This window comes from Ambystoma mexicanum, chromosome 4p, assembly GCF_040938575.1.
Source record: "Ambystoma mexicanum isolate Mex_15411 chromosome 4p, UKY_AmexF1_1, whole genome shotgun sequence".
NCBI classification, from domain to species: Eukaryota; Metazoa; Chordata; class Amphibia; order Caudata; family Ambystomatidae; genus Ambystoma; species Ambystoma mexicanum.
Window position 1 is genome coordinate 53,925,558 of NC_090927.1, and position 996,536 is coordinate 54,922,093.

Below are 996,536 nucleotides of genomic sequence, written 5' to 3' on the forward strand. Positions count from 1 at the left end.
GGGCGTCTCGAGGAGCACTTAGATTATTTACAAGGTTCCAAAAGTCTCGGGTATTTTTATTTGCCAGTTTTGACATCATGGCTTCCGCATCAAGTTGGAGCAGATGGGCTTGATGCTGTTTTAACCAGTTTTTGTATGTTTGCTTTATTTCTTTCCTTTGCAAGGTGGACATACTGGTTGAATCTCTTGGACATCGTCTAATCTCCATTCTCATTCGGCGTTTACGTTTCAAAATATTCAAGTCAAAGACATGGGATCGTTGAAACGTTTGACTTCTTGGTCCCTTGTTAGTCTCTTTAAATTGTGTTAGTAAGTGCCGATATTCAATTTGATTCGGTTCTTTTAGGAATGCTTGATTTATGTTTTTAACCTCTTTATTTGCTAAATGCAGACGGATCCTGCTGGATTCGACAGAAATATCGTGTCCCCAATGAGCAACTGGCTTATCATATGCGGAAATTACCAATTTCAATAAGTTATGATCACTTTCTTTTTTTTCCACCACCTGAAGTGACTGCACTCTAGCATGAAGGTCATCAGAAACATAAAAATAGTCAAGATTAGATTTCTGAGCAGTCCTTTTCCAAGTAGGTTTCGCAGGGATGTCTCCAGTAGTACATCCATTAAGCATCGACATTCCTCGCGCAGACATCTCTGCAACCCACAACAAGACATCATTTTGGGTAGTGCTTGCCGCATCCATTGTCCTAGTCTGTGCTTTTAGGCAATCGATATTTAAATCCCCGCACAAAACAATTTTAGGAGACAGTTCATTTTCATAGATGGTATCAAGAAGGGTTGAAATTTGATCAATAAACATATTTGCACTAGACGCTTGATGTTGCCAATACACGTTAATGATTGATATTAAGTCCACGGGACATTTTGCTTTGTTCTCTAATCTAACCGATACAAATTGAAGATATGGTGTTATATTTCTACTCTCTTTGATTTGATACCCAGAGCTTTTCCTTATCATAGTGAGCAGACCGGCCATAGGTCTACCTCGTTTGTTCTGGATCGCAGGATTTAAGGCCACTTCGAACTCATCACATAGCGGAGACTCTGATAGCCATGTCTCCTGGATACACACAAAGTCCAATCCCATAAGCCAGGAGTGTGAAAACAAGTGGCTAAACCCATGAGAGTTCCATGATGCTAGTGTTACAAAAGTTCGTTTTCCAGGTTTTAGGCATTAGCTTCGTTGATTATTAGCCAAGGATTTGGCAATCCAATCCCAATCATTCGTCTGTGTAGGGCCGACTGCAATGACATCCGTAGCGCTGTTATTGTTTGAAGCAGATCCGACACAAGAAAAGGTTATTTGAATTTGTTCACTCATCCGGGGTGCATTTGTTGTCTTGGGGGGCAGACCATCATCAACATTGAGGCTCCTCGAAGGGTCGATTGCAATCCCCATGAGGTGGGTTGACCCAAGACCATCAAGGCACCCAACAGCGTCCTTTGATTGCAATTGGGAATCAGGTTGAATTGTCCTTGAAAGGATACAATCTTTCTGAACAGATGGATTGGTTTCTTGTTTAATTTGATCTTCTCGAATGTCAGAGCCCATTGATAAAAGAACAGCAGCAGAGTCCAAAAGGATGTTATGTATGATCCCAGAATCGATATGCAAACGGACAGTATCGTTTTGTGGTTCTTTATAGAATTCCACAGTTCTAATATCCCCCGTTTCAATTGTCCGAAGATTAGGTACATAATGGAGTAAATGGAGGACGTTGTTCCTATTTAGTGTAAGACCATCATTATTCGACGCTATACGTTCCAAAATCAGTTGGTATTTAGAAATCGGCTTTTTAAAGAATGGCAGTTTGGTTTGATTCTTCGAGGAAGATGCTTGTGTTAAGGCATGCTCATTTGTTAGAGCTCTTGGAAAAAGATCCTTCCTGTTGTCACTCTCTTGTTTGTTAGCAGACATAGTGTCAAAGGGAGTAATTATAGAACTCCCTACCTGACTGTACACATCATTGGCAGTTGAGTCCTTCAGTTTGCCATGTTCGTACATTGATAGGTTTTTTCATCTTTCTCCCAGAGTAAGAACCTTCGAGCTTTCAGGTTTCAAAATACCAACGAGTTGTGATTCTTTCGTGGGCACAATGACGCACAGTCTTGAATTCTGCAAGGGTTCAGATAAGATGATGTTAGGAAGAGTGGTTCCAGCCAAGTTAACCTGGTTTGTGTCATTTGAACCTTTTGATTGAATTTCTGTCACAATTTCAGAGTCATCATTATGATCATGTGTTGAAAGATCTAACAAATCCACATCAGATTCAGGTAAATTAGTCACAGGTTTATCAGAGATGACACAACCTGCAGACTTTTCAGGCTCAACTAAGTTATCATTTTGTTCTTTGTTGATTGTAACAGGATTGAGGGTAAAGCTTATAGCTTTTAAGTTACGCAAGAACTTGCGAGAACCATTCATAGCACGAGGCTTCCTCTTAGTTATATTCTTTGATTTTTTTTGCTGGTTTACTTTCACACTCTGATGTTTAGCATCCGATTTAAGCTTGGTGTTAAATATGTCAAACAAAGCCTCTTGTTCATCGGAAATAACAACGGGCTCCGTAGTAGTCTTATCTGCCAATGCTTCCCGGATAACAACCTTTTCGGCAACCTCGAGTGCTACATTAGATGTTGTAGGCTCTTGGATATCTTGGTTTGCACCATTATCAGGTTGCTTAAGACTTTGTAAAGCAGAAGAAAAGGAATAAACTTTACTTACTGGTACAACACTTCCCATAACACAGTCCTTAACACTAACGGGTAAATCAATGGGCTGTGTTTTATTTGCCGGATCTGAGTTTTCCACAGCACAGACTTTGCCAGCGTCTGGTAGAAGATGAGATCTGGGGGCAATAAGTCTCTGGGTGCTGATGGAGAAATAGTAATTACTTCAGACACATTTAGTCGGCCACTCGAAGAATTACAAGGCCTTGTAAATGGTGCTTCAACACTAGGAAATGAGGCAGGTTTCGAACTTTGTCGTTGTAGGATACTTAGAGCCTGTTTGGCCACTTCAGCAAGTAATTTCTTGTCATCAGCATCTTTTAACCGTTGGTCATTCGTGTTTGTTAAACTGCTGTCCATTTTATCTGACATTTTACCTAACAACTGAGTGGACGACATACTTGCATGTTCAATTGCACACATTTTTGTATTCAAAAGTGCAACTAGCATTGTCAAATCTTTCACACCATCTTGAACCTGCTCATATAATTTGACAAACGGTGAAAGTGTTATAGACATAGAAGACATCAGGATCGGTAAAAGTTCTTTAGACATTTTTTCCATCATCTGTGCATAATCAGGCTCACAAGGAATTCGATCTGCTGTTTTATAATAAGTTCTTTGAACTTTAGGAAATGCGCGTTCCATAATTGACGATTCAGAGGATTCATCATCAGAAGAGCAGTCTGTTGTCTGACTCTCAATATTCTCAGTATTTGTTGGAATGGTTAATGTATTGCCATTTCTGCTCACACCAATAGGCTGAAAAGACTGAACCTTAGAGAGAGAGGACTCAGGAGTATTTGCAGACTTGCTATTAGAAAGTCTAGGTCTCGATTGTGAACAATGTATTTCTGGAGATTTGCTGACTTCAATCCTACTTCGTTTGATGGAACCAGAAAAACAATTAGTATCAGCCTCAACCATGAGAGTGCCTTGACTATTACTTATATTTAAAGCTTGTGTTGACTCAACAGGTCGGGTCTTATTATGTTTAAGACTAGCACGAGCAATGTTGATTTGTTCTAGATCAACCAGAAGTTTGTTTACAATTTCGACAGAATTCCACCTGTTGGGAGGTTCAGGTAACGAAGAAGGAAGTGGAACAGGATCCATTACAAAACCACACTCACCAGAGCAGTGGTTAAATTCCTCACAATGCGCGTCTAAAACAGACACTGGTATCAAAATGCTCTCATACGACAGATGAGCTTGCAATTTCTCGGTCGCCATGCGAGCCAAAACATCCAACCTAGGTACAGCGAACACAGCAGAAAGTCTAACGGGAACAACATTAGGCCCATAGTCATTCACAGCCTTCATATGCATTTTTATCTCTTTTGCCAAGACGCTGTCATGTGATAGTAAATTCAAATCGTCAGCAAGAGCAATCGGGCAAGGGGTGGTCAAGTCCAAGACACCCGCTCCTACCCCTAACCTACTTGATGAAAAAGCATCTGCATTATATTGCGTATCAATGGGCTCTTCAAATGTCTCTTCCTCTACAGATCTTAATTGACTTACTTCAATCACTCGAGGCAACTGGGGAGTGAGCGGTAATAGGTGTTGAACGTTCCTCTCATTCTCCCGACGTTGTTGCAGACGTGTAGATGGGTAAGACAAGGTCCTTATTTTCCGACGGGTGCCTTCTGTAGGGGCAGGCACCAGAGGTTTGGAGAGCAAGTCATTAGCCAGAGACACTGGCTGCATTTTGACGCCCTACAGCCAAACAGCAAAACAGAATCTCCTCGCCCTTGCTCCTAAGGGCTTACACCGCAAGGGTGGTTCGCGGCTCAATTTGAGGTCGCTGTTTTCACACGTGATCAGTCACGTGACTTGCCTCAGGACCGCCTCCTCCAGGAAGCGGCAGCAGCGTCCAGCAAGAGCTCAATGCAGCTCGCAGTGCTGGCAATGTGAAACGAAGGAAAAGCGAAGCAGATTAGCAGTTCAAGCTTCCAAGGCAGAAGAAACACCCCGCACGGGCGGTTCGCGGCTCAATTTGAGGTCGCTGTTTTCACACGTGATCAGTCACGTGACTTGCCTCAGGACCGCCTCCTCCAGGAAGCGGCAGCAGCGTCCAGCAAGAGCTCAATGCAGCTCGCAGTGCTGGCAATGTGAAACGAAGGAAAAGCGAAGCAGATTAGCAGTTCAAGCTTCCAAGGCAGAAGAAACACCCCGCACGGGCGGTTCGCGGCTCAATTTGAGGTCGCTGTTTTCACACGTGATCAGTCACGTGACTTGCCTCAGGACCGCCTCCTCCAGGAAGCGGCAGCAGCATCCAGCAAGAGCTCAATGCAGCTCGCAGTGCTGGCAATGTGAAACGAAGGAAAAGCGAAGCAGATTAGCAGTTCAAGCTTCCAAGGCAGAAGAAACACCCCGCACGGGCGGTTCGCGGCTCAATTTGAGGTCGCTGTTTTCACACGTGATCAGTCACGTGACTTGCCTCAGGACCGCCTCCTCCAGGAAGCGGCAGCAGCGCCCAGCAAGAGCTCAATGCAGCTCACAGTGCTGGCAATGTGAAACGAAGGAAAAGCGAAGCAGATTAGCAGTTCAAGCTTCCAAGGCAGAAGAAACACCCCGCACGGGCGGTTCGCGGCTCAATTTGAGGTCGCTGTTTTCACACGTGATCAGTCACTTGACTTGCCTCAGGACCGCCTCCTCCAGGAAGCGGCAGCAGCGTCCAGCAAGAGCTCAATGCAGCTCACAGTGCTGGCAATGTGAAACGAAGGAAAAGCGAAGCAGATTAGCAGTTCAAGCTTCCAAGGCAGAAGAAACACATAACTTGACTAACACCTAGCCTATTCCCACCTTAGCCCTTACCTACCTTTGCTTAACCGTATTTCTCCACTCTTAAAATAGCCGAGCATGCATCCCTCCTACATACCTAGCCTATATATGACACCTGATTTATAGTCTGACCTATAAACTTGATCAAATAGCCCTCTGTTTAGATAGGTTTGCTAGAGCGCCTGGACATCCCAAGACATGCCCTGTTCCTGGACATATGTTTGTATATATTGTTGCATATATTTGCTTTTTTGCCCTTGTGTTTTATATACTCATGCCAAATACTGTAACAAGCTTAAGTTTCCCTGTACACTGTGGCGCCCGGCTACCCAAGGTTTTGGCGCGCATTACCAAATGAACAAACAAACAAACAAACAAACTTAAAGCAGCCCCACGCCATCTCCAGTCTCTTCAAACTACTGACCCTCTTTTACTAATCATTATTTCTTCACTGTGCTTGGCGACACTAAGATTTTAGAACTATATACATTCCATTACTATGTAAATAACAGAAACGGAAACAGATAAGAATTTATGTTAAACATATAAGCTAACACTGTAATATGTGTCACATCACACATAACACACCTCGTTCCCTTACGCAACCATACAATTCCTCCTTTCATCCTCCTCACGCCAACTCCATGTAACACAGCCACTCTGTCCTTACACCATTTCTCACCATTGTCCAACCTTACAGTGTTTCCCAAATCCTCCTCCACCCTCAAAGGCCTCGAATATTCCATGAGATCTTTCTCCACTCTCCTTCTACGCCTCACTTTTACCATGGGTCCTTTTGGCATAGCCCTTTCCCTGACGCAATTCTTGCTATCATACCTCTCCTTGGATTTTATTTGCCCATTCATAGCCCTCCTCCTTACTACATCTTCTGAAACAATACTTCTTTCACTCTTATATTTATTCATCCATCAGGATGTAACTTTGAGTTAGGAGGCCTCCTTCACAAAACCTCAAACGTAACCTGATGGGGTGTCAACGTGTATTCAGGGCGTTAAGTGGGCCGGGGCCTGCCGGGGCCCATCCCTGGCAGGCTCCGTAATCTCGTTTTCAGGCGGGGCCCTATCGGGGCCCACTAATCTGCCCTGGCAGCCCCGGCCACTACACGAAAAGGCTTTTTTTCTAAAGCCTGAATCTCTCGCTCGTGTGCAAAAGCTTCAGGCTTCAGAAAAAAATGCCATAATGGTGGCACTGCACCTGTGAGGCATCCCTTCAAGCAAGAGATGCCTGTGGGCCGGCACCACCATTATGGAGAAAACGTGAGGCCGCTGGAAGCAGGCAGAGGCCTTGTTTTTAAATCCTGAAGCTGCTGTGCATTTGCTGGAGTTTCAATTTTCAGGAAACGGCCTCAGCTTCCAGCGGCCTCATCCTTTCAATCTTAATGGTGATGCCGCCCTTCCCCAGCTGGTGGGAAGCAGCGCCACCATTAAGGCTGAATAGGCGAGGTGCTGTCCCCTGCCAGGGAAGCCTTTAGAAAATAAAGGCAGAGATCACAGGGTGCTGATCTCTACAAAAGGCTGCCTGGCAGGGGTGCCAGTAGCCAATTGGGCCGGGGCTCGTCAAGGGGGCGTGGCCTAACAGGGCAGCAGGCGACCCCGCCATTAGGCCACGCCCCGATGATGAGCCCCGGCTCATTTTGTAGTGCCACTTAAGGCACTGCAGAGTCCCATACTCAAATTAACTTCTCTGGGTGAGCTCCTCTACTTTTACTATTATGTTTTACTGTTCCAATACTGGTTTTGTTTTAAAATAAAAGTATAGGACGCAGTTAAACTTGCACTTCAATGCACTGCACTGAACGTTGCCTCAAACAGCAGGTGCATTTGTTTGCGGGTTTGTATTGTGTGTGGTGTTTGTGAGGAGCGGGGTTGGGGTAGCAGGGAACACAGTCCCACTACTTCTTTTCATACACTTCGACCACTAGGTAGACCTGAGTCCTCTGTGGCAGGCCCATGCTTACCCGCGTTTTCTGACCCCATTCCCCGCTGCTTGACCAATTGGCTAAGGAATGCGATGAAAGCTCGCAATTCCCGAGACCCAGTGGCACATAGAAGTAGGGAGTGCAAGAAGTCTTTGCTGCCAGAAAGAATTTGTGCCCACACAATAGCTCCTCCAAAAAGCCGGGGCTCGCGGGGGACACGGGAGGAGACAAGGGTGTGCCAGAGGAAGGCTGAGGAATCCCAGGTGCCCTCAATGGGATTCCACTCGCGTTTGATACGGATTCCAACATTATTATCTTAATTGTATATGCAAATTAACTCTGATATCAAAGAGAAGTTCCCGGATGGAGAATTCTCTGATCCGTGGTGTTCTCCGAACACGAGGGGATTAAACAAACTTCTGTCTGAAGAATTCTGGGTGTCTTTGATAATGTGCGGCCGGCTCTGAACTCGATTGAAACAGACCTTGGCCGGGGAGGGAGATTTCTAGCACCTATAGCAAAAGAAAGGCTATAAGAAACACACACAGGTGATGGGAAAAACGGAACCTCTGAAACTTCCCTCTGGCAGGTAAGCCTAGCCAAGGCCGGCAGCTCATGCCTTCCTTCCCCTCGGCAAGCTTTGCCCAGTGTGTGTACATGTTTAAATGCAACATCAGGCATGGTCTCTCGACTATCTCACCAACCTTGGTCTGGGCGGGCAGCGGGGCTCCGCGTTCCAGGAGGACCCATGGCTGGGTCACGGCCAGTCCGTGCGGCGCAGTGCAGAGGGGTCAGGCCATCCTGGTGGGAAGAGAAAGGAAAGATGGAGTCGCGCCATGGATCCTTGCTTCCTGAGCTTGTAGCACATTCAGCACCCACTAGAAGACCTGCAACCCAGGGGTGATGCCAGCGATGGAAGAAGAATCCCGCCCGCAATCTAGAAGTGGAAAGGGTGGTATTCGCCACCTGTGCAGCGGCCACGCAACACCATGGAGACACATTGTGTATAGGAGCATTATAAAAACCCAATGTGTCATCCCGCCACTATGCATAGTTAAAAAGCAGGCAGATGTTATGTACCGGTGCTCGGGAGGCCCCGCACGTGGGGCTGGCACCGGTCCAGGAGGCCGCGTGGCCTGGGGCGCGGCATCGGCAGCAGCGCGGACAAAAGGAGACACCCACACGCTGTGCTGGGTTCGCCCGGAACTGGCTCCCACTGTCGGGGGCGGGGCTTTTATTAAGAGGCCCTACATCACCGCGCTGCGGGACGTAGGGCGGATATAACAGCAGACAATCGGCATCCCAGCCGCAGGGCTTTTCAATTCTTACTCAAGTAGGACACCCCAAATGCAGGCAGTAACAAAGGCTAACAATTGCTGCATGCGCTAATCTCCCTCCATCGCTTCAGCCAACTCCAACTATATTCCATTCCAGAAATACAGGCGCCAGGTTTACGTTTGCTCTTTTATCCCCATGACCTTAGATTGCGACCAAGTGTGAACCTACACTTCCTACACCCCACTGTCTCGCCGCATTCCCACCCACATACTAATAACACACAGGAGTGTGTCCCGAAGACCCCCTGATGGGAGCCAACCAGTGCTGCTTTGAGGGGATCCTGGGTGTCGCAGTTGTGATGTCCCAGCGCCACTATCGCGCATGCGTGGGCCTCGTTCTCGGCCACGCATGCGCAGTTACAATAAACCACGCCCGTGCGGCAGTTCGCGCCGGGACGCGTACAGACCAACAGCGCGTCCCGTGTCTTCTTGTGCTGTGTGCGTATGAGTGGCCGCATGATTGCCTGGCAGTTCCCCGAGGCACGGGGGCGTCCATAACAACTGGCGATGAGGGGGACGATCGCCACGGCAACGTCATGCATGTACGCACTGCAGCCGCGAGAGAGAGCGACAGGCAGTGCTGCGTGTCGGAGCGAGACACGGACCCGACGCGGATGATCCCGTGATGCAGGTGCAGCGGTAGCGGCCTGAATAGGTGCTCGTGCGCCGCTGTACAGTTTGACACGCTCAATTTTTGGAACTTTGGTTGTCCCCCCAGCACCCGGGGACGATTTTCTTCTTTTCTCTGGAACGCTGACGCCTCCAGGAAAGAAACCCGAGACGAGACACAGTGGGCGACCGTCTGGCAACAGCCTCAAGAACCCCAAGTAAGGTTTGCGGCCTCTACACCACCAGGAGGTGCCTGTGCGACCTGAAATCATGGCGGAAAGCGATGGGGAGGAAGGAACTGCGGCAGGTACAGTCAGGCCGCAACAAGGGTCTCTGCTACCGATGCAAGAGTTTGATGTGTCTGCCCCCCCATCCAAACTGGGGCCTAGGTGGTTGCTATGGATTAAGAAACTCGAGATGTACTTTACAGCAACTGGCATCACTGATGATAATGCAAAGAGGGCCACACTGCTATACTCTGCGGGGCTGGACGTTTTACGTATTTTCGAATCATGCAACCTGCAGGTGGTGACATACAATACTGTCAAAACTGCGCTAGAGAACCACTTTATTCCTCTCTCAAATGTTGACTACGAGAGGTTTCTGTTTTGTGGTGAGAAGCAGAGGGAAGGAGAACCCCTTGATCAGTTCTGCGCCAGGTTGAGGTCGATGGCCACCACGTGTCGGTGGGACAATGATGAGCTAATGATACGGAACCAACTCATCCAAGGCTGTAACTCCGGAAAATTAAGAAGGCAAGTGCTAAGGGAACCGGGCTGGACTCTGCTGCAGATCCTAGATAGCGGCAGAATATATGAACTGGCGGAGGTGAGAGGAGCCAAGATGGATGCTGCAAGGCATCCAAGCACGTCCGAAGATGCATTTGCCATAAGCAAACGGCCCGGAATAAAGGACAAGTGGGGACAAAGAAGGCAAGAGACTCGTTCTCCCGAGTCGGGATCGATGTGTCCGGCTTGCGGGTACGACCTACCCCATGCAGAAGAATGCCCAGCCGTGTCGAGGTCGTGCGGCCGGTGCGGCAAGCCAGGGCACTACGCCCGGATGTGTCGTGCTCCGGCTCCCATTCCGGTGCCGAGAGGCCCAGCACGAAGTAGTAGCAGTGGGCTCAAGAGACAAAGGAGCATTGCGGCGCTTGAACAAGAAATACAGCGGCTGCAGCTGGCCGAAGAGGAGGAGGAGGACGAAGAGGAGGTATTCTTCATCTCAAACCTAGCCTCTGTGGCTAAGAAGAAGAGACAGCCCAAATGTACAGTGAACATTCAGGGTGTGCCGACATAGGTCCTGATTGATACTGGCGCATCAGTATGTGTGTTGGCCGAGGACCACTATCAGAGGTTACCAGGTCCTCCCCCACTGGACAGGTCGGCAGCAAAGATATTCACTTTTGGTGGAGATGCCCCACTACCTATCAAAGGGGTGTCAGGATCATCAGAGCGCGATTCTTTGTCACAGACGTGAGCCCCCATTCGTTGCTCAGCTGTGCCGCGTCTGAAGCCCTTGACTTGGTGCATTTTGCATGGGAGGTATATCAAGTGGACATTGTGAGTTTACTCGACAAGTATGCGGACATATTTGAAGGGGTCGGGAAGTTGAAAGCGCCCCCGATAAGGCTACACATCGACGACACCATCAGACCAGTTGCCCTCAAGCATAGGAGGATCCCGTTTCACCTCAGGGAGAAGGTTGAGGAAGAACTGAGGTCGCTCATAAGCATTGATATTATTGAAAGGGTGGAGGGACCCACACCCTGGGTATCGCCTATAGTGGTCGCTCCCAAACCTAAGCAGCCAGGAGTGGTGAGAATCTGTGTTGATATGCGCCTCCCCAACGCCGCGATTAAGAGGGAGAGACACTTAACACCGACACTTGATGACATTGTGGGGGAACTCCAAGGGGCACGGGTGTTCTCAAAGCTGGATCTACGGGCCGGCTATCACCAGTTGGAACTTCACCCGGACTCCCGATTTATTACAACCTTCACAACCCACGAAGGCCTCTACCAATTTAAGCGCCTGAGTTTTGGCATCTCGTCGGCGGCTGAAGTCTTTCAGAACACTATAAGGGGGGCACTGGCCGGCCTTCAAGGCGTTATAAACATGAGTGATGACATTTTAGTGTTCGCAGACTCTGAGACGGAGCACCTGAGAAGGTTGGAGTGTACACTAAGGAGGTTGAAAGAACTGGGTCTCAAGTTACATCCCCAAAAATGCAAATTTTTTAAAGACCGAATAGGGTTCTTCGGGTTCATCTTTCAGGCTGCAGGTGTGTCACCAGACCCGGCAAAGGTCAGAGACATAAAGGAGGCAGCAGCACCACAATCCCCCACGGAGGTAAGGAGCTTCCTAGGAATGGTGACTTATTGTGGGCGGTTCATCAGGGGACTAGCGTCGATGGCGGAGCCTCTCAGAGCTCTGACAAGAAATGACGCGGTATGGAAATGGGAATCCCGAGAACAAGAGGCGCTTCAGGCCCTCAAGAATGCCTTGTCAGACACAGACACCATGGCGTACTTCAACCCGGCCGTGGAGTCGGAAGTGGTGGTGGATGCCAGCCCCGTGGGTGTAGGGGCGGTGTTGCTGCAACCGGATGAGCGTGGCGAGATGAAACCCATTGCCTATGCCAGCAAAGCGCTTTCCAGTACAGAGATGAGATATTCACAGATCGAAAGGGAAGCACTGGCCATCCTGTGGGGCTGTCGGCATTTCCGCCTGTACATTTTGGGCAAGCCAGTTGTGGTAGTCACCGACCACAAGGCTTTGCTGCCAATACTGGCGGGCGCATCATCGAAGCCGCCGCCCCGAATAGAGAGGTGGATGCTGGCTCTAATGGAATATGGGGTAAAGCTTGTGTATAGGCCCGGGACCAACAACCCCGCAGACTATTTGTCGCGTCACCCTAACAGAGAGAACACAGAAGTGGGAAATGAAGAAGTGGACTGTAAGGGTCTGCTGTGTCAAGTGGTAGAAAGTGCACTTCCCATGGCGCTCTCGAGGCTCACCGTAGCGACGGAGTCCTCCAATGATGAAGTCTTCCGCATCATCAAGGCAGCAGTGAGGAGCGGGGACTGGAGAGAAGTGCTACGGAACAATTCAAGGCGCCAGGAGGAAGCACAGAAGGATTTGCAAGCGCTCTGGAGGGTGAGAGATGAGTTGTCGATTTCCGAGGATGGACTGCTTCTCAGGGGGCAGCAGATCGTCATTCCGAGGGAAATAAGGATGCGGGTGCTGGAGCTGGCGCACATTGGACACCAGGGCGTCGTCAAGACGAAAGCCAGGTTAAGGCCAAAAGTCTGGTTTCCCGATCTAGAGGGGAGGGTGGAAAGCTTTGTGAAGAGGTGTCTGGCCTGCCAGTCGGCAACACCAGGTGACAAAGCGCCACCCATTAGTTCGATGGAGCGCAGTGAGAAGCCGTGGGGTACGGTCCATGTGGACTTTGGGTCGACCGGTCGGGGATGGTACTTTTTGGTGGCCGTCGACCAATGGTCACGGTACCCGGAGGTAGAGGTGGTTGAGTTGACGGCGACTGAGTTCACCACGGCGGCATTGGACAAAATGTTCGCGGCACACGGATTCCCCAAGATCATCTGCTCAGACAATGGGCCACCATTCACCGGCAGCCAGTTTGCGCAGTATCTACGAGAAAGGGGGATAAAACACAGAAGAGTATCCCCGCTATGGCCGCGAGCCAATGGCGAAGCCGAAAGGATGATGAGAATGCTCAACAAGGTAACGCGGATCTCGGCCAGCAGGGGTGAGGATCTGGTCCAAAGAGTGGTGGAGTTCCTTCAAGTGTATCGATCAACCCCCCATCAATCCACAGGGGTTGCCCCAGCTGAGGCGCTCTTCGGGCGGTGCCCGAAGGGGATGTTGCCAGAAATGGAGGACCGAAGGCCGGGGGTCATAGACAACGATAAAGTTCGTGAGGACAGAGCGGTGCGCAACCAGAAGGAAAGTGAACGCAGAGGACTAAAAGACAAAGAAGTAAGAGTTGGAGATTCCGTACTAGTCAAGAATAGACATCCAGAAGGAAAGTTGTCCCTACCGTTTGAACCACGCCCATGGACAGTGACTCACGTTAAGGGCACGATGGTGACCGCAGCCAGTGAACGGGGTACTGTCACCCGAAATCGATCTTTTTTCAAGAAAGTGGATGTCCCGGAGGAACCTCCGGTAGCGAACAACCCTTCGAGCCAGGAAGGAACATCGGAGGCCCAGGGCGGCATCCCCTCATCGGATCCTGGACCCACAACGGAAGCGGACCGAGTTTTGCCCACGGTCACATCGAGATACCCTGTGCGCGGGAGTCGGAGGCTTCCGGCTCATCGGAAAGACTATGTCGTGGACACAGTGGACTGAGCGAGGGTTGAGTGACGCGTAAGGTCACCGGGTTATCATCGTTGTGTTACTGTTCTATTCTACTATGAGGGTTTATACACCACAGTTCTGTTTTTGTTCTGTTGTTGGGAAAAAGAAGGGATGTGATGTCCCAGCGCCACTATCGCGTATGCGTGGGCCTCGTTCTCGGCCACGCATGCGCAGTTACAATAAACCGCGCCCGTGCGGCAATTCGCGCCGGGACGCGTACAGACCAACAGCGCGTCCCGTGTCTTCTTGTGCTGTGTGCGTATGAGTGGCCGCATGATTGCCTGGCAGTTCCCTGAGGCACGGGGGCGTCCATAACAGCGGTGTATTTTGGCAGTGCACCACTAGATCAAAACACGCGGGGATTATTGCAAGACTTGTTTGAATTGGAACTGCACGTGCTGTTACCAGGCAGGTTGAGAAGCTCAGTTATCGTGGTGAACACTCGCGAGATCTGCAGTCATGGCGATTTCATGCTGATTAATCGGTCTGAACCGACATTCCATGGGGGTCTCAAGGCATGTGCTTGAAATCAGAGACCTGCATTTTTCTTGTTACTTTATAATTCTACGCGGTCAGTGGCCCATGGATTCAATTACACAGAAATAGAGCCAACACTGTTTGGATATCTGTCCAACATAAAAGGGCATTCAAATGGCAACAGACACGCAAAAGAGCCTTTCTGGGGTCGAATTGTCGCACAGGAAATAGTTCTGGGGGTGCAACAGAAAGCAGAAGCACACATGGAATGCGGGGGAAGGTGAAGCGGGAACTTCCTCTGGTTTAGAGCAAAGAAGTGGAAGAATTAGACTTGGTGTCACGTGCCACCAAGATGGTGACAACTTGCCCTGATGCAGACGGGGGGGCGATGGGCTGGCTGGGTGTGCCTTGCAGACAGCACTTTAAGGGGGGATATAGGAGAGGGGCCCCATTTGGTTGTGATGTGATAGTGGCAAGTGCTGTTAGAAGTGATTTAAGTGGGCCGTGGCCAGGCCCCAGCAGTCTCCTTTATTTGTTTACAAACCTTACTATGGTTTGTGCGCTTTTCAGGCCACGCCCACCTTGGAAGCCATGCCCCCAAATGAGGGTCCCTCTTCAATATTTTACCCCACTTAAAGCACTGCCTGTACTGTACCACTCTCTCCATCACTGAGCGCGCCCAATCACCCCCTGTCGCAATAGCAATCCTTATCAGGTCCATTAAAGTCCTAGTGAATCCTTGCACCAGTGCATTCCCCTTGGGATAGTATAACGCCAAAGCTGAATACTGCACATCATTCTCCCGCAAAACCTCTCCATTTCCTTGGCCACAAATTGCGGGCCATTATCAGACACAATTTTTCTGTTTTGTGTAACCCTGCAGGCACTGGTATCACCCTATATACCTCAGGCCACATTGAAAACATGGCCACCACCACAATAACATAGGTATTTTGCCATCCTCTTACATACAGGGTATTCCCGTTGGGGTTGACAGCCTGGTATGCCCCCTGCATCACTCCTGATAGCAGAGATGCCACGTATTGACCCCAGCGCTCCGCTGGCTATTGTGCGTTTAGTGCTAATCTTTCAAAACTGGTAAAAAAAAACACTGGGTCTTCTCCGTCTTTATATTTTTGTAGTATACCTGAGGTACAAATGGTTGATTTCTTGAGCTTGCAACTGCATCTTTAAGACGGAGTATTGTCTCGTGCTGTTTATCGGGCTGTAGTTTGTAGTTGGATTGCTTGTAGGAACGCTTGACGGTCGGCCACAGCTTGTTGGGATTGAATCTGTATGAGCTGCTGCAATTACTGCTGTCACTCCGACAGGATCTTTATCAAGTTCTCCATGGCGCTGTCGGTATCCCACCTTTGTCACCACTTGTAAGATTCAGGACAGGAGTCGGTAATTGTATGCCAAAATAATACTTTATTTTGTAAAGTGTCTTCAAATTAATGAAACTGAGGATGGTAGTTGGACTCATAGACAGTTACTTCACTGTCAAAGTCTTGTTCAAGCCCTGATAGGCCCACCAGTCGCTTCCACTCTCCTCCCGTGGTTCAGCTTTCTGTAATGATCAACAAACGTGTGTTTAGCATTTTGCTTTTTATCCCCTTCTTCCGGCTTGACTCTGAACCAATCAGGGTTGGTCCATACCATCCCCTTCCTGATTGAGTGATATCGTAATGGCCCTCCCCCTATATGAGCTGCCGTCTGGAGCCTTGCACTTGCCCCTCCCGAGCCTTGGAATGCACCTCTCCTCCGGCCCTTAACACCAGCGTGACCACTGAGCCCACGTCTGGCATGCCAACCTGAGTATGGGTGAGCCCCGCCTCCGACATAATGCGAGTAAGCCGACCATACTTTCCCCAAGTGAAAAGCACAAGTCCGGCTCTGCACCCTGCTCGAGCGGCTGTCCAGAGTCCTTTCAGCGGGGAGCACCGCATCAGCTATCAGCACAGGTGAGAGGCCGCCCTGAGAGGGCCCGTCACCCATGTGCGGATCCCATCCCTTCCCATTCTCCACAGTGTCAGCATCGTCCCGGGTGTCCACGGGGTGAAAAAGAGTTGTCTCCCTTGTGCTTCCCAGGTCTTAGAACCGAGTCTGCTTCAGTGCCCTTTTCTGTACGCTGTCCCTGCGGTGCATGCGCCACCCTGGTAGCCGGCGGCTGCAACGTCTCCTGTTCACTCACGCGCTCACACTTGTATACTTTGATCCAACAGGATTTCGCTCTGAAGACACTAGAATACACTTTCAAGGACAACTCTGCCTCGCATTACCAACACAGAAACATGCTCATGGAAATGTTGAAAGCATCATTGCAACATAACAAATTTATTTTTGATGAAACATACTACGAGCAACCGAAGGGAGTGGCCATGGGAACCAAGTATGCGCCAGCCTTGGCGAACCTCTTTATGGGCTTATTTGAAGATACAGTAGTCTACACAAATTACAACTACAGAGAATATGCATCGATGTGGACAAATTATATAGACGATATTCTACTACTTTGGAAGGGAAACCCGGACTAATTGGAGAAGTTTATAACGGAACATAATACTAACAGTTTTGGAATAACTTTTACTGGTATTCACGATGAGAAGGAGATACATTTCTTAGACTTGATGATTTTTGTATCGGGGAACAAACTACTGACTCTTACTTATAGAAAACTGACGGAAGTTACCTCAACCCTATATGCAATGAGCTGCCACCACGATTTAGTTATATGCAATATAGCTGTTGGTGAGTTTATAAGGGCAAGAAGAAACTGTGAGGACCAAACCGTTTTTGAACAAGAATGTGAACTGTTACAGAAAAGATTTCACCAAAGGGGGTACACCAAAGCCAATATACAGAAGGCTCGGACTAAAGTGAAGTTAATAGCCTAAATGGTAACGCTAAAACAGAAAGATAAGAACATAGATGTGGTAGCAGCTAAAATTAAGTTCATCACTAAATACTGTTGGGAGCACTACAGAATTTGGGATATTCTAAAGAAGCATTGCCATCTTCTACTATTGGACAAGGACCTAGGGAAATATCTAGATGAGAAACCTACGGTTGTCTTCAAACGAGCTGAAACGCTGAAAAACAGAGTCCTTCGTTCCTACCAAGTATTAACACTGAAAGGACAATGACTTGGCTGCAACCCTTCAGACCAGGCTTTCACAGATGCGGTACAGGCATGATGTGGAGATTTGCGCATGAGAATACAGATATGTCTGTAGATTTGAGTGGAACAACTGTACATATCAAGGAGTATATCAACTGTAAAACATCTTTTATTGTATATGCATTAGTATGTGTTTGCAAGAAGATATATATTGGCAGCACGATTAGGCCACTAAAAACTCGAATTAGGGAGTATATGTCCTCTATCAACAGCCAAGACACCAAACTACCTTGGCTCAACACTAGCAAAGGGAGCATCAGATGCATAATAAGCATGAAATGAGATTCATAGGTTTGAAGAGAACAACACTAAGTAAGAGGGGGGAAATAAGGAACGCCTCCTTAAGCAAACCGAGGCGAGAATTATATGTAGGTTTCGTACAACAGAGCTCGGTTTAAATGTGGATAATAAGGCAGAGATTTTGGACGACAAGGAATGTATGCCTTCATTAAGTTGTTACCCAGTAATTGATCGAATAAAGTGAGAGGGGTACACCAATAATATGAACTGAAGGTACTCAAGAACATAATAGATATACGAAATGATGCGTATGCTGAAGTGACGCACTTCGGAGGAGTGTCACTTGATTTTATATTTGTTACGGGAATTAGACATATTCTAAATTACCTTTGCATGAGGCCTTTTAGAATTAGATGGTCTTGGAATAATAAGAGATGAGAGGCTAGTAACAAGATTGAACAATATTTAAATATACAATTGAAAACATATGTTTTCCGAAGATTTTTCAAATAATTAAAATGAAAATGCAAGGATATGTAGTTTTCAGAGTTATGAATTATGCTGGGAGAGATCTGGGTATTTGGCTGTGATAGGGAGGAAGGTGAACAGGAATATACCATAAGAATTTACCACAGGTGATGCAGCATGCAATATGGTAGGCGTGGTGGTGCCCACGTGCATGTATATAAAGATGTTCCAAATGGTGACTGCGTTTTAGGCACGGCACTCAACTGCGAGAGGGGACTGAACTCCGATCCTCGAAGGCAAGTGAATAGAACTCTGCTAATGTATATCCTTTTAATGTCTGCACTTAAAGTCTGACCAATGAATCTATCCAGACTATCCAGACTATGCGAATGTGCAAAGAGAAACAACTTATATTACGAAAGTTTTTAAAATGGGTGGGGGTGGGGCTTAAGACCCTAGGACGTGATTTAATTTAGGAGAAAGAAATATAGAATTGATCTGGTATCTAATATTGGACAACTTGTGCACAATTCATTTGCCCAACTTCTTGGCATTACGGAGAACCAGATCATGTAATCTGTAAAAATAGGTGGGGGTGGGACTAATGAACGCCATGAGGTTTTTGGGCTAAGCTACCCAAACGGAAGAAACAATGTTGATTCAGTAAATAAACAAATATAGAGGGACGTGATTTAATTTAGGGGAGATGAATTAATCTAATCTCGGACAAATCTAATGAGAAGATGGGAAGTACCCATATTGAAATTATAGTGCAAACTGTTTCCATCGTAGAATCAGGGAACTAACCCGGGAACGCCCCAAAAATCCATGATACTTGCGTGATTCCTTAAGCAAAGTTAAATGGGTGTGTAAGACAGAAGATTAATAATGAAAGTGATAGATTGGTAAACCTGAAGAGTGAATATACAAGGAAGTGTGAGGCATGACTAATGAAATCTGTGTTTTGTCCTATTTTGTTCTCCATCGAATCCTACCTTCTGCCAACCCCTAATTTTCTGTCTACTATACACATATGATATATGTCACCAATATACATAGAATGATATAACTATTGTCCAGTTTTGAAAAAGGCTCAAGACCGAAACACGTGTTAACCTAAGAACATTCTACCTATTGTAGCAACATGTATGCAGAGCAGTATATGCATATATTAATAAACACGAAAGAAAAATTAAAAATGATATCTTGTTAATTTAACGGTGCTGTTTGACATGGCGAAATTTTGAGAGTATCAAGGACCTTAATAATTCTGTATGAAGGAGGGGGTAATACATCCTGGTATTCACCAAGTGTGACGGACAACAATCAATAATCTCAAGGGTTCAAGGCGCTGAGTGACATTCCCAATACCCCAACGCTTTAAGTTACTTTAAAAAAGTCTGCATGTTCAAGTGTTCAGCTACTAAGATTTCACCCTAGGTCGCCATGTTTTCAGTGCAGACGCTTACCCACAAGACCACATAAAAGTGTCATTAAAGCACATGTCTCCTGTTTGGATTTTGTTTTTCTTGGAATATTTCATTATAAATTGTTGGGTTTAAAAGGTGGGCACCTTTTATACTTTGCAAGCAAATTTATTGGAAATTTTCCTGTCTCTGATTATTTTTCCAGGTTGATTATTTTTTTTGAAAAGCGAACACTCATTTGTCTTGTGCACTTTCTTCTAAAGGGAAACGTCAATAGAACTAAATGTGTATATTTCACTTTAATATATGTTCACTTACTGTGCATATATTAACGGGTGTCAGCTTTTGTTTTCGTTACGGAGCAGAAATATCAACACTGATTGCCACAATGGAGCTGTACCCATTCCCCAGGTCGAAACACATTTTACAGCAGGAATGGGATAAAAGTCATATGATTTACAGAAAGGTCTAAACATATAACATCTCAGCAACCTAACATGCTGAGTTGTCTTTGCAGCATTCTGCTATAGGATACCCTGCTACTCCCACACACAAAAAAACAGATTTGGCCTGTCCACCCCCTCCAATGAAGCTCCCTTCTCACTTTGATGTGAGCAGCACTTGCTAATTATACAAGATGCATGCTAACACTTCACCAAACCTGACCTCCTGAGAAGGAGAAGGCCAGAAACCCTACCACAACCAGTGATTTAGATGAGCATGACAAGGAGAACGGGTGCAGCTACGCCCTCTGCACCCATGTACTTATCGCCGATGCATATATTATTGAAACCCCATCCTTTTTTGGGAGCTGAGGCCTATCAATTTTTTAAAGATTTGAATACCTGAAAAATTGCTTACTTCCATGCCTCAAGACCTCCCAGGTAAATAGGATACATCTAACTATAAGGAAATCCTGCAGTAGATGCAACCTGCCCTGACTCACCCAGGGCCAATCCCTGCCCTGACATAACATCCTTGGAACTTGCATCACGTTTTGATTCAGACAGCCAAAATAATCCTTTTCTGTAGCTTCTGAAATAAAAGCGTATTGCTAGTTTGAGCAATATGGCTAAATAAATACACAACGAAAAAGAACAATTCGGAAACGCATACATAAACAGCAGTTTACTTCAGTTATCAAAACTCAATCACCATATTTTTGCAATGCCTTCCAGTCAGATAGTGTTTTCAAACAAAAGTTTCAAAAATACCTTTTACAAACAATATTTATGCCAATTACATCTAGGAAGAGATGTGTTCAACTTCCTGAATTGCATACTCTTCTCAAATCCAGGCTTCTCCACTTAGCTCCCAGCAAAATCATTTCATCTCACTCAGGGACGTCATTTCACCAAAATGCCAGAGGTAGCGGAAGTGACATCACATGACCCTTTACCTCTGATGACATCACAGGAAGTGATGTCATTTGACCCCCACCCCAAAGTGACATCACAGGAACGGATGGAAAACAACTGTTTAGCCCTTGACAGAACAGGAAGTGGCATCACATAGCATTGTTTCTAAGTACACTATGAAAAATATGGTTACAATATTACTGTAATATGATATACATTTCATAAAAGAATGGATCACCATGTGTATCTGCAGAAAAAAACATGCTATAACTGCAACTTGCGAAAAGCAAAATACATAGTCCGAAATGGATGCATATTTTACTCTAAATGCTTTTTGGAGGATTTTGTCTGCATTGTGAATTTGAGGTGTTTAAGAACAGACTATATCAGTGACTCAAAGTGTGCCTGAAATAAACCTTTAATGAGTCTAGTAGTTATTGTATGGAATTCCAGAAAGACAAATAGCTCAAATAGCTACATGGCATTGGCCCCAGCCCAGGAGCTTCGATATGTAAAAAAAGAAGAAAAAAAAGAAAAGTGTTGATTTTGTGATTTTTTTAGGGGTAGCAAGTGAGACCACAGGGGTAGCAAGGGAGACTTCAGGGGTCGTCCCTGATCTCACTATGCCTTCTCTGCCAAAATAAATTTAAAGTATATTTAAGGTAATCAGCTCACACTGTCTGCTACTTCAAAAAAAGCCTCACTACTGTTCAGGGGCGCAATGAACCCTACATTTTGGAGGGCTATCCTTCAAATGTTGGGAGAAATGCCAACTTTAGATACGTGGGGGGGTGGCATATTTGTGTGGGTGGCCTCTAGCTTCTTTACACATTCTAATGAGACTATTCTAGTGCAGCTTCACTGTTACAAGCAGTTAACTCTCTCCTTCACGTCTGAAACCACAGTTGGGGGCTGCTGGGAGAATGCGTGTTCTCCTGTCTCCTCTCTATCCTTCCAATTGTTAGGCAGAATCCTATGCAGTTCCCTTAGGGAGAACTACAGAAGATTAAGACTACAGGTATATGCAATAAATCCCCTTTGGTATCAGTCTGTACCACAAAGATTTAGTTGGTAGCTGTGGCTGAGCAGTCAGACTTATCTCAAGAGGGAGATGAGCAGTATTCAGGGTTTACACATTAGGAATACAATACTATGGAACAAGGAAACACTGAGCAAAGCTTTGTATCAAAAAGAATATATATTTATTTTACACACTCTTAGTTCTTCACACAAATCACTATCATTAAAGCAAGTTAAAACAGTCAAGAAAAGTATACACAACTCCCTATTTAAATTGTAGACAAGTTTGAGCAAGAGTGAAAACGGAGCAAAAAAGCACAGTGAAAACCAAGCAGAAATGGCACTCTAACAATTTCTTCAGAGAGAGGGAAAGGACATGTCATACAGGGTTAGACTCCTAAACACACCAGCACCACTTCCCAATTGGATTGTGAACAAGCTAGGCAAGGCAATACTTTAGTATAAGCAATACTTTGGTGAAAACCGAGCAAAATGGCACTTCAACAATATAGAAAGGGGAAGGAAAGGTGGTTATAAGAGTTTAGGTGCACCAACAAATTTCTTAGTGAAAAGCAATCTAGAGAAGGCAGTTGTAACAGATTTAGCCAGAGTCAAGAGGCCTGTGCCAGAGTCAATGGTACAAGGCAAGTGCCCAGGATCAAACGGTTCTAGTAGCTGCAGTGAAGTCTTTGGTTAACGATTTGAAAAGGCGGTTGCAGAATGTAAAAAGATAATGTTAGACGAAAGGGGCGGCAGCCTAGAAGGTAAGTAAAGGATTTAAAACACCTTTAACAGTACTCAACAAAATGGGAGGCCTGGTGGAACAATGTACCTTGAAAGTGGAAGAGGCTTCTGCGGTGGGGGTAGTTCCTGGCAGTCCAGGAGATACAGCAGAGGAAGAGAGGCTCTCGTCGTGAAGGAAGGTTCGAGTTACTGCACTGCCCAGGGATGAAGTCAGCCGCGGTGATGCCAAAACAAAATAAAAGGTACGCTCCTTTAAATCGCGGTCATGGTGGACCAGTGCCTGGCTATCCGGTCTCCTAGTGCTGGGCACTGGCGATTCGACCAAGGCAGGTCCTGGAAGGCGATTGGCGAACTGGTTGGCCCCACCAGCTCAAGGGAAGAAGACTCTTGCAGGTGAAGATCTTCTCGAGTCGTCGGAGAAAAGTGGTGAGGATCTGCAGCAGGGCTTCACCGGTGGTTCAGTCGTTGCAGATGTCTTCAGCTTCTCTCCTGTTCGGGTTTCTTAGTTCCAGTGGCGACGTCTTGTCCTCCAGTCCTCAGAGCCCTGCTTTTATGCAGAAAAACCCACATTCATACAGCCTAGTTGTCACTCACACATTGGGGTGGCTACCTGGCGGCATAACACCCCAGCCTCTTAGGGCAGAGTGCGACTTGGGTTGCCTAGGTAACCCTGTCCAGGGTGCCTATTCCCCCTCCCACACATCCTGTCTACCCCAGACTCAGTGGCGCCGAAAGGAGAGCTTCTGTGCAGAAGCCTGCCAAAAGGACGAACGAAGGATTCCCGACCTGGGTTAGGATTTCAGAGAAAGACACGAGAAAGAAATATTATCAAAGATCTGGAAATAAAAACCTACTGGAGTAAAGTTAATATTAAAATAAACCGGCGGTATGTTAGAGGCTGTCAGTAAAAGTGGTAGCCTCGAACCATGGGAAAATCCCATAGGAAAATATTCACGGTCGAATATTTACGGTAGTAACCACTGCACCAGCCAGAAACTTTGGAGAGAGGGACTGGACTGTCCCCTCTCGAAAATGAACTCCAGGGAAAAACTATTAACCATATCCAGTACTTCCATAGTAAGATGGGTTGTACTGGTTTTGTTCATAACTATTGACTAGTAAAGTCAATGGTAACTTTACATGCCCTGGGAGACAGTAGTCAGTCCCAGGAGATGGAGTCTATGTTTGTGGGTCTCTATGACACCCCTGTGTTACTGCATTGAGGGTGCTGTGTAACACACCTGTAAAAAGATGATACCTATGAGGGTGAGAAAAACCCCATAGACCATAAGCACACAAATAGCCTAAAACACACATCAGCAACATGTCTAAGAGTGGGAAAAAGAGTCTCACTCTTAGCAGGAGAAAGAAATCATCCCTTCAAATCCATCAAAGCTGCTGGGGGACTCTATAGTTAAGGGAAATTAGCCTTAGAAGAGAATTCTCCCTAACACCAGTCACTCCCCTGGCATCCCACTTCACGATTTCAATTGCCTAAAAGAAGCATGCATTTACATGCAGGTGCTAATAATGCAGTGCTTTACGTTAGTAATTGCTGGGCCGGGCCTTTGATAACAGCAAAGCCTCGGCGCTGTTTAACATCTGTGTCCTGTTGTGTCAGGCCACAGCTCTGTAGTTCAGCCAGGACACGTAAGCATAGCCCAAAGTTTAAAGGGAGTGCAGGGACTGAAGCCCGGCCAGCTCAATGGTGTTGCGCCACTGCTCCTTATATTAACATATCGGTAAATATTGACCATGGCCATTTATATACTGGAAGTCAGTTGATTCCTCTCCTGCCTTACTCATGGCAATGGGCCTCATTACGAGTTTGGCGGTAACTTGCTACCGGCTTGACACCCGCGAATGGGCCATTACCGGCCCATTACGAGATGAATGGGCCGGTAATTGCCCATTCGCGGGTACCGGTATGGCAGGCCTCCCGATCCCCATTCTGCCCCATAGAGGAGAATGGGGGTAGGAGCATGGCTGCACCGTAACGGTGCCGGTGCAATCACGAGTTCAGCTCGCGGGCGCCGGTCTGCGCACCTGGTCAGACCACACGTGCAGTCCAGCACCGGCAAGCAGAACTCGTAATGTGGCAGAGAGGTAACAACGGTGCCGGTAGCACTACCGGCGCCGTTGTTGCCTTTCCGCCACATTCGTAATGAGGCCCAATGTGTTGTTAATTTAATATCCCATGATAGTGTTGTGTATTGAAGACTCATTCCATAATATTTTCTGTAATATCACTGATGTCACCATCTATGCAAATAAAATTGGGGCCCTCACACCATTTGCCATCCAGGGCCCAGCAAATCCTAGGCACCCCTGGCTGTGCCCTTGTAAAGATGAGCTAGATACTTGGTTGGCAGACCTGCCGCGGGATTGCCAACCAATACCGGAAGTGTGGGACCATGGCCGGAATATGCCGGGAGCTTCCTCCCAATGACTCACCCACCCGGAAGTGGAGTGCGCCAACTAAGGTGCGGCTGCAGGGGGACGACTGGACGAGCTAAAGCCAGCGGCAACAGCCACCTGACAGGTACACCGTGTCAGGAAAGGGTTTCACTTATTTTTAATTGGTTATCTGTGACATTATTTTTTTAAATGCTGTTGGAAGCAACTCACGTTTTATTTCCTGCGCCACTTTGCGTGTCGCTTAATGAGTAACGTGCGGGCATTTGCCTCACGCTGACATGTGTGAGTGCGGTCATGGGTGGGCTCATCCCGGGGAAACGCCGGCAGCGCCTTTAGTGGTTGAAAAAGGCGGGGGTCCCCAAAGTGGCAGGCTGGAGAGGGGCGTGGCCTCGGGAGCTAGTGGGCGTGGCCTAATGATAATAGCATTTTCTTCAGCTTCATTATGTGAGCGGCCATCAGGCCTCTTCAGATTCTAGAACTCTTCTTGCCCTTGCACGCCGCTTATTCACCAAACGTGTTACTAATCTGCAAGTAAATGAAGAACGCAATGGCCACGTTTCTGTAGCTTTAATACAGCACTTGTAGCAAGGTTTGTTTGCGTGCACATGCTGGCTAAATAAGTGGAGAGAGGTGCAGAGAGTTAACATGATGACACGCACAGGATCACACAATATCGGTGATGGGTGTTGTGCAGTGAACCCTCCCCTGTGTGTTGCCCCTTTAAGGGGTTATGTCCCTTTCCCCTTGTATTGCTCTTTTAAGATGGGCTTTGTCATAGCCCAAGCTAATAAAAGGGTGCCCTGCAGGCAGGTGCGGGAGAACGGCTGTAGACTCCATAAGAGGAACTCCTGAGTCCGTGTCTCATTTATTTAGGCCTGCAGGCCTACACGTGTGTGGTGTCGTCACCATAGAGCTGAAGAGAGGAACAGTCCTCTCTCTTTGTTGTTTGGTCGTGCGAGTGGGCTGTGCCCCACGCAGGGGGAAAGGGAGGGGTTACCGCGCAGAGCGGCAGTTTCATGTTGGAGGAAATAAAGTGTTAGACGTGTTGCACCCCAGCTCCTGTGTCCGCCTCAGTTCTTTGGGGACGAGGGCCACCGCAGAGCGTGAGGAGGTCCACGTAAGGACACCACATCTGGCGACGAGGCGGACACGCGCCCCGCCGTGCCCGCCACCTCAGGCCAACGAACGGCGCCTGCGGTCCCCCCCCCCCCCCCGGCTGCCGGAGATCAGGGGTCAGAGTGGGGACTTTTCCAGCCGTCGAAAGAGGCCACAAGTGCGCATCCCACGGGTGGAGCGAGAACTGCGGCTCCCCGTGTGTCGATCTTCCGGACCGAGGAAAGAGAAACCTCTTCTCCCGCCAACGGCACCAACGCCAGCGCTGCCCCAGGCGCGCATCCCACGGGTGGAGCAGGGATCGTAGCTCCCCGTGTGCCTGCATCCCGGGCGAAGAAAGCAGAAATTTCTCCCGCCAACGGCGCCAACACAGGCAGACATACTTCCAGCGCCGCGGGTGGAGCGGCGGCTCCCTGCACTGCGCATCCGGTGCGGTTGAGGAGCTCCGACCTCCCGCCAACGGCAGCGGACCTCCGGACACATCGGGCCCACCATGCACTGCGATAAGGGTAAGCAATAACCCCAGTGCTGGTAGTGAGCCCATCGGCAAGGCCTCATAGGCCCCACCATATCCCAGCCAACGTGAGGAGAGTAAATTCCCCCGAACACAGCGCCTCATAGTGGCAGGCTGACGCCACCGCACTGGCAGACACCAGACACACCAAGTCAAGCCCATGAGTGGCTCCGGAGAGGAATCACCCACCACCACAGTGACCCCAGCCCGCAGGGCATCACTCACAGTCCCAGTAACACCAGCACAAGAGGAGGAGTCCTCCGCCCCAACATCCCCGCACAGGAAAATGACAGACAGCCTTCTGGCCCAACTGCCAGCAAACTTTGATCTCACAGAGACAAGCACCTTGGGGTCTAGATGGAGAAGATGGCTAAGAGACTTTGAAGTATGCCTGAAGGCAGCTGGTTCATTAGAAGATGAACAAAAACTAAACCTTCTAAATCATGCGGTTGGTTCCAATGTGCGAGATATCCTTGAAGAAATGCCGGAAGACACCATAGATTCATACGCCAAACTAAAGACGTCACTCACGGAATACTTCACACCCCACACGAACGTAGATTACGAACGGCACGTATTCCACACTGCCAAGCAAAATAAAGGAGAGTCCATAGACGCATTCGTCATGAGACTGAGGACAAAAATGAAGCATTGTGACTTCAACAACTACTCGAATGAGGAGGCCCTCAGGTCGCAGATCATAGTAGGATGCGAAAGTGCAGAATTCCGGAAGAGACTACTACAGCAACCGAGAAGTCTAGAAGAGATCCTGCGTCTAGCGAGATCGGACGCTGCCCTTGCAGCGCAAGTGGAAGGCCTAGACGACATAAGGATCACGCACGGCAAACAAGAAAGCATCCACAAGCTGGAGGCCATGACAAGAACAAACCAAGACCCTTTCTGCTACAGATGTGGCCACGAATACCCACACGAAGGGACCTGCCCGGCCATGGGACAGACGTGCTCCGCATGTGGTGGCGATGATCACTACAAGTCGGTATGCCTGATTTTTCGCAGGAGAGTGAGAGGAGCCAACAGAAACGGAAAGACCGTGACGGAACCAGAACAACACCAAAGCTCCCGCTACAGCAGGTCAGCGCACCACTTCCAGGAACAAGGGCGACGTCGCTCTCACGACGACCAACCGGAAAGAAGACAGGAGAGGAGAGATTGGAGGGAGAGCAAAGCCATTCAGCCAAAGACAAGAAGACGACCCAGAAGATACGTGAGGTGCCTCATAGAACAATCACAGTCAGAGAGTATATCAAGCGCATCTTCAGAAGAGAGATCCCGCAGGCCGGAAATGCAACAAGAAGCACCGCGGAAGAAGGGGTATCTATATGCCCTTGGAAATGACAAGGCAAAAGAACACAGCCCGATGCTAAGAATAAGAGTAAACCAAACAACGGCGGAATTCCTCATAGACACGGGAGCAACCGTGAACGTGATAAGCGAAGAGGTATACCAAAACATACCGAACGCCCCTCGCCTACAGCCCGCAAGAGCTCTCATCTATCCCTACGGCTCAAAGACACCCCTAGCGTGCAAAGGGTTCTTCATGGCATCCTGCCAGTACAAAGAGCATAAGAAAAGCATCCCCATGCACGTGCTAGAAGCTGCCACCGAGAGTGGCTGCATCTTGAGTTATCGGTCAGCCATAGAGATGGGGCTCATTCACATACTATACCGCCTCATGGTGCACAAGTATCTAGACCCCACAGCAAGCATCGATCAAATATTCCCGGCGCTATTCAAAGGTCTAGGAAAATTAAAAGGAAAGCAAATTGAACTTCACATCGACCCCCACGTCACTCCAGTAGCCCAGCATTACAGAGGCATCCCCATCAACATCCAACAGCAAGTTGAAAAAAAACTAACTAAGCTATTAGAAGCCGACATCATTGAGCCCGCGGAAGGCCCCACCCCGTGGGTCTCTCCCATAGTACCAGTACCCAAGCGAGACTCTTCAGACATAAGGATATGCGTAGACATGAGGAGACCGAATGAAGCCATCCTAAGAGAACGACACCAAGCCCCCCGGATAACGGACATGGTACATCTCTTGAATGGGGCGACAATATTCTCGAAATTAGACCTAAACAAAGGATACCACCAGCTAGAGCTCAGCAAAACCTCACGATACATAACGACTTTCGCCACTCATCTAGGTCTATTCCGCTATAAGCGACTCAGTTTCGGAGTATCCTCAGCCGCCGAAATTTTCCAGGAGGAGATCCACAATGTCATCAAGCATGTGCCCAACTGCTTAAACTACAGCGATGACATTCTGGTCTTCGGCCAGACCCAAGAACAACATGACGACACATTGATGAGAGTCTGCATGGCCCTAGAGGAAGCCCAACTAACGCTCAATAAGGAAAAGTGTGAGTTTCGCAAGAAGACACTCAGATTCTTCGGACACATATTTTCGGAAAAGGGCATGACACCAGATCCCGAGAAAGTGAGTGCGCTTCGTGAGGCTGAACCGCCGACAACAACATCGGACCTCAGATCATTCCTGGGGCTCGCAAGCTACTGTACAAGATATATATGTGATTTTGCTTCCATCAGCGAACCCCTAAGAGCTCTAACCAAACTGAACACTGAGTTTGTGTGGTCAAACAAATGCCAAGAAGCGTTCCAGATCATCAAGGACCGCATCTCAGATGCCCGACACTTGGCGTACTTTGACCCCAAGAAGACAACAGAACTGGTTGTAGACGCCAGTCCCGTTGGACTGGGTGCTATTCTCACGCAGTTGGATGGAAAAGACGGAGGAGGGAAACACATAGTATCATACGCCAGTCGAAGCCTATCAAAAACTGAACAAGCCTATTCTCAGGCAGAAAAGGAAGGACTGGCGGTTGTATGGGCCTGCGAGCATTTCCACCTGTTCCTATATGGGAAACCTTTCACAGTAGTGACAGACCACCAGGCACTTACATTCATCTATGGCAACCCACAGGCCAAAATGCCGCCAAGGATAGCACGATGGGCACTCCGGCTGCAGGATTATCGATTCACCATAATACACCGACCAGGGAAAGAACAAAATCCCGCAGACTTTCTCTCCCGACACCCCAAAATAGAAAGCGAACCCGAACAATCCATAGCGGACCAATACATCAAATATGTCGTCCACAGCAGCACCCCGCAAGGACTCGACACAGAACAAATAACGAGAGAATCTAACGCAGACCAGGGTATACAAACCATCTTGAGGTGCCTTGAAACAGGAAGGTGGAAGCATGCAAAACAGATCCGAGAAACCATGAGCGAGGAAATCAAGCAAGACATCACGTGCTTCCTGGCCGTAAAGGAAGAACTCGCAAAATCAGAGGAAGGACTATTACTAAAAGGGACGAAGCTGGTAATACCACGAAGCTTACGCCAGAAAGTGCTCGAGCTAGCGCACGAAGGACAGCGGGGAATTGTGTCCACAAAAAGGATGCTGAGGCAAAAGTTATGGTTTCCCCAGCTAGATACCTTGGTAGAGGAATTACTAAGCAACTGTCCAACCTGCGTCATCGCAAAGCCACATACGGCCCCGGAACCATTAAGAATGACCACACTACCAGAAGGAACTTGGGAAGAGATCGCCATCGACCATTTTGGGCCTATGGAAGGGGGTGAATACATCCTGGTAGCCATAGACGAATACTCCAGGTATCCCGACCTACAGATCATCCCATCCACCGCTGCGCATCACACCATACTGGCTCTGGATCGAATGTTCACAACATATGGCATACCCAAGATCGTAAAATCCGACAACGGACCACCCTTCACAGGACAAGATTTTCAAAGATTCGCAGAGTACATGGGTTTCCGTCATCGCAAGATTACACCACTATGGCCTCAAGCGAATGGCACTGTGGAAAGGTTCATGAGCAACATCAAGCGCACCGCTCAGATCGCACGCCTTACAGGCGAGCCTGTGGAGAAAATGCTGTATCGACTAATGCGTGACTATAGGAACACCCCACATAGCACCACGGGGAAGTCACCATCAGAGGTAATGTTCGGGCGCATGATCAGAACGCGGCTACCGCAGGCACCTGATCACAACGGACAAAATGAAGAGGATGCAGAGATGAGAACAAGAGATTCCATCAGGAAGGAACACATGAAGGAAGCGGCCGACCGCAAGCGTGGAGCCAAAGAGAGCGACCTGGTGCCGGGGGACATGGTCGTAGTGCGACAGCAATAGCAGCGCAAGAATATGACTCCGTTCAATGAGGAGCCACTCATCATCACTAGGAAAAGAGGATCGCTCATTACGGCCGAAGGGGATCACCGGTCCATAACGCGAAACTCTTCACACTTCAGAAAGATGCCGGGTCCTCAACATGAAAATGAACCAAGTGCACATGACTCGTTCTCCCACTGGGACGCTCCCTACGAAGGAGACAGAGAAGATTCTGGAGATGACGTGACACCCGAAGAGTGGAGGGCACCCGCTACAAGCATGGATCGACGTCCATCGAGAATCAAGAAAAAGCCCACTCGTCTCATTGAAGAAATGGGCTGAGAACACAACTAACTGTTTAGTGATGGGAGGGTGTGGTGTCGTCACCATAGAGCTGAAGAGAGGAACAGTCCTCTCTCTTTGTTGTTTGGTCGTGCGAGTGGGCTGTGCCCCACGCAGGGGGAAAGGGAGGGGTTACCGCGCAGAGCGGCAGTTTCATGTTGGAGGAAATAAAGTGTTAGACGTGTTGCACCCCAGCTCCTGTGTCCGCCTCAGTTCTTTGGGGACGAGGGCCACCGCAGAGCGTGAGGAGGTCCACGTAAGGACACCACAACGTGGGAGCACCGGCCTGCATGCCCTGATGCCATGGGACCCTCGTGCCAGCACGGTGGCAGAGGCCTGCACGGTCAGGGGCGTGGCAGGCGCTGCTCCCACCCCCGATGGTGCTGGTGTCATATAGCACCCTGGGACCTGCCGGATGACCAGGGCAGGCCCCAGCGCCCACGGGCACTGGGCCAGTCGTGTGCTCAGGGTTGCAGCACTATGGGGGCCTGCCAGCTGTCCACGGCAGGCCACACATAACACTGGGGACGAGGAAGTCGGAGTCTCCATTTATAGCGGGTCACCCGCCCTGTAAAGGGCTGACTCACCCGCCAAGCCTCCTGCACGCCCATTCATTCTAATGGGCGTCTCACCCGCCAAGAACAAAATCGGGTGATTTCACCCGCCTTTGCAACACAAATGGTTGAGAGCTATGGCCACCGCATGCCTGGACTGGCCTGTGCCTCACCGCCTGCGTTGCAATGTGGGGCCGGGCCACCCTGCGGAGGGAGGCGCCCGCGGCAGTTTGCCGCAATGAAGAAATGATGTCTCGCGTCTGGCAGGAAAGCAGTGATGCCCTGCCCCCAGGGAAGAAGATATGGAGCGCCCGTGGCTGCAAGGTAGACAAACTCTCCCGTCTGGGGGGTGGTGGGGAGCGGTGCTGCTCTCCACCCCGCCGGGGAAACATGGTGGAGGAGCCCTACGGACAGAGAACTGCAGATGGGTCCTCCCTGGCCGCGGCCCTCTGGGAGGAGGGTGCTTGTGCGGCCAGCGAGGGAGCCAGCCTGCCCCCTGTGGCATCCGTTGTGCTGAGGGGGAGGGAGCCAGCCCAACCCCTGTGGCACCCGCCGCCAGGAAAAGGCTTGGGTCTCACCTGCAGCCCGGCCCATCCAAGGAGCAGAAAGAAGACCTGCTGCCCCCTGAGGTACGGCAGTGCTGGGCGCGCTGCCGTGAATCCACAAGAAGTCTGAAGCACCACATGACTCCATTTTCTTTGGGTCGGATACCCAGGCCCTACACACAGGGGAATCACTGTGCTCCGTGTCGGAGCACGAAAAAACAAACTGATGAAGCGCTCCATATCGGCGCTCCAAGAAGATAAGACAGCAAGAGGCATGCGAGCGGACCGCCCGCAGGAAAGACAACTTTGAGAGGGTTGACATTGGTGGTGCAAGAAGGTGCTCCGGTCGGGAGCATAGGAGAAAGTAAACACCCGTGGAGGATCCCGGGCTGCTGGGGTTGAGTCCGGCTGCACCCCAGCAGGGGAAGAGCTCATATTTATATATGCGCGTGCTCCCTGCTGGAGCAAATCATTGTACCACAGATGACCATTTGAAAGCATAGGCCTGGAGGTGAGCTACAGTGGGGAGCGAAGACCTGGAGGTGTGCCCAGGCAAGCAGTGACACAATCCTGTGGTGTGATGCCCAGAGCCCCGACACCAACCTCGGGCCCGGCGGGGGAAGAGAGGCAGTGCTCCAGTCAGGAACGGGTAAACCCCACGTTGCTCCGGTGGGTATAACAAATGTATGCTCCCTGCGGGAGCTGCAATAAGTAACAGCAGATGGCCCTATGAGAGCCCGGGCCGCTCAGGGAGGGGTGCGACAACAGAGTGCTCTACCCACAAGCATGGCCAAAGGGCCCTCAGCATGATCCTGGGCCTGGCAGTGAGGGCCAAGATGTGCTCCAGCCAAATCAAGATTGTGGGCACCTGCAGTAACTACCTTGGCGATCTGGTAAGAACATAAGGAGAATAACATGCTCCCTGCTGGAACCAAAGTCATGACAAACCTGACGAGAAGCCCAGGGTGCAGGGGTGATCAGTTAAAGGACTCTGGTGCAAAGGACAGCAACAGGGACAGATGGGTTCCGTGTTTCTGTGCCAGAGAGAGAGAAGACAGAGGTCTCTGCACACCAAAGACCGCCAGGTGCGACTGAAGCATGGCACCAACAGACCAGGCTGTGGCCAACGTGGGACTGTCACCCCCATGCCACTCAGTGGGTTCCGCTCTCAGGGCACCGCATGTCCCACCAGTACGAAAAAGCAGGGGATGCTGCCTGCTCAGAGCCCAACAAAGTGATGGCCTTCCAGCACCGGGGGAGAGGCGCTAGGCGCTGACAGGGGATCCGAGAGATTGGCTCTCACCACGCACTAGTAACGGCAATCCAGTCCCGCAAGGCCAACCAGCAGAGAAGCAATCGGTCCGGAGCAGTGCCATCCGGAAAACAGGACACCATGCCAGGGAAGTTCCCCTGTCACACAAGCCACCTGGCCTGCCTTACAAGGGGCCTCAACAACATGCCCCTGATGTCTCCGATGGGATCGTCCAGGAAACAGAGCTAGTGGCTTAAACTTCCGGCCAATAGTGTCAGGTACAACATGCCATTGGGGAAACCAGACCACGCAATGAGGAAGGTAACTTGCCTGCTCTGTATGCACCCCGTGACACAGTTCTCACCCTGCCTTTCCTGTGGGCGACACCACCACAGACCCAATGCCGTCACCCTGCTTACCTGCCACTGATTACACCCTGGCTGCCTGCCACCAACAACCCCTGGCATGCCATCCCGTCGAAGGACCAGGCCAACATGGGCTTGGAGGAGGTACTACCGGCCCCCTGAGTTCAACCAACAGCTGTAATCTGACCAACGAACATGGCTGGCCCTGACACCCGCTGCGAGGAAGAGGTACACTGGGCAAAGTAAGGGTTGCAGCTCCTCAGCTTGTGCGCCCTCACGTGCCACTGGAGAGCAACACGTCGCGGACTGGATGAACATTGCCAAGAAAGGGGGTGAGTGATGTCCCTTCGCCCCGTACCCTGTAAGCAGGACATCGAGCAACCTGAACGCCTGGCGAGCTGTGTCTGGGTGCACTGCCCTAAAGTCAAGGGACTATGCCGATGTGGCCCCTGGCACGTGCCATGTGCGGCTTTTCCGGTTTCTGAACTGCACCATCAATGGACCTGGATCCTGAGAAGGGATTCCTGTACGGACAGCCCACAACATCAAGGGTCAATGCCGAAGTGCCCCTGGCATCACCCGCCAGGTGCGGCTTTGCTGGCTTTGCTGGTTTTGGAACTGTAACATAAATGGACCTGTATATAAGAATGTGAGACAATACTTGTGTTAACAGCACCTCCTGTTTGTAGTTGGTTCCCCGACCCTGAAGAAATGTTGTTCTGTAACGGGAGGGGGGAAGATCAGTTATGTTGTATTACCGTGTGTTTTGTGCCTTATGAAAAAGGAGGGATGTTTGTTGTGTAGTGAACCCTCCCGTGTGTGTTGCTGTTGCCCCTTTAAGAGGATGTGGGGCTCTTCCCCCTTGTATTGCCCTTTTAAGATGGGCCATGACTTTGTCATGGCCCAAGCTATTAAAAGGGAGCCCTGCAGGCAAGTGCGGGAGAATGGCTGCAGACTCCATAAGAGGAACTCCCGAGTCCGTGTCTCATTTATGTAGGCCTGCAGGCCTACAAGTGGGGGCACCGGCCTGAATGCCCTGATGCTGTGGGACCCTCGTGCCAGCATGGTGGCAGAGGCCAGCACGGTCAGGGGCATGGCAAGCGCTGCTCCCACCCCGATGGTGCTGGTGTCATACAGCACCATGGGGCCTGCCGGATGACCAGGGCAGGCCCCAACCCCACAGGGACTGGGCCTGTCGTGTGCTCAGGGTTGTCGCACTATGGGGGCCTGCCAGATGTCCACGGCAGGCCACACATAACAATGGGGACAGCTGGGATTGGTGACCTAGTTCCTTCAATGTTTTCTGATTGAGAGCATGGGCGGGGGGTGTTGTAAGTTAAGCCCCTCCTGTGCTTGTGCTAATGTCACACGTAAGATGACAGTTCTCTCTCAGTAGTGTCGACCCTTTCTTCCAATTTCACCACATCAGACTTCAACTACTGCAATGGTTGTCTCATTTCAGCTTTCAATTGGGCTAAGTGGGATTGGACAGTTATCATGAATTGATCCTGACATTCTTTGAAGCACCGTTGCAGATCTTCTTTGCACATTGCCATGGCCACTACTCCTGGACTCGACTGCAATGGTATGTCCTGATCCTCCTCGCCTCTTGCCACCTGACGGGATGTCTCCGTCCCCCACAGTTTTTTGATGCTGCTATCCTTGTTTTTCGTTGGGGGTTTCTGCCCCGCGGCCCCTGCCTTCTCCTTACATTTGGACATTGGGCTATGTGTTTCCTGATGTTCACTGTATCCAAGAAGAAGAGGGAAATTGCACTCCTCTATGTTCCCTCTTACACTATTCCACAATGTTCCTCTGTGCACTAATGGGTAGAGATCCAGGGGTAACCATGCCCTCCTGGCATCTCTTTCCAATGCCGTGTCTATGAATGAAGGGGATTGTAATTTGTCTCTTCCTCCGCTACTCCTTTCCCCTTACTTTCATTTGATGTTAATTGTTTCCCACTTCATGAGGTGCCACCTCAGTCCCCCTTAGGGGGTCTCCCAAATCTATAGCTGCTCCACCGCCTCACGCCCAACTTTATCCAGTGTTCTCCCCAGATGGATGGGTACCCGAATCCAGGGAACAAATCAGACCTGCAGCGTGCACCCCCTCTTTCTTTTCCTTAAATCTGATGGCCCCCAGGGAGCATGAAGGGATGTGGGGTTTAAGCTTCCCTCACCTTTGTTTCCCGCATACAGGACCATCCGCGTCTCCAGCATCTAGGCATTGTTGCTTCGGCGGATTAACTTTCTACACCCCTGCTGCCAGTTCGCATTGGGTGCTGTGCTCCGCCAGTATCTGGGCTGCCATTTCTCCTGTCTTCCTCTAGGACACGCTCCAGGAGGGTGTGTCCTGCATGATGCGTGCACCTTTTGCTCCCTTGGCTCTTGTCTCCTCACGTCAGATCGCCCGATCCAGCCGCTCCGGGACCCATCTATGCGCATGGATCGGTTCCAGACTTCTCTCGATCCTCCGCACCAGCCCCTCCAGTCACGGTCTCCTCCTTTAGGTCACGATGCTCTAGGTGTATACCGCCACTATTCAAGTGTCCCCGCTGACATTCTGTTCACACGTAGCTTCTCAAGTCAAGCTTATGGAGTGGCCCAGTGGGGACGAGGCTACTCACACGCGTCCGTCTCCGCTGGCTGCTATCGTGGAATGTACTCTAATTAATGTAATGCTTTGCTATTAAAAATGCCATGCCACAATGAAAATATGTCCAACTCACTGCACAATGTAGACCAGTCTAGACACTGTGGTGAACCTAGAGGTATCCCTGTGCTTTGGCCAACTAACACTACTCTCATACTAGGCAAACCACAGGTCCTGGATGGTTTTCCTACTTGCCCCATTAAAAATACAAACAGGTGTAATACTGGTACGAGGAGGCCCGGTAAGGAGGTACCGGGGAGCTGCAGACAACATTTGAGTCCGTCTTCTGCGTTTCTCAACAGTGGCGGCAATAAGAGAGAAGAAGGACCAAAGATGAGGAGTTGTAGCAGTAGTAATAGTGGTGGCAGCAGGAGTTGTGATGAAGGAGGGAAGTGGCGAAAGAATCGTAGCAGCGGTCATGGCCATAGCGACTAGAGAAAGAGTTATTACAGAAGGACTGAGACGGGAAGACCGGGTGTATCAGGGGATGCGAAGGAGAAGCGAGAAGTCGTAGTACTGTATTTAAAAGTTCAATCAGTGCTTCATTTTCGAGGCCGGCGGGGAACCCTTTTTCAGGCTCCAGAGACGGCACAAACCAGGGCTTGGCAATTAGTGTTGCCTCTGTTTTTATAAAGGGCTTTGCTGGGTTCTATAGATACTGCTTGTGTGAGGGGCATAAAAACCCTGGAAAGGACTTCACTGAGTGCTGCAAACGCCACCTGCATGAGAACTCTGAGTCCTATGGTGAACAGACAGCTCACCTAGAGGAGATGAGCGTCCGCAATAAGGTCTGGCCTACAGATACTGGCAAAAGAAGCTCAGTGGAGTGGAGGTCTCACTTTTCCACAACACTGCAGCGTCTGGAGGCATCAGTCAGAAAGTCACCAGAGTGGTCCTCTGAAGAAGGCTTTCAAAAGCTGGTGCGGGAAGCGGAGAAGAGGGAATGCAGAAGTTGCCAGGGACTGTCCGCTTGAATGGTGAAATAGACGATGTGATTCGGAGCATCGAAATCCCCACCCTTAAACCCACTTAGGGGACTGGGACACCAGCATCTACAGGAAAAAGGACAAAAACAGCCGAGTAGGATACCGTGAAGAGGCTCTTGGCAACCGCCCACATTCTCTGTTGTGCGGCGGAGCCACTGGTAACCCAAGCAACCTCCCGGCAAGGGACAACACAGGTCCGGCTGGGAGCTTCGTGGCACATGAAACGGTGTCTTAGAGGTTTATCTGTGGTGTGGGGTGTGAAATAGTGCTACACCTTTTTTCACCGTCCAAGTGGTTATAGGAGTAACCATTGGGATTCAGACTCATAAAGTGATACCAACTAGCCCAGAGACAAGTAAAATAATATAAACAGTTGTTTATGTAAAACAAAGCTGTGGGGGAAATGCACAGAGTGAAGACCAGCACACGTGACAGGCTCATAGTGGACAGTGTAAAGCAACTAGGACAAAGATTGCTGAGAACCCACGAAGACCAGCAAAGGGTTTGTTCCCCCGGCACACGGAGACCAGGGAAGGCACTGTCCCCTGGCATTCCAAGACCAGTGAATGGTTTGTTCCCCTGAAACACGAAGACCAGGGAAGGTATTGTGCCCCTTTCATTCCAAGAACAGGGAAGGGTTTGTTCCCCTGGCATATAAAGACCAGGGGAGGCATTGTGCCCCCGGCACACCAAGACCAGAGAAGTGTTTGTGCCCCTGCCATTTGCAGGATAAAGAACAACACAGAGGGATCACTAAGCTTATTAGGCAAGTAGGCAACTTCAACAGAAGATAGGCTGCAGGAAGACAGCCAACCTAGTATTTATTTTCCCTTGTAGTAGGTTCAAATACTTGAGTGTGATGGTCAGAATAGGTTTTTTACACAGGATTGAGGGCATTTTGTTTGGACATCCTGACAACCATCTCATTAGTACGTTTTGTTGAGGCATGGGAGTTATTGAGGCGGTGAGGCAGGAAAACCGCTCATAGAGTTGGGGATAGTGAGGCGTTGAGGCAGGGAAACCCCTCATAGAGTTGGGGATAGTGAGGCCTTTCCCCGACCCTCTTATTATTTAAATAAAGTAATTGTGAACCGCTTAAGACTTTGTCCGTCTCCTTTCTGGGGTACCTCACATATGGTGTTAGAGTGGGATGCGTCCAAACTGATACAAATATGGGAACCCACCGTAGTGACAAGATGGATCACAAGGTCCAGAATCCTAAGAATAAGAACTCAGGACAAGAATGGACTAATGCCATTTCCTCCAGCAGTATGTCCTATGCCAAGGACACAGAAAGGGATTAATCCCATAGACATCAACATTGTAAGGGAGTGACCTTCCATCTATTAACTCCCCAGGCTATTCCTCAGTTAGATAAATGGTAGAGGTAAATAACTACAACTTGTAATGCCTTAGAAATTATTGGATTCCCGCACAGGATAAAAATCTCATCTCTTTAGAGCTCCAGGTAAAAATCCCCACCCACGTTGTCATGTACATGATGCCACCTGGCGAAAATGATTGGAAGAGAGGGAGTAAGTTGCTACCACTTTTCTCAAATGGAAATGAGGTTGTGTTTGTCCTCTTGGACTTTTTGGCAACCCCAATGACCATTAAGAGAGGTTAAGGGATGGGATACCTGATATATGAACAGAGAGATGTCACTATGTCTAATCCAAAGGGGGTGGGGAGAACTAAGTTCCATGAAAACCTTATACCCAAAAATGGAAATCTTCTCAGAACAAGAGGATTTACATAACTCCCTGACAAACCACCCTGAATGGGAAGAAACCTTGCGTACAATACAATCTCCCTGTTGCTCTCAAAAACCAAAGATACCACCTAGAACCTTTAAAGAAATGTGCAGGGAAAAGCACCAAGGTTATCTGAATCTCCAAACCTCTGCATAGATAATTAATTAAACGATTCTATTTCCTCCCAAATCAATTGCAAGCGATGCTTACCTCAATGCAGTCAAGTGAGCAGCCATCACATGGACAAGATACAGACCTGGATGCACTCATTGCTGAAGCCAAAATTAATACTCACATAGAGGTAGGATCAAGCACAAGTACTTAAAGGCTGTGACGATTGAAAATATGACAAATGATGCCAACAAGGGTGACGACGTAAGTGACTCATAAACAATATATTTAACTAGGATACAGAGACGTCAAATGAAAGGGCAACAAGAATGCCAGGCCAGGCAGGTAGAGGACCCTTCTGAAAGCATGTACTCTACAGATAGGCACTCAAAAAAGAACATGAAAGAGAGTAAATAAGAAACAGAGGAAAAATAAAATAGAAAGTGGCACACTTACTAGTTGGTTTATACAAGATAAGAACGCCCCAATACAACAAGCACAAATCATTCCAAAATTCGGCAGACATCTGCCTCCTTCTTGAAGACATTGATCTCAACATGCTCGCTCTTACAGAGGCGTGGTTCAATGCCAGCTCCGTCACTGCTTTCGACTGCCTTCTCCCTGATGGCTACGAGATAATTTCTAAGCCCTGCCCTAACTGTGCTGGTGGTGGGGTTGCCTTGATATTCCCCAAGTGGGTCCCTTCCTCCCTCATACCCACACAGCCTTGCTCTTCCTTTGAGAGCCTGGTGTGCAAGTTGGTCATCTCTCCCTCCTCCTCTCTGACCATTTCCACTATCTACAGGCCCCCTGGCTCTACTACCCTGTTCCTCTCTGAATGGGGCGATTTATGCTCCTCTCGCCTGTCAACCATCTCTAAACTCCTTCTCTTGGGCAATTTCAACATCCATTTGGACTTCTCTATCACGGCATCCACTCTCTTCCATGACCTCTGCACTTTGCTATCCATCTCTACTCTCCCTTCTGGCCCAACCCAATAGGCTGGTCACACTCTGGACGCCCTCATCCACTCTGAATTTTCAATCTCCTCCCCGCTTATCACCCCTCTCTCCTCGTCAGACCACTCTCTCCTTTCCTCTCACTTCGGTCCCCTCAGCACTCTGACTGCTCCTCCTCCAGCCCTGCCAACCTCGTTCACAAACATCCGTCCGATGAAACGGGTGATAGCTGCTGCCTTCGCATCCACCTACACCTCCCACTCTCCCCCGACCCCTGACTCTACTGCTGCCTCTGCCCTCAGCAACCACCATGTGGCCATAACTAACACTCTGGACATTCTTGCCCCAGCCACGAGGATCTGCCTGAAACCTGCCTCCAAGCATAACACCTGGTACGACTATGAACTTGCAGCTCTGAAACACAAGTGCAGAACTGCGGAACGGAAGTGGCAGACCTCAGGCTCGCCCTCTGTCAAACTGGCCTGTCGCCTGGTCCAAAGACAATATAGACTTTCCATACACGCCAGGAAAAGGACCCACACCCAAGCACGGTTCTCTGGTGCATCCAACAACACGGCTGAACTCTTTAAAATGTGCAGGGAACCAGCCAACCCTTCTGCAGTCTCCCCCTCACCGCTCCCCTCCCAGGCCCTCTGCAAAGCGTTGGCCACACACTTTACTACAAAAACTCAGGATATTCTGAGCACGCTTGCGTGCCTCTCTCCCACTTCTCCTCCACTCCCCTGTCTCCTATGGCCTCCCACCAACCTTCTTCCTATCTCTCCTCCTTCTCCCCTGTCACACCTAATGATTTGTCCGCTCCATGAAGGTCTCTTCCAAACAGGTATCCCTCCTGCTCCCCAGAATCATTAAGGACAACATTGGTTCTCTTGCCCCTGCACTTGCTGATTTCTGCAACCACTCTTTTTCCACTGGATCTTTCCCCTCCTCCCTCAAGTACTTCCTTGTGTGCCCCCTCCTGAATAAACCTTCAGCAGACCCCACTTGTCCAGTCAACTACCACACTATTTCTATCACCCCCTTCCTCTGGAAACACCTGGAGAAGTTGGCCTTCCCCCAACTTACTTCACACAAACAACTCGTTGGCGGTATCCACGCCCATCTATCTGGATTCCGAACATCCAGAGGCAGGGAAACTGCTCCTCTGAACACCCGTGAAGAACTGCTTGCATCTCTGGATTCTAACTCTCAAGCTGTCCTCATTCTACTTAATCTCTACTCTGCCTTTCACACAGTCAACCACTCCATCCTCATAAAATGGCTCCATGATACCCTGGGTATCTCGGAGCGGGCACTGGACTGGCTGACCTGTCATGAGCGCTACTCCCGAGGAGCCAAGACTGGCCCAGCGTCCCCGGAAGCAGGCTCATCATCCACACCCCCGGTTCCAGCAGACCCCTACAGGGGCCCTTTGGACCATGTCCTGGCGCCTCTGGCGCCAGGCTCATAAGGAACCACAGTCCCGGCGCCATGGGCGCCGGGCTCATATTCTTAAAGTGTGCAGTAGTGATTGGGTGGACTTACCTGTGGCAGACCAAGCTGCATACTCACCTAGAACAATCCAAGCTGGGTGAAGTCCCAGCCACTGGCTGGGAGGGACCAATCCTCTGTTACAGGAACTCTTTTCTTACCTGGGTGGGGCTGATGCTAATCCTCTGACACTGGAACTCTTTTCTTACCTGGGTGAGGCTGGAGGAAGAATACGCGCCAAAGCACTTCTCCACTATTTAAACCACGCCCGATAGAATTCACGTGCTTCGCGTTATTCTGCAACAGCAGCAGGACGCTCACCGAGTCGGCTCCTGCATTCCAGGTCCAGACACACCCTCAGCTTCTCGAGCAGCAACCTGTGGATGAAGAAAAGGCACAGGAACATCTACTCACCAGAATTCAGCCACAAGAGTCCAGTCTCCGCCAACCTGCAAATAAAGACATAAGGTTAGAAAACGGGCAACACGCTCGCAGCTGCGCTCGCTTACCTTATCCATCCGTGATCACACTGGAGTTCACCGCGGCCTTCGCTTCGGCAGCATCCCAGCACCTGGAAGACAAAAGACATTGTTAGTGGTGTCCAAGCCGAAGGGTTCGCAACTCATTTATACTTACGCGCTTCTTCACGCGCAGCAGCTGCAGCATCGCCCTCAGCATTTCGGCATCTGAAAGAAAGGAAAAGACATTATTAGAGGTGCCCATTTTGAAGTGGCCACAATTCAGTAATACTTACGCGCTTCTTCACGCGCAGCAGCGGCAGCATCGCCCTCAGCATTTCGGCACCTGAAAGGAAGGAAAAGACATTATCAGAGGCACCCATTTGGAAACGGCCACAATTCAGTTATACTTACGTGCCACCGCACGTGCAACAGCGGCGGCATCGCCCACAGCATCTCAGCACCTGCAAGACAGAAAAGGACATTATAAAAGGGTGCTCCTTCAGAAGCGGCCTCAGATCTTCTATACTCACGAGCCTCTTCTTGCACAGCAGTGGTGGTGTCGCCAACAGCTCCTCGGCACCTGAAGGACTATTACAAGCCACAAAAGGACACTGAGTCTAAACACTGAAATCATCCAGTGACGTAACTGGATTCCACGCGCCCCTGCACCAGAAGCAGGATGGAGAGCTCGGCTTTACTAAACCATAGGTGAGAGTTCGTGGAGACCAGTCGAGAACCAAGAAGTGGAAAAAGCAGAAGATTGGTGGGAGAACTTATCCAACCAGCTTGTAATTACCCCTTTTTCTTCCACCTGCTGAAAACTCACCTTACAAGCCAGACAGTCAATATTCGGAGGTCCTGCCCAGAGCGTCTTCCGAGTTCTACGCCTCATCATAGTCATAGAAGCAACTGTAGCAGTCCAGTTTGGGTCAGCGCCTCCGTGGGAATCAGGTGAGCGTTACATGACCTCCTTCCTAAGTGACCGTCTGTCCCAGGCTAGTCTGGTCACATTCTCCTCCCCTCCCTCTTTCTCCATCTGTGGTGTCCCCCAGGGCTCCAACCCCTTCCCCAGGCTCTTTAACACTTGCCTTGCTCTACTGGCACTCATCATTTCCACCTTCTCCCCTAACTTTCAGTGCTACACAGATGATACACAACTCTTATTCAAGCTTCCCGCTGACCCTCTTACTACTTCCTTCGGACTGCCTATCTGCCCCCCAGTCCTGGTGCATTTCCAACGATCTCTGCCTCATGTCAGCAAAAAAGGAAATCTTCCTTTTGTGTCCCTGGGTCCCTCATTCTTCCCCTCACTCTGGCAATCTTCTATGGGCTCTCCCCCTTCTCCTTAACCCTTTAAGTGCCATGGGTATTTCTCCCCAGTGCCAGGGCCTTTTTTGGTGATTTTGGTATGTGGCCATTCAATGGCTTGTAACTTTTTTGTTACATGAGATATCTCAGCCAAATTGGGCTCCTTTTTTTCCCACATGTAGGCAGTCGGAACGCCACCCAGGAATCCCAGGTTGCTGTAGGGGGATGAGAGAAAATAAGGAAAAAGTGCGAACATTTTGGGTTTTTTCAAAAAATGCCAATAGAATGATGTACAAAGAAGCCTGTGGTTTTTTCCTTGTAAGAGCTAGGAACAAATGGTTTGCTGTGCTGAGTTCCCCAATGTCGTGGCTTTCAGGAACAGGTTGAGTGGAAATGGAAAAAAAATATTTTGATGTGGTTATCAACCGTTTTGTGAGTGGTAGGCAATTTTTGCCATTTTTGCCAATTGGACATGCATGGACGGAATGGAAGAAAAGGGCAGGAAAGCCAAATTGGAGGACAGAAAGGCATATATTTCTGAAAAGTAGACAAAATTCCAAGTTTAGGAAGGGGTGATTTGCATAGGTCAGGCAACAACTAGGTAGGGGAAACTGCCATCGAATGGGGGAAAAGCGGGAAAATGACTGAAAAAAAAGGTATGTGTTGGACATGGTTGGCTTGGTACAGCAATGGCTTCTATGAATTTTGAGAAAAGCAATGCTCCGCTACATTCCCCCGACTCTTGCAGTTAGGAGAGCATACCATTTTTGTAGTGTTTTTCAAAACAAGCAATACCACAAGCCAAACACTGAGCCATGGTACACAGGAGTTTTACGCTCACGGCCTGACCAGACGCACTTAGCATGTGTAAATTGGGAAAACCAATGTGGTGAGGAACGGCAGCCATACATTTTTTGAAAGAGCACAGGCAGACCTTTTCAAGGGTAGGTGACTTGTGCAGGTTACAAAAGTGTATGGTGGATAAAGCAGCGACTAAATGTAGGTCACATTTGGGAAAAGAAAGGGTTGTGAGACAAAGGGCACCAGCAAATGGGTCAAAAAGTTATGAAAACCACACAAACACAACACATGGCCTACCGTCCCGCGTTCCCACAGGTGTCCCGATGAAAACGGTACCTCACATGTATGGGTGCACCTACCTGGCCGCCAAGGGGAAAGCCTAAAACACAAGTAACCCCAAGTCTGTTTTCAGAGCGAAATCTCAGACATTCTGGCGACCGGCACAACGTACAGATATGGGCCTCGGGTGTCCAAGCCACCGAGGAAAACAGGGAACCCCATGCATTTCCGAAAAGAGGACACCCGTGGAAATCCGCAGAGGTATGATTTGCGCACATCGCCCGAGATTTTATTACCCAGACCGCCCCGCAAAGTCCGAAATGTGGGGAAAAAAAACGCTTTTTCCGCACATTTCGCTCGACGCACCCATCGAAACACGCCCCCAACAACACATGGCCTACCGTCACACGTTCCCACAGGTGTCCCGATGAAAACGGTACCTCACATGTGTGGGTGCACCTACCTGGCCGCCAAGGGGAAAGCCTAAAACACAAGTAACCCCAAGTCTGTTTTCAGAGCGAAATCTCAGACATGCTGCCGACCGGCACAACGTACAGATATGGGCCTCGAGTGTCCAAGCCACCGAGGAAAACGGGGAACCCCATGCATTTCCGAAAAGAGGTCACCCGTGGGAATCCGCAGAGGTATGATTTGCGCACATCGCCCCAGATTTTATTACCCAGGCAGCCCCGCAAAGTCCGAAATGTCGGGAAAAAAACGCTTTTTCCGCACATTTCGCTCGACGCACCCATCGAAACACGCCCCCAACAACACATGGCCTACCGTCACGCGTCCCGACAGGTGTCCCGATGAAAACGGTACCTCACATGTGTGGGAGCACCTACCTGGCCGCCAAGGGGAAAGCCTAAAACACAAGTAACCCCAAGTCTGTTTTCAGAGCGAAATCTCAGACATTCTGCCGACCGGCACAACGTACAGATCTGGGCCTCGGGTGTCCAAGCCACCGAGGAAAACAGGGAACCCCATGCATTTCCGAAAAGAGGACAACCGTGGCAATCTGCATTTCCGAAAAGAGGACAGCCGTGGGAATCTGCAGAGGTATGATTTGCGCACATCGCCCCAGAATTTATTACCCAGACAGCCCTGCAAAGTCCGAAATGTGGGGAAAAAAACGCTTTTTCCGCACATTTCGCTCGACGCACCCATCGAAACACGCCCCCAATAACACATGGCCTACTGTCGCGCGTTCCCACAGGTGTCCCGATGAAAAAGATACCTCACATGTGTGGGTGCACCTACCTGGCCGCCAAGGGGAAAGCCTAAAACACAAGTAACCCCAAGTCTGTTTTCAGAGCGAAATCTCAGACATTCTGCCGACTGGCACAACGTACAGATATGGGCCTCGGGTGTCCAAGCCACCGAGGAAAACAGGGAACCCCATGCATTTCCGAAAAGAGGACACCCGTGGGAATCCGCAGAGGTATGATTTGTGCACATCGCCCCAGAATTTATTACCCAGACAGCCCTGCAAAGTCCGAAATGTGGGGAAAAAAACGCTTTCTCCGCACATTTCGCTCGACGCACCCATCGAAACACGCCCCCAACAACACATGGCCTACCGTCACGCGTTCCCACAGGTGTCCCGATGAAAACGGTACTTCACATGTGTGGGTGCACCTACCTGGCCGCCAAGGGGAAAGCCTAAAACACAAGTAACCCCAAGTCTGTTTTCAGAGCGAAATCTCAGACATTCTGACGACCGGCACAACGTACAGATATGGGCCTCGGGTGTCCAAGCCACCGAGGAAAACAGGGAACCCCATGCATTTCCGAAAAGAGGACACCCGTGGGAATCCGCAGAGGTATGATTTGCGCACATCGCCCCAGAATTATTTACCCAGGCAGCCCCGCAAAGTCCGAAATGTGGGGAAAAAAACACCCGCACATTCCGCTCGACGCACCCATCGAAACACGCCCCCAACAACACATGGCCTACCGTCACGCGTTCCCACAGGTGTCCTGATGAAAACGGTACCTCACATGCGTGGGTGCACTACCTGGCTGGCAAGGGGCAAGCCGAAAACGCAAGCAACCCCCAGTCTGTTTGCAGAGGGGAATCTCAGCCATTTTGCCGACCGGCACAACATACAGATATGGGCCTCGGGTGTCCAAGCCACCAAGGAAAACAGGGAACCCCAAGCATTTCCGAAAAGAGGACACCCGTGGGAATCCGCAGAGGTATGATTTGCGCACATCGCCCCAGAATTTATTACCCAGACAGCCCCGCAAAGTCCGAAATGTGGGGAAAAAAACACCTTTTCCGCACATTTCGCTCGACGCACCCATCGAAACACGCCCCCAACAACACATGGCCTACTGTCACGCGTTCCCACAGGTGTCCCGATGAAAACGGTACCTCACATGTGTGGGTGCACCTACCTGGCCGCCAAGGGGAAAGCCTAAAACACAAGTAACCCCAAGTCTGTTTTCAGAGCGAAATCTCAGACATTCTGCCGACCGGAACAATGTACAGATATGGGCCTCGGGTGTCCAAGCCACCGAGGAAAACAGGGAACCCCATGCATTTCCGAAAAGAGGACACCCGTGTGAATCCGCAGACGTATGATTTGCGCACATCGCCCCAGAATTTATTACCCAGACACCCCCGCAAAGTCTGAAATGTGGGGGAAAAAAAAGCATTTTCCAGACATTTCGCTCGGCGCACCCATCGAAACACGCCTCCAAAAACACATGGCCTACCGTCCCGCGTTCCCACAGGTGTCCCGATGAAAACGGTACCTCACATGCGTGGGTGCACCTACCTGGCTGGCAAGGGGCAAGCCGAAAACGCAAGCAACCCCCACTCTGTTTGCAGAGGGGAAACTCAGCCATTCTGCCGACCGGCACAACATACAGATATGGGCCTCGGGTGTCCAAGCCACCAAGGAAAACAGGGAACCCCATGCATTTCTGAAAACAGGACACCCGTGGGAATCCGCAGAGGTATGATTTGCGCACATCGCCCCAGAATTTATTACCCAGACACCCCCGCAAAGTCCGAAATGTGGGGAAAAAACGCATTTTCCAGACATTTCGCTCGGCGCACCCATCGAAACACGCCCCCAACAACACATGGCCTACCGTCACGCGTTCCCACAGGTGTCCCGATGAAAACAGTACCCCACATGTGTGGGTGCACCTACTTGGCCGCCAAGGGGAAAGCCTAAAACACAAGTAACCCCAAGTCTGTTTTCAGAGCGAAATCTCAGACATTCTGCCGACCGGCACAACGTACAGATATGGGCCTCGGGTGTCCAAGCCACCGAGGAAAACAGGGAACCCCATGCATTTCCGAAAAGAGGACACCCGTGGGAATCCGCAGAGGTATGATTTGCGCACATCGCCCCAGATTTTATTACCCAGACAGCCCCGCAAAGTCCGAAATGTGGGGAAAAAAACGCTTTTTCCGCACATTTCGCTTGACGCACCCATCGAAACACGCCCCCAACAACACATGGCCTACCGTCACACGTTCCCACAGGTGTCCCGATGAAAACGGTACCTCACATGTGTGGGTGCACCTACCTGGCCGCCAAGGGGAAAGCCTAAAACACAAGTAACCCCAAGTCTGTTTTCAGAGCGAAATCTCAGACATTCTGCCGACCGGCACAACGTACAGATATGGGACTCGGGTGTCCAAGCCACCAAGGAAAACAGGGAACCCCATGCATTTCCGAAAAGAGAACACCCGTGGGAATACGCAGAGGTATGATTTGCGCACATCGCCCCAGAATTTATTACCCAGGCAGCCCTGCAAAGTCCGAAATGTCAGGAAAAAAACGCTTTTTACGCACATTTCGCTCGGCGCACCCATCGAAACACGCCCCCAACAACACATGGCCTACCGTCCCGCGTTCCCACAGGTGTCCCGATGAAAACGGTACCTCACATGCATGGGTGCACCTACCTGGCTGGCAAGGGGCAAGCCAAAAACGCAAGCAACCCCCAGTCTGTTTGCAGAGGGGAATCTCAGCCATTCTGCCGACCGGCACAACATACAGATATGGGCCTCGGGTGTCCAAGCCACCGAGGAAAACAGGGAACCCCATGCATTTCCGAAAAGAGGACACCCGTGGGAATCCGCAGAGGTATGATTTGTGCACATCGCCCCAGAATTTATTACCCAGACACCCCTGCAAAGTCCAAAATGTGTGGGGAAAAAAATGCTTTTTCCGCACATTTCGCTCGACGCACCCATCGAAACACGCCCCCAACAACACATGGCCTACCGTCACGCGTTCCCACAGGTGTCCCGATGAAAACGGTACCTCACATGTGTGGGTGCACCTACCTGGCTGGCAAGGGGCAAGCCGAAAACGCAAGCAACCCCCAGTCTGTTTGCAGAGGGGAATCTCAGCCATTCTGCCGACCGGCACAACATACAGATATGGGCCTCGGGTGTCCAAGCCTCCAAGGAAAACAGGGAACCCCCTGCATTTCCGAAAAGAGGACACCCGTGGGAATCCGCAGAGGTATGATTTGCGCACATCGCCCCAGAATTTATTACCCAGACACCCCTGCAAAGTCCGAAATGTGCCCCCGACTTTGCGGGGGTGTCTGGGTAATAAATTCTGGGGCGATGTGCGCAAATCATACCTCTGCGGATTCCCACGGGTGTCCTCTTTTCGGAAATGCATGGGGCTCCCTGTTTTCCTTGGTGGCTTGGACACCCGAGGCCCATATCTGTATGTTGTGCCGGTCGGCAGAATGGTTGAGATTCCCCTCTGCAAACAGACTGGGGGTTGCTTGCGTTTTCGGCTTGCCCCTTGCCAGCCAGGTAGCTGCACCCACGCATGTGAGGTACCGTTTTCATCGGGACACCTGTGGGAACGCGGGACGGTAGGCCATGTGTTGTTGGGGCGTGTTTCGATGGGTGCGCCGAGCTAAATGTGCGGAAAATGCGTTTTTTTCCCCACATTTCGGACTTTGCGGGGGTGTCTGGGTAATAAATTCTGGGGCGATGTGCGCAAATCATACCTCTGCCGATTCCCACGGGTGTCCTCTTTTTGGAAATGTATGGGGTTCCCTGTTTTCCTTGGAGGCTTGGACACCCGAGGCCCATATCTGTATGTTGTGCCGGTCGGCAGAATGGCTGAGATTCCCCTCTGCAAACAGGCTGGGGGTTGCTTGCGTTTTCGGCTTGCCCCTTGCCAGACAGGTAGGTGCACCCACACATGTGAGGTACCGTTTTCATCGGGACACCTGTGGGAACGCGTGACGGTAGGCCATGTGTTGTTGGGGGCGTGTTTCGATGGGTGCGCCGAGCGAAATGTGCAGAAAATGCGTTTTTTTCCCCACATTTCGGACTTTGCGCGGGTGTCTGGGTAATAAATTCTGGGGCGATGTGCGCAAATCATACCTCTGCCGATTCCCACGGGTGTCCTCTTTTCGGAAATGCATGGGGCTCCCTGTTTTCCTTGGTGGCTTGGACACCCGAGGCCCATATCTGTATGTTGTGCCGGTCGGCAGAATGGCTGAGATTCCCCTCTGCAAACAGGCTGGGGGTTGCTTGCGTTTTCGGCTTGCCCCTTGCCAGCCAGGTAGGTGCACCCACACATGTGAGGTACCGTTTTCATCGGGACACCTGTGGGAACGCGGGACGGTAGGCCATGTGTTGTTGGGGCGTGTTTCGATGGGTGCGCCGAGCTAAATGTGCGGAAAATGCGTTTTTTTCCCCACATTTCGGACTTTGCGGGGGTGTCTGGGTAATAAATTCTGGGGCGATGTGCGCAAATCATACCTCTGCGGATTCCCACGGGTGTCCTCTTTTCGGAAATGCATGGGGCTCCCTGTTTTCCTTGGTGGCTTGGACACCCGAGGCCCATATCTGTATGTTGTGCCGGTCGGCAGAATGGCTGAGATTCCCCTCTGCAAACAGGCTGGGGGTTGCTTGCGTTTTCGGCTTGCCCCTTGCCAGACAGGTAGGTGCACCCACACATGTGAGGTACCGTTTTCATCGGGACACCTGTGGGAACGCGTGACGGTAGGCCATGTGTTGTTGGGGGCGTGTTTCGATGGGTGCGCCGAGCGAAATGTGCAGAAAATGCGTTTTTTTCCCCACATTTCGGACTTTGCGCGGGTGTCTGGGTAATAAATTCTGGGGCGATGTGCGCAAATCATACCTCTGCCGATTCCCACGGGTGTCCTCTTTTCGGAAATGCATGGGGCTCCCTGTTTTCCTTGGTGGCTTGGACACCCGAGGCCCATATCTGTATGTTGTGCCGGTCGGCAGAATGGCTGAGATTCCCCTCTGCAAACAGGCTGGGGGTTGCTTGCGTTTTCGGCTTGCCCCTTGCCAGCCAGGTAGGTGCACCCACACATGTGAGGTACCGTTTTCATCGGGACACCTGTGGGAACGCGGGACGGTAGGCCATGTGTTGTTGGGGCGTGTTTCGATGGGTGCGCCGAGCTAAATGTGCGGAAAATGCGTTTTTTTCCCCACATTTCGGACTTTGCGGGGGTGTCTGGGTAATAAATTCTGGGGCGATGTGCGCAAATCATACCTCTGCGGATTCCCACGGGTGTCCTCTTTTCGGAAATGCATGGGGCTCCCTGTTTTCCTTGGTGGCTTGGACACCCGAGGCCCATATCTGTATGTTGTGCCGGTCGGCAGAATGGCTGAGATTCCCCTCTGCAAACAGACTGGGGGTTGCTTGCGTTTTCGGCTTTCCCCTTGGCAGACAGGTAGGTGCACCCACACATGTGAGGTACCGTTTTCATCGGGACACCTGTGGGAACGCATGACGGTAGGCCATGTGTTGTTGGGGGCGTGTTTCGATGGGTGCGCCGAGCGAAATGTGCAGAAAATGCGTTTTTTTCCCCACATTTCGGACTTTGCGGGGGTGTCTGGGTAATAAATTCTGGGGCGATGTGCGCAAATCATACCTCTGCCGATTCCCACGGGTGTCCTCTTTTCGGAAATGCATGGGGTTCCCTGTTTTCCTTGGAGGCTTGGACACCCGAGGCCCATATCTGTATGTTGTGCCGGTCGGCAGAATGGCTGAGATTCCCCTCTGCAAACAGGCTGGGGGTTGCTTGCGTTTTCGGCTTGCCCCTTGCCAGCCAGGTAGGTGCACCCACACATGTGAGGTACCGTTTTCATCGGGACACCTGTGGGAACGCGTGACGGTAGGCCATGTGTTGTTGGGGCCGTGTTTCGATGGGTGCGCCGAGCGAAATGTGCGGAAAATGCATTTTTTCCCCACATTTCGGACTTTGCGGGGGTGTCTGGGTAATAAATTCTGGGGCGATGTGCGCAAATCATACCTCTGCGGATTCCCACGGGTGTCCTCTTTTCGGAAATGCATGGGGCTCCCTGTTTTCCTTGGTGGCTTGGACACCCGAGGCCCATATCTGTATGTTGTGCCGGTCGGCAGAATGGCTGAGATTCCCCTCTGCAAACAGACTGGGGGTTGCTTGCGTTTTCGGCTTTCCCCTTGGCAGCCAGGTAGGTGCACTCACACATGCGAGGTACCTTTTTTCGTCGGGACACCTGTGGGAACACGAGAAGGTATGACATCTGCTGTTGGCGACGTGTTTCGGTGAGTGGCCACAGGGAAATGTCTCTGAAATTGGCCGGAAATTAAGACAATTCTCAGACATTTCGCTCTGGCCACCCACCGAAACACACCGCCAACAACACGTGGCCTACCTTCCCGCGTCCCCACACGTGTCCCGATGAAAACGGTACCTCACATGTGTGGGTGCACCTACCGGGGGCGCAAAAGGAAAAGGGTAACCGACTGGGAACCCCAAGCCATTCGCCACTGCCCATTTTGTTCATGTGGGCAACCTACAGATTTGGGCCTAGGGTGTCGAAGCCAGCAAGGGAAACGGGGAACCCCATGCATTTCCCAAAAGAGGACACCCGTGGGAATCCACAGAGGTCTGCCTTGCGCAAATTGCCCCAGTTTTTATTAGCCACAATCCCCGACAAAGTGTGATATTTGGTGGGGAAAAAACACAATGTTCACTTTGTCTGGGGTTCTGGGTAATAAATTCTGGGCCGCTTCGCGCAAGTCAGACCTCTGTGCATTCCCACGGGTGTCCTCTTTTGGGAAATGCATGGGGCTCCCTGTTTTCCTTGGTGGCTTGGACACCCGAGGCCCATATCTGTATGTTGTGCCGGTCGGCAGAATGGCTGAGATTCCCCTCTGCAAACAGACTGTGGGTTGCTTGCGTTTTCGGCTTGCCCCTTGCCAGCCAGGTAGGTGCACCCACACATGCGAGGTACCTTTTACGTCGGGACGCCTGTGGGAACACGAGAAGGTATGACATCTGCTGTTGGCGACGTGTTTCGGTGAGTGGCCACATGGAAATGTCTCTGAAATTGGCTGGACTTTAAGACAATTCTCAGACATTTCGCTCTGGGCACCCACCGAAACACACCGCCAACAACACGTGGCCTACCTTCCCGCGTCCCCACACGTGTCCCAATGAAAACGGTACCTCACATGTGTGGGTGCACCTACCGGGGGCGCAAAAGGAAAAGGGTAACCGACTGGGAACCCCAAGCCATTCGCCACTGCCCATTTTGTTCATGTGGGCAACCTACAGATTTGGGCCTAGGGTGTCGAAGCCAGCAAGGAAAACGGGGAACCCCATGCATTTCCCAAAAGAGGACACCCGTGGGAATCCACAGAGGTCTGACTTACGCAAATCGGCCCAGAATGTAATACCCAGAACCACCAGCAAAGACCCACATGGGAGAAGGGTGCCCAAGGCCAGGGATATTACCGCCGACTTTGCTGGAGCCCTGGCTGCCCTGTGTTACAGCTTCTCCCCACCAAGGAGTCTCGGCAGTGTGCCAATACCTCCCCGAAGGGAAAAGCTGTAATGCAGCCCAGCCGCAACTCCAGGACAGTTGGAGGTGATCTGCCCAGACGGGCCATTCCCACCCACACCACCAACAATCCAGCCCCAGTCTCACCCACCCCACTGACAGTGGGCCCTAACCATAGAATAATAAAAAACAGTACTCACATAACGTTGCAGCTGCTCGGGTAGAAAAAGCTGTAAACAAAACAAAGAACATGTGTTACCTGCGGTCACACCAGCAAAATGTAGCCCTCCCCGTGGGCAGATAAGGAGGGGGGCTGTCCTGCACTCCTCCCTGGGCTCAGGCGTCCGTTCCTAGGAGCAGATATCTGGTCCCAGGGAGGGCTGCATGACTTGGCACCCACTCCATTGCGGGTGGGGGGGGAGGGGGTCAACGCCCCATCCCATTAGAAAATTCCCTGACCCTTTGGGGTGCCCCACCGCCCCCCCCCCTAAAAAGCCTTCCACCATTTTCATTTTTTTACTTTGGTAACCCAACTCCCCTTGGTGCAGAGGGTCACATTGGTGTGCCAATCTGGCGCCGGGGTGCCCAAACCTTACTGTCACATCTATTGGGGGTCCTGCCTCACCTTTTGTGGTGGCCCTCTCCCCCCCCCACCCCAAATGGGTGGCAGGGACACCTCATGCAGGCCTCCCTGGGCCTCCTACAAACGGCTGCGTGAGGTACACCCCACCTCCATTTGGGGTGGGGGGGAGAGGGCCACCCCAAAAGGTGGGGCAGGACCCCCAATAGATGGGGCAGTAGGGTTTGGGCACCCTGGGGGCAGATAGCCACACTAATGTGGCCATCTGCACCAAGCAAAGTTGGGTAAACAAAAAACAAAATACAAATTCATAGGCTGCTTTTTAGGGGGGGCTGAGGGCCACCCTAAATTGGCAGCGAATGATGTACCGCAACGGGGGGTGGCCCTCAACCCCCCACCCCAAATGAAGGGCCCCACCTCATGCAACCCTCCCTGGGGCAGATAGGGGGGGCCCCACCTCATGCATCCCTCCCTGGGGTCTGATGCCCCTTCCTAGGAGCAGATATCTGCCCCCAGGGAGGGTTGCATGAGGTGGGGCCCTCCATTTGGGGTGGGGGGGTTGAGGGCCACCCCCCGTTGCGGTACATCATTCGCTGCCAATTTAGGGTGGCCCTCAGCCCCCCCTAAAAAGCAGCCTGTGATTTTGTATATTTTTTTTGTTTACCCAACTTCGCTTGGTGCAGATGGGCACATTAGTGTGGCTATCTGCCCCCAGGGTGCCCAAACCCTACTGCCCCATCTATTGGGGGTCCTGCCTCACCTTTTGGGGTGCCCCCCCCACTCCCAATGGCTGGGGGACACACCTCATGCAGGCCTCCCTGGGCCTCCTCCAAACGGCTGCGTGAGGTACACCCCACCTCCATTTGGGGTGAGGGGGAGAGGGCCACCCCAAAAGGTGGGGCAGGACCCCCAATAGATGGGGCAGTAGGGTTTGGGCACCCTGGGGGCAGATAGCCACACTAATGTGGCCATCTGCACCAAGCAAAGTAGGGTAAACAAAAAACAAAATACAAATTCATAGGCTTCTTTTTAGGGGGGGCTGAGGGCCACCCTAAATTGGCAGCGAATGATGTACTGCAACAGGGGTGGTCCTCAACCCCCCCACCCCAAATGGAGGGCCCCACCTCATGCAACCCACCCTGGGGGCAGATAGGGGGGGCCCACCTCATGCATCCCTCCCTGGGGTCAGATGCCCCTTCCTAGGAGCAGATATCTGCCCCCAGGGAGGGTTACAAGGGGTGTCCCTTTCTACTTTGGTTGGGGGGGCATCCCTACCCCCCCTTTCATTCAATACAAAATCCATGGTGGCTAGTGGCCCATCACCCCCACCCCCACCCCCTTTCCACATCATTTCAATTTATTTATTTATTCCCCTGGGGCAGATGGTCAGCCATCTGCCCCAGGGTTCTCATGCATGTGCCCCCATGCTTTGGGGGCCGGGAGGGGGGAGAGGGCTGCTTACTTGAGGCAGCCCCCTCCCCCCCTCACAAACTGATCCATGGTGGTCTAGTGGGTTGCTGGTCACGGATCGAGCGCTCTCCGCCGATCCGTGACCAGCAATGCCTCATATATGTGGTGTCCTTGGAAAGGGGGGAACCCCCCCTTTCCAAGGACACCATTTTTTACAAAATCCCTTGTGGTCTAGTGGTCCCCAGGGCCCCAAACCCCCTCCCACCTCCCCCTTCCCTCTGATATTTTTTTCCCTCCCCACCCGTATTCACCCCTGGGGGCAGTGATCATCTGCCCCCAGGGGTCTCTGCCGCTGTGGCCCCATGCCTTGGGGCCACAGGGGAGGGGGGGCGCTTACCTAGTAAGCAGCCCCCTCCTCCCCCTGCGTCACAAACGGATCTGTATTGATCCGGTGGCATTGCTGCCCGCGGATCGCGCGCCCTGCGCCCGATCCGCGGAGAGCAATGCCACACAATGGGTATCGTTGGAAAGGGGAGAATCTCCCCTTTCCAACGATACCCACCTCGATCTCTGGCTTGAAATACAGCCGGAGATCGAGGCGGACAAAGAAGGTCTCTTACCTTCTCTCTTCCCCGCAGCAGCCGAAAATGGCTGCTGCGGGGAATTTACTTTAAGTTTCACGCCGACGCGCGTTGCGCACGCCGACGTGAAACTGAAGGTATTCCAGCCCCCTGGCAGTGAGGGGGGACCTCCCCCTCACATAGCCCGGGGGTTGGATTACAGTTTTGAGCGATCCCTGCTTTGCAAAAGCAGGGATCGCTCAAAACAAGGTGCCGAAAAGTACTAGCTATCTCGTCCTTGGTACTGCGTGTGCACTGTCAAGGACGAGATACCTCGTCCTTGGCACTTAAAGGGTTAATCTGAAGCCAGAAACCTTGAGTAATTTTCGACTCCTCTCTCTCGCCTTCCTCCCTCACATTCAGGACATTGCCAAGAAGTCCCACTTTCAACTCTTCCTTCTCAAAGGAATTCTCCCTTTTCTCACTGTCCCCCAGAAGCTCAATGTTATCAGAGCCCTGGTTCTCTCTAGGCTAGACTACTGCAATAGCCTTCTCCTGAATCTACCCTCTCCCTCCCTAACACCCCTCCAGCTAATCCAGAATAGGGCAGTCAGACTTATCTTTGGCCTCAAGACCAGAGACCTTGTCTCTCCTGCCCTAAACACTCTGCATTGGATCCCAGTTGCTGCAAGGATCAAATTCAAATCCCTCTGCTTCATCCATAAGGCTGTCTGGGGACAGGGACCACGCTATCTGAAACCTACTCTTACTAAATACTTTCTCTCTAGACCTCTACGTTCCTCTGGCACCAACCATCTGTGTGTCAAAAGTTTCACCAACAGGGCAGCTGGACGATCTCTTTCCTCAGCTGGCTCCCTTTTAGGAGCAGTCTCCCCCTTCCTCTTTGTCTTGAACTAGATCTCCTCAAGTTCCGGAAGCTCCTCAAGACTTTCCTTTTGACCTCCTCTTTCCCTTCCTCCCTCCTCTGCTAACCCCAAAGTTGCTGAGATTGGTGACCAGGGCCCGTATGTGTCTTTCGGGGGCCTGGCCTCCCACACCCAATCGCCTTCAGCCTCTGCCCGCCCACAGCACTTGCCTTGGCACCCACTGGTCTATGCCACTGTAGGCTTGCACTTACCCATTTATTTCAGCTGATCTTTCCCTAACACTTTCCACACTGGCACTTACATCTGCTGCTCACTCATGAGCACGGACACTCCAACAATTAGCCCCCACTCCCTCCTCCCCTCTCCTCTCCCTGCACTTGCATGTTCTGAATGCTCACAAGGCCTAGTAGGTCCGGCTTTATCCTCCAGTGTATTCATTGTTTTCAATCCCATGTTCCCTCCCTGATGCCCTGTGGGCGCTTTGAAGCACAATTCACTTGTATACGCGCCTAACAAATTGTGCAGGATGATTTTGAAGCAGTAAGTGTTTCACAGAAACACGAGGAATCGCTGGCTGTGAAGTAGAAAGAAGTTAAAACTAAGGTTAATACTGATAAAGAGGGCGTGGAAGCCACTAAAAAATCCACTACTTTTACTGTCAAATGGTTGACACCGAAGAATGCCAAATTACGTGTAAATCGTTTGAGTTTTTTTAAATGGATGCACACTATTTTACCTTTACGTATACTTGATTTTGTGGAACCTTTCAAATGTCCCAATCCAAATCTGTCCACATTGATACGGGAGTATCAGGATCGATTCTTAGAACTGGGATATGAGTTAGTTGCTGAAGAAGGTGGAGAAGTGAATGATGATAATCAAAAGGTGTCGGACTGCATGGGACGCATTAACTCTTTCAGGGGTCCCACAAATCTAAAAGGAAAAATGAACCTGCTCAAGGCTGTTCTGAAAGTGATGTTGGAAATTGGGACACCAAAAGGTCATGTTGAAAATTGATCCTGTGTGCTTACCCTCCTGCAATACTCGTGGTTTTACACATTTTTTGCAGAAGACAGGCGCTCTACAACTGCTACAAAGAAACAACATATTCGTATTGCAAGAATGCTGGTTGACTGATGACATTTTTATTGATGGCTATCTAATTCAACAAAAATTGGCAAAATAGTGGGAGAAGGGAGGCGCCTATTGAGGTCTGATGATGGGTATAAAGAGCTATATGAAAATAAGCCTTATTGAACCCATGAAAGACGATCCAAATGTTCTTGCCATAGTAGTGGATCCCAGGGGAAATAGGTATACAGAGGGCATAATGGAAACTGTGGCAGAACTTGTTTCAAAATAGTACTATGCAGCGATCTAAACGCGTGCTACTTTTGTCGATCAGAGTGCTGGGAAACTGATTACATTGTCAGTAAAAGTGTAATGCGTCAGACCAGATCAAATAGTCAGGGCGCCTTGTGTTGTGATTTTGTACAAGAATGGGGGTTCTATATGATGAATGGAAGAACTGTAGGAGATAGGCTGGGACAATACATATGGTGTAATGGGAAGAGCATGGCCACCCTCGATTATGTGTCTGCAAATGAAAACCTCCTAGTAAGTGTGAAAAGTGTAAGAATAAGAAAAAGTATTTTTAGTGACCATTCCCTCCTTATCTTCAGTATGGACAGGTGGAGGAGACAAGAAATATCTGAACCAATAGGCGGCCCTGATGTAAATTGAAGCGCTAATAAAATATGCTGGACAAATAAGAGCTTGGAAAAGGCGCACATATTTCTTGATAGTTTTGCCAGTGACAGTTTTGAGGACCTTTCTGGCCTAACGGCCGATGAAATAAAGACATGGATACAATCCAGTGTTGGTGAAATAGCGATTCAAAAGGGTAGATATATTATCACGGGAAAACTTGGAAATCAATATGGTTTTGATAGGGCGATTAAATATAAGAAGCAGGAAATGCTGAAGGCAATCCAGGATTTAGAGACAGCATCCCAAATGACCCCCAATAGGTTCAAGGAAATAAGGAAAATTAAGAATAGACATAGGCAATGAATCTAGTGGTGGCATCAATCGGGTAAAAATGCAAGGTGTCAGAGACTGGGGGCAGTTATTAATTTCAGGGATTATAAACATATATGGAACTATATCGGTTCACAAGAGTGGTCAGATTACATCTGTTTAAATTTTATTCATGAGAAAATAGAAAGTAGGAGGGACAGAAAAGTAAAGGAGGGTTTTAAGGTCAAAATATACAAGGAAGGGATTTTGGAAAAGATTGCTAAATTAAAGAAATCGTGGGCACCTGGATCAAAGTGGGCAACGCTGTTGGAGATTTTGTATCACAAAGTATCAAAGGAGGGAGAAATACTTGTTAGTACCTGTCTATAAAAGGGGAAAGCAAACTGAGCCCTCAAATTTCAGATTATCATCAATGCTTGAAGTTACGGGTAAAATCTTTGCATCATTCATATTAGACGAATTACGAAGATGGGTGAAAGCAATAAATGTGCGTAATATTTTTCAAACAGGGTTTAAGTCGGGATCAGGAGGGACTCATTATTTGCGACTTGTAGACAAACTAATATGTAATGTTAATAAGAAAGGAAATCGGGTCTCTACGCAGTATGGGTAGATTTCTAAGCTGTGCTTGATACGGTGGATAGAGGTTATTTATGGTAAAAGTTAGAACATCTTGGATGTCCAAATAGTCTGTATAGAGCAATACGTATGCTACATGAGAACACTAGCAAGCACGTTAGGTTGGATAGTAGAGGGGCCATCACTGAATCGATTACTAGTAGTAGGAGGGTTAAGCAGGGATGTGTGCTGGCCCCCCTGCTATTTAATATATTTTTGCCTGAGATGTTGGCTGGGACTAATAACTGTCCTCCGAGTATTAATGGAATGAAAGTTACCTGCCTATCCTATGCGGATGCTTTAGGTTTATTTGATCACACATTTTCGGGCATTAAAAGGACCCCTTCACATTGTTTTAGGTATGCTGACAAAAATGGGTTAGTTATCAAGCAAGAAAAGACAAAGATGATGCATTTCAACAGAAGGACAATAAATAAGCCTAATCTTGTTATTGCAGGGAATAGTGTAGACTATGTGCATGACTATAAATATTTGGGAGTGGAAATAACTTTGAAGGAATACTATCATGAGATTATTAAGACAAAGCAACGGAACGATTTACTCTTAACATCTTTGGTAGCTAAATATGCTGGGGAGACGTCTGGTTACAGTATTGCAGGCATAATTCTTTTGTCCAAACAGTGGAGGCCTTGGCCATGCAAGATTTGACATGGCTAAAAGTCATAGAAGGAAAGTTTTGGAGGTAGGTTTTGGGAGCTGACCCTCGGTGTCTATTGTGGTATTAAGATTGGAACTGGGGCTGATATCGTTAACCGCATTAGCGGTTAAGAGGAAATGTCTATTGTGTATTAAATGCAGATCTAGACCTTTATGTCCCTTGTTGGAATTATTAGGCTTATCCTCAAAAGAAGATACATGTATTACTCTGGTAGAGAATTTGTTTGAGGAAATACAATGAAAGCCCGATTGGGAACAAAACTATCAACTATCAAGTCCTTGAAAAGAGTTTTGTTAAAAAGCTTGAATGTTGTGATTGGACAAACATTATACGCATATATCTAAATTAAAGTGTTATAAAGAAATCGTGGGAGTTATACAAAAATCTAAAGTTCCCCAAACAGATCTTATGCAGTCACCTGCAAAGAGGTTGCATAGGTTTTTTGTTAAATTTAAGAATAAAACGACTCCCGGTACTGTCAGTAACAGGGCCAGAGATGAAGATTCCAGCAGTAGATGGATACGGCCGAATGTGCAAATTACAGGCATGTCTAACAGAATGTAAAGAAAACGTGACATTATACATGAGACTTTTAGGAATATTTGTCAGCCAATATGATGTATACATGAGGCAGTGCTGTCTAAATTCCCTAAATAAAAGCTTCCATATTGTACTATATCATGTATGGATGCAGATCGGATTACACTGATTGGGTCATAAAGCCGCTGAATAATCACTTGGACCATGTTAAGATATTATGATCATTTTAATAGGAATTGTAAAGATGTCAGATGTATTTTAATGAGTAATATTTTTTGTAATTTTAGGATGGGATATATTCTGATTTATATTGATTTCTTAAAAATTCTAATTTATGAGATAACAAATGTGAATTTTGTGATGGAATTGAAATAATTTGTCTTACTATGTGTAAAGTTCGGAATGAACTCACCACATTAATAATAAATACAAAATATGTAAAAGCACAGAAGCTAGTAAATCAAGATGTGAGTGGGATGCCTTTTCTACCCATTTTATAGAGTGTTCCATTTGCCTCTTAGCTTTGGAAGAGTATTCTATGCCTCTAGCCTCTAAATGCAAAAGCAGTTAATAATGCAATAAGGGAACGTGGTTACCATTACATCCCCTCAGCGTGGATTCCCTTTAATATCACTAGTATATATTCATATAACTGGATCATAAGCAGTATGCAAGCCTGAGCCCTCTCACTCTTTTCCAAAATACCACCAATATGTGTCACACTGCATTAAGGCATTACCTTACAGGTTAACTGAGAAGAACAGGGAGCACACGAACATCACTGTCCTTTGCATGTAGAGGGAACACACGAACATCACTGTCCTTTGCATGTAGAGGGCTGGGGATATCACCTTGTATTCATTCTGTCCATCGCACTCCCCTATCTTTTGTTACCAACAACTTTCACCTTCTTGCACGTCCTTATCGTGGTCTAGGCCACATTCGGCAGTTGGTTTGGGAGTCCTAGAATGACTATTAGGGAAGTTACTTGCAGGCAGTGTTCCCTCTAAGCTGTGCGCATGTGCGCTTGCCCAACTTCCTTCTGGGTGCCGCTCAGAAGATTTTTAGCAGCGCACACAGACCATTCTCACCTATTCATTTTTTTTTTTATAAGGCACAAGTCACAGCAATTACTTCAAATTTTCTTTCTCTTAAAATAAGCAACTAGTCTTGATATTCTGCTCATTTGCATTACGCTACTATGCAAGAGTGACCGTGAACACCCAAAAACCCTAGCAGCAAAATACACACATAAGAGGCTAAAAACTAAAATGAAAAACTAGCTCCATGAACAGAAGAATCTAACCAAGATATGCCTGCACAAATAAACAGAATAATGTTTCCTCCCCACCCATGACTCCTAAGCTTGTTACTACCACACTTTTACCTTATGACTCTAACTGCTGCCCCAGAACACATTAAGATGGTACCTGACAACCTTGACTCTTCCTCTCTTGGCTCTGCAAAAGATTAGCAAATGTATACCTACATCCACTTGTTTTATGTGTGTTTGTAATATGAATAATATGAATAACATTCACATGCCAGAGTTTCTGTTACTCATTGTGCCTTACCAAACGCATCACCCACACAATACACTCAAACTACCTGTTCAAATATCAGATACTGACTGTAAGCAGGCTACATGGAAGTGTAACCTTATCCCATACTTCCTCTTCTTTGTACATATTTCACGCAAGTGTTTTGAAGTGGCCCTCTTGCAAGTTAACACATTATGAAACTCAAATATTAATTTGCCCTGTAAGGATTTTGAGAAGACAAATGTGATGCTCTGTCTCTCCTACTGTTGCATTACTAACATTACCTTATACGTGGCGAGCAACAGTGCAATATAATTTACTTTGCCTACAAAGGATAATGGGTATGGACTATGCCTGGGATTTCTCGTCCACAGTATCAGGGCACCAGATATTCAGTCAAGAGAATGCTTTTCACGCAGTCTGCCTCGTTTCCAAGTGTACAGAGTTCCTTTGGGCATAGGCCTTCACACATTTTATGGTAACTCGCTGCTATAAAAAAAAGGTTTCACTGAGCACTGTCTAATCCTACACAATGATATAAGGGTGGAGTATGTTGCAAACAATCTTGTATGCGCTGCAAAAGAATTGCGTACATGCAGAGTCATGACATTCTTAAAATGCACATAATATGTTGAGTCATTAAATACGCTTTGCTTGCAAAGTATTGTGGGTCTGCAAATATCCCAGTGAGTGTTTACTACTAAGTCCCTCACTTTTTACAGTGCTCTATCAACTTGTATTGGAGGCTAACGCAGGGGCCGGGGAAGGGTATGGGTGGAAGAGCACATGTCATCACTCCTTGCGGCTGATGAACAAAGCAGCAGATTTCAAAAACAAAATCAGACGTTTCGGCAGTACACTGAAGGAAATGTGTTGCTTGTTTGCTAAAGGATAGGAAATTCTAGTACCCGTCTAAACAGCTCCTTCTTTTTCTTTCTATGCTCAACTGCTGAGGGCTTTTCAATATAACCATTTGCTCTGTATGTATCGTCTCTAGCATCCCCTCCATCTTATTTAACTGATAACAAAGAATTACAGAAGAGGGATCCATAGTTCTAGAAGAAGGCACTCAATCAGTTGTATCTCTGATAAATTGATGCTATTAACCGGAAAGGGATATATATGTGACTTTCTTCAGAAGGGCTCCATAATAAACCTCAGTAGGGCACTTATTTAATTGTTTCCAGGCTGTGGTGTGGAAGGGTGGGCAAAACTATAATGTGCCCTGTCATTTAACTTCCTATGTCAGGGTTATAAGCAGGGCTCCAATCAGATTTTGCTCCCTACTTGGAATCAAAGGATTTTTCAGGGAGTAAAAAAGTAATTAGCTCTGCTAATAGGTATATTTTCTGCTTATTAAAAGATGTTCTTCCCCATAAAATTCCTGTTGAGATCAGGCGTTAATATTATTAGAGTTCCTTCCTATGCCACTGCTCTACTGGTCACCAATTTGAAAAAAGATCATTGGAGCTTTGTGGGTTGAAGCAACAACATTTTCATTGTTTCTCGTTTTTGTTGGGCACATTTTCATTTTTTCAGGGAGTAAAAATGGATGGTCTATAGGTCTTTTAGCTGTAAGGCTGGTTTTAACACTACCCCCAGGACACAGAATGTGGATAGTAAGCAGAGGCACAGGATTTTTCTTTAAATCATATTCTGAGGTACAGTTATTCTGATGCAATAATCATCCTTACACACATTATTAGAAGAATGTAATTCTGGACCTTGAATTACTTAATCGTTAAATTGGCACTTGAACTCCTATCAGTATGTTTTTGAAACATTGCTTTTAATTGCCATTAATTAATTGGCACATGTATTCTGTCAGAATTTCTTGACAGCTACATCAGTTTATGACAAGAGATATTTGTGTTTTGTAGTACATATTAGTGATTTTCCAGTGGCATAAAACATTTGCAAGGAACCATGGCAGATGTGGAAGTCTTGCACTGGTTGATGAGTTTTCTGTTTAATCACATATGACATATTTTATTTTAGCCTATGTGTTTGGAAAAAGTGTTGTAAGATTTGTCAAGAATTGTAGTGACTGGGAAGAGGAAATTCCTTTCCAACTCTCTTCTGTAACAGTAGTTCACTAAATACGCATGCTCACAAAGTGGCTTACCTCATTAGTCAGTTGCGCACATGGAAAATAATGTGCGCACAACAGCAAAGCAGTTCCGCACATAGATAAAAATATTTAGAGGGAACATTGCTTGCAGGTATTGTAAACCCACTTGATCTCCAACCTATCGCTCTTCCAAAACTGCCTTACTACATATATCAACCCAACACATACTTTTCTGTGCCTCATCTTTGTATAGTGGACTGATGTGCTTCCACAATGCTATGCAGCAAATCCACCACACCTGAATGCTGCGCTTCACCACTACTATGCAGCAAATCCCCCACAGCTGACTGCTGCGCTTCCACAATGCTACGCAGCAAACGCCCCACACCTGAATGTCCCTATGTGTCTGCTACCTCTTCATCGCTTTCCCTCCCTAAGACTAAGGTCTGGCTCCCCAGGCATGGCCACAATAAGGCATGAGGCACAGACCAGGATAGGTGCTTTGAAAGGACTACCGTGCTAATTAGGCGCAATACAATACCATTGTAACTTAACATCATGAACTTCAAACTGGTTGAAGTGTCAAGCATCGTTCGTAGATAGTTAATTGAAGTTCTTAACTTGGAATTACCTAAACTGAAGGTGATGATGACTACCACACAATGGGCGCTTTGCCATTTCCAGCATGTCCTCTATACGCTCATAGTATGTGGTCTCCAGCTGTAATCCTGGCTTGCCATTGCTGTCTTCAATTGAAAGTAAGGGGGCGTTAACGCCATTTTGTTGTTGCAGTTCATCCCTCCCTGGGGCTGCGTGGCAGACGGAGGAGATGGCCGGAAGGTCCAAGCAGATCCTCTTCTCCCATCTGAAAGATCTGGAGGCGCCCGAGTTGCATCGGTTCCGGTCTCTGCTTAATGAGCGCTTGGGTAAAGATGGATGCCCAGCGGTCCCCAAACGGCGGGCCAAGAAGGCTGAATATATGGACATTGCCTGCTGTATGATTCAGAACTACGAGGACGCGCAAGCGTTGGCGGTAGCTGTGGAAATTCTCTGCCAGGCGGGCAGGCAGCACCTCTCAGAACAACTTCTACAAGAATCCCAGACATGTGAGTGGGCACACTGTACCATCCCGGGTCTCTCAATTGTCTCCTTGTTGAACATATAGATATTACAGTGGGCTGCACTTAGATGGGAATCTATTATATATGTGACTCAACGGTATGGCACGCTCACTTCCCTCTGGGGGGGAAGAGGGTGCATTGGTGCAGAGTTATTTTTATTTATTTATTTATTTGTTTGTAGGGTGCCGAAAGCCCACAGGCATTGGGGTCCCAACATAAAGACAGGAAGACAATGACAATACAAAGAAACGGGACACTTGGACAGTGGAGGAAGACCAACCAGTGGAGTGTTCAGTATATATTACTAACTGTCCTATAGTCCAATTTATTTAAACAGGGGTGCTTTCAGCTTTTTTCTGAACACAAGGTGATTTGTCTCTAATCTTAGGTTTAGGGGCAGGCCATTCCAGCGTCTGGCTGCGTGGACCGGAAAGGCTCTGCCTAGACCATTTGCTTTCTTGTGTGGTTTTACTACAATAAGTCCCAGTGCTTCTGACCTAAGCGAGCGTGCTGGCATGTATTGGGTAATCCTGGATTTCAGGTATGCTGGAGCTTTCCCATGCAGGCACTTGTGAACTAGTGTCATGGATTTAAACAGTACTCGGTCCTCAATCTTCAACCAATGTAGCTCTCTCCTGGCTTCACTGATATGTTCCGCTCTCCGCTTCTGTTTGATTATTATGCCAGCATAGTTTTGTACTAACTGGTATTTGTTAATGAGTAAAGCCCAAATAGTTTAAGACTGACCCTGACTATTGTCCCACCTACTATAATGCACTGCTTGTCTTATGACCATAACCTAGGATTCCTTAAGTGAAGTGACCTGTGCCTGAAGCGCCCCGTGTTTTACTTCCCTGGCAAATGCACCCTACATTTAATGCAGACTAAGCACTAGTGAGCGTATTAGTCTGTTTAGTTTCAGCTCCAGTAGTGTTTCAGTTCATATTCTCTCTAAGGATGAGCCCCAAAGCCTCCAATAGATTTGGGAAACAGGTCGTGCTTTAGAGGTACCATGACTTTTGTCCCCTGTGTGCTACTTTGACCCCACCACTAGTTGTGGGTTATGGGTGTTGCTTAAGTACCAGCTTTACTTTTGGAACAGGTGGCACTTCACCACCAACTATTGCTTGTGTCCCCTGGGTGGGTGCCTTACCACCAGAGAGCCTAGGATATAGTTTTAGATATAAGTAGAATGTGGCATGTGACAGACAGCGCATGCTTAAAGGCACCAGGGAGGCGCAGCCACAGAATGTGGACTTGGATGACAGTGTCACGTAATGACTGGAAAAAGGGACCAAGAAACCAGGAGAGCTATTATATGCCTTTCAAGAATCCAGACAATATGACCTCACTTCCGGCACCACCAAAGCCAGCAAATAAGGTTTTCTATCATGGGGTTCGGTTGTGGGTGATGCAGGGATTACTTCTTTGCCCCGGGTCTTATCGATGGGCTTCAGTCTCATCAGCATTGGTTTGGCATTGCCAGGGGTTCACGCCTGGTCTGTAGGGGGAACAGAACCCTACAGGTCTCTACTGTGATAATGATCCACCTGTTCTACCGCAGTGCAGATTATCTGCCATCCCACAGAGAGGTGCTATGTTTTTACGTAACTATACAAATCGTGGGTTCTAGCAATCAGTAGAATTTAAATGTCTGTACATGGCCTCAAAGGCCTTATAAGGCAAGCTGTCAGTATATATGTCTGGTTCAATCGGTGGAAATTGTAAAGGAGGGGGCTGCAGATGTGCTGTTGCAGTCAAGAGAGTGGCAGAGTGATAGTCTGCGTGAAAAGAAGCAACAGACAAAGATACAATAATAGGGGTTTATTTTGGGATTCTACCTCTAACCTGCATAATAGAAATATATAAACTTTCCAGCTGTGGAGGTGTCTCAGTGCTATATCTGGTCCGCTTTTTAGAACCTCTCATGCCCCCATTTACGGTATAGATCACCTGACCTGCCCCAGAAGTCTTCTGTTGTGCTTTTGTCCCAGCAGGCATAGGGCAATGTGTATCCCTGCTGGGCAGGCCTCCTTATCTTCTCGAAATCGGATGTCACTGCAGTGCTTTGTGGGTTCTTCCTTTGCTGTACTGTTTCCTCTTCTGTCCCTCATGGGATTGAAGATAGAAGGGCGAATGTGAGTCCGAGCTTGATGAGTATGTGGGACAGGCCTGGGTTTCCAGCTAGGTGGGGGGCCACAGAAGTGGCCACAGCTTGCACTGGACGAGGCATGCGTATTGAGATCTGAGGTCGATGGCACCGGAAGTATTGCGGTAGGCACTACAACCCCATGGGATGGGAAAAGTGACACATACTGGTATGTGTACACTGCCGATCCCTCAGAAATCCCTGAACGCACAGTGAGTAAAGGGGGTGGTGGACGAGGTGAAGCTTGCGCCCCTACATTTTATTGTTGTGGTTATGTCAGGATTGAGGGGTGACAGCACATGGTAATTTGTGGTGACACAACGCAGCAGACTGTGGTCCGTAGCTCCTAAGAGTCGGGTTGCGTTAGGCGGCGTCAAGCATGTCCATGCGTTTGGCGACCCACTTCAGATCCTTCCTGCTCTCTCAGCAAAGGGAATTTCAGCAAACTCATGAGGACCATGATGAAGCTCGATGGCATAACAATGCTGCCATAAAGATGCTGGTCGTGCTACAGGAATTTTGTGGGTAAACTGGTGCTTCCCCATAGACTGGGACATGATCAACTGGGTTCAAACAACTGGGGGTCTACCCATACACGATCATAGACCACAAATGATTTGGGCATCTCTTGGACTTCTTGAGGCGAATCCCACATTTACAAAGCGCAGCGTTGGTGTTTGCTGCATCAGCAATGCAACCACCTGATCTTTGAAAGGGCACCTGTACCTGGTTCTTCCTACTATGCCACTTGCCAATGAAAGGGGTCTGATGAGGGAGTGGGCGTCGCGTCTCCCTGCGGCGGTGGGCCTCAGAGGCTGCTCCTGAGACACTGGACCTCGCAATAAGCCCGAGAATTGGGCTGGTGTGCAGCGGGGCTTAGTCCATTCCAAGATTCTCTTCCACTCACTTTCTTGTTCCACGCCCCCAAATTGTCATTGTACTGCCAAGCCGCGGTAGGAGATGACACAGCCCTTCAGAGATACAAAGGGTCTTGATCTGGGCATCGCAGCCCTTCTAGCCTCAACTCTGCACCCTATTGCGTTGTTGGCAGCATGTTTTTGGATTCTGGTCATCCTTGCTGTCGCTTGATGATTGTCCTTTTATTAGGTTTTGGGGAAATAGGTGGGGCCATCCACCAATGTGGTGAATCTATTGGAATGGGTGAAGGGGCTAGAGGAGTGATCTGGCATTTGAGGAGGGACACAGCCTGGGGGTGTTATTCAGTTATGAACCCCCCGTCCCCCATTACACACCCATGGCCACACTAAGACCTCTGGGCGTTAACCCCTTTCCCTCCTATCTCCGCCCAAACCACTCCCCCTTCTTTTGCTTTAGCTTGTGCCCCGAAGTCTGTAAAGTATGACTTTATACAGCTTTGTTACATGTGAAAAACGCCACTAAAGTAAGATATGTTAAACTCTTTAATATCATAATAGAGGCAATTTCGAGCTATATAAAAAACATGTGAACGTTCACATGTTTAATTAAAATCGTTCTGTTTCACTGACTATCAAAGTATCATTTTTGTTTTCCCTTCTCTTAGTTAGGCAGAAATACAGATTTCCCATACTAACATTATTGAAAGTCATGATTCTGTTAGACACAGAGGCTAGGATTATGCTGAACTCTTTCCTTTCCTTCTCGAGTGACATATATAAAACATATGTAAATCAAGTGCAAACAGTAAGAAAAAAACTACAATTCCCGAGAAATTTCACGTGCCGTCTCTGTCCAATCACAATCCTTCACAATCCTTCACCACCTTTAACTTCCTCAGTGGCCTCGACTTCCTCCTCTTTCTGTTGCTGCTTCTGTTAAATTTGTACCATGAGCCCCAACCGGTAGACACCAAAACTTGAACTTCCATTACCTTCATCTCTTCAAGACCCTGAGGGCTTGTTCTACATGCCTGCAGACATTTTACAAAACCATACTGAGTCTAGCCATTTGTTGGGCGGGCAATTTCATACTTAACTAATAACACTGCACTTGTCTAGTTATTGTACAAACAACAAAAAACCTCGCCATTCAGTCACACACAATGTCATGTCTGGCAGAGAGTCTCCCTTGTTATTTGCATATTTCAAGTAGCTTTGGGTCTCACCCTAAGTTACTAGGGGAATCCAGACGTGGACCCTTTGCTCACTATTCTTAGAGAGGCACAGCTCCTCCCTACTCATGAGGTTCAACCAGACCGAAACAAGTGTCTGGGGTTGCTGTTGGTACTCTTGTTCAGAGGAAAATTGCCTAGCATTTCGGTGCTGGACTGCCCCACGGCAAGACAAAGACTGATATGTGTAGGATATTTATCCTCTGTGAAAGATAGTGAGCTAAAGACTCTGGGTAAGGCTCTTGTAACCAGGACTCATGTCTGGCAGAGAGTCTCCCAGGACCCCCCTTGTTATATTCCTCTCTCTGTCTTGAGCCAGAGCACCTTAAGTTCTGGAAACTCCTAAAGACTTTCCTCTTCTCTCCCTCCTTCTCTCTCCCTCTCCCCTGCTAACCTTCTTATTTTTCTTTCCACCCTCCTTCCTTCTTCTCCTCCTTAACTGTTAAATTTTGCTGACTGGTTACCTGGTTCACCTCAGAGCCTTACGGGTCCCAGCCCCACCCCCCCGCCAGTCTTTGCACTTGCCTCCGAACCACTGCACTATGTTCAGCATTACTGCACTGTCAGCTTACGCTCCACGAGTATGTACGCGTGCATGACCTAAATGTACTAGGACTAGTAATGTTCATCTGTCTTGGCTCCCCCTCCGCCCCCCCCCCCCAACTGTAATGCTTCATGCACTTGCACTAGGACAAATGCTGTCAGGCCTAGTATGCTAGTCTTTTCTGTATAGATTCATTTGGAAACTTCAAGACCTAAGAATGATTACTGTATTCCCTTGTTCCCCTCCCGCCTTGAAGCGCTTTGAAGCACTCCACCTGTGTATAAGCACTCTATAAATAAACAGTTACAATTACAATCATGACTTTCTATAACGTTAGTTTGGAAAATCTGTATTCAATGTCAAGACCGTAGCCTCGGATTATGCTTGTTTAAAGCTTACTCACCACCAGCTAGTATATATGGTCGATTGGCCGAAAATAAAAATTCTTAAAAACCGACTCATTTGACCAGTCCTCTGCTTTCAGAATATTTTCCAGCGGAGCCCCAAAGCTATAGGCGAGAGATGGGGCAAAGCAAAGTTATCACTTTGTCCGATAGGTCTTTCCGGAACAGCTCCTCATTATCTGGCCAATTTTGAAATAGTTTTAGAACTTTATTAACATCCCACAAGCGTGTATATGTAGGTGCTGGTGGGCTTCCAAGTTTTATTCCTCAGAGCAGTCTGCATACCTATCAGGAGACCCTTCACACATTTTTAAGTGACTTCAATTCAGCAATCCCACAAAGTCAGTGGCTCGTCTGGGACGCCCAAAGGAAGCCCTTATTTATATATTTTTATGACAAGTTATAATCTGGATGATAAACCCTTATATAACGCCCCTCTCTTTGAATCCCCCTGACCTCACTGAGCCAAGAAGTAGGTTTGTTTTGCAATTTAAAAGGTTTATTGAGAAAGTAAACAATATATATATATATCTCACTTTTATGAATAAATTAATATTTGATAGCACACTTAGGCATATGACAGTGATCAACAATGGATGATGTTACACTAGCACACTGATTTAATTACTTAGGAGTTAGTATAGGGAGGGTAAAGTAGCAGAGAATACTTTTATGGTTTCAAGGAAAAACAACGATGGAAAGAATGCAGCACAGAAATAAACTGATAGGGTTTCACAGGAGATAATATGTTCACTTTTCCCCTTGTGGCAATTCACTCCCCCCCTATGCAATATAAGGAGATGGAAGTAAAGCACACAGTTTTCAGGAATACAATCACAATACAATACGAATTTCAGTTCCCCCCTAGCAAGCTTAGAGAAACAGGGATGGTTTTAAACACAGGCAAAAGTACTTTTAAATGTGATATGCAAAGAAGGGAAAAATATGCTAAAACTGATTTTAATTCCCTGTAGGAGGTTCAGGGTAGGTGATAGCTATTAGGATTAGTTCAAGTCACACTGGCAATGATTCAGGAATGATTATCAGAGGGAAAACGGATTTCAACGGTTGCAAGCAAAAGACGGCTATTTTTGACAGGAGCTAATTTTTCAATTTGCGGCAATTTAGTCGCGTGCGTCGAGCGCGATTACGGAATAACTATAAGGAATAGAAGGTCTTAGGCTTGTTAGAAAGCTTAGAATCTTAGCTTTAAAATGAAAGTTATATCTTGTTCCTAGCACGTACGGATCAAATGATACGGACGATTTTGTGGAGGTAGTTTCTCGAAATTAAAGTAAACTTCAGAATGACAAAATGACACTTTTACAGCTTTGAAATGACAGAATGAACACATGATTCCTATGATGCAGTTCTGGACAGGTTAAAAGGGTTTGAATCAGAATATTTTACACTAAGAGATTGGTTCTGGCACAGGCCTCAGGATACTCACTCCTAATTTTGGAAGGAATGGGCCTCATCACGGATCTGGTCAACAAGTTGGACTGGACTTCTGGCGGTTTCTGGTACTGGTTTTGCTCACAGCGGTCTGGTCTGGGTCTACCAGCGGTTCTGCACAGCGGTCTGGTCTGGGTCTGGTCTCTCTGGATTCAGCACTGCTTTCTGGGTGTTTCTGGCAAAGTACTAGCTGAGTACTCACACTATAAATTTGAAATAGGCCAGAATCAAACAGCTCGCACGGCTGTTGAATAGTTTGGTTAGGTTTACTGGATACTGAGGCCTCTGAAAAGGATTCAGTTTGTGGACTAGGCCTCTCTGCTACAAGTACTGGAGTTTGGATTCTAAGTTCTGGAGATAGTCCTTCTGGATATTGTCTGGTCCGGCAAAATGCTTCGCAAGAAAATGGAAAGTGAGTCTCTACCTAGGTTTCAGTGTTCCTTTTATGTCTTTTGAAAATGGGTGTGTGCGTGGGCATAACTAAGCCTGCCCCTCACAACTTATCATTGGCCAAGCTCTCCTCTCTCCCTTGATTGGGGGAAGGAATGGAGTGTCATCAGGCATCAATTTTATGGTATGCAGAAAGAACACTCCCCTTGTCAATTTGCACACACATCTATTTTTGATCCAAATACATATTTATCTATGTACCATTTTTCTAATATTATATGTCCAGTTAACATATTTTCTGTAGCACCAAACCATCCGATCCCTGTCTTTGTAAGATGTAGTGTCCACTTATGACAGAATTCTGCCCTTTTCATCAAGAACACAACCTCTAAACTTTTCCAGAATTTACACAAACATGCACAAGGAATATGGGCATCAGATGATGAAGTGTCAGATTTTTAACATACAGACATTTCGGAGTAATACCTTATTTTCCGCTACTACCCCCAGAACATACCACAGAGTCCTAACACCTCTTAAAATGTGCACAGAAAAATCACAAGAATAATGATATTATTTATATAATTCTGACAAGTCCGTACTATGAATTATCCATCTTTTTAAAATTATGCTCTGGCCCAGAGGGGTGTGGTTTCCCAAAGCACATGGTGGAATTTCTGGTTTGTCCACTTCCTCCAACTCAGGTTGCTCACAGAGGCACTGCTCCTCCCAGTTTCTTCCAAGAGGAAGCCATTTACGACGCCCCTTAATTGAACATTTGCCCGAGCCAAGAAAAGCTCATTGTTCTGTTTCCCTGCTCCCAGGTGCCCCTCCCCTGATTCAATCAGAGAGGTGTAATCTCCTCTTGGTGGGAACAGCAAAAGGCAGCCAGGCCTGCAATTGCAGTGGTTGGGCAAGTTTCAACTCCTGTCGGGGGTAGTTGCCGGGCAGAATTCAATCTCTTCAAGCCAGGCTTCAGCTAAATGTCACTTTTGTTCCAGTTTTCTTCATTCAAATAAAACTTACAATTTTTACACATGCAGCTAGAACGCTGATTCTAAGTTCAAAACTATGACCTTTAAACAGTTGCAACCTATGTGACACTCAAAAGCAGGTCACTCATTTATTTTAGAACCAAAAAAGGCTAGATAAAATATCTAGTCAAACAGCCGCTCTCCGTACATACCCTGTACGGGTGATATAGTTTAAACTTAGATTGAAATGTAAGTACTTTTCTTCTTATGCATAAGTTCAAAGAAGAGACACTTGATTGAAAGTAGTAGTGAGAGTAATATGTTTATCAAAAACATATATTTCGAACACTGAAGAAAAGGAAAAAGTCACTAATTCTGTCTTAGTGAGGATACAGCTGCCACTTCTCATATTTTAAATAGACTTTGTGTACCAATGCATTTCGGAGCAAATAGCTCCTTCATCAGGGTGAGTCTAATCTAATAACATAGAATAAGAATGTATACCGCATAACATATGAAATAACGTAAAAAATAGCGCAATATGCAATCATAAATCACAATAGAAAAGGTAATAAATTAGAAATCACATACCAGAAAGTAGATGAGGGTTCAGGTCAAAGTAGAACATGTAATAAAATAAAGTAGACAAAACCGAGAGTTAATAAGTGCAAGTAGCGGGGGAATTAGACCATGTGAATGGAGAGAAAAACAATATAAATGGACTCACGAGAAGTGTTTGGCCTCGTAGAAACAAAAACTACAGTCACAGGCAGAAATGTGAACTGTTGACGGTAACAGCAGCGTACAGAATGCAGCCAATTCGAAAAAGCTGTAAAAAGCAAAAGTGTGTTTTAGGTGGAGTCAATGAAGCGCCGTGGCGCTGTGATTAGAAAGAGGCGTCTTCAATGGTTACCTAGAAGACATTCAGGGTCAATGCCGGCCAGAACGCCGTTCTGCATCGCTGTAAGCAAGCGTTGCTAATGGTAACGCTGCTATAAATACCCACGTGATCGCATCGCGTCAGGAGAGTAGCGCGATGCGGCACGTACTATTAGGAGATTGTGTATGAGATTTGTGGGCATATTTGGAGCTAAAAATACAATTATCAACCCTCGGGTGAGATAGAAAGGAAAAATGAATAAAAGAAAAACGAATATACAAAAATGATAAACATGGAAAAAATACTGTAGAAAAGTAAACAAAAGGGAAGGTAATAGAAACATGTAACTACACAGGCACCAAATTTGGTAGCCCATGTGAAAGTAAAGGATAGTGAACTAGCATCACAGCCGTAGTAGGTGGCACTAGAGGTGTCACCTTGGGTCCCAGACGGGTGTCCGGGAAAGGCTGCAAAGATGCATGGGCACAATGCGTGCAATCCATGTGTCAATTAAGGAAATTAGCAAGTGTTGACATAACAACTCTGAAGATCTGGAGCACTGCGTAAGTGTTATCAGTGCCTAAGGATACTGGCCTAGACCTCACAATATGTTGAGGACCGCATTAAATGTCTATTAACAGTCAAACCATTACGTATGACATGCAAAACCATCAATAACTAGTTCAAGGAACATTATGTAATGTCACATGAAATCAACATAGATACATCACATTCAAAGATAACAATGATAATTGATTTCTTCATTTAGGCCATTGGGATACAGGCTCCCCAATCTGTCAATCCAATATGTCTCTCTTTGGTTAAGCCGAAGGCTCAGATCTTCATGTGGATTGACTTTGCTTAGCACTTCAAGAATCAAAAATCTGATTTGAATCAGGTTGTGGCGTTTCTCGTTCCAATGGCGAGCCACTGCCGAGTTGGGATTAAAATTACGTATACAAGAGCGGTGTTCGTTCCAACGTACTTTAGCTGCTCTCATGGATTGGCCAACATAATATTTCCCACAGGGACACTTTATTCCATAAATGATATTCTCACTATCACAAGTGCCAAATGTCCTCAGCAGAATCTTGTTGCCTGTGCTGGGATGGTATATGGTATTACCTTTGATGACCAGGTTGCAATTAGTACAATGAAGACAAGGATATGTCCCTGTGCGTTGAGTACTGGGTTCTTTTAAGGGAGGTCGTGTGCGTACTAATTCATCGCGTAAATTCTTGCTTCTTTGATAGGCGAATACTGGTAATTGTTCAAACAGTTTCTGTACTCTAACATCATTCTTAAGGATATTCCAATGTTTCTTAATGGAATTCTTTATCTTGTTGCTCTGAATGGAGAATCTTGAAACATATACTGGTGTTTGTAGCTCCCTTTTGGGTTTAGTGGTACCGGTAAGAAGTGTATCACGCTCAACAGTTTGTACTCTTTGGGACGCTGAGTTCAGTTCTTCCTCTGTGTAGCCACGAGCTAGGAATTTGTCTTTCATAGCTTGCTGTTGAGTTAAGCATTCTGCAGGATCGCTCACTATTTTTTTCACTCGTAAAAGTTGGCTGTATGGTAAATTCCTCAGAAGGCTTGGTTGATGAAAACTTAGACGATGTAAAAGATTATTGCGATCGGTGGTTTTGCGATATAGAGTAGTGTTGTAACCAGTATCTTTCTTGGTAATGCTAACATCAAGAAATGTGATATGTTCTCTAGATATCTCACTCGTGAATTGAATGCGTGGATCGATACTGTTCAAATATTCAAAAAAGACCATGAACATGTCGTGAGTGCCCGTCCAAATTCCAAATATATCATCGATATATCGTAACCATAGGTAAATGTTCTGATTCCACTCTTGTTTTTTAAGTACATGCTCGGATTCAAATTTGTGCATGAAGCAGTTAGCATATGACGGTGCCATTGTGGCACCCATCGATGTCCCTGAAGTTTGTAAAAAGAACTTATTGCGATACTGAAAATATGAATTTTCCGCAATGAATTGAAGAAGAGTCAAAATAAATTCTTTCTGTGCACGGATTGGTGGCGATTCTAGTAAGAGCCATTCAACAGATTCGATGCCTAGATCATGCGGAATGGATGTGTACAAACTCTTAACATCGATTGTAAACATAAAGTGCTCTTGATTGAATATTATGTCATTGAGCTTCTGTAGAAAATGCGAAGTATCTCTGATGTAAGTGGAGGTTTTTTGTATCAGAGGTTGAAGAAAAAAATCGATATAAACTCCGAGTGGTTGGTTAATGCTGTCCATACCAGCGACAATGGGTCTTCCTGGAGGTCTGACTTGATCTTTGTGAATTTTAGGTAATGTGTAAAAGTTTGGAATCCTTGGGTGAGTAGTAATAAGAAATTTGCGGGTATGTTCATTTATCCAGTCAAGTTCGTACGCTTTATCCAGCAGAGTTTCCAAGTTTTGTTTAATGGATACAGTGGGGTCATGGTCCAAGGGTGCATAGACAGTGCGATCTTGTAGTTGTCTCATACACTCAGCATCATAATCTGTGGTATTCATGATTACCAACGCTCCCCCTTTGTCCGCTGGGCGGATAGTTATCTCTTTGTCGCAATATAGGTCCCGAATTGATTTCATTTCATGTGGTTTCATATTCTTGTATGGTGGGATTTTGTAACTAATACGTTCCAAATCCTTAGTAACCATTTTCTGAAAGATATCAATCGATGGAACTGAGATAGGTGGTATAAAGCTACTCTTAGTTCGAAACTCTTGAAAATCTGGAATATCGGTGGTACTCTCATATGGTTCAAGTTCCTCGAAGAATACCTTGAGTTTCAATTTTCTGATGAACTTATAGAGTTCGATCTTGGAGTTAAACAAGGTTGTACTATAAGTGGGCACAAAGCTTAACCCTTTCTGAAGTGTATTAACTTCAGTTTTGCTCAATGCTTTCTGAGATATGTTGATAACTAGGTTTTCCTCAGTTGTAGTCGTGTTTGTGGCTTGTTTCTGAGGTTTCCTCCTCCCCCTGCGGGTTCTTTTGGGCGCGCTCCTAAAAAAGCCGAGCTTGCGGGTGTTTGGATTGAAGAACTAGCTGGGCGATTGTCGTCACCCGATGGTCGTTCCGTGTGTGCGTCAGTATCCCTTTGTGTTTCTGAATCAGAACTGGATGTGGTGTCTGTTGGATATTTATATGGTTTCTTTGAGGCTACTGGTCCGTATTTTTCCATCCACGTATATACTTCTTCGTTAATATAGTCGTAGGTATCTCGTTTGAATTTTTTCACCTTTTTCTGTTCTAACTCAGTTTTATAATCTTCAAGTTTTGTATTAATTTCTGTTAAGATAATATCATATTCTTCTTTCCCCAGTGACGTCACAAGCTCTTTCTCTATTTCTTGAATCTCGGAGTTAAGAGAAATTAAATTTTTAGATAGTTCCTGGATAGTTAAAAGAATCAAGTCTAGGGAACACTTGTTCAGAATGGCCTCCCACTTGTGTACAAATTCTTTGCTTTCTTTGCAAAGGGTAGGACGAAGTTGGATGCGTAAGCCTCTTGGTATACGTTGATTTTTGAAGTAGCGACCTAGTGTGATCGCATGAAGTTTTCGGTTGATTTCCTTGCGAATTAGGTATTCTAGTTGTTTTATGCGTTTCGCCGGATCCTTAGTAGTAGTGGCATGTGTGCCTAAAGTCGTTTCGCTAATTAGTTCGAGAATGGCAGCTGCTTCCTCAGTCGAAAACCCTAAGGTTTCTGCACATTTCGATGATAGACCTTCGATGTCTTCAAAGGACATGTTGTTAAATGAAAAATATATAAATTGAAAATACTAAGATAGATGTGATCGCTGTGTGCCTCCACTTATGTGTGTCTCAAAAAAGGAGGAAAAAGAAGCTAATGAAAAAATAAAGTGGGCACCACACTTGTAGTAAATCTGTATATTAATATTAGACACTCAAAAAGAATTGAGTCAAAAATAGGACCAAAGCTCAAATAGATGCTTACAGGAGCTGGCTGCAATAAGTCTGGAGACACCCTGACTCGTAAATGCAAGAACCAAAAAAGGCTAGATAAAATATCTAGTCAAACAGCCGCTCTCCGTACATACCCTGTACGGGTGATATAGTTTAAACTTAGATTGAAATGTAAGTACTTTTCTTCTTATGCATAAGTTCAAAGAAGAGACACTTGATTGAAAGTAGTAGTGAGAGTAATATGTTTATCAAAAACATATATTTCGAACACTGAAGAAAAGGAAAAAGTCACTAATTCTGTCTTAGTGAGGATACAGCTGCCACTTCTCATATTTTAAATAGACTTTGTGTACCAATGCATTTTGGAGCAAATAGCTCCTTCATCAGGGTGAGTCTAATCTAATAACATAGAATAAGAATGTATACCGCATAACATATGAAATAACGTAAAAAATAGCGCAATATGCAATCATAAATCACAATAGAAAAGGTAATAAATTAGAAATCACATACCAGAAAGTAGATGAGGGTTCAGGTCAAAGTAGAACATGTAATAAAATAAAGTAGACGAAACCGAGAGTTAATAAGTGCAAGTAGCGGGGGAATTAGACCATGTGAATGGAGAGAAAAACAATATAAATGGACTCACGAGAAGTGTTTGGCCTCGTAGAAACAAAAACTACAGTCACAGGCAGAAATGTGAACTGTTGACGGTAACAGCAGCGTACAGAATGCAGCCAATTCGAAAAAGCTGTAAAAAGCAAAAGTGTGTTTTAGGTGGAGTCAATGAAGCGCCGTGGCGCTGTGATTAGAAAGAGGCGTCTTCAATGGTTACCTAGAAGACATTCAGGGTCAATGCCGGCCAGAACGCCGTTCTGCATCGCTGTAAGCAAGCGTTGCTAATGGTAACGCTGCTATAAATACCCACGTGATCGCATCGCGTCAGGAGAGTAGCGCGATGCGGCACGTACTATTAGGAGATTGTGTATGAGATTTGTGGGCATATTTGGAGCTAAAAATACAATTATCAACCCTCGGGTGAGATAGAAAGGAAAAATGAATAAAAGAAAAACGAATATACAAAAATGATAAACATGGAAAAAATACTGTAGAAAAGTAAACAAAAGGGAAGGTAATAGAAACATGTAACTACACAGGCACCAAATTTGGTAGCCCATGTGAAAGTAAAGGATAGTGAACTAGCATCACAGCCGTAGTAGGTGGCACTAGAGGTGTCACCTTGGGTCCCAGACGGGTGTCCGGGAAAGGCTGCAAAGATGCATGGGCACAATGCGTGCAATCCATGTGTCAATTAAGGAAATTAGCAAGTGTTGACATAACAACTCTGAAGATCTGGAGCACTGCGTAAGTGTTATCAGTGCCTAAGGATACTGGCCTAGACCTCACAATATGTTGAGGACCGCATTAAATGTCTATTAACAGTCAAACCATTACGTATGACATGCAAAACCATCAATAACTAGTTCAAGGAACATTATGTAATGTCACATGAAATCAACATAGATACATCACATTCAAAGATAACAATGATAATTGATTTCTTCATTTAGGCCATTGGGATACAGGCTCCCCAATCTGTCAATCCAATATGTCTCTCTTTGGTTAAGCCGAAGGCTCAGATCTTCATGTGGATTGACTTTGCTTAGCACTTCAAGAATCAAAAATCTGATTTGAATCAGGTTGTGGCGTTTCTCGTTCCAATGGCGAGCCACTGCCGAGTTGGGATTAAAATTACGTATACAAGAGCGGTGTTCGTTCCAACGTACTTTAGCTGCTCTCATGGATTGGCCAACATAATATTTCCCACAGGGACACTTTATTCCATAAATGATATTCTCACTATCACAAGTGCCAAATGTCCTCAGCAGAATCTTGTTGCCTGTGCTGGGATGGTATATGGTATTACCTTTGATGACCAGGTTGCAATTAGTACAATGAAGACAAGGATATGTCCCTGTGCGTTGAGTACTGGGTTCTTTTAAGGGAGGTCGTGTGCGTACTAATTCATCGCGTAAATTCTTGCTTCTTTGATAGGCGAATACTGGTAATTGTTCAAACAGTTTCTGTACTCTAACATCATTCTTAAGGATATTCCAATGTTTCTTAATGGAATTCTTTATCTTGTTGCTCTGAATGGAGAATCTTGAAACATATACTGGTGTTTGTAGCTCCCTTTTGGGTTTAGTGGTACCGGTAAGAAGTGTATCACGCTCAACAGTTTGTACTCTTTGGGACGCTGAGTTCAGTTCTTCCTCTGTGTAGCCACGAGCTAGGAATTTGTCTTTCATAGCTTGATGTTGAGTTAAGCATTCTGCAGGATCGCTCACTATTTTTTTCACTCGTAAAAGTTGGCTGTATGGTAAATTCCTCAGAAGGCTTGGTTGATGAAAACTTAGACGATGTAAAAGATTATTGCGATCGGTGGTTTTGCGATATAGAGTAGTGTTGTAACCAGTATCTTTCTTGGTAATGCTAACATCAAGAAATGTGATATGTTCTCTAGATATCTCACTCGTGAATTGAATGCGTGGATCGATACTGTTCAAATATTCAAAAAAGACCATGAACATGTCGTGAGTGCCCGTCCAAATTCCAAATATATCATCGATATATCGTAACCATAGGTAAATGTTCTGATTCCACTCTTGTTTTTTAAGTACATGCTCGGATTCAAATTTGTGCATGAAGCAGTTAGCATATGACGGTGCCATTGTGGCACCCATCGATGTCCCTGAAGTTTGTAAAAAGAACTTATTGCGATACTGAAAATATGAATTTTCCGCAATGAATTGAAGAAGAGTCAAAATAAATTCTTTCTGTGCACGGATTGGTGGCGATTCTAGTAAGAGCCATTCAACAGATTCGATGCCTAGATCATGCGGAATGGATGTGTACAAACTCTTAACATCGATTGTAAACATAAAGTGCTCTTGATTGAATATTATGTCATTGAGCTTCTGTAGAAAATGCGAAGTATCTCTGATGTAAGTGGAGGTTTTTTGTATCAGAGGTTGAAGAAAAAAATCGATATAAACTCCGAGTGGTTGGTTAATGCTGTCCATACCAGCGACAATGGGTCTTCCTGGAGGTCTGACTTGATCTTTGTGAATTTTAGGTAATGTGTAAAAGTTTGGAATCCTTGGGTGAGTAGTAATAAGAAATTTGCGGGTATGTTCATTTATCCAGTCAAGTTCGTACGCTTTATCCAGCAGAGTTTCCAAGTTTTGTTTAATGGATACAGTGGGGTCATGGTCCAAGGGTGCATAGACAGTGCGATCTTGTAGTTGTCTCATACACTCAGCATCATAATCTGTGGTATTCATGATTACCAACGCTCCCCCTTTGTCCGCTGGGCGGATAGTTATCTCTTTGTCGCAATATAGGTCCCGAATTGATTTCATTTCATGTGGTTTCATATTCTTGTATGGTGGGATTTTGTAACTAATACGTTCCAAATCCTTAGTAACCATTTTCTGAAAGATATCAATCGATGGAACTGAGATAGGTGGTATAAAGCTACTCTTAGTTCGAAACTCTTGAAAATCTGGAATATCGGTGGTACTCTCATATGGTTCAAGTTCCTCGAAGAATACCTTGAGTTTCAATTTTCTGATGAACTTATAGAGTTCGATCTTGGAGTTAAACAAGGTTGTACTATAAGTGGGCACAAAGCTTAACCCTTTCTGAAGTGTATTAACTTCAGTTTTGCTCAATGCTTTCTGAGATATGTTGATAACTAGGAATCGCCACCAATCCGTGCACAGAAAGAATTTATTTTGACTCTTCTTCGATTCATTGCGGAAAATTCATATTTTCAGTATCGCAATAAGTTCTTTTTACAAACTTCAGGGACATCGATGGGTGCCACAATGGCACCGTCATATGCTAACTGCTTCATGCACAAATTTGAATCCGAGCATGTACTTAAAAAACAAGAGTGGAATCAGAACATTTACCTATGGTTACGATATATCGATGATATATTTGGAATTTGGACGGGCACTCACGACATGTTCATGGTCTTTTTTGAATATTTGAACAGTATCGATCCACGCATTCAATTCACGAGTGAGATATCTAGAGAACATATCACATTTCTTGATGTTAGCATTACCAAGAAAGATACTGGTTACAACACTACTCTATATCGCAAAACCACCGATCGCAATAATCTTTTACATCGTCTAAGTTTTCATCAACCAAGCCTTCTGAGGAATTTACCATACAGCCAACTTTTACGAGTGAAAAAAATAGTGAGCGATCCTGCAGAATGCTTAACTCAACAGCAAGCTATGAAAGACAAATTCCTAGCTCGTGGCTACACAGAGGAAGAACTGAACTCAGCGTCCCAAAGAGTACAAACTGTTGAGCGTGATACACTTCTTACCGGTACCACTAAACCCAAAAGGGAGCTACAAACACCAGTATATGTTTCAAGATTCTCCATTCAGAGCAACAAGATAAAGAATTCCATTAAGAAACATTGGAATATCCTTAAGAATGATGTTAGAGTACAGAAACTGTTTGAACAATTACCAGTATTCGCCTATCAAAGAAGCAAGAATTTACGCGATGAATTAGTACGCACACGACCTCCCTTAAAAGAACCCAGTACTCAACGCACAGGGACATATCCTTGTCTTCATTGTACTAATTGCAACCTGGTCATCAAAGGTAATACCATATACCATCCCAGCACAGGCAACAAGATTCTGCTGAGGACATTTGGCACTTGTGATAGTGAGAATATCATTTATGGAATAAAGTGTCCCTGTGGGAAATATTATGTTGGCCAATCCATGAGAGCAGCTAAAGTACGTTGGAACGAACACCGCTCTTGTATACGTAATTTTAATCCCAACTCGGCAGTGGCTCGCCATTGGAACGAGAAACGCCACAACCTGATTCAAATCAGATTTTTGATTCTTGAAGTGCTAAGCAAAGTCAATCCACATGAAGATCTGAGCCTTCGGCTTAACCAAAGAGAGACATATTGGATTGACAGATTGGGGAGCCTGTATCCCAATGGCCTAAATGAAGAAATCAATTATCATTGTTATCTTTGAATGTGATGTATCTATGTTGATTTCATGTGACATTACATAATGTTCCTTGAACTAGTTATTGATGGTTTTGCATGTCATACGTAATGGTTTGACTGTTAATAGACATTTAATGCGGTCCTCAACATATTGTGAGGTCTAGGCCAGTATCCTTAGGCACTGATAACACTTACGCAGTGCTCCAGATCTTCAGAGTTGTTATGTCAACACTTGCTAATTTCCTTAATTGACACATGGATTGCACGCATTGTGCCCATGCATCTTTGCAGCCTTTCCCGGACACCCGTCTGGGACCCAAGGTGACACCTCTAGTGCCACCTACTACGGCTGTGATGCTAGTTCACTATCCTTTACTTTCACATGGGCTACCAAATTTGGTGCCTGTGTAGTTACATGTTTCTATTACCTTCCCTTTTGTTTACTTTTCTACAGTATTTTTTCCATGTTTATCATTTTTGTATATTCGTTTTTCTTTTATTCATTTTTCCTTTCTATCTCACCCGAGGGTTGATAATTGTATTTTTAGCTCCAAATATGCCCACAAATCTCATACACAATCTCCTAATAGTACGTGCCGCATCGCGCTACTCTCCTGACGCGATGCGATCACGTGGGTATTTATAGCAGCGTTACCATTAGCAACGCTTGCTTACAGCGATGCAGAACGGCGTTCTGGCCGGCATTGACCCTGAATGTCTTCTAGGTAACCATTGAAGACGCCTCTTTCTAATCACAGCGCCACGGCGCTTCATTGACTCCACCTAAAACACACTTTTGCTTTTTACAGCTTTTTCGAATTGGCTGCATTCTGTACGCTGCTGTTACCGTCAACAGTTCACATTTCTGCCTGTGACTGTAGTTTTTGTTTCTACGAGGCCAAACACTTCTCGTGAGTCCATTTATATTGTTTTTCTCTCCATTCACATGGTCTAATTCCCCCGCTACTTGCACTTATTAACTCTCGGTTTTGTCTACTTTATTTTATTACATGTTCTACTTTGACCTGAACCCTCATCTACTTTCTGGTATGTGATTTCTAATTTATTACCTTTTCTATTGTGATTTATGATTGCATATTGCGCTATTTTTTACGTTATTTCATATGTTATGCGGTATACATTCTTATTCTATGTTATTAGATTAGACTCACCCTGATGAAGGAGCTATTTGCTCCGAAATGCATTGGTACACAAAGTCTATTTAAAATATGAGAAGTGGCAGCTGTATCCTCACTAAGACAGAATTAGTGACTTTTTCCTTTTCTTCAGTGTTCGAAATATATGTTTTTGATAAACATATTACTCTCACTACTACTTTCAATCAAGTGTCTCTTCTTTGAACTTATGCATAAGAAGAAAAGTACTTACATTTCAATCTAAGTTTAAACTATATCACCCGTACAGGGTATGTACGGAGAGCGGCTGTTTGACTAGATATTTTATCTAGCCTTTTTTGGTTCTTGCATTTACGAGTCAGGGTGTCTCCAGACTTATTGCAGCCAGCTCCTGTAAGCATCTATTTGAGCTTTGGTCCTATTTTTGACTCAATTCTTTTTGAGTGTCTAATATTAATATACAGATTTACTACAAGTGTGGTGCCCACTTTATTTTTTCATTAGCTTCTTTTTCCTCCTTTTTTGAGACACACATAAGTGGAGGCACACAGCGATCACATCTATCTTAGTATTTTCAATTTATATATTTTTCATTTAACAACATGTCCTTTGAAGACATCGAAGGTCTATCATCGAAATGTGCAGAAACCTTAGGGTTTTCGACTGAGGAAGCAGCTGCCATTCTCGAACTAATTAGCGAAACGACTTTAGGCACACATGCCACTACTACTAAGGATCCGGCGAAACGCATAAAACAACTAGAATACCTAATTCGCAAGGAAATCAACCGAAAACTTCATGCGATCACACTAGGTCGCTACTTCAAAAATCAACGTATACCAAGAGGCTTACGCATCCAACTTCGTCCTACCCTTTGCAAAGAAAGCAAAGAATTTGTACACAAGTGGGAGGCCATTCTGAACAAGTGTTCCCTAGACTTGATTCTTTTAACTATCCAGGAACTATCTAAAAATTTAATTTCTCTTAACTCTGAGATTCAAGAAATAGAGAAAGAGCTTGTTACGTCACTGGGGAAAGAAGAATATGATATTATCTTAACAGAAATTAATACAAAACTTGAAGATTATAAAACTGAGTTAGAACAGAAAAAGGTGAAAAAATTCAAACGAGATACCTACGACTATATTAACGAAGAAGTATATACGTGGATGGAAAAATACGGACCAGTAGCCTCAAAGAAACCATATAAATATCCAACAGACACCACATCCAGTTCTGATTCAGAAACACAAAGGGATACTGACGCACACACGGAACGACCATCGGGTGACGACAATCGCCCAGCTAGTTCTTCAATCCAAACACCCGCAAGCTCGGCTTTTTTAGGAGCGCGCCCAAAAGAACCCGCAGGGGGAGGAGGAAACCTCAGAAACAAGCCACAAACACGACTACAACTGAGGAAAACCTAGTTATCAACATATCTCAGAAAGCATTGAGCAAAACTGAAGTTAATACACTTCAGAAAGGGTTAAGCTTTGTGCCCACTTATAGTACAACCTTGTTTAACTCCAAGATCGAACTCTATAAGTTCATCAGAAAATTGAAACTCAAGGTATTCTTCGAGGAACTTGAACCATATGAGAGTACCACCGATATTCCAGATTTTCAAGAGTTTCGAACTAAGAGTAGCTTTATACCACCTATCTCAGTTCCATCGATTGATATCTTTCAGAAAATGGTTACTAAGGATTTGGAACGTATTAGTTACAAAATCCCACCATACAAGAATATGAAACCACATGAAATGAAATCAATTCGGGACCTATATTGCGACAAAGAGATAACTATCCGCCCAGCGGACAAAGGGGGAGCGTTGGTAATCATGAATACCACAGATTATGATGCTGAGTGTATGAGACAACTACAAGATCGCACTGTCTATGCACCCTTGGACCATGACCCCACTGTATCCATTAAACAAAACTTGGAAACTCTGCTGGATAAAGCGTACGAACTTGACTGGATAAATGAACATACCCGCAAATTTCTTATTACTACTCACCCAAGGATTCCAAACTTTTACACATTACCTAAAATTCACAAAGATCAAGTCAGACCTCCAGGAAGACCCATTGTCGCTGGTATGGACAGCATTAACCAACCACTCGGAGTTTATATCGATTTTTTTCTTCAACCTCTGATACAAAAAACCTCCACTTACATCAGAGATACTTCGCATTTTCTACAGAAGCTCAATGACATAATATTCAATCAAGAGCACTTTATGTTTACAATCGATGTTAAGAGTTTGTACACATCCATTCCGCATGATCTAGGCATCGAATCTGTTGAATGGCTCTTACTAGAATCGCCACCAATCCGTGCACAGAAAGAATTTATTTTGACTCTTCTTCAATTCATTGCGGAAAATTCATATTTTCAGTATCGCAATAAGTTCTTTTTACAAACTTCAGGGACATCGATGGGTGCCACAATGGCACCGTCATATGCTAACTGCTTCATGCACAAATTTGAATCCGAGCATGTACTTAAAAAACAAGAGTGGAATCAGAACATTTACCTATGGTTACGATATATCGATGATATATTTGGAATTTGGACGGGCACTCACGACATGTTCATGGTCTTTTTTGAATATTTGAACAGTATCGATCCACGCATTCAATTCACGAGTGAGATATCTAGAGAACATATCACATTTCTTGATGTTAGCATTACCAAGAAAGATACTGGTTACAACACTACTCTATATCGCAAAACCACCGATCGCAATAATCTTTTACATCGTCTAAGTTTTCATCAACCAAGCCTTCTGAGGAATTTACCATACAGCCAACTTTTACGAGTGAAAAAAATAGTGAGCGATCCTGCAGAATGCTTAACTCAACAGCAAGCTATGAAAGACAAATTCCTAGCTCGTGGCTACACAGAGGAAGAACTGAACTCAGCGTCCCAAAGAGTACAAACTGTTGAGCGTGATACACTTCTTACCGGTACCACTAAACCCAAAAGGGAGCTACAAACACCAGTATATGTTTCAAGATTCTCCATTCAGAGCAACAAGATAAAGAATTCCATTAAGAAACATTGGAATATCCTTAAGAATGATGTTAGAGTACAGAAACTGTTTGAACAATTACCAGTATTCGCCTATCAAAGAAGCAAGAATTTACGCGATGAATTAGTACGCACACGACCTCCCTTAAAAGAACCCAGTACTCAACGCACAGGGACATATCCTTGTCTTCATTGTACTAATTGCAACCTGGTCATCAAAGGTAATACCATATACCATCCCAGCACAGGCAACAAGATTCTGCTGAGGACATTTGGCACTTGTGATAGTGAGAATATCATTTATGGAATAAAGTGTCCCTGTGGGAAATATTATGTTGGCCAATCCATGAGAGCAGCTAAAGTACGTTGGAACGAACACCGCTCTTGTATACGTAATTTTAATCCCAACTCGGCAGTGGCTCGCCATTGGAACGAGAAACGCCACAACCTGATTCAAATCAGATTTTTGATTCTTGAAGTGCTAAGCAAAGTCAATCCACATGAAGATCTGAGCCTTCGGCTTAACCAAAGAGAGACATATTGGATTGACAGATTGGGGAGCCTGTATCCCAATGGCCTAAATGAAGAAATCAATTATCATTGTTATCTTTGAATGTGATGTATCTATGTTGATTTCATGTGACATTACATAATGTTCCTTGAACTAGTTATTGATGGTTTTGCATGTCATACGTAATGGTTTGACTGTTAATAGACATTTAATGCGGTCCTCAACATATTGTGAGGTCTAGGCCAGTATCCTTAGGCACTGATAACACTTACGCAGTGCTCCAGATCTTCAGAGTTGTTATGTCAACACTTGCTAATTTCCTTAATTGACACATGGATTGCACGCATTGTGCCCATGCATCTTTGCAGCCTTTCCCGGACACCCGTCTGGGACCCAAGGTGACACCTCTAGTGCCACCTACTACGGCTGTGATGCTAGTTCACTATCCTTTACTTTCACATGGGCTACCAAATTTGGTGCCTGTGTAGTTACATGTTTCTATTACCTTCCCTTTTGTTTACTTTTCTACAGTATTTTTTCCATGTTTATCATTTTTGTATATTCGTTTTTCTTTTATTCATTTTTCCTTTCTATCTCACCCGAGGGTTGATAATTGTATTTTTAGCTCCAAATATGCCCACAAATCTCATACACAATCTCCTAATAGTACGTGCCGCATCGCGCTACTCTCCTGACGCGATGCGATCACGTGGGTATTTATAGCAGCGTTACCATTAGCAACGCTTGCTTACAGCGATGCAGAACGGCGTTCTGGCCGGCATTGACCCTGAATGTCTTCTAGGTAACCATTGAAGACGCCTCTTTCTAATCACAGCGCCACGGCGCTTCATTGACTCCACCTAAAACACACTTTTGCTTTTTACAGCTTTTTCGAATTGGCTGCATTCTGTACGCTGCTGTTACCGTCAACAGTTCACATTTCTGCCTGTGACTGTAGTTTTTGTTTCTACGAGGCCAAACACTTCTCGTGAGTCCATTTATATTGTTTTTCTCTCCATTCACATGGTCTAATTCCCCCGCTACTTGCACTTATTAACTCTCGGTTTTGTCTACTTTATTTTATTACATGTTCTACTTTGACCTGAACCCTCATCTACTTTCTGGTATGTGATTTCTAATTTATTACCTTTTCTATTGTGATTTATGATTGCATATTGCGCTATTTTTTACGTTATTTCATATGTTATGCGGTATACATTCTTATTCTATGTTATTAGATTAGACTCACCCTGATGAAGGAGCTATTTGCTCCGAAATGCATTGGTACACAAAGTCTATTTAAAATATGAGAAGTGGCAGCTGTATCCTCACTAAGACAGAATTAGTGACTTTTTCCTTTTCTTCAGTGTTCGAAATATATGTTTTTGATAAACATATTACTCTCACTACTACTTTCAATCAAGTGTCTCTTCTTTGAACTTATGCATAAGAAGAAAAGTACTTACATTTCAATCTAAGTTTAAACTATATCACCCGTACAGGGTATGTACGGAGAGCGGCTGTTTGACTAGATATTTTATCTAGCCTTTTTTGGTTCTTGCATTTACGAGTCAGGGTGTCTCCAGACTTATTGCAGCCAGCTCCTGTAAGCATCTATTTGAGCTTTGGTCCTATTTTTGACTCAATTCTTTTTGAGTGTCTAATATTAATATACAGATTTACTACAAGTGTGGTGCCCACTTTATTTTTTCACTCATTTATTTTAAACATTTCGATTTTAGTGGTTTTAAATCCAATTTCAGTTAAGCTGCTGACATCCACAGCTCAGCCACTTTTGTTATAAACGTTGTTTTGGGCTCTTCATCTTTCCAGATTTTGTATGCACACAAGACTACATTCTGCCAAATGTCTGCTGGTGTTCAGTGAGATTATTGAATATCATGCAATGTTTAAAATAGGCATTTTTAGCTTGCATTTCAGAGAAACAAAGGTGATTTCAAAGCGCTTTTTGAGCTAACAGGCACTGCTGTTTTTCCTTTGGCACCACGTTTCACTCATGGCGCTTTTGGCCCATCACGCTTGCACTGGTGGGTGGCAGGTTAGGCGACCATTTTGGTGTGCGCAAAAACTGCACGGTGTTCCTGGATTCTGGCGCAATGTGGGCTTTTCGGCCATCTTGGATTTTCTAAGCCCACAGCACCAAATGTTGTAGCCTAATAATTCAAACGTGGGTCAAGACACCCGAAAAGCCGCCCGGCCCGACTGCACTTTGATTTCGAGTCGAGGGGGAGTCGGGTGCAAAGGATGTTTTGATCCACGCGCTGGTATGTCCGCATCATCTTCTTCCGATTCCGCAGATGCCACAGTTCAGCATCTTTTCCTCCATCAGGGTGGATCGATCGGTTCTCCTCGCCGGTCCTGATGGGAGTATTGGGCGGTACCCCGGGCCCCTCGTATCTTTGCTGCCGGTCCCCGGGTCATCCTCCTTGGTCAGTCTCCATGGTTTATTTCTCCTAGGATGACAAAGCAAAGCGGCAATACCTATTCGTAGACATTTCTCCCCCACTATCGATATTGTGGGGCGGCATATACATTTTATAAATCAAGAGACATTTGCATTCTTATTTTAAAAAAACAAGATATAATCAGGAGACATTTGCATTCAAGAATCATAATATTTTAGAGACTATATGTGGGATATTTTAGGGTTGGAACTGAATTACTCTGGAGCGGCCCCCTCTGGTATTGCAGAGGACTCCTCCAGCTGCTGCCGAGTGTGCCTGGGATGGCAACACTTTAACTGATTTATATGGACCCACGTGTCTTCCCCTTCTGCCAAACTGCCTTTGGGGATGCGGATCTTGTAGGCAACTGGGGAGATCTTGTCTATAATTTCAAAAGGTCCCTTCCATGTAGGCAAACATTTTCGCTGTTTGGCCTGGTCCCTTTGGAAATTGTATAGATAGACCCGGTCTCCCACATTGCTGATCTTTCTAGATTCCGCTGAGCATAGGCAAAAGCATGTTGAAGGTGTTTCCTTAAATTCTCCACATACTCATGAGTTGTGGAGGCATTTATCAATGTCTGCTCTTGGGTCCTGTAGAGCAAATGTTGGGGAAGCACCATCTTACGTCCAGTCATCAGCTCAAATGGTGACATTTTAGTTGCAGATGAAGGGGTAGATCTGATGGCCATTAGGACCAGAGGTAATCGGATATCCCAACTTGGCCCAGAATCTGCCACAAATTTTTTTAATATGCTCACAATAGTTCTGTTGTATCTCTCCACTGCACCAGAAGAGGCTGGCCGGTAAGCAATATGTAGCTTCCTTTTAACCCCCAGTATCTCCCACATCTTAGTCATTACTTCGCTGGTGAAGTGGCTACCTCTGTCTGACCTCATCCTTTGAGGTAGACCAAAACGCGAAAAGATGTGTTTGATCATCAGGGCAGCTGCTGTTTCTGCCTTGCAGTTTGGGGCCGGGAGACATTCCACCCATTTGGTAAATAAGCATGTCACCGTCAACATGTACTTATTCCCCCTAGAGGAGCGAATCACGGGGCCTATGAAGTCGACTTGCAAATCTGACCATGGCAGTGTCATCCCCCTCTTTTGGAGAGGCGCACAGTGTGTGAGGGATGTTGGCTGAAATTGTGCACACACAAGACACCCCTTCAAGTATTGGTCGAGGTCCTGCCCCATGTGTGGCCAGTATGTATCCTCTCTTAAGATCTCAAGTGTTGTGTGAAACCCCCTATGACCGGCGGTGGCCGCATCATGGGCGTGACTTGACATCAGGCTTCGGAATGAGGTAGGGACCACCCGCTGATCATGGCCAGCTTGGGATTTCCTTACCAACAAACCGTCTTGGATTCAGAACATTTTCGGACATTTCATCAACACTCTAAGGTCCTCTTTCCCAATGTAATCGGTATCCGTCAGGGGAAAGTTCTCAGGGTCCTCAATGTGTTGGTAAAACTTACCAATTATTGGATCCCCCTTCTGAGCCGTAATCAAATCAGCATCTGGGGTCTCCTTACTCCATCGTGCAGTTGAAAGATCATTGTGAGCATTCGTCTGGGACCTAGTGATAGCAGTGACCTGGATCTCCCCCAACAGGGACTCAATCTCTATTAGATCCGCTTGGATGGCCCCGGTTTTGGCCAGCTGATCAGCTAAGTCATTTCCAGTTTTGTCTGGTCCCTCTACTTTGGAATGACCCTTGATCTTTTTCCAGTAGATGGTCATCCCATTCACGGTGACCAGATCATCAATGTTTTGAATTAACTTCCCATGTTTCAAGGGTTTGTTATTAGCACATAACATGCCTCTGGTTTTCCAATTAACCAGGTGCTCCACGAACCCGTTCCGTACATAATCTTAATCTGTGATTATGACCAGTTTGTGGAGTTGATGTTGGACAGCAGTGAGGACGACTATACACAGCCATCAATTCTGCCACCTGACTACTTCGGGGACCAATTTTGTATCCAGCGGAGGGTTCTGGGGACTCATTCACCCATGCATTCCCTACGCCGGCCACAAGTTCTTTTTCCCCGTTGTTGTCAACATGGTAAGAGCATCCATCCACATAGACAGTGGGCATTCCCTCACACTTGTCTTTTTCAAAGACTTTGTGTGGGGAATTAAGGTATGCCTCCATGTTGTCCTTGATTTTTAGACTTTCGTCCTCGAGACAGTTTTCTCTGGCACAATCATGCAAGTCAGCCAGACCTTGCGCTAGGGGACTCTTCTTGTTTTGGCCATATCTGATCTCCACAGGAAATCCTTGCATTGACAGAATCCAGGAAGCAATTCGGGAATTACTCACATTTGCAGCCCGGATTCTGTCACTTTGGAGATATTGCAGAGGCTGGTGTGGAGTCTCCACTATGATGTGATCCCCCTGGATAAACGTGCGGTAATTCTTCAATGCCCACACCGTTGCCAGGAGTGCCTTCTCACAATCGTTGTATTTTTCCTCCACAGAGGATAAAGTTTTACTCGCATAGGAGATTACTTTATTGACCTTGTCATGCTTTTGATATAATACTGCAGTCAAGCATGTATTAGAGAACCCTGTCTCCAAGAAGAACTCCTTGTTTCTAACAGGGTAAGCTAGGCAGGGCGCTTGTGAGAGGCTTCTTTTGAGCTGTCTTACTGCCTCGGATTGTTCTGGACCCTATTCCCACTTGACCCCCCCTTCAAGAGATGAGTCAGGGGTCTGGTGATCTCTGCGTAGCCCTCAACAAACTTTCTGCTGTAATTAGTCAGTCCAAGGAGGCTCCTTAGTTCCCGCAGAGTTGTGGGGTCTTTCATTTTCTGAAGTCTTTCCACTTTCTTTTCCTGGGGACAGAGACCCTGAGGAGTAATCTCATGTCCCAAGAAATTAACACAGGTTCTACACCACTGTGCTTTCTAAAAGGAAAGTTTTGCTCCGGCGGCCCTCAACTAGGTCAGAACATAACGGATCTCCGCTATGTGTTCCTCCACAGATGAACTTTTGATGAGGACATCATCTTCTTAAGCCAGGTTGCCCCTCGCACCCAGGTCGGGCATGGCCTTATGTAGAAAAATGTTGAATTAATTGCCGGAGTTGAGGTTTCCGAAGGTAGTCCGTGTCCATGTGTACTGCTGGCCCCCAAAGGTAAAAGCCAGTTTGTATTGGTCCTCCCTACTGACAGGCACAGTCCAGTATCCATTGGTTAGGTCTATTGCAGTGAATATCTGTGACCCCTGAATCTGGGCCAGCCCTTGGTCAATGTAGGGAAGAGGCCATCGGGAAGTATGGACCCGTTTGTTGAGCTCCCTAAGGTCGGCATAGAGTCTCACTGGACGTTTGGCTTCAATATTCCCAGCACCGGATTATTGAAGGTGCTGTGTACTGGACGGATTATTCCCCGGGACTCAAGGTTCTTAATTATTTCAGTAAGGGACTCCATGGATGCGAGAGGCAAACGATATTGCTTCACAAACACTGGAGTCATGCCAGGGTCCGTGGGAATTGTTGTTGTGTGGATGTCGGTGCGACCACAGTCATATGAGTCTACCGCAAAGAGATCTTGGAAATCCAAGAAAACTTGTTTCAACTTTTGCTTCTGTTCCAGAGTCACACAGGCATCAGCTAGGTTGACTCTCTCTTCCACCATCTGCCTGAAGCCTGGAAAGACTTCTGGTTTTGCTATCTCAGCGGGCCTCCTCCAGCTGGGTGGAGAAGTCCCTGGTCAGAGTGCTGATTTGGACTGGAGGCTTCAGGTGGGAAAGGCAGCCCTCATGGACCTGGAAAATCACCTCATCCCTCCTGAAGTCACAAGTCACATCTTCCTTACCATAAGGGCAGGAATTGTACACCAGGAAGTTCCCCCCATTCCAGGTAAAGATCCTGTCTGGTGTTGTATTGTCATCATTGTCACTGTCAAAGCAGTCCTTGGGGATTGGCCCTAACAGTTCATTTCCTAAATCAATGGAGAAATGTCGGTCATCAACCGCCATTCCAATAATGGTGCCTGCGGCTAGAGTAATACTCTTTAAGTCGCTGTTATCCACCTCTATTGGAATGGTGTCATGTTCTATGTTGACTAATGGTGTTGGGTTTACCCCCAACCCTTGCTGTTGGAGAGAAGCATTTAGATGAATATAAGCATCAGGGTTTTTCAATTTTTGTCCTCTTTTAACTTTCACTTCCAGGGAGAATTGTCGGGTCCTTTCTGGGATGGTGACTTCCTCTTTAATCTGAATTTCAACTGCATTAGGTAGCAATTGAGCCGACCTAAATGCTTTTTCGGATCATCAAAGCCCATGGGATTATCCGCTAATCGGGACCAAGCTTTGAAGTTTATTAGGTCCAAACTAATGGCAAAGCGATTGAGAATGTCACTGCCTAAGTAAATGGCGGCAGTGACGTCTCGCACGACCCAACAATTATGGACTATGCTCTTGTTGCCAATGGAGATTTTGAGCATACACCTGCTTGGCAGGAGATGTTTGGAATTGGGTGCTTCCAGGTCCATTTCCCATTTGTCTATCAGTTTGAATGTGGGAATGGCTGGATCTTTTGGGAGTTGGCGGAACATGGCTTCGCTGATGAAGCTCTTACCGTTGTTCACACACACTCGGGCGAGAACAGAGTCCTTCCCATCATTTAACTGAACAGGGATGAACAACTGCTCTCCAATTACCTGAATATCAGCCAGGCTCTGAGCTGATTTCACATCTTTCTGGACTATTGGAGTGGGAATGTCTGATTGTGGATTAGTAAAGAATTTCAGAGTGTTTCCTTCCAGTGTGGAATACCACTTTAAACTGGAAGGAAGGTTGATTTTCAGAAATAGAAAGCCCCCCCCATCACCAGTCTGTTGTCCTACTGCTATTACTGTCACGTCTGGAATATGGTTGTTCTGGAAGTGAAATTTTACTTGGTCAGATTTTTGTTCAACCACGTGGCACGTGGTGTTTAAACTAACATGGTTGACACTCTGCTTTAATTTTATTGGTCGGCTAGTCTGGGTCCAGAGGACCTTGTTTACGCAATCTATTAGGGGTGACAACCTTCTCAGGAGGTCATTCCCTAGTAATCAAGGGGTGCCCCCTGGAGTCACTACTATGACCGGGTGTTTCACCTTGTGTCGCCCAATTTTGATGTCCAAATCTGCAGTCCCCTCGACGGGAATTTCCTTCCCGTCAAAGTTCTGAAGTTGTCCAGGAAGAGAGGTGAGAGGAATGCGGTAATTCTCCCCCCTTTCTTTTTTTAATTTTTTTTTTTGATTTCATTTAGTTTTTACAAACTTTTTGAAAATTTTTACTTTTACAATTCTTAATTCCTAGTTTCCGCAGTGACAGTAAAACAAAAAAGATAGCAATCAAATAACCAAAAAGCAACTGATTGGAAGTGAACTTGCACTTGGCTCGTCTCATTTGGTTCCTGTCTTGTGGCCATTGATAAAGTTCATTGCACACTTTCCTTGATTGCACTTTTAGTTGTTTGCTGAGTGTGTCTTCTCTAACTTACTGAATGTGACATCTGTTGGGGTCACTCATTCTCCCCATACGGACTAGTCGCCTCTAGTCGTATTTGCATTTGGTCGAGGAATCTCATCGTTGCAATCAACAGTGCTCGGCTCTCACCAATGTGAAGGTGCTTCCACCATTCCTCTAGATCATATGTTTGAACTTTGCTTCTCTCCTTTCCGAGGCATTTTTCTCGTTGGACTTTAAATTCAGTGCACCGCAAGACCAGATGTTTTAGATCTTCTGTTTCAATTTCGCAGAACCTGCATTTCGATTTGTCCATAGGAATCTTCCTGCGATGAATTAAGACTTCCTTGGTTTCGTAGATATTCAAACGAAATTTCAGGTATAGCCTTCTTAGGCGTTTACAGGGTGACAATATTAGATAGGATGACAATATTAGATAGGACGGGAGCGTATTGCGTCTTTTCGCTTCTGGAGGCGTATTCTGCATAGCTTTTTGTGACGAACTTTTATCATTGATTTTGATCCAGTCCCAGTCAAGCAGTTTCCTCTTAACCAGATCTGGATTCCACCACAAAGTTTTTTCGTCTGTGCCCAGTTGTGCTAGTATCTCTCTGCACTGATTTTTCCAAAGATGCAAAGCCGATTTTTCATGTCCTTTTTCCTCCGACAAGCATTTTACAGATGGGAGGTTTGCCTCCACGAGTGTCTTCCTGAATAACGCCAACTTATTCCAGGTGATTCTTGAGTTAAGGGTAGAAACTCCAACCTCATACAATACACAGGCTGTAGGTGTGCTTAAGGGGATCTGGAGAATCTTTTTCCAAAAGAGACTTTCACATCGGGCCCAAACTTTGTAATCACAACCGAACATGTTCTCGGCGCCGTAGACGAGAATTGGAGTCACTTTACCTTGATAAAATCTCCTTATCGGCTCGTAGGAACATTTGCCGTATCTTTGCTGTAAGATGGTGCCTTGAGCTGTTAGTAATTTGCAGCTATTCAGGAGTTTTCTTTTACCATTGGGATGTCATTGATGCTAGAGTTGATCATGATCCCTAGATATCTTGTATGTGGTACCTGGTTTAGTTTATTTGAACCTATTGACCACGTTGTTTTTTTTTTACTTGTAGATCTATCTCTTTGGTTTCCTAATATTAAGATCTCCGATTTGGCCACATTGATGTCAAGGCCTAAATCCTCTGTGAAGATTTTGAGAGCTGAGAGTTTTCTTTGGAGACCAATCAGAGTTTGGTCTAGGATCACCATATCGTCTGCATACAAAATATGGTTTATTGGCACTCCATTTATCTGTGGTGGAAATGACACGACATCTGCCAGAGCTATTCCTACTTCGGATATGTAGAAGTTGAACAAGGTGGCCCCTAACGGGCAACCTTGCTTCACACCTCTCTCGGTTGGTATGGGGATGGTTAGGTTTCCCTCACGATCTAGTCTCACCTGAATATAGGTGTCGGAATACAGCTCGCGGATAGCGTGGATGAGACTCTCATTGCACCGCCTTTCTTTGAGTTTTTTCCAAAGGGTATCTCTATCCACGCCATCAAAGGCATTCGCCATGTCGATAAAGGCCAGATATATTTTTCGTCCCGTTCTAATGATTTTTAGCAGGTTCAGAATGAGCAGGTTTGCCCCACAACCTACACCTTTAACAAAGCCTGACTGGCGTTCATCGTATATTTTCTCTTCCTGGATCCACTTGGACAATTGGGCTAGCAACATCGAGGCAAACACTTTCCCCACTACATCCAGTAAGGCAATTGGACGATAGTTTGCCGGGTCTGAGCGAATACCTTTCTTGTAGATCGGGACAATAATCCCAGATTTCCAAGTCTTAGGTATTTTCCCTTCCTTTTTTATGGCAGTGAAGAGTGTATGACAAAAGTCTGACCATTCTTCGCTGTTTGCCTTAAGGTCTGCGTTCGACAAACCGTCTGGACCCGCAGCACGAGAGGCGTTACATTTCCTGATGGTAGTTAGTATATCGTCTCTCTCCATTTCGATTTCCCACTGCTGACTTGTCTCCACTTTTGTCGGGCTCAAGGTTTTTCTTCTTTTGAATAGTGCTGTGAAGTGGTTTTCCCAGTCCTTTTCCAGAACTGTACTTGATAGTAGCGCTTTGTCAGAGTTCTTTGTATCATTAATTATGTCCCAAAAGCCTCTTGTGTTCTTTCGGTTTAGAGCCTTCAACATTGCTTCTGTGTCCCGTTGTTCCATGGTTGCCTTGCGATTTTTGCACCAGTTGTTATACTTGTTTTTTTCCTTTTTTATCTGCACCATTAGGTCCTCTGGGTTTGCGGCGCGTATTTTCCTTATAATTTTTCTTACCTCTCTCTTTCTGGCAGCTACCTCAGGATCATATCTGTGTTTTTGTATCACAGGTCTCGTCTAGGACGTTTTTTTCTTGACTTTATAGATCTCAAAGAACTGTTGATATTCCGTTGATCTTGAGGGATTCTGGTCTTGCGCTTCCAGTAGCAGTTCGGTAATTGTCACAATATCGCACTGATTTATACGCAGTATGTTGCGACCTGGGACCAAGGATAGGTCTTGTCTCCATTGATTACGCTCCATTTTATTGGTGTTGTTCAGTTTCGCTACCACCATGTTGTGGTCATTGTATTTAGTCGTGATCACTTGAAATGAATCAATTTCCTGGAATATGTTGCCTGAGACAAACATATAATCCAGTATTGAATTTTGGGTTCCTCGTGTCCAGGTCGGTTTAGCTGGAGTATCACCCTTTGTTCCTCCATTTAGCATTACTAGATTTCTTATCGACATCTCATCAAGCCATCGCTCACAGTGTGTTTTTTTTCTGCTATTCACTTGTTGCTTTGATTGAGGGTTCTCGATCAGTTTCATATTAAAATCTCCACACATAATTATTAAGGCTTGTGGTTCTCTCACTAGTATGCTGTCAATTACATCTAAGATGTCATCTTCAAATTTTGAGTGCAATATCGTGGTTGTGTTCCAGTAGACATTTAGGATGTAAATGGTCTGATTATCTGATGTTACCATGTTCACTGTATCAATACAAGTCATTTGGAGATGGGGTGAAATGTTCCAAGCATTCTTAATTCTCAGACCGCTTTTTCTGTTTATCAGGGTTAACTGACCCGACATGGGCGGCCTTTCTCTTTGCAGATTGCAGGATTAAAAGCTACATCAAAGCCTTCTACACATGGTGTGCTTGTTAACCATGTTTCTTGTGTGCATATAATATCGGCATTCCTCAGGTATACGGGTGCAGAACTCAGCAGATGGGTGAACCCTCGTGTTCCAGGAGGTTATCGCCAACTTTTCCTTTAGGCATTAACTCGTTAATGTTCCATTTAAGGATTTTGCTATCCATCCCCATGCGTGGGACTCCTCCTCTATAACCAAGTTGTCCTTACACATCACTCTCTTTGTGTTCTCACTGTTCTCCACTGTTATTTTAAATTTCTTCAGTTTTATCTCTTCCAGTGAGAGCTGTGCATCAACGTCCTCGTCCACTGATTTTGTTTTGGTTAGGTCGTAATCTTCCATTTTTACACTGTTATCCAATCGAGTGGACAGCTGTGAATCTTTTTGATTTTTCTGCAGGCTATTACCTGCCGAGGTACCACAGTCTTCTCCTCCCAATGCACTGTTAACCTCGTATACTTGGTAGCCTGCATTCAACAATTATCTCTCGTTTGTCATAATCTGTTCCACAACCTTTTTTCCCACAATGTGTAGTAAAACAAATTTTTGATTCGAGTCTGCTATTATTTCGACTCTTTCAATTTGAGGACTCTTTACAGATCTCAGTGCCGGGATCTTTTGAAATATCTGTAGTACTGTGTATCTGTTTAGTGGCGGATCGCTTTTGTTATGGTTGATTTTTTCCACCAAAATTCTATATCCAATTGCTTTATCATTGTTGGTAGATTTTCTTGTGTGATCATAGGATTAGAGGTTTTTCTCCCACTTTCTGGAATTGAGGTTGCTGCCGTTTGGCCCCCTCCATCAGTTTGCCTGTCGGACCTTTCTTGATTGACTTGGTCACTGGTCCCGGTGTGTTACACCCAATTGGTTTTTGTTGACATTGCATGCTTCTTATACGTTTCTCTTCTAACGTAAAGAAGCATTTGGCAGATCCCTCATTAGGACGCTTATTCTTTAGCGGCGAATCTCCTTCTTTTGGAGTTTGAGGCCATGAGAAAGCTCTCTTGCCTGGTTGCCCCATTTCTCTCTCTGGCTCAATTTCCGACAGGATCTTTCCTGTCACGATCGATTCTCCTTTCTTTTTATCCTGTTGGTTTTTTGCATTACCTTCCACGTCGATCTCGCGGACGCCTTCTGCGCCCACGTCGTCGGGCACCGAAGAACTGTAAGTTGACATATTCAATAGTTCTTCGTCCTCCTCATCGTCATTTTCACTCTCCACTGGGGCTTTTTGTTTAACTTCTTTTTCCGTTGTCTCTGAGGGTTGAGTCTTCCTCGTGGAAGGTGATTCAACGACCGTTGTTCCAACGGCCTTACTGGGCTCTCTAGTGCATTTTTTGCTATTTGGGCCCGTAGGTTCACTGTTGTTTACTGTGATGGTTAGCGCTTTTATGTTCCGAAAGAAGTTCGCCGAGCTTCGTGGGTTTTTGTTCTCCTGTATTTGCTGGTTTTTAGATTTCTTTTTACATTTACTCTGTTTTGGAGCGGTAACTCGGCCTTGCGTGTTAAGGCCGGTGTTCTCTTTTAATTTTTTGGAATCGAAGATGTCAAACCACTCAGTTTCATTCTTTTTTTCAGTCGTGTCATCAGCTTTAGAGTTTACTGGAGTAGTCCTCTCCTCATTATCGTTACCACCTGCTCTCGGCTCCTCCACAACTTCATTCTCACTTCCTTTGTCTTCCTTTCCCTTATGTGTTGTCTCTGTAAGGTCAATTTCTTCCACCCTCCCTTCTTTTGCTGATAAGTCATAGGATGTGATCATCGAAACTCTATCACTCTCTTTGATCTCTTTTGTGGTGGCTTTATTGTTGTTTCTTTTCACCTCACTGATTTTCACTTTGTCTTCTGCAATTGGAACCTTTTTTTTATTTAAGTCCTTTGGACAGTCACTCAACACGATGGTTATCTCAGAGTCTATTTCAGAACAACAGTTCTGAATAATTTTTGATTTTGTGTGCAGAGAATTTGGATTTGACGTTCTGTCCTCTGGTACAGGCTCATTTTTGTTGCCTATTGAGTTCACCATGCGTCCTGTTTCTGCACTCGGCTGAATTTTTTGGGGGACGCTCGTCCCTACTACTGTTCTATGTTCTCGATCTTTTTGGAAAAGCATTAAAGCTTGTTTCGTCACTTATGCGAAGAGTCTTTTGTCTTCCGTTGTCGCTTTTAGAGATTCTCTTAGTGCCGTTAATGAAATGTCGTTGCCTCTTCTGGTTGTCACAACCTGAGCCGTCATGTCTCTTAGATCTAGCTCGAGTTTTACAATTTTTGAGTTTAACAGGTCGACCAAGGTTGTTTGGTCCCGGAGGCTTTCATTTAGATTTTCATAAAGTTTCAGCAATGGTGCTACTGCTATTGTTGTAGCTGACATCAGTGTCGGGCTCAGTTTTCCGACTATGGTCTCCACTAACTTCTTTTCGTCCATTGCTGTTTCCGGAGTCTTCGAATCCAAAAGTTGATCAGGCTGCGAACTCCTCTTTTTGGGAGACGGCATATTTTCTACGTCATTCAACTCGGCTGGTCCTGGTTTTATCACATGCTTGCTCGGAGACCCCAATTTAGGCGTCAAACTCTGCCTTGAGTTTCTTTTAAATCTTTTGTTTGCACCCTCGTGATCTGAATTCGAGCTTAACTTTCTCCGGCTCCTTTTTTGTGAGACCATGATCTCATCATTTCTGGCCTCAAAGGATGGTGTATTTTCTTCTAGAGTCATCATGTCAAGTAGACTCTTTTCCTTGATCATTTGACATTCAGTTTGTGGGGATAGCTTTCCACAGCAATTTGTTGATGAGTTTTTCTGTTGTTTTGACAAGTTGGAATTCATTTCCACTAGGTCTCTCAGGAGTTGATCTGCAAGTCCTACTGAGTCTCTTCTACGAGGGGGCTCGGCCGTTCCAACTTTAGATGTTCTTTCCTTCCATCGAGCAGCACACACCCACTCCTCACAGGGGGCCTCTTCTGTCACCACGATGTTCACTTTTCTAGTTGACACTTCATCAGGGGGTTTTGTCACTGAAGATCTTATCTTATTGGCCGCTAATTCATCTTTTTTCTTCCTTTGGGTCTGGTACTTTAAGTTTTTTCCGTTCCCCTTATGCATTGAGGTCACTCTTGTCCATGCTAGGGTCATTAGCGATAAACCCTTGTGGGGTGGTTTAAGAGACTCATCAACATGATCTACTGAGAGCCTATTTAGACTTCTCTCATGGCTAAGGGATGACTCAGCTGGGGTGACTGGCGTCGTTAGAGCGGACTCCTCCTTTGGCACACCGCATTTATTATTCGGTTGTTTCCTTGATTTTTTGTCGTTCCTTTCGTTAATGGGTGTGGCCTCCTCCTCTCGTGTGACATCAGGATAATTTCTGGGCTCACCCAGGGCTTCTGGCATGTCACAATTTGAATTCCCACTTGCCGACCTCCTCCTATCAGAGACATGTTCGCACTCTTCGTTCCTGACATGTGATGGTAGGTGGTTACCATTTGTTGTTGACTCGGCATGGGCATGGGCACAATGTACCATGGCGGTGCATACTTCCAGCCTCGACTCACAACCCACTTGACCCCCCCTTGTTGCATGCGGGTCATCTTTTTCTGCCCTTACCAAGTCTATAGTTTCCATGATTCTTGCCGAGGTGGGCGAGGGACTGTTGTTTCGTTTTGATCCATTCTCACCCACACTTCGCACTCTCAGCGACCCCCACTCCGCTGACTTTTTGTTTTCCCTTGCAGGCAATACATCTTCATCTTCGTCGTCCTCAAGGTCTGAATCACCTGCCCTCACATATTCACTGTCAGTGTCCAGCTCATCGCTGGCTACATCGCTGGCTACATTGTTGTTGTCTGCGCCTTGGTTTGGCGCCACACGGTCATTCCACACTTGTTTTAAGTTGTTGTGGGCCCCGCATTGGGGTGTCGTGGTCATCCCACATTGGGGCACAGTTCTAACATCATCCCCCCCACCCCCGCCGGTGACATTCCTCCTCGTACTGGGGGGGGGGTGTTTGAATTGAATGTTCGAGTGTTTGGAGCTGCTAGCCCCCGCTTGGCGTACGCTCACGTATTAGGCGGAGCGCTTGACCTCATCTTTGCGGCTTCCTCAGGAGCCTCAACCCCACCACAGGCTCTCCGCAGTTCAGCAGAGCGTAAGCCGCGTTTTTTTTCCTTCTTTCTCCCCACAGTGTCTATCGCACAACTCACGGCGGCTGGCCGGGTGGAACTGATAACTAATAAAGGGAGGGGGGAAGGGGAAGAGTACGCGGCAGCTCTTACCGGGACCTCTTGTGCTTTACTTTGCCAGCTTCAGTCAGCATCCGTTGGACAGCACTCCAGCCCTCACAGGTCCCCCACGGACCACCATGGAACACAGGAAACACTCGCCACACTCCGCTACCTTTGTATTTGTTTATTTATAAAGCGCCTTACGCCAAAGCGCTGAATTCCACCATGTGCTTTGGGAAACCACACCCCTCTGGGCCAGAGCATCATTTTAAAAAAAGATGGATAATTCATAGTACGGACGTGTCAAAATTATATAATTAATATCATTATTCTTGTGATTTTACTGTGCACATTTTAAGAGGTGTTAGAACTCTGTACCATGTTCTGAGGCAAAACCCCATGAATTATGGAGATTGCAGACACGGGGTTCACGCTAGAAAAATGAAAATTTACTGGAATATGTGTAGAAAGGCGGGGTACATCTGTGTCATGTTTGGTAAAAATCCAATATTGGTAAACCAACCAAAAAGCGCAAAATGTTGTCATTTCTTAATCCAAGCTCTTAGAAACATCAGAGTTGGAACAGAAACTACCTTATGTGATATATGAATGTACATCTAATGTCAACGACGTGTGTGAAGTGGTTTTCCCAGTCCTTTTCCAGAACTGTACTTGATAGTAGCGCTTTGTCAGAGTTCTTTGTATCATTAATTATGTCCCAAAAGCCTCTTGTGTTCTTTCGGTTTAGAGCCTTCAACATTGCTCCCCCCTTTCTGCATTTAGTTCATCAAAGGCCCTTTTGTACAGAAGGGTAGCTTGGGATCTCGTGTCCACCAGTGCCAAAATTGTACCCTGCCCCTGTACTTGTACCGGGGCATAGTATCTTCCCTCCTTCTCCTCGAGGGGGCACAGATAATGCACATTTTTGGACAACTGGTGGGCTAATTTTCTGGTTTTGGACATTGAGAGAGAAGAGATTTGGGCAGAGTTCGGCAGGGAGTTTTGGGAATCTGAAAGAAAAAGTTGGCAATTAGATATGGATGCGGTTTTGGGTTCCGCTGGTTCCGGTTCTAGGCCGCCCCCTCATTTTTGGAGCCAGTCACCAGGATGGGTTTGAACCAGGGGTTTTCGGTATTGTTGGTTCTGGGATAGAATGATGGGCGGCGACAGCTCAATCCCCACATCTACCGAGTCTATGGATGCGGTTTTGGGTTCCCCTGGTTCCGGTTCCGGGCCGCCCCCGCCCTTTTTGGAGGCAGTCACCAGGATGGGTTTGAACCAGGGGTTTTCGGTATAGTTGGTTCTGGGATAGAATGATGGGCGGTGACAGCTCAATCCCCACATCTACCCAGTCTGGATTGGAATCTCTTGGTACCCATTTTTCCTTGGGAGGAGTTCCCCCATCTCTGAAGGAGAAGATCCTTTTCCCAGGATCCTCTGAGGATCCCTCTCCCTCAAATTGGAAGACCTGTACCTCCTCCACAAAATGGGTCTGTTTGGGTCCTTTGTTTCTCCTACCTCCTCTCTGCTCCTTCGGTGGCAGACTTTCAGGGGTAGGAGATTTTGTTTCCGGTTCCTGGGTTTCCAGGGGCTGTTTACAAGTGGGGAAGGAAGCTTCCTCCAAGGCTTTACACCCCCCTTCCCCTTGTGCCTCCTCCCTGGTAACCGGTGGGTTATCGGGGTGCTGCCCCCGTCATTGTTCTGGAGCACCAGGCCCAGAGTTTGGTGCATTCTGTGCCGGCATGCCCATCTGAGGGTTCTGCTGAGCCCTTAGCACGCGACCCAGCTCCTGTGCCATATTTTGGACCTGGCGCTCAAGTTGGGAAACCCGCTCAGGCTGATACGGGGTTCTGTTTTCTCCCCTGGGCTGATCCCGGGAAGGGTAGCTATCCCTTCTCTGGTAGTACCGCGGGTTGGGAAGGTTTGGGTACCCCTCCACCCTTGGCCTCCCCTCTCCCGGATTAGGTGGTCTGGGCTCAGGGAGGTGGGGAAAGAAGGATGGATGATTTTGGGGCTGGAAGTTGGGTGGATACCTAGGGAACAAGTTCTGCCCAGGATTTGGGGAATTTCTGCCCTCCTGTGGGAAGTTAGGAGGGAAGTTCCCTGGGTCAGGTGCTTGGCTGGATCCCCCCCCTTGGGCTGGAGGAGTCCACACGTAACCCAGGATGGATCGGTTTTCCTTGTAACGGGCACTTACATAATCAGGGGAGAGAGGGATCCCATTTGTGGGACTACGTCCTTGGCTCCCTGTTTGTGACTGGCCCGAGGGCCTTCTGGGCTTAGAATTATTCAGTGCAGGCAGGTTTTTAGGTCCCCCCATCTCCAAATCTAAAACGGGGGCAACCTTTACCTCTGCCACCTTAGCCGCGGCGGGGGTGTTTGTGGTTTTGGGGTTTTTGGGCTGATTCTTATTTTCCACTGGTTTCTGCACCTCATAGATGCAGTTGGCTTGCTCAATGACCCAGTCTAAAGATCTTTTCTCGTGAAAATCTTTCACGAGCTTGGTCATTATGTATTTGGGTAAGGCATGGAAAAACGTATTAACAAATTCTTTACTGTCCGTGCGTACCCTTTTTGTAGTCTGCGCAAAAGCACGCTTTAACTCCTGCACAAATTCTTGTGGGGCCTGATCCTCCCCACATTGCAAATTGTAGGCTGCCTTGTGAGCCTCTTGGGGATTTCTGTGAACAGAAAAATGTTTCAAGATGGGCGCCCTGTAGGTGGACCATCTTGAATTATTTTGGTCCTCCAGCCCCGCAAAGAAACTGGAGTATTCTGGGGAGAATGTCCATTTTACATACTGAATGCAGCCACTGCTGTCTTTCAAATGGAAAGTCTCCATCATTCGCTTATAAAGCTCCAAGTGTTCCCAAACAGAATACTTGGCGTTCTTGTGATAAGGCGTGATGACACTCCTTATTGCCTTAATCTGTTTTAAGGGGTCCTTAAGCAAGGCCTTTTTTGCCTTATTGGCCTTTTTGGTTCGGGTAACCCTGGTCCATTCATCTTCTGACTCAGAGGCACTGCTCCCAGAGGTGCCCGTCTGATCTTCCAGGTTTTCCCGGATTCTGCGTGCCTGGGAATGGCTGGCAGAATGTGGGGACCTGGTCTCCTGTGTCCTGTACCGCTCAGAGTAGTCTTCAGATTCCTCTTTGCTGCCAGGATTTGATGGGTACCCCTCCCACTGACCTAACTGGGCAGAGGTTTTCAGGATGCCCTTAATGGGCCTACTCTCCTGGGGTTCCCCACTAAATTGCACTGTGCTTGGGTGCCCATACCCGGATGCCTGCCCATCCATTCCTGGGTGGTACTGGCCTATGAGCCCCATACTTTTGGCTGGATAGTAATCTGCCATCCCTGTGGCCCTGTGCTCATGTGCGCCAGGGGACATGGGGGTGGCAGAGTCCAAGGACTGGGAGAGATGAAGGCCTCTGGTACTAGGGCTCCTGAGGTTATGCTCATGTGTTTCCCTTTCCCAGCGAACTTCATCTCTGTCAGCCCCTGCTCCCTGTTGCAATGCAAGAGCCTGCGCTTTCAGTTCCTCAGTTAAGGCCTTACTAGACTCTATCAGTCTCTCCTGCATGGCTACCTGTTGCTGGAGCCTATCAGTGTTCTGACAGAGAGCCTCATTTTCTCTCTGCGCTTCCTGGTTGGTCCTGGAGTACTGGGCCAGTCTTTGCTGCAGGAGGGTTACTTCCTGAGTCCCATCCCTACTAGCCTGTTCCTTTCTTGCCAGAGCATCATCCACCCTCCTGGTGTGCTCTAACAAGTTCTGATGCTCTTTTGGGAGGTCACCCAGTCCCTGGAGGGCCAAGTGATTTTCTTCAATTTTTTCTTTTAATCGGCAGACTTCCTGGCCTAAGGTGTCCCTTTCCTGACTAAGAGCCTGCATCTGTGCCACCAGGTCGTCCCTCTGCCTTTGAAAGGCACCAGCTTTTTGGCGTTCTTGATCAAACTCTGCCTGGGTATCCAGGTCTTTCAAAATCAGTTTATTGCTCTCTGCCTTTTCCCTATCTAGATGACTTTGCAGGGTGGGTACCTGCTCTGTGCATGTCCTGTTAAAGTCTAGTTGTTGCTCCAGCTTTTTCTGGCTCTGCAGTAGGGAGTCCAAACCTTCTTGGTACTCCTTCTGCAAGGCCAGAAATCTGTTATCCTGGTCAGACTTTTCCTGTCCTGCTAACATATTTTCTGTAGCACCAAACCATCCGATCCATGTCTTTGTAAGATGTCGTGTCCACTTATGACACAATTCTGCCCTTTTCATCAAGAACACAACTTCTAAACTTTTCCAGAATTTACACAAACATGCACAAGGAATATGGGCATCAGATGATGAAGTGTCAGATTTTTAACATACAGACATTCGGAGTAATACCTTATTTTCCGCTACTACCCCCAGAACATACCACAGAGTTCTAACACCTCTTAAAATGTGCACAGAAAAATCACAAGAATAATGATATTAATTATATAATTTTGACAAGTCCGTACTATGAATTATCCATCTTTTTAGAATTATGCTCTGGCCCAGAGGGGTGTGGTTTCCCAAAGCACATGGTGGAATTTCTGGTTTGTCCACTTCCTCCAACTCAGGTTGCTCACAGAGGCACTGCTCCTCCCAGTTTCCTTCAAGAGGAAGCCATTTACGACCCCCCCCTAATTTAACATTTGCCTGAGCTAAGGAAAGCTCATTGTTCTGTTTCCCTGCTCCCAGGTGCTCCTCCCCTGATTCAATCAGAGAGGTGTAATCTCCTTTTGGTGGGAACAGCAGAAGGCAGCCAGGCCTGCAAATGCAGTTGCTGGGCAAGTTTCAACTCCTGTCGGGGGTAGTTGCTGGGCAGAATTCAATCTCTTCAAGCCAGGCTTCAGCTAAATGTCACTTTTGTTCCAGTTTTCTTCATTCAAATCAAACTTACAATTTTTACACATGCAGCTAGAACGCTGATTCTAAGTTCAAAACTATGACCTTTAAACAGTTGCAACCTATGTGACACTCAAAAGTAGGTCACTCATTTATTTTAAACATTTCGATTTTAGTGGTTTTAAATCCAATTTCAGTTAAGCTGCTGACATCCACAGCTCAGCCAGTTTTGTTATAAACGTTGTTTTGGGCTCTTCATCTTTCCAGATTTTGTATGCACACAAGACTACATTCTGCCAAATGTCTGCTGGTGTTCAGTGAGATTTTTGAATATCTTGGAATGTTTAAAATAGGCATTTTTAGCTTGCATTTCAGAGAAACAAAGGTGATTTCAAAGCGCTTTTTGATCTAACAGGCAGTGCTGTTTTTCCTTTGGCACCACGTTTCACTCATGGCGCTTTTGGCCCATCACGCTCGCACTGGTGGGTGGCAGGTTAGGCGACCATTTTGGTGTGCGCAAAAACTGCACGGTTTTCCTGGATTCTGGCGCAATGTGGGCTTTTCGACCATCCTGGATTTTCTAAGCCCACAGTACCAAATGTTGTAGCCTAATAATTCAAACGTGGGTCAAGACACCCGACAGCATGTGTGACCTGCCGAAACAAAAAGTATTCATTGTTCTGTATGTCTTGTCCTGCGCTGCTACTAGATTCACTACGTGTATTACATCTGTTCCAGCGGGATGCACGTCCCTCGCCAGAAATCAACTATGCCACTTTGCCACATGCAGCTTTCCCCCAAAATCCCTAGCATTCTCCAGGACCTACGGAAATCGCCCACGCCATTAGGTTTAGGTTCCTGTGAGGGGTCAAATATGCGAGGCAGACAACTTTTGGATGATTGGTCAAACTGCGCCGTTTTATTACATTATAAATGTTATCAAACACCTCACTGTCCTTATGTCATGATGCCTACCCCCGGGCATCCGGATCAAGCCCATCAGCCCCGGGAGCAGGCATCCAGACATTTACAAAAACCCCAGCAGCCCCAGCTAGGGGCAGTCTGGGTTCAGTCCTGGCGCCGTAGGCACCAGGCTCATAATAAAAATCAGTCCTGGCGCCATAGGCGCGAGGCTCATAGACATTACTTACCTCATGCTGACCATGCTGCAAATAAATCCAAGCCAACGTGAGGCCTGGATGGGACTATTTTACTACAGGGACTATTTTTTTACTCGGTTGTGGTCCTGGGGAACTTCTTTCCTGGGACTACTTTGGAGGCTATTTAAACCACGCCCGAAGAGCAGCACATGCTTTGTGTTATTCTGCATCCAGCAGCGTGACTCTCACCGTGCCTGCAGCCAGCATCCAGTCTTCTGCCACGCCCACCTCGAATCCGGAGATCCTAGAATAAAGAGGAAGAAAAGGACAAGATTAGAAAATGAACTTATTTCAAATTCCTCACCTCATTCCGGATCCATTTCATCTCCCGACCTGGAAGTACATCAGTCCTGCACGCGTCGCTTCGCCAGCTCCAGCACAGCGCCATACTCACCAGTTCTCACAGCATCTTTCGATCCGGCACTTTCTCCATCATTTCTTCGCCGTACTCCGTCACCTAGGGGCACAAGAATAACAAGGTGAGCCAAGGGAATCAACAAATACCTCTTACCACCATAGACTTACCTGATTTACCACCGGCGGTATTATTCTCCATATCTTCATATGCCGCATCTGTAAAGAGGGAGAAAAACAACACGATAACGCATGTATGGTTACCGGACAGCGTTGGGTAACACAGACTCTTACCTGAACGCCAGCAGCAGCTACGAGACCTTCTTCTCACGAACTCAGTTGCAACTTAAGGAAGGAAGGGGACAAGAGTGAACATCGGTCACATTTACTTAGCAATCCCGCCAGGGACTTCAGAGTCAATGCTTACCGGAACTCTCCCAACGCCTTCAAACCAGTGAAGTAACTGGTATCTACGCACCCCTGCAAGACACGCAGGATGGAGAGCTCATCTTTTACAAACATAAGGTGAGGTTACTAAGGGGATATCGGAGGTGATTAGTGGGGGAGAGCGAGAGCTGTTGGGAGGCCATCACTAAAACCCACAGGTGGCTAATCCCTGTCTCCACTTGCAGGAAAATAGTTCTTCGGGTCCAGCAGACAAGACTAGGCGGGCCAGTCCAGACAGTCATCTCTGCACTACGCATCACGTTGACGGAGACCGCAGCTGTCTGGGTCCGATCGACACCCCTGTGGGGTCCAGGTGAGCGTAACAGAACAGGAAGCCTTTCTAAAAATACCCACCCGGGTGTTATGGAAACCTCGGAAACCGACCAACTGGCCCAATCATTGGGGGAACTTAGGGTGGAAGTACATGCCGCTCGCCAAGAGACTAATGCCCTCAGGAGAGAACTGATTGTCTCAAAGGAGCGCATTGATGATCTGGCTAGGCAACTACTGCAAAACCAAGTTGAGCAAACGCCCCTACCTGGATATGGGGGAAACCCAACCCCCGTTTCATCAAGCAATCCTGTGCAAGTGGTTTTACCAGGAAATATTCTGTTAGCTCCACCCGAACGCTTTGCTGGGGACCCCAAAAGGTTCACCGTGTTTATGAACCAATGCCGCTTGCACTTTTTATGCAGACCGGGAGCCTTTCCAAATGACCAAGCCAAAGTAGCCTTTGTATTGTCATATCTTAGTGGCAGCGCAGCGGATTGGTCCATTCCGTTAGTCAACCAGGATGATCCTCTTCTCCGGGATTTTCAGGGTTTTCAAAGGAGCATGGAAAAACTATTCGCCAGACACTCACAGGTTCAAGCCCTGGACAACAAACTTTTATCCTTACGACAGGGTAACCAGGATCTGCTAACCTATATTGCAACCTTCAATAGGTTGGTGGTGGAAACCGGGTGGCCGGAGGAAAAACAAATTACATTGTTTCATCGTGGACCTCGGGGAGAACTCAAAGACTTCTTGGCTCAAGTTGTGAACCCACCTCAGGATTGCACAGAATTTATAGACTTAGTGGTCCAGCTAGACCACCGACTTCAGAACCGAAAGACTGATCGAGCTAAGTTTGAGAATCGGGTATTGGTTAAACCCAACGTTGCCCCCAAAGGAACAGATGCATCTGAACCTATGCAGATCGGGGGGGGTTAAAGGACCCTTAACTCAAAAGGAAAGAGAAAGAAGACGACAGATGCAGTTGTGTCTGTACTGTGGAACCTCAGGACATTTTCTCCAGGATTGCCCTATAAAACCACCCAAGAAGGTGGTAGGAGTTGCTGATAAAAGCCACATAGAGCCTTATTCGGGAAATGACCACACCCGACAAGCGTAGAGGTCCGCTTGCCGAGCTTAAAGAAGGACACTCAGACCTCGCATCTGATCATCCCAATGGTCCTACTTGATCCCAGGCAGCCATCATGTATGCACGCAGTAAGGGCATACATAGATAGCGGGCCGTAGGAAACTATATGGACCACGAATTGGTGTCAAGGATGAATCTACATCTTTGCAAAAAGACCACTTCGGATGTCATCACCACAGTTGATGGAACTGAGATTGCCTCGGGGCCTGTAACTCATTCCACTACAGAGATGACACTGTTGCGTCAAGATGGGCATCGAGAGACTATTGTGTTTGATCTAATCAAAGCCCCACGGTTCCAGATAATACTGGGGATGCCATGGTTGGAAACACATAATCCTTGTATAGAATGGCGAGAGAAGAGAATAACCTTCCCGGATTGTGCACACACCTGTTACCCGGAGAAAACTTTGAACAAAGGCCTGGCTACAGTCGTTAACCCAATCGTGCAGTTACCTCAGGAATACCGAGAATTTCAGGATGTTTTTCAAAAAGAACAGGCCAATACAATATCTCCTCACAGATCATATGATTGTCAAATTGACCTCCTACCCGGTGCACCCCCCCCATGCAGTAGAATCTACGCCCTCACGGAACCTGAAAATCTTCACCTACGGCAATACTTGGACCAATACCTTGCTAATGGCTTTATTCGTCCTTCCAAGTCTCCTGCATCCTCAGCTTTATTCTTCGTGCCAAAAAAGGAAGGTGACCTTAGAACGTGCATAGATTACCGTGCATTAAATCAGATTACGGTAAAAAAACGATACCCATTGCCTCTGATCCCCAAATTACTAGACCAAGTAAAGGATGCTTGTATCTACACTAAGTTAGATCTCCGAGGGGCATATCATCTGGTACGTGTCAAGAAAGGCGACGAATGGAAGACTGCCTTTCGCACCAAGTGCGGATTATTCGAATATCAGGTGATGCCCTTCGGGTTGTGCAATGCACCAGCAGCCTTCCAGTATTTTATGAACGATGTCCTTCGTGACCTCATTGACATCTGTGTCGTTGTATACATAGATGATATTCTAGTGTACTCCTCCTCAGAATCAGACCATGTTAAGCACGTGCGTGCAGTCCTTGAGAAACTACGCCAGCACAAGTTATATGCAAAATTGGAAAAATGTGTTTTTTATGCTACGGAAGTTTAATTTCTTGGATTTATCCTGACTCCAAAGGGAGTTCGAATGGACTCTCAAAAGGTGGACGCAATTCTCAAGTGGCCATCTCCCAGTTCAGTCAAAGGGGTACAAAGCATGCTCGGATTTGCTAATTTCTACCGCAGATTCATTCCGGACTTCTCCCATGTTGTACAACCCATCACAGCACTTTTGCGAAAAAACAAACGCTTCTTGTGGACCGAAGAGGCTGAAAAGGCCTTCCAAGAGCTGAAAGCGAAATTCACATCAGCAACTGTCTTAAAGCATCCACGCCCTGAGCTTCCATACATAGTAGAAACTGATGCATCCAGTTTAGCCATGGGAGCTGTCCTGTCCCAGAAGGATCCTGAAACCGGTCAACTTCACCCAGTAGCGTTTTGGTCCAGAAAGTTCTCAGCACCTGAGTTAAACTATGCGATTACCGATAAAGAGCTGCTAGCTATCAAATCCGCCTTTAAGGCTTGGCGGCACTACCTTCTTGGTGCCAGGCATACCATTACCGTAATCACTGATCACCGGAACCTGCAGTATTTAAAAACAGCCAAAGCCCAATCATCGCGACAACTTCGATGGGCATTGTTCTTTGCCGAATTCGATTTCGTGATCACTTATCGACCAGGCCGCAAAAATTGCAAAGCAGATGCCTTATCCCGAATAGGGATGGGAGAAGCACATGCAAACCCGGAACCGGTGTCAATAATTCCAGAGCTAAGAATTCTTGGCATAACTACTCTACAGACACTAGAAGATATTCATTCAAAAATCCAACAACTCTTCGATCCAGCAACCCTGCAGGACTGGGTAAAGAAAGGCCCGGACTACTCAGTCGTCAATGACCTACCTTACTATCAAGGACGATTATTTCTACCACACAAGAAAATACAAGAACTAGTCATCTCCAATTACCATGACACCCTGATGGAAGGGTACCCAGGTATCGCAAAAACTGAAGCGAAAATTAAGAGACAGTTCTGGTTGGCCCACTTGGCGAAAAGACGTAAAGTCATTTGTGATGTCTTGTGGCATTTGTGCCCAAAACAAAAGCCAGAAGAAAAAACCCGCTGGCCTTTTACAACCTTTGGATATTCCACCTACACCATGGCACACCTTGTCTTTAGACTTTATTACAGATCTACCTCCATGTAATGGATTTAACACCATCCTAGTTATTGTGGATCTTTTTTCCAAGATGGCCCACTTTATTCCTTTAAAAGAATTACCTTCCGCTTCAATTTTGGCCAAGGAGTTCCTCGAAAACATTGTTCGAATGCACGGATTTCCTTCCGTATTGGTCTCTGACCGAGGCAGTCAATTCATTTCACAATTTTGGAAGAAATGTTGTCAATTGGCGCAAATCGACGTGAGGTTATCAACCAGTCACCATCCCCAGAACGATGGTCAGACGGAGAGGACCAACCAGACCCTTGAACAGTACCTACGTTGCATGCTGCACCAGACCGAAAGCAATTGGAAGGATATTTTATGGATTTCCGAATATGCATACAATAACTCAGTACATTCTGGAACCGGACAAAGCCCCTTCTATACCATATACGGACATCACCCTCGAACCTCAGAACTCGATTCGCTTCAGCACTTAGAAATGCCTGCAGTTAGCCATTTACACTCTTCTATTACACAAGCCCTTAAGGAGGCAACATAACATTTGAAACAAGCGAAAGAGAAATATAAGAAAAATGCTGATCAACATAGAAGCGATGCTCCATGATATCAGATTGGGGATCAAGTTTGGCTGGCTACAAAACACATACCTCTAAAAGGAACTCGGACTTTTAATCCTAGGTATTTGGGACCTTACACTATTAAGGCCATTATAAACCCGGTGGCCGTCAAGTTGGAATTACCCTCTAATATGCGGATCCATCCTGTCTTTCATGTTTCACTTCTGAAACCAGTTCAACCCGGGACAAGACTTGCCAAATCACCTGACCCCATCCTAATAGATGGAGAACCTGAATTCAAGGTAAAGAATATCCTGGACTCTAAGTTGGTTAAATCAAGACTTTTTTATTTAATCGACTGGAAAGGTTACGGACCACAGGAAAGGTCATGGGAGCCTAGTGACCACGTTCATGCACCTCGGTTGGTGAAGAAATTCCATCGGAACTTCCCAGACAAACCAGGGCCAAGGAGAAGAACAACTTTAGGAGGGGCCTTGGGGGGGGGGAGTGCTGTCATGATGCCTACCCCCGGGCATCCGGATCAAGCCCATCAGCCCCGGGAGCAGGCATCCAGACATTTACAAAAACCCCAGCAGCCCCAGCTAGGGGCTGTCTGGGTTCAGTCCTGGCGCTGTAGGCACCAGGCTCATAATAAAAATCAGTCCTGTTGCCATAGGCGCCAGGCTCATAGACATTACTTACCTCATGCAGACCATGCTGCAAATAAATCCAAGCCAACGTGAGGCCTGGATGGGACTATTTTACTACAGGGACTATTTTTTTACTCGGTTGTGGTCCTGGGGAACTTCTTTCCTGGGACTACTTTGGAGGCTATTTAAACCACGCCCGAAGAGCAGCACATGCTTTGTGTTATTCTGCATCCAGCAGCGTGACTCTCACCGTGCCTGCAGCCAGCATCCAATCTTCTGCCACGCCCACCTCGAATCCGGAGATCCTAGAATAAAGAGGAAGAAAAGGACAAGGTTAGAAAATGAACTTATTTCAAATACCTCACCTCATTCCGGATCCATTTCATCTCCCGACCTGGAAGTACATCAGTCCTGCACGCGTCGCTTCGCCAGCTCCAGCACAGCGCCATACTCACCAGTTCTCACAGCATCTTTCGATCCGGCACTGTCTCCATCATTTCTTCGCCGTACTCCAGCTCCTAGGGGCACAAGAATAACAAGGTGAGCCAAGGGAATCAACAAATACCTCTTACCACCATAGACTTACCTGATTTACCACCAGCGGTATTATTCTCCATATCTTCATATGCCCCATCTGTAAAGAGGGAGAAAAACAACACGTTAACGCATGCAATAGTTACCGGACAGCGTTGGGTAACACAGACTCTTACCTGAACGCCAGCAGCAGCTACGAGACCTTCTTCTCACAAACTCAGTTGCAACTTAAGGAAGGAAGGGGACAAGAGTGAACATCGGGCACATTGAACTCTTTGAACTTGATACTTACCAATCCCGCCAGGGACTTCAGAGTCAATGCTTACCTGAACTCTCCCAACGCCTTCAAACCAGTGAAGTAACTGGTATCTACGCGCCCCTGCAAGACACGCAGGATGGAGAGCTCATCTTTTACAAACATAAGGTGAGGTTACTAAGGGGATATCGGAGGTGATTAGTGGGGGAGAGCGAGAACAGTTGGGAGGCCATCACTAAAACCCACAGGTGGTTAATCCTTGTCCCACTTGCAGGAAAATACTTCTTCGGGTCCAGCAGACAAGACTAGGCGGGCCAGTCCAGACAGTCATCTCTGCACTACGCATCACATTGAAGGAGACTGCAGCTGTCCGGGTCCGATCGACACCCCTGTGGGGTCCAGGTGAGCATAACACCTTACTCCCATGAGGATTTCCCTGCCTACCAAAACTAAAGGGAAACACTCGGTAACACAGGATATCTGGCCCTCACACTTAAACATAATATACATAAAGACATATATGGCAAGTCATAGTAATATCAACAATGCTATTCACAGTCTCTATTGGTAACCTGGATGAACTCCCCTTCCCCAGGTTTCAAGGTAACTCAATTAAATGTTCAAAGGAAGAAGAGGAAACAATGAAATCCGTATTTTGTAATACAGTCTTAGTTCAGTTCTTGGCTCTTTCAATGTTAAATTAAAGTTCTGTTAACCAAAGTTCAAACAACAGCAAGGCGTTTCTTCTTGGCTAAATAAAGATGTTCCACTTCCTCAAAATAGCATCAATGTTATTCCCAGCCACAGTGCTTCCAGTTGTCCAAGAACAAACACCACAGTTCAAAGTAAATACAACCTCTGTATATGTTAAAGAAGCACAGTTCTTGGTCAACAGTTAGTAGGTCTCTCTTTACAAGATTAAGGGTCACAGTAGGTATCTTTGTCATGATGACTTCACAGCACTTCTACTTCCACTTCAATAACTTCAACTTCTACAAGAGTTAACCATGAGGGCCTACTCCTTTGCCTCATAGTATTCCACCTTCATTTGTACTATTAAAGTCTCACGTCTACTGACAACCAAATACACCACCACAGCTTCAGTACTTTGTGACTCCACCACAGCTTCAGTTATGACAAGATACAGTTTCTTGTACTTCAACACCTTCAAATAAGCAAGGCACTCTTCCTCCTTATGGAGGGGCAGCCTCTTTGCCTCTCTTGTCTGTCTGCAAATGACAACAACCTAGAATTGCCTGTAGAACACACCTCTAACCTCCTCCTGTTATCTGTGGCAATGTAGGTTGTATACACTTCACAGAATGTTCATAGACAGCAAGTTTCCCTTCCACAACCTTGCCTGTATTCTTCTGCCTACTGTTCGCCAGAATCATTACCCAGAAGCTTTGTCGCCAGAATCATTACCCAGAAGCTTTGTCGCCAGAATCATTACCCAGAAGCTTTGTCACCACTCGCCTGGCTCCAGGTAATGCTTGCACACTTGAGCTCCTGTTTGGCTCACAACACTGTTTAAATTATTTTTGGCTATGAAAAAGGCTGGTTCCAGTTTAAATTGGGGAAATACCTTGTACACTCGTTGCTTCAGCAATGCTTGCTCTCTCCATCTGACAATAAAAATGGTTCAACACTTGCCTTCCCTTTGTTAGCAATTGTTAACTGTGTTAATAAAGATTCAGAGGTCACGCTTCCTCTCATAATCATAATTAGGCACACGCTACCACTTCTTCATGTGCTTCACAACTTTTTAAGTTCAATAATTGATTTTCATAGCATTTGCTCTTCATGCAAGTGAAAGAGAAAGAATACCTGATCACACGCGAGTACTACAATTTAAGTGTTCCTTTGTTTTTTTTCTTAAACCTTTATTTATTCGGCTTGACAACACACAGAAAAAAACAGAAACAGAGATGGGCACAGCATGACATCAGTTTGCAATTTACAGCATGGAAGCTTTACAGTACAATGCGAGATTATCATGCAGATCACAAGGGTCAGGTGGTATGGGATGTGTTGCGACCAAGGCTAGTAGAACACAAATCACAGAGGGGAGTCAATGAGGGGAATGGGAAGGGAGGGAAGACTCCGAATTTGAGTTGGAGGTCAAGGCAGCCATGTAGTTGCGGAACTGACGCCAAATGTCCCTTGGTCTCGAGCGGGGATGTTGCATTGCACCCCAGGCCTCCTCGGTGTCATGAGCCCAGGTGACTGCCCGGAGCCACTGCGCGTGCGTGGGCACCCTGGGACGAAGCCATCACATTAGTATGCAGCGTACCGCCAGCACCATGCAGAGACCTGCCAATTTCCTGGAGTCACGCCCCAACCTGGGGAAATCGTGGAAAAGGCAGCGCATAGGAGAAGGGTCAATGGTGTGATCTAGTATGTTGGATAGTGTGGAGCATATTTCGGTCCAGTATTGCGTCAGGTGTGAGCAGTGCCAGATCATATGGATATAAGAGGCTTGGTCGGTGCCACATCGGGGGCAATTAGGCGAGAGATCGTGGAACATATGATGCAGTTTAATTGGCGTGTGGTGATATCTGTGCAGCACCTTAAATTGTAGTAATTTAAACCTAGAATTGTAGGACATATCCTGGGTACGAGCACACATCCGGGACCAGCGCTCATCAGTAAACTCGACTCTGAGATCCTCCTCCCATCTAAGTCTAAGTTTAGTAAACGAGGGGGCAGCTCTAGTCTGTACTAGGTTATAAAGTCTTGATACCTTCCTTCTGAAGGAATCGGACGAGCAGAGTTCAGCAATTATGGGATCATCAGGTGGCAATGTGGGGAAACCGGGGTATCTGGCTTTAAGATTCTTCCGGAACGAGGAGTATTGTAGCCATGCTGACGGCTTACGCCTGAGGGAAAGGGGGAGGTCCGACCATTCGAGAAAATTGCCATGTTCATAGGCATTGCGGAGCGTCAAGAACCCTGCCTCTGACCAGCGGGACACAATGGATAGTGAAATGTATGGAACGTCGGGGAAGAAATTCCAGAGCGAGAGGTCCCCGTGAAATGGGTGAGGCGTAGCAACCATTGCCCATATTTTGGTGAGTGCCAAGGATGTGCTAACCACAGGGTCTGCTGAATCGAGGTCAGGTGGGACTGGTTTGAGAAGGAGGGACCCAATCGTTCGCTCGCTGACCCTCAGTCTCTCAAGTCGGACATGAGGAGGGGGATCTGTGGTGCTAAACCAATGGGAGGCAATTTGGGATTGGGCTTCCGCCCAGTACCTGAGAAAGTCTGGGTCGCTGAACCCGCTTAATTCCTTGAGGGTGGTAAGTGCAGTCAATTTGAGGCGGACTGCACCGGAATGCCAGAGGAAGGTGTTAGTTATGCTGCGTAGCGTCTTGAAGAATTCATCGCCTGGCCATATAGGAAGGTTGGTGAATCGGTAGAGGAGTTGAGGTAGCACTACCATTTTAAGTATTCTGAGTCTAGCCCAGCTAGCGGTTTTTGTGGTCAGGTTAGTGAGGTAATTCTGGTAGTTGTCGACGCGCAACTTATCTGTGTGCCGGGAAACCACCACACCCAGGTAAGTGATGTTGGATTGAGACCAAGTGAATCCCCTTAGAAAAGTAGGTGGTTGTGTGGCGTCTGTGAGCGGGAATAGGACCGACTTAGAACAGTTAACTTTAAGCCCAGATATGTGTCCAAATCGGGCAACATCGTTGAGAATTGGGGCAAGGTTGGTTTCTGGGGAGCGGATGTAAAGGAGGGCATTGTCAGCGGATAAGGAGACAATGGCGGCTTGGCCTGCAGAGCGCAAGCCTCTGTGGGTGTGTGACTGGCGCATAATGTCCGCGAAGGGCTCCATAGCTATGGCAAATAGTAGCAGAGAAAAGGGGCATCCCTGTCGTGTCCCTCTAACTATCTGGAAGGGAGTTGAACATCTGTCCTCAGGCCGGACCCTGGCCACTGGGCCGGTGTAGAGGAGCCTGACCCAGGTACGAAAGTTGGGGCCAAACTTGCATTTTTCAAGGACTCGCCACAAGTATTCCCAAGACATGAGTCAAATGCCTTCTGCATGTCTAAAGTGGCTGCCACCGCCTGTGTCTTTGGATTGATCCTACTGATCAATTTGAAGAGTCTTCTAAGGTTTAGGGATGTGGACCTCCCTGGGACGAAGCCTGCCTGGTCGGGGTGAATGATGTGGGGCATGAATGAAGCCAGTCGGTTGGCCAGTAGTTTAGCGTATATTTTGACGTCACAGTTAATCAACGAGAGGGGATGGTAGGAGCCGCATTGGGTGGCGGGTTTGCCGGGTTTGAGAAGAACTGTTATCATAGCCTCTCGGAGAGAAGGGGGGAGTATACCTTTTTCGAATGCCTCCTCCCAGAGAGCCATTAAATTCGGAACCAAAAGAGATTATACCGCTTGTAAAAGTCCATGGGGAGGCCATCTGGCCCAGGTGCCTTTCCTGACGCAAGTGATTCGATGGCTTCTGTAAGTTCTTCGGTAGTGAAGGGTCTTTCCAGGAAGACAATGGCGTCAGTAGACAGGACCGTGAGGGGTAGGCTTTCTAGATAGGAGTCGATTTCTGAGACATGGGGGCCATCGACCTTAGAGTATAGGGAGGTATAAAATGATAGAAACTCTGTGTTGATGTCCTGTGGTGAGGTTGCTAGTGTTATGTCAGGCCTTTCTATGGCCAGAATGTTGGGGGCTCCAAACTCGCAGCGAATCAGTCTAGCCAGCATTCGGCCTGGTCGCTCACCCTCACCATATCGTCTCACCGCCTGAGGGCATTTCAGGAACTTAACCTCTCGCTCCGCAAGGCTGCGGAATATTTCAAGCTCTGACCCCAGCGATGCTAGCGTGTCAGGGGAGTGGCTTTGGGCATATTGGGACTCCAGGTCAGCTAGGGAAGATTCGCTGTCGGCTATGTCTGCCCGGATATTTTTCAGGATACCGCACCCTTTTGATATGGCAATACCCCTAGTGTAGACTTTAAAGGATTCCCAGAGGGTGGCTTGTGAAGATACTGAGTCTGTGTTAATCTCAAAGAATTCTTCGATGGAAGATTCAAGTTCGGAGTCGAAGGCCTGGTCTAGGAGGGCATGGGGTCTCATTTTCCATTGTCTTGTTTTATCATAGTCATGGCCCCAGTTCAGTGAGATAATCACCAGTGAATGATCTGATAGCGTTCTGGGGAGGATAGCCAGATGGGACAGTCATCTGATCAGGATGTCCGATAAAAGCCATCTGTCTATCCTAGAATGTGAGTCATGGACCGAGGAATAGTAGGAATAGGTGCGGGAGTCGGGGTACATTAGGCGCCAAGCGTCTACCACTGCTAGCTAGGGAAGAATTGTGAGGATCGTGTGGGCTGCCCTTAAGAGCTGGCGAGGTCTGGAGCCTGATCTGTCTAGGTAACGTCTAGGATCGTGTTGAAATCTCTGCCCCATATGATCGGGATCTGGGGGAAACTCTCCAGGACTGAGGCCAGGTGAAGGTAGAATTTGGGATTGTCAATGTTAGGGCCATATATATTCAAAATGGCTACCTCTTGATTTTGCAATTTGCCTATAATGATTATGTACCTCCCAAGGGGGTCTATTTTTGAATGGGAGCAACAGAACCTAAGGCTCCTGTGAATTAAAGTGAGGGCACCTCGGCTCTGAGTGGAGTAATTGGTGTAGTACCTCTGGGGTCCCCACTGCTTAGCGAATCTCTCGCATTGTTCAGAGCGAGCGTGGGCTTCTTGTAGGCATAAGACTTGAACTCCTTGGCGCTCGGCATACAGTTGTATTTGTCGTATCTTTTTGTGGTTGCCCAGTCCCCTCACATTCCAGCTCATGAAGGTTAAGCTGTTATACGCCATTGACGCGGTGGAATTGTTGAAGTATTTTTCCATGAGTTTGTGTTGGCCTAAGCTCCCTCGTCCTGGGCAGGTGTGTCACCCTATCTATGAATCTTTAATGTACTAATGTGTAGTGTGTGGCCGCTGCACCATCGCCAGGCCAGCTAACAGGACCCCAGGCACTGATGCCGAGAGGTTTGCTGTTGTTATGGTTGAGTTGGGGTATCATTCCTCTGTTTGGGGGAGGGATGTGGGTGGGGGGGAGATGGTATGTTATGTTAAAAAAGTCTTGACAACCACCAAAGATGCCACACACTACACATTAGTAACAGAACGCGAAGCCTACCCACAAATTCCCACCCGGGCGTTATGGATACCTCAGAAACTGACCAATTGGCCCAATTACTAGGGGAACTGAGGGCTGAAGTGCATTCCATCCGTCAAGAAACCAATGCTCTTAGGAGAGAACTGATTTTGTCAAAGGAGCAAACTGATGACCTTGCTAGACAACAACTGCAAAGCCAGGCTGGACAAGCACCCCTACCAGGTTCCGGGGGAAATCCAGCTCCTGTGTTATCGAGTAACGCTGTGCAAATAAACCTACCAGGAAATATTCCATTAGCTCTGCCCGAACGCTTTGACGGAGATCCCAAAAGGTTTGCCGTGTTCATGAACCAATGCCGCTTGCACTTTTTATGCAGACCTGAAGCCTTCCCAAACAATCAAGCCAAGGTAGCCTTTGTATTGTCGTATCTCAGCGGCAGTGCAGCTGATTGGTCAATTCCACTAGTTACTCAGGATGACCCAATTCTTCAGGATTTTCAGGGCTTTCAAATGAGCATGGAAAGACTATTTGCCCGGCACTCCCAAGGACAGGCCCTGGATAATGAACTTTTGTCCCTACGGCAGGGTAACCAGGACCTTCTATCCTACATCGCGACCTTTAATAGGTTGATAGTGGAAACTGGATGGCCTGAGGTAAAACGAATCACGTTATTTCATCGAGGGCTTCAAGGAGAACTCAAGGATGTCTTGGCTCAAGTCGTGAACCCACCTCAAGACTGCGCTGAATATATAGACTTAGTGGTCCAGTTAGATCACAGACTTCAGAACAGAAAGGCTGATCGAGCCAAGTTTGAGAATCGGGTGTTGGTCAAAACCCACGCTAACCCCAAAGGAGCAGATGCTTCAGAACCCATGCAAATCGGAGTGGTTAAAGGACCTTTAACCCAGAAGGAAAGAGAAAGGAGACGGCAAATGCAATTGTGTCTATATTGTGGAACTTCTGGGCATTTTCTACGGGATTGCCCTGTAAAACCACCCAAGAAGGTGGTAGGAGCTGCTGATAAAAGCCATATGGAGTCAGACTCGGGAAACGACCACGCCCGACAAACGTAGAGGTCCTGCTTGCTGAGCTTGAAGAAGGATACTCAGACCTTGCATTTCATCATACCAATGGTCCTCGTAGAGCCAAGGCAGCCATCGCGCATACACGCAGTAAGGGCATACATTGATAGCGGGGCCATAGGAAACTATGTGGACTATGAATTGGCTTACAGGATGAATCTTCCTCTCTGCCGAAAAACCACCTGAGATGTCATTAGCACAGTCGATGGAACTGAAAATGCCTCTGGGCCTGTAACTCATTCCACCGCAGAGATGACACTATTGGGTCAGGATGGGCATCGAGAGACTATTGTGTTTGATCTAATCAAAGCCCCACAGTTCCAAATAATACTGGGGATACCTTGGTTGGAAACACATAATCCTTGTATTGATTGGCGAGAGAAGAGAATATCCTTCCTGGATTGTGCACAAACCTGTTACCCAAAGAAAAATCTGAACGCAGGCCTGGCCACAGTAACCACAGCAGTCATGCAACTACCTCCAGAATTCCAGGATGTCTTCCAAAAAGAACAGGGAAACACCTTACCACCTCACAGGTCGTACGATTGTCAAATCGATCTCATACCCGGTGCACAACCCCCTTGTAGCAGGATCTATGCCCTTACGAAACCTGAGAACCTTCATCTACGACAATACCTAGACCGGTACCTTGCCAATGGCTTCATTCGCCCATCCAAGTCCCCTGCATCTTTAGCTTTGTTCTTCGTGCCCAAAAAGGAAGGTGACCTCAGAACGTGCATAGACTACCGCGCATTGAACCAGATAACTTTTAAGAGCAAATACCCATTGCCTCTGATCCCTGAACTACTAGACCAAGTGAAGGACGCTTGCATATACACTAAGATAGATCTCTGTGGGGCATACCATCTGGTACGTGTAAAAGAGAGCGACGAATGGAAGACTGCTTTTCGCACTAAGTATGGGTTATTCGAATACCAGGTGATGCCTTTCGGGTTGTGCAATGCACCAGCAGCCTTCCAATACATCATAAACGATGTCCTTCGTGAACTCATTGACGTTTGTGTTGTCGTATATATCGAATGTATTCTAGTATACTCCTCTTCAGAATCTGACCATGTGAAGCACGTCCGAGCAGCCCTTAAGAAATTGCGCCAGCACAAACTATATGCAAAACTAGAAAAATGTGTTTTTCATGCCACAGAAGTTGAATTCCTTGGGTTTATCCTGACCCCAAGAGGAGTCCGAATGGATTCATGAAAGGTGGACGCAATCCTTAAGTGGCCATCACCAAGGTCAGTTAAAGGAGTACAATGCATGCTCACCTTTGCCAACTTCTACTGCAGATTCATCCCGGATTTTTCACATGTTGTACATCCCATCACAGCACTTTTGCGAAAAAATAAACGCTTTATGTGGACTGAAGAAGCTTAAAATGCCTTCCAAGAGCTGAAAGCGAAATTCACGTCTGCACCTGTATTAAAGCACCCGCGCCCTGAACTTCCATACATAGTGGAAACTGATGCATCCAGTCTAGCCATGGGAGCTTTCCTGTCTCAAAAGGACCCTGAAACTGGCCACTTCACCCAGTAGCATTTTGGTCCAGAAAGTTCTCGGCACCCGAGTTAAACTATGCGGTTACCAAAAAGGAGTTATTAGCCATTAAATCTGCCTTCAAGGCTTGGCGGCACTATCTTCTCGGTGCCAGGCATACCATTACTGTGATCACCGATCACCGGAATTTACAGTATTTAAAGACAGCCAAGGCCCAATCGTCACGCCAATTCCAATGGGCATTGTTCTTTGCCGAGTTCGATTTCATGATAACCTATCGATCAGGTTGTAAGAATGGTAAAGCAGACGCCTTATCCCGAATAGGGATGGGAGAGGCAGAAGTGAACCCAGAACCAGTACCTATAATTTCCGAACAAAGGATTCTTGGCATAACTACTCTACAGACACTAGAGGACATTCAGGTAAAGATCCAGCAACTCTTTGATCCTACAGCCCTGCAGGACTGGGTAAAGAAAGGCCCGGACTACTCTGTCACCAATGACCTGCCTTAATACCAAGGGCGGCTATTTCTGCCACACAAGGAACTACAAGAGCTAGTCATTTCCCGTTATCATGATACCCTAATGGAGGGGCACCCAGGTATTGCAAAAACTGAAGCTAAAATTAAAAGACAATTCTGGTGGCCCACCTGGCGAAAGGATATTAAATCATTTGTGATGTCTTGTGGCATTTGCGCCCAAAACAAAAGTCAAAAGAAAAAGCCAGCTGGACTCTTACGACCTTTAGACATTCCGCCTACACCATGGCACACCTTATCGTTAGACTTTATTACTGATCTACCCCCATGCAATGGATTTAACACCATTCTAGTTATTGTGGATCTTTTTTCCAAGATGGCTCACTTTATTTCTTTAAAGGGATTACCTTCAGCTTCAATCCTGGCCAAGGAGTTCTTCGAAAACATTGTTTGCATACACAGATTTCCGTCCGTATTGGTCTCTGACCGGGGCAGTCAATTCATTTCACATTTTTGGAAAAAATACTGTCAATTGGCGCAAATCGATGTGAGGTTATCGACCAGTCACCACCCCCAAACCGATGGTCAAATGGAGAGGACCAACCAGACTCTCGAACAATACCTGCGTTGTATGTTACATCAGACTGAGAGTAATTGGAAAGACATTCTTTGGATCGCTGACTATGCATACAATAATTCAGTACACTCTGGAACTGGACAAAGCCCCTTTTATACCTTATATGGGCACCATCCTCGAACCTCAGACCTTGACTCACCCCAACACTTATAAATGCCCGCAGTGGACCATCTGCACGCTACGATTACACAAGCCTTTAAGGAAGCAACTGCACATTTAAAACAGGCGAAAGAAAAATACAAGAAAGATGCTGACCGGCATAGAAGTGATACTCCACAATACCAGATAGGGGACCAAGTATGGTTAGCCACAAAACATATACCTCTAAAGGGAACACAGACCTTTAACCCCAGATATTTGGGACCTTACTCTATTAAGGCCATTATCAACCCGGTGGCTGTCAAGTTGGACTTACCTGCTAATATACGAATTCACCCCATCTTTCATGTGTCACCTTTGAAGTCAGTGCAACCAGGGACAAGACTAACCGAGCCACCAGATCCCATCCTTGTAGACGGGGAACCCGAATTTGAAGTTAAGAACATCCTGGACTCCAAGCTGGTAAAGTCGAAACTTTTTTATTTAATCGACTGGAAAGGTTACGGAGCACAGGAAAGGTCGTGGGAACCTAGTGACCATGTTCATGCACCCCGATTGGTGAAAAAATTCCACCGAAATTTCCCAGACAAACCGAAACCACAGGGAAGAACGACTTTAGGAGGGGCCTTGGGGGGGAGTGTTGTCATGATGCCTACCCCCGGGGACCCAGACCAAGTCCAGCAACCCCGGAAGCAGGCATCAAATTATCCCAAGCAAGCCCAACAACCCCTGCTAGGGGCTATTTGGGTGCAGTCCTGGCGTCTATAGCGCCAGACTCATAGGAGAGTCAGTCCTGGCGCCATAGGCGCCAGGCTCATAGATTAAAACTTACCTGATGCAGAACATGCTGTAAACTTAGCTTATGCAGACCATGCTGCAAGAGACCCAAGCCAAAGGAGGCTTGGAAGGGACTACTTTACCTAGAGACTATTTTTTTACTTGTTTGGGGCTGGGGAGGAATACTTACCTGGGACTACTTTGGAGGCTATTTAAACCACGCCCAAAGAGCAGAACACGCTTCGCGTTATTCTGCATCCAGCAGCGTAACGCTCACCGTGCCTGCAAGTCTGCATCCAGTCTTCTGCCACGCCCGCCTCGAGTCAGGAGCTCCTAGAAAAATGGAGAAAGAAGGAGAAAAGGTTAGAACAAGAGCAATACCTTTGGTCCTTACCTGAATTCCCGATCCATCGCGCCTTCGAGCTGGAAGAAAGAAGTTATTTTATGCGCATCGCCTCGCCTGCTTCAGCGCCGCGCTGAACTCACCGGCCTTCGCAGCATCTTCGCATTCCACCGCATCCTCCTGCATGTTCCCGCCGCACTCCAGCCCCTAAGGGAAACACAAGAACAGCAAGGTGAGCCAAGGGAATACACAAAGGCAATATTAGTTACCCCCCATAGACTTACCTAATTTTACCACCGGGGGTACTATTCCTCTTCACGGGTCGGCACAGCTTCCACTGCATCTTTGCCAAACCCCGGCCCCTAAGAGGAAACAAAAGGACAGCAACGTGAAACCAAGGGACAAACAAGGGGAAATCTCCTAACCACAATAGACTTAGCTGATTTTACCGCCGGAGGCATTATTCCCCGAGACTTCATACTTTCTCTCAGCGCCTGAATAAGGGAGAAAGCAACAGGTTACATATTGACATTATTTTATCGAACTGCGTTGGATAATACAAATCCTTACCTGAATATTACCGGTTGCCACGAGGAACTCTTCGCCAGGGTCAAGCTGCAACCTGCAAGGAATCGGACAAGAGTGAAAGTCAGACATTTGAACTCTTACGAACTGCATACTTACGGCGTCTTGCCGGGAATCTCAGAGTCAATATTGTTCTGGAACTCACCAATTCCTTCGAGCCAGTGAAGCAACTGGTTACCTACGCTCCCCTGCGCTCAATGCAGGATGGAGAGCTCATCTTTCCAAACCATCAGGTGAGACTATAAAAGGGGACATCAAAGGTGATCAGTGGGGAGAACAGCGGGAGTGGGGGGGTTAATGCTCAACTCCACGGGTGGTTAATTCCCTTTCTCCATTTGCAGAAGAATATTCCTACGGGCCAAGAAAACGAAGCTAGGTGGGCCAGTCCAGTCCGTCATCTCGGCACTACGCGTCACATTGGTAGAGACCGCAGCTGTCCAGTTCAGATCGACGCCACTGTGGGAGCCAGGTGAGCGTAACACAAGAAGCCAACGTGGATGTCAGGGCACAGCTACTTATACCACAGGAGACAAGGGCTCGCTGCTTCTCAACGTCTAGCGGTCATGTTTCCACCTGTTGAGTAGCAACTTTCTTCATGTATTTTACTGGTATTTCTGACCCCTTGGCTCTCCTTCTTTAAACTTCTCTTCATTTGCCCCTTTATCTTTGTTTTTGGATCTAGTGGATTTTTGTCCTTTTTGTCTTTTGGATTACCCTTTTTTGGCATTGGTACTCTGTGGATTGTTGACCTTTTGGCTGTTTGTGTTCTTGGATTTTAGAACTTTTCCCCTTCCTTGATTTGTCAACTGGTGTTTTAACTTGGATCGCGGGTTCTGGGTGTCCTTTTTTTGGATCATCTTGTGGATTTCTACTCCCTTAGTTTTATACTCTTTAAGTTCTTTGCTTCTCTTCATCTTACTGCAGGTAGGACCTAAGATCTGGGGGAACAAAAGAGGGGTGGTGGCATAGGTACGTTTTCTTTTCCCATCTCTGCTGCCTTGAGAGACCAGGTGGTATCTTCTCTGCCTTTCTGTCTGAGTCTCTTGCACTCGTGTCTACAATTAAAGTACTGGGTCAATTATCTCAGGAAGAAAGTCACCTTCTTGTGAGGAGACCATAGTCATCATCTCTCTCCTGCACACAATCCCCTATCTACGCCTTTGTGCCCTAACCTTACCAGACACTCTCTGCCTATCTCTTCCATCTACCGTCAACTGCCTCACACTCCCTCCACGTCCTCCTACCAAACACTCTCTCCATCACCCTCATTCTCTGTCTAATTCCCTCTACACTTCTCCCCTTCTCTCTATCTTCACTTTCCTTTCACACACATTCTTTTCACACTACACTTCATATAACTGGTACCACCCCCTATCACAACCAATACCTTCCATGCAATCTGCTCCAACTCCCCCATCAACTCTTCAGCCCTCCGCTCCACTGTCTAGCTTCTGCCTGGTCTCTCAGTCCACCTCACCCCTAAAACCCACACCCTGCGCTCCATTCATTCTCTCTTCCTAGCTCTGACTCTCACCCTCCTCTCCCTTGGCTCCAGTGCTCAGCCGACTCTGTTGGCCAATCTAAAGCTGTTCTTACCCCATAGGCCAGGGTTCTCCAGATAAGCTTTGGAGACCCCTCTAGCCCCCACCCTCTTCAGTCTCCATGTTCAGGGTAGCAGCCAGGTGCTCAGGCTGCTCGTTTCCCCTGAGGCTTTCTCCACGTGCTAGTGAGGTTGGCTTCCAATTCCTTTTGCAGGAGGATATCTGTGTCTTTCCTGCACCCCTGCAGTCTACTTTGACTCTCAGTTCATTTCATTTTCTGTTGCTACACCATTCATCTGACGTCACTCTGGGATTGGTAGGTAGGGTTTTGTGTGTCTCATCTCTGGATAGCAGGAAAAGTCCCAGTCCATTCTATCCCATCCCCCTAATCCATTCCCTTGGTTCCAGTTGGGGTTTTCTTAGTTGTGCCCAGCTGCATTCTGGCAGTTGATGTCCTGAAAAACCCCAAAAGGGAGTTCTGTCTAGATCAAGTACTGGGAGGCATTTTGTGAGAGAATGTGGTAGCTTTGTTAGAATGCGTGGCACGTGAGAGGGTGTCAAAGATTGAGCTCCCCTCGCCAGGTGGGACAGGGCTGGCTCTGTATTATGTCGTGTTAGCTCCCCAGTCTCAGATCGGTAGGGGTTCCTGGCACCCCTTCACAGAGTCAAGGCCCGGACTCAATCCCACTAATTTACCGATGCCATGCCCTTATTGTACCCATGCCATCACTTCAAATCTAACCGGGATGCCCCTTTGCTCTATGACAGTTTCTGCGTCAACTCTTCGATCAGCTTGAAGTGTCTGTGAGATAAGCTAGGAACTCTAGGACCGGTGCTTTAGGAATGAAGTCTACATGTCGCGCTATGGGATGGATTACACTGCCGGAACCCGTGTTCAACTCTGGTGCAACAGCATGTTTCACAGTGTGCTGTCGAGTGGGTCCTGAGGAAGCCATTGTTTATGTAAACCCTGTCCTGGTGATGCTTCAAAGCCCCTTTTAATATTTGTTTTTTTGGCATTGTTTCAAGCTTTTCCTACATCTTAATGTCTTGTACTTGTGTTTTCAGTTTCTTTTATATAATGGAAAGGGTATGTAATACCTGCAGCCCTGTCTTCGTCCATGCGTTTCATAGAAATGATTCCATCCTATCTGAACACAATAACGCTCCCGGAACTATCAATAGATGTTAATGTTGATAGTACCGCGCACTATCACCACCGAAGTGGTCCCCTGGCGCTCTGGCGGCTCTGAAAAAGTGGAGGAGAGGGGGTGGGTTAGTGGGAATAAGCTGGAAAAGTACAAGAGAGCAGTGATGTGCTGTTGACAGCCTCAGCCCGGTGGGTCCGTTGGCTGGGCTTGGGGTGTTTTATGGTCCGTAGTCGTCGTGTGCTGTTGTGCAAGTCTATGTGTGGTTTGTTTTGTTGTTGCATTGTTGTGAAGTTTGTGGGGATTGCTGCGTTTTAGACTTGTGGTTGTGTTTGGTTATAGTTTGAGAGGTGTATGCAGAGGGATGGAATTGTTAGTTGGTTGGTTAGTTGGCATTGCTGTCCTTGCAATTGTAGGATTCCATCTAGGTGCGGCACATGCTAACAGTCACATTCTATCTGGATGCTGCACAAGCTAAAGTTCAGAATTCCATACTAGTGTGGCACATACTAACAGTCACATTTCTGTCTAGATGCGACGCAAGCTAGGGTTCAGAATCCTGACTGTGGTGCATGCTAACAGTCACATTTCTATCTAGATGCGACGCAAGCTAGGTTCAGAATTCTAAGTGTGGTGCATGTTAGGTATAACGTTTCTATCTAGATGCGACGCAAGCTAATGTTAAGAATCCTGAGTGAGGCACATGCCAACAATCACATTTCTATCTAGATGCGACGCAAGCTAATGTTAAGAATCCTGAGTGAGGCACATGCTAATAATCACGTTTATATCTAGATGTGACGCAAGCTAAAGTTCAGAATTCCATACTAGTGTGGCACATGCTAACAGTCACATTTCTATCTAGATGCAACGCAAGCTAGGTTCAGAATTCTAAGTGTGGCACATGCTAACAATCACTTTTCTCTCTAGATGACACGCGAGCTAAAGTTCAGAATTCTAAGTGTGGCACATGCTAACAGTCACATTTCTATCTAGATGCAACGCAAGCCAAAGTTCCGAATTCCATACTAGTGTGGCACATGCTAACAGTCACATTTCTATCTAGATGCAACGCAAGCTAGGTTCAGAATTCTAAGTGTGGCACATGCTAACAATCACATTCTCTCTAGATGCCACGCGAGCTAAAGTTCAGAATTCTAAGTGTGGCACATGCTAACAGTCACATTTCTCTCTAGATGCCACGCGAGCTAAAGTTCAGAATTCTAAGTGTGGCACATGCTAACAGTCACATTTCTATCTAGATGCGACGCAAGCTAGGTTCAGAATTCTAAGTGTGGCACATGCTAACAATCACATTTCTCTCTAGATGCCACGCGAGCTAAAGTTCAGAATTCTAAGTGTGGCACATGCTAACAGTCACATTTCTATCTAGATGCAACGCAAGCCAAAGTTCCGAATTCCATACTAGTGTGGCACATGCTAACAGTCACATTTCTATCTAGATGCAACGCAAGCTAGGTTCAGAATTCTAAGTGTGGCACATGCTAACAATCACATTTCTCTCTAGATGCCACGCGAGCTAAAGTTCAGAATTCTAAGTGTGGCACATGCTAACAGTCACATTTCTCTCTAGATGCCACGCGAGCTAAAGTTCAGAATTCTAAGTGTGGCACATGCTAACAGTCACATTTCTATCTAGATGCAACGCAAGCTAGGTTCAGAATTCTAAGTGTGGCACATGCTAACAATCACATTTCTCTCTAGATGCCACGCGAGCTAAAGTTCAGAATTCTAAGTGTGGCACATGCTAACAGTCACATTTCTCTCTAGATGCCACGCGAGCTAAAGTTCAGAATTCTAAGTGTGGCACATGCTAACAGTCACATTTCTATCTAGATGCGACGCAAGCTAGGTTCAGAATTCTAAGTGTGGCACATGCTAACAATCACATTTCTATCTAGATGCGACGCAAGCTAGGTTCAGAATTCTGAGTGTGGCACATGCTAACAGTCACATTTCTATCTAGATGCGACGCAAGCTAGGTTCAGAATTCTAAGTGTGGCACATGCTAACAATCACATTTCTATCTAGATGCGACGCAAGCTAGGTTCAGAATTCTGAGTGTGGAGCATGCTAACAATCACATTTCTGAAATTCCATCTAAGTGTGACATATGCTAACAATCACATTTATGTCTAGATTTGGCGCAGGCTAATCTTTGCGGTTCTCTCGGGGTATGGTACTAGTTAACATACTGCAGGCAGTGTTTGCTGTCCAGCCATGAATAGGTTTAGGCTGGTGGTCACATATCTCTCTAATAATGTATGGTGTAGGTCTGTAGCAGTCTAGGCCATTGAAAGGTAAGTTAGAGTGGCAGGAGCTTTCTGGAGTAGAGTAATTGCTCTACCCCCCACCCATGGAGTAGAGTAATTGCTCTACCCCCCACCCATGCCAGCACTTACAGTGTTGTCGGTGTCTGGTGGATTCATTGGCTTCCCCTGCTGACACCTGCAGACACATCTTGGAGCCGCCGAAGTCGAAGCCGCCCTTGGCCTTGGGGCCCTTAGCCTTGGGGCTGCCGGGCAGAGGGCTGCCCTGGGGATTTCAGATTTGTCTGTCAGGTGGCCAATCACTGGGGTGGTGGGGGCGGGTTGGGAGGCGGGAAAATAACACAGGAAGCTGGTCGGGAGGGGGAGAGGGAACAAGGCTGCTCGCGGGCAGCTGGGGCCGAATAATTATGTAAGAAAGGGCCCAAAGCGGTCCCAAGAGCTTTCACTCACCTGGTCTTCATTATTACAAATGGCGAGGCGGCCGGTGGCTGGGCTGCACTCGCTCCAGAGGTAGTAGCCAATCACGGGGGGGACGGGTTGGGAGGCAGGAAAATAACACGGGAAGCTGGTCGAGAGGGGGAGAGAGAACAAGGCTTCTCGCGGGCAGCTGGGGCCAAATAATTATGTAAGAAAGGGCTCAAAGCGGTCCCAAGAGCTTCCACTCACCTGGCCTTCATTATTACAAATGGTGAGGCGGCGAGGCGGCCGGTGGCTGTGCTGCACTCGCTCCAGAGGTAGTAGCCAATCACGGGGGGGGGGGCGGGTTGGGAGGCGGGAGGAGGCGGGAAAATAACACGGGAAGCTGGTCGGGAGGAGGGAGAGTAAAAATAGAGAATAAACTAGCTCTTGATCAACCCCTGACATTAGAAGAAATCACTGAAGCTATAAAATCACTGGCTAATGGAAAGGCATCAGGGTCAGACGGACTGAGAGCGGAGCTGTATAAGGAGCTAAACAATGAACTTGCCCCAATACTACTATCGGTGTGGGAGGAAGCAATAGAACAAGGAACCCTGCCGGTGTCTATGAGAGAAGCCATAACTGTGCTTCTGAAGCCCAGACGGTTGTCCCATAATATGTCCTCATACAGGTCCCTTTCTTTAATAAACTGTGATGCCAAAATATTCGCTAAAGTCTTAGCCACAAGACTCTTACCCAACATGCCCATGCTGGTCCACCCAGACCAATGTGGATTCATCCCGATTAGGTCGACTGCACTGAATCTGTTGAGACTATTCGGGGTCATGGCCCAGATAAAACCAGAAGCCCAGGCAGTCGTCGTATCCCTAGATGCCGAAAAGGCATTTGACTCAGTGTCATGGACATACCTGTTTGCCGTGCTCGAGAAGTTTGGAATAGGCCCATGCTTTCTAAAATGTGTCAAGCTACTATACTCTAACCCAGGTGCCAGGGTACTGACTAACAGTACAATGTCTAATTGGTTCACGTTAGGCAGAGGCACTAGACAAGGATGCCCATTCTCCCCCATATTGTTTGCTCTCACAATAGAGCCAGTCGCAGCAACCATTAGGGAACATCAGGGACAAAGAGGTATCAGAATGGGTGGACTGACCCAGTCGATATCACTATATGCAGACGATGCAGTGCTGTACATCCGAGAGCCTGACTTACATCTGGGACCTGCAATGAAAACTATACACGAATTTGCAGAATACTCACGCTATAAAACTAACAACTCTCAAACCGAAATCTTTCCCCTAACCCCTGCTACTAGATGTCCAACTAACACACACAGTCTACAATGGTCACCCACGAAAATAAGGTACCTGGGGATTGTCGTGTCGAAAGCAAGAACCTCCCTATATCCGGACAATCACAAACTGCTACTAAAAACAATATCAACCAAACTCCACCTGTGGGCTAAGCTCCCCATCTCGCTGATGGGCCAGGTTGCAGTCCTACAAATGGTGGCTCTGCCAAAGTTACTATACATATTCACTAACATCCCGATATGGCCAGGCAGACAGTTCTTCAATACCCTCAGATCCATAGCCGTGGAGTTTGTCTGGAACGGGGGCGGCCAGAATGAAATGGGAGAAAATGGTTGAGCCATATATTAGGGGGGCATAGCAGCTCTGGACTTCGAGCTATACTACCTGGCTGCACAAGCTCAGTTTGCTAGATACTGCTATGACTCCCTAGATACCACACCACATATCCATATAGAGATACACACTGCACGTCCAACGGATCTACGATCCATTCTATTTAAAACAAAACATAAAGATGAATGCACGTTTGACCCAGTGAGTACAACGGTGCATGCCTGGTCCAAAATCTACAAAAGGCTTCAATTGGAGGCACCATATTACACGGATGCCCCCCTCTTGAACTTTCCCGGCATTGCACCATCATTTGATACAGATATGCAGAGAATATGGGACCCAGATGGGGAATTTAAGATGCGGGACATGTACCCCAATGGGAAATTTGTCACCTTAGAAGATTTTAAGTCTGCGGTGGGGAGGAGTCAGCTGAAGGTGTTACAGTACCCTCGCGTGCGGCTGGCCTTCAATGCTAGATGGCCATTGTTTCCTGATGAACCCCCATCACACAAATGCCTCACGTCATTATCCTGCCAATCAGACACTAGTGTCTCCAAACTTTATATAACAACGCAAGCACACACACCTACACTAAATACAATCAAAGCTTCAAGGGAGAAAGACCTGTGAACAACTATAGAGCATAAGACGTGGGCGAGATACTGTGAATTGACCAAGAAGGTGTCTATCAATTCAGGCCTCCGGCTGATCCAATTCAAAGTGTTGAACAAACTTCCCTATACCCCTACAAAATTTGCTAAATTTGCAGAAGACTACCCCAATAGCTGCCAGAAATGTGGGAGCGAATGCGCTGACTCATTTCACATGTACTGGAGGTGCCCACACAATTATGAGTTCTGGGTGAAAGTGGCCGAAATATTACAAAAGATAACACAGGTACCAATAGACCTTACACCCTAGAAATACCTGTTTAGGGACATAGGAAAGATGGCAGAGGTAACCAGGAGACTGTTTAATGTATCGTGTGCAGTGGCCAAGAAGTGTATACTTCAGAACTGGAAGAGCCCACACGCACCAGGCGTAAACCACTATCTCAAAGAACTAACATATGTTAATGAGTGTGAGGAACAGTACGTGGTGACACTCCCAAGGGCAAGCAGACCCAAAGACATCTGGGCCCCGTTCAGAGTATATCTATGTGAGTTGGAGTCGGCCGAAAACATTCCCACGAGGCCCGGAAATGCATCAGATTTGTAAAATTGTTTAATGTGATATAATGTTTAGTAACTCATCTCAGACATGACTGTTTGTATTGTAGTGTTTTGTTGCAATGACGTGTACCACAAGCTTTAAATAACGTTTTTTAAAAAAAGAAATGATTCCATCCTCCGATACATCATCAGTAATGTTTCCCTAGTCCTCTTCCTGTCAGCTTGCAATGCCAGCTCCACTCTTCCACCTCCTCTACTCTTGCCTCTTGACCGCCTCACGCCATCTCCCAGCATTCACAGTCTTGGGGCCCTGGTAGAGAGAGGCTGTAAACTCTCTCTTTTCATCATGCATGCTACCACTGTGGCCCGGATGAACCTTCTAAAGTTGAGGAAAGGCGGCCTGCATCTCACTCACCACCCGGTAAAAAAAAACGTCTCTGCAACCCACCTAGATCCTTTCCCACCTCAACGTACTGCCACCACGTTGAAGGGCTTTCTCTTTGAGGTTACTCCCTCTTACATTTCTGCTCCTCTTTAGATCAATGTTATGTTATGTTACTTTGCATTTATTTAGCGCCTTATGTACCATTGGTATGGTCTCAAGGCGCTGGTAGGTTGAACGCCCTCGGGAACCGAAGTTCAAGTCAGTAGAGAGAAATAGAGGGAGTCAAAAGGTGCGTGTGAGCACTGGATATGTGTGCAGCTGGTGTGGCATTCGTGTGATAGCTGCTTCTTAGCGGCAGGTGTGGTGGTTGGGATATCGTATGTGTTCGTTCTGGCAGGTTGTTATCCAGACCGATTCTGCTGCGTTAGGCCTGAGGAGAATGCCTAAGCTGGAGGGTGTGTAACCAGCTGTGTTTGGTTAGGATGATGGGGAGTAAGAGGTAAGTGATGGTATGAGAACAGCTATACCGAATGGTCTCATAGTATTGCTGTGTTCTAGTTGAGTGGTGGTGTAAAGAAGAGAGTAAGCGTGGAGATGTGATATGGTGGTTTAGCTTAGGTGCTTGCGATCGAGCACACTCCAATAGTTCCATGTACTCCATCCGTTCCATGTACTCTGACTGTTCTACGCATTACGACTATTTCAAGCACTCAAAACCGTTTGTTTCAATGCTCTTTCAAACGGTCATGCACTCCAAACCATTCCATGTAAGTCACGCCATTCTATGCAATCCAGTTTGTTACATGCACTCCAGTCCGTTCCACGCACTCCAATCCGTTCCACACACTCCAATCCATTCCATGCACTCCAATCCGCTCCATGCACTCCAATCTGTTCCATGTATTCCAAGCCATTTTATGCACTCCAACCATTTTATGCACTCCAACCATTTTATGCACTCCAACCATTTTATGCACTGCTCCTTTCATTCGTTCTACCCACGTTATCCTTTCTCCATGCATCGTCCATCCACATATGTCATACGTCCAATGAATGGCCTGGCCCCCCACTACCTTGCGGGCTGCATCCCTCTACTCTACCGTACATCATTTGGCTACCTCGCAGCTATTCAATCGTTGTAATTTGTGAAGCCACTGTGCGCAGGGTTTTCCTCTGCTAGGTTTAACCTATCCCCTCTAAGACATTTCTGTTCGAAATATCTTCCTTACTACTAAATATGTACAAAATAAAGAAATGCAAATACGTAATCTACCCCTTCTCCTAATGGTCCTGCTGACTTCTATCCGGTCCTGCACTGGCTGAGCTCTAATGAAGCCACTGGGCTTCCTCGAGTCAGGACAATATAACTCAAAGTACCACCTGTAGTGCGTGAGCAGCAACTGGTATAATTTAAAATGTGTAAGACTTTATTTAAGTATGTTTCTCGTGTGCCTTTTTTAGATTTGGAGCAGAGGCGGATTGAAAAGCAAGAAAAAGGTATGTGACATGCACATGGCAAGCACATTTACTGTAGTACATGGATAATAGAAGGCGTATTTCTCTTCCAGGCCACATCATGGGCTGTCCTATTAGCTGGCACACACCCCTACAGGTTACCAGCATACTTACAGAAGTAAGTGCAGGGGGTCCTCGCACCAGTTAAGTGACATGACTCCAATTTTGTATGAAAACATTTTAAATTAACCGATGGTAAGTTTAGGATTCTGAACCTTAGAAATGTGCCATTTAAGAATGGCAACGCAACCTTACTCCCCCACACACGCTCTAGTCTTGAGCACTTTTATAATATCCAAACCGCATCTTTGCTGACATCAAAATCGGTCTTGTAAATGATAACATCAAACATTCTAAGAACATTCCAAGAGCTGCATCGAGGCCCGTTGAGTCCTTCGCATTGTGTGCACCATGAAGACCAGCGGACGCCCGCGCTCAGGCAGCCCAGCATTCTCCTCCTGCCCGAGCAACGTCTGCCTCATGCGGCAAGCCTCGAGAGGCTCTCTCATCCAATTTGCAAAATCATTGTGGAAGACAGCAGCATTCCACGAGCATCTTGAAGGAAACTTTAGTTGTGCTGTGCCTGCACCTTCTGGCCCTCTTAAGATGGCCTCTGCATCGTTGGCCACAGCAAGCACCAGGTGGCCCGGAGCCTGCTCCCCTCCCATTGGCTGGATTGGCTCTCTTAAACCAATCAAAGCAACCGGGAGGCAGGAGCCGGCCCTTTTCATCCACGACCCGCAATCCCTGTCCATTCCTGGCTGTGTCCGGGGTCCGCTCTGCCCCCTTCATCAAACATGTACATATGGAGGCTGAGTAGCAAAAGCAGGTAACAACCTTCTATTTCCCTAAAAAATGTCAGCCTCCACAACCATAGGCGGACACCTTTGACTAGTCCACCCTGCACTCCGCCTCACCTGTGTAGATGTGCTCATAATACTTCTTGAAAAGTCAAACTTGGCTGTGTGCACACGCTGCATTGTGTTTATTCTGCTTTTAGCTAATAAAAAAGCGTTACTGTGAGTACATCTTGTATTACACATCCTGCACGTCCTACCTTGTATTCAGTGCTTGCACCCCTACCCTCTATCCCCCACCCCTTGTGTTTTTTCCCGCAACACCCCCTCCTTGTACCTCAGTACATCAGCTTGGTAAGTGTCCTCCTCACCACTGCAGCTAGCTATGCCACTATATATCTCTCCTATCTTTTCTAACTGCTTCTCTATTTCCTATCCCTCTCCTATCACTAAATCTGTCCGGAAGAAACTTAAGAAGGACATACTGGCCTCCAACCCAGGCCTTCCTATTGCAGACACCTATGTGATGACTTCCGCCAGGGAGACTCTTACAGACATCCTCTTTGTCGTGACTTCACCCGACCTATGAACTCGTTACATGGTTGCCTTTCTCCTATCACCTCTTCTCCCATTAATGGTGGCACCTGCTGGGAGGTTCTCCTTGACCTCTTTGCCATTTCTAGGGTCATCATTAATGTCTATCGGAATGGAACAATCATGGTTCAGGGTCCTCAACCCAACCTTCTTCTCTTTGACAGGCTCCTACCTCACCTCTCAAACCTTACCTCTCACCTTGAACAGGCTCCCTTGCCCACTGTGCCTTCCTCCTCCTCTGTACTGGCTCCCTTGCCGGCTGCGCCTACCTCCTCGCCTGCACTGGCTCCCTTGCCTGCTGCACCCTCCTCCTCCTCTGCACAGGCTCCCTTGCCTGCTGCACCCTCCTCCTCCTCTGAACAGGCTCCCTTACCCACTGTGCCTTCCTCCTCCTCTGTACTGGCTCCCTTGCCGGCTGCGCCTACCTCCTCCCCTGCACTGGCTCCCTTGCCCGCTGCACCCTCCTCCTCTGCACAGGCTCCCTTTCCCACTGTGCCATCCTCCTCCTCTGCACTGGCTCCCTTGCCGGGTGTGCCTACCTCCTCCTCTGCACTGGCTCCCTTGCCGGGTGCACCTACCTCCTCCTCTGCACTGGCTCCCTTGCCGGGTGTGCCTACCTCCTCCTCTGCACTGGCTCCCTTGCCTGCTGTGCCTTCCTCCTCCCCTGCACAGGCTCCTTTGCCCGCTGCACCCTCCTCCTCCTCTGCACAGGCTCCCTTTCCCACTGTGCCTTCCTCCTCCTCTGCGCTGGCTCCCTTGCCGGCTGCACCTACCTCCTCCCCTGCACAGGCTCCTTTGCCCGCTGCACCCTCCTCCTCCTCTGCACAGGCTCCCTTTCCCACTGCGCCTTCCTCCTCCTCTGCACTGGCTCCCTTCCTGGCTGTGCCCACCTCCTCCTCTGCACTGGCCCCCTTGCCTGCTGTGCCTTCCTCCTCCCCTGCATTGGCTCCTTTTCCCGCTGCACCCTCCTCCTCGTCTGCATGGGCTCCCTTGCCTGCTGTGCCTTCCTCCTCCTCTGCACTGGCTCCCTTGCCGCCTGCACCTACCTCCTCCTCTGCACAAGCTCCCTTGCCTGCTGTGCCTTCCTCCTCCCCTGCACAGGCTCCTTTGCCTGCTGCACCCTCCTCCTCGTCTGCATGGGCTCCCTTGCCTGCTGTGCCTTCCTCCTCCTCTGCACTGGCTCCCTTGCCTGCTGTGCCTTCCTCCTCCCCTGCACAGGCTCCTTTGCCCGCTGCACCCTCCTCCTCGTCTGCATGGGCTCCCTTGCCTGCTGTGCCTTCCTCCTCCTCTGCACTGGTTCCCTTGCCGGCTGCACCTACCTCCTCCTCTGCACAGGCTTACTTGCCTGCTGTGCCTTCCTCCTCCCCTGCACAGGCTCCTTTGCCCGCTGCACCCTCCTCCTTGTCTGCATGGGCTCCCTTGCCTGCTGTGCCTTCCTCCTCCTCTGCACTGGCTACCTTGCCTGCTGTGCCTTCCTCCTCCCCTGCACAGCCTCCTTTGCTCGCTGCACCCTCCTCCTCGTCTGCATGGGCTCCCTTCCCTGTTGTGCCTTCCTCCTCCTCTGCACTGGCTCCCTTGCCGGCTGCACCAACCTCCTCCACTGCACTGGCTCCCCTGCCTCCCCTCACTCGCCCGGCTCCCTTGTTGGCCTTCGCGCCTCTGCCTCCCACTACTATCCCTCTGGCTCTCTTGCCACCCACGGGTGGGACCACCGTCCCTTGCGCCCCCGTGGAAGACCTTCAAAGATGGCAGGCTGCTCCATATTGCCATGGAGTCAAACACTCGTCTGACGTTTGCAACCTCCTCAAACTCATGGATCTTGATGTGCTCACCATCACAGAGACATGGTTCAAGGACAGCTCTGTCACGAGCTTTGACACACTCCTCCCTGAAGAATAAAAGATCATCTCTGTGCCCAGGCCTAAGAGGACAGGAGGGGGTGTGGTGCTGATCTTCCCAGAATGGATACATGTGTCCATCATCCCTACTCAGGCCTACTCCTCCTTCAAATGTCTAGTCTGAAGGTTCTTATTCTCTCCTAAATCTTGTCTCCTTCTGGCCATCTTCTATTGGCCACCAGGACAGTCCCCTCTCTTCCTCTCGGAATGGGCTGACCTGGCCTCCTTCTACTTTCCTCCTCCTCCCAACTCCTCCTGCTGGGTGATCTCAACATCCTGGACACTCTTGACTCCTCAGGACCTTTCCACAACCTATGCGATTCTCTCTCCCTCTCCATCTTACCCTCTGGCTCCACGCACACAGCTTGCGACACCTTGGATGCTCTCATCTCTACCAACATCCCTCTCTCTATCCCTCTCACTACCACTCTCTCTTGGACGGACCACTCTCTTCTCTCTTCACACTTGAAGCTCTCCTCTCCTCTTGCATTGGCACACCCGGCGCGGCCACTTGGTTTCAAAGTCACCAGACCCATGAAAAAAGTGACAGCGGCTGCCTTTGCCTTCACCTAATCTCTGCCTCCTACGCCTGCGGCTGACCCTCACCTTGACACAGCACTCGCTAACCTCAATCTCTCAATCTCCACACTCTTGATACTCTTGCCCCTGTCATGAGGGTCTGACTGAAGCCTTCCAAAAAGTGCAACTCTTGGTACTACTCTGATCTGGCTGCTCTTAAGCACAAGTGTAGGGCAGCTGAGTGGAAATGGAACTCGTTGGGCGGGCCCTCTGACAAAGTTGTCTGCAGCCTCCTTCAAAAGCAATATCGACTCTGCATCCACTCCAAGAAAAGAATCTTTATTCAAGCCTGCATCTCTGTGGCATCAAACACACCCAAACTTTTCAAAGTCTGTAAGGAACTGGCCAATCCTGCAGCAGCCTTCTCTTCTGTCACACCCACCCAGGACCTTTGCTCAGCCCTGGCTGCAGACGTCGCCGCAAAATCCCAGACATCCTCTCATCTCTCTCTCTTCCACACCACATCATACACCAACACCTCTGGAGCCTCCCTTGGCCCCTCCACCACTTCTCTCCTCCCACTCCCGTCACACCTGATGAGGTCGCCAGACAAGGCCGGTCTATGAAGGCTTCATCCAAACAGGTGGGCTCCTGCCCCTCCAAAACCATCAAGGACAACATTGACTCTCTCGCTCCAGGCTTGGCTGACCCCTGCAATCTCTCTTTTGCCACTGCAGTGTCCCAACTTCTTTTAAGCACTTGCTTGTGCACCCTCTGCCGACCCTCCATTCCAGCAAACTACCACCCTATCTCTTTCACTCCTTTCCTGGGCAAACTCCTGGGGAAGTTGGCTATCTCTCAGCTCACCCTCAACACTGAATCTGCTGGTTGCTTCCACGACCATCAGTCTGGCTTTAGAGCATCCAGATGCACAGAAACTGCTCTTCTGAATACCCGTGAAGACCTTCTCTCAAATCTCAATACTAACACTCCCTCTGTCTTCATTCTTCTTGACCTCTCCTAAGCATTTGGCACGGTAAACCACAACATCCTGATCGCACGTCTGCATGACACCCTGAGAATCACAGGTGAGCCTCTGGTGTGGTTAACCTTCCTTTCCGACCGCCCATCCCAGATGAATCTTGGGTCCTTACTCTCTACTATCACTCTTTCAACATGTGGTGTTCCCCACGTTTCTAACCTGTTCCCCTGATTCTTCAATGTCTACATGGATACCCGTGCATGTGTGAATGCCACTTTCATCTCTAACTTCCAGTGTTAGGCGGATGACACGCAACTCTCCTTCAGGCTACCCTCAGCCACCTCCTCTACTTCGCTCATATCTGACTGTCTGTCTGCAATTCAGTCATGGTGTGCTGCAAATGACCTCTGCCTCAGTGCCAGTAAGACCGAAATCGTTCTCATCGGGACTCCTGCTCCCACTTTCCCACTCCCACTCTCACTCTGCCCGGCCTCCCCTGGCCCTGCGCCTGCACCGACCTGCGTGGCAAAAAACTTAAGGGTCATCTTCGACTCCACTCTCTCCTTCTCCACTCACATCTTGGATATCTCTAAAAAATCCAACTACCAGCTGCATCTCCTCAGAGGTACTCTTCCTTTTCTCACCTTCCCCTAGCGGCTAACTGTCTCAAGAGCCCTGGTTCTCTCAAGGCTGGACTACTGCAACATCCTCTTTCTCAACCTCCCTGCCTCTGTTCTGTGCCCTCTCCAACTCATCCAGAACAGAACCGCAAGACGTATCCTTGGCCTCAAGCCCAGGGGCCGCATTTCTACAGTGCTGAAATTCCCCATAGCCTCCCTGCCAACCTCCATCTTGAGCACTGATCTCCTTAAGTTCCGGAATCTACTTAAGACATTCCTCTTCTCCTCTTCCTTCTCTCTCCCTCGACCCTGCTAACTTTTCCCTCCGCTCCATCCCACTCTCCCTCCCTTTATGCACAGCCCGTTGACTGGCCGGCTGTTGTACCTCAGAGTCTCACAGATCCCTGGCATCCTCGCCAGTCCTCTCGCACTTGCCTCCGGGCCTTGCACTTGCCTCATCGTTACTGCACTTGGTCAATTGACCCATGAGAGTGGCATCTCTCAGCACTTACCCCTGCTCTTACTGACTGGGGTCCCTTGGACCCCCATGCACGTGTCCCCCCTCCCCTCTCCAGCACCTGTCTCTGCACTTGCACGATCTGAATGTACCATGCCTTGAAAATCGTCTACCTGTTTTTCCCTTGTCTCCCCTCCTTGAATGGTCGCACCTCAAGGCACTTGAATAAACTGCAGAATCGTCGTCAGACATATTTGCTGTTATCTACACTGTTAATTGTACTTATGCACTTGTGCCATGCACTTACTCTGCCTAGTGTAGACTTGTATCATTCTGAAATTCAAGGACTCTGAATGACTGTTTTTTTCTCCTTGTTGTCTCCCTCCTTGAACGCTTTGAAAGAATTGCATTGTGTATAGGCGCTTCACAAATAAACAATACCAATACCAATTGACTGGGCACTTACAAATGTTTCTGTTAGGTCAACAGTGAAAGGGCGCAGATTGGGAAAGGATAATGCACTGATGTGAGAGCTTCTGAAAAGTTTCAAGGCTTATTTTAATCAGAGTAATTTCTTTGGAGAGAGCAAATCCACTCCTTTGAGCATTTCCAAAGACATTGGCCCTAATCATTAAGAAGATGTAGCACATCATTTGCAGGCAGAGCGTGCTGTATGCAAATGCACAGAACACTTCCTGTAAACCCCACGCTATTGGTTGTGGATGATGCACCAGTGTATGTTATACAGTGCAAGTTCAAAACTTGTTTAGTTTGTACCACTCTCTTGCAGCACTACCAGGTCATTAGAGACCAACATTATCTATGGTTACTAATAATGTTGAGGTTGTCATTGTTCTCTCTTATTGACAGTGTGGAAAATGGCATCGTCCTCTGTTATTGACGATGTGGGAAATTGAATCATCCTCTGTTATTAATGATGTGGGAAATGGCATTGTCCTCTGTTATTGGCGATGAGGCAAATGGCATTGTCCTCTGTTATTGATGATGTGGGAAATGGAATCATCGTCTGTTATTAATGATGTGGGAAATGGCATTGTCCTCTGTTATTGATGATGTGGAAAATGGCATTGTCCTCTGTTATTGACGATGTGGAAAATGGCATTGTCCTCTGTTATTGATGATGTGGGAAATGGCATTGTCCTCTGTTATTGACGATGTGGATAATGGCATTGTCCTCTGTTATTGACGATGTAGAAAATGGCATTGTCCTCTGTTATTTTTTGACGATGTGGAAAATGCTGTTATCTTCCATTACGGACAATGCAGAGAAGGCTAATATCCTGCGTTGCTGATGATGTTGAGGACTGAACAATCCTCTTTAACTGACAATGCGATAAATTACATTACCTCCTGTTATTGTTGATATGGAGAATGGTAACATTCTTTGTTACTGACAATGTAGAGGATGGCATTAACTTCTGCTAATGACAATGTGGAGAGTAGTATTGTCTTCAGATACGGATAATGCAGACAAGGGCATTTCCCTCTTTGACTGATGATGTGAAGAATGGCATTATCCCCTGTTGCTGACAATGTGGAGAATGGCATTATCTACTGTTACTGAGGATGTGGAGAATGTATCCTCTGTTTCTTATGATTTGGAGAATGATACTATCCTATCTTAGATGTGGAGAAGCGTATTGGCCCTCCGATAATGTAGTGATGGCCATTCTCCTTTATTACTGGCAAAGTGAAGAGTGGCATTTTCCTCTGTTACTTAATATGTGGAGAATGGCATTGGAGATGATAATTAAAAATAAATGATTCTAGTTGTGGTTTAAAAAGCGAACATGGGAACATACAGATGGCAGATGTAGCCATAGACAGATGGAAATGGCAGAAAAATAAATACCACAGAGCCAGGAGTATTAATTATAATATGATCAGCCATTTTTAAGAACTGAAAAGTGGTGAAGAGATTGATAATCCAGAAATTTCAAAAATCTTTTGTTTGCATTGATATTATGGAAATATAAATCATGTTTATATATGTGTAATAACAGCGCACATATCTGGTTTGCATTACAGAAGGACATAGACGGAAATATATGCAAGACCTTATAGAGAAATGTACATTACAAGAAGCGGATAACAATGCTTTTGGCAAATGTTTCAATCTTAACGAAAGATACACAAAGGTGCTGGGGATAAAAAACTATTGCCATCTGGAGAGTCGAGCGCATGAGTTCTTGTCTTCGGGGAAGAAGCTTCAGGAGATCCGAGCTGGGAAACCTGGATGTTCTTACTCCTACGTGCCAAAATTATTTGACCGTGATAAAGATGGACACGCCCCCAGAATTGTTGTGCTCCAGGGAGCAGCAGGTATTGGAAAAACTACGCTCGCTCGAAAGATTGTGCTTGACTGGGCATCAGGGAACCTTTTCCAGGACCAGTTTGAGTATGTGTTTTATATTAATTGCCGAGACATGTATGAACTTCCTGGGCAGTCGGCCATACCAGATCTCCTTTTTCAGAGCTATTCAGAAATGACCAAATCAAAGCAGGGGCTAGTAGTAGATCCAGGAAGACTCCTCTTTGTAATTGATGGATTTGATGAATTACGGAATCCCGTTCTTGTGTCGGAAGCCGAATCCACGCCACAGAGCCGCTTACTAAGAAACGCCCTTATTTGCAAATCCAGCATTATCATTACCACACGTCCAACAGCTTTGGGGAAACTTCGAAAATGTGTGAAGGTCCAGCGATTGGAGGAGATACTTGGATTTTCTGAAGAAGACCGGGAGGAATACTTCAATGCTTTTTTTGGAAATGAAAAACTGGGGACACAGGCATTACAAGTTGTGCGAGAGTATACAGTACTTTTCAGTATGTGCTTTGTCCCGATTGTGTGTTGGATGGTCTGCAGTGTCTTCAAGAAATGGATGGAGGTGGGTGAGGATCTCACAGGTGCATCGGGAACGTTGACCTGGGCCTACGTAGACTTTCTCTCTCATTTCTTAAAGCAGCAGAGCAGCGAAACATCACAGCTCACACAAGTAACCATGAAGAGGCTTTGTGCCTTGGCCAAAGATGGAGTGGATGTAAAGAAAACACAGTTTGAGGAAGAAGACCTCATGAAACACGGCTTGGCCTTTTCTGAGATCCGGTCACTCTTTCAGGAAAAAGACCTTTTTTTCAAGACTGCGGATCATCACAACATCTACAGATTTGCCCACTTGAGCTTCCAAGAGTTTTTTGCTGCGCTGTTCTATGTACTGAGGGACAGCTACGAAACCACAGAACACACAGCGAACCCTCAGCTAGAGCTGATTGGTTTATTGGAAGACTTCAAGCAACAAAATCAGAATCACTTATCGCTCGTGGTGCGTTTTGTCTTTGGCCTCTCAAATACAGAGATAGCGCAACAGATGGAGAGGCGCTTCAAATGGAAGATCTCGTCAGGAATTAAAACAACATTGTTTCACTGGTGCAAAGAAGGACTCAAAGAAATCTCTGGCGGGGCGTGTCCTCTCCTGGTGGACTTCCTGCACTGCTTGTACGAGATCCGGGACGAGGAGTTTGTGAAGGGCGCCCTGGAGTTTTTCCAGAGCGCCAGCATTTCTGACTATCAACCGCAAATAGACCAGAGGGACTTTTTAAAAGTTCTTCTGTTTTCTTTTAAAAACTCTCCTGCGATTGAAAAACTCAGTTTTTTCAACTATAAAATGGAGTTGGAAGAAGTGAAGGCCTTGATGCCGTGGACAGTGAAGTGTTCGAGTCTAACGTACGTATATTGCTAATAACTAGTAGTGTCCGCTGCTTAAGCAACATATCTGCTGCCTTGGAACAGCTGTGGAAGGTTTTCATGTAGCATATTTAGGAAGGAAACCTCCTTTTACTAAGCACTGTAGAGGTAAGGCACTCTATAGTGGCATTAGGAGAACCATGCAATAAAAGGCTTTATCAACTGTAACAAATCCTAACGGTTTTCTTAATGTACAAGAAGGCTTTGAATATTTTCTTTGATTCTTTCCAATCTGGAGTCTGAGTGCCGTAAGAGGGAATTTGGCAAATTTGACGACGTACACCCCAATTATGTGGCGCACTGTTATGGCGTACACGAAGATTAATGGAATATCTAATATCAAGTATTAGCTCGATTGTTGTGCTATATTAATCCTTGAGCTAATATTATTTTGAATTGTACCTAATGTAAAACTCTGCAGCATATCCAATTACTAAGGCCTCCTACCTGCCCCTGCCTTCGAACATGGACTACAATAGAAAGGGAATTCAGGAATAATGCGCAAAAATTAAAGTTGTACATATATTTTTATATTTCTTATTGTAACGTATATGTACTTGTAACATCGACAAACGTAAAATCACAGAACTGAAAATGACAAGTAGCCTCTCCAAGGATAGTTACAACTTCCTTGGTTCTGCTACTTGCATCATTTGTTGTAAGTCAATAGCTCATTAGTGTTCATAGAAATCGGTTACTTAATGATACCACAAATTCATCTCAGCCTGCACGTGTTGCACGGATTGGACATGAAAGTCAGCTTTCCTATGGAGTGCTTCTTCAGGGCTGTTGCCTTATTTACAGGTTCACTCTGTACTACAGGATAATCCTAATGTTAGTCTGTTGTCTATTTCAGGGCTTTTGCAAAGGCACATGGGTGTCATTAGGAATCAGAAAAACACAGGTTTGGTAGAAAAAGTCACAAAACCACAGGGCTTGTATGAATAAATATAAAGAGTGCACATAGGCTGCAGGTGTGGGAGTACTGCCAAGTACAACCCACTGTTGTGGGAACAATTAGAGCACAGGCAATTCTCAGTCGCACTGCGCCCAAGAGTGCAATATAGGCATGTGTTGCAAGTAATTGAAGAGAGATGTGGTTATAAGTCCGATGGATTTATTTGCAAAGTAGCCTGACACGTGTTTCGAGTCTAAACCGACTCTTCATCCGAGGCTGTAAATGGGAGAGGGGACCTAAGCTAAATTCAATGAAGGACAGTGCCAGAAAACTCTCTCACGGCTTCGCAATTGCGGTAATTTCAGCACAGCAGGAAAAGCCAAAGTGATGTGAAAGGAGCTTCCTTTCACATCACTTTGGCTTTTCCTGCTGTGCTGAAATTACCGCAACTGTCCTTCATTCAATTTATCTTAGGTCCCATCTCCCATTTACAGCCTCGGATGAAGAGTCGGTTTAGACTCGAAACACGTGTCAGGCTACTTTGCAAATAAATCCATCGGACTTATAACCACATCTCTCTTCAATTACTTGCAACACATGCTTATATTGCACTCTTGGGCGCAGTGCGACTGAGAATTGCCCGTACTCTCATTAGGAATCAAGGCTGGAGAGTTATTTTGATCCAGTATTTTTGTTCTGTCTTCCTGGAGTTTGCCCTCTCCCACGTGGCCTCCCGCAGATAGCCACCCCAGGGCCAGTCAGGTAGCTTCTGCCATTCCCTGGCCAAGCAAGGGAAGCTTCCCTCCAGAGAAGGAATGTGGTGATGTTGCTAGATCCATCACACTATCCTTGGAGAAGCTGCGCCTACTTTCGTTTCTGTAATTGTTCTTTTGTTGATATTAAAAAGTACAAATAAGTTACAATAAGAAATATAAAAAATATATGGACAACTTTGATTTTCACACATTATTCCTGAATTACCTTTATGTTACAATAGACTAAGGTTAGTCCTGTCAAAAGCCAACACATGGATGTCTCTTGTAATGCAAGTGGCAGCCTTGCACCTTAGTAGCGCAAAGGGTAAGGCATTTGCTTTATCAATCACTCCAGTTTATATGTATAGGGAAATTGCAGGGTACACATTTAATGTTAATTTCTTTTTACTCTGCAATTTTTGCATTTTTGTTCAATCTGTAAACACCTTTTCGCATTTGGTTAATGCAATGAGAATTTGCATGCTGGCTTGCTTTTCAATAGTAGTAGTCTAACGCCACTGGAGGGGCAGCAGCGCAGACTTTGACTCCACAACCCCCTTGCATTACCCCCCCATTGCCTGCATACTGCTGATCTATTAGGCCACATCCGCTAAGGGGGGGGGGGGGGGGCGGAAGGGGAGATGCAGTGAATGGCCCAAGGAGCGAGTTCACTTTATCCATGTTCAGTAGTGGAGCACGTGAAGCGCAGATATTTATTTATTTATGTATTCCCCTTTGTAGGTTCTGGGAATGCTCGATCACGGTCCCATGCTGCGGAGAGCTGTCGGCCATGCTGAGCACGAACCAGACTCTCACTGAACTAGTGCTCAGCTACAATGACGTCACAGAGCTCGGAATGAGGGAGCTGTGTGAGGGACTGAAACAGCCCGGCTGCAAAATACAAAAACTAGAGTAAGGAGCTTCTGCTGTCTCCCTTGTTCCATGTGTATTTACCTGATTGCGCTTTCTTGCATTCTCCCTCCCTGCCCTTACTCCTTTCTTCCCCCAACATCAACAAACCTTTCCGTCTCCCTCCCTGGCATTACCTCTTTCTCCCCTTATCATCACCATGTCATTCGCCCTCCCCCCTCTTACTCCTTTCTCCCCGCAACTTCATCAAACCTTCTCTCCCTCGCATTACCCGTTTCTTCTCTTATCACCAAACCATGTCATTCTCCCTCCCTGACATTACTCCTTTCTTTACCCAGCATCACCAAACCCTGTCTAGCTCCCTCCCTTACCATACTTGTTTCTCCTCTCGGCATCACCAAACCTCGTCATTCTCCATTCTTGGTGTTACCTCTTTCTCCTAGTAGCATCACCAAACCTTGTCATTCTCCTCCTTGGTATTACCTCTTTCTCCTCCTAGCATCACCAAACCTTGTCATTCTCCCTCCTTGGTGTTACCTCTTTCTCCTCCTAGCATCACCAAACCTTGTCATTCTCCCTCCTTGGTGTTACTGCTTTCTCCTCCCAGCATCACCAAACCTTGTCCTTCTCCCTCCTTGGTGTTACTGCTTTCTCCTCCCAGCATCACCAAATCTTCTCTGTCTCCTTCCCTGTCGTTACTTGTTTCTCCTCTCATAATCACATTGTCTGTCCACCTCCCTGGCCTTACTCCTTTCTCCTCTCATCACTGCCAAACCTTGTCTGTCTCCCTGCAAGGCCTTCCTCCTTTCTCCTCTCACAATCACCAAACCTTTTCCATCTCCCCCCCTGTCGTTACCTGTTTCTCCTCTTATCACCAAACCATGTCATTCTCCCTCCCTGATATTAAACCTTTCTTTTCCCAGCATCACCAAACCCTGTCTAGCTCCCTCCCTTACCATACTTGTTTCTCCTCTCAGCATCACCAAGCCTCGTCATTCTCCCTCCTTGGTGTTACTACTTTCTCCTCCTAGCATCACCAAACCTTGTCATTCTCCCTCCTTGGTGTTACTACTTTCTCCTCCCAGCATCACCAAACCATGTCATTCTCCCTCCTTGGTGTTATTTCTTTCTCCTCTCAGCATCACCAAACCTTGTCCTTCTCCCTCCTTGGTGTTACTGCTTTCTCCTCCCAGCATCACCAAACCATGTCATTTTCCCTCCTTGGTGTTATTTCTTTCTCCTCCCAGCATCACCAAACCTTGTCCTTCTCCCTCCTTGGTGTTACCTCTTTCTCCTCCTAGCATCACTAAACCTTGTCATTCTCCCTCCTTGGTGTTACTACTTTCTCCTCCCAGCATCACCAAACCTTGTCATTCTCCCTCCTTGGTTACTTCTTTCTCCTCCCAGCATCACCAAACCTTGTCATTCTCCCTCCTAGGTATTACCTCTTTCACCTCCTAGCATCACCAACCTTGTCATTCTCCCTCCATGGTGTTATTTCTTTCTCCTCCCAGAATCACCAAACCTTGTCATTCTCCCTCCTTGGTGTTACTACTTTATCCTCCCAGCATCACCAAACCTTGTCATTCTCTCTCCTTGGTGTTACCTCTTTCTCCTCCCAGCATCACCAAACCATGTCATTCTCCCTCCTTGGTGTTATTTCTTTCTCCTCCCAGCATCACCAAACCTTGTCATTCTCCCTCTTTGGTGTTACTGCTTTCTCCTCCCAGCATCACCAAACCATGTCATTTTCCCTCCTTGGTGTTATTTCTTTCTCCTCCCAGCATCACCAAACCTTGTCCTTCTCCCTCCTTGGTGTTACCTCTTTCTCCTCCTAGCATCACTAAACCTTGTCCTTCTCCCTCCTTGGTGTTACTGCTTTCTCCTCCCAGCATCACCAAACCTTGTCATTCTCCCTCCTTGGTGTTAATGCTTTCTCCTCCCAGCATCACCAAACCATGTCATTTTCCCTCCTTGGTGTTATTTCTTTCTCCTCCCAGCATCACCAAACCTTGTCCTTCTACCTCCTTGGTGTTACCTCTTTCTCCTCCTAGCATCACTAAACCTTATCATTCTCCCTCCTTGGTGTTACTACTTTCTCCTCCCAGCATCACCAAACCTTGTCATTCTCCCTCCTTGGTGTTACTTCTTTCTCCTCCCAGCATCACCAAACCTTGTCATTCTACCTCCTAGGTATTACCTCTTTCTCCTCCCAGCATCACCAAACCTTGTCATTCTCCCTCCTTGGTGTTACTACTTTCTCCTCCCAGCATCACTAAACCTTGTAATTCTCTCTCCTTGGTGTTACCTCTTTCTCCTCCCAGCATCACCAAACCATGTCATTCTCCCTCCTTGGAGTTATTTCTTTCTCCTCCCAGCATCACCAAACCTTGTCATTCTCCCTCCTTGGTGTTACTGCTTTCTCCTCCCAGCATCACCAAACCTTTTCTGTCTTCCTCCTTGGCGTTACTCCTTTCACCTCCCAGCATCACCAAATCTTCTCTGTCTCCTTCCCTGTTGTTACTTGTTTCTCCTCTCATAATCACATTGTCTGTCCACCTCCCTGGCCTTACTCCTGTCTCCTCTCACAATCACCAAGCCTTTTCCATCTCCCCCCCTGGCGTTACCTGTTTCTCCTCTTATCACCAAACCATGTAATTCTCCCTCCCTGATATTACTCCTTTCTTTTCCCAGCATCACCAAACCCTGTCGAGCTCCCTCCCTTACCATACTTGTTTCTCCTCTCAGCATCACCAAGCCTCGTCATTCTCCATCCTTGGTGTTACCTCTTTCTCCTCCTAGCATCACCAAACCATGTCATTCTCCCTCCTTGGTATTACCTCTTTCTCCTCCTAGCATCACCAAACCATGTCATTCTCCCTCCTTAGTGTTACCTCTTTCTCCTCCTAGCATCATCAAACCTTGTCATTCTTCCTCCTTGGTGTTACTACTTTCTCCTCCCAGCATCACCAAACCTTGTCATTCTCCCTCCTTGGTGTTATTTCTTTCTCCTCCCAGCATCACCAAACCTTGTCATTCTCCCTCCTTGGTGTTACTACTTTCTCCTCCCAGCATCAGCAAACCTTGTCATTCTCACTCCTTCGTGTTACCTCTTTCTCCTCCCAGCATCACCAAATCTTCTCTGTCTCCTTCCCTGCCGTTACTTGTTTCTCCTCTCATAATCACATTGTCTGTCCACCTCCCTGGCCTTTCTACTCTCATCACTGCCAAACCTGGTCTGTCTACCTGCAAGGCCTTCCCCCTTTCTCCTCTTATCACCAAACCACGTTTAGCTCCCTCCCAGGCCTTACTCGTTTCTCCACTCATAATCGCCAGACATTGTCTTCTTCCTTCCCTGGATTTACTCATTTTACCTCTCATCATCACCAAACCATGTCATTCTCTCTCCCTGGCCTTACTCTCTTTTCCTATCATAATCACCAAACCTGCTTTTTCTCCCTCCCAGGCCTTATTCCCTTTTCCTCTCATCATCACCAAACCATGGCTAGCTCCCTCCATGGCCTTACTCCCTTTGCCTCTCATCGTCACCAAACCCCATCTGGCACCCTCCTTGGCCTTCCTCCTCTCATCACCAAACCTTGTCTGGCTCCCTCCCTGGTCTTACTCCTTTTTCCTCTCATCATCACCAAACCTCGTTTGGCTCCTTCCCTGCCTTCCTCCTCTCATCATCACCAAACCTTGTCTGGCTCCCTCCCTGGTCTTACTCCTTTCTCTTCTCATCATCACCAAACCGTGCCTGGCTCCCTCCTGGGCCTTCCTCCTCTCATCATCGCCAAACCTCGTCTGGCTCCCTCCCTGGCCTTACTCCTTTCTCTTCTCATCATCATCAATCCTCACCTGGCTCCCTCCCGGCCTTCCTCCTCTCATCATCACCAAACCTCGTCTGGCTCCCTCCCTGGTCTTACTCCTTTCTCTTCTCATCATCACCAAACCTCATCTGGCTCCCTCCCGGGTCTTACTCCTTTCTCTTCTCATCATCACCAAACCTCGCCTGGCTCCTTCCTGGGTCTTACTCCTTTCTCTTCTCATTATCACCAAACCTCGTCTGGCTCCCTCCCTGGTCTTACTCCTTTCTCTTCTCATCATCACCAAAACTCACTTGGCTCCCTCCCGAATCTTCCTCCTCTCATCATCACCAAACCCCGTCTGGCTCCCTCCCTGGTCTTACTCCTTTCTCTTCTCATCATCACCAAACCTCATCTGGCCCCCTCCCTGGTCTTACTCCTTTCTCTTGTCATCACCAAACCTCGCCTGGCTCCCTCCTGGGCCTTCCTCCTCTCATCATCACCAAACCTTGTCTGGCTCCCTCCCTTGTCTTACTCCTTTCTCTTCTCATCATCACCAAACCTCGCCTGGCTCCCTCCCTGGTCTTACTCCTTTCTCTCCTTATCATCACCAAACCTCGCCTGGCTCCCTCCCGGGCCTTCCTCCTCTCATCATCACCAAACCTCATCTGGCCCCCTCCCTGGTCTTACTCCTTTCTCTTGTCATCACCAAACCTCGCCTGGCTCCCTCCGGGCCTTCCTCCTCTCATCATCACCAAACCTTGTCTGGCTCACTCCCTGGTCTTACCCCTTTCTCTTCTCATCATCACCAAACCTCGTCTGGCTCCCTCCCGGGCCTTCCTCCTCTCATCATCACCAAACCTTGTCTGGCTCCCTCCCTGGTCTCGCTCCTTTCTCTTCTCATCATCACCAAACCTCGTCTGGCTCCCTCCCTCGTCTTACTCCTTTCTCTTCTCATCATCACCAAACCTTGCCTGGCTCCCTCCCGGGCCTTCCTCTTCTCATCATCACCAAACCTCGTCTGGCTCCCTCCCTGGTCTTACTCCTTTCTCTTCTCATCATCACCAAACCTCGTCTGGCTCCCTCCCTGGTCTTACTCCTTTCTCTTCTCATCATCACCAAACCTCGCCTGGCTCCCTCCCTGGTCTTACTCCTTTCTCTTCTCATCAGCACCAAACCTCGCCTGGCTCTCTCCCGGGCCTTCCTCCTCTCATCATCACCAAACCTCGTCTGGCTCCCTCCCTGGTCTTACTCCTTTCTCTTCTCATCATCACCAAACCTTGTCTGGCTCCCTCCCTGGTCTTACTCCTTTCTCTTCTCATCATCACCAAACTTCGCCTGGCTCCCTCCCGGGCCTTCCTCCTCTCATCATCACCAAACCTCGTCTGGCTGCCTCCCTGGTCTTACTCCTTTCTCTTCTCATCATCACCAAACCTAGCCTGGCTCCCTCCCGGGCCTTCCTCCTCTCATCATCACCAAACCTCGTCTGGCTCCCTCCCTGGTCTTACCCCTTTCTCTTCTGATCATCACCAAAACTCGTCTGGCTCCGTCCCCGGTCTTACTCCTTTCTCTTCTCATCATCACCAAACCTCGCCTGGCTCCCTCCCGGGCCTTCCTCCTCTCATCATCACCAAACCTCATCTGGCTCCCTCCCTGGTCTTACTCCTTTCTCTTCATATCATCACCAAACCTTGTCTGGCTCCCTCCCGGGCCTTCCTCCTCTCATCATCACCAAACCTCATCTGGCTCCCTCCCTGGTCTTACTCCTTTCTCTTCTCATCATCACCAAACCTCGTCTGGCTCCCTCCCTGGTCTTACTCCTTTCTCTTCTCATCCTCACCAAACCTCGCCTGGCTCTCTCCCGAGCCTTCCCCCTCTCATCATTATCAAACCTTGCCTGGCTGCCTCCCTGGTCTTACTCCTTTCTCTTCTCATCATCACCAAACCTCGCCTGGCTCCCTCCCTGGTCTTACTCCTTTCTCTTCTCATCATCACCAAACCTCGCCTGGCTCCCTCCCTGGCCTTCCTCCTCTCATGGTCACCAAACCTCGCCTGGCTCCCTCCCTGGCCTTCCTCCTCTCATCATCACCAAACCTCGTCTGGCTCCCTCCCTGGTTTACTCCTTTCTCTTCTCATCATCAACAAACCTCCTCTGGCTCCCTCCCCGGTCTTACTCCTTTCTCCCCTGGTGATCACCAAATGATATAAAACAACAGATGTCCACAACCTTGTTGAACTCTCCCGTCCCCTGCACACCCAAGTTGTATTGTATATACAATAGTAATTGGTTTAATTAATCGTGTATAGTTTGGTGAAAATAAGACCTTCCCATATTCAATGCGTGTAATTGTCTACTCAATTATGATTATTATTATGTATATATTTAGGTGAAGATTTGGTTTTGAATCAACCAGAAACAATAATTATGTATCAAAAAATGTACTAGATCAATACAAAATTGATGAAGTAAAAACAGTTGATCTATTTTACAAAAAACTGTAGTAAGAATGACATTATTTACATCCACCTTATTTGAATATTAATTAAACCAATTACTATTGATGGTATATGCATATAACTTGGGTGTGCAGGGGACGGGAGAGTTCCACAAGGTTGTGGACATCTGTTGTTTTATATTCATTTGTACAACCCAGTGTCAGGGTTGGGGTTCTCCTCCGCACCCCATCAACTTTTCTATTAATTATTTAACCTTTGGGAACAAAATAGGAGTGCACTAAGTCAACCATACCGTCACCAAACCTCCCTGGTCTTATTACTTACTCCTCTCATCATCACTAAACCTTGTCTGTCTCCCAACCTGGCCTCCCGGGCTTCTGCTCAGCATTCCAAAACCATGAGTGCACTTAATAAATGTCTGCACCATGCAGAGATGGCTCATTGAGGTCGCAAGGGCCCTTTTGTAATAACACATGTATACTTGCGTCACGTCTCTGTGTGTGGATATTATTAAGGGACCCTTCCCTCATTTGCAAAACATGCACATCGGCCACCAGGCTGTCTGCATGCACACATCCCTGGAGGTGGCACACAGTCAGAGCATGCCCCAAGGTGCACATTAAAAAAGGGAGGGGATGCTCTCTGGTACCCACATGTGTGCAGGTGCTGTGCCAGCTACAATCCCATTCTATGGGGGAACTGACTCCATTTGAAAGTTGGTGTACCTGCACTAACATGCACGCGCACCCTCTGCACACTTCTACAGCGCGCTGAAGCACTCACAGCTATGTGAAGGTCTGCTGCAACTTTTCCGACCTCTGTGGCTGCACTAACATGCATGCGCACTCTCTGCACTCTTCTATAGAGCGCTGAAGCAATCGCAGCTATGTGAAGGTCTGTTGCAGCTTTCCCAATCTCTGTGACTGCACTAACATGCACATGCACTCTCTGCACTCTTCTAGAGAGCACTGAAGCACTCACAGCTATGTGAAAGTTTGCTGCAACTTTCCCGATCTCTGTGACTGCACTAACATGCAGATGCACTCTCTGCACTCTTCTAGAGAGCACTGAAGCACTCACAGCTATGTGAAAGTTTGCTGCAACTTTCCTGACCTCTATGACTGCACTAACATGCACGCGCACTCTGCACTTTTCTACAGAGCACTGAAGCACTTGCAGCTATGTGATGGTCTACTGCAACTTTTCCGACCTCTGTGACTGCACTAACATGCATGTGCAAACTCTGTACTCTTCTACAGAGCGCTGAAGCACTCGCAGCTATGTGAAATTCTGCCGCAACTTTTCCGACCTCTGTGGCTGCACTAACATGCATGCGCACTCTCTCCACTCTTCTACAGAGCGCTGAACCACACGCAGCTATGTCTATGTCAAAGTCTGCTGCAACTTTTCCGACCTCTGTGGCTGCACTAACATGCATGCACACTCTCTGCACTCTTCTACAGAGCGCTGAAGCACTCACAGCTATGTGAAAGTCTGCTGCAACTTTTCCGACCTCTATGACTGCACTAACAGGCATGCGCACTCTGCACTTTTCTATAGAGCACTGAAGCACTCGCAGCTATATGAAGGTTTGCTGCAACTTTTCCGACCTCTGTGACTGCACTAACATGCATGCAGACTCTCTGCACTCTTCTACAGAGCGCTGGAGCACTCACAGCTATGTGAAAGTCTTCTGCAACTTATCCGACCTCTGTGTCTGCACTAACATGCACGCTCACTCTCTGCGCTCTTCTACATAGCGCTGAAGCATTCGCAGCTATGTGAATGTCGCCTGCAACCTTTCTGACCTCTGTGACTGCACTAACATGCACGCTCACTCTCTGCACTCTTCTACAGAGCGCTGAAGCACTCACAGCTATGTGAAGGTCGTCTGCAACCTTTCCGACCTCTGTGACTGCACTAACATGCACGCTCACTCTCTGCACTCTTCTACAGAGCGCTGAAGCACTCGCAGCTATGTGAAAGTCGCCTGCAACCTTTCCGACCTCTGTGACTGCACTAACATGCACGCTCACTCTCTGCACTCTTCTACAGAGCGCTGAAGCACTCGCAGCTATGTGAAGGTCTGTTGCAGCTTTCCCAATCTCTGTGACTGCACTAACATGCACGCGCACTCTCTGCACTCTTCTACAGAGCGCTGAAGCACTCGCAGCTATGTGATGGTCTGCTGCAACTTTTACGACCTCTGTGACTGCACTAACATGCATGCTCACTCTCTGCACTCTTCTACAGAGCGCTGAAGCACTCGCAGCTATGTGAAGGTCGCCTGCAACCTTTCCGACCTCTGTGACTGCACTAACATGCACGCTCACTCTCTGCACTCTGCTACAGAGCGCTGAAGCACTCGCAGCTATGTGAAGGTCGCCTGCAACCTTTCCGACCTCTGTGACTGCACTAACATGCACGCTCACTCTCTGCACTCTTCTACAGAGCGCTGAAGCACTCGCAGCTATGTGAAGGTCGCCTGCAACCTTTCCGACCTCTGTGACTGCACTAACATGCACGCTCACTCTCTGCACTCTTCTACAGAGCGCTGAAGCACTCGCAGCTATGTGAAGGTCGCCTGCAACCTTTCCGACCTCTGTGACTGCACTAACATGCACGCGCACTCTCTGCACTCTTCTACAGAGCGCTAAAGCACTCGCAGCTATGTGAAGGTCGCCTGCAACCTTTCCGACCTCTGTGACTGCGCTAACATGCACGCGCACTCTCTGCACTCTTCTACAGAGCGCTGAAGCACTCGCAGCTATGTGAAGGTCGCCTGCAACCTTTCCGACCTCTGTGACTGCGCTAACATGCACGCTCACTCTCTGCACTCTTCTACAGAGCGCTGAAGCACTCGCAGCTATGTGAAGGTCGCCTGCAACCTTTCCGACCTCTGTGACTGCACTAACATGCACGCTCACTCTCTGCACTCTTCTACAGAGCGCTGAAGCACTCGCAGCTAAGTGAAGGTCGCCTGCAACCTTTCCGACCTCTGTGACTGCACTAACATGCACGCTCACTCTCTGCACTCTTCTACAGAGCGCTGAAGCACTCGCAGCTATGTGAAGGTCGCCTGCAACCTTTCCGACCTCTGTGACTGCACTAACATGCACGCTCACTCTCTGCACTCTTCTACAGAGCGCTGAAGCACTCGCAGCTATGTGAAGGTCGCCTGCAACCTTTCCGACCTCTGTGACTGCACTAACATGCACGCTCACTCTCTGCACTCTTCTACAGAGCGCTGAAGCACTCGCAGCTATGTGAAGGTCGCCTGCAACCTTTCCGACCTCTGTGACTGCACTAACATGCACGCTCACTCTCTGCACTCTTCTACAGAGCGCTGAAGCACTCGCAGCTATGTGAAGGTCGCCTGCAACCTTTCCGACATCTGTGGCTGCACTAACATGCACGCTCACTCTCTGCACTCTTCTACAGAGCGCTGAAGCACTCGCAGCTATGTGAAGGTCGCCTGCAACCTTTCCGTCCTCTGTGGCTGCACTAACATGCACGCGCACTCTCTGCACTCTTCCACAGAGCGCTGAAGCACTCGCAGCTATGTGAAGGTCGCCTGCAACCTTTCCGACCTCTGTGACTGCACTAACATGCACGCTCACTCTCTGCACTCTTCCACAGAGCGCTGAAACACTCGCAGCTATGTGAAGGTCGCCTGCAACCTTTCCGACCTCTGTGACTGCACTAACATGCACGCTCACTCTCTGCACTCTTCTACAGAGCGCTGAAGCACTCGCAGCTATGTGAAGGTCGCCTGCAACCTTTCCGACCTCTGTGACTGCACTAACATGCACGCTCACTCTCTGCACTCTTCTACAGAGCGCTGAAGCACTCGCAGCTATGTGACGGTCGCCTGCAACCTTTCCGACCTCTGTGACTGCACTAACATGCACGCTCACTCTCTGCACTCTTCTACAGAGCGCTGAAGCACTCGCAGCTATGTGATGGTCTGCTGCAACTTTTCCGACCTCTGTGACTGCACTAACATGCACGCTCACTCTCTGCACTCTTCTACAGAGCGCTGAAGCACTCGCAGCTATGTGAAGGTCGCCTGCAACCTTTCCGACCTCTGTGACTGCACTAACATGCACGCTCACTCTCTGCACTCTTCTACAGAGCGCTGAAGCACTCGCAGCTATGTGAAGGTCGCCTGCAACCTTTCCGACCTCTGTGATTAGGGAAGATTATTTTCTTTTTTCACTGGGGTGTAGAAACACTGGAGGGTAGAATGTGCAACATGTTATGCTGCTTCCACCACACACTGGTGCTGGAGTCTCACTGTCGCATCTCTATCGGCCTCACTGGATCTGCGGTCTCCTTCCATGGCCTCACTCTTCTCTTCTTCTCCCACCATCATCAGACCATGCGTTATTCCCTTCCTGCCTTACTCTCTTCTCCTCCCAATATGAAGATGCCATATCTTGTTCGCTCCATGGTCCTTCCAGCATCCCAAACCATGTCTTGCTCCCTTCCATGCCCTCACTCTTATTTCTCACCATCACCAAACCATTTCTTAATCCCTTCCTAGCAAGATTGTTGATGGAGTATGTTGGAAGTAAACCTCCCTTTTTAAGCACTGTAGAAATAGGGGGTTTTATTTTGGCATTAGGAAGCACATGCAAATGCAAAAACATTCCCAAAGTGTATCATCATTTGCCAGGTATTGCCATGATATTTATTTATTTGTATTTTATTTTGCATTTGTAAAGTTCACTGCAGCCCACAGGCATAGAGGCGCTATCAAGGATACTTAAGAAGGCTTGCCTGAGGGTTACAATAAGCGGCCCAGAAAAACTTTGCTTTGGTTGGTACGATACAGAGAAACAGTCTTATGCATACAATGTAAGGTGTGATATTTAATATTCAGAGATGGAGCATGTGTCAGGAATCGTACATGGGTGAGCCCTCTAGACAAAGAGCCTAGTTTTTAATGCCTTGCGGAAGGCAGAATGGGATTCGGTTGATCTGATCTCGTTTGGGAGGTTGTTCCAGAGAGAGGCTGCCATTGATGGGCCCCCAGCACGCACTCTGCGCGTGTGAGTCAGGATGCAGTTGGCATAAGCGGCCCTGGAGGGTCTGGAAGCTGTTTGTTTGTGGATTCTTTGTACGAGATAGGGGGGTGCGAGTCCGTGAAGACATTTATGTGTTAGGGCAAGGGTTTTGAAGACCACCCTTTCTTTGATGGGTAGCCAGTGTGCCTCTCTCCTAGCCAATGAGATGTGTTCTCTGCGTAAAATGCCAGTTGCAGCTCTTAAGGCATAATGATATGATTTGGGAGTCACATCATAGACCAAGACACCCCTCTTTACCTCACGATCATGACGGAATGAGACATCACTCGCCTTGCTGATAGCCTAGGTGACAGACTGGATCTCCTGGCATCTCCTGCAACTAAACTCTCAGACAACGGAATTCCATCTGATTTCTTCATCGCATTCCAACCCCTAAAGCTAACGCTGGAAGGCATCCCTGTCAAGAGTTTGGGATTGCCCACCTCTGATTATGAAGGCGTGGTGGCGCGCGCCTGTAATCCCAGCATGAGTGCGGGAGGCTGAGGTTGTGGATGTTGGTTTGCGGCTGCTGTTCGCCTCCACTGGTGATCTGTGCTAGAGCTATTCTGAGTATATTCTGTGAAACCCCAAGTCATGAAGCCTGTGTTCTGTTCCTGTTGAACCCCTAGAGAAGGAGACTTGTTTCTGTGTCCGGTGGGATCTACGAAGTGCACGAACAGTGAGCTGAGCCTCACAGACATAACCTCCCCAAAAAAAAAAAAGAATGCCAAATCCCTTCGGTTTGTTCTAAACTCTAGACTTTTTGCCTCGATCTCCACATCAGAAAACATGGGGCTCAATTCCAGTTGGGATTGCTAAATTCATCCTAGTGTCGAACCTATGGCCATGGATACAGACAATGGAAGTGACCTTCATGATGGGCCTCCCTAGAAGCTGCTGTGAAAACCATCCGGCATGCCGCAGGCCGTCTGATATCAGGCATCTTCTCTTTTCAACCACATCACCTCAGTGCCAAGCTCTGCACTCCAAGGACCAAGGCTTTCTGGTAAATTACACTGTGGCCCATCTCTTATAATCTCCAGGAAATGACGACGATTAGCCAGCTCTGGATATAAACTGGTAGCTCCCAATGATTGTCAAATTATCTATAGACCATACACTAGGCCCTTTTGAGCATGCTGAAGCTGAGGTGTTACACTCCCTTTGGTCGCGATCAGTTTGGTTTTTAGCTTTTTCGTTAAAGCCCATATTGCTTATGTACGTTGGCTTCTATAGTGGCAGGCATTGCCTGATTATGCTGGCCTCTCTAATAGTTCTGGTGGTACTCTGAGGATGGTACAGTGCTGATCTTGTCCTGTTTTACTTGGACTGTCGCTGCATGCAGAACAGTGCAGGAGAAAAGGTCACGCAGTCTCTACTTCTCCTCCATCAGACTGTGCACACATTCTGTCCTCTCTGAGCTGCTTCTTTGAGCTGTGTCGGACAATCTCTATTTCCAGCTTGTGGCCGCTCAGTCTGTATTTGGCGTGTGTTTGCCTGTGCTTCCATTTCTCTTTCTTTTACCAACGGTAGATATTGTGCACGTTTAAAGTTTGGTCCCAGTGACATGTTGCATTCTAGCTTGTGATGCTGTCCTAGTTATGCTTGCCAATATATTGTGTATTGTTTCCTTAGGGCCTGTTCTAGGACCAGAGATCATTTCTGCTCCTGGGAAAACCTGGGGGCACTGCAGCAGCAGGTCTGCAGCTCTGGAATATCTTGTTCAATTATTGGTTTGAGGGTCTTTGAGTGTCTGGCAGTGGAGGGAGTTTGGGGTCACTGCTCTTGATATGCGCATGCATGTCAAGATGGGCTTTTAGATGTTGTGCAGCAGGGGGGTCTCCATAGTTCTGCTCTGCACCCATGATTTGGACATGTTCTGTGCACGTGATGCACCTGTTTACAGAGCTGGAAATGCAGGACTTCTGTGGGAGTTTTGGCCCACTCTGTATACTATTTTCTTTTTTTCGGACCCCACCCTTCACTCGCATAAATAAGTCTAGGGATGATGGTTCTGTCAAAAAAGTTATAGCATTCATTTTACTGGTGGATTGAAGTATGATAGTTGCTTATTGATTGAATAGAAACTACAGAGGGGTTTCTTGAAGAGCTGTTTTTGCTAGTTGAAAACATCTAGATGCACTTATTCTGAGACCTAAAATGCCATCTATAAGGTGCTCAATGTCTGTGCCATTAAGGAATATTTCATTATTGAGTTTTGAACTTGATGATAAAAAAATGGACTTCCTTTTATCCCCCCCGCCTCCTTCCCCAAGGTGTCCTTCCCCAAGGTGTCCTTCCTCAAGCTGTCCTTCCCCAAGGTGTCCTTCCCCAAGGTGTCCTTCCCCAAGGTGTCCTTCCTTGGTGTCCTTCCTCAAGGCCTCCTTCCCCAAGGTGCCCTTCCCCAAGGTGTCCTTCCCCAAGGTGTCCTTCCTTGGTGTCCTTCCTCAAGGCCTCCTTCCCCAAGGTGCCCTTCCCCAAGGTGTCCTTCCTTGGTGTCCTTCCTCAAGGCCTCCTTCCCCAAGGTGTCCTTCCCCAAGGTGTCCTTCCTCAAGCTGTCCTTCCCCAAGGTGTCCTTCCCCAAGGTGTCCTTCCCCAAGGTGCGCTTCCCCAAGGTGCCCTTCCTTGGTGTCCTTCCTCAAGGCCTCCTTCCCCAAGGTGTCCTTCCCCAAGGTGCCCTTCCCCAAGGTGCCCTTCCCTAAGGTGCCCTTCCTCAAGGCCTCCTTCCCCAAGGTGTCCTTCCCCAAGGTGCCCTTCCCCAAGGTGCCCTTCCCCAAGGTGCCCTTCCCTAAGGTGCCCTTACCCAAGGTGTCCTTCCCCAAGGTGCCCTTCCTCATAGTTTAAGGGAAACGCATATGATAGGTTAATGAAACATGATAAAAGTCATGGCACAGTATCATCTTAATCAAACCAATTGAGGCCATTCATTTGTAGGAACTATGCAAATGAATGATAGTGTTCTTGATGTAATTCAAAAACAGGGCCCAGTTTGAATGACATTTATTCAGTGACCCATGTGGCAGGTGCGCGAGGCTTTCCATAACTGATATCAACCAACATCTGTTCAGCCACATCAGTTTTAGCTGCGGCTCTCTTTTGCCCCAAAGCGCTGCTATTCACCATTTAAAGGCTACGATCAAAGCGTGACTCGGGAGCTCACCCTCGCTAACACATTGATCTATGCTAGCTCTATTCACCCACAGTATTAGACATTCTGCACTGTTGAGTATAGGGCAGTTGAACATATCCCGGATGGATGATCTGAGCCTTAGCTAGAAATCTCGTAACTGGGTGCAGTCCATCCATATACGTAGCATTGATCCTTGTTGTCCAAACCCCCCTGCAGAAACGAGAAACATTTGGATCAAATGTATGTAGCCCCCTAGGACTGTACCCACAGCAATGAAATATCTTGTACTGAATTTCTATGACTTGTACACTCCTGGAAGTCTTGTGGGCTATTCTCCGAATCTGATCCCAATGTGACGCATCTAGGGGGATCCGTAACTCTTTTTCCCTTCTCTTTAGTTGTCTGAGGATGCTTCCTTTAAATTCAATAGCATCCTGTAGAGGGCCGATATTAGTCATCTGTAGTACCCCAACACCCTCCGCCGTAGGAGATGGCTACTGTGCCCAGTGTCGGAGCTGCCAATATTGATGTTGATCAGTGTCCTGGAGAGTGAAATCTGTTTTGCATTCTTGGAAATGGTTAATTTGGCTTTTTCGCGAAAAGGTCTCCCATCTTCTTACACCCCCTTCCGGTCCAACTTTAAAACTCCCATATTATGAGGGTGGGTTTTGTTATAGGATTCTCATAAAGGGATCAGGGACACCATTTTGGTCTAAGCCACACCTCCTTATTGATGCGGTAACATTGGTGATGGCGTCGTGTAGGGCTGCAGGGTTCTCCCCCCCATTCTCTGGCAATAGATTCATGCACAAAACCTTTCAGCAGTTTTTTCAAGCAAAAGACATACATCCGCCGCCACTGTCTGGCCCGTGAAAACCTAGTCTTTCTGCCCTCATCCATTCAGCCAAAGTCCTCAATTGTTCTGCTTTGTAATAGTTCAGGATATCATGGCACCTCAAGTTTATATATGACATTCTTCCAGGTCTTCCACCCCCATATGTAGCTCCTTACTATATCTTGGCGGTGTCATAGGTCAGTTTCGGGGCTCTAGAAAGGTAAAGCCTAAAGCAAATACAAGAGTCATGGGGGTATGTTCAGGACGGCCGTCCTCCCCATGCAACGTATCGCTAGGCCCTTCGAAGTATTTAATCCTTGCTGGATGGCCTCCAGCAATCTGGAAAGGTTTAAAGTGACTTTTTCGAATGCCATATTTTCGAAATGCAATTTTGTCGACTCAAATTTGCCAAATTCTTTTTTTTAATTTTGTTTTTTAATTTTATTTTTGAAATGGGGGGTTGCCCCCGACCCACTGTTTTTAACGAACAACCACATTGCTAGCGTGGTAGGCAGAGAGTCTGGAAGGCCCGGATCACTAAAGCGAGAGAAAGACAAGCCGAACCAGGAAAAGCAGGCAGATGTGCAAACTAAAGCAATGTCCAGTTCCTGCGCTCTCCAAAGCGTAGAAGGTGCAGGGAGAACCTAGATTGCGCAGACTGATGCCAGGTCTTGAACGAAGAAGCACATTTTCCTGGACATAGAATCCCTGGACGGACCCTGGAAGAGAGGTATGAATGTGTGATGAAACTAAGAACAGTAAGGCCGAGCAAGCCACAAGACCATGCAGGGCTGCGAGACCAAATATTCCGCAATGGGGTGGAGAAACCAAGAAAAATAAGGCTGAGCAAGCTACAAGCCCACGCAGGGGTGCAAGACCAAATATCCCATGAAGGGGTGAAGAAGTAGAGTGAAGAAAGGGGGGGGAAGCTGTTAGCCCACGCTGGGCTAATTACCTGAATAACCCAGAATCGGGCAAGAGAAATAAGCTAACAAACAGGGCTGTACAGGCCCGTAGTCCATGGCGGACTGAGAATATGAGCACCGAGAAGAGGGGTGAGAAAAACAACCACCACAGTCGGGCTGAGCAGGCCCGCAGCCCACCCTGGGCTCCAAAACCAGTTAGCTCATGAGGGGCTAAGTGAAATTACAAAACTAACAGGGCTGGCCAAGCCCATAGCCTGTCTGAAGCTAAGAAGGTGAACAATTAGAGACAACAACAAAAATGTGAACCTTGTTGGCATCGTGACTATCGACCTATCCTGGTCCAGAAGAGATTTGCCAGGAGGCGGGATAAAGCAAGGACTATTTTGAATTATTTTACAAGGACCTTGTTTGCAACAAAAAAGGATAGACATTTTTGCTTTTGGAACTTTCACACTGGACCAAGAAAGAAAAGATACCAGAAGGACCCTTTGTGTGGGGTTTAGAAAGCAAGAAACTCCTAAATCATTGAAAAGGAGATTTTAACCAAGCCTACTAGGTCTTGGTCATGTTAAAGGCTGAGACAGTGGAGAAAGCCTCAGATTGCGATTGGACTACCAGGACCGTGGTCTCTGGACACATGAGTCATAAGCACGTCAGAAGCAAATAAACTGTTTTTATGTTGTTACTTCGCCCTAGAGAAGTTATCGCTTTGTTTTTTATAATATGTTCAGCAAAGGGCTCCACGACCAGCGCAGTGTAAGGGGTATCCTTGTTTGGTTCAGTGCCCCAGAGGAAATGCTTTGGATAGAGACCCATTATCTTTATCATTGCTTTAGGATTTGTATGGTTGTCTATTCGCATTTTAATTATTTTGGGTCTGATTACAAACCACAAGAGCACTTTGGTCAACCAGCCAACCCTATCAAATGTGTTCTCTGCACCAATTAAATTAAGTATTTTCCCCATGTAATCAACGTCACTTCCTCCAGGGATAAATCCTGATTGATCTGGGTCAATTAATGGCTGCAGGACCCTGCTGAATCCGTCTAATAGAATCCTAGTAAATAACTTGCCATCTTGATTTGCAAGTGCAATAGGCATGTGGTAGGTCAAGAGAAGGAAGCGGACCAAGTGGTTGCATTTCAGTAGTAAATCTTTATTTAAATAATATGAAAAAGGCCTACCTATCCCTATTCTAAGGATTTTCCCTCGCTAACACAAAACTAACTAGGGTGCTTGTCGCCAATAGTGTAGCCCAAAGCAATAGTCTGTCCCTTGCCCAAAACAAATCTATCCTGATCTTCCCACTCAACAAAACAACCAAAAAAGGGGTTGAGGAGAATGACTCCCTTTTGGTGATTTCTTGAACCAGTTCTTTTAGTTCTTCCAGGGGACTTTTCCTCCTCCGGGTTGTCCCCTTTTCTTCCTGTACAAAAGTCACTTGGTTTATCCAATGAGAGTTCTGACCCTTCCCCTTGTTGGTAACTTAGTGTCTATTTCTCACTCCCTGTATTCAGACTTGCTTGTTTTGATCCAAACCAACTTTTCTTCTGTGGACTTTTTATCCACTTGTTTCCTTTATTTGCTATTAGTATACTGCGACGAACAAACAGAGTCTCCAAGCCTTCTTCACTTATTTTTGTACTGGGACAAGTAGGCTGTATCCCCACGTATTCTTTAATTATTCTTGTTCTGAGACGAGTACGCTGTGTCCCCAAGTATTCTTCACTTATTCTTGTACTGGGATGAGTAGGCTGTGTCCCCAAGTATTCTTTACTTCCCCCAAATATTCTTCACTTATTCTTGTACTGGGACGAGTAGGCTGGGTACCCAAGTATTCATCACTTATTCTTCTAATAACTGCTTGATTGCCCCCACTTTCACTGGTACAGACATAATGATATTTGTTATTTTCCTCAATGATCTTTCGTAATTCCTTATAATTTTAATATCGGCCTTTGGGCTCACAGTGGTTTACTCTTGAATTCCAATCAGCATATTTACTGAGACAAGTATGATTCATGCGCTTTTTAGTTCTGACATCCCTCCCGGGTTTCTTGATGTCCCGGTTACCTTCTCTCAAGGGGTTTGGCATCACCAGTCCTGTTCTCAGGACGGGAATTCTTCTCCTTCTGGTCAGGTTGGCTTTGCAGTCTTTTTGAACCCTTTTGCTCTCTTGACACTCGTTCTGCGTTGTCCCGGTTGTGGCAGTCTCAGCAGTGTTAACAAACAGCACTGTCCACCCTTCTTGGGTCATGCCACCACTCGCGAAAGGTTGTCTGTGTTGGGGTTTTCTTCCCCGTCCTTTTCCTGGTTCCAGCTCCCTCAGTACTTCCACCGTACACCCGCTGGTTGCCTTCATTGAGCACAGGACTTCCTAGCTTCGTTCTGCTGTCCCTGCAATGCAGGTTTGAAAATCCCAGGCTTCTCCTTGCCGGCGTTGACTAACTGATTAGAGTCCTTCTTCTCTTTTTGAGCTGCTTAGTTGGGTCCTCCCAGAAGGGGATCATAGTCCTCTGTCACTGTCCATGAAGTATTATTCATCACTCTATTGTTCTTACTCTTCACAGTATTGTCCCTTTTTAATGGTGGAGTGATCAGCATTAGTCCTCTATTATTCGTCTTCTTCACAGTATGGTTGATTTTCCTTTGAGTTTTAGAAGTAGTGCCACAATAGCAAACAGTGATTTGTTCAAGTTGGATTTCCAGAGGCCATTATGGTGTAAGGGACTCATATGATATAGGGTAAGGGAGTTCCTTGATGGAACCAGAGTCCTTCTCCTCAAGAGGGTTGTCTCTCCGTGAGAGGTCCCGCTTACCGACACTCCTAGGGGAAATATTGCGTAGCAGGCTCCCCTCCTTATCCTCACAAGGAAGGGCTCCCATCTGGGGAGAAGTGATGAAATCCCTTGATTCTCCACAGGGCGATAAGAACATATAGAATCGTCATTGTCAGGTTTTTGGGATTCAAGTTATGTTAGATTAACCCATTGAATCTGTTAGTGAACCGTATAGCCTAAAATGATTGATAAGATCGAACAAATGGGGGATCAACTCTGGAGCCCAGTCTTATAGAACACTTTGAGAATCCATCTGTCTGGGGTTTTATGTGGTTTAATAGATGCTATGGCCCCTCCTCCAGAGTAATGGGCTAGTCTGCTAATTTATCTCATTGCATGAATGACAGGGCTCCTCGTCTGTCACAGATATCTGCAGTATCAGGTTTTTTAAGAAAAATGTAGAGAACTCCCAGGGACGTCGCTTACCAAAATGCCTGGGGTAGCAGAAGTGGCATCACCCACCTGATGACATCAAAGGAAGTGATGTCACATGACCTTCGACCCGGATGGCATCAGTTCCTCTTTAACCCTGGTGAACACACCGGAAGTGGCTTGCAGGCATTAAACAAAGTACATACATGTACAGTTTTTAAAATACCAAATAGGTACTAAGGCAGATAAGAATATTTTAGATACCAACCACATAAGGATGCTGCCTTCATATGCCATGGATGGGGCCATGATATTATAGGGTTTGACCCAATAGGACCAGTATAGGCCGAGGCACTGTCATAGAATTGTCACTTCAGCATTGTATGGCCAGTTATTTCCAAATTATTCCAGTTATAGCTGCATGTCAGATATTGTCATTATATAATAAGTGGAGCCCCTACATTGCCAGTTGCTGTGATATTAGAGTATCCAATAGATGCCGGTCACCAACAGTGCACAGGAGCATTAATGCTTTGATTCGTGAACATGATTTGTTATTTATATAGAACTTTTGCCAAAGGCTAAACATAGCACTTATTTAAATACAATTGTCATCCCAACAAAAGTTGCCACTCATTTATGAACCTTGGAAGAATGAAAGGGTGACTTGGCCATGCCAGGATTTGAACCTGCAGATCACACATGGGTTGAGTGCTTGCTGCTGTGATCTCGCTTTCCGCTTTGCTATTAGAAATGCAATGCCACAATAAGAAAACATGTCAAAATTGGCTGCACAATGTAGGCCAGACACATAATAACACTTATCTTGTTTGCTGTAGCCTTGATGATGCACAGAAAAAATGCCATGCCACTCTAAAACATACTTTGGTGGGCTGCACCAAAATGCCAATCTAACCACATAATAACACTTATCATGCTTTCTATAGCATAGCTGTCCAGAAAAATATACCATGCCACAGTAAGGAAGGCTAGACTGGCTGCACCCAAATGCCAGTCTAGCCAGGTATTACACTTATGATTGATTGATTTGGCATTTATAATGCTCCTATACACAAGTCTTTTAAGGCGCAACAAGACAGTGAGGGGGAAAACAGAGGACAGAAAGACAAGTAACATTACTAGGCCTTGTGAAATTAAGATCGCGCAAGTGCGTTAATCGAGGAGTGCAGGGGAAGGGAACGGGGGGGGAAGTGCAATCAAGGCAGCAGGCTCTGAGTTAAGTGCAGAGAAGGCAGGGGACTACAGGGATGCAGTCCCAGCCCGGCAGTGCGAGGAGGGCCAAGGTGCAAGTGCTGGAGGACTGGGCCGGAGGGGCTTGGTGCCACATACGACTCGGAGGGCAGCCAGTCCAGGCAGAGCAGGAATGTAAGTTAGCAGGGGAGCGGGAGCAAGAAAGAAGAGGAGAAGAGGAAGGTCTTGAGAAGCTTCCGGAATTTAAGGGGGTCCGGATCAAGTCTGAGAGGAGGAGGGAGGCCATTCCAGAGGGAGGCCCCTCCAGAGGAGAGAGATCTACCCCCCACTCTCTGCTTGGAGAAGCATCTGACCCGCATAGACTTACATGTAGACGAGCGCAGGGCTCTAGTCTAGATCGTAGGTCCATAGAATTGGATGTAATGATGCCCATGGCACCAGAAAGCCTTGTGGACGTTGCAGAGGGTTTTGAACTTGATCCTTGCAGATACTGGGAGCCAGTGGAGAGATTTCAGGGCTGTTGCAGTAGTCCACCCTGGAGCGAACCAGATCTCTGGAGAAAGAGAGCTCCTGGGGCAGGGGAGGAAAGGGAGAATACCTCTGTGGAGGTGCAGCTGGAAGTGGGCCTTCTTGGAAAGGTCCATGATGTGAGGAGAGAAGGAGAGAGTGGAGTCGAAGATGTTAGGCAGAATCCTATGCAGTTCCCTTAGGGAGCACTACAGAAGATTAAGAATACAGGTATGAGCAATAAATCCCCTTTGGTATCAGTCTGTACCACAAAGATTTAGTTGGTAGCTGTGGCTAAGCAGTCAGATTTATCTCAAGAGGGAGATGAGCAGTATTCAGGGTTTACACAATAGGGATACAGTACTATGGCACAAGGAAACACTGACCAAAGCTTTGTATTAAAAAGAATATATATATTTATTTTACACACGTCTAGTTTAACACAGTAATCACAGTTAATAAAGCAAGTAAAAATCAGTCAAGAAAAGTATACACAACTCCCTAGTTAAATTGTAGACAAGTTTGAGAAAAAGTGAAAACTGAGCAAAACGGCACAGTGAAAACCAAACACAAATGGCACTCTAGCAATTTCTCACAAGGGAGGGAAAGCACAAGTTATACAGGAATATCCTCTTACACACCCTAGCAACACTTCCCATAAGTTTGTGAACAAGTTTAGGCAAGGCAGTACTTTAGTATAGAGAATACTTAAATGAAAACCGAGCAAAATGGCACTTTACAAGTTTTAAAAGTGGGAAGAAAAAGGTGGTTATAAGAAGTAGGTGCACAAACACAGTTCTAGTTGAGAAGGCAGTTCTAACACATTTAGCCAGAGTCAATAGGTCTGTGTCAGAGTCAGTGGTACAGGGCAAAGGGTCCAGGAGAAAAATGTTCTTGTAGCTGCAGTCAAGTCTTTGGTTAACGATTTGAAAAGGTGGATGCAGAAGGTGAAAGACAATGTTTAGAAGATAGAGGCGGCCAACCCAACAGGGAGGTAAAGGATTTAAACCACCTTTAGCACTACCACGCGAAAAGGGCAGCCTGGCGGAACAATGTACCTTAGAATGAAGAAGTGGCTCCTGCGGTGGCGGTTGTTCCTGGTAGTTCCTGCAGTTTAGGGGATCTAACAAAGGAAGAGAGGCTCTCGCTGTGGAGGAAGGTTCGAGTTACTGCGCTACCTGGGGATGAAACCAGCTGCGGTGCTGCCCAACGAATAAAAGATACACTCCTTTAAATCGCGGTCCGGGTGGACGGGTGCCTGGCTATCCGGTTTCCGAGTACAGGGTACTGGCGATTCGACCAAGGCAGGTCCAGGAAGGCGATTGGCAAACTGGTTGGCCCCACCAGCTCAATGGAAGAAGGCTCTTGCAGATGAAGATCTTCTCTCGGCGTGTGGAGAAAAGTGGTGAGACGCTGCGGCAGGGCTTCACCGGTGGTTCAGTCGTTGCAGATGTCTTTGGCTTCTCTCCTCTTTGGCTTCTTAGTTCCAGTGGCGACGTCTTGCTCTTCCAGTCCTCAGGACCCTGCTTTTATGCAAAAAGACCCCCATTCATACAGCCTAGCTGTCACTCACACAGTGGAGTGGTCATCTTGGCGGGAGACCCTCCAGCCTATCAGGGCAGAGTGCGACATGGGTTGCTGAGGAAACCCTATCCAAGGGTCCTACTCCCCCTCCCACACAATGGATCCACCCCAGACTCAGTGGCGCCAAAAAGAGGGCTTCTTGGCAGAAGCCCGCCAAAAGGACGAACAAAGGATCCCCAACCTGGGTTAGGAGTTTAGAGAAAGACACAAGAAAGAATTTATATTAAAGTTCTGGCAAATAAAAACTACCGGAGTAAAGTTAATATTAAAATAAATCAGCGGTATGTTTGAGGCTGTCAGAAAATGTGGTAGCCTCGAACAATGGGAAAATCCCATAGGGAAATATTTGCGGTCAAATATTTACAGTAGTAACCACTGCCACCAGCCAGAAACTTTTGAGAGAGGGACTGTACAGTACCCTCTTGAAAATTAACACCAGGGAAAAACTATTAACCCTTCCCAGTACCTCCAGAGTAAGATGGGTTGTACTGGTTTAGTTCATAAAAATTGACTAGTAAAGTCAATGGGGACTTTACATGTCCTGGGAGAGAGTAGTCAGTCCCAGGGTATGGAGTCTACGTTTGGGGGTCACTTTGACACCCCTGTGTTACTGCACTGAGGGTGCTGTGTAACACATGTGTATAAAGATGGTTCCTATGAGGGTGAGAAAACCCCCATAGACATTAAACACAAAAAATAGCCTAGAACACACATAGCAAAGATGCCTAAGAGTGGGGAAAAGAGTCACACTCTTAGCAGGAGAAAAAAAAACCTTCAAATCCAGCAAAGCTGCTGGGGACTCTATGGGTAAGGGAAATTAGCCATAAAATGAGAATTCTCCCTAACAGAAGATGACACCCCGGTTTTTAGCCTCACAAGAGGGCGAGGGGAGGGGGCCCAAGGAGGGTGGCCAGAGTGAGAGTAGGAAAGCGGTAGCAGGGATCCTAGTGAGAAGCATCTCTGTCTTACTGGCATTAAGGCAGATATCGTTGGAGGCGCACCATGCCTGAAAAGCGGATAGACAGGAATGAGCGAGGAAGGGGAGGAGGCCGAGGGTAGCCTGAAAGAGAGTTGTGTGTCATCCGCATAACACTATAAGTTAGAGGAGAAGGTGGAGATCGGGTGGACCAAAGAGGCCAGGTAGTCTTTGAAGTGCTAGGGTGAGAGGACAGAGCCCTGAGGGACACCAAATGCGGAGAGAGAGGTGGTGGAGAGAAATGAGCCAAGTTGGACCTGGCAGGGTCGGGCCAAGAGGAAGGATGTCGACCAGGCCAGAGACTGATCCGTGATGCCAAGGTTCACATGGGGACGGTTAATCAGGGTGGCGTGATTGACTGTGTCAAAAACAGAGGAAAGGTCAAGGAGCATGAGGACGGAGGAAGAGCTAGAATCAAGGTTAGTGAGCAGATCTTCACAAGTGTTCAGGGGAGCAGTTTACGTGTCTCTGGCTGTTGATCATGGAGACAACCAACAGATTAAGTGTGGAGGGTTAGCTGGGAGATGGTCAGTTTCTGCAAGAGCCTGACCAGGAAAGGAGTCATAGAGAACAGGACGTAGTTAGCCAGGTAGTAGGAGTCAGCAGATGGCTTTTTTAAGAGAGAGAGCACAAGGGAGTGCTTGAGAGGAGAGGCGAAAGATCCAGTGCAAAGTAATGATTACAGAATTCGGCCAAGGCTGGAGCAAGGGAAACTATGTTGTTCTTAATGGTTATGGAGGAGCAGGAGAGCACCTGTTTGGATGAAACTTTCATAGATCAGGCTTTATAGGCGAGAGGGAGGAGAGAGACGGAGGGGGATAAGAGGGGGCCTGAGAGATGCGGATGGAGAGAGATGAGGAGCAGAGGCAAGTGAGGACAAGATGTCCTGGGTTTGGTAAGGAAATAAGAAGCCAGAGCTGTGCAGAGGGCCTGGGAGGGATTAGGAGAGATGGAGACTGCAGTAGGATTGGCCAGCTCCTTGTAGATTTTGAAGAGTTCAGCCATGGTAGTGGCCGCAGAGATGCACGTTTGAATATGGACCCTCTTCTTCGAGAAGATGGAGAGCCTGTATTACCTTTGGAGCAGGCGGCAGGCCAGTTTGTCTGAGGATGTGCCCGAGGCCGTCCACTTCTGCTGAATTCCTCTGCACTTGCGTGTTAGAGTGGCCAGGTAGGAGTTAATCCAAGAGTTGCACTTGGAGGCAGGCTTCAGACGGATCTTCATAACAGGGGCAAGTATATCCAGAGTGTTGGAGATGCCAGTGGGGGGGGGCCTTGCCATGGGGACAGGAAGTTTCAGGTGAGAGGAAAGAAGAAAGTGGTCAGTCCAAGAGAGTGGAGTGGTGAGTGGGTTGGAGAGGGGGATGTCTGAAGAGATGAGAACATCCAAGGTATGTCTGGCCGAGTGTGTCGGACCAGAGGGAAGAATGGAGAGGGAGAGAGAGTTGCATAGTTTGCAGAAAAACCCTGATGAGGGGTGAGGGAAGTGCAGCTGGATGTTGAAATCCCAGAGGAGGAGAAGCTTAGAGGTAGAGGTCAGGAGAGAAGAGGTGAGGTCAGCCCATTCAGAGAGGAAGAGGGTGACCTGGCCAGGTGGCCTGTAGATGGTGGTCATAGTCAGCGAGAGGCCAGGAGTGATAGAGAGCCTGCAGACAAGGCACTCTGAGTGGTAATGTTAGAAGCAGGGACCCACTCAGGAAAGCTCAGGGCCACACACCCCTCGTGCCGATTGGGCTTGGGCTCAGAGAGTATCATGTAGCCCTTAGGGAGGAGAGTGTCAAAACTCGTGACTGAGCTGGCCATGAACCATGTCTCGGTAATAGCTAGAACATTTAGTTCAAGGTCTTCAAGGAGGAGGCAGATGTCAGAGGAGTGTTTGACGGCAGAGCGAGAGTTGAGAGTAGCTATGTGGAGCAGGTTGCCACTTTTGAAAGACTTCCAGGGCGGGGTACAGGCGTTTTTTTTTATCAGAGATGCCCAGTACAAAATGTGAAGCCATAGTAAGAAATGGCTAGACTAGCTGCACCAAAATGTTAGTCTACCCACGTAATAACACTTGTGGTGCTTACTCCATTATATATGCCCAGAAAATATGTCAGGACACAGTAAGAAATGGTTATACTGGCTGCACCCAAATGCCAGTCTAGAGCGGTAATAACACATATCATGCTTACTTTATTTTAGTTGCCCAGTAAAAAAGCCATGCCACAGAAAGAAATGACTAGACTGGCTGTACCAAAATGCAGTCTAGCCACCAATACATATCATGCCTGCCTGTAATTGATGACCATTATGTAATAGCGCACCCCTCTCCTGCCTCACCCTTCCCACATGTCTCCTCTCCCTGCCACTAGGAGTAATGGAGAGAACAGGTAAGTAATTCAGGCATTTAACACAAGCACACATATTCACTTGCTCATTTACACGTGCACCGATTCACACACACATCCGCCCAGCCACCTATGCATCATGCATTCATTCACAAACATTACATAATACACGCGCGTGCGCTACCTTCCAGGTTGCTCCTCCTCTGTAGGCAAGCCTCTGGCTCCCAGGCTCCAGGAACCAGCTCTGGTTTCTGTTATGTCCTTGGGGGAAGAGGCTCACATTTCAAAACAAATAATTACAGTGTCAGTACAGTGTCCTCCAGGTATCTACTAACTCCATGCCCCTTAGTTTTGATTTAAATTTGCCTGCCTATATCTTATTGATTGAGGTAAAAGAGAATGTTTTGTCCCTATTACAAAAACATATTTGCCCTATGGATCAGAGAGGAGAGGAAAAGCCCTTTGCAAGCGAATGGTCACCCCCACCTTTTTAGATTTATAGTGGGTGAACATGCCATTAGTTATTGTTTTGAAGAGAGGCTATTTTGGTCAGCCTTGAACAAGTGCATCTCTTGGAGAAAAATAATTTGAGGTTGGTGTGCCGGGGCTCCTGAATCAATTAGCAACTTTTAACCAGGCTGTTTAATCCCCTTAAAATGTAGATACCAACTTCTTGTCTTGGCATTTATTTTGTGCTGTATATATTTCTAACCTCTTGACTTCCTGTGCTATAATGTTATAACAGATTCCCAATTATTTTGTCCTTATACTTCTTTGCTAATATCTCTTCTGTGCCCTGTACGTGAAATTAGTAACTTAATGCCCTCTCACTATAAACACCCCTCCTTACCCTCTAAAATTGCGGGCGGAAAATGTTCACAGTCTCTCGTACACCCCCTCCACCCCCAGGAGAGCCACTAAACCATAAACAAAGGGGCGTCCCCCAAGGGAGCATGGTGCTCCCCATCATCAGCATCGATTGAGTGTCCTCCCTAGAGATGTTCCTTCAGGGAGCCCAATGCTAGTATACACATGTATTCCTAAGGGAGGAGCAACTCCCCTATCCATCTCCACCACTACAGAGTACCATGACAGAATGTAATTATGCCATCACTACAAAGCATAACCCTAAGAGGAGAACGTCTAGCGGATGTCTTTACCGTTCGCTGGGGTTTATCCCTGGTCCATAGATTGTTTGACATGGCAGCTTTAGAAACCTGACGGCGGATCGATCAGACGGATCATGCACCCGGAATCCCCCCCTCCATTGCAGTCACCAGTGAGGAGGATGATATCCCCTTTGTGGCTTTCTATGTTTGGATTTGGGTGACTTTTCCTTCTCTACATCCTCTGTTCACGTCGACGGGTTCATAATATGGAGCCCCTGAGCCTTGAACCCAACCCATAGTTTTTGGTCCTTATGCCAGAACTTCAGAGCCATAGGATAGGACCACCTGTAACCAATCCTTTTTAGGTTTAGGATGTCAACTCTTGCCACTTTCCCAGTGTTGTTGAGCAGATATCATGGAATATCTGAAGGCTGGAACCAGTGTATTGGATTCTTTGCTACTGTCTTGCTGCTGCAATATTTTCTCCAGTCTTATAACTGTGCGGTTTAAGAATAATGTCTCGTGGCTCTGAGTTAGTATCTTTCCTAGTGCGGCCTGCGTTATGTGCTCTGCCGATTCTAATATTTGCTGCCACGTCTTACTTGACCAATTTATCCAAGTGATTCCTAGCACAATCCTCGCTGTTTCGACCCTCTGCCGCTTGCTTCCTGTGCTTGAGTATCTTTTAGGGAAGAGCTTCATGCCCACATACAGCAATAATTTGGCTCTTCGCTGGTTGTGCCACCGGAGAGCCAAAACTTAAAACAACTATTTAGACAACGTTTTTTTGACCAGATTTCATTGCATGTGGAATTCCTCCTTTTAATATCACCTGCATGTTGATGATACATGATAACATGTACACTGATAATGAAGGCACAGCCATTCCCGAGCTAAGATTGCTTTCTATATGTTCCCGTCTTTGGCAGGATGTGCAATTGCTCGCTCACCGGATCCTCCTGCGCAGATCTCGCCTCTGTTCTCAGCACCAACCCATCTCTCACAGAACTGATCCTGGCTGATAATCCACTGGAGGACTCTGGAGTGGCACAGCTGTGTCAAGGACTGCAACACCCACGCTGCCAACTGCAGAAGCTGGAGTAAGTTCCTGCTATTCTTTCACTTGAGTGTCCTTTCTATCCAACCCTACAGCCCCCCGCCCTCTCTATCTTAGCCAAGCCCTGGTGTAATCACATTCCCAACTCCACTCATTCTTGGGGAGCTTTCTACAGAAGCTGTTAAGGAAACCCCTTGTGCTTGCCTCCACAGTGCCCACTTTAGAGCATTCCCTTTGGTTTAACCACAGTGAATACGTGTATAGGGTCCCAGTATGGCTTTCCCCTCTAGGACAATAGTGAGGCATGGTTTACCTATAGCATGGATACTCAAACAGTCCTGGTCCACTATTGAGTTGGGGCTCTGGGCGGCATGGGCCTGATTTACAAATCAGGACCATAATCAGTGGGATGCTCCCAAAATGTGCATAAACTGAACATCATTCACAAAAGACGTTTTGATGCAAATGTGTACACGCAGGTGTGTGCTGTGTGGAGGCAGATGGGGCCTCTTCGGTGATATTTGCGCATGCACACATGTGTGCGTGAAGGGAATGGGAGCTTAATTACCCCCCATTTCAATATGCAAAATAAGAGTGGCTAAAGGAGTGGTCCAGTGAGGAAAATGGAGGGGCCCACACACATTTATAAGCAACACAGTACAGTGCACAGTGGTTTCTCTTGTCTAAACCGTACTGTGTTCCAACAGGGTGTGATTCAGATTTCCAACTTGAGGAGATGTGGAGGCAGTATTTCTTCCTTCAATACATCGACTTACTGGAAGTGTTACACTTCCTCTGCTATTTAACTTTTATATTTGTATATTCACACACCTCTTGCCCATGAATAGATTCTCAGCTTGTTACTCGTGCCAGTGAATGGAGACAACGTGTGGTATTAGATACGAATGAAATTGCATGCACTTTGGTCATGCAGTACGGTTGTATGATTTGTATGGTGCCCAACATGAACATGTGGTAAACATGTTAGGTTATAGCCTTTCCTCTCCAAATGTAGGATCTCTTATTTGTGGGGTACCCATTCTGTTTTTTGGCACTTATCTGGGAGATTTCATTCAATTTTTTCATATTTATTTTCAAACCCACTGTGGTCCAGCCGAGGAAGAGGACCTTGGGACAGTGTAGTGGATTACTTACCAGTGATCTTCATTGCACGAGTCCTACTCTTAATTGAAGGGTAGTTGAGAGATGGGGAGATTAGCGGACTGGGAATGCTTGGATTACTTACCAGTGATCTTCATTGCACGAGTCCTACTATTAATTGAAGGGTAGTTGAGAGATGGGGAGATTAGCGGACTGGGAATTCTTGCATTACTTACCAGTGATCTTCATTGCACGAGTCCTACTCTTAATTGAAGGGTAGTTGAGAGATGGGGAGATTAGCGGACTGGGAATGCTTGGATTACTTACCAGTGATCTTCATTGCACGAGTCCTACTCTTAATTGAAGGGTAGTTGAGAGATGGGGAGATTAGCGGACTGGGAATGCTTGGACTACTTACTTACCAGCGATCTTCATTGCACCAGTCCTACTCTTAATTGAAGGGTAGTTGAGAGATGGGGAGATTAGCGGACTGGGAATGCTTGGACTACTTACTTACCAGTGATCTTCATTGCACGAGTCCTATTCTTAATTGAAGGGTAGTTGAGAGATGGGGAGATTAGCGGACTGGGAATGCTTGGACTACTTACCAGTGATCTTCATTGCACGAGTCCTATTCTTAATTGAAGGGTAGTTGAGAGATGGGGAGATTAGCGGACTGGGAATGCTTGGACTACTTACCAGTGATCTTCATTGCACGAGTCCTACTCTTAATTGAAGGGTAGTTGAGAGATGGGGAGATTAGCGGACTGGGAATGCTTGGACTACTTACCAGTGATCTTCATTGCACGAGTCCTACTCTTAATTGAAGGGTAGTTGAGAGATGGGGAGATTAGCGGACTGGGAATGCTTGGACTACTTACCAGTGATCTTCATTGCACGAGTCCTACTCTTAATTGAAGGGTAGTTGAGAGTTGGGGAGATTAGAGGACTGGGAATGCTTGGACTACTTACCAGTGATCTTCATTGCACGAGTCCTACTCTTAATTGAAGGGTAGTTGAGAGTTGGGGAGATTAGCGGACTGGGAATGCTTGGACTACTTACCAGTGATCTTCATTGCACGAGTCCTACTCTTAATTGAAGGGTAGTTGAGAGATGGGGAGATTAGCGGACTGGGAATGCTTGGATTATTACCAGTGATCTTCATTGAACGAGTCCTACTCTTAGTTGAAGGGTAGTTGAGAGATGGGGAGATTAGCGGACTGGGAATGCTTGGATTACTTACCAGTGATCTTCATTGCACGAGTCCTACTCTTAGTTGAAGGGTAGTTGAGAGATGGGGAGATTAGCGGACTGGGAATGCTTGGATTACTTACCAGTGATCTTCATTGAACGAGTCCTACTCTTAGTTGAAGGGTAGTTGAGAGATGGGGAGATTAGCGGACTGGGAATGCTTGGATTACTTACCAGTGATCTTCATTGCACGAGTCCTACTCTTAATTGAAGAACAGGGATGCCCATTTCTATCAGAAATGACTAACAATAACTCTTACAGATGGCAAAGTCATTCCAAGAAGATGAGAACAAGTGGTATGCCAGTTTATGAGGGTGTGAACACAGTGGGACATAGACCACGGACAGACAAAGCAAAACAGAAAATAGATATATGCGAAAAAGGTGACTTTGAAATGTAACATTGGAAGAGGTGTGCTTTAGAAATATACACGATTTCATTATTAAATGGAATTTGAGGGAGTCATTGAGTCAGGTAGGGAGAATGTGGAGGAGGGCGGTGCAAATCACTCTTTGGCAAGTTAAGTGTAGTTTGAATTGAACTTTCAAGAGATCCACAGCTGAGCTGGCTTTCATTGTTATGGGCAGTGGATTCCAGTTGAGCGGGGCATAAGGAGCAGAAGCGAGAGGAGGTATAGGGCCGACATGGAACGAGGGAAGGACCATTGATAGCTTTGTAGACTCAGAAGCCAAACTAGAAAAGGGAGCAGTTGTGCATGAAGAGACAACGAGCATTAGTGTTGGTTGTTGGAGCTGAGAAAGGATCTGGGAAGGTTGTAGAGAGTACGGTAGCAAATTTGCAGACTTTATCTAGAAGGAGTAGAGAGTTAGGCCAAGAAATAGGGACAAGCACATGTATCATTTGCTGAGCATGAATGTGGAGATTAGAGACAGGAGAGGGGAGAGAGGGGTTTGGAAGCCAGGAGAAAGATACCTTCTGTTTTTGAAGCATTCAATATTAGGCAGTGAAGAGTAATCCAGTGAAGAGCCATCTAGTGAAGAGCCATCCAGTGAAGAGCCATCCAGTGGTCGCAATAAAACACTTGGTAATCCCGTCCGAAATGGTTAGAGTGAAGGAGGGAAAGAAAAAGATTTGAGTGTCACCAGCAAAGAGGTGATCATGGAAGCCGAAAGACAGAATACATCTTCCTGGGGCAGTGGTAAAGAGTATTTTTAGTTTTTAGTATTTAATCTAAGTAAACGGGTACTACGATCTTGGGTTTCTCTGCGCTCAACTGAAATCCCCTCAAGAAAGTGTGTTGAGGTGTTAACGTCCCGGGTCCCGCCGCCCGGCCGTTAACACCCATTCCAGCCCCACGAACGGGTGCTTAACGCCAGACTATTGTTGACAGCATGGTCCGTTTGATTGATAGCCCTGCCTATATTGACCATGCTATCCTTTTAGTATCTTTAGCTGCCTTCAGCCTTGCTGCAGGCTTGTGCCAATTGTGAGAGGAGGAGATTGTCTTCATGATATCTTTAATTTTTGAACTAAAGGCCAATTAAATCTGGTTACACCGACTGTCTGAACTAATCTCTTTTGGGCTATCTCTGGAATTCCTTTGGTCCTGTAATTAAATAGTGCCTCTGCAGAGTTAGCGGCTCTGGAAATCTGCTCTGTCAGAAAGGTTTTTTGGCCTCTATTATAGCTGCCTTATATCTTGTCCGAAGGCATTTTAATTTCAAGCCATTTACTGGTTTCGGGTTCATCTCCAAGAATGTTTTTAACATATGTTTATCATGATAACAAAAACGTCATCATACCATTTATTCCTATAATGTTTGCCCTAAAGAATTCTATTTATTTATTTTTTGCATTTATACAGTGCACACAAGCCCTTGGGCATCGGGGCGCTACAATCCAGTTACATGAGTCCCAATAGTTGGGGAAATTCTTAAAACAAGATTAGAAGGTGCTACAGAGAATTGGTAGGTACAAACATGATGGTTAAATTACAGCGACAGTACCGTTGTCGTGCCGGGAGTGCTGGGTTGGGTGGTGATGGCTATTGTCAATTAGTTCGGCTGAACAGCCACGTTTTCAAGGCTTTGCTAAAGGCCCAGTAAGAGTTCCATTGATTTACAGCAATGACAGGGAAGCTTGCTGCTCCTGCTCTGGTTCGTTTGAATTTGGGTTGGATCAGTCTGTGGGCATAGGGTGTTCTGGTGGGCCTACCCGTTTGGTGGGGAACATTGTGTTGCGTTAGGTATAGTGGAGCCGCTTTGGATATGCATCTGTGTGGAATGGTGATTGTGTTGAAGAGGATTCTTTGTCGTATCGGAAGCCAGTGTACTGCTTTCCTGGCCTCAGATCTGTGGTTATGTTTAGGCAGGTGTAATGCTGTTCGAAGGGCACTATTCTGAATCATCTGGAGCTTATGTATGTTGTGGGCGGATGTGCCCGCAAAGAGGACATTGCAATAGTCCAGTTTGGCGTCTATCACTGCTTGTGCTATGGTTAAGCAGTTGTCTTTTGGAAAGGTATGGTCTGGCAGCGATGAGGAGTTCAGTGGCATGAGTGCTATTTCTTCAGCAGTAGGACAGATGGTAGAGTTATCCAGTTGCACACGATCTGCTTCCCCAATGACCTCCGAGGGGCGTGAGAATGTTTCAGACTTTAAAAACCTGAGGTTAAGCCCATGCACTGACAATATATTTTTATCCCTGTACTGTCATTACTCAACGGGCTACTAGCATATTTCCTTGGCGTTGAATAAGGAAGTATGGCATGGGCGGTCCAACCTGCCCATGCTAGTGCCATTCACCACATTGATATTGTAAGCGAAAAAACAGCTGAGAGATCTCCCCCTGACATGAGAAGAAGATGTATCTAAATATGTAAAGCATAGGTTTACCAGAGCGTGTTTGAGCTGTATTGCGCTTAGAACTCTCCCACAGCTCTGCACTTTGGCTTCTAACAACCACACCACCCCTCTTCCCTTAAATAGGCCAGCAGGGCTCAGGCCGGTCGTGTGACTGTATTATTTGTGGCAGATGTGTTAGCAGAATAACTGTCTCTGATGGTTGGGTAATCTCTCGGCAAACTATCAATGACACATATGGCTTCTGTTGCACAGCGGTCTGCCATGCGGCGCAGCTCTCTAGGGTTCCAAAGCGGCTGCCTGCCATCTTGAAATTAGTTGATCAGTGATCAGGGATCCGGTAGTTCTTTCTGAGGGCCAGATCCTCGCTTTGGATACTTTCTACACTTTGGTTTCTCTCTCTTTCCTGACACCATTGGGCGTACAAACATGTTTGTACAGGGCCTTGGACATTTTCTGTGAGCTGCACCAGGGAACTCCTCTCCTCCTGACATACAGAATGGCATATGGCTTCATATCGGCTTGCTTATGGCTCCTCTTAAGGGTACTTTCAACTTGCACATTGGGTCACTCTAGGGATCCCACGAGAGTAGAGGAGTCGAGGGCTTCCTACAGATGAGGCTAGAGGTGGGATGGGTACCTCATGGATCCCTGGAGTGTAGGGGGCTTCCTACAGATGAGGCTAGGGATGGAATGGTTACCTCATGGATCCCTGGAGTGTAGAGGGCTTCCTACAGATGAGGCTAGGGATGGAAGGAGGACCTCATGGATCCCAGGAGTGTAGAGGGCTTCCTACAGATGAGGCTAGGGATGGAATGGGGACCTCATGGATCCAAGGAGTTTAGAGGGCTTCCTACAGATGAGCCAAGGGATGGAATGGGGACCTCATGGATCCCAGGAGTGTAGAGGGCTTCCTACAGATGAAGCTAGGGATGGAATGGGGGACATCTGTGATCCCAGGATAGTAGAAGGATTCCTACAGATGAGGCTAGGGATGGACTGTGGACCTCATGGATCCCTGGAGTGTAGAGGGCTTCCTACAGATGAGGCTAGGGATGGAACGGGTACCTCATGGATCCCTGGAGTGTAGAGGGCTTCCTACAGATGAGGCTAGGGATGGAAGGAGGACCTCATGAATCCCAGGAGTGTAGAGGGCTTCCTACAGATGAGGGTAGGGATGGAATGGGGACCTCATGGATCCAAGGAGTTTAGAGGGCTTCCTACAGATGAGCCAAGGGATGGAATGGGGACCTCATGGATCCCAGGAGTGTAGAGGGCTTCCTACAGATGAGCCTAGGGATGGAATGGGGGACTTCTGTGATCCCAGGATAGTAGAAGGATTCCTACAGATGAGGCTAGGGATGGAATGGGGACCTCATGGATCCCTGGAGTGTAGAGGGCTTCCTACAGATGAGGCTAGGGATGGAATGGGTACCTCATGGATCCCTGGAGTGTAGAGGGCTTCCTACAGATGAGGCTAGGGATGGAATGGGGACCTCATGGATCCCTGGAGTGTAGAGGGCTTCCTACAGATGAGGCTAGGGATGGAATGGGGACCTCATGGATCCAAGGAGTTTAGAGGGCTTCCTACAGATGAGCCAAGGGATGGAATGGGGACCTCATGGATCCCAGGAGTGTAGAGGGCTTCCTACAGATGAGGCTAGGGATGGAATGGTTACCTCATGGATCCCTGGAGTGTAGAGGGCTTCCTACAGATGAGGCTAGGGATGGAAGGAGGACCTCATGAATCCCAGGAGTGTAGAGGGCTTCCTACAGATGAGGCTAGGGATGGAATGGGGACCTCATGGATCCAAGGAGTTTAGAGGGCTTCCTACAGATGAGCCAAGGGATGGAATGGGGACCTCATGGATCCCAGGAGTGTAGAGGGCTTCCTACAGATGAAGCTAGGGATGGAATGGGGGACATCTGTGATCCCAGGATAGTAGAAGGATTCCTACAGATGAGGCTAGGGATGGAATGGGGACCTCATGGATCCCTGGAGTGTAGAGGGCTTCCTACAGATGAGGCTAGGGATGGAACGGGTACCTCATGGATCCCTGGAGTGTAGAGGGCTTCCTACAGATGAGGCTAGGGATGGAAGGAGGACCTCATGAATCCCAGGAGTGTAGAGGGCTTCCTACAGATGAGGCTAGGGATAGAATGGGGACCTCATGGATCCAAGGAGTTTAGAGGGCTTCCTACAGATGAGCCAAGGGATGGAATGGGGACCTCATGGATCCCAGGAGTGTAGAGGGCTTCCTACAGATGAAGCTAGGGATGGAATGGGGGACATCTGTGATCCCAGGATAGTAGAAGGAGTCCTACAGATGAGGCTAGGGATGGAATGGGGACCTCATGGATCCCTGGAGTGTAGAGGGCTTCCTACAGATGAGGCTAGGGATGGAACGGGTACCTCATGGATCCCTGGAGTGTAGAGGGCTTCCTACAGATGAGGCTAGGGATGGAAGGAGGACCTCATGAATCCCAGGAGTGTAGAGGGCTTCCTACAGATGAGGCTAGGGATGGAATGGGGACCTCATGGATCCAAGGAGTTTAGAGGGCTTCCTACAGATGAGCCAAGGGATGGAATGGGGACCTCATGGATCCCAGGAGTGTAGAGGGCTTCCTACAGATGAGCCTAGGGATGGAATGGGGGACTTCTGTGATCCCAGGATAGTAGAAGGATTCCTACAGATGAGGCTAGGGATGGAATGGGGACCTCATGGATCCCTGGAGTGTAGAGGGCTTCCTACAGATGAGGCTAGGGATGGAATGGGTACCTCATGGATCCCTGGAGTGTAGAGGGCTTCCTACAGATGAGGCTAGGGATGGAATGGGGACCTCATGGATCCCTGGAGTGTAGAGGGCTTCATACAGATGAGGCTAGGGATGGAATGGGTACCTCATGGATCCCTGGAGTGTAGAGGGCTTCCTACAGATGAGGCTAGGGATGGAAGGAGGACCTAATGGATCCCAGGAGTGTAGAGGGTGTCCTACAGATGAGGCTAGGGATGGAATGGGAGACCTCTGGGATCCAAGGAGAGTAGAAGGATTCCCACAGATGGGGCTAGGGATGGAATGGGGAACCTCAGTGCTCCAAGGAGAGTAGAGGGCTTCCTTCAGAGGAGTCTATAGGTGAAATGTGTGACCTCTGGGATCTCAGGTGGATAGAGGGCTTCCAACAGCTGAGGCTATAGGTGAAATGCGGGACCTCTGGGATCTCAGGTGGAAAGAGGGCTTCCTGCAGATGAGGCTAGGGATGGAATGGGGATCTCATGGATTCCAGGAGTGTAGAGGGCCTCCTACAGATGAGGCTGGGGATGGAATGGGGACCTCATGGATCCCAGGAGTGTAGAGGGCTTCCTACAAATGAGGCTGGGGATGGAATGAGGACCTCATGGATCCCTGGAGTGTAGAGGGCTTCCTACAGATGAGGCTAGAGGTTGAATGGTGGTCCTCTGTGATCCCAGGAGATTAGAATGTTTGTTACAGATGAGGCTAGAGATATAATGGGGGATCTCAGAGATATCAGGAGTGTAGAGGGCTTCTTACAGATGAGGCTAGGGATGGAAGGAGGACCTCATGGATCCCAGGAGTGTAGAGGGCTTCCTACAGACGAGGCTAGGGATGGAATGAGGACCTCATGGATCCCTGGAGTGTAGAGGGCTTCTTAAAGATGAGGCTAGGGATGGAATGAGGACCTCATGGATCCCTGGAGTGTAGAGGGCTTCCTACATATGAGGCTAGGGATGGAATGAGGACCGCATGGATCCCAGGAGTGTAGAGGGCTTCCTACAGATGAGGCTAGGGATGGAATGAGGACCTCGTGGATCCCTGGAGTGTAGAGGGCTTCTTACAAATGAGGCTAGGGATGGAACGATGACCTCATGGATCCCAGGAGTGTAGAGGGCTTCCTACAGATGAGGCTGGGGATGGAATGGGGACCTCATGGATCCCAGGAGTGTAGAGGGCCTCCTACAGATGAGGCTGGGGTTGGAATGGTGACCTCTGTGATCCAAGGAGAGTAGAGGGCTTCCTACAGATGAGGCTAGAGGTTTGAATGGTGGTCCTCTGTGATCCCAGGAGATTAGAATGTTTGCTACAGATGAGGCTAGAGATAGAATGGGGGATCTCAGGGATATCAGGAGTGTAGAGGGCTTCCTACAGACAAGGCTAGGGATGGAATGAGGACCTCATGGATCCCTGGAGTGTAGAGGGCTTCCTACAGATGAGGCTAGGGATGGAATGGGGACTTCATGGATCCCAGGAGTGTAGAGGGCTTCCTACATATGAGGCTAGGCATGGAACGAGGACCTCATGGATCCCAGGAGTGTAGAGGGCTTCTTACAGATGAGGCTAGGGATGGAATGAGGACCTCATGGATCCCAGGAGTGTAGAGGGATTCCTACAGATGAGGCTAGGGATGGAATGGGGACCTCGTGGATCCCAGGAGTGTAGAGGGCTTCCTACAGATGAGGCTAGGGATGGAATGAGGACCTCATGGATCCCAGGAGTGTAGAGGGCTTCTTACAGATGAGGCTAGGGATGGAATGAGGACCTCATGGATCCCAGGAGTGTAGAGGGCTTCCTACAGATGAGGCTAGGGTTGGAATGGGGACCTCATGGATCCCAGCAGTGTAGAGGGCTTCCTACAGATGAGGTTAGGGATGGAATGGGGGACCTCTGTATCCCAGGATAGTAGAAGGATTCCTACAGATGAGGCTAGGGATGGAATGAGGACCTCGTGGATCCCAGGAGTGTAGAGGGCTTCCTACAGATGAGGCTAGGGATGGAATGAGGGCCTCGTCGATCCCAGGAGTGTAGAGGGCTTCTTACAGATGAGGCTAGGGATGGAATGAGGACCTCATGGATCCCTGGAGTGTAGAGGGCTTCCTACAGATGAGGCTAGGGATGGAATGGGGACTTCATGGATCCCAGGAGTGTAGAGGGCTTCCTACATATGAGGCTAGGCATGGAACGAGGACCTCATGGATCCCAGGAGTGTAGAGGGCTTCTTACAGATGAGGCTAGGGATGGAACGAGGACCTCATGGATCCCAGGAGTGTAGAGGGATTCCTACAGATGAGGCTAGGGATGGAATGGGGACCTCGTGGATCCCAGCAGTGTAGAGGGCTTCCTACAGATGAGGTTAGGGATGGAATGGGGGACCTCTGTATCCCAGGATAGTAGAAGGATTCCTACAGATGAGGCTAGGGATGGAATGAGGACCTCGTGGATCCCAGGAGTGTAGAGGGCTTACTACAGATGAGGCTAGGGATGGAATGAGGGCCTCGTCGATCCCAGGAGTGTAGAGGGCTTCTTACAGATGAGGCTAGGGATGGAATGAGGACCTCATGGATCCCAGGAGTGTAGAGGGCGTCCTACAGATGAGGCTAGGGATGGAATGGGAGACCTCTGTGACCCAAGGAGAGTAGAGGGCCTCCTACAGCTGAGGCTGGCGATGGAATGGGGACCTCATGGAACCCAGGAGTGTAGAGGGCTTCCTACAGATGAGGCTAGAGGTGGAATGAGGACCTCATGGATCCCAGGAGTGTAGAGGGCTTCCTACAGATGAGGCTAGAGATGGAATGAGGACCTCATGGATCCCAGGAGTGTAGAGGGCTTCCTACAGATGAGGCTAGAGATGGAATGAGGACCTCATGGATCCCAGGAGTGTAGAGGGCTTCCTACAGATGAGGCTAGGGATGGAATGGGGACCTAATGGATCCCAGGAGTGTAGAGGGCTTCCTACATTTGAGGCTAGGGATGGAATGAGGACCTCATGGATCCCAGGAGTGTAGAGGGCTTCCTACAGATGAGGCTAGGGTTGGAATGAGGACCTCATGGATCCCAGGAGTGTAGAGGGCTTCCTACAGATGAGGCTAGGGATGGAATGGGGACCTCATGGATCCCAGGAGTGCAGAGGGTTTCTTACAGATGAGGCTAGGGATGGAATGGGGGACCTCTGTGATCCCAGGATAGTAGAAGGATTCCTACAGATGAGGCTAGGGATGAAATGAGGACCTCATGGATCCCAGGAGTGTAGTGGGCTTCCTACAGATGAGGCTAGGGATGGAATGGGGACCTAATGGATCCCAGGAGTGTAGAGGGCTTCCTACAGATGAGGCTAGGGATGGAATGGGGACCTAATGGATCCCAGGAGAGTAGAGGGCCTCCTACAGATGAGGCTGGGGATGGAATGAGGACCTCATGGATCCCAGGAGTGTAGAGGGCTTCCTACAGATGAGGCTAGGGATGGAATGGGGACCCAATGGATCCCAGAAGTGTAGAGGGCTTCCTACATATGAGGCTAGGGATGGAATGAGCACCTCATGGATCCCAGGAGTGTAGAGGGCTTCCTACAGATGAGGCTAGGGTTGGGATGAGGACCTCATGGATCCCAGGAGTGTAGAGGGCTTCCTACAGATGAGGCTAGGGATGGAATGGGGACCTCATGGATCCCAGGAATGTAAAGGGCTTCCTACAGATGAGGCTAGGGATGGAATGGGAGACCTCTGTGATCCCAGGATAGTAGAAGGATTCCTACAGATGAGGCAAGGGAAGAAATGAGGACCTCATGGATCCCAGGAGTGTAGAGGGCTTCCTACAGATGAGGCTAGGGATGGAATGGGGACCTAATGGATCCCAGGAGTGTAGAGGGCTTCCTACATATGAGGCTAGGCATGGAACGAGGACCTCATGGATCCCAGGAGTGTAGAGGGCTTCTTACAGATGAGGCTAGGGATGGAACGAGGACCTCATGGATCCCAGGAGTGTAGAGGGATTCCTACAGATGAGGCTAGGGATGGAATGGGGACCTTGTGGATCCCAGGAGTGTAGAGGGCTTCCTACAGATGAGGCTAGGGATGGAATGAGGACCTCATGGATCCCAGGAGTGTAGAGGGCTTCTTACAGATGAGGCTAGGGATGGAATGAGGACCTCATGGATCCCAGGAGTGTAGAGGGCTTCCTACAGATGAGGCTAGGGTTGGAATGGGGACCTCATGGATCCCAGCAGTGTAGAGGGCTTCCTACAGATGAGGTTAGGGATGGAATGGGGGACCTCTGTATCCCAGGATAGTAGAAGGATTCCTACAGATGAGGCTAGGGATGGAATGAGGACCTCGTGGATCCCAGGAGTGTAGAGGGCTTACTACAGATGAGGCTAGGGATGGAATGAGGGCCTCGTCGATCCCAGGAGTGTAGAGGGCTTCTTACAGATGAGGCTAGGGATGGAATGAGGACCTCATGGATCCCAGGAGTGTAGATGGCGTCCTACAGATGAGGCTAGGGATGGAATGGGAGACCTCTGTGATCCAAGGAGAGTAGAGGGCCTCCTACAGCTGAGGCTGGGGATGGAATGGGGACCTCATGGAACCCAGGAGTGTAGAGGGCTTCCTACAGATGAGGCTAGAGGTGGAATGAGGACCTCATGGATCCCAGGAGTGTAGAGGGCTTCCTATAGATGAGGCTAGAGATGGAATGAGGACCTCATGGATCCCAGGAGTGTAGAGGGCTTCCTACAGATGAGGTTAGAGATGGAATGAGGACCTCATGGATCCCAGGAGTGTAGAGGGCTTCCTACAGATGAGGCTAGGGATGGAATGGGGACCTAATGGATCCCAGGAGTGTAGAGGGCTTCCTACATTTGAGGCTAGGGATGGAATGAGGACCTCATGGATCCCAGGAGTGTAGAGGGCTTCCTACAGATGAGGCTAGGGTTGGAATGAGGACCTCATGGATCCCAGGAGTGTAGAGGGCTTCCTACAGATGAGGCTAGGGATGGAATGGGGACCTCATGGATGCCAGGAGTGTAGAGGGTTTCTTACAAATGAGGCTAGGGATGGAATGGGGGACCTCTGTGATCCCAGGATAGTAGAAGGATTCCTACAGATGAGGCTAGGGATGAAATGAGGACCTCATGGATCCCAGGAGTGTAGTGGGCTTCCTACAGATGAGGCTAGGGATGGAATGGGGACCTAATGGATCCCAGGAGTGTAGAGGGCTTCCTACAGATGAGGCTAGGGATGGAATGGGGACCTAATGGATCCCAGGAGAGTAGAGGGCCTCCTACAGATGAGGCTGGGGATGGAATGAGGACCTCATGGATCCCAGGAGTGTAGAGGGCTTCCTACAGATGAGGCTAGGGATGGAATGGGGACCCAATGGATCCCAGAAGTGTAGAGGGCTTCCTACATATGAGGCTAGGGATGGAATGAGCACCTCATGGATCCCAGGAGTGTAGAGGGCTTCCTACAGATGAGGCTAGGGTTGGGATGAGGACCTCATGGATCCCAGGAGTGTAGAGGGCTTCCTACAGATGAGGCTAGGGATGGAATGGGGACCTCATGGATCCCAGGAATGTAAAGGGCTTCCTACAGATGAGGCTAGGGATGGAATGAGGACCTCATGGATCCCAGGAGTGTAGAGGGCTTCCTACAGATGAGGCTAGGGATGGAATGGGGACCTAATGGATCCCAGGAGTGTAGAGGGCTTCCTACATATGAGGCTAGGGATGGAATGAGGACCTCATGGATCCCAGGAGTGTAGAGGGCTTCTTACAGATGAGGCTAGGGATGGAATGAGGACCTCATGGATCCCAGGAGTGTAGAGGGCTTCATACAGATGAGGCTAGGGATGGAATGGGGACCTAATGGATCCCAGGAATGTAGAGGGCTTCCTACAGATGAGGCTATGGATGGAATGAGGACCTCATGGATCCCAGGGGTGTATAGGGCTTCCTACAGATGAGGCTAGGGATGGAATGGGGACCTAATGGATCCCAGGAGTGTAGAGGGCTTCCTACAGATGAGGCTAGGGATGGAATGGGGACCTAATGGATCCCAGGAGTGTAGAGGGCTTCCTACATATGAGGCTAGGGATGGAATGAGGACCTCATGGATCCCAGGAGTGTAGAGGGCTTCTTACAGATGAGGCTAGGGATGGAATGAGGACCTCATGGATCCCGGGAGTGTAGAGGGCTTCATACAGATGAGGCTAGGGATGGAATGGGGACCTAATGGATCCCAGGAATGTAGAGGGCTTCCTACAGATGAGGCTATGGATGGAATGAGGACCTCATGGATCCCAGGGGTGTATAGGGCTTCTTACAGATGAGGCTAGGGATGGAATGGGGACCTCATGGATCCCAGCAGTGTAGAGGGCTTCCTACAGATGAGGCTAGGGATGGAATGGGGGACCTCGTGGATCCCAGGATAGTAGAGGGCTTCTTACAGATGAGGCTTGGGATGGAATGAGGACCTCGTGGATCCCAGGAGTATAGAGGGCTTCCTACAGATGAGGCTAGATATGGAATGGGGACCTAATGGATCCCAGGAGTGTAGAGGGCTTCCTACAGATGAGGCTAGGGATGGAATGAGGACCTCATGGATCCCAGGGGTGTATAGGGCTTCTTACAGATGAGGCTAGGGATGGAATGAGGACCTCATGGATCCCAGGAGTGTAGAGGGCTTCCTACAGATGAGGCTAGGGATGGAATGGGGACCTCATGGATCCCAGCAGTGTAGAGGGCTTCCTACAGATGAGGCTAGGGATGGTATGGGGGACCTCGTGGATCCGAGGATAGTAGAAGGATTGCTACAGATGAGGCTTGGGATGGAATGAGGACCTCGTGGATCCCAGGAGTGTAGAGGGCTTCTTACAGATGAGACTAGGGATGGAATGAGGACCTCATGGATCCCAGGAGTGTAGAGAGCTTCCTACAGATGAGGCTAGGGATGGAATGGGGACCTCATGGATCCCAGGAGTGTAGAGGGCTTCCTACAGATGAGGCTATGGATGGAATGGGGACCTCATGGATCCCAGGAGTGTAGAGGACTTCCTACAGATGCGGCTAGGGATGGAATGAAGACCTCATGGATCCCAGGAGTGTAGAGGGCTTCCTACAGATGAGGCTGGGGACGGAATGGGGACCTCATGGATCCCAGGAGTGTAGAGGGCCTCCTACAGATGAGGCTGGGGACGGAATGGGGACCTCATGGATCCCAGGAGTGTAGAGGGCTTCCTACAGATGAGGCTAGAGATGGAATGGGGGACCTCTGTGATCCCAGGAGTGTAGAGGGCTTCCTACAGATGAGGCTAGGGATGGAATGGGTACCTCATGGATCCCTGGAGTGTAGAGGGCTTCCTACAGATGAGGCTAGGGATGGAATGGGGACCTCATGGATCCCAGGAGTGTAGAGGGCTTTCTACAGATGAGGCTAGGGATGGAATGGGGACCTCATGGATCCCAGGAGTGTAGAGGGCTTCCTACAGATGAGGCTAGGGATGGAATGGGGGACCTCTGTGATCCCAGGATAGTAGAGGGCTTCCTACAGATGAGGCTAGGGATGGAATGGGGACCTCATGGATCCCAGGATAGTAGAAGGATTCCTACAGATGAGGCTAGGGATGGAATGGGGACCTCATGGATCCCAGGAGTGTAGAGGGCTTCCTACAGATGAGGCTGGGGATGGAATGGGGACCTCGTGGATCCCAGGATAGTAGAGAGCTTCCTACAGATGAAGCTAGAGGTGAGATTGGGGTCCTCCATATATCGTCTCAGTGTCGTGCATCATAGGGCAGGCATCGGTTCCCACCCCAATCCCATAGCCTACAGCCTGTGACTTTGTTGGGACACCTACTGTTGAGTATCACTAATTTCTGGAGGAAAAGAGAAGGCTGGACGGGAAGAGAACCAAAGCAGATGCAGCTGCATGTAACTTTTCTGTTGTTGCTACGCTGTTTAATGACTGCACCTCTTTGTTCTATGTAGGTTGGACGAGTGCTCCCTGAAGGGCTCATGTTGTGCAGATCTCGCCGCCGCTCTCACGAGAAATCCATCCCTCACTGATCTGGGTCTGAGAGATAACAAATTGGGGGACACAGGGATGAGCCAGTTATGTGAAGGCCTGAAACATCCCGACTGCAGAATACAAACCTTAGAGTAAGTACTCTGTGGGCAGCAGTGAGTGAGTGAGTGAATGAGTGGGTGCCAGCTAAGTATAGCATCACATGCCCTTCGACAAGCATTTGAAATAAAACATGGGGCGGCTCTCCATATGTTCAGTCAAGATTCGGGAGAGGGTTTGGCATAAATCATGAGAAATGAAGAAAATGTGAAGACAACCACAAGCTTGAATATCAGTAAATTCAAAACAAAACCTGTCTGTGAGAACATACCATGCTGCTAAAATAGCTCAGGGAGTTAAGTGCTTGACTCATGCATCTGTATATGGCCTGGAGCTACAGGTCCAAATGCCAGCAGGGTCAACTCAAATCTGGACTTGCATCCTTAATTAAGGGTACACATTGATGTTCTTGCTGAACTTTCAGCACTTGCATTTTTCAGTGCATAATGTTCATTACAATGGAGTTCACTGACAATGTGGCAATGAAAACAAATTTGGAGAGGAAAAAAAGGGGTCGTGTGGGGTTGGGGATTATTACTTTTTATTTTTATTTATTTATTTGTATACAGTGCTTAAACTTTTACAAATACATGCATCAGGGTGAAACAAAGCTAAATAAAACACACTAAGTACCTACTTTCAACATACATTTACACAGTGTACTGTATCAAATGCACATTTAAAATTAAAAGATGTTTTAAAATTTAACCAGAATACAATTCAAATAGTATCGTCTTTCTGGATTGCACAATAGACATTAACCTCAAACTCAGAAATTCCCTAAATCCATAAAATATGGTTCCAATTGTGACAATAATCAAACCAACCGAACATCAAATCCTATCCCAAAGAGGGGTAAAAGAGTGCTGTCACCCTACATCCATATCAGAAAGGGTGAGGGGTATGCACTTGTCATTCCCATTCAATACCAAATAAGTATTACCTATTCCAAAAAACATAACACAATAAATAATTAAATTTAATATAATAAATAGTTAAAACAATAGACAAGTCTGCATATGTCCTAAACTGCATCTATAGTGAGTGGGTCCTGAAATCGTCTGCACTGGGCAACTTAAAGGGGATGTTCTCTCAGGAATGTATTTTTGGGCATATATTGATTGATCTGAAAAGAAATTCCAATGAATCTTACCTTTGTTGTTTCTCACATTTACCCATGCAAAACCCACTCATCATAAACCGCCATCTTATGCTAATCTTATCTATTGATCCATCGCCCGAAGTTCAAGTGCCCTTGCAGTAGCAAATCAGATCCACCCGCCCCTCAAGTTGACACCAGCATGTCAAACCCATATGCTCCACCTCTTCTCAGGACGTTGGTGCACATTCCCTAATGCGAAGACAGACAGACATACACACACACACACACACACACACACACCCACACACACACACACACACACACACACACACACACACACACACACACACACACACACCCACCCACCCACAAACACATACACATATGCACACACACACACACACACACACAATACAAGTTTACTTTCTTTTCACAAAAACTTGCACTTTTAAGAAAATACTAATAGTCGTGATTTTACCAAGTTGTTATATTTTTAAATTCAAGTTAAACATCGAAAATTACATCCAAGGAACCATTGAAAACTTTTGAGAATATAATAATTGCAAGAAAACTTTGTTTACTACAAGGCACATTCATTCTGATGTTTAGGTTGACTGTCACACTCCATTCAAAAGTTTCAGATTGCCTTCATTGATCTGTACTTGAATTGTGAAGTCAAAGTTTCATGTGGTAAAATTTAATACACTTGTGTTCAAGTTTTGTTTTTGTATCAATGATCATGACATTTTGCCATGTGCACATATTCATACCATAAATGCTGGCATGTTGCTCTGCATCACTGGCAGCGCAAATGGGCAAACTGACTGGTGTTTCACGATCGTACCAGAATATGTTTATAATGTAAATTCAAGCACCCAACAACGGAACATAACTGTATCACGCCTGGGCACAGCTAACCCATCTTCGCACGTCTCAATAAACACTATTTGTATACACACCGTGAAAACACGCATCGCCACCTCAAAACCAATACAATTGGTTGAGAGCCGGCCACAACGAAGGCAACAACAAAGGCTTCCCGACTCAGCCTGACTCACCCGGACATGCCCCGTGCGCCAATAATGCTGCTCGTTACCGATCCTTCCACACAGTAAGCATGCCTTCCGCTGATGCCGCCATACAGCCTTCAGTACTATGCACACTTAATCAGTGATATATGATCTCCTGCAAAGTCTCCCACCAGTCGCCCTCTGCACTAGGTTACCCTTAAGCCAAGCCACCTAACTCCCACCTGTAAGTTACACTGTGCCCAAATGCACGTATTGCCAAACTCTATGTACTACTACTGCCTCTGATTGCTGTATTTAACCTCTATTTGCACTGTCTTTTGACTGCTGCATTTAATATCTATGCTGCATTTAGCCTCTAGCTGCCCTGCCAATTGATTGTTACATCTAGCATCTATGTCACATTTAGGGGGTAATTCATAGAATTCAGCGCACAAGTGGCCTTGGAGATTGACTGGAGTAAGATTGAAAGTAAGATATGGAAAAGATCTTTAGTGCTCCCCGACTGTGTTCCCATATCGTGTATAAGATTTGAATGAGGTCTTATCTCATTAACTGGTTGGATGGAGCGGAAATGGGTCTCGATCTATAGACTTATCCTGGTTCCGCCGAAATCCTGTCTGCATGAGGAAGTTGCAATCTCTATGCATAAATCAACAAACCCATTGCTCGATAAATTGAGATCTAGATGTGATGAGCTATTAGCTCTCTTGGATACTGATATTGAGACCCTTGTGTCTAATCAATTGAAAACCAAGGAAAAATGGCACCGTATGGATTGGATTAGGACGATTGCAAATTATGATCATCTCCTTTGTTGATTGAAATTATCATCATCTCCTTTGTTGATTGACAAGCCAAGATCCTATGTGCCCCATTACCTCAGGAAATTCCCGGGTCCGGCAATGAGGATGGGCTTCCTAAGGTTAAGATTAAACCTATTGCCAACTCTGGAAATCCTCCATGTTCACTATGGGGACACTTATCCAACCAATATCTGTGATAAATGCAATGTAAATGTAGTACAGACTACTCGACATCTGCTGATTGAGTGTTATGGAATTTGGGACCTTAGAGTACTAAGGGGGTAATTCATAGAATTCAGCGCACAAGTGGCGCACGCGGCTGGAGCACAGTGTGCGCGTGCGAATCCCTGCGCCAGCCGCGTGCGCTAAAATCCATTTCCGTGCACAGCGTATTCGTGGATTCCAGCCACCAAAACCAGCCGTGGCGCACAGTGGCGCAGCGACCCTGCAGCAGCGCCAGTTACGCCCCCAAGAACGCCTCTTGCGCAGGGAAAAGCCATCAATATACCCAATCAAGCGCAAAGGGCTGCGCTAACCCTGTACCAGCACAGCAAGCGGGCTACGTGTATCACTGGGGTGCGCGGGAAGTACCTCACGCGATTCCATCAGGGTACGTGTATTTCGGGGTGCGCGTGAAGTTCCACACGCGATATCAGCAGGGTACGTGTATTTCAGGGTGCAGGGGAAGTTACACACGCGATTTCCGCAGGGTACGTGTATGTCAGGGGTGCGCGTGAAGTCCTACACGCGATTGGGCTGCGTGCGTGTATTTCAGGGGTGCACGGGAAGTTCTACACGCGATTGGCCTGGGCGCGTGTATTTCAGGGGTGCGCGGGAAGTTCCACACGCGATTGGCCTGGGCGCGTGTATTTCAGGGGTGCGCGGGAAGTTCCACACGCGATTGGCCTGGGCGCGTGTATTTCAGGGGTGCGCGGGAAGTTCCACACGCGATTGGCCTGGGCGCGTGTATTTCGGGGTGCGCGGGAAGTTCCACACACGAATGGCCTGGGTGCGTGTATTTCAGGGGTGCGCGTGAAGTTCTACACGCGAATGGGCTGCGTGCATGTATTTCAGGGGTGCACGTGAAGTTCTACACGCGATTGGCCTGGGCGCGTGTATTTCAGGGATGCGCGGGAGGTTCCACACGTGAATGGCCTGGGCGCGTGTATTTCAGGGGTGCGCGGGAAGTTCCACACGCGAATGGCCTGGGTGTGTGTATTTCAGGGGTGCGCGTGAAGTTCTACACGCGATTGGGCTGCGTGCGTGTATTTCAGGGGTGCGCGTGAAGTTCTACACGCGATTGGCCTGGGCGCGTGTATTTCAGGGGTGCGCGGGAAGTTCCACACGCGAATGGCCTGGGTGCGTGTATTTCAGGGGTGCGCGGGAAGTTCCACACGCGATCTGGCCTGGGGGAGCGTGTGCGTGTATACCAGGGGTGCGCGGAAAGTTTTACACGCGATTTCAGCAGGGTACGTGTATTTCAGGGGTGCCGGGGAGTCCTACATGTGATTTGCCAGTATGGGTCCTCCCAGGTGTTCCCTGTACACCCTCCACGGCCCCTGCAGGCAGCCCACACCACAGGGGACTACCCTGCCTCCCTGGTCATGTCCCGCAGGCAGCCCACCCAACATGGGCATGCCCCCCAGCAAAGGCACATGTCTCCTTGCACTAATGATCACCAACTCATGTCCCCTTGCACCCCCACCCCCAGAATTGCGGGGCACCTGCCAGCAGGCCCCCACCCATGTCCAACTCATGTTCCCCCCCCCACCCCCCAGCACTGTGGGGCACCTGCCAGCAGGCCCCCACCCATGTCCAACTCATGTTCCCCACCCCCTCCACCCCCCAGCACTGTGGGGCACCTGCCAGCAGGCCCCCACCCATGTCCAACTCATGTTCCCCACCCCCCCCCCACCCCCCAGCACTGTGGGGCACCTGCCAGCAGGCCCCCACCCATGTCCAACTCATGTTCCCCACCCCCCCCACCCCCCAGCACTGTGGGGCACCTGCCAGCAGGCCCCCACCCATGTCCAACCCATGTTCCCCACCCCCCCACCCCTCAGAATTGCGGGGCACCTGCCAGCAGGCCCCCACCCATGTCCAACTCATGTCCCCTTGCACACCCACCCCCAGAATTGCGGGGCACCTGCCAGCAGGCCCCCACCCATGTCCAACTCATGTCCCCTTGCACCCCCACCCCCAGAATTGCGGGGCACCTGCCAGCAGGCCCCCACCCATGTCCAACTCATGTTCCCCAGCACCCCCACCCCCCAGCACTGTGGGGCACCTGCCAGCAGGCCCCCACCCATGTCCAACTCATGTTCCCCAGCCCCCCCCACCCCCCAGCAATGTGGGGCACCTGCCACCAGGCCCCCACCCATGTCGACCACCACCCCCACCCCCCAGTCACCAGGGGCAGCCTCCACCAGGCCCCCACTCATGTCCCCCTGCACCCAGGTCCTCACAATCCCCAATCATGTGCGTTATGGTCAGCCTCCACAGCCAAAAGGCCCTACCAAGTAACCCATTCACCCACATGGAAATGGAAATTACATGTTACACCCCCAATGTTCATAAAGCAAATGAACCCATGTCCGTCACACACAATGGTTGCAAATGAATGGGAAAACACCCAACATGACATGCATGAAACCAATGAGATGATACCACACAGTGAAGTATGAAAACAAAATTGTATTAAAAAAAATTGAATGCAAATGAAATGAAACAAACTACAATAATACGATAAGCTGCATGTCCGTCCATAAAAATCAAAACTACAAATCCAAATCCAAATCCAAAAAAAAAGTTGTTCAAAGTCACATTAAAAATAAAATCAATCCAATGAAGAACTATGTACAAAATATCCAAGGGTCCATGAGCCCAACTGAACAAAGGAAACCTACAAAAAACCCTAACTAAAATGCAACTATATACAAAAAGTGGAGCTGTGTCCGTCAAATCACAAGAAGAAAAAATGAAACCTAAAACTAAAGAACTATATACAAAGGCGGCGGGCAAGTCCAGCGGCTCACTCCGTGGTGTTCCGGGCCAGGGCATCATCAAACTCCTCGTCTATGTCCCGGAGGCGGTCCTGTTCCATGGCCCCGAGGGTCCGCAGGGACGACGCCATCTGCTCCTCCAACCCCCTGCGGATTGCCTCGAGGCACTCGGCCCGCCTCAGGGCCCTCCGCATGGAGTTCTCCGCCCTGACCATTGTGAGCCGCGCCTCTTCCGCCCGCCGCCGCTCCGCACCTATATGCCGGCCCAACCGCTGCCACACGGAAGACACTTCCCGTCCTGGGTCCTCCTGCCCTCCGGCCGATGCCTGCCCCTCCGATGTTGATGGCCCCGAGCCATGATGCCTCCCACGTTGACTCCGCTGCTGCCTGCGACGCCACTGCCTCTGCCAGCACGACGGCATCCAGGCTGATGGAATCCACCGACGCCGTCGTGCACATGCCCTGCCTGATGATGCCGGCACATCCTCCATCTGCTGGGGTACAGTTGCTGTGGTGTCCACCCCTGCTGGACCTCTGACTCCCGACTGTGGGAGGGATGGGATCCCCACCGAGCTGGCTGCATTGGTCAGGGCAGGTCCACAGGGGGCCCTGGTGGCATCTGGGCCGGAAGACGGCAAGGAGAACGACTGACGTATAGTCTCCACAGAGGAGGAGAGGGCCGCCAGATTGGCCGACACATGCAGGAAACCCCCGAACATGGACGATCCCAATTGGGCCACGTCGGCACGGTGCTCTTCGTGATGACGTGCGTGCTCCTCTTGGGAAGCACGCACGGCATCACGAATCACAGCCGTGCGCATCGCGACCCCAATCAGGACCTTCTCCATACGGCCAGGGGTCCCCTCGTCCACAGGTGGAGGGGAGTCAGATGACATGGACATCCCCTCTACCTGCGGACGGGCCTGGGACGGGGCATCCCTGCTGGTGCATGGTGGTGCACCCACAGGGTCAGGGACAGCGACATGCACAGGCCCCTCCACGGTGACCTGTGCTGCCTCCTGCCCCTGCCCCTGGACTGCACCACTTGCACCAGCAGGGATGCCCCCACCAGGCCCCATGTGCGCCTCAGTGGCGGCCTCCTCCTCCTCTGTGGAAACCACCAACCTGGATGGCTCCTCACCGTCTTCCGCCGTAGCAGGCCCCTGTGGGGGCTCACCCACCCCTTCCGCTGCAGCCGTGGGGGCATCCCCGCCGCCTTGCTCCACAGCGCCGTCTCCGCCCTCTTCTTCACTAGCCGCTGCGTAGAGGGAGACATAGAACACAAGCATCAGGGTACTGTACAATGGTCCCCTAGACAGGAAGCAATAGCAGATGAGTGCCACTGTCAAAGTACACTTCCATCATGTCCCTCCACAACACATGTGTCAGTCCAGGCAAAACACACACAGTGACAGTCATGGTGCATGCCATGGACATTTCCATACATGTCCAATGGACTCTCGAAACATACAATGTAATGGAACTCACATGCATCATGGGTCATGCCTATCACATGCACACACTTCACCTCAGTCACATCCATCTGGCCCCGTACACCCCAATCACAGTGGATACAAGGATGACTAGGCTGCATCAGTGAATCTGTACATTGTCACAGACATGTGTCATGCATCCATGGCATCCACAAGTCACAGACACGCAGGTCAGGCACACAGACATGGACACCATATATGTACCTGGCATCAGCACCCATCCCCCACCCCCACCCATGTCCAGGAACAGAGACTGCCATGCTCTCATGTGTACAATCTGCATAGGGCTCCCCATGTCGCATTTAAACACATGCAACAACCGTGCGGTTCACACATTACTGGTCGCACATGCATTACCATGATGTCCCTGCACACATACATGCGTACATGGCCTATGTCACACATACAGGCAAGTCTCAGACAACCAGCACACTGCAACATGCCCTGTCTCACACATTTAGCCTCTAGCTGCCCTGCCAATTGATTGTTACATCCAGCATCTATGTTGCATTTAGCCTCTAGCTGCCCTACCAGTTGATTGTTACATCTAGCATCTATGTCGCATTTAGCCTCTAGCTGCCCTGCCAGTTAACTGCTGCATCTCCCCCACACCGTTCAGAATGTAACTATACCAGGCATCTTCTCAGCACTGCTGAGAGTCATTCTCCACCTTATCCACTCATCCAGCTCTTCAAGCCTCACCTTTAGCTTTACCACCACAGGCACCACCCCTCCCTACCATCATGCCGACTACACTCACTATCACACGCACCCCGCCCTACCTTTCCACGCCATGTAGCCCATCCACCAGAATTGTCAGACTACGAGCCAGACTACCCAAACTATATGAACCGCGTGCCAGGGATGCCACCCAGTCTAAACTGACTAACCGGACCCCACCTATGCACATAGCCACCAACTGTCCCATGAACAGACCCAAGCATAACCTAACTAATATTACGTCCAAGCACAAGCCTCACAATACAGCCACCACACCCACCCACACTAAAACTATCACCCCGCCAATTAGAGGCGCCCTAATTAATGTACGCTCGGTAGTAGCCCATGCTTCAGATATAGCAGACCTCATTCTAGAAGAAAAATGTGACTTTCTAGCCATCACCGAGTCCTGGCTCCATGCAGCTGCTGGCCCAGCCCTCTCGCTAGCTATCCCTGGTGATTATACTATGACTAGACTAGACTCCAGAGGCGGAGGTCTCACCATAATTGCCAAAGCACATCTTAATATTAGATCCGACACCACTAATAACCTCCCATCCTGCGAATCGCTTACAGCCAAGCTGCCTACCCAAACCATCACCATTCATCTATTCTACAGACCTCCTGGGCCCTTTGGCTCCTTCGAGGAAGACCTCACTACCATCCTCATCAATAACCTAAAAAATACCTCCCAGGCGCTCGTTTTAGGAGATTTCAACTTGCTTAGGCCTTAAAGACCCCAAAGACTCCAAGGCTACACTCATTGACAACACCCTGTGAGAATTAGGCTTTACCCAAAGAGTGCCCACCCCCACCCACAACAAAGGGAGAACCCTTGACAGGGTTGCAGACCATAACTGTGTGACCCCCATCAGCGCCATCTCCCCACAACCATGGTCCGACCATTACCTCCTCACCTTCGCCAGCGAAGCCTCAAGTCCCATCTCCAATAATGCTCTAGCTACAGCCATCCCTACGAGAAACAAGAAAAACATCACAGCAGAGAAGCTAATCCCCCTTATTCTCCCTACCCTGAACCAAATCCCAGATACCTCTAACCCTCACCGCCTCTTAGAGGGCTACAACAAAATTATGCACTCAGCCTTAGATTCCATTGCATCGCTCAAACTGAGAAAAAGCAAACCAAAAAAACACCTGAACACTTGGTTCACTGCCCACTTAAAAGCTCTCAGATTAGAGAAACGCAAAAAGGAACAAGCCTGGAGACATTCACCCACCGACAACAACAAGCTGAGCCTCAATAAAATAGTTGCCACCTACAAAAAAGAAATCATAATCGCTAAACAAGAATCTTATAACCAGAGAATATCACAGGCCAAATCCAGTACTAAAGAATTGTTTACTATCATCAAAGAGCTGGAATCACCCGTCCCTGTCCCGGACACACGTGTGAAAGACAAACAATGGTGCACTAGCATCCAAAGCGCCCTCTCCAACAAAGTCGCAGGCCTATAAACCAAAATTAATAACAAGAAAGAATCCTTAACCAACCTTGCCAACACTACCAACTCCCCTCCCCGCCCTAAACCCCATAACCCTACACCTAACCCACTCTCTCGCTTCAGCTTCTCCCAAGTCTCCAAGTTAGAAGTGGAAAAAATTATCCTCAGCCTTAAACCCTCAAATTGCCTGGGCGACCCCTGCCCCTCACAAATCATTAAAGATCCTGCAAGGGACCTCTCACCATTTATTGCCAAACTCATTAATGCCTCCTTCGCCACAGGCATCATCCCTAACAATCTCAAAGAGTCTTGGGTCCTCCCTTTACTCAAAAAACCCTCCCTAGACCCATCTATACCCACTAACTACAAACCCATCACCACCGTCCCCTTCCTGCTCAAAATATTAGATAAGACAGCTTATTTACAAATACAACAATACCTTGAACTAAACCATCTTCTGGGAATCCGGCAATCGGGCTTTAGACCCCAGGACGGGACAGAGACTGCTCTCATAGATCTCAAGGCTCAAATCGACACCCTTAGAGATAATGGGAAAACTGCTCTACTACTTCTGCTTGACCTCTTGGCAGCATTTGATTTAGTGGATCACAAAATTCTCTGTAACCACCTAGACTCAGCAGCCCATTTCTCTCAAGAAGTCATCGGTTGGATTGAGTCCTTCCTGAACAATAGGTCCTTATGCGTTTTTTCTAACTCCGCATCCGCCGACACTATCCGTATCACTTGCGGGGTCCCTCAGGGGTCATGCATCTGCCCTACATTGTACAACATGTTCACAAAGACCCTGTTTGATGATCTAGACGGCCTGGGTATCACCCACACTAATTACGCTGATGATACCCAGATCCTCATCCCGTTGACGGGAGATTACAACAAGGATTTGGCCTTGGTGAACAAGGTGTACCGCATTATCCAGGCATGGATGGTCTCCCACAGTCTATGCCTGAATGATGACAAGACCAAACTCATTATCCTCGGCTCCACCCCCAACCCAAACAAACTGGATAACAACTACACCAGCTTCATCATAGATGGCAACCCTAGCAAGGTAGCCAAGGAAGTTAAAACTTTAGGAATTTACCTAGACTCTTCCCTGTCATTCCGCAAACAGGTCTGCTCCTTGGCCTCTTCCACAGCCCACACATGCAAACTGACAAGAGCAGCCAAACCCTTCCTGTCCACCGAGAGCTGCACCACATTAGCCAGAGCCCTTATACTATCAAAACTGGACCATTGGAACGCCCTTTACGTAGGAGCCAACAAATATGTTACAAATAAAATCCAGACCCTGCAAAACAATGCTCTCAGAGCTACGCTTAGCATTCCGAAGAGAGAACACATTTCCAACATTAGGAGAGCCCATAACTGGCTTACCACCACCGACAAAATCCTGCTCAAAGTAGCCTCCTTAACCCATAAATGCCTCAACAATGCAGCCCCTGCTACTTAGTCGATAGAATAAAAAGATACACGCCCAACCGTCTGACCAGAACCGCCAATTCCAACTTGCTCTCAGTTCCTAAGTTCAAACAAACCAAAACGGTTGGCAACAGCTTCCAGGTGAAAGCAGCCCAACACTGGAACTCCCTGCCACCTTCCTTAAGGTCACCACAAACTTATCCCCACTTTAGACGTAATTACATTCAGTGGTTAAAAGACAATGACCAATAACTCCCCGGCCTACCCATGTATACTTGTAAATATGTATATTTGTAAACTGTCTATCATTGTATTTGTCGCAACAAAAAACGTGAAACATTTAGACAAATGCAAAATTCTGTCCATCAGTTACATCATTTCACTCTTGTGACTCTCCGACTGTCAAGGTTATCAGCACAGGATCACACGCAGAGGTAGCATGCACTCCTGCCTCCCTTTAGAAGTCGTGGCGTCTGCTATTGTTGAGTACGCAGGTACACCATGACCCACACAGGGAAAGACGGTTAGAGCTCATAGACTGGATAGGGTTGGGGGAGTTAGGGTAACCAGATAGAGGGTTAGGGAAGATACATCGATAGGTAGAGGGAATCTGGTAAAGGTTACTCCTCTACTCCTTGGCGTACTCGAGATATGCTGTGCACTCAACTGCTGTGAACGGCCAACACATACACACATGCACAAACAAGGTTTTGGTGGTCAGGACACCCAGATATCTCTCTGGATACAACCACCATCTATGACCTCTACTGGTAGTGATCCCAGAGCCCTGTTATTACCACACATTAGCACAGAGCCCTGTTATTGTCTTCATAATAGCACAGTATAGCACAGTCTAAATACAAACAAATGGGGTCACTTAGCTTTGGAATCATGCTTCATTCGGCCTGCTTCCAGATCGGTGCTTTCCTCGCGTTGTGCGTGCTTTCTAGCACAGTGCTTCCAAGCACAATGTATAGCTTCTTTTCACAACGTCTAAAGATAAAGCACACAATCATTGCATGTCAGTATAGTACACACAACACACTCTGTCTGAGCGTCTTCTGTAGCACTTGCTCACACACGTCTGCAACTAATGCGCTGTTGCATGCGCATCAGATTTGTTTGGGCGCACTCTAATGCACTCAATAGGTTAATAGCCTTATCTTGGTGTTAGCGGGGCCTGATCAGTTCAGGTGAGGGCACGGCCCGGCTACGAATAGCAGAGTGCTAGGAGCTTCCCAGGATGAGCTCCCCAGCACAAACGACGTTTCGTTTCATTGTGCGCTCATGCGCTTTGCGGCAGGCATGTCCCTGGGTTTTTCCCACCGGCTCGTGTGTCAGTTGGTTGGCCTCTTGGAAGGTCTAGTTGCTTGTGGCTCCTGTCTTTGTGCCTGTTGCTGTCTCTGTGCCTGTTGCTGTCTCTGTGCTTGCCCTTCATGATGGAACACCTGCAATGAGGGCAAATGTGACATTTGCTGTGGCTACCCTGCCCCTGCTTGCTAATCTGCATAGGCTTATTGATGGTACTACCCACTATGCCCCCCTGCCCTCCAGGTCTCCTGACGCCCACCTCCTTCAAAATTAGTCACTGGACCTATTCCCTCACCCAATGAGTATGTGTTGCTGCTAGCTAACTAGCTACTCCTTATCGACCTTCTGTGCTGGATAAAAACGCACTAACTCATTCTTTATAAATCCTCTCTTCACGTCTCCCATGACTGACTATGGTCTTCAAAATGCTGTTCAAGTACACAGCGCTTCTTGGACACACCAATGGCATACATATTAGAGCATGCATCACATTACATACGGATGAAATACGAGAGTGATGGCTAGATAAAGTTGCAGACAGAGATAAACTTTGAGATCGATGTATACATACCGATCGATAGAGGAATATATAAAGAGGCATACATGCAGAAGAATAAATGTTGATCGATTGAAATCGATCAAAGTATACATTTATATATGTGAAACTCATAAATATAATTATGTTTGCGGGCGAGATGGATACAGCCATCGAGACACACCTATGGATGAAGGTACATAGACAGATACTGATGGATATGTATATTGATATATATAAAGAGATACATTACGTTAAAATGTATAGAGAGATATGGATAGACAAAGACAAACGCATAGATGCGTATAGGTAGAGACAAACACTTATCGCAAGGACAGGTATAGAGAGATGGATACAGCAAGATACACAGTTGCATGGATATTGATGGAGAACAAGAGGTGGGTGGATATATAAAGAAGGACACATATGAATTCAGATCATTATAAATAAAAACAATGGGCCTCATTACGAGTTTGGTGGTATCTGGCCAGTAAATCCGCCCAGATACCACCAAACTCAATTACCGTTACCACCCCTTTGTCCAGCGGAATTACCGTCGGATTACAAGTGACAGTGGTAATCCCAATTTGTTCCGAGTCCATAGACTCTCTGGGGCTTTTTTAGCTGAATTACCGTGGCAGTAATTCCACAGCGTAATTCCACGGATTTTGCTGATTTTTCGGCCGAGAGTTTGCAGGATTCACCTCCAGCATTTTGCTGTAGGTAAATCCTCAACCTCAGGACCATACCTGTGATATGGTGCAGCAGGAAAGTGGCAGTAATTCCGTTACTGCCAGTTTTTTACCACTCGCCGTGCTTGTAATGAGGCCCAATGACTTTTTTTTGTCATAGACGTATTGAAGAATTGTGGAACAGCAGTCTGTGCCAATATAATGCCCCCATGCCTTTGTAATTTCACCCAGAAGTAATCTGCTTCACGCTGTACAATAAAGTTTAAAAAACATGTGCAGTGCTTTGGTTTAAGGCTCTATATAAAATACAATAAAATACAAAATACAAAGTGCCTGTTTGTTGCATGATAAAAATCCATATATTTTCAGACTATTTGCTCTGCATTGTGCAAGGACAGACCATGATGCACAATTACTATCAACCACACAAATAATTCTTCTTTTCCTGTCAGTCGGTGTCCTGTCAGCAAGGTAAATCCTAATGTGATGATGGCGTATGCGATCATATTGAGTATAGTTGTTATGGAGGTTACAGAGGTAGGATTTTCCGTATGAATATAGAATTTTAATAATAGAAATACTTTTCAATGTTTTTGCAAAAAAGGTACAGACATAACATGTTGACATTTCTCATTTATTGGTAAATCAATTGATACTATTGAGGCGAATAAATAATAAAAAGTCATAAAAACACATTCAGTAATAAATATCAACTAATATTTAATAACAAACAGTAAATAGATCTGAAATAAAAAGAATTAAAAATATTTAATGTATACAGTTTCTCAACATAAAGTAAATGATAGAAACCTGCATTGGATGAAATCGTAAAGACCACCACACTTCATTTGAATCTTGAAGGTCCCAGGCTCTCCCGCCAGTCTTTTGCACTTGGTTCCGGCCCGCTGCACTTTTTTCAGCAGTACTGCACTTTCAGCTTACGCTCCATGAGCGGGGAAAACTCTTTGCACTTAACCTAGGGCCCTGCTGGATCGGACCCTGCCTAGGGCCTTTGCATGGCCAGCACCGTCAATGTCGGATCTTTCACAAACCAAATTCCGTTAGCTGTAATATTGGCTTTGCCACCCATTGTTTTGTTCTTTTTGTAAACGCAACGGTGTAACGAAGCATATCGAAAGTGCCTGCAGTTTTTCCTTGTTTCCTACCAATGTTCTCATTATATGCAAGTATAGCCAGCCTTGTTCTTGCCGCTATACCATGTATGCTGAAATGCAAACTTTTAGTCCTGTACTTTAGGCACATATTATGGAAAACCTCCAAATCACCAGTGTGTCAAAATTCTGTCAGGCTCCTCAAATCTCTGGTAAGTGTTTTGTGGCACACAATGTTTTCAAGGGCTGTGTGCAGAGGGGAGACTTTCACCAACCATCTTTTGTTACCTTTGTGCTCCTCACTCAAAGGACCATGTACACACTCGTGAAAATGCTGGTGTTCCTCCCATGAGTGCACGTTTGAACAATGGTGGAGCATTGAACGCCACCTTTTAACAAGAATATCTATGGATCCCTCCCATGTTTTTCTACTCCATCCAAAGATGGTTGCTGATAGTCTGTCGTCATTTTAAAATGTCTTCTCAACCCTTTTTTGTACCAGCCGCTGTTATTTTTTTGGATATTGATTTGGCGATGTGCCATACATCAAATGTATATTTTATGTGCGGGAACGTCTCTCGCATGGCCTTTGCAATTCCAACATGCCTGTCAGTTGCTATCAGTTCTATTTGCATTCCCCTTGATTGCAGAAGATCAGTGGATTTAATTAAACCATATTTCTCCATGGCAACAGAGGATGAAGATTCAGACAACAGAACTCTTTATTTTCTGGGTGTCCAAGTCCTGCAAGTGGTAAGTACCGTATTTGGCTGAAAATCCAGGACTGTCGCACTGTCCATCACCAGCAAGCCTGGCCCTTTTTCCTGTGAGAACATTGTGTATGGATATCAGAACCTTCTCTGATATTTGTGTTAAGCGGTTTTCACAAGAAACTCAAGTGCTACACCTTTTTTTTAATACACTTTTTTTATTAGTCAATGCTCCCGCATGATATAACAAATGAAATTGTTTTGCATAAAATGTTTACAGATACCACTCCACATAAGGCTTAGTTTCATCTCTCCGGAGCTTAACAGTTTTATATAACAATAAATTGCACCCAATAACAATTTAACGATGACTGTGACACTGTTTGGTTCTACACAAGCATATTAGGGCAGTTCTTCTCATGGTATCAAGAAATGATTCAGTACCGATGGTCCATAGTATTGATGCTCGCTATCTTTTACCCATTTGTAAAAAGGGAAACACACCTTGAAGAATTTCTAAGTACCATATGCCAATGCACACACCTTTTCCATTGCTAATACTCCCCACAGCCTCTTCCATTGCTAATACTCCCCACAGCCTCACCCACCATAAAGCCACCCCGGGACACTCTGTAGTTTTCCATTGGTGAGCCCGGAACATTCTGGATGCGGTTAGCATGCACATGATTAAGCTCGCTTGTGATCCACTCGACACATACACTCCCTCCTCTACCGTCCCCAGAAGTGTTATGATCGGGGAAAGGGGTAACTGCACCCCTAGGATATCTTTAATATGCCCCAAGATCTCCTTCCAGAAAACCTACGCTTTAGGGCAGGACCATCACATGTGCTGCAAGTCCCTGACCTCCCTGTAGTTCCTACAACATAAAGGTGAGTAGTGATGATGTATTTTATGGAGCCTCTGCGGCCAGAGGTACCATTGAAAGCATAGCTTATAAGCTGCTTCTTTAATCGTGGAACACTTCAACGTCTTTTGAGCCCACCACCAAATTTGGCCCCATACTTCTGCAGAGATCGTGACTCCCGGATCACTTTCCCATTTTTCCATATCCAGGAGCTTGTCCTCCGGAGTCGCTGTGTCCAACAGCAGGTAGAGCCATGAGACCCTCTTCTGAAGCACCCTGTCCTTCATCAAGTCCTACAAATTTACAGAAACTTGAAATCTTACTGAACGTTGATCCACTGAACAACAGAGCAGAAGAAGAAAGTACATTTCTAGCAGGCACTTTTCCAAGAATGGGTTGCGCGTACCACGAAAATGCATTGTGTTGGTGGACACAGCTACCCCTTATCTTCAGGTTGGTGCCTTTCACCACTCGAGTAAACTTCTCCAATGGTTCCCCACAAATCCTCCTACATACCCTATGGTCGCATTTGATCATTTGTATAATCTGTAGCAGGCAGCTGTCAAATACAAGGTACTTTGGCTCCCGTAATAGCCTTTCGTCCTGCAGTACAGTGGTTTGCAATTCTATGGTGGTGGATGTCAGGGTCATGAACATAGTCATCGATCAATGCCGAAGATGCTTCAGTTATTTCAATCTGTGATATTCTATGATGTTCAGAATGTATTGGGGAAACAGAAAACATGTCTTTCTTTGATTGAAATTGTTTCAAGGGTGTGGATTGTGTGAGAGGATCTAAAAGTAATGATGAAACATCTTCAGTGTTGTCTGTCACTTCTTGTGGACGTTGTGTGATGTAACAGTGATCCATTGTTACTTTCCATGGTTCGTTTTTGATATTCAATTCAGATTTCGGCCACTGGACATTGGCATCCTAGCTCTGAACCTTCGGATGAGCATCATTTTCAACCTCAAACATTAGTTGTATTTGTTTGTGGTGTGGTCTGAGTTTTCCTGCTCTTTTTCTTCATAGTCCTCTAATACATTAAAACAACAAGCATTATTTATTTTACATGTACTGAACATATGAATATCAATCTTACCATATAACACCAATTCAACAATTTCTAAACAACCACTTAAAAAAACTGAAAAGCAGGGATGGTTTTTACCCTGGTTTTCCGAGTGTGTTATAATACAGTCAATTTTGAGTCGCAGATTTCATCACCCAACTGTATATATAATTCACAAAAAGTTGTAAACAGCCGTAATACTATTCCATTTCATGAAACATACACACAATTATAACAAGAACACAACTTCAGTATGGACAACACTTCACACACAATCAAAGTTATATTAAAGGTAAAATAGATGATAGATTAGGACTATCCCTATTGTTTGTATACCTGTGGTCCATGTGTCTGTTCTATCTCGACCGCTTCAGTAGTAGACTCCTTGTACATAACAACACATTTCATAAAAATTGGATACTAGTTTAACCATTTAATGTCTACTTCACAAAGATTACATCTTCATAATTAAAGTTGTCTGTTGATTTTCCACCATTAGTTATCCATAGAACACAGAAACAGTAAATCACTTGAAGAGATTTTTAGTAAAAACCTGAAAAAATGTATTAACAATAATTGATTTCAAAATGTGCCTGTTGAACTTCACTGATGTCAGCCTGCAAAAATAAACAGATTCCATCATTGACACCAAAAACATGCTGCATTGTAATGTTTATTTTGTATTAATGTCCCTTTAGATGTCAAGCAACAGCATATTAATACATACATAGCCCATTTTTAGAATAAATTATTCCATGTAATTATTCTACTATCAGAGTTTTTGAGATGGATTACTGTCCATGTTGCATGTAGGAAGGTGAATGACACAATGAGATTAATGATTACATGCATTCCCATTTTTTGAAATTATTATTCATTCTAAAGAAAATATCATTTATGTTATTACTTGGAACAAAATATGATCAATCATAAATCATTAATATGATTCAATAAAGTAACACGGGTCGTACCTCATCTGCCTGACTGGTTGCAATGGAAGACGAGTATGTTGGCAAGTACCTGCATCCCCCGTATATACATTGTTTATTTTGCAATTATTATTCTTTTTTGTTTTTTTTTATTTGGAAAGCGCATAACAGCCCATGGGCATCGAGGCACTGTTGCAAGAGAGTGTCTTAGTTACAGGAAGAATACTTTGCTCATGGTTACAGTGAGCGTGTAGTATGACAGTGCGACTTTATAAGGTAACATACATAGATGGTTACAGGTTTAGTAAATCATACAGAGCAATGAAGATTATATCACATAGATGGGAGAAGCATGCAGCCTAGGTGGAAGCACTGGGCCCAATAGGACTAAAGCTTATAGGAACAACATAGTTTTTATTGCTTTAGGGAAGGCTAAATGTGACTCAATACTTCTAATGTGAGGTGGTAACGTGTTCCAGTGGGTGGCGGCCATGACAGGGAAGCTGGCACCTCCTGCATGAACCCTCCGGGTCTTAGGAGTGGAGATTCGATTGGTGTAAGCCGTTCTTGTGGGTCTGGTTGGGAAAGGTTTAGTTATTCTTTGAAAAAGGTAGAGGGGGGCCGTGTTATGGATGCATTTGTGCGTAAGGGCGAGAGTTGTAAAGATGATCTGTTCCTTGATGGGGAGCCAGTGAACTTGCTTCCTGGTCTCAGAGATATGGTCCCTCTTAGAAATGCCGATGGCGGCCCTGAGGGCATTTTTGGTCTGGACAGTTTGTAGTCTACTGATGTTTTTTGGCGGATGTCCCTGCTAAGAGGGTGTTGCAATAATCCAGTCGAGACCCAATTATTGCCCTCGCTATAGTGAGGCAGTTTTGTTCTGACAGAAAAGGTCTGGCTGCATTAAGCAGTTTAGAATGGTAGGCTGCTGTGGATGCAACGGCGTTGACCTGCCTGGTCATTGAGATGTTGGAATCCATGGTCTTGACAGCTTGAGATACAGAGATTGTCATGTTAGCAGTCTTCAAGGAGCTGTATTGGTTATCCAGTTTTTTAATGGTAGCAGGTGATCCAATTATCAGAAGTTTGGTTTTTTCACCGTTAAGGCACAGCCAGTTTTTTGTCATCCAGGTTTGAATGGTGGAGTAGATGGAGTTGAGGGTTTTCATTGTGGTCTCATAGTCGCCGGTGAGGGGGATGATGACCTGCGTGTCATCACATAATTGGTGTATGTGATGCCCAACCCGTCCAGAATGTTGAACAATGGCCTCATGAATAGGTTATAGAGGGTAGGTGAGATGCAGGAGCCCTGTGGGACTCTGCTTTGTATGTTGCTTGGGTGGGCACAGGCTGATTCTGAGAAGACTTTCATGACCCTTTTCGAGGTGATCCAAGCTATGGCCTTAGGGGAGAAATTGGCAGCGGAAGAGAGATGGTGGCAGAGGGTGTTAGGGTCCACCAATCAAAAGCTGCGGACAGGTCAAAGAGCAGAAGGAGAGCCGGTTTGCTGGCGTCTCTGAAGTCGTCCATTTGGTTTTTGAGGTCTAAAAGTGCTGTTTCGGTCCTGTGGCTGGAAAGGTTGTTAGCCTCAAGGAATTTTTGGATTGACAGATAAGCTGCCTTGTCGAGGATTTTTAATAGAAAGGGGACCGTGGTGATGGGTCTGTAGTTACCTGGGACAGTTGGGTGAAGTGTGGGTTTCTTAAGTAGAGGGCGTACCCATGCTTCGTTAAGGCCAGTTGGGACATGGCCTGTTGTGAAGGATGCATTGATTAAGGCTGTAAGGAATGGGGCAAGGGTTGGGGCACAATCTTTGATGAGTTGAGCCGGGCAAGCGTCCCCTTTGCAGTGGGTTGGTTTGATGGATTTGAGTTGGGCGATTACTTCTTGTTCGCTCATTTCCTTGAAGACAAAGGGGGGGAGTCACCTGAAGCGCTACTATGGAGGTTAGATATTTGATGGCTGAGTGCCTGTTGATGGGTGACGATTTTATTTTGAAGAGTGTCGAGTTTGTCAAACATAGCAGATTGGATACTATTACACCAGTCTTCATCTTTGACGAGTGTCTGCAGAGGTGGGGTGGGTGTTTCCAACTCTCTGAAGATGGCAAACATTTCTTTGGTCCCTGATTTAGCATTTGCTATCCTAGTGTTGAACGAGGTGGCTTTAGATTTGATTATGGCGGTTTTATATTCCTTGGAGATAATCTTGAAAGCTAGCTTGGATGAGTCATTCACATTAGTTTTCCAGTAAGAGAGCGCTGCCCTTTTCTTGGAACATAGCTCAAGATGCTCTTGGGAGAACCAAGCATTTGAGTGCTTGGTGCGCTTTAGATTGAATGGGGCGATGGCGTCAACCGCTTATGAGATGATGGTTTTGAAAGAACTAGCAAGAGTTTCTGGGTTTCTGGAGAAGGGGGGCTGAAGGGCAGGCACCAAAAGGTACGGTGTGAGTTTTTCCTTTGTGAGCTGACGAGAGCTTCTGGTGAGTGCCGGGGGGAAGGGAGTCTCTTGCTTGGGCCGACCTCTTGGTAGTGATGAGATCAAATCCGAATGGAGTGGTGATCACACCAGGGAATAAGGAGATGTCCGTGACAGTGAGAGGGCAGTTATGGTGGGCAACCCAGTCAAGGGGGCATCCTTTAATGTGCGAAGGCTCCTGTGATGGCTTGTATGAACCCTCGGGTGGATAGGGCTTTATTGAGGGAGGCTGCTTGGGAGTCATTAGGGTCATTAAGGCATAGGTTGAGAGAAGTATAGCAAAATAAAGTACATTAAAAAGAGAATAGATAATGTGATAAGATCCTACATTCTAATTATTATTAATAAGAAAGATAATCAATAACAATTATAATTTTTTTTACAAGTTAATCTTGACCATATATATCTATAGTCGTATATAAATGTAGAATAGGAAGAAATATCATTTGAAAGGGAAGAGAGCTTGATGTTGATTCCAGAACAGTTGTCGATGTTGAAGCTTGCTCTGTTATTCAATTTATATATTCAATTGTCAATATAAAAGATATATTAGTAATACAAAATAGACAATTTAACACACTATAAATCAGTTTGCGTGCATGTCAGCGAGTCTCCCCATTTGTATACATGAGGTGTCTGTCATTTCCTCAGAGGTAACAGTCTGGAATTCCAGCAGTGCGTCTACATAATGACAGACATCGTAATCATCACATTTTGTAAAATACCCAATTTTCATATACTGCTATTAAAGTTTTTAGAAATGCTCACATTGCTGTGAACATTTTGTACCCCAAAAGTAGGGATGTATTCGTGGACAAACTGTAACATTTAAATATATTTCTAAATTGTAACAAAATAGAAACATTTTCAATAAAATATCAATACCAATATTAAACAAAAACTAATTTCATCCCATTACCTATTGACACACAAGTTCAATGAATTGCGTGATAATATTTTCAAAATATATACACAACTGTGTATATATGCATATTCATTAATTCTTCAACATTCACTACTCATCCGACTTGGTGTGTGCTGAAATACAGTTGGAACAGCATTGGTAATTAATTTGCAAAGGAGTTTGGGATGACACTTTTTTGCGAACTTTGATGGTTCGTACATATCTTCCAAGAAGTGCACGCTGCAGACGTGGAATTGATTGCACCTCACATCCTACAAGACATCCTTGGCTCTGCTGTCAATCTCAGGTACTGGAAACTCACAATTGAACAACCATGATCTTGTCAACGACAGAACCTTTGGGAAAATATTCATAGCTGTACCCAGAATTTTGACATGGCTGATATTAGGGGCACGAGACCCTCTTCTGAAGCACCATGTCCTTCATCAAGTCCTACAAAGTTAAAGAAACTTGAAATCTCACTGAATATTAAGGCACCCCAAAACGACACATGAAGACATTGTTTGATAGTCCGGAAGATCTAGTACAAATTATTAGAAAATTAACTTAATGATGTATGACAGTGGTCAATTCAACAAAAATCTTAGCAAAACAAAGTGCTGTACAGTTTGGTAAATGCCCTGTAACATAGGCTGGCTAGACAGACAAACAAAGTGCTTTTAAATCAATGGTCTGTGTCACGAAGAAACAAATTACTGGTACATTAATCATCCTTGGAGCCACCAAAAGAAAAGAGGGATGACAAATCATTCATTTTTTTTTTTAAAACACTGTCGTGTGATGTGGTCATTCAAGAGATAATAATACTTTGAAAGGTTGATAATGGTGTAGTCATTGAGCTACCAAGATGGAAATTGAGTTAAAAGCACTATAAAAGTACCAAGTTAAAAACGAGGATACTGTGAAAACCAAGAACTCTATTACCTGTAATAGGAAAAATTGAAAGAGGCGATTCAGCAACTAGGATAACAAGCAGTGCGATGATGATATCAGTAGCAGACAGCAGAGATGTTTTCATGCTAAGTTGAACGAGTTTGTAAACGCCTATAAAAGTCGGTGTGTATGTGAATTTGTCATGTGAACGGACTGCCCCTAAATTGAGTTGGGTCTTGTTTTTTTTAGGGGCGTGATGTACTATCATTCCATAGCCTTATTTGGTATGTTTAAAGATGGCTGGCAGTGAGGGTTTGATGACATCAAATTTCAAAGAAGAATGTGGGTACCCACAACAAACTGTTGCGAGCGCGTGCTCTCACGTGATTAGTGCCATTGATAAGGGCCTGGTTGTATAAGGATTACACGAATTGAAGAGCACAGGGTCTCGTGAATGGTCACATACATATGTTGATCGCAGGGAGTGGTTTTTGAAAGGGCCATGTGGGCATTGCCCCCATGTGAAAGACCGCTTTGTGGTGTATATGGTATTTAGGAACTTGTGCCTTCCCATCCACCCAACCCCCTCGTAAGCGCACGGTCACAGGTGAGAACTGCCATTAATACTGGAGTGGGGATGGATGTGGATGAGGTCATCACAATAGGCCCGGAACCTTGTCAATGGACACAGAGATATGTTGATTGCAGGGATGGGGTCTTCAAAGGGTAGTATGGAGACACTGGGTCTGCGGTGGCCATGTGGTCAATGATCCCTACAGGCAAGACCCCTTTCACTTGTATATGATATTCAGCACCTTGTGCGTTCTCATCTGCTCATCCCCATTGAGGCTGGAGGGGGGATGGATCTGGATGAGGCAAGCGCAATAAGCCCAGAACCTAGTCAAAGGACACAGAGAAATGTTGATTTCAGGGACCGTGTTCTTCAAAATGGAGTATGCAGACACCAGGTTTGGGATGACCATATAGCCAATGATACCCCTGCTAAAGACACCTTTGAGGTGTACATGGTATTCAGCACCTTGTGCCTTCCCATCCACCCAGCCCCCTTGCGAGTGCACGGTTACAGGTGACAGCTGTCAATGATACTGGAGGGGGGATGCAAGTGGATGAGGTGAGTGAAAAAGGACCGGAACCTAGTCAAAGGACACAGAGATGCGTTGATTGAAGGGGCAGAGTCTTCAAAGGGCAGTATAGAGACACCATGTCAGCAGTGGCCATGTGGCTAATGGCCCCCATGCGAAAGGCCCCTTTGTGGTGTATATGGTATCTGGCACCTTGTACCTTCCCATCCACCCAGGCCCCTTGAAAGGCACATGGTCACAGGTGACAACTGTCATTGATAGCGGAGGGGGGATGGATGTGGATAAGGAGAGCGCAGTAGGCCCGGAACTTAGACGAAGGTCACAGAGATATGTTGATAGCAGGTACGGGGTCTTCAAAGGGGAGTCTGGAGACACCGGGTCTCGGGTAGCCATGTGGCCATTGGTCTCCATGCTAAAGACCCCTTTGAGGATTACATGGTATTTGGTACATTGTGTCTTCCCATCCACCCAGACCCCTTGCGAGTGCCCAGTACATGTGACAACTGCCATTGATACTGGACGGGGGATGGAAGTGGATGAAGCGAGCACAATAAGCCTGGAACCTTGACAAATGACACAGATATGTTCAAAGCAGGGACGTAGACTTTTAAGGGGAGTATGGAGACAACAGGTCCTAGGTGAACAATTGTCGATTGACGCTAGAACACGTTGAGTTGTACATTCACTTAAAATGTGTTGAACCAGCTAGCCCAAAGAAAACCAAAAAAAACATAAAGGCTTTGAATATATTAGTGCATTGATAAGGGATAACTCTTTAGTTACATTATGATATTGTCAGAATTATATTTACAAATTATTCATGACAGTAACAGTAGGTGTTCTTGGTGTAGATGGTGCGGCATACATTTTTGAAAATTATACTTGGAGGTGTTGGTGACTTAGACATTACTTTTATTCAATTGTCATATTACCACATGGATTTGATTTACTATGACAGTAAATGTGTTATCATTGTTTACTTTTATTGAAAGAGGTATTTATTGAGAAATAGAATGGATTCTAATATAGAGTAGATGAAGGCAAAAGTAACATGTGAATTGTATGTGCCTTGATGTATGTTGTTGAGATTTGAAAGGTAAACTGGAAACTTTAAAGGAAGCACATAATAAATTGAAATAATTAGAAAACATCCAATGCAAAATTATTTTATACATATATTTTGTATTGAAAGTTAAAATATTTTAAGTAAAATGCTTGTTTTTTAAGAAAATGTTGATGGAATATACCAACTACAAATTATACTGCTGTGGTTTAGTTCATGTCTATATAAATCCCATGTAGTGTCCGGAGTTGTTAGGACAAATTCTTGACGAATGGCTCAAACCATACAGGCAGGTATTACTCGTCGAACGCAGAATCCCAGTCTTCCATGAAACGACTTTAGGAGGGGCCTTGAGGGGGAGTGCTGTCATGATGCCTGCCCCTGGAAGACCAGACCAGGCCCAGCAGCCCCGGAAGCAGGCATCATGCCACTTGGAGCCCCAGTTAGGGGCTGTTTGGGTGCAGTCCTGGCGCCGATGGCGCCAGGCTCATAAAGATAAAGTCAGTCCTGGCGCCATGGGCGCCAGGCTCATTATTGATAACTTACCTGAAGCAGACCATGCTGCATACTCACCTGAGGCAGACCATGCTGCATGAAGACTCAAGCCAAATGAGGCTTAGGAGGGACTATTTTACTGAAGGGACTGTTTTGTTACTTGGGTGGGGCTGTGGAAGAATACTTACCTGGATCTTCTTCCAAGGCTATTTAAACCACGCCCGGACAGCCACACGTGCTTCGCGTTATTCTGCTTGCTGCAGCGTAACGCTCACCGTGTTTTCAGCAGCTCAGTCTTCAGCCACGCCCGCTTCAGTTCTGGGACTCCTGAAACAAGAAGACAAGAAGGATAAAGGTTAGAACAGGAGTTTTAACTTTAATCCTTACCTGAATCCTGATCCATCTCGCCACGGAACTGAAAGACAGAAGTCTTTGAAGCATCGCTTCGCATTCCTACGGCGCCGCGCTGAACTCACCTGCTTGGCGGTATTTCAGCATTCCATCACGCTCTCTCCATCTCGCGGCCGCCCTCCGACACCTAAGGAGACAAAGACAGCAAGGTGAGCAAGGGGACTCTCTAAGGCTATACAAGCTACCCCCCAAGGACTTACCTGATTTACCACGGGAGGTACTCACCTCATCTCGGGTCGGCGCAGTCAACTCTGCTTCATCGCCGTACCCCGGCCCCTAAGGGGAGAAAGCAAAGACAATACCAGTTACCCCCCACAAAACTTACCTGATTTACCACGGGGGTCTCACCTCATCTCGGGTCGGCACAGTCAACTCTGCTTCATCGCCGTACCCCGGCCCCTAAGGGGAAAACCACAATAGACTTACCTGAATCTTACCGAGTGCCATTTGGAAATCTTCGAGTGCATTAATCGGCAACCTGCAAGGAATCGGACAGAGTGAAGAGCAGACATTTGAACTCTTATGAACAATTGGACTTTAGAGCCAATACTGGAACTCACCAATTCCTCTACGCCAGTGAAGTAACTGGTCATCAACGCGCCCCTGCGGTTGACGCAGGATGGAGAGCTCATCCTTCCAAACCATCAGGTTAGACTAAGGAGGGGACATCAAGAGTGATCTGTGGGAAGACAACGGGAGTGGGGAAGGTGGGTTGACACTCAATTCCACGGGTGGTTAATTCCTCTTCTCCTTTGCAGAAGAATATTCTTGCGAGCCAGACAAACTAGGCTGAGCGGGCCAGTCCAGTCAGTCATCTCGGCGCTACACGTCACGCTGGTGGAAATAACAGCGGCCCAGTTCCGGTCGATGCCCCCGTGGGAACCAGGTGAGCGTAACAGACCATTGGTATGATGAAATGCAAGGTCTGAGTATCCTTCTTCAAGCTCGGCAAGCGGACCTCTTCGCTTGTTGGGCGTGGTCGTTTCCCGAGTCTGACTCCATATGGCTTTTATCAGCAGCTCCTACCACCTTCTTGGGTGGTTTTACAGGGCAATCCCGTAGAAAATGTCCCGAAGTCCCACAATACAGACACCATTGCATTTGCCGTCTCTTTTCTCTTTGCTTCTGGGTTAGGGGTCCTTTAACCCCTCCGATTTGCATGGGTTCTGAAGCATCTGCTCCTTTGGGGTTAGCGTGGGTTTTGACCAACACCCGATTCTCAATCTTGGCTCGATCAGCCTTTCTGTTCTGAAGTCTGTGATCTAACTGGACCACTAAGTCTATATATTCAGTGCAGTCTTGAGGTGGGTTCACTACTTGAGCCAAGACATCCTTGAGTTCTCCTCGAAGCCCTCGATGAAATAACGTGATTAGTTTTTCTTCAGGCCAACCGGTTTCCACCACCAATCTATTTAAGGTTGTGATATAGGTTAGCAGATCCTGGTTACCCTGTCGTAAGGATAAGAGTTCGTTATCCAGGGCTTGTCCCTGTGAATGTCTGGCGAATAGTATTTCCATGCTCATTTGAAAACCCTGAAAATCCCGGAGAAGAGGGTCATCCTGGTTGACTAGCGGAATGGACCAATCCGCTGCGCTGCCACTAAGGTATGATAATACAAAGGCTACTTTAGCTTGGTCGTTTGGAAAGGCTCCCGGTCTGCATAAAAAGTGCAAGCGGCATTGGTTCATGAACACGGCGAACCTCTTGGGGTCCCCAGCAAAGCGTTCGGGTGGAGCTAACGGAATATTTCCTGGTAAAATCACTTGCACAGGATTGCTTGATGAAACTGGGGCTGGATTCCCCCCAAACCCAGGTAGGGGTGTTTGTCCAGCTTGGTTTTGCACCAGTTCTCTGGCGAGATCATCTGTGCGCTCCTTCGATAGAATTAGTTCTCTTCTGAGGGCATTAGTCTCTTGGCGAGCGGCGTGCACTTCTGCCCTAAGTTCCCCCAATAGTTGGGCTTGTTGGTCGGTTTCTGAAGTTTCCATAACGCCCGGGTGGGGATTTGTAGATAGGTTTTGCATTCTGTTACGCTCACCTGGCTCCCACAGGGGCGTCGGTCAGACCCGGACTGCTGCGGCCTCCACCCACGTGATGCGTAGTGCAGCGATGACTGACTGGATCTGCCCTCCAATTCTTGTCTGCTTGACCCGTAGGAATATTCTCCTACAAGTGGAGAGATGGATTTAGCCACTTGTAGATTCAAGTGATAGCACCCCTACTGTCCTCCCCTCTAATCACCACTGAAGTGCCCTCTCAGCAATCTCACCTTATATTCTTGAAGGATGAGCACTCCATCCTGCGAAGTACACAGGGGCGCGTTGATGACCAGTTACTTCACTGGCCTGAAGATATTGGAAGAGTTGTAGACGAATCCTGACTCCAAAAGATCCTGGCGAAGAGCTGTAAGTATATAGTTCGTAAGAGTTCAAAAAGTCTGGAATTCACTCCTGTCCAATTCCTCTTTTATCTTGCAGCTTTGACCCAATAAGAAGATTGACAGCTGAAAGCGCTCCGGTAAAAGTCTGTGTTACCCAACACTGTCCGGTAAATAATGCCAAGGGTTAAACTTGCTGCTTTCTCCTTTTCTCACAGGTGCGGCATAAGAAGAAATGGCGTGCTGGTGAATAATATCTCCGGCGGTAAAATCAGGTAAGCATATGGCGGCTAAAGAGATTGGGCCTCATTCCGAGTACGGCGCTAACCAATGGCGCTATTAACGCCTTGGTTGACGCCGTACCCGGACCGGCAGCGCCTTGGTGGATGGCGGAATCACCGCCCCATTCCAAGGTTGGCGGGGCGGTAATCCCCCATTCACCAAGGCTCTTCCCCATTCCCGAATGAGCCCCCATAGGGCTCAATGGGAATGGGGAAGATGCAAATAACGGTGACCGTTCATTACGGTCACCGTTATTGGCTTAGAGGCCCCTTTGCGCCCTCGACTTTAACACCTGCTCAAAGCAGGCATTAAGGGCGAGGGCGCAGAGGGAACTCGGACTATGGCGGTAAGGGATTACCGCCACCGGTCTCGTTACCGGTGGCCGCTATCCCTTACCGCCATACTCGGAATGAGGCCCATTGTCTCTGTCTGTTCTCTCTGCTCACCTTGTTGTTTCTTGACTCCTTAGGTGCCAGAATTCGGCGATGTAAAGATGGAGACAGCGCCGGATCGAAGAGATGCTGCGTGGAACGGTGAGTATGGCACGGCGCTGCTGCAGGCGATGTGACGCGTTTAAAACAAAGTCTTTCCTCAGGTTTGAAGATGCGATGAATCCGGGATCAGGTAAGAAATCAGGTAATACTCTTGTTCTAACCTTTGCTTCTTTTCTTCTTTCTAGGTACTCCAGGTTCGAGGCGGGCGTGGCAGAAGGCTGGATGCTGCTGCTGGCACGGTGAACGTTACACTGCTGGATGCAGAATAACGCGAAGCGTGTGCTGCTCTTCGGGCGTGGTTTAAATAGCCTCCAAAGTAGCCCCAGCTAGGTATTCCTCCCCGACCACAACCGAGTAACTAATAGTCCCTAAGGTAAAGTAGTCCCTTCCAGGCCTCACATGGGCTTGGATCTTCTTGCAGCATGGTCTGCATCAGGTAAGTGTGCACCTATGAGCGTGGCGCCTATGGCGCCAGCACTGATGTCCCATATGAGCCTGGTGCCATTGGCGCCAGGACTGAACCCAGACAGCCCCTAGCAGGGGTTGCTGGGTTTTCTCAAGGCGACATGATGCCTGCTCCCAGGGCTGATGGACGTGGTCTGGATGCCCGGGGGTATGCATCATGACAGCATTCTCCATCGATGCAAACATCATTTGGGTAGCCAAGGAGGGGAAAACTCTTGGTTTTTACCTTGACTCCCCCATGTCCTTTGACAAACAGGTGAAATCACTGGCCTCTACTACTGCTTACACCTGCAAGCTTATCAGAGCAGGTAGACCATTCCTCTGCAATGACAATTGCATTATATTGGCCAGAGCATTTATACTCTCTAGGCTAGATTACTGCAATGCTCTGTACAGTGGTGCCAATAAGGCCATTATTCAGAGGTTACAAACACTCCAAAATAATGCTTTAAGAGCTGCATTAGGCGTGAATAAAAGAGAACATATCTCTGCAACCGGACGCCAACATAACTGGCTTTCTACCCACAACAAAAATCTTCTAAAAACCTTGTAGACAGACTACATAGAAGAACATCTCTTAGACCTACGAGAGCTAGCAATGCAAACTGCATCACAGTACCTAGATTCTGATTTTCCAAGATTGACGGCAATAGCTTTCCCGTGAAAGCATCCAAACTTTGGAATTCCTTGCCACGCCAGCTTAGAGTAGATCAACCGTACCTACAATTGAGAAATAGTTACATCAATATGCTCAACCTGACCGACCACTAGCCTTACCACTGATCCAGTCTCATAAAGGCTGTCCTAGACGATTCCTTCCTTTTAGACTGTAATTCTGCTCTGTGCCTATGTATTCTTCCTGTTTATAACATGTTTATATTGTAGATTTGTATATTTTTCCTGTGTACATACTTGTAACCCTTTGCAACTTATATGACCTTTCTGTAACTTCATTTGTAACCTGAAAACCTCGCATTTTCTTACTGCTGCGCCCTGTTACCTTTGGGTCTGGTGCGCATTATAAATAAATAATCAAACAAACAAACAAACCGTAATCGCATTTCTGGTGCTTGTATCTGCTTAGATTCACATGCGCCCTCCCTTCCTCCCCTTCTGGAGTAGAAGGCGCATAGATGTTTTTTCTGCGCAATCACTGTTTCTGCTTTATCATATCTGTACTCACGCTACACTTCATGCAGCCTCATGTCAGAAACAAACAATCTGAGGGACTTTGACCCGTGAAGTCGAGTTTTGAAGAGAGCCACCATTGGGCTGGCTTTGATTGATATGGGTAGTGGGATCCAGTGGAGCGGGACGAGAATGGAGAAAGAGCGGAAGCGAGTGGAGACACAGGGAAGCTATGGGACAGAGCAGAGGAGGATCAGAGCGTATGAGATGGTGAGTAAATTGAGCTACATTCAGACAGGTACTGAGGAACAAGACCATGTGGTGGCATGGAATGAGGAGTCTGACCAAACAGAGTATAGTGATTGCTATCAACTTTTATTAACAGCCAGAAAAACCTATCTACCTCTAACTAGAGGTGGTTTCCCTATCTCAAACAAACTGAAAATCGGGCAGTCAGGAAGTCTGTGCAGTCCAAATCAAAGGTTCACCATCCTAGTCCAAACTCCTATTCTATCCCTACCACTCAAACATGCATTCTAATCTAATGAAAGTTCTTTCTATAGCCCAGCAGAATGACTCCCTTCTCCTGGGTATGAGTCTCTCGGGTTCAAAATTCTCAACTTCTAGAAATGTTCCAAGGTTTCACACTCCAAGAAGACAAGGTTCCACAACACTCCAGTGGGGATAGGAAAACGACTCCCTTCTCCTCGCTTGCGCCCTGTTCTTTGTAATCCTCTTCTGGTCTATCTTAATTCTGACTTCTTCAACATTTCTTGTAGTTCCCTCCAAGGCTTCTTTCACTCTCTACTTGCTTTAGTTTCTCTGTTTTCTTTATCTTGCCCAACTGGGACGAGGAAGAGACTTGTTAATTGCTCTTTGGTCTTTCAAAGCCAGTCTTTCTTAGCACAGGGTTGAAACAAAGAATTCTCTTCTTCCTCAGTTTCAAAAGACGTGTGTCATGTTTGCTTCAGAGGGGACTGACTCTTGGCAGGATATGGTGTTGATGAAAACAAAAACATAGACAATCTCTTGCGTACAGTCGTGTGCCGCAAGAGGTATCCTCTCGCTCACGGGCACGTGCCCAGGAGACTGGCAGTTTCCGTGCTGTACAGCAGGAGGATACTGTTCTCGCCAATGATGCCCCTGAAGACCCCTGAGTCCTGAAGATGCTCTTCCCGAAGACAATTTCCAACGGATCCGCGTCTTCGATGGTAGGAGACAAATACTGGAGGACCAGCCGAGGTATTTTTACTTACTTCTTCACCTGGGGCTGTTCCGTAAGTTTTAAGATCTTCTTTCATTGGGGCCTGTTTGGTTTCCGCAGCCCTCGGCTATTGGCAAGTCAGGCTTTTGGTGCAGACCTGACTGCACAGTCTCTCGAGGTAGCAAACTGTAGTCGCCTACGCAGCTCCATGGTAGGCCAGTGCTGGATGTTTCGGTGCCATTCTCAGACCTCACGGTCCACCCGCCATAGGTCATGCCACCACAACATCTTTGCTTCAGTCCACAGATGTCAGCTTTCGATTGATTATCAAGATACTCGCTGGGCATTCCACGCTCTGTCTTTTTCGACTTCACTCAACTTCTTCTCAATAGGTTCACCTTCGTCTTGCCCAGTCTCCCTCTCCTGGGCTGGTAGGGCATTAGACCGGTTTCCACTCTCTTAGGTCTCCCACTCGCCCTCCGTTTTCCACTTTCTCATTCTGAAAAGAAGGCCCACTTCTAGCTGCACCTCCTCAGAGGCATTTTACCTTTTCTCACTTTCCCCCAGAAGCTCACTGTAACCAGAGCTCTGGTTCTCTCCAGGCTGTACTACTGCAACAGCCTCTTTCTCAATCTGAAAATTATTACACGCAGGAGAGGCAGTGGCACTGATGAATTATTGCAGTCTAAGGTCACTATCAATGATGATACCAAGATTGGGAGTCTTGGGGAATGGGGGTCAGGCGGGGAATGAGAGGGGAGTGGAAGGATGGTAACAAAAGCGAGTTGAAAGATGGCCTCCATTTTTGAAGAGTTCAGCAGGAAGCAGCGGAGAGCCATCCAGTGACGAACTGCAGTGAGACTGTTCGTAATCCATTCCAAAAGGGCTGGGATGAAGGAGGGAAAGGAGAAAAATATTTGAGTGTCATCAGCAAATAATTTAGTTAAACCAACGGATGAAATAACTCTACCCAGGGCAAAGGTATAGATGGTGAAGAGCAAAGTTCCATGGACTGATCACTGGGGAACACTGATAGGGAGAGAGGTGGGATCAGAGGTTTGTGAGTTCCAAGAAATGTTGAAGGATCAACTTTCCAGGTAGGAGTCAATCCAGGCCAGAGCAAATTTGAAAATCCCAAGGTCCTGTGGAGTGAGGAGGAGAGAGAAGTGGTTGACTGTGTTAAGTGTCTGAGAGGTCCAAAAGGATGAGTATAGAAGAGAGTTTGAAGTGGTAAGCATCATTATTTGTTTATTGCGTTTCAGTATAAAACTTTACAGAGGAAAATTCAAAATATATCAAAATAAATCACATATCATATGCATGTTCATACAATTTCATGAAAGTATCTACAGGGCATACATAAAATTGCTGCAAATCACAAGGGAAGAAATATCCTAGCAAGCATTAAAGATTTCTTATTTAATTAGTATTTTGCCATTTGTTACCCATCCCGGGAGCATAGATCTGTACTTAACATCACTAATATACTGCTTTCATACCTATATCTCCTATATCGTCACACCAATTCAGTTCAACAGCAAGGCTCAATGCATCTACTAACACCAGTACTCAACTTTCTCACCTAATAGGTCATACTAATTCGAATACATTAGAGAGCTACTGCCGACTCCACCAGCAATTCATTGTCCAATAGCTTGGAGGCAATCAACCACAGTCTGTAGAGATCAGTCTGCAGCTTTTTATTTTGCATATTGCAGCATCTTCTCCAGAAATCATCCATAGTAATGGTACGAACCTCAGAAACATACGCCCCCAGGTACTTTGTATAGTGAGGTCCCATTACCGGGCATTCTGTTAGCACATGTTTTTGTGTTTCTGTGGCTAAATGATATTTACAAAGTCGGCAGGTGCATAGGGCCCTTGGTATATTCATAGTTCTTCCCAAAATCTCTAAAACTTGTAACCTATTCAGGCGCCGTAAGAGTAAGAACCTACGAAGATGCCTTGAGGGACAGATAGTAAAGTACCTTTGGGTTTGCCTGTACGAGTACAGCCTTTCAGGAATAAAACCATAGGACCTCAGCATAGATAGATGGGTAACATTTCTCCCCCCAGTCCCAGAGTTCAATCTTCCTATAAACTTCTTTGACTAGCTCGTGCAAGCCCTTTCCCCAATCCGGAGACCAACCAAGTAACTCAAATAGTTCCAAGATATTTTGTTCAAAAACCTGGTCGGCCAGTCTTCATATCAGAAGGAGTGCATCAGACATCATATAGGAAATGCGACTCCCCACAGGTTTCAATAAAAAGGTACATCGCCACCCTTTTCTTAAGTACCTTACATTCCAAAGAGAGGAGGCCCATCTCCAGCCTAATTATCTCTATTGGGAGGGACTGAGGGAGCCCCAAAATTTTCCTCCAATATCTACCCTCAATCGTTTGCAACCAACCGAGGTTGCACAAGGAAAGGCTTTCCAGCCCATATATTATAGATGGAGCCAGGCTCTGGATGTAGAGATGTCTGGCTCCCTCTACCGTAAAACCCCCTGTACAAACCACAAACGTATGTATTAGGGGAGTAAGTTGAGCTGCTCTCCTAATGCATACCTCTTTACACAGTACGTAGCCTTTTTTATTGGAGAAGTGGTGCGCATCAGAGAGAAAGTTGGGGACATGAACAAATGTACTCTTGGTAGAGTGTCTTCTATGGAAGTCAGATTTCAATGGATCTCCAAGGCCATTATCCACAAATTATTTACTGATCCAGTTGAAGGTCACCCTCTCAAGGTACTTGCGTAGTAATGGGGAAGGAGAGAAACTGAGAGATAGTTCGGGATTAGATAGGTGACATGTCAGCCGTACAAGTTGTAGGCCTGAGAGCCTTGTTTTGCAGGCAGGTCTCTCAGATGGTCCTCTGTGTACCCAGTCCGTACCCCGGATTGTGAAATTTCCAGCTCCTGCTGCATCTCTGTGCTCTGTTTTGTGCTCTGCAACCAGAGGCTCTGTAGACCACGAAACCAGATACTGTGGTCAAATATGTCAAAGTCTTTTCCAGTAATTAATTGCTACTGTGATGGGAAGGACTGTTTACAAACTTTAACCAGGTTGGACCATCAATGGAAAACCCGACTGAGTTTCTGAAGTGTGCTGCCGCAGATCAGTCCAATACCCCATTTAATTTGACCAAACAATGTGGTGGGAGCTGCCAATTGGAGTTCAATGCATGGCTATAACACCACAGCAAAGTGTGTTTGACAAAAGGAGGCCACTTCGAACATCCCGGCACTTGGAGAGTCGCAGTGAGAGCTCCATTAGCCACTACTATGGGTGTGTGACGAATCCCAAGGTATCATCCCTGCTTCCATGAGGGAAGCCCCTTCCCGTGAGGCCAGGGTGGTGAGGCCGCTACCTGATAGTCCCCCTGGGGTTGGTACTCAGCAGGTGGATCTCTTGGGGGAGGGAACCCCTTCCTGGGACCAATGATGATCGCCTTGGGAGAACGCGGTATTCATCTCCTTTATCTGACTCCTCTCCTTCCTGTACCTTTGTAGAGAAGAGGGTCTCAGACAAACAGATAATACTAGGGCATGGAAGAGTGAGGCTTGCCCAGGTGGAGGTTTCACAGTAACTGACACAAAGAAGTTCACCCAAGGAGGCCAAAGCCCACTACGGAACCAATGTACACGGTACAGTCTATTCCAGGCTGGGAACACAATAAAAAGGAAGGAAGGACTGTGTACTTGGTCAGGTGAAATCAGGGCAAGTGATCCCTGGACGAGTGAGGAACGGGACACTGATACCCTGTTGAGACTCAGAAGCAAGGAACGAGACGCTGCCAACAAGGAACAAGTGTCTCAGAAGGACCCATTGAGTTGGAACCTAGCTGGTGATGCCCAAAGTAGAAACCTGTACGGTGTACCGAAAGCAAGTGGCGGATGTGCAGCTGGGTATGCAAAAGAGAGCTTACTGCTGCAGAGCCGCAGAGCCGCCGAGGACAGTAATCAGAAACTTGAACGAAGAAGCCAAAGTGAGCAGAGGACACGCAGATGGTGGGAAGTGGAGGGCACAAAACAAGTTGAACAGATATACACCACTATCCTGGGAGACGAAGAGGGATGCATACACAATGTGAAAGCTGGAGCAAAATTCACAAAACACCTTATGTGGAACAGTACCTGGCAGGAGAGTACATCAGGTCTGTTCAGTTGGGCTTTGAATAAGGCAGGGGCCGAGGACATGCCAAACCAGCGCACTAGGGTCTGGGACCCATATGACAACAGTACCTTGCAGGAGAGTACACCTGGTGTGTTCAGCGGAACACTGAGTAAAGCAGGAACAGGGAAGCCGCAGAAGCAGAAGCAGCACACGAGGGTCTGGGACCTATATGAAGTTGAGCCAGCCCTGCAGAAGCCAAGTACAGAGGTCAAGGACCCACCCGAGACCAGAGAAACAGACAGCCTCTTTCTGGATCAAGAAGATACCCATTTTTCCTTACTTAGTTTTAGTGTAAGGAACGGAAGGAGGTTTGGACACAGGACAGTGGACATTTCATTTGACAGGACATCCTTACAGAGTCCTTAGTGTTTTTGTTGCGGCAGGGCAACCCTTCATAGAAATAGGGCAAGCTAGGTTTTTCCTTTTCTCTACCTTGATCATAAAGGTCTTTGCTAACACGCATGCCACCACTGTGTCAGACTCGTACATATGCACCCTTACAGGCATTTTAGACTTGGTTAGGGTATTTTGCCACAATTTGATTAATTGTTTCAGTAAGTCAGAAGTAAGGTAGTGATTTTGATCAGGGTCACGCACAGTAGAGACGGTGGTGTGTTTCCTGCGCGTTCTGCGGTGCATCTTGCTCTCTGCTCTTGCCGCTGATAGCATTGCGTACGCCTGAGAGAGATAAAGCTTTCAATCATTGCAGTATATCTTATTAGGTCCGCAGATTTTCCCCAGGAATGGAGAGTTATAGCCATTTTGATGGAATTCGGATCTGTTCTGGTACCCCAGTGAATGAACTCCCAGAAGGATCTTGAATGCTTATAATGTGTGGCCTCTTTCAAGGCATCCCATGCTTCCAATGGTTTTTTAATGGTTTTTCTCCTTGATCATGATCTTCGAATCGTTTCTCTATTGCCCAATCCTCTCGTAATCGCTCTTTTTCTAGATTTCAGGCCGATCAGTAATTCAGCTTTTTTTATCCTTCAGTCATTATCAAGCCAGCCCCCGCGGCTGTCTGCAGGAGGATAACGGGCCTCATTGGTTTAGTAAAGAAGAGGGCCGAGTGAATTGCAACGTTGTTATGGGACTTCATTGTGAAGCTACGGTCGACATGGTTACAGCCCAGGAATGTCTAAAAAGAAAAGAGAGAAATTGCAAATAGTCCACCCCAAGGGTATCATTTCAATCGCAATCCTCCCATTTTAGTCTTTTGCTTTTGCCTGAGAGACACAGCGCTTGGGATCACTTGACTGACTTTTTAGCCCTCCAATTGACTTCCAGAACCAGTGACACTGTGCCGTGGTCACTTGGACGTCATGAAATAACTTACATGGACATAGCCCGTTTTACAGTTCAAAATATTAATGAAAATATAATCAATATGGCAGTATTCATTTCCACTATGGAAGGTTGGAAGCAGTGGAATGTCCGGGTAAGTCTTCCATTACAAGCTCTAGCGCCAATGTGCGGTTTCTCGTGCACGTTTGTTTTTTCTGCTTGGGTGGGAGTATATGGGGACATACCCCATAATGTATCTCACTCATCCTGTTGTAACATTGATTCACTCATTGGCTCAAATGGGAGATTTAAATCTCCCACAGTTAGAGCTATGGGTTTTTCTGCTTTCAAATTTGATCAGGTGTCAATTATATTGTCCAATGTATTCAACATATCCATGCCATTTTTCCTGTAAAGTCTGTTATAGATGTTGAATGATAGGATGGCATTTCCTCCCATCAATTCTATATAAAGACCTTGGCACTCGAAGAGAGAGAAAGCCAGGAAACCACCGGCCTTCTCTTGCTACGCTCCAACCGCCAGGAGCACTATCCCAGTCGCGGTCAGGAAGAGTCTCAAGACCTAGCGATCACTTAGATTCTGCCACTCCTAGGAACACACCTGTTGTCTGGGATATTCAAGCTACTGTAACCTGTTGCCTCTCCTTCCCCTGACCTATGATAACCCCAAATAACTTGTACACTTGTGTTGCTTGCTAGCCAGGTGCACTCTATACAAAGACAAATGCATCCGTGCTTCATGTTCTCCCGAAAGTCAAACACACCACAGCCGACGTAACCCAGTATTCAGGTGATAGAAAACATGTACGGCTCGACCGGGACTAATGAGAGTGGAAGTCTTGCAAGACTCTACAGTGCAGGTGACCTGTGTGGGGTCCTCCGGTTCATGAGTTGGCACTGGAATCATTTGAGTCTTGGATTGGAGGCAACAGTGGAAAGGTGGATTGCAGGCTGTTAATCACTACATAATGCCACTAGGTTTCAAACAATACAGTTAATTTCATTGGTCTATCGGTGAGGTAATACTCACTTCACATGGTGTGTACCACACATCTCCAGTGTTCTGATCATGGCTGCACAACACATTATGCCTTCCATCTTCCCTTTTGTACAGTGCACCTTCCAGATTTGAGGGCTTCCCATTCCTGCCCTATTAGGATTGGGTGAAGGAACATCGCACCACACCACGGGCTGCTTCCAAATAGCTCATACGATACACTGCAGCTCCCCCTAGTACACCATAGTTGGGGCGCCTTCCCCATATCACCCCGGGGCAGGATAAAGGAAACGATGCTCTGCCCCAGTTAGTATCGGCCCTTGTGTTGGCAAGGGTACTGGCCCAGATGGTGGCAGTACTTCTTGTTTTGGAAAACCAGTCCTCAGAAAGCCGAGACCCACAGGTGATTACCACCGTGGGAAGTGTTGGAAGCATGGTGCGGTCACACAAACAGAAGGTTTGTAGCTATGGGGAGAACTGGGGCACCAGTGTGATCCCTGACAGCTTATAAAAGATGCATGTGAGTCCGTCCCTGGCTTTTGTGCCTTCAGTTGCTCTCCGTCTGCATGGGGTGTGATGCCGGGTGGGTGTGTTGGGGGGCTGCATGCATGCTGCATTTCAGTCAATCTTCTCTTGCTTTGTCTCCCACAGTTTATGCTGCTGCTCCCTCACACATTCCTGCTGTGCCGACCTCGCCTCAGTGCTCAGGGCATCATCTGGTCTCTCTGAGCTGAACTTGACTGGTAATGACCTGGGGGACGCAGGAGTGACACAATTGTGTTATGGGCTGAAGCATCCCGGTTGCAAGATTCAGATATTACGGTGAGGAGCCACTAGTTTCTGTTTATTCCTCGTTCTCCTCCTGACTATGCTCCCCTCCCTGTCCCCTTACAGGTCAAATCCTCTGCCCCCCTCACTCCTCTGCTGTTCTTCCTCTATCCCACATCTCTTTATTTGACATCTGCTTACATAGCACCGACAACCTCACTTGAAGTACCAACATAACACAAACTGAAAGAGCATGGAAAACAAATCTGAATAACAAAACCATTATAAAGCAAAGACAACATGCAGAGCAGGACCAGCGGGTGTTCACATCTGGAAGAAGGAGATAACAGATGCAGAACCAGGCGACTTGATTTGATTTTGAAAATTTATGCCGCGCTCTGGACAGACTTCCCCGTATAAAGGCGCTGATGATAACAGACCACTGTGACACAGAAGCGGCCATCCCCCGTGAACTGAGCTAGCCCTATTACAACAGGAATGTTTTCAGCGCCTTCCGGAACGGAAGCAATGACTGGCAGCCCCTAATCTCCAAGGGTAGCCCGTTCCAGAGTCTAGGCCCGAAAACCCCGAATCTCCTCTCACCTCTGGAAACACACATGGTGCGAGGAACGCTCAGCAATGGTTGCTCCCCTGACACATTTTAGAGCTTAGGTACTCCGGGGCCAACCCGTTTAGACATTTGAAGATCAGGCACGCCACTTTAAATTTGATGTGGTCTTCCACCGCCAGCCAGTGCAGAGTTTTGCACAGGGGGGAAACGTGATCTCCTACCAGTGTCACCGCAGCATTTTGGGCCTTCTGCAGCCCATACAATTGTTTGGCCGGGTTGCCCATCCACAGACTGTTACAGTAATCCAAATGGCTGTTAGTCATGGCTCCCACTACAGCTGCAAGGTCGTCCACATGTATGAATGGTAGCACACCCCGGAGCGTCCGCAGGAAATAGTAAACTGCCTGCACCTTAGCCCCCACCTGGGCTTCACTTCCCCGGTGCTCTCCGGTGCAGTTGGGAGTGGCAGATTGTGTGACTATTACAGGAGTAAATAAAAGGCACAGGTGCAGATCTACCAATAAATTAAGAATGGCTCCACCTTCCCCTAGAAAACACATGGGTGGGCACTGCAAATGGAATTCACCTTAATATGAGTATGTTTGGACAATGTTACGGCTATTCTAATGGGGTGCAAACCCTCCAATAGTGACTCCACACTGGACACTAAGTAGGAACTAGAGAGGGGACCAAAGCTCTGAGCTGCACACCCCTTGACCAATTGGTCAACTTGAACAAAATTTCAAAAGTTAGCCATGATTCAAATGAAAATTACAGACATATAAAAAACAAAGGCCAATTTAATATCAAATAATGGCAGATGCCAATGCATTTCACACCAAAGGTCCTTCATCAGGGCATGATTTGCCGTAGCCAAATGCGCCAGAACCGGCCACACTCCAAAATCACAATCCCGGAAACAGTTGTAGGATCTGCTGCTGGAAAAAACGTGACAAATGCCCAAAGGTTAATAAGTGCCACAGCAACAGCCGGATTCATGTTCTGGTGCATTAGAGGTAAACTTCGCAAGTCAAAGAATATACTGGGAGTAAGTGCCGAGATGGCACTCGCTAAACTGTAACGCCTGCATCTCCTTGGATGCCCTCTATATGCTCTTCCAAGTGTACCCTTACTAGTAATCCTTCTGAATGTAACAGATGTAGCCCTCTGTGTACCCTCTGTATGTGCCCTTCCAAGTCCACCCTTACTACTCTAGCCTATACCCTCTCTCTCTGTGCCCTTCCAAGTACACCCTTACTACTCTAGCTTATACCCACTCTATGATGTGATATGATAAGTCATGATAAGTCTGTATTTTAGGCATGAAATGTGTCCTTCCAAGTGTACCCTTACTACTCTAGCCAATACACTCTCTGCCCTTCCAAATTTACCTTTACTACTCTAGCCTATACGTCTCTCTGTGCCCTTCGAAATGTACCCTTACTAGTCTATTCTATACCTCTCTCTGGTAGCAGCAGTCACTTTTTACCATTTGTTGGTGCTTTTCATTTTAGAATTAACGCGTTTACATCGTTTGGCTAGTAACTATGGCTAGTGACCAAACATGGCTATGCCACAAGGTTTTTCGCTTGTCCTTTGGCCATCTTGTTTTTTAGCCTTCTTCATGGCCTGTGAGGCCGGGAAAATCCTTATGTTGAGGGGGTCTCGAACGCCCCCCCCCACAGCATATCCGCAAGATGATGGATGCCACCCACTGAAGCAACCCCACAGACCATACCCCGATGATGTCACCAAAGTAATCATAAAAAGGCGACATGGCGGAAAACACCCGGAACCAGGTGCAAAAGAACACACATGAACTGCTTGCTGACACCGAAAAAGCAATTACCATGAACAGCCATGAAAGCAAAATGGAAACCACAGCTGCATTGAAAAGAATTGGGAAAGCTCAAAACACAGTGCTGAGGCCTGATACACTGATTGATACACTGATTGATACACTGACTGATACACTGATTGATACACTGACTGAAACACTGACTTTTCTGAGAGACGCAAAGCAGACCTGGCATCATGTTCAGCCCTACCAAGGACGCTGGGGGAGAGCGCTTGAGTCAGCTGAAAAAATAGAGCACATGCAATGACAAAAAGGCAGAAATCCCTCATAAATGCCAGCAGAGAAAATCAGTTTTACGGTCCCTGAACATGTGGTTGTTCCCATCAAATTGAAGACAGAAGATGAAATAAATGCAACACAACATGAAGATGGAGAATGGAGTGTCCTTGCTCAAGGTCTGGGAAGTCAGAGGGGTGAAACAGTAGTGGGAAGCAGGCAGTGCTCTGAGCTCAACTTCCCCACCCATCATTTTTCCTCACATGCTGGTAAACATCCCAAACTGACAAGGCTTGCACTGACCTGGGGGTGGTGCCCTGGGGGTGGTGCCAGCGGGAGCTACCAGATCTAGCCAGACCAATCAAATTATTTGTTCCCTATAGACTGTAATTATGCCTATACTGTTCACCCAATCCCATTTCGCCTACGAGAATGGAATGTATCTTTTGGTTGTGAGGTCACAGCAGCTTAAAAACTCGCTGCCACCTGTAATGAGCTGAGAGTGCATTTGGAGGTGTAGAATCTGTGTGCGTATCCCTGCTTGGACTAATACAAGCAGCAATTTGTCACATTTCTGCACTCCTCTGTTTTTTGGGCATGAGGGGATTTCCCTCGAGCCAAACTCTGTTTTTCTAACTACACTTCACTTATATGGAAATCCAGTGCACGGGAAGCAGAGGCATTTTGCGGGCTACTGGAGTTCCTTGTGTTTGCTGCAGGATGTGGTCTGGGACTGCCTGGTCTCAATCCACAAACTGGTTTCAGTGTGTCTGAGTGTTATGCATGAATGTTCCCGCCAGTGCTCCAGATTGGACCCCTGCCGGTGTGTGTGTGGGGCTAGTTCTGCTATTGGCTAGTGGGAGTTTCTGCTCTTAAATGGTTTTTGGAATAAGAAGAGGACTCGAGCACCCACTCTAGAGAGATCCTGGAGAAACCTGAAGGAGCCAAGACTCCTGTCCAGCTGTGAGACCTGTGAGGAGACTGGAGGCCCGTCTGAAGGAGACCTGGTGACCAACCTCTGGTGCTGTCCTGGAAGAGCCCTGTCTTGCTGTCGATCTTCAGCAGTCCTGTGAGGGAGCTGTGTCCCATGGAGTGGAAGGAACATCCATTCCTGATGTCTGCTCTGTACCCTGCAAAGAAGAGCCTTTGGAAGTGCCCTGGGACGGCCCTGTGGCTGACCAGCTCTGAGTTTGGGCTACCGTGCTGCCGATGTCGCCATTCTGTGTTGAGGTCTGGAACCTGGAATCCTCAGCTTGTTGTGCACGACTTACCTCAGTGAAATATCGGAGTCCTAGCATCAAGGGGACACAAGATAGGAAGGAAAGTCTGACTGAGACAAGTGAGTCCCATTAAGTCACCGTGCTGCGGTGACCGACGTCCGACACAGCCTACCCGAGTTTAGTCCAGTTCTAAGAAGGGTCCTGCATTGTGTTTTTCTGCATTCTTCATCCGAGAGTCCTTGCACCAGCTAACAACACCGACCAGAGAGCTGCTCGAACCTGCAACCCTTGCAAATCAAGGACTGAGGCTGATGGCGGGAAAAGAAACCTTGGACCTTTTTCCATTGACCTGCCAAGTCCTGTGAAGAATCGGAGTACGGGGGTGGAGTTACAGTGGTTCTTACCTGCCCATAAACTCCCTTTAAAGGTTGTTATAACGTTTCCTGAATGTTTGGGCATAAGGCCCTAGACAACTTAGGGAAGGACTTTTTGAAGTTAGGGTTAATTCTCTGTGGACCTGTAGTGCATAAACGAATCTACACTTTCCTTTTCAGTGGTTTGATCTGTATTATGCCCTACTCTACTGACTTTATATATATATTCTATTATTAGTGTTGTGTGATACTTTTACCTGTTAGTAGTCATTTTTCATAGTGTTTCTTGGCCATAAATAAATGACTGTATTTTTATTATTACTGTCTAAGTGTAATTTGTGACCCCCATTGTGTGTACTAATTGTGGACCCTTTACAAGTTCACCACATCTTGAGACATAGTCTGGACCTCTCGTCACTGCTACCTTGAACTGGTTTGGCTACAGCTCCCTGAGTTGTCCCTGACACAATATAGGTTGGCCTTCTATACATCTGTCCATCAGGCCATAGTATAGATAATCAGTCCTAAAATACCCTTACCAGTCTATCCTATACCCTTCTCTCTGTGCCCTTCCAAATGTACCCTTACAAGTCTGTCCTATACCCTCTCTCTGTGCCCTTCCAAGATTCTACTTACTAGTCTAATTTACCCTATACTCTCTCTCTCTGTGCCCTTCCAAGATTCTCCTTACTAGTCTAGTCTACCCTATACCCTCTCTCTGTGCCCTTCTAAATGTACCCATACTTGTCTATCCTATATCCTCTCGCTGTGCCCTTCCAAGTGCACCCTTACTACTCCATCCGATTCACTTTCTCTGTGACTTTCTAAGTGCATCCTTACAACAATATCCTATACCTTTCTCTATGCCCTTAAAAGTTCACCCTAAAAACTCCATCCTATAACCTCTCTCTGTGCCCTTCCAAGTTTCCTCGTACTAGTCTATCCAATACACTCTCTCTGTGCCCTTCCAAGTGTACCCTTACAACTCTATCCTATACCTTTCTCTGTTCCCTTACAGGTGCACGCTTACTACTCTATCCTAACTGTAGCACCTGTAGCCCTCTGTATAACCTTTCTCTGTGCCCTTCCAAGTCTATCCTATACCCTCTCTCTGAATGCACCTTTACTACTCTATCCTATACCCTCTCTCTGTACCCTTCCAAGTGTACCCTTACTTCTCCAGCATGGGGTCTGGCATGGATTCACATGCTCATAAATATTCCCCGTCGTCAGGCTGGGAATCCTCGGTAAAGAAAAAATCAGTATCAGTTTCGTTTCTGATCTGTCTTTCTTAGTAGTAACCAGTGCTTTAAGTGGGCCGGGGCCTGCCGGGGCCAGGCCCCGCCAGTCTCCAAAAAGTGGGGCTGAGCCGGGGCCCTGCCGGGGCCCCCCGTTCCACCACGCCATGGCAGGACGCATTATCCCGTCACGGCCGCAGCCGCGACGGGAGATGTGCCCGCCAGTGTAACGTTAGGCAAGTGGACAGAAGTGCCAGCCAGCCACAGCGTCGCTGAGGCTGGCTGGCACTTCTGTCAGTCACTGTAACTTCCCTGATGACCCCCCATCTGAGGGGTCATCAGGGAAGTTACAGTTCCTTTGTTTGCCCTCGCCAGGTCACTGACCCTCTGTGAACCTGCAGGCTCCATGATCTAATATGTAGATTATATCACGGAGCCCGCGGGTTCCCAGAGGGTGAAAGACGCCTCGGGCTATGTGATCTCTGCTCAGAGCAGCGATCACTGAGCCCGAGGTGCCTGTCTCCTTTGGCAAATCTTTATAAAAGATGCCTTGAAATGTGTACATTTCAAGCCATCTTTTATAAACGTAGAAATATTTCTACGTTTATAACAGACGGCTTGAAACGTACACAATTCAAGGCATTTTTTATAAAGCTTTGTGGACGGACAAAACCACCTTGGGTTTTGTCCGTCCTCAACGCTTTATAAAAGATGGCTTGTACGTTTCAAGCCGTCTTTTATGAACATAGAAATATGTTACAAATGTCTATGTTTATAAAAGGTGGCTTGAAAAGTACACAAACCATAGTAAGGTAAGCACACAAGTGTGCGTAACTTACTATGGTTTGTACCCTTTCAAGCCACCTTTTATAAACATAGAAATATGTAACATTGCTATGTTTATAAAAGAAGGCTTGAAAAATACACAAACCATACTAGTACGCATACAAATATATAAATGCTCTACTACATTTATATATTTGTTTGCGCACCCTACTATGATTTGTGCACTTTTAGGCCACGCCCACAGCGGATGCCACGCCCCCAAACGAGGGCCCCCCCTCAATTTCTTACCCCACTTAAAGCACTGGTAGTAACCAATCACTGATCTCTGGGTCATACTGCCCCCAGCCAATGACTGCCCTCTCCCTAAGCCCCTCCCCTGGTAGCCATCCTCAGATTCTTTACCTCACGTTCATGTGTTGGGAGTCCTCGTGCTTTAGCTCTCAAGCTTTTACTGCATTTTCGTGCTTTTTCTGGAGATTTTCTCATTTTATCGGTTTAATTGAGCCTCAAGCTCCACCGTTTCTACTTCCGATAACGGGGACCTGATTCGGAATTCTTCTACACCCCTCAAGGGTGACGTTTTCGTCGAGTTACGCTTCTTGGAGGATTCCGGAAGATCTGAGGCCTACCTCAACGGACATGGCCCAGGACAAGGGAAGCTCGAATCCCGGGAGCTGCCCGGGATGCGGATTGCAAAATGTTTTCAAGGAGGACGAGCATTCGAGATGTCTCTATTGCCTTCATGAGGATAAGACGCACGTGGAGAAGTACTGTGCGTTCTGCAAGAATCTGTCGGAACGGACCAAGCAAGATCGTCGTTCCCGCCTCGCCGCCTGGCTGGAGAAGGGCACAGCAGGTAAAAGTCTGAGTGGTCTTCTAAATCCTGTGAGGGCGCCCCTGCGACGGGGGCCCAACAGAAGGCCAAGCACCGCGAGTCTGCGGGCACCGGGAGCGCCAAAAGGTCGGGCTCTTCGGCTGCCAAGCAGGGCGCGACTTCCCCGGCACGATCAACCACGAGCCAGCGCTCTGGTTTGGGGAAGAGGAAGTAGGAGAACTCGGGTAAGCTTCTGGAGAGGCCCCGGTTGATCTCGAAGGGAGCCGAGGGGGAGCGAGGCGATGACCCTCCCCCCAAAGCAAAGGCCCAGGACGCACCTAAGGTGGTGAGGGCCTTGATCCAACCGGCAAAGGCCTCTATCAAGGTTGTCGCAGCGGCCCTGGTGAAGCCAGCAGAGACTACGCCACTGGAGGCGGCCTCGGGGCCCAGAGTTTCCCTGCCACCGCGGAGGGAATCCTCTTTCCAGCCCATCGTTAAGACCCCCGTGGAAAAAGAGGGGGGGGGGGGCGGTGGCCATTACGGACTCGGATTCAGACTCCGAGGAGGCTCTGGTGGAAACCGTGAAAGGCCTCAACGAGAGGTTCGAGAAGGTTCGATCCCAGGGGAAGGATCCTGCTGATGTAATCGAAGATAGCGACAATGGCAACGACGAGGGCCCAGTGGAGCAGCCATCCCGCCCGTCGCAGCCATTGCCCGAGCCCCAGGATAGCTCGGTGGCCATTTTGTTGGCGATCCAATCCTTATGTACTGAGATAAGGACGAGGTTACCACGGACCCCGATGGAGGATCCAGGACCAGGAACGTCAGGAAGCCCTCCGAACAAGCGGAGGAGAGTCCACCCTGCACTGCCCTTTGTGCCCACAAGGCCTGTGGACCCCTCATCCCCCCTCGCCGGACCCTCGGGATGATACGGCGACGGATACAGCGATGGGGACGGATGACGACGGTGGCGATGATACAACAGACATTCCTTCATCACCCCCCCTCGGGCCTCTCCGCCCGACGAAATTGGCTCTTTCCACGCCATGATAGCCAGGGCATCCGAGCTCTTCCAGTTCTGCCCCGAGGAATAGAAAAAGGAAGGCTTTCTTTACTAACGGCAGGATGCCAAGAGAAAGACAGTCCTCGCGGTACCGTTGCTCGACGACATCTGGGACGAAGGGCTGGCTATCCTGAAGAACCCTTCCACGACACCCGCCAAAAGAGACAGGTACGAGAAAAAGTACCCGGTCCACGACGCCGCCCCCTTGTGCCTCAGGGCCCAGCCTACGCCGGACTCGGTCGTCTCGGCAGCGGCCAAGAAGAAAGCGGCGGGTGCAGCGGCTTCAACTTCCACTTCCCCGCTAGACAGCGAGGGCAAGAAGTTGGACTCCATGGGACGACGAGTCATCCCGTCGGCGGCGACGACGATTAAGGCGGCCAATGCCTTAGCGATTGTGGCCCGTTACGACAGGGAGCTTTGGTTCAAGATAGTTCCCCTGCTAGACTTCCTACCGGACGACAAGAGGGCGGAGGCCCTATAGATTCTGTAGGAAGGTGAGGTGGCGTCGGATCACGCCATAACGGTGGCAACGGACATTGCCGATACCGGATTTCTCCAGCTGGGCAACAGGGTTTGCCTTCGACGACGAGGATGGCTCAAGGCGACAGACTTTCGCCAGGACATCCAGACCAGAGTGTTGGATATGCCGTTCGAAGGCAACAACCAGTTTGGGAAGATGATAGATGAGTCCCTCCAGGCCATCAAGGCCGACACAGAGACAGCCCGAGCCCTAGGAGTCTTTCAGCAACGGCGGCCCTTTCGGAGCTGCGGAGGCAGACAGGGAGCCTCCAAGGGATCCAGCGGTGGCTCTTCTACGTACCGCCAGGCGGCCCGCTCCTCGTCCCAGGAGGCCTACAGAGGTCGCGGCAAGCAAGGAGGGTCTCGCCACCGTCATCAAGGAGGCCAAGGCAGCAAGTTCTCTTCCAAGCAGGACTGAACCGGCCGTAGTGTCGGGCCCCCACCGAAGCACCCCGGTGGGAGGCCGGCTGACGAAGTTCGTCAGCGTGTGGGAGTCCATCTCCACCGACCGTTGGGTGCTGGACACCCTGGCCCGCGGACACTCGCTAGAATTTCAAAAGAAGTGCCCTCTCAGATGGTCACCCTCCAGCACGTGCTGGGACAGCTGGAGGAGGGGGACTTCCTATCGTCGTTGGACCTGGAGGATGCTTACTTCCACATCCCCATTCTAAAAGGACACAGAAAGTTCCTCAGATTCGTAGTCCAGGGGCGTCATTACCAATTCAGAGCCCTGCCGTTCGGATTAAAGTCAGCACCCAGGGTGTTCACCAAGTGCCTCGCACCAGTGGCGGTGCGGCTGCGCCTGCAAGGGATCCACGTCTACCCCTACCTGGACGACTGGCTAATCCGTGCAAGGTCAAGAGAACTAGCCGTCAAACACACAGCGAGGATCGTCCGCCTGCTCACGGAACTGGGATTCGCCATCAACTACCCCAAATCCCACCTGGTTCTGTCACAGGTGGCACTGTTTCTGGGAGCGAAGCTTGATACAGTGAAGCGATTGGCATCTCCGTCGGAGGAAAGGACGAAGGCTATTTTGGGCAAGGTGCAGCGCCTGTTAGCTACGGATGTGGCCAGGGTGAGGTCCATTAAGTCCCTCCTCGGGATGATGTCCTCATGCATCTACCTTGTGCCCCTTTGCAGACTTCGGATGCGTCCGCTACAAAAGTTCCTCGACGCCCGCTGGATTCAAGCGGCGGGCAGCTTCGAAGACAGGATCCCGCTCGACGAGGAGTTCTGTCGGGCGATTCTATGGTGGGGTACCCGTGCGCACCTCACGGCAGGCACGGACTTTCAGACCCCGGCATATCAGGAGACGGTGACGATGGACGCCTCCCTGGAGGGATGGGGAGCCCACACCGGAGATCTCCAGGCAAGAGGCCTCTGGCTCCTGGAGGAGAGATCTCTCCACATCAACATCCTGGAGCTACGAGCTGTGTTCTGGGTGCTCAAATCGTTCCTTCCGTCCCTCAAGGACAAAGTGGTGAGGATCTTCACCGACAACACCACCACGATGTTCTACATCCGGAAGCAGGGAGGCACCAGATCCCCAGCCCTGTCCAAGGAGGCCCAGGATCGGTGGCACTGGGCCGTCGCCCAGGGGATGGTTCTGGTTCCCTTCCACCTGGCAGGAATAAAAAACACCATCGCCGACTCACTCAGCAGGGAGCTGCGCTCGTGCCACGAGTGGGAACTACGCCAGGACCAGGTGGATCGGCTCTTTCAACGATGGGGCAAACCCCAGATCGACCTGTTTGCGACGGCGACGAACTCCAAGTGCCAGAGGTTCGCCAGCAGGTTCACACAGCCGAGGAGCATGGGCGATGCTTTCTCGTTCCCTTGGGACGGCCTGTTCCTGTACGCGTTCCCTCCGTTGCCGTTGCTGCTCCGTCTCATCAACCAGCTCAAGAGGTCCAGGTGCAGGATGATCCTCATTGCACTGGCGTGGCCGAGACAGATCTGGTACCCGGACCTTCTGGACTTGTCAGCGTCCCCACCAATCAAGCTGGCAACGGACGCGGATCTTCTCTCCATAGAAGGAGGCACCATTCTTCATCACGACCCGGAGTCGCTGAACTTGCAGGCTTGACTCGTGCAGCATTAGAGTTGAAGGATACAATATCCCGGCTGACTGCAGAGAGGTTCTTGCAAAAGCCAGGGCGTCCTCAACTCTCAAATGCTATGGACATAAGTGGAAGAGGTTCTCTGTCTGGTGCCGTGCACAGAAGATTAACCCGCTGCGGATTACGGCCCCTCAAGTATTGCCGTACCTACTGTCGCTGGCCAAAGCTGGACTGGCTCACGCCTCCATCAAGATACATCTGGCTGCCATCTCCCGATACACCCAAACTATAGGACAGGCGTCCTTGTGGTCTCGTCGACTGGTGAAGGAATTTATGAAGGGACTATTCCGATCGTTCCCGCCAGTGAAGGCCTCTGTCCCGGCGTGGGAGCTCAACGTGGTGCTGACCAGGCTCATGGGGGCCCCATTCGAGCCTATGCATTCAACGCCGTTGAAGTTCCTGTCGTGGAAGACAGCATTTCTCGTGGCCATCACCTTCACACGACGAGTGGGAGAGATCCAGGCCCTATCTTGCAAGCCTCCATACTTGACTTTTCACGACACAAGGGTGGTGCTGAGGACGCACCCCTCCTTTATGCCCAAGGTGCCGTCGGACTTCCACCTCAACGAGCCCTTGGTGTTGCCAGTTTTCTTCCCGTCGCCTTCGACGCAGGCCGAGAGGACTCTGCACTTGCTGAACGTAGCTAGAGCGCTGACGTTCTACGTGGACCGCACGAAGAGTTTTCGGAAGACATCACAGCTGTTTGTGAACTTTGGACCTGTGAATCAAGGGAAGGCTCTCTCGAAGGCTTCCATTTCCAGATGGCTCTCCGGCTGCATCATGCACTGTCACCGGTTGGCAAACCGACCGCTGCCCGGCTGTTAGAGAGCTCATTCAACCAGAGCGATCGCTGCTACCACGGTGTTCCTGTCTGGTGTGCCCCTGCTGGACATCTGCTGGGCTGCTACGTGGAGGTCGACGCACACCTTCACAAGATTCTACTGCGTCGATCGGGACTCCAGGGAGGAGTCCAGGGTCGGCCAAGCAGTGCTGCGCAACCTGTTCGCTTAAGGTGAGCCTGGTGAGGAGGTAAGAGATGCTTAATGTTGAGTTGTTGTATTGCTTAATGTTGAGCCTGTTGCCACCTCCCGTGGTTGTGCATTTGTATACTGCTATGTATTCGTATATTCATGAGCATGTGAATCCATCCCAGATCCCATGCTGGAGAAGGAACAAGTTACTTACCTGTAACTGTTGTTCTCCAGCATGGGTCTGGCATGGATTCACATGCAAACCCTCCCTCCTTCCCCTCTGCGGCTCTTCACTTGGTCATACTGCCACTTTACGTGCTACCAAATCTGAGGATGGCTGCCAGGGGAGGGGCTTAGGGAGAGGGCAGTAATTGGCTGGGGGCAGTATGACCCAGAGATCAGTGATTGGTTACTACTAAGAAAGACAGATCAGAAACGAAACTGATACTGATTTTTTCTTTACCGAGGATTCTCGGCCTGACGACGGGGAATATTCATGAGCATGTGAATCCATGCCAGACACATGCTGGAGAACAACAGTTACAGGTAAGTAACTTGTTCCTACTGGATCATATATGCTGTCTCTGTGCACTTCCAAGTGTAACCTGACTATTCAGCCTATACCCTCTTTGTGCCCTTCCATATGTACCCTTACTGCTCTATCCTATACCCTCTTTGTGCCTTTCTAAGTCCACCCTTACTACTCTATCATATACCCTCTGTGTGTGCTCGTCTAAGTCCACCCTTACTACTGTAGCCTATACCCGCTCTCTGTACCTTTCCAAGTGTACCCTTACTACTCTATCCTATACAATGTCTCTGTGCCCTTTCAAGTGTGCCCTTACTATGCTAGCGTATACCTTCTTTGTGCCCTTCCAAGTCCACCCTTACTACTCTATCCTATACCCTATCTCTGTGCCCTTCGAAGTGTACCTTTACTACTCCATCCTATACCCTCTCTCTGTGCCCTTCCAAGTGTGCCATTACTACTGTATCCTATATCATCTCTGTGCCTTTCCAAATGCACCCATACAACACTATCCTATACCCTGTCCCTGTGCCCTTCCAAGTGTACCCTTACGGTTCTAGTCCATACCCTCTCTTTGTGCCCTTCAAAGTGCACCCTTACTACTCTATTCTATACCCCCTCTGTGCCCTTCCAAGTCCACCCTTACTACTCTATCCTATACCCTATCTCTGTGCCCTTCGAAGTGTACCTTTACTACTCCATCCTATACCCTCTCTCTGTGCCCTTCCAAGTGTGCCATTACTACTGTATCCTATATCATTTCTGTGCCTTTCCAAATGCACCCATACAACACTATCCTATACCCTGTCCCTGTGCCCTTCCAAGTGTACCCTTACTATTCTAGCCCATACCCTCTCTGTGTGCCCTTCAAAGTTTACCCTTACTACTGTATCCTATACCCTCTCCCCGTGTCCTTCCAAATGTACCTTTACTACTCTATCCTATTGTTAGTCAGAATTACATGCAGTGCCCTTTGGGAACACTACACACAATTAGGACTACAGGTGTAAGCACAATCTCACCCTTTGGTATAAGTCTGTACCACACAGTTGTTGGTAGCAGGGCTGAGCAGCCATGCTTATCTCAAGAGGGATGTGAGCAGTACCAGTTATTACACAAAGGACTTTCAATCACAGTGATTCAAACAAACACTTACTCAATGGTTCTTGGTAAAACAATATTAATTTATTTACCCACTTAGTTAGAAAACATTACACTAGAATAAGCTGCTCAATATCACACAACAATACACTCCAGTACTAGACCCATACTTATCTGACCAAGTTAGGCTCCTCTGAGGTGAGAGCAAAAATACACTCCAGTACTAGACCCATAAATATCTGACCAAATTAGGCTCCTCTGAGGTGAGAGCAAAATGACACTTCAGTATTTTTAGAATGGGAGTAAAAAGACAAGAATCAAGCACAAATACTTTCTTTAAGTAAGGCAAAGAATTTGGTTCACTGTTAGAGGCAGTTCAATTCAATAGGCCTGGGCCAAAGTCAATGGTTCAGTGTCTTGGATAGGACAGCACAGTTCTGGTAGTAAACGGTTAAGTCTTTGCCAAAGTTTTTAGAAGCAGTTTGCAGGTAAAAGAGTTACATGTCGGTTTAGGAACGAACAAGACTCCAAAGTTGGGAAAGTTGTCCGAACTTTCACAGCGGCAAAGAGGAATTCTCTACCGCATTGCGCAGTACCTTGTTCAATGATGAAAAAGCAGCAGCATCAGTGGTTTTCCTGGCAGGACCTGCAGATCTCACTGTTCCTGGGCCTCAGTCATGGGGACAAGAGGGAGGACGTCGGGAGGCTTCTGCACTGCACGATTCCGGATCCACAAGCTTGGCAAATTCTTCGGTTTAAGGTGTGAGTGCCTTAAAGACCGTCTGGTTTCCTTCTCACTGGCTAGCCGGTTTTCATCAGCACTCTGATGAAAATTCCACTAGTATAGAGACGGTGTCCAGACAACTTACGAGAGGTTGTTCCCACCAACTCAAGGGAAGAAGTCGTCCTTTCAGGGGCTTCTCTGTCGAGGGAGTTTCAGGCGATTTGGACCTGCAGCAGGGCTTCACCGGGCAAACCAACGGTCCAGGAGTTGCAGCAGTCGTCTTCCTTCAGCTCAGCTTTGGTTCTTTCGTTCCAGTCAGGGGCGTTGCTAGGGGGGGGCTAAGGGGGCTATAGCCCCTGATCTTTTGGTTGTAGCCCCAGATAGAATCTCTGGAGCTACAGCCAAAAGACTAGCTAGCCCCCAGTCCCAAAAGTTCCGACATCAGCTTAGCCCCGGGTCTTTTCCAGAACTAGCAACTCCCCTGGTTCCAGTGGTCGACTCTCCTTCCAAGTCCCAGAGACCAGCTTTTAAACAGTTAGCTCCCATTCATTCTGGCCTAGCTGCCACTCACCCAGCAGGGTGGCTGTCCTTGCTGGACAGTCAGCAAACCAATCATGCCGGAGTGCATTCAGGTCTCCTAGGAGTCTAAGCAGAGGGAGTTTCGGGCACCTCCCTCACTTCCTGTCCACCCCAGACACTCAGACTCTAGAGGTGGTCTTCAGTACTGAAGCCCGCCAAAGGCACACGAACAAAGGGACCAAACCTGGTTTGGCGCGCAGAGACAAACACAAGAAGGACTTTTCCAAAAAGAAATGGCGAAAAAAGTAGATCGGAACCTGTTTTTACAGAGGGGGCTCAGGCGCCATCTTGAAAAACATGGTTTCCATTGATTTTAGCTACCGGAGCGTTTATACGGTTCCCGGTGGGGAAAATCCTGGTAATACCACTGCCACCAGCCATTCTAAGAGGAAAGGGTAGCTTCTGAGAGCTACATGAGTTTTCTAGACATAGGGAATACAGGTATTCCCTCCAGCACTCTGCTGTAAGGCAGTGTGTGCTGGGTCTAGTGTATTTTAAAAAGACTAGTAAAGTCAATTTAACCTTACATTCTCTGGGCGACAGTAGTCAGTAAGCTCTTCCCATAAAAGGTGCCCTGGTCAAAAGGAAATGCCTTCCTTGATCATTGAATAAGCAAGCACACCTTTTTTTTAGAAATCCTATATTAAGCATTTAATAACTCCTACACAGGCAAGTATAGGGCCACAAAATGTAAATTAGATGCCACTTATATGCTGATAAGAAAGTGTCAATCAATGCTTAAAGCTGCTTCCTGGTGCTCTGCGTGCTGTATGAGGCGGGCACACTGGGAGGGAAACACTAGACCACCACACGGTGCTTGTAATTGTTATTTTTGGAGAGTCTTACTCTGGCCTCGGAAGTGTTTCACTCCTGCTGCTTTTTAGTTCTATTGTAGCATCATGAAATCCACGGGAAAGGGGCACGCATGGAAGTGTCGTGTGAGCCATTGACCAGGGTTAAATCTTGCTGACGGTCAGCGGGTGAATGAAGAGCACTTGGCCTGGGGACTTAATGTACCGGAGATGGCCTTCCCATTCATGTACTCATGGACGAGGAAGATAAGCCCGATGCAACAATGGTCCAGAGAGCCCGATGCTTTTAGGTCGCCCGCTAACATAATGGACGCTGTTGAAGTCTATGTGGGCAATTCATGGCAGGGTGTCTGTGTCCTGTCTAGCGAATGCCGTGCTTCTGTCCAGATGCATGTGGATCAGCAGAGGGTAGCAAGTAACCTGCCAATGGGCGACCGAACAGTGGGGTTTCCTTCACTGAATCTGTTCTGTGGGTACAAGATAAGATGAAAGCAGGATGGCAGAAACCCTGTGTGTATCAACGCTGGATCCGTGACTGATGCTCACATATGGTTGATTCCAATAAATCAAGGGACAGGACACTTGAATGTGTATTTTAGTCTTGATTTAATCTGAGATCACATGACAAAAGCCAACACGTGTTTCGACCGTAGGTCTTTCTCAAGGCAGATTATAAGGGTAGATGAGGTCCTTAATAGGTGGAGGCCGATTAGAAACTTTTGAGCGTAGAGGGCTGCAGAAACAAGATGCGCTGTCGCAGTGATCTTTCGACCTATTAATGACCTCATCTACCCTTAAAAGCTGCCTCTGATTAAATCAAGACTAAAATATACATTCAAGTGTCCTGACCTTTGATTTATTGGAATCAACCATATGTGAGCATCAGCCACGGATCCAGCACCGATACACACAGGGTTTCTGTCATCCCTCTTTCCTCAACATATGGGAATCTGCGAGCTTTGCCCTTTGAAACCCTGTAAACAAGCAGCAGGAACAATTTGGCACACAAGAGAACCAACTGAGCGTAGGTGTCCGCCTTTCCTATAAGCTCGCAACCTCCTACTTTACAAGATCAGATGTTTAACCATCTAATGAAAAAGTACCCACAGGAACTGCTCCGGATTCCTGTCTTGGCCAACATGTCAATGAAATGCTGGCAATTTAGAGGAAAGGGAGAATTATCCACAAATATGAAGTCAAGAAAATAATGTGCTGGTCACTAAGAAAACTGCACCGTGCTAATTGGTCAGTGGTCTTTAGAAACACATCCCATTACGTAGATGGAGTCAACAAGTTGTTACTCGTCGGTCACAGAGTACTGACTCCAGACACAAACCTTAACACTGAAAGTGGGCAGCTCAGCCCATCTTTACAGGACTTCATCTTAAAAAGAGTTTGGTCCTGGTTCTGTTTAATGTTTTTGTCTATAATTTGTGTACAGTGATGAGACTCAATAGGTCCAACCAGGTAGCTGATTGGTTGTTTACTATCGTCCTGTTGACGGTTGTATTTAATTTATTAAGTGTTATGGTCAAAGTGTATATTTCATAAGGTTTAGGAATTAGGAATGGGTGTTCATTAAGATAGATTTCAGAAAAAGAATGTTATATGGAAGGTAGGTAACCTCATATGAAGTGGTTACGTGGATTGCAAGTTGACAACAAAGAATTGAAGAAAATACAATGTATATTTGATCAAGAAAAAATTAACAAATGATTATGTAAATAATTGCTGGTATAATCTATCAAAAATCAACTAAGGTGTAAGTAGCACCATTCCTCACACATTACCGATATATAAGGATTGGAAAATAATTAACTATTATAGAGAAAATAAACACATCAAGTCATGAACTGAGAATCTCAAACATAGTCATGAACTAGGAAACTCAAATTGACGATAATATTTGGCATATAAAGACTATTCTTTATATATGTTTGAAAGGTTTTAATAAAATGAAAAAATACACATAAAAATAAGTACATGCGTAGGATTGATTTCTAGGCAGCATTCAGCATAAGCTTCCAAATTTCTTAATGATTTTGTTTAAATTGGGAAATTATAGCAGGAATTTCCATTGGCACGGAATGCAGCATCTAAGTCTATAAACAGACATAAGAAGAAGCGGACTAGAGATATTATAAAACTCTACCTTAGAAGCAAGTTCTTATTGGTTGTTTATATCGCACTTAATACCGGTCTTCCCAGCATCTGAGCGCCGGACCGGGGACCAAACCCATGATATTGATATTGATATTTTATTTATATCGCGCACGTACACAAGTGTTTCAGAGCGCGACACTCTACTTTGCATGTCACTGTTCCCAAGTCAAGTGTGTTGCCCAAGAGCTATTAGAATTATGCAATAGAGGGGCACTGACTAGATGGGCCTGGCCATCGCAATCTCTGCAACAGCTTCTTATGCCACTGAGTACTATACTTAGTGACGGGGCAGCCCTGCGTCTGTACTGTTCTGTCCAAAGGACAGAAGAGAAGTCAGGTGGGGCAGCAAATGATCACCAACTGTGCGTGTGACTTTCTGCTTCCACATGTTTCCTTTTCCTCTTGTATCCTGTTCTATGTTTTCATGATGTGTTCTGTTAATTGGCACTTGTATAGTGCACACCAGCCATTGCCATGATATTATAGCCATGTAGGGTTGTGTGGGGATGCATAGATGCCTGGTTGTGTGATTCCAACACTTTGTGCATGAGTGAATTGCTGGAAAGGCACTGTGGTTGGTGTATGTTCTATATGGGTGGATAATATGCAGTGCCATACACTCTTGATTGTGGTGCTACATCCTTGACACAGTGGCCCATGTGGACACATTTACATAGTGGCACATTTTGTCAGGCGTTTAATGTAAGGCCAGCAGGAGGTCATGCAGAGTAGTTCATGCAAATGGATACAGGCTTTATGAAAATCTGTGTGGCCTGAGTATGTCCTGAGTAGGTGGATAATTTGAGGTGGCGTGAGTGGAGGCTATAGACCTCATTGGATCATGTTTCAGTACTCTTTGTTGCTGCGTCGTACATGTGCATGTTGTGTGATAGTCTTGCATGCTTAGTTTATGTAAAGACTCTTAGTTATTAGTCTGTCTGTTTCCTAACTTGTAAGGCTGCTCTCAGTTAAGTATCTGCCTTTCCTTGTCTCCTGAAGGCTGACTACGTGCTCTCTCGCTGGACCGTGCTGCACCGATCTCTCCTCTGTTCTCGCCATGAGCCCAGCTCTCACAGAGCTCTGCCTGGGGAATAATGAACTGGGGGACCCTGGAGTGATACAGCTGTGCCAAGGACTGAGACATCCAGACTGCAAGATTCAGAGATTGGAGTAAGAATGTGCAGCTTTCTATGGTTTAACATTCTTTGACCTGTATCTCCAGAGTCCGCTGCGGAAAATGTGTATCATAGCCTGTCTAAAAACCTTTCCTGTACTGCTGATAACAGCATAGAACAGAAAGCGGTGCTCAGAAGGATTCTAGTGACTATGTGCTTTGTCAACATTTTGCTATTACATCTATTTTATGGTGAATTTTGAATTATGTTATGTGATGAATCGAGGAATCCGGTCACTTCTCTCAGGAGGGAAGCCTCTTGTGAGACTAGGGAGGTGAGTCCACCACGCAATATTCCCCCGAGGGGTGGCGGAAAGCGGGACCTCACAGGTAAAGTCTTCCCTCTTGGGGCTAAGGATTCCCGTTCCAAGAAGGAACTCTTTCCTAATTCTTCAAGAGACTAGTAAAGAAATCTCACATGAACCAGAATCCTCCTACATTTGTTACATTAGAACCTCTGCTGAACATACAGGTCTATTTGGTACTGTGATGAGTGAATCCCAAAGAGGAATAGAGATCATAAAATTGCCTGGCATTGAGATGGGGAGACCCCATGGAGTTATACAGAGCATAGCTCAGACACAAGGGAAAGACCATTGTTTGAGCTTGGGGAAGCCTCTGTTTGTCAACATAAAAGGAGGGGGAGTCCAACAAAAATGGAGAGAGAACCGGGAGTTTCAAACGGGTTTGAGAGAGACAGAGGCGCTAATCTCTTAGCGGGGGCATCCCACTGCCGCGCCTCCCCCTCCTCCCACACCTTGCCCCTGTCCGGCCTGCCACCGTATGCCACCTACGAGAGATATACCCACTAGTGGATTGGCCCCCCAATGCCTTCGTGTACATCTGATGCCTTGGTGTATTAGTTACCCGGCCCCAAGTGTCCGTAGATCAGCTGGGTGCTGCCTTGCAATGATCTCCTATTGCCTGCAGCGTTCAACGTTTGAGTACCCCCATGCATTCCTGTGGCGGCGCGCTCCCGACTTGCGTCTCTCCTCCTGAAATGCCCAGCTGCCCGGCCACCAACAAGCCCCAACCCCTATTGTGAGTTTGCAGATCCTTCCCTCGGATAATTGTACGCCTCATGTTCCTCTTCCAGCAGAAACCTCGACGCTCCATCACTGGAACCAAAAACCACCCTTCGCTGGAACTCCGGACTTCTGGGAATGGAAGTAATTCCCTTGCCATTCGCTGACAGTAACCCTTAAGCCATAATAAAAGACAGTTCTTGTATATTGGTCCTGCCTGGTGGGCCTCATACCGTACTGTGTCAGCATGCATCTCGTACTGTGTTATTGATTTAAACGCGTCGTTTGGGTCATGATCCGTCCCGCAGCAACGGCCGTCATTGGCCACGAGGCAATGCCTAGGCCCCCAACTGAGGTAAACGAAACAATGTGTGTCTACCTCGCCCCCTCCTTTTTGCACCCCTCCAATAATCGACTCCTTAACCCCCCACAATCCTGCTTTCCGCTTGTTCCACTCCCCCGACCGACTACGAGCAGACCTACTGAAATGTTCAATCGGACGGAAACTTTATTGCCCCACATGCTCTACCCTTAAATACGTACAGCTTCAATAGACGTGTATTTAAGTCCCCTTAACCGGAACATAACAACAACCTTTAACGTGGCCAAGAGCACACCATTTAAATTGCCGCAAGATTCACCATGCGGCGCAGCGTCCCTGCGTTCCTGTGTATCGAACGACCCATGTTCCCCAAGCTGCCCATTAAAACTCTTAAAACTGCTCAACCCGGCGGCCACCTACCACCCCCCAGGCCCCTAACGAAAGTTCATGTGGCGCTGAGACCGCTACATGCTTGCAAGCGCACTCTGAAGGCATAGGTCTGAAATAATGCCCAGGCTCCCATAGATGCACGTACCTGGACCGCTTTGGCCTTTATTTTTTGCAGCGGGGTCAATTAAACAGTCTATATACCTTCTATCCCAAGCAAGACAATTATATGGTAACTACTAGCGCCCGGGTCACTCCCCCCCCCAATCTAATACCCTATTAAGATCTCTCCCTACCCCAGTACCTTCACTCACCGTCTCTTTTCCACGACCCGACAGGGAACGAAAACGCCTTCGCTGGAACATCCACGATCTAACACTGGAACTCCCACGCTCGAAAGCCTGCAGCTGCACGAATTCCAAGGAGAGGGCGAGAGAATTCCAAAACAGTTCTCCGTAGGGAAGCAGGATACAGAGAGAGAGAGAGTTGCCTGCTCGTGTGGCCCTTTATAGGCCCTCCCTCTCTCTCGGTTGCCTGCCCGCTCCTCCTTCCGTTGCTTGTCCCTCCTATTTCCGGTGGCGGGCCCTTCCCTCTTTCTGGCCCGCCCTACGCTTCTGAGATGGGGGAGGAGGTTGGCTGGACCCGCCATGCCCCCTGCGTCGGCGCATTCGCCCGCCAGTTCTGCCAATGAGGGCAGAATAACTGGAATGCTGGAAGCACCGGTATCCAAATGGGCAACTGGAAGGCTGGGAGGCAGAGGAGCATCCCTGGAGAGGTTTGCTCCTAGATGGTGGCAGGAGAGAGGTAGAAGGGAAGAAAGCTCTCTGTGTCCAGACTAACAAGGTGCCGGTATCCCAAGGGGTACCTGGCAATGCGAGACTTAAGAGAAGTGTCACATACACAATGGATGGTGATCAGGGGAAGAGGAGAGTGAGAAACCCTCAGGGAGATGACGCAGCCGTCCCTGCAGTACACCGAGACGTACCAGGAAAGCAGAAGCAACAAAGCCATCCTGAACTAAGAAAGAGAAGCAAAGAAATCAGACACCAACCCTGGTGATGCGCCCAGAGCCGGAGACCCGGGAAGAGAGGCAGCTGTTCACAGTGGTGTTGCTATAATTGGCCAAGCATTAAGAAGTTGAGGAACGGGTATGAAACACATCATACTTGTCCCAGTAGAGACGAACATTGTAAGACAATTGAGATTAGGTACGAGAAGCATCATAATCGTCCCAGTGGAGACAAACATTATAAGACAAGTGAGATTAGGTACGAGAAGCATCATACTCGTCCCAGTAGTGGCAAATATTGTAAGAAGAGTGAGATTAGGTACGAGAAACATCATTATTGTCCCAGCAGTGTTGAACATTGTAAGAAGAGTGAGATTAAATACAGGAGTCGTTCTGCTGGTCTCAGAAGGGCAGAAGAGCCCAAAGAGAGTAAGGAGAAACCCTGGGTACAGTCCACAGATCCTACCGAAGAGGCTGAAAGGCAAAGAGACATAAGTATTAGTCTCATAGAGGGAGGCACACTAACTACAGGGGAAAAGAGAGACTGTTATTTAAGTAAGCCAAGACCCAGAAAAAGAGATGGGTCAATTCCCCTGAAGGGAGACTTTTTCTGTGATCCAGAGAGAGAAACAAAGGGACCTGGCAGAGTCCTATAGGAGAGCTCAAGAAATTGATAAAGCGAATAGCAGAAAGTTATTTGAAGATTCCATATTTAGGAAGAACATTCTTCCATTCTGGGAGAAGAGGGTCATTCTCCTGGCCCTTAGTTGTTTAAGATTAGTGGTAAGGTCAGGACAGGTTAGCATCTGGACTGAGGATGGACATTTATTTGGACTTTGATACTGATGACGAGCACCCTACTTATACTTGTGTTAGGAAGGGCAACCCGTAGATTAGGAAAAGTGAGGCATGTAAAGGCGCATTACAAATGCCATATCATATCATATACTTTCAGGTCAACAAAAACACAGTAAAAACCTGGTGAACCTTGATCTGTCTCACCCATCCGGCCCACCACAGTTATTTTAACAAATACATTTTCCATTGACTTTTAAAGGTTTCTTTCCATGGCCCCTACCATTTCCTCCCTTTCTCACCCTCTTTTTAGCTTTTAATGGGGGATCCTCTCACCGTTCACCCTCCTGACTTCTCGGTAACCCACTAAACGTCCCCCAATCTAACCCTGAATCTGTTCCTTGCTTTTCCTTTTTTTGTCCAATTCTAATGGACAATCTCTTTTCTTCTTTCATTGGAAGTTCATAAAAATGATAACTTGTAACAATTACAATCCATTGTGAAAGAGTTCATTGCATTCAGGTGCATTAGCTAGTTATCATTGCATTCAGATGCCTTAGCTAGTTATCATTGCATTCAAGTGCATTAGATAGTTATCATTGCATTCAGATGCCTTAGCTAGTTATCATTGCATTCAAGTGCATTAGATAGTTATCATTGCATTCAGGTGCATGAGATAGTTATCATTGCATTCAGGTGCCTTATCTAGTTAACATTGCATTCAGGTGCATTAGCTAGTTATCATTGCATTCAGATGCCTTAGCTAGTTATCATTCCATTCAAGTGCATTAGATAGTTATCATTGCATTCAGGTGCCTTAGCTAGTTATCATTGCATTCAAGTGCATTAGATAGTTATCATTGCATTCAGATGCCTTAGCTAGTTATCATTGCATTCAAGTGCATTAGATAGTTATCATTGCATTCAGGTGCATGAGATAGTTATCATTGCATTCAGGTGCCTTATCTAGTTAACATTGCATTCAGGTGCATTAGCTAGTTATCATTGCATTCAGATGCCTTAGCTAGTTATCATTCCATTCAAGTGCATTAGATAGTTATCATTGCATTCAGGTGCCTTAGCTAGTTATCATTGCATTCAAGTGCATTAGATAGTTATCATTGCATTCAGGTGCATGAGATAGTTATCATTGCATTCAGGTGCCTTATCTAGTTAACATTGCATTCAGGTGCATTAGCTAGTTATCATTGCATTCAGATGCCTTAGCTAGTTATCATTCCATTCAAGTGCATTAGATAGTTATCATTGCATTCAGGTGCCTTAGCTAGTTATCATTGCATTCAAGTGCATTAGATAGTTATCATTGCATTCAGGTGCATGAGATAGTTATCATTGCATTCAGGTGCCTTATCTAGTTAACATTGCATTCAGGTGCATTAGCTAGTTATCATTGCATTCAGATGCCTTAGCTAGTTATCATTCCATTCAAGTGCATTAGATAGTTATCATTGCATTCAGGTGCCTTAGCTAGTTATCATTGCATTCAGGTGGATTAGCAGTTATCATTGCATTCAGGTGCATTAGCTAGTTATCTTTGCATTCAGGTGCATTAGATAGTTATCATTGCATTCAGGTGCATTAGATAGTTATCATTCCATTCAGGTGCATTAGATAGTTATCATTGCATTCAGGTGCATTAGCAGTTATCATTGCATTCAGGTGCCTTAGGTAGTTATCATTGCATTCATGTGCCTTAGCTAGTTATCATTGCCATCAGGTGCATTAGATAGTTATCATTGCATTCAGGTGCCTTAGCTAGTTATCATTGCATTCAGGTGCATTAGATAGTTATCATTGCATTCAGGTGCATTAGCTAGTTATCATTGCATTCAGGTGCCTTAGCTAGTTATCATTGCATTCAGGTGCCTTAGCTAGTTATCATTGCATTCAGGTGGATTAGCAGTTATCATTGCATTCAGGTGCATTAGCTAGTTATCTTTGCATTCAGGTGCATTAGATAGTTATCATTGCATTCAGGTGCATTAGATAGTTATCATTCCATTCAGGTGCATTAGATAGTTATCATTGCATTCAGGTGCATTAGCAGTTATCATTGCATTCAGGTGCCTTAGGTAGTTATCATTGCATTCATGTGCCTTAGCTAGTTATCATTGCCATCAGGTGCATTAGATAGTTATCATTGCATTCAGGTGCCTTAGCTAGTTATCATTGCATTCAGGTGCATTAGATAGTTATCATTGCATTCAGGTGCATTAGCTAGTTATCATTGCATTCAGGTGCCTTAGCTAGTTATCATTGCATTCAGGTGCATTAGATAGTTATCATTGCATTCAGGTGCATTAGCTAGTTATCATTGCATTCAGGTGCATTAGATTGTTATCATTCCATTCAGGTGCCTTAGCTAGTTATCATTGCATTCAGGTGCATTAGATAGTTATCATTGCATTCAGGTGCATTCGCTAGTTATCATTTCATTCAGGTGCATTAGCTAGTTATCATTCCACTCAGGTGCCTTAGCTAGTTATCATTGCATTCAGGTGCATTAGATAGTTATCATTGCATTCAGGTGCATTAGCTAGTTATCATTTCATTCAGGTGCCTTAGCTAGTTATCATTGCATTCAGGTGCATTTTGCATTCAGGTGCATTAGATAGTTATCATTGCATTCAGGTGCATTAGCTAGTTATCATTACATGCAGGTGCCTTAGCAGTTATCACTGCATTCAGGTGCATTAGCTAGTTATCATTGCATTCAGGTGCCTTAGCTAGTTATCATTGCATTCAGGTGCATTAGCTAGTTATCATTGCATTCAGGTGCATTAGATAGTTATCATTGCATTCAGGTGCATTCACTAGTTATCATTTCATTCAGGTGCCTTAGCTAGTTATCATTGCATTCAGGTGCCTTAGATAGTTAACATTCCATTCAGGTGCATTAGATAGTTATCATTGCATTCAAGTGCATTAGCTAGTTATCATTGCATTCGGGTGCATTAGATTGTTATCATTTCACTCGGATGCCTTAGGTAGTTATCATTGCATTCGGGTGCATTAGCTAGTTATCATTGCATTCAGGTGCATTAGATAGTTATCATTCCATTCAGGTGCATTAGATAGTTGTCATTGCATTCAGGTGCATTAGCTAGTTACCATTGCATTCAGGTGCATTAGCTAGTTATCATTGCATTCAGGTGCCTTAGCTAGTTATCATTGCATTCAGGTGCATTAGCAGTTATCACTGCATTCAGGTGCATTAGCTAGTTATCATTGCATTCAGAAGCATTAGATAGTTATCATTGCATTCAGGTGCATTAGATAGTTATCATTGCATTCAGATGCCTTAGCTAGTTATCAGTGCATTCAGGTGCATTAGATAGTTATCATTGCATTGAGGTGCCTTAGCTAGTTATCATTGCATTCAGGTTCATTAGCTAGTTACCATTGCATTCAGGTGCATTAGCTGGTTATCATTGCATTCAGGTGCCTTAGCTAGTTATCATTGCATTCAGGTGCATTAGCAGTTATCACTGCATTCAGGTGCATTAGCTACTTATCATTGCTTTCAGATGCCTTAGCTAGTTATCATTGCATTCAGGTGCATTAGATAGTTATCATTGCATTCAGGTCCATTAGATAGTTATCATCGCATTTAGGTGCCTTAGCTAGTTATAAGTGCATTCAGGTGCATTAGATAGTTATCAGTGCATTGAGGTGCCTTCAGCTAGTTATCATTGCATTCAGGTGCATTAGCTAGTTATCATTGCATTCAGGTGCCTTAGCTAGTTACCATTGCATCCAGGTGCATTCGCTAGTTATCATTGCATCCAGGTGCATTAGATAGTTAACATTGCATTCAGGTGCATTAGATAGTTATCATTGCATTCAGGTGCATTAGATAGTTATCATTGCATTCAGGTGCCTTAGATAGTTAACATTGCATTCAGGTGCATTAGATAGTTATAATTCCATTCAGGTGCCTTAGCTAGTTATCATTGCATTCAGGTGTATTAGATAGTTATCAATGCATTCAGGTGCCTTAACTAGTTATCATTGCATTCAGGTGCATTAGATAATTATCATTCCATTCAGGTGCCTTAGCTAGTTACCATTGCATTCAGGTGCCTTAGATAGTTATCATTGCATTCAGGTGCCTTAGCTAGTTATCATTGCATTCAGGTGCATTAGCTAGTTATCTTTGCATTCAGGTGCCTTATCTAGTTATCATTGCATTCATGTGCATTAGATAGTTATCATTGCATTCAGGTGCCTTAGATAGTTATCATTGTATTCAGGTGCCTTAGCTAGTTATCATTGCATTCAGGTGCATTAGCTAGTTATCTTTGCATTCAGGTGCCTTATCTAGTTATCATTGCATTCATGTGCATTAGATAGTTATCATTGCTTTCTGGTGCATTAGATAGTTATAATTGTATTCAGGTGCCTTAGCTAGTTATCTTTGCATTCAGGTGCCTTATCTAGTTATCATTGCATTCAGGTGCATTCGATAGTTATCATTGCATTCAGGTGCATTAGCTAGTTATCTTTGCATTCAGGTGCCTTATCTAGTTATCATTGCATTCAGGTGCATTAGATAGTTATCATTGCATTCAGGTGCATTAGCTAGTTATCATTACATTCAGGTGCATTAGCTAGTTATCTTTGCATTCAGGTGCCTTTTCTAGTTATCATTGCATTCAGGTGCATTAGCTAGTTATCTTTGCATTCAGGTGCCTTATCTAGTTATCATTGCATTCAGGTGCATTAGCTAGTTATCATTACATTCAGGTGCATTAGCTAGTTATCTTTGCATACAGGTGCCTTATCTAGTTATCATTGCATTCAGGTGCATTAGCTAGCTATCATTACATTCAGGTGCATTAGCTAGTTATCTTTGCATTCAGGCGCCTTATCTAGTTATCATTGCATTCAGGTGCATTAGATAGTTATCATTGCATTCAGGTGCCTTAGGTAGTTATAAGTGCATTCAGGTGCATTAGATAGTTATCAGTGCATTGAGGTGCCTTAGCTAGTTATCATTGCATTCAGGTGCATTAGCTAGTTATCATTGCATTCAGGTGCCTTAGCTAGTTACCATTGCATTCAGGTGCATTCGCTAGTTATCATTGCATCCAGGTGCATTAGATAGTTAACATTGCATTCAGGTGCATTAGATAGTTATCATTGCATTCAGGTGCCTTAGATAGTTAACATTGCATTCAGGTGCATTAGATAGTTATCATTGCATTCAGGTGCCTTAGCTAGTTATCATTGCATTCAGGTGCATTAGATAGTTATCAATGCATTCAGGTGCCTTAACTAGTTATCATTGCATTCAGGTGCATTAGATAGTTATCATTCCATTCAGGTGCCTTAGCTAGTTACCATTGCATTCAGGTGCCTTAGATAGTTATCATTGCATTCAGGTGCCTTAGCTAGTTATCATTGCATTCAGGTGCATTAGCTAGTTATCTTTGCATTCAGGTGCCTTATCTAGTTATCATTGCATTCAGGTGCATTAGATAGTTATCATTGCATTCAGGTGCATTAGCTAGTTATCATTACATTCAGGTGCATTAGCTAGTTATCTTTGCATTCAGGTGCCTTATCTTGTTATCATTGCATTCAGGTGCATTAGCTAGTTATCTTTGCATTCAGGTGCCTTTTCTAGTTATCATTGCATTCAGGTGCATTAGCTAGTTATCTTTGCATTCAGGTGCCTTATCTAGTTATCATTGCATTCAGGTGCATTAGCTAGTTATCATTACATTCAGGTGCATTAGCTAGTTATCTTTGCATACATGTGCCTTATCTAGTTATCATTGCATTCAGGTGCATTAGCTAGCTATCATTACATTCAGGTGCATTAGCTAGTTATCTTTGCATTCAGGTGCCTTATCTAGTTATCATTGCATTCAGGTGCATTAGATAGTTATCATTGCATTCAGGTGCATTAGCTAGTTATCTTTGCATTCAGGCGCCTTATCTAGTTATAATTGCATGCAGGTGCATTCGATAGTTATCATTGCATTCAGGTGCCTTAGGTAGTTATCATTCCATTCAGGTGCATTAGATAGTTATCATTGCATTCAGGTGCCTTAGCTGGTTATCATTGCATTCAGGTGGATTAGCAGTTATCATTGCATTCAGGTGCATTAGCTAGTTATCTTTGCATTCAGGTGCCTTATCTAGTTATCATTGCATTCCGGTGCATTAGATAGTTACCATTGCATTCAGGTGCATTAGATAGTTATCATTGCATTCAGGTGCCTTAGATAGTTAACATTCCATTCAGGTGCATTAGATAGTTATCATTGCATTCATCATTGCATTCAGGTGCCTTAGCTAGTTATCATTGCATTCAGGTGCATTAGATAGTTATCATTGCATTCAGGTGCCTTAGCTAGTTATCATTGCATTCAGGTGCATTAGATAGTTATCATTGCATTCAGGTGCCTTAGCTAGTTATCATTGCATTCAGGTGCATTAGATAGTTATCATTGCATTCAGGTGCCTTAGCTAGTTATCATTGCATTCAGGTGCATTAGATAGTTATCATTGCATTCAGGTGCCTTAGCTAGTTATCATTGCATTCAGGTGCATTAGATAGTTATCATTGCATTGAGGTGCCTTAGCTAGTTATCATTGCATTCAGGTGCATTAGATAGTTATCATTGCATTCAGGTGCCTTAGCTAGTTATCATTGCATTCAGGTGCATTAGATAGTTATCATTGCATTCAGGTGCATTAGCAGTTATCATTGTATTCAGGTGCCTTAGCTAGCTACCATTGCATTCAGGTGCATTAGATTTTTATCATTTCATTCAGGTGCCTTAGCTAGTTATCATTGCATTCAGGTGCATTAAATAGTTATCATTGCATTCCGGTGCATTACCTAGTTATCATTGCATTCAGGTGCATTAGCTAGTTATCATTGCATTCGGGTGCATTAGATTGTTATCATTTCATTCGGGTGCCTTAGCTAGTTATCATTGCATTCAGGTGCATTAGATAGTTATCATTCAATTCAGGTGCATTAGATAGTTGTCATTGCATTCAGGTGCATTAGCTAGTTACCATTGCATTCAGGTGCATTAGCTAGTTATCATTGCATTCAGGTGCCTTAGCTAGTTATCATTGCATTCAGGTGCATTAGCAGTTATCACTGCATTCAGGTGCATTAGCTAGTTATCATTGCATTCAGGTGCATTAGATAGTTATCATTGCATTCAGGTGCATTAGCTAGTTATCTTTGCATTCAGGTGCCTTATCTAGTTATCATTGCATTCGGGTGCATTAGCTAGTTATCATTACATTCAGGTGCATTAGCTAGTTATCTTTGCATTCAGGTGCCTTATCTAGTTATCATTGCATTCAGGTGCATTAGATAGTTATCATTGCATTCAGGTGCATTAGCTAGTTACCTTTGCATTCAGGCGCCTTATCTAGTTATTATTGCATTCAGGTGCATTAGATAGTTATCATTGCATTCAGGTGCCTTAGCTAGTTATCATTGCATTCAGGTGCATTAGATAGTTATCATTGCATTCAGGTGCCTTAGCTAGTTATCATTGCATTCAGGTGCATTAGATAGTTATCATTGCATTCAGGTGCCTTTGCTAGTTATCATTGCATTCAGGTGCATTAGATAGTTATCATTGCATTCAGGTGCCTTAGCTAGTTATCATTGCATTCAGGTGCATTAGATAGTTATCATTGCATTCAGGTGCCTTAGCTAGTTATCATTGCATTCAGGTGCATTAGATAGTTATCATTGCATTCAGGTGCCTTAGCTAGTTATCATTTCATTCAGGTGCATTAGATAGTTATCATTGCATTCAGGTGCCTTAGTTAGTTATCATTGCATTCAGGTGCATTAGATAGTTATCATTGCATTCAGGTGCATTAGCAGTTATCATTGCATTCAGGTGCCTTAGCTAGTTACCATTGCATTCAGGTGCATTAGATTTTTATCATTTCATTCAGGTGCCTTAGCTAGTTATCATTGCATTCAGGTGCATTAAATAGTTATCATTGCATTCCGGTGCATTACCTAGTTATCATTGCATTCAGGTGCATTAGCTAGTTATCATTGCATTCAGGTGCATTAGATTGTTATCATTTCATTCGGGTGCCTTAGCTAGTTATCATTGCATTCAGGTGCATTAGATAGTTATCATTCAATTCAGGTGCATTAGATAGTTGTCATTGCATTCAGGTGCATTATCTAGTTACCATTGCATTCAGGTGCATTAGCTAGTTATCATTGCATTCAGGTGCCTTAGCTAGTTATCATTGCATTCAGGTGCATTAGCAGTTATCACTGCATTCAGGTGCATTAGCTAGTTATCATTGCATTCAGGTGCATTAGATAGTTATCATTGCATTCAGGTGCATTAGATAGTTATCATTGCATTCAGGTGCATTAGCTAGTTATCTTTGCATTCAGGTGCCTTATCTAGTTATCATTGCATTCGGGTGCATTAGCTAGTTATCATTACATTCAGGTGCATTAGCTAGTTATCTTTGCATTCAGGTGCCTTATCTAGTTATCATTGCATTCAGGTGCATTAGATAGTTATCATTGCATTCAGGTGCATTAGCTAGTTATCTTTGCATTCAGGCGCCTTATCTAGTTATTATTGCATTCAGGTGCATTAGATAGTTACCATTGCATTCAGGTGCATTAGATAGTTATCATTGCATTCAGATGCCTTAGATAGTTAACATTCCATTCAGGTGCATTAGATAGTTATCATTGCATTCAGGTGCCTTAGCTAGTTATCATTGCATTCAGGTGCATTAGATAGTTATCATTGCATTCAGGTGCCTTAGCTAGTTATCATTGCATTCAGGTGCATTAGATAGTTATCATTCGATTCAGGTGCATTAGATAGTTATCATTGCATTCAGGTGCATTAGCAGTTATCATTGCATTCAGGTGCCTTAGCTAGTTACCATTGCATTCAGGTGCATTAGCAGTTATCACTGCATTCAGGTGCATTAGCTAGTTATCATTGCATTCAGAAGCATTAGATAGTTATCATTGCATTCAGGTGCATTAGATAGTTATCATTGCATTCAGATGCCTTAGCTAGTTATCAGTGCATTCAGGTGCATTAGATAGTTATCATTGCATTGAGGTGCCTTAGCTAGTTATCATTGCATTCAGGTTCATTAGCTAGTTACCATTGCATTCAGGTGCATTAGCTGGTTATCATTGCATTCAGGTGCCTTAGCTAGTTATCATTGCATTCAGGTGCATTAGCAGTTATCACTGCATTCAGGTGCATTAGCTACTTATCATTGCTTTCAGATGCCTTAGCTAGTTATCATTGCATTCAGGTGCATTAGATAGTTATCATTGCATTCAGGTCCATTAGATAGTTATCATCGCATTTAGGTGCCTTAGCTAGTTATAAGTGCATTCAGGTGCATTAAATAGTTATCAGTGCATTGAGGTGCCTTCAGCTAGTTATCATTGCATTCAGGTGCATTAGCTAGTTATCATTGCATTCAGGTGCCTTAGCTAGTTACCATTGCATCCAGGTGCATTCGCTAGTTATCATTGCATCCAGGTGCATTAGATAGTTAACATTGCATTCAGGTGCATTAGATAGTTATCATTGCATTCAGGTGCATTAGATAGTTATCATTCCATTCAGGTGCCTTAGCTAGTTATCATTGCATTCAGGTGTATTAGACAGTTATCAATGCATTCAGGTGCCTTAACTAGTTATCATTGCATTCAGGTGCATTAGATAGTTATCATTCCATTCAGGTGCCTTAGCTAGTTACCATTGCATTCAGGTGCCTTAGATAGTTATCATTGCATTCAGGTGCCTTAGCTAGTTATCATTGCATTCAGGTGTATTAGCTAGTTATCTTTGCATTCAGGTGCCTTATCTAGTTATCATTGCATTCATGTGCATTAGATAGTTATCATTGCATTCAGGTGCCTTAGATAGTTATCATTGTATTCAGGTGCCTTAGCTAGTTATCATTGCATTCAGGTGCATTAGCTAGTTATCTTTGCATTCAGGTGCCTTATCTAGTTATCATTGCATTCATGTGCATAAGATAGTTATCATTGCTTTCTGGTGCATTAGATAGTTATCATTGTATTCAGGTGCCTTAGCTAGTTATCTTTGCATTCAGGTGCCTTATCTTGTTATCATTGCATTCAGGTGCATTAGCTAGTTATCTTTGCATTCAGGTGCCTTTTCTAGTTATCATTGCATTCAGGTGCATTAGCTAGTTATCTTTGCATTCAGGTGCCTTATCTAGTTATCATTGCATTCATTTGCATTAGCTAGTTATCATTACATTCAGGTGCATTAGCTAGTTATCTTTGCATACAGGTGCCTTATCTAGTTATCATTGCATTCAGGTGCATTAGCTAGCTATCATTACATTCAGGTGCATTAGCTAGTTATCTTTGCATTCAGGCGCCTTATCTAGTTATCATTGCATTCAGGTGCATTAGATAGTTATCATTGCATTCAGGTGCCTTAGGTAGTTACCATTGCATTCAGGTGCATTCGCTAGTTATCATTGCATCCAGGTGCATTAGATAGTTAACATTGCATTCAGGTGCATTAGATAGTTATCATTGCATTCAGGTGCCTTAGATAGTTAACATTGCATTCAGGTGCATTAGATAGTTATCATTGCATTCAGGTGCCTTAGCTAGTTATCATTGCATTCAGGTGTATTAGATAGTTATCAATGCATTCAGGTGCCTTAACTAGTTATCATTGCATTCAGGTGCATTAGATAGTTATCATTCCATTCAGGTGCCTTAGCTAGTTACCATTGCATTCAGGTGCCTTAGATAGTTATCATTGCATTCAGGTGCATTAGCTAGTTATCTTTGCATTCAGGTGCCTTATCTAGTTATCATTGCATTCAGGTGCATTAGCTAGTTATCATCACATTCAGGTGCATTAGCTAGTTATCTTTGCATTCAGGTGCCTTATCTTGTTATCATTGCATTCAGGTGCATTAGCTAGTTATCTTTGCATTCAGGTGCCTTTTCTAGTTATCATTGCATTCAGGTGCATTAGCTAGTTATCTTTGCATTCAGGTGCCTTATCTAGTTATCATTGCATTCAGGTGCATTAGCTAGTTATCATTACATTCAGGTGCATTAGCTAGTTATCTTTGCATACAGGTGCCTTATCTAGTTATCATTGCATTCAGGTGCATTAGCTAGCTATCATTACATTCAGGTGCATTAGCTAGTTATCTTTGCATTCAGGTGCCTTATCTAGTTATCATTGCATTCAGGTGCATTAGATAGTTATCATTGCATTCAGGTGCATTAGCTAGTTATCTTTGCATTCAGGCGCCTTATCTAGTTATAATTGCATGCAGGTGCATTAGATAGTTATCATTGCATTCAGGTGCCTTAGGTAGTTATCATTCCATTCAGGTGCATTAGATAGTTATCATTGCATTCAGGTGCCTTAGCTAGTTATCATTGCATTCAGGTGCCTTAGCTAGTTATCATTGCATTCAGGTGCATTAGCAGTTATCACTGCATTCAGGTGCATTAGCTACTTATCATTGCTTTCAGATGCCTTAGCTAGTTATCATTGCATTCAGGTGCATTAGATAGTTATCATTGCATTCAGGTCCATTAGATAGTTATCATCGCATTTAGGTGCCTTAGCTAGTTATAAGTGCATTCAGGTGCATTAAATAGTTATCAGTGCATTGAGGTGCCTTCAGCTAGTTATCATTGCATTCAGGTGCATTAGCTAGTTATCATTGCATTCAGGTGCCTTAGCTAGTTACCATTGCATCCAGGTGCATTCGCTAGTTATCATTGCATCCAGGTGCATTAGATAGTTAACATTGCATTCAGGTGCATTAGATAGTTATCATTGCATTCAGGTGCATTAGATAGTTATCATTCCATTCAGGTGCCTTAGCTAGTTATCATTGCATTCAGGTGTATTAGACAGTTATCAATGCATTCAGGTGCCTTAACTAGTTATCATTGCATTCAGGTGCATTAGATAGTTATCATTCCATTCAGGTGCCTTAGCTAGTTACCATTGCATTCAGGTGCCTTAGATAGTTATCATTGCATTCAGGTGCCTTAGCTAGTTATCATTGCATTCAGGTGTATTAGCTAGTTATCTTTGCATTCAGGTGCCTTATCTAGTTATCATTGCATTCATGTGCATTAGATAGTTATCATTGCATTCAGGTGCCTTAGATAGTTATCATTGTATTCAGGTGCCTTAGCTAGTTATCATTGCATTCAGGTGCATTAGCTAGTTATCTTTGCATTCAGGTGCCTTATCTAGTTATCATTGCATTCATGTGCATAAGATAGTTATCATTGCTTTCTGGTGCATTAGATAGTTATCATTGTATTCAGGTGCCTTAGCTAGTTATCTTTGCATTCAGGTGCCTTATCTTGTTATCATTGCATTCAGGTGCATTAGCTAGTTATCTTTGCATTCAGGTGCCTTTTCTAGTTATCATTGCATTCAGGTGCATTAGCTAGTTATCTTTGCATTCAGGTGCCTTATCTAGTTATCATTGCATTCATTTGCATTAGCTAGTTATCATTACATTCAGGTGCATTAGCTAGTTATCTTTGCATACAGGTGCCTTATCTAGTTATCATTGCATTCAGGTGCATTAGCTAGCTATCATTACATTCAGGTGCATTAGCTAGTTATCTTTGCATTCAGGCGCCTTATCTAGTTATCATTGCATTCAGGTGCATTAGATAGTTATCATTGCATTCAGGTGCCTTAGGTAGTTACCATTGCATTCAGGTGCATTCGCTAGTTATCATTGCATCCAGGTGCATTAGATAGTTAACATTGCATTCAGGTGCATTAGATAGTTATCATTGCATTCAGGTGCCTTAGATAGTTAACATTGCATTCAGGTGCATTAGATAGTTATCATTGCATTCAGGTGCCTTAGCTAGTTATCATTGCATTCAGGTGTATTAGATAGTTATCAATGCATTCAGGTGCCTTAACTAGTTATCATTGCATTCAGGTGCATTAGATAGTTATCATTCCATTCAGGTGCCTTAGCTAGTTACCATTGCATTCAGGTGCCTTAGATAGTTATCATTGCATTCAGGTGCATTAGCTAGTTATCTTTGCATTCAGGTGCCTTATCTAGTTATCATTGCATTCAGGTGCATTAGCTAGTTATCATCACATTCAGGTGCATTAGCTAGTTATCTTTGCATTCAGGTGCCTTATCTTGTTATCATTGCATTCAGGTGCATTAGCTAGTTATCTTTGCATTCAGGTGCCTTTTCTAGTTATCATTGCATTCAGGTGCATTAGCTAGTTATCTTTGCATTCAGGTGCCTTATCTAGTTATCATTGCATTCAGGTGCATTAGCTAGTTATCATTACATTCAGGTGCATTAGCTAGTTATCTTTGCATACAGGTGCCTTATCTAGTTATCATTGCATTCAGGTGCATTAGCTAGCTATCATTACATTCAGGTGCATTAGCTAGTTATCTTTGCATTCAGGTGCCTTATCTAGTTATCATTGCATTCAGGTGCATTAGATAGTTATCATTGCATTCAGGTGCATTAGCTAGTTATCTTTGCATTCAGGCGCCTTATCTAGTTATAATTGCATGCAGGTGCATTAGATAGTTATCATTGCATTCAGGTGCCTTAGGTAGTTATCATTCCATTCAGGTGCATTAGATAGTTATCATTGCATTCAGGTGCCTTAGCTAGTTATCATTGCATTCAGGTGCATTAGATAGTTATCATTGCATTCAGGTGCCTTAGCTAGTTATCATTGCATTCAGGTGCATTAGATAGTTATCATTGCATTCAGGTGCATTAGCAGTTATCATTGCATTCAGGTGCCTTAGCTAGTTACCATTGCATTCAGGTGCATTAGATTTTTATCATTTCATTCAGGTGCCTTAGCTAGTTATCATTGCATTCAGGTGCATTAAATAGTTATCATTGCATTCCGGTGCATTACCTAGTTATCATTGCATTCAGGTGCATTAGCTAGTTATCATTGCATTCGGGTGCATTAGATTGTTATCATTTCATTCGGGTGCCTTAGCTAGTTATCATTGCATTCAGGTGGATTAGATAGTTATCATTCAATTCAGGTGCATTAGATAGTTGTCATTGCATTCAGGTGCATTAGCTAGTTACCATTGCATTCAGGTGCATTAGCTAGTTATCATTGCATTCAGCTGCCTTAGCTAGTTATCATTGCATTCAGGTGCATTAGCAGTTATCACTGCATTCAGGTGCATTAGCTAGTTATCATTGCATTCAGGTGCATTAGATAGTTATCATTGCATTCAGGTGCATTAGATAGTTATCATTGCATTCGGGTGCATTAGCTAGTTATCTTTGCATTCAGGTGCCTTATCTAGTTATCATTGCATTCGGGTGCATTAGCTAGTTATCATTACATTCAGGTGCATTAGCTAGTTATCTTTGCATTCAGGTGCCTTATCTAGTTATCATTGCATTCAGGTGCATTAGATAGTTATCATTGCATTCAGGTGCATTAGCTAGTTATCTTTGCATTCAGGCGCCTTATCTAGTTATTATTGCATTCAGGTGCATTAGATAGTTATCATTGCATTCAGGTGCCTTAGCTAGTTATCATTGCATTCAGGTGCATTAGATAGTTATCATTGCATTCAGGTGCCTTAGCTAGTTATCATTGCATTCAGGTGCATTAGATAGTTATCATTGCATTCAGGTGCCTTAGCTAGTTATCATTGCATTCAGGTGCATTAGATAGTTATCATTGCATTCAGGTGCCTTAGCTAGTTATCATTGCATTCAGGTGCATTAGATAGTTATCATTGCATTCAGGTGCCTTAGCTAGTTATCATTGCATTCAGGTGCCTTAGCTAGTTACCATTGCATTCAGGTGCATTAGATTTTTATCATTTCATTCAGGTGCCTTAGCTAGTTATCATTGCATTCAGGTGCATTAAATAGTTATCATTGCATTCCGGTGCATTACCTAGTTATCATTGCATTCAGGTGCATTAGCTAGTTATCATTGCATTCGGGTGCATTAGATTGTTATCAGTTCATTCGGGTGCCTTAGCTAGTTATCATTGCATTCAGGTGCATTAGATAGTTATCATTCAATTCAGGTGCATTAGATAGTTGTCATTGCATTCAGGTGCATTAGCTAGTTACCATTGCATTCAGGTGCATTAGCTAGTTATCATTGCATTCAGGTGCCTTAGTTAGTTATCATTGCATTCAGGTGCATTAGCAGTTATCACTGCATTCAGGTGCATTAGCTAGTTATCATTGCATTCAGGTGCATTAGATAGTTATCATTGCATTCAGGTGCATTAGATAGTTATCATTGCATTCAGGTGCATTAGCTAGTTATCTTTGCATTCAGGCGCCTTATCTAGTTATCATTGCATTCAGGTGCATTAGATAGTTATCATTGCATTCAGGTGCCTTAGGTAGTTACCATTGCATTCCGGTGCATTCGCTAGTTATCATTGCATCCAGGTGCATTAGATAGTTAACATTGCATTCAGGTGCATTAGATAGTTATCATTGCATTCAGGTGCATTAGATAGTTAACATTGCATTCAGGTGCATTAGATAGTTATCATTGCATTCAGGTGCCTTAGCTAGTTATCATTGCATTCAGGTGTATTAGATAGTTATCAATGCATTCAGGTGCCTTAACTAGTTATCATTGCATTCAGGTGCATTAGATAGTTATCATTCCATTCAGGTGCCTTAGCTAGTTACCATTGCATTCAGGTGCCTTAGATAGTTATCATTGCATTCAGGTGCCTTAGCTAGTTATCATTGCATTCAGGTGCATTAGCTAGTTATCTTTGCATTCAGGTGCCTTATCTAGTTATCATTGCATTCAGGTGCATTAGATAGTTATCATTGCATTCAGGTGCATTAGCTAGTTATCATCACATTCAGGTGCATTAGCTAGTTATCATCACATTCAGGTGCATTAGCTAGTTATCTTTGCATTCAGGTGCCTTATCTTGTTATCATTGCATTCAGGTGCATTAGCTAGTTATCTTTGCATTCAGGTGCCTTTTCTAGTTATCATTGCATTCAGGTGCATTAGCTAGTTATCTTTGCATTCAGGTGCCTTATCTAGTTATCATTGCATTCAGGTGCATTAGCTAGTTATCATTACATTCAGGTGCATTAGCTAGTTATCTTTGCATACAGGTGCCTTATCTAGTTATCATTGCATTCAGGTGCATTAGCTAGCTATCATTACATTCAGGTGCATTAGCTAGTTATCTTTGCATTCAGGTGCCTTATCTAGTTATCATTGCATTCAGGTGCATTAGATAGTTATCATTGCATTCAGGTGCATTAGCTAGTTATCTTTGCATTCAGGCGCCTTATCTAGTTATAATTGCATGCAGGTGCATTAGATAGTTATCATTGCATTCAGGTGCCTTAGGTAGTTATCATTCCATTCAGGTGCATTAGATAGTTATCATTGCATTCAGGTGCCTTAGCTGGTTATCATTGCATTCAGGTGGATTAGCAGTTATCATTGCATTCAGGTGCATTAGCTAGTTATCTTTGCATTCAGGTGCCTTATCTAGTTATCATTGCATTCCAGTGCATTAGATAGTTACCATTGCATTCAGGTGCATTAGATAGTTATCATTGCATTCAGGTGCCTTATCTAGTTATCATTGCATTCCAGTGCATTAGATAGTTACCATTGCATTCAGGTGCATTAGATAGTTATCATTGCATTCATCATTGCATTCAGGTGCCTTAGCTAGTTATCATTGCATTCAGGTGCATTAGATAGTTATCATTGCATTCAGGTGCCTTAGCTAGTTATCATTGCATTCAGGTGCATTAGATAGTTATCATTGCATTCAGGTGCCTTAGCTAGTTATCATTGCATTCAGGTGCATTAGATAGTTATCATTGCATTCAGGTGCCTTAGCTAGTTATCATTGCATTCAGGTGCCTTAGATAGTTATCATTGCATTCAGGTGCCTTAGCTAGTTATCATTGCATTCAGGTGCATTAGATAGTTATCATTGCATTCAGGTGCCTTAGCTAGTTATCATTGCATTCAGGTGCATTAGATAGTTATCATTGCATTCAGGTGCATTAGCAGTTATCATTGCATTCAGGTGCCTTAGCTAGTTACCATTGCATTCAGGTGCATTAGATTTTTATCATTTCATTCAGGTGCCTTAGCTAGTTATCATTGCATTCAGGTGCATTAAATAGTTATCATTGCATTCCGGTGCATTACCTAGTTATCATTGCATTCAGGTGCATTAGCTAGTTATCATTGCATTCGGGTGCATTAGATTGTTATCATTTCATTCGGGTGCCTTAGCTAGTTATCATTGCATTCAGGTGCATTAGATAGTTGTCATTGCATTCAGGTGCATTAGCTAGTTACCATTGCATTCAGGTGCATTAGCTAGTTATCATTGCATTCAGGTGCCTTAGCTAGTTATCATTGCATTCAGGTGTATTAGCAGTTATCACTGCATTCAGGTGCATTAGCTAGTTATCATTGCATTCAGGTGCATTAGATAGTTATCATTGCATTCAGGTGCATTAGATAGTTATCATTGCATTCGGGTGCATTAGCTAGTTATCTTTGCATTCAGGTGCCTTATCTAGTTATCATTGCATTTGGGTGCATTAGCTAGTTATCATTACATTCAGGTGCATTAGCTAGTTATCTTTGCATTCAGGTGCCTTATCTAGTTATCATTGCATTCAGGTGCATTAGATAGTTATCATTGCATTTGGGTGCATTAGCTAGTTATCATTACATTCAGGTGCATTAGCTAGTTATCTTTGCATTCAGGTGCCTTATCTAGTTATCATTGCATTCAGGTGCATTAGATAGTTATCATTGCATTCAGGTGCATTAGCTAGTTATCTTTGCATTCAGGCGCCTTATCTAGTTATTATTGCATTCAGGTGCATTAGATAGTTATCATTGCATTCAGGTGCCTTAGCTAGTTATCATTGCATTCAGGTGCATTAGATAGTTATCATTGCATTCAGGTGCCTTAGCTAGTTATCATTGCATTCAGGTGCATTAGATAGTTATCATTGCATTCAGGTGCCTTAGCTAGTTATCATTGCATTCAGGTGCATTAGATAGTTATCATTGCATTCAGGTGCCTTAGCTAGTTATCATTGCATTCAGGTGCATTAGATAGTTATCATTGCATTCAGGTGCCTTAGCTAGTTATCATTGCATTCAGGTGCATTAGATAGTTATCATTGCATTCAGGTGCCTTAGCTAGTTATCATTGCATTCAGGTGCATTAGATAGTTATCATTGCATTCAGGTGCCTTAGCTAGTTATCATTGCATTCAGGTGCATTAGATAGTTATCATTGCATTCAGGTGCATTAGCAGTTATCATTGCATTCAGGTGCCTTAGCTAGTTACCATTGCATTCAGGTGCATTAGATTTTTATCATTTCATTCAGGTGCCTTAGCTAGTTATCATTGCATTCAGGTGCATTAAATAGTTATCATTGCATTCCGGTGCATTACCTAGTTATCATTGCATTCAGGTGCATTAGCTAGTTATCACTGCATTCGGGTGCATTAGATTGTTATCATTTCATTCGGGTGCCTTAGCTAGTTATCATTGCATTCAGGTGCATTAGATAGTTATCATTCAATTCAGGTGCATTAGATAGTTGTCATTGCATTCAGGTGCATTAGCTAGTTACCATTGCATTCAGGTGCATTAGCTAGTTATCATTGCATTCAGGTGCCTTAGTTAGTTATCATTGCATTCAGGTGCATTAGCAGTTATCACTGCATTCAGGTGCATTAGCTAGTTATCATTGCATTCAGGTGCATTAGATAGTTATCATTGCATTCAGGTGCATTAGATAGTTATCATTGCATTCAGGTGCATTAGCTAGTTATCTTTGCATTCAGGTGCCTTATCTAGTTATCATTGCATTCGGGTGCATTAGCTAGTTATCATTACATTCAGGTGCATTAGCTAGTTATCTTTGCATTCAGGTGCCTTATCTAGTTATCATTGCATTCAGGTGCATTAGATAGTTATCATTGCATTCAGGTGCATTAGCTAGTTATCTTTGCATTCAGGCGCCTTATCTAGTTATTATTGCATTCAGGTGCATTAGATAGTTACCATTGCATTCAGGTGCATTAGATAGTTATCATTGCATTCAGATGCCTTAGATAGTTAACATTCCATTCAGGTGCATTAGATAGTTATCATTGCATTCAGGTGCCTTAGCTAGTTATCATTGCATTCAGGTGCATTAGATAGTTATCATTGCATTCAGGTGCCTTAGCTAGTTATCATTGCATTCAGGTGCATTAGATAGTTATCATTCGATTCAGGTGCATTAGATAGTTATCATTGCATTCAGGTGCATTAGCAGTTATCATTGCATTCAGGTGCCTTAGCTAGTTACCATTGCATTCAGGTGCCTTAGCTAGTTACCATTGCATTCAGGTGCCTTAGCTAGTTATCACTGCATTCAGGTGCATTAGCTAGTTATCATTGCATTCAGGTGCATTAGATTTTTATCATTTCATTCAGGTGCCTTAGCTAGTTATCATTGCATTCAGGTGCATTAAATAGTTATCATTGCATTCCGGTGCATTACCTAGTTATCATTGCATTCAGGTGCATTAGCTAGTTATCATTGCATTCGGGTGCATTAGATTGTTATCATTGCATTCGGGTGCATTAGCTAGTTATCATTGCATTCAGGTGCATTAGATAGTTATCATTCAACTCAGGTGCATTAGATAGTTGTCATTGCATTCAGGTGGATTAGCTAGTTACCATTGCATTCAGGTGCATTAGCTAGTTATCATTGCATTCAGGTGCCTTAGCTAGTTATCATTGCATTCAGGTGCATTAGAAGTTATCACTGCATTCAGGTGCATTAGCTAGTTATCATTGCATTCAAGTGCATTAGATAGTTATCATTGCATTCAGATGCCTTAGCTAGTTATCATTGCATTCAGGTTCATTAGCTAGTTACCATTGCATTCAGGTGCATTAGATAGTTATCATTGCATTCAGGTGCCTTAGCTAGTTATAAGTGCATTCAGGTGCATTAGATAGTGATCAGTGCAATGAGGTGCCTTAGCTAGTTATCATTGCATTCAGATGCATTAGCTAGTTATCATTGCATTCAGGTGCCTTAGCTAGTTACCATTGCATTCAGGTGTATTCGCTAGTTATCATTGCATCCAGGTGCATTAGATAGTTAACATTGCATTCAGGTGTATTAGATAGTTATCATTGCATTCAGGTGCATTAGATAGTTATCATTGCATTCAGGTGCCTTAGATAGTTAACATTGCATTCAGGTGCATTAGATAGTTATCATTGCATTCAGGTGCCTTAGCTAGTTATCATTGCATTCAGGTGCATTAGATAGTTATCAATGCATTCAGGTGCCTTAACTAGTTATCATTGCATTCAGGTGCATTAGCTAGTTATCATTGCATTCAGGTGCATTAGATAGTTATCATTCCATTCAGGTGCCTTAGCTAGTTACCATTGCATTCAGGTTTCTTAGATAGTTATCATTGCATTCAGGTGCCTTAGCTAGTTATCATTGCATTCAGGTGCCTTAGCTAGTTATCATTGCATTCAGGTGCCTTAGCTAGTTATCATTGCATTCAGGTGCATTAGCTAGTTATCATTGCTTTCAGGCGCCTTAGCTAGTTATCATTGCATTCAGGTGCATTAGATAGTTATCTTTGCATTCAGGTGCCTTATCTTGTTATCATTGCATTCGGGTGCATTAGCTAGTTATCTTTGAATTCAGGTGCCTTTTCTAGTTATCATTGCATTCAGGTGCATTAGCTAGTTATCTTTGCATTCAGGTGCCTTAGATAGTTATCATTCCATTCAGGTGCCTTAGCTAGTTACCATTGCATTCAGGTTTCTTAGATAGTTATCATTGCATTCAGGTGCCTTAGCTAGTTATCATTGCATTCAGGTGCCTTAGCTAGTTATCATTGCATTTAGGTGCCTTAGCTAGTTATCATTGCATTCAGGTGCATTAGATAGTTATCTTTGCATTCAGGTGCCTTATCTTGTTATCATTGCATTCGGGTGCATTAGCTAGTTATCTTTGCATTCAGGTGCCTTTTCTAGTTATCATTGCATTCAGGTGCATTAGCTAGTTATCTTTGCATTCAGGTGCCTTATCTAGTTATCATTGCATTCAGTAGCATTAGCTAGTTATCATTACATTCAGGTGCATTAGCTAGTTATCTTTGCATTCAGGTGCCTTATCTAGTTATCATTGCATTCAGGTGCATTAGATAGTTATCATTGCATTCAGGTGCATTAGATAGATATCATTGCATTCAGGTGCCTTATCTAGTTATCTTTGCATTCAGGTGCCTTATCTACTTATCATTGCATTCAGGTGCATTCAATAGTTATCATTGCATTCAGGTGCATTAGCTAGTTATCTTTGCATTCAGGTGCCTTATCTAGTTATCATTGCATTCAGGTGCATTAGATAGTTATCATTGCATTCAGGTGCATTAGCTAGTTATCTTTGCATTCAGGTGCCTTATCTTGTTATCATTACATTCAGGTGCATTAGCTAGTTATCGTTGCATTCAGGTGCCTTATCTAGTTATCATTGTATTCAGGTGCATTAGCTAGTTATCATTACATTCAGGTGCATTAGCTAGTTATCTTTGCATTCAGGTGCCTTATCTAGTTATCATTGCATTCAGGTGCATTAGATAGTTATCATTGCATTCAGGTGCATTAGCTAGTTATCTTTGCATTCAGGCGCCTTATCTAGTTATCATTGCATTCAGGTGCATTAGATAGTTATCATTGCATTCAGGTGCATTAGATAGTTATCATTGCATTCGGGTGCCTTAGCTAGTTATCATTGCATTCAGGTGCATTAGATAGTTATCATTCCATTCAGGTGCATTAGATAGTTATCATTGCATTCAGGTGCATTAGCAGTTATCATTGCATTCAGGTGCCTTAGCTAGTTACCATTGCATTCAGGTGCCTTAGCTAGTTATCATTGCATTCAGGTGCCTTAGCTAGTTACCATTGTATTCAGGTGCCTTAGCTAGTTATCATTGCATTCAGGTGCATTAGCTAGTTATCTTTGCATTCAGGCGCCTTATCTAGTTAACATTGCATTCAGGTGCATTAGCTAGTTATCATTACATTCAGGTGCATTAGCTAGTTATCTTTGCATTCAGGTGCCTTATCTAGTTATCATTGCATTCAGGTGCATTAGATAGTTATCATTGCATTCAGGTGCATTAGCTAGTTATCTTTGCATTCAGGCGCCTTATCTAGTTATCATTGCATTCAGGTGCATTAGATAGTTATCATTGCATTCAGGTGCCTTAGGTAGTTATCATTCCATTCAGGTGCATTAGATAGTTATCATTGCATTCAGGTGCCTTAGCTAGTTATCATTGCATTCAGGTGGATTAGCAGTTATCATTGCATTCAGGTGCATTAGCTAGTTATCTTTGCATTCAGGTGCATTAGATAGTTATCATTGCATTCAGGTGCATTAGCTAGTTATCTTTGCATTCAGGCGCCTTATCTAGTTATCATTGCATTCAGGTGCATTAGATAGTTATCATTGCATTCAGGTGCATTAGATAGTTATCATTGCATTCGGGTGCCTTAGCTAGTTATCATTGCATTCAGGTGCATTAGATAGTTATCATTCCATTCAGGTGCATTAGATAGTTATCATTGCATTCAGGTGCATTAGCAGTTATCATTGCATTCAGGTGCCTTAGCTAGTTACCATTGCATTCAGGTGCCTTAGCTAGTTATCATTGCATTCAGGTGCCTTAGCTAGTTACCATTGTATTCAGGTGCCTTAGCTAGTTATCATTGCATTCAGGTGCATTAGCTAGTTATCTTTGCATTCAGGCGCCTTATCTAGTTAACATTGCATTCAGGTGCATTAGCTAGTTATCATTACATTCAGGTGCATTAGCTAGTTATCTTTGCATTCAGGTGCCTTATCTAGTTATCATTGCATTCAGGTGCATTAGATAGTTATCATTGCATTCAGGTGCATTAGCTAGTTATCTTTGCATTCAGGCGCCTTATCTAGTTATCATTGCATTCAGGTGCATTAGATAGTTATCATTGCATTCAGGTGCCGTAGGTAGTTATCATTCCATTCAGGTGCATTAGATAGTTATCATTGCATTCAGGTGCCTTAGCTAGTTATCATTGCATTCAGGTGGATTAGCAGTTATCATTGCATTCAGGTGCATTAGCTAGTTATCTTTGCATTCAGGTGCATTAGATAGTTATCGTTGCATTCAGGTGCATTAGATAGTTATCATTGCATTCAGGTGCCTTAGATATTTAACATTCCATTCAGGTGCATTAGATAGTTATCATTGCATTCAGGTGCCTTAGCTAGTTATCATTGCATTCAGGTGCATTAGATAGTTATCATTGCATTCAGGTGCCTTAGCTAGTTATCATTCCATTCAGGTGCATTAGATAGTTATCATTCCATTCAGGTGCATTAGATAGTTATCATTGCATTCAGGTGCATTAGCAGTTATCATTGCATTCAGGTGCCTTAGCTAGTTACCATTGAATTCAGGTGCCTTAAATAGTTATCATTGCATTCAGGTGCCTTAGCTAGTTATCATTCCATTCAGGAGCCTTAGCTAGTGATCATTGCATTCAGGTGCCTTAGATAGTTATCATTGGATTCAGGTGCCTTAGATAGTTATCATTGCATTCAGGTGCCTTAGCTAGTTATCATTGCATTCAGGTGCATTAGCAGTTATCACTGCATTCAGGTACTTTAGCTAGTATCATTGCATTCAGGTGCATTAGATTGTTATCATTGCATTCAGGTGCATTAGATAGTTATCATTGCATTCAGGTGCATTAGCTAGTTATCATTGCATGCAGGTGCCTTAGCTAGTTATCATTGCATTCAGGTGCATTAGATAGTTATCATTGCATTCAGGTGCATTAGCTAGTTATCTTTGCTTACAGGTGCCTTATCTAGTTATCATTGCATTCAGGTGCATTAGATAGTTATCATTGCATTCAGGTGCATTAGCTAGTTATCATTACATTCAGGTGCATTAGCTAGTTATCTTTGCATTCAGGTGCCTTTTCTAGTTATCATTGCATTCAGGTGCATTAGCTAGTTATCTTTGCATTCAGGTGCCTTATCTAGTTATCATTGCATTCAGGTGCATTAGCTAGTTATCATTACATTCAGGTGCATTAGCTAGTTATCTTTGCATACAGGTGCCTTATCTAGTTATCATTGCATTCAGGTGCATTAGCTAGCTATCATTACATTCAGGTGCATTAGCTAGTTATCTTTGCATTCAGGCGCCTTATCTAGTTATCATTGCATTCAGGTGCATTAGATAGTTATCATTGCATTCAGGTGCCTTAGGTAGTTATAAGTGCATTCAGGTGCATTAGATAGTTATCAGTGCATTGAGGTGCCTTAGCTAGTTATCATTGCATTCAGGTGCATTAGCTAGTTATCATTGCATTCAGGTGCCTTAGCTAGTTACCATTGCATTCAGGTGCATTCGCTAGTTATCATTGCATCCAGGTGCATTAGATAGTTAACATTGCATTCAGGTGCATTAGATAGTTATCATTGCATTCAGGTGCCTTAGATAGTTAACATTGCATTCAGGTGCATTAGATAGTTATCATTGCATTCAGGTGCCTTAGCTAGTTATCATTGCATTCAGGTGCATTAGATAGTTATCAATGCATTCAGGTGCCTTAACTAGTTATCATTGCATTCAGGTGCATTAGATAGTTATCATTCCATTCAGGTGCCTTAGCTAGTTACCATTGCATTCAGGTGCCTTAGATAGTTATCATTGCATTCAGGTGCCTTAGCTAGTTATCATTGCATTCAGGTGCATTAGCTAGTTATCTTTGCATTCAGGTGCCTTATCTAGTTATCATTGCCATCAGGTGCATTAGATAGTTATCATTGCATTCAGGTGCCTTAGCTAGTTATCATTGCATTCAGGTGCATTAGATAGTTATCATTGCATTCAGGTGCATTAGCTAGTTATCATTGCATTCAGGTGCCTTAGCTAGTTATCATTGCATTCAGGTGCATTAGATAGTTATCATTGCATTCAGGTGCATTAGCTAGTTATCATTGCATTCAGGTGCATTAGATTGTTATCATTCCATTCAGGTGCCTTAGCTAGTTATCATTGCATTCAGGTGCATTAGATAGTTATCATTGCATTCAGGTGCATTCGCTAGTTATCATTTCATTCAGGTGCATTAGCTAGTTATCATTCCATTCAGGTGCCTTAGCTAGTTATCATTGCATTCAGGTGCATTAGATAGTTATCATTGCATTCAGGTGCATTAGCTAGTTATCATTTCATTCAGGTGCCTTAGCTAGTTATCATTGCATTCAGGTGCATTTTGCATTCAGGTGCATTAGATAGTTATCATTGCATTCAGGTGCATTAGCTAGTTATCATTACATGCAGGTGCCTTAGCAGTTATCACTGCATTCAGGTGCATTAGCTAGTTATCATTGCATTCAGGTGCCTTAGCTAGTTATCATTGCATTCAGGTGCATTAGCTAGTTATCATTGCATTCAGGTGCATTAGATAGTTATCATTGCATTCAGGTGCATTCACTAGTTATCATTTCATTCAGGTGCCTTAGCTAGTTATCATTGCATTCAGGTGCCTTAGATAGTTAACATTCCATTCAGGTGCATTAGATAGTTATCATTGCATTCAAGTGCATTAGCTAGTTATCATTGCATTCGGGTGCATTAGATTGTTATCATTTCACTCGGATGCCTTAGGTAGTTATCATTGCATTCGGGTGCATTAGCTAGTTATCATTGCATTCAGGTGCATTAGATAGTTATCATTCCATTCAGGTGCATTAGATAGTTGTCATTGCATTCAGGTGCATTAGCTAGTTACCATTGCATTCAGGTGCATTAGCTAGTTATCATTGCATTCAGGTGCATTAGCAGTTATCACTGCATTCAGGTGCATTAGCTAGTTATCATTGCATTCAGAAGCTTTAGATAGTTATCATTGCATTCAGGTGCATTAGATAGTTATCATTGCATTCAGATGCCTTAGCTAGTTATCAGTGCATTCAGGTGCATTAGATAGTTATCATTGCATTGAGGTGCCTTAGCTAGTTATCATTGCATTCAGGTTCATTAGCTAGTTACCATTGCATTCAGGTGCATTAGCTGGTTATCATTGCATTCAGGTGCCTTAGCTAGTTATCATTGCATTCAGGTGCATTAGCAGTTATCACTGCATTCAGGTGCATTAGCTACTTATCATTGCTTTCAGATGCCTTAGCTAGTTATCATTGCATTCAGGTGCATTAGATAGTTATCATTGCATTCAGGTCCATTAGATAGTTATCATCGCATTTAGGTGCCTTAGCTAGTTATAAGTGCATTCAGGTGCATTAGATAGTTATCAGTGCATTGAGGTGCCTTCAGCTAGTTATCATTGCATTCAGGTGCATTAGCTAGTTATCATTGCATTCAGGTGCCTTAGCTAGTTACCATTGCATCCAGTTGCATTCGCTAGTTATCATTGCATCCAGGTGCATTAGATAGTTAACATTGCATTCAGGTGCATTAGATAGTTATCATTGCATTCAGGTGCATTAGATAGTTATCATTGCATTCAGGTGCCTTAGATAGTTAACATTGCATTCAGGTGCATTAGATAGTTATAATTCCATTCAGGTGCCTTAGCTAGTTATCATTGCATTCAGGTGTATTAGATAGTTATCAATGCATTCAGGTGCCTTAACTAGTTATCATTGCATTCAGGTGCATTAGATAATTATCATTCCATTCAGGTGCCTTAGCTAGTTACCATTGCATTCAGGTGCCTTAGATAGTTATCATTGCATTCAGGTGCCTTAGCTAGTTATCATTGCATTCAGGTGCATTAGCTAGTTATCTTTGCATTCAGGTGCCTTATCTAGTTATCATTGCATTCATGTGCATTAGATAGTTATCATTGCATTCAGGTGCCTTAGATAGTTATCATTGTATTCAGGTGCCTTAGCTAGTTATCATTGCATTCAGGTGCATTAGCTAGTTATCTTTGCATTCAGGTGCCTTATCTAGTTATCATTGCATTCATGTGCATTAGATAGTTATCATTGCTTTCTGGTGCATTAGATAGTTATCATTGTATTCAGGTGCCTTAGCTAGTTATCTTTGCATTCAGGTGCCTTATCTAGTTATCATTGCATTCAGGTGCATTCGATAGTTATCATTGCATTCAGGTGCATTAGCTAGTTATCTTTGCATTCAGGTGCCTTATCTAGTTATCATTGCATTCAGGTGCATTAGATAGTTATCATTGCATTCAGGTGCATTAGCTAGTTATCATTACATTCAGGTGCATTAGCTAGTTATCTTTGCATTCAGGTGCCTTTTCTAGTTATCATTGCATTCAGGTGCATTAGCTAGTTATCTTTGCATTCAGGTGCCTTATCTAGTTATCATTGCATTCAGGTGCATTAGCTAGTTATCATTACATTCAGGTGCATTAGCTAGTTATCTTTGCATACAGGTGCCTTATCTAGTTATCATTGCATTCAGGTGCATTAGCTAGCTATCATTACATTCAGGTGCATTAGCTAGTTATCTTTGCATTCAGGCGCCTTATCTAGTTATCATTGCATTCAGGTGCATTAGATAGTTATCATTGCATTCAGGTGCCTTAGGTAGTTATAAGTGCATTCAGGTGCATTAGATAGTTATCAGTGCATTGAGGTGCCTTAGCTAGTTATCATTGCATTCAGGTGCATTAGCTAGTTATCATTGCATTCAGGTGCCTTAGCTAGTTACCATTGCATTCAGGTGCATTCGCTAGTTATCATTGCATCCAGGTGCATTAGATAGTTAACATTGCATTCAGGTGCATTAGATAGTTATCATTGCATTCAGGTGCCTTAGATAGTTAACATTGCATTCAGGTGCATTAGATAGTTATCATTGCATTCAGGTGCCTTAGCTAGTTATCATTGCATTCAGGTGCATTAGATAGTTATCAATGCATTCAGGTGCCTTAACTAGTTATCATTGCATTCAGGTGCATTAGATAGTTATCATTCCATTCAGGTGCCTTAGCTAGTTACCATTGCATTCAGGTGCCTTAGATAGTTATCATTGCATTCAGGTGCCTTAGCTAGTTATCATTGCATTCAGGTGCATTAGCTAGTTATCTTTGCATTCAGGTGCCTTATCTAGTTATCATTGCATTCAGGTGCATTAGATAGTTATCATTGCATTCAGGTGCATTAGCTAGTTATCATTACATTCAGGTGCATTAGCTAGTTATCTTTGCATTCAGGTGCCTTATCTTGTTATCATTGCATTCAGGTGCATTAGCTAGTTATCTTTGCATTCAGGTGCCTTTTCTAGTTATCATTGCATTCAGGTGCATTAGCTAGTTATCTTTGCATTCAGGTGCCTTATCTAGTTATCATTGCATTCAGGTGCATTAGCTAGTTATCATTACATTCAGGTGCATTAGCTAGTTATCTTTGCATACAGGTGCCTTATCTAGTTATCATTGCATTCAGGTGCATTAGCTAGCTATCATTACATTCAGGTGCATTAGCTAGTTATCTTTGCATTCAGGTGCCTTATCTAGTTATCATTGCATTCAGGTGCATTAGATAGTTATCATTGCATTCAGGTGCATTAGCTAGTTATCTTTGCATTCAGGCGCCTTATCTAGTTATAATTGCATGCAGGTGCATTCGATAGTTATCATTGCATTCAGGTGCCTTAGGTAGTTATCATTCCATTCAGGTGCATTAGATAGTTATCATTGCATTCAGGTGCCTTAGCTGGTTATCATTGCATTCAGGTGGATTAGCAGTTATCATTGCATTCAGGTGCATTAGCTAGTTATCTTTGCATTCAGGTGCCTTATCTAGTTATCATTGCATTCCGGTGCATTAGATAGTTACCATTGCATTCAGGTGCATTAGATAGTTATCATTGCATTCAGGTGCCTTAGATAGTTAACATTCCATTCAGGTGCATTAGATAGTTATCATTGCATTCATCATTGCATTCAGGTGCCTTAGCTAGTTATCATTGCATTCAGGTGCATTAGATAGTTATCATTGCATTCAGGTGCCTTAGCTAGTTATCATTGCATTCAGGTGCATTAGATAGTTATCATTGCATTCAGGTGCCTTAGCTAGTTATCATTGCATTCAGGTGCATTAGATAGTTATCATTGCATTCAGGTGCCTTAGCTAGTTATCATTGCATTCAGGTGCATTAGATAGTTATCATTGCATTCAGGTGCCTTAGCTAGTTATCATTGCATTCAGGTGCATTAGATAGTTATCATTGCATTCAGGTGCCTTAGCTAGTTATCATTGCATTCAGGTGCATTAGATAGTTATCATTGCATTCAGGTGCCTTAGCTAGTTATCATTGCATTCAGGTGCATTAGATAGTTATCATTGCATTCAGGTGCATTAGCAGTTATCATTGCATTCAGGTGCCTTAGCTAGTTACCATTGCATTCAGGTGCATTAGATTTTTATCATTTCATTCAGGTGCCTTAGCTAGTTATCATTGCATTCAGGTGCATTAAATAGTTATCATTGCATTCCGGTGCATTACCTAGTTATCATTGCATTCAGGTGCATTAGCTAGTTATCATTGCATTCGGGTGCATTAGATTGTTATCATTTCATTCGGGTGCCTTAGCTAGTTATCATTGCATTCAGGTGCATTAGATAGTTATCATTCAATTCAGGTGCATTAGATAGTTGTCATTGCATTCAGGTGCATTAGATAGTTACCATTGCATTCAGGTGCATTAGCTAGTTATCATTGCATTCAGGTGCCTTAGCTAGTTATCATTGCATTCAGGTGCATTAGCAGTTATCACTGCATTCAGGTGCATTAGCTAGTTATCATTGCATTCAGGTGCATTAGATAGTTATCATTGCATTCAGGTGCATTAGATAGTTATCATTGCATTCAGGTGCATTAGCTAGTTATCTTTGCATTCAGGTGCCTTATCTAGTTATCATTGCATTCGGGTGCATTAGCTAGTTATCATTACATTCAGGTGCATTAGCTAGTTATCTTTGCATTCAGGTGCCTTATCTAGTTATCATTGCATTCAGGTGCATTAGATAGTTATCATTGCATTCGGGTGCATTAGCTAGTTATCTTTGCATTCAGGCGCCTTATCTAGTTATTATTGCATTCAGGTGCATTAGATAGTTATCATTGCATTCAGGTGCCTTAGCTAGTTATCATTGCATTCAGGTGCATTAGATAGTTATCATTTCATTCAGGTGCCTTAGCTAGTTATCATTGCATTCAGGTGCATTAGATAGTTATCATTGCATTCAGGTGCCTTTGCTAGTTATCATTGCATTCAGGTGCATTAGATAGTTATCATTGCATTCAGGTGCCTTAGCTAGTTATCATTGCATTCAGGTGCATTAGATAGTTATCATTGCATTCAGGTGCATTAGCTAGTTATCATTGCATTCAGGTGCCTTAGCTAGTTATCATTGCATTCAGGTGCATTAGATAGTTATCATTGCATTCAGGTGCATTAGCTAGTTATCATTGCATTCAGGTGCATTAGCTAGTTATCATTGCATTCAGGTGCCTTAGCTAGTTACCATTGCATTCAGGTGCATTCGCTAGTTATCATTGCATCCAGGTGCATTAGATAGTTAACATTGCATTCAGGTGCATTAGATAGTTATCATTGCATTCAGGTGCCTTAGATAGTTAACATTGCATTCAGGTGCATTAGATAGTTATCATTGCATTCAGGTGCCTTAGCTAGTTATCATTGCATTCAGGTGCATTAGATAGTTATCAATGCATTCAGGTGCCTTAACTAGTTATCATTGCATTCAGGTGCATTAGATAGTTATCATTCCATTCAGGTGCCTTAGCTAGTTACCATTGCATTCAGGTGCCTTAGATAGTTATCATTGCATTCAGGTGCCTTAGCTAGTTATCATTGCATTCAGGTGCATTAGCTAGTTATCTTTGCATTCAGGTGCCTTATCTAGTTATCATTGCCATCAGGTGCATTAGATAGTTATCATTGCATTCAGGTGCCTTAGCTAGTTATCATTGCATTCAGGTGCATTAGATAGTTATCATTGCATTCAGGTGCATTAGCTAGTTATCATTGCATTCAGGTGCCTTAGCTAGTTATCATTGCATTCAGGTGCATTAGATAGTTATCATTGCATTCAGGTGCATTAGCTAGTTATCATTGCATTCAGGTGCATTAGATTGTTATCATTCCATTCAGGTGCCTTAGCTAGTTATCATTGCATTCAGGTGCATTAGATAGTTATCATTGCATTCAGGTGCATTCGCTAGTTATCATTTCATTCAGGTGCATTAGCTAGTTATCATTCCATTCAGGTGCCTTAGCTAGTTATCATTGCATTCAGGTGCATTAGATAGTTATCATTGCATTCAGGTGCATTAGCTAGTTATCATTTCATTCAGGTGCCTTAGCTAGTTATCATTGCATTCAGGTGCATTTTGCATTCAGGTGCATTAGATAGTTATCATTGCATTCAGGTGCATTAGCTAGTTATCATTACATGCAGGTGCCTTAGCAGTTATCACTGCATTCAGGTGCATTAGCTAGTTATCATTGCATTCAGGTGCCTTAGCTAGTTATCATTGCATTCAGGTGCATTAGCTAGTTATCATTGCATTCAGGTGCATTAGATAGTTATCATTGCATTCAGGTGCATTCACTAGTTATCATTTCATTCAGGTGCCTTAGCTAGTTATCATTGCATTCAGGTGCCTTAGATAGTTAACATTCCATTCAGGTGCATTAGATAGTTATCATTGCATTCAAGTGCATTAGCTAGTTATCATTGCATTCGGGTGCATTAGATTGTTATCATTTCACTCGGATGCCTTAGGTAGTTATCATTGCATTCGGGTGCATTAGCTAGTTATCATTGCATTCAGGTGCATTAGATAGTTATCATTCCATTCAGGTGCATTAGATAGTTGTCATTGCATTCAGGTGCATTAGCTAGTTACCATTGCATTCAGGTGCATTAGCTAGTTATCATTGCATTCAGGTGCATTAGCAGTTATCACTGCATTCAGGTGCATTAGCTAGTTATCATTGCATTCAGAAGCTTTAGATAGTTATCATTGCATTCAGGTGCATTAGATAGTTATCATTGCATTCAGATGCCTTAGCTAGTTATCAGTGCATTCAGGTGCATTAGATAGTTATCATTGCATTGAGGTGCCTTAGCTAGTTATCATTGCATTCAGGTTCATTAGCTAGTTACCATTGCATTCAGGTGCATTAGCTGGTTATCATTGCATTCAGGTGCCTTAGCTAGTTATCATTGCATTCAGGTGCATTAGCAGTTATCACTGCATTCAGGTGCATTAGCTACTTATCATTGCTTTCAGATGCCTTAGCTAGTTATCATTGCATTCAGGTGCATTAGATAGTTATCATTGCATTCAGGTCCATTAGATAGTTATCATCGCATTTAGGTGCCTTAGCTAGTTATAAGTGCATTCAGGTGCATTAGATAGTTATCAGTGCATTGAGGTGCCTTCAGCTAGTTATCATTGCATTCAGGTGCATTAGCTAGTTATCATTGCATTCAGGTGCCTTAGCTAGTTACCATTGCATCCAGTTGCATTCGCTAGTTATCATTGCATCCAGGTGCATTAGATAGTTAACATTGCATTCAGGTGCATTAGATAGTTATCATTGCATTCAGGTGCATTAGATAGTTATCATTGCATTCAGGTGCCTTAGATAGTTAACATTGCATTCAGGTGCATTAGATAGTTATAATTCCATTCAGGTGCCTTAGCTAGTTATCATTGCATTCAGGTGTATTAGATAGTTATCAATGCATTCAGGTGCCTTAACTAGTTATCATTGCATTCAGGTGCATTAGATAATTATCATTCCATTCAGGTGCCTTAGCTAGTTACCATTGCATTCAGGTGCCTTAGATAGTTATCATTGCATTCAGGTGCCTTAGCTAGTTATCATTGCATTCAGGTGCATTAGCTAGTTATCTTTGCATTCAGGTGCCTTATCTAGTTATCATTGCATTCATGTGCATTAGATAGTTATCATTGCATTCAGGTGCCTTAGATAGTTATCATTGTATTCAGGTGCCTTAGCTAGTTATCATTGCATTCAGGTGCATTAGCTAGTTATCTTTGCATTCAGGTGCCTTATCTAGTTATCATTGCATTCATGTGCATTAGATAGTTATCATTGCTTTCTGGTGCATTAGATAGTTATCATTGTATTCAGGTGCCTTAGCTAGTTATCTTTGCATTCAGGTGCCTTATCTAGTTATCATTGCATTCAGGTGCATTCGATAGTTATCATTGCATTCAGGTGCATTAGCTAGTTATCTTTGCATTCAGGTGCCTTATCTAGTTATCATTGCATTCAGGTGCATTAGATAGTTATCATTGCATTCAGGTGCATTAGCTAGTTATCATTACATTCAGGTGCATTAGCTAGTTATCTTTGCATTCAGGTGCCTTTTCTAGTTATCATTGCATTCAGGTGCATTAGCTAGTTATCTTTGCATTCAGGTGCCTTATCTAGTTATCATTGCATTCAGGTGCATTAGCTAGTTATCATTACATTCAGGTGCATTAGCTAGTTATCTTTGCATACAGGTGCCTTATCTAGTTATCATTGCATTCAGGTGCATTAGCTAGCTATCATTACATTCAGGTGCATTAGCTAGTTATCTTTGCATTCAGGCGCCTTATCTAGTTATCATTGCATTCAGGTGCATTAGATAGTTATCATTGCATTCAGGTGCCTTAGGTAGTTATAAGTGCATTCAGGTGCATTAGATAGTTATCAGTGCATTGAGGTGCCTTAGCTAGTTATCATTGCATTCAGGTGCATTAGCTAGTTATCATTGCATTCAGGTGCCTTAGCTAGTTACCATTGCATTCAGGTGCATTCGCTAGTTATCATTGCATCCAGGTGCATTAGATAGTTAACATTGCATTCAGGTGCATTAGATAGTTATCATTGCATTCAGGTGCCTTAGATAGTTAACATTGCATTCAGGTGCATTAGATAGTTATCATTGCATTCAGGTGCCTTAGCTAGTTATCATTGCATTCAGGTGCATTAGATAGTTATCAATGCATTCAGGTGCCTTAACTAGTTATCATTGCATTCAGGTGCATTAGATAGTTATCATTCCATTCAGGTGCCTTAGCTAGTTACCATTGCATTCAGGTGCCTTAGATAGTTATCATTGCATTCAGGTGCCTTAGCTAGTTATCATTGCATTCAGGTGCATTAGCTAGTTATCTTTGCATTCAGGTGCCTTATCTAGTTATCATTGCATTCAGGTGCATTAGATAGTTATCATTGCATTCAGGTGCATTAGCTAGTTATCATTACATTCAGGTGCATTAGCTAGTTATCTTTGCATTCAGGTGCCTTATCTTGTTATCATTGCATTCAGGTGCATTAGCTAGTTATCTTTGCATTCAGGTGCCTTTTCTAGTTATCATTGCATTCAGGTGCATTAGCTAGTTATCTTTGCATTCAGGTGCCTTATCTAGTTATCATTGCATTCAGGTGCATTAGCTAGTTATCATTACATTCAGGTGCATTAGCTAGTTATCTTTGCATACAGGTGCCTTATCTAGTTATCATTGCATTCAGGTGCATTAGCTAGCTATCATTACATTCAGGTGCATTAGCTAGTTATCTTTGCATTCAGGTGCCTTATCTAGTTATCATTGCATTCAGGTGCATTAGATAGTTATCATTGCATTCAGGTGCATTAGCTAGTTATCTTTGCATTCAGGCGCCTTATCTAGTTATAATTGCATGCAGGTGCATTCGATAGTTATCATTGCATTCAGGTGCCTTAGGTAGTTATCATTCCATTCAGGTGCATTAGATAGTTATCATTGCATTCAGGTGCCTTAGCTGGTTATCATTGCATTCAGGTGGATTAGCAGTTATCATTGCATTCAGGTGCATTAGCTAGTTATCTTTGCATTCAGGTGCCTTATCTAGTTATCATTGCATTCCGGTGCATTAGATAGTTACCATTGCATTCAGGTGCATTAGATAGTTATCATTGCATTCAGGTGCCTTAGATAGTTAACATTCCATTCAGGTGCATTAGATAGTTATCATTGCATTCAGGTGCCTTAGCTAGTTATCATTGCATTCAGGTGCATTAGATAGTTATCATTGCATTCAGGTGCCTTAGCTAGTTATCATTGCATTCAGGTGCATTAGATAGTTATCATTGCATTCAGGTGCCTTAGCTAGTTATCATTGCATTCAGGTGCATTAGATAGTTATCATTGCATTCAGGTGCCTTAGCTAGTTATCATTGCATTCAGGTGCATTAGATAGTTATCATTGCATTCAGGTGCCTTAGCTAGTTATCATTGCATTCAGGTGCATTAGATAGTTATCATTGCATTCAGGTGCATTAGCAGTTATCATTGCATTCAGGTGCCTTAGCTAGTTACCATTGCATTCAGGTGCATTAGATTTTTATCATTTCATTCAGGTGCCTTAGCTAGTTATCATTGCATTCAGGTGCATTAAATAGTTATCATTGCATTCCGGTGCATTACCTAGTTATCATTGCATTCAGGTGCATTAGCTAGTTATCATTGCATTCGGGTGCATTAGATTGTTATCATTTCATTCGGGTGCCTTAGCTAGTTATCATTGCATTCAGGTGCATTAGATAGTTATCATTCAATTCAGGTGCATTAGATAGTTGTCATTGCATTCAGGTGCATTAGATAGTTACCATTGCATTCAGGTGCATTAGCTAGTTATCATTGCATTCAGGTGCCTTAGCTAGTTATCATTGCATTCAGGTGCATTAGCAGTTATCACTGCATTCAGGTGCATTAGCTAGTTATCATTGCATTCAGGTGCATTAGATAGTTATCATTGCATTCAGGTGCATTAGATAGTTATCATTGCATTCAGGTGCATTAGCTAGTTATCTTTGCATTCAGGTGCCTTATCTAGTTATCATTGCATTCGGGTGCATTAGCTAGTTATCATTACATTCAGGTGCATTAGCTAGTTATCTTTGCATTCAGGTGCCTTATCTAGTTATCATTGCATTCAGGTGCATTAGATAGTTATCATTGCATTCGGGTGCATTAGCTAGTTATCTTTGCATTCAGGCGCCTTATCTAGTTATTATTGCATTCAGGTGCATTAGATAGTTATCATTGCATTCAGGTGCCTTAGCTAGTTATCATTGCATTCAGGTGCATTAGATAGTTATCATTTCATTCAGGTGCCTTAGCTAGTTATCATTGCATTCAGGTGCATTAGATAGTTATCATTGCATTCAGGTGCCTTTGCTAGTTATCATTGCATTCAGGTGCATTAGATAGTTATCATTGCATTCAGGTGCCTTAGCTAGTTATCATTGCATTCAGGTGCATTAGATAGTTATCATTGCATTCAGGTGCCTTAGCTAGTTATCATTGCATTCAGGTGCATTAGATAGTTATCATTGCATTCAGGTGCCTTAGCTAGTTATCATTTCATTCAGGTGCATTAGATAGTTATCATTGCATTCAGGTGCCTTAGTTAGTTATCATTGCATTCAGGTGCATTAGATAGTTATCATTGCATTCAGGTGCATTAGCAGTTATCATTGCATTCAGGTGCCTTAGCTAGTTACCATTGCATTCAGGTGCATTAGATTTTTATCATTTCATTCAGGTGCCTTAGCTAGTTATCATTGCATTCAGGTGCATTAAATAGTTATCATTGCATTCCGGTGCATTACCTAGTTATCATTGCATTCAGGTGCATTAGCTAGTTATCATTGCATTCAGGTGCATTAGATTGTTATCATTTCATTCGGGTGCCTTAGCTAGTTATCATTGCATTCAGGTGCATTAGATAGTTATCATTCAATTCAGGTGCATTAGATAGTTGTCATTGCATTCAGGTGCATTATCTAGTTACCATTGCATTCAGGTGCATTAGCTAGTTATCATTGCATTCAGGTGCCTTAGCTAGTTATCATTGCATTCAGGTGCATTAGCAGTTATCACTGCATTCAGGTGCATTAGCTAGTTATCATTGCATTCAGGTGCATTAGATAGTTATCATTGCATTCAGGTGCATTAGATAGTTATCATTGCATTCAGGTGCATTAGCTAGTTATCTTTGCATTCAGGTGCCTTATCTAGTTATCATTGCATTCGGGTGCATTAGCTAGTTATCATTACATTCAGGTGCATTAGCTAGTTATCTTTGCATTCAGGTGCCTTATCTAGTTATCATTGCATTCAGGTGCATTAGATAGTTATCATTGCATTCAGGTGCATTAGCTAGTTATCTTTGCATTCAGGCGCCTTATCTAGTTATTATTGCATTCAGGTGCATTAGATAGTTACCATTGCATTCAGGTGCATTAGATAGTTATCATTGCATTCAGATGCCTTAGATAGTTAACATTCCATTCAGGTGCATTAGATAGTTATCATTGCATTCAGGTGCCTTAGCTAGTTATCATTGCATTCAGGTGCATTAGATAGTTATCATTGCATTCAGGTGCCTTAGCTAGTTATCATTGCATTCAGGTGCATTAGATAGTTATCATTCGATTCAGGTGCATTAGATAGTTATCATTGCATTCAGGTGCATTAGCAGTTATCATTGCATTCAGGTGCCTTAGCTAGTTACCATTGCATTCAGGTGCATTAGCAGTTATCACTGCATTCAGGTGCATTAGCTAGTTATCATTGCATTCAGAAGCATTAGATAGTTATCATTGCATTCAGGTGCATTAGATAGTTATCATTGCATTCAGATGCCTTAGCTAGTTATCAGTGCATTCAGGTGCATTAGATAGATATCATTGCATTGAGGTGCCTTAGCTAGTTATCATTGCATTCAGGTTCATTAGCTAGTTACCATTGCATTCAGGTGCATTAGCTGGTTATCATTGCATTCAGGTGCCTTAGCTAGTTATCATTGCATTCAGGTGCATTAGCAGTTATCACTGCATTCAGGTGCATTAGCTACTTATCATTGCTTTCAGATGCCTTAGCTAGTTATCATTGCATTCAGGTGCATTAGATAGTTATCATTGCATTCAGGTCCATTAGATAGTTATCATCGCATTTAGGTGCCTTAGCTAGTTATAAGTGCATTCAGGTGCATTAAATAGTTATCAGTGCATTGAGGTGCCTTCAGCTAGTTATCATTGCATTCAGGTGCATTAGCTAGTTATCATTGCATTCAGGTGCCTTAGCTAGTTACCATTGCATCCAGGTGCATTCGCTAGTTATCATTGCATCCAGGTGCATTAGATAGTTAACATTGCATTCAGGTGCATTAGATAGTTATCATTGCATTCAGGTGCATTAGATAGTTATCATTCCATTCAGGTGCCTTAGCTAGTTATCATTGCATTCAGGTGTATTAGACAGTTATCAATGCATTCAGGTGCCTTAACTAGTTATCATTGCATTCAGGTGCATTAGATAGTTATCATTCCATTCAGGTGCCTTAGCTAGTTACCATTGCATTTAGGTGCCTTAGATAGTTATCATTGCATTCAGGTGCCTTAGCTAGTTATCATTGCATTCAGGTGTATTAGCTAGTTATCTTTGCATTCAGGTGCCTTATCTAGTTATCATTGCATTCATGTGCATTAGATAGTTATCATTGCATTCAGGTGCCTTAGATAGTTATCATTGTATTCAGGTGCCTTAGCTAGTTATCATTGCATTCAGGTGCATTAGCTAGTTATCTTTGCATTCAGGTGCCTTATCTAGTTATCATTGCATTCATGTGCATTAGATAGTTATCATTGCTTTCTGGTGCATTAGATAGTTATCATTGTATTCAGGTGCCTTAGCTAGTTATCTTTGCATTCAGGTGCCTTATCTTGTTATCATTGCATTCAGGTGCATTAGCTAGTTATCTTTGCATTCAGGTGCCTTTTCTAGTTATCATTGCATTCAGGTGCATTAGCTAGTTATCTTTGCATTCAGGTGCCTTATCTAGTTATCATTGCATTCATTTGCATTAGCTAGTTATCATTACATTCAGGTGCATTAGCTAGTTATCTTTGCATACAGGTGCCTTATCTAGTTATCATTGCATTCAGGTGCATTAGCTAGCTATCATTACATTCAGGTGCATTAGCTAGTTATCTTTGCATTCAGGCGCCTTATCTAGTTATCATTGCATTCAGGTGCATTAGATAGTTATCATTGCATTCAGGTGCCTTAGGTAGTTACCATTGCATTCAGGTGCATTCGCTAGTTATCATTGCATCCAGGTGCATTAGATAGTTAACATTGCATTCAGGTGCATTAGATAGTTATCATTGCATTCAGGTGCCTTAGATAGTTAACATTGCATTCAGGTGCATTAGATAGTTATCATTGCATTCAGGTGCCTTAGCTAGTTATCATTGCATTCAGGTGTATTAGATAGTTATCAATGCATTCAGGTGCCTTAACTAGTTATCATTGCATTCAGGTGCATTAGATAGTTATCATTCCATTCAGGTGCCTTAGCTAGTTACCATTGCATTCAGGTGCCTTAGATAGTTATCATTGCATTCAGGTGCCTTAGCTAGTTATCATTGCATTCAGGTGCATTAGCTAGTTATCTTTGCATTCAGGTGCCTTATCTAGTTATCATTGCATTCAGGTGCATTAGATAGTTATCATTGCATTCAGGTGCATTAGCTAGTTATCATCACATTCAGGTGCATTAGCTAGTTATCTTTGCATTCAGGTGCCTTATCTTGTTATCATTGCATTCAGGTGCATTAGCTAGTTATCTTTGCATTCAGGTGCCTTTTCTAGTTATCATTGCATTCAGGTGCATTAGCTAGTTATCTTTGCATTCAGGTGCCTTATCTAGTTATCATTGCATTCAGGTGCATTAGCTAGTTATCATTACATTCAGGTGCATTAGCTAGTTATCTTTGCATACAGGTGCCTTATCTAGTTATCATTGCATTCAGGTGCATTAGCTAGCTATCATTACATTCAGGTGCATTAGCTAGTTATCTTTGCATTCAGGTGCCTTATCTAGTTATCATTGCATTCAGGTGCATTAGATAGTTATCATTGCATTCAGGTGCATTAGCTAGTTATCTTTGCATTCAGGCGCCTTATCTAGTTATAATTGCATGCAGGTGCATTAGATAGTTATCATTGCATTCAGGTGCCTTAGGTAGTTATCATTCCATTCAGGTGCATTAGATAGTTATCATTGCATTCAGGTGCCTTAGCTAGTTATCATTGCATTCAGGTGCATTAGATAGTTATCATTGCATTCAGGTGCCTTAGCTAGTTATCATTGCATTCAGGTGCATTAGATAGTTATCATTGCATTCAGGTGCATTAGCAGTTATCATTGCATTCAGGTGCCTTAGCTAGTTACCATTGCATTCAGGTGCATTAGATTTTTATCATTTCATTCAGGTGCCTTAGCTAGTTATCATTGCATTCCGGTGCATTACCTAGTTATCATTGCATTCAGGTGCATTAGCTAGTTATCATTGCATTCGGGTGCATTAGATTGTTATCATTTCATTCGGGTGCCTTAGCTAGTTATCATTGCATTCAGGTGCATTAGATAGTTATCATTCAATTCAGGTGCATTAGATAGTTGTCATTGCATTCAGGTGCATTAGCTAGTTACCATTGCATTCAGGTGCATTAGCTAGTTATCATTGCATTCAGCTGCCTTAGCTAGTTATCATTGCATTCAGGTGCATTAGCAGTTATCACTGCATTCAGGTGCATTAGCTAGTTATCATTGCATTCAGGTGCATTAGATAGTTATCATTGCATTCAGGTGCATTAGATAGTTATCATTGCATTCAGGTGCATTAGCTAGTTATCTTTGCATTCAGGTGCCTTATCTAGTTATCATTGCATTCGGGTGCATTAGCTAGTTATCATTACATTCAGGTGCATTAGCTAGTTATCTTTGCATTCAGGTGCCTTATCTAGTTATCATTGCATTCAGGTGCATTAGATAGTTATCATTGCATTCAGGTGCATTAGCTAGTTATCTTTGCATTCAGGCGCCTTATCTAGTTATTATTGCATTCAGGTGCATTAGATAGTTATCATTGCATTCAGGTGCCTTAGCTAGTTATCATTGCATTCAGGTGCATTAGATAGTTATCATTGCATTCAGGTGCCTTAGCTAGTTATCATTGCATTCAGGTGCATTAGATAGTTATCATTGCATTCAGGTGCCTTAGCTAGTTATCATTGCATTCAGGTGCATTAGATAGTTATCATTCAATTCAGGTGCATTAGATAGTTGTCATTGCATTCAGGTGCATTAGCTAGTTACCATTGCATTCAGGTGCATTAGCTAGTTATCATTGCATTCAGGTGCCTTAGTTAGTTATCATTGCATTCAGGTGCATTAGCAGTTATCACTGCATTCAGGTGCATTAGCTAGTTATCATTGCATTCAGGTGCATTAGATAGTTATCATTGCATTCAGGTGCATTAGATAGTTATCATTGCATTCAGGTGCATTAGCTAGTTATCTTTGCATTCAGGTGCCTTATCTAGTTATCATTGCATTCGGGTGCATTAGCTAGTTATCATTACATTCAGGTGCATTAGCTAGTTATCTTTGCATTCAGGTGCCTTATCTAGTTATCATTGCATTCAGGTGCATTAGATAGTTATCATTGCATTCAGGTGCATTAGCTAGTTATCTTTGCATTCAGGCGCCTTATCTAGTTATTATTGCATTCAGGTGCATTAGATAGTTACCATTGCATTCAGGTGCATTAGATAGTTATCATTGCATTCAGATGCCTTAGATAGTTAACATTCCATTCAGGTGCATTAGATAGTTATCATTGCATTCAGGTGCCTTAGCTAGTTATCATTGCATTCAGGTGCATTAGATAGTTATCATTGCATTCAGGTGCCTTAGCTAGTTATCATTGCATTCAGGTGCATTAGATAGTTATCATTCGATTCAGGTGCATTAGATAGTTATCATTGCATTCAGGTGCATTAGCAGTTATCATTGCATTCAGGTGCCTTAGCTAGTTACCATTGCATTCAGGTGCCTTAGCTAGTTACCATTGCATTCAGGTGCCTTAGCTAGTTATCACTGCATTCAGGTGCATTAGCTAGTTATCATTGCATTCAGGTGCATTAGATTTTTATCATTTCATTCAGGTGCCTTAGCTAGTTATCATTGCATTCAGGTGCATTAAATAGTTATCATTGCATTCCGGTGCATTACCTAGTTATCATTGCATTCAGGTGCATTAGCTAGTTATCATTGCATTCGGGTGCATTAGATTGTTATCATTGCATTCGGGTGCATTAGCTAGTTATCATTGCATTCAGGTGCATTAGATAGTTATCATTCAACTCAGGTGCATTAGATAGTTGTCATTGCATTCAGGTGGATTAGCTAGTTACCATTGCATTCAGGTGCATTAGCTAGTTATCATTGCATTCAGGTGCCTTAGCTAGTTATCATTGCATTCAGGTGCATTAGAAGTTATCACTGCATTCAGGTGCATTAGCTAGTTATCATTGCATTCAAGTGCATTAGATAGTTATCATTGCATTCAGATGCCTTAGCTAGTTATCATTGCATTCAGGTTCATTAGCTAGTTACCATTGCATTCAGGTGCATTAGATAGTTATCATTGCATTCAGGTGCCTTAGCTAGTTATAAGTGCATTCAGGTGCATTAGATAGTGATCAGTGCAATGAGGTGCCTTAGCTAGTTATCATTGCATTCAGATGCATTAGCTAGTTATCATTGCATTCAGGTGCCTTAGCTAGTTACCATTGCATTCAGGTGTATTCGCTAGTTATCATTGCATCCAGGTGCATTAGATAGTTAACATTGCATTCAGGTGTATTAGATAGTTATCATTGCATTCAGGTGCATTAGATAGTTATCATTGCATTCAGGTGCCTTAGATAGTTAACATTGCATTCAGGTGCATTAGATAGTTATCATTGCATTCAGGTGCCTTAGCTAGTTATCATTGCATTCAGGTGCATTAGATAGTTATCAATGCATTCAGGTGCCTTAACTAGTTATCATTGCATTCAGGTGCATTAGCTAGTTATCATTGCATTCAGGTGCATTAGATAGTTATCATTCCATTCAGGTGCCTTAGCTAGTTACCATTGCATTCAGGTTTCTTAGATAGTTATCATTGCATTCAGGTGCCTTAGCTAGTTATCATTGCATTCAGGTGCCTTAGCTAGTTATCATTGCATTCAGGTGCCTTAGCTAGTTATCATTGCATTCAGGTGCATTAGCTAGTTATCATTGCTTTCAGGCGCCTTAGCTAGTTATCATTGCATTCAGGTGCATTAGATAGTTATCTTTGCATTCAGGTGCCTTATCTTGTTATCATTGCATTCGGGTGCATTAGCTAGTTATCTTTGAATTCAGGTGCCTTTTCTAGTTATCATTGCATTCAGGTGCATTAGCTAGTTATCTTTGCATTCAGGTGCCTTAGATAGTTATCATTCCATTCAGGTGCCTTAGCTAGTTACCATTGCATTCAGGTTTCTTAGATAGTTATCATTGCATTCAGGTGCCTTAGCTAGTTATCATTGCATTCAGGTGCCTTAGCTAGTTATCATTGCATTTAGGTGCCTTAGCTAGTTATCATTGCATTCAGGTGCATTAGATAGTTATCTTTGCATTCAGGTGCCTTATCTTGTTATCATTGCATTCGGGTGCATTAGCTAGTTATCTTTGCATTCAGGTGCCTTTTCTAGTTATCATTGCATTCAGGTGCATTAGCTAGTTATCTTTGCATTCAGGTGCCTTATCTAGTTATCATTGCATTCAGTAGCATTAGCTAGTTATCATTACATTCAGGTGCATTAGCTAGTTATCTTTGCATTCAGGTGCCTTATCTAGTTATCATTGCATTCAGGTGCATTAGATAGTTATCATTGCATTCAGGTGCATTAGATAGATATCATTGCATTCAGGTGCCTTATCTAGTTATCTTTGCATTCAGGTGCCTTATCTACTTATCATTGCATTCAGGTGCATTCAATAGTTATCATTGCATTCAGGTGCATTAGCTAGTTATCTTTGCATTCAGGTGCCTTATCTAGTTATCATTGCATTCAGGTGCATTAGATAGTTATCATTGCATTCAGGTGCATTAGCTAGTTATCTTTGCATTCAGGTGCATTATCTTGTTATCATTACATTCAGGTGCATTAGCTAGTTATCTTTGCATTCAGGTGCCTTATCTAGTTATCATTGCATTCAGGTGCATTAGATAGTTATCATTGCATTCAGGTGCATTAGCTAGTTATCTTTGCATTCAGGCGCCTTATCTAGTTATCATTGCATTCAGGTGCATTAGATAGTTATCATTGCATTCAGGTGCCTTAGGTAGTTATCATTCCATTCAGGTGCATTAGATAGTTATCATTGCATTCAGGTGCCTTAGCTAGTTATCATTGCATTCAGGTGGATTAGCAGTTATCATTGCATTCAGGTGCATTAGCTAGTTATCTTTGCATTCAGGTGCATTAGATAGTTATCATTGCATTCAGGTGCATTAGCTAGTTATCTTTGCATTCAGGCGCCTTATCTAGTTATCATTGCATTCAGGTGCATTAGATAGTTATCATTGCATTCAGGTGCATTAGATAGTTATCATTGCATTCGGGTGCCTTAGCTAGTTATCATTGCATTCAGGTGCATTAGATAGTTATCATTCCATTCAGGTGCATTAGATAGTTATCATTGCATTCAGGTGCATTAGCAGTTATCATTGCATTCAGGTGCCTTAGCTAGTTACCATTGCATTCAGGTGCCTTAGCTAGTTATCATTGCATTCAGGTGCCTTAGCTAGTTACCATTGTATTCAGGTGCCTTAGCTAGTTATCATTGCATTCAGGTGCATTAGCTAGTTATCTTTGCATTCAGGCGCCTTATCTAGTTAACATTGCATTCAGGTGCATTAGCTAGTTATCATTACATTCAGGTGCATTAGCTAGTTATCTTTGCATTCAGGTGCCTTATCTAGTTATCATTGCATTCAGGTGCATTAGATAGTTATCATTGCATTCAGGTGCATTAGCTAGTTATCTTTGCATTCAGGCGCCTTATCTAGTTATCATTGCATTCAGGTGCATTAGATAGTTATCATTGCATTCAGGTGCCGTAGGTAGTTATCATTCCATTCAGGTGCATTAGATAGTTATCATTGCATTCAGGTGCCTTAGCTAGTTATCATTGCATTCAGGTGGATTAGCAGTTATCATTGCATTCAGGTGCATTAGCTAGTTATCTTTGCATTCAGGTGCATTAGATAGTTATCGTTGCATTCAGGTGCATTAGATAGTTATCATTGCATTCAGGTGCCTTAGATATTTAACATTCCATTCAGGTGCATTAGATAGTTATCATTGCATTCAGGTGCCTTAGCTAGTTATCATTGCATTCAGGTGCATTAGATAGTTATCATTGCATTCAGGTGCCTTAGCTAGTTATCATTCCATTCAGGTGCATTAGATAGTTATCATTCCATTCAGGTGCATTAGATAGTTATCATTGCATTCAGGTGCATTAGCAGTTATCATTGCATTCAGGTGCCTTAGCTAGTTACCATTGAATTCAGGTGCCTTAAATAGTTATCATTGCATTCAGGTGCCTTAGCTAGTTATCATTCCATTCAGGAGCCTTAGCTAGTGATCATTGCATTCAGGTGCCTTAGATAGTTATCATTGGATTCAGGTGCCTTAGATAGTTATCATTGCATTCAGGTGCCTTAGCTAGTTATCATTGCATTCAGGTGCATTAGCAGTTATCACTGCATTCAGGTACTTTAGCTAGTATCATTGCATTCAGGTGCATTAGATTGTTATCATTGCATTCAGGTGCATTAGATAGTTATCATTGCATTCAGGTGCATTAGCTAGTTATCATTGCATGCAGGTGCCTTAGCTAGTTATCATTGCATTCAGGTGCATTAGATAGTTATCATTGCATTCAGGTGCATTAGCTAGTTATCTTTGCTTACAGGTGCCTTATCTAGTTATCATTGCATTCAGGTGCATTAGATAGTTATCATTGCATTCAGGTGCATTAGCTAGTTATCATTACATTCAGGTGCATTAGCTAGTTATCTTTGCATTCAGGTGCCTTTTCTAGTTATCATTGCATTCAGGTGCATTAGCTAGTTATCTTTGCATTCAGGTGCCTTATCTAGTTATCATTGCATTCAGGTGCATTAGCTAGTTATCATTACATTCAGGTGCATTAGCTAGTTATCTTTGCATACAGGTGCCTTATCTAGTTATCATTGCATTCAGGTGCATTAGCTAGCTATCATTACATTCAGGTGCATTAGCTAGTTATCTTTGCATTCAGGCGCCTTATCTAGTTATCATTGCATTCAGGTGCATTAGATAGTTATCATTGCATTCAGGTGCCTTAGGTAGTTATAAGTGCATTCAGGTGCATTAGATAGTTATCAGTGCATTGAGGTGCCTTAGCTAGTTATCATTGCATTCAGGTGCATTAGCTAGTTATCATTGCATTCAGGTGCCTTAGCTAGTTACCATTGCATTCAGGTGCATTCGCTAGTTATCATTGCATCCAGGTGCATTAGATAGTTAACATTGCATTCAGGTGCATTAGATAGTTATCATTGCATTCAGGTGCCTTAGATAGTTAACATTGCATTCAGGTGCATTAGATAGTTATCATTGCATTCAGGTGCCTTAGCTAGTTATCATTGCATTCAGGTGCATTAGATAGTTATCAATGCATTCAGGTGCCTTAACTAGTTATCATTGCATTCAGGTGCATTAGATAGTTATCATTCCATTCAGGTGCCTTAGCTAGTTACCATTGCATTCAGGTGCCTTAGATAGTTATCATTGCATTCAGGTGCCTTAGCTAGTTATCATTGCATTCAGGTGCATTAGCTAGTTATCTTTGCATTCAGGTGCCTTATCTAGTTATCATTGCCATCAGGTGCATTAGATAGTTATCATTGCATTCAGGTGCCTTAGCTAGTTATCATTGCATTCAGGTGCATTAGATAGTTATCATTGCATTCAGGTGCATTAGCTAGTTATCATTGCATTCAGGTGCCTTAGCTAGTTATCATTGCATTCAGGTGCATTAGATAGTTATCATTGCATTCAGGTGCATTAGCTAGTTATCATTGCATTCAGGTGCATTAGATTGTTATCATTCCATTCAGGTGCCTTAGCTAGTTATCATTGCATTCAGGTGCATTAGATAGTTATCATTGCATTCAGGTGCATTCGCTAGTTATCATTTCATTCAGGTGCATTAGCTAGTTATCATTCCATTCAGGTGCCTTAGCTAGTTATCATTGCATTCAGGTGCATTAGATAGTTATCATTGCATTCAGGTGCATTAGCTAGTTATCATTTCATTCAGGTGCCTTAGCTAGTTATCATTGCATTCAGGTGCATTTTGCATTCAGGTGCATTAGATAGTTATCATTGCATTCAGGTGCATTAGCTAGTTATCATTACATGCAGGTGCCTTAGCAGTTATCACTGCATTCAGGTGCATTAGCTAGTTATCATTGCATTCAGGTGCCTTAGCTAGTTATCATTGCATTCAGGTGCATTAGCTAGTTATCATTGCATTCAGGTGCATTAGATAGTTATCATTGCATTCAGGTGCATTCACTAGTTATCATTTCATTCAGGTGCCTTAGCTAGTTATCATTGCATTCAGGTGCCTTAGATAGTTAACATTCCATTCAGGTGCATTAGATAGTTATCATTGCATTCAAGTGCATTAGCTAGTTATCATTGCATTCGGGTGCATTAGATTGTTATCATTTCACTCGGATGCCTTAGGTAGTTATCATTGCATTCGGGTGCATTAGCTAGTTATCATTGCATTCAGGTGCATTAGATAGTTATCATTCCATTCAGGTGCATTAGATAGTTGTCATTGCATTCAGGTGCATTAGCTAGTTACCATTGCATTCAGGTGCATTAGCTAGTTATCATTGCATTCAGGTGCATTAGCAGTTATCACTGCATTCAGGTGCATTAGCTAGTTATCATTGCATTCAGAAGCTTTAGATAGTTATCATTGCATTCAGGTGCATTAGATAGTTATCATTGCATTCAGATGCCTTAGCTAGTTATCAGTGCATTCAGGTGCATTAGATAGTTATCATTGCATTGAGGTGCCTTAGCTAGTTATCATTGCATTCAGGTTCATTAGCTAGTTACCATTGCATTCAGGTGCATTAGCTGGTTATCATTGCATTCAGGTGCCTTAGCTAGTTATCATTGCATTCAGGTGCATTAGCAGTTATCACTGCATTCAGGTGCATTAGCTACTTATCATTGCTTTCAGATGCCTTAGCTAGTTATCATTGCATTCAGGTGCATTAGATAGTTATCATTGCATTCAGGTCCATTAGATAGTTATCATCGCATTTAGGTGCCTTAGCTAGTTATAAGTGCATTCAGGTGCATTAGATAGTTATCAGTGCATTGAGGTGCCTTCAGCTAGTTATCATTGCATTCAGGTGCATTAGCTAGTTATCATTGCATTCAGGTGCCTTAGCTAGTTACCATTGCATCCAGTTGCATTCGCTAGTTATCATTGCATCCAGGTGCATTAGATAGTTAACATTGCATTCAGGTGCATTAGATAGTTATCATTGCATTCAGGTGCATTAGATAGTTATCATTGCATTCAGGTGCCTTAGATAGTTAACATTGCATTCAGGTGCATTAGATAGTTATAATTCCATTCAGGTGCCTTAGCTAGTTATCATTGCATTCAGGTGTATTAGATAGTTATCAATGCATTCAGGTGCCTTAACTAGTTATCATTGCATTCAGGTGCATTAGATAATTATCATTCCATTCAGGTGCCTTAGCTAGTTACCATTGCATTCAGGTGCCTTAGATAGTTATCATTGCATTCAGGTGCCTTAGCTAGTTATCATTGCATTCAGGTGCATTAGCTAGTTATCTTTGCATTCAGGTGCCTTATCTAGTTATCATTGCATTCATGTGCATTAGATAGTTATCATTGCATTCAGGTGCCTTAGATAGTTATCATTGTATTCAGGTGCCTTAGCTAGTTATCATTGCATTCAGGTGCATTAGCTAGTTATCTTTGCATTCAGGTGCCTTATCTAGTTATCATTGCATTCATGTGCATTAGATAGTTATCATTGCTTTCTGGTGCATTAGATAGTTATCATTGTATTCAGGTGCCTTAGCTAGTTATCTTTGCATTCAGGTGCCTTATCTAGTTATCATTGCATTCAGGTGCATTCGATAGTTATCATTGCATTCAGGTGCATTAGCTAGTTATCTTTGCATTCAGGTGCCTTATCTAGTTATCATTGCATTCAGGTGCATTAGATAGTTATCATTGCATTCAGGTGCATTAGCTAGTTATCATTACATTCAGGTGCATTAGCTAGTTATCTTTGCATTCAGGTGCCTTTTCTAGTTATCATTGCATTCAGGTGCATTAGCTAGTTATCTTTGCATTCAGGTGCCTTATCTAGTTATCATTGCATTCAGGTGCATTAGCTAGTTATCATTACATTCAGGTGCATTAGCTAGTTATCTTTGCATACAGGTGCCTTATCTAGTTATCATTGCATTCAGGTGCATTAGCTAGCTATCATTACATTCAGGTGCATTAGCTAGTTATCTTTGCATTCAGGCGCCTTATCTAGTTATCATTGCATTCAGGTGCATTAGATAGTTATCATTGCATTCAGGTGCCTTAGGTAGTTATAAGTGCATTCAGGTGCATTAGATAGTTATCAGTGCATTGAGGTGCCTTAGCTAGTTATCATTGCATTCAGGTGCATTAGCTAGTTATCATTGCATTCAGGTGCCTTAGCTAGTTACCATTGCATTCAGGTGCATTCGCTAGTTATCATTGCATCCAGGTGCATTAGATAGTTAACATTGCATTCAGGTGCATTAGATAGTTATCATTGCATTCAGGTGCCTTAGATAGTTAACATTGCATTCAGGTGCATTAGATAGTTATCATTGCATTCAGGTGCCTTAGCTAGTTATCATTGCATTCAGGTGCATTAGATAGTTATCAATGCATTCAGGTGCCTTAACTAGTTATCATTGCATTCAGGTGCATTAGATAGTTATCATTCCATTCAGGTGCCTTAGCTAGTTACCATTGCATTCAGGTGCCTTAGATAGTTATCATTGCATTCAGGTGCCTTAGCTAGTTATCATTGCATTCAGGTGCATTAGCTAGTTATCTTTGCATTCAGGTGCCTTATCTAGTTATCATTGCATTCAGGTGCATTAGATAGTTATCATTGCATTCAGGTGCATTAGCTAGTTATCATTACATTCAGGTGCATTAGCTAGTTATCTTTGCATTCAGGTGCCTTATCTTGTTATCATTGCATTCAGGTGCATTAGCTAGTTATCTTTGCATTCAGGTGCCTTTTCTAGTTATCATTGCATTCAGGTGCATTAGCTAGTTATCTTTGCATTCAGGTGCCTTATCTAGTTATCATTGCATTCAGGTGCATTAGCTAGTTATCATTACATTCAGGTGCATTAGCTAGTTATCTTTGCATACAGGTGCCTTATCTAGTTATCATTGCATTCAGGTGCATTAGCTAGCTATCATTACATTCAGGTGCATTAGCTAGTTATCTTTGCATTCAGGTGCCTTATCTAGTTATCATTGCATTCAGGTGCATTAGATAGTTATCATTGCATTCAGGTGCATTAGCTAGTTATCTTTGCATTCAGGCGCCTTATCTAGTTATAATTGCATGCAGGTGCATTCGATAGTTATCATTGCATTCAGGTGCCTTAGGTAGTTATCATTCCATTCAGGTGCATTAGATAGTTATCATTGCATTCAGGTGCCTTAGCTGGTTATCATTGCATTCAGGTGGATTAGCAGTTATCATTGCATTCAGGTGCATTAGCTAGTTATCTTTGCATTCAGGTGCCTTATCTAGTTATCATTGCATTCCGGTGCATTAGATAGTTACCATTGCATTCAGGTGCATTAGATAGTTATCATTGCATTCAGGTGCCTTAGATAGTTAACATTCCATTCAGGTGCATTAGATAGTTATCATTGCATTCATCATTGCATTCAGGTGCCTTAGCTAGTTATCATTGCATTCAGGTGCATTAGATAGTTATCATTGCATTCAGGTGCCTTAGCTAGTTATCATTGCATTCAGGTGCATTAGATAGTTATCATTGCATTCAGGTGCCTTAGCTAGTTATCATTGCATTCAGGTGCATTAGATAGTTATCATTGCATTCAGGTGCCTTAGCTAGTTATCATTGCATTCAGGTGCATTAGATAGTTATCATTGCATTCAGGTGCCTTAGCTAGTTATCATTGCATTCAGGTGCATTAGATAGTTATCATTGCATTCAGGTGCCTTAGCTAGTTATCATTGCATTCAGGTGCATTAGATAGTTATCATTGCATTCAGGTGCCTTAGCTAGTTATCATTGCATTCAGGTGCATTAGATAGTTATCATTGCATTCAGGTGCATTAGCAGTTATCATTGCATTCAGGTGCCTTAGCTAGTTACCATTGCATTCAGGTGCATTAGATTTTTATCATTTCATTCAGGTGCCTTAGCTAGTTATCATTGCATTCAGGTGCATTAAATAGTTATCATTGCATTCCGGTGCATTACCTAGTTATCATTGCATTCAGGTGCATTAGCTAGTTATCATTGCATTCGGGTGCATTAGATTGTTATCATTTCATTCGGGTGCCTTAGCTAGTTATCATTGCATTCAGGTGCATTAGATAGTTATCATTCAATTCAGGTGCATTAGATAGTTGTCATTGCATTCAGGTGCATTAGATAGTTACCATTGCATTCAGGTGCATTAGCTAGTTATCATTGCATTCAGGTGCCTTAGCTAGTTATCATTGCATTCAGGTGCATTAGCAGTTATCACTGCATTCAGGTGCATTAGCTAGTTATCATTGCATTCAGGTGCATTAGATAGTTATCATTGCATTCAGGTGCATTAGATAGTTATCATTGCATTCAGGTGCATTAGCTAGTTATCTTTGCATTCAGGTGCCTTATCTAGTTATCATTGCATTCGGGTGCATTAGCTAGTTATCATTACATTCAGGTGCATTAGCTAGTTATCTTTGCATTCAGGTGCCTTATCTAGTTATCATTGCATTCAGGTGCATTAGATAGTTATCATTGCATTCGGGTGCATTAGCTAGTTATCTTTGCATTCAGGCGCCTTATCTAGTTATTATTGCATTCAGGTGCATTAGATAGTTATCATTGCATTCAGGTGCCTTAGCTAGTTATCATTGCATTCAGGTGCATTAGATAGTTATCATTTCATTCAGGTGCCTTAGCTAGTTATCATTGCATTCAGGTGCATTAGATAGTTATCATTGCATTCAGGTGCCTTTGCTAGTTATCATTGCATTCAGGTGCATTAGATAGTTATCATTGCATTCAGGTGCCTTAGCTAGTTATCATTGCATTCAGGTGCATTAGATAGTTATCATTGCATTCAGGTGCATTAGCTAGTTATCATTGCATTCAGGTGCCTTAGCTAGTTATCATTGCATTCAGGTGCATTAGATAGTTATCATTGCATTCAGGTGCATTAGCTAGTTATCATTGCATTCAGGTGCATTAGCTAGTTATCATTGCATTCAGGTGCCTTAGCTAGTTACCATTGCATTCAGGTGCATTCGCTAGTTATCATTGCATCCAGGTGCATTAGATAGTTAACATTGCATTCAGGTGCATTAGATAGTTATCATTGCATTCAGGTGCCTTAGATAGTTAACATTGCATTCAGGTGCATTAGATAGTTATCATTGCATTCAGGTGCCTTAGCTAGTTATCATTGCATTCAGGTGCATTAGATAGTTATCAATGCATTCAGGTGCCTTAACTAGTTATCATTGCATTCAGGTGCATTAGATAGTTATCATTCCATTCAGGTGCCTTAGCTAGTTACCATTGCATTCAGGTGCCTTAGATAGTTATCATTGCATTCAGGTGCCTTAGCTAGTTATCATTGCATTCAGGTGCATTAGCTAGTTATCTTTGCATTCAGGTGCCTTATCTAGTTATCATTGCCATCAGGTGCATTAGATAGTTATCATTGCATTCAGGTGCCTTAGCTAGTTATCATTGCATTCAGGTGCATTAGATAGTTATCATTGCATTCAGGTGCATTAGCTAGTTATCATTGCATTCAGGTGCCTTAGCTAGTTATCATTGCATTCAGGTGCATTAGATAGTTATCATTGCATTCAGGTGCATTAGCTAGTTATCATTGCATTCAGGTGCATTAGATTGTTATCATTCCATTCAGGTGCCTTAGCTAGTTATCATTGCATTCAGGTGCATTAGATAGTTATCATTGCATTCAGGTGCATTCGCTAGTTATCATTTCATTCAGGTGCATTAGCTAGTTATCATTCCATTCAGGTGCCTTAGCTAGTTATCATTGCATTCAGGTGCATTAGATAGTTATCATTGCATTCAGGTGCATTAGCTAGTTATCATTTCATTCAGGTGCCTTAGCTAGTTATCATTGCATTCAGGTGCATTTTGCATTCAGGTGCATTAGATAGTTATCATTGCATTCAGGTGCATTAGCTAGTTATCATTACATGCAGGTGCCTTAGCAGTTATCACTGCATTCAGGTGCATTAGCTAGTTATCATTGCATTCAGGTGCCTTAGCTAGTTATCATTGCATTCAGGTGCATTAGCTAGTTATCATTGCATTCAGGTGCATTAGATAGTTATCATTGCATTCAGGTGCATTCACTAGTTATCATTTCATTCAGGTGCCTTAGCTAGTTATCATTGCATTCAGGTGCCTTAGATAGTTAACATTCCATTCAGGTGCATTAGATAGTTATCATTGCATTCAAGTGCATTAGCTAGTTATCATTGCATTCGGGTGCATTAGATTGTTATCATTTCACTCGGATGCCTTAGGTAGTTATCATTGCATTCGGGTGCATTAGCTAGTTATCATTGCATTCAGGTGCATTAGATAGTTATCATTCCATTCAGGTGCATTAGATAGTTGTCATTGCATTCAGGTGCATTAGCTAGTTACCATTGCATTCAGGTGCATTAGCTAGTTATCATTGCATTCAGGTGCATTAGCAGTTATCACTGCATTCAGGTGCATTAGCTAGTTATCATTGCATTCAGAAGCTTTAGATAGTTATCATTGCATTCAGGTGCATTAGATAGTTATCATTGCATTCAGATGCCTTAGCTAGTTATCAGTGCATTCAGGTGCATTAGATAGTTATCATTGCATTGAGGTGCCTTAGCTAGTTATCATTGCATTCAGGTTCATTAGCTAGTTACCATTGCATTCAGGTGCATTAGCTGGTTATCATTGCATTCAGGTGCCTTAGCTAGTTATCATTGCATTCAGGTGCATTAGCAGTTATCACTGCATTCAGGTGCATTAGCTACTTATCATTGCTTTCAGATGCCTTAGCTAGTTATCATTGCATTCAGGTGCATTAGATAGTTATCATTGCATTCAGGTCCATTAGATAGTTATCATCGCATTTAGGTGCCTTAGCTAGTTATAAGTGCATTCAGGTGCATTAGATAGTTATCAGTGCATTGAGGTGCCTTCAGCTAGTTATCATTGCATTCAGGTGCATTAGCTAGTTATCATTGCATTCAGGTGCCTTAGCTAGTTACCATTGCATCCAGTTGCATTCGCTAGTTATCATTGCATCCAGGTGCATTAGATAGTTAACATTGCATTCAGGTGCATTAGATAGTTATCATTGCATTCAGGTGCATTAGATAGTTATCATTGCATTCAGGTGCCTTAGATAGTTAACATTGCATTCAGGTGCATTAGATAGTTATAATTCCATTCAGGTGCCTTAGCTAGTTATCATTGCATTCAGGTGTATTAGATAGTTATCAATGCATTCAGGTGCCTTAACTAGTTATCATTGCATTCAGGTGCATTAGATAATTATCATTCCATTCAGGTGCCTTAGCTAGTTACCATTGCATTCAGGTGCCTTAGATAGTTATCATTGCATTCAGGTGCCTTAGCTAGTTATCATTGCATTCAGGTGCATTAGCTAGTTATCTTTGCATTCAGGTGCCTTATCTAGTTATCATTGCATTCATGTGCATTAGATAGTTATCATTGCATTCAGGTGCCTTAGATAGTTATCATTGTATTCAGGTGCCTTAGCTAGTTATCATTGCATTCAGGTGCATTAGCTAGTTATCTTTGCATTCAGGTGCCTTATCTAGTTATCATTGCATTCATGTGCATTAGATAGTTATCATTGCTTTCTGGTGCATTAGATAGTTATCATTGTATTCAGGTGCCTTAGCTAGTTATCTTTGCATTCAGGTGCCTTATCTAGTTATCATTGCATTCAGGTGCATTCGATAGTTATCATTGCATTCAGGTGCATTAGCTAGTTATCTTTGCATTCAGGTGCCTTATCTAGTTATCATTGCATTCAGGTGCATTAGATAGTTATCATTGCATTCAGGTGCATTAGCTAGTTATCATTACATTCAGGTGCATTAGCTAGTTATCTTTGCATTCAGGTGCCTTTTCTAGTTATCATTGCATTCAGGTGCATTAGCTAGTTATCTTTGCATTCAGGTGCCTTATCTAGTTATCATTGCATTCAGGTGCATTAGCTAGTTATCATTACATTCAGGTGCATTAGCTAGTTATCTTTGCATACAGGTGCCTTATCTAGTTATCATTGCATTCAGGTGCATTAGCTAGCTATCATTACATTCAGGTGCATTAGCTAGTTATCTTTGCATTCAGGCGCCTTATCTAGTTATCATTGCATTCAGGTGCATTAGATAGTTATCATTGCATTCAGGTGCCTTAGGTAGTTATAAGTGCATTCAGGTGCATTAGATAGTTATCAGTGCATTGAGGTGCCTTAGCTAGTTATCATTGCATTCAGGTGCATTAGCTAGTTATCATTGCATTCAGGTGCCTTAGCTAGTTACCATTGCATTCAGGTGCATTCGCTAGTTATCATTGCATCCAGGTGCATTAGATAGTTAACATTGCATTCAGGTGCATTAGATAGTTATCATTGCATTCAGGTGCCTTAGATAGTTAACATTGCATTCAGGTGCATTAGATAGTTATCATTGCATTCAGGTGCCTTAGCTAGTTATCATTGCATTCAGGTGCATTAGATAGTTATCAATGCATTCAGGTGCCTTAACTAGTTATCATTGCATTCAGGTGCATTAGATAGTTATCATTCCATTCAGGTGCCTTAGCTAGTTACCATTGCATTCAGGTGCCTTAGATAGTTATCATTGCATTCAGGTGCCTTAGCTAGTTATCATTGCATTCAGGTGCATTAGCTAGTTATCTTTGCATTCAGGTGCCTTATCTAGTTATCATTGCATTCAGGTGCATTAGATAGTTATCATTGCATTCAGGTGCATTAGCTAGTTATCATTACATTCAGGTGCATTAGCTAGTTATCTTTGCATTCAGGTGCCTTATCTTGTTATCATTGCATTCAGGTGCATTAGCTAGTTATCTTTGCATTCAGGTGCCTTTTCTAGTTATCATTGCATTCAGGTGCATTAGCTAGTTATCTTTGCATTCAGGTGCCTTATCTAGTTATCATTGCATTCAGGTGCATTAGCTAGTTATCATTACATTCAGGTGCATTAGCTAGTTATCTTTGCATACAGGTGCCTTATCTAGTTATCATTGCATTCAGGTGCATTAGCTAGCTATCATTACATTCAGGTGCATTAGCTAGTTATCTTTGCATTCAGGTGCCTTATCTAGTTATCATTGCATTCAGGTGCATTAGATAGTTATCATTGCATTCAGGTGCATTAGCTAGTTATCTTTGCATTCAGGCGCCTTATCTAGTTATAATTGCATGCAGGTGCATTCGATAGTTATCATTGCATTCAGGTGCCTTAGGTAGTTATCATTCCATTCAGGTGCATTAGATAGTTATCATTGCATTCAGGTGCCTTAGCTGGTTATCATTGCATTCAGGTGGATTAGCAGTTATCATTGCATTCAGGTGCATTAGCTAGTTATCTTTGCATTCAGGTGCCTTATCTAGTTATCATTGCATTCCGGTGCATTAGATAGTTACCATTGCATTCAGGTGCATTAGATAGTTATCATTGCATTCAGGTGCCTTAGATAGTTAACATTCCATTCAGGTGCATTAGATAGTTATCATTGCATTCATCATTGCATTCAGGTGCCTTAGCTAGTTATCATTGCATTCAGGTGCATTAGATAGTTATCATTGCATTCAGGTGCCTTAGCTAGTTATCATTGCATTCAGGTGCATTAGATAGTTATCATTGCATTCAGGTGCCTTAGCTAGTTATCATTGCATTCAGGTGCATTAGATAGTTATCATTGCATTCAGGTGCCTTAGCTAGTTATCATTGCATTCAGGTGCATTAGATAGTTATCATTGCATTCAGGTGCCTTAGCTAGTTATCATTGCATTCAGGTGCATTAGATAGTTATCATTGCATTCAGGTGCCTTAGCTAGTTATCATTGCATTCAGGTGCATTAGATAGTTATCATTGCATTCAGGTGCCTTAGCTAGTTATCATTGCATTCAGGTGCATTAGATAGTTATCATTGCATTCAGGTGCATTAGCAGTTATCATTGCATTCAGGTGCCTTAGCTAGTTACCATTGCATTCAGGTGCATTAGATTTTTATCATTTCATTCAGGTGCCTTAGCTAGTTATCATTGCATTCAGGTGCATTAAATAGTTATCATTGCATTCCGGTGCATTACCTAGTTATCATTGCATTCAGGTGCATTAGCTAGTTATCATTGCATTCGGGTGCATTAGATTGTTATCATTTCATTCGGGTGCCTTAGCTAGTTATCATTGCATTCAGGTGCATTAGATAGTTATCATTCAATTCAGGTGCATTAGATAGTTGTCATTGCATTCAGGTGCATTAGATAGTTACCATTGCATTCAGGTGCATTAGCTAGTTATCATTGCATTCAGGTGCCTTAGCTAGTTATCATTGCATTCAGGTGCATTAGCAGTTATCACTGCATTCAGGTGCATTAGCTAGTTATCATTGCATTCAGGTGCATTAGATAGTTATCATTGCATTCAGGTGCATTAGATAGTTATCTTTGCATTCAGGTGCCTTATCTAGTTATCATTGCATTCGGGTGCATTAGCTAGTTATCATTACATTCAGGTGCATTAGCTAGTTATCTTTGCATTCAGGTGCCTTATCTAGTTATCATTGCATTCAGGTGCATTAGATAGTTATCATTGCATTCGGGTGCATTAGCTAGTTATCTTTGCATTCAGGCGCCTTATCTAGTTATTATTGCATTCAGGTGCATTAGATAGTTATCATTGCATTCAGGTGCCTTAGCTAGTTATCATTGCATTCAGGTGCATTAGATAGTTATCATTTCATTCAGGTGCCTTAGCTAGTTATCATTGCATTCAGGTGCATTAGATAGTTATCATTGCATTCAGGTGCCTTTGCTAGTTATCATTGCATTCAGGTGCATTAGATAGTTATCATTGCATTCAGGTGCCTTAGCTAGTTATCATTGCATTCAGGTGCATTAGATAGTTATCATTGCATTCAGGTGCCTTAGCTAGTTATCATTGCATTCAGGTGCATTAGATAGTTATCATTGCATTCAGGTGCCTTAGCTAGTTATCATTTCATTCAGGTGCATTAGATAGTTATCATTGCATTCAGGTGCCTTAGTTAGTTATCATTGCATTCAGGTGCATTAGATAGTTATCATTGCATTCAGGTGCATTAGCAGTTATCATTGCATTCAGGTGCCTTAGCTAGTTACCATTGCATTCAGGTGCATTAGATTTTTATCATTTCATTCAGGTGCCTTAGCTAGTTATCATTGCATTCAGGTGCATTAAATAGTTATCATTGCATTCCGGTGCATTACCTAGTTATCATTGCATTCAGGTGCATTAGCTAGTTATCATTGCATTCAGGTGCATTAGATTGTTATCATTTCATTCGGGTGCCTTAGCTAGTTATCATTGCATTCAGGTGCATTAGATAGTTATCATTCAATTCAGGTGCATTAGATAGTTGTCATTGCATTCAGGTGCATTATCTAGTTACCATTGCATTCAGGTGCATTAGCTAGTTATCATTGCATTCAGGTGCCTTAGCTAGTTATCATTGCATTCAGGTGCATTAGCAGTTATCACTGCATTCAGGTGCATTAGCTAGTTATCATTGCATTCAGGTGCATTAGATAGTTATCATTGCATTCAGGTGCATTAGATAGTTATCATTGCATTCAGGTGCATTAGCTAGTTATCTTTGCATTCAGGTGCCTTATCTAGTTATCATTGCATTCGGGTGCATTAGCTAGTTATCATTACATTCAGGTGCATTAGCTAGTTATCTTTGCATTCAGGTGCCTTATCTAGTTATCATTGCATTCAGGTGCATTAGATAGTTATCATTGCATTCAGGTGCATTAGCTAGTTATCTTTGCATTCAGGCGCCTTATCTAGTTATTATTGCATTCAGGTGCATTAGATAGTTACCATTGCATTCAGGTGCATTAGATAGTTATCATTGCATTCAGATGCCTTAGATAGTTAACATTCCATTCAGGTGCATTAGATAGTTATCATTGCATTCAGGTGCCTTAGCTAGTTATCATTGCATTCAGGTGCATTAGATAGTTATCATTGCATTCAGGTGCCTTAGCTAGTTATCATTGCATTCAGGTGCATTAGATAGTTATCATTCGATTCAGGTGCATTAGATAGTTATCATTGCATTCAGGTGCATTAGCAGTTATCATTGCATTCAGGTGCCTTAGCTAGTTACCATTGCATTCAGGTGCATTAGCAGTTATCACTGCATTCAGGTGCATTAGCTAGTTATCATTGCATTCAGAAGCATTAGATAGTTATCATTGCATTCAGGTGCATTAGATAGTTATCATTGCATTCAGATGCCTTAGCTAGTTATCAGTGCATTCAGGTGCATTAGATAGATATCATTGCATTGAGGTGCCTTAGCTAGTTATCATTGCATTCAGGTTCATTAGCTAGTTACCATTGCATTCAGGTGCATTAGCTGGTTATCATTGCATTCAGGTGCCTTAGCTAGTTATCATTGCATTCAGGTGCATTAGCAGTTATCACTGCATTCAGGTGCATTAGCTACTTATCATTGCTTTCAGATGCCTTAGCTAGTTATCATTGCATTCAGGTGCATTAGATAGTTATCATTGCATTCAGGTCCATTAGATAGTTATCATCGCATTTAGGTGCCTTAGCTAGTTATAAGTGCATTCAGGTGCATTAAATAGTTATCAGTGCATTGAGGTGCCTTCAGCTAGTTATCATTGCATTCAGGTGCATTAGCTAGTTATCATTGCATTCAGGTGCCTTAGCTAGTTACCATTGCATCCAGGTGCATTCGCTAGTTATCATTGCATCCAGGTGCATTAGATAGTTAACATTGCATTCAGGTGCATTAGATAGTTATCATTGCATTCAGGTGCATTAGATAGTTATCATTCCATTCAGGTGCCTTAGCTAGTTATCATTGCATTCAGGTGTATTAGACAGTTATCAATGCATTCAGGTGCCTTAACTAGTTATCATTGCATTCAGGTGCATTAGATAGTTATCATTCCATTCAGGTGCCTTAGCTAGTTACCATTGCATTTAGGTGCCTTAGATAGTTATCATTGCATTCAGGTGCCTTAGCTAGTTATCATTGCATTCAGGTGTATTAGCTAGTTATCTTTGCATTCAGGTGCCTTATCTAGTTATCATTGCATTCATGTGCATTAGATAGTTATCATTGCATTCAGGTGCCTTAGATAGTTATCATTGTATTCAGGTGCCTTAGCTAGTTATCATTGCATTCAGGTGCATTAGCTAGTTATCTTTGCATTCAGGTGCCTTATCTAGTTATCATTGCATTCATGTGCATTAGATAGTTATCATTGCTTTCTGGTGCATTAGATAGTTATCATTGTATTCAGGTGCCTTAGCTAGTTATCTTTGCATTCAGGTGCCTTATCTTGTTATCATTGCATTCAGGTGCATTAGCTAGTTATCTTTGCATTCAGGTGCCTTTTCTAGTTATCATTGCATTCAGGTGCATTAGCTAGTTATCTTTGCATTCAGGTGCCTTATCTAGTTATCATTGCATTCATTTGCATTAGCTAGTTATCATTACATTCAGGTGCATTAGCTAGTTATCTTTGCATACAGGTGCCTTATCTAGTTATCATTGCATTCAGGTGCATTAGCTAGCTATCATTACATTCAGGTGCATTAGCTAGTTATCTTTGCATTCAGGCGCCTTATCTAGTTATCATTGCATTCAGGTGCATTAGATAGTTATCATTGCATTCAGGTGCCTTAGGTAGTTACCATTGCATTCAGGTGCATTCGCTAGTTATCATTGCATCCAGGTGCATTAGATAGTTAACATTGCATTCAGGTGCATTAGATAGTTATCATTGCATTCAGGTGCCTTAGATAGTTAACATTGCATTCAGGTGCATTAGATAGTTATCATTGCATTCAGGTGCCTTAGCTAGTTATCATTGCATTCAGGTGTATTAGATAGTTATCAATGCATTCAGGTGCCTTAACTAGTTATCATTGCATTCAGGTGCATTAGATAGTTATCATTCCATTCAGGTGCCTTAGCTAGTTACCATTGCATTCAGGTGCCTTAGATAGTTATCATTGCATTCAGGTGCCTTAGCTAGTTATCATTGCATTCAGGTGCATTAGCTAGTTATCTTTGCATTCAGGTGCCTTATCTAGTTATCATTGCATTCAGGTGCATTAGATAGTTATCATTGCATTCAGGTGCATTAGCTAGTTATCATCACATTCAGGTGCATTAGCTAGTTATCTTTGCATTCAGGTGCCTTATCTTGTTATCATTGCATTCAGGTGCATTAGCTAGTTATCTTTGCATTCAGGTGCCTTTTCTAGTTATCATTGCATTCAGGTGCATTAGCTAGTTATCTTTGCATTCAGGTGCCTTATCTAGTTATCATTGCATTCAGGTGCATTAGCTAGTTATCATTACATTCAGGTGCATTAGCTAGTTATCTTTGCATACAGGTGCCTTATCTAGTTATCATTGCATTCAGGTGCATTAGCTAGCTATCATTACATTCAGGTGCATTAGCTAGTTATCTTTGCATTCAGGTGCCTTATCTAGTTATCATTGCATTCAGGTGCATTAGATAGTTATCATTGCATTCAGGTGCATTAGCTAGTTATCTTTGCATTCAGGCGCCTTATCTAGTTATAATTGCATGCAGGTGCATTAGATAGTTATCATTGCATTCAGGTGCCTTAGGTAGTTATCATTCCATTCAGGTGCATTAGATAGTTATCATTGCATTCAGGTGCCTTAGCTAGTTATCATTGCATTCAGGTGCATTAGATAGTTATCATTGCATTCAGGTGCCTTAGCTAGTTATCATTGCATTCAGGTGCATTAGATAGTTATCATTGCATTCAGGTGCATTAGCAGTTATCATTGCATTCAGGTGCCTTAGCTAGTTACCATTGCATTCAGGTGCATTAGATTTTTATCATTTCATTCAGGTGCCTTAGCTAGTTATCATTGCATTCCGGTGCATTACCTAGTTATCATTGCATTCAGGTGCATTAGCTAGTTATCATTGCATTCGGGTGCATTAGATTGTTATCATTTCATTCGGGTGCCTTAGCTAGTTATCATTGCATTCAGGTGCATTAGATAGTTATCATTCAATTCAGGTGCATTAGATAGTTGTCATTGCATTCAGGTGCATTAGCTAGTTACCATTGCATTCAGGTGCATTAGCTAGTTATCATTGCATTCAGCTGCCTTAGCTAGTTATCATTGCATTCAGGTGCATTAGCAGTTATCACTGCATTCAGGTGCATTAGCTAGTTATCATTGCATTCAGGTGCATTAGATAGTTATCATTGCATTCAGGTGCATTAGATAGTTATCATTGCATTCAGGTGCATTAGCTAGTTATCTTTGCATTCAGGTGCCTTATCTAGTTATCATTGCATTCGGGTGCATTAGCTAGTTATCATTACATTCAGGTGCATTAGCTAGTTATCTTTGCATTCAGGTGCCTTATCTAGTTATCATTGCATTCAGGTGCATTAGATAGTTATCATTGCATTCAGGTGCATTAGCTAGTTATCTTTGCATTCAGGCGCCTTATCTAGTTATTATTGCATTCAGGTGCATTAGATAGTTATCATTGCATTCAGGTGCCTTAGCTAGTTATCATTGCATTCAGGTGCATTAGATAGTTATCATTGCATTCAGGTGCCTTAGCTAGTTATCATTGCATTCAGGTGCATTAGATAGTTATCATTGCATTCAGGTGCCTTAGCTAGTTATCATTGCATTCAGGTGCATTAGATAGTTATCATTGCATTCAGGTGCCTTAGCTAGTTATCATTGCATTCAGGTGCATTAGATAGTTATCATTGCATTCAGGTGCCTTAGCTAGTTATCATTGCATTCAGGTGCATTAGATAGTTATCATTGCATTCAGGTGCCTTAGCTAGTTATCATTGCATTCAGGTGCATTAGATAGTTATCATTGCATTCAGGTGCCTTAGCTAGTTATCATTGCATTCAGGTGCATTAGATAGTTATCATTGCATTCAGGTGCATTAGCAGTTATCATTGCATTCAGGTGCCTTAGCTAGTTACCATTGCATTCAGGTGCATTAGATTTTTATCATTTCATTCAGGTGCCTTAGCTAGTTATCATTGCATTCAGGTGCATTAAATAGTTATCATTGCATTCCGGTGCATTACCTAGTTATCATTGCATTCAGGTGCATTAGCTAGTTATCATTGCATTCGGGTGCATTAGATTGTTATCAGTTCATTCGGGTGCCTTAGCTAGTTATCATTGCATTCAGGTGCATTAGATAGTTATCATTCAATTCAGGTGCATTAGATAGTTGTCATTGCATTCAGGTGCATTAGCTAGTTACCATTGCATTCAGGTGCATTAGCTAGTTATCATTGCATTCAGGTGCCTTAGTTAGTTATCATTGCATTCAGGTGCATTAGCAGTTATCACTGCATTCAGGTGCATTAGCTAGTTATCATTGCATTCAGGTGCATTAGATAGTTATCATTGCATTCAGGTGCATTAGATAGTTATCATTGCATTCAGGTGCATTAGCTAGTTATCTTTGCATTCAGGCGCCTTATCTAGTTATCATTGCATTCAGGTGCATTAGATAGTTATCATTGCATTCAGGTGCCTTAGGTAGTTACCATTGCATTCAGGTGCATTCGCTAGTTATCATTGCATCCAGGTGCATTAGATAGTTAACATTGCATTCAGGTGCATTAGATAGTTATCATTGCATTCAGGTGCATTAGATAGTTAACATTGCATTCAGGTGCATTAGATAGTTATCATTGCATTCAGGTGCCTTAGCTAGTTATCATTGCATTCAGGTGTATTAGATAGTTATCAATGCATTCAGGTGCCTTAACTAGTTATCATTGCATTCAGGTGCATTAGATAGTTATCATTCCATTCAGGTGCCTTAGCTAGTTACCATTGCATTCAGGTGCCTTAGATAGTTATCATTGCATTCAGGTGCCTTAGCTAGTTATCATTGCATTCAGGTGCATTAGCTAGTTATCTTTGCATTCAGGTGCCTTATCTAGTTATCATTGCATTCAGGTGCATTAGATAGTTATCATTGCATTCAGGTGCATTAGCTAGTTATCATCACATTCAGGTGCATTAGCTAGTTATCTTTGCATTCAGGTGCCTTATCTTGTTATCATTGCATTCAGGTGCATTAGCTAGTTATCTTTGCATTCAGGTGCCTTTTCTAGTTATCATTGCATTCAGGTGCATTAGCTAGTTATCTTTGCATTCAGGTGCCTTATCTAGTTATCATTGCATTCAGGTGCATTAGCTAGTTATCATTACATTCAGGTGCATTAGCTAGTTATCTTTGCATACAGGTGCCTTATCTAGTTATCATTGCATTCAGGTGCATTAGCTAGCTATCATTACATTCAGGTGCATTAGCTAGTTATCTTTGCATTCAGGTGCCTTATCTAGTTATCATTGCATTCAGGTGCATTAGATAGTTATCATTGCATTCAGGTGCATTAGCTAGTTATCTTTGCATTCAGGCGCCTTATCTAGTTATAATTGCATGCAGGTGCATTAGATAGTTATCATTGCATTCAGGTGCCTTAGGTAGTTATCATTCCATTCAGGTGCATTAGATAGTTATCATTGCATTCAGGTGCCTTAGCTGGTTATCATTGCATTCAGGTGGATTAGCAGTTATCATTGCATTCAGGTGCATTAGCTAGTTATCTTTGCATTCAGGTGCCTTATCTAGTTATCATTGCATTCCAGTGCATTAGATAGTTACCATTGCATTCAGGTGCATTATATAGTTATCATTGCATTCAGGTGCCTTATCTAGTTATCATTGCATTCCAGTGCATTAGATAGTTACCATTGCATTCAGGTGCATTAGATAGTTATCATTGCATTCATCATTGCATTCAGGTGCCTTAGCTAGTTATCATTGCATTCAGGTGCATTAGATAGTTATCATTGCATTCAGGTGCCTTAGCTAGTTATCATTGCATTCAGGTGCATTAGATAGTTATCATTGCATTCAGGTGCCTTAGCTAGTTATCATTGCATTCAGGTGCATTAGATAGTTATCATTGCATTCAGGTGCCTTAGCTAGTTATCATTGCATTCAGGTGCATTAGATAGTTATCATTGCATTCAGGTGCCTTAGCTAGTTATCATTGCATTCAGGTGCATTAGATAGTTATCATTGCATTCAGGTGCCTTAGCTAGTTATCATTGCATTCAGGTGCATTAGATAGTTATCATTGCATTCAGGTGCCTTAGCTAGTTATCATTGCATTCAGGTGCATTAGATAGTTATCATTGCATTCAGGTGCATTAGCAGTTATCATTGCATTCAGGTGCCTTAGCTAGTTACCATTGCATTCAGGTGCATTAGATTTTTATCATTTCATTCAGGTGCCTTAGCTAGTTATCATTGCATTCAGGTGCATTAAATAGTTATCATTGCATTCCGGTGCATTACCTAGTTATCATTGCATTCAGGTGCATTAGCTAGTTATCATTGCATTCGGGTGCATTAGATTGTTATCATTTCATTCGGGTGCCTTAGCTAGTTATCATTGCATTCAGGTGCATTAGATAGTTGTCATTGCATTCAGGTGCATTAGCTAGTTACCATTGCATTCAGGTGCATTAGCTAGTTATCATTGCATTCAGGTGCCTTAGCTAGTTATCATTGCATTCAGGTGTATTAGCAGTTATCACTGCATTCAGGTGCATTAGCTAGTTATCATTGCATTCAGGTGCATTAGATAGTTATCATTGCATTCAGGTGCATTAGATAGTTATCATTGCATTCGGGTGCATTAGCTAGTTATCTTTGCATTCAGGTGCCTTATCTAGTTATCATTGCATTCGGGTGCATTAGCTAGTTATCATTACATTCAGGTGCATTAGCTAGTTATCTTTGCATTCAGGTGCCTTATCTAGTTATCATTGCATTCAGGTGCATTAGATAGTTATCATTGCATTCGGGTGCATTAGCTAGTTATCATTACATTCAGGTGCATTAGCTAGTTATCTTTGCATTCAGGTGCCTTATCTAGTTATCATTGCATTCAGGTGCATTAGATAGTTATCATTGCATTCAGGTGCATTAGCTAGTTATCTTTGCATTCAGGCGCCTTATCTAGTTATTATTGCATTCAGGTGCATTAGATAGTTATCATTGCATTCAGGTGCCTTAGCTAGTTATCATTGCATTCAGGTGCATTAGATAGTTATCATTGCATTCAGGTGCCTTAGCTAGTTATCATTGCATTCAGGTGCATTAGATAGTTATCATTGCATTCAGGTGCCTTAGCTAGTTATCATTGCATTCAGGTGCATTAGATAGTTATCATTGCATTCAGGTGCCTTAGCTAGTTATCATTGCATTCAGGTGCATTAGATAGTTATCATTGCATTCAGGTGCCTTAGCTAGTTATCATTGCATTCAGGTGCATTAGATAGTTATCATTGCATTCAGGTGCCTTAGCTAGTTATCATTGCATTCAGGTGCATTAGATAGTTATCATTGCATTCAGGTGCCTTAGCTAGTTATCATTGCATTCAGGTGCATTAGATAGTTATCATTGCATTCAGGTGCATTAGCAGTTATCATTGCATTCAGGTGCCTTAGCTAGTTACCATTGCATTCAGGTGCATTAGATTTTTATCATTTCATTCAGGTGCCTTAGCTAGTTATCATTGCATTCAGGTGCATTAAATAGTTATCATTGCATTCCAGTGCATTACCTAGTTATCATTGCATTCAGGTGCATTAGCTAGTTATCACTGCATTCGGGTGCATTAGATTGTTATCATTTCATTCGGGTGCCTTAGCTAGTTATCATTGCATTCAGGTGCATTAGATAGTTATCATTCAATTCAGGTGCATTAGATAGTTGTCATTGCATTCAGGTGCATTAGCTAGTTACCATTGCATTCAGGTGCATTAGCTAGTTATCATTGCATTCAGGTGCCTTAGTTAGTTATCATTGCATTCAGGTGCATTAGCAGTTATCACTGCATTCAGGTGCATTAGCTAGTTATCATTGCATTCAGGTGCATTAGATAGTTATCATTGCATTCAGGTGCATTAGATAGTTATCATTGCATTCAGGTGCATTAGCTAGTTATCTTTGCATTCAGGTGCCTTATCTAGTTATCATTGCATTCGGGTGCATTAGCTAGTTATCATTACATTCAGGTGCATTAGCTAGTTATCTTTGCATTCAGGTGCCTTATCTAGTTATCATTGCATTCAGGTGCATTAGATAGTTATCATTGCATTCAGGTGCATTAGCTAGTTATCTTTGCATTCAGGCGCCTTATCTAGTTATTATTGCATTCAGGTGCATTAGATAGTTACCATTGCATTCAGGTGCATTAGATAGTTATCATTGCATTCAGATGCCTTAGATAGTTAACATTCCATTCAGGTGCATTAGATAGTTATCATTGCATTCAGGTGCCTTAGCTAGTTATCATTGCATTCAGGTGCATTAGATAGTTATCATTGCATGCAGGTGCCTTAGCTAGTTATCATTGCATTCAGGTGCATTAGATAGTTATCATTCGATTCAGGTGCATTAGATAGTTATCATTGCATTCAGGTGCATTAGCAGTTATCATTGCATTCAGGTGCCTTAGCTAGTTACCATTGCATTCAGGTGCCTTAGCTAGTTACCATTGCATTCAGGTGCCTTAGCTAGTTATCACTGCATTCAGGTGCATTAGCTAGTTATCATTGCATTCAGGTGCATTAGATTGTTATCATTCCATTCAGGTGCCTTAGCTAGTTATCATTGCATTCAGGTGCATTAGATAGTTATCATTGCATTCAGGTGCATTCGCTAGTTATCATTTCATTCAGGTGCATTAGCTAGTTATCATTCCATTCAGGTGCCTTAGCTAGTTATCATTGCATTCAGGTGCATTAGATAGTTATCATTGCATTCAGGTGCATTAGCTAGTTATCATTTCATTCAGGTGCCTTAGCTAGTTATCATTGCATTCAGGTGCATTTTGCATTCAGGTGCATTAGATAGTTATCATTGCATTCAGGTGCATTAGCTAGTTATCATTACATGCAGGTGCCTTAGCAGTTATCACTGCATTCAGGTGCATTAGCTAGTTATCATTGCATTCAGGTGCCTTAGCTAGTTATCATTGCATTCAGGTGCATTAGCTAGTTATCATTGCATTCAGGTGCATTAGATAGTTATCATTGCATTCAGGTGCATTCACTAGTTATCATTTCATTCAGGTGCCTTAGCTAGTTATCATTGCATTCAGGTGCCTTAGATAGTTAACATTCCATTCAGGTGCATTAGATAGTTATCATTGCATTCAAGTGCATTAGCTAGTTATCATTGCATTCGGGTGCATTAGATTGTTATCATTTCACTCGGATGCCTTAGGTAGTTATCATTGCATTCGGGTGCATTAGCTAGTTATCATTGCATTCAGGTGCATTAGATAGTTATCATTCCATTCAGGTGCATTAGATAGTTGTCATTGCATTCAGGTGCATTAGCTAGTTACCATTGCATTCAGGTGCATTAGCTAGTTATCATTGCATTCAGGTGCATTAGCAGTTATCACTGCATTCAGGTGCATTAGCTAGTTATCATTGCATTCAGAAGCTTTAGATAGTTATCATTGCATTCAGGTGCATTAGATAGTTATCATTGCATTCAGATGCCTTAGCTAGTTATCAGTGCATTCAGGTGCATTAGATAGTTATCATTGCATTGAGGTGCCTTAGCTAGTTATCATTGCATTCAGGTTCATTAGCTAGTTACCATTGCATTCAGGTGCATTAGCTGGTTATCATTGCATTCAGGTGCCTTAGCTAGTTATCATTGCATTCAGGTGCATTAGCAGTTATCACTGCATTCAGGTGCATTAGCTACTTATCATTGCTTTCAGATGCCTTAGCTAGTTATCATTGCATTCAGGTGCATTAGATAGTTATCATTGCATTCAGGTCCATTAGATAGTTATCATCGCATTTAGGTGCCTTAGCTAGTTATAAGTGCATTCAGGTGCATTAGATAGTTATCAGTGCATTGAGGTGCCTTCAGCTAGTTATCATTGCATTCAGGTGCATTAGCTAGTTATCATTGCATTCAGGTGCCTTAGCTAGTTACCATTGCATCCAGTTGCATTCGCTAGTTATCATTGCATCCAGGTGCATTAGATAGTTAACATTGCATTCAGGTGCATTAGATAGTTATCATTGCATTCAGGTGCATTAGATAGTTATCATTGCATTCAGGTGCCTTAGATAGTTAACATTGCATTCAGGTGCATTAGATAGTTATAATTCCATTCAGGTGCCTTAGCTAGTTATCATTGCATTCAGGTGTATTAGATAGTTATCAATGCATTCAGGTGCCTTAACTAGTTATCATTGCATTCAGGTGCATTAGATAATTATCATTCCATTCAGGTGCCTTAGCTAGTTACCATTGCATTCAGGTGCCTTAGATAGTTATCATTGCATTCAGGTGCCTTAGCTAGTTATCATTGCATTCAGGTGCATTAGCTAGTTATCTTTGCATTCAGGTGCCTTATCTAGTTATCATTGCATTCATGTGCATTAGATAGTTATCATTGCATTCAGGTGCCTTAGATAGTTATCATTGTATTCAGGTGCCTTAGCTAGTTATCATTGCATTCAGGTGCATTAGCTAGTTATCTTTGCATTCAGGTGCCTTATCTAGTTATCATTGCATTCATGTGCATTAGATAGTTATCATTGCTTTCTGGTGCATTAGATAGTTATCATTGTATTCAGGTGCCTTAGCTAGTTATCTTTGCATTCAGGTGCCTTATCTAGTTATCATTGCATTCAGGTGCATTCGATAGTTATCATTGCATTCAGGTGCATTAGCTAGTTATCTTTGCATTCAGGTGCCTTATCTAGTTATCATTGCATTCAGGTGCATTAGATAGTTATCATTGCATTCAGGTGCATTAGCTAGTTATCATTACATTCAGGTGCATTAGCTAGTTATCTTTGCATTCAGGTGCCTTTTCTAGTTATCATTGCATTCAGGTGCATTAGCTAGTTATCTTTGCATTCAGGTGCCTTATCTAGTTATCATTGCATTCAGGTGCATTAGCTAGTTATCATTACATTCAGGTGCATTAGCTAGTTATCTTTGCATACAGGTGCCTTATCTAGTTATCATTGCATTCAGGTGCATTAGCTAGCTATCATTACATTCAGGTGCATTAGCTAGTTATCTTTGCATTCAGGCGCCTTATCTAGTTATCATTGCATTCAGGTGCATTAGATAGTTATCATTGCATTCAGGTGCCTTAGGTAGTTATAAGTGCATTCAGGTGCATTAGATAGTTATCAGTGCATTGAGGTGCCTTAGCTAGTTATCATTGCATTCAGGTGCATTAGCTAGTTATCATTGCATTCAGGTGCCTTAGCTAGTTACCATTGCATTCAGGTGCATTCGCTAGTTATCATTGCATCCAGGTGCATTAGATAGTTAACATTGCATTCAGGTGCATTAGATAGTTATCATTGCATTCAGGTGCCTTAGATAGTTAACATTGCATTCAGGTGCATTAGATAGTTATCATTGCATTCAGGTGCCTTAGCTAGTTATCATTGCATTCAGGTGCATTAGATAGTTATCAATGCATTCAGGTGCCTTAACTAGTTATCATTGCATTCAGGTGCATTAGATAGTTATCATTCCATTCAGGTGCCTTAGCTAGTTACCATTGCATTCAGGTGCCTTAGATAGTTATCATTGCATTCAGGTGCCTTAGCTAGTTATCATTGCATTCAGGTGCATTAGCTAGTTATCTTTGCATTCAGGTGCCTTATCTAGTTATCATTGCATTCAGGTGCATTAGATAGTTATCATTGCATTCAGGTGCATTAGCTAGTTATCATTACATTCAGGTGCATTAGCTAGTTATCTTTGCATTCAGGTGCCTTATCTTGTTATCATTGCATTCAGGTGCATTAGCTAGTTATCTTTGCATTCAGGTGCCTTTTCTAGTTATCATTGCATTCAGGTGCATTAGCTAGTTATCTTTGCATTCAGGTGCCTTATCTAGTTATCATTGCATTCAGGTGCATTAGCTAGTTATCATTACATTCAGGTGCATTAGCTAGTTATCTTTGCATACAGGTGCCTTATCTAGTTATCATTGCATTCAGGTGCATTAGCTAGCTATCATTACATTCAGGTGCATTAGCTAGTTATCTTTGCATTCAGGTGCCTTATCTAGTTATCATTGCATTCAGGTGCATTAGATAGTTATCATTGCATTCAGGTGCATTAGCTAGTTATCTTTGCATTCAGGCGCCTTATCTAGTTATAATTGCATGCAGGTGCATTCGATAGTTATCATTGCATTCAGGTGCCTTAGGTAGTTATCATTCCATTCAGGTGCATTAGATAGTTATCATTGCATTCAGGTGCCTTAGCTGGTTATCATTGCATTCAGGTGGATTAGCAGTTATCATTGCATTCAGGTGCATTAGCTAGTTATCTTTGCATTCAGGTGCCTTATCTAGTTATCATTGCATTCCGGTGCATTAGATAGTTACCATTGCATTCAGGTGCATTAGATAGTTATCATTGCATTCAGGTGCCTTAGATAGTTAACATTCCATTCAGGTGCATTAGATAGTTATCATTGCATTCATCATTGCATTCAGGTGCCTTAGCTAGTTATCATTGCATTCAGGTGCATTAGATAGTTATCATTGCATTCAGGTGCCTTAGCTAGTTATCATTGCATTCAGGTGCATTAGATAGTTATCATTGCATTCAGGTGCCTTAGCTAGTTATCATTGCATTCAGGTGCATTAGATAGTTATCATTGCATTCAGGTGCCTTAGCTAGTTATCATTGCATTCAGGTGCATTAGATAGTTATCATTGCATTCAGGTGCCTTAGCTAGTTATCATTGCATTCAGGTGCATTAGATAGTTATCATTGCATTCAGGTGCCTTAGCTAGTTATCATTGCATTCAGGTGCATTAGATAGTTATCATTGCATTCAGGTGCCTTAGCTAGTTATCATTGCATTCAGGTGCATTAGATAGTTATCATTGCATTCAGGTGCATTAGCAGTTATCATTGCATTCAGGTGCCTTAGCTAGTTACCATTGCATTCAGGTGCATTAGATTTTTATCATTTCATTCAGGTGCCTTAGCTAGTTATCATTGCATTCAGGTGCATTAAATAGTTATCATTGCATTCCGGTGCATTACCTAGTTATCATTGCATTCAGGTGCATTAGCTAGTTATCATTGCATTCGGGTGCATTAGATTGTTATCATTTCATTCGGGTGCCTTAGCTAGTTATCATTGCATTCAGGTGCATTAGATAGTTATCATTCAATTCAGGTGCATTAGATAGTTGTCATTGCATTCAGGTGCATTAGCTAGTTACCATTGCATTCAGGTGCATTAGCTAGTTATCATTGCATTCAGGTGCCTTAGCTAGTTATCATTGCATTCAGGTGCATTAGCAGTTATCACTGCATTCAGGTGCATTAGCTAGTTATCATTGCATTCAGGTGCATTAGATAGTTATCATTGCATTCAGGTGCATTAGATAGTTATCATTGCATTCAGGTGCATTAGCTAGTTATCTTTGCATTCAGGTGCCTTATCTAGTTATCATTGCATTCGGGTGCATTAGCTAGTTATCATTACATTCAGGTGCATTAGCTAGTTATCTTTGCATTCAGGTGCCTTATCTAGTTATCATTGCATTCAGGTGCATTAGATAGTTATCATTGCATTCAGGTGCATTAGCTAGTTATCTTTGCATTCAGGCGCCTTATCTAGTTATTATTGCATTCAGGTGCATTAGATAGTTATCATTGCATTCAGGTGCCTTAGCTAGTTATCATTGCATTCAGGTGCATTAGATAGTTATCATTTCATTCAGGTGCCTTAGCTAGTTATCATTGCATTCAGGTGCATTAGATAGTTATCATTGCATTCAGGTGCCTTTGCTAGTTATCATTGCATTCAGGTGCATTAGATAGTTATCATTGCATTCAGGTGCCTTAGCTAGTTATCATTGCATTCAGGTGCATTAGATAGTTATCATTGCATTCAGGTGCCTTAGCTAGTTATCATTGCATTCAGGTGCATTAGATAGTTATCATTGCATTCAGGTGCCTTAGCTAGTTATCATTTCATTCAGGTGCATTAGATAGTTATCATTGCATTCAGGTGCCTTAGTTAGTTATCATTGCATTCAGGTGCATTAGATAGTTATCATTGCATTCAGGTGCATTAGCAGTTATCATTGCATTCAGGTGCCTTAGCTAGTTACCATTGCATTCAGGTGCATTAGATTTTTATCATTTCATTCAGGTGCCTTAGCTAGTTATCATTGCATTCAGGTGCATTAAATAGTTATCATTGCATTCCGGTGCATTACCTAGTTATCATTGCATTCAGGTGCATTAGCTAGTTATCATTGCATTCAGGTGCATTAGATTGTTATCATTTCATTCGGGTGCCTTAGCTAGTTATCATTGCATTCAGGTGCATTAGATAGTTATCATTCAATTCAGGTGCATTAGATAGTTGTCATTGCATTCAGGTGCATTATCTAGTTACCATTGCATTCAGGTGCATTAGCTAGTTATCATTGCATTCAGGTGCCTTAGCTAGTTATCATTGCATTCAGGTGCATTAGCAGTTATCACTGCATTCAGGTGCATTAGCTAGTTATCATTGCATTCAGGTGCATTAGATAGTTATCATTGCATTCAGGTGCATTAGATAGTTATCATTGCATTCAGGTGCATTAGCTAGTTATCTTTGCATTCAGGTGCCTTATCTAGTTATCATTGCATTCGGGTGCATTAGCTAGTTATCATTACATTCAGGTGCATTAGCTAGTTATCTTTGCATTCAGGTGCCTTATCTAGTTATCATTGCATTCAGGTGCATTAGATAGTTATCATTGCATTCAGGTGCATTAGCTAGTTATCTTTGCATTCAGGCGCCTTATCTAGTTATTATTGCATTCAGGTGCATTAGATAGTTACCATTGCATTCAGGTGCATTAGATAGTTATCATTGCATTCAGATGCCTTAGATAGTTAACATTCCATTCAGGTGCATTAGATAGTTATCATTGCATTCAGGTGCCTTAGCTAGTTATCATTGCATTCAGGTGCATTAGATAGTTATCATTGCATTCAGGTGCCTTAGCTAGTTATCATTGCATTCAGGTGCATTAGATAGTTATCATTCGATTCAGGTGCATTAGATAGTTATCATTGCATTCAGGTGCATTAGCAGTTATCATTGCATTCAGGTGCCTTAGCTAGTTACCATTGCATTCAGGTGCATTAGCAGTTATCACTGCATTCAGGTGCATTAGCTAGTTATCATTGCATTCAGAAGCATTAGATAGTTATCATTGCATTCAGGTGCATTAGATAGTTATCATTGCATTCAGATGCCTTAGCTAGTTATCAGTGCATTCAGGTGCATTAGATAGATATCATTGCATTGAGGTGCCTTAGCTAGTTATCATTGCATTCAGGTTCATTAGCTAGTTACCATTGCATTCAGGTGCATTAGCTGGTTATCATTGCATTCAGGTGCCTTAGCTAGTTATCATTGCATTCAGGTGCATTAGCAGTTATCACTGCATTCAGGTGCATTAGCTACTTATCATTGCTTTCAGATGCCTTAGCTAGTTATCATTGCATTCAGGTGCATTAGATAGTTATCATTGCATTCAGGTCCATTAGATAGTTATCATCGCATTTAGGTGCCTTAGCTAGTTATAAGTGCATTCAGGTGCATTAAATAGTTATCAGTGCATTGAGGTGCCTTCAGCTAGTTATCATTGCATTCAGGTGCATTAGCTAGTTATCATTGCATTCAGGTGCCTTAGCTAGTTACCATTGCATCCAGGTGCATTCGCTAGTTATCATTGCATCCAGGTGCATTAGATAGTTAACATTGCATTCAGGTGCATTAGATAGTTATCATTGCATTCAGGTGCATTAGATAGTTATCATTCCATTCAGGTGCCTTAGCTAGTTATCATTGCATTCAGGTGTATTAGACAGTTATCAATGCATTCAGGTGCCTTAACTAGTTATCATTGCATTCAGGTGCATTAGATAGTTATCATTCCATTCAGGTGCCTTAGCTAGTAACCATTGCATTCAGGTGCCTTAGATAGTTATCATTGCATTCAGGTGCCTTAGCTAGTTATCATTGCATTCAGGTGTATTAGCTAGTTATCTTTGCATTCAGGTGCCTTATCTAGTTATCATTGCATTCATGTGCATTAGATAGTTATCATTGCATTCAGGTGCCTTAGATAGTTATCATTGTATTCAGGTGCCTTAGCTAGTTATCATTGCATTCAGGTGCATTAGCTAGTTATCTTTGCATTCAGGTGCCTTATCTAGTTATCATTGCATTCATGTGCATTAGATAGTTATCATTGCTTTCTGGTGCATTAGATAGTTATCATTGTATTCAGGTGCCTTAGCTAGTTATCTTTGCATTCAGGTGCCTTATCTTGTTATCATTGCATTCAGGTGCATTAGCTAGTTATCTTTGCATTCAGGTGCCTTTTCTAGTTATCATTGCATTCAGGTGCATTAGCTAGTTATCTTTGCATTCAGGTGCCTTATCTAGTTATCATTGCATTCATTTGCATTAGCTAGTTATCATTACATTCAGGTGCATTAGCTAGTTATCTTTGCATACAGGTGCCTTATCTAGTTATCATTGCATTCAGGTGCATTAGCTAGCTATCATTACATTCAGGTGCATTAGCTAGTTATCTTTGCATTCAGGCGCCTTATCTAGTTATCATTGCATTCAGGTGCATTAGATAGTTATCATTGCATTCAGGTGCCTTAGGTAGTTACCATTGCATTCAGGTGCATTCGCTAGTTATCATTGCATCCAGGTGCATTAGATAGTTAACATTGCATTCAGGTGCATTAGATAGTTATCATTGCATTCAGGTGCCTTAGATAGTTAACATTGCATTCAGGTGCATTAGATAGTTATCATTGCATTCAGGTGCCTTAGCTAGTTATCATTGCATTCAGGTGTATTAGATAGTTATCAATGCATTCAGGTGCCTTAACTAGTTATCATTGCATTCAGGTGCATTAGATAGTTATCATTCCATTCAGGTGCCTTAGCTAGTTACCATTGCATTCAGGTGCCTTAGATAGTTATCATTGCATTCAGGTGCCTTAGCTAGTTATCATTGCATTCAGGTGCATTAGCTAGTTATCTTTGCATTCAGGTGCCTTATCTAGTTATCATTGCATTCAGGTGCATTAGATAGTTATCATTGCATTCAGGTGCATTAGCTAGTTATCATCACATTCAGGTGCATTAGCTAGTTATCTTTGCATTCAGGTGCCTTATCTTGTTATCATTGCATTCAGGTGCATTAGCTAGTTATCTTTGCATTCAGGTGCCTTTTCTAGTTATCATTGCATTCAGGTGCATTAGCTAGTTACCATTGCATTCAGGTGCCTTAGCTAGTTACCATTGCATTCAGGTGCCTTAGCTAGTTATCACTGCATTCAGGTGCATTAGCTAGTTATCATTGCATTCAGGTGCATTAGATTGTTATCATTCCATTCAGGTGCCTTAGCTAGTTATCATTGCATTCAGGTGCATTAGATAGTTATCATTGCATTCAGGTGCATTCGCTAGTTATCATTTCATTCAGGTGCATTAGCTAGTTATCATTCCATTCAGGTGCCTTAGCTAGTTATCATTGCATTCAGGTGCATTAGATAGTTATCATTGCATTCAGGTGCATTAGCTAGTTATCATTTCATTCAGGTGCCTTAGCTAGTTATCATTGCATTCAGGTGCATTTTGCATTCAGGTGCATTAGATAGTTATCATTGCATTCAGGTGCATTAGCTAGTTATCATTACATGCAGGTGCCTTAGCAGTTATCACTGCATTCAGGTGCATTAGCTAGTTATCATTGCATTCAGGTGCCTTAGCTAGTTATCATTGCATTCAGGTGCATTAGCTAGTTATCATTGCATTCAGGTGCATTAGATAGTTATCATTGCATTCAGGTGCATTCACTAGTTATCATTTCATTCAGGTGCCTTAGCTAGTTATCATTGCATTCAGGTGCCTTAGATAGTTAACATTCCATTCAGGTGCATTAGATAGTTATCATTGCATTCAAGTGCATTAGCTAGTTATCATTGCATTCGGGTGCATTAGATTGTTATCATTTCACTCGGATGCCTTAGGTAGTTATCATTGCATTCGGGTGCATTAGCTAGTTATCATTGCATTCAGGTGCATTAGATAGTTATCATTCCATTCAGGTGCATTAGATAGTTGTCATTGCATTCAGGTGCATTAGCTAGTTACCATTGCATTCAGGTGCATTAGCTAGTTATCATTGCATTCAGGTGCATTAGCAGTTATCACTGCATTCAGGTGCATTAGCTAGTTATCATTGCATTCAGAAGCTTTAGATAGTTATCATTGCATTCAGGTGCATTAGATAGTTATCATTGCATTCAGATGCCTTAGCTAGTTATCAGTGCATTCAGGTGCATTAGATAGTTATCATTGCATTGAGGTGCCTTAGCTAGTTATCATTGCATTCAGGTTCATTAGCTAGTTACCATTGCATTCAGGTGCATTAGCTGGTTATCATTGCATTCAGGTGCCTTAGCTAGTTATCATTGCATTCAGGTGCATTAGCAGTTATCACTGCATTCAGGTGCATTAGCTACTTATCATTGCTTTCAGATGCCTTAGCTAGTTATCATTGCATTCAGGTGCATTAGATAGTTATCATTGCATTCAGGTCCATTAGATAGTTATCATCGCATTTAGGTGCCTTAGCTAGTTATAAGTGCATTCAGGTGCATTAGATAGTTATCAGTGCATTGAGGTGCCTTCAGCTAGTTATCATTGCATTCAGGTGCATTAGCTAGTTATCATTGCATTCAGGTGCCTTAGCTAGTTACCATTGCATCCAGTTGCATTCGCTAGTTATCATTGCATCCAGGTGCATTAGATAGTTAACATTGCATTCAGGTGCATTAGATAGTTATCATTGCATTCAGGTGCATTAGATAGTTATCATTGCATTCAGGTGCCTTAGATAGTTAACATTGCATTCAGGTGCATTAGATAGTTATAATTCCATTCAGGTGCCTTAGCTAGTTATCATTGCATTCAGGTGTATTAGATAGTTATCAATGCATTCAGGTGCCTTAACTAGTTATCATTGCATTCAGGTGCATTAGATAATTATCATTCCATTCAGGTGCCTTAGCTAGTTACCATTGCATTCAGGTGCCTTAGATAGTTATCATTGCATTCAGGTGCCTTAGCTAGTTATCATTGCATTCAGGTGCATTAGCTAGTTATCTTTGCATTCAGGTGCCTTATCTAGTTATCATTGCATTCATGTGCATTAGATAGTTATCATTGCATTCAGGTGCCTTAGATAGTTATCATTGTATTCAGGTGCCTTAGCTAGTTATCATTGCATTCAGGTGCATTAGCTAGTTATCTTTGCATTCAGGTGCCTTATCTAGTTATCATTGCATTCATGTGCATTAGATAGTTATCATTGCTTTCTGGTGCATTAGATAGTTATCATTGTATTCAGGTGCCTTAGCTAGTTATCTTTGCATTCAGGTGCCTTATCTAGTTATCATTGCATTCAGGTGCATTCGATAGTTATCATTGCATTCAGGTGCATTAGCTAGTTATCTTTGCATTCAGGTGCCTTATCTAGTTATCATTGCATTCAGGTGCATTAGATAGTTATCATTGCATTCAGGTGCATTAGCTAGTTATCATTACATTCAGGTGCATTAGCTAGTTATCTTTGCATTCAGGTGCCTTTTCTAGTTATCATTGCATTCAGGTGCATTAGCTAGTTATCTTTGCATTCAGGTGCCTTATCTAGTTATCATTGCATTCAGGTGCATTAGCTAGTTATCATTACATTCAGGTGCATTAGCTAGTTATCTTTGCATACAGGTGCCTTATCTAGTTATCATTGCATTCAGGTGCATTAGCTAGCTATCATTACATTCAGGTGCATTAGCTAGTTATCTTTGCATTCAGGCGCCTTATCTAGTTATCATTGCATTCAGGTGCATTAGATAGTTATCATTGCATTCAGGTGCCTTAGGTAGTTATAAGTGCATTCAGGTGCATTAGATAGTTATCAGTGCATTGAGGTGCCTTAGCTAGTTATCATTGCATTCAGGTGCATTAGCTAGTTATCATTGCATTCAGGTGCCTTAGCTAGTTACCATTGCATTCAGGTGCATTCGCTAGTTATCATTGCATCCAGGTGCATTAGATAGTTAACATTGCATTCAGGTGCATTAGATAGTTATCATTGCATTCAGGTGCCTTAGATAGTTAACATTGCATTCAGGTGCATTAGATAGTTATCATTGCATTCAGGTGCCTTAGCTAGTTATCATTGCATTCAGGTGCATTAGATAGTTATCAATGCATTCAGGTGCCTTAACTAGTTATCATTGCATTCAGGTGCATTAGATAGTTATCATTCCATTCAGGTGCCTTAGCTAGTTACCATTGCATTCAGGTGCCTTAGATAGTTATCATTGCATTCAGGTGCCTTAGCTAGTTATCATTGCATTCAGGTGCATTAGCTAGTTATCTTTGCATTCAGGTGCCTTATCTAGTTATCATTGCATTCAGGTGCATTAGATAGTTATCATTGCATTCAGGTGCATTAGCTAGTTATCATTACATTCAGGTGCATTAGCTAGTTATCTTTGCATTCAGGTGCCTTATCTTGTTATCATTGCATTCAGGTGCATTAGCTAGTTATCTTTGCATTCAGGTGCCTTTTCTAGTTATCATTGCATTCAGGTGCATTAGCTAGTTATCTTTGCATTCAGGTGCCTTATCTAGTTATCATTGCATTCAGGTGCATTAGCTAGTTATCATTACATTCAGGTGCATTAGCTAGTTATCTTTGCATACAGGTGCCTTATCTAGTTATCATTGCATTCAGGTGCATTAGCTAGCTATCATTACATTCAGGTGCATTAGCTAGTTATCTTTGCATTCAGGTGCCTTATCTAGTTATCATTGCATTCAGGTGCATTAGATAGTTATCATTGCATTCAGGTGCATTAGCTAGTTATCTTTGCATTCAGGCGCCTTATCTAGTTATAATTGCATGCAGGTGCATTCGATAGTTATCATTGCATTCAGGTGCCTTAGGTAGTTATCATTCCATTCAGGTGCATTAGATAGTTATCATTGCATTCAGGTGCCTTAGCTGGTTATCATTGCATTCAGGTGGATTAGCAGTTATCATTGCATTCAGGTGCATTAGCTAGTTATCTTTGCATTCAGGTGCCTTATCTAGTTATCATTGCATTCCGGTGCATTAGATAGTTACCATTGCATTCAGGTGCATTAGATAGTTATCATTGCATTCAGGTGCCTTAGATAGTTAACATTCCATTCAGGTGCATTAGATAGTTATCATTGCATTCATCATTGCATTCAGGTGCCTTAGCTAGTTATCATTGCATTCAGGTGCATTAGATAGTTATCATTGCATTCAGGTGCCTTAGCTAGTTATCATTGCATTCAGGTGCATTAGATAGTTATCATTGCATTCAGGTGCCTTAGCTAGTTATCATTGCATTCAGGTGCATTAGATAGTTATCATTGCATTCAGGTGCCTTAGCTAGTTATCATTGCATTCAGGTGCATTAGATAGTTATCATTGCATTCAGGTGCCTTAGCTAGTTATCATTGCATTCAGGTGCATTAGATAGTTATCATTGCATTCAGGTGCCTTAGCTAGTTATCATTGCATTCAGGTGCATTAGATAGTTATCATTGCATTCAGGTGCCTTAGCTAGTTATCATTGCATTCAGGTGCATTAGATAGTTATCATTGCATTCAGGTGCATTAGCAGTTATCATTGCATTCAGGTGCCTTAGCTAGTTACCATTGCATTCAGGTGCATTAGATTTTTATCATTTCATTCAGGTGCCTTAGCTAGTTATCATTGCATTCAGGTGCATTAAATAGTTATCATTGCATTCCGGTGCATTACCTAGTTATCATTGCATTCAGGTGCATTAGCTAGTTATCATTGCATTCGGGTGCATTAGATTGTTATCATTTCATTCGGGTGCCTTAGCTAGTTATCATTGCATTCAGGTGCATTAGATAGTTATCATTCAATTCAGGTGCATTAGATAGTTGTCATTGCATTCAGGTGCATTAGCTAGTTACCATTGCATTCAGGTGCATTAGCTAGTTATCATTGCATTCAGGTGCCTTAGCTAGTTATCATTGCATTCAGGTGCATTAGCAGTTATCACTGCATTCAGGTGCATTAGCTAGTTATCATTGCATTCAGGTGCATTAGATAGTTATCATTGCATTCAGGTGCATTAGATAGTTATCATTGCATTCAGGTGCATTAGCTAGTTATCTTTGCATTCAGGTGCCTTATCTAGTTATCATTGCATTCGGGTGCATTAGCTAGTTATCATTACATTCAGGTGCATTAGCTAGTTATCTTTGCATTCAGGTGCCTTATCTAGTTATCATTGCATTCAGGTGCATTAGATAGTTATCATTGCATTCAGGTGCATTAGCTAGTTATCTTTGCATTCAGGCGCCTTATCTAGTTATTATTGCATTCAGGTGCATTAGATAGTTATCATTGCATTCAGGTGCCTTAGCTAGTTATCATTGCATTCAGGTGCATTAGATAGTTATCATTTCATTCAGGTGCCTTAGCTAGTTATCATTGCATTCAGGTGCATTAGATAGTTATCATTGCATTCAGGTGCCTTTGCTAGTTATCATTGCATTCAGGTGCATTAGATAGTTATCATTGCATTCAGGTGCCTTAGCTAGTTATCATTGCATTCAGGTGCATTAGATAGTTATCATTGCATTCAGGTGCCTTAGCTAGTTATCATTGCATTCAGGTGCATTAGATAGTTATCATTGCATTCAGGTGCCTTAGCTAGTTATCATTTCATTCAGGTGCATTAGATAGTTATCATTGCATTCAGGTGCCTTAGTTAGTTATCATTGCATTCAGGTGCATTAGATAGTTATCATTGCATTCAGGTGCATTAGCAGTTATCATTGCATTCAGGTGCCTTAGCTAGTTACCATTGCATTCAGGTGCATTAGATTTTTATCATTTCATTCAGGTGCCTTAGCTAGTTATCATTGCATTCAGGTGCATTAAATAGTTATCATTGCATTCCGGTGCATTACCTAGTTATCATTGCATTCAGGTGCATTACCTAGTTATCATTGCATTCAGGTGCATTAGCTAGTTATCATTGCATTCAGGTGCATTAGATTGTTATCATTTCATTCGGGTGCCTTAGCTAGTTATCATTGCATTCAGGTGCATTAGATAGTTATCATTCAATTCAGGTGCATTAGATAGTTGTCATTGCATTCAGGTGCATTATCTAGTTACCATTGCATTCAGGTGCATTAGCTAGTTATCATTGCATTCAGGTGCCTTAGCTAGTTATCATTGCATTCAGGTGCATTAGCAGTTATCACTGCATTCAGGTGCATTAGCTAGTTATCATTGCATTCAGGTGCATTAGATAGTTATCATTGCATTCAGGTGCATTAGATAGTTATCATTGCATTCAGGTGCATTAGCTAGTTATCTTTGCATTCAGGTGCCTTATCTAGTTATCATTGCATTCGGGTGCATTAGCTAGTTATCATTACATTCAGGTGCATTAGCTAGTTATCTTTGCATTCAGGTGCCTTATCTAGTTATCATTGCATTCAGGTGCATTAGATAGTTATCATTGCATTCAGGTGCATTAGCTAGTTATCTTTGCATTCAGGCGCCTTATCTAGTTATTATTGCATTCAGGTGCATTAGATAGTTACCATTGCATTCAGGTGCATTAGATAGTTATCATTGCATTCAGATGCCTTAGATAGTTAACATTCCATTCAGGTGCATTAGATAGTTATCATTGCATTCAGGTGCATTAGATAGTTATCATTGCATTCAGGTGCCTTAGCTAGTTATCATTGCATTCAGGTGCATTAGATAGTTATCATTCGATTCAGGTGCATTAGATAGTTATCATTGCATTCAGGTGCATTAGCAGTTATCATTGCATTCAGGTGCCTTAGCTAGTTACCATTGCATTCAGGTGCATTAGCAGTTATCACTGCATTCAGGTGCATTAGCTAGTTATCATTGCATTCAGAAGCATTAGATAGTTATCATTGCATTCAGGTGCATTAGATAGTTATCATTGCATTCAGATGCCTTAGCTAGTTATCAGTGCATTCAGGTGCATTAGATAGATATCATTGCATTGAGGTGCCTTAGCTAGTTATCATTGCATTCAGGTTCATTAGCTAGTTACCATTGCATTCAGGTGCATTAGCTGGTTATCATTGCATTCAGGTGCCTTAGCTAGTTATCATTGCATTCAGGTGCATTAGCAGTTATCACTGCATTCAGGTGCATTAGCTACTTATCATTGCTTTCAGATGCCTTAGCTAGTTATCATTGCATTCAGGTGCATTAGATAGTTATCATTGCATTCAGGTCCATTAGATAGTTATCATCGCATTTAGGTGCCTTAGCTAGTTATAAGTGCATTCAGGTGCATTAAATAGTTATCAGTGCATTGAGGTGCCTTCAGCTAGTTATCATTGCATTCAGGTGCATTAGCTAGTTATCATTGCATTCAGGTGCCTTAGCTAGTTACCATTGCATCCAGGTGCATTCGCTAGTTATCATTGCATCCAGGTGCATTAGATAGTTAACATTGCATTCAGGTGCATTAGATAGTTATCATTGCATTCAGGTGCATTAGATAGTTATCATTCCATTCAGGTGCCTTAGCTAGTTATCATTGCATTCAGGTGTATTAGACAGTTATCAATGCATTCAGGTGCCTTAACTAGTTATCATTGCATTCAGGTGCATTAGATAGTTATCATTCCATTCAGGTGCCTTAGCTAGTAACCATTGCATTCAGGTGCCTTAGATAGTTATCATTGCATTCAGGTGCCTTAGCTAGTTATCATTGCATTCAGGTGTATTAGCTAGTTATCTTTGCATTCAGGTGCCTTATCTAGTTATCATTGCATTCATGTGCATTAGATAGTTATCATTGCATTCAGGTGCCTTAGATAGTTATCATTGTATTCAGGTGCCTTAGCTAGTTATCATTGCATTCAGGTGCATTAGCTAGTTATCTTTGCATTCAGGTGCCTTATCTAGTTATCATTGCATTCATGTGCATTAGATAGTTATCATTGCTTTCTGGTGCATTAGATAGTTATCATTGTATTCAGGTGCCTTAGCTAGTTATCTTTGCATTCAGGTGCCTTATCTTGTTATCATTGCATTCAGGTGCATTAGCTAGTTATCTTTGCATTCAGGTGCCTTTTCTAGTTATCATTGCATTCAGGTGCATTAGCTAGTTATCTTTGCATTCAGGTGCCTTATCTAGTTATCATTGCATTCATTTGCATTAGCTAGTTATCATTACATTCAGGTGCATTAGCTAGTTATCTTTGCATACAGGTGCCTTATCTAGTTATCATTGCATTCAGGTGCATTAGCTAGCTATCATTACATTCAGGTGCATTAGCTAGTTATCTTTGCATTCAGGCGCCTTATCTAGTTATCATTGCATTCAGGTGCATTAGATAGTTATCATTGCATTCAGGTGCCTTAGGTAGTTACCATTGCATTCAGGTGCATTCGCTAGTTATCATTGCATCCAGGTGCATTAGATAGTTAACATTGCATTCAGGTGCATTAGATAGTTATCATTGCATTCAGGTGCCTTAGATAGTTAACATTGCATTCAGGTGCATTAGATAGTTATCATTGCATTCAGGTGCCTTAGCTAGTTATCATTGCATTCAGGTGTATTAGATAGTTATCAATGCATTCAGGTGCCTTAACTAGTTATCATTGCATTCAGGTGCATTAGATAGTTATCATTCCATTCAGGTGCCTTAGCTAGTTACCATTGCATTCAGGTGCCTTAGATAGTTATCATTGCATTCAGGTGCCTTAGCTAGTTATCATTGCATTCAGGTGCATTAGCTAGTTATCTTTGCATTCAGGTGCCTTATCTAGTTATCATTGCATTCAGGTGCATTAGATAGTTATCATTGCATTCAGGTGCATTAGCTAGTTATCATCACATTCAGGTGCATTAGCTAGTTATCTTTGCATTCAGGTGCCTTATCTTGTTATCATTGCATTCAGGTGCATTAGCTAGTTATCTTTGCATTCAGGTGCCTTTTCTAGTTATCATTGCATTCAGGTGCATTAGCTAGTTATCTTTGCATTCAGGTGCCTTATCTAGTTATCATTGCATTCAGGTGCATTAGCTAGTTATCATTACATTCAGGTGCATTAGCTAGTTATCTTTGCATACAGGTGCCTTATCTAGTTATCATTGCATTCAGGTGCATTAGCTAGCTATCATTACATTCAGGTGCATTAGCTAGTTATCTTTGCATTCAGGTGCCTTATCTAGTTATCATTGCATTCAGGTGCATTAGATAGTTATCATTGCATTCAGGTGCATTAGCTAGTTATCTTTGCATTCAGGCGCCTTATCTAGTTATAATTGCATGCAGGTGCATTAGATAGTTATCATTGCATTCAGGTGCCTTAGGTAGTTATCATTCCATTCAGGTGCATTAGATAGTTATCATTGCATTCAGGTGCCTTAGCTAGTTATCATTGCATTCAGGTGCATTAGATAGTTATCATTGCATTCAGGTGCCTTAGCTAGTTATCATTGCATTCAGGTGCATTAGATAGTTATCATTGCATTCAGGTGCATTAGCAGTTATCATTGCATTCAGGTGCCTTAGCTAGTTACCATTGCATTCAGGTGCATTAGATTTTTATCATTTCATTCAGGTGCCTTAGCTAGTTATCATTGCATTCCGGTGCATTACCTAGTTATCATTGCATTCAGGTGCATTAGCTAGTTATCATTGCATTCGGGTGCATTAGATTGTTATCATTTCATTCGGGTGCCTTAGCTAGTTATCATTGCATTCAGGTGCATTAGATAGTTATCATTCAATTCAGGTGCATTAGATAGTTGTCATTGCATTCAGGTGCATTAGCTAGTTACCATTGCATTCAGGTGCATTAGCTAGTTATCATTGCATTCAGCTGCCTTAGCTAGTTATCATTGCATTCAGGTGCATTAGCAGTTATCACTGCATTCAGGTGCATTAGCTAGTTATCATTGCATTCAGGTGCATTAGATAGTTATCATTGCATTCAGGTGCATTAGCTAGTTATCTTTGCATTCAGGTGCCTTATCTAGTTATCATTGCATTCGGGTGCATTAGCTAGTTATCATTACATTCAGGTGCATTAGCTAGTTATCTTTGCATTCAGGTGCCTTATCTAGTTATCATTGCATTCAGGTGCATTAGATAGTTATCATTGCATTCAGGTGCATTAGCTAGTTATCTTTGCATTCAGGCGCCTTATCTAGTTATTATTGCATTCAGGTGCATTAGATAGTTATCATTGCATTCAGGTGCCTTAGCTAGTTATCATTGCATTCAGGTGCATTAGATAGTTATCATTGCATTCAGGTGCCTTAGCTAGTTATCATTGCATTCAGGTGCATTAGATAGTTATCATTGCATTCAGGTGCCTTAGCTAGTTATCATTGCATTCAGGTGCATTAGATAGTTATCATTGCATTCAGGTGCCTTAGCTAGTTATCATTGCATTCAGGTGCATTAGATAGTTATCATTGCATTCAGGTGCCTTAGCTAGTTATCATTGCATTCAGGTGCATTAGATAGTTATCATTGCATTCAGGTGCCTTAGCTAGTTATCATTGCATTCAGGTGCATTAGATAGTTATCATTGCATTCAGGTGCCTTAGCTAGTTATCATTGCATTCAGGTGCATTAGATAGTTATCATTGCATTCAGGTGCATTAGCAGTTATCATTGCATTCAGGTGCCTTAGCTAGTTACCATTGCATTCAGGTGCATTAGATTTTTATCATTTCATTCAGGTGCCTTAGCTAGTTATCATTGCATTCAGGTGCATTAAATAGTTATCATTGCATTCCGGTGCATTACCTAGTTATCATTGCATTCAGGTGCATTAGCTAGTTATCATTGCATTCGGGTGCATTAGATTGTTATCAGTTCATTCGGGTGCCTTAGCTAGTTATCATTGCATTCAGGTGCATTAGATAGTTATCATTCAATTCAGGTGCATTAGATAGTTGTCATTGCATTCAGGTGCATTAGCTAGTTACCATTGCATTCAGGTGCATTAGCTAGTTATCATTGCATTCAGGTGCCTTAGTTAGTTATCATTACATTCAGGTGCATTAGCAGTTATCACTGCATTCAGGTGCATTAGCTAGTTATCATTGCATTCAGGTGCATTAGATAGTTATCATTGCATTCAGGTGCATTAGATAGTTATCATTGCATTCAGGTGCATTAGCTAGTTATCTTTGCATTCAGGCGCCTTATCTAGTTATCATTGCATTCAGGTGCATTAGATAGTTATCATTGCATTCAGGTGCCTTAGGTAGTTACCATTGCATTCAGGTGCATTCGCTAGTTATCATTGCATCCAGGTGCATTAGATAGTTAACATTGCATTCAGGTGCATTAGATAGTTATCATTGCATTCAGGTGCATTAGATAGTTAACATTGCATTCAGGTGCATTAGATAGTTATCATTGCATTCAGGTGCCTTAGCTAGTTATCATTGCATTCAGGTGTATTAGATAGTTATCAATGCATTCAGGTGCCTTAACTAGTTATCATTGCATTCAGGTGCATTAGATAGTTATCATTCCATTCAGGTGCCGTAGCTAGTTACCATTGCATTCAGGTGCCTTAGATAGTTATCATTGCATTCAGGTGCCTTAGCTAGTTATCATTGCATTCAGGTGCATTAGCTAGTTATCTTTGCATTCAGGTGCCTTATCTAGTTATCATTGCATTCAGGTGCATTAGATAGTTATCATTGCATTCAGGTGCATTAGCTAGTTATCATCACATTCAGGTGCATTAGCTAGTTATCTTTGCATTCAGGTGCCTTATCTTGTTATCATTGCATTCAGGTGCATTAGCTAGTTATCTTTGCATTCAGGTGCCTTTTCTAGTTATCATTGCATTCAGGTGCATTAGCTAGTTATCTTTGCATTCAGGTGCCTTATCTAGTTATCATTGCATTCAGGTGCATTAGCTAGTTATCATTACATTCAGGTGCATTAGCTAGTTATCTTTGCATACAGGTGCCTTATCTAGTTATCATTGCATTCAGGTGCATTAGCTAGCTATCATTACATTCAGGTGCATTAGCTAGTTATCTTTGCATTCAGGTGCCTTATCTAGTTATCATTGCATTCAGGTGCATTAGATAGTTATCATTGCATTCAGGTGCATTAGCTAGTTATCTTTGCATTCAGGCGCCTTATCTAGTTATAATTGCATGCAGGTGCATTAGATAGTTATCATTGCATTCAGGTGCCTTAGGTAGTTATCATTCCATTCAGGTGCATTAGATAGTTATCATTGCATTCAGGTGCCTTAGCTGGTTATCATTGCATTCAGGTGGATTAGCAGTTATCATTGCATTCAGGTGCATTAGCTAGTTATCTTTGCATTCAGGTGCCTTATCTAGTTATCATTGCATTCCAGTGCATTAGATAGTTACCATTGCATTCAGGTGCATTATATAGTTATCATTGCATTCAGGTGCCTTATCTAGTTATCATTGCATTCCAGTGCATTAGATAGTTACCATTGCATTCAGGTGCATTAGATAGTTATCATTGCATTCATCATTGCATTCAGGTGCCTTAGCTAGTTATCATTGCATTCAGGTGCATTAGATAGTTATCATTGCATTCAGGTGCCTTAGCTAGTTATCATTGCATTCAGGTGCATTAGATAGTTATCATTGCATTCAGGTGCCTTAGCTAGTTATCATTGCATTCAGGTGCATTAGATAGTTATCATTGCATTCAGGTGCCTTAGCTAGTTATCATTGCATTCAGGTGCATTAGATAGTTATCATTGCATTCAGGTGCCTTAGCTAGTTATCATTGCATTCAGGTGCATTAGATAGTTATCATTGCATTCAGGTGCCTTAGCTAGTTATCATTGCATTCAGGTGCATTAGATAGTTATCATTGCATTCAGGTGCCTTAGCTAGTTATCATTGCATTCAGGTGCATTAGATAGTTATCATTGCATTCAGGTGCATTAGCAGTTATCATTGCATTCAGGTGCCTTAGCTAGTTACCATTGCATTCAGGTGCATTAGATTTTTATCATTTCATTCAGGTGCCTTAGCTAGTTATCATTGCATTCAGGTGCATTAAATAGTTATCATTGCATTCCGGTGCATTACCTAGTTATCATTGCATTCAGGTGCATTAGCTAGTTATCATTGCATTCGGGTGCATTAGATTGTTATCATTTCATTCGGGTGCCTTAGCTAGTTATCATTGCATTCAGGTGCATTAGATAGTTGTCATTGCATTCAGGTGCATTAGCTAGTTACCATTGCATTCAGGTGCATTAGCTAGTTATCATTGCATTCAGGTGCCTTAGCTAGTTATCATTGCATTCAGGTGTATTAGCAGTTATCACTGCATTCAGGTGCATTAGCTAGTTATCATTGCATTCAGGTGCATTAGATAGTTATCATTGCATTCAGGTGCATTAGATAGTTATCATTGCATTCGGGTGCATTAGCTAGTTATCTTTGCATTCAGGTGCCTTATCTAGTTATCATTGCATTCGGGTGCATTAGCTAGTTATCATTACATTCAGGTGCATTAGCTAGTTATCTTTGCATTCAGGTGCCTTATCTAGTTATCATTGCATTCAGGTGCATTAGATAGTTATCATTGCATTCGGGTGCATTAGCTAGTTATCATTACATTCAGGTGCATTAGCTAGTTATCTTTGCATTCAGGTGCCTTATCTAGTTATCATTGCATTCAGGTGCATTAGATAGTTATCATTGCATTCAGGTGCATTAGCTAGTTATCTTTGCATTCAGGCGCCTTATCTAGTTATTATTGCATTCAGGTGCATTAGATAGTTATCATTGCATTCAGGTGCCTTAGCTAGTTATCATTGCATTCAGGTGCATTAGATAGTTATCATTGCATTCAGGTGCCTTAGCTAGTTATCATTGCATTCAGGTGCATTAGATAGTTATCATTGCATTCAGGTGCCTTAGCTAGTTATCATTGCATTCAGGTGCATTAGATAGTTATCATTGCATTCAGGTGCCTTAGCTAGTTATCATTGCATTCAGGTGCATTAGATAGTTATCATTGCATTCAGGTGCATTAGCAGTTATCATTGCATTCAGGTGCCTTAGCTAGTTACCATTGCATTCAGGTGCATTAGATTTTTATCATTTCATTCAGGTGCCTTAGCTAGTTATCATTGCATTCAGGTGCATTAAATAGTTATCATTGCATTCCAGTGCATTACCTAGTTATCATTGCATTCAGGTGCATTAGCTAGTTATCACTGCATTCGGGTGCATTAGATTGTTATCATTTCATTCGGGTGCCTTAGCTAGTTATCATTGCATTCAGGTGCATTAGATAGTTATCATTCAATTCAGGTGCATTAGATAGTTGTCATTGCATTCAGGTGCATTAGCTAGTTACCATTGCATTCAGGTGCATTAGCTAGTTATCATTGCATTCAGGTGCCTTAGTTAGTTATCATTGCATTCAGGTGCATTAGCAGTTATCACTGCATTCAGGTGCATTAGCTAGTTATCATTGCATTCAGGTGCATTAGATAGTTATCATTGCATTCAGGTGCATTAGATAGTTATCATTGCATTCAGGTGCATTAGCTAGTTATCTTTGCATTCAGGTGCCTTATCTAGTTATCATTGCATTCGGGTGCATTAGCTAGTTATCATTACATTCAGGTGCATTAGCTAGTTATCTTTGCATTCAGGTGCCTTATCTAGTTATCATTGCATTCAGGTGCATTAGATAGTTATCATTGCATTCAGGTGCATTAGCTAGTTATCTTTGCATTCAGGCGCCTTATCTAGTTATTATTGCATTCAGGTGCATTAGATAGTTACCATTGCATTCAGGTGCATTAGATAGTTATCATTGCATTCAGATGCCTTAGATAGTTAACATTCCATTCAGGTGCATTAGATAGTTATCATTGCATTCAGGTGCCTTAGCTAGTTATCATTGCATTCAGGTGCATTAGATAGTTATCATTGCATTCAGGTGCCTTAGCTAGTTATCATTGCATTCAGGTGCATTAGATAGTTATCATTCGATTCAGGTGCATTAGATAGTTATCATTGCATTCAGGTGCATTAGCAGTTATCATTGCATTCAGGTGCCTTAGCTAGTTACCATTGCATTCAGGTGCCTTAGCTAGTTACCATTGCATTCAGGTGCCTTAGCTAGTTATCACTGCATTCAGGTGCATTAGCTAGTTATCATTGCATTCAGGTGCATTAGATTTTTATCATTTCATTCAGGTGCCTTAGCTAGTTATCATTGCATTCAGGTGCATTAAATAGTTATCATTGCATTCCGGTGCATTACCTAGTTATCATTGCATTCAGGTGCATTAGCTAGTTATCATTGCATTCGGGTGCATTAGATTGTTATCATTGCATTCGGGTGCATTAGCTAGTTATCATTGCATTCAGGTGCATTAGATAGTTATCATTCAACTCAGGTGCATTAGATAGTTGTCATTGCATTCAGGTGGATTAGCTAGTTACCATTGCATTCAGGTGCATTAGCTAGTTATCATTGCATTCAGGTGCCTTAGCTAGTTATCATTGCATTCAGGTGCATTAGAAGTTATCACTGCATTCAGGTGCATTAGCTAGTTATCATTGCATTCAAGTGCATTAGATAGTTATCATTGCATTCAGATGCCTTAGCTAGTTATCATTGCATTCAGGTTCATTAGCTAGTTACCATTGCATTCAGGTGCATTAGATAGTTATCATTGCATTCAGGTGCCTTAGCTAGTTATAAGTGCATTCAGGTGCATTAGATAGTGATCAGTGCAATGAGGTGCCTTAGCTAGTTATCATTGCATTCAGATGCATTAGCTAGTTATCATTTCATTCAGGTGCCTTAGCTAGTTACCATTGCATTCAGGTGTATTCGCTAGTTATCATTGCATCCAGGTGCATTAGATAGTTAACATTGCATTCAGGTGTATTAGATAGTTATCATTGCATTCAGGTGCATTAGATAGTTATCATTGCATTCAGGTGCCTTAGATAGTTAACATTGCATTCAGGTGCATTAGATAGTTATCATTGCATTCAGGTGCCTTAGCTAGTTATCATTGCATTCAGGTGCATTAGATAGTTATCAATGCATTCAGGTGCCTTAACTAGTTATCATTGCATTCAGGTGCATTAGATAGTTATCATTGCATTCAGGTGCATTAGATAGTTCTCATTGCATTCAGGTGCATTAGCTAGTTATCATTGCATTCAGGTGCATTAGATAGTTATCATTCCATTCAGGTGCCTTAGCTAGTTACCATTGCATTCAGGTTTCTTAGATAGTTATCATTGCATTCAGGTGCCTTAGCTAGTTATCATTGCATTCAGGTGCCTTAGCTAGTTATCATTGCATTCAGGTGCCTTAGCTAGTTATCATTGCATTCAGGTGCATTAGCTAGTTATCATTGCTTTCATGCGCCTTAGCTAGTTATCATTGCATTCAGGTGCATTAGATAGTTATCTTTGCATTCAGGTGCCTTATCTTGTTATCATTGCATTCGGGTGCATTAGCTAGTTATCTTTGCATTCAGGTGCCTTTTCTAGTTATCATTGCATTCAGGTGCATTAGCTAGTTATCTTTGCATTCAGGTGCCTTAGATAGTTATCATTCCATTCAGGTGCCTTAGCTAGTTACCATTGCATTCAGGTTTCTTAGATAGTTATCATTGCATTCAGGTGCCTTAGCTAGTTATCATTGCATTCAGGTGCATTAGATAGTTATCATTGCATTCAGGTGCATTAGATAGATATCATTGCATTCAGGTGCCTTATCTAGTTATCTTTGCATTCAGGTGCCTTATCTACTTATCATTGCATTCAGGTGCATTCAATAGTTATCATTGCATTCAGGTGCATTAGCTAGTTATCTTTGCATTCAGGTGCCTTATCTAGTTATCATTGCATTCAGGTGCATTAGATAGTTATCATTGCATTCAGGTGCATTAGCTAGTTATCTTTGCATTCAGGTGCCTTATCTTGTTATCATTACATTCAGGTGCATTAGCTAGTTATCGTTGCATTCAGGTGCCTTATCTAGTTATCATTGTATTCAGGTGCATTAGCTAGTTATCATTACATTCAGGTGCATTAGCTAGTTATCTTTGCATTCAGGTGCCTTATCTAGTTATCATTGCATTCAGGTGCATTAGATAGTTATCATTGCATTCAGGTGCATTAGCTAGTTATCTTTGCATTCAGGCGCCTTATCTAGTTATCATTGCATTCAGGTGCATTAGATAGTTATCATTGCATTCAGGTGCATTAGATAGTTATCATTGCATTCGGGTGCCTTAGCTAGTTATCATTGCATTCAGGTGCATTAGATAGTTATCATTCCATTCAGGTGCATTAGATAGTTATCATTGCATTCAGGTGCATTAGCAGTTATCATTGCATTCAGGTGCCTTAGCTAGTTACCATTGCATTCAGGTGCCTTAGCTAGTTATCATTGCATTCAGGTGCCTTAGCTAGTTACCATTGTATTCAGGTGCCTTAGCTAGTTATCATTGCATTCAGGTGCATTAGCTAGTTATCTTTGCATTCAGGCGCCTTATCTAGTTAACATTGCATTCAGGTGCATTAGCTAGTTATCATTACATTCAGGTGCATTAGCTAGTTATCTTTGCATTCAGGTGCCTTATCTAGTTATCATTGCATTCAGGTGCATTAGATAGTTATCATTGCATTCAGGTGCATTAGCTAGTTATCTTTGCATTCAGGCGCCTTATCTAGTTATCATTGCATTCAGGTGCATTAGATAGTTATCATTGCATTCAGGTGCCTTAGGTAGTTATCATTCCATTCAGGTGCATTAGATAGTTATCATTGCATTCAGGTGCCTTAGCTAGTTATCATTGCATTCAGGTGGATTAGCAGTTATCATTGCATTCAGGTGCATTAGCTAGTTATCTTTGCATTCAGGTGCATTAGATAGTTATCGTTGCATTCAGGTGCATTAGATAGTTATCATTGCATTCAGGTGCCTTAGATATTTAACATTCCATTCAGGTGCATTAGATAGTTATCATTGCATTCAGGTGCCTTAGCTAGTTATCATTGCATTCAGGTGCATTAGATAGTTATCATTGCATTCAGGTGCCTTAGCTAGTTATCATTGCATTCAGGTGCATTAGATAGTTATCATTCCATTCAGGTGCATTAGATAGTTATCATTGCATTCAGGTGCATTAGCAGTTATCATTGCATTCAGGTGCCTTAGCTAGTTACCATTGAATTCAGGTGCCTTAAATAGTTATCATTGCATTCAGGTGCCTTAGCTAGTTATCATTCCATTCAGGAGCCTTAGCTAGTGATCATTGCATTCAGGTGCCTTAGATAGTTATCATTGGATTCAGGTGCCTTAGATAGTTATCATTGCATTCAGGTGCCTTAGCTAGTTATCATTGCATTCAGGTGCATTAGCAGTTATCACTGCATTCAGGTACTTTAGCTAGTATCATTGCATTCAGGTGCATTAGATTGTTATCATTGCATTCAGGTGCATTAGATAGTTATCATTGCATTCAGGTGCATTAGCTAGTTATCATTGCATGCAGGTGCCTTAGCTAGTTATCATTGCATTCAGGTGCATTAGATAGTTATCATTGCATTCAGGTGCATTATCTAGTTATCATTGCATTCAGGTGCATTAGATTGTTATCATTCCATTCAGGTGCCTTAGCTAGTTATCATTGCATTCAGGTGCATTAGATAGTTATCATTGCATTCAGGTGCATTCGCTAGTTATCATTTCATTCAGGTGCATTAGCTAGTTATCATTCCATTCAGGTGCCTTAGCTAGTTATCATTGCATTCAGGTGCATTAGATAGTTATCATTGCATTCAGGTGCATTATCTAGTTATCATTTTATTCAGGTGCCTTAGCTAGTTGTCATTGCATTCAGGTGCCTTAGCTAGTTATCATTGCATTCAGGTGCATTAGATTGTTATCATTCCATTTAGGTGCCTTAGCTAGTTATCATTGCATTCAGGTACATTAGCTAGTTATTCCATTCAGGTGCCTTAGCTAGTTATCATTGCATTCAGGTGCATTAGATAGTTATCATTGCATTCAGGTGCATTAGCTAGTTATCATTGCATGCAGGTGCCTTAGCTAGTTATCATTGCATTCAGGTGCATTAGATAGTTATCATTGCATTCAGGTGCATTAGCTAGTTATCATTGCATTCAGGTGCATTAGATTGTTATCATTCCATTCAGGTGCCTTAGCTAGTTATCATTGCATTCAGGTGCATTCGATAGTTATCATTGCATTCAGGTGCATTCGCTAGTTATCATTTCATTCAGGTGCATTAGCTAGTTATCATTCCATTCAGGTGCCTTAGCTAGTTATCATTGCATTCAGGTGCATTAGATAGTTATCATTGCATTCAGGTGCATTAGCTAGTTATCATTTCATTCAGGTGCCTTAGCTAGTTATAATTGCATTCAGGTGCCTTAGCTAGTTATCATTGCATTCAGGTGCATTAGATTGTTATCATTCAATTCAGGTGCCTTAGCTAGTTATCATTGCATTAAGGTGCATTAGCTAGTTATTCCATTCAGGTGCCTTAGCTAGTTATCATTGCATTCAGGTGCATTAGATAGTTATCATTGCATTCAGGTGCATTAGCTAGTTATCATTGCATTCAGGTGCATTTTGCATTCAGGTGCATTAGATAGTTATCATTGCATTCAGGTGCATTAGCTAGTTATCATTGCATTCAGGTGCCTTAGCAGTTATCACTGCATTCCGGTGCATTAGCTAGTTATCATTGCATTCAGGTGCATTAGATTTTTATCATTTCATTCAGGTGCCTTAGCTAGTTATCATTGCATTCAGGTGCATTAAATAGTTATCATTGCATTCCGGTGCATTACCTAGTTATCATTGCATTCAGGTGCATTAGCTAGTTATCATTGCATTCGGGTGCATTAGATTGTTATCATTTCATTCGGGTGCCTTAGCTAGTTATCATTGCATTAAGGTGCCTTAGCTAGTTATCATTGCATTCAGGTGCATTAGCAGTTATCACTGCATTCAGGTGCATTAGTTAGTCATCATTGCAGTCAGGTGCATTATATAGTTATCATTGCATTCAGGTGCATTAGATAGTTATCATTGCATTCAGATGCCTTAGCTAGTTATCAGTGCATTCAGGTGCATTAGATAGTTATCATTGCATTGAGGTGCCTTAGCTAGTTATCATTGCATTCAGGTTCATTAGCTAGTTACCATTGCATTCAGGTGCATTAGCTGGTTATCATTGCATTCAGGTGCCTTAGCTAGTTATCATTGCATTCAGGTGCATTAGCAGTTATCACTGCATTCAGGTGCATTAGCTAGTTATCATTGCATTCAGGTGCATTAGATAGTTATCATTGCATTCAGGTCCATTAGATAGTTATCATTGCATTCAGGTGCCTTAGCTAGTTATAAGTGCATTCAGGTGCATTAGATAGTTAGCAGTGCATTGAGGTGCCTTAGCTAGTTATCATTCAATTCAGGTGCATTAGATAGTTGTCATTGCATTCAGGTGCATTATCTAGTTACCATTGCATTCAGGTGCATTAGCTAGTTATCATTGCATTCAGGTGCCTTAGCTAGTTATCATTGCATTCAGGTGCATTAGCAGTTATCACTGCATTCAGGTGCATTAGCTAGTTATCATTGCATTCAGGTGCATTAGATAGTTATCATTGCATTCAGGTGCATTAGATAGTTATCATTGCATTCAGGTGCATTAGCTAGTTATCTTTGCATTCAGGTGCCTTATCTAGTTATCATTGCATTCGGGTGCATTAGCTAGTTATCATTACATTCAGGTGCATTAGCTAGTTATCTTTGCATTCAGGTGCCTTATCTAGTTATCATTGCATTCAGGTGCATTAGATAGTTATCATTGCATTCAGGTGCATTAGCTAGTTATCTTTGCATTCAGGCGCCTTATCTAGTTATTATTGCATTCAGGTGCATTAGATAGTTACCATTGCATTCAGGTGCATTAGATAGTTATCATTGCATTCAGATGCCTTAGATAGTTAACATTCCATTCAGGTGCATTAGATAGTTATCATTGCATTCAGGTGCCTTAGCTAGTTATCATTGCATTCAGGTGCATTAGATAGTTATCATTGCATTCAGGTGCCTTAGCTAGTTATCATTGCATTCAGGTGCATTAGATAGTTATCATTCGATTCAGGTGCATTAGATAGTTATCATTGCATTCAGGTGCATTAGCAGTTATCATTGCATTCAGGTGCCTTAGCTAGTTACCATTGCATTCAGGTGCATTAGCAGTTATCACTGCATTCAGGTGCATTAGCTAGTTATCATTGCATTCAGAAGCATTAGATAGTTATCATTGCATTCAGGTGCATTAGATAGTTATCATTGCATTCAGATGCCTTAGCTAGTTATCAGTGCATTCAGGTGCATTAGATAGTTATCATTGCATTGAGGTGCCTTAGCTAGTTATCATTGCATTCAGGTTCATTAGCTAGTTACCATTGCATTCAGGTGCATTAGCTGGTTATCATTGCATTCAGGTGCCTTAGCTAGTTATCATTGCATTCAGGTGCATTAGCAGTTATCACTGCATTCAGGTGCATTAGCTACTTATCATTGCTTTCAGATGCCTTAGCTAGTTATCATTGCATTCAGGTGCATTAGATAGTTATCATTGCATTCAGGTCCATTAGATAGTTATCATCGCATTTAGGTGCCTTAGCTAGTTATAAGTGCATTCAGGTGCATTAAATAGTTATCAGTGCATTGAGGTGCCTTCAGCTAGTTATCATTGCATTCAGGTGCATTAGCTAGTTATCATTGCATTCAGGTGCCTTAGCTAGTTACCATTGCATCCAGGTGCATTCGCTAGTTATCATTGCATCCAGGTGCATTAGATAGTTAACATTGCATTCAGGTGCATTAGATAGTTATCATTGCATTCAGGTGCATTAGATAGTTATCATTCCATTCAGGTGCCTTAGCTAGTTATCATTGCATTCAGGTGTATTAGACAGTTATCAATGCATTCAGGTGCCTTAACTAGTTATCATTGCATTCAGGTGCATTAGATAGTTATCATTCCATTCAGGTGCCTTAGCTAGTTACCATTGCATTCAGGTGCCTTAGATAGTTATCATTGCATTCAGGTGCCTTAGCTAGTTATCATTGCATTCAGGTGTATTAGCTAGTTATCTTTGCATTCAGGTGCCTTATCTAGTTATCAGTGCATTCATGTGCATTAGATAGTTATCATTGCATTCAGGTGCATTAGCTAGTTATCATCACATTCAGGTGCATTAGCTAGTTATCTTTGCATTCAGGTGCCTTATCTTGTTATCATTGCATTCAGGTGCATTAGCTAGTTATCTTTGCATTCAGGTGCCTTTTCTAGTTATCATTGCATTCAGGTGCATTAGCTAGTTATCTTTGCATTCAGGTGCCTTATCTAGTTATCATTGCATTCAGGTGCATTAGCTAGTTATCATTACATTCAGGTGCATTAGCTAGTTATCTTTGCATACAGGTGCCTTATCTAGTTATCATTGCATTCAGGTGCATTAGCTAGCTATCATTACATTCAGGTGCATTAGCTAGTTATCTTTGCATTCAGGTGCCTTATCTAGTTATCATTGCATTCAGGTGCATTAGATAGTTATCATTGCATTCAGGTGCATTAGCTAGTTATCTTTGCATTCAGGCGCCTTATCTAGTTATAATTGCATGCAGGTGCATTAGATAGTTATCATTGCATTCAGGTGCCTTAGGTAGTTATCATTCCATTCAGGTGCATTAGATAGTTATCATTGCATTCAGGTGCCTTAGCTAGTTATCATTGCATTCAGGTGCATTAGATAGTTATCATTGCATTCAGGTGCCTTAGCTAGTTATCATTGCATTCAGGTGCATTAGATAGTTATCATTGCATTCAGGTGCCTTAGATAGTTAACATTGCATTCAGGTGCATTAGATAGTTATCATTGCATTCAGGTGCCTTAGCTAGTTATCATTGCATTCAGGTGTATTAGATAGTTATCAATGCATTCAGGTGCCTTAACTAGTTATCATTGCATTCAGGTGCATTAGATAGTTATCATTCCATTCAGGTGCCTTAGCTAGTTACCATTGCATTCAGGTGCCTTAGATAGTTATCATTGCATTCAGGTGCCTTAGCTAGTTATCATTGCATTCAGGTGCATTAGCTAGTTATCTTTGCATTCAGGTGCCTTATCTAGTTATCATTGCATTCAGGTGCATTAGATAGTTATCATTGCATTCAGGTGCATTAGCTAGTTATCATCACATTCAGGTGCATTAGCTAGTTATCTTTGCATTCAGGTGCCTTATCTTGTTATCATTGCATTCAGGTGCATTAGCTAGTTATCTTTGCATTCAGGTGCCTTATCTAGTTATCATTGCATTCAGGTGCATTAGCTAGTTATCATTACATTCAGGTGCATTAGCTAGTTATCTTTGCATACAGGTGCCTTATCTAGTTATCATTGCATTCAGGTGCATTAGCTAGCTATCATTACATTCAGGTGCATTAGCTAGTTATCTTTGCATTCAGGTGCCTTATCTAGTTATCATTGCATTCAGGTGCATTAGATAGTTATCATTGCATTCAGGTGCATTAGCTAGTTATCTTTGCATTCAGGCGCCTTATCTAGTTATAATTGCATGCAGGTGCATTAGATAGTTATCATTGCATTCAGGTGCCTTAGGTAGTTATCATTCCATTCAGGTGCATTAGATAGTTATCATTGCATTCAGGTGCCTTAGCTAGTTATCATTGCATTCAGGTGCATTAGATAGTTATCATTGCATTCAGGTGCCTTAGCTAGTTATCATTGCATTCAGGTGCATTAGATAGTTATCATTGCATTCAGGTGCATTAGCAGTTATCATTGCATTCAGGTGCCTTAGCTAGTTACCATTGCATTCAGGTGCATTAGATTTTTATCATTTCATTCAGGTGCCTTAGCTAGTTATCATTGCATTCCGGTGCATTACCTAGTTATCATTGCATTCAGGTGCATTAGCTAGTTATCATTGCATTCGGGTGCATTAGATTGTTATCATTTCATTCGGGTGCCTTAGCTAGTTATCATTGCATTCAGGTGCATTAGATAGTTATCATTCAATTCAGGTGCATTAGATAGTTGTCATTGCATTCAGGTGCATTAGCTAGTTACCATTGCATTCAGGTGCATTAGCTAGTTATCATTGCATTCAGCTGCCTTAGCTAGTTATCATTGCATTCAGGTGCATTAGCAGTTATCACTGCATTCAGGTGCATTAGCTAGTTATCATTGCATTCAGGTGCATTAGATAGTTATCATTGCATTCAGGTGCATTAGATAGTTATCATTGCATTCGGGTGCATTAGCTAGTTATCTTTGCATTCAGGTGCCTTATCTAGTTATCATTGCATTCGGGTGCATTAGCTAGTTATCATTACATTCAGGTGCATTAGCTAGTTATCTTTGCATTCAGGTGCCTTATCTAGTTATCATTGCATTCAGGTGCATTAGATAGTTATCATTGCATTCAGGTGCATTAGCTAGTTATCTTTGCATTCAGGCGCCTTATCTAGTTATTATTGCATTCAGGTGCATTAGATAGTTATCATTGCATTCAGGTGCCTTAGCTAGTTATCATTGCATTCAGGTGCATTAGATAGTTATCATTGCATTCAGGTGCCTTAGCTAGTTATCATTGCATTCAGGTGCATTAGATAGTTATCATTGCATTCAGGTGCCTTAGCTAGTTATCATTGCATTCAGGTGCATTAGATAGTTATCATTGCATTCAGGTGCCTTAGCTAGTTATCATTGCATTCAGGTGCATTAGATAGTTATCATTGCATTCAGGTGCCTTAGCTAGTTATCATTGCATTCAGGTGCATTAGATAGTTATCATTGCATTCAGGTGCCTTAGCTAGTTATCATTGCATTCAGGTGCATTAGATAGTTATCATTGCATTCAGGTGCATTAGCAGTTATCATTGCATTCAGGTGCCTTAGCTAGTTACCATTGCATTCAGGTGCATTAGATTTTTATCATTTCATTCAGGTGCCTTAGCTAGTTATCATTGCATTCAGGTGCATTAAATAGTTATCATTGCATTCCGGTGCATTACCTAGTTATCATTGCATTCAGGTGCATTAGCTAGTTATCATTGCATTCGGGTGCATTAGATTGTTATCAGTTCATTCGGGTGCCTTAGCTAGTTATCATTGCATTCAGGTGCATTAGATAGTTATCATTCAATTCAGGTGCATTAGATAGTTGTCATTGCATTCAGGTGCATTAGCTAGTTACCATTGCATTCAGGTGCATTAGCTAGTTATCATTGCATTCAGGTGCCTTAGTTAGTTATCATTGCATTCAGGTGCATTAGCAGTTATCACTGCATTCAGGTGCATTAGCTAGTTATCATTGCATTCAGGTGCATTAGATAGTTATCATTGCATTCAGGTGCATTAGATAGTTATCATTGCATTCAGGTGCATTAGCTAGTTATCTTTGCATTCAGGCGCCTTATCTAGTTATCATTGCATTCAGGTGCATTAGATAGTTATCATTGCATTCAGGTGCCTTAGGTAGTTACCATTGCATTCAGGTGCATTCGCTAGTTATCATTGCATCCAGGTGCATTAGATAGTTAACATTGCATTCAGGTGCATTAGATAGTTATCATTGCATTCAGGTGCATTAGATAGTTAACATTGCATTCAGGTGCATTAGATAGTTATCATTGCATTCAGGTGCCTTAGCTAGTTATCATTGCATTCAGGTGTATTAGATAGTTATCAATGCATTCAGGTGCCTTAACTAGTTATCATTGCATTCAGGTGCATTAGATAGTTATCATTCCATTCAGGTGCCTTAGCTAGTTACCATTGCATTCAGGTGCCTTAGATAGTTATCATTGCATTCAGGTGCCTTAGCTAGTTATCATTGCATTCAGGTGCATTAGCTAGTTATCTTTGCATTCAGGTGCCTTATCTAGTTATCATTGCATTCAGGTGCATTAGATAGTTATCATTGCATTCAGGTGCATTAGCTAGTTATCATCACATTCAGGTGCATTAGCTAGTTATCTTTGCATTCAGGTGCCTTATCTTGTTATCATTGCATTCAGGTGCATTAGCTAGTTATCTTTGCATTCAGGTGCCTTTTCTAGTTATCATTGCATTCAGGTGCATTAGCTAGTTATCTTTGCATTCAGGTGCCTTATCTAGTTATCATTGCATTCAGGTGCATTAGCTAGTTATCATTACATTCAGGTGCATTAGCTAGTTATCTTTGCATACAGGTGCCTTATCTAGTTATCATTGCATTCAGGTGCATTAGCTAGCTATCATTACATTCAGGTGCATTAGCTAGTTATCTTTGCATTCAGGTGCCTTATCTAGTTATCATTGCATTCAGGTGCATTAGATAGTTATCATTGCATTCAGGTGCATTAGCTAGTTATCTTTGCATTCAGGCGCCTTATCTAGTTATAATTGCATGCAGGTGCATTAGATAGTTATCATTGCATTCAGGTGCCTTAGGTAGTTATCATTCCATTCAGGTGCATTAGATAGTTATCATTGCATTCAGGTGCCTTAGCTGGTTATCATTGCATTCAGGTGGATTAGCAGTTATCATTGCATTCAGGTGCATTAGCTAGTTATCTTTGCATTCAGGTGCCTTATCTAGTTATCATTGCATTCCAGTGCATTAGATAGTTACCATTGCATTCAGGTGCATTAGATAGTTATCATTGCATTCAGGTGCCTTATCTAGTTATCATTGCATTCCAGTGCATTAGATAGTTACCATTGCATTCAGGTGCATTAGATAGTTATCATTGCATTCATCATTGCATTCAGGTGCCTTAGCTAGTTATCATTGCATTCAGGTGCATTAGATAGTTATCATTGCATTCAGGTGCCTTAGCTAGTTATCATTGCATTCAGGTGCATTAGATAGTTATCATTGCATTCAGGTGCCTTAGCTAGTTATCATTGCATTCAGGTGCATTTGATAGTTATCATTGCATTCAGGTGCCTTAGCTAGTTATCATTGCATTCAGGTGCATTAGATAGTTATCATTGCATTCAGGTGCCTTAGCTAGTTATCATTGCATTCAGGTGCATTAGATAGTTATCATTGCATTCAGGTGCCTTAGCTAGTTATCATTGCATTCAGGTGCATTAGATAGTTATCATTGCATTCAGGTGCCTTAGCTAGTTATCATTGCATTCAGGTGCATTAGATAGCTATCATTGCATTCAGGTGCATTAGCAGTTATCATTGCATTCAGGTGCCTTCGCTAGTTACCATTGCATTCAGGTGCATTAGATTTTTATCATTTCATTCAGGTGCCTTAGCTAGTTATCATTGCATTCAGGTGCATTAAATAGTTATCATTGCATTCCGGTGCATTACCTAGTTATCATTGCATTCAGGTGCATTAGCTAGTTATCATTGCATTCGGGTGCATTAGATTGTTATCATTTCATTCGGGTGCCTTAGCTAGTTATCATTGCATTCAGGTGCATTAGATAGTTGTCATTGCATTCAGGTGCATTAGCTAGTTACCATTGCATTCAGGTGCATTAGCTAGTTATCATTGCATTCAGGTGCCTTAGCTAGTTATCATTGCATTCAGGTGTATTAGCAGTTATCACTGCATTCAGGTGCATTAGCTAGTTATCATTGCATTCAGGTGCATTAGATAGTTATCATTGCATTCAGGTGCATTAGATAGTTATCATTGCATTCGGGTGCATTAGCTAGTTATCTTTGCATTCAGGTGCCTTATCTAGTTATCATTGCATTCGGGTGCATTAGCTAGTTATCATTACATTCAGGTGCATTAGCTAGTTATCTTTGCATTCAGGTGCCTTATCTAGTTATCATTGCATTCAGGTGCATTAGATAGTTATCATTGCATTCGGGTGCATTAGCTAGTTATCATTACATTCAGGTGCATTAGCTAGTTATCTTTGCATTCAGGTGCCTTATCTAGTTATCATTGCATTCAGGTGCATTAGATAGTTATCATTGCATTCAGGTGCATTAGCTAGTTATCTTTGCATTCAGGCGCCTTATCTAGTTATTATTGCATTCAGGTGCATTAGATAGTTATCATTGCATTCAGGTGCCTTAGCTAGTTATCATTGCATTCAGGTGCATTAGATAGTTATCATTGCATTCAGGTGCCTTAGCTAGTTATCATTGCATTCAGGTGCATTAGATAGTTATCATTGCATTCAGGTGCCTTAGCTAGTTATCATTGCATTCAGGTGCATTAGATAGTTATCATTGCATTCAGGTGCCTTAGCTAGTTATCATTGCATTCAGGTGCATTAGATAGTTATCATTGCATTCAGGTGCCTTAGCTAGTTATCATTGCATTCAGGTGCATTAGATAGTTATCATTGCATTCAGGTGCCTTAGCTAGTTATCATTGCATTCAGGTGCATTAGATAGTTATCATTGCATTCAGGTGCCTTAGCTAGTTATCATTGCATTCAGGTGCATTAGATAGTTATCATTGCATTCAGGTGCATTAGCAGTTATCATTGCATTCAGGTGCCTTAGCTAGTTACCATTGCATTCAGGTGCATTAGATTTTTATCATTTCATTCAGGTGCCTTAGCTAGTTATCATTGCATTCAGGTGCATTAAATAGTTATCATTGCATTCCGGTGCATTACCTAGTTATCATTGCATTCAGGTGCATTAGCTAGTTATCACTGCATTCGGGTGCATTAGATTGTTATCATTTCATTCGGGTGCCTTAGCTAGTTATCATTGCATTTAGGTGCATTAGATAGTTATCATTCAATTCAGGTGCATTAGATAGTTGTCATTGCATTCAGGTGCATTAGCTAGTTACCATTGCATTCAGGTGCATTAGCTAGTTATCATTGCATTCAGGTGCCTTAGTTAGTTATCATTGCATTCAGGTGCATTAGCAGTTATCACTGCATTCAGGTGCATTAGCTAGTTATCATTGCATTCAGGTGAATTAGATAGTTATCATTGCATTCAGGTGCATTAGATAGTTATCATTGCATTCAGGTGCATTAGCTAGTTATCTTTGCATTCAGGTGCCTTATCTAGTTATCATTGCATTCGGGTGCATTAGCTAGTTATCATTACTTTCAGGTGCATTAGCTAGTTATCTTTGCATTCAGGTGCCTTATCTAGTTATCATTGCATTCAGGTGCATTAGATAGTTATCATTGCATTCAGGTGCATTAGCTAGTTATCTTTGCATTCAGGCGCCTTATCTAGTTATTATTGCATTCAGGTGCATTAGATAGTTACCATTGCATTCAGGTGCATTAGATAGTTATCATTGCATTCAGATGCCTTAGATAGTTAACATTCCATTCAGGTGCATTAGATAGTTATCATTGCATTCAGGTGCCTTAGCTAGTTATCATTGCATTCAGGTGCATTAGATAGTTATCATTGCATTCAGGTGCCTTAGCTAGTTATCATTGCATTCAGGTGCATTAGATAGTTATCATTCGATTCAGGTGCATTAGATAGTTATCATTGCATTCAGGTGCATTAGCAGTTATCATTGCATTCAGGTGCCTTAGCTAGTTACCATTGCATTCAGGTGCCTTAGCTAGTTACCATTGCATTCAGGTGCCTTAGCTAGTTATCACTGCATTCAGGTGCATTAGCTAGTTATCATTGCATTCAGGTGCATTAGATTTTTATCATTTCATTCAGGTGCCTTAGCTAGTTATCATTGCATTCAGGTGCATTAAATAGTTATCATTGCATTCCGGTGCATTACCTAGTTATCATTGCATTCAGGTGCATTAGCTAGTTATCATTGCATTCGGGTGCATTAGATTGTTATCATTGCATTCGGGTGCATTAGCTAGTTATCATTGCATTCAGGTGCATTAGATAGTTATCATTCAACTCAGGTGCATTAGATAGTTGTCATTGCATTCAGGTGGATTAGCTAGTTACCATTGCATTCAGGTGCATTAGCTAGTTATCATTGCATTCAGGTGCCTTAGCTAGTTATCATTGCATTCAGGTGCATTAGAAGTTATCACTGCATTCAGGTGCATTAGCTAGTTATCATTGCATTCAAGTGCATTAGATAGTTATCATTGCATTCAGATGCCTTAGCTAGTTATCATTGCATTCAGGTTCATTAGCTAGTTACCATTGCATTCAGGTGCATTAGATAGTTATCATTGCATTCAGGTGCCTTAGCTAGTTATAAGTGCATTCAGGTGCATTAGATAGTGATCAGTGCAATGAGGTGCCTTAGCTAGTTATCATTGCATTCAGATGCATTAGCTAGTTATCATTGCATTCAGGTGCCTTAGCTAGTTACCATTGCATTCAGGTGTATTCGCTAGTTATCATTGCATCCAGGTGCATTAGATAGTTAACATTGCATTCAGGTGTATTAGATAGTTATCATTGCATTCAGGTGCATTAGATAGTTATCATTGCATTCAGGTGCCTTAGATAGTTAACATTGCATTCAGGTGCATTAGATAGTTATCATTGCATTCAGGTGCCTTAGCTAGTTATCATTGCATTCAGGTGCATTAGATAGTTATCAATGCATTCAGGTGCCTTAACTAGTTATCATTGCATTCAGGTGCATTAGATAGTTATCATTGCATTCAGGTGCATTAGATAGTTCTCATTGCATTCAGGTGCATTAGCTAGTTATCATTGCATTCAGGTGCATTAGATAGTTATCATTCCATTCAGGTGCCTTAGCTAGTTACCATTGCATTCAGGTTTCTTAGATAGTTATCATTGCATTCAGGTGCCTTAGCTAGTTATCATTGCATTCAGGTGCCTTAGCTAGTTATCATTGCATTCAGGTGCCTTAGCTAGTTATCATTGCATTCAGGTGCATTAGCTAGTTATCATTGCTTTCAGGCGCCTTAGCTAGTTATCATTGCATTCAGGTGCATTAGATAGTTATCTTTGCATTCAGGTGCCTTATCTTGTTATCATTGCATTCGGGTGCATTAGCTAGTTATCTTTGCATTCAGGTGCCTTTTCTAGTTATCATTGCATTCAGGTGCATTAGCTAGTTATCTTTGCATTCAGGTGCCTTAGATAGTTATCATTCCATTCAGGTGCCTTAGCTAGTTACCATTGCATTCAGGTTTCTTAGATAGTTATCATTGCATTCAGGTGCCTTAGCTAGTTATCATTGCATTCAGGTGCCTTAGCTAGTTATCATTGCATTTAGGTGCCTTAGCTAGTTATCATTGCATTCAGGTGCATTAGATAGTTATCTTTGCATTCAGGTGCCTTATCTTGTTATCATTGCATTCGGGTGCATTAGCTAGTTATCTTTGCATTCAGGTGCCTTTTCTAGTTATCATTGCATTCAGGTGCATTAGCTAGTTATCTTTGCATTCAGGTGCCTTATCTAGTTATCATTGCATTCAGTAGCATTAGCTAGTTATCATTACATTCAGGTGCATTAGCTAGTTATCTTTGCATTCAGGTGCCTTATCTAGTTATCATTGCATTCAGGTGCATTAGATAGTTATCATTGCATTCAGGTGCATTAGATAGATATCATTGCATTCAGGTGCCTTATCTAGTTATCTTTGCATTCAGGTGCCTTATCTACTTATCATTGCATTCAGGTGCATTCAATAGTTATCATTGCATTCAGGTGCATTAGCTAGTTATCTTTGCATTCAGGTGCCTTATCTAGTTATCATTGCATTCAGGTGCATTAGATAGTTATCATTGCATTCAGGTGCATTAGCTAGTTATCTTTGCATTCAGGTGCCTTATCTTGTTATCATTACATTCAGGTGCATTAGCTAGTTATCGTTGCATTCAGGTGCCTTATCTAGTTATCATTGTATTCAGGTGCATTAGCTAGTTATCATTACATTCAGGTGCATTAGCTAGTTATCTTTGCATTCAGGTGCCTTATCTAGTTATCATTGCATTCAGGTGCATTAGATAGTTATCATTGCATTCAGGTGCATTAGCTAGTTATCTTTGCATTCAGGCGCCTTATCTAGTTATCATTGCATTCAGGTGCATTAGATAGTTATCATTGCATTCAGGTGCATTAGATAGTTATCATTGCATTCGGGTGCCTTAGCTAGTTATCATTGCATTCAGGTGCATTAGATAGTTATCATTCCATTCAGGTGCATTAGATAGTTATCATTGCATTCAGGTGCATTAGCAGTTATCATTGCATTCAGGTGCCTTAGCTAGTTACCATTGCATTCAGGTGCCTTAGCTAGTTATCATTGCATTCAGGTGCCTTAGCTAGTTACCATTGTATTCAGGTGCCTTAGCTAGTTATCATTGCATTCAGGTGCATTAGCTAGTTATCTTTGCATTCAGGCGCCTTATCTAGTTAACATTGCATTCAGGTGCATTAGCTAGTTATCATTACATTCAGGTGCATTAGCTAGTTATCTTTGCATTCAGGTGCCTTATCTAGTTATCATTGCATTCAGGTGCATTAGATAGTTATCATTGCATTCAGGTGCATTAGCTAGTTATCTTTGCATTCAGGCGCCTTATCTAGTTATCATTGCATTCAGGTGCATTAGATAGTTATCATTGCATTCAGGTGCCTTAGGTAGTTATCATTCCATTCAGGTGCATTAGATAGTTATCATTGCATTCAGGTGCCTTAGCTAGTTATCATTGCATTCAGGTGGATTAGCAGTTATCATTGCATTCAGGTGCATTAGCTAGTTATCTTTGCATTCAGGTGCATTAGATAGTTATCGTTGCATTCAGGTGCATTAGATAGTTATCATTGCATACAGGTGCCTTAGATATTTAACATTCCATTCAGGTGCATTAGATAGTTATCATTGCATTCAGGTGCCTTAGCTAGTTATCATTGCATTCAGGTGCATTAGATAGTTATCATTGCATTCAGGTGCCTTAGCTAGTTATCATTGCATTCAGGTGCATTAGATAGTTATCATTCCATTCAGGTGCATTAGATAGTTATCATTGCATTCAGGTGCATTAGCAGTTATCATTGCATTCAGGTGCCTTAGCTAGTTACCATTGAATTCAGGTGCCTTAAATAGTTATCATTGCATTCAGGTGCCTTAGCTAGTTATCATTCCATTCAGGAGCCTTAGCTAGTGATCATTGCATTCAGGTGCCTTAGATAGTTATCATTGGATTCAGGTGCCTTAGATAGTTATCATTGCATTCAGGTGCCTTAGCTAGTTATCATTGCATTCAGGTGCATTAGCAGTTATCACTGCATTCAGGTACTTTAGCTAGTATCATTGCATTCAGGTGCATTAGATTGTTATCATTGCATTCAGGTGCATTAGATAGTTATCATTGCATTCAGGTGCATTAGCTAGTTATCATTGCATGCAGGTGCCTTAGCTAGTTATCATTGCATTCAGGTGCATTAGATAGTTATCATTGCATTCAGGTGCATTAGCTAGTTATCATTGCATTCAGGTGCATTAGATTGTTATCATTCCATTCAGGTGCCTTAGCTAGTTATCATTGCATTCAGGTGCATTAGATAGTTATCATTGCATTCAGGTGCATTCGCTAGTTATCATTTCATTCAGGTGCATTAGCTAGTTATCATTCCATTCAGGTGCCTTAGCTAGTTATCATTGCATTCAGGTGCATTAGATAGTTATCATTGCATTCAGGTGCATTATCTAGTTATCATTTTATTCAGGTGCCTTAGCTAGTTATCATTGCATTCAGGTGCCTTAACTAGTTATCATTGCATTCAGGTGCATTAGATTGTTATCATTCCATTTAGGTGCCTTAGCTAGTTATCATTGCATTCAGGTACATTAGCTAGTTATTCCATTCAGGTGCCTTAGCTAGTTATCATTGCATTCAGGTGCATTAGATAGTTATCATTGCATTCAGGTGCATTAGCTAGTTATCATTGCATGCAGGTGCCTTAGCTAGTTATCATTGCATTCAGGTGCATTAGATAGTTATCATTGCATTCAGGTGCATTAGCTAGTTATCATTGCATTCAGGTGCATTAGATTGTTATCATTCCATTCAGGTGCCTTAGCTAGTTATCATTGCATTCAGGTGCATTCGATAGTTATCATTGCATTCAGGTGCATTCGCTAGTTATCATTTCATTCAGGTGCATTAGCTAGTTATCATTCCATTCAGGTGCCTTAGCTAGTTATCATTGCATTCAGGTGCATTAGATAGTTATCATTGCATTCAGGTGCATTAGCTAGTTATCATTTCATTCAGGTGCCTTAGCTAGTTATAATTGCATTCAGGTGCCTTAGCTAGTTATCATTGCATTCAGGTGCATTAGATTGTTATCATTCCATTCAGGTGCCTTAGCTAGTTATCATTGCATTCAGGTGCATTAGCTAGTTATTCCATTCAGGTGCCTTAGCTAGTTATCATTGCATTCAGGTGCATTAGATAGTTATCATTGCATTCAGGTGCATTAGCTAGTTATCATTGCATTCAGGTGCATTTTGCATTCAGGTGCATTAGATAGTTATCATTGCATTCAGGTGCATTAGCTAGTTATCATTGCATTCAGGTGCCTTAGCAGTTATCACTGCATTCCGGTGCATTAGCTAGTTATCATTGCATTCAGGTGCATTAGATTTTTATCATTTCATTCAGGTGCCTTAGCTAGTTATCATTGCATTCAGGTGCATTAAATAGTTATCATTGCATTCCGGTGCATTACCTAGTTATCATTGCATTCAGGTGCATTAGCTAGTTATCATTGCATTCGGGTGCATTAGATTGTTATCATTTCATTCGGGTGCCTTAGCTAGTTATCATTGCATTAAGGTGCCTTAGCTAGTTATCATTGCATTCAGGTGCATTAGCAGTTATCACTGCATTCAGGTGCATTAGTTAGTCATCATTGCAGTCAGGTGCATTAGATAGTTATCATTGCATTCAGGTGCATTAGATAGTTATCATTGCATTCAGATGCCTTAGCTAGTTATCAGTGCATTCAGGTGCATTAGATAGTTATCATTGCATTGAGGTGCCTTAGCTAGTTATCATTGCATTCAGGTTCATTAGCTAGTTACCATTGCATTCAGGTGCATTAGCTGGTTATCATTGCATTCAGGTGCCTTAGCTAGTTATCATTGCATTCAGGTGCATTAGCAGTTATCACTGCATTCAGGTGCATTAGCTAGTTATCATTGCATTCAGGTGCATTAGATAGTTATCATTGCATTCAGGTCCATTAGATAGTTATCATTGCATTCAGGTGCCTTAGCTAGTTATAAGTGCATTCAGGTGCATTAGATAGTTAGCAGTGCATTGAGGTGCCTTAGCTAGTTATCATTGCATTCAGGTGCATTAGCTAGTTATCATTGAATTCAGGTGCCTTAGCTAGTTACCATTGCATTCAGGTGCATTCGCTAGTTATCATTGCATCCAATTAGATAGTTAACATTGCATTCAGGTGCATTAGATAGTTATCATTGCATTCAGGTGCCTTAGCTAGTTATCATTGCATTCAGGGGCCTTAGCTAGTTATCATTGCATTCAGGTGCATTAGCTAGTTATCTTTGCATTCAGGTGCCTTAGCTAGTTATCATTGCACTCAGACGCATTAGCTAGTTATCATTGCTTTCAGGTGCCTTAGCTAGTTATCATTGCATTCAGGTGCCTTAGCTAGTTATCATTGCATTCAGGTGCATTAGCTAGTTATCTTTGCATTCAGGTGCCTTAGCTAGTTATCATTGCATTCAGGTGCATTAGATAGTTATCATTACATTCAGGTGCCTTAGCTAGTTATCATTGTATCAAGTCTGCATTGACGGTAGTATTGCACATTTGCTTTGGGGGACAGACTACTGCCTTCCCCCTATTCTGGTTCTGGCCCACCATCCCCCTGTCCGACATTGTCTACACTGCCTGTTAAACCTCCTGGGCAATGGCACCAGCTTGCTTTCCCTCTTTATCCTATTTTCTCATGTTCTTAGATACTGTATTTTGAGGGAAGGAGGGATTTGGGGGTATATGAAGATACACAATGCGTGGCGATATTGGAAGCCTCTTTACTCTGTATGTGGCCTTCCAAGTGCTTTGGATGACCACTCCTGTGCCCAGGCTGGCCAGGGTGAATGGGAGGTGGGGGGCAGAACACCTGGAGCGGCACATCGTGAGCACATGTGTATTGCCCATACACTTCTTCCATATTCCCTGAACACCATCAGTACAGATATCTACGCATGTCTTCTGTCACATTTCAAGTTCATGTCATCTTTGTGCCTTTTTGTGCTCCACAAAGTTTTATTCTATGTTATATTTATGTGTAAAGCGCTAAGAACCCACAGGTAGTGGAGCGCTATGCACAGGAAACCTTATGAGCCCAGATGAAAATGAGACAGAAAGATTTTGAATTGCTTCTTGAAGTACAGACATATCCCAAATGTTTGGGGAGGCTATTCCAAAGTTTGGCCCCTGGGATGACAGACTCTTTCCCCAGGTGAAGAAGATTAAACCTAGACATCCGTAGGAGGCTGAGTTGGTTCATATAGTATGAGTATGTATGAACGGTACTTGCGGGCTATGCCATAAATACATTTAGTACCAAGGCTAGTTGGTAATTCAGTGACAGACAAGGAGGCATTGTGTTCAACTTTACTCTTTATTAGAGATTTGAGAAACAGACCTATGCTGTCCCAAAATCTCAAAATTTGATACTTTTCTATAACAAAAAAGGTATAAATGGGGTTTTGTCACAACGTCCCCTATAATCCAAACGAAAAGGTCCTCTATCCAAAACCAGTGGTTGCCTAAACTGTGACCCTACCGCTATCGAAATAAACAAAACAAACTCAAGAAAAGTATACTTGGGTCTGCTCTCCGAGTTGAATGGTGCTTGGCTTCTGACCCCTTCGCTTTGGTCGGGCCTGTTTAGTAGGGCTTCCGTCCTGAAGCACAGTCCATGTTCAGATGTCCAATCCCCCTTGGACTTTACACTTTCTCTCAGTATAGTCAATGTCTGTTATGTGTGGACTTATGGTCTGGGCCTCCGGCTGACCACCTCACCTTGTGTTTTGATGTCTATTTCCCCATCTAGGGTTCAGTGTTCTGCCACCCTGTCTAGGGGTCTCTTGGTTCTGCTTAGCCCTCCTTTGGCTTCCAGCTTTCTCACCTCAGCTTTGGGTTTTGTTTCCTCAGCCTGCCTCATGTTTTCTACTTTGGTGTGGAGTTTCATTTCTCCAAGCCCTCCTTGGGCTTTTAGGTTCCCTCCCTCACCTTGGGGTTTGACTTCTTTCAGTACGACCTGGGCTTTTTCAATTTCTATCCCGCTTTGGGGTTCGGTCTCTTAGCCTGCGTTGGGCTTTTGGCATTCAAACCCTGCTCTGGGATTCGACTTCTTTCAGCCTGTCTTGGGCTTTAATCTCTGTTGGCGTCCCCTCTCCCTATTCGACGGAGCCACTGCGTATTTTTCTTCTGTGAGCAGTGTTCCTCGGTAGACTATAGGAATTCACTTCCGTTAGCTGCACTTCATCGGTTCCCCTTTGGCATCACAGCCCGTGGGCCATACTTGCCCTTTCATTTCTAAGACTCCCGTTGGTCCTTAGTTCTTGGCGTCTAGGTGCACCAGTGGTCCGCCTTTGCTGCGTCGGTGGCTCTGTGATGTTCATCAGGGCTGGTTTCTTCTGGCTGGCCTCTGAGAGCTCCTCGGGTTCTGCAGCGGACCTCCTTGCCAGACCTGGTGCAGCTCTCACTTTTCCTGCCACCCTTCCCAGGAGAACACATTCTCGTAAAAAGGTAAATATAGTAGCCGCCACTGATGACTAAAGAACCTACACGGACTCTCATCTCTAATGGTAGTCCAGTATCACTCCCAAGCTTCTTACATGGGTCAGAATAGAAAGCGTCACTGTATCTATTGTCGGTGTGGGAGGCCGATTTCTGATTTTCTTTACATTAATGAAAGTACTTGTTATAGCTAACTTTGTTTTGCTTCTGTTAATGCCCAGCCTCATTCGCTGCACCCCAATATTTCTGTTTTTAAAAATCATAATCCGGTCCACATTGACAGGCACAATGTCTCTCGTGATGACCCCTGGATCATCCACCTAACAGTGATAGCTGGTCTTTAAATCATGAAATGGCTTCCTGTATATATTAAAAAGACCGTGAAGAGGGAAGACTCCTGAGGGACTCCACAGTGCACCAGGTGGCTTTAGTTTCTAATCTTGACAGCCGTACACAATGTATTTGTTCTTATAGAAAATATCAGAACTATTTCAAGGTGATATTGGACAACCAACCACGATGCAGAGTCCCTTGAAAAGAATCCGATGGACAATGGTGCGGATAAATCCAGGATTATGAGCAGAGAAGTATGGTGATCATCCATGTACCGTCAAATGTGCGGATAAATCCAGGATTATGAGCAGAGAAGTATGGTGATCATCCATGTTCCGTCAAATGTGCGGATAAATCCAGGATTATGAGCAGAGAAGTATGGTGATCATCCATGTTCCGTCAAATGTGCGGATAAATCCAGGATTATGAGCAGAGAAGTATGGTGATCATCCATGTTCCGTCAAATGTGCGGATAAATCCAGGATTATGAGCAGAGAAGTATGGTGATCATCCATGTTCCGTCAAATGTGCGGATAAATCCAGGATTATGAGCAGAGAAGTATGGTGATCATCCATGTTCCGTCAAATGTGCGGATAAATCCAGGATTATGAGCAGAGAAGTATGGTGATCATCCATGTTCCGTCAAATGTGCGGATAAATCCAGGATTATGAGCAGAGAAGTATGGGGGGTCATCCATGTTCCGTCAAATGTGCGGATACATCCAGGATTATGAGCAGAGAAGTATGGTGATCATCCATGTACCGTCAAATGTGCGGATAAATCCAGGATTATGAGCAGAGAAGTATGGTGATCATCCATGTTCCATCAAATGTGCGGATAAATCCAGGATTATGAGCAGAGAAGTACGGTGATCATCCATGTTCCATCAAATGTGCGGATAAATCCAGGATTATGAGCAGAGAAGTATGGTGATCATCCATGTACCGTCAAATGTGCGGATAAATCCAGGATTATGAGCAGAGAAGTATGGGGGGTCATCCATGTTCCATCAAAGGTCCTCATGGACATCTGAAAGGACTGTTTCCGTACTCAGCCCCACTCTAAAACCAGACTGATTATCACCACTGCATTTACTGGCCTCTACACATGATTGTAACTAGAGTTTAACGAACAGTGTATGGACCATTGGTCTATCCCTGCCAGAGCAGTGACGGTCCAGTGAGGGTTTTCTGAGGAAGAGAAGGATCCATGTTTCCTTTAAGTTGGGGTACAAAGCCCCACATTAGCAAGTCATTAACACAAGAGTTACAGACATGAGTAAGTTGTCAAGGAAATCCATGGCTATAAAAGCAGGGCTGGGATTTCCAGGCAGGAAGTAATATTCATATGGCAATAATGGGTGTCATATCTTCACCAGATTTTCATTCATTTATTCATTCATTTTGCGGTTTGTTATAGCGCCTTTCACCATAATTATGTTAACAGTGTGCTTTTGGTTGAACGCCCTCGGAGGGACCGGAGTCCGAAAATTTGGGAAAAGCTATTATTCATGTGTGCATTTCAGCCATTCAAGTTATGTGAGGGTGGGCTCAACCCTGTTAGTCACCCATGTCTGAATAGAGGGTGTATGGGCGCAGCAGCAGAGGACTACTATGGACTGAAGGAGGGAGATAGAGGGTTATGTGGAAAGTGGATTTATTCTTATGGCAGAGGTGATGTGCAATAGAGTTTGTACTGATTTTGATTTTTGATTTTCAATATTCATAACGCGCTCGTGACGGATTAAACCGTATAGCGGTGCAGCTGGAAGTGAAGAGTTAGAAGTCTACAACTATACGTGAGTGCAGGGTGTGTGGAGTGAGCTTGTGCCTTCGGCTAAATTGCGAAGGTGCAGTGTGTGAGAGGAGAAATGGGTTCGCTCTACAAACACCAATGTCTTCATCCGAGGTCCATCTATGCACCTTGCACCATTGGGCTAAACAGAGCAAGAACTGGCGGACTCATGTTATGAAAATGAAAAGTGGTCACGTGGCTATTGGTGTTTGGTCTTGTATTGGCATACAAAAGCTTGACAGGCCGATTCATGGAATCAATGTGCGCTGAAAATCGCAGCGCAAGCGTGAAAATCGCAGTGCAAGCGTGCCAAAGCCGGGCACATTGATTCATGGAAGTCAGTGCGCGTGTAAATGCTGGGATTTGTGCTAAAATCGTGGGTGGCGCACGCGGGCGCACACATCATTAAACGGCGTGCGCTACGCGCACAGCGAAAGCGCCATTGCGCAGCGCAGACAACAAAAGTGGGCGTAACACGGGGCGTACACGCGGAATGGGGAGCAACGCATGAAAATGTGGGCGTTACGGGGGAAGTACAGGAGGTAAATGCTCGCAATGCCCACACGCACGCCAACAACACGTATTCATGGAATCGAACAGGAGAAAAAGGTGTGCGCCAAAAAAGACACACTAATCCGGAAACATGTACGCCAGCAGGAAGCAGGCGTAAGCGGCCCTGCGCAGTATAAAAGTGCACACAAACAACAAACAAGCTCAGACGCTACGATAAATATGTCGTTCCTCGCAGCAGTGGTCGTGGGACACCGCAGGAGGAGGAGGATAGCCAGGCCCTGCATTTTTTTACCCAGGGCCAGCCTTTTTGGGATGCCTGATGACCACGTGTATGGGAGGTACAGGTTTCCACCACACATAATACTCGACCTGGTGAGTGAGTGGGAGGATGACCTCACATCACCCACCCTGTGCTCCCAAGCACTGAGCCCCTTGAAAAAGGTGCTCAATGTACTGCACTTCTTGGCTACTGGTTCATTTCAGCGGACAAGTGCCATAGTGGGGGGGGTGTCACAGGCCATGCAGTCACGCTGCCTACACCAGGTGTTGGCCATCATGGCTGCATGCCCCTCAGTCCGCAGGCACATATACATGCCCAGAACACCTGCAGAAAGGCAAGCCGTGGTCCAGGATTTTTACGGGGTGGCACACTTCCCCAAAGTGCTCGGTGCCATTGATTGCACCCATGTGGCTCTACGTCCTCCCAGGGCAACTGAGCACATCTATAGAAACCGCAAGCACTGGCATTCCATCAACGTACAGGTTGTATGTGATGCCCATGGAATTATCACCTCAGTATATGCCAAATATCCAGGGTCCACCCATGACAGTTTCATATTCAGAATGTCATCCCTAAACCGGGACCTGGAAGTTGGGAGGCATGGCGACACATGGCTAATTGGTGAGTACAAATGCCACTGCACATGCATGCATGTCAGGCACTGAGAAATGATAAAACCCAACTAACGATAACCATTATCACCTCCCCAGGGGACAGTGCTTACCCTCTGAGCACCTACATGATGACGCCAATACGGAACCCTATCACACCACCCCAGGTAAGATACAACGCTGCCCATATTGCAACCAAGGCCATAGTAGAGCGCACATTCAGAGTGCTCAAGTCACGCTTTCGCTCCCTTGACCGCTCTGGTGGGCAGCTGCTATATGCGCCCCCAGTAGTGTGCAGGATCATAGTGGCAGCATGTGTCCTGCACAACGTTGCAACCCGCCGGGGCCTGCCTGTGGACATGGTGGTGCCCCACATCCCCAACCACATGCACGGCCGCTGTGCATGGGAGGTGAAAGGGCATGTGGTGAGGCAGCCCGTACCCAGCTGGCGGCTAATTACTTCACCTAAAATCCTACCCCTGTAGAGTGCACACAGCCCTGGCACATACCAGCTGACAATCAATGATGATGACATAAGGGACAGTCAACTATCACAACCATACCAGCCTGAGATTGGTCACCTGGAAGTGTTACATTGTGTGCATCCCTACCTACTTAAAGACAACCAATGCTGTGTGACAACCAATGACAAAAAGACACACATTCATGCAGCATGAATGACTACCCCCTTGCAAAATACCACATGAAAATAGTGCCATGTCAACTAACCCCTCCCCATCTCAGCTACCCAACACACCATGGCATGGCATGCAACGTGAAAGCAACCAAATGAATGCCCAACACATGACACAAGTGTCACAAAGTGCTCTGTCCCTAATGTAAACAGGCCACAGACAATATGCTCCCAGTAATCAATAAGAAACAGCACACATGAACAAATACTTACCAGCAACACAAAACAGCAACACAGGATGAAACTGTGGCAATATATGACAGTCTATTTATATATTAAAGTAGTGCAAGTCTCACAACCTGTCAAAGACAGCACATCGACCCCTTCCAACTGCAGAGTGTTGCTGTCCGGCAAATGTGTCAGTGTACTGCATACAACATGAACTGCATCTGCAAAGGAGACAGGCTTGTGAAGACATGAAGTAGGTACATGTGAATAAGGAGAAATACATGGATGCACAAGCACATATCAATACACCATGCAGTGTACAATCCCCACTAGGGATGTACACACAGTTTTGACTACAGACTGCCCACACAGCTCATGGGAGCCCAATGTCACTGTGTAAGTTACTGTCACTTGGTCACACCCTTTGCAAGCCCATGGAAAGGGGAAGCAGGAGGGGTGTGTGTGTCAGGAAACCAAGCATCTAACCCAAAGACAGGACAAGCCTGCATGTGCCCAGCTGGAATACACAGTGGATGCCCACGGGAGCCACACAAAGCAACACACTGTAATTAAATTTTAAAAAAAGACAAAAATAAAAAATGGCCATGTGTGGATCAGGTGTGGGTGGGAGGCCACCCTGGAGGCACGAGGTACAGGGTGCATCCCAACACACACATGCATGGATGTTGGAAAAAAAATACCTCCATGGGCTCATGGCCTGCACGGCTACGCTACAGTGGGAGAACTGCCGTCGCTCTCTTCACCCTCTGCTGCTACATCAGGTGGTGGCCGTGATATGGGAGGCAGCCCACGCAAAGCCCTGGTATGGTCCTCCATGGCAGCAAGCATGCAGATCTGGAAGGTTTGGTTCTGGAGGATGATGGTACGGAGATCCCATTGCAGCACCTCACGGGTTGCCTGCATTTCTGCATGCATGGCCTCGCGTGATGCCCGGATCTCCGCACGGGTTGCCTGGAGCTCAGCTGAGAGTGAATGTGTGAGCTGCTTCAGCTGCTGTTCTGACCTAAAATTCCGGGAAGCCTCAAGTTCACCCAGAGTATCTCTGAGGAACCTGTGTTCTAACCTCAGGGCATCCCTGTGGGCCTGTGACTCTGCAGATATGGCTGTGCGCAGAGTCTCCAGTCCAGCCCGTCAGTCCGTGTTGGACGCCAACATGTCCTCCCTGTGTGAGTGGCAAATTGACTCTGTTGCCTGCTGCTGGAGCTCCATCTGCCTTTCAGGGGGGGGAATGGAAGTTGCCACCCTATCCATTGCCTGAGCCATCATTTCACACAATGCCCCCTGCTGTGCTGCTATACTGTACATGGAGTTCTCCCACACAGTACTGCCTGGTGGCGCACGGCCACCGCGTTGGTGGACACCACACCTGTTTGGGGCAAGGTGATGTGCACCTTGCTGTGCTGGCACTGCCTGAGGCTGCAGGACTGCAATCCCCCTTTGGTCTGCTGGCCCAGGAACACGAGCAAATATAGTGGAGTGTGACCCTGCATCCGTAACCGCCACAGGCGGACTTTCCAACACTGAAATCCCCATAGAGGGTTCTACCCCTGGTGCAGGTGGGTTGGACAGAACAGCATCCCTGCCAGAAACACTCACCTGCGACGGCAAATATGTCTCACTGTCCGATTCAACACCTGATTCATAGAGTTCAGCGGAGGTGTACCCAGAGACACCCGTGGACAGTATGGACTGTAGGACAAATGGATTTTCACCCACCACCACCCCACGTCCTCCACTGGTGCCCGGTTGTGGCTGTGATTCCTCCTGGGTCTGCACCATCTCCTCTACCTCACCAGCATCAAGTGCCTCATCACCTGGAAAAAAATGAAAGATAACAAATGGAAACAGGCATGAGCACCATAGAACACACATAGACCTGACAAGCCAGAGATCCAGTACATGAATTACACATGTCCCACATGACTATAACCCTGGCATGCATGCACTGTCAATGAGCAGGAAGGGGAGGCAAAAAGCAGACACTGAGGACTCCAAGATGGAAAAGCAACACATTTGCTGCATGCTGGATAGCACTGGCATCACGCATTAGCCTGTGAGTGGCATGTCCAATACACATACGTGACACATGCCAGCACACAGATGGCACATAGCATAGCCATGGTACTTTTCAGAAGTACAGGCATATGGAAGGAAATAAGTACTGTCATCCATCATGAGATACAACATGCAAAATAGTGTTTAAAAACATGCATGTGCTACACGCTGCAACAGATCTAATGTTCAATTATACAGTGATGGCAGGCAGATGGATACATCCATGGTTGGTCACTTCAACATGACAGTAGACAACAGTCATGTTCTACATCCAAAGAGGGCCCAAAAATGATTGTGTGCAGGCCATCACTCAATCAGCCTGAATGGTAAAAACATATCCATAACAAGGTCATAAATGTGGGCCATTGTGGGGTGTAATCTATGACAGAAACATGTCACATATGTGGCAGTAGGGCAGAAAAATGTGTAGTAAAAATGGGAAGGATTGAAACAATCAGGCTGAATGAACACAGAATATCATGAACAAAGTTGTTGCAAGATGACAGTTCACTGTGGTCAGAATGGATACTGTCATACCCAAACCCAAGGCCGGTGAATGGTTTGGAGGAAGCACATGGGTGACCCATACCACTCATGAGTACACACCCTCACCTGGCACTCAATCAGTACACATCACCCAAGCAACATACACATGGATTACACACACATGCATGGGCACTCACCGGACAATGCTTCAAAATCTGGTAGGTCTCCCACGCCTTGGATCTGTTCCTCTGTGACGAAGGTTCCAGCAACAGACTCATGTTCAGTGAGTTGGTTGTCCTCTGGTGGAGACCCACCGCCAGTCACCAGAGTAGAGGCATGATTGGAAGCCAGCTTGTTCTTTGCTCTGCGTTTCAGTATATTCCACCGCTTGTAGCAATCATCAGCTGTGCGCCTCACAAATCCAAGGGCACTAATGTGGTCCGCGATGGTCTGCCAGTCGGCCCTACGTTGAGCAGGCGTAGTCTTGCAACCTGCAGTCACCACCATTTCGCGGCTATGTGCCAACACATAGGCCACAAGTGCATCAAGTTCGGCGTCATTGAAGCTAGGCTTCATTGACGTGCCGGAGTGTGTAGCCGTGTCTGGGGTCTCAGCCTGTAGTGCAAGAGCACCCTTCTTCTTCTTGGAATGTGGTGCGGATCCTGAGTGGCTTACGCCGCTCTGGTTAGTAGGGCAGAAGCGCAGGTGGACTGGATACTTGAAGTTTGCAAAGGCACAATGACCAAAGGCTGCAGGGTGATGTCGGCAGGGCCAACGTCGGTGTGATGGACTTGGACCGACACTGTCCCGGCTGGGAGACTCGGAGCTGGGGTGGATTGAGCTGCAGCTGCCCCTGCAGCCTCCTCACCCTGGCTACTTGGGGCAGCAGATGACATTGCTGCCCCAGATCCACGTGGCCTGGTGACAGCAACCTTCACTGCCACACGTGGCTTAGACTTGGTGACCTGGAAGTCAGCCTGGGAGTCATCCTGTGCCGGTTCAGTTGACAATATGGGTGTAACAAGGGCTGAGCTGGGATGGTGTCAGCTGCATTTGCCCCAACCATTGGGGGGGGGCGTAGGTGGCCCTGATTGGTCCTCCACACACTGGCCTCTTGGGCCAACCTGCACATCCTGGCCACGTCCCCTACCGCGCCCACCTCTTTCAGCTCGGCCGCCTTTGCCTCCGTTAATGCTTGGTCATCTCCCAACCATGGCGCTGATGTTGTTGTGCCTATGGGAGTTGCAGTTAACAATTGTCCTGGGTAATTGGGGTGAAAGGGGTAGGGTACTAGATGGAATTCGTACCCTAGTGCTCTAGCAAGGCTGTCTGTGACCCCTGGGGGAAGATGACGGGTCACACAACGCACAGGCACCCCTAAAACAAAAATAAACGTGCACGCAACCCCTGGTAGACCACGTGCGTGGAAAAATGAACCCGCACTACGCTGTGGCACCCAGAAACACAAAAATAAGCGTACGCATGATACACGCAGCCTACAATGACCTCTGAAAGAGTATGCAACACACAGGGGCAACCACAGTTGGAAAATACGTGCGTGACTCACCGTCTGCCTGGAAAAAGAAGGTGAAAAAGACATGCGTGTGCACGTTGGCTACACCCCCGCCAAAAGAAGAAATGAACGCTGTCTGAGGAAACAGGGAGTACGAACTGGAACCGTTGTGAAGTAATAGCGTGTGAACCGACAAAGTACAAGAATCACCCGCTCGCTCTCCACAAAAAGCACATACAAGAAAATGGCGTCATACGCGTACCTTTTAAGCCAGCCCTCACGTGCAACGTCACTTACGCGCGTACGTGCTAAGGCCCTTTCCTCCAATGGCACGCTGACATGCATTTTTCTCACGTGCCAAATCACTCCGTATCAAGCTGGCCACTCGAAAACACATGGAAGACCACGCTCCTGCCCAAAAGGCCATTTTCCTGCCCCCAAGAGCCCCGAGCACGCTCCCCCCTGCCATCTGCTGCTGCCTGCCTACTGCCCACGTGCCCTGCTATTTGGTGCCTGCACGTCAGCCATCTGCAGGGGTCCAGTTGCTGTGTCCACCCCTGCTGGAACAGAAGACTCCCGACTGGGATACCATCGCTCCACAGCCCAGCCCCAGGACCCAGTTGCCCAGCCACACCTGCCTCGGGGGTCGCCATGTCTGGGCAAACACCATCCGAGATCACTGGCGGCCCCCAGCCAGAGAGGCAGAGGGCCACCAGCTTCAGTGAAAAGGAAGTTGGTGTCCTGGTGGAGCATGTCCTGGGGCATTATGATGCCCTCTTCACACCATCGCGCGCCGACAAGGAAGGACGGGAGAGGATCTGGGAGGACGTCATGGTTGCCATCAACGCAGAGGGGGTGGCAACCCGCGACATCAATCACGTCCAGAAGCGCTGGGAGGACCTCAGGTCCAGGACCCTCATCAAGGCCTGGCGCCTTGTGAAGGCAGACGATGCAGAGGGGTGCCGGGTCCACCTGAGCAACATCCAGATGAGGGTCCTGGAACGCATAAGCCCAGCGCTCCACGCCCAGATCCTTCAGAGGAAGACTCGTCTGGAGTCGAGCGGTAAGTGGCCATGCATTGCTGTGTGAAACAGGGCATGTTGCAGTGTGCTGGTAGTCAGCTACTTGCCTGTATGTGTAACATAGGCCATTTAATGATGTGTTTGCGCCGGGACATAATGGTAATGCATGTGAGACCAGTAATGCGTGAACCACATGGATGGTGCATGTGTTCCAATGAGACATGGGGAGCTGCATGCGGAATGCACACATGAATGCATGCCAGTCCCTGTTCTTGGACATGGGTGGGGGTGAGAGATGGGTGCTGCTCTCATGTACATGTATGGTGTGCATGTCTGTGTTTCTGAGAAGCATGTGTGTGACTTTGAAACGCCATTGATGCATGACACATGTCCGTGACGATGTGTAGATTCACTCATGCAGTCTGGTCACCATTGTAACCACTGTGTCTGTGGTGTACGAGCCATGATGCATGACCCTCCGGTGATGTGTGTGCATGGGATCAGCATGAGCCATGATGCATGTGAGTTTTAAGGCAACATTTATGTTAATAGAGGCCCTTGTACATGGATGCTGATGTTGATTGCATGCGCCGTGCCTGTTTCTGCATGTGTGTTGCCTGCATTGACCCATGTGTTGTGGAGGGACAGGATGGAAGTGACATTTGACAGTGCCACTCATGTGTTATTGCTTCCTGTCTAGGGGTCTATTGTAAAGTACCCTGATGTGTGTGTTCTATGTCTCCCTCTACGCAGCGTCGAGTGAAGAAGAGGGCAGAGACGGCGCTGTGGAGCTAAGCGGCGGGGATGCCTCCACCGGGCATCGACGCAAGTCCCAGACACCCTCCCAGGAATTGCCATCATCCGGAGGGAGGGAACTGGTGCCGCTTCTGCCACTACGGCTGTAGCGGAAGGGCCGGGTGAGCCCCTATAGGGGCTTGCAATGGCGAAGACGGTGCGGAGACATCCAGGTTGGTGGTCTCCACAGAGGAGGAGGAGCCCGCTACTGAGCCGCACATGGGGCCTGGTGGGGGTAGTACCACTGGTGCAAGTGGTGCAGTCCAGGGCCAGGGTCAGGAGGCAGCACAGGTCGCTGCGGAAGGGCCTGTGCATGTCGCTGGCACTGACCCTGTGGCTGCACCACCATGCACCAGTAGGGATCCCCCATCCCAGGCCCGTCCGTAGGTAGGGGGGAGGCCCACGTCATCTAGCTCTCCACTACCTGCGGACGAGGAGTCCCATGACCGTATGGGCTCTGTCCTGATTGGTGTCGCGTTGCGCACGCGTGTCATTCGTGATGACGTGCCTGCTTCCTGGGGGGACCACGCACGCCATCACAAGAGCTGCGTGGCAACGTGGCACAGTTGGGAGGGGCCATGGTCGGTGGGTTCCTACATGTGTCTCTCTGGCGGACCTCTCCTCCTCTGTGGAGACTATGCGCCAGTCGTTCTCCCTGCTCTCTGCCGGCCCAGATTCCACCAGGTCGCCCTGTGGACCTGGCCTGACCAACACAGCCAGCTTGGTGGAGATCCCATCCCTGCCACAGTCGGGAGTCGGTGGTCCAGCAGGGGTGGACACCCCAACAACTGGAGACCAGCAGATGGAGGATGTGCAGGCACCATCGGACAGGGCACATGGACGGCAGCAGCAGCAGGAGCAGGCTCTAGGTGGGAGCAATGATGGCTCGGGGCCATCATCATCAGGGGGGGCAGGCATCGGCCAGAGGGCAGGAGGACCCTGGAATGGGAGTGTCTTCTGTGTGGCTGCGGTTGGGCCAGCGGATAGATGCGGAGCGGCAGCGGGCAGAAGAGGCGCGGCTCACCATGGTCAGGGCGGAGTTCTCCATGCGTCAGGCGTTGAGGCGGGCTGAGTGCCTCGAGGCAACTCGCAGGGAGTTGGAACAGGCAATGAGTGCATCCCTGTGAGACCTCGGGGCCAGGACAGAGTCCCGCCTCCAGGAGATAGACATGGAGTTTGATGATGCCCTGTCCCACAACATCACAGAGTGAGCCACAGGATTTGCCCGCTGCCATTGTATATAGTTAGTTAGTGATAGGTTTCCTTTCTTTTTTTTTTTATTTTGGGACGCTTGGACAATGCCCCACGTTTTTGTATATAGTTGTAAATTAGGTAGGGTTTTGTATATAGGTTTCAATTTATTTGTTGGGCTCATGGACCCTTGTTGCAATATCTGTACATAGTTGGACAGTGGATTTTTTTTCTTACATCATTTACCCTCACCATGGATCAATGGATTTTTGGATTTTGGTTTTCTTTAGATTTACTTTGGTGGACAAGGATTTTTGACAAACTTTATTTTGGATTCATTTGGATTGTGTCATCATTATTTTCTTTTTTTTTTTAATATGCTTTTTTTTCTTGTGTATGATTATTTACATGCTTTGAATCATTTTTATTATTTTTGTGCACAATACATTTTGATTTCTTACTTCCATATGTGGTATTTGCTCTTTGGTTTACTGCATGTCACAATGTGGGTTTACACAATCACTCGCACCCAGTGTGTGTGTGTGTGACGGACATGTGTTGATGTGCATATTTGACATTTGGTTAGTGACAAGTAATAGGCCTTTCAGTGGATGGCAAACTTGATTGTGTCTGAAGACTGGGGCGGCGTGCAGTGGGATTTTGGTGGACATGAGGCCCATGAATGTGCATCTTTATGACATGTTGGGTGGGGGCCTGCTGGCAGGTGCCCGTCAATGCTGGGGGGTGGGGGTGCTGGGGGACATGAGTCGGGGCCTGCTGGCAGGTGCCCGTCAATGCTGCGGGGGTGGGGGTGCTGGGGGACATGAGTCGGGGCCTGCTGTCAGGTGCCTGTCAATGCTGGGTGGATGGGGGTGCTGGGGGACATGAGTCGGGGCCTGCTGGCAGGTGCCTGTCAATGCTGGAGGGCTGGAGGTGCTGGGGGACATGAGTCGGGGCCTGCTGGCAGGTGCCCATCAATGCTGGGTGGATGGGGATGCTGGGGGGCATGTGTCAGTGCTCACTTGTGCGTGGTGACATGTGGGCTGGCTGGGGGGCTTCGCCAGCGTGGATGGGCTGCTTGTGGGGCATGGCCAGGGGTGCAGTGTGTTCCCCTGTGTTGTGGTCTGCCTGCAGGCCCCGGGAAGGGGGGAGAGGGCACACCTGGGAGGACACACACTGCCAATTCGTTGGGGTACCCCCGTAATACATGTACCCCACTCGCACAAGGCCAATCGCGTGTAAAACTTCCCCGCGCACCCCCGAAATACATGTAGCCCGCTCGCACAGGACCTATCGTGTGTAAAACTTCCCGTGCACCCCGAAATACACGTACCCCGCTCGCACAAGGCCAATCGCGTGTAAAACTTCCTGCGCACCCCCGAAATACATGTACCCCACTCGCACAAGGCCAATCGCGTGTGAAATTTCCCGCGCACCCCTGAAATACACGTACCCCACTCGCACAAGGCCAATCGTGTGTAAGACTTCCCTGCGCACCCCCGAAATACATGTACCCCGCTCGCACAGGACCTATTGTGTGTAAAACTTCCCGTGCACCCCGAAATACACTTACCCCGCTCGCACAAGGCCAATCGCGTGTAAAACTTCCTGCGCACCCCCGAAATACACGTACCCCGCTCGCACAAGGCCAAAAGCATGTAAAACTTCCCGCGCACCCCCGAAATACACGTACCCCGCTTGCACAAGGCCAATCGCGTGTGAAACTTCCCACGCACCCCTGAAATACACGTACACTGCTCGCACAAGGACAATCGCGTGTAAGACTTCCCGCGCACCCTCGAAATATACGTACCCCGCTCGCACAAGGCCAATCGCGTGTAAAACTTCCTGCGCACCCCCGAAATATATGTACCCCACTCGCACAAGGCCAATCGCGTGTGAAACTTCCCGCGCACCCCCGAAATACACGTACCCCACTCGCACAAGGCCAATCGTGTGTAAGACTACCCCGCGCACCCCCGAAATACATGTACCCCGCTCGCACAGGACCTATTGTGTGTAAAACTTCCCGTGCACCCCGAAATACACTTACCCCGCTCGCACAAGGCCAATCGCGTGTAAAACTTCCTGCGCACCCCCGAAATACACGTACCCCGCTCGCACAAGGCCAAAAGCATGTAAAACTTCCCGCGCACCCCCGGAATACACGTACCCCGCTTGCACAAGGCCAATCGCGTGTGAAACTTCCCACGCACCCCTGAAATACATGTACACTGCTCGCACAAGGACAATCGCGTGTAAAACATCCTGCGCACCCCCGAAATACGCATACCCCGCTCGCACAAGGCCAATCATGTGTGAATCTTCCCGTGCACCCCCGAAATACACGTACCCCGCTCGCACAAGGCCAATCGCGTGTGAGACTTCCCGCGCACCCCCGAAATGCACGTAACCTGCTCGCACAGGGCCTATTGCGTGTAAAACTTCCCGCGCACCCCCAAAATCCACATACCCCGCTCGCACAAAGCCAATCGCGTGTAAAACTTCCTGCGCACCCCAAAATACACGTACCCTTCTCGCACAAGGCCAATCGCGTGTGAAACTTCCCGCGCACCCCCGAAATACATGTACCCCGCTCGCACAAGGCCAATTGCGTGTTAAACTTCCCGCGCACCCCCGAAATACACGTACCCCGCTCGCACAGGGTCTACCGTGTGTGATTCTCCCCGCGCAGAGGGGTACGTGTATTTGGAGGGGTGCGTGGGAGTTTTACAGACGTTTCCGTGGTTGGGGGGGCTGTATGCTGGTCCACTGGCCTGTGCGCCATGTACAGGATTTGTGTGCTGTTCATGGCGCACGGGGAGGGTTTGGGGCTTAACTGGTGCTGCTGCAGGGTCGCTGCGCCACTCTGCGCCACGGCTGGTTATGGATGTTAAAATCCATGAATACGCTGTGCGCGGAAATGGATTTTGGCGCACGCGGCTGGCGCAGACTGCCGCACGCGCACACTGTGCGCCAGCCGCGTGCGCCACTTGTGCTCTGAATTCTATGAATTACCCCCTGAGTTTTTGGTCAGACCTTCTTTTAACAGATTTTAGTACATCAAGAGTATGTTTTTCCTGTAGGAATCAATTATAACAGGTTTTCCAGGGACAGGTTCTTTCTTGTCTGGCAACATCAGTGTTAAAAACAATTGTATGACCAGCGGTCTGCTTCTTTCATTACTTTAGTAAAGAATATTTTTAGCAGTAACTCTGCTTGTATCAATAACGTAGGTCATTTAAACACTGTCTGTTTTGAAGAATTAGACCAACGTTCTTGTACTTTCCTAGTAGCTGTCAAAGTTATTTCTATGGTATTATTATAATGGGTTATTTATAACGCACTTAATACCCAGAGGTTTCTAAGTGCAGACCCGGGGATGGAACCTCTGGTGCTCCCTGTCGTCTTGTTTCCAAGCGATCCAACCTGTGTTGCTCTGCGTCATCTTGCTTCCAAGGCGAGCATGTTGCCCCTGAGCTATCCTCCCGAGAGGTATGCCTCTTTACATGAGCGGATTTATGCTCTTGCCTTATTACTTTGAAAGGGGCAACTTTATTTCTTATATCATTGAAAATGGAGTCATAGAAAACAATTTGTTTAGTCAGGACTTGCTGCATGAGACTTTTTATGATTTTTAATGGGTATACATGTAGATACCAACTTCAAGATTTCTCAAAGTTCTTCGACCTATCTCTGCTGCTCCATCTCGGCGAGTCTGCTTAGGTTTTTAATCTAGTCCTTCACCTCCAGGTGCCTATTATTTTTCCAGTTCATGATAATCCATGATTTTCAAAATCCTGCCAGTGCTCTTTGAGATGCCGTTGAAAGGTATCGGGTCAGAGGTGGATTATAATGTTGTGTTACAGCATGGATATAGGTCTTTTCCCTTGGCTGGGATTGGATTGAGATGGGATTTCTCTGATGGCTGTTGAGAAATGTGTATGGTGCAGTCTTCTCCCATCACACATAAGCTTTCTGATATAACTTTGTTCGTATGTAGTCCTTTTTTATTTTTTTTATTTGTACATGGTTCAGTTACAAAATGTAGAACCTTTACAAAAATGTTACAAAATATAAAACACATATTTACATTTCACAATTACAACAACATTTCATCTTAATACATGTAAAACACACATCGGCTTCTTTTATAAGATCCCCCCTAGCCAAGGAGAGCGATTCTCTTGGTGTAAGTTCCAGTCCAAGAACAAAAAGAAATAATTTGTTTTAAATTGAACAATAGCAGATTTCAAAATTTACAAATTAAAAGTATATCACAAAATCTTTATCCTTCTAAAAAAATTCAACCTCTAAAATTTCGAGTTAACAGTGACTATTCAGTGATTATCAAAGGCAACAAGTTCTTTTTCTATATGTTTGCAGAGACTTACCAGTGCATATATTAATGGTTTATGAGAGCCTTGCATCATTCTTGTCCATAAAAATTGCAAACAGTCTTCATAATCGATATTTACAAATGTCATCAAGCGATTTGTTCTCATAGTCTTGAAATGAGGGCAATAATGGATGAGATGTTTCATAGTCTCGTAGGGTTTGTTGCATTGAGGAAAGCAACATTTCCTTTGATTTATTATCCCTTTCTCGTTCCACTTCATGGTCCTTTACCTTGTATGGTATAAATTTAATTTATACCATAAATATGCTTTTCTGATACAATTGCAAGGAAATAAGTTAATGTGATCATATCTTGGAATATGAGTTTTAACGTACGTACAGTATTCTTTACACAATTTATAATTTGCTATTTGCTCTATGTTTAAGCACCAATCCCTTTCAAAAAGCTTTTTTTTTAGTATATTCTGGGCGGTGATACATCTACATCTACAGTGATGTGAAGGTCATTCAATATTTGTTGCATTTTCAAATGATATTGAGTAATTGAAATAGAAATGGTTAGTTCAAGGGAGTCTTTCATGTCGACACATAGGGAGTTCTTAGGTGGGAAATGGATTTTTGCCTAGTTTGTCAGTTGTCTCCATTTCCAACAACCAGATAACGCCACCAACTCCAATTTGTGTCGTATCACGGCATTAGGTATAGACATTGGTAAATACATTGCAGATTTTAACAAGGAACCCTGTAAGCAATCGAGACTTAAGCTCATGTCACGTAAGCATATGTCAAGTGAATATAATATTACGCTTTCAATTTTAAGTATCATGAAGTCGATCAAAGGAGTTGGCGAGAATTTGCAATATTTCGCATGCATCCTTTTTAGTTGAGACAAAAGTGGTCTGCTCTTACATTTAATTAAATCAGTCCATTCTTTCATTGAATTTTGTTCTGAGAGATTGTATCCAAGATAGATCGTGTTTGTGATACGAGATATTCGGGTGTTCATAATCTGCCATTGGAAGCCTCCATGCTTTTTCTTAGGGCCAAAATTCATAATGGCAGTTTTCGTCGAGTTCGGTGTTAAGTTGTGAGCAATGGCAAATTCCTCAAAAAGTTGTAATTTTGATTGGAGCCCTGCCGGAGTTGGATCGAAGATAATAATGTCATCAGCGAATGCCACCCATTTTAGGCGGATAGCACCAACCTTAACAGAAAACACATTTCTTGCATCCCAGTTTTTATCTAGGTCGGACAGATATAAATTGAAGAATGTAGCAGCAAGGTTACATCCTTGTTTTAGACCTAAGTTTGTAGTAATTGGCATGGTGGTACTTCCTTCAGCTGATAATTTTATTTTATAAGATGTGTTGGTATGTTGCTTTATAAACCAGCAAAGTAAAACAATTGGGATTCCCATATTCATCATTTTCTTCCAGAGGATATTACGGACGACATTATCAAAAGCCGAGGTCATATCAATCAAGGCAATGTACACAGGATATGAGTTCTTTGCTTTGGTTTCCGCTATTACATGTGCCATGATTGTGGCATTTAATGAGTTGCTCATGCCCTTCCGGAAACTCGTTTGATATCTTGAGTATAGATCTTTGTTTTCAGTAAACCTTTCAAGGTCGTATAAAAGCAGAACCCAAGCAATTTTGCATCTGTGTCCATCAAAGAAATAGGCCGGTAGTTCTGTGGTAAAGTAGGATCTCCTTTTTTAAATATAGGGACAATATTCAAAGTTAACCATGAAGAGGGAATAAGTCCCGAATTAATGATGGATTGAAATTTAGCTTTTAAAATTGCTGCCCAGAACTCTGGATCTGCTTTGTAAAGGCATGGTGGGAATCCATCAGGCCCCGCTGATTTAGAATAGGTCAATCTTGAAATAGCTTGTTAAATGTCATCTAGTGACCAATTCAAACGGGTGATCGCACTATAGCACAGAAGTACTCCTGATTCGCTTTTGAATTTCGTCGGAAGCTGAAATTTGTCTGTAATGTAGTCTTACCATACATTTTCTGCAATACAGTGTGGCATAGCTAATGCGACACTCTTATTGTCATTTTTGATTGTGCGCCAGATAGTACGTGTGTCGTGTGACGTTATGGCTCTTATTAAGGTGCAATTCTCTTTATTGTACCACAGGATGCGGGTTTGCCTGAGACTCTGCTTATGTACACATATATGTAATCTTTTTGTGGTTTCTGATTATCCTAGTTTGCAACACAACACCTCCTGTCTGCAGTGTGGCCCTCACTGTCTACCTACTGCCTGTAGAGTTGTGAGTAGGCTGGAATGCCCTCATGGAGAATCGATGACTTAGCAGAGAATGTAATGTCCTTGGCTCTTCAGCCCCTCAAATGTTCTCCTCATCTTTTGGACTTTTAATGTGTAGTCAGGGAAGGCTGAGACCATCACTCTTCCGGTTCCATGTGTTAATACCACCGCAAAAATATTGCCATACAAAAATATCGCCATATTCTTGCAGCGATATTAAGGCATGGAACCTGCGGGGAACACCCCTGCAACTGGACATGTCAAGGCAGGGGCCGGTGCACTGACCTATAGGGAGGCCTACATTGCTGGACCCCACCCTTCTTCTTATGCTGCGGAGCATGACCACATGTACCCTAAAGGCATCGCACTACAAGACATGGACTCTCTTGATTCTGTGCCTCCACCCTGCCACAAACCAAAGGAAACTAGTTAGAATGGATTAGTGCCACCAGGGCAATCATGTCTTCAGAGACACAGCAGTGTCATAAAATGGAAGCCTTTGCCGTGGGGGGTTCAGAGCACACAAAGGAGGGGATGCTCCCTGCAAAAAATAATTGCAACATGTTTTCTGTCATTCGTGGAAGGATGCAGGACCCGTTTGGTCCTTCTGGTTCAATGAAGAGTTAGTATCGCTAAGGCGAACTAAACGTTCTCTGGAACATATCCGTAAAATATCTCCCACTACAGACTCTGCTAATGCTTTCAATGCTGCAAATAACATGTTTACAAAGCAGCAATTATTACTCAAAAAGCAAACGCATATAACACTCGTATTAGCAATGCCTCTTCGTACTCAAAATAACTGTTCTCCATTCTCAGAGAGCTGGAAAACCCTATCCCAGCCACCACCCTAGCTAACACCAGCAAAGAATGGTGCACTCTCATTCAAGATGCATCAGCCTCCAAACCTGATCTGCTGCAAAAGAAAATAGTCACTAAAAGAAAAATACTAGCTGAAAAGAATACCCCACCTAACACTCCCACAATCTCCAATGACCACAATACTCCACTATTCCACTTCACACCTGTGACCCAAGAACTAGTGAACAACACTATTGCCAAGCCGAAAGCCTCGAACTGCAAAGGAGATAACTTGGCAATGCTTCCTTCAACACAAATATGGTCCCAGCCAGCATCAAAGAAGCTTGGGTCACCCCTCTTCTGAAAAAACCTACCCTTGACCCTGCTGTGCCCACTAATTACTGACCAATAACTACGGTCCCATTTTTACTTAAAATCATAGATAAAATAGCATACTCACAAATTCAAACCCATTTCGAACAAAACCAGCTCCTGGGAGCTAGACAATCTGGATTCAGGCCGAACCATAGTACGGAAACGGCCCTCATTGATTTGAAAATCCAGATGGACACCCTTAGAGACTCAGGAAAACTCTGCATACTACTGTTGTTAGACCTGTCTGCAGCTTTTGACCTTGTAGATCATGACAAATTATGTACCATTCTAGCCAATGACTTTAGCTTCTCTGAAAATGCTACTCTTTGGGTCAAACATTCCGAGCCGAACGCACGTCCAGAGTCTCCATCGGCAAAGATGCTGCCGATCCTATAGCAGTCCCCATCGGGGTACCCCAAGGTTCATGCCTTTCACCTATGCTATATAATGCATTGACGAAGCTTCTCTTCTCAGCATTAGTTGATATGGGTGTCATCTACACCAACTTTGTAGATGACACCCAGATCCTCATACCAATCTCAGGGAACTACGACCAGGACACTTTGACCATCAACAAAGTCTATGCCATTATCCAAAACAGCCTTTGCCTTAACAATGAGAAGACAGAGATTCTCATTGTGGGCTCCCAAACCAAAATAGGTACCCTTCACTCTGATTACTCTGCAATCAACATTGATGGCACGTTGACTCCAGTACTTAGGAGTGCACTTAGATGGCAACCTCACTACGGCTAAACACATCTCGGCGGCACATTCGTCTTTCACATCGTACACATCAAAAGGAATGGCATCAAGCCGCCAGTTCCTCACACCTACAGACGGTATTACTCTGGCGAGGGCTCTGACTCTATCCAAGTTGGACTATTGTAATGCCCTATTACTAGGGACGTCCAACACTAACCTTAGCAAACTACAACTAATGCAGAACAAAGCATTACGGGCAGCACTCGGAATACAAAAATCTGATTACATCTCCAATATTAGGAAGGAGACCCACTGGCATCCCATTAAGGCCAGAATGATCTCCAAAACATTGTGTCACCCACAAATGCCTCGCTGAAAAAGCCCCCATTTACATGAACAATGCCATTAAATAAAGAAAACATCCAGTAGGACGCTCAGGTTCAACAGCAACTCGCTCCTCGTGGTCCCGCGGTACAAAAGCTCCAGAGCAGGAAACAGTAGCTTCCAAGTCCTGGCCCCCAAACCCTGGAGCTCCCTCCCACTAAATATTATAAATGAGGAATCCTTCCTGGGATTCAAAAAATCGTTAAAAACTTGGTTATTTAACCAATTCTGGCAAAACAAAAGTCAGTCAGCCGCCAAAGGTCTTATTAGTCTATCTGGGGCTCCAATGACACATCCCTTTTGGAGGTCTGAGCTTAACCGTGTAAATAAATAGGACTCCTCTATTGTTTCATCCAATGCATAACAATAATCTATGCCTTAATGTCTATTTTGTAATGTGTCTATCTGCAATTTTGTAAGTGAATATTTCCATTCTCAATGCCAACGATGTCTGTAACTACGCTGTGATACCCCAGTGTCTGGGCGTGCAACAAAGGTAATAAATAGATAAATAACTAGCTGATTGGGCAGTATTCTTTTCCAGCTCTGCAGTGCACCTTTCCAGAGTGTAATGTTTAGACTATGGCCTTCTGTCCTGTGGCAATGCCAGGCAGGTGCTATAGAAGGCTCTGTGCGCAACAGGATTATTCCGCTGGGCCTGTGAAAGGATCAGTGGTGCGCTGCTTCCGGCTAGCAATCCGCCTGCTCATGCATTTGATCAAAGTTTTTGATGACTTTGTCTTATGACTTGCAATAAGCGTATCTTGCCCCTCTCTATGTATTGCCATTAATGGGTATTTGCTTAATGCACATGTATATTGTGTTCATAACATGCTTCAGGCACACAGGTGTGTTTCAGACATAATGATAGGTGTGAACAGTGCACTTCTTACCCCACTGTACAGCCTATTCTGGGACTGGCATCATTAGAGAAACACCTTTCCCCTGAATGGGGTTCAGTAGGTGCAGTGTTTTCTCATCTTTCTCACAATGTGACTGTGGTAATTATATCCCTTAGCCAGCATTACATGGGGAAAAGTTATGTTTGATCATTGATTTCATTGGGGGGTGCTCTTGATGTTTCAGAATTCTTTAACATTCATATTGGCTTTCATATATGTAAATAGTACAAGGACTGAGAGTGTTTGAAGATTTGGTTTTATATCATCTAAGAAGCACAGTCTCCAATTACAGTAAAACGTGTATTTTGTCTGACTGGGCCGTGGGCTAATCTCTGCATGCTTCTTTGCTGTTGAAAGCCAGTGTGGATGCCTTTGACAGGTGCAGTGTTCACACTACTTGTGGTTTCTGGTCACTCTGCAGCTTCTGGAGCTGTTCCCTCACCTCTTCCTGCTGTGCAGCTCTGGCCACCGCTCTCTGCGGATCCCCATCACTCAGAGAGCTGACCCTGTCCGACAATAAACTGGAGGATTCTGGTCTGAGGGACTTGTGTGAAGGACTGCGACATCCTAACTGCAACCTACAGAGGCTGGAGTAAGTAGACGCATGTTCGTATGCCTCGCGCTAAGTCGCCCTCCATCCTCTACCTATTCCCACATCCCTGTTCTTGCTCTGCACGGCCTCAACACTCCCCCGCCTGAGCACTGAGTCTGAACGCCTCACTCCCATCTACCTGAAGACAATACATGTTCAGTGAAAGCCCTCTCACTGCGATATTATTTAATATAATGGTATTAGCAGTGCTTAATTTGTGGGGGTGCTTGCCAGGGCTCAGCCCTGGCACTTATTTTTGAGCCCCTGCACTTATTGTCTCAGACGCACTTTAATTATGAAGTGCTGATAGTCAGTGCCTCCATCAACCACAATGAGTAGCTGCCAGCTGTAGTGTAACCCCAAATATGCCAACACTGTGGGCAGGAGCTATGGCTGGTGGCAGCCAGGGCAGGGAACCACCCACCCGCAGTGTCACAGGCGTGCTAGAACATACCTGGGCCCTGACACTTATTTTTGTTATAAATGAAGCACTGGGTCTTAGGGGTGGTCTTTGCGATGCAGCAGTCCATGTGATCTTCATTGCAAAGCGATACTTTTGGGCTGCTGCCAGAGAGGAAACGCTGGTACCCTCTGCTGCCCAGATGACCTAAGCTACCCAGAAACTAATGCCTCGTGAAGCGGGCATCTTAGGTTAAACTACATGCAGGTTTGCAGATAGGAACACATTCTTGGCTTGAGTTTGCAGAGTGGTGATCTCAGTGGAGCACCCAGTAAATTTCCTTTACCCATGCTCCAGCTGAGGCGGGCTATCTTTCAAGCGATTGGGGTTGGGTAAAAACATTGGGCCGATTCAATTAAGCTGTGGATCTAAATAGCTTCCTAACGAGGTGTGGGCTGCTTTGCGTTCCAAGTATGAGAGATCATACACTTTGTGGTTGCTTGTGGTTACTTGTGGTTGCTTCTCATGAAAGAACTGCACCCCACAGTGTTGGGGCCTCTGTGAAAGACTAAAGAAGAACACCATTGCATCCAGCCAACTCTACAGATAAAGGGCCCATCAGCCACTTTTACTCTCTAAAAATAGGCAAATACTCCCAAAAAATAAAAATAGGGAGAAAAAATACTCCCAACAAAAATGGGAAATAGACAGATGGAGCCTGCCCCCGCCCCTCCCCTTCCTTCATCCACACAGTCCACGGATATGATTGGCCCAGCAGCACATGTAATGCAACATTATTGCTGCCCGATATGAAGAAGTAAACATTTATATTTTAATGTGCATTCATAACTTGTTACAAAGAAATATTTATAACAAAACATTTCTGTTTAACAGTTAAAAAATGTGTACTCGCTTCTTAAAAACTCCCATTGGGAATGAGAATTACTTTTTTACTCCCTCAAAAATAATTTCATTCCCAACTTTAAAAAATAGGGAGTAAAATACTCCCACTTCAAAAACATATCATCATAAGTTTTTCATTAAAACGTTAACCAAAACCCCACAACTGTGTCTATAACTACTCGGGTCTAATGAAAATCTCAGTCTAAGCCTGAATGGAGTAGGTCACCTGACTGCCCCCAATACACAAGGCAACGTTGGCCTTTCATTCTGTTCCCAGAGCATCACTTGCAGCCCGCAGGCGCATGGATGCAAAGTTCCTAAATATCTATGAACTGACCTGTTCAAGATGGCTGCCAGAAGTCAGGCACGCCTTCATAGGACGCTGCGCTTTTTGGAGTCACTGTGCACTACCATGGCTTGCCCCAAGCACTGCTGCTTGGTCCAGAAGCAGAAGTGCGCTGTGTTCTCCTCATGCCACGGAAACATGGCTGGAAGTTTGCAGCAGGACTATGTGCAGGTTTCTGCCCGGCTGAAGCAAAGAGTAGTGTCTCAGTTCCTAGGGTAACTGGTGCATCAGTAACGCAACAGGCCTTCGGGGGCCTTTCATGTACACTCCCCCAGCTGATATGAGACTGCGCCATGTATGGAGCTCACCCGGGGTGCACCAAGAGCAGAGCCCCGCATTAACTCACAAGTCATGCCCAGAGACTACCTGCTTAGAGACAGGCCTCAACATCTCCTCGACCATTCAACAACTGGGTCTCTAGTACAGGAACAATAAAAAAGGAGATGGGCTCTTCCATGGAGGAGACTCTCCACGGTTATAAGATATGAACAGAAATGGTTGTCTAAAAGCACATGAGCAACGACCAGAGTATTAGGGGGCTAAGTGGAATGGAAGTGATGGAACTCAGCATTGAAGAGAAAGTCTTTAGAGAATTGCCCTGCAGTGCAAAGCTGATGCCGCGATGACGCAAGACTGAACCGTAGACCCATCGATCACCCTATGTCTCCACCGAACCAGGAGGACTGAAAGCTGTCACACAGACGAAGTAGAACCCTACGCGTACCCTAGAGTCGAACCAAGAAAGCCAATGTAGAAGGAAGGAATGAGAAAGCCATGAAGATCCAGAATCGGGAAGCAGTGCCTTGATGCGTCTCCTTCTGGGAGGTGTAGGCCAAGTCTGCACATACTGTGCACAGGCCTTTTCTAGAGATGAGTAAACACGATGTTGTCGTGTTGAGCTGGTCAGAAATGGCTATCCCTCAGTCTTAGGAACAACGGGAGATATCTGACCCACACCGTTGCCCAGTGGACATTTCTAGCCATCATCTCCCTTCGTTGCACAGCATGGCACTGCAAGGCTTATTCATGTTAAATGCACCTTTCTGAAAGAAGAGCTCATTGTAAATGCCTATCGTCCCCTTGCGGCTTCTGAATCCAAGAGCGTGCACAGTTCCAACCACTAATGCGTCGCTTGTGACTTGATGAAACCACGCTTCACACTCCTATACTAATTGAGTTGCTTCTTGTGAGAACGTTATGGTACCCTTCATTTCAGCAGGAAATGTAGCTAAATGTATCTTTGGAAATGTATTGTGCGAAAACCTTAATTTATAAACTATGATCCACTAAATTAAAACATGTAAATAACTAACTGACTTTGCAAGGCTAGTCCTTTCTATGATGTAGATCAAGTCGGCAGACTCAGCATGGAACTTTGCACGCTCAACCTAACATGCTAGGCCTCAGTCTACCGTGTAGACTCCCTCTCCTCTCCTTAAAGTGGCCTGTTTCTGTGTATTTAAGTAGCCTTAAAATGGTGCCAGATCAGATCCATCAGAAACATGACATCACAGTGGACCATGCAACTCCGCAGCCTCACAGGAGGTACAGATCCATGAAAGACACGGGCGAGATCGCGGACCTGTGCTCTATGAAGCGCTGTTACCATGAGATGGGATCCAGCTCAAATATAGGTTGTCCTTCACTGCTTTATGTCAGTATTGTCCAGATATCAAAACAAAAGAGGTGATGGCTGGACGGTTTAGAAAGAACCTTAACCTCTGGCATTGCTCTGGGCACCTTCGCCTTTACAAAAGAGGAAAGACCATATGAAATCAAATCTGGTGCCGCCCCTAAAGGGGCAGCCCAGTTCAAATGGCTAGATCACATCCCTTTTGCAAGAGAACCACAAGCTTTCCCAGACATCTTGAGCCTGGTTGGGCTTCATCAGTGAGGACTAGCTTGGGTCTTTAGGCGCAGCAGGCACGGGATCCATGTCTGTTCAGGCTGGACTGCCCCTTTTGGGGTGGCACCAAGCCCGATTTGCATTTGGTCTTTCCCCTTTCTGTTATGGCTTGGCAGGTGAAGACGTTGGTCTGGAGGGTTGCCCAGAGCAATGCCAGAGGTTAGGATTCATTCTAAATCTTCCAGCCAACACCTCTTTTGTTTGAGTATTGTCCAGATAAACGGACACAAGCAGTGTGGAACGTATGCCTTGTGTTGGCAAATATTTCCACATAGAAATGAAGTATCGAGTCAATGCAGTGCGCAGCTATGAACAGTATTTCTAAATCACTAACACGTGAGAGGTTTAAGACTTTCCCTCAGCGTGTAAACGAGAAGAAGATTCTTGTTGGAGCAAACCATCGCTTCCAATGGAATTTGGCTCCACATCTGAACAGTGTGTGAATGCACACCTGGACCCTCTGCTGGCTCCATTGCAGGAGATGTGCATTGCACCTCTGTCTTCTTTGTACTAGGTACTGTCGCTCACTGTGCCATAATGTCCCTGTCTCATTGTTCCCTGATAGGGCAGCGCCACTCTTGCTGATAGTGGAACCCCAGATCCCTGCTCTGCTTTCACTGTCAGTGTCCCTGTGTGTGTCATTGTTCCTTAGGTTGGACAGTGTCAGTCTTATTTTGATGGAGCCCCAGATCCCGGCTCCGCTCTCACTGTCATACTGTCCCCGTCTGTGTCATTGCTCCCTAATAGGGCAGCGCCAGCCTTGCTGATAGTGTAGCCCCAGATCCCTGCTCTGCTCTCACTGTCGTACTGTCCCTGTCTGTGTCATTGTCCCTAGGTTGGACAGTGCCAGTCTTGCTGATAGTGGAGCCCCAGATCCCTGCTCTGCTCTCACTGTCGTACTGTCCCTGTCTGTGTCATTTTCCCTAGGTTGGACAGTGCCAGTCTTGCTGATAGTGGAGCCCCAGATCCCTGCTCTGCTCTCACTGTCGTACTCTCACTGTCTGTGTCATTGTTCCCTAGGTTGGACAGTGCCAGTCTTACTGATGATGGAGCCTCAGATCTCTGCTCTGCTCTCACTGTCATACTGTCCCTGTCTGTATCATTGTCCACTAGGTTGGACAGTGCCAGTCGTACCGATGATGGAGCCTCAGATCCCTGCTCTGCTCTCACTGTTATACTGTCCATGTCTGTGTCATTGTCCCCTAGGTTGGACAGTGCCAGTCTTAAAATGATGGAGCCTCAGATCCCTGCTCCGCTCTCACGGTTATACTGTCCCCATCTGTGTCATTGTTCCCTAGGTTGGATAGGGCCAGTCTTACTGATGATGATTGAGCCTCTGATCCCTGCTCTGCTCTCACTGTCATACTGTCCCTGTCTGTGTCACTGTTCCCTGGGTTGGACAGTGCCAGTCTTAATGATGGTGGAGCCCCAGATCCCTGCTCCGCTCTCACTGTCATATTGTCCCTGCCTGTGTCATTGTCCCTAGATTGGACAGTGCCAGTCTTACTGATGATGGAGCCTCAGATCCCTGCTCTGCTCTCACTGGCATACTGTTCCTGTCTGTGGCATTGTTTCCTAGGTTGGACAGTGCCAGTCCTACTGATGATAGGCCCCAGATCCCTGCTCTGCTCTCACTGTCATACTGTCCATGTCTATGTGATTGTTCCCTAGGTTGGACAGTGCCAGTCTTACTGATGATGGAGCCTCAGATCCCTGCTCCGCTTTCACGGTCATACTGTCCCCATCTGTGTCATTGTTCCCTAGGTTGTACGGGGCCAGTCTTTATGATGATGGAGCCCCAGATCCCTGCCCTGCTCTCATTGTCATAGTGTCTATGTGCGTGTCACTGTTCCCTAGGTTGGACGGTGCCAGTCTCAATGATGGTGGACCCCCATATCCCTGCTCCGCTCTCACTGTCATACTGTCCCCATCTGTGTCATTGTTCCCTAGGTTGTACGGGGCCAGTCTTTATGATGATGGAGCCCCAGATCCCTGCCCTGCTCTCATTGTCATAGTGTCCATGTGCGTGTCACTGTTCCCTAGGTTGGACGGTGCCAGTCTCAATGATGGTGGACCCCCATATCCCTGCTCCGCTCTCACTGTCATACTGTCCCTGTCTGTGTCATTGTTCCCTTGGTTGGACATTGCCAGTCTTACTGATGATGGAGCCTATGATCTCTGCTCTGCTCTTACTGTTATACTGTCCCTGTCTGTATCATTGTCCCCTAAGTTGGACAGTGCTAGTCCTACTGATGATGGAGCCCCTGATCCCTGCTCCGCTCTCACCGGCATAATGTCCCTGTCTGTGTCATTGTTCCCTAGGTTGGACAGTGCCAGTCTTACTGATGATCGAGCCCCAGATTCATTCTCTGCTCTCACTGTCGTACTGTCCCTGTCTGTGTCATTGTTCCCTAAGTTGGACAGTGCCAGTCTTATTGATGATGGAGCCTCAGATCCCTGCTCTGCTCTCACTGGCATACTGTCCCTGTCTGTGGCATTGTTCCCTAGGTTGGACAGTGCCAGTCCTACTGATGATAGGCCCCAGATCCCTGCTCCGCTCTCACTGTCATACTGTCCCTGTCTGTGTCATTGTTCCCTAGGTTAGACAGTGCCAGTCTTACTGATGATGGAGCCTCAGATCCCTGCTCTGCTCTCACTGGCATACTGTCCTTGTCTGTGTCATTGTTCCGTAGGTTGGACAGTGCCAGTCTTACTGATGATGGAGCCTCAGATCCCTGCTCTGCTTTCACGGTCATACTGTCCCCATCTGTGTCATTGTTCCCTAGGTTAGACAGTGCCAGTCTTACTGATGATGGAGCCTCAGATCCCTGCTCTGCTCCCACTGTCGTACTGTCCCTGTCTGTGTCATTGTTCCCAAGGTTGGACAGTGCCAGTCTTAATGATGGTGGAGCCCCAGATCCCTGCTCCGCTCTCACTGTCGTACTGTCCCTGTCTGTGTCATTGTTCCCTAGGTTAGACAGTGCCAGTCTTACTGATGATGGAGCCTCAGATCCCTGCTCCGCTCTCACGGTCATACTGTCCCCATCTGTGTCATTGTTCCCTAGGTTGGATAGGGCCAGTCTTACTGATGATGATTGAGCCTCTGATCCCTGCTCTGCTCTCACTGTCATACTGTCCCTGTCTGTGTCACTGTTCCCTGGGTTGTACAGTGCCAGTCTTAATGATGGTGGAGCCCCAGATCCCTGCTCCGCTCTCACTGTCATACTGTCGCTGCCTGTGTCATTGTTCCCTAGGTTGGACAGTGCCAGTCTTACTGATGATGGAGCCTCAGATCCCTGCTGTGCTCTCACTGGCATACTGTCCCTGTCTGTGGCATTGTTTCCTAGGTTGGACAGTGCCAGTCCTACTGATGATAGGCCCCAGATCCCTGCTCTGCTCTCACTGTCATACTGTCCATGTCTATGTGATTGTTCCCTAGGTTGGACAGTGCCAGTCTTACTGATGATGGAGCCTCAGATCCCTGCTCCGCTTTCACGGTCATACTGTCCCCATCTGTGTCATTGTTCCCTAGGTTGTACGGGGCCAGTCTTTATGATGATGGAGCCCCAGATCCCTGCCCTGTTCTCATTGTCATAGTGTCCATGTGCGTGTCACTGTTCCCTAGGTTGGACAGTGCCAGTCTCAATGATGGGGGACCCCCATATCCCTGCTCCACTCTCACTGTCATACTGTCCCTGTCTGTGTCATTGTTCCCTTGGTTGGACAGTGCCAGTCTTACTGATGATGGAGCCTATGATCCCTGCTCTGCTCTTACTGTTATACTGTCCCTGTCTGTATCATTGTCCCCTAAGTTGGACAGTGCTAGTCCTACTGATGATGGAGCCCCTGATCCGTGCTCCGCTCTCACCGGCATAATGTCCCTGTCTGTGTCATTGTTCCCTAGGTTGGACAGTGCCAGTCTTACTGATGATGGAGCCCCAGATCCATTCTCTGCTCTCACTGTCGTACTGTCCCTGTCTGTGGCATTGTTCCCTAGGTTGGACAGTGCCAGTCCTACTGATGATAGGCCCCAGATCCCTGCTCCGCTCTCACTGTCATACTGTCCCTGTCTGTGTCATTGTTCCTTAGGTTGGACAGTGCCAGTCTTACTGATGATGGAGCCCCAGATCCCTGCTCCGCTCTCACTGTCGTACTGTCCCTGTCTGTGTCACTGTTCCCTGGGTTGGACAGTGCCAGTCTTAATGATGGTGGAGTCCCAGATCCCTGCTCCGCTCTCACTGTCATACTGTCGCTGCCTGTGTCATTGTTCCCTAGGTTGGACAGTGCCAGTCTTACTGATGATGGAGCCTCCGATCCCTGCTGTGCTCTCACTGGCATACTGTCTCTGTCTGTGGCATTGTTTCCTAGGTTGGACAGTGCCAGTCCTACTGATTATAGGCCCCAGATCCCTGCTCTGCTCTCACTGTCATACTGTCCATGTCTATGTGATTGTTCCCTAGGTTGGACAGTGCCAGTCTTACTGATGATGGAGCCTCAGATCCCTGCTCCGCTTTCACGGTCATACTGTCCCCATCTGTGTCATTGTTCCCTAGGTTGTACGGGCCAGTCTTTATGATGATGGAGCCCCAGATCCCTGCCCTGCTCTCATTGTCATAGTGTCCATGTGCGTGTCACTGTTCCCTAGGTTGGACAGTGCCAGTCTCAATGATGGTGGACCCCCATATCCCTGCTCCGCTCTCACTGTCATACTGTCCCTCTCTGTGTCATTGGTCCCTAGGTTGGACATTGCCAGTCTTACTGATGATGGAGCCCCTGATCCCTGCTCCGCTCTCACCGGCATAATGTCCCTGTCTGTGTCATTGTTCCCTAGGTTGGACAGTGCCAGTCTTACTGATGATCGAGCCCCAGATTCATTCTCTGCTCTCACTGTCGTACTGTCCCTGTCTGTGTCATTGTTCCCTAAGTTGGACAGTGCCAGTCTTATTGATGATGGAGCCTCAGATCCCTGCTCTGCTCTCACTGGCATACTGTCCCTGTCTGTGGCATTGTTCCCTAGGTTGGACAGTGCCAGTCCTACTGATGATAGGCCCCAGATCCCTGCTCCGCTCTCACTGTCATACTGTCCCTGTCTGTGTCATTGTTCCCTAGGTTAGACAGTGCCAGTCTTACTGATGATGGAGCCTCAGATCCCTGCTCTGCTCTCACTGGCATACTGTCCTTGTCTGTGTCATTGTTCCGTAGGTTGGACAGTGCCAGTCTTACTGATGATGGAGCCTCAGATCCCTGCTCTGCTTTCACGGTCATACTGTCCCCATCTGTGTCATTGTTCCCTAGGTTAGACAGTGCCAGTCTTACTGATGATGGAGCCTCAGATCCCTGCTCTGCTCCCACTGTCGTACTGTCCCTGTCTGTGTCATTGTTCCCAAGGTTGGACAGTGCCAGTCTTAATGATGGTGGAGCCCCAGATCCCTGCTCCGCTCTCACTGTCGTACTGTCCCTGTCTGTGTCATTGTTCCCTAGGTTAGACAGTGCCAGTCTTACTGATGATGGAGCCTCAGATCCCTGCTCCGCTCTCACGGTCATACTGTCCCCATCTGTGTCATTGTTCCCTAGGTTGGATAGGGCCAGTCTTACTGATGATGATTGAGCCTCTGATCCCTGCTCTGCTCTCACTGTCATACTGTCCCTGTCTGTGTCACTGTTCCCTGGGTTGTACAGTGCCAGTCTTAATGATGGTGGAGCCCCAGATCCCTGCTCCGCTCTCACTGTCATACTGTCGCTGCCTGTGTCATTGTTCCCTAGGTTGGACAGTGCCAGTCTTACTGATGATGGAGCCTCAGATCCCTGCTGTGCTCTCACTGGCATACTGTCCCTGTCTGTGGCATTGTTTCCTAGGTTGGACAGTGCCAGTCCTACTGATGATAGGCCCCAGATCCCTGCTCTGCTCTCACTGTCATACTGTCCATGTCTATGTGATTGTTCCCTAGGTTGGACAGTGCCAGTCTTACTGATGATGGAGCCTCAGATCCCTGCTCCGCTTTCACGGTCATACTGTCCCCATCTGTGTCATTGTTCCCTAGGTTGTACGGGGCCAGTCTTTATGATGATGGAGCCCCAGATCCCTGCCCTGTTCTCATTGTCATAGTGTCCATGTGCGTGTCACTGTTCCCTAGGTTGGACAGTGCCAGTCTCAATGATGGGGGACCCCCATATCCCTGCTCCACTCTCACTGTCATACTGTCCCTGTCTGTGTCATTGTTCCCTTGGTTGGACAGTGCCAGTCTTACTGATGATGGAGCCTATGATCCCTGCTCTGCTCTTACTGTTATACTGTCCCTGTCTGTATCATTGTCCCCTAAGTTGGACAGTGCTAGTCCTACTGATGATGGAGCCCCTGATCCGTGCTCCGCTCTCACCGGCATAATGTCCCTGTCTGTGTCATTGTTCCCTAGGTTGGACAGTGCCAGTCTTACTGATGATGGAGCCCCAGATCCATTCTCTGCTCTCACTGTCGTACTGTCCCTGTCTGTGGCATTGTTCCCTAGGTTGGACAGTGCCAGTCCTACTGATGATAGGCCCCAGATCCCTGCTCCGCTCTCACTGTCATACTGTCCCTGTCTGTGTCATTGTTCCTTAGGTTGGACAGTGCCAGTCTTACTGATGATGGAGCCCCAGATCCCTGCTCCGCTCTCACTGTCGTACTGTCCCTGTCTGTGTCACTGTTCCCTGGGTTGGACAGTGCCAGTCTTAATGATGGTGGAGTCCCAGATCCCTGCTCCGCTCTCACTGTCATACTGTCGCTGCCTGTGTCATTGTTCCCTAGGTTGGACAGTGCCAGTCTTACTGATGATGGAGCCTCCGATCCCTGCTGTGCTCTCACTGGCATACTGTCTCTGTCTGTGGCATTGTTTCCTAGGTTGGACAGTGCCAGTCCTACTGATTATAGGCCCCAGATCCCTGCTCTGCTCTCACTGTCATACTGTCCATGTCTATGTGATTGTTCCCTAGGTTGGACAGTGCCAGTCTTACTGATGATGGAGCCTCAGATCCCTGCTCCGCTTTCACGGTCATACTGTCCCCATCTGTGTCATTGTTCCCTAGGTTGTACGGGCCAGTCTTTATGATGATGGAGCCCCAGATCCCTGCCCTGCTCTCATTGTCATAGTGTCCATGTGCGTGTCACTGTTCCCTAGGTTGGACAGTGCCAGTCTCAATGATGGTGGACCCCCATATCCCTGCTCCGCTCTCACTGTCATACTGTCCCTCTCTGTGTCATTGGTCCCTAGGTTGGACATTGCCAGTCTTACTGATGATGGAGGCTATGATCCCTGCTCTGCTCTTACTGTTATACTGTCCCTGTCTGTATCATTGTCCCCTAAGTTGGACAGTGCTAGTCCTACTGATGATGGAGCCCCTGATCCCTGCTCCGCTCTCACCGGCATAATGTCCCTGTCTGTGTCATTGTTCCCTAGGTTGGACAGTGCCAGTCTTACTGATGATCGAGCCCCAGATTCATTCTCTGCTCTCACTGTCGTACTGTCCCTGTCTGTGTCATTGTTCCCTAAGTTGGACAGTGCCAGTCTTATTGATGATGGAGCCTCAGATCCCTGCTCTGCTCTCACTGGCATACTGTCCCTGTCTGTGGCATTGTTCCCTAGGTTGGACAGTGCCAGTCCTACTGATGATAGGCCCCAGATCCCTGCTCCGCTCTCACTGTCATACTGTCCCTGTCTGTGTCATTGTTCCCTAGGTTAGACAGTGCCAGTCTTACTGATGATGGAGCCTCAGATCCCTGCTCTGCTCTCACTGGCATACTGTCCTTGTCTGTGTCATTGTTCCGTAGGTTGGACAGTGCCAGTCTTACTGATGATGGAGCCTCAGATCCCTGCTCTGCTTTCACGGTCATACTGTCCCCATCTGTGTCATTGTTCCCTAGGTTAGACAGTGCCAGTCTTACTGATGATGGAGCCTCAGATCCCTGCTCTGCTCCCACTGTCGTACTGTCCCTGTCTGTGTCATTGTTCCCAAGGTTGGACAGTGCCAGTCTTAATGATGGTGGAGCCCCAGATCCCTGCTCCGCTCTCACTGTCGTACTGTCCCTGTCTGTGTCATTGTTCCCTAGGTTAGACAGTGCCAGTCTTACTGATGATGGAGCCTCAGATCCCTGCTCCGCTCTCACGGTCATACTGTCCCCATCTGTGTCATTGTTCCCTAGGTTGGATAGGGCCAGTCTTACTGATGATGATTGAGCCTCTGATCCCTGCTCTGCTCTCACTGTCATACTGTCCCTGTCTGTGTCACTGTTCCCTGGGTTGTACAGTGCCAGTCTTAATGATGGTGGAGCCCCAGATCCCTGCTCCGCTCTCACTGTCATACTGTCGCTGCCTGTGTCATTGTTCCCTAGGTTGGACAGTGCCAGTCTTACTGATGATGGAGCCTCAGATCCCTGCTGTGCTCTCACTGGCATACTGTCCCTGTCTGTGGCATTGTTTCCTAGGTTGGACAGTGCCAGTCCTACTGATGATAGGCCCCAGATCCCTGCTCTGCTCTCACTGTCATACTGTCCATGTCTATGTGATTGTTCCCTAGGTTGGACAGTGCCAGTCTTACTGATGATGGAGCCTCAGATCCCTGCTCCGCTTTCACGGTCATACTGTCCCCATCTGTGTCATTGTTCCCTAGGTTGTACGGGGCCAGTCTTTATGATGATGGAGCCCCAGATCCCTGCCCTGTTCTCATTGTCATAGTGTCCATGTGCGTGTCACTGTTCCCTAGGTTGGACAGTGCCAGTCTCAATGATGGGGGACCCCCATATCCCTGCTCCACTCTCACTGTCATACTGTCCCTGTCTGTGTCATTGTTCCCTTGGTTGGACAGTGCCAGTCTTACTGATGATGGAGCCTATGATCCCTGCTCTGCTCTTACTGTTATACTGTCCCTGTCTGTATCATTGTCCCCTAAGTTGGACAGTGCTAGTCCTACTGATGATGGAGCCCCTGATCCGTGCTCCGCTCTCACTGGCATAATGTCCCTGTCTGTGTCATTGTTCCCTAGGTTGGACAGTGCCAGTCTTACTGATGATGGAGCCCCAGATCCATTCTCTGCTCTCACTGTCGTACTGTCCCTGTCTGTGGCATTGTTCCCTAGGTTGGACAGTGCCAGTCCTACTGATGATAGGCCCCAGATCCCTGCTCCGCTCTCACTGTCATACTGTCCCTGTCTGTGTCATTGTTCCTTAGGTTGGACAGTGCCAGTCTTACTGATGATGGAGCCCCAGATCCCTGCTCCGCTCTCACTGTCGTACTGTCCCTGTCTGTGTCACTGTTCCCTGGGTTGGACAGTGCCAGTCTTAATGATGGTGGAGTCCCAGATCCCTGCTCCGCTCTCACTGTCATACTGTCGCTGCCTGTGTCATTGTTCCCTAGGTTGGACAGTGCCAGTCTTACTGATGATGGAGCCTCCGATCCCTGCTGTGCTCTCACTGGCATACTGTCTCTGTCTGTGGCATTGTTTCCTAGGTTGGACAGTGCCAGTCCTACTGATTATAGGCCCCAGATCCCTGCTCTGCTCTCACTGTCATACTGTCCATGTCTATGTGATTGTTCCCTAGGTTGGACAGTGCCAGTCTTACTGATGATGGAGCCTCAGATCCCTGCTCCGCTTTCACGGTCATACTGTCCCCATCTGTGTCATTGTTCCCTAGGTTGTACGGGCCAGTCTTTATGATGATGGAGCCCCAGATCCCTGCCCTGCTCTCATTGTCATAGTGTCCATGTGCGTGTCACTGTTCCCTAGGTTGGACAGTGCCAGTCTCAATGATGGTGGACCCCCATATCCCTGCTCCGCTCTCACTGTCATACTGTCCCTCTCTGTGTCATTGGTCCCTAGGTTGGACATTGCCAGTCTTACTGATGATGGAGGCTATGATCCCTGCTCTGCTCTTACTGTTATACTGTCCCTGTCTGTATCATTGTCCCCTAAGTTGGACAGTGCTAGTCCTACTGATGATGGAGACCCTGATCCCTGCTCCGCTCTCACCGGCATAATGTCCCTGTCTGTGTCATTGTTCCTTAGGTTGGACAGTGCCAGTCTTACTGATGATGGAGCCCCAGATCCATTCTCTGCTCTCACTGTCGTACTGTCCCTGTCTGTGTCATTGTTCCCTAGGTTGGAGAGTGCCAGTATTACTGATGATGGAGCCTCAGATCCCTGCTCTGCTCTCACTGGCATACTGTCCCTGTCTGTGGCATTGTTCCCTAGGTTGGACAGTGCCAGTCCTACTGATAGGCCCCAGATCCCTGCTCCGCTCTCACTGTCATACTGTCCCTGTCTGTGTCATTGTTCCCTAGGTTGGACAGTGCCAGTCTTACTGATGATGGAGCCTATGATCCCTGCTCTACTCTCACTGTTATACTGTCCCTGTCTGTATCATTGTCCCCTAGGTTGGACAGTGCCAGTCCTACTGATGATGGAGCCCCTGATCCCTGCTCCGCTCTCACTGGCATAATGTCCCTGTCTGTGTCATTGTTCCCTAGGTTGGACAGTGCCAGTCTTACTAATGATGGAGCCTCAGATCCCTGCTCCGCTCTCACGGTTATACTGTCCCCATCTGTGTCATTGTTCCCTAGGTTGGATAGGGCCAGTCTTACTGATGATGATTGAGCCTCTGATCCCTGCTCTGCTCTCACTGTCATACTGTCCCTGTCTGTGTCACTGTTCCCTGGGTTGGACAGTGCCAGTCTTAATGATGGTGGAGCCCCAGATCCCTGCTCTGCTCTCACTGTCATACTGTCCCTGCCTGTGTCATTGTCCCTAGATTGGACAGTGCCAGTCTTACTGATGATGGAGCCTCAGATCCCTGCTGTGCTCTCACTGGCATACTGTCCCTGTCTGTGGCATTGTTTCCTAGGTTGGACTGTGCCAGTCCTACTGATGATAGGCCCCAGATCCCTGCTCTGCTCTCACTGTCATACTGTCCATGTCTATGTGATTGTTCCCTAGGTTGGACAGTGCCAGTCTTACTGATGATGGAGCCTCAGATCCCTGCTCCGCTTTCACGGTCATACTGTCCCCATCTGTGTCATTGTTCCCTAGGTTGTACGGGGCCAGTCTTTATGATGATGGAGCCCCAGATCCCTGCCCTGTTCTCATTGTCATAGTGTCCATGTGCGTGTCACTGTTCCCTAGGTTGGACAGTGCCAGTCTCAATGATGGGGGACCCCCATATCCCTGCTCCACTCTCACTGTCATACTGTCCCTGTCTGTGTCATTGTTCCCTTGGTTGGACAGTGCCAGTCTTACTGATGATGGAGCCTATGATCCCTGCTCTGCTCTTACTGTTATACTGTCCCTGTCTGTATCATTGTCCCCTAAGTTGGACAGTGCTAGTCCTACTGATGATGGAGCCCCTGATCCGTGCTCCGCTCTCACCGGCATAATGTCCCTTTCTGTGTCATTGTTCCCTAGGTTGGACAGTGCCAGTCTTACTGATGATGGAGCCCCAGATCCATTCTCTGCTCTCACTGTCGTACTGTCCCTGTCTGTGGCATTGTTCCCTAGGTTGGACAGTGCCAGTCCTACTGATGATAGGCCCCAGATCCCTGCTCCGCTCTCACTGTCATACTGTCCCTGTCTGTGTCATTGTTCCTTAGGTTGGACAGTGCCAGTCTTACTGATGATGGAGCCCCAGATCCATTCTCTGCTCTCACTGTCGTACTGTCCCTGTCTGTATCATTGTTCCCTAGGTTGGACAGTGCCAGTCTTAATGATGGTGGAGCCCCAGATCCCTGCTCCGCTCTCACTGTCGTACTGTCCCTGTCTGTGTCACTGTTCCCTGGGTTGGATAGTGCCAGTCTTAATGATGGTGGAGTCCCAGATCCCTGCTCCGCTCTCACTGTCATACTGTCGCTGCCTGTGTCATTGTTCCCTAGGTTGGACAGTGCCAGTCTTACTGATGATGGAGCCTCCGATCCCTGCTGTGCTCTCACTGGCATACTGTCCCTGTCTGTGGCATTGTTTCCTAGGTTGGACAGTGCCAGTCCTACTGATTATAGGCCCCAGATCCCTGCTCTGCTCTCACTGTCATACTGTCCATGTCTATGTGATTGTTCCCTAGGTTGGACAGTGCCAGTCTTACTGATGATGGAGCCTCAGATCCCTGCTCCGCTTTCACGGTCATACTGTCCCCATCTGTGTCATTGTTCCCTAGGTTGTACGGGGCCAGTCTTTATGGTGATGGAGCCCCAGATCCCTGCCCTGCTCTCATTGTCATAGTGTCCATGTGCGTGTCACTGTTCCCTAGGTTGGACAGTGCCAGTCTCAATGATGGTGGACCCCCATATCCCTGCTCCGCTCTCACTGTCATACTGTCCCTCTCTGTGTCATTGGTCCCTAGGTTGGACATTGCCAGTCTTACTGATGATGGAGGCTATGATCCCTGCTCCGCTCTCACTGTCGTACTGTCCCTGTCTGTGTCACTGTTCCCTGGGTTGGATAGTGCCAGTCTTAATGATGGTGGAGTCCCAGATCCCTGCTCCGCTCTCACTGTCATACTGTCGCTGCCTGTGTCATTGTTCCCTAGGTTGGACAGTGCCAGTCTTACTGATGATGGAGCCTCCGATCCCTGCTGTGCTCTCACTGGCATACTGTCCCTGTCTGTGGCATTGTTTCCTAGGTTGGACAGTGCCAGTCCTACTGATTATAGGCCCCAGATCCCTGCTCTGCTCTCACTGTCATACTGTCCATGTCTATGTGATTGTTCCCTAGGTTGGACAGTGCCAGTCTTACTGATGATGGAGCCTCAGATCCCTGCTCCGCTTTCACGGTCATACTGTCCCCATCTGTGTCATTGTTCCCTAGGTTGTACGGGGCCAGTCTTTATGATGATGGAGCCCCAGATCCCTGCCCTGCTCTCATTGTCATAGTGTCCATGTGCGTGTCACTGTTCCCTAGGTTGGACAGTGCCAGTCTCAATGATGGTGGACCCCCATATCCCTGCTCCGCTCTCACTGTCATACTGTCCCTCTCTGTGTCATTGGTCCCTAGGTTGGACATTGCCAGTCTTACTGATGATGGAGGCTATGATCCCTGCTCTGCTCTTACTGTTATACTGTCCCTGTCTGTATCATTGTCCCCTAAGTTGGACAGTGCTAGTCCTACTGATGATGGAGACCCTGATCCCTGCTCCGCTCTCACCGGCATAATGTCCCTGTCTGTATCATTGTTCCTTAGGTTGGACAGTGCCAGTCTTACTGATGATGGAGCCCCAGATCCATTCTCTGCTCTCACTGTCGTACTGTCCCTGTCTGTGTCATTGTTCCCTAGGTTGGAGAGTGCCAGTATTACTGATGATGGAGCCTCAGATCCCTGCTCTGCTCTCACTGGCATACTGTCCCTGTCTGTGGCATTGTTCCCTAGGTTGGACAGTGCCAGTCCTACTGATAGGCCCCAGATCCCTGCTCCGCTCTCACTGTCATACTGTCCCTGTCTGTGTCATTGTTCCCTAGGTTGGACAGTGCCAGTCTTACTGATGATGGAGCCTATGATCCCTGCTCTACTCTCACTGTTATACTGTCCCTGTCTGTATCATTGTCCCCTAGGTTGGACAGTGCCAGTCCTACTGATGATGGAGCCCCTGATCCCTGCTCCGCTCTCACTGGCATAATGTCCCTGTCTGTGTCATTGTTCCCTAGGTTGGACAGTGCCAGTCTTACTGATGATGGAGCCCCAGATCCATTCTCTGCTCTCACTCTCGTACTGTCCCTGTCTGTGTCATTGTTCCCTAGGTTGGACAGTGCCAGTCTTAATGATGTGGAGCCCCAGATCCCTGCTCCATTCTCACTGTCGTACTGTCCCTGTCTGTGTCATTGTTCCCTAGGTTAGACAGTGCCAGTCTTACTGATGATGGAGCCTCAGATCCCTGCTCTGCTCTCACTGGCATACTGTCCCTGTCTGTGGCATTGTTCCCTAGGTTGGACATTGCCAGTCCTACTGATGATAGGCCCCAGATCCCTGCTCCGCTCTCACTGTCATACTGTCCATGTCTGTGTCATTGTTCCCTAGGTTGGACAGTGCCAGTCTTTATGATGATGGAGCCCCAGATCCCTGCCCTGCTCTCATTGTCATAGTGTCCATGTGTGTGTCACTGTTCCCTAGGTTGGACAGTTCCAGTCCTACTGATGATGGAGCCCCAGATCCCTGCTCTGCTCTCACTGTCATACTGTCCCTGTCTGTATCATTGCGCCCTAGGTTGGACAGTGCCAGTCTTACTGATGATGGAGCCTCAGATCCCTGCTCCGCTTTCACGGTCATACTGTCCCCATCTGTGTCATTGTTCCCTAGGTTCGATAGGGCCAGTCTTACTGATGATGATTGAGCCTCTGATCCCTGGTCTGCTCTCACTGTCATACTGTCCCTGTCTGTGTCATTGTTCCCTAGGTTGGACAGTGCTAGTCTTAATGATGGTGGAGCCCCAGATCCCTGCTCCGCTCTCACTGTCATACTGTCCCTGTCTGTGTCATTGTTCCCTAGGTTGGACAGTGCCAGTCTTACTGATGATGGAGCCTCAGATCCCTGCTCCGCTCTCACGGTCATACTGTCCCCATCTGTGTCTTGTTCCCTTGGTTGTACGGGGCCAGGCTTACTGTTAGTGGAGCCCCAGATCCCTGCCCTGCTTTCACTGTCGTACTGTCCCTGTCTGTATCATTGTTCCCTAGGTTGGACAGTGCCAGTCTTACTGATGATGGAGCCTCAGATCCCTGCTCTGCTCTCACTGGCATACTGTCCCTGTCTGTATCATTGCGCCCTAGGTGGGACAGTGCCAGTCTTACTGATGATGGAGCCTCAGATCCCTGCTCCGCTTTCACGGTCATACTGTCCCCATCTGTGTCATTGTTCCCTAGGTTGGACATTGCCAGTCCTACTGATGATAGGCCCCAGATCCCTGCTCCGCTCTCACTGTCATACTGTCCATGTCTGTGTCATTGTTCCCTAGGTTGGACAGTGCCAGTCTTACTGATGATGGAGCCTCAGATCCCTGCTCTGCTTTCACGGTCATACTGTCCCCATCTGTGTCATTGTTCCCTAGGTTGTACGGGGCCAGTCTTTATGATGATGGAGTCCCAGATCCCTGCCCTGCTCTCATTGTCATAGTGTCCATGTGTGTGTCACTGTTCCCTAGGTTGGACAGTTCCAGTCCTACTGATGATGGAGCCCCAGATCCCGAATCTGCTCTCACTGTCATACTGTCCCTGTCTGTATCATTGCGCCCTAGGTGGGACAGTGCCAGTCTTACTGATGATGGAGCCTCAGATCCCTGGTCTGCTCTCACTGTCATACTGTCCCTGTCTGTGTCATTGTTCCCTAGGTTGGACAGTGCTAGTCTTAATGATGGTGGAGCCCCAGATCCCTGCTCCGCTCTCACGGTCATACTGTGCCCATCTGTGTCTTGTTCCCTTGGTTGTACGGGGCCAGGCTTACTGATAGTGGAGCCCCAGATCCCTGCCCTGCTTTCACTGTCATACTGTCCCTGTCTGTATCATTGTTCCCTAGGTTGGACAGTGCCAGTCTTACTGATGATAGAGCGCCAGATCCCTGCTCTGCTCTCACTGTCATACTGTTCATGTCTGTGTCATTGTTCCCTAGGTTGGACAGTACCAGTCTTACAGATGACAGAACTTTAGACCTCTGCTCAGCTCTAAGTGTAATCCAGACTTTACAGACCCTGTCTGATATATTCTCCCTGTCTGTGTCATTGTTCCCTAGATTGGACAGTGCCAGTCTTACTGATGATGGAGCCTCAGATCCCTGCTCTCACTGTCATACTGTCCACGTTGTGTCATTGTTCCCTAGGTTGGAGAGTGCCAGTCTTACTGATGACAGCACATTAGACCTCTGCTCAGCTCTAAGTGTAAACCAGACTTTGCAGACCCTGAGTTTGAACTGTAACGAGTTCACTGACAAGTCCATCACCAACTTCACCCAGCTGAAGAAGACCTGCAGACATCTGAGTGAACTATGGTGAGTACCTACATGCCGAGATACGATAGCAATGCTCTTACATACATTGTATGAGTTGTGCAGCAGGTTGTTGTTAAGTTGGCTTACGGCCAAGATTGAGCCTCTCTTACACCAAGAACAACAGTCTTGTCTCGGGAGGATAGCTCATAGGCAACGTGCTCGCCTTGGAAGCAAGACGACACAGATCACCACAGGTTCAATACCCGGGTCCGCGCTTAGAAACCTCTGGGTATTAAGCACTTTATATATAACATATCATACTGCATCTGTAGATCCTTTTATTATGACTTGCCATCCTAAAGGTCTCCCTCACATGTTGCATTGCGTGTTAGCGGGTGGTGGCAATCTTGTGCATGTCATGCTAAGGCTGCAATCCCATGCAAATAGAAAGAGATCAAGGAACTGTCCCCATTGCAGTAGTTAAAGGGATTATCACTACATAACGAGCCTGGTAGGTGCCAGTGGGTTATTTGTGACCAAAATACTGAAAACTACAGATTTTCATTTTCTTCATAAGGGAGTTCCCCACCCAAGCCACCCCGATTTCCTATCCTTACAACGCTACTCCAACCCCATCCCGACTCATTTCAACCGCTTAGCCCACATTCATTTAATTTTACAAAGGTAGCGGGCGCCCCTCTCTCGCAAGAACAGACATGATAACCTGTTCAGTGGTTATTAACCACTTGAGAGTTCGCAGCCACTGCTTTTACTCAATGTGCCTTTCACAGATGGGTAATATCCATTTGCATATCAGTCTTTGTCCTGCCCAGGGGCAGTCCAGCACCGAAATACAATGGCAATTCCAATCTGAACGAGAGTACCACCAGCAACCCCATACACGTGTTTCACCCTTGTTGGGGATCATCAGTGAGGTGAAGCTGATGCCTCTCTAAGCACAGTGAGAGGGAGACCACGTCTGGTTGCCCCCAGGAGACCTAGGGTTACCAATCCCAGGTTCCTTAAAAAATAGTTTTACAAAGGTAGCGGGCGCCCCTCTCTCGCAAGAACAGACATGATAACCTGTTCAGTGGTTATTAAAAACACATTCATTTAATATTTTCGGTATTTTTCGGTATTATGGTTTTCGATAAAATGTACCACTCTAAATTATTTTTGGTAAATTGACTGGGTACCATGGCAGTGTAGTGCTTTGAGGCCCTTGCAAGGAGATTCTAGCCATGACACCCCTACGGTCAATTCTTCTACTTTGTATGTTTTATGCACATGTTTTCTCTTTCAAAACTCCATGGGCCTGATTCATGGAACGTTTTCCTATGGGACTGCGCCATTATAAAACACTTCCATGACTCAGGCCCCATATCTTTGGGCTTTTAATGGATCTGGTTGTATTTGCTAATTTTATATTTATTGAATTTATTGTAAAGGCATTGACGAGATTTACTGCACAGCAAGGACCACCCCCATTTGTCTATTTGTACAAAAGGCCGCCCCCTCCACGCAGTGCTCCTCTTTCCACTGCATAGTAGAAAAGGGAGGAGTAAAACCCAGGTGAAGTCGCCTTTACCCTTTACTCTTCACGTTTCCACTATGTTGGTAGACAAGTTTAAAGGTCTCCCAAAACTAATGATTGCGGGAGGTATTTGCAGTGGATTCCTATGGAATCCTCCCACTTTTACCAGGTGGTCATTTCAGACGGATTCCAAGGCATTACCACAAGCATGAAGAGCCATGCAGGTGGTAAGGCTGCCGTGTTTCGCCGGAAGGGCGGGAAATGGAGACTCTCATGATATGTTCACCCCGTTCCCCAACTCCACCTGACAACGGCACAAAAATGAGGCGGATGGGGAAATAAGTGGCAGAAGCAGTGTTTTCCAACACTTTTACCAATCCACCTCACCCGGAAAATGACCCCCATGGTGTTTACACCAGAACCATGTACAAAGGCAAACATTGCAGATGTGGAGTTGTCCCATGTGGGGTTGCCTTACATGAGAGTATTATCAATATAAGAACACATCAGTTGAGGATGGGCGTCAGGTGGACCAGGCAACAGAAAGGTAACCAAATGGGAGGGGAAGAGCGGAGTATGTATACAAGGGCTGTGCTCTCTCTTTCTTTCTCTCTCTCTCTCACACTCTGTCTCTGTATCTCTCTCTCTGTCTCTTATAGAATACATACACAATGGTCGTCAACCTATTGTTAATGTGAAACCCAATCTCTATCGACTTTGCGTTCAGAAATACATTTGTATCTAAATTTGGTTTTGTGAAACAGGCGCCTAAACAGCTTGATGGATTGCCCGAGGTACCAACATCTTGTGTATACTTCCAAGAGATGAAATTACAACATTCTGAAAATGATACCAGGAGAGGGTGAAGGAGATGTTTGCCTTCAGAGTGGATGTGGGGAGGCTGAGAGAGTAGCATCTGGAAAGTTGGGGAGTTTGTTGCAGGCTAGGGACCGTATGATTTCTGTTTGTTTGAATGTTTGTTCAGGCTAGGGACCGTATGATTTCTGTTTGTTTGAATGTTTGTTGCAGGCTAGGGACCGTATGATTTCTGTTTGTTTGAATGTTTGTTGCAGGCTAGGGACCGTATGATTTCTGTTTTTTTGAGAGTTTGTTGCAGGCTAGGGACCATATGATTTCTGTTTTTTTGAGAGTTTGTTGCAGGCTAGGGACCGCATGATTTCTGTTTGTTTGAATGTTGCAGGCTACATACCGTATGATTTCTGTTTGTTTGAGAGTTTGTTGCAGGCAAGGGACCGCATGATTTCTGTTTGTTTGAGAGTTTGTTGCAGGCTAGGGACTGTATGATTTCTGTTTGTTTGAGAGTTTGTTGCAGGCTAGGGACCGCATGATTTCTGTTTGTTTTAGAGTTTGTTGCAGGTTAGGGACCGCATGATTTCTGTTTGTTTGAGAGTTTGTTGCAGGTTAGGGACCGTATGATTTCTGTTTGTTTGAGAGTTTGTTGCATGCTAGGGACCATACGATTTCTGTTTGTTTGAGAGTTTGTTGCTGGTTAGGGACCGTATGATTTCTGTTTGTTTGAGAGTTTGTTGCAGGCTAGGGACCGTATGATTTCTGTTTGTTTGAGAGTTTGTTGCAGGCTAGGGACAGTATGATTTCTGTTGTTTGAGAGTTTGTTGCAGGCTATGGACCATATGATTTCTGTTTGTTTGAGAGTTTGTTGCAGGCTAGGGACCGCATGATTTCTGTTTGTTTGAGAGTTTGTTGCAGGTTAGGGACCGTATGATTTCTGTTTGTTTGAGAGTTTGTTGCATGCTAGGGACCATACGATTTCTGTTTGTTTGAGAGTTTGTTGCTGGTTAGGGACCGTATGATTTCTGTTTGTTTGAGAGTTTGTTGCAGGCTAGGGACCGTATGATTTCTGTTTGTTTGAGAGTTTGTTGCAGGCTAGGGACAGTATGATTTCTGTTGTTTGAGAGTTTGTTGCAGGCTATGGACCATATGATTTCTGTTTGTTTGAGAGTTTGTTGCAGGCTAGGGACCGCATGATTTCTGTTTGTTTGAGAGTTTGTTGCAGGTTAGGGACCGTATGATTTCTGTTTGTTTGAGAGTTTGTTGCAGGCTAGGGACCATATGATTTCTGTTTGTTTGAGAGTTTGTTGCATGCTAGGGACCATATGATTTCTGTTTGTTTGAGAGTTTGTTGCAGGCTGGGGACCGTATGATTTCTGTTTGTTTTTACCTTTTGGCGAGAATGATGTTCTCACAAGAGTATGGTTTGCATAAATTCACGATGTCAATTTGTGGTAAATTCTAATGATAGATTTTTGCTGTAAATTCTCGCAAGAACAATGAGGTGGAGTCACAAAAACTATTTTCAAAATGAATGCTAAATACCAAGTATTGCACGTATTCTTTTCCTGGTACCTCATTTTCGCAAAGGGATTGGCCATGGCCTTTCGGCAACTGACTCAGCAAAGGAAAACAGTTCCTTGGTGCACAGTTTAGAAGCATACTGATAATACTGAATGACATTTGTGATGACATGTAGAGACTTTCCAACCTCCTCCAAAAACCTTCTGACCTTTTCCATGATTCTGCCAATCCCTAAACCCCTTCCTCCCTTTTGTAACCTCCTCCAACAGTTCTCCAACTTCCTGCTTAAGTTCAACTACCGCATCTGTAAACTTTCTGACCTCCTCCTTGACTCTCCCAACCATCAGGGACCATTCTCTGCTACCATCCTCAAATCCTCCTCTTCCCCATACCTCCACTTCTTCCCTATCCTCAACCTCCTCCAACACCTTAGCTGTTAACCCTTTACCTTCCCATGCTTCTGGGGTTGGAGCTGCTTTCATAGTGGCCAGGCCCCTGCCCTGATAACAGGCTGCAGCTATGGCTTTAAGGGTGACCTGGGTGGGGGAAGTGTTCCTTGTTATTCTTTTAGCCTTCTGGGACTCAGCTGGCACCCCACCCGTACCCCTGTATCCCCATCCCTGCTGCCCTTGACTTGAATTCAGTTCTGGGAGTGGCAGTGGAAATCCTCTTTTCTTTCCCCTACTGGCCTGGCCAACCCAGAATGTGGACCTCTTCTGAAGCGCTGGCGACCTTGTGGGCCATGCGACTGTCCCTTGTTATGAGGAGGGGGTGCTGCGGAGGATAACTGGACGGTTTTATGATCTCCCCGCTATGAGAGAGAGAGAGAGAGAGAGAGAGAGAGAGTGTGTATATGTGTTTTTGTTGCTGTGTGTGTGTGTGTGTGTATATGTGTGTGTGTGTGTGTGTGTGTGTGTGTGTGTGTTTAGTGAAGTAAATAAGAAAGGGTAGTCAATGGGTGAAAGCATTGAGAGTTGACAGGGGGTGGGTGTACTAGAAGAAGGCAAAAACCCCTTCCAGGCTGAGGAAATAAAGCTTGGTGGTGACCTTCCAGGCAGGGACGCTGGTGAACCTCTTTTTTTATATTTTATTATTGTTTTAGCTGAATTACTAAATTTTCACAATATCTTTTTATACAAAAATGTTTTAAACAATTAAAATTTAAATCAATTAATACAATATTTAGCACATAACCAATTTTCTACATTTTGATTTGGAATCACACTTCACTTATGCACCGAATCTCATGAACAGAAAAAAGTGCAACAACCAAATCACTTCACTTAAATTCAATCCATTCGTCTATGACTCAATTCACCACACATTTACATTTCGTGATTTGCCTTTGCTCTTGGTGCAAGTACGGCTTCAAGAAAATTCATAATTGCAATAGAAATTGATATGCGTTTTGTGGAAAAAAGCAGGTTCCATTTATCATTAAGCGTATAACATGGCATATAATGTTTCTGAAGATATATTTCTCTATTGCCCCTTAACGCTAAGCAGTCTAGGATAATATGACGTAAGGTTTCTTTTTGATTGATATTTCCACAAAACTGGCCGAAATCTAAGGATCGGCTAATAGTTTTCCGTTTCACCATGACTGCTCTTGTCAGGCATAGATTATATTTGAAACGTAAGAAGGCCGACCGAAGAATTGCAGATGGATGCCTAATCAAATATGGCTCACATATTCCAAGCTTTTTTACTGTATATGTATTGTCTCTAAAGTCTTTATATATGCAGCATTGATCCCGTGTATTGATCCAGTCATGCAAATACATCTTTCTTTTTGCTCTGTCGGGATTCTCTAAGACAACTTCTAGAGTAAGGTCAGCCGCTACCATTATGTCCAGAATTGCATTCCTCCACTTAACCACAAAATCATGACTTGATGTGAGCATGTAACCAGATAGGGACAGGAGTAAAGTGTTACGGCTCTTAGCTAAAATGCACTTCCTGAACAGAGCACACTGCCGCCATTGGAAGATGGCCTTCAAAGAAGTTAAGCCAAGCTCATACCGCTAAAACGCCATTGGCATGCTTTGGGGCAGATTTAATATTGTTCGCCAATATTTGCCTTCTAGTTTCTGGAAGATTGTTTTATCTAAGATGGGCCATGCTTCCAGTCCATATAAGAGTACTGTGGTCGTTTTTTGTTTGTAGTATCTAATAGCCGGCTTATTGAGAATTGACCATACTTACGCAGAAGTACTTTAGTCTGAGAGCTAGCTGTTGTCAATCTCACATCCAATAGTTGTAATTGTGCTTTGCTCAGTTGTTGACTATCAATTCGCATACCTAGGTATGTGTATTGCTCCACTACTTTCAACTCAAGATCTTGCAGTTTCCACCTTTAGTCTATTCCTTCTTGACTTCGGGGCATTGCAGATCATAATTTTAGATGTTTTGATGTTTACTGTGAGCTGGTTAGTGGTTATATACACTGATAAGGCTTGCAGGAAGTTATAAAGGCCTATAGGAGTTATTTTAGATTAACACCAAATCATCGGCATACAGAAGAGCAGACAGTTTCTCCTGGCCCAATTTTGGAGCATCTGCATTGACATTCTCAAATACATCACGCATAACAGACAGAAAAAAATGAAAGAGGGCTGAGGCAAGTATACACCCCTGCCTCAGCCCCCTTGTTGTTTGTATTGGGCTTGTAAGCATCCCCTCTATATTTAGTCTGATTTGCTTATAATATCTATAATGGTAGGTGGACATTCTGCTTTCTGTAGTTTGTTAACAAGTAGCTGCCGCGTGAAAATCAATACATGCAAGGTATAATGGTTGTTTCACTGCGAGGCACTGTTGCTTGATAGCATACAACGTCGTTAAGTTGACCAATGTTCCTGTCGCAAATCCAGTTTGATGCGGATCACGCTTGTGGCACTTAAGGGTCCATAAGTTAAAATCTTGTAACACAAACCGTGCAAAAATGTTCCCTTCTACATCAAGCAGTGATATGGGTCTGTAGTTTCCAGCTACAGACCGATGTCCGATTTTATAAATCGGAATTACCACTGCTTTGCTCCAAGAATTTGGTATGCATCTCCTTTTAATGATATCAGTGAAGATATTGTGCAACATTATAGCCCAACTATGTGGATAAGCCTTAAGCATATGATTGCTCAGGCCGTCAGGCCCAGGGGCCCAGGGGCCCAGGGGCCCGCAAACTACTTGATTTTTTAATAAAGTTCTCAATATCTTCTATTGAGATACACAGATGCCATGGATAATCTGATGTAGGATTGGACTCAATCGTGGGCCATAAAGAGTTATCATACAGAGCTCGAAAAAATGTTCTATCCACTGGTGTTCCATTACTCCATTAATCTGCATTGGAATCTGTGATATGCCTCTTGCTTGATTAAGCATGGACCAAATAAGTGCCGTGCTTTTAGCTGAGATGGCTCGTGGTATGCTTTCACCATCGCGTTGGTACTTCATTGCCTGCCGACTTCGGGTCCAGTTTCTATATTGGTCTTTTTAAGAGTGGTAAATGCTTGATTGCTTTTTTAACGTGTCGTAGTTCAGTTTTTTTGTCATGTTGAGCTAAGTCAAAGCAGTGAACTTTTTGCAATGTATGTCTTAAAGAAAATAAGTGCCATGGTGAATAAGGTGTCTCCATGCAGTGATTCATTCTTTACCAGTATGTCATGTAATTGTGACAATTTATACTCATTCCATTTAAACCGTCTGGCTGTATTATCGACGTACATTTGAGGAGTATAATAAACTCTTGCTTCAACTTTCTTCTCCAAATTCCAGTGCCAGCATAACGTAAGCATATTATAGTCACCGCTTGATTGTATAATTGCTTATCTAAACTTACGTAGTCAGTGATGCTTTTCGAGGAGCCTCTAGACCATGCTGCACGAGGTGGGAGGCCTCCTGGTAATGATCCATTTACCATTATAAGACCTCTTTCCTTCATCATAGATAGCCATCTACTTTGACTTTCACAGTTTTTCGTCGTGTTATCAAGGCATCACAAATTTAAGTCTTGATGTTCGCTAGCAATAATATCTAATACATTTCCCAAGTCGGGAAATCATTTCTTCTCTTGAATGCCTGCAGGATTTCAGTATAGGTGACCAAAACAATCAACACATTTTAACCAACTGCATGAAATTGTTCGGTGTGGTCCAATCTTGTACAGTAAATCCTGAACTCAACTTTACTGCCACCATGAGCCCAGAAGATGGCCGGCCGTTTAAAGCGGGAATGACCGTCATAAATGCAATGCTATTGTCATTGCAGCCAGGTTTTTGTAACATCCACGTTCCCTGGAATGCAATGATGTCGAATTCATTAATTCGGTTTTAATTAGAGCTTGTAAGGTGAACATGCCCGCGGGTGTTCCAACCTGCCAAATTGATCATTTGTTTATGTTCTATCTTTTTTTGATTCTTCAATTCGAGGAGAGACACATAGTTATGCTTTATGTGTCTTTGAGGTCTTTTCTGGCGCTAGGTTTCGGCACGCGCAAACACATTCTTCATCTAGGTGCCTTGGTGTGATGGAGTTATGAAATCCTGAAGTGTCCTGGGAGATTATAAATCCTAGCAAAAACAGCTCCGCCTTTGCCAACCAAATGATGTTTAACCCGATACCTGATGCGATCCACAATCTCACCGTTGTTGGATCGTATAGGGTGGGAAATTCAATTTGAGCTATGTCGATCGATATAATATCATCCAATCCTGGTGTAGCCTCAAAAATACTTCATATATTAGAACGACATAGTGTAAATTGTTTAAAGGGGGCCGGACAACACTTCATAATCAGGGTATGTTGCGATGCTCTGGCTTCATTGTTTTTGTTGGAGGTGCTTCTCATTAGCTTTTTGATGATAAAGCTACAAGCTCTTGCCCTTTAGTATGTTGATACTTTGTCTCCAGGTTTTGTATTGGGCGCTCAGCAATCTCCTTAAACTGGACTCGTGGATTGTAATGCTGGGAATGCTGAATACACACACATTCCTTGACCACCGGCACCAAATAATTCTTACTCGCAGTTTCTTCAATCTGCTTTGAGGTGTCTTGCGCATCTTGTGACACTTGTGATGTCATATATGCCTCAACAGCCTCTTTAATTTCTATACTGTGTATTTCCAACGCTTGCGAATCAGATTTTTTTTCATTTTCTAATTTCTTTTGTCTTTCATTTTAACATTTTTTGGATTTGCCCAATTCTTACCAGAGGGATGTTTCTCCTGGTTTGTAATCTCATTGATCAAGTCATCCAAGTGAGGATATGGTGCAGCTCTTATGAACTCACTATTCTCCTCAATTTTGTCCTTTTGCAGATTTTTATATTTTCTCACAACAGCCAAACTGATGCTTGTGATTTCCAGTTCTGGCGCATTCCATTGGTGGGGCGGGGTTGCGGAGTGAAAGTGTGAGGCTGCACTGGGTGGGTGAGCTACAGAAACTGCAGAGGACTCTGGAGGGGAGGGTGCAGTGGATAGAGATAGCCAGGTAAGGAGAGCAAGCTCTTGTATAGAATTAAAGATGAGTACAAGGCACTGAAGAGCGACTGGCGTTACATAGTGCTGGTGATTGCACCGAATGCCAGCTGCAGTGCAGGCACTGGGGAGTAGTCACATTCAATGTTTCTAGGCATTGTAAAGAGAGGTCGGGAGGATAGGTCAGGGCCAGTGTGCTTGTCTTGGAAGTAAAACAACGCAGAGCAGTCCTGGTTCGAAAGTCGAACCCGCACATAGAGGCTGTCCTCCGGCATGAAGCGTGTTCTCAGAACCCGATTTCATTTGTTTTTTTAAAGAGATGACTTGAGATGGAGCTCCCTACCCCCTTCACAATGCTCAACATCCAGATGGTTTGTAAACTACTGAGTTCCTGGAGTTTGGAGGCCTTGTCTGCAGCCACCCTCTACCTAATTGTATAATTGCTTCACGTCAGTCGGTCACTAAGTAACAAAATCTATTTTTCAATTTTTTTAAAAAGCCGATTTATAAACCGCTCTGAGATCACTCAGAGCGGTCCTTCTAAATCAGACAGTCATGCCCCTCGTCGCACACAAGCGTGCTCGGGGCTGATGGGCGCAGCCCGGCTGGAAGAGGGAAGCCGCAGGGGTGAGAGACAAGTGTGTGTCTGTTAAGGGTGAATGTTTGGGGCAGGGGGAGAAGGTAAGTGTGTTTGTGTCTGTGTGGGGGTTGAGGAGTGTATATAATGGGGCACGGAGGGAGTGGGTCGCATCTAAGTGTGCGTTTGTGTGTGTGTCTATCTGTGGGGGGTTGACGGGAATGTTTTTGGTGTGGAATGGAGGGGTCAGGGAGAAATGGAGAAACCCCCTGATTCAAATGAAATCCCCACAAGCGCAGGAGAGGGTGAGGGCGGGCGGAGGATCGGCTTTCAAGTGGGTCCAGGGGTTAGTCCCCCAAAATCGTGATAATCCTGATGTTGAAGGCCACACCAAATGGGCTAAAGGATATCGATATTTTTTGCTAGCAGCCTTTAATATATGGATTATGAGTTGTCCCCTCATGGCCCCTTAAGTAGGTATTCCAGCACTGGGCGCCCAATGGCAAAGGGTTCCAAGGCCAAGGGCTTGACATGTTTGGCCCTATTCGGTCCTGTCAGGGCCAAGGGGTCTCACCAATCGGCCTGAAATTACGTAAATTCCCATACAACAGCTGACGTTTTCTGTTTTTCCTCTCTCTCCCATTCTCTTTTCACTTCCTCTTATGCGTCTTTGACCCTGTGCACCCTCATTTCACGGTGATTCTTAATTGCATGGTACTGTGATTTCTGACTGCATTTCTTCTTCTCCGTACTCTGCTCAAAGTACTTACTCTCACCACTTTACCTATTCCCTGGGTAAAGCTGACTCATCGTACTCACTACTCACTTTCCTGCAAACATAACCACAATCCACATCTTGGCAGTGAGAAAAGCAGATATGTGCATATGAATGCTTAAAGAATGTTGATGCAAAATGGAATTATAAGGGAATTTAAATACAAGTGGAAAGAGAATGTTGATTTGAGAAAGATTGTTCCCCAACAGGCAGGCCTTAGACATCCGTGCACTAGACTCTATTTCGAAATGTGTGCCTGCAGAAGGAATGGGGAAACAAGCTCAGCAATGTGCAATGTATTTAGTCACATGTTTGCATTCTGCGCACAAGCAGAAATGATTTAGAAGTTTGCTTACACCGCCAAAACTATGTTCAGCTTCATTTTACTTTAAACGAATATTGTTAGAGGAGCCAGAGTCTTCAATATATTTATGTTGCCAATCCCTGTTGGTTATCTCCTGGAAGACTGGATAATGACCTTGGGGGTCTGAGGTTGCCTAGCTCCACAGAGCCAGCTATTGTATTAATTGAGGAGACTGAAACCCTTGTGAGGTCATTAAATCTTGCTCTCGTTGAATTGAAGGCAATGTACTGAAAAGATATATTTTTTTAAAGTTGATCATTGGGCAGTGTACCGCAGTCTTGGATTGCATGGGGGCTACATGTGTTTCATGTTTGTCTTCACCCTGCAGTGCTATTAAAGATTTGCCATGCCAATCTGAACTGAAGCTCGAGTCCTGTGTTTGTTTTCTTAGACAGGCTCAGTCTCCCAGATTGCCCCCACCTCCTACAACCCCATCCAGGCATGTCCCCCCCACCTTCTGTGCCTTCTTACCATGCACCTTGTGAGAAACATGAAGGTGTCTCACCCGGTAGTCCCCGGAGATCTATTGGATCCAGTTCGTGGAGGAGGATCACCGGGGCAAGGGGTATTCGGGGAGTGGAAGTGGGACACCGAGGGTTGAGACGCATTATTCCCTTCCTTGTAACACCTTTCCCCTTTACTACTCCGTAGGATATTTAGGAGCACCACCTCACCCCCCCTTTCCAACACCAACACTTTGTTACACTGTAACAGACAATGGACTAAAACCAGAGCCGTTTACCTGACATGTCCGAAAGCACAGGTCAGGCAGAGTCAGGCATTTGACAATAACCAGGCACACCTGATGGTCCTTTACCTTCCCCATAGGGATAAAAGGCAGAGCACGAAAGCACACTTGGAGCAAGGCCGAACGCACAAGGAGACAGCTACACCAACCCGGCAGTTCGAGCGGAGGAGAAATCGGTGAGACCTGGAAGGACGACAAAGGGGGAACTGCCCTTGCCCTTTTCAACTCAGACCCGCAAAGCCTTCCAAAGGGAAATCGTAAGACCAGGAGTTACAGCTGTCCTGCGGAGCAGCAGATTTCAACGGTGCACAGGGCCTCCTGCTTTGATAAAGCAGGCGGGGAGGCAAGCTCGCTACTGTGACTCTATCCTTGACTCTAGAGCTCAGAGAAGCCAAGGGGTTTAGCACAGCCGGTGAGTCTGAGGAAGCTGATAGGAAACCGAACTGTGTTGAGGCCACGGTTGCGAGTAGCAACATTTTGGAATGCAGGGAGAAAGTACTTGTGTGTGTGTTTAAACTGTTCAGAAAGCCCAGACGCGGGCCAGCTGCAGAGTGGTCAGGCGCTGTAGGAGTGCTCATTCGATGGACTCTCTTTGGCCCCTTTTGTTTTGTTCGCTGAAACTGCGAAGACCAAAAGGCCCCAGGAAAAGGGTGGCATGAAGCATCAGAGTGGTCCTACAAGGGTACCGTCAAACCCCTTGTACAATCGAAAGTCTCTGACACATTGCAAGGAGAAAGCTAGGGGAAGGGAACCTTGCTTTCTGATAAGGTTGTGAACAGTGACGAAAGGCAAGTGTCAAACTGACAGAGGGATACCGAAAGAAAGCTAGAAGGAAACCCTGCGATCTGATGAACTGAGCAATACATGAACTGTGTTAGAAATACATGAACTGTGTTAAACAAAGGCCGTAGTGAACCCGACAGAGGGAGGTCTATGTTGTAAGGAGGATCTGATCCCGGCGGAGGGAGATCCTAGGCACGAAGAGCAATCGCCCAAGTGCAAGGCTACGAAAGAATCTTTGTTCTCTTATTTGTTACTTTGAATCAGCAAAACTTCCAAGGCAAGAAACTTCTGCAGGAAAGAGACTTAGCCGCTGAAGGTTTTGATATCATTGAACTGAACTGTGAACCTCGTGCTGATGAGGCCCAGGAGTGTGCTGTGCTCAGAAGTCCCGCCTCGTCCCGTGATTAAAACGTGGGGATGGGAGACCCAGCCAAACCCTCCTGACTTATCTTTTTGTGAGCACTTCTTTCTTTTTTGATGAACATTATCCCACACTACATTTGTAACTAGTAGTAAGGATTGGCAATCATTTTTATTTAGTATAGGCCCTTTTTATTTGACAAGACGCCACTAGGACTGCCTTATTATTATTTGATGGTCGTAGCTTGCTCCCATATTAGATTTAGGTTTAGATTAGGCATTTATCTCATCCATTATAAAGTTCAATAAACACCCTTCAACTATGCTCACTTGTGTCTGTCTTTATTGTTGCCACCATGAGTTACTTACAACCTCCATAACCTTCCTTTTCTCATTGTCCTCTCTATACCTCTTTCTCAGTGTCTCCACTTAACTGCCTGCAGTGTCCCACCATTCTGTCCTCTTCGCACCATTCCTATCCCTCTAGTCCTCACACTGGCCTCGCCATCTATTTCAAGCTAACCTAATCTGCCCTGTCCGTGAGCCCTCAGCCACTCCACTGCCCTATTCTTTGTCCCATTCACTTTCCACCAGTCCAACCCTGTGCCTCGAATGCCCACTAGCTCTGCAATAAAACCTCTGTTATCATTAACCATTTCAACGTCCTTGACCACAAGCTCTCTGCAAGGGCCATCATTGAGACACAGCAACCCTTGCTGCGCTACACAGTGACTCTGCTACCTCTTCCCACTCCCCTTAACTCTCAAAAAAATAATTTTGTTGTGGGGGGTCATGATCAGCAAGACCACGCCAACTTCCCCCCTTTGACTTTACACTCCCCTCCTTTCGGTACATTGCGTTCAACTCCTTTCTCCAAGCCCTTTCATCATTGTCATCTATTGCCCACCTATCCCCCCTCAATCTCTTCCTCCCTGGCCTTGACCTGGCCAGCCCTTTCCAGCTAATACTGCCCTGGCCGTGACGTTTAACTTCAACCTCTCCTCCTTATCCAAGGACCATGAACTATAACATGACTCCCCTTTCTGACCACTCCCCTGTTAACCTCAATACCTGGTGGAAACTCTTGTGTCCCCCCTTTCCTATCCGCTACTCCTCAGCCCTCCCTATTCATCAGTCTAATTTGATGCTTTACCCTCTGGATACCCATCGCACTTGCGCCCACCTCTCCCTCCACTATCACTACGAAAACGTTAAAAACCTGACTCTCTGATTTGTCTCTACATGGACCAAGCCCCCCTCTCAGAGCCTTCTCTCTTCCTCTTGCCCACTCAATTGAACTGCCACCAGAGAGTTCAAGGACACTCTTGCTACATCTTGCCACCTCCTTTGGCTTTCACGTCCTCTCACCTTCAACTATAGACAACCCCAGCCATCCAACAGCTAAGGACATCCATACACCTGCATCTAAGCTGATGGCACACCCACGTTGCTGCCTTCAAAGAGACTCTCCTTACCCTCACCACTTCCCTAGACTCTGTCAAACCATCCTACTACACCAACCTCATTGCTTCCCTCCACTTCCACTCTCGAAAGGTCTCCATGACCGCCCAAGCCATGCACCCTCCTAAACGTCGCTCCCTATCCTGTCCTTCACTGCTCATGACTTTGCCACCTATTGTCATCAATAGTCATTAAAAGACTCGATGCCCTTAGAACTCTTCAATCCCTCTCTCCTCCATCTGTCGCATTCCCCCTCTACTCTCTATCTCATCTTTCCTCAGTGAACGCCTACCCATGCTCCGCTTAGCCAACCCGTTCTTCACAACACAGACCTCTTTCCTATTCAAATAATCACAGCACTGTCAGCCCCTCACACTTCTTTTCCCCCTTCTATCCCTCTCCCGTGGCATTTTCTCTGCCTGCATTAAAACCGCCACCGTTAGCCCCATTTTTATGAAACCTACTGCTGACCCCAACAGCACGAGTCCTTCTAATAACCTGTCTCTGTTCTTCCCATCATTCCATGAGCGATGTGTCTTACATTGAAGATTATAAGGAAATAATAAAAAATGATTTTTGTGGCTAATTAACAAGGAATGTAAGGAGTCGCCTGTAAGAGCAACTTGCAAATAAGCCCCATAAACCCTAGTTAAACTGCATTAAGATATGTCTGTTTCCCTGTCCATGTCCCAGGTTTCTGTATCCCATTACCCGGCCTGAGCCAACGGCCACTCATTCCCAAAAACCCTCAATCTCGGGACGGTCCCTGTCACCTGTACTCTTTCATGCATGCATCATTTCTGGTCAAAATCATGATCTAACGTTTTATAAATGCAAATCCAAATGTGGAGGCTCAAGAGCCATCGAGGCGACAGAGTACTATAGTAGAGATGGGAGCTTGTGCGGACTGGTAGCAGGGACGTCAATTCACCCTCATACCAGGGCTAGCGGAAATGACGTCCCATGAAGTGGCATCACGTGACATCTGACTTGATTTCACAGGACCTTTGGCTATCATGACATCACTTGTGAAGGCATTGCTGATATACATTTTTTTTTCTTTTAACATTTAGTTTTTTGATCGGTTGCACATATGGAGGCTTTAATACATACATGGAGAAGGTAGAAGTATACCATGCTTGCATCAGCCCTTTCCAATTCCCCTTCCCTTGATCCCCCGCCCACCCCTCCACCCAGTCCCCCGTCTCGTGTATCCACTTAGTCTGGCGGCCCAGAGTGGTTAGTCCCTGATTCTGTTCTGTCCTGTAGGGCCCGCTGTGCGGAACACGGTTTGTGCGTTTGTGCTGGAAAGTTCCGGGCATATTCCACAATTTGGGCCCAGATGTCTGTGAACCTATGCAGTAAACCTGCCTTGGCCGCTGTGATCGTTTCTGCAATTAGAATGTCCCAGATTTTTATCCACCACATGGTCACTGAGGGGCCTTCTGCGGTCTTCCATGTGCGGGCAACGGTGATCCTTCCTGCAAGTAGAAGTTATGTTATAAGCGCTGCTGATGTCCCAGTCCTTAGGCATGATTCCGGCACTGGTGTGCCCATGAGGACCACCTCCGGCTCGTTGGGAAGCGCCACCCGGGTGCTTGTTCTATAGTAGATATGCAATGGGCCCAGAAGGTCTGCACGGCGGGACAAGTCCACCACATGTGAAAACATGAGCCGAGCGGCCCACATTTGCGCCAGCATTTGGGGACTACTGATATACACATTTACAATAAGAGTGAATAAATAGAATACGACGTAGTTAATAAAGCAGACAAAAAGGTACATGTATGTATCAACAATATAGTAACTAAATGCTGCATTGAAATGCCAGGGGTCCAGAATGATTTGATGGCGAACATCCAACAGAAGCATCACAGGGCGGGGCTGTGCATTTGAAGGCCAGCTACTGTAGCCTGGCATGCTAGGGGTGGTCACCAGATGCAATGCACAGCCTCACATGTCCAGGGCAAGCGCAGCTTCTTCTGCCTAACCTCAACCTCCAGAGCATGTGCCTCAGTGCCATGGGGCTCTGGAGGGTGGCGCGTGCAGGCTTTCTCCGCTAGTCCTGGCACCGCAAGGTTAACAGGTGCCACCGACTTCAGCGCTCACTAAACATGATACAACCTTGGTGTCTAGTGCCTTATGGGGAGCCCATTGCATGCCCATTGGAATGATATTGATGCCCCAACCTTAGTAAGATGAAGGGATAGCGCTCACCCTGTGACTGCACGCCATGCCTCCAGCTCGCCGGTGTGAGATGCCTCAACCTTGGTAGGATGAAGGGATAGATCCCACCCTGTGACCGCACGCCATGCCTCCGGCTCGCCGGTGTGAGATGCCTCAACCTTGGTGGGATGAAGGAATAGATCTCACCCTGTGACCGCACGCCATGCCTCCAGCTCGCCGGTGTGAGATGCCTCAACCTTGGTGGGATGAAGGGATAGATCTCACCCTGTGACCGCACACCATGCCTCCAGCTCGCCGGTGTGAGATGCCTCTACCTTGGTGGGATGAAGGAATAGATCTCACCCTGTGAACGCACGCCATGCGTAGAGCTGGCCAGTGTGAGATGCCTCAACCTTGGTGGGATGAAGGGATAGATCTCACCCTGTGACCGCACGCCATGCCTCCAGCTCACCGGTGTGAGATGCCTCAACCTTGGTAGGATGAAGGAATAGATCTCACCCTGTGACCACACGCCATGGCTCCAGCTCACCGGTGTGGGATGCCTCAACCTTGGTGGGATGAAGGAGTAGATCTCACCCTGTGACTGCACGTCATGCCTCCAGCTCACCAGTGTGAGATGCCTCAACCTTGGTTGGATGAAGGGATAGATCTCACCCTCTGACCGCACGCATGCTTCCAGCTCACCGGTGTGAGATGCCTCAACCTTGGTGGGAGGAAGGGATAGATCTCACCCTGTGACATCACGCCATGCCTCCAACTCCCCAGTGTGAGATGCCTCAACCTTGGTGGGATGAAGGGATAGATCTTAACCTGTGACCGCACGCCATGCCTCCAGCTCGCCAGTGTGAGATGCCTCAACCTTGGTGGGATGAAGGAATAGATCTCACCCTGTGACCGCACGCCATGCCTAGAGCTGGCCAGTGTGAGATGCCTCAACCTTGGTAGGATGAAGGGATAGATCTCACCCTGCGACAGCACGCCATGCCTCCAGCTCGCCAGTGTGAGATGCCTCAACCTTGGTGGGATGAAGGGATAGATCTTAACCTGTGACCGCATGCCATGAATCCAGCTCGCCGGTGTGAGATGCCTCAACCTTGGTAGGCTGATGGGATGAGATCTCACCCTGTGACTGCACGCCATGCATCCATCTCGCCGGTGTGAGATGCCTCAACCTTGATAGGATGAAGGAATAGATCTCACCCTGTGACCGCACGCCATGCCTCCAGCTCACCGTTGTGAGATGCCTCAACCTTGGTGGGATGAAGGAATAGGTCTCACCCTGTGACTGCACGCCATGCCTCCAGCTCACCGGTGTGAGATGCCTCAACCTTGGTGGGATGAAGGGATAGATCTCACCCTGTGACCGCACGCCATGCCTCCAGTGTGAGATGCCTCAACCTTGGTGGGATGGAGGGATAGATCTCACCCTGTGACCGCACGCCATGCCTCCAGCTCACCGGTGTGAGATGCCTCAGCCTTGATGGGATGGAGGGATGGATCTCACCCTGTGACCGCATGCCATGCCTCCAGCTTGTCGGTGTGAGATGCCTCAACCTTGGTGGGGTGAAGTGATAGATCTCACCCTGTGACCGCACGCCGTGCCTCCAGCTCGCCGGTGTGAGATGCCTCAACCTTGGTGGGATGAAGGGATAGATCTCACCCTGTGACTGCACGCCATGCCTCCAGCTCGCCAGTGTGAGATTGTCAGGTTGACACATTCTTACTTACATTAGGTCAGGTGTTACATTGGGTCAGGTGTTACATACATTGACATGTTCTTAGTTCAGGGGTTACATACATTGACTTATTTTTACATACATTGGGTCAGGTGTGACACATATGTAGTTAGTAAGGGTTTTGGTGTGTTATGATTGGTTTTATTTGAGATACAGACAATTTAGCCTTAACCTTAATTGCAGCCTTTGGAAAAGGCCCCAAGCCAAGATGGAAGTGCTCAGCCTAAGTTTTGATTGGCGGCTGATTGTTTATTGGAAGGACAGTGAACATTCTAAACTGCCTTTCATCGTCGAAGCCCAGCTGAGAGGTCGTGTGAAAAGCTGCTCCTGCTTAACTTGATCAGGGGTTTCAAGTTTCAAGCGGTCGAGCGGCTTCTTAGAGTAATAATTGGAAAAGAGTTTGGATTTCGTTTTGTTTGTTTGTTTGTTTGTTTGTTTGTTTGTTTATTTATTTATTTGTAATGCGCGCCAGACCCAAGCGTAACCGGGTGCAGTGAGGAGAATATGCAAAGCTTACAGTGTTTCAAAAATTACAGTGTTACAAAGAATTACAATGTTACATAGGGTTACAGTGTTACATAATTTACAGTGATCAAGCGAGGCGGTCAGTTACATGCAATGTTACTATAAATATTTACAATTGTGATATATCTCTGATAGTACATATATACATTCAGATAAAGTAGCATAACAGCAGTGTCTATCAGTACCTCACATGTTTTTGTCATTAAGGTGTTTGATCAGATTCATTCTGAAGTGTGAGAAGGTTGGTCTGATCTCAGGTTGGGTGGCAGGGCATTCCACCATTTAGCAGCTGGCACAGGGAAACTGGTGCCGCCAATTTTAGCAAGTTTGAATCTAGGAATTACCAAGCAGTTGGAGTTAGGAGTTCTTGTAGGCCTACTGGAGATTTTTATTTTTATTTTGTCCATCAGGTAACTAGGAGCAGCGTTGTTGAGGGATTTGTGCGTCAAGGAGGACATTTATAGATGGATTTTATTGTCGGTGGAGAGCCATTTGTATTGGTGTCTGATAGAGGAGATATGTTCCCTTTTATTTATGCCTAGAGCAGCTCTGAGGGCGCTATTTTGTAAGATTTGTAGCCTTTTGGTGATAGTTTTATTAGCACCACTGTAAAGGGCATTGCAGTAATCAAGTCGGGATAATATTAAGGCTCTCGCTAGGATCAAGCAGCTATCATTAGATAAGAAGGGTTTACCTGCTCTTATTAATTTACAGGTATAAGCTGTAGTGGAAGCTAAGGAGTTAACTTGTTTGGTGAAAGACATGGTGGAATCGAGATAGAAACCTAGTGTTTTTACTTCTCTCGAAACCTTTATGCTATTGCCATCTATGTTAAACATGGAGTAGTCCTTGCCTAACATGTTGATATTGGCCTTCTTGCCCAGGATAATCAGCTCGGTCTTATCATCATTCAGGCAGAGGCCATGGGATGGCGTCCATGCCTGAATAATGAGGTACACCCTATTCACCAACTCCCTGTCCTTGCCATGATCCCCAGAAAGCGGGAGGAGAATCTGTGTAGCATCTGCATAATTAGTGTAGGTGATACCCAGAAGGTCCAGATCATCGAAGAGGGGTTTGGTGAATATGTTGTATAAGGTCGGTGAGACACAAGAGCCTTGAGGGACTCCACACCTGATTGGTGAAGGGTCGGCTGCTGCCGAAGGGGAGAAGACTCTTATTGTTCTCTCGCTCAAAAAGGATTCAATCCATTTAGTGGCATGGGTGGAGAAGTGTGCAGCAAGGTCCAAGTGTTTGCAAAGGACCTTGTGGTCCACCAAATCGAAAGCAGCTGAGAGATCAAGTAGAAGGAGGAGTGCTGTCTTACCTTGATCTCTCAGTTCGTCTATTTGGGTCTTTAAATCAACGAGGGCTGTTTCAGTTCCGTGGAGTGGATGGAAGCCAGATTGTCTAGCTCCCAATAGATTATGTAGTTCAAGGTGTCTTTGGATTTGTGTATAGGCAACCTTGTCTAGTATTTTCAGTAAGAAAGGTACCGTAGTAATGGGCCGATAGTTGGTGGGGATGAGGGGGTCTAGAGTCTGCTTCTTGAGAAGCGGGAGCACCCATGACTGTTTTAGGTTAGCTGGGATGTTGCCTGTGGCGAAGGAGGCGTGTATCAGTTTGGAAATGAACGCATACTTGCCAACATTCTGTGACCAAAAAGATGTAGGATTTTTCAAGTAAAACAAATAATTTGCATAACAATGAGATCCCAGGAAAATAGAAAACATACCTTGTTGGCACTACTGAAGCATTCTAAAATGCACAAACCATCAAACGGCACAACATGGAAAGATGTTCAAATGTTAAAAATGTATAATTCTGAATGGTAAGTTAACAACAAATTCAATTACACAGAAGGTAATCGCACAGAGCTGGTAGGCAACGTTTGCCACTGCTCTGTAGCAGCAGCACGGGCAGTACATATGTATTCCTGCAGTGCAAGTTAAACACTGGCCCTCATTACAAGTCAGGCATTGGACCATGGTGCTATTAGCCCCATGGTCCATGCCGGATTCCGCCATGGCGGATGGCGGAATTACCGCCCCATTCCAAGGTGAGTGGGGCGGTAATTCCCCATTCACCATTTGCCCTTCCCCATTCCCATTTTAGCACCATAGGGCATATTGGGGATGGGAAAGGTGCTAATTACGGCACCGTAAATTACGGTGCCGTAATTAGCACCAAGGTCACTTAGCGCATTGGACTTTAACGCCTGCAAAAAGCAGGTGTTAAAGTGTGAATCAGGCGTTAAGGGTTAACGGCGCCGACGGCGCCGTTAAACCCTTAACGCCTGACTTGTAATGAGGGCCACTGAATGACATGGATACTGATACCCCTCAGTCTGATAGGCAGATGCTGTGTGTTGGTGTAACGCTCTGCCACTTGCCTTCACTGGTGGTTCACTTAAAGGTTGTCCGGGCAAAAGTGCAGGACACAGTCCCGTAGCTTTCCGGTTAGTGGATTGGTTTGAGCCCAATCAAAGGTATCACCTAGTAGCCCACTGCACAGAAAAACTGTCCTGCACCCTGCCTTAGAGTCACATACATTACCTGCAACTGTAAAAAGCAGTAGGATCTGTCACACAAATCTGTAGGCGGTAGGACTGCTTAAAAAGCAGTAGCCTACTGCCTAAATCTGTAGGGTTGGCAAGTATGTGAACGGTGAGAGGTCTCTGGCAGCGTCTTTTATTAGTTGAGCTGGGCAGATGTCACCTTTGCAATTCAAAGGTTTAAGGGAGAGGATGGTTTTCTCTACCTCTAAGGTGGTGGTTTTAGTGAAGGAGAATTTGTTAGTTGGGTCGTTGGTGGTGTCGTTGAATGACGGCTTATTTGGGATGTTTAAGGATTCTTTTTTTAGTTGGATTTTATTTTGCAGCGTGGTAATTTTATTTGCTAGGGCAGTTTGGATATCTGTGCACCAGGTCTGGTCCTTAATACAGGTATCTGGTGTGGCAATGGGAGACTCAAGTTCTTTCAGGATGGAGAGGAGTTCCTTCATGCTTGAGTTAGAGTTGGCAATGCGAACATTGTAAGAGTTACGATTTGCTAGGTAGATTTCATTTTTGTAGTGCCGGGAGATGTTAGTTAAATTAACTTTGTTCTCCTCGGTTGGGCATAGTTTCCAATCTGATTCACATTTTCTTTTGGTTAGGTGCAGGGTCTTAAGTTCTGGCGTGAACCACTTGTTTAAGTGTGCCTTGGGTTTACTTGTTCTCATTTTGAGTGGGGCGACTTTCCATAGTGGTACGCATGATATGTTGTATTCGTTGACCAATGCACTAGGGTCGGGGTTGTCTGGCAGTGCATTTAAGGTTGGAAGGATCAGGGGAATAATATTGTCCACTGTAATATTCTTTTTATTTCTTGTGGGCCAGGGTGGAGCCACCTGTGGGACTGGAATGGGTGATTTAGTGGTTAGTAGATTAAAGGACACCAGGGAATGGTTGGTCCAAGATAGGGGCGTAATAGAGGAGACTATGGCTGAGCAGTTGGAGTCAGCGATTCAGTCAAGTGTTCTGCCCTTCACATGGGTAGGGGTGTTAACTTTTTGGGTTAGTCCTAAGGTGTTAAGGGTATTGGCAATAGTTGCTGCATGAGCATCTGCCTGATCATTGATGCCAAGGTTAAAGTCCCCTAGTACCAGCAGTTGTGAGGTGGTTTTGGTATTGTTGGACAGACGGCTATGCAAATCCTCCTCGAAGGTTCCAAGTGGACCCAGAGGTCTGTAAATTAGATGAATAGATAGAGTTTGGGTGTTGTTTATGGGGATTTTCGCAGTGAGAGTTTCACAGGAATGCATGATTGTGGCAGGGGCCAGCCGTAATGATAGGTTTATTTGGATATAATGGCGATTCCCCCTCCACGGGAGCCTTCTCGGTCCTGCCTGGATATGGTGTAACCGTCGGGAATGGCCAGCATGAGTGATGGACCTGCCGCGCTGTGTAACCAGGTCTCGGTTAAAGCAATAAAGTCTAGATTGTCTTCTATAATTAGGTCAGCTAGGTCGATGGCGTTGTCCACGAGGCATCTTACATTAAGGTGTGCTCCCTTGAGGGAATGTCCTTCATGGTCCATTTTAGTTAGGGCAGAATTTGATGTTAATATTTGTCTTGAGCTTGAGGGTTTGGGTATTTATGTTCACTGGTGAAGAATGGGAGGGATTGGGACCAATACATATCCTGCTATGTTGGCCTTTCATTGTACGCTTTATAGCAGGAATGGATCTTCTAAGTGGTTCATGAAGTTTATTGAGTCTGGCGCGTAATTTGAGGTTTCTCTCGTAAGTTGGGGTGGGCTGAGAGGTATAGGCTGGTATGGCCTGGTGCAAAGGGCGGGTATGGCCATAGTAGTTGAGTACCTTGGGAGTGATGGGTAGGAGAGGATGCGCGAGAATTGACTTGCATAGGGGAGCTTCAGTATGGCACTTCTGAGTACTAGGGCCATGAAGCGTGGCCATGACCATTATAGTATAGATGCTGAGTAAGCTTGACATAGTGCAAAGCTATCTCTAGTGACTATCGATGCCACTTAGTGTAAGCAGACTAAGATTTCAGGCGGTCTAAGTTATTGGGTGTCGGATAACTATATGAATAAGAACAGGCACGTTAAAATGCTAGGTGCATTTTACCAGGTGTGGCAGAATCTATACAGTCCAGATGCCATACACTAGTAGGGGCACAAATCTGCGAGGCATGAATAGGCAGTAATTAAAATGCATATCATAACATAGGGTTGGGTAGTTACTGGACAACGTTCGGATATCACAACCTAGGCATAAGTATGATGTGCATGCATGTGTGAGCAACTAGGCAATCTGCCTAGATTCGAGATTCACAGCCAGGGCAAAAACGCAATATACAGGCATGTGTGAGCAACTAGACAATCTGTCTGAATTCGAGATTCATAACCAGGGCAAGAATACAATATACAGGCATGTGTGAGCAACTAGACCTGTCTGAATTCGAGATTCATAACCAGGGCAAGAATACAATATACAGGCATGTGTGAGCAACTAGACAATCTGTCTGAATTCGAGATTCATAACCAGGGCAAGAATACAATATACAGGCATGTGTGAGCAACTAGACAATCTGTCTGGATTCAAGATTCCCAGCCTGGGCAAGGATACCAAAATGCAGAGATACAGTATACATGTGAGAGCAGCTATGGCAACAGGTTTGACTATACGGGCGGTCTGTACAGATAGGTAAGATCTACCGCATTAGTGCTTAAACTAGAGAGCAGTAATTATAGGACTAATTTCAATTTCCTGATATCTGCTAGGTAGAAATAAGCAGGTCACAAGTGAGTTGCACAATGAGTAGAACAAGGAGCCTATGAGCAGTGCTACAAGATTTTGGCAAACAGGTGAGAATCAGGGTGTTAGTCTAAGACCCCACAGGAGCAAGATATATGCATGGGGCAGGTCACATGCTATTTGAGGCATTAATTTATAGAGTCTTACATTGTTTTGACGTTGAGGTCCACCAGGTGTAGTTGGCAGTGAGGTGAGGCAAACAGGAAGAGTCTAGAGAGCTCAAGGTGTGGCAGCAGGTGCAGTCAGTCCCTGGGGAGGGGGTGCAGTGATCTTGCCCCTAGGCTCCTGCGGCTCCAGACAGGCTCACGACAAGAAGAGTAGCCTTGGGAGGTGTGCCTTTGGAAGGTGGGCCGGTTTGACCCTGCCGGCTCGCTATTGGCTATAAAAGTAGGTGGACAGCCAATCCGCGCTGCATTCACTGATCTTGGAGGGGGAGTACCAGGAAGAAATAGAAGGCATGGCGGGCGGCCATTTTGGAGTAGCTTTTTGGTCGTAGTTTCAAATGGTGGACAATTCACAAATGCAAACGTGCTGTAGATCGGGCGAAACGGAGCCTGTGGCACGGAAGCCTGTGAATTGTGCTAGCAATATTAGTGTTAGCAGGTAAAAGTGAACAGGTGGCAATATTATAATGCAGCCATCAGCGTTGCATCAGGGTATGGCAGGGGGCCTACCTTGATGTCGGCCGTGCCTCCTGGCATGTCGTTGGTCCTGTAGATGGGGAAGGGAGCTCCAGCTCCTTCTCCGGGTGTGTATCGTTTTGGACACAGGACAGGAGTGAGAAGATTCCATTATCAGTGAGAAGAACTTTTCTGAGACTCATTCATGAGATAAGTGCTTTCTAATAATTTTTAAGTGGAAGGAAACTTAAATACAGAACTATCTTAGTCTTATGTAATTTTTGTAAAAGGTTAATTTAATTGAAAAGGTTCATGAGCGCGAGCAAGTTCATCGTATCCACGCAAAACTGTAATGCGCGTGCATGCTTTCATAAGCTACGTGACTTTTCAGAGCTAGCGCATGTTTGAGCCGTTAAATAAAGCAACCGCGCATGCGCGAGAATCCTGCTACATGAATCAACTGCGTGTGTGCGCGTGTTTGCTACGGAAATTAATCGCGCGTGTGCGAGAACTTTGCTACTGGAAGTAAAGCGCGTGTGTGTGTTTTCTGCTACGTGGATCTATAGCGCGTGTACGTGTTTACTGCTACTGGAACTAAAGTGCGTGTACATGTTTTCTGCTACATGGAATCAAAGCGCATGTACGTGTTTTCTGCCACGTGGATCTATAGCGCGTGTACGTGTTTACTGCTACTGGAACTAAAGCACGTGTACGTGTTTTCTGCTACGTGAAACTAAAGCGCGTGTACGTGTTTTCTGCTACGAGAAACAATCGCGCGTGTGCGTGTTTTTTGCTACGTGGACGTAAAGCGCGTGTGCGTGTTTTTTGCTACGTGGAATTTTAGCGCCCAAGCATGAATTTTATTACATGAATTCCCTTCGCAAGTTTCAAGCTCTACATCTTTAAGAGACTAATATTAGCATACCAAAAAACTTTACCAGATTGGATTTCATTGGAACTTCCTTACTTCATCTTGAACTAAAAAAGCTTGTAAAAGTAAAAGAAGATTAAGAAGTTACTGGGAAAGACTGTTAATGCATTCAAAGACCTATCTAAGAAGGCTGAATGATCCTTACGTTTTCCTGGCAACTAGTAAGGAAGTCTTATCTACTAAATCACTTCTCAGGGCATTTTCAGGAGAAGTATCAGGTGAGGAACCAGCTAGTCAATAGCGTCCAGCCTGGTGTTTGTTATTTTATCCACTTTTCCCCCTTTCACCTAGAAGTGTGGTAAACTGAGCTGAAAAACAATTTGTGGCTCTGAGTGCTACATTTTAGGTGGATTGTCCGGGGGTTCAGCAGCTTCCGCAGACGCAAGATCAGAATCTCAGCCTGACAGAATGAAAGGCCAATAAAGGTAGTCAGCCCGAGCTGTTATGAACTCCGATGAGACAACCATGGAGGCGTTGGGAGTAATGGTTAGAGAAATGCACGAAGAGTTACGGGTTGTTCATCAGGAGTATTCAAATCTTTGTCAGAGGTTGGATGAGTTAAACTTAAAGGTAACTCAAATGCAAGAAGTGGAAGTTTTGGGGGGGCTGGGTCTCCCCCTGAGTTGGTGAGAGAAGGGGAAGAACAAGAACCTAGGCTTCCAAGAAGAGTGGAGGCGGTGGGGGGTTTAGGAACTTTAGTTATGCCTGTTCCTTTGGCTGCCCCGGAGCGCTTTTGGGGAGATTCTAAAACATTTAAAATATTTCAGACTCAGTGTGAATTACATTTCTTAAGTCGTCCAGAGTTATTCACCACGGATGTCTCAAAGGTGACATTTACTTTATCCTATTTATTTGGAGAAGCTTCTGCGTGGGGAAGTCTTTTGGTGAGTCAAAAGTGTTTGGCATTGAATAATTATTCACTTTTCCTGGCTGAATTTAAAAAAATGTTTGACAAGAGACAGGTATCTTTAGAGGTTGATGGTGAACTACTGGAGCTTCGTCAGGGAGGCAAGGAGTTGATTTCTTATATCACTCAATTTAGATCTCTAATTCTAGAGAGCAGGTGGCCAGAGGAGAAGAGGGCTTCTTTATTTTATAGAGGTTTCAAGGATGAGTTAAAAGATGCCTTGGCGGGAGTTTTGGAGCGTCCTACTACTTTGGATGCTCTAATTGATTTGGTTGTTCAGTTAGATTTTCGTCTAACTGAAAGACGTCTAGAGCGTAGACGTTCTCAGGGAGATGTAAGGTTTCAGGGAAGGATGTAGAGGTCGGGTGAGGGGTCCATTGTCCAAGGAAGAGAAGGCTAGAAGAAGGGAGAATAATTTGTGCCTATACTGCGGTAGGAGTGGCCATTTTCTTGTAAACTGTCCTTTTACCCCCAAGAAGATCTTCAGTTCTTCCGGCAGAATGCAACAAGGGCTAACACTATACAGACAGCTGTTCCTCACATAACTATAAACGTATCCTTGCTGTTTCAAAAGGTGATTTTAGGTTCTGGGCCAGTTATAATTGATTCTGGTAATTTTATGGACAAGGGATTGGCAAAGATGTTAGGGGTTCCCTTGGTGGCAAAGAAGGAGGTGGAGCAGGTCAGAGCAGTTGATGGAACATCTCTTTCTTCAGGTCCAATCACTCATACTACAGCGTTACTTGTGATGGAGTCGACTGGAGGTCATAAAGAAAATATCTCTTTTGAGTTAATCGATGCTCCAATCCTGAAACTTATTTTGGGTATGCTCTGGCTTTCCCTTCATAATCCTAGAATTGATTGGGGTGCAAGAACTGTAGCTTTAGAATCTACTTTTTGTCAGGAACATTGTTTCTCAGAAATTTGTCCAGAAGAGGGAGAAAGAGTTGTGAATTCAGTTTCATTTTTGCTTGCAGAAGGAGGGACAATAGGTTTTGACATCGGAGCAGTTTTGGGTGAACTTCCTGCTTGTTATCTGGATTTTTGGGATGTATTTGATGAAAAGGAAGCTGGAGAGTTGCCTCCACATCGGGCCTTTGTGTAACGCTCACCTGATTCCCACAGAGGCGCTGACCCGTTCTGGACTGCTACCAATTCTTCTACAGTAAAGCGCAGGGCCCGGAAGATGGACTGGACTGGCCCTCCCCCGAATCTCGTCTGTCTGGCTCGTAGGATAATTTTCTGTAGGTGGGAAAGAGGGAGTTAATATCTGCTGGAAAGAGTATCTGCTCCCCCCTATCTCCCCCTTCCAAATCCCCTTGTCGCTAGTTCGGTTTTTGTGGGCTCTCACCTTATTTTCTGTAAGGATGAGCCCTCCATCCTGCTTCTGGTGCAGGGGCGCGTTGATTCCAGTTACTTCACTGGGGTATTTAGTGGGCGCGATTCCTCTGGCTGTTCGATCCCACTTCGGGATCGCCGTAAGTATGTAGTCTTTAGATTATATTAAATGTCTTTTCCCCTTCGGGGCCTGGGTCTAGGAAAGGCAGAAAGGCCCTTCTGACCCGAATGGAGGATTGAGTTCAACCAAAATCTGGTAAGTCCTTAGGTGAGTATTCCCTCCTGTATCAAGTCCGATGCTCACCTTCTCCCCTTTTGCATGAGCCAATTCGCTGCCGGCGTCAAAACCGCTGTTGTTCGTGGTAAGGCCTTGTAAAGGTAAGTGGAATAGGTGTGGCACCGGGTGAAGCGGAGCGCTTCTAATCGTGTCTTTCCCCTTTTTGCAGGTGCCGAGGTGCTGCAAGCTTTGTAGCCGTTTCTGCACGTGGCGCGGCCACGATAAGGTAAGAGAAAGCGGCGCTGCGGCGAGCGTTGTGGTGTGCTGCTAACCTTGTGCTTTTCTTTTGCAGGATTGTCGGAAGAAGGTTTCCCGAGTGCAGGATTCCGGTGAGTAAAGCTTTGGATGCTTGTCTTTTCTCTCCTTTTGTCTTTCAGGTGTTCCAGGAGCTGCGGGCGTGTCAGGAGCCAGGATGCAGGAGCCGACTCGGTGAGCGTCCTGCTGCTGATGCCGAATAACGCAAAGCACGTGAATTCCTTCGGGCGTGGTTTAAATAGCAGAGGAGTGCTTCAGGTGAGTATCCTTCCTCCGGTCCCACCCAGGTAAGAAAAAGAGTTCCTGAAGAGGAAAAATAGTTCCTCCCAGCCTAAATGGCTGGAGACCTCAGCCAGACTGGATTGCTCTGGGTGAGTAAGCAGCATGGTCTGCCTCAGGTAAGTCCACCCAAGCATTATGACATGTTTTGACCAAATGAGCCTGGCGCCAAAGGCATCAGGACCTGGTCCAAAGGGCCCCAGTAGCGGTCTGCTGGATCCGGTGATGTGGGTGATAGGTCTGCTTCCGGGGACGCTGGGCCTGGCCTGGCTCCCCGGGAGCAGCCATCATGACAGCACCCCCCCTCAAGGCCCCTCCCAAGATTGTCTTCCCAGGGGGTTTTGGTTTATTTGGAAAGGTCTGATGAAATTTCTTAATCAGCCGAGGAGCATGGACGTGGTCACAGAGTTCCCATAATCTCTCCTGAGGACCATAACCTTTCCAGTCAATTAGGTAGAACAGCTTTGACCTAATGACCTTAGAGTCCAAAATGTTCTTTACTTTGAATTCAGGTTCTCCATCCACTTGAATGGGTCCCGGAGGTTTAGTTAGTCTGGTTCCAGGTTGCATAGGTTTTAAAAGTGATACATGAAACACTGGATGTATTCGCATATGAGTTGGTAATTCTAGTTTAACAGCCACCGGATTAATTATAGCAGTAATAGAATATGGCCCCAGATACTTCGGATTAAAAGTGCGAGGTCCTTTGAGTGATAAGTGTTTGGTGCACACCCAGACTTGGTCCCCAACCTGGTATTGAGGTGTCTCGCTCCGGTGTTGATCTGCACCTCTCTTGTATCTTTCCTTGGCTTGCTGTAAGTGTGCCGTTGCTTCCTTGAAGGCTTGGGTAATAGTAGTGTGCAGCTGATCCACGGCGGGTGTTCCGAGATCCTGAGGAGGATCGAGGTTGGAGGTTCGAGGGTGGATTCCATATACTGTGTAGAAGGGACTCTGCCCCGTTCCTGAGTGAACTGAATTGTTGTATGCATATTCAGCTATCCAGAGAATGTCTTTCCAGTTGCATTCTGACTGTTGTAGCATGCATCGTAAATATTGTTTGAGAGTCTGGTTCGTTCTCTCAGTTTGACCATCGGTTTGGGGGTGGTGGCTGGTTGAGAGTCTTACATCAATTTGGGCCAACTGACAGCAACTACGCCAGAAATGGGAAATAAATTGACTCCCTCTGTCGGAGATGAACACCAACGGGAATCCGTGTAACCGGACAATATTTTCAAGGAATTCTCTGGCTAGTACTGAAGCTGAAAGTAAACCTTTTAACGGAATGAAATGTGCCATTTTGGAAAATAGATCTACAATAACGAGGATGGTGTTGTACCCAGAGCAGGGGGGTAAGTCAGTGATAAAATCCATAGAAAGGGTGTGCCAGGGAAATGGTGGAATGCCTAACGGTTGAAGAAGACCAGCCAGTCTTTTCTTTTGACCCTTGTTTTGTTTTTATATCTTTTCTCCACGAAGGCCACCAGAATTGTCTTTTCACTTTTTCTTCTGTTTTGGCTATGCCAGGATGTCCTTCTATCAATGAGTCGTGATAGCAGGTAATAACTTGCTTTTGGAGTTCAGAGTGTGGAAGAAACAGTCGACCTCGGAAATAAGGTAGGCCATTGGTTAAGGTAAAATCAGTTCCTTTTTGTATCCAGTTCTGCAAATCAGTTGAATTTAAGATTTGTTTAACTCTGTCCTGAATGTCTTCAAGTGATTGCGAAGAAGCCATGCCTAAGATGCTTTGCTCAGGAATTATTTGTACCGGTTCAGTGTTACCGATAACATCCCCCATTCCAATTTGAGAAAGGGCATCTGCTTTACCATTCTTACAGCCAGGGCGGTAAGTGATTACAAAGTCGAATTCGGCAAAGAACAGGGCCCAACGGAGCTGTCGAGATGATTGTGCCCTGGCGTTTTTCAGGTACTATAAATTCCTATGATCAGTAATCACAGTGATGGTGTGTCTTGCTCCAAGGAGATAATGACGCCAGGCCTTAAAGGCGGATTTAATTGCCAGCAGTTCCTTGTCAGTGATGGCGTAGTTTATCTCGGGAGCCGAGAATTTCCGGGACCAGAACGCTACGGGATGTAATTGGTTGGTTTCTGGGTCTCTTTGAGAGAGAACGGCTCCCATAGCTAAGCTGGACGCGTCAGTTTCGACGATGTAAGGGAGGTCCGGACGTGGGTGTTTCAATATAGGTGCAGAAGTAAACTTCTCTTTTAGTTCTTGAAAGGCTTGCTCAGCTTCTTTGGACCATTCAAAACGTTTATTCTTTCTTAAGAGTGCCGTGATGGGTTGCACCACTCGTGAAAACTCCGGAATGAATCAGCGATAAAAATTGGCGAACCCTAACATGCTCTGAAAACCTTTTACGTAACTGGGTGATGGCCATTTGAGGCTAGCGTCCATTTTTCGTGAGTCCATTTGGACTCCTTTAGGTGTCAGGATAAAACCCAGAAATTCGACTTCGGTGGCATGGAAAACACATTTTTCAAGTTTTGCAAATAATTTGTGTTGACGTAATTTTTTAAGTACTGCTCTGACATGATTTTGATGATCAGCTTCCGAAGAGGAGTATACGAGAATGCCATCTATGTACACGACAACACAAACTTCAATGAGCTCCCTGAGGACATCATTCATAAAATATTGGAAGGCAGCCGGTGCATTGCACAGTCCTAAAGGCATCACTTGGTACTCAAACAACCCATATTTGGTGCGGAACGCCGTCTTCCATTCGTCGCCTTCCTTGACACACACCAAATGGTAAGCCCCTCGGAGATCTAACTTGGTGTATATGCAGGCGTCCTTCACCTGGTCAAGAAGCTCTGGGATCAGAGGTAGTGGATATCTGTTTTTGACTGTTATCCGATTCAAAGCACGGTAATCTATGCAGGTTCTGAGGTCACCTTCTTTTTTTGGTACGAAGAATAATGCCAAGGATGCAGGGGACTTTGACGGGCGAATAAAACCATTGGCCAGGTACTAGTCCAGATACTGACATAAATGAAGATTCTCGGGCTCGGTGAGGGCATAAATCCTGCTGCAGGGAGGAGTTGCTCCGGGTATTAAATCTATCTGATAATCATATGACCTGTGGGGCGGTAGGGTATTGGCTTGCTCCTTTTGAAAAACGTCCTGAAATTCTCGGTATTCCGGCGGTAATTGCAAGCAGTCAGCCGTTACTGTAGCTAGGCCAGTGCCCGAAGCTCGTAGGTAGCAGGTTTGTGCACATTCTGGAAAAGTTATCGTCTTTGCTCGCCAATCAATTTGAGGATTGTGTGTTTCCAGCCAAGGAATTCCCAGAATTACTTGAAATTGCGGGGCCTTGATCACGTCAAACACTATTGCCTCCCGATGCCCATCTTGACCTAACAATGTCACTTCGGTAGTTGAGTGGGTTACCGGCCCAGAGGCGATCTCGGTTCCATCCACTGTGGTTATGACATCCTTGATGGTTTTTGGGCAAAGAGGCAGATTCATCCTGGAAGCCAACTCTTGATCCACGTAGTTTCCTATAGCCCCATTGTGGATGTACGCCTGAATTGCATGCAATCGTTCTGGCTGCTTCGGATTTACAAGAACCATTGGCATAATGAAGTGCGAGGTCAAAGAATTGGTTTTCAAGATCGGCAAGCGGACCTCTACGCTTGTCGGGCAAGGTCGTTTCCCGGCTCAGAACTCTACAGGATTTTTATCAGAGGCGCCTACTGTCTTCTTGGGAGGTTTCACCGGACAATCTTGAAGAAAATGCCCCGGCGACCCACAGTAGAGACACAGTTGCATTTGCCGTCTTCTGTCACGCTCCTTTTGGGTCAAGGGGCCTTTTACCACCCCAATTTGCATAGGTTAAGTGGCGTCGAGGCCTTTGGAGTAACTCTGGATTTTCGCGAAAACCCGAGTTTCAAACCTGGATCGATCTGCTTTCCTATTTTGAAGCCTGTGATCCAATTGGACCACCAAGTCAATATATTCCGAACAGTCCTGGGGTGGATTTATAACCTGGGCAAGGACGTCTTTAAGTTCACCACGAAGACCTCGATGGAATAGCGTGATTCTTTTGTCCTCGGGCCATCTTGTTTCTACAACTAGCCTATTGAAGGTTGCAATGTGGGCCAAAAGGTCCAGATTACCTTGTTGTAGGGATAGGAGTTCATTGTCCAGGGCCTGCCCCTGGGAGTGTCTTGCAAACAGTCTTTCCATACTAGTCTGGAAGGCTTGAAAATTCCGAAGGATTGGATCATCTTGGGTAACCAATGGAATTGACCAGTCAGCTGCACTGCCACTGAGGTACGAAAGTACAAAAGCTACCTTGGTCTGGTCATTCGGGAAGGCCCCAGGCCTGCAGAGAAAGTGCAATCGACATTGATTCATAAATACTGCGAATCGTTTGGGATCTCCTGCAAAACGTTCAGGTGGTGCCAATGGCACATTTCCGGGTGGGTTGATTTGAACTGGATTAGTTGCAGGCACAGGGGTGAAATTCCCCCCTGAATTGGGTAAAGGTGTCTGCCCCGCTTGACTCTGTAATAGCTGTCTGGCAAGATCGTCAGTTCGTTCCTTGGACACTATCAATTCCCTCCTGAGGGCGTTTGTCTCCTGGCGGGCAGCATGAACTTCGGCCCGTAGCTCCCCTAATAGCTGAGCCAGTTGGTCTGTCTCAGAAGTTTCCATAGCGCCTGGGTAGGAGGTTATTGGTAGTCTTCGCGTTCTGTAACGCTCACCTGATTCCCACAGAGGCGCTGACCCGTTGTGGACTGCTACCAATTCTTCTACAGTAAAGCGCAGGGCCCGGAAGATGGACTGGACTGGCCCTCCCCCGAATCTCGTCTGTCTGGCTCGTAGGATAATTTTCTGTAGGTGGGAAAGAGGGAGTTAATATCTGCTGGAAAGAGTATCTGCTCCCCCCTATCTCCCCCTTCTAAATCCCCTTGTCGCTAGTTCGGTTTTTGTGGGCTCTCACCTTATTTTCTGTAAGGATGAGCCCTCCATCCTGCTTCTGATCCAGGGGCGCGTTGATTCCAGTTACTTCACTGGGGTATTTAGTGGGCGCGATTCCTCTGGCTGTTCGATCCCACTTCGGGATCGCCGTAAGTATGTAGTCTTTAGATTATATTAAATGTCTTTTCCCCTTCGGGGCCTGGGTCTAGGAAAGGCAGAAAGGCCCTTCTGACCCGAATGGAGAATTGAGTTCAACCAAAATCTGGTAAGTCCGTAGGTGAGTATTCCCTCCTGTATCAAGTCCGATGCTCACCTTCTCCCCTTTTGCAGGAGCCGATTCGCTGCCGGCGTCAAAACCGCTGTTGTTCGTGGTAAGGCCTCGTAAAGGTAAGTGGAATAGGTGTGGCACCGGGTGAAGCGGAGCGCTTCTAATCATGTCTTTCCCCTTTTTGCAGGTGCCGAGGTGCTGCAAGCTTTGTAGCCGCTTCTGCACGTGGCGCGGCCACGATAAGGTAAGAGAAAGCGGCGGTGCGGTGAGCGTTGTGGTGCGCTGCTAACCTTGTGCTTTTCTTTTGCAGGATTGTCGGAAGAAGGTTTCCCGAGTGCAGGATTCCGGTGAGTAAAGCTTTGGATGCTTGTCTTTTCTCTCCTTTTGTCTTTCAGGTGTTCCAGGAGCTGCGGGCGTGTCAGGAGCCAGGATGCAGGAGCCGACTCGGTGAGCGTCCTGCTGCTGATGCAGAATAACGCGAAGAACGTGAATTCCTTCGGGCGTGGTTTAAATAGCAGAGGAGTGCTTCAGGTGAGTATCCTTCCTCCGGCCCCACCCAGGTAAGAAAAAGAGTTCCTGAAGAGGAAAAATAGTTCCTCCCAGCCTAAATGGCTGGAGACCTCAGCCAGACTGGATTGCACTGGGTGAGTAAGCAGCATGGTCTGCCTCAGGTAAGTCCACCCAAGCATTATGACATGTTTTGACCAAATGAGCCTGGCGCCTATGGCGCCAGGACTGAAGCCTTTTATGAGCCTGGCGCCAAAGGCGCCAGGACGTGGTCCAAAGGGCCCCAGTAGTGGTCTGCTGGATCCGGTGATGTGGGTGATAGGTCTGCTTCTGGGGACGCTGGGCCTGGCCTGGCTCCCCGGGAGCAGCCATCATGACACTTTGATTGTAAGATTGATTTGGAGCCTGGGGCCATTTTACCTAGCAGTAGGGTTTATGCTTTAATAGAAAAAGAGAATTATTATTTGAAAGAATATTTAAAGGAAAATTTGGCTAAGGGATTTATTTGGCACTCTCAATCGCCGGCAGCTTCACCATTGTTCTTTGTGCCTAAATCTGATGGATCCCTTAGGACTTGTATTGATTATAGGGCAGTAAATAGAGTGACTGTGAAGAATCGGCATCCTCTCCCTCTCATCTCGGAAATGTTAAATCAGATCCAAGGTGCCACCATTTTTTCTAAGTTGGATTTATGTGGGGCTTACCATCTTGTACGAGTCCAAGAGGGAGATGAGTGGAAAACAGCATATAAGACCAGGTTTGGACTGTATGAGTACCAAGTGACGCCTTTTGGTCTCTGCAATGCCCCAGCGGCTTTCCAATTCTTTATCGATGAGGTTCTTAGGGAATATCTTGATATCTTTGTTATCATTTATATTGACGATATTTTGATTTTTTCTCAGGACTTAGAGGAACATAAGATTCATGTTCGACAGGTCTTAAGGAAATTAAGAGAGAATGATCTTTATGCTAAATTGGAGAAGAGTCAGTTTCATACTGATTCAGTTGAATTTTTAGGTTTTGTGATCACTCCAAGTGGTTTGGAAATGAATCCAAAGAAGGTGCAAGCGGTACAAGATTGGCCAACCCCAACTAAGGTAAAGGAGATCCAGAGTTTTTTGGGTTTTGCAAATTTCTACTGAAGATTTATGAAGGGATTCTCCAGTTTAGTAGATCCAATTACTCGGCTTTTAAAGAAAGGAGTTTATTTGGGAGACTAAAGCCGATGAAGCTTTCCAGATTTTGAAGGAGAAATTTGTTTCCAGTCCGATCTTGATTCATCCAGATACATTTAAACTATTTTTTGTAGAGACGGATGCTTCCAATGTGGCAATGGGAGCAGTGTTGTCACAGAGACATAATGTGACTGGGCAATTACATCCAGTGGCCTATTTTTCTAAGAGGTTTTCACCAGCTGAGGAAAATTACACCATTTCAGACCGTGAGCTTCTTGCTATTAAAGTTGCATTTGAAGAATGGCGACATTTCCTTAAAGGAACACGTCACACTGTGACGGTATTAACTGACCATCAAAATTAACTTTTTTTGAAAACAGCAAGAACTCTGACGCCTCGCCAACTTAGGTGGTCATTATTCTTTGCAGAATATGATTTTGTAGTAACATTCAAGCCAGGAAATCAAAATAAAAAGGCGGACACTTTGTCTCGGCAATTTCCAGAAAGTGAAGTTAAGTCGGTGAGTGAGCCGTTAATCACTCCTGATCGTTTTGTTCTTGCTGGAATTGAAAAGGAGAGTGACATTTTCAAGAAGGTATGGGAATGCATCTCTCGGACGCAACTTGAAGATTGGGCTCGTCTGGACCCAGCTTGCAAGATTAAAGATGGTTTGCCTTATCTCGATAACAGACTCTATTTACCTTCTGTAGAACTGAGAGAAAAGATTTTGAAAGAGTGTCACAAATCTGTTTTGGCAGGTCATCCAGGGTATCGAAAGACTTTAGAGTTGGTCAGAAGAAATTTTTGGTGGAATAAGATTCGACAAGATACACTTAATTTTGTTAAGACCTGTGAGGTTTGTGCAAGGTCAAAGAGCCTCGTCGGAAAGCCGTCTGGGTTATTGGAGCCTTTACCTGTTCCACTGCGGCCTTGGTATTCAGTGTCCTTGGATTTCATCACGGATCTTCCGTTGGATAAAGGGTGTACTTCGGTTTTGGTTGCAGTTGATTTACTCACTAAAGAGGCACATTTTATACCGATGGAGGAAGAGGTTACCGCTGATAGTTTAGCTCACAGTTTCCTGCAAGAAGTTGTTAGATTACATGGAATTCCCAGTCAGGTCATCTCGGATAGAGGGTCTCAATTTATTACGAAATTTTGGAAGGCTTTCTGTAAAAGGTTGGGAGTCGAGGTATGTCTTTCATCAGGTTACCATCCCGAAACTAATGGTCAGGTGGAAAGGATAAATCAAGAGTTGGAAAAGTATTTCAGGTGCTATCTGCTGGCAGCTGAAGAGTGGGTGGATTTGATGTGGGTTGCGGAATTTGCATATAACAACTGCAGTAAAGATGCCACGTCTATGTCCCCTTTTTATTTGGGACGGGATTTTCATCCTCGTTTTTTAAGTATTGAGGTAAATAGTGATTCAGGAAACCCTGAGGTGGAAGAAAGACTAGAAGTTATGAAAATAAATTTGGAGAAGGCTAAAGGTGTGTTGGTGGAAAGTAAACAAAGATACAAAGGTTAGCTGATCTTAAACGAAAGGCGAGTCCTCAGTATTGTAAAGGAGATTTGGTGTGGTTATCAACCAAGTTTTGGAGAATAAAAGGAAAAAATAAGTTTAGTCCTCATTTTGTTGGACCGTTTGTGGTAGAAAGAGTGATAAATCCTGTGGCAGTTCATTTTAAGTTACCTAGGCATATGAAAACTCACCCAACTTTTCATGGTAGTTTGTTAAAACCTGTGGTTAAAGGAACTAGATTAAAACCTCCTCCTTCGGCAGTTGTGGTTGAAGAAGATGCTTCAGAAGAATTTTTAGTTAAGAGAATTTTAGATTCGAGAAGAGTGAGAGGAAAGTTGCAGTATCTTATTGATTGGGAAGTCTTTGCACTGGAGGAGCGCACTTGGGAAGAAGCAAGAGATGTGCATGCTCCTCGTTTGGTAGAAAAATTTCATAAGAACTTTTAAAAGTGGCCCAGGGACTGGGCTTCAAGAGGGGGTACTGTCAGGTTGACACATTCTTATTTACATTGGGTCGGGTGTTACATACATTGACATGTTCTTAGGTCAGGGGTTACATACATTGACTTATTTTTACATACATTGGTTCAGGTGTGGCACATATGTAGTGAGGAAGGGTTTTGGTGTGTTATGATTGGTTTTATTTGTGGTACATACAATTTAGCCTTAACCTTAATTGCAGCCTTTGGAAAAGGCCCCAAGCCAAGATGGAAGTGCTCAGCCTAAGTTTTGATTGGCTGGTGATTGTTTATAGGAAGGACAGTGAACATTCTAAACTGCCTTTCATCGTCGAAGCCCAGCTGAGAGGTCGTGTGAAAAGCTGCTCCTGCTTAATTTGATCAGGGGTTTCAAGTTTCAAGCGGTCGAGCGGCTTCTTTGAATAATAAACTGGAAAAGAGTTTGGATTTCGTTTTGGACACAGGGCAGGAGTGAGAAGATTCTATTATCAGTGAGAAGAACTTTTCTAAGACTCATTCACGAGATAAGTGCTTTCTAATAATTTCTAATAATTTTTTTTTCTAACTATCTTAGTCTTATGTAATTTTTGTAAATGGTTAATTTAATTGAAAAGGTTCACGAGCGTGAGCAAGTTCATTTTATCCACGCCAAACTGTAATGCGCGCGCATGCTTTCATAAGCTACGTGACTTTTCAGAGCTAGCGCGTGTTTGAGCCGGTAAATAAAGCAACCACGCGTGCGCGAGAATCCTGCTACATGAATCAACGGCACGTGTGCGCGTGTTTGCTACGGGAATTAATCGCGCGTGTTCGAGAACTTTGCTACTAGAACTAAAACGCGTGTGCGTGTTTTCTGCTATGTGGATTTTAAGCGTGTGTACATGTTTTGTGCTACGTGGATCTATAGCACGTGTACTTGTTTACTGCTACTGGAACTAAAGCGTGTGTGCGTGTTTTCTGCTACGTGGAATTTAAGCACGTGTACGTGTTTTCTGCTACGTGGATCTATAGCGCGTTTACGTGTTTACTGCTACTGGAACTAAAGCGCGTGTACGTGTTTTCTGCTACGTGGAACTAAAGTGCGTGTACGTGTTTTCTACTATGTGAAACAATCGCATGTGTGCGTGTTTTCTGCTACGTGGACTTAAAGCACGTGTGCATGTTTTTTGCTACGTGGAACTAAAGCACGTGTACGTGTTTTCTGCTATGTGAAACAATCGCGCGTGTGCGTGTTTTCTGCTACGTGGACTTAAAGCGCGTGTGCATGTTTTTTGAAACGTGGAATTTTAGCGCCCAAGCGTGAATTATACTACATGAATTCCCTTCGCAAGTTTCAAGCTCTTCATCTTTAAGAGACTAATATTAGCATTTAAAAAACTTTATCATATTGAATTTCGTTGGAACTTCCTTACTTCATCTTGAACTTAAAAAGTTTGTAAAAGTTAAAAGAAGATTAAGAAGTTACAGGAAAAGACTGTTAATGCATTCAAGGACTTATCTAAGAAGGCTGAATGATCCTTAAGTTTTCCTGGCAACTAGTAAGGAAGTCTTATCTACTAAATCATTCTCAGGGCAGTTTCAAGAGAAGTATCAGGTGAGGAACCAGCTAGTCAATAGCATCCAGCCTGGTGTTTGTTATTTTATCCACTTTTCCCCCTTTCCCCTAGAAGTGTGGTAAACTGAGCTGAAAAACAATTTGTGGCTCTGAGTGCTACATTTTAGGTCGATTGTGTCCGGGGGTTCAGCAGCTTCCGCAGACGCAAGATCAGAATCTCAGCCTGACAGAGTGTGTCTATACTGTGGTAGGAGTGGCCATTTTCTTGGAAACTGTCCTTTTACCCCCAAGAAGATCTTCAGTTCTTCCGGCAGAATGCAACAAGTGGCTAACACTATATAGACAGCTGTTCCTCACATAACTATAAACGTATCCTTGCTGTTTGAAAAGGTGATTTTAGGTTCTGGGCCAGTTATAATTGATTCTGGGGCTACAGGTAATTTTATAGACAAGGGATTGGCAAAGACTTTAGGGGTTCCCTTGGTGGCAAAGAATGAGGTGGAGCAGGTCAGAGCAGTTGATGGAACATCTCTTTCTTCAGGGGCTTACTGTCATGATGCCTGCTCCCGGGAAACCAGACCAGGCCCAGCAGCCCCAGAAGCAGGCATCACGCCATTTGGAGCATGCCCAAAAGCCCCAGTTAGGGGCTGTTTGGGTGCAGTCCTGGCACCTTTGGCGCCAGGCTCATAAGGACAAAGTCAGTCCTGGCGCCATAGGCGCCAGGCTCATTGATGATAACTTACCTAAAGCAGACCGTGCTGCTTACTCACCTGATGCAGACCATGCTGCATGAAGACCTAAGCCAAATGAGGCTTAGGAGGGACTATTTTAATGCAGGGACTATTTTCTTACCTGGGTGGGGCAGTGGAAGAATACTTACCTGGGACTTCTTCCAAAGCTATTTAAGCCACGCCCGGACAGCCACACGTGCTTCGCGTTATTCTCCAGTAGCAGCGTAACGCTCACCGTGCCTGCAGCAGCTTCCAGTCTTCAGCCACGCCCGTCAACACTCTGGAACTCCTGAACCCTGCAAGGAAAGCAGAAGGAAAGGTTAGAGCAAGAGTTTTATTCATACTCACCTGAATCCTGCATCTTCCCGACTTGGACCTGGAAGAAAGAATCCATTAGACGCTCTTGCCGCGCCTGCTGCAACGCCGCGCTGAACTCACCTGTTGCCATTTTCAGCATTCCATCACGCGCATCTTCAGTTCGTGGCCGCTCTTTGTTAGGAAAGATTTCATAATTGTAGGTAATTTTCCTTCCATGTGGCAACCCCTAAACTTTTTGCTGTTGTTTTTCACCTTGTTCTCGACTTTGCCAAAGAAGTGCAGCCTTCTGCCACACTCCTCTGGGCTTTCGCTCCTTTCTTACGGGGAAACTGACATGCCCTTAAGACAGTCAGTACCGGGAAACGCTGTTTTCCGTAGTTTCTTTTATCATGTTGCGGCTTTCGTGCAACATGACACAAGAGGGCACTGTAAGCTAAGTTACAGCTCTCTTGGGTCTCTAGCCTTCTACAGGCCCTAGATACTCGTTTAGGATTGTATCTGATTGGTGCAAGTGATTCACGGACGGGAATGGTGGCAGCGATCGTTTCTTGTGTTTTGAGCTCCTTTTGGCGTTCTAAGCGCGTTTCTCGCGCTTAACCCAAAATGGTGGCCTGGCTCCCAAAATGGCCAGACCACGAGGCTCCTTTGTCCTGTCCGCTGACCGTCTTGCTCCCTTCACCTTCCCCAGGTCGAGCCGACCCGGGGCCTTCCTTATTTGGGCATGTACTTTCCCGCGAAACACAGATGCTTTCGCGGGCTTCTACATGTCTTGTGTGTGCCTCCAGGATGTGGGCTGGGATGTCTGGTCCCAATACACATCTTGGGTGCCAGAGAGTCTAGGGTGGTGTGAATGCCTGGGACCACCGTGGTCCGTGATTGGTCCACGAATGTTGTGAATGTTGATGAGCGGATCTCCCATTGGGTCCCCTCTGTTTTGGCGCGAAAGGGAACCGTGGATAAGAGGGGGCTGGAAACACCACTACCATGTCGACCTCCTGAGTTCTCACGAACAAAGGAATACAGGAGCCAAGTATCCTGCAACCAAGAGGCTGAACCGAGGAATCGCTGGTGACCAGCTGAAGGACTTCTCCTCTGCACTGCTGGCGCCTTGTGAAACCCTTTTTACCTTTGATCGAACCAGAAGGCCTGTACTGGTACTTTGATCCTTGGAATAGCGGGAACAGCTATTCTCGGCATCTTCACCATCTCCTGCTCGTAAGCCTTCGGAAGCGTCTCCGGGCCATCCAGTAGACTGACCAGCTTACATGGGAGTCTTGCTCTCTAACCGCCGCCAGGTTGTGTAGTATTTCGAGTCCTTGTCACTCTCACACGCTTCGTACACTTGGCGTTCCCAGGTCTGAAGTGAGTAGTGTACATTTGGCTCAGATACACACGGCCGCTCCGTTGCCCTGCTGTGGTAACAAACTGTGCGGGTTTCTTTGATTGGGACGTATTTTACTCAACTCTGCCGCTGCAGACTCAACACGACGACGAGACGTTCCCTGCTCTTCTGAACCTGCCAGCTACTGAAACTGACGCGGAGAAGCCTGGGTCTGCTTGCATCGGGGACCGGTGAGTAGCATAGCTAGGAACTGGTTGCCCTCCTGCAGGAGCCCATAGCTTTTCCCCGCTGTGTCAAAACAGCACCCTTTTCCGTACTCGCGCTCTGCTTCTGCCCACAGTGGAGGCTGCGCTTGAGTCGCGGAACTTGTTCTTCTTCTTTTGTGCACTAAACTGAACTGCCTGATTTGCCTCGAAGAGCTTCCCCTTTTGCCCGTTGGCACCAGCGTGTGCAGGTACTTTTGAGCACAAGGCTCCACTCTTCGTAGGGCTCGGACTTCCTTTTAGTTAGGTGCCTCTGAAGGCGGACTGGGTCTAAGCATTATTTCGCACTGCCTGTTTTCCTTCCCTTTTAGGTGGACTACACATTTTGTGCATCTGACGCTTGAGACTTGTTGTATTTGTATATATATTGTGTTGATATGGTATGTGTTGGTTTACTATTGTTATATTGTGATTTTCTCGCTACAGTCATTGTTTTAAAGGCCTTGGAATAAATGTGTATATATTTTTAATATAACACCTGTTTGGAGTAGTTTGTAAGTGTCCTTGCTTTGTGTGCTCATTGCGGGCTTTCAGTCACCCTCACCCCTCTTGAGACCTAGTCTTGACCGCTGCGATCGCTACCTTGATTGGTCTGGCTCGTCCAGAGGTTACCCTGTTCCAAGTAATTAGGTTGGCCTTCTGAACTTCTGCGCCACCAGGACAGAGTTCAGAAATCCGCCTTAACAAATTGGTGTACAGCGGTGGGATACGACTGAAGGTATCCAGTGTTGCGCACGAACTAAGGAATTTCAGGTTATTCCAACCAGGACACGTAGTGAATTGTTGTAGTATAACTTTAAAAAGGCCATAGTCCTATCTAACAGTATGGAAACAAATACCTTGTTAACTTTAAATGCTTCCAAATCAGAAACATTGAAAAAGATGTGTGCGGAGAGAGGTGTTTCCTCTCAAGGCACGAAATTGGAAATGATCCAAAGAATCGTGGCGTGGCAAGAAGCGCAGCTTGACGCTATAACTTCTGAGGACAGTGCGGAAGGAGGTGGGGCTGCTCTCACTGGTAGAACTGACGGTTCTGCCGCTGCACTGATCCACCGCGACCACGAGGACAGGGAGGATGAGATGTCTAATGTTTCCTCTGCCAGTGCTGATGGAGAGGCTATGCTTGAATTCAAGAAGCAAGAGCTGCGGTTTAGGCAGCAGGAGCTTGAATTCAGCATAGCCAAACTAAAAATCGAACAGGCAGAAAAACAAAAAGACAGGGATCACCAGTTGGAACTGGCCAAGCTTCAGGTTGCAAATGGGTCCAAGGGTCCTGGACATGGGTCTGAGGCCTCCTCTCATCCACGGTTTCCGAAAGATCTGCTCAGTGTGTATGAGGAAAGGAATGACATTATGGATTGGCTGAATGCGTTTGAGTATGCATGCGAAGTTCAACAAGTTGACAATGCTGATAAGATTGCCTGGTTACTCAGCAGACTGCCTCATTCTGGCTGTAGTGCCATTATGGAAATGTCGAAGGCTGAGCGAGCTGATTTTGCAATGTTAAAGCAAACTCTCATTTTAAAGTTTGGGAAGACTCCGGCCCAATATTTGAAACGTTTCAGAGAGTATAAGAAAAAGGAAGGTGGTACTTGGGTATCTTATGTCACTGAATCCTTGAAAAACTTAACTGGCTGGGTCGAAGGTTATAAGGTTTCTACCTTCGAAGGCATGATAAATCTTGTCATGCTGGAACACATTTTTGCATCTTCTTCCCCGCAGCTTAAGCAGCATTTGGCCGATTTGAAGGAGATAGATCCTAAGAAGCTGGCCATTGCAGCAGACTTATGGGTGTCACATCGAGTGTCGCATAAGGACAAAACTCATCCTGGTAAGCAGGAGGAAGGGAAAAAGTCCAAAGATAAGGAGGGTGGAGAATCTGATAAACCTTCTTCTTAAAAGGGCCACAAAAAATAAAAATAAGGGTAAGACACAAGAGAACTCACAGGGTAGTGGAGGTCAGCCTCCGAAGCAGAACTCTGGTTACAATAAGCCTCCCTATGTAAACAGACCCAATGGATCTTGTTTTGCTTGTGGAGCAACTGACCACGTGAAGGGGGATCCCCGGTGTAAGGTTAGACCTTTGGGGGTCCACTCCGCTAATCTGGCCTTCTCCTCCTACGAGGAAGAAGAGATTACAGGAGCATCCTTCTCCTCAGACTCATTTCCCAGCGGGATAGAGGCTGAGGTAGTTTTAGTTTCCCTGGGTTCCTTGGAGCCTAAAGTCGCAGAGGCTTATGCTAGGATTTCAGATAATACCAATCACTACTTTAAAGACAGTGTGCTGATCAATGGAGTAGATACTCCAGCTCTTAGGGATAGTGGGTGCAGTCGCACTGTAGTGGATTCTACCTTGGTAGACTCAGAGGAAGTTGCCAGAGCTACTCTGATGCCCACTAAGTTGGCTGACGGCCCACTCCGTATGTTCCCAGTAATACCTGTAAATCTTACTTTAAATGGTACAGCAGTCAGGATTCCAGTGAGCATTCAGAGAAACGTCCCAGGAAAGGTCTTGTTAGGTAATGATCTCAGAGCTTTAGGGCTCGTAGGAGACACTGCCGAAAGACCCTACACACGGTCTCAAGCACGGGCAGTATTGGCCAAGACCAATACGCCGCCCCAGCCGAAGGGGAAACCCAAGGTGAAAGGAGTCGACAAATCAAGACGAGGGAAAGAGAATATTCCCCCGAGCTCGCCTACCACTGCGGTGGAGGAAGTTGGTCAATCGCCGGGCCTGACGAGGAGGTGGCGATGCCTGAAGTATTTGACCCCAACGATCATCCTGAACTAAAAGACTTGTTAGTTGAAGGAGGTCCTGATAGGGACGAATTCAGTAAAGGCCAACGTGAGTGCCCATCTCTGGAAGGCCTAAGGAGACAGGCCTGCTCCCAGCTTGAGGGTGAACCTCCTGGGACGCATAGGATTTATTGGGAAGGTGGACTCCTGTATAGTGAGCCCACAGAGTCTACAGAAGGAGACCATAGGAGGTTGGTGGTTCCCCTTGCTATTAGGCCCTTCCTCCTGCAGTTGGCGCATGAAGTTCCCCTTGCTGGTCACCTTGGTATGAAGAGGACGAAGCAAAGGTTATCCATGCACTTCTACTGGCCCAAGATGGGGGTGCAAGTAGAAAGTCACTGCAGGAGTTGTGCCTCCTGCCAGTTGTCTGGTAAGGTTGGCGCGACAATCCAAGCTCCGTTGGTACCGCTCCCAGTTGTGGGGGTACCATTTGAAAGGGTAGGGATCGACATCGTTGGTCCCCTTGACCCGCAAACATCCTCGGGCAATAGGTTTATCCTGGTGCTGGTCAACCATGCAACCAGATATCCTGAGGCCATCCCATTGAAAACTGTAACTGCCAAGTCAGTTGCAAAAGCTTTACTTGGCATATTTACTAGGGTTGGCTTCCCTAAAGAAGTTGTGTCGGATCGTGGCAGCAACTTTATGTCGAAGTATATGCAGGCTATGTGGAAAGAATATGGGGTCATCTACAAGTTCTCTTCTGCATACCGCCCCCAGACCAATGGTCTGGTGGAACGTTTCAACAGAACGTTAAAGAGCATGATTGGGGCTCTGGAGGAACCTCAGAGAAGAAAATGGGATCTTATTTTACCATGCTTACTGTTTGCCTACCGAGAGGTACCACAGGAGGGTGTTGGCTTCAGCCCCTTCGAACTTCTGTTCGGTCATCCCGTACGGGGACCCTTAGCCATTGTCAAAGAGGGATGGGAGATGCCCACTCCCCCTGTTACTACCAACGTAGTTGATTATGTGCTAGGGCTCAGAAAACGGATGGTACTTCTGATGGGCTTGGCTAGTGATAAATTGAAGGCAGGACAAGCGCTGGTGAAACATTGGTACGACCAGAAAGCTTCCCTCATCAACTTTACACCTGGTCAGCAAGTCCTGATCATGAATTCCATAAGGCCTCGAGCTTTACAGGACAAATGGTCAGGCCCTTACACAGTGGTGGAGCCCCTAGGTGAGGTTAACTATTTAGTGGACCTTGGAAGGCCTGGACAGGCTCCACAAGTGTTTCACGTGAATAGGCTGAAGGCTTTCGTCCCAAGAGTCGAAATCGCAGCACTGCTACTGGCTTCAGATGTTGAGGAAGAGGAGTCTGAACCTCTCCCCGACCTGTTCCAAAGCGGTCCTTCAGATAGCTCCTTTGAGGGTGTCCGAGTGGCCCCTCACCTGACTTCTGATCAGCAGGCTGCGGTGAAAAGTTTGCTTAGGCAGTTTCCCCCCTGTTTTCACAGTCGCCTGGTTTGACACCTTGGTGCAAACATAACATTGACACAGGAGACAGTGTACCTACCAAAAGTAGGGGATACAGGATGTCAGACAAAGTACGGTCTTATATTAAGACCGAGGTCAACAAGATGTTAGACCTTGGGGTGATTGAACCCTCTAATAGTCCTTGGTCCAGCCCTGTGGTTTTGGTTCCAAAGGCAGGCACTTCTGAGTTGAGGTTCTGTGTGGATTACAGGGCTCTGAATGCTGTCACCAAGACAGATGCACACCCCTTGCCTCGAACAGATGAGCTCGTGGATACTTTGGGTGCCCCCAAGTACCTCAGCACGTTTGACCTCACTGCTGGCTATTGGCAAATAGCTTTAGCAGAACATGCCAAGGAGAAGACAGCATTTTCTACTCCAGATGGCCTTTACCAATTCCGGGTAATGCCTTTCGGGTTGAAGAATGCACCTGCCACTTTCCAGGGGCTTGTGAATCATGTTTTGAATGGGTTGGACGAATTCTGTCTTGCATATCTTGTCGATATAGCAGTTTTCAGTGCCACCTGGGAAGACCATGTGAAACACCTCGGGATTGTGCTCCAGGCTCTTCAGAAAGCACACCTGACCATAAAGGCTAGTAAATGCCAGATTGGACAAGGCTCAGTGGTTTACCTTGGACATGACGTAGGTGGAGGGAGGATACAGCTTCTACCCAGTAAAGTACAAGCAGTACAAGACTGGCCTACCCCCACTACACAAACCCAAGTGAGAGCCTTCTTAGGACTCACGGGGTATTACCGCAATTTTGTGGCAGACTATGGCACCATAGCTGCCCCTCTGACTGCCCTCACAACTCCGAAGAAACCCAAGAAGGTAACTTGGACCGACGAGTGTGAGAAGGCCTTCAATGGCTTAAAAGACTCCTTGTGCCAGGCCCCTGTCCTCAGGGCCCCTGATTATCAAAGAACTTTTATCGTGCAGACGGACGCCTCTGACACTGGGATAGGAGCTGTACTATCACAAGTAGATGAGAAGGGTAAGGAACACCCTATTGGTTTTATTAGCCGCCAGCTTAAGGACAGAGAGCTCAGATGGTCCACGGTAGAGAAAGAATGTTTCTCTGTTGTGTGGGCCCTAAGGAAGCTGAGGCCCTACCTCTATGGGACCCACTTCACTGTGCAAACTGACCAAAAGCCCTTAAAGTGCTAATGAACATGAAGGGGGAGAATCCAAAGTTGCTTAGGTGGTCCATAAGTCTACAAGGCTTCGACTTCACTATTGAGCATAGGCCAGGTGTCCAACATAGCAATGCTGATGGGTTGTCCAGAATGTTTAACCAACCTGAACAAGAGACTCATCCAGGGGTGGATTAGTTCCCCCTGTCCATAGTCTGGGAGGGGCGAGTGTTAGGAAAGATTTCGTAATTGTAGGTAATTTTCCTTCCATGTGGCAACCCCTAAACTTTTTGCTGTTGTTTTTCACCTTGTTCTCGACTTTGCCAGAGAAGTGCAGCCTTCTGCCGCACTCCTCTGGGCTTTCGCTCCTTTCTTACGGGGAAACTGACATGCCCTTAAGACAGTCAGTATCGGGAAACGCTGTTTTCCGTAGTTTCTTTTATCATGTTGCGGCTTTCATGCAACATGACACAAGAGGGCACTGTAAGCTAAGTTACAGCTCTCTTGGGTCTCTAGCCTTCTACAGGCCCTAGATACTCGTTTAGGATTGTATCTGATCGGTGCAAGTGATTCACGGACGGGAATGGTGGCAGCGATCGTTTCTTGTGTTTTGAGCTCCTTTTGGCGTTCTAAGCACGTTTCTCGCGCTTAACCCAAAATGGTGGCCTGGCTCCCAAAATGGCCAGACCACGAGGCTCCTTAGTCCTGTCCGCTGACCGTCTTGCTCCCTTCACCTTCCCCAGGTCGAGCCGACCCGGGGCCTTCCTTATTTGGGCATGTACTTTCCCGTGAAACACAGATGCTTTCGCTGGCTTCTACATGTCTTGTGTGTGCCTCCAGGATGTGGGCTGGGATGTCTGGTCCCAATACACATCCTGGGTGCCAGAGAGTCTAGGGTGGTGTGAATGCCTGGGACCACCGTGGTCCGTGATTGGTCCACGAATGGTGTGAGTGTTGATGAGCGGATCTCCCATTGGGTCCCCTCCGTTTTGGCGCGAAGGGAACCGTGGATAAGAGGGGGCTGGAAACACCACTACCATGTCGACCTCCTGAGTTCTCACGAACAAAGGAATACAGGAGCCAAGTATCCTGCAACCAAGAGGCTGAACCGAGGAATCGCTGGTGACCAGCTGAAGGACTTCTCCTCTGCACTGCTGTCGCCTTGTGAAACCCTTTTTACCTTTGATCGAACTAGAAGGCCTGTACTGGTACTTCGACCCTTGGAATAGCGGGAACAGCTATTCTCGGCATCTTCACCATCTCCTGCTCGTAAGCCTTCGGAAGCGTCTCTGGGCCATCCAGTAGACTGACCAGCTTACATGGGAGTCTTGCTCTGTAACCGCCGCCAGGTTGTGTAGTATTTCGAGTCCTTGTCACTCTCACACGCTTCGTACACTTGGCGTTCCCAGGTCTGAAGTGAGTAGTGTACATTTGGCTCAGATACACACGGCCGCTCCGTTGCCCTGCTGTGGTAACAAACTGTGCGGGTTTCTTTGATTGGGACGTCTTTTACTCAACTCTGCCGCTGCAGACTCAACACGACGACGAGACGTTCCCTGCTCTTCTGAACCTGCCAGCTACTGAAACTGACGCGGAGAAGCCTGGGTCTGCTTGCATCGGGGACCGGTGAGTAGCATAGCTAGGAACTGGTTGCCCTCCTGCAGGAGCCCATAGCTTTTCCCCGCTGTGTCAAAACAGCACCCTTTTCCGTACTCGCGCTCTGCTTCTGCCCACAGTGGAGGCTGCGCTTGAATCGCAGAACTTGTTCTTCTTCTTTTGTGCACTAAACTGAACTGCCTGATTTCCCTCGAAGAGCTTCCCCTTTTGCCCGTTGGCACCAGCGTGTGCAGGTACTTTTGAGCACAAGGCTCCACTCTTCGTAGGGCTCGGACTTCCTTTTAGTTAGGTGCCTCTGAAGGCGGACTGGGTCTAAGCATTATTTCGCACTGCCTGTTTTCCTTCCCTTTTAGGTGGACTACACATTTTTTGCATCTGACGCTTGAGACTTGTATTTGTATATATATTGTGTTGATATGGTATGTGTTGGTTTACTATTGTTATATTGTGATTTTCTCGCTACGGTCATTGTTTTAAAGGCCTTGGAATAAATGTGTATATATTTTTAATATAACACCTGTTTGGAGTAGTTTGTAAGTGTCCTTGCTTTGTGTGCTCATTGCGGGCTTTCAGTCACCCTCACCCCTCTTGAGACCTAGTCTTGACCGCCGCAATCGCTACCTTGATTGGTCTGGCTCGTCCAGAGGTTACCCTGTTCCAAGTAATTAGGTTGGCCTTCTGAACTTCTGCGCCACCAGGACAGAGTTCAGAAATCCGTCTTAACAAATTGGTGTACAGCGGTGGGATACGACTGAAGGTATCCAGTGTTGCGCACGAACTAAGGCATTTCAGGTTATTCCAACCAGGACACGTAGTGAATTGTTGTAGTATAACTTTAAAAAGGCCATAGTCCTATCTAACAGTATGGAAACAAAAACCTTGTTAACTTTAAATGCTTCCAAATCAGAAACATTGAAAAAGATGTGTGCGGAGAGAGGTGTTTCCTCTCAAGGCACGAAATTGGAAATGATCCAAAGAATCGTGGCGTGGCAAGAAGCGCAGCTTGACGCTATAACTTCTGAGGACAGTGCGGAAGGAGGTGGGGCTGCTCTCACTGGTAGAACTGACGGTTCTGCCGCTGCACTGATCCACCGCGACCACGAGGACAGGGAGGATGAGATGTCTAATGTTTCCTCTGCCAGTGCTGATGGGGAGGCTATGCTTGAATTCAAGAAGCAAGAGCTGCGGTTTAGGCAGCAGGAGCTTGAATTCAGCATAGCCAAACTAAAAATCGAACAGGCAGAAAAACAAAAAGACAGGGAGCACCAGTTGGAACTGGCCAAGCTTCAGGTTGCAAATGGGCCCAAGGGTCCTGGACATGGGTCTGAGGCCTCCTCTCATCCACGGTTTCCGAAAGATCTGCTCAGTGTGTATGAGGAAAGGAATGACATTATGGATTGGCTGAATGCGTTTGAGTATGCATGCGAAGTTCAACAAGTTGACAATGCTGATAAGATTGCCTGGTTACTCAGCAGACTGCCTCATTCTGGCTGTAGTGCCATTATGGAAATGTCGAAGGCTGAGCGAGCTGATTTCGCAATGTTAAAGCAAACTCTCATTTTAAAGTTTGGGAAGACTCCGGCCCAATATTTGAAATGTTTCAGAGAGTATAAGAAAAAGGAAGGTGGTACTTGGGTATCTTATGTCACTGAATCCTTGAAAAACTTAACTGGCTGGGTCGAAGGTTATAAGGTTTCTACCTTCGAAGGCATGATAAATCTTGTCATGCTGGAACACATTTTTGCATCTTCTTCCCCGGAGCTTAAGCAGCATTTGGCCGATTTGAAGGAGATAGATCCTAAGAAGCTGGCCATTGCAGCAGACTTATGGGTGTCACATCGAGCGTCCCATAAGGACAAAACTCATCCGGGTAAGCAGGAGGAAGGGAAAAAGTCCAAAGACATGGAGGGTGGGGAATCTGCTAAATCTTCTTCCCATAAGGGCCACAAAAAGAAAAACAAGGGTAAGACACAAGAGAACTCACAGGGTAGTGGAGGTCAGCCTCCGAAGCAGAACTCTGGTTACAATAAGCCTCCCTATGTAAACAGACCCAATGGATCTTGTTTTGCTTGTGGAGCAACTGACCACATGAAGGGGGATCCCCGGTGTAAGGTTAGACCTTTGGGGGTCCACTCCGCTAATCTGGCCTTCTCCTCCTACGAGGAAGAAGAGATTACAGGAGCATCCTTCTCCTCAGACTCATTTCCCAGCGGGATAGAGGCTGAGGTAGTTTTAGTTTCCCTGGGTTCCTGGGAGCCTAAAGTCGCAGAGGCTTATGCTAGGATTTCAGATAATACCAAGCACTACTTTAAAGACAGTGTACTGATCAATGGAGTAGATACTCCAGCTCTTAGGGATAGTGGGTGCAGTCGCACTGTAGTGGATTCTACCTTGGTAGACTCAGAGGAAGTTGCCAGAGCTACTCTGATGCCCACTAAGTTGGCTGACGGCCCACTCCGTATGTTCCCAGTAATACCTGTAAATCTTACTTTAAATGGTACAGCAGTCAGGATTCCAGTGAGCATTCAGAGAAACGTCCCAGGAAAGGTCTTGTTAGGTAATGATCTCAGAGCTTTAGGGCTCGTAGGAGACACTGCCGAAAGACCCTACACACGGTCTCAAGCACGGGCAGCATTGGCCAAGACCAATACGCCGCCCCAGCCGAAGGGGAAACCCAAGGTGAAAGGAGTCGACAAGTCAAGACGAGGGAAAGAGAATATTCCCCCGAGCTCGCCTACCACTGCGGTGGAGGAAGTTGGTCAATCGCCCGGGCCTGACGAGGAGGTGGCGATGCCTGAAGTATTTGACCCCAACGATCATCCTGAACTAAAAGACTTGTTAGTTGAAGGAGGTCCTGATAGGGACGAATTCAGTAAAGGCCAACGTGAGTGCCCATCTCTGGAAGGCCTAAGGAGACAGGCCTGCTCCCAGCTTGAGGGTGAACCTCCTGGGACGCATAGGATTTATTGGGAAGGTGGACTCCTGTATAGTGAGCCCACAGAGTCTACAGAAGGAGACCATAGGAGGTTGGTGGTTCCCCTTGCTATTAGGCCCTTCCTCCTGCAGTTGGCGCATGAAGTTCCCCTTGCTGGTCACCTTGGTATGAAGAGGACGAAGCAAAGGTTATCCATGCACTTCTACTGGCCCAAGATGGGGGTGCAAGTAGAAAGTCACTGCAGGAGTTGTGCCTCCTGCCAGTTGTCTGGTAAGGTTGGCGCGACAATCCAAGCTCCGTTGGTACCGCTCCCAGTTGTGGGGGTACCATTTGAAAGGGTAGGGATCGACATCGTTGGTCCCCTTGACCCGCAAACATCCTCGGGCAATAGGTTTATCCTGGTGCTGGTCAACCATGCAACCAGATATCCTGAGGCCATCCCATTGAAAACTGTAACTGCCAAGTCAGTTGCAAAAGCTTTACTTGGCATATTTACTAGGGTTGGCTTCCCTAAAGAAGTTGTGTCGGATCGTAGCAGCAACTTTATGTCGAAGTATATGCAGGCTATGTGGAAAGAATGTGGGGTCACCTACAAGTTCTCTTCTGCATACCGCCCCCAGACCAATGGTCTGGTGGAACGTTTCAATAGAACGTTAAAGAGCATGATTGGGGCTCTGGAGGAACCTCAGAGAAGAAAATGGGATCTTATTTTACCATGCTTACTGTTTGCCTACCGAGAGGTACCACAGGAGGGTGTTGGCTTCAGCCCCTTCGAACTTCTGTTCGGTCATCCCGTACGGGGACCCTTAGCCATTGTCAAAGAGGGATGGGAGATGCCCACTCCCCCTGTTACTACCAACGTAGTTGATTATGTGCTAGGGCTCAGAAAACGGATGGTACTTCTGATGGGCTTGGCTAGTGATAAATTGAAGGCAGGACAAGCGCTGGTGAAACATTGGTACAACCAGAAAGCTTCCCTCATCAACTTTACACCTGGTCAGCAAGTCCTGATCATGAATTCCATAAGGCCTTGAGCTTTACAGGACAAATGGTCAGGCCCTTACACAGTGGTGGAGCCCCTGGGTGAGGTTAACTATTTAGTGGACCTTGGAAGGCCTGGACAGGCTCCAAAAGTGTTTCACGTGAATAGGCTGAAGGCTTTCGTCCCAAGAGTCGAAATCGCAGCACTGCTACTGGCTTCAGATGTTGAGGAAGAGGAGTCTGAACCTCTCCCCGACCTGTTCCAAAGCGGTCCTTCAGATAGCTCCTTTGAGGGTGTCCGAGTGGCCCCTCACCTGACTTCTGATCAGCAGGCTGAGGTGAAAAGTTTGCTTAGGCAGTTTCCCCCCTGTTTTCACAGTCGCCTGGTTTGACACCTTGGTGCAAACATAACATTGACACAGGAGACAGTGTACCTACCAAAAGTAGGGGATACAGGATGTCAGACAAAGTACGGTCTTATATTAAGACCGAGGTCAACAAGATGTTAGACCTTGGGGTGATTGAACCCTCTAATAGTCCTTGGTCCAGCCCTGTGGTTTTGGTTCCAAAGGCAGGCACTTCTGAATTGAGGTTCTGTGTGGATTACAGGGCTCTGAATGCTGTCACCAAGACAGATGCACACCCCTTGCCTCGAACAGATGAGCTGGTGGATACTTTGGGTGCCTCCAAGTACCTCAGCACGTTTGACCTCACTGCTGGCTATTGGCAAATAGCTTTAGCAGAACATGCCAAGGAGAAGACAGCATTTTCTACTCCAGACGGCCTTTACCAATTCCGGGTAATGCCTTTCGGGTTGAAGAATGCACCTGCCACTTTCCAGGGGCTTGTGAATCATGTTTTGAATGGGTTGGACGAATTCTGTCTTGCATATCTTGTCGATATAGCAGTTTTCAGTGCCACCTGGGAAGACCATGTGAATCACCTCGGGATTGTGCTCCAGGCTCTTCAGAAAGCACACCTGACCATAAAGGCTAGTAAATGCCAGATTGGACAAGGCTCAGTGGTTTACCTTGGACATGACGTAGGTGGAGGGAGGATACAGCTTCTACCCAGTAAAGTACAAGCAGTACAAGACTGGCCTACCCCCACTACACAAACCCAAGTGAGAGCCTTCTTAGGACTCACGGGGTATTACCGCAATTTTGTGGCAGACTATGGCACCATAGCTGCCCCTCTGACTGCCCTCACAACTCCGAAGAAACCCAAGAAGGTAACTTGGACCGACGAGTGTGAGAAGGCCTTCAATGGCTTAAAAGACTCCTTGTGCCAGGCCCCTGTCCTCAGGGCCCCTGATTATCAAAGACCTTTTATCGTGCAGACGGACGCCTCTGACACTGGGATAGGAGCTGTACTATCACAAGTAGATGAGAAGGGTAAGGAACACCCTATTGGTTTTATTAGCCGCCAGCTTAAGGACAGAGAGCTCAGATGGTCCACGGTAGAGAAAGAATGTTTCTCTGTTGTGTGGGCCCTAAGGAAGCTGAGGCCCTACCTCTATGGGGCCCACTTCACTGTGCAAACTGACCAAAAGCCCTTAAAGTGCTAATGAACATGAAGGGGGAGAATCCAAAGTTGCTTAGGTGGTCCATAAGTCTAAAAGGCTTCGACTTCACTATTGAGCATAGGCCAGGTGTCCAACATAGCAATGCTGATGGGTTGTCCAGAATGTTTAACCAACCTGAACAAGAGACTCATCCAGGGGTGGATTAGTTCCCCCTGTCCATAGTCTGGGAGGGGCGAGTGTTAGGAAAGATTTCGTAATTGTAGGTAATTTTCCTTCCATGTGGTAACCCCTAAACTTTTTACTGTTGTTTTTCACCTTGTTCTCGACTTTGCCAGAGAAGTGCAGCCTTCTGCCGCACTCCTCTGGGCTTTCGCTCCTTTCTTACGGGGAAACTGACATGCCCTTAAGACAGTCAGTATCGGGAATCGCTGTTTTCCGTAGTTTCTTTTATCATGTTGCGGCTTTCATGCAACATGACACAAGAGGGCACTGTAAGCTAAGTTACAGCTCTCTTGGGTCTCTAGCCTTCTACAGGCCCTAGATACTCGTTTAGGATTGTATCTGATCGGTGCAAGTGATTCACGGACGGGAATGGTGGCAGCGATCGTTTCTTGTGTTTTGAGCTCCTTTTGGCGTTCTAAGCGCGTTTCTCGCGCTTAACCCAAAATGGTGGCCTGGCTCCCAAAATGGCCAGACCACGAGGCTCCTTAGTCCTGTCCGCTGACCGTCTTGCTCCCTTCACCTTCCCCAGGTCGAGCCGACCCGGGGCCTTCCTTATTTGGGCATGTACTTTCCCGTGAAACACAGATGCTTTCGCTGGCTTCTACATGTCTTGTGTGTGCCTCCAGGATGTGGGCTGGGATGTCTGGTCCCAATACACATCCTGGGTGCCAGAGAGTCTAGGGTGGTGTGAATGCCTGGGACCACCGTGGTCCGTGATTGGTCCACGAATGGTGTGAGTGTTGATGAGCGGATCTCCCATTGGGTCCCCTCCGTTTTGGCGCGAAGGGAACCGTGGATAAGAGGGGGCTGGAAACACCACTACCATGTCGACCTCCTGAGTTCTCACGAACAAAGGAATACAGGAGCCAAGTATCCTGCAACCAAGAGGCTGAACCGAGGAATCGCTGGTGACCAGCTGAAGGAGTTCTCCTCTGCACTGCTGTCGCCTTGTGAAACCCTTTTTACCTTTGATCGAACTAGAAGGCCTGTACTGGTACTTCGACCCTTGGAATAGCGGGAACAGCTATTCTCGGCATCTTCACCATCTCCTGCTCGTAAGCCTTCGGAAGCGTCTCTGGGCCATCCAGTAGACTGACCAGCTTACATGGGAGTCTTGCTCTGTAACCGCCGCCAGGTTGTGTAGTATTTCGAGTCCTTGTCACTCTCACACGCTTCGTACACTTGGCGTTCCCAGGTCTGAAGTGAGTAGTGTACATTTGGCTCAGATACACACGGCCGCTCCGTTGCCCTGCTGTGGTAACAAACTGTGCGGGTTTCTTTGATTGGGACGTCTTTTACTCAACTCTGCCGCTGCAGACTCAACACGACGACGAGACGTTCCCTGCTCTTCTGAACCTGCCAGCTACTGAAACTGACGCGGAGAAGCCTGGGTCTGCTTGCATCGGGGACCGGTGAGTAGCATAGCTAGGAACTGGTTGCCCTCCTGCAGGAGCCCATAGCTTTTCCCCGCTGTGTCAAAACAGCACCCTTTTCCGTACTCGCGCTCTGCTTCTGCCCACAGTGGAGGCTGCGCTTGAGTCGCAGAACTTGTTCTTCTTCTTTTGTGCACTAAACTGAACTGCCTGATTTCCCTCGAAGAGCTTCCCCTTTTGCCCGTTGGCACCAGCGTGTGCAGGTACTTTTGAGCACAAGGCTCCACTCTTCGTAGGGCTCGGACTTCCTTTTAGTTAGGTGCCTCTGAAGGCGGACTGGGTCTAAGCATTATTTCGCACTGCCTGTTTTCCTTCCCTTTTAGGTGGACTACACATTTCGTGCATCTGACGCTTGAGACTTGTATTTGTATATATATTGTGTTGATATGGTATGTGTTGGTTTACTATTGTTATATTGTGATTTTCTCGCTATGGTCATTGTTTTAAAGGCCTTGGAATAAATGTGTATATATTTTTAATATAACACCTGTTTGGAGTAGTTTGTAAGTGTCCTTGCTTTGTGTGCTCATTGCGGGCTTTCAGTCACCCTCACCCCTCTTGAGACCTAGTCTTGACCGCCGCGATCGCTACCTTGATTGGTCTGGCTCGTCCAGAGGTTACCCTGTTCCAAGTAATTAGGTTGGCCTTCTGAACTTCTGCGCCACCAGGACAGAGTTCAGAAATCCGTCTTAACAAATTGGTGTACAGCGGTGGGATACGACTGAAGGTATCCAGTGTTGCGCACGAACTAAGGCATTTCAGGTTATTCCAACCAGGACACGTAGTGAATTGTTGTAGTATAACTTTAAAAAGGCCATAGTCCTATCTAACAGTATGGAAACAAATACCTTGTTAACTTTAAATGCTTCCAAATCAGAAACATTGAAAAAGATGTGTGCGGAGAGAGGTGTTTCCTCTCAAGGCACGAAATTGGAAATGATCCAAAGAATCGTGGCGTGGCAAGAAGCGCAGCTTGACGCTATAACTTCTGAGGACAGTGCGGAAGGAGGTGGGGCTGCTCTCACTGGTAGAACTGACGGTTCTGCCGCTGCACTGATCCACCGCGACCACGAGGACAGGGAGGATGAGATGTCTAATGTTTCCTCTGCCAGTGCTGATGGGGAGGCTATGCTTGAATTCAAGAAGCAAGAGCTGCGGTTTAGGCAGCAGGAGCTTGAATTCAGCATAGCCAAACTAAAAATCGAACAGGCAGAAAAACAAAAAGACAGGGATCACCAGTTGGAACTGGCCAAGCTTCAGGTTGCAAATGGGCCCAAGGGTCCTGGACATGGGTCTGAGGCCTCCTCTCATCCACGGTTTCCGAAAGATCTGCTCAGTGTGTATGAGGAAAGGAATGACATTATGGATTGGCTGAATGCGTTTGAGTATGCATGCGAAGTTCAACAAGTTGACAATGCTGATAAGATTGCCTGGTTACTCAGCAGACTGCCTCATTCTGGCTGTAGTGCCATTATGGAAATGTCGAAGGCTGAGCGAGCTGATTTCGCAATGTTAAAGCAAACTCTCATTTTAAAGTTTGGGAAGACTCCGGCCCAATATTTGAAATGTTTCAGAGAGTATAAGAAAAAGGAAGGTGGTACTTGGGTATCTTATGTCACTGAATCCTTGAAAAACTTAACTGGCTGGGTCGAAGATTATAAGGTTTCTACCTTCGAAGGCATGATAAATCTTGTCATGCTGGAACACATTTTTGCATCTTCTTCCCCGGAGCTTAAGCAGCATTTGGCCGATTTGAAGGAGATAGATCCTAAGAAGCTGGCCATTGCAGCAGACTTATGGGTGTCACATCGAGCGTCCCATAAGGACAAAACTCATCCTGGTAAGCAGGAGGAAGGGAAAAAGTCCAAAGACATGGAGGGTGGGGAATCTGCTAAATCTTCTTCCCATAAGGGCCACAAAAAGAAAAACAAGGGTAAGACACAAGAGAACTCACAGGGTAGTGGAGGTCAGCCTCCGAAGCAGAACTCTGGTTACAATAAGCCTCCCTATGTAAACAGACCCAATGGATCTTGTTTTGCTTGTGGAGCAACTGACCACATGAAGGGGGATCCCCGGTGTAAGGTTAGACCTTTGGGGGTCCACTCCGCTAATCTGGCCTTCTCCTCCTACGAGGAAGAAGAGATTACAGGAGCATCCTTCTCCTCAGACTCATTTCCCAGCGGGATAGAGGCTGAGGTAGTTTTAGTTTCCCTGGGTTCCTGGGAGCCTAAAGTCGCAGAGGTTTATGCTAGGATTTCAGATAATACCAAGCACTACTTTAAAGACAGTGTGCTGATCAATGGAGTAGATACTCCAGCTCTTAGGGATAGTGGGTGCAGTCGCACTGTAGTGGATTCTACCTTGGTAGACTCAGAGGAAGTTGCCAGAGCTACTCTGATGCCCACTAAGTTGGCTGACGGCCCACTCCGTATGTTCCCAGTAATACCTGTAAATCTTACTTTAAATGGTACAGCAGTCAGGATTCCAGTGAGCATTCAGAGAAACGTCCCAGGAAAGGTCTTGTTAGGTAATGATCTCAGAGCTTTAGGGCTCGTAGGAGACACTGCCGAAAGACCCTACACACGGTCTCAAGCACGGGCAGCATTGGCCAAGACCAATACGCCGCCCCAGCCGAAGGGGAAACCCAAGGTGAAAGGAGTCGACAAGTCAAGACGAGGGAAAGAGAATATTCCCCCGAGCTCGCCTACCACTGCGGTGGAGGAAGTTGGTCAATCGCCCGGGCCTGACGAGGAGGTGGCGATGCCTGAAGTATTTGACCCCAACGATCATCCTGAACTAAAAGACTTGTTAGTTGAAGGAGGTCCTGATAGGGACGAATTCAGTAAAGGCCAACGTGAGTGCTCATCTCTGGAAGGCCTAAGGAGACAGGCCTGCTCCCAGCTTGAGGGTGAACCTCCTGGGACGCATAGGATTTATTGGGAAGGTGGACTCCTGTATAGTGAGCCCACAGAGTCTACAGAAGGAGACCATAGGAGGTTGGTGGTTCCCCTTGCTATTAGGCCCTTCCTCCTGCAGTTGGCGCATGAAGTTCCCCTTGCTGGTCACCTTGGTATGAAGAGGACGAAGCAAAGGTTATCCATGCACTTCTACTGGCCCAAGATGGGGGTGCAAGTAGAAAGTCACTGCAGGAGTTGTGCCTCCTGCCAGTTGTCTGGTAAGGTTGGCGCGACAATCCAAGCTCCGTTGGTACCGCTCCCAGTTGTGGGGGTACCATTTGAAAGGGTAGGGATCGACATCGTTGGTCCCCTTGACCCGCAAACATCCTCGGGCAATAGGTTTATCCTGGTGCTGGTCAACCATGCAACCAGATATCCTGAGGCCATCCCATTGAAAACTGTAACTGCCAAGTCAGTTGCAAAAGCTTTACTTGGCATATTTACTAGGGTTGGCTTCCCTAAAGAAGTTGTGTCGGATCGTAGCAGCAACTTTATGTCGAAGTATATGCAGGCTATGTGGAAAGAATGTGGGGTCACCTACAAGTTCTCTTCTGCATACCGCCCCCAGACCAATGGTCTGGTGGAACGTTTCAACAGAACGTTAAAGAGCATGATTGGGGCTCTGGAGGAACCTCAGAGAAGAAAATGGGATCTTATTTTACCATGCTTACTGTTTGCCTACCGAGAGGTACCACAGGAGGGTGTTGGCTTCAGCCCCTTCGAACTTCTGTTCGGTCATCCCGTACGGGGACCCTTAGCCATTGTCAAAGAGGGATGGGAGATGCCCACTCCCCCTGTTACTACCAACGTAGTTGATTATGTGCTAGGGCTCAGAAAACGGATGGTACTTCTGATGGGCTTGGCTAGTGATAAATTGAAGGCAGGACAAGCGCTGGTGAAACATTGGTACGACCAGAAAGCTTCCCTCATCAACTTTACACCTGGTCAGCAAGTCCTGATCATGAATTCCATAAGGCCTCGAGCTTTACAGGACAAATGGTCAGGCCCTTACACAGTGGTGGAGCCCCTGGGTGAGGTTAACTATTTAGTGGACCTTGGAAGGCCTGGACAGGCTCCAAAAGTGTTTCACGTGAATAGGCTGAAGGCTTTCGTCCCAAGAGTCGAAATCGCAGCACTGCTACTGGCTTCAGATGTTGAGGAAGAGGAGTCTGAACCTCTCCCCGACCTGTTCCAAAGCGGTCCTTCAGATAGCTCCTTTGAGGGTGTCCGAGTGGCCCCTCACCTGACTTCTGATCAGCAGGCTGAGGTGAAAAGTTTGCTTAGGCAGTTTCCCCCCTGTTTTCACAGTCGCCTGGTTTGACACCTTGGTGCAAACATAACATTGACACAGGAGACAGTGTACCTACCAAAAGTAGGGGATACAGGATGTCAGACAAAGTACGGTCTTATATTAAGACCGAGGTCAACAAGATGTTAGACCTTGGGGTGATTGAACCCTCTAATAGTCCTTGGTCCAGCCCTGTGGTTTTGGTTCCAAAGGCAGGCACTTCTGAATTGAGGTTCTGTGTGGATTACAGGGCTCTGAATGCTGTCACCAAGACAGATGCACACCCCTTGCCTCGAACAGATGAGCTGGTGGATACTTTGGGTGTCTCCAAGTACCTCAGCACGTTTGACCTCACTGCTGGCTATTGGCAAATAGCTTTAGCAGAACATGCCAAGGAGAGGACAGCATTTTCTACTCCAGACGGCCTTTACCAATTCCGGGTAATGCCTTTCGGGTTGAAGAATGCACCTGTCACTTTCCAGAGGCTTGTGAATCATGTTTTGAATGGGTTGGACGAATTCTGTCTTGCATATCTGGATGATATAGCAGTTTTCAGTGCCACCTGGGAAGACCATGTGAAACACCTCGGGATTGTGCTCCAGGCTCTTCAGAAAGCCCACCTGACCATAAAGGCTAGTAAATGCCAGATTGGACAAGGCTCAGTGGTTTACCTTGGACATGAAGTTGGTGGAGGGAGGATACAGCCTCTACCCAGTAAAGTACAAGCAGTACAAGACTGGCCTACCCCCACTACACAAACCCAAGTGAGAGCCTTCTTAGGACTCACGGGGTATTACCGCAATTTTGTGGCAGACTATGGCACCATAGCTGCCCCTCTGACTGCCCTCACAACTCCGAAGAAACCCAAGAAGGTAACTTGGACCGACGAGTGTGAGAAGGCCTTCAATGGCTTGAAAGACTCCTTGTGCCAGGCCCCTGTCCTCAGGGCCCCTGATTATCAAAGACCTTTTATCGTGCAGACGGACGCCTCTGACACTGGGATAGGAGCTGTACTATCACAAGTAGATGAGAAGGGTAAGGAACACCCTATTGGTTTTATTAGCCGCCAGCTTAAGGACAGAGAGCTCAGATGGTCCACGGTAGAGAAAGAATGTTTCTCTGTTGTGTGGGCCCTAAGGAAGCTGAGGCCCTACCTCTATGGGACCCACTTCACTGTGCAAACTGACCAAAAGCCCTTAAAGTGGCTAATGAACATGAAGGGGGAGAATCCAAAGTTGCTTAGGTGGTCCATAAGTCTACAAGGCTTCGACTTCACTATTGAGCATAGGCCAGGTGTCCAACATAGCAATGCTGATGGGTTGTCCAGAATGTTTAACCAACCTGAACAAGAGACTCATCCAGGGGTGGATTAGTTCCCCCTGTCCATAGTCTGGGAGGGGCGAGTGTTAGGAAAGATTTCGTAATTGTAGGTAATTTTCCTTCCATGTGGCAACCCCTAAACTTTTTGCTGTTGTTTTTCACCCTGTTCTCGACTTTGCCAGAGAAGTGCAGCCTTCTGCCGCACTCCTCTGGGCTTTCGCTCCTTTCTTACGGGGAAACTGACATGCCCTTAAGACAGTCAGTATCGGGAAACACTGTTTTCCGTAGTTTCTTTTATCATGTTGCGGCTTTCATGCAACATGACACAAGAGGGCACTGTAAGCTAAGTTACAGAGCTCTCTTGGGTCTCTAGCCTTCTACAGGCCCTAGATACTCGTTTAGGATTGTATCTGATCGGTGCAAGTGATTCACGGACAGGAATGGTGGCAGCGATCGTTTCTTGTGTTTTGAGCTCCTTTTGGCGTTCTAAGCGTGTTTCTCGCGCTTAACCCAAAATGGTGGCCTGGCTCCCAAAATGGCCAGACCACGAGGCTCCTTAGTCCTGTCCACTGACCGTCTTGCTCCCTTCACCTTCCCCAGGTCGAGCCGACCCGGGGCCTTCCTTATTTGGGCATGTACTTTCCCGTGAAACACAGATGCTTTCGCTGGCTTCTACATGTCTTGTGTGTGCCTCCAGGATGTGGGCTGGGATGTCTGGTCCCAATACACATCCTGGGTGCCAGAGAGTCTAGGGTGGTGTGAATGCCTGGGACCACCGTGGTCCGTGATTGGTCCACGAATGGTGTGAGTGTTGATGAGCGGATCTCCCATTGGGTCCCCTCCGTTTTGGCGCGAAGGGAACCGTGGATAAGAGGGGGCTGGAAACACCACTACCATGTCGACCTCCTGAGTTCTCACGAACAAAGGAATACAGGAGCCAAGTATCCTGCAACCAAGAGGCTGAACCGAGGAATCGCTGGTGACCAGCTGAAGGACTTCTCCTCTGCACTGCTGTCGCCTTGTGAAACCCTTTTTACCTTTGATCGAACTAGAAGGCCTGTACTGGTACTTCGACCCTTGGAATAGCGGGAACAGCTATTCTCGGCATCTTCACCATCTCCTGCTCGTAAGCCTTCGGAAGCGTCTCTGGGCCATCCAGTAGACTGACCAGCTTACATGGGAGTCTTGCTCTGTAACCGCCGCCAGGTTGTGTAGTATTTCGAGTCCTTGTCACTCTCACACGCTTCGTACACTTGGCGTTCCCAGGTCTGAAGTGAGTAGTGTACATTTGGCTCATATATACACGGCCGCTCCGTTGCCCTTCTGTGGTAACAAACTGTGCGGGTTTCTTTGATTGGGACGTCTTTTACTCAACTCTGCCGCTGCAGACTCAACACGACGACGAGACGTTCCCTGCTCTTCTGAACCTGCCAGCTACTGAAACTGACGCGGAGAAGCCTGGGTCTGCTTGCATCGGGGACCGGTGAGTAGCATAGCTAGGAACTGGTTGCCCTCCTGCAGGAGCCCATAGCTTTTCCCCGCTGTGTCAAAACAGCACCCTTTTCCGTACTCGCGCTCTGCTTCTGCCCACAGTGGAGGCTGCGCTTGAGTCGCGCGCGGAACTTGTGCTTCTTCTTTTGTGCACTAAACTAAACTGCCTGATTTCCCTCGAAGAGCTTCCCCTTTTGCCCGTTGGCACCAGCGTGTGCAGGTACTTTTGAGCACAAGGCTCCACTCTTCGTAGGGCTCGGACTTCCTTTTAGTTAGGTGCCTCTGAAGGCGGACTGGGTCTAAGCATTATTTCGCACTGCCTGTTTTCCTTCCCTTTTAGGTGGACTACACATTTCGTGCATCTGACGCTTGAGACTTGTTGTATTTGTATATATATTGTGTTGATATGGTATGTGTTGGTTTACTATTATTATATTGTGATTTTCTCGCTACGGTCATTGTTTTAAAGGCCTTGGAATAAATGTGTATATATTTTTAATATAACACCTGTTTGGAGTAGTTTGTAAGTGTCCTTGCTTTGTGTGCTCATTGCAGGCTTTCAGTCACCCTCACCCCTCTTGAGACCTAGTCTTGACCGCCGCGATCGCTACCTTGATTGGTCTGGCTCGTCCAGAGGTTACCCTGTTCCAAGTAATTAGGTTGGCCTTCTGAACTTCTGCGCCACCAGGACAGAGTTCAGAAATCCGTCTTAACAAATTGGTGTACAGCGGTGGGATACGACTGAAGGTATCCAGTGTTGCGCACGAACTAAGGCATTTCAGGTTATTCCAACCAGGACACGTAGTGAATTGTTGTAGTATAACTTTAAAAAGGCCATAGTCCTATCTAACAGTATGGAAACAAATACCTTGTTAACTTTAAATGCTTCCAAATCAGAAACATTGAAAAAGATGTGTGCGGAGAGAGGTGTTTCCTCTCAAGGCACGAAATTGGAAATGATCCAAAGAATCGTGGCGTGGCAAGAAGCGCAGCTTGACGCTATAACTTCTGAGGACAGTGCGGAAGGAGGTGGGGCTGCTCTCACTGGTAGAACTGACGGTTCTGCCGCTGCACTGATCCACCGCGACCACGAGGACAGGGAGGATGAGATGTCTAATGTTTCCTCTGCCAGTGCTGATGGGGAGGCTATGCTTGAATTCAAGAAGCAAGAGCTGCGGTTTAGGCAGCAGGAGCTTGAATTCAGCATAGCCAAACTAAAAATCGAACAGGCAGAAAAACAAAAAGACAGGGATCACCAGTTGGAACTGGCCAAGCTTCAGGTTGCAAATGGGTCCAAGGGTCCTGGACATGGGTCTGAGGCCTCCTCTCATCCACGGTTTCTGAAAGATCTGCTCAGTGTGTATGAGGAAAGGAATGACATTATGGATTGGCTGAATGCGTTTGAGTATGCATGCGAAGTTCAACAAGTTGACAATGCTGATAAGATTGCCTGGTTACTCAGCAGACTGCCTCATTCTGGCTGTAGTGCCATTATGGAAATGTCGAAGGCTGAGCGAGCTGATTTCGCAATGTTAAAGCAAACTCTCATTTTAAAGTTTGGGAAGACTCCGGCCCAATATTTGAAATGTTTCAGAGAGTATAAGAAAAAGGAAGGTGGTACTTGGGTATCTTATGTCACTGAATCCTTGAAAAACTTAACTGGCTGGGTCGAAGGTTATAAGGTTTCTACCTTCGAAGGCATGATAAATCTTGTCATGCTGGAACACATTTTTGCATCTTCTTCCCCTGAGCTTAAGCAGCATTTGGCCGATTTGAAGGAGATAGATCCTAAGAAGCTGGCCATTGCAGCAGACTTATGGGTGTCACATCGAGTGTCCCATAAGGACAAAACTCATACTGGTAAGCAGGAGGAAGGGAAAAAGTCCAAAGATAAGGAGGGTGGAGAATCTGATAAACCTTCTTCTCAAAAGGGCCACAAAAAATAAAAATAAGGGTAAGACACAAGAGAACTCACAGGGTAGTGGAGGTCAGCCTCCGAAGCAGAACTCTGGTTACAATAAGCCTCCCTATGTAAACAGACCCAATGGATCTTGTTTTGCTTGTGGAGCAACTTGTCATGATCTCTGCTTCCAAAAGGTCAGGGTTTTCCCAACTCCCTTGGAAGCAGATCCATAACCCAGGTTCCGAGTGCCAACCAGTCCCAATTGGGACCTTTTGGACCCAGTCCTGGCGCCAGTGGCACCAGGCTCATAAATATGCCCAGTCCCAGCGCTGGAAGCGCCGGGCTCATAATGCTTGGGTGGACTTACCTTCAGCAGACCATGCTGCTTACTTGCCTGTCAGTTGAGCCTCTGATCCTCTTCTGTTTGGAACTACTTTTCCTGTTGGGTGGGGCTGGAGCCACTCCCTAGATTCAGAACACTGGAACTCTTCTGGAAGGCAGGAACTCTTTTCTTACCAGGAACTCTTTTCTTACTTAGGCGTGGCTGTGGAAGGAGACACCTAAGCACTACAGGAGGCTATTTAAACCACACCCGGTGGATGAATCTTGCTTTGCGTTATTCTGCAACCTCTGCAGCAGAACGCTCATCGTGTCTTCTGCATCCGGTCCTGGGCCTAAGGAAAAAGGCTTACCATCCTGAATCCAGTCTTCAGCAACACCTATAAAGACAAGAAAGAACAGGTTAGCATTCCGGCATCTGAAAGGCAAAGGCTTACCATCCTGAATCCAGTCTTCAGCAACACCTATAAAGACAAGAAAGAACAGGTTAGCATTCCGGCATCTGAAAGACAAAAGTTTACCAACTCTTTGCACGCTCCGGAGGCCTTCGGCGCTGCATCCCGCATCTGAAAGACAAAACAAGGTGCGTTTAAAGACATTGGGGAACTTTAATACTCACGTGCCATTACTCCTTTCCACATCTAATCCAGTGGGTATTCCGGCACCCTGCAGCCGCTCCGAACTCGTACCTGCAAAATAAAAAGACAGTTAGAGCGCATAGTGAAGCAGGCAACAAGCGCTTACTTACGTGCTTCCAGGCGCTTCTATTCATCACACGGGCTCCATCTTCAACTCACTTCAGCCCGTCAACCGCCATCGCCGGAACCCTGCAAAACAAGAGACATCATTACTAAAGACTTTAAAGACATTTGAATGACTCGAAACTTACCGTTCGTGCAGTAAACGACGGACAGCAGTCCTCTGAAGTCAAGAGGCCTGCGCTACCTATCCAGTGAAGAAACTGGTTACAGCACCCTGCCCCGAGGCAGATGGAGAGGTGAGAGCGTTAACCTTTGGGGGTCTACAGGAGAGGAGAAGAGGAAAGAGATAGGGACACCCCAATAACCCCAGTTCATTAACCCCATATTTTCTATCTGCAGACATCTTACTCTAAACGTCAGGCATACAGTGCACAGAGGTCCAGCCCAAAGAGCCAACCGGGTGCTACACATCACCTTTGAAGATACGGTAGTCGCCCAGTCAAGACCGGCGCCTCTGCGAGAATCAGGTGAGCGTTACACAACTGACCACATGAAGGGGGATCCCCGGTGTAAGGTTAGACCTTTGGGGGTCCACTCCGCTAATCTGGCCTTCTCCTCCTATGAGGAAGAAGAGATTACAGGAGCATCCTTCTCCTCAGACTCATTTCCCAGCGGGATAGAGGCTGAGGTAGTTTTAGTTTCCCTGGGTTCCTGGGAGCCTAAAGTCGCAGAGGCTTATGCTAGGATTTCAGATAATACCAAGCACTACTTTAAAGACAGTGTGCTGATCAATGGAGTAGATACTCCAGCTCTTAGGGATAGTGGGTGCAGTCGCACTGTAGTGGATTCTACCTTGGTAGACTCAGAGGAAGTTGCCAGAGCTACTCTGATGCCCACTAAGTTGGCTGACGGCCCACTCCGTATGTTCCCAGTAATACCTGTAAATCTTACTTTAAATGGTACAGCAGTCAGGATTCCAGTGAGCATTCAGAGAAACGTCCCAGGAAAGGTCTTGTTGGGTAATGATCTCAGAGCTTTAGGGCTCGTAGGAGACACTGCCGAAAGACCCTACATACGGTCTCAAGCACGGGCAGCATTGGCCAAGACCAATACGCCGCCCCAGCCGAAGGGGAAACCCAAGGTGAAAGGAGTCGACAAGTCAAGACGAGGGAAAGAGAATATTCCCCCGAGCTCGCCTACCACTGCGGTGGAGGAAGTTGGTCAATCGCCCGGGCCTGACGAGGAGGTGGCGATGCCTGAAGTATTTGACCCCAACGATCATCCTGAACTAAAAGACTTGTTAGTTGAAGGAGGTCCTGATAGGGACGAATTCAGTAAAGGCCAACGTGAGTGCGCATCTCTGGAAGGCCTAAGGAGACAGGCCTGCTCCCAGCTTGAGGGTGAACCTCCTGGGACGCATAGGATTTATTGGGAAGGTGGACTCCTGTATAGTGAGCCCACAGAGTCTACAGAAGGAGACCATAGGAGGTTGGTGGTTCCCCTTGCTATTAGGCCCTTCCTCCTGCAGTTGGCGCATGAAGTTCCCCTTGCTGGTCACCTTGGTATGAAGAGGACGAAGCAAAGGTTATCCATGCACTTCTACTGGCCCAAGATGGGGGTGCAAGTAGAAAGTCACTGCAGGAGTTGTGCCTCCTGCCAGTTGTCTGGTAAGGTTGGCGCGACAATCCAAGCTCCGTTGGTACCGCTCCCAGTTGTGGGGGTACCATTTGAAAGGGTAGGGATCGACATCGTTGGTCCCCTTGACCCGCAAACATCCTCGGGCAATAGGTTTATCCTGGTGCTGGTCAACCATGCAACCAGATATCCTGAGGCCATCCCATTGAAAACTGTAACTGCCAAGTCAGTTGCAAAAGCTTTACTTGGCATATTTACTAGGGTTGGCTTCCCTAAAGAAGTTGTGTCGGATCGTGGCAGCAACTTTATGTCGAAGTATATGCAGGCTATGTGGAAAGAATGTGGGGTCACCTACAAGTTCTCTTCTGCATACCGCCCCCAGACCAATGGTCTGGTGGAACGTTTCAACAGAACGTTAAAGAGCATGATTGGGGCTCTGGAGGAACCTCAGAGAAGAAAATGGGATCTTATTTTACCATGCTTACTGTTTGCCTACCGAGAGGTACCACAGGAGGGTGTTGGCTTCAGCCCCTTCGAACTTCTGTTCGGTCATCCCGTACGGGGACCCTTAGCCATTGTCAAAGAGGGATGGGAGATGCCCACTCCCCCTGTTACTACCAACGTAGTTGATTATGTGCTAGGGCTCAGAAAACGGATGGTACTTCTGATGGGCTTGGCTAGTGATAAATTGAAGGCAGGACAAGCGCTGGTGAAACATTGGTACGACCAGAAAGCTTCCCTCATCAACTTTACACCTGGTCAGCAAGTCCTGATCATGAATTCCATAAGGCCTCGAGCTTTACAGGACAAATGGTCAGGCCCTTACACAGTGGTGGAGCCCCTGGGTGAGGTTAACTATTTAGTGGACCTTGGAAGGCCTGGACAGGCTCCAAAAGTGTTTCACGTGAATAGGCTGAAGGCTTTCGTCCCAAGAGTCGAAATCGCAGCACTGCTACTGGCTTCAGATGTTGAGGAAGAGGAGTCTGAACCTCTCCCCGACCTGTTCCAAAGCGGTCCTTCAGATAGCTCCTTTGAGGGTGTCCGAGTGGCCCCTCACCTGACTTCTGATCAGCAGGCTGAGGTGAAAAGTTTGCTTAGGCAGTTTCCCCCCTGTTTTCACAGTCGCCTGGTTTGACACCTTGGTGCAAACATAACATTGACACAGGAGACAGTGTACCTACCAAAAGTAGGGGATACAGGATGTCAGACAAAGTACGGTCTTATATTAAGACCGAGGTCAACAAGATGTTAGACCTTGGGGTGATTGAACCCTCTAATAGTCCTTGGTCCAGCCCTGTGGTTTTGGTTCCAAAGGCAGGCACTTCTGAATTGAGGTTCTGTGTGGATTACAGGGCTCTGAATGCTGTCACCAAGACAGATGCACACCCCTTGCCTCGAACAGATGAGCTGGTGGATACTTTGGGTGCCTCCAAGTACCTCAGCACGTTTGACCTCACTGCTGGCTATTGGCAAATAGCTTTAGCAGAACATGCCAAGGAGAAGACAGCATTTTCTACTCCAGACGGCCTTTACCAATTCCGGGTAATGCCTTTCGGGTTGAAGAATGCACCTGCCACTTTCCAGAGGCTTGTGAATCATGTTTTGAATGGGTTGGACGAATTCTGTCTTGCATATCTTGTCGATATAGCAGTTTTCAGTGCCACCTGGGAAGACCATGTGAATCACCTCGGGATTGTGCTCCAGGCTCTTCAGAAAGCCCACCTGACCATAAAGGCTAGTAAATGCCAGATTGGACAAGGCTCAGTGGTTTACCTTGGACATGAAGTAGGTGGAGGGAGGATACAGCCTCTACCCAGTAAAGTACAAGCAGTACAAGACTGGCCTACCCCCACTACACAAACCCAAGTGAGAGCCTTCTTAGGACTCACGGGGTATTACCGCAATTTTGTGGCAGACTATGGCACCATAGCTGCCCCTCTGACTGCCCTCACAACTCCGAAGAAACCCAAGAAGGTAACTTGGACCGACGAGTGTGAGAAGGCCTTCAATGGCTTAAAAGACTCCTTGTGCCAGGCCCCTGTCCTCAGGGCCCCTGATTATCAAAGACCTTTTATCGTGCAGACGGACGCCTCTGACACTGGGATAGGAGCTGTACTATCACAAGTAGATGAGAAGGGTAAGGAACACCCTATTGGTTTTATTAGCCGCCAGCTTAAGGACAGAGAGCTCAGATGGTCCACGGTAGAGAAAGAATGTTTCTCTGTTGTGTGGGCCCTAAGGAAGCTGAGGCCCTACCTCTATGGGACACACTTCACTGTGCAAACTGACCAAAAGCCCTTAAAGTGGCTAATGAACATGAAGGGGGAGAATCCAAAGTTGCTTAGGTGGTCCATAAGTCTACAAGGCTTCGACTTCACTATTGAGCATAGGCCAGGTGTCCAACATAGCAATGCTGATGGGTTGTCCAGAATGTTTAACCAACCTGAACAAGAGACTCATCCAGGGGTGGATTAGTTCCCCCTGTCCATAGTCTGGGAGGGGTGAGTGTTAGGAAAGATTTCGTAATTGTAGGTACTTTTCCTTCCATGTGGCAACCCCTAAACTTTTTGCTGTTGTTTTTCACCTTGTTCTCGACTTTGCCAGAGAAGTGCAGCCTTCTGCCGCACTCCTCTGGGCTTTCGCTCCTTTCTTACGGGGAAACTGACATGCCCTTAAGACAGTCAGTATCGGGAAACGCTGTTTTCCGTAGTTTCTTTTATCATGTTGCGGCTTTCATGCAACATGACACAAGAGGGCACTGTAAGCTAAGTTACAGCTCTCTTGGGTCTCTAGCCTTCTACAGGCCCTAGATACTCGTTTAGGATTGTATCTGATCGGTGCAAGTGATTCACGGACAGGAATGGTGGCAGCGATCGTTTCTTGTGTTTTGAGCTCCTTTTGGCGTTCTAAGCGCGTTTCTCGCGCTTAACCCAAAATGGTGGCCTGGCTCCCAAAATGGCCAGACCACGAGGCTCCTTAGTCCTGTCCGCTGACCGTCTTGCTCCCTTCACCTTCCCCAGGTCGAGCCGACCCGGGGCCTTCCTTATTTGGGCATGTACTTTCCCGTGAAACACAGATGCTTTCGCTGGCTTCTACATGTCTTGTGTGTGCCTCCAGGATGTGGGCTGGGATGTCTGGTCCCAATACACATCCTGGGTGCCAGAGAGTCTAGGGTGGTGTGAATGCCTGGGACCACCGTGGTCCGTGATTGGTCCACGAATGGTGTGAGTGTTGATGAGCGGATCTCCCATTGGGTCCCCTCCGTTTTGGCGCGAAGGGAACCGTGGATAAGAGGGGGCTGGAAACACCACTACCATGTCGACCTCCTGAGTTCTCACGAACAAAGGAATACAGGAGCCAAGTATCCTGCAACCAAGAGGCTGAACCGAGGAATCGCTGGTGACCAGATGAAGGACTTCTCCTCTGCACTGCTGTCGCCTTGTGAAACCCTTTTTACCTTTGATCGAACTAGAAGGCCTGTACTGGTACTTCGACCCTTGGAATAGCGGGAACAGCTATTCTCGGCATCTTCACCATCTCCTGCTCGTAAGCCTTTGGAAGCGTCTCTGAGCCATCCAGTAGACTGACCAGCTTACATGGGAGTCTTGCTCTGTAACCGCCGCCAGGTTGTGTAGTATTTCGAGTCCTTGTCACTCTCACACGCTTCGTACACTTGGCGTTCCCAGGTCTGAAGTGAGTAGTGTACATTTGGCTCAGATGCACACGGCCGCTCCGTTGCCCTGCTGTGGTAACAAACTGTGCGGGTTTCTTTGATTGGGACGTCTTTTACTCAACTCTGCCGCTGCAGACTCAACACGACGACGAGACGTTCCCTGCTCTTCTGAACCTGCCAGCTACTGAAACTGACGCGGAGAAGCCTGGGTCTGCTTGCATCGGGGACCGGTGAGTAGCATAGCTAGGAACTGGTTGCCCTCCTGCAGGAGCCCACAGCTTTTCCCTGCTGTGTCAAAACAGCACCCTTTTCCGTACTCGCGCTCTGCTTCTGCCCACAGTGGAGGCTGCGCTTGAGTCGCGGAACTTGTTCTTCTTCTTTTGTGCACTAAACTGAACTGCCTGATTTCCCTCGAAGAGCTTACCCTTTTGCCCGTTGGCACCAGCGTGTGCAGGTACTTTTGAGCACAAGGCTCCACTCTTCGTAGGGCTCGGACTTCCTTTGAGTTAGGTGCCTCTGAAGGCGGACTGGGTCTAAGCATTATTTCGCACTGCCTGTTTTCCTTCCCTTTTAGGTGGACTACACATTTCGTGCATCTGACGCTTGAGACTTGTTGTATTTGTATATATATTGTGTTGATATGGTATGTGTTGGTTTACTATTGTTATATTGTGATTTTCTCGCTACGGTCATTGTTTTAAAGGCCTTGGAATAAATGTGTATATATTTTTAATATAACACCTGTTTGGAGTAGTTTGTAAGTGTCCTTGCTTTGTGAGTGTCCTTGCTTTGTGCCCTCTTGAGACCTAGTCTTGACCGCCGCGATTGCTACCTTGATTGGTCTGGCTCGTCCAGAGGTTACCCTGTTCCAAGTAATTAGGTTGGCCTTCTGAACTTCTGCGCCACCAGGACAGAGTTCAGAAATCCGTTTTAACAAATTGGTGTACAGCGGTGGGATACGACTGAAGGTATCCAGTGTTGCGCACGAACTAAGGCATTTCAGGTTATTCCAACCAGGACACGTAGTGAATTGTTGTAGTATAACTTTAAAAAGGCCATAGTCCTATCTAACAGTATGGAAACAAATACCTTGTTAACTTTAAATGCTTCCAAATCAGAAACATTGAAAAAGATGTGTGCGGAGAGAGGTGTTTCCTCTCAAGGCACGAAATTGGAAATGATCCAAAGAATCGTGGCGTGGCAAGAAGCGCAGCTTGACGCTATAACTTCTGAGGACAGTGCGGAAGGAGGTGGGGCTGCTCTCACTGGTAGAACCGACGGTTCTGCCGCTGCACTGATCCATCGCGACCACGAGGACAGGGAGGGCGAGATGTCTAATGTTTCCTCTGCCAGTGCTGATGGGGAGGCTATGCTTGAATTCAAGAAGCAAGAGCTGCGGTTTAGGCAGCAGGAGCTTGAATTCAGCATAGCCAAACTAAAAATCGAACAGGCAGAAAAACAAAAAGACAGGGATCACCAGTTGGAACTGGCCAAGCTTCAGGTTGCAAATGGGTCCAAGGGTCCTGGACATGGGTCTGAGGCCTCCTCTCATCCACGGTTTCCGAAAGATCTGCTCAGTGTGTATGAGGAAAGGAATGACATTATGGATTGGCTGAATGCGTTTGAGTATGCATGCAAAGTTCAACAAGTTGACAATGCTGATAAGATTGCCTGGTTACTCAGCAGACTGCCTCATTCTGGCTGTAGTGCCATTATGGAAATGTCGAAGGCTGAGCGAGCTGATTTCGCAATGTTAAAGCAAACTCTCATTTTAAAGTTTGGGAAGACTCCGGCCCAATATTTGAAACGTTTCAGAGAGTATAAGAAAAAGGAAGGTGGTACTTGGGTATCTTATGTCACTGAATCCTTGAAAAACGTAACTGGCTGGGTCGAAGGTTATAAGGTTTCTACCTTCGAAGGCATGATAAATCTTGTCATGCTGGAACACATTTTTGCATCTTCTTCCCCGGAGCTTAAGCAGCATTTGGCCGATTCGAAGGAGATAGATCCTAAGAAGCTGGCCATTGCAGCAGACTTATGGGTGTCACATCGAGTGTCCCATAAGGACAAAACTCATCCTGGTAAGCAGGAGGAAGGGAAAAAGTCCAAAGATAAGGAGGGTGGAGAATCTGATAAACCTTCTTCTCAAAAGGGCCACAAAAAATAAAAATAAGGGTAAGACACAAGAGAACTCACAGGGTAGTGGAGGTCAGCCTCCGAAGCAGAACTCTGGTTACAATAAGCCTCCCTATGTAAACAGACCCAATGGATCTTGTTTTGCTTGTGGAGCAACTGACCACGTGAAGGGGGATCCCCGGTGTAAGGTTAGACCTTTGGGGGTCCACTCCGCTAATCTGGCCTTCTCCTCCTACGAGGAAGAAGAGATTACAGGAGCATCCTTCTCCTCAGACTTATTTCCCAGCGGGATAGAGGCTGAGGTAGTTTTAGTTTCCCTGGGTTCCTGGGAGCCTAAAGTCGCAGAGGCTTATGCTAGGATTTCAGATAATACCAAGCACTACTTTAAAGACAGTGTGCTGATCAATGGAGTAGATACTCCAGCTCTTAGGGATAGTGGGTGCAGTCGCACTGTAGTGGATTCTACCTTGGTAGACTCATAGGAAGTTGCCAGAGCTACTCTGATGCCCACTAAGTTGGCTGACGGCCCACTCCGTATGTTCCCAGTAATACCTGTAAATCTTACTTTAAATGGTACAGCAGTCAGGATTCCAGTGAGCATTCAGAGAAACGTCCCAGGAAAGGTCTTGTTAGGTAATGATCTCAGAGCTTTAGGGCTCGTAGGAGACACTGCCGAAAGACCCTACACACGGTCTCAAGCACGGGCAGCATTGGCCAAGACCAATACGCCGCCCCAGCCGAAGGGGAAACCCAATGCGAAAGGAGTCGACAAGTCAAGACGAGGGAAAGAGAATATTCCCCCGAGCTCGCCTACCACTGCGGTGGAGGAAGTTGGTCAATCGCCCGGGCCTGACGAGGAGGTGGCGATGCCTGAAGTATTTGACCCCTACGATCATCCTGAACTAAAAGACTTGTTAGTTGAAGGAGGTCCTGATAGGGACGAATTCAGTAAAGGCCAACGTGAGTGCCCATCTCTGGAAGGCCTAAGGAGACAGGCCTGCTCCCAGCTTGAGGGTGAACCTCCTGGGACGCATAGGATTTATTGGGAAGGTGGACTCCTGTATAGTGAGCCCACAGAGTCTACAGAAGGAGACCATAGGAGGTTGGTGGTTCCCCTTGCTGTTAGGCCCTTCCTCCTGCAGTTGGCGCATGAAGTTCCCCTTGCTGGTCACCTTGGTACGAAGAGGACGAAGCAAAGGTTATCCATGCACTTCTACTGGCCCAAGATGGGGGTGCAAGTAGAAAGTCACTGCAGGAGTTGTGCCTCCTGCCAGTTGTCTGGTAAGGTTGGCGCGACAATCCAAGCTCCGTTGGTACCGCTCCCAGTTGTGGGGGTACCATTTGAAAGGGTAGGGATCGACATTGTTGGTCCCCTTGACCCGCAAACATCCTCGGGCAATAGGTTTATCCTGGTGCTGGTCGACCATGCAACCAGATATCCTGAGGCCATCCCATTGAAAACTGTAACTGCCAAGTCAGTTGCAAAAGCTTTACTTGGCATATTTACTAGGGTTGGCTTCCCTAAAGAAGTTGTGTCGGATCGTGGTAGCAACTTTACGTCGAAGTATATGCAGGCTATGTGGAAAGAATGTGGGGTCACCTACAAGTTCTCTTCTGCATACCGCCCCCAGACCAATGGTCTGGTGGAACGTTTCAACAGAACGTTAAAGAGCATGATTGGGGCTCTGGAGGAACCTCAGAGAAGAAAATGGGATCTTATTTTACCATGCTTACTGTTTGCCTACCGAGAGGTACCACAGGAGGGTGTTGGCTTCAGCCCCTTCGAACTTCTGTTCGGTCATCCCGTACGGGGACCCTTAGCCATTGTCAAAGAGGGATGGGAGATGCCCACTCCCCCTGTTACTACCAACGTAGTTGATTATGTGCTAGGGCTCAGAAAACGGATGGTACTTCTGATGGGCTTGGCTAGTGATAAATTGAAGGCAGGACAAGCGCTGGTGAAACATTGGTACGACCAGAAAGCTTCCCTCATCAACTTTACACCTGGTCAGCAAGTCCTGATCATGAATTCCATAAGGCCTCGAGCTTTACAGGACAAATGGTCAGGCCCTTACACAGTGGTGGAGCCCCTGGGTGAGGTTAACTATTTAGTGGACCTTGGAAGGCCTGGACAGGCTCCAAAAGTGTTTCACGTGAATAGGCTGAAGGCTTTCGTCCCAAGAGTCGAAATCGCAGCACTGCTACTGGCTTCAGATGTTGAGGAAGAGGAGTCTGAACCTCTCCCCGACCTGTTCCAAAGCGGTCCTTCAGATAGCTCCTTTGAGGGTGTCCGAGTGGCCCCTCACCTGACTTCTGATCAGCAGGCTGAGGTGAAAAGTTTGCTTAGGCAGTTTCCCCCCTGTTTTCACAGTCGCCTGGTTTGACACCTTGGTGCAAACATAACATTGACACAGGAGACAGTGTACCTACCAAAAGTAGGGGATACAGGATGTCAGACAAAGTACGGTCTTATATTAAGACCGAGGTCAACAAGATGTTAGACCTTGGGGTGATTGAACCCTCTAATAGTCCTTGGTCCAGCCCTGTGGTTTTGGTTCCAAAGGCAGGCACTTCTGAATTTAGGTTCTGTGTGGATTACAGGGCACTGAATGCTGTCACCAAGACAGATGCACACCCCTTGCCTCGAACAGATGAGCTGGTGGATACTTTGGGTGCCTCCAAGTACCTCAGCATGTTTGACCTCACTGCTGGCTATTGGCAAATAGCTTTAGCAGAACATGCCAAGGAGAAGACAGCATTTTCTACTCCAGACGGCCTTTACCAATTCCGGGTAATGCCTTTCGGGTTGAAGAATGCACCTGCCACTTTCCAGAGGCTTGTGAATCATGTTTTGAATGGGTTAGACGAATTCTGTCTTGCATATCTGGACGATATAGCAGTTTTCAGTGCCACCTGGGAAGACCATGTGAATCACCTCGGGATTGTGCTCCAGGCTCTTCAGAAAGCACACCTGACCATAAAGGCTAGTAAATGCCAGATTGGACAAGGCTCAGTGGTTTACCTTGGACATGACGTAGGTGGAGGGAGGATACAGCTTCTACCCAGTAAAGTACAAGCAGTACAAGACTGGCCTACCCCCACTACACAAACCCAAGTGAGAGCCTTCTTAGGACTCACGGGGTATTACCGCAGTTTTTTGGCAGACTATGGCACCATAGCTGCCCCTCTGACTGCCCTCACAACTCCGATGAAACCCAAGAAGGTAACTTGGACCGACGAGTGTGAGAAGGCCTTCAATGGCTTAAAAGACTCCTTGTGCCAGGCCCCTGTCCTCAGGGTCCCTGATTATCAAAGACCTTTTATCGTGCAGGCGGACGCCTCTGACACTGGGATAGGAGCTGTACTATCACAAGTAGATGAGAAGGGTAAGGAACACCCTATTGGTTTTATTAGCCGCCAGCTTAAGGACAGAGAGCTCAGATGGTCCACGGTAGAGAAAGAATGTTTCTCTGTTGTGTGGGCCCTAAGGAAGCTGAGGCCCTACCTCTATGGGACCCACTTCACTGTGCAAACTGACCAAAAGCCCTTAAAGTGGCTAATGAACATGAAGGGGGAGAATCCAAAGTTGCTTAGGTGGTCCATAAGTCTACAAGTCTTCGACTTCACTATTGAGCATAGGCCAGGTGTCCAACATAGCAATGCTGATGGGTTGTCCAGAATGTTTAACCAACCTGAACAAGAGACTCATCCAGGGGTGGATTAGTTCCCCCTGTCCATAGTCTGGGAGGGGCGAGTGTTAGGAAGATTTCGTAATTGTAGGTAATTTTCCTTCCATGTGGCAACCCCTAAACTTTTTGCTGTTGTTTTTCACCTTGTTCTCGACTTTGCCAGAGAAGTGCAGCCTTCTGCCGCACTCCTCTGGGCTTTCGCTCCTTTCTTACGGGGAAACTGACATGCCCTTAAGACAGTCAGTATCGGGAAACGCTGTTTTCCGTAGTTTCTTTTATCATGTTGCGGCTTTCATGCAACATGACACAAGAGGGCACTGTAAGCTAAGTTACAGCTCTCTTGGGTCTCTAGCCTTCTACAGGCCCTAGATACTCGTTTAGGATTGTATCTGATCGGTGCAAGTGATTCACAGACAGGAATGGTGGCAGCGATCGTTTCTTGTGTTTTGAGCTCCTTTTGGCGTTCTAAGCGCGTTTCTCGCGCTTAACCCAAAATGGTGGCCTGGCTCCCAAAATGGCCAGACCACGAGGCTCCTTAGTCCTGTCCGCTGACCGTCTTGCTCCCTTCACCTTCCCCAGGTCGAGCCGACCCGGGGCCTTCCTTATTTGGGCATGTACTTTCCCGTGAAACACAGATGCTTTCGCTGGCTTCTACATGTCTTGTGTGTGCCTCCAGGATGTGGGCTGGGATGTCTGGTCCCAATACACATCCTGGGTGCCAGAGAGTCTAGGGTGGTGTGAATGCCTGGGACCACCGTGGTCCGTGATTGGTCCACGAATGGTGTGAGTGTTGATGAGCGGATCTCCCATTGGGTCCCCTCCGTTTTGGCGCGAAGGGAACCGTGGATAAGAGGGGGCTGGAAACACCACTACCATGTCGATCTCCTGAGTTCTCACGAACGAAGGAATACAGGAGCCAAGTATCCTGCAACCAAGAGGCTGAACCGAGGAATCGCTGGTGACCAGCTGAAGGACTTCTCCTCTGCACTGCTGTCGCCTTGTGAAACCCTTTTTACCTTTGATCGAACCAGAAGGCCTGTACTGGTACTTCGACCCTTGGAATAGCGGGAACAGCTATTCTCGGCATCTTCACCATCTCCTGCTCGTAAGCCTTCGGAAGCGTCTCTGGGCCATCCAGTAGACTGACCAGCTTACACGGGAGTCTTGCTCTGTAACCGCCGCCAGGTTGTGTAGTATTTCGAGTCCTTGTCACTCTCACACACTTCGTACACTTGGCGTTCCCAGGTCTGAAGTGAGTAGTGTACATTTGGCTCAGATACACACGGCCGCTCCGTTGCCCTGCTGTGGTAACAAACTGTGCGGGTTTCTTTTCGACCTAGTCGGCCCATAGCTTTTCGACCTAGTCTTGACCGCCGCGATCGCTTCCTTGATTGGTCTGGCTCGTCCAGAGGTTACCCTGTTCCAAGTAATTAGGTTGGCCTTCTGAACTTCTGCGCCACCAGGACAGTGTTCAGAAATCCGTCTTAACACTCTTCATCACCTATGGACATAAAAACAATAAGGTGAGCAACAGAGAGTTATCAAAGACAACAAAGGCAAATATTAAGACTTACTTGAGATCACCAGGGATACTCACCTAATCTCGGGTCGGCACGACCTCCTCCGCATCTCCGCCGCACCTCGGCCCCTAAGGGGAAACATTCCGCTACAGACTTACCCGGTTGCGGTAAACGCTTCAATCCACGGATCTTCCTCCGAATGGATGCCTGAAAAGGAAAAGACCACAGGTTAGAGCAAGCTTCCCTCTTTATTCCAAACAGCTTTTATAAACACTTACCTGTGCATCTCTGGTTGCCACGTGAACTCTTTCCAGATCCATAAGGGCAACCTAGGGGAATTGGACAGAGTGAATTCCAGATGTTTTGAATTCTTTATAACTATTACCTCTACGGAGTCAACACCGTCTGCAACTCGCCAATTTCCTACACTAGTGAGGCAACTGGTCATCTACGCGCCCCTACACTTGAAGCAGGATGGAGAGTTCATCTTTCCAGATTATCAGGTGAGAATCTAAAGGACTCCCAAAGAAATTCATGGGGAGAAGGTGGGGTTAAGCTTAAACCTCACAGGTGGTTAATTCCCCCCTTTCTGCATTACAGAAGAGTATTCATACGAGCCACACAGACCAAGATGGGTGGCCCGGTCCACTCCGTCATCTCGGCGCTCAGTGTATCACTGGAAGAAGTAACATCAGGCCGGTTCGGATCAACGCCCCCGTGGACACCAGGTGAGCGTAACACTTACCATCTTGTACGAGTCCAAGAGGGAGATGAGTGGAAAACGGCATTTAAGACCAGGTTTGGACTGTATGAGTACCAAGTGATGCCTTTTGGTCTCTGCAATGCCCCAGCGGCTTTCCAATTCTTTATCGATGAGGTTCTTAGGGATTATCTTGATATCTTTGTCTCAGGACTTAGAGGAACATAAGATTCATGTTCGACAGGTCTTAAGGAAATTAAGAGAGAATAATCTTCATGCTAAATTGGAGAAGAGTCAGTTTCATACTGATTCAGTTGAATTTTTAGGTTTTGTGATCACTCCAAGTGGTTTGGAAATCAATCCAAAGAAGGTGCAAGCGGTACAAGATTGGCCAACTCCAACTAAGGTAAAGGAGATCCAGAGTTTTTTGGGCTTTGCAAATTTCTACTGAAGATTTATGAAGAGGTTCTCCAGTTTAGTAGCTCCAATTACTCGGCTTTTGAAGAAAGGAGTTCCGTTTATTTGGGAGACTAAAGCCGATGAAGCTTTCCAGATTTTGAAGGAGAGATTTGTTTCCAGTCCGATCTTGATTCATCCAGATACATTTAAACCATTTTTTGTAGAGACGGATGCTTCCAATGTGGCAATGGGAGCAGTGTTGTCACAGAGACATAATGTGATTGGGCAATTACATCCAGTGGCCTATTTTTCTAAGAGGTTTTCACCAGCTGAGGAAAATTACACCATTTCAGACCGTGAGCTTCTTGCTATTAAAGTTGCATTTGAAGAATGGCGACATTTCCTTAAAGGAGCACGTCACACTGTGACGGTATTAACTGACCATCAAAATTTACTTTTTTTGAAAACAGAAAGAACTCTGACGCCTCGCCAACTTAGGTGGTCATTATTCTTTGCAGAATATGATTTTGTAGTAACTTTCAAGCCAGGAAATCAAAATAAAAAGGCGGACGCTTTGTCTCAGCAATTTCCAGAAAGTGAAGTAAAGTCGGTGAGTGAGCCGTTAATCACTCCTGAACGTTTTGTTCTTGCTGGAATTGAAAAGGAGAGTGACATTTTCAAGAAGGTATGGGAATGCATCTCTGGGACGCAACTTGAAGATTGGGCTTGTCTGGACCCAGCTCGCAAGATAAAAGATGGTTTGCCTTATCTCGATAACAGACTCTATTTACCTTCTGTAGAACTGAGAGAAAAGATTTTGAAAGAGTGTCACAAATCTGTTTTGGCAGGACATCCAGGGTATCGAAAGACTTTAGAGTTGGTCAGAAGAAACTTTTGGTGGAATAAGATTCGACAAGATACACTTAATTTTGTTAAGACCTGTGAGGTTTGTGCAAGATCAAAGAGCCGCGTCGGAAAGCCGTCTGGGTTATTGGAGCCTTTACCTTTTCCACCGTGGGATTCAGTGTCCTTGGATTTCATCACGGATCTTCCGTTGGATAAAGGGTGTACTTCGGTTTTGGTTGCAGTTGATTTACTCACTAAAGAGGCACATTTTATACCGATGGAGGAAGAGGTTACCGCCAATAGTTTAGCTCACAGTTTCCTGCAAGAAGTTGTTAGACTACATGGAATTCCCAGTCAGGTCATCTCGGATAGAGGGTCTCAATTTATTACGAAATTTTGGAAGGCTTTCTGTAAAAGGTTGGGAGTCAAGGTATGTTTTTCATCAGGTTACCATCCCGAAACTAATGGTCAGGTGGAAAGGATAAATCAAGAGTTGGAAAAGTATTTGAGGTGCTATCTGCAGGCAGCTGAAGAGTGGGTGGATTTGATGTGGGTTGCGGAATTTGCATATAACAACTGCATTAAAGATGCCACGTCTATGTCCCCTTTTTATTTGGGACGGGGTTTTCATCCTCGTTTTTTAAGTATTGAGGTAAATAGTGATTCAGGAAACCCTGAGGTGGAAGAAAGACTAGAAGTTATGAGAAGAAATTTGGAGAAGGCTAAAGGTGTGTTGGTGGAAAGTAAACAAAGATACAAAGGTTAGCTGATCTTAAACGAAAGGCGAGTCCTCAGTATTGTAAAGGAGATTTGGTGTGGTTATCAACCAAGTTTTTGAGAATAAAAGAAAAAAATAAGTTTAGTCCTTATTTTGTTGGACCGTTTGTGGTAGAAAGAGTGATAAATCCTGTGGCAGTTCGTCTTAAGTTACCTAGGCATATGAAAACTCACCCAACTTTTCGTGTTAGTTTGTTAAAACCTGTGGTTAAAGGAACTAGATTAAAACCTTCTCCTTCGGCAGTTGTGGTTGAAGAAGATGCTTCAGAAGAATTTTTAGTTAAGAGAATTTTAGATTCGAGAAGAGTGAGAGGAAAGTTGCAGTATCTTATTGATTGGGTAGGCTTTGCACTGGAGGAGCGCACTTGGGAAGAAACAAGAGATGTGCATGCTCCTCGTTTGGTAGAAAAATTTCATAAGAAATTTTAAAAATGGCCCAGGGACTGGGCTTCAAGAGGGGGTACTGTCAGGTTGACACATTCTTATTTACATTGGGTCGGGTGTTACATACATTGACATGTTCTTAGGTCAGGGGTTACATACATTGACTTATTTTTACATACATTGGTTCAGGTGTGGCACATATGTAGTGAGGAAGGGTTTTGGTGTGTTATGATTGCTTTTATTTGAGATACAGACAATTTAGCCTTAACCTTAATTGCAGCCTTTGGAAAAGGCCCCAAGCCAAGATGGAAGTGCTCAGCCTAAGTTTTGATTGGCTGATGATTGTTTATAGGAAGGACAGTGAACATTCTAAACTGCCTTTCATCGTCGAAGCCCAGCTGAGAGGTCGTGTGAAAAGCTGCTCCTGCTTAACTTGATCAGGGGTTTCAAGTTTTAAGCGGTTGAGCGGCTTCTTAGAGTAATAACTGGAAAAGAGTTTGGATTTCGTTTTGGACACAGGACAGGAGTGAGAAGATTCCATTATCAGTGAGAAGAACTTTTCTGAGACTCATTCATGAGATAAGTGCTTTCTAATAATTTTAAGTGGAAGGAAACTTAAATACAGAACTATCTTAGTCTTATGTAAATTTTGTAAAAGGTTAATTTAATTGAAAAGGTTCACGAGCGTGAGCAAGTTCATCGTATCCACGCAAAACTATAATGCGCGCGCATGCTTTCATAAGCTACGTGACTTTTCAGAGCTAGCGCGTGTTTGAGCCGTCAAATAAAGCAACCGCGCGTGTGCGAGAATCCTGCTACGTGAATCAACTGCGCGTGTGCGCGTGTTTGCTACAGGAATTAATCGCGTGTGTGCGAGAACTTTGCTACTGGAACTAAAGCGCGTGTGTGTGTTTTCAGCTACGTGGATCTATAGTGCGTGTACGTGTTTACTGCTACTGGAATTAAAGCGCGTGTACGTGTTTTTTGCTACGTGGACGTAAAGCACGTGTGCGTTTTTTTTGCTACGTGAATTTTAGCGTGCAAGCGTGAATTTTACTTCGTGAATTCCCTTCGCAAGTTTCAAGCTGTACATCTTTAAGAGACTGATATTAGCATACCAAAAAACTTTACCAGATTGGATTTCGTTGGAACTTCCTTACTTCATCTTGAACTAAAAAAGCTTGTAAAAGTAAAAGAAGATTAAGAAGTTACTGGGAAAGACTGTTAATGCATTCAAGGACCTATCTAAGAAGGCTGAATGATCCTTAAGTTTTCCTGTCAACTAGTAAGGAAGTCTTATCTACTAAATCACTTCTCAGGGCATTTTCAGGAGAAGTATCAGGTGAGGAACCAGCTAGTCAATAGCATCCAGCCTGGTGTTTGTTATTTTATCCACTTTTCCCCCTTTCCCCTAGAAGTGTGGTAAACTGAGCTGAAAAACAATTTGGAGCTCTGAGTGCTACATTTTAGGTCGATTGTCCGGGGGTTCAGCAGCTTCTGCAGACGCAAGATCAGAATCTCAGCCTGACAGAGATGCCTCAACCTTGGTGGGATGAAGGGATAGATCTCACCCTGTGACCGCACGCCATGCCTCCAGCTCGCCAGTGTGAGATGCCTCAACCTTGGTGGGATGAAGGGATAGATCTCACCCTTTGACCACACGCCGTGCCTCCAGCTCGCCAGTGTGAGATGCCGCAACCTCGGTTGGATGAAGGGATAGATCTCTTGAAGGAATAGATCTCACCCTGTGACTGCACACCATGCCTCCAGCTCGCCGATGTGAGATGCCTCAACCTTGGTGGGATGAAGGGATAGATCTCACCCTGTGACCGCACGCCGTGCCTCCAGCTCGCTGGTGTGAGATGCCTGAACCTTGGTGGGATGAAGGGATAGATCTCACCCTGTGACCGCACGCTGTGCCTCCATCTCGCCGGTGTGAGATGCCTCAACCTTGGTGAGATGAAGGGATAGATCTCACCCTGTGACCGCACGCCATGCCTCCAGCTCGCCGGTGTGAGATGCCTCAACCTTGGTAGGATGAAGGGATAGATCTCACCCTATGACGGCACGCCATGCCTCCAGCTCGCCGGTGTGAGATGCCTCAACCGTGGTAGGATGAAGGGATATATCTTACCCTGTGACCACACGCCATGCCTCCAGCTCGCCGGTGTGAGATGCCGCAACCTTGGTTGGATGAAGGGATCGATCTCTTTTAGGGATAGATCTCACCATGTGACCGCACGCCATGCCTCCAGCTCGCCGGTGTGAGATGCCTCAACCTTGGTGGGATGAAGGGATAGATCTCACCCTGTGACCGCACGCCATGCCTCCAGCTGGCCGGTGTGAGATGCCTCAAACTTGGTGGGATGAAGGGATAGATCTCACCCTGTGACCGCACACCATGCCTAGAGCTGGCCAGTGTGAGATGCCTCAACCTTGGTGGGGTGAAGTGATAGATCTCACCCTGTGACCGCACGCCGTGCCTCCAGCTCGTTGGTGTGAGATGCCTCAACCTTGGTGGGATGAAGGGATAGATCTCACCCTGTGACCACACGCCGTGCTTCCAGCTCACCGGTGTGAGATTCCGCAACCTTGGTAGGATGGTGAGATGAGATCTCACCATGTGACCGCACGCCGTGCTTCCAGCTCACCGGTGTGAGATTCCGCAACCTTGGTTGGATGAAAGGATAGATCTCTTAAGAGATAGATCTCACCATGTGACCGCACGCCATGCCTCCAGCTCGCTGGTGTGAGATGCCTCAACCTTGGTTGGATGAAAGGATAGATCTCTTAAGAGATAGATCTCACCATGTGACCGCACGCCATGCCTCCAGCTCTCCGGTGTCAGATGCTGAAAGATTCCATCTGGGCGCTGGTCTTTACTGCTGCCTAATTCCTTTTTATTTTTAAGCTTAAGAACGTGTGTTGACGATGTGCTATTTTACCTCCCGCCTCGCCCCCCAATCCATATCCTTCTTTTCCGGAGCAGAATTGATAGTCAAGGAGGGCAACTATCTTAAATCTTAAGTAACTTTCCACGTGTCAGAAGTGTGGGGGGGGGTTATCCAGTTATTATCTACTTCGTTGTATTCTGGTACACACACACGTGTGTTAGAACACAAAGAATAAATTAGGACTGGGACAAATGGTGATTTCTATGCTAACACGGTTCAAAGGCATTTTCCCAATTTCCAAACCTGGGCATTTGAGTAGTGGTACGCTGTAATAAGTGTACTGAATGTCACTAAGTGTAAATAACACCACGAAATCCAATGGCGCTCTTGGAGGGACTCACAATCTAAATAATTCACTCTGCTTTACCTCCAAAGGTTTGAGAATATTATTTATTTATTTACATTTTTAAAGCGCTCACACAGCCCGGGGGTATCGAGGCGCTTTTACAGGAATATGTCTCTTAGTTGCGTATTTACAACGCGTTTAATACCTGGAGGTTTCTAAGGGGGGACCCTGGAATCGAAGCTCTGTTGCTTCGTGTCGTCTTGTTTTCAAGGCGAGCGCATTGCCGTTGAGCTATCCTCCTGGGACAATTGTGACTTGCATTGTAAATTGCACAGATTCCTAACAAAGCGCGCGCTGAAGCATTGCAATATGTTATGCGATGCCTGCGCCATTCTACTGAATCAGGAGCGCTTGGTTGCCTAATGGACTCCATTATGGCGCCCCTTTCCAAGACTGTGACATTTCTAAAAGCCCCTGGCAGTGCTGCTGTTACCAGGGTTAGCAAAGGGGTACCAATTGTCTGGCGCTGGCATTGCCAGGGGTCGCGCTTGCTGCCCCTGGGGACTCCCAGTGGGCACCCGTGTGTGGCCGGTGAGAAGAGGGCGGGTTCGCTGCAAGTTAGGCAGCTTAGACTAGAGGGGATCATTTGATGTAGTTTGAGATCACTTTCATGAGGAGACCCCCAAGTTATCAGCCCTGGAGAAGGGGGAAAATAGGTGTGGGAGGCAGAATGGGTCAGGGAAGGCGTGGCGGTGGGGGGAACAGATCGTTTGGGAGTCCAGCATGAATCAGCACCTTGCAACCCGGTGCCTGTAAGAGGTCCTCTTTGAAGAGTGGGGCGGGTGCGCAAGATTGCCATGAAAAGGCCTGTGTGTGGGAAGACAGGATTGCAAGCCCAATAGTAAGGCTGCAAGGGAGTGCGGGGGCAAAAGAAATGTTAAATGATGGTAGGATCTAAATGGATCCATAAGGGACCTGTAGTGTGTGCTTGCTTTCCCTGAACTCCCTGCCAGATTCAGACATTTTCAAGCAGTGCCCAGAATGGAGCAGCACCCAAGCGAGAAGAAGCGGCCATCATTTGGGAGTGCAAAAGAGAGTTTGGCAGAGAAGGACAAAGAGTAGGATGGTTGACGGCAGCAATTGAGAGCAGTGTGTGAACACCCTGCCTAAAGTGTGCACAGAAATTGGATATGATGAGGGTTGGTTTGCTCCCAAAGATTGCGCACACAGCCAGAAATTAAAGTGCTCAATTAAGCGTAATTTAATGCAGTTAAAGAGCAGCCGACACGTGATTCGAGCATCAAGCTGTTCTTCCAAGGCTGACGGGGCTTGGCACTAGTTCTGATACTGTATGTGTGAGAAATATATATCCAATTTAATTATGATTACGGCTCCGCTATATGATTGCATGTGCGTGTTCAACAGCGTTTCCACCTGTACTGGTGGACTGGAGTATCCCTTAGAAGCTGAGACATACCCTTGAGAACCCGTACTCTGGAATAGCGGGGGCACGGAACAGGCTCAGCGAGGCAGGCTGGGTGGGACCACGCATGCGAGGCTGCACACTAGATATTGTGACTGTGTCTTGCAATGAGTCATTGACTGATCTGGACCAGTGTATTCATAGAAGCATCTCTCTTTCAGGCTTGTGTGCAACAAATTCAGCGACCAAGGTCAAGAAGAGGTACGCCTGCTGATGAATGGAGAAGATTGAACAGGCCGGTCCAGGTCTACCGCAACCAAACTGCATATCGGCAAGTATTATCATCACCCAGTCAACGTATGCAGCACTAAAGCAGGTGAGGCAGGACCTCTAAACTCCTGAAAAACAGAAATGAAGGCAGCAGTATTAGGTGCTCTTGGGCCCTCTTCCATGTTTCAGGAGTTGACTGCAGCTCCCAAAATGGAAAACGTCTACTGGAAAGTTATAGAGACGATAGGTGGACAATGCCATTCTGAGTGGCATCGCCAGGTATAGAGAGAGGAGCAGCGTCACCAAGGTCACTGTCTTTACTTTGCCCTCTTGCTTGCAGCTTAGTGCCTTTCCAGTGTTGGACTTTGGTAGTGGACCTTGTGGCATACGGCTTGGCCTGCTTGGCTGCCATTTTGTGTGAGATGGCACTGTTCAGCGGTTTGTTTACACGGCATTACTGCCCCAGGTCTGCTTGGCTGCCATTTTGTGTGCGATACCACTGTTCAGCGGTTTGTTTACACGGCATTGCTGTCCCAGGTCTGCTTGGCTGCCATTTTGTGTGCGATACCACTGTTCAGCGGTTTGTTTACACAGCATTACTGCCCCAGGTCTGCTTGGCTGCCATTTTGTGTGAGATAGCACTGTTCAGCGGTTTGTTTAGATGGCATTGCGGTCCCAGGTCTGCTTGGCGGCCATTTTGTGTTAGATAACACTGTTCAGCGGCTTGTTTACCTGGCATTGCGGTCCCAGGTCTGCTTGGTGGCCATTTTGTGTCAGATAGCACTGTTCAGTGGTTTGTTTAGATGGCAATGCTGTCCCAGGTCTGCTTGGCTGCTATTTTGTGTGCGATAGCACTGTTCAGCGGTTTGTTTAGATGGCATTGCTGTCCCAGGTCTGCTTGGCGGCCATTTTGTGTTAGATAGCACTGTTCAGCGGTTTGTTTAAATGGCACTGCTGTCCCAGGTCTGCTTGGCTGCCATTTTGTGTGCGATACCACTGTTCAGCGGTTTGTTTAGATGGCACTGCTTTCCCAGGTCTGCTAGGCTGCCATTTTGTGTTCTGCTTGGCTGCTATTTTGTGTGCGATAGCACTGTTCAGCGGTTTGTTTAGATGGCACTGCTTTCCCAGGTCTGCTTGGCTGCCATTTTGTGTTCTGCTTGCTGCTATTTTGTGTGTGATAGCACTGTTCAGTGGTTTGTTTAGATGGCATTGCTATCCCAGGTCTGCTTGGCGCCCATTTTGTGTCAGATAGCACTGTTCAGCGGTTTGTGTAGATGGCATTACTGTCCCAGGTTTGCTTGGCGGCCATTTTGTGTCAGATAGCACTGTTCAGCGGTTTGTTTAGAGTCCCAGGTCTACTTCTTTCGCCTTTTCATTCTCGTCCTTTCTTTCCCTGGAGAGAGGTCATTGAGTGGGGTACTGGGGTTTGTTATGTTCTTTCCCTGCCCCCGCCTCTCCCATTCGCTGCCGTCTCATCCATGCAGTGCCCTCTTGCCCGTTCTTGCTTTCAGATACAGGATAGTGTTCCCTTTCCTTCTCTTGTGTTGAGCACTGCTCCTGGTTTGCTCTTACTCGATTGCAGTCCTGTACTCAGTTCTCCACCTTTTATCACAGTCTTTGCAATTCCTGTGTGATGGACAGACTTATCAATACTGCTGCCATCCCAGACGGTGAATCTTGTCCTCTGTGAGTCCTGCCTTTAAGTTGCCTCTTATCAGTTCACCAAAGTTGTCCGCCTCAAAGAACCTGTCACTGATTATCCTATAAGCGGATTTAGCACATATAGTTCCTTTAACTGCAATTGTGGGCAAAGAACTTGCAGAGCTTCAGTGTGCTTATCCCCTCTGCTTTTTAATATTTATTTAACACTCGTATAATCTTGGACTACCCCTCTGTTAGCCAATATTCCTCATTGGTCAGTGAATGACTTGTTTTGAGATCGCGGAGTCCTTCAATGATCTTGACGGCTTCCCTTGGCTAATACTGTCTGCCTGGTGGTCTGCCCTGACACATTATGGTACTCCCTGAGGGCAACTTCTGGAAAAAGTGCCCAACAAATGCCTACACAACAAGCCCAGACTACAGGCCATGTTATCTACTGGGCCGGGTATGGTGTAGTGCTGTTACAGACCTTCCCGCCACGGTGGCGATGGAAGCTGCTCTTCAAGCCTGCGATACTTCCTAAAACATGGTTGCTTAGTCTAATGCCCAAATCATGTGGTCTGAGCCCGCTGAAATAAAGCAGTGTCTATGAGTTAAGGGGGCTGCGGTGAAGAGCACCCGTCTTGGCTACCTCACTCTGGTGACACCCTTAACATTGTGCCTCTTGGTTTGATCACATTCTGGAAACTGCCAAAGAATCCAAGACTGGAAAGTGACGGGATTAATGCAATGCTTTTCTTTTACAGGGGAGGAGAAGATGTTCAAAGATGAGGAGGGGAGGCCGAGCAATGGAGAAGGTTGCAGGTGTCCACCATCCACCTTCCCAACCAAGAAATGGCAATGGCTTGAAATCAGAACTTTCATGGTTTACATCCAAGAGCCTAAAGACGACTAATGCATCCGATGTACACATACAAAGCATTCGGGTGGCAGATAGTATTATTCGCTTTGCATTATCCTACCTGCTGCGCCCTTCTACCTATGGGTCTGGAGCGCATTAGAAATAAAACAAACAAACAAACAAACAAAGCGCCCTGGTAATAAGCTAAGATCTTATTTTGAAAGTGTCACTATATATATATAAAAACATCATATTACTATTGGGTATTTTGTAGTGTGGCAGCAGCCTGACATGAGGCTGCGGAAAATATTTCCTAAGTCTTTGATATTCATGACAAAAACTCATCTGTACCGAGGGCGCGCAGGAAAAAAGGGCAAATAACTGACCTGCAATTGCCTTCCTCTTTCCGAACAACAGAATTGAAAGCGAGGGTGATACAATGCAGCCTTCTGATGAATCAACAAAATGCTCGTATGAATTCATTTATAAGAACGTACATATACTGCATATATGAAAAACAATTTAGCACTTCTGGGTGCTTTGCTGACAAGGGGCCCGATCCATGGAAATATCTGTGCAACATTCAGTTTATCGATTCATGGAATCGACTGCGCAGTACTTTTTTTGGTACTTTAAGGGGATGTCGCGCACGCTCAGCATGTCACTGTGAGAGGACGAGCTCCTTGCACAAGACACCATGCAGAGAGTGGGCATGGCTTGCGCAAAGAGCAGGGTAGGGGGCGGAACGCATAAAATGAGGAAGACCCAGGGAAAATGTGGGCATTATGAGGGACGGCCCGCAGGCAGTCCATCGCACGCCCACTATTGCGTGGCACAATACGTATTTAGGGATTCGACCGTGCAACCTTCCTGCAGGGAAATGGCCACGCAAAGCCCTCGTACTATCTGCCACCCGAATGCAGGCGTACAGACACTTGCGCATAGGATTCACTGTGCAGAGGTAGGATCCGGTGTTGGCACGCAGCTGGGGTTTCTGATCTTACTTAGGGTTGTATGTATCCAGCGTAGTGGGGTGCAGGAACAATGTACGTGTGTTCGCAGATTTTCTAAGTATTACCAGAGTTACGATAAATCATACACATGTTTTCAGGGTACCGTAACCAGTTACGGGAGACCCTGCGCAGGGTCCCCGAGATGCAGGCCTGCCTGTGGGGGACCCCACGCACTGTTTTTCATGTATACGTGACCAGGGAGCATGCAAAGGTAGCTGTTTCTGGTTGTTTTTGATTGGTGTGGGGGCGTGTTGGGGGAATTCTGGCCGCAACTTGTGTATATGGTTACTTTGCACAAACAACTCCATGAATACACAGAGTGTGCAGAATAACTTTGTTCTCGGAGCGCGGGATTTGCGGGATCTGTGAGCAATGTTCCATGAGTCGTGCCCATGGAGTCTAGTCAAGGAAGAGGTTAAATTAGGGATCTGCAATCTTTGGCTTTCCAGATGTTTGGACTACAAATCCTGTCAACCCTCGCCAGCATAGTCAGCGGAGAGGAATCATGGGATTAATATTCCAAAACATCTGGCGAGCCACAGCTTGTGAACAAGCTGCTGAAGGTGGAAAGCTGGCCACATACTGGTAACATGATAAACAAATGCGCTATACATATGTAGTATTGCATGCAGCTTAGGACTGGCTAAAGGCCATGCAGGAGTGGGCGTGGGAGGGCCAGATGATGCCACTGTCTTCTTTCTGGTGTTCGGCAACGCCTGGGTATTGCTTTTTCAGGGCGATCTCCAGCCCAGACATTTTTTGTATCCTAGGGCAAGGGGTTCTACTGCTAAAGAGCCGGGAGAGGGGATGATTGTAAGTGGGGGCGGCACAAGGTGGGCAGTGGACGGTTAGAGGGTTGAAGAGCGCAGGCAGAGGAGCAGTGGGAAGGTCTGGGAGTGCAGGAGTGTTACGGGGGTTTGAGAGTAGGAGGGGATCGTTCCAAACACCAAGAGCTGCTCTCATGAATACCCACCTTGGGTGAGGAATTTGGGGGAAGGGTGTGGTGATGAGTGCCGCAGATCCTTCTGTCTGCCAATGCAATCAGCCAGCTGGAATGTGCCTGCAATGTCTCCTAGATGGAGGACGCAGGAGGTCAGCGCAGAAGGCAGATAATCGAAGTGACGTGCGTGATGTGAGTGGACTATCACTCATCAGTAGAGGTTCCTGTACCATTGAAAATGAAGCCTTGCTGCCCCTCCAGAACACTTTAGACCCGGTTGATCCTTCAGAAGGTACACAGGGGTGAGTTGGATGCAATCTCTCTTTCTTGAACTCAACTTTATTTGGGAGTAAGTCTATCAAAGTTATTAAATATAGGTTAGAGTACAATCCAACCCATAGCCAATAATGTTTTAGACACGCATTGTTCAGTCCCTACGCCAATCCGGAATATGCAACACATTAAAAACGATATAAAACCAGCAATAAGTACAAATGTTTATAAATAACCATCCTGTTTTCTTTTAATTTTACAAAACAGTCAAAGGAAACCTTAGGACTTTGCCTATCCCATGGCATGTTCTTAAACTAGGACTATATAGCTGCTCGGCTGAGTCCAGCGACAGGTTAGTGCAACATTGCTGGAGTTCCCAAATATGCACAGGAAAATGAACCTATAAAAGAAATTCATGGCACACAAGATTGCACTAGAAAACTATTTCTAAGACTTTTAAATTCATGACAAAAAACTCAGAAGAAAAACTTGAGGACCGCAGGACAAAAAGGGCAAATAACTGAAGCTACATTGCCTTCCTCTTTCTTAAGAACATAATTTAAAGCAAGGATATTATATTGCAACCTTCTGCTTAATCACCACAGCGTTCTATGTGATGAGTTCAGGTTGGGTTGAATGGCCAGATCACTGCTAAGGATTTCCTGCGATTTGTTGAAGTGTTTATCCAATTCACGGTGGATTTGCCAACAGTGCATTTTGCATAATGTTCTTAGCCGGCTTACTCGCTCCTCTGAAATAGCTGAAGTTCTGCAATTGCACCAGGACATCAACTCTTAGGAGTTACAGGAGGGTTGTCCCCTCCCATGGTAGAACACGGATTCTGTATAAGGTGTAAGGCCACTACAGACCACCCTTGGCCCAACACGTTTTAGCGTTTAGGCACCCACCTGACGACATTAAGTGCTGGGTCCTAGACCATGTTAAATGCCCCAATAAGGTGGGAAAAATATTGCTCCAAAGGGAATCCTGCTGGATCCTCAGGATGGACGCTCACAGCAACGGCCTGAATGAAGAGTGAGAGTATATACACCCGATGCTGTAGCCCCCTCTGGCTTTCTTCTTTGGTTTCATCACTGTGACAAGTGCCTAGTGGCAGGCAATGAGAATGTGATATCCATCATTGGCAAATGCCCTTGCACCCCATGATTTTGCTATGAACTTCTCTTAAAACAGGGGCATTGCTCTTTGACTTAGAAATGATGGAACAGTCCAAATAGACTGTGCACCTTGTGAGGTTCTGGAGAAAACCATTTCCTTTTTCTGCAGAACTAGCACCTATCTTTTCAAAAACCTTCCCTTATGAAAGACTACCCCAACCTTTGGAAGCCCCACTCCTCATTAGTGAAAAGTGAAATGACTCAGAAGCTCATTATAATGTGTTTAGGGACATCAGACTCACACTATGCTAACACCCTGCTATTATGTATTGAAGATGTGATCATGCCGAAACTACGGTCGGACATGGATAGATGGGGAGTCCTGAAACGGTCAACATGGGGGAAAATCAATTGTATTAAAATGAATCTCGCACCTCGTGTAAATTACCTTCTTTCCATGCTTCCAATCGAAGTGCCAAACCACTACTTCAAAGAGATCAATAGAATGATGCAGAAATGTATATGGGACGGGAAACCTCCAAGACTTGCGCTATGGAAAATGCAGCTGCCTCACAGGTACGGTGCAATGAATCTACCTCACTTCTCAGAATATCATTTGGCCTTCATGGTTAGGCATCGGTGTAAAATTATCGACACTGATGGGGGGGGCCAACGGTTGACATACTGAGAGAAAGTAATGCATCGTCTCATTTGACCCCCAAAGCCTTATTATCTACAGTGTCAAAACAGTCCAAAAGGCAAAATCCCCCCCCCCCCCGACTGCTTTTTTGAAGGAGTGCTGGCGTGACCTGCCTAACTGTATTGGAACCAATTCTCTCTTATTCCCGGAGGCTTTGATCTGACTCAATCCAGCTTTGAAGCTACGTGGAAAAGTGCTATTCTGGCCAGCAAGGTTCCTAGCAGGGATCCAATATATTGCAGACCTAATTAAAGATGAAGAATGGATTCCTTTTGCACAACTTTGCCGCACTTTTGATCTAAAGAAATGCACCTACGCAGAGCATGGAAAGCTGAAGAGCATCATCTCCGTAAACATGGACCCCGTACAATTGGCGGTCCATGGCAAAGCTTGGGCAGCTTTAGAGACATGCAAACGTGCTGCTCACCCAGCCGTAACTATGAACAATGTCCTCAGAACATGTCATAAGGGGAACTTAGAGACGGCGAATGCTTGGACCGAGGAGCTGGGTGAAGTGATTGACCAAAAATGCTGGCTGCGTTGCTGTGGTAATGTGAGGCGTGTGAGCATGGACTGGGGCTTCAGAGCGTCGCAAACCAAGCTTCTATTTAGGGCCTTTTGGACGCCAGTGCGTCTGTTTAAGAGACACTTGTTGGAAAATGATCTGTGCTAGAAATGCAAACAAGCAAGAGGTAAGTCATCAGATCTGGTTCTGTCCCAAGACTAACGTATTCTGGGAGGGAGTTTGGTGAATAGGTTTGGTGTTGAGCTGCACCATTCCAACGGTTGCGTCTCTCTTAGTACTGGGTGATGTGTCATTGTTAGAGGATGTTGGCTTTAGAAAGAAAATGTGGTTCCTCAGGGCCTGTATGATGGCGAAAAAGATGATTCTTAGGGCTTGGAAGTCGTCCAGCTCTTTTTGCATCGATGAGTGGGTGGACGAGTTGCTTACGATCTCCACCTATGAAAAGGCAATTTGCAAATTGAAAGGAGAGACTGAAAAGTTTATGGCCATATGGGGGATCTTTCTCAATGTGTATGGTTAACGTCTCATGGTGACTCAATATTTTGGTGTGTTTTGTCCAAATTCCATATTACCCTGAAATGTATTCTGATTTGCTCTTATGCTAGCCATGACCATGCCATGTTACGTGGGGATGTGTTTTGTGATTATTTATAAATTGTACTACCAAATAAATTGTACTACCAAATGATACAGTTAGATATTCTTCTGTCTCTTTCTTTTCTCCTTTTTTGGTCTCTTTACAATTTTCTTTCTTCTTCTAATTTTACCTCTTATTTATGTTGTGTTTTGCATTATTTCTTCTCTTTTGGACTCAATCTTGTGACCAGGTTTGTAATTTTATGAAGCTTGTTTATTTCTGATTGTATTTCAAACTTTATTGGTGAAAATAAAAAATGATAATATAGACAAGAGTTTCAGTGTGTGTATAATGAACATAGGATTCTTTGAACATAAGATTCTTTAATCAAACCATATGTGAAAAACTATCACCAGATTGTGAATGACAACTATGTAACCATCGAAATAGCCATACCCTGGAAAGTGGCCGTTTGTTGTATTTTCTGTATTTCCATCACTGTTAACAAGTCTGTTTCCCATCACTGTTAACAAGCCTGATTTCCATCACAGTTAACAAGTCCGTTTTCCATCATGGTTAACAAGTCCGTTTCAAAAAAGTTTTTTTTTTAAACTCTTTTTATAAATTTTATTTAAAAAATAACAACTCAAACCAAACTTAAAGTGGATGCATAATGTAAATCACAAATAAACATAAATTGCTGTATTCCAGCCCACTGTATCTCCTCTTCCCTCTCCCCTCCCCAGCCTACTCCCCCTCATTACCAGTCTCTACCTCTTGCGGTGGGGGTTCCTCTTCGACAGAATTTATTGGGTCTCCATCATTTGATCTCATACGAAGACCCAAATAAGTCAGCAATCAGTTGCCTCCAACCCGATAGGGTTCCGGCTTCTTCTTCTCTCTCCCCTGTACACGCTTCCTGCCATACCACAGTTTCTGCCTCCAGCCACCTCTGCAGATCCCTCCACCACGTTTCCATTTTGGGTCTATGACATGCCTTCCAACCCATTGCAATCTGTTTCAAACGGGTTTAATGCCTGAATCATTGTTTACATTGTTTATCACTGCAGCGGAATGCCTGGATGGGTGGGTGTGTCAGAGAGGGTCGGAGTAGGGTGGATGGGTGGGGTGGAGATTGGAGGTGCATGTTAGGGGGTAGAGATAGTGGGGGTAGTATGGATGAGGTAGAGAGAGTGGGGGTAGGGTGGGTGATTGGGGAAAGAGAGTGGGCGTAGGATAAGTGGGGCTAGAGAGCATGAGTAAGGTGGGTGAGGGTAGAGAGTGGGGGTGCAATGGATCGGGGTAGAGAGTGGGGGTAGGGTGGGTGTGGGGGATGAGTGAGGGTAGAGCTAGGGAGAGAGTGATGGTAGGGTGGGTGGGGCTAGAGAGAGTGGTGGTAGGGTGGGTGGATGGGGTAGAGAGAATAGCAGTAGGGTGTATGTCTGGGAGTAGAGAGAGGGGTGCTTGGATGGGTGTAGGTAGAGAAGGTGGGAGTAAGGTGGATGAGGGTAGAGAGTTGGGGTATGGTGGGTAGAGGTAGAGGTAGAGAGTGGAGGTATGGAGGGTGTGGGGAGTAGAGAGTGCGGGAGGGTGTGTGGGACTAGGAAGAGTGAGGGAGGGTGGGAGGGGGTAGAGAGTAGTGGTAGGGTGGATGTGTTTGGAGAGAGTGGCTGTCGGGTGGATGGATGGGGTAGAGAGGATGGGAAAGGGTGGATGTTTTGGGGGTAGAGAGAGTGGTGCTTGGATGGGTGGGGTAGAGATAGTGGGGGTACAGTGGGTGGGGTAGTGAGAGTGGACGTAGGGTAGGGGGGTTATAGAGAGCGGAGGCATGGTGTAGGTAGTGTAGGTAGGGGGTAGAGAGTGCAGGTAGGGTTGGTGTAGCACCTGGAGGTAGGGTGGGTGGGTGTAGAGACTGGAGTTAGGGTGGGTGGGTGGAGGTACAGAGTGGAGGCAATGTAGAGAGTGGAGGCAGGGAGGGAGGGTGGGATAGAGAGTGGGGGTGGGTGAGTGCAGAGAGTGAAGGTAGGGTGGTGTAGAGACTGGAGGTAGGGTAGGTGTGAGGGCGTAGAGAGTGGAGGTAGGTTGGGTGGGTGTAGAACATGGAGGTTGGTTGGGTGTAGAGAGTGGACGTAGGGTGGTTGGTTTCAGAATGGAGGGAGGTTGTGTTTGTGAAGAGAGTATAGGTAGGGTGGGGTCAGGGTGTAGAGAGTGGAGGTAGAATGGGTGCAGAGAGTGGAGGTTGGGTGGATGGGTGCAGAGAGTGGAGGTTGGGTGGGTGGCCGCAGAGATTGGAGGAAGGGTGGGTGGGTGTAGAGAGTGGAGGTAGTGTGTGTGGCCGCAGAGATTGGAGGAAGGGTGGGTGGGTGTAGAGAGTGGAGGAAGGGTGGGTGGGTGTAGAGTGTGGAGGAAGGGTGGGTGGGTCGTTGTAGAGAGTGGAGGAAGGGTGGGCGGGTGTTTGTAGAGAGTGGAGGAAGGGTGGGTGGGTATTTTGTAGAGGGTGGAGGAAGGGTGGATGTAGAGAGTGGAGGGTGGGTGGGTGTAGATTGTGGAGGAAGGGCGGGTGGGAGTAGAGAGTGGAGAAGGGTGGGTGGGTGTAGAGTGTGGAGGAAGGGTGGGTGGGTTGTTGTAGAGAGTGGAGGAAGGGTGGGCAGGTGTTTGTAGAGAGTGGAGGAAGGGGGGTGGGTATTTTGTAGAGAGTGGAGGAAGGGTGGATGTAGAGAGTGGAGGTAGAATGGGTGCAGAGAGTGGAGGTTGGGTGGGTGGTTGCAGAGAGTGGAGGTAGGGTGTGTGGCCGCAGAGATTTGAGGAAGGGTGGGTGGGTGCAGAGAGTGGAGGTAGGGTGTGTGGCCACAGAGATTTGAGGAAGGGTGGGTGGGTGTAGAGAGTGGAGGTAGGGTGGGTGGGTGTAGAGTGTGGAGGAAGGGTGGGTGGGTTGTTGTAGAGAGCGGAGGAAGGGTGGGTGGGTATTTGTAGAGAGTGGAGGAAGGGTGGGTGGGTATTTCGTAGAGAGTGGAGGAAGGGTGGATGTAGAGAGTGGAGGGTGGGTGGGTGTAGAGTGTGGAGGAAGGGTGGGTGGGAGTAGAGAGTGGAGGTAGGGTGTGTGGCCGCAGAGATTTGAGGAAGGGTGGGTGGGTGTAGAGAGTGGAGGTAGGGTGGGCGTGTGTTTGTAGAGAGTGGAGGAAGGGTGGGTGGGTATTTCGTAGAGAGTGGAGGAAGGGTGTTTGTAGAGAGTGGAGGAAGGGTGTTTGTAGAGAGTGGAGGAAGGGTGGGTGTAGAGTGTGGAGGAAGGGTGGGTGGGTGTAGAGATTGTAGGTAGAGTGGGTGTAGAGAGTGGAGGTTGTAGAGAGTGGAGGTAGGGTGGGTGGGTATAGAGAGAGGAGGTTGGGTGGGTGTAGAGAGAGGAGGTTGGGTGGGTGTAGAGAGTGAAGGCTGGGTGGGTGGGAGTCGAGGTAGGGTGGGTGGGGATGGAGAGTGGAGGTAGGGTGGGTGGGGGAGGAAAGGGTAGAGATGGTGGGGATTTGGTGGATGAAGGTAGAGGGTGAAGTAGAGAGAGTGTTGATAGAGTGAATTGGGTCTTGTGTCCGCGGGAAGAATTTCCATTGTTGTGTTTGGCGTTCCTATTGCAATGCACAGTTTCTTCTGGAGAATTCAAATTCTCCAGTGATATGGGTGCTGGAGCACATGGTTGACGCTTGCCCAGTGGCTTGTTTCTGATCAAGGAAGTCTACATTTTCTTGGGTCTATACATAGCGCCACGATGCCTCCAAACTGTTAATAAATAAATATATTCTGTGCCACAGACAGACCTGTTGCTTGGTAATGTAGTCTGGGCGCTGTAGTTCACAGGTGTTCGGCTGCCCAGAGTGGTCCCTGAGGACAGGTGCTGAGTCTCTTTACAGAAGGTGAGCCCTAGGCATTCCACGGTGCATCAGGTTGCAGCTGGATCAACCCAGTCTCTAGAGTCCCACCACACATCATTCACTGACTCATTTCAGTACCCCTTATAAGTATTCGAAACAGCACTCACGGGTTATATGCGCACACTCAGGAGCGCTAGAGTGAGCCTTTTTCCTCATCACTGCTATGCTTTGAATGAGTGGGGTATAAGTGCACAGAAAGGTCAAACTATTACAAACTCCAAGCCTTCCTTTAATCCCCTCTGGCCATTACAAATCCCTTACATTTTTCTTAAGTCAGCTCCCCTTTAACCACTTCTCTCCTCTTATTCCCTTCACCAGTCCTATGCAGACTAAGGTCTGTAGAGGCATGGTGTGGGTACAATATGACACGCTTCGGACAAGCCCTGCCACTCTTAGACTGGTATGGCGGACAGTATAAAATCTCCTAACAGTAAAGATTCAACTTTGCCGGATGATTCCTCTGACTGGACATCGAAGGGAATCCTTGCCTGGCCAAGGTTCATGTGAATTAACAAGGGGGGTCCTGGGAGTGCCTCTGCCAGATATTAGTCCTGGTTACAAGAGCCTTACCCAGAGTCTTTAGCTCACTATCTTTTACAGAGAAGAAATATCTCAAACATATCGGTCTTTGTCCTGCCCTGGGGCAGTCCAGCACCGAAATGCTAGGCAATTCTCCTATGAACAAGGCAATTCTCCTCTGAACAAGAGTACCAACAGCATCCCCAGACACATGTTTCAGTCTGGTTGGACCTCATCAGTAGGGTGGATCTGTGCCTCTCTAAGAATAGTGAGCAAGGGGTCCACGTCTGGATTCCCCTAGTAACTTAGGGTGAGACCCAAAGTTACTTAAATATGCAAATTAACAAGGGGGGTCGTGGGAGTCCCTCTGCCAGACATTAGTCCTGGTTACCAGAGACTTACCCTGAGTCTTTAGCTCACTATCTTTCGCAGAGAAGAAATATCCCCCTTGTTAATTTGCAAGGTTCATTTGAGCCAAGCCTGCAATGTGAGCGAACATCACGCACCAAATGCTGCTACGTTACTCTTCATCCCGATCTAGTCCAAACAACTCCCCACGTCTTGCCAGTGACATATCAACCAGGGAAGAGGGTTTATCTGCCTTGGACCCGATATCCTTCGGCTTCATACTGCCATACATATTCGGTCACACAGATGAGCACAACTCGGAGGTGAGAGGTCAACCTCTCTCTTTTCGAGTTCCTCTGGTTCAAGTGCGTGGCGCTACCAGAGATCGAGGAACAGCTACCTGATCAATCCCCTCTCCATAGAGCCTACAGTTCAGAAGGACACCTGTCTTTCTAGAGGTCTCTTTGACTCCAATGCACCTTTTGCCATCTTTATTCTTTGATTGATGAATCCTTCAGACATTCCGTGTGTTTTCCCGTGAGCGCGGACCCGCTCCAATTTCTCAAAGAAATCCAAAGACTCACCTCCAGGAAAATCTGAAAAGTCAAGGAACACGAGGCATGTTTAGTGCACAAATAATATCAAAATAGCCGAACAAAAACAAAATCAAATGTGCATGCCCCTTACACCTGGGGAGGGGATTCCAATGAGTTTTACATATATGCTCGGATAACAGCACCAACTCTGACCGGGAAGACTTTTGTATTATAAGGCGTGGTATCATGGTTCATAGTTGATTTAATACACTGAAGTAATCGGTGGTCGCACCTCGAAGAATAGCATTAGCGCCCCAAGTCAACACTGAATGGACTCTTGTGGGCGGCCATTTTAGGAAGATGAAACAGAAGATGGATGTCTGGATGCCTACCGCTGCTCACCTGAGGCTAGTGCCTTGCTGACAGTAAATGCAGACCAGATTGTATCTGTGGGTTATTTTCAGGTATGGTTTACTGTATAGGGCAGTGCGGTCCACTCCCACCTTCCCTAGACTGCATGTCGGCCTCTCCTCTTTACCCCCCCTTCATGATAATCAAGCGCAAATTCCATCACGACTCTGAGGGTCCCTTTCTCAACCTCAATGGGTCTCCCTTCCGTGCTTTTTCCACACCTCTTCCTGAGCCAATCAAAAAGACCTGGTTAGATTTACTCATAGCTACCCTATATAAACCTATCCGCTTCTTCACTCTCTCTCTCTCTCACCCATTGCCCCACCCTTGGATAGCTATGTCTGTCCAACCGTTGAGAACGAATATGCACCTAAATCTACACCGTTGTTGTGAAAGACTCTCCCTGGCTCTCCTTGCCACCTACACGTCTCCGTCCTCACGCTCTCCACGGCCATTGACTCTGCTAAGTCGTCTCACTACTAAACTAACCACATCTCACTTCTACCTCCACTCCCAGAACATATCCAAGACCGTCCAGCCCATACCTGTACCATCTCGACCTCTGTCTCAGCTGATGACTTTGCTTGCTATTTCGCAACTAAGATATTTCAACTTTGCATCCCATTAAACCCCTCCCGCACAACTCCATCCTCATCTCCATCCTTTCACAATGCGCAACCCCTCCATTTTCTCTGTTTTCTTCCAAACTTTATTTAAGGTTTCCATGTTAATTACACAGACAAACTGTTTATAGCAAGCAAACTAACCAAGACATTCCATTAGCAATAAGCCTGTTTACCATCATAATGATAGCATGCACAGACCCAGTCTCACCGCAATAGGTGATTGCTAAAAGCTTGGCTATCACTAACCTCCCCTATGTGGAGCACTGGTGGTGTTGTCGCCCCCTCTATCCTGTTGGCCACACTCCCTACACGACAAGACAACAGAGAGGACCCAACAACACACCACGAGATGAGTGGAGTGCCTTATTGCACAGTAAGAGGAGACGACGAGCCAGGTTTGGCCATTCATCATCTGTCAATGGTTCCTCATTCCCAGGGTTGCTCTGATCACTGGTACAGCTCATCAAATGCTGCCTGTATATCCAGTGGCAGAACCCCTTAGTTCCGTCTCGTAGACATCGCCTTCACATGCTTGGAAAAGAGCTGGAGCTCTGCAATACAGTCAGTGGCTTGCCCATTTCCCCATTGGTTCCTTGCCACTCTGGCAGAACGCTCCCCCTGGTCTGCCAATACTTCCTGCACTCCCACCGAGACCTCTGCGTCTCAGAATGTTCCCTCGCCCGATCCTCTGGGATCTTTGCATCTGGCTAAACGGTTGCCCTACCCTCTTGAAACAATACACGGCTAACTCCAACAACTCTGCTATCAGCCAGTCGCCCACTTCTCTACACAATCCTTGAGCGTGTGATGTTCAACCACATAAACACTTAACTTGAAATGCATGGGATTAGTGACCCCCTCCAGTCTGGGTTCTGAAACTGTCACTCCATGGACACAACACTCAATCCTGTCCCTAACTTCCCCACAACTGCTCATCTCTCGCACCTCCTCATCCTTCCTCAATTCTCTGCTGGGTTGGAAACCACCAACCACTAATTTCTCCTCCTTAATCTCTGCCACTGTGACTTTCCAGGCAACGCCTTTGCTTGCATCCCCTCCTACCCAGCAGGCTGCTCCCCCGCCACCTCCTGGCATACAGTATATCTTGGGCAAACCTCTACCAGGCGGGGTCCCAAAGGGTCACTGGGTGGCTCTCCCCTGCAAAATGCTGCACACCTCCAAAAGGGAGGCGATCTGCCTCCCACCTCTAACCCTCCTCCTTTAGTCTGTTACCCTTTCCCTGTCACACCCGCAACCTGGGAGTTCTCTTTGAGATCAAACTACAGCCGTTTATTACTACTAGTGCTATGGCTGCCAGGCTCACCCAACCCAACTTCAGTCGGATGCATCATTTCACTCCACAATGTGTCTCACTTCCTCTCTGGCCCCGAGCAAGCTGGATGACTGCTCCAGCCTCCTGTGGGGACTCTTGCTTTACACATATGTCCCATTGTACTGTGCTATTGGAACACTCCCTGTTCATTCTACATACCCTTCCAACAGACACCCTTGATGACTCCCGAGATCTCTAACCTTCACACTCGTCTTTCCTCTCCATCAAACCCTCTCCCTCTGACACTCACATATTTACTTCACTATCTCTGCCTTCAAAAATGAGACCCCCTCCACCCATTACCAAAGGGAAATTCATCCAGACTCCATGGCCTGCACCAAGTTGAGTCCTTCGCCCAAGCCCTCTCTCTTCCGCCTGCCCATTCCGTTGCACTTGCATTTGCGAAGTTCAATAATGCACTTGCAACTTCCTATGAAAAACACAACCCTGCTCATTCCTTCACCCTCTATTGCTGCGTCCTCAATCATGGATCTCTCCACCCATTGGACAACTGACGACATACATCTCCACCTTCATAGCTGGTGCAAGAATCATTCCCTTACGCCGTTTACCATCTACAACCCTTGTCGCCTTGCCCTCAACATTGCTCTTGACTTCACTAAATCATCATAAGGCACCGGCCTTGTATCCTCTCTAGGGTCTCACCCCTGCAACATCTCTGACGCTGCAGGCCATGCTGTCCCAAAAACACTCCGCATCATACTCTTCCCTCCGCTAACGACTTTACCTCCAACTTCTCCTCAAAGCTTGCTAAAATACTTAACACTCTATCCACCCTACCATCTCTCCCTCCCTTACCTTTGCTCCACTTTCTACCACCCCCTCTTTGAGGACAGGCAATCCCTAGAAATGAATATAAGTTATCCTCCCTTGTCGCAAGATACCAATATATTTATATTAATAGTTTTATGAATAGTTAAATTATATACAAATTCGAAACTGCTTGTACAAATGACTGGTAGGTTTCTGACACTTTGCATGCACCGTCCCCACTTCAGAAGGGAGAACAGTGGTTAGACCCACCCCTTAGAACAGTGGGGGATAAAGAGCAATTCAGAATGGTAAAGGTGGAGTAGAGAAACCTGTGGAGCTGGAGAAGCCCGAAAGCCTCCTCCTGTGGCAGAGCAGAGTGAGCATACGCTGAGCGTGGTGGACTCAGTCGCAGAGGAGCCTGTGGAATGCTCACAATCGCCGACAGTCCAGGAGCCTCATGTGCCTGGCACAGAAGAGTACTGAGGAGCAGACGATGACTGAGAAACAGGCAAAGCCGATGTCCTGCCGGAAGCCAGTGGGAAGAGAGGGCAAGCTATGCCCATGGCAGAACACTGTGGAGAAGCCAAGAAAGCAACACTGCGTCAGTTGAACTCACATACTCTCTCCAGGTGCACCGCCTGGAAACCAGAGGTGGATTTGGCTTCAGGGAATAGGCCCCATGAGACCTAAAGGCAGGGTGAGAGAAGTGAGATCCCTATGTCGGGATGAGAGAAACCAGATCCCAAGGCGGGTTGAGAAAAAGAGGGCCCCAAGGTGGGATGAGAGGAGCAAGACACCAAGTAGGGGTGAGAAGAGCAATACCCCAAAGCAGGGTGAGCGAGGCAAGAGCCTGAGGCAGGGAGAGAGAGAGAAAACAGACCCCAAGGCGGGGTGAGAGAAGCAAGACCCCAAAGCAGGTTGAGAGAAAGAGGGCCTCAAGGCGGGGTGAGACGAGTGAGATCTCTTGGTGTGCTGAGAGAAGTGAGATTCCATGGTGGGGTGAGAGAAGCAAGACACCAAGGCAGGGAGAGGGAAAACAACCCAAAGCAGGGTAAGAGAAGCAAAACCCCAAGCCGGGGTGAGAGAAACAAGACCCCAAGGTGGGCTGAGAGGAACAAGAACCCAAGCAGGTTGACAGAAAGAGGGCCCCTAGGCGGGGTAAGAGGAGTGAGATCCCATGGTGGGGTGAGAGATCAATACCCCAAGGCAGGGAGAGAGAAAAGAGACCCAAGGCAGGGTGAGAGCAATAAGACCAAAAGGCGGAGTGAATGAAACCAGACCCCAAGCTGGGATGAGAGGAAAAAGACCCCAAGGCGGGGTGACTGAAACAAGACCCCTAGGCGGGGAGAGAGATGCAAGATCCCATGGTGAAGTGAGAGAAGCGAAATCTCATGGTGGGGTGAGAGGAACAAGACCCCAACCTGGAGTGACTGAAACAAGACCCCTAGGTGGGGTGAGAGAAGCAAGACCCCAAGGCAAGGTGAGAGAAATAAGACCCAAAGGCGGAGTAAATGAAACCGGACCCCAAGCTGGGATGAGAGGAAAAAGACCCCAAGGCGGGGTGACTGAAACAAGACCCCTAGGCGGGGTGAGAGATGCAAGATCCCATGGTGAGGTGAGAGAAGCAAAATCTCATGGTGGGGTGAGAGGAACAAGACCCCAACCTGGGGTGACTGAAACAAGACCCCTAGGTGGGGTGAGAGAAGCAAGACCCCAAGGCAAGGTGAAAGGACTGATAACCCCCAGGGTGGGGGAAAGACCAGGATGCACCCAGCTAGAGAGTGCACCAGGAGATTCCTTGAGTGCCCATATTTTCTTTTTTCTTTTTCTTTTGTTTACTGTGTTATGGTGAAAAATATAAACCTTTCACTAACATTAGTTAATATTTACATCTTACATTCATTATACAAAACATATTTTCTTTAGGCCTGGGAGAGGTACGGAAAGTGTCCTTGTCTCGGTGCAGGATGACATGTCCAGACTTGTCGATGCTGGCGGATTTGGGGCCCTGATCCTGTTAGATCTCTCCGCCGCATTCGACACGGTGGACCACTCCATCCTTCTCTCTCGCCTCTCACAGATTGGGATATCCAGTGCTGTTCTTGCTTGGTTTACTTCGCTTCTTTCGGATCGCACACAGACCCTCGCCATGACACGTTTCTCTCCCATTCTTGCTTTCTCACTTGTGGTGTCCCTCAGGGATCCTCTCTATCGCCAATTCTGTTTAACATCTATATCTGGGCCCTGATTTGTCTCATCCGCTCTTATGGGCTAAATTGCTACTCATATGGGGATGATACCCAAATCCTGATCCGTCTGGACCAGGATCAGTCAGAGACCTCTGTCTGCCTCCACGACTGCCTTAAGGCAGTCGGGATCTGTATGGATCAGAATTGGCTAAAGTTAAAAGGTGATAAGTTGAGGTATTGTTGGTAGGCTGCGCCCCCAACCCCTCCTTGTGGACCCCTGCTTTATGGCCCTCTGCCTTGGGACCGCTACCCAATCCAGTTAGCAAAGTCAAGAATTTAGGAGTTATCCTCTCTGCTTCTTTGTCAATGTCTAACCAGGTTGCGGCCGTGTGCCAGTCCACTCACCACCAGATTAGAATCCTTAAGAGGGTCATGCCCTTGATCCCGGTAGCCCTTCGCCCCCCCGTGGTAGCCGCGTTAGTCCTCACACGACTGGACTGTTGCAATTCGCTCTACCTGTCTCAACCTATCGGCCTTATACACCGCCTTCAGCGTTTGCAGAACCTGGCTGCTAGGCTGGCCACTGGCTCCCCATATGGTGCCCATATCACGCCTGTGCTTCGCCAACTGCATTGGCTCCCGGTGAACCAACGAATTCAGTTTAAATCTCTGTGCATTGTTCACCGGGCAATTCATGGTCAGGGTGCCGAATTTTTGCAGCTTAAATTTACCCGATACCGTCTGGACCGGGACCTCCGCTCTGCTACTTCTAACCTGCTCACTGTCCCTAGGTTTAACCGGGCAAGGCTCAGCGTTAGAGCCTTCGCTGTTACCGCGGCCATACTTTGGAACAGCCTCCCTGAATCTCTTAGGGCCACTGTTAACCATCTTGGATTCAGAAGAGCGTTGAAAACCAACCTGTTCTAAGCCGGACCACTCCATTGGTCTTCTTCGACTGGGTAGCTTCCTTCCAGCGCCATGATGCCTTTGGGCGAACGCGCGCTTTACAAATGTTAATAACATAACATAACATAAAACATCAAGAAAGCAACAGGCTTGTTCATGTCGTCCTAGTGTGATGTAGAGACAAGAGAATCGTGAGTTCATAAAAGCACCTTTCATCCCTGTAAATCATCTGCAAACACCTTAACCTTCCATCTATGAATTCCAGAATTAAGAACTATTACTAAATTCATCAAAGCAGCATTTACTAATTACATTATTTAAGTTAAACCAAGCAAGAGTTCATAAATAAAATTTCATTTAGAGATATTGCACACAATTATAAAAATAGTATACATTTCCAAGATAATCTCACGTCACTCCTTTCAAAATTAAAATAATTCATGTGTTCCCTTTTAGTATTTATTTTTAATTCGTGGTTATCGCCAGAATCCATTTAGAGGCAGCCGGCTTATATATTTCGATCAAATTTGACTGATTCAGAAATCTTAGGGAGGCCAATATAATGCCGATGGATCATACGCCATAATAATTCCCCATCGAGTATTCGAAGGTCCCTCAGAGACTTTCCAAAAAACTGCTGCCTGATAGCCTTTAATTCGACAGAGCCACATAAGATGTTACTTCATGTTTCCACTGAACCAGGCAATTTGCAATATCTACACTCCGCGCTGGGATGCTCGTTCTAAAATCTAATCTGTAGACTTTCTCCAGCTTTCTCATGTTGGGACACATTACTTCAATCTTGCTCTTCAAGTGGGTCTACAGGGCCTTCTTGTTCGGCAAAGTAAAAACATGAATGCCCAAGTATAAAAAATGATCAACAGTGTCCAGCTTTAAATACTCAAGGTAGCACATACATTTTAAGGGTTTAAGAAAATGGCAAAATCTTTAAATGTTTTGTTTTCTTTTTTATTAATGACAAGGTTGTTTCGCGTGTCGTAATTGTCAAGGCTATTCAGAATTCTTTTAACACCCACTTGCGTGAAGTCCATCAGAAGGATGTCATCCGCATAAGCGAGCCACTTTACGTGTTGCTCACACAATTTAGGGGATTCTAGAGCGCAGTTCTCAATACTCTCCCCAATGTCTGATATATATATATAGAAATTAAACAGGCAAGGGAGCAATATGCATCCATGCCGAAGGCCCCTAGCAGTATGAATTTCTTTAGAAAGCACTCCATTAAGATCTAGGCAAACCCTCCGTTTTGTGATGGAATGCAGTTGCACCAAGATCCTCAGAAGAACCCGCAGGAGATTCCACTTCTCCAGCTTAGCCGAATGTTTGCCCCGATTAACAACATCAGAGAAATCACACTGGGGGGAAACCATATGCATGTTCTGAATGTGGAAAGGCTTTCAAAGGGGTCAGCTTGTCATACATCACCTACCCCACTGGTTGCCTGTGATGCTGAGTGTGCCCCTGAGGTCGCCTGTGATGCTGAGTGTGCCCCCCCAGTCGCCTGTGATGCTGAGTGTGCCCCCGAGGTCGCCTGTGATGCTGAGTGTGCCCCCCCCCAGTCACCTGTGATGCTGAGTGTGCCCCCCCGGTCATCTGTGATGCTGAGTGTGCCCCCCTGGTCACCTGTGATGCTGAGTGTGCCCCCTCCCCCCGGTCGCCTGTGATGCTGAGTGTGCCCCCCCAGTCACCTGTGATGCTGAGTGTGCCCCCCCGGTCACCTGCGATGCTGAGTGTGCCCCCCTGGTCACCTGTGATGCTGAGTGTGCCCCCTCCCCCCGGTCGCCTGTGATGCTGAGTGTGCCCCCGAGGTCGCCTGTGATGCTGAGTGTGCCCCCCCGGTCACCTGTGATGCTGAGTGTGCCCCCTCCCCCCGGTCGCCTGTGATGCTGAGTGTGCCCCCTCCCTCGGTCACCTGTGATGCTGAGTGTGCCCCCCCGGTCACCTGTGATGCTGAGTGTGCCCCCTCCCCCCGGTCACCTGAGATGCTGAGTGTGCCCTCTCCCCCCGGTCGCCTGTGATGCTGAGTGTGCCCCCCGGTCACCTGTGATGCTGAGTGTGCCCCCCATGTCACCTGTGATGCTGAGTGTGCCCCCTCCCCCTAGTCGCCTGTGATGCTGAGTGTGCCCCCTCGGTCACCTGTGATGCTGAGTGTGCCCCCTCCACCCGGTCGCCTGTGATGCTGAGTGTGCCCCCTCCCCCCGGTCACCTGTGATGCTGAGTGTGCCCCCCCGGTCACCTGTGATGCTGAGTGTGTCCCCTCCCCCGGTCGCTTGTGATGCTGAGTGTGCCCCCTCCCCCCGGTCGCCTGTGATGCTGAGTGTGCCCCCTCTCCCCGGTCGCCTGTGATGCTGAGTGTGCCCCCCCGGTCACCTGTGATGCTGAGTGAGCCCCCCAGTCACCTGTAATGCTGAGTATGCCCCCCCGCCCCGGTTGCTTGTTATGCTGACCTGTGATGCTGAGTGTGCCCCCTCCCCTGGTCGCCTGTGATGCTGAGTGTGCCCCACCGGTCACCTGTGATGCTGAGTGTGCCCCCTCCCCCCAGTCGCCTGTGATGCTGAGTGTGACCCCCCGGTCGCCTGTGATGCTGAGTGTGCCCCCCCGGTCACCTGTGATGCTGAGCTGAGTGTGCTCCCTCGGTCACCTGTGATGCTGAGTGTGCCCCTCCCGGTCACCTGTGATGCTGAGTATGCCCCCTCCCCCCGGTCACCTGTGATGCTGAGTGTGCCCCCTCCCCCGGTCACCTGTGATGCTGAGTGTGCCCCCCCGGTCACCTGTGATGCTGAGTGTGCCCCCCCGGTCACCTGTGATGCTGAGTGTGCCCCCCCGGTCGCTTGTGATGCTGAGTGTGCCCCCTCCCCCCGGTCGCCTGTGATGCCGAGTCTGCCCCCCCGGTCACCTGTGATGCAGAGTGTGCCCCCCCGGTCACCTGTGATGCTGAGTGTGCCCCCTCCCCCCGGTCGCCTGTGATGCTGAGTGTGCCCCCTGTACCCCCCCAGTCACCTGTGATGCTGAGTGTGCCCCCCGGTCACCTGTGAGGCTGAGTGTGCCCCCCCGGTCGCCTGTGATGCTGAGTGTGCCCCCCTGGTCACCTGTGATGCTGAGTGTGCCCCCTCCCCCTAGTCGCCTGTGATGCTGAGTGTGCCCCCTCGGTCACCTGTGATGTTGAGTGTGCCCCCTCCACCCGGTCGCCTGTGATGCTGAGTGTGCCCCCTCCCCCCGGTCACCTGTGATGCTGAGTGTGCCCCCCCGGTCACCTGTGATGCTGAGTGTGTCCCCTCCCCCGGTCGCTTGTGATGCTGAGTGTGCCCCCTCCCCCCGGTCGCCTGTGATGCTGAGTGTGCCCCCCCGGTCACCTGTGATGCTGAGTGTGCCCCCTCTCCCCGGTCGCCTGTGATGCTGAGTGTGCCCCCCGGTCACCTGTGATGCTGAGTGAGCCCCCCGGTCACCTGTGATGCTGAGTATGCCCCCCCGCCCCGGTCGCTTGTTATGCTGAGTGTGCCCCCCGGTCACCTGTGATGCTGAGTGTGCCCCCCCCTGGTCAACTGTGATGCTGAGTGTGCCCCCTCCCCTGGTCGCCTGTGATGCTGAGTGTGCCCCACCGGTCACCTGTGATGCTGAGTGTGCCCCCTCCCCCGGTCGCCTGTGATGCTGGTGTGACCCCCCGGTCGCCTGTGATGCTGAGTGTGCCCCCCGGTCACCTGTGATGCTGAGCTGAGTGTGCTCCCTCGGTCACCTGTGATGCTGAGTGTGCCCCCCTCGGTCACCTGTGATGCTGAGTATGCCCCCTCCCCCCGGTCACCTGTGATGCTGAGTGTGCCCCCTCCCCCCGGTCACCTGTGATGCTGAGTGTGCCCCCCCGGTCACCTGTGATGCTGAGTGTGCCCCCCAGTCACCTGTGATGCTGAGTGTGCCCCCTCCCCCCGGTCGCCTGTGCTGCTGAGTGTGCCCCCCCGGTCACCTGTGATGCTGAGTGTGCCCCCTCCCCCCGTTCGCCTGTGATGCTGAGTGTGCCCCCCCCGGTTGCCTGTGATGCTGAGTGTGGCCCCCGGTCACCTGTGATGCTGAGTGTGCCCCCCCGGTCACCTGTGATGCTGAGTGTGCCCCCTCCCCCCAGTCGCTTGTGATGCTGAGTGTGCCCCCACCCCCCGGTCGCCTGTGATGCTGAGTGTGCCCCCCCGGTCGCTTGTGATGCTGAGTGTGCCCCCTCCCCCCGGTCGCCTGTGATGCTGAGTGTGCCCCCCCGGTCACCTGTGATGCTGAGTGTGCCCCCTCCCCCCGGTCGCCTGTGATGCTGAGTGTGCCCCCCCAGTCACCTGTGATGCTGAGTGAGCCCCCCGGTCACCTGTAATGCTGAGTATGCCCCCTCGCCCCGGTCGCTTGTTATGCTGAGTGTGCCCCCCGGTCACCTGTGATGCTGAGTGTGCCCCCCCGTCAACTGTGATGCTGAGTGTGCCCCCTCCCCTGGTCGCCTGTGATGCTGAGTGTGCCCCACCGGTTACCTGTGATGCTGAGTGTGCCCCCTCCCCCTGGTCGCCTGTGATGCTGAGTGTGACCCCCCGGTCGCCTGTGATGCTGAGTGTGCCCCCCCGGTCACCTGTGATGCTGAGCTGAGTGTGCTCCCTCGGTCACCTGTGATGCTGAGCGTGCCCCCCCCGGTCACCTGTGATGCTGAGTATGCCCCCTCCCCCGGTCGCCTGTGATGCTGAGTGTGCCCCCTCCCCCCGGTCACCTGTGATGCTGAGTGTGCCCCCCGGTCACCTGTGATGCTGAGTGTGCCCCCCAGTCACCTGTGATGCTGAGTGTGCCCCCCCGGTCACGTGTGATGCTGAGTGTGCCCCCTCCCCCCGGTCGCCTGTGCTGCTGAGTGTGCCCCCCCGGTCACCTGTGATGCTGAGTGTGCCCCCTCCCCCCGGTCGCCTCTGATGCTGAGTGTGCCCCCCCGGTCACCTGTGATGCTGAGCTGAGTGTGCTCCCCCGGTCGCCTGTGATGCTGAGTGTGCCCCCCCGGTCACCTGTGATGCTGAGTGTGCTCCCTCCCCCGGTCGCTTGTGATGCTGAGTGTGCCCCCTCCCCCCGGTGGCCTGTGATGCTGAGTCTGCCCCCCCGGTCACCTGTGATGCTGAGTGTGCCCCCCCAGTCACCTGTGATGCTGAGTGTGCCCCCCGGTCACCTTTGATGCTGAGTGTGCCCCCTCTCCCCGGTCGCCTGTGATGCTGAGTGTGCCCCCTTCCCCCGGTCGCCTGTGATGCTGAGTCTGCCCCCCCCGGTCACCTGTAATGCTGAGTGTGCCCCCGCGGTCACCTGTGATGCTGAGTGTGCCCCCTCCCCCCGGCTGCCTGTGATGCTGAGTGTGCCCCCTCCACCCGGTCGCCTGTGATGCTGAGTGTGCCCCCTCCCCCCGGCTACCTGTGATGCTGAGTGTGCCCCCTCCACCCGGTCGCCTGTGATGCTGAGTGTGCCCCCTCCCCCCGGTCACCTGTGATGCTGAGTGTGCCCCCCCGGTTACCTGTGATGCTGAGTGTGTCCCCTCCCCCGGTCGCTTGTGATGCTGAGTGTGCCCCCTCCACCCGGTCGCCTGTGATGCTGAGTGTGCCCCCTCCCCCCGGTCACCTGTGATGCTGAGTGTGCCCCCCCGGTCACCTGTGATGCTGAGTGAGCCCCCCGGTCACCTGTAATGCTGAGTATGCCCCCTTGCCCCGGTCGCTTGTTATGCTGAGTGTGCCCCCCGGTCACCTGTGATGCTGAATGTGCCCCCCCGGTCAACTGTGATGCTGAGTGTGCCCCCTCCCCTGGTCGCCTGTGATGCTGAGTGTGCCCCACCGGTCACCTGTGATGCTCAGTGTGCCCCCTGCCCCCGGTCGCCTGTGATGCTGAGTGTGACCCCCCGGTCACCTGTGATGCTGAGTGTGCCCCCCCCAGTCACCTGTGATGCTGAGTGTGCCCCCCGGTCACCTTTGATGCTGAGTGTGCCCCCTCTCCCCGGTCGCCTGTGATGCTGAGTGTGCCCCCTTCCCCCGGTCGCCTGTGATGCTGAGTCTGCCCCCCCGGTCACCTGTGATGCTGAGTGTGCCCCCCCGGTCACCTGTGATGCTGAGTGTGCCCCCTCCCCCCGGCTGCCTGTGATGCTGAGTGTGCCCCCTCCACCCGGTCGCCTGTGATGCTGAGTGTGCCCCCTCCCCCCGGTCACCTGTGATGCTGAGTGTGCCCCCCCGGTTACCTGTGATGCTGAGTGTGTCCCCTCCCCCGGTCGCTTGTGATGCTGAGTGTGCCCCCTCCACCCGGTCGCCTGTGATGCTGAGTGTGCCCCCTCCCCCCGGTCACCTGTGATGCTGAGTGTGCCCCCTCCCCCCGTCGCCTGTGATGCTGAGTGTGCCCCCCCGGTCACCTGTGATGCTGAGTGAGCCCCCCGGTCACCTGTAATGCTGAGTATGCCCCCTCGCCCCGGTCGCTTGTTATGCTGAGTGTGCCCCCCGGTCACCTGTGATGCTGAATGTGTCCCCCCGGTCAACTGTGATGCTGAGTGTGCCCCCTCCCCTGGTCGCCTGTGATGCTGAGTGTGCCCCACCGGTCACCTGTGATGCTGAGTGTGCCCTCTGCCCCCGGTCGCCTGTGATGCTGAGTGTGACCCCCCGGTCGCTTGTGATGCTGAGTGTGCCCCCCCGGTCACCTGTGATGCTGAGCTGAGAGTGCTCCCTCGGTCACCTGTGATGCTGAGTGTGCCCCCTCCCCCCGGTCACCTGTGATGCTGAGTGTGCCCCCCAGTCACCTGTGATGCTGAGTGATCCCCCCCGGTCACCTGTGATGCTGAGTGTGCCCCCTCCCCCCGGTCGCCTGTGCTGCTGAGTCTGCCCCCCCGGTCACCTGTGATGCTGAGTGTGCCCCCTCCCCCCGGTCGCCTGTGATGCTGAGTGTGCCCCCCCGGTCACCTGTGATGCTGAGCTGAGTGTGCTCCCCCCGGTCGCCTGTGATGCTGAGTGTGCCCCCCCGGTCACCTGTGATGCTGAGTGTGCTCCCTCCCCCCGGTCGCTTGTGATGCTGAGTGTGCCCCCTCCCCCGGTCGCCTGTGATGCTGAGTCTGCCCCCCGGTCACCTGTGATGCTGAGTGTGCCCCCCCCGGTCACCTGTGATGCTGACTGTGCCCCCCCGGTCACCTGTGATGCTGAGTGCGCCCCTCGGTCACCTTTGATGCTGAGTGTGCCCCCTCCCCCCGGTCGCCTGTGATGCTGAGTGTGCCCCCTCCCCCCGGTCGCCTGTGATGCTGAGTCTGCCCCCCCGGTCACCTGTGATGCTGAGTGTGCCCCCCGGTCACCTGTGATGCTGAGTGTGCCCCCTCCCCCCGGTCGCCTGTGATGCTGAGTGTGCCCCCTCCCCCCGGTCGCCTGTGATGCTGAGTGTGCCCCCTCCACCCGGTCGCCTGTGATGCTGAGTGTGCCCCCTCCCCCCAGTCACCTGTGATGCTGAGTGTGCCCCCCCGGTCACCTGTGATGCTGAGTGTGCCCCCTCCCCCTGGTCGCCTGTGATGCTGAGTGTGCCCCCCCCGGTCACCTGTGATGCTGAGTGTGCCCCCCCGGTCACCTGTGATGCTGAGTGTGCCCCCTCCCCCCGGTCGCCTGTGATGCTGAGTGTGCCCCCCCGGTCACCTGTGATGCTGAGTGTGCCCCCCCCCCGGTCAACTGTGATGCTGAGTGTGCCCCCCCCGGTCACCTGTGATGCTGAGTGTGCCCCCCGGTCACCTTTGATGCTGAGTGTGCCCCCTCCCCCCGGTCGCCTGTGATGCTGAGTCTGCCCCCCCGGTCGCCTGTGATGCTGAGTCTGCCCCCCCCCGGTCACCTGTGATGCTGAGTGTGCCCCCCCCGGTCACCTGTGATGCTGAGTGTGCCCCCTCCCCCCGGTCACCTGTGATGCTGAGTGTGCCCCCTCCCCCCGGTCGCCTGTGATGCTGAGTGTGCCCCCCCCGGTCACCTGTAATGCTGAGTGTGCCCCCACACCCCTCTCCTTTGGTCACCCGTGATGTTACTCTTCCAAGCCCACTAGTGCCCTTTCTAATATTTGCACTTGCATGCTGCTGCCGCCCTGCAACATGGGGTAGGCACCATGTATTTGCCCACTAACTTGACTCTTGCATCTTTGTGCTGCTGCCGCCCTGCAACATGGGGTAGGCACCATGTATGTGCCCACTGACTTGACTCTTGCATCTGTGTGCTGCTGCCGCCCTGCAACATGGGGTAGGCACCATGTATGTGCCCACTGACTTGACTCTTGCATCTGTGTGCTGCTGCCGCCCTGCAACATGGGGTAGGCACCATGTATTTGCCCATTGCTGGACTTTCGCGTCTTTGTGCTGCTGCCGCCCTGCAACATGGAGTAGGCACCATGTATGTGCCCACTGACTTGACTCTTGCATCTGTGTGCTGCTGCCGCCCTGCAACATGGGGTAGGCACCATGTATTTGCCCATTGCTGGACTTTCACGTCTTTGTGCTGCTGCCGCCCTGCAACATGGAGTAGGCACCATGGATGTGCCCACTGACTTGACTCTTGCATCTGTGTGCTGCTGCCGCCCTGCAACATGGTGTAGGCACCATGTATGTGCCCACTGACTTGACTCTTGCATCTGTGTGCTGCTGCCGCCCTGCAACATGGTGTAGGCACCATGTATGTGCCCACTGACTTGACTCTTGCATCTGTGTGCTGCTGCCGCCCTGCAACATGGGGTAGGCACCATGTATTTGCCCACTGACTTGACTCTTGCATCTGTGTGCTGCTGCCGCCCTGCAGCATGGGGTAGGCACCATGTATGTGCCCACTGACTTGACTCTTGCATCTGTGTGCTGCTGCCGCCCTGCAGCATGGGGTAGGCACCATGTATGTGCCCACTGACTTGACTCTTGCATCTGTGTGCTGCTGCCGCCCTGCAGCATGGGGTAGGCACCACGTATGTGCCCACTGACTTGACTCTTGCATCTGTGTGCTGCTGCCGCCCTGCAGCGTGGGGTCAGGCTCAATGGATGTGCCCACTGACTTGACTCTTGCATCTGTGTGCTGCTGCCGCCCTGCAACCTGGGGTCAGGCTCAATGGATGTGCCCACTGACTTGACTCTTGCATCTGTGTGCTGCTGCCGCCCTGCAGCATGGGGTAGGCACCATGTATGTGCCCACTGCCTTGACTCTTGCGTCTGTGTGCTGCTGCCGCCCTGCAGCATGGGGTAGGCACCATGTATGTGCCCACTGCCTTGACTCTTGCGTCTGTGTGCTGCTGCCGCCCTGCAGCATGGGGTAGGCACCATGTATGTGCCCACTGCCTTGACTCTTGCGTCTGTGTGCTGCTGCCGCCCTGCAACATGGGGTAGGCACCATGTATGTGCCCACTGCCTTGACTCTTGCGTCTGTGTGCTGCTGCCGCCCTGCAGCATGGGGTAGGCACCATGTATGTGCCCACTGACTTGACTCTTGCGTCTGTGTGCTGCTGCCGCCCTGCAGCATGGGGTAGGCACCATGTATGTGCCCAGTGACTTGACTCTTGCGTCTGTGTGCTGCTGCCGCCCTGCAGCATGGGGTAGGCACCATGTATGTGCCCACTGACTTGACTCTTGCGTCTGTGTGCTGCTGCCGCCCTGCAGCATGGGGTAGGCACCATGCATTTGCCCATTGCTGGACTTTCGCGCATGTGTGCTGCTGCCGCCCTGCAGCATGGGGTAGGCACCATGTATGTGCCCACTGACTTGACTCTTGCATCTGTGTGCTGCTGCCGCCCTGCAGCATGGGGTAGGCACCATGTATGTGCCCACTGACTTGACTCTTGCATCTGTGTGCTGCTGCCGCCCTGCAGCATGGGGTCAGGCTCAATGGATGTGCCCACTGACTTGACTCTTGCATCTGTGTGCTGCTGCCGCCCTGCAGCATGGGGTAGCCACCATGTATGTGCCCACTGCCTTGACTCTTGCATCTGTGTGCTGCTGCCGCCCTGCAGCATGGGGTAGGCACCATGTATGTGCCCACTGCCTTGACTCTTGCATCTGTGTGCTGCTGCCGCCCTGCAAAATGGAGTAGGCACCATGTATGTGCCCACTGCCTTGACTCTTGCGTCTGTGTGCTGCTGCCGCCCTGCAGCATGGGGTAGGCACCATGTATGTGCCCACTGACTTGACTCTTGCGTCTGTGTGCTGCTGCCGCCCTGCAGCATGGGGTAGGCACCATGTATGTGCCCAGTGACTTGACTCTTGCGTCTGTGTGCTGCTGCCGCCCTGCAGCATGGGGTAGGCACCATGCATTTGCCCATTGCTGGACTTTCGCGTCTGTGTGCTGCTGCCGCCCTGCAGCATGGGGTAGGCACCATGTATGTGCCCACTGACTTGACTCTTGCATCTGTGTGCTGCTGCCGCCCTGCAGCATGGGGTAGGCACCATGTATGTGCCCACTGACTTGACTCTTGCATCTGTGTGCTGCTGCCGCCCTGCAGCATGGGGTCAGGCTCAATGGATGTGCCCACTGACTTGACTCTTGCATCTGTGTGCTGCTGCCACCCTGCAACCTGGGGTCAGGCTCAATGGATGTGCCCACTGACTTGACTCTTGCATCTGTGTGCTGCTGCCGCCCTGCAGCATGGGGTAGGCACCATGTATTTGCCCACTGCCTTGACTCTTGCATCTGTGTGCTGCTGCCGCCCTGCAGCATGGGGTAGGCACCATGTATGTGCCCACTGCCTTGACTCTTGCATCTGTGTGCTGCTGCCGCCCTGCAGCATGGGGTAGGCACCATGTATGTGCCCACTGCCTTGACTCTTGCATCTGTGTGCTGCTGCCGCCCTGCAACATGGAGTAGGCACCATGTATGTGCCCACTGCCTTGACAATTGCATCTGTGTGCTGCTGCCGCCCTGCAGCATGGGGTAGGCACCATGTATGTGCCCACTGACTTGACTCTTGCGTCTGTGTGCTGCTGCCGCCCTGCAGCATGGGGTAGGCACCATGTATGTGCCCACTGACTTGACTCTTGCGTCTGTGTGCTGCTGCCGCCCTGCAGCATGGGGTAGGCACCATGTATGTGCCCAGTGACTTGACTCTTGCGTCTGTGTGCTGCTGCCGCCCTGCAGCATGGGGTAGGCACCATGTATGTGCCCACTGCCTTGACTATTGCGTCTGTGGGCTGCTGCCGCCCTGCAGCATGGGGTAGGCACCATGTATGTGCCCACTGCCTTGACTCTTGCGTCTGTGTGCTGCTGCCGCCCTGCAGCATGGGGTAGGCACCATGTATGTGCCCACTGACTTGACTCTTGCGTCTGTGTGCTGCTGCCGCCCTGCAGCATGGGGTAGGCACCATGTATGTGCCCACTGACTTGACTCTTGCATCTGTGTGCTGCTGCCGCCCTGCAACATGGAGTAGGCACCATGTATGTGCCCACTGCCTTGACTCTTGCATCTGTGTGCTGCTGCCGCCCTGCAACATGGGGTAGGCACCATGTATTTGCCCATTGCTGGACTTTCGCGTCTTTGTGCTGCTGCCGCCCTGCAGCATGGGGTAGGCACCATGTATTTGCCCACTGACTTGACTCTTGCATCTGTGTGCTGCTGCCGCCCTGCAGCATGGGGTAGGCACCATGTATGTGCCCACTGACTTGACTCTTGCATCTGTGTGCCTCTGCCGCCCTGCAGCATGGGGTAGGCACCATGTATGTGCCCACTGACTTGACTCTTGCATCTGTGTGCCGCTGCCGCCCTGCAGCATGGGGTAGGCACCATGTATGTGCCCACTGCCTTGACTCTTGCATCTGTGTGCCGCTGCCGCCCTGCAGCATGGGGTAGGCACCATGTATGTGCCCACTGCCTTGACTCTTGCATCTGTGTGCTGCTGCCGCCCTGCAACATGGGGTAGGCACCATGTATGTGCCCACTGCCTTGACTCTTGCGTCTGTGTGCTGCTGCCGCCCTGCAACATGGAGTAGGCACCATGTATGTGCCCACTGCCTTGACTCTTGCGTCTGTGTGCTGCTGCCGCCCTGCAGCATGGGGTAGGCACCATGTATGTGCCCACTGACTTGACTCTTGCGTCTGTGTGCTGCTGCCGCCCTGCAGCATGGGGTAGGCACCATGTATGTGCCCAGTGACTTGACTCTTGCGTCTGTGTGCTGTTGCCGCCCTGCAGCATGGGGTAGGCACCATGTATGTGCCCACTGACTTGACTCTTGCGTCTGTGTGCTGCTGCCGCCCTGCAGCATGGGGTAGGCACCATGCATTTGCCCATTGCTGGACTTTCGCGCATGTGCGCTGCTGCCGCCCTGCAGCATGGGGTAGGCACCATGTATGTGCCCACTGACTTGACTCTTGCATCTGTGTTCTGCTGCCGCCCTGCAGCATGGGGTAGGCACCATGTATGTGCCCACTGACTTGACTCTTGCATCTGTGTGCTGCTGCCGCCCTGCAGCATGGGGTCAGGCTCAATGGATGTGCCCACTGACTTGACTCTTGCATCTGTGTGCTGCTGCCGCCCTGCAGCATGGGGTAGGCACCATGTATGTGCCCACTGCCTTGACTCTTGCATCTGTGTGCTGCTGCCGCCCTGCAGCATGGGGTAGGCACCATGTATGTGCCCACTGCCTTGACTCTTGCATATGTGTGCTGCTGCCGCCCTGCAGCATGGGGTAGGCACCATGTATGTGCCCACTGCCTTGACTCTTGCGTCTGTGTGCTGCTGCCGCCCTGCAACATGGAGTAGGCACCATGTATGTGCCCACTGCCTTGACTCTTGCGTCTGTGTGCTGCTGCCGCCCTGCAGCATGGGGTAGGCACCATGTATGTGCCCACTGACTTGATTCTTGCGTCTGTGTGCTGCTGCCGCCCTGCAGCATGGGGTAGGCACCATGTATGTGCCCAGTGACTTGACTCTTGCGTCTGTGTGCTGCTGCCGCCCTGCAGCATGGGGTAGGCACCATGCATTTGCCCATTGCTGGACTTTCGCGTCTGTGTGCTGCTGCCGCCCTGCAGCATGGGGTAGGCACCATGTATGTGCCCACTGACTTGACTCTTGCATCTGTGTGCTGCTGCCGCCCTGCAGCATGGGGTAGGCACCATGTATGTGCCCACTGACTTGACTCTTGCATCTGTGTGCTGCTGCCGCCCTGCAGCATGGGGTCAGGCTCAATGGATGTGCCCACTGACTTGACTCTTGCATCTGTGTGCTGCTGCCACCCTGCAACCTGGGGTCAGGCTCAATGGATGTGCCCACTGACTTGACTCTTGCATCTGTGTGCTGCTGCCGCCCTGCAGCATGGGGTAGGCACCATGTATGTGCCCACTGCCTTGACTCTTGCATCTGTGTGCTGCTGCCGCCCTGCAGCATGGGGTAGGCACCATGTATGTGCCCACTGCCTTGACTCTTGCATCTGTGTGCTGCTGCCGCCCTGCAACATGGAGTAGGAACCATGTATGTGCTCACTGCCTTGACAATTGCATCTGTGTGCTGCTGCCGCCCTGCAGCATGGGGTAGGCACCATGTATGTGCCCACTGACTTGACTCTTGCGTCTGTGTGCTGCTGCCGCCCTGCAGCATGGGGTAGGCACCATGTATGTGCCCACTGACTTGACTCTTGCGTCTGTGTGCTGCTGCCGCCCTGCAGCATGGGGTAGGCACCATGTATGTGCCCAGTGACTTGACTCTTGCGTCTGTGTGCTGCTGCCGCCCTGCAGCATGGGGTAGGCACCATGTATGTGCCCAGTGACTTGACTCTTGCGTCTGTGTGCTGCTGCCGCCCTGCAGCATGGGGTAGGCACCATGTATGTGCCCACTGCCTTGACTCTTGCGTCTGTGTGCTGCTGCCGCCCTGCAGCATGGGGTAGGCACCATGTATGTGCCCACTGACTTGACTCTTGCATCTGTGTGCTGCTGCCGCCCTGCAGCATGGGGTAGGCACCATGCATTTGCCCATTGCTGGACTTTCGCATCTGTGTGCTGCTGTCGCCCTGCAACCTGGGGTCAGGCTCAATGGATGTGATCGCCTGCACTTTGCTTCTGCACTTTGCGCATGATTTTTCACCTTTGCATATTCCACGTTGTTGTACCTCACCTATTACGCTTCCTTTTCTGTAACTCGAAGCACTGAAACCCATCTTTTAAGTTTAAGCGCCTAGATACCTCAGGGTTTTGCGTGCTATACAAATAAACAAACAAAGGCTTAAGAGGTCCACAAAGCACCATTTGACCGGCTGTCGCTAGCACCCAAATCCCCGCCCGCATTAGCATTGGGGCTGATCAACTCCCGTTCTTCTAAACATTTTAGCCATCGAGGGCCATCAACATTTGAGGTTGCCACCTGAAAAAAACGGTCCTCACACAAATGGTCTAAGCCTCCCTCAGACAGCAAGTTTGAATTTAGATCGCCAATCAATGCTAAGAGCCCCACTCCTCCAGAATCAGCGATATTTGGTCAGGAAATTGGTCCAAGGGGTTTCTCTTTGGATTCCAATGCACATTAAAAGGGAAGAGGTCAGTTGTCCTGGACCCATCCTTAATGGCGAACCCATTAGCCCATACATATTAGGGTACGGCTCCTTCCGATTCCAACGCAGGGAGTTCCTGACCGCGTTCAGGAGACGCCCGGAAGGACGAGTGGGCATACGAACCAAGGGTTTCCAAGAGGGGACCAGCGACTGAGATAACACCTTGGTAGACCTTGGAGAAATAGGTCAGCCATAGACTGATAACCCACCCGAGGAGAGGGAGCTTTAAGACACGTGAACTGGGCATCTGGGCGAGGGGGCCATTTGCAGTAAAGAGACACCAGGGTGGGGCTCAGAAACCAGCCACCATTCTTTTGTGTGGGCAGGGCCCTAGTTGTACCTTTGTCGCATTTAGCATTTTATTTTGCAGTGGTAGGGACAGAACTCCGGTTTTGCATAGGTTTATACACAGAACACTTTTTTGTTTTGGTAAGACATCCTAAAGAGCACCCTTTTAGGTGTTTTCTTTCCAGAGTAGGGCACAGAAACCTATGCGTAGGGGCAGCTTAGGCTTTACGCATTCCAATAAAGAACCATTCAGTCCCAATGCCACCCTGCCCGTCTCCTGATTCTGACTTACCACAGTTTGCAGAGAAGAAAGGAAAGCACTGCTTGTGACTTGGCATCTCTCTCCGGCAAAGCCCCAGAAGAACACCCTGGCTTGGGATTACCATCAGGCGTCATACCTGGACTCTGCTTGAGTCCCCTGCCGCTGGGGTCCCTGGAAGGGGCAGGACTGCTCCTCCAGAACCAGGCAAAAGACTTTTCTGATGTTGTACTTTTGGGATATGCTGGAGTTTTACAGTCTCAATCAAATGATAAATAAAAACAGGCTGTAGCAAAGCCAAGAGTTTGGGCTTTTGTGTAGCCATGGTGATAGGTGTTTGCCAGGCACTGTCATAATGGCATGACCTGGCCATATGATGGCAAAAGCTGGAAAACAGTCTGAGTATTGGGCACATGTTGTCAGTTCTTACAATCCAAATGGCTGGCTTTGCCAATGCTTGTTTTTAACAGAATTTCAGTGCAAATAACAGGTATAAGGAAACATATATTGCTTATAAATTAAGTGGCTGAAGTCACACTTGTTAAGACTTTTTATTACAGCAGAAGCTCATTTACAGCGGCAGGTAAGACAATAACTCTCAGACGACTGCTTAGAAATAACAGCGGCAGGCCCTATAAAGCATATATTTCGATGCCATTGGTTGTTAGAGCTAGCACTAATAGATCCCGGTAGGTGGTGCTTTTGGAGAGGAGTGATAAGTAGTGGGCAGGAAGGGGTCAAAAGGATTACCATGGCCATGGGTGATCAATGTTTGAGTAAATACCCAACAACCCCCACATGCTCTCTATTGAGGAATGCTATCACAGCCTCAGGGCACGTGTAGTGGGGGTGTGGATACTGTGCAACCCTGCATTGAGGGACGGCCACTTTTCCCTTATTCTAGTCAAACAATGGCCCTTGCCCCACCTGTGATTGTTCTATGTCACTGACAGTCATGTGTGAACGAATTGCATGTATGACGCTATACACAGATGGGCATGCAAGCAGCATCTGCACGTGCCTGGCTCCTGGGGTGGACTCTCTGAAGAGAGGGGTGCCGTGTAGGGGTGGGGTCTCTGGATCCTATTGGGAACGCACCCTTCCTTTTGCACTACTGACAGGAAATATTTAAGGAAGCAAATGCAAAATTCTACCTACCACTTCTGTTCAGAATTCCTTTGTCAGCTCTTGCGCTTCTGCTTCGCCAGAATCGCTGAACTTATTTCCCAGCAGTCTGTTGGTGAGAAAGGTAAAAGAGTGAAATAAAAAGTAACCCTATAGTGCCACCCTAGCGTGCACCCTGGGGCTCTGGCTCACTTTAACCAAGGGTAGACTTACAAAGGAGGCAGCCATCTGAGCACAATCTGTAATGACACCTGAACCTATGTTTAAAAGTTGCCACCAGACTATATACACTGTTCACTTCTCATCCATCAATCCATCATTTCATAACAGTTCCATCTTTTCTTTAGTACAGCTGCCCACCTCTCCGGCTACCTATAGGTGGCACTGTTGAGTTCGTGGCTTTGTTACACTCATTCACCCAAGCACAATCACTAATGTTGGCTTTACTTGACCATGCACTCCACTTGACCATCAAGCAGTCCACCATCATTCCCATAACCACTGTCATTTTCCAACCTCACACCAAGGTGGACCACTCAAATACTATTTCATGTCCCTTCTTGATGTTCATGGCGATATGATGACCAACTGCTGATGCCTCAGTGAGGGATTGGGAAGCGTATATTGCCTTAGCGTCCCTCACCCTGGTGGGTTGGAATCGTTCAACATCGTTCGATAATTAGGTCTCACCATCCTAGAGTTTCTACATTTCTTTGTTCGTGCATTTGTTATGAAGATTATCTCATAATATATGGACAGAGCTGTGGGCTAAGGGGCGCTCCTTTTAGTTTGTTTGCTCGAAAGCACGCCTCTCCCTCCGTAGTCCCACCGCCAACATGTGATGTCTGCCGTGTTGCATGTGTGCACCTTTGGTGTGACATCACTACATTAGTCCTCCCTTTCAATAAAACAAAGTCGGCTAGTCCAGTACATAGTCTTTGTACATCTCCAGAACTCTGCTCTCTCCCAGTACATAGTCTTTGTACATCTCCAGAACTCTGCTCTCTCCCAGTACATAGTCTTTGTACATCTCCAGAACTCTGCTCTCTCCCAGTACATAGTCTTTGTACATCTCCAGAACTCTGCTCTCTCCCAGTACATAGTCTTTGTACATCTCCAGAACTCTGCTCTCTCCCAGTACATAGTCTTTGTACATCTGTAGAACTCTGCTCTCTCCCAGTACATAGTCTTTGTACATCTGCAGAACTCTGCTCTCTCCCAGTACATAGTCTTTGTACATCTCCAGAACTCTGCTCTCTCCCAGTACATAGTCTTTGTACATCTCCAGAACTCTGCTCTCTCCCAGTACATAGTCTTTGTACATCTCCAGAACTCTGCTCTCTCCCACTACATAGTCTTTGTACATCTCCAGAACTCTGCTCTCTCGAGTAGGTCTCCTAGGACTTGGTCTACTTGCAGTTGTTTTCTTTTGGTTCAGCCTTGAGATGACTCTTGTCTACTGTCTTTCTTCTCCAGATACACTTAGGCTGATGATGTCTTCCATTTCTCTGATCTCAATTGGCTCTGGGTTCTCTACTCTCGTCCCTTAGACCGTCTCTGCCGTGCTCATTGTCTCTCTGGGCACCCTGCTCCTCTGGACTTTGCTGTTCCATTTCCTTCCATCAGAAATGTCCTCTTATCTTTCTCATTCAGATGGGAGTACTACAGCGGTAATAGTTCACTCTGTCTTTGTCTGAAAGTTTCACTTTGATCCTATCTCCTCTTTGCAATCTTTGTGCCCTCATGGAAATTAACTTGTTGTGAACTTATTTTCCTATCCACCGGAATCCATGTACTCTTTTTATGATTTTTACTTTGCTAGTTTCTCGATCCATGAGTCAAGGCATGTGACAGTTTGGTGTCGGCCTGTATTATCCTCATTGTGTAGAAGGCAGGCACTCCTGTCACACTCTTCGGACAGGTTCTGTGAGCAGGTATTCCCATGAAAACGTTTTCCTCACAGCCGATAACACTGCATTACGCTGCTTGTAGTATTCCTTTTATATAGCAGTTCATTCTTTCCACTTGCCCGTTCCTATAGGGGTGATAAAGCATGGTCTTTTTCTGCTTCCTCACTTCTTTCCAGGTAGCTTCTCATCTCTTTGGATGGAAATTGAACACCATTGTCTGCCAGTGGAACAGAAGGGCTGTAGAAGTCAGATTATTTCATTGTTAAAAGAGTGCGGGTGACGAGGATGAGCAAGCAGGGTTCCTCTTTGTCTAGGATACATTAGGGCATCATCAATAACTTAGATGGTGGCGATCCCTGTGCTGCATTGTGGTCATAGACCTGATTGGTAGTCATGTACGAGATTGTGCCGAATTATCCTTTTGCGCAACTGGGTGGGGACTGTCTTCTCAATCCCTCTGCAGAAGAAAGGTTGATGCTTGTTGGTGCGATATCTGACCAGGACATCAAGAGCTAATGTTGGTTTCTAGAGCAAGAGAAGGGATGCAACGATGATGTTGAGAAGGGGTGTGAGTGCTTCACCTTTGATGACCTTCACAATCAATAAGCTGAGAATGTCATCTTTATAGCTGGTCGGGTTGAGGGCTGCAGGAGTGTTGCTCAGGCCTATTAGGTCCTATAATTGCTGTGAATTCAGTGCATCGTTATATGTTACAGCATGGTAAGGGTGGGATGTCTGTGGTGTATTTGGGGCTGTCAGTGTGTTGACTTATCTTGTTTGTGAAGGAGTTGATGGTGTTGCATTTGTCAGTGGATTGTGGCACTGTGGGGATCTGGCAGTGGGTATATGCAATGCTGCAAAAGGTGGACGATTGCTCATCTTTTCTTGGATACTTCAATGATGGTTGTTGTGCAGTGGTTTATTTGGCTGTGTTCATGGGTATCCTGCATACATGCTTGCTGTCAATGAGGTCCTTTGGGCGCCAAAATGTGTAGGGGTTATGTTCGTCGAGTTGAAGTTTCAGTGGTGCGTGGGTGTTGATGGTCTCAGTTAGGGTGGCAGAGAGGTGGCGAATACCAGGTTGAGTGTGGTATATTTGTTGTTGGTTGGTTCTGTGACAAGTTGCTTGATGTCCATGGTGCTGAGCAGGGGTGGACGAAATGGCATAATTTCTTTCTGTGGGAAGATTGGGGGATTCCAGGTAAAATGTGCTCAATCTGCCAACTTCGCCTGTAGAGCGGAATTGACAGTTAGTGGCCTTTTCCCGGCCAACATTTTTTAAAAAAAATGTTTTTTTGGGAAAACAAAATGTTGGGAAGTTTGCACCCTTAAATTTAGTTTTTCCCCAGATTTCGTTTTTTATTTGTATATCGGACAAGAAAAAAAAAATTCAGGGAAAAATGCAATTTCCGCACCAAACAAAAACTCCAAAAGATGTGGCAGAAAAGGTAGAAAATTGCCCAGCTGGTGGAACGGAATTTCTGGCGAATTCCACCAATTCCGTTTTTCCGATGGTAATTTTGTCCACCCCTTGTGTTGAGCACTTCTAGTAAGGTCTCCTTGGTTTTCTCTGTGAGTTCTCAGTGGAAGATGTTAGTTGTGTTGTTCATGGATATCTGATTTTATCAAGGATGCCCTTGGGTGGTCGGTAGATCAGGTGTAAGGTGCTATCGAAAAGGGAAGCAGCAAGCTCCGTGTATGCAGGTGTGGTGTGCATGTCCATGTGGTCTTGAGGATAGTAGTGAGCCCTATGCCATTCTTCCCTTTGCGGCAGTTGTTTTGGATCCTGTGACCTATGAGGAAATCCAGGATGTGTGTGGTGGTAGGGATGAGCCATGTCTCTGAGTGAGTCTAGGTTGTGAGTGGTGATGAGGATATGACACATTTTTTATTTTTTATTACGAGTATATAATCACTGAAGTGATTTTTACAAGATGAACACAGAAAAGGAAAAAAAAATAAAAATAAAAAATAAAAAACTTCAATTGTTTCTGAAGAGAAAACTTCACAAAAGTATTTTTGTCCAAAGTCAAAGCATAAAGTCAATGCAGAAGTCAGAGCTTGAAGAAGGAGAAGTGTGAAGATTGAAAGTGAGGGCAAGGGTAGAGGCGCCAGATGAGATCGTTTCCTACCATCTTGGCAAAGTGGACCGACCCTCCCGCCACCAAGAGGTGTCACCCCTTGAGCCTGCCTTCACGTGGGACCACACTGCTGAGTCTCCGAAGCTGATTATATGAAGATTTGATCCAGAATTTTCGTGACTGCTATAGACCAAGATGGTCTTAAACCTCCTATCGGACGCTCCCACCAAAGTGCTTCATCCATCAGGTAAGCATTCTTTAAGTGATGCAGTATATACGACGTTCTGAATTTGTCTGTTCCTGGGCACATTAATAAAAGGTGCCGTACTGTTTCGCTTTGTTCGATGTCATTGCAAAAGCGGCAGGTATTAGATGGAGAGAGGCCTCTTATGTGCAGTATTTCGTTCGTCGGTAACAAATTCAGCCTCGCACGTAGAAGAGTGTTCCAGGTTTTTCTACTAGGATGTTTTAACAGAAAAGGTTGAACTTCATTCAATTTTCTGCATGTTGGAGGTAGATGGCTAGTCAGTTTGCACTCAGATGCTTTTTCCAATGTGTTGATCCAATCCGTTTCCTCCATACGGGTTTTGTTTTTTTTTTTTTGAAAATATGTTTTTATTGACATTTTGTAGGTTATTATTGCAGACATTGCACCAAAAAACAAAATTACATTTATAGAAAGCGTACCCACCAATAACCCTTTTATCCCCCCCACCCCCGTAGCCGTTTAATCAAAGTAGACTCTTGATTGAACACTTTGGAACACACTGCACAGTCCCAGAGCACAGGTGATGGGCACATTTTGCACACTTGTCCTTGGGCTCAACCTATTAGGACCCCCTTGTGGGGGGGAGAAAGCATGTACCAGTTAATGGGTGCCTTTGGAGTCCCCGACTTTACAGTTTCACAATGTCCAAAGGACAGAACCAGGTCCACCGTGAAGACTGGGCCCCTTATGCACTGCGCTCGTATCTTTCAAAAAATGGAAGCCAGAGTTCTCCGATGTTGGTTTTAGACTCATCAAGAACGTGCGTAAGGAACTCCATGTCATAAATCGCTCGGACCTTGGTGACCCATTCCTTTTCCTGTGGCATGTTTGGGTTTTTCCATTTTTGGGCCAGGCAACACCTGGCCGCCACGAGCATGACCTGGAGCATGTGGCCCTGAGTGTCCTCCTGGTCGTCCCCAACCTCAATCCCAAAGAGGAGTAACCAGGGGCAAAGGGGTCTGTCTATCCCATCAACTCCCCTGATCCAGGATAGGACCTTGCCCCAATACATCTGTACCCTGGGGCATGACCACCACATATGTATGTAGTCTCCAGTTGTGTTTCGACATTTCCAGCAGTGTGGGTCATAGCCTGGGAGCATTCTGGATATTCTCTGGGGGATAGTGCCACCTATGTAGGACCTTTAATGCCTGGTGTCTGTATTGGAGGGACGTAGTTGAGCGATGGGCTCGGATGCACATCTTGGTCCATCTCCTATCATCTATTGCCACAACAAGGTCTCTTTCCCATTGCGTTCGTGCTGGGGGGGGGGTCCCTTGGTTTTGAAAACAAGAGGAGTCTGTACAACCGAGCTATCACCCCTTTGGAGCCCCGGGTGGAGATAATCATTTTCTCAAAATCTGTAAGGTCCCTCCTAAGAGTGTCCCCCCCATGAGGGTTCCGAAAGGACTCCCTTAAGCTGAAGGTAGCGGAATGGCGACAGCCTACCCAGACCCAGAGCCTCCTCGAGATCAGGAAGGGGCATGAAGGATCCCCCCACCCATAGATGGCCGGCCCTAACTAGGCCCGCCTCGTACCAACTCTGGTATGCTGCTGGTTCTGCTATTTTGGCCAGGAATGGTGGCGCCCAGATGCAACTCAGCAGGGAGGGCCAGGTCGTGAGCCACCTGAGGTAGCTCCCCTCCTTCCAGATCGACCAGAGAACCCCCAACACTGGGTGTTCGTGTACCCTCCTGGGAATGCGTGTTCCTGGGACCCATAACTGCTCGTCGATCGTGACTGGGGCGAGAAGTCTATTGTCCAGGACCACCCACTGCTTCTCCGTCCCAGGATTAAAATGGTCAACCAGAATCCTTAGCTGGGATGCCCTGTAATATGCATCGAAATCGGGAAACCCCACCCCTCCATCCTCCTTCGGTCTTGTCAAGACATCGTAGGAGATTCTGTGTTTCTTTCCCGCCCAGAGGAATCGAAGCAATACCCGCTTCATTGAGTCGAAAAAGGGCTTCGGCACTTGGGTGGGGAGCATCTGGAAGAGAAATAGGAACTTAGGGAGTATTACCATCTTAATCAGGTTGAGCCGTGCCATCCATGAAAACCCAGCCGCCGCCCACCTCTCAATATCTCTCTTGACAGCTGTCCATAGTGGGGTAAAATTGCGCGCAAAGAGGTCGCCCGGAGTGGATGGGATTTGGATTCCCAGGTACCGGAACCCCTCCCTCTGCAGTTGAAAGGGGAGACTTTCTACATATTGTACCTCCGATTCTGGCAACTGACCCCCCACGAAAGCCACAGACTTGTCTAAGTTGACCTTGTACCCAGAGAGGTTACCATAGCGCGTCAGGGCCTGCAGTACATGAGGGATCGTCTGCGATGGCTTGGTAACGTACAGGAGGACGTCATCTGCGAACAGACTAATCTTGCAATGGGAGTCGCCCAACCGGACCCCTGTGATGGTTTCATTGTTGCGTACCGAAACTGCCCAGGGTTCCATAACTAAGGCGTATATCAGGGGGGATAGTGGGCATCCTTGTCTTGTACCTCGCCCCAGGGGGAAAGACTCTGACTTTGTCCCGTTGGCCATCACCCTTGCTGTTGGGGAGGAGTACAGTGCCGCCATCCAGCCCAACCACCTCCGGCCCATCCCCACCGCAGACAAGACCTCTCCCATGAATTCCCAGCTCACCCTATCGAAGGCCTTCTCCGCGTCTAGGGACAGGAGCAGAGCTCCCTCGTCCCGGATCTCCCTTGAGTACAGCACATGGAGAGTTTTACGCATGCTGTCCGAGGCTTGTCTATTAAGTATGAAACCCGCCTGGTCAGGGTGAACCAGTCGTGGAAGGCTCTTTTCTAGGCGAGATGCCAGAATTCTAGTGAATATCTTGGCGTCAAGATTTAAGAGGGAGATGGGTCTGTAGGAGCCAAATTCCCTCAGGTCCCTTCCCGGCTTCGGGATAACCGTGATGAGGGCCTGGAGGAAGGAGGGTGGGAGCGTCTCCTCGTTTCGAATTCGGTTAAAGAGATTGGCTAGGGGCTCCACCAGCGAAGGTGAGATTTGTTTGTAAAAATCGGCTGTGTAGCCGTCTCCCCCCGGTGCCTTGCCCACCCTCAGCCTCTTGATGGCGGCCTCAACCTCGTCAACCGTTATGTCCGACTCTAGTTCCTGTAGTTCCGCCTCCGTCAAGCGGGGTGGGGGGTATTCCTCCAAGTATGCCCGCATCTCCTCTGTTGATGTTCCCCCCTGTTTTGTATACAGTTCCTTATAATAATCTGCGAAGGAGCCCACAACCTCTGCCTTGTTATTAAGCATGGAGCCCTCCCGGCCTCTGATGGGGCCAACCCTTCTCTCCAGTCGACATCCCCTGGCTCTGCGAGCCAGCAGCGTTCCCACCCCGTCTCCCCTCTCGTAGTACCTCTGTCGTGTGTATCTCAGCTTCTTAACCACCTCTCCTATGAGAACCGTGTGTAGGGCCTGTCGTTTCTCGCTCATTTCCATTAAGATGGATTCCCTGTCCGTCCCCCCCTGGTTGAGCCTACCCCGCAAGATTCCAAGGTCCGCCCGTATCCTGGCTTCGATGAGCCCTCTTTCCCGTTTACGTCTGGCTCCCTCCGCTATGAGGAGGCCGCGAAAGGTGGCCTTTGCTGCCTCCCACACCGTCGGCATGTCTGTTTCCCCATTATCATTTGTTTCGAAGTATGCCGCCATTTCGCCTCTCAGGAATTCCCTAAAGACTGGGTCTCTGAGAAGCACATCATTGCACCTCCAGTGGGTTGATCGAGGGGAGACGGGGAGAAACCAGCTCGCCACTAGGAGCTCGTGATCGGACCAGGTTATTGCCTCGACTCGTGGATCCGTGGCCACCCCGCCTCCCTCCTTAGAGGTCAGGAGCAGGTCAATTCTGGTGTATGTATAGTGTGGAGGGGAGAAAAATGTATAGCCTCCCGGTTCTGGGTGTGTCGCCCGCCAAACATCTTCCCAATAGTGTTCCCTCAGGAGATTCTGGAATGAGATATTGGCCCTCATTACGACCCTGGCGGAGAACCATGGTGCAATTTGCACCATGGTCCATGGCGCTAAGCTGCCAACTCCGCCATGGTGGTTGGCGGACTTACCGCCCCATTCCGACCTTGGCGGGGCGGTAAGTCCCCAATCCCCATTTACCCTTCCCCATTCCTATTTTTGCCCCATAGGGTATAATGGGAGTGGGGAAGGCGTTAATTACGCCACCGTAAATTACGGTGGCGTAATTAACAACAAGTCCCGTAGCGCCATGGATTGTTCCGCCTGGAAAAAGCAGGCGAAAAAAGCACCATGGCGCTACGGGAACTCGTAGTCAGGCGGAAAGGTACGCCATGCTTTACGCCGGCGTAAACCCCTTTCCGCCAGGGTCGTAATGAGGGCCATTGTCTTTAGATGTCGCCTTGGGTTCAACCCCTCGGGCCGTCCACCAGTCCAGTTTGGGGTCCATTACCAGATTGAAGTCGCCCCCAAGGATCATGGCCCCTTCCGCCCATTCATCGATTACCCCCATAATTTGGGTTAGGAACCTAATCTGGCCAGAATTGGGTGCATAGAGGGTGGCCAGCGTGATGCGTTCACCCTCATGAGTGCCCTTGATTGCCAGGAACCGCCCCCCAAAGCCCCTCTTGGTTTCAATATTGGAGAAATGGAACGTTTTATTCAGGAGGCTCCCTACCCCCTCCTTCTTTGAGCTTCTGTGGGATGCCCAATAATTGGATCCAATGTCCCTTCCCCTTATGGGTGATTCCTTGCCCTGTCTATAGTGAGTTTCTTGGAGGAAGAGTACCATTAGTTGTTGTTTGCGAAACATGTTACTCGTCAGGGATCTCTTGTTCTGGGAGTTAAGGCCCTTGACATTAAGTGTGCCTATCTTGCCCTCAACCATTGTCGTATGGGGAGGCCCCCTCTGTTTGTCCTGTGTCGCAGTGTTGCCCTGTAGTCTGTTTCCGCATTGTGAGTCCTAGTTTGATTCGGCTATTCCCCCCTCCCTTCCCCTGTGTTCCACACCCACCCTCCCCCACCCAGTCCTCCCCTCTCACCCCCTCCCCCATTCCCTTTTCCCTTTCATTGTAAGGCGTCCGTCCACGCCCCCCAACTGGTGTCGGGGTTGGTCAACGAACCACCAAGGACTCTTACCCCAGCCCCGGGTATTTCTTATATTAGGGATCCCCATCTCTTGTTTTTCCGTCTATATCGACCCCAACCATTACCTCGGTGGGGGTAGTCAGCACAGGAGCCAAAGAGCCCCCCGGCCCCCACACCCACCTCAGGGTTCAAACTCAGCCCCGCACCGGGAAAACCACAACCAAACCATTAACATTGCATCAAACTGCTTCCCGCCCTTCAACCTGGCGGGATAAAACTCGCGCCAACGTGGCGCCCGGCCTTTGCCTCATGAGGCCCGGCCCCAATTTCCAGCTCTGCCAAAGCTTAGAATACAGGAGCATCAGTAGGGATCCTCAACCCCCGAGAGAGTGGTATAGTCATGAGTTCGGGTGGTCCTCGGAGGCCGTTGATGGGTGTCTTGTTTTCTGGAATTTGCGAGTACCCTTGACCTTAGACTTGCCGCTGAGCTTTCCCGGACCGACCGGGCCCCTAGGGAGATCTTGGGTGCCACCCACTCTACCTCCAGAGGGAGCGGGCATGTCGCCAAGTGGGTCGTCTGTGGCCCTCTGGATGTCCTCCTCCGAGATCAGATGGTACTTCTCTCCTTGCCATTCAAACGATAGATAAAAGGGGTGGCCCCAGCGGTATCTGACCCCCTTCCCCTGTAGCCATCTTGTGAGGGTGCCACATTTCTTCCTCATTAGTAGGGTGAGGGCTGAGAGGTCCTGAAATATGGACACCCTAGAGTCCCCGTATTGGATGTTGCCTAGGTTCTTCGCCTTCTCTAGGATCTTGGCTTTGTCTTTGTAGTGATGCAATCGAGCCAGCACCGAGCGCGGGCCCCAGCCCCCTCCGCCCGCCCGGTGGACCCTATCAAATTTGATCTCGCCTCCAGCACTCTCACCCAGGGCAATCCTTATGATGTCCAGTACTTTGCCCTCCAGACCTTGTGTGGTCTCGCCCTCGGATTCCACCAGCCCAAAAATGCATAGGTTGTTCCTCCTTTCTCTATTTTCCATGTCGTCCACTTTAAACCGAAGTTCCTCCTCCCGCCGTTGCATTTCCTGGAATCTGACCTCCATTTGGGTCACGAGAAGTGCCGTGGAGAGCTGGTCATTTTCGACCCCCTCCATCCGGTCCTCGAGGGTGGTGACTTTGGTGGTAAGGTCCGCCAATTTGGCCCCCATGTCTGTTCTCATCCCGCGTATCTCCTCTAGGATTATCTGGATATTGTTTTGTATAGCCCCCAGGTCGGGGGGAGGGGTAGAGGTGCCCCCTGGCGCCATTTCGCCCTCAGAAGCCACAAATTGGTATTTGGCGAGGTTCTCCCTCCAGCTCATGGGAAGAGCACTCCGGTGGGCTGTGGTTGGTGTGACCTATCCAACCCACAATTTTGATCGTGGGGCGATGCAGTGTGTAGTTGACAACCCCGGAGGCGGGACGGGCAGGCACCTGGTGGACGAATGCCCCCCCGATGACGATCCTGAGCGGTGGGGGCAGCCAAGCCGAAGCTTTCGTGTGTGGAACGTGGCCCAGTCGAGAAAGTGGGGGTCCGGTGTCGATGGGGTCCTCTGGTGTGCCTCCGGTGCCCTCTCTTCCCACAGTGTGCTCATGGCGTCGTGTTCTGGTGGGGTGGACGTGAGGGGAATGGTCTGATTGACCTCTCGCCAATAGTCCGTGGTCCCTTGTATTCCTCCGTGTATCGGCCTCTCTTTGTCGTAGGTCTCACCTCTCGGGGTCCCACCTTGACAGTCACTCTGGGTTCACTTCCCTTTTCTGCGCTCTCTTTGTCATCGGGATCCGTTGGTGTATTGGGGGCTGGGGCCGCTGCAGTCCCACCTCAAGCCCCGCTTGTCCCAGATGGGGAGAGTCAAGATTGGGGGGTGGGGGGGCGCGCTCCCGCGTCGGCCCCCCGGGATTCACTGGTGCAGTAGGGGCTAGGGCCATCACGGACCCGCTTCGGGCCCCGTTCGTCCCCCAAGAGGGGGGGACAAGGCTAGAAAAAGAGGGGGGGGGCGCGCACCCGCGTCGGCCTCCCGTGTTCGTGGGGGTGTCTGGGGTCGCTGTCCCACGTCGAGCCCTGTGCGTCCTCAGGTAAGGGGGTTGAAGCCGGGGAGGGGGGCGCGCTCCCGTGTCGCCCCTCTGGATCCGTGGGTGCGCCGGGGGCGATCTCACCTCTCGCGCCGGGCCGACGCGCTGCACTGCGGGTCCGGGCTTCAGGTTGTGTCCTCGCTCGCCCGCAGGTCCCGCGTCCAGTCTCCGCCTTGGCCTCCGCACTCTCCGCGTCTGGTCCCTCCTTCTCCAGGTTTGGCGTGGCCGGCGTGGCCTACGGCCGAGCTCCACTCCAGGGTGTGGGGGGAGGGGCCGGCGGATCCCTCGGGCGGCGGAACTCGGCGAAGCCTTAACGGACGAGGGTCAGAGTTGGACCCAGCTGGGGGCCGAGGGTTCCCACAATCTCGTGGGGGGGTCTCGAGAAGGATGGGGCCCCCACACTTCTTTGCTGCCAACAATTACCCGGGGCTGGGTACGGAGCTCTCAGCTCAGGCGGCCATGTTGCCTGCGCCCCCTGGTGGCCTCCGGGTTTTGGTTTTTGTTGGATTAAACAAAAGTTCTTCCATGGAGCTGCCGCAAATTTCAAGTTGCTGTAAACAGATTGATTCCCATTTGGATAGAAATGTGCTTTTACTTTTGTTCATTTCCACCTGTACCATCACGAAAATTGATGGAGAAAAAGGATCTTTGATCTTCCGGTATAGCATGACGGACGCCCTTTTAACTGTTGACTCTAAAGATGAAAGAGAGAGTTTGCGTCTTATCAAGGCTATCGGAGTAGAAGATGGTAAATTCAGAACGGAATGCTAGAAGAGACTCTCAAGTCTGACCCACAGAGAGTTGTGGAGAGATAGCATAGCGTCGGCTACATATGTAATAGCTGGGATAACTTTGCCTCGATAGAATTTGAGTAGGGGCATCAATGAAAAGCGCCCATATTTTTTGTCCAGTATTTTTGCTTGTGAGACAAAAGATTTCATTTTTTCAAAAAGATGGCATTGCATCGCTGAATCTTTCGGTGTTGAGTCAATGAGAACTCCAAGATATTTAAATTCCGCCACTTGTTCGATTTTATTTCCAGATAAGAACCATGAGTTGATCTTCTTTTTGTGATTTTTTTCAAACACCATGATCTTTGTTTTTTGTTTATTTACTTCTAAATCATTAGCAGCTGTGTATGTGGTCAATGCAGACAACTGGCGTTGTAAACCGATTGGGGTCTGGCCGAGTTGGATAAGGTCGTCCGCGTATGAGAGTCTTGGAATCTTCTCCTTGCCCAATTCCTGGGGGAAATGCTCGTGTTGTGGTTGAGATTTCTTTATAGTCCCCGAAGTAAGAAAGAAAAAGGGCTGGAGCTACGGGACAGCCTTGTTTGACCCCTCTATCGGTTATTATAGATGATGAGAGCAGACCACTGGTGTTCAATCGCACCTGCACTGATGTGGAAGCATGAAGTGCTTTAATAGGGTTCAAGATCTCCTGAGGAGAATCCCAATTGATGAGCTTTTCCCAGAGTTTCCTGCGATTGACTAGTTCAAAGGCCTGGGTGAGGTCTATGAATGCCAGGTATAAGTTCTGATTGGTTTCACAGGCTTTTGCCTTTAGTAGACTGAGAATAAAGATGTTGATACTCCTTCCTACTCCCTTTTTGAACCCAGATTGAAGAGGGTCACATAGATAGGACACATTTTCTTTGTTGGTGCTTAATACAATGAATGTGCACGTGGCATGTATGATTTGATTGCTAGCACCTCTGGAATGAAGTAGAGGTCTCAGTCGGGGTACTGAACAGAGGGTTATGGGGTGTGCAGCATGATACAATGTGCTCTTTGTGGATTATTGATCACAGGATTTGGTTTGAAGGTAATGTGTCGATTATTTAAGAGTAATCTTCCTTACTACTACACCTCCCACCTTTTTGTAGATGGAGAGGCCCACGCCCAACTAGTGGACTGAGGATACTGGAGGTTTATTTACCACCGGCAGTAAACGGGGTGTGCAGAAAAAGAGCGGCAAGCGATTCCTGTAATGGAAGTGGGCACGTTATAAGTAAGTACTGTGGCGATGAAGAGTGGCACTAGGAGTAATGAAGATGAGCAATTGATACATCACAGGACCCTCTGAATCAACAAGGTGCAGGAGAGAGGGGAGCATCTCTGCACACAGGCTCCCAGCTGCCATGGAGGCAGGGCATTAGGTGTGCCTCACCACAGGGCGAGGTTTCTTGCCACTGTATGGAAAGCATGGTATCAAGAATAGACGCAAGTGATCACAGTTCAAGGTTGTTGATGGGAGCAAGCTACGTCCATCAAATAATAATAGGGCAGTCCTAGTGGCGTTGTGTCAAATAAAAGAGCCTGTACTAAGAAAAGCCTATTGCCAATCCTTATGCTTAATATAAAAAGAGTGCGGGATAGGGTTCACAAGAAAGAAAGAAGTGCTCACAAATGATAAGCCAGGATAGTCAGGATGTGTTAGCGGGGGTCTCCCTTCCCCACGTTTTGAGCACGGGACAAGGCGGGAGTCCCGAGCACAGCACACGCTCGAGCTTTCCCAGCATGAGACAACAGTTCCGGTTCACGTATCAGGACCTTCAGTGGTTAAGTCTCTTTTCTACAAAAGTCTGTTGTGCCCCAAGGACCTGATGGGTTTAAAAAATAACAAACAAAAGAAGTCCTGTTCCAAATGTATGTTGGGTGATGGTTTCAACATTGGGTCCCCCTCTTCCCGGGGTGCAGACCCCTCAAACAGTTCTTATCAACATCAGGATTTACAGAGGTTGTCTCTCCTGCTTCCGAGGATCTGATAGGCTCAAATAGCAAACAAAAAGTTATTTCGGCTTGCACTTGAGGTGATCATTCTTCACCCCTGCGACCCCTCTTCCGGGCATAGACCCCTCTCAAATATCAGCCCCCCTCCCGTCGGGTTCAACTATGGCTTTTCACAAATCAAACAGTTCACCCTGGACATCCCTCTACTGGGTTCCCTTTTGTCAACGCACTGTTTCTTGGGACTTTAGACTTCACCCCTTTTTATTGGCATCCCTCTGCCGGGTTCATTCTTGCCATCTCACAATTCCTTTTACTTTCTTCCAATGCAGGATTTACTTCCTTTGTGTTGTCAATGGTTTGTTGGTCAAAGACGTTGGACTGTACAGGGATTTTGATAGACCCCTGTATGACCACTTTGACCTTAGCAGCTCCCCTCGGGCCTTCTGGTATCAGTAGTTTCATTCAACGTGGGATCAACCAGTGTCTCTCGAGTGAGCACCCACATGGTGCCGACACCTCTACAGCTGGTCTTCCCTAAACAATGTACAGTCCTTTGAACGTTCCTCAATGTGCCACTTTGTGACTTTCATTCAACATAGTTTGGTTTCTTTATCGGTTCCCCTTCGACTCACCGGCTGTGATGAACCGCTTGGATGTTCACTCTATCTGGAGTCAAGGCCCGTACTACCGTAGCAGGCATCTCCCTCTGTCCTGCTTATCAGCATAGGCACTCTCTGTGTGCTATTGACATCTGCAACAACATATTCGGGCTATTGTCTGCAGTCTTATGCTTCCTTCTGCTGAGGCTTTGCGGGTATGGTCCGGAAAGGGTAAGGTCGCTTCTCTCCTTGTCACCCCTTCGGTTCTCGCTGCATTTCTCCTCCTCTTGAACTGCCATGCTTGGATAGCTCTCTTGTCCAGCGGTCTGCCTTGCTTGTACTGTGCTCTTGTGCACCACCTTTTATCCCTGTGGGAGAGAGATCAATTGCCTGACTCTGCTTGACCCTTGTGTATGGACATGTCAGGTAAACAGCTCTATAGTTAGTCTGTTGTCTTTCGTGGTGTGTGAAAGTGTTAAAGTGTTTGTGTGGAAAAATGGAAAAAGGGGGGGGTTGTTTTGAATGTATTATGTGGTAGGATGCGGAAAAGGTGATGGAAGAAGCGGGTACCGCATCTCAACCTTCGGTGTCCCACTTCCACTCCCTGAAGACCCCCATCCAGGTGATCCTCCCTCACCAGTCCACCCCCAGGAACTGCATCCAATAGTGATGGCCGTGTCCTGGCCACCTGGATGACAGATCCCCGGGGACTAGCGGGTGAGACACCTTCAGGTTTCTCACATACCCTTCCTACATGCGATGTAGCCGCATCTGTTTCACAGGAGAACCTGGAAAGAAAATCTACATTTCCCTGGTCCTTTCCTTTTCTGTGTTCCACATTGAAACAATACGGTGTAGGTCTAGAAACCATTGCATGACCCGAGGGTTGGAGTCTTTGCATGGGTGTAAAGGGGACTGGTAGGGGGTGGTCTGTACTTCTGCTCTCTATATGGTAGAGGGGAGGCACAGAGGACCCCAGCCTAGATTCTCTATTCGGTAGCTATGGTTGAGCAATCAAGGCCTAGCTTCTCAGGATGTGATGCAGGCTGGTTCCTAAGTACAGTGTAGTCCCCAAGCCCCCACAAAGGAATGTCCACACACTGTATTGGTTAGAACACAGTCTTTATATAATCAATATTCAAGGTTATGTACACTTATCATAATAACTCACTTTGTACTTAGGAAAATCAACAATGGCAAATATATACAATTCTAAAGTGGTACCACCCTTTGTATTAGATCTCATTAAAGTGCATCAACAATACTGCAACAATGTCACACAGATCAATAGAGTGAAACCAGCAATAGAGAGAGGAGAGAAAATAAGATGGTTGAGCAATAGGCAGAATACTGGCCCCTACCACTAGACACAGTTCTGTGTGGAGATCCCCCCACCTGGGCAACCTGTAAAATAAAGATATAGCACTAGCCCAGTCCATATATTGTTCTGCAAGTCTTATTCCCTCCTATAATGTTTTTACCCCCCCAATGTACCTGGTGGAGTCGAGTTATTCGAAGAGGCGTCGACAGATCCTTCTTGAGCGACCCCCTTTCAAGCGGGAGTCACGGATCGTCGAGAGGCATCGAGGAGCGTCGAGGAACTCGGCGTTCGGCGTCGGGGAATCGACGGCCCTTCTTGAATGCCTTCCCTTTCAAGCGGGAGACACGGGGCGTCGAACGTCCGACAACAAACAGAGTAGAACGGCGTCGATGAGGCGGCAGCTTCGATCCAAGCGGTGCTCGTCGACGACGGAGCGTCGGCGTCCTGCAAGGCACCTCGATGACAATTGTTCTGGACCGCAAAGATTGTGGAGACGGGGCCCAGCAAGGGCGTCGAGTCGTTCGAGTCTTTGTGGTCTTCGGGTGGCGGGAAACCCACCGGTAGGTTTCTCCTCGGCGCGTTGGTCGTCCTCGACTTTCTCCGGCCGGATAAAGCGGTCGACGGTGCGGACGAGGGAGTCCTTCGATTCAAATGTTCTTAGACAAGGAGCGGACGGCTCCGGTCGTCGACGGCACGGCGTCAAGTGGTTCCCAGGGCTGGGCAACACAACTTCGACGGCCTCCAGCGGTTACACAGATCTGCGAACCCTGGTCGACAGCAATGGACTTCGACGGCGGCGATGTCCGGGTGCTTCACTTCGATCTCCTCGGCGGTCCCGTCTCGGGTCGGTAGCCTTTCGAGGGTCTGACTTCCAGGACGCTTCGGCAAAGATGGAGCGGTGCTCGATGGTCCCTCGGAGCACGGGAAGAGGGCGCCTTACCAGGTCCTCTCTCGGGTCAGTCTTCGACGATTTCGGCAGCCTTCGGATTGGTCGAAGCAAATGCAACAGCAAGTCTTCTTCTTCCAGCTGGACGTCGAGGATCAGCAGTTCCAGTTACTCTGAGAGTGGAGACTCAGCTTCTGAACGCGTCTGAACAATCACCAGTGGTGAGAGGTCCCCAGATATACTATTCTGTCTCTCATCCACACTGCTGGCACACACTCAGCAGCCAATCATACAGAAGGGCATTCATGCAGTCAGTCAGCCAATCAGGCACACAGTGCATTAAGGCCACACTCCTCCCTTTCAGACACTCACAACAAGGAATGTGGATTGGGACAAGTACCCAGCCATTCAACACTACACACTGCATTCAGGCCAGTTTCGGGCAGGGCTGTCTCAGTCTTTGTCTCTCATGCCAGAAACCAGACAACCACAACAAGGAGTGTATATTGGCCACACACTCCATTCACCCAGGTCCCACCCACAGGAGGTACCCACAACATACAGTCACTGGGAAGGCTCCAGTCAGTCTAGCTGGGCCTTCACAACAACACCATATATGGAACTTCCACCCAACAGCCAGTCAGGGGGAAGGGACAGAGTCAGGGCTTCCCAGGACTTTGGGAAACAAGGTAACAGGCAATAGAAAGCAAGAGGCCACAGGGGCCATCTTGTTTCCTATCAGGAATCAACTGATCCCAATGGCAGGGCCTGGGTATCCCAAAATGGAGGACACCCAGAGCACCTGTCAAATTCAGCATGGAGCTGCCACCAGCCCATACCCTGCTCTGTGGGCCACCCACAGGTGCCCAAAAACATACACTAGGGGCACAGGGTTGTACCCCTACCCATGGGTGCCATAAGGGTATCCCATGGGTCTGTTCACCAAACCAAAAGAGAGAGCTGCACTGCCAGGAGTCCCACATGGACTCCTGGGCAGAAAACATGACAGAACACACGATGAAAAGCAGTAAAGGACAAGGATTCAGAGGCCCTGTCCCTCTGATGCATTTCCAGCATCACAGTCGCCCCCCCCAGACTGAGGTGGAGGGTGTCTAATCTCCCACGGGATAGACACCCTCATCCAGACGGTCAACATACCTTCTGGAAAGGCCATCTGCATTATCGTGACTCTTCCCTGGTCTGTGCTCTATGGTGAAGTCTAGCCCTTGCAGGCTAATGGACCACCTGAGCAATTTCGGATTCTCACCCTTCATCTGCATAAGCCACTTCAGGGGCTTATGATCTGTTTGGACCTTGAAGGTAGACCCCGTAAGGTAGGGCCTAAAACGCCTAAGGCTCCAAACTATGCTAAAACACTCCTTTTCAACAGTAGCCCACCTAAGTTCTCTACCCTTGAGTTGTCTACTGATGAATATGATAGTATGTTCTCTCCCTTTGTCATCTAACTGGGACAAGACAGCTCCAATTCCGGTGTCGCAGGCATCCGTCTGGACGATAAAGGGTCGGTTGTAGTCAGGCGCACACAACACAGGTTCCCCTACACAGACTTTATTTCAAGCCATCAAAGGCCCTCTGACAGTCTTCGGTCCAATTAACCTTCCTAGGCTGTTTGGGTGAGGTTAGAGCTGTCAGGGGTGCAGCTATGGTTCCATAGTCTGCCATGAAATTGCGATAGTACCCAGTGAGGCCCAAAAAGGCTCTCACCTGGGTTTGAGTAGTGGGACTCTCCAAGTTCTGTACATCCTGTACTTTACTGGAGAGAGGTTGGATTTGACCCCCTCCTACCTCATGACCAAGATAGGTAACTTTCCCCTGAGCTATCTGGCACTTGGTGGCCTTGATAGTGAGGTTAGCCCTTTTCAAGGCCTGCAACACCTTATCAAGATGTGTCAAATGCTCTTCCCAGTTGGAACTGTAGACGGCAATGTCGTCTAAGTAAGCCACGCAAAAGGCTTCCAGCCCACAGAGTGCATGGTTGACCAATCTCTGGAAGGTGGCAGGGGCATTCTTCAACCCAAAAGGCATGACCCTAAACTGGTAGAGTCCCTCAGGTGTTGAGAAGGCCGTCTTTTCCTTGGCATGGTCCGTCAGAGCTATTTGCCAATAGCCTGAGGTAAGGTCAAAGGTGCTCAGAAATTTGGCAGCACCTATGGTGTCCACGAGCTCATCAGCCCTGGGCAATGGGTGCGCGTCAGTTTTGGTGACTGCATTGACTCCTCGGTAGTCCACACAGAACCTCCAATCCTTGGTACCCGCCTGGGAACTTGCCTTGGGGACAAGGACACTGGACTGGACCAGGGACTGGTTGAGGGTTCAATAACATCCAGATCCAACATCTTGGCGACCTCAGCCTGGATGTGGTTCTTGACGGTATCTGACATACGGTAGCACCTGCTTTTGACAGGCACACTGTCACCAGTGTCAATTTCATGCCTACACCACGGTGTAAGGCCTGGCGTCAGTGAAAACAGAGAGGCATACTGTTGGAGTAAAGCCCTGCAGGCCCTCTGTTGCTCTGTTGTCAAATCCGGAGAGAGATGTACTCCCTCTACTGAGCCATCCTGAGGGTTGCTATGCAGCAAATCAGGAAGGGGCTCACTCTCATCCTCTTCTTGCCCTGAAGCTAGCAAGAGACATGAGACTTCTGCTCGCCGGCGGAAAGGCTTGAGCCTGTTGACATGGAATATCTGAGGGGCTACCCCAGAGGCTCCCAGGTCAGCCAGATAATTGACTTCGCCCATCTTGGAGATGATCCTGAAGGGTCCAGTCCACTTGTCTGCCAAAGCTCTAGCCTTGGTAGGCTCCATCACAAGGATTTCCTGTCCCGGAATCCAATCCACTTGCGAGGCTTTAAGGTCATGCCAGTACTTATTCAATTCCTGGCTGGCCTTGAGATTTGCTGTTGCCTGACCCATGATCTGTGTCATCCTCCCTCTGAGGCCTAACACATAGTCCCCCACTTGCTTGGCGGGACCTGGAGGGGTGGCATCCAAGCCTTCTCTGATCAAGGCGAGGGGCCCCCTCACGGGATGTCCAAAGAGTAACTCAAAGGGGCTGAAACCAACACCCTCTTGAGGTACCTCTCTGTAAGCAAACAGCAGGCATGGCAGGAGGAGATCCCATTTCCTCCTTAGGGGTTCTTCCAAAGCCCCTAGCATGCCCTTGAGAGTTGTATTAAATCTCTCAGCCAGACCATTGGTCTGGGGGTGGTAAGAGGTGGAGAACTTGTAGGTTACCCCGCACTCTTTCCACATGGTTTTCATGTAACTAGACATGAAGTTGGATCCTCTGTCAGAGACAACCTCCTTGGGGAATCCAACACGGGTGAAAATGCCCAGGAGAGCCCTGGCAACCACCTTGGCAGTAACAGTCCGAAGCGGTATTGCCTCAGGGTACCTGGTGGCATGATCTACCAAGACCAGGATGAACCGATGTCCACATGAAGTGGGAGGGTCAAGGGGACCGACGATGTTGATGCCCACCCTCTCAAATGGTGTGCCAACCACTAGCAATGGCTGCAGTGGGGCAATGACACTGCTTCCAGTCTTGCCAGACAACTGACAAGTTGGGCAGGTCCTGCAGTGGGACTCCACCTCTACTCCCATCCGTGGCCAGTAGAAATGGGCAGAGAGCCTCTTCTTAGTCTTCTTGGTCCCAAGATGACCAGCCAAGGGCACCTCATGCGCCAACTGCAGTAGGAAGGGCCTGTAAACCTGGGGTACCACCAACCTCTTGAGGGCACCAGGTTCAGGCTTAGTGGGCTCACTAACAAGGAGCTCACCCACCCAATAAATCCGGAATGTCCTAGGCACTTCTTTCTCCTTGTGCCTGGGACAGGGCCTGTTTCCTCAGTCCCTCGAGAGAGTGGCACTCTCTCTGTCCCTTACAGAAGTCTGCCCGGGAGGGTCCCCCTTCAGCTAACAAGCATTGAAGGTCGGGATGATCCTCCGGGTTGAGAACCTCTCCCACAGGAGAGTCTTCTGTCTCATCTCCCACAGGAGTTGAGTTTGGGTTTTCCACTGGACCCAGCCCGTCCGGAGCATGGATCCCAATGGGTGCTGTCGGAACAGCAGGAAGAGAAGGTGTTCCCTCCACAGAGGTGGCCTTCTTGGTCTTCCTTCTTCTTGCCTTAGGCCTCGCCTTTGGCTCGGGTACCTGACTCACAGCCAGACCCGGTGTCACCTGTGACCTAGTGACTGCAGCAGCAGTCATGGGAACACCATCCGAGATCAACCCCAACTCTACTAGATCATTTCCTAACAGAATGTTGGCAGGGACATTGTCCTGAACCAGGACAGGAAGCTTTGCTGTCTTGTCTCCAATCATGAGTGTGACTAAGGCTACACGCGATACTTTGGGAGGCCCACCAGCTAACCTGGTGGTTCTCAGAGGAGCACCTACATAGTCCTCTGGCTTGAACAGGGTCCTGTCCACCACTGTCATGCTTGCCCCAGTGTCTCTCAAACCAGTAGAAGGCTGGCCATTCAAGAGGACACTTCTCAAAAACCTATGGGTGTTCTGTGGGATAGTCGCTAGTACTTCTGCATACTGGTCCCAGGCCCCAAGGGACAATAAGGAAATCTCTACCGGAGCACCAAATGTGATCCCGGTATAGGAGGGGAGGACAGTGGCCTCCACCTCAGACACGGGGTAAGGGTAGGTCAGGCTGACAGCCTGTACTCCAAGTGCCTTACCTTTACACTTGGAGTCACCCCTTGTGTGATCCAGAGCCCCACAGTCCCAACAAGCGCCAGGAGTGCGGGGTACGGTACTGGAACCACTGGGAGCCTGCTTTGCAGCAGGTGGACCACTACTCTTATTCCCACCCACAGATGACTTATCCCCACTAGATTTTTGGGTCTTGTGAGAGGAAGGTTTAGGTTTACCCGACGGTGACTGCTTGTGGGACTCCTAAGCTTTCTGAGAGGCCCCCTTTTCTTTGTCCTTGTCCTTCCCACTGGAGTCCTTAGGGGACACCCGGTGGGAGACCCACTTGTCAGCCAACCTAGCCAGCTTAAAGGGGTCCAAAATGTTCTGGTCAGCCACATACTGACGCAGCTCTGGTGAACAGGCTTCAGAAAAATGCTCAAAAAACAAGAGGTGGGACAATTCAACAAAAGTCTTAACCTTGTATCCATCGATCCACCCCATCATGTTCATGTGCGCAGCACTCACCCAGTCAACCCAAGACACATTCTCTCTTTTCTTAAAATCCCTGAACCTTCTAAGGTATTGGGTAGGTGTCTTGCCAAACTTGGCAATCAAAGCAGATTTCATACACTCGTACTGACCCCTTTCTTCCACACTCAGCTTCAGAATACAGTCATATCCAGTTTGAGGCACTCTGCTTAACAAACACTTAGCCCAATCTCTTTTATCAACATCATGAATCGCACAAGCCATTTCAAACGCTTCAATCCATTGGAGGATATCTGAACCCTCCACAAATACACCAACCAAATCTTTCATAAACTTGGTGGCTGGGGACCTGACACTCTCACTGGTTTTAGCTGAAGTCTCCACTCTAGCTTTCTCTAGCTGGATTCTCTGACATTCAGTGTCCTGGCTCTTGAGTTCAAGGTCCTTATTTCTGAGTTCAAGATCCCTATTCTTGAGTTCCACTTGTTGAGCCAACTCCTCTTTCTTAAGTTCAGCATCTATTTCCAACTTGCGGTATTCAAAGGCCAATTTCATCCTTAATAACTCAAGCTCCAAGGAATTGCTGGGGTTTGGAACAGAGGCAGCAGGAATGGCGGCATTCCCAGAAACAGATTCAGCAGAAACCCCAGGGGCAGAGTCCTCATTGGTTGCATTCCCCCCCTCATCAAGAGTTTCACCATCAGTCTTGTAGTCCACCAGGGCAGCTATCAGCTCAGCCCTAGACTTATCCACAAAGTCTAACTCCCTGGCTTCACAAGCACTCTGGAGAGCCTCCAAGCTCATCCGAGTCAATTTGCCATTTGCAATAGACTCCATTGTTTGTAATGCAGTTATCTTGTACACAACTAAACCTTAATTTAATAAAGTGCAGATATCTTTTGTAAGTGGCACGGTTATACACTGATTCTTAAAACCATAAGCATCCCACCGCTGCCACCAGTGTAAAGGGGACTGGTAGGGGGTGGTCTGTACTTCTGCTCTCTATATGGTAGAGGGGAGGCACAGAGGACCCCAGCCTAGATTCTCTATTCGGTAGCTATGGTCGAGCAATCAAGGCCTAGCTTCTCAGGAGGTGATGCAGGCTGGTTCTTAAGTACAGTGTAGTCCCCAAGCCCCCACAAAGGAATGTCCACACACTGTATTAGTTAGAACACACTCTTTATATAATCAATATTGAAGGTTATGTACACTTATCATAATAACTCACTTTGTACTTAGGAAAATCAACAATGGCAAATGTATACAATTCTAAAGTGGTACCACCCTTTGTATTAGATCTCATTAAAGTGCATCAACAATACTGTAACAATGTCACACAGATCAATAGAGTGAAACCAGCAATAGAGAGAGGAAAGAAAATAAGATGGTTGAGCAATAGGCAGAATACTGGCTCCTACCACTAGACACAGTTCTGTGTGGAGATCCCCCCACCTGGGCAACCTGTAAAATAAAGATATAGCACAAGCCCAGTCCATATATTGTTCTGCAAGTCTTATTCCCTCCTATAATGTTTTTACCCCCCCAATGTACCTGGTGGAGTCGAGTTCTTCGAAGAGGCGTCGACAGATCCTACTTGAGCGACCCCCTTTCAAGCGGGAGTCACGGATCGTCGAGAGGCGTCGAGGAGCATCGAGGAACTCGGCGTTCGGCGTCGGGGAATCGACGGCCCTTCTTGAATGCCTTCCCTTTCAAGCGGGAGACACGGTGGCGTCGAACGTCCGACAACAAACAGGGTAGAACGGCGTCGATGAGGCGGCAGCTTCGATCCAAGCGGTGCTCGTCGACGACGGAGCGTCGGCGTCCTGCAAGGCAGAGGCATGCGGGGACCTCGATGACAATTGTTCTGGACCGCAAAGATTGTGGAGACGGGGGCCCAGCAAGGGCGTCAAGTCGTTTGAGTCTTTGTGGTCTTCGGGTGGCGGGAAACCCACCGGTAGGTTTCTCCTTGGCGCGTTGGTCGTCCTCGACTTTCTCCGGCCGGATAAAGCGGTCGACGGTGCGGTCGAGGGAGTCCTTCAATTCAAATGTTCTTAGGCAAGGAGTGGACGGCTCCGGTCGTCGGCGGCACGGCGTCAAGTGGTTGCCACGGCTGGGCAACACAACTTCGACGGCCTCCAGCGGTTACACAGACCTGCGAACCCTGGTCGACGGCAATGGACTTCGACGGCGGCAATGTCCGGGTGCTTCACTTCGATCTCCTCGGCGGTCCCGTCTCGGGTCGGCAGCCTTTCGAGGGTCTGACTTCCAGGACGCTTCGGCGAAGATGGAGCGGTGCTCGATGGTCCCTCGGAGCACGGGAAGAGGGCGCCTTACCAGGTCCTCTCTCGGGTCAGTCTTCGACGATTTCGGCAGCCTTCGGATTGGTCGAAGCAAATGCAACAGCAAGTCTTCTTCTTCCAGCTGGACGTCGAGGATCAGCAGTTCCAGTTACTCTTAGAGTGGAGACTCAGCTTCTGAACGCTTCTGAACAATCACCAGTGGTGAGAGGTCCCCAGATATACTATTCTGTCTCTCATCCACAATGCTGGCACACACTCAGCAGCCAATCATACAGAAGGGCATTCATGCAGTCAGTCAGCCAATCAGGCACACAGTGCATTCAGGCCATACTCCTCCCTTTCAGACACTCACAACAAGGAATGTGGATTGGGACAAGTACCCAGCCATTCAACACTACACACTGCATTCAGGCCAGTTTCGGGCAGGGCTGTCTCAGTCTTTGTCTCTCATGCCAGAAACCAGACAACCACAACAAGGAGTGTATATTGGCCACACACTCCATTCACCCAGGTCCCACCCACAGGAGGTACCCACAACATACAGTCACTGGGAAGGCTCCAGTCAGTCTAGCTGGGCCTTCACAACAACACCATATATGGAACTTCCACCCAACAGCCAGTCAGGGGGAAGGGACAGAGTCAGGGCTTCCCAGGACTTTGGGAAACAAGGTAACAGGCAATAGAAAGCAAGAGGCCACAGGGGCCATCTTGTTTCCTATCAGGAATCAACTGATCCCAATGGCAGGGCCTGGGTATCCCAAAATGGAGGACACCCAGAGCACCTGTCAAATTCAGCATGGAGCTGCCACCAGCCTATACCCTGCTCTGTGGGCCACCCACAGGTGCCCAAAAACATACACTAGGGGCACAGGGTTGTACCCCTACCCATGGGAGCCATAAGGGTATCCCATGGGTCTGTTCACCAAACCAAAAGAGAGAGCTGCACTGCCAGGAGTCCCACATGGACTCCTGGGCAGAAAACATGACAGAACACACGATAAAAAGCAGTAAAGGACAAGGATTCAGAGGCCCTGTCCCTCTGATGCATTTCCAGCATCACAATGGGCTAATGCAAACTAGAGATGAGTGGTCAGGAACGAGCGTGAATCTTCGTCCCAATAGGTAGTATCTAAAATGGATAATGAGCCATTTGATGGCCAGGGCCTCTAGTTCCAACACAGAGTAGTTTTTTTCACATGGGAACAGCTTGTTACTGATATTGATATTTTATATCTATCGCACCCGTACACAAGTGTTTCAGAGCGCGACAAGGCAAGGGAGGGGAACAGGGGAGAACAAAACAGCGATCTTACTAGGCCCAGTGACATTGAGAATGCGCAAGTGCATGGGAGAGGGGGAGGGGAAAAGTGCATAGAAGGGGGGAGAAGTGGAAAGTGCGAAGCAGAGGAGAAACAGATAAATAACAATAAATAAATAATAAAGGCAACAAACAGTGGTCGTGCAGCCAGCAATTTGCAAGTGCTAGGTTTAAGGCAGCAGACAGCGTAGGTCTGATAAGTGCAGGAAGAAAAAGGGGGGGCTGTATGGGTACAGATACAGACCCCAGTGCAAGGGGTGGCCCGGAGGCAGTGCAGGAGGGTGGCGGGGGGAGCAGGTGCCTGGGCCCGGAGGACAGAGGGTGGCCAGGTGCACGGTGCCAAGAGAGAACAGATCAGCAGGGGAGAGGGGGAGCGAAGGCAGAAGAAAAGAGTAAGGTCTTGAGGTGCTTCCGGAACCGGAGATGGTTCTCCTCAAGTTTTATGGTGGCAGGGAGGCTGTTCCAGAGGGAGGCCCCAGCCGAAGACCGAGATCTACCCTCAGCTCATTTCTTTGAAAAATGACTGACCCTGAGAGAGTTAGAGGTAGAGGAGCGAAGAGTTCGAGAGGGGAGGTATTTGCAAAGGGATAGCTGAAGGTGTTTTGGACCCAGGCCCCAGAAAGCCTTGTGGACAATGCAGAGGGTTTTGAATTTAATCCTTGCATCAACTGGGAGCCAATGGAGAGATTTCAGAGCTGGAGAGATACGATCCCAGGGCTTGAGGCCAAGAACAAGTCTCGCAGTCCTGTTCTGGATTAGTTGCAGAGGGCGGAGAGTAGAGGCAGGTAGATTTAGAAAGAGGCTGTTACAATAGTCCAACAAAGAGAGAACCAGTGCTTGGGATACCATGAGCTTGTGCGGGAAGGTGAGGAAAGGCAGAGTACCTCTGAGGAGGTGCAGTAGGAAATTTGACTTTTTAGACACCTCAGAGATGTGGGCGGAGAAGGAAAGGGTGGAGTCAAAGATGAACCCGAGGTTCTTAGCCTCGCAGGTGGGGGTAGGAGGAGGGAGGCTGTTCCAGAGGGAGGCCGGCCAGAGAGTGAGGGGAAAGGATGGTGAAGGTGTGCCGATGAGGAGGATCTCCGTCTTGCTGGCATTCAGACAAAGATCATTGGCGGCACACCAATCTTGAATGGCAGTTAGGCCATCAGAGATGAGAGAGGGAGAGGAGGTGGCAGAGGGCAGCCTGAAAATGAGTTGAGTGTTGTCAGCGTAGCACTGGAAATTTGAGCAGAAAGTGGCAATGCAGTGGGCGACAGTTGCCAGGTATTGGTTGAAAAGCCAGGGCGAGAGGTTAGACCCCTGGGGAACACCACAGGTAGAGAGGAAGATAGATGAAAGGAAGGACCCAAGTTGGACCTGGGAGGGGTGATCTGAGAGGAAAGAGGTCAGCCAGGCCAGAGCCTGATCAGTGATACCCAGGTTTTCACAGAGCCGGTTGAGCAGGGTGGTATGGTTGACCGTGTCGAAGACAGAAGAGAGATCGAGGAGGATGAGGACAGAGGGAATGTTAGAGTCAAGGTTGGAGAGCAGATCTTCACGGATGTTGAGGAGAGCAGTTTCCGTGCTTCTGGAAGCTCTGAAGCCAGACTGGGGGTCATGGAGACAGCCATCAGAATTGGAATGAAGGTTAAGCTGAGAGATGGCCAACTTCTGGCAGCTCCGAAACCAGACTGGTGGTCATGGAGACAGCCATCAAAATTGGAATGAAGGTTAAGCTGAGAGATGGCCAACTCTTCCAGGAGTTTGCCCAGAAAGGGAGTAATGGAAATTAGGCGATAGTTAGCTGGACAAGAAGGATCAGCTGTGGGTTTCTTGAGAAGAGGATGCACAAGGGAGTGCTTCAGAGGAGAGGGAAAGGATCCTGAGGCAAAGGAGTGGTTGCAAAAATCAGCAAGGGCTGGAGCTAGGGTGTCAATGTGGTCATTGATGGTTTTTGAGGAACAGAGATGAACCTGTTTTGATGAGGCTTTCATAGATCGGACCTGTCTAGTGACCTCGTCAGGGGAGAAAAGAAGAAAGGACGAGAAGGTTGGTGGGGGGTGGCTAAAGGAGGGTTAGCAAGCACAGATGGAGAGGGGAGAGAAGGGGTGGGGGTGGAGAGGGTGGACAGGATGTCCTGGGTTTTTTAAATGAAGTGAGAGGCAAGGGCATTGCAAAGAGCATGGGAGGCAACAGGAGGGTTAGAGGCTGCAGCAGGGTTGGCCAGCTCCTTGCAGATTTTAAAGAGTTCGGCCGAGTTGTTAGATGCCGCAGAGACACGAGCTTGAATGTGGACTCTCTTCTTGGTGAGGACAGAGAGTCGGTATTGCCTTTGTAGCAGGCAACAGGCCAGTTTGTCAGAGGATGAACAGGAAGTCCTCCATTTCCTCTCAGCCGCCTTACACTTACGTTTAAGTGTAGCTAGGTCAGAGTCATACCAGGAAATGCACTTGTCTTTGGACCTCAAACGGATCCTCATGACAGGGGCAAGAGCATCAAGAGTATCAGGAATTGAAGAGTAGAGCAGAGACATGGCTGTGTCAGGATGTGAGACAGCCAAAGGTGGAGGGGGGAGAGAAAGTGGCGGCAAAAGCCACAACTGACACACACTTCATGGGCCGGATGTCCGAGAAGGTAGGTGGCAGTGTTGGGGTAGGCTTGGCTTGGGGGGAAGAGAGGGAGAGATGAGAGGAGAGGAGGGAGTGATCACTCCAGGAGAGAGGAGTGGTCAGAGGGATTGAGAAGGGGAGGTCAGAGGAGATCAAGACATTGAGTGTGTGCCCTGCAGAGTGAGTCAGGCCAGAGGGGAGGATAGACAGGGAGAGGGAGTCACAGACGTCACGGAAGAGTACAGAGGGTGAACAAGGAGAGTGTAAATGTATATTGAGGTCACCGAGGAGGAGGAGTTGAGTGGTAGAGGCCAGGAGGGAGTAGGAGAGGTCTGCCCACTCAGAGAGAAATGAGGTGATTTGGCCAGGAGGCCGGTAGATGGTAGCCACAGTACTGATGAATAGTATGGGGTGTTCTAATCCATTGCACACCTGGGACAGGATGGCTCCTAACCCTGTAAGGGAGGTATCTGTCTGTAAAACAAACTCTTCAGGATTGGGTTCTGGCATAGAGTCTGTTTCAGGGTGTTATAACATATCTCATCCTTGTCATTCCACCAAAGTTTCTGTGGTTCGGCATTCTTAAGTTTATCTGTCAGCCGGGCCGTTTTGTCCGAAAAGTTGGGGATAAACCTACGGTAATAACCTATTAACCTGATAAAGGCTCTAAGATCTCTTTTGGTCTTGGGAGTTGGTGCATACAAGATAGCGTTCACCTTTTCATGTTGGGGCTGTACGGTCCCATTTCCCACAAAGAAGCCAAGATATTTTACGGCTGATTGGGCCAATCTGCATTTAGCTGGATTACCAGTTAGGCCAGCGTTTCTGAGGGCTTTCATGATGGTATAAAGATGGAAGAGATGGTCTTCCCAAGTCTTACTATAAATTACAATATTGTCAATATAAGCTCCACAGAAATCAGAATAGGGTTGTAGGATTTGATCCATGGGGTGTTGGAAAGTGGCTGGCGCACTGTGTAGGTCAAAAGGAAAGACTTTAAATTGGAACAGTCCTAGAGACGTTGAGAACGCGGTCTTTTCTTTATCTGCTCATATACGGGAACTTGCCACTACCTTTTGGTTAAATCTAGGGTAGATAGAAAGGTGGCTGCTCCGAGTTTATCAATTAGGTCATCGATGCGTGGCATGGGATAAGCATCAAAGTCCAAGATGGCATTAACTTGACGGAAGTCTATGCAGAATCTCCAGGAACGGTCAGGTTTAGTGACCAACACGATAGGAGAGGACCATGGACTTGGGGATGGCTCATATTGGCTTTCAACATTTTGTTGAATTCCTCGATCACTATCTGTTTACAAGCTTCTGGTAGTCTGTACGATTTCAAATGAACCACTTTACCTTTAGGTGTTCTAATATAACGGTATGTACCTTTTACTCTTCCTGGTTTGTCTGAGAACACATATGGGAATCAGACTACTACATCTTTTAAATCTTCTTGTTGTTGGATAGATAGCTTGGGAGGAATTAAGTCAAAGTTATCTATGGCTTTGGAAACCAGACAGGCTGATACTTTAGCATGGGTGGCTCATGGGTTCTCCTTCCACTCTTTCAAGAGATTTAGGTGATATAAGTGGATTTTCTATTTTCTGTCTGGTTGGGCTACTTTATAAGCACAGGGTCCAGTTCGTTCTACTACCTCATAAGCTGTGTGCCACTTGGAGACAAGTTTGTTTTCTGAGGTGGGTAAGAAGACCAGTACTTTCTGTTCTATGGAAAATGTTCTTAAATGTACTTATTTGTATTTATTTGTCATAATTGGCCTTTTTTTGGCTCTGGGCCTTTTCCATATGAGTACAAACTAAATCTCAAACCAATTTCATAAGTTCTCGCATTCTGGTGGCGGTTTGCAAAATCGGAATAGGGGCCTCCTCTTGCTCTTCCCAGGTTTACCAGAGCATGTCCAGGTCATCTCTGGGCTCTCTTACATATAGCAAGTCAAAAGGAGAGAACCGTGGTCTATTAGCATTTCCATGGGAAAACCGACCCAGGAAAAATATGGTACAAGATGTTTAAGGATCTGCTGTGTGGTATTATTTTGCATTGGAAATGCCTCGGGATATCAGGTTGCATAAACCATGATCACAAGGACATATTTATTACCTAGATGTCTCTAGTGGTCCGATTATGCCCATACCAATTCTTGAAAAGGGGACATCTGTGATTAGCAACGGATTCAGAGGGGCAGGTTCTGGGATGTGCGTGCTGGTCTTTTGGCATATTTTGCACATCTGAATGAAAGTTTTTATATCGGCATGGATACCTGGCCAGTAAAGCTTCCCACTAATATGTGCCTGGGTTTTAGATTGTCCTAAATGCCCTCCGTTAAGATAGGAATGCGTGATCTCCAGTACAAACTTTCAGTGACTATTTGGTATTACCAGTTGGGTTTTTATTAACCCTTCTGTAGAGGTTTCTCTTCTGAAAAGCCATCCTTGCTTTAAGAAGAAAAAGGGACTCGGCTTCTCTAAGTCTTCTTCTTTCGGAATTGCTTGTAAAAAAGCTTCAGCCAGGGCTGGATCATTTCGCTGGGTGAAGGTTATGTCGGCATAGATGGTGGCTCTCTTTACAATGTTTACCAAAGCCAGGTTCAAGCCTTTACACAGTGTTTGAAACTCTTTTCATTGTACAAAAAAATGAATAGTATGTGACTCAAGATGTAATTGTTAAATAATTTGGTTTTAATTAATTACTGTTTGTGAAGTAATGTCAATAGATAGTCCTTAAAGCTTCTATTTTTTGTTGGTTTTTGCATTTATTATCATGAAAATAATTGATTTATATTAGAACAATAAATGTCAGTCTGATCATTTAAAGTATGTGACTCAAATGAAATTCAAAAGTAAAAAAACCTGGTGAGCTTAAAACCAATAGTTACCAGGAGCTACTTTTGGCTCCTCCGGCCAACTAATGCAACGCTGTAGACTAGCCGCTTATTCCGTAGCGGTAGCTCCTGGTGACCGGTTACTGCTGGATCCCAGGCGCTGCTTGAAACTCCTGCTTATCCAATCCATATGTCGAGCAGCCCAGTTTGTGATGAACTAACAATAATCTAAGCAGAAAATTGGAGCATCAGGCATAGAGAAATTCAATGTCTCCAGAGCTCTTGTCCTCTCCCAGATGGCCTCCTGCAACAGTCTCTTCTGCAATCTGCCTTTACCCTACCTTTGCCCCCTTCAACTAATCCAGAACAGGGCTGCAAGACTTATTCTTGGCCTCAAGCCCAGGCACTGCATCTCTCCAGCCCATAAATATCTACACTTTCACCCAGTGGCTTCGGGATCAAGTTCAACACCCTCCGCATCATCCACGAGGCTTTCTGGGGTCAGGGACCTCACTCCATCCGACTCTTTTCATAAATACCTCTCGCTTAGAGACCTTCGCTCATCTAGCTGGAATTCCATGCAGATCAGACGCAATTCCAAGCAGAAAGTGTGGGGTAGATCCAGTGCTCCAAATAACATTTTGAAGTGGGAGTATTTTACCGACTGTTTTTTAAAGTTGATAGTAAAATGATTTTTCAGGGAGTAAAAATCTAAGTCCAATTCCCAATGTGAGTATTTTATAAGCAAATAAAAATGTTTCAACTGGATAAAGTAACTGTTTTTGTAATCATTGTTTCTTTGCACCTAGTTATTCATACACATTAAAAGATACATGTTTATTTCCGATTAGGCAATTATAACAGTTTCTTGCTGCGGTGCTACGTGCACTTCTGGTCCAAGCATATTTATGTGTACATGGGAAAGGCACTTGCCAGGCCCAGCCGTAGTGGTATTAACGGGCAATTGATAGTAGCAGGTGCAAAATGGTGCGAATACCTGAGCATCGAATAGCAGTGCCTGGCAAAAGCTTAATACTTGGGCACAAGTCAATCCTGTTGGCTTTGCCAATTCTTGTTTTTAACAGTGCTCACAGAGTGCTTGGAAATCAAGTGGCTGAAGGCATGCCTGGTAAGACATTTTTATTACAGGAGTAGCACATTTACAACTCCAATTACAGCATGAACTCTCAGAAGACTGCTTTGAAAAAACACTGGCTGGCACAGGTGCATAGTTTGATGGTAAGGCTCCATAAAGCTAGCTCAGAGTTCCCACAAGGAGGCATTTTGGGAGGTGCACAAATGGCCATAGGGATTAGCATGGCCATGGGCAGTCAATGGCTGGGCACATAATCTACCAAACACCTCCAGATGTGTCCCTCCTCTTTTGCCATTCCTCCCTTTACTCTAATACAATAGTGTTGTCTTAATAGACCAACTAACAAGAGTATTTTTCTAGGAGGCTCGTAACCTTTACAACTAGTCACTCACAAGCGCTCATGGGACACTTTACATGCTGCTCTTTTCAGGTTTTCTTTTTGTCTCACATAAATTATCACATTTAAGTAATTGATGTTTGCCAAGGGTGAGTGGATGCATTTTATTTATTAGCTGTCCGAACAACCCATCTTTTAGTTCTGAGTAGTGACCCGTTCTGTCCGTGGTGTCAAGTCCTAAAGTTTCTCCACGCAGCCTGATTCACTGGCTGACCGCCTGACCACAAACTCATCGTCTGTGATTAGAGACACATTTATGACTATCACTTTGTGAGTTCCAAATGGATTTCCCAGGAGGTGTAGACTGGCCCTATAGGGGACTTTGGAGATTGCCTCTTTTGTGGTAACTTATTTTATTTCCAAATGTTCTCTTAGGAAAATGGTTGGGCTTGCTGAGCATGAAAATGTGTACTATGGGGCCACTATGAAAATTATTCCTGTGTCTTGTAATGCCCAAACTATGTGCCAGGAGGTCGGAGGTGTGGAAACTGTGAAGGACTTCGAACGACAAAACTCCTTGGCTGTCGCCGATTCTTTATTGAAAAATGTGTCTGAAATAAATGCGACCTTGGAAGCAAACCAATTACTTAAGGTAAAATCGAGAGAATCTAGATCGCTGAAGGTAGACCCAAATATTAAGTTAATATGGAACCAAAATCTAAAAATCCAGGAACACGCCTCTCAACCTGCTCAACGAGCAAGGAGTAGCTTGAGTCATCCATGCAATCCTCAGAAGAGAAGAAGATTGGACTGCAGCCCTAATTTGTCTCTTACATGCTCCCAAAAAAGAAACCGACAGGAAGCAAGGCTCCAAGAGGCTGAGTCTGACTCTTACCAGGAGGGGATTAAGCCTCAAATCATAAAACCTACCAGAACAGCCAGTGACAGTGAGTCATCTGTGACAGCTGACCAGACATCTTCCCATGACTCTTTCGTTATAAGAGATTACTCAAAAACTAGAAGACCAGGATGTACAGAAAATCGCTACAAAATAGCAGCCCCTCCAAAAGATAGAGAAGTTTGCTCTAAGCTGGTGGAACAAGTCATCAATGAACTAAGACCAAACATAATTTCGGCTCCAACTATCACTGTGGCGCCGTTCATAAAATTATATGAGCAACAAAGTGAAACATGTAAGGGCCAAAACAGGCTGATAGCGCTTGTAAACTCTAGGATTATCAATATGGAAGTGGCGTTACATAATATGGAGCAACAAGAAAGTACCAATGTGAAAAAAATGAGATGTTAACCATGTTGCTGAGGGATCAACTGAGAAATAACTCTGAGGACAAACATCTCTTGGCCGAGGTTGCTAGAGAAGCTTTGCTGATCCTAAAAAAACAGCAACCTAGTGGTGACAGACAAGATAAGGTAGCTGGAGCAAAGGCCCATAGAGATCAACTAGGTATTAAGATCCGCTAGATGAAACTAAAGTCGATCACACCGAGTGCAATACCAACAAAATACCTCCAAATGAACCAGTAATAGCGAGAGCTCAAGAGAAATCCGCTGCTGGGGGTCTGACAGCAAATGAGTTTGCCTTGAAGCAAAGCGCATTGCTTGTTCAGTATCAAGATCCTGTGAGTAACATTGATTCTATGGATCAATTGACTATGCAAAACGTGGTTAAACTGGAACCAGTTCCTTCAACCTCTGCTAATGCAGAGGGACTTCTTTCACTACCAGCTGACTTGGAGACCCTAAAAGAAAAGAGGCAGGAACCAGTCAGTGCAAACTTTGCAATTTTTAAAAAAACCAAAACAGAGTGGCATACTTGAAGAATCTAATAAAAAGCCTGGGAACCAGACAACAAAACAAAAGAAAAAAAAACAAAAACATAGGTAATCGTAAGAACACCTTAGCAAGAAGCTCGTGCAATATCAAAGTGTAAATTGTGACTATACAAACTGATTCCCAGAAAGCTGCAGCCATGACAAATACTGATGCCCAGAGCCAGGTTCAAAAACCAGCGAGTAAAAACGATACAGTGCAGGGGGAAAAATCTAAGACTCAAAACAAACAAGAATTAGAAGATGCCAAGATCTTGGAGCTTCTCGTGAACTTATCAACTCATGTGTCGAAAAGTGACAATGAAATGGTGGAGTCGATAACTGAAGAAGATGCTTGAAGTGGCAATGTTTTCGAATCTGAAACTGAAGCTCAGATCGAAGAGATTAAACAACCTAGTAAAAAAACAGAACCACGCCAGAAAAGAAAATGTGTCATTATAAATTCTCCAACTAATGAGAATCATGATAAACCACTGCAAACTCAAGATGAGGGTAGAGCTAAACGATTCCTGACTTTAGTCGAACGTAGAGATCTCGTGTTCAACAAAACAGCCAAAATGCCCTCTCAAAGAAGAGAAACATCAGAGAAAGTGAGCATGAAGGAAGACAATCTTCAAAAAACCTACTATTCAAAAGGAGTGCTGAATAGTGAAACCAGCAAGAAGCAAGCCAAAACTCAGTGGATGATTCCACCAGATTGGAGAAAGGACAAAAGATCTTCATTAAAAGTGGCAAGTAAAAACATGCCTAAAAAGGACAAGACATTTCCTAACTACCACCTTTTGGTAGAAAGAATTCTTCGGTCCCGGGACCCGCTAATCCTAAACAGATACAATGTGTTACAGCTATTCAGACACATACCTCAACTACGATCTGTTGCAACGGAGGACATTAAAACTGTCGAATTCTTAGATGAGGTGTCTACGGACAGAATCATACTACACATATACTCAGGAATCATCCGTGATCTGATTCTAAATTGTAGCATGGATCTGAACTCTCTGGGTTTTGACATAAAGGAAGTCCTTAATGAGGATGATCCATCCAAAGATCATGACCAAAAAAAATCACTCCATAGAAAGGAGAGCCCCAATAAACAATAAGGAGGTAAATTGTGATTTTCAACAGAAGAGTGAGAAAAGTGAGAGCTGTCTAGCAAGGGCTATACATACTACCAAACTAGTCGATAACAAGTATCACCCTCACGAGGACTTGGAAAGCCCAATGAAACGGATCAAAATCACGGGTGAGGGTAACATGAGATCAACAAAAGACTCAATAAAGAAGTAGTCTTCAGGAACGAGGAAGGACTCGGGAAAATGGAGTTGGCTGGCAAAAAGTTTAAATAGATCCTCGGAGAGCTAATGCCCAAAAGCTGACTCACTACGCGAGGGTTTACTCATCTTTTTGGAGGGTCGGATGTAGACCTGACTAACCTGGATATCACTCGCCTGCAAGAAACATTACCAAGTGCCGCAGGTTTTGAAACCGCCCTGAACCCTGCCATTAAACAGGATAAGGGCAGACAAATGGCAGGTTTAATAACAATGGTGACATCAATTAAAAACCTCCAGATAACGAAAACAACAAACCCTTCGATTTATCTACAAGTCTCCACCATTGAAATAGGAGCGGGAAGCACAGGTCAAAATAATTTGCTACACATCTTCAACATCAATTGGCAACATGCTGCCACAGACAAATAAGAATTCCTTGAATTGATCTGTGAGAATATAGACTACCTCAAAACAGCAGGAGAAGAACCGGCCATTATATTGTGTGGGGACCTTAACATGGAATGTTTGCAAGTAGATATGACTAGACCGAGAAAAAAAAACATAACAAAGACCTGTACCAAATTAAATCAGCATGGGCAGAAGAAATGAACACGAGAGATCTAACCTTGATGAATGGTAATGTTCGAGGTGACATTCCCCCAAATCCAAAGGCCAGAGCAAATCAATACTGGACTATTTCTACGCCTCCAATCTCATGGCCGAGAAGATCTCAAAGCTTAAGGTTATAGTGACGCCTCTGAGCGACTACAATCTGGTCATAATTAAGATAGATGGCTTGGCTTCTCAACTGAACGAGACTTGGAAGGTCCTGATAAGTGTAACATCAGGGAGAAACCGGCTCAGAATTGATGGTGAGAAAATATTATCTCTAATTAAACTACTCCTGGAGAGGGAAAACTCAGACCAGATGGACCCAATAGAATATCCGTCTCTCTTACAGCGTTATGTTGAACAACAAGTTGGAAGGCGCAGGTTCTGCTTTAGACACCAGCATGTTTATGATCCACAAATTGTTTCAAGAAAAAGAGAGCAAAGAAGAGCGATAAGAGCGATCCTGGCTAATCACCCAAGTGAACGTCCGACGGAAATCAGGAAAATAAAATCGGAATATAAAATGTGGTTACGGTCACATAAAAATCTAATGCTTCAAAAAGATGCAGAGGAGATGATGAAGACTTTGACCGATAGGAACACGAGAAATTTCTAGAACATCATTAATAATGCTGAGGCACCGCAAGGAGCCCTTCAAGTCTCACAAGTTATGGAGAGGCAATGGACAGATCATTACTCTGAGCTATTCAAGAAGCCGGGGCAATTTGGTCATCAGGACCCTGAGCCCCTTGGCTCCTGGGACTTAGAAATTACCCGAAGGGATATTATAGACAACATCAAACGAATAAGCACTTCAAGAGCCCCTGGCCCGGACGGCCTGACAAATGTGATGTTAAAACAGAACCCAGAAGAATGGGCAGACTTCTGCTATAACCTGTTTAGAAACATCATAAAAGAAGGGACGGTCCCAAGGTCCTGGAAAACCGCCATAATTGTTCCAATATTCAGAAAAGGCCTAAGATCAGAGCCAAAGAACTTCAGACCTATAGCCTTATTGGACGTTGTTGGAAAAATCTTTGCAACCCAGATATTGCACCAGCTAACAACATGGATCAAAGGAGCTGAAGCTTTTGATATTCGCCAAACAGGGTTTGTGAAAGGAGTTGGCTGCCCCTTGAATCTGTTTCTGATCAATCTGTTAAAAAAATGGAGGCAATTAAAAAAAGATCAAGAACATATGTAGCCTTTGTCGATCTGGCTCAAGCCTTCGACAGTATTGCTCGAGAACGACTTTGAACCAAAATGGATGGAAATAAATGCCCAAAGAACCTAATGAAGGTGATCCAAGCGTTGTATTCAGAGACAGATATTAAAATCAGGCTCGATCAAACCGGTGCCCTCTCGGCAGCGATAAGAACAACAAGAGGAGTGAAGCGTGGTTGCCCATTGGGAGCTACCCTATTCAACTTTTTCATCTCAGATGTAGGTAGAGCAATGGATGAAGTAAGGGCTTTCCCTGTAAAGATCAATGGAAACCCGCTGAATTATGGTCTATATGCAGATGACATTGTTCATCAAGATCAAACCCCTATTGGTTTACAACGCAAATTGTCAGCTTTCAAAGCATATCTAGACGCCAATAGATTGGTCATAAATGTTGCCAAAACAGAGATCCTAGTGCTTCAAAATCTATTAGGATCAACGTCCAACAAGAAGAAGAAGTTTAATTGGACAATTGGTGGTGAATCGATCAAGTGTGTTAAACAAAGCCAATATTTAGGAGTTCTAATCAGCTCACACATCAACGATGACCCAATGGTTAAAAAAATCAAAAGGAAATGTAAACTTTTATCTGCTCAAGGAGCGCTAATAAACAAAAAATATGGAACATTTTCCATGAAACCTGCGATAGAGTTTTACAAAACGAAAGTTATACCATCATTGATTTTTGGAGCTGAAATAATGCTGGGTTGTCCGCATGCTACGTGGCCATGGTGTGCAAACACCTATTGGAACAAAATCCTGCATCTCCCAAGAGGTACTCCAATCGCCTGCATACGTTATGAATTGGGATTAATACCAATAAATGCAAGGGTGATGCAAGGGTGATGTGGGATTCTCTGGTGCTGTATAGGAAATCTATAGGAGCAGATGACCTACCACAATTTAAGATCTTGATTACGCCAAAAAGAAAGATTCCGGATTCAATTCTTCAGCAATGGGAAAGAACTTGCGAAAGGCTTTTGTTACAACTAAGTCTAGACAAAGAAACTTTGATTCAGAACCAGACCAAGTAAAGACCAAATTATGGGAGCAAGATTGGTGTGAAACCATAGATGTAATATCTACTCATAGTTGCATGAAGCAAGCTGCCCCTGAGGCAAGAACAATGAGTAATCTACCTAAATATTTATACCTTTTTTCTTGTAGCAAAAAAAAGAGCATCTTCATGAAATTCCGCTTGATTTTGTTCAAAACAAAGGAGTTCTTGAATTTGTGGCACAGAAACGAGGATCTGGACGATCGGTGCCGTTTCCGTGACACATCAAGCGAGACCCTGAAACATCTCGTTCTGCATTGCAAAAGATTAAAGGATTTACGAACAACATATCTGGGGAAACCAATGACAGAAAGGTCTTGCCTAAGTGATGAAGAGTGGTGGAGAGTTATGCATGAAGGTACTGATAACAAGTTGATCTTTGCACTGACATTCTTCCTGGAAGAGATCGAAAAGAGACTTGTGCAAGTTAATAATAATAACGAAACTGGCCATAGATGATTGGCTGTGCCCAAAGTTAAAGATCAAGTCTGGTTTGTTTTTTCAAAATGTCTTTGAAGTTCAAAAGTAATTGTGAGTGATATGGACTAATGAATTCTTTTCCTTTTTAAAGTTTGTAATGAACTATAATACAATAAATAATAATTATTTCCAGGGCCTCTTTTGTTTCCCATTGAACTTCTTATGCTTCCTGGTGCTTTTTGGAACCTGTAGTCCGTTTTTGGTGAACAACCTTGGCAGTCATAAGGCTGGAAATGGTAAAACCTGCGCTGGATTTCTGTACAATGTCACGCGTAAACTGCATTAAACGTGAGCAATGAGCTCTGAACACTCTTTGCAGAGCTAATAAACGTGTTATGATTTTTAAAGCAAGGCTTGTGGCAATTTCCCTTTCACCCGTGCAAACATGTATTACCATCATTTTTGTCAAAAATAACTTGGGCGACTCTTGCAGGTGGCTTTCAAATGTTAAAATATTTGATTTTAAATGTCCAACGCATTACACATATGAGACCTAGAGAGTCTAATAGGGTTTTATTGTGCACAGAGCATCACATGACAACGTAGAATGCTCGCAAAAGGCTTTGTTGTGAGCAAAGTGGCAAAGACACTAATGGAGAATGTTGGAATGAAACAAGTAGACCCCCCCACCTCAAAACCATAAATAGGGATGTGTGGCCAGGTGGGTGCATGTTCACTTGCACACGTCACACCAACAGCTTTGTACTCCAGGGCCATTCTTTCACACCTCGCCGATATACAAGTAAATTACTCCTGTCAGTATGGTAACAGGTAACAGGCTGATTAAAGTGTATAGGTTTAATTAGATCATTAAAATAAATAACACACACAATTTACTCCTTCTCTCCTCGACGATCGTGGTCCACACTGTTCACGCCGCCTAGACCACGTACTGTACCTACCCTGGGGTGCTGTCACCTTTCAAGCAGCAGCACTAGGCAGTTATCATGCAGCACTGCAGTAAACTTGTATGTGTCAGGATCCGATTCGGGAAATGCAATATAACGCTCTGTGACAGACTGTGGACAGGGAGCAGTACACCGGCTGGGCTGGTGCACATGCTAATGGCATGCAGGGCAGCTCTGTGGCCTGAAATCCGCGTGATGCTGCCAGAGCCCGATGACGGCATGTGCCGTGACGACGGTGAGTGCAGCGAGCACACCACCAGCAGCTAGCTCTGCCTTGGCCCCAGTCTCTGTGTCCTATTCCGAATCGGAATTCAGCAGTGGCACTGTGGCACATGCATTGTAGATGTTTAGTATGTAATGCATTCACTGAGTGCACACACAGTCGAGTGTAGGGCCCCGACGGCCTTTGGTGGACTGGAAACACCTGCAACGAGGCTGGCACTCTGGCATCCGACTGTAGCTGCGAGGCACCCCTGAGGGTGAGGCCCGGGGCAGTTTGCGCCTCATCCCTCCTCATGACGTCCCTGGGAAGGCCATGCGCTCCCCTACCAAGCCAGCCAACTCGAAAGGCAACGTGGGTGTGGGGCTGTAGAGTGGAATGATGCAGACTGTAGCGCCATCTAGTGGAGGAAAGAGGAAGCTTCTTTATGAATAAATCCTGTGAAAGCTTTCCGTAACCGATACGCAGTGGAAAATGAAATGCTCAGTATTTGCAATAATTAAATGTGTAAAAAAGCGCTATACGCAACTTATCTGGAGGGCTGGGTAGATCTCTTTCCTTGGCAGGAGCCTCCATCTGTAATGGCCTCCCTGCCCCTCTCTGGCTTCTGCCTGATCTCCTTAAATTCCGGAAGCTTCTCAAGACACACGTTTTTTCTTCTTCGCCACCCCCTCTGCTAATGCCCCCCTCTGTTGCATTGACTGGCTGTCTGATCCCTTCTGAACTTCAAAGCGCACCAGGCACTCCTCGCCCAGTATACCCAAGCACCCTGTCTTCCTGTCCCATGCCCACAACCCGCACTTGCCCATCCGGGCCCCATCCCCTGACAAGCCTGCCGGGTTGTGCATGCCTACCGAGCCTGGTCCACCCCCTCCTCGCACTTTGCATGTGATCCTCACTCCTTGCTTCCCCTGGCACTTGCCCACCTGGCCTCCACTTAGCACTTGCATAGCCCCATTGGCCCACTTCTTCCCCTCCACCCCCCTGCACTTGTATACCTCCTCTTGCCATGCACCTCCCTCCCACCCTAGCATTTTCATTTCCGCCCGACCTACACCTCCGCTCCTCCCCACAACCTCTCCCCTGGACTTCTTGTTACTGCACTTATATGATCCAAGTGGCACAAGGCCTAGTAGGACCTTTATTATTGTTTTCTTCCCTGCCCCCCCCTTTGTCTTGTGGCGCCTTGAAACACCATTTGATGTATAGCCGCTTTACAAATATATAATAAAAAAATTAAATAAATGAAGTCCAAACTCGCTGGAAAGTAGGAATCATGATTAGTGGCTGCAGATTGCAATAGACCAAAAGGTTTATGTGCCACAGTGTTAGCAAACATTGAATTAACAGGCAAAGGAATATGTCTTGCCAATGTGCACTATGAATATTCGCCTGTGGCCTTTGCACATTTACATCTTACTGTGGAGGCCCACATGAGCAGGACAACCAGGTGCGCCTGCACCAATGCAGAAATCGATTGAATTGCTGGAATAGTTCTACACAGAAGCTAGTAAGCCTTTTAAAACTGCACTCATTCGAGGCGTGCTGGAATTTTTGCAATGTACGTTTTCTTTTGTTATTGTCGCTCATTGCACGTGTTGCCCTGGGTGCAATAGTCCACCAAGTCTGGTGCGAAATCACATCCCCCCCATCCCTTCCCGGCCCGACCGTGCCGTCGCTATATCTTACGCCACCGCTTTGCATTAATCCATATCAATGAATCTGTATTTCAAGCTGTAAGCATCTCTATATGTAAAGTGTGATTAATGAAATGAGTTTGTGCGTTTTTAATCTGCACTGATGGTGTGTAGCGAACAGCTACAGCAATACAAACTTATCAGGTGTTGGGAACTAGGTGCATAGGGTCCTGTTGAAATAGGTTCTAAAGTCTAAACGGTGAAATTATTTAACCAATTGACAGAACTTCCGAAGTTGTTGTATTGGGCTCAATATTCGAATTATGTTTATTTTGCAAAAAAGTGGCCCACTATTGCCCAAAAAACTGCCCCACACTATTCATTTGGCTTTTTTCGGGCGTTGCCCCATTGACATAGAGAGAAACCTGAGCCTGTATGCACCTTGCATAGGGTCATCTTTGAAAGAATACGTAAATATTGTGTGACCAGGTGCGTTGATATCATTAAAATGAAAGTAAATATTTGCGATACTTGAAATATTTTATTGTTTTACACTGCACAGTTTGCCATTAATATTGTTCATTTTGTGGCATGTCTTCCCAAAAACAAATTGTCCAATTGTTATTTGTCCTTGAATCCACGACACTAACAATTTGACGGACAAAATGTGTCGAATATCCACAAACAGTTGATAGGATTCACCATACTGAAAGCTTACTTTGGAAAGTTAAGTTTCTATCACTGAGATCTGGCTTTCAAAGCGGTTGGTCATCCGTCACATAGGGAGAGTGGAAACTCAAGACACAATGCAAGCAAGTTGTAAATAATATGTGAGGATGGAAAGTGTGCTGTATGCTACATGATTAACCTTCTGATGGATGAATGTCCTATTTGATGCAAAGAATAGACATTGTAGGTGTTAATTGTAACTTAAATTGATAGTTAACATAAAATATGCACTGTGTATATTCAATTATAAAGTGGGTACTGAAATATATTTTTGCATTCTCGGTTTTACACAGTTATATTATATCTTTGTGGGCTTGTCATGGGTACAGTCTACCGGTCGATGGCTTCTTGAACCGTGATTGGACGATAATCATCAACAACGCATCTGTCATAACCATTATCTGTGATGACACCAGACACCCTTCTGTCCTTTTGCGGTTTCAGCAATAAGGAGCAACATGGCAGCCTATAGTTTCTGAAAACGTGTGGATAAAAAAGTGTTGCAACGCCATGTCTGTCGATTGAAAATCTCCAATGGACGATAATAACTTTCTGTGAATAATTGCAAACAATGAACCATGCAATGTTCACAAGCTATAACATTTTTTGGAAAATGTGACCCATGTTTTCGTGGAATTCATTAACTCTATTCAGCATTTTGTCAAAATGAAAAGTACTTGCTATGCTCCCGATTATTGCTGTTTTCTTCAAAATAAACTGTTTTGATGATTTTTGTGAAAAGAAACAAAAGTTTTGTGTTTGTTGTGGATGTGTGTGTTTATGTTCCTGGTTCTGAGTTAGATAAACTTATGACGTTGGTGATGACAGGGTACGTTTGGCTACACTGTCCACTAACGTCATTATAACAGGTGGAGCTCATTGTGAGTGTCTAGTGATGTCAGCGTTGGGGGCGGGTGATCTGAATTAGTGCTGCAAGGGCACTTGAAATGAGGGCAATGGATCAACGGATAGAAGTAGCATGAGATGGCAGTACCAAACCGGTCGTTTTCGCATGTGTTAAAGTGAGGAAAACTCAGGTAAGTTGAATTGGATTTTTTTTTCAGAACGATAGATGTATGTTTGGAAATGCATGCCTGATCGATTAGGCCAATACCATTTCTGACTACCCCTTTAATGGGTGCCTAGCACCCAGCACAGAGCTCCTTTTCACCAGGAACTAGGTCACAGGGTTGTGCCACCTTCCTTTGACCAGCACAGGGTGAGTGTGCATCCTGGTAGGTGGGACTTGCGTACCAGTTCATATAGCTTTTACAGTAAAGGAGCCTCCTCTGTGTTCCCCCACCCAGTGTAACAGGCAGCTCTTTCCCACCAACTACCCAGGCAACACCATCCCCTGGGATTGTAGGACTAGATTGCAGTAAGGAACGGTTACATTTCCTTTCATGAGTGTCACAGGAATGGTCAGAAGAACTATGGATGTATGCTCGGAAATACATGCCCGCATGATTGGGCCAATAACATTTCTGATCAAACTACCCTTTTAAGTGTTTGCACTGCCCTTCTATGGACCCCTGATGGGCTTGGAGTCTGTGGTCATTCTATGTTGTCAGTAAGTGTTGGCACTGCCTTTCTACGAGTCCCAGAGGGGCTTGGGCTCTGCTGTCTTCTATGCTGTCAGTAAGTGTTGGCACTGCCCTTTTAGGGGCCCTAACGTCATTACATGCTGTCGGTAAGTGTTGGCTCTGCCCCTCTATGGGCCCCAGTGGGGGTGAGCTCTGCTGTCATTCTATGGGGATGTTTTGTTCTCTGCAGAACATATTGAGTACTGGTGTGTACCAATGCACTGGGATAGGAGAGCATTGCATGTTTTCAGTTACAGCTCTGCTTTGTTGGGCAGTTCCTGGTCGGGTCCAGTGTTGACGAGTTTGTCCGCCAGGTATTTAGGTGTGACTAGGTGGAGGGCCTTGTAGGTCAGGCAGTCCGCTTCCACCCATGGATACCACGAGTAAAGAGTAAGGACTGTCTTGATACCTTCCTGATCAAAGGTCCAGAACTGAAATCTGAACCGGTTGAGGGGACACTGGTAGCTGGAAAGTCCTGTGGAAAGGTTTGTCTTCACATAAGATTGTGTGGGACATGGCTGGTGCCACCTCCAAGCAGACGTGGTGGTGAAAAACCACTGGCAGCACCAACCGCTTGTGAAAAGGCAATGGCCTAGATTTGTAGTGTGATAGCATAAACAGAGCTGGAGGTGCTATGGGAGCAGTCAGGGGCCTTCAGTGTGTCACAGTTCCACTGGGCAGCTATTACACATGGAGTTACAGAGAGTTCTGTATATGGAGTAGGGGGGAACCTCAAATCAGCATCTTCCAGGAGAGCCCACTTAATGGAACGTTCCAGTACACACATACTCACTTTAGCTTGAGGCCCATCCTGGCCGCACGAGCATCCGTGAGCTGGATGAACGGGGCGATGGAGATGTCGGTCAGGAGGTTCCAGCGCAAGGACAGCTTCTGCAGGTTTCGGCTCTCAGAGACTGCTGTGCAGAGACTCGGGATGCAGCCGTCGCTCAGCTTTGCGTCATCTAAACTATCCGTTCACAACACAGAGAACACAGGTGTTTAGAGAAGACGTAAAACTATTTCAATCTAACATTGAGTTAACAAGCATTGGCAAAGGCAATCGTTTTGGCAATTTCTTTTTAGTACTGTGAAGAATATTAATGTTTGTTAATTAGTGTGTTAAAAAATATATTTCAATATCTATCCATGTTTTTAACAAGACTTCAGCAAAGGACATGCATTGGGCTTATAAATAAAATGGCTGAGGACAGACCTTGTCTACACATCACACCAGTAGACTACAAGTCTCAGAGTTGAACCAAGGCAAAAGTCCAGTTCTGTTGGGGAGGACTCTGGCCAAACCAGCCATTCTTTTAAGCTCATACATACGACTTTGGGAATTTTCTTGATTTTTTAAAAAGTTTGTTTGGTCAACAAGAGACTTTTCACAATTTATAATTGAAAATACATAAAATACATATATAAAAAAGACAATTGAAAGAAGAAGCATTGAGAAAAATAATAAAAAGCAGGAGAGGTTCTTTAAGCATCGATGTCATCAACAGATAAATCCACACACATATTGACAATAATAAACTTTCCCCAATAAGTATTTATTTATTCCATTTATGTATGTATTTATAATAGCATCGACAGCCCACAGGCATCAGGGCGCTGATCAACACAAACACAAGGACAGGGACAAACATAAAAATCCACAGGACAAAACATGAGCAGCGGGAGAGGCGCTTAGGGCCGAATTATGCAAATAACCAGGTTTTCAGATGTTTCTTGAACAGAGCGTGGCTTTCCTCGGTGCGAAGATTCAGACGGAGCGTGTTCCAAACTTGGGGCAAAAGTACATCAAAGGAACGTCCCCGCCTCCTTGTTTTTGTTGCCCTGGGAACCACCAGTTGCTGCTGCCTACTTGATCGTCGGTCTCTGGTAGGTGCATAAGGAGTTACCCGTTTCTTAAGGTAGCCGGGGGCCTTCCCCTGAAGGCACTGATACGCCACAGACAAAGCGCTAAAGCTTGGTCTGACGGCGACTGGAAGCCAGTGCAATCTTTTTCTATAGCCAATAGTGTGTCCCCTCCTTGATATGTCAAATACGATCCTGACTGCCTTATTCTGGATCCTCTGTAGCTTATTTAGGCACTGGGTATTTACTCCTGATAACAGTACATTGCAGTAGTCTAGCCGGGGCATAATGATAGCCCGGACTAGCACTTCTCTATTTTTATGAGATATAAATGGCTTCTCTCGTCTAAGTACCGTTAGATGGTAGTGGGAGTTGTTTGCGATTTCATCCACATGCGCCTTGGAGCTAAGGGAAGCCTCTATGTGTACACCCAAGGTCTTAACTTTCTCCAGACTATGTATAAAGTTGCCATCTACAAGCATGGATGTATACTTTGGACTAAGCTTAGCTCTTGCCTGTGCTGAGCCAAAGATCATGAGCTCGGTCTTGAAGGGGTTAAGGCACATCCAGTGCCTGCACAGCCAGTCCATTATAGTGTCGTATAGGTGATTTAGCCGAGCTGAGTATGTCGCATAGTCTCCACTGAGCTCAGCCACTAGCTGGGTGTCATCTGTGTAAATCGCACAGTACACACCCAGACCAGTGAACATATTGCATAAGGATCTCATATAGAGATTAAAAAGGTCCAGAGACCAACATGCACCCTGTGGTACTCCATAAAGTATTCCATCCACATCGGAGAGAGCTCCATCCCAGCTTATTCCGGACTCTCTGTTGCTCAGAAAGGAGTAAACCAATCTATGGCCTTCTTTGAGCACTTCCCCTTCTGGAGCAAGGCGTCCAATATCAGGTTGTGATCAAACAAGTCGAACGCCATCAACAAGTCGAATAGAATTAAGAGACCCACTTTAGCCCCTCCAGATATTCTAGCATATGTGACTGGAGATCCAATAGGACACTTTCTGTGCCCTGCTGGGGGCGAAAACCTGATTGCATCGAGTGGAGAATGTTCACTTGTTCCAGATGTTGCTGGAACTGAACTGATGCTCCTTTCTCACCTTCAGTAAGAATAACAAGTTGGTGATAGGGCAGAGATTATTTGGATGTCTGGGGTCACAATTAGTTTTTTTGGGAGAGGGGTAAGAAGCCTAGTTCTTGATAGTATCTGTAATGAACAATGGTGGAAGGAGGAGTTTACAAATATAACCAAGAATGGAATAAAGATTGAGGAGTTTTCCAAAATGACAGGATCTCTCCCTGACACTGGGTCGGTCTCATAGTTTTCAAGAGAGCCTCCATGCTGGTATCTGTTACAGACTGAAATTCGAAAACGTGTTCCATGTCTTCCGTTACAACAGAACGGGCAGAATGCTCTGATGAGATCCCCAGAGTCATGGAGGACCTTGGTGCAATCCTCCCTAGACGGTGTATGCTTATTTGGTTGTAGTATTGGTTTCTCTAAGTTGCAGTATATTTCAAATAGTTTTTTGAATCATTAGCCGCATTTTCTATTTCTTTGTTATGGAATGATTGTTTCTTCTCCAGGATCAACGTTCTGTAAGTTGTTTGTAATGCTTTCCATGACATCCAATTTGCCTCTGTCTGATTCTTCTCCCGGATGCGTTAGGCATGTGTTTTCTTCTGCCTGAGTGTTAATAAGTCATGTGGGAACCATGCTTTCTGGTATTGTTTCTCTCTAACAAGCTTGGTCTTCAATGGGGCCATTCTGTCCAAAAAGTCTGTTAGATAGTCGTTGTAGAGTGTTATTAGCATCTCTGTGGAATCTAGATCTCTAGAAGCGGTCATTAGCTGTGTTATACATTCTTGAAGGTCATTCCTGGCAATCCTTTTCATATTCCTATTGGTGACTGATTTGATATGCTATGTGTGTTCCTAGGTATGCTTGGTAAATCAATGAGTCCGCCTACAAAATAATGGCCAGACCAGACACATGCTTTGTGTTGGTAATGCTCATGTTTATGTTCCTGGAGGCTATCCAGTCCAGAATATTGCCCCCTATGTGTGTGGCTTCATTATTAAGGATATTGAAGTGTTGTTTTCTTAATAGTCTTGACAGTTCCCTACCTCTTTGTCTTCAGGATTAGCTAGCCATCTGTTTATGAGCCAAAGCAGTATAGTGGCACTGACAGTGGTTTATTTAGCAGAGCTAAAATGTGGACTAAGTCCTCATTAAATACAGACATTTTGGTTGGGGGACAGTACACAACAGTGAGGTTATTACAAAAATGATTGTTGGGAAGAAATTTAAGGTATGTAATTTCACATCCTGGACAAAGTATTAGGACCTCGAAGAGTTTAAAGTCTGACCTGACAAAGAGCGCCACTCCCCCTCCAGTGCCTGTTTCACAGTGTTTACCATAAAAACTGAAGATGGGGGGTATGGCCAGAGTCAGACTGGGACCGCTAGAGTCTTTAAGCCAGGGTTCAGTTAGGCACTAGATATCAAGTGTTTTTTCTTGTATGTAAACCTGGACGTTCGTAGCATGTTTATTTAATGAACGTGTGTTAAGTAAGCTGAGCTTAATGGAAACCTTATCGGAATTCAGTTCCTGTGGTTGAATTGGCATAATACCTTTTTCCTCTTCAGTCCTGGAGACCTGGGAGAATGGAAAAACCAGCTGAGGCTGTTGGATGTTGTGGAGCTAAGAAGAAATCTCGGCCACTACATGATTAGATAGAGAGTCGGGCAGGGATCCTTTTTTAACAGCCACGCTAAATGGCAAGTTGTCAAGCCCTAAGCCTAATTTTTGTGTGATGTTGTTGTAGAAGTCTAGAATGTAGCTTTGTACCACTTCTTTGCGCCAAAGTTTCTGGTGCTCAAGCAGTAGCAGCATGTCTTCGGGAAAACCCATTTTGGACGAGGAGGTATAGCCAATACCGTAGTGCTTCATGCCGCAGAAGAAGTTAAGTCTAATCGCCACTAGAAGCAACCTTTCTGTCGAGATAAATAGAAAAGGGCAGAAAAAGGCTGAAATAAGTCAGGATTCCGGAAGGTAGACTTATGAGGAGGACGACAGACGTACAACCTGTCCCTGCTTTCCCAGACGTAAAACGGCGTTAACCGGCCTCGCAACTCAATAATAGATTTCAATTCATTCAGCACTCTTACGACTTCCAGAGATAAGAACGTTTCCCTCCAGGCAGACATTCTTTTCCAAAATTCATCTGAGTCAAGCCAATCAACAGTATGAAGAAAACAAGAACATCTTTTCACCCTTTTCTCTTTAGTGGCCTCGCATGATATTAAAAGATGTTTCACACTCTGTTGTGTTCCAGAATTGCAGAGATTACATGAACCCTCCACAACATTTCTTTCATTCTTAATTCCCCACAATTCTTTGGTATTACAAAGATTCAAAAGAAACCTCAGATATTCCGCCCGCCCCTTAGCATCCGGAAATCGCCTAAGATAAGGTAGCACAACTTCTTTAGGTTTATCGATTATAAGGAAATTCTTAAACAATGTCATTTCCGTAAACCTGGCCTTAGTCAAAATCCAATCATTCTGCATTAGGGTTGTTTCACCTTTAGGGGGTTTTCAATTAGCCCCTTTTCTGTTAAATCACAATTAATCAACATATTACTAACTTCTTCTTTCAGTACTGATAGAAAACCATCACCAGCCGGGTTTAGGAGCAAACCAACATCTTCATACAGCAAATTATTATGATGGATCTGTATTTCATGACCCTTCTCCACACTGTATGGGACTGTGTAGAGTGTAGACCCAATTCAAAACGTAATTGTGCCATAGGAATTGGCATGAGGAGTTTTAGTACCCTTTTCCGAATTAGGCCTTCAATTCTGACCCAATTAATCTTCTCAGCCATATTCCCAATTTCCCTACCATAAATCAAAACTGGAATTACTTTACGCTTATAGAATATAATGAGGGGTAGCAATGTGAATCTACAATATGAATGTAGTATTTTTTTCATTTGACATGTTAATTGACTTAGCTTACCCTCGAATTCCACCTTCAAGGTTTTTAATGAGGGACTAGATCTTGTGATAAATCCTAAATATTTGATTTCATTTACTACTGGAAGGATCTGGCATCCAGTTCCCACCTACACCTGGCATTCCTATTCTTTTTTAAATGATTACAGGATATGACAAAGGTCCTCTTTAAGTTGATAATCAAGTCATTTGCCAGGGCATATTTATCAAATGCTGTGATCAGGTGTTGGCGGCCTACAGGCGTGTGGTCCAACAGGACTACATCGTCTGCGTATGCCCAATAAAGGCGCTACCAAAGCATAGGGTTTCAAGAAATCCTGGAGATCTGCCAGAAAGAGATCAAAAAGACAGGGAGCAACTATGCATCCCTGTCTGAGTCCTTTCTCAGTTAGTATCATGCGGGACAGATGGCCCCTAGAATACAATCTCACTTGGATAGATGTTTTATTGTGGAGACGAATTAAGATTGATAAAAGAGCCTCCGGGATTCCCCAATCTTTTAGCTTCCCCCAGAGTTTTCCTCTGTTTATTGTGTCGAATGCCCTTGATAGGTCAATCCACACTCCATACACAGGGGAGTCCGCTTGATATGATATGTTATGATAGGTTATTTATAATGTGCTTAATACCCAGAAGTTTCAAAGCACAGACGCGGGAATCGAACCTGTGATGCTCCGTGTCCTCTTGCTTCCAAGGAAAGCACGTTACCCCTGAGCTATCCTCCCGAGTCTTCCTACTCGATTTCAATATATTTAGTACAAGGCCATTCAACGTAGTTGACAGGATTTCGCGGAAACCGGTATGAAATTTGGAAATTATATTAGGCTGGTCCGCCCAATCTTCTAATTCTTTCAAGATTAGCCTCAAAAAGATTTTTCTCTCCACATCCATAAGGGCGATAATTTGATGGGTCCGACCGATCCCCCTTTTTGTGAATTGGAATTGCTATGGCCTTATTCCATGTAATTGGACACGTCCTCATCGCCATGATGTTCTTAAATAAATTAAACACGATTGAGGTCCATGCTCTCACTGATGTCTTCATGATTTCATTAGTAGGGCCATTTGAGCCTGCAGTTCTTGATCTAGATGAAGTACATATGAGGCCCTCTATCCTCTTCATCAAGGAGGATGTCCCATTTCACATTCAGCCTTACTTCGCAACTAATTGGGGACCTTTCTTCAAAATGCCCCAAACATATTTTCTCCACAGCATAAATCGAATTATGCTGTGTATTTTGAATGGTTAAATTGCCACCTGAAAGGGATGTCAACTAGGTACACCATGCAAGGATGATGAAACAATAGGGAAAAGGCGATCTCAGAAATTATCTATTAGGATGTCCCCCATGTTACGACAGCTCCACCACATTCGGCAGAGCAATTCCTGAAGGGTGAACTGCCTCAATATTCCGCTCTTCTGGATCTTTTTCACTCTCAGGCTCAGGCTCACTGTGATCCAGTCTGCTATCCCTCACAGTTTGTTTACTCTCTGAAAGAACCTCCCCAGGTTGTGCCAACTTAATGAATTATTCCAAGGTTGACTGAGAAAGGGGAGTATCATCCAGATAGAGTGCATCCGATTCCTGTAGGGTGGGTTTAGAGAACGATGAGTTTCCTCCGATTTTATAGACTCCTTTCACCCTTAGAGTCTTGAGTTCTGCTTTCATTAGTTGGAATCCTTGCTTGAATCCCACAAACTGTGTTTTCAGCTTCTTTCATATGGCAAGCTGTTTCCTGTAGTAAGAATATTCAAGTCCGGCAAGAGAGATGAATTAATTAAACTGCACAAACCCACCATAGATGACTCACAAGCTCCCACCTCCCGGGTTCAGTTCTAAAAGAGTACCCGCCTGAGAGTGAACTTCTGTTTTCAAGAGCTCAAAAACATTAACAAGGGAGTTGAGCACAATTGTTAGGGCAGTGAGAGCAGATTCAGAGGTGGTACCTTTTTTGGCAGGTTGTCTACTTTTGTTTGAGACTGGATTGGCTTGCAGATCGAGGCCAGAGGTTCCAAAGTAGGTACCATGTTAGCTGTATCTTCATCTAAATTATGTGGAAAACCTTGGCCCCTCTCCCGAGCCAAGCATGGGCTTCGTTCCTGCTCCCTTGCTCACATGAAGCATCTTCTGTCCATCAGAACACTTTCTTCTGCTTCACCCTCACTGAGAGACCTTCTTTTATGAAACAGTGCCTTTGTAATGGTCCTCTTCATTGGGGATGTTGAGAGGGTATAATCCAGGTTATTTCTTAACACGTCCCCCAATGGGCAGGTCGTTCTAGGGTTCATTGCACACGGACTTGAAGTCCAAGATCTCCTTTGTTCTGGAGGTGTTATGATTTCCACTTGCAGAGAAAGGTCACGCAGTGATGACCTAATAGCCTCTTTTGCCTCGTTTGCCTGCCTTGCCCTCTTTGACATCGCGCTGGGCATATCATCCATCTCAGGCGCCTTAAGGTCATCTCTCCAAATGTGGCGCCCACTTCTCAGGTTATACATATTTGGCATCTGCTTACTTGCTGATTAAGTCACTTGTCACATACAGTCTCTGGAGCCTGTGTAGAAAGTGCCAATTCTGAGAGGGCAGTACTGAATCTCAGAGGTTATGCCACACCACTTTTTTTTGCTTTGCCTAGACATAAAGAACGTTTGAGGTCGTCAGCACTAAACAGTATTAATATGTTAGTATTGATACGCCAAGGAGACAAGAGGGAAATGGAGCTGAATGGAGGGAGCCAAAGTACAGAGAAGCCGTTCCCTGACAGTGGATCTCATTTGCCTGGAACTTGGAAAGTCAAGAACATCCGGTATTTAGGGAAAACACGGGAACACACGGTAACACACTCACACAACACTCTGCTATGCTTCGACCAGTAGCGGGTGTTTGAGGAATTAGGTCCGCCTCCATGATAGACACAGAAAAAAGACTTCTAGCAAGGCTCAGCGATGAGGTATCCACACGGTAACACACTCGCACAACAGTACAGCAATAATACAGCATATTCTCAGAGGGCGAAGTCGGTGGGAGCTGTTGGGAGTGGTGCATCTCTACTTTTTAAAACAAATTTTACTGTTCCGATACTTTTGTTTTAAAAAGAAACCTTTCCGGATTGGTTTCATTTTAAAATAAAAGTGTAGGAAGAAGTTTAAAATTGCACTTCAGTGCACTGCACTGAACATTCCCTTAAATAGCAGGTGTGTTTGTCAGCAGGGAAAATAGTTCCACTACTGCTTTTCGTGCACTTCGACACCTGCGTATGATACCAGACACACAACTTCACTGCATGATAGTGAATATCAGTAGCTGTGTGGCATTGGAAATAACCAATGTTACCCACTTAGGGCCAGATTCACAGAACGTTTTCCTATGGGGTTGTGCCATTATAGAATGCTTCTGTGAATCAGGCCCTAAACGGTATTTCTTTTATTGACTGCATAAAGATAAAGGCAAAGGCACTTGTCAGGCACACCTGAGGTGGTATTAACTGCCCATTAATGGTAGCAGGAATAACTATTTAAACCATAGGGCCAGGGCGGTGAGTAACTTGTATCCACAGGGGGAGAATGACACTGATTTTGAAAATTAGGTATTGCAGTTCTGCGCATTGAGACTTCATAAACCATAGAAGGATGAAAGGCGAGGCCAGTCAGGATTCAAAACATGCTAAAATGTGTCCTGGTCTGCACGAAATAAATCACTCCCATAAAATAAACATATTTCACAAAAGGTAGCAGGCGCTCCTCTCCAGAGAGAACATGGCATGATGACCTGTTCTGAGATGAGAGTTTGCAGCACACGCTTTTTGCTCACTGTAACTTTCACAGATGGGAAATATCCATTTGCATATCAGTCTTTGTCCCGCCCACATGGGCAGTCCAGCACCGAAATGCTATGGCAATTCCTCTCTGAACAAGAGTACCGAGAGCAACCCCATACACGTGTTTCAGCTTTGTTGGGCCTCATCAGTGAGGTGAAGCTGAGCCTCTCTAAGCACAGTGAGCAGGGAGTCCACGTCTGGTTGCCCCCAGGTAACTTAGGGTGACCAACCCCAAGTTCCTTAAACGTATTTCACAAAAGGTAGCAGGCGCTCCTCTCCAGAGAGAACATGGCATGATAACCTGTTCTGAGGTGAGATTTTGCAGCACACGCTAAACATATCTCCCTTACTTCAATCAAATCCTTGCCCTCGGCCCACCCTGTCGTAACAACCTGGCTATGGCGTAGCCTGGTCAATATAAATCATACATATACAATTACATGTCATTATATAAAATTACATATAAAATTAAAATCATACAGCACAAATCAAAAAGAGCAGGGGCGGTAATATTTCATCCCCCCGCCCTACATTTATTTATTGTTTGCTTGTTTGATAAAACAGTGTGCTAATCAAGGGATAGTAGCGCATGCAGGCTACTATGTCATTGGAAGTGAGGAGGGACTCACAGCCATGAATCCTCATATAACATACCATCTAAACATTTAAATAGCAATACTTAAAAGGCTATTTCAATGTTTAGATACCATGTAATATGAAGATCCAGAGCCCGGTGGTGGCACTCTCAGCCCAAAGGTGTACCCAATCATCATTCAGGTCATGTTCAAGGCAAGTTGTATCCAGGAGAACCTACACAAGCCTAATACAGGCTCTACATTCAATCAGAACTGTGAATTACACACTCATCATCACAAATACAACTTGCCTTGAAAATGACCTTGTAGGTCGAAACACGTGTCGGCAGATTTAGATAAACACTTCTGATTGGTCACTGAACTTGACTAAGTTAAATTGCTTGTGGGATTATTTCCCTAATGATGGTGTAGTGCCCAGCGCGAATGTGAACAGGTCTCAACACACACACTTTAAACTCTAACACGGGACAACGGAGCACTACCCCTAGAGGACCCTGTCAGATGCAGCAGGACATGTTACAATTCTTGCTCGAAGCGCGGTGGTCACACGGTTCTAGTGTTGCCAAATATTACTACAAACTAAAGTTGTACCCATGCTCGTCCCCATTTTTTCAAAACTCCCCCTTTCCTTGTTTTCAAAATGTATTTTAAACAACCCTTATTCCCGAAATCAAGAAGTTCGTAAAACAAATACAACACCCTGATGCATAACATTTTCTAACCTGTACACAACAACCAGATATCTGTGTATTGCCCTACTTGTCTTCACATCACATAATCTTCACACAAGCATCTTCTAATTTAAAATGTGCAAGTGTGTATGCATTATTTCCTCACTGTCTTCATGTCAACACATGTCATGCATTCGCCATCTTTGAAGGACCTGGGATCTATGGAAGATGAGGCACCATTAGAATGTTCCATTGTTTATTTCTGCCTTTCTCTGTCTCCGGTCTAGTCTTTTTCCAACATGGCCACCGCCGGGAGCTTTTAGCCCTCCCACTCCCGACAGTAGCCGCGTTGCAACTGTGTGTGTTTTTCCTGTCCGCTGTGTTGTGTACGCTCCAAAGTTTTCCTCTTGGCATTTCGCTGCCTTTTCTGTTCTCTTTCTCTTCATGGCTCTCCGCCGCCGTTGCCCAGCTCATTTCTCCTCTGGCTCTGTTTTGCCTCGTTTCACCCTCTCGTGTCCTGATTTTGTCAGTGCTGTCTCAGTCCCTGTCAGCAGACTCCCGCTTGCTCTCCCCTGTACTATCCCCGTTCCTTTGGGTCCCACTCTTCGGATCCGCCTTTTCCTCTCACTTACCGCACTCTGGTGCTTGTTCCTCTTCGCTGCTTCCCTGCTAGCGGTCCTCCTCCATTCTGGACCCTTCTTTCACGGATCTCGGCTACCTCACTTCACGGTGTTCCGGGACCTTACCTGGTACCCTCTGTCGGATGCATTCCTTCCTACGGAACTAACTGGAACCACTTCACCTCCGCAACCCCCGCCTGGCAAACTTCCACTGACCCTATCTCTACAAAAAGAAATCAAACATCAAAGGCAAGGGAAGAAAGGAACCAAAGGTCCAACTCTCCACTAACTCAGGTGAGGAATCCGAGTTAACCCCTGAGTCGCAGTGTGAGTCTGACAACACATCACAGACTTGCTAGAAAACCATCAGGCTTATGTGGTGCAGGCATTTACTGTGGCATATACACAGAATGAGGGGGTTGGGGTGCTAATTGCACCTTCCCAGTGAGCTTTGATTTGTCAGGGAAAGGGGTCATTAACATTCTCCATTTCACACTTGTGTGTGCCCCAGCCCAGTCATACAAGACAAGACTTAAAAGCATTATATGCACACAAAAAAAACCTTTATCAGGATTTCATGGAGGCAAACCTCTGAGTTTTACGCTTAGAAAAGCGCCCTTTTCCTTGTTTTCGGGAACAAGGATGGTACCACAGAGCAGTTTATTTGCCACCACTGGGATTCACACTGTATTTCAAAGAAAAATATATAATTTTATTTTAATGGCGGCCCTCCCGAGGGATGTGAGCAAGAGTTTATAGAGGAGGGGCCGTACTGTTTATACTTCTGCTAACATATTTCAATTTGTTACTCACAGTGTGTCGAGTTTCTAATAACTAAAGATAAACTCTTCAGGTGCAAAGGATATAGTCCCCGGGCCTATGGAGACTCAAGAAAATGTTTGTTCAAACCAGCCGTTAACCCAACTGCACTCGCAGCGGACCAATGTCCCTTTAGAGTTTTCATACATTTAAGTTCAGAATGAATACATTTGACACAATACAAAGCTCAATCTTATTTGTTCAGAAGCACATTTCAATCCTGAAAATGCTTACAAGGAATCAATCTGTATATTTATTTTCTGAGTGTTGTGCCACCCAATCGCTTGGTGTTGAAATGAAATTACGATTACACCACTTTACAAATTTAGAAAAGTGTACATCACTTCTCCTTTACATAAATATTTTTACAACTACATTTTTTAGATACAGTTAACTCCAATTGAATTAATACAACTGCCGACGCGTTTCGGATATACAAAATCCATCCTCAGGATTTTGAGTTGTCTTCCATCACAAAAATATATCGACATTTACATGTTCATCTGTGTACCTATAATGGATAACAAATCATAGTATTGTACCTTTTGATTTCAACTTATAATCATCATTATTATAATGTGTTCAACAACATTCACCATAAAGTATAACCAAAGACTAACCTCAAAAGGTATGAGATGGCCTTGACACAAATTCAACCGATGAGACAAAGTAGATTCAGATTTTATTAACTAGATACCCCTAAACCCGGGACCCGCAGCCTAACCTTATGTCTGTTCAAGTCAGGTACTAGACATTTATATAACTCTCATATATAATTAGGCCCCCACTGGGAGATTTGTCACACTCAACGCTAACTCATCAGAGTCTTCTGCCTCTCTGTAAACAAATTGAAGATTTTGCTGTATCTGCAAAATACATGTCAGTCCATTGCATGTAACAGGGCACGCGTTTCAAGTGGCCTTATGTTTATAGTTGTCAGCTAGAAGCAGATACATTCAGCCCCGAGAGAGACCGTAGCTGCCTCATTTAAAAAAAAAATATATGTATTTTATTATTGTAACATATAGTGTATTACAAACTTTTATTACAACTTTTTCCTTCCATTACGTTCACAATCCATTACTCTAAGTTCGAAGGATTTTAGTATAATTTTTTCTTTTTCCATTTTCAGTTCAGAATTTTGTCCATAAAATTTATAACTGAACATGTTAAGTACACCGAACTCCCACTTAAAATATGAGTCCACCATTCGTCCATATTCATATTCGTCGGTGCAAATTTACCAAGATGGTGTGTTCTCTGATCTTTGAGCACCCGACATTCTGTTATTAGATGTTTTATGGATTCCGTTTCGACCATACAGAATCTACAGCACTCGTCCTTTGTGTCCTGGTCATGGCTCCTCATCAGCATTTCCTTAGATTTCACGGCATTCAAGCGCAATCGAAGGAAACCATCACAATGATGTTGAGACGGAAATTGTTGTAGATACGAAGGCATTGTATTCAGTTTGTTCATTGTTAGACCAAGCTTTGGGGCAGTTGCTAATCTTTCAAACTTTTCCACATTTTGGATCCATGTCCACTGTTTAAGCTTTCTCTTTGCAATTTGTGGCTGCACCAGCAGAATGTCCATTGGTATGTCGGCCGCAAGAGACACTAGAAGCGAGTATTTCATAGGCCGGTTCCAGCTTTAGCATAGTCACATTCCTTAAAAGAGCCATGGATTTCCAAATGACAGTTACATACAGCTCATCCAATGCCAACTCATGTCTGATGATTGTCATTGAAATATATTTTGGCAACCTTAGTACTTGTTTCCAAAAAGTCCCCTCCAATTGAGACCAAATTCTGTAATCTAGATTCCAACCTGCTTCAGATCCAAACGTAATTGCAGGTATTACTTTTTGTAGGTAAAAGATCCGTACTGGGTTTAGGGTAAATTTTCCATATAGACAATGAATTCTGGTCCCTTGCAATGCAAAAGTTCTCATGCGTCGAACGATGTCTTGCACCCAGCTCCATTCTCATATGGATTTGTTAATCATTACCCCTAAGTATATAATTTCCACGATCTCATCGATAACTTCATTATCAATCCTCCAGCAAAAAATGTTATTTCTTCTACCTTTTATTGGACCAATTCTCATGATTTTTGTTTTTTTTTTTATATTTATTTTTAGTTCTTTGTCAATAATATATGACTGCAGTTTTAAAAGCAATCATTGCAGCCCTATCTGAGTGTAATTGATCAGAACTAAATCATCAGCATAGGTTATACAGCTGATGTGATGTCCATTAATCTTTCGAGGGAAGCACTTTAATTCATTTAGAGCCACCGGCACATCTGCAATGAACAACTTGAACAGGCATGCAGCAATGGGGCAGCCCTGTTTTACCCCTTTACAGGTCTTAATTACATCAGATAGTTCGCCTTTTTCATTTAACCTTATTCTGATTGATGTCATAGTATGGAGAGCTTTGATCGGCTGTAAAAGATTTTGTGGGCATTCCCATTTTTTTTATTTCTGCCACAGCATTTCACGATGTATTGTATCGAAAGCTTGATGCATGTCGATGAATGCCACAAAAAGATTTGTCTTATTTTCCAGAGCTTCTAGTTTTAAAGGTTTACCAACATCAAGTTGATTTTGGTCCCAACACCCTTTGTAAAACCAGTCTCACCCTTTGTAAAACCAGTCTGACAACAGTCAGATATTCCTCTCTTGACTTCCCATTTCGTCAACTTTTGCTGCAAGAAAGTAGCGAATAGCTTGCCAATTGTATCAAGAAGGGCAATCGGGCGATAGTTAACTGGACCGGCCTCATTACCCTTCTTTAAAATCAGTCCAATTATTTCCGTTGTCCAAGAGGATGGTATTATCCCAAGGTCAGCAATTCTAGAGAACAATTTTGCGACAAAGATGGACCACTCAGATTTGTGTGCCTTAAGCATCACATTGGATACGCCATCAGGCCCAGCAGCTCTCAAATTCTTTAATCTGGTAATCGCATCTCTTATATCTTGCGCAGTCTCACCAATGCCCAGTTTACAGCAACTTCCGCTGCTGCTGTCGAGATAGCTGCCTCATTCTATCGAACCTGAAAAGCTTAAAATAACAGGTAGAGGCTCTTACTTGGTGTTTGGTCCGCATAGGACGTGACGCAGCCGACTGGGAAATCTGTCTGGTGCCTCACTTCTGTGTAAATGCTTGTCGTGGCCATAGCAACTCTGCGCATGCACATTGCATGCGCTCCGAGGGTGGCGGCCATATTTCTATGGGATACTTAACTCTGTGACTATACAGACTTACCCCTTCACCCTCTCTCCATAGTTAGTGTAAGAAGTTGCCTACGCTGGCGCCGGATCGGTCGATGCCTGTAAGAGTTGGCTTTCGTCTGTCACTTCATTTTGCAATGCATGTTGCTGCACCATCAACCCCCCACTGGTGATATTTTGCCCCACTCCTCTCAGGCATTAAGCCCGCTCTCAATCTTGTAAAGGCATGACTAAGTTTAAACAAAACACATTACATCCCAATCACTGTTCATCCCCCATCGGGTTAGGGAATCCAGTATGTCTATCCATGCAATCTCTCTTTGAAGCAACTTCTTACGTAGATCACCACCTCTGTTTCCCAATGACACCTGTTCTAAAATCACACATTTAAGTTGTGCTATATTGTGTCTCACTTCTACAAAATGTGTGGCTACTGGAGATTTAAAGCTACTCGTTCGTATGTCCGACTTGTGTTCTAAACTCAACGATATTGAGTTTGCTAAGGGATGGGACACATTGTTCACAATGGATGTAACTTCTCTAACACAAACATTGTACACGGAGTGGACGTGGAGGCTATGGAATGGCTTCTACTTGTAGCAGAAACCTGTACAGCTGACAGGGCGTGTTGTACTTACACTATTAAAACTAGTGCTAACGAACAGCTTCTTTAAGTTTGATAAGAAATTCTACATATAAGATTGAGCTTTGTATTGTGTCAAATGTATTTGCTCTGAACTTAAATGTATGAAACCCTAAAGGGACATTGGTCCGCTGGGAGTGCAGTTGGGTTACCTGTTGGCAACAACCGGCTGGTCTGACCGTCACAAGGGAACCTCGTGGGTCGCTGCAGGCACTTAATTAGTTTTACTTACGTTGCAAATATATGCCGGCGGCGGCTTGCAATGTTGTTAAGCCACCGCGTGGACATATTTTAAATGTTAATAAAACTAAGTCCGAGCCGGTGGCGGCTTTGAATTAGTCACGCTAACGTTAGGAAAGCAAATTTAGAGCCAGCGGCGGCGGCATTGGGAAGCCCGGGGAAGAGTGGTAGGTCGCTACCCAGGTCATCGTACCACCGGCACAAATGGGGGGTTCACACTTTGTTCTTCACCCAGAGAGGCGGTTATGGAGTATAGCAGACCTGCGACTCAGGCCACTATCAAGGCTTGTATCCCCTGGGGTTCTTCCAAAAGTTTTATTTAATAGAGGCAGGATATTTCAGCAATATGTGAGATTGTTTAGTGTCTTAAAAAAGGCTCTGTTTTGATAGATATGCCTTTCTCCCGCAACTTTAATTTGTGAACAAATACTGCTGTAATCGTGGGGATCTAGATGTCTTCTATATTGAGTCCTTCAAGGCCCATACACGATAGAGGCTGCAGTGGACAATCTGGGCAGGTTGTACATACAGAGTCAGACAATTCAAATCCCTTATTGCGTTCTTCACATGTAGTGACCGAACCCAAGCACCACTACCTGGGGATGTAATAACGTTTTTCAATGCATCCTCTGACCGCCTGACTACTGCGCATTGTTACGACTAGAGAACAGTCTAGAGTCAAGCCTCGTACTATATTTTTATACTGAACAAAGGCACTTTCCTCAGGTGTTGAGCGCACCTGAAGAACCCCATTTGACATAGTCCCATCCTTCATACCCTCTTGCAAACTTAGTAAAGGCACTTAAACACACTCTTTGTGACCTCCATTGTGCCATTGCTCGATCTTCCTACATTGTGTGTTGGTCTAACTGAATATTCCCGGCAGGCTCTTGCATTGAACAATGCTAGAGAGATGGCTCCAGAAGGACAGTCAGCTTGTACAAGAAAGACTTAGCAGACCTCAACAGTCTTTGCACATTTACTAAAATAATGTTACAGAAAGGAAGGTCTGCTTTAAACCCAACTTCCTTCTTGCTATATTTATTTAAGCTTTCTCTCTGACTATTCAGGTTAGCTTCCTATTGGCTGTACTTGGAGTAACTGGTTTGACTTTACATGAATGGGAGATGTGCTGGGTAGGTTAGGGTATGCATCATACAGAACAGAGAGGGGGTTAAATGATTTGGAGGGGCAAGACTGAGGACGGAGTTCAGCATTTAGGAGGGATAACCAAGTCGCAAGGGCAGAAGGACTATATATTGGTGGTTGAAGGAAAGGTTAAACCAGATATGAAGGGGGCGTATATCTCTGGGGGACAGAGAAAGTGAGTCTTGGAGGATGAGGTAGTTCAGGGGTTGAGGACAAAAGGCTTAAATATATTTGGAAGAGGGTCTAGCTGTACTAATTGGAGTGGCAGCAAGGGTCACACCAGCTCTTGATTATATGTTGGAATCTTGGAAGGGAGTGGAGCCCTTTCCATATGATGGTGATGGTCCTGGCCGTGGGGAGGGAAATTACATACAAAGAAATATTCTGCAATTTACGCCTGTCTTTTCTTACCACAGTTTTTGCATTTTGCAGTCTGCATGCTTCAGTCCTTCAGACAGCTGGCTCACACCACAATCACCAAGTTCGTTATCGCTGAGGTCCAGTTCCACAAGAGACGGGCTTATACCGACAGCAGATGAGAGATCGGCACAGCAGAAGCCTGTGATGGAGCAGCTCCACATCCTGCAAGAGACAGTGCACGTCAGTTAGACAGCTTAAGCATGATCCTCTCGCCCACCCTCTGTGAACAGGAAGTCTAGAGAAATGGAGATTTATAGGCCATGATTGTCGACCCAATGGATCATAAGGATCCTCGATCCAATGCAAGACAAGGATTCTCAACCTAGTGGAGCAAAAGTATCCTCAACCCAATGGAGCATAAGTATACTGGAGCCAATGGATCATAAGGATCCTGGAGCCAATGGATCATAAGGATCCTTGACACAATGGATCATAAGGATCCTGGAGCCAATGGATCATAAGGATCCTTGACACAATGGATCATAAGGATCCTTGACACAATGGATCATAAGGATCCTTGACACAATGGATCATAAGGATCCTTGACCCAATTTCAGCATAAGGATAGTTGACCCAATGGGTCACAAGGATCCTTGACTCAATGGATCATAAGTATCCTTGACACAATGGATCATAAGTATCTTTGACCCAATGGAGCATACGGATACTCAACCCAATAGAGTATAAGGATCCTTGACCCAATGTATCACAAGGATCCTCGACCCAATGGATCATACGTATCATAAAGATCATCGTCCATATGGAGCATGGGCATGTAGACTGTTAGGAATGACTATGATCAAGCAAATCATTTCCCTTAAAATGAATTGCATGTACATTGCCCCACACATGTCCTTTGTTTATGGGTCGATATCTTGGCCGGACATTACCACTGGATGGGTCGAAAAGCCACATTAAAAAGGACAGTGAAAAATGTGCACATTTTCTATTGGCAAGCTGTGGATTGTGGGAATATTTTGGGGGATGGTATGAGCTAGTTACCTATGTTGCATGATTGTGCACATGGCATCATCGCATGGTCAATGACAAAAGCTTCCCCACACATGTATGGGGCAGACAATTGCACAGAATTGCCTGTGTCGGCTCCTTTATCAGAGCAGTGATACAGCAGCAAAGGGAGAACCTGTCAGGCCATGCTCGCTTTAACAACTGACGATGAGGGGTGAGGTCTTCCCCCTCTTCCTCACAATCGGAAGCTTCTTCCCCCGGGGGCCACCTGATGCTTTAATCCTACAAATAACTGATCCGCTGCTACAGAGCACTGCCCGTATACCTAAATTCATTTGTGAATGCAAACTATGAGAGACACCAGCTCAGGCAGGCTCGTCAAGGCAAGAGAGCCACTTGATATGTATTATGCACTATTACATCCGTTAGTGTAAAAGTGAACCCTTGTTGATAAAGGGGACCAGGTCAGGGCTCAGCTGGTAAGGAGGTGTTGCACTGTCACGGGACCGAACCAAATATTACGAGAACCAGGAATTACCCTCCAAAAGAACCTGAAACTCGGCATGCCACATAAATTGGACGACATAAGAGCATCACACATCGACAAAGCTTTAAAGTCATTTTATGTGGAAAAAGTAAGTGGGATTGATTTGGGAGGATAGCTCAGGGGCAATGTACTCGCCTTAGAAGCAAGACGACATGGAGCACCACAGGTTCAATCCCTAGGTCTGCGCTTAGAAACCTCTGAGTATTAAGCGTATTATAAATAACCAATTACAATTACAAAAAAAGCCCCCATACAAACACCCAGAGAGACAGATTCACCAAATTCCAACAAAACAATCCAGTGACCACCGCGACTTCTGAAGGAACCATCTACTGCTCTATGGACCATGCATTGCAAGATGGCAGACATGGATCTTATGCAGAATACAGTATGTAGATCCTAAATGTTGTCTACTTTCACCCATGACCGGCAAGGCCTTCACAGTTCCAGGCCCAGGGAAACACAAGTAGAGGTGGCGCAAAAGGAATTTGAGTGTGACGACGAAATAGAAGAGGAGGATTTCTTTATATCATCTGTGCTATGAGCGTCGTCCAAGAGAAGAACACACTGTGATGAATCCGATGGAGTCATCACTGATTTCCTCCTCCCGTGTGGCCAGGAGATGGCAGCCGCTGCCTGATCCTGGCGGTGGCTATATGAGGGAGGATCAAATGGGGAGAGACAACCCCCAGGGAGATGTCATGGCTTCATCGGGCGCAACATGGTATCCCCCATTTTCCTTTGAAGATAACCCTCCCATATACAGTACCCTCATGGCATATTGTCATACATTATCTCATCCTCCCATGAAGAATAGGGAAAGCTTTTTTCCCTAAACCTATAGGCCGATCTTCCAACTCTGGTCTGTCTTGTGAAACTTATGAAACTGCCTTCCCAGTTCCATCTATCAATCATCCAGGACTGACTTACCATTGAAAACCATTAAGGATGTTTATCCAAGTTTTTCGCAGCATTATCAAAAATGGACTTCCTTTCCCAGAATTACCAAAACACTGGGGCGAGGAAGAGGGATCGATCACTGCAGAGCACCAGAGGCCACCAGCCCACTGAGAACTCTAGGTTTTGAAGCACAGTGTTAGACGTGTGGGAAGATAGGGTACTATGAACGGGCGTGTAGGAGCAGAGGGGCAATGAACAGAGTATGGCAAATACCTGGTCCAAGATGGGGGCCTGTATTTCCCCCACAATATTCTGCACAGACACATCAAGAACAGGGTACATTTCAATATATGCAGCAGCAACTGGTCCCACAACAGATGCCACCACAGACATAGGCACAAATGCTACCACAGATGCCCACCGCAGATGCACCAAGCACCACAGCAACATGCACCACAGATACGGCACGTGCAACAACCGTCTGGACAGTGGGACAGAAATATACTGCCACAATTTACAGAATCCACCAAAGGGGGTGCAACAGTGGTAGGAGGATACCCTTTTACAGGAACAGGGAAGAGCATTTATCCAAAATAGAGCAGCCCAAAGAGAAGCTTGATGTGTCCGGTGCTATTAGTAATTCCTGATCTGGAAGAGGAACCCACGGGTGGCGGTGGTAATAGGGGATAGGGCGTTTTCATTTTTGGTTGACACCGGGGCGACAAGATCTTGTGTCAGGGAAGGAGGCTGTCCACTGTCACAAATAACAATGGATGCACACTGGTTTTTGGAGCTATGACAAAGGTTCCATTTACAGAACAGTTATCTTTAACAGAGGGAGAATACACGATGGTTGCGCCATTGTTGTATTCCCGAAAGACACTGGTTGACATATTGGGAAGAGACTTGATGGCCAAGTCAAACATCACAATTTCATTTACTGTGTAATAGGTACGGCACCAGGCATGTATTATGCAAATGCAACAGAGTTTTGACTGAATCGACCGAGAGACCATGGGGCTGGAGAGTATTCTGTGGTGCCAAGCGGCTCATCAAGAAGGAGAAGGGAAGCTGACTGTGAGCGAGAACAACACTGCAGGAATGCCAGAAGCCGACAGAAGACTTCTGAGCATTCGCAGATGTTAGGAGGCAGTCTCCACCTTACCAAAGCTAGAGACGACACTGAAAAAAAAGCCCAGCAGGAACTCCGAGAGGCAGAGAAGCAGAGGCGGCGAGCAGGAAGAAAATTCTGAACAACAGCTGCTAGTTTATCGTGGGAGAAATAGAAAGCGCCAGCAAGAGCTGATGAGTCCATTCAAGGAAAGCAGGGACACTGTGGAGTATTGGCAGCCATGCCAAACCCAAATAATTGTTGATAAAGCACATGGAAGATAGAGCAGGATAAGAGACATTTAAGTGTATAAAATACAGATATATATGAGAAGCCGAGCAAGTGAGCATTACTTTAAAATGAAGATCGGCACAAGTGCACTAGACATTTAGGTTTGTGAATGTATCCCATACATCTATAAAAGTAGCCCTGGCAGGAGAGTATACCAGGCAAATGCAAGACAGGACAGAATAAGCACAAAGAACTATCAAGTTCGTAAGTGTGCACAGTGCACTTATAAGGAAAGCCCTGGCGGAATAGTATACCAGACAGATACAATACCAGATGAAGCAAGTGTAAGAGACTATTAACTGTGGAGGTGTTCAAATAGCCCACATGAGAAAATCCCTGGCAGGAGACTATACCAGGCATATTGAAGGTGCACGAAAATACGTATGTAAGAAAGCCCAGGCAGGCGAGTATGCCAGGCAGATGAAGGTTGCAAGTGTGTTCATAAAAGAAAGTCCCTGGCAGGAGAGTATAAAAGGCAAATGCAAGTTGCAACTGTGATTATATATGAAAGTCTGTAGCAGGAGAGTAGACCAGGGAGATGTAAGTTATGAGCAAGTTTATGTGGGAAAGCCCTGGCAGGAAAGCATACCAGGCATGGCCAAGTTGAACAGTGTGTAAAGAGATGTTAAGTCCTGATAAGAGCACATCAGGAAAAGGCTGTGGAAATATATTAAAGGAGAAAGAAAATCTGTCAGGAGAGAACACCAGGTATCCTAACAAGACAAAAACAAAGAGCCAAGTTGTTTTGTGTATGAGTTGTGTTGCTGATCAAGAGCAACTCAAGGTACTGATATTCCTGAATATAAAACAGAGTGAAGAGAACCCCAAGGGGAAGGAAACCACCCTCTGGAACAAGGATATACACCACATTTTCCCTTTTCACCTTAGAGTTGTTTTGTTAGAATGAGAGGTCCAGAATAGTACTTAGGACACAGGTTGTTTAGCTTTGGACAGTCTGACCACTGACAGACCCTTACTTTTGTTTTATATAGGGCAACTTCTCTAGGGCAGGGACAGAGAGGCATTTACCAACCCCAGTTTATTTTAATAAAAGTCTTTGACCAAAACCATAAATATCGGTGTCAGTGTCTCATTCCTGGTTCCTCACACACCTTACTCCTGCAGTAATACTTTTCACAAAGTTTATGAAAGGGGGATTCTGAGAACACATTATGTCTATGAATTTAAGATAAACTACATGTAGCCTGGCTCCTTAACTAAGGAATGTGGCCTTTCAATCGGACAGTTCCTTTTTCATACTAGCGCTGATAAATTCAGATGGTCTGCATAAGATTTTACACTTCTGCCAGCAAGTCACCAAGCATCATCTGATAACACCATTGCCCCCTCCTCCATGAATTACAGCACTGCTCTTGCTTTGGGCGTGCCTGATTACCTAAATAAAACTGCTGCAGGCTACCCAGCATGCACTGGCCAAACCCCTTACTGGAGGGAGGCACAGGGAACATGCATCTCCCATTCTTAGGCAGTTTCACTGGGTTCCTGTGTGGAAGAGGACAGTATGGAAGGTGCAGTGCATTACTCAAGAGAGCCTTTAATGGTCAAGGTCTTCCGTTTACTATAGGAAAATGTCCTCATTCATCAAGAGCCTGTCCCTTTAATTCTAGCCTGCTTCCTTAGATTGCAGAGTTCTAAAAGAAAAGTACCAGGATGCAATGCTGTCTCTGCTCATGGCCTGAAGCTCTGGAATTCTCCCCCTCTTTTTATCAGGGCACTATGATAGTAGAAGGCCTTGAGAAGCACCCTTTTCTCCTGCCAAGCCCTCATTGGCCTGCATGCTTTCACTATCAGTAACAAGAGAACACAGAGTAAGGTCACTCTCTATAATGTTAAAGATATTTGTATATCGCACCGGCACCAACGGAGTTGGTCCCCAGGCACTCAGGCGGATCTGTAAGCAAGAAGGTGGGGTGGTTTAGTAAGGTGGAGAGGGAGTAGGATAGTGAGAGAAGTGGTGTCCTGTTGGCGGCTTCAGTTTGGTATATACCGTGTGCTGAGTTTTGGTGCGAGTATCGGATCGATGTCGGGCCTCGTGTGCTGTTGGTGCGGATTACGTGTTGCTTGTTTGATGTTGCGATCCACCTTCATGTCAAATAAAGTAACAGAATAATAACACAGAGCAATTTCTAAAATGGTGCTCCTTTCTGGCATATACTGAGAGCTACTGCATTGAGAAATAACCTTTCAGTTTATTTAGTAAAATATGTCACGCTTGCAGAGAGAGGCGGCTGTTGGTAAAGTATTTTGGGTGCCCTGAAATGGTGCCCCGAGTAACTTTTCCCTTTCTATGCTGTAAGTCATGACACATCTTGTGAAGACACCAAACACATGCTTGTAAAATAAACATTGCGTAAAGCTGACCGAATGAATGTATACAAACGGCCCTCTACACACAGTCACACACAGGCTCACAAAGGCTTGAACAAAAAATACATTCACACAAACACATGAACACAAATATATGCAAACCCAGCAGGCACACACAATGCTTACTTGAGCGTCCTGATCCTGCAGGCCGGGTGCTTCAAGCCTTCGCAGAGCTGCTTCACCCCCAGATCGCTGAGTGCATTTCCCCCCAGGTCCAGTGCAGTGAGGGATGAGGGTGTGCAGAGCAGGGAGGAGATGTCTGCCAAGCAGGAGCCTGTCAGGGAGCAGCACCTGAGCCTGTGACAGAAGAAGACATGATAGCCGTATAGCCAGTGCGCCACATCCTTGTGCACAACCATCACAACGGTGGGGCATTTACTGAGCAGGAACACAAACCTATTCATTAGGCAAATATTCCATAACCTGCTCACGTTCCGCTCTGGGCTCTGGTTCATCCTGGCTTCCTTACACCGTTTGCAGATATGAAACAGGGAAAGTTCCCAAAAGACCACCCTCCTCAGGACCCCCTACCCAATACAACAACAGACACAAACCCACTATGTGTTCAGTCAGGCTTAAATTCCAGTTCATAATCAGCTGGGGGGCTCAGCTGTGTAGTGTGTACATTACTTATGCGGTGTGCTGCCTTGTTATACTGGATCCTGTGTGTGTTATATGTAACATGTAGGTTCAAAGCAAAGCAACAGTGTTGTGTACCCATTAACTGGCTAAAGAGGAGTGGCCCCACACTGGGAAACTGGTGTAAGGACATGATAGTGTTCAGTAATTATGAGGCCGTCGCGTGCGCATTATTTGCCCCACAAACACCCGTCAGGGAGGTGCGGGTTGATTTCAAGACCTATGGGACCTCACCAGCAGGTAACGACGCCCCTGTGGACACTTTGGGTGGCGTAGGATGGGCTCACTGTAGGTTTGCAGTGCAGTGCCCACATAGTGCGGGGACGAGGGGGTGGATGCCCACTGCTGACTATTAGTTACTAATCGGTATTCATCACTAATCAGTTTTAGTTATTAGTCCGTTTAGTTGGAGAATAGCACTATATTTTGAGGGTTAGGGGGTGCTCCATCATTGTTTATAACACCATGATTCACTCAGTGCTAATATGTGTTGCATGTTAAGGTCTGAAAGATGTCTTTTCTTTTACTGTTTCTAAAGACCTGCCAGTCACGTTGGGCTCCATGGCCCCTAGACTCCTTCCAGTGTGGACACCAGCAGTGTGTGGCCCCTGGGCAAGCATCCCAGCATCCCACAAAGCGAGTGAAGGAGAGGACCGCAGCTGCCGGGCTTGTGGAAGAGAAGAGTTGGAGGGCACTTAAAACACCCCAGTCTGAGAGTGACTAGAACTCCCCCAAAGACTGCCGGGGGGCACTCAGACTATTGAGACAGTTGAACCTAGACACGGCGTTTTTGGTGGACCGGTTTTCAATGCCAGGGGGAGCCATCTTGTGCCTTTGTTTGAATTGATGCGCTTGGCGCGTGCCATTTAGACATAAACCCGGCTGAAACCTTGCACTCATTGATCCCCAATCGGCTTTGTAACAAGTGACGTCAGAAGATGTATGACTGGGAATTGACCTAGAGATTACATCATACCCGCCTTTAAGGGAGTAAGGAACTCTATGCATGCCAAAGTACCTTTCAGGGCCGCCTCGGGGCCATCCGGCATTGACCGCTAAAATGTAGACTGCATAGACATGCCAGCATGGGTAGAGCCCCTATGTTCACTTAGATTAGGACCCAACTTCTGCACGGAACCTACGGGAGGTAGTCTCCAAGTCGGGCTTAGCTTTTAAGTATGGCCACGATATATAGGATGAAGACTACTGGGGTGCTGTCAATGTGTTGCTCATTAATCAAGGCAAGTATGTCTAACCAAACCTCCAACAGCTAGAATAACTGGAAGAACTGAGCTTAGGCAGCATATTCCTGGCCTCTGTCAAGTCAAATTCAAAGGACCAGCCCTTTCCCATTGTACTCCAATTGGCTAGAGACCTCCCTTCATCTATAGCGAAGAGTGTCGAGTAATGACTAACCCATCCCTCTTCAGTTACCTGCCAGTTACCTGTCCCATTTCTCTTAAGTTGTCACTGTTGTTTATTAAATCCCAGATACACCTGGAATGTTTCCCACAGACAGCCTTTAACATCTTCTCAGCGTCATTTTGCATTTGCAACGCTTTTGTCGCCTATATCCAGTTTGTATATGTTTCTCTGCGTCTCCTTAATCTTTCTAACATCCCAGGGACTTTCTCTCGCTTCAACCTCTTAACATCCGATCTAAAGACTTTTCTTACCCTTACTAACTCCCGGTCACGGGCATGTTTAGGTGTTATAAGGGTATTCCCTCCCTTGTCAGTCCTTCAAAATAATAATAATAATTTAGCATTTATATAGCGCTACGAACCCTCAGGTCTCTGAGCGCAGCTTATTATTACCCATGGTGTGTGGTGCTCATTTATCGACCTGGGAAGGATGAAAGGCTGAGTTTGGCCCTGCCGGGATTCGAACCTGTGAGCAGGTTCTGCACAAATGTCAAATGGAGCACTTTACTCGCTGTGCTATCGGACCAGCTCTCCATGCATATTCCACTAATCCGGGATTTCCAGCTGCGGAAAAAGCGTATTGACTCGGGATGGTAGCAACTTCGCTACGTTTTATCTTTAGCCTATTTTTCCCCCAGGCGAGATCAACAGGAGGCATTTTATTCCTTTCATATTTGAGATAAGGTAACCTGAGTGTAGTGGCTAAAAGGTTATGGTCACTATGGGCTAGTTGCATCACTTCAAACCTCTCCACTCTTTCCCGAATGGTTCTGGAAACGAAACAATAATCTAGTCAAGCCCTATGGGATCCATTTCCCCAAGTCGATGCCCCCGGTCGATCCCCCTCTGTCTGACCACTTAACATCCATCGTTCCCGCATCCTTGCTTCACACATACATTTTCTGGCCTCCCCGTCCAATTGCGACATTAAAGAAGGCATCTGCGGGTTCACCCATTGCATTAAGATTTCATCCACCACGTCCATAATTGACTTGGTGAACTCGTCAAAGTGGAATTTTTTGACACTACGGTAGAGGTTTATTAGCAGAAGGTCAGTTTTCCCTAGCCAAGACTGTCTGCCCAGCTTTAGTAATTGGACGTGTAATGTCCTACTTCCATTGTTGTTATTGTGTTTGAGAGGAACAGTCCTCTGTTTATTGCAGTTACGAGTGGGCTGCGACCCACGTGATTGGGAAGGCGGGATTACCGCCAGTTCGGCAGTTCGAGTTAAATTAAAGACCTGTCAAGACGTTCCCGTCTCAGCTCCTGATTTATTTGGCCTGCTTTATATTGCCTCACTTTGTTTCTCCTGTTGCCGCGCTGCGCCCAGCGACGTCAACAGCCTGACCTTCAACAATGGCGACGAGTTTTCGGCAGAACGGCACCGGAGCCCGGAGAGTCAACTAGCCACTCCGACGCTGAAACTGTCTCATCACGTTTGATTCAGTCTCCGGAGCTGTTTTGCAACCCACGCAACGCAAGAATTTCATCCAAGTAAGGCACATCGCCCACTTAACGGCACTCGCGCGAGCGGCCCGAGACAGCCGGCAAACGTGCTACACTCACCGCGTAATGCACGCGGGAGCCAGCGTATCAATACGCGTGCGCCCATAACGTGGTGCAGGGACATTTCCAAGCAAATCCAGTTGCACCACGTTTGGCAATAAAACGGACACTGCATTATTTAACACGGCCCAGCCACATGCGTGCGCTTCTAATTAAAGCACGGTTTGCTCCCACGACTCTGCACTTCACCAAGCCAAGTGAGACCCACAAACAAACAAGGCCTTGCTGTTATCTGGTGGAAATCAATCATGTCTGAAGACAATCCAGACAGTGGAACCCTGAGCCCTTCCTCCAGCTCCACACCTCACCAAGCCACTCACAAAGAAGATACTGGTTCAGAATCATTACAATTACAAGCTCTGCCACCATTTGACATGGCGGACACTAGTAGTCTCGCCCCCAGATGGGCCAGATGGCTCAAAGAACTGCACATTTACATAGATGCATCGGGGGTAAGGGAGGAGCGCCGTCTGAGAGGCATCCTACTCCATTCATTAGGCCCAGTGGTATGTGACATCGTTTTTGAAATGCCTGAATCCAACACGGACACGTTCCAAGGTATCATTGATGCACTGAATGCCTACTTTGCACCACTGCGAAATGTCGACTATGAACGACACATTTTTCACGCGTCAACACAGGAAAGTGGCGAAACCATGGACAATTTCGTAATGCGTCTAAGGAAAAGAGCAAAATATTGCGACTTCGACAAATATTCAACGGATGAAGCACTAAAATCTCAAACCATTGCTGGACGCGCGTCACATGAATTTAGGAAAAAGCTACTTCAGAAAATCAGAACACTTGAAGAAATACTACAACTCGCACGAGCTGACTCCGCTCTAATGCAGCAGACGGAATCTCTAGGTAACATCAAAATTACACAGTCTGCCTCCACTGCTTCAGTATGCCCCATCAGGACATCAAGGGACCCTCACCCTGCAGAACAAAAAAAGTGCTACAGGTGCGGTTTTAAATTTCCACATGTCGGCCCATGTCCTGCCATCGGACACAACTGCGACAAGTGCGGAGGTGAAAATCACTTCCAATCAGTGTGTAGAAACATCAACTTCTTCCAGCCAGGGGACACAAACAGGGACACACGGAGGCAAGATCAAAACTCGGCAAGAGACAGCTCAAGATCCCGCAAGAGACATTCACCCACAGTCTCCAGACATAAATCTCAATATTCATCACGCGACACCCCGCGAGAGGAGAGAAGGCGGGAAGAAAGAAGAGAATATTCAAGACACACCAATACCAGACATGATTCGCAACAACGACACTCCAGACAAAAGATCAGATATCTAGAAAATTCACCTCACAGAAGACGGGAGTCTCAGTCGTCCTCATCCAGCGGAGACAGGAAAAGGGGATATGTACACGCTATTGGGAACAGCATAGCTGCGGAATACAGCCCCACTCTGCTACTACAAGTAAATGGACAAAACAAAGAATTTCTGATTGACACGGGAGCGACAGTCAATGTCATAAATGATGAAACATACAAATTACTCACCTACAAGAAGGCACTGAAAGAAGCAGACGCATTGACTTACCCGTACGGCTCTAACAAGCCACTCAATTGCCAAGGGATGTTTACTGCCCACTGTCAATACAAAGACAAGAGTCAAAAGATCAAAATGTATGTCATAAAAGGGGATGTACCAGGCGGCAGCATCCTAAGCTTCAAATCGGCAATTCAAATGGGACTCATTCAAATAATGCATCAAATAATGTCGGCATACACGACTAGCCCAAAGGACATGATGACAAAAATGTTCCCGTCCCTGTTCACAGGCCTAGGAAAATTGAAGGACAAACAAGTCAAGTTGCATATCAATCCGCAGGTCCCTCCTATAGCGCAACATTACAGGGGCATACCCCTCAACATACAAAGACATGTAGAGGATGAAATTCAGTCACTCTTACAGCAGGATATCATAGAACCAGCATCGGGACCAATTCCGTGGGTGTCCCCCATTGTGCCTGTGCCGAAGAAGGACAACAAGGACAGCATTCGCATATGCGTTGACATGAGGGCCCCAAACGTGGCCATAGAGCGAGAACGACACCTTGCCCCAAGAATGACTGATATGATGCACCTACTGCATGGCTCCAAAGTATTTTCAAAGTTAGATTTAAATAAGGGATACCATCAGCTGGAGTTACACCCTGACTCAAGATATATCACCACTTTCTCAACCCACCTGGGTTTGTTCAGATATAAAAGACTCAGCTTTGGGGTATCTTCAGCTGCAGAAATCTTTCAGAACGAAATACACCAGGTGATAAAGCACATTCCCAATTGTCTAAACTATTCTGACGATATATTAATTTTCGGCACCACGCAAGACAGCCACGATGACACACTAAGGAGAGTCTGCATGGCGCTAGAGAACGCCCATCTCACACTCAACCCAGACAAATGTGAGATTAGCAAATCCACTCTCAAATTCTTCGGACATATCTTCTCAAAAGATGGTCTAAAACTAGATCCGGAAAAGGTCCAAGCACTGGTAGAGACCCCTACACCCACGTCAGTCTCAGCAGTACGCTCATTCCTGGGAATGGCGAGCTACTGTACTCGATATATCCAACACTTTGCCTCCGTGAGCATGCCCCTACGACTGCTCACTGGGAAGAATCAAGAATTCCAATGGTCTGACACCTGCGAAGAAGCATTTCAAGAAATTAAAAAACGGATTGCAACAGCCTCATGCATGGCTTACTACGACCCCGATCTTGACACGGAACTCACAGTAGACGCCAGCCCAGTTGGGTTAGGAGCTATCCTAGCGCAATCCAAACGCGGAGCATCACCTGACTCCCCGAGGAGAATTGTAGCCTATGCAAGCCGAAGCCTCTCCACCACAGAATGTGCGTACTCCCAACCTGAAAAAGAAAGCCTGGCAGTAGTATGGGCGTGCGAACATTACCACTTGTTCCTATATGGACGACCGTTTACCATAATCACGGATCACCAGGCCCTCACCACCATCTATGGCAGACCAACAGCCAAAATGCCACCACGCATCGCCAGATGGGGTCTGAGACTACAAGAGTACTCATTCAAAATAATACACCACCCGGGCAAGGACAACAATCCCGCAGACTTTCTGTCGCAATATCCACTTTCGGCTCAAGATGAGCGGCAATCACACAAAGCAAACCAATATCTACGCTATCTGATTAACAGTGCTCTACCCAAGTCCATCACCACAGCACAACTGCTGGAGGCGACACAGAAAGACCATCTGCTCCAGACGGTACAGTCATGTCTAAAATCCAACTAGTGGCAGAACAGACAGAGAGGGGCATCACTCCTGTCCACGGAGGAGGAACAACACTTTCGCACATTCAAACTCGTCCGTGACACCCTGTCCACATCACCGGAAGGCCTACTATTAAAGGAAAACAGAATAGTTATTCCTGCAGCCCTGCAGAACCAGCTATTGGACATTGCACACGCTGGACACAGGGGGATAGTATCAACCAAAAGACAATTAAGAACAAAAGTGTGGTTCCCATCCATAGACGAGCGGGTGGAACAGCTACTAAAGAAATGTCTACCATGCCAGGCGGTGGCACCTCGCACATTTCCAGAACCAGTTCAAGCATCTGTGATGCCTCTGCAGGTGTGGGACGAAGTAGCAGTGGACATGTTTGGGCCTCTGGCAAACGGCAAATATGTGCTAGTGATCATAGAGGAAATGTCGCAATTCCCAGAGGTTCACCTGATCCACTCGACTAGTGCACAAGCCGTCATACCAGCACTGGACAAAACCTTTGTGGACTATGGCATTCCCTCCAGAGTCAAATCAGATAATGGACCTCCTTTCACTGGAAATGACTTTGCAATGTTTGCACAACACCTAGGATTTCAGCACCACAAAGTCACACCACTTTGGCCTCAAGCAAATGGAATGGTGGAACGTTTTATGGGAAATCTCAAACGCACGCTCCAGATTTGTTCCATCACAAATGGATCGTTCATGCAAGCCATCTGCACATTGCTGCGGGAATACCGGAATACGCCTCACAGCTCTACAGGTGAATGCCCATCAATGCTAATGTTCGACGTGTCATCAAAACAAGGCTCCCTCACTACACACGAGCCAAGGCCGCAGACTTGCATGCAAAGAACGCCAGAAGCAAAGACTGAGAGAGCAAAGACAAAATGAAGAAATATGCAGATGCAAGGAGACAGGCCAGACCGAGCCAAATCGGAGTTGGGGATCAAGTATTAGTAAGACAAAAACAAGTCACGAAGGATATGCCTGCCTTCAAGCCGGACCCCATGATAATAACCCTCGATGATAACGGCAGCCAGCTCACAGGGCACGGTCACCAGGAACTCATCTTTCTTCAGGACATTTAATAACACGGACAACCCCGTCAGCACTTCAACGCCACTGCCAAATGACTCTTCAGAGATAGACTCTGAGTATCATGAAGAGGACAGAGATGCTGACGATAGCAGCAGTGATAGTGACGGCACCCCAGTGAACCAGGCCCCACCTCTGCGCAGCCCATCCAAACGGGTCATTCGCAGACCCACGAGATGGATTGAGGAATTCAACTGAACACTAGTAAATTGTTTGTTAAGGAGGGGGGAGATGTAATGTCCTACTTCCATTGTTGTTATTGTGTTTGAGAGGAACAGTCCTCTGTTTATTGCAGTTACGAGTGGGCTGCGACCCACGTGATTGGGAAGGCGGGATTACCGCCAGTTCGGCAGTTCGAGTTAAATTAAAGACCTGTCAAGACGTTCCTGTCTCAGCTCCTGATTTATTTGGCCTGCTTTATATTGCCTCACTTTGTTTCTCCTGTTGCCGCGCTGCGGCCAGCGACGTCAACAGCCTGACCTTCAACAGGACGTAGGGGTTTGGAGTGATATGATTACATATTACAAAGCCATTGTCTACCTTAATCAAAGTTAACAAGCCCAACTCCCCCTTACAAACAAGCCTGAAAAAGGGGCGGCCCAACTCCTCCTTACAAACAAGCCTGAAAAAGGGGCGGCCCAACTCCTCCTTACAAACAAGCCTGAAAAAGGGCGGCCCAACTCCTCCTTACAAACAAGCCTGAAAAAGGGGCGGCCCAACTCCTCCTTACAAACAAGCCTGAAAAAGGGGCGGCCCAACTCCTCCTTACAAACAAGCCTGAAAAAGGGGCGGCCCAACTCCTCCTTACAAACAAGCTTGAAAAAGGGCGGCCCAACTCCTCCTTACAAACAAGCCTGAAAAAGGGGCGGCCCAACTCCTCCTTACAAACAAGCCTGAAAAAGGGGCGGCCCAACTCCTCCTTACAAACAAGCCTGAAAAAGGGCGGCCCAACTCCCCCTTACAAACAAGCCTGAAAAAGGGCGGCCCAACTCCTCCTTACAAACAAGCCCTTTCCCCTTACAAACAAGCCTGAAAAAGGGCGGCCCAACTCCTCCTTACAAACAAGCCTGAAAAAGGGCGGCCCAACTCCCCCTTACAAACAAGCCTGAAAAAGGGGCGGCCCAACTCCTCCTTACAAACAAGCCTGAAAAAGGGCGGCCCAACTCCCCCTTACAAACAAGCCTGAAAAAGGGCGGCCCAACTCCTCCTTACAAACAAGCCTGAAAAAGGGCGGCCCAACTCCCCCTTACAAATAAGCCTGAAAAAGGGCGGCCCAACTCCCCCTTACAAACAAGCCTGAAAAAGGGGTGGCCCAACTCCTCCTTACAAACAAGCCTGAAAAAGGGTGGCCCAACTCCCCCTTACAAACAAGCCTGAAAAAGGGGCGGCCCAACTCCTCCTTACAAACAAGCCTGAAAAAGGGCAGCCCAACTCCCCCTTACAAACAAGCCTGAAAAAGGGGCGGCCCAACTCCCCCTTACAAACAAGCCTGAAAAAGGGCGGCCCAACTCCCCCTTACAAACAAGCCTGAAAAAGGGCGGCCCAACTCCTCCTTACAAACAAGCCTGAAAAAGGGCGGCCCAACTCCCCCTTACAAACAAGCCTGAAAAAGGGCGGCCCAACTCCCCCTTACACACAAGCCTGAAAAAGGGCGGCCCAACTCCCCCTTTCAAACAAGCCTGAAAAAGGGCGGCCCACTCCCCCTTACAAACAAGCCTGAAAAAGGGCGCCCCAACTCCCCCTTACAAACAAGCCTGAAAAAGGGGCAGCCCAACTCCCCCTTTCAAACAAGCCTGAAAAAGGGCGGCCCACTCCCCCTTACAAACAAGCCTGAAAAAGGGCGCCCCAACTCCTCCTCACAAACAAGCCTGAAAAAGGGCGGCCCAACTCCTCCTTACAAACAAGCCTGAAAAAGGGGCGTCCCAACTCCTACTTACAAACAAGCCTGAAAAAGGGGCGGCCCAACTCCTCCTTACAAACAAGCCTGAAAAAGGGTGGCCCAACTCCCCCTTACAAACAAGCCTGAAAAAGGGGCGGCCCAACTCCTCCTTACAAACAAGCCTGAAAAAGGGCGGCCCAACTCCCCCTTACAAACAAGCCTGAAAAAGGGGCGGCCCAACTCCCCCTTACAAACAAGCCTGAAAAAGGGCAGCCCAACTCCCCCTTACAAACAAGCCTGAAAAAGGGCGGCCCAACTCCTCCTTGCAAACAAGCCTGATAAAGGGCGGCCCAACTCCCCCTTACAAACAAGCCTGAAAAAGGGTGGCCCAACTCCCCCTTACAAACAAGCCTGAAAAAGGGCGGCCCAACTCCCCCTTTCAAACAAGCCTGAAAAAGGGCGGCCCACTCTCCCTTACAAACAAGCCTGAAAAAGGGCGCCCCAACTCCCCCTTACAAACAAGCCTGAAAAAGGGGCAGCCCAACTCCCCCTTTCAAACAAGCCTGAAAAAGGGCGGCCCACTCCCCCTTACAAACAAGCCTGAAAAAGGGTGCCCCAACTCCTCCTCACAAACAAGCCTGAAAAAGGGCGGCCCAACTCCTCCTTACAAACAAGCCTGAAAAAGGGCAGCCCACTACCCCTTACAAACAAGCCTGAAAAAGGGGCGGCCCAACTCCCCCTTACAAACAAGCCTGAAAAAGGGGCGGCCCAACTCCCCCTTACAAACAAGCCTGAAAAAGGGGCGGCCCAACTCCTCCTTACAAACAAGCCTGAAAAAGGGGCGGCCCAACTCCTCCTTACAAACAAGCCTGGAAAAGGGCGGCCCAACTCCCCCTTACAAACAAGCCTGAAAAAGGGGCGGCCCAAATCCTCCTTACAAACAAGCCTGACAAAGGGGCACCCCAACTCCTCCTTACAAACAAGCCTGAAAAAGGGCGGCCCAACTCCCCCTTACAAACAAGCCTGAAAAAGGGGCGGCCCAACTCCTCCTTACAAACAAGCCTGAAAAAGGGCGGCCCAACTCCCCCTTACAAACAAGCCTGAAAAAGGGCGGCCCAACTCCTCCTTACAAACAAGCCTGAAAAAGGGCGGCCCAACTCCCCCTTACAAACAAGCCTGAAAAAGGGCGGCCCACTCCCCCTTATCAACAGGATTGAGGAGCGCTTCACACCCCTCACACGAGGTTCTCAGCCAAGTCTCCTGGAAGCACAGAATATAATAAAGCCCCAAAACCTTTGCTTCCTCTGAGAACAATTAAACCGTCGGGATTTCCAGGATCCTATCCGGGTTTTTTCTTGGGACCAATACTCGTCAGTCTAACTAGAATTCGGCTTTCCCAATACACCCGCCAACCCACTCCAATTGTTTGTTTTGGGCTTGCTTTTGATCCTGGTTATTTAAACTCAAATTGTTGTCTTGTTTCTGTCGTGGATTTTCCACAGTGAATTTGACAGATGACAAATCTTTCACCGAAGGGTTTGAATGATGCGATGTGGGGATTGCGTTCGTTGGGCCCTGTTGGGAGTGCAGTCCATTCCAGAACCCTCTCCCAGAGGTGAAAACAGGTGTTCCCATGCAGAGGAAAGCTCTGTCCCCTAACCATCCCCAGGGAACATTGGTAGTGGCTGCTGTTAGACCAAGAGCTACCATCTGCCAGCTGCACCAGTACCCAGGCAAGTCACTGGAGGTCTAGGACTCCTACAGGTGCCAGCCAGATCCCTAGAATGGGAGTGAAGAGGGAAAGGAGTCCTTTTGTCCCAGAGCCTCTGGAATGGGTACGCACCAGTAGAGAAGTCAACGCTGCTGTAAGCCTGTATTTCTCCTCACCGAACTGTCTGCGAGTCCAAGTCAACTGCATTCAATGTCTTTGAACCATGTAGGACCCGTGGTGCTGCCTTTGGCACATATGTCGGGATGCCGATGCTTGGGGACCGAGATAGAAGGGGTGCTGGAAGCAATTTATTATCAGAATGTCTTCCCCTCTGCCTTCCTTGTCTTTCCCTACCTTATCTTTCCTATCCTTCCCTTCACTTCCCTTGCACACGCCGTTACTGCACCCACATTCACATATCACACCAACACTCGCACACCGCGGCCGCACTCACATGCCTCGCCCACACTCACATATAAAACTCACATATCACACCCACAATCAAATCTCCCCCAAACTCACATATCACACCCACACTCACATATCACACCCACACTCACATACCTCATCCACACTCACATATCACACCCACACTCACATACCTCATCCAAACTCACATATCACACCCACACTCACATATCACACCCACACTCACATACCTCATCCACACTCACATATAACACCCACACTCACATACCTCATCCACACTCACATGCCTCGCCCACACTCACAGATACCACCCACAATCACATCTCCCCCAAACTCACATATCACACCCACACTCACATATCACACCCACACTCACATACCTCATCCACACTCACATATCACACCCACACTCACATACCTCATCCAAATTCACATATCACACCCAGACTCACATATCACACCCACACTCACATACGTCATCCACACTCACATATCACACCCACACTCACATACCTCATCCACACTCACACATCACACCCACACTCACATCTCACACTCACATACCTCATCCACACTCACACTCACATATCACACCCACACTCACACATCACACCCACATTCACATATCACACCAACACACCCACACCGCGGTCACACTCACATGCCTCGCCAACACTCACATATACCACCCACAATCACATCTCCCCAAACTCACATATCACACCCACACTCACATATCACACCCACACTCACATACCTCATCCACACTCACATATCACACCCACACTCACATACCTCATCCAAACTCACATATCACACCCACACTCACATATCACACCCACACTCACATACCTCATCCACACTCACATATCACACCCACACACCTCATCCACACTCACATACATCATCCACACTCACATATCACACCCACACTCACATACCTCATCCACACTCACACATCACACCCACACTCACATACCTCCTCCACACTCACACTCACATATCACACCCACACTCACACATCACACCCACATTCACATATCACACCAACACTCCCACACCGCGACCGCACTCACATGCCTCGCCCACACTCACATATACCACCCACAATCACATCTCCCCCAAACTCACATATCAAACCCACACTCACATATCACACCCACACTCACATACCTTATCCACACTCACATATCACACCCACACTCACATACCTCATCCAAACTCACATATCACACCCACACTCACATATCACACCCACACTCACATACCTCATCCACACTCACATATCACACCCACACTCACACATCACACCCACACTCACATACCTCATCCACATTCACATATCACACCCACACTCACATATCACACCCACACTCACATACCTCATCCACACTCACACATCACACCCACACTCACATATCACATCCACACTCACATTCCTCATCCACACTCACATTCCTCATCCACACTCACATCACACCCACACTCACATACCTCATCCACACTCACACATCACATCCACACTCACACATCACACCCACACTCACATACCTCATCCACACTCACACTCACATATCACACCCACACTCACACATCACACCCACACTCACATACCTCACCCACACTCACATATCACACCCACACTCACATACCTCATCCACACTCACATACACACCCACACTCACATACCTCATCCACACTCACATATCACACCCACACTCACATACCTCACCCACACTCACATATCACACCTACACTCACATACCTCATCATCCACACTCACATATCACACCCAAATTTACATATCTTTACCATCACTGTGAAGTGAGCCACCCCCGTCCGCCCTTTGCGTCACTCTTATTTTCTTTGATATCATTCAGAAACCCTTGGAGGAATACATCTTAGTTGTTGATACACACAGGCGGTCCTGCACATTCTTCACACTGGACTGCAAAAGGAGAGTGTTGCGCAAACCAACATATGTGCTCCTAGGTTACGTACCCAAGTGTCTGCAGCTTGCTGCGTCTCAAGCCCTCGCACAGCTGGGCCACTCCAGAATCCCCCAGTTCATTATCAGCCAGGTCCAAATCCACGAGATGCTGATTCACACGGAAGACTGAGGAGAAATATGCACAGGAAGACTCGGTCAGGGAGCAGCGATCCATCCTGCAGAGAACACAGAGACTCAGAGTCAGGTCATGCAAGAGTCTTCCAAGTCAATTACACAGGACACTCCTGCTACCTCTGCCAAGCTGCCAGTAGAAAGAATGGGCCTCGATCTGGATTGGCGTTTATTATTCAACAAGATCAGATCTGGGAGAGATGGGTGCGGATGGTGGGCGTGGGCATGAGGGAGCCAGTAGCGAGGCAGCTTTTGGTGCCAGAGGGGGCGGATAATAGGGCACACATGGGAGCAGTGAGCACCGGGGGGACAAGGGGGCAGCCACCCCCTTACACCCACCCTGGCTCCGCCACCCTGGCTCCGACACACCTGTTACACAGCCCCATCAAGGATGGGCTGTGTAACAGGTGTGTACAAAGGGGCGTCTGATGCCACTGAACAGGGGTGGTGTTTGGTCTTCTTATTTAGGGTGTGCATTCATGCCAGTTAACTCTGCTAGCTAGTGTGCTTGTGGGATCTGTGTGTACCTACGCTGGAGGTTGAGTCGCTGGGGGCTTTTCCTTAGCCAATCCATTTAACCTCACTTTACTGCTTAGCGTCTACACCAAGAGTCTGCAAGCTTTGCTGGCCCAGATGTTTTGAACTGCAACTCCCATCTGCCCTAGCCTGCATCGCCAATGGGCGGGAGTCATGGGAGTAATAGTACAAAGCGTCTAGAGTGCCAAAGGTTGCAGACTCCAGCTTCTGTTTCCTTGCCCAGGCTTGTGTGAGGCCTGGCTACCTGCTCCCTGGGGATCCTCACAGAGGCACCCCTCAAGTCATCCTACTAGGGCCCAGAGATACTCACTCAAGCTTCTGCAGTCTGCAGCCCGGATGTCTGAGGCCTTCACAGAGCTCCTTGGCGCCAGAATCCCCTAGGCGATTGTTTCCAAGGATCAGCTCTGAGAGACACCGAGACAAGCTGAGAGCCGAGGCCAGGTGTCCAGAGCAGGACTCTGTGAGAGAGCACCCCCAGAGGCTGCAAGAGAGAGAGAGAGAGAGAGAGAGAGGCTGAGGCAGGACACAGCATGGACACCCCAGATGTTACACCCATTGCCCTTCAGATTACTGTCAGCACCCACAAACAGAAACCAGGATTCTGACTAGGAAGGCTTCCAGGGATCTGCTTTCCAATGAATATGGTGTCTTTTTCCACTTTTTATTATCCAAGTGGGGTTGAGTGGGCACAGCTTGAATATATCAAAGATTCGTAAACAACTTATGTAGTTCCAGTTCAATTATTTGGTCCTGTCGCCAGATCTCGCCCCATTCGCACTGCGGGGTGATTCGATATGCTTGCCAAATGTTGACTGGGTTAGGTGTCCCAGGCAACAGGAAGGACCTGTGTGGAAGTCCACTCGAGTAGACTTCCACACAGGTCCTTCCAGTTGTCTGGGACACCTAAACCAGACCAACATTTGGCAAGCATATCCACATTCTACAAATCTGCCCTCTTGCGCAAACCCAAAGCATGAAACAAAGCACTTGGTTCCGAGGACCTGAAATACGAGTTATTTCACAGAAGAGTCATTTAACATAACATTAATGTGCAGTTTTGAGAGCCTTCTCTATTCTTGTACATTCTTTGCTTTGAGTGAAGTTATGTTGTGCACCGTCTGATCTGAAGAGGTTGGCACAGCTGGTCAAGTCTTGGCTTTCACTTTCCTTTCAGCTCCTCGCCCCTCTTCACTGGAACCTGCTCCCTCTGTCACTCTGCTCTATTACCTCTTACTCTCTATTCCGGTGCTCCTTAAAAACTCACCTGCTGCAGTACCCTAATTAATTGTTAATGCCTGTACCTGGTCCATGTTTTGCTCCACTGTTCTTGTGTACTGTTGATCTCCTATGCAATCCATGTTACCTGTAGCTGATCCATGTTTTGCTCCACTGTTCCTGTTTACTGTTGATCTCCTATGCAATCCATGTTACCTGTAGCTGATCCATGTTTTGCTCCACTGTTCCTGTTTACTGTTGATCTCCTATGCAATCCATGTTACCTGTAGCTGATCCATGTTTTGCTTCACTGTTCCTGTTTACTGTTGATCTCCTATGCAATCCATGTTACCTGTAGCTGATCCATGTTTTGCTCCACTGTTCCTGTTTACTGTTGATCTCATATGCAATCCATGTTACCTGTAGCTGATCCATGTTTTGCTCCACTGTTCCTGTTTACTGTTGATCTCCTATGCAATCCATGTTACCTGTAGCTGATCCATGTTTTGCTCCACTGTTCCTGTTTACTGTTGATCTCCTATGCAATCCATGTTAGCTGTAGCTGATCCATGTTTTGCTCCACTGTTCCTGTGTACTGTTGATCTCCTATGCAATCCATGTTACCTGTAGCTGGTCCATGTTTTGCTCCACTGTTCCTGTTTACTGTTGATCTCCTATGCAATCCATGTTACCTGTAGCTGGTCCATGTTTTGCTCCACTGTTCCTGTTTACTGTTGATCTCCTATGCAATCCATGTTACCTGTACCTGGTCCATGTTTTGCTCCACTGTTCCTGTGTACTGTTGATCCCCTATGCAATCCATGTTACCTGTACCTGGTCCATGTTTTGCTCCACTGTTCCTGTTTACTGTTGATCTCCTATGCAATCCATGTTACCTGTACCTGGTCCATGTTTTGCTCCACTGTTCCTGTGTACTGTTGATCTCCTATGCAATCCATGTTACCTGTAGCTGATCCATGTTTTGCTCCACTGTTCCTGTTTACTGTTGATCTCCTATGCAATCCATGTTACCTGTAGCTGATCCATGTTTTGCTCCACTGTTCCTGTTTACTGTTGATCTCCTATGCAATCCATGTTACCTGTAGCTGATCCATGTTTTGCTCCACTGTTCCTGTTTACTGTTGATCTCCTATGCAATCCATGTTACCTGTAGCTGATCCATGTTTTGCTCCACTGTTCCTGTTTACTGTTGATCTCCTATGCAATCCATGTTACCTGTAGCTGATCCATGTTTTGCTCCACTGTTCTTGTGTACTGTTGATCTCTTATGTAAAGCGCTTTGGATAAAGGTGCTATATAAAGAACAATAAAAATACAAAATACAAATACAAAATACAGTGGAATGGTGGTGGGTCCCTTACTGGCTCTTGCTGCCACCCATAACATCTGGACTGTGCTGGAATTCACCTTCCTCGGGCACATGCCCCAGAACGCACAGCCTCACTCATCTCACCTTCACATCACCTCTGCTGGTTAGGCCTTGCCACTTAGCTGTCACCAGGCATCTGCATTGGTGCTCTTTCAGCAGGGGTAGAATAGTTCTGGGCAACACATCATGGTATATTTGCTTCTGCCGTAGCCCCATCCATGCCTGTGTCTTACAAGAGCTATTTCACTTACACACTTACATCTTGCTGCTATTCTATAGCGCTTAAACACCTGATTCATGGAGCGTTTTCCTATGGGATTGCGCCATTGAAAAACGCTTCTGTGAATCAAGCCCAAATGTTCCTCTAGGCATCTTTGAATGAATGGACAATTCTGTGCTAGAATTTGAAATCTCTTGCAAGTGTGGGGTGGAGCATCTTATTCCCCAATGTGGCTCTGTTAAAAGGCCCCCCAGTCTGGGGCTCCATGATCTTGGGGCTTATGTGAGAACTTGACTCCAACTATAAACTTTTTGGCACACAGATGTGAGTCTACCCATTGGTATGAAAAATAACTCTTGGAGTATTCAGTACTTGTGGGTCTAGGACTTTTTCGTGGCTTTGTTGGGGTGATACATATACATCAGTAGCACAAACAGTGGGAAATTCGGTTATCTAAATTCGGTCACATTAAGATGATTTAAAATAATGTATGTACAAAATGCAAAGACTCCAACTAACTGTTGCTAAGTGTACACCCGTATTTAATTTGGGGGTTTATATAGACCCGTAACCACAAATGGAAAGAGTAGGTAAGTGGTATTGGGTAATATGCCTAAACATGTTTTTAAAAGATAGAGAAGCAGAAAAAAAACCTGAAATAAATACCTGCTTTTACGTTACCTGTGAGGTATTGTGGTGCGTAGGGGGTGTTTTATGCGCTAACATGCCCAGAAGGTAATTTATTCTGTTCGTATGTTAGGTATTGTAGTGCGCACTCAATAGGCTTCTCCACATCTTTCTTGTCATTTCTGTCACAGGCGAGTTTGCCATCTGGGGTTTGGTTTGCGCTTGTTTTACAAGCGCAGGCGTAGTATCTGAGGAGCAGGGTTCAGGACCCTGCATCATGCTGGTGCTTGGGTGAAATTTAAAAAAGTCAGGGAAAAAAAGAATTGGGCCGCTCCTCCTGGGTGCTCCTAGTGTATTTAGCTCCATAGGGCATCCGCTGTCCTGCGAGCTTCATGTGTGGAAGTTCCCCACTTCATGTTAGGAGAGACCTCCTGAGAGATGACGGACAGTGGGAGATTTGGGGCGCAGGGGTCATTAAAGTGGCTGTTCCCCTGCGCACAGGAGGTAATTCATAAAATTCTGCGCACAAGTGGCACACGCACGTGCGCCAAAACTCATTTAGGCGCACAGTGTATTCATGGAATTAGACATCCATAACCAACCAGCCGTGGCGCAGAGTGGCGCAGCGACCCTGCAGCAGCGCCAGTTACGCCCCCAACACCACCCTATGCGCCAAAGAAATTGTACAAATCCAGTACCAGGCACAAAGGCCAGTGGACCAGCATACAGCCCCCCAACCACGAAAAACGCGTGCAAATCTCCACGCGCACGCCCCAGAATACACGTACCCCGCTCGCGCTAGGCCAATAGCGTGTAAAACTCCACGTGCACCCCTCGGAATAAACGTACCCCGCTCGTGCAAGGCCAATAGCATGTAAAACTCCACGTGCACCCCTTGGAATACACGTACCCCGCTCGCGTAAGGCCAATAGCGTGTAAAACTCCACGCGCACCCCTCAGAATACACGTATCACGCTCGCGCCAGGTAATTTGCGTGGAAAAAATCACTCCTGTGGTGTGGGCTGGCTGTGGGGCATGGGGAGGGTGGATGTGGTGCCTGTGGGGCATGGGGAGGGTGGATGGGCTGCCTGTGGGGCATGGGGAGGTGGGGCATGGTGAGGGTGGATGGACTGCCTGTGGGGCATAGGGAGGGTGGATGGGCAGACTGGGCGAATTTCGGGGGTGCGCGGGAAGTGTCACACGCGATAGTCCCTGTGCGAGCAGGGTACGTGTATTTGGGGGTACGCGGGGAGTTTCACACGCGATAGGCCTAGCGCGAGCAGGGTACGTGTATTTGGGGGGTACGCGGGGAGTTTCACATGCGACAGGCCCTGTGCGAGCAGGGTATATGTATTAGGGGTGTACGCGGGGAGTTTCACACGCAATAGGCCCTGTACGAGCAGGGTATGTGTATTTGGGGGGGTACGCGGGGAGTTTCACACACGATAGGCCTAGCGCGAGCAGGGTATGTGTATTTGGGGGGTACGCAGAGAGTTTCATACGCGATAGGCCTAGCGCGAGCAGGGCACGTGTATTTGTGGGGTGCGCGTGGAGTTTTACGCGTGATAGGCCCTGTGCGAGCAGGGTACGTGTATCCTGGGGGTGCGTGGGAAGTCATACACGCCATAAGCCTTGGCCAGCGGGCTACGTGTATAGTGAGGGGTGTGCGTGGAGTTTCACACGCGATAGGCCCTGTGCGAGCAGGGTACGTGTATTTGGGGGATATGCGGGGAGTTTCACACGCGATAGGCCTTGGCCAGCGGGCTACGTGTATAGTGAGGGGTGTGCGTGGAGTTCCACATGCAATTTTGCTGGGCGAGCGGGGTACGTGCATTCCTGGGGTGCCCCAATGCGAATTGGCAGTGTGTGTCCTCCCAGGTGAGCCCTCTCCCCCCTCCCATGGCCTGCAAGCAGCCCACAACACAGGGGACTACCCCGCACCCCTGGCCATGCCCCGCAGGCAGACCATCCACCCTCCCCATGCCCCCCAGACAGCCCACATGTCACCATGCACAAGTGAGCACCGACACATGTCCCCCTGAACCCCCACCCACCCAGCAGTGATGGGCACCTGCCAGCAGGCCCCGACTAATGTCCCCCACCCACTCACCCACCCAGCAGTGACGGGCACCTGCCAGCAGGCCCAACTCATGTCCCCCCACCCACTCACCCACCCACCCAGCAGTGATGGGCACCTGCCAGCAGGCCCCAACTCATGTCCCCCCACCCACTCACCCACCCAGCAGTGATGGCACCTGCCAGCAGGCCCCGACTCATGTCCCCCCTACCCACTCACCCACCCACCCAGCAGTGATGGGCACCTGCCAGCAGGCCCCGACTCATGCCCCCCCACTCACCCACCCAACAGTGACGGGCCCCTGCCAGCAGGCCCCAACTCATTTACCCCCCGCAATACGTCATCATGATCCACAATCATGGCCTTCAAATCCCCCTGCACGCCACCCCTGCCCAAAGAACCAACCAAGTATTACATACACCCCACATTGAAATGCCCATTGCATGTATGTACATAAACACATGTTCGTCACACACACACAATGGGTGCCAGTGAATGTGAAAACCCACATCGTGACATGCATGAAACCAATGAGAGAATACCACACATTGAAGTATGAAACAAAAATGTATTAAACTCAAATGCCGTGAATCAAATGAAAACACACAATAATGGAAATAAGAAATAAAATGCAGCATGTTCCAAAATGAGAAAAAATATGAAATCAAAATCCAACAAAATCCAAATGAAAATGTGTCCAAAGTCTCCGTCCCACAAAGCAAATCCAAAGGGAAAGAAATAAGTAAAATACATTGCTCCATGGTGAGAAAAAAAAATAATGATGATAAATCCACTGTTCAGCTATATACAAATTACAAATCCAGGGTCCATGAGCCCAACGATATAAATGAAATCTACCAAATAAATAACTATATACAAAAATGTGGGGCATAGTCCATGCGCCCAAATTAAAGAAAAAAGAAAGGAAACAACACTAATGATCTATATACAATGGCAGCGGGCAAGTCCAACGGCTCACTTGTTGATGTCCCGGGCCAGGGCATCATCGAACTCCTGTTCAATGTCCTGGAGGCAGGCCTGTTCACTGGCCCCAAGGTCTCGCAGGGATAACGCCATGTTCACCTCCAAATCCCTGCGAATTCCCTCGAGGTACTCAGCCCCCCTCAGCGCCCTGCGCATGGAGTTCTCCGCCCTGACCATAGTGAACCGTGCCTCTTCCGCCCGCTGCCGCTCCGCATCTATGGCCTGGTCCAACCGCTGCCACACGAAAGACACACCCAATCCAGGGTCCTCCTGCCCTCTGCCCGATGCCTGCCCCTCTGATGTTGATGTCCCCGAGCCATCATCGCTCCCACCTTGAGCCTGCTGCCGCCGTGCATGTCCCCTGCTTTGTGATGCCTACACATCCTCCTCCTGCTGGGGTCCAGTTGTTGTGGTGGCCACCCCTGCTGGACCTCCGACTCCCGACTGTGGCAGGGATGTCTCCTCCACCAGCCTGGCCGATGGGTCAGGGCCAGCTTCACAGGGTGCCCGGGTGACTCTTGGGCAGGAAGATGGTACGGAGGACGACTGGCGCATAGGGGATTCAGTTGAGGAGGGGGTCGGTAGAAGCTCCAGCACACGGAGGAACCCAGCACCGGGGATCCCTCCAAGTCGGTCGACGCGGTCTTCGAGGCATTCGAAATGACGTGCATTGTCCTCACGAGAACCCTGCACGTCACCCCGAATGTCACGAACACACAACGCCACCCCAGCCAGGACAGGCTGAACACGGTCCCGGATTGCCACATCCGCAGGGAGAGGAAGGCCAGTTGTGCGGCTATCCCCTCCCTGAAAATGGGTCTGAACGAAGGCATCCCTGCTGGCGCCAGATGATGCAGTCACAGAATCGGGGGCAGGATTACCCACAGGCATCTCTGCGGTGCCCTGTGCTGCCTCCTGTCCCTGCCCCTGGACTGCACCACTGGCACCAGTGGAATTCCCCCCTCCAGGCCCTGTGCGTGTCACTTCCACGGCCTCCTCCTCAACCAAACCCCCCACCAACCTGGATGACTCCGTGCCATCTTCCTCCATAGGCCCCTGTGGGGTGTCAGTTGACCCTTCTGCTGCCGAGGAGTCCACCTTCGACCTCTGCCTCTTGGACCTACCCCCGGCAGCTGCGGCCGCGGATGCGGCACCAGACTCCTCATTCCCCAAAGAGATGTCAGCCTGGGAGGGGAGCTGGGCCTTGTGTCTCCGGCTGGCGGTGGGATCCCTGCCGCTGTGCTCCACAGCACCGTCTCCGCCCTCTTCATCAGTTGACGCTGCAGACAGGGAGAGACAGAACACAGGCATCAGGGCAATGTACAATGGTCTGATACATACATGACAGTTGCAGATGAGTGGCAGTCGCAAACTTCGAGACATGGCATCACACACCCCACGCCATCACACACATGTCATTTCAACTCACACACATGAGCAAAACAACAGGAATGTTGCACCAGGCAGCACCATCCATACACAAACAATAGCATGAGTAGCCGAATGTGAGCCTGACGTCACATGCAACACAGGGAGTGCAGAACACATGCACACACGCCACCAGACATACATGCACCTGTACATCTACACCACCTGTTGCAGTGATAACATCGCCATCCATGTCACATCTCGCAATCAGCCTCCTACATGTCAGTGTCACATGCATCCATGGTGTATCACAGTTGCACGCTTGTCATATGCACACATGTACATAGTGCAGATACATGCAGGTGGAACCAGCATCCATGTGTGACACCACAACCATGCCACATTACATACACTGAAATTAAAAAATGTGTGCACCCACACCTGCATTTGGCCAGCATGCTTACCAACACATACACCATCAATGTGTCTCACACATGAGAGGACACACATGTGGCAGGCTCACGTCCCTGCACATACACCTCCATACATGGCCCTATAAGGACATATGTGCAACCTGCACACTCCTGCCACACCTCAACATGCACAGCGTCCAATAACTACGCATGTACACTTACCGCTCAACTCCAGACGGGTCTGCCTCTCAAGGACCTGGACGTGGAGCGCTGGGCGTATACTTTCCAGGACCCTCATCTGGTTGTTGGTTAGGCGGACCCAGCACCCCTCAGCATCCGTTGACTTCAAGAGGCGCCGGGCCTTGTTGAGGGTCCTGGACCTGAAGTCCTCCCAGCGCTTCCGGACGCGTTTGATGTTGCGGGCTGCCACCTCCTCCACGTTGATGGCAGCCACGATGTCCATCCAGATCCTCTTCCATCCTTCATAGTCGGTGCACAAACTTCCAAAGAGGGCATCATACTGCCCCAGGACTTGCTCCACCAGGATACCAACTTCATTGGCACTGAAGCTGGTAGCCCTCTTCCTCCCTGCTGGGGGGTTGCCACTGGTGCCAGATGGTGTTGTGTCCGACATGGCAACCCCTGAGGCAGGTGTGGGTGGGCAACTGGGTCCTGGGGCTGGGCTGTGCAGAGATGGTATCCCAGTCGGGTGTCTTCTGTTCCAGCAGGGGTGGTCACAGCAACTGGACCTCTGCAGATGGCTGACGTGCAGGCACCAAAGTGCAGGGCAGGTGTTTTGCAGGCAGGCAGGCAGCAGCAGATGGCAGGTGGGAGCGTGCTCGGGGCTCTCGGGGGCAGGAAAATGGCCTTCTGGGCAGGAGCGTGGTCTTCCGTGTGTTGTCGCGTGGCCAGCTTAATACTGAGTGATTTGGCATGTGAAAAAAGTGCACGTGAAATTCGAAGAAAGGCCCTTAGCGCATAAGCGCGTCTGTGACATTACGCGCGCGGGCGTTTCCCTCGTGACGGGTGCATAGTGATGCAGCACGTGAAAAAACAGCATGTCCGCGTGTTAATGCGTGTAATCCGAGGAAAGGGCCTACGCGCGTAAGTGACGTGACGCACACGGGCGTTTCCCTCAGCATGGGTTAAAGGTGAGCGGCTCCCGGCAGTTCGCTGTATGTGCCTTTCGTGGAGACCGACTTGTGTGTTGCTACTTCGTGTTGTTTCGCGCACCATCACTACTTCACAGCGGATCAAGGACGTACCTCTTCTTTTGGCGGGGGTATTGGCTACGCGTGTTTTTCATTATCACGCTAGTCTGACGGTGAGTTGCGCATGCTATTCTTCCCACTGCGGTTGCCCCTGTGTATCGCGTACCCATTTTCGAGGTCATAGTAGCCTGTGTGTCCCACGCGTGCGTGTTTGTCGTGTCCCTGGGTGCCACCGCGTACTGCGGGACGTTAATTCCACACACGTGGGCTACCGGGGTGCGTGCACGGTTTTACTGCAGTTTTGGGGTGCCTGAGCATTGCGTGACCCGTCACTTCATCACCGGGGTCACATACATCCTTGCAGGTGCAGGGGTGCTTATAACATCTTGTATCCCACCCCCTTCACCCCAATTGCCCAGGACAATTGTCGTGTACACCTCCCATTGGCACTTCTCCATCTGTGCCGGCACTACTCCATCTGTGCCATGGTTGGGAGGCTACCAAAGGTGAGGAGCGCCTCAGCTGGGCATACTCCTCGTGGCGGGTGTGGTCGGGGACGTGGCCGGGGTGACCAGGGAGTAGGGGGACTTCAGGGTGTCCAGGGTGGCTGCAGAGGGGGAAGAGGCAGGGGTGCGACAGCTCGTGACAATGTTGTGCCACGTGTTGGTGCAGTCATGCCACCACCCCCTGCGGCTCCGGGAGATGCAGTACTTGCATCTGGCACTGGTGCCCGTGTGACCCGGCAGTCCGTTTCATCGACGACCACGGGCCCAAGGGTAGTGGTAGCTGCAGGTGCAGCTGTGGAGACCACCACCCAGGCTAAGGGTCTGCCAGCGCAGGCTGCGTTGGCACTTGTAGAGTCAATGGAGGATTTCCAGCTGGTCAGGAGGAACACCGTAGGTGAACGCAGGGCTGCCCTGACCGAGACACGTGTCCGTGGGGCAGTGACGTCATCTGCTGCCCCGACCAGATGGGTGTTGGCAAGTGCAGGGGCAGATGCAGCCAACAACACCCCGGTTGTGAGTCTACCAACCAGGACAGCCGTGGTCAATGACCCTGGCACAGCGGATGTTGCTGCGCAGGGTCCATTCCAGGCCACCCAGCAGCCACTGACGCAAGTCAGGCCTTCGGTCGTCCTTCCACCTGCCACTCCCTTGGTTCAATCCTTCAGTGCCACTGGCCATACTGATCAGGGCGGCATTCGCCAGCCAGGGTCCGCGCCACTATCCAAGAGGAGGAAGGTTGCATTTGCAGCACAGACTGGGACCCCAGACACAGCCACGGCCTCCTGCACGTCAAGGAAGAAGCATTTCTGTGCGCAGGAACTGGACTCCCTTGTGGACTATGTGTGGGCCCACAGCTGTGACATGCTAATGGGGCCGAATTGTAAAACTACGGCTGCCCATCGGAATACCCACTGGAAGCATGTAGCGGATAATGTGAGTGCATTCGGCCATGAGGTGCGCACAGCTGCCGAGTGCAAGAAGCGTTGGAATGACCTCAAACGCATCACTAAGGCCAAGCGTGGCTCAAATTACAACATAACTCTCGTGACTGGTGGTGGGTCACCACCTGAGGAGGATGACCTCACTCCGCACGAGGCACTCGTTGCGGAGTTCGTACCAGAAGCATTGGTCGAAGGAGTGGGAGAGATGCAGGACTTTGATGCCCCGTCCAGTGAGTGTTGTTGCGTGTATGTCCAGACCATGTGTGGTTTGCCTGTGTGATGTGTTGTGCTTCACTGCCACTACATGCAATGTGTACATGGTTCTCATGTGCTAGTCCTGCAATGCTTCACTGATGCGTGCATACTGTGCAGGATGGTGGACATGTAGAGCAGACAGGGACTGTCCTCATCACCACACTTGCACCCTACTCACATGCTAGTCACCCAGATGCCCCTCCGGTCCATGTTCCATCTCACTGGCCCTTCTGCATGTAGCCAGGGGTGTCTTTCCTCTCAGCACTGGGACTATGTCATTGCATGACTGACGTGCATGTGTCCTCTGCCTGCATGCGGGAACTCCACGGAGGCATGCCCCCTTGCCCCTCCACCCTCCATGCACCCCAATTACACCATTGCACTGGTGTGCATCATTTTGGCGTATTGCATTGGCCTGTTCAAGCCTCCTGTGTACATGCTGACTTCCACCAGCCAACCTGCCTGACACATGCAGTGGGGTACATCTTCTGCCCTTCATGCAGGGTGTCTCACTTGGACTGTGCAGATGGCAGATGCTCCGCAGGGACATGAGTGCCCATTCATGCTCCATGTGCATTCCATGCATGCCCCTATGTGTCCTTGGCAGGATGATCATTGTAGTACGTATCCAGGATGACCTACATTGCATGGCATTTGATCATCCATTCCATGCCCACTCTGGCTCAGTCCTGCATCACACACATGTTTAGGGTGTCATAGTCTGTGTGGGGCACAGGCCTCCCCCTGATGCAGGTCCCCTGACTCTGTTCAACTGGTGTAGTGCCTTCTGCACAAATGGGTGTACTACTGAGGGTTCATCATGTGTCTTGCTCACTGTCCCATTCTCATCTGCTGTGTTGTCAGTTGACTCCGATGATGCAATTGACGCTACTGAACACTGTCTGCCAATACACAGTTCTCTGGTCAACCTTTCACTCCCTGTATTTTCACAAAGGGGGTGGGGGTTGCCTGTAGCCATGCAACCCATTGCATGCACATTGCACGTGATGCCTGAACTTGCCCAGGCACTGCCTTCACGTTTTTTGATACACATCATGAAGTACTTGTTCATGTAGATAGTGGGTAACGTACACATGTTCTGCACTGCATCAACCCACTTCTGAGCCATGTAACACCGTTCTATATGCGTACTCACTGATGCAATGTCAAATTGACCAGGCATGCATGGCAGGTTCTCTTTTGTGTGTGACATGTCTGCTTCATGTGTTGGCTGTCTGTGTGATGTCCATGTGTGACTGTGTTATGTGCGTCTAACATGTGTACTAATGTTTTTTTCTCTCCACTTCTCAGATGATGACGCAATGGAGCCAGAGGATGGTGTTGTCATGCCAGGCACAGGGTTGTTATCACAACCGCAACCCAGCACAAGTGGGGGTCGTGGGGTGGTAGACCACGAGAACCCACGTGTGCTACAGACCATCTTGTCTTTTGCTGGCAATGAGTCCAGCCCAGAGGACCACTCTGACGACCATGTCGAGTTGGATGTGCATCAGGTCTATACGTCAGGGGTGAGTGATTCTGATGTGGACACTCCTCTGTCCGCGACACTTGCACTGAGGGTCCAGACAGTGGTGGGACCTCCGCCTGTGGTGGATCGGGATGCAGGGTCACCCTCCACACCAGTCGCTGATGTGCCTGTGGCATCACGTAGACGGGGGCATGTAGTTGTGCAGCCGCGGGCGGTGCCAACCCAACAAGGACGCCCGGTCCTTGGTTCCCGCAGGTGTCACGCCCAGCAACGCGGTGGCCGCGCGCCGCCGAGGTATACTGAGTGGGAGCAAGACATGACTGCCAATTCAGAACGTCAGGGGGCAGCACTTGATAACATCACTGTGAGCATGGAATGTGTGGCCCAATCCGTGCTCCCCCCTGCTAGGCAGGTGCTTCTCCAGCGGCAGGCGGCGCTGTCAACGGCCCGCTCGCTCAAGGTGGGCATGGCGGCCTCTGACAGGGGACGCCAGGCTGAAATGTTGTCTCTGCATCAAGCAATTACTGCTCACGCAGAGGCACACATGGAGGCCCTGAGGGCTGAGTATGAGTCCCTCAAATCCACTCTGGGTGCCCTCTTGATGTCCCAGAGGGTGCAGTCAGAGGAGAGGTTTGAGCAGCTTGAGTGTACCATCTCGGCTGAACTACGTGCTTGCCGGGAGGTGCATCAGTTGTCCAGCCAGACCACGCAGGAAGAACTCTGTGTTACACGTGTTACCTTGCAAGAGTATGCACGTGTATCACAGGAGGTTCTGCATGCAGACCTGCGTGTCATTGCCGCACAGAACCAGGCTCACCCGTCCGGCAGACTTGCTGCCGACGAGGGGCAAGCTGCGCCTAGGCGTGGTCAGGCTCCTGGCCCACGTCCTCCTATTCAGGATGAGGCAGACTCGGACGACGAGATATCTCCCACACAGGTCACGCTGTGCAGGGGTTGAGCTCATGGAGGGTTTTTTTTTTGTCTCAACATCATCGCACGTGGGTGTTGAGGTGCACCCTGTACCTCCCCCCTCCCGGGTGCCCTCCCGGGTCGTATGTGGCCATTTTTGATTTTTGCTTTTAGTTTAGTTAGTAAATATTAACTATTTGATAGTTATTTTAAGTAGGTTATTTAGACAGTTCATTGTTAGTTTAATTAGTTAATATAGTTTAATATTGTTTGACTATTGTGCATTCATGTGACGGTGTGGTGCTTTGTGGCTTTTGAAAGCATCCACTGTCTGTTCCAGCTGGGCCCTTCAAGCTTGTCTTGTGTATGGGTTTGCAGCTTGGGGTCCTGACTCACATAGGCCACTCCTGCTTCCCTTATCCATGGGCTCGCTAGGATGGTTAGGTGTTACAAAATTGTACACAAGGGCTTTCGACTTTCTTAATAACTGTGGTCTGTCTGCTGCTGTACTACTTGTGTTAACACCCCTAGTGGGGATTGGTTGCGTTTTATCCACCCCATATATGTAATCAATTTGGGTGAGTATGTGATTGATGTCACCATTAATTGATGTGGATTGTGATGTATGTTATTTTCTTGCCTGTATATGGGCTTGATGCACTTCATGCTGTAGACAGTAGCCTGTACCCTTGGCCTGTCAAAGTGACACTGATGGTGGGAGGAGTTTGGATGAAGGTCTGTAACCTGGCCCAGTGATAACCAGCATGTAGACACACACACAGGGAACTTTCCAGCCTTATTAATTTATTTAATGCCCTTTCTGCAGGAAGATGAGCCTCCAGACTACCTTTGCCAGCAGACAAAGGGACAACTAATCCAGAAAACTGGCCACATTCGGTGGTGCAGACGTGTGGATGTGTGCGCAAGCAGAAGCACAGGGCTTGTGCTCAGACGTTTGACAGTAGCAGACGTGTTTCCAGGAGCTCCTGGCAAGGTGAGCAACACAAGGGCCCACACCGCAGACTACCTTCCACCAGGCCACTTGCACATGGATGCTAAGTAGCACCAGTGCTGGGGAGCTTTGCCAGGCATTGTTGGAGAAGCACACAGTACAGCTGACATGCGTTGAGGGCCAAATGCCAAGTGGCTTTGCAAGTTGTCAGGGGCACACGCAGAGGCCATCAAACATATCCTCGAGTACCCCCTGCTCCATTGAAGCAGAGTAATTAGGGTAGTAGCGTTCCTAGCCAGAAACTGATACAGCGCACAGAGACAACCAGCGAGGCTCAGACTCGTGCTGAGTGCATGTAATTTGCATGTGCAAATTGCCACGTGCACTACCTATTTAAATCTGCGGCGGTCAGAACACAACTTGTACTGAAGTTGCACCTAGCTATACGCGTCTAGCAGCTCACCCAGGGACCATTGTATCATGTCTGATTCTTGACCCATTGGTCTTCCATTACCCGCACGGCCACATGCGCCTGCCTTACTGCATTGACAGTGTATGAACCATCGGTGGGCCAAGCTAAAGTATGGGTACATAGCAGCAGACAGGGGTGTTTGTTTGTGGAGAAGTCACTTACTTTGCGGCATGGATGGGGTTGTGTGTGTGTGTTGTAAACACACATTCAGATTAGTAACTCACGCTCTCTTTGCAGCATTGAAGTGCTCTTGTTACCGGACCTGAGAGTGCGCAGGCAGGAGGCCAGCACTCACCCCAGAGTTAAGTGTCTCTTTGGCTTGCATTTGACTAATTTGGTACAATGTGCATGAAGAACATGGTTTCTCTAATTGAGTATGTGTTATTGTGAATATTTGTATTTTGCCTACTTTACCTTGCAAATCCACATCCACTCTCCTGACCCTCTTTCCGGTTCTCCAGATTACCAATGCCTGTCCATGCAACATATCCCTGACCCTCCTTCCCCGCCGGGGTCTCAGAGGCCTGTGTTAGTTTGACCTTGCAGGAGCCCAGACCACGGAGGGGGTGGTTGGTTTGTGCTACTCCTGCGCCTGGACACCGGAGCTGTGACACTACCCATCAGTTGTTGCATCCTCATTGTATGTTATGTTCCGTAAATGGTACCCATCCTGTTGGACCATTGTTCAACTGTGCTACCTTGGTTGTTCTATCATTGTGCTTGTACATGTGCTTTGACATTTCCTGCTACTTCAAGTCATCTACTGGAGACTCTTCCTGGGTTTTCTGGTGGCTACAGGCTTTTCCCCTGGTTTGTGGGTTTGGCTCCTTGGAGTTCTCTGCAATTTGGTATTTTTACCAGTCAAGGTTGCCTTTGAGGGGGCTGGACCCTATTTACACACACGCTGGAACATGGAGACCAAGGGGTAGGGTGATCCTGTAGCCAGGTAGACTTGAAGGAAGAAGGCTACATACCCCAGAGACAGTTGTTCTGAAGGTCACAGTGATGTGTAAATGAGGGAAGGCCTTTTGTTGTTGTACAGTTGGCTTGGCCCACAGTGTTTTGGGCACTCTGACATTGTAATTGTGGGATACTATGTACATGATGTGTTGTGCTGATCAATGCCTGTGTTGTATTTACTTTTCTGGTGTCGGGATTGGTGTGGTTTGACATGCTGGGGTGTTTACATGGCCAATGTTCACATGTGATGTGTACAGGACACTGAGGGTCACTTGATTTCACAGGCATATATTGAGTGAATGTCCCTAATGACACACACAGTTGCACAATGATCCACCACACGTACAACCACCCTTCCCTGGCCACAGGTGCACACAGATTGCATTCTCAGGCCCGCGGTGTCCCTGCAGCACATGATCTATTGCCATTTGTCTATCCTGTACATGCGTCATTTGGTTGTAGATTTGATTAGTCATTTTGATGTGATGCTCAAGGTGTATCTGCAACACATGGCGGCTCACTGTGCTGTGTGCTGAGCAGTGTGTTGCAGGAGACACACACCACACGGGTTCGGGAGTAGGGATTTTGCCATGCCCAATGTGCATGTGAACAGGCATTCAGTGTTGTGTTCATGCTACGACTGTTGGAAAGCATTTGTGTCTGACTTTGTATGTGTGGGAGGTTGTTGGTCAGTCATTTCATCTGATTCCATGTCAGGCATCATTGTCTCGTGCCAGTTTTCATGTATGACATGTCTCTTTGTATATTATTGGTCATGTGTTGGCCTTTTGCTATTGCATGCCATGTCGTGGAGTAGCAGACAAGGGTGATGTGGGTTAGGAGGGTTTGGGTGACATACCAGGGATTGTGATGGACTGTTTTGCAGGGGGGGGATGATACACACCTTGCATGTGTTCCTTTTGGTCACACAGGATTGGTTATGTTTAAGTAGGTAGGAATGCACACAATGTAGCACTTCCGTGGCAACATCCTCAGGGTGGTAGGGTTGTGACAGTTGACTTTCTCTTTGTCATCAATTGTCACCTGGTATGTGCCAGGACTGTGTGCACTCCTTAGGGGTGAGAGTTTAGGTGAAGAATGTGGCCACAAGCTGGTTCCGGGCTGCCTCGCCACGTGCCCTGTCCCCTCCCATGGGCAGCGCCTGTGCCTGTGGTTGTGGATGTTGGGGCACCACCATGTCCACCGGTACCTCCCGCCATGTTGCAACATTGTGCAGGACACATGCTGCCACAATGATCCTGCACACTACTGGGGGTGCATAGAGTAGCTGCCAACCAGAGCGGTCAAGGGAGCGGAAGCGTGACTTGAGCACTCCGAATGTGCGCTCCACCATGCCCCTGGTTGCAATATGGGCATCATTGTATCTTACCTGGGGTGGGGTGGTGGGGTTCTGGATTGGCGTCATCATGTGGTTGCTCAGAGGGTAGGCACTGTCCCCTGGGGAGGTGATAATAGTTGAGATTATTAGGGTTTGGGTATTTCTCTGTGTGTGACTTGCATGCATGTGCACAGGCATTTGTTCTCACCTAGGAGCCATGTGTTACCATGCTGCCCAGCTTCCAGGGCCCGGCTCAGGGCGGACATTCTGTATGTGAAACTGTCATGGGTGGAGCCAGGGTAGTTTGCATAGACAGAGGTGATGATTACTTTAGCATCGCATACAACCTGCACGTTGATGGAATGCCAGTGCTTGCGGTTTCGATAGATGTGCTCAGTGGCCCTGAGTGGACATAGGGCCACATGGGTGCAATCTATGGCACCAAGCACTTTGGGGAAGTGTGCCACTCTGTAAAAGTCCTGGACCACTGCCTGCCCTTCTGCGGGTGTTCTGGGCATGTATATGTGCCTGCGGACTGAGGGGCGTGCAGTGATGATTGCCAACACCTGGTGTAGGCAGCGTGACTGCGTGGCCTGTGGGACCCCCTCCACTATGGCAGTAGTCAGCTGAAATGACCCAGTGGCCAAAAAATGCAGGACATAGAGCACCTTCTCCAAGGGACTCAATGCTTGGAAGCACAGGGTGGGGGATGTAAGGTCATCTTCCCACTCCCTGACGAGGTCTAGGATGATACGAGGTGGAAACCTATACCTGCCATAGATGTGGTCGTCAGGCATCCCAAAAAGGCTGGTCCGGGGAAAAAAAATGCGGGCCCTGGCTATTCTCCTCCTCCTGCAGTGTCCCACGATCAGTGCTGCGACAAATGGGGCATTCATCGTAGCTGTATATGCGTGTTGTTTGCGCGCACTTTTATACTGTGCGCGGGGACGCTTCTGCCTGCCTTTGTGTGGCGGACGCGTTGACGCCTATGCGTGTCTTTTGCCGTGCGCGGGTTCCCTGTATTGGAATCCATGAATACAGGTTGTTCGCGTGCATGTCGGCATTCCGTGTATTTCCCTGCAGTACTTCCGCAGTTACGCCTTCTTTTTCACGCGTTGTTCCCCATTCCGCATGTTACGCCCCGTGTCCCTCCCCCTTTTTGGTGTGTGCGCGGATGTTGTGCGCTTTCCTTGTGTGCGTCGCGCACGGCGTTCGGGATGTTGCAATGACGTGTGCACCCGTGTGTGCCACGCACGGGTTTGGCGCACACCCCGAGGGAAACACGCGCAGGGACTTCCATGAATCACACGCGTGCACGTGCGCCTGTTTTTTCACGCTTGCGCCAAGATTTTCAGTGCACGTTTGTTCCATGAATCGGCCCGTAAATTGCGAAGAGAAGAAGACATTGAAACAGACATACGAAGATTACAAACTGACATACAAATAGCCTGAAGATAAATATAAACTATTACAGCCACAAACTTGCCCTCTCTCATTCTAGCTCTCACCTACACACAGGCTACCGACACACAGCTGACCACGTACATACAAGCACACAGATATAACACAGAGAAAGTTACACTTGTAGTCTAGAGGCCTCTCAAAATAAATGTTTGTGCAGACACTATGCATCAAAGTGTTCAGCACATGTGTTGTTGTGATGCCGCTTTCCCTCCTCACTAGCTCACCCTATCCCACATCTAAGCACACATTACTGCATTTGACAGTTTAGTACATAGGTTTTCATGCGAATGGGAGACCCTAAATATAGTATGTATAATGGTGTCCAGTAAAGCGCCTCTCATCTTCACAAGAAGGCATATCTCCAACATGTTTCAGTCTTCAAAATATCCTTGGACCTTATTCAGGGGAGAAAGTAATACAACACTGACAACAATGAACACACATGTCATTTCCGTGAGTAATACACTAAAAGTTTGAAAAGATTAAGGGCCTCATTACGACCCAGGCGGTAAGTTACCGCCTGGGCCGTGACTTTACCACCATGGCGTAAACTACGTTTACGCCATGGTGGTTGGCGGACTTACCGCCCCATTCCGACCTTGGCGGGGCGGTAAGTCCCCAATCCCCATTTACCCTTCCCCATTCCCATTTTTGCCCCATAGGGCATAATGGGAGTGGGGAAGGCGTTAATTACGCCACCGTAAATTACGGTGGCGTAATTAACTCCATGGTCCCTTAGCGCCATGGTTTTTAACACCTGCTAAAAGCAGGTGTTAAATTCGCCATGGCGCTAAGGGACCTCGTACTCAGGCGGTAAGGGTCGGCGCTGTTTACGGCGCCGTAAACCCCTTACCGCCTGGGTCGTAATGAGGCCCTAAGTATTGTACTTGGAATAGAGAAGAATTGTATTAGGAGCTATATGCGTGAGATACGTGCTAATAGGTTCTGGTTTGTTTTTGAATTGACTTTAGAGTGGTTGATTTGCAATAGCATTTGTTGTGTGGTAGTGTGTTTTGTGTTTTCTCTTATTTTCCTCTGATTTTTGACTATCTGTCATTTCAAATTCTGATTGATACATTTAGTGGAGATATTTGAATGATTTTGCTTATTGATCCTGTTCTATTTGTATTGACGTATGTATCACTATTCTGTATTATTTGAAATTTTATTGTTTATCATATCTATTGTTTTGGAATGATATATGTCTTTTGATACAATGTTAAATAAAGTTATTAAAAAAGAAAGAAAAGAAAGAAAACAATAAGAAAGTACATCTTTTCTAGAAAAAACTGGGAACCTTGTATGACGCTGTTCAGACTTACAGCAGCGGCGCAGTGTAAGTCACAACAGAAGAGGGGAAAAGAGAGGGAGGAAAGGAGAAGCAAAATAGCAGTCATGTTCAAATACTGTGACTTGGGGTGTTGGGGTAATGGTGGAGACAGGGCCTGGGAGGACGAATGAAGAGGAAAACAGGTAAGCCATTGAGAAATAAATGAGTAAAACAGGGAGAGTTGCGTTAGAACGAGCGGGAGGAGTACGCCCTCACTTTCCGCCATTTCAGGTGAGGTTAAACAATGCACTGTGGTTGACAAACTGTACATTTTAGGACATATGAATGAAACAGCATCCCAATGTAATCAAGGGGTGTGTGGTGTATAGGGTTCTTTTCCAAATCTGGGCCAGTTGTTTTCCTTATATTGTTTTGTAGGAATTTGTTTTAAATGCTTAGAGACAGACAATGCAGCACAAGAACCTACAATGTCACAAGACACTACATTAATTACCGTAAAGCAGAGAAGACTAGAGGACACGCCTTCTCAAGCTAGGCTCCTAGAGTCCAGAACAGCATCTCACTCCATATCAGACCCACCTCATCTATCCTGCAGAACATAAATCAAGTCAGATCTAGTCTAGGAACACCTCTCGAGGCCCTGAATATGAGCATACAGACCCCTCACCCCCTCCATCATCACTGGGTGGGCTGGAATGCACGTTCCCTCCAATGTGTGTGCCATCCCAAACTGCCTGCTGTCCCCAATCACAGACATGAAGTTGAAACTAAAGTTGGTTCTCAATATTCAGACCGCAGAACAGAGCTACAAACATCCATCCATATATTCTTGGAGATGACGGAAGGAGTATCCACTCGCCACTCGACTATTACACACAGTATATCCGGGGTATCTTTGGAAGATAATACCACCTAAGTTTGCAAAATGTCAGAAGGTTTTTCCACCTGCTGAAATGTAGGCAGGCAGATCACCCATGCGCACTTGAAAGCTTCCCACGCTGAGCTGGAGACACTGTGAGAACTGCCTTCCAGCGCCAAGAAGACAGTAGGGGGACTTACTCTAGTTTCTTTAATTTGCAGGCCGGGTGCGTGAGCCCGTCGCACAAGTCTCTTATTCCAGAATCCAATAAGTCATTTTCCTGCAGGCTGAGCTCTACGAGAGATGGGCTTGTCCTGAGAACAGTGGCGAGACCTGCACAGCATGAATCGGTCAGCAAGCAGCGCCTAAAACTTCAGGAGACAGAAATATATAGGTGAGAACAACGCTGCGGAGGGGGGCGGGGGTAGTCAGGGCTTAGCGGGGGCGGGGGTCTTCAATCGACAACTTCGCCTGAAAAGAATTGCCAATTTTTATGCAACCCATAGTTACACAATGTTGGATACAATCTTTATGTGAGTGTGTTGTGGTGATTGTTTGGAATTCATATGTATGACGTGTGTAAACACATTTCTAATGAAGAAATCCTCTTAAATGAGTAAGGGTAATTGCACATTTCCCTTACACTATAGAACAAACATGAAAGGTAGGACCTCCCTTAAGCGAATAGTTTGTGAAAGATGAACACCAATTAAAATTAAAAAGTTTTGAATGAAACTAAGTCAGATTGAATCATGGGATAGGGTAAAAGAAAAGAAAAATGAAAAAACGTACAATAATTCCCAACCATGACCCACTAGAATAGTCAACCGCTTTTTTAAAAACACATTAGATGATGTTAATTAAATAAAGCAAATCAAAAGACTAGAGATATTCGCAGCACAGTGTCTTAATGACAGTTCAATAGACAGTGCACCAGAGACTTCATGACAGTTCAATAGACAGTGCACCAGAGACAGTGCACGGAGTGTCTTTATGTCAGTTCAATAGACAGTGGCCCCGAGACAGTGCACACAGAGTCTTTATGTCAGTTCAATAGACAGTGCACCAGAGACAGTGCACACAGAGTCTTTATGTCAGTTCAATAGACAGTGCACCAGAGACAGTGCACACAGAGTCTTTATGTCAGTTCACTAGACAGTGCACCAGAGACAGTGCACACAGAGTCTTTATGTCAGTTCACTAGACAGTGCACCAGAGACAGTGCATAGAGTGTCTTTATGTCAGTTCAATAGACAGTGCACATAGTGTCTTTATGTCAGTTCAATAGACAGTGCACCAGCGACAGTGCACACAGAGTCTTTATGTCAGTTCAATAGACAGTGCACCAGAGACAGTGCACCAGAGACAGTGCATAGAGTGTCTTTATGTCAGTTCAATAGACAGTGCACCAGAGACAGTGCACACAGAGTCTTTATGTCAGTTCAATAGACAGTGCACCAGAGACAGTGCACACAGAGTCTTTATGTCAGTTCACTAGACAGTGCACCAGAGACAGTGCATAGAGTGTCTTTATGTCAGTTCAATAGACAGTGCACCAGAGACAGTGCACACAGAGTCTTTATGTCAGTTCAATAGACAGTGCACCAGAGACAGTGCACACAGAGTCTTTATGTCAGTTCACTAGACAGTGCACCAGAGACAGTGCATAGAGTGTCTTTATGTCAGTTCACTAGACAGTGCACCAGAGACAGTGCACACAGAGTCTTTATGTCAGTTCACTAGACAGTGCACCAGAGACAGTGCATAGAGTGTCTTTATGTCAGTTCAATAGACAGAGCACCAGAGACAGTGCACATAGTGTCTTTATGTCAGTTCAATAGACAGTGCACCAGAGACAGTGCACACAGAGTCTTTATGTCAGTTCACTAGACAGTGCACCAGAGACAGTGCATAGAGTGTCTTTATGTCAGTTCAATAGACAGAGCACCAGAGACAGTGCACATAGAGTCTTTATGTCAGTTCAATAGACAGTGCACCAGAGACAGTGCACACAGAGTCTTTATGTCAGTTCACTAGACAGTGCACCAGAGACAGTGCATAGAGTGTCTTTATGTCAGTTCAATAGACAGAGCACCAGAGACAGTGCACATAGTGTCTTTATGTCAGTTCAATAGACAGTGCACCAGCGACAGTGCACACAGAGTCTTTATGTCAGTTCAATAGACAGTGCACCAGAGACAGTGCACCAGAGACAGTGCATAGAGTGTCTTTATGTCAGTTCAATAGACAGTGCACCAGAGACAGTGCACACAGAGTCTTTATGTCAGTTCAATAGACAGTGTACCAGAGACAGTGCATAGAGTGTCTTTATGTCAGTTCAATAGACAGTGGCCCCGAGACAGTGCACAGAGTCTTTATGTCAGTTCAATAGACAGTGCACCGGAGACAGTGCATAGAGTGTCTTTATGTCAGTTCAATAGACAGTGGCCCCGAGACAGTGCACACAGAGTCTTTATGTCAGTTCAATAGACAGTGCACCAGAGACAGTGCACAGAGTGTCTTTATGTCAGTTCAATAGACAGTGGCCCCGAGACAGTGCACAGAGTCTTTATGTCAGTTCAATAGACAGTGCACCAGAGACAGTGCATAGAGTGTCTTTATGTCAGTTCAATAGACAGTGGCCCCGAGACACAGAGTCTTTATGTCAGTTCAATAGACAGTGCACCGGAGACAGTGCATAGAGTGTCTTTATGTCAGTTCAATAGACAGTGGCCCCGAGACAGTGCACACAGAGTCTTTATGTCAGTTCAATAGACAGTGCACCAGAGACAGTGCACAGAGTGTCTTTATGTCAGTTCAATAGACAGTGGCCCCGAGACAGTGCACACAGAGTCTTTATGTCAGTTCAATAGACAGAGCACCAGAGACAGTGCATAGAGTGTCTTTATGTCAGTTCAATAGACAGTGGCCCCGAGACAGTGCACACAGAGTCTTTATGTCAGTTCAATAGACAGTGCACCAGAGACAGTGCATAGAGTGTCATAATGACAGTTCAATAGACAGTGCACCAAAGACAGTGCACACAGAGTCTTTATGTCAGTTCTATAGACAGAGCACCAGAGACAGTGAACACAGAGTCTTTATGTCAGTTCAATAGACAGTGCACCAGAGACAGTGCATAGAGTGTCTTTATGTCAGTTCAATAGACAGTGGCCCGAGACAGTGCACACAGAGTCTTTATGTCAGTTCAATAGACAGTGCACCAGAGACAGTGCATAGAGTGTCATAATGACAGTTCAATAGAGAGTGCACCAAAGACAGTGCACACAGAGTCTTTATGTCAGTTCTATAGACAGAGGACCAGAGACAGTGCACACAGAGTCTTTATGTCAGTTCACTAGACAGTGCACCAGAGACAGTGCACAGAGTGTCTTTATGTCAGTTCAATAGACAGTGGCCCCGAGACAGTGCACACACAGTCTTTATGTCAGTTCAATAGACAGTGCACCAGAGACAGTGCACACAGAGTCTTTATGTCAGTTCACTAGACAGTGCACCAGAGACAGTGCATAGAGTGTCTTTATGTCAGTTCAATAGACAGTGGCCCGAGACAGTGCACACAGAGTCTTTATGTCAGTTCAATAGACAGTGCACCAGAGACAGTGCATAGAGTGTCATAATGACAGTTCAATAGAGAGTGCACCAAAGACAGTGCACACAGAGTCTTTATGTCAGTTCTATAGACAGAGGACCAGAGACAGTGAACACAGAGTCTTTATGTCAGTTCATTAGACAGAGCACCAGAGACAGTGCATAGTGGCATAATGACAGTTCAATAGACAGTGCACCAGAGACAGTGCACAGAGTGTCTTTATGTCAGTTCAATAGACAGTGCACCAGAGACAGTGCACAGAGTGTATTTATGTCAGTTCAATAGACAGAGCACCAGAGACAGTGCACACAGAGTCTTTATGTCAGTTCAATAGACAGTGCACCAGAGACAGTGCACATAGTCTTTATGCCAGTTCTATAGACAGTGCACCAGAGACAGTGCACAGAGTGTCTTTATGTCAGTTCAATGGACAGTGCACCAGAGACAGTGCACAGAGTGTCTTTATGTCAGTCCAATAGACAGAGCACCAGTGACAGTGCATAGAGTGTCTTTATGTCAGTTCAATAGACAGTGCACCAGAGACAGTGCACAGTGTGCTTTGATATGATATGGCATTTATAACGCGCCTATACACAAGTGTTGCAAGGCGCGACGTGGCAAGGCAGGGGGGTCCAAGGGAAGACAGAGACAACGATCCTACTAGGCCAGGTGAGAGTTTCAGGGGAGGGGGGAGGGGAAAAGTGCGGGGGGAAGGGCAGGGGGCAGGCAGTATATAGGATAACAGTAAAAATAAAATACAATAAATAAAAGTCGGCCAGCTGGTGACAAGTGCAAGGGTAAGTGCAGACATCAGGGGCAAGTGCTGGTAGGGGCTTTAGGGATACAGAAACAGTCCTCGAGTGCAAGGGTTGCCAGGGGGGCAGTGCAGGTTTGCAACTGGCGGGGAGGGGACCTGGGCCAGAGAACAGAGGGTAGCCAGGTGACCAGGGCAGTTTCAGCCAGAAGATCAGCAGGGGAGAGGAAGAGAGAAGGCAGAAGCAAAGAGGAAGGTCTTGAGGTGTTTCCAGAACCAGATATGGTCCTCCTCAAGTTTCAGGGAGGCAGGGACAGAGATGTTTTTATGGCAGGGCAAAAGGGGCCCTTGCCTGGGGCCCCCACCTTGGAGGGGGCCCCACGAGGCTGCCTGATCTAAAGAAGTAAGATTTGTTCATTCACCAGACTTAAAAAGCACACATCAGGATAGTGTATGGCATGGCTCTGACGTTCTAAACCTATTGCTTGTCTGTTTTGGCAAGTACATTCTGCCTTGATCAATTCATCATGTAAAGCTTTCTGGGTTCACTGTGGTATATATAGTTTGTGTGTTCCTTGCGGCACAACTCCTTCCTGTGGGAATTATGTTGATCATGTGCAATAGCCAAATTTGAAATCCATATTGGTAAATTGAGTGCCACAATGGTTCAGAAGTTAGCTCATTGTGTTAAGCACTCATTGCAGAGATGTGTTCCTATGCAAGATTAGAAAAGCACATTCCTGTAAGGCTGGCTGAGCCTTTCCTATGTCTGAAGGTTATAAACCTACTGCGTATGTACTTGTTCTTGCAACACAACAGGTGCTATAATCAGCAATGTACCTGCACCAGATAGGGGTTGCTATAAAAAACGAACATGTCATCCTTCTGGTGAAGGTCTAGAAATGGGTTTGTTCAGACGGCTCCTCTAACTACCTCGAAGAGACCACATTTCACCAGCGCTGAAAACATTACACTGGCTACCAATAAAACAGCAAATCAAGTTCAAATCAATGTGCACAACGCACAGAGCAATCCACGGCCAAGGCGCGGAGTTCCTAAGAGAAAAAATAAACCTACACCGTCCAACAAGGCCGCTCAGATCCAGCAGCGACATCCGTTTGGAACCAAAACCATACAACAGAAGAACATTCGGAGGATCCTCTTTCTCGCATCTCGCCAGAAAAACCTGAAACGAGCTACCAAAGAACATACGTAGATCACCTCCTATTCAGAACACTCCTAAAATCTTGGCTCTTTACCCCATAACTAGAAAGAATGCCTATGGGGGCACATACACAGCTGAAACGATGCTGAGAGAGGAAACCGATCCTCACTATCTCCCTAAGCTATCGCCCATCAACAGAATTAAGGAAGAACAATCTATGGCAAATCAACTTACCAAGTGAAAGATAGATAAGCTAGAATCATACCTAAGAACGATCACGGAGAGATCGGGGTGCAAGGTAAGAATGATATGATATAACAGCTTGGCCTACAAAGTAAACATGGCCAGCAATCGATCGCTGACAGGAAATAGATAGGAAGGGAGCGGATGATTGTAAAAATACAGCACCAATAAAAGAGTGGGGGACAATGCTCGCCTCAACCTGGTACACAAAGGTCAAACATAACACAGCTGGGAACTTGCCACGCCAACACTCCTAACAATTAGATGGACAGAAAAGAAAAAGAGAAAGAATATGCCTACTCCATAGTACAACCAGATACATAGAACAAGAATTATAAGGACTAAGAGACATATAACCCACTAACCCAACAGCTCAGATCTCTGCATACTTAACTCACACAAAAAATCCACACAACCACCTTCTTGCACAGCAAACCGCACGCACTTCACCACACTGCAACAACAAACAAACACCACATAGGCCGCACCAACAGCACACAAGGACTCAGATCTATCCGATATTCACACCCAAGCTCAGTGCACAGTGAAAACCGAACTTTACTACTCCCTATTCACCGACTTACCCCACCCCACCTTCTTGTTTGCAGACCTGCCTGAGCGCCTGGGGACCAATTCCATTGGTTATGGTGTGCGGTACAAATACCTTTGCCATTAACATTAACAAATGAAATCATAACAGACCAAGGCAGCCCTTAAAAGAGGCCTGCACGTATAATACCTCTGTCCCTGTGCACATAGTAGGAAGTGAGGATTAGAAATGCAGCGGAAGCACACCCTAGTGCCACATGCAGCGCCATAGTGCCACACACGCAACACCGTAGTGCCACACCCAGTGCCATAGTGCCAAATGCAGCGCCATAGTGCCACACGCACCGCCATAGTTCCACACAGAGAGCACATTACACTGATGCCAACACACACTAGTTACAGTCGCATCCTGTGGTGGATCTGTATGCGCCCACATTGAAATTCATCCTTCAGCCGCTTACCACCTCCCCTTTTAAGTGTGCAACTGAGAACAATTCAACACACTGAGGATCCACAGTGGAAAATATGTTTCCTAAATCTGTGCATTAGTGCAAAACGCCTTTCTTTGTTGTGCAAACACAAATATCATAAGCACTTCTATTCAGTATACCTACTTCTGCCAGTGATGTAGAAAGTAGTGGGATTGGGGATACAAGTAGTATTTGGATAAGGCTTTAGCTGGGCGTGGGCAGGAGTATGAAACACAGTGTAGGGGCGACATTTCAGAATTAAATGTAAGATTAGACGTAGAATGAGACGGGAGAAGCAAAATGAGGCAATCCGCATGCAAGGAGTAAGAAACAGCAGCTACTCACTCCACTTTCTCCAACCTGCAGCCCGGTTGCATGAGTCCGTGGCACAGTTGCCTCACACCGGCATCCCCATGTTCATTAAAACCCAGGTCGAGCTCCATTAGAGACGGATTGGCACTGAGGACAGAGGAGAGGGTTGTGCAGCAGGATGCAGTCAATTTACAGCTCCACAATCTACGGGAGACAGAGAAACATGTGAAGGACCTCATCCAATTCAATCAAAACCTCACACAGATCATCAACCACTGTTATTAACTCATTCCAAGACATGGTCAAAGTTTTCTTTTAAAACAACCAGATCAATGAGAAGATAAAGCAGAAACTAATGTTTCGCCAAACCAATAGGCTTCCTCAGGGTTCACAGAAAAGTCAATTAAATCTGAAATGAATCACTGTTTAAAATATTTTCTATTTCCACTAATTAAACTCAACTACTTATCACATTATGACATCATCATTTACAAACTTCTACTCTAAAATAATCAGACAAACCAGAAAAAAGCAATGAAAAGAGGGAAATGGAGAATGTACTGTTATATGTGTGCAGCTAGTGATATAACAATGCTGCAGCCATGCGTCGGCTAAAGCAACCTCCTACCTATCTTCAGTGCAGCTTTTTTTCTGATGGAAGATTTGAAATAGGTGTCTGCACACAATGTACCCATGTAAGACAAGCATATTGCTCCTGGTGGCAGCACGCAAACAGGCAACCTGCTCACCACTTTCCCGCAAATGACGACTAAGCACATCATCAACGAGTGAAGCGACTGCCTGTGCTTGCACCACCACACTAGAAGAGATTTTACTGTGAGATACAAAGCAAGCACGCATTAAAATAAAATAAAATGAGAAAAGAGGTGGAGGCAAATTTCACAGAGCAAGAAAAGAAACAATAAGAACAAATAGAACAAAAAGTGGATACATTAAGAGAAAAAAAAGAAAATTAAAAAGAACATTTTTAAGAGAATGAAAATGCAAACATGAGCTATTGAAGAAAGACAGAAGATAAAAGTAAAATTATTGAAAAGGGAAAACCTACTGCATAGAAGCAGACAAATTAAGAGCTGCCACTAGCCATTAAGGAGTGTGGATGATCCTCAGAACCAGAACAGTTTAAAGGAGAAATATGGACACATGCAATAAACTTACCTAAGACTGGAGCAGGTCCGAAGCCAGGGCATTAGTGCCTCGAGCCGCTCCGGTCTCATTTTTGTGTTTGAAATGTGAAACTTTTCAATTACTGATGTTTTCTCCAAACAGAACTGCAGAACTCTAACATCCAGGTCACTGTTTATCCCTCCCATGTCCATGTTTTTAAAATGACCAATGGCCTCCTTGACAAACTCTTCGTCTCTGTATTCGTACAAGCAGTAAAGCAGATCCATCAGGTCAGATCTGATCTCACAGGGGCCTTCCTGGATCTGCTCTTTGATCCACATCAATACACTACATTTTACAGCTGTCGAAAGCTTCAATTTTAATCTATTCTCCATCTGGTCCTGATTCTCATCGTTGAGGAGACCGAAGAGGAAGCGAACCGTGAACTTCAGTTGACTGTGCTCATATTTTCTAGACATTTCCAGACACCCTATCAAATCTTGCTGAAGATTCTCAGCGTTTTCTTCTGTGTCTTCCAGCAAATAGAACAGAGCTGCCAAAAACTCTTGGAAGTTCGGGTGAATGAATTTGTACAAGGGGGGCGAATCGGATACCTTTTGAAAAACATGCGTTTTAAAAAAGAGAGACTGAATCTCCGACACGGTTAAGCTGTGTTTTATAAGATCGTCATCTTTGAAAAGTACTTTCTGCTCCCAGACCCCAGCCCAGGCTAAGGCGCAAATTTTCTTCAGAATGAATTGCATCGGCCGAAGGGAATCATTTTTCTGTTTTTTCAATACATTCTCTAAGAAGGACAGGTACACAGATGAAAGGGTCTTTAGAGAGGGGCTAGACTCGATTCCTTTATCCATATGATATTTCATGGCAGTGCAAACCATCCAACATACAACAGGGACAAAGCAAAATGCAAAAACAAATTCAGTTTCTGGCACAATGTTGCACGATTTTGCCAATATTTGGCGGCCAAAATAATTTTGAAAATATTCCTTCTGGTCATCTTGAGAAAATCCAAGAATCTGGACAACACGGCGGGTTTTCACATGTGCGGAGAGCTTATTCAAAGCATTTGGCCTTGTTGTTATTATGATGTACGACTTGTCAAAAATGGTTTTCCTCATGAAACTGTCTCGAATGTTTTCTTTTGGCCTCGTTGAATGAAGTTCCATTTCCAAAAGAAGTAGCGGGCACCTTAACTCATCAAAACCATCAACGATAAAAAGTAATTTCTTTGGATCCACTTTTGGACCGTTTGCTGCGTTGGGCATCTCAAGGTAACTGTGATAGAGAAGGTCGGCAAAGGTTTGCTCTCCAGGTAGCTGGACGACCTCTCGGCAGGGTATATAGAAAGCATAATCGAACTGTTCCTCGAAAAGCTCCCCCGATGCCCAATCTTGCAATATCTTCAGAGCAGTGGTTGTCTTTCCGATGCCCGCGGCCCCCTGCAGGGTGATGACCCGTGGGATGTTTCCATGTTCATCGGGTTCAAATAACCTGGAAACCTCCAGGTATGTATCAGTGCCTTGCTGGGCCATGAGCTCCGGATGATTGCTTCCCACAGTCATTATTTCAAATTCCCTTGTTGCCTGGCGGTATTGATTGTTGATAAGTAGCAGCTTTGTGTACTTTGTCTCCAGCTGGAAACATTTACTGCTTATATTGATCTTGGATTCCAATAATCGCACTCTTTCTATCATGTCGTCCATATATTTTCTTCTGTGATTAACTGCAATACAGAAAAGACACATTTGCACAAAAATACAAGGTTATGATTACAATTATGCCTCTATAAATCAGAATTAATCTCGATTAAAAGAATCTATAAAACAAACTCAAAATTGAAAAAAAGCTAGTTATTTAAGGCACAGTCATGAAATATCAAAATATGGTGGATAATCAATTGGGTGCTGAGTTATTTTCTTAGTAGAACAATTGCTTATGCAGACTATGTAACCACACATATTCAGAGTTTCAAATATTCAAATATGAAATCATACTCACAAAATGCACTTCAATGTACAAAACACAGAGTAGAACACTAATATGCAGTCTACAATACTCTAAACAGTTAAGAAAAAAAGTTACTGGCATACTTACTTCAATGAAATATATCTATTCCTAAATAATTGCTAAATCGTTCTTTGCCTCTGAATTCGGCATGTGACAGCAATCTCTTAATCAATCATTTGCAAAGCGAAAGATCCCCATCCCAACATTTTAAAATTCTATTAGTGCTGTAAGTATTAAACCCTGTGACGAACAACAAGCGACAACACTATATCGAGAGGAGCAATTTCATCGACACTTTTCTGCTATTGTTCTCCAGACTTTACATACCTACGCATGATATATTCCTTTTCTAATTCTCCATGTATGGAATAAGCAGCTGGCAAGGGAAACTACATTGCCACAGCACCAGTAGCCTTACATAGCGCCTAGGTTTCTTTCAAAGACTTAACCCCTGCTTGTCTGAAAACCGGATTTATACATTTTATCCTCTAATTGTAGTAATGTGGGCAGAGATATAGAAAATGGGTATCCATCTCCATCTATAGATTATCACATGTGAACCTCCTGCCTTATCCTCCACTCTCAACCTTAGCTCAATTGCTGCCACTGGGAGACTCCAAGCCGGCATTTTACATATCATTGGAGGAACACTTTCGCCCTCGTCTTGCTGAAATTAAGTTCCAGTCCTCAATTCGTTTTATATTCAAAGCACTTAATATATATATATATATTTTATAATCTTTATTGTGCATTTGGTAATTCAACCTTTTACACATGAACAGATCTAATAACAACGGATAGTGGATCTCATGAAAATACAATATCACATAAGATCTTAACATTCAATGAATAAAAACGGCCATCATATTATAATAAAACCACATAATAGTAGAAAAAGAAACATCAAAGTTAAAAAACTGTGGTAAAAAGGTTGGGTGTAAAAGCAATACGTTACATCAGGATGGATTCATCGAGGGTGGGAAAGAGGAGAGTGGCTAAATGTCAGATTGTTCAAAAGGTGGGATAATCAGTCAAGCTTGTCCTGGATACGATTCGAAATGTGGTATGCAGCTGCCGTGATAACCAGGGGTTTGGTGCAATAGATGGGGCTCCAAAATTGGTCAGATCCATAATCAACACATTTCTCATAGCTTTTAGAATAGAAATTGGTCAACAGGCTACAATTGGTAAGGACATGGGCGGTTTCAATATCATGATTACAAACCCTGCATAGTCGGTCCTCCTTGGGCACCCCAGTCCAGGCCTCTGTGTTGGCAAGGACTGGCAGTTGTTCACAATGCAGGTTTAGAAAAAATCGTATAAGCGGGGGCAAATAGCGCTTAATAAGGTAGTTACGAGGTTTGTTAAGGAAATTACCTTAGTGTGTATATTTCACATCCTTGGATTTGCCTGTCAGGTAGGTAAGTGACGGGATTCCATCCCATTCCATCGTTCTTTTGGCGTGATGAGAATGATACAAGTCAATAAAGGTGGCAGGTGGGTTATCCACCCCTATTTCAAAGAGGTGTCTTCTAACCATGTGATCCAACTCAATGAACCAACAGCTGTGAGAACGCCTCTCCTGGTGGACCTTGAGCTGCCTAAGCTAAGGGTTGCCATTCATCTCGGGGTAGGTGATATTTGCCCAAAGTCTACAAGCAGAAATTTTCCAACAGGCCAGCAATCACTTAATATTCATGGACCTCTTGATCTCTTGCCCTAAAGATAGATCTTTCATGACCAATAGTTCTTCTTTGCAATACTCTTAAAATTCATGTTCATGGTTCTGTTTGTTTTACACTTACTGCCTCAATCCGAGTTCAGCGGTAACCCTTAAATACGGCAGAAACGCTATTACCACCGCATTTAAGTGTCCGCCAAATCACAGGCTTGGCGGATTTTGCTGATTTTTGGCACCGAACATTCCCCATTGAGCCCAATGGGGGAATGGGAAATTCCCAAATGGGCCCAATGGGGAATGGGGACTTACCGTTTTGCCAAACCCGTGATCTGGCGCTAATAGCGCCGGGGGTTTGGCAGTAGGGCTAATAGCCCTGGCAGTAATACCACCAGGGTTACCGCCCAACTCATGATGAGGCCCTACAGTCTGTTCTAGTTGTATAGCAAGTCTTATTTTCATTTGTTTGAAGCTATAACTGATATCAGCTCTTGCTGCAAAACAAGGCCGAGCAAACATCCTAGGTCGATAAGGGTCTGCACGTGTGAGTCACCCATTCCAAAATTCCATTGGGAACCCAGCATTGCAATCTCAACACAGAAACAAATAACATTGGTAAAGGTAATATATGGGTAGGTTGGCATGGGGCATGAGAAAGTGAAAAAAGGTGTACAAAATGGGGAACGGGGTCTAAAAAGGGGAGAATGGAGGAGTTTTGATGGGATGGAGAGAGGGGTAAAACCCTCGTGTCATAAAAGGACAAAGGATAATAATGAGGGGGGAATAGCTCTGGGGTAACGTGTTTGTCTTGGAAGCAAAACAATGCAGCGCAACACAAGTTCAAATCCCAATCCCACGCATGGAAACCCGTCTCTGGACACAAGTTCAAATCCCAATCCCACGCATGGAAACCCGTCTCTGGACACAAGTTCAAACCCCAATCCCACGCATGGAAACCCGTCTCTGGACACAAGTTCAAATCCCAATCCCACGCATGGAAACCCGTCTCTGGACACAAGTTCAAACCCCAATCCCACGCATGGAAACCCGTCTCTGGTATTAACCGCATTATAAAAGAACAATTATAACAAACGAAAAATGAAATTGAGGGCAAATATAGCCTATTCTACGTAGGTTCGGGCGACGGCGGTGGGATGACTGGAAAATGCTGTGTTACCGGGAAAACACTTTCCCAGTCATCTAACTTAATTCAGCAAACAGATGCAACTTGGTAGGTCTATTCTTGGTTAACTTCAATTGATGACGCACCTGAAACACCAAAGACGTAAATGGAAATGCCAGGTTAAATAGTGTCCTGGTGACATGGAGTAACCTGATCATCAAATGCGATGAGTTACAGCAATATCGATTCCTAGTCATTAACGCTGTGACCCTCCACCCCTGGCAGCTGATGTTCTATCTCACCACGGGCAGCTTTAGGCTCAGCACATTTCTCCTGGGATTAAGACCGGGCATGTGACTGGGGTCATGTGATCAGGAGCTAGAATCACCATCTTGCTCCTCTGTGCAGAGGGGTGCTCTGCAGGCACCCAGCAGAGTGGCCCTCCCCACCTCAGGTGGTGGAGGAGCCATCTTGCCACGGGCTGCTCTAGGCCCAACCAACCTCTCCTGGGGTTAGGGCTAGCCATGTAACTGGGGTCTGTGGCGGCCCGCTCACCTAGCACCGGAGCGGGTCTGACCAGGCACCGGGATCACCCTGGCAGAACAATGGAGCTGCGATCACGCAGCGGACAGATTGCAGAGGGCACCCTGCAGAGTCCGGATCACCGGATTCGGACACACGCGTTGGGGGCACCCAGCTGACAGCAGCCTCGGCCTTAGGGGCACCCAGGCCTGAGGCTGCAACACAGGCCGTGATCACAAGGTAGGCCAGATACACAAAAGAGATAGACTCAGAGTTGCCACTTCCTGGAGCTCTGCTGCAGTTCCCCTCACATGCCAGCAGAGCCCCTTTTATTGGGACATGGTCAAGACTCGTCTTCTTAAAAGGGCAATACGCCCACAGTTAAATGGGCAATACTCAACAGGGTCGTATAATCAGCTGGTCTCCTATTGAATTCCCTTTACCAGGGTGTTCTCGCCGTGGGCGTCCTCTTTTAAGGGCCCTGATTCAAAGGGCGGCTTTTGTGGCTCGTTGTGTTCAGCATTGTCGTTTCTCTGGCTAAGTTCAATCTATGCCCACATGGCGTCGACTTGTCATCACTCATAGCGGTGCCCACCCTCTGGTTATTGAAGCTTTGTGCACTTTTTCCATCTTTTGGTGCCATGCTTTACTTTTAATTTGTAAATATTGTAGGTTTTGCCTCAAGCCTGTGTTTTTGCACCTGCATTCATATGTTGGGATGGTCTTATCTTGTCCAGTAATGTCCATGCCACTGCTTGACGTTCATTGTGAACCGCATTTTGGTCCATGAACTCATTTTCTTGCTCTTATGGCATTCTCCGGTGATGGGTTTTCCTGTTCTGTTTTGTATTTTTGTCATCATATCAATACTTTGTACCACCTCGTTAATATACGCGAGCACTTTGACGTGAAGCGCTATAGAAGCAAATACATGTATGCCAAACAGGAGATAGATTCACTACATAGAAACAGTGTTGGACGCGTCTGCACAGTGTCAGGAAGGTCCTGCATAAGCACACAAGACCAGACACTGAAGATATAGTGGAAAGTCTTTACTCCTCACCAAACAAAAGAAGAATAACAATGAATCCAAAAAACAAAACCCCAAAACAACCAGCACCAAGTCTCTCTGACTCGCTAGTGGCGTTCCAAATCCCAATTATGTTGTCAGGCTTTTGGCCGGAATATATGCAGGGTTTCCAGGAACCCGTACCCCAAGTCCAACGTCCACTGGTGATATGTACTATGGCCTTCACCAGTTCATGGTACATGAGCAACCTCTCCTCCGACGCGTGTTTTGAGCCCCCGTTGCTCTCATCCATCTCCTCATTGGTCCTCTGCACCTTCCGCACTACTTCTTCACAACTCAGGAAGATCTCCTACCCTTGGAAACCCCGACTGCGCCTACTCTGCTCTCCTTCTCCACGTCATGTTTCTCAATCCACCACTTGCGCCTGACTTGGACCAGTCTGGCCTGCTGGAACCTTTCTGTTCCCACCTACTAGGGGCCCACCCTTACCTCCTCTTTCCGTCTTGATGTTAGCACCTCTTCTCTGGACTACCACCTCCTCCTGCACCTGCCAACTCCTCCACTGATCCACCACTTCCCCCTGATGCCACCACCTCCCCCCACTTGCCTGCCACCTCCTCCTGATATTATCAACGCTTCACCTGATTCCCACATTGTGCGGTCACCTTCTCTACTTGACTACCACCTCTTTCTGATGCCACTACCTTCTCCCGCCCCCTAACACATCAGGCAATTCCAAATCCGCTCATTTAGGTGCTTCCAAGACTCCCCAGCAGTCTGCATAACCACCACCGCCAGCAGCCGGCATAACCACCACCGCCAGCAGCCGGCATAACCACCACCGCCAGCAGCCGGCATAACCACCACCGCCAGCAGCCGGCATAACCACCACTGCCAGCAGCCTACACCTACTGCATCCACCCCTATTCCTGGGGACGGGGGTCTCTTGGAAATGCTCTGCAACTGCGGCTCATAACTGGGAGAGAGCAGGGATTGGGTGGGTGTCCCTAGTGCACCTGGGTCTGTTTGGTATTTTGGGGGTAGAACAAGTCTATAACAGGCATGTGCACCTTCATAGAATGCAGTAATCCCTCTATAGCACTCCCCCGCCCCCCACCCCACCCCCGTGCTGCGTGTGCTCTCCTGATTTCCCAGTGTGTGAAAACACACTGGCAAAATTGTTTGCCATGTAATATAAAATTGACCCCCCCATCCACTCCAGACAGAAATGCATAGGCTTGCAGCATTGCCACCCACAGCACTTCCTGTCCCATTAGGTGTCCCGTTAAAGGATTGCAATGACTTCCCTGATATTCTGGAAAAAGGGTTAGCAATGTAGCAGTGCACCCTACTAGTGGGGTGAATGAACGTGTTTTCTCTGATGAGGCTTCGGATCCCAAATCGTCAGTGAAAAATGATTGGTGAAGGGGTCAGCAAATGTGAAAAACCAGAGCCCCACGATGGAGGGGCATGGTGAGACTTTCGGGGCCCACTGATCGGGGGTCTTATGTCTGGTTGAGCTTCCAGGGTCCCACAACTGCCAAATATTTACCAGGATTAAACTCTTCAAATGTATGCCTGAGGCGGGCGAGGACCACATATTTGTTAAAAGACTCTGAGGCAGAGCATCCAGAGCATCCAGGACCGGCAGCCTCTTTCTAACAAGGCTGTGGCGTCTCTGCCCACCCTCATATACCGCTATCCTGGCTACTTGCCCCCCAAACACATCCACCCTGCACTTGTCTATCCCTACCTAATCTAGCTTTTCCCCAACCCATTTACTTCACCTACCTTTCCTACTCACCCCCAACATTTCACAAACGCAGCATCCCCTTTTTCTAATCATCACCCCTGCAATCTCTTTATCCTACTCTTGTAGGCTAACACTGCCCAGTCCCACAGATCTCTGCTGACAGTCCAGACATCTAGGCTGGAAACTGTGCAAGCCTCTGACTTCCCTTCCACTGTCTCACCCATATTATCCTCTCTTCTCCTACTGTCTCCTCTTCCATCTGAGCATCATAACCCCATCATTCCAACCCATCCTAGCCCCTCCAAGCTCTCCTATCACACACTGTCTCACACTCACCTTTTGCCATCACTTCCCTGCCCTCATCCAGCCTTCCCCTCGCATCCCGCCCTCCACTATTATTCTTACCACTGCCCCCCACTTGTTCCAGGCTTATGCCTGCAATTCACCCCTCTCACTTCTCCCCCACTCCTTTCCAACATACCACCTCTCCTAACCCACCCTCAAACACTGTGGCCTCTCCCTAATCCCACCCTCATAGCATCCCTTCCCACCCTCACATCTTGGTCCTCTAGGACAACCATCAATAACACAACCGCCTCTTCCTCATGCAAGCGACACACTTACGCATTACATCCTCAGGCACCCACCCACACCACTTTTCCTTGATTGACCCGTCTTCTATCTCTCCACTCGAACCATCACATCCTTCATCTACACTCACATCTTGGCACACTACTATAACCCACAACCCCTGTGCACCTTGCAACAAACCTGCACCTCCTAAAATAGCCTATAAAGACACACATCTGATTCTCAGATGAAAAAGAGGCAACTATTGTGGGGTGAAAAGGCCCCGGGATGCCATAAATAAAAAGCCAGAGTCAGTGGGGGACATGCCCCTAAGTAAAAGGCCTGCCCTGAAATAATGTTGGACATGAGGCTTATGGAAACAAGGTAAAAAGGAATGAAATGTTGCATCAAAGCATCAAGAAAATTAAAGATGCCAACTGCCTTGCATAAGACACATTGCAATGTTGGACACATTCTTGGAGAGCTGAAATAACATTCTCAGAAACAACGGTCCACAGCACCCTCAATGGGATGTCAGCATTGTGTGCAGCAGTTGCAGTGAATCAGATTGCTTTATGTCATGAAAATTACATAAAATGAGTAATTCCGTTTTCCCCTTTAAACTAAAAATATGCTCATCAAAATATGTGCAAGACTTTCAAATATGAACTTGGTGTCTGTCTATCATGAGCCCATCACAGAGGAAACAACAGTGTACAGAATCTATAAGGGCATGTGGAACTGCAATAAAGTAAAGGCCTTTCACGACTGAAATCAACCAAAAAGCAGATGTGCACTAAAGCCTCTAAAAGTATCATTATGATGCCCTCCTTTAACCACTGTATGCAGGGAGCAACTTTGCAGTGACACTTCTACATGTTAAAATGATATGCATTTCCAAAAGTTCATTTTAAAGTGAAATGGAGTTAAAAGGCCATTTTGGCTAAGTGGGGGCAAGCCATGGGTTTTTCTTTGCTTGTTATTTCTTCAAATGCAAAACTGGACTCCAAGGCCCATGTTGTCATAGGGATTTAGGCCTGGCTCACTTCAAACACGAGGCCCTTCCTTTAAAAATACAACTTAAAGATACTTATCGAATTCACGGTGTGGGCAAGATAAAGGCAGTTCTGTTCTCCAGCTTTATGACCCAGGTTACGCAGGCCGCAATAAAACTTGCATTAGCTGGCCATTAGCTCTTGGAATGTGCAAGCTTATCTCAACACAGGACCCCTCTTGACGTCACAGCCAGGAACAGGCACATTGCAAGGGTGAGGGCCAGGGTTAAGGATGGGTTTGACTGTCCATTGTGTAAAATGGGAGAAATTGTTTTCATTGTGTAAAATTGGTAATATGTGTCACGCAATAGTCATTGTATGATTTCTGAAAAGGTGTCAGCTAGCTGCTTCTGGTCATCCAGAAACGATTTTGGTGAGACCAACATACCAAAGGTTATTAACAAAAACGTAATGGGGCCCTCCCTGTGAATGCGAGATAGAAGAAGTTGATTAAAACATGCAAAATATGATTCACCAAGGGCCATAGTTTTCATTGATATAATTTTGGAGTAAATGAGGAAAAACTGTTGCTCTGCACAGGAATGACCTACAGACACCTGACAAGGCTTGGGTGATTCACTAAAAAATATAGTGTTCAAAAAGGCCTTCATATTTGTCAAAATATGGAGATTAAGGGCACTTGTCATGCAGTGAGATTTCTATGTCTCCGAACCAGACCAATCCCCCTGTCGAAGGAAGATGATGTAGTGGTCTCCTCCCCTGGTGTCTCAAAGCACTCTCACATTTTTTGGAACTATCAGCACACAGGTGGGTGTGGGGTAGTGAACAATAACCTATCGCTTCTGCGGGAACTATGGCACATTAGTGATGTCATTTGCCCTATAACTAGGTAACCCCACACCTCAGATCAGGACACTTGCCACTAACCCATGAGGTGAGCTGCTGCCGGAAATCTAGAAGAACATCCCAGCACTAGCAGTGAGGCCTAATCTTGCAGAGGTGCCAGGAGACCCAGTAGCTGACTTGGGGCCCCTTGGAGGAAAGAGGAAATCCTTGACTGACCCCATTGGCTGTCACAGCAGTGGTGCTGTGTCACTCCCTAATTTCCAGTCCAGACCTCTCCTGTAAGTAAACTAAACCCCAGAAACCATAGAGTGTGTAGGCCCAGTATTCTTGTAGCATTGCATTACATAATTCCCCCTTTCATAATCCCCATTTGCCTGTATTTCAGTGATTGCCCCTCGAAGAATCCCCATTTGTCTGTGTAAATCCTTAATGTATTTTTCTAAGCAAATCAATTAATTTCCCCATTTATTTCACAGGATTTGTATTGTTGGAATTCAAAAGCAACCATCTTTCCCTGGTGTTTTGTGAACTGATATAGTTATAAAGTTTTGCCCAAAAGAATTAATCCGATTGTGATCTGAGAAACAAATGTGTCCCTGTGTTTCAATTGTGCCCTGCTAAGCGAATTTCCATCTGCCTCTGCATTTTCCCATGTAAGACAGACCCACCAGAGGGGAAAAAGGAAGTTCATGGGAATAGAACCATAGAATCAATCAATGGAATAAGCTGCGCACTGTGAGGGAGCTAAATATGGGGACAGATCAGGTCAAGGAATCATAGAGATATATTCAATCAATCTTTAATAAACACATATACAATTGCCATACAATTAAAAACAGCTTAAAAACATATAATTGATACTAAACATATCTAGTTAAAGTGCATATTATTTTACTAAACATCCTAGGATGTAAGCAAAAGTGCAATGTGCCTAACTTAGTTCAAAAGTGCATAAATTCCGTAGACAGTAAAGAGCCTGCATTTTCCCATTGCATCTGTCATCCTAAACCAAAACCGAACTTCCTCTTGTTAGCTACTCCCTTCCCCATAGCTTGCCTGTAATTTTAAGCATCAGTAAAAACAAGTTTCCATTTGCCTTTTCTTTCCCTTTGCCCATGTGTTGAATATCCTAAAACCGATGTTCCCCTTGTGTGCTGACTAGATTCTCTAAAAGCCCTGCCTGTATTTCTAAGCAAAAGCAAGTGAATTACCTGTCTTTCTATTTCTGTACCATAGCAGGTGTGATAAATAATTAAAAACCCCATTCTTCCATTGTACTCTAAAAACAAATGTTCCCATTCTTTGCTTTCTCCTTGTCAGGTTAGCATGACATATACATGGAGTCAGGTGTGACACATACATAGAATTGAAAGGTTTTGGTGAGGCTATGATTGTTTTTTTTTACTCAGATACAAAAGTTTGGCCTTAACCTTAATTGCAGCCTTTGGAAAGTGCCCTAAACCAAGATGGAAGTGTCCAGCCTAAGTTCTGATTGCCTGGCGTTTGTTTATTGGAAGGACAGTGAACATTCTAAACTGCCTTTCATCGTTGTTGCCCAGCTGAGAGGACGTATGCAAAAGCTGCTCCTGCTTAACTTGATCAGGGGCTCCAAGTTTCAAGCGATCGAGCGGCTACAAGAGAGAATTAACTGGAATAGAGTCTGGAATTCATTGGGATACAGGACAGGAGAAAGAAAATTCAATTCACAGCAAAGGATAACCTTTATGATACTCATTCAGGAGATAAGTGACTTGTTAATACTCAACATTGGTGTAAATATTAATTCTGAACTTATAAAACGTCAAATTTAATTTATTCTGAAACGTTAATGTGTACAAACTTATTTGGATTGAAATGTTCAAGAGTGCGAGCGCGTGTTCATCTGGTTACGTGATTCAACTGTGCTAGCACGTGCGTGTTCATCTTACCTACTTATAAACTGTAACGCGTGCGCGTGTTCCTAAGAGCTACGTGAATCTACAGTGTGAGCGCATGAACAATATTGCGACGTAAAAATCTCAGCGCGTGTGCGTGAACGTCTTGCTACGTAAATCTTCAGCACGAGCGTGTGAATATATTACTACGTGAAAAACTAAGCGCATGTGCACAAACTTCTTGTTACGTGAATCTACAGAACGAGCGCATGAATAATATTGCTTTGTGTAAACCTCAGCGCGTATTTGTATTTGTATTTCATTTATTTGTATAGCGCGCTAGGCCCGAGGGCAACCAGGCGCATATCTTAAGGGCACAGGGTACAATACTGGCATTAATACAGTTACAGGCACAGATTAAATTCACACACAGGTGCATTTCTTAGGTCACAAGGTCCACAATAGGCATAAGAGCATAAAAGCGGGTACAGGTAGCATTAACTATTCATGCAAACAATGCCCGTAGTTCAGGGGTAGTGGAACAGGTGGCTAGGCAAGTAGTGGGTGGGAAGTAGAGGATAGCCAGAGCTTGGCTTTGTGTTTGAAGAGCGTGGCGGATGGGATATTTCTGATTGACAATGGCACGGAGTTCCAAAGTTTGGAATCAAGGACTGGGAAGCTAACACCTCCGGCAGTCTGTAAGTTGTGTTTAGGAATAGTAAGTGATTGTGCTTGGGCAGATCTTAGAGTCCCTGCGGGAATGTACTGAGAGTGTGCGTGAACTTCTTGCTACGTGAATCTACTGTGCGAGCACGTGAGCTACATTGCCACGTGAATTCACCAGTGCGTGTGCGTGAACTTTTGCTATGTGTATTTACAGCATTTTTGGTTACCTGGATTTACAGCACATGTGCGTAGTCTTTGCTACGCGGATTTTTTGCGCAAGTTCACGTTATTCTGGATATGTGGATTTACAGTGCGTGTGAGTGTTTTTGGTTACGTGGATTTACAACGCGTGTGCGTGTTCTTTTGCTACGCAGAATTTTAGCACGAGTTTGCGTTCATCTAGCTACATGGATTTTCAGCGCGTGTTCCAGTTCTTCATATCTACGAGAGTATTCAATGCATGAATACTTCTACTGAATTTCTTTGGAACTTTCCTTGCTCCAAGATCATCTTTTGAAGTCTTGTGTTCTAGTTTGTTTTTGTTGGGAACAGAACCTACAGTGAGACATCGACATTCAATTAACAGAAGGTTAAGGAGTTGCAGGAAAAGATTGCAAATGCATTCCCGTGTTCCTACTCCCTGCCACTGCCTTCCATTCAAAGGAATGAAGTCCAATTGATGTTCGGGGGTTGAGTGTCGCAGGGGGAGCACTTAACTATTGTGCTATCATTGTGTGTTGAATTGTTCTTCTTCTGTTTTCTCATTCAAAAGGATTTGTGACAGTATATCTTAACCTGGTCGTTATATGGAAGTCATTGAATTTTTGTGTTGCCACAACATTGTTGGCTGATTTAAGCTGTTTATTCTAATTTGACAATGAATAATAAATTAATAAATATCTATTGATACACACCGTCCCCCCCACCCCACCTGAGATTGAGCAGGGAACTTCAACTAACCCTATAAAGGGCCTAAGCACAGAGTGGAAGGTTACAAAACCCTGAAAGCCCTGAGGAAAAAAGATCCCAGGGTAAATGGGTTCCTTCCAGATCTATTCTGCTGAATGCAAGATACCCCAACAAGACAAACCCTACCCCTCGCCAGCCGCTACCCACACCACCACTCTCAAGTCACACTCCAGTGCCAGGGAAGGTTGCAAATACCACCCGCCCAGACAGATCAGGCCTTGGCTGGCACATCACAGTGAGGCTTCATTTCTGGATCCCCTCCAGGAACTGGTTCCGAAAGGATCCGGCATGGAATTATTGGTAATCCTGCTGAGGCCGTGAGAAGAGATCCCACCCAGTTTAAGAAATGTCACCCAGTATATAGCTTTCAAATCAGAAGGATTAATTTTCCCAGCTGGCGCCTGGATAATAACCAGCTGTAAATTATGGAATCTTGGATTTATGTCTTTTTAATGTGTACTCTTAAATTCTACAGTCTCCCCTATTTTATTTCGGACTAGCAGGCTTAGCGGAATAAACATGACCACTTTATCCAGCTTGTACTTGCAGCAAGACCTTCAGTTATCCTAGCTCAGGGCTCGCCTTGGAAGCAAGACGACACTGAGCAACACAGGTTCGATCCCCTGGTCCGCACTTAGAAACCTCTGACTATTAAGCGCGTTATAAATAACCAATAACCAAAGGTGAATGCAACTTACTTTGCTCTGTCTTTTCACAGCGTCTCTGATGCAGATCTGGGGAAGGAAGTGACATTATTTTCATTAAGAGGGTAACACATGAGCGAAGGAAAACCGATCTGAAAACATTAGCATCTGTAAATCCGACAACGCTTGGCATTGCATTGTCCAATTCTCATTTCTTATTTTGTATTTTGTCATTCTTCATTATTCTAAACACATAGTGAAGTGCACTTACAACCAAAACATCTTTAGCACTTGCCTTAAAAAAGGTGCTGCATCAGGACTCATTCTGCTTGCACTTCCGAAGACCCTGGGTCAGATCTGCTCACACGGTCTCAGGAGTGCTGCAAGCTCCCCAGTAAACAGGGGGCATTAATATCTAAGTATTAGTGCCTGAGAGGTCCTGTAGACACAACTCCTGGAGACTGCGTTATTATTATGCGGAAATTCAATAAGCGCAGGCCTAGCGCCGTGAAGCGACGGAGCGCTTTACAAGTCATCAGGGGAAGTAGAGATACAAGGGAGAGGGGAGCTAACAACGGGGAGGGGGGAGCGGGAACTTTAGCAGCAAGGGGCTGCAAGCAACAGTGAGAGGAAACATGGGGGGGGCAGATCACCCAGCCTCAGGTTAGGTAGGGAGTGGAGCGCAAGACTCATCTCCCCCTTAACACCTTAACCTATCCCTGGTGTATGACCCCCCCGCCCCCACCTCCCCCTTAACACCATAACCTATCCCTGGTGTATGACCCCCCCCCCACCTCCCCCTTAACACCTTAACCTATCCCTGGTGTATGACCCCCCCCACCTCCCCCTTAACACCATAACCTATCCCTGGTGTATGACCCCCCCCCCCCCACCTCCCCCGCCACGCTGACCTGGTGCTTGGGTTAATACATTTGGAACCCCATTTCTGAAAGAATGAGTCCTAATGGATTGCATGTGTGATAAGCACGAGACGTGCGTTGCTTATACATTGCCTGCAATGCGTGCTCACCACAATAAGGACTGAGAAAGTGCTGTGTGCAGTTGCATTTGCAAACAGACATGTTGGGGAGCAGTATACACCAAGCAGAAATTGCAGCAGAGCACACGCCGTGGCAGCTCCTCGCCTGGGATTTGCTAGCCCGGAAGTATGTTATGGCTCAGTAAGGTTCCTAGCTCCTCAAATCTTTCATTCACAGCACGTGCCCTTCCTTGTATGCGCCGTTCCACGGTGTAGAATTCAATACCACAGAGGCATTGCTCGCCTTTTCATGCACCCATTAGAAGCCTTTTCTGTTCGGATTTTTCTCTGGCAGTCTCCTGGTTGCCATTTCTTAGCGCCTAGCTGCCCTTGGGCCTTAGTCAGCACTTCATCAATACAATAGAATACAATGTTACGTCACTGCCCTTTGAAGATGTGCACTAGAAGGGCACTTTATTGAGCGTGGACCTGGTCATGGGGGAAGTACACAGTGAGGGGAAGCAGAGGAACCAGGCAGGGAGGAGCTAACAGGAGGGAGAGGGTGTTGGGGGGGGGGGGCGCAATTTGGCAGCAAGGGATCCACAAGCAACCACGGGAGGTAGCAGATCAGGCAGTCTCGCGACGGTGGGGGGTGGACAGTGTGTGGGCCTAGGCGTTAAGAGGGACGGGAGACATTCCTTGAGTCCCTTTGTGAAATGTAGAGGGGGGGCGGGCGGGTCTGGTGTTAACGGGGAGCAGGTTCCAGAGTCTGGGGGCCTAGACGGAGAAGGCCTGTCCCCATTCGCACATTCTCTTTTGCCCTTGTTACCCCTCTGCAAGGGGACTGCTTGTTTTACCTCCCATCTTTTTATGATAACTTGAGGTATTTGGACCGGTTCCCTTATCAGCCATGGTATTTTCATAAAAAGTCACACGCATGACAGACTCCACTAGATGTGTGTCTGAAAGATGAAAGAGGTGTCTGTAAGTTATATGACCAAAGTTATGGCAATCATTTCCACCTAAGGTGAAATACATATTTGGGGGAAGGGCTTGGAAAGTTGACTTAATATGAAAATCCATATATAATTGTCATTCTTTTTTGAGAATTCACATTTTTGTCAAATTTGTGTAGTCACAGGCGTATCATTCGGAATCAGATAAGCCGGATTCCCTGCATTCCCCAAACGGTGTGATCCTGGGCATATCACTTTCTCTGTGTGTGTCTCAGCCCATTTACGTGTCAAAACTGATGGTGAATAAAACTGTGATCACTTAAAGCCGTGCTAAATAAAAACTAAGCAAGCAGTAGAAAAGCCAATAGCATTGGCTTTGCTGCAGGGATTAACAAGAGTAAGAGGGAAAGAGGGCTGACCCCCCAACCCCCAGATCTCTCAACCCAGCCGCTGCCTATTTACTGCACTTGCTTAGGCTCACCCTCCCCTCGAGAGGTTGCACTTACATTTTCCCTTCTTAGCACTCCCCCCCAGCACTTCTCCATGAGCACCGCAGCACCCATCCCTGACACCCCCTCCCTCTGCACTTGCACGTTCTGAACACTCACAAGACATAGTAGGTTTGTCTCCCCTCCATGTTATTCTCATGATTTGTTTGTACTATCAATTCAATTATTTATCTTGTTGTAATTCATTGTCTGCCTTCCCCTGTCCTCACCCTGTTGCCCTGTGAGTGCTTTGAAACAGTTTTACTAATTGTATAAGAGCCTAACAAGTGACCTATAAATAAATAAAATAAATAAGTATCTGTGAGGACTGACGGAAACAGAGGGAGGCAGCGAGGGAAAGAGGGGTGATGAGTAGCGAGAAAGAAGGGCGGGAGGATGCGAGGGAAAGAGGGGTGATGAGTAGCAAGAAAGAAGGACGGGAGGCTGCAAGGGAACGAGGGATGATGATTAGCAAGAAAGAAGGGTGGGAGGCTGCGAGGGAAAGAGGACTGATGAGTAGCGAGAAAGAAGGGCGGGAGGCTGCGAGGGAAAGAGGTGTGATTAGCGAGAAAGAAGGGTGGGAGGCTGCGAGGGAAAGAGGGGTGATGAGTAGCGAGAAAGAAGGGCGGGAGGCTGCGAGGGAAAGAGGTGTGATTAGCGAGAAAGAAGGGCGGGAGGCTGCAAGGGAACGAGGGATGATGATTAGCAAGAAAGAAGGGTGGGAGGCTGCAAGGGAAAGAGGGGTGATGAGGAGCAAGAAAGAAGGGTGGGAGGCTGCAAGGGAACGAGGGATGATGATTAGCAAGAAAGAAGGGTGGGAGGCTGCAAGGGAAAGAGGGGTGATGAGTAGCAAGAAAGAAGGGCGGGAGGATGCGAGGGAAAGAGGGGTGATGAGTAGCAAGAAAGAAGGACGGGAGGCTGCAAGGGAACGAGGGATGATGATTAGCAAGAAAGAAGGGTGGGAGGCTGCGAGGGAAAGAGGACTGATGAGTAGCGAGAAAGAAGGGCGGGAGGCTGCGAGGGAAAGAGGTGTGATTAGCGAGAAAGAAGGGTGGGAGGCTGCGAGGGAAAGAGGGGTGATGAGTAGCGAGAAAGAAGGGCGGGAGGCTGCGAGGGAAAGAGGTGTGATTAGCGAGAAAGAAGGGCGGGAGGCTGCAAGGGAACGAGGGATGATGATTAGCAAGAAAGAAGGGTGGGAGGCTGCAAGGGAAAGAGGGGTGATGAGGAGCAAGAAAGAAGGGTGGGAGGCTGCAAGGGAACGAGGGATGATGATTAGCAAGAAAGAAGGGTGGGAGGCTGCAAGGGAAAGAGGGGTGATGAGTAGCAAGAAAGAAGGGCGGGAGGCTGCGAGGGAAAGAGGGGTGATGAGTAGCGAGAAAGCAGGGCGGGAGGCTGCGAGGGAAAGAGGTGTGATGAGTAGCGAGAAAGAAGGGCGGGAGGCTGCGAGGGAAAGAGGGGTGATGAGTAGCGAGAAAGCAGGGCGGGAGGCTGCGAGGGAAAGAGGTGTGATGATTAGTGAGAAAGAAGGGCGGGAGGCTGCAAGGGAACGAGGGATGATGATTAGCAAGAAAGAAGGGTGGGAGGCTGCAAGGGAAAGAGGGGTGATGAGTAGCAAGAAAGAAGGGTGGGAGGCTGCAAGGGAACGAGGGATGATGATTAGCAAGAAAGAAGGGTGGGAGGCTGCAAGGGAAAGAGGGGTGATGAGTAGCAAGAAAGAAGGGCGGGAGGCTGCGAGGGAAAGAGGGGTGATGAGTAGCGAGAAAGCAGGGCGGGAGGCTGCGAGGGAAAGAGGTGTGATGAGTAGCGAGAAAGAAGGGCGGGAGGCTGCGAGGGAAAGAGGGGTGATGAGTAGCGAGAAAGCAGGGCGGGAGGCTGCGAGGGAAAGAGGTGTGATGATTAGTGAGAAAGAAGGGCGGGAGGCTGCGAGGGAAAGAGGGGTGATGAGTAGCGAGAAAGAAGGGCGGGAGGCTGCGAGGGAAAGAGGGATGATGAGTAGCGAGAAAGAAGGGCGGGAGGCTGCGAGGGAAAGAGGACTGATGAGTAGCAAGAAAGAAGGGTGGGAGGCTGCGAGGGAAAGAGGGGTGATGAGTAGCGAGAAAGAAGGGCGGGAGGCTGCGAGGGAAAGAGGGGTGATGAGTAGCGAGAAAGAAGGGCGGGAGGCTGCGAGGGAAAGAGGGATGATGAGTAGCGAGAAAGAAGGGTGGGAGGCTGCAAGGGAACGAGGGATGATGATTAGCAAGAAAGAAGGGTGGGAGGCTGCAAGGGAAAGAGGGGTGATGAGTAGCAAGAAAGAAGGGTGGGAGGCTGCAAGGGAACGAGGGATGATGATTAGCAAGAAAGAAGGGTGGGAGGCTGCAAGGGAAAGAGGGGTGATGAGTAGCAAGAAAGAAGGGCGGGAGGCTGCGAGGGAAAGAGGGGTGATGAGTAGCGAGAAAGCAGGGCGGGAGGCTGCGAGGGAAAGAGGTGTGATGAGTAGCGAGAAAGAAGGGCGGGAGGCTGCGAGGGAAAGAGGGGTGATGAGTAGCGAGAAAGCAGGGCGGGAGGCTGCGAGGGAAAGAGGTGTGATGATTAGTGAGAAAGAAGGGCGGGAGGCTGCGAGGGAAAGAGGGGTGATGAGTAGCGAGAAAGAAGGGCGGGAGGCTGAGAGGGAAAGAGGGATGATGAGTAGCGAGAAAGAAGGGCGGGAGGCTGCGAGGGAAAGAGGACTGATGAGTAGCAAGAAAGAAGGGTGGGAGGCTGCGAGGGAAAGAGGGGTGATGAGTAGCGAGAAAGAAGGGCGGGAGGCTGCGAGGGAAAGAGGGGTGATGAGTAGCGAGAAAGAAGGGCGGGAGGCTGCGAGGGAAAGAGGGATGATGAGTAGCGAGAAAGAAGGGCGGGAGGCTGCGAGGGAAAGAGGGGTGATGAGTAGCGAGAAAGAAGGGCGGGAGACTGCGAGGGAAAGAGGGATGATGAGTAGCGAGAAAGAAGGGCGGGAGGCTGCGAGGGAAAGAGGTGTGATTAGCGAGAAAGGAGGGTGTGAGGCTTTGAGGGAAAGAGAGGTGATTAGCGAGAAAGATGGGTGTGAGGCTGTCAGGGAAAGAGGAGTGATGAGTAGCGAGAAAGAAGGGCAGGAGGCTGCGAGGGAAAGAGGAGTGATGAGTAGCGAGAAAGAAGGGCAGGAGGATGCGAGGGAAAGAGGAGTGATGAGTAGCGAGAAAGAAGGGTGGGAGGCTGCGAGGGAAAGAGGTGTGATTAGCGAGAAAGGAGGGTGTGAGGCTTTGAGGGAAAGAGAGGTGATTAGCGAGAAAGAAGGGTGTGAGGCTGCGAGGGAAAGAGGGGTGATGAGTAGCGAGAAAGAAGGGTGGGAGGCTGCGTGGGAAAGAGGGGTGATTAGCGAGAAAGGAGGGTGTGAGGCTTTGAGGGAAAGAGAGGTGATTAGCGAGAAAGAAGGGTGTGAGGCTGCGAGGGAAAGAGGGGTGATGAGTAGCGAGAAAGAAGGGTGGGAGGCTGCGAGGGAACGAGGGATGATGATTAGCAAGAAAGAAGGGTGGGAGGCTGCGAGGGAAAGAGGGGTGATGAGTAGCAAGAAAGAAGGGTGGGAGGCTGCAAGGGAAAGAGGGGTGATGAGTAGCAAGAAAGAAGGGCGGGAGGCTGCGAGGGAAAGAGGACTGATGAGTAGCGAGAAAGAAGGGCGGGAGGCTGCGAGGGAAAGAGGGGTGATGAGTAGCAAGAAAGAAGGGTGGGAGGCTGCGAGGGAAAGAGGGGTGATGAGTAGCGAGTAAGAAGGGTGGGAGGCTGCGAGGGAAAGAGGGATGATGAGTAGCGACAAAGAAGGGTGGGAGGCTGCGAGAGAAAGAGGTGTGATTAGCGAGAAAGAAGGGTGTGAGGCTTTGAGGGAAAGAGAGGTGATTAGCGAGAAAGAAGGGTGTGAGGCTGTCAGGGAAAGAGGGGTGATTAGCGAGATAGAAGGGTGGTCGGCAGCGATGGAAAGAGGGCTGATGAGTAGCATGATAGAAGGGTGGGAGGCTGCGTGGGAAAGAGGGGTGTTGATTAGCGAGAAAGAAGGACGGGAGGCGGCAAGGGAAAGAGGAGTGATGAGTAGCGAGAAAGAAGGACGGGAGGCGGCAAGGGAAAGAGGAGTGATGATTAGCGAGAAAGAAGGGCGGGAGGCTGCAAGGGAAAGAGGAGTGATGAGTAGCGAGAAAGAAGGGTGGGAGGATGCAAGGGAAAGAGGTGTGATGATTAGTGAGAAAGAAGGGCAGGAGGATGCAAGGGAAAGAGGAGTGATGAGTAGCGAGAAAGAAGGACAGGAGGCTGCGTGGGAAAGAGGGGTGTTGATTAGCGAGAAAGAAGGACGGGAGGCGGCAAGGGAAAGAGGAGTGATGAGTAGCGAGAAAGAAGGACGGGAGGCTGTGAGGGAAAGAGGGTAGATGATTAGCGAGAAAGAAGGGCGGGAGGCTGCAAGGGAAAGAGGAGTGATGAGTAGCGAGAAAGAAGGGTGGGAGGATGCAAGGGAAAGAGGTGTGATGATTAGTGAGAAAGAAGGGCAGGAGGATGCAAGGGAAAGAGGAGTGATGAGTAGCGAGAAAGAAGGACAGGAGGCTGCGTGGGAAAGAGGGGTGTTGATTAGCGAGAAAGAAGGACGGGAGGCGGCAAGGGAAAGAGGAGTGATGAGTAGCGAGAAAGAAGGACGGGAGGCTGTGAGGGAAAGAGGGTAGATGATTAGCGAGAAAGAAGGGCGGGAGGCTGCGAGGGAAAGAGGAGTGATGAGTAGCGAGAAAGAAGGGTGGGAGGATGCAAGGGAAAGAGGTGTGATGATTAGTGAGAAAGAAGGGCAGGAGGATGCAAGGGAAAGAGGAGTGATGAGTAGCGAGAAAGAAGGACAGGAGGCTGCGTGGGAAAGAGGGGTGTTGATTAGCGAGAAAGAAGGACGGGAGGCGGCAAGGGAAAGAGGAGTGATGAGTAGCGAGAAAGAAGGACGGGAGGCTGTGAGGGAAAGAGGGTAGATGATTAGCGAGAAAGAAGGGCGGGAGGCTGCAAGGGAAAGAGGAGTGGCGAGTAGCGAGAAAGAAGGACAGGAGGCTGTGAGGGAAAGAGGGGTGATGATTAGCGAGAAAGAAGGGCGATAGTCTGCAAGGGAAAGAGGAGTGATGAGTAGCAAGAAAGAAGGGTGGGAGGATGCAAGGGAAAGAGGTGTGATGATTAGCGAGAAAGAAGGGCAGAAGGATGCGAGGGAAAGAGGGGTGATGAGTAGCGAGAAAGAAGGGTGGTAGACTGTGAGGAAAAGAGGTGTGATTAGCGAGAACGAAGAGTGGGGGGCAGCAATGGAAAGAGGGCTGATGAGTAGCGTGATAGAAGGGTGGGAGGCTCCGAGGGAAAGAGGGGTGATGAGTAGCGAGAAAGAAGGGCGGGAGGCTGCTAGGGAAAGAGGGGTGATGAGTAGCGAGTAAGAAGGGTGGGAGGCTGCAAGGGAAAGAGGGGTGATGAGTAGCGAGAAAGAAGGGCAGGAGGCTGCTAGGGAAAGAGGGGTGATGAGTAGCGAAATAGAAGGGTCGGAGGCTGCGAGGGAAAGAGGGGTGATGATTAGCGAGAAAGAAGGGCGGGAGGCTGCTAGGGAAAGAGGGGTGATGAGTAGCGAAATACAAGGGTCGGAGGCTGCGAGGGAAAGAGGGGTGATGAGTAGAGAGAAAGAAGGGTGGGAGGCTGCAGGGGGAAAGAGGGGTGATGAGTAGCAAGAAAGAAGGGTGGGAGGCTGCAAGGGAAAGAGGGATGATGATTAGCAAGAAAGAAGGGTGGGAGGCTGCGAGGGAAAGAGGGGTGATGCGTAGCGAGTAAGAAGGGTGGGAGGCTGCGAGGGAAAGAGGGGTGATGAGTAGCGAGAAAGAAGGGTGGGAGGCTGCAGGGGGAAAGAGGGGTGATGAGTAGAGAGAAAGAAGGGTGGGAGGCTGCAGGGGGAAAGAGAGGTGACGAGTAGCAAGAAAGAAGGGTGGGAGGCTGCGAGGGAAAGAGGGGTGATGAGTAGCGAGAAAGAAGGGCGCGAGGCTGCTAGGGAAAGAGGGGTGATGAGTAGCGAAATAGAAGGGTCGGAGGCTGCGAGGGAAAGAGGGGTGATGATTAGCGACAAAGAAGGGCGGGAGGCTGCTAGGGACAGAGGGGTGATGAGTATCGAAATAGAAGGGTCGGAGGCTCCGAGGGAAAGAGGGGTGATGAGTAGAGAGAAAGAAGGGTGGGAGGCTGCAGGGGGAAGAGGGGTGATGAGTAGCAGGAAAGAAGGGTGGGAGGCTGCAAGGGAAAGAGGGATGATGATTAGCAAGAAAGAAGGGTGGGAGGCTGCGAGGGAAAGAGGGGTGATGAGTAGCGAGTAAGAAGGGTGAGAGGCTGCGAGGGAAAGAGGGGTGATGAGTAGTGAGAAAGAAGGGTGGGAGGCTGCAGGGGGAAAGAGGGGTGATGAGTAGAGAGAAAGAAGGGTGGGAGGCTGCAGGGGGAAAGAGGGGTGATGAGTAGTGAGAAAGAAGCGTGGGAGGCTGCAAGGGAAAGAGGGATGATGATTAGCAAGAAAGAAGGGTGGGAGTCTGCGAGGGAAAGAGGGGTGATGAGTAGCGAGTAAGAAGGGTGGGAGGCTGCAAGGGAAAGAGGGGTGATGAGTAGCGAGAAAGAAGGGCAGGAGGCTGCTAGGGAAAGAGGGGTGATGAGTAGCGAAATAGAAGGGTCGGAGGCTGCGAGTGAAAGAGGGGTGATGATTACCGAGAAAGAAGGGCGGGAGGCTGCTACGGAAAGAGGGGTGATGAGTAGTGAAATAGAAGGGTCGGAGGCTGCGAGGGAAAGAGGGGTGATGAGTAGAGAGAAAGAAGGGTGGGAGGCTGCAGGGGGAAAGAGGGGTGATGAGTAGCGAGAAAGAAGGGTGGGAGGCTGCAAGGGAAAGAGGGAAGATGATTAGCAAGAAAGAAGGGTGGGAGGCTGCGAGGGAAAGAGGGTGATGAGTAGCGAGTAAGAAGGGTGGGAGGCTGCGAGGGAAAGAGGGGTGATGAGTAGCGAGAAAGAAGGGTGGGAGGCTGCAGGGGGAAAGAGGAGTGATGAGTAGTGAGAAAGAAGAGTGGGGGGCAGCGAGGGAAAGAGGGTTGATCAGTAGCGAGATAGAAGGGTGGCCGGCAGCGATGGAAAGAGGGGTGATGAGTAGCGAGAAAGAAGGGTGGTAGACTGTGAGGGAAAGAGGTGTGATTAGCGAGAAAGAAGAGTGGGGGGCAGCGATGGAAAGAGGACTGATGAGTAGCGTGATAGAAGGGTGGGAGGCTGCGTGGGAAAGAGGGGTGTTGATTAGCAAAATAGAAGGACGGGAGGCTGCGAGGGAAAGAGGGGTGATGATTAGCGAGAAAGAAGGGCGGAAGGCTGCAAGGGAAAGAGGAGTGATGAGTAGCGAGAAAGAAGGACGGGAGGCTGTGAGGGAAAGAGGGGTGATGATTAGCGAGAAAGAAGGGCAGGAGGCTGCGAGGGAAAGAGGGGTGATGAGTAGGGAGAAAGAAGGGCATGAGGCTGCGGGTGAAAAAGGGATGATGATTAGCGAGAATGACCCAGGCCTCGGGATGCATGAAATGCGGCCCGTTGGAGGGCCTGGAAGTTTAGGCGCGGGGTGGGGGTGTAGATGGTGCGAAAGCCATAGGGAGGGGTGGCGTATTGGTGCCACTAAAACAAAAGGCACCAGGAATGGAGGAAACGGCACCTGGAAAAGGTGCGAAAGTTAGCAGCAGGGGGCCAGGGAAAGCCCGGCCCCCAGGGGAAAGACAAAGGGGCTATGGGGTATAAGAGGGGGTAGGAAATGTATCCCAGGCACAAACCAGGTAAGGAGCCTACCTCTGCGGGTAAGCTCCTACAGGACCTGGGCAGAGGAAAGCGTTTTGGCTCTTGCGGGCTCAATTGCACACTCTGTTTGTCGGACGTTTGCTTTACACGGGCTCACTCCAGGCAAATCTTGTACTTTTTGCAAGCTGCAGCAAGTGTCTTACCTCGTCATCAGCGGTGGAGCAGATTGAAAGTTGGAGGTCGGGAAGAAGCAGCTGGCTCGACGGAGGAACGGAGCCACTGTGAAGACCCGAACCAAGCGACGGCGCAGAAGACGTGCTGAGAGGGAAATCGCGCAGTGGAACCAGGAGACACGCCGAGCGGAGGCACCGTAGCAGAGCGAAGAGGCCAGGCCGGCCGCGGTAAGCGGGAAGCGAGGGGGCATGGCAGAAGCGATCGAACAAGGAAGCACGACCACAAGTTTGGAAAGCAAGCCAGGGAGCAGCAGGGGGCAGAGCCAGATCGAACGAGCAGCAGAAAAAAATCAAAACAAAACCCCTTAAAGGGGAAGACGACAATGGAGGCGGTCTTGGCAATTGAGACGTTCAGAAACAAGTGTAACTAGCCGGGAGTAGCAGGAGGCGGAGCCTACATGAGCGAGCACAGAAACTCTTAAAGGGGCAGGCAGCAACGACTGGAGACACGAACAGCATTTACAAGAAAAGGGTACCAGACACCCATTTAAGAAACCTCCAGTCACATAAACGGGCAAAGAGGAACAAAAAATTACAAGCTGCTTCAAAATAAGCGACAAGGAGGGAAAAGGAAGAGAATCTGGCAGACACAAGGCAGGCAACAAGGAGGATGGCAGAAGAAAGGGCACGGAGGGCCAAGGAATTCAGTGATTGGGCAAAAAAAGCAGAGCATGAGTACGGAGCACAATGGGTGCTGGATGTGATGGGAAAAGAGGAAAGGGCTAGGGCATTGTCACCTTTGCTGTTCATAGAGCCCAGCAGCAGTGAAGGGGAGGAGGAATTGCCCCAAGGGCAGAAAAGAAAGAGAGAAGAGCAGAGAAGACCCCAGCCACAACCGGAAACTTCAAGGAAGAAGAAGAGGAAGGAGAAAAACAAAGGTACTGTAAACAAAAATGTGGGGGAAAAAATTGTTGAAATGTTGAAAACTTGTGTCACGGGTAAGGGTAAGTCGCCCATAACCAGTGGCAAAAGAGGCAAGGGAAATAAGGGGCAGAAAAGGGACCAAGGGGATGGTTCATCAGAAGAAATGAGTAGCGACAATGAGGAAAAGGATCATTTAAAGGCATGGGTAAAATGGAGGTGGGTAGTAAGCAAGGGGAAGCGTAAAGTGGCGGGGGGAGCAGGAAAGGAACCAATGGAGGCTCCGGCCCCGGCACCACAAGGAGCACTGGCAATAACAGTGCCAAGCCAGGTGACACCAACCCCTCCACAGCAAATAGCAGCACTAGGAGCCACAACAGTGCCAGTGGCAGGGAATCCTCTCCAAGGGGGGGTACCACCACAGGCGGTAGGAAAAACAGGAGAGGGCCCAACCATGACAAAATATGGCAGGCCATCAATGGGCAAAGATGCACAGGGCAGGGCAATGAAGGCAATGGCATGGTACATTAGCGATCAAGTAAAGGAAAAAATATGGAGGAAAGAATTGATTGACATATATACATTACTTGATTGCCAGAAAAGAGGGCTATACGTACCTCCTGAGGACATAAAAGAGGATGAGAAAGGTTTGGTAAAAAAGGGGCCAGTGACAAGAAACGTTGACAATTGGATGGAGGCGTTTAGTGTAATGTCCTCAATAATACTACAGAAATTCCCTGAGGATGGGGCATCTCTGGTATCATACCAACAAAGAGTATTAAAAGTGCACACAGCATTCGGCGGGGACGCTTGGCAGGAATATGATTACGAATTTAGGAAAGAGATGGACTGCTTCCCAGATATGGGCTGGGACGAGGAGAACTACAACCTATACATATTTAACGTATTAAAAGAGAAATGGGGAAACAAGGAAAGAAGCGCAGGGGGCAACAGAGGAGGCAGTACTGGCAGAGCGATTATAGATCAGACTACAGATACAACAACAGAAAGTATGATTACAGCTATGACAGGTCAAGGGATCAGAATTTTCAGAACAGAAACTACGGGTCGCAGAGGGGATGGCAGAGCAGTCTGCCCCCAACCACACAAGGGGGGGCTATGGGACCACGGGGACGGCACGAACAGAACAGGGGCAATGCAGGAATTTTGAGAAGGGAGTACCATGCAGCTGGGGATGGAAGTGCAAGTTCAGCCACAAGTGTGAGAGATGTAAGGGGGACCACAGCAGCTCCAAATGCACAAGACCAGCAGCAACAGGCAGCAGGAAAAACGAGAAAAGGAACTAGGGACTGGAACGAGAAGGGAGCCACGCCAGTAAGGATTGACAGAATGGCGAGGTGGCTCCAGCAGTACCCAGACCAGGAGGCAGCGAACATTATCAGACAGGGGTTTTTAGAAGGTTTCCACATACCTTTTAGAGGCCAGAGAACACGGGTCATTCCAAAAAATTTGAAATCAGGCACGGAAAACAGGGAAATGGTAACAAAGGAAATCCAAAAAGAGGTAGAGTTGGGTAGGATAGGGGGACCTTTTGCCACAATGCCATTTAGAGAGTTCATATGTTCTCCACTGGGCCTGGTACCAAAAAAGGAAGAGGGGGAGTTCAGGCTAATACACCATTTATCATACCCCCCAGGGGCATCGGTGAACGAGGGGATTTCTCAAAGTGAGGCCACAGTGACCTACTCGGACTTTCAGGAAGCGGTAGAACTAGTGAGGAAGGCAGGAAAGGGGGCATGGATTGCAAAAGCAGACATCAAATCAGCATTCAGACTATTGCCAGTTAACAGCAAGTCACAGAGGTGGTTGGGAATGGAATGGGAGGGCAAGTATTTTATAGACAGATGCCTCCCGATGGGGTGCGCCATTTCATGCGCATACTTCGAAAGAGTAAGCTCATTCCTGCAATGGGCCGTCACAAAAGAGATGGGGGAAGCAGGGATCGTGCACTACCTGGACGATTTTTTGTTTGTAGGGGCAAAGAGGTCGGGACAATGCAAAGCAACCCTGGACAAATTTATAGAAATAACGAGGGACTGGGGTTTCCTGCTGGCAGAAGAAAAAACAACAGGCCCCACACAGGTGATTCAATTCCTAGGGATAGAGATTGACTCAAGCAAAGGGGTATGCAGGATACCAAAGGATAAGGTCAGAGAGCTGCTCAAAACATTGAGGGAGCTAAAAGGAAGGAACAAGGCAACTGTGAGAGAACTACAAGCACTCGCGGGAAAGTTAAATTTTGCGGGAAAAGTCATACCATAAGGGAGGGTATTCCAGAGAAGCATTGAGCTCAGGACAAGGGGGCCCACGGAAGGACACCACAGAGTGAGATTAGGGGGGGCATCAAAAAGGACCTCAATGTTTGGGCAGATTTCCTAAGTAAGTTTAACGGTTCAATCATCTGGCGCACACTGATAAACAATGAAGAAAGAAGGGTATTATTCACAGATGCAGCAGGAGGACTGGGTTTTGGCGCAATATTGGGGAAGCGATGGTGTGCAGAGGAATGGCCAGAAGCATGGCATGAGGCAGGGTGGACAAAAAACATAACGCTGTTAGAGCTCTTTCCAATATGGGTAGCAGTATGTGCATGGGGAGAGGAGCTCAGAGACAAAGAGGTAACAGCCTGGTCGGACAATATGGCAGTGGTGCACGTTCTGAACAAAGGAAGCGCAGCTTGCCCGCTAGTGTTACAGCTAATGCGGGCCATCACAGGGGAATGTCTGCATAGAAACACAAACATAAGGGCAAGACACATAGCGGGAGAGGTAAATATGGTGGCTGATGCCTCGTCTCGTTTTCAGTGGAAAAAATTCAGGGAGCTGAGACCCGACGCCGACAAGGAGAAAACGCCCACGCCAGCCAAGGCATGGGTCCCGCTGAAAGAAATGGAAAGGAAAGCACGGTTGGCCAAAAGGTCGACTCAAAAGAGGCTAGAAAGGAAAGCACGGTTGGCCAAAAGGTCGACTCAGGAAACAACAAAACACCACAAGAAAGGGAACGGGTCATCGACAAATTGACCAGGAACGCCCTAACATACCAGACGGGTAAGCAATATGAAAAGCATGTGAAAGAGGTATTAATGGAAACAGGAGCAAGAAATGTGGGGGATATATCAACTGAAAAAATGTGTGCATTTTTGGAGAAGGCATTTGCCAAAGGTAAAAAGAAAAGCTGGGCGGCGGCGGCGCATTTGGCCGCAGTGGCATACACCGCGAAAGTAGCAGGCACGAGGGATCCAACAAACAGCCCTAGAATAAAATATGCGTTAAAAGGTTGGGCAAAATTGGAGGGGAAAAAACCAGACAGCAGAAGGGCGGTAAATTTTGGGAAGTTGGTAATATTGCTGAAAGTATTGGAGAAGATGTGCTCTAGCACATAGAAAACAGCTTTGTTCAGGGCAGCATTTGCGCTCGCATATTATGGGGCGTTTACGGTAGGGGAACTGGTGGCTAGTAACACGGGGGCAGGGAATGGCCTGGCATTAAGGGATATTAGCGTTGGAAGCAAAGGCATGTCAATAATGTTAAGAAAATCAAAGACGGACCAGGCGGGTAAGGGGAGAGGAATAGACCTAAACTGCATCAAAGAAAAAGACCACTGTCCCAGATGTATAACCCAAGAATTCCTAACCATCAGACCAAAGGTAGAAGGGCAGCTGCTAATACACAGAGAAGGCAAGGCACTCAACAGGTACCAATTCCAGGCAGTATTAAAACAGGTAGTGGCCAAAGCAGGTTGGGACCCAGCCAATTTCGGTACACACTCATTCAGGATAGGGGCAGCCACGTCGGCATGGGCAGAGGGCCTGGGAGCGGAAGGGGTGAAGAAGATCGGGGGGCTGGAAAACACAATGTTTTAAAAGATACATAAGGGAGGAACTGATATGAGCATTTCTCTCCCCATTTCCACAGAGGCGGGCACATACAAATCGGCTTGGATAGTGGGGCACTCTTTCGTGACCCGGGCAGGCAGGTGGCTGGAGGAAGTGGAACAAGGACTGCATTTCAAAAACACAATCACAGCATGGTGGGGCACCCCGGGGATGCATTGGGAAGACATCCATGACAGGCTGTCGGACCTAATAGGTTTCATGGACTCCCCCTCCCCCCCGAGTATGTGATTATACATCTCGGGGGAAATGACTTGGTGAGCACAAACAGGGGAGAATTGCAGAGGAAAATCTGCGGGTCCCTGAACAGCATAGCCCACTGTTGGTGGAAGACTGAAATCTTTATGTCGGAAGTAATACCACGGAGGGTCTGGCATGGGGCACAGAGAAGACACGCCATTGAAATAGCCAGGAAAAAGCTGAACAAATCCATAGAGAAATACTGCAAGAGCACAGGGCTCCATTTTTTGAGGCACGGTTTATACCAGAACAATCCTGACATGTTTCATCAGGATGGGGTTCACCTGTCAGCGAAAGGGATGGGGGTATTTACAGAGAACGTTTCTAGGGCCCTCAAGGATCGGGGCTGTAGGTAGAGGGCTTTTGGGGGGGACCTGAGGGGGTAGTGGGAACACCCCCACAGGTGTGGCGGCATGTGCCCAGGGACGGAGGCCCAAGGAGGACAAGAACTCGGAACAAGCCTTGGGCAAATCCGGAACTGGACACAGTGTGCCCAAAAGCTGATAACAATGTATTGTTTTCTTATGTAAGTTATTTTCTGTAAGAAAATAAAAATGCCTACGGCCTATGATATTTCCACAAATACAACTAGTCTGTGCTATCATTGCTTATTCAGGGTTAGGAGGGGGAGCAAAGAGAGCCCACACTACTCAGCCTAAGAAGGGTGGGAGGCTGTGAGGGAAAGAGGTGTGATTAGCGAGAAAGAAGGGCGGGAGGCTGCGAGGGAAAGATGAGTGATGATTAGTGAGCAAGAAAGGTGGGAGGCTGTGAGGGAAAGAGGGGTGATGAGTGGCGAGATAGAAGGGTGGGAGGCTGCAAGGGAAAGAGGTGTGATTACAGAAAGAGAAGGGTAAGAGGCTGTGAGGGAAATAGGGGTGATGAGTGGCGAGATAGAAGGGTGGGAGGCTGCGAGGGAAAGAGGGGTGATGAGTAGCAAGAAAGATGGGTGAGAGGCTGAGGAGGAAACAGGAGTGATGATTAGCGAGAAAGAAGGGTGGGAGGCTGCAAGGGAAAGAGGGGTGATGAGTGGTGAGATAGAAGGGTGGGAGGCTGCGAGGTGAAGAGGGGTGATGAGTGGCGGGATAGAAGGGTGGGAGGCTGCGAGGGAAAGAGGTGTGATTAGCGAGAATGAAGAGTGGGAGGCTGCGAGGGACAGAAGGGTGATGATTAGCCAGAAAGAAAGGCAGGAGGCTGCGAGGGAAAGAGGGGTGATGAGTATGGAGAAAGAAGGGTGGGAGGCCGTGAGGGAAAGAGTGGTGATTAGCGAAAAAGAAGGGTGAGAGGCTATGATGGAAAGAGGGATGATGAGTAGCCAGAAAGAAGGGCGGGAGGCTGTGAGGGAAAGATGAGTGATGATTAGTGAGCAAGAAAGGTGGGAGGCTGTGAGGGAAAGAGGGGTGATGAGTGGCGAGATAGAAGGGTGGGAGGCTGCAAGGGAAAGAGGTGTGATTACAGAAAGAGAAGGGTAAGAGGCTGTGAGGGAAATAGGGGTGATGAGTGGCGAGATAGAAGGGTGGGAGGCTGCGAGGGAAAGAGGGGTGATGAGTAGCAAGAAAGATGGGTGAGAGGCTGAGGGGGAAACAGGAGTGATGATTAGCGAGAAAGAAGGGTGGGAGGCTGCAAGGGAAAGAGGGGTGATGAGTGGTGAGATAGAAGGGTGGGAGGCTGCGAGGGAAAGAGGGGTGATGAGTGGCGGGATAGAAGGGTGGGAGGCTGCGAGGGAAAGAGGTGTGATTAGCGAGAATGAAGAGTGGGAGGCTGCGAGGGACAGAAGGGTGATGATTAGCCAGAAAGAAAGGCAGGAGGCTGCGAGGGAAAGAGGGGTGATGAGTATGGAGAAAGAAGGGTGGAAGGCTGCAAGGGAAAGAGGGGTGATGAGTGGCAAGATAGAAGGGTGGGAGGCTGCGAGGGAAAGAGGTGTGATTAGCAAGAAAGAAGGGTGGGAGGCTGCGAGGGAAAGAGGGGTGATGAGTATGGAGAAAGAAGGGTGGGAGGCCGTGAGGGAAAGAGTGGTGATTAGCGAAAAAGAAGGGTGAGAGGCTATGATGGAAAGAGGGATGATGAGTAGCCAGAAAGAAGGGCGGGAGGCTGCGAGGGAAAGATGAGTGATGATTAGTCAGCAAGAAAGGTGGGAGGCTGTGAGGGAAAGAGGGGTAATGAGTGGCGAGATAAAAGGGTGGGAGGCTGCAAGGGAAAGAGGTGTGATTACAGAAAGAGAAGGGTAAGAGGCTGTGAGGGAAATAGGGGTGATGAGTGGCGAGATAGAAGGGTGGGAGGCTGCGAGAAAAAGAGGGGTGATGAGTAGCAAGAAAGATGGGTGAGAGGCTGAGGGGGAAACAGGAGTGATGATTAGCGAGAAAGAAGGGTGGGAGGCTGCAAGGGAAAGAGGGGTGATGAGTGGTGAGATAGAAGGGTGGGAGGCTGCGAGGGAAAGAGGGGTGATGAGTGGCGGGATAGAAGGGTGGGAGGCTGCGAGGGAAAGAGGTGTGATTAGCGAGAATGAAGAGTGGGAGGCTGCGAGGGACAGAAGGGTGATGATTAGCCAGAAAGAAAGGCAGGAGGCTGCGAGGAAAAGAGGGGTGATGAGTATGGAGAAAGAAGGGTGGAAGGCTGCAAGGGAAAGAGGGGTGATGAGTGGCAAGATAGAAGGGTGGGAGGCTGCGAGGGAAAGAGGTGTGATTAGCAAGAAAGAAGGGTGGGAGGCTGCGAGGGAAAGAGGTGTGATTAGCAAGAAAGAAGGGTGGGAGGCTGCGAGGGAAAGAGGGGTGATGAGTAGCAAGAAAGACGGGTTAGAGGCTGAGGGGGAAAGAAGGGCGATGAGTAGTGAGAAAGAAGGGTGGGAGGCTGCAAGGGAAAGAGGGGTGATGAGTATGGAGAAAGAAGGGTGGGAGGCTGTGAGGGAAAGAGTGGTGATTAGCGAGAAAGAAGGGTGGGAGGTTGCGAGGGAAAGAGGGGTGATGATTAGTGAGAAAGAAGGGCGTGAGGCTGCAAGGGAAAGAGGGGTGATGAGTAGCGAGAAAGATGGGTGGGAGGCTAAGGCGAAAGAGGTGTGATTAGCGAGAAAGAATGGTGGGAGGCTGCGAGGGAAAGAGGGGTGATGATTAGTGAGAAAGAAGGGCGTGAGGCTGCAAGGGAAAGAGGGGTAATGAGTAGCGAAATAGAAGGGTCGGAGGCTGCGAGGGAAAGAGGGGTGATGAGTAGCAAGAAAGATGGGTGAGAGGCTGAGGGGGAAACAGGAGTGATGATTAGCAAGAAAGAAGGGTGGGAGGCTGCAAGGGAAAGAGGGGCGATGAGTGGCGAGATAGAAGGGTGGGAGGCTGCGAGGGAAAGAGGTTTGATTAGCAAGAAAGAAGGGTGGGAGGCTGCGAGGGAAAGAGGGGTGATGAGTAGCAAGAAAGACGGGTTAGAGGCTGAGGGCGAAATAGGGGTGATGAGTAGTGAGAAAGAAGGGTGGGAGGCTGCAAGGGAAAGAGGGGTGATGATTAGCCAGAAAGAAAGGCAGGAGGCTGCGAGGGAAAGAGGGGTGATGAGCATGGAGAAAGAAGGGTGGGAGGCTGTGAGGGAAAGAGTGGTGATTAGCGAGAAAGAAGGGTGGGAGGTTGCGAGGGAAAGAGGGCTGATGAGTAGCGAGAAAGATGGGTGGGAGGCTGCAAGGGAAAGAGGGGTGATGAGTAGCGAAATAGAAGGGTCGGAGGCTGCGAGGGAAAGAGGGGTGATGATTAGCCAGAAAGAAAGGCAGGAGGCTGCGAGGGAAAGAGGGGTGATGAGTATGGAGAAAGAAGGGTGGGAGGCTGTGAGGGAAAGAGTGGTGATTAGCGAGAAAGAAGGGTGGGAGGTTGCGAGGGAAAGAGGGCTGATGAGTAGCGAGAAAGATGGGTGGGAGGCTAAGGCGAAAGAGGTGTGATTAGCGAGAAAGAATGGTGGGAGGCTGTGAGGGAAAGAGGGGTGATGAGTAGCAAAATAGAAGGGTCGGAGGCTGCGAGGGAAAGAGGGGTGATGAGTAGAGAGAAAGAAGGGTGGGAGGCTGCGTGGGAAAGAGGGGTGATGAGTAGCGAGTAAGAAGGGTGGGAGGATGCGAGGGAAAGAGGGGTGATGAGTAGCGAGTAAGAAGGATGGGAGGCTGCAAGGGAAAGAGGGGTGTAGCAGGTCGGGCCCCCAGACCCAGGCCGGGACTTCCGGTCTACAGCATATACCCGTGCGCACCTAGCTACATGGGAACAAACAGGCAGAGATGGACTCAAACTCTACATGTCTTTTTTCCACACCTCCGGGATACAGACTGCCTTTCCTGTTCCTCTCCACGTCACTTCACTCCCCACGCCCTAGTCCCGACCCTTCCCTTCCCGAACTACAACTCCCGCCACTACATCTTCCCCAATTTAAACTCTAACAACAGTATGAACAACGCAACTTTACCCCATTTCTTCAATGAGTCTGCAGGGTTTGGCTCAAGTCTTTTGTGGACGAGAGGTACCTGGTTCGGGCCTCTCCCTCGGATCGTCAGGTTCACCTTCCTCCTGGCGAGAAACATCCGACTCCCCTTAATCTCCTCGTACGACTCCTGAGAAGAATATTCTCTTTCATCTTCCTGTGATCCCTGTCGTGGCTCATGAAGTGTCCCAGACACTCTCTTGAAGTGTGACAAGTTGCTTGTCACCGGACGTCGGTCCCCTTCTGCGGTGACAAGAGAACCCTTCTTCCTGGTGATGATGCGTGGATCTTCATAAAAGAACCTGTCCCCTTTTCTGGACTGGGTTTGTTTCACAACCACTACACCCCCTAGCTCTAGGGTGGACGGTTTTGCCTGCCTTCTGTGGCCTGCGTAGGCCTTCATCTTTTCTTTTGATTGAATGTCCCTATTTCTCATCTCTCTGTCTTCCTCCTGGTGTTCAGCATCCCCTTTGGTGTGAGGCAGTCTGGTGCGAACACTCCGTCCAAACATGACTTCAGCGGGGTACTTCCCTGTTAAGCTGGGAGGGGTGCTCCTGTAATCCCTCAATAATTGATGAAGCACTTGCTCAAAAGGTTGCCTAGTCATTTGGGATATTTGTACTGTTCTCTTCAGGTTGGCCATAAATCTTTCAATCATGCCCTTTCCCTGGGTCACTATGACATCACCTTCCTGCGCTTGAAGCCCATGTATTCTACAAAGTCACACAAGTCGTGGCAGAGGTAAGGTGGCCCGTTATCAGATTTGACCTGCAGGGGAATGTCATTGGTGGAGAAGAGCCTGTCTAATAAAGAATGGCTTGTTAATCTTCATGGTGCCGAGGCATCCATCTGCCTCCGGTAGGCTTTCTACAGCACCCCTTGGACAGCTGGGGTAAGCCTTAGGATTTTGTGCAGAGTGCATGTGGCGCGGCACATTTCTGAACTAAAATGCATCTAAATTTGACTTTTAATATGTGCACGTCGTGGATTGACTTTTGGGAGGAGCGCATCAATATTTAATGTATTTGTTGAACCGTCGTGTCCTGCCTGATTGTGCCTTTGCCTTTCCAACATGGCTGCACTCTTTCTTGTGGCCTGCACTGTAGCCTTGTGGTCTGGCCCAGCTCCCCCTCCCATTGGCTGCACTTTGGCTTGTTAAGCCAATGAGAGCAACCGGGAGGCGGGAGCCAGCCATCCACCTAAGGCCACAACAAAGGCCCTGCCTACCCCTGTCCACCACGGTATGCCACCTGCCCCCGCTGATTGCCTGTGTCTGCCTGACTCCCCCTTCCCTCCCCGCTGGTCGCCTGTGTCTGCCTGACTCCCCCCCTCCCCGCTGGTCGCCTGTGTCTGCCTGACTCCCGCCCTCCACGCTGGTCGCCTGTGTCTGCCTGACTCCCCCCTCCCTCCCCGCTGGTCGCCTGTGTCTGCCTGACTCCCCCCCTCCCCACTGGTCGCCTGTGTCTGCCTGACTTCCCCCCTCCACGCTGGTCGCCTGTGTCTGCCTGACTCCCCCCTCCCTCCCCGCTGGTCGCCTGTGTCTGCCTGACTCCCCCCCATCCCCGCTGGTCACCTGTGTCTGCCTGACTCCACCTCTCCCTCCCCGCTGGTCGCCTGTGTCTGCCTGACTCCCCCCCATCCCCGCTGGTCACCTGTGTCTGCCTGACTCCACCTCTCCCTCCCCGCTGGTAACCTGTGTGTGCCACCAATGTTGACCACATGCATTACCTTATTGTTGCCACCTATTAAGATAGGGATGGCACTCATGTTTTATGCCACCAATGTTGACCACATGCATTACCTTGTTGCTGCCACCTTTAAGATGGGGCTGGCGCTCATGTTTTATGCCACTCATTTTGACCACATGCATTACCTTGTGCTGCCACCCTTTAAGATGGGGGTGGTGCTCATGCTTTACGTCACAACTTTGACCACTTGAAATACCTATTGTTGCCACCCCGTATGACGGGGCTGGACTTCATGTTTTGCTACTGGATTTGACCTCATGCACTTATGTAACCAAGCAAGTATTCTTAAGTGCCACGATGTCCGAGGACAGCTGTGCGCTTTACAAATGCAAATAAATAAAATAAATAAATAATACAGGAATGTCATGATGGGCCGCCGTGGATGAAATCACTTGTGCCTCTGGGTACCTGGAATATTCGTCCATCACTGCCACCACATATTCCCCCCTTCCATCGGCCCAAAGAAGTCTATGGCAACCTCCTCCCACACACCTTCAGGTAATGGTGACATGTTCAGTGGTTCAGGGTGTCTTGTAGGGGTGATGAGACTGCACGTGAGGCAGTCTCTCAGTAAGTCTTCCACCATTCCATCCCGTTTTTCACACTTTCTGGTGTTGCATTCCTTGTTTGAGACTATCCCTCGGTGTCCCTCATGTGCAAGGTCTAGCACTCATCTCCTGAGTTGATTAGGTATGACGGTCCTGTTCTTCTTTAAGGGTAGATTCTCTTCCGACAGAGCTAGCTCATCTCTGACCAGTAGTAGACTGACCACATTCTTGTTTTGATCGACTCTCCATTGCTTCTTTCTTTAACTGATCGACATTTCCCTGTCTTCAGCCCGTCTGTTATAATCTGAAAAGTTATGTCATCCTCCACCGCTTTTGCTAGCTCCAGGGGTTCTATGCCTTGGGGAACCGTCTGCTGGATGGGGTATCAGATGTAGCGATCCGCCCCCAACGGTTCTAGGGTGTGTTCTTGTCTGGCGTGGCGTGACAAGAAGTCAACCGGGTTGGCTTACTTGCCCAGTCTGTGGATGATGTTAAAAGAGTAATCTTGTAGACGCAGGCCCCATCGTGCGATGCAGGAGGGCATTTTTGCCTGCAGGTTGCCATAGAGGAACAGTAATGCTTAGTGGTCCGTTATGATTGTGAAGGGTTTACTGTATAGGAACAGATGGAAATGCTTGCAGGCCCACACGACTGCCAAACTTTCTTTTTCTGCCTGTGAATAGGCTTGTTCAGTTTTGGACAAACTTCTGCTCGTATAGGAGACAATGTGTCTCTATCCTGAGCCATCAGGGCTCTTCTGTGCTAATATAGCTCCTAGACCCACTGGGCTTGCATCAACCGTCAGTTCTGTTTCTCTGTCCGCGTCAAAATAGGGCACTTTTTCTGCTCTTGCTATTCTGTCACGGAAGGCTGCAAAGCTTGCTTGGAAATTTGTTGACCAGTGAAAAGGTGTGTTTTGTTTGGTTAGTGCTCTCAGGGGCTCACTTATAGTCACAAAGTCCTTGATGTAACAAGGGCAATAGCTCACCAGGCCTAAGAACGATCAAAGTTCTGACCCATTAGTTGGCGGCAAAGACTTGTTTAGCGCATGTAACTGACCATGTCAGGCGTCATTCCATTAGCTGAGAAAATGTGACCGAAGAACCAGAGGGTATCTTTCCTGAATTCACATTTCTCGCGATTTAATTTGAGGTTGGACACCTCCAGAGCCATGCATACTCGCACCAGTGTCATCTTGCTTTTCCGTTGTGCTGAACACCAAGATGCCGTCGCTGTAATTGATAAAGTTCGGGATAAGCTTGATCACATTGTGAATTTCCACCTGGAAGATTTCGGCTGCTGACGAGACACCAAAGCTTAGCCTTTTGTACCTGTATAACCCTAGATGGGTTACAAGTGTGGTAATGTACCTGCTCTCTGGGCTTGAGAACATCTGATGGTTCCCTTTATTCAAGTCCAATTTTGAGAAGACTTTGGCACCATTTAGTAGATGAACCATATCCGTGATGCGGGGGGGGGGAAGAGGCCCCTCCCATTTGATGGCTTCATTGGGTCTTCTCAAGTCCACGCATAGCTGAATGTTATTCATTTCTTCGGGACAGACACGATGGCCGACACCCATGGCGTGGGCCCCGGAGAAGTGGTGCTGTATATTCCCCTGGGATTCCACGGTTATGTTGCACCACCGGTTGCACTTCTGGGTCAGTGTGAAGCGTGATTTGGCAATTCCGGAGCATTCCAATTCCTTTAAACAGGGGCGGGTAGAGTGGTTCTATCTTGTCCACAGTGTCAATGTATTTAATGACCATGAGCTTGTAGAGGATGTGAATTAGGCCCATTTAGATCGTCGTCTTAAAGCTCATGATGCACCCAGACTCTGTAGGGGTGGAGGTCACGTGTACTGATATGTTCATGGTCTGTGTTTTGTATCAACAGTGTCTCTCGAATTTCCCCAAGCACTGCAACAGGACTTTTGAGCCATACGAATAGATGTCTGTTTCCGCCGGGCATAGGCAAGGAGTGTGTGGCAGTGACCCATATACCTGCTTGCTGATGACATTGACCGTTGCACCCGTGTCTATGAGAAATTCCGTTTGTGTATCCTTCAGTTGCATTAGTAGTGTGGAGCTGTGTTTGGTTGCGTTCTGATTTCCTAGTGCATAGAGGTAGCCGATTTTTCTTTCCTCCCCTTCTGAAGAACTCTGTTCGGTGTCCGATGGCAACTGTTCGACTAGGTAGCAGACGTGACGCCTTGAGCGGCACTCTGGTCTTGTTGAGGACGTCTGGTATCGCCAGCTTTCCTTTCCTGATCTTTCTTTCTTCCTTGCTCTTCTATGCCTCTCCTCACCTGATCCGTGGTCTCTCCTATTTCTTTTCTTTCCTTGTTGAAATGACTGTGCAGCCGTGTGAAAGGTTTCAGTGACCGTGGGCCTTCTGCGTGATCTGCTGGATGTGCCTCCATCATTCTCCTGACTGAGACTTGCTAGACGGCATACTGACTTGAAGTGATTCTCTTCTCTGCAATCTGAGCAACGTTGCCCAATTGCTGGGCACAAGGCTTCATGTGGGTATTTGTAGCTGCATCAGTAGCAGAAAGGTTCACCAGGTGCCCTGGAGGCTCCTGCTAGTTTGTGTACCCTATCGGATTGTGGCATCTGACCTTTTTGGTTCCCAAATGATTCTACTTGTGAGTCAATAGCCATTTCAGCCCTTGCCAGCCTCAGTAATTCCTCCAGGGGCCGCGCCTTCCGTAGTAGCTTTCTCCTGAATGACTGCGACTCACACCCGGCAATGATCTGTGAGCGGAGCGCTTCAGTGTTAGAGTAATTTGCAAAGTCGCAGTGTTTCATTTTGCTGCGTAGTCTCATTACAAAGGCATCCATCGTCTCCCCTTTGACCTGCTTCGTGGTGTGGAAGAGATGCCTTTCGTAGTCCACATTGGTGTCAGGCGTGAAGTACGTGGCTAGAGCTGTTTTGAGGCCTTTGATCGTGTCGATGGAATCAACCGGGAACTCATCAATTATGTCTCTGGTGGCTGGGCCCGCCGCTAGTTTCAGTAGGAACTGCTGCCGTGCATCTGCCACTGGGCCAATGGCCGCTACCTACAGATCAAAGTATCAGACCCACCTGGCCCATCTTGGCCTCATGTTGCTAGTGTGAGTGGCATCGAATATACTGGGTAGTTGCACTGCTAGGGAGTCTGCCACTGGCTGGTTGCCCTGTTGTTGTGGGGTCACTGTCACCGTGTCTGGGGTGTCCTGATCAGACATGATGTGGGCAGATCACTGTGATTCCCCACTTGGTATGTGGATTGTCCTGCCCGCAATGGGTAGCACCCCCTGGGCGCGGCCCCCTGAACAGGCACGAGCACCGCTCCCCAGGGACCTACCAGCACTTCCCCTGTGCCTCCTCTGTACTCCTCCCCTGGATGTTTCCAAATCTTCTTTTTAAAAGCCTCCTGGTGGGCAAACTGCTGCCTCCTTGAGGCACGAGCACTGTTGCCTTCTGGTATGCTCCCACGTGCTCCCCCGAGCACTCTCCACTCACCACTGTGGCCCTAGGCCTTTGAAGCACTGCCTTGCGGCTGGGTGCCTCCTCCTCAGCTTGCCTGCACTGTGCCATCCTCGTCGCCAGTTGTCGGGTCGGGCCCCCAGAACTAGACCGGGACTCCCGGTTTACAGCATGTACCTGCGCGCACCTCGCTGCGCGGGAACAAACAGGCAGAGAGGGAGTCAAACTCTGCACCCATCACAGGCCGATCACAGCAGAGGTGGATAGTCCAAGTGGTTCTATACCTCCCTAGCTTCCAACTGACATCTAAGAAATCTTCTCTACTGGATCCAGTTCCAACATCTGAGTTTTAATAATGGAGTTCACCTGGTAAAATAAAATCACACCCAAACCTTTCTTGATAGAAATTCCGGAAATATAGCCACGTCCATCCGTGAGCACCCGGATCCAGTAGAAACCATTTGGAAATAGCCACACGAAAGTTACACCAGCAGGACCCATGCCTTCAGCTGAACAGCAAGAGCCAGCAGAGGACTGGCTTCTACTGGATCCAGGTGCTGATGCATACTTTATTTGGCAACGAGGTAACCTATAGAAGTGTCCGAAAATAAACAGGCACACATATTATTCACCATCACAAAATAATGTTGTGCAAAAGGTAACATTCACAAATGGTTCATTAAGCGCGGAGCACACAAGTGCTCTTTGCATGAACGCTCAAAATGGATTGTATGAAACGAATTACTTTTTATCTACATGGCACTTGTGAACATCTTGTTGTCTTTAAATTGAGTGCTGCGTTTTGGTTTGTATGAAATGCAGTAGAAGGCGCCAGGCTCAGGAACCAGGCTCTGCTATGTTGCTACAAGCTGCGGCCCTTGAGATACTCTGGACTACGTCTCCCATAATATCCCATCATTGGCTACACTAGTTAGGGATGATGGGAGTTGAAGTGCAACACGTCTAGCCCAGGAAGTGTTGCCTTGAGTGGCACACAATGTTTCCCCCAGAGCTAGGCTTTCTGGGCCCAGCGCACAGCCCATCCCAGGCACCAGATCAACAGACATTCAGTCAGGACAGAAGGCAGTGCCACTCCCACTTCCCCTAACCTCAATTAAGAGTCCCTGTGCCAACTGACTAGCAACTGTTGCTAACTGCACATTGCCAACAAGCGCCACCTGTGAGCCGAAACTATTGCATTGCAGTGCACCTAGGCGGGAGGTGACATGCCAGAAGGGACAACCAGCTTGCGTGGGTTGTTTGGGTATTTACCCACTGCTTGACTGCCCACGGCCATTCACACCCACCCACTTGCTACTCCCCACCAAAAACACCTCTTTACAGGGTCTTTTTGAGCTAGTTCTATCAACTTTGGCCTGCCAGTGTTATTTCTAACCAGTATGCTAAGAGGCTTACTTGCAGCTGTGCATTTGGTACTGAGGCAATACAAATGTCGTTACCACGCCTGCCTTCTGCCACTTGACTTTTATCTTTTCCTTCCTTGGACATTCTGTTCAAAATAAGCAGTACCAAAGGTAACCCTTTTGGCTTGTCTATAGGTATTTTCCAGACACTCACATCTGGTAGTACCGTCATAGCAGTGCCTGGCAAATGCCTATCAGGATGCCCAATCAAAAGCCAAAACTGTGCCAATGCTTGTTTTATGTTCAGGCCAAACCGGCTTCCTGGCAGTCTTTGCTTGGCGCTGCACTGAAATTCCACTGCCTCTCACACCTGCTCCACTCCACACATGTTTGCAAATTGCAGGCAGCTTTTGAGGAAACAATTTGAATGTGAGCCCAACCGGTACACCCCATTTCGGCGCAGCCACTTCAGCGTGGACCGATTTGGCATGGCCAGTTCGGCGCGACCGGTCCGGTGCAGGGATCTTTTGGCACCAGCATGTTTCGGCACGGCAGTACAAAGTATCAGAACATCACCTCACTGGGAATGTCCTTACACTCACATAATGTGTTTACACAAATTACACCTTGTCAATATAATCACAAATGGTGGATGCCCAACACGGGTTCCCTATACTCACCATGCACATATCCATTGTTATGTACAAAAACTAGAAAAAGACCTGTTAGGTCGAAACACGTGTCGGCACCACTTGTTATACCATCAATTGATGGATTCATGAGAATAAACTCAAAAATAAATGGAAACCATGAGTTTTGCGGATCTGCATTCTTCCTGCCCCTAAAACTGAAATCAAAGGAGTAAACCTTTGTATACTAAACAGCACACGCGCCGAATGAGTGGAAACTAAAACAAATCTCTCTCGGTACACACAGTAGGCACCACAAGCATGGGCCTCTTTAAGTTTCCACCAACTGGCTGCTAATGCACCCTAAAAACAGAGATGGAAGGCGCAGCAACCCATGGTTCCTGGAGCTCCTAACAATACATGTGAGGTTACATCAGAAAATGCACACCTGCTTTCATGTGGCACTGGAGAGGGAATTGTCCTAGTTGTGGCCTGGAGGCGCTGAATGTTAGTGCATTAAACAAAAAAAAGACTGGATCGGGCTAATTTATAGACCACTTGGTTCAGCCCTCTATCTGCCTAGGGACAATCAAAAACTGAGGAACCACACAGTCTTACTTTCTCATTCTCTTCAGTCCATAGTATACCTAACTAGGGCCATATACCAAATAGGTCCTCAGTCGTTAAATTTCTTTAAATCATGTTTCCTTTATTTTGTCAAAGAAGACCCACATATATTGTGAAAGTTGATATATACAAATATTACAACCCTGGTACATACCACTCTACAAGACACAATTCTACAATATTAGCATGTTACATATTCTAAAATTCATCCTAAAAATGATTCAAAGTGTAAAACCATACATAAAATATTCATAAAACCACACCCTTCCTATACAAAACTAAAACCAATAGTGCAGTGTTACCACCAATGAATTCACAGTACAATAAGCATGTGCACATTTGCTAATACAGTGCAATTCAATGTTGGTTAGGCAGCATCAGACACTTCCTCTCATTTGAGGATGCCTTACCAGAATAATCTGTTCTTTGCAGTCTCCCTTAATCTGCCTGGAGGGGACATCTATCTCAATCTAATGACAATTATCGACACTGTTTGTTTTCCAGTGCGTATAACCCAACGTGTTTCGTCTATCTCACCAAAACAAATTATTTCTATTGTCTGTAGGCTAACTCAGGGGAACCAACAATAAAAACGGTGTAAACCTAAAACAGCCTCAATCACTAACTGTAGCCTGTTCCAGACTAGGCTATTAATCTTGTCCTTCACGCTGTGTGAAGTATGGCGACTTGGAGTCCGAGTGTCAGACCGTGTCAACAAAGGAATACATGATTTCCCTTTAAGCATAGGAAACTGTTTGGTATCAACTCTTCTTAATAGACAAGACCAACTCTGTATCCCACATGGGTTCGGATGTCCATATGGTGAAACGCGCCTTTATATGGGCCGTTGGTGCCTTCTGCCATCAAAAGCTGTGGGCATCTTCCACGAAATAGGTACTCGGAATCTGCAAACCGCAGTGTTGTTTCTTTATGCTGGCAGCATCTCGGCTCCAATCGATGCGAAAGCGCTACCTCCGACTCGCTGAATGTTAGTGTTCATGCTGCTAGCGTGTGCTTCCTTCCATGGTCCTGGCCTTCCCATGTTGCTGGGGTTTCCCGGCTTTACCCTTCCTCTTCTAGATGTATGGTTCTGTTAATTCCCTGAATTTCAGAGCTCTCGTGGGGTTGTGGGTCTGATGTCGCAGGAGGGCAGCTGTTTCCATTCTGCAGGTTTTGGCGATAAGTGCGGTTCGTGCCGTCGGGGGTGAGGGAGTCTTTGCTTTCCAATGGGTTATAAGGAGTATAAGATATAAGCTATAAACAACTCAGTTAGGGGGGTGTTGGGGGTTAGTTGTTGGGGGATAAATAGTTTACGAGGCTGAAGGGACAGAGCATGGTGAAATCAGCCCAGAGGGGCGGGCGGGTGGTTGGGACCATAGGAAGGACAACGTGCAAAGAATATAGGTCTCATCCATACCGGACCAAGAAACATGCATTAAGATTTCATGCGCCAGTAATTTGATTTCAATCGCTTGTTAATCTGTCTAACAAATGCCAATAAAAAGATGTTTAAAAAAAAAAATACAAACCTGCTTTCCACAAACTTTTTCTCTCGTCGAAGAAAGCTGACACTTGGATTGTAATCTGCACAAAAATTGTGTGAATATAAACAGCAACATGGGCAGAATCTCTCTGGGAATGTTGCCGGTTTAAATGAGGGAACACTCACAGGGTAATTCATAGAATTTCGCAGAAAAGTGTCGCAAGCGGCTGGCGCAGAGTGTCCGCGTGCGATTGTCTGCGCCAGGCACGTGCGCTAAAACCGATTTCCACGCACAGCGTATTCATGGATTTTAGGCTCCCAAACCAGCCGTGGTGCAGAGTATCACAGCGACCCTGCAGCAGCGCCAGTAACGCCCCCAAGAACGCCCTCGCGCAAGGAAAAGCCATCAAAATCGCTAAATCATCGCAAAGGGCTGCGCTAACCCTGAACCAGTTTACAGGGCTGCCAAACAAGGAACGCAAAGCGGGTAACGTGCATATCAGGGGTACGCGGGAAGTTATACACGCGATTAGCCAGGGTGCCAGGGTACGTGTTTTTCAGGGGTGCGCGGGAAGTTCAACACGTGATAGTCCAGGGAACGTGTATTACAGGGGTACGCGGGAAGTTCAACACGCGATAGTCCAGGGAACGTGAATTACAGGGGTACGCGGGAAGTTCAACACGCGATTGTCCAGGGAACGTGTATTACAGGGGTACGCGGGAAGTTCAACACGCGATTGTCCAGGGAACGTGTATTACAGGGGTACGCGGGAAGTCTTAGATGCGATTAGCCAGGGCACGTGTAATACAGGGGTACGCGGGAATTATCACACGCGATTTGGCAGGGTACGTGAATTACAGGGGTGCGTGGGAATTATCACACGCCATTTTGCTGGGTACGTGTATTACAGGGGTGCGTGGGAATTATCACACGCGATTAGGCTGGGTGGGTCCTCACAGGTGTTCCCTGTACACCCTCCACGGCCCCTGCAGGCAGCCCACAAAACAGGGGACTACCCTGCACACCTGCTCATGTCCCCCTGCACCCCCACCCCCCAGCCACCAGGGGCACCCACCACCAGGCCCCCACCCATGTCTCCTACCACCCCCACCCCCCAGCAGTGCAGGGGCAGCCTCCACCAGGCCCACACTCATGTCCCCTATCACCCCCACCCCCCCAGTCACCAGGGGCAGCCTCCACCAGGCCCCCACCCATGTCTCCCACCACCCCCACCCCCCAGCAGTGCAGGGGCAGCCCCCACCAGGCCCCCACTCATGTCCCCTATCACCCCCACCCCCCCAGTCACCAGGGGCAGCCCCCACCAGGCCCCCACTCATGTCCCCTATCACCCCCACCCCCCCAGTCACCAGGGGCAGCCCCCACCAGGCCCCCACTCATGTCCCCTATCACCCCCACCCCCCCAGTCACCAGGGGCACCCTCCACCAGGCCCCCACTCATGTCTCCCACCACCCCCACCCCCCCAGTCACCAGGGGCAGCCCCCACCAGGCCCCCACTCATGTCCCCTATCACCCCCACCCCCCCAGTCACCAGGGGCAGCCCCCACCAGGCCCCCACTCATGTCCCCTATCACCCCCACCCCCCAGTCACCAGGGGCACCCTCCACCAGGCCCCCACTCATGTCCCCTATCACCCCCACCCCCCCAGTCACCAGGGGCAGCCCCCACCAGGCCCCCACTCATGTCCCCTATCACCCCCACCCCCCAGTCACCAGGGGCACCCTCCACCAGGCCCCCACTCATGTCTCCCACCACCCCCACCCCCCCAGTCACCAGGGGCAGCCCCCACCAGGCCCCCACTCATGTCCCCTATCACCCCCACCCCCCCAGTCACCAGGGGCAGCCCCCACCAGGCCCCCACTCATGTCCCCTATCACCCCCACCCCCCCAGTCACCAGGGGCAGCCCCCACCAGGCCCCCACTCATGTCCCCTATCACCCCCACCCCCCCAGTCACCAGGGGCACCCTCCACCAGGCCCCCACTCATGTCTCCCACCACCCCACCCCCCCAGTCACCAGGGGCAGCCCCCACCAGGCCCCCACTCATGTCCCCTATCACCCCCACCCCCCCAGTCACCAGGGGCAGCCCCCACCAGGCCCCCACTCATGTCCCCTATCACCCCCACCCCCCCAGTCACCAGGGGCAGCCCCCACCAGGCCCCCACTCATGTCCCCTATCACCCCCACCCCCCCAGTCACCAGGGGCAGCCCCCACCAGGCCCCCACTCATGTCCCCTATCACCCCCACCCCCCCAGTCACCGCGGGCAGCCCCCACCAGGCCCCCACTCATGTCCCCTATCACCCCCACCCCCCCAGTCACCACGGGCAGCCCCCACCAGGCCCCCACTCATGTCCCCTATCACCCCCACCCCCCCAGTCACCAGGGGCAGCCCCCACCAGGCCCCCACTCATGTCCCCTATCACCCCCACCCCCCCAGTCACCAGGGGCACCCTGCACCAGGCCCCCACTCATGTCTCTCACCACCCCCACCCCCCCAGTCACCAGGGGCAGCCCCCACCAGGCCCCCACTCATGTCCCCTATCACCCCCACCCCCCAGCAGTGCAGGGGCAGCAGGCAGTCAGGCAGCAGCAGGTGGGAGCGTGCTGGGGCTCTGGGGGGCAGTAGTTCGGCCTTCCGGGCAGGAGCGTGGTATTCCGTGTGCGTACGCGTGGCCAGCTTGGTACGGAGTGATTTTGCACGTGAAAATCCTGCACGTCAGCGTGAAAACTGAGGAAAGGCCCTCAGCGCGTAAGCGCGTCTGTGACGTGACCCGCACAGGTGTTTCCCACACAGCACGTGATGACAGAGCACACGTGGAAAGACTGCACGTCAGAGTGTAATCGCGTGTGATTGGTGGAAATGGCCCTACACGCAGAAGTGACAAAGCGTGTGATTGGTGGAAATGGCCCTACACGCAGAAGTGACAAAGCGTGTGATTGGTGGAAATGGCCCTACACGCAGAAGTGACAAAGCGTGTAATTGGTGGAAATGGCCCTACACGCAGAAGTGACAAAGCATGTAATAGGTGGAAATGGCCCTAGCGCGTACACGCCGCGTAAGTGACGCTGGACGTGTGGGCCTGTATAAAAGGTACGTGTAGAACACGTTTTCCTTGTACGTGCTTTTCGTGGAGAGCGAGTGGGTGAATTCTGTACTTCTTGTCGTTTCACACGCGATTTACTTCACGGCGTTTCAAGTTCGTATTCCCTGTTACCTCTGACAGCTTTTTCTCTTTTTTCTCTTTTACTGGTTTACCTGGGCCTGTTCCCTCAAACAGTGTTCCCTTCTACTGTTGTCCTGTCTCCTCAGACAGCGTACAAATCTTCTTTTGGCGGGGGTGTTGCCAACCAAACGTGCTCCTTTTACACGCTCGTTTACCAGGCAGACGGTGAGTCACGCACGTATCTAACATCTGTGCTTGCCCCGTGTGTAGCCTACCCCTTCAGAGGTCATTCTAGGCTGCGTGTGACACGCATACGTTCATTCTTGTGTTACTGGGTGCCACAGCGTAGTGCAGGTTTTTCTTTCTGCACACGTGGTCTAGGAGGGGTTGCGTGCACGTCATCTCCCTTTTTTGGGCCTCCTGTGCGTTGCGTGACCCGTCATCTTTCCCCAGGGGTTACATTCAGCCTTGCTAGAGCACTAGGGTACAATTACCATCTGGTACCCAACCCCTTTGACCCCCAATTGCCCAGGACAATAGTCTACATCCACTCCCATACGCACATTAACATCAGTGCCATGGCTGGGAGGCGAGGATTCCGTAAGGGTGGCAAAGGTGGAAGAGCCACAAGTGGTGGCCGTGGTGGATCCGGTAGGGGACGTGGTCGTAACTTGCAGGGTGAGCCTGTCCCCCCTATGTGTGGAGGACCAGTCACGGGCACCCATAATCCCCCCCTCCCCCCCTCCCATTGAGGCTGATGTGGCTGACACCATCCATGCTCAGCCCTTGTTGGACCAGCCCATTGTGGCACCAGACCTGGCTGACTACATGGCTGACTTCCAGGTCAGCAGGGCTACGACACGTGCGCTGGTGCACGTTGATGCCATCATGCCACGTGGATCTGGGGCAGCAAGGTCATCTGCTGCACCAAGGAGGCAGGGCGGAGAGGCTGCAGGGGCAGCTGCGGCTCCATCCACCCCAGCCCTCACACACCCAGCCAGGACAGTGTCGGTCCTAGTCCATGCTGCTGACATTCCCCCTGACACCATCACACTAGAGCCAATGCCTGCACCAACTCCCATGCTGAGTGTGCAATCCCACACTCCTGATACAGAGTCCACCAGGGCTCCTGCCCCTAGTGTCCAGAGCGGCGCAGGACACTCAGGATCACCACCACCTTCCAAGCGGAAGAGGAAGAGTGCTCGTCCGGCACAGGCTGATGCCCCAGACACGGCTACACAGTCCGGCCCGTCCAGGAAGCCCAGCTTCACGGATGACGAACTGAATGCACTTGTCGAGTATGTGTCCGGACATGACAACGAGATGGTCATTGTTGCAGGATCCAAGACCACACCTGCACAACGCCAGGCACACTGGCAGACCGTTGCGGACATCGTAAGTGCCCTTGGAATCGTGAGGCGCACAGCCAATGATTGCTATAAGCGCTGGAATGACCTAAAGCGCAGGGCAAAGAGTAAACTGGCCTCAAGTCATGCCGCAACTCTAGTGACTGGAGGTGGGTCTCCAGTAGTAGACATGGAACTCACTCCACATGAGTCAGTCGCTGGGACCTACGTCACGGAGGAACAGATCCAAGGCGTGGGAGATCTGGCTGATTACGAGGCATTGTCCGGTGAGTGCACATGCATGTGTGTGTCATCCATGTGCATGGTGTGTGTGTGAGGGCTTCTGTTTGTGTGCCAGGTGAGAATGTGTGCGCCTGAGTCGTATGGGTTAGCCATGTGCTTCATGCAATCCTTCCTGCGCAGCTGCATTTGGCCATAGCAGTATCCCTTCTGCCAACAGTAGACATCTAGCCCAACTGCACGCCAGTTGCCCTTGAAGTGTCACCTTGCCACAACATATTTGCTTATTTTTCACTGTTCATTCAGTCAGTTTGTTTGCATTCCACCACTTTCACTAGGCATGTCGCTGTCCACTAGTCACATGTCTGACATGGGTATGGTAAAGTGGAGTGACTTTGTTACCTGGATATCATTTGTACACACATGTCCCTGTGCAATTGGACCATTTCAGACTGGCAGCTCCAGGTGAAAAATCTGACCTGTTAGAATTCGAAAAGCAATTACATGCGGGAACTGGACTGAATGAATAGGTGCTGCCCTCCTCTCCATCTTCACTCAATAGCAATGGTACATGCCATCTGTGTGATGGCATGTGTGTTTCACCTGGCAATCACAGGCCAATGTGTGATGCCACTGCCAGGCAGCATGCAGAAAATGTGTTCATCTTCCATCTTGGTGTCATCAGTGTGTGCCATTTGCCTGCACTTCATACGCAGTGAGGGTGCATGCATGGGAGGGTTTTAGTCATGTGGGACATGTGTCAATCAAGTACTGGTTCTCTTGCTTCTCAGCCCTCATTGTGTGCCATGGTGCTAATGCCTGTTTCCATTTCTTTGTTTTCATGTCTTTGCAGGGGAAGACGCACCTGATACTGCTGGGGTTGTGGAGATGGTGCAGACCCAGGAGGGGTCCGAGGGCCGACCAACCACCAGTGAGGGATGTGGTGTGGTGGTGGGGGAGAACCCACAAGTGCTGCAGGTCGTGCTCTCAAGGGGTGTCTCTGGCTGCACCTCCCCCGAGCTGTACTCAGGTGTTGATTCGGATGAGACCTACGTGCCGTCGCAGGTGAGTGTTCCAGGGAGGGATTCCATTCTGTCTCACCCACCTGCACCAGGGTCAGAACCCTCCATGGGGATGTCAGTGTTGGCAGCTACGCCTTTGGTGGTTACGGATGCAGGGTCACACTCCGCGACATCTGATCCTGTTCCTGGGCCAGCAGATCAGAGGGGGAATGCAGTCCTGCAGCCTCAGGCAGTGCCGGCACAGCAAGGCGCAGTTCGCCTTGCCCCAGACAGGTGTGGTGCCCGCCGACGTGGTGGCCGTACGCCACCCGGCAATACCGCATGGGAGCAATCCATTTACGGTATGGCAACCCAACAGGCTGCATCATCCGAGATGATGGCTCAGGCCATGGATAGGGTGGCCACTTCCATTGTCCCCCCAGAAAGGCTGATGGAGCGACTAGAGCAGGCAACCGACTCCATCTGCCAGTCACACAGGGAGGACATGTTGGGGTCCAACAGGGACAGGCGGGCGGCACTGGCGACTCTGCAGGAGGCCATCTCCATTGAGTCCCAGGGCCACAGGGAAGCCCTGAGGCAGGAGCTCCTTCACCTCAGGACGACTCTTGTTGAGCTTGAGGCTTCAACACACCAAAGGACAGAACAGCAGCTGGAGCGTCTCACCCGTACGCTCTCAGCTGAGATGCAGGCAACGAGGGCGGAGGTCCGGGCATCCCGTGAGTTGTTGCATGGGGACCTCCGCACACTCATCCTCCAGAACCAGACCTACCACACCCGCATGCTTGCAGCCATGGAGGAGCAGACTAGGGCCTTGCGTGGGCTGCCTCCCATAGTGCAACCACCTCCGGATGCAGCTGCACAGGGTGATAATAGCGACAGCAGTGATACTCCCACAATTGGGTAGCCGTGTGGGCCATGAGCCCATGGAGGTGTTTTATCTTCCCAGGATCCACGCAGGTGGGTTCTGGTGTGCATCCTGTCCTCGGACCTCCTGGGTGGCCTCCCCAACCCCCCCGGGCCCATCAATGGCCATTTTTGATTGTTTCTTATTTTTATTTTTATTTTGATTTCTTTTATTCCCAATTTTTTTGGGACGATCTGTTGGCTTCCGTGGTTCCTGTGGGCATACGCTGCATTGTGGCTGGGCACATGCAGGCTTGTAATGTATTTGGTTCAGATGCTTGGGTTTGAGTCACACACACCCCTCCTGCTTCCCGTTTCCATGGGCTTGCAAAGGGTGTGCCCAAGTGACAGTGAATTACACAGTGACGTTGGACTCCCATGAGCTGTGTGGGCAGTCTGTAGTCAATACTGTGTATACATTCCTAGTGCATATTGCTGTTGTGTTGTACACTGCATGTTGCATTGATGTGTAACTCTTCTTCTGTGTCTACCTCCCAATTTGCAGGTCCCTTCCTCATGTCCACACAAGGACCTCTAGTCTGGAGATGGGGTCCATGTTGGCAGCAGTGCACCTACAACTCTACATGGCGACAACACTGCACAGTTGGTAGTGGTGGGAGTGCAGGCATTTCCAGGTGGTGAGACTACTAATATGTAACATTTGTGATGTCATGTTAATGGTAGTACGTGCTCAAGTATGTTGTTGGTCCGGCATTGCTGTGAGCATTTCAGGTGTTGCAGGTTTCTAATAGTGCCACTGTACATAGTGAGACTGATGTCATGTTGTGGGGATTACTTTGTTTACCTGCAATTAGCATGACATGGCACGGTGTGTCGTGTGGCGGTGCTGGGGTTGGGTTGGCTGACATGGCACTGTCCTCTTGTTGCATTTTGCAAGTGGGTATTCATTTTAGCTGCTTCAATGTGTAACTTCACAAAACTGCATTGGTGGTGTCTGTGTGGGTAGGGATGCACACATTGTGACACTTCCAGGTGAACAATCTCAGGCTGACATGGTATTCCTGGTTCATTCTCCAGACATTCAGGATCAGTGTCAGGTTGAGTCATCATTGATTGTCAGATGGAATGTGCCAGGGCAGTGTGCACTCCACAGGGGTGTGATTTCTATGTGAAGTAATTAGCCACTAGCTGTGTACGGGCTGCCTCCCCCCGTGCCCTTTCCCCTCCCATGCGCAGCGGCTGTGCATGTGGTTGGGGATGTGGGGCCACCACCATGTCCACGGCCAGGCCCCGGCGTGTTGCAACGTTGTGCAGGACACATGCTGCCACTATGATCCTGCACACTACTGGGGGAGCGTATAACAGCTGCCCGCCAGAACGGTCAAGGGAGCGAAAGCGTGACTTTAGCACTCCGAATGTGCGCTCCACTATGCCCCTGGTTGTAATGTGGGCTGTGTTATATCTTACCTGGGGTGGCGTGGTGGGGTTCCGAATTGGCGTCATCATGTGGGGGCTGAGAGGGTAGGCACTGTCCCCTGTGGAGGTGGTGATTGGTATCATTGGTGGGGTTGTGACCTTGCTCAGTATCCAACATGCATGCATGTGCAGTGGCATACATACTCACCAAGCAGCCATGTATCGCCATGCCGCCCAGCTTCTAGGTCCCGGCTTAGGGTGGACATTCGGTAAATGAAGCTGTCGTGGGTGGAGCCGGGATAGTTGGCATATACTGAGGTGATGATTCCCTTGGCATTACATGCTACCTGCACGTTGATGGAATGCCAGTGCTTGCGGTTCCTATAGATGTGCTCAGATGCCCTGGGGGGACGTAGAGCCACATGGGTGCAGTCGATGGCACCTAGCACTTTGGGGAATCGTGCCACAGCGTAAAAATCCAGGGCGGCAGCATGCTTTTCTGCAGGTGTTCTGGGCAGGTATATGTGCCTGCGGACTGATGGGCGTGCAGTGATGATGTTCAAGACCTGGTGTAGGCAGCGTGACTGGGTGGCCTGTGACACCCCACCCACTATGGCACTTGTCCGCTGAAATGATCCAGTGGCTAAGAAGTGCAGTACATTGAGGACCTTCTCCAGGGGGCTGAGTGCTTGGGAGCACAGGGTGGGTGATGTGAGGTCATCCTCCCACTCACTCACCAGGTCCAGTATAATGTGTGGTGGAAACCTGTACCTCCCATACACCTGGTCATCAGGCATCCCGAAAAGGCTGGTTCTGGGTGTGAATATTCTGGCCCTGACTATCCTCCTCCTCCTCCTTTGGTAGCCCACTGCCACTGCTGCTAGGAACGGTATGTTCATCCTGGCGTCTGAGCTTGTTATTGTTAAAGTCCGCAAATTTATGCTTTGCGCGTGTTCTAGGCGAGCGTGTGACCCGCGCACCCCTGGAATCCAGTTCCCAGTCCAATAGCGTGTGGAAATTCACACGCACCACGGGATACAGCGTGTGACCCGCGCACCCCTGGAATCCAGTTCCCAGTCCAATAGCGTGTGGAAATTCACACGCACCACGGGATACAGCGTGTGACCGGCGCACCCCTGGAATCCAGTTCCCAGTCCAATAGCGTGTGGAAATTCACACGCACCACGGATACAGCGTGTGACCCGCGCACCCCTGGAATCCAGTTCCCAGTCCAATAGCGTGTGGAAATTCACACGCACCACGGGATACAGGTTCGCTGACGTACTTGCGTGTGTAAGTGCCCGCGCACCCATTAAATACACGTACATAGGCCAATCGCGTGTACGCGCACTTTTGTCCAATTACACGCGATGACACTCTGACGTGCAGTATTTCCACGTGTGCCCCGTCATCACGTGCTGAGTGGGGAACACCCGTGCGGGTCACGTCACAGACGCGCTTACGCGCTGAGGGACTCTGGTCCAATAGAATCGGGTATGCGTGCTGACGCGCTTACGCGCTAAGGGCCTTTCCTCGGATTTCACGCTGACGTGCAGGATTTTCACGTGCCAAATCACTCCGTATCAAGCTGGCCACGCGAAAACACACGGAAGACCACGCTCCTGCCCAGAAGGCCGAGTTACTGCCCCCCAGTGCCCCGAGCAGCCTCCCACGTGCCATCTGCTGCTGCCTGCCTGCCTGCCTGCTGCCACCGTGCCCTGCCATTTGGTGCCTGCACATCAGCCATCTGCAGGGGTCCAGTTGCTGTGTCCACCCCTGCTGGAACTGAAGACTCCCGACTGGGATTACATCGCTCCACAGCCCAGCCCCAGGACCCAGTTGCCCACCCACACCTGCCTCTGGGGTTGCCATGTCGGGCACTTCCACATCTGGCACCAGTGGCAACCCCAGGCCAGAGGGGCAGAGGGGTACCAGCTTCACTGTCACCGAAGATGGTGTCCTGGTGGAGCATGTCCTGGGGCAGTATGATGCCCTCTTTGGATCGTCCCGCGCCAGCAAGGAAGGACGGCAGAGGATCTGGGCCGACTGTGTGGTTGCCATCAACGCGGAGGGGGTGGCAACCCGCGACGTCCTGAAGATCAAGAAGCGCTGGGAGGACTTGAGGTCCAGGACCCTTGTGAAGGCCCGGCGCCTCGTGGAGGGGGGCCGGGGCCGCATGAGTTCCATCCAGATGAGGGTCCTGGAACGCGTACGCCCAGCGCTCCACGCCCAGATCCTTGAGAGGGAGGCCCGTCTGGAGTTGAGCGGTAAGTGTCCAAGCATTACTGTGTGAGACAGGGCATGTTGCGGTGTGCTGGTTCTATGATACTTGCCTGTATGTGTGCCATAGGCCATGTATGCATGTATGTGTGCAGGGACATCATGGTAATGCATGTGCGACCAGTGATGTGTGATCCACATGGTTGTTGCATGTGTTGAAATGCCGCATGGGGAGCCCTATGCAGATTTTGAACATGAGAGCATGCCAGTCTCTGTACCTGGACATGGGTGGGGGTGAGGGATGGGTGCTGATGCCAGGTACATATATGGTAGCCATGTCTGTGTGCCTGACCTGCGTGTCTGTGACTTGTGCATGCCATGGATGCATGACACATGTGTGTGACAATGCACAGATTCAGTAAAGCAGCCAAATTACCCTTGTATCCGCTGTGTTTGGTGTGTTTGGGGCCAGATGGATGTGACTGAGGTGAAGTGTGTGCATGTGATAGGCATGAGCCATGATGCATGTGAGTTACATATCATTGAATGTTTCAAGAGTCCATTGGACATGCATGGAAATGTCCATGGCATGCACCATGCCTGTTACTGTGTGTGTTTTGCCTGGACTGACCCATGTGTTGTGGAGGGACATGATGGAAGTGTACTTTGACAGTGGTGCTCATCTGCTATTGCTTCCTGTCTAGGGGACCATTGTACAGTGCCCTGATGCTTGTGTTCTTTGTCTCCCTCTACGCAGCGGCTAGTGAAGAAGAGGGCGGAGACGGCGCTGTGGAGCAAGGCGGCGGGGATGCCCCCACGGCTGCAGCGGAAGGGGTGGGTGAGCCCCCACAGGGGCCTGCTACGGTGGGAGACGGTGAGGAGCCATCCAGGTTGGTGGTTTGCACAGAGGAGGAGGAGGCCGCCACTGGGGCACACATGGGGCCTGGTGGGGGCATCCCTGCTGGTGCAAGTGGTGCAGTCCAGGGCCAGGGGCAGGAGGCAGCACAGGTCACCGTGGAGGGGCCTGTGCATGTCGCTGTCCCTGACCCTGTGAGTGCACCACCATGCACCAGCAGGGATGCCCCGTCCCAGGCCTGTCCGCAGGTAGAGGGGATGTCCATGTCACCTGACTCCCCTCCACCTGCGGACGTGGGAACCCCTGGCCGTGCGGAGAAGGTCCTGATTGGGGTCGCGATGCGCACGGCTGTGATTCGTGATGCCGTGCGTGCTTCCCGGGAGGAGCACGCACGTCATCACGAAGTGCACCGTGCCGACGTGGCCCAATTGGGATCGGCCATGTTCGGGGGTTTCCTGCATGTGTTGGCCAATGTGGCGGCCCTCTCCTCCTCTGTGCAGGCTATCCACCAGTCGTTCTCCTTGCCGTCTTCCAGCCCAGATGCCACCAGGGCCCCCTGTGGACCTGCCCCGACCAATGCAGCCAGCTCGGTGGGGATCCCATCCCTGCCACAGTTGGGAGTCGGAGGTCCAGCAGGGGTGGACAACACAGCAACTGGACCCCAGCAGATGGAAGATGTGACAGCATCATCAGGCAGGGCACGTGCACGACGGCGTCGGTGGTTTCCATCAGCCTGGATGCCGTCGTGCTGGCAGAGGCAGTGGCGTCGGAGGCAGCAGCGGGCTCGACGTGGGAGGCATCATGGCTCGGGGCCATCAAGATCAGAGGGGCAGGCATCGGCCGGAGGGCAGGGCAACCCTGGGATGGTGGTGTCTTCCGTGTGGGAGCAGTTGGTCCAGCGGATAGGTGCGGAGCGGCAGCGGGCGGAAGAGGAGCGGCTCGCCATGGTCAGGGCGGAGTTCTCCATGCGTCGGGCGTTGAGGTGGACTGAGTGCCTCGAGGAAGCTCGCAGGGAGTTTGAGCTGAACATGGGGTTATCCCTGCGAGACCTCGGGGCCAGGACAGAGTCCCGCCTCCAGGACATCGACATGGAGTTCGATGATGCCCTGGCCAGCAACATCAACAAGTGAGCCGCAGGACTTGCCCGCTGCCTTTGTATATAGTTATATAGTTAGTTAGTGTTAGGTTTCCTTTATTTGTTTTTATTATTTTGGACCGCTCGGACAATGGCCACTTTTTTGTACATATTGTTTTCATTAGGTAGTAGTAGGTTTCCTTTATGGTGTTGGGCTCATGGACCCTGGTACATTCCTGTATTTAGTTTGTTTTTTGAAGGAACATTTTCTTTTTTTCATTATTGTGTTCACCATGTGGAAATGGTTTTTCATTCTTTTGCTTCTACTTGATATTGCTTTGGTCAACATTTGTTTTTGTATTCCTTTTTCGTTTTTTGATTTTTACTTTTGTTCTCCAACATGGACCATTTATTTTATTATCCACATAGTTGTATGTTTGATTTGTTTACTTATTTTTAATCTTTAATACATTTTTTATTTTTACTTCCACTTGTCTTATTTTGTCTTTGGTTTCATACATGTCATGATATGGGTTTTGACATTCACTTGCAGCCATTGTGTATGTGTGTGTGACGGACATGTGTTCATTTACATACTTGCCATTGGGGTTGTGTCATGTAATTGCATTCACTATGTGGGTGGATGCAATCCTTGCCTGGGTGTTTGTGCTGGGTATGCTGCCCATTACTGCCATGATTGTGTATCGTCAGGACCTGGGGGCAGCGGGACATGGGTGGGGGCCTGGTGGAGGGTGCCCCTGCACTGCTGGGGGGTGGGGGTGGTGGGAGACATGAGTGGGAGCCTGGTGGAGGGTGACCCTGCACTGCTGGGGTGTGGGGGTGGTGGGAGACATGAGTGGGGGCCTGGTGGAGGCTGCCCCTGCACTGCTGGGGTGTGGGGGTGGTGGGAGACATGAGTGGGGGCCTGGTGGAGGGTGACCCTGGTGGCTGGGGGGTGGGGATGGTGGGAGACATGAGTTGGACATGGGTGGGGGCCTGCTGGCAGGTGCCCCACAGTGCTGGGGGGTGGGGGTGGTGGGGGACATGAGTTGGACATGGGTGGGGGCCTGCTGGCAGGTGCCCCACAGTGCTGGGGGGTGGGGGTGCAAGGGGACATGAGTTGGTGTTCATTAGTTCAAGGAGACATGTGCCTTTGCTGGGGGGCATGCCCATGGTGGGTGGGCTGCCTGCGGGACATGACCAGGGATGCAGGGTAGTCCCCTGTGGTGTGGGCTGCCTGCAGGGGCCGTGGAGGGTGTACAGAGTACACCTGGGAGGACCCACACTGTCAAATCACATGTGGAACTTCCCGCGCACCCCTGAAATACACGCGCCCAGGCTATTCGCGTGTGGAACTTCCCGCGCACCCCTGAAATACACGCGCCCAGGCTATTCGCGTGTGGAACTTCCCGCGCACCCCTGAAATACACACGCCCAGGCTATTCGCGTGTGGAACTTCCCGCGCGCCCCTGAAATACACGCGCCCAGGCTATTCGCGTGTGGAACTTCCCGCGCGCCCCTGAAATACACGCACCCAGGCTATTCGCGTGTGGAACTCCCCGCGCGCCCCTGAAATACACGCGCCCCCAGGCTATTCGCGTGTGGAACTTCCCGCGCACCCCTGAAATACACGCGCCCAGGCTATTCGCGTGTGGAACTTCCCGCGCACCCCTGAAATACACGCGCCCAGGCTATTCGCGTGTGGAACTTCCCGCGCACCCCTGTAATACACGCGCCCAGGCTATTCGCGTGTGGAACTTCCCGCGCACCCCTGAAATACACGCACCCAGGCTATTCGCGTGTGGAACTCCCCGCGCACCCCTGAAATACACGCGCCCCCAGGCTATTCGCGTGTGGAACTTCCCGCGCACCCCTGAAATACACGCGCCCAGGCTATTCGCGTGTGGAACTTCCCGCGCACCCCTGAAATACACGCGCCCAGGCTATTCGCGTGTGGAACTTCCCGCGCACCCCTGAAATACACGCGCCCAGGCTATTCGCGTGTGGAACTTCCCGCGCACCCCTGAAATACACGCGCCCAGGCTATTCGCGTGTGGAACTTCCCGCGCACCCCTGGAATACACGTAGCCCGCTCCCCCAGGCCCGACCGCGTGAGGAACTTCACGCGAACCCCTGTAATACACGTAGCCCGCTACCCCAGGCCCGATCGCGTGAGGAACTTCACGCGAACCCCTGTAATACACGTAGCCCGCTCCCCCAGGCCCGATCGCGTGTGAAACTTCACGCGAACCCCTGAAATACACGTAGCACGCTCCCCCAGGCCCGATCGCGTGAGGAACTTCACGCGAACCCCTGTAATACACGTAGCCCGCTCCCCCAGACCCGATCGCGTGTGAAACTTCACGCGAACCCCTGAAATACACGTAGCACGCTCCCCCAGGCCCGATCGCGTGAGAAACTTCACGCGAACCCCTGAAATACACGTAGCCCGCTCCCCCAGGCCCGATCGCGTGAATAACTTCACGCGAACCCCTGTGATGCATGTACCCTGCTGAAATCGCGTGTTAGACTTCCCGCGCACCCCGGTATACACGCACACGTATTTTTTGTCAGCGGGTGTCCGTGTTTGTGGGTACCCCTTTGCACGTCATTTTTCCTGGAGGGCCACAGTATGGGACATTCATCATGGCAGTATATAGGTGCTATTTGTTGGCGCACCGTTTGGCGCACATTTCTTACAGCCGCAGAGACGCTACCGCCTGCTTTCTTGTGGCGGTCGTGTTTGTGCCTGTGCGCTGGTTTGAGCGTGCGCTTTTTTCCCCTATTCTATTCCATGAATACGTGTTGTAGGTGAGCGTGTGGGCGTTCCGCGCACTTGTGCCCTGTACTTCCCCCGTGACGCCCACGTTTTGGCAAGTTGTTCCCCATTCCGAGTGTTACGCCCGTGTTCCACCTACTTTTGTTGCGTGCGCCGCGCTATGTGCGAATTTCGCTGTGGCCTGTGCGATTTTCGCTGTGACCTGGCGCACGCTGTTAGATGGCCTGTGCGCCAACGTGCGCCGCGCACTTTTTTATCGCACATCCGCTGGTTTTCTCGCGCACGGCCTTCCATGAATCGACGTGCGCTGCTTTTCGTGCGATTTTCGCAATTGCACTGCGATTTTCGCTATTCCACTACGATTCGCACGTTTTTGCCCACTTGCGCCGCGCTAATTATTCCATGAATCGGCTGTCAGTTTCAATGAGAAATCGCGCCAAACCGGCCACATCAAACTGGCTCCCGCGCGAACGTCAATGCGTCCCGCCAAAATGTCCTGCTCTGGAGCCCAATAGTGCATTCCCTGATGCTGTGGTTAAATGCTGCCATCTTCAGGTCACACAGAGAACTGTACTGCAAAGTCCACCGTGCGGCATAGAGAACTTGAAATAAAGTTTTACAAAAACATGGCAAGTCATACGCTAGAGATGTGCAACCTTTGGCTCTCCAGATGTTTTGTACTACAATTCCCATTCGCCATAACCAGCACAGTTAGTTCTTTAAATTGGTTGGTTCTACCTGGCACTTGGTACTGGCAATTTACTACATTTTTGGCAATATTGAAGACATGGACTTCTCCAAGCGGAAAGGATGCGGCGTGCTGCAATGAGACAGATGTTCCCACTTTATTAAATGTGAGAGAGTGTACAAAAAAATCCCTGCAGCCGTCTCTGTTTGGAGCCATGCTTTGCTGTCTCTTACCTCCATCACCCACACTGTCTCCCTTCCTTTATCATCCGTCCCCAAAATTGCATAGCAAAAGTATGTCCACACTGTGCTGCCCACTAGTACACCAGGAAGCCTGCAGCGTCACCCCCTCTTTGACTGAAGCGGGCAGGGGCGAGGATGTTATTACACGTCCCACAGGGTGTTGAAATGACCAAGGTGACACTTAAGCCAGGCTCATCTCCCTCTGCCCCTGCCTCATGTAACTGTCTTCAATGTGATCCTTTGTGACGATTTGCTGTGTATTTGTATTTGGTTTATTTATAAAGCGCAACCAGGCCCAGGGGCATACGGGCGCGTTCGTTTTTTGATCATGTTACATAAGAGTACAGTTACATTAGCAAGCAGTAGGCAACAGTTCCAATAGTTGCGGTTACAAATAAATACATACATTGGTATTACAGGTACAAGCATACATGTTGCAATTAAGGCGGTGGGCCGAAGGTGAGACAGATAGTAATATTATTTACAATATGTACAGTGGGTAGGCAGTAAATCTAAGCTCTAAGATGTTAAGCTGTCAATGTGTCCAGGTCATTATGCCAATGTTTGGTGTTGCGTTTAAATAGGTTGAAGGAGGTTACAGACCTGATTGGAACAGGTAGAGTGTTCCATAGCGTTGAGGCTTGTACAGGGAAACTACCTCCTCCTGAGTTATGGAGTTTGAATCTTGGTATAGACATAGTGTTAGCTTGAGCTGTTCTAAGTGGTCTTGTAGATGTGTGTGGGGTAAGTTGGTTAGAGATGTTGGATGGTGCTTGGTTAGCCCTGGCTTTGTGGGTAAGGGCAAGAGCTTTGAGGGATATTCTGTGCTCTATAGGGAGCCAATGCAGATTACGTCTAGTCTCAGAGATATGCGACTTCTTAGGGATGTTGAGGGCTACCTTAATGGCGTTATTTTGAGTTACTCGTAGTTTGTGAATATTTTTGCGGCTAGTGCCTAAGTAGAGGGCATTACAATAATCTACTTTGGACAAGACTAACGTTCTAGCAAGAGTAATGCAGTTGAGAGTGGAGATAAACGGCCTACATGCGGTAATAAGTTTACATGTGTAGGCGGCTGAAGACGCTACTGCATTGGTTTGTTTGGTGAAGGATAATGTGGCATCGAGGTAGATACCAAAGGGTTTTAGTATTATTAGAGACAGGGATGGGGTTACCATCAATAGTGAACGATTTGAAAGCAGTATTTAGTTTTTTTAGTTTAGCGTGACTACCAAGGATAATCAACTCAGTTTTTTCGTCATTGAGACAAAGTCCATGGTGTGCCATCCACGCTTGTATTACTGCGTATATTTCATTGAGGGTTTTGCTATCAGTTTCATAGTCGCCAGAGATAGGAATGAGTATCTAGGTGTCATCTGCATAATTAGTATACGTGACACCCATATAGTCAAGTATATCGAAAAGGGGCTTCGTAAATACATTATAGAGTATTTCAACGAAGACCGCAAGGGGTCCTACACAGATAAGTGCACAATAACTGAGAGGGACAGAGAAGGTGGAAATGACAGGGAGGTAAATGACATTGACAGAGTGAGAGCAAAAATACAGAGGGAACAAAGAAAGTGGCACAAATAGAGAGAGGGAGGCAGAGTGAGTGAAATCGAGAGGGAAGCAAATAGAGACAGAGGGAGACAAGGACGAGCGCAAATAAAGAGAGCCAGTGCATGAGACAGATGGAGAGAGGGAGAGAAAAAGGCAGGGTGAGAGACACACGGGATAGAAAGGAAGAGTAACAGAGAGTAAGCATGAAAGACCCTGTGAGATAGAAAGGAGGAGTAAAAGAGAGAAAGCATGAAAGACCCATTGAGATAGAAAGGAAGAATAGCAGAGAGTAAGCATGAAAGACCAACTGGATAGAAAGGAAGAGTAACAGAGAGTAAGCATAAAAGACCAACAGGATAGAAAGGAAGAGTAACAGAGAGTAAGCATGAAAGACCAACAGGATAGAAAGAAAGAGTAACAGCGAGTAAGCATGAAAGACCCAGTGAGATAGAAAGGAAGAGTAACAGAGAGTAAGCATGAAATACCCAGTGAGATAGAAAGGAAGACTAACATAGAGTAAGCATGAAAGACCCACTGAGATAGAAAGGAATAGTAACATAGAGAAAGCATGAAAGACCCAGCAAGATAGAAAGGAAGAGTAACAGAGAGTAAGCATGAAAGACCAACGGGATATAAAGGAAGAGTAACAGAGAGTAAGCATGAAAGACCCAGCGAGATAGAAAGGAGTAGTAACAGAGAGTAAGCATTAAAGATGCACTAAGATAGAAAGGAAGAGTAACAGAGAGATAGCGTGAAAGACCCACCAGATAGAAAGGAAGAGTAACTGAGAGTAAGCATGAAAGACCCAGTGAGATAGAAAGGAAGAGTAACAGAGAGTAAGCATGAAATACCCAGTGAGATAGAAAGGAAGAGTAACATAGAGTAAGCATGAAAGACCCAGCGAGATAGAAAGGAAGAGTAACAGAGAGTAAGCATGAAAGACCCAGAGAGATAGAAAGAAAGAGTAACTGAGAGTAAGCATGAAAGACCCAGCAAGATAGAAAGGAAGAGTAAAATAGAGTAAGCATGAAAGACCCACCGAGATAGAAAGGAATAGTAACATAGAGAAAGCATGATATACCCAGCAAGATAGAAAGGAAGAGTAACAGAGAGCAAGCATGAACGACCCACCAAGATACCAAGATAGAAAGGAAGATTAATAGAGAGTAAGAATGAAAAATCCACCAAGATAGAAAGGAAGAGTAACAGAGAGAAAGCCTGAAGACACACAGAGATAGGAAGGAAGACTAACAGAGATTAAGCATGAAAGACCCACCAAGATAGAAAGTAAGAGTAACAGAGAGAAAGCATGAAAAACACACCAAAATCGAAAGTTAGAGTAAAAGAGAGTAAGCATGAAAGACCCACCGAGATAGGAAGGAAGAGTAACAGAGAGAAAGCCTGAAAGACGCACCGAGATAGGAAGGAAGAGTAACAGAGAGAAAGCATGAAAGACCCACCGATATAGGAAGGAAGAGTAACAGAGAGAAAGCATGAAAAACACACCAAGATAGAAAGTTAGAGTAACATAGAGTGAGCATGAAAGACCCACCAGTATAGAAAGGAAGAGTAACAGAGAGAAAGCCTGAAAGACCCACCGAGATAGGAAGGAAGAGTAACAGAGAGAAAGTCTGAAAGACCCACCAAGATAGGAAGGAAGAGTAACAGAGAGAAAGCATGAAAAACACACCAAGATAGAAAGTTAGAGAAACAGAGAGTAAGCATGAAAGACCCACCAAGATAGAAAGGCAGAGTAACAGAGAGTAGGCATGAAAGACCCACGGAATAGAAAGGGAAAGTAACAGAGAGAAAGCATGAATGACCCACCAAGACTGAAAGGAAGAGTAACGGAGAGTAAGCATGAAAGACCCACCGAGATAGAAAGGAAGAATAGCAGAGAGTAAGCATGAAAGACCAACAGGATAAAAAGGAAGAGTAAAAGAGAGTAGGAATGAAAGACCCTCTCAAATAGAAAGGAAGCGTGACACAGAGAATGAATTAAAGACTCACTGAGATAGAAAGGAAGAGTAACAGAGAGAAAGCATGAAAAACACACCAAGATAGAAGTAAGAGTAACAGAGAGTAAGCATGAAAGACCCACCAAGATAGAAAGGAAGATTAACAGAGAGAATGCCTGAAAGACCCACGAGATAGGAAGGAAGAGTAACAGAGAATAGGCATGAAAGACCCATGGAATAGAAAGGGAAAGTAACAGAGAGAAAGCATGAAAGACCCACCAAGACTGAAAGGAAGGGCAACAGAGAGTAAGCATGAAAGACCCACAGAATAGAAAGTAAAAGTAAAAGAGAGTAAGCATGAAAGACCCACTGAGATAGAAAGGAAGAATAGCAGAGAGTAAGCATGAAAGACCAACGGGATCAAAAGGAAGAGTAAAAGAGAGTAGGAATGAAAAGCCCTCTCAGATAGAAAGGAAGCGTGACACAGAGAATTCATTAAAGACTCACCGAGATAGAAAGGAAGAGTACCAGGGAGTAAGCATGAAAGACTCACTGAGAAATAAAGGAAGAGTAAAAGAGAGTAGGAATGAAAGACCCTCTGAGGTAGAAAGGAGGAGTAAAAGAGAGAAAGCATGAAAGACCCACTCAACAGAAAGAAAGAGTAACAGATAGTAAGCATGAAAGACCCACCAAGATAAATAGGAAGAGTAACAGAGAGAAAGCCTGAAAGACCCACTGAGATAGGAAGGAAGAGTAACAGTGAGAACGCATGAAAGACCCACCAAGATAGAATGGAAGATTAACAGAGAGTAAGCATGAAAGACCCACCAAGATAGAAAGGAAGAGTAACAGATAGTAAGCATGAAAGACCCACCAAGATAGATAGGAAGAGTAACAGAGAGAAGGCCTGAAAGACCCACCGAGATAGGAAGGAAGAGTAACAGAGAGAAAGCATGAAAAACACACCAAGATAGAAGTAAGAGTAACAGAGAGTAAGCATGAAAGACCCACCGAGATAGAAAGGAAGAGTAACAGAGAGAAAGCCTAAAAGACCCACCGAGATAGAAAGTTAGAGTAACAGAGAGTAAGCCTGAAAGACCCACCAAGATTGAAAGGAAGAGTAACAGAGAGTACGCATGAACGACCCACGGAATAGAAAGGAGGAGTAACAGAGAGTAAATATGAAAAACCCACTGAGATAGAAAGGAAGAGTAACAGAGAGTAAGCATGAAAAACCCACCAAGATAGAAAGGAAGAGTAACAAAGAGTAAGCAGGAAAGACTGATGGAATAGAAAGGAAGAGTAAAAGTGAGAAAGCATGAAAAACCCACCACGATACAAAGGAAGAGTAACCGAGAGTAAGCATGAAAGACCCACAGAAAAGAAAGAAAGAGTAACAGAGAGTAAGCATAAAAGACCAACAGGATAGAAAGGAAGAGTAACAGAGAGTAAGCATGAAAGACCAACAGGATAGAAAGAAAGAGTAACAGAGAGTAAGCATGAAAGACCCAGTGAGATAGAAAGGAAGAGTAACAGAGAGTAAGCATGAAATACCCAGTGAGATAGAAAGGAAGAGTAACATAGAGTAAGCATGAAAGACCCACTGAGATATAAAGGAATAGTAACATAGAGAAAGCATGAAAGACGCAGCAAGATAGAAAGGAAGAGTAACAGAGAGGAAGCATGAAAGACGAACGGGATATAAAGGAAGAGTAACAGAGAGTAAGCATGAAAGACCCAGCGAGATAGAAAGGAGGAGTAACAGAGAGTAAGCATGAAAGACGCACTAAGATAGAAAGGAAGAGTAACAGAGAGATAGCGTGAAAGACCCACCAGATAGAAAGGAAGAGTAACTGAGAGTAAGCATGAAAGACCCAGTGCGATAGAAAGGAAGAGTAACAGAGAGTAAGCATGAAATACCCAGTGAGATAGAAAGGAAGAGTAACATAGAGTAAGCATGAAAGACCCACAGAGATAGAAAGGAATAGTAACATAGAGAAAGCATGAAAGACCCAGCAAGATAGAAAGGAAGAGTAACAGAGAGTAAGCATGAAAGACCAACGGGATATAAAGGAAGAGTAACAGAGAGTAAGCATGAAAGACCCAGCGAGATAGAAAGGAAGAGTAACAGAGAGTAAGCATGAAAGACGCACTGAGATAGAAAGGAAGAATAGCAGAGAGTAAGCATGAAAGACCAACGGGATCAAAAGGAAGAGTAAAAGAGAGTAGGAATGAAAGGCCCTCTCAGATAGAAAGGAAGCGTGACACAGAGAATGCATTAAAGACTCACCGAGATAGAAAGGAACAGTACCAGGGAGTAAGCATGAAAGACCAACGAGATAGAAATGAAGAGCAACAGAGAGTGAGCATGAAAGACTCACTGAGAAATAAAGCAAGAGTAAAAGAGAGTAGGAATGAAAGACCCTCTGAGGTAGAAAGGAGGAGTAAAAGAGAGAAAGCATGAAAGACCCACTCAACAGAAAGAAAGAGTAACAGATAGTAAGCATGAAAGACCCACCAAGATAAATAGGAAGAGTAACAGAGAGAAATCCTGAAAGACCCACTGAGATAGGAAGGAAGAGTAACAGTGAGAACGCATGAAAGACCCACCAAGATAGAATGGAAGATTAACAGAGAGTAAGCATGAAAGACCCACCAAGATAGAAAGGAAGAGTAACAGAGAGAAAGCCTGAAAGACCCACCGAGATAGGAAGGACGAGTAACAGAGAGAAAGAATGAAAGACCCACCGAGATAGGAAGGAAGAGTAACAGAGAGAAAGCATGAAAAACACACCAAGATAGAAGTAAGAGTAACAGAGAGTAAGCATGAAAGACCCACCGAGATAGAAAGGAAGAGTAACAGAGAGAAAGCCTAAAAGACCCACCGAGATAGAAAGTTAGAGTAACAGAGAGTAAGCCTAAAAGACCCACCAAGATTGAAAGGAAGAGTAACAGAGAGTACGCATGAACTACCCACGTAATAGAAAGGAGGAGTAACAGAGAGTAAGTATGAAAAACCCACTGAGATAGAAAGGAAGAGTAACAGAGAGTAAGCATGAAAAACCCACCAAGATAGAAAGGAAGAGGAACAAAGAGTAAGCAGGAAAGACTGATGGAATAGAAAGGAAGAGTAAAAGTGAGAAAGCATGAAAAACCCAACACGATACAAAGGAAGAGTAACCGAGAGTAAGCATGAAAGACCCACAGAAAAGAAAGAAAGAGTAACAGAGAGTAAGTTTGAAAGACCTACTGAGATAGAAATGAAGAGTGACAGAGAGTAAGCAGGAGAGATCAATGAGATAGAAAGGAAGAATAACAGAAAGTAAGCACGAAAGACCCACTGGGATAGGATGGAAGAGTAACAGAGAGAAAGCATGAAAAACACACCAAGATGGAAAGTAAGAGTAACAGAGAGTAAGCATGAAAAACACACCAAGATAGAAAGTAAGAGTAACAGAGAGTAAGCATGAAAGACCCACCAACATACCAAGATAGAAAGGAAGATCAATAAAGAGTAAGCATGAAAGACCCAATGAGATAGAAAGGAAGAGCAACAGAGAGAAAGCATGAAAAACCCACCACGATACAAAGGAAGAGTAACTGAGAGTAAGCATGAAAGACCCACAGAAAAAAAAGAAAGAATAACAGAGAGTAAGTGTGAAAGACCTACCGAGATAGGAAGCAAGAGTAACAGAGAGAAAGCATGAAAGACCCACCGAGATGGGAAGGAAGAGTAAACTAGAGAAAGCTTGAAAAACACACCAAGATAGAAAGTTAGTGTAACAGAGAGTGAGCATGAAAGACCCACCAAGATAGAAAGGAAGAGTAACAGAGAGAAAGTCTGAAAGACCCACCAAGATAGAAAGGCAGAGTAACAGAGAGTAGGCATGAAAGACCTACGGAATAGAAAGGAAAGTAACAGAGAGAAAGCATGAAAGACCCACAGAATAGAAAGGAAGAGTAAAAGAGAGTAAGCATGAAAGACCCACTGAGATAGAAAGGAAGAATAGCAGAGAGTAAGCATGAAAGACCAACGGGATCAAAAGGAAGAGTAAAAGAGAGTAGGAATGAAAGGCCCTCTCAGATAGAAAGGAAGCGTGACACAGAGAATGCATTAAAGACTCACCGAGATAGAATGGAAGAGTAACAGGAAGTAAGCATGAAAGACCAACGAGATAGAAAGGAAGAGCAACAGAGAGTGAGCATGAAAGACTCACTGAGAAAGAAAGGAAGAGTAAAAGAGAGTAGGAATGAAAGACCCTCTGAGGTAGAAAGGAGGAGTAAAAGAGAGAAAGCATGAAAGACCCACTGAACAGAAAGAAAGAGTAACAGATAGTAAGCATGAAAGACCCACCAAGATAGATAGGAAGAGTAACAGAGAGAAGGCCTGAAAGACCCATCGAGATAGGAAGGAAGAGTAACAGAGAGAAAGCATGAAAAACACACCAAGATAGAAGTAAGAGTAACAGAGAGTAAGCATGAAAGACCCACCGAGATAGAAAGGAAGAGTAACAGAGAGAAAGCCTAAAAGACCCACCGAGATAGAAAGTTAGAGTAACAGAGAGTAAGCCTGAAAGACCCACCAAGATTGAAAGGAAGAGTAACAGAGAGTACGCATGAACGACCCACTGATTAGAAAGGAGGAGTAACAGAGAGTAAGTATGAAAAACCCACTGAGATAGAAAGGAAGAGTAACAGAGAGTAAGCATGAAAAACCCACCAAGATAGAAAGGAAGAGTAACAAAGAGTAAGCAGGAAAGACTGATGGAATAGAAAGGAAGAGTAAAAGTGAGAAAGCATGAAAAACCCACCACGATACAAAGGAAGAGTAACTGAGAGTAAGCATGAAAGACCCACAGAAAAGAAAGAAAGAGTAACAGAGAGTAAGCATAAAAGACCAACAGGATAGAAAGGAAGAGTAACAGAGAGTAAGCATGAAAGACCAACAGGATAGAAAGAAAGAGTAACAGAGAGTAAGCATGAAAGACCCAGTGAGATAGAAAGGAAGAGTAACAGAGAGTAAGCATGAAATACCCAGTGAGATAGAAAGGAAGAGTAACATAGAGTAAGCATGAAAGACCCACTGAGATAGAAAGGAATAGTAACATAGAGAAAGCATGAAAGACCCAGCAAGATAGAAAGGAAGAGTAACAGAGAGTAAGCATGAAAGACGAACGGGATATAAAGGAAGAGTAACAGAGAGTAAGCATGAAAGATCCAGCGAGATAGAAAGGAGGAGTAACAGAGAGTAAGCATGAAAGACGCACTAAGATAGAAAGGAAGAGTAACAGAGAGATAGCGTGAAAGACCCACCAGATAGAAAGGAAGAGTAACAGAGAGAAACCATGAAAGACCCACCGTGATAGAAAGGAAGAGTAAGAGAGAGTAAGCATGAAAGACCCAGCGAGATAGAAAGAAAGAGTAACTGAGAGTAAGCATGAAAGACCCAGCAAGATAGAAAGGAAGAGTAAAATAGAGTAAGCATGAAAGACCCACCGAGATAGAAAGGAATAGTAACATAGAGAAAGCATGAAATACCCAGCAAGATAGAAAGGAAGAGTAACAGAGAGCAAGCATGAAAGACCCACCAAGATAGAAAGGAAGAGTAACAGAGAGAAAGCCTGAAGACACACAGAGATAGGAAGGAAGACTAACAGAGATTAAGCATGAAATACCCACCAAGATAGAAAGGAAGATTAATAGAGAGTAAGAATGAAAAATCCACCAAGATAGAAAGGAAGAGTAACAGAGAGAAAGCCTGAAGACACACAGAGATAGGAATGAAGACTAACAGAGATTAAGCATGAAATACCCACCAAGATAGAAAGTAAGAGTAACAGAGAGAAAGCATGAAAAACACACCAAAATCGAAAGTTAGAGTAAAAGAGAGTAAGCATGAAAGACCCACCAAGATATAAAGGAAGAGTAACAGAGAGAAAGCCTGAAAGACCCACCGAGATAGGAAGGAAGAGTAACAGAGAGAAAGCCTGAAAGACGCACCGAGATAGGAAGGAAGAGTAACAGAGAGAAAGCATGAAAGACCCACCGAGATAGGAAGGAAGAGTAACAGAGAGAAAGCATGAAAAACACACCAAGATAGAAAGTTAGAGTAACATAGAGTGAGCATGAAATACCCACCAATATAGAAAGGAAGAGTAACAGAGAGAAAGCCTGAAAGACCCACCGAGATAGGAAGGAAGAGTAACAGAGAGAAAGTCTGAAAGACCCACCAAGATAGGAAGGAAGAGTAACAGAGAGAAAGCATGAAAAACACACCAAGATAGAAAGTTAGAGTAACAGAGAGTAAGCATGAAAGACCCACCAAGATAGAAAGGCAGAGTAACAGAGAGTAGGCATGAAAGACCCACGGAATAGAAAGGGAAAGTAACAGAGAGAAAGCATGAATGACCCACCAAGACTGAAAGGAAGAGTAACAGAGAGTAAGCATGAAAGACCCACCGAGATAGAAAGGAAGAATAGCAGAGAGTAAGCATTAAAGACCAACAGGATAAAAAGGAAGAGTAAAAGAGAGTAGTAATGAAAGACCATCTCAGATAGAAAGGAAGCGTGACACAGAGAATGCATTAAAGACTCACCGAGATAGAAAGGAAGAGTAATAGAGAGAAAGCATGAAAAACACACCAAGATAGAAGTAAGAGTAACAGAGAGTAAGCATGAAAGACCCACCAAGATAGAAAGGAAGATTAACAGAGAGAATGCCTGAAAGACCCACGAGATAGGAAGGAAGAGTAACATAGAATAGGCATGAAAGACCCCTGGAATAGAAAGGGAAAGTAACAGAGAGAAAGCATGAAAGACCCACCAAGACTGAAAGGAAGGGCAACAGAGAGTAAGCATGAAAGCCCACAGAATAGAAAGGAAAAGTAAAAGAGAGTAAGCATGAAAGACCCACTGAGATAGAAAGGAAGAATAGCAGAGAGTAAGCATGAAAGACCAACGGGATCAAAAGGAAGAGTAAAAGAGAGTAGGAATGAAAGGCCCTCTCAGATAGAAAGGAAGCGTGACACAGAGAATGCATTAAAAACTCACCGAGATAGAAAGGAAGAGTACCAGGGAGTAAGCATGAAAGACCAACGAGATAGAAAGGAAGAGCAACAGAGAGTGAGCATGAAAGACTCACTGAGAAATAAAGGAAGAGTAAAAGAGAGTAGGAATGAAAGACCCTCTGAGGTAGAAAGGAGGAGTAAAAGAGAGAAAGCATGAAAGACCCACTGAACAGAAAGAAAGAGTAACAGATAGTAAGCATGAAAGACCCACCAAGATAAATAGGAAGAGTAACAGAGAGAAAGCCTGAAAGACCCACTGAGATAGGAAGGAAGAGTAACAGTGAGAACGCATGAAAGACCCACCAAGATAGAATGGAAGATTAACAGAGAGTAAGCATGAAAGACCCACCAAGATAGAAAGGAAGAGTAACAGAGAGAAAGCCTGAAAGACCCACCGAGATAGGAAGGACGAGTAACAGAGAGAAAGCCTAAAAGACCCACCGAGATAGAAAGTTAGAGTAACAGAGAGTAAGCCTGAAAGACCCACCAAGATTGAAAGGAAGAGTAACAGAGAGTATGCATGAACGACCCACGGAATAGAAAGGAGGAGTAACAGAGAGTAAGTATGAAAAACCCACTGAGATAGAAAGGAAGAGTAACAGAGAGTAAGCATGAAAAACCCACCAAGATAGAAAGGAAGAGTAACAAAGAGTAAGCAGGAAAGACTGATGGAATAGAAAGGAAGAGTAAAAGTGAGAAAGCATGAAAAACCCAACACGATACAAAGGAAGAGTAACCGAGAGTAAGCATGAAAGACCCACAGAAAAGAAACAAAGAGTAACAGAGAGTAAGTTTGAAAGACCTACTGAGATAGAAATGAAGAGTGACAGAGAGTAAGCAGGAGAGATCAATGAGATAGAAAGGATGAATAACAGAGAGTAAGCACGAAAGACCCACCGGGATAGGATGGAAGAGTAACAGAGAGAAAGCATGAAAAACACACCAAGATGGAAAGTAAGAGTAACAGAGAGTAAGCATGAAAAACACACCAAGATAGAAAGTAAGAGTAACAGAGAGTAAGCATGAAAGACCCACCAACATACCAAGATAGAAAGGAAGATTAATAAAGAGTAAGCATGAAAGACCCACCGAGATAGGAAGGAAGAGTAACAGAGAGAAAGCCTGAAAGACCCACCGAGATAGGAAGCAAGAGTAACAGAGAGAAAGCATGAAAGACCCACCGAGATGGAAAGGAAAAGTAAACTAGAGAAAGCTTGAAAAACACACCAAGATAGAAAGTTAGAGTAACAGAGAGTGAGCATGAAAGACCCACCAAGATAGAAAGGAAGAGTAACAGAGAGAAAGTCTGAAAGACCCACCAAGATAGAAAGGCAGAGTAACAGAGAGTAGGCATGAAAGACCTACGGAATAGAAAGGAAAGTAACAGAGAGAAAGCATGAAAGACCCACAGAATAGAAAGGAAGAGTAAAAGAGAGTAAGCATGAAAGACCCACCAAGACTGAAAGGAAGAGTAACAGAGAGTAAACATGAAAGACCAACGCGATCAAAAAGAAGAGTAAAAGAGAGTGGGAATGAAAGACCCTCTCAGATAGAAAGGAAGCGTGACACAGAGAATGCATTAAAGACTCACCGAGATAGAAAGGAAGAGTAACAGGAAGTAAGCATGAAAGACCAACGAGATAGAAAGGAAGAGCAACAGAGAGTGAGCATGAAAGACTCACTGAGAAAGAAAGGAAGAGTAAAAGAGAGTAGGAATGAAAGACCCTCTGAGGTAGAAAGGAGGAGTAAAAGAGAGAAAGCATGAAAGACCCACTGAACAGAAAGAAAGAGTAACAGATAGTAAGCATGAAAGACCCACCAAGATAGATAGGAAGAGTAACAGAGAGAAAGTCTGAAAGACCCACCGAGATAGGAAGGAAGAGTAACAGAGAGAAAGCATGGAAAACACACCAAGATAGAAGTAAGAGTAACAGAGAGTAAGCATGAAAGACCCACCGAGATAGAAAGGAAGACTAACAGAGAGAAAGCCTGAAAGACCCACCGAGATTGAAAGGAAGAGTAACAGAGAGAAAGCATGAAAGACCCACCAAGATAGAAAGGAAGATTAACAGAGAGTAAGCATGAAAGACCCACCAAGATAGAAAGGAAGTAACAGAGAGAAAGCCTAAAAGACCCACCGAGATAGAAAGTTAGAGTAACAGAGAGTAAGCCTGAAAGACCCACCAAGATAGAAAGGAAGAGTAACAGAGAGTACGCATGAAAGACCCAAGGAATAGAAAGGGAAAATAACAGAGAGAAAGCATGAAAAGCCCACCATGATAGAAAGGAACAGTAACAGAGAGTAGGTATGAAAGACCCAGTGAGATAGAAAGGAAGAGTAACAGAGAGTAAGCATGAAAGACCCAATGAGATAGAAAGGAAGAGTAACAGAGAGTAAGCATGAAAGACCGATGGAATAGAAAGGAAGAGCAACAGAGAGAAAGCATGAAAAACCCACCACGATACAAAGGAAGAGTAACCGAGAGTAAGCATGAAAGACCCACAGAAAAAAAAGAAAGAATAACAGAGAGTAAGTATGAAAGACCTACTGAGATAGAAATGAAGAGTAACAGAGAGTAAGCACGAAAGACCCACCGGGATAGGAAGGAAGAGTAACAGAGAGAAAGCATGAAAAACACACCAAGATAGAAAGTAAGAGTAACAGAGAGTAAGCATGAAAGACCCACCAAGATACCAAGATAGAAAGGAAGATTAATAGAGAGTAAGCATGAAAGATCCACCAAGACAGAAAGGAAGAGTAACAGAGCGAAAGCCTGAAAGACCCACAAGATAGGAAGGAAGAGTAACAGAGAGAAAGCATGAAAAACACACCAAAATAGAAAGTTAGAATAAAAGAGAGTAAGCATGAAGAGACCCACCAAGATAGAAAGGAAGAGTAACAGAGAGAAGCCTCAAAGACCCACCGAGATAGGAAGGAAGAGTAACAGAGAGAAAGCATGAAAAACACACCAAGATAGAAAGTTAGAGTAACAGAGAGTGAGCATTAAAGACCCACCAAGATAGAAAGGAAGAGTAACAGAGAGAAAGCCTGAACGACCGACCGAGATAGGAAGGAAGAGTAACAGAGAGAAAGCATGAACAACACACCAAGACAGAAAGTTAGAGTAACAGAGAGTGAGCATTAAAGACCCACCAAGATAGAAAGGAAGAGTAACAGAGAGAAAGCCTGAAAGACCCACCGAGATAGGAAGGAAGAGTAACAGTGAGAAAGTCTGGAAGACCCACCAGGATAGGAAGGAAGAGTAACAGAGAGAAAGTCTGAAAGACCCACCAAGATAGGAAGGAAGAGTAACAGAGAGTAAGCATGAAAAACACACCAAGATAGAAAGTTAGAGTAACAGAGCGAAAGCATGAAAAACACACCAAAATAGAAAGTTAGAGTAAAGAGAATAAGCATGAAAGACCCACCAAGATAGAAAGGAAGAGTAACTGAGAGAAAGCCTGAAAGACCCACCGAGATAGGAAGGAAGAGTAACAGAGAGAAAGCCTGAAAGACCCACTGAGATAGGAAGGAAGAGTAACAGAGAGAAAGCATGAAAAACACACCAAAATAGAAAGTTAGAATAAAAGAGAGTAAGCATGAAGAGACCCACCAAGATAGAAAGGAAGAGTAACAGAGAGAAAGCCTCAAAGACCCACCGAGATAGGAAGGAAGAGTAACAGAGAGAAAGCATGAAAAACACACCAAGATAGAAAGTTAGAGTAACAGAGAGTGAGCATTAAAGACCCACCAAGATAGAAAGGAAGAGTAACAGAGAGAAAGCCTGAACGACCCACCGAGATAGGAAGGAAGAGTAACAGAGAGAAAGTCTGAAAGACCCACCGAGATAGGAAGGAAGAGTAACAGAGAGAAAGTCTGAAAGACCCACCGAGATAGGAAGGAAGAGTAACAGAGAGAAAGCATGAAAAACACACCAAGATAGAAAGTTAGAGTAACAGAGAGTAAGCATGAAAGACCCACCAAGATACAAAGGAAGAGTAACAGAGAGAAAGCCTGAAAGACCCACCGAGATAGGAAGGAAGAGTAACAGAGAGAAAGTCTGAAAGACCCACCGAGATAGGAAGGAAGAGTAACAGAGAGAAACATGAAAAACACACCAAGATAGAAAGCTAGAGTAACAGAGAGTAAGCATGAAAGACCCACCAAGATAGAAAGGCAGAGTAACAGAGAGTAAGCATGAAATACCAACGCGATCACAAGGAAGGGTAAAAGAGAGTAGGAATGAAAGACCCTCTCAGATAGAAAGGAAGCGTGACACAGAGAATGCATTAAAGACTCACTGAGATAGAAAGGAAGAGTAACAGGGATTAAGCATGAAAGACCAATGAGATAGAAAGGAAGAGCAACAGAGAGTGAGCATGAAAGACTCACTGAGAAAGAAAGGAAGAGTAAAAGAGAGTAGGAATGAAAGACCCTCCGAAGTAGAAAGGAGGAGTAAAAGAGAGAAAGCATGAAAGACCCACTGAACAGAAAGAAAGAGTAATAGATAGTAAGCATGAAAGACCCACCGGGATAGGAAGGAAGAGTAACAGAGAGAAAGCATGAAAAACACACCAAGATAGAAAGTAAGAGTAACAGAGAGTAAGCATGAAAGACCCACCAAGATACCAAGATAGAAAGGAAGATTAATAGAGAGAAAGCCCAAAAGACCTACCGAGATAGGAAGGAAGAGTAACAGAGAGTAAGCATGAAAGTTCCAGCAAGATAGAAAGTAAGAGTAACAGAGAGAAATCATGAAAAATACACCAAAATAGAAAGTTAGAGTAAAAGAGAGTAAGCATGAAAGATCCACCAAGATAGAAAGGAAGAGTAACAGAGAGAAAGCCTGAAAGACCCACCGAGATAGGAAGCAAGAGTAACAGAGAGAAAGCATGAAAAACCTACAGAGATAGGAAGGAAGAGTAACAGAGAGAAAGCATGAAAAACACAGCAAGATAGAAAGTTAGAGTGACAGAGAGTGAGCAAGAAAGACCCACCAAGTTAGAAAGGAAGACTAACAGAGAGAAAGCCTGAAAGACCCACCGAGATAGGAAGGAAGAGTAACAGAGAGAAAGTCTGAAAGACCCACCGAGACAGGAAGGAAGAGTAACAGAGACAAAACATGAAAAACACACCAAGATAGAAAGTTAGAGAAACAGAGAGTAAGCATGAAAGACCCACCAAAATAGAAAGGCGTAGTAACAGAGAGTAGGCATCCTAGGCTCCTGCACTATTTTGGGAATTTTCCATACCTGATACCCAAGAAGTTTTTCACTAAACTGAACAGCATGTGTGGGGATTTCCTGTGGCATGGCACGCAGAATAGAGTGGCACTATGGAAGCTGCAGAACTTTTATGAAAAAGGGGGGGATAAAACTGCCTAATTATGAGGTCTATTATGTAGCGAGCCAACTGCAGTATATCGCCAAATGGCTCTCAGATGAAGTGACCCCCGAATCCAGGCTGTTTGGACATGATTGTGCTCCATTTCATTTAAGAGAGATGATCTGGTTGCCCAAGACAGAAATGGAAGAGCGTCCTAAAATGATAATGCTTGAGTTGAAGATGTGGCGCGGGCATGCCGGATGATGGAGAACCCATTTCCATGCTCCCCGCAGGTGCCACTGGATGCACTGGCAGGGGGAGATAAGCAGCTAAGGATGATAATCAGGAACCACTTCGAATCGGTGGGGTTAGTAACGATGGGAGACATCTGGCGAGAGGGGACCATCGTAGATTTTGAAGAGCTGAGGGAAGAAATGGGGTTACATACCGGCCAATATATTATATATCACAGAATGGTGCAGAGGATTAGGAGAACGTGGCCCGAAACGGTACTGGGAGAAGAACCAGATGCTATCATAGATACAATATATGACATAAGGCAAGGGGGGCACGAGATCTCTAGACTGTATGAGATGATGATGGCTAAGGTCGGGAAGGAATTAACACAATTGAGACTAGACTGGGAAGCGGAAGTAGGAGCCCCAATAGAGGACGGGATGTGGGAACGTGCCCTGGGGTACCACAAGAAGGTGTCGAGGAATGCAAGATTAAAACAGATACAATTATATATTACGCACAGAGCACATATGACACCCCAGAGGATATCTAGGTTTGAAAATGCTGGACCACAAGCATTTCCCAAATGCGACGAAGAAAAGGCTGACATGGTACACATGTTTTGGTCATGCCCGGTTATTGAGCGTTTCTGGGATGAAATAGCACAGAAACTAGCGGAAAAGGGGGTCACGATTACTATAGATACAGTCTGGGCCTGCTTGCTGGGGGGGTTTCCCAGATTGCAGAATCCTAAGCATGTTAGGAAATTGAAAGACCTAGCATATGTGCTCGCAAAAAGAAGGATTGCCATGTGATGGAAGACATGTCAAAGACCACGGGTGGAGGTGTGGGGGAAAGAGTTACAGACATGGGAGGAGGCAGAAACCATGGTATGGCAGGAGGCGAGTAATGCAGGGGGAGAGGAGGAGGCGGGAACCCTGATGGCCTGCAAATCATTGATAGCGGAATTGTTTGGAACGATACAAGATCTGACAGAACCCACGGAAAGGGAGACCCTACCACGCGAGGCAGAAACAGAGTGTAGGAATACATAGGCTCGCAATGGGGGGTGGGATAAGGGGAGCAGTGATTGAAATTAAGCAATGTGCAACTGAGCTGTCGATATATGCACTGCGTGTTTGGTTTGTATTGTTTTTTGTTTGAATACAATTTTAAAAAATTGTTTAAAAAAAAAAACAGAGAGTAGGCATGAAAGACCCACGGAATAGAAAGGAAGAGTAACAGAGAGTAAACATGAAAGACCAACGCGATCAAAAAGAAGAGTAAAAGAGAGTGGGAATGAAAGACCCTCTCAGATAGAAAGGAAGCGTGACACAGAGAATGCATTAAAGACTCACTGAGATAGAAAGGAAGAGTAACTGGGAGTAAGCATGAAAGACTCACTGAGAAAGAAAGGACGAGTAAAAGAGAGTAGGAATGAAAGACCCTCTGAGGTAGAAAGGAGGAGTAAAAGAGAGAAAGCATAAAAGACCCACTGAACAGAAAGAAAGAGTAACAGAGAGAAAGCATGAAAGACCAACGCGATCACAAGGAAGGGTAAAAGAGAGTAAGCATGAAAGACCCACCAAGACTGAAAGGAAGAGTAACAGAGCGAAAGCATGAAAAACACACCAAGATAGAAAGTAAGAGTAACAGAGAGTAAGCATGAAAAACACACCAAGATAGAAAGTAAGAGTAACAGAGAGTAAGCATGAAAGACCCACCAAGATAGAAAGGAAGAGTAACAGAGCGAAAGCATGAAAAACACACCAAGATAGAAAGTAAGAGTAACAGAGAGTAAGCATGAAAGACCCACCAAGATACCAAGATAGAAAGGAAGATTAATAGAGAGAAAGCCTGAAAGACCCACCGAGATAGGAAGGAAGAGTAACAGAGAGAAAGCCTGAAAGACCTACCGACATAGGAAGGAAGAGTAACAGAGAGTTAGCATGAAAGACCCAGCAAGATAGAAAGTAAGAGTAACAGAGAGAAAGCATGAACAATACACCAAAATAGAAAGTTAGAGTAAAAGAGAGTAAGCATGAAAGACCCACCAAGATAGAAAGGAAGAGTAACAGAGAGAAAGCCTGAAAGACCCACCGACATAGGAAGGAAGAGTAACAGAGAGAAAGCATGAAAGACCTACCGAGATAGGAAGGAAGAGTAACAGAGAGAAAGCATGAAAAACACACCAAGATAGAAAGTTAGAGTAACAGAGAGTAAGCATGAAAGACCCACCAAGTTAGAAAGGAAGACTAACAGAGAGAAAGCCTGAAAGACCCACCGAGATAGGAAGGAAGAGTAACAGAGAGAAAGTCTGAAAGACCCACCGAGATAGGAAGGAAGAGTAATAGAGAGAAAACATGAAAAACACACCAAGATAGAAAGTTAGAGCAACAGAGAGTGAGCATTAAAGACCCACCAAGATAGAAAGTAAAGTAACAGAGAGAAAGCATGAAAGACCCACAGAATAGAAAGGAAGAGTAAAAGAGAGTAAGCATGAAAGACCCACCAAGATAGAAAGGAAGAGTAACAGAGAGAAAGCCTGAAAGACCCACCGAGATAGGAAGGAAGAGTAACAGAGAGAAAGCATGAAAGACCTACCGAGATAGGAAGGAAGAGTAACAGAGAGAAAGCATGAAAAACACACCAAGATAGAAAGTTAGAGTAACAGAGAGTGAGCATTAAAGACCCACCAAGATAGAAAGGAAGAGTAACAGAGAGAAAGCCTGAAAGACCCACCGAGATAGGAAGGAAGAGTGACAGAGAGAAAGCATGAAAGACCTACCAAGATCGGAAGGAAGAGTAACAGAGAGAAAGCATGAAAAACACACCAAGATAGAAAGTTAGAGTAATAGAGAGTAAGCATGAAAGACCCACCAAGTTAGAAAGGAAGACTAACAGAGAGAAAGCCTGAAAGACCCACCGAGATAGGAAGGAAGAGTAACAGAGAGAAAGTCTGAAAGACCCACCGAGATAGGAAGGAAGAGTAATAGAGAGAAAACATGAAAAACACACCAAGATAGAAAGTTAGAGTAACAGAGAGTAAGCATGAAAGACCCACCAAGACTGAAAGGAAGAGTAACAGAGAGTAAGCATGAAAGACCCACAGAATAGAAAGGAAGAGTAAAAGAGAGTAGGAATGAACGTTCTCTGTATTTGTACAGCACTCCTCTTTAGTTTGAAGCACTCGCCCCTTGGGTTGATTTTACTTTTGTAAGCCAGCTGTTTTTGTTTTCTTTTTGTTAAGTTGTGTTTTGTCCCTGGTATATGTCCCGCTTTGTTTTTACACCCTCATAAACTGGCTCACCACTTGTTCTCATCCTTTTGCTATAGTTCAGGGACCCTTCGAGGGAATGCCCCTGCCCCCTTTAAAGGTGCTATTTTAACTCAAGTTACTTATTGACATCCCTGTATTTGTACAGAAATACAAATACTGGAGTGGAACCTGGCTTCCGACTCACTGGAAACAACACAACATAAGGGCTACTATGCATCTTTGTAACACGTGTTTGATTGCAAAGCGCATCTTCAATTAAACTGTGCTGGTAATACCTGATAAACAATGCATGTTTATGACTGACGGGTGTGTCGAAATTACCTGATTACTGATCGGTAATTGTCATTACTCCTAGCCCTACCCTTCCTCCTCTCAGGACCTACTTCTGACGTACCACCCTCCATGACAAGATACTTTTTTCTGCCTCTGCTCCCTCAGGAGGTATACAATCGCCAGTGTCCCCTAATGCCAGAGTTCTGATTATCCAAGACGATCATTGGCCTGTCAATCCTTATTCCATGGAGGGAGAGGCGGGTTTTTAGTATTCTGTGCAGGACCAGGAGTAATGAATATTACAGTAAGTCATTAGGTCATTACCTCTACATCCCTCTTCTCCCCCTAGTAGGTATTTCTGATGAATACCAAAGATGATGATGGTTGTGCCTATGCTAACTGTGAGAAACCTGAAGGTGTTTCCCTGACTAGTCCACAGGGATCTGTCCTCCAGGTGGCCAGGACACAGCCATCACTATTGGATCCAGTTCCTGGGGTGGACCAGTGCGGGAGATCACCTGGATGGGGGTCCTCAGGGAGTGGAAGTGGGACACCGATGGGTGAGACGCAGTACTCCCTTTCTTATGACACCTTTTCCCTATCCTACCTCATAGGACATTCAGAAGCTCTAACTCCCCTCTTTTCTGACACAATCGCTTTCTTGCACCACGAAAAACAACATACTAACCCCAGAGCCATTTACCTTAAATGTTCCAACACAAAGGTTAGGCAAAGTCAGGTAATTAATAATAACCACAGACACCTGACAGCCCTTTCCCTTCCCCACAGGGATAAAAGGTGGCGCACGAGAGCACAGTACGAGCAAGGCAGACCGCATGATGAGGCAGCTATTCCAGGACGCCAGTTCAAGAGGGGATGAAAGACGGCGGGAATCGAAGGGACGACAAGGAGAGAAGAGCCCTGCCCTTTTCAACCCAGACCCGTGAAGCCTCCTTAAAAGGAAACATAATAGCGCAAACAATAGAGTGTGCTGTAACAGATGTCAACGGTACACAGAGGCCTCCTACGCTGATAATGAAGGCGCCTGTTACGTGGTACCATCCTTGGCTCCAGAGGCAAGAGAAAGCCAAGCGGTTCATCACAGCCGGTGAGTCGGAGGGAGACCCGATAAAGAAACGAAACTGTGTTGAACAAAAGTTGAAAGTGGTAAAATAAGGGGAATCAAAGAACTGTTGAAAGCGCAGGGGAGAGACCAGCTGCAGAATGGTCCGGCACCACGTGGGTGCTCATTCAAAAGACTCTGGCTGGCCCTCCCCTCTTTTATGTTTGATGATACTACTGATACCATAAGGCCCTAGGAGAGACTCACAGAGATGGTCAAATTGGTCATACAAAGGTCTAGTAAAACTCTGTGTACAGTCGAAAGTCTTTGACCCCTGAACAAAAGGAAGCTAAGGGAAGTAAATCCCTTATCGTGATAAAGCAGAGGGAAGGGTATAATTAGAAATCGTGAACCCAGCTGAGGGATGCCTGCAGAACGGGGTGAAGCATGACAACCCCACGAACATTGTGATGACAAGAGTGAACCCGACAGAGGGATGTCCACAGTGGATTGTTTAAAAAGATATTGAGACTTGAGAATGCAACAGGTGAAATCTTGTGAATAAAGGCCGTAGTGAACCCGACAGAGGAAGGCTAATATTCGAGAGGGGTCTGAGCCCGGAAGAGGGGTTTCAGGGGTGAAAAGTCATCACCCAACGTACACACGGAAAGGAACTTTTTGTTTTATGATTTTTAACTCATCGAGTCCTTGGAGGCAGAGACTTTTGTAGAAAAGAGACTTAATAACCGAAGGTCCCAATACCAGTGAAAGGAACTGTAGCCTCATGGTGAGGTCACCCCAAAAGTGTGCTGTGCTCAGGAGTCCCACATTGTCCCATGCTAAAAACGTGGGGAAGAGAGACCCCCGGCTACGACATCCTGACTTATCATTTATGAACAGTTCTTTGTTTTTAGTATAGGCCCTTTCAATTTGACAAGACACCACTAGGACTGCCTTATTATTATTTAATGGTCGTAGCTTGCTCCCATCTTATTCATTTATTTATTTATTTTAATTCTTCGACGTGCCACACGCCCATAGGCCTCAGAGCGCACGATCTTAGATTTAGATTTAGATTAGGCGTTTTTCCAACCTGCATATGCAGTTTAATAAACACCCTTGAACTGTGATCACTTGTGTCTGCCTTTACTGTTGCCACCATGAGCTCCTTACAGAGCACCACACAGACCACAATGCATTTATTCTTCCTGCACAAACACTCACCATATCTCTCCAATGCACCTCAGAATTCACCCTTTCAGCGACTGCACCCAATGCCAACACCTGGACCAAAGGAATCCTTCTCTCTAGTCATGAATTACCATATTATTATCACTGCGAACGCCAAAATGGAATGCCCCAATCTGCTACACCGCAAGCATCCTGACGTGCATGCCCTGCTCATCCAACACAAGGCTTGTATGCCTAGCATAAGGCATTAGACCACGTGCTACCGAGGAAAGAGAAGCCCTGCTGACGAATAGGACCTACTGCTGGAAGAACAGACCAGTCCACTGAAGAAGACCAAAGCCTTCATTAGGCCTGAAAAGATACACATTGGATATTCCCATCTTACCTCCAGTAAACCGGACTACTGATACCCAGTCCGTATCTCAGTAACCACCCTCCCATGGAACGAATCCTGACAATACTCCAAAGGACCATGGGACCTAGCATTGGCAAATGCAGATATCAGTACTGAGGACTGAAATGCCTCAAAATAGAATGAAGACGACAGGAAATCACAACAACACACCACACAAGAAAGGCCTTAATGGTCTTAAAGACCCCAGGTCCTCAGAGACAAGAACTGCAAAGACAAAAGATTCACCAAGACAAACTGAGGGTCATTGAAAGGATAAAAGGATAATTTGTCAACCGGGATGACTTGACAATGAAATCCTCAAGAACTGCCCTATCTGTAGTTCACCCTCATGTTCCCACAGACTCCACTGAGGCCCCAGCTAACTCAGAACTCTAGAGACTGTCGAAGACAAACGGAGCCACTGGTATGTTGCCAATAGGAGAGACTTCACCCTGCCTCGATTGAGGCATATGTCCTCTTGCGCCAATATGGGACTATGTGGCCCATATCCCACTATTACGTGTTTCAAGGGCCGAGCAGAATAAAGCCAACGCCTCATGATAGAGGTGTGCAACCTGGCTCATGTCTCCCCGGAACCTTGAGCAAGGGAGTCAGAGCCAGAACCTTAGAAGGTAATACAGGGTATCCGGCCTCTATCAACCCATCCGACATGTCTTGTGGGTAAATATCAGGGAAAGAACGAGAGAAGGGTGGAGCCTCCTCAAGTCACCCAATGGCGTTCCAAGATGTAGAGAGAGTGAATGTGCTCCCACCCTCTACGTAGGTGTAGAGCACTGGAGAAGAGCCAACAGATCCAGGTATTTCACCCTATTCCATATCTATGGTCAGGCGGTCTGGACGCCACTGCCCATTCTAACTGTTCAGGGCACACTGGCTCCCTGTTAATTACTTCCCTGACAGCTTTCTCTGATTTTTCCCCATACTGGCAAAATTACCAGCAAAGTGGCCTATACTGCTTTCCTAGGCCAGGCCCTTTGGCCATGCTCTACACTAGCCTGCGCCTGTCATAAACCTGTAGAATGCACAAAGACGAGGAGTAATCGAACACCATATCCTCAAGGAAAATAAAATGCCCCTAGACTAGCCTTTCTGGAATGGTTGTGGGTTTGACAACCCTCTACCCCAAATAGCCCACGACTGAAGGGTTTCGCATATGATCTCACCACAACAGCCGTGCAAGTAGCCAACTAAGGAAGAGGGACACCCCATGTCTCCTGGGCCGACAGCTGAGAGCAGGGATCCCGAGATTCTAAGGCTGCATGAAGAACCTTTAAGTTAACGGCCTTCAGATCCATGAGGGCACTCCATGGAGATGATGTGTCGTACTCAGCCTGCAGAGACTTTTCCCAACTCATTGCACATGACACTGCATGCCAAGGTCCCCAAAATACTGGCAACCTAGAAGACGTGTTTTAACCTTCCCAAGGAAATTTCATAGCAATAATACCTGAGCCGGTGGGCCAGATCGGATGGTAAAGGCCCTGGCACCAGTATCAGCCAATTCGCGCCACCGGTGAGCATGTTATTGCTGTTAGCATATCAGGTCTTTAATCCAAAATTACAGGATGCTGATAGCAAACTATTTCTTTGAATGAACTGGGTGCCTGCTCATGGGTTTCATTCATTCAAACAAATACTCATCTAAGATGGCCACCATGTAAATGGGAGGAGCCCCTCTTCCATTTCCATGCCAGTCCGCGATGCGGAAGCGGCGGCGGTGCTCGCACCAGAGGAATTAAGTAAGTGGGGTGGCAGGGGTCTGTGGTGACGGAGCAGAAAACGGAGTGAGGGAGATGTGGAGGGGAAATGGCGGGGAGGACGCTTGCAACTCTGAACTTGTTCAGAACGTTGTCTTGAATTGTGGGATTGAGCCCGGGATCCAAGCAAGCTGATTGGCTGCAGTGCCCACCCCGGGTGCTAATATTAAAGGAATGGTTCGGTCAAAATTTTTTATTGTCCCTACGGGTCGGCCATGTGTTTTTAAGCCTAAGTCGCTCTATTTTAGAAAAATTTCCTATGGACCTTACCCGAGTTTTCGTCCATTAAACGCACGCGAAACAGGCATCAGGGCGCTGCCATTTTGTGATAATCCTATCACTTGCCGCATCTCCCTGGCTGACCTGCTTTTGCGGCACTAAATCATATCCCCCGCCCCTGAGCCTTACATTATCAAAACATTCATATTCCCTGCCTCCCTCCGTGACGTTGCTGTGCTGCGTAGGCAAACGCGCCCAGTCGTCTTCTACGCGACTTCACACAGAACCCGGAAACCAACACAGATCAACTCACAACACAGCGCGCCACAATTCGGAATATGAAACTGTACTTTCAAATCAAACAGCAACACGGTACATTTGGTAAGGTACATTTATTTAACATTAAATGTTTATAGAATATTCAGCAATTGGCATATTAAATCGGAATGCACATTTTTTTCTTTTCTATCTATCCTGAAAATCCTGTTCTGTTTTATCGTGAGTCACGCGCTGTTCCTTTATGGTACACAGGGTGTTGGTTTTCGTTAAAAGAAGCACTTTGGTCGCACGTTGAACCGCAAGACTGTTCCATCAACTAGGCACTAGGCCAGCGTAAAGGTTGATATGTTGCTTCTAGCCGCTAGTACCGCGTAAGGGCATATGGGCCCTTGGCGATCGTCCCATAAGATCGTCAAAGTGGTGCAGTTGTTTACGATAAGCTGCAGCTGGCGGTTGAAAAGACCATCTGCCGGGGTCTGAAACTGGTGGCAGTAGCAGTAGGCTAGGATATACCTGTCTTGAAAACATAAAAATTATAATTAGTCTCGCCAGCCGATCTTTATTAATATGATTCATTTCATTTATTACGGCCGATCTGAAACTATTTGCTTTCAAGGATAATGCAATGGAGTATTTTCGGCTCTAAAATCAATGCGAAAACTAACGAAATAAATCGAGGTTAACACACAATGAGAAAGGACTGTTTGTCTACATGCGTGTGGAATGTGGACCTGCGTGCCCATGTGCACGTTACAAAGACGATCCCACAAACGTTTTACTTGCTCTTCATTCATTCATTCATTCATTCATTCATTCATTCATTCATTCATTCTTCATTCCGGTATAAAAGCGTCTAAAGAGTTACTTACATTATATTTGCAATTTCCATTGTGTCTCTGCGTAATGCAGTCCGTAAATCCCACTGTGCTCTTGACAACGATTTTTCATATACTGAACTAACATGAAACTCGGTCTAGTTTCAGAATTTTCAGCCTTATCGTCTCTTACGTTATTGCCCCCCTACTTCAAATGAAGTCCTTTCGGCATGGTCCCTGTCTCTCAAGGTCAAAAAACAATAAAACCTTATACTGCCAGTGCAAGTTGTGGGCCTCTTCAGGCCGCCAGCTGAAAATCAAAGCCGCTGACCTTCACTCTAAATGAGCATACATTCTTACTTTGAAACATCCTGTGTAAAGCCAACTTTGAGACCTTGAATTTTCGAATCCATCTATGTACTAGGCCTCAATGTGCAAATGTGAACTGGCTTCTCGCCCATCTGCAACGGCTCGCTTGGCGCGTTCTGAGGCCCCCAGTTTTGTCCTTGATGTCCGCGAGCTTTGCAGCCCTAGAGAACCATAACTATGGAGACATTGACTTTTTGGGGGAAGGTCAGGGAAAGTATAACGTACCCGAGGAGTTGAGTTGAAAGTGAGATTTATTGTTTGTTTGTTTTATTATTTGCAATACGCAAGCCTCCCCTCGGTTAACAGTGCACAGCATTTATAGGAGATTGCGAAACATAGTTACAGCAACAAAAATACATACATACACACATTGACAAGGTCAGCGATATGAGGTGAATAGAGAGAGAAGTCAAAGATGACACCAGGTTGTTCGCCACCCAGGATGGTGAAGGGAGGGGTTAGGGTTAGCATACTTTGTATGTACACTGTACAATAACATTTATTTACAAAAAGACAATCATATTACAATTATTTAAACCGGGATTTGTACTTCACAACCAGCTCTGCTTTGGGTGGACATGGCACAGTGGCAATGTTTGGTGGCAATGCATCAGTGCTCTGCACAGAAACGTTCAAAATTCCATATCTGTGCTTCTCGAGTACAGCAACAATAAGGCTTTTTACAAAGTCGAACTCCATTTCCTCATAGACTGGTTTGATCACCCATTGCTTACTTCTTTTAGAAAATACCCTAGTGCAGCGAGGCATCCTTACATTACCCGTAGTCCTAGATTGTTCACGGCAGAGATTCTCATTATGGGCCAAGACCGCAAGTAGAGTCCTATGTTTCATGCCCTGTATGCTGAAATGCAAGCGCTTTGGCCTGTACTTTAGGCACATATTGTGGAACACCTCCAAATCTCCTGTGTGACAGAATTCTGTCAGTCCTCTCAAATCTCTTGATAGAGTTTTGGCGAAAACAATCTTCTCAATGGCTTTGTGTGTCGGGGAAGATGGATTCAACCACTTCTTCTTCCGTGCCTCCACTGGGGACAAAGGGCCATGTTCACATTGGTGGAAATGTAGGTTTTCTGACCAGCGGTGAACGTTGGTACAGTGGTGCATCAGTGACCGCCATTTTTCAAGTAGTATTTCCACTGACCCTTCACAAGTTTTGGAGCTCCACCAAAGATGGTTGCTGATAGACTGGGACCACTCTGAAATACTTTCCAAACCTTTTTTTTCCCTGCAGCCGAGATTTTCTTATTGATTGATTTAGCAAGATGCCATACGTCAAATTGATGTTTAATATGTGGGAACTGCTCTCTCATTGTCTTGGCAATTGAAACGTGTCTGTCCGTGGCTATGAGGTTGATGTGCATTCCCCTCGATTGGAGAAATTCCACTGATTTTATAAATCCTAGTATCTCCCTGGCCACTGAGGATGTACATTGTGTTACCTGCACAAAAACCAAACTCACAATTTTCTTACTATCCATGTCCTGAAAGTGGTAGGTGCAGTACTTGGCAGAAAATCCAGGGCTGTCGCACTGTCCATCGCCGGCTAGCCTGAAATGTTTCCCTTCGAATGTACTTGCTAAAGACAATTGTTCAATTTTCCAAGCATCACTAATGGCCGGAAACAGATAATCACGTTGGTATTTGTAGTACTGCGTTTTAGAAATGAAATGGAGTCCCACAAACTGAAAGAAAGACTCTAACTTTCTAAAACTGGACCCACTAAAAAGTGAGGCAGCTGCACACAGTAGATTGCTTGCTGGCAGTTTCCCCAGCATCGGTTGTGCAGACAATGAGAACGTATGATGTAATCTACAGGCGGCATGTATTGTGACGTTACTGCCTTGTTTTTGACGAGTCACATGAATCAATGGCTTCCCACATACTTTCCCTCTGACGGAATGCCTGCATTTCAGCATACTTATAATATCCATCAAACAACTGTCGAATACTATGTATTTGCCCTCTTTCATTAGACTGTCATCCGACATCACACTTGTTTCGGACTGCGTCGTTGAGGACATATCAGCAGCATTGAAAGAAATATCGCCGATATCAGGTTCTGATGCGTCGGTGAATGCTGCTGCTGGTTCATTCTCTGTCATTTCAACATCTGTTACTTCAACATTGTTGGGAGAACACAACATTTTTTTGGCGGGTGTAGATTGTGTGAATTGATCTGCGACTACTTCCGAGCTATCCTCAATACATTCAGTATCATCTTCTTGTGGTGGTGCAGTCGCACTGTAGCAATGGTCCATTACAACTTTACTGGATTCTCCGGACACATTCATTTCATGTTCTGGCCATTGGACATGAGCATCTCTAGTCTCAACATGCGGCGTCTGAATTAATAGTTCCTCCATAGTGTAAATGGTCTGGCAAGCAACATCTCTCATTCGCTTCACTGTCTGTGTATGTATAGTTCGTAGACCCACGGGTAACTACAGGACAGATTGGAAAAGGGATGTAGAGTTTTAACACAAGATAAAGTATAGTACAATTGACTGGAAAAAACATAAAATAGTCCCCAGCACAAAGAAATTCTAAAGTTATGAACTGTTTGTAACTAACCTTATTTTTGTTTCTTTTCTTTGCAACTTTCTTGACTCGACCTTCAACATCTGCACGCTGTAGCTCCGATTCGTTTCCGCATCTCTTCCCTTCCTCTTGCGCTGCAACGACTATATTTTCTGTATCCGCATAGACAGCACGGAATGAGGCTCCATCGACTCCCTGAAACATAGTACTTTCATTACTATATATCACAATATTGATAACATAAAACACACGTGAGGACAAACACACAGGTACATCTCAATAGCTCAACACGAATTAAACATTGTGTAGAACAATCAAACGACAAGTATTCGAGCTCTGATGACCTAGTTCCATGGAACTGTCAGTATCCATACCTCTGGCTCTGCATGGACTGCCATGAATGATTGTATTGAAGAGGAGGCATCAGCAACTCCCTGAAACATAGTACTTGGTTTTCAATATTGTAAACATAACACACGCTTGGGGTCGACGGCACAGGTACATATAAAGAGATAACCACAAATGATGCATTGTCTAAAAGAATCAAGGAAGATTTAAATATGATCAGATTTAATCGACTTATTTCTCCGATTTCTTTACATCTGCATCATCTAAATGGGATCTTGTGATTGTAGTGGAAGCTCCATCGTCTCCCTGAAGCACAGTACTTGCGTTAATAGGGAAGAAAGTATAGCAAATGGAATCACGTTATATGATGCCGCTCGATGGAGCTGTCAGTATCCATACCTCGTGCTGCTGAAGAATATCTCTAGATGTTGTAAATGTGGTGCGCACTTCCGAAAGCTGTTGCGCCGATTCATATCCGCATGGTCCCGCTTCCACTTCCCCTGGAATTACTTGAATGTCAGGCTCCGCATCAAGTGCGTGGGTTGACGTTTCAACAACTGCCTGAAAAATAGTATTTACATTAGTAAGGATTACAATATTGAAAACACAACACACACTTGGGGTCAACTGGACAGGTACATATCAATGGCTAACCACGAATGAAACATGGTGTAGAACAATCAAACGACAAGTGTTCCAGTCCTGATGATCACGGTCGATGGAGCTGTCAGTATCCATACCTCGTGCTGCTGAAGAACATCTAGGGCTGTTGTCAATGTGGTGGACGCTTCAGCATCTCCCTGAAAGACAGTACTTGCATTAGTATGGATAACACTAATTATAACTGAAAACAAACACCAGGGGACGACAACTAAGGTGTATATCAATTGGAAAGCACTAACCAAACAATTGGTAAAATAATCACACGATACATAAAAACTATCACTTGACATGCATAAAACAAGTCTGTAGCGGAATAGCCAAGTAAGATTACCTGATACGCGCTAGAAGTGGTTGATAACTGCGGGCACGTCACGGATGTAGAATGTTCTTGCTTCAGATTCAGTGGATAGTCAAGCAGTTGTAAAGGTAAATTATTGTTTGATAATGAAATGCAAATATTAAAAAATTGCCATGTAAACCGACAGAATACTTGGGAATAATGCTATTGAAAATGTGCAATATAGCACAGTTCCCTGTGCCCATAAATAGATTTCCTTTGGGGGTTATACAATCGAAAAAATAATGTATTGATGAATGTCATTATTCAAAAAGCTATACACTCATATTAATATCGAAAATATTACAAGGGACACAACACCTAAAATATCAAATAATCCATTTGGCTACCTACACACTACCGCCTAAAGCTAAATCCGGACACTTGACTCACCAGTGGAATAGCATTTACGAGCAATTTTCTTGTCGTTCGCCGTTTATTCTTCTTTGTTACCCAAGATGTGTCGTACATGTTCGAGGAAAAGGGCCGGCTGCAGATGCGGTATCGATCACCCCTCTTGTCCTCAAAGACTTGCTGGACTCTACTTTCAAGCTCTTCCGGTGGATATCCGCAATGTCTGACCCATTCTCTTATTCAATCAACGGTTTTAGGGAATACATGCATTGTAGTGCCTTTAGATTTAGCATGGGTCTTCGAAGGGCAACCGCTAATCGAACAGGCAGGCATTGTTGAAAATTCTGAAAAGTAAATATCAAGATTATTATAAAACCTTATGAATAAAAATGTCATAAAAAAGTAAATGAACCATACCATGTTCAATGCAAGGTTTGTTTTGGTCGCCGGAACTATACCAGTTCATCATGTGCGGCTTAGTATTTGCATAAGTTACAGACATTTTTTTAAATGATGTGACTAAACTATGAACATGTGACTCGTCCCTTGGATGTTCTGTCTTGCATGAGAAGGAAACATGCTTACATTATAGACTGGACCCCTGAAGGATGCAATTCGATGACAATAGACACAGAGGAAAATAAATAGATCTATTGATAGCATAACAATTGAAACTCAAGTCAATAGCAATGAGACCAATGACCATAGCACTATTGGGTACTGTAATCGCAAATAGATAGAAATGTAAAAATGACCGAAATATGATTAGGATACATGGCCTTACCTTGACCAACAAACAGTTGGATTCAGCAGGCCGAGCAGTATGTTGCAGGAGAACAGGTAGATGGCCACAGGTAGCACACTGACAAGTTTGCTTGAAGCGGTCACAGATAGCACGACGACGAGCAGATTAGCATAGATCTCAGTGCTTCTCAGGTAAAAGGTTCAGGAGTTGACTTGCAAAGCACAAAGATGTTCTCATGAGACATATCAAGTGGTTTATAAAGTATTAGAAACAGGGGTGTGTTTGTGAATGAATGATGTGTGTATGTTGTGGCATTATGTGGTTTGCAGGGGGGCGGCCTGCCTCAGGGGAGGCCTGCCTGGAGACACGGGGTCTGAGGAGGCCATGTGAGCGATGGCCCCTGGGCGTGGGATACCTTTTGAAGTGTACATGCTGTTTGGCACCTTGGCCGTTTGCGCCTGTGACAGTCCCCCATGCCAGCGCTCATCCCCGGGTGTGAACCGCCTTTGATAGAGGGGGGTGGGATGGATGGGCCTGGGGCGTGCAGATAAGGCACAGGAAGACTGCTGAATGGAGACACACTTATGTGGAAAGCAGGGGGGCGGCCTGCCTCAGGGGAGGCCTGCCTAGAGGCACAGGGTCTGAGGAGGCCATGTGAGCGATGGCCCCTGGGCGTGGGATACCTTTTGAAGTGTACATGCTGTTTGGTACCTTGGCCGTTTGCGCCCGTGACAGGCCCCCATGCCAGCGCTAATCCCCGGGTGCGAACCATCTTTGATAGAGGGGGGTGGGATGGATGGGCCGGTGGGCGTGCAGGCAAGTGTGTGGGAGCGAGGGGCCATCAGGCCCCTCTCATCCTTTACTTCTCAGTAGAAACTCGGACCAAGTGCCTCCAGTAGTGGGTTCGCCCCTTGCCCTTATGTGATGTTAACTTTGGTTGACATTCGCGTAGATGGGACCACTGAGCAGGACACGGGGCATCCATTTTTGTACCCCCTTTCCACTCCATCTTGGTGACCAGGCCTCACTGCGCAGACCACATGGCCCCCACCCTCGTTCCCACTCTGACTGGAAAACTCCAGAGGTATTTGCAACAGCTAATAAATGTAACACAGCACTCTTCCTCTGAGATCACTGTCCTGCATGTGAACCAGCCTGAACTAAGCACATGGCTCGTTCATCTCCACAAACGTGTCCTTGCTCACGCACCCTCGCCAGTGGAAACTTACTGCCATTCTGACCCTGTGTCCCTGCAAGGTATTCTCTTCATGTGCCAGACCACTGACCATGCCATGACGCCCACCTAGCAGATCCCCAACTAACATTAGACCCCTACTGCAGTATATCGTTGCCTATCAATAACAAATGCCACATACCGGAGATTCTTGTGAGCACAGACCCACACTTCAAACAGTGTATTATAGTGGTCAAGACCCTTAACCTAAGGCCTGTATAATCCAATGTTAATTGATAGTATAGATATATGTGTGACTTTTATAGAGACATAACCGACTGAAAGACTTTGAACAATTGTTATTTAGTGCATGCATTATTGAGAATATATTATGTTAGCTTAGATAGTGACCACCCTGCTTCACAGTGACCTGACCTTCACCCATTCGGAGCACAGATGTCTGACGTCCATCCTTGAATGGAGACACACTTGATTCATTAAAAAAATCGAAACAACCGTTGTTAAAATATATGTGGTGTTTTATTTTGTATCTTATTTTGATGACACAAAAATACAAGACTTTACACATTGTACAGGTCAGGTTGCAGCACAGCGAGAGAAAATCCCCTGTACTGACCGCTGTCACTTGGGAAAGTTTCTCTTATGGCACGAACGGCACAAGCGGGTATTACTCTTCGAACGCGGTGTCCAAGCCTCCCGTGAAGCCACCATGTAAAGGAACGATAGGCCACCAGCCTGTACCACCTGTGAAAAGGAATGAAACAAACTGTTTTTAAATGACCAAGATAAGTTTAATAAACGTTTGTTGTCAATGACAATTCTTGTAACTAATGGCATTCTGCTCGGACAAATGCTATTTAGACACTGCACACTATTGAATGACTTTCATGCGTTACAATGATATGTATATGTAATTTTGGATATAGTAGAAGATCATGAAATAGGAGTGGCATGACAAGCAGAGTATACTTACTCGTTACTCGGATTACGAGGACGAACAGTTGCGCGAAGTTTGTGCATGAGCACCATCATTATCCTCAACATGGACCGTATGAGGCAGGCTGCCCTGAAGTCTGGCAGCTCGGTGATGCATTGCGGTCGTGGCTCGCCTTCCGTAATGTAGGCCACGCATCCCGAGTTTTCACAGCAGCAGCAGTTCTCGTCCTCGGTTGGCATTAGCTCGCACCGATTGCATGTGCACCAGGTGGAAACACCGTCCATGCGACTAGGTCCAGGCTCTTCAGCAGTTAAATCGTCCACCCAACTGCCGTCCGAAGACCCATCCTTTTCACGTGTTTCCCTTTCCAGTAGTTCCTATGTGTTAAACAAACTAAAATAATTTATAGCGGTGGTACTGGTATCTGTTCACACGGGCTACAAGAAACGAAGGTAGCTGACCAGAGCACAGAAACGAGTCACAGAATACTCAAAGTAACACAGAGAGAGTAATGGAATCGAAAATCTGCTGCTGTGTGTTGTGAAACGGTCTGTTTATACTTATTGAGGAAAGAGGCGTCCTGCCATTTCCATGGCAACACGTCATTAGCTGAAGCACAGCGAATGTTGACACGAGACGTGCTTTGGCGTTGTGAAATGGGCGGTACGCGTCTGCTGATGACAGGCTCAGGGGCGGGGGATATGATTTAGTGCTGCAAAAGCAGGTCAACCAGGGCGATGGGGCAAGTGATAGGATTATCACAAAATGGCAGCGCCCTGATGGCTGTTTTCGCGTGCGTTTAATGGACGAAAACTCGGGTAAGGTCCATAGGAAATTTTTCTAAAATCGAGCGATTTAGGCTTAAAAACACATGGCCGACCCGTAGGGACAATAAAACATTTTGACCGAACCATTCCTTTAATGCCGTTCATTTCATTGACATTTCTCTGTGTCGCAGTATTTTAATGTCGGAAAATGAACAGTTTGTATTGCCATTAACGTGTCTCAATGAAACCCTGTGTTTCAGTCAGCAGCCAGAACATAAAAACATATGTTTATTTGCAGTTAAATGCTCACGGATCGTTCTTTTTTACAATAATTCTACAAATTGTACATTTAGAAATTGTACATTTAGTTATTGCGGGTGACTTGAATTTGCATCTTCTCAACAAAGAAACCTCAAAAGGTCTTGAGCGTATAATATTATGGAACAAATTCATGAAGTCATGGAATCTAATTATGTTGAATGGCACAAGTGCAGCGGACTCTCCTCCATTACCGACATGGTATAGCCAAAACAGTCAGCAACCATTGATTTTATTTTTGTCTCCAGAAATCTTTTTGCACACACCACCGATTTTGCCATTAAGTCATCACAATATAGTGATCACTGCCCATTAACATTTAAGATCATGTTGTCCCCAGTACCAAATGTAGAAAGTCAATCTCTTATGGGCCAATATGAAACCAATAACTCTTTGAACCGATTAAAATGGTCTCACGAGTTTTTAATATGCTATCGTGACCATATAAGATCTTATGCAGAGATCTCTCAAATGTCGGTAAAATCACACAGAATGGTCCCTTTTGATCTTATGCAATTATATGCCACAAAACAAAACATCAAATTAAAGTCAGCTCAACCATATGATATTGCAATTCGCACTAGGAAAGCTCTGTTCAAAACACAAAAGAGACAAGCTCTCAAATTATCTTCACTTTTAAAGATTCAAACATTAAGAGCTATTAGAACTGCATATAGAAACTGGATAAAAGAATACAAAATAACAAAACAACAAAAAGAAGGAGAAGCTATGATAGACCAAATTAAAAACAAAAATACAGCACAAATTTGGCAATTTCTTAATTCAGTTACTAATGCATCGCAAGTGTCATCTCATATAAATGGAGTGTCGGAAAATGATTGGTGCAACCACTTTTCATCTATATATGTTGCTCCAACCTTGAGTGAGACCTCGGACATGATATCGTCTCCCTTTACTCTCAAATTTGATCAAGATGACATTTTTTACTATATTAATAAAACAAGCATGTCTCGAGCCCCAGGTCCTGATGGACTCTCGAATGCGGTCTTAAAGAAACACATCGACATGTGGGCTCCAATTTTTTACTCACTTTTTCAACTGATTATTCACCTTCAAAAAATTCCAAGCTCCTGGACACACTCTATCATCGTCCCTATTTATAAAAAGGGAAATAGGCAAAATCCCTTGAGCTATCGACCTATAGCCTTATTAGATGTTCTGGGAACAATCTTCTGCAGGCTGGTACTACGTGATCTAAATAATTGGTCTCTCCATTGTAAGCGAAGAGACCCGTTTCAATCCGGTTTTGTAGCAGGACTCGGGACAGCTATTAATCTGACCATCCTTAATGCAATTAAACTATTTTATGCCATGCGAAAGCAACCCTTATATGTCGCATTTGTGGACTTCGCATGGCATTTGATTCTGTTGACCGAGTGCGACTTTTGAGGAAATTGGCGAAATATGGTTGCCCAGGGAGATTGTTAAAAATTGTGAGCTTGCTACACTCTAACACTTCTGTCCAGGTGAAGCTAAATTTAGAGGGCCTTTTATCTAAACCAATCCCAATTGGGAGGGGACTCAAGCAAGGATGCATACTCGCCTCTACTCTCTTCAATTTATTTTTGATTGACCTGGCGGATGACCTTGCTGTGGCTCAATCTGATCCCCCAAAGTTGGGAAATCAAACTGTTGCCTGGCTTCTTTATGCTGACGACTTAGTCCTTATTTCTCAAACTCCTAGTGGGCTCCAACAATTACTGAATGTCCTTGATCTTTATGTAGCAAAAAATAATCTCACAGTGAATGAACATAAGACGCAAATCATTACTCTTGGGAAACCAAAATCGTCTCTACGGACTAAACATACATGGTCGATATGTAACAAAAAACTACAGATCGTAGATGAATACAAATATCTAGGAGTATATTTTAAGAACTTTGTCTCAGAAAATGCACTTGAGACAACAATTCAAATCAAATTAGCAGGGTTAATTTCACAGGCCAGAATAATTCATGCAAGATTTGGTAAATTTACTTGCATTCCGATCATGAAATTTTACCAACAAAAGGTAACACCTGTTCTCATATATGGTTTGGAATCTCTGCTTCCAAGAACCTTCAAGTTCTGGAATGGCATTGAAGCATAATTTTGGAAACGTATACTTGGACTTCCTAAGTGCACATCTAATATGTTACTGAGATTTGAACTTGGCTTGCTATCCATTCACGCTCAAGTTACATGGAAAATGTGCAGTCTTCTAAGAAAATGTCTTATGGGGATAAGTAAGCGAGATAGCCTTGCCATCCTAGCAAACTACCTTTTGTTCTCTACTCACTCATTTCCACAAAAATGGAGGACACATGTTATGAATGCCCTTGCTGACGCACACATATCAATTGATCTTCTGATTACAAATCCGAATCGAGCCAAGACTAAAATGTACCAGACCGATTGGCTAGCCACTCAAGAAAAATGCCTAAGATTAAAAGATTTGAATAGACTTCTTTTTGGTCACAAGGAACTTGGTAATATGGCTGGCTATCTCATTAAATGTCCGTCTGTAAATTTAAGATGGAAAATTTTGCATTTGCGTTTTAATCTATGGCCAGTCAATGAAATCTTGTTAAGACGTGGTATGGTCACAACGAAGCAGAGCTATTGTCGGTTTTGTAACGATAAATCTCAAACAGAAACACTTGCTCATATCATTATCCAATGTAATGCTTTTGCTCCACATCGATTCAAACTGATAAAAGAAATGACATGGCAACATGTTAGTCGATCCTATGATGAAATATGGTGTGACACTTTCAGGGCAAGAAGAATATCGATCAGCATTGCTGCTATACAATTGCTTGACATAGCATTTCCTTGTGCGAAAAGAATTTCCTAAAGGATGTACCTTAGTGTACTGGAACGCTGGAAAAAAAATTGAAAATTGAAAATTGTAAAAGTGGGAGAAAATGCACTAATAGAATCAAAGTTTTATGTGTATATTTATATATTGTGTTTTTTATGTTGAAAGTGAATGTTCATTATATTTGTTTTTTTGTAAGAAAAAAAATGTGTAAAGTTGTATCAACAACTAAACCAAATAAAAAAAAATAAAAAAATTCTACAAAGTAGTTCAGAAGTAAAGTGAACGTAATGCCATAGATTTCATTGAATTTTCTCTCCGGAAATGAACAAAAAGTTTTCAGACTCATGGAAAAAAGATTGCGATAGATAAATGAATAAAAGCACACGTGTGTAAAAGAATTAAATAAACGTGTTAAGATGATGAAAAAAAGTGTGTGAGGTGCATTTTTCGCAGCGATATTTTGTAAAACGAAATTAATAATGGGATATTATTACATGATACCCAAGAGAACGGACATGTTAGTGTAACATCAGAGTTGCACGCTGCAAACTTTACCACACTATCCTGCTAAATTGCTCTCCAGAAATGGGGCCCCTTTAAACAGATTTCTTAATTGGGTGAGTGTAAGCGACTCAAGGTCAGGATGTTTTGGTAGGAAAAGCAGACGTTGATTAATTGTGGTAAAGGAAGCAGCCCCTACAACTTGAAACTCAGTTCCAGACAAGCAGGTGCCGTCCAAGGCGAAATGCAAATGAATAGACAAAGGACACGATATGGCATCAAAGCCAATACACAAAGTCAGAGCATGAACACAGTGCCACAAAAAGCCCTGTTCTGTGAGGTACTTGATAATCTAAAGAAAATAGCTGAAACTGAATTTCAAACAACGGTACCTCAGCTCGGGGCTCATTAAAGAGATAGCGGGAAGGTCATGGGAGTTGCAGGGCGTGCAGGTGCAGGGAGTGGAACACAAAGAAACCCACTTATAATGTACAGCGCTTCGCAGCATATCTGTGTAAAGAAGTACAGAGCTTCTTTGTGAGGAATGCCTCAACAGACCTCACAAGGTCAACCAATAGGAACCGGGTCCAAACTTAAATTAAGTCATGCCGTGTGGGTGGCGATTTCTTGGGGAGGCAAGGGTGGACCTTCCAATTAGTGATGTTCTAAAGCGGATTTGTGATGTGTAGCCAATGATGTTTATACGTTTTTAATCTATCTAATACTTATCAAAATACACAAAATGTGTGGTTTGCAGCTTTAAATTGTTGGGCCCCAAATCGGCATGCGAGACGGTGTCCAGTTTTACGCGATGTGCTCTCTCCCGGCTGTTCCGGAAATAAAGCTGTGTTCTTTCGGCAGCTTGTGTGCTTCATTTTGTAGAATTTATTTTCTCCTAAATTTGTGTCATTTTGGGACAACTCCACTTTCACACAAGAACTCACACTTCCACAAGAATGGAACTGCACTATCCCTCCTTTTGCCTATTCCGAAGTCAAGGACCGCTCGACTTGGAGGTGGTGCCTTCTCCATCTTGGCACCATGGCTCTGCCCACGGGAAAGTAAATTAGGATAATGTGCCATTTAGTTGTGTTTTAAAGACCCCAGACCACACTCATTGAGCTGCTGCAGTAAGACACAGAGTCTAGTGAACACTTGACTTTCCTGTGGGCACTATGGAGCCCCCCGGTGAATCTGTGCTCTGCAAATGCAGCTAAGATAACAACATAGCAGTGATTTACATTATAAAGCCATATCCCAGGTAGGATGACTCACATGTCTTGCTGGATTCCACCAGGCAGTCCGAGAGATCCTTCTGGTCAATGTCGCGCAGCAGTTCCACAGCCACCTCCAAGGCCTGCACGCCTTGATAGTCGCGGATCATTCGATCAGCGAGTTCTATATACGATGCCTTTTTCCCCCATCTTCTGGATCCCGCTGCACTACCCTCTGCCGGCGGGTAGTTCTCCAGGAGAGATTTGCATTTCTGTAAGTCCTTCTCCTCCAGTTCTTTGAAGTGGGAGAAAAGTATTCGCCGGGCTTCCCCGGCCATCTCCCTCTGGTTCCTTTCACTTCAGAGGAGCGATGAACTGCAATGGAACGGGCATTCAGTGTTAAAAGGTCTTGGACGACAGTTTTCATACACTTTAGAAGCCTCATATTGTGATTTGTGAACCATCTCACTTCTGCCGGGTATGCTCACACGACGGCCTAAAAGAGTGAAGGAGACATGAGAAATATGTGGAACACAGTTTGAGAAGCTCAAGCTAAGTTTGATGTGATGGACCCAATCCACATCTGTGATGCAAGCCTCTAAAAAACAAACTTTCAAGGGTTCTCTCAGCTTCTCTGATTATGGAGAGGTCCATACTTACAATGTGGCATGCTCTTGCATAGACCTGGGCCGAGATAACATATAAGAAGTTTGACTATTGCCTGTTGTAAATTTGGTTGCCTTTCTTTATTTATTGCTTTTTCTAGCCACATGTTGCTGGCCACCCATAGTCTCCACTTTTGTGCTTATTCCCACTTCCTTAGACTCCTCAATGCCACTGCATCTTAGCAGTGAAGGCCTCAATTTCCCGCACTCCTCTCTCTACCTCTACACCAAACCCTCCTTCAATCTCTCCCATTCTCTGTTGAGGAATGTAGACCACTGTCTTAGCTATGACTATCCATGGTCCGCCTCTCGTTTCATCTCTGGTCCATACGCTCCATTCTCTACATCCATCAAAGCAGGAATGTGTCCCACTGGCTTATCAGAGAATCCCATTGCTCCCGTTCTGACTGCTCTATACACTCTCCCTTCTGCCAAGGCAGGAATGGAAGCCCCAGGCTTATTAGTGAAGAGTCCTGGTCCTCCCCCTCCCCTCCCCCTGTGGTGGCTCACAGTTTTGACTATATACACCCCGGATTATGCCCTCTTGTACCCACTCAGGTCCACTTCCTTCTCTCTCCTCTTCTGTCGAGATGGGAATGTGACCCTCTGGCATATCTGTGAATACACCTGATCCTCTCCCACGTTGCCTCCATGCACCTCCCCATCCTCTCGCTCCTAATGTTCAGGTAAGATAGTGGCTCACAGGCTTGGCTACAGATAGCCCGGATTCTACCCTCTTGTTCCCACTCTGCTCCACTCCCTCCTCTCTCTCCGGTCGAGGTAGGAATGTGGCTCACAGGCTTGGCTACAGATACCACTGATTCTGCCATCTTGTTCCCGCTCCACTCCCTCATCTCCCCTCTACTGTTGGCAGCAGGAATGCAGCTCACAGGCTTGGCTACAGATAGCCCGGATTCTGCCCTCTTCTTTCCACTCTGCTCCACTCCATCCTCTCTCCTCTACTGTTGAGATAGGAATGTGGCTCACAGGCTTGGCTACAGATAGCCTTAATTCTGCCCTCTTGTACCATCCCTGCACCACCCCATCCTCCCGCCCCTACTGTTGAGGCTAGAATGTGGGTCACAGGCTTGGCTACAGATACCCCTGATTCTGCCCTCTTGTTTCCACTCTGCTCCACTCCCTCCTCTCTCCTCTACTGTTGAGGTAGGAATGCGGCTCACAGGCTTGGCTACAGATAGTCCTGGTTCTGCCCTCTTGTTTCCACTCTGCTCCACTCACTCCTCTCCCCTCTACTGTTGAGGCAGGAATGTGGCTCATAGACCTGGGACCTGGCTACAGATATCACTGATTCTGCCCTCTTGTTCCATCCGCACACCACTGTGAAACAGGGTGTGTACCTTTACTATTTTGTATTTACCACAGAGTATTCAAGGTAAACAGGCCAAGCAAAGTGTTTGGACTGTTTTCTTGAGTTATTTAGGAGGACAGAACATGTGTTGCCTAGTTTTAGCAATCACGCACACCACACCACCCTCTCGCTCCTACTGTTCAGGTAGGATAGTGGCTCACAGGCTTGGCTACATATACCCCTGATTCTGCCCTCTTGTTTCCACTCTGCTCCACTCCATCCTCTCTCCTCTACTGTTGAGGCAGGAATGTAGCTCCTAACCCGATTCTGCCCTCTTGTTCCCACTCTGCTCCACTCCCTCTTCTCTCCTCTACTGTTGAGGCAGGATTGCGGCTCATAGACCTGGCTACAGATAACCCTATTTCTGCCCTCTTGTTTCCACTCTGCTCCACCCCATGCTCTCTCCTCTACTGTTGAGGCAGGAATGTGGCTCACAGACTTGGCTACAGATAGCCCTGATTCTGCCCTCTTGTTTCCACTCTGCTCCACTCCCTCCTGTCTCCTCTACTGTTGAGGCAGGAATGTGGCTCACAGGCTTGGCAACAGATAGCCCTGATTCTGCCCTCTTGTTTCCACTCTGCTCCACTCCCTCCTCTCTCCTCTACTGCTGAGATAGGAATGTGGCTCACAGGCTTGGCTACAGATAGACCTAATTCTGCCCTCTTGTTCCCACTCTGCTCCACCCCATGCTCTCTCCTCTACTGTGGAGGCACAAAAGTGGCTCGTAGACCTGGCTACAGATAGCCTTGATTCTACCCTCTTGTTCCCACTCTGCTCCACTCCCTCCTCTCTCCTCTACTGTCGAGGTAGGAATGTGGCTCACAGGCTTGGCTACAGATAGCCCTTATTCTGCCCCCTTGTTCTATCCCCACACCACCCCACCCACTCGCTCCTACTGTTCAGGTAGGATAGTGGCTCACAGGCTTGGCTACATATACCCCTGATTCTGCCCTCTTGCTTCCACTCTGCTCCACTTCCTCCTCTCTCCTCTACTGTCAGGGTAGGAATGTGGCTCACAGGCTTGGCTACAGATACCCCTGATTCTACCCTCTTGTTCCCACTCTGCTCCACTCCCTCCTCTCTCCTCTACTGTCGAGGAAGGAATGTGGCTCACAGGCCTGGCTACAGATAGTCCTAATTCTGCCCTCTTGTTTCCACTCTGCTCCACTTCCTCCCCTCTCCTCTACTGTTGGCGACAGGAAGGTGGCTCACAGACCTGTCTACAGATACCCCTGATTCGGCCCTCTTGTTCCCTCTCTGCTCCACCCCATGCGCTATCCTCTACTGTTGAGGCAGGAACGCAGCTCACAGACCTGGCTACAGATACCCCTGATTCTGCCCTCTTGTTTCCACTCTGCTCCACTCCCTCCTCTCTCCTCTACTGTTGAGGTAGGAATGCGACTCACAGGCTTGGCTACAGATACCCCTGATTCTGCCCTCTTGTTTCCACTCTGCTCCACTCCCTCCTCTCTCCTCTACTGTCGGTGGTAGGAATGCGGCTCACAGGCTTGGCTACAGATACCCCTGATTCTGCCCTCTTGTTTCCACTCTGCTCCACTTCCTCCTCTCTCCTCTACTGTCAGGGTAGGAATGTGGCTCACAGGCTTGGCTACAGATACCCCTGATTCTAGCCTCTTGTTCCCACTCTGCTCCACTCCCTCCTCTCTCCTCTACTGTTGAGGTAGGAATGTGGCTCATAGACCTGGCTACAGATATCACTGATTCTGCCCTCTTGTTCCATCCGCACACCACTGTGAAACAGGGTGTGTACCTTTACTATTTTGTATTTACCACAGAGTATTCAAGGTAAACAGGCCAAGCAAAGTGTTTGGACTGTTTTCTTGATTTATTTAGGAGGACAGAACATGTGTTACCTAGTTTTAGCAATCACGCACACCACACCACCCTCTCGCTCCTACTGTTCAGGTAGGATAGTGGCTCACAGGCTTGGCTACATATACCCCTGATTCTGCCCTCTTGTTCCCACTCTGCTCCACTCCCTCTTCTCTCCTCTACTGTTGAGGCAGGAATGCGGCTCATAGACCTGGCTACAGATAGCCTTGATTCTACCCTCTTGTTTCCACTCTGCTCCACTCCCTCTTCTCTCCTCTACTGTCGGGGTAGGAATGTGGCTCACAGGCTTAGCTACAGATAGCCCTAATTCTGCCCTCTTGTACCATCCCTGCACCACCCCATCCTCCCGCCCCAACTGTTGAGGCTAAAATGTGGGTCACAGGCTTGGCTACAGATACTGCCCTGAGTCTGCCCTCTTGTTCCCACTCTGCTGCACTTCCTCCCCTCTCCCCATCTGTCAAGGTGGACATGTGGCTCTTGGGCTTATCTTTGAATATCCCAGATCCTCTCGCTTGATCTCTCACTGCTCCAATCCCTCCACTGTCCCGTTCTGTCGCAGAAGGAAACTAGCCCTCTATCGTGCATGTTATATGCACATGATCCTCACATTGTACTCTTTCTCACTGCACTACTTCTTTTCGCTCCTTTTCTTTACGCTTAAAAATGGCCCCTAGGCTTAGCTTCGAATACCCCCGATTTCTACGCCGCTTTCGCTCCCCCACTCCTTTCTCTCCTATTTTCAGGGTTAGAATGCAATCTTTGCATTTGGCTGTAAAAGTCTCTACACCCCACTGCCACTCTCGTCTCAAGCTGTCAGTTACTACAAAGTACCACATTACAAAGCCCCCAGGTCATGTTCGAAGTGTGCACCTTGACGTCATGGCGTGTGGCTCGCTGCGACAATGTCAATGGTTCTCTAGAAATAAATGATTTCCTCTAACCTAACGATAGCCTTTCAATAGAAAACAGCATTTCAATTTCTTCAACCTGTGAATATTGTTCCATATATCCTTTGTGTGAACATGAAACCTGAAACTATTGGATGCATCGTTGACGGTATAACGTCCTTTCAACGCCAGGCATTTTAACGTGTGCATTTTAAACGTGTACGAAATTACGAAAAGGGTTAACTAATTTTTACGTGTCCATTTTAAATGTGTACGAAATTGCCAAAAAGGTTAACACATTTTTTTGGGGGTAGAGGGGGTGGGAAAAAGCGATAAGGGGTTGCGGGGGGGTCGAGAATAGTAAAATAAAAGAAATCGGTGGTGGAGTGGGGTTTTGGGTCAATAACCTTTTTTGTTATTTTGTACACGTTTAAAAGGCAATCGTAAAAATGCTTCAGGATGAAATAACATAGAACATAGAACCTCGTTGACACCGCTTGAAGCACATGGAAACTTTGCATAGATTAATAAGCAAGTTAAATGTTGAGCCTCAGTACTGAAAATAATCAATGTTACTGTGGTTTTTCTGGATGATTTAGAGTTATAATTTTGTGAGGGTAAAAAATCTGTTACATTTTTTCTACTGTATTTGTATTTTGTATTTAATTTATTTGTATAGTACTTTTGCCAAAGAGGTGGACAAGTAAAAATGGTACAATACAACAATGGAGCAGATCAGTGATTATCCGACAAGAGTAAATCATTTTTTATGTTCTGGATAAAGAGGGAAAGAAGCGAATATGTAAAGGGAGAGTGTTCAAGTGTTTGGAGGCCAGGAGTCCAAAAGAACACAAACAGGAAGATGCACGGGGGCTTAAATGAAGGGTGCGGTCAGAAATATTATTGTCCCTATGGTTCGACCATGTGTTTTTAACCATAAATCAATGGATTGTACAAACATATAATATGCACCTTACCCAAGTTTTCGTCTCTTAAACATGCAAAATCAGGCAGCAGGGCGTGGTTATCTTGTCATCATCTTATCACTTGCCGCATCGCCCTCTGTGACCTGCCTTTGCAGCACTAAATCATATCCCCGCCCCTGAGCCTGACATCACTAGACGCATACCGCCCATTTCACAACGCCAAAGCATGTCTCGTGTCAACATTCTCTGCGCTTCAGCTAATGACGTGTCACCATGGAAACGGCAGGAAGCCTCTTTCCTCGATAAGTATAAACAGACCGTTTCACAACACACAACAGCATATTTTCTTTTCCATTCCTCTCACTGTATTTCTTTGAGTATTCTGTGACTCGTTTATGTGCTCTGGTCAGCTACCTTTGTTGCTTGTAGCCCGTGTGAACAGATACCAGTACCACCGCTATAAATTATTTTTGTTTCTTTACCACACAATGGCAACAATAATGCCCTACCTGTACGAGCCTGAGTATTCCGAGGAGGAATTACTGGAAAGAGAAAGATGCGGAAACGATGGGGCTTCGGACAACAGTTGGGAGGACGAATCAATAGATCAAGAGCCTGGGCCTAGTCGCATGGACGGCGTCTGCACCTGGTGTACCTGCAATGGGTGCGCGCTAATGCCAACCGAGGAGAACTGCTGCTGCCGAGAAAACTCTGGATGCTTGTCCTACATATCGCAAGGCGATCCACAGCCGCAATGCGTTACCGAGCTGCCAGACTTCAGGGCAGCCTGCCTCACACGGTCCGTGTTGAGGATTTTGATGGTGCTTATGCACGAACTTTGGGCAACAATTCACCCTCGTAATTCAAGTAACGAGTATGTATAGTCTGGTTGTGATGTCAGTTAGGCCACTACTATTTCATGGTTGTCTCCTATATTCTCGTAACTTCAAAATATCATTGTCATATCAGCTTAGTCTTGCAATTCTCTAGTAATAGTCGCATAAAAGTTGTTCGATATTGTGCAGTGTCTAGTTAGCATTTGTCCTGGCAAAAATGCCATTGGATACAAGAATTGTCATTGAAAACTAAGGTTTAATACACTTATCTTGTTCATTTAAAAACAGTTTGTATCTTTCTCTTCCACAGGTGGTACCGGCTGGTGGCCTATCGTTCGTTTACATGGTGGCTTCATGGGAGGCTTGGACACCGCGTTCGACGAGTAATACCCGCCTGTGTCGTTGGTGCCATTAGAGAAACTTTCCCCAGGGACAGCGGTCAGTACAGGGGATTTTCCCTTGCTGTGCTGCAACCAGACCTTTACAATGTTTAGTAGTTTTGTGCCATCAAAATAAGAAACCAAATAAAAAACATATTGTTTTATCAATGGTTGTTTCAGTTTTTAAGTGAATCAAGTGTGTTTCCATTCAGCAGTGTTCCGGTGCCTTGGCTGCACGCCCCAGGCCCATCCATCCACCCCTCCAGAATCAATGACTGTTAGCACCTGTGGCCTTGCCCTCCCAAGGGGGGCTGGCAGGGGTGGGAACGGCCAAGGTGCCAAACACCACGTACACTTGAAAAGGTATCTTACGCCCAGGGGCCATTGTTCACATGGCCTCCTCAGATCCTGTGTCTCCAGGCAGGCTCCCCTTGAAGCAGCCCCCCCCCACGCAATCCACATAATACTGTTCCGGTGCCTTGCCTGCATGCCCCCGGCCCATCCATCCACCCCTCCAGAATCAACGACTGTTAGCATCTGTGGCCGTGCCCTCCCAAGGGGGGCTGGCAGGGGTGGGAACGGCCAAGGTGCCAAACACCATGTACACTTCAAAAGGTATTTTACGCCCAGGGGCCATTGTTCACATGGCCTCCTCAGACCCCGTATCTCCAGGCAGGCTCCCCTTGAAGCAGGCCGCGCCCCTGCACTGCACATAATACCACGACATATACACGTCATTCATTCACAAACACACCCCTTTTTGTAATTCTTTATAAACCACTTGATATTTATCATGAGAACATCTTTGAGCACTGCAAGTCAACTCGTGAACGTGCTACTCGAGAAGCCCGATGACCGATGCTAATCTGCTCTTCATTGTATTATCTGTGAACTTCTGTGACCGCTTCGAGTGAACTCGTCAGTTTGCTACCTGTGAACATCTCCCTGTTCTCCTGCCACTAACTACTATGCTTGCTGAATCTAACTGTTTGTTGGTCAAGGTAAGGGCATGTATCCTAATCATATCTCCTTCATTTGTAAATGTATATCTATTTCGAAGTAACGTACTCAGTAGTGCTATGTTAATTTGTCTAATTGCTATTGACTTGAGTTTCTTTTGTTATGTTATCGGTATATCAATTTTTATCAGTGTCAACTGGCATCGAATTGCATCCTTCACGGACCGTGTCTATAGTATAACCATGTTTCCTTTTCATTCACGATAGAACATTCAAGGGACGAGTGACATGTTCTGATTTTCAACACATCAATGAATTGTTTGTGAAAGTTATCCTATAATACAGCCGCCCACGCTGCTCTGGTTTTGCTGTGGTGCCCAAAAGAAAGCGTGCAATGAACAATATATGGGCCAATTCATTCTCACATTTTGATGCAAAATAATTTTTTAATAATGTTGACCATTATTTTGCAGAATTTACAACAATGCCTGCATGTTCTATTTTCGGTTGCCCTTCCAAGACCCATGACAAATCTGAAGGCATTACAATGCATGTATTCCCTAAAACTGTTGATCGAATAAGAGAATGGGTCAGATATTGCGGATATCCACCTGAAGAGCTTGAAAGTAGAGTCAAACAAGTCTTGGAGGACAAGAGGTGTCTTCGATACCGCATCTGCAGCCTGCACTTCACCCCGAATATGTACGACACATCCTTGTACACAAAGAAGGAACAACCGAGAACAACTCGAAAATTGCTCCCAAACGCTATTGCGACTTTATTCGTGAAAATGCCGCAACATGTGAGTCACGCTTCCGGATTTAGCTTTACACCTGTATTTTAGGTGCAAATGTCAACTATAATACTTTCGATATTTATATGATTGAATAGCTGTTAAAATAATGACTTTTTTGCTAAACATCAGTCCTTGTTTTTGAGAACCCTCATAGAAAATTGATTTATGGGCACAGATAACTATGCTATATTATGCCTTTACACAAGCATAATTTTCTCGTATTCAGTCTCCTTAAATGCCACTTTTTAATGTTGGAATTTCTAAATCGAATAATACATGACCTTTACAACTCCATGACTATCCACCGAATATGAAGCAACAAGATTCAAAATCCATGTCTTGCCTGGAGTCATCAACCACTACGAGCGTGCATCAGGTAACCTTACCTAGCTATTCTGTTCCAGACTGGTTTTATGCACGTAGTTTCAGATAATGTGATCATATTTTCGCAACGTATCATTGCTTTACACAATGTTTATCGTGGTTTGATATTGATATGTACCTTTGTCAGCGTCCCAATATGTGTGTTCAATTTCCAATATTTTCATCCTTACTAATGCAAGTACTGTGTTCCAGGGAGATGCTGAAGCGTTCACTACAATAACAACATCCCTCATAGTAGATCCGGAGCCAGAGTTGTGGGTCTTGACAGTTCAATTGGACGAGATAATCTGATCATATTTACATATTGTGTAATTGTTTTACACAATGTTTCATTCGTACTTTGCTATCGATATGTACCTTTGTTGTCTTTCCAAATTGTGTGTTCAGTTTCCAATATTTTAATCCTAACTAAGGCAAGTACTGTGTTTCAGGGAGATGCTTGAGCGTCCCCTAAAATTACATTATCCCTTGTAGTTGTTCCGGAACCAGCCTTGTAGTTTATCCGGAGCCAGACCTTGTAGTTAATCCAGAGCCAGAGGTATGCGTACTGACAGTACCCTCTAATGAAAGAAAGTCGGTCTAATTATATGTGTAATGAAAATGCCTTATTTTAAAGGGATACTCTTTTTTGTACGGATGTACACAAGATCCGTATATTGATCGGGAGGCACGTGGATCTGAGTCGGTGCGCCAGCTTGCTGATGGTGATGTTAGAGTAAAGAAGGTTTCAAAGAAAAGAAAGAAAAATAAGGTTAGTTATAAACAGTTTTATAACTAGTTTTAGTCCAGCCACCCACATGCCAGAATACATGGTATAACCCCGCTACACCAGCAGAATGCATATTAGCATAACCCTCTCAACATACGCCCTACTGCTGCTCCTGCAACTAACACAGGTAACTATGGATCAACTTAAATATGCTCCTTGTCCCACTCTCCACAGAAACTCTAGGCTCCACGCTAGGCTATCCCCACTCTACGAACCGCAGGAACCTAGCAATACTTACGCAAACCGTTGCACCATCCACAAAAACCAGACTAGAAACCTAACGCATCCTAAACCACAACTTCCTGCTTGCACCATAATGAAGGAACCCATCCTAGTTACCTCTGACACTAACTATCCTCCTGACACAACCTTGATAACAGGAGCACTGATAAATGCCAGATCAGTCGTGGCCCATGGCACCGAAATAGCCGACCTCCTCACACTAGACAACCTCAACCTTTTAGCAGTCACAGAAACCTGGCTACACGACGCAGCCGGTCCAACTCTTTCCCTAGCAATACCTAAGGAATATCAATTATTAAGACTAGACCGCCAGAACTCCAGAGGCGGCGACTTAGCCATCATCTCCAAATCCAACCTGAATGTAAGACTAACACCACTACCCACCCCAAAGTCTTGTGAACTCCTGACCGCTAAATTACTAATATCCCCACTATTTATCTCATTTACAGGCCACCAGGCCTATTCGAAGAGGAGCTGTCCAGCCTCCTTGCAAGCAACACAAAAAAGTAATCCCAGATTATGACCCTGGGCGACCTTAACCTAGGTCTCAATGACCCAGACGACAAGCAAGCGCAAGCTATTGCCACCATGCTTGAGGGACATGGATTTTCCCAAAAAGTTCTCACCCCCACTCATGACAAAGGGAGAATATTGGACTGGGTAGCCACCGCCAACTGCCCTACTACTATTACCAAAATTACACCACAACCATGGACTGACCACTCCCTTATCAACTTCCAATTTACACTTAACAATATTCTCAAGATTGAGAAAATCATGGCACCAGCGGTGCTCACTAGATCCAAAAAACAACATCACACCGGAAAATATCCTACCCCTGCTCCTACCTACTATTAATGCCCTGCCAACAGACTCTGAGCCTGACGTCACGGTCAAAATTTACAACGACACCATGGCCATAGCCATGAACACAGTTGCCCCACTGAAGAATTGCAAAAGCAAACAACAAGCCCACCTCAACACCTGGTTCACCCCTCACCTTAAAGAACTGCGACTGGAAAAAAGAAAGCTTGAAACCATATGGCGACACACCCCCACAGCCGAAAACAAGCTGAAACTAAAACATTGTGCCACTAATTACAAGGAATCTATCATTCAAGCAAAAAAAGACATCTATAACGACAGAATTTCCAACGCATGCTCCAACACAAAGGAACTATTTGCAATCCTGCAAGAACTTGAATCTCCTATACCGCCTCCTGATAACGTACCCAAAGATAAGCAATGGTGTACCAATATCCAAAATGCCCTTGCAAACAAAGTGAAAACATTACAGTCCAAAATCACCCTAAAAAAGCCTTGCTTCCTCCCAGCGAAAACCCCAATACGTCTATACATATGTCCACCTCTAACCCTAGCGTAACACCGTTCAAATTCACAAAAGTTTCAATTCTTGAAACTGAAAAAATCATTGCCTCACTTAAACCGTCAAACTGCAAAGGTGATTATTGCCCGGCCCATATAGTTAAGAATGCCGCTAGGGACCTAGCCCCGATCGTCACCAAACTTAGCAATGCCTCCTTCTCCTCTAGCACAGTCCCAAGCAACCTAAAAGAGTCCTTGGTTCTCCCCTTACTAAAAAAACAAACCCTGGACCCCTCCGTCCCCACCAATTATAGGCCCATCACCACTGTCCCCTTCCTCCTGAAGATTATCGACAGAGTGGCCTACATCCAAATCCAAAATTACCTGGAGACTAACCAACTCCTTGGCATTCATTAATCAGGCTTCAGACCCCAGCACGGCACCGAGACTGCACTTATAGATCTCAAAGCCCAAATTGATGAGCTCAACGACAAAGGAAATATTGCTATGCTACTCCTCCTTGACCTGTTGGCGGCCTTCGACCTAGTAGACCACGCAGTACTCTGCAAACACCTAGAGTCAGCCGCCCACTTCTCAAGTGAAGCTATAGCCTCGGTTCAATCCTTTCTCGACAATAGAAGTATGCGAGTTTTCTCTGCATCCGACTCTGCTGACCCGATCCAGACAACATGTGGAGTCCCACAGGGCTCTTGTGTCTCGCCAACAATGTACAATATCTTTACTAAACCTCTATTCGACAAATTGGACGGACTGGGTGTCACCTACACAAATTATGCAGACGACACCCAGATCCTCATCCCCCTTTCAGGCAACTTTGTTACGGATACAGCTTAGTAAATAAAATCTACACTCTCATTCAAGCATGGATGGCAACCCATGGCCTCTGCCTGAATGACGAAAAGACAGAGATCCTCATCCTAGGCTCACCCAATAACCTAAAAAAACTTGACTCTAACTATAGCTCCTTCAATATCGACGGCAACACTATCCCTGTTGGGAAAGAGGTGAAGACCCTTGGCTTCTACTTGGACTCCACCCTGTCCTTAAGGAAACAAGTAAACTCCTTAGCCTCCTCCACTGCCTACACGGGAAAACTTATCAAAGCATGCAGACCTTTCCTCTCACCAGCTAGCTGCATCCTCCTAGCAAATGCACTAATACTTTCAAAACTTGATTACTGCAACGCACTCTACGCAGGATCAAATAAATACATCATCAACAAACTCCAAACCCTGCAGAATAACGCGCTCAGAACAGCCTTGAACCACCCATTCAAAGAGCACATCTCGACTGCACGTAAAAACTGCAACTGGCTAAAAATCAGCGATAGGATCACCCTCAAAATCGTCACACTAGCCTATAAATGCCTGAACAATGCCGCCCCCCCCTACCTCAGGGACAGAATAACAAGAAAAACTTCCTTACGACCTACCAGAACAGCCAACTCGTTCTGCCTTCAAACCCCCAGATACCGACTAAAAAAACAGGAGGCAATAGCTTCCCCGTGCAAGCAGCCAAGCACTGGAATGCCTTACCAGTTGAACTTAGAAGAGACCAATCCTACCACAGCTTCAGGCACCACACCCACTCCTGGCTCCGTAGTAATGACTTCTGAAACCTAAGTCACACTATCAACTCTCATGTAAACTGTACATCATGTATATACTGTATATATTACTATACCCTCTATCTCCACCTGTAAATAAGAATGTATATAACTTAATTATTGGATATCACATATGTTGTATGTTTTTCTGTAACCCTTAACCAAGTTCCAAGTATTCTTGATATGTTGCGCGCCCAGTTACCCAAGGGTCTGTTCTGGCGCCCTATAAATAAACAAGTAAACAAACAGTTTATATTTTTGGCAATTGTTTTGTGCTGAGGCCTTCATTATATGCTTTTTTTATGTAAATTGTACAACACTGTATGTTGGATTTACACTGAACATCCCTTTTCCTATCTGTCCTGTAGTTGCCCGATGGAGTACGGACTATGCAGACACAGACAGCGATACAAATGACAGATGCTGCTTGCCAAACTGTTTTCACCATGGAGGAACTATTAATTGAGGCGCGGCATGTTCACACTCGAGATGCCTATGTCCAATGGCCAGAAAATGAATTTAATGTGACCGGCGAATCCAGCAAAGTGTTTTTGGACCATTGCTACAATGCACCTGCTCCGCCAAACGAAGATAAAATTGAATTTATAGAAGATCGTTTAACATTACTCGCTGAGCACTTGACACGATTGACACCCGCCAAAAAAATGCCCCCCAAAAAACAGTCGACATTGATGTTTTCTCCTATCCATGGTCAAGTAACAGATGTTTAAATGACAGTGACTGAAGCATCAACACTATTGACCGACGAACTAGACAGAGATATCAACTATAGTATGTCCAGTTTAGCTGATATGTCCACAACGGTTCAGTCAGAAACAACAGTGTTGCCGGACGACAGTCTAATAAAAGAGGCCAAATACATAGTATTTGACAGCAGCTTGATGGAGATTATAAAGATGCTGAAATGTGTGCATTCAGTGGGAGGGAAAGTATGTGGGAAGCCATTGGGGAACATGACTCGTCTAACACAAGGCAGTAACCTCAAAATACATGCCACCTGTGAAAAGTCACATAAAACATTTTCATGGTCCGCTCAACCGATGCTGGGGAAACTGCCAGCTGTCAATCTACTGTGTGCAGAAGCTTTTCTTTTCACTGGCTCTAGTTTTACGAAGTTATCCAGTTTCTTTCAGTTTGTGGGACTCCATTTCATTTCTAAAACCCAATACTACAAATACCAACGTGATTATCTATTCCCTGCCATAAGTGAAGCTTGGAAAATTGAACAATTGGCTATTCAAAGTACATTCCCCGACAAACGGTTCAGGCTAGCCGGCGATGGACAGTGTGACAGCCCCGGATTTTCTGCTAAGTATTGCACATACCATTTTCAGGACATGGAAAGTAAGAAAATTGTGAGTTTGGTGGTCGTGCAGGTTCCCTATGTAAATCCTCAGTGGTCATAGAGAAACTTGGTTTTATAAAATCACTGGAAGATCTACAATCGAGGGGAATGCAAATCAACCTCATAGCCACGGTCAGACACGTTTCAATATCCAAGACAATGAGAGAGCAGTATCCAAATATTAAACATCAATTTGATGTATGGCATGTTGCCAAATCAATCAATAAAAAAATCTCGGCTGCAGGGAAAAAAAGTTTTGGAAAGTATTTCACAATGGTCCCAGTCTTTCAGCAACCATCTTTGGTGGAGCTCCAAAACATATGATGGGTATGCGGAAATTCTACTGGAAAAATGGCGGTCACTAATGCACCACTGGTCCAACGTTCACCACTGGACAGTAAAACAACATTTCCACCAATGTGAACATGGCCCTTTGTCCCCAGAGCAGGCACGGAAGAGGAAGTGGTTGATCCCATCTTCACCTCCACACAAAGTCCTTGATAAGATTGTGTTTGATAAAACTCTATCAAAAGATCTGAAGGGACTCACAGACTTCTGTCACACAGGTTTGGAGGTGTTCCAAAATATGTGCCTAAAGTACAGGCCAAAGAAATTGCATTTCGGCATACAAGGGATGAAATCTAGGACTTTACTAGCGGTATTAGCGCATAACGAGAATGTAGGCCGGGAACAATCTAGGACTGCAGGAAACTTAGGAATGCTTTGCTACTTTATGGCCTTTACGAAAAGAAGCAAAAAATGGGTTGTCAAACCAGTATATGAGAAAATGGAATTCGATTTTGTGAAAGATCTTATTATTAATGTCGTAGAGATGCATATTCATGGAATTGCGCACAAATCTGTTCAGAGCACACATACATTGCCACAAAACATTGCCAACGTGCCATGTCCACCCAAAGCAGAGCTCGTTGAACAGTTCAAATCCCGGTACAAATGATTACCATCTGTTTTTATTTTTGCCAAAAATGTTTTTATAATGTGTCCAAATAAAGTATGCAATTTTTCTTTTGAAATCTATCCTCTTAGTCCGTTTTTAAAAAAAATAGTACAATTATTATGATTGCTTTCACATTTCACAGTTTAGTCAAGCTACTGTGGGACCTTCATTTATCGAGTTAATGACCAATGGATAACAGTGTGTAATAATCTTTGGGTTTTGGCAGTTGCCTTGCCTTAAAGTTCCCCAAACAGCTGAATATCTGCTCGTCACACAAAAGGGATTAGACCCAGGCTACATAAAATTCTAGGCACGCAAGAAGTACTGACTGTGAAAACATGCCACGGGGTAGGAGGCCATGAGATAAGCAGAGGGGGGTCTATTACTAGACACATTTTGACTCCGTTTTTATGTTACATTGACTATAATTTTGGAGTAGGGGGCATTCTGTCATTTGCAAGTTTCCCCTACCCCTCAGCAGCGCCACAAACAACGAGCAGTGACAGCCCCCAATTTTTTCCACCAGGGCCCGTGCTTCAAAATTCATGTTCTCATGGATGCGTTGACACGGGATGTTGCAAAGTAAGAATGTATGTTCATTTTGAGTGAAGGTCACCAGCTTTGAATTTTTGCTTGGGAGCTGGGAGGCCCACGCGTCCCGCGCACAGTATAAAGTTCTATTGTTTTTTGACCTTGAGAGACAGGGACCATTCCGAAAGGGATTAAATTGAAGGGGGTGTACTAACGTATGATATGATAAGATTGTCCATTCTGAAACTGGACCAAGTTTCACATAAATTCAGTGTATGAAAAATTGTTGACACGAACGGAGAAGTCTGCATTACGGTCTGCATAACGGCAAGAGAATGGAAATGCTGAATATAATGTAAGTTTCTCTTTAGACGATTTTATACCAGAACTAGTCGAAGTACGAATAGCTGACCGTTATTGCTGGGTTACATTGCACTTGTTCATTCTGTGTGGCATATTGCAATGAAGTGCTAGTACAACCTTTGTGTGCTGGGCTATCTACCGGGCACATGGGCAGGCCAGCATCGAGACGCATGTAGACCACCACTAATTTCCCCCTGGTTCTACGCTAATAATTAATTACATTGTGTGTGCACCTCAAATTTTTGCCCCAGTTTACGCATTACGTTTAGAGCTCAACATACTCCATTGCACTATCCTTGGAAGCAAATAGCGGAGTACTTTGATATTCCACGTTGTATTCTCTCGATTCACATTGATTAATTGTAATAAAGATCGGCTACTGAGACACATTTCAATTTTTATGTTTTTCAAACAGATACATCATGCCATTCTGCCAGCTGCAGCTACATGTCAATCACTGGATTTACTTGACCATTTTTTGGGACGACAGACAAGGGCCAATATGCCCCTACGTGGTACCAGCGATTAGGAGCAACATAACAACCTTTACAGTGGTCTAGTGCCAAGTTTATGCACCAGCCTTGCAATTCACCTTGTGACCAAAGTGCTTCCAAAACGAACACCCTGTGTACCAAAAAGGAACAGCGCGTGACTCACGATAAACATTTGCGGATCGAGAGCAAAGAAAAAAAGTCCCATTTTGATTGAATATGTCAGACGCTGAATATTATCGAAACATTTAATTTGAAATAAATGTACTTTACCAATTGTACAGTCTTGCTGTTTCCTTTAAAAGTACAGTTTCATATTCCTAATAGTGACACGCTGTGCTGTGAGACGATGTGTGTTGTTTTCCGGGTTCCACGTCTAGTCGCGTAGGTGATGACTGGGCGCGTTTGGCTACGCTGCCCAGTAATGTCACAGAGAGAGGCGGTGAATATCAATGATTTGTTGAAGTCAGGCTCAGCGGCGGGGGATATGATTTAGTGCCGCAAAGGCAGGTCACCCAGGGCGATGCAGCAAGTGATAAGATTATGACAAGATGGCCGTGCCCTGCAGCCTGATTTCGCTTGTGTTCAAGAGACGAAAACTCGGGTAAGGTGCATAGGAAATGTTTGTACGATCAATCGATTTATGGTTAAACCATGGCCGAACCATAGGGACAATAATATTTCTGACCGAACCATTCCTTTAAGGACGGTTTTGTTTAGGGAGCGGAGGGAGTGGTATGGGACAGAGAAGGACAGAAGAGAAGAAAGATAGAGGGGAGCGAGACCATGCAAGCATTTGAATAGGATGCAAAGAAAATGAAAGAGAAGATGGGATTCAAAGGAAAGCAAATGAGCATTGGAAGGGGCAGATTGATGTACGAGAAGAGAGACAGCAGAGGGCCCGGAGAGAAGAGTTAAAGATGGAATGGAGAGGAGCAAGCTGATAGGAGGGCAGACCAATAAGCAACACCAAACAATAGTCGAGGCGACAGAAGACGAGAGTGGAGAAGAGTAGTTTTGTTGCATGGAATGAGAAAAAGGAGCGAGCGCGGCGTATGTGAGCTTTGCTAGCAATGTGAAATTTAAATGAAAGGGGGGAATCAAAATGAACACTCAGGTAACGGGTTGAAGTGGAGAAGGGGAGTTGGGAGGGGGCAAGAGGATGGGTGCAGGAGCAGTAGAGAGAAGAATGAAAGAAGATGGAAAGAAAAGGATCTCGGTTTTGGAGGGGTTGAGATGAATGAAGGTGGCGTGCATTCAGGAGTGAATTGTCAAAAGGCAGGAAGAAATAGTAGAATTAAGTATGTTAATGTTAATGTTAAAGGACATTTGTACCACGCACTATCACCACCGGAGTGGTCCCTTGGTGCTCTGGGGGCTCTGAAAGAGGAAGGGAGGGGGGTTAGTGGGAGAAAGCTGGAAAAGTGTAAGAGAGCAATTATGTGCTGTTGGCAGCCTGAGCCCGGTGGGTCCGTTGGCTGGGCCTGGGGTGTTTGCAGCCGGTAGTCGTCGTGTGCTGTTGTGCAAGTCTATGGGTGTTTTTGTTTTGTTGTTGCAATGTAGTGAAGTTTGTGCGGTTTGTTGTGCTGTAGGTTTTGTGGTTGTGTTTGGTTTGGAGTTTGAGAGATGTATGCGTAGAAGGGGAATTGTTAGTGCAAATCAGTTGGTTGGCATCACTATCCCCACTTGAGGGGGTGGGCTTCAGCTTCTGTAATCTCCCCATATGGGTTTCGGGAGCAACCTTGCGCCTCTGTCCTGATCTGGGTCCGTCGGGCCTTCAAGGTCCCTTTCACATCTTGCCTCCTCCTCCCCCCACCGCCTCCCTCACAGCCCTACCTGTCTTCCCTTCACACTCATACGGCCAAGCTCAGTTATTGTGGTGTTTGATAATATCCTGACAATTTCATAACACTGTGGTACCTCGTGGGAACCAAGGACGAGTGCGGGTGTTGGGTGGGGTTAGGGTGGGGTTGTTGACTCCGTCTCCATGGGTGTCGCCTGAGTTCCACTCTATACTCGGCATCACTCGTCCGGGTGCCGTGGGAGAAGTAGACAAAGATTTGTAAGTCAGTATATTAATGTGAGGAAAGGACAAAGGATGAGATAAAAGAGGATAAAGGAAATGTGCACAGAGAAGAGGAGGTGGCTGAGAACAGAACCCTGGGGGACACCATGACAAAGTGGGAAGGCAGAGGAGAGTTTTCTAGGCCAGTAGATCGAAAAAGTGCAGTTTGTCAAATAGGATTCAAAACATTTTAGGATAATTCCAGAAATACCAAGAGAGGAGAGGGTACGAATGAGGGTCATGTGGTCAACAGTATCAAAGGCAGTGAAGAGATCTAAGATGAGACTAGAGTAAAGTTTGAAATGGTGATCAGAAAGAAGTGAGTTAGAGACTGTGAAAGGAGCAGTTTCGGTGGAGTGAAGGGGCAAGGGCCAGGCTCGTGTTCAGGAAGTTAGGACTGATGATCCACTTAGATAGAAATGTGGGAGCAGACACCATGCTCGAGGATTTTAGATAGAAAGGGAAGTGGAGAGATAAGACGGAAATGTGCAGGAAGGCAGGGATCAAGAGAAGGTGCTTTGAGAATAGGGAGGATAAAAGCCTGCGTGAAACTAGAAAGATAGATATTGAAGTTAAGGGAGAGGTTGATAAATGTGGTGAGACAGGGAAGGAGATGGAAAAATACTTTGGGGATTAACGGGAATGGAAGAAGATCAAGTGGGGAAGCAGTAGGGTGGTGCGAGCAGGAAAAGAGGCAGCATCAGAGTCGGAACGGGGGGTGATGTCATCGACAGGAGATGTACCCGAGGGAGAGAACAGTCTGGCCTGTACTCTTCCTTCTTAATGTTATATTGTATATGAAGAAAATTGATTGTTTTATCTTTTGAATACTGAGCTTCAATTAAATAGTTAATTGATTTAAATAAATGCAAAGTTAGATGGTCAAAAAAATATTCTGATTAATCCCAGTAGAATTGTGCTTTTACTGTTTGTTCTGAGATCGTTGGTGGCCTATGGGTATGCCATGTTTCCGATCATTTTGATTTTGTTTTTATCAACATACATTCTGTGACACAACATTTTGAATCACATACTATGGTTGATCATATTCCTTAACTATCCAATACTTATCATTGGGGCTCTCTATTATTGCTCACAAAGAAGCAATATGGCCTCTGTGGTGATCAATATTGCAACGAAAAACAGACGTGTATATAAATCACAGAACCAAATCTTCCTTGAACTGCGTTCCTTTATGTTCTCAATCTGCCCCATGTCTCCCTCCTCTTCCTGTATCGTCATTTCCTTCTCGCCTCCTGGCCCTGGGTATGGAGACAGAAAGAGGACACTATATCCCCCCATCACTTAAACAAGCAATAACACGTATCCCATGTCTTCAATCCATCGTGTTGGTCTTTGCATAATTCTTTGTGATCGATCACTCACAATGAGAGGATAGTCTGGCTCATCATTGCTACCGTCCACAATGTCGATCTCACCACCCATATCGTCAGATCAGCTCACGACAGATTCATCCGACATGGATTCATCACCCACAATGTTATTTGGCACCTTCTTATGCAATGATGAATTGCGCAGAACTTGATATCCATCTTGTCTCACAGAAATCAGGGTTGAATGCAAGCACTATCTTATTCTGTGAGGACCATCTGACCAGGCCACAATTCCGTTCACTAAAGTTGCTTGTTTGGCACCTTTTTCTTTCTCTGCATATGTTTTTGCCTTTTTCTTTCTCTGCATGTCCGCTGAGTCGCTTAGATCTTTTCCTTGTAAATGAGCTCTGAATCTGTTGATTAAACATCAGTTTTGATGGACATGTTCCAGTGGTACTTTGTAGGGTGTTTTGGTCTCGTGACAACTAACATAAAGCATCTATGAAGGACCCTTCTGTGTTGTGGCAAACCTTTAAAGTCCGCTTGATTTGGACACAATGGGATAAACAGATCCTGGCTGCTAAATGGAGGACCATTGTCCAACTTTACTACTCTTGGGATGCCATAAGAAGCTCACATTTTAGCCAACGCTGGGATGACAGCTTGTGCTGCTGTGAATGTTATTATTTGTAGATCAGGGAAGCAGGACATTTCATCTATGGCAACCAGCCCATAGGTTCTATTGGAGAGAAGTCCACATAAATCGCCAGCTACTTCATCCCACACAGTGTCGGGTAACATTGTCATCTTCAGTGGTTCCGGGGATGTGCGTGGTGCTACGTTCTTGCAGATGGTGCATTTGCCTAATGCAGACTCCACGAGGGAGTCAATTTTATAGAACTGTGATTTCTGTCTTATTGAACATTTTGTTGAGACAATCCCACAGCGACCCTCATGAATTAACTCAATCACCTTCTCCTGAAGAGAGGAGGGGGCGACATTCCTGTTCTCTTTCAAGAGTCTGCCTTGCATTGTAACCTCATCCTTTTTAAGGGCAAACGTCTTTACTGCACCTTGCTCTTCCAGCAACATTTTACTGGTTTTGGCAGGTACAGCACAGCATCTTCCAGAGGCGATGCAATCCTTCGCATAGGTGAGCCTTGCGCGTTTTCCTGGATGAAGGTGTCCATGGTCAGAGCTTGAGGTTGTGCATGGTGGATTATGTATTTGATATAGGGCCTCATCACGAGTTGGGCTGTAACCCTTAAATGCGGTGGTAACGGTATTACCGTTGCATTTAAGGGCTAGCCCTATCATGATTTGGGCGCTAAATCAGCTGTTTTACCTGCAGCTTTTTTCTGGAGGTGAAAATCCCTGTTTTCGGCAGTATTACAGCCGACTATATTAGCCAGCAGTATTAGAACTGAAAATTCCCCATTGGATCCAATGGACCCAATCAGGAATGGGGATTTACCGTTAAGGCCCAACCTGTGATCCAGTGGTAATACCACCAGCCCAGTAAGTGCTAGGGCTATTACAGTCTGCGGTATTACAGCCAGGAATGCAGCCCAACTCGTGATGAGGCCCAGTGTTCAGCTTTAGGCACCTTGGCATTGCATGTGGTCATTAAAGGATGTCTGCAAAGATAAGCTGCCGGATTACTATCCTTTCCTGGTTTCTAAAGATGCAGAATCAGCATTCTTGTAAGCACAGGGCCCACCTTACATTCCAGGGCGGCATTTTCACATTATGCTTCCCATAACATTATTGAAGCGTGATTATCCGTAATCATATGCAATAGAGGAATAATTGGTAGTGCTCGCACCCCCACACCACTGCTAGGCTTTCTTTTTCTGCAGGGGAATAGTCTTGTTCTGTTGCACTGAGACTGTAACTCGCCTAGGACACTATGCAGCAGGCAAAGAATGGACCAAGTTTGTGTTTGGCCACTATGGCAACATGCCTCACAGGACTTGCATCCACTGTGTGATCAGTGGAGAGGTCTGGTTCATAGATGAGCATGTATGCAGCTGACGAAATGCAGTCTTTTATGAGATGGATACATTATCAGCACTACGAAGTCCACCTCAAAGTCATGCCCTGTTACCTTGAGCAGATGCAAAGGCGTGCTGAAAGATGCAAATTCCGTAATGTACTGAGTACAATATCTAGCCATACCCAGCAAGGATCTGACTGACGAAATATTAATTGGGCATGGAGCGGATTACACAAGTTGCACCTTGTCTGGGTCAGGCCAAAGCCCTCATTCGAGAAAATGTGTCCAAAGAACTTTAACATGGATTTGTCCGAATTTAAAGTAAGATGGTCATCTTCCAGCAACATGAAGACCCAGCGTAATGTGGCATTGTGTGCTTCTTAACGTACGCAGAATACTAAAATGTCATTGCTGTAATTTAGACACCAGATAATGTGTTTAATGTTTTTTTGGGATTTCCTCCTGATTTACAGGGGTCAAGTCCTAAAAATAAAAGTGGGGGGACTCAAACAAACGCAATGGGATGTGACGTCACCAGAAATTAGCATATCAAGGCGAAATATGCACATTTCATTACATTGGCTTTGCATAACCACCCAAATTGCACAGGACGAATGGCATTTGCCCTTCATAAAATCAACATACACACACAAAACCAAGAGAGGATATTTTCTTCTAATAGTGTTTTTGAAAAAGGTGTGCATGTTTTAAATTCCAAGACCAATACAAATGCTTTCCGTGGAACATGCAATACCAAAATGGGACATTTCCCCTTTATTTTGTTATTTTGCATCAGGTTTTATGGTACAGTGTTGATGTGTCCAGCTGGCAAACCTGACGACTGCAGTTCGATCCCCGAGGTTGGCTTTAATTCATAAATTCAAGGGAGAGTTCAATGTTTCCCATTTTACCTGGGGGGCTGAGTCCACCCTCTGAAAAAGTGGGAAAACGCCGTCCATCCGTGTGTACCCTCGACTTTAGCCCTGCTCCTGAGTGATCTCCACTGCGGAGGAAACACTAAAGCTAAGGTACCCAACTAGCCCCAAATGGGTTTCAAAAGTTGTGATGTATTGAAATGACTGATGTATTTTGCACTGGTGATAGATAGCCGGTGCTCAGATCAAGTTTGGAAAACCCTGTCGCTCCATGTAACAGGTACATCGGATCAGTGATTCTTGGAGGCAAATGTCTCCCTCTTTCTATCGCTTGATTGGGTGTGCGTATGTCAACACAGAATCAAACGTGGCCACCTGCTTCTTTCTTGGGATACCCATGGTGTGGTGATTTTCGCTGGTTCTATGATGTCTTGGTCTAATAGAGCTTGTACTTTATTCTCGACTTATAATTGTATATTTAGGGGAATACCCCTATAGTGTTGGGCCACTGACTTTATGTTGTCACTTATGTGTAGCTTTATTTGGCGGTCCTTCAATTTTCCAAGGCCCTGACATGGGGAAGGAAACTGTTTTGGGACCATGGTGTTTGCATTTGATGTATATGTCATCACCAGGTGATATAGAATGTGAATTCGCTCTATTTATGGTGCAGATTTAAAGCTGAGGATATATGGTTTGATGGCATATACATTTAACTGTGTGATCTTATCTTTGTACAAGCAGGTCATAGAAAAGACTCCTTCCCATTGAAGTGTAGATTTGGAGCCACAAGGGTAAATGTCCATGTTGGCTGGCTTTAGTTATGGAGTTTGAGGAAAGGACTTGTATGCCGACTCACTGACAACGTTAACTGTGGCTCCAATGTGGATTACAAATAAATAAATACATACATTGAAGGGAATGTCCACTGCGTTGTAGTAAGAGGACTGGGCTGTGTTCCAAGTTGCATTTCTTAAGGCAAGGACATAACCACGTTTTCTCGCATCACTGGATGAGATGTCCGATTCTTGATGTTGACGACTTTTTTTCAAGATGTCTTATTTTCTGATGTAACTGTCGGGCACAAGTTCTTTCTGGTTATTTTCAGGTGTTTTGGGGATTGTCATTGGCATTCCATTGAACAATGTGATTGGGTCAAATGTTGACGTTCAGGTGATCTTTTCTCGCATGCTGGTCTGGCATTGTGGTTTGTTTGATGGACTAGTAAAAGATTGGGGAGTCTCTGCATACAGATTTAAAATGATTTTCTCAACCACTTGAATCACGGGTTTCCTACTGCTAGGCAGATATCCTAATGAGGAAATTCACAACCACGGCAAAAGCATGTGCGTTTGGGGCGAGGTTCTGATTTTAGAGTTTATTTGACATATTGGTGCTGTCCTTGTTTCAGAATCTCTTTTCCCCATTTTATCAGCTTGCACATCGATTGTATTGGCCGTGCAGGTCATTGTCAATTCTTTTCTAAAGGTGGATCATTCATATCCGGCAATTATTTGCGACCCGTGACTCGAGACCTTTTTCGTTGGAGTAATTATCAAAGTCCCAGTCTTTCAGACAGGTCCTTAACCTCATGATGAAACTATCTAGTGTCTGGCCTTTGGCGTGTACTCGTGTGTGAAAGATATGTCTTTCATAGTCTACATTTTGATGCAGGGCAATATAGGCATTTAAACTGTCTTTCAAATCTTGAAATCTATTGGTTATAACTTTGGGCAGTTCACAGATCATGTCACGTACTGTGGAACCCCCAGAATGCACTAGGATTCCTCTTGCATGTCTTTCATCACCTAAACCCCTGGCATCCATGTCGCCGTCAAAATCTTTCATCCGCCGGCCCCACCTGGGGCCCACTTTAGAGGAGTCAGCAATATCAAAGTGTGGCAGTAAATGTAGTGGGAATGTCTCCATCGTGGACTCGCTTGCGCGTGATGAGGAGGGTGGTGGTGGAAGAGACATCATCATCCAACATTATGAATATCCAAAAGTATACACGTGGGTGTTGATTCAGGGGTTGTGTGTTTTCACAATTTTGTTCACTATTAGTAGGGATTTGTGTTGTATCATCTGTACATATTCATGGCAGAATGGCAGCAGTCGTGATCGTCGTCGTGTTTCTTAGCTTATGGATAGTTTAAGCCCACCCTCCCTTCGTAGGGCTCCCTGGTTAGTCTTTACAGTCACAGTGTAGCCCATAACACACTTGCCATGGGCCTTGATTGGCACATAATACATCCCTACACAGAGCCTTCCAGTCCATCCCCTTCTTGCTCTCAATTTCTTGAGCCATTCCTTCCACAGCACCTCATCCCTGGACTACCTTTTCTCCTGTAGACCACCCTGGGTGGTGGGGCTTACTTTAGGGGGCAGTGGGTCCTTGGAGGGCTACTCCCCCACTGCAGCTTACACAATTCTCTTTCCTTTAACTCCAGTTTCCTTGGATCCAGAAAAAGACCAGTCCATGGCCATTGTTGCGAAGCAATCTCTGCCCACGCCCAGTTAGTTGCTTCATTCAGTTCCTTTCTTAGGCACTTCTCAGGTCCAGATAACAGCAGCTGGACCCACTGGTACCCACCACCCAGGCTGCCTCCCCCCAAAGCACAATCCTGGAGTTCTGGAGTGGGCAGCCTTCTAACTAACAGGCCATTCCACACACTCATGACATCCTTCCTCCTCACATACATGACATAAGAATACACATACAACAATCAGGCCATGAAAATATACACAGAGATAGTGAGGCGTGCGGTGTCAGCCATGTAGCACACTTTGTTCGTGGCACGCTTTGGTGTATGGCAACGCGGTGCAATGTGGCAGTGAGCTTGGGCTTTCAGGAAGCAGTTGAGGGTGGTGCAATGGCACACGCTTGCATGGACTGAGCATGTTCACCGGACACACATGAATGAGAGCACAGTAGGGAGGGGAAGAGCAGGGCCACCACTCGAGGTGTGAATAAATCACTAAGCCAACTCTTCCTTGAACAGCTTTCCTTTCTATTATTTTTATTTATCATAGGTTCTGCCTAGATCCTTTATTTGATCAGATGTTATTAGGCTAGGACATTAGGATATTTTTGTATCTCCCAGCATTTTGCTGACTCTGGCACTTGCAAACTACACGGCATGTGGCGGTGCTACTCCAGCACGTCGTACCTTCCCCAAGCGCGTCAACGTCATCAAACTCAGACAGACTTTGCCACCATTTAGCATGGTTTGATATCCCAACTTTAATAACAAGACAGAAGTTGGCGCCGTACATTCTGCGGTTTGCTACCACACCTTTCGCATAGGGGTGAAGTGAGGGTTTCCTTTTTCAAGCACACGCTACTTAGCCAGTAACTTCTTTTTTACTTGTTTCATCACTCTGATTTTGCACCTAGACAGTAGTTCTCACTGGCCTCCCTCCATATTTCTTCTCACAGGATATTGTTGACTAGTGTTCTGGGCCACTGTGGGCTGGGTATCATACATTCAATACATTAGTACAGAAAAGCGGCGTATTGCGATTCCCAGTTGTGGGCTACTTTTTATTTGGGGACTAGGCCTATCTTTGTGCTTTCTGGTCATCAGGGACAGGTAGGAAAGGAGAAAGAGAGGATTACAGGGTGGAGGAGGCAGAGGTAAGGAATGGGGTGAAAGAGGAGTATGCATATGAGATGTGGAGCAATGGGTACTGTGCAGGGAAGAGTTGAGGACTGAGTAGTACAGCATGCTTATCAACCCTACAGATTTAGGTAGTAGGATATAGATTTTTAAGTAGTCCTACTACCTACAGGATATGGTAACAGATCCTACCGCTTTCATGGTACATACAAGGATAACTCTGAACTGATTGCTCCCCACACTGATAACAGTTATCCTGTTTCCAGGTATGTTAATCGTTTTGCTGGTTTTATCACAGAGTTTGTGTTTATGTTACCTATATTATGTTATTGAGGTTTTCATGGTCTCCAGGGTTAGTTAGTGGGATCGAGAGGGAGAGCGCGAGATAACGTTGATGTTCTGTTGGTAGCTTTAGTTCTGAAAAAACGTTCCCTGTGTGCTGGATTTGTTTTTTTGGTCAGTAATGGTTTGTTTGGTGGTTTGTGTATGAGGCTGTATGGGGCGGTTTGGGTGCTTGTCCTTTGGTTTTCTGTAGTTCGCTTGGGTTAGAGTGGGATTGCCGATTGTGTGCAGTTTCTGGTGGCTTCACGTTTCTGCTCCTGTAGAGGTATGTGTGTGATTTGTTTTGACATTTGAGGGTGACTGTACAGGATATTGGAAAGTTGTTCGTGCGGTTAGTGAGGAGGGTGTGGCCTGTGCTTTATTTCCTTGGGCATCCAGGTTTCGGTTCATTATGTTAGGGTTGCTTTTGGGCGTTTCCAGTATTATTGTGATGGCTGTTTTTTTCTGATGGTTTTTAGTAATTTTCTGAATGTTAGGTGTTCTTCTGTTATTCTAATTTCTTTCAGAGGTGAGTCCCAAAGTTCTGCTGAGATGCAGGAGAAGGCCGATTCACCAAATTTCAACTTCGAATATTGTATCGTTTTGAGGCACTTCCGTTGCTGGATCTCAGTGTTCGATTTGATTTGCAACCTTTCTCTTTTTTTCCTTCGCCAGGCTCTGCCTTCATCCAGGTATGAAGGACCAGCCCTGCTTTGTTTTCCTTCTTTCAGTACAGTTTGATTTCCCGAATGAGTGCCTGCTGCGCTTCCGCTCGTCTTTTTTGGTTTAGAAGCCAGGATATCTCGCGGTCCCTCCAGGGTTCAGGTTACGGTAGCAAGTCACCTTGGGAAAGCCCATGGTAAGTAGGCCAGGCCACAGAATGTAGAGTTGGGCACGGAGAAGCCGCCCTGTGGGCTGCCCAGCTACTGAAAGGTTTCCTCTGGTACTGCTGAGCTTTGCTGAAGAAACCCAGAGGAGAGGCATGCCAATCAGGTGATACAGTATCTATTTATTGAATTATGTAATTTAAGTTGACATTATAAGAGGAGACAGAGCATTCTGCGTGCAGTCTTAAAGGGACCTGGGTAAGCGTTGCCGAGGTAACACATTCTTGCTGTTATCTGTATCCCACTGGTGTTAATAGATCCCAGGCATTATTATGGGATAGCAATGTAAAGAGAAAGCTCACATAGCCAAGTCAAGGGGTTTCATCTTCATCGTACTCACTATACCCCCCCAAGAAAAAGAAGAAAAGGGGAAGTAAACATGAGGATATGTCTGAGAAGCGGCCAATGCAGCTGATTCTAAAACGTTCTGAGGCGTGGGGGCGGAGAAAGACAGAACAAGTTCAGCCTACAACCAAGAGGGTGTCTAGGTGACTTCCTATGACATCATCATCCTCATCCCCCTCTAAGTCTGACTCAGAAAGCTCTGGGGAGGAACCTACAAGGAGATATTTGGACTCAGAGGCCATGGATGTGCTGTTAACACAGGTTAGATGCAGTTTTGGAAACCTGACTGTTCAAGGGGACAATCCTACTGTGCGACAGATTCGAGTGACAGCCAAGAAGAGCCTCCTTCTCTAAGACACCCAAGCCAATCATTCAAACCTAACCGACTGTCTAAAAAAAGTCTTCAACTGGATGAATGCCAACAACCTGAAAATAAACCCAGGAAAAACAGAAATCATGGTCATATCCAAAGACCAAGAGAAGGAAACCGCCATCCCGTGGCTAACAGAAATGGGATCTATACCATCACCATCTAAGGTAGTAAAAAATCTGGGAGTCCTGATGGACAACACCCTAACCTTAGAACCGCAAATAAACGCAACAGTCAAGAAATGCTTCTTCCTCCTCCACACGGCAAGAAAAATACTACCTTTCCTCTCCTTCACACACAAAACACTCACCATCGTCGGCCTCATCATGTCAAGTATCGACTATGCAAACAGCCTCTACCTCGGTATACCGGAATACCTACTGAAGAAGCTGCAACGGATCCAAAACACTGCAGCCAGACTACTCCTCAAACTATCCAGAAGAGACCACATCACCCCGGCCCTAAAAACACTACACTGGCTCCCAGTAAAACAGCGTATCATCTTCAAAACAATGTGCATAACGCACAGGGCAATCAGCGGACAAGGAGCCGAATTCCTACAAAAAAAAATAACAATCTACAAGCCAACGAGACCACTCAGGTCAACCAACGAAATCCGACTGGAACAAAAACCTTACATCAAGAAGAAACTCGGAGGCACCGCTTTCTACCACTTAGCCGCGAAAACCTGGAACAACATCCCAAAATTGATAAGGAACACCAAAGACCACCTTAAATTCAGAAAATTACTAAAAACCTACCTCTTCAGCACCGGAGACTAAAACCGAAACAACAATAAGACAAACGAATCATCAAAAAAGGACAGTGACAAACCGCTAGAACCGACAGAAGTACCCTGGGCACCAGCAGGGCTGACGCTGGACACAGGGGTCCACCCGCGAGACCCAGAGAAACGGATACAACTACTCCAGCCAACCCTTACCATCCCCCACCGCCCTCACAGCCACAACTAGGTCCCACGAGGCTGTGGAACAGACAAGATACCACCAATCACCACACAACCGGGTGTATGGACAATAGCAGCGGCGCTAGTCATGTGGAGGGGGGGAGGAGCATGCAAGGTTATTAAGGGAGCGGGCGGAGGGGACAGCTAGATCCTCAAACGGCCTCGAATGGAAAATCGGGCACGTACCTCCTGAGGCTCAGGGTGTACAAGCATCCCGTCGGGTAAGATTACACGAGCCCAACCGGTTTCAGTCCAGGATAGAGATGACTAACGAATACCATTAACAATTTCCTTCTCTGCATACACCTCTCAAACTCCAAACCAAACACAACCACAAACCTCTAGCGCAGCAAACCGCACGAACTTCACTACACTGCAACAACAAAACAAAAAAACACATAGACTCGCACATCAGCACACGACGACTACCGGCCGCATACACCCCAGGCCCAGCCGACGGAACCACCGGGCTGAGGCTGCCAACAGCACATCACTGCAATCTTGCACTTTTCCAGCCTCCACCCACTAACCCACCATCCCCCCCCTCTTTCAGAGCCGCCAGAGCGCCAGGGGACCACTCCGGTGGTGATAGTGCGCGGTACAAATGACCTTTAACATTAACATTAACATTAACTATGATGAACTGCTAAGGGAATGGGAAGACCCTGACTGCATTTCCATTCCAAGTTTTATGGCTAGCCTTCATCCTCTTACCAGGGAGGAAGCTACTCTACCTCCATCACCGGTAGTGGACACTTTGTAGTAATCTCTGACAAGACGGCCCTCCATGGCCCCCGAAGAGGCAGCTGGGTGTGAGCTGGTGGACTAGCGGGTTGATGCTGCTCTTCAAAAAAACCATACGTTTTGCACGGTTCTCTTGCCGGTGAGCGTGTAGGGATTTGCTACTAGGGGGACAATGATCTCTTGGCCGTAGCAGAGAGGGCCACGCATCAGGATATATGTAGGGCAGACACTTGGGCACCCCTCTTGATGTTAATGATTCATTGCATCTCGCACAGTTGTTCTTCAGGCAGTCCATCCATGTTGATATATAGGTGATGATCCAAGCTAAGGAATCCTCTCACTGGCTGTGCAGCATTCAGTAGTGTGTGTGCTTTAGTTTGGCGTTGGATCCGTCTAGTTTTAGGTACACTTCAAATAGTAAGTGCCGGGAAGCAGTATGTGGAGGTGATGTACTAATTACTTACTTGGACTCTTAATACCCTTGTCCTACTCTTTCTCATCACAGTGCCTCCCATATTGGGAATCGATCCACGCCAAAGAGTATGGCACAGGACTGATGTTTCTGGCATATGGGCTTTATACACAGATGGTGGCGGAGCAGAATGAAGACAACAAAGAAAATTAAAAATTGGGAGAAGCTGGCGGGGTGATGATATTTCTTTAATTAGTAAGTACTGTGACAAGGAAGAGCACGACTAGGGGTAATAAAGATTACTGGTAAGTAATTCAGATCTCATCTGATTAAAATACCATGTTATATCATTCAGCCAAAGGACACCGATACCATTCCCTGTGATGTCATCATTATGGAAATGACTACCTCTTTTTGGTCATGGAAAGTTGGCAAGTGTGCTACAGGGTGGATGGGTACAGAGAAGACACGAAGAGTATAGATCAAGTGGGTGCAAGAAGAGTAGAGGAGGGGGTTGCTGGGTGGATGAGTATGGGGAAGACATGAGGATGGAGGAGTATAGAGCAGGTGGGTGCAGGAAGAGTAGAGGAGGGTGCAGGGTGGATGAGTATGAGGATGAGATAAGGAGGAAGGAGTATAGAGTGGGTGGGTGCACGAAGAGTAGAGGGGGGTGCAAGGTGGCTGAGTATTAGGAAGAGATAAGGAGGGAGGAGTATAGAGTGGGTGGGTGCAGGAAGAGTAGAGGAGGGTGAGGGGTGGCTGAGTATGAGGACGAGATGAGGAGGGAGGAGTATAGAGTGAGTGGGTGCAGGAAGACCAGAGGAGGGTGCAGAGTGGAGGATATGAGGAGGGAGGAGTAATAGAGCGGATGTGTGCAGGAAGAGTAGAAAAGGGGGTGCAGGGTGGCTGATTATGGGGAAGAGATGAGGAGAAAGGAGTATAGAGTGGGTGGATGCAGGAAGAAGAGAGGAGGGTGCAGGGTGGATGAGTATGAGGACGAGATGAGGAGGGAGGAGTATAGAGTGGGTGGATGCAGGAAGAGTAGAGGAGGGGGTGCAGGATGGATGAGTATGAGGAAGAGATGAGGAGGGAGGAGTAGAGAGCGGGTGGGTGCAGGAAGAGTAGAGGAAAGGTGCAGGGTGGATGAGGAAGAGATGAGGAGGGAGGAGTAGAGGAGGGGGTGGGTGCAGGAAGAGTAGAGGAGGGGGTGCAGGCTGGATGAGTATGGGGAAGAGATGAGGGGGAGGAGTAGAGAACGGTTGGGTGCAGGAAGATTAGAGGAGGGGGGGTGCAGGGTGGCTGAGTAGGAGAAGAGATGAGGAGGGAGGAGTATAGCGCGGGTGGGTGCAGGAAGAGTAGAGGGTGGGGGGCACAGGGGGGCTGAGTATGGGGAAGAGATGAGGAGGCAGGAGTATAGAGTGGGTGGGTGCAGGAAGAGTAGAGGAGCAGGTGCAGGGTGGATGAGTATGAGGAAGAGATGAGGAAGGAGGAGTATAGAGCAGGTGGGTACAGGAAGAGTAGAGGAGGGGGGTGCAGGGTGGCTGAGTATAGGGAAGAGATGAGGAGGGAGGAGTATAGAGCAGGTGGGTGCAGGAAGAGTAGAGGAGGGTGTAGGGTGGCTTAGTATGGGGAAGAGATGAGGAGGGAGAGGTATAGAGAGGGTGGATACAGGAAGAGTAGAGGAGGGGAGTGCACGGTGGCTGAGTATAGGGAAGAGATGAGGAGGGACGAGTATAGAGCAGGTGGGTGCAGGAAGAGTAGAGGAGGGTGCAGAGTGGACGAGTACAGGGAAGAGGATGAGGAGGGAGGAGTATGGTGTGGGTGGGTGCAGGAATAGTAGATAAGGGGGTGCAGGGTGGATGAGTATGGGGAAGAGACAAGGAGGGAGTAGTTTAGAGCGGGTGGGTGCAGGAAGAGTAGAGGGGGATGCACGGTGGCTGAGTACAGGGAAGAGATGGGGAGGGAGGAGTATGGTGTGGGTGGGTGCAGGAAGAGTAGAGGAGGGTGCAGGGTGGCTGAGTATGGGGAAGAGATGAGGAGGGAGGAGTACTGAGTGGGAGGGTGCAGGAAGAGTAGAGGGGATGCAGTGTGGCTGAGTATGAGGACGAGATGAGGAGGGAGGGGTATAGAGCGGGTGGGTGCAGGAAGAGTAGAGGGTGTGTAGTGTGGCTGAGTATGAGGATGAGATGAGGAGGGAGGAGTATAGAGTGGGTGGGTGCAGGAAGAGTAGAGGGGGGTGCAAGGTGGCTGAGTATTAGGAAGAGATAAGGAGGGAGGAGTATAGAGTGGGTGGGTGCAGGAAGAGTAGAGGGGGTGTAGTGTGGCTGAGTATGAGGATGAGATGAGGAGGGAGGAGTATAGAGTGAGTGGGTGCAGGAAGAGCAGAGGAGGGTGCAGAGTGGAGGAGATGAGGAGGGAGGAGTAATAGAGTGGGTGGGTGCAGGAAGAGTAGAGGAGGGGTGCAGGGTGGATGAGTATGGGGAAGAGATGCGGAGGGAGGAGTATAGAGCGGATGTGTGCAGGAAGAGTAGAAAAGGGGGTGCAGGGTGGCTGACTATGGGGAATAGATGAGGAGAAAGGAGTATAGAGTGGGTGGATGCAGGAAGAGGAGAAAAGGGGTCTGCAGGGTGGATGAGTATTGGGAAGAGATGAGGAGGGAGGAGTATAGAGCAGGTGGGTGCAGGAAGAGTAGAGGAGGGTCTGCAGGGTGACTGAGTATGGGGAGGAGATGAGGAGGGAGGAGTATAGAGTGGATGGATGCAGGAAGAAGAGAGGAGGGTGCAGGGTGGATGAGTATGAGGACGAGATGAGGAGGGAGGAGTATAGAGTGGGTGGGTGCAGGAAGAGTAGAGGAGGGGGTGCAGGGTGGATAAGTATGAGGACGAGATGCAGAGGGGAAAGTACAGAGCGGGTAGGTGCAGGAAGAGTAGAGGAATGGTGCAGGGTGGATGAGGAAGAGATGAGGAGGGAGGAGTAGAGAAGGGGGTGGGTGCAGGAAGAGTAGAGGAAGGGGTGCAGGCTGGATGAGTATGGGAAAGAGATGAGGGGGAGGAGTAGAGAACGGTTGGGTGCAGGAAGATTAGAGGAGGGGGGTGCAGGGTGGCTGAGTAGGAGAAGAGATGAGGAGGGAGGAGTATAGAGCGAATGGGTGCAGGTAGAGTAGAGGAGTTAGTGCAGGGTGGCTGAGTAGGGGAAGAGATGAGGGGGGAGGAGTATAGCGCGGGTGGGTGCAGGAAGAGTAGAGGGTGGGGGGTACAAGGGGGCTGAGTATGGGGAAGAGATGAGGAGGCAGGAGTATAGAGTGGGTGGGTGCAGGAAGAGTAGAGGAGCAGGTGCAGGGTGGATGAGTATGGGGAAGAGATGAGGAGGGAGAAGGATAGAGTGGGTGGGTGCAGGAAGAGTAGAGGAGGGAGTGCAGGGTGGCTGAGTATGAGGAAGAGATGAGGAAGGAGGAGTATAGAGCGGGTGGGTGCAGGAAGAGTAGAGGAGGGTGCAGGGTGGCTGAGTATCGGGAAGAGATGAGGAGGGAGGAGTATAGAGCAGGTGGGTGCAGGAAGAGTAGAGGAGGGTGCAGGGTGGCTGAGTATGGGGAAGAGATGAGGAGGGATAAGTATAGAGAGGGTGGATACAGGAAGAGTAGAGGAGGGGAGTGCACAGTGGCTGAGTATAGGGAAGAGATGAGGAGGGAGGAGTATAGAGCAGGTGGGTGCAGGAAGAGTAGAGGAGGGTGCAGAGTGGACGAGTACAGGGAAGAGGATGAGGAGGGAGGAGTATAGAGTGGGTGGGTGCAGGAATAGTAGATGAGGGGGTGCAGGGTGGATGAGTATGGGGAAGAGACAAGGAGGGAGTAGTATAGAGCGGGTGGGTGCAGGAAGAGTAGAGGGGGGTGCATGGTGGCTGAGTACAGGGAAGAGATGGGGAGGGAGGAGTATGGAGTGGGTGGGTGCAGGAAGAGTAGAGGAGGGTGCAGGGTGGCTGAGTATGAGGACGAGATGAAGAGGGAGGAGTATAGAGTGGGTGGGTGAAGGAAGAGGAGAGGAGGGTGCAGGGTGGATGAGTATGAGGACGAGATGAGGAGGGAGGAGTATAGAGTGGGTGGGTGCAAGAAGAGTAGAGGAGGGTGCAGGGTAGATGAGTATGAGGACGAGATGAGGAGGGAGGACTATAGAGTGCATGGGTGCAGGAAGAGTAGAGGGGGTGTAGTGTGGTTGAGTCTGAGGATGAGATGAGGAGGGGGGAGTATAGAGTGGGTGGGTGCAGGAAGAGTAGAGGGTGTGCAGGGTGGATGAGTATGAGGAAGAGATAAGGAGGGAGGAGTATAGAGTGTGGGGGTGCAGGAAGAGTAGAGGAGGGTGCAGGGTGGCTGAGTTGAGGACGAGATGAGGAGGGAGGAGTGTAGAGTGAGTGGGTGCAGGAAGAGCAGAGGAGGGTGCAGAGTGGAGGAGATGAGGAGGGAAAAGTACAGAGCGCGTGGGTGCAGGAAGAGTAGAGGAGGGGGTGCAGGGTGGACGAGTATGAGGAAGAGATGAGGAGGGAGGAGTATAGAGCAGGTGTGTGCTGGAAGAGTACAAAAGGGGGTTCAGGGTGGCTGACTATGGGGAAGAGATGAGGAGGAAGGACTATAGAGTGGGTGGATGCAGGAAGAGGAGAAAAGGGGTCTGCAGGGTGGATGAGTATGGGGAAGAGATGAGGAGAGAGGAGTATAGAGCAGGTTTAGTTTTAGTTTAGTTTAGTTTATTTATTTGTAATGCGCACCAAACCCGAGGGTAGGAGGGCGCAGGAGCAGCAAGGTTATTCTCAGCTTGGTTACACTTCACATTGCATTGCAGTATTTACAGTAAGTTACCATCGGGTAGAAAACAGTTACAGCAATCATGATAAAGACAAGGAAGTATGCAGGTTACAAGGGTATGTATATTTACAAGGTGGGTATGCAGGTTTACGAGTAAACTTATTTACAAGGTATGTACCGGGTCTGGGTAGGATGGGATTAGCAGTCATTGTTCTTTATCCAGTGTATGTAGTTGCGCCTAAAGTGTGAGTAGGTTTGGGGTGTCCTTAGTGGGGGTGGTAGGGAGTTCCAGTGCTGGGCTGCTTTCACTTGGAAGCTGTTGCCCCCCATTTTGGTGCGTTTGAATCTGGGGACGGTGAGTAGATTGGCGTTGGAGGTTCTGGTAGGTCTGTTGGACGAGTATTTGCTTATTCTGTTGACTAAGTAGCTGGGGGCAGCGTTGTTGAGGCACTTGTGTGTAAGTGAGGCTACTTTGAGCATGATGTTGTCAGTAGTTCTGAGCCAGTTATGGGCTCTCCTGGTGTTGGAGATGTGTTCTTTCTTGGGGATGCTGAGCGCTGCTCTGAGAGCGTTATTTTGCAGCGTCTGTATTTTGTTGATGATCTGTTTGCTAGCTCCTTGTAGAGGGCATTACAGTAGTCCAGTTTTGATAGTATGAGGGCTCTGGCTAGTGTAATGCAGCTCTGGGTGGATAGGAAAGGTTTGGCTGCTCTTATGAGCTTACATGTGTAAGCCGTGGAGGAGGCCAAGGAGCTGATCTGTTTATGGAAAGAGAGGGAGGAGTCAATGTATATTCCCAGGGTTTTCACTTCCTTGGCTACTTTAATTAGGTCCCCATCTATTCTGAAGCTGGTGTAATTGTGGTCTAGTTTGGCTAGGTTTGCAGTGGATCCAAGTATGATGAGTTCAGTCTTGTCATCATTCAGGCATAGACTGTGTGATGCCATCCATGCCTGGATGATGAAGTACACCCTGTTCACCAAGGCCAAATCATGGTTGTAGTCTCCCATCAACGGGATGAGGATCTGGATATCATCGGCATAGTTAGTGTAGGTGATACCAAGACCATCTAGATCATCAAACAAGGGCTTCGTGAACACGTTGTACAGTGTAGGTGAGACGCAGGAACCCTGGGGTACTCTGCATGTAATGGGGACGGGTCTGCGGCCGCTGTGGTAGAGAAGACACGCATGGATTTATTGCTGAGGAAGGGCTCGATCCAGCCGATGGCTTCTTGGGAGAAGTGGGCAGCAGAGTTGAGGTGATTGCATAGGATTTTGTGGTCGACCAGGTCAAATGCTGCGGATAGGTCTAGGAGGAGCAGTAGGGCAGTTTTCCCATTGTCTCTCAGAGTGTCGATTTGAGCCTTCAGGTCGATAAGGGCTGTTTCTGTCCCGTGTTGGGGTCTGAAACCTGATTGCCGAATACCGAGTAGATGGTTTGATTCGAGGATTTTTTTTATTTTTTGGTAGACTGTCTTGTCTAAAATCTTGAGCAGGAAGGGAACGGTGGTAATGGGTCTGTAGTTGGTGGGAATGGACGGGTCGAGGGAAGGATTTTTGAGAAGGGGGAGGACCCAGGACTCTTTGAGGTTGCTGGGGACGGTGCCTGAGGAGAAGGAAGCGCTGATAAGTCTTGTGATGAATGGCGAGTGGTCTCTTGCCGCATCTTTAATGATTTGAGGGGGGCAGAGGTCGCCCTGACAATTGGATGGCTTTAGACTAAGGATGATTTTTTCCACTTCTAGAGTGGAGACCTTGGAGAAGCTAAAGCGGGAGGGGGTAGGCAGCGGGAGTTGGGGCGTGGGGGGCGGGGTCGTGTTGGAAGGGTTGGTCTGTTTAGTTAAGGATTCTTTCTTGTTTTTAATTTTAGTTTGAAGGTTTGTGATTTTATTGTTTAGGGCATTTTGGACACTAGTGCACCATTGTTTGTCCTTCACACAGGTGTCAGGAATTAGCACTGGTGTTTCCAGTTCTTTAATTATTGTGAATAGCTCTTTGGTACTGGAGTTAGATTGCACGATTCTCATGTTGTAGGATTCTTGCTTGACAGCTATAATGTCTTTTTTGTAGTTGGACCTTATTTTATTGAGTATTGATTTATTGAGGTCTGTGGGAGATTGTCTCCAGGCGTGTTCCTTTTTGCGTTTTTCTGTTCTGAGAGTTTTAAAGGTGATTAGAGAACCAGTGGTTGAGGTGCTTTTTGGGTTTGCATTTTCTTAGTTTTGAAGGTGCAATGGAGTCTAAGGCTGTGCGCATGATTTTGTTATAGCCTTCGACAAGGTCATGGGGGTTGAGGGTGGCGGGGAGTTGGTTAAGTGTTGGGAGGATCAGAGGGGTCAGATTTTCCACTGTGATCTTTTTCTTACTTCTCGTGGGAATGGCAGAGGCTATCTCGTTGTTAATGATGGGGCTCGAGGCTTCGAGGGTGAAGGAGAGTAGGTGGTGGTCGGACCAAGGTTGGGGGGAGTTGTCAGTGATGGCAGCCACGCAGTTGAAGTCTGCGACCCAGTCAAGGGTTCTACCTTTGTTGTGGGTGGGGCCAGCTACTTTTTGGGTGAAGCCTAATTCAGATAGGGTATTGTTGATGAGGGTGGCGTGGTGATCTTTGGGGTCTTTAAAACCTAGGTTGAAATCTCCAAGGAGAAGGCTCTGGGAGGAGTTTTTCAGGTTGTTAGTGGGGATGGTGCTAAGGTCTTCCTCGAAGGATCCTAGAGGTCCGGGCGGTCTGTAGAGTAGGTGGATGGATATCGTTTGGGAGTTAGTAGTGGGCAGCTTGGCTGTGAGTGATTCGCATGATGGGAGGTGGGTAGATGAGTCGAGTCTGATGTTGAGATGTGTTTTGGCGATTATAGCCAGGCCACCGCCTCTTGATTCTGTCCTATCCGCCTGGAGGATGGTGTAGTCATGTGGGATGGCTAAGGAGAGGGCTGGTCCGGCGGCTGTGTGGAGCCAGGACTCTGTTATGGCTAGGAAATCTAGATCTGCTGCTAGAATGAGGTCCGCTATATCTGTAGCATAGGCTATTATAGAGCGAGCGTTAATGAGGGCTCCTTTTATGGGTGCGTCTCTTGTCTTAGTGGTGGTGGTGGCTGTGTTGTCGGTTTTCTGTCTGGACGTAGTAGTTTGTGGGGTGGGCTTGGGTCTTTTCATCGTAAGGTTGGCACAGGTGCTAGCGAGATAGGAGCAGTTGGTGAGTTTGTGTTGGGTCAAGTCCCTGGCTCGTGGCTCGTAGAGTTTAGGAAGTCTGGACCGTAGTCTAGCGTTTCTTTCAGAGAAGCTGCATGGTAGTGAGGTAAGGGGTAGCATGATTGTGGGGGGAGGATCTGAGGGGGTGGTGGGGTGGTGCAGATGGAGGCCAGGCTTAAGCTGGAGCTAGATCGGCAAGTGAGATTAATGAGGTGGAGAATAGTTCTCAGCAGTATTGAGTAGGTGCCTGGTAGGAACATTGTATAGGTGGTGAGTTCTAACACAGTGGCTGGGTTCAAGATGCAAGATAGGTTGAACTATGCTTAGGTTCAAGATGCAAGGTAAGTTGAAACAATGCCTAGGTTCAAGGTGCAAGGTAAATTGAAACAGTGCCTAGGTACAATATGCACGGTAAGTTGGAACAATGCCTAGGTTCAAGGTGCAAGGTAAGGTGAAACAGTGCCTAAGTTCAAGATACAAGGTAAGTTTAAACAATGCCTAGGTTCAAGGTGCAAGGTACGATGAAACAGTGCCTAAGTTCAAGATACAAGGTAGGTTTAAACAATGCCCAGGTTCAGGATGCAAGGTATGGTAACACAGGACTAAAGGAGCATAGTAGGTTGAAGCAATGTCGGCAGGTGTACAGGGTGGAGTGTCGAGGCTAGTCTTGCGTGCCAATGTGTGCCTAGAAGTTGCTGAGGCACTGGCGTTTGTGTGCTTGTGTTAGAAACATGATGCAGGCCATTGTGCAGGGTACGGAGGGATAGCCAATTAACAGTGGGGCAGGTGAAGCACTTTAGCAGTGATAGGCTGGCTCTAAGTACGATGCACTGGCTACAATGGACGTGACAACATTAACAGTGTGTGAATGGCTATAATGACAATCAGCGATCAAAATCAAACAAGAAAGCAAGGACACAGTTAAGATGCAGTGCATTAGTGATGCATGTGTGCAGGAAGAGTAGAGGAGGGTGCAGGGGGGCTGAGTATGGGGAAGAGATGAGGAGGGAGGAGTATAGAGCAGATGGGAGCAGGAAGAGTAGAGGTGGGGGGTGCAGGGTGGATGAGGAAGAGATGAGGAGGAAGGAGTAGAGGAGGGGGTGGGTGCAGGAAGAGTAGAGGAGGGGGTGCAGGCTGGATGAGTATGGGGAAGAGATGAGGGAGGAGTAGAGAACGGTTGGGTGCAGGAAGATTAGAGGAGGGGGTGCAGGGTGGCTGAGTATGGAGAAGAGATGAGGAGGCAGGAGTATAGAGTGGGTGGGTGCAGGAAGAGTAGATGAGGGGGTGCAGGGTGGATGAGTATGGGGAAGAGACGAGGAGGGAGGAGTATAGAGTGGGTGGGTTTAAGAAGAGTTGAGGGGGTGCAGTGTGGCTGAGTATGAGGACGAGATGAGGAGGGAGGAGTATAGAGTGGGTGGGTGCAGGAAGAGGAGAGGAGGGTGCAGGGTTGAGGAGTATGAGGACGAGATGAGTAGGGAGGAGTATAGAGTGGGTGGGTGCAGGAAGACGGGAGGAGGGGGTGCAGGGTGGCTGAGTACGGGGAAGAGAGGAGGAGGGAGGAGTAGCGAGTGGGTGGGTGTGGGGCGAGTAGAGGGGGGTGCAGAGTGGCTGAGTATGGGGTAGAGATGAGGAGGGAGGAGTATAGGGCAGGTGGGTGCAGGAAGAGTAGAGGGGGTGCAGTGTGGCTGAGTATGAGGAAGAGATGAGGAGGGAGGAGTATAGAGCGGGTGGGTGCAGGAAGAGTAGAGGAGGGTGCAGGGTGGATGAGTATGAGGACGAGATGAGGAGGGAGGAGTATAGAGTGGGTGGATGCAGGAAGAGGAGAGGAGGGTAGAGGGTGGGTGAGTATGAGGACGAGATGAGGAGGGAGGAGTATAGAGTGGGTGGATGCAGGAAGAGGAGAGGAGGGTGCATGGGGGATGAGTATGAGGACGAGATGAGGAGGGAGGAGTATAGAGTGGGTGGATGCAGGAAGAGGAGAGGAGGGTGCAAGATGGATGAGTATGAGGACGAGATGAGGAGGGAGGAGTATAGAGTGGGTGGATGCAGGAAGAGGAGAGGAGGGTGCAGGGTGGATGAGTATGAGGACGAGATGAGGAGGGAGGAATATAGAGTGGGTGGATGCAGGAAGAGGAGAGGAGGGTGCAGGGTGGACGAGTATGAGGACGAGATGAGGAGGGAGGAGTATAGAGCGGGTGGGTGCAGGAAGAGGAGATGAGGGGGTGCAGGGTGGCTGAGTACGGGGAAGAGATGAGGAGGGAGGAGTATAGAGCGGGTAGGTGCAGGAAGAGTAGAGGAGGGGGGTGCAGGGTGGCTGAGTATGAGGAAGAGATGAGGAGTGAGGAGTAGAGAGCGGGTAGGTGCGGGAAGGGTAGAAGAGTAGGTGCAGGGTGGATGAGTATGGGGTAGAGATGAGGAGGGAGGAGTATAGAGTGGGTGGGTGCAGGAAGAGTAGAGGAGGGTGCACGGTGGCTGAGTATGGGGAAGAGATGAGGAGGGAGGAGTATAGAGCAGGTGGGTGCAGGAAGAATAGATGAGGGGGTGCAGGGTGGATGAGTATGGGGAAGAGACGAGGAGGGAGGAGTATAGAGTGGGTGGGTGCAAGAAGAGTTGAGGGGGTGCAGTGTGGCTGAGTATGAGGACGAGATGAGGAGGGAGGAGTATAGAGTGGGTGGGTGCAGGAAGAGGAGAGGAGGGTGCAGGGTTGATGAGTATGAGGACGAGATGAGGAGGGAGGAGTATAGAGTGGGTGGGTGCAGGAAGACGGGAGGAGGGGGTGCAGGGTGGCTGAGTACGGGGAAGAGAGGAGGAGGGAGGAGTAGCGAGTGGGTGGGTGTGGGGCGAGTAGAGGGGGGTGCAGAGTGGCTGAGTATGGGGTAGAGATGAGGAGGGAGGAGTATAGGGTAGGTGGGTGCAGGAAGAGTAGAGGGGGTGCAGTGTGGCTGAGTATGAGGAAGAGATGAGGAGGGAGGAGTATAGAGCAGGTGGGTGCAGGAAGAGTAGAGGAGGGTGCAGGGTGGATGAGTATGAGGACGAGATGAGGAGGGAGGAGTATAGAGTGGGTGGATGCAGGAAGAGGAGAGGAGGGTACAGGGTAGATGAGTATGAGGACGAGATGAGGAGGGAGGAGTATAGAGTGGGTGGATGCAGGAAGAGGAGAGGAGGGTGCAGGGGGGATGAGTATGAGGACGAGATGAGGAGGGAGGAGTATAGAGTGGGTGGATGCAGGAAGAGGAGAGAAGGGTGCAGGGGGGATGAGTATGAGGACGAGATGAGGAGGGAGGAGTATAGAGCGGGTGGGTGCAGGAAGAGTAGAGGAGGGTGCAGGGTGGCTGAGTATGGGGAAGAGATGAGGGAGGAGTACAGAGTGGGTGCAGGAAGAGTAAAGGAGGGTGCAGGGTGGCTGAGTATGGGGAAGAGATGAGGATGGAGGAGTATAGAGCAGGTGGGTACAGGAAGAGTAGAGGAGGGGGGGTGCAGGGTTGCTGAGTATGGGGAGGAGATGAGTACAGGGAAGAGATGGGGAGGGAGGAGTATAGAGTGGGTGGGTGGGTGCAGGAAGAGTAGAGGAGGGTGCAGGGTGGCTGAGTACAGGGAAGAGATGGGGAAGTAGGAGTATAGAGCGGGTGGGTGCAGGAAGAGTAGAGGAGGGGGGTGCTGGGTGGCTGAGTATGAGGAAGAGATGAGGAGGGAGGAGTATAGAGCAGGTGGGTACAGGAAGAGTAGAGGAGGGGGTTGCAGGGTGGCTGAGTAAGGGGAAGAGATGAGGGAGGAGTACAGAGTGGGTGCAGGAAGAGTAGAGGAGGGTGCAGGGTGGCTGAGTATGAGGAATAGATGAGGAAGGACGAGTATAGAGCGGGTGGGTACAGGAATAGTAGCGAGTGGGTGGGTGCAGGGCGAGTAGAGAGGGGTGCAGAGTGGCTGAGTATAGGGAAGAGATGAGGAGGGGGGAGTATAGAGCAGGTGGGTACAGGAAGAGTAGAGGAGGGGGGTGCAGGGTGGCTGAGTATGGGGAAGAGATGAGGGAGGAGTACAGAGTGGGTGCAGGAAGAGTAAAGGAGGGTGCAGGGTGGCTGAGTATGGGGAAGAGATGAGGAGGGAGAAGTATAGAGAGGGTGGATACAGGAAGGGTAGAGGAGGGGAGTGCACGATGGCTGAGTATAGGGAAGAGATGAGGAGGGAGGAGTATAGAGCAGGAGGAGGGTGCAGAGTGGACGAATACAGGGAAGAGGATGAGGAGGGAGGAGTATAGAGTGGGTGGGTGCAGGAATAGTAGATGAGGGGGTGCAGGGTGGATGAGTATGGGGAAGAGACGAGGAGGGAGTAGTATAGAGCGGGTGGGTGCAGGAAGAGTAGAGGGGGGTGCACGGTGGCTGAGTACAGGGAAGAGATGGGGAGGGTGGAGTATGGAGTGGGTGGGTGCAGGAAGAGTAGAGGGGGTGCAGTGTGGCTGAGTATGAGGACGAGATGAGGAGGGAGGAGTATAGAGTGGGTGGGTGCAGGAAGAGGAGAGGAGGGTGCAGGGTGGATGAGTATGAGGACAAGATGAGGAGGGAGGAGAAGTATAGAGTGGGTGGGTGCAAGAAGAGTAGAGGAGGGTGCAGGGTAGATGAGTATGAGGACGAAATGAGGAGGGAGGAGTATAGAGTGCGTGGGTGCAGGAAGAGTAGAGGGGGTGTCGTGTGGTTGAGTATGAGGACGAGATGAGGAGGAGGGAGGAGTATAGAGTGGGTGGGTGCAGGAAGAGTAGATGGTGTGCAGGGTGGATGAGTATGAGGAAGAGATAAGGAGGGAGGAGTATAGAGTGTGTGGGTGCAGGAAGAGTAGGGGAGGGTGCAGGGTGGCTGAGTTGAGGACGAGATGAGGAGGGAGGAGTATAGAGTGAGTGGGTGCAGGAAGAGCAGAGGAGGGTGCAGAGTGGCTGAGTACAGGGAAGAGATGGGGAGGGAGGAGTATGGAGTGGGTGGGTGCATGAACAGTAGAGGAGGGTGCAGGGTGGCTGAGTATGGGGAAGAGATGAGGAGGGAGGAGTACAGAGTGGGTGGGTGCAGGAAGAGTAGAGGGGGTGTAGTGTGGCTGAGTATGAGGACGAGATGAGGAGGGAGGAGTATAGAGTGGGTGGGTGCAGGAAGAGGAGAGGAGGGTGCAGGGTGGATGAGTATGAGGAAGAGATGAGGAAGGAGGAGTATAGAGCAGGTGGGTGCAGGAAGAGTAGAGGAGGGTGCAGGGTGGATGAGTATGAGGACGAGATGAGGAGGGAGGACTATAGAGTGCGTGGGTGCAGGAAGAGTAGAGGGGGTGTAGTGTGGTTGAGAATGAGGACGAGATGAGGAGGGAGGAGTATAGAGTGGGTGGGTGCAGGAAGAGGAGAGGAGGGTGCAGGGTGGATGAGTATGAGGACAAGATGAGGAGGGAGGAAAAGTATAGAGTGGGTGGGTGCAAGAAGAGTAGAGGCGGGTGCAGGGTAGATGAGTATGAGGACGTATGAGGAGGGAGGAGTATAGAGTGCGTGGGTGCAGGAAGAGTAGAGGAGGGTGCAGGGTGGCTGAGTTGAGGACGAGATGAGGAGGGAGGAGTATAGAGTGAGTGGGTGCAGGAAGAGCAGAGGAGGGTGCAGAGTGGAGGAGATGAGGAGGGAAAAGTACAGAGTGGGTGCGTGCAGGAATAGTAGATGAGGGGGTGCAGGATGGATGAGTATGGGGAAGAGACGAGGAGGGAGTAGTATAGAGCGGGTGGGTGCAGGAAGAGTAGAGGGGGTGCACGGTGGCTGAGTACAGGGAAGAGATGGGGAGGGAGGAGTATGGATTGGGTGGGTGCAGGAAGAGTAGAGGAGGGTGCAGGGTGACTGAGTATGAGGAAGAGATGAGGAGGGAGGAGTACTGAGTGGGTGGGTGCAGGAAGAGTAGAGGGGTGCAGTGTGGCTGAGTATGAGGACGAGATGAGGAGGGAGGAGTATAGAGTGGGTGGGTGCAGGAAGAGTAGAGGAGCTTGTGCAGGGTGGCTGAGTATGAGGACGAGATGAGGAGGGAGGAGAAGTATAGAGTGGGTGGGTGCAAGAAGAGTAGAGGAGGGTGCAGAGTAGATGAGTATGAGGACGAGATGAGGAGGGAGGAGTATAGAGTGCGTGGGTGCAGGAAGAGTAGAGGGGGTGTAGTGTGGTTGAGTATGAGGACGAGATGAGGAGGGAGGAGTATAGAGTGGGTGGGTGCAGGAAGAGTAGATGGTGTGCAGGGTGGATGAGTATAAGGAAGAGATAAGGAGGGAGGAGTATAGAGTGTGTGGGTGCAGGAAGAGTAGAGGAGGGTGCAGGGTGGCTGAGTTGAGGACGAGACGAGGAGGGAGTAGTATAGAGCGGGTGGGTGCAGGAAGAGTAGAGGGGGGTGCACGGTGGCTGAGTACAGGGAAGAGATGGGGAGGGAGGAGTATGGAGTGGGTGGGTGCAGGAAGAGTAGAGGAGGGTGCAGGGTGACTGAGTATGAGGAAGAGATGAGGAGGGAGGAGTACTGAGTGGGTGGGTGCAGGAAGAGTAGAGGGGGTGCAGTGTGGCTGAGTATGAGGACGAGATGAGGAGGGAGGAGTATAGAGTGGGTGGGTGCAGGAAGAGTAGAGGGGGTGCAGGGTGGCTGAGTATGAGGAAGAGATGAGGAGGGAGGTGTATAGAGCAGGTGGGTGCAAGAAGAGTAGAGGAGGGTGCAGGGTAGATGAGTATGAGGACGTATGAGGAGGGAGGAGTATAGAGTGCGTGGGTGCAGGAAGAGTAGAGGAGGGTGCAGGGTGGCTGAGTTGAGGACGAGATGAGGAGGGAGGAGTATAGAGTGAGTGGGTGCAGGAAGAGCAGAGGAGGGTGCAGAGTGGAGGAGATGAGGAGGGAAAAGTACAGAGTGGGTGCGTGCAGGAATAGTAGATGAGGGGGTGCAGGATGGATGAGTATGGGGAAGAGACGAGGAGGGAGTAGTATAGAGCGGGTGGGTGCAGGAAGAGTAGAGGGGGTGCACGGTGGCTGAGTACAGGGAAGAGATGGGGAGGGAGGAGTATGGATTGGGTGGGTGCAGGAAGAGTAGAGGAGGGTGCAGGGTGACTGAGTATGAGGAAGAGATGAGGAGGGAGGAGTACTGAGTGGGTGGGTGCAGGAAGAGTAGAGGGGTGCAGTGTGGCTGAGTATGAGGACGAGATGAGGAGGGAGGAGTATAGAGTGGGTGGGTGCAGGAAGAGTAGAGGGGGTGCAGGGTGGCTGAGTATGAGGAAGAGATGAGGAGGGAGGTGTATAGAGCAGGTGGGTGCAAGAAGAGTAGAGGAGGGTGCAGAGTAGATGAGTATGAGGACGAGATGAGGAGGGAGGAGTATAGAGTGCGTGGGTGCAGGAAGAGTAGAGGGGGTGTAGTGTGGTTGAGTATGAGGACGAGATGAGGAGGGAGGAGTATAGAGTGGGTGGGTGCAGGAAGAGTAGATGGTGTGCAGGGTGGATGAGTATGAGGAAGAGATAAGGAGGGAGGAGTATAGAGTGTGTGGGTGCAGGAAGAGTAGAGGAGGGTGCAGGGTGGCTGAGTTGAGGACGAGATGAGGAGGGAGGAGTATAGAGTGAGTGGGTGCAGGAAGAGCAGAGGAGGGTGCAGAGTGGAGGAGATGAGGAGGGAAAAGTACAGAGCGGGTGTGTGCAGGAAGAGTAGAGGAGGGGGTGCAGGGTGGACGAGTATGAGGAAGAGATGAGGAGGGAGGAGTATAGAGCGGTTGTGTGCTGGAAAAGTACAAAAGGGGGTTCAGGGTGGCTGACTATGGGGAAGAGATGAGGAGGAAGGAGTATAGAGTGGGTGGATGCAGGAAGAGGAGAAAAGGGGTCTGCAGGGTGGATGAGTATGGGGAAGAGATGAGGAGAGAGGAGTATAGAGCAGGTGGGTGCAGGGATAGTAGATGAGGGGGTGGAGGGTGGATGAGTATGGGGAAGAGACGAGGAGGGAGTAGTATAGAGCGGGTGGGTGCAGGAAGAGTAGAGGGGGTGCAGGGTGGCTGAGTATGGGGAAGAGATGAGGACGGAGGAGTACAGAGTGGGAGGGTGCAGGAAGAGGAGAGGAGGGTGCAGGGTGGCTGAGTATGAGGACGAGATGAGGAGGGAGGAGTATAGAGTGGGAGGGTGCAGGAAGAGGAGAGGAGGGTGCAGGGTGGATGAGTATGAGGACGAGATGAGGAGGGAGGAGTATAGAGTGGGTGGGTGCAGGAAGAGTAGATGAGGGGGTGCAGGGTGGATGAGTATGGGGAAGAGATGAGGAGGGAGGAGTATAGAGTGCGTGGGTGCAGGAAGAGTAGAGGGGGTGTAGTGTGGTTGAGAATGAGGACGAGATGAGGAGGGAGGAGTATAGAGTGGGTGGGTGCAGGAAGAGTAGATGGTGTGCAGGGTGGATGAGTATGAGAAAGAGATAAGGAGGGAGGAGTATAGAGTGTGTGGGTACAGGAAGAGTAGAGAAGGGGGGTGCAGGGTGGCTGAGTACGGGGAAGAGAGGAGGAAGGAGTACAGAGTGGGTGCAGGAAAAGTAGAGGAGGGTGCAGGGTGGCTGAGTATGAGGAAAAGATGAGGAAGGAGGAGTATAGAGCGGGTGGGTACAGGAAGAGTAGAGGAGGGGGGTGCAGGGTGGCTGAGTACAGGGTAGAGATGAGGAGGGATGAGTGTAAGCAAGTGGGTGCAGGAAGAGTAGAGGAGGGTGTAGGGTGGCTGAGTATGGGGAAGAGATGAGGGAGGAGTACAGAGTGGGTGCAGGAAGAGTAGAGGAGGGTGCAGGGTGGAGGAGATGAGGAGGGAAAAGTACAGAGCGGGTGTGTGCAGGAAGAGTAGAGGAGGGGGTGCAGGGTGGACGAGTATAAGGAAGAGATGAGGATGGAGGAGTATAGAGCAGGTGGGTACAGGAAGAGTAGAGGAGGGGAGTGCAGGGTTGCTGAGCATGGGGAAGAGATGAGTACAGGGAAGAGATGGGGAGGGAGGAGTATAGAGTGGGTGGGTGGGTGCAGGAAGAGTAGAGGAGGGTGCAGGGTTGCTGAGTACAGGGAAGAGATGGGGAAGGAGGAGTATAGAGCAGGTGGGTACAGGAAGAGTAGAGGAGGGGGGTGCAGGGTGGCTGTGTATGGGGAAGAGATGAGGGAGGAGTACAGAGTGGGTGCAGGAAGAGTAGAGGAGGGTGCAGGGTGGCTGAGTATAGGGATGAGATGAGGAGGGAGGAGTATAGAGCAGGTGGGTGCAGGAAGAGTAGAGGAGGGTGGGTGCAGGGTGAGTAGAGGGGGTGCAGAGTGGCTGAGTATAGGGAAGAGATGAGGAGGGAGGAGTATAGAGCAGGTGGGTGCAGGAAGAGTAGAGGAGGGTGCAGAGTGGACAAGTACAGGGAAGAGGATGAGGAGGGAGAAGTATAGAGTGGGTGGGTGCAGGAAGAGTAGATGAGGGGGTGCAGGGTGGATGAGTATGGGGAAGAGATGAGGAGGGAGGAGTATAGAGTGGGTGGGTGCAGGAGGAGGAGAGGAGGGAGTGCAGGGTGGCTGAGTATGAGGAAGAGATGAGGAAGGAGGAGTATAGAGCAGGTGGGTGCAGGAAGAGTAGAGGAGGGTGCAGGGTGGATGAGTATGAGGACAAGATGAGGAGGGAGGAGTATAGAGTGGGTGGGTGCAGGAAGAGGAGGGGGTTCAGGGTGGCTGAGTATAGGGAAGAGATGAGGAGGGAGGAGTATAGAGCAGGTGGGTGCAGGAAGAGTAGAGGAGGGTGCAGGGTGGATGAGTATGAGGATGAGATGAGGAGGGAGCAGTATAGAGTGGGTGGGTGCAGGAAGAGGAGGGGGTGCAGGGTGGCTGAGTATGGGGAAGAGATGAGGAGGGAGGAGTATAGAGCGGGTAGGTGCAGGAAGAGTAGAGGAGGGGGTGCAGGGTGGCTGAGTATGAGGAAGAGATGAGGAAGGAGGAGTATAGAGCGGGTGGGTACAGGAAGAGTAGAGGAGGGGAGTGCAGGGGGGCTGAGTATCAGGAAGAGATGAGGAAGGAGGAGTATAGAGTGGGTGGGTGCAGGAAGAGTAGAGGAGGGAGTGCAGGGTGGCTGAGTACAGGGAAGAGATGAGGAAGGAGGAGTATAGAGCGGGTGGGTACAGGAAGAGTAGAGGAGGGGGGTGCAGGGTGGCTGAGTATGAGGAAGAGATGAGGAGGGAGGAGTAGAGAGCGGGTAGGTGTGGGAAGAGTAGAAAAGTAGGTGCAGGGTGGATGAGTATGGGGAAGAGATGAGGAGGGAGGAGTATAGAGCGGGTAGGTGCAGGAAGAGTTGAGGAGGGAGTGCAGGGTGGCTGAGTACGGGGAAGAGATGAGGAGGGAGGAGTATAGAGCGGGTAGGTGCAGGAAGAGTAGAGGAGGGGGGTGCAAGGTGGCTGAGTATGAGGAAGAGATGAGGAGGGAGGAGTAGAGAGCAGGTAGGTGCAGGAAGAGTAGAGGGGTGCAGGGTGGCTGAGTATGAGGAAGAGATGAGGAGGGAGGAGGAGAGAGCGGGTAGGTGCGGGAAGAGTAGAAGAGTAGGTGCAGGGTGGATGAGTATGGGGAAGAGATGAGGAGGGAGGAGGATAGAGTGTGTGGGTGCAGGAAGAGTAGAGGAGGGAGTGCAGGGTGGCTGAGTATAAGGAAGAGATGAGGAAGGAGGAGTATAGAGCAGGTGGGTACAAGAAGAGTAGAGGAGGAGGGTGCAGGGTGGCTGAGTATAGGGATGAGATGAGGAGGGAGGAGTATAGAGCAGGTGGGTGCAGGAAGAGTAGAGGAGGGTGGGTGCAGGGCGAGTAGAGGGGGTGCAGAGTGGCTGAGTATAGGGAAGAGATGAGGAGGGAGGAGTATAGAGCAGGTGGGTGCAGGAAGAGTAGAGGAGGGTGCAGAGTGGACAAGTACAGGGAAGAGGATGAGGAGGGAGAAGTATAGAGTGGGTGGGTGCAGGAAGAGTAGATGAGGGGGTGCAGGGTGGATGAGTATGGGGAAGAGATGAGGAGGGAGGAGTATAGAGTGGGTGGGTGCAGGAGGAGGAGAGGAGGGAGTGCAGGGTGGCTGAGTATGAGGAAGAGATGAGGAAGGAGGAGTATAGAGCAGGTGGGTGCAGGAAGAGTAGAGGAGGGTGCAGGGTGGATGAGTATGAGGACGAGATGAGGAGGGAGGAGTATAGAGTGGGTGGGTGCAGGAAGAGGAGGGGGTTCAGGGTGGCTGAGTATAGGGAAGAGATGAGGAGGGAGGAGTATAGAGCAGGTGGGTGCAGGAAGAGTAGAGGAGGGTGCAGGGTGGATGAGTATGAGGATGAGATGAGGAGGGAGCAGTATAGAGTGGGTGGGTGCAGGAAGAGGAGGGGGTGCAGGGTGGCTGAGTATGGGGAAGAGATGAGGAGGGAGGAGTATAGAGCGGGTAGGTGCAGGAAGAGTAGAGGAGGGGGTGCAGGGTGGCTGAGTATGAGGAAGAGATGAGGAAGGAGGAGTATAGAGCGGGTGGGTACAGGAAGGGTAGAGGAGGGGAGTGCAGGGGGGCTGAGTATCAGGAAGAGATGAGGAAGGAGGAGTATAGAGTGGGTGGGTGCAGGAAGAGTAGAGGAGGGAGTGCAGGGTGGCTGAGTACAGGGAAGAGATGAGGAAGGAGGAGTATAGAGCAGGTGGGTACAAGAAGAGTAGAGGAGGGGGGTGCAGGGTGGATGAGTATAGGGAAGAGATGAGGAGGGAGGAGTATAGAGAAGGTGGGTGCAGGAAGTGTAGAGGAGGGTGCAGAGTGGATGAGTACACGGAAGAGGATGAGGAGGGAGGAGTATAGAGTGGGTGGGTGCAGGAAGAGTAGATGAGGGGGTGCAGGGTGGATGAGTATGGGGAAGAGACGAGGAGGGAGGAGTATAGAGTGGGTGGGTGCAGGAAGAGGAGAGGAGGGAGTGCAGGGTAGATGAGTATGAGGACAAGATGAGGAGGGAGGAGTATAGAGTGGGTGGATGCAGGAAGAGGAGAGGAGGGTGCAGGGGGGATGAGTATGAGGACGAGATGAGGAGGGAGGAGTATAGAGTGGGTGGATGCAGGAAGAGGAGAGAAGGGTGCAGGGGGGATGAGTATGAGGACGAGATGAGGAGGGAGGAGTATAGAGCGGGTGGGTGCAGGAAGAGTAGAGGAGGGTGCAGGGTGGCTGAGTATGGGGAAGAGATGAGGGAGGAGTACAGAGTGGGTGCAGGAAGAGTAAAGGAGGGTGCAGGGTGGCTGAGTATGGGGAAGAGATGAGGATGGAGGAGTATAGAGCAGGTGGGTACAGGAAGAGTAGAGGAGGGGGGGTGCAGGGTTGCTGAGTATGGGGAGGAGATGAGTACAGGGAAGAGATGGGGAGGGAGGAGTATAGAGTGGGTGGGTGGGTGCAGGAAGAGTAGAGGAGGGTGCAGGGTGGCTGAGTTGAGGACGAGATGAGGAGGGAGGAGTATAGAGTGAGTGGGTGCAGGAAGAGCAGAGGAGGGTGCAGAGTGGAGGAGATGAGGAGGGAAAAGTACAGAGTGGGTGCGTGCAGGAATAGTAGATGAGGGGGTGCAGGATGGATGAGTATGGGGAAGAGACGAGGAGGGAGTAGTATAGAGCGGGTGGGTGCAGGAAGAGTAGAGGGGGTGCACGGTGGCTGAGTACAGGGAAGAGATGGGGAGGGAGGAGTATGGATTGGGTGGGTGCAGGAAGAGTAGAGGAGGGTGCAGGGTGACTGAGTATGAGGAAGAGATGAGGAGGGAGGAGTACTGAGTGGGTGGGTGCAGGAAGAGTAGAGGGGTGCAGTGTGGCTGAGTATGAGGACGAGATGAGGAGGGAGGAGTATAGAGTGGGTGGGTGCAGGAAGAGTAGAGGAGCTTGTGCAGGGTGGCTGAGTATGAGGACGAGATGAGGAGGGAGGAGAAGTATAGAGTGGGTGGGTGCAAGAAGAGTAGAGGAGGGTGCAGAGTAGATGAGTATGAGGACGAGATGAGGAGGGAGGAGTATAGAGTGCGTGGGTGCAGGAAGAGTAGAGGGGGTGTAGTGTGGTTGAGTATGAGGACGAGATGAGGAGGGAGGAGTATAGAGTGGGTGGGTGCAGGAAGAGTAGATGGTGTGCAGGGTGGATGAGTATAAGGAAGAGATAAGGAGGGAGGAGTATAGAGTGTGTGGGTGCAGGAAGAGTAGAGGAGGGTGCAGGGTGGCTGAGTTGAGGACGAGACGAGGAGGGAGTAGTATAGAGCGGGTGGGTGCAGGAAGAGTAGAGGGGGGTGCACGGTGGCTGAGTACAGGGAAGAGATGGGGAGGGAGGAGTATGGAGTGGGTGGGTGCAGGAAGAGTAGAGGAGGGTGCAGGGTGACTGAGTATGAGGAAGAGATGAGGAGGGAGGAGTACTGAGTGGGTGGGTGCAGGAAGAGTAGAGGGGGTGCAGTGTGGCTGAGTATGAGGACGAGATGAGGAGGGAGGAGTATAGAGTGGGTGGGTGCAGGAAGAGTAGAGGGGGTGCAGGGTGGCTGAGTATGAGGAAGAGATGAGGAGGGAGGTGTATAGAGCAGGTGGGTGCAAGAAGAGTAGAGGAGGGTGCAGGGTAGATGAGTATGAGGACGTATGAGGAGGGAGGAGTATAGAGTGCGTGGGTGCAGGAAGAGTAGAGGAGGGTGCAGGGTGGCTGAGTTGAGGACGAGATGAGGAGGGAGGAGTATAGAGTGAGTGGGTGCAGGAAGAGCAGAGGAGGGTGCAGAGTGGAGGAGATGAGGAGGGAAAAGTACAGAGTGGGTGCGTGCAGGAATAGTAGATGAGGGGGTGCAGGATGGATGAGTATGGGGAAGAGACGAGGAGGGAGTAGTATAGAACGGGTGGGTGCAGGAAGAGTAGAGGGGGTGCACGGTGGCTGAGTACAGGGAAGAGATGGGGAGGGAGGAGTATGGATTGGGTGGGTGCAGGAAGAGTAGAGGAGGGTGCAGGGTGACTGAGTATGAGGAAGAGATGAGGAGGGAGGAGTACTGAGTGGGTGGGTGCAGGAAGAGTAGAGGGGTGCAGTGTGGCTGAGTATGAGGACGAGATGAGGAGGGAGGAGTATAGAGTGGGTGGGTGCAGGAAGAGTAGAGGGGGTGCAGGGTGGCTGAGTATGAGGAAGAGATGAGGAGGGAGGTGTATAGAGCAGGTGGGTGCAAGAAGAGTAGAGGAGGGTGCAGAGTAGATGAGTATGAGGACGAGATGAGGAGGGAGGAGTATAGAGTGCGTGGGTGCAGGAAGAGTAGAGGGGGTGTAGTGTGGTTGAGTATGAGGACGAGATGAGGAGGGAGGAGTATAGAGTGGGTGGGTGCAGGAAGAGTAGATGGTGTGCAGGGTGGATGAGTATGAGGAAGAGATAAGGAGGGAGGAGTATAGAGTGTGTGGGTGCAGGAAGAGTAGAGGAGGGTGCAGGGTGGCTGAGTTGAGGACGAGATGAGGAGGGAGGAGTATAGAGTGAGTGGGTGCAGGAAGAGCAGAGGAGGGTGCAGAGTGGAGGAGATGAGGAGGGAAAAGTACAGAGCGGGTGTGTGCAGGAAGAGTAGAGGAGGGGGTGCAGGGTGGACGAGTATGAGGAAGAGATGAGGAGGGAGGAGTATAGAGCGGTTGTGTGCTGGAAAAGTACAAAAGGGGGTTCAGGGTGGCTGACTATGGGGAAGAGATGAGGAGGAAGGAGTATAGAGTGGGTGGATGCAGGAAGAGGAGAAAAGGGGTCTGCAGGGTGGATGAGTATGGGGAAGAGATGAGGAGAGAGGAGTATAGAGCAGGTGGGTGCAGGGATAGTAGATGAGGGGGTGGAGGGTGGATGAGTATGGGGAAGAGACGAGGAGGGAGTAGTATAGAGCGGGTGGGTGCAGGAAGAGTAGAGGGGGTGCAGGGTGGCTGAGTATGGGGAAGAGATGAGGACGGAGGAGTACAGAGTGGGAGGGTGCAGGAAGAGGAGAGGAGGGTGCAGGGTGGCTGAGTATGAGGACGAGATGAGGAGGGAGGAGTATAGAGTGGGAGGGTGCAGGAAGAGGAGAGGAGGGTGCAGGGTGGATGAGTATGAGGACGAGATGAGGAGGGAGGAGTATAGAGTGGGTGGGTGCAGGAAGAGTAGATGAGGGGGTGCAGGGTGGATGAGTATGGGGAAGAGATGAGGAGGGAGGAGTATAGAGTGCGTGGGTGCAGGAAGAGTAGAGGGGGTGTAGTGTGGTTGAGAATGAGGACGAGATGAGGAGGGAGGAGTATAGAGTGGGTGGGTGCAGGAAGAGTAGATGGTGTGCAGGGTGGATGAGTATGAGAAAGAGATAAGGAGGGAGGAGTATAGAGTGTGTGGGTACAGGAAGAGTAGAGAAGGGGGGTGCAGGGTGGCTGAGTACGGGGAAGAGAGGAGGAAGGAGTACAGAGTGGGTGCAGGAAAAGTAGAGGAGGGTGCAGGGTGGCTGAGTATGAGGAAAAGATGAGGAAGGAGGAGTATAGAGCGGGTGGGTACAGGAAGAGTAGAGGAGGGGGGTGCAGGGTGGCTGAGTACAGGGTAGAGATGAGGAGGGATGAGTGTAAGCAAGTGGGTGCAGGAAGAGTAGAGGAGGGTGTAGGGTGGCTGAGTATGGGGAAGAGATGAGGGAGGAGTACAGAGTGGGTGCAGGAAGAGTAGAGGAGGGTGCAGGGTGGAGGAGATGAGGAGGGAAAAGTACAGAGCGGGTGTGTGCAGGAAGAGTAGAGGAGGGGGTGCAGGGTGGACGAGTATAAGGAAGAGATGAGGATGGAGGAGTATAGAGCAGGTGGGTACAGGAAGAGTAGAGGAGGGGAGTGCAGGGTTGCTGAGCATGGGGAAGAGATGAGTACAGGGAAGAGATGGGGAGGGAGGAGTATAGAGTGGGTGGGTGGGTGCAGGAAGAGTAGAGGAGGGTGCAGGGTTGCTGAGTACAGGGAAGAGATGGGGAAGGAGGAGTATAGAGCAGGTGGGTACAGGAAGAGTAGAGGAGGGGGGTGCAGGGTGGCTGTGTATGGGGAAGAGATGAGGGAGGAGTACAGAGTGGGTGCAGGAAGAGTAGAGGAGGGTGCAGGGTGGCTGAGTATAGGGATGAGATGAGGAGGGAGGAGTATAGAGCAGGTGGGTGCAGGAAGAGTAGAGGAGGGTGGGTGCAGGGTGAGTAGAGGGGGTGCAGAGTGGCTGAGTATAGGGAAGAGATGAGGAGGGAGGAGTATAGAGCAGGTGGGTGCAGGAAGAGTAGAGGAGGGTGCAGAGTGGACAAGTACAGGGAAGAGGATGAGGAGGGAGAAGTATAGAGTGGGTGGGTGCAGGAAGAGTAGATGAGGGGGTGCAGGGTGGATGAGTATGGGGAAGAGATGAGGAGGGAGGAGTATAGAGTGGGTGGGTGCAGGAGGAGGAGAGGAGGGAGTGCAGGGTGGCTGAGTATGAGGAAGAGATGAGGAAGGAGGAGTATAGAGCAGGTGGGTGCAGGAAGAGTAGAGGAGGGTGCAGGGTGGATGAGTATGAGGACAAGATGAGGAGGGAGGAGTATAGAGTGGGTGGGTGCAGGAAGAGGAGGGGGTTCAGGGTGGCTGAGTATAGGGAAGAGATGAGGAGGGAGGAGTATAGAGCAGGTGGGTGCAGGAAGAGTAGAGGAGGGTGCAGGGTGGATGAGTATGAGGATGAGATGAGGAGGGAGCAGTATAGAGTGGGTGGGTGCAGGAAGAGGAGGGGGTGCAGGGTGGCTGAGTATGGGGAAGAGATGAGGAGGGAGGAGTATAGAGCGGGTAGGTGCAGGAAGAGTAGAGGAGGGGGTGCAGGGTGGCTGAGTATGAGGAAGAGATGAGGAAGGAGGAGTATAGAGCGGGTGGGTACAGGAAGAGTAGAGGAGGGGAGTGCAGGGGGGCTGAGTATCAGGAAGAGATGAGGAAGGAGGAGTATAGAGTGGGTGGGTGCAGGAAGAGTAGAGGAGGGAGTGCAGGGTGGCTGAGTACAGGGAAGAGATGAGGAAGGAGGAGTATAGAGCGGGTGGGTACAGGAAGAGTAGAGGAGGGGGGTGCAGGGTGGCTGAGTATGAGGAAGAGATGAGGAGGGAGGAGTAGAGAGCGGGTAGGTGTGGGAAGAGTAGAAAAGTAGGTGCAGGGTGGATGAGTATGGGGAAGAGATGAGGAGGGAGGAGTATAGAGCGGGTAGGTGCAGGAAGAGTTGAGGAGGGAGTGCAGGGTGGCTGAGTACGGGGAAGAGATGAGGAGGGAGGAGTATAGAGCGGGTAGGTGCAGGAAGAGTAGAGGAGGGGGGTGCAAGGTGGCTGAGTATGAGGAAGAGATGAGGAGGGAGGAGTAGAGAGCAGGTAGGTGCAGGAAGAGTAGAGGGGTGCAGGGTGGCTGAGTATGAGGAAGAGATGAGGAGGGAGGAGGAGAGAGCGGGTAGGTGCGGGAAGAGTAGAAGAGTAGGTGCAGGGTGGATGAGTATGGGGAAGAGATGAGGAGGGAGGAGGATAGAGTGTGTGGGTGCAGGAAGAGTAGAGGAGGGAGTGCAGGGTGGCTGAGTATAAGGAAGAGATGAGGAAGGAGGAGTATAGAGCAGGTGGGTACAAGAAGAGTAGAGGAGGAGGGTGCAGGGTGGCTGAGTATAGGGATGAGATGAGGAGGGAGGAGTATAGAGCAGGTGGGTGCAGGAAGAGTAGAGGAGGGTGGGTGCAGGGCGAGTAGAGGGGGTGCAGAGTGGCTGAGTATAGGGAAGAGATGAGGAGGGAGGAGTATAGAGCAGGTGGGTGCAGGAAGAGTAGAGGAGGGTGCAGAGTGGACAAGTACAGGGAAGAGGATGAGGAGGGAGAAGTATAGAGTGGGTGGGTGCAGGAAGAGTAGATGAGGGGGTGCAGGGTGGATGAGTATGGGGAAGAGATGAGGAGGGAGGAGTATAGAGTGGGTGGGTGCAGGAGGAGGAGAGGAGGGAGTGCAGGGTGGCTGAGTATGAGGAAGAGATGAGGAAGGAGGAGTATAGAGCAGGTGGGTGCAGGAAGAGTAGAGGAGGGTGCAGGGTGGATGAGTATGAGGACGAGATGAGGAGGGAGGAGTATAGAGTGGGTGGGTGCAGGAAGAGGAGGGGGTTCAGGGTGGCTGAGTATAGGGAAGAGATGAGGAGGGAGGAGTATAGAGCAGGTGGGTGCAGGAAGAGTAGAGGAGGGTGCAGGGTGGATGAGTATGAGGATGAGATGAGGAGGGAGCAGTATAGAGTGGGTGGGTGCAGGAAGAGGAGGGGGTGCAGGGTGGCTGAGTATGGGGAAGAGATGAGGAGGGAGGAGTATAGAGCGGGTAGGTGCAGGAAGAGTAGAGGAGGGGGTGCAGGGTGGCTGAGTATGAGGAAGAGATGAGGAAGGAGGAGTATAGAGCGGGTGGGTACAGGAAGGGTAGAGGAGGGGAGTGCAGGGGGGCTGAGTATCAGGAAGAGATGAGGAAGGAGGAGTATAGAGTGGGTGGGTGCAGGAAGAGTAGAGGAGGGAGTGCAGGGTGGCTGAGTACAGGGAAGAGATGAGGAAGGAGGAGTATAGAGCAGGTGGGTACAAGAAGAGTAGAGGAGGGGGGTGCAGGGTGGATGAGTATAGGGAAGAGATGAGGAGGGAGGAGTATAGAGAAGGTGGGTGCAGGAAGTGTAGAGGAGGGTGCAGAGTGGATGAGTACACGGAAGAGGATGAGGAGGGAGGAGTATAGAGTGGGTGGGTGCAGGAAGAGTAGATGAGGGGGTGCAGGGTGGATGAGTATGGGGAAGAGACGAGGAGGGAGGAGTATAGAGTGGGTGGGTGCAGGAAGAGGAGAGGAGGGAGTGCAGGGTAGATGAGTATGAGGACAAGATGAGGAGGGAGGAGTATAGAGTGGGTGGATGCAGGAAGAGGAGAGGAGGGTGCAGGGGGGATGAGTATGAGGACGAGATGAGGAGGGAGGAGTATAGAGTGGGTGGATGCAGGAAGAGGAGAGAAGGGTGCAGGGGGGATGAGTATGAGGACGAGATGAGGAGGGAGGAGTATAGAGCGGGTGGGTGCAGGAAGAGTAGAGGAGGGTGCAGGGTGGCTGAGTATGGGGAAGAGATGAGGGAGGAGTACAGAGTGGGTGCAGGAAGAGTAAAGGAGGGTGCAGGGTGGCTGAGTATGGGGAAGAGATGAGGATGGAGGAGTATAGAGCAGGTGGGTACAGGAAGAGTAGAGGAGGGGGGGTGCAGGGTTGCTGAGTATGGGGAGGAGATGAGTACAGGGAAGAGATGGGGAGGGAGGAGTATAGAGTGGGTGGGTGGGTGCAGGAAGAGTAGAGGAGGGTGCAGGGTGGCTGAGTACAGGGAAGAGATGGGGAAGTAGGAGTATAGAGCGGGTGGGTGCAGGAAGAGTAGAGGAGGGGGGTGCTGGGTGGCTGAGTATGAGGAAGAGATGAGGAGGGAGGAGTATAGAGCAGGTGGGTACAGGAAGAGTAGAGGAGGGGGTTGCAGGGTGGCTGAGTAAGGGGAAGAGATGAGGGAGGAGTACAGAGTGGGTGCAGGAAGAGTAGAGGAGGGTGCAGGGTGGCTGAGTATGAGGAATAGATGAGGAAGGACGAGTATAGAGCGGGTGGGTACAGGAATAGTAGCGAGTGGGTGGGTGCAGGGCGAGTAGAGAGGGGTGCAGAGTGGCTGAGTATAGGGAAGAGATGAGGAGGGGGGAGTATAGAGCAGGTGGGTACAGGAAGAGTAGAGGAGGGGGGTGCAGGGTGGCTGAGTATGGGGAAGAGATGAGGGAGGAGTACAGAGTGGGTGCAGGAAGAGTAAAGGAGGGTGCAGGGTGGCTGAGTATGGGGAAGAGATGAGGAGGGAGAAGTATAGAGAGGGTGGATACAGGAAGAGTAGAGGAGGGGAGTGCACGATGGCTGAGTATAGGGAAGAGATGAGGAGGGAGGAGTATAGAGCAGGAGGAGGGTGCAGAGTGGACGAATACAGGGAAGAGGATGAGGAGGGAGGAGTATAGAGTGGGTGGGTGCAGGAATAGTAGATGAGGGGGTGCAGGGTGGATGAGTATGGGGAAGAGACGAGGAAGGAGTAGTATAGAGCGGGTGGGTGCAGGAAGAGTAGAGGGGGGTGCACGGTGGCTGAGTACAGGGAAGAGATGGGGAGGGTGGAGTATGGAGTGGGTGGGTGCAGGAAGAGTAGAGGGGGTGCAGTGTGGCTGAGTATGAGGACGAGATGAGGAGGGAGGAGTATAGAGTGGGTGGGTGCAGGAAGAGGAGAGGAGGGTGCAGGGTGGATGAGTATGAGGACAAGATGAGGAGGGAGGAGAAGTATAGAGTGGGTGGGTGCAAGAAGAGTAGAGGAGGGTGCAGGGTGGATGAGTATGAGGACGAAATGAGGAGGGAGGAGTATAGAGTGCGTGGGTGCAGGAAGAGTAGAGGGGGTGTCGTGTGGTTGAGTATGAGGACGAGATGAGGAGGGAGGAGTATAGAGTGGGTGGGTGCAGGAAGAGTAGATGGTGTGCAGGGTGGATGAGTATGAGGAAGAGATAAGGAGGGAGGAGTATAGAGTGTGTGGGTGCAGGAAGAGTAGGGGAGGGTGCAGGGTGGCTGAGTTGAGGACGAGATGAGGAGGGAGGAGTATAGAGTGAGTGGGTGCAGGAAGAGCAGAGGAGGGTGCAGAGTGGCTGAGTACAGGGAAGAGATGGGGAGGGAGGAGTATGGAGTGGGTGGGTGCATGAACAGTAGAGGAGGGTGCAGGGTGGCTGAGTATGGGGAAGAGATGAGGAGGGAGGAGTACAGAGTGGGTGGGTGCAGGAAGAGTAGAGGGGGTGTAGTGTGGCTGAGTATGAGGACGAGATGAGGAGGGAGGAGTATAGAGTGGGTGGGTGCAGGAAGAGGAGAGGAGGGTGCAGGGTGGATGAGTATGAGGAAGAGATGAGGAAGGAGGAGTATAGAGCAGGTGGGTGCAGGAAGAGTAGAGGAGGGTGCAGGGTGGATGAGTATGAGGACGAGATGAGGAGGGAGGACTATAGAGTGCGTGGGTGCAGGAAGAGTAGAGGGGGTGTAGTGTGGTTGAGAATGAGGACGAGATGAGGAGGGAGGAGTATAGAGTGGGTGGGTGCAGGAAGAGGAGAGGAGGGTGCAGGGTGGATGAGTATGAGGACAAGATGAGGAGGGAGGAAAAGTATAGAGTGGGTGGGTGCAAGAAGAGTAGAGGCGGGTGCAGGGTAGATGAGTATGAGGACGTATGAGGAGGGAGGAGTATAGAGTGCGTGGGTGCAGGAAGAGTAGAGGAGGGTGCAGGGTGGCTGAGTTGAGGACGAGATGAGGAGGGAGGAGTATAGAGTGAGTGGGTGCAGGAAGAGCAGAGGAGGGTGCAGAGTGGAGGAGATGAGGAGGGAAAAGTACAGAGTGGGTGCGTGCAGGAATAGTAGATGAGGGGGTGCAGGATGGATGAGTATGGGGAAGAGACGAGGAGGGAGTAGTATAGAGCGGGTGGGTGCAGGAAGAGTAGAGGGGGTGCACGGTGGCTGAGTACAGGGAAGAGATGGGGAGGGAGGAGTATGGATTGGGTGGGTGCAGGAAGAGTAGAGGAGGGTGCAGGGTGACTGAGTATGAGGAAGAGATGAGGAGGGAGGAGTACTGAGTGGGTGGGTGCAGGAAGAGTAGAGGGGGTGCAGTGTGGCTGAGTATGAGGACGAGATGAGGAGGGAGGAGTATAGAGTGGGTGGGTGCAGGAAGAGTAGAGGAGCTTGTGCAGGGTGGCTGAGTATGAGGACGAGATGAGGAGGGAGGAGAAGTATAGAGTGGGTGGGTGCAAGAAGAGTAGAGGAGGGTGCAGAGTAGATGAGTATGAGGACGAGATGAGGAGGGAGGAGTATAGAGTGCGTGGGTGCAGGAAGAGTAGAGGGGGTGTAGTGTGGTTGAGTATGAGGACGAGATGAGGAGGGAGGAGTATAGAGTGGGTGGGTGCAGGAAGAGTAGATGGTGTGCAGGGTGGATGAGTATAAGGAAGAGATAAGGAGGGAGGAGTATAGAGTGTGTGGGTGCAGGAAGAGTAGAGGAGGGTGCAGGGTGGCTGAGTATGAGGAAGAGATGAGGAGGGAGGAGTACTGAGTGGGTGGGTGCAGGAAGAGTAGAGGGGGTGCAGTGTGGCTGAGTATGAAGACGAGATGAGGAGGGAGGAGTATAGAGTGGGTGGGTGCAGGAAGAGTAGAGGGGGTGCAGGGTGGCTGAGTATGAGGAAGAGATGAGGAGGGAGGTGTATAGAGCAGGTGGGTGCAAGAAGAGTAGAGGAGGGTGCAGAGTAGATGAGTATGAGGACGAGATGAGGAGGGAGGAGTATAGAGTGCGTGGGTGCAGGAAGAGTAGAGGGGGTGTAGTGTGGTTGAGTATGAGGACGAGATGAGGAGGGAGGAGTATAGAGTGGGTGGGTGCAGGAAGAGTAGATGGTGTGCAGGGTGGATGAGTATGAGGAAGAGATAAGGAGGGAGGAGTATAGAGTGTGTGGGTGCAGGAAGAGTAGAGGAGGGTGCAGGGTGGCTGAGTTGAGGACGAGATGAGGAGGGAGGAGTATAGAGTGAGTGGGTGCAGGAAGAGCAGAGGAGGGTGCAGAGTGGAGGAGATGAGGAGGGAAAAGTACAGAGCGGGTGTGTGCAGGAAGAGTAGAGGAGGGGGTGCAGGGTGGACGAGTATGAGGAAGAGATGAGGAGGGAGGAGTATAGAGCGGTTGTGTGCTGGAAAAGTACAAAAGGGGGTTCAGGGTGGCTGACTATGGGGAAGAGATGAGGAGGAAGGAGTATAGAGTGGGTGGATGCAGGAAGAGGAGAAAAGGGGTCTGCAGGGTGGATGAGTATGGGGAAGAGATGAGGAGAGAGGAGTATAGAGCAGGTGGGTGCAGGGATAGTAGATGAGGGGGTGGAGGGTGGATGAGTATGGGGAAGAGACGAGGAGGGAGTAGTATAGAGCGGGTGGGTGCAGGAAGAGTAGAGGGGGTGCAGGGTGGCTGAGTATGGGGAAGAGATGAGGACGGAGGAGTACAGAGTGGGAGGGTGCAGGAAGAGGAGAGGAGGGTGCAGGGTGGCTGAGTATGAGGACGAGATGAGGAGGGAGGAGTATAGAGTGGGAGGGTGCAGGAAGAGGAGAGGAGGGTGCAGGGTGGATGAGTATGAGGACGAGATGAGGAGGGAGGAGTATAGAGTGGGTGGGTGCAGGAAGAGTAGATGAGGGGGTGCAGGGTGGATGAGTATGGGGAAGAGATGAGGAGGGAGGAGTATAGAGTGCGTGGGTGCAGGAAGAGTAGAGGGGGTGTAGTGTGGTTGAGAATGAGGACGAGATGAGGAGGGAGGAGTATAGAGTGGGTGGGTGCAGGAAGAGTAGATGGTGTGCAGGGTGGATGAGTATGAGAAAGAGATAAGGAGGGAGGAGTATAGAGTGTGTGGGTACAGGAAGAGTAGAGAAGGGGGGTGCAGGGTGGCTGAGTACGGGGAAGAGAGGAGGAAGGAGTACAGAGTGGGTGCAGGAAAAGTAGAGGAGGGTGCAGGGTGGCTGAGTATGAGGAAAAGATGAGGAAGGAGGAGTATAGAGCGGGTGGGTACAGGAAGAGTAGAGGAGGGGGGTGCAGGGTGGCTGAGTACAGGGTAGAGATGAGGAGGGATGAGTGTAAGCAAGTGGGTGCAGGAAGAGTAGAGGAGGGTGTAGGGTGGCTGAGTATGGGGAAGAGATGAGGGAGGAGTACAGAGTGGGTGCAGGAAGAGTAGAGGAGGGTGCAGGGTGGAGGAGATGAGGAGGGAAAAGTACAGAGCCGGTGTGTGCAGGAAGAGTAGAGGAGGGGGTGCAGGGTGGACGAGTATAAGGAAGAGATGAGGATGGAGGAGTATAGAGCAGGTGGGTACAGGAAGAGTAGAGGAGGGGGGTGCAGGGTTGCTGAGCATGGGGAAGAGATGAGTACAGGGAAGAGATGGGGAGGGAGGAGTATAGAGTGGGTGGGTGGGTGCAGGAAGAGTAGAGGAGGGTGCAGGGTTGCTGAGTACAGGGAAGAGATGGGGAAGGAGGAGTATAGAGCAGGTGGGTACAGGAAGAGTAGAGGAGGGGGGTGCAGGGTGGCTGTGTATGGGGAAGAGATGAGGGAGGAGTACAGAGTGGGTGCAGGAAGAGTAGAGGAGGGTGCAGGGTGGCTGAGTATAGGGATGAGATGAGGAGGGAGGAGTATAGAGCAGGTGGGTGCAGGAAGAGTAGAGGAGGGTGGGTGCAGGGTGAGTAGAGGGGGTGCAGAGTGGCTGAGTATAGGGAAGAGATGAGGAGGGAGGAGTATAGAGCAGGTGGGTGCAGGAAGAGTAGAGGAGGGTGCAGAGTGGACAAGTACAGGGAAGAGGATGAGGAGGGAGAAGTATAGAGTGGGTGGGTGCAGGAAGAGTAGATGAGGGGGTGCAGGGTGGATGAGTATGGGGAAGAGATGAGGAGGGAGGAGTATAGAGTGGGTGGGTGCAGGAGGAGGAGAGGAGGGAGTGCAGGGTGGCTGAGTATGAGGAAGAGATGAGGAAGGAGGAGTATAGAGCAGGTGGGTGCAGGAAGAGTAGAGGAGGGTGCAGGGTGGATGAGTATGAGGACAAGATGAGGAGGGAGGAGTATAGAGTGGGTGGGTGCAGGAAGAGGAGGGGGTTCAGGGTGGCTGAGTATAGGGAAGGGATGAGGAGGGAGGAGTATAGAGCAGGTGGGTGCAGGAAGAGTAGAGGAGGGTGCAGGGTGGATGAGTATGAGGATGAGATGAGGAGGGAGCAGTATAGAGTGGGTGGGTGCAGGAAGAGGAGGGGGTGCAGGGTGGCTGAGTATGGGGAAGAGATGAGGAGGGAGGAGTATAGAGCGGGTAGGTGCAGGAAGAGTAGAGGAGGGGGTGCAGGGTGGCTGAGTATGAGGAAGAGATGAGGAAGGAGGAGTATAGAGCGGGTGGGTACAGGAAGAGTAGAGGAGGGGAGTGCAGGGGGGCTGAGTATCAGGAAGAGATGAGGAAGGAGGAGTATAGAGTGGGTGGGTGCAGGAAGAGTAGAGGAGGGAGTGCAGGGTGGCTGAGTACAGGGAAGAGATGAGGAAGGAGGAGTATAGAGCGGGTGGGTACAGGAAGAGTAGAGGAGGGGGGTGCAGGGTGGCTGAGTATGAGGAAGAGATGAGGAGGGAGGAGTAGAGAGCGGGTAGGTGCGGGAAGAGTAGAAAAGTAGGTGCAGGGTGGATGAGTATGGGGAAGAGATGAGGAGGGAGGAGTATAGAGCGGGTAGGTGCAGGAAGAGTTGAGGAGGGAGTGCAGGGTGGCTGAGTACGGGGAAGAGATGAGGAGGGAGGAGTATAGAGCGGGTAGGTGCAGGAAGAGTAGAGGAGGGGGGTGCAAGGTGGCTGAGTATGAGGAAGAGATGAGGAGGGAGGAGTAGAGAGCAGGTAGGTGCAGGAAGAGTAGAGGGGTGCAGGGTGGCTGAGTATGAGGAAGAGATGAGGAGGGAGGAGGAGAGAGCGGGTAGGTGCGGGAAGAGTAGAAGAGTAGGTGCAGGGTGGATGAGTATGGGGAAGAGATGAGGAGGGAGGAGGATAGAGTGTGTGGGTGCAGGAAGAGTAGAGGAGGGAGTGCAGGGTGGCTGAGTATAAGGAAGAGATGAGGAAGGAGGAGTATAGAGCAGGTGGGTACAAGAAGAGTAGAGGAGGAGGGTGCAGGGTGGCTGAGTATAGGGATGAGATGAGGAGGGAGGAGTATAAAGCAGGTGGGTGCAGGAAGAGTAGAGGAGGGTGGGTGCAGGGCGAGTAGAGGGGGTGCAGAGTGGCTGAGTATGAGGACGAGATGAGGAGGGAGGAGTATAGAGTGGGTGGGTGCAGGAAGAGGAGGGGGTTCAGGGTGGCTGAGTATAGGGAAGAGATGAGGAGGGAGGAGTATAGAGCAGGTGGGTGCAGGAAGAGTAGAGGAGGGTGCAGGGTGGATGAGTATGAGGATGAGATGAGGAGGGAGCAGTATAGAGTGGGTGGGTGCAGGAAGAGGAGGGGGTGCAGGGTGGCTGAGTATGGGGAAGAGATGAGGAGGGAGGAGTATAGAGCGGGTAGGTGCAGGAAGAGTAGAGGAGGGGGTGCAGGGTGGCTGAGTATGAGGAAGAGATGAGGAAGGAGGAGTATAGAGCGGGTGGGTACAGGAAGAGTAGAGGAGGGGAGTGCAGGGGGGCTGAGTATCAGGAAGAGATGAGGAAGGAGGAGTATAGAGTGGGGGGGTGCAGGAAGAGTAGAGGAGGGAGTGCAGGGTGGCTGAGTACAGGGAAGAGATGAGGAAGGAGGAGTATAGAGCGGGTGGGTACAGGAAGAGTAGAGGAGGGGGGTGCAGGGTGGCTGAGTATGAGGAAGAGATGAGGAGGGAGGAGTAGAGAGCGGGTAGGTGCGGGAAGAGTAGAAAAGTAGGTGCAGGGTGGATGAGTATGGGGAAGAGATGAGGAGGGAGGAGTATAGAGCGGGTAGGTGCAGGAAGAGTTGAGGAGGGAGTGCAGGGTGGCTGAGTACGGGGAAGAGATGAGGAGGGAGGAGTATAGAGCGGGTAGGTGCAGGAAGAGTAGAGGAGGGGGGTGCAAGGTGGCTGAGTATGAGGAAGAGATGAGGAGGGAGGAGTAGAGAGCAGGTAGGTGCAGGAAGAGTAGAGGGGGTGCAGGGTGGCTGAGTATGAGGAAGAGATGAGGAGGGAGGAGGAGAGAGCGGGTAGGTGCGGGAAGAGTAGAAGAGTAGGTGCAGGGTGGATGAGTATGGGGAAGAGATGAGGAGGGAGGAGGATAGAGTGTGTGGGTGCAGGAAGAGTAGAGGAGGGAGTGCAGGGTGGCTGAGTATAAGGAAGAGATGAGGAAGGAGGAGTATAGAGCAGGTGGGTACAAGAAGAGTAGAGGAGGGGGGTGCAGGGTGGATGAGTATAGGGAAGAGATGAGGAGGGAGGAGTATAGAGAAGGTGGGTGCAGGAAGTGTAGAGGAGGGTGCAGAGTGGATGAGTACACGGAAGAGGATGAGGAGGGAGGAGTATAGAGTGGGTGGGTGCAGGAAGAGTAGATGAGGGGGTGCAGGGTGGATGAGTATGGGGAAGAGACGAGGAGGGAGGAGTATAGAGTGGGTGGGTGCAGGAAGAGGAGAGGAGGGAGTGCAGGGTGGCTGAGTATGAGGAAGAGATGAGGAAGGAGGAGTATAGAGCAGGTGGGTGCAAGAAGAGTAGAGGAGGGGGGTGCAGGGTGGCTGAGTATCAGGAAGAGATGAGGGAGGAATATAGAGTGCGTGGGTGCAGGAAGAGTAGAGAAGGGAGCAGGGTGGCTGAGTACAGGGAAGAGATGGGGAGGGAGGAGTATAGAGCGGGTGGGTGCAGGAGGAGTAGAGGAGGGGGTGCAGGGTGGCTGAGAACGGGGAAGAGATGAGGAGGGAGGAGTATAGAGCGGGAGGGTGCAGGAAGAGTAGAGGAGCGTGCAGGGTGGCTGAGTATGGGGAAGAGATGAGGGAGGAGTACAGAGTGGGTGCAGGAAGAGTAGAGGAGGGTGCAGGGTGGCTGAGTACAGGGAAGAGATGGGGAAGGAGTACAGAGCGGGTGGGTGCAGGAAGTGTAGATGAGGGGGGTGCTGGGTGGCTGAGTATGAGGAAGAGATGAGGAGGGAGGAGTATAGAGCAGGTGGGTACAGGAAGAGTAGAGGAGGGGGGTGCAGGGTGGCTGTGTATGGGGAAGAGATGAGGGAGGAGTACAGAGTGGGTGCAGGAAGAGTAGAGGAGGGTGCAGGGTGGCTGAGTATGAGGAAGAGATGAAGAAGGACGAGAATGGAGCGGGTGGGTACAGGAATAGTAGCGAGTGGGTGGGTGCAGGGCGAGTAGAGGGGGTGCAGAGTGGCTGAGTATAGGGAAGAGATGAGGAGGGAGGAGTATAGAGCAGGTGGGTGCAGGAAGAGTAGAGGAGGGTGCAGAGTGGACAAGTACAGGGAAGAGGATGAGGAGGGAGAAGTATAGAGTGGGTGGGTGCAGGAAGAGTAGATGAGGGGGTGCAGGGTGGATAAGTATGGGGAAGAGATGAGGAGGGAGGAGTATAGAGTGGGTGGGTGCAGGAGGAGGAGAGGAGGGAGTGCAGGGTGGCTGAGTATGAGGAAGAGATGAGAAACGAGGAGTATAGAGCAGGTGGGTGCAGGAAGAGTAGAGGAGGGTGCAGGGTGGATGAGTATGAGGCCGAGATGAGGAGGGAGGAGTATAGAGTGGGTGGGTGCAGGAAGAGGAGGGAGTTCAGGGTGGCTGAGTATAGGGAAGAGATGAGGAGGGAGGAGTATAGAGCAGGTGGGTGCAGGAAGAGTAGAGGAGGGTGCAGGGTGGATGAGTATGAGGATGAGATGAGGAGGGAGCAGTATAGAGTGGGTGGGTGCAGGAAGAGGAGGGGGTGCAGGGTGGCTGAGTATGGGGAAGAGATGAGGAGGGAGGAGTATAGAGCGGGTAGGTGCAGGAAGAGGAGAGGGTGCAGGGTGGCTGAGTATGAGGAAGAGATGAGGAAGGAGGAGTATAGAGCGGGTGGGTACAGGAAGAGTAGAGGAGGGGAGTGCAGGGTGGCTGAGTACAGGGAAGAGATGAGGAAGGAGGAGTATAGAGCGGGTGGGTACAGGAAGAGTAGAGGAGGGGGGTGCAGGGTGGCTGAGTATGAGGAAGAGATGAGGAGGGAGGAGTAAAGAGCGGGTAGGTGCGGGAAGAGTAGAAAAATAGGTGCAGGGTGGATGAGTATGGGGAAGAGATGAGGAGGGAGGAGTATAGAGCGGGTAGGTGCAGGAAGAGTAGAGGAGGGAGTGCAGGGTGGCTGAGTACGGGGAAGAGATGAGGAGGGAGGAGTATAGAGCGGGTAGGTGCAGGAAGAGTAGAGGAGGGGGGTGCAAGGTGGCTGAGTATGAGGAAGAGATGAGGAGGGAGGAGTAGAGAGCAGGTAGGTGCAGGAAGAGTAGAGGGGGGTGCAGGGTGGCTGAGTATGAGGAAGAGATGAGGAGGGAGGAGGAGAGAGCGGGTAGGTGCGGGAAGAGTAGAAGAGTAGGTGCAGGGTGGATGAGTATGGGGAAGAGATGAGGAGGGAGGAGGATAGAGTGTGTGGGTGCAGGAAGAGTAGAGGAGGGAGTGCAGGGTGGCTGAGTATAAGGAAGAGATGAGGAAGGAGGAGTATAGAGCAGGTGGGTGCAAGAAGAGTAGAGGAGGGGGGTGCAGGGTGGATGAGTATAGGGAAGAGATGAGGAGGGAGGAGTATAGAGAAGGTGGGTGCAGGAAGTGTAGAGGAGGGTGCAGAGTGGATGAGTACACGGAAGAGGATGAGGAGGGAGGAGTATAGAGTGGGTGGGTGCAGGAAGAGTAGATGAGGGGGCGCAGGGTGGATGAGTATGGGGAAGAGACGAGGAGGGAGGAGTATAGAGTGGGTGGGTGCAGGAAGAGGAGAGGAGGGAGTGCAGGGTGGCTGAGTATGAGGAAGAGATGAGGAAGGAGGAGTATAGAGCAGGTGGGTGCAGGAAGAGTAGAGGAGGGTGCAGGGTGGATGAGTATGAGGATGAGATGAGGAGGGAGGAGTATAGAGTGGGTGGGTGCAGGAAGAGGAGGGGGTGCAGGGTGGCTGAGTACGGGGAAGAGATGAGGAGGGAGGAGTATAGAGTGGGTAGGTGCAGGAAGAGTAGAGGAGGAGAGTGCAGGGTGGCTGAGTATCAGGAAGAGATGAGGGAGGAGTATAGAGTGCATGGGTGCAGGAAGAGTAGAGAAGGGAGCAGGGTGGCTGAGTACAGGGAAGAGATGGGGAGGGAGGAGTATAGAGCGGGTGGGTGCAGGAAGAGTAGAGGAGGGGGTGCAGGGTGGCTGAGAACAGGGAAGAGATGAGGAGGGAGGAGTATAGAGTGGGAGGGTGCAGGAAGAGTAGAGGAAGGTGCAGGGTGGCTGAATACAGGGAAGAGATGGGGAGGGAGGAGTATAGAGCGGGTGGGTGCAGGAAGACTGGAGGAGGGGGGTGCAGGGTGGATGAGTATGTGGAAGAGAAGAGGAGGGAGGAGTATGGAGCGGGTGGGTACAGGAAGAGTAGAGGAGGGGGGTGCAGGGTGGCTGAGTACGGGGAAGAGAGGAGGAAGGAGTACAGAGTGGGTGCAGGAAGAGTAGAGGAGGGTGCAGGGTGGCTGAGTATGAGGAAAAGATGAGGAAGGACGAGTATAGAGCGGGTGGGTACAGGAATAGTAGCGAGTGGGTGGGTGCAGGGCGAGTAGAGGGGGGTGCAGAGTGGCTGAGTATAGGGAAGAGATGAGGAGGGGGGAGTATAGAGCAGGTGGGTACAGGAAGAGTAGAAGAGGGGGGTGCAGGGTGGCTGAGTATGGGGAAGAGATGAGGGAGGAGTACAGAGTGGGTGCAGGAAGAGTAAAGGAGGGTGCAGGGTGGCTGAGTATGGGGAAGAGATGAGGAGGGAGAAGTATAGAGAGGGTGGATACAGGAAGAGTAGAGGAGGGGAGTGCACGGTGGCTGAGTATAGGGAAGAGATGAGGTGGGAGGAGTATAGAGCAGGAGCAGGGTGCAGAGTGGACGAGTACAGGGAAGAGGATGAGGAGGGAGCAGTATAGAGTGGGTGGGTGCAGGAATAGTAGATGAGGGGGTGCAGGGTGGATGAGTATGGGGAAGAGACGAGGAGGGAGTAGTATAGAGCGGGTGGGTGCAGGAAGAGTAGAGTGGGTGCACAGTGGCTGAGTACAGGGAAGAGATGGGGAGGGTGGAGTATGGAGTGGGTGGGTGCAGGAAGAGTAGAGGGGGTGCAGTGTGGCTGAGTATGAGGACGAGATGAGGAGGGAGGAGTATAGAGCGGGTGGGTGCAGGAAGAGGAGAGGAGGGAGCAGGGTGGATGAGTATGAGGACGAGATGAGGAGGGAGGAGTATAGAGCGGGTGGGTGCAAGAAGAGTAGAGGAGGGTGCAGGGTAGATGAGTATGAGGACGAAATGAGGAGGGAGGAGTATAGAGTGCGTGGGTGCAGGAAGAGTAGAGGGGGTGTAGTGTGGTTGAGTATGAGGACGAGATGAGGAGGGAGGAGTATAGAGTGGGTGGGTGCAGGAAGAGTAGATGGTGTGCAGGGTGGATGAGTATGAGGAAGAGATAAGGAGGGAGGAGTATAGAGTGTGTGGGTGCAGGAAGAGTAGAGGAGGGTGCAGGGTGGCTGAGTACAGGGAAGAGATGGGGAGGGAGGAGTATGGAGTGGGTGGGTGCATGAAAAGTAGAGGAGGGTGCAGGGTGGCTGAGTATGGGGAAGAGATGAGGAGGGGGGAGTACAGAGTGGGTGGGTGCAGGAAGAGTAGAGGGGGTGCAGTGTGGCTGAGTATAGGACGAGATGAGGAGGGAGGAGTATAGAGTGGGTGGGTGCAGGAAGAGGAGAGGAGGGTGCAGGGTGGATGAGTATGAGGAAGAGATGAGGAAGGAGGAGTATAGAGCAGGTGGGTGCAGGAAGAGTAGAGGAGGGTGCAGGGTGGATGAGTATGAGGACGAGATGAGGAGGGAGGAGTATAGAGTGGGTGGGTGCAGGAAGAGTAGATGAGGGGGTGCAGGGTGGATGAGTATGAGGACGAGATGAGGAGGGAGGAGTATAGAGTGGGTGGGTGCAGGAAGAGGAGAGGAGGGTGCAGGGTGGATGAGTATGAGGACAAGATGAGGAGGGAGGAAAAGTATAGAGTGGGTGGGTGCAAGAAGAGTAGAGGAGGGTGCAGGGTAGATGAGTATGAGGACGAGATGAGGAGGGAGGAGTATAGAGTGCGTGGGTTCAGGAAGAGTAGAGGAGGGTGCAGGGTGGCTGAGTTGAGGACGAGATGAGGAGGGAGGAGTATAGAGTGTGTGGGTGCAGGAAGAGCAGAGGAGGGTGCAGAGTGGAGGAGATGAGGAGGGAAAAGTACAGAGCGGGTGGGTGCAGGAAAAGAGTAGAGGGGGTGTAGTGTGGTTGAGTATGAGGACGAGATGAGGAGGGAGGAGTATAGAGTGGGTGGGTGCAGGAAGAGTAGATGGTGTGCAGGGTGGATGAGTATGAGGAAGAGATAAGGAGGGAGGAGTATAGAGTGTGTGGGTGCAGGAAGAGTAGAGGAGGGTGCAGGGTGGCTGAGTTGAGGACGAGATGAGGAGGGAGGAGTATAGAGTGAGTGGGCGCAGGAAGAGCAGAGGAGGGTGCAGAGTGGAGGAGATGAGGAGGGAAAAGTACAGAGCGGGTGGGTGCAGGAAGAGTAGAGGAGGAGGTGCAGGGTGGACGAGTATGAGGAAGAGATGAGGAGGGAGGAGTTTAGAGCGGTTGTGTGCTGGAAGAGTACAAAAGGGGGTTCAGGGTGGCTGACTATGGGGAAGAGATGAGGAGGAAGGAGTATAGAGTGGGTGGATGCAGGAAGAGGAGAAAAGGGGTCTGCAGGGTGGATGAGTATGGGGAAGAGATGAGGAGAGAGGAGTATAGAGCAGGTGGGTGCAGGAATAGTAGATGAGGGGGTGTAGGGTGGATGAGTATGGGGAAGAGATGAGGGAGGAGTACAGAGTGGGTGCAGGAAGAGTAAAGGAGGGTGCAGGGTGGCTGAGTATGGGGAAGAGATGAGGAGGGAGAAGTATAGAGAGGGTGGATACAGGAAGAGTAGAGGAGGGGAGTGCCCGGTGGCTGAGTATAGGGAAGAGATGAGGAGGGAGGAGTATAGAGCAGGAGGAGGGTGCAGAGTGGACGATTACAGGGAAGAGGATGAGGAGGGAGGAGTACTGAGTGGGTGGGTGCAGGAAGAGTAGAGGGGGTGCAGTGTGGCTGAGTATGAGGACGAGATGAGGAGGGAGGAGTATAGAGTGGGTGGGTGCAGGAAGAGGAGAGGAGGGTGCAGGGTGGATGAGTATGAGGACAAGAAGAGGAGGGAGGAGTATAGAGTGGGTGGGTGCAGGAATAGTAGAGGGGGTGCAGGGTGGCTGAGAATGAGGACGAGATGAGGAGGGAGGAGAAGTATAGAGTGGGTGGGTGCAAGAAGAGTAGAGGAGGGTGCAGAGTAGATGAGTATGAGGACGAGATGAGGAGGGAGGAGTATAGAGTGCGTGGGTGCAGGAAGAGTAGAGGGGGTGTAGTGTGGTTGAGTATGAGGACGAGATGAGGAGGGAGGAGTATAGAGTGGGTGGGTGCAGGAAGAGTAGAGGAGGGTGCGGGGTGGCTGAGTTGAGGACGAGATGAGGAGGGAGGAGTATAGAGTGAGTGGGTGCAGGAAGAGCAGAGGAGGGTGCGGGGTGGCTGAGTTGAGGATGAGATGAGGAGGGAGGAGTATAGAGTGAGTGGGTGCAGGAAGAGCAGAGGAGGGTGCAGAGTGGAGGAGATGAGGAAGAGATGAGGAGGGAGGAGTATAGAGCGGTTGTGTGCTGGAAGAGTACAAAAGGGGGTTTAGTGTGGCTGACTATGGGGAAGAGATGAGGAGGAAGGAGTATAGAGTGGGTGGGTGCAGGAATAGTAGATGAGGGGGTGTAGGGTGGATGAGTATGGGGAAGAGACGAAGAGGGAGTAGTATAGAGCGGGTGGGTGCAGGAAGAGTAGAGGGGGTGCACGGTGGCTGAGTACAGGGAAGAGATGGGGAGGGAGGAGTATGGAGTGGGTGGGTGCATGAACAGTAGAGGAGGGTGCAGGGTGGCTGAGTATGGGGAAGAGATGAGGAGGGAGGAGTACAGAGTGGGTGGGTGCAGGAAGAGTAGAGGGGGTGCAGTGTGGCTGAGTATGAGGACGAGATGAGGAGGGAGGAGTATAGAGTGGGTGGGTGCAGGAAGAGGAGAGGAGGGTGCAGGGTGGATGAGTATGAGGAAGAGATGAGGAAGGAGGAGTATAGAGCAGGTGGGTGCAGGAAGAGTAGAGGAGGGTGCAGGGTGGATGAGTATGAGGACGAGATGAGGAGGGAGGAGTATAGAGTGGGTGGGTGCAGGAAGAGTAGATGAGGGGGTGCAGGGTGGATGAGTATGGGGAAGAGATGAGGAGGGAGGAGTATAGAGTGCGTGGGTGCAGGAAGAGTAGAGGGGGTGTAGTGTGGTTGAGAATGAGGACGAGATGAGGAGGGAGGAGTATAGAGTGGGTGGGTGCAGGAAGAGTAGATGGTGTGCAGGGTGGATGAGTATGAGGAAGAGATAAGGAGGGAGGAGTATAGAGTGTGTGGGTACAGGAAGAGTAGAGGAGGGGGGTGCAGGGTGGCTGAGTACGGGGAAGAGAGGAGGAAGGAGTACAGAGTGGGTGCAGGAAGAGTAGAGGAGGGTGCAGGGTGGCTGAGTATGAGGAAAAGATGAGGAATGAGGAGTATAGAGCGGGTGGGTGCAGGAAGAGTAGAGGAGCGTGCAGGGTGGCTGAGTATGGGGAAGAGATGAGGGAGGAGTACAGAGTGGGTGCAGGAAGAGTAGAGGAGGGTGCAGGGTGTCTGAGTATAAGGAAGAGATGAGGATGGAGGAGTATAGAGCAGGTGGGTACAGGAAGAGTAGAGGAGGGGGTGCAGGATTGCTGAGTATGGGGAAGAGATGAGTACAGGGAAGAGATGGGGAGGGAGGAGTATAGAGTGGGTGGGTGGGTGGGTGCAGGAAGAGTAGAGGAGGGTGCAGGGTGGCTGAGTACAGGGAAGAGATGGGGAAGGAGGAGTATAGAGCGGGTGGGTGCAGGAAGAGTAGAGGAGGGGGGTGCTGGGTGGCTGAGTATGAGGAAGAGATGAGGAGGGAGGAGTATAGAGCAGGTGGGTACAGGAAGAGTAGAGGAGGGGGGTGCAGGGTGGCTGTGTATGGGGATGAGATGAGGGAGGAGTACAGAGTGGGTGCAGGAAGTGTAGAGGAGGGTGCAGGGTGGCTGAGTATGAGGAAGAGATGAGGAAGTACGAGTATAGAGCGGGTGGGTACAGGAATAGTAGCGAGAGGGTGGGTGCAGGGCAAGTAGAGGGGGGTGCAGAGTGGCTGAGTATAGGGAAGAGATGAGGAGGGAGGAGTATAGAGCAGGTGGGTGCAGGAAGAGTAGAGGAGGGTGCAGAGTGGACAAGTACAGGGAAGAGGATGAGGAGGGAGAAGTATAGAGTGGGTGGGTGCAGGAAGAGTAGATGAGGGGGTGCAGGGTGGATGAGTATGGGGAAGAGATGAGGAGGGAGGAGTATAGAGTGGGTGGGTGCAGGAAGAGGAGAGGAGGGAGTGCAGGGTGGCTGAGTATGAGGAAGAGATGAGGAAGGAGGAGTATAGAGCAGGTGGGTGCAGGAAGAGTAGAGGAGGGTGCAGGGTGGATGAGTATGAGGACGAGATGAGGAGGGAGGAGTATAGAGTGGGTGGGTGCAGGAAGAGGAGGGGGTGCAGGGTGGCTGAGTATAGAGAAGAGATGAGGAGGGAGGAGTATAGAGCAGGTGGGTGCAGGAAGAGTAGAGGAGGGTGCAGGGTGGATGAGTATGAGGATGAGATGAGGAGGGAGCAGTATAGAGTGGGTGGGTGCAGGAAGAGGAGGGGGTGCAGGGTGGCTGAGTATGGGGAAGAGATGAGGAGGGAGGAGTATAGAGTGGGTGGGTGCAGGAAGAGTAGATGGTGTGCAGGGTGGATGAGTATGAGGAAGAGATAAGGAGGGAGGAGTATAGAGTGTGTGGGTACAGGAAGAGTAGAGGAGGGGGGTGCAGGGTGGCTGAGTACGGGGAAGAGAGGAGGAAGGAGTACAGAGTGGGTGCAGGAAGAGTAGAGGAAGGTGCAGGGTGGCTGAGTATGAGGAAAAGATGAGGAATGAGGAGTATAGAGCGGGTGGGTGCAGGAAGAGTAGAGGAGCGTGCAGGGTGGCTGAGTATGGGGAAGAGATGAGGGAGGAGTACAGAGTGGGTGCAGGAAGAGTAGAGGAGGGTGCAGGGTGTCTGAGTATAAGGAAGAGATGAGGATGGAGGAGTATAGAGCAGGTGGGTACAGGAAGAGTAGAGGAGGGGGGTGCAGGGTTGCTGAGTATGGGGAAGAGATGAGTACAGGGAAGAGATGGGGAGGGAGGAGTATAGAGTGGGTGGGTGGGTGCAGGAAGAGTAGAGGAGGGTGCAGGGTGGCTGAGTACAGGGAAGAGATGGGGAAGGAGGAGTATAGAGCGGGTGGGTGCAGGAAGAGTAGAGGAGGGGGGTGCTGGGTGGCTGAGTATGAGGAAGAGATGAGGAGGGAGGAGTATAGAGCAGGTGGGTGCAGGAAGAGTAGAGGAGCGGGGTGCAGGGTGGCTGAGTATGGGGAAGAGATGAGGGAGGAGTACAGAGTGGGTGCAGGAAGAGTAGAGGAGGGTGCAGGGTGGCTGAGTATAGGGAATAGATGAGGATGGAGGAGTATAGAGCAGGTGGGTACAGAAAGAGTAGAGGAGGGGGTGCAGGGTGGCTGAGTATGGGGAAGAGATGAGTACAGGGAAGAGATGGGGAGGGAGGAGTATAGAGTGGGTGGGCGGGAGCAGGAAGAGTAGAGGAGGGTGCAGGGTGGCTGAGTACAGGGAAGAGATGGGGAGGGAGGAGTATAGAGCAGGTGGGTGCAGGAAGAGTAGAGGAGGGGGTGCTGGGTGGCTGAGTATGAGGAAGAGATGAGGTGGGAGGAGTATAGAGCAGGTGGGTACAGGAAGAGTAGAGGGGGGTGCAGGGTGGCTGAGTATGGGGAAGAGATGAGGAAGGATGAGTATAGAGCGGGTGGGTACAGGAAGAGTAGCGAGTGGGTGGGTGCAGGGCGAGTAGAGGGGGATGCAGAGTGGCTGAGTATAGGGAAGAGATAAGGAGGGAGGAGTATAGAGCAGGTGGGAACAGGAAGAGTAGAGGAGGGCGGTGCAGTGTGGCTGAGTATGGGGAAGAGATGAGGGAGGAGTACAGAGTGGGTGCAGGAAGAGTAAAGGAGGGTGCAGGGTGGCTGAGTATGAGGAAGAGATGAGGAAGGAGGAGTATTGAGCGGTTGGGTACAGGAAGAGTAGAGGAGGGGGGTGCAGGGTGGCTGTGTATGGGGAAGAGATGAGGGAGGAGTACAGAGTGGGTGCAGGAAGAGTAGAGGAGGGTGCAGGGTGGCTGAGTATGAGGAAGAGATGAGGAAGGAGGAGTATTGAGCGGTTGGGTACAGGAAGAGTAGAGGAGGGGGGTGCAGGGTGGCTGTGTATGGGGAAGAGATGAGGGAGGAGTACAGAGTGGGTGCAGGAAGAGTAGAGGGGGGTGCAGAGTGGCTGAGTATAGGGAAGAGATGAGGAGGGAGGAGTATAGAGCAGGTGGGTGCAGGAAGAGTAGAGGAGGGTGCAGAGTGGACAAGTACAGGGAAGAGGATGAGGAGGGAGAAGTATAGAGTGGGTGGGTGCAGGAAGAGTAGATGAGGGGGTGCAGGGTGGATGAGTATGGGGAAGAGATGAGGAGGGAGGAGTATAGAGTGGGTGGGTGCAGGAAGAGGAGAGGAGGGAGTGCAGGGTGGCTGAGTATGAGGAAGAGATGAGGAAGGAGGAGTATAGAGCAGGTGGGTGCAGGAAGAGTAGAGGAGGGTGCAGGGTGGATGAGTATGAGGACGAGATGAGGAGGGAGGAGTATAGAGTGGGTGGGTGCAGGAAGAGGAGGGGGTGCAGGGTGGCTGAGTATAGAGAAGAGATGAGGAGGGAGGAGTATAGAGCAGGTGGGTGCAGGAAGAGTAGAGGAGGGTGCAGGGTGGATGAGTATGAGGATGAGATGAGGAGGGAGCAGTATAGAGTGGGTGGGTGCAGGAAGAGGAGGGGGTGCAGGGTGGCTGAGTATGGGGAAGAGATGAGGAGGGAGGAGTATAGAGTGGGTGGGTGCAGGAAGAGTAGATGGTGTGCAGGGTGGATGAGTATGAGGAAGAGATAAGGAGGGAGGAGTATAGAGTGTGTGGGTGCAGGAAGAGTAGAGGAGGGTGCAGGGTGGCTGAGTTGAGGACGAGATGAGGAGGGAGGAGTACAGAGTGAGTGGGTGCAGGAAGAGCAGAGGAGGGTGCAGAGTGGAGGAGATGAGGAGGGAAAAGTACAGAGCGGGTGGGTGCAGGAAGAGTAGAGGAGGGGGTGCAGGGTGGACGAGTATGAGGAAGAGATGAGGAGGGAGGAGTTTAGAGCGGTTGTGTGCTGGAAGAGTACAAAAGGGGGTTCAGGGTGGCTGACTATGGGGAAGAGATGAGGAGAGAGGAGTATAGAGCAGGTGGGTGCAGGAATAGTAGATGAGGGGTGTAGGGTGGATGAGTATGGGGAAGAGATGAGGGAGGAGTACAGAGTGGGTGCAGGAAGAGTAAAGGAGGGTGCAGGGTGGCTGAGTATGGGGAAGAGATGAAGAGGGAGAAGTATAGAGAGGGTGGATACAGGAAGAGTAGAGGAGGGGAGTGCCCGGTGGCTGAGTATAGGGAAGAGATGAGGAGGGAGGAGTATAGAGCAGGAGGAGGGTGCAGAGTGGACGATTACAGGGAAGAGGATGAGGAGGGAGGAGTATAGAGCGGGTGGGTGCAGGAAGAGTAGAGGAGGGTGCAGGGTGGATGAGTATGAGGACGAGACGAGGAGAGAGGAGCATATAGCGGGTGGGTGCAGGAAGAGTAGAGGGGGTGCAGGGCTGATGAGTATAAGGACGAGTTGAGGAGGGAGGAGTATAGAGTGGGTGGGTGCAGGAATAGTAGAGGGGGTACAGGGTGGCTTTGTGTGAGGACGAGATGAGGAGGGAGGAGTATAGCGTGGGTGGGTGCAGAAAAGTAGAGGGGGTACACGGTGGCTGAGTATGAGGAAGAGATGAGGAGGGAGGAGTATAGAGCAGGTGGGTGCAGGAAGAGTCGAGGAGGGTGCAGGGTGGATGAGCATGAGGACAGGATGAGGAGGGAGGAGTATAGAGCGGGTGGGTGAAGGAAGAGTAGAGAAGGGTGCAGGGTGGATGAGTATGAGGACGAGATGCGGAGGGAGGAGTATAGAGCGGGTGGGTGCAGGAAGAGTAGAGGAGGGTGCAGGGTGGATGAGTATGAGGACGAGATGAGGAAGGAGGAGTATAGAATGGGTGGGTGCAAGAAGAGTAGAGGGGGTGCAGTGTGGCTGAGTATGAGGACGAGATGAGGAAGGAGGAGTATAGAGTGGGTGGGTGCAGGAAGAGTAGAGGGGGTGCAGTGTGGCTGAGTATGAGGACGAGATGAGAAGGGAGGAGTATAGAGTGGGTGGGTGCAGAAGAGTAGAGGAGGGTGCAGGGTGGCCGAGTATAGGGAAGAGATGAGGAGGGAGGAGTATAGAGCAGGTGGGTGCAGGAAGAGTACATGAGGGTGCAGGGTGGCTGAGTATGTGGAAGAGATGAGGGAGGAGGAGTATAGACAGGGTGGGTGCAGGAAGACTAGAGGAGGGTGCAGGGTAGCTGAGTATGAGGAAGAGATGAGGAAGGAGGAATATAGAGCGGGTGGGTACAGGAAGAGTAGAGGAGGGGGGTGCAGGGTGGCTGAGCATGGGGAAGAGATGAGGGAGGAGGAGTACAGAGCGGGTGGATGCTGGAAGAGGAGAGGAGGGTGCAGGGAGGATAAGTATAAGGAAGAGATGAGGAGGGAGGAGTATAGAGCGGGTGGATGCAGGAAGAGGAGAGGAGGGTACAGGGTAGATGACTATGAGGACGAGATGAGGAGGGAGGAGTATAGAGTGGGTGGGTGCAGGAAGAGTAGAGGAGGGTGCAGGATGAATGAGTATGAGGATGAGATGAGGAGGGAGGAGTATAGAGTGGGAGGGTGCAGGAAGCGTAGAGGGGCTGCAGGGTGGCTGAGTATGAGGAAGAGATGAGGAGGGAGCTGTATAGAGCAGGTGGGTGCAGGAAGAGAAGAGGAGGGTGCAGGGTGGATGAGTATGAGGACGAGATGAGGAGGGAGGAGTATAGAACGGGTGGGTGCAGGAAGAGTAGAGGAGGGTGCAGGGTGGATGAGTATGAGGACGAGATGAGGAGGGAGGAGTATATAGCGGGTGGGTGCAGGAAGAGTAGAGGGGGTACAGGGTGGCTGAGTATGAGGAAGAGATGAGGAGGGAGGAGTATAGAGTAGGTGGGTGCAGGAAGAGGAGAGGAGGGTGCAGGGCTGATGAGTATAAGGACGAGTTGAGGAGGGGGGAGTATAGAGTGGGTGGGTGCAGGAAGAGTAGATGGTGTGCAGGGTGGATAAGTATGAGGAAGAGATAAGGAGGGAGGAGTATAGAGTGTGTGGGTGCAGGAAGAGTAGAGGAGGGTGCAGGGTGGCTGAGTTGAGGACGAGATGAGGAGGGAGGAGTATAGAGTGAGTGGGTGCAGGAAGAGTAGAGGAGGGTGCAGAGTGGACGAGTACAGGGAAGAGGATGAGGAGGGAGGAGTATAGAGTGGGTGGGTGCAGGAAGAGTAGATGAGGGGGTGCAGGGTGGATGAGTATGGGGAAGAGAGGAGGAGGGAGGAGTAGCGAGTGGGTGGGTGTGGGGTGAGTAGAGGGGGGTGCAGATTGGCTGAGTATGGGGTAGAGATGAGGAGGGAGGAGTATAGGGCGGGTGGGTGCAGGAAGAGTAGAGGGGGTGCAGTGTGGCTGAGTATGAGGAAGAGATGAGGAGGGAGGAGTATAGAGCGGGTGGGTGCAGGAAGGGTAGAGGAGGGTGCAGGGTGGATGAGTATGAGGACGAGATGAGGAGGGAGGAGTATAGAGTGGGTGGATGCAGGGAGAGGAGAGTGCAGGGTGGATGAGTATGAGGATGAGATGAGGAAGGAGGAATATAGAGCGGGTGGATGCAGGAAGAGGAGAGGAGGGGGTGCAGGATGGCTGAGTACGGGGAAGAGAGGAGGAGGGAGGAGTATAGAGCGGGTGGGTGCAGGAAGAGTAGAGGAGTGAGTGCAGGGTGGCTGAGTAAGAGGAAGAGATGAGGAGGGAGGAGTATAGAGTGGGTGGGTGCAGGAAGAGTAGAGGAGGGTGCAGGGTGGCTGTGTACGGGGAAGAGAGGAGGAGGGAGGAGTATAGAGCGGGAGGGTGCAGGAAGAGTAGAAGAGGGTGCAGGGTGGCTGAGTACAGGGAAGAGATGGGGAGGAGTATAGAGTGGGTGGGTGCAGGAAGAGTAGATGGTGTGCAGGGTGGATGAGTATGAGGAAGAGATAAGGAGGGAGGAGTATAGAGTGTGTGGGTGCAGGAAGAGTAGAGGAGGGTGCAGGGTGGCTGAGTTGAGGACGAGATGAGGAGGGAGGAGTATAGACTGAGTGGGTGCAGGAAGAGCAGAGGAGGGTGCAGAGTGGAGGAGATGAGGAAGAGATGAGGAGGGAGGAGTATAGAGCGGGTGTGTGCTGGAAGAGTACAAAAGGGGGTTCAGGGTGGCTGACTATGGGGAAGAGATGAGGAGGAAGGAGTATAGAGTGGGTGGATGCAGGAAGAGGAGAAAAGGGGTCTGCAGGGTGGATGAGTATGGGGAAGAGATGAGGAGAGAGGAGTATAGAGCAGGTGGGTGCAGGAAGAGTAGAGGATGGTGCAGGGGGGCTGAGTATGGGGAAGAGATGAGGAGGGAGGAGTATAGAGCAGATTGGAGCAGGAAGAGTAGAGGTGGGGGGTGCAGGGTGGATGAGTATCAGGAAGAGATGAGGAAGGAGGAGTATAGAGTGGGTGGGTGCAGGAAGAGTAGAGGAGGGAGTGCAGGGTGGCTGAGTACAGGGAAGAGATGAGGAAGGAGGAGTATAGAGCGGGTGGGTACAGGAAGAGTAGAGGAGGGGGGTGCAGGGTGGCTGAGTATGAGGAAGAGATGAGGAGGGAGGAGTAGAGAGCGGGTAGGTGCGGGAAGAGTAGAAAAGTAGGTGCAGGGTGGATGAGTATGGGGAAGAGATGAGGAGGGAGGAGGATATAGTGCGTGGGTGCAGGAAGAGTAGAGGAGGGAGTGCAGGGTGGCTGAGTACGGGGAAGAGATGAGGAGGGAGGAGTATAGAGCGGGTAGGTGCAGGAAGAGTAGAGGAGGGGGGTGCAAGGTAGCTGAGTATGAGGAAGAGATGAGGAGGGAGGAGTAGAGAGCAGGTAGGTGCAGGAAGAGTAGAGGGGGGTGCAGGGTGGCTGAGTATGAGGAAGAGATGAGGAGGGAGGAGTAGAGAGCGGGTAGGTGCGGGAAGAGTAGAAGAGTAGGTGCAGGGTGGATGAGTATGGGGAAGAGATGAGGAGGGAGGAGGATAGAGTGTGTGGGTGCAGGAAGAGTAGAGGAGGGAGTGCAGGGTGGCTGAGTATAAGGAAGAGATGAGGAAGGAGGAGTATAGAGCAGGTGGGTACAAGAAGGATAGAGGAGGGGGTGCAAGGTGGCTGAGTATAGGGAAGAGATGAGGAGGGAGGAGTATAGAGCAGGTGGGTGTAGGAAGAGTAGAGGAGGGTGCAGAGTGGATGAGTACACGGAAGAGGATGAGGAGGGAGGAGTATAGAGTGGGTGGGTGCAGGAAGAGGAGAGGGGGGAGTGCAGGGTGGCTGAGTACGGGGAAGAGATGAGGAGGGAGGAGTATAGAGCGGGTAGGTGCAGGAAGAGTAGAGGAGGGGGGTGCAAGGTAGCTGAGTATGAGGAAGAGATGAGGAGGGAGGAGTAGAGAGCAGGTAGGTGCAGGAAGAGTAGAGGGGGGTGCAGGGTGGCTGAGTATGAGGAAGAGATGAGGAAGGAGGAGTATAGAGCAGGTGGGTGCAGGAAGAGTAGAGGAGGGTGCAGGGTGGATGAGTATGAGGACGAGATGAGGAGGGAGGAGTATAGAGTGGGTGGGTGCAGGAAGAGGAGGGGGTGCAGGGTGGCTGAGTATAGGGAAGAGATGAGGAGGGAGGAGTATAGAGCAGGTGGGTGCAGGAAAAGTAGAGGAGGGTGCAGGGTGGATGAGTATGAGGATGAGATGAGGAGGGAGGAGTATAGAGTGGGTGGGTGCAGGAAGAGGAGGGGGTGCAGGGTGGCTGAGTACGGGGAAGAGATGAGGAGGGAGGAGTATAGAGCGGGTAGGTGCAGGAAGAGTAGAGGAAGGGAGTGCAGGGTGGCTGAGTATCAGGAAGAGATGAGGGAGGAGTATAGAGTGCGTGGGTGCAGGAAGAGTAGAGGAGGGGCAGGGTGGCCGAGTACAGGGAAGAGATGGGGAGGGAGGAGTATAGAGCGGGTGGGTGCAGGAAGAGTAGAGGAGGGGGTGCAGGGTGGCTGAGAACGGGGAAGAGATGAGGAGGGAGGAGTATAGAGCGGGAGGGTGCAGGAAGAGTAGAGGAAGGTGCAGGGTGGCTGAATACAGGGAAGAGATGGGGAGGGAGGAGTATAGAGCGGGTGGGTGCAGGAAGACTAGAGGAGGGGGTGCAGGGTGGATGAGTATGTGGAAGAGAAGAGGAGGGAGGAGTATAGAGTGGGTGGGTACAGGAAGAGTAGAGGAGGGGGGTGCAGGGTGGCTGAGTACGGGGAAGAGAGGAGGAAGGAGTACAGAGTGGGTGAAGGGAGAGTAGAGGAGGGTGCAGGGTGGCTGAGTATGAGGAAAAGATGAGGAAGGAGGAGTATAGAGCGGGTGGGTACAGGAAGAGTAGAGGAGGGGGGTGCAGGGTGGCTGAGTACAGGGTAGAGATGAGGAGGGATGAGTGTAAGCAGGTGGGTGCAGGAAGAGTAGAGGAGGGTGCAGGGTGGCCGAGTATGGGGAAGAGATGAGGGAGGAGTACAGAGTGGGTGCAGGAAGAGTAGAGGAGGGTGCAGGGTGGCTGAGTATGAGGAAGAGACGAGGAAGGATGAGTATAGAGCGGGTGGGTACAGGAATAGTAACGAGTGGGTGGGTGCAGGGCGAGTAGAGGGGGGTGCAGAGTGGCTGAGTATAGGGAAAAGATGAGGAGGGAGGAGTATAGAGCAGGTGGGTACAGGAAGAGTAGAGGAGGGGGGTGCAGGGTGGCTGAGTATGGGGAAGAGATGAGGGAGGAGTACAGAGTGGGTGCAGGAAGAGTAAAGGAGGGTGCAGGGTGGCTGAGTATGGGGAAGAGATGAGGAGGGAGAAGTATAGAGTGGGTGGATACAGGAAGAGTAGAGGAGGGGAGTGCACGGTGGCTGAGTATAGGGAAGAGATGAGGAGGGAGGAGTATAGAGCAGGAGGAGGGTGCAGAGTGGACGAGTACAGGGAAGAGGATGAGGAGGGAGGAGTATAGAGTGGGTGGGTGCAGGAATAGTAGATGAGGGGGTGCAGGGTGGATGAGTATGAGGAAGAGATGAGGAGGGAGGAGTACTGAGTGGGTGGGTGCAGGAAGAGTAGAGGGGGTGCAGTGTGGCTGAGTATGAGGACGAGACGAGGAGGGAGGAGTATAGAGCGGGTGGGTGCAGGAAGAGTAGAGGGGGGTGCTCGGTGGCTGAGTACAGGGAAGAGATGGGGAGGGAGGAGTATGGAGTGGGTGGGTGCAGGAAGAGTAGAGTAGGGTGCAGGGTGACTGAGTATGAGGAAGAGATGAGGAGGGAGGAGTACTGAGTGGGTGGGTGCAGGAAGAGTAGAGGGGGTGCAGTGTGGTTGAGTATGAGGACGAGATGAGGATGGAGGAGTATAGAGTGGGTGGGTGCAGGAAGAGTAGATGGTGTGCAGGGTAGATGAGTATGACGAAGAGATAAGGAGGGAGGAGTATAGAGTGGGTGGGTGCAGGAAGAGGAGAGGAGGGTGCAGGGTGGATGAGTATGAGGACAAGATGAGGAGGGAGGAGTATAGAGTGGGTGGGTGCAGGAAGAGTAGAGGAGCTGGTGCAGGGTGGCTGAGTATGAGGACGAGATGAGGAGGGAGGAGAAGTATAGAGTGGGTGGGTGCAAGAAGAGTAGAGGAGGGTGCAGGGTAGATGAGTATGAGGACGAGATGAGGAGTATAGAGTGTGTGGGTGCAGGAAGAGTAGAGGGGGTGTAGTGTGGTTGAGTATGAGGACGAGATGAGGATGGAGGAGTATAGAGTGGGTGGGTGCAGGAAGAGTAGATGGTGTGCAGGGTAGATGAGTATGATGAAGAGATAAGGAGGGAGGAGTATAGAATGTGTGGGAGCAGGAAGAGTAGAGGAGGGTGCAGGGTGGCTGAGTTGAGGGCGAGATGAGGAGGGAGGAGTATAGAGTGAGTGGGTGCAGGAAGAGCAGAGGAGGGTGCAGAGTGGAGGAGATGAGGAGGGAAAAGTACAGAGCGGGTGGGTGCAGGAAGAGTAGAGGAGGGGGTGCAGGGTGGACGAGTATGAGGAAGAGATGAGGAGGAAGGAGTATAGAGTGGGTGGATGCAGGGAGAGGAGAAAAGGGGTCTGCAGGGTGGATGAGTATGGAGAAGAGATGAGGAGAGAGGAGTATAGAGCAGGTGGGTGCAGGAATAGTAGATGTGGGGGTGTAGGGTGGATGAGTATGGGGAAGAGATGAGGGAGGAGTACAGAGTGGGTGCAGGAAGAGTAAAGGAGGGTGCAGGGTGGCTGAGTATGGGGAAGAGATGAGGAGGGAGAAGTATAGAGAGGGTGGATACAGGAAGAGTAGAGGAGGGGAGTGCACGGTGGCTGAGTATAGGGAAGAGATGAGGAGGGAGGAGTATAGAGCAGGAGGAGGGTGCAGAGTGGACGAGTACAGGGAAGAGGATGAGATGGGAGGAGTATAGAGTGGGTGGGTGCAGGAATAGTAGATGAGGGGGTTCAGGGTGGATGAGTATGGGGAAGAGACGAGGAGGGAGTAGTATAGAGCGGGTGGGTGCAGGAAGAGTAGAGGGGGGTGCACGGTGGCTGAGTACAGGGAAGAGATGGGGAGGGAGGAGTATGGAGTGGGTGGGTGCAGGAAGAGTAGAGGAGGGTGCAGGGTGACTGAGTATGAGGAAGAGATGAGGAGGGAGGAATACTGAGTGGGTGGGTGCAGGAAGAGTAGAGGTGGTGCAGTGTGGCTGAGTATGAGGACGAGATGAGGAGGGAGGAGTATAGAGTGGGTGGGTGCAGGAAGAGGAGAGGAGGGTGCAGGGTGGATGAGTATGAGGACAAGATGAGGAGGGAGGAGTATAGAGTGGGTGGGTGCAGGAAGAGTAGAGGAGCTGGTGCAGGGTGGCTGAGTATGAGGACGAGATGAGGAGGGAGGAGAAGTATAGAGTGGGTGGGTGCAAGAAGAGTAGAGGAGGGTGCAGGGTAGATGAGTATGAGGACGAGATGAGGAGGGAGGAGTATAGAGTGTGTGGGTGCAGGAAGAGTAGAGGGGGTGTAGTGTGGTTGAGTATGAGGACGAGATGAGGAGGGAGGAGTATAGAGTGTGTGGGTGCAGGAAGAGTAGAGGAGGGTGCAGGGTGGCTGAGTTGAGGATGAGATGAGGAGGGAGGAGTATAGAGTGAGTGGGTCCAGGAAGAGCAGAGGAGGGTGCAGAGTGGAGGAGATGAGGAGGGAAAAGTACAGCGCGGGTGGGTGCAGGAAGAGTAGAGGAGGGGGTGCAGGGTGGACGAGTATGAGGAAGAGATGAGGAGGGAGGAGTATAGAGCGGTTGTGTGCTGGAAGAGTACAAAAGGGGGTTCAGGGTGGCTGACTATGGGGAAGAGATGAGGAGGAAGGAGTATAGAGTGGGTGGATGCAGGAAGAGGAGAAAAGGGGTCTGCAGGGTGGATGAGTATGGGGAAGAGATGAGGAGGGAGGAGTATAGAGCAGATTGGAGCAGGAAGAGTAGAGGTGGGGGGTGCAGAGTGGATGAGGAAGAGATGAGGAGGAAGGAGTAGAGGAGGGGGTGGGTGCAGGAAGAGTAGAGGAGGGGGGCAGGCTGGATGAGTATAGGGAAGAGATGAGGGAGGAGAAGTAGAGAACGGTTGGGTGCAGGAAGATTAGAGGAGAGGGTGCAGGGTGGCTGAGTATGGAGAAGAGATGAGGAGGCAGGAGTATAGAGTGGGTGGGTGCAGGAAGAGTAGAGGAGGGAGTGCAGGGTGTCTGAGTATGAGGAAGAGATGAGGAAGGAGGAGTATAGAGCGGGTGGGTACAGGAAGAGTAGAGGAGGGTGCACGGTGGCTGAGTATGGGGAAGAGATGAGGAGGGAGGAGTATAGAGCAGGTGGGTGCAGGAAGAATAGAGGAGGGTGCAGAGTGGACGAGTACAGGGAAGAGGATGAGGAGGGAGGAGTATAGAGTGGGTGGGTGCAGGAAGAGTAGATGAGGGGGTGCAGGGTGGATGAGTATGGGAAAGAGAGGAGGAGGGAGGAGTAGCGAGTGGGTGGGTGTGGGGTGAGTAGAGGGGGGTGCAGATTGGCTGAGTATGGGGTAGAGATGAGGAGGGAGGAGTATAGGGCGGGTGGGTGCAGGAAGAGTAGAGGGGGTGCAGTGTGGCTGAGTATGAGGAAGAGATGAGGAGGGAGGAGTATAGAGCGGGTGGGTGCAGGAAGGGTAGAGGAGGGTGCAGGGTGGATGAGTATGAGGACGAGATGAGGAGGGAGGAGTATAGAGTGGGTGGATGCAGGAAGAGGAGAGGAGAGTGCAGGGTGGATGAGTATGAGGACGAGATGAGGAAGGAGGAATATAGAGCGGGTGGATGCAGGAAGAGGAGAGGAGGGGGTGCAGGATGGCTGAGTACGGGGAAGAGAGGAGGAGGGAGGAGTATAGAGCGGGTGGGTGCAGGAAGAGTAGAGAAGTGAGTGCAGGGTGGCTGAGTAAGAGGAAGAGATGAGGAGGGAGGAGTATAGAGTGGGTGGGTGCAGGAAGAGTAGAGGAGGGTGCAGGGTGGCTGTGTACGGGGAAGAGAGGAGGAGGGAGGAGTATAGAGCGGGAGGGTGCAGGAAGAGTAGAAGAGGGTGCAGGGTGGCTGAGTACAGGGAAGAGATGGGGAGGGAGGAGTATAGAGTGGGTGGGTGCAGGAAGAGTAGATGGTGTGCAGGGTGGATGAGTATGAGGAAGAGATAAGGAGGGAGGAGTATAGAGTGTGTGGGTGCAGGAAGAGTAGAGGAGGGTGCAGGGTGGCTGTGTACGGGGAAGAGAGGAGGAGGGAGGAGTATAGAGCGGGAGGGTGCAGGAAGAGTAGAAGAGGGTGCAGGGTGGCTGAGTACAGGGAAGAGATGGGGAGGGAGGAGTATAGAGTGGGTGGGTGCAGGAAGAGTAGATGGTGTGCAGGGTGGATGAGTATGAGGAAGAGATAAGGAGGGAGGAGTATAGAGTGTGTGGGTGCAGGAAGAGTAGAGGAGGGTGCAGGGTGGCTGAGTTGAGGACGAGATGAGGAGGGAGGAGTATAGAGTGAGTGGGTGCAGAAAGAGCAGAGGAGGGTGCAGAGTGGAGGAGATGAGGAAGAGATGAGGAGGGAGGAGTATAGAGCGGGTGTGTGCTGGAAGAGTACAAAAGGGGGTTCAGGGTGGCTGACTATGGGGAAGAGATGAGGAGGAAGGAGTATAGAGTGGGTGGATGCAGGAAGAGGAGAAAAGGGGTCTGCAGGGTGGATGAGTATGGGGAAGAGATGAGGAGAGAGGAGTATAGAGCAGGTGGGTGCAGGAAGAGTAGAGGATGGTGCAGGGGGGCTGAGTATGGGGAAGAGATGAGGAGGGAGGAGTATAGAGCAGATTGGAGCAGGAAGAGTAGAGGTGGGGGGTGCAGGGTGGATGAGGAAGAGATGAGGAGGAAGGAGTAGAGGAGGGGGTGGGTGCAGGAAGAGTAGAGGAGGGGGTGCAGGCTGGATGAGTATAGGGAAGAGATGAGGGAGGAGGAGTAGAGAACGGTTGGGTGCAGGAAGATTAGAGGAGAGGGTGCAGGGTGGCTGAGTATGGAGAAGAGATGAGGAGGCAGGAGTATAGCGTGGGTGGGTGCAGGAAGAGTAGAGGAGGGAGTGCAGGGTGACTGAGTATGGAGAAGAGATGAGGAGGCAGGAGTATAGCGTGGGTGGGTGCAGGAAGAGTAGAGGAGGGTGCAGGGTGGCTGAGTATGAGGAAAAGATGAGGAATGAGGAGTATAGAGCGGGTGGGTGCAGGAAGAGTAGAGGAGCGTGCAGGGTGGCTGAGTATGGGGAAGAGATGAGGGAGGAGTACAGAGTGGGTGCAGGAAGAGTAGAGGAGGGTGCAGGGTGTCTGAGTATAAGGAAGAGATGAGGATGGAGGAGTATAGAGCAGGTTGGTACAGGAAGAGTAGAGGAGGGGGTGCAGGGTTGCTGAGTATGGGGAAGAGATGAGTACAGGGAAGAGATGGGGAGGGAGGAGTATAGAGTGGGTGGGTGGGTGCAGGAAGAGTAGAGGAGGGTGCAGGGTGGCTGAGTACAGGGAAGAGATGGGGAAGGAGGAGTATAGAGCGGGTGGGTGCAGGAAGAGTAGAGGAGGGGGGTGCTGGGTGGCTGAGTATGAGGAAGAGATGAGGAGGGAGGAGTATAGAGCAGGTGGGTACAGGAAGAGTAGAGGAGGGGGGTGCAGGGTGGCTGTGTATGGGGAAGAGATGAGGGAGGAGTACAGAGTGGGTGCAGGAAGTGTAGAGGAGGGTGCAGGGTGGCTGAGTATGAGGAAGAGATGAGGAAGTACGAGTATAGAGCGGGTGGGTACAGGAATAGTAGCGAGAGGGTGGGTGCAGGGCAAGTAGAGGGGGGTGCAGAGTGGCTGAGTATAGGGAAGAGATGAGGAGGGAGGAGTATAGAGCAGGTGGGTGCAGGAAGAGTAGAGGAGGGTGCAGAGTGGACAAGTACAGGGAAGAGGATGAGGAGGGAGAAGTATAGAGTGGGTGGGTGCAGGAAGAGTAGATGAGGGGGTGCAGGGTGGATGAGTATGGGGAAGAGATGAGGAGGGAGGAGTATAGAGTGGGTGGGTGCAGGAAGAGGAGAGGAGGGAGTGCAGGGTGGCTGAGTATGAGGAAGAGATGAGGAAGGAGGAGTATAGAGCAGGTGGGTGCAGGAAGAGTAGAGGAGGGTGCAGGGTGGATGAGTATGAGGACGAGATGAGGAGGGAGGAGTATAGAGTGGGTGGGTGCAGGAAGAGGAGGGGGTGCAGGGTGGCTGAGTATAGAGAAGAGATGAGGAGGGAGGAGTATAGAGCAGGTGGGTGCAGGAAGAGTAGAGGAGGGTGCAGGGTGGATGAGTATGAGGATGAGATGAGGAGGGAGCAGTATAGAGTGGGTGGGTGCAGGAAGAGGAGGGGGTGCAGGGTGGCTGAGTATGGGGAAGAGATGAGGAGGGAGGAGTATAGAGTGGGTGGGTGCAGGAAGAGTAGATGGTGTGCAGGGTGGATGAGTATGAGGAAGAGATAAGGAGGGAGGAGTATAGAGTGTGTGGGTACAGGAAGAGTAGAGGAGGGGGGTGCAGGGTGGCTGAGTACGGGGAAGAGAGGAGGAAGGAGTACAGAGTGGGTGCAGGAAGAGTAGAGGAAGGTGCAGGGTGGCTGAGTCTGAGGAAAAGATGAGGAATGAGGAGTATAGAGCGGGTGGGTGCAGGAAGAGTAGAGGAGCGTGCAGGGTGGCTGAGTATGGGGAAGAGATGAGGGAGGAGTACAGAGTGGGTGCAGGAAGAGTAGAGGAGGGTGCAGGGTGTCTGAGTATAAGGAGGAGATGAGGATGGAGGAGTATAGAGCAGGTGGGTACAGGAAGAGTAGAGGAGGGGGGTGCAGGGTTGCTGAGTATGGGGAAGAGATGAGTACAGGGAAGAGATGGGGAGGGAGGAGTATAGAGTGGGTGGGTGGGTGCAGGAAGAGTAGAGGAGGGTGCAGGGTGGCTGAGTACAGGGAAGAGATGGGGAAGGAGGAGTATAGAGCGGGTGGGTGCAGGAAGAGTAGAGGAGTGTCATACCGCCGAGTTCTTGGCGTCTATGGAACCGCTGGCGACGCGGAACCTAGCTTCGTTCGCTTCGGCCACGCCCCCTGTTTCCTGGTTTCCTTTTTCTGATTCTGATTGGCTAGACGCTCCGCGGCCCGGTGTTTTAACCAGCCACTTCCGGGTCACGGACGCGTTGCAACGCTTCCGGTTCGTCCGTAGGCTGAGTTGCTTGCTGCCTGTGGCTTTCGTGCTGCTCTCTCGCTTGCTGCTGGTCGGGTCCTCGTACCCTGTCTGAACCTATCTAACATTCATTCCGCTGGATCGGTCTGCCTTTCCCTTTCTCTCTTGGTTCGCAATAATTCTCCTTTGCCCTCCTTCCATCTTGCTTCCCCTCCCACCTTCCCATCTTCACTTACCGCATTTTTCCTTTTCCTGTCTGATTATTCTTCCCGCTTTTCCTTCACCTACCTTCAGTATTGCTTCTGTGACCTCCCGTGTACCAGACTCCGGCCTGTTCCCCTGGACTGCCTTTGCTTGCTGCATCAGTACCTCCTCACTTAGCCTGTGTACCAGTTCCTCGGACCTCTTAATGGACTGCCTGTGTTTCTGAATCTTCACTCCACGTGTTGTCTTCAGTCACTCCTACCGGATCTTACCTAGAGTACTCCTGGTTCCACGTTTACAAGACACCCAACGATTCTACAGGGGTTTTTTGTGCCTAAGGCTTTTTCCCCTCTTGGTCGATCCCGGGGGTGGGCCCCCTGGTCTCCCTTCTTTGGGGAGCACGGTGGCTTCCTTCCGGGGTCGTCCCTATCTTCATAAAAAAAAGGTGTCTACTCGAAGAAAAGAAAAGAAGGGTTCTTGGAAGGAAGAAGAAGGTGAGGAGTCGGGGGAGGGGGAGATTTCAGAAGCTACACTTTCGGACGAAGATATCACCGACCCCGGTGACAAGGAGGGGGGTGCTGGGTGGCTGAGTATGAGGAAGAGATGAGGAGGGAGGAGTATAGAGCAGGTGGGTGCAGGAAGAGTAGAGGAGCGGGGTGCAGGGTGGCTGAGTATGGGGAAGAGATGAGGGAGGAGTACAGAGTGGGTGCAGGAAGAGTAGAGGAGGGTGCAGGGTGGCTGAGTATAGGGAATAGATGAGGATGGAGGAGTATAGAGCAGGTGGGTACAGAAAGAGTAGAGGAGGGGGTGCAGGGTGGCTGAGTATGGGGAAGAGATGAGTACAGGGAAGAGATGGGGAGGGAGGAGTATACAGTGGGTGGGCGGGAGCAGGAAGAGTAGAGGAGGGTGCAGGGTGGCTGAGTACAGGGAAGAGATGGGGAGGGAGGAGTATAGAGCAGGTGGGTGCAGGAAGAGTAGAGGAGGGGGTGCTGGGTGGCTGAGTATGAGGAAGAGATGAGGTGGGAGGAGTATAGAGCAGGTGGGTACAGGAAGAGTAGAGGGGGGTGCAGGGTGGCTGAGTATGGGGAAGAGATGAGGAAGGATGAGTATAGAGCGGGTGGGTACAGGAAGAGTAGCGAGTGGGTGGGTGCAGGGCGAGTAGAGGGGGATGCAGAGTGGCTGAGTATAGGGAAGAGATAAGGAGGGAGGAGTATAGAGCAGGTGGGAACAGGAAGAGTAGAGGAGGGCGGTGCAGTGTGGCTGAGTATGGGGAAGAGATGAGGGAGGAGTACAGAGTGGGTGCAGGAAGAGTAAAGGAGGGTGCAGGGTGGCTGAGTATGAGGAAGAGATGAGGAAGGAGGAGTATTGAGCGGTTGGGTACAGGAAGAGTAGAGGAGGGGGGTGCAGGGTGGCTGTGTATGGGGAAGAGATGAGGGAGGAGTACAGAGTGGGTGCAGGAAGAGTAGAGGAGGGTGCAGGGTGGCTGAGTATGAGGAAGAGATGAGGAAGGAGGAGTATTGAGCGGTTGGGTACAGGAAGAGTAGAGGAGGGGGGTGCAGGGTGGCTGTGTATGGGGAAGAGATGAGGGAGGAGTACAGAGTGGGTGCAGGAAGAGTAGAGGGGGGTGCAGAGTGGCTGAGTATAGGGAAGAGATGAGGAGGGAGGAGTATAGAGCAGGTGGGTGCAGGAAGAGTAGAGGAGGGTGCAGAGTGGACAAGTACAGGGAAGAGGATGAGGAGGGAGAAGTATAGAGTGGGTGGGTGCAGGAAGAGTAGATGAGGGGGTGCAGGGTGGATGAGTATGGGGAAGAGATGAGGAGGGAGGAGTATAGAGTGGGTGGGTGCAGGAAGAGGAGAGGAGGGAGTGCAGGGTGGCTGAGTATGAGGAAGAGATGAGGAAGGAGGAGTATAGAGCAGGTGGGTGCAGGAAGAGTAGAGGAGGGTGCAGGGTGGATGAGTATGAGGACGAGATGAGGAGGGAGGAGTATAGAGTGGGTGGGTGCAGGAAGAGGAGGGGGTGCAGGGTGGCTGAGTATAGAGAAGAGATGAGGAGGGAGGAGTATAGAGCAGGTGGGTGCAGGAAGAGTAGAGGAGGGTGCAGGGTGGATGAGTATGAGGATGAGATGAGGAGGGAGCAGTATAGAGTGGGTGGGTGCAGGAAGAGGAGGGGGTGCAGGGTGGCTGAGTATGGGGAAGAGATGAGGAGGGAGGAGTATAGAGTGGGTGGGTGCAGGAAGAGTAGATGGTGTGCAGGGTGGATGAGTATGAGGAAGAGATAAGGAGGGAGGAGTATAGAGTGTGTGGGTGCAGGAAGAGTAGAGGAGGGTGCAGGGTGGCTGAGTTGAGGACGAGATGAGGAGGGAGGAGTACAGAGTGAGTGGGTGCAGGAAGAGCAGAGGAGGGTGCAGAGTGGAGGAGATGAGGAGGGAAAAGTACAGAGCGGGTGGGTGCAGGAAGAGTAGAGGAGGGGGTGCAGGGTGGACGAGTATGAGGAAGAGATGAGGAGGGAGGAGTTTAGAGCGGTTGTGTGCTGGAAGAGTACAAAAGGGGGTTCAGGGTGGCTGACTATGGGGAAGAGATGAGGAGAGAGGAGTATAGAGCAGGTGGGTGCAGGAATAGTAGATGAGGGGTGTAGGGTGGATGAGTATGGGGAAGAGATGAGGGAGGAGTACAGAGTGGGTGCAGGAAGAGTAAAGGAGGGTGCAGGGTGGCTGAGTATGGGGAAGAGATGAAGAGGGAGAAGTATAGAGAGGGTGGATACAGGAAGAGTAGAGGAGGGGAGTGCCCGGTGGCTGAGTATAGGGAAGAGATGAGGAGGGAGGAGTATAGAGCAGGAGGAGGGTGCAGAGTGGACGATTACAGGGAAGAGGATGAGGAGGGAGGAGTATAGAGCGGGTGGGTGCAGGAAGAGTAGAGGAGGGTGCAGGGTGGATGAGTATGAGGACGAGACGAGGAGAGAGGAGCATATAGCGGGTGGGTGCAGGAAGAGTAGAGGGGGTGCAGGGCTGATGAGTATAAGGACGAGTTGAGGAGGGAGGAGTATAGAGTGGGTGGGTGCAGGAATAGTAGAGGGGGTACAGGGTGGCTTTGTGTGAGGACGAGATGAGGAGGGAGGAGTATAGCGTGGGTGGGTGCAGAAAAGTAGAGGGGGTACACGGTGGCTGAGTATGAGGAAGAGATGAGGAGGGAGGAGTATAGAGCAGGTGGGTGCAGGAAGAGTCGAGGAGGGTGCAGGGTGGATGAGCATGAGGACAGGATGAGGAGGGAGGAGTATAGAGCGGGTGGGTGAAGGAAGAGTAGAGAAGGGTGCAGGGTGGATGAGTATGAGGACGAGATGCGGAGGGAGGAGTATAGAGCGGGTGGGTGCAGGAAGAGTAGAGGAGGGTGCAGGGTGGATGAGTATGAGGACGAGATGAGGAAGGAGGAGTATAGAATGGGTGGGTGCAAGAAGAGTAGAGGGGGTGCAGTGTGGCTGAGTATGAGGACGAGATGAGGAAGGAGGAGTATAGAGTGGGTGGGTGCAGGAAGAGTAGAGGGGGTGCAGTGTGGCTGAGTATGAGGACGAGATGAGAAGGGAGGAGTATAGAGTGGGTGGGTGCAGAAGAGTAGAGGAGGGTGCAGGGTGGCCGAGTATAGGGAAGAGATGAGGAGGGAGGAGTATAGAGCAGGTGGGTGCAGGAAGAGTACATGAGGGTGCAGGGTGGCTGAGTATGTGGAAGAGATGAGGGAGGAGGAGTATAGACAGGGTGGGTGCAGGAAGACTAGAGGAGGGTGCAGGGTAGCTGAGTATGAGGAAGAGATGAGGAAGGAGGAATATAGAGCGGGTGGGTACAGGAAGAGTAGAGGAGGGGGGTGCAGGGTGGCTGAGCATGGGGAAGAGATGAGGGAGGAGGAGTACAGAGCGGGTGGATGCTGGAAGAGGAGAGGAGGGTGCAGGGAGGATAAGTATAAGGAAGAGATGAGGAGGGAGGAGTATAGAGCGGGTGGATGCAGGAAGAGGAGAGGAGGGTACAGGGTAGATGACTATGAGGACGAGATGAGGAGGGAGGAGTATAGAGTGGGTGGGTGCAGGAAGAGTAGAGGAGGGTGCAGGATGAATGAGTATGAGGATGAGATGAGGAGGGAGGAGTATAGAGTGGGAGGGTGCAGGAAGCGTAGAGGGGCTGCAGGGTGGCTGAGTATGAGGAAGAGATGAGGAGGGAGCTGTATAGAGCAGGTGGGTGCAGGAAGAGAAGAGGAGGGTGCAGGGTGGATGAGTATGAGGACGAGATGAGGAGGGAGGAGTATAGAACGGGTGGGTGCAGGAAGAGTAGAGGAGGGTGCAGGGTGGATGAGTATGAGGACGAGATGAGGAGGGAGGAGTATATAGCGGGTGGGTGCAGGAAGAGTAGAGGGGGTACAGGGTGGCTGAGTATGAGGAAGAGATGAGGAGGGAGGAGTATAGAGTAGGTGGGTGCAGGAAGAGGAGAGGAGGGTGCAGGGCTGATGAGTATAAGGACGAGTTGAGGAGGGGGGAGTATAGAGTGGGTGGGTGCAGGAAGAGTAGATGGTGTGCAGGGTGGATAAGTATGAGGAAGAGATAAGGAGGGAGGAGTATAGAGTGTGTGGGTGCAGGAAGAGTAGAGGAGGGTGCAGGGTGGCTGAGTTGAGGACGAGATGAGGAGGGAGGAGTATAGAGTGAGTGGGTGCAGGAAGAGTAGAGGAGGGTGCAGAGTGGACGAGTACAGGGAAGAGGATGAGGAGGGAGGAGTATAGAGTGGGTGGGTGCAGGAAGAGTAGATGAGGGGGTGCAGGGTGGATGAGTATGGGGAAGAGAGGAGGAGGGAGGAGTAGCGAGTGGGTGGGTGTGGGGTGAGTAGAGGGGGGTGCAGATTGGCTGAGTATGGGGTAGAGATGAGGAGGGAGGAGTATAGGGCGGGTGGGTGCAGGAAGAGTAGAGGGGGTGCAGTGTGGCTGAGTATGAGGAAGAGATGAGGAGGGAGGAGTATAGAGCGGGTGGGTGCAGGAAGGGTAGAGGAGGGTGCAGGGTGGATGAGTATGAGGACGAGATGAGGAGGGAGGAGTATAGAGTGGGTGGATGCAGGGAGAGGAGAGTGCAGGGTGGATGAGTATGAGGATGAGATGAGGAAGGAGGAATATAGAGCGGGTGGATGCAGGAAGAGGAGAGGAGGGGGTGCAGGATGGCTGAGTACGGGGAAGAGAGGAGGAGGGAGGAGTATAGAGCGGGTGGGTGCAGGAAGAGTAGAGGAGTGAGTGCAGGGTGGCTGAGTAAGAGGAAGAGATGAGGAGGGAGGAGTATAGAGTGGGTGGGTGCAGGAAGAGTAGAGGAGGGTGCAGGGTGGCTGTGTACGGGGAAGAGAGGAGGAGGGAGGAGTATAGAGCGGGAGGGTGCAGGAAGAGTAGAAGAGGGTGCAGGGTGGCTGAGTACAGGGAAGAGATGGGGAGGAGTATAGAGTGGGTGGGTGCAGGAAGAGTAGATGGTGTGCAGGGTGGATGAGTATGAGGAAGAGATAAGGAGGGAGGAGTATAGAGTGTGTGGGTGCAGGAAGAGTAGAGGAGGGTGCAGGGTGGCTGAGTTGAGGACGAGATGAGGAGGGAGGAGTATAGACTGAGTGGGTGCAGGAAGAGCAGAGGAGGGTGCAGAGTGGAGGAGATGAGGAAGAGATGAGGAGGGAGGAGTATAGAGCGGGTGTGTGCTGGAAGAGTACAAAAGGGGGTTCAGGGTGGCTGACTATGGGGAAGAGATGAGGAGGAAGGAGTATAGAGTGGGTGGATGCAGGAAGAGGAGAAAAGGGGTCTGCAGGGTGGATGAGTATGGGGAAGAGATGAGGAGAGAGGAGTATAGAGCAGGTGGGTGCAGGAAGAGTAGAGGATGGTGCAGGGGGGCTGAGTATGGGGAAGAGATGAGGAGGGAGGAGTATAGAGCAGATTGGAGCAGGAAGAGTAGAGGTGGGGGGTGCAGGGTGGATGAGTATCAGGAAGAGATGAGGAAGGAGGAGTATAGAGTGGGTGGGTGCAGGAAGAGTAGAGGAGGGAGTGCAGGGTGGCTGAGTACAGGGAAGAGATGAGGAAGGAGGAGTATAGAGCGGGTGGGTACAGGAAGAGTAGAGGAGGGGGGTGCAGGGTGGCTGAGTATGAGGAAGAGATGAGGAGGGAGGAGTAGAGAGCGGGTAGGTGCGGGAAGAGTAGAAAAGTAGGTGCAGGGTGGATGAGTATGGGGAAGAGATGAGGAGGGAGGAGGATATAGTGCGTGGGTGCAGGAAGAGTAGAGGAGGGAGTGCAGGGTGGCTGAGTACGGGGAAGAGATGAGGAGGGAGGAGTATAGAGCGGGTAGGTGCAGGAAGAGTAGAGGAGGGGGGTGCAAGGTAGCTGAGTATGAGGAAGAGATGAGGAGGGAGGAGTAGAGAGCAGGTAGGTGCAGGAAGAGTAGAGGGGGGTGCAGGGTGGCTGAGTATGAGGAAGAGATGAGGAGGGAGGAGTAGAGAGCGGGTAGGTGCGGGAAGAGTAGAAGAGTAGGTGCAGGGTGGATGAGTATGGGGAAGAGATGAGGAGGGAGGAGGATAGAGTGTGTGGGTGCAGGAAGAGTAGAGGAGGGAGTGCAGGGTGGCTGAGTATAAGGAAGAGATGAGGAAGGAGGAGTATAGAGCAGGTGGGTGTAGGAAGAGTAGAGGAGGGTGCAGAGTGGATGAGTACACGGAAGAGGATGAGGAGGGAGGAGTATAGAGTGGGTGGGTGCAGGAAGAGGAGAGGGGGGAGTGCAGGGTGGCTGAGTACGGGGAAGAGATGAGGAGGGAGGAGTATAGAGCGGGTAGGTGCAGGAAGAGTAGAGGAGGGGGGTGCAAGGTAGCTGAGTATGAGGAAGAGATGAGGAGGGAGGAGTAGAGAGCAGGTAGGTGCAGGAAGAGTAGAGGGGGGTGCAGGGTGGCTGAGTATGAGGAAGAGATGAGGAAGGAGGAGTATAGAGCAGGTGGGTGCAGGAAGAGTAGAGGAGGGTGCAGGGTGGATGAGTATGAGGACGAGATGAGGAGGGAGGAGTATAGAGTGGGTGGGTGCAGGAAGAGGAGGGGGTGCAGGGTGGCTGAGTATAGGGAAGAGATGAGGAGGGAGGAGTATAGAGCAGGTGGGTGCAGGAAAAGTAGAGGAGGGTGCAGGGTGGATGAGTATGAGGATGAGATGAGGAGGGAGGAGTATAGAGTGGGTGGGTGCAGGAAGAGGAGGGGGTGCAGGGTGGCTGAGTACGGGGAAGAGATGAGGAGGGAGGAGTATAGAGCGGGTAGGTGCAGGAAGAGTAGAGGAAGGGAGTGCAGGGTGGCTGAGTATCAGGAAGAGATGAGGGAGGAGTATAGAGTGCGTGGGTGCAGGAAGAGTAGAGGAGGGGCAGGGTGGCCGAGTACAGGGAAGAGATGGGGAGGGAGGAGTATAGAGCGGGTGGGTGCAGGAAGAGTAGAGGAGGGGGTGCAGGGTGGCTGAGAACGGGGAAGAGATGAGGAGGGAGGAGTATAGAGCGGGAGGGTGCAGGAAGAGTAGAGGAAGGTGCAGGGTGGCTGAATACAGGGAAGAGATGGGGAGGGAGGAGTATAGAGCGGGTGGGTGCAGGAAGACTAGAGGAGGGGGTGCAGGGTGGATGAGTATGTGGAAGAGAAGAGGAGGGAGGAGTATAGAGTGGGTGGGTACAGGAAGAGTAGAGGAGGGGGGTGCAGGGTGGCTGAGTACGGGGAAGAGAGGAGGAAGGAGTACAGAGTGGGTGAAGGGAGAGTAGAGGAGGGTGCAGGGTGGCTGAGTATGAGGAAAAGATGAGGAAGGAGGAGTATAGAGCGGGTGGGTACAGGAAGAGTAGAGGAGGGGGGTGCAGGGTGGCTGAGTACAGGGTAGAGATGAGGAGGGATGAGTGTAAGCAGGTGGGTGCAGGAAGAATAGAGGAGGGTGCAGAGTGGACGAGTACAGGGAAGAGGATGAGGAGGGAGGAGTATAGAGTGGGTGGGTGCAGGAAGAGTAGATGAGGGGGTGCAGGGTGGATGAGTATGGGAAAGAGAGGAGGAGGGAGGAGTAGCGAGTGGGTGGGTGTGGGGTGAGTAGAGGGGGGTGCAGATTGGCTGAGTATGGGGTAGAGATGAGGAGGGAGGAGTATAGGGCGGGTGGGTGCAGGAAGAGTAGAGGGGGTGCAGTGTGGCTGAGTATGAGGAAGAGATGAGGAGGGAGGAGTATAGAGCGGGTGGGTGCAGGAAGGGTAGAGGAGGGTGCAGGGTGGATGAGTATGAGGACGAGATGAGGAGGGAGGAGTATAGAGTGGGTGGATGCAGGAAGAGGAGAGGAGAGTGCAGGGTGGATGAGTATGAGGACGAGATGAGGAAGGAGGAATATAGAGCGGGTGGATGCAGGAAGAGGAGAGGAGGGGGTGCAGGATGGCTGAGTACGGGGAAGAGAGGAGGAGGGAGGAGTATAGAGCGGGTGGGTGCAGGAAGAGTAGAGAAGTGAGTGCAGGGTGGCTGAGTAAGAGGAAGAGATGAGGAGGGAGGAGTATAGAGTGGGTGGGTGCAGGAAGAGTAGAGGAGGGTGCAGGGTGGCTGTGTACGGGGAAGAGAGGAGGAGGGAGGAGTATAGAGCGGGAGGGTGCAGGAAGAGTAGAAGAGGGTGCAGGGTGGCTGAGTACAGGGAAGAGATGGGGAGGGAGGAGTATAGAGTGGGTGGGTGCAGGAAGAGTAGATGGTGTGCAGGGTGGATGAGTATGAGGAAGAGATAAGGAGGGAGGAGTATAGAGTGTGTGGGTGCAGGAAGAGTAGAGGAGGGTGCAGGGTGGCTGTGTACGGGGAAGAGAGGAGGAGGGAGGAGTATAGAGCGGGAGGGTGCAGGAAGAGTAGAAGAGGGTGCAGGGTGGCTGAGTACAGGGAAGAGATGGGGAGGGAGGAGTATAGAGTGGGTGGGTGCAGGAAGAGTAGATGGTGTGCAGGGTGGATGAGTATGAGGAAGAGATAAGGAGGGAGGAGTATAGAGTGTGTGGGTGCAGGAAGAGTAGAGGAGGGTGCAGGGTGGCTGAGTTGAGGACGAGATGAGGAGGGAGGAGTATAGAGTGAGTGGGTGCAGAAAGAGCAGAGGAGGGTGCAGAGTGGAGGAGATGAGGAAGAGATGAGGAGGGAGGAGTATAGAGCGGGTGTGTGCTGGAAGAGTACAAAAGGGGGTTCAGGGTGGCTGACTATGGGGAAGAGATGAGGAGGAAGGAGTATAGAGTGGGTGGATGCAGGAAGAGGAGAAAAGGGGTCTGCAGGGTGGATGAGTATGGGGAAGAGATGAGGAGAGAGGAGTATAGAGCAGGTGGGTGCAGGAAGAGTAGAGGATGGTGCAGGGGGGCTGAGTATGGGGAAGAGATGAGGAGGGAGGAGTATAGAGCAGATTGGAGCAGGAAGAGTAGAGGTGGGGGGTGCAGGGTGGATGAGGAAGAGATGAGGAGGAAGGAGTAGAGGAGGGGGTGGGTGCAGGAAGAGTAGAGGAGGGGGTGCAGGCTGGATGAGTATAGGGAAGAGATGAGGGAGGAGGAGTAGAGAACGGTTGGGTGCAGGAAGATTAGAGGAGAGGGTGCAGGGTGGCTGAGTATGGAGAAGAGATGAGGAGGCAGGAGTATAGCGTGGGTGGGTGCAGGAAGAGTAGAGGAGGGAGTGCAGGGTGACTGAGTATGGAGAAGAGATGAGGAGGCAGGAGTATAGCGTGGGTGGGTGCAGGAAGAGTAGAGGAGGGTGCAGGGTGGCTGAGTATGAGGAAAAGATGAGGAATGAGGAGTATAGAGCGGGTGGGTGCAGGAAGAGTAGAGGAGCGTGCAGGGTGGCTGAGTATGGGGAAGAGATGAGGGAGGAGTACAGAGTGGGTGCAGGAAGAGTAGAGGAGGGTGCAGGGTGTCTGAGTATAAGGAAGAGATGAGGATGGAGGAGTATAGAGCAGGTTGGTACAGGAAGAGTAGAGGAGGGGGTGCAGGGTTGCTGAGTATGGGGAAGAGATGAGTACAGGGAAGAGATGGGGAGGGAGGAGTATAGAGTGGGTGGGTGGGTGCAGGAAGAGTAGAGGAGGGTGCAGGGTGGCTGAGTACAGGGAAGAGATGGGGAAGGAGGAGTATAGAGCGGGTGGGTGCAGGAAGAGTAGAGGAGGGGGGTGCTGGGTGGCTGAGTATGAGGAAGAGATGAGGAGGGAGGAGTATAGAGCAGGTGGGTACAGGAAGAGTAGAGGAGGGGGGTGCAGGGTGGCTGTGTATGGGGAAGAGATGAGGGAGGAGTACAGAGTGGGTGCAGGAAGTGTAGAGGAGGGTGCAGGGTGGCTGAGTATGAGGAAGAGATGAGGAAGTACGAGTATAGAGCGGGTGGGTACAGGAATAGTAGCGAGAGGGTGGGTGCAGGGCAAGTAGAGGGGGGTGCAGAGTGGCTGAGTATAGGGAAGAGATGAGGAGGGAGGAGTATAGAGCAGGTGGGTGCAGGAAGAGTAGAGGAGGGTGCAGAGTGGACAAGTACAGGGAAGAGGATGAGGAGGGAGAAGTATAGAGTGGGTGGGTGCAGGAAGAGTAGATGAGGGGGTGCAGGGTGGATGAGTATGGGGAAGAGATGAGGAGGGAGGAGTATAGAGTGGGTGGGTGCAGGAAGAGGAGAGGAGGGAGTGCAGGGTGGCTGAGTATGAGGAAGAGATGAGGAAGGAGGAGTATAGAGCAGGTGGGTGCAGGAAGAGTAGAGGAGGGTGCAGGGTGGATGAGTATGAGGACGAGATGAGGAGGGAGGAGTATAGAGTGGGTGGGTGCAGGAAGAGGAGGGGGTGCAGGGTGGCTGAGTATAGAGAAGAGATGAGGAGGGAGGAGTATAGAGCAGGTGGGTGCAGGAAGAGTAGAGGAGGGTGCAGGGTGGATGAGTATGAGGATGAGATGAGGAGGGAGCAGTATAGAGTGGGTGGGTGCAGGAAGAGGAGGGGGTGCAGGGTGGCTGAGTATGGGGAAGAGATGAGGAGGGAGGAGTATAGAGTGGGTGGGTGCAGGAAGAGTAGATGGTGTGCAGGGTGGATGAGTATGAGGAAGAGATAAGGAGGGAGGAGTATAGAGTGTGTGGGTACAGGAAGAGTAGAGGAGGGGGGTGCAGGGTGGCTGAGTACGGGGAAGAGAGGAGGAAGGAGTACAGAGTGGGTGCAGGAAGAGTAGAGGAAGGTGCAGGGTGGCTGAGTCTGAGGAAAAGATGAGGAATGAGGAGTATAGAGCGGGTGGGTGCAGGAAGAGTAGAGGAGCGTGCAGGGTGGCTGAGTATGGGGAAGAGATGAGGGAGGAGTACAGAGTGGGTGCAGGAAGAGTAGAGGAGGGTGCAGGGTGTCTGAGTATAAGGAGGAGATGAGGATGGAGGAGTATAGAGCAGGTGGGTACAGGAAGAGTAGAGGAGGGGGGTGCAGGGTTGCTGAGTATGGGGAAGAGATGAGTACAGGGAAGAGATGGGGAGGGAGGAGTATAGAGTGGGTGGGTGGGTGCAGGAAGAGTAGAGGAGGGTGCAGGGTGGCTGAGTACAGGGAAGAGATGGGGAAGGAGGAGTATAGAGCGGGTGGGTGCAGGAAGAGTAGAGGAGTGTCATACCGCCGAGTTCTTGGCGTCTATGGAACCGCTGGCGACGCGGAACCTAGCTTCGTTCGCTTCGGCCACGCCCCCTGTTTCCTGGTTTCCTTTTTCTGATTCTGATTGGCTAGACGCTCCGCGGCCCGGTGTTTTAACCAGCCACTTCCGGGTCACGGACGCGTTGCAACGCTTCCGGTTCGTCCGTAGGCTGAGTTGCTTGCTGCCTGTGGCTTTCGTGCTGCTCTCTCGCTTGCTGCTGGTCGGGTCCTCGTACCCTGTCTGAACCTATCTAACATTCATTCCGCTGGATCGGTCTGCCTTTCCCTTTCTCTCTTGGTTCGCAATAATTCTCCTTTGCCCTCCTTCCATCTTGCTTCCCCTCCCACCTTCCCATCTTCACTTACCGCATTTTTCCTTTTCCTGTCTGATTATTCTTCCCGCTTTTCCTTCACCTACCTTCAGTATTGCTTCTGTGACCTCCCGTGTACCAGACTCCGGCCTGTTCCCCTGGACTGCCTTTGCTTGCTGCATCAGTACCTCCTCACTTAGCCTGTGTACCAGTTCCTCGGACCTCTTAATGGACTGCCTGTGTTTCTGAATCTTCACTCCACGTGTTGTCTTCAGTCACTCCTACCGGATCTTACCTAGAGTACTCCTGGTTCCACGTTTACAAGACACCCAACGATTCTACAGGGGTTTTTTGTGCCTAAGGCTTTTTCCCCTCTTGGTCGATCCCGGGGGTGGGCCCCCTGGTCTCCCTTCTTTGGGGAGCACGGTGGCTTCCTTCCGGGGTCGTCCCTATCTTCATAAAAAAAAGGTGTCTACTCGAAGAAAAGAAAAGAAGGGTTCTTGGAAGGAAGAAGAAGGTGAGGAGTCGGGGGAGGGGGAGATTTCAGAAGCTACACTTTCGGACGAAGATATCACCGACCCCGGTGACAAGGAGGGGGGTGCTGGGTGGCTGAGTATGAGGAAGAGATGAGGAGGGAGGAGTATAGAGCAGGTGGGTGCAGGAAGAGTAGAGGAGCGGGGTGCAGGGTGGCTGAGTATGGGGAAGAGATGAGGGAGGAGTACAGAGTGGGTGCAGGAAGAGTAGAGGAGGGTGCAGGGTGGCTGAGTATAGGGAATAGATGAGGATGGAGGAGTATAGAGCAGGTGGGTACAGAAAGAGTAGAGGAGGGGGTGCAGGGTGGCTGAGTATGGGGAAGAGATGAGTACAGGGAAGAGATGGGGAGGGAGGAGTATACAGTGGGTGGGCGGGAGCAGGAAGAGTAGAGGAGGGTGCAGGGTGGCTGAGTACAGGGAAGAGATGGGGAGGGAGGAGTATAGAGCAGGTGGGTGCAGGAAGAGTAGAGGAGGGGGTGCTGGGTGGCTGAGTATGAGGAAGAGATGAGGTGGGAGGAGTATAGAGCAGGTGGGTACAGGAAGAGTAGAGGGGGGTGCAGGGTGGCTGAGTATGGGGAAGAGATGAGGAAGGATGAGTATAGAGCGGGTGGGTACAGGAAGAGTAGCGAGTGGGTGGGTGCAGGGCGAGTAGAGGGGGATGCAGAGTGGCTGAGTATAGGGAAGAGATAAGGAGGGAGGAGTATAGAGCAGGTGGGAACAGGAAGAGTAGAGGAGGGCGGTGCAGTGTGGCTGAGTATGGGGAAGAGATGAGGGAGGAGTACAGAGTGGGTGCAGGAAGAGTAAAGGAGGGTGCAGGGTGGCTGAGTATGAGGAAGAGATGAGGAAGGAGGAGTATTGAGCGGTTGGGTACAGGAAGAGTAGAGGAGGGGGGTGCAGGGTGGCTGTGTATGGGGAAGAGATGAGGGAGGAGTACAGAGTGGGTGCAGGAAGAGTAGAGGAGGGTGCAGGGTGGCTGAGTATGAGGAAGAGATGAGGAAGGAGGAGTATTGAGCGGTTGGGTACAGGAAGAGTAGAGGAGGGGGGTGCAGGGTGGCTGTGTATGGGGAAGAGATGAGGGAGGAGTACAGAGTGGGTGCAGGAAGAGTAGAGGGGGGTGCAGAGTGGCTGAGTATAGGGAAGAGATGAGGAGGGAGGAGTATAGAGCAGGTGGGTGCAGGAAGAGTAGAGGAGGGTGCAGAGTGGACAAGTACAGGGAAGAGGATGAGGAGGGAGAAGTATAGAGTGGGTGGGTGCAGGAAGAGTAGATGAGGGGGTGCAGGGTGGATGAGTATGGGGAAGAGATGAGGAGGGAGGAGTATAGAGTGGGTGGGTGCAGGAAGAGGAGAGGAGGGAGTGCAGGGTGGCTGAGTATGAGGAAGAGATGAGGAAGGAGGAGTATAGAGCAGGTGGGTGCAGGAAGAGTAGAGGAGGGTGCAGGGTGGATGAGTATGAGGACGAGATGAGGAGGGAGGAGTATAGAGTGGGTGGGTGCAGGAAGAGGAGGGGGTGCAGGGTGGCTGAGTATAGAGAAGAGATGAGGAGGGAGGAGTATAGAGCAGGTGGGTGCAGGAAGAGTAGAGGAGGGTGCAGGGTGGATGAGTATGAGGATGAGATGAGGAGGGAGCAGTATAGAGTGGGTGGGTGCAGGAAGAGGAGGGGGTGCAGGGTGGCTGAGTATGGGGAAGAGATGAGGAGGGAGGAGTATAGAGTGGGTGGGTGCAGGAAGAGTAGATGGTGTGCAGGGTGGATGAGTATGAGGAAGAGATAAGGAGGGAGGAGTATAGAGTGTGTGGGTGCAGGAAGAGTAGAGGAGGGTGCAGGGTGGCTGAGTTGAGGACGAGATGAGGAGGGAGGAGTACAGAGTGAGTGGGTGCAGGAAGAGCAGAGGAGGGTGCAGAGTGGAGGAGATGAGGAGGGAAAAGTACAGAGCGGGTGGGTGCAGGAAGAGTAGAGGAGGGGGTGCAGGGTGGACGAGTATGAGGAAGAGATGAGGAGGGAGGAGTTTAGAGCGGTTGTGTGCTGGAAGAGTACAAAAGGGGGTTCAGGGTGGCTGACTATGGGGAAGAGATGAGGAGAGAGGAGTATAGAGCAGGTGGGTGCAGGAATAGTAGATGAGGGGTGTAGGGTGGATGAGTATGGGGAAGAGATGAGGGAGGAGTACAGAGTGGGTGCAGGAAGAGTAAAGGAGGGTGCAGGGTGGCTGAGTATGGGGAAGAGATGAAGAGGGAGAAGTATAGAGAGGGTGGATACAGGAAGAGTAGAGGAGGGGAGTGCCCGGTGGCTGAGTATAGGGAAGAGATGAGGAGGGAGGAGTATAGAGCAGGAGGAGGGTGCAGAGTGGACGATTACAGGGAAGAGGATGAGGAGGGAGGAGTATAGAGCGGGTGGGTGCAGGAAGAGTAGAGGAGGGTGCAGGGTGGATGAGTATGAGGACGAGACGAGGAGAGAGGAGCATATAGCGGGTGGGTGCAGGAAGAGTAGAGGGGGTGCAGGGCTGATGAGTATAAGGACGAGTTGAGGAGGGAGGAGTATAGAGTGGGTGGGTGCAGGAATAGTAGAGGGGGTACAGGGTGGCTTTGTGTGAGGACGAGATGAGGAGGGAGGAGTATAGCGTGGGTGGGTGCAGAAAAGTAGAGGGGGTACACGGTGGCTGAGTATGAGGAAGAGATGAGGAGGGAGGAGTATAGAGCAGGTGGGTGCAGGAAGAGTCGAGGAGGGTGCAGGGTGGATGAGCATGAGGACAGGATGAGGAGGGAGGAGTATAGAGCGGGTGGGTGAAGGAAGAGTAGAGAAGGGTGCAGGGTGGATGAGTATGAGGACGAGATGCGGAGGGAGGAGTATAGAGCGGGTGGGTGCAGGAAGAGTAGAGGAGGGTGCAGGGTGGATGAGTATGAGGACGAGATGAGGAAGGAGGAGTATAGAATGGGTGGGTGCAAGAAGAGTAGAGGGGGTGCAGTGTGGCTGAGTATGAGGACGAGATGAGGAAGGAGGAGTATAGAGTGGGTGGGTGCAGGAAGAGTAGAGGGGGTGCAGTGTGGCTGAGTATGAGGACGAGATGAGAAGGGAGGAGTATAGAGTGGGTGGGTGCAGAAGAGTAGAGGAGGGTGCAGGGTGGCCGAGTATAGGGAAGAGATGAGGAGGGAGGAGTATAGAGCAGGTGGGTGCAGGAAGAGTACATGAGGGTGCAGGGTGGCTGAGTATGTGGAAGAGATGAGGGAGGAGGAGTATAGACAGGGTGGGTGCAGGAAGACTAGAGGAGGGTGCAGGGTAGCTGAGTATGAGGAAGAGATGAGGAAGGAGGAATATAGAGCGGGTGGGTACAGGAAGAGTAGAGGAGGGGGGTGCAGGGTGGCTGAGCATGGGGAAGAGATGAGGGAGGAGGAGTACAGAGCGGGTGGATGCTGGAAGAGGAGAGGAGGGTGCAGGGAGGATAAGTATAAGGAAGAGATGAGGAGGGAGGAGTATAGAGCGGGTGGATGCAGGAAGAGGAGAGGAGGGTACAGGGTAGATGACTATGAGGACGAGATGAGGAGGGAGGAGTATAGAGTGGGTGGGTGCAGGAAGAGTAGAGGAGGGTGCAGGATGAATGAGTATGAGGATGAGATGAGGAGGGAGGAGTATAGAGTGGGAGGGTGCAGGAAGCGTAGAGGGGCTGCAGGGTGGCTGAGTATGAGGAAGAGATGAGGAGGGAGCTGTATAGAGCAGGTGGGTGCAGGAAGAGAAGAGGAGGGTGCAGGGTGGATGAGTATGAGGACGAGATGAGGAGGGAGGAGTATAGAACGGGTGGGTGCAGGAAGAGTAGAGGAGGGTGCAGGGTGGATGAGTATGAGGACGAGATGAGGAGGGAGGAGTATATAGCGGGTGGGTGCAGGAAGAGTAGAGGGGGTACAGGGTGGCTGAGTATGAGGAAGAGATGAGGAGGGAGGAGTATAGAGTAGGTGGGTGCAGGAAGAGGAGAGGAGGGTGCAGGGCTGATGAGTATAAGGACGAGTTGAGGAGGGGGGAGTATAGAGTGGGTGGGTGCAGGAAGAGTAGATGGTGTGCAGGGTGGATAAGTATGAGGAAGAGATAAGGAGGGAGGAGTATAGAGTGTGTGGGTGCAGGAAGAGTAGAGGAGGGTGCAGGGTGGCTGAGTTGAGGACGAGATGAGGAGGGAGGAGTATAGAGTGAGTGGGTGCAGGAAGAGTAGAGGAGGGTGCAGAGTGGACGAGTACAGGGAAGAGGATGAGGAGGGAGGAGTATAGAGTGGGTGGGTGCAGGAAGAGTAGATGAGGGGGTGCAGGGTGGATGAGTATGGGGAAGAGAGGAGGAGGGAGGAGTAGCGAGTGGGTGGGTGTGGGGTGAGTAGAGGGGGGTGCAGATTGGCTGAGTATGGGGTAGAGATGAGGAGGGAGGAGTATAGGGCGGGTGGGTGCAGGAAGAGTAGAGGGGGTGCAGTGTGGCTGAGTATGAGGAAGAGATGAGGAGGGAGGAGTATAGAGCGGGTGGGTGCAGGAAGGGTAGAGGAGGGTGCAGGGTGGATGAGTATGAGGACGAGATGAGGAGGGAGGAGTATAGAGTGGGTGGATGCAGGGAGAGGAGAGTGCAGGGTGGATGAGTATGAGGATGAGATGAGGAAGGAGGAATATAGAGCGGGTGGATGCAGGAAGAGGAGAGGAGGGGGTGCAGGATGGCTGAGTACGGGGAAGAGAGGAGGAGGGAGGAGTATAGAGCGGGTGGGTGCAGGAAGAGTAGAGGAGTGAGTGCAGGGTGGCTGAGTAAGAGGAAGAGATGAGGAGGGAGGAGTATAGAGTGGGTGGGTGCAGGAAGAGTAGAGGAGGGTGCAGGGTGGCTGTGTACGGGGAAGAGAGGAGGAGGGAGGAGTATAGAGCGGGAGGGTGCAGGAAGAGTAGAAGAGGGTGCAGGGTGGCTGAGTACAGGGAAGAGATGGGGAGGAGTATAGAGTGGGTGGGTGCAGGAAGAGTAGATGGTGTGCAGGGTGGATGAGTATGAGGAAGAGATAAGGAGGGAGGAGTATAGAGTGTGTGGGTGCAGGAAGAGTAGAGGAGGGTGCAGGGTGGCTGAGTTGAGGACGAGATGAGGAGGGAGGAGTATAGACTGAGTGGGTGCAGGAAGAGCAGAGGAGGGTGCAGAGTGGAGGAGATGAGGAAGAGATGAGGAGGGAGGAGTATAGAGCGGGTGTGTGCTGGAAGAGTACAAAAGGGGGTTCAGGGTGGCTGACTATGGGGAAGAGATGAGGAGGAAGGAGTATAGAGTGGGTGGATGCAGGAAGAGGAGAAAAGGGGTCTGCAGGGTGGATGAGTATGGGGAAGAGATGAGGAGAGAGGAGTATAGAGCAGGTGGGTGCAGGAAGAGTAGAGGATGGTGCAGGGGGGCTGAGTATGGGGAAGAGATGAGGAGGGAGGAGTATAGAGCAGATTGGAGCAGGAAGAGTAGAGGTGGGGGGGGCAGGGTGGATGAGTATCAGGAAGAGATGAGGAAGGAGGAGTATAGAGTGGGTGGGTGCAGGAAGAGTAGAGGAGGGAGTGCAGGGTGGCTGAGTACAGGGAAGAGATGAGGAAGGAGGAGTATAGAGCGGGTGGGTACAGGAAGAGTAGAGGAGGGGGGTGCAGGGTGGCTGAGTATGAGGAAGAGATGAGGAGGGAGGAGTAGAGAGCGGGTAGGTGCGGGAAGAGTAGAAAAGTAGGTGCAGGGTGGATGAGTATGGGGAAGAGATGAGGAGGGAGGAGGATATAGTGCGTGGGTGCAGGAAGAGTAGAGGAGGGAGTGCAGGGTGGCTGAGTACGGGGAAGAGATGAGGAGGGAGGAGTATAGAGCGGGTAGGTGCAGGAAGAGTAGAGGAGGGGGGTGCAAGGTAGCTGAGTATGAGGAAGAGATGAGGAGGGAGGAGTAGAGAGCAGGTAGGTGCAGGAAGAGTAGAGGGGGGTGCAGGGTGGCTGAGTATGAGGAAGAGATGAGGAGGGAGGAGTAGAGAGCGGGTAGGTGCGGGAAGAGTAGAAGAGTAGGTGCAGGGTGGATGAGTATGGGGAAGAGATGAGGAGGGAGGAGGATAGAGTGTGTGGGTGCAGGAAGAGTAGAGGAGGGAGTGCAGGGTGGCTGAGTATAAGGAAGAGATGAGGAAGGAGGAGTATAGAGCAGGTGGGTACAAGAAGGATAGAGGAGGGGGTGCAAGGTGGCTGAGTATAGGGAAGAGATGAGGAGGGAGGAGTATAGAGCAGGTGGGTGTAGGAAGAGTAGAGGAGGGTGCAGAGTGGATGAGTACACGGAAGAGGATGAGGAGGGAGGAGTATAGAGTGGGTGGGTGCAGGAAGAGGAGAGGGGGGAGTGCAGGGTGGCTGAGTACGGGGAAGAGATGAGGAGGGAGGAGTATAGAGCGGGTAGGTGCAGGAAGAGTAGAGGAGGGGGGTGCAAGGTAGCTGAGTATGAGGAAGAGATGAGGAGGGAGGAGTAGAGAGCAGGTAGGTGCAGGAAGAGTAGAGGGGGGTGCAGGGTGGCTGAGTATGAGGAAGAGATGAGGAAGGAGGAGTATAGAGCAGGTGGGTGCAGGAAGAGTAGAGGAGGGTGCAGGGTGGATGAGTATGAGGACGAGATGAGGAGGGAGGAGTATAGAGTGGGTGGGTGCAGGAAGAGGAGGGGGTGCAGGGTGGCTGAGTATAGGGAAGAGATGAGGAGGGAGGAGTATAGAGCAGGTGGGTGCAGGAAAAGTAGAGGAGGGTGCAGGGTGGATGAGTATGAGGATGAGATGAGGAGGGAGGAGTATAGAGTGGGTGGGTGCAGGAAGAGGAGGGGGTGCAGGGTGGCTGAGTACGGGGAAGAGATGAGGAGGGAGGAGTATAGAGCGGGTAGGTGCAGGAAGAGTAGAGGAAGGGAGTGCAGGGTGGCTGAGTATCAGGAAGAGATGAGGGAGGAGTATAGAGTGCGTGGGTGCAGGAAGAGTAGAGGAGGGGCAGGGTGGCCGAGTACAGGGAAGAGATGGGGAGGGAGGAGTATAGAGCGGGTGGGTGCAGGAAGAGTAGAGGAGGGGGTGCAGGGTGGCTGAGAACGGGGAAGAGATGAGGAGGGAGGAGTATAGAGCGGGAGGGTGCAGGAAGAGTAGAGGAAGGTGCAGGGTGGCTGAATACAGGGAAGAGATGGGGAGGGAGGAGTATAGAGCGGGTGGGTGCAGGAAGACTAGAGGAGGGGGTGCAGGGTGGATGAGTATGTGGAAGAGAAGAGGAGGGAGGAGTATAGAGTGGGTGGGTACAGGAAGAGTAGAGGAGGGGGGTGCAGGGTGGCTGAGTACGGGGAAGAGAGGAGGAAGGAGTACAGAGTGGGTGAAGGGAGAGTAGAGGAGGGTGCAGGGTGGCTGAGTATGAGGAAAAGATGAGGAAGGAGGAGTATAGAGCGGGTGGGTACAGGAAGAGTAGAGGAGGGGGGTGCAGGGTGGCTGAGTACAGGGTAGAGATGAGGAGGGATGAGTGTAAGCAGGTGGGTGCAGGAAGAGTAGAGGAGGGTGCAGGGTGGCCGAGTATGGGGAAGAGATGAGGGAGGAGTACAGAGTGGGTGCAGGAAGAGTAGAGGAGGGTGCAGGGTGGCTGAGTATGAGGAAGAGACGAGGAAGGATGAGTATAGAGCGGGTGGGTACAGGAATAGTAACGAGTGGGTGGGTGCAGGGCGAGTAGAGGGGGGTGCAGAGTGGCTGAGTATAGGGAAAAGATGAGGAGGGAGGAGTATAGAGCAGGTGGGTACAGGAAGAGTAGAGGAGGGGGGTGCAGGGTGGCTGAGTATGGGGAAGAGATGAGGGAGGAGTACAGAGTGGGTGCAGGAAGAGTAAAGGAGGGTGCAGGGTGGCTGAGTATGGGGAAGAGATGAGGAGGGAGAAGTATAGAGTGGGTGGATACAGGAAGAGTAGAGGAGGGGAGTGCACGGTGGCTGAGTATAGGGAAGAGATGAGGAGGGAGGAGTATAGAGCAGGAGGAGGGTGCAGAGTGGACGAGTACAGGGAAGAGGATGAGGAGGGAGGAGTATAGAGTGGGTGGGTGCAGGAATAGTAGATGAGGGGGTGCAGGGTGGATGAGTATGAGGAAGAGATGAGGAGGGAGGAGTACTGAGTGGGTGGGTGCAGGAAGAGTAGAGGGGGTGCAGTGTGGCTGAGTATGAGGACGAGACGAGGAGGGAGGAGTATAGAGCGGGTGGGTGCAGGAAGAGTAGAGGGGGGTGCTCGGTGGCTGAGTACAGGGAAGAGATGGGGAGGGAGGAGTATGGAGTGGGTGGGTGCAGGAAGAGTAGAGTAGGGTGCAGGGTGACTGAGTATGAGGAAGAGATGAGGAGGGAGGAGTACTGAGTGGGTGGGTGCAGGAAGAGTAGAGGGGGTGCAGTGTGGTTGAGTATGAGGACGAGATGAGGATGGAGGAGTATAGAGTGGGTGGGTGCAGGAAGAGTAGATGGTGTGCAGGGTAGATGAGTATGACGAAGAGATAAGGAGGGAGGAGTATAGAGTGGGTGGGTGCAGGAAGAGGAGAGGAGGGTGCAGGGTGGATGAGTATGAGGACAAGATGAGGAGGGAGGAGTATAGAGTGGGTGGGTGCAGGAAGAGTAGAGGAGCTGGTGCAGGGTGGCTGAGTATGAGGACGAGATGAGGAGGGAGGAGAAGTATAGAGTGGGTGGGTGCAAGAAGAGTAGAGGAGGGTGCAGGGTAGATGAGTATGAGGACGAGATGAGGAGTATAGAGTGTGTGGGTGCAGGAAGAGTAGAGGGGGTGTAGTGTGGTTGAGTATGAGGACGAGATGAGGATGGAGGAGTATAGAGTGGGTGGGTGCAGGAAGAGTAGATGGTGTGCAGGGTAGATGAGTATGATGAAGAGATAAGGAGGGAGGAGTATAGAATGTGTGGGAGCAGGAAGAGTAGAGGAGGGTGCAGGGTGGCTGAGTTGAGGGCGAGATGAGGAGGGAGGAGTATAGAGTGAGTGGGTGCAGGAAGAGCAGAGGAGGGTGCAGAGTGGAGGAGATGAGGAGGGAAAAGTACAGAGCGGGTGGGTGCAGGAAGAGTAGAGGAGGGGGTGCAGGGTGGACGAGTATGAGGAAGAGATGAGGAGGAAGGAGTATAGAGTGGGTGGATGCAGGGAGAGGAGAAAAGGGGTCTGCAGGGTGGATGAGTATGGAGAAGAGATGAGGAGAGAGGAGTATAGAGCAGGTGGGTGCAGGAATAGTAGATGTGGGGGTGTAGGGTGGATGAGTATGGGGAAGAGATGAGGGAGGAGTACAGAGTGGGTGCAGGAAGAGTAAAGGAGGGTGCAGGGTGGCTGAGTATGGGGAAGAGATGAGGAGGGAGAAGTATAGAGAGGGTGGATACAGGAAGAGTAGAGGAGGGGAGTGCACGGTGGCTGAGTATAGGGAAGAGATGAGGAGGGAGGAGTATAGAGCAGGAGGAGGGTGCAGAGTGGACGAGTACAGGGAAGAGGATGAGATGGGAGGAGTATAGAGTGGGTGGGTGCAGGAATAGTAGATGAGGGGGTTCAGGGTGGATGAGTATGGGGAAGAGACGAGGAGGGAGTAGTATAGAGCGGGTGGGTGCAGGAAGAGTAGAGGGGGGTGCACGGTGGCTGAGTACAGGGAAGAGATGGGGAGGGAGGAGTATGGAGTGGGTGGGTGCAGGAAGAGTAGAGGAGGGTGCAGGGTGACTGAGTATGAGGAAGAGATGAGGAGGGAGGAATACTGAGTGGGTGGGTGCAGGAAGAGTAGAGGTGGTGCAGTGTGGCTGAGTATGAGGACGAGATGAGGAGGGAGGAGTATAGAGTGGGTGGGTGCAGGAAGAGGAGAGGAGGGTGCAGGGTGGATGAGTATGAGGACAAGATGAGGAGGGAGGAGTATAGAGTGGGTGGGTGCAGGAAGAGTAGAGGAGCTGGTGCAGGGTGGCTGAGTATGAGGACGAGATGAGGAGGGAGGAGAAGTATAGAGTGGGTGGGTGCAAGAAGAGTAGAGGAGGGTGCAGGGTAGATGAGTATGAGGACGAGATGAGGAGGGAGGAGTATAGAGTGTGTGGGTGCAGGAAGAGTAGAGGGGGTGTAGTGTGGTTGAGTATGAGGACGAGATGAGGAGGGAGGAGTATAGAGTGTGTGGGTGCAGGAAGAGTAGAGGAGGGTGCAGGGTGGCTGAGTTGAGGATGAGATGAGGAGGGAGGAGTATAGAGTGAGTGGGTCCAGGAAGAGCAGAGGAGGGTGCAGAGTGGAGGAGATGAGGAGGGAAAAGTACAGCGCGGGTGGGTGCAGGAAGAGTAGAGGAGGGGGTGCAGGGTGGACGAGTATGAGGAAGAGATGAGGAGGGAGGAGTATAGAGCGGTTGTGTGCTGGAAGAGTACAAAAGGGGGTTCAGGGTGGCTGACTATGGGGAAGAGATGAGGAGGAAGGAGTATAGAGTGGGTGGATGCAGGAAGAGGAGAAAAGGGGTCTGCAGGGTGGATGAGTATGGGGAAGAGATGAGGAGGGAGGAGTATAGAGCAGATTGGAGCAGGAAGAGTAGAGGTGGGGGGTGCAGAGTGGATGAGGAAGAGATGAGGAGGAAGGAGTAGAGGAGGGGGTGGGTGCAGGAAGAGTAGAGGAGGGGGGCAGGCTGGATGAGTATAGGGAAGAGATGAGGGAGGAGAAGTAGAGAACGGTTGGGTGCAGGAAGATTAGAGGAGAGGGTGCAGGGTGGCTGAGTATGGAGAAGAGATGAGGAGGCAGGAGTATAGAGTGGGTGGGTGCAGGAAGAGTAGAGGAGGGAGTGCAGGGTGTCTGAGTATGAGGAAGAGATGAGGAAGGAGGAGTATAGAGCGGGTGGGTACAGGAAGAGTAGAGGAGGGTGCACGGTGGCTGAGTATGGGGAAGAGATGAGGAGGGAGGAGTATAGAGCAGGTGGGTGCAGGAAGAATAGAGGAGGGTGCAGAGTGGACGAGTACAGGGAAGAGGATGAGGAGGGAGGAGTATAGAGTGGGTGGGTGCAGGAAGAGTAGATGAGGGGGTGCAGGGTGGATGAGTATGGGAAAGAGAGGAGGAGGGAGGAGTAGCGAGTGGGTGGGTGTGGGGTGAGTAGAGGGGGGTGCAGATTGGCTGAGTATGGGGTAGAGATGAGGAGGGAGGAGTATAGGGCGGGTGGGTGCAGGAAGAGTAGAGGGGGTGCAGTGTGGCTGAGTATGAGGAAGAGATGAGGAGGGAGGAGTATAGAGCGGGTGGGTGCAGGAAGGGTAGAGGAGGGTGCAGGGTGGATGAGTATGAGGACGAGATGAGGAGGGAGGAGTATAGAGTGGGTGGATGCAGGAAGAGGAGAGGAGAGTGCAGGGTGGATGAGTATGAGGACGAGATGAGGAAGGAGGAATATAGAGCGGGTGGATGCAGGAAGAGGAGAGGAGGGGGTGCAGGATGGCTGAGTACGGGGAAGAGAGGAGGAGGGAGGAGTATAGAGCGGGTGGGTGCAGGAAGAGTAGAGAAGTGAGTGCAGGGTGGCTGAGTAAGAGGAAGAGATGAGGAGGGAGGAGTATAGAGTGGGTGGGTGCAGGAAGAGTAGAGGAGGGTGCAGGGTGGCTGTGTACGGGGAAGAGAGGAGGAGGGAGGAGTATAGAGCGGGAGGGTGCAGGAAGAGTAGAAGAGGGTGCAGGGTGGCTGAGTACAGGGAAGAGATGGGGAGGGAGGAGTATAGAGTGGGTGGGTGCAGGAAGAGTAGATGGTGTGCAGGGTGGATGAGTATGAGGAAGAGATAAGGAGGGAGGAGTATAGAGTGTGTGGGTGCAGGAAGAGTAGAGGAGGGTGCAGGGTGGCTGTGTACGGGGAAGAGAGGAGGAGGGAGGAGTATAGAGCGGGAGGGTGCAGGAAGAGTAGAAGAGGGTGCAGGGTGGCTGAGTACAGGGAAGAGATGGGGAGGGAGGAGTATAGAGTGGGTGGGTGCAGGAAGAGTAGATGGTGTGCAGGGTGGATGAGTATGAGGAAGAGATAAGGAGGGAGGAGTATAGAGTGTGTGGGTGCAGGAAGAGTAGAGGAGGGTGCAGGGTGGCTGAGTTGAGGACGAGATGAGGAGGGAGGAGTATAGAGTGAGTGGGTGCAGAAAGAGCAGAGGAGGGTGCAGAGTGGAGGAGATGAGGAAGAGATGAGGAGGGAGGAGTATAGAGCGGGTGTGTGCTGGAAGAGTACAAAAGGGGGTTCAGGGTGGCTGACTATGGGGAAGAGATGAGGAGGAAGGAGTATAGAGTGGGTGGATGCAGGAAGAGGAGAAAAGGGGTCTGCAGGGTGGATGAGTATGGGGAAGAGATGAGGAGAGAGGAGTATAGAGCAGGTGGGTGCAGGAAGAGTAGAGGATGGTGCAGGGGGGCTGAGTATGGGGAAGAGATGAGGAGGGAGGAGTATAGAGCAGATTGGAGCAGGAAGAGTAGAGGTGGGGGGTGCAGGGTGGATGAGGAAGAGATGAGGAGGAAGGAGTAGAGGAGGGGGTGGGTGCAGGAAGAGTAGAGGAGGGGGTGCAGGCTGGATGAGTATAGGGAAGAGATGAGGGAGGAGGAGTAGAGAACGGTTGGGTGCAGGAAGATTAGAGGAGAGGGTGCAGGGTGGCTGAGTATGGAGAAGAGATGAGGAGGCAGGAGTATAGCGTGGGTGGGTGCAGGAAGAGTAGAGGAGGGAGTGCAGGGTGACTGAGTATGGGGAAGAGATGAGGAGGGAGGAGTATAGAGCAGGTGGTTGCAGGAAGAATAGAGGAGGGTGCAGAGTGGACGAGTACAGGGAAGAGGATGAGGAGGGAGGAGTATAGAGTGGGTGGGTGCAGGAAGAGTAGATGAGGGGGTGCAGAGTGGATGAGTATGGGAAGAGACGAGGAGGGAGGAGTATAGAGTGGGTGGGTGCAAGAAGAGTTGATGGGGTGCAGTGTGGCTGAGTATGAAGACGAGATGAGGAGGGAGGAGTATAGAGTGGGTGGGTGCAGGAAGAGGAGAGGAGGGTGCAGGGTTGATGAGTAAGAGGATGAGATGAGGAGGGAGGAGTATAGAGTGGGTGGGTGCAGGAAGACGGGAGGAGGGGGTTCAGGGTGGCTGAGTACGGGGAAGAGAGGAGGAGTGTGGAGTAGCGAGTGGGTGGGTGTGGGGTGAGTAGAGGGGGGTGCAGATTGGCTGAGTATGGGGTAGAGATGAGGAGGGAGGAGTATAGGGCGGGTGGGTGCAGGAAGAGTAGAGGGGGTGCAGTGTGGCTGAGTATGAGGAAGAGATGAGGAGGGAGGAGTATAGAGCGGGTGGGTGCAGGAAGAGTAGAGTAGGGTGCAGGGTGGATGAGTATGAGGACGAGATGAGGAGGGAGGAGTATAGAGTGGGTGGATGCAGGAAGAGGAGAGGAGGGGGCAGGGTGGATGAGTATGAGGACGAGATGAGGAAGGAGGAATATAGAGCGGGTGGATGCAGGAAGAGGAGAGGAGGGGTGCAGGATGGCTGAGTACGGGGAAGAGAGGAGGAGGGAGGAGTATAGAGCGGGTGGGTGCAGGGAGAGTAGAGGAGTGAGTGCAGGGTGGCTGAGTAAGAGGAAGAGATGAGGAGGGAGGAGTATAGAGTGGGTGGGTGCAGGAAGAGTAGAGGAGGGGGTGTAGGGTGGCTGAGTACGGGGAAGAGAGGAGGAGGGAGGAGTATAGAGCGGGTGGATGCAGGAAGAGGAGAGGAGGGGTGCAGGATGGCTGAGTACGGGGAAGAGAGGAGGAGGGAGGAGTATAGAGCGGGTGGGTGCAGGAAGAGTAGAGGAGTGAGTGCAGGGTGGCTGAGTAAGAGGAAGAGATGAGGAGGGAGGAGTATAGAGTGGGTGGGTGCAGGAAGAGTAGAGGAGGGTGCAGGGTGGCTGTGTACAGGGAAGAGATGGGGAGGGAGGAGTATAGAGCGGGTGGGTGCAGGAAGAGTAGAGGAGGGGGTGTAGGGTGGCTGAGTACGGGGAAGAGAGGAGGAGGGAGGAGTATAGAGCGGGAGGCTGCAGGAAGAGTAGAAGAGGGTGCAGGGTGGCTGAGTACAGGGAAGAGATGGGGAGGGAGGAGTATAGAGCGGGTGGGTGCAGGAAGACTAGAGGAGGGGGTGCAGGGTGGATGAGTATGTGGAAGAGAAGAGGAGCGAGGAGTATAGAGCTGGTGGGTGCAGGAAGAGTAGAGGAGGGGGTGCAGGGTGGCTGAGTAAGAGGAAGAGATGGGGAGGGAGGAGTATAGAGCGGGTGAGTGCAGGAAGAGTAGAGGAGGGGGTGCAGAGTGGCTGAGTACGGGGAAGAGATGAGGAGGGAGCAGTATAGAGCGGGAAGGTGCAGGAAGAGTAGAGGAAGGTGCAGGGTGGCTGAGTACAGGGAAGAGATGGGGAGGGAGGAGTATAGAGTGGGTGGGTGCAGGAAGAGTAGAGGAGGGGGTGCAGGGTGACTGAGTACGGGGAAGAGATGAGGAGAGAGGAGTATAGAGCGGGAGGGTGCAGGAAGAGTAGAGGAAGGTGCAGGGTGGCTGAGTACAGGGAAGAGATGGGGAGGGAGGAGTATAGAGCGGGTGGGTGCAGGAAGACTAGAGGAGGGGGGTGAAGGGCGGATGAGTATGTGGAAGAGAAGAGGAGGGAGGAGTATAGAGCGGGTCGGTACAGGAAGAGTAAAGGAGGGGGGTGCAGGGTGGCTGAGTACGGGAAAGAGAAGAGGAAGGAGTACAGAGTGGGTGCAGGATGAGTAGAGGAGGGTGCAGGGTGGCTGAGTATGAGGAAGAGATGAGGAAGGAGGAGTATAGAGCGGGTGGGTACAGGAAGAGTAGAGGAGGGGGGTGCAGGGTGGCTGAGTACAGGGTAGTGATGAGGAGGGATGAGTGTAAGCAGGTGGGTGCAGGAAGAGTAGAGGAGCGGGGTGCAGGGTGGCTGAGTATGGGGAAGAGATGAGGGAGGAGTACAGAGTGGGTGCAGGAAGAGTAGAGGAGGGTGCAGGGTGGCTGAGTATAGGGAATAGATGAGGATGGAGGAGTATAGAGTGGGTGGGTGCAGGAAGAGGAGAGGAGGGTGCAGGGTTGATGAGTATGAGGACGAGATGAGGAGGGAGGAGTATATAGTGGGTGGGTGCAGGAAGACGGGAGGAGGGGGTTCAGGGTGGCTGAGTACGGGGAAGAGAGGAGGAGGGAGGAGTATAGAGTGGGTGGGTGCAAGAAGAGGGGAGGAGGGCTGCAAGGTGGCTGAGTACGGGGAAGAGAGGAGGAGGGAGGAGTAGCAAGTGTGTGGGTGTGGGGTGAGTAGAGGAGGAGGGTGCTGGGTGGCTGAGTATGAGGAAGAGATGAGGAGGGAAGGGTATAGAGCAGGTGGGTACAGGAAGAGTAGAGGAGGGAGTGCGGGGTGGCTGAGTACGGGGAAGAGAGGAGGAAGGAGTACAGAGTGGGTGCAGGAAGATTAGAGGAGGGTGCAGGGTGGCTGAGTATGAGGAAGAGATGAGGAAGGAGGAGTATAAAGCAGGTGGGTGCAGGAAGAGTAGAGGAGCGGGGTGCAGGGTGGCTGAGTATGGGGAAGAGATGAGGGAGGAGTACAGAGTGGGTGCAGGAAGAGTAGAGGAGGGTGCAGGGTGGCTGAGTATAGGGAATAGATGAGGATGGAGGAGTATAGAGCAGGTGGGTACAGAAAGAGTAGAGGAGGGGGTGCAGGGTGGCTGAGTATGGGGAAGAGATGAGTACAGGGAAGAGATGGGGAGGGAGGAGTATAGAGTGGGTGGGCGGGAGCAGGAAGAGTAGAGGAGGGTGCAGGGTGGCTGAGTACAGGGAAGAGATGGGGAGGGAGGAGTATAGAGCAGGTGGGTGCAGGAAGAGTAGAGGAGGGGGTGCTGGGTGGCTGAGTATGAGGAAGAGATGAGGTGGGAGGAGTATAGAGCAGGTGGGTACAGGAAGAGTAGAGGGGGGTGCAGGGTGGCTGAGTATGGGGAAGAGATGAGGAAGGATGAGTATAGAGCGGGTGGGTACAGGAAGAGTAGCGAGTGGGTGGGTGCAGGGCGAGTAGAGGGGGATGCAGAGTGGCTGAGTATAGGGAAGAGATAAGGAGGGAGGAGTATAGAGCAGGTGGGAACAGGAAGAGTAGAGGAGGGCGGTGCAGTGTGGCTGAGTATGGGGAAGAGATGAGGGAGGAGTACAGAGTGGGTGCAGGAAGAGTAAAGGAGGGTGCAGGGTGGCTGAGTATGAGGAAGAGATGAGGAAGGAGGAGTATGGAGCGGTTGGGTACAGGAAGAGTAGAGGAGGGGGTGCAGGGTGGCTGGGTACAGGGAAGAAATGAGGAGGGATGAGTGTAGAGCAGGTGAGTGCAGGAAGAGTAGAGGAGGGTGCAGGGTTGATGAGTATAGGGAAGAGATGAGGAAGGAGGAGTATAGAGTGGGTGGGCACAGGAAGAGTAGAGGAGGGGGTGCAGGGTGGCTGAGTATGGGGAATAGATGAGGGTGGAGTATAGTGCGGGTGGGTGCAGGAAGAGTAGAGGAGGGTGCAGGGTGGCCCAGTATAGGGAAGAGATGAGGAGGGAGGAGTATAGAGCAGGTGGGTGCAGGAAGAGTACAGGAGGGTGCAGGTTGGCTGAGTATGAGGAAGAGATGAGGGAGGAGGAGTATAGAGCGGGTGGGTGCAGGAAGAGTAGAGGAGGGTGCAGGGTAGCTGAGTATGAGGAAGAGATGAGGAAGGAGGAGTATAGAGCGGGTGGGTACAGGAAGAGTAGAGGAGGGGGTGCAGGGTGGCTGAGTATAGGGAAGAGATGAGGAGGGTGGAGTATAGAGCAGGTGGGTGCAGGAAGAGTAGAGGAGGGTGCAGGGTGGCTGAGTATGAGGAAGAGATGAGGGAGGAGGAGTATAGAGCGGGTGGGTACAGGAAGAGTAGAGGAGGGGGTGCAGGGTGGCTGAGTATGGGGAAGAGATGAGGGAGGAGGAGTACAGAGCGGGTGGGTGCAGGAAGAGTAGAGGAGGGTGCAGGGTGGCTGAGCACAGGGAAGAGATGGGGACGGAGGAGTATAGAGTGGGTGGATGCTGGAAGAGGAGAGGAGGGTGCAGGGAGGATGAGTATGAGGAAGAGATGAGGAGGGAGGAGTATAGAGCGGGTGGGTGCAGGAAGAGTAGAGGAGGGTGCAGGGTGGATGAGTATGAGGACGAGATGAGGAGGGAGGAGTATAGAGCGGGTGGGTGCAGGAAGAGTAGAGGAGGGTGCAGGGTGGATGAGTATGAGGACGAGATGAGGAGAGAGGAGCATATAGCGGGTGGGTGCAGGAAGAGTAGAGGGGGTGCAGGGTGGCTGAGTATGAGGAAGAGATGAGGAGGGAGGAGTATAGAGTAGGTGGGTGCAGGAAGAGGAGAGGAGGGTGCAGGGCTGATGAGTATAAGGACGAGTTGAGGAGGGAGGAGTATAGAGTGGGTGGGTGCAGGAATAGTAGAGGGGGTGCAGGGTGGCTTTGTGTGAGGACGAGATGAGGAGGGAGGAGTATATCGTGGGTGGGTGCAGAAGAGTAGAGGGGGTACACGGTGGCTGAGTATGAGGAAGAGATGAGGAGGGAGGAGTATAGAGCAGGTGGGTGCAGGAAGAGTCGAGGAGGGTGCAGGGTGGATGAGCATGAGGACAGGATGAGGAGGGAGGAGTATAGAGCGGGTGGGTGCAGGAAGAGTAGAGAAGGGTGCAGGGTGGATGAGTATGAGGACGAGATGCGGAGGGAGGAGTATAGAGCGGGTGGGTGCAGGAAGAGTAGAGGAGGGTGCAGGGTGGATGAGTATGAGGACGAGATGAGGAAGGAGGAGTATAGAATGGGTGGGTGCAAGAAGAGTAGAGGGGGTGCAGTGTGGCTGAGAATGAGGACGAGATGAGGAAGGAGGAGTATAGAGTGGGTGGGTGCAGGAAGAGTAGAGGGGGTGCAGTGTGGCTGAGTATGAGGACGAGATGAGAAGGGAGGAGTATAGAGTGGGTGGGTGCAGGAAGAGTAGAGGAGGGTGCAGGGTGGCCGAGTATAGGGAAGAAATGAGGAGGGAGGAGTATAGAGCAGGTGGGTACAGGAAGAGTAGAGGGGGGTGCAGGGTGGCTGAGTATGGGGAAGAGATGAGGAAGGATGAGTATAGAGCGGGTGGGTACAGGAAGAGTAGCGAGTGGGTGGGTGCAGGGCGAGTAGAGGGGGATGCAGAGTGGCTGAGTATAGGGAAGAGATAAGGAGGGAGGAGTATAGAGCAGGTGGGAACAGGAAGAGTAGAGGAGGGCGGTGCAGTGTGGCTGAGTATGGGGAAGAGATGAGGGAGGAGTACAGAGTGGGTGCAGGAAGAGTAAAGGAGGGTGCAGGGTGGCTGAGTATGAGGAAGAGATGAGGAAGGAGGAGTATGGAGCGGTTGGGTACAGGAAGAGTAGAGGAGGGGGTGCAGGGTGGCTGGGTACAGGGAAGAAATGAGGAGGGATGAGTGTAGAGCAGGTGAGTGCAGGAAGAGTAGAGGAGGGTGCAGGGTTGATGAGTATAGGGAAGAGATGAGGAGGGAGGAGTATAGAGCAGGTGGGTGCAGGAAGAGTAGAGGAGGGTGCAGGGTGGCTGAGTATGAGGAAGAGATGAGGAAGGAGGAGTATAGAGTGGGTGGGCACAGGAAGAGTAGAGGAGGGGGTGCAGGGTGGCTGAGTATGGGGAATAGATGAGGGAGGAGTATAGTGCGGGTGGGTGCAGGAAGAGTAGAGGAGGGTGCAGGGTGGCCCAGTATAGGGAAGAGATGAGGAGGGAGGAGTATAGAGCAGGTGGGTGCAGGAAGAGTACAGGAGGGTGCAGGTTGGCTGAGTATGAGGAAGAGATGAGGGAGGAGGAGTATAGAGCGGGTGGGTGCAGGAAGAGTAGAGGAGGGTGCAGGGTAGCTGAGTATGAGGAAGAGATGAGGAAGGAGGAGTATAGAGCGGGTGGGTACAGGAAGAGTAGAGGAGGGGGTGCAGGGTGGCTGAGTATAGGGAAGAGATGAGGAGGGCGGAGTATAGAGCGGGTGGGTACAGGAAGAGTAGAGGAGGGGGTGCAGGGTGGCTGAGTATGGGGAAGAGATGAGGGAGGAGGAGTACAGAGCGGGTGGGTGCAGGAAGAGTAGAGGAGGGTGCAGGGTGGCTGAGCACAGGGAAGAGATGGGGACAGAGGAGTATAGAGTGGGTGGATGCTGGAAGAGGAGAGGAGGGTGCAGGGAGGATGAGTATGAGGAAGAGATGAGGAGGGAGGAGTATAGAGCGGGTGGGTGCAGGAAGAGTAGAGGAGGGTGCAGGGTGGATGAGTATGAGGACGAGATGAGGAGGGAGGAGTATAGAGCGGGTGGGTGCAGGAAGAGTAGAGGAGGGTGCAGGGTGGATGAGTATGAGGACGAGATGAGGAGAGAGGAGCATATAGCGGGTGGGTGCAGGAAGAGTAGAGGGGGTGCAGGGTGGCTGAGTATGAGGAAGAGATGAGGAGGGAGGAGTATAGAGTAGGTGGGTGCAGGAAGAGGAGAGGAGGGTGCAGGGCTGATGAGTATAAGGACGAGTTGAGGAGGGAGGAGTATAGAGTGGGTGGGTGCAGGAATAGTAGAGGGGGTGCAGGGTGGCTTTGTGTGAGGACGAGATGAGGAGGGAGGAGTATATCGTGGGTGGGTGCAGAAGAGTAGAGGGGGTACACGGTGGCTGAGTATGAGGAAGAGATGAGGAGGGAGGAGTATAGAGCAGGTGGGTGCAGGAAGAGTCGAGGAGGGTGCAGGGTGGATGAGCATGAGGACAGGATGAGGAGGGAGGAGTATAGAGCGGGTGGGTGCAGGAAGAGTAGAGAAGGGTGCAGGGTGGATGAGTATGAGGACGAGATGGGGAGGGAGGAGTATAGAGCGGGTGGGTGCAGGAAGAGTAGAGGAGGGTGCAGGGTGGATGAGTATGAGGACGAGATGAGGAAGGAGGAGTATAGAATGGGTGGGTGCAAGAAGAGTAGAGGGGGTGCAGTGTGGCTGAGTATGAGGACGAGATGAGGAAGGAGGAGTATAGAGTGGGTGGGTGCAGGAAGAGTAGAGGGGGTGCAGTGTGGCTGAGTATGAGGACGAGATGAGAAGGGAGGAGTATAGAGTGGGTGGGTGCAGGAAGAGTAGAGGAGGGTGCAGGGTGGCCGAGTATAGGGAAGAAATGAGGAGGGAGGAGTATAGAGCAGGTGGGTGCAGGAAGAGTACATGAGGGTGCAGGGTGGCTGAGTATGAGGAAGAGATGAGGGAGGAGGAGTATAGACCGGGTGGGTGCAGGAAGAGTAGAGGAGGGTGCAGGGTAGCTGAGTATGAGGAAGAGATGAGGAAGGAGGAGTATAGAGCGGGTGGGTACAGGAAGAGTAGAGGAGGGGGGTGCAGGGTGGCTGAGCATGGGGAAGAGATGAGGGAGGAGGAGTACAGAGCGGGTGGATGCTGGAAGAGGAGAGGAGGGTGCAGGGAGGATAAGTATAAGGAAGAGATGAGGAGGGAGGAGTATAGAGCGGGTGGATGCAGGAAGAGGAGAGGAGGGTACAGGGTAGATGACTATGAGGACGAGATGAGGAGGGAGGAGTATAGAGTGGGTGGGTGCAGGAAGAGTAGAGGAGGGTGCAGGATGAATGAGTATGAGGATGAGATGAGGAGGGAGGAGTATAGAGTGGGAGGGTGCAGAAAGCGTAGAGGGGCTTCAGTGTGGCCGAGTATGAGGAAGAGATGAGGAGGGAGGTGTATAGAGCAGGTGGGTGCAGGAAGAGAAGAGGAGGGTGCAGGGTGGATGAGTATGAGGACGAGATGAGGAGGGAGGAGTATAGAGCGGGTGGGTGCAGGAAGAGTAGAGGAGGGTGCAGGGTGGATGAGTATGAGGACGAGATGAGGAGGTAGGAGTATATAGCGGGTGGGTGCAGGAAGAGTAGAGGGGGTACAGGGTGGCTGAGTATGAGGAAGAGATGAGGAGGGAGGAGTATAGAGTAGGTGGGTGCAGGAAGAGGAGAGGAGGGTGCAGGGCTGATGAGTATAAGGACGAGTTGAGGAGGGAGGAGTATAGAGTGGGTGGGTGCAGGAAGAGTAGAGAAGGGTGCAGGGTGGGTGAGTATGAGGACGAGATGCGGAGGGAGGAGTATAGAGCGGGTGGGTGCAGGAAGAGTAGAGGAGGGTGCAGGGTGGATGAGTATGAGGACGAGATGAGGAGGGAGGAGTATAGAGTGGGTGGGTGCAAGAAGAGTAGAGGGGGTGCAGTGTGGCTGAGTATGAGATGAGGAAGGAGTAGTATAGAGTGGGTGGGTGCAGGAAGAGTAGAGGGGGTGCAGTGTGGCTGAGTATGAGGACGAGATGAGAAGGGAGGAGTATAGAGTGGGTGGGTGCAGGAAGAGTAGAGGGTTCAGGGTGGATGAGTATGAGGACGAGATGAGGAGGGAGCAGTATAGAGTGGGTGGGTGCAGGAAGAGTAGAGGAGGGTACAGGGTAGATGAGTATGAGGACGAGATGAGGAGGGAGGAGTATAGAGTGGGTGGGTGCAGGAAAAGGAGAGGAGGGTGCAGGGCTGATGAGTATGAGGACGAGATGAGGAGGAAGGAGTATAGAGTGGATGGGTGCAGGAAGAGTAGAGGAGGGTGCAGGGTGGATGAGTAGGAGGACGAGATGAGGAGGGAGGAGTATAGAGTGGGTGGGTGCAGGAAGCGTAGAGGGGGTGCAGGGTGGCTGAGTATGAGAAGAGATGAGGAGGGAGGAATATAGAGCAGGTGGGTGCAGGAAGAGTAGAGGAGGGTGCAGGGTGGATGAGTATGAGGATGAGATGAGGAGGGAGGAGTATATAGCGGGTGGGTGCAGGAAGAGGAGAGGGGGTGCAGGGTGGCTGAGTATGAGGAAGAGATGAGGAGGGAGGAGTATAGAGTGGGTGGATTCAGGAAGAGGGGAGGATGGGTTGCAGTGTGGCTGAGTAAGGGGAAGAGATGAGGAGGGAGGAGTATAGAGCGGGTGGGTGCAGGAAGAGGAGAGGAGGGGGTGCAGGGTGGCTGAGTATAGGGAAGAGATGAGGAGGGAGGAGTATAGAGCGGGTGGGTGCAGGAAGAGTAGAGGAGGGTGCAGGGTGGCTGAGTATGAGGACGAGATGAGGAGGGAGGAGTATAGAGTGGGTGGGTGCAGGAAGAGTAGAGGGGGTGCAGGGTGGCTGAGTATGTGGACGAGATGAGGAGGGAGGAGTATAGAGCGGGTGGGTGCAGGAAGGGTAGAGGGGATGCAGGGGGGCTGAGTATGAGGACGAGATGAGGAGGGAGGAGTATAGAGCGGGTGGGTGCAGGAAGAGTAGAGGAGGGTGCAGAGTGGCTGAGTATGAGGACGAGATGAGGAGAGAGGAGTATAGAGCGGGTGGGTGCAGGGTGGCTGAGTATGAGGGCGAGATGAGGCTGGAGGAGTATAGAGCGGGTGGGTGCAGGAAGAGGAGAGGAGGGTACAGGAGTACAGGGAAGAGATGAGGGAGAGGGGTATAGAGTGGGTGGGTGCAGGAAGAGTAGAGGAGGGTGCAGGGTGGATGAGTATGAGGACGAGATGAGGAGGGAGGAGTATAGAGTGGGTGGGTGCAGGAAGAGTAGAGGAGGGTGCAGGGTAGATGAGTATGAGGACGAGATGAGGAGGGAGGAGTATAGAGCAGGTGGGTGCAGGAAGAGTAGAGGAGGGTGCAGGGTGGCTGAGTATGAGGAAGAGATGAGGGAGGAGGAGTATAGAGCGGGTGGGTGCAGGAAGAGTAGAGGAGGGTGCAGGGTAGCTGAGTATGAGGAAGAGATGAGGAAGGAGGAGTATAGAGCGGGTGGGTACAGGAAGAGTAGAGGAGGGGGTGCAGGGTGGCTGAGTATAGGGAAGAGATGAGGAGGGCGGAGTATAGAGCAGGTGGGTGCAGGAAGAATAGAGGAGGGTGCAGGGTGGCTGAGTATGAGGAAGAGATGAGGGAGGAGGAGTATAGAGCGGGTGGGTACAGGAAGAGTAGAGGAGGGGGTGCAGGGTGGCTGAGTATGGGGAAGAGATGAGGGAGGAGGAGTACAGAGCGGGTGGGTGCAGGAAGAGTAGAGGAGGGTGCAGGGTGGCTGAGCACAGGGAAGAGATGGGGACGGAGGAGTATAGAGTGGGTGGATGCTGGAAGAGGAGAGGAGGGTGCAGGGAGGATGAGTATGAGGAAGAGATGAGGAGGGAGGAGTATAGAGCGGGTGGGTGCAGGAAGAGTAGAGGAGGGTGCAGGGTGGATGAGTATGAGGACGAGATGAGGAGGGAGGAGTATAGAGCGGGTGGGTGCAGGAAGAGTAGAGGAGGGTGCAGGGTCGATGAGTATGAGGACGAGATGAGGAGAGAGGAGCATATAGCGGGTGGGTGCAGGAAGAGTAGAGGGGGTGCAGGGTGGCTGAGTATGAGGAAGAGATGAGGAGGGAGGAGTATAGAGTAGGTGGGTGCAGGAAGAGGAGAGGAGGGTGCAGGGCTGATGAGTATAAGGACGAGTTGAGGAGGGAGGAGTATAGAGTGGGTGGGTGCAGGAATAGTAGAGGGGGTGCAGGGTGGCTTTGTGTGAGGACGAGATGAGGAGGGAGGAGTATATCGTGGGTGGGTGCAGAAGAGTAGAGGGGGTACACGGTGGCTGAGTATGAGGAAGAGATGAGGAGGGAGGAGTATAGAGCAGGTGGGTGCAGGAAGAGTCGAGGAGGGTGCAGGGTGGATGAGCATGAGGACAGGATGAGGAGGGAGGAGTATAGAGCGGGTGGGTGCAGGAAGAGTAGAGAAGGGTGCAGGGTGGATGAGTATGAGGACGAGATGGGGAGGGAGGAGTATAGAGCGGGTGGGTGCAGGAAGAGTAGAGGAGGGTGCAGGGTGGATGAGTATAAGGACGAGATGAGGAAGGAGGAGTATAGAATGGGTGGGTGCAAGAAGAGTAGAGGGGGTGCAGTGTGGCTGAGTATGAGGACGAGATGAGGAAGGAGGAGTATAGAGTGGGTGGGTGCAGGAAGAGTAGAGGGGGTGCAGTGTGGCTGAGTATGAGGACGAGATGAGAAGGGAGGAGTATAGAGTGGGTGGGTGCAGGAAGAGTAGAGGAGGGTGCAGGGTGGCCGAGTATAGGGAAGAAATGAGGAGGGAGGAGTATAGAGCAGGTGGGTGCAGGAAGAGTACATGAGGGTGCAGGGTGGCTGAGTATGAGGAAGAGATGAGGGAGGAGGAGTATAGACCGGGTGGGTGCAGGAAGAGTAGAGGAGGGTGCAGGGTAGCTGAGTATGAGGAAGAGATGAGGAAGGAGGAGTATAGAGCGGGTGGGTACAGGAAGAGTAGAGGAGGGGGGTGCAGGGTGGCTGAGCATGGGGAAGAGATGAGGGAGGAGGAGTACAGAGCGGGTGGATGCTGGAAGAGGAGAGGAGGGTGCAGGGAGGATAAGTATAAGGAAGAGATGAGGAGGGAGGAGTATAGAGCGGGTGGATGCAGGAAGAGGAGAGGAGGGTACAGGGTAGATGACTATGAGGACGAGATGAGGAGGGAGGAGTATAGAGTGGGTGGGTGCAGGAAGAGTAGAGGAGGGTGCAGGATGAATGAGTATGAGGATGAGATGAGGAGGGAGGAGTATAGAGTGGGAGGGTGCAGGAAGCGTAGAGGGGCTTCAGTGTGGCTGAGTATGAGGAAGAGATGAGGAGGGAGGTGTATAGAGCAGGTGGGTGCAGGAAGAGAAGAGGAGGGTGCAGGGTGGATGAGTATGAGGACGAGATGAGGAGGGAGGAGTATAGAGCGGGTGGGTGCAGGAAGAGTAGAGGAGGGTGCAGGGTGGATGAGTATGAGGACGAGATGAGGAGGGAGGAGTATATAGCGGGTGGGTGCAGGAAGAGTAGAGGGGGTACAGGGTGGCTGAGTATGAGGAAGAGATGAGGAGGGAGGAGTATAGAGTAGGTGGGTGCAGGAAGAGGAGAGGAGGGTGCAGGGCTGATGAGTATAAGGACGAGTTGAGGAGGGAGGAGTATAGAGTGGGTGGGTGCAGGAAGAGTAGAGAAGGGTGCAGGGTGGGTGAGTATGAGGACGAGATGCGGAGGGAGGAGTATAGAGCGGGTGGGTGCAGGAAGAGTAGAGGAGGGTGCAGGGTGGATGAGTATGAGGACGAGATGAGGAGGGAGGAGTATAGAGTGGGTGGGTGCAAGAAGAGTAGAGGGGGTGCAGTGTGGCTGAGTATGAGATGAGGAAGGAGTAGTATAGAGTGGGTGGGTGCAGGAAGAGTAGAGGGGGTGCAGTGTGGCTGAGTATGAGGACGAGATGAGAAGGGAGGAGTATAGAGTGGGTGGGTGCAGGAAGAGTAGAGGGTTCAGGGTGGATGAGTATGAGGACGAGATGAGGAGGGAGCAGTATAGAGTGGGTGGGTGCAGGAAGAGTAGAGGAGGGTACAGGGTAGATGAGTATGAGGACGAGATGAGGAGGGAGGAGTATAGAGTGGGTGGGTGCAGGAAGAGGAGAGGAGGGTGCAGGGCTGATGAGTATGAGGACGAGATGAGGAGGAAGGAGTATAGAGTGGATGGGTGCAGGAAGAGTAGAGGAGGGTGCAGGGTGGATGAGTATGAGGACGAGATGAGGAGGGAGGAGTATAGAGTGGGTGGGTGCAGGAAGCGTAGAGGGGGTGCAGGGTGGCTGAGTATGAGAAGAGATGAGGAGGGAGGAGTATAGAGCAGGTGGGTGCAGGAAGAGTAGAGGAGGGTGCAGGGTGGATGAGTATGAGGATGAGATGAGGAGGGAGGAGTATATAGCGGGTGGGTGCAGGAAGAGGAGAGGGGGTGCAGGGTGGCTGAGTATGAGGAAGAGATGAGGAGGGAGGAGTATAGAGTGGGTGGATTCAGGAAGAGGGGAGGATGGGTTGCAGTGTGGCTGAGTAAGGGGAAGAGATGAGGAGGGAGGAGTATAGAGCGGGTGGGTGCAGGAAGAGGAGAGGAGGGGGTGCAGGGTGGCTGAGTATAGGGAAGAGATGAGGAGGGAGGAGTATAGAGCGGGTGGGTGCAGGAAGAGTAGAGGAGGGTGCAGGGTGGCTGAGTATGAGGACGAGATGAGGAGGGAGGAGTATAGAGTGGGTGGGTGCAGGAAGAGTAGAGGGGGTGCAGGGTGGCTGAGTATGTGGACGAGATGAGGAGGGAGGAGTATAGAGCGGGTGGGTGCAGGAAGGGTAGAGGGGATGCAGGGGGGCTGAGTATGAGGACGAGATGAGGAGGGAGGAGTATAGAGCGGGTGGGTGCAGGAAGAGTAGAGGAGGGTGCAGAGTGGCTGAGTATGAGGACGAGATGAGGAGAGAGGAGTATAGAGCGGGTGGGTGCAGGGTGGCTGAGTATGAGGGCGAGATGAGGCTGGAGGAGTATAGAGCGGGTGGGTGCAGGAAGAGGAGAGGAGGGTACAGGAGTACAGGGAAGAGATGAGGGAGAGGGGTATAGAGTGGGTGGGTGCAGGAAGAGTAGAGGAGGGTGCAGGGTGGATGAGTATGAGGACGAGATGAGGAGGGAGGAGTATAGAGCAGATTGGAGCAGGAAGAGTAGAGGTGGGGGGTGCAGAGTGGATGAGGAAGAGATGAGGAGGAAGGAGTAGAGGAGGGGGTGGGTGCAGGAAGAGTAGAGGAGGGGGGCAGGCTGGATGAGTATAGGGAAGAGATGAGGGAGGAGAAGTAGAGAACGGTTGGGTGCAGGAAGATTAGAGGAGAGGGTGCAGGGTGGCTGAGTATGGAGAAGAGATGAGGAGGCAGGAGTATAGAGTGGGTGGGTGCAGGAAGAGTAGAGGAGGGAGTGCAGGGTGTCTGAGTATGAGGAAGAGATGAGGAAGGAGGAGTATAGAGCGGGTGGGTACAGGAAGAGTAGAGGAGGGTGCACGGTGGCTGAGTATGGGGTAGAGATGAGGAGGGAGGAGTATAGGGCGGGTGGGTGCAGGAAGAGTAGAGGGGGTGCAGTGTGGCTGAGTATGAGGAAGAGATGAGGAGGGAGGAGTATAGAGCGGGTGGGTGCAGGAAGGGTAGAGGAGGGTGCAGGGTGGATGAGTATGAGGACGAGATGAGGAGGGAGGAGTATAGAGTGGGTGGATGCAGGAAGAGGAGAGGAGAGTGCAGGGTGGATGAGTATGAGGACGAGATGAGGAAGGAGGAATATAGAGCGGGTGGATGCAGGAAGAGGAGAGGAGGGGGTGCAGGATGGCTGAGTACGGGGAAGAGAGGAGGAGGGAGGAGTATAGAGCGGGTGGGTGCAGGAAGAGTAGAGGAGTGAGTGCAGGGTGGCTGAGTAAGAGGAAGAGATGAGGAGGGAGGAGTATAGAGTGGGTGGGTGCAGGAAGAGTAGAGGAGGGTGCAGGGTGGCTGTGTACGGGGAAGAGAGGAGGAGGGAGGAGTATAGAGCGGGAGGGTGCAGGAAGAGTAGAAGAGGGTGCAGGGTGGCTGAGTACAGGGAAGAGATGGGGAGGGAGGAGTATAGAGTGGGTGGGTGCAGGAAGAGTAGATGGTGTGCAGGGTGGATGAGTATGAGGAAGAGATAAGGAGGGAGGAGTATAGAGTGTGTGGGTGCAGGAAGAGTAGAGGAGGGTGCAGGGTGGCTGTGTACGGGGAAGAGAGGAGGAGGGAGGAGTATAGAGCGGGAGGGTGCAGGAAGAGTAGAAGAGGGTGCAGGGTGGCTGAGTACAGGGAAGAGATGGGGAGGGAGGAGTATAGAGTGGGTGGGTGCAGGAAGAGTAGATGGTGTGCAGGGTGGATGAGTATGAGGAAGAGATAAGGAGGGAGGAGTATAGAGTGTGTGGGTGCAGGAAGAGTAGAGGAGGGTGCAGGGTGGCTGAGTTGAGGACGAGATGAGGAGGGAGGAGTATAGAGTGAGTGGGTGCAGAAAGAGCAGAGGAGGGTGCAGAGTGGAGGAGATGAGGAAGAGATGAGGAGGGAGGAGTATAGAGCGGGTGTGTGCTGGAAGAGTACAAAAGGGGGTTCAGGGTGGCTGACTATGGGGAAGAGATGAGGAGGAAGGAGTATAGAGTGGGTGGATGCAGGAAGAGGAGAAAAGGGGTCTGCAGGGTGGATGAGTATGGGGAAGAGATGAGGAGAGAGGAGTATAGAGCAGGTGGGTGCAGGAAGAGTAGAGGATGGTGCAGGGGGGCTGAGTATGGGGAAGAGATGAGGAGGGAGGAGTATAGAGCAGATTGGAGCAGGAAGAGTAGAGGTGGGGGGTGCAGGGTGGATGAGGAAGAGATGAGGAGGAAGGAGTAGAGGAGGGGGTGGGTGCAGGAAGAGTAGAGGAGGGGGTGCAGGCTGGATGAGTATAGGGAAGAGATGAGGGAGGAGGAGTAGAGAACGGTTGGGTGCAGGAAGATTAGAGGAGAGGGTGCAGGGTGGCTGAGTATGGAGAAGAGATGAGGAGGCAGGAGTATAGCGTGGGTGGGTGCAGGAAGAGTAGAGGAGGGAGTGCAGGGTGACTGAGTATGGGGAAGAGATGAGGAGGGAGGAGTATAGAGCAGGTGGTTGCAGGAAGAATAGAGGAGGGTGCAGAGTGGACGAGTACAGGGAAGAGGATGAGGAGGGAGGAGTATAGAGTGGGTGGGTGCAGGAAGAGTAGATGAGGGGGTGCAGAGTGGATGAGTATGGGAAGAGACGAGGAGGGAGGAGTATAGAGTGGGTGGGTGCAAGAAGAGTTGATGGGGTGCAGTGTGGCTGAGTATGAAGACGAGATGAGGAGGGAGGAGTATAGAGTGGGTGGGTGCAGGAAGAGGAGAGGAGGGTGCAGGGTTGATGAGTAAGAGGATGAGATGAGGAGGGAGGAGTATAGAGTGGGTGGGTGCAGGAAGACGGGAGGAGGGGGTTCAGGGTGGCTGAGTACGGGGAAGAGAGGAGGAGTGTGGAGTAGCGAGTGGGTGGGTGTGGGGTGAGTAGAGGGGGGTGCAGATTGGCTGAGTATGGGGTAGAGATGAGGAGGGAGGAGTATAGGGCGGGTGGGTGCAGGAAGAGTAGAGGGGGTGCAGTGTGGCTGAGTATGAGGAAGAGATGAGGAGGGAGGAGTATAGAGCGGGTGGGTGCAGGAAGAGTAGAGTAGGGTGCAGGGTGGATGAGTATGAGGACGAGATGAGGAGGGAGGAGTATAGAGTGGGTGGATGCAGGAAGAGGAGAGGAGGGGGCAGGGTGGATGAGTATGAGGACGAGATGAGGAAGGAGGAATATAGAGCGGGTGGATGCAGGAAGAGGAGAGGAGGGGTGCAGGATGGCTGAGTACGGGGAAGAGAGGAGGAGGGAGGAGTATAGAGCGGGTGGGTGCAGGAAGAGTAGAGGAGTGAGTGCAGGGTGGCTGAGTAAGAGGAAGAGATGAGGAGGGAGGAGTATAGAGTGGGTGGGTGCAGGAAGAGTAGAGGAGGGGGTGTAGGGTGGCTGAGTACGGGGAAGAGAGGAGGAGGGAGGAGTATAGAGCGGGTGGATGCAGGAAGAGGAGAGGAGGGGTGCAGGATGGCTGAGTACGGGGAAGAGAGGAGGAGGGAGGAGTATAGAGCGGGTGGGTGCAGGAAGAGTAGAGGAGTGAGTGCAGGGTGGCTGAGTAAGAGGAAGAGATGAGGAGGGAGGAGTATAGAGTGGGTGGGTGCAGGAAGAGTAGAGGAGGGTGCAGGGTGGCTGTGTACAGGGAAGAGATGGGGAGGGAGGAGTATAGAGCGGGTGGGTGCAGGAAGAGTAGAGGAGGGGGTGTAGGGTGGCTGAGTACGGGGAAGAGAGGAGGAGGGAGGAGTATAGAGCGGGAGGCTGCAGGAAGAGTAGAAGAGGGTGCAGGGTGGCTGAGTACAGGGAAGAGATGGGGAGGGAGGAGTATAGAGCGGGTGGGTGCAGGAAGACTAGAGGAGGGGGTGCAGGGTGGATGAGTATGTGGAAGAGAAGAGGAGCGAGGAGTATAGAGCTGGTGGGTGCAGGAAGAGTAGAGGAGGGGGTGCAGGGTGGCTGAGTAAGAGGAAGAGATGGGGAGGGAGGAGTATAGAGCGGGTGAGTGCAGGAAGAGTAGAGGAGGGGGTGCAGAGTGGCTGAGTACGGGGAAGAGATGAGGAGGGAGCAGTATAGAGCGGGAAGGTGCAGGAAGAGTAGAGGAAGGTGCAGGGTGGCTGAGTACAGGGAAGAGATGGGGAGGGAGGAGTATAGAGTGGGTGGGTGCAGGAAGAGTAGAGGAGGGGGTGCAGGGTGACTGAGTACGGGGAAGAGATGAGGAGAGAGGAGTATAGAGCGGGAGGGTGCAGGAAGAGTAGAGGAAGGTGCAGGGTGGCTGAGTACAGGGAAGAGATGGGGAGGGAGGAGTATAGAGCGGGTGGGTGCAGGAAGACTAGAGGAGGGGGGTGAAGGGCGGATGAGTATGTGGAAGAGAAGAGGAGGGAGGAGTATAGAGCGGGTGGGTACAGGAAGAGTAAAGGAGGGGGGTGCAGGCTGGCTGAGTACGGGAAAGAGAAGAGGAAGGAATACAGAGTGGGTGCAGGATGAGTAGAGGAGGGTGCAGGGTGGCTGAGTATGAGGAAGAGATGAGGAAGGAGGAGTATAGAGCGGGTGGGTACAGGAAGAGTAGAGGAGGGGGGTGCAGGGTGGCTGAGTACAGGGTAGTGATGAGGAGGGATGAGTGTAAGCAGGTGGGTGCAGGAAGAGTAGAGGAGCGGGGTGCAGGGTGGCTGAGTATGGGGAAGAGATGAGGGAGGAGTACAGAGTGGGTGCAGGAAGAGTAGAGGAGGGTGCAGGGTGGCTGAGTATAGGGAATAGATGAGGATGGAGGAGTATAGAGTGGGTGGGTGCAGGAAGAGGAGAGGAGGGTGCAGGGTTGATGAGTATGAGGACGAGATGAGGAGGGAGGAGTATATAGTGGGTGGGTGCAGGAAGACGGGAGGAGGGGGTTCAGGGTGGCTGAGTACGGGGAAGAGAGGAGGAGGGAGGAGTATAGAGTGGGTGGGTGCAAGAAGAGGGGAGGAGGGCTGCAAGGTGGCTGAGTACGGGGAAGAGAGGAGGAGGGAGGAGTAGCAAGTGTGTGGGTGTGGGGTGAGTAGAGGAGGAGGGTGCTGGGTGGCTGAGTATGAGGAAGAGATGAGGAGGGAGGGGTATAGAGCAGGTGGGTACAGGAAGAGTAGAGGAGGGAGTGCGGGGTGGCTGAGTACGGGGAAGAGAGGAGGAAGGAGTACAGAGTGGGTGCAGGAAGATTAGAGGAGGGTGCAGGGTGGCTGAGTATGAGGAAGAGATGAGGAAGGAGGAGTATAAAGCAGGTGGGTGCAGGAAGAGTAGAGGAGCGGGGTGCAGGGTGGCTGAGTATGGGGAAGAGATGAGGGAGGAGTACAGAGTGGGTGCAGGAAGAGTAGAGGAGGGTGCAGGGTGGCTGAGTATAGGGAATAGATGAGGATGGAGGAGTATAGAGCAGGTGGGTACAGAAAGAGTAGAGGAGGGGGTGCAGGGTGGCTGAGTATGGGGAAGAGATGAGTACAGGGAAGAGATGGGGAGGGAGGAGTATAGAGTGGGTGGGCGGGAGCAGGAAGAGTAGAGGAGGGTGCAGGGTGGCTGAGTACAGTGAAGAGATGGGGAGGGAGGAGTATAGAGCAGGTGGGTGCAGGAAGAGTAGAGGAGGGGGTGCTGGGTGGCTGAGTATGAGGAAGAGATGAGGTGGGAGGAGTATAGAGCAGGTGGGTACAGGAAGAGTAGAGGGGGGTGCAGGGTGGCTGAGTATGGGGAAGAGATGAGGAAGGATGAGTATAGAGCGGGTGGGTACAGGAAGAGTAGCGAGTGGGTGGGTGCAGGGCGAGTAGAGGGGGATGCAGAGTGGCTGAGTATAGGGAAGAGATAAGGAGGGAGGAGTATAGAGCAGGTGGGAACAGGAAGAGTAGAGGAGGGCGGTGCAGTGTGGCTGAGTATGGGGAAGAGATGAGGGAGGAGTACAGAGTGGGTGCAGGAAGAGTAAAGGAGGGTGCAGGGTGGCTGAGTATGAGGAAGAGATGAGGAAGGAGGAGTATGGAGCGGCTGGGTACAGGAAGAGTAGAGGAGGGGGTGCAGGGTGGCTGGGTACAGGGAAGAAATGAGGAGGGATGAGTGTAGAGCAGGTGAGTGCAGGAAGAGTAGAGGAGGGTGCAGGGTTGATGAGTATAGGGAAGAGATGAGGAGGGAGGAGTATAGAGCAGGTGGGTGCAGGAAGAGTAGAGGAGGGTGCAGGGTGGCTGAGTATGAGGAAGAGATGAGGAAGGAGGAGTATAGAGTGGGTGGGCACAGGAAGAGTAGAGGAGGGGGTGCAGGGTGGCTGAGTATGGGGAATAGATGAGGGAGGAGTATAGTGCGGGTGGGTGCAGGAAGAGTAGAGGAGGGTGCAGGGTGGCCCAGTATAGGGAAGAGATGAGGAGGGAGGAGTATAGAGCAGGTGGGTGCAGGAAGAGTACAGGAGGGTGCAGGTTGGCTGAGTATGAGGAAGAGATGAGGGAGGAGGAGTATAGAGCGGGTGGGTGCAGGAAGAGTAGAGGAGGGTGCAGGGTAGCTGAGTATGAGGAAGAGATGAGGAAGGAGGAGTATAGAGCGGGTGGGTACAGGAAGAGTAGAGGAGGGGGTGCAGGGTGGCTGAGTATAGGGAAGAGATGAGGAGGGTGGAGTATAGAGCAGGTGGGTGCAGGAAGAGTAGAGGAGGGTGCAGGGTGGCTGAGTATGAGGAAGAGATGAGGGAGGAGGAGTATAGAGCGGGTGGGTACAGGAAGAGTAGAGGAGGGGGTGCAGGGTGGCTGAGTATGGGGAAGAGATGAGGGAGGAGGAGTACAGAGCGGGTGGGTGCAGGAAGAGTAGAGGAGGGTGCAGGGTGGCTGAGCACAGGGAAGAAATGGGGACGGAGGAGTATAGAGTGGGTGGATGCTGGAAGAGGAGAGGAGGGTGCAGGGAGGATGAGTATGAGGAAGAGATGAGGAGGGAGGAGTATAGAGCGGGTGGGTGCAGGAAGAGTAGAGGAGGGTGCAGGGTGGATGAGTATGAGGACGAGATGAGGAGGGAGGAGTATAGAGCGGGTGGGTGCAGGAAGAGTAGAGGAGGGTGCAGGGTGGATGAGTATGAGGACGAGATGAGGAGAGAGGAGCATATAGCGGGTGGGTGCAGGAAGAGTAGAGGGGGTGCAGGGTGGCTGAGTATGAGGAAGAGATGAGGAGGGAGGAGTATAGAGTAGGTGGGTGCAGGAAGAGGAGAGGAGGGTGCAGGGCTGATGAGTATAAGGACGAGTTGAGGAGGGAGGAGTATAGAGTGGGTGGGTGCAGGAATAGTAGAGGGGGTGCAGGGTGGCTTTGTGTGAGGACGAGATGAGGAGGGAGGAGTATATCGTGGGTGGGTGCAGAAGAGTAGAGGGGGTACACGGTGGCTGAGTATGAGGAAGAGATGAGGAGGGAGGAGTATAGAGCAGGTGGGTGCAGGAAGAGTCGAGGAGGGTGCAGGGTGGATGAGCATGAGGACAGGATGAGGAGGGAGGAGTATAGAGCGGGTGGGTGCAGGAAGAGTAGAGAAGGGTGCAGGGTGGATGAGTATGAGGACGAGATGGGGAGGGAGGAGTATAGAGCGGGTGGGTGCAGGAAGAGTAGAGGAGGGTGCAGGGTGGATGAGTATGAGGACGAGATGAGGAAGGAGGAGTATAGAATGGGTGGGTGCAAGAAGAGTAGAGGGGGTGCAGTGTGGCTGAGTATGAGGACGAGATGAGGAAGGAGGAGTATAGAGTGGGTGGGTGCAGGAAGAGTAGAGGGGGTGCAGTGTGGCTGAGTATGAGGACGAGATGAGAAGGGAGGAGTATAGAGTGGGTGGGTGCAGGAAGAGTAGAGGAGGGTGCAGGGTGGCCGAGTATAGGGAAGAAATGAGGAGGGAGGAGTATAGAGCAGGTGGGTGCAGGAAGAGTACATGAGGGTGCAGGGTGGCTGAGTATGAGGAAGAGATGAGGGAGGAGGAGTATAGACCGGGTGGGTGCAGGAAGAGTAGAGGAGGGTGCAGGGTAGCTGAGTATGAGGAAGAGATGAGGAAGGAGGAGTATAGAGCGGGTGGGTACAGGAAGAGTAGAGGAGGGGGGTGCAGGGTGGCTGAGCATGGGGAAGAGATGAGGGAGGAGGAGTACAGAGCGGGTGGATGCTGGAAGAGGAGAGGAGGGTGCAGGGAGGATAAGTATAAGGAAGAGATGAGGAGGGAGGAGTATAGAGCGGGTGGATGCAGGAAGAGGAGAGGAGGGTACAGGGTAGATGACTATGAGGACGAGATGAGGAGGGAGGAGTATAGAGTGGGTGGGTGCAGGAAGAGTAGAGGAGGGTGCAGGATGAATGAGTATGAGGATGAGATGAGGAGGGAGGAGTATAGAGTGGGAGGGTGCAGGAAGCGTAGAGGGGCTTCAGTGTGGCTGAGTATGAGGAAGAGATGAGGAGGGAGGTGTATAGAGCAGGTGGGTGCAGGAAGAGAAGAGGAGGGTGCAGGGTGGATGAGTATGAGGACGAGATGAGGAGGGAGGAGTATAGAGCGGGTGGGTGCAGGAAGAGTAGAGGAGGGTGCAGGGTGGATGAGTATGAGGACGAGATGAGGAGGGAGGAGTATATAGCGGGTGGGTGCAGGAAGAGTAGAGGGGGTACAGGGTGGCTGAGTATGAGGAAGAGATGAGGAGGGAGGAGTATAGAGTAGGTGGGTGCAGGAAGAGGAGAGGAGGGTGCAGGGCTGATGAGTATAAGGACGAGTTGAGGAGGGAGGAGTATAGAGTGGGTGGGTGCAGGAAGAGTAGAGAAGGGTGCAGGGTGGGTGAGTATGAGGACGAGATGCGGAGGGAGGAGTATAGAGCGGGTGGGTGCAGGAAGAGTAGAGGAGGGTGCAGGGTGGATGAGTATGAGGACGAGATGAGGAGGGAGGAGTATAGAGTGGGTGGGTGCAAGAAGAGTAGAGGGGGTGCAGTGTGGCTGAGTATGAGATGAGGAAGGAGTAGTATAGAGTGGGTGGGTGCAGGAAGAGTAGAGGGGGTGCAGTGTGGCTGAGTATGAGGACGAGATGAGAAGGGAGGAGTATAGAGTGGGTGGGTGCAGGAAGAGTAGAGGGTTCAGGGTGGATGAGTATGAGGACGAGATGAGGAGGGAGCAGTATAGAGTGGGTGGGTGCAGGAAGAGTAGAGGAGGGTACAGGGTAGATGAGTATGAGGACGAGATGAGGAGGGAGGAGTATAGAGTGGGTGGGTGCAGGAAGAGGAGAGGAGGGTGCAGGGCTGATGAGTATGAGGACGAGATGAGGAGGAAGGAGTATAGAGTGGATGGGTGCAGGAAGAGTAGAGGAGGGTGCAGGGTGGATGAGTATGAGGACGAGATGAGGAGGGAGGAGTATAGAGTGGGTGGGTGCAGGAAGCGTAGAGGGGGTGCAGGGTGGCTGAGTATGAGAAGAGATGAGGAGGGAGGAGTATAGAGCAGGTGGGTGCAGGAAGAGTAGAGGAGGGTGCAGGGTGGATGAGTATGAGGATGAGATGAGGAGGGAGGAGTATAGAGCAGGTGGGTGCAGGAAGAGTAGAGGAGGGTGCAGGGTGGATGAGTATGAGGATGAGATGAGGAGGGAGGAGTATATAGCGGGTGGGTGCAGGAAGAGGAGAGGGGGTGCAGGGTGGCTGAGTATGAGGAAGAGATGAGGAGGGAGGAGTATAGAGTGGGTGGATTCAGGAAGAGGGGAGGATGGGTTGCAGTGTGGCTGAGTAAGGGGAAGAGATGAGGAGGGAGGAGTATAGAGCGGGTGGGTGCAGGAAGAGGAGAGGAGGGGGTGCAGGGTGGCTGAGTATAGGGAAGAGATGAGGAGGGAGGAGTATAGAGCGGGTGGGTGCAGGAAGAGTAGAGGAGGGTGCAGGGTGGCTGAGTATGAGGACGAGATGAGGAGGGAGGAGTATAGAGTGGGTGGGTGCAGGAAGAGTAGAGGGGGTGCAGGGTGGCTGAGTATGTGGACGAGATGAGGAGGGAGGAGTATAGAGCGGGTGGGTGCAGGAAGGGTAGAGGGGATGCAGGGGGGCTGAGTATGAGGACGAGATGAGGAGGGAGGAGTATAGAGCGGGTGGGTGCAGGAAGAGTAGAGGAGGGTGCAGAGTGGCTGAGTATGAGGACGAGATGAGGAGAGAGGAGTATAGAGCGGGTGGGTGCAGGGTGGCTGAGTATGAGGGCGAGATGAGGCTGGAGGAGTATAGAGCGGGTGGGTGCAGGAAGAGGAGAGGAGGGTACAGGAGTACAGGGAAGAGATGAGGGAGAGGGGTATAGAGTGGGTGGGTGCAGGAAGAGTAGAGGAGGGTGCAGGGTGGATGAGTATGAGGACGAGATGAGGAGGGAGGAATATAGAGCAGATTGGAGCAGGAAGAGTAGAGGTGGGGGGTGCAGAGTGGATGAGGAAGAGATGAGGAGGAAGGAGTAGAGGAGGGGGTGGGTGCAGGAAGAGTAGAGGAGGGGGGCAGGCTGGATGAGTATAGGGAAGAGATGAGGGAGGAGAAGTAGAGAACGGTTGGGTGCAGGAAGATTAGAGGAGAGGGTGCAGGGTGGCTGAGTATGGAGAAGAGATGAGGAGGCAGGAGTATAGAGTGGGTGGGTGCAGGAAGAGTAGAGGAGGGAGTGCAGGGTGTCTGAGTATGAGGAAGAGATGAGGAAGGAGGAGTATAGAGCGGGTGGGTACAGGAAGAGTAGAGGAGGGTGCACGGTGGCTGAGTATGGGGAAGAGATGAGGAGGGAGGAGTATAGAGCAGGTGGGTGCAGGAAGAATAGAGGAGGGTGCAGAGTGGACGAGTACAGGGAAGAGGATGAGGAGGGAGGAGTATAGAGTGGGTGGGTGCAGGAAGAGTAGATGAGGGGGTGCAGGGTGGATGAGTATGGGAAAGAGAGGAGGAGGGAGGAGTAGCGAGTGGGTGGGTGTGGGGTGAGTAGAGGGGGGTGCAGATTGGCTGAGTATGGGGTAGAGATGAGGAGGGAGGAGTATAGGGCGGGTGGGTGCAGGAAGAGTAGAGGGGGTGCAGTGTGGCTGAGTATGAGGAAGAGATGAGGAGGGAGGAGTATAGAGCGGGTGGGTGCAGGAAGGGTAGAGGAGGGTGCAGGGTGGATGAGTATGAGGACGAGATGAGGAGGGAGGAGTATAGAGTGGGTGGATGCAGGAAGAGGAGAGGAGAGTGCAGGGTGGATGAGTATGAGGACAAGATGAGGAAGGAGGAATATAGAGCGGGTGGATGCAGGAAGAGGAGAGGAGGGGGTGCAGGATGGCTGAGTACGGGGAAGAGAGGAGGAGGGAGGAGTATAGAGCGGGTGGGTGCAGGAAGAGTAGAGGAGTGAGTGCAGGGTGGCTGAGTAAGAGGAAGAGATGAGGAGGGAGGAGTATAGAGTGGGTGGGTGCAGGAAGAGTAGAGGAGGGTGCAGGGTGGCTGTGTACGGGGAAGAGAGGAGGAGGGAGGAGTATAGAGCGGGAGGGTGCAGGAAGAGTAGAAGAGGGTGCAGGGTGGCTGAGTACAGGGAAGAGATGGGGAGGGAGGAGTATAGAGTGGGTGGGTGCAGGAAGAGTAGATGGTGTGCAGGGTGGATGAGTATGAGGAAGAGATAAGGAGGGAGGAGTATAGAGTGTGTGGGTGCAGGAAGAGTAGAGGAGGGTGAAGGGTGGCTGTGTACGGGGAAGAGAGGAGGAGGGAGGAGTATAGAGCGGGAGGGTGCAGGAAGAGTAGAAGAGGGTGCAGGGTGGCTGAGTACAGGGAAGAGATGGGGAGGGAGGAGTATAGAGTGGGTGGGTGCAGGAAGAGTAGATGGTGTGCAGGGTGGATGAGTATGAGGAAGAGATAAGGAGGGAGGAGTATAGAGTGTGTGGGTGCAGGAAGAGTAGAGGAGGGTGCAGGGTGGCTGAGTTGAGGACGAGATGAGGAGGGAGGAGTATAGAGTGAGTGGGTGCAGAAAGAGCAGAGGAGGGTGCAGAGTGGAGGAGATGAGGAAGAGATGAGGAGGGAGGAGTATAGAGCGGGTGTGTGCTGGAAGAGTACAAAAGGGGGTTCAGGGTGGCTGACTATGGGGAAGAGATGAGGAGGAAGGAGTATAGAGTGGGTGGATGCAGGAAGAGGAGAAAAGTGGTCTGCAGGGTGGATGAGTATGGGGAAGAGATGAGGAGAGAGGAGTATAGAGCAGGTGGGTGCAGGAAGAGTAGAGGATGGTGCAGGGGGGCTGAGTATGGGGAAGAGATGAGGAGGGAGGAGTATAGAGCAGATTGGAGCAGGAAGAGTAGAGGTGGGGGGTGCAGGGTGGATGAGGAAGAGATGAGGAGGAAGGAGTAGAGGAGGGGGTGGGTGCAGGAAGAGTAGAGGAGGGGGTGCAGGCTGGATGAGTATAGGGAAGAGATGAGGGAGGAGGAGTAGAGAACGGTTGGGTGCAGGAAGATTAGAGGAGAGGGTGCAGGGTGGCTGAGTATGGAGAAGAGATGAGGAGGCAGGAGTATAGCGTGGGTGGGTGCAGGAAGAGTAGAGGAGGGAGTGCAGGGTGACTGAGTATGGGGAAGAGATGAGGAGGGAGGAGTATAGAGCAGGTGGTTGCAGGAAGAATAGAGGAGGGTGCAGAGTGGACGAGTACAGGGAAGAGGATGAGGAGGGAGGAGTATAGAGTGGGTGGGTGCAGGAAGAGTAGATGAGGGGGTGCAGAGTGGATGAGTATGGGAAGAGACGAGGAGGGAGGAGTATAGAGTGGGTGGGTGCAAGAAGAGTTGATGGGTGCAGTGTGGCTGAGTATGAAGACGAGATGAGGAGGGAGGAGTATAGAGTGGGTGGGTGCAGGAAGAGGAGAGGAGGGTGCAGGGTTGATGAGTAAGAGGATGAGATGAGGAGGGAGGAGTATAGAGTGGGTGGGTGCAGGAAGACGGGAGGAGGGGGTTCAGGGTGGCTGAGTACGGGGAAGAGAGGAGGAGTGTGGAGTAGCGAGTGGGTGGGTGTGGGGTGAGTAGAGGGGGGTGCAGATTGGCTGAGTATGGGGTAGAGATGAGGAGGGAGGAGTATAGGGCGGGTGGGTGCAGGAAGAGTAGAGGGGGTGCAGTGTGGCTGAGTATGAGGAAGAGATGAGGAGGGAGGAGTATAGAGCGGGTGGGTGCAGGAAGAGTAGAGTAGGGTGCAGGGTGGATGAGTATGAGGACGAGATGAGGAGGGAGGAGTATAGAGTGGGTGGATGCAGGAAGAGGAGAGGAGGGGGCAGGGTGGATGAGTATGAGGACGAGATGAGGAAGGAGGAATATAGAGCGGGTGGATGCAGGAAGAGGAGAGGAGGGGTGCAGGATGGCTGAGTACGGGGAAGAGAGGAGGAGGGAGGAGTATAGAGCGGGTGGGTGCAGGAAGAGTAGAGGAGTGAGTGCAGGGTGGCTGAGTAAGAGGAAGAGATGAGGAGGGAGGAGTATAGAGTGGGTGGGTGCAGGAAGAGTAGAGGAGGGGGTGTAGGGTGGCTGAGTACGGGGAAGAGAGGAGGAGGGAGGAGTATAGAGCGGGTGGATGCAGGAAGAGGAGAGGAGGGGTGCAGGATGGCTGAGTACGGGGAAGAGAGGAGGAGGGAGGAGTATAGAGCGGGTGGGTGCAGGAAGAGTAGAGGAGTGAGTGCAGGGTGGCTGAGTAAGAGGAAGAGATGAGGAGGGAGGAGTATAGAGTGGGTGGGTGCAGGAAGAGTAGAGGAGGGTGCAGGGTGGCTGTGTACAGGGAAGAGATGGGGAGGGAGGAGTATAGAGCGGGTGGGTGCAGGAAGAGTAGAGGAGGGGGTGTAGGGTGGCTGAGTACGGGGAAGAGAGGAGGAGGGAGGAGTATAGAGCGGGAGGCTGCAGGAAGAGTAGAAGAGGGTGCAGGGTGGCTGAGTACAGGGAAGAGATGGGGAGGGAGGAGTATAGAGCGGGTGGGTGCAGGAAGACTAGAGGAGGGGGTGCAGGGTGGATGAGTATGTGGAAGAGAAGAGGAGCGAGGAGTATAGAGCTGGTGGGTGCAGGAAGAGTAGAGGAGGGGGTGCAGGGTGGCTGAGTAAGAGGAAGAGATGGGGAGGGAGGAGTATAGAGCGGGTGAGTGCAGGAAGAGTAGAGGAGGGGGTGCAGAGTGGCTGAGTACGGGGAAGAGATGAGGAGGGAGCAGTATAGAGCGGGAAGGTGCAGGAAGAGTAGAGGAAGGTGCAGGGTGGCTGAGTACAGGGAAGAGATGGGGAGGGAGGAGTATAGAGTGGGTGGGTGCAGGAAGAGTAGAGGAGGGGGTGCAGGGTGACTGAGTACGGGGAAGAGATGAGGAGAGAGGAGTATAGAGCGGGAGGGTGCAGGAAGACTAGAGGAGGGGGATGAAGGGCGGATGAGTATGTGGAAGAGAAGAGGAGGGAGGAGTATAGAGCGGGTGGGTACAGGAAGAGTAAAGGAGGGGGGTGCAGGCTGGCTGAGTACGGGAAAGAGAAGAGGAAGGAGTACAGAGTGGGTGCAGGATGAGTAGAGGAGGGTGCAGGGTGGCTGAGTATGAGGAAGAGATGAGGAAGGAGGAGTATAGAGCGGGTGGGTACAGGAAGAGTAGAGGAGGGGGGTGCAGGGTGGCTGAGTACAGGGTAGTGATGAGGAGGGATGAGTGTAAGCAGGTGGGTGCAGGAAGAGTAGAGGAGCGGGGTGCAGGGTGGCTGAGTATGGGGAAGAGATGAGGGAGGAGTACAGAGTGGGTGCAGGAAGAGTAGAGGAGGGTGCAGGGTGGCTGAGTATAGGGAATAGATGAGGATGGAGGAGTATAGAGTGGGTGGGTGCAGGAAGAGGAGAGGAGGGTGCAGGGTTGATGAGTATGAGGACGAGATGAGGAGGGAGGAGTATATAGTGGGTGGGTGCAGGAAGACGGGAGGAGGGGGTTCAGGGTGGCTGAGTACGGGGAAGAGAGGAGGAGGAAGGAGTATAGAGTGGGTGGGTGCAAGAAGAGGGGAGGAGGGCTGCAAGGTGGCTGAGTACGGGGAAGAGAGGAGGAGGGAGGAGTAGCAAGTGTGTGGGTGTGGGGTGAGTAGAGGAGGAGGGTGCTGGGTGGCTGAGTATGAGGAAGAGATGAGGAGGGAGGGGTATAGAGCAGGTGGGTACAGGAAGAGTAGAGGAGGGAGTGCGGGGTGGCTGAGTACGGGGAAGAGAGGAGGAAGGAGTACAGAGTGGGTGCAGGAAGATTAGAGGAGGGTGCAGGGTGGCTGAGTATGAGGAAGAGATGAGGAAGGAGGAGTATAAAGCAGGTGGGTGCAGGAAGAGTAGAGGAGCGGGGTGCAGGGTGGCTGAGTATGGGGAAGAGATGAGGGAGGAGTACAGAGTGGGTGCAGGAAGAGTAGAGGAGGGTGCAGGGTGGCTGAGTATAGGGAATAGATGAGGATGGAGGAGTATAGAGCAGGTGGGTACAGAAAGAGTAGAGGAGGGGGTGCAGGGTGGCTGAGTATGGGGAAGAGATGAGTACAGGGAAGAGATGGGGAGGGAGGAGTATAGAGTGGGTGGGCGGGAGCAGGAAGAGTAGAGGAGGGTGCAGGGTGGCTGAGTACAGGGAAGAGATGGGGAGGGAGGAGTATAGAGCAGGTGGGTGCAGGAAGAGTAGAGGAGGGGGTGCTGGGTGGCTGAGTATGAGGAAGAGATGAGGTGGGAGGAGTATAGAGCAGGTGGGTACAGGAAGAGTAGAGGGGGGTGCAGGGTGGCTGAGTATGGGGAAGAGATGAGGAAGGATGAGTATAGAGCGGGTGGGTACAGGAAGAGTAGCGAGTGGGTGGGTGCAGGGCGAGTAGAGGGGGATGCAGAGTGGCTGAGTATAGGGAAGAGATAAGGAGGGAGGAGTATAGAGCAGGTGGGAACAGGAAGAGTAGAGGAGGGCGGTGCAGTGTGGCTGAGTATGGGGAAGAGATGAGGGAGGAGTACAGAGTGGGTGCAGGAAGAGTAAAGGAGGGTGCAGGGTGGCTGAGTATGAGGAAGAGATGAGGAAGGAGGAGTATGGAGCGGCTGGGTACAGGAAGAGTAGAGGAGGGGGTGCAGGGTGGCTGGGTACAGGGAAGAAATGAGGAGGGATGAGTGTAGAGCAGGTGAGTGCAGGAAGAGTAGAGGAGGGTGCAGGGTTGATGAGTATAGGGAAGAGATGAGGAGGGAGGAGTATAGAGCAGGTGGGTGCAGGAAGAGTAGAGGAGGGTGCAGGGTGGCTGAGTATGAGGAAGAGATGAGGAAGGAGGAGTATAGAGTGGGTGGGCACAGGAAGAGTAGAGGAGGGGGTGCAGGGTGGCTGAGTATGGGGAATAGATGAGGGAGGAGTATAGTGCGGGTGGGTGCAGGAAGAGTAGAGGAGGGTGCAGGGTGGCCCAGTATAGGGAAGAGATGAGGAGGGAGGAGTATAGAGCAGGTGGGTGCAGGAAGAGTACAGGAGGGTGCAGGTTGGCTGAGTATGAGGAAGAGATGAGGGAGGAGGAGTATAGAGCGGGTGGGTGCAGGAAGAGTAGAGGAGGGTGCAGGGTAGCTGAGTATGAGGAAGAGATGAGGAAGGAGGAGTATAGAGCGGGTGGGTACAGGAAGAGTAGAGGAGGGGGTGCAGGGTGGCTGAGTATAGGGAAGAGATGAGGAGGGTGGAGTATAGAGCAGGTGGGTGCAGGAAGAGTAGAGGAGGGTGCAGGGTGGCTGAGTATGAGGAAGAGATGAGGGAGGAGGAGTATAGAGCGGGTGGGTACAGGAAGAGTAGAGGAGGGGGTGCAGGGTGGCTGAGTATGGGGAAGAGATGAGGGAGGAGGAGTACAGAGCGGGTGGGTGCAGGAAGAGTAGAGGAGGGTGCAGGGTGGCTGAGCACAGGGAAGAGATGGGGACGGAGGAGTATAGAGTGGGTGGATGCTGGAAGAGGAGAGGAGGGTGCAGGGAGGATGAGTATGAGGAAGAGATGAGGAGGGAGGAGTATAGAGCGGGTGGGTGCAGGAAGAGTAGAGGAGGGTGCAGGGTGGATGAGTATGAGGACGAGATGAGGAGGGAGGAGTATAGAGCGGGTGGGTGCAGGAAGAGTAGAGGAGGGTGCAGGGTGGATGAGTATGAGGACGAGATGAGGAGAGAGGAGCATATAGCGGGTGGGTGCAGGAAGAGTAGAGGGGGTGCAGGGTGGCTGAGTATGAGGAAGAGATGAGGAGGGAGGAGTATAGAGTAGGTGGGTGCAGGAAGAGGAGAGGAGGGTGCAGGGCTGATGAGTATAAGGACGAGTTGAGGAGGGAGGAGTATAGAGTGGGTGGGTGCAGGAATAGTAGAGGGGGTGCAGGGTGGCTTTGTGTGAGGACGAGATGAGGAGGGAGGAGTATATCGTGGGTGGGTGCAGAAGAGTAGAGGGGGTACACGGTGGCTGAGTATGAGGAAGAGATGAGGAGGGAGGAGTATAGAGCAGGTGGGTGCAGGAAGAGTCGAGGAGGGTGCAGGGTGGATGAGCATGAGGACAGGATGAGGAGGGAGGAGTATAGAGCGGGTGGGTGCAGGAAGAGTAGAGAAGGGTGCAGGGTGGATGAGTATGAGGACGAGATGCGGAGGGAGGAGTATAGAGCGGGTGGGTGCAGGAAGAGTAGAGGAGGGTGCAGGGTGGATGAGTATGAGGACGAGATGAGGAAGGAGGAGTATAGAATGGGTGGGTGCAAGAAGAGTAGAGGGGGTGCAGTGTGGCTGAGTATGAGGACGAGATGAGGAAGGAGGAGTATAGAGTGGGTGGGTGCAGGAAGAGTAGAGGGGGTGCAGTGTGGCTGAGTATGAGGACGAGATGAGAAGGGAGGAGTATAGAGTGGGTGGGTGCAGGAAGAGTAGAGGAGGGTGCAGGGTGGCCGAGTATAGGGAAGAAATGAGGAGGGAGGAGTATAGAGCAGGTGGGTACAGGAAGAGTAGAGGGGGGTGCAGGGTGGCTGAGTATGGGGAAGAGATGAGGAAGGATGAGTATAGAGCGGGTGGGTACAGGAAGAGTAGCGAGTGGGTGGGTGCAGGGCGAGTAGAGGGGATGCAGAGTGGCTGAGTATAGGGAAGAGATAAGGAGGGAGGAGTATAGAGCAGGTGGGAACAGGAAGAGTAGAGGAGGGCGGTGCAGTGTGGCTGAGTATGGGGAAGAGATGAGGGAGGAGTACAGAGTGGGTGCAGGAAGAGTAAAGGAGGGTGCAGGGTGGCTGAGTATGAGGAAGAGATGAGGAAGGAGGAGTATGGAGCGGTTGGGTACAGGAAGAGTAGAGGAGGGGGTGCAGGGTGGCTGGGTACAGGGAAGAAATGAGGAGGGATGAGTGTAGAGCAGGTGAGTGCAGGAAGAGTAGAGGAGGGTGCAGGGTTGATGAGTATAGGGAAGAGATGAGGAGGGAGGAGTATAGAGCAGGTGGGTGCAGGAAGAGTAGAGGAGGGTGCAGGGTGGCTGAGTATGAGGAAGAGATGAGGAAGGAGGAGTATAGAGTGGGTGGGCACAGGAAGAGTAGAGGAGGGGGTGCAGGGTGGCTGAGTATGGGGAATAGATGAGGGAGGAGTATAGTGCGGGTGGGTGCAGGAAGAGTAGAGGAGGGTGCAGGGTGGCCCAGTATAGGGAAGAGATGAGGAGGGAGGAGTATAGAGCAGGTGGGTGCAGGAAGAGTACAGGAGGGTGCAGGTTGGCTGAGTATGAGGAAGAGATGAGGGAGGAGGAGTATAGAGCGGGTGGGTGCAGGAAGAGTAGAGGAGGGTGCAGGGTAGCTGAGTATGAGGAAGAGATGAGGAAGGAGGAGTATAGAGCGGGTGGGTACAGGAAGAGTAGAGGAGGGGGTGCAGGGTGGCTGAGTATAGGGAAGAGATGAGGAGGGCGGAGTATAGAGCAGGTGGGTGCAGGAAGAGTAGAGGAGGGTGCAGGGTGGCTGAGTATGAGGAAGAGATGAGGGAGGAGGAGTATAGAGCGGGTGGGTACAGGAAGAGTAGAGGAGGGGGTGCAGGGTGGCTGAGTATGGGGAAGAGATGAGGGAGGAGGAGTACAGAGCGGGTGGGTGCAGGAAGAGTAGAGGAGGGTGCAGGGTGGCTGAGCACAGGGAAGAGATGGGGACGGAGGAGTATAGAGTGGGTGGATGCTGGAAGAGGAGAGGAGGGTGCAGGGAGGATGAGTATGAGGAAGAGATGAGGAGGGAGGAGTATAGAGCGGGTGGGTGCAGGAAGAGTAGAGGAGGGTGCAGGGTGGATGAGTATGAGGACGAGATGAGGAGGGAGGAGTATAGAGCGGGTGGGTGCAGGAAGAGTAGAGGAGGGTGCAGGGTGGATGAGTATGAGGACGAGATGAGGAGAGAGGAGCATATAGCGGGTGGGTGCAGGAAGAGTAGAGGGGGTGCAGGGTGGCTGAGTATGAGGAAGAGATGAGGAGGGAGGAGTATAGAGTAGGTGGGTGCAGGAAGAGGAGAGGAGGGTGCAGGGCTGATGAGTATAAGGACGAGTTGAGGAGGGAGGAGTATAGAGTGGGTGGGTGCAGGAATAGTAGAGGGGGTGCAGGGTGGCTTTGTGTGAGGACGAGATGAGGAGGGAGGAGTATATCGTGGGTGGGTGCAGAAGAGTAGAGGGGGTACACGGTGGCTGAGTATGAGGAAGAGATGAGGAGGGAGGAGTATAGAGCAGGTGGGTGCAGGAAGAGTCGAGGAGGGTGCAGGGTGGATGAGCATGAGGACAGGATGAGGAGGGAGGAGTATAGAGCGGGTGGGTGCAGGAAGAGTAGAGAAGGGTGCAGGGTGGATGAGTATGAGGACGAGATGGGGAGGGAGGAGTATAGAGCGGGTGGGTGCAGGAAGAGTAGAGGAGGGTGCAGGGTGGATGAGTATGAGGACGAGATGAGGAAGGAGGAGTATAGAATGGGTGGGTGCAAGAAGAGTAGAGGGGGTGCAGTGTGGCTGAGTATGAGGACGAGATGAGGAAGGAGGAGTAGAGAGTGGGTGGGTGCAGGAAGAGTAGAGGGGGTGCAGTGTGGCTGAGTATGAGGACGAGATGAGAAGGGAGGAGTATAGAGTGGGTGGGTGCAGGAAGAGTAGAGGAGGGTGCAGGGTGGCCGAGTATAGGGAAGAAATGAGGAGGGAGGAGTATAGAGCAGGTGGGTGCAGGAAGAGTACATGAGGGTGCAGGGTGGCTGAGTATGAGGAAGAGATGAGGGAGGAGGAGTATAGACCGGGTGGGTGCAGGAAGAGTAGAGGAGGGTGCAGGGTAGCTGAGTATGAGGAAGAGATGAGGAAGGAGGAGTATAGAGCGGGTGGGTACAGGAAGAGTAGAGGAGGGGGGTGCAGGGTGGCTGAGCATGGGGAAGAGATGAGGGAGGAGGAGTACAGAGCGGGTGGATGCTGGAAGAGGAGAGGAGGGTGCAGGGAGGATAAGTATAAGGAAGAGATGAGGAGGGAGGAGTATAGAGCGGGTGGATGCAGGAAGAGGAGAGGAGGGTACAGGGTAGATGACTATGAGGACGAGATGAGGAGGGAGGAGTATAGAGTGGGTGGGTGCAGGAAGAGTAGAGGAGGGTGCAGGATGAATGAGTATGAGGATGAGATGAGGAGGGAGGAGTATAGAGTGGGAGGGTGCAGAAAGCGTAGAGGGGCTTCAGTGTGGCTGAGTATGAGGAAGAGATGAGGAGGGAGGTGTATAGAGCAGGTGGGTGCAGGAAGAGAAGAGGAGGGTGCAGGGTGGATGAGTATGAGGACGAGATGAGGAGGGAGGAGTATAGAGCGGGTGGGTGCAGGAAGAGTAGAGGAGGGTGCAGGGTGGATGAGTATGAGGACGAGATGAGGAGGTAGGAGTATATAGCGGGTGGGTGCAGGAAGAGTAGAGGGGGTACAGGGTGGCTGAGTATGAGGAAGAGATGAGGAGGGAGGAGTATAGAGTAGGTGGGTGCAGGAAGAGGAGAGGAGGGTGCAGGGCTGATGAGTATAAGGACGAGTTGAGGAGGGAGGAGTATAGAGTGGGTGGGTGCAGGAAGAGTAGAGAAGGGTGCAGGGTGGGTGAGTATGAGGACGAGATGCGGAGGGAGGAGTATAGAGCGGGTGGGTGCAGGAAGAGTAGAGGAGGGTGCAGGGTGGATGAGTATGAGGACGAGAAGAGGAGGGAGGAGTATAGAGTGGGTGGGTGCAAGAAGAGTAGAGGGGGTGCAGTGTGGCTGAGTATGAGATGAGGAAGGAGTAGTATAGAGTGGGTGGGTGCAGGAAGAGTAGAGGGGGTGCAGTGTGGCTGAGTATGAGGACGAGATGAGAAGGGAGGAGTATAGAGTGGGTGGGTGCAGGAAGAGTAGAGGGTTCAGGGTGGATGAGTATGAGGACGAGATGAGGAGGGAGCAGTATAGAGTGGGTGGGTGCAGGAAGAGTAGAGGAGGGTACAGGGTAGATGAGTATGAGGACGAGATGAGGAGGGAGGAGTATAGAGTGGGTGGGTGCAGGAAAAGGAGAGGAGGGTGCAGGGCTGATGAGTATGAGGACGAGATGAGGAGGAAGGAGTATAGAGTGGATGGGTGCAGGAAGAGTAGAGGAGGGTGCAGGGTGGATGAGTAGGAGGACGAGATGAGGAGGGAGGAGTATAGAGTGGGTGGGTGCAGGAAGCGTAGAGGGGGTGCAGGGTGGCTGAGTATGAGAAGAGATGAGGAGGGAGGAGTATAGAGCAGGTGGGTGCAGGAAGAGTAGAGGAGGGTGCAGGGTGGATGAGTATGAGGATGAGATGAGGAGGGAGGAGTATATAGCGGGTGGGTGCAGGAAGAGGAGAGGGGGTGCAGGGTGGCTGAGTATGAGGAAGAGATGAGGAGGGAGGAGTATAGAGTGGGTGGATTCAGGAAGAGGGGAGGATGGGTTGCAGTGTGGCTGAGTAAGGGGAAGAGATGAGGAGGGAGGAGTATAGAACGGGTGGGTGCAGGAAGAGGAGAGGAGGGGGTGCAGGGTGGCTGAGTATAGGGAAGAGATGAGGAGGGAGGAGTATAGAGCGGGTGGGTGCAGGAAGAGTAGAGGAGGGTGCAGGGTGGCTGAGTATGAGGACGAGATGAGGAGGGAGGAGTATAGAGTGGGTGGGTGCAGGAAGAGTAGAGGGGGTGCAGGGTGGCTGAGTATGTGGACGAGATGAGGAGGGAGGAGTATAGAGCGGGTGGGTGCAGGAAGGGTAGAGGGGATGCAGGGGGGCTGAGTATGAGGACGAGATGAGGAGGGAGGAGTATAGAGCGGGTGGGTGCAGGAAGAGTAGAGGAGGGTGCAGAGTGGCTGAGTATGAGGACGAGATGAGGAGAGAGGAGTATAGAGCGGGTGGGTGCAGGGTGGCTGAGTATGAGGGCGAGATGAGGCTGGAGGAGTATAGAGCGGGTGGGTGCAGGAAGAGGAGAGGAGGGTACAGGAGTACAGGGAAGAGATGAGGGAGAGGGGTATAGAGTGGGTGGGTGCAGGAAGAGTAGAGGAGGGTGCAGGGTGGATGAGTATGAGGACGAGATGAGGAGGGAGGAGTATAGAGTGGGTGGGTGCAGGAAGAGTAGAGGAGGGTGCAGGGTAGATGAGTATGAGGACGAGATGAGGAGGGAGGAGTATAGAGCAGGTGGGTGCAGGAAGAGTAGAGGAGGGTGCAGGGTGGCTGAGTATGAGGAAGAGATGAGGGAGGAGGAGTATAGAGCGGGTGGGTGCAGGAAGAGTAGAGGAGGGTGCAGGGTAGCTGAGTATGAGGAAGAGATGAGGAAGGAGGAGTATAGAGCGGGTGGGTACAGGAAGAGTAGAGGAGGGGGTGCAGGGTGGCTGAGTATAGGGAAGAGATGAGGAGGGCGGAGTATAGAGCAGGTGGGTGCAGGAAGAATAGAGGAGGGTGCAGGGTGGCTGAGTATGAGGAAGAGATGAGGGAGGAGGAGTATAGAGCGGGTGGGTACAGGAAGAGTAGAGGAGGGGGTGCAGGGTGGCTGAGTATGGGGAAGAGATGAGGGAGGAGGAGTACAGAGCGGGTGGGTGCAGGAAGAGTAGAGGAGGGTGCAGGGTGGCTGAGCACAGGGAAGAGATGGGGACGGAGGAGTATAGAGTGGGTGGATGCTGGAAGAGGAGAGGAGGGTGCAGGGAGGATGAGTATGAGGAAGAGATGAGGAGGGAGGAGTATAGAGCGGGTGGGTGCAGGAAGAGTAGAGGAGGGTGCAGGGTGGATGAGTATGAGGACGAGATGAGGAGGGAGGAGTATAGAGCGGGTGGGTGCAGGAAGAGTAGAGGAGGGTGCAGGGTGGATGAGTATGAGGACGAGATGAGGAGAGAGGAGCATATAGCGGGTGGGTGCAGGAAGAGTAGAGGGGGTGCAGGGTGGCTGAGTATGAGGAAGAGATGAGGAGGGAGGAGTATAGAGTAGGTGGGTGCAGGAAGAGAAGAGGAGGGTGCAGGGCTGATGAGTATAAGGACGAGTTGAGGAGGGAGGAGTATAGAGTGGGTGGGTGCAGGAATAGTAGAGGGGGTGCAGGGTGGCTTTGTGTGAGGACGAGATGAGGAGGGAGGAGTATATCGTGGGTGGGTGCAGAAGAGTAGAGGGGGTACACGGTGGCTGAGTATGAGGAAGAGATGAGGAGGGAGGAGTATAGAGCAGGTGGGTGCAGGAAGAGTCGAGGAGGGTGCAGGGTGGATGAGCATGAGGACAGGATGAGGAGGGAGGAGTATAGAGCGGGTGGGTGCAGGAAGAGTAGAGAAGGGTGCAGGGTGGATGAGTATGAGGACGAGATGGGGAGGGAGGAGTATAGAGCGGGTGGGTGCAGGAAGAGTAGAGGAGGGTGCAGGGTGGATGAGTATGAGGACGAGATGAGGAAGGAGGAGTATAGAATGGGTGGGTGCAAGAAGAGTAGAGGGGGTGCAGTGTGGCTGAGTATGAGGACGAGATGAGGAAGGAGGAGTATAGAGTGGGTGGGTGCAGGAAGAGTAGAGGGGGTGCAGTGTGGCTGAGTATGAGGACGAGATGAGAAGGGAGGAGTATAGAGTGGGTGGGTGCAGGAAGAGTAGAGGAGGGTGCAGGGTGGCCGAGTATAGGGAAGAAATGAGGAGGGAGGAGTATAGAGCAGGTGGGTGCAGGAAGAGTACATGAGGGTGCAGGGTGGCTGAGTATGAGGAAGAGATGAGGGAGGAGGAGTATAGACCGGGTGGGTGCAGGAAGAGTAGAGGAGGGTGCAGGGTAGCTGAGTATGAGGAAGAGATGAGGAAGGAGGAGTATAGAGCGGGTGGGTACAGGAAGAGTAGAGGAGGGGGGTGCAGGGTGGCTGAGCATGGGGAAGAGATGAGGGAGGAGGAGTACAGAGCGGGTGGATGCTGGAAGAGGAGAGGAGGGTGCAGGGAGGATAAGTATAAGGAAGAGATGAGGAGGGAGGAGTATAGAGCGGGTGGATGCAGGAAGAGGAGAGGAGGGTACAGGGTAGATGACTATGAGGACGAGATGAGGAGGGAGGAGTATAGAGTGGGTGGGTGCAGGAAGAGTAGAGGAGGGTGCAGGATGAATGAGTATGAGGATGAGATGAGGAGGGAGGAGTATAGAGTGGGAGGGTGCAGGAAGCGTAGAGGGGCTTCAGTGTGGCTGAGTATGAGGAAGAGATGAGGAGGGAGGTGTATAGAGCAGGTGGGTGCAGGAAGAGAAGAGGAGGGTGCAGGGTGGATGAGTATGAGGACGAGATGAGGAGGGAGGAGTATAGAGCGGGTGGGTGCAGGAAGAGTAGAGGAGGGTGCAGGGTGGATGAGTATGAGGACGAGATGAGGAGGGAGGAGTATATAGCGGGTGGGTGCAGGAAGAGTAGAGGGGGTACAGGGTGGCTGAGTATGAGGAAGAGATGAGGAGGGAGGAGTATAGAGTAGGTGGGTGCAGGAAGAGGAGAGGAGGGTGCAGGGCTGATGAGTATAAGGACGAGTTGAGGAGGGAGGAGTATAGAGTGGGTGGGTGCAGGAAGAGTAGAGAAGGGTGCAGGGTGGGTGAGTATGAGGACGAGATGCGGAGGGAGGAGTATAGAGCGGGTGGGTGCAGGAAGAGTAGAGGAGGGTGCAGGGTGGATGAGTATGAGGACGAGATGAGGAGGGAGGAGTATAGAGTGGGTGGGTGCAAGAAGAGTAGAGGGGGTGCAGTGTGGCTGAGTATGAGATGAGGAAGGAGTAGTATAGAGTGGGTGGGTGCAGGAAGAGTAGAGGGGGTGCAGTGTGGCTGAGTATGAGGACGAGATGAGAAGGGAGGAGTATAGAGTGGGTGGGTGCAGGAAGAGTAGAGGGTTCAGGGTGGATGAGTATGAGGACGAGATGAGGAGGGAGCAGTATAGAGTGGGTGGGTGCAGGAAGAGTAGAGGAGGGTACAGGGTAGATGAGTATGAGGACGAGATGAGGAGGGAGGAGTATAGAGTGGGTGGGTGCAGGAAGAGGAGAGGAGGGTGCAGGGCTGATGAGTATGAGGACGAGATGAGGAGGAAGGAGTATAGAGTGGATGGGTGCAGGAAGAGTAGAGGAGGGTGCAGGGTGGATGAGTATGAGGACGAGATGAGGAGGGAGGAGTATAGAGTGGGTGGGTGCAGGAAGCGTAGAGGGGGTGCAGGGTGGCTGAGTATGAGAAGAGATGAGGAGGGAGGAGTATAGAGCAGGTGGGTGCAGGAAGAGTAGAGGAGGGTGCAGGGTGGATGAGTATGAGGATGAGATGAGGAGGGAGGAGTATATAGCGGGTGGGTGCAGGAAGAGGAGAGGGGGTGCAGGGTGGCTGAGTATGAGGAAGAGATGAGGAGGGAGGAGTATAGAGTGGGTGGATTCAGGAAGAGGGGAGGATGGGTTGCAGTGTGGCTGAGTAAGGGGAAGAGATGAGGAGGGAGGAGTATAGAGCGGGTGGGTGCAGGAAGAGGAGAGGAGGGGGTGCAGGGTGGCTGAGTATAGGGAAGAGATGAGGAGGGAGGAGTATAGAGCGGGTGGGTGCAGGAAGAGTAGAGGAGGGTGCAGGGTGGCTGAGTATGAGGACGAGATGAGGAGGGAGGAGTATAGAGTGGGTGGGTGCAGGAAGAGTAGAGGGGGTGCAGGGTGGCTGAGTATGTGGACGAGATGAGGAGGGAGGAGTATAGAGCGGGTGGGTGCAGGAAGGGTAGAGGGGATGCAGGGGGGCTGAGTATGAGGACGAGATGAGGAGGGAGGAGTATAGAGCGGGTGGGTGCAGGAAGAGTAGAGGAGGGTGCAGAGTGGCTGAGTATGAGGACGAGATGAGGAGAGAGGAGTATAGAGCGGGTGGGTGCAGGGTGGCTGAGTATGAGGGCGAGATGAGGCTGGAGGAGTATAGAGCGGGTGGGTGCAGGAAGAGGAGAGGAGGGTACAGGAGTACAGGGAAGAGATGAGGGAGAGGGGTATAGAGTGGGTGGGTGCAGGAAGAGTAGAGGAGGGTGCAGGGTGGATGAGTATGAGGACGAGATGAGGAGGGAGGAGTATAGAGTGGGTGGGTGCAGGAAGAGTAGAGGAGGGTGCAGGGTAGATGAGTATGAGGACGAGATGAGGAGGGAGGAGTATAGAGCAGGTGGGTGCAGGAAGAGTAGAGGAGGGTGCAGGGTGGCTGAGTATAGGGAAGAGATGAGGAGGGCGGAGTATAGAGCAGGTGGGTGCAGGAAAAGTAGAGGAGGGTGCAGGGTGGCTGAGTATGAGGAAGAGATGAGGGAGGAGGAGTATAGAGCGGGTGGGTACAGGAAGAGTAGAGGAGGGGGTGCAGGGTGGCTGAGTATGGGGAAGAGATGAGGGAGGAGGAGTACAGAGCGGGTGGGTGCAGGAAGAGTAGAGGAGGGTGCAGGGTGGCTGAGAACACGGAAGAGATGGGGAGAGAGGAGTATAGAGTGGGTGGATGCTGGAAGAGGAGAGGAGGGTGCAGGGAGGATGAGTATGAGGAAGAGATGAGGAGGGAGGATTATAGAGCGGGTGGATGCAGGAAGAGGAGAGGAGGGTACAGGGTAGATGAGTATGAGGACGAGATGAGGAGGGAGGTGTATAAAGTGGGTGGGTGCAGGAAGAGTAGAGGAGGGTGCAGGGTGAATGAGTATGAGGAAGAGATGAGGAGGGAGGATTTATAGAGCAGGTGGATGCAGGAAGAGGAGAGGAGGGTACAGGGTAGATGAGTATGAGGACGAGATGAGGAGGGAGGAGTATAAAGTGGGTGGGTGCAGGAAGAGTAGAGGAGGGTGCAGGGTTAATGAGTATGAGGATGAGATGAGAAGGGAGGAGTATAGAGTGGGTGGGTGCAGGAAGAGTAGAGGGGGTACAGGGTGGCTGAGTATGAGGAAGAGATGAGGAGGGAGGAGTATAGAGTAGGTGGGTGCAGGAAGAGGAGAGGAGGGTGCAGGGCTGATGAGTATAAGGACGAGTTGAGGAGGGAGGAGTATAGAGCGGGTGGGTGCAGGAAGAGTAGAGAAGGGTGCAGGGTGGATGAGTATGAGGACGAGATGCGGAGGGAGGAGTCTAGAGCGGCTGGGTGCAGGAAGAGTAGAGGAGGGTGCAGGGCTGATGAGTATGAGGACGAGATGAGGAGGGAGGAGTATAGAGTGGGTGGGTGCAGGAAGAGTAGAGGAGGGTGCAGGGTGGATGAGTATGAGAAGAGATGAGGAGGGAGGAGTATAGAGTAGGTGGGTGCAGGAAGAGTAGAGGAGGGTGCAGGGTGGATGAGTATGAGGATGAGATGAGGAGGGAGGAGTATATAGCGGGTGGGTGCAGGAAGAGGAGAGGGGGTGCAGGGTGGCTGAGTATGAGGAAGAGATGAGGAGGGAGGAGTATAGAGTGGGTGGATTCAGGAAGAGGGGAGGATGGGTTGCAGTGTGGCTGAGTAAGGGGAAGAGATGACGAGGGAGGAGTATAGAGCGGGTGGGTGCAGGAAGAGGAGAGGAGGGGGTGCAGGGTGGCTGAGTATAGGGAAGAGATGAGGAGGGAGGAGTATAGAGCGGGTGGGTGCAGGAAGAGTAGAGGAGGGTGCAGGGTGGCTGAGTATGAGGACGAGATGAGGAGGGAGGAGTATAGAGTGGGTGGGTGCAGGAAGAGTAGAGGGGGTGCAGGGTGGCTGAGTATGTGGACGAGATGAGGAGGGAGGGGTATAGAGCGGGTGGGTGCAGGAAGGGTAGAGGGGGTGCAGGGTGGCTGAGTATGAGGACAAGATGAGGAGGGAGGAGTATAGAGCGGGTGGGTGCAGGAAGAGTAGAGGAGGGTGCAGAGTGGCTGAGTATGAGGACGAGATGAGGAGGGAGGAGTATAGAGCGGGTGGGTGCAGGGTGGCTGAGTATGAGGAAGAGATGAGGCTGGAGGAGTATAGAGCGGGTGGGTGCAGGAAGAGGAGAGGAGGGTACAGGAGTACAGGGAAGAGATGAGGGAGAGGAGTATAGAGTGGGTGGGTGCAGGAAGAGTAGAGGAGGGTGCAGGGTGGATGAGTATGAGGACGAGATGAGGAGGGAGGAGTATAGAGTGGGTGGGTGCAGGAAGAGTAGAGGAGGGTGCAGGGTAGATGAGTATGAGGACGAGATGAGGAGGGAGAAGTATAGAGCAGGTGGGTGCAGGAAGAGTAGAGGAGGGTGCAGGGTGGCTGAGTATAGGGAAGAGATGAGGAGGGCGGAGTATAGAGCAGGTGGGTGCAGGAAAAGTAGAGGAGGGTGCAGGGTGGCTGAGTATGAGGAAGAGATGAGGGAGGAGGAGTATAGAGTGGGTGGGTACAGGAAGAATAGAGGAGGGGGTGCAGGGTGGCTGAGTATGGGGAAGAGATGAGGGAGGAGGAGTACAGAGCGGGTGGGTGCAGGAAGAGTAGAGGAGGGTGCAGGGTGGCTGAGAACACGGAAGAGATGGGGAGGGAGGAGTATAGAGTGGGTGGATGCTGGAAGAGGAGAGGAGGGTGCAGGGAGGATGAGTATGAGGAAGAGATGAGGAGGGAGGAGTATAGAGCGGGTGGATGCAGGAAGAGGAGAGGAGGGTACAGGGTAGATGAGTATGAGGACGAGATGAGGAAGGAGGAGTATAGAGTGGGTGGGTGCAGGAAGAGTAGAGGAGGGTGCAGGGTGGATGAGTATGAGGACGAGATGAGGAGGGAGGAGTATAGAGCGGGTGGGTGCAGGAAGAGTAGAGGAGGGTGCAGGGTGGATGAGTATGAGGACGAGATTAGGAGGGAGGAGTATATAGCGGGTGGGTGCAGGGTGGCTGAGTATGAGGGCGAGATGAGGCTGGAGGAGTATAGAGCGGGTGGGTGCAGGAAGAGGAGAGGAGGGTACAGGAGTACAGGGAAGAGATGAGGGAGAGGGGTATAGAGTGGGTGGGTGCAGGAAGAGTAGAGGAGGGTGCAGGGTGGATGAGTATGAGGACGAGATGAGGAGGGAGGAGTATAGAGTGGGTGGGTGCAGGAAGAGTAGAGGAGGGTGCAGGGTAGATGAGTATGAGGACGAGATGAGGAGGGAGGAGTATAGAGCAGGTGGGTGCAGGAAGAGTAGAGGAGGGTGCAGGGTGGCTGAGTATGAGGAAGAGATGAGGGAGGAGGAGTATAGAGCGGGTGGGTGCAGGAAGAGTAGAGGAGGGTGCAGGGTAGCTGAGTATGAGGAAGAGATGAGGAAGGAGGAGTATAGAGCGGGTGGGTACAGGAAGAGTAGAGGAGGGGGTGCAGGGTGGCTGAGTATAGGGAAGAGATGAGGAGGGCGGAGTATAGAGCAGGTGGGTGCAGGAAGAGTAGAGGAGGGTGCAGGGTGGCTGAGTATGAGGAAGAGATGAGGGAGGAGGAGTATAGAGCGGGTGGGTACAGGAAGAGTAGAGGAGGGGGTGCAGGGTGGCTGAGTATGGGGAAGAGATGAGGGAGGAGGAGTACAGAGCGGGTGGGTGCAGGAAGAGTAGAGGAGGGTGCAGGGTGGCTGAGCACAGGGAAGAGATGGGGACGGAGGAGTATAGAGTGGGTGGATGCTGGAAGAGGAGAGGAGGGTGCAGGGAGGATGAGTATGAGGAAGAGATGAGGAGGGAGGAGTATAGAGCGGGTGGGTGCAGGAAGAGTAGAGGAGGGTGCAGGGTGGATGAGTATGAGGACGAGATGAGGAGGGAGGAGTATAGAGCGGGTGGGTGCAGGAAGAGTAGAGGAGGGTGCAGGGTGGATGAGTATGAGGACGAGATGAGGAGAGAGGAGCATATAGCGGGTGGGTGCAGGAAGAGTAGAGGGGGTGCAGGGTGGCTGAGTATGAGGAAGAGATGAGGAGGGAGGAGTATAGAGTAGGTGGGTGCAGGAAGAGGAGAGGAGGGTGCAGGGCTGATGAGTATAAGGACGAGTTGAGGAGGGAGGAGTATAGAGTGGGTGGGTGCAGGAATAGTAGAGGGGGTGCAGGGTGGCTTTGTGTGAGGACGAGATGAGGAGGGAGGAGTATATCGTGGGTGGGTGCAGAAGAGTAGAGGGGGTACACGGTGGCTGAGTATGAGGAAGAGATGAGGAGGGAGGAGTATAGAGCAGGTGGGTGCAGGAAGAGTCGAGGAGGGTGCAGGGTGGATGAGCATGAGGACAGGATGAGGAGGGAGGAGTATAGAGCGGGTGGGTGCAGGAAGAGTAGAGAAGGGTGCAGGGTGGATGAGTATGAGGACGAGATGAGGAAGGAGGAGTATAGAATGGGTGGGTGCAAGAAGAGTAGAGGGGGTGCAGTGTGGCTGAGTATGAGGACGAGATGAGGAAGGAGGAGTATAGAGTGGGTGGGTGCAGGAAGAGTAGAGGGGGTGCAGTGTGGCTGAGTATGAGGACGAGATGAGAAGGGAGGAGTATAGAGTGGGTGGGTGCAGGAAGAGTAGAGGAGGGTGCAGGGTGGCCGAGTATAGGGAAGAAATGAGGAGGGAGGAGTATAGAGCAGGTGGGTGCAGGAAGAGTACATGAGGGTGCAGGGTGGCTGAGTATGAGGAAGAGATGAGGGAGGAGGAGTATAGACCGGGTGGGTGCAGGAAGAGTAGAGGAGGGTGCAGGGTAGCTGAGTATGAGGAAGAGATGAGGAAGGAGGAGTATAGAGCGGGTGGGTACAGGAAGAGTAGAGGAGGGGGGTGCAGGGTGGCTGAGCATGGGGAAGAGATGAGGGAGGAGGAGTACAGAGCGGGTGGATGCTGGAAGAGGAGAGGAGGGTGCAGGGAGGATAAGTATAAGAAGAGATGAGGAGGGAGGAGTATAGAGCGGGGTGGATGCAGGAAGAGGAGAGAGGGTACAGGGTAGATGACTATGAGGACGAGATGAGGAGGGAGGAGTATAGAGTGGGTGGGTGCAGGAAGAGTAGAGGAGGGTGCAGGATGAATGAGTATGAGGATGAGATGAGGAGGGAGGAGTATAGAGTGGGAGGGTGCAGGAAGCGTAGAGGGGCTTCAGTGTGGCTGAGTATGAGGAAGAGATGAGGAGGGAGGTGTATAGAGCAGGTGGGTGCAGGAAGAGAAGAGGAGGGGTGCAGGGTGGATGAGTATGAGGACGAGATGAGGAGGGAGGAGTATAGAGCGGGTGGGTGCAGGAAGAGTAGAGGAGGGTGCAGGGTGGATGAGTATGAGGACGAGATGAGGAGGGAGGAGTATATAGCGGGTGGGTGCAGGAAGAGTAGAGGGGGTACAGGGTGGCTGAGTATGAGGAAGAGATGAGGAGGGAGGAGTATAGAGTAGGTGGGTGCAGGAAGAGGAGAGGAGGGTGCAGGGCTGATGAGTATAAGGACGAGTTGAGGAGGGAGGAGTATAGAGTGGGTGGGTGCAGGAAGAGTAGAGAAGGGTGCAGGGTGGGTGAGTATGAGGACGAGATGCGGAGGGAGGAGTATAGAGCGGGTGGGTGCAGGAAGAGTAGAGGAGGGTGCAGGGTGGATGAGTATGAGGACGAGATGAGGAGGGAGGAGTATAGAGTGGGTGGGTGCAAGAAGAGTAGAGGGGGTGCAGTGTGGCTGAGTATGAGATGAGGAAGGAGTAGTATAGAGTGGGTGGGTGCAGGAAGAGTAGAGGGGGTGCAGTGTGGCTGAGTATGAGGACGAGATGAGAAGGGAGGAGTATAGAGTGGGTGGGTGCAGGAAGAGTAGAGGGTTCAGGGTGGATGAGTATGAGGACGAGATGAGGAGGGAGCAGTATAGAGTGGGTGGGTGCAGGAAGAGTAGAGGAGGGTACAGGGTAGATGAGTATGAGGACGAGATGAGGAGGGAGGAGTATAGAGTGGGTGGGTGCAGGAAGAGGAGAGGAGGGTGCAGGGCTGATGAGTATGAGGACGAGATGAGGAGGAAGGAGTATAGAGTGGATGGGTGCAGGAAGAGTAGAGGAGGGTGCAGGGTGGATGAGTATGAGGACGAGATGAGGAGGGAGGAGTATAGAGTGGGTGGGTGCAGGAAGCGTAGAGGAGGGTGCAGGGTGGATGAGTATGAGGATGAGATGAGGAGGGAGGAGTATATAGCGGGTGGGTGCAGGAAGAGGAGAGGGGGTGCAGGGTGGCTGAGTATGAGGAAGAGATGAGGAGGGAGGAGTATAGAGTGGGTGGATTCAGGAAGAGGGGAGGATGGGTTGCAGTGTGGCTGAGTAAGGGGAAGAGATGAGGAGGGAGGAGTATAGAGCGGGTGGGTGCAGGAAGAGGAGAGGAGGGGGTGCAGGGTGGCTGAGTATAGGGAAGAGATGAGGAGGGAGGAGTATAGAGCGGGTGGGTGCAGGAAGAGTAGAGGAGGGTGCAGGGTGGCTGAGTATGAGGACGAGATGAGGAGGGAGGAGTATAGAGTGGGTGGGTGCAGGAAGAGTAGAGGGGGTAGGGTGGCTGAGTATGTGACGAGATGAGGAGGGAGGAGTATAGAGCGGGTGGGTGCAGGAACGGTAGAGGGGATGCAGGGGGGCTGAGTATGAGGACGAGATGAGGAGGGAGGAGTATAGAGCGGGTGGGTGCAGGAAGAGTAGAGGAGGTGGCAGAGTGGCTTGAGTATGAGGACGAGATGAGGAGAGAGGAGTATAGAGCGGGTGGGTGCAGGGTGGCTGAGTATGAGGGCGAGATGAGGCTGGAGAGTATAGAGCGGGGTGGGTGCAGGGAAGAGGAGAGGAGGGTACAGGAGTACAGGGAAGAGATGAGGGAGAGGGGTATAGAGTGGGTGGGTGCAGGAAGAGTAGAGGAGGGGTGCAGGGTGGATGAGTATGAGGACGAGATGAGGAGGGAGGAGTATAGAGTGGGTGGGTGCAGGAAGAGTAGAGGAGGGTGCAGGGTAGATGAGTATGAGGACGAGATGAGGAGGGAGGAGTATAGAGCAGGTGGGTGCAGGAAGAGTAGAGGAGGGTGCAGGGTGGCTGAGTATAGGGAAGAGATGAGGAGGGCGGAGTATAGAGCAGGTGGGTGCAGGAAAAGTAGAGGAGGGTGCAGGGTGGCTGAGTATGAGGAAGAGATGAGGGAGGAGGAGTATAGAGCGGGTGGGTACAGGAAGAGTAGAGGAGGGGGTGCAGGGTGGCTGAGTATGGGGAAGAGATGAGGGAGGAGGAGTACAGAGCGGGTGGGTGCAGGAAGAGTAGAGGAGGGTGCAGGGTGGCTGAGAACACGGAAGAGATGGGGAGAGAGGAGTATAGAGTGGGTGGATGCTGGAAGAGGAGAGGAGGGTGCAGGGAGGATGAGTATGAGGAAGAGATGAGGAGGGAGGATTATAGAGCGGGTGGATGCAGGAAGAGGAGAGGAGGGTACAGGGTAGATGAGTATGAGGACGAGATGAGGAGGGAGGAGTATAAAGTGGGTGGGTGCAGGAAGAGTAGAGGAGGGTGCAGGGTGAATGAGTATGAGGAAGAGATGAGGAGGGAGGATTTATAGAGCAGGTGGATGCAGGAAGAGGAGAGGAGGGTACAGGGTAGATGAGTATGAGGACGAGATGAGGAGGGAGGAGTATAAAGTGGGTGGGTGCAGGAAGAGTAGAGGAGGGTGCAGGGTTAATGAGTATGAGGATGAGATGAGAAGGGAGGAGTATAGAGTGGGTGGGTGCAGGAAGAGTAGAGGGGGTACAGGGTGGCTGAGTATGAGGAAGAGATGAGGAGGGAGGAGTATAGAGTAGGTGGGTGCAGGAAGAGGAGAGGAGGGTGCAGGGCTGATGAGTATAAGGACGAGTTGAGGAGGGAGGAGTATAGAGCGGGTGGGTGCAGGAAGAGTAGAGAAGGGTGCAGGGTGGATGAGTATGAGGACGAGATGCGGAGGGAGGAGTCTAGAGCGGCTGGGTGCAGGAAGAGTAGAGGAGGGTGCAGGGCTGATGAGTATGAGGACGAGATGAGGAGGGAGGAGTATAGAGTGGGTGGGTGCAGGAAGAGTAGAGGAGGGTGCAGGGTGGATGAGTATGAGAAGAGATGAGGAGGGAGGAGTATAGAGTAGGTGGGTGCAGGAAGAGTAGAGGAGGGTGCAGGGTGGATGAGTATGAGGATGAGATGAGGAGGGAGGAGTATATAGCGGGTGGGTGCAGGAAGAGGAGAGGGGGTGCAGGGTGGCTGAGTATGAGGAAGAGATGAGGAGGGAGGAGTATAGAGTGGGTGGATTCAGGAAGAGGGGAGGATGGGTTGCAGTGTGGCTGAGTAAGGGGAAGAGATGACGAGGGAGGAGTATAGAGCGGGTGGGTGCAGGAAGAGGAGAGGAGGGGGTGCAGGGTGGCTGAGTATAGGGAAGAGATGAGGAGGGAGGAGTATAGAGCGGGTGGGTGCAGGAAGAGTAGAGGAGGGTGCAGGGTGGCTGAGTATGAGGACGAGATGAGGAGGGAGGAGTATAGAGTGGGTGGGTGCAGGAAGAGTAGAGGGGGTGCAGGGTGGCTGAGTATGTGGACGAGATGAGGAGGGAGGGGTATAGAGCGGGTGGGTGCAGGAAGGGTAGAGGGGGTGCAGGGTGGCTGAGTATGAGGACAAGATGAGGAGGGAGGAGTATAGAGCGGGTGGGTGCAGGAAGAGTAGAGGAGGGTGCAGAGTGGCTGAGTATGAGGACGAGATGAGGAGGGAGGAGTATAGAGCGGGTGGGTGCAGGGTGGCTGAGTATGAGGAAGAGATGAGGCTGGAGGAGTATAGAGCGGGTGGGTGCAGGAAGAGGAGAGGAGGGTACAGGAGTACAGGGAAGAGATGAGGGAGAGGAGTATAGAGTGGGTGGGTGCAGGAAGAGTAGAGGAGGGTGCAGGGTGGATGAGTATGAGGACGAGATGAGGAGGGAGGAGTATAGAGTGGGTGGGTGCAGGAAGAGTAGAGGAGGGTGCAGGGTAGATGAGTATGAGGACGAGATGAGGAGGGAGAAGTATAGAGCAGGTGGGTGCAGGAAGAGTAGAGGAGGGTGCAGGGTGGCTGAGTATAGGGAAGAGATGAGGAGGGCGGAGTATAGAGCAGGTGGGTGCAGGAAAAGTAGAGGAGGGTGCAGGGTGGCTGAGTATGAGGAAGAGATGAGGGAGGAGGAGTATAGAGTGGGTGGGTACAGGAAGAATAGAGGAGGGGGTGCAGGGTGGCTGAGTATGGGGAAGAGATGAGGGAGGAGGAGTACAGAGCGGGTGGGTGCAGGAAGAGTAGAGGAGGGTGCAGGGTGGCTGAGAACACGGAAGAGATGGGGAGGGAGGAGTATAGAGTGGGTGGATGCTGGAAGAGGAGAGGAGGGTGCAGGGAGGATGAGTATGAGGAAGAGATGAGGAGGGAGGAGTATAGAGCGGGTGGATGCAGGAAGAGGAGAGGAGGGTACAGGGTAGATGAGTATGAGGACGAGATGAGGAGGGAGGAGTATAGAGTGGGTGGGTGCAGGAAGAGGAGAGGAGGGTGCAGGGCTGATGAGTATGAGGACGAGATGAGGAGGAAGGAGTATAGAGTGGATGGGTGCAGGAAGAGTAGAGGAGGGTGCAGGGTGGATGAGTATGAGGACGAGATGAGGAGGGAGGAGTATAGAGTGGGTGGGTGCAGGAAGCGTAGAGGGGGTGCAGGGTGGCTGAGTATGAGAAGAGATGAGGAGGGAGGAGTATAGAGCAGGTGGGTGCAGGAAGAGTAGAGGAGGGTGCAGGGTGGATGAGTATGAGGATGAGATGAGGAGGGAGGAGTATATAGCGGGTGGGTGCAGGAAGAGGAGAGGGGGTGCAGGGTGGCTGAGTATGAGGAAGAGATGAGGAGGGAGGAGTATAGAGTGGGTGGATTCAGGAAGAGGGGAGGATGGGTTGCAGTGTGGCTGAGTAAGGGGAAGAGATGAGGAGGGAGGAGTATAGAGCGGGTGGGTGCAGGAAGAGGAGAGGAGGGGGTGCAGGGTGGCTGAGTATAGGGAAGAGATGAGGAGGGAGGAGTATAGAGCGGGTGGGTGCAGGAAGAGTAGAGGAGGGTGCAGGGTGGCTGAGTATGAGGACGAGATGAGGAGGGAGGAGTATAGAGTGGGTGGGTGCAGGAAGAGTAGAGGGGGTGCAGGGTGGCTGAGTATGTGGACGAGATGAGGAGGGAGGAGTATAGAGCGGGTGGGTGCAGGAAGGGTAGAGGGGATGCAGGGGGGCTGAGTATGAGGACGAGATGAGGAGGGAGGAGTATAGAGCGGGTGGGTGCAGGAAGAGTAGAGGAGGGTGCAGAGTGGCTGAGTATGAGGACGAGATGAGGAGAGAGGAGTATAGAGCGGGTGGGTGCAGGGTGGCTGAGTATGAGGGCGAGATGAGGCTGGAGGAGTATAGAGCGGGTGGGTGCAGGAAGAGGAGAGGAGGGTACAGGAGTACAGGGAAGAGATGAGGGAGAGGGGTATAGAGTGGGTGGGTGCAGGAAGAGTAGAGGAGGGTGCAGGGTGGATGAGTATGAGGACGAGATGAGGAGGGAGGAGTATAGAGTGGGTGGGTGCAGGAAGAGTAGAGGAGGGTGCAGGGTAGATGAGTATGAGGACGAGATGAGGAGGGAGGAGTATAGAGCAGGTGGGTGCAGGAAGAGTAGAGGAGGGTGCAGGGTGGCTGAGTATAGGGAAGAGATGAGGAGGGCGGAGTATAGAGCAGGTGGGTGCAGGAAAAGTAGAGGAGGGTGCAGGGTGGCTGAGTATGAGGAAGAGATGAGGGAGGAGGAGTATAGAGCGGGTGGGTACAGGAAGAGTAGAGGAGGGGGTGCAGGGTGGCTGAGTATGGGGAAGAGATGAGGGAGGAGGAGTACAGAGCGGGTGGGTGCAGGAAGAGTAGAGGAGGGTGCAGGGTGGCTGAGAACACGGAAGAGATGGGGAGAGAGGAGTATAGAGTGGGTGGATGCTGGAAGAGGAGAGGAGGGTGCAGGGAGGATGAGTATGAGGAAGAGATGAGGAGGGAGGATTATAGAGCGGGTGGATGCAGGAAGAGGAGAGGAGGGTACAGGGTAGATGAGTATGAGGACGAGATGAGGAGGGAGGAGTATAAAGTGGGTGGGTGCAGGAAGAGTAGAGGAGGGTGCAGGGTGAATGAGTATGAGGAAGAGATGAGGAGGGAGGATTTATAGAGCAGGTGGATGCAGGAAGAGGAGAGGAGGGTACAGGGTAGATGAGTATGAGGACGAGATGAGGAGGGAGGAGTATAAAGTGGGTGGGTGCAGGAAGAGTAGAGGAGGGTGCAGGGTTAATGAGTATGAGGATGAGATGAGAAGGGAGGAGTATAGAGTGGGTGGGTGCAGGAAGAGTAGAGGGGGTACAGGGTGGCTGAGTATGAGGAAGAGATGAGGAGGGAGGAGTATAGAGTAGGTGGGTGCAGGAAGAGGAGAGGAGGGTGCAGGGCTGATGAGTATAAGGACGAGTTGAGGAGGGAGGAGTATAGAGCGGGTGGGTGCAGGAAGAGTAGAGAAGGGTGCAGGGTGGATGAGTATGAGGACGAGATGCGGAGGGAGGAGTCTAGAGCGGCTGGGTGCAGGAAGAGTAGAGGAGGGTGCAGGGCTGATGAGTATGAGGACGAGATGAGGAGGGAGGAGTATAGAGTGGGTGGGTGCAGGAAGAGTAGAGGAGGGTGCAGGGTGGATGAGTATGAGAAGAGATGAGGAGGGAGGAGTATAGAGTAGGTGGGTGCAGGAAGAGTAGAGGAGGGTGCAGGGTGGATGAGTATGAGGATGAGATGAGGAGGGAGGAGTATATAGCGGGTGGGTGCAGGAAGAGGAGAGGGGGTGCAGGGTGGCTGAGTATGAGGAAGAGATGAGGAGGGAGGAGTATAGAGTGGGTGGATTCAGGAAGAGGGGAGGATGGGTTGCAGTGTGGCTGAGTAAGGGGAAGAGATGACGAGGGAGGAGTATAGAGCGGGTGGGTGCAGGAAGAGGAGAGGAGGGGGTGCAGGGTGGCTGAGTATAGGGAAGAGATGAGGAGGGAGGAGTATAGAGCGGGTGGGTGCAGGAAGAGTAGAGGAGGGTGCAGGGTGGCTGAGTATGAGGACGAGATGAGGAGGGAGGAGTATAGAGTGGGTGGGTGCAGGAAGAGTAGAGGGGGTGCAGGGTGGCTGAGTATGTGGACGAGATGAGGAGGGAGGGGTATAGAGCGGGTGGGTGCAGGAAGGGTAGAGGGGGTGCAGGGTGGCTGAGTATGAGGACAAGATGAGGAGGGAGGAGTATAGAGCGGGTGGGTGCAGGAAGAGTAGAGGAGGGTGCAGAGTGGCTGAGTATGAGGACGAGATGAGGAGGGAGGAGTATAGAGCGGGTGGGTGCAGGGTGGCTGAGTATGAGGAAGAGATGAGGCTGGAGGAGTATAGAGCGGGTGGGTGCAGGAAGAGGAGAGGAGGGTACAGGAGTACAGGGAAGAGATGAGGGAGAGGAGTATAGAGTGGGTGGGTGCAGGAAGAGTAGAGGAGGGTGCAGGGTGGATGAGTATGAGGACGAGATGAGGAGGGAGGAGTATAGAGTGGGTGGGTGCAGGAAGAGTAGAGGAGGGTGCAGGGTAGATGAGTATGAGGACGAGATGAGGAGGGAGAAGTATAGAGCAGGTGGGTGCAGGAAGAGTAGAGGAGGGTGCAGGGTGGCTGAGTATAGGGAAGAGATGAGGAGGGCGGAGTATAGAGCAGGTGGGTGCAGGAAAAGTAGAGGAGGGTGCAGGGTGGCTGAGTATGAGGAAGAGATGAGGGAGGAGGAGTATAGAGTGGGTGGGTACAGGAAGAATAGAGGAGGGGGTGCAGGGTGGCTGAGTATGGGGAAGAGATGAGGGAGGAGGAGTACAGAGCGGGTGGGTGCAGGAAGAGTAGAGGAGGGTGCAGGGTGGCTGAGAACACGGAAGAGATGGGGAGGGAGGAGTATAGAGTGGGTGGATGCTGGAAGAGGAGAGGAGGGTGCAGGGAGGATGAGTATGAGGAAGAGATGAGGAGGGAGGAGTATAGAGCGGGTGGATGCAGGAAGAGGAGAGGAGGGTACAGGGTAGATGAGTATGAGGACGAGATGAGGAAGGAGGAGTATAGAGTGGGTGGGTGCAGGAAGAGTAGAGGAGGGTGCAGGGTGGATGAGTATGAGGACGAGATGAGGAGGGAGGAGTATAGAGCGGGTGGGTGCAGGAAGATTAGAGGAGGGTGCAGGGTGGATGAGTATGAGGACGAGATTAGGAGGGAGGAGTATATAGCGGGTGGGTGCAGGGTGGCTGAGTATGAGGGCGAGATGAGGCTGGAGGAGTATAGAGCGGGTGGGTGCAGGAAGAGGAGAGGAGGGTACAGGAGTACAGGGAAGAGATGAGGGAGAGGGGTATAGAGTGGGTGGGTGCAGGAAGAGTAGAGGAGGGTGCAGGGTGGATGAGTATGAGGACGAGATGAGGAGGGAGGAGTATAGAGTGGGTGGGTGCAGGAAGAGTAGAGGAGGGTGCAGGGTAGATGAGTATGAGGACGAGATGAGGAGGGAGGAGTATAGAGCAGGTGGGTGCAGGAAGAGTAGAGGAGGGTGCAGGGTGGCTGAGTATGAGGAAGAGATGAGGGAGGAGGAGTATAGAGCGGGTGGGTGCAGGAAGAGTAGAGGAGGGTGCAGGGTAGCTGAGTATGAGGAAGAGATGAGGAAGGAGGAGTATAGAGCGGGTGGGTACAGGAAGAGTAGAGGAGGGGGTGCAGGGTGGCTGAGTATAGGGAAGAGATGAGGAGGGCGGAGTATAGAGCAGGTGGGTGCAGGAAGAGTAGAGGAGGGTGCAGGGTGGCTGAGTATGAGGAAGAGATGAGGGAGGAGGAGTATAGAGCGGGTGGGTACAGGAAGAGTAGAGGAGGGGGTGCAGGGTGGCTGAGTATGGGGAAGAGATGAGGGAGGAGGAGTACAGAGCGGGTGGGTGCAGGAAGAGTAGAGGAGGGTGCAGGGTGGCTGAGCACAGGGAAGAGATGGGGACGGAGGAGTATAGAGTGGGTGGATGCTGGAAGAGGAGAGGAGGGTGCAGGGAGGATGAGTATGAGGAAGAGATGAGGAGGGAGGAGTATAGAGCGGGTGGGTGCAGGAAGAGTAGAGGAGGGTGCAGGGTGGATGAGTATGAGGACGAGATGAGGAGGGAGGAGTATAGAGCGGGTGGGTGCAGGAAGAGTAGAGGAGGGTGCAGGGTGGATGAGTATGAGGACGAGATGAGGAGAGAGGAGCATATAGCGGGTGGGTGCAGGAAGAGTAGAGGGGGTGCAGGGTGGCTGAGTATGAGGAAGAGATGAGGAGGGAGGAGTATAGAGTAGGTGGGTGCAGGAAGAGGAGAGGAGGGTGCAGGGCTGATGAGTATAAGGACGAGTTGAGGAGGGAGGAGTATAGAGTGGGTGGGTGCAGGAATAGTAGAGGGGGTGCAGGGTGGCTTTGTGTGAGGACGAGATGAGGAGGGAGGAGTATATCGTGGGTGGGTGCAGAAGAGTAGAGGGGGTACACGGTGGCTGAGTATGAGGAAGAGATGAGGAGGGAGGAGTATAGAGCAGGTGGGTGCAGGAAGAGTCGAGGAGGGTGCAGGGTGGATGAGCATGAGGACAGGATGAGGAGGGAGGAGTATAGAGCGGGTGGGTGCAGGAAGAGTAGAGAAGGGTGCAGGGTGGATGAGTATGAGGACGAGATGAGGAAGGAGGAGTATAGAATGGGTGGGTGCAAGAAGAGTAGAGGGGGTGCAGTGTGGCTGAGTATGAGGACGAGATGAGGAAGGAGGAGTATAGAGTGGGTGGGTGCAGGAAGAGTAGAGGGGGTGCAGTGTGGCTGAGTATGAGGACGAGATGAGAAGGGAGGAGTATAGAGTGGGTGGGTGCAGGAAGAGTAGAGGAGGGTGCAGGGTGGCCGAGTATAGGGAAGAAATGAGGAGGGAGGAGTATAGAGCAGGTGGGTGCAGGAAGAGTACATGAGGGTGCAGGGTGGCTGAGTATGAGGAAGAGATGAGGGAGGAGGAGTATAGACCGGGTGGGTGCAGGAAGAGTAGAGGAGGGTGCAGGGTAGCTGAGTATGAGGAAGAGATGAGGAAGGAGGAGTATAGAGCGGGTGGGTACAGGAAGAGTAGAGGAGGGGGGTGCAGGGTGGCTGAGCATGGGGAAGAGATGAGGGAGGAGGAGTACAGAGCGGGTGGATGCTGGAAGAGGAGAGGAGGGTGCAGGGAGGATAAGTATAAGGAAGAGATGAGGAGGGAGGAGTATAGAGCGGGTGGATGCAGGAAGAGGAGAGGAGGGTACAGGGTAGATGACTATGAGGACGAGATGAGGAGGGAGGAGTATAGAGTGGGTGGGTGCAGGAAGAGTAGAGGAGGGTGCAGGATGAATGAGTATGAGGATGAGATGAGGAGGGAGGAGTATAGAGTGGGAGGGTGCAGGAAGCGTAGAGGGGCTTCAGTGTGGCTGAGTATGAGGAAGAGATGAGGAGGGAGGTGTATAGAGCAGGTGGGTGCAGGAAGAGAAGAGGAGGGTGCAGGGTGGATGAGTATGAGGACGAGATGAGGAGGGAGGAGTATAGAGCGGGTGGGTGCAGGAAGAGTAGAGGAGGGTGCAGGGTGGATGAGTATGAGGACGAGATGAGGAGGGAGGAGTATATAGCGGGTGGGTGCAGGAAGAGTAGAGGGGGTACAGGGTGGCTGAGTATGAGGAAGAGATGAGGAGGGAGGAGTATAGAGTAGGTGGGTGCAGGAAGAGGAGAGGAGGGTGCAGGGCTGATGAGTATAAGGACGAGTTGAGGAGGGAGGAGTATAGAGTGGGTGGGTGCAGGAAGAGTAGAGAAGGGTGCAGGGTGGGTGAGTATGAGGACGAGATGCGGAGGGAGGAGTATAGAGCGGGTGGGTGCAGGAAGAGTAGAGGAGGGTGCAGGGTGGATGAGTATGAGGACGAGATGAGGAGGGAGGAGTATAGAGTGGGTGGGTGCAAGAAGAGTAGAGGGGGTGCAGTGTGGCTGAGTATGAGATGAGGAAGGAGTAGTATAGAGTGGGTGGGTGCAGGAAGAGTAGAGGGGGTGCAGTGTGGCTGAGTATGAGGACGAGATGAGAAGGGAGGAGTATAGAGTGGGTGGGTGCAGGAAGAGTAGAGGGTTCAGGGTGGATGAGTATGAGGACGAGATGAGGAGGGAGCAGTATAGAGTGGGTGGGTGCAGGAAGAGTAGAGGAGGGTACAGGGTAGATGAGTATGAGGACGAGATGAGGAGGGAGGAGTATAGAGTGGGTGGGTGCAGGAAGAGGAGAGGAGGGTGCAGGGCTGATGAGTATGAGGACGAGATGAGGAGGAAGGAGTATAGAGTGGATGGGTGCAGGAAGAGTAGAGGAGGGTGCAGGGTGGATGAGTATGAGGACGAGATGAGGAGGGAGGAGTATAGAGTGGGTGGGTGCAGGAAGCGTAGAGGAGGGTGCAGGGTGGATGAGTATGAGGATGAGATGAGGAGGGAGGAGTATATAGCGGGTGGGTGCAGGAAGAGGAGAGGGGGTGCAGGGTGGCTGAGTATGAGGAAGAGATGAGGAGGGAGGAGTATAGAGTGGGTGGATTCAGGAAGAGGGGAGGATGGGTTGCAGTGTGGCTGAGTAAGGGGAAGAGATGAGGAGGGAGGAGTATAGAGCGGGTGGGTGCAGGAAGAGGAGAGGAGGGGGTGCAGGGTGGCTGAGTATAGGGAAGAGATGAGGAGGGAGGAGTATAGAGCGGGTGGGTGCAGGAAGAGTAGAGGAGGGTGCAGGGTGGCTGAGTATGAGGACGAGATGAGGAGGGAGGAGTATAGAGTGGGTGGGTGCAGGAAGAGTAGAGGGGGTGCAGGGTGGCTGAGTATGTGGACGAGATGAGGAGGGAGGAGTATAGAGCGGGTGGGTGCAGGAACGGTAGAGGGGATGCAGGGGGGCTGAGTATGAGGACGAGATGAGGAGGGAGGAGTATAGAGCGGGTGGGTGCAGGAAGAGTAGAGGAGGGTGCAGAGTGGCTGAGTATGAGGACGAGATGAGGAGAGAGGAGTATAGAGCGGGTGGGTGCAGGGTGGCTGAGTATGAGGGCGAGATGAGGCTGGAGGAGTATAGAGCGGGTGGGTGCAGGAAGAGGAGAGGAGGGTACAGGAGTACAGGGAAGAGATGAGGGAGAGGGGTATAGAGTGGGTGGGTGCAGGAAGAGTAGAGGAGGGTGCAGGGTGGATGAGTATGAGGACGAGATGAGGAGGGAGGAGTATAGAGTGGGTGGGTGCAGGAAGAGTAGAGGAGGGTGCAGGGTAGATGAGTATGAGGACGAGATGAGGAGGGAGGAGTATAGAGCAGGTGGGTGCAGGAAGAGTAGAGGAGGGTGCAGGGTGGCTGAGTATAGGGAAGAGATGAGGAGGGCGGAGTATAGAGCAGGTGGGTGCAGGAAAAGTAGAGGAGGGTGCAGGGTGGCTGAGTATGAGGAAGAGATGAGGGAGGAGGAGTATAGAGCGGGTGGGTACAGGAAGAGTAGAGGAGGGGGTGCAGGGTGGCTGAGTATGGGGAAGAGATGAGGGAGGAGGAGTACAGAGCGGGTGGGTGCAGGAAGAGTAGAGGAGGGTGCAGGGTGGCTGAGAACACGGAAGAGATGGGGAGAGAGGAGTATAGAGTGGGTGGATGCTGGAAGAGGAGAGGAGGGTGCAGGGAGGATGAGTATGAGGAAGAGATGAGGAGGGAGGATTATAGAGCGGGTGGATGCAGGAAGAGGAGAGGAGGGTACAGGGTAGATGAGTATGAGGACGAGATGAGGAGGGAGGAGTATAAAGTGGGTGGGTGCAGGAAGAGTAGAGGAGGGTGCAGGGTGAATGAGTATGAGGAAGAGATGAGGAGGGAGGATTTATAGAGCAGGTGGATGCAGGAAGAGGAGAGGAGGGTACAGGGTAGATGAGTATGAGGACGAGATGAGGAGGGAGGAGTATAAAGTGGGTGGGTGCAGGAAGAGTAGAGGAGGGTGCAGGGTTAATGAGTATGAGGATGAGATGAGAAGGGAGGAGTATAGAGTGGGTGGGTGCAGGAAGAGTAGAGGGGGTACAGGGTGGCTGAGTATGAGGAAGAGATGAGGAGGGAGGAGTATAGAGTAGGTGGGTGCAGGAAGAGGAGAGGAGGGTGCAGGGCTGATGAGTATAAGGACGAGTTGAGGAGGGAGGAGTATAGAGCGGGTGGGTGCAGGAAGAGTAGAGAAGGGTGCAGGGTGGATGAGTATGAGGACGAGATGCGGAGGGAGGAGTCTAGAGCGGCTGGGTGCAGGAAGAGTAGAGGAGGGTGCAGGGCTGATGAGTATGAGGACGAGATGAGGAGGGAGGAGTATAGAGTGGGTGGGTGCAGGAAGAGTAGAGGAGGGTGCAGGGTGGATGAGTATGAGAAGAGATGAGGAGGGAGGAGTATAGAGTAGGTGGGTGCAGGAAGAGTAGAGGAGGGTGCAGGGTGGATGAGTATGAGGATGAGATGAGGAGGGAGGAGTATATAGCGGGTGGGTGCAGGAAGAGGAGAGGGGGTGCAGGGTGGCTGAGTATGAGGAAGAGATGAGGAGGGAGGAGTATAGAGTGGGTGGATTCAGGAAGAGGGGAGGATGGGTTGCAGTGTGGCTGAGTAAGGGGAAGAGATGACGAGGGAGGAGTATAGAGCGGGTGGGTGCAGGAAGAGGAGAGGAGGGGGTGCAGGGTGGCTGAGTATAGGGAAGAGATGAGGAGGGAGGAGTATAGAGCGGGTGGGTGCAGGAAGAGTAGAGGAGGGTGCAGGGTGGCTGAGTATGAGGACGAGATGAGGAGGGAGGAGTATAGAGTGGGTGGGTGCAGGAAGAGTAGAGGGGGTGCAGGGTGGCTGAGTATGTGGACGAGATGAGGAGGGAGGGGTATAGAGCGGGTGGGTGCAGGAAGGGTAGAGGGGGTGCAGGGTGGCTGAGTATGAGGACAAGATGAGGAGGGAGGAGTATAGAGCGGGTGGGTGCAGGAAGAGTAGAGGAGGGTGCAGAGTGGCTGAGTATGAGGACGAGATGAGGAGGGAGGAGTATAGAGCGGGTGGGTGCAGGGTGGCTGAGTATGAGGAAGAGATGAGGCTGGAGGAGTATAGAGCGGGTGGGTGCAGGAAGAGGAGAGGAGGGTACAGGAGTACAGGGAAGAGATGAGGGAGAGGAGTATAGAGTGGGTGGGTGCAGGAAGAGTAGAGGAGGGTGCAGGGTGGATGAGTATGAGGACGAGATGAGGAGGGAGGAGTATAGAGTGGGTGGGTGCAGGAAGAGTAGAGGAGGGTGCAGGGTAGATGAGTATGAGGACGAGATGAGGAGGGAGAAGTATAGAGCAGGTGGGTGCAGGAAGAGTAGAGGAGGGTGCAGGGTGGCTGAGTATAGGGAAGAGATGAGGAGGGCGGAGTATAGAGCAGGTGGGTGCAGGAAAAGTAGAGGAGGGTGCAGGGTGGCTGAGTATGAGGAAGAGATGAGGGAGGAGGAGTATAGAGTGGGTGGGTACAGGAAGAATAGAGGAGGGGGTGCAGGGTGGCTGAGTATGGGGAAGAGATGAGGGAGGAGGAGTACAGAGCGGGTGGGTGCAGGAAGAGTAGAGGAGGGTGCAGGGTGGCTGAGAACACGGAAGAGATGGGGAGGGAGGAGTATAGAGTGGGTGGATGCTGGAAGAGGAGAGGAGGGTGCAGGGAGGATGAGTATGAGGAAGAGATGAGGAGGGAGGAGTATAGAGCGGGTGGATGCAGGAAGAGGAGAGGAGGGTACAGGGTAGATGAGTATGAGGACGAGATGAGGAAGGAGGAGTATAGAGTGGGTGGGTGCAGGAAGAGTAGAGGAGGGTGCAGGGTGGATGAGTATGAGGACGAGATGAGGAGGGAGGAGTATAGAGCGGGTGGGTGCAGGAAGAGTAGAGGAGGGTGCAGGGTGGATGAGTATGAGGACGAGATTAGGAGGGAGGAGTATATAGCGGGTGGGTGCAGGAAGAGTAGAGAAGGGTGCAGGGTGGATGAGTATGAGGACGAGATGCGGAGGGAGGAGTATAGAGCGGGTGGGTGCAGGAAGAGTAGAGGAGGGTGCAGGGTGGATGAGTATGAGGACGAGATGAGGAGGGAGGAGTATAGAGTGGGTGGGTGCAAGAATAGGAGAGGAGGGTGCAGGGCTGATGAGTATGAGGACGAGATGTGGAGGGAGGAGTATAGAGTGGGTGGGTGCAGGAAGAGTAGAGGAGGGTGCAGGGTGGCTGAGTATGAGGAAGAGATGAGGAGGGAGGAGTATAGAGTAGGTGGGTGCAGGAAGAGGAGAGGAGGGTGCAGGGCTGATGAGTATAAGGACGAGTTGAGGAGGGAGGAGTATAGAGTGGGTGGGTGCAGGAAGAGTAGAGGAGGGTGCAGGGTGGATGAGTATGAGGACGAGATGAGGAGGGAGGAGTATAGAGTGGGTGGGTGCAGGAAGCGTAGAGGGGGTGCAGGGTGGCTGAGTATGAGAAGAGATGAGGAGGGAGGAGTATAGAGCAGGTGGGTGCAGGAAGAGTAGAGGAGGGTGCAGGGTGGATGAGTATGAGGATGAGATGAGGAGGGAGGAGTATATAGCGGGTGGGTGCAGGAAGAGGAGAGGGGGTGCAGGGTGGCTGAGTATGAGGAAGAGATGAGGAGGGAGGAGTATAGAGTGGGTGGATTCAGGAAGAGGGGAGGATGGGTTGCAGTGTGGCTGAGTAAGGGGAAGAGATGAGGAGGGAGGAGTATAGAGCGGGTGGGTGCAGGAAGAGGAGAGGAGGGGGTGCAGGGTGGCTGAGTATAGGGAAGAGATGAGGAGGGAGGAGTATAGAGCGGGTGGGTGCAGGAAGAGTAGAGGAGGGTGCAGGGTGGCTGAGTATGAGGACGAGATGAAGAGGGAGGAGTATAGAGTGGGTGGGTGCAGGAAGAGTAGAGGGGGTGCAGGGTGGCTGAGTATGTGGACGAGATGAGGAGGGAGGGGTATAGAGCGGGTGGGTGCAGGAAGGGTAGAGGGGGTGCAGGGTGGCTGAGTATGAGGACAAGATGAGGAGGGAGGAGTATAGAGCGGGTGGGTGCAGGAAGAGTAGAGGAGGGTGCAGAGTGGCTGAGTATGAGGACGAGATGAGGAGGGAGGAGTATAGAGCGGGTGGGTGCAGGGTGGCTGAGTATGAGGACGAGATGAGGCTGGAGGAGTATAGAGCGGGTGGGTCAGGAAGAGGAGAGGAGGGTACAGGAGTACAGGGAAGAGATGAGGGAGAGGAGTATAGAGTGGGTGGGTGCAGGAAGAGTAGAGGAGGGTGCAGGGTGGATGAGTATGAGGACGAGATGAGGAGGGAGGAGTATAGAGTGGGTGGGTGCAGGAAGAGTAGAGGAGGGTGCAGGGTAGATGAGTATGAGGACGAGATGAGGAGGGAGGAGTATAGAGCAGGTGGGTGCAGGAAGAGTAGAGGAGGGTGCAGGGTGGCTGAGTATAGGGAAGAGATGAGGAGGGCGGAGTATAGAGCAGGTGGGTGCAGGAAAAATAGAGGAGGGTGCAGGGTGGCTGAGTATGAGGAAGAGATGAGGGAGGAGGAGTATAGAGCGGGTGGGTACAGGAAGAATAGAGGAGGGGGTGCAGGGTGGCTGAGTATGGGGAAGAGATGAGGGAGGAGGAGTACAGAGCGGGTGGGCGCAGGAAGAGTAGAGGAGGGTGCAGGGTGGCTGAGAACACGGAAGAGATGGGGAGGGAGGAGTATAGAGTGGGTGGATGCTGGAAGAGGAGAGGAGGGTGCAGGGAGGATGAGTATGAGGAAGAGATGAGGAGGGAGGAGTATAGAGCGGGTGGATGCAGGAAGAGGAGAGGAGGGTACAGGGTAGATGAGTATGAGGACGAGATGAGGAGGGAGGAGTATAGAGTGGATGGGTGCAGGAAGAGTAGAGGAGGGTGCAGGGTGAATGAGTATGAGGATGAGATGAGGAGGGAGGAGTATAGAGTGGGAGGGTGCAGGAAGCGTAGAGGGGCTGCAGGGTGGCTGAGTATGAGGAAGAGATGAGGAGGGAGGTGTATAGAGCAGGTGGGTGCAGGAAGAGTAGAGGAGGGTGCAGGGTGGATGAGTATGAGGACGAGATGAGGAGGGAGGAGTATAGAGCGGGTGGGTGCAGGAAAAGTAGAGGAGGGTGCAGGGTGGATGAGTATGAGGACGAGATTAGGAGGGAGGAGTATATAGCGGGTGGGTGCAGGAAGAGTAGAGGGGGTACAGGGTGGCTGAGTATGAGGAAGAGATGAGGAGGGAGGAGTATAGAGTAGGTGGGTGCAGGAAGAGGAGAGGAGGGTGCAGGGCTGATGAGTATAAGGACGAGTTGAGGAGGGAGGAGTATAGAGCGGGTGGGTGCAGGAAGAGTAGAGAAGGGTGCAGGGTGGATGAGTATGAGGACGAGATGCGGAGGGAGGAGTATAGAGCGGGTGGGTGCAGGAAGAGTAGAGGAGGGTGCAGGGTGGATGAGTATGAGGACGAGATGAGGAGGGAGGAGTATAGAGTGGGTGGGTGCAAGAAGAGGAGAGGAGGGTGCAGGGCTGATGAGTATGAGGACGAGATGTGGAGGGAGGAGTATAGAGTGGGTGGGTGCAGGAAGAGTAGAGGAGGGTGCAGGGTGGATGAGTATGAGGACGAGATGAGGAGGGAGGAGTATATAGCGGGTGGGTGCAGGAAGAGGAGAGGGGGTGCAGGGTGGCTGAGTATGAGGAAGAGATGAGGAGGGAGGAGTATAGAGTGGGTGGATGCAGGAAGAGGGGAGGATGGGTTGCAGTGTGGCTGTGTAAGGGGAAGAGATGAGGAGAGAGGAGTATAGAGTGGGTGGGTGCAGGAAGAGTAGAGGGGGTGCAGGGTGGCTGAGTATGTGGACGAGATGAGGAGGGAGGAGTATAGAGCGGGTGGGTGCAGGAAGTGTAGAGGGGGTGCAGGGTGGCTGAGTATGAGGACGAGATGAGGAGGGAGGAGTATAGAGCGGGTGGGTGCAGGAAGAGTAGAGGAGGGTGCAGAGTGGCTGAGTATGAGGACGAGATGAGGATGGAGGAGTATAGAGCGGGTGGGTGCAGGAAGAGGATAGGAGGGTGCAGAAGTACAGGGAAGAGATGAGGGAGAGGAGTATAGAGCGGGTGGGTGCAGGAAGAGGAGAGGAGGGTGCAGGGTGGATGAGTATGAGGACGAGATGAGGAGGGAGGAGTATAGAGTGGGTGGGTGCAGGAAGAGTAGAGGAGGGTGCAGGGTAGATGAGTATGAGGACGAGATGAGGAGGGAGGAGTATAGAGTGTGTGGGTGCAGGAAGAGTAGAGGGGGTGCAGTGTGGTTGAGTATGAGGACGAGATGAGGAGGGAGGAGTATAGAGTGGGTGGGTGCAGGAAGAGGGGAGGAGGGGGTGCAGTGTGGCTGAGTAAGGGGAAGAGATGAGGAGGGAGGAGTATAGAGCGAGTGGGTGCAGGAAGAGCAGAGGAGGGTGCAGGGTGGATGAGTATTAGCACGAGATGAGGAGGGAGGAGTATAGAGTGGGTGGGTGCAGGAAGAGTAGAGGGGGTGCAGGGTGGCTGAGTATGAGGACGAGATGAGGAGGGAGGAGTATAGAGCGGGTGGGCGCAGGAAAGGTAGAGGGGGTGCAGGGTGGATGAGTACAGGGAAGAGATGAGGAGGGAGGAGTACAGAGTGGGCACAGACAGAAGCAACAGGGAGATCCACACTTACAGGGACATGGCAGGAAACGGGGAGCAGCCTGCTAAGAGTTGGGGGTTGAGGGGACAAGGAACTCCAGGAAGAAAAGTGACCAGGAAGAGAGAGGGGTGCTTACAAAAAGCCCACCCCTTACCTCGTCACTTCCGCTGCTCTCAAATCCCAGAACCGCCCTCTTCTGGGAGCTCTTGGCGTAGTCGGGTTTGTATAGCGCCGCAGGCAGGCAGCAGGAACTAGGCGCCTTCAGCCCTCCTCCCTGTGCAGCTGCAGGTGCCCGGTTTAGCACTTCCTGGTCAGTAAATCATTGCAGAAAGTCTCGGCTGAACATGTATCTGACAGCTTCCTGTGTGCATTGCTGAGGCCAGCCTGGGGCACAGGCGGCGCCACCAGCCACTACCGCCCGAGCGCGGGCAGGGGTGCTGTGTCTTTCCTCACACGCGTACCCACAGCCACCCAGCCCATCACGGGTCAGCCCTGGGGAGCGGTGAAGTAAAAGGTCTCGAGGCATTAAATATCCCCCTGGGCAAACACCCCGGATCACCAGCTCAGGGGATGTACTGCAGCCAGAGGTCGGAGTGAGAGGGAACTACCAGGAACCGAGTTCCAGTACTGTTACTTCTTCCACTACTTTTTTTAATCCTCTTCACCGTTCAGGAACTGTTCTTCATTAAGTTTATTTTTCTCCATTTTGCCACAATGTTACTACACAAGTTGCAGCTAAACTGAGTTCTGTTTGACTGGAGGATTGTCTCCTCCCACCCCACAGCTCCCAGGTACTAGGACCATGTGTCGAGGTCTTCTCTCAGGTCAAATGCTTGGTGGTAACGTTGCAGCCAATCTGCAAGGGATTACAGGGGTGCGATGGTAGAAAGGGGGTCACTTCCCTGAAAGCCATGGGCAGGGTCCAGGTTTCACCATGCAGGAGAGGGACTGTGCCCAGGCAAGTCGCAGGACCCTGATGTAGCCACCAGCAGCAGAGCAGAGACTTCAGCTCAGGATTCGGGTGCATGAGCGCCCCCTCCAGGCCCATACCTTCAGGATAGCATCGCATGCTGCATCCAGGGACGGACCCTTTGGGCTATGGAGGATGACTCGCTCAGCCAAAAGAGGTTGGGTCTCATTACAAGTACCGCGCTGCGGTAAACAAGGCAGTACAGCGGTGGTAACTAGCATTACCGAACCACCCTACTAGAGGTGATGCCGCTGCCTTACTGCCCAAATCAGCGGATTTCCCGCCAGTGGAAATTAGGCCAAAATCCCCATGGAGCCCTATGGACTTTAATCATGGGGACTAACATCGCCCAACACCACTTGTGATCCTGTGGCAATTCTGCAGGACCAAGTGGCAGTAACAGTAAACTCATTTGGTGGCATTCTGGTGGATTTACCACCCGAATACCGCCAAACCTGTAATGAGGCCCTTTCAGTGGTTGACCCAGGCTTTAGAGTCAATGACCACATTCTATTCATGGCAGCACGCGTTCTTCTAGTTGTAAGCCCTTGCTGAGGCCGCATCTGGTCAGGTAGGAATTGAGCGCATGCTCCAGAAGAGTTCGGATCAGGGAGTACAACACACATCTTGTGGGCCTGCTATCCTCTTTACTGTCAAACTCTACCGGTCGACTTCTATATATATATGCTGGATACCCCAGGCTTCTAAATGCAGTATTAATAAAGAACCAAGTTCATGGTACTCAATTTATCATTCTAGGGATAAATGCGGCTAGAGTTGGCCCAGTCTTAGGTTGAAGCTGTATCCAGCTGTCTGAACACAGATTGCTAGGGCATGCATTAACCCACTGAGCTATCTTGCATCCCTGACTAATCAAGGTAATTGCAGAAGACTAACGCAGAATCCCAAAGAGAGGCATCAACGGGGGTCAATCGGGGCAACTGAATGTCAAATGGACTCCTTCATGGTTAAATACCTCTACGTAGAGTTAAATGGAAGATGTCTGGCGTTTATTCCTCCCACTCCCACATTTAAGGCGGGGCAGGGAAAATCGTAACCGATTATTGCATGGTAGACTGTTTTCCTTTTTATAAAGTCAAATCCATTGAGATACAGACTGGCACGGAGAGTGATCGTAACCCACTGCTGTTCAAGTGGCAGTTGGGCTCGTCCACCCCACGTGAGGTCTGTGTTACAATGGACCCGACTCCTTTCTATCCAATGCGAAAGATTGAGAATACAGAGTTGCTAGCCTTGCTCCAGGACGGGGAGACCCTCAAACTTTGTAATAAACGCTTAGGGTCACAGCACCACCACGAAGATCTGAACCTTTTTATGCTTTTTACAGGAAAAGGTTGCTTATTGATGCACACCTCAAATTAAATGGCAATGAAACATACATTTAAGAGATGCTGTAGATTAATTTCAGGTGCGGGGGAGGAACTGAGGCCATGGCACAAGACCCCTACAAACAAGAGACAATTGGAATGAGGATTCAACAAGGGAACCCTCCCGTCCCCTGCACACTTTAGGATGTTTGGACTAAGTCCACTGCTGTTTTCTCATATTAATACAAAAAACATATAAACCAAAGGGTTCAGTTGTGTGTTTTTATAGCAAATGTTTATACCTAAAGTGTCATATACACAATATTTCAAAAGGAGAAACATTTACAAATTCAAGAAGCAAAGCAGTGCAATAGTAGGTCACAATATATGTGAAACAATGGTGGAATCCAATTCATGTGGCGACGCATGGCCAAAATTGAATTCTTCATACAAGAGGAAAAAAACAAAGGGGAGAACGTTTGTACAAGTTTTTTATACCTTGAGGTAATTCATTAAACTCATGCTGTACATTTCAGTCTCATCTGTGAGTCAGAACAGACTACATTGTCAGAGAAATTGTAATTAATCTAGTATCACAAGGGCATATTCATTCCCAGTTAAATTCAGGGTGAGGGGAGGAGAAGAGGTTCAGAGAGACGTTTCTAGTTCAGTGCAAGAGAAGTCGTCGTTCAAAAGTGTTTAGAAAGAATGTAGGTAGGTAAAGGAGCCATGTAGGACAAGATATAAGAAAGTATAATTACCAGTAAGCAAAGTGTTCGAGGGCATCGGGTGCAGATAGAGATCCTTGGTGGTGAATCAAGCGATGTGTAGATCCTCCACGGGAAATATAGTTTGCTGTAGTCAAGAAGAAGACACAGCTGCAACAAAAATGAGGAGCAAGTGAGTAGAAATCAAACTATGATGAAAGGTAAGTTCAACCCTAGGCACTAGACGAAATGTAGTACCTGTGGAGTGTACAAGAGGAGTGGTAAGTGCTGGAGAAAATATTCGAACGGCGTGGAAGCCTGATTATTCGGGGTTAATTCACGTTAAACACTGTGCAACTTCTGTTCAACGTTCATCAAGAGTCAGCAAAGCACTCTAGAGAATATGATATAAGTGTGAGCTTGAGAGGAATACTAAAACAACATATATTGATACAATACTATCCACAACTAAAGTGTTAGCTGATGAAAAAAATACCTTGTGGTATACGCTTAGCAGTTATGGTGCGCGAGCTGTCAGGCACAGCGTGCTGGCAATGCGCTTTCTTCAGTGGGCGTTTTGTAGGGATAGGAACTCAGGCAAAACAAATACAGTGCACTTGTGCACTACAAGTCTCAATTATGCTTTTTACAGGCCCATGTGTATAATATTGCCCCACGTAGCTCTTGCAAAATAGCCAATCATTTGGTTCGCACCAGAGTTGACGCAAAATATCATGATGCTGAATGCAGACAAGTCAAAAGGGCCCTCCATCTGGCCTCCCTGGATGCCCAGAAATCAGCAGGCGACCTCCACCTCTTAAGAAAAAGTCCTACAGGAGTCTCCTGACATTGCAAAACGGTCAATTCACAGAGGCCCAATGGGACCTATTGGATAGGACAGTAAGAGAAAGTCACGGGCCAAGACACAAGCAAGCACTCGAAGTATAACTGAAGGCCAAACTAGGTTCGATTCACGCAGAAATTGTGGAACCATGTAAGACACGTCAAAAAGGCTAAAGCAGCAGGGCCTGATGGCCTGAGACCGGAAGTTTACATTGAATTAGCAGACTGGTGGATACCAGTCCTTTTCTGGGTTTTTAATTGAATTTCTTGCACTCTCAACCTCCCACCTTCATGGAGAAAAGGTTTAATGTTACCTTTGTTCAAAAAAGGTAAATTGGCTGACTCCCACTGTTACCGCCCAATTGCCTTACTTGCTGCCTCTAATAAGATCTTGGTTGTGTGCCTGGTGTCGCGATTGGAAGCGTGGGCAATAGACAACTCGATACTCCCAGATATACAGGTGGGTTTCTGCAAAGGCTACTCCACGATCGATCAATGCTTGTTATAGAATATGCTAGTGGAGGAGTATACAAGAAGGAGAAAGATCTGTCTTTTTACGGCTTTCCTGGACCTATCAAAAGCCTTTGACTCCATAAATCGTACTGTGGTGTGGGCAAAGCTGGGCAGAATTAGGGTTCCTCCACAGCTCTTGCAATTAATGATGCTGCTCTATGAGGATACATCTGCTGTAGTCAGGTGTGCTAGTCATCACAACTATTCAAGAGAGTTTAGGACACATGTAAGGGTGAAGCAAGGTTGCCCACAGGCACCTTATTCTCATTCTTCCTCTGTGACTTTAATCCCCACAATGCTACTCAAGGTTTGATACCCCCACCCCTTGTAAATGGCATAGAATTCAGTGCACTGTTGTACAATGAGGACTCAGTTCTTATGGATTTAACACCAGGTGGGTTACACAGTTGGGAGTACTCTAATAAGTACTTGTTGGAGCTTGGTCTTAAATTGAACCTCCTTAAACAAAGATACTTGTTTTTGGTAAAGGAAAGTCGTATTTTAAATGGACGTTGGTTAGCTCATTAATTGTGGTGGCGGTCGAATACAGGTATCTAGGTTTGATTTGGGGGCAGGGGAGGGAGAAGCCATATAAATGCTGTGGGGAAGAATGCAACCAGGAGTTGAAGAGGGATCTCTCGGTTTTACAACCAATTTGAGGGAACATTTCTGGCTAAGTGTGTCCAGGTGATGAGTCCAAAATTAACACGGCTATCGTCTATGGCGCAGAGATGTGGGACATCTTCCTGCCAATGCTTGGAAAGCCTCCAAAACTCAGGGTTTCGCAGGATCGCGGGTCGCCCCCATAGTGCCCCGGGTGATGTGTTGCGACACGAGCTGTGGCTTATTAGTATAAGCCGCCAGGCTCAGAGAAGGTTGTTAGAGTTCTTCCTGAGCGCTCAGCTGGGCACCCCTACACACTCAAACATCATTATTCATTGGTACCTGCGTTTCACAAGCAAAGATCATAAGAGCTGGCATAATGTTGTGTAACTCTAAGGACACAATGGGGATTGGGGGATCTATCGCATGGCCAGCTCAAGGTGTTAGGGAGAATTCTCAAAATGTGCTAATTCCTCTCTACCTTAGAGACCCCCAGCTCTTTTGCTGAACTTTGGGACTTGTTTGTTTTCTGTGTTATTTGGTTACGGTGGCGTAATTAACGCCTTCCCCACTCCCATTATACCCTATGGGGCAAAAATGGGAATGGGGAAGGGTAAAATGGGGAATGGGGATTTACCGCCCCGCCAAGGTCGGAATGGGGCGGTAAATCCGCCAACCCCCATGGCGGTATCGGCAGCTTTCCGCCGTGCTCCATGGTGCATTTTGCACCACGATCTCCGCCAGGGTCGTAATGAGGGCCATTGTCATATAGCTTCACTAATCATAGTAGTGGACTTTTGTCCAAACATTTGAAAGTGTGCAGGGGACGGGAGGATTCCTGGGTTGAATCTTATTTCTCTTTTTTTGTCTAATGTAGGCAGGCCACCCATGACAGCTGCATCTTCGCCCATCTCCCCAGTTCCCTCTAACCATAGAGGCAGGTAGTTTGTTGCAAAGAGATCCTCGTAGTTGCGGGACACCTGTATCCCCAGGGATCGGAAATAGTCTCCCTGCTCCCAAAACAGCAGTCCCTTAATGTACACCCTTTCCGCTTCTGACAGATCCCCCACCACATACGCCACTGACTTCTCCAGGTTGACCTTGAAGCCAAAGAACTCCCCATACCGTTCTAAGCTGTCCAGGAGACGCAGCACCGATTGCATCGGCCTGTTGAGGTATAGTAAGGCATCGTCTGCCAAGAGGCTAACCTTGCACATTAATTCCCCTATCGGGACCCCTCTTATCCCTGACTCTTCCCTAACTCCTACTGCCCATGGCCAAATAACCAAGGCATAAAGCAGAGGGGAAAGTGGGCATCCCTGTCTCGTGCCCCGTTGTAGCGCAAAGACCGGTGGTATCCTCCCATTCACAGCCATCGAGGCTCATATAGGGCCGTAACCCATCCTTTCCATCTGGGGCCCATCCCTACAATAGATAACACTTCCCTCATAAAGGCTCAGCTCACCTGATTGAAGATCTTTCTCTGCATCTAAAGCCAGCAATAGGGCCCCTTCTCTAACCACCACCGGCGTGTTGATAATATGAAGTGTCTTCTGTATGTTGTCAGCCCCCTGTCTGTGCATAATGAAGCCAGTCTGATCCTCGTGAATCCATCGGGGGAGATAGGATTCCAGACGCAACGCCAATACCCTGGCAAATATGTTTAGCAGGGTAATTGGCCTATACGAGGCGCAGTGAGCGCGATTCTTGCCTGGTTTTGGTATTACCGCTATTGAGGCCTGCAGAAAAGTTGGCGGTATAGATCCCTCCCGTACAATGAAGTTATACAGTTTGGCCAGGGGCGCAGCCAGCAACATCTGGTGCTTTTTGTAAAATTCTGTGGTAAAGTCGTTGTCACCTGAGGCCTTTCCCGCTTTTAGCTTCTCAATCGCCATTAACACCTCCTGACTGGTTACCTCCGCCTCAAGCACCTCCCCTTGTTCTGCTGTCAGTCTAACAAGCGGCAGGCCTCTATGGTAGGCCTGCATCTGATCACCAGTCGGCTCCTCTGGCCTGGCGTAGAGCTGCTGGTAGTAAACCATGAATTGGGATGGGATGTCTTTGACTCTGTCCACCATGCCCCCATTAGCCCCTTGTACCCGGTCAACCCTCCGCTCTGCCCTACAGCGTCTCACCCTGCTCACCAGGAACGCTCAAGCAACATCTCCCCTCTCGTAGTATTTCTGCTGCGTGAATCGCCTTCGCTTTACCACCTCGCCTATAGACACCAAGTGGAGCTCCTGCCTTTTATCCCACATCGTCTCTAGCAGCCCTTCCGTATCAGTACCCTCCTGACCCATTTGGACCCTTAACGACTTCAGCTCATCACAGAGTCTGGCCTCCAGTAAACCCCTCTCTCTTTTCTCTATACTCCTTCCACAATGAGCAGCCCCCTGAATGAGGCCTTAGCTGCCTCCCACACCGTAGCCATGCACACTTCGCCGGTGTCATTGGCCTCAAAGTACTCCCTAATCTTCTTCTCCAAAAAGTCCCAGAAAACCAGATTTCTTGTCAGTGTGTCATTGCACCTCCAGCTGCACTGCCGCTGCCCCCGACTCGGCATCCTCCACTCTGCCACCACTTTTTCGTGATCCGTCCAGGTTACCACCTCAACACTCTGGCGTTTTATCCCTCCCAACAAATACCATTGGACTAGGAGCAGGTCTATTCTAGTATTTGACCGGTGTGGGGGGGAAGAAGAATGTGTAGCACCCTGGCCCCGGGAAGTGACTGTGCCAGACATCCACACAAACGTATCCAATCAGGAGATCTCCAAAGTCTGTGTTTTCCTTCGCCAGTGCCCTTGTGGCCCCACCCCCTTGCCGACCACCAATCTAGCACTGGATCAATCACCAGATTGAAGTCACCCCCCTCAGAATCGTGGCTTTCGCCACCCATCCTTCCAACATTCCGAAAATATCCCGCAAGAATCTCCCCGGTCCCTGGTTTGGCGCATATAATGTAGCCAGTGTGACCTGCGTGCCCTCATAGTAGCTTTAAATCCCCAGGAATCGCCCCCAATATCCCCTCTTGATCTGGACCCCTGTCATCTGGAATGCCTTCCCAACCACAATGCCCACCCCCTCTTTCTTACGATCCTTGTGGGATACCCAGTAAGTCTTGCCGATGTCCCTAACACTTTATTCCCGACTCGTCCCTTCGTTTGTAGTGGGTCTCCTGCAAAAAAAAGTAACGCTAGCCGTTGTTTGTGGAACATGTTGCTGGTGAGCAATCTCTTATTCTGAAAGTTAAGCCCCTTCACATTCAATGTGGCCACCTTTATCTCAGCCATAGCCCTTCCGTCCCAATCACAACCTGACCGCCAGAATCTGTAAATGGTCTCTCCATTCATCCTCCAAGCTGACTGCTGCATATGATTCACTTCCCTCTTCCCTCCCCCTTTACCCCAAGCCCCTGTTCTCCTCCCGCCCTTGTGTCCCGCCCATCAAGGTCCACCCAGTCGAACCACCAGGGTAGCGGGCCCTGCCCTGGACATCTTACCACCTCCCTGCTAACCCCTCCCAACTCCCATGTTACCCCATAAATGAACCCTTGCCTAAAGCCCCCCAACAGGAGGATTAATTATCTGCAGTTTAAGAACCAACTTGATGATTAACCTACCCACCTTCCTAGGTTCCTTCATGTGTCATCCCGCCGGGGCGAGGGGGTATTGAGCTTCTGAAATTTCCTAGCCCCCTGGATATAATGCCTGCTCCGTGTAAGTAGTGGGCCTTGCATACCCCTTCCTTCTGTGAAGCGCCGTTCTGTGGACCCACCAGATCGTCTATGGCCTACTTAATCACTACAACTGTGACCAGGTGATACCTTTCGCCCTCCCACTCAAAAATCAGCATAAACAGGTAGCCCCACCTATACTTGACTGCCTTCTCCTGAAGCCACCTAGTGAGAGGCCCACACTCCTTGCGCTGCAGTAGAGTACTGGCCGAGAGGTCCTGAAGATTGCCACTCTGGAATCCCCGTACTCTATGTTGCCCATATGGCGCGCCTTCTTCACGATCCTCACCTTATCACTGTAGTAATGCAACCGCGCATTGATCTGTCGGTATCCCTACAAAATATCCCCACCAAAAATATCGCCGTATATATGGCCGTTTGCCTCGCCATAAGCGATATTTTTGGGGAGGATATTTTGTGGGAGCGAGGGTTGCAGGGGTGTCCACCGCACATTTTAAAATAATGCGGGGATTGCGGGGCTGTCCCCCGCAGGGTCCATCGATCAATATCGCTGCAAAAATATGGCAATATTTTTGTATTGCAATATTTTTGCGGGGATATTAACACATGGAACCGACCTATTGTGGCCCTCTACTCCCAACCCCACACGGTGCACTCTTTCCAAAGTGATATGTTCACCCTCTTTGGAATCCAACACCATACCCATGATGTCCTGGACCTTCTGCCCCAAGCCAATGTGGGATTCCCGTTTCACCTCTTGCAGTCCCAAAAAACAGAGGTTGTTGCGCCTCTCAATGTCATCCACCTTGAGGCGCAATTTCTCCTCTCACTGTTCCAATTCCGCAAAACATGTCTCAGTCTGTGCCTCAAAAATCCCTGTTGAGGCCTGATTGGCTTCTACTCCCTCCACTCTCTTCTCCAGAGTGTTCACCTTCACAAGAGGTCTGCCACCTTAGCCCTATGCCTGTTCTTATTCCTCGTATCTCCTCCAGAATGGCCTGAATGTCACTCTTTTTTTTTATAACTCTGTTTATTAGAATTTTACAATACAAACAATATGGATGTATACAAGCAGCCGGGTCACATAAAAACGATGTCCTGAGAAGTACGTGTGAGCCGTACTTGATAGCACCAAAGTTCTCGGATTGCGAAGGAGGGGGGGTTCCTCTTTGGGAAGGGTCGCCCGCGCCCCTTGAGACGATTGTACTTAGTCCAGGCTCAACCCTCGTCTTCCCACTTCCTCATACCTTCTGATATTTTTGAGGGCATCCTCTCGCTGTGTAGATACGTCACTCCAGGGAGGCGCATCTGCTCATTTCATTGGACCATCGATCTATACATATTGTGTCGGCAGAACCCAAGGTAGCAGCGGTCAATCTCTTCCCCACCCCCAGTGCCACTCCAAGAAATGCTTTTTCATACTTAGTGAAGTCTGTTTCACCCCAAACCCCCAATAATATCGTTTATGGGTCCCTTGGGACTGGGACCCCAATATCTCAGAGAGTCTGGTGATACATTCCGCCCAGAACGTCTGTAATGCCCCACATTCCCAGACCATTTGTAAAAACATGTGCCTTCTGCCCTTTTACACCAGAGACATACCCCATCATCTGCCCCCCCCCCATATTTGGCCATCATTGTTCTAGAGTAGTACGACTGGTGTAGTATCCTGAGCTCTATTAGTCATAGTGTGGCCTCTGAATGTCACTCTTGATCGTCCCAATAACTCCCACGCTTGAGTGCGGGTCTCCGTCTCCTTTAGCCTTTGCCATCTTCTTGTTGTCGTGATGCCGATTTTGCTCTAGGGTTTCTTTCCAACTCATATACCTGCACCCTCTTCTTTGCCTCGCCGTGCTGCAGCACATTCGGGTTTGATGGAGCCTGCCCTCGACATCCACGCACCCCTATCGCCATGGAGGTTGCCCACCTGACAGGTTTTAATTGCATCGTTGGGCACACTCTCCCCCACAGGCTTAGTAACCCACCTGCTGTCCAGGGCCATCAGCCACTGTTCAAGGCGGCAGGGAGTTATGTCACTTTTACTCCAAGGGGGGCACAGCGGGTACTGAGTCCCATGCCGCCCAGCACTGCTTTGCCTTGCTCCCCCCTTCCAGGCTTGGCACGTAGATGCACACAGTCTATTATGCACCCTTTACTCTCTCTGCAGTAGACTGTGATGTTTCCACTCTGGTGGCGGTGAGTCCCAGATGGCCACCACCACTGTCGCAGTTTTATAGTGCCTGCCACAGACACTCTAAGCTCAGGACTGCAATCGCCCACCACTACAGCGAGCCTGCATGTACAACATCCACCGGGTTGAGAGCTGTCACCTATACTAGGCCGGAAACAGTCCAGGCTCCAGATTCCTGCCTGGTAGCCCATGCTGAGATCACTGGCCCCTGCCAGCCTCACTTCCTTGCCTGGGGGCTTGTTCCTCACCTCCTCTGCTGAGGGCCGCGCCTCCAGCTTCTCCCGGGCTGCCCAAATCCTTGGGCTCCTCCTCCTCCTTTCGTCGACTGCCCAGTGAAGTGGTTATCACGGCTGGTTTCCCACTCCCAGCCCGCTCCAGCAAGCAGCACTGATGGCCGTTCCCCAGGCCAGAGGGAGGACACACCTCTGACAGCGACGCAGCTCCAACTGCTGCCTCCTTCAAATCGGCGCACAGGGGCACGCTGGGCTCTTCTCCCGCCTCACCTTGTTTGCGGTCCGACAACTCTAGTGGTCCGCCCCCTGGCCTGCTTCCGCTCGCAACACTCCAGGACACTGCCCAGGCCAGTAAGGTGGCACAGCACCAGCAACGCTGCGGTCCCGGCCTCCTCCGGGCCTCATACAGGACTGCGTCTCAGGCCTTCTTCCGTTCGCCGCATTCCGCCTCCGCACTGCGGGCCTCAGTTGCGGTCGCATATGGGGGGCTTTGCGAGTGAAGATGCAGCCCCCAGTTCTTCACCCCTCGACACCTGGGCAGGGTCACCCACCCCAGGACACACATTCAGGGGTTGTGGATCCCTCAACCCAACCAGCCTCCACCAATTGACTCAGGGCAGGGGATGGAGCTACTCATTCGGGCTGCCATCTTGCCTGCACCCCCTGGTGACCTTAAGACAGCATAGCTCTCAACCCACCCGCTTTTGGCGGGTGTCACCCGCCTTTCAAGCAGCTGATGCACCCGCCAAGCCCATATATGCCCATTTCAACCGCCTTGGTGACACAAAAGGTTGCGAGCTATGTTACGTGATCTAATTATGTGTTTTTTCTATTTTCTCGGAGGCCCCTGCGCAGGAGGAGATGGGATCTGGCACTGGCAAGGTCACTGTGGCTGTGGAATGCGTGACCATCATGCCTCCAGGGATGGAAAACCATTTCTGAGAGAATGTACACAGACCGAACAGTGCCTAACAAGCTGTAACCAGAACGCACGGCCACATTGCCCTGTGCTCATGAAACAGTCCATTATAAGAACTTGAACACTTTTATCGCTTGGATTCTGATTGCTACACTCCATACATGGGCCCGGATGCAGGCATCAGGCATCCCCTTTGACATGAGTCATTGTGTTTAGGAATGGAATAGCCACCTAAACTCTATATAAGGATGTTGCCGGCCTGAGGGACCAGAGCAGTCCACCCAGGCGGTTTGGATACATGCTTTCTGTTATATTTGAGGTTTGGGGCTGTACAGATTACTCATGAGCCTCAGGTGACACAGGTGGCTTTACTGGGTTTGTGGTTACAGGTAAGTACATAAGGAGTAGGTAAAGTACATTCAAGACAAGTTACTAATATAAGAGACATCCACCGGTCCCCCTGCGCTCAAGCTCCAGATGCCAACTGACTATAGTGGAATTCCCCAGGAGGCTTGCATAATAACATTCTGCAAAGGCCCAACACTCCATTCTCAGACACACCCAGGTTACAGACAACTCAGGTAGATCACAACACATCTACCCCCCTTATATAACAATACACACAGTGAGGAAGAAAGAAGGAAAAGTCGCCAATACAAATTTGTCACAACCACAACATTAGACTATCCCTCTAAAGTCACCTATCCAGCAAACTGCTCCGGACAACCAGACTCTTTCCCCCCCAGACAACCTTAAAATAGCTAACCACATAGCTATACCGCAACCAGATCCATCAACAGTACTGTAGCTGGCCTACTACAGAACTCACACAAGGGAACCAGCTCGCCTTCAAGCGCAAACCCAAACAAACAAAACATCACACCTATATCCTTCCTTCTCCATCCACCAACTACTAATTGTGCCAAAACACAAAACAGGGTTCAAACCCCACTGACAGCCTGAAACAAACAACACAGCTCTACTCCAAATTTGGAATCAACCAACAGCATCGGGCATCCACATCCCACTAAACAATTTGCACACAACACCGGGCGTCCAGATCCCGCTAAACAATTGGCACAACAAGGACCGGGCATCCACATCCCGCTCACCAATTGGCACTCAACACCGGGTGTCCATATCCCACTCACCAATTGGCACTCAACACTGGGTGTCCACATCCCGCTCACCAATTGGCACTCAAAACCGGGCATCCCGATCCCACTAAACATTTGGCACACAACTTGGGCAACCACATGCCCAACACGCAATTTGCACTACCATACACACCCCACACACATTCGCCACACACACCAGTTAGGAAAATTGGGCATTATAATATGGTAAACAAGGGTTAAACACCACACTTGAGTTCAACATTTAAACTTGCAAAATAATGGTTGTTTACCTGTGGAAAGAATGTCAGGTTAAAAAAAATAAATAACCAGTGCAAAGCAGTTCATCAAGTCACCTAGTTATCAGAAACACGAGCACACATTTCATCACCACACATCACCACACATCAACACCAGCTAGGCAAATTGGGCATTAAAATATGGTAAACAAGGGTTAAACACCACATTTGAGCCCAACATTTATGCTTACAAAGTCCTTTACGGTATTGTCCTGTGGAAGGAAAATTTCTTTAATAACAGTGCAAAGAACCCACAATTAACATTAGTCTTTGAAGTTCAGCACATAGCCAGCTCATCAAAACTTCCCATAAGCACACCCATAGGCGCCACACAAAACCACCAACTGTGGACTAATGCCACCTCACGCCATCTCATTTGGCCCCACCAAGGCCGGGAACCACCTCCTCCACAAAACATGCCCACTGAATGCCATTTGGACCCCTTAACCAGGTCCAACAATAACTCTATTGCTAAAATTTCAACCGTTTTTTGTACCTCAGCACTCTAAAATGATGGCGCCACACACACAAACCCCATTACTTTGCATCTTGTACATTCAACCGAAGCTGATACAACCTAATAACCGGTTAAGTAAAAGAACACCACAAGATGTAACACCATTCTCATTTTAAAAATAATATGAAAAGTGCAGCGATACGTTTGTTCAATAAGCGCCCTGCACTGTGGCAGCAATACATTTTTCCTTTACCAGGCACCGTTGATCCGTCCAAAAATAATGCAATCAACAAAAATTGTTTCTTTATTTTTTTCTGACCTCAGGATCACGTCGTAGTTCCAAACTCACATCACTGATGATCCGTTAATGATGCTGCACCCGCAAACCAAAGATACCCTGCTGCTGGTGCTTTCCTCCGTATTGCGCATGAAAAAAAAAAACTTGACGCGACAGCACACTGAGGCGAACTCTTCCTTGGCTTCCTCATAATACGCAGCTGCGTGCTTCTTCTTCTTCTTAATTATCGGATGCGTGGGCGGACCCACGCAGACGCTTCCAAATCCTAAAGGATGATGTGCACCAAATCCACCAATCAATACTTAGCTCACATAAACTCACAACTCCTCCCACCGCCCCGTCTGCCTCACAAAATCCAACATCACATTGCTCCTCCTCCTGCCTCTCACCCCGTCACCTCCCAGCAAAGCCTTCCCACTCAGCTCAGCCACACCCAGCACAGACAACCGAACCTCATCAATTCTCTCTCCTCAGCATGTCTCTCACACCTAAGCAGAAAACGTCCCACAGTCTCAGGCACCCCACACACCGCACAGTCCCTCGACTCACGCTTCCCCACACGAAACAGACAGTCATTCAGCCCCACATGCCCTATCCTCAACCGATTCAGCATCATCTCCTCCCGCTCCTCCATTCCAGACTCCCCGCATCCACCTTCACCGACACTTTCCCACGAACACCAAACATCCACCTGCCCTTCACCTCACTCACCCACCTCTCCTGCCACTCATCCATGACCCGTCTCACCACCACAGCCTTCACCTCATCCACACTCAAAGGCAACCTCATATCAACCGCTGCCCTTCTCATACCCTCACCCGCCGCCAGATCCACCAACTCATTACCCAAAATGCCACTGTGACTGGGGACCCACGACAACTCCAAATCCATTCCCCCACGTACACACCGATCAATCTTCATTCTGATGTCCAAAATCACATCCTTCCTATCACCATCCCCTGCCACAATCGCCTGCAACCCACTCAATGAATCCGAGAACACCACCACCTTCTCATATCCCAACTCGCACACCCTATCAATCGCCAATGCAATCGCCACCAACTCAGCCGTACAAATAGACACATCATTCGTCAGTGGCCCCACTTTATACTCCCCAGTGCTTTACAGAAAATACGCCATACCAACTCTCCCAGACATAGGATCTTTCGAACCACCCGTGAACCCCTTACATCCTTCCTTCCCTGCCACATACGCCTGACCCAAAGTCTTGATCTCACCCCGCAAACCCCACTTCTTCGACACTACACTCGCCAACTCTAAACACACCTTTGGAGACCCCATCATCCACATCGGCCATCTCACCAAATCCGTACCGGTCACAGCCAACAACTCGCCCCCACCCCACTGCACCCCCTTCTCCCACATGTGAAACCCCAAAGTGCCCCCCTTCCTCCTCCACCGGTCCCCATAGTAGTCAAACCTCCAATTATACTTCAAACATTCGCGCACCGGATGACCCACACTCTTCGCACTGCACTTCACCCACCACCTCATATTCAACGCATCCCTCCTCAACCCCAACGGCATCTCCCCCACAAGCACCTGCACCGCATTCACTGGAGAGGACCTCATCACACCCAAACACACTCTCAATGCCCTCGCCTGCACCCTATCCAACCGCAGCTTCTGACTCGCTGTGAAACTCACTGCCACCTGACATCCAAAATCCATCACACTCAAAATCAACCCCTTATACAACATTCGTAAACACTTCTGCTGCGCACCCCACTCTTTCCCAGACACCGCCCGCAACAAATTCAACCTACGTTTACACTTATCCACCACACCATCCACCTGCAAATTCCAGTTCAACTTCCTATCCAAAATCACCCCAAGTACCGAACCTCCTCTACGCTCTTCACCCTCACACCTTTCAAAACCAAGTTCAACTCCTGTTGCACCCTTTTCCTCGAGAAAACCACTCACACTTTTATCCACAGACACCGAAAAGCCCCATTTCCCACACCACTCCTCCATACGCAATATCGCAGCTTGCAGCCAACTCTGCACCAACAACAAACTCAGCCCTCTTACCCATACCACACCATCATCTGCGAAGAAATCCACCTGACACCCGATTCCCGCCAAAGCCCGAATCAACCCATCCACCATCACATTAAACAGCATTGCACTAATCACACTCCCCTGCGGCGTCCCATTCTCCATCTTCCAAACTTCAGACAGCACCCCCCTCACTCTCACCTGAAAGGTCCTATCAGCCAAAAACGCCCTAATCCACCGAAACATCCTCCCCTTCACATCCATCTCTAAAAATCTCACCAACAACCAACTCTTCATCACCATATCATACGCCTTCACCAAATCCAAAAAGAACGCTCCCACCAACTCCCCATCACACAATGCCTCCTCCACCCCAGCCACTAACCTCACTAACGGATCAGCCACCGACCGATTCCTCCTGAACCCACTCAGAAAATCACTCAAACACCCATTCGACTCCAAATAAAACCCCAATCGCTCAACCACCATCCGTTCCATAACCTTACACAGCACAACAGTCAGCGCAATCGGCCTATACGACTTACACTCCCGTAGGAACCTTGCCACCCTTCAAAATCGCCACCACAATTGCTCTTTTCCACAACTTCGGCAAAACTCCACTCTTCCAGATCTCATTGAACAGAGCCAATACCTCTAACTTAAATTCCACTGGCAATTTCTCCAAAAATACATACATGATCCCATCCACCCCTGGGCTAGACCACTTCCCTTTCCGAATCGCCCCATCAAACTCCACCATAGAAAACGGAACCTCATACTGCTCCTCCCAAGGCCCAACATCCGCCAACAACTCCTGCATCTCCTCCTCAACCACACCCATACTTAGCCTCACCGCTTCTGGGAAGTTCCCTGAACTGTGCACCCCCGCAAAATACTCCCCCAACAGATTTGCCTTATCCCCAGCCTCACTGACCACCTCTTCCCCTTTCAACAACACTGTCACACCACACTACGGCCTCATCAATCCGGACATCCGCTTGAACTGTTTCCAAACCTCACCCAGCTGCGTACTTCAAACTGTTCCTGTAGACGTTGTCATAATGTTGATTTGAACACATTGAAGGGTCCTTTCCTCGAAACTCCATGTCACAGGCCGTGCAGTACTTATAATGGAAACCAGCAGTTCCAACTCAAAAGAACGTCTTCCTCACATTCTCCATGCAGCCAGTCATAGTCGATACCCCGAAGAGCATGGTGACGTCACCATTAATGAACAGAGCCTCGACTTGTACACAGCTCCCAGCGCCAACCGTCATCCGTGCTCCTGGTGCCGTGATGTCTCCATGCCACAGCAGGCTGAATCCCAACGACCCCTAACCTCCAAGCTGCAAGCCACAGGTACACAATTTACCAACTTCTTCACTGTATCTATGGTCCATTCTGTTACTGGCACTTCTCATTTGCTGGCCACCCAAATCACGCACTGGTTCCCCCGGCCCCTAAACACTGTCATTCTTGGCCACTGCTCCCTTCTGATGCGCCAAGCTCAGGTGCGCCACTGCTCTCAATCTTCAAGTGTCCCTGCTAAATCCAGCCATGCAGGGCACGGGCGCGCTCACCTTGGGGGCCGGTGGATGCCTGTTTCTTCTCTGTTGTCAGGTGGGCAACTTCCTTTCCACCACTTGTCCTCTGGTTCCAGCTTGCTCGCTTCTTTACTCCTTTTCTGCACTTAGCATGCTCCTTCCCTTTTTCTGTACCTTCTTCCCTTCAGTCACCAAGATCCTCGTCGCCAGTGTTATATTTGAGGTTTGGGGCTCTACAGATTACTCAAGAGCCTCAGGTGACACAGGTGGCTTTACTGGGTTTGAGGTTACAGGTAAGTACATAAGGAGTAGGTAAAGTACATTCAAGAGAAGTTACTAATATAAGAGACATCCACTGGTCCCCCTGCGCTCAAGTTCCAGATGCCAACTTACTATAGTGGAATCCCCAGGAGGCTTGCATAATAACATTCTGCAAAGGCCCAACACTCCATTCTCAGACACACCCAGGTTACAGACAACTCAAGTAGATCACAACACCTTCTACCTCTGGCCTCCCGTGTGCTTATTTCGGAGTGTTGCTGAGTGTGCAGTGAAGCAGGGCGATTGCAGGAGGGAGCAGGACGGACGATATTAACAAGCTATGAGACAGGACATTTTTAAGTGGGGGACAGTGTTTAAGTTCGCTGTGTATACCTCAGAAGAATTAAAGATGCTTCCTGTTGTAGAGGCGCATAGCTCTCAACTCACCCGCTTTTGGCGGGTGTCACCCGCCTTCAAAGCAGACGAATCACCCGCCAAGTCCCTCATACGCCCATTCACTTCAATGGGCCTCTCACCCGCCAAAAAGAAAATCGGGTGTTTTCACCCGCCTAGGTGACAAAAAAGGTTGGGAGCTATGGAGGCGGGTCATGGGTAAGTCATAGCTCTCAACTCACCCGCTTTTGGCGGGTGTCACCCGCCTTGTAAAGGGCTAACTCACCCGCCAACCCTCCTGCACGCCCATTCATTTCAATGGGCATCTCACCCGCCAAAAACAAAATGGGGTGATTTCACCCGCCTTTGCGACAGAAATGGTTGAGAGCTATGGTAAGTACTAGGACAAGGAAGAGGGATGTGGCGGTAATGGAGGCATTTCAGTGCGCACTCAGCTGAGAAACACATGTGGTAAATACATGGGCGTAATTTTAGGGGGTGACGGGGGTGTTTGTCCCCCCCAACAATGATGGCACATTATTTTGTCCCCATTCATTTGAATGGGGCACCTTTTCTTCAGAGGTCATGTCCCCCCCAATGTTTCCAGCAAAGTTTCCCCACTGGGTTTCTCCACCTTTCTAGTGCCTGTATTTCGTTTGGCGGTAGTTACTTTGCACATATTTCATCACTTCCGGGATAGGAAGATAGTGATAGACACAGAAGAGAAGGGGAACGTGTGTATTCTATTTAATATCACAAAAATCATGAATGAAACTCAAACACGGCAGAAAACGGACTCGAATCCTCGTTTCGCAGAAAATGGTACAATAAATAAAAGTTAGAAAGAACAAGGTGCTGGCGTTATTTCCCCTCGGCGTTGAAACTGGTTTTCATTGCACAATAATTAAAGAGAACACACGCTTAAACAGCAGCTGGAACTGATATTAAAAAAAGAAAGATAATTTTATTTTATAAATATAAAATCATAAAAAAGGCAGTGTCTGGTTTGGCCCAGCTGACTGCGCCACTGTACTCGATCCCACTTCACTGGCCGATCACCCCCGGGTCCCCGGGTCCCCCCCACCGAACCACGGGTCCATTCAGATTAAGCCGTGCAGATCACCTTGCGACAGCGCACAGCAGCCGCGAACCCCCATCCACTGCCTCAGCCTCCCACCTAGCGCTGGGATTACAGGCGCGCGCCACCACGCCCGGCAAAGAAGACCAGAGGAGGTTCCCTCCAAGTAGGCGGCCGCAGTGACGTCACGCAGGTGCTGCTGCCACTGCGTGCGGCACAGCTACATTAGCAAGTGGAGCTTCTGCGTTGACTTCTATTGAGAGCATACACCCACTAGACCGCGCGCATCGCACTGAGGCCGGAATGTCTAAGCGGCCGCCATGTTAGGTAGAGAAAAAAGACGTCACCCAGTTCGATGACACAGCTACACTAGCAAGTGGGGCTTCTGCGTTGACTTCTATTGAGAGCATAGAACCACTAGACCGCGCGCATCGCACTGAGGCCGGAATGTCTAAGCGGCCGCCATGTTAGGTAGAGAAAAAAGACGTTCCTCACTGCACCCGGTACCAAAACCACCTCGACAATGAGCAGTATCTTAGCTGTTTACATAGCCTGGCCACCACTCACTAATACAACAAGCGATAGTTTGGGCGTTTGTAGTTTTTTTGCATTTTATATTTAGCATGGAGGGGTGGAATGAGGAATGACAACACAGGGAGCAACAAATGACAGCATAGGAGGAATGAAGGGCAGTGGGGGGAAGGGGGCGGCAGGGATAGAAAGAACAGACATGCCAAGTCTCCAGCAAAGGGGTAGACAAACTCCAGCACTCGCTCCTGCCTAAAAGAATTAAAGCCCCAATGCAATCCTATGGGAACATTCCTTTCCCCCGCTTTCTGGAACAAAATCTCCCACTGGTAGAGAAACTTGGATAAGGAATGACAGTGGCATAGCTCTCAACCATTTGTGTTGCAAAGGCGGGTGAAAACAACTGATTTTGTTTTTGGCGGGTGAGAGCCCATTGAAACAAATGGCTATGCAGGAGGCTTGGCGGGTGAGTCAGCTTACAAGGCGGGTGACACCCACCAAAAGTGTGTCAGTTGAGAGCTATGCAGTGCAAATGGGGAGAAGGAGTGACAGACCTATGGGGATGATTGACAGCACAATGGTGGGCAGAGCAACAGTGGTAGAGGTGGGAGGAGCGACAGCGCAAGGGGGAGGAGAAACATCACAAGAGGAGGAGCGACAGCGTAAGGTGAGAAGGAGGGACAGCGCAAGGGGGAGGGACAGTGCAACAGGAGTAGGGTCAGCACAAGTGGGAGAAGAGAAAGCACAAGGGGAGGAGCATACATGCCCACACCTGAGAGGGAGATTTTGTGAAAGGAATCGGGAAATGCAAGTTTCACCGTAAGAATGCATTGGTGCTGGAATTATTTTAGGCAGAGGCATTTGAAAAATAGCAAAACATTTTCACTGAAAAGTTAGAGTCTCCCACCTAAATCGGGAGGGTTGGCTTGTATGTAGGAGGTAAAGCACAGTGGGGAGACACAATAGCACAAGGGAGGAGCAACAGTGCATGGGGGAAACAGCAACAGCGCAAAGGGGGTGCGACAGTGCAAGGGGAGAGGAGCAACAGCAGAAGTGGGGAGGAGCAACAGCGCAAAGGGGAGGAGTGGCAGCACAAGGGTGGATGAACAACACCGCAAGGGGGAGGAGCAACAGCACAAGAGGGGGAGGAGCGACAGCACAAGGGGGGGAGGAGCAGCAGCACAAGGGTGCATGAATAACAGCCTAAGGGGGGAAGAGTGACAGCCCATGAGGGAGAGGATCGATAGCACAAGGGGGTGGAGGGACAGCGCAAGAGGGAAGGACAGCACAAGTGGAGGAGGGAAAGGCAAAGGGGTTGAGAAGGGACAGTGCAAGGGAGGGAGGATGGACAGCACAAGGGGGAGGAGGGAAAGTGTAATGGGGAGGAGGGACATCCCAATGGGGGTGGAAGCACAGCACAAGGGTGTGATGTGACTGTGACAGGGCCTTAACAGGGCCGGCAACTAATCTATACACCTCGGGCAGCCACAAGACTCGCTGCTCTTTTGTGATTCGTATTACTTTGTTCAATTAGGCTATGAAACGCTCAGTGTCCCCGTTGGCCTGGGGCAAGTGTGGGGTAATTCTGTGGTGGTGTATGTTCAGATTGCCCAAGAACCTCTGTAGTCCCCTTCCTTTAAACAGAGGACAATTTTTGCGATAGCTCTGTTTGGTAAGCTCTGTATGGCGAACATCTTCTCGAGTGCAGTTGTGACCGACGTGGCATCCGTGGACTTTACTGGCTCAAGCTCGGGAGACCTGTTGAACTCGTCCACTGCCACCAGCAGGTACGCTTCGTTTGCCACCGAGCAGAAGTCTATGCTGATCACATCCCACCTCCACTGGCTGCTCGGGGGACTCACAATTGGCTCCAGGGGCCCTTGTCGTTGGACCGCTTGGGACACTGCGCAGAATCCTACTAGCGCCACCACTTTCTGTTGCATGTTCGGCAGCCACACTCTTGATTTGAGAAATGCCTGTGTTTTAATGATTTCCTGATTGCCCTTGTGAGCTGGCGATAGTGCACCTTAGTCTATTGTGGTTGGCAGGACGATACAATGACTCTTCAGTATGATTCCGTCTGGCGAGACAGAGACTTCATGGCGTTCCCCAAAGAGGCCTAACAGTTCTTGAGCTGTCGTGGTGCAGTGCATTGTTGCTACCAGAAAGTTTCTCCAGTCGCCCGACAAGATGGATTCTTTCACGAGTCTTGCGCCGTTTCGCTGCTAATTTATTCTTGTTTCATTTGTTTGGGCCGGGTGCACGCGGCCACGTGGCAGACATGCTCATCCATCTCCTGTCACAGTTCTTGTTCTGCCGGCATTGCTGGCCGTGGGTGCTAGGACAAGTAGTCAGCAGGGTAGTCCCCGCCGGCCCGGTCGAGTACCTCAATATCGAACGGTTGTAGCTGGAGCATCCAGCGTTCAAGCCTCACCAGCGGAGGAGGGGCTGATCCCTTGAAGATAGACACAAGCTGTGTCCACAGAGGGCGCTTGGTAAAGTGAGGGCTCTTCCCCTGGCGTGTCCCTTCATTTCGATTGCGGCAGTGTTTGTGGTTGGCTTGTCTGTGTCAAATGGCAAGTGACTCATGGCCGCCTCCATAGCCGCTACCTGATAGTCTGTCCTTTCTCTCTTTCGTTCTATCTCCAGAATTTGTTCAACTGATAGGTTTCTCTCTGATAGGATAGCTCTCATGAGTTTTTTGGACGAGATACTGTTAGGGCGAATTATCAGAAATGTCCTTATTCCCTTCACCTTAGAGACCCCCAGCAACCTTGCTGGATTTTGAGGACTTGTTTTTTCCCTGGAGAGAATGTGAGCCTTTTTTCACACTCTCTCATGTATTTTGATATGTGTTTTAGTCTTGTGTTCTTTGATTATGGAGTTTTAGATAACTCCATAGGCATCATCTTTTTATTGTTGTGCCACACAGCACCTTTAGTGCAGTGGCACAGGGGTGACCTTTGGACCCCCCAAGGTTTAAATACCTTCTCTGGGATGAACTACTGTTCCCCAGAGAATGTAAAGTTAAATTGACTTTACTAGTCTTTTTAAATTCATAGACCCACCACACACTACCTTCCTATCGAGTGCTGGAGGGGTTACTTAGTATCCCCCGTGTCTAAACACTCTTGTAGCTGTCAAAAGCTACCCTTTCCTATTGAAATGGCTGGTGGCAGTGGTTTTATAACGAACTACCATGATTTTTCCCGACCGCGAACACCGGTAGCAAAAAATCAGGGCCGCCATGTTTTTCAATATGGCGCCCAAGACCCTCTGTAAAAACAGACTCTGGTCGTCTTTTTTCACCATTTCTTTGTGGAAAGGTCCTTCTGGTGTTTAACTCTGTGTGTCATTCCAGGGTTGGTCCCTTTGTTCGTGAGCCTTTGGCGGGCTTCAGGACTGATATCCACCCATGTCGTCTGAGTGTCCTGAAAAACTCGAGAAACTCCCTGTGCTTGGTCTCCTAGGAGACCCAAATTCACTCTGGCGTGATTGGCTGGCTGACTGTTTGGCAAGGACAGCCACCCTGCTGGGTGAGTGACAGCTAGGCTGGAATGAATGGGAGAAAACTGTTTAAAAGGCACGTCTCTAGGACGGGAAGGCAGAGTAAACCACTGGAACGAAAAAACCAAAGACGAGCTGGAAGAGGACGCCTGCTGCAACCACTGGACCGTTGGTTTGCCCAGTGAAGCCCTGCTGCAACCCCGAATTGCCAGATCTCCAATCAACAGAGAAGCTCCTTCAAGGACGGCTTCTTCCTTTTAGTTGGTGGGACCAATCAACTCAGCAAACGCCTGGATACCATTCTCGGAGATGGTGAAGGTTAACCAGGGAGAAGGACATCAGTTTGTGTTTGGAAGACACAGCTACTTGAGCTGAAGTGACACCATTTTGTTTGCTCTGATGACGATCCCCTGCAGTGCAGGAGTCCCCCGATGTCCTCCCTCTTGTCCCCACGACTGAGGCTCAGGAACAGCGAGACCTACAGGACCTGCCGGGAACCAACGTCTTCAGCGGCATCTTTTTGCTCCACTTAAAGGTACTGTGCCATCCGGTTGAGAGATCCTAACTCTCGCTGTGGAAGTTCGTGAACCTTTCCAACTCGCAGGCCTAATCAGCTTGTGACCCAGCATATCTTTCTTTATCATCTGAACTACTTCTAAAAACCTTTACAAAGACTTCTCCATCTGTACCAGAACTGTGCTGTCCTATCCAAGAACACTAGACTATTGACTTTGGCCTGGCCTATTGAATTGAACTGACCCTCTGCGGCAATCTGAACCTGGATTCACCCTTGAGTGTTTTCTTGGGTTCTCTAATGCACACCCACTCTCCTTCTTTGACCATCATTTCTTTCACTCCATTCTTGGAGTCGTAATAATCCTTCTATTTCAGCTGTTTTTCCTTTACATTTCTTAATATCTAATCCATATCCAATTTTGCTTCCCCTGTTTACATGAAAACCCATGCAGGTCTCAGTCTATTGGATGCAACTCTGCCACACATCATAGTGAAAGGTTCAACATTGGTGGTGGAGTGCGTAGTTGATCTATATGCACAGAGGACTTCTTTAAGTGTCTCTCTCCATGGGAGGGCATTGGCAATGGCTAATTGGATCACACCCTTTACAAATTTATTCATTCTCTCTACGAGCCCGTTTGCAATCGGATGGTACAGCGAGGTTGTTATATGTTCAATTGCTTTATCTCTAAGGAATACTTGGAATTCTAACGATGTGAATGGAGACCCATTGTCTGACACCAACTCCTTGGGGTCTCCTTCTCTAGTGAAAACTTCTGTTAAGAAATTTGTGGTTTTCTCAGTGGTGATGTTTGCTTCCGACACACCCCACTCTGCCCACTTAGAGGTGTAGTCCACAAGTACTATAATGTATATTCTAACCGTTTCGAGATTCTCAAACGGTCCCATGACATCTATCGCCAACTTGGACCACACATTCTTTGGAGGCTCTACTGGTTGCAATGGTGATTTTCTTAAAACTTTGGATTTGTCACTTGCGGCACAGGCGGTGCAATTCTTGACAATTTCCTCTGCCTCCCTCCACATGTTTGGCCACCAATAGTTACTTCTTATTCTATTCTTCATTAAACTCCTTCCTAGGGGTCCCTCATGTGCCAGGTTGAGTAATTTCCTTCTAACTTGTACAGGTGGAATTACACGATCACCTCTGCAAATGTGTTCCAGATCCATGGATATTTCTCCCTTGATTTGCACAAAGTCTGCAAGGTCTTGTCCACATTGCTTCCAGTCACTAGCTATGGCTTTTCTAATTTCTTGCTGTTCTGGGTCAGTATCAGTCATACTTTTCCATTCATCTTTTGCAATGGGTAGGATTACGGTGGCAATATTGTCTCCATCCATGGATTCAATCTCGGTGCCCTGGTTGGTTGATAACCTGTAAAAACAATCAGCCACCTGGTTTTGCACCCCTGGTGTATAGCACACATGAAGATTATATTGCATAATGTCAAGTATCCACCGTCTGATCCTCGGTGATATGAGATGAGGTGTTTTAGACTGGAGAACATGCACCAGCGGTTTGTGGTCTGTTTTAAGCAGAACGGGTATACCCCAAATCAGGTTTCTAAAATGATCTCGGATCCACTTCACTCCTAAAGCTTCCCTTTCTATTGTGGAGTAATTTAATTCTGCTCCTTTCAATACTCTTGATGCGAAAGCAATTGTTGCCAAGTTTTTATTTTTTAGCTGTTCTAGCACTCCTCCCAAAACAGCTTTACTGGCATCCACTGAAATGATTGTTTTAGCTTTGCAGTCAAACATTCCCAATGCTGGCGCTTGGTTGATGGCAGATTTTATTTTTTCAAATTCATCTCTACACTCATCAGACCATACGTATCTAACTGTTTTTTTCATGAGACCTCTCATATTCTTGGTTTTATAAACTTGGAATAATATTCCGTCATACCAAGGAAACTCATTCATTGATCCATATTCTCCGGCTCAGCAATACTCAATATGGTGTCCGTTAACTCTTTCTTAGGACTAATGCCTTAGCATCTATTGAGTGACCAAGACATGACACTCTGTCACATTTGATTTTGCATTTTTCCAATTTCAGAGTAAGGCCACTTTTTTGAAACACCTGCAAGACCCCCATCAGTTTTGCATCGTTCTCTTCTTCTGTGACGTGGGAAATCAGAATGTCGTCTTGGAAGCAGTATACGCCTTCTAGGCCCCCAAACAATGTGACATCAACCTTTGAAACACCGCAGCGGCTGATGCAAGTCCAAACAGCATTCTTTTGAACATAAATGCACCCAAGGGAGTGACAAATGATGTAAGACTTTTCAGACTCTCTTCCAAGGCAATTTGATGGTAAGCCGAGGATAGATCCAGTGTACTGAAAAACTTTGCCGGCTTCATAGTTGTTAACAATTCACTTATGTTCGGAAGGGGATGCCTGTCAACCCAAATGTTCTTATTCAAGTCCCTTAAATCTACACACATCCTTACAGAGTTACCCATGTTTTTTCACCAATATTATTGGGGCAAGCCACTCTGAGCTTTCTATGGGCTCTATGATGTTTTGTTCGCACAGGCACGTAAGTTCTTTTCTCAATGCTTCTTTCCTACCAATTGGAACTCCTCAAACTCTGTGTGCTATGGGTATGGCACAATTATTTAGAACAATCCTATGCTGAAAACCCTCTAAAAGTCCAATCTTTTCACTAAACACTCTGGGGAATTGTTTCGCTAGCGCAGCTTTAATATCACTGGTGTCCTTGAACACACTCAGTATAGGAATTTCTTCTACTGGGTGAATTCTGACTCGGAGAACAGCTTGTTCCTCCCAACCTACTGCAGATGAGCCATTTCTTGCTATGTAAAGTTTACAGTATGTCTCTCTATCACGTAATTTAAGCTTGACCCATGTGCATCCAATGATATCTATGGGGGTTTTCCCGTATCCTGTTGCCCTCACTCCAATTCACTGTATTTCTTGCATTTTGCCCGACGATTCCCCAATGAAGGTCTTGACATCTACCATGGTGTACGGGGACCCAGTGTCCACCATGATGGGCAAGGATATGCCATTTATGTGCATGTTTACCCATGGTCCCTTAGATTGCTGCAATGATGAGACTGTAAGTATTTGCACTTGTGCATTCCTTTGGTTGACAGTCAATATATCAGCTTGTCCTTGATTTTCCTCAATGGTTCTTACAGTACCTCCAGGCATCCTGTTGAAAGGTTGTCTGCCAAATTTGCCTATTCTGCCACGTACATTCCTACAGACTTTTGCAAAATGTCCTATGTGACCACATCTGTAACACTCCACGGCTGCTGCAGGGCATTCTTTGTCACTGTCATTATGCTTGTACCAGCCACATTTTTGGCAGCGTCCTTGATTTTGATTTCCGTATCCTGTAACTCTGCCTCTTCTAGAGCTGGCTCTTGAACTGTTAGTTGACATCCTTCTCAGCATCGCCATCAAAGACTTCTAAATCCTCTTTAGGATTGTCTTGAATCATTTTGATTTCTTTATCCTCAATCCGGTCAAACCTTTCTCTCATGCAGCGATCACCTAGTTCCATGCCTCTTGCTATCTCCATAGCCTGCTCCAATGATGGGTTTTTTGTTTGCCAGAGTCTCTGCTGTATGCGTAAATCGGCTATATTCAACACAAGTTGATCTCTTAATAAGAGACACTATATAGGCATCACCTGATTCACCCTTTAGTTGTTTCCTAGAGAAAAACTTGTACCTTTCCAGTACAACATTGGTCTTGTTACCAAAATGTTTTGCAAGTTTCCCCAGTGCACTCTCAAACTTGCGATTGCCATCACCAGAACAACCTTCTGCATCATCCAATTCAGGGAGCGCCCTGAAAATCCTTAGAGCTTCTGCTCCAGTTTAACAGTGTGGCCTCTTTAAGATCATCATTAAATTTGTTCCCACCAATAGCCCTCAAATACACCTGGAAACCATCAATCCATTGTTCCCAAGGGCACGTGGGATTCCCAGGACATGGAAGGAATTGCCTTGGAGGTGTGACATGCTGCATGATGCAATATACATTTCTTTTAAAAATGCTTTCTTCTTTTTATGTTTCTCTTCCCTTAATCTTCGGTGAAAGTGGAGTTTTTACTTGCAAGCTTGTGGTCTGTGATCACATTCTACTTGAGTTGCATTACGTGGCTTCCTTGGGTAGTGTTCCAGTATTGTGCTTTATATATATGTTCCCCTTTGAAGTTGTTTCTTCTGCTATGTATCAATCCACAAAAAAACATTTTCATGTGGCGTTGGCTTATGGTTTATATTTGTGGTTGTATACTTTACTGTCTGTTACTTGCAGTTCATCTTAGATTTCGTATTTGATACTGTTCATACATCGTAGCACATACGACCATCGTAGTATGGTTACTATGGTAACTTGGATGCAATTTCACAAAATGGCCGCACATAGCGTTACATCCTAAGGTCCTTCCTCGAACGTACAGCAACCGCCATTGCCTGCAGTTCATAAAATGCCTTCACTGCGGTAAGCGTATTCGTTAAAATTGTTTTGTCCTCCTACCTCGTTTCGAGTTAAAACGCCAACAATAAAGTCTCTTTTTCTAGTGCTGAGCGTAGGAGCACGAGCAGGTAGCCCAATTCTTTCTGCACTCACGGGACCGCTGTGAGGCTTGTGGCATATGCCTCCTTCACTCTGCAGACGTCGAGGGAGCTCCGGGGGCCTCTGCTAAATCCAAATTACTCTCGTCGCCAATTATAATAAGTCGCTGCACTCTAATAAGCTTTATAAGTAAGCTTTAATGAAGGGCCCCCGGAGCACAACACCACCGGGAGAATACTGATTCAATATTCAAACAAATACACCATTGGAATCATGCTACGCGCGTGCATTCTATATGTTTACATTCCACTGACAATGATGTCAGTCACTACATAACACCCTCCTGGTACATTGAACCTTTGCATTATCTAAAAGAAGTGTTTTCTAACCCTTTGTACAAACCTATGCATTGTATTCCTATTTAAAAATACTGAAGTGCCATTTGGCTCCTTTTTCAGGGGAGCTCAAACTGTCTTTATAATTTAGAGTTTGATACTGTAGTATATTGGTGTTTAATATTGAGGTGATTTCTACTAGTGAAGGTTTTCTAAATAACTGTGTAAATAAATGTTTAAGTTTTTTTTACCAAGAAACCTTGAGTGTAAGTGTCTACTTGAAACACTGATTGTGATACCTCTGTGTAACCTCTTCTACTGCTCACATTCCCTCTTGAGATAAGCCTGGCTGCTCAGCTCGCGACCAAAAGTGTGTGGTACAGACTTATACTAAAGGTTGGTGTTTGCTTACACCTGTAGTCCTAATTCTGTGTGGTGTTCCTAGAGGGTACTGCGTGCAATTCTGCCCAGCACTGGTGTACAGCGGTGAGGATAAAGTATAGTTGTTACATTACGAGTGCTACTCTTACCTTTGTTCAAATAACCTCCACAAGGCTATTCTTAGCAGATTTAGAATTTGGTGCATTACAGGATAGAATCATAAAATTAGCCTCTCTGCAACACTATTCTCCCATCATTAAACGAGCCAGGCCGGCACAGCCTGTAGTCAGATTGAATCTGCCGAGTGCCGCAGACATGTGTTAATGGCGAGGTTAAACGTGCCATCGCTTAGAGCAAGGGCATCATGGCTGGGTCTGGGGAAGGAATAACCATGCGGTATGGGCCGCCCTGAAGATTTGACGCATTTTGTAATGATCTGTAACTTCCTGACTGACCAAGTTAAGAAAACAGGGGTTCAGGCCGCAATTCCTTAAGAATAACATTCGGTCATACGCGGATTCTAAGGCTCTTTTTATGCACAGTAATGATGTGACATTTTGAACTGACGCAGCTAATTTTTATTAAGGATGCTCTGGAAGAAATTATTAGAAAGAGGATTTTCATGAAGTACCAGTACTGCTATTTGGGCCTTTCTGCTCTTCTTACAGTGGTTTTGTATGACGGTTAATATGTTGTTTTAGTCATTTCTTTAATGTCATTGCATTTACTGCTTGTTCATGTATTTCTTTTCCAAATAATCTTGACTCACTTACACAGTCAGGTTCTGCTTCCCTATTCTGTGCCTAGTCCCACAGCTTTTGGCTCAGTCCGCTGTCAGTGATGCAGTTACTGAGAAACAGCTGCTCACTTCCAGTGTCCATGGAGACACCATACTAGCTGTCACAACAGTACAAGACCAAAACTACCCAACCAGATGGGGGTTGCGGGTGTTGCAGCCGCAAGATGGCCGCTTAACCTGATAGCTCCAATCCTCGAGAGAAAATATTGCAAAAATATCTGCAGTTGCGCCACCTGTAACCCAACTGAACATAAACCTGGACAGATTAGATAGTCATGCATACTTGGACCAAACACTGAAGAAAACCCACTGCTGCAGCCCGAGATATCTGAACTGTGAAGGCGAGCGATTTTGGCGCCGACGAGCGGTGCACTGGCGGCGGGAGGTGCCTTGTCCCGCTCCGGCTGCCAGAAACTAGCTACAGCAGCCGGGAGGGCCCCGCGGTACTGCTTAGCATTCGCTGCTGTGCTGAAGACGAGACTCATCCTCCTCACCCTGTTCTTGCTGATAAACTGGGCGAAGATACAATCCGCAGCTGGAGCCGGCACCAGGCTGTGGCGGCTGGGCATGCTACACCTGAACTCCTCTGAGACGCGGAGTCGGCGTACGTAGCAGAACCGGACTGTTGGTGCACCCCCGATCCCACCACAGACCGGGGGACTGCCATCTCCCCACATAGGGGACTAGAGGACTGAGGGACGTACTCAACAGCCCACACCAGAACCGGGGCATAGCGGAGGCGGGCAAGCCTGTGGAGGCATGACGGAACGAAGTGAAGCACCGTGTCGAGGGTGGGCACTATCACCGCCGCACGCGGGCATTCGCCTCTGTTGGTCCTCGCGGCTGCTGGGCCCATTGATCCAGACACGACGAATCCGGAAGCTGGGCTTGGGACCACCCGAGACCCGGGCGCAGACCGGAGCCTCTTGATTGCAGCTGCAAGGTAGGAGCAACCAGTTTGGCAGCACAATATAGAATTTGGGGCCACGGACAATATATCATTAGACCCCTCAGCTATCATACTCCTGGATCATCATATGCTGCACTGGTGCCTTAAACATTGGAGTAGTGCTGCTTCAGAAGGGCTACAATTGCCATCTCTCGCCCGCGGCTGCACTTCTGTGGATAAAGTGCCCCACAGCAGATGTGTCAAAACTGCGATCCTATATTCCAAAGGGTAATTCCTTGTGAACAGCACACTGGGCCTGCACGGTGACCCCTGCACTGAGAACAGAAGGGCTGCTTGAATCATCTGCCGCAGCAAACGACACCGCAACAACTATCCTGCAGATAGCCTCTAAACAAGAGGCCAAATACCCTGCAACGCCCACATTGCGACGCACGCCACACATCACAGCTGCAGTACAGCGTGCCCCTTGACCATCATCATGACCAAGGGTGCCCAGAAAAAGAAAGGCCCCATGGACTCCTTTACAGGCCAGAGACCAGGAATAGCTGAGGCCTCCCCATCCCCCAGCAACTCACAACTGCAACCACCGGAGGGGAACTCCAAGGATGACTACTTGTTACAAACTATGCAAAATGGGTTTCTTGCAATTCACATGAAACTAGATGATACTGTGGGCACAATTGGATCGTTGAAAACAAGAGTAGAAAAGGAAAGTAGTCGCATTACAGAAGCAGAAGGGCGCATTAGCACAAACGAAGACAGTATAACACGCCAAGACCGCACTATAAACACAATGCAGACGGAACTGAGGAAGGTGATTAATGAATGTGAGGATTTAGAATTAAGGTCCCGGCGAAATAATATCAGGGTGGTCGGGGTCCCGGAGGCAGCAACGAAGGGCCCTATGGAACCCTTCATGGAAACTCTTCTCAAAACTCTCTTTGACTCTGCAAGGTTTTTGCCACAATTTCTGTTTGAGAGGGGGCACAAGTCTGTCGCTCCTCCCCCACGCCCTGGCGCTACACCGAGAACAATCTTTGCCAGACTGTTAAACCCCCAAGACACAGACATGGTGCTTCGACTGGCAAGCGAGAAAGGCACATTGCAATATGACTCCAACAGGATACACATCTATCCAGACTTTGCAGACAGCGTGCAAATACAAAGGAGATCTTATGACACTGTGAAGCGCCTTCTCCGGGCTAGACAAATTCCTTACTCACTCATGTTCCCAGCAAAGCTCCGAATACAACACAATGGAAAGGCACATTTCTTTGTAGACCCAATACAAGCGACATCCTATGTATAGTAACACTTACCCGCCCCCCGACCGCCTCAGCACCCACACCCAAAAGCTGAACTAACGCGCAATATAGATGAGCAACAGTTGGAAGAAAATGATTGAAAGAAATGAACACTGTCACACTTGGTTTGGATGGGTCCAACACCCCGCACAACGGGTGACGAGCGAAAAATGTATCATTTGAGGAATGACGAGCTACATGGAAAGTGGCACTGACATCATGACCCCCAAGGGTGCGCCCAACAGTTCACAGGGGTTACATCATCAAGTTGCAGTGGATGGTATGGGAGGGGGAGGGAACAAGGACTACAATTGGGAACGGGAATGTTTTATGTTCAAGTTGACTTGACTGCAGCTAGCATGGCAGTCAGAGGAAGGAAAGTTCAGAAAACTTGTGGCAACAGCAATATAGTAAACAACATACATAGACTCCGTCGAGCTGCAGTGACAATGGAGACTGGAAAGCAAACATCTAGTAGCACAACATGGCTCATCAGCTGAAATTGATTTACACATTACATTAGAGGTCTGAACAATCCCATTAAAGCGAGAAAGATTTGGGCCTACCTTGATCGTCACGCCCCCAGCATCGTCATGCTTCAGGAAACACACGCCCTAGAACCCACACACAAGCAAACGGCATACAAATGGGGGAAGAAAAGATACTACACTCATTATACACTACTACTACTACACTAATTATTAATCTCAAGCAAGGGGCGTGATAACACTTATACATAAGAACATTGACTTCAGGATGGGTACGACCAACGTGGATTCAGAAGGAAAATATGTGATAGTGTCAGGCACAATCAACAACAAACCGATCACATTAGTGAGCCCCTATGGACCCAACTGAGATTACCCGACTTTTTACATCAAATTGGCAACATTAATCGGTCAAACCCCAGACATCCCTATCATCTGGGGTGGAGATTTCAATACAATATTAGATCCAGCCATAGACCGATCATGTGTGAGACAAAGGGACAGGACCAAAGCTGCGAGCACAATTATTCAGATAATGAAACAATACAACTTAGTGGATATCTGGAGGGCAGCACACCCGTCACTGAAGGAATACACATACTATTCCTCTATGCATGACGCCCACTCCCGAATAGTTTTCTGGTCGGTCTCGGAGTCACAGACCATGCGCCTTGAAACACTTGTGTATAGGCGCGTTACAAATACCATATCATATCATATCATATCATGGGTAAATGCCAAACTACAATCTTACCATGTACATGGTCAGACCACTCACCGATAGTCCTGGAAATAGCCCAAGATAAAACGAACCCACCCAGACCCGTATGGAGAATGGCCTCATCCGCACTACTGGATAGCTCCTTCGTAGAAACTTTAAGGCTAGATGTAGACACATTCTTCTCTGAAAACGAGAACTCAGTACCCAAGTTCAGCACAGTCTGGGAAACGTTCAAGGTGTGGCTACGTGGCACAATGATCGCTACAACAACAGGAACCCTAAAGTCTATAAGAGCAGCCTTACAGGAAATAGAAGTGGATTTGATGAAACCTGAAAACGAATACAGCAACACACAAGATAAGGCATTGCTAGGTATCATAAAGGGCAATAGGCAGAAATATTGTGAGCTAGCAGAGTGGGAAACTCGATTCAATTATAAGAAAGTCCAGGCAAGGCGATGCAGCGAAGCAGACTGCCCTGGAAGGTTGCTGGCTGGCCTGATCGAAGGGGAACGACGCACAGCACATTAGTGGTCTCACAAAACCGGACGGCCATACAACCATCCGACATGAGGAAATAAACAAACTCTTCCACGAGTACTACCGAGTACTATACACCAATAACGAGTCACGATTGAAGAGGTGAACGACTACTTGGCACAAACCAGACTCCCTATTCTGGATGGTACGTCCCGAGCTAAGCTGCACAGCCCAATAACTATAGATGAGATTACTGAGGCCATTACTTCACTGGCTAGAGGCAAGGCCCCCTACCCCGATGGGATAGGCAGTGAGCGCTACAAAACATACAAAGACATTCTAGCCCCCAAACTACTTAAGGTATGGGATGAAGCGTGTGAAACTGTGCAGACTGCCCCCCTCCTTAACAGAAACAGTAATAACAGTACTGGCCAAACCCGGGAAGCCCACCAAAAAGGTGGCGTCATACCGCCCGCTATCCTTGATCAACTCTGACGCGAAGATATTTGCCAAAGCACTGGGTAACAGATTATTACTGCAAATGCCAGTCATGGTACATCCGGATAAGTCGGGTTTTATATCAGGGAGATCCACTGCTCGGAACCTTAGGCGATGATATTGGATGCGGAAAAAGCATTTGATTCTATCTCTTGGAACTTTCTGTTTGGTGTCTTGAGACGAATGGGACTGGAGGAAGAAGTTGGTAAATGTATGAAACTGCTTGTTAGGGAGAATTCTCATAAATGTGCCAATTCCTCCCACCTTAGAGCCCTCCAGCTCTTTTGCTAAACTTTGGGACTTTGAACTTTTTAATTCTGTTTCTTTTCTGTGTGTATTTCTTTGGTTATGGAGTTTTAGATAACTCCATAGGCATCATCTTCTCATGTGTGTCACGTCACACAGCACCCTCAGTGCAGTGGCACAGGGAAACCTTTTCAGGCTTTCCCAAGGTTTAATACCTTCTCTGGGATGAATTACTGTTTCCCAGAGTAAGTAAAGTGAAATTGACTTTACTAGTCTTTTTAAATTCCTAGACCCAGCACACCCTCTCTTACAATAGAGTACTGGAGGGGGTATTAGTATCCCCTGTGTCTAGATAGTCATGTAGCAGTCAAATGCTACCCTTTCGCCTAGAAATGGTTTTACAGAGAACTACCATGATTTTTACCGACCGCGAACACCGGTAGCGTTAAATCGCAGGAGCCATGCAAGATGGCATCTGAGCCCCCTCTGTAAAAACAGGTCCCGGGCTTCTTTTTTTGCTGTTTCTTTGTAGAAAGATCCTTCTAGAGTTGTGCTCTGCCCGCCTAACCAGGTTTGGTTCCTTTGTTCATTCGTCTTTGGCGAGTTTCAGGACTGAAGACTGCCTCTGGCGCCCGAGTGTCTCGAGTGGGCAGGAAGAGAGGGAGGTGCCTGAAACTCCCTGTGCTTATTCTGCTAGGAGACCCAAATGCAATCTGTGGTGATTGGCTGGCTGACGGTCCGACAAGGACAGCCACCGGGCTGGGTGAGTGACAGCTAGGCTGGAATGAATGGGAGAGAACTGAATAAAAGGTGAGTCTCTTGGCTTGGAAGGCAGAGTAGACCAAAGGAACGAAAGACCCGAAGACGAGCTTTAAGAGGACGGCTGCTGCAACTCTTGGACTGTTGGTTTGCCCCGTGAAGCCCTGCTGCATGTCCAAATCGCTAAGTTCATCTCGACAGAGAAACCCTGCAAGGGCGACTTCTCCCTTGCGTTGGTGGGACCAATGAACGTGACATTAACCCACCAGGATTCCATTCACAGAGCTGGTTGTATTTTCCTCAGAGTGCAGCAGGAAAACAAATAAACAGGGAGAGGGACACCAGCTTGTGTGCTTGACTACAGCTACCGTAATTGAAGATTTGCCAGTTGCAAGCTCTTGGACCAGTCCCAGTGCAGTGCAGGAGTCCCCAGACGTCCTCCCTCTTGTCCCCACGACTGCGGAACAGCGAGATCTGCAGGAACTGCCAGGAACAGAGGTCACCAGCTGCATCGTTTTCTTCATTTGTAAAGGTACTGTAAAACCAGACTGAGGGTACTTACCTCTCGTGGTGAAAGTGCTTGAAACTTTCCCAACTCACAGGTCTAATCAGCTTGTGACCCAACATATGATTCTTCTTGCTACAAACTATTCCTAAGAACTTTTGCAGAGACTATTCTGTTTATCTACCAGAACTGCTTTATCCAATCCAAGACTTTAGCCCATTGACTTTGGCCTAGCCTACTGAATGGAATTGACTCTTCTGGTGAACTATAAATATCTGCACTGCCTAAGAAATAACTGTATTCTTTCTATGTTCTGATAACCTATGCCTTTTTGCTCCTCCTTCAAAGTATTCTGAATGCCTCGGAAACTTAGAGTGTACAGTACTGAAGTATATTTGTTTGTGATTATATTGTCTACTTCTTATGAATGTTTTATAACTGACAGTTAAATAAATTAAGAAGTATTTAACAAAGAAACCTTGAGTGTAAGAGTTTATTTGAACACCTGTGATTGTAGACCTCTATGTAACATCATTACAGCTCACATTCCCTCTTGAGATAAGCCTGGCTGCTCAGCTCCGCTACCAAAAAGTGTTTAGTACAGACTTTACCAAAGGTTGGTTTTGCTTAGACCTGTGTCATAGTTATGTGTAGTGGTCCCAAGGGGTACTGCATGCAAACTTCGCCTAACACTGCTCTATACAGACCCAGGGGCCAGGATCCGTACCAATCAAAACCACTCGAAAGCAATTAAACTGACTAGAGGCACCAAGCAGGGCTGCCTATTCTCTCCAATTCTATTTGCACTAACAATCGAACCCTTGGCTAGCAGGATTCGGCAACACCACAGACACAGGGGTATTCATATACAAGGACCCCCGCAGATTATACCCCTAAATGGGGACGACACACTCATATACCGAAAACATCCAGAAGACAATATACCACCCATCCTAAAGGAGGGCAAACCATTTACTCTGCATTCCGGATCCAAAATTAACAATACGAAATCAGAACTTTTTCCTCTTACTGGCAAAACCACCATACTGGCCCAACTATATGATATGAAATGGGCTGAGGACACAGTGAAATACCTGGGGGAGCAGATCGCTCGCACAAGTGAGGACTTAAATGAACTCAACCATGCAACCTACATTAAAACATTGGAACATAAACTGATGCTATGGGGAACGCTGCCAATGTCCATGATGGGCCGTGTCGCTGTCCTGAAGATGACCGTAGCAGCCAAGCTGTTATATTTTATCACTACAATCCCAATATGGCCTGGCCGGAAATTCTTCAATACACTTCGCAGCTTGGCGATAGGATTTTTGTGGGGTGGCAAAATCACCAGGGAAAGATGGGAATCACTCTCTGAACCTCACCACCGGGGGGCCTTGCAGCCCCTGATTTTGAGTTATATTACCTGGCTGCCCAGGCCCACTACGCAAGCCTATGATATAACAAGGATGCACCACACTCGCGTTGGGATAGGAAAAACGTTCTGCGTCACCGGCTGACATAAAATTCATGATAATCTGCTCCTGAAAGGTGGACCCCGGTCTGTTTGACCCAATGAGCACAACGCTAGAAGCCTGGAGGCGCATAATGCTAAGACTACACATCCAGAACCCATACAACCGCAACATTCCGTTGTGGTATACCCCAGATCTAATGAGCACAACGCTAGAAGCCTGGAGGCGCATAATGCTAAGACTACACATCCAGAACCCATACAACCGCAACATTCCCATGTGGTATACCCCAGATCTAATGAGCACAACGCTAGAAGCCTGGAGGCGCATAATGCTAAGACTACACATCCAGAACCCATACAACCGCAACATTCCCATGTGGTATACCCCAGATCTAATGAGCACAACGCTAGAAGCCTGGAGGCGCATAATGCTAAGACTACACATCCAGAACCCATACAACCGCAACATTCCGTTGTGGTATACCCCAGATCTAATGAGCACAACGCTAGAAGCCTGGAGGCGCATAATGCTAAGACTACACATCCAGAACCCATACAACCGCAACATTCCGTTGTGGTATACCCCAGATCCAATGAGCACAACGCTAGAAGCCTGGAGGCGCAGAATGCTAAGACTACACATCCAGAACACATACAACCGCAACATTCCGTTGTGGTATACCCCAGATCTAATGAGCACAACGCTAGAAGCCTGGAGGCGCATAATGCTAAGACTACACATCCAGAACCCATACAACCGCAACATTCCCATGTGGTATACCCCAGATCTAATGAGCACAACGCTAGAAGCCTGGAGGCGCATAATGCTAAGACTACACATCCAGAACCCATACAACCGCAACATTCCGTTGTGATATACCCCAGATCTAATGAGCACAACGCTAGAAGCCCGGAGGCGCATAATGCTAAGACTACACATCCAGAACCCATACAACCGCAACATTCCGTTGTGGTATACCCCAGATCTAATGAGCACAACGCTAGAAGCCTGGAGGCGCATAATGCTAAGACTACACATCCAGAACCCATACAACCGCAACATTCCGTTGTGGTATACCCCAGATCTAATGAGCACAACGCTAGAAGCCTGGAGGCGCATAATGCTAAGACTACACATCCAGAACCCATACAACCGCAACATTCCGTTGTGGTATACCCCAGATTTAATGAGCACAACGCTAGAAGCCTGGAGGCGCATAATGCTAAGACTACACATCCAGAACCCATACAACCGCAACATTCCGTTGTGGTATACCCCAGATCTAATGAGCACAACGCTAGAAGCCTGGAGGCGCAGAATGCTAAGACTACACATCCAGAACCCATACAACCGCAACATTCCGTTGTGGTATACCCCAGATCTAATGAGCACAACGCTAGAAGCCTGGAGGCGCAGAATGCTAAGACTACACATCCAGAACCCATACAACCGCAACATTCCGTTGTGGTATACCCCAGATCTAATGAGCACAACGCTAGAAGCCTGGAGGCGCATAATGCTAAGACTACACATCCAGAACCCATACAGCCGCAACATTCCGTTGTGGTATACCCCAGATCTAATGAGCACAACGCTAGAAGCCTGGAGGCGCAGCTAAGACTACACATCCAGAACCCATACAACCGCAACATTCCGTTGTGGTATACCCCAGATCTAATGAGCACAACGCTAGAAGCCTGGAGGCGCAGAATGCTAAGACTACACATCCAGAACCCATACAACCGCAACATTCCGTTGTGGTATACCCCAGATCTAATGAGCACAACGCTAGAAGCCTGGAGGCGCATAATGCTAAGACTACACATGCAGAACCCATACAACCGCAACATTCTGTTGTGGTATACCCCAGATCTAATGAGCACAACGCTAGAAGCCTGGAGGCGCAGCTAAGACTACACATCCAGAACCCATACAACCGCAACATTCCGTTGTGGTATACCCCAGATCTAATGAGCACAACGCTAGAAGCCTGGAGGCGCATAATGCTAAGACTACACATCCAGAACCCATACAACCGCAACATTCCGTTGTGGTATACCCCAGATCTAATGAGCACAACGCTAGAAGCCTGGAGGGGCATAATGCTAAGACTACACATCCAGAACCCATACAACCGCAACATTCCGTTGTGGTATACCCCAGATCCAATGAGCACAACGCTAGAAGCCTGGAGGCGCAGAATGCTAAGACTACACATCCAGAACCCATACAACCGCAACATTCCGTTGTGGTATACCCCAGATCTAATGAGCACAACGCTAGAAGCCTGGAGGCGCATAATGCTAAGACTACACATCCAGAACCCATACAACGGCAACATTCCGTTGTGGTATACCCCAGATCTAATGAGCACAACGCTAGAAGCCTGGAGGGGCATAATGCTAAGACTACACATCCAGAACCCATACAACCGCAACATTCCGTTGTGGTATACCCCAGATCCAATGAGCACAACGCTAGAAGCCTGGAGGCGCATAATGCTAAGACTACACATCCAGAACCCATACAACCGCAACATTCCGTTGTGGTATACCCCAGATCTAATGAGCACAACGCTAGAAGCCTGGAGGCGCATAATGCTAAGACTACACATCCAGAACCCATACAACCGCAACATTCCGTTGTGGTATACCCTAGATCTAATGAGCACAACGCTAGAAGCCTGGAGGGGCATAATGCTAAGACTACACATCCAGAACCCATACAACCGCAACATTCCGTTGTGGTATACCCCAGATCCAATGAGCACAACGCTAGAAGCCTGGAGGCGCATAATGCTAAGACTACACATCCAGAACCCATACAACCGCAACATTCCGTTGTGGTATACCCCAGATCCAATGAGCACAACGCTAGAAGCCTGGAGGCGCATAATGCTAAGACTACACATCCAGAACCCATACAACCGCAACATTCTGTTGTGGTATACCCCAGATCTAATGAGCACAACGCTAGAAGCCTGGAGGCGCATAATGCTAAGACTACACATCCAGAACCCATACAACCACAACATTCCGTTGTGGTATACCCCAGATCTAATGAGCACAACGCTAGAAGCCTGGAGGCCCATAATGCTAAGACTACACATCCAGAACCCATACAACCGCAACATTCCGTTGTGGTATACCCCAGATCTACCCCCTGCCTATGGATGTTGACGTCCAGATGGCATGGGAACCAGATTGGACTGTGAAAATGGGCGACCTGTTTTCAGAATTGCAGATTCGTCTCCATAAGCGAATTTAAAGAGAAACTAGGGAATAATCCAACAAGAATATTACAATATTTCCGGATGAGAGAAGCAATACGGCAACAATGGCCATCCTACCTGAAGGAGCCAGAAACCAACGATGCCTGGACCTGATAATACAAAACGACGGCAGGAAAGGACTGTTGGCGAGACTGTACTCAAAAATAAAAGACTCAGCCCCGGCGAACATCAAGCTTAGAGAACAATGGGAAAAAGACACTGAATTGGTCATAGATGAAGTGAAATGGCAAAGAATGTGTACCTTAACCAAAGAAGTGTCATTGAATGCTCAGCTAAGACTAATACAATACACAATACTGAATACATTACATTATACTCCCCACCATATAACAAGATTCAATTCTCAAGAGACGCAAACCTGCCCAAAGTGCGGGTCAACAGAAGCGAATTCAATACATTTGTTCTGGCACTGCCCTCCAATAGCTGACTTCTGGAAACTCATAGCAAAAACACTACATGGAATATTGGACCTAGAAGCGGCTCTTCATCCGTTAAAGTACTTGCTGGGAGATATCGGCAAGGCTAATATAAAAACTCGCAGACTATTTAACATTGGATGCATAATCGGGAGAAATTTCATACTACTGAAATAGAAGACAAAAGAACCACCTACACTACATCAATGGCTTATGGAAATGACCTGGATCAACAAGAATGAGGTCGAATATGCACAAACCATAGTACCAACCTCCAGGGCGAAAGACATTTGGGCCCCCTTCCGGGCGTTTACGGAGAGGACGGACTCTATGGCACTGCCTGTTGATATTACAACATGAACTCTTGATGAGAGCAGCAAACTTGAGAATTGTTATTTGTTTGAAATATATAACCGTATCAATATGTTTATGATGAATATTTGATATTCAATGCTTAGGTACTACGATAACTGTATCATTCTGCAAATATATGCTGTATTATGTTGCCACATGTTAAAATAAAGTATTAAAAAAAAACGACCCAACCAATAAACGACCAGCATGACATCACACTGGAAATTACTGATCTGGCAGATTAACCCCTTAAGTCCGGAGCATGCCTTTTACCCAATTACTGGTCAATGGGATAGTAAAACAGCATCCCAAGCCCACTCAATGACACTCGCACACTGCAGATGTTCTCAATAAAGTAGAGGGAAATCAGCATAACAACAGAGGAGTTGTTCTTGGTTACCAGTTTATATAAAATATTCCTTAAGCCGTGAGCATTGAACTGATACATGGAGGCACAAGGAGATCCAGTACCACATACCCACACATGACTTTTGGATACTATTGTTAGGTATTGTTTTGAAGGATATTTATATTGATAAAGAGAAACCTTTTAATTTACAGTTCACTGGGAACCGACTTTGATGCAGGAGCAACAGAAAATAAAAGTCAGAAATTAAGCTCAACACTTTTCATTAACCATCATGTGAATCTGCATTTTCTTTGTTAGCATAAGTTAATCCATTCATTCATTAATGTAAAAACTGTTTTGCAGTATGGTTTGTTCTGAGCTATCATGGATCAACATTTGCTGAGAGCCATGCAGAAAGATAGAATGCATTATATTTGTTATTATGTATAGCGCAAATTCGAGTTTCTAAGCGCTAAATGTGGCCTGTTATTGTCCATTAGGAATCATGCTTTGCTGAGTATGAAGGGAAATGTGCTCATGATAAAATACTGAACACAGCTGAACAGCGAAGAGATGTCATTATAACAGCGTGTCTCTTCGCATACAGTCAGCTATTCTTTAGCACTACTGATGTTTTCGTTTCTGGCAGAGTTGGGATGTCTTGTATGTAAGACCAGAATGTTCACACAATATGCCTTGCTTTCTCAGAATATGTCCAACATAGTACATGCTATGATGAAATGTATGCACGTAGGCAGAAGCATGCTGGTTTCCCTGAAATGCTTCTACTCATTTAATGTACGTCACTGCCACTATGTATAAACAGTGGATTTCTGTTCAGTAGGAGAGCGAGCTACTAGGCTAGTGTGTGCCAGTGTGTGCTGAGTGCTAGTGCTAGAGTGTTAGTACTAGGGGCCTTGACTTGTTAGTGAGCAGCTGACCTCCCCTGCCATGCATAATAAACTGTTTCATTAAATATGTATCTCTGTGCCTCTTGTGATCTTATTTTGTTTCCAAAGTATATATTTTGGGACTTACAAATGGCGCCCGAATAGGGACCTTTCCAAGGAGAATCGAGGATGGTGTTTGCACCAGAGTACCAGGGATCCTTGCCAAGTAGAACGAAGTTCCTTGCAGTTGCTACTCCTGATCCACGTGCCGGCTAAGCGATCATCTCTGGTGAGGGTTTTGAACCGTTGCAGCCGTGATGCTGTTTTGCATCTTTTGAAGATCACCAGGCACGGAAATTGAGTTTTCGTTTGATGGGAGATAGCGTTGCCTCTGTTTGATATTAGTGGAGCTTGCTCAAAGTTGTTCGTTTGTTTGAAAACAAATGTTTGCATATATTTTGCCAGGCTGAGAATTTTCTTTTTTTAAATGCCTGATGTTAGAACAATTCACACGTGTAGTGGAGATTTTTGCTATTATGTGAAAAAACCCACTGGGTTAGAGGATGAAATAATAATGACCCCATACCTCAGTGAACAGAGCAATACAGGGGAGAGGAGTATGTTGGACAATTGGGATGTGGCCCCATGGTCAGTACACCAGTCAGTTCAAATGAATGAGAAGATAGGGGTTGCAGAAAAACAGCAGTTACAAAGCGCTCACCCATTTTGTTAGATACTAGGTCACAAACATGCTCCATTGACAACTCATTGGTTCCAGATATTGTCCCATCAGGGCAACAGAAAGCTTCTGTAGGGTTTGCACATACACCAGTGATATGCCCTGTGTCTCAGCCAGTACCCATTACTGTTGGTCCCTTTACAGAAAAATGCCACTTCTTGCTAATATCCAATTGGGGAGAGAACCTATTGGTATTGTATATGTTGACAAAATTGTACACAATGATTCATTGCAGCACTGATGGTGTATACATAACAATGTCGCAGCAGAAACATTTTTCTTCACAGTATTTAGCATTGCCTTCTGATCTGGTGAGGAAAGGTGTAATTAAGGAAATATCTGACAGCACTTGTAACAGCACCATTTTGCCAATTTTGAAAAAGGGTGACAATGTTTTGCAATTTGTTTAAGGGACACATTGACCATGATTGCTGCTCAAGAAACATACTTTTCTGTGCTTGATGCATTCACTTTTACTAGAATACCACAAGGATACACTGAGAGTACTAGCATTTACAGTAGGGCTCTTGAGGAACAGGTAGATAGATTACAGTTGCCACAATACTGCACACTGTTACTAGTTGCAGCAGACCCCTGTGAAGTATGCCAGAAGGGCGCTACTGGTTTACTAAATGATCTTGCAAATACAGGCCACAAAGTTTCTTTGAGAGAGTACCCGAAGTGTTAACAAGAGGTAGCATATATAGGGTACCTCTTGTTGAAGGAGGGTGGGAGCATTGCTCTTGAGAAAGTACTTGTTGCATCACCATTGCAATGGGATGCTCACTGTAGTAAATGCTTTTGTCCCACTAAAAACTGCTTTGTGTTGCGCTCCAATCTTGGTGATTCAAAAGGTTTGTTGTGTTTGTATATGTAAAAGATGGATGTGCTTTAGCAGTACTAACCCAGGAACATGGTGGAAGAAATGGACCATGGGGATATTTTTCCTTCGCATTGGGTCCTGTTGCTTGTGCGCTACCTGAATGTCCTAGAGCCGTAGTTACAGTCGCTGCATCATGCAAACAAAGTGAAGGCATGGTTCTGGCCCACTCCTTAACCATGGTGCCTCACTCAGTTGATGTGTTAGTTACAGAAACATGTCACATCAGCTCGAATTACGAGTTGCTACCACTCCCTGAGCAGAATGTTGGGAATGAGGATGACCATGATTGTGTGTACTCCACTGAACAAGAGAGCAAAGAAAGAATAGCTTTGTTTGACACACCTTTGTCACTTCCTGAACCAGCACACATTACATTGGAATGGCCTGACACCCAGCTCCTAGCATTGTATAAAATTGTGAAGGGCAGTGTTTATGCAGTATAATTCAGGGATTAATGGCTTTGCCTTGTTTGCAAACAGTTTAACCGTATCTGCCATTACTGATACTGCACTTTTTTTTGGTTTCTTGAGATACATCTGATGCAGGAAGACTGGCCTACAGCTGAACACCCAAGCCAAGCAATGTCAACGCTGTGGAATGCGTAATGCCCCAGAGTGCCGAGCATGATAACACCTCTGACTCAAAATGTACACAGTATGAAGCTGCTGGCTTGAATCCCAAGACTGACAGAGGTTGGCTCGCAGAAGCTGCCTGAAATTGAGAGATGCACTTCCCTGCTATTTTTCAAAATAGACATATTTATCATACATACATTATACAAGCTGTTCGCATGGACGGCAAGAAAAGACACTGGATCCACGCTGCACATCTGCAACAATTACCTTTGCCTCTGCCCTATGATAAACTGGGTAGAGGAAAGAGGGGGTGGACAGCAAATGTGAATATGTATCCCAGTGTACCTTTCAGTGAGAAAGAAAAAATAGTGACCCTGGTTTTGAGCAACCGGAGGGTCCTTTGAGATCTGAATATACCTGAATTGTTCAAAGATCACTCTGTGCCCGGAGTGACACGATACAATCTGTGCCAAGGAAAGCTAGGGAAAGACTTTTGGGGTAGGAAAGTGTTACAGCAATTTGTGCAACACTCACAAGAAACCAACGTTTGTTCCCTCTATACCTGCCCAAAGAAATCTGGATGTAGAGGGGGGCAGGGAACAGAAGACTTGAATTAAGGAAGGACATGTGGTCAGATGCCACCCACGGATAAACTTCTAGAGCCTATATCAGTGAGGCTTCTTAAAGGACACTGATAAACTATGCCCATTTTTGGCTTGCGCAGAAGTGAGGACATGGACACTTTTGGCACAGAAATGATCCGGTCCAGGAGACCACGGTCAGCCAGAAGAAATATGTGATACATGGTCTGACGGGAGTAGTAACGGGAGTACATGGGTACTAGAGAATGCACACCATCTCAGAACACACACACACACACACATGCTTGATTCTTTTCATCTTGACACCAGGTTGATACATATACATATATATATATATCCTGCTTTTGTCCACGTCTTGCTACGCATCTTTTAGAGCAATGTTTTCAGGTTAATGAAATGATTGCACCCACATTTTGTCTCTGTTGCAGTGCTTGCAGGTGTCATCCTCTGACGCTGCCTGTGTATATAATGCTTCCCTGTTTTAGTTTCCATGCTATATACATGTTTCCAGAGATCTGGCGCACTTACAGGTCATCATGGTAAATTGCCACAGATTTGCCTTCTTGCACTAAGAGACTATTGCCCTTTCTATGTTATTGCCTTAGTGTCTAGCTACACTTCCTGCTTCTTTTAATAATAATAATAATAAAAATATTGCATTTATATAGCACTACGAACCCTCAGGTATCTGAGCGCTGCTTTTTATTACCCACGGTGTGTGGTGCTCATTTATCGACCTCGGAAGGATGAAAGGCTGAGTTTGGCCCTGCCGGGATTCGAACTTGCGGTAGGAAGCTCTTCACGGATGTCAAAGCGAGCGCTCTACTTGCTGTGCCACTTGAACGGCTTATCCCTGTTTTGACTGACCTTCGTCATGTAACTTGCCCAATGTCATTGTATGGTCTCCTCCACACCAGTGCCTAGCTTTACTGTCCTAGAATTGATTAGCTCATGCTAGAAGGAGCGTTTGTGAATCTGCATTTTCTTGGTTGGCATAAGCTGATCCATTCATTCATTAATGTAAAATCTGTTTAGCAGTATGGTTTGTTCTGATCTATCATGGATCAACATTTGCTGAGAGCCATGCATAAAGATATAATGCATTTTACTTGTTATTATGTATAGCAAACATTCCAGTTTCTAAGCGCTAAATGTGGTCTGTTTTTGTCCATTATGAATCATGCTTTGCAGAGTATGAAGGGAAATGTGCTCATGATAAAATGCTGAACGCAGCTGAACAGCGAAGAGATGTTATTATAACAGCGTGTCTCTTGGCAGAGAGTCAGCTATTCTTTAGCAGAGACATAGCCTTGACTGCCTTGACTGTGGAGATAGCATGACTGATGTTTTCGTTTCCGGCAGAGTTAGGATGTCTTGTATATAAGACAAGAATGTTTGCATAATATGCCTTGCTTTCTCAGAATATGTCCAGCACAGTACATGCTATGATGAAATGTATGCACATAGGCAGAAGCATGCTGGTTTCCCTGAAATGCTTCTATGCATTTAATGTATGTTACTGCCACTATGAATAAACAGTGGATTTCTGTTCTGTAGGACATCGAGCGAGTAGGCTAGTGTGTGCCAGTCTGTGCTGAGTTCTAGAATGTTAGTGCTAGGGGCTTTGGCTTGTTAGTGAGCAGCTGACCTCCACTGCCATGCATAATAAACTGTGTTTTGTTAAATATCTAGCTCTGTGTCTCTTGTGAGCTTATTATGTTTCCATAGTAAATATCTTGGGACTTACAATCAGGATGGGTGAGGTGAAACCTTATGGAGCCTAGGGTTTGTAACTAAAACACAAGAAGGACAACTAGACTAAACGTGTCTGGATGGGGTTATTCAAAATGGAGTAAGGTCTGCCTAAGGGCTTTCAATCCTTCCATCATTCCTCAATCAAATTGGCGGAATGGTGCAGTCTCTGAGTAATAAAGCCCAGATGATTCTTGGCTTCCAAATCTCTGGATTATATCAGCCAGTTCACTTCTGGACTTCACCTATCAGCAAGTTGTTCTAGCCCTTTAACTCTGAGATTTCTCCCTGTGTCTGAGACCGCTCCCTGCTGGCCTTTAGCTTCCTCCCATTCTATGGGTCTCATCCAGTGTCACAAATGAAGCCCTCTGCAGGATTCTGAATCTCTCCTTCATGTTGATCTTTCAGTGTCTGAGATAGATCCCACAGCAGTCTTTCAGCTTCCGCCACTTCTCTGGGTCTATGTGAGAGTCTGAGCTATAGCCCTCAGCAGCCTTTCAGCATCTCTCACTTCTCTGGGTCTATGTGAGAGTCTGAGCTATAGCCCTCAGCAGGCTTTCAGCTTCCGCCACCTCTCTGGGTCTATGTGAGAGTCTGAGCTATAGCCCTCAGCAGGCTTTCAGCTTCCGCCACTTCTCTGGGTCTATGTGAGAGTCTGAGCTATAGCCCTCAGCAGGCTTTCAGCTTCCTCCTCTTCTCTGGGTCTATGCAAGAGTCTGAGCTATAGCCCTCAGCAGGCTTTCAGCTTCCGCCACTTCTCTGGGTCTATGTGAGAGTCTGAGCTATAGCCCTCAGCAGGCTTTCAGCTTCCGCCACCTCTCTGGGTCTATGTGAGAGTCTGAGCTATAGCCCTCAGCAGGCTTTCAGCTTCCGCCACCTCTCTGGGTCTATGTGAGAGTCTGAGCTATAGCCCTCAGCAGGCTTTCAGCTTCCTCCTCTTCTCTGGGTCTATGCAAGAGTCTGAGCTATAGCCCTCAGCAGGCTTTCAGCTTCCTCCTCTTCTATGGGTCTATGTGAGAGTCTGAGCTGTAGCCCTCAGCAGCCTTTCAGCATCTCTCACTTCTCTGGGTCTATGTGAGAGTCTGAGCTATAGCCATCAGCAGGCTTTCAGCTTCCGCCACCTCTCTGGGTCTACATGAGAGTCTTAGCTATAGCCCTCAGCAGCCTTTCAGCGTCTCTCACTTCTCTGGGTCTATGTGAGAGTCTGAGCTATAGCCCTCAGCAGGCTTTCAGCGTCTGTCCCTTCTCTGGGTCTATGTGAGAGTCTGAGCTATAGCCCTCAGCAGGCTTTCAGCGTCTGTCCCTTCTCTGGGTCTATGTGAGAGTTTGAGCTATAGCCTGAGCAGGCTTTCAGCTTCCGCCTCTTCTATGGGTCTACGTGAGAGTCTTAGCTATAGCCCTCAGCAGGCTTTCAGCTTCCGCCACCTCTCTGGGTCTATGTGAGAGTCTGAGCTATAGCCCTCAGAAGGCTTTCAGCGTCTGTCCCTTCTCTGGGTCTATGTGAGCGTTTGAGCTATAGCCCTGAGCAGGCTTTTAGCTTCCGCCTCTTCTATGGGTCTACGTGAGAGTCTTAGCTATAGCCCTCAGCAGGCTTTCAGCTTCCGCCACCTCTCTGGGTCTATATGAGAGTCTGAGCTATAGCCCTCAGCAGGCTTTCAGCTTCCGCCACCTCTCTGGGTCTATGTGAGAGTCTGAGCTATAGCCCTCAGCAGGCTTTCAGCTTCTGCCTCTTCTCAGTGTCTGAGATATAGCCCTCAGCAGTCTTTCAGTGTCTGTCCCTTCTCTGGGTCTATGTGAGAGTCTGAGCTATAGCCCTCAGCAGACTTTCAGCTTCCTCCTCTTCTCAGTGTCTGAGATATAGCCCTCAGCAGTCTTTTAGCTTCATCCTCTTCTCTGGGTCTATCTGAGAGTCTGAGCTATAGCCCTCAGCAGGCTTTAGCTTCTGCCTCTTCTCTGGATCTCTGTTCCTGGCCTGTGCCTGTGGAATAGCTCTCAGCAGGCTTTCAGCTTTGCCTCTTATCGGATCTATGTGATCACTGTGCCGCCCGTAACTGCGACGGCCGAAAATGCTGACGCCAGTAATGGCACAGCACAGTGATCATATCGATCACTGTGTCTGCTTCCCCCAGCCTGCATTACCTCTCCCAACCCCCCCACCCCACTTACCTTTTGGGCGGCACACTTCTGCGTGTGCCGCCCGCACTCTGCGATCCCTGCAGCGTCAGAGCTGACGCTGCTTTTCTTCCGTGTCCCCCGCTTTCCAAAATGGTAAGTGGGGGACACCCCGGCAAAACGCCCCTGACTCCCGTTACTGCCCCGCTCTGCTTGGGCGCAGTAAATGTTGCCCTCATTTTGTGCGCCTCCAAAGTGGCAGTGACTGCGGGGGTACACAAATGAGGGCGACATTTTGGTACGATACCCTCTTATCTGAGTCTATGTGCGAGTCTGAGAAAAAGTCCTAAACAGGCTTTCAGCTACCTCCTCTTCTCTGGTTCTATATGAGAGTCTGAGCTATAGCCCTCAGCAGGTTTTCAGCTTTTGCTTCTTAACTGGGTCTATGTGAGTCTGAGCTGTAGCCCTCAGCAGGCTTTCAGCTTCCTCCTCTTCTCTGGGTCTATGTGAGAGTCTGAGCTATAGCCCTCAGAAGGGTTTCAGCTTCCGCCTCTTCTCTGGATCTCTGTTTCTGGCCTGTGCCTGTGCAATAGCCCTCACCAGGTTTTCAGCTTCCTCCTCTTCTCTGGGTCTGTGAGCGTCTGAGCTATAGCCCTCAGGAGTCTTTCAGCTTCCTCCTCGTCTCTCGGTCTATGTGAGTCTGAGCTATAGCCCTCAGCAGTCTTTCAGCTTCCTCCTCGTCTCTCTGTCTATGTGAGTCTGAGCTATAGCACTCAGCAGTCTTTCAGCTTCCTCCTGGCCTCAAGGTCTATGTGAGTCTGAGCTATAGCCCTCAGCAGTCTTTCAGCTTCCTCCTCGTCTCTCGGTCTATGTGAGTCTGAGCTATAGCCCTCAGCAGTCTTTCAGCTTCCTCCTCGTCTCTCGGTCTATGTGAGTCTGAGCTAAAGCCATCAGCAGTCTTTCAGCTTCCTCCTCGTCTCTCGGTCTATGTGAGTCTGAGCTATAGCCCTCAGCAGTCTTTCAGCTTCCTCCTCGTCTCTCGGTCTATGTGAGTCAGAGCTATAGCCATTAGCAGTCTTTCAGCTTCCACCTCTTCTCCGGATATTTATTCTTGGCCTGTGCCTGAGCAATCGCCCTAAGCAGGATTTCCGCTTCCTCCTCTTCTCTGGTGTGTTAGGGAGAATTCTCATTCTATGGCTAATTTCCCTTACCTAATGAGTCCCTCAGCAGCTTTGCTGGATTTCTGGGGTTCCTTTTTTCCACTTGGTAAGAGTGTGAACCTTTTTCCCACTCTTACATGTGTTTTGCCATGTGTATTTCTACTGTTTGTGTGATCTTGGGCTCTGGAGCCACACCACTCCATGAGCCCAACTATTTTGTGTTTTGTGTGTGTTACACAGCACCTTCAGTGCAGGGACACAGGGTTGTCTTTTAGACTTCCCAATAACTCCATTTTTCTGGGGCTGACTACTGTCCCCCAGAAACATGTAAAGTTGCCATTAACTTTATATAGTCATAATTACCATAGATCCAGTACACCCCAACTTTTATGGAGTATTGGAAAGGGTTAATTCCTATCCCTTTTTATCTTTGCCCGCTGGAGCCTTGTGTCGCTCCCTTAACATTAAGACTTGGCTGGTGGCAGTGGTATCTACCCAAACATTTCTATCGCGGTTATATTACATAACGTGGTAATGTTTTAGGCTAATATACTAGCCTCGAACATGAAACCCGCTTGACCATATTGGTTTTAATTTGGCTCCGGTTGGGTTTCGTCACCATTTCTTCTTGTTAAAATCTTTCTTGTGTTTTACTTTGGGCGGCAAACCATGTTTGCCTTCTTTGTTCACCGTCATTTGGAGGAATTCTCCAGAGAAGCCCTCCTTCTGGTGCCTGGGTGTCTAGGTGGGCTGAATGTGAGGGTGGGGTGCAGTCACCCCCTACACAGGATCTCCTTGGAGATCGAAGTCGCACTTTGTGTTCATTGTCTGAGGTGGTTGTCCGGGCTGGACAACCCCCCCTGCTGAGTGATTGACAGCCAGGCTGTGTGAATGGGGGATTTTGGCATAAAAGGCAGGACTCTTGGGCTAGAAGTCAGAGTCGCCACTGGAACTGCAAGGAACCGAAGAGAAGCGGAGAAGAAGACGGCTGCTGCACTCCCGAGTCCCGGTGAGGCCCTGCTGCAGTCCTGAGCTATCTACCCTTCAACGACAAGAGAAGATCCAGTCCGGAGTCTTCTTCTCTTGAGCTTGGTGGGATTAACCAGCTCACCTTCCACAGCCAGAGGATCCTCTTCTTGGTCGAAATCGCTGCACACAGCTGTAGTGGTCCAAATAGCCATTTGAAGAGCCTCTCCTGTTTTAAATTGAGCGCACCTTTTATTCAACGTTGCTTCGCTGCTGCTGGCCTCATCCCTGGGTAGTCCAGATCGCTCCAGATGTTCTCCTTCTTGTCCCCACGACTGTAGCTCCAGGAATTGTGAGTCTGCAGGAACTACCAGGAACAGCTGCCTTAGCACCAGCTTTGCTTCAAACGAATAAGGTACTGTGTCCAACTTCGAGGAATTGGAGTGAACCCTTCTTCCTCACCAAAGGCTTGTCCTTGTCTTCCTTCCCTCTTATAACTTTTGCTTCCCTTTTCACAATATCTAAGTACTCCTGGCAATCTCGAATCGTGAACTGTTCTAACCATGTGATCCTCGGCAACAGGAACCCTGTTCCACTTGACACTGGCGCAGGCCTATTGACATTTATTCACTTGTAAGAAAGTGTCCTCTGATTATCTCTGCCTTGACAAAAGTATTGCCTATATTTTTATCCCCAACTCCCTTGTGTTAATTCATGTGCTAAGTGTGTTTGACTACGGTTACATTTCTTCTCGCGGGTACGCCTTTTTTTAGTAAGACCGAACTGTCATTACTGTCAAAAAGTGATCGCGTATTAACCCACGGTAACGTCTTTGTTTCAGAACACCGGTCTGTCAAAACCTAATGTTCTTACCTTGAATTGATCTGCACAAGGGGAATTGGTTGTGTGTAGTGTACTTGAAGTGTGGTTTTAATTTAATAGAAGTGAAGTGTTTTATGAACAGATGGTATAAATATAAATGTATTATACTTTTTAACCTGAAATCTTGAGTCAGTGTTTGCTTGAGTCACAGTAATTGTAGTGCTTTGTGTAATCTCTTCTACTGCTCATTTGCTCTTGAGATAAGTCTGGTTGCTCAGCCACTGCTACCACTTTTTCTGTGAAGTACAGGCTTGTACCAAAGGTGAAATTGTACTACCACTTGTAGTCTTAATTGTGTGTAGTGGTCCCTAAGGGTACTGCACAGGATTCTGCCTAACATGGTTCTATATGAGAGTTTGAGCTATAGCCCTCAGCAGGATTTCCACTTCCTCCTCTTCTCTGGGTCTATGTGAGAGTCTGAGCTATAGCCCTCAGCAGGATTTCCACTTCCTCCTCTTCTCTGGGTCTATGTGAGAGTCTGAGCTATAGCCCTCAGCAGGATTTCCACTTCCTCCTCTTCTCTGGGTCTATGTGAGAGTCTGAGCTATCGCCCCCCAGAAGGCTTTCAGCTTCTGCCTCTTTTCTGGGTCAATGTGAGAGTCTGAGCTATAGCCCTCAGCAGGCTTTCAGCTTCTGCCACTTCTCTGGGTCTATGTGAGAGTCTGAGCTATAGCCCTCAGCAGGTTTTCAGCTTTTGCCTCTTCTCCGGGTCTATGTGAGAGTCTGAGCTATAGCCCTCAGCAGGTTTTCAGCTTCTGCCTCTTCTCTGGATCTCTGTTTCTGGCCTGTGCCTGTGCAATAGCTCTCAGCAGGCTTTCAGCTTTCTCCTCTTCTCTGGGTCTATGTGAGAGTCTGAGCTATAGCCCTCAGCAGGATTTCCACTTCCTCCTCTTCTCTGGGTCTATGTGAGAGTCTGAGCTATAGCCCTCAGCAGGATTTCCACTTCCTCCTCTTCTCTGGGTCTATGTGAGAGTCTGAGCTATCGCCCCTCAGAAGGCTTTCAGCTTCTGCCTCTTTTCTGGGTCAATGTGAGAGTCTGAGCTATAGCCCTCAGCAGGCTTTCAGCTTCTGCCACTTCTCTGGGTCTATGTGAGAGTCTGAGCTATAGCCCTCAGCAGGTTTTCAGCTTTTGTCTCTTCTCTGGGTCTATGTGAGAGTCTGAGCTATAGCCCTCAGCAGGTTTTGAGCTTCTTCCTCTTCTCTGGATCTCTGTTTCTGGCCTGTGCCTGTGCAATAGCTCTCAGCAGGCTTTCAGCTTTCTCCTCTTCTCTGGGTCTATGTGAGAGTCTGAGCTATAGCCCTCAGCAGGTTTTCAGCTTTTGCCTCTTCTCTGGGTCTATGTGAGAGTCTGAGCTATAGCCCTCAGTTGGTTTTCAGCTTCTGCCTCTTCTCTGGATCTCTGTTTCTGGCCTGTGCCTGTGCAATAGCTCTCAGCAGGCTTTCAGCTTTCTCCTCTTCTCTGGGTCTATGTGAGAGTCTGAGCTATAGCCCTCAGCAGGTTTTCAGCTTGTGCCTCTTCTCTGGGTCTATGTGAGAGTCTGAGCTATAGCCCTCAGCAGGTTTTCAGCTTCTGCCTCTTCTCTGGATCTCTGTTTCTGGCCTGTGCCTGTGCAATAGCTCTCAGCAGGCTTTCAGCTTTCTCCTCTTCTCTGGGTCTATGTGAGAGTCTGAGCTATAGCCCTCAGCAGGCTTTCAGCTTCCGCCTCTTCTCTGGGTCTATGTGAGAGTCTGAGCTATAGCCCTCAGCAGGCTTTCAGCTTCCGCCTCTTCTCTGGGTCTATGTGAGAGTCTGAGCTATAGCCCTCAGCAGGTTTTCAGTTTCTGCCTCTTCTCTGGATCTCTGTTCTTGGCCTGTGCCTGAGCAATAGCTCTCTGGAGACGTTCAGCCTCCGCCTCTGATGTGGGTCTATGTGAGAGTCTGAGCTATAGCCACAATCGCTCAAACTCTTAATAAGTTACCCAGTCACTCTCGAAAGGAAAAACTATTTTTACTTCATCATATTTTTAATGATGTGTATGTATAACTCAAATTAAATCTGTATTTCTGATCATAAACATATGCAATTCTTAAATATATCTTCCTTCAAACAAAAATAAAGATACTCTCATGATCAAAAAAGAAGAAGAAAAAACCCCACAATCCTCGTTTCAATTTATTCAGCAATGCTACTAAAGATAACAACACTACATCGTGTCAGGGCAATTTCAGATCAACAAAGATGGTTTTTCATTGAAATGTTCCCTTATACAATTTACTATGCGTTTTCGGGATCCCAAGTCCCTTCTTCGGGTGGAAATGCTATCTTTTCCAAATAATCTATTGAAATAAAATAGAACCAGATTGAATTTTAAATGGTTAGCTATACTAAATAGTAACCATAATGTGTCCTGTTAACCATAACACTAACCTGTGTATTCTTACACTACTGGAATTCTTGCCCTTTGGAGAACTGAAAAAAGCAAGTATACAATCTTCTGAAATCTCCATTACCACAACCATGTTTACCACAAATGAGCAAATCATAAACATCAAGACAACCCTCCATATAAATGACTGACCTTCTTCCTCACCAGTCTCTTTCCCGTAGCAAATGCTGTAAACAACACAATATTCAAGTATCAGAGATACTATCCCACTTTATTTATAATCACATTGGGCAACTAATACAAGCCCTTCACTTGTTGTTATCACTTACTTATAGATAATCTCTCTGACAACAATTAATCAGTCACTCGCTGTCCACTGGACCATTCTGTAGATAAAAGGGATATGGCCCAAAGTTAGCTAATTGGCTAAAAGGTTGGCATATCAGTATGTCCTTGATATCTGTTCTAACTCCCTCATTCCCTAAAATACATCTCACCTTTGTTTGTTCATACACACGACACAGGAATCCGGAGTAGGCTGTAGAAACAACCTCCCGTCCTGTATCGGCATAATGTAATGGGAAGGATTTGTCACATGACATGCATGGCACATTTCACGTCCGATATTCACGAGCGCTCATAATGTTATGGTGACCAAAACGTTTAGTGACACCACGGCGACCATCTTACCATGGCGTAAGATCTTAGTGATCCCTAGCTCAATACAGGACTTATTTCGCCTTCACTCCTTACATAATGTTTATTCAAATGTCAATCGCTTAAGAATAAGCGGTTCATAATAGAACCAACCTTCAATAAGAGAACAGTCAACTATGTAAATATATGCACGAACATTACTAATTGCTCATTTATTTTGATGTAAGTTTATTTTAAATGTCTACATCCGAGAATAAAGGAACATAGTCACATACCCGTTATTGGAACTGTTATGCTCAAGAGTCACAAGACAACTGTTCTTATTGCTCTCCAAAAGCACTCTCTTTGACTTACCCTTTTATATCAATAGTAACTCTTTTTTGAATGGTAAATCCATATGACCTTTCCAAAGGATTTGTACCATGATTTCTAAACCTTCCCCTAGGGCCCAATCACACCACATCCTGTCGTTATACCTCTTTTCCGTTAGGAATACCATATTTGTAGATGTTCACTTGCTCAAAAAACCATACTTTAAAATCAACATTTTGACATTTTGTTTAATTTTTTCAAGGACACGATGATCCGATTTTCAAAACCTCTACAATATCCACAGAATTAGTTATTTTCACTCAGTTTGTAATCTCAACTCATTTAAATAAACATTCTCAATTTAAGTTCACAAGAAACATGTCAGGTCAAATTCTAGATGCACCACTTTAGGATTTACAGCATCTAAGCGCTCTATCCAGAATACCTCCGTTTGAAGTAATAGAGTGTTTACATCCCCTCCACGGTTTGGACATTTTACTTGTTCTAAGATATTAAACCTCATCTGAGCTAATGTATGCTGTGCTGTGTCACTGGTGAATGGGAATGAGGTTCATACACAAGAGATTGGGGAGAGTCCCAGAAGCAGCAGTGGATTGGGACATTAAACTAAAGAAATAACATTGAGCTGCACGCTGCTATGGACTAAGGTCAAAATTATTTATAATTATTCATATGTTGTGTGTATAATTTCCCATATCACTTCAAACATGATTTAAGCCATCCCATCATTCTGAATGCAATCAATGTAATCATACCGTGTGAACTCAAGGTTCTTACGTATTTGGATGTGACAATTATTAATTCGAAAAATAATTTCAAAAGTAAGAAACAAAGAAATACTTTTGTTAAAAAAACATGTGTAAGAAAAACAGAAAAACACATGTGCAGACAAACTTCAAAGTTTTGAACAAATTTAGAACTAGAGGATAAAACAATGAATAAAGAACAAACATTACAAATCAACAAACATAAAATGGTGTTGAAGCTCCTTCCTAAGGTGCCTCATAGTGTGCCAATTGCTCTAATTCTGAATTGGCTTGTTAATCATGAGCAGGTCTGCCCTGGGAATGGGATTGATGTGTCCGGATATTAGATTTGTGCTCCATCCACCTTAATCTCTGGGTCTATGTGAGAGTCTGAGCTATAGCCCTCAGCAGACTTTCAGCTTCCGCCTCTTCTGTGGGTCAATGTGAGAATCTGAGCTATAGCCCTTAGCAGGCTTTCAGCTTCTGCCTCCTCTCCGGATCTCTGTTTTTGGCCTGTGCCTGAGCTCTAGCCCTTAGCAGGCTTTCAGCTTCTGCCTCTTCTCCGGATCTCAGTTCTTTGCCTGTGCCTGAGCTATAGCCCTCAGCAGGCTTTCGGCTTCCTCCTCTTCTCAGTGTCTGAGATATAGCCCTCAGCAGTATTTTAGCTTCCTCCTCTTCTCAGGGTCTATGTGAGAGTCTCATATATAGCCCTTAGCAGGCATTCACATTCTGCCTCTTCTCTGTGAGAGTCTGAGCTATAGCCCTCAGCAGGCTTTCAGCTTCTGCCTCTTCTCTGTGTCTATGTGAGAGTCTGAGCTATAGCCCTCAGCAGGCTTTCAGCTTCCTCCTCCTCTCTGGGTCTATGTGAGAGTCTGAGCTATAGCCCTCAGCAGGCTTTCAGCTTCTGCCACTTCTCTAGGTCTATGTGAGAGTCTGAGCTATAGCCCTCAGCAGGCTTTCAGCTTCCTCCTCTTCTCTGGGTCTATGTGAGAGTCTGAGCTATAGCCCTCACCAGGTTTAAAGCTTCAGCCTCTTCTCCGGATCTCTGTTCCTGGCCTGTGCCTGTGGAATAGCTCTCAGCAGGCTTTCAACTTTGCCTCTGATCGGATCTATGTGAGAACTGTGCTGCCCGTAACTGTGACGACTGAAAATGCTGATGCCAGTTATGGCACGGCGCAGTGAACATATCGATCACTGTGTCCGCTTCCCCCAGCCTGCATTACCTCTCCCAACCCCCCGACTTACCTTTAGGGCGACACACTTCTGTGTGTGCCGCCCGCACTATGCGATCCCTGCAGCGTCAGCTCTTCCCACTAACGTGGGTTACAGCTGACGCTGCAGGGTGCTTTTTTTCTTTTCTTGCGTGTCCCCCGCTTTCCAAAATGGTAAGCGGGGGACACCCCCGCAGCCCCCCCGACTCCCGTTACTGTGGCCAGGTAGAGCGGGGAACACTCCTGCAACCCCTGCTCTGCTTGGGCGCAGTAAATGTCGCCCTCATTTTGTGCGCCTCCAAAGTCGCAGTGACTGCGGGGGTGCGCAAATGAGGGTGGCATTTTGGTACGATACCCTCTTATCTGAGTCTATGTGAGAGTCTGAGCAAAAGTCCTAAGCAGGCTTTCAGCTTCCTCCTCTTCTCTGGGTCTATATGAGAGTCTGAGCTATAGCCATCAGCAGGCTTTCAGCTTTTGCCTCTTCTCTGGGTCTATGTGAGAGTCTGAGCTATAGCCCTCAAAAGACATTTACCTTCTGCCTCTTCTCTGGGTCTATGTGAGAGTCTGGGCTATAGCCCTCAGCAGGCTTTCAGCTTCTGCCTCTTCTCCGGATCTCCGTTTCTGGCCTGTGCCTGTGCAATAGCTCTCAGCAGGCTTTCAGCTCTATCCTCTTCTCTGGGTCTACGTGAGTCTGAGCGGTGTCCAGTTAAATTATCGATTGCAAAAGGATCGAATGCAAAAGGTACAACTACATTGGTTCGAAAATCAATATGCTCGATTGGTCAAAGGATCAGAATATATTCAAAATTTATTTTACATGTGATAATGACATACACACTTTATGTTTGCATTAAATCTATTTCATTTGACATATTTTAATGTTTCATGTTTATCAACTGTTGTTCAACATATTTTATTTAATGTAAAACTTTTTTTATATATGTAGTCATTTAACATTTTTAAATATATGTTTGATTTTTTTACTAAATAATTAAATATATTTAATGCCTTGCAACATGCAAACAAACGTATTACAAACGTATTATTTTTTTACCTTTAGGTGGTGCTTTTGGTTTACTTATTGAACTTGAAAGTCATGTTTATATGCTTTGATTTGTCTCTAACGTGTGACATATTACGTTGCGTACGCTAACGTAGTTGCCATTTTTTAAGTCTTTCGTTACCAGTCCGGATGCTTGGTGTTCGCGCTCCCAGTTTCAATGGATTTCTGTTTTTTTTTCAACGCATGTATTTTCCTTGGTTTTTTTTTCTGCATGGATGCTTTTTCTACTGGTTTGCAGCCTTTTTTGCACTGATTTTGTGGCTTGGTGTACGCGTTCCCACTTTTTAATGCATTTGTGTTTTTAATTTTTATTCATCGGACTCCTTTCTATTGGTTTTTTTTTCTGCAATGATGAGTTTTCTCTTGGATTGAATACTTTTTTTGCACGGATTTTATTCTTTTTTTTCACTTGGAGTCATCGATTTTCTTTACTAAGGAGTTCCGACCTGGATTTTATGTGTTTTTTTTAATGGTTTCTTCATTTGGATTATGGTTTGCTCCTCTTTTGGATGTGTTTTTTTGAATGGTTTCCAGCATTTGGTGTCTCCATCCGGTGTCCAGAAGTGGCGTTTCTCTGTGAGTTTGTTTTTATTTTTTATTAGCATTTCAGGTTATATGCTATAGCTTCCAGGAATTGCATTGTTCTGTAGTGTCAAAACTGTTCAGAATGCTGGTTATTCGTTCTTCGTAGTCTCTGTATTTTTTTTTTTGCTTTTAGGTTGGTTTTCCATTGATATTGTTTGTGCCAGTTTTATTTCTTGAGCAGTTTGTTCAGATTTTAGGTTGTTTATAAAGTGCCACAAGTTGGGATTGTTGGTGTTGAATCCCCTATTAATTTTACTGTGCCATCCCTGCTGTATGTTATTGGTTCTTGGCCAGTTTTCTTTAACGGATTTATGGCAATTCCATATGTTTATTTCGTATTTCGCTTTTCTCCTTGTGCCATGTCGTGTCAGTTGACCAATCCAAGTGCACTCTATATAGTCCATTACATTGCTTAATTCCTCTTCATGATTATTATAGTATTCTGATGAAATCATTGTGTCTTAATATTTTACTACCATGTCCTCTCTAACAAAAGCTAATGCATATAATTTCTTGATTTGGTGTTGGAATTCACTGTCCTCTACGTATTTTGTCCTTAATCCTAGTTTTGGAATTTTTTTCCACAATGATTGTCCGAAATGAAAAAAACAGCCCTGAATGTGAGTGTCCGGATATATTTTTGAAAAAGCTCTCATTTGTCCTTGCTCGAAATCCATGATTATTGTTCTAGGTGTTTTTTCTGGCAATGATTCTCTGATTAATGTATATATAAATCTGTACAGTTCCTCTGATTTTCCAGGCATTAAAACATAAATTAAAGGTATAACTGTACCATTGATTGTTCCGAGTATACTGTAAAATTGATGAAATGGTGCTGGACATGATTTAAAAGTAGCGTCCCCGTGCCATGTAGTCGAATCCCCAAGAGTGTTAAATTAGATAAAGTTGCAAAAATTAAAAAAATGTCACTGTTCACATCTAATGTTTTCCACAAAAATTGTTCACCCTTCTCTGTTTTCTGTAACATTTCTGGTACAATTATATTTACATATGTTTGAGGTGCCATTGGTAAATTCTCCTTGCGCTGTTTTTGCCTGTTTACACTTCTTTTCATTAATTTTGTTTTTGGCATCTGTGCGGCAACATGTAGCGGTAATTTCTCGTAGGCTTTCTTTATTAGTGAGCTTGTCACCTCATTTTTATTTACTTAATTTATCGTATATTTTCTTTTTCGGTTATAGCTCTTCCAGTGCATTTTAATTTTTTATAATCCTTGCATTTCCAGTACCTTATTTCCTTTCATGTACATTCCTTGCTGTAGATATAGCCCTCAAATACCAATTGCGGACTTCCCATCTGTGATTTAATGAATTCCATATCCGTATGAAATTGTATCTGAAACAGTACATTTTATAAATTAATTTAACTGTTTTACTGTAACGTGTTAACGATTTTCTAATTTCGCATGTTTCATGTGTTTTACTTAACACTTTATTTCAGTCACGAATACGTTATTCTCTCGGTCGTATCTGTCAGCTGCTCTCTCTCTGTCACCTTCCCTCACGCACTGACAGTTTGTTTTCAACCGTCATCTGTGCTTATGGTTTCGAAACAAGGTGCTTTACTCTTCTTTAGATGTTGTCCTTTAACCCTTTCTCTAGCTTCTTCACCTTTATTATGGTAATCAATGTTCAAGCCTTTTGTTTCGAGCAAATGACCCGTTTACATTATGTGTACGGGATGTCGATCCTTTTACTTTAGATCCTTTTGATTCGACCCTTTTGTCTTTCGATCCTTTGTTTTCGGTACTTTAACCTATAACCAGTCTGAGCTATAGCCCTCAGCAGGCTTTCAACTTCCACCTCTTCTCCAGATATCTGTTGTTGGCCTTTGCCTGAGCAATAGCCATCAGCAGGCTTTCAGCTTCCTCCTCTTCTTTGGATCTATGCGAGTCTGAACAATCGCCCTAAGCAGGCTTTCAGCTTCCTCCTCTTCTCTGGGTCTATGTGAGAGTCTGAGCAATAGCCCTCAGCAGGCTTTCAGCTTCCTCCTCTTCTCTGGGTCTATGTGAGAGTCTGAGCTATAGCCCTCAGAAGGCTTTCAGCTTTCACCTCTTCTCCGGATCTCTGTTCTTGGTCTGTGCCTGAGCAGTAGCTCTCTGGAGAAGTTCAGCCTCCGCCTCTGATGTGGGTCTATGTGAGAGTCTGAGCTATAGCCACGATCGCTTAAACTTTTAATAAGTTACCCAGTCACTCTCGAAAGGAAAGAAAACTCTTCTTACTTCATCATATTTTTAATGATGTGTATGTATAACTCAAATTAATCTGTATTTCTGATCATAAACGTATGCAATTCTTAAACATATCTTCCTTGAAACAAAAATAAAGACACTCTCATGATCAAAAAAGAAGAAAAAAAACACAATCCTCGTTTCAATTTTTTTCAGCAATGCTACTAAAGATAACAACACTACATCGTGTCAGGTCAATTTCACATCAACAAAGATGGCTTTTCATTGAAGTGTTCCCTTATACAATTTACTACGCGTTTTCGGGATCCCAAGTCCCTTCTTCAGGTGGAAATGCTATCTTTTCCAAATAATCTATTGAAATAAAATAGAACCAGATTGAATTTTAAATGGTTAGCTATACTAAATAGTAACCATAATGTGTCCTGTTAACCATAACACTAACCTGTGTATTCTTACACTACTGGAATTCTTGCCCTTTGGAGAACTGAAAAAAAGCAAGTATACAATCTTCTGAAATCTCCATTACCACAACCATGTTTACCACAAATGAGCGAATCATAAACATCAAGACAACCCTCCATATAAATGACTGACCTTCTTTCTCACCAGTCTCTTTCCCGTAGCAAATGCTGTAAACAACACAATATTCAAGTATCAGAGATACTATCCCACTTTATTTATAATCACATTGGGCAACTAATACAAGCACTTCACTTGTTGTAATCACTTACTTATAGATAATCTCTCTGACAACAATTAATCAGTCACTCGCTGTCCACTCGCTGTCCACTGGACCATTCTGTAGATAAAAGGGATATGGCCCAAAGTTAGCTAATTGGCTAAAAGGTTGGCATATCAGTATTTCCTTGATATCTGTTCTAACTCCCTCATTCCCTAAACTACATCTCATCTTCGTTTGTTCATACGCACGACACAGGAATCTGGAGTAGGCTGTAGAAACAGCCTCCCGTCCTGTATCGGCATAATGTAATGGGAAGGATTTGTCACATGACATGCACGGCACATTTTACGTCCGATGTTCACGAGCGCCGCTCAGGCCTATAACTATGGGCCCCGGGGCATTACCTGAGTCGGTAATGCCCCCGCCGCTCGGGGCATATTGCTTAATTATTGTGCATAACATTTGCTAGATAAATATGCTCTTCAGTTTTGCCCACACTATCCTATACACCGTTCCAGTTTATTCATGGAGGGGGAAATGTCTAATTTAGATAAGGGGGTTTAACACCAAATATGCCAAATTACCGCCAAAATCGGTTCTCGTTACCGACACTCGGTTCGCGGATGTTGTTCGTCCCCATTTTTGGAGTCCAGCTGGGGATTTTGGCAGATTTACTGTGATTGGTAATCCAGCTGCAGTAAATACACTAGTTTTTGGTGTTAAAGTGGAGGCTCAAGGCCAAACTCGTAGTGTGGTGGTGCAGTAAAAACAGTACAACTCCGTTACTGCCCAGAAAATGTGGCAATGTAATTCCCACCGCTTTTATACTGTCCCAAGCAACTTGTGATGAGGCCCATGCCATTACGTGATATGTATCCAAGTGAACTCTAATAGAATCTATAAACTACACGAAGATGGAGAGGAACATTTTGCTTACGTGTTCCAATTCTGAGTGCAAAGAAGAGGGGCTCAGTCCTACCTGCCCACTTTGGACTTCTCCATTACAGCTGGAGGCTGTTGAAGCCCTTGTCCCAAGCCACCTTTTTTAATAGCCATTGGCAGGGAGGCAGCCAATAAGGTGGCTAGGAACACGGGCTGAAATCGGCAATCTCAGCCCGCGTTCCATGCCGCCTGACAGACGGTTCCCTCGCCGCCATCTTTCGTGCACCCTTCATCCCCCTTTTTTTGTGTTGTGTTTTTCGCCCCTTCCAACTCCCCACTTACCTTATTTCTGCAGCGGTAAGGGACGCCGCACGTTGTTCTCAGCTCCTGCAGGCTGCCATGAAAAGAGAAGAGGGGCTCCATACGGAAACATATTTTCCTTCATTCAACAGGACGCGAGCAGCGTCTCGTTGAACAATGGAAAAAATGTTTTTTTTTTTAGGCCCCCGTGTTAACGCTTTGGCAACCCGGGGTGCTAATAGCTTTAATCCCCCATTCCAAGGGCTGGATCGGGGGGTAATAGATCAGTGCCCTCGTTTTCTGCCCTTGCTTCACTCGGGCGGATAACCTCACCTCCCAGGCCATTACCTCCCATTCAGCCCTTGCAACGGGTGTTTACCACCACATTGTGTGAAGTACATCATATCTATAGATATTAGAAAAGGGACTTCTTTTGTTCGAGGCCTACTAAAATCACAGTCACTTTGGGAAACTTGAGAAAGCATACAGTATTACTAAAACATTATACTGTGCAAAATAAAATCACATCGACACTTTTCTTTAAAAAGACTCCAAACTTTGAAACTAATTAAGAATAAATGGAAATAGAAACAAGCCAGGCCAGTGCTTAGTATGCTGCAAAGGAACATCAAGAATTTTTCCAGAAAGGCTCAACAGTCAACAATTCCCCAGATGACTTGTAATAGGTCATATATTTCCCAAATGACATGATTTGGTTTAAGTATTTTTTAGCTGAAGGAAGTATGAAACACTAAGCAGGACTGTGAGTAGATGTTGGTAAATGCTAGTAGTTTTGTCTAACCATGCTGCATTATGCTGCACTCACATGTTTATTGAACTAAAAAAAAAACATCTAAACACAAAAGATGCATTTTTAAGAATGATCAGAAACCTATGACTTGACTTGCGCTGAACAAGATTCTAAAAGGTACAGCTCTCTTAGTGTGACATTAATGGGTATTAATAAAACATGTCAACATGAAAATGAACACATAGATTATGCAAAAATAGAAATAAATATGTTTAGGATTTTCTTTTTAACGGGTGAAATCCAAAACGATGAGAGGACCTGTAAAGTGTTTGGTGAGGTACCTGGGAGAGTGCAGCCTTCCCCATTGAAACACTGCATTACAATTGGAAAATAAAGGGGAATATTTGCAAATATGTAACACATAATTCAGTGTTTTGGAAAGCAACTGTGGTTAGAGGGGCGAATAAGGGCCTGGAAGTAGGGGGCCCCTTCCTTTTGTTGTGCAATTAGCTGTAGGGAGATTGTAGGGGGTGGCTGCGGAAAAGGGTCTGTAAACAATTTAGATATACTCATCAAAATCAAGAAGCATTTAAAAGAGAAAATAATCAAATGTAAGAGAAAAACAGAATCCTGGAATTGGGACTACCAAAATGAAAATAGAAATGTGGTCATGCCCATCGGTGTCCCCGCTGTTACTGCAGGGACCGCGTCAAGAAGCGGTGGGTCCCACAGGATACACCTTAAAGGTGCCCACCCTCTGATATCTCTGTGTAACCTGCCACCGCAGGCTTGAATAATGGCACGCGTCCCATGTTCATCAATTCTGCATCATCGATTTGGGAAATAATAACCCCTGTTACTGAGTGCCAAGAGGCAATCGAATTAGTGTATAGGTTGTACATGTTACTATTACCCATATCTGGCACAGCTGAAAGCAGGGCACCCTTCCTCCCTGGGTATCAGCCAGAAGGAGGTCACCGAAAGGTGAACAGAGTCAGATGCAGGAAGAATGGTCCACTGTGGGGGACGCTACCAAGCTCCTCTTCCCTCTAGAGTTGAAGGACAGGCCCTTCAGATCAGCAGTTGTCACAAGTCGAGGCGGAGAGCACAGGGCAGAGGCTATCTCTCACTGTATGCAAGCAAATTAAGGGAGATTCCGGCGACAATGCTAGCATATAACAGATTAAAGGTACATACCAAGCTGTTAGTTGAAACAGGTATTCACGGGAACTGCAGGAGCAGGCTGTAAACAAAGAGACAGAGAAAAGGCAAAGACAAGCAAGTACACTGGGCAACACGGATTGATCAGAAATAAGGGTGTACTGGAATATGATGAGGGGTTCTCCAGGGATTAAGGAACGCCCTTGGGATAGGTACCAGTCATACAGCAACGTCATGATTTAGGCGTGCCGAGGAAACTGTTGTACTCAGTGCAAGGGTAAAACTGAAAGACCATAAACGGAGACAGGTACGACTTCAACGGATTAGGTGAAGGCACCAGAGGTCTTCCATTATCTGATCTGAACGGAGACCAACCCAGGGTCACACTGTAAAACAGATTCAAGTGGAGGCACCACAGTGGACCAAGATGTATGCAAGTAGAAAGCAGCGTTGAAAGAAATAAACAGGTACAGGACAGGATAAGATATCAGAAGCTAGAACAGGCAGGTTGCAAGTCAAGGAGCCCAGAGGGACAGGGCAGAAGGCAGAGGAGTGTGGCAAGGCTGTCAGGCAGGGAAGCCCAGAGGAGAAGGGCAGAAGACAGCAGAGTGCAGAAGAGCCATCAGGCGGGGGGCCAGAGGAGCAGGGCAGAAGGCAGCTGAGTGCGGCAGAGCCGTCAGGTGGGATCCTAGAGGAGCAGGGCGGAAGGCAGCGGAGTGCGGCAGAGCCACCAGGTGGGAGCCCAGAGGAACAGGGCGGAAGGCAGCGGAGTGTGGCAAGGCTGTCAGGCAGGGAAGCCCAGAGGAGAAGGGCAGAAGACAGAGTGCAGAAGAGCCGTCAGGCGAGGGGAAAGAGGAGCAGGGCGGAAGGCAGCGGAGTGCGGGAGAGCCGTCAGGCGGGGGGCCAGAGGAGCAGGGCGGAAGGCAGCGGAGTGCGGCAGAGCCGTCAGATGGGAGCCCAGAGGAGCAGAGCGGAAGGCAGTGGAGTGTGGCAGAGCCGCCAGGTGAGAGACCAGAGGAGCAGGGCGGAAGGCAGAAGAGTGTGGCAGAGCCACCAGGTGGGAGACCAGAGCAGCAGGGCGGAAGGCAGCGGAGTGCGGCAGAGCCATCAGATGGGAGCCAGAGGAGCAGAGCGGAAGGCAGCAGAGTGTGGCAGAGCCGCCAGGTGGGAGCCCAGAGGAACAGGGCGGAAGGCAGCAGAGTGTGGCAGAGCCGTCAGGTGGGAGCCCAAAGGAGCAGGGCAGAAGGCTGCAGCAGACTCGAGAGAGAGCTGCAAGCATCAACAACAACAGGAATCAAAGGCCAAAAAAGGATTTCTAGGAAAGGTCAAAAACTGGTAACAGGAGCACCAGCACGAACTGCCAGTGGAAGCAGTTCACTGACAACTGCTTCTGTGGGCCCTCCCAGCCAGCAGGCCAGGAGGGTGGAGCTGATCGCAGACTCTAGCAGCTGTGTTCAATTAAGTCCAGCCCTGGCTTCAGTAGCCTGCAGCAGTAGCAGCAGTGGTTTCTAATCAAGTGCTCTCCAGCTCTCTGCAGCCGAGCCTGCAGGAGCTTGGAACAGGTGAATGCAATCAAGCCCTCTGCAGCTCTTAGTAGCTTGCTGCAAACAAATGTATTTAGTATGCCTCCTCCAGCCCTCTGCCTTTTGGACAGCATACATGTCCCAGAATGCATCTGCTGGTTTAACCCAAAAGCCGGAATGGAACACCCAATCCGATTAGTCCAAAACGGCAGCGGTAAAACAAGGAAATCAAGGCAGAGGCGCATGTAGCGGTGCTGTGTGGCAGTTGAGTAGGATCGTGACAGCAGTATCCTGCATGCAAGTGCTGCATGATGCACTGGCACAATCTGGCACAGCTGAAAGCAGGGCACCATTCCTCCCTGGGTATCAGCCAGAATGAGGTCACCGAAAGAGTCAGATGCAGGAAGAATGGTCGACTGTGGGCGACGCTACCAAGCTCCTCTTCCCTGTAGAGTTGAAGGACACGCGCTTCAGCACAGCGGTATCCTGCACTCAAGTGCTGCATGATGCACAGGTTAGGAAGCTTTAGACTTAGTGAGAATAATGGGGTCCAACTAGCAGATTTCTCATCCGGCGGGAAGTTGCTAGGACCGGGAGCAAGTAGAGGACCGCCTCCCCCCACTCTCCCTTTCTTGGTCCTCCCACTTTTACTTTCCTACCAGTCTTCAAAGTCAAAAGAGAAACCAATTGAAGCGCATAACAAGGAAAGAAGTACAATTACTGAAGCTGCCACAAATAATACAAAACTACAAAACATCTGTCAAAAGAACACAAAGAACACACGTATAGGACATATTTCCCAAATGTGAGGAAAGAAGTAGCGGCAAGTACAAAAATAAAAAATATGTACACAAAACCACAGCTCTGTATTAGCTGATGAATTAGCTTAATGACAATATAAGAGCTTTTAAGAAGAATTCTTTATTAGAACCCAAAAACTAAAAAAGTGGAAAAGGAAGGTCTAACAGAGGTACAGCAAAACAAGCATCCTAGAAAATGGTGCAAAGGCAACACATCCATCCCCCAGAATATGAGAGTGTACATTCATTGGAATGTTGAGAGTGGGACAGCTAATCAGATTCCTCACATCACAGTCTGTAATTACTGATACAAGCCTCCTGTGGTACCAGTCTGGGGCTATAGTGCCATAGCTCATACAGCTCAGTGGCAATGAGTAGGGGTACAGCCACAGATGTGAAATTACGTGCTTGACAGTGCTAGTACATTCAAGCGTTATGAGCAGTGTATGGTTTACTTGTTTCCAATCTATCGTTACGAGCAGTGTAGGGTTTACTTGTTTCCAATCTATCGTTACAAGCAGTGTAGGGTTTACTTGTTTCCAATATATCGTTACTAGCAGTGTAGGGTTTACTTGTTTCCAATCTATCGTTACGAGCAGTGTAGGGTTTACTTGTTTCCAATCTATCGTTACAAGCAGTGTAGGGTTTACTTGTTTCCAATATATCGTTACTAGCAGTGTAGGGTTTACTTGTTTCCAATCTATCGTTACGAGCAGTGTAGGGTTTACTTGTTTTCAATCTAGGGTTATGAGCAGTGTAGGGTTTACTTGTTTCCAATCTATCGTTACGAGCAGTATAGGGTTTACTTGTTTCCAATATATCATTACGAGCAGTGTAGGGTTTACTTGTTTCCAATCTACCGTTACTAGCAGTGTAGGGTTTAATTGTTTCCAATCTATCGTTACGCGCAGTGTAGGGTTTAATTGTTTCCAATATATCGTTACGAGCAGTGTAGAGTTTAAATGTTTCCAATCTATCGTTAAGAGCAGTGTAGGGTTTAATTGTTTCCAATCTATCGTTACGAGCAGTGTAGGGTTTACTTGTTTCCACAATCTATTGTTACGAGCAGTGTAGGGTTTACTTGTTTCCAATCTATCGCTACGAGCAGTGTAGGGTTTACTTGTTTCCAATCTATCGCTACGAGCAGTGTAGAGTATACTTGTTTCCAATCTATCGCTACGAGCAGTGTAGGGTTTACTTGTTTCCAATCTATCGCTACGAGCAGTGTAGGGTTTACTTGTTTCCAATCTATCGCTACGAGCAGTGTAGGATTTACTTGCTTCCAATCTACCGTTACTAGCAGTGTAGGGTTTAATTGTTTTCAATCTATCGTTACGCGCAGTGTAGGGTTTAATTGTTTCCAATCTATCGTTACGAGCAGTGTAGGGTTTAATTGTTTCCAATCTATGGTTACGAGCAGTGTAGGGTTTACTTGTTTCCAATCTATCGCTACAAGCAGTGTAGGGTTTACTTGTTTCCAATCTATCGCTATGAGCAGTGTAGGGTTTACTTGTTTCCAATCTATCGTTACGAGCAGTGTAGGGTTTACTTGTTTCCACAATCTATCGTTACGAGCAGTGTAGGGTTTACTTGTTTCCACAATCTATCGCTACGAGCAGTGTAGGGTTTACTCGTTTCCAATCTATCGCTACGAGCAGCGCAGGGTTTATTTGTTTCCAATCTATCATTTTGAAACTCTGGCGGTGTGTCTAGACTTTCATGCAGTAGAACTGTTCATTTGGGGGAAGCATCACATTCCTCAAGGGCTACCTCTGGCTTGCAATCTGCTCACCAACCAAGTTTAAGGAAAGGCTGGCCTCCAATTGGCTTTTCCAACTGTTCCTTAAACGTAAAGTAATCAGTGAGTCGGGAGAGGCCAAGCACATCTGTATGCAGCAGAGGAAAGAGGGGCTGGAAGAGGAAGCGCTCACCGCTTCGAGGGGCTTGCTTGGCTGGAACAGAAGCAGGCGATATTTTGCTACAGTGTTCCGACTCAATTGTGCAATTTTGTCACACAGTTACAATTTGTATTACAATTGATAAATGACCTGCCTAAGGCCTAAAACCAAAGCAATGCATCCGAGGAAGCCCTTCCTAAAGATAAGCTGACCAATGAGCTTGACAAACCTACAAATGGGAACAAGTGACACACAATATTCATCAGTGCTTGCGACCTGTGGGATCGACTTCTCTCTGCTGAACCAGGCTTTTGAAGGGAAACAACACCAGCAAAGCACACAAAATGACAGTCATTAGACATTAAAATGGTTCATTTTCCGGTTTCCACTAAAAAGGAAACATTGTTAGAATGTACATCTGGAAAGCCTAAGCCTTGTTTGCCTTGGAGCCCGTCAATAACACTCGCCTACAGCTTAGGCCCACTTTCAAGTTGCGCTCAACAGCTGGTTGGTAAGACGCTCTGCCATCAATAACATGTTCCTATTGGCTTACTATCGCAATAGTGCAAAACCTGCGCTATGCCTGTTTCGCATATGCCATCAGCTTGTCCCAATTAAAAGTCTCCCACGTGTCTTGCCCTGAAACCAAATAAATGTCATCCAGAGCTGGGCAGGTCATTTCATCAAGTGTCACACAAATTGCAACTGCGAAAAACTGCACAATTCAGTAGGCAGAGCAGTGACATGAGGACGAGAGGGGCCAAGAGAGCAGGGCACTGGTCCGTACCCCTCAACTGGGCAATGGCTTTCCAAAAAAGTGCTGGTGATGGCAGTCAAGCAACAGTCCAGACTCTTAGGCTCTGGTGCAGAATCTGGGACTATGTAAACAACGGTAAGCACCGGGCAGGGGCACAGAAAGGACGGCAATGGCCTTCCAATAGTATTCTTGCAGGGCACGTGCACCCCATGTGAAATAGCGCAGACCTAAATTCACAACAGCTTGAACACCAAAATTAAACCTTTTTATAGTTTGATCATATTATGGAATCAAATCTGCTCAGAGAAATATTAGCAGTTTTGCTAAAAAGTTACATTTGGTAGTGCTCATGAATTTTATTCCATAAGCAACAACAAACTGTCCCTTCGCTCATGTGTAAAAAGCGCAGAGTAGAACTGTCCATTGTGTAGGTGCCTGCGTATCGCATGGGTCAAGTACCTCTGGCGCTAAACTGGTCAGCATTTTGCTGCCGCCGCGCAGCTCCATGAACTGTGGTACTGCGCCACATTCAGCCTCCTCCGTGAGTCAGGATAGAGGAACCGGAACATCTGAATTTACAATGAAGCATTATTATGACTCAAGGGGAACAATGGCAGCTTGTACTTTTCATGTCACAGAAAACAATGAAACACTGGTTGATTGTTGCTATTAAAGTTCTTACTGAACATTTCTAATTGAGCCGATATTGAAACGTCATCATCTCGGATCATGTGCTTATCTAGAAGGACTGCCGTCAGATAGTCTTTGAACTCTTCCCGGATGGAGCGGAAATACATGAGTGATAAAGGGATCTTAGTAAAGGTACTCTGATGGAAACAGAGTACTCCTAGCTCAGGGGTGCGTAACCTTTGGCTCTACAGATGTCTTGCTGTACAATTCCCATCAGCCCTAAGCCAAAAAGGTCAATGGTGAGGGATCATGGAAGTCGGAGACCAAAAGACTTGGTGAGCCGCAGGTAGAGGATCCCGGGTCTGGGGGCATAGACCGAGCAGAGCAATACAGAGTGTGGGCTCTGAAAGATACATACAATAAAATGAGGACATACATAAAAAAGTTCCCATTGGTGTGAATAGAACATTGAAGAAAAAAAATGAAAATATAGTCAACAATTTTGATTAAAGTTGAATTTGTTAGAATCGTACAGTCAAGGAAATGAGTCAGATGTGAGAAGCTGTTTGCCAACAGAGTTGAGCAGAACAAGTATAAACATTAGCAGCAGCAGAAGGTTACATGTCTCATAACCAATCCTGTATGTCGACACTCACATTTTATACACCAAAAACATCATTACCGAAATACATCCAATTACATGTGAAGAGTTCTTATGAAGAAACCCCAAAAGGACCTAAATTACGTTTTACTTTTTGCTCTTTTTGCTTGTTAATGCGGGGAAGACCCCGCAACCTCCCCAACTTGCACTAATACCCTTACACCACCGACACCTATATTTTAATCCATAAAGTTATTCCATTTTCTATATATGTATTCTTTATTAAAAAATGAGCTATAGAAAAATATTAGTTTTATATGCAATTAGAAAATATTTCGTAATAATATATTTTGACAAATAAAGTGTCATTATAAAGACTGTATACCGCAGCAGAACAGATTTCATGAATTGTATGATCAACTACCAGATATTGGTGAATTATTGGTCAATATTACACTTAATAAAACATTGAACTGGTTGGTCAAATAATGGTACGGGATATTCAGATTAAAATCCTTTTTTTTTGCTGAACCAACAACATACAACTAGAATCAGCCAATGCTGGAGGGGATGCAGGGCACAAAGGGACCGCCTACCATTCTAGATGGGACTCCTGGCCCTGCGAAGGGACTGAGTGCAATTAGGCCTAGTATGGTAGGGACTGCGTACTATGCCACCCCGCCGCTCCCACTATCCACCACTTTCCACCGGATTCTAGGACTGGAGTTTGTTTATAATACTATATCAGTCTTATAAAAGGTTGAAGGGTTGTTAGTCTGAGAAAACACATTCTTCCTCTGTGCAATGTTTTGTCATTTAATGCACTCACATAGAACCAAAATGACGCACTGTAAACACAGCCCTGCTACGAACCTTAGCACCACATGGTCGGCTTTTGTGAGGTATGCCTCGAAGGACTATATGGCGTCTCAAGAGTGTCGAGAAGATCAGGACCCTGCTACGAACCTTAGCACCACATGCTCGGCTTTTGTGAGGTATGCCTCGAAGGACTGTATGGGGTCTCACAAGTGGCAAGAAGATCAGGACCCGGCTACGAACCTTAGCACCACATGCTCGGCTTTTGTGAGGTATGCCTCAAAGGACTGTATGGGGTCTCACAAGTGGCAAGAAGATCAGGACCCGGCTACGAACCTTAGCACCACATGCTCGGCTTTTGTGAGGTATGCCTCGAAGGACTGTATCGGGTCTCACGAGTGACGAGAAGATCAGGACCCGGCTACAAACCTTAGCACCACATGCTCGGCTTTTGTGAGGTATGCCTCGAAGGACTGTATCGGGTCTCATGAGTGACGAGAAGATCAGGACCTTGTGATGGCTCGAATTGCAAGCATTCATTTTTTTATGGCATAAATAACCGAGGTTTAATAATCTAAGAAAGCGGTTATTTTTGTTTTATTATCAATGAATAAGGTAAACAGGGTTGCTCTTGGGGGTGATGGAAGAGGCAAGGGTTAAATAGTTCTGACCTGTTTTACAAATGAATAACATGTATGTACATCGTTTACTGTCCAACGTTGGTCAAATTTAGTTGCAATAGAACATTATATTTTTGGAAATTTGCTATGTGCAATAGAAATGCACACGTCCATATATTGTATTCATTTGTTTATTTGTAAGGCGCTAAAACAAAAGGCATAGGAGCACTAACAAGAAAAAAACATAAAAACACTAGGAAATCAAACATAAGCACAAAGCAGCATCAGGAACTAGGCAAAGATCCATAGAGTAAAGCAGTTTTTAGACCACGCTTGAAGCCATCTCGGGACGCACAAACCCTGAGGTCCGGGGGTAGGGCATTCCAGCACCTAGGTGCTAAATAGAGAAATGCTCCCTGCTTGGCCATAGTCGGCTTCGATCTAGGCACTTGCAGCCAGGGCAGCCTATCTGAGAGGTAGACTGTACTTAAGCCACAGACACAGGTGAAAGGTGATCCTGGCGTCCACTGGCAGCCAGTGCAATGCTCTCCTGGCCTCAGGGATA

General features: G+C 47.9%; 2 protein-coding genes across 4 annotated transcripts; one reads left to right on the top strand and one right to left on the bottom strand.

Annotated features, from left to right (window-relative positions):
• The first annotated feature begins 25,181 nt into the window (after nucleotides 1-25,181).
• Nucleotides 25,182-506,615, top strand: LOC138452985 (NACHT, LRR and PYD domains-containing protein 3-like). Of its 2 annotated transcripts, XM_069605362.1 has the most exons (13): nucleotides 25,182-25,265; nucleotides 65,342-65,655; nucleotides 137,910-137,945; nucleotides 145,880-147,575; nucleotides 149,991-150,161; nucleotides 178,201-178,371; nucleotides 194,278-194,448; nucleotides 233,125-233,295; nucleotides 251,902-252,072; nucleotides 392,304-392,474; nucleotides 411,840-412,007; nucleotides 498,585-498,694; nucleotides 501,042-506,615. In XM_069605362.1, exons 2-12 carry the CDS (start codon nucleotides 65,379-65,381, stop codon nucleotides 498,652-498,654), a joined length of 3,273 nt encoding a protein of 1,090 aa, XP_069461463.1. In that variant the 5' UTR covers nucleotides 25,182-25,265; nucleotides 65,342-65,378; the 3' UTR covers nucleotides 498,655-498,694; nucleotides 501,042-506,615. The 2 variants fall into 2 exon arrangements, with proteins under 2 accessions (XP_069461463.1, XP_069461464.1); XM_069605363.1 differs by lacking the exon at nucleotides 392,304-392,474.
• A 4,931-nt stretch (nucleotides 506,616-511,546) lies between these two features.
• On the bottom strand, nucleotides 511,547-923,756 carry LOC138452986 (NACHT, LRR and PYD domains-containing protein 3-like). 2 transcript variants are annotated; one of them, XM_069605365.1, is made up of 13 exons: nucleotides 923,056-923,756; nucleotides 745,457-745,770; nucleotides 661,194-661,229; nucleotides 646,472-648,164; nucleotides 645,326-645,496; nucleotides 638,387-638,557; nucleotides 617,555-617,725; nucleotides 616,587-616,751; nucleotides 602,676-602,846; nucleotides 596,335-596,505; nucleotides 579,019-579,192; nucleotides 534,062-534,137; nucleotides 511,547-511,666 (listed from the first exon to the last, which is right to left on the bottom strand). In XM_069605365.1, the coding sequence occupies exons 2-12, from the start codon at nucleotides 745,731-745,733 to the stop codon at nucleotides 534,071-534,073; spliced, it is 3,267 nt and encodes a 1,088-aa protein (XP_069461466.1). In that variant the 5' UTR covers nucleotides 745,734-745,770; nucleotides 923,056-923,756; the 3' UTR covers nucleotides 511,547-511,666; nucleotides 534,062-534,070. The 2 variants fall into 2 exon arrangements, with proteins under 2 accessions (XP_069461466.1, XP_069461467.1); XM_069605366.1 differs by lacking the exon at nucleotides 534,062-534,137.
• Nucleotides 923,757-996,536: the final 72,780 nt, after the last annotated feature.

Coding starts and splice junctions, on each gene's coding strand:
- LOC138452985 (XM_069605362.1), top strand. CDS start 65,379: ATGGCCGGAAGGTCCAAGCAGATCCTCTTCTCCCATCTGAAAGATCTG. Junction 194,449..233,124: donor TGCAGAATACAAACCTTAGA/GTAAGTACTCTG, acceptor TGTCTCCCACAG/TTTATGCTGCTGCTCCCTCA. Junction 412,008..498,584: donor AGACATCTGAGTGAACTATG/GTGAGTACCTAC, acceptor TCTCTCTTTCAG/GCTTGTGTGCAACAAATTCA.
- LOC138452986 (XM_069605365.1), bottom strand. CDS start 745,733: ATGGCCGGGGAAGCCCGGCGAATACTTTTCTCCCACTTCAAAGAACTG. Junction 617,726..638,386: donor TGCAAATTAAAGAAACTAGA/GTAAGTCCCCCT, acceptor TCTCTCTTGCAG/CCTCTGGGGGTGCTCTCTCA. Junction 602,847..616,586: donor AGCAAGCTGCAGACACTTGG/GTACGTAACCTA, acceptor CTTCTGTCACAG/GCTCAGGTGCTGCTCCCTGA.